At 41.7% G+C, this 1153433-nt stretch overlaps 6 protein-coding genes, 1 non-coding gene and 2 pseudogenes across 15 annotated transcripts; 5 read left to right on the forward strand and 4 right to left on the reverse strand.

Annotated features, from left to right (window-relative positions):
- The first annotated feature begins 1318 nt into the window (after nucleotides 1-1318).
- On the forward strand, nucleotides 1319-74147 carry Ptch1 (patched 1). Of its 2 annotated transcripts, XM_004656856.2 has the most exons (24): nucleotides 9543-9731; nucleotides 11238-11430; nucleotides 31702-31891; nucleotides 34746-34815; nucleotides 34915-35006; nucleotides 36321-36519; nucleotides 36825-36946; nucleotides 37746-37893; nucleotides 38858-38989; nucleotides 39434-39589; nucleotides 40232-40330; nucleotides 41214-41339; nucleotides 46045-46163; nucleotides 46766-47168; nucleotides 47816-48125; nucleotides 54339-54481; nucleotides 56625-56808; nucleotides 58885-59165; nucleotides 60949-61086; nucleotides 64057-64199; nucleotides 67282-67381; nucleotides 67834-68088; nucleotides 70320-70863; nucleotides 71333-74147. In XM_004656856.2, exons 1-23 carry the CDS (start codon nucleotides 9543-9545, stop codon nucleotides 70860-70862), a joined length of 4335 nt encoding a protein of 1444 aa, XP_004656913.1. In that variant the 3' UTR covers nucleotide 70863; nucleotides 71333-74147. The 2 variants fall into 2 exon arrangements, with proteins under 2 accessions (XP_045000203.1, XP_004656913.1); XM_045144268.1 differs by lacking the exon at nucleotides 9543-9731 and adding an exon at nucleotides 1319-1684 and having other exon boundaries at nucleotides 70320-74147.
- A 117161-nt stretch (nucleotides 74148-191308) lies between these two features.
- Nucleotides 191309-456188, forward strand: Fancc (FA complementation group C). 5 transcript variants are annotated; one of them, XM_045143854.1, is made up of 15 exons: nucleotides 191310-191544; nucleotides 270911-271077; nucleotides 273616-273700; nucleotides 279425-279519; nucleotides 361085-361198; nucleotides 362069-362133; nucleotides 391183-391347; nucleotides 408875-409031; nucleotides 422420-422472; nucleotides 424656-424755; nucleotides 438352-438427; nucleotides 440772-440853; nucleotides 443051-443225; nucleotides 449864-450070; nucleotides 455634-456188. In XM_045143854.1, exons 2-15 carry the CDS (start codon nucleotides 270913-270915, stop codon nucleotides 455775-455777), a joined length of 1683 nt encoding a protein of 560 aa, XP_044999789.1. In that variant the 5' UTR covers nucleotides 191310-191544; nucleotides 270911-270912; the 3' UTR covers nucleotides 455778-456188. The 5 variants fall into 5 exon arrangements, with proteins under 5 accessions (XP_044999792.1, XP_044999789.1, XP_004656916.1 ...); XM_004656859.2 differs by having other exon boundaries at nucleotides 191310-191529; XM_045143856.1 differs by lacking the exon at nucleotides 191310-191544 and adding an exon at nucleotides 191638-191720.
- LOC105943903 lies at nucleotides 385789-386495 on the reverse strand (annotated as a pseudogene).
- Nucleotides 417743-417848, forward strand: LOC123459064. Its single transcript, XR_006635993.1, has one exon. It is a non-coding gene; the product is annotated as a U6 spliceosomal RNA (small nuclear RNA).
- An 8305-nt stretch (nucleotides 456189-464493) lies between the features above and the next one.
- Nucleotides 464494-892934, reverse strand: Aopep (aminopeptidase O (putative)). 4 transcript variants are annotated; one of them, XM_045144107.1, is made up of 17 exons: nucleotides 892848-892934; nucleotides 833460-834398; nucleotides 816613-816779; nucleotides 798873-799026; nucleotides 789693-789938; nucleotides 655192-655381; nucleotides 649918-650024; nucleotides 601920-602022; nucleotides 601106-601213; nucleotides 586192-586235; nucleotides 576874-576934; nucleotides 545846-545908; nucleotides 545605-545676; nucleotides 493227-493343; nucleotides 470134-470220; nucleotides 468136-468280; nucleotides 464494-464964 (listed from the first exon to the last, which is right to left on the reverse strand). In XM_045144107.1, exons 2-16 carry the CDS (start codon nucleotides 834254-834256, stop codon nucleotides 468140-468142), a joined length of 2457 nt encoding a protein of 818 aa, XP_045000042.1. In that variant the 5' UTR covers nucleotides 834257-834398; nucleotides 892848-892934; the 3' UTR covers nucleotides 464494-464964; nucleotides 468136-468139. The 4 variants fall into 4 exon arrangements, 3 of the variants coding, with proteins under 3 accessions (XP_045000042.1, XP_045000044.1, XP_045000043.1); XR_006635781.1 differs by lacking the exon at nucleotides 464494-464964 and adding an exon at nucleotides 539112-539163 and having other exon boundaries at nucleotides 468145-468280; nucleotides 892848-892869; XM_045144108.1 differs by lacking the exons at nucleotides 464494-464964; nucleotides 468136-468280; nucleotides 470134-470220; nucleotides 493227-493343 and adding an exon at nucleotides 543687-544282 and having other exon boundaries at nucleotides 892848-892912.
- A 139521-nt stretch (nucleotides 892935-1032455) lies between these two features.
- Fbp1 (fructose-bisphosphatase 1) lies at nucleotides 1032456-1063958 on the forward strand. Its single transcript, XM_004656861.2, has 7 exons — nucleotides 1032456-1032770; nucleotides 1047808-1047970; nucleotides 1050862-1050954; nucleotides 1056230-1056370; nucleotides 1059016-1059153; nucleotides 1060275-1060394; nucleotides 1062408-1063958. Exons 1-7 carry the CDS (start codon nucleotides 1032601-1032603, stop codon nucleotides 1062597-1062599), a joined length of 1017 nt encoding a protein of 338 aa, XP_004656918.1. The 5' UTR covers nucleotides 1032456-1032600; the 3' UTR covers nucleotides 1062600-1063958.
- A 4997-nt stretch (nucleotides 1063959-1068955) lies between these two features.
- Nucleotides 1068956-1097602, forward strand: Fbp2 (fructose-bisphosphatase 2). The gene is made up of 7 exons (XM_004656862.3): nucleotides 1068956-1069125; nucleotides 1075495-1075657; nucleotides 1077192-1077284; nucleotides 1082188-1082328; nucleotides 1086277-1086414; nucleotides 1094292-1094411; nucleotides 1097233-1097602. Exons 1-7 carry the CDS (start codon nucleotides 1068956-1068958, stop codon nucleotides 1097425-1097427), a joined length of 1020 nt encoding a protein of 339 aa, XP_004656919.2. The 3' UTR covers nucleotides 1097428-1097602.
- Nucleotides 1097603-1105533: 7931 nt separating this feature from the next.
- LOC101599170 lies at nucleotides 1105534-1109049 on the reverse strand (annotated as a pseudogene).
- A 24147-nt stretch (nucleotides 1109050-1133196) lies between these two features.
- On the reverse strand, nucleotides 1133197-1136912 carry LOC101599069 (procathepsin L-like). The gene is made up of 7 exons (XM_004656863.2): nucleotides 1136790-1136912; nucleotides 1136165-1136287; nucleotides 1135926-1136072; nucleotides 1134975-1135199; nucleotides 1134391-1134553; nucleotides 1133721-1133838; nucleotides 1133197-1133296 (listed from the first exon to the last, which is right to left on the reverse strand). Exons 1-7 carry the CDS (start codon nucleotides 1136910-1136912, stop codon nucleotides 1133197-1133199), a joined length of 999 nt encoding a protein of 332 aa, XP_004656920.2.
- Between the last annotated feature and the right edge of the window lie 16521 nt (nucleotides 1136913-1153433).

A 1153433-nucleotide genomic window follows, 5' to 3' on the forward strand; every position in this document is an offset into this window, starting at 1 on the left:
AACATGCCACTGTTTAATTACTTAATGCTTCTCAAGCACAAACATTCTGGAAACTCAAATGACCCTATTAAAGAATAGTGCATCATCTTGTGGGGAGAGGATAAATTGTAACTCCTAGGATTATTATTATTTAATAACATGTGGGCTTGGGCATGCCCCCACACACACCTAATCACTGTCAGCCCAGAATGAGGAGAGCCAAGGCCCACTTTGGGAGCTGGGGTGTGGTTCAGTGGAGGAGGGTTGCCCAGAGTGTACAAGGCCCTTGGTTGGGGTGGGGAGGGATAGCTCTGTGGGAACAGCAGTTAATTAACTGCTCATAGTTTCAGTGAAGTTTGTCACCTTGACTCCCCTCTCTTGACTCTGTCTGTAATTCATCTATGCTTATAATTTATCACATAGTTTACCTCTCAGCCGTGCATGAAACAAGCCAACCCAAAGGCAAGTTGAGCACATAACATGTAGCAGCGTCTTTCTTGTACAGGACCTTCCCATTCAGGGCAAGAAGCCTGGAACTTCCTCTGCAGGACCCACCAGCATCTTTACCCCAATCACCCAAGCTTGCCTGGTATGGGAAGGCAGCTTGGGTGGGATCATTTGGGTGGTATACCCCAAAAACCACAGTAATTGGAAAGGAAAGGGAGCAAATATCAATTAGGGATTCCTCAGCCAACTATCCATCTTGGATTCCAAGGGGCTCCACCTTGGTCTCCTCTGAAGAAGCAGCTTCTAAGGGACAGCCTACACACAATAGGTCTTTTAGAGAATTTCCCAGGGAAGCTTCTAATCTGCCAGCATATCCACCTAGCTGTTGGTCTTGGGGGCCTGTCAACTAGAATGCATCCGACTTCTAAGCGCCTTGGTGGGAATGCGAGTAGGCTGTGCAAGGTAGTGCTCTTCTGGGGTCTTGGGGTTTCCTCCACTTCCCGGGCAACTGGGGGGTGCCTAAGTGATCTTGCTCCCCCCAACACCTCCCTCCCCCACGTGTATTCTGGCAAGATGGCCAAACACTAGCTATTAATTCAGGGAAGGGGGGGCGCATCATGGGGAGGAAGACAGCAGCCCTAAGGAGACCCCCCGCCCTGAGGCCCCCCGCAGACTGGGCCGCGGGGGGCGGGCAGGGGGCAGCCGGGGCTCGCCAGAGCTCGCAGGGCCGGGCGCCTCCCAGGAAGGCGGGGAGGGGAGCGCCTGTTTACCCAGGAGGGCTGTGCTGATAGCACGTTCCTCTAGTTTACTTTGCTTTCCTTGAGTTTATTGTAAAGGGGTAAAGTTTTCGGATCCGTCACGTGACCCTGACAGGTCCTGCCTATGGCGCGGCAGACCACCCACGCCGAGGGCCATGGAACTGCTTAATAGAAACAGGCTTGTAATTGTGAGTCCGCGCTGCACTCCGCCGAAAACCTCCGGCTGCCCAGCGCGCCGGGGTTTTTACACTTTCCGTCCCTTTTGTAAAGACGGAGGAGGAGGAGGAGAAGACGAAGAAGAAGAAAAAGACGACAGGGAAGACAAAGAGACCCGCAGCGACAAGGCAAGGGGGAGACGAAGGAAGACAGGGAGAAGGAGGCGAAGGACGAGGAAAGGGGGGCAAGGAAAAAAAAAAAAAAAAGGAATTGATGTGAAATCCAAGCCCAGCGTCCGCGCCATCGGCACCCGCGCTCCGGGTTGGGGTTGACGGCCGGCTATGGTGAGTGCAAACCGGCTGCCGGCGCGCCACCGCGCCCTCGCGCTCCGTGCGCCTGGCGGTGCGGGGACGCGGCAACGCTGGCGTCTCGCGCCCAGGACGCAGCAGCGAGCTCCGATCGCCCGGCAGGAGGGACGGTGGGGCTGGGTGGGCTGCGTCGCCTGGGCTCCTTCGGAGCGCGGGTCTCTCGCTCACTTGCTTGCACGCCGGGACCCCCGCCCCGGAGGCCGTCCCTGCGGGGCGGGGAGGGGGCTGGCTGCCACAGGTCCGGCCGGGGAACGGCTCCGGGGGGAATTCCCACGGAGGGGGTCGCCTGGGATCCCATTTTCACGCTTGAAAGGGTCGCCACCTTGGCTTCCGCTCATCAGCGTGGTGGTGGCTACTGCCTCGCAAGTGGAGGCTGAGCTGGTGATGGAAGGGCTGGTGGAGTGACAGCGCCGGGGGGAGGGCAGGGGGCGCAGGGAGGGGGCGCGCGCGCCGCAGCAAGCTCTCTCGGCTCCCGGGAGCTCTGCTGAGACCAGCTGCAGGGGAGCCGCGTCCGCTCTCGCACCCACACCCAGGGACTCTCATCGTCCTCTTCTGACACCTGGCTGAGTGGAACACCTAGGCCTGAAGAAAAGCATATTACCAAAAATCCGGGGCTCCAAAACCTCCCCGGCGCAGTTAGGGGAAAAAAGAGCCAAAGGGCGCTTTGAGTTCACAGGGGGCCATGGTAGACTAGAGGTGTGTGTTGACTCTTGCTCCCACGGAATCGGGCGCTCTGGTGCCTGCCACCCATTAAAGAGGTGGGCGGGTGGTGAAGTTCTGAGAGCGCTGTGTGAGGCCTCAGGGGAACCCCGAGGTGGTGGGTCCGACTGACCCAGACGCTCATAGAGAGTCCCAAAACCGAGACCTTAGACTACCAGAGACTGGCTCTTGTTGACATGTGGTGACATGTGGTATGTCTGTGCATTTAAGTCCATGTTTAAAATGATGACTAGTGTGTAAATGAACATAAGTCCAGTTTTCTGATCTCAATTTCTGTCTCCTAAGAAGAACCATATGGATTCCAGTCTATGGAAGACGCCAAAGACCTCTTGTTTTCCTGGTCCTGGGAGAGGACCATCTTCCTCCCTTTTTATCCTCCTTTCCTCCCTGGAGAGGAGAAGTACAAAAGAACTAGACAAAAATAATAAAGACCACATTGGGTGGCTCTAAATATTGAATAATTGGATCACCAAGGTTTTAAGTTACTACAACAGTCCATTTTCAGTATTCTGTATGTGTTCTTTTTTTTTTTTTTTTGGTCCCCCAGTAGTTCAACATGCAATTAATTGCCTTCACAAAGAAAGACAATGCTTTTGGGTGTCATCCTTTGTTACTGTAACTTATTATTTCTGGGTGGTACCTCAGGATGCATTGTTGCCTCAGGTGCTTTGTGTCCTCTTGTTGTAAAACAAGGGCCTTTCAATTGTGTGTGTGTGTGTTCCAGTTGTCACCCAGCCTCCTTCCTCAGGCTGTAAAATGTCTTTAAGTCCATGATCTTTTTAAATTAAAATGTTGAATCAAGATGGACACCAATAGGCCCCACCATCTTAATATGCCCATTCTCTGTTTGGGATATTAGCTTTATTTCAAACTAACTGAGAGAGGTGTATCTAATTTCTGGTTATAATTTGGTCATAATCTTACAAGCTACTTGAACAGGAAGGGGTTGGCACTATTTGGAATTACTTTATGAAAAAAGGATATTTAGTAAATGATCTTCAATTCTCTACATATAAAAAATTTTAGGTAAATCAATATGAATTAAAATATTTGCTGTTCTGTCTCTCTCTCTCTCTCTCTCACACACACACACCTTTTATTTTCTCCAGCCTCTGCCACAGTGTATAATGCCCTATTGAGACATGTAGGCGTGATGTGTAAACCGGATTAGCAGTATGAAAGAAAGACACACAATAAGCTGGAATTGTTTTACTTCCCTTTCATTTCTCATGCCTATATCTCTAATAAATTTGTTGCTCCAGCAGTGGGTCAAAGGGATCATGTTGCTCAGCTTCTTTTTCATGCAGGACCCAAAGGCAAAGAGCATTGAAATGAATGATATGCTTTCTGCCAAACTCAGAACTTGATATAGATATATTAGGCAGGGAGGTAGAGGTGATTCGAGAGAGATGAAGGAAAAAAATGTTCGGGGTTTGGGGATTTTAGGACCAGATCTCTTCACATTAGAGTGAAGCAATGTAGCTAAGGAGATATTTAGAGGAAGGGGGAGGGGAAGAAATCAATACCCGGTAGTGCTGTGTTTTCTGTCAAGTTCACTGAAGCTCTGCAATTGGTGACATTATTAAGCAAGAGAATCCTAGTCATTTTGGTACAAAGCTAATTCTATTTTCAAATATTTAAACTTGCAGCAATCAAAGTGAACATTTTTTGCATTTGGGAGACCTTCTGAGGACACCTCTTACCCACCCTTCCCACCTCCTACTCACTATAAACTAAAAAAAAAAAATTAAAAAAAAATACCAGTGCTCCTGGTTTTGTGCTATGGACCTCTCATTTACTCCTTTGTGGAGTTGGGAGCAGCTTCCCATTAAAGGAGATCAGAAGTAATTAGCAGCATTATTTTGACAAGTTGGCTAGAACTGTTCCCATTCCTCCAGCCTGGGGGTGGGGGGTGGGTATGGAAGGGAAGAGATAAGGGCAGGAAGCTGAAGGTGGGGAGAAGGGAGGGGAGTCAACCCAGTGGTTTCTGATCTTTTACCCCTCCTACCTTAAATCTTTCACATTCATTTTCTACCCTCACTCTTTAAGTAAATACATATATATACATATAAGTATATATTATATAAGAATATAAATATATTCTTAGAGAGCCAGGAAAATTGGGTGGGTGATGGCATATTGGCTTAAGACTCAAGCCAAGCCACTTGCATTGAATTGCTCGTACCCAAATTATATCCTGTATCCATCCACAAATTGTCTTGTTCATTCCTCCCTTCATCCCACCCTTGCAAAAAGAATGTTGTAGGCTCTGATATCATGTTTGCATTTCTTTGAATTTCTGCAAGAATGTATTAAACTCAGTGGAGACAATTATAAACGGCCTAAAGGTCAAATACTGGGATACATTTACCACTTTATTCTTTTATACTCTGCAGAAATTAGCTAAATTACAGTGGCTTGTAGATTCGCTTAAGCTTGATCTGAAAAGCCAGCGAAAAGTTGAATCCCACTGTGGCCCTTACTAACTCCACCAAATCTGGCTCTCATAACTAGGAACAGCCCAACCCAAAGGGCAGATGTTTTATTTCAGTTTCATCTTATCACTTGGATAATCTGATGTCATGTTTGAGACGTGTGTGGCATGGCTTTGGATAACTAAAGCATTGGAACAGAGAAGGGAGGAGACGTGAAAGAATGTAGACTTGATTGAGAAGTCTTGCATCATGATAGGGACAGAGAAATGACAATGTATGCATTAAGATGAACTTGAAAAAAAAAGATGAACTTGGAAAGGAGGATAGATGCTCAGCTCTGGCCTCCTTGAGGCTGCCAACTCCTGCTGGTTAAGGCCCTAAGCTTTCAGTGATTGGGTAACACTCACAGAGGGGAGCCACCAGGCTGAAAGGCTCTCCAAGGGAATGTACTGTATGCAGGCACACACCTTAGCAGGCCTGGCTCCTCCAAGCGGCCTCTCAGGTCTGTGGAATTCTTGTGGTTAGTTGGAAGTTAACAAACCCAGCGGTCCCCTGCACTGGGCATGCATATTAAAGCCAACAATGCTTACAAATGTAAATAAGGGCAGATTGATTAGGGACAACATTATCGCTGGGAATGTCGCACTCGCATGCATCAGCAATGAGGCAAATTGGGGGCAGCCTCAGCCCTGACCACCCAAGTCGAGCAGGCTTTTACACTGGTTCCTCTTCCCTTTCTTAAAACGTTACAGAAACAAGGCCAATTAGATCCTCAAAGTAATTCATCTCTGTGTATGATAAAGCAGACCACAGGGGAAGCGGCCAGTGGGGGCTGGGGAGATTAAGATAGTGCTTGTTAAGAGAGCCTGGGGATTGTGTCCTGAAACCATAGGCTAGAATTTACAGGCCTGGACCATTGTTTGAGATGCTGAAAAGTTAACCTAGCAAACAGCGGGGCGAGAGCACTGCAAACCTCGGGAATCAATGTTCAAAACATTTAGGAATTAAGTGAAACTGCCAGAAATGAGCCTGAGTGGAAGAGGCTTTGCCATTGAAGTGATGTATACCTAGCCTCTTAATTTCATTCTACAATTGCACAACCCAAGTAGCTACACTGAAACCAAATAAAGACATGGGAAGAAAAATGAATGGGGTCAAAAGGTATTGTAAGGAAACTTGGACAGCAAATATTCTATGGCAACGAGGTTACCTTGCCATGCATACAGTAAGCCTCAAATATAAAAACTAAGGGTGCCACCCCAAGATTTTAAAAGCAGTTTCTAACAGCAGGCAACAAAGTGAATTGACTTAAAACCTCCTTACTATAGACTACAGTAGTAAACCACCACTTTTTTTTCCTTAATGATATTTATTAAACATAAGAAAGCAGGATTTTACTCCTAGGCATGCTTCCAGCTCAGTCCTCCCGAGCCATTCTTGATGCAGTGTTATTTTCACTGCACGGTGCCTGCTTCCCCTTCAGGATTTTGGATCTTCAGAGTCGCTTAAAAAAAATCACGTGTTCTCTGGAGTTACACGTTTTGAATTTCCGCGCTGGCCCGGTACTCGGATCCTCTTCCTGATGCCCTGAGCACTCCCAAACATTTCTGCTGTCTTTATTCTTTGGAGCATCCCAACCGGTCTCAAGACCCGTTCACGGTTTTGCAGGGTCAGGCCTCGGGAGGGAAGGGGCAAGGAGGAAAAGGTGGCGAGGCAGCCGTCAGAGAAGGAGGAGGAGGAGGAATGGAGTGAAAGAGGAAGGAGCCAGGGAAGGAAGGGGGCGGAACGGCTGGCCCAGGGCCCCCTGCGGGAGCCGCGTGCACCGCCGCGGTGGCCGCGCGCCCCGCCGCAGCCCCTAGCGGGCCGGAGCGGGCGACGCGTAGCTGCTGAATGGGAAGGACCTGGCGCACGCAGCCATTGGCCGGTCGCGGGGAGGCCGCGCGGGCATTGGGCAACGTAAGGGGGCCGGTCCGCCTTCAGGAATGTACTACGGCGTGTCCGGCACGTCCGTCCGCGCCTGCGAGACAAGGGCGTCGCTTTGGCTACCGGAAGGGTCGGGCTGAAGGCGAGGAACTCTCCCGAGGCTAGCCGGGCGCGCCCACTCTCCTACCTGCACCGCCGGGTCTCGCGGGCGCGACGAGGTCTGGAGTCCCGCGCGCGCGCCAGCGGACGCACCCAGGCGCGCGCGCGCACGGACCTCCCGGCCCGGGTCACGTGACTCTAGCTCCGCCTCCCCCGTTTCTCCCCCTTCCCCTCCATCTGGGTTTCTTTCTTTCCTTTCTTTCTTCTTTTTTTTTTTTTTTTTCAATGAACACACACGGTGTGCATCTTAAAGACACCCTGCCCCATTTCACGGTTTCAGCTGAGTCCTCACTGCGGTTCCCTCTGCAGCTCAACTGCGTAGAAGGAAAAAAAAAAAGTAAGATACAGCAAAATTGAGGGTTTCTAGGTCTGCAGGGAGAGGTTTGAGAACTTAAGAAAACATATACTACTCTCCAATACCGGGGATTTTTAAATTACCCCCCCCCTTAAAAAAAAAGAAGTGCCACTACGTAGACAGTTGAATTGTCTCTGGTCCCAGGATTCACTCTCAAAACGTAGCGTGTTTTCTCAACAGAAAGCAAAATCCGGGGGTACGTCTTGGTGACACTGGACACAATATCGGGACAAATCCTCAAGATCTGCGCACAATTTGTTCCAAATGAACCCAGCATCCAAGCCTTTATCCCCCCCCCAACGTCACGCTCTTACTGAATATAACAGGGTGCATACTGATTTTTATAAAACTAAAACCGACTTTACTTAAAAATGTTGCAAATAAAAAGGTCGAGGTCAAAACCCAAAATAATCAGGAAAACATTCTCAATAAGCAGTTTCTTTTCTGTGAGGTGTTAGGATTCTTGTCTTTTACTGTCATATGTAAAGATTCAAATAAAAAAAAAACTACTTGTGCCTTTGCGAGACCGCATCGCTGTCTGGATTCCACGTCTAAAGAACAGACTCTTTCAAACTAGACGGTGTGTGTGTGGGGGGGGTGGGGGCTGGAGTGGGATGGGGACCGAAAGGGATTTTAAGAAAGGGTGGCTTTTCCCAACGTCCTCGCTTTCCTCTTTAACTTTCCATTTTGTTTATCTTAATGCGAGGCGTTGTTCCCTGCAAGAGCCTAAGTCTTGCCTTTAGTTATAAAAGAAAAGAGGAGGAAAAAAAAATTGGCACACACTGGCGCACTACCCGCCACCCTGTCATTATTGGTGCAGGCCTGGGAATTCAAGCCGGACCTCCCAGTATTTGCTGCAGCTTGAGGCCAAGGTGCCTCTAAAAGGGTTTTCTTTGAGGAATTTTAGAAATTGTTTAAGCGCTTAAAAAAAATTATTACATATCCCCCCCGCGTCTACCTCGAGGCAAATACTCGTGTGCGCGCGCCTGTGTGTGTGCGCGCGCGCAAAAAAGGTTTCTCACAAAAAGAAGACACTGTTGAAAAGAAAAGAAATAAGAAAGAAAGGAGGGGGGAGCATTCCTTAATGGAAGTATTGCATGCGAGAAGGTTGGCGCTCTCCGAGGCTCCCCCCCGGAGCCGGGGATGCACACACTGGGGTTGCCTACCTGGGTGGTCTCTCTACTTTGGTGAGCTGTTGCTAAGCAGCTAATAATAGTCATGTTTGCTGAGTAATTTCTGCCCTCCGCGAGCCAATCGCGTTGCAGAAACCCAAGCCATCTGACAGCCCCGGGGGCGGGAGCTCCAGCCTTTTTCTCTTTCGCTCGCTCTCTCCCCCTCCACCCCCTCCCCTCCTCCTCCTCTTTCTCCAAATGGAGAGAGTTCTTTTTTTTCTTCTTCCATCTCATCTATTGAATCAAGGAGCTGCTGCGGCTGCTGCCCGCTGCACACACACAGAGCGGAGTCCCCAGGTCCCAGAAGCGAGAGAGGCGCGCGGCGTGGGGGCAGAATGGTCCAGCGGGTCGGTGTGGAGCACAAGAAAGCAAAGTCCGGGACCGAGCAGTTACCGCGAACCCAGCAGACCCAGCGTGAGCAGCAGCTACTGGAGCCGCCACCGCCACCGCCAGCAGCAGCAGCAACAGCAGCAGCAGTCGCCACGGGAGCAGCAGCAACGGCGGCTGCCCTGGCCCGGCAGCGCTGAGACCCGCCAGGCACTATCGGACCCCGCAGCCGCAGCGACTCTTCGCTGGCCCTCCGCAGCCGCTCGGACGACCCAGGAGGCGCCGAGAAAGCCAGCGCGGCCGGCGGGGATCTGCTGGCGCTTTCTGCCGTGAAGGGGTCGCAGCGCAGGGCGGGGGGCGGGTAGAGGGAGTTGGGGACCGCAAAGAGCGCCGTGGAAGCGCCGGAAGGACAGGCTCGCTCCGCGCGCCGGCTCTCGCCCTCCTGCGAACTGGATGTGGGCAGCGGCGGCCGCAGAGACCTCGGGACCCCCGCGCAATGTGGCAATGGAAGGCGCAGGGTTTGACTCCCCGGCAGCGGCCGCGGCCGCAGCGGCAGCAGCGCCCGCCGTGTGAGAGACAGCAGCAGCAGCAGCAGCAAGCCTGTCAACCGGAGCCCGAGCCACCGGCGGCCAGCAGCGTCCTCGCGAGCCGAGCGCCCAGGCACGCCGGGACTCCGCAGCGGCGGCTGCAGCGCGCCGAGCCGCCCGGGAAGCCTCGGTCCCCGCGGCGGCGGCAGCAGCAACATGGCCTCGGTTGGTAACGCCGCCGAGCCCCAGGACCGCGGCGGCTGCAGCGGGGTCCTGGGCCGGCCGGCCGGCGGCGGCGGGAGACGCCGACGAAACGGGGGACTGCGCCGCGCCGCGCTGGACCGGGACTATCTGCACCGGCCCAGCTACTGCGACGCCGCCTTCGCTCTGGAGCAGATTTCCAAGGTGCATTTCAAACTCTCTTCTCGCACTCTCGCTTCCCTCCTGTTCCTCTTTGGGATCTCCATGCCACGCACATACATACATACACACCCTTCAGGAAAGGCAGCAGACGAGTGAGGATTGAAAAATTCAAACCCTCCGGTCCTAGGAGGAAAGGGCTGTCTTGAGGTCCGCAGGGGGTGGAGGGGTGTGTGTGTGTGTGTCTGTGTCTGTGTGTGAGTGTGTGTGTGCGCACACACGCCCTCCCTGGTGTGCCTTTTCCGGAGCTTTGGAAAGGAGTCCTCCGTGGACCACTTCGAGGGCGGCCGAGGCGCGGCTCAGCGCCGTGTCTTGTCCCCGGAGCTCCCTTCTCCCGCGCCCCTGCCCCTATTTTTGCAACCTAAACCCCTGTAATGGCCACATCTTTGAGGGGGAGGCGGAGTGGAGGGAGGCGGAGAGAGGCTGAGGGGAGGGAGCCAAAGTAAAGGTGGTTTCCTTTTTTGGCAGCCCATTCTGCTTTTGTTGAGCATAAAATCTCTGCTCCCTTAAAAATTATCCTCGCAAGAGGACATCCCCACTCTTCCAGTTTTTGATCCTTTTTCCCTCCAAGTCTGACGGGAAGAGGGAATGTTGTAAACAAATTGCCACCTTAAATCTTCCGTGCGGGTCTGCGGAGCGGCTGGGTTCATTGTGTTTACGAGGCTCCTTGAAATGTGTGGAATCCGGAGAAGGCGAGCACTCAGACGGGGGCCTGCCAGGGCCCTGGCGGGCGCGGGGAAACGCCGCTGCAGGGAGCAGCGCGCCCAGCCAGGACCCCCGCCTGCTCCGGCCTGGGCCCCTTCCCTATGCACTCGGCCTTTTTTAAAAAAGCTTTAACCAGAAGGGAAGGGGAGAGGAGGGAAAGATCCATGTGGCTGCCCTCTTCCGATCACAAATATTGTCGTAAGTTGCAGATGGCTGCCGTACTTCCTAATTCAACTCACACAGCGTCTTTCCAACGCTATGGCTAAGCATCGGGAATGGAAGTCTGTTCGCTGCTCTCACCACGTGGACCCCCACTTGCTGTCCACTCTAGGCTGGGGTCTAGATGGCAGAACTCTCAGTGTAGTGGATTGCTCGCCAAGTGCGCTTACCTGCCCCCGGCACCCATCCTAGCCCAGGCATCCAGAGAAGGGTAGTGGAAGGAGCAAGGCTTAAGAGAAAGGCGGGCGGGGGGGGGGGACGTGGTTTACTGATTCGTACGCGAAAATATCGTCCATGCCACGCGTGGGGGCGCCCTGCCGCCCCCAAGGTGCTGCTCCCACGTTGCAGCCTAGCTGATTTATGACTACCCCCCCCCCACACACACACACGCCGATCGCCCTCCCCCTGGCTGGCCCGGGTACCAGCCCCGCGGGCGAGTCGGTGCGCCGCGACCGCCCACGTCCCCACGGCTGTCGGGGGATCCCCCAGACGGGTGCGCGCGAGCAGGCGTGGGCGCGCGGACCGCAAAACCTCCAGCGTTCACTCCTCCCTCTGTTTCATCCCCAGGGGAAGGCTACTGGCCGGAAAGCGCCGCTGTGGCTGAGAGCGAAGTTTCAGAGACTCTTATTTAAGCTGGGTTGTTACATACAAAAAAACTGCGGCAAGTTCCTGGTTGTGGGCCTTCTCATATTTGGGGCCTTCGCTGTGGGATTAAAGGCAGCTAATCTCGAGACCAACGTGGAGGAGCTGTGGGTGGAAGGTAAGACAGCCAGCGTCCGCCACCCCCACCCCCCCAATTCCCCATCCCTCCTGTTTGATGAAGATATTTGCCAGCACACACCTAGAGCCTTGCTCTGGCCCGCGAAACCCCCTGCCCGTACTAGGGGCAATTGTTTATTGTTTGGGCGCCTGGCCTGCAGCCAGGCCCGCCCGACAAAGGCCGCGCTGTAATCTACTCAGGGCGCTGCGCCTTGCTAGGTGTTGTGGGAGAGAGTGGCGAGGGCGGGCCGGCGGGGGCGCGGGGCCCCTCCGCGGGACAGACCACTCGGCACGGCCTGGGGGGGAGTCCCGGGTGCTGGCCACCGTCGCTGCCAGCCTTGGCTCTCCTTGGAGACGTAGCCTCGGGGAAGGTCTCCCGGGTCGCGGCTCCTGGGCTCGCCATCCTTCCCTCCCCCACCCCCACCCACGGCGTCTGTGGCGAGGAGAGGGGGTGGAGGGGAAGGCCACCCCTCTGGCTGCAGGGAGTGTGCGCGCCCCCGGGGCTGCGGCTTTGCACGGGGGGGGGGGGGGGGGGCGGGCGCAGCGCGGGTCTGCAGAGGCGGCCGCGTGTGTGGTCCTGTTTTTGGACAGCTTTCAACTCTGGGGGAAAAAAACATTTGTCTCAAGGTACAAAAAAAGGGGGGGTGGGGGTGAAGGAAAAGAGTTGGAATAAAAGTAAAGCATCTACTAGAACGCATGTTTGTAAAGTAGATTAATGCTTCTTCGCATGTGGGGGCTTTTTGGATGGAATTTTTCCGAAGGCTTCATTTTGCAGCAAAAAAAAAAAAAATTGTTTTTTAAGAACTTGGGTTTGATAGGAGCCACCGAAGGTGGTCTCCAAAGGGTTTCTGCCAGTCTTTATCTATGGTTCTCATTTGAGGTTTTGGGGGGTTCTGCCTTTTAAAAGGAGTTGTAAATTTTTAGTGACCCCCAGAAAACATTTACATTCTTGGTGAGACAAGAACGACCTGCCTGCCTCCTTCCCTGTTCTTTATGGTTTTCTTCTGGTTTTTTTCTTCATTGTCGGTTAATTTTATTTTTGGAAAAGTAAGTCCGCTGTCTACACACGTTGTAGCTTTGGGCATCTTCTACAAGAGAGGAGCAGCAAGGATTGGAGTAGTTGCCCAGATGTTTCAAACTAAAAGTACTTGGTGTATTCCCAGTGTCAGGACTTGGGTTTTGGAGCTAAAGAGTTCTATGCTTACTTCCTTAGGTAATCATTCTCAAGACCCTCCTGGAAACTCACCTTCCCATTAATGTTTTGCAATAATGATCTGCAAACCTGTGCTGGCCTATTTAGTTAAGAAGTGGCAATTAAAATAATAATCGAAGTAGTTTAGGCTAGAAAACACTACTTTAAGTAGCTTGGTAATTAATACAAAAGTGTCCTTTGGCTTGAATCCATTGGGTAATTTCCCTCATTTAGGTTCATTGTCACTGGTAAATGAAAGAAGTTTCATTGAGCACCTATTATGGCCCTGGTGACATATTTCCCCAGCACTTATATCATCAGCACTGTACTTGGGTTTTGGAGCTAAAGAGTTCTATGCTTACTTCCTTAGGTAATCATTCTCAAGACCCTCCTGGAAACTCACCTTCCCATTGATGTTTTGCAATAATGATCTGATCTGCAAACCTGTGCTGGCCTATTTAGTTAAGAAGTGGCAATTAAAATAATAATAACCGTAAGGGACTCAGAATCTTGGGAGATACTGCATCATTTAATGCACATAGAACTATTAGAATTCAATGCATTTGCACTGAATTTGAGTTCACAGTTTAAATGGGCCATGAAAGTTAAATGAGGAGAAAGTTCTTTGTGGAGGTGGTGAGGCAGCTGGGGGTACTGAATAGACTGGAGCCAGGAGGATGTTCTAGCAGGGGGTACATCATTGCTCAGCGGGTTGAGTGGTATCCCCAACAGAGTGGAGGGACTTCGTGCCATTCTCTTATAATTGTTGGGAATACATACATAGGACACAGTAAACTGGCCAACAGGGCTGCAGTGTGGAAATGCAGTGATTGGCCATAGCTCAGAGAGCTTCTCCAGCCTTACCCGGGTTTGCTTTTTCCACCCCTTTGGGCCAACCCATCTGTGGCCAGTTGATGACAAAAGTTAGTTTTGAGTTATTTTAATAAGCTTTCAAGAAGTGATAGGATTTTTCTTCACATTGCAGCAGTTTCTTTTCTTTTCTTTTTTTTTTAATTGGTTTTCTGAGGTAGGGTTCCACTCTAGCGCCAGCCCAGGCTGACCTGGAATTCACTATGTAGTCTTAGGGTGGCCTCAAACTCAAGGTGTCCTCTTACCTCTGCCTCCCTGACTGCTGTGATTAAAGGCATGTGCCACCACGCCTGGCTTGCAACTCATTTCAAGACCTAGGAGCTCCAGCTGGTTATATGGAAGGATTTTAAGTGGGCATACTTGAGGCAGGGATTCCCTTTGCCTGATGTTGAGCTCACCTAACCCCAGTGCTGTGGATGGAACCCAGGAAAAATAAATATATAGTGCATGGTAGATGAGCACCCTCCCACTGAGCTGCATCCCCAGTCCCATGTCCCAGAACTCTTAACTCTAGCTCACTGGTTCTTGGTCCCAACATTCAATACTCAGTTCAGCAACTACCGTATTCCTAGGCATTTATTATATATTCACATTATATATTTACATGCTTTACAACTCATTCAAGTACCACCTATTACAACATGATAATATAATGTTTCATATATGACAGTCCTACTTTTCATGTTAACTACATGCCTCTTAATATTCACTAACTACTAATGACTTAGGTCCCTGGTCTCCTGTAGCCTTGGCCTCATTCATGTATTCATTGATAGGTTTTTCCCTTGCAGAAGCCAAGTTTTATAAATGCAGGTACGCTCAACAATAAAGGGGAGCCACACTGTTTTCACCCCACTTCATTCAACATCAAAGTAACTATAGTGATCTTGCAAATATTGATCTTAGTGTCCATGTCATGTCAGCACTTAGAATAGTGTGATAGTGTGAGCAAGCATTCTCCCCCCCCCCCCCCCCCAGATAGGGTCTCACTTTAGTCCAGACTGACCTGGAATTCACTATGTAGTCTCAGGGTGGCCTCAAACTCAAGGTGGCTTTAATGTGACAATTTGCTTTCAGAATTAAGAATTCTCTACTGGGGCTGGAGAGATGGCTCAGCAGTTAAGGTGCTTGCTTGCAAAGCCTAATGATCCAGGTTCAATTCCCTAGTACCCATGTAAAGTCAGGTGCACAAGGTGGCACATGCATCTGGAATTCCTTTACAGTGGCATTCTTACCGTCTTTGCTTGCAAATAAATAATATTTTAGGGCTGGAGAGATGGCTTAGTGGTTAAGCGCTTGCCTGTGAAGTCTGAGGACCCCGTTTTGAGGCTCGATTCCCCAGGACCCACGTTAGCCAGATGCACAAGGGGGCGCATGCGTTTGCAGTGGCTGGAGGCCCTGGTGTGCCCATTCTCTTTCTCTGTCTCCCTCTTTCTGTCTGTTGCTCTCAAATAAGTAAATAAATAATAATATTTTAACCAAACAATCCCTACTGTCCCAGAAGTCAGGGAGTTAAAATGAACCACAGGACCAAATTTTGGTTCATTTTTGCTTTAGTCTCTTGGATAACTGCTTCAACACTTTGAGCAGAGAGGCCTGATACTTGAGCTTTCTTAGCTGAAATGCTAAGGTTCTAGACATGATTATATGCACCAAGTGCTTGCTACAAAGAGAGGCAGGTGAAGAGAGGTTGCACATTTCTCTAGGTAAGCAACAAAAGAGGAAGGGCTAAGATTTTAAGGAAAGAGGGATGCTGAGAGTCAGTTGTAGAAAATTGCTATTTCTCCTGTGATCAGGAAAATGATGTCTATCACATGATATGTATCCACTTACCTTTGCGTTTCATATATTCATATGTACATACAGGCTACTACATAAGTTGTATTTTCCAAAACTTTTTTAATAGAGGCAAAAGATTAAGGGATCTACTTAGCAGCCAAAACTTTGCTTTGATTTTTCATGGTTGAATGTTAGGGAAATAAAGAAGACAGTTTGAATCCATTCACCACAATGAAGGGACTATTTTACTCTCTTCATACACACATAACACACACATGTTGTATTTACACATATATATATCTGATTATATAATATATATACATACATAAGGAAGTGGAAGTTTTTAGTTCTGTTAAAATGTTGGTACAATAACTGCCTTTAAAAATATTTCATTTATTTAGAGAGGAAGAGGAAGAGAGAATGGGCATGCCAGGGCTTCTAGCCACTGCAAAAAAAACTCCAGATACATGTACCTCCATGTGCATCTGGCTTACTTGGGTACCAGGGAATCAAATCTTGGTCCTTAGGCTTCGCAGGCAAGCGTCTTAACCACTAAGCCCAATAACTGCCTTTTTAAGATAGTACCCATTCTGTGTCAGGTGGCAACTTGAATCTCAGGGCTGTATTGTTTGGGAGTCACAAAGGTCAGTTGATGTTCACATAAGTGGACCAAGAAGATTTGGTAAAGAACAGATGGAATGATTATCATGAACATCTGCTATCACAGAAACATGTGATGGTGGCGGCAAGGTGGAGCAGTGACTAATTGTTGTTTCAAAGTGAGGCTGAGGAGTTGGCTCAGTGGATAAAGTGTTTTGTTGTACAAGCATGAGGACCTGGGTTCAGATCCCCAGCACTCACATAAAATCTGGGCATGGCTGCCCCGTGTTCTGGGAAGGCAGAGGCAGGAGGATTTGCTGGGTAGGTGGTCTAGCAGACTTGGTGAGCTCTGCGTTCCTTGAGAGACCCTGTCTCACAATTAAGGTGGAGAGGAGCTGGAAGACGGTTCAGCAGTTAAAGGCTTTTGCTTGTAAAATGATTGCACAGGTTTAGTTCCCAAGCCATCCGCTTAAGCCAGGCCCCAAAAGTGGTGCAAACATCTGGTATCCAGTTGTAATGGCTAGAGGCCCTGGTACCTACCCCACACATTCCAACAAATAAATAAAAATAAAATGAGAATGTTTATAATGATTAAGGCTTTAACCTCTGGCTTCCTCATTACATGCACACATATGCACACACCACATATATGCACATACACAGTGCAGTATTTATTCAACATAGATTCTGAATGCTTACTGGGCACCAGGCACCTCTCAGAAATCCTAAGAAGGGTGCTGAAAATGCACACGTCCTGCCTTTAGGAGACCTCCACCAAGCAGGCTGTACACAGACCAGTGTGTGGGTGGTCACAGGTGCCAAGATGACAGGAAAATCTGTGCCTTCCTGGAAGGCGCCTGCAGAGGGGTGAAGCTGAAGGACATTACAGGCAGAGGGAATAGCATGGGTGAAGGCTCCAAAGAATAAGTGGTGGGGTGAAGGAGGCTAAGGTGAAGTCTGCAGGGGTTTGTCACTGGAGGTGCTTTGCTGGGCCTGTGAGCTCTTCCTTGGCCTTCAATGCCCACTCTGATACTGTTAAGTGCTTGGCTCTCAGGGCACAAAAGGGAAATGATTTGATTTGTAACCTTGCCCATTTCTTTGTTGACATTTCCTTTTTGCTTAGCAGCTTTATCCTACTATTTCCCTTAATATGTTTTCTTTTACTCCCCCATCGTCTGAGCCCCATCACAAGGTTGTTGTCAGGATATCCCAGTGACACACTGTTCATTTATCTCTCTTGAGCTTTTTGTTTTTTCGAAAAGCTTGCCCAGCCCCTGGCCTCCTTTTCTGCAAAGGGCAACAGCCTTGAAATTACTCCATATTGTCCTGGTATTGGGTTGTTAAGAGCTTTAGGACTGATATCAAGGGAGGAGGAGGAGAGTTGCAATGTTTTTCTTTTAATTTTTTATAATTAACAACTTCCATGATTGTAAACAATATCCCATGATAATTCCCTCCTTCTCCCCACTTTCCCCTTTGAAACTCCACTCTCCATCATATACCCTCCCCCTCTCAAGCAGTCTCTCTGAGGTCATGGATATCCAGGCCATTTTGTGTGCAATGTTTTTTAATAAAAAGAACTAGAAGAATTTGTTTTTAGAAATAGATGCTTGCTACAAAGTGTTATTGTGCTCCCTTGTACTGTATAGTTGAGATACACGATTCTGGTCCTGCCCCTGGCACCATCCTGCATTGTAATCCTCTGTGAGAGGCCACCTGCCTTGCAGGGCATTCAGTAGCATCCTTGGACACAACCCACTAGATGCAGCATCAGCCTCTATCTAAATATTTCTGCTCATTGCCAGATGCCCCTGGGGAAACTGGGACATGAGGTACACATTCACCCCAACTGAAAATCATTGCTTTAGCTAATAATCATTGAGGTTAAATAACCCATCCTATGCAGATAGAGGTGGGGCTGCAGAGCCCTGGCTGAACATGCAGAGGAGGGTTTTGAGCTCAAACACTCACATCAACCCTAGACTGTACCAATATTTCATATCATTAATATAAACTTGTAGTTTTCATTTACTTAGCATGGTATTGGATATAAAAAAATGCCATGCTGAGTGAGGGAATGACCATGGAGAGAAGAAGAACTTATTTGCATATTTGGGGAAGGGTGACTAAGCTTGCATAAAGCCCTTGCACTTCAGCTACAGTGGGCTGAAGGCTTTTAGCATGACGGTGAACTTTTCAAAAGCATGAGCAGAAGACAGCATAGTGACACAGTAGCTCCTTTCAGAAGCCCAGTGGTCTATAAAGTTTTTGGTCTCATTCTCTCTCAAGTTTCTTCCTATCCCAACTCCTTTTCCCAAGGTGCTCTTTATTTAATACAAGAGACACACAGAAATGACACCTCCTGTAGCTCCTTGGGTTTCCATGTACTTTCACAAATGAACAGTAGGTGCTTTTTAGATTCAAAAAGCGGGCGCACACTGGAGGTGCCAGCACTGTAGGAGTCTTCCTTTTGTATTAGGAGAAAGTGAAATACAGCTTTAAAAATAACAGGTGACTCACGTGCCTCCTGCACAGGGTAGTTGACTATCTCCAAGAACCCTCCAGATCCTATACTGTCTGCCATTCTTGACCCATCAATAAAGTCAGAAGCCAGAATGGGCCATAGGTTTCAGATACATCTAGCACCACTTGGAACTTCCAGGAGATGACAGCTCCCAGATGCTGGAGCTGCCTGTCCCATTTGTTTAGGTTATGTGCCACAGCTGATGGTGAGATTAATGCTGGCTGGACAGCTATGGGAGAGTTGTCTGGTTTCCACAATACCATGTTTATATTTCATTTGGATTTCTCCTTCAAAGCTGACCTGCCTGTGACCCCTGGAACCCTGTCCACTTGAGGTGAGGTGGAACTTGGTCACCCTTGCTTTACTTTTATTGAGGGTGGGGGAGGTCACAATTCTGCAGGCAGAGGCTTCTCAATGTGGTGGCTTCCTGTTGGATCTGTGTCAGTTGTTTGCCTAAGATTGAGCCCCCTAATGTGTATGCTGCTCTGCTGAGATAGGGAATGTTGGACTTTAAAAGTTATTTTGGTTCTTAAATATGGAAATATGTGGGGCTGAAGTGATCACTCAGTGGGTAAAAATGCTTGCTGTGCAGTCATAAGGATCTGAGTTCTGTTCCTAGCCCCCAGATGAAAAGCTGAGTGTGGCATGGATGTTCCTGTGATCTGATCCTGGTGCTGGAAGGGGGGGGGGATGGGGGTGGGACAGAGGCAGGAGGTTTGTTGCAGCCCAACAAAAACAGTGAATTCCAGGTTCCACGAGAGACCCTCTCAAGAAAATAAGGTGCAAAGCAATAGAGGAAGACACCAGATGTCTTCTGCCCTCCATATGAAGTGCATGTATTTGTACACATGTGCATATACAACTCATACATCACAAATACACAAAATAAGCAAAAAAGGAATTATTTTTAAATTATGTTAGAGACCAGAATTAATGGAAGCCAATTCGCATAAAAGTATTTTAACTCTTGGCACTATTTTGACATTCTTTAACAAGGAGAAAACCTTGAGGGAATTAAACACTTAAAAAAAATGACCATACCTGGATGATTTTCCCACACTGCATTTCCTGTGCTTGTCACTGGTTCTTTCCTTCCTGCTCCCCTCTATCTCTTTCTCTTTCCCTTACTTCCTCTTAACCCTCTCTGAAACCTGTTCATTTCCTCCCATGTTAGTTTCTGGAGTTCTAGTGTGGAATCTGGAAAGGACTGAGATCTGGTTAATCACACACTGACAGGAGGAGGGTATTAGAAAATAATTTCAAGCCAGCTGAGGAAGATGCATACTGGGTTGTGGTATGGGGTCCACAACCAAACTGTTGTGATGGGGGTCTTGCCAGCTGAAGGGTGTTTTCCTGTGGGAAGATTCCTGATATTTCTGTGGACTTGTGAGGCAACTTTAGGATCCACAGACACATTCTTTCAAGGTGTACAAAACCACCATAGAATGTGAGAACCAAGTCTTGGTCCCTAGCCCTTACATGAATTAGGGGGAGAATTGGGTCCTGTAGCATTTCTGAGCTGCTAAATGAAACATAAGCCATGACATTCCCACCCAGGCGCCCCATTTCAGCCTTTCACTGGATGGAATGCCTACCAAAGCCAGTGGGAATATGGAGTTTGGATGGAGATAGAAGAGAATGGATTTCCTTATCCAAATTTTGTCTGACTTGGTAGCGTTAGATGTTCCATCCTCATGAGAGGTCTTGGTTGACATCCCAGAGAGCAAGGGAGCTTTGCTGGGGAAGGCAGCTCTGCCTGGACACGAGAAAGCTCTTGGAATCTTCTCAGTGGGAACATTCTTAATATACACAGATAGAATCAGGGTCATTGAAACATGATGACTTACTTTTGGCTGCCAATCTCTTGATTTTGGGTGCCTTATGATAATATCCACTAGATTTTTTTTTTCTTTTTAAATCAAGACCCAGGATCCCTTGACACTAGACTGATTTTCTCTTTACACTCCATTGTCTTAAGTTTTTTCCCCTGCATATCATCCTTTAACTGTATTTGGCAGAAAAATTAGCCTTCGGAGACAGTAAAATATTGCCACTGAGAAACTGTCTGACTCTTGGAAGGTTTTTGTGTTGGGGTATCCAGAACGTTCTCACCCATACTCTGCCTCTCAGGAGCATGGCACTTTTGGGATTTATTTGGCGATTTGAGCTTGGTTGGAAAGACAGTGGCCTTGTGTGAGGGCAGCTGCCTTTGGTGGGCAGTCAGTTACCTGCTAATGAATGGCAGCTCTTATTGTTGGAGAGATTTATAACGTGTAGGACAAGACCCAATCCAGAAATCCAGGTGTAAGTGGGCCTAAATAGTCTACCCTGCCTGAATGTGGGTCCCATCTTGCCACTGCTTTTGAAGGTAAGGTCAAGGAAGAAGTTTAGTCCCCATGTCACAACACATAAGCTTGCTTGTTTATTGCTAGGATTAATGAGAAAAGGGACAGTTGATTTGTTCAGTTTAGCAACTGTGGAAGATAGTTTGCAGCAGTGGGTGAGGCATGGACAGAAGTAAGCAGAAGGAACTAGGAATGGGCTTTGTTAAGTCAGTGTGCATGATTTTATTCCCCTTAAATCACTGCTTAAGGGCTTCTGGCCCCTAGCTCAGGAGTTCTGCCCAAAAATGCCAGATGTATTACACAGTGGAGTATTGCAATGTAAACACTGCTGTGTGCCACGAGGCAGGGTGGTCCATCTCCTATTTAAGAAAAGCAGGAGACCCAGAGGAGCAGGCCTTTGGCTCTGTAGTGATTGCAGTAGTTGTCCTGGTGTCCTGAGCTGTACAGTCAGGATTTGGAAGAACAAAACCCAGATAAATTAACACTTTGAAATGCCAAGCTGAATTTAGACACCACAGAGAGCCAGATGTGCCTTGGATAATGTTGGAGCACATCAATTTATAAGATGTTCAGGGGTCAGGAATGTAGTTCATTTGCCTAGAATGCCTGAAGCCCTGGGTTCAAACTTCACCACTGCTTAAAAATAAATTAGAATGGGCATAGGAATAGCTAGGATAAAAGTTATGTTGTCCTTTAGAAACATCTGTAAGTTACTGTGAACATCATTTTTGCCATATGCTCTAAGTTAATTTGAAAAGTGAGGGGAAGCCAAGCTAGGAGAGGCCCAGCTTTCCTCAGGACCTCCTACAGTGTCAGAGCAAGCCTACTGGATTGGTTCACCTTCTTGGTGTAAACCCAAGATTTATCACAATGCTGCTATGGTGTTTGGTAGCTCTGGGTGAAGGGAAGGGAAGGGGGGGGGGTGAGAGGGGCAAGATTCCATGGAGAATGCATGGCCTTCTAGTTTGCTACTACTTTCTAGATGGAAGTAAGAGTTTGCTATTGATAGCATTTGAGGGTGGGAAAGTAACTGGGCAGTTTGGGTCACTCTCCAGTCATGTGTTTTACAATGCTGAGGGTAATTAAAAAAACTAGGATGCCTGCATAGACATTATCCATACATCTTCATGCTCTGTATTACAGCAGTCCTTGGAAAGACTAGACTCACAGTGAAAGAGACAGGGGAAGGAGGGAATGAATGAAAGAGAAAGAAAGAAGAAAGAGAAAAGAGAATATTTTGTGAGTTAGGAGGAAATTAGATTTTGGGGATTGTTGAAATAGCTGTACTAATATTTTCCTGGTTTAAGAAATCTATGTATAGAATGCACCGAGAAAATGGTCGTAAGAAATGGTGATGATTAAAAAATAGACAAATTGTGAGAGTAAAAAAAAAAAAAAATACAAGTTTCTAGAGTCACTCCCATGCCTTTCCCAACTGTTTCCCACTCTTGTTTAAATTGTCCTTATCTTCCTAACCTCCACTCCCTGATTTCTTTACCCCTTTAGTGAGAAATCAGAAACCTCCATAAAAAAGACACATCTCACACAGTCTCTATTTAAATAGAGGCATTACATTCGAAGTAAGCAAAAACAAAACAATAATGACAAAAGATTTCTAGCTGTGTAAGAAGTGATTTTTTACCTGATGTTTTCCTCATGTGCTTGCTACACTATTGTAATAAATTTTGCTTTAAGCATAAGTATGATACATCATTTTAGCCCATATATGGCCCAGTAGAAAAATTACACATGTTTAATACCTTGTTTAATTGCAAGCAAAGCTTACAATTTGAGAGAATTGGGATTAGGGCTAAATATCTATTAACTGCTCTTTCTAGAGATTTGGGGACTAAGATGATCCTCTTTTCCCCTCTTTTCCTCCTTTTTTTTTTTTAAATAGGCTACAGTTTCACATGGCTCCCAAAAGAAATCTCTCTCCCTTTTTGTTTCCCACACCAATTGATTTATCATTTTGCTTGCAAGCAGACCCAGAATGTTAGGGCAAGAACACACTCACTTTTTTCTCGTAACTTTTTTGTTGCGGACCGAAACCAGTTGACTTGAATAAATTTTTCTGAGGCCTGAATGTAGCCAGCAACGTGGAAAAATCTTGCCATTGAGGGCCGTCTGAATGTACATTTCAGCCACACAGTGAGCTGTATTGGTAGGCACTGGAGTGCTAAATACAACCATTTTTCGCAGCAGCGAGTTAGACAGGTGATTAGCATAATTAGCACGGAGCAGCTATACATATGGTAATGCTGAGTGTGTAAATGCCAGCTGCGGTGTAAAATTTATGTCAGGGGTCGGCAGGGCTGTGCGAAACCATTGTGTTCCAGCTGCAGGTCAGGGCCGCAGAAGCTTACCTCCTTTTCTCTTGTTGGTGAATACGCCAAACAGAAGAGAAAGACAGAAATATAACAGATACGGCTTTGATGGAACAGCCCAGTTCTGTGCAAGAGGGACTGTTCAGTAACATTACACACCCATATACACACTCACACACACTCACACACACTCATAGCAATCCCATTCCTTTCTCTGCAAATTGTATTTACTTTATGCAGGTCTATATGGGGGTGGGGGAATGCTGGCAGGGAGTAGGTAAATGAACCAGATGATTTTCTTGGAGGAAAATTTCAGGCACTGAGGTTTAAAAGGAGACAGAAGTGCTGTTTTTGTTCTTTTTCTCACCCTTTATCCTCCCCACCATTCCCTGCGCACTACCGTCCTACCCACATTGTTTTCCTTCACATTAATTTTTGGGAGGTGCTGGTTGGATGTGGCAGTATTTGGCCTTACGAGGTTTGAACAAAATAAAAGGTTTCATCAGTGGGACTCTTCCCAAAATACTTGCCGGATGGATTTGGAGAAGGGATGTGGATGTGCACAGCACCCCCTCCCCCCCCCCCCCCCCCCCCGTGGGTAACTAAGTTTACTCTCTTTTTCCATTGGCTATCACGTCAAACCCACTAAATTCTGGACAGACTAAAAAAAGAAAATGAAATGGGGTCCTCGTTTGAAAAGACAGTCCTGAATGGACTTTGAAATGCCCCACTTTGAAATGCCTGACGAGAGAATGCATCCCAGTGATGAGTTCATACATTTTGCACTCAAAGCATTTTTCTGCCCCCGCCCCCATCTGGTTGGTGGTTAGTGGTGGTGGCAGAATATAGTTGACACACCACGCTGACCCGGTGATGAGACTTCCTAATGGCGCCAGGGGGTCCTTATGTACCAGCCCCTAATCCAGCTAATCCTGATGGCAACAAAATCATGAAAGTGGCCCCCAGTGCCGGGTCTCCCTGCACAGATGCACAGGGAAGACTGGTATGAAGGGTAAATGAGGCCAGTGTGGTGCCCCCCCAGAGGTCAGGAAGCCCGCATTGGAGCCTGTGGGCAAAGGTGGGGACTCCCAGTGTCTTCTTCCCCATGCCCAGTCAAGTAGAAAGCCAGTGGATGTTGAAGAGGAGCAGAAAGGTGATGTCAGCTGCATGGAAGTTGGGAAAAGGGAACTGGTTGATATGATGCTGTGGCCCAAGAACTGTGACTGCCGCGAAGACACTTGGTTTCGTTGTTGGGTTGCTTTCTGGTTTTCCTTTCCTTTCCTTTTCTTTGTTTCTTTTTTCTTTCTATTCATCCATTCATTTTTAAAAATATTTTTATTTATTTATTTGAGAGAGAGAACGAGGGGGTAGGAGAGAGCGAGAGAGAGAATGGGTGCACCAGGGCCTCCAGCCACTGCAAACAAACTCCAGATGCATGTGCCACCTTGTGCATCTGGCTTCATGGGTCCTAGGGTATCAAACTGAGGTCCTTTGGCTTTACAGGCAAGTGCCTTAACTGCTACGCCAAGTCTCCAGCCCTCATTCATTTACTTTTGAGATATGGTCTCAGGTAGATGAGGATGGTTTGGAATTTCTCATCCTCCTAGGAGCCTCCACTTCCTGAGTGCTGGGAGCGTATTCCCCCATAACCACTTGTATGCACGGCTGGGGATCAAATCCAGAGCTTCAGCTTCATTGCATACTGGCTGGGCAAGCATTCTACCAATTGAGCTACATCAGCAGCTCGTTTTAACTTTTATTTATTTATTTATGTGTTCATTTGCATATGGGGGCATGCCAGGGTCACATGACACTGCAAACAAACCTTGCATCTGGTTTTATGTGGGTGCTGGGGAATTGAACCTCAGCTGACGTGCTTTGCAAGCACGCACCTTTAACCACTGAGCCATCTCCCCAGCCCCTTGTTTTTATTTTTTAAAAGAAGACCTTAGGTCTCAGGTAAGAACCTGAATTTAAAAGAAAATGTTTATTGTGATCTTTGGTTCCCCCGGTTTGGTGGTGTGTTGCACCTTCCTTGTATGTAAGCACTTCCTGTGAAATGATGGGACTTGGCTTGTGGTGGTGGTGTGTTGAGGTAAGGGGACAGCTCACAGCGTGAAAAATACACCATGAGGAATAGGGGGCTGGATCCTGTAGGAACTTAGGAAATAATTTGTAAGTTGTCATAAGTAGGGTCGGGCACATCTTCCCCATGCCAAGTGGCAAGTGACTAGTGAGCAAAGGGACCACCAACAGATGCAGAGCTGTCTTGGGAGCTGTTGGTCCCAAGAGTGAAGGCAGCATCAGGTCTGGCTGCAGAGTCCTAGGTTGACCTGATTGCATCCGACAGGGCTAGTGGATTGGTCTCAGGAAAGCCGTTCAGAGGAAGCAGCCCTGGTGAGGCTGATAACAGATGGCATTGCAAGCTGCTGGGTTTAGGGTGGGGGTGGGGTAGGGGTGTGTCCTTGCTTGCTGCAGACATAGCAAGGAACCCTGCATGAGCACCTGTGTACTTGCTACCTGTGTTCAAGCTCTGTGTTCACCTGTGTGACCCATGGGCAAATTCATGCATGTGCTCTGCCTGCAAGATGTTTTTTGCGGCTGTTGTCTCGCTGGGCACTTTCTTCATAAAGACAACTTCTCTTTGGGCTGTCTGATTCCAGTATTCTCCCATGGCAACACTCAAGGGCACATTCTCCCAAGGAGAGACACAGTCCAGAACCATAAGTAGCAGCAGTGGGCCCCTCATGAATGTGAGAGGTAGGTAAAGAATAACTAAACCTTTATAGTCCATGGTGAGTTTTCAGCCAATTGTCCAAATTACTGTCTCTTCATTTTTTTTCAATTTAGAAAACAAGCCAGTATTAATAATTTTGCAGTTATATTCACTTTTTGAAATTTGTACCTTTTTGTCTTCAAAATAACTAATCGCACCATTGAAAGAAGGACCTGAAGCAACTAAAGGGTAAAAAAAAAATCTCTCTAGAGGCTGCTAGATAATTCATGGGATTAATCAAATGCAAATGTGCTTGCGTATACACAGACCCTATTTTCCTAATTGGACTCTGAGTGGGTACTTTTCAAGCTGAAAGGGTCATTTGTTTTGACTGATTGACTTTTTGGGGCTTTGGGGGGAATTAATATCTTGTACAGATGACTGCCTGTTCCCAGGACTCTGTACCAAGGCCATTCATTCATTTATTTGTGCAATACACTTTGAGTGTGTGCCATGCCCCTGGTATGCCTCTGTTCGGCACATACAGAGGTGAGCGAGCAGGAAATATGTTTCCCCTAAAGGACTTGGAATGCCATGGAAAAAAATTTTTTAAACTTTAATTTGATCCTTCATCTTTATGTGGATCACAATGAGCTTTTGCTCAAAAGTTTTTCTGTGAATGCCACAGACATTTCCTGGGCTCTGTGTGAACAGCAGGGGAGATCTCATGTCTGCAGTAGATTGGAATAGCACTTTTCAGCAGACCCCTTGCTTCCCTTTGGAAACCATGGTGGGCTTCAGTTTCAGGAGGAAACTTGAAGGAGGATCTTGAGCCAGATGTGCTTGGCAGAAGTGAGTCTTGCAGAGAATGTCCATAGCTTCCTGGAAAATGAGATACAGACTTATGGGAAAGGTGGTTTAGGACTGTTTGTTCCCTGTATATTCTGTGCCCCCATTCTAACAAACAGGACCCTTTAGAAACCAGAAGGAAAATGGGGTTGCTGTCCACAGGCCCTGTGTGGAACAATGAATGTCCTCAATGACAGAAAAAAGTGTTTAAAGCCATATTACTGACCTAATGACCTTGGGCAAATCACCTAAACCACATTTCCTCCTGTGTAAAGTTAGGGCCATAGCCAGCAAATGAAAGAATGGACACCTGGGCATTCCAGATCTGGTCTGGCTTGGGGAATACTACCTGAGTATCATTTCACCCTCACACTTTCCTGTCCTGTGTCATGGCATTTTTATTCCTTTTAGGACCTTGTTTCCTATTTTCAATGTCTGTGTAGTCAGCTGCCCCTAACTTTATGGAGGAATAACCCCAATTGAAACATCTATGAGAAAATGAGCAATTCAAAGAGCTTTGAAATGGGGCACATCACATAAGCATGGAAGATGATTTTGGGTCTTGGTTGTAGAGATTTGTTTTTAATGATTGTTAGAGAGAGAGATTGCATTAGAGGATGAAGAGGGCTTAAGGCTATGATGAGATGCATATGATCATTTTTATATTGAGCTTGTTTTGAATCCAAATCTCTACCAAGTAACTTTTGCATACCTTTCCCCCTCCCTCTTTTCATTCCTTTCCATTTTTTTCTTTAATGTTTGGCACACAGAAGCCTTGATACATGTTCATTGCAGAAACACTGAAAATCGATGCCCCCCCAAAGGGAATAAAGTGATTATTATCCAGAGGCCACTATTCAATACTCAAGGTTATCAACATAATTCCCTAAACTTCCATTAATATAAGAAATACTGGGCTTGACAGCTCATTCTGTTCCATATGTTAGGTTATTTAAATATCTATATACCTATCTATTATATCTATATGAAGGACTTTGGCCTTGAACACAGAAAAAAGAAGAACGTTCTTTTCTCCTAGATGAGTGTAATTTGGATCATCTGAAATGGGTTCTGTGGGACTTGCTGAGCAAAAGGCTTCACACTCACAGATAATAAGGATGACAGGCAGGTCATGAACAGCTTTGGGCTGTCACTGAGTCATGATTTAGGATAGGCCTTTGCTAGTGCAGCTAGTAAGAATCAGGTAAGTCCATAAAATTGCTCTATCCTGAGTGGTTTCTGTTTCTTGTAGCCTGTTTCAGTGTGCCTTGGGTGAGTGCTGATGTAAGACCATGAGAATGCTATGCAGCTTAGGGCACAGGTATACCCGAGAAGGAGCTAAGTCTACCAGAGCAAGCAAGTGAATGACATAATCATGGTCTCACCACCCGCCAGCCATGCTTGCCTCCTTTCTCTCCCCACAGAAATCCATGGGCTTTGCAGTTGCTAGCCCCTTTCCTAGAAGAACATTGTCCCTAGCTCTTCAAAGTCACCCCATATTATTTTCTGTTGGAGCTTCCCACCATCTTAGTCAAAGTAGCCTTCCTCCCCACTACTCAGTATGACGTCACCATCTTTATTTCCTATGAGGCATTGGGCTTGCTTGTGTACTGCCTGCTTGTATGACTTACCCAGTAGGTCTATCTTATTATGCATGAGACATAGTCACACATGCTTGCTGGAGGAGTGAATTGTCTATAGGTGTACTTGGGATGAAATAAAGTGAGTGGCCACCAAAACTTCTTGAAGTTACTCTATCCTCTGGGAAAACACTCTTAAATATAAAAATGAAACATTAGGCTTAAGATGTAGCTATGTAACATGCAAAAATAAATTAAATTTTTATTTATTTATTTGAGAGAGAAAGAGGCAGAGAGAGAGAGAGAGAGAATGGATTGCTTAGGGCCTCCAGGCACATGCGCCCCTTTGTGCATCTGGCTAACATGATTCCTGGGGAATCAAGCCTCAAACTGAGGTCCTTAGGTAGGCTTCACAGGCAAGCGCTTAACCGCTAAGCCATCTCTCCAGCCCGCGAAGACTGTAGTCTTTAAGATTTGGTATTGTAAATAAAGGTCTCAACTCTAGTCACTTGGCACATCTTGACACTTTGTGGTGATAATCTTGTTTTGGTTGGAATTGGTCATGACATTGACAAAATACTCAACACTAGAGCAAGGAGAAGAGCAATAGTTATCCAGTATTACAGATAACATACATATGAAAAGTATACACATTTGTGAAAGTATAGGTGTATTTTTATCTTACTGTACATCAGGAAATCATGATGGGGCACATGAAGCACATTTGTAATTTTTTTTTTTTTTTTTGGTGTTTCAAGGTAGGGTCTCACCCTAGCCCAGGCTGACCTGGAATTCACTATGTAGTCTCCGGGTGGCCTTAAACTCATGGTGCTCCTCCTACCTCTGCCTCCCGAGTACTGGGATGAAAGGCGTGCATCACCATGTCCAGCTAACAATACAGTTGTATCTTTAAAACAACATCTCTTCTCAAACCCCCATGAAGAAAGATTGGTGTGAATGCATAAAGGCCCCTAAGTATGAAACTTGTGTTGGGTTTTCTTACAGTAGGCACCCACATTTAAGACTGTATTTCCATGGGTTGCATAGTGAAAAACAGCTGTGCTGCTAAGGCAGGAAGGGATATCCCACCAAGCTGTGTGCATGGGTGGTTCTTCACTTATCAAGAGCTTGTCATGCAAGCATGAGAACCTGATTTGGATCCCCAGAACCCACGCAGAAGCAGATATGATGGCGTGCACCTGTGATCTTATTGCTGGGGAGGTAGAGACCAGGGAATCACTGGCTATAGCCAGCCTGACCAGATGAGTGACTTCCAGGCTTAGCGATAGCAACTGAGGAAGACAGCATCTACCTGTGACCTGCACATGTACATATACCCACACCTACACACATGTGAGACCACACACATGCAAAAAGAAAAAAAAAGGGCTGGAGAGATAGCTTAGCGGTTAAGCACTTGCCTGTGAACCCTAAGGACCCTGGTTCGAGGCTCGGTTCCCCAGGTCCTACGTTAGCCAGATGCACAAGGGGGCGCACGCGTCTGGAGTTCGTTTGCAGAGGCTGGAAGCCCTGGCGCGCCCATTCTCTCTCTCTCCCTCTATCTGTCTTTCTCTCTGTGTCTGTCGCTCTCAAATAAATAAATTAAAAATTAAAAAGAAAAAAAAGCCAATTAGGAATGTGCTCTGTTTCCTTATTTTATTTGGTTTTGAGTCCACTGCAGCTTTTAAGGTTCAGTAGGAGTAAAAGGAACTGCACTGTACTAAGCAGAAAATAGCCATGTGCTTGTAGGATAGTGTTTGAGGGGCAAGTAGAAACAGAAATGGCTTCCAGGTTTGGGACATTAGATACAACAGCACCAGAAAAGGAGAGGTTTGAGCACATGATTAGGATGAGGTCTCTTAGGATGCAACTCCAGGACTGACTGGACTAAGACTTGGAAGCTGTCTAGCTTCCAATAACGTCTTCACCTTCACAAGATGTGGACTGAATCAAATTCCGGTTTGTAGTTAATTGGTTGAAAGTCTGTCCTCACCACCCTCCCCACCCCAGTGCTGAGGCTGGAACCCAGGGCCTTGGGCATGCTATGCAGCTACTATTCCACTGAGCCATATCCCCAGTCATTGTCTTTCCTAACTTGAAATTGGTGGTAAGGCCCTGGCCAGCCCCCTTGGCAGTTGTCAGAGTGCCTGTACACTTTTTTTTAATGAACTGGTGGATGGATGCATTCCTTGCACATCTCCCACAGTACTTTAAGCCTCACCTCAGAGCTCCATGGTGGCCTTGGCGCTTGCGTGGACCTACACAGAGGGTCCTGCCAGCCCGCGATTCTGCACTAGATTTCCTAATGAGGGCATTGTTTGCTTTTTAGCCTGCCCCCTTGTTTATAAAATATGCCAAGAGAACTAAACACCCCACTGTTCCCAGTACTTATTTACTTGCCCAAACCAAATGTTTATGTCCTTGAATACTAAACTTGAAGAAAAAGGATTCCTCCTCGTGGGAAAGCTACAATCACTGAGTTCTTTCCAAGCTATAGCTGGACGTCTGCCTTTTGGTGAACATTGAGCTTATCAGTGACTAGGAATTATCCAGACCACCTTCTTGTGCCTGCAGTATGCACACATGTGGCCCCTCAGCACAGGTGTAGCATTCTGAGCTTGGCTTGCATACAAACCATAACTAGATGTAAACATGTAAAAAGGAGAGAACAGTAAAACAGTTTCCAGAAGCAGAGTCAGTGGTTTGATCACCTGTGCCTGGTTTCTAGCATCTCCATTTTCAGCCAAGCCTGCAGGAGAGCTGGGTTGGTGTTGGGATCCAGGATGCTTCAGAACATATAGGCTCCTCCCCTGACTGGGTGACTCAGAACCTGACACTGTTTCTGGATGTGGGCCAGGTGAATTTGATAAAACCAGGTTTCCAGACACTTCCTCTAATGGACAATCCATTGTGTTCCTCTTCTACGGGGCTTCCCGTGTGTATCTGATTTGAATCTCAATATTTATCTTTTCCAAGTTTTGTACTTAGCACACACTTACCACCTTCCCTTGTTTCTGTTTCCACAGAAGAGAAACATTTCCTTGTTACCTCTGCCAGGAGAAGAGTGTAAATTGAAGCCATTTATCTTGAAATTGGCTGCAGGGGCACATTGTTTATACAAGTGAAAGAAATTGTAACAGGGTTATTTGGTCTGGTCTGCAAGGAAAAGGTGTCTCACGTTTTCCCGTCCCCTCCCCCTGTTCAGACACATGGTGTGTTGGTCAGAACATGCACGAAGCACACATCTCCAGTAGGTTTCCCCATGTGATGCGCTGGACAGCTACTAGGCTTAGCAGGTGTTTTGATACATTCATCCTTCTCCAAAATCAACATTGCTGCTTATAGTAAGAACGGGTGTTACTCTTCAAATGACTTGGTTTACCACCAGTGTTTGTTCATTGTGCCTGAACCTATCTGTCAGCGAGTGAGTAAAAGAACAAGGTTTTGAGGTGATTTTGCAATTCTAATTGAAACCTGTCTTGTTTGTCAGTTGGTGGACGAGTGAGTCGTGAATTAAATTATACTCGCCAGAAGATAGGAGAAGAGGCTATGTTTAATCCCCAACTCATGATACAGACCCCAAAAGAAGAAGGCGCTAATGTCCTGACCACAGAAGCCCTCCTACAACACCTGGACTCAGCACTTCAGGCCAGCCGAGTCCACGTCTACATGTACAACAGGTAAGGCTGCTAGAGAGGCTGCTGGCTTAGACACCTGGTTTTAGAAAATATAATTGTCCCTAGAGTATTAGTTCAAATGGTTTCCTAGTAATATTTTTTTCCCATGGTAAGAATGGAACTGAGGGTCTCATAGTCAAAAGCAAATGCACTGACCAGCTTTTTTCCACTCCTGTATCTTGATTGTTTTTATAGTGTGATAACAAAGAAAGTACATTACATATTCAATATTCCTTATCCAAAATGCTTAGGACCAGAAGTATTTCAATTTTTTTTAAAAAAATTGGAATATCTGCCTATAAGTAATAAAATACTCTGTATAAACAAAGTCTGATCATGACTTCAAATATACCTCATGTAAATACTCATTTGGGGCCATGAAACAAAGTTTTATGGTGTGGAATTTACCATTGTGGCATCGTGTTGATGCGCAGAAACTTTTAGATTTTGGAGCATTTCAGATTTTAAACTTTCAGATTATGGGAGTCCAATCTGTACATTATATAATTTTTAGTAAGCATCTTAGTGCTGTCCCCAAATGAGTGTGGTTCACTTGGGTGGCCATACACCCAGACTATATATCCTTGCTAAAGACTTTCTTCCCAAATAGAATATTTTCAAACTGTGAATTATCTTTGTTAGTAGGCTGTTTTGGAGCAGTTACATTTTGGATTGCCTTCAATCAATTCACACATGGTATGAAGGAAGGAGGGAAAAGAAGACAAAAGGAACAAGTCACAAATTTTATGAGTCACAGAGCAATTAGACATGGGGTGGTGAGCCTTCCTGGGAACTCTGGGGGGTAGGTTAAATAGGTGAATACACACCCCTTTCTAAAACTTGAACTTTTTAGCCTCACCTCTGATTTCACATTGCTGTGCCTAATGTTAAAAGATCAGGAGAGAATTTTGGAACAAAACGAACAGTCTCTTTCTTATGCATCTAAACTGTCAGTCACTTCAGAGCAGGAGCCATAGGTCTGGTCCGTTGCTGAGCAGGGCCAAGATCCAGGTGTATGTGGAAAAGGTTTTGGAAAATGTGAGGAGGCATTCCTGCTTTTCTGTCTGGCTATTTGCCTTTGGTGTGTAGAGAAAACAGTTACCCAGTCCAGGCTTGCAAAGTTTGCAGGTGAAGGACCTGTCACAATGTCTGAGCCTCACGTATGGCAGTTGAAACCTGCTCTGAGGGCACTTGTCACCTACGTGCTTAAGGATAAGATTTAAGTATCTGTATAATTTAAGTTACATCCTTCTTAAGTATACAAGGTGGAACCAGAAATTATGCTTAGGAATGAACTTGAAAGAACATATGCTTAGTTCAACCTGCCCATTTTTAGGTGAAAAAGAAAACAGCCCTGAAAATTGCATCAATTAAAGCATATATCCCAGTTCACCTGGTTATTAAATAATCAGACTAACCCAACAAATGCAGAGCCATGCCCAGCTCAGTCAGTTGATCATGTGATATTGGCTAGATGATCTGTGCTGCTGCCATACAGAGAGTGTGTGTGTGTGTGTGTGTGTGTGTGTGTGTGTCGGTCGCATGCATATACTTGCATGAGCAGGTGGATGAGTAGGTGGTGGGAGGGATGGTTGGATGAATGGATGTTGGCCATGCTCTTTGAAAGAGAAATGAAATCAATACAGATAGGCTTGGACAAAATCTAGCTTTTGACTATGAGACCCTCAGTTCCATCCTTACCATGGGAAAAAATATTACTAGGAAACCATTTGAACTAATACTCTAGGGACAATTATATTTTCTAAAATCTAGTTTTCCAGTAATACTTGCCTGCTTAACTATATGCCAGTATATTACAAGTTTCACTAACTTAGTCCCCATCTATTGTGAATTTGTGATAATTCAGCAGAGCTGTTCCAAGTTGTTTAATGTATGTAGAAAGGCAGATTAATGGTGTAAACAAGATTATTGGGAGAACACTTAAGGAAACAAGACTTTTCAAGTACTTTGGTAGCAGTCACACAAATGTTTCAGGTGTCAGGCAGGAGCAAGGGATGTACTGGGCAAAGAAATCTTACTAACAGAAGAGTGCCATTTTAGAAGGACACTGAGAGAAAGATGAAAAAGGCCTGGGAGGAGTGTGGGAAGAGGAAAGCACCTTTGGGTGAAGAAGACAGGCTTCCCAGCAGTGTGAAGGGAATGGATTGTGTTCATTTTCCTTAGATTTCTCATCTCCACTCCTTCCAAAATTCCTCTCATTTCCGAGTTTGGGCATATCTCCTTAAAATACATTCAGAATTACACTGTTCTGGAGATGCTGAAACTGGATTCATTCTTGATGGCTATGTTTAATGTCAAGAATGGTAGAGACTGTAAAGAGAGAATCCAGTTCACCTGACAGGTTGTTTATAACATTCATGGTTACAGGCAGGAAAGTTTGTTTGAAACATGAGCTGCAAATAAGAATATTGTTTTCCAGTAATACTTGCCTGCTTAACTATATGCCAGTATATTACAGGTTTCACTAACTTAGTCCCCATCTATTGTGAATTTGTGATAATTCAGCAGAGCTGTTCCAAGTTGTTTAATGTATGTAGAAAGGCAGATTAATGGTGTAAACAAGATTATTGGGAGAACACTTAAGGAAACAAGACTTTTCAAGTACTTTGGTAGCAGTCATTTACATAAACACCCCACATGTTAATTATGTGGAGTATTATCTATTCATTACAGCAAGCTCCCTTGCTCTCAACTTGGCAAAAGCTCTCTGGTTTTGACAGAGGCATAAAAGTGATCGGAACTGCAGGACTTTTTATATGTTCTTTTGTTCTGAATTTACATTGGTTTCCCGTATTTACAATAAAATGTTTTTTGTCTCTGCCTTTTATTCCATCAGGCAATGGAAATTGGAACATTTATGCTACAAATCAGGAGAACTTATCACAGAAACAGGTTACATGGATCAGGTATATTTTCCATGTTTGCAAAAATACGTCTTAAAAATTCTCAAAAACATCCAGGTAGTATGTGTTAGCTAACACCCTGTTGTCATTCTACATTGACAGATAATAGAGTATCTGTACCCTTGTTTGATCATTACACCTTTGGACTGCTTCTGGGAAGGGGCGAAGTTGCAATCTGGAACGGCGTACCTCCTGTAAGTGCGTCTTCTCTTAGCTGATTTCTAAACTCTGGGACTGCTTCCTATCATTGTTTATTCTGTTTTCGCTTTGGAATAATAATAAGATATAAAAACAGTGAAATTCCATGTGCTTTTTTTGGGGGGGGGAAGGGGGGAAATGTTTTTCCTCTTTTCAAGAAAAAGTTCTGTAGGCATCATTAAAGTTCATTCACTTTTACCAACCTATTTATATGCAAATAAAATGCAAATTATTGCAGAGCATATGTGTGTGTTTTTTTTTAATGCTTTATAAAATGCTTGCAGTTATGCAGAGCCTGCACTTAGTCCTTTATTTTTTAAGAAGAGAATTTATTCCTGGGTACAGAACTAAACATTTCAAGATAAGGTTCACGATCTTCCAACAAAGTAAAATATTAACCTTTCCTTGGATCACATTAATATATGAAGACCATGGTAGGGCATGTTTCGCAGTCTAGCAGATGGATATTATATATACCACAGCATTTAAAGACTTATGGTTAATCAGTGTAGACATTTTCAGTTAATTATGGAAGAGTTAGTGCTTGGGTTATTGTTTCTGTCCTGGCTTGTACATATCTGCAAAAGCAATTTGCAGTGGCCATCCCCTGACCTTCAGTGTACAGTTTTAGATGGGAAATAAGGGGTTTTGTGTTTTCTGGTTGGGAGATTCTGAATAATGACTTCAGCCTGGTTAAGCAGCTACAGTGTGGTTTGAACCACATAACAGGCAGCCAAAAGCCTTGCTGTCCTGTCAACAGCACAAATTCAAAAGTGAGTGGGGAGGGGGATGTGGCAGTGATGGTGGTGATGGCAGTACCCGCGGGGGGCTCGCCCGCCCCCTCGCCTGCCTGTCAGAGAGCGCTCATAAGTGCGGAATTGTTAAAGGTAACTGAGATCAAATATTTTGATTGGTGACATTTACAAAGCAGTTATTAAGCTGGCAAGCGCTAATGTGACATTATGAGCCCCTCCCTCCCCCTTTTGTAAAGTTTCAGATCTCAGTATTCTGCTTTGAAGTACTCATTTGGCTAAATTCTTAAGATATTAAGCATAGTATTTGGGAATTAAGACTGCCCAATGCTTATGTTAACTTTCCACTTTGCTTCCTATCTTTAGTCATGGGTTATTTTCCTGACATCAGTTTGCACGCGGGTTGACTAGTTTTTCTTCGTGCCAGAGTCCTCCGATTTTGCAGTATTACCACAAAGCTTATAGCAAGCAGTGCAGCTGGGGAGCGTGCAGCCCCGTTACTTGCCTGCACGCTCGGCAAGCACTCTTCATGGTCTTACCTCCTAATTTCTTTCACAGAGGTAAACCTCCTTTGCGGTGGACAAACTTTGACCCTTTGGAATTCCTAGAAGAGTTAAAGAAAATAAACTACCAAGTGGACAGCTGGGAGGAAATGCTGAATAAGGCTGAAGTGGGCCATGGGTACATGGACCGTCCCTGCCTCAACCCAGCTGACCCAGATTGCCCCGCCACAGCCCCCAACAAAAATTCAACCAAAGTGAGTTCCTTCATTGAGTGTCCCCAGAAGGACAGAGAAAACCTTTTTCTGTTTCCACTTAGAGTTCTCTTGATTATTTTTAATTTTTAGGATTTCATTCTCTGTGACACTTTTAAAAAATTGATATATGGAACTAAGTTTATTTATAGGGCTAAGTTTTTCTGTAAGATTTACCATATGTGTCTCATTAGCTTTGTTATTAATCTTTCCTCTGAAACAAACAAGCCCTTAACACACTGGATTTTAACAAGGCATGTGACCTGCCTACTAATTCCCATAATTATGTGGCTGTCTTTCTATTTTAGCCTCTTGATATGGCCCTTGTTTTGAATGGTGGATGCCAGGGATTATCCAGAAAGTATATGCACTGGCAGGAGGAATTGATTGTGGGTGGCACGGTCAAGAACAGCACTGGAAAACTTGTCAGGTAACTAACTCAACACATAGAAAGCCCGAGCCTGCCCGAAAAACCGCTTCCCCTCCGACATTTGCAAGGGTATTTGTGCTCAGATTTAACTGTTAATTTAGCTGGCAGTGTAATTGAATGTTGGGAAATATCAGACTAGACCAGCTTACAAAGGCACCTTGTAGAGAACTTTTCTAGAATGGATTTATAGTTTTTTATCAGAATTATAGTTGTTGACTGCAAGGTTTTAGAGATCTGCCCATCAAGTAGCACATGGGGACAAGTGTAGGCAGGCAAGAAAACCCACTGTGTATAGGCTGGAGTGGTGGGAGCCTGGGCAGTGTCACGTACTGTCAAAGGGAAAGACCAGGAACTGGAGGCTAAACAAGAATTACCCTTTGTGCACTCTTGGACTGTGGTCAGCCAAGTGTCAGGTGTTTCGTCTGAGGTTTCTCCCTCAGGAAATCTGTCGTCTGGGGTTTCTGCACAGCAGTGTGCATGGTTGAGCTTGGTGTATCTGGTCAAGCTATCTACCCCTCTCTCCTTCCTGTTTCATGGACTAGGAACTGAGAAAGGAAATTGCCTATTAATTTAATTTTGGGGCCTATCTGTAAAAGGTTTGTAAGGTTACACCTTTAATATGGTACATCAATCTATTAAATAAAATAACCATCCTAGGCCCATTTGAATGAAAACATGTGCGCATGTAGAAGGAGAGAAGTCTGCGGGGGAGTTGGGGATACTCACTTGGGATCTTGCACAGTGCAAACTGCTTCCTGGCGAAGCTGACATACCTGCCACCCCCTTCACCCTGTCACAGTGCCCACGCCCTGCAGACCATGTTTCAATTAATGACTCCCAAGCAAATGTATGAGCACTTCAAAGGCTATGAGTATGTCTCACACATCAATTGGAACGAGGACAAAGCCGCAGCCATCCTGGAGGCATGGCAGAGGACCTATGTGGAGGTGAGCCACCTTTGAATCCAAGGACACACTTACATTTGAACCAACTCTACCTTTCGTCATTCCTGCAAACATTGTTTTCCATTAGATCCAATGGCATTTTGTTTGCTTGGTTGGGTGATAGGTTTATTTGTTTAGATAAGGTCTCATTTTGCAGCCCAAGGTGGCCTCAAACTTCCTATCTCCTCCTGCCTCAGCCTCCGGCATCACCGTACCCAACTTCCATTAGGTTTCTTTTCAACCAAGTGTATAATTCCCCATAAGATGAGAGCTCGTTTTTCTTTTCTGTGATAGTGAAAAACGTAGGATAATGTCTGACGAGAGAATCTTATTTGAGATACCCTGAAACTTATTTAGTAACTAGATGTGGACTCCATAGTTCAAGCATGACAGTATTTAAAACAAAACAAACAACAACAACAAAAAAAAAAACCAGTGTGCCAGAAAAGGTGTCTGGAAAACATTAGCAAAGCATAGAATCTGCTCACAGCTGCAGGCCCCTCCATGAGGTCATGTGACAGGGACTAGCCTTTGTTTCTCCAGCAGTGACCTGCACTGAGCTGCCTATGACCTTTTAAAATGGCCAGCAAATAAAGGGTAGGGAAGGGGGTAGGACCCTTAAGAATGAGTTGTCCTGGATGAGGAAGGAACTGGTAGAATTGAAATTCAGTTGTCCGGCTGTGAAGAAGAGGATAGGAGTCCCACCTAGACTTGAAGTAAATGAAACACTCAGAACGACCCCACAACACACACATTCTCCCATGATTTGCCACACCCGGGAGCCATTAATGTCAATCCCAAGTTTCATTTCCCCTCTTCTCCGTCCACCTGAGTTACCTGTAACTCTTTGTAGATGCCTCAGAAGACAGGGTAGGGAGCAGGACTGTGTCCCTTATGGGTCTATGCTATTGAAGTTTGTTGAAGCTCAAATTCCATTTGGGAATTTAGCCTTGTCTTGTGAACGTAGGTGGTTCATCAGAGCGTCCCCCAGAACTCCACTCAGAAGGTGCTGTCCTTCACCACCACAACCCTGGACGACATCCTCAAATCCTTCTCTGATGTCAGCGTCATCCGAGTGGCCAGTGGCTACCTACTGATGGTAACAGTCAATCCTGGGCTCCCAAGGGTTTGGAGTGGGTATATAGTTAGGTTGTTCATTCTCTCTCTCCCTCTCCGCCCCCCCCCCCCTCATAGTTATACTTTTCCATGACTGTGCCTGCTTTTTAAATCGCTGTTAACATACAAGTGCATCCGGGACAGAGAGAACTCAGTTTATAACAGTTTTAAAAAGTGGTTGAGGAAAGCATTTTCCCCCCCATTTGTAGTTTTTCTGTCTTTGGCTTGTATTATGTGGTGTGATGTTTGTAATGTTAAGTTCTTTTTTGTTGGAGTTAATGAGTTCTACCTTTGGATGGGGGTAGTGGGCGGCAGGGGGGGAACGTTAAGATCATTCCACATTCTAATGTTTGGCTTTTGTTTTGTGTCCCCCCTCCTACTTTTCTCTCTCCTCCAATCTCCCCTCCCCCAATTATTTTGCTTGCAGCTTGCCTATGCCTGTTTAACCATGCTGCGCTGGGACTGCTCCAAGTCCCAGGGTGCCGTGGGACTGGCTGGCGTCCTATTGGTTGCACTGTCAGTGGCTGCAGGATTGGGCCTGTGCTCATTGATCGGGATTTCCTTTAATGCTGCAACAACTCAGGTACTAAGGGAGCCTTCCTTTACTCTCTCCCCTCTCATCCCTCCCCCGGACTACACCACCACCCTTCCTTGGTCTCACCTTGGGCCTTCTGTGTGCCCATCTGACCCAAAGGGTCTTTAGCCTTCTCCACTGGGATTCATTCCACTTGTCTTGCAGTTGGGGGAGGGGAGGAGGCTTGGCTATCAATGTACTAGTCTGTGAAGAGGTTGTTGATAGAGATGATCCACTTAGAAAAATGTATATTATTTACTAAATCCCTCATTCTAAAACTCCTAGTGGACAGTAGAATCATCTCATGCAGACTCAGATTGGTGGGCCCCATGCACAGGTCTGGGGTAGAAACCACCAGCCTTTTTTCTAATCAGTTTCGAACAATGCTGGTCCAGGGAAGCCTCTGAGAATCATCCATTGCTTAGATGAGTGAGTTTGCTTCTCACTTAATAATTCTAAAACTTTCCTGTAACCTGGACCTTACAAATAGAAGCATACAAGAGCTTCCATGAGTGGAAACTGGTAGATACTGGGGATGTGGACTGTCAGTTAATAAAAGCTCCCTTAGGGTAACTGTTGGGGGCACTGGGGCCCACGTTTTACTCATTGGTTCTTGTATATCTCATGCTTCTGTATTCTGTTTTTGAATAGGTTTTGCCATTTCTTGCTCTTGGTGTTGGTGTTGATGATGTTTTCCTTCTGGCGCATGCATTTAGTGAGACAGGACAGAATAAAAGGATCCCTTTTGAGGTAATAGCAGAATAAAAGAAGAAAGCTTTGGGTCTACCCAAAGTCCTGTCCATTTCTAAGTATTTGTCCCTTCATTTTGTTTTTCCCATCTGGCCCAGGATTTATTTCATTCCCAAGTCAGATGACATGCTACTGATTCTAAATAAATAACAAACTGGAAACATCCCAGGACGTGTATTCACTGTGAGAAATGCCAAGGGTTCCATTTCTTGAGGTGCCTGTAGAAATGAGTGTCTGGGCTTGACACTACATGAGTTGCTACCCGGTTCAAAGCCCACATGTGCTCTTCAGGGGCTTCTTGTCACTGTTTCATCCCATCTTAAATCAATCATGTTAAGAATTTGCCTTTTGGGCTGGCCCTGTGGCTAGAAAGCTTGAGGACCTGAGTTCAGAATCCATATAAAATGAGACATGGTAGTACTTGTCCATAATCCCACTGTTCCTACATCAAGATGGGATGCAAAGACAGTAGAATCCCCAAAAGCTTGTAGGCCAGCTGGCCTGACCAGTGCAACAGTGACCCTACCTCAAACAAGATGGAAGGCAATGGCCAGCACCCAAAAGTTGTCCTCTGATCTCCACATATATGCTGTGGCACACGTGTGATTGCACTCATAAACACACACACACAGTTTCCACTTAAATCATTATCTTGCAACCATCTGCTTTGTGTGTTGATAACCCTGAAGAGTACATGACAGTGAGGGTGGCACTAACGAGTATCATTGTCAGCGTCAAAATATCCATATGGCCTTTTCCTGTCCTATGGACAATAGTAGAACCAACATTAGCAACTATGCTTGTGTTATTTTGCCACCTTGTACCTCATGGGCTGGGCAAAACCCAGTGTCTCTCAGCACAGTGATTTCTCATCCTTCCTCAGGACAGGACTGGGGAGTGCCTCAAACGCACAGGAGCCAGTGTGGCCCTCACCTCCATCAGCAATGTCACAGCCTTCTTTATGGCCGCCTTAATTCCCATCCCCGCTCTGCGAGCATTCTCCCTCCAGGTGAGTTTCCTATGGCAGACCCTCTGGTGGCATGAGTGACAGCTCTGACATTCCGCCTCCCTTCTCTGCTTTACCTTGACTCAGTACTGACGTTACTACTGCCATGAACTGAAGCACATGCCAGCATTTGGGGCTTTGTGCTGTGGGGTGAGTGCCTCAAGATGTAACCTTGACACTCCCTCCAAAGTTGTAGTGTTATTCCTTCCTTACAGACCCTATTGTGTAGATGCTTCTTAACTAGGTAGACTTGGACTATATAGTTCCAGTCAGGTGGGATTCATTCAGGGCTGCTCTTCAGACTTCTGGTTGCAGCCAGCTCTTAGCTGCTTAGAGTCCTTTCTAAGTATTACTCCTCTCCTCCCTGGTCACTTCATCCCAATTAATACCTACCTTTTTTCTTTTTTTAAACCTTCTCCAAGTCAGCTCTTGCCCCAATTCAAGGCCATTAAACAGAAGATTTTACTACTGTATGAAGATGGGTTGTGTGTAGCCCAGGATGAACATTAACTGAAAATAGAATGTTTAATAACATTGTGTGAAGACGTCTCAGCCATTCTTTTCCTTTAGATTTCCTGCAGGGATGTCTCAGCCTTGCTTCTTACCTCCTTCTCCTTAGTTGGCCTCTGCTCTGTCCTGTCCTCTCTTTCCTTTTGGTTACCTACTCCCTCTCAAGTTGCCCAAGCCAGCTCAAAGTGTTTGTGCAGCCTGTGGTAGTCCCATTATTTTACCTTTGGGGTTCTTTCACACAACAAGACCACTGGACTGACTACTTTCTTCACAGAGCCAGCCATCTCCTGGGATAGGACATGCAAATATATTCTATTCCATGTTGAGAGTAAATTAATTGCTTTGCCCAAGAGCTACTTTAAATTCATAGGCATCCTGAAAATAGCATAGCGATGACCTACATTCATGATGTGGTCTTTCTCAGCCTGGATGATCTGTGCTGTAGATAGTTCAAGACACGAGTTTTGGGTTTTGAGAGTTAATTCCAGATGTTCTCAGACTAGAATCAAGGACCTTCAGCCCTCTTCTTCTATCTTCCGCTCACATCATTATTCATGAGATAGCTAAATGCCTCAAGGAAACCACTGTGATGTCATTAGTCAAACTGTCCTTATTAAATTCAGCTCTGTACTCACCAACAGGTGCTGAGAATTGGGACTAGGAAAAGATAATTCTTTTTTTTTTAATTTTTTTTATCCATTATTTATTTATTTGAGAGCGACAGACACAGAGAAAGACAGATAGAGGGAGAGAGAGAGAATGGGCGCGCCAGGGCTTCCAGCCACTGCAAACGAACTCCAGACGCGTGCGCCCCCTTGTGCATCTGGCTAACGTGGGATCTGGGGAACCGAGCCTTGAACCGGGGTCCTTAGGCTTCAAAGGCAAGCGCTTAACCACTAAGCCATCTCTCCAGCCCAAAGATAATTCTTGTTTACACTCTTGTGAACATACTTAATGTTTCCATGGTCTTCACATTTGTCTCTAAGGAGACAATCAATAAGGCATTAATTACATTTCATCTCACTACCAACAGAGGCCCAAGCCACTAAGGATCCTACTGTTTGGGATGTGAGGCTTCTATAATGTGAAGTGCAAGATACAAAACTAGTGGAAGACTTAGTGCCTGTTGTCATAAGCACCAGCCCTCAGAGAAAGAGACCATAAACATACATGGAAATAGAGACTATAATATGAATTAATGAGTAGAATCAAATCTGAAACTGAAATATAAGGAAAATAAAAATGGCCAAGTGTTTTGGAATAGATTAGGTATGCTTCTGATATCAGAGGTACCACTGAGATTTCAGGAGGCCATTTCACAGAGGCATGCCTCTGCCCCACGTCCTTTCATGTTTAGTTTCATGTGCAACAAGCCCTACAATGGAGATATTATCCTGAAGTCTTAATAGTGGGATCCTCTCTCACACTATCCTTTCCACTGCCTTTTCCCCTGCAGTCTGTTATCTGTTCTATTCTGTGTCTGCTCACACTCCTTTTCTTCTTTCCCTCTGATTCTCTCCTCTCCTCTCTCAGTACATACTGATGGTTCATCAAGGCATACTCTGCTTTAATGATCTCCCACGCTGTGGTGGTCTGACAGCTTCGTGAGTTTTCCTTGAGGAGTAGCATTTAGGAAATCCAGTACTAAGTTCTCCTAAGGTAAGCACCTGACAGACATCATGAGTACTGTGGGGTGTGTGTTTCTATTCCAAGTCACTGAATCAGTTTTGGAAAACTACATCTATAGATAGCTGGGTCTTCATTTATTAAATGATTTGCCATGATTCTCTGGCTAATTCTGTTTGTCAAAGAGAGAGAGAGAATGAATGTAAGAAAACAGAAAAGAGCAAAAGTCTGCAGTAGGTTTTGCAGTGGCCATTGGAATTTGACTGTGACTCTTAAATGCATTGCCATTCAACACTGAACACTTGGAGTTTCTCTCCGTGTAGTGAACTGAGTTGTGATCCTGGCTTTTCATTTGGGTTTATCTTTGCAGGATGTTAAACAATTAAACATCAAAAGGGAGAGACCCAAAATGTTGTGTAGTGACAAACTTTGCATTTTTTCTAATGCATGTTTCCAGTTTTTTACCAAAATAATGGGTTTCTCCCCTAAAGAAACTTAACTTCATCTGTGCAAATGCCACTTCTGTGTCCTGTGCTGGTCACCTAATGGTATCGGTTTCTCAAAGAAAATTTCCAGAACAGGACCTTTGTTGTTCTAATGGTTTTAAAAGACAGGCATTATTTTTCCTTTGTGCAATCCTGGGGATTGAACCCAGGGCCTCACAACTACTCCATCACTAAATCCTACCCAGGTAAAGGTTTTAGACTTGGGTCTCTGCAGAAGGGCTCAAGCTCCTGCCTTAGATGCTCTAGGAATGGAACATTTCCTCTAACCACAGTAAATAGAATTGATTGACAAGTCAAGATCATTCTCATCACATTTTCTGCTTTACTTAGAATTCCTTTAAAAGACATTTTTAAATATAATACTTATATGTATATGCATGTGTCACACTGTGTGCGTGTATGTACAGAGAACAACTTTGGCATGTCAGTTCTCTCCTTCACACCTGATTTTTGTGACACGGTCTCATTGGTTTGCTGCTACACAGGCCAGTTTAGCTTGTCCCATGAGCTTCCAGATTTTCCTGGTTCTACCTCCCATTGCTGTAATCCTGTTGTGTGATTGCAGGCATGTGAATCACATTGCATCTGACTTTACATGGGTGCTGAGGAGTCATAGTAATGTATTTATAATTTATCTTATCCTTGAGATCAGGAACTTAACCTTAATTTCCTTTGTGTCTCTGGCACCCACTATAGTAGTAGACTTTGAGACTTTTAAAAGTCTGGGCTGGAGTGGAGGTGCTTACCTGCAAAGTCTGAAGACCCAGGTTTGATTCCCTAGTACCATGTAAGGCAGATGCACAAGGTGGCACAGGCATTTGCAGTGGCTGGAGGCCTTGGTGTGCCCATTGTCTCTCTGTCTGCTGGCCTCCCTCTCTGTCCTTCTCTCCCCGCTCATCCCCTCTCTCTTCCTGTGATAAATAAATGATCTCTGAAATAGCCTTTTTGGTCACAAGCATGACATGAACTTGTCACGTGATATTTATTCATACACATGTCTTTAAAGTGCCTCACACATGCATTTGAGTTATAAATTAACATACTGTGAATTGTGCGACCGAGGAATTCTCAGGATAAAGGGGCTAGGCAAGTTTTAGAGCATATCTTCAGAACTCGGGCTTACTTTTCACCTGAAAGATAAATTTGTGGTTTCTTTCAAAAGTGTTCTGTATCCTTTTGTTTTGTTTTGTTCAGTAGTACCATTTTGAGTCAGGTTTTCTTTCTTTCCCTACCCTGATCCATTTTCATGGTTTGAGAAAGTCTCAGAAGTTCTTTGAAAACGCTTCTACAAGTTTTTAGATGAATTTGGCTACTTAGCATTCTGGTTGCATTTTGCCTTTTGCCTCTTCCCCATTTTTCTGGACAGAACAGCTCTTTCAGAGGTCCTGTCAACTTCCCTTAATCATAGCCCAATTTTGTAATTTTTACTAGGTCAGCAGGAGATTTGGTGAAGGGCTCTAGAATCTAGCGCTATGTTTATTCTAGGCTTTTGAATCTGTACTTATTTATTCTACATTCTATAATCACACACAGGAATTTCTTCCTGCTTAACTTTCCTTGACCTTTGCTGTTACTCACTTGTACAGCCCACAAGCTGCTCCTGAGATGATTTGGAATGTGCCTGTTAAAAACCTCAGGGGACATGTGTGAGATTTCATTTCATGTGTGAAAGGTGACATTTTGCTCTACTCAATCCACTTTATATACAAATTTCTACATATAGAATCGGGGCTACATGAACTAAGAACCATCCTGGAAGGGAAATGTTTCATTGGGTTTTCAAAGGAACATCTCGAGTACTTGTCTGCCCTGTGGATTCGGTTTGGTCAGGTTACGAGAAAGACAAGTTTCGTTCCAATGTGTGTAAGCTTTGTGGGTCATAGAACTATTAGGTACGGAAAGAATTTGCTTTGGTCAAGTGGTCTCTTAATGATGAAAGGAAAGGATGAGAATGGATATGGGAAGAGAACCACATGAAAACAAGGGACAGTTTCCAAAGCAGTACTCTGCTGAGGAGCATGTTGGTGACCATCTACCTTGTCTTTCCTGCCGTTCCCTCCCCCCAGGCTGCAGTGGTGGTCGTGTTCAATTTTGCCATGGTGCTCCTAATTTTCCCTGCAATTCTCAGCATGGATTTATATCGTCGTGAAGATAGGAGATTGGATATTTTCTGCTGTTTTACAAGGTACGTTTTCAGGCTCCTAGGGCCATTGTTGGTTGGTTACAGAGTATTACTGTTGAGAGAACCTCCTAGTCCTTGGACTTAGGCGGGAGTGTCGCTAGTAGGGTTGGGACTGCTGATGGAAGGGGAGAGACTAGACAGTGGACACCTCCCCGGCAGGTAGGTGTGGCCTCTGAGCCCCCTTGCTTCTTGAACCCTCCCCCTACTTAGTGTTCTTACAACCCCCTGAGAATCTGGTACATGTGGCCATGGTTTTCCCATCATGAACTAATGTTGATTGGTGGATTGTTTGTAGAACTGTGAATTGGAGCAGAGCAGGGCTGAAAGCCAGTAATCTAGAAAAACAAGGTAGAATTAATTTTAATTGTGCTTGAAGGGGGTGATCATAATATCAGTTAAATTTAGGATCAGCCAGCACTTTGACCTCCTTGAACTAAATCTTGCTCTATGTCCAGAGCAAATCCTGATATTTGCAGAATTCAGCAATAAATGAGTCTCTCCTAAGTCAGCTGTTATGAACAGGTGGTATCAGTCATGGGCAGAAATGAAAGCATGGACTTCCTGTGGTGACCACATATAGCAATGTGTTTCTTCTTGTCTTTCAGCCCCTGTGTCAGCAGAGTGATTCAGGTTGAACCTCAGGCCTACACAGAGCCTCACAGTAACACCCGTTACAGCCCCCCACCACCCTATAGCAGCCACAGCTTCGCCCACGAAACACACATCACCATGCAGTCCACCGTCCAGCTCCGCACCGAATACGACCCTCATACACACATCTACTACACCACTGCCGAGCCACGCTCTGAGATTTCTGTGCAGCCCATCACCGTCACCCAGGACACCCTCAGCTGCCAGAGCCCCGAGAGCACCAGCTCCACCAGGGACCTCCTCTCCCAGTTCTCCGACTCCAGCCTCCACTGCCTTGAGCCCCCCTGTACCAAGTGGACACTCTCGTCTTTTGCAGAGAAGCACTATGCTCCTTTTCTCTTGAAACCAAAAGCCAAGGTAATTTGCCACCACATCAGGCTCTTTTCTCTTGAAAAGATAACAGAACTGGCTCATCACATTCCTTCCACCTACAGTTTTTCTCTCACATTGTAAAAAAAAAAAAAATTATTTTGAATGGGCTGGAGAGATGGTTCAGTGGTTAAAAGGCACTTGCTTGCAGAGCCTAACTTCCCTGGGTTCAGTTCCCCCATATGCACGTAAACCACATGCCCAAAGTGGGCCATGCATCTGAAGTTTGTTTGCAGTGGCAAGAGGCCCTGGCACATCCATTCTCTCTCCTCCCTTCTCTTTGTTTCTGTTTGCAAACAAATAACTCAAAAATTGTGAACATGTACTACCAAACAAGCCTCCCAAAGTTATTCTTTGCAAAGATTTGGGCAGCTTAGTGAATACCTCTCCTATAGGAAGGTATCCATGTAACAAATACTTCTATGAATGCACATAAACCCCTTGTCTTGTAAACATTCTTATTCTTCCTGAGGCTACTTTGAAAGGTGATTGCTGGATTTATGTTTTTCCATAATGACTCTCTAACACAGTACATCTGGGCCAGTATGGGCTAAACTAAACAGTTGGTGGTTGAGCAAACAAGACTCAGTGGTCTTCCTCTTGGGTCTGATCCTGTTCCTCTTGCTCTGTTGCAGGTTGTGGTGATCCTCCTTTTCCTGGGCTTGCTGGGGGTCAGCCTTTATGGGACCACTCGAGTGAGAGATGGGCTGGACCTTACAGACATTGTCCCTCGGGAAACCAGAGAATATGACTTTATAGCTGCACAGTTCAAATACTTTTCTTTCTACAACATGTATATAGTCACACAGAAAGCGGACTACCCAAATATCCAGCACTTACTTTACGACCTTCACAAGAGTTTCAGTAATGTGAAGTATGTCATGTTGGAAGAGAATAAACAGCTTCCCAAAATGTGGCTGCATTACTTCAGAGACTGGCTCCAAGGTAAGACACTGTGGTGGGCTGTCATCCTTTATGTGTGTCACCATGAGCTCACTGCCCAGTTGCCCCTTATCAGATCATAACAACACTGACAGGTTTCATTAACTTCGGGTGTTGCTTTTATGGCAGCCTCCCTCCCATATCTGGCTTTCACCTGTAAAAACTATGCAAGTGACTCAGGAACTTTGAGTGAGCCTCTATGAAAGTATACCTTAGAAAGAAGGGAAATAGGGACCTGTTGGCTTCTGTTGCTTTTGCCTTTTGCATGGTAACTAGTTTTGTGACAAGGCAAAACCAAATTATTGGTGGTATTTCTGGGCCAACTCTGCCAAATTATAACCTAATGCACTAGGGTTTGGGTTCAGCATGGATAAAAATCCAAGATTTTATATTTTGACCATCTACTTAAAATATTTAAACATACTTTTAGAGAAGTTTTAAGTTTACAACCCAAATTGGGTAGAAGGTACAAAGATTTCTCATTGACCACCCCCCCTCCAGCCCCTTTAAGCACAGCTTCCCTCCACTGTAGATTTCCTCCAACAGAGTGGGACATGTGTTACAGTCCAAAAAAGACATCGGCCCCATTATCTCCCCAAAGCCATCATTTATAGTCTGCTTCATGTTGACCATCTTCACACTGGGCAGATGCAATAAATTTATAAATGCTTAATCACATTTCATATTATTTCATGAAGGACCAAATTCTGCTTTAAAATGTCTTGCCTTCTCACCTTGCTCTCAAAAACATTGGTTAACTAAAGAAAAAAAAAAAATGGTCTGAATTTGCTCCCAACTGCTAACTGACTGAATATAAATGTATTCCGTGGTTGCAAGAACATCTGTTCATTTGCTCTGTGTTGACACATATGAAGTGAAAGAGTGAATCGGCATCATTAACAGTACAGTTCAAGCAAAAATGCTCTTACTGGAATACCCAAATAATTAGGGCTCTAACATTTGTTGGCTTAGATTATCCAAATGATTGTCTTAATTTCCTACTTAATTAGGCGTGTTTAAACACAGATTTTTAAGTGTCTTTCCTTTTTTTTTTTTTTTTTTTTTTTTGGTCTTAAGTCAAGACACTCATATGTAATGATTAGACAGCCAGTTTCCCTGTGGGCCTGCATGAGATGGTTTTGGTTGGAAGTAGTTAGTAGTTCAATATGGCTCTTGGACTCTGGTTCATACATGTGTCCAGGTTTGATTTTTTTTTTGGGGGGGGGGGAAGCAAGGTAAAGAGAACAGTATCATATCACCCTAATTAACTGGAATTTATTCCAAGTATTCATTTTTTACATTTAATTCTGAAATCATTGGTTTTGGGATAGTGAATTTAAAAATTAAACAGTTGAGATTCTCTGCTTTTTACCTTTCCCCCATTGACCAAAGACATACCAATAGCTTGCCACAGGTGAGGCAAAGCTCTTTTGTGCACTGCCCATGTCCAGGCAGAAAAGGGTTATTCCAGCATGCACTTCAGTGTCTTCCCCCGTTGCCTCAGACATTCAGTATGGAGTAGTAAGCCAGGGCTGGGAAGGGGACAACAGGGGCAGAGGTGAACCTTCTTAGGCAGTATGGTAGCTGATCTCTGTGCTTTCATCTCTCCTATGTCTCAAAGCATTCAGGTGTGTGAATATATATATTTTTTTTAATTAAAGGGGCATTTGAATTACATTTGGTTTTTCGAGGTAGGGTCTCACACTAGCTCAGGCTGACCTGGAATTCACTATGTAGCCTCAGGGTGACCTCGAACTCATGGTGATCCTCCTACCTCTGCCTCCTGAGTGCTGGGTTGAATTACAGTTTGATTGTACATGCACAGCACCCAACCAGATCTTGTTAGGTCCATGCATGAAGAAGTCTAAATGTCATCCAGCCCTAGAGTGCCTTCCTTATGAGGCCCAGCATAGACAGCACTGTACAGACACTGAGGCCTTAGCTGTTGAGGCAGTTTCAGACTTACTGAGAGGTGGAGCTGGTCTTTGAACATTCCCTTCAAGGAAATAATTATCCTTCATATTTTTGTGTGGCCCTAAAATTTTTTTAATTAAAATTTTTATTTATTTATTTTTGCTTTTTCAAGGTAGATTCTTGCTCTAGCTTAGACTAGCCTTGAACTCACAGCACCTCAGCCTCCTAAGTACTGGGACCGAAGGCATGCACCACCATGTCTGGCTTTTAAACTTATTTTATTTTATTTATTTATTTGAGAGAAGAAGGGAGAAGAGGGCATACCAAGGTCTTTAGTCCTGCTAATGAATTCCAGTCACATGCACCACGTTGTCCATTTGGCCTTATGTGGGAATTGGGAATTGAACCTGGGCCATTAGGCTTTGTGGGTCATCTCTCCAGCTTTTATGTGGCTTTTTAGGTACTCAGGCTTTTTGGTTTTTTGAGGTAGGGTCTCACTCTAGCCTAGGCTGACCTGGAATTTTCTATGTCTCATGATCCTCCCGAGTGCTGGGTTTTTGCACCACCACACCCAGTGATTTGGGCTTAAAATTTTTCTTTTTAATTTTTATTTATTATTTTGAGAGAGAGACAGAATGAGCCCACCAGGGTCTCTAGCCACTGGCAATGAACTCTATATGCATTGCCACTTACATGCATCTGGCCTACGTGAGTACTGGGAAATTGAACTTGGTCCTTACTACTTCGCAGGCTAGTGCCTTAACTGCTAAGAGCCCATGTCATTCCACTGGTCTTTCTGAGCATTCAAATAGTTTTGTTTTTTCTCCTGTGACTATGAATGACTAATAAGGGGACAGTCTCATGTCTTTGGTAGGGTGGGGTGGGCTGATCCTGGAGATTGAACCCAGGACTTCCCCATGCTAGGCAACACTCCCACTGAGCTACGTCCTTACCCCTCATATGATACTTTTAAACGTATATATGTAAATGAAGTACAGTTAGAGATAACCATACCATGCATCTTATACAAAGGTCACTTGCTTTTAGTTCACACTAAATTGTACAAATAAAATGTAGGTTAGTGTTTGATTTTAGGATCTCATGTATTTGGAAAATTCTTTTGGCCTAGAACTTAACATTCAAGAATAATTTTCAGGGCTGGAAAGATGGCTGAGCATGCAAAAGGAGCTTATTTGTAAAGCCTGCTGGTCTGGGTTCTACTCCTCAGCAACTACAAAAAGCCAGATACAAAAAGCGGTGCATGTATCTGCTCTTCATTTGTAACAGAAAAGACTCTGGTGTGCATACACAAGTGCAAATCAGTCAACAAAATGAATTTTATTTATAAATAAAAAAGTTCACAAACAATTTTTAGTACAATATATTATAATGAGACAGTTGAAGCTAAAATATTTAGGTTTTGCTATTAAATATCAGTTATTTTCTTTTTGCATGTATATTGTATGTATGTTCACATGTATGTGTATATGTTCATGTATGTGCAGGCATGCATGTGTATATTTATAGGCCAGAGGACAAACTCAAGTGTTGGTTCTCAAGAACACTATCAACCTTTGAGACAAGGTCTCTTGTTGGCCTGCAGCTAACCAGTTAGGCATCAGTGATCTGTCTCTGCCTTCCCAGTGCTGGGAAGTATACCACCGCCATGCCCATGTAGGTTCTGTGACTCTAACTGAGGTCCCTATGTTTGCAGAGCAAGTATGTTACTCACAGAGCCATCTTTGCAATACATTTGTTGGGAGCAGTGGAAGCAAATCTTATCCTTTGTTCTATGCCCAGAGTCAGATGTTATTAATGCATTTGATCAGCCCACAGCTACTTGAAGTTTTCGGTAATAGTCAGAAAATACTAAACTAGTGGTGAAAGGTCTGAACTGAGTTTGTAAAGTAATTGTCTTTGTATAGTCCCACAATACAGTGAATGGGCTATGGGGATCTGCAGTGTAGAGAATGAGTTGAGCTGAATGGCTAGAGCTGGGTTGACTCCTCCAGATCTGGTCTCCTTCCTTGGTGTCACTTGGCTGTCTAAAAGCCTTTGTGAGAAAATATTCCTTTAAAAATCCACTCTTGACTTTTGAAACCCCTGTTTGCCACCAGACGTTGCTGGTACCAGGCCTGACATTGTGCTCAAAATGGTCTGGGGATAGCTCAGTGGGTAAGAGTTTGATCCCCAGAACGCACGTAAAATACTGGATATGGTGGTTCTTGTACCTACAATCCCAACTCTGGGGAGGTAGAGATCTGGAGAAGGGCTCCCTGGAGCTTGTTGGCCAGCTAGTGCAGCCTAATTGGTGAGCTCCAGGCGACTAGAGACCCTGACTCAAAGGAGAGGTAGGTGGCGTTCCTGAGGATGACAACTGAGGTTGTCCTGGCCTCCACGTGCATGCATGTATACGCCCATTCTTGCACAGATGTATGCACAGAGAAAAGAAGGGCTTACAGCGATGAGTGATTTCTATAGAACCTGGCTTTGGGGCTAGGTAAAAGTTTAGCTATAGCACCTGCCTGGCGGCCTTTGTCAAGAGCTTTACCTTAGCAGGCCTCAGTTCTCTCCCACGTAGGTCAGAGTGCTTATAGCTACAGGTCCACCTCAGGACGTGGACACCATAGCAGAGCGAGTGTGGTGGACGTGGAATGTAGAGCTGCCCGGTGCCCACCGGGCATTACCTGTTCTCAGGATGAATAGGCCAAGAAGAAGATGGATTATCTCACAAGTCACAAAGTGATAAAAATTCTATTAGCAGAGCAGGCCTCTTGTTGGAGGTTGGAGGGGGGTTGTTATTCCTCCTGTTTGTTTATTTTTTTTTTCAAAAGCTGGGTAGGGGGAGGCTGCAGGTCATAAAATAACACATGCTCAGTGCTGCCCGTGAGCATGCCTTGCTATGAAGAAGTCTGTCTGGGACTTGGAGTACCTTCCCGGTGGTCCCTCCACAGGCCTCCCCCAGCCAGCACAGAACGGGGCCCTTCACCACAGAGTGCAGCGTCCTCGCCGGCACGCTGTGCATGTAAAAACAATGCCCACAGCAATGTCGGAAGGAAGGTTCACTTTTAAATAAAGTGGGACAGGATTCTGCTCTAGCTCCCCCCTCCCCCTCAACTTCCACCCCCATAACACTCCACCGGTCTGAGCATTCACAGAATTAATTAATTACGTCTTTGAAGTCATCCAAGGCATGTCCTGAAATGAAACATAGTAAACCCTTCACCTCTATTAGCAGCCATGTCTAACACCATACACATACTCTGCTGCCTGTTCCAAGGCAGAGGGTTCTTGAGATGCTGGACTTGGGGGATCTACTTGGGAGGTGACTGGGGAGGAACAGGCATGGGGTGTCAGGGAGAGTGTGTGTGCACGCCAGCCAGCGCTCAGACCCCAAGGCCAGGTCACCAGGGCCCTGTTTTCTCTTCCAACATGCTTATCTCTTTACAGCTGTAGCCAAACCATCAGGTCTGTAATGATGGTTTTGATTACAGAGGCCAAGCGCAGCTGTGTGTGGTGAGCTGGTGGGCTTGCCCATCCCCCAAGCCAGAAAGCTCTTTCCTTCCCCCTCCTGGGCTTGCGGTTTGTCATCTGTTCTCACAGAGCCTCCTTGTATTGGCCTGTGGCTTCCTGTCCTCAATCTGATCCACATTTACCCTGTGAGGTATTTCCCTGAACACTGCCCTCCCTTCCCCGCCGCCCCACCTTCCTCCCTTTCTCTACACACCCTCACTTGGAAGGAAGGGTGGCAGAGAGGAAGAGAGCGGTGGAGAGTGAATAGGTGTTGGCTGTGATCTTTACACAACCTGGCAGCGGATCCCACAGCTTGTATTAGCTGCACAAGTCAAACAGATGGATCAAATTGACAGAATCGTGTTCACTCACCCTGGGCTCCAGAGGCAGCTGAGTTGCTGTTTGAAGTTGGAGCCTGAATGTGATTTTTGCTGCTCTGGGTGGAATTTTTGGCTGCATTGAAGAACCCATGGTGTAGCTCCCTGTGTGGCGTGGACTGGTTAATGAGCCTGTGTGTGTCCTCTCCTGTCTTCTCTGTGTTGTGGACTAGTCACGAGGGACGAGAACAAGAGTAACGTACACATACATAACATGTATGGTTCCCTTCCCCCTTTTGAGCAGTGATTGCTAAGCAGCTTCAGCTCATTCGTGAACAGTGCAACCATATCACTTGACATGAGCACAGACGAGATCTCTCATTTGTCCTGTCTGTCCTCAGCTCCACTCCCTTAGGACCAGGGCCACTCTAGTCAAGAGTTGTAATATGTTACATGCATTTGCCTTTTCTAGGACTTCAGGATGCATTTGACAGTGACTGGGAATCTGGGAAGATCATGCCAAACAATTATAAAAATGGATCCGATGATGGGGTCCTGGCCTACAAACTCCTGGTGCAAACTGGCAGCCGTGATAAGCCCATCGACATCAGTCAGGTATTCTCACTATTCAAAAAGTCCAGGAGTAATCTGGGCATGGTGGCGCACGCCTTTGATCCCAGCACTTGGGAGGCAGAAGTAGGAGGGTCGCCTTGAGTTCGAGACTACCCTGAGAATACAGAGTGAATTCCAGGTCATCCTGGACTAGAGTGAAACCCTACCTTGAAAAAAGAAAGAAAAAGGAAGTAAGTCCAGGAGTGTTTCAGGACATCATGAACAGAGCTTTAGGGCAGCTGCTCCCTGGAGGGTGGGCTGCCAGGTTACAATCCTACTCTGTGAGCTCTGTGAGGACCTGAAGTGCTAGCCACTTCATCTAATTCAGCTAATTGTGTAACCCCAGGCCATCCAGGAAGCCCTTTGTCTCTTGTCTCTTAAGTTAGGGATAGGTGTTCCGTCCAATACATTGGCCAGGAGCAAAATAAAGTACAGTGGAGATAGGTCATGTTGTTCTGGGTGGTAGAAGTGCTGACACATATCATGGTGGTCTTGTATTCAAACTTGGGAAGATGGATTTGTTAGGTAGCAGTCATTTATTTGAACAGAGTTTAGGGTAGGTTGGGTGGCTTAGAAGACCGGAGAGGTCACTAAGGTGATGGGAGGATTTGTTATTTAATTCATTCGAGTCACCCTGGCCCCATGTGTGGATACTGAGCACAGACGTCTTGCTGTGCCATGACTGAAGGAAATACAATTACACGCCCTCACCGCTCTCCTCACTCCCCTCGGGAGTGAGAGCTGTTCTTTCTAATAACCATTTTGCCTGTGTCCTCTCATGACACTCGGATTCAAGCGGGTCCCTTTTCAGTTCCTTGGCCATGTTCAGGAATACATCTAGACTCTGGGTTTTGGAAGTTCCCAGACCTCTTCTCTTTGTCCTTGGTAGTTTGCCTGCTATATCTTCAGGCACAAAACACCATGTTAATGATCTTCTTAGCAGCTCTGTTTATTGTCTACCCTTTTTTTGCTGGCATTAAAGGTGACAGATTTATAAAGTACATTATTCAGTTATTGTAGAGTGTGAAACTCCGTGGTTTACAGCAGCATGCATGTCATAGGCTGTCAGGTCTGATGGGCATGGGGAGGAGTCTGCCTGAGAGTGGGTAGCAGGGACATGCACAAGGCACTGAGTTGGCATTGGTGACTAAGGACCCTGTGGGATGACTGTAATGGGATTAGGCACCCACATACCATTTCCTCTGCCTGGAAGGGAGACAAGAGGGTTGCATGCATAGAGGCCATGAGCTGTCCTATGTAATTCTAGAGACAGTTTGAAGACATAGAGTTGTTATGTAGCCTATGGATTAATTGAATCCAGATCCCTGAAGTCTGTACTTCTCTCCCTCTTCTACTCTCTTTCTTCTTCCACTCTTTCTCTGTGAGCTGCTGTCACTGGTGTTTTTCATTTTGCTAACAAAGATCCAAAGTGTTGGAATGAGGCCTGGATCTAAAGTAAACAGGAAATTTTTTTGATGTATCTATCATATGCATACCCATTCTCAGTCTCACAGTGTCTTTGACCTAAGGACAGCCCACAAAATGGTAGAAGGAGGAGATTTGGCCACTGAGTCTGACCACTCAGAAATAAGATTACCCAGAAGGGTCCTCCTGGCTTTGCATTAAGTCTCCTCTACTTTCTGGCGATGGGCATTTTTTGAATATGCAGGTCATAGGAGGCTAGTGTTAGCAAAATTTACACAGATGTTGTTTTATTTTTATAGCTCTCCTCCATTTACTGGGTGGCATTTCCTTCAGTGTTAACAACAGAGGTTAACTGCACACAGACGTGGATGGGGATTCTTGCCAGGTTTTCCCCCAGCCCCTCCTGTAAATATGTTTCTCCAGATTGTCCGTTCCCCAGCCTTGGCTGCAGACAGTCTTTTAGCATTCAGGTTTAATTGGTTCAGCCAATTCCCTGGCCATCTGTAGAACTGTGTGTTTGTCATCAACACACTAGTGATTGCATGCCCTGATAAGTGCATTTTGACGGAAATAAAAAGTGTTCTCTTGGGACTTGTGACACTTTGAAGTCATGGGTTTTCTGTTGTTTGTTGAAATGCGGGTATAAAGCCTTGTTCTCCCAGCAGAAGTGTGTTTACCCCACACCCCATCCTGAACAACCTCTGTTCTTCCCATTTTGTAGTTGACTAAACAGCGCCTGGTGGGCGCAGATGGTATCATTAATCCCAGTGCCTTCTACATCTACCTGACGGCTTGGGTCAGTAACGACCCCGTTGCTTATGCTGCCTCCCAGGCCAACATCCGGCCCCACAGACCAGAATGGGTCCACGACAAAGCCGACTACATGCCAGAAACGAGGCTGAGAAGTAAGTAGCACCAAGGCCAAGGAGCCTGAGAGCTTACAAGGCGCCTTTTCCTGCTCCCCAAGCTCAGCTACAACCTCGTCCGTTGACACTACCCAGGGTTCAAAAGTGTAAATAGAACAATATATTTCTTTTAGTTTAAAACTCTGGGAGACAGATGAGGATGTGTAATGGAATACAGCCCCACACGCTCTCACTTTGAGAAGAGTTTGTAATCTCCTTTTGTAGCTTTACTCTGGGCGCTCTTTAGGCATTTTTCTTGAAATGCCAGCTGCTCCATGTGAAAACTAGGGATGCCTCCACGTTGAGTGTTGTTTTACTATTGCAAAATTTTATCGCTGGGGATTGTATGTTTATCTTAACTTTGTCAACTCTGGCGTTGAAGGGATTCTTGGCACGTTGGGTCATTCCTGTAAGCCACCAAGCACCTGTACTCTGTCAAAGCTGTTTAAACTGGAAAAGAAAAGTCTGTCTACAACAGTGTCCTCCTCTGCCTTTCACCCCTCAGCCTAAAGTTTGAAAGGTGGTTCTTGTGGAGTTCATTTGCATTTACGTTAGACATATTAGTGGCAGTTTGTACTTTTGGATATTGGTCCAAGAGAAGACCCGAGAAAGAAGACGGGTCCCTGTGTAAGTAGGGCTGTGCAGCCAGCGGGTTGTGTTTCCCTGTGTCTAAGCCCTGGAGCCTAGTGGCAAGCAGCCAAGGCTTGTCTTAATGAAAATTTATAGTTGAGATTATAATGGGGCAAATCATGTTTAGCAAGTCAACTGAATGACCCCAAAGGGTGTGGAACACACAACTGGCAATAACTAAATGCTTGTTGTGTGAGGATTTCTTCCTCTCTTGCTGAAGACTTAAGCATCACATTAGAAAAGCAAGGAAGATTTAAGTTGTAGAGCACTAAAAGGATAAGAAAGTGAGGTTTTTCTCAGCAAAGCAGGCCTCTGGAGATATTTGGGTCTCTCTCATAAATAGTCAAGGGAAACAATTTAAATATATTATCTTCATATGTGTCAGAGCACAAAAGTATTTCCAACAAGTAAGTCTTAGGATGTTTATACGTCCCACAAACAGTAGTTGCTTCTGAAAGAATAAAATCAAAGGTTAAAAAAATCCCAGAGGCTGGAGCGATGACTTAGTGGCTAAGGCACTTGCCTGAAAAGCCAAAGGACCTAGGTTCGATTCCTCAGGACCCACATAAAGCCAGATGCACAAGGTGCATCTGGACTTTGTTTGCAGCAGCTAGAGGACTTGGTGTGCTCATTCTCTCCCCCCCCCCATCTTTATCTCTCTGCTTGCAAATAAATAAATAAATAATTTTTTAAAAATCGCACAGATCACAGAGGCCCTTGCCTGTCCCACCTCCCACAAAAAGGATGGGGCTGGGAGGATGGCTCAGTGATAAAAGATACCTAGCATGTATGTAAAAAGCCTTATATGCAGTGGTCCCAGCATGCCTATGGAAATGTGAGGTAGAGTTAGGAAAATGCCAGAGCTCTCGGATAGTAAGGCCTTCCCAGTTGCAAAAACAATCTTATCTCAGATAAGGTAGGAGAGGATCAAACTTGAAGCTGTCTTCTGACCTCCTCACACAAAAAAAATTTTTAAAAGCCAAAAGATTGTTACTTACAAGTTTTAAACCAACTGTGGACATTGTAAAAGCCAAAAGCAGGGCTGGAGAGATAGCTTAGTGGTTAAGCGCTTGCCTGTGGAGCCTAAGGACCCTGGTTCAAGGCTCGATTCCCCAGTACCCATGTAAGCTGGATGCACAAGGTGGCACATGCATCTGGAATTCGTTTACAGTGGCTGGCGGCCCTGGTGTGCCCATTCTCTCTCTCTCTGTCTCTCTCTCTCTACCTCTTTCTCTCTCTGTTGCTCTCAAATAAAAATAAACAGAAATTTTTAAATAGCCAAAAATAGACATTTTTGTCTTTTTTGTGTTGGAAGAATAATCCTCAAACTGGCTAGGGAGGGTCTCTTCAGTACCCAGGAAGTGTTTTGTGGCTGTGATGCTAGGGCAGGAGGCACTTCACTGAGCCCCCCCCCCCACCCCCACTTAACCTGTATCTTCTGTCCAGTCCCAGCTGCAGAGCCCATCGAGTATGTTCAGTTCCCTTTCTACCTCAACGGCTTGCGAGACACCTCAGACTTTGTGGAAGCCATTGAAAAAGTCAGAACCATCTGCAGTAACTACACAAGCCTGGGGCTCTCCAGCTACCCCAACGGCTACCCCTTCCTCTTCTGGGAGCAGTACATCAGCCTGCGGCACTGGCTTCTGCTGGCCATCAGTGTGGTGCTGGCCTGCACGTTTCTCGTGTGTGCGGTCTTCCTGCTGAACCCCTGGACGGCCGGGATCATTGTAAGTTTATTCTAAGGGTCTTTGTGGAAGTCAAATTCCTTTCAGCATAGCTCTTTCTGCAGCCGGGAAGTTGTGTTTATGTCTGGGCCTTTGAAGGACGGAGGGTATAGATTGCATCATCCATAATATATTTATTCTACTCAAGGTGGTGAAGTTCATGGTGAAGGTGGAACCGTTAATGAGTGTAATCTGTGTCCCTTCTGCAGCATTTAAACAGGCTTGCACAAGATAATGGACTTTGTAAACACACTTTATAATAGCTATGAGCATTAAATAAAAACATTCAATGAACAATTTTCTTTTTTTAATTCCAAAGTATCATTGTATGACCTCATCCCAGACCTAGTAATACATAGAAGGTTCTTTTCTATATTTAACATGGAATACATTTAACATGGAAGTGTATGTAGAGAAGTCAGGCAGAGGTACGTGCTTTTGTATGTCATGTGTGTTCAGCACCTGGGGAGATGAAAAACCTGCTTGGGGCATCTTTTCTCCCAGTGACACAGATTTGAAGTGACTCTCATGCAGAGTGTAATAAAACCACCACAGCATTTAAACTCCATGAACTGCTGTACAAGCCTATAAAATGCCAAAATTATAAAAACAGAGGCCAGGTTTTGCTTCTACACCATAAGTCTGGGCAACAGCAGGTATGCTAAAGGTAAATGTTTAGTCTGCAAGGGTCCACACAGCACTTAAGCCATGGATGCCGTCCATCTTTCATAATTCTTCCCTGACCTCTACAGCACCCAGTGCCCCCTCCCCCAAGAAAGAAGATCATTTCATCCATTCTTCCGTGTGGGTTAAGTATGGGAGGATGTTTATATTTTCTCCCTATTTGCCCAAGAAACTCCAAAATCTACCTCACAGATTTTCTGTGCATTCTACTATAAATATTTGCAAGGAAGAAGAAAGGCTAATGTTAGGAAGCTTTTTCTTGACATAAGGGCCTGTTTTGTGAACCCCTTCTCCATCCTCGTGTCTTCCGAACGCAGCAGCCTTGTAACCTGACGTGTATTCGCTGACAACGACAGCCTTTCCGTCAGCCTGCTTCCAAGCCGTTACTTGGTCTGTGGGCTCTCCATCAAAAACACAACTCCTTTTACCTGCAGAAACCTTTCTTTATTGTCCTGCCTGCTTTCTAAAGTGTCAGCTCAGTAGTTGAAGTAATTACGGATACCTTATCAAAGTAGAAGGAAAGACCTTGTTTCCTACCTTAGTTGTCCTAGGTATAGGCTCCAGGACCTCCATAGATACCAAATCCCCCAGTGTTCAAGTCCTTCATATAAAGTGTCATAGTATTGACATGTGACCTGCATACATCCTGTTGTATACTTGGGCCTGTCTCTAGGTGACTTGTAATACCTAACACGATATAAATGCTATGGTTTAGGTTAGGGAATAATGACAAGAAATAACTCTGTACTTAGTTACAGATGTAATTTTTCCTTAAGTATTTTCATTTGTAGCTTTATGAACCCTCCAACCAACACAAAAGGCCATCTGAGTATAAAATTCATAGCCAAGTGATGAGTCCATGACTGTATAGTTCTAAGTACTTGTTCCAATGGCATAGACTATTTTCTTTTTTGTTGTTGTTGTTTATTAAACTTTGCCTTCAAGCAAGTCCTCCTTAAATACTGTTTGTCTCAAAGTCTCTTTTCCAACAGCAAGTTGAGGGGGAAAGTAAAGGAGTTGTGCTTGTGGTGTTTAGGGGGCCAGATGTCTCTCTGCTCTTGAAACCACATGCCCGCTCACTCGTCACTGTGCTTTCTCCAAGGTGATGGTGCTGGCTCTGATGACTGTCGAGCTCTTCGGCATGATGGGCCTTATTGGGATCAAGCTGAGCGCTGTGCCTGTGGTCATCCTGATTGCATCCGTCGGCATCGGAGTAGAGTTTACCGTGCACGTGGCTTTGGTACGGGAGATACTTTATGCATAAATCAGCCAAAAAAAAGGGCAACGTTTCCTGTAGCTCTTTTGTTTCCCACACAGGAGTTCCCTAGGAGGGCTGAAAGGTGTTTGGAATTTTCTCCCTCTTGGGGGAGTCCAAGGACCCGGCATGGGATGGTGGAAATTACTGCATGCCAAGACAGTGGTAGACAGGCCTGGGAAAGATTCTACACATATAATGTTGATTGGTAACTGGTGGCACCCCAGGTCCTGAAGTTGTCACCTGTGTCCCAGGACATATGTGTATGGGCATGTATCTACACAATGTTAAGTGCAGTTATCAAGTGAAGATAAAATGAGACCACCCTCATAAGCCTGGTGGGGATAGCATAATTGAGGGTGAGGTGAGCTGGCAGCCTTGGAAACACCCTCAGGCTGGTGAGTGAAGGCTCAGGTGCTCAGGCCTGAAGAGCCGGCTCTCCTACGTTAGCCCACCCAGTTCTGTGGACCTCCCAGCCTCTGCATACATCCTTGGGATCAGAAAGCAAGAGAATTAGGGTTGCTTCCACCAGAAACTTGGCCCTCTCTTTTTCCATGCTTCCTTGCTTTATGAATGCATACATGGAGGAAATTAAACCTCTCGAATCTAAGTGATGCGCCATCCACGTACTCTGACAAGAAAAGTACTCAAAAACCTAGCAGAGAACAAATTGTATTCCGTCTGCAGCTGTGCTTCCAGCCTGAGTGTCTGTCTCGGGTTACCGTAGACATTCAGTAAATACAGACTGACTGAGTAAATGCCAGAGCTTAGAATGAATGCCCAAGCTAGATTGTAATCACCCAGTCCTGTTCTATGGGCATAGCCCATGGTGTGTGCCTTGTGAATTCTCTTAGAATTGTTACTGTGCAGCTCAGAGTTTGTAAACTTCAATATTTGGAAATGTCTTAATAGGGCTCTAATAATTTGAAGCAAAACCCTAGCTTTTTAGCCTTCCAATTTGTTATTATTTTTCATGTAGCTACAAGAGTTTTTTTGTTTTGTTTTTTAAAGGAGAATCTGCCAGCCTAGAGCTTAGAAAACAATTCTAATCTCATTTCTTAAAAAAAAAAAAAAAAAAAAAAAACAGAAGAACAAATTATATGCTATGTACTTAAGCATCTATAACTAATTTTATTCTGATGTGAATAGAAATGTTCCTATATCCCTTTTGGTAGTCAACATTGTAAAACAGATGTTTTACAATGGAAATACAAAGTGGAGTTTTCACCTATGGTGTACCACCTCCAAGGGTGTTCCAGAAGCACTCTCCATACACAAGGCTCAGTGTTCTTATCCCATTTTTGAAATTGATGTAGGAAGTTAGGGGCTGTGAGGATGGTTCAGTGGATATAATTCTTGCTGCAAAAGTGTGAGCACCTAAGTTGGGATCCCTAGCAACCATGTAAATGTCAAGTGGGCAAGGTGGCCCTCTTGTAATCTTAGCACTTGATAAAGGGGCACATGGATTCCTGGGGCAAGCTGGCCAGCTAGGCTACCCAAATTAACAAGCTGTGGGTTCAAGTGAGAGGCTCTGCCTCAGTAAACAAGTGGAGAGCAATAGAGGAAGACATCTGACATCACTTTCTGGTCTATTCTACGTGTGTGTGTGTGTGTGTGTATGTATGTATGTATGTATGTATGTATGTATAATACCTATATTATACATACACAGGTCAAAATAAAGTAGGAAGTTATTCCTCAGTTTTTTTTTAATTACAAATAAACTTAGTCAAGATGATGATTCTTCCTTGGAGTCTTTTAAGAAGCAGGTGATTCCTGTTGGCTTGCTGAATTTCTGTAGTGTGTAAGGTGTGTCTGATGGACTAGACAACTTAGGGTATCATGATCCAAATATACCACAGCTCAACACAACTGCTTTCTATCCAAGAACCAAAGAGCACTATATTGACCCCAGGGTCTTTCTCAACTCTCAGAAAGAGTAGAATCCATATTAGAGAAAATAATGAAAACTCCTGGCACATCTGTGTATACTTCTGTCTCTTCCTCTGCAATGAAAAGGTCCCTTTCTGTCTGCACGGTGCAAATAAGGGGTAGGAACACTCACTGCAGCTCCTAGCTTCTCCTCATGCCTCGCATATCCCAGAGTAGCCCAGAATCAGGCAGGGACCAGTAGTCACTGATCCACATTCACATAGCTCTTGGGAAGTCACCCTCCTCACACACAGCAGATTGAAGCTCATCATCCAAGTTCCCATTGAGCATCAACAGCATTCTTGACCTGGAAGAGCCTTCAGAATGCAAAAGGAGGCAGCAGCATGTCCAAGTAGAGTTAGACCAGACCTCAATGGATTTCCTTAAGATAACTTTATGGTACTCAGGTATACCACACATACCTTGAGACGGTGACAGAAATTCTCACTTCATTGTAACCATGAGGAAATAGATATTCAGAACACCCAATTGCCCTTGAGTACCAGATCTTAACCATCTAAAACATTAGTCTGAGAGACTTCCTAACTAGAGACACTTGTCATCAGTAAGGTGAGAAACCACCAAGGAATGAGGGATGCTCAGGGGTGAGTAGCAATGAAAGGTGCAAACATTTGTATTTTTAAAAATTTTTACTTATGTGTTTGAGAGAGAGAGAAAGAGAATGGCCATGCCAGGGCCTCCAGCTACTGCAAATGAACTCCAGACTCATGCCCCACCTTGTGTACCTGGCTTACATGGGTCCTGGGGAATTGAACCTGGGTCCTCTAGTTTTGTAGGCAAGTGCCTCAACTGCTAAGCCATCTCCCCAGCCCCTCTTGTAAAACTAGATTTAATTAGCCCAATTAAACAGGGGCTACACAGTAAGATCTAAGCAGTATGTAGTCTTCTTTGTTCTGGAGAAGTTGGTGGAAGCAGCTTCCTACATCTCCAACAAAGCCAGCTGCTTCCTGCGTGCAGCCTGGAGGTGTGCTCATCTGACCCATGTGATCTCTTGTTGCCCAGGCCTTTCTGACAGCCATCGGTGATAAGAACCGCAGGGCCGTGCTTGCCCTCGAACACATGTTTGCTCCAGTTCTGGATGGTGCTGTGTCCACTCTACTAGGAGTCCTGATGCTCGCAGGGTCTGAATTTGATTTCATTGTCAGGTAAGTAAAAGTATGAGAACAGGCTAGTTTTAAAAATCACAGGTACTAGCTCATGCCATCTTCATTGCTTCTTTCCTCCTGTACCTGATAGATGGCAGCCATTGTGACTTGACTTTCTTTTATCTTTAAAAAAAAAAAAGAGCTCTCTCTCTCTCTCTCTCTTCCCCTCTCTTCCTTTCTCCCTATCTTCCTCCCTCTCTCTCTGAGAGCCATTTTGGGAATAATTTTGAAGACTTAAGGTAAAGAAAGGGTCAAAGGCTAGGAACTCCATGGCTTGAAACTAAAGAATCACCTACTATCTCAAGTATTGATGTCCTAGAAAATGGTTTTCTTTAATTTACCATATTACTACAACTTTTATTTATTTGTGTGAGACAGGGGTATGTATGTGTTGGTGATGGTGGTGGTTTTTGCTACTGCAAAAGTATGCCCATCAAACTTTACCCTAGTGGCTGGGGAATTGAACCCAGGAAGGCAGCTAGCTAGGTTGAGAATCCAACCCAGGGCTTTGTACAAACTAGGCAAGCACTCTACCATCTGAGCCACAGCCCGCAAAACCTTTTTGTTTTCCCTCCTTTTAGTGGTAGTTTTTGAGACAAGATCGCTCTGTAACCTACTGGCCTTGAGCTCCTGATTCTTTCGGCTTTTCACGTGCACCTTGTGTGCACACATGCGTGCACACACACACACACATTGCAGGGTAGGGAACGTTTTTATTTTCAAATAAAAAGATTTTAGGTAGACATTTTAGCAAAGTTTGTTGGGAAGGGAAAAAAGATCTATGAGATTAGGAATTAGCTCAGTAGTAGAGTACTTGCCTAGAGTGCATGAGGCCTTGGATTCAATTCTCAGTACCCCTCTCATGAAAAAGAAAGGGAAGAAGAAAAAGAGTCCATTGATGAGTTTTGTAGCACAGTACATTGGGCATTTGAGTATCCTGGGATTGAGAGGCCTGGTTTGCTCAGTATGTGTGGGGCTAGAATAGGCGAGGAGGTGTGGGATATCTGCTGTAGTGTGGAACAGTCCTGCATATCATGCCATATGCTTGTAGATCATCTGAAGCAATTTAAATGCAGATGGGATGTGGGGGAGCACAAAATGTGCATTTCCAGGCAGCTGTCAGGTGAGGGCCATGTAGGCACACTGGTTTGCTGTTGATAACAGGTTCTTGTTTTTCAGACAGCAGTGAGACAGGTAAATTTAAATAAAGGTTTGGGCTTCTTTTGTTTTAAACTGTTGATTTGATGTTGACTCTCATTTCCTCAGAACATACTTAGACATTAGTTTTTTCGGCATAGAAGCCCACTGTCAAATTGATTCTCTTTTGCATGAGCACTTCCTCACTCAACACAAGATTAATGCCGTCTCGCAAGTTTGCCTAACAGCAAGTTACATGGCACCTGTGCCCTTCTGTGTGGCTGATGGCCTATGAGTAGGGCAAGTTCCCTCATGCCATTCACAGCCAGGAGAGGTGCTAGGTGTGCTTGTAATCTTGGGGGTTAGCTCAGAACTGCTTAGCAAAGGGTACTGAAGTAAAGAACCCAGCTGTCTCATCCTCTACCCAGACACATCTGCTTGTTCCCTTCCAGAGAAATCTGGGTTCCTGTTTCAAGCACTTAGAAGGGTTTCCCATTTTCTAAAATGGGATGGATAAAGGCTCCCTGGGGTTGAAAAAATGAGCAGACACTGTATACATGAAGCCGTCAGAAATCTAATTGGTCTGTTTATGCTACAGTTAAATGGATGGGATGCAAATATCTTAATGCCTGCTGCTGATATATGCCTCTGCCTAAAGTTCTAGCAGTTTACATTAGAGCAAGACGTCGGCTGCTTGGTTTTGTACTAATGCAGCTTAGAAGTTTCTAGTGTTTACAATAGCTGTGAGGTATTTGTATTTTTATAGGGATTCTCTCTCCTTTCATCTAATGCCCAAATATATATAGACATGGCAGGCTTGGGTGCCTGTTCCCTTTTATGAGCTAAGGGACCATTAACAGATAGATATCTTGCCCTCCTTCTTTCCAGAACATCCCAAGCCTCTCTCCTCCATCCCAGCCCACTTCCATCAAAGCCCTAGAAATCATTAGTTCCAGAAATACATCACTGCGTGGCGTGCACATCCTCCAGCTGTGACGAGTGCTGGCCACAGGCGGTCCCTGGCTGACAGGTTTACCTTGATAGTCCTGAAGGATCCCAGACCTTAGCCCTCCTCAATGGTGGGAAAGCAGAACTTCTTGTTCACTCTCCTCTTCTGCCATGGTGCTCCGGCCTTTATGTTTGAATTGGCTGACGCAAAACAAGAGTATTCAAAGATGCTAAATTGTTCAACAAAAGATTGGCCTGCAGAGCGGCCCTGCCATTGTGGAGCGCCCTCGCCCAGCACAATGCCCCCGCTCTCACAGAATGGGCAGCGTTCTCTTTGCAGAAAGCTGGTTCCTGTGTTCTAAAAAGGTTGCAATTGGAGCTATTTGGTAAAACTGGAACTCACAGAATTCTAGGCAGAAAGTTGTGATTAATGAAAGCCCAGGGAAAGCTTTACCTGATATGCCGGAGACTTAATTAGAGATTCTGCCGTAAGAGGCAGGGGCATTTCACAGTGGATTAGCTGCCTGCAACAGTGGGGGCTGCTTTTCCTCCTGGGCCAAATTGTTTAAATTCTACACCCTTCACTTCATTTGTTTGCTTCTGCTGGGTTTTCATGAACGGGGCCCCTCGCCATTGTATTTGTGCTTTCAGTTTGCTCGGCCATTCAGTTCTCAGTCCATATTTTTGTGTTGGTGTAACACATTCATAAATAACATTACATGCCATGAGATTTCAGCAAATTAACAAACTCATTTTTTTTTCTTCCCTTCTTGAGCTAACACTTTGGGTTGTGGAATGTAGTCCTCAAAGTCATAAGGTTAAAAGCAAAACAGCAACCAAAAGCTGATCATGCTAAACTTGAACTGTGGTGTGATACCTGCCTATCTGTGCAGGGTTTGCTGATCTGTGGCATTGACCTACTGCAATGTTTGTACTCTTGGAGAGTGGCATGATTTTCTTTGTCACACGGAAGCCTCTTTCTTTTTTTGTCTTCCAGGTATTTCTTTGCTGTCCTGGCGATTCTCACCATCCTGGGAGTTCTCAATGGACTGGTTTTGCTTCCTGTCCTGTTATCTTTCTTCGGACCATGTCCTGAGGTCAGTGATGACGCTGAGCATAATGTCCAGTCCACAGGCCACATGCATGCGTTTTTCCCCAGTGCCACTCTTCATTTAGATATTGAGTATGTTCACATTTGCTGAGTGTTTGCTTTTTCAGTGAACATCTGAGGATGGCTCTTTTCCTCTTGTGTTCAACAGCTTGAGGAATGTAGGGCTTTCTTTGTTTTAAACCAATTGATTGACAGCCTGTGTCATCAGATGAGTAGGTAGGCTTCACAGAAGCAAAGGGTGTATGTAAGTCTTACCTGTCCAGTGTTAAGATGGAGAGCACTGCTTTTACCCGAGGATCTTGAGGTCTTTTAGCTGGCAGGGAGGAGGGAGGCAACTACAGTTTGGTATATGGGGTTCCACGTCTGAAGACAGAGACCTACTTTGAGACTGGCCCACAGATAGAAAGATAATAATTAATTTGGAATCTTCTTACACAGGTGTCTCCAGCCAATGGCCTGAACCGGCTGCCCACCCCTTCGCCTGAGCCGCCCCCAAATGTTGTCCGGTTTGCGGTGCCCCCTGGTCACACGAACAATGGGTCTGATTCCTCTGACTCAGAATACAGCTCTCAAACAACTGTGTCAGGCATCAGTGAGGAGCTGCGGCAGTACGAAGCACAGCAGGGTGCAAGAGGCCCTGCCCACCAAGTGATCGTGGAAGCCACAGAAAACCCTGTCTTCGCCAGGTCCACTGTGAGTCACCTGGGGTGGGGCGGGTCTTCCTCACCCATGGCAGTAAACCAGGAGAGTTAGGGGAGGTCCCTGACTGCTCCAAGCAGCAAATCAGACACGGGTGCAAAGAGAATGTCTGCCAGGTCAGATCACTGGAGACTGTACATTTGCTTGTTCTTGGGGGTTAATGCAGCAAGCAGCGTTGTCAGGCTGGGAGTGTCACTTAGTGGTAAGCACTAAGACGCTTAAGGGGCTCAGAACTGGGGCTGATCTCCAGTCCTGTTCCCTCTCCAACAAACTAGCATTATATTTTGTTCAAAGTACATTTTGATCTTTAGGGCCAGAGAGAAATGATGCTTTGCTCTTTTTTCCCATTCATTTGTAACCTACATATCATTTTAGCATGATACTTTAGGAAATGGAATGGGGGCTGGAGAGATGGCTTAGTGGTTAAGGCACTTGCCTGTGAAGGCTAAGGACCGAGGTTCAATTCTCCAGTACTCACATAAGCCAGATACAGAAGGTGGCACCTTCCTCTGGAGTTTGTTTGCGTTGTCTAAAAGCCCTGGCATGCCCATTCACTCTCTCTTTATCTGCCTCTTTCTTTCTCTCAAATAAACAAAAATAAAATAAGTCAGGTGTGGTGGCGCATGCCTTTAATCCCAGAACTCAGGAGGCAGAAGTAGGAGGATTACCATGAGTTCGAGGTTAGCCTGGACTGGAACAAGATCCTACCTTGAACAAAATAAATAAAATGTTTTTTTTTAAAAAGAAAGGGCGTAACCGGGCGTGGTGGCGCACGCCTTTAATCCCAACACTCTGGAGGCAGAGGTAGGAGGATCGCTGAGAGTTCGAGGCCACGCTGAGAATACATAGTGAATTCCGGGTCAGCCTGAGCTAGAGTGAGACCCTACCTTAGAAAACCAAAAAAAAAGAAAAGAAAAGAAAGGGAATGCTGGGCGTGGTGGTGCAAGCCTTTAATCCCAGCACAGGGAAGCAGAGGTAGGAGGATCGCTGTGAGTTCGAGGCCACCCTGAGACTACATAGTCAATTCCAGGTCAGCCTGGGCTAGAGCAAGACCCTGCCTCAAGAAGCTGGGGGAAAAAAAAAAGGAAAAGAATGGAATGGTATTGCTGCCAGAAGTGGGTTTTTTTCCCCCTATTTATCTCTTACCGTTAATTGGCCATGGTACAAAATTATTTTAATTATTATTGAAAACTTTCCCATGGTTTCTGTGGCTCTCAGGTGGCTAGAAGTGTTCTGAGTTCTTACCTTAAGTGATTCTGGACAGTCACAAGGAGCCTGAGAGCCCTTTCTTCCACCTGTGTCCCACAGGGTGGCCTCGGTTCCCCCAAGCAAGGCACTAAGCCTGGGGGAGACCAAGAAGGTTCTAAAGCTCCTGTTGCTCTGCTGAGGCCCTGCCATTCCTCCAGGAAATGTGTATTCCAGTCCCTGGGCCAGAGCAGCCTTCCGTGAAGGAGAGAGGGGCCAACCAAATAACCTGAATTGTCTTCCTCTCACCCCCCGTGATGATGCCTGCTGAGCTGCAGTGTGAATCTGGTTTTGTTCAGCAGGGGCCTAAAAATAGGTACAAGCTGAATGACTTTGAAGTTGGTCACGGTCCTTTTGATTGATGTGGCCACTATGTTGCTCCGAGCTTTGTATAAAGACCCAGAAACCAGATTCCTCAAAATCACACTGAGCAGCGCTGCCCAACAGAACTTTCTGAGATGGTGGAAACGTTCTCTCTGCTTTCCAGTACAGTAGCCACCGGCCACTCGAGGCAAGAAATCATGTGAACCATGGCTGGTGTGACTGAGGAGCTGCATTTTGAATGTTAACTCATTTTAAACCTAAAGAACTACATGTCTCTAACTAAAGGCCACTGTATTTGACCACATAGGCAGGTCTGCCTTGCCGGTCAGGGCCGGACACTTAGCCGTTTCAGAGGATGGGGACTAGAGTGGCTAGAGTGAACGGGGTGGGGTGCAGATAATGGGCGGAGAGTGGCTGGGATGCTCTGCAGCCCTCCATTTGTGGGCAGTGGCCATATGTATCCAGCCAGCTGTGCAGGAGCAGGCCTGGAAACAGAATCCAAATAAAGCATTCCTTTGCCACATCCTGAAGTTTATTAAAAGAATGGGTTTTTCTTTTGTGGCTTCCTATGGGTGGGAGGTGGGAGGAGGCTGGGGCTACCTAGCCTAGGGTCAGCGCCCTGCCTTCCTATGTTAACCCACCCTCACCCTCTGCAGGTGGTCCATCCAGAATCAAGGCATCACCCTTCCTCGAACCCTCGACAGCAGTCCCACCTGGACTCAGGCTCCCTACACCCTGGACGGCAAGGCCAGCAGCCCCGCAGGGACCCCCCCAGAGAAGGCTTGCGGCCACCTCCCTACAGACCGCGCAGAGACGCTTTCGAAATTTCTACTGAAGGGCATTCTGGCCCTAACAATAGGGACCGCTCGGGTCCCCGTGGGGTCCGTTCTCACAACCCTCGGAGCCCAGCATCCACTGCCATGGGCAGCTCCATGCCCAGCTACTGCCAGCCCATTACCACTGTGACAGCTTCTGCATCAGTGACTGTTGCTGTGCACCCCCCTCCTGGCCATGCACGGAGCCCCCGAGGGGGACCCTGCCCAGGCTATGAGGGCTACCCTGAAACTGACCATGGGCTATTTGAAGACCCTCATGTGCCTTTTCATGTCCGGTGCGAAAGGAGGGACTCGAAGGTGGAAGTCATAGAGCTACAGGACGTGGAATGTGAGGAAAGGCCCTGGGGAGGCAGCTCCAACTGAGGTGTGTGCCAGAGGGGTCCAGAGAGAGAAGGTTCTCAGGCAGAGTCTTTCAGAGTACCTTGGGCACTGGTGCATCCCAAACTGGACCCCTGGGGACCTTTTTTTTCTCAAAATGAGGCTAGTATGTCCAAGCTTTGTTATCCTTGGGGCACTAATCCAGTTCCAAACTGGATTTCTATTCTGTCAGTATTAACCTCTTGAGCACCCTAATAACCACCATGTGCCTGTTTGCCAGTGCTTATTGTAGCATCCTAACAGGTATGCAAGTAATGTGCTAAGCTAAAAATATATTAAGTGCATTTAGTACCCCATTTGGCGAAAACAAACAAACAAACAAACAAAACAAAAAAAAAAAGCATTTCAGTTGAGCCATCCTAATAGGTTAGGGACTGAGGATGATGAATGGACAGCTCAGTGAGTAGTCATAAAGTGACTTCCTTTTTTGTTTGTTTCTTTGTTTTCTTTTAAAGGGTGATTAAAATCTGAAGCAATGAGGCCAAAGATTGGAAAACCCCCACCCCCACCTCTTTCCAGAACTGCTTGAAGAGAACTGCTTGGAGTTAAAGAAAAGGTGTTCTGCCCCAGGAGAGCAGTTCATTGTTACTGTAACCAATTGTATAATTTTGTTAAATATTTCTATAAATATTTAAGAGGTGTACACATATGTAATATATGAGGGAATGATGTAAAGTTGTATGGCCTAGGGTCTCTCCACTCCTGTCCCAGAGTGGGCAGGCCGCAGGGGCCTCCTCCCTATTTGTACATTGGTCTCTGTGCCACAAACAAGCTTAACTTAGTTTAAAATTTTCAGCATATGTTGCTGCTGCTTAAATATTGTATAATTTACCTGTATAATTCTATGCAAATATTGCTTATGTAATAGGATTATTTTGTAAAGGTTTCTGTTTAAAATATTTTAAATTTGCATATCACAACCCTGTGGTAGTATGAAATGTTACTGATAACATTCAAACACGCTATGCGTGATAATTGTTGTTTTTGTTTAATGAGCAGATATGAAGAAAGCACGTTAATCCCGGTGGCTTCTCTAGGGGTAGTTGTAAGCAATTCTCTTCAGTTGTGTGTAAACACATGTGTGATTTTCCAACGTACTGTACTGTGACTTTTTTATTTTTTTGTCTTTTTTGTTTCTCGTCACCGTGTGTAATCCTTAGTGAGTTTGGCTCAGTTAGGCTGGAAAAGTAGGTATCTTTATGGATGTGTGCTAGTGAGGGATGGCCCTAAACATTTGCCTTATCTAGAAATAGTCTAGGAGAAGCCAGACTTCATGTCCATGACATCTTGATTGCCTTCCAGTCAGCCTCCCTTGTGTGTCAGAGTAAATAGTTTGGGTGTTGATACTTTAGTGTATGGAGCCAGCCATCTTCATTGGTGGTAGGAAAGAAATTAGGTAACATGTCTGCTGGTGAGTCCCAGCTGGGCTATGAGAGTATAGTCTAGAAAAGTTAGTACTGTGCCCTTCTCATGACCCACACACAGATACACACAGGCCCTAATTAGTGCAGGTAGATCAAGCTCCTTAGTTCATTCAGAGTCCATATGAAGCCAAGAGGTGATGGTTTTAGGCCCTACAATTTGAATCCACTCTCTTCCTAAATTGAACGACTGGTCAGGGCTTCCTGCATGGTGATAGGGTCAGAAATTGTGTAGGATACGAGCTTCCAAGGATTACTGTCCATATGTTCCTGTTAGGTGCATACTTCCTAAGCAAATCAAAACATGGTCTCCCTGCCCTCTCCACCACTAGTGTTCTTTCAGTGTGTCATCTGTGGAGGAGCAGGAAAATGCTGGAAGCAAACATACCACAGAAGAACGGAGATGGTGGTGGGTCCCTCAGCCAGGCTTTGCTTTGTAGAGATTTCCTTCTGCTTGGATTCTGTTCTCTTGCCCTCAGGTTTGGACTTCCTCACTTATTTAGCCGAAGATCAGCAAGCATACGTCAGGGAAATATTGGCCAGCTCCCCTTCAAAATGAGCACCGAGGACTTGCCTCAAAGGAAAGGGACAAGTGTCCATGCAGCCACAGCCCTTTAAGCTACTGTGAGGAGCTCTCTGGCAGCTCTCTTAGTCCCTCCTGTCCTATGTGGGAAATCGTAAAAAGAAGGCAACAGGCCCCCAGTAGTACCATCAGTTTAGTGACCTCAGACCCTAAAACTCATCCCCAACACTGTAAGGTACTAATTGGAAGCCACCTGTGGCTGCCAGGCGTGTGTATGCTTATATACCAGGGGCCATGGGCACCCATTCTACTGTCTTGATGCCTGTCAGCCACAGTCTGCCTACCTAACACCTGCTCTGTTCAGAGTACTTGCATCCTGGGTTGAGACAGATGCAAAGTTCTGAAGCCACTTCGCTGCGGCTCTTGGTGTGCCTTTCCTGAGCCAAGTTGTGTGGCAGGAGAGAGCCTGTACAGCTTCTTGATTTCTTTCTGTACAGTGTAGATCTTTCTCCGTGAGTCACATTGGCTATGGTGGGACTTGGAGGTAACAGAAAACTAGAATTGCTCAGTCAGTCAATCTCTTCCCCCTCCCTCATAGTTTTATTGTCTATATTGTTTGTTCACTTGGATGTTTTAATTTTTTTAAAAAAGATCTTTGCTGATATTTATAATTTTGTATCATAAGAATGTTTTCCTACAGTATTTGTCATGCCAGTTTATAACAAAAAAATGCAGGGATTTTATTTCTATTGGAAACACTATTACAGCTATGTTTTACTTTGGAACAGAATTTTTATTTGTATAGAGTGCTTACTAATGTTAAATAGTTCAGAGTATATAACATTTACATTAAGGACTCATGGTAGGTTTTAGTTTAAAGGAAATATTCAAACTGGGTCTTGTCTGCCAGTTTGGGTGGAAATGAGTTTGTGTCATTTCAATTACAAAGATAAAAGTATGCCATATAATTTATTTATATGAAAATTTATTTTTGTAGTGTACATAGTAGTCATCAAGTCTTTTGACAGAAGTATATTTTTAAAGAATTTATATGTGATGAATCCATAATGTCTGGAACTTTGCTGAGACATGAGTGGGGACACTTCCTTGTAAATTGCAGCAAAGAAAAGAAAATGTTTAACAGTGTTAAGAGAGTGCAAGTGAGTGGACAATTCATTCGATTGTGTTTATTAGTGACCATTTGTGACCTAGTGTGGTTCTCATTTTAAACCTTGGAAGGTGAAAATGTACAAACTCTCTAAATATTAATGTTCAAACACTGATAGAAATTCTAACATGAATAAAAATAATATAACTTGTTGGTTATGTTTGTTGATAGAATTTTTTTTCCCTTAAAATGTTTTAACAAACACAAAGTTTAAAGCCATCCATTCTCATTTCATCTTGTAAAATTTCTGCTCACTTTTTCCTGGTACTTTGTGGAGTCAGTTCTGTGTTATTTTGTGATCACTAAGAAAGTTCCTAAATTGCTCTTCCAAATGATCCCATCTGTCTCTGTGGATAGTTGGTGTGCATGTATGTGTGCATGCATATTCACATGTAGGCTGGAGGACAGCCTTGAGTGTCATCCTCAGAACTTTGTCCTTCTCTTTGAGGCATGGACTCTCACTGGTCTGGAGCTCACCTAGACTGCCTAGCCGGTGAGCCTTAGGGATCCACCCACCTCTAGCTCCCCGACAGTGGGATTATAGGCTCATGCCACCACACCTGGCATTTTCACATGGATATTGCTTGCAGTGCATGAATGCAGGGCAAGTATTTCATCCACTAGGTGATCCTCCAAGCTGCTTTCCATCAACCTCTTAGTGGGCACACCAGCAAGACCAAATTCAGTGTAAATACAAGTATCAAAGCTATAGCTGAAATATAGGACCAAGTGATTTTTCTAAGTGCTGATTGATTTTATTGTAGTCATGGAGGTAAAATATGACCAAAAATAGCACCTCCATTTTATAGCTCTAACAAAAGAGTGGTGGAGAAGGACCAGAAACCCAAGGTGCTGTCAGCATGTGAATCCTAGAGGGAGGGCTCAGCCCGTTGTAGCCCATGGGCTCCTGTTTTTGTACAGATTTGGCAGATAACCATGTCCATTTCCAAACATGATGTTCATGCTGCTTTCACACTATCATGGCAAAATTGTATAGTTTGCACCCGAAACTGATTGGCCTGCAGACCCTTAAATATTTACTCTGTGGCTTTAGGAAGAAGCCTGCCAATCCATCTTAATGCCAAGGTAGCGTTAGGCCACTGCTACTCAAGTGTGGTCCATGATTCAGCATGCCTTGGAAGCTTGCTAGAGAAACCAAAATCCAACACTGCTCCAGACCTACTAAATCAGTCTCTGGGAGCAAGGCCCAGGAATCTGCTTTAACGAGCAGTCCTGGTGGTTCTGCACCAGCAGAGGCCATCCCTAAATTCCTTCCAGCCGAATGTGGCCATGGTTCTTTAATGTGACTCAGGCTGTACAGCCAATGCAGGCCAGATTCTGGAAACAACAGGGAGATCCTGGCTCCTCTGTGTGGTCTTTCCACAAAAACACATGTTCCTCTGTGGGAAAGAGTCGAGACCTGTGAACTTCTCATTTGTGTCTGGGAGTTCAGGCAGAGTAATTCCCCTTGCTTGTGCTCTGCCACAGCTGTGAACCAGGACCTTAGCAGAGGGTGTGGGCCTCTGACCCAACAGGCAGGGGGTAGGGGACCCTGCATCTGCCCTTCCTACCAGGAGGGTTTACTAGCATCCAGTTGACCAAGTCCCTTGAAACCTCAGAAACCCATGTCCTTTATAAATTAAAAATGACGTCCCTTGTAGACATCTGAAGGTCAAGAACAATGGTTGTGAGGAGATCTGGGCCACAGAGGCCAGAAAATGGGAGCAGCCATCTATCACTGTGTATCCTGCATGAGTCCCAGTTCAATCTCCCACCTTAATGTCTCTTAACAATGAGTTCCCATCTCAAAAGTGACCCACAACCTTGTATAGAAGAATGAGGAGAAAACCTTAAAGCCCTACTTCGAAGGCATTTGTAGTAATGCAGTACATTAACCAAGGAACCAGCTATTCAGTATTTTATCCACTGGTCTCCTTCCTTTACCAAGAAAAAAAAAAGACAGTTTTGTCTTACAACCTCACCTTCTTAATTCCTGATAAAATCAAAGAGCTATTCTTAAGTTGCCTATGGGGAAGTGCATGTACAATGCTAATTTGGTTCATTGAAGTCATGGGGAATATGTGCTCCTAAAAATTGAGGTTGAAAAATATGGCTTGCATTAATTGGAATTCAAAATGAGAGAAGCTTTACTTGAGACATGCTTTGTATCACCCAAATAACAGTACACTAACCATATAGTTTGTGTGTATGTGTATATATACATACATACATATATATATATATATACATATATATATATGTAGCTAAGTAAACTAACAGCATTTAATCATGTTGGCCTGAGACAAGTTTTTTTTATGTGTGCATGTTCATGTGTGTAAGTGTGGGGACATGCATGCCACAGTGGACAGTTTTGGATGTTGAGCCTCACTCACCTTCCACCTTGTTGAGGCAGTGTCTCATTGTTCGCTGAACTATCTGGCCCACGGGCTTCTATCTTCACCTCCCCTTTGCAGTAGGCATGCTGGGGTTACAGGTACTAGAGCAGTAGCATCCAGCTTTATGCGGGTTCGGGGGGACCATACTCAGGTACTCCACTTGCATAGCTTGTGCCTTATCCACTGAGTCATCTCCCTAGCCCTGGGACAATTTTGGGGTTTTTTTTTTAATGTTTTATTTATTTTAGAGAGAAAGGCAGATACAGAGAACAGGTGCGGGCCCTCTAGCCACTGCAAATGAATTCCAGATGCATGCGCCACTTTGTGCACCCAGCTTTACGTGGGTACTAGGGAGTTGAAGTCGGGTCCCTTATAAACAAAGCAAGCACCTTCCCACTAAGCCATCTCTCCAGCCCTGGAACAAATTTTTAAGCAAATTTGTCCTACCATATTTATTCATGACTTAGGTAAATTTAGCACCTTATTTTTTTTTGAAATCTCTATGCCCCCACATTTCAGGCTAAAGCCACGTTAGAGCAGGTGTTTCTTGTTGATAACTAGGCACTGACCTCCCAAAATGAGTGGAAATAGGGTTATTAATCATCTGAAAAGTGCATTTGCCAAGTTTTAATTGCTTTGAAGGTTGCAAATGGTGAGAACATGCCTTGAACATGAATCTTGTTTGATCATTCATGTTGTCATGACAGAGGATGTGTTGGACACCCATTTTCTGCATAGCTTTCCCACCAGGAAATTAAAGTGTCATCATAAACATCTCCAAAGGGATATTCTGGCCTGTCGGGAACTTGACAGGACTCAAGAAAACAGAGGGACCCACAGCTTTGATATCAAAAAGTATGAATGAGCAATATATTGACCCAAACTGCAGTTGGCACGACATGGTTGATTCATGCCTTCTCTGGAGGGATCCAATCTTGCAGCAAAGGTAACAAATCCTTTCAGCTGAGATACCCTCAGACAGTGTCAGGCCTCAGCAAGGAGCAGTGTGTCTCAGGAAAGGCATGTGAGGCCTTTTGACTTTCCATTTTCCTGGAGAGTGTTAATTCATCTGCCGCCGAAATCTCGGGGTGTGAGGCTAAGGGTACAGGAGTGTGATGTAAGTTAACAGCAAATCAAACAGTAAAGTCAAATAGGTTGTTTATAAGAAAACAAGCAGAGGAAATGCCTCTCTCAACGACACTATCTTTATACCCGATGGGCAACAGCTTGTATTCTCATGGAAAGGGGGGTGTGGATAATAATCTTTTATTTTTACAAAGAAAAAACAATCCTGTAGATGGAGGAAGAATTTGTGGGCAAGTTCTAACTGGTGAGTTATTATATAATAATGAGGATTGCAGCATTAAGCCCAAGCCATGATGCCAAAAGCCTCACCTTTTTGTAATTACAAAATTCAGTCAACAGCAGTGGTAGGTGGACTAGTGTTGAGAGCTTCTTTGCAGCCAGAAGCGAAGCAAGATGAGGCAGGGATGGAGAAAAGCAGGAGGGGGTCTACTGTGGATGGAGAAAGAACGATTCCATCAGAGAGAACCTGGCCAGATGGTCAGAAAATGAAGCCAGCACTATAGAAAAGACCAGAGCATCATATAAACTGAACAAGGCTCTCAAAAGGTGGAGTTGATAGGAGCAAAGATGAGGCCATGGTGTACACGAGTAAGTGGCAAGCCTTCACACTTGAACTGAGGCTGTATTTGGCCTTTCTAGCAAGGGATGCTTTGGTCTTCCTCAAAGCTCGGAGGGCATCATGGCAGGTAAAGTCTCATGAGGCATGCAAGATTGAAGCTCTGAGAGATGTTTTGTATCTTGTAACCATGAGAAGTGGTAGGACTTGCCCAACGTTAGCCTAGACCCTTAGCACTTAAGGCCAACTTGGTTTAGCCTGATGCTTTTGGGCTTATCTTCCTCATTTTTCCAATTTTTGCATGTGTGCATGCATACATGTATGTATGCTTGCATGTGTGGGCACACCTGGTAGGGTGCATGTGTATGTGCATGTGAAGGCCACGGATTGATGTTGGGTGTCTTCCTCAACCACTCTCCATTTTGTTTACCGAAGTTGGGTCTCTCGCTTGAACCCAGGGATTGTCAATTGCCCCAGAGAGCCCCTGGCACCCACCCAGCATTTACCTGGGTGCTGCTGATCCCAACCAAACTAAGTGCTCTACCCACTGAGCCATCTCCACAGCCCTTCCCTTTTCTTCATATGTTGACATCAGAGGTGTAGGGGACCTCTGTCTGTACCACTACAGGGGCCTTCCCTCTCCAGGTGGATGTGTACCATCATGTGCACACAGTGCACGTTTGTGCTGAAGGTAGACAGTTGCAGCGGGGGAAAGCAATTAGCAAATCTTGGAATTCGTCTGATTACAGTTAAATTCCAAAAGCTAATTGGCTAAAATGTTCTTCCTTAATTAGAAGCAATTAATATGTGAAGCTAGATTTGCATTTCACGATTGAGATCTCATACTTAGTTCATTTACTAATGGTCTCTAATGGCCTGTAATGATAAGGCACACACACAATTAAGGTGGAATTTTCTAAGTATAAGAAAGAATGCCTAAATTCATGAATTATTCTTCCTTTTGCTGAGAACATAGCTGGTACCTACCTTGCCTGTAAAACATATATCAGACATACACATGCTTGCCCAAACATACCCACATACATACAAAGACCTGTCCTGACGTATTTGATACATTCTGAATTTTCCAGGAGCCCTGCAGTTACCAACATTCTTAGATACTCAAGTCCTTTATATAAAATGGTATAATGCTGGCGTATAACCTACACACATCCTCCTTAGATCATCTCAAATCATTGATCTCAAGTATTATTTATAATGCCCAGTACAAAACAAGCACTATGGCAATGGTGAATGCTGTATTGGTAAGGAAATAATGACAAGAAAAAAATCTGTACATGTTTAGTGCACATGGACTTCCTTTTCCAAATACGATTTATCCAAATTTGCTTGAATTCATGGATGTGAACCTGCAGACATAAAGGGCTGATTGTTCTTAGGCCACCTCTCTGAGAAGGTATATTGTCTTCTCTCCTTTTCTTAGTCAAGTCAGACATTCAATCCATCACCAATGCCAAGAGAAATCCATTCATAAAAAAAAAAAAGATGCAGATGGTTGGGCCCTATCTTGGGTAGCAGTGATAATGAAACTCCTGTTTCTTATTGACTAGGTGCCAGGCCAGAGGTGATCTCTCTCATGAGCCCAATAAGGGAGATATCAGCAGTGACTTCCAATGAGCAGGAATAGCAAGTTCCTGTGAGAGGGAACTGAAAGAAAACGAGGAAGAGGCCGATGTCAAGGTGAGGAAAATGAAAGGGCAGCTGTGACAGCAGGAGCACGAGGCTGCGCACTCACATCTGAGCAGATGAGGAAGCAGAGACGAGAAAGAAAGTGGGGCAGGCCCACCCGCAGTGACTCATTCCCAACAGCAAGCTCCCTGTCTTAAAGGATCTACAACGTCACAAAACAGTGCCACTAGCTGGAGACCAAGTGTCTGAACACATCAGCCTGTGATGATCATTATACATTCAGACTATAACAGCAGCGGTTGTCTTTCTTACCCTCCCTACTAGAATAGCTTTAATAAGGATTTTGGGCCATGTGTACATATGTGTGCTTGCATGTGTGATGCATGTTCATATATATGTGTATATATATATATATATATATATATATATATATATATATATATATGTATCAGATATAGATGTGAATGTATATCGTATGTGCACGTGCACGCGCATACAGAGGCCACAGGTTGAAATTAGGTGTTTTCTTCAGTCATTTTCCACCATATATATATATATTTTTAATTTTTTAAATTTAATTAATGTATTTATTTCGGAGAGCAAGAGAGAGAAAGAGGCAGGCAGACAGACAGAAAGAGAGAGAGAATGAGCCTCTAGCCACTGCAAACTCCAGACGCATGCGCCACCTTGTGTATCTGGCTTATGTGGGTCCTGGAGATTCGAACCGAGGCCTTTTGGTTTTGCAGGCAAACGCCTTAACCACTAGGATGTCTTGCTGAACCTAGAGCCCACCAGTCAGCTAGGCTAGCTAGCTAGAAAACCCTAGGTATCCTCCTGTCTCTGCCTCCCCAGCACTGTGATCTAGGTACATGCCACCAGACCCCACGTTTATTTGGGTGCTGGGAATCCAAACTCAGTCCTCAAGCTTGTGCGGCAAACATTTTACCTGCCGAGACATCTTCCAACCTCCCAAAATGGTGATTTGTTTTCATTTTTATTTTTTACTGTTGTACTCACAACTGTATTCCCAGAGGCTACGATGGTATCTGGAACAGTGAATGTGGTATTCAGTTAATAGTCATTACTTTGAACTCCTTTTTTATTATGAAAAACTTCTAATGCATAACCAGAAAAGAATAAAAAAAAAAAAAAAACATACAGGTACCCATCACTCAGCCTGACCAGTGGTAACATTTCCCCAATTCTGTTTGGTCTGTCCCTATCCTGTTTGGGGTTGTTGGCTGGAGAGTTTTAATGCATGTCCCAGACATCATGCCATTTTTCCAGCAGGTGCTTTTAGTAAGGTGTTTTGCTCCACTTACCACAGGGCACATGGTCCAAGTCTCCCAGTGAATGCCAGGAACAACTGGGTAGTGGCAAATCTTTTTCTTTCATTCTTTTAAAAAATAAATCATTTATTTATTTATTTATTGTGAGATAGAAACAGAGAAAAAGAGGCAGATACAAAGAAAAGAAGGGCCAGGTGTGGTGGCAGCCACCTTTAATCCCAGCACTCAGGAGGCAAAAGTAGGAGGATCGCCATGAGTTTGAGGCTAGCCTGAGACTACATGGTGAATTCCAGGTCAGCCTGAGCTAGAGTGAAACCCTACCTCAAAACCCACCCCCATCAAAAAGAAGAAGAAGGGGTATACTAGGGCCTTCAGCCACTGCAAATGAACTCCAGATGCATGTGCCACCCTGTGTATGTGGCTTACATGGGTATTGGGGAAGTGAACTTGGGTCTGTAGGCTTCATAGGCAAGCACCTTAACTACTACACCATCTCTCCAGTCCTTTCTCTTTTTTATAAATATAACATATATATGAGATAATAAAATTACTTAAAAGTTATAAAGTATTGATTTCTAGAATTTTGTAATATTCTTGGATTATAGTTAATCACTAGTAACTGTAGTAGTAGAAAATAAAACCATAGATAAGGGAAAACAGGAAGAATTTTTAAAAATCTCATCACAGATGGGCATGGTGGCTCACACCTTTAATCCCAGCACTCAGAGGCAGAGGTAGGAGGATTCCATGAGTTTGAGGCCACCCTGAGACTACATAGTGAATTCCAGGTCAGCCTGAACTAGAGTGACACCCTACCTCGAAACTCCCCCCCCAAAAAAATAAATCTTATCACAGCTGGAAGTGGTGGCTGAAATCTATAATCCCAGCATTTGGGAAACTGAGGTAGGAGGATCACCATGAATTAGAGGCCAGCCTGGACGAGGAAGTGAGTTCTAGGATAGCCTCAGCTAGTATGAGACCTTGCCTCAAAAACAAGCAAAGAGGCAAATAAACACCTGGTCATAGCTGGACAAGGTGGCCCATGCTTATAATCCCAGAATTCGGGAGACAGAGGTAGGAGGAGCACCAAAAATTTCAGGTCAGTTTGGTCTACCTAGTAAATTCCAGGACTGTATCTCAAAAGACAAAACAGGGCTGCATAGATGGCTTGGCAGTTAAGGTGTTTGCCTACAAAGCCTAAGGACCCATGTTCAATTCTCCAGGTCCCAAATAAGCCAGACATACAAGGCAAAGCAAGCATACAAGGTTGCACATGGGCACAAGGGGGCACATGTATATGAAGTGATATTACAGGGGCTGGAGGTCTGGGCGTGCCAATTCCATCTCTCTCTCTCTCTCTCTCCCCAACCTTTCTCTTGCTATCTTACATAAGCTTGACTCAAAAAAAAAAAAAAAAAAAAAAAAAAAACTTTAACCTTACTATTTTGACATCACACGGAATTAACAATTCCTACATGACACATAACATCTAATTCATAATCCAAATCCTCACAAGTTGTCCAAAAGATGTTGTGTGTTTTCATTTTCTCTTATTTTTGAGCAAGCACTTCTATAAGCCCATTTTGTTTTATTTTGAAAGAAAACAATAAATAATTTCTTTTTTCTTTTTCTTTATTTACTTTTTTTTTTTAGATAGGATCTCATGTAACCCAGTTTGGCCTGGTAGCTGAGGATGACCTTGAACTTCTGATCCTCCTACCTCCATCTCCCAAATGCTAGAATTACAGATGTGCATGCTAGGCAATAATTCTGCAACATGAGCTACACATACTCTGCCTTTTCCCCATATCTTTAAATCAATGTATGAGATAAATTAAGATGGAAATACAATCAAATTTTACAACAAAGATACAATTCACCATTTTGAAAAAGTCTCCAACTTGAAAAGGGGAATAAATTGGACAAAATATACCTCCAAGAGTGTCTAGATCAAAAAAGACAGAGGAGATGGTTTGGCCTTGAATAGGATCTCAGTAGATAGAAATTGCATGAAGGGCATTATAATCAAGTGAAAGGCACCCTGTGTTAATTCTCAAGAGGAGCATCTGAAAATGAGGCATCCATCTTGACAGAGCAGGTGCTACCCATGAGTCATGGTTCTCAGCATGTGATCCTAGATTGGCAGTTCAGAGTTGCTGGAAATACACATTGTCAGGCTCACCCAGCTCCACAGGAATCTGTGTGCCAATAAACCCTCTAGGAGATTCTTAAACTCCCAGAAATTAGGCAGAGCAGTACACAGGGTGTTTTGAAACCATGAATATTCTGTCAGGGAAAAGACAACAGCCTTAAAGTTTGCAGAGTCCAGAGGTCCTCCTGAGGACTTCAGACACATACCTTGACTAGACTTGTGTTGAACTCTGCAGGATGGATGACAGGAGCAGAAAGAGAACAGTGAAATTAGAGGCTCCTGGGAAGCTTTTGTGGTGAGCGCGAGATGGAAACAGAAGCAAACATTATCTATAACCATGTTTCCCCATATCTTCACTGTTCAGGGCCCAGAACCTTAACTTTCATCGTTGGAATCATCCCTTTCCATACTCCTTAGACTGCTGATTTCAAGTAAATAGCTACCTTCAACCCAGACTCCCAGGCTGAATGAGTTGCTTACACTCCAAGGAGCATGTCACATTCTTTAGGTCACAGTGATTGGTTCAAGGTAGGAGTGTGAGCCAATCAGATTATGTAATATAGTGTGAGCCTCCTTCTGAAATTTAGGAGGGATGTACTTGCTCTTCCCTTTGCCTTCTTGTAGCTCTGCCTGATTCTGGCGCCTCTTGAGCTGTGTGTCCTTGCTCCTCTTCCCCTCTCTGCTTTCTCCTTCTTTCGCCTAGTCTCTCTCTTGGCTCTCATCTCTGGCTTCTCTGATTGATATGTTTCTGAGGCTCTGAAAACATCTTATTCATTAGGGCTTTCTGATTATATAATTATGTCATCTGTAAGCAAGGGTAATTTGATTTCTTTCCTATTTGGATGATCTTTTCTTTCTCTTGTCTTATTGGTCTGGCTACAACTTTACTACTCTATTGAATAACAATAGTGACAATGGGCATCCTTGTTTTGCTCTTGATCTTAGAGGAAATGATTTCATCTTTATTTTAAATTTTTTAATTTTTATTAACATTTTCCATGATTATAAAAAAATATCCCATGGTAATTCCCTCCCTCCCCCACGACACTTTCCCCTTTGAAATTCCATTCTCTGTCATATTACCTCCCCATCTCAATCATTGTACTTATATATATATAATATCAACCTACTAAGAACCCTCCTCCCTTCCTTTCTCTTCCCTTTATGTCTCCTTTTTAACTTACTGGCCTCTGCTACTAAGTATTTTCCGTCTCACGCAGAAGCCCAATCATCTGTAGCTAGGATCCACATATGAGAGAGAACATGTGGCGCTTGGCTTTCTGGGCCTGGGTTACCTCACTTCATATAATCCTTTCCAGGTCCATCCATTTTTCTGCAAATTTCATAACTTCATTTTTCTTTACTGTTAAGTAGAACTCCATTGTATAAATGTGCCACATCTTCATTATCCACTCATCAGTTGAGGGACATCTAGGCTGGTTCCAATTCCCAGCTATTATATATTGAGCAGCAATAAACATGGTTGAGCACGTACTTCTAAGGAAATGTGATGAGTCTTTTGGATATATGCCTAGGAGTGCTATAGCTGGGTCATATGGTAGATCAATCTCTAGCTGCTTTAGGAACCTCCACACTGTTTTCCACAATGGCTGGACCAGATTGCATTCCCACCAGCAGTGTAGAAGGGTTCCTGTTTTTCCACATCCCCGCCAACATTTATGAGCATTTGCTTTCATGATGGTGGCCAATCTAACAGGAGTGAGATGGAATCTCAATGTAGTTTTAATCTGCATTTCCCTGATGACTAGTGAGGTAGAAGATCTTTTTAGATGCTTATATGCCATTCGTACTTCTTCCTTTGAGAATGCTCTATTTAGCTTTCCTTATTATTTAACTTTTTGAGTTCTTTGTATATCCTAGATATTGATCCTCTATCAGATATATAGCTGGCAAAGATTTTTCCCATTCCGTAGGGTGCCTTTTTGCTTTTTTCACTGTGTCCTTTGCAGTGCAAAATCTTTGTAATTTCACGAGGAACCAGTGATTAATCTGTGGTTTTATTGCCTGAGCAATTGGGGTTGTATTCAGAAAGTCTTTGTCAAGAACAATATGTTGAAAGGTTTCCCCTACTTTTTCCTCTAGCATTTTCAGAGTTTCAGGTTTGATGTTAAGGTCTTTAATCCATTTGGACTTAATTCTTATGCATGGCGAGAGAGAAGAATCTATTTTCATCCTTCTGCAGATATATATATCCAGTTTTCCCAACACCATTTGCTGAGGAGGCTGTCTTTTCTCCAATGAGTATTTTTGGCATTTTTATCAAATATCAGGTGGCTATAGCTACTTGGGATTACATCTGGGTCCTCTATTCTGTTCCACTGATCTATATGTCTGTTTTTGTGCCAGTACCATGCTGTTTTTGTTACTATGGCTCTGTAGTATAGGGTAAAATCAGGTATGGTGATACCACCAGCCTTATTTTTGTTGCTCAGTATTATTTTAGATATTCGAGGTTTTTTGTGATTCCAAATGAATTTTTGGATTTTTTTGTCTATTTCCATGAAGAATGCCTTTGGAATTTTGATGGGGATTGCATTAAATGTGTAGATTGCTTTAGGTAAGATTGCCATTTTCACAATATTGATTCTTCCAATCCAGGAACAAGGGATGTTTCTCCACTTTCTAGTGTCTTCTGCATTTTCTCACTTGAGTGTTTTAAAGTTCTCATTGTAGAGATTCTTTACTTCCTTGGTTAGGTTTATTCCAAGGTACTTTATTTTTTTTGATGGAATTGTGAACGAGAGTGTTTCTCTGATTTCATCCTCTGTGTGTTTGTTGTTAGCATATATGAAGGCTACTGATTTCTGTGTATTTATTTTGTATCCTGCTACATTGCTGTAGGTTTTTATCAGCTCTAGCAGTTTGCTAGTAGAGTCTTTAGGGTCCTTTATGTATAGAATCATGTCATCTGCAAATAATGATAACTTGATCTCTTCCTTTCCAATTTGTATCTCTTTTATGTGTGTCTCTTGCCTTATTGCTATGGCTAAGACTTCCAGAACTATATTAAATAAAAGTGGGAACAGTGGACACCCTTGTCTTGTTCCTGATTTTAGTGGAAAAGCTTCCAGTTTTTCCCCATTTAGTAATATGTGTGTAGGCTTGTCATAAATAGCCTTTATTATATTGAGATATGTTCCTTCTATTCTCAGTCTCTGTAGGACTTTTATCATGAAGGGATGCTGGATTTTGTCAAATGCTTTCTCTGCATCTAATGAGATGATCATGTGATTTTTGTCCTTCAACCCGTTTATGTAATGTATTACATTTATAGATTTGCGTATGTTGAACCATCCCTGCATCTCTGGGATAAAGCCTACTTGGTCAGGGTGAAAGATCTTTTTGATATACTCTTGTATTCTGTTTGCCAATATTTTGTTGAGAATTTTTGCATCTATATTCATGAGGGAGATTGGTCTGTAATTTTCTTTTTTTGTTCTATCTTTGCCTTGTTTTGGTATCAGGGTGATGCTGGCCTCATAGAAGGAGTTTGGTAGAATTCCTTCTTTTTCTATTTCCTGGAAAAGCTTAAGAAGCAATGGTGTTAGCTCTTCCTTAAAGGTCTGGTAAAATTCAGCAGTGAATCCATCTGGGCCTGGGCTTTTTTTAGTTGGGAGATTATTGATAACTGTTCGGATCTCCATGTTTGTTATAGGTCTATTTAAGTGATTAATCTCATTTTGATTTAATTTAGGTAGGACATATAAATCAAGGAACTCATCCATTTCTTTCAGATTTTCATACTTTGTGGAGTATATGCTTTTATAGTATGTCCCTTTGAGCTTTTTAATTTCTCTGGAATATGTTGTGATGTTACCTTTTTCATCTTTGATTTTATTAATTTCTGTCTCTTCTTTCTTTTGGTCAGATTTGCTAAGGGTTTATCAATCTTGTTTATCCTTTCAAAGAATCAACTCTTTGTTTCATTAATTTTGGTTTTTTTTTTTTTGTTTCTATTTCATTAATTTCTGCCCTAATCTTTATTATTTCTTCCCATGTACTGATTTTTGGTTTGCCTTGTTCTTTTTCCAAGGCTTTAAGATGAAGCATTAGGTCATTTACTTGCGACCTTTCTAATTTCTTAATATAGGCACTTAAGGCTATATATTTACCTCTTAGAACTGCCTTCACTGTGTCCCAGAGATTTTGATATGTTGTGTTCTCATTATCGTTTGACTCTATAAATTTTTTTTGATTTCCTTCTTGATTTCTTCATTGACCCATTCACCATTTAGTAGTGTGTTGTTTAGTTTCCATGATTTTGCGTATGCTCTATAGCCTTTCTTGCTACTGATTTGTAGTTTAATTCCATTGTGGTCAGATAGAATGCAAGGAATTATTTCAATTTTCCTGAATTTGTTAAGATTTGCTTTGTGTCCTAATATATGGTATACTTTAGAGAATGTTTCATGTGCTGCTGAAAAGAATGTATATTCTGCAGCCTTTGGATGAAATGTCCTGTATATATCTGTTAGGTCCATTCCTTCTATGACCTCATTTAGTCCAGATGCCTCTCTGTTTATTTTTTCCCGGGATGACTTGTCAATTGATGAGAGTGGGGTGTTAAAGTCACCCACCACCACTGTGTTTGGTGTTATCTGTGACCTTAGTTCTAATAGTGTTTGTTTGATGAATTTGGGAGCCCCCATGTTAGGTGGACATATGTTTAGGATTGTAATGTCCTCCTGTTGGAGTGTGCCCTTAATCAATATAAAGTGACCTTCCTCATCTTTCTTGACTAACGTCGGACTGAAGTCTACCTTGTCAGATATTAGGATAGCAACCCCTGCTTGTTTTCTAGGCCCATTTGCTTGAAACACCATTTTCCAACCTTTCACCCTAAGATAATGTCTATCCTTTGTAGAAAGGTGAGTTTCTTGGAGACAACAAATTGTAGGATCCTGCTTTTTAACCCAGTCTGCAAACCTATGTCTTTTCATTGGGACATTGAGGCCGTTGATATTAAGAGATATTATTGAAAGGTGTGTATTTATGTTTGCCTTTTTTTTTTTTTTGTAGTTCTGGTTCTACCTGTGCTCTCTTCTGTTAACTAGTATTTGAGTATTGCTTGTTTTTTCTAGGTTCCTTATATGTGTGCTTTTCCTTTTCTTCAGCATGGAGGATTTTATCAAATATTTTCTGTAGAGCTGGTTTTGTCTTCAAATACTCCTTTAACCTGCTTTTGTCATGGAATGTCCTTATTTCTCCATCTATTTGAATGGATAGCTTTGCAGGATAAAGTAACCTTGGTTGACAGTTGTTATCTTTCAGAACTTGGAATACATCACTCCAAGCCCTTCTGGCTTTTAAAGTTTGTGTTGAATAATCTGCTGTAATCCTGATGGGCTTGCCTTTGTAGGTAACTTGATTTTTTTCTCTAACTGCTTTCAATATTTTTTTCTTTGGTTTGTGTGTTTGCAAGTTTGATTATAATATGGCAAGGAGAGGTTCTTTCCAGGTTTTGTCTGTTTGGGGTTCTAAAGGCTTCCTGCATCAGCACTGGCACCTCTTTCCCAATTTGGGGGAAATTTTCTTCTATGATTTTGTTGAAGACGCCTACTATGCCTCTGGAGTGGAATTCTTCTCCTTCTACTATGCCCTGAATTCTAATATTTGATCTTTTCATAGTGTCCCGAATATCTTGAAATTCCCACTCATATTTTTCTATAAGTTTGTCTTTCTCTTTGTTGGACTGTATTAGATCTGCCACCTGGTCTTCTAGCTTAGATATTCTGTCCTCTCCCTCATCCATACTACTGGTGAGATTTTCTACAAAGTTTTTGATTTCATTAACTGTGTTCTTCATTGCTAGTAATTCTGACTGGTTTTTCTTTATTATTTCTACTTCCTTATTTATGTCTTGTATTGCCTTCTTTATTTCATTAAATTGATGTCCTGCATTATCTTTGATTCCTTTGATTTCCTCTTTGATTTCCTCTTTGATTTCTTCTTTAATTCTTTTGATTTGTTCTTTGACCTCTTTGAACATATTTACAATCATTCTTTTGAGATCTTTCTCAGGCATTTCCTCTAACTCGTTCTCACTGAAGGACATTTCTGATGCATTAACACTTTTAGGTGGATTTACATCGTCTTGCTTTTTGTGTTTCTTGTGTTATAATGTATATATTTTTGCATCTTAGATTAAGTTAATGCTTGGATTTTCTAGCTAGCTGGGTATTCTTAGCTGTATCGATTGATTTGATGTTATATATTTTCAGGGTAGGAGCTTAAGGTGTTAGGTGTGGCTCTTAAGACTCTCAGAGTATCTACAAAGGTGTTCCTAGGGGTTGAGTTTCCCTGCTGTGGGAGTATTCAAGCAGGCTGAGTGGAATAAAATACAGGTAGATTCTAAAAGTTAGCTAAACACTGTACACATTCAATCAAAAACAGCCCCAAGTATGTATGCAAGAGTAGTTATTATAATGACCAGATCCTCTATCAACAAAGAGGTTAAGATTTCTGATCTGTTGAGGGATCCAAGTCAGCTTGTGACCAAGTGAGACCCTTCCCTGGTGCAATCCCAGTTACCTTGGATGATTTTGGTCTCAGTCACGTTGTTGCCTGGGTCGTTGGGCTGCTGTTCTGATTTCTGGAGGTAGGCACTGGCTTTTCCTGCGGGGCAAACCGAGCCTGGCAAGTGTGGCCCTGCAGATCAGCACCCCTGCTACTGGACCTGCTGCTGCTAAAGCTGCTGTTGTTGGGTCTTTAGCCACTGCTGCTGAAGCTGCTGCTGCTGGGTCTATTGCTGCTGCTGCTGCTGTAGCTGCCACTGCTGGAGCCATTGATGCTGCTGAAGCTGCTGCTGCTGGGTCCACTGCCGCTGCTGCTGCTGCTCCTGGGTCTGCTGCTGTTGCCGCTACTGGATCTGCTACTGCTGGGGCCACTGTTACCGGTGCCAGTGCCAGAGCCGCTGATGTTGGTGCCGGACACTTCTGCTTGGGTCCCGCTGTCGGCTCATGTTGGCGTGGCTGGGTCCTGAGACCGCTGTTCTGTTCACTGGAGATGGGCACAGGCAGTGGGGGAGGGGAGGGAGCCGCAGCTGCTCTGGTTCTCTCACTGTTCCACATGTTCTGCTACCTCGTGGTCTGCTCCTCCATTGCTCACTGCCACTCTCCCTTCACATTTCTTGAGTTGTGGAGAGCTCCCGTGTGAGTGGCTTTTTCTGTGGCTTGAGCCGAGCCTTGTGGCTTTCTGGTGCACCATCACCGCAGTGGTTACTGGAGCTGCCGGGGCCGCTTTTGCCGGCCTGTGCGGGCTCTGGATGCTCTGGATCTCTTCTACTTCTTTGCTGCTGTTTCAATTTCCTACACACCTCACTTTTTAGTAAAAGTGTGTATTTTGCTGAGTGTTTTTGGTCTTTTACCCCCCTAGGATGCTTTGGCGTGGTACCTACACTGCCATCTTAACCGGAAGTCTCATGATTTCATCTTTTCATATTCAGAATGATGTAGGCTGTGGGATTATCGTATATAACCCTTATTGTATTGTAGTACGTTTCTTTTATATGGAAAGTTTTTGAAGATTTTTATCAAAAGGAATGTTGGAGCCAGATGTGATGGCACACACCTGTAATTTCAGTGCTTGGGAGGCTGAGATAGAATCACTGGGTGTTCAAACTGTGAGTTAGAGGTTAGCCGGGGCTACAGAGTTACTTCCAGGTCAGCCTAAGCTAGAATGAGACCTTGCCTCAAAAATGGTGGAGAGGGGCTGGAGAGATGGCTTAGCTGTTAAGTGCTTGCCTATGAAGCCTAAGGACCCCAGTTGGAGGTTCGATTCTCCAGAACCCACATTAGCCAGGTGCACAAGGGGCCGCACGCATGTGGAGTTTGTTTGCAGTGGCTGGAGGCCCTGACATGCCCATTCTCTCTCTCTCTGTCTGTTGCTTTCAAATAAATAAATAAAAATAAACAAAAAATTGAAAAAATGGTGGAAAGGGGGCTGGAGGGATTGCTTAGCAGTTAAGGCACTGCCTGTAAGGCCTAAGAACCCAGGTGTGATTCCCCAGGACCCACGTTAGCCAGATGCACAAGGGGGCACATGCATCTGGAATTTGTTTGCAGTAGCTAGAGGCCCTAGCGTGCCCATTCTCTCACTCTCTTTCCCTCTTTCTCTGTCAAATAAATAAATAAACATAAAAAATATTTTTTTAATGGTGGAGTAGAATCTAGGGTTTTTTGAATGTTTTCCTGAATCCATTGAGATAGTCATAGGGTTTTATCCTTTATTCTATCACCGTAACACAGTATTATTACTGATTTGCATATGTGAACTATTTCTGACATAAATCCCACTTGGTCATGGTGTATATTCTTTTTTAGGAACTGCTGGATTTGATCTGCTATTAGCGTGCTGCGTGTTTATGAGCAATATTAGTTCGCAGTTTGTGTGTGTGTGTGTGTGTGTGTATGTGTGTGGCAGGTAAGTATTCCACCACTGAGCTACACCCTCAGATGTTGTTTTTGTCTGATTTTACTATCCTAAGATGAGTTTGGAAGGGTTCCCATACTTTCAACTCTTTGGATTCATTTGAAAAGAATTATTACTAATTTTGCTTTAAATGTTGGTCAAATTCCAGCAGTAAAGCCATTAGGTCTTGGGCTTCTCTTTGTCAGAAAGCTTTATTACTATTCCCTCTCATTACTTTTTACTGGTATTTTCTAGTTTTCTGTCCTCATAGTTTAATTTTGTTTTTGTGTGGGGGATTGAAACTAGGCCCTTGTATATGCTAGTGTCTGTTTTGATATGAGGGTCTTGCTATGTTGGTCACATTGACCTCAAATTCTTTATCCCCAATGATCCTACTATCTTAGCTTTCCAAGTAGTTGTTGATTGCCCATGATTCAATTTTGGTAAATTATATGTATCTACAGATTTATGCAGCTTTTTCATGGCTTCTTAAGTTGTTGGCTTGTAATAGTTCATAATAGTTCCTAAGAATCTTTTCTTATTTCTGTGGAATCAGTTGTAACCTCTCTTTTTTAATCTCTGGGCTTATTTATGTGGGTCTTTTTTTTTTTTAAATTTATTTTAGAGAGAGCACGAGAGAGAGAGAGAGAGACAGAGAGAAAGAATTGGCATGTAAGGGCCACAGCCACTGAAATTGAACTCCAGATGCTTGTGCCACCTACTGGGCATGTGCAACCTTGCACTTACCTCTCCTTTGTGCATTTGGCTAACATGGGATCTAGAGAGTCAAACATGGGTCCCTAGGCTTTGCAGACAAGTGTCTTAACTGCTAAACCATCTCTCCAGCCCAGGGTCTTCTCTTTTTTAATCCATGGTTAATCTACTTGATTTTGACAGGTTTGGGGCTTAAAAGAAAACCCTTTATTGTATTGTTCTTTTGAAATTTTATGCCATTTCATCTATTTATGTTCTGATCTTTCTTCTTTCTTTCCTCTACTAATATTAAATATGGCTTTTTCTTGATTTTGTAGTCCCTGTGTGGCATTACAATTTTTAAAGTTCTGCTTTTGTTGATTTCTATTTCGTTGTGCTAAGACTATATAGATGCTATGATTTCAATGGTGGGGGATTGAAACTTGTTTCTGGACTAATATGTGATGTATGATCTTAGCAAATGTCCTAAGTGCTGATAAAAAAAAAAAAAAGGATGTGGATTCTTCAATTGCTGTGTGAAAAACTTCATGTCAATATCTGTTAGGTCCATTTATGTGTTCTATTTTTAAAAAAGAAGAGGCAGCTGCCACCTCTGCCACCCAACAGGGTTATTTTAAGACTTTATTTTATTTTATTTTTTTGGTAGGGTCTCACTCTAGCCCAGACTGACCTGGAACTTAGTATGTAATCTCAGGTTGGCCTTGAATTCACAGTGATCCTCCTACCTCTGCCTCCCGAGTGCTGGGATTAAAGCATGTGCCACCACACTCTGCTCAAAAAGGCTTCTTTTTAAGCTCATTCTTCTGCCTCACCAAATCTGCTGCTAAAGATTTCAGCTGCATTTTTTGTCTCATTTACTGAGTTCTTTAGCTTCAAGATTTTTGATAACTTCTATTTTGTGTTCTCTAACTTTAATGAATTTCTCACTCATGCTATGAATTGTCTTCCTAATTTTATTGATTATCTGTAAATATTTCATCAGGTTTCTTTAAACATCATTTATTTGAGTTTGGGAGATAACTCAGTGGATAAAGCACTTACTGTGCAAGAATGAGCACATGATTCTGGATTTCCAGAATCCATGTAAAGCCATATGATGTAGGACTAACATCTATCATCCAAATCCACCAAGATAACCTGTAACCACAGGGTGAGAAAGGTGGCAGAGACAGTAGGACCATCCAAAATTTGCAATGAGAGACCCTGCTTTAAACAAGATAGAAGGGAAAGACCAGACCTAAAGCTGTCCTCTGACTTCCATGCATGTACCTGCACTCACACACAGACATACACACACACAACCTAAAACTCGTTATTTTGAATTATTTGTCAGGCAATTAATTTATTTCCTTTTCATTGGGTTCTGTTCTTGAAAGTTATTATGTTTTTTTCCTATGGAATTCTCTATTCCTTAAGACTTCTACTCTAATTCCAAATAGATGCACCATCTGAGCCTCAGAGCAGCATGGATTTCGTCTACTCCAGGTCTCCATCCCTTCCTATCTATCACTACCTCTTCTTGGGAGGCAGATAAGAAAAGGAGGAACAGAATGAGTCCTGGAATATCACAAACATATACAATTTGCTTGCAGAGGTTTATAATGAATTGGATTCAAGTTAGCTAGTGTTGAGCAATATTGTCTGGATTAGCTAGTTGGGATCTGAGAGGTAACAAATAAACACCATGAAGTTCACCAGATGACTCAATAACTATAGCAGACAGGAAAGGTATGACTTCACCAAGAAGTAATCATAACCTAAAACTCAGAAACAAGAGGATCACTGGGGGATGGCAGGATTATTTTAGGTTCCATTGATGGAAGGAACATCACTTGAAATCATTCTCTGACAGAGCTTTGACCACCGCCCATGAATAAATATCCAAGTAAGGATTAAGAGCAAAGGTGTTGTCCAAATAGATGTGACATCCTTGGAAGAGATTTAGTTTCTCTTCATTCCTCTGTAACCTCCCCCGTGTAAACCTTGGGGGAGTTGGGTAGTCTAATTATGGAGGTGAAGAAACAGGATCAGAGTGTATCCATTAGAGGTCAATCAGAAAAGCAGCATTAATAGAACAGATAAAAGATACATGATAGATTGATATAGGGCTAGATGAATATAATAGAATAGAATAGATAGTTGGACTTGTTGAAAAAGTTGGAGTTATGCAATGGTCAGGGGCAGCTAAGCAGTCCTATCAGAGCAGCCAGTCAGGAGGGGAGCACTGGACTGAGGCCATAGAGATAAGGGGCAGCTTCTTGTTCAGGGTGTTTAACAAGGAAAATTACCTTTTAATGGTGTCCAACTGCTCAGGTCAGCTCCACCCATAGTAACCTTTTATTATTATCACTTTAACCAACTTAAAGGCCAGGGATTTTACTCACATCTCGGACCCTAATCTATATCTTATTGATTAACTGGGAGAAGATATGTACATGCTACAAAAATGAACACTGCTTCCCTCTTTTAATTTACTTATTTGAATGAGAGAAAAAAAAACAGGCAGATAGAGAAGGAAAGAGAGAGAGAATTGCCATACCAGGGCCTCTGGCCACTGAAAATGAACTCCAGACATATGTAACACCTTGTGCTACATGGGTATTGGGGAATTAAACCTAGGTCCTTAGGCTTCACAGGCAAGTAGCTCAACTACTGAGCCATCTCTCCAGCCCAACACTGCTTCCCTTCTATCTCCTGATTCTCTTTTTTATCTCTCTATCTCTGTGTGTGTGCATGCACGTGTGTGATGCATGTATGTGTGTGTGTCCATGTATGCATATATATGCCATGGCACAAGTGGATGTCAGAGGACAATCCCAAGGCTGGTCCTTGACTTTCACCTTATTTAGAGGCAGGGTCTCTTGTTCACTGTTGCAAACATCACACTGGCCCACAAGTTTCCAGGGTTTGCCTATCTTTACCTCTCATCTTGTCTTAGGAAGATGCTAGCTATTACTGGGCTTTATGTGGGCTCTAGGGACTTGAACTTGGGTTGTTGTACTTATACAGCAAGACCTTTTACCTCCTGAGCCATTTCCCTAGTAATGTCCTTTTAATATTTTTTTTTTTTTTGTAAGTGTGTGTGTGATTGTGATTATGTGTGAATGCAAGCATGTGCATGCATGGTGCATGTATACAAGCCAGAGAACACCTTTTGAGTGTCCATCCTCTATTTCTACCTCCTTTGAGACAGGATCTCATATTGTTCACCACTGCTTTTTCACCAGGATAACTGGCCTATGAGTTAACAATGGATACTCCTGTCTCCATCTCTCTTCTTACACATAAGCATGGCTGAGAATTATAAACACCTGCCACAACATTTGCCGTTTGACGTGGGGGATGAGATTCTAAGCTTGAATATACATGCTTGGTTGCCAAGCACTTTACCCACTAAGTTATTTCCCCAGCCTTATCCTTTAATTTTTAAAAAGAAAATCCCATGTAGTCCACCCTGACTAGAAAAATAGCTGAAAGAGAATTATAGCTGAACATAGCCAATGTGACACATCAGATGTTGTCACATGGATTTAAGTAACTCTGTTGGCCAGTTTGTCAGGTTTATATTACTAGAAACTAAATCCACTTTTCAGGGTTCAAACAAAAAGATTTATTACAAGGTCATGGGTACTTGAAGAAATTATCAAGAAGGCTGGAGGAAATTCGTGGAGCTAAGCTTCTAGAGCAGTGTCAATGGCCAGAAGCAGACCCCAATGTTTCAGCCTCTTAAAAAATGCAACATTTTATTTATTTACTTATTATTTTTTTAAATTATCTTCATTTATTTGAGAGTAACAGACAGAGAGAAATGGGGTGGGGGGGAGAGAGAGAGAATGGGTGCACCAGGGCCTCCAGACACTGCAGACGAACTCCAGATGCATGCACCCTCTTGTGCATCTGGCTAAAGTGGGTCCTGGGGAATTGAGCCTCAAACCAGGGTCCCACAGGCAAGCACTTAACCACTAAGCCATCTCTCCAGCCCTATTTATATTTTTTATTTGAGAGAGAGAGAATGAATGGACACACCACTGTAAACAAACTCAAGACATATGCACCACCATATGTATCTTTTAGCCTCTTAAGATTAAAAGGTCACTAGGGGATTGGGGAGATGGCTCAGGGGATCAAGCATTTACTGTGCAAGAGTGAGTATATTGTTTACTTTCTTATTGATGGGACAAAATACCTGACCAGAAGTAGCTTAGTAAAGGTAAGAGTGTATTTAATCTTATAGTTCCAGGTTACAGTCCCTCACGGCAGTGTATGCATGGCAGCAGGAACTGGAGGCAGCTGGTCACATTCAGTCCACAGTAAGGAAGCAGAGAGAGATGGTGTGGTAGTTTGAATGTATGTCTGCCCTCAGGTGTTTTGTTAAAGCTTGTAACTTCCTGGCTGGAGGAAGTGTCATTAGGGACAGATACTGGGGTCCAGCCCAAAGGTGTGTTTGTAGATTTCAATTCTAGCTCAAAGGCATGTAGAGATGTCTGAGTTCTGGGGGGGTCTGCTTGCTACAGGCTTTTGCTTGCTGGATTTTTTTGGGGGGGTTGTTTTATTTTTTCAAGGTAGGGTTTCACTTTAGCCCATGCTGACATGGAATTCACTATGTGGTCTCAGGGTGGCCTCTAATTCACAGTGACCCTCCTACCTGTGCCTTTCAAGCACTGGGATGAAAGGCATGCACCACCATACCTAGTTTTCTTTTTCTTTTTTTTTTTTTTTTTTTTTTTTTGGTGTTTGCTGGCTGATGGTAGTTTCTCACTCACTCTCTCTCTCTCCTTGGATTTATGAATGGGAGCCAGCTTCTTCTGCCATAGATGGAACTTCCCCTATGTTGCATTTAGCTTCACATTACTGGGATAAACTTCCAAACCAACATAGTTTATGGGAGGAATAGAATTTACCTCAGGCTTGCAGATTTAGGGGATGTTCCATAATGGCAGAAGAAGCTGGTCCCCTTTATGAAAATCTATACAGAGAGAAAAATGACACCTCATCAAGCAAACAAGCAAAAACCAGCAGTCAAACAGCAGGGAACTGAGGCAGAGCTCATTCTGCACACCTGAGGCTGGAATTCCAGATCCACCCCAGCGAAACCTTAGGGCTAGGCCCTAGGATCCAGCCATAGTAACACCAAGTTACAAGCTTTAATAAAACTCCTGAATCTATTGGGGGACATCCACTTAAACGACCACACCTGCAATAGATGAGCTTGAAATGAATCTCTTCCTCTCATAAAACTCTTTGGTTGGATGTTCACCCCAGCAACACAAAACTGTCTACTACAGAAATTTGGTACCAAAAGAGTGGGATGTTCCTGCAGATAATTCTGACCATGTAGATTTTGCTCTTTTGGAACTTTTGTTCTGGAGGAGTGGGCTTGGACTTGGTACTTACAACTGAAGATGCCTTACAGAGTGGCAAGCCAAATTTAATTGGTGATTCTGGTAAGAGTTTGAAAATGAATAGAGAATTGTGTTAGCTTTGGAACTTTCAAAGGGAAAGGAAAGATAGCAGAGAACTCCACTGGAACTGTGCTACTGGCACAAAGAATGGCTGCATTCTTCTGCCCAAGCCCTAAGAGTTTGATCAAGGTTAAATTTGAAAGTAATGGATTGGTGTGCCTGACAGAAGATACAGAACTGAAAGATGTATGATATAAGGTTTGGAAAATGCAAGGAAGGTTAAAATTACTGGCACAGAGACAGGTTTTAAGTTATGGAAGCTCCTATTATCCACAGATTACCACCATTAACTGCTTTACATTGAAACAATGTAAATACACTTAAGATGAATCCACCCAGGATAGAATGAATAGTAAAAATGCAAACTCTTTGGGAAGGAGATGACTGAAAGGAAGAAACCTGAGTTTCAAGGTCATGATTTATTTCCCCCCTAAATTAACAACATGGCAATGTGATTGCATACCTGATATGGGTTCTGGAAGCACAAAAAATACATGAAAGTGGGTCATTGCTACAGTCAGGTTTGCATTGCTGGCAGAAATCACCCAAACAAAAGCAGCTTGTGGGTTAAAAGGTTTATTTTGGTTTACAGTCTTGAGGGGGCAGATTCAGGATGGCAGGGGGAAATTATGGCATGAGTAGAGGATGTATATCACCCCCTGGCAAACATCAGATGGACAACAGGAATAGGAGAGTGTACCAAACACTGGCAAAGGGAATCTGGCTATAATACCCATAAGCCTACCCCCAGCAATACACTGCCTCCAGAAGGCATTAATTCATGAATCTCCATCAGCTGGGAACCTAGCATTCAGAACACCTAAGTTTATGGGGGCACCTGAATCAAACTACCACATTCTGCCCCTGGCTCCCATAAACTGATAACCACCCATGATGTAAAATGCAATGCATTCAGTCCATCTTTAAAAGTCCCCATAGTTTTTATGAATCCTAATGATGTTCAAACAGCCCCATAATCCAAGGTCTTTTAACTGAGCCATAGTACAAAAAAAAAAAAAAAATCCCCCCAAAACCCATAATGGCACAGAATAAACATTCACACTGCAAAAGATGGCATTAGCATAGCAAAGAAATATTCAACTAATGCAAGATTTAAACAGGGCAAACATCAAACTCTATAGTTCCAAGTCCAACAATCTAGTCAGTGACAAATCTCCAAGTCAGATAATTCTAACTAGCAACAAGTCTCTGGAGTTCCAATTCCACCCCTCTAGCTAGGCTACTCATTGTCCTGGGAAACTTCAATAGTGCCAACAGCTCCCCTTAACAGCCATCTAGTGGTCCTGACATCTCCACTGGGTCTCCACTGCAACCCATGGTCTATCCTCATGGTTCCATTGGGTCTTCATGCAGACATCCAACAAACCTGCTTCACACTGCCCATGGCCATTTCCAAAACACAAGACTGAATTGCAAGTTTAATGACTCTCTCTTTCCTGCATTTCTTATACTCCACACTGCCAGGTGGGGTGCCAATTTGTTAATTCAGGGGAGCATAAAGCAGATTTGAAGAACAGGACACTCCTTTAGCATTCAGGCCCCTTCAAAATACTATTCTTTCTGTTGCCCCAGTGCAAGTCAGCTAGCCCAACCTCAATGGCTGTAATCTCTCATATAATTGCAGCTAAATGGGCAGCAGTTTTGGCCCAAAGATTTCTTTCTGGACTATATCCCTCTGCACACACCAGTCCATTTCTACACAATGCAACCCTGAGGGACATGGGCATAACAGCCAGACACTCACACAAACTGCTTCTAGCCCAGTTCAGATAAAGCTTCTTTTCACCCTCATAAGACAAACCTCACAGTCCATCATTCTTACTGTATTCAGGTCTTGCAACTCTGACCAGAATAATCTATTAAGCTGTACTTACAGAACTGCAAGGCGTACTTTAGGCTAAGGTTTCTAAGTCATCCACATTCCTCTTGAAAATCAGCTCCAAAAGGCCAAAGCCACACACAGTCAGGTGTCTAGCAGCAAATAACACCACTCCTTGGTACCAACATTGCTGTTACAGTTACTGTTGCAGTCAGGTCTGTATTGTTGGCAGAAATTACCCAACCAGGAGCAGCTTGTGGGAACAAAGATTTATTTTGACTCACAGACTCGAGGGGAAAGCTCCACGATGGCAGGGGGAAATGGTGGCATGAGCAGAGGGTGGACATCACCCCTTGGCCAACGTTAGGTGGACAACAGGAAGAGGAGAGTGTGCCAAACACTGGCAAAGAGACACAGGCTATAATATCCATAAGCCCACCCCCAGTGATATATTGCCTCCAGGAGGCATTAATCTCCAAATCTCCATCAGCTGGAAACCTAGCATTCAGCACACTTAAGTTTATGGGGGACATCTGAATTAAACCACCACATTCATAAAATGTACACAGTTCCAAAAGCCACTGCTGAAATGAAGCTTGAGAAACAGGGTGTGATGTCCCTAATAGGCCAATGAAGCCATTGTAACATGGACCATGGTTTGCAATGGAGACCTGAAGATGTTTTGGACATACCAGAAGTGTGCAAGGACATGGAGTGCTGTTGGCTTGGAATGAAGGTTTTCCCTGGCTGCTCAGCCCAGCTGGAGGGATAGAATTTGGAAATGCAGAGACTGTCATCACTGATTATGGATGTCAGCCTTGAACTGCAGATATTTGAGGGTTACCTGATGGCTATTGATTTTGCATTGGTCCAATCTCCATTATTATGCCTTATAAAAATAGAAATGTTTACTCTGTGTAATTATATCTTGTAAATATGTAACTTGTTTTGATTTTACAGGAATCATAGTTAAGGGACAGTCTTAAAGTTTGTAAAGATTGTGGGGATCTTGGAAGTTGGACTGAATACAATTTACACTGTGAAATGGTTTCAATTCTATAGAGGTCAGGGGTGGAATGCAGTAGTTTGAATGTTATGTCCCCCATAGACTTGGGTGTTTTATTAAGTTTGTAACATGGTCTCCAGCTACCTGGATCCTGGGGTCCAGCCCAAAGGTGTGTTTGGGGACAGATCAGAATTCTAGCCCAAAGTTATATAGAGAGGTCTGAGCTCTGGGGTTCCTGCTTGCTACAGGGTTTTGCTTGTAGGTGTGTGTGTGTGCGCGTGTTTGCTGGCTGCTGGTGGTTTCTTTCTCTGCTTTTATTTGTGAATGGAAACCAGCTTTTTCTGCTATAGAAGGAACTTTCCCTGGATCTGTAAGCTTGAAACAAATATCTTTCTCCTATATAACTGTTTGGTTGAATGTTGGGAATGTTGGTCCCAGCAACGTGAAACTGCCAAGTACAGATGGATACCTGTGCCCAGCTACTCTTCTTTTAATGCAGTCCAGAACATACAGCCCATGGGATGGTACCACCAATATTTGGTTGTGTCTTCCCACTTCAATTAACCTAATCTAGAAAATCATTCACAATGTACCCAGAGATTTGTTTCCATGGTGATTCTAAATCCTCAAGTTGACAAGATTAATGACCACAGCAAGGACTGGAGTTCAGATCCCCAGAACCTGTGTAACTGCCAAGTGGGCATGGAAGCTGTCTTTAACCTAGAGTTTAAGAGGTAAAGACAGGGGATCCTTGGAGCAAGCTGGCTAAGAAACTAGCTGAACTGGGGAATTGTGAATTTAAAAAAAAGAGACCATCCTGAGTAAAACAAAGTAGAAACTGATAGAGAAAGACATCCAAAGTCAACCTCTACATGCATCACATATGTGTGCACACACATAGATGCATACATGCATATGAACACACACACATACACACACACAAGAGTGAAGAAAAGTATCTCACCAACCATATGAGATGTAATTTCAGAGTGACCAAAATGGTCTACGTGGTTACTTCTAAGACAGTTGGGTGCACCTCTTCGTTGAGACGCCCAAACCCTTGCTCTGGGGTTTGTCTTGTTCTTCCTTGACTGCCTCACTTCCTCTTAACCTCTGTGCTTAAAGTCATATTAAAAATTTCCTAGAAGGCAGGCTTGGTGGTATATGCCTTTAATCCCAGCATTAGGGAGGCAGAGGCGATTGCTGTGAGTTTGAGGCCACCCTGAGAATACAGAGTGAATTCCAGCTCTCAGCCTGGACTAGAGTGAAACCCTACCTGGAAAAAACAACAACAACAACAAAAAAAAAATCCTTTTGGGGCTGGAGAGAAGGTTTAGCGGTTAAGGTGTTTGCCTGTAAAGCCAAAAGATCCTGGTTCAATTCTCCACAACACATGTAAGCCAGATGCAGAAGGGGGTGCATGCATTTGGAGTTTGTTTGCAGTGACTGGAAGCCCTGGAGCACCCATTATCTCCCTCTCTCTTTCTCTCTCTGCCACTTTCTCTCTCTCAAGTAAATAAATAAATAAAATATATTAAAAATAAAAAATTTCCTTTTAATAAATAATAAGGTAAAGAGTAACTGAGGAAGACACATGACACTGACTTCTGCCTCCACATGTATGTGCACACACATGCACACCCACACACATATCCCACACAAAGGCAAACACTCATGTACACACATGAACACTATAGACACATACATACACACACACACACACACACAAAAAAAAAAAAAAAAAAAAACAAGGACCTCAGTTATACTGCAAAGTCCTTGACAGGCTCCTGAATCAAGTCTCTAAAGCTAAGCTGCCTAGGAGAAATGCCTGAAATAAGAGAGAGAAGGCCAGTGCTCAGTTCTACCTTTGGCTTTCTCTCACCAATAGGTCAGATATAAATGTACCTTAACCCAAGTTGAAAAGGAGTCTGTAAACCAGAAAGTTCTGGAAGCTGGGAAATCTAAGATCAAGATGTTGGCACATTCCATATATGGTAAGACCCCTGACTGGTTCAAAGATGATTCCTTCATGCTATGTCCTCACATAGTGAGAGAGGCAAGGTAGCTCTGTTGGGCCTTGAATTACTTTTTAATTTCTATGTCCAAACACCTCAAAGACACCACTTTAAGGACTTATTTTGCTCACAGTTTCAAGGATTCAGTCTATGGTCACTTGACCTTATGCACTTGAGAAGAATGTCACGGTAGTGAGGGCATGTGGTGGAGAGAAGCTGTTCAATTCATGGACAATTAGGGAGCACAGGACATGACAGGAAGGGTCCAGAGGTAATACACTATCAAGCACCTATCCGCAGTGACATAATTCTTCCAACCATAAACTAGTACCAAACAAACTCCCAAGACAGCACTACTAACTGGAGACCAACCATTCAAAATGTGAGCCTGTGGGGTACCTGGGGACATTTCAGACTCTGTCCATAGCAGACCTCTTTTATAAGGCCACCAATCTCTACTTCCCAAGGGCCTTACCTCTAAATACTATAATTCTAATAGAATATGAATTTGGCTGGGGGGGGTACATATTTAGATTATATCAGACCTCTGCTCTATGTTCTAAAATAAAATGTAACTAGTCACTGTTATCAAAATTTGCACTTACCTCTGTGGGTTCTAGATCCATACATTCAACCAGCCTTGGACCAAAAAGTTTTGGGGAAAACATGTATTCCCACTGATATAAACTATGCAGTTAAATCTATGATGGTGACACCCATACCAAATATGTACAAATTTTTCCATGTTATTTCTTTTAAAAATATTTATTTAGGGGCTGGAGGGATGGCTTAGTGATTAAGGTATTTGCATACAAAGCCAAAGGACTCAGGTTCGATTCCCCAGAACCCACGTTAGCCAGATGCACAAGGTGGCACATGCATCTGCAATTTGTTTGCAGTGGCTAGAGGCCCTGACACTCCCATTCTCTCTCTCTCTCTCTCTCTCTCTCCCTCCCTCCTTCCCTCCCTCTTTCTCTGTCAAATATATATCTATATCTATCTATCTATCTATACATATATATATATATATATATGGATATATATATGCATTTACTTATTTATTTATGGGAGAGAGAGAAAAGGAGAAAGGGAAGAAGGGAGGAAGAGAAAGAATGGGCACACTAGGACCCCTGCCACTACAAACTCCAGACTCATGCACTACTTTGTGCATCTTACTTTCCTTGGGTACTGGGGAGTCTAACGTGGACCATCAGGCTTTGTAACCACCTTTAATCATTGAGCCATCTCTCCAGCCCTCTTATTATTTTCAATGTTATAACAACTATTTACATAGCATTTGCACTGTGTCAAGTTGTGTTGGCTTCCCCTCATTATGATACCTGAGTTAGATCAGCTTTTAAAGAGAAAGGCTTCTTTGAGTTTGCAGTTTTGGTGGCTCCAGTGCCTGAGTGATTGGCCTATGGCTGTTGTTTAGAGGCAGTGGTGAGGCAGCTTTGTGGTGGGGAATATATGGCTGAACACACTGCTCATCTCACTGCCAGAAACGAGTGGAGGGTGGGAGTGAGTCTCATTAGTCCCATCAAGGACACAAGCTCCATGACCCAAAGACTTCTAGACCTCTTAAATTTTCTACTAGTTCTAATAGTGCCATGCTGCAAACTGGGCCTTTGAGGGATATTCAAAATTCATACTATAGTGTAGGTATTATAAGTCACCTAGACACAATTAAAAGCACCATATGGGATGGCACATAAAAGAGAATGTATAGATTTAGATATATAGATATAGACACACAGGAATATACATGTATAAATGATGAGTATGCAGCCATTTTGTATTAAGTATTTGTGATGTTTTATACTGGTTGACAAGACCTAGAATCTCCTGTGAGGGATTATTTTGTTAAGATTGATTAATGTGGAAAGCCCCACCTCAACTGTCGGTGGCACCATTCCGTGGGCTGGAGTCCTAAACGAATAAAAAGGAGAGAGACAACTGACCATGCGCATTCATCGCTCTCTGCTCCCTCACTGTGGGCTGAATGTGACCAGCTCTGCTTCAAGTTCCTGGTGCTATGCTGTCCTGGCCACAGTGAACTGAACCCTGGAGCGGCAGGCTGAAATGAACCCTTCCCTTAAACTGAGTTGTGTCAGATATTTTGTACCAGCAAAGAGAAATTGACTCATACAGCCTTTCAGCATTCAGAATTCCATATCTGCAGGGAATCTTAGAACCAATGCCTCATGAGCACCAAGCTACCACTGGACACCAGCTTCTATTCCTACCAATGCTGGCATATTTTTCTGGTTCGTCCAGACAGGGAGAAATAACCACAAGGAGCCCATCTACATAGCCTGGGGCTACAGAGAAGGATTCAGGTGAGGAGCTTACTTTCTATCCTGGGCTTCCCACATCAAATTGCTTCTGTTTATGGATGTTAACAAAGCAGTTACTGGGCAGTTAATCCCAGTTATCTAAGGAATGCTTGCATATATAACATGCATCTGAAAAACCAATCAAAAGATTGTATATTATAACCATAGGGTTTATCTGCCATGGTAATCCAGCCTGCCTCTAGTTTTCTTTTTGTATCCTAGTTAAATTGGTCCCACATCTCAAAATTCCTAAATAAATACCTGATAAATATGGGAGGATCTGGGCCGGTGCATCGCTGCAGTGACCAGTAGAGCCACAGTCCATCCAGTGGACAGACATATGTACATATGAGTCATCATGTCTCCCAAGGGAGCTACATCAGCATTCCTAACAACTCTACCCAGAGTCAAAGTTTCCAGAAAATGACTCAAAAGTCTGAATAAATAGATTTCTTTATGACGCAGTTATCCAGCTTCTTCCTAAGAAGAGCCACCACAATCAGCCTTTGTTTAAGGGGGGATAGGGGAGCTGGGAAGATGACTTAATCAGTAAGTGCTTGCTGCCTGAGTGTGAGGACCTGAGTTTGAATCCTCAAAACCCACATAAAGTGCTAGGCGATTACAAACTTGAGTTTGTACTCCCAACACTGAAGAGGTGGAGTCAAGAGAATCCCAAGGTCTTACTGGTCAACTAGTCTAGCCTAATCAGTGAGCTCTAGGTCCAGCAAGAGAGTCTGTCTCAAAGAATAAGGTGGAGAGCAACTGAGGAAGACATTTGATATCATCCTCCGGCTTCCACACGCATCCATCCCCACACATAGCTACACTCATACCACCTGTACACACATAAGTTTCTACATAAACAAATAAAACATGAGAGAGAGAAACAGGGGCTGGGACAATAGCTCAGTGGTAGAGTGTTGGTCTACCAAGCATTAAGCCGTGGATTTGATCTCCAGAACTGTAAAAGAAAAGTCACCTTCTTTCATGCAGTTTGTTAAATAAGCACTGCATAATAAAACCTGCATACATGGTTATTTGGAACACTTTGATTATTTAAAAGATTAGGGACGTCTTTGTGTTTCTATAGGAATCTCATAATACTTAATGATACGAGTCTCATAATACTTAATGATACTGAAAGCTTGTCTAAAAATCAACTAAAAGTATATCACCAAGAAAAGCAGCTACAGTGTTACATAATACTGTTTCTAGGGGAGATTTTAAAGTGTGAAGATGTTGCTTGTTAAAGGAGCTTGCTTGTAAAGCCTGATGGCCTGGGTTCAATTCCCCAGTTCCCACATAAAACCGTCACACAAAGTGACAAATGCACCTGGAGTTTGTTTGCGGTGCTCATATTCTCTCTCTCTCAAATAAGTAAATAAATAAAAATATTTTTAAAAATACAAATAAAAAAATTTATGAGTTTTCTTTATCCTTTCTGCCCCTGGCCCCTTACTCCTTCTCTTCTTTCTTCCTTTTCCTTCTCAACCAGCCATTCTACAAAGTGATATGCATGCACCTCTGTGAAAGATTCCAGCATGTTCTGTGAGAAATGAAGGCTCAGAACCGGGAGAGATGTTGTGAGAGGCAGGGCTACTGAGTTTGTCTTGTACAAAGGGACCACTGCACAAGGCAGGCAAGCAGATGCCAACAGACAGCTTTTGTGAGTCCTTCATGTTAATTAACTTTTGTGAGAACCTTCATGTTAATTAACTTTGCTTGAGCTTTCTCTGGACTTGAAAGCGTTGGAGTGGTTTGTTTTTGTAAAATGCCTTGACTCCAGGGAGGGCAGATTTAAGAGAGGGAGAGAAGGGGGAAACAAAAAGAAAGAAAGGAAATTTTTTAAGTGGGGTTTTGCTTACCAGGAAATTTCCTTCCTTCATCTTCCCCACCTCCATCCCCAACTATCAGAGAGAATTTTAATGGTCTTTTTCTTATCCTAAAATACTAAACCAGAAGCAGACCTCCAAGGCAGTGGGAGCCAGCTCTGCTTCCCCTAGGGAAGACAGGTGTGAGGGAGTGAGCATGTGTACTAAATTCAGAGTACAAACAGCCCTGGTCTGATTCAGTGGAACTAAGAGGAAAGAGGAGTTAGAATTTGAAGTCCAGTTCTGTTTGTTAACAAATGCCTTTATCTACAGACTCAGGAGCTAGGGTGAGATACAGGCACTGGTTCTGGCCACTCCAGATTTTATGGGACTGGATGGGTTATTTAAGTCTGTGGACAAACAAAAAGAGAAAGTTCTAGAAGGAGGAAGACTTCATCAGCCACCTGATTATTTATGAAGTCTACCAACTATAAATCTACTGATGGCATTTCTGTCCTCTAACATTCTACTATGACTTTTTTTTTTTTTTTTTTTTTTTTTTTTTTTAGTGGGTCGGAGAGGCGGCTCAGTGGTTAAAAGCACTTGCTTGCAAAACCTGATGCTCTGGGTCCAATTCCCCAGTACCCATTTGAAGCCAAATGCACAAAGTGGTGCATGCCTCTGGAATTTATTTGCAGCAGCAGGAGGTTCTGGTACATTCATTCTTTCTCTCTGTCTTTCTCCCTCTTTCTTTTGTATATAAATAAACATTTTTAAAAAAAAGAAAGAAAAAAATTTTGGGTGCTACTTGGGAGTGAATATGGGTCCTGACACGTGCTAGGTAAGCACCCTACTTCTGAATTACATCCCCGACAACTATGAAAATGTTTATGCATTGCAGTGACGTTGAAAGAATTGTTCAGTTAACACCTGTAAATTCACTAGCTAGGTTTTATAATTACCTCTTTGCTATAATTTCTTCAATTGCATATGTAACTATCTATTCATCCTTCTCACCTGCCCAGCAAGCTTACCTTGAACTTGAGATCCTCTTGTCTCAGCTCCCCAAATACTGGCACACAACACTATACCCATTTAGAACCTTGCTGGTATCAATGTTTTTCACTCTTAAACATGTCAGTACCCATCCGTTTATTAGAGTACAGTATAATTCAGAGCTTTTAGACTTTTTAAAGATAACAATTTACAGATGGGGGCCAGGCATAGTGGCACACGCCTTTAATCCCAGCAGAGGTAGGAGGATTGCTGTGAGTTTGAGGCCACCCTGAGACTCCACAATGAATTCCAGGTCAGCTTGAACAGAGTGAGACCCTACCTCGAAAAACAAAAAAAAAAAAAAAAAAAAAAACCAAACAAACAAAATTTGCAAATAGGGAAAATGCTTAAATCTTCTGTGGACCTTTGATGAGTTTTAACAAATGCATATGAGCATTTTCTTTTGAATTTCTATGAGGATTAATCTCTGGTTGTCAGCTGGACAGGATTTATAATCCTACCCATGGGAAAAAAAAAAAATACCTGGACATATCTGTAAAGAATTTTCTAGATTAGATTAGTTGAGGTGGGAGGACCCACTTTAACGGAGGGCAGTACCCTCCATGGGCTGGGTTCTTCAACTCTACATCAAGGAGAAAACTAGCTGAGCAAGCAAGAGAGTCACTGCTCTCTCTACTTCCAACATGCTGATGTAACAGTATCCACTGGTTTCTATGCCTGCCATGATTTTCCTGCCTTGATGGACTTCCCTTTGAAACTGAAACAAACTAAACTCTCCTTCTTTTTTTAAATTTTTTTTAGCCGGGCGTGGTGGCGCACGCCTTTAATCCCAGCACTCGGGAGGCAGAGGTAGGAGGATTGTCGTGAGTTCGAGGCCACCCTGACACTCCATAGTGAATTCCAGGTCAGCCTGGGCTAGAGTGAGACCCTACCTCGAAAAAACAAAAAAAAAATTTTTTTTTGTTTATTTTTATTTATTTATTTGGGAGCAACAGACAGAGAGAGAAAGAGGCACATAGAGAGAGAGAATGGGCGCGCCAGGGCCTCCAACCACTGCAAACGAACTCCAGATGCATGCGCCCCCTTGTGCATCTAGCTAACGTGGGTCCTGGGGACTCGAGCCTCAAACTGGGGTGCTTAGGCTTCACAGGCAAGCGCTTAACCACTAAGCCGTCTCTCCAGCCCCAACTCTTTCCTTCTTTACACTGCTTTTGGTCAGGTAGTTGGTCCCAGCAATGAGAAAGTGACTGATACAGTTTCTTTTATTTTGAAATTATTTCAACTTACCAGGAAGTTTCAAAAGTAATATAAAGATTTTTCATTTGCTCTTTTCCCAGATTTGCTCTATTTAACCAGTCTAAGTATGTAAGTATCTGTCTTCCTTATTAATCCTGTATGTATGCCCTAAGAACAAAGTGAATTTCTTAGAAGTTTCTTCTTTTTGAAATTTATTTCTTTACTTGAGAGCAAGAGAGAGAGAGAATGGGCATGTTAAGTCCTTCAACCACTGAAAATGAACTCCAGATGCCACTGCTAATTTTTATTTAGAAATTTTTAAAAAGTATTTTATTTATTTATGAGAGAGAGAATGGGCGCATCAGGGCCTCTAGGCACTGCAAACTAACTTCAGACACATTGCCACATTGTGCATCCAGCTTTACATGGGTACTGGAGAATTGAACATGTCCTTTGGCTTTGCTGGCCAGTGACGTAACTGCTAAGCCATCTCTCCACCCTCTATTCAGAAAATTTTATTTGATAAAGTACTTTTACTTAAACAAAATGTATTTGTCAATGGCGTTTTTATTTATTTTGAATCATTGTGTTTTATTTATTCATTTAATATGCATGTATGGTATGCGCACATATGTATATGCATGTGAACGCACATTTTTTACAGTGTGCATACTCATGTTTGTGTGTGAAGGTGGAGGCCAAGGGTTGACATCAGATATCTTCCGTGATCACACTCCACTTTAACTGAGGCAGGGTCTCTCAGCTGAACCCATAGCTTGCCCATTCTACTAGTGTAGCTAGCCAATTTTTCCCAAAGATTCCCTATCTCTCCCTACCAAGTGCTGGGAATACAGGCAGGCTGCCATACAGTCAGCATTTATATGGATAGTGGGAATCTAAACTCAGGTCCTCACAGTGCTTTATCCACTGAGCCATCTCTCCAGCACAGGATCACTGTGTTTCAGATGTATCTTTTGATCATCAGACACATGTGCCACTTTGTGTATCTGGCATTATGTAGGTACTGGAGAATAGAACCCAGGACAGCAGACTTTGCAAGCAAGTGCTTTAACCTATAAGCCATCTCCCCAGCCCTAGTCACTACATTTTAAAAAATACTAGGGACTGGGGAAATGGCTTAGCAGTGAAGGTGTTTCCCGCAAAGCCTTAGGATTCCCTAGGACCCATGTAAGCCAGATGCACAAGAGGGCACTTGTGTCTGGAGTTCATTTGCAATGGCTGGAGAACCTGGTGTGCCCATTCTTTATTTCTCTCTGCCTCTTCCTCTGTCTCTCTCTCTCAAATAAATAAACAAATAAAATATTTTAAAAATTACTAAATATTGGCATGTTATAGGCTTTGTTCTAAGCCTGTACTTTCTGTTATTTATTTATTTTTATTTTTACTTTTTATTAGAGAGAGAGATTGAGAATTGGCATGCCAGGGCCTCAGCCACTACAATACAATTCCAGATCCTTGCGCCACCTAGTGGGCATGTTTGAACTTGCACTTGCCTCACCTTTGCATGGCTGGCTTACATGGGATCTGGAGAGTCAAACATAGGTCCTTAGGCTTCACAGGCAAGTGCCTTAACTAATAAGCCTTCTCTGTGGCCCTAAGTCTGCATTTTCCAAGTGCAGAGCTACTTGTTTCCTGTGTTTACAGAGCCTTGGAGATGTGGCTAGTTTAAACTGCAACATACTGTCAGAGTAAAATACACACAAGATTTTGCTAACTAAATGTTAAAAAAAGAAGGTAGAATATTGTTTGTTATATTATTTGTTGAGATGCTTTGTGTATACTGGTTGAATAAAATATATGATTAAAGTCACATTCATCTTTTTACTTTGTCAGAAGTAATTCTCAGAATATTTAAAATTACATACATATGTAACTTAGCTTATGCTGTATTTCTCTTGGCCAGTGCCCTTCTCCAGCTACTTGACTTTTCTATTTCTTCTTTAATAAAAATCAATAAGCTACAGTTTTTTCTACAAGTTTTTTCACTTTGCCTAATTTTCAAGTATATTAGAATAAAGTCATTCATAATATTCTCTTTTGAACTTTTTAATGTTGACAACATCTATAGTTATGCCTTCATTCTTAAAAATTCCTGACTTGGTCATTTGTGTCTTTGAAACAAAGACACAACTTGGTGCTTTTCCTTTTCTTTTTTCCATCATTTTAAAGAACCAACTTTTAATGTTGTTGGCCCTTGTTTTATATGTTTGCTTCATATTTCACTAACTTCTCCAACTATTTTCTTCTTTCAGTCCTCTTTGTGTTTACTTTTCTGTTCTTCTCAGCACTGATATATATGTATGTGTGTGTATACATATATATATAATTTAATATATATATTAAATATATTATGTATAATTTATATATAATTAATAATTTAGGTATATATATACATATATACTTAAGTTATTGATTTATCCTTTTTTTCTATTATGTGCTTATATTCTGTGTGTTAACATATATATTTATCCATATCAGTTCAGCAGGTGTTTTAAGTTGGTCCATAATGTATTTAGAATGTCTTTCATCATTTCCAGTCAGGTAGAAATGTTTTATTTTAATTACTGATTTAACTTTTCTTAATTGACTTGAAACAGTCTCATTGTGGTCAGAGAAGTTTGTTCATAAAATTAATGGAGACTCAGCTTATATGGCCCAGTACATTGAATTTTTGTATGTTTCTTGTTTACTTGAAAAGAATATGTATTCTGCAGTTATTGGGGACAGAATTTGTATATCATTTGTTTCAAGTTTTAAAATCATACTCAAATCTTTTACAACATCAACTTTTCTTTCTACTGACAAAAATGTTTTAAATTTTCCTGATTGTGAATATGTTTATTTCTTATTTTAATTTTTGGTTGTGTGTAAGTCTATATATCATTGTGTATGTATGTGTGGTGTAGAAATGTGTATGTATGTGTGGTATGGTGTGTGTGGTGTGGTATGTGTGGTGTAGGTATGTCTGTAAATGTGTCATACATGTATGTATGTGTGGTATAGTGTGTGCATGTATGTGTGGTATGGTACATGTGGGTGTGTGGTGTAGTATGTGCATGTATGTGGTGTGGCATGTGCACATATGTGTGGTGTGGTATGTGTGCACGTATGTATGGTGTGGGATGTGCAGTGTGGGATGTGTGGGATGTGTGTAGGGTGTAGGTATGTGTATGTGCCCTGTGCTCCCCATGCACTCACCTGGGGTGGGATAAACTCACCTTCCATAGCTGGAGTGGATGTCATGTGTCCCACTCCATCACTCTTCTGCCCATTCTTTTTTTGTGGGGAGGAGCGGTTGAGGCAGGGTCTTGATCTAGCCTAGGCTAGCCTAGAATTCACTATGTGGTCTCAAGCTGGCCTGGAACTCACAGCAATCCTCCTATCTCTGCCTCAGGAGTGTTGGGATTAAAGGCATACAGCACCATGCTTGGCTCTTCTGCCCATTCTTATTTGAGCCAGAGTCTCTTACTGACTCCAGAGCTGTATTTTTGTTTTGTTCTGTTAGCTCCGGAGATTCTAGGGTCTCAAGTCTGGGGTTACAGATGCACATGGCCACACCTGGCCATTTATGAGAGTCACGGGACTCAACCTTCAGCAGTCTCTCAGGCCTCCTCTGGCCCTCATGCTTACACAAGAAGTGCTCCTAACTACTGAGACATCTCTTAGCCCATATTTCCTAATTTAGTTTTTTTTCTTGGTGTGTGCATATGATATGTCTGTGTATGTGTGTTTGTGTATGAGTGCCATAGCATGTGCCGGTCAGAGAACAGTCTTGAGTGTCATTCCATGCCTTCTACCTTCTTTGAGGCAGAGTCTCTTTGCCACGATGTATGCCAAACTAGTTGGCCTGTGAACTTTCAAGGATTCTCTTGTCCCCACCTCCCATCTTGCTGTAGGAGTGCTGGGATGGAGATGCATGCTACTGTGTTCAACTTTCTATAAGTTCTGGGGAATCCAAACTCAGGTCATCATGCTTGTGCAGCAAGCACTTTATCTACTGAGCCATTCCCCGCCCCCCGCCCCTCGCTGTTAATGTTTAATTTTAAAATATTGTGGTTGTATTGTGGGTATACAAATTCAAAATTATTATTCTTGTGAATCTAGCCTTGCATCATCATGAACCAGCACTTAAAGACTACATAAATGATCATGAAGAAAATGTTCATAGAAAATGAACGGTAAATGAGGAACATGCTACCACATGGCGGAGGAAAGGCAATACTTGTTATAAAATGTAAAAACCTTGGGTGAATTTTATGCATGTTCTAGTGTTTTGTAGAAGGAAGAACTTGCAAATCATGAAACTGGATGTTTGCCTCAGGAGATTTCTAAGCAAAATGTTGAAGGAGCAACTGTTTTCTTTTGTCTGCTTATAGTAAAATGTGGAAGAAATTAGAAAGAATTGTTAACTAAAAAGTAAACAACTTAAAGATTCATAAAATTGGGCTGGAGAGATGGCTTAGCGGTTAAGCGCTTGCCTGTGAAGCCTAAGGACCCCGGTTCGAGGCTCAGTTCCCCAGGTCCCACGTTAGCCAGATGCACAAGGGGGCGCACACGTCTGGAGTTCGTTTGCAGAGGCTGGAAGCCCTGGTGCACCCATTCTCTCTCTCTCTCTCTCTCTCTCTCTCTCTCTCTCTCTCTCTCTCTCTCTGCCTCTTTCTGTCCTGTCACTCTCAAATAAATAAATGAAAATGAACAAAAAAAATTTTTTAATTCATAAAATTGTCTTTTTATATTATTTTAAAAAATATCCTAAAGAGAACAATAAGAATGGTGTAGACTCTCTTTGCCTCTCTCTCAAATAAGTAAATAAATTAAAATAAAATATTTTAAAAGGGGCTGGAGAAATGGCTTAGTGGTTAAGACACTTGCCTGCAAAGCCAAAGGACCATGGTTCGGTTTTCCAGGACGCACGTAAGCCAGATGCACAAGGGGGCACATACATCTGGAGTTCGTTTGCAGCAGCAGGAGGCCCTGGTATGCCTTCTCTATCTCTCTCTATAGCTCTCTCTCCCTCTCTGTCTGTCTGTCTGTCTCTCTCTCTGCCTCTCTCTAAAATAAATAAATAAACAAATAATATTTTTTACAAAAGAATGGTGTAGACTAAGCATTTGGTAATGAGATTACCACGTGTGTGAACCACAGGCTTACCTGACCATCGCAACAGAAGCCAGGCATTCAGTGAGATTGTACTTATGGGAATAGAGAACATGCGATGAGATGAAGGAAGGCTGTGACTCTGTGCTATGTTCCGAAAAACAGATGAGGGACAGCAAAGGCAGTTCAGAAGTCACCAGAGCATCAACAGGCCGGTCTCCAGACAACACTGTTGGTGCCTGGTGCCTTCCTGGCTTAGACCTAAGGACGACCTCTAGCCAGGAGAACGTCTGGGACAGAACCTCCATGTGTTCCAGTGACTCTGGCAGGCAGGGCATTGAGCCAAGAAGATTATTCTTGAGCTTTACTCCTATTTATTCCTTTTGGAACAGGGATGTCTATCCTATGCCTGCCTCACCACTGTATTTTGGAAACGTATGAATTTTTAGTTTCATAGGTTCATAGCTGGCTGGTGGAGAATTTTGCCTCAGAAAGACTCATACCTCAAGGCTCACCCAAATCTGATTTAGATGTTATTTAGATGAGACTTTGGACTTTTTTTAAAAATTTATTTATTTGAGAGCGACAGACACAGAGAGAAAGACAGATAGAGGGAGAGAGAGAGAATGGGCACGCCAGGGCTTCCAGCCTCTGCAAATGAACTCCAGACGCGTGCGCCCCCTTGTGCATCTGGCTAACGTGGGACCTGGGGAACCGAGCCTCGAACCGGGGTCCTTAGGGTTCACAGGCAAGCGCTTAACCACTACGCCATCTCTCCAGCCCGAGACTTTGGACTTTAGAGTTGATGCTGAACTAGATCTTTGAGGATTCAGTGAATATATTTGGTTTGTGAAAAGAACATATATTTGAAGGAGCAGGGGTGGAATGCTATGGAATATATGTGTCCCCTAAAACTTATATGTTAAAACCCAAAATCCCAATGTGAGTGGAAAATAAGTGCTGATATTCTTGTTATAACAGCTTGAACTCAGAGAGGCATTAGTAAAATATATTTGTTCTGGCAATAAAAAAGAAAAACTTACATGCAGCAACAAAAATGAATCTTGATGTGCCAAGTGAGAAAAGCCAGACCCCTCAAATATAGTCTATATAATTTCAATTATATGGAGTTTAGTAATTGGCAAAACAAATGCAACTTATACTTTTTTGGGCCAGCGGGGCAGAGTAGGGGGTTGTCAAGGTAGGGTCTCACTCTAGCCCAGACTGACCTGAAATTCACTATGTAGTCTCAGGCTGCAACTTACATGAGTGAAGTCCGATCAGTGGTTGCTTTTAAGGTGCTGGGGTGGTATTGATTAAGGAGGGTCACAGGGAGCTTTTTGAGGGATACAAGTGTTCTTTACCTTTCTCAAGTTTTTCATTGTTAAACCTACTGATCAGTAGAAGTTAAACCCTTGCATATCATCAAGTATAAATAATACATCAGTAAACTTAATGCAGCTGGTCCTCCATATCTACTAGTTCCTCATCCATAGATTTCAACAACTGTGACTAAAGGTTTTAAAAAATGATAATAGGGCTGGGGAGATGGCTTAGCAGTTAAGCGCTTGCCTGTGATGCCTAAGGACCCTGGTTCAAGGCTCAATTCCCCAGGACCCACGTTAGCCAGATGCACAAGGGGGCGCACGCGTCTGGAGTTCGTTTGCAGTGGCTGGAGGCCCTGGCGTGCCCATTCTCAATCTCTCTCTCTATCTGCCTCTTTCTTCTCTCTGTCTGTTGCTCTCAAATAAAGAAAAGTAACAAAAAAAAAATTTTTTTTAAAAAATGATAATAGCCGGGCTTGGTGGCACACGCCTTTAATCCCAGCACTCAGGAGGCAGAGGTAGGAGGATCACTGTGAGTTCCAGGCCAACCGAAGACTGCATAGTGAATTACAGGTCAGCCTGGGCTACAGTGAGACCCTACCTCAAAAAGAAATTTTAACAAGAATAATGATACCGAGCTGGAGGTATTGCTCAGTTGGTGGAATGCTTGTCTAGCATGCATAGAGCCCTGACTGTGATCCCTAGCACTGCATCAAACCAGGAGTGGTGGCACTCACTTGGAATCCCAGTCCTCGGGCACCGGAGGCAAGGAGGGTCAGAAGTTCAAGGCCATCTTCAGCTATTTAGCAACTTTATACCAGCCTGGGGTATATGAGACCTTGCATTCAAATAAATAAGTTGAATTAAATTTAAATATAACAATACAACATAACTATTAAAATTAAATATATGACATCATGCATTTTCGTATCTGTCATAAATAATCCAGAGTTAAAGTGTACAGGAGCACTGTATGGGTTTATATGCTGTTTTATAAGGAATTGAGCACCTGGGGACTTTGGCATCTATTCAGGGTCCTGGAATCAATCTCCCTCACAGATACTGAGAGTCAATCTGAATAAGCCCTTCTCACTGAAGAAATTCACCTGCTCTGAGTTGCATGCTTTAAGATCATTTTAAAAATCACCAATGTGGCCAGGCATGGTGGCGCATGCCTTTAATCCCAGCACTCGGGAGGCACAGGTAGGAGGATTGCCAAGAGTTCGAGGCTACCCTGAGACTAAAGAGTAAATTCCAGGTCAGCCTGGGTTAGAGTGAAACCTTACCTCAATCCCCCCACACCTCCCAAAAAAATCACCAATGTGGGGCTGGAGAGATGGCTTAGCGGTTAAGGTGTTTGCCTGCAAAGCCAAAAGATCCCAGTTTGACTCTCCAGGACCCATGTAAGCCAGATGAACAAGGGGGCACATGCATCTTGAATTTGTTTGCAGTGGCTGGAGGCCCTGCCATGCCCATTCTCTCTCTCCCCCCCCTCTTTCTCTCAAATAAATAAATAAAATATATTTTAAAAAATCACCAATGTGGGCTGGAGAGATGGCTTAATGGTTAAGGCACTTGCCTGCAAAGCCAAAGGACCCAGGTTTGATTCCCCAGGACCCACATAAGCCAGATGCACAAGGTGACACATGTGTCTGGAGTTCCTTTGCAGCTGCTAGAGGCCCTGGTGTACCTGTTCATTCTCTCTCTCTCCCCCCTTTTCTCACTTTTTCAAATAAATCACCAATGTGGGCTAGAGAGATGGCTAAGTGGTTAGTGGTTAGGTACTTGCCTGTGAAGCCTAAGGACCTAGGTTCATCTCTCCATAACCCATGTAAGCCTGATGCATATGGTGGCGCATGCATCTGGAGTTCATTTGCCGTGTCTAGAGGCCCTGATGTGCCCATTCTCATTCTTTCTCTAATAAATATAAAAGTTTAAAAAAATCACCAATGTTTAAGGTTTAGATAAGCTCTGATGTGCAAGCCATGCTGGAAACAGCTGAGAAGGTCTGATTGTGCATTCAGAGGCCATGGAGTATGTGCTAACCTCTTTCCGTTTCCCATGTCTCAGCCCATGAATGTCTCCAAACCCTGTCTTTGAAGAGGCAGATTTAAGACTTGTATTCCTGTCTTTAGATGAGATCGGTGTGCGTTCAGGATGGTAAAACTGTAGAATATTCCTGTCTTTAGACATAGCTTCCTTGTGAGTAAATGTTTTCTTTTGCAAAATGAGTTTTCCAAAAACCATTTTGGGAATTGGTATACTAAGTGACTGGCAAAGTGACTTTGATTTGGTCATGTGTGTATATGCATGTGTGTGTGTGTGTGTATGTGCATGTGTGCGTGTGTGTATTGTCTCACTTTTCTTTGTCTCTTGAGAAGATAAAAGGCCTGGGGAACTAGTGAGTGCAATTACAGATCCAAGGGCAAGGGGGCTGGATAGCAGCACAAGTCATGTTTGACAGAGGATGAAGAAGTCTTTAGGAGGGCAGACTCCAAGATAACAGAACAGATAGACTACTTCATGAGGAAGCCTAAGGACTTAGTGTAATGTTTTACCAAGAAGTGTAATATTAAAATTTGTGAGCTAAAGAGATGGCTCAGAGGTTAAGGCACTTGCCTGCAAAGCCTAACAACTCAGGTTTGATTACCCAGTACCCATGTAAAGCCAGACAGACAAAGTGGCACATGCATCTAGAGTTGTTTTCAGTGGCTAGAGGCTCTGGTGTGCCCGTTCATTCACACACACACACACACACACACACTCTCTCTCTCTCTCTCTCTCCCCTCTGCTTGCAAATAAAATAAATAAATATTTTTTAAAAGAAGTGATGCAGGGGGCTGGAGAGATTGCCTAGTGGTTTAGGTGCTTGCCTGCAAAGCCAAAGGACCTCGGTTTGATTTCCCAGTATCCACGTAAGCCAGAGATGCACAAGGTGGCGCATGCATCTGGAGCTCGTTTGCAGTGGCCAGAAGCCCTGGTGTGCCCATTCTTATTCTCTTTCTCTCTTTCCTTCTCTCAAATAAATAAATAAAAATAAAATAAAAGAAGTGCTGCAAGCCAGGCATGGTGGTGCATGTCTTTAATCCCAGCACTCAGGAGGCAGAGTTAGGAGAATCGCCATGAGTTCAAGGCTACCCTCAACTACATAGTGAACTCCAGGTCAGCCTGAGCTAGAGTGAGACCCTACCTTGAAAAAAAAAAGAAGAAGAAGTGATGCAAGCATCTAGTGTTCATTTGCACTGTCAAGAGGTCCTGGCATACCTCCCCCGCCCCCAAACATGTGCAGATAATAAATCAATAAAACTTTGCTATGATACTTTATTATATACTGTACTATATTATACTATACTATTATTCTATACAATTTGCTATTAAATGAAACCAAAGCACCCATAGCATCAGGGGACAAAAGGAAGGGAAACAGCATGGTTGCAATATACCATAATGCTCACCTGGGATTATATGCATATAGGTATAGACATGTATATTAGTTACTTTTCTCATTGCTGTGGCAAAGTACTTGATAAGAGCAACTTAAAAGGGGGTTTATTGGGGCTGGAGAGATTGCTTAAGGGTTAAGGTACTTACATGCAAAGCCAAAGGACCCCGGTTTGATTCCCCAGGACCCACATAAGCCAGATGCACAAGGGGGCGCATGCGTCTGGAGTTTGTTTGCAGTGGCTGGAAGACATGGTGTGCCCATTCTCTCTCTCTCTCAAATAAATAAAGAAAAGAAAATATTTATTTAAAGGGCTTTATTGAGCCAGGCGTGCTGGTGCACACCTTTAATCCCAGCACTCAAGAGGCAGAGGTAAGAGGATCATAGTGAGTTCGAGGCCACCCTGAGACTACATAGTGAATTCCAGGTCAGCCTGGGCTAGAGTGAGACCCTACCTGGAAAACAAAAAGGAGGGAGGGATATTCTGGCTCACAGTTTGAAGATACAGTCCATCATACCAGAGGAAGAATGGTGGTAGAGCCTGAAGCAGCTGGTCCCATTGCATTGAGTCAGGAAACAGAAGGAGATGAACACTGGTGCTCAGCTCATACATATTCTGTCTGTCTCTCTTTCTCCTCTCTCTTTCTCTCTTTTAAAATGATTTCCTTATAGCACAGAGAGAGAATGAAAATGAGCATCCCAGGGCTCCTGGCCTCTGCAAATTAAGTCCAGTTACATGTGCCACTTTGTGTATCTGGCTTTATGTGGATTCTAGGGAATCAAACCCAGGCTGTTTGGCTTTGTAAGCAAGTGTCTTTAATGGCTGAGCCATCTCTCCAGCTCACATCCTCCCTTTTATTTAGTCTAGGACACCACACCAGTCTATAGGATGGTGCAACCCACAGTGTGGATCTTCCCTTCTCAATTGACCTAATCTAGAAACTATCTCAAAGGTGTGCCCAGAGATTTGCCATATAGGTTAGGCAAGTTGACAACATTAACCATCATATAATGTTAATGCTGTTATAAATCGTTTTTATTTTTTTTTTTATTTTAGAGAGAGAGAGAGAGAATTGGCATGCCAGGGCCTCGGCCACTGAAATTGAACTCCAGACACCTGTACCACCTAGTGGGCATGTGGGACCTTGCATTTGCCTCACCTTTGTGCATCTGGCTTACATGGGATCTGGAGAGTCAAACATGGGTCCTTAGGCTTTGCAGGCAAGTGCCTGAACCACTGAGTCATCTCCCTAGCCCTGTTGTACATCTTAAAAGTTGGAGACTGGAGAGATTGCTTAGTGATTAAAGGCACTTTTTTGCAAAGCCTGACAGTCTTAGTTCAATTCCCCATTATCCAGCCAGAAGCACAAAGTGGCACATGCATCTGGAGTTCATTTGCAGTGGTAGGAGGCCCTGGCACATCCATACTCACTCTCTCTGTGCCTATCTCTTTCATTTTCTATTTATCTTCAAAGCAAATAAAATATTAAAAAATAAAGTCTAAAAGTTGTAATACAATTATTTTGTAGTAACTGACAATAGATGGCTTTGAAGAGCATTCCTTCACCATAATATAAAGTCAGTAGAAAAATAGATAAAAGAGGCCAGGATACACATACTTCTGAAAATCATAGACACCCAAATACAAGAAGGGAAAATTTTCTGAAAGTTAAAAGCAGCTACTTTTGAGGAAAGAGGCAGAAGGTAAGGGGAAGTGGGGCCAGAGTGTTTGGCACAAGTCAACACTACTGAGGGGTGTGTGAGCTTGTGTGCACATGTGCTGCAGTGCATGGGTGGAGGTCAGAAGACGACCTTGGGTGTCCTCATTTTTCACTTTGGTTTTGAAGCAGGGTCTCTTATTTGCTGCTGCATCCTCCAGGCTAGCCAGCTCACAGACTTCCAGATACTCTCCTGTCTCCAGCTCCCATCTTGCTGTATGCCTGCTGGGATCATAGACAATGACATTATTGCATCCAGCTTCACATGGGTTCTGGTGATCTGAACTCAGGTCTTTATGCCTGGGTGGCAAGTACATCTTTCCACTGAGCCATCTCCCCCTGACAGATACTATTTTAACTTTATTATTATTTTTGAGGGAATGAGGGGGAGAGAGAGAGAGGGAGAGGGAGAGAGAGAATGGGCATGCCAGGACCTTCAGCCTGCTGCAAACAAACTCCAGGTGTATGTACCCCTTGTGTGCCTGTGCAACACTGTGCACTTATGTCATGTGTGTCTGGCTATGTGGGACCTGGAATCTGAACATGAGTTCTTAGGATTTGCAGTCAAGTGCCTTAACCACTAAGCAATGTCTCCAGCTCAATTTTAACTTTGATAAAATAAATTTATGGTGGGCGTTAAAATTTTATCTACAAAGCAATAGTAAACCTTTTAAAAAGAATTTTTATTTTTATTTATTGATTTATTTAGAGAGAGAGAAGCAGAGTGAGAGAGAGAGAGAGAGACAGAGAGAATGGGCATGCCACTGCAAACAAACTCCAGATGCGTGAGCCACCATGTGCATGTGGCTTATATGGGCTCTGGGGAGTCGAACCTGGGTCCTTAGGCTTCACAGGCAAGCACCTTAACTGCTATGCCATCTCTCCAGCCCAATAGTAGACTTTTTAAACATTATTTTATTTATTTATTTGAGAGCAAACAACAGAGAGACAGGCAGATAGGGAAAGAATGGAAGTACCAGGGCCTCTAGTCACTGCAAAGAAATTCCAGATGCATGCATCAGCTTGTCTTTACACGGGTACTGGGGTACTGAACCCAGGTCCTTAGGCTTTGCAGACAAGTACTTTAATGGCCGAGCCATCTGTCTAGCCCCTCAGTAATCTTTTTCTTTTTCTCTTGGCACGTGTGTGTGTGTGTGTGTGTGTGTGTGTGTGTGTGTGTTGTGATGTGTGTGGTGGTGTATGCATGTGTATGTGCTATGTGCCCATGTGGTGCCCCCTTCACTCGCCTGCTGTGGGTGCACTCACCTGTGGTGGCTGATGTTTATGCATGTTCTGTATATTCAAACTCTGGCAGTCTCAGGCCCTCTTAGGGTCTTTGTGCTTGCCCAGGTTAATGCTGAGCCATCTCTTGTCCAGTTTTCGATGATGGAGTTCTGCTCTCTTAAGATTTCCAGGGCATTTTGAATTAAAAAAAAAATAAATCTGAAGCCATTTTCTAAGGTGGTTTACTAGTTAAAAAGGCCTAAAGGTACACCTGACAGGAAACACAATTTACCATCATTGGTTTACTTGATTTTTCCAAGTTTTTACTAAAACTCAATAAACAAAATCATGGAACGCAGCTCAGAAGCAAAAACAGGGGAGAGAGTATTTTGCTTCCCGCTCTGAATGGAGAAGTCCTTCTTGAGCTGTTTGCAGATTGGAAGTCTCTTTTACTCCCACTGTCCAAGGTTTTTGGCCTATCCATAAATACAGAATTTCTCAATTCTAACATTCAGCTTAGTAATAGCTGTAGAAATGGCAAGCCTACTCTGATATGAATTGCAAAATGCAACCCAGTTTTGAAAACAGGAATATATGAGAGCTGTGTGCTTGTCAACGAAAAGATACACTAAAAGACCTTGATTTCTGGGTTTGTTTTGTATCTCCCATCTTGGCCTACTGGCTTAGATTAGTTTGATGGTGGTGAAGTGCCCGTGAATTCCTGCTGCTCAGGCTTCATTCCCTCAACTGAGCTGAGGGCCACCAACGGCTCCCATTGCAGTCGCCCCTTGTCAGGGACAGCTCACTTGGTGTGACAATGGGGCAGAGCCCTCTGAAAATCAGTTTGGTTCTTCCGTGCAGACTTGCCTTGGTGCTGGGTGAGGCCTTGGTTTGCAATCATGCCGACCCACTTCTGTCAATGCGGAGGTCCTGCTTCCTTCCGGACCCACCATTGATGGGGTTCCTGAGATTGCTCACCAACAAATCTTCAGACCTTCGAAGCTGCTTCCTGGGATTCCCTTGACTCTCCATGATGAAGAGATTTAAGGAGTTCCTGCCTGAGAAATAAACCAGAGTCCTTCTGGAAATGAAATCATCCACCTTGGAGCCTTGGTTGACTTCCTAAGGTCCCTGGCCTGTGCTTTTCTGGGCTAGCCCCATCAGGAGTCTTTCTTGACCACTGATGTGAGGCTTGACTTCCACGAATTCCTCACTGCCCCAGACCTCCTCATGCTTCCTCATCTGTTAAATGGGCGTGTTAAGGGAAACAAGTGCTGTGAAACCTATAGTGATGGCAGGGCCTCTTTCCCACTCTAGTTTTCCTCTTTGTGTCTCCCTCCAGTCCTTATCGCCAGTAAGCCACCCCGATTTGCCTCTCAGGGAGAGGAGTACAGCTCCTGTCACACTAATCAGGCTCCCAGGAGCTTCTGCCTATGTCCTAATGTCAGGGGAGTGAGGCCAGTAAAACCCTCAGCTTCTTAGGTGTGTGGCATTCTCCTAGGGCCTCCCACCTTCCTTGTGGAAGGGCCCAGCCAGTCACTGAGCCAAGAAGCAATGCTGGGGAGAGCTCAGGCTGCTTGTGGTTCCCTTGGGAACTTGAGGGGGTGTCAGGATGTGTTCCTTTTCTGCTCTCAGCTGGGAATGAGCTGGTGGAGTGCATTCCTTCATCCCCCCTCCCTCCCCCAACCTCCCTCTGCTCCAACAGCCCACCAGTTCTGGGGCAGCCCTGGCTAGCAGTTTGGGCCTTTCTTTCTGCACACAATTGACTAGAGGGCCTGGGTCTGGCCCATTCAGACCCTGCATGGAAGGGCTAGTTTTGTTACTGTGCTCGCAGCTTCTAGACACATCTTTTCTAACGGGGGAGGGGTGGGGGAGAAACTAGCCTGTCCTCTAGGTTACAGTTTTGGCTGGCATTTTCTGTAACTTCAAGATTAAACATTTCAGATGATCTTACCTCCCCCCTTGCCCCACCAAAAGCGTTCCTATGGATTCTGAGTTCTGGTTACCTTTTTAATTTCTTTTTTCACTCCCTAATACTGAAAGGTTCGATTCTTCCATCTATCCATCAACAAATCGCATTGAATGACGGTGCTCAGTGACCCAGGATGCCACCGAAGACAAAACACACCGTACATATTTTCTGGTCTCCCTGGAAAATGAGTGCAAACACTTTCATCACTGCAGAGAAAGAGCATATGCACCGAGCGGCGAAGATCTGCTTTGTTTGCGTTGTGTTTTTCTAAGAGGAGGTTTCCCCCTCTTTCAAACAGTGAAATTTGTATTGTTCTTTGCCTGCAAATTAACCAGTTAAGTAGAACTTCTATGCATCTGGCTCATTTTTTTTTCTGCACACACCCCAGGATCTCTGCCTTTTCTCCTTTCTGGCTCTTGAAAATCCACTCCAGTTTTTTCCCTGACTTCTTCTTCTTCTTTTTTTTTTTTAATTTAAATTTTGTTTATTTGAGAGTAACAGAGAGAAAGAGAGAGAGAGAGAATGGGTGCACCAGGGCCTCCAGCCACTACAAACAAACTCCAGATAGTCGCGCCACCTTGTGCATCTGGCTTACATGGGTATTGGGGAATCAAGCCTCGAACTGGGATCCTTAGGCTTCACAGGCAAGTGCTTAACTACTAAGCCATCTATCCAGCCCTACCCTGACTTCTTAAAAGTAGGACTGAAAATATTTTCATTCCGATTCATAGTATATCTGTCTTTTTGTAAAGCTCCGTTTTAAAGAGCCCTCTCTTCTCTGTGAATGATTTGTGCTTGATTCAGTGGAAAACTGTTTCAGTTGCTCTTCTCTTTCATTCTCTCATTAAGTTTATGAAGAGATAGACTCTTGCTCCCAGACGTGAAGCCAGAGGAGAACCAGGAGCTAGCGTCCCCCATGAAGCCCTTCTGTCCTCACCACACCCACTGCAAGCCCCTCCCTCTGTGCGGGGCTGAGGACAATTAATCTCCAACTACACAGTGAAAGGTTTAGGATGAAAATGTTTGTGCACAGGGTGGTCTATTTAAAACAGCTTCCATGTGACGCAATCCAACTCCAAAAGGAAACTTTCGGATGAGTCACCGTTTAACAATAATAATTAGCATTGGGGAAACTTGCTTTGAACACCAGCAGAAGAGTATTTTGCAGATTTCTTAAGAGTTTCCACACTCTGGGCAGGCCTACTTAAGACTGACATTGAGGTTGGCTTATATGAGTTTGGAGTAGGGACGATTAATAACAGTTTCAGGGAAAGAGATGAATGAATTGAGAAGACTTTAAATTCAGATGAGCCATCAGTGAGAGCTAGTTCAAGAAACCAGTACAACGTTAGGATGCATTAATAACAGCAGAGCACTTCACACAGGAGGTGCCAGTGCCGCCATGCTTTATGATGGTCAGGCTGTGTTAGAACTTTTGATTTTAGTTTGTTATAGGCAACAAATTTTTAAAAATAGGCATAAAAAAATCAAGGATAAAGCTAGAGAAATGGCCTAGCAGTTAAGGCTCTTGCCTGCAAATAAGGACCCAGGCTCAACACCCCAGAACCCATGTAAGCCAGATGCACATGGTACAATTGTCTGGAGTAAGTTTGCAGTGGCTAGAGGCCCTGCTGTACCCATTCTCTCTTTCTCTCTTTCAAATAAATAAGTAAAATATTTTTAAAAATCAAAGACAAACTGAATAATGAAGGCTCTGGAAATCATGCAAAATATCTTAACTGGATTCACTAAGGGAACAGGATTTGAGGAAGCTGTGATGACCCATCTCTAATCCAGCACTTAGGAAGATGAGGCAGGAGGAACATGAATTCAAAGCCACCCTGGGCTACACAGAAAGGCCCTGTCTCTAAAAAGCAGCAAACAAACAAACCAGGGGCAGGGGAAAGAGCTCACTGGTAAAGCACCTCTCTGCATGGGGAACTGAGTTTGGATCCCATGTACCCACATAGATGCCAGATGGGCTTGGAGGCCTGCCTGCAATCATAGTGCCAAGAAGGCAGAGACAGTGGGCAAGCTAGCTAGCTAGACAGGCCAAATTGACAAGCTATGAGTTCAGGTGAACAACCCTGCTTCAGAAAATAAAGTGGAGAGAGATCAAGGAAGAAACATGAAATTCAGGTTCTGGCTTCCACAAGTACACATATACTTGCTCATACCCATATAAATGTGTATACACAGATGCATGCACACGATCCAACACAAATAAACTTGCAAAAAAACAAAAGAAGAAGAAGAAAAATGGGGTTTAGCAATGAAAACATTTGCCTGCAAAGCCAAAGGACCCAGATTCAATTCCCAAGACCCATGTATGCCAGATGCACAAGGTGGCACATGTGTCTGGAGTTCATTTGCAGAAGCTCAAGGCCATGGTACACCCATTCTCTCTCTTTCTTCTTTCTCTCAAATACATAAATAAAAATGAAATATTAAAAAAAGAATGGATAAAACCTACAGACATTGGGATTAAATAGTGAAATGGAAATTTTGGGGTTCTTTGTCAATACATCAACATGCCAACACACCTACAAATTTAGGGTACCCAGGATTCTTGTCTTATGAATTTAAAGAATTAAAATCCATAGACCAGAGGGCAAGGTTTAGAGAGACTTCATTAGATTAAGAGAAGGAAAGAGAAGAAAGTCCAGAGATCCCCTGCCATGTGGAGGGCAGAGTGGGTAAAGAGCCCATGTGGGAGTAAGGTGGGAAGTTTACCAGAACCTGAAAGTTCAGGACCAGCAAGAGTGTGTCCCCTGGCACACATCTACTTATACCCTTACTGGGGTGAGCATCATCTTCAGGCTCAGGTGAACCTGAGGGACAGCTGATTGGTATGAGCTAGTGGCAGGCTCAGGAAGAGACCAGCTATGACATCAAGTTCTGGGGACTGAACTTGACCAACCACAATGTCAGAATTAGATTTAAATTCAAGGAAAGGGGCCGGGTGTGGTGGTGCACACTTTTAATCCTAGAACTCTGAAGACAGAGGTAGGAGGATCACTGTTAGTTCAAGGCCACCCTGAGACTACATAGTGAATTTCAGGTAAGTTGGGCTAGATTAAGACCCTACCTTGAAAAAACAAAAACAAAAAACAAAAAGAAAAAAAAATTCTAGGAAAGAGGACCTCCCTTCCAGGAGGGGCTCAGGTTGTTTGTGGAAAAACAGATTTTTTAGGCAGGAGATAAGAAGTTGGATCATTCTTTGATCTCTTGCAAATAAATAAATAAAATATTAATAAAAAATAATTCTAGCACAATCAACATTTGTTGTGAAGTCTGCTATGTACAAAACAACGTTAAAAAGTAACATGCTGTGCTAAAGGCCGAAACCTCTGTGATCTAGCCTGACCGTATTTCTTTCTCAGATGTTTTTCAGGAATCTCAAAAACAAGTCTAAACCTTTGTTTACAGTAAAAACATCCTACATCCCTTGCAATACTTGGGACCTAGAGTTTGACCTTATCAACTGTAATCCTATCTAACCCTTTCAGATGGAACTTCAGAAGCCACCAAAAAGTATATATGGCTTCTATAAAGACACTTTATTACACTCTCTTCCTCTTTTTTAAGTTATTCTTTGTATTTGTCATTTTTTTTTTCTGAGGTAGGATCTCACTCTAGCCCAAGCTGACTGGAATTCACTAGGTAGTCTCAGTGTGGCCTCGAACTCACTATGATCCTCCTACCTCTGCCTCCCCAGTGCTGGAATTAAAGGCGTGCACCAACACGCCCAACTTTAAATTATTTTTTCATTGATAACGTTCATACATGTACACAATGTATTTTGATTATAATCTCCTCCTATTACCTTTGTCTTCCTTCCTTCCTTTCCCCCAAATTCCTTCGTCTTTCCAGCACGTCTCTCTTCTCTTTAATTGTGGCTCTCTTGGAGAAGCCCACACCCTGCCCTCAAATATGTCTTACTCCCCTTCCCTAGTGTCTTCCGTTCTTTATTTCTTCTTCCCTACTGTCTAATGACCGGCATTTAAAAAATTTATTAAAGATGTCTTTTAGCTGGACATGGTGGTGTGGCAGGATATGGGGGCTCAGGAGGGGTCTCCCAAACTTGTGAACCCCAATTTTGGGTGCTAATCCTATTTTAACAAAGAATGGATAAAAAATGAACTCAAGAAGGCTAAATTATGAGTTATTGGGCTTATTTAGGGAGAAATCATAATTCATGAGGTTTATTTAAGGGAAATTGATACCTAGGAAAGGGCTGGGGTAATACACAGAGGATAAAATAACAGACCAGAGAAGATTAAGTAATAGTGAAGAACTCAAAGATCAAAGATACATATTACATATAAAAAAGTGAGAGGTACCCCCAAAGCATAACACAGATAGAAAACAAGAATAAAAACACCCAAGCCAAGATAAACATTCTCCCCTTCCCAGTTGGTCTGAGCCAAGCTGGAAAGGATGGACAGACTCACCCGGATGCTCAGGCCAAGTGACAGGGCAAAAAGGCAGAGAGAGTGCTGAGCCATGTGAGTAACTTCCTGTATATGGTTCAGAAATCCAATCTGGCTGAGCCAAAATGCTACAAGATAAATAACTTTTTAAGTACCCAAAAAATTCCACAATATGAAACTTTGTCTCATGTACAAAATTGAAAACACTGAGGCTGGGGCGATGGCTCAGTGGGAAAGTGCTTGCTACACAACCCTGAGGACTGGAGGTGGATCCCCAACCCCACATAAACGTCCAGTGAGTGTGATTGCCTGCCTATAATCCCAGAGCTCAGCAGGTGGAAACAAGGGATCCCTAGGTCAAGATGGCTAGCTCGATAGCCAATTCGGTGAGTTTTGTGTTCAAAAGAGAGGCCCTGTCTCAATTAAGGAAGTCACCCAACATCAACTTCTGACCTCCACATGCATATACACATACATGCATATGTACTTGCATATACATGGGCACCCATACACATGTGAATACACATACACATGCAAAATTTGTTTCTGGAATACCTTAATAGTATGTATAAGGTATATCTTAAGTGTGATTAAATTTCATGTTTAGGTATGGATGTTGTTGCAGTCAGGTTTGCATTGCTGGCAGAAACTACCTGACCAAGAGCAGCTTTTGGGAAAAAAAGGATTTATTTTGGCTTACAAACTTGAGGGGACACTGCACAATGGAAGGGAAAACAATAGCATGAACAGAGGGTGAGTATCACCCCCTGGCCATCATCAGGTGGACAATAGCAACAGGAGAGTGTGCCAAACACTGCCAGGGGGAGTGGGGGGAAACTGGTTATAACACCCATAAGCCCACCCCCAACAATACAATTCCTCCAATTGCCATTAGCTGGGGACCTAGCATTCAGAACACCTAAGTTTATGGGGGACACCTGAATCAAACCACCACATTCTGCCCCTGGTCCCCATAAACTGATAACCATCCATTATGTCAAATGCAATGCATTCAGTCCATCTTTAAAAGTCCCCATAGTTTTATCAATCTTAATGATGTTTAAACATCCCCATAATCCAAGATCTTTTAACTGAGCCATTATACCAAAAAATGCCTCCCAAAACCATAGTGGCACAGAATAAACATTCACAATGCAAAAGATGACACTGGGCATAGCAAAGAAACAGTCAACCAAGATTTAACATAGGGCAAACATCAGACTCTGTAGTTCCAAGTCCAACAACTATTCTCAGTGACAAATCTCCAAGTCCAATAACTCAACAAGTCTCTGGAGTTCCAATTCCACCCCTCCAGCTAGGCTATTCAGAGTCCTGGAAAACTTGACCCATGCCTGACAGCTTTCTTTAGCAGCCATCTTGTGGTCCTGGTCTCCACTGCAACCCATGACACATCCTCATGGCTCCATTGGGTCTCCGTGCAGGCAAACCAGTAAACCTGCTGCCATGGCCATTTCCAAAGCACAAGACCGTATTGTAAATTCAAAGACCCTCTCTTTCTTGCATTTGTTATACTCTACATTACCAGGTGGGGTGCCAATTTGTTAATCCGGGGGGCAATAAAGTAGACTTTGAAGAACAGAACACTCCTTAAGCATTCAGTCCCTTGAAGAGTCCACATTCTTCCTGTTGCTCCAATGCAAGTAGGCTGACCCAATCTTTTTTTTTTTTATCTCACTTTTTATTTATTTATTTATTTGGAGGTCGGGTCTTGATCTAGCCCAACCTGACCTGGAATTCACTATGTAGTAAAGGTTGGCTTTGAACTCATAGAAATCCTTTTACCTCTGCCTCTCAAGTGCTGGGATTAAAGATGAAGGCCACAATGCCCAAACTTTTATCTCATTTTTAAAATTGTTGACAATTTCCATAATTATAGACAATAAACCATGATAATTCCCTCCCCTCTCACTTTCCCCTTCACAGCTCCATACCCCAAAATATACCATACCCCTTCTCAATCAGTCTCTCTCTCTTTGTTTTTAGCATATCTTTTTTTAAAAATTTATTTATTTATTTATTTGAGAGCAACAGACACATAGAGAAAGACAGATAGAGGGAGAGAGAGAGAATGGGCGCGCCAGGGCTTCCAGCCTCTGCAAACGAACTCCAGACGCGTGCACCCCCTTGTGCATCTGGCTAACATGGGTCCTGGGGAGTTGAGCCTAGAACTGGGGTCCTTAGGCTTCACAGGCAAGTGCTTAACTGCTACGCAATCTTGCCAGCCCTAGTATATCTTTTTTTTTAATCTCAATTTTTATTAACATTTTCCATGATTATAAAAAAATTCCATGGTAATATCCTCCCTTCTTCCTGCATATTCCCCTTTGAAATTCCATTCTCCATCATATCCCTTCTCCTTCTCAATCATTCTACTTACATATATACAATACCAACCTATTAAGAACCCTCCTCCCTTCCTTTCTCTTCCACTTATATCTCCTTTTAAACTTACTGGCCTCTGCTACTGAGTTTTTCCCTTCTCACACAGAAACCCAATCATCTGTAGCTAGGATCCACATATGAGGGAGGACATGTGGAATTTGGCTTTCTGGGCTTGGGTTACCTCACTTAGTATAATCCTTTCCAGATCCATCCATTTTTCTGCAAATTTCATAACTTCATTTTTCTTTACAGTTAAGTAGAACTCCATTGTATAAATGTGCCACATCTTCATTATCCACTCATCAGTTGAGGGACATCTAGGCTGGTTCCATTTCCCAGCTACTATATATTGAGCAGCAATAAACATGGTTGAGCACGTACTTCTAAGGAAATGAGATGAGTCCTTAGGATATATGCCTAGAAGTGCTATAGCGGGGTCATAAGGTAGATCAATTTTTAGCTGTTTTAGGAACCTCCACACTGATATCCACAATAGTTGGACCAGATTGCATTCCCACCAGCAGTGTAGAAGGGTTCCTCTTTTCCCACATCCACGGCAACATTTATGATCATTTGTTTTCATAATGCTAGCCAATCTGACAGGAGTGAGATGGAATCTCAATGTAGTTTTAATCTGCATTTCCCTGATGACTAGTGACATAGAACATTTTTTAAATGTTTATATGCCATTCGTATTTCTTCCTTTGAGAACTCTCTATTTAGCTTCATAACCCGTTTTTTTATTGGCTTATTTGATTCCTTATTAGTTAACTTTTTAAGCTCTTTGTACATCCTAGATATTAATCCTCTATCAGATATATAGCTGGTGAAGATTTTTTTTCCCATGCTGTAGGTTGCCTCTTTGCTTTATTCACAGTATCCTATGCAGTGCAAAATCTTTGTAATTTCATGAGGGCCCAGTGATTAATCTGTGGTTTTATTGCCTGAGCAATTGGGGTTATATTCAGGAAGTCTTTGCCAAGACCAATGTGTTGAAGGGTTTCCCCTACTTTTTCCTTTAGCAGATTCAGAGATTCAGGTCTGATATTAAGGACTTTAATCCATTTGGACTTAATTCTTGTGCATGGAGAGAGAGAAGAATCTACTTTCATCCTTATACAGATGCATACCCAGTTTTCCCAGTACCATTTGCAGAAGAGGCTGTCTTTTCCCCCAATGAGTATTTTTGGCATTTTTATTAAATATCAGGTGACTATAGCTACCAGGACTTGTATCTGGGTCCTCCATTCTTTTCCATTGATCTACATGTCTGCTTTTGTGCCAGTACCATGCTGTTTTTGTTACTATGGCTCTGTAGTATAGGTTAAAATCAGGTATGGTGATACCACCAGCCTTATTTTTGTTGCTCAGTATTATTTTAGATATTCGAGGTTTTTTGTGATTCCAAATGAATTTTTGGATTGTTTTGTCTATTTCCATGAAGAATGCCTTTGGAATTTTGATGGGGATTGCATTAAATGTGTAGATTGCTTTTGGTAAGATTGCCATTTTCACAATATTGACTCTTCCAATCCAGGAACAAGGGATGTTTCTCCACTTTCTAGTGTCTTCTGCAATTTCTTGCTTGAGTGTTTTAAAGTTTTCATTGTAGAGATTCTTTACTTCCTTGGTGAGGTTTATTCCAAGGTACTTTATTTATTTTTTTTTTTTGATGCAACTGTGAATGGGAGTGATTCTCTGATTTCATCCTCTGTGTGTTTGTTGTTAGCATATATGAAGGCTACTGATTTCTGTGTATTGATTTTGTATCCTGCTACATGGCTATAGGTTTTTATCAGCTCTAACAGTTTGCTAGTAGAGTCTTTAGGGTCCTTTATGTATAGAATCATGTCATCTGCAAATAATGATAACTTGATCTCTGCCTTTCCAATTTGTATCTCTTTTATGTGTGTCTCTTGCCTTATTGCTATGGCTAAGACTTCCAGAACTATATTAAATAAAAGTGGGGACAGTGGACACCCTTGTCTTGTTCCTGATTTTAGTTGAAAACCTTCCAGTTTTTTCCCATTTAGTAATATATTGGCTGTAGGCTTGTCATAAATAGCCTTTATTATATTGAGATATGTTCCTTCTATTCCCAGTCTCTGTAGGACTTTTATCATGAAGGGATGTTGGATTTTGTCAAATGCTTTCTCTGCGTCTAATGAGATGATCATGTGATTTTTGTCCTTCAATCCTTTTATATGATGTATTACATTTATAGATTTGCATATATCGAACCATCCCTGCATCTCTGGGATAAAGCCTCTTTGGTCAGGGTGAATGATCTTTCTGATATATTTTTATATTCTGTTTGCCAATATTTTGTTGAGAATTTTTGCATCTATGTTCATGAGGGAGATTGGTCTGTAATTTCCTTTTTGTTCTATCTTTGTCTGGTTTTGGCATCAGGGTGATGCTGGCTTCATAGAAGGAATTTGCTGGAATTCCTTCTTTTTCTATTTCCTGGAAAAGCTTAAGAAGCAATGGTGTTAGCTCTTCCTTAAAGGTCTGGTAAAATTCGGCATTGTATTCATCTGGGCCTGGGTTTTTTTTAGTTGGGAGATTTTTGATAACTGTTCAGATCTCCATGCTTGTTATAGGTCTATTTAAGTGATTAATCTTATCTTTATTTTAATTTAGGTAGGTCATATAAATCAAGGAACTCATCCATTTCTTTCAGATTTTCATGATCTGAGGAGTGTATGCTTTTATACTATGTTGTAGGGAGCCAATGCAGACGCCATTACAAAATGGCGCTGGCTTCCTGCCAGTCTTTAAGTAAACAACTCCACTGCAGGGGGCTAATGCAGACGCCATTACAAAATGGCGCTAGCTTCCTGCCAGTCTTGAGGTAAACAATTCCTTATTTGGGCAGCACCTTGTCCTGAGCCTATCCCGTGGCTCCTGTTTGGGTGGGTGAGCCTATGGCAGCCAATCAGCAGGCGCCCCATAGTCTTCTGCCCTATAAAAGCAGCTACACTCCTGCACCCCTTGCCCCTCGCCATCAGCTTTCCTGTTAACCAAGAGGCTCTCCAATAAAGTGTGATCAAGAAGGATCTTCGTTTGCTGGTCGTTCTTCTCCTGCTGGTCAGGGGGTTCGCCGCACTATGTCCCTATGATTTTTTTGAGTTTCTCTGGCATCTGTTGTGATGTTACCTTTTTCACCACTAATTTTATTAATTTGTGTCTCTTCGTTCTTTCTTGTGGTCAGATTTGCTAAGGGTTTATCAATCTTGTTTATCCTTTCAAAGAACCAACTGTTTGTTTCATTAATTTTTTGGATTTTTTTGTTTGTTTGTTTGTTTCTATTTCATTAATTTCTGCCCTAATCTTTATTATTTCTTCCCATCTGCTGATTTTTGGTTTGCCTTGTTCTTCTTTTTCCAAGGCTTTAAGGTGAAGCATTAGGTCGTTTACTTGCGACCTTTCTGATTTCTTAATATAGGCACTTAAAGCTATAATTTGCCTCTAAGAACTGCCTTCATTGTGTCCCAAAGATTTTGGTATGTTGCATCCTCATTAATGTTTGACACTATAAATATTTTGATTTCCTTCTTGATTTCTTCATTGACCCAGTCATCATTTAGTAGTGTGTTGTTTAGTTTCCATGATTTTGTGTATGCTCTATAGCCTTTCTTGCTATTGATTTGCAGTTTGATTCCATTGTGGTCAGATAGAGTGCAAGGAATTGTTTCAATTTTCCTGTATTTATTAAGATTTGCTTGGTGTCCTAATATATGGTCTATTTTAGAGAATGCTCCATGTGGTGCTGAAATGAATGTATATTCTGCAGCCTTTGGATGAAATGTCCTGTAGATATCTGTTAGGTCCATTCCTTCTATGACCTCATTTAGTCCAGATACCTCTCTGTTTATTTTTTCCTGGGATGACCTGTCAATTGATGAGAGTGGAGTGTTGAAGTTACCCACTACCACTGTGTTTGGTGTTATCTGTGACCTTAGTTCTAATAGTGTTTGTTTGATGAATTTGGGTGCCCTTATATTAGGGCATATATATATATATATATATATATATATATATATATATTATATATATATTATATATGTTTAGGATTGTAATGTCCTCCTGTTGGAGTGTGCTCTTAATCAATATAAAGTGACCTTCCTTATCTTTCTTGACTAGCGTTGGACTGAAGTTTACCTTGTCAGATATTAGGATAGCAAACCCTACTTGTTTTTTAGGCCCATTTGCTTGAAACACTGCTTTCCAACCTTTCTCCCTAAGATAGTGTCCATTCTTTGTAGAAAGGTGGGTTTCTTGGAGGCAACCAATTGAAAGATCCTGCATTTTAACCCAGTCTGCGAACCTATGCCTTTTGTTTGGGGCATTGAAGCCATTGATATTAAGAGATAATATTGAAAGGTGTGTATTCATTTTTGCCATTTTTTTTCAGTTCTTCTTGTTTACCTTTGTTCTCTTGTGTTAACTAGTATTTGAGTATTGTTTTTTGGTTTTTTTTGTTTTTTTTTTCTTCCCCAGGTTCCTTATATGTGTGCTTTTCCTTCTCTTCAGCATTGGATTCTTTCAAGTATTTTCTGTAGAGCTTGTTTTGTCTTCAAATACTCCTTTAGCTTGCTTTTATCATGGAATGTCCTTATTTCTCATCTATTTGAATAGATAGCTTTGCAGTTAAAGTACTCTTGTTGACAGTTGTTATCTTTCAGAATTTGCAATACATCACTCCAAGCCCTTCTGGCTCTTAAAGTTTGTGTTGAGTAATCTACTGTAATCCTGATGAGCTTGCCTTTGTAGATAACTTGATTTTTCTCTCTGAATGCTTTCAATATGTTTTCTTTGGATTGTGTATTTGGTAGTTTGAGTATAATATGGCGAGGAGAGGTTCTTTCCAGGTTTTGTTTGGCTGGTGTTCTAAAGGCTTCCTGTATCTGCATTGGCACCTCTTTCCCAATTTGGGGGGAGTTTTCTTCTATGATTTTGTTGAGGATGCCTAATATGCCTTTGGAGTGAGATTCTCCTCCTTCTACAATGCAGAGAATTCTTATGTTTGATCTTTTCATAGTGTCCCAAATATCTTGAAATTCCCATTAATACTTTTTTTTTTAATTTTTTTTTGTTCATTTTTTATTTATTTATTTGAGAGCAACAGACACAGAGAGAAAGACAGATAGAGGGAGAGAGAGAGAATGGGTGCGCCAGGGCTTCCATCCACTGCAAACGAACTCCAGACGCGTGAGCCCCTTTGTGCATCTGGCTAACGTGGGACCTGGGGAACCGAGCCTCGAACTGGGGTCCATAGGCTTCATAGGCAAGCGCTTAACCGCTAAGCCATCTCTCCAGCCCCCATTAATACTTTTCTATTAGTTTGTCTTTGTCTTTGTTGGACTGTATTAGATCTGCCACCTGGTCTTCTAGCTGAGATATTCTGTCCTCTCCTTCATCCATCCTATTGTTGAGGTTTTCTACAGAGTTTTTTATTTCATTAACTGTGTTCTTCATTGCTAGTAATTCTGACTGGCTTTTCTTTATTATTTCTATTCCCTTATTTATGTCTTGTATTGCCTTCTTTATTTCATTAAATTGGTGTCCAGCATCTTCTTTGATTCCTTTGATTTCTTCTTTGATTCCTTTGATTTGTTCTTTGACTTCTTTGAACATATTTACAATCATTCTTTGAAATCTTTCTCAGGCATTTCCTCCAAGTCATTCTTAGTGGAGGTCATCTCTGATACATTAATACGTTTTGGTGGATTTATATTGTCTTGATTTTTGGTGTTTCTTGTGTTATAATGCATATATTTTTGCATCTTGGATTAAGTTAATGCTTGGATTTTCTAGTTTGCTGGGTATTCTTAGCTGTATCAATTGATCTGATGTTATATATCTTCAGTTTAGGAGATTAGGAAGTTAGGTGTGGCTCTTAAGACTCTCAGAGTATCTAGAAAAGTGTTCCTAGGGGTTGACTTTGCCTGCTATGGGAGTATTCATGTAGCCTAAGTGGAACAAAATACAGGTAGATTCTAAAATTTAACTAAACACTGTTCACATTCAATCAAAAACAGCCCCAGGTATGTATGCAAGAGTAGTTATTATAATGACCAGGTCCTCTATCAACAAAGAGGTTAAGATTTCTGGTCTGTTGAGAGTTCCAAGTCAGCTTGTGACCAAGTGAGACCCTTCCCTGATACAATCCCAGTTACCTTTTTGGATGATTTTGGTCTGAGTCAAGTAGGCTGGCTGGGTCGCTGGACCACTGTTCTGTTTTCTGAAGCTGGGCACTGGCTTTTCCTGCAGGGAACACTGAGCCTGGCAACTGTGGCCCTGCAGATGGGCACCCCTGCTGCTGGAACCATTGCTGCTGCTGCTGGACCCACTGCTAAAGCAGCCGCTTCTGGACCCACTGCTGCTGCTGCAACTGCTGCTGCTGGGGGCTGACCCAATCTTAAAGGTTGTAATCTGTCATATAATAGCAGCTGAACCAGCAGAAGTTTCAGCCCCAAGATTTCATTTCTGTGCCATATCCCTCTGTTCACACCAGTCCATTTCTACATAATGCAACCCTGCACAAATTCTCAGGACAATGGCATAACAGCAAGCCTCACACACAAACTGCTTCTAGCCAAGTCTAAGCAAAGCTCTTTCTCACCCTAATACACCAAACTTCACAGTCCATAGTTCTTACTGCATTCAGGTCTTTTAGCACTGACCAGAGTGGTCCATCAAGCTATACTTACAGCACAGCAAGGTGTCTCTTAGGCTAAGGTTTCAAATCCTTCCATGTTCCTCTTGAAAAACAGCTCCAAAAGGCCAAAGCCACATAGTTGTGTGTCTAGCAGCAATCTCACTCCTCTGGTACCAACAGTACTGTTACAGTCAGGTTTGCATTGCTGGCAGAAATCACCCAACCAAGAGCAGCTTTGGGGGAAAAAAGGGTTTATTTTGCCTTACAAACTCAAGGGGAAGCTCCATGATGGCAGGGGAAAATGATGTCATTGGCAGAAGGTGGACATCACTCCCTTACCAACATAAGGTGGGAAACAGCAGCAGGAGAGTGGGGCAAACACTGGCATGAGGGAACTGGATATAGTACCCATAAGTCTGATCCCAATAATACTCTGCCTTCAGGAAGCTTTCATTTCTAGTTGCCATCAGCTGGTGACCTAGCATTCAGAATACCTAAATTTATGGGGGACATCTGAATCAAACCACCACAGATGTTATCTGCAAGATAGTAATGTATATGTGAGTATTGCAGAACCTAAATCTCTTTTAGATGAGAGACACCCAGCCTGCATCAGTCTTATTGAAGATAACTTATGGAGGCCTTTTCCTCATGATGGAAAGCCATCAGCCTCCTTGGTTCTCACAGGCATCACACTCACCTGGCAGTTGATAGGGTAAGGAACTAGACATGTGCATCCTGAAAAAGAAGGGCCTTTTTAATTTATTTTTTATTTTTTTTTTATTTATTTGAGAGGGACAGACACAGAGAGAAAGACAGATAGAGGGAGAGAGAGAGAATGGGCGCGCCAGGGCTTCCAGCCTCTGCAAACGAACTCCAGACGCGTGCGCCCCCTTGTGCATCTGGCTAACGTGGGACCTGGGGAACCGAGCCTCGAACCGGGGTCCTTAGGCTTCACAGGCAAGCGCTTAACCACTAAGCCATCTCTCCAGCCTTGACAATGAATTTGGTCAATCCCAAGTCTGGAGTCAAGTGGCCTCTTGTGATGATTGCTGTATTGTTGCCATCCTATCTGTCTTGGGAAAGGGACACCTCCCACTCATGGTGTAAAGCCCTGAGCAAGTAGATTAATCCATCTCTTCCCTTCAGTTTCCTTATCAAAGAAAGGCACCTTTCCTCTGTCATGAAGTTCAAGAATCAGTGGTATGAATCAAGCACATGATAATGTCCTTTGAAACATACTAAAATTGCCCATAATAGCATTGCTAATGTTATTTCAGGCAAGATACTAGGAATGTTTGACCATCAAACATAACAAGGTGAAGGCTACATTAAACATAATCAATTTGTGTAAGAGTCATTGGGAAGATTTTCAGAACCAGATATCCATCACCAGAGTTGTATTTGTCTCCTTACCTGGAGTGGAAACCCCACATATACCTTAAGCCTTCCAAAAAAGCCACAGTGAATGACCTATCTCTTTAGGCTCTGTGCCTGGTGCCCACTGAAAAATCCCCACCAAGAGCTGGAGGAGTCATGCTTTCTCTCCAGGGTCCCCTCTGTTTGGATAACCTCTGAACTTCTATGGTATCTTGCCCTTCAGCCTTCCCTTACCCCCTTTCTTTGAATGTGTACATGTGTTTGTATGTGTACGTGTGTGGGTACACACATGAGTGTGGATATGTGCACACATACGGAGGCCAGAGGACAATCTTGGATGTCATTCTGTAGGTATGCCATTTATCTTTTGAGACAGAGTCTCTTATTGGCCTGGAGTTCACAAATTAGACTACCTAGATTTGCTAACCAGTGAGCTCCAGGGCTCTGCCTTTCTCTGCCTCTCCTGCATTGGGATATATTCTTGTACTCCACGCCTGGCATTTGTGTGAGTACTGGGACCACCCCTGGCTGTGAAGAAAAGTGAGTGGTTTCCCAGCCCAGTGAGATGTATTTTCTCCCAACACAAATGCCTCTGAATCTGCACATACATGCTCATAGTACTATTCTGTTTTGTTCTTACAAAAATACACCGATTAACTTTGAATGGTCTTAGCTTTATTCTTGGAATTAACAGTGCTGTCCTGTATGCCTGGTTCCATAGTAGACGATTGTAATAACTTTCCCCAACCTATGACAATGGTATAATTTAACCAGTTCATAGATTCATCTCTATTCCCGACCCATGCCTGCCCAGGACTATACCTCCCACTTACATGAGCAGCTGTTCTCTTCTTTGTGGCTAGGCCTCACTTTAAAGCTCAATTGCAGGGGCTGGAGGGATGGCTTAGCAGTTAAGGTGCTTGCCTACAAAGCCAAAGGACCTCGGTTTGATTCCCCAGGACCCATGTTATCCAGATGCACAAGGTGGCACATGTGTCTGGAGTTCGTTTGCAGTGGCTAGAGGCCCTGGTGTGCCCATTCTCTCTCTTACTCTTTCTTTCTGTAAAATAAATTAAAAAAAATTTTAAAACCTCAATTGCAGAGTTTCTATGACTTTGAGGTATGTCTCAATGTGGGGATTGGGATTTAAAACTCCTTGCTCTCTGCTATGGAGCTGAGGACTGGACAGAATGAGGGTCCTGGAGCAGAGTTGGAACTGAAAGGGTGACGAGAAGGGATAGGGGTGTGTAAAACTGATGTAGCAAAGAAAAGCGGAGTTGATGCACTACTTTCCTCATAGACATGAGGACCTGAGTTTGATCCCCAGAACTGGGCAAGGTGATGTGTGCTTGAAATCCCAGCTCTGGTGAGGTAGAGACAGCCGGATCCTTGAAGCTAACTGGCCAGCCAGTCTAGCCTATTTGTTGAGGTGTAGGTCAGTAGGAGACCCTGCTTCATAAAAGGTGGACAGTGTTCCTAAGGATACATGAAGTTGTCCTCTGGTCTACACCTGCATGTGCACACATTTGTGCATGCACCTGAGCACTCATGCAGCACTCACACAAACATATTCATCACACTCCTCCGCAGCAGAGAAAGGAAATTTAGCATTTTTTTCTACATAAGAAAACTTAAATAGAAACTGATGATGGTGAAATCCAGGTGCACAAACAGCTGGATTTGACATCTGAGAAGAATCCTTAGTAAGGCACAATGTTCCTGTTCCCTGTGCCACAAAAATACAGGATTGTGCTTAGACTCCAAATTGGTGGGGTAAGGACTTTTTGAATGAGGCATGTCTTATTCGGGGTCCATGGGACATGTAGCCAAAGAGAGACATGAATGCAACTCAGTAACAATTAAACATTTTTAAAACGTTGAGATTTTGTGATTAAAAAAAAATTTTATTTATTTATTTGAGAGAGAGAAGGAAAGTATAGGTGTACCGGCGTGTCCTTCCTCTGCAAAAGAACTCCAGACACATGCACCCCCTTTGAGTATCCAGCTTTATGTGGGTTCTGGGGAACTGAATCCTGAGCTGTCAAGCTTTGTAAGCATCTTTAACTGCTGAGCCATCTCTGTAGCCCAATTTGTTTTATATTATCTCATTTATTAATTTGAAAGAGGCAGACAGTGACAGTGAGCATAGGCATGCCAGGGTTTTTTGTCACTGCAAACAAACTTCCAGATGCATGTGCCATTTAGTGCATGTGGCTTTACATGGGTAATGGGGTATCATACCTGGGTTGTCAGGCTTTGTAGCAAGTACCTTTAACTGCTGAGCCATCTCTTCAGTCCTCCCACAACTGTTTTTTGTTTTGTTTTGTTTTGTTTTGTTTTTTGGAACTTGATTGGGCATTTCCTGAGCATGAATGTTGTAGATGACAATGCCCGTGATATCTTTTTTTGTTTGTTTGTTTTTGTTTTTTTGTTTTTCAAGGTAGGATCTCACTCTAACACAGGCTGACCTGGAATTCACTATGTAGTCTCAGGTGGCCTCGAACTCACAGTAATCCTGCTACCTCTGCCTCCTGAGTGCTGGGATTAAAGGCATGCACCACCAGTTCTGGCTTACATGTTGTCTTTTTTTTTTTTTTTTCATTCATCAACAAATATTTATTGAAAGCTTTCTATGGACCAGGGTACTATTCAGGTGTTTGAAATTTATCACTGAACAAAACAGACATGATTCCCTGCCCAATAAGCATAATAAGTAAGTAAATTAGCTATACTTAGGGGCAGGAAAGAAAAGTAGATTAAACACTCTTCATTAACATCATCCCTGTAGGAGTATTTTTTTTTTAATTTTTATTTATTTATTTGAGAGTGACAGACACAGAGAGAAAGACAGGTAGAGGGAGAGAGAGAGAATGGGCGAGCCAGGGCTTCCAGCCTCTGCAAACGAACTCCAGACGCGTGCGCCCCCTTGTGCATCTGGCTAACGTGGGACCTGGGGAACCGAGCCTCGAACCGGGGTCCTTAGGCTTCACAGGCAAGCGCTTAACCACTAAGCCATCTCTCCAGCCCCTGTAGGAGTATTTTTATGATCAAGATTTACTTTCTAGGGATCTACAGATATTCTCTTCATATGGAATGACATGAATGAGCTTTCAGTCTTTAGAGGGCCAGAGATAACCATGCACAAGAATATATTTCATACGGCAACTGGGAGCACAGGGAACTTCACAACATCTATGGACTTTATGAGGTAAGCCATAAGAAGACAGCTGGCCTCACACATGCTCTACCTTTTGTAATAGTTACAGTGTACTCTTCACATTTCTTGAGTCTTTTCTGACAACTACAGTGAGTCTTAGGTTATAACAAATACAAGACACTTTATAGTTTTTCCTTTGTCTCTTTTTCCTTCCTTACTAAGCTTGACAAATTTTAAATTTTATTATATCATCAAAATCATTTGATAGATTTTTGTTTTTGTTTTTGTAAGGTAGGGTTTCACTGTAGCCCAGACTGAGTTGGAACTCACTGTGTAGTCTCAGGTTGTCCTTGAACTCTTGAACTCCTGGAGGTCATCCTACCTCTGCCTCCAATGCTAGGATTAAAGGTGTGTGCCACCACACCTGGCTTTCATTTGATAGATTTATTTTAATAGTTTCCATTTTACATTTCCACCTTCTATTTCATTTTTTGCATATTAAAAAGCAAATTGAAGCTGGGCGTGGTGGTGCACACCTTCAATCCCAGCACCATGTTGTCTTTTTAATGCTTCCATTTACCTGCAGAAGCAGCTCATGAGGATTGGCATGACTTTCTGCCTTTGGAGCCCTCTGTTAGTCACTTGCCACCAACATATATGTTCAACCCTACCCCCAGATCTATGGTTACTCCTGTTCCCAGAAGGGAAAGATACACAAATCCATTATTTCCTGCCTCATTTTCCCTGGTCAACTGGCTCATCTACAAAAAACAGGCTCTCTGGTACTCTCTGGTAATGATGGGCATTTACACATGGGGAGAAGCAAAAATCAATCTAAAGATGCACTTCATTTTTAACTAATTTATTTATTTAGAGACATGGTCTCACTGTAGCTCAAACTGACCTGAAACTCGCTCTGTGGCCCCAGGTCAGCCTCAATCCCAGAGTGATCCTCCTACCTCAGCCTCCTGAGTGTTGGGATTACAGGTGTGAGCCACCTTACTCAGCTTATTTTTATTTATAATTTTAATTTTGTGTTGTATATGAGTGTGGTGTGCATATGCATATTTGTATTTGCACATGTATAGATGGAGGCATGTGCAGGTACACATGTGTACATCAGGCTAGAGACTGATGTTGGTCATCTTCTTTGATCATTATCCACCCTATTTACTGAGTCTCTCACTTGAAGCTAAGACTTGGGAATTCAGCTAGTCTAGCTAGCTAGCTTGCTCCAGATAGCACTGTCTCCAAATTCAGAGTGCTGGAATTATAGGCAGATTGCCACTCCACCCAGCACTTATATGGATGCTGGTGAACTGAACTCTGGTCTTCCTTTCTTCTCAGAGAACACACTTGCTTGCTCAGCCATCTTCCTAGCCCCTGTGCTACTTTATTGAACTTAAGGAAAGTAATTTGATGAAATAAATAATGAATTAAGCAGAGAAAAATGCAAGAAGCTTTAATAACAGAAACACCACTGAAAAGAAAGAGCCTGTATATTGTTCTACTGACACTAGAGAGCAAATAAGATGTAGGTTGTGAAGGTAAGTTCCTAAATTGCAAGAAAGGCATATATTGCCACCTCTGCTGGGCCTTGCTATTTTTCATTAAAATGTATTGTCGGATTGTAAAGAAATGTCTAATTAATGCCACAGAGCACCAGAAAATGTAGTGTCAGAAATCATCTTCTATCCCTTTTCACAGGTGTATCTATCTAAAGAACTCCATCCCATTCTCTCAATCCTTCCTCATGCCACCACTCCTCTCTATCATCTACTTTAGGATCAAAAGCATCCAAGAAACTGGAAAATACTTGTGGTAGTTTGAATAGATGTCCCCCAATATATTCACTGTTTTATTAGTTTGTAGTTTGAATCTGGAGCCACTGGGCTGGAGGCAGTGTCACTGGGCGGATCTTAAGGTGTGGTGGTGAGTTTCAGATTTCAATCTAAAGATATACAAAGTGTGCCTAGCTGGAGTTCCTGAAGTGTGCTGTACTGTGTGGCTCTTGGCTCAGGACTTCTCTCTGTGTGTTTGGTCCTGTGAAAGCAGGCCAGCTAGTTCTGCCATTATGAAATTTCCCCTGGATCTGTAAGCTTCAATAAATCCCTTGTTTCATAACTGTGTCTGGTCTGGAAGTTTATCTCAATGAACCTGAAGCTTTCTGCTACAGAAGTTGGTACCAGAAGTGGGGTGAGATGAACCTGACCATGTAGATGTTGGTCTTTTGGAACTTTTGTTTTGGAGAAATGGGCATGGACTTGGTGCTTGCAACTGAAGATGCCTTCTGGAGTGGTAAGCCAAGTATAAGGGACTATTCTTGTGAGAGTTTGAGAATGCTAAGTGCAGACTATTGAACTTCAAGGCTTGGCTTATGAACTAAGGGGAAGGAAAAACTAAAGAGGACTTTGTTGGAACTGGGCTATCAGCATAAGGACTGGCTGCATCCTGCTGCCCAAGCCTAGAGAGTTTGATCAAGATTAAATTTTTAATGGACTGATGTGCTTGGGTAAAAATAATTGGACTGAAAGATTTAAGATTTTTAAGCTCAAACCTCAAGCAAGTTAAAATTACAGGCACTGAGACTGGTCTTAGGTTATTGAACCTGCTATTGTCAAACACATTAGCAATGTTAAGGAAGATAGCCCAACTACTTTACATTAAAACAATGGAAAGGATGCCTGAGGAAAGACTATCATAGAAATACAAACTGTTTTAGAAAGAGTTGACTGGAGAAGGAACCTGCTTTTCAAAGTCATGATTTATTTTTTCCCTGAATTAAGAATATGGCTGTTTTCTGCACACTTGCTATTGGTTTCAAAAGCATGAAAAATATAAGGAGTGGTCATGAATTGCACATGGTTCCAGGACCCACTGCTGAGATGTGGCATGAGGCAGGGCATAATGCCCTGATAGGCTGAAAGAGCCTTTGGAAGATGGACTGAGGTTTGCATGAAGACCTGAAGATGTTTTTGGATATACCAGGAGTATGGAAGGGCTACCATAGAGTGCACTGTTGGCCTAGGATGGAAGTGTTCCCTGGCTACTCTGCCCAGCTAGAGGGGCAGAATTAGAAAATCTGGAGACTGCCGGTTTCTGGTTATACTGAACTTGAACTGCAGAAGTTTGATGCTTGTTTAATGGTGATTGAGTTTGTATTGTTTCAGTCTCTCCTTGCTATGCATTATACCAGTTAAAAATATTTACTCTGGGGATGGAGAGATGGCTTAGCAGTTAAAATGCATGCCTGTGAGGCCTAAGGACCCTGGTTTGATTCTCCAGGTCCCATGTAAGCCAGATGCACATGGTGGCGCATGCATCTGGAGTTCATTTGCAGTGGCTAGAAGCTCTGGTGCACCCATTCTCTCTCTCTCTCTCTCTCTCTCTCTCTCTCTCTCTCTCTCTCTCTCTGTCTGTCTCTCATAAATAAATAAATAAAAATAAATCTTTAAAAAATGTTTACTCTATGCCTTTATATGTTGGAAATATTTAACTTATTTGATTTTACAGGATTTACTATCTTAAATTGGTCAATACTGTTGGGACCTTTGAAACTGAACTGAGTATAATTTACAATATATGATGGTTATAAATCTATTGGGGACCAGGGGTAGAATGTGGTAGTTTGAATAGATGGCCCCCGATATCTTCATTGTTTTATTAGTTTGTAGTTTGCATCTGCAGCCACCTGGCTGGAGGCAGTATCACTGGGGGTGGATCTTAAGGTATGGTGGTGAGTTTGAGATTTCAATCTAAAGATATGCAAAGTGTGTTAGCTGGAGTTCCTGAAATGTGCTGTACTGTGTGGCTTTTGGTTTGGGGCTTCTCTCTGTGAGTTTGGTCCTATGAAGGAAGGCCAGCTAGTTCTGCCATTATGGATGGAACTTTCCCTGGATCTGTAAGTGTCAATAAATCCCTTCCTCCATAACTGTGCCTGGTCTGGAAGTTGATCTCAGTGAACCTGAAGCTGCCTGCTATAGTACTCAATCCCTTCTTTATAGCTGTGAACCAACTAAAACTAAAGTTGCCAGTTGCTTACTTTCTTTTTGAGCTCTATGTGTATAGCGGGATGATCCAAACCCAGTGTGGTAGAATGAAGACCAACAGGTTGTCTCTTAAGGTCTGCTTTTGCATGAAAGATGTTGGAGCAACTGAAAGCATTCTAGCCTGGGACTGTCTCATTCTGGTTTCACTGCTGACAACCATATGTGATTAGGAGAATGCTCCTTTCTGCTGCTGATCTTCAGCTCCATCACTCAAAAGAAAGTTCTGGAAGAAGGTCTTGTGAGCCTACTTCAAGAATCAGTGGACCTGCTTACCCATCAGATCTAGATGACAAGATCCTGTTGCTGAGGATATCATAGGCTGTGGTTGCAGGACATTGAGAAATCGTGCTGTATCTGAGATGAGATGGAATCCAGATCCCTAATGGTGAGCTCTCATCCTGTTGGGAAGTGCTGTAAGCTGCTGGGGGATAAGTCACCAACAGTGTGAACAAGCAGTGGATCCTGAAAGCTACAAAATCAACAAGCCAAGTACGATGTACCCATCTGTTCAATAGTGGCAAATATGTTATGGGGGTAATAAATTGCTCTCTGATTGGATATGAAGCCCACTTAGTGGGAGGAAACTTATATCTGATACTAAGAACCAAATATCTAGAGGGAAGCTTCAGTACATGGCTAAATGGAGAGGTTATGCCCATAAATAAAGTCTTCTAAATGTTTATGTTCATTCCCTTTGACTGATGCTGCTCTCATTCTTGGTTAGAGAACTGCTGCTTTTCACAGATAGCAATGAATACCAGGGAGACCCAAGACCCATCAAAATGATAAGAAGAGAAATCTGAATGCCTAGCATTGGACAGGCCATCTCTATCACACCTGCCATGGCCTAGAAAATATTATAGAGGACGTGGTTGATTAAATATGAGTGCTGCTCTCACTGATAACTAGAGAAACATCTCCAGGGAGATAGCAGTAGACACCGAGGAGACTCAAAACTCATTAAAACAGAAAATAAGAGGCTGCCAAGAGCTCAACACTAAAAGAAACTTCTAACATGCCCTCCAAGGCTCAGGGAACATTACAGAAGGGGAGGGAGGAATGTAAGAGCTACAGGATGGTAAAGTACTCTAAGGCATTATCCTCCCCACAGGAACAGACCGGTGCATTCATGACTTTAAACAGTAACTACACTGAGAAGGGCCCTTAGTGGAATGTGTTGGGGAGAAGGAACATAAGAGGATAACCAGATGGGTATATGACAAACCTGAACTATGTTCATATATTAAAGTTCCTGATAAAAATTAAGTGAAAAATAATGAATGCAGGCTGGCCACATACAAGAGCCTTGCAATGCTTAATACACTAATATTGTTATGCCAATCTCAGGATAGCTGGCTAAAGTCCATATTTATTTTGGTTCATAGGAGCCTATTGTGTCCTGATGCTGTTTTTAAAAATCTTGTGTGATGTGTGTATGGGTGTGTGTGTGGCATACAATGTATGTGGAAGTCAGAGGACAAGTTCAAATGTCGGTACACATTGTGTTGGCCACGGTCTGTTGTTGTTTGCTGCTCAGACACAAGGCAAGCTGGCCTGTGAGCTTCCAGTGCTCCGGTCTCTCCCTCCCATCTTGCCATCAGTGTGCAGGGAGTGTTGACAAGTGCTACTGTATGCAGCCATTACATGGCTCTGGAAATCTGAACTCAGCCCCTTATGCTCAATAACTTTACTCACTGAGCCATCTCTCCAGCCCTCTTGATGCCACTTGAAAGGGTATGTTCTCTCAGCTGTCCTGGGCATACTTACAAATTGCTCATAACCAGGTCATGGGCTAGAGACAGCTGAGGAGGAACTCAGAGCTTTGGGTTTGGAGGAAGTTTTAGGAAAGATGAACATAAAATATTAGTCAGCAATGGACTTAAGGCTCCACTAGAAATTTTCTCCACTCCCCTGACATCCGGGCACCAAATGCTGTTGTCTTCTACATCATGATGCCTGCTTCTTCCCTCCTTCCACCTTTCTACCCTCATCAATCAGGATCCCACACTGGCAATTTTGCCTTGGACTCTACTGATCTTTATGCCACACTCTTCCTCTAGTTGCTTCTACATATGGCTACCAGATTAGTCCCCTCTAAACCCTACTTAACATGTATTAGTCTCACTGAAGATTTCAATGGTTCTATCATGTGTTTATGGGACATCTAAGACCCCCACCCACTTTTCAGGATCATCTGCCTTGGCTTCTTTTTTGTCTGCCTGGTCATTTTGAAGTCTCTTATTCCTCAACGGTACTTTTGGTAGCTGCTGATTTCTTCAAATATACAGAATATAGCCATTGTCTATTTGCTGCGTGACCTTTCCAGTGTGTGCTGTCCTTGCTGGTCCAGTGCTATCATTAGTTGTTTGGCTGGATATCACTGATGGTACTTTTTTTTCTCCTGTGTTCTCTGTAGTTATCTAGGGAAATTCCTCAAAGCTTGAGTGTAACGTAAATTCCTCCTGAGAGAATTTCAGTCTGCATTTGCCAGGTATTTCAAGCATTTCAACTCTGATTCACTTGGAACTAAATTCTTGGCAGAAGGCTTACCAAACCACATGGGCAGTGTGATTTTGGCCCACACCTTGGTAAGTGGCTGCTGGATTGTTATGAGTTGTCACAGAGTATTTCTTCCCACAGTGAAAGCCAAAAGAGGCAGTTTTTCTTTTTTTTCCTTCCAATACTAGTTTCAAAGGGAAAGTTTTTGTCTAGCTTAGCCACTGAAGTGTGTCCACACAGGTCTCAGGTTTATGGGGTTGTTTCCAATTTGACTTTCCATGTTGTCTGCCACCCTTGTGCAGCCCTTCCAAACCAATGTTCCTGGCAAAGATTGAGAAAGGCCCACAAAGCAACAGATGGTTTTAGAATTCGTTATTTCCCTAAATTCATGATTTTCAGTAGTTTTTTAAATTTGAAGATTTTATTTACTTTTTGAAATTCTACCTAAAGATTTTTGAAAAATAAGCATTTTTCTTTTCTTTTCTTTTTTTGGGGGGGAGGCATGTGTGTAATGGAGAAATAGGAGTAAAGTTATTTTATTTTCAGGTAGTCAGGGACAAAAACCCAAACACAGAACAAAAGGATGCCATTCTCTTCCTTCTGGAAAACCTGAAACTTGTATCCAATCCTCATTCAAGATGGCTGCCAGCAACATGTCCACCAGGTATTTCTGCTTTCTCTGCTAGCCTCTCCAGGTCAGCCCCTGTATGAACCAGTCAGGTCTCTGATTACACACCTGAGTCTGATGACAAGGCTCACCCTGATTGGATATCAAATTCATAAAAAAAACTTGGATTTTGATATTCTCTAGTTAACTCAATGGGAAGAGAAGACAAACATTGTTACTTGTGTGGCAATTTCAGAGTCTGTCAGGGATCAGGAGAACCACAGGCAGAACAAGGCTACATTCCTTGATTCTACAAAGCTGAAAGAAGAGACAGAAGCCTAAGTATCATACTGTTTTCATTTTAACCCACATATATGAGGAACCAATAATGGTGAGGCATCAGTCAGGCACTGATTCTATCAAGTGAGTGATTAGTGCTTGAGTCATATGTGGTGATGCACAATGTTCAGTGTCCTGGTCATTTTTAATCAGTGGGTAAATGATAACGGGGGTTTTGGCTACAGGCCCACTAAGTTCTAGGCTGGTCTTGAAATCTGATCCTTTTACCTCTGTCTCCTGAGTACTGAGACTGAGTATTGAGTATTGATGTGTACCACCATGACTAGCTTCAGATGATTTTTTTTTTTAATTTATTTATTTGAAAGCAACAGACACAGAGAGAAAGACAGATAGAGGGAGAGAGAGAGAATGGGCGCGCCAGGGCTTCCAGCCTCTGCAAACGAACTCCAGACACATGCGCCCCCTTGTGCCTCTGGCTAACGTGGGACCTGGGGAACCGAGCATCGAACCGGGGTCCTTAGGCATCACAGGCAAGCGCTTAACCGCTAAGCCATCTCTCCAGCCCTCAGATGATTACTTAAAGGGGAGAAAACTGGAGTCAGAAAGATTCATTGTATTAAATGGTTTTCAACTGTAAAATAAGAATGACCAGGAGAACTGGCTGACATACATTCTCAGGTTCTGGTTTCAGAGCTTCCAATTTAGGACTGGAGACAACTTTTCTAGCACATTCTCAAGTGATGGTGCTGCATCACTCTGAGAAACAATGAGGTGAAAGGACTTGTTTTAGTGTGTGCAAATTGTAACAACTGCCTTTGCAAGTCTTTTGGTAATGACAGTAAGAACCAAAAGACTTGAGCTGGGGAGATGGCTCAACCATTAAGGCACTTACCTGCAGAGACTAATGATTTAGGTTTGATTCCTCAGTACCTACATAAAGCCAGTTGCACAAAGTGGTGCATGCATCTGGAGTTCATTTGCAATGGCTAGAGACCCTGGCTCTCACTCTCTCATTCTCTCTCTCTCTCTCTTCTTGCAAATTAAGAAATAAAGAAACAAAGGACTAGGTCAACATAAACTCTGTCCTTCTGCTTTCCAGTAGTGGTCATGCTTCTGGGTGTCTTATGTGTGGAGGCTAAAGTATTGTATCACTGAGTATAACTCACTATTACCTCCTTGCTTGATAGCTGTTGAGCTGTTGTGTTTCATAAGTAATTGTTGACTAAAGTAAAGACTAGGACATGATGTATTTGAGGATTAAGAGTTGCTATGGTTTGAATATTAATCTCTTTTCCAAATTTCACCTGTTGTAATGTTATTGCCAATGCAATTGTATTAGGAGATGAGGACTTTTATGGGCGGTTAAGCAGTTGCCTGTGAAGCCTAAGGACGCCAGTTTGAGGCTCGATTCCCTAGGACCCATGTTAGCTAGATGCACAAGAGGGCGTATGCGTCTGGAGTTTGTTTGCAGTGGCTGGAGGCCCTGGCATGCCCATTCTCTCTCTCTCTCTCTCTCTCTCTCTCTCTCTCTCTCTCTGTCTGTCTGCCTCTTTCTCTCTCTGTCTGCACCTCTCAAATAAATAAATAAAAATAAACAAAAAGATTTAAAAAAAGAGATGAGGACTTTTAGAGTGACTAAGTCAAGAGACAGAGCTCTAGTGAACAGACTAAGAATTTTTTTTAAAGGCTTCATGCAGTGTTCAGCTATTTATTTAGTTAGTTTAAATATTTTTATTCACATATTTGCAAGGAGAGAGGAAGAAGGAGAAAGAGAAATAGAAAGAGAAGTAAATGAGTAAACCAGGGTTTCTTACACTGAGAACAAACTCCAGCTTCATGAATGACTTTTTGCATCTGGCTTCACTTGGGCACTGGGGAATTGAACCCAGTCTGGCAGGTTTTGAAAGCAAGCCAGCACTTGCACCTGGCACTATCTTTAATTTCTGAGCCATCTCTCCAGTCCTTTCTTCCTTCCTTCCTTTCTCCCTTCCTTCCATTCTTTCTTTCTTCCTTCCTTTCTTTCCTTCTTTCTTATTATTTTATGTATGCATGTATGTGTGCAAATGTGTGTGCTGGTGCATGTATATGTACATGCCTGCAGAGGCCACAGCATAACCTTGGGAATTGTCCTCAGGAATGTCATTCTTCTCTTTTTAGGACAGGGTCTCTCATTGACCTGGAGCTCACCACTTAGGCTGGCTGGTGAGCCCCAGGGATCTGTTTTTCTCTGCCACCCCTACCAGCACTAAAATTACAGGCACATGCCACTATGCTTGGCATTTTCACGTGCATTTTGGGGATCAAACTAAGGTCCTCACACTTGCAAGGTAAGCACTTTACTGACTAAACTATCTTCCCAAGCTCATGTTCAGCTCCCACCTACCCCCATGTTATCTGTTACCTATGGACATAGAAATTTAAAATAAGACACTCTCTTAAAGCAGACATTGAGTTTGTGCCTTGGTCTTATACTTCCTAGCCTCCAGAATGTTGAGAAAACAAAATTCTCTTCTTGATAAATTTAGGCTGTAATATGTTGTTACACCTAGTCAAGAACTTTGTCTTGGTGGGTGAAGAAACAATGGTGTTATGAAAAATAATCTAAATTCAAGGGAAAGGACAGGACAAAAAATAAAGGAGTCTTTCAGTGGTTTTATTGTCAGCAACTAAAATTTCACTCTATCTACTTTAAGCGAGGAGAGAAATCGCTGAAGAGCTAGGGAGTCCCGAGGGCTAGAGAGCCCTGCCAGGAATCTGCACGGGAGGCAATAGTCTGTTTTCCTGCACAGCTGCCCCAGGAGGTTTCAGGTGCTGTCACTACAGACAAGCTGCTTCCTTTCACTGCCCCTCTATTCCCTGCTGGGCACCTGATACCACCTTGAAATGTCCCTTTTGGCCACTTCCACTGATGGTTCTCCATACACACTTCCAGGAGGCTTCTGTTGAGCCAAACCTCTGAAGCAGAGGGAACAAACTCATGGAACCTTCAGCCGCCACCACAGGAGCTAGGCTCAGGAGCATCTCCCAAGTGCCAGGAAAGAATTGATTTAGTTACTTTTGCACAGCTATGAGAAAATGCCTGACAGAATCAACTAATGGCGGGAATTTTATTTTGGATCACGGTTTTGGTCCATCGTGGCAGCTCATTCACAGTCTTGGGAGCTTGTGGGGGTGGGTAGGCTATTTAGTCATGACCAACGGGAAGCCGAAAGCATGATAGCCACCAAGGGCCAGGTAAGACCTTCAATAGTACCAGTTCTCGTTACCTACTTCTGCCAGCCAGCTCCCCCACCCCCACCAAAGTTTTCCATAGCTTCCCAAAATAGCACTACCCACTTGGGAACAAGAATTCAAGTTGAACCTGCTGGGAATATTTTAGTTTCAAATCAATACTAGGGCTACAGTGCCAAAGAATTGGGATTTATAACCAGTTATGAAACCAGAACTAGGCTAGGAGCAAGAAAGGAAGTTGAGAACATAATAACGTTCTAACTGACCTTTCCAGAGGTGCCTGAGCCCCTTGTATTGGTTATTTTCTTGTAGCTGTCAAGAAGCAACTTAAGGGAGGAAGAGGTTATGTCTGATCACAGTTCAAGGTTACAGTCCACCATGGAGAGGAAGGCATGGTGACAGCAGCTTGAGGCAGCTGGTCATATTCTGTCCACAGAGGGGAAGCAGAGAGTGATGAACACTAGTGCTCAGCCCACTTTCTGCCTTTTATTCAGCCCAGGAGACCAGCCTATGGAACGCTCCCACCCACACCTAGGGTAGATCTTTTCACCTCAATTAACCTCATAATCCCTCACAAGCATGCCCAGAGGCTCATTACTCTAGATTTCCCACAGGCCTGTCCAGAGGCTTGTTTCCTGTGAAGTTGGCAATCAATGCATCATCATAGACCCCCAAAGAAGTGTCCAAGGATAAGAGACAGGAGGAAGTCAGTTTGGCTTCAATGAAACTCTGCCTGTTATAATCCATTTTACTAAAATGAACCTAGTGGTATAAAATCAGGAAACTTGGAGGTAACTTCTGAATTATCACCACTGTAATTATTTTGCTGATTGAATAATTTTTCCTCACATAGTTGGGATGCATAAATGGGTCAGTGCTGTCACGAGAGACTCATTGACACAAGATATCTTTGGTTGTATATTCACTATAGTATCACTTTTGGTAAAATGGCAGTGACATTAAAGGAATCCAGCCAGTCTGCCTTGTCTGAACTCTTACACAGAGTGGTATGAGATTCCAGAACATAGTCATCATTCTGAAACACAGGTCAATCCAAAGATGGGATTAAGATAAGCAAATTACTGTACTATCCACATTGGAATGCTTGTCTTTCAAACAGTGAAATAGTTCACTACTTACTCTCACCTTATCTTCTTATTTTGTACAATAAACAAATCTGCCCACAAGAGCCTTGAGTTATTAGGGCTAAGGGAGATAGAATTTTAAACCACAAAATTTGATGACACTCCAAAGCCAATCCACAAGATTCCCCTCAGGCTAGCCTACTTTATAAATAAAGGGACATTTTTACTGCTAAGGGTAAGATCTACAAATTATTCCATCAATGTTGGCCACATCTGCCAACAACAAACACTGGAGGCTGGTAAGGGTGCAGACATCAGCAGGCCAGTACCTGAAAAATACTTCATGCAAGGCTGGGCCATATTTTTCAGTGGTACTCAGTTATTCTTTGTTTTTGTTCTTTTGTGTGTTTTTTAAACTTAGTTCATCTAAGATCTTTCATTTATTTTTAGACCTGAGGCTAAAACTAATGTTCTGAGCTTTTATCAGAGTTGTTTGGCCTTAGGAAAACTGTCAAGGACCCTTCATGTACTCAGCCTCTATTCCATCTGTGCATGGTTTATTTTCTTCCTTCATCTCTCTCGAAGCATCCATTATTCCTGAGCTACACATCACCACCTTCCCACCCACTCCCATAAGTCTGAGGTTGGATTTGGTATACTGCCAGTTGAGCAAGGTAGACATTCTCAAATGGTATTGAGTTGTAGATGAGTTTCTGTTTTGAATCAACTTGGAGAAAAGACTGAACCCAAAAAGGACTTGAAAAGATAATTAATTTGGTGGCTGCTTGATGATCTATTGTAGTTTGGGGTTTTTTTTTGTTTGTTTGTTTGTTTGTTTTTTTTGTGGTTTTTCAAGGTAAGGTCTCACTCTAGCAGAGGCTGACCTAGAATTCACTATGTAGTCTCAGGGTAGCCTCAAACTCATGGCAATCCTCCTACCTCTGCCTCCCGAGTGCAGGGATTAAAGCTGTGTGGCAGAACTCCTGGCTATCTATTATAGTTTTATTTCCAGTTTGTCAAATAGCATATGATGCTCTTCAAATACACAAACACATTTTACTTAGCACCTTCCCTAGACCAGAGGTTATGCTGGGTACTTGAGCTAAAAAGAAGTGATCTGCACCTCTGCGTAGCTCACAATCTGTACAGGCCAAAGGAAATGGCTACAACATGCAGCTCACTGTTCCACCCTGGAGTTTCCACTGCATTAGGTAGAAATGTCTGTTGGCACTTACCTCACTCACATCAAGATTTCCCTAGATCTGAGCCCAGTCTTAGATAGCTAGCAGGTTTCCTAAATAGCAATAAAATGATGAATGAATAAATAACTGAACAAACAAAATATTATTAAAGTACTAATACAGAGTGTGACGGAAGTAATTAACCCTGGCTAGAGGAAAAAGGCAGTCTCATAAGAAATTGTGATTTGGGCTAAGACTTAAAGCATGTCTAGCATGGTGTCTGACCTTGAATGAGCCCATAATAAAAGTCAGCTGAATTCAGTTGAGTGGAAGTTTAGGTGAAGTAAGAGTGTTTTTGGAGGTAAAGGTGTTCCAGGCAAAATTAGTTCCAACACCTTGCATGGTGGCTGGCAAGGAGTAAGAACAAAGGAAATATTTCTTAAATTAATGAATAAATAGATTTGATGAAAATAACAAAAATATATACATAATTACCAATACTGTGAAAAAGTAAACACATTTATTTGGGGAATGCTACATTTGAAAAATTATGTAATTATAAAAGTAAGGTATAGCTAGAAGGGTTTGGGGGAGGACTCAGCCAGTAAAAGTGCTTGCTACATAACCATGAGGACTTGAGTTCAGATCCCCAACCCCACCTAAAAGCCCAGCATGACAACTTGTGTCTATAATCCTAGCACTGGAAAGGCAGAGACAGGAGGATCCTTGGGGTTCACTGGGTAGCTAGTCTAGCTGAATCAGTGAGCTCCAGGTTCAGTGAGGTCTAGACCCTGTCTCAAAGAATAGGTGAATCTCAGTGTGGTGGTGCACATCTTTAATCCCAGCACTCAGGAGGCATAGGTAGGAAGATCACCATGAGTTTGAGGTTACCCTGTGACTACATAGTGAATTCCAGGTCAGTCTGGGCTAGAGTGAGATACTAGCTCAAAAAAAAAAGGTGAAGACCAATTAAGTAAAGACATTGATATTGGCCTCTGGCCTTCACATGCATGTAATTACACATTCACCTATAAACATACATATATGCACACATATATGCATGAATACTACATGTATGGAAACAGCTAGAGATAAGAGTTAAGGAGGTGGGGGAGGGAGGGAATAAAAAGAACGTAGAAACCAAAAATAAAAGTGTAAGTAACATAGCTGTTTGGGGAGAGAACTTGGACAGACAGAAAAAAAACAAGTTTAATGAGTACATGGGGTAAAAACAGGGCCTACTGACGGACTGGTGTACCTGAGCAATAAAACCAGGTATCAGTAATACATTACCAGGGTCACAGGGCTGGAGATGTAGCTCAGTTGGTAGAGTACCTGCCCGGTAGGCATAAAGCCCTAAATTCAAACCCTGGTGGTTAAACATAAGTGGGCATAGTGGTGAGTTCTGTAATTCCAGCACTCAAAGAAGTGGAGGTAGAAGGAAGGATCAGAAGTTCAAGATCAGTCTTAGCTACATAGGGGTTGAGGTCAGCCTGGTATAAAGGTCCTTTCAAGTTGACAAGCAATATAAACCATTACAATAGCCCAAAATATTAAAAAAAAAGATAAAATAGAAAATAAAGCTATATAATAAAGAAAAATATATTAATTCCAACAAGATAGAAGAATACATTGAGAAAACATAAAGAGACTTAGATATATAGTCAGTTGACTTTTAATAAGAATGATTTCATGAGAGGATTATCTTTGGTGTGTATCTCTGTGATGATGCTTTTTCATGTGTGTGGGGGGTTGTGCACACATGTGGAGACCAGAGATTGATGTCAGAAGTCTTCTTCAGTCACTCTTCAACTTCTTCTTTGAGACAGGCTTTTCCATGGTACCTCGAGCTCACCAGTTTGGCTATTGAGCTAGCCAGTGAGCCCCAGGGATTCCCTGTCTCTGACTCTCCAACACTAAGATTATAGGCACATAAAATATGGGAACTGGGGATCTGAACTTAGGTCTTCATACTTGTACAGCAAGCTCCTTACTCACTGAGCCATCTCCTGGGCCCCATCTTTTATTTTTACATGTACATGTGATGTGCAGGCACATGTATAATGCATGTTCATATGTGTGTGGGTGCAAGTGTGTATGGATATGTAGTTGTCACATGGAGGTACTGTGGATGTCACTTAAGAAAGGTGATTTCAAAGTGATTCCCAGCACTTGTGCTTAGTTGTTGAGAAGAGATACAATCTTAGACCCTCTGGAACAATCAGCAAAAGCACTTTCCCAGGGAGTTTGCCAGCCTGTCCTGAGGCAAGGCTGCTGAGAGAGAGAGAGAGAGAGAGAGAGAGAGAGTGGGAGAACACAGAGGGTGGGGGAGAGACTCTCACACTCCAGTGTCATCTCCATATGTGGTGCTGAGTTTCCACTCAGGGAACAAGGCCCTTGCACTACAGAATTATTTCCACGTGTTATGCTGAGTTTCCAGTATTATTTATGAAATCCAGGGCTGCAAGTCTGTGCATGTGTTTATGTACAACTCTTTGAACCCATGACTTAGCAGCCTGGTTCAATGCCCAGGCATAGCCTTTTGGCAAATTTCTAGAGCAAGGCACAGACAGGGTCTGATGTAGGGTAGAAGCATCAAGAGAGTCATGTGGATAATCATGGAAAATGTTAATAAAAATTGAGAAAAAAGAATAAATTAAAATAATAATAAAAATTAAAAAAAAAAACAGTCATGTGGCTCCAGGAGAAATGAGAAGGATGCCAGGAAATGTAATCAAACCTTGGAATTTTGGAGACAGAAGGTAGGAAAACAGGTTTATATTTCATTGTCTATAAAACTATCAAGAGTATAGACTATTCCCCAAGTACATTCCTTTAACTTATTCAGGCAACATTTACTGAGTATTGACTGAGCTGGGAACATAAATATGTTTGTCTTTGGGCAAAAGTTAGGCAAATACAGAATTACCCAGAAAACATTGATGGAGATACAAATAATATAGACCTATGGATCAACAGGGATGCTTCTGGCTACAAGTAATGGAGGGCCTGATTCAAATAGGCAAATAGGTTTAAGTGATTAATGAGAAAGAATGGCTCATTGAACAGAAAAGTTGACAATCTGATCTCATGATCTGACCTAAAAGAGTTTGCAAAATGCACTGTTTTCAAATAGCTAAAACATGACTCTGATATGGAGAGCGTGAACACATGTCAAACTGTAGTCCATTCAGTGTGGGCAGGGGGCATAATAGCGTAAAGCTGGCTTTTAGAGCGCAGGAAAGGGTTACATAGCTTATCAGGAAAGGAAGTTAGAACGACATTAAAAGTTTAGATATAAAACTGGCTGAAGTGCTTCAGAATAATTAAATTATAGCTTTGGGGTTGCTCTTGCTTTATAAAAATTTTATTTATTTATTTATTTTAAAATATTTGGGGGCTGGAGACATGGCTTAGCAGTTAAGGTGCTTACCTGTGAAGCCTAAGGACTCATGTTTGACTCTCCAGGTCCCATGTAAGCCAGACACACAGTGACACAAGCATGCAGGGCCACACATGCACACAAGGGAGTGCACACATCTGGAGTTTTATTGCAATGGCTGGAGGCCCTGGTGCACCAATCTTCTCTCATACTCTCTCTTGCTCTCTCACACACACAAAAATTTTTATTTATTTAAGAGATACACAGACAGACTATGGGCAAACTAGGGCCTCTTGCCACTGCAAATGAATTCCAGACACATGTGTCACTTTGTGCATCCGGTTATATGTGGATACTGGGGAACAGAACCCAGACTAGCTAGCTTTGCAAGCAAATACCTTGAACCACTGAATCTTCCCAGACTTTATTTATTTATTTACTGTAGTGGTTAGATTCAGATGTCCCTCATAAACGTAGGTGCTCTGAATGTTAAGTTCCCAGCTGATAGAGATTTGGGAATTAACACCCCTTGGAAGCAGTGTATTTTGGGGAGGGCGGGTTTATGGGTATTATAGCCAGGTTCCCCTTGCCAGTGTTTGATATACTCTCCTATTGCTATTGTCTACCTTATGTTGGCCAGATGGTGATGTCCACCCTCTGCTCATGCCATCATTCTGCCCTGCCATTGTGGAGCTTCCCATTGAGTCTGTAAGCCAAAAGAAACCTCCCCACTCCCAAGGTTCTTTTGATCAGGTGATTTCTGCCATCAATGATAACCTGACTGCAACAGTAAAATTGGTACCAAGAGTGGCATGGTTGCTAGACATCTGATTGTGTTCTTTTGGCTTTCTGGAGCTGATTTTCAAGACAAATGTGGAAGGATTTGAAACTTTGGCCTAAGAGACACCTTGCAGTGCTGTAAGTACAGCTGGATGGACTATTCTGGTCATAGTTGAAAGACCTGAATGCAGTAAACTATGAACTGTGAAGTTTGGCTTATGAGGGTGAGAAAGAACTTTGCCTGGATTGGGCTAGAAGCAGTTTGTGTGAGAGGCTTGCTGTTATGTCTGTGTCCTGAGAACTTGTGCAGGGTTGCAGTGCATAGAAATGGACTGGTGTGAGAAGAGGAACATGGCACAGAAAGAAATCTTTAGGCCCAAACTGCTGCCTGTTCAGCTGCAATTGAGAGATTATAACCTTTGAGATTGGGCCAGTTGACCTGCATTGGGACAACAGAAAGAATACAGACTCTTTTGAAGGGGCCTGAATGCTCAAGGAGTGTCCTGTTCTTTAAAGTCTGCTTTATTCCCCCTTATATTAACAAAATGGCACCCCACCTGGCATTATGCAGTATAAGAAATGCAGGAAAGAGAGGGTCATTGAATTTGCAACATGGTCTTGTGTTTTGAAAATGGCCATGGGCAGTGTGAAGCAGGTTTGCTGGATGCCTGCATGGAAACCGGATGGAGCCATGAGGATGAACCATGGGTTGCAGTGGAGACCCTGTGGAGATGCTGGGACCATGAGATGGCTGCTAAGGAAAACTGCCAGTCCCTGATGAAGTTTTCCAGGACCGTGAGTAGCCTAGTAGGAGTGGTGGAATTGGAATTCCAGAGTCTCGTCAGTGGTTAGAATTATTGGGCTTGGAGACTTGTCATTGACTAGAGCTGTTGGACTTGGAGTACCAAGTTTGATGTTTGCCCTTGTTGTTTCAAATCTTGTATTGGTTGAATATTTCTTTGCTATGCCCAGTGCCATCTTTTGCAGGGTGAATGTTTACTCTGTGCCATTATGTTTTTTGTTTGTTTGTTTTTTTGGTATTATGGCTCAGTTAAAAGAGCTTAGATTATGGGGATGTTTTAACATCATTAGGATTGATAAAACTATAGGGACTTTTAAAGTTGGATGAATGCATTGTATTTTAAATCATGTATGGTTATCAGTTTATGGGGGCCAGGGCAGAACGTGGTGGTTTGATTCAGCTGTCCCCCATAGACTTAGGTGTTCTTAATGCTAGGTTTACAGCTGATAGAGATTTGGGAATTAACACCTCTTGGAGGCAGTATATTTTGGGGGCTGGGTTTATGGGTGTTATAGCTAGTTTCCCCTTGCCAGTGTCTGGCACACTCTTTTGTTGCTATTGTCCACCTTATGTAGTCCACCCTCTACTCATGCCATCATTGCCCCCTGACATCATGGAGCTTCCTTTTGAGTCTGTAAGTCAAAATAAACCCTTTGTTTCCCAAAAGCTGCTCTTGGTAGGGAGATTTCTGCCAGTAATGCAAACCTGACTGCAACATTTACTTTTAATGTTTATTATTATTGTTATTATTATTATTTTTTGTTTTTTCAAGGTAGGGATTTCACTCTAGCCCAGGCTAAACTGGAGTTCCATATGTTGTCTAGGGTGACCTTGAACTCACAGTGATCCTCCTACCTCTGCCTTCTGAATGCTGAGATTAAAGCGTGTGCCACCAGGCCTGGATACTTAGTGTTTCTTGGAGGTAGGATCTTGTTGTAGCCCAGGATGACCTGAAATTAGTCTCAGGTTGGCCTCAAACTCATAGCAATCCTCCTACCTCAACCTCCCAAGTGTTGGTGTTAAAAGCATGTGCCACCACACCCAAGTATTTTTTTTAATGTGTTATGTGTGGTATGCATGTATGTATGTGTGGCTATATGCATGTCACCAGAGATCACTGTCACATATGTCCTCAATCACTCTTCACCTATTTTGTTTTGAGACAGGAGCTATCTCTGAATCTGGAGCTGACTGATTCATCTGGACAAGCTAGCCTGCAAACCCCAAGGGCCACTTTGCCTCTACCACCTCAGGACTGAGATTACAGGTGTATGCTATTATGCCCATCACTGGGATTGTCTTTTCTACCTGAGAGGAAGGACATAGTTCTCTAGTTCTACACGATAATAGCTTTTTTTGCATGGACTCCATGTGTTTATTTTAATTTATTTTATTATTTATTTATTTATTTGAGGGTGACAGAGAAAGAGGAAGAGAGAGAAAGAGAGAGAGAGAGAGAGGGAGGGAGAATGGGCATGCCAGGTCTTCCAGCCACTTCAAACAAACTCCAGATGCATGCACCCCCTTTTGCATCTGGCTAATGTGGGAATCGAGCCTCAAACTGGGGTCCTTAGGCTTCACAGGCAAGTGCTTAGCCACTAAGCCATCTCTCCAGCCCTCCATGTGTTTTTTGCCCGCAAGGTTCAAATGCTGAACAGTCCTTGGTATGGCTGTGTTGAGGTGGTGGAATCTTTAAGAGTGGGGGCTATGACAAGATAAATAGGTCTGGCTGGCACAAAGCACCCAAACAAAAGCAGCTGATAAGAGGAAAGAATTTATTTTTAGCTTACAGGGGAAACTCCATAATGGCAGTGGAAAGCATGGCATGAGCAGTTTCTGGACATCCATCTCTTGGCCCACAACATGTAGACAACAGCAACAAGAGAGTGTGCCAAACAATGAAAAGGGGCAGCTGGCTATAATACCCATAAGCCTGCCCCCAACAACACACTCCCAACAAGGTTCCAATTTCCAAATTGCTATCAACTGGAGATCAAGCATTCAGAGCACATAAGTTTATGGGGACCACCTTCTGGAGAGATGAATGCAGATCTCTTGGGGTAAAAGATCAGGAGAGTGCAGGGAGTGAAGCCCCTACACATGTTTAATCTCTTCTGTTGGTGACTGTTTTTATTTCCCACTTCTCTACTGTGTTGTGAAACAGCTGACAGACCCCCTCACGTGAGGCTAAACACATGGGGCTGCCCAATCTGAACTTGTAGTCTCCCAGACTGTGAGACAAGACTTTTCTTTGTTTTGTTTTATTTTGTTTTATTTTATTTTATTTTATTTTATTTTATTTTATTTTATTTTAGAGAGAGAGAATGGCCACATCAGGGCCTTTCAGCTGCTATGAAAGCACTCCAGACATGTGCATCCCCTTGTGTGCATGTGTGACATTGCATGATTGCATCACTATGCATCTGGTTACATGGGCTCTGAAGATTCAAACATGTGTTCTTAGGTTTTACAGGCAAGTACCTTAACCACTAAGCCATCTCTCCAGCCCTTAAAGGAGGATATTTTATGGCTTTTCAAGGTAGTGTCTCATTCTAGTACAGGCTGACCTGGAATTCACTCTGTAATCTCAGGATGGCCTTGAACTCATGGCAATCCTCTTACCTCTGGCTCCCAAATGCTAGGATTAAAGGCATGTACCAACATGCCCAGCTGACTTTTCTTTAAGCCTTTTGTTATAGTAACAGAAAATGGACTGATACAAACTTTCTATACCCAGAGGATGAAATGACCCGTAGATGAATCTAATAGACACCAAACATTTGTGCCACTTTTGGCTTCCAGCTTATGTGGGTGATTTGGGAATTGATCCCCGGGCTGTTAGGCTTTGTAAGTAAGTGGCTTTAATTGCTGAACCACCTTCTAGCCCCATCTTTTAGGATTTTTTTTTCTAAGTTTTGGATGCATTTTCTTAAACAATCTATTTAAAGCTCCCTCTCTTTCTTTCTTTCTTTTTTTCTTTCTTCCTTCTTTTTAGTTTTTATTTATTTATTTATTTTTTAATTTATTTATTTATTTATTTGAGAGTGACAGACACAGAGAGAAAGACAGATAGAGGGAGAGAGAGAGAGAATGGGCGCGCCAGGGCTTCCAGCCTCTGCAAACGAACTCCAGACGCGTGCGCCCCCTTGTGCATCTGGCTAACGTGGGACCTGGGGAACCGAGCCTCGAACCGGGGTCCTTAGGCTTCACAGGCAAACGCTTAACCGCCAAGCCATCTCTCCAGCCCTAGTTTTTATTTTTTGAGGTAGGGTCTCACTCTAGCTAAGGCTGACCTGGAATTCACTGTGTAGTCTCATGGTGGCCTCAAACTCATGGTGATCCTCCCACCTCTGCCTCCCGAGTGCTGGAATTAAAGGCATGTGCCACCACGCCCAGCATCCCTCTATTTCTTTCTAAAATGAATTTAAGAATTTACCACCTGCATGGTAGTAAATACCAATAGGTTAGTTAATTTTAATATAGTCATCAAAGAAGACTTGTGGGGACTTACATGAGGAAAGAGGCATTTTTCCTGTTTGCTAAAGTTGTGAGTAATTGAACTCAACTGCCTTCTGCTGTTCTGTTTTGTTATTTTGAGACAGTGTCTCATGGAGTCAAAGCCCTAAACTCTGTAGAGGTATCCAAGGATGACTTTAAACTCCTGATGCTCCTGCCTCCATCGCCCAAGTGCTGGATTACAGCAATGAGCCACCATGCCTGCATTGCCTTTTGTTAGTAATAAAGGTCCTTGCAGCCATCAGATGACAAGAGAGTCTAAAAAAGAGACAGGCTCCAGCAGCCAGAGCTGAGGCTTTTCTAAGGGAGCATCCAGACATTAGCTCAGGTGGGAGTCAGGGCCTGTGAGCACAACCAGCCTGGAAGACATCAGTTCTGAACCTGTCCCAGCTGACAGGCGCACTCCCTTGGCCCTCTTTTGCCCCTGGGGTGTTTTGGTTAAAAGGCAAAGACAGTCTACACACTCAAAAGCCATGTTTAGACCCACATTTTTGGAGAGCAGATTAATGGGGTGGTTGAAAGAACTGAACCATTTGGCATTTGGGAAAGTTGGGAATGTTTAAATAAGTATTCAGCCTCCTTTCCACCCCACCCCCACCACCGCCCGACAGCTCTAGTGTGTCCAGCTGTCCGTTGGGTCCATGTTGAAGACTAATTTAGTAGAAGTTCAGAGCCTTTCACTAAGATGTCAAGGCTAATTAAAAGGCAAATGTCCATTTTTACTATAGGGAAAGGATTTATCTGAACAAAAAATTAGTAGCCCAAATGAACTTTTTGCTTATTGTTAAAACCTTAGGTATTGACTAGGAAGATGACATGGTAAGAGTGCTTGCCATAAGCATGGGGGTCTGAGACCTCCTGAGTTTGGTTCCTCAGGACCCACATAAACAGCTGGACATAGCCACATATGTCTGTAACCCCAGTCCTATGGGGAGCAGAGACAGGAGAAATGTTGACGCTTGCCAAAACTGCAATTCTATGTTCAGAGAGAAACTTTATCTCAAGGAAATACATGGATGAGTGAGAGAGAAAGAACACCTGACATTCTCCTCTGGCCTCTGTGCACATGTGAGCATATCTATACATACGTGTGCATACACCACATACATGAACACACCACCACCACCACCACTACCACCATACCAAACCACAATACTACATACACACAAAGAGCTGTAAAATCCTTTTATTTTCTTTTCTTTTTCTTTTCTTTTTTTTTTTCTTTTTTCTTTTTTTTTTTTGAGGCAGGGTCTCACTCTAGTCCAGGCTGACCTAGAATTCACTATGTAGTCTCAGGGTGGCCTCAAACTCATGGCAACCCACCTACCTCTGCCTCCCGAGTGCTGGGATTAAAGGCATGCGCCATCACACCTGGCAAATTCCTTTTTTTTTTTTTTTTTTTGACACAGCATCTCTGTAGCCCAGGCTGACCTGGAACTCACTCTGTAACCTACACTGGCTTGAAACTCATGGGGATCCTTCTGACTCTACCTTTCAATTGCTAGACTTAGAGGCATATGCCATGATGTCTGGCTAAATTATAAAATCTTTGTTGTTGTTTTTGTTTTTCGAGGCAGGCTTTCATCTCACCCTAGTTCAGGCTGACCTGGAATTCACTATGTATTCTCAGGGTGGTCTCTAGCACACAGCAATCCTCCTACCTCTGCCTCCCAAGTGCTGGGATTAAAGGTGCGTGCCACTGGGCCCAGCTTATAAAAACTTAAGTGTAACAGTTATATCATAAGAGAATATCCCTGCTGGCATCCCCTAAAATAAAGCTAGCTAAAATTTAGCAGATAAAAATTCAATATTCAAAAGATAAAAATAGAAAAATTGCAATATTCTCAGTTAAATTTAGATGTCAGAAAAATAATGAATGATTCTTTGGTATCAGTATGTTGCATGTAATATTTGTGACATACTTATGGCAAGAAAATGGCCCATAGATGTGTCATTGTGAAGGGCTTAGTGGGTAAAATGTTTGCTGTACAAGTATGAGGGCCTGAGTTCAGATCCCCACATTCCATATAAAATACCAGGCATGGTGGTGTATATTTGTAATCACAGTGCTAAAGAGGTGGGCATGGATTAAGGATAGTCTAGAGTAGCTAGCCTAACCAATTAGGCGAGCTCTTAGTTCCATGTGAGACCTTAAATCAAAGAATAAGGTGGAGAGTACTTGAGGAACATGTGCCCAACATCTGGCCTCCACACAAACATGCCGACTCATACACTCACACACATAAGCACATTCATACAGTGCCAGGAATGATTTACAGAAGCTTAGGCAACTTAGCAGTGACTATGCCACTGAGGAAAGTCTTTTCTTCCTCCAGCAACCATTAATTGCCAATGAATACTGAAGGAGGGGTGAAGCTTCATGAGCCCCTCCACCATCCATAACAGAATGTACACAGGCCTGATCTTCTTCAGACCTTCTGTTTTCTTTTGTTGTTTTGAGACAGGGTTGCGTGCTGACGTTATGGTCACTACGTAGCCAAAGATGACTTGAACTCCTGATCCTCTTGCTTCTGCATTCTGAGCAATGGGATCATGGGCAAAAATCACCACACCCGGGTTTATGTGAATGGGAATTGAACTAAGTGCTGTGTGCATGCTAGGCAAGCACTCTATCAACTTTACAGTCCCTAGCTCCTAAATGTGTGTTAAGAAAATAAAATTATTCTTCCTTAAAAAAAAGTATATGCATACATGCATGCATATACAAACATATACCAAAAAATGTTCTTACCCTAGGGTGGGGGATACTGCTTGACAGTGAAGTATTTGCCTATGTTTCATCCCTGGCACAAATAAAATTTGGGAAAAAAAAAAAACAGATTGGTGGCACACGCCTTTAATCCCAGTACTTGGGAGGCAAAGAGGTAGGAGGATTGCCATGAGTGCAAGGCCACCCTGAGACTCCCTAGTGAATTCCGTGTCAGCCTGGGCTAGAGCAAAACCCTTCCTTGAAATATTTAAAAATTGGAAAATAAATTTAAACATATCTGGCATAATACCTGGAACTTGTGCATATATTCCCTTACATGAGAAAAAAAGATTTGAGATCTGTTATTAACTCAAGTTCTTCAGATGGAGAAACTGTCCTAAATTATCTGGGTAGGCACAATATAATCCAATGGTCCTTGTAAGTGGGAGGTAGGAAGGTATGAGTCAGAAAGGAACTGAAGGGTCCACTAGCCAAGAAATGCAGTTGTATTCAAGAAGCTGAAATTTGCAAGGGAATGCATTTTCTCCTTGAGATCCCTCAGAAAGAGCTTATTCTTATCGGATACCTTTGTTAAAGTGAAACCCAGTGGGATTTCTGATAAACAGTACAAAAGACAAATTTGTATTGCTTTAGCTACTGTAATTTGTTATTGAGAAGTCATAAAATATTTACACATGCGTTATTGTTTACCTAAGATTTAAACTGAATGTGGGCATACTTTAATTTACCTGGTAACCCTCCCTGAAACATCTAAGCAGGGAGCAGAGGACTGTGATTGAAAGCATTGCGAAGGATCACAGAGATTCCAGTCCTCAGCTCTGAGAAAACACTGACCCTGGGGCTTCTGATGGCTCAAGTATTCTGTGAATAAGGATCTGGGAAGAATAATCTCTTATGTTCCCTTGAACCCAGTGATTATATTTGGTAGTCTTTTGTCAACCCAAGATATGACAAGCAATCAAATAACAAAATGTTCATAGTTGTTGCGGTCAGGTTTGTATTGCTGGCAGAAATCACCCAACTAAGAGCAGCTTATAGGGAAAAAGATTTATTTTGGCTTACAGACTTGAGGGGAAGCTCCATGATGGCAGGGGAAAATGATGGCATGAGCAGAGAGAGGGTGGATATCACCTCCTCGCCAACATCAGGTGGACAATAGCAACAGGAGAGTGTGCCAAAACACTGGTAAGGGGAAACTGGCTATAATCCCATAAGCCCACTTCCAACAATATACTGCCTTCAGGAGGTATTAATTCCCAAATTGCCATCAGGTGGAGACATTACATTCATAACACTTAAGTTTATGGGGGACACCTAGTCAAACCAACAGAATAGATGAGAACAGTTTCAGTAGGTCTGCCATGATCCTTAAGGCATCAGTCCCACAACCTCCAGTGAACACCTAAAACAGTGGATGATGCCAAACTTTCTCCAAATATATTTTTTTCCCATTCATACCTACCTATGGTAAAATTGAATTTTTAAATTAGGGACAGTAAGAGAGTCTAATGTAACTACAAATAAGATGGGACAATTGTAATGATACTCTATAATAAGATTGCCTTCATCACTATGCTTGCACTTTGTGGCTGTTATTAAGTAAAATAAAGGATACTTGAAAATTGTGCTGGGCTATCGAGACCTGATTAATGGAAACAGCTACCATGGCATGTATAGCACATATATGCTCGAGCAAGAGATGATTCATGCCTCAGGCAGAATGGAGTGGGATGTTATACATGCTATGTAGAATAGAGCACCATTTCTTTTTTAAATTTTTTGTTTAATTTTATTTATTTATTTGATAGCAACATACAGAGAGAGAAAGAAGCAAATGTAGAGAGAGAATGGGTGCGCCAGGGCCTCCAGCCACTGCAAACAAACTCCAGATGCGTGCGCCCCCTTGTGCATCTGGCCAACGTGAGTCCTGGGGAATCGAGCCTTGAACCAGGGTCCTTAGGCTTCACAGGCAAGCGCTTAACCGCTAAGCCATCTCTCCAGCCCAGAATAGAGCACCATTTAAAATTCACATTTACTTCTAGAATTTTCTACTTCATATATTCAGGTAGTTGACCAGAGATAACCGAAACCACAAACAGTGAAACTGCAGGTATGGCAGGGACTTCTGTCCCTTTCATTGTCAATGTGTTCCCACTCTACCTTCTCAGCCTTTGTCCTTGAACCATTGCCACCAGCAGGAGGGGCTGTACGTACTACTTCAATCTGAACTTCCTTTTCTCACCTGCATATTTGGTCCTGCCAAAAGGATATGTCCTTGTACTGCTTTCTTTACTATAGGTCTCATCACATCTACCCTTACTCACGCTCTATGAAAATGTCAGTTACTGTATTGGTTTTCTTTTAGTGCTGGAATAAATTTATAACCATGGTAGGTTAATATGAACAGAGTTCTGCAGGTCAGAAATCCAAAGCAGGTTTCACTGGGCTAAAATAAGAAGGACTGCCAGGACTGTGTTCCCTCTAGATACTCTAGGGAAGAGTCCACCCTGTCTTTTCCAGCTGCTGCTTCCCTCAGCCCCACATTCCTGTGACTTCTACTTCCATTGTCACATCAGGGTGCTGAGGAAGTAGAGAGGCTTCCCCGGGCTAACTGGCTAGCTAGTCTCAGCCAAATCAGAGAGCTCCTGGTTCAGTGACAGACCCTGTCTAAAAGAAAAATATGGAAAGTAATGGAGGAGATATCCAACTTCTATTTCTGACCTTCCCATCATGCACTTATGTACACATACGTATGCACCAATATACATATGAACACATACATATGCAGTATACACACAAAAACAAAACTGAAAAAAGTATAAGTTTAGCCATCCTAAGTTGGGGATAATCTTTTTAATATTTTTAAATTCTTATTTATATTTATTTATTCATTTGACAGAGAGAAAGAGGGAGAGAGAATGGGTGCACCAGGGCTTCTGGCTACTGCAAATGAACTCCAGATGCATACACCACCTTGTGCATCTGGCTTATGTGGGTCCTGGGGAATCAAGCCAGGGTCCTTTGGCTCTGCAGGCAAATGTCTTAACCACTAAACCATCTTTCTAGCTTTCATCTGTTTTCTTGGCTGATGGGTTTTTTTTTCTTGCAAACTCCTTTGACCTTGCATATGGTAATGGTACCATTATTTTGCCAATGAGGTGTTATAGAAGCAGAAATCTGACTTACAAGATGGCAGCTATTTTCCTGATTGGAAAAGGCATATGAGCTAACACAGACTTTTGCTTTCTCCCATTGTTTCTCCCACTGTTCATCCAGTGTGAACAAGGAATGTTATGCCTAGAAGACAGCCACTGTACTATGAACTTAAAGTCCCACAAGATATATGGCTATGGCAAAGCAAAATTGTCAAAAGTATCTGAAAACCTTGAGCACATTATAGAAATGACACACTAGGCCAGTTGTCAATTGTTACAATTCTTGTGATGTGAGAAAAAGTAACCTTGAACTTTTGGAACCAGGGAAATTGGTCACACCGCCCTGAATACAGGTATAAAATGTGTAGGTTCTGTCTAAGCCCTAATTATTTTTATGAATAACTAGAAGAGGGGCCAGAAGTCTCCAACACAAAGGAATAATGATGAGGTGGAAATATTTATTGCTTTGATTTTTATTAGTCCACATTATACATATGTATACATTGACATATGATATATGCATATATACATACATACCATATAAATATGTATTATGTTCTATTAATCAAAAAATTAAATGTTATTGATATTTTGATCTTTTGTAAATTGATTTATAAATCAGTTTTCTATTAAAATGTTCTTAATAAAAAATTAAGTGTTCAAGCCAGGCATGGTGGTACATGTCTTTAATCCCAGCACATGGGAGGAAAAGGTAGGAGAAACACCATGAGTTCGAGGCCACCCTGAGAATATATAGTGAGTCCAGGTCAGCCTGGGCTAGAGAGAGACCCTATCTTGAAAAACCAAAATAAAAAAAAAAAATTGAATGTTTAAAATGTTAAGAGGAAATGAAAATGTTCACTATCTGGTTTATTGTATACTATATACATGTATAAAATGACCATGCTTGTACCACACACATTTGTACAATTGAAATAACAATTTAAAAATGTGTGGTTGGAGCTGGAAAGATGGCTCAGCAGTTAAAGGCACTTGCTTGCAAAACTTTTCAGACTGGGTTTGATTCCCTAGCCACCCACATAAGCTAGATGCTAAAAGGAGCAGAAGCATCTGCTGTTCATTTGCAACCACAAGAAACTGTGGTGCATGAGTGTGTGTGCACACACACATACACACAAATAAATTTTGGTTCGAAAAACCATGTGGTTCCTGAACAAATATAGTTACCTTCATGTTGGTAGCACAACCTACCTGGCCAAAGGTAGTTGATTGGGGCTGGAGAGATGGATTAACAGTTAAGGCATTTGCCTACCAAGCCTAAGGATCCAGGTTCGATTCCTCAGTACCAAATAAGCCAGATGCACATGGTGGTTCATGTGTCTGGAGTTTGTTTGCAGTGGCTAGAGGCCCTGACATGACCATTCTCTCTGCCCCCCCTTTCTGTTTCTCTCTTTCTTAAATAAATAAATAAATAAATAAATAAATAAATAAATAAATAAAAGCAGCTGATTGGAGGAAAGTTTTTATTTTGACTTACAGTCTCAAGGAGAAGCTTCATGATGGCAGGGAAAGAATGGCATGAGCAGAGACTGAATATCACTTCTTGCCACAATAGATGGGAAATAGCAGGAAGAAAGGTAGCTGATCTATGGCAAGGAGGAGCTGACTAAAACACCCTAAAGCCCTCCCTTAGAAACATACTTCCTCCAGCAAGGCTGTACCTTCCAAATGGCCACCATCTGGGGACCATGCATTCCAAATATATTAGTTTATGGGGGATGTCTGATTCAAACTAACACATTCCACCCCTACCCCCCATAGAATCATGACCATCTCAGGATTAAGAATTTATTTGGGATCCAGCAAGATTGCTTAGTGGTTAAGATGCTTGCCTGCAAAGCCAAAGGACCCAGGGTCAATTCCCCAGTACCTACATAAAGCCAGATACACCAGGTGGCGCATGTGTCTGGAGTTTGTTTGCAGTGGTCATAGGCCCTGGTGTGCTCTTTCTTCTCTCTGTCTATCTCTCTCTCTCTCTGTCAAATAAATAAATAAAAATAAAATAAATTTTGAAAATGCATTTGGTCCAACTTTAAAAGTCTTCATAGTGATTTTTTTTTTTAAATCAATACAAATACTGTTCAGAAGCCAAAGGTCTCATCTGAGACTCAAGACAGCCTCTTAACTATAAACCTGTAAAGTTAAAACACAAGTTAAATACACTTAATGGCACAGAATAAACAATACTACTGGAAAAATAAATAAATAAAAAGGCAGTGGCCATAGCAAGAAAATATGGAACAAATGAAAGATCTACAATAAACAGGGAAAATATTAAATCCTCTAGCTCCATGTCTGAATGGCATCTAGAACCTATGAGGAAATCTTTTGGGGTTCCAATTCTGCCTCTCCACCTGGGCTGCTAACAGCCTGGAGGAAAAAATCCACCAACAGCTCTCTTAGGAAGCCATCCCACAGTCTTAGAATCTCCAAAATCCTAGGATCTCCACTGCAACCCATGGTTCATCCATGACTACACTGTGTCTTCATGCAGGGAATCTAACAACCAACCTCACATTGCTCAGTGACCATCTTGAAATTAATGCATTACAAATCCAATGAACCTCATTTTCTTGCATTTGTTACACATCTATAGTAGCAGATGGGCTATCAAATTTGTTAATCCTGGGAGAAGGGAACTAAATCTGACTTGGAAGAGTAGGAAAAACTGCTTTAGCTTCCTTCCTTCTGTGCCAATGCACAACATCTAGCCCAATCTCAATGGTGGTAAAGTCTCAACCAATTGCAGTTAAGTGGAAGCTGTCATTAGCATAAAACTTTTTATTTCTTTCTATTCTATAGATTCTGCTCACAGCAGTACATTACTTCTAAACTCAACCTGTTCAACTTCTTAGAACACAGGCTGAATGCAGCTAGCCTCTCTCACACACTGCCTCTAGCCCAGTCCTAACAAAGCTTTCCTTGTTCCCTTCCTTAGTCAAGCTTCACAGTCCACAGATCTTTCCTTAAGGTTTTTCACCTTTTAACGAGGTGGTCCATCAAGCTCTATTTAGAGCACTGTAAGATTCTTTTAGTCCAAAGTTTCAAAATAAATCCTTCATATTCCTCCCACAAATATGTTCCAAAATATCAAAAGCCACATAATCAGGTTTCTAGCACCAATGACACCACTCCTGGTACCAAATTTCTGTTGTAGTTAACCTTCACATTGCTGGGATAAAACACCAGACCAAAAGCAGCTAACAGGAGGAAAGGGTTATCAAAAGCCACATAATCAGGTTTCTAGCACCAATGACACCACTCCTGGTACCAAATTTCTGTTGTAGTTAACCTTCACATTGCTGGGATAAAACACCAGACCAAAAGCAGCTAACAGGAGGAAAGGGCTTATTTTGGTTTACTGTCTCAAGGAGAAGCTTCAGGATGGCAGGGGAAAGCATGGCATGAGCAGAGATTGGATGTCACTTCTTGCCACAGCAGGTGGCAAATAATAGCAAGAAAATGAGCTCTGGCAAAGGGGATCTGGCCCATTGTTGCAATTAGCTTCACATTACTGGCAGAAAGCACCCAACCAAAAGCAGCTTATGGTAGGAAAGTGTTTAGTTTTAGTTACAGACTTGAAAGGAAGCTTCATGATGTCAGGGGAAACTGATGGCATGAGCAGAGGGTAGACATCACCTCCTGGCTAATGTTAGGCAGACAACAGCAACAGGAGAGTATGCCAAACACTATCAAGGGGAAGCTGGCTATAACACCCATAAGCCTGTCCCCAACAATACACTGCCTCCAGGAGGCTACAATTCCCAAATTGCCACCAACTGAGGACCCAGCATTCAGAACACCTAAGTTTATGAGGGACACCTGAATCAAACAAATAAAGGTATAATACTCCAAAATCCACCTACACACTTCCAGCAAGGCTCCACTTACCAAATGGCATGTGACCAACTCAGGGTCGTGTATCCAAAATACTTTAGGTTATGAGGGACATCTGATTCAAACTACTACAATAAGCATCGAGGACATCACCTGGGTGTGGGTAAGAAATACAGAATTTCAATCTCTTTCAGTACCAAACTGGATGTTGCATTTTAGCAAGGTGCATAGAGGTGCATGCCAGGCTTGACTCTATAGCTCACCTGGATGGAAGAGAAGTGGCCTTGACTTCGTCACTTGATACTAGAGCATATAGTCTATCTATAAACAATGGTGCCCTTGGGTTTCTCTGGAACAAACATTAAACAATGAGAGGTAGGTGCCAAATTAGGCTGCTGATCATTTGTATGACTCTCAACTTGCCCATAGCCACTCAGTTCTTTCTAGTTTATGCTCGTTGTACTTTGCTCTAAGCCCTAAAGATCTCTTACATCATGTGAATTTAATCAAAACCAAAACTGTTAGAGTAAAAGCCTGGGTGGAATCAGAGAAAGGAGCAAAATTACTCCCTTTAAAAACTTTGAGGGATTTCCCCTGTCACAAACCCTTCCAGCTAGGCAAATCCTTCTCAGCTTTGGAGCTCTTCTATTTTTCTTCTCTCTTATTATTGCTCTCTCTTAAAATAAATATTTTATAATTTGCCCTTCTTCATGTCTATGTTTTTCAATTCTTTGCTTAAAAAAAGGGGGGGTTCTGGAGAGATGGTTTAGTGGTTAAGGCGCTTGCCTGCAAAGCCAAAGGACCTCAGTTTGATTCCCCAGGACCCACATAAGCAGATGCACAAGGTGGCGCATGCATCTGGAGCTTGTTTGCAGTGGCTAATCTCTCTCTCTCTCTCTCTCTCTCTCTCTGTCTTTCTTTTTGTCTCTTTCTCTCTCAAATAAATAAATAAATAAATATTTTTTTTAAGTGGCACATACATCTAGAGTTTGTCTGCAGTGATTAGAGGCCTTGGCGTGCCCTCTCTCTTTCTAATAAATAATTTAAAAAAAATAAAAAAAGAGCCAGGTGTGGTGGTGCACCCCTTTAATTGCAGTACTTGGGAGGCAGAGGTAGGAGGATTGCTGTGAGTTCAAGGCCACCCTGAGACTACATAGTGAATTCCAGGTCAAACTGAGCTAGAGTGACACCCTCAAAAAACTAAAAAAAAAAACAAAAAAACAAAAAACAAGTAAATTATAAAAAATAAAAAAGCTGGGTTTGGTAACTCACACCTTGAATCCCAATACTCAGGAGGCTGAGGTAGGAGAATTGCCCTGAGTTTGAGGCTAGCCTGGGCTACACTACAGAGTGAGTCCCAGGTCAGCCTGGACTAGAGAGAGGCCTTTCAACAAACAAACAAACAGGGCAAAAAAAAAAAAAAAATCTGCAATTTAAAACCTCCCCAAAGCAAAAAATATTCTAAAGATGTGGCAAGTTAAAATATTTATTGGCCTTGAGAAATGGGGGTATAAGTTCACTTTGAAATATGAGTTTCTGCTCATCAATACTAGGAATTTACTTAAAATAATAAGAGTAAAAATTGGACTGCAGATGAGTGTATGCCCTTGAAATGTGCCGAATGTTTCTCATACTCTTAAAAGAACTAACCATAAAGTCTAGTTGAGAGATCATAAACATAGGCTGGTTTATTATTATAACCACAAATCATATTTTCACAGTAATTTGTTCTGATTTAGGAATTTTCAGGAGGAACCATATGAAGTCTCAGTGGATCATTAGGTTACTCGCTCAGCTCAGCATTTAATAGGCTTTACTCTGATTTTACATCCTGAGTCCATAAAGCTTACTCAATGGCACTTCAAAATTTTGTTCAATGGTGGAAGCCATGGTTAAGTGAAAAAGCCTGTTAGGGTTTTCGCCTGCAGTCTCCTAATTAGGGCTTCCTTATTGCATCACAGACATTAATCAGCACATTATCCAGTAACAGATCAGACTTACCCTATCTTTCAGATCCTCATTAATCTACTGGTGAAGTTATGAGCACTATTAGTATGGCTACACTTAGAACAACTTCCTGAAGCAAGGTATATCCATTATCAGGGCAGAATACCCCCACACCATGTTCCTCAGTGTTTCATTCAAGCCAGTGATGTTTCTGAAATGTCCACTTCGACAGAGAAACTGCCTTCAAGCCCTCCAATAGGATTCCTGCAAAACAGTTGCTGTCTTTATGGCTTGGTGTGTTATTTTGGCAGGAGGAAACTTCACTGAGCAGGTCAAGTTTGCACCTTGCAGAGAGAGAACCAGCTGTTCTTATCCAGATCGTGCCTTTTGTCCATTTGGAATGTGGGGCCAGCCCCAGTTGAAGAAGAATGTGGGATCTTCCCTGTGGGGTTGCCCCCTCAAGCAGAGGAGCACTGTGACTTCCTTGCCAACCTAACCGGCTAAACACTTCCTACACACCTACCCTGCGCACAAATATTTCTTGGATGAGTGACAGCAAAAATGGCGTTCGTCAGGCCACCCTCACATCCCTGAACTAGGCCAGTTCAGATGCAGCCTGGCAAGGTTCTATTCTGGCACACGTGTGGACAAGAAAGATGCTTTGTGTGCGTGCATATGGCCTTGGATGGCTCAAAAACGTCAATCACTCCATGGGATTAGGAAGCATGGGGTTTTCCTTTAGAACTTTACAAAAAGAAGCCTGGAGTGCCTCAGTTTACCAGAGTTGAATTAATTGCATGTGGGGCTGGATTTGGCAGTTCCTTTTTGCATTCTGTCCTTCATTGAGTAACACATGTATGCCATTTCCTATTAGAGGCTGTGAAATGAATAAACACTTATGATACATACTGCATACACATGGTAATTATCCTACAACTCATTTAAGAGTGCCTCATTAAAGGTGCTTTTAAGGAATTTTAGAGCAGAAGAAAATATTTTCCTAAGAGGTAAATATTAAAGTCATTGAAAACAGGGTGTGGTGGCACATGCCTTTAATCCCTGAGTTCAAAGCTACCCTGAGACTACATAGTGAATTCCAGATCAGCCTGGGCTACAGCGAGACCATACCTCAGAAAAAAAAAAAAAAATTGTTGAATATTTATTTGCTCCAAATATCCAACCGATATGAAAAAATTTAAAGGAGATGAAGTGCTGGCACCACTGCTGTGCCTATGGTCACAACTCGTCAGGAGGCTAAGGCAGAAAAGAGTTTGAGTCCAGCACAGGCAGCACAGTGAGACCCCCATCTAAAAAAAATAGGCAAATAAGCTCAGGGGACGTTTTTTGAAGAAGATTACGTCTCTAAGATTAGAAATGACTGATTTGTGAGCAGAGTGTTACTGACAGTTTTTACCAGAACAATCCAGTCTTGGAATTTTGGGGCTATGTTTCATTCTTGAGATCAAGGAAGCCCTATATTATTTAGTGGGCTGTGTTGAAAGATAAAGAAAAATGAAACAGGTCTGGAAATAAATGCAGTTTCTTTGTTTCAGATGGATACTTCTCCAAGTCTTCCATGGTGTTTTCACAGAGCACATGGAGACCAAAGGCCTGGACAATGGTCCAGCTCCATTGATTTATAATTGACTCAGCCAAGGAGGTCACAGAGTAATGCATCAAAACAGCATGGGAGGAAGGGCTTTCATGGAGAGCTCACGGATGCTGTACTTGATTTTGTAGCCAAGATCTGTTTCTCTAATTGTAAGACACGAAAAGCTCAGAATTTAGAAAGATCTGTAGACTAGACAGATGGGCAGAAATCAGCCCAATGAAATCTAGTGCAAATAAATAAACACAACAATTACGTTAAGTTCAAAAACCCCACCGTAAAGCTGGATGTGGTGGCACATGTCGTTAATCACAGCACTTGGAAGCAGAGGTAGGAGGATCACTATGAGTTCGAGGCCACCCTGAGACTAGATAGTAAAATCCTACTCGAAAAACAAACAAACGAAAAACCAAAAAATTTCACTGTGAACACACTGCCTGGATGAGAAGTTGATATGGGGAAGCAGAAACACACATACATACAGACACACCATAGGTGTTTTAGTTGATTTCAAGAGGAAAATGAGTCAAATTTGAGCTGGAGAAGGAACTAGATAATGAGATCTTAATTTATGTGGTGTCCAGATCAAGGGAAAGAATCGCTCCAATAGATGCTTCCCTGGTCAGTTCACATCTGGAGTTGTGATTCTGCAAGCCACCCTGGGGAGGCCAGGCTGGCCGAAGGGTAATGGAGAACAGGCAGAGGTCAGCAACGAGGGAGGTCGAGGGGACGACTGGAGGGGCTGCTGAGGCTAATGAGAATGTAAGTCTTTGAAAATTTGGAGCTCCCCTTAACAGGGCTCAGCCTTGTCTTCCAGGCAGAGGGCTGAGTATTAAAGGAGCCGAGAGAACGTTTGAAATAAAAGAAATTGACCATGACGTCCTCCTATAACTCTAGCATAAGCAACACAGTAACCTGCTGATGCAATAAGGTTTCAAGCAAGTGGCATGAGGGGGTGGAGAAGGGGAGACAGGTGGATTTCAAGAGCTGTAGGTGACCTGTCAGCCAAAGGCTTTGTTAGCCTTGATTCCAACTACCTGGTAAAACAATTATTATTATTATTTTTTGAGAATTAGGAAAATACTGGGACAATGATAGCTTTATTGAGCAAGAATTCACTCCTTGAAAGTATACAGTAGAGTGGTTTTTACTGTGTATTCATAAAATTATGTGCTATTCATCATTATTTAATTCCAAAACATTTTATCACTCCCTGATCAAGACACTCAGTAAACATTTAATTCTCCTTACTTCAGCCCCCAGTAAGCACTAAATTATTCTTTATTTCTATGGAGTGCTATAGCCTTTAAAATTTTATATATTTGCATGTGTGTCCACTTACACATGTCAGGTCTTCTTGCAATAGCACATGAACGCCAGATGCTTGTACCACTTTTTTGCATTTGGCTTATATAGGTGGCTTGGGACTTGATCCTAGGCCTATGTGTGCCTTTAACCCTGAGCAAGTGCCTTTAACCACTGAGCCATATTCCTAGCCCCTACTTAATATGCAGCCTTTGAAAAGTTACTCATTTATTATAATGTTTCAAGGTTAACCCATATTTTAGAACAAACCAGTACTACCTTCTTATTGGTGAATATTATTCCACTGTGTGACCATTCTCCATTTTTAAAAACCCATTTGAAAGTTGATGGACATCTGAGTTGTTTCAAGTTTTGAGTATTATAAATAATGCTACTAGGAAATCCATGTACAAGATTTTGTTGGGCATGTGATTTCTTTTCTTCCTTTGTTTCATCTTCTTTTTCTTTCTTTCTTTTTTTTTTTTTCTGAGATAGGGTCTAATTGTATACTATAGGACTCAAGCTCATTATCCTCTTGCCTCAGCCCCCTGAGTCCTGGGTTAACAGGAATGTGCCACTGAACCTGACTAGACATATGCTTTCAATTCTCTTAAGAATATGCATTGGGTGGAGTTGCAGGTCACATGGCAACTCCATGCTTAGCATATTGAGCAACTACCATGCTGTTTTTAAACATTGTTTTTATTTATATATTTGCAAGGAGAGAGAGAGAGAGAATGAGAATGGGCATGCCACGGCCTCCTGCTCATTGCAAACAAACACACCAGACACAATGCACCACTTTGTGCATTTTGGATTTACATGGGTACTGTGGAATCAATACCAGGCCATCAGGTTTTGCAAGCAAGCGCCTTTAACTGCTGATCCATCTCTCCAGCCTCACACTAGTTTTCTTTTCTTAAAAAGTATTTTATTTACTTAGTTATTAGAAAGGGGGGGGGAAGCAGATAGAGAATAGGCGTGCCAGAGCCTCTAGCCACTACAAATGAACTCCAGACACATGTGTATTGGGCTTTACTTGGGTGCTGGGGAAATCAAACATGGATCCTTTGGCTTGTATGGCAAGTGCATTAACTGCTAACCCATCTCTCCAGCCCATCTTTTCACTTTCTTGATGGCACTATTTCAAGCATAGACATTTCTGCATATGAATTTAATGTGGCTAAATACAGGTTATTCAAACTGCAAGGTCAATGTTAGGCTGTGGTTGTGGAGCTGACATCACAAACTCCACTTAGCTTCACCAAGGTAACTCAGAGCTGCCTCCCATGTAGATGTTCTTCCTAGTCAGCTGCAGGCTCACATCCCTGGTGGATAGCCAGCTCAAGCCTCATGATCACTGAATTCATCCTGGAAGGAAGTAGATCCTTTGCAAATCACTGTGCAAACAGCACAGTAACTCATTTGAAAATAATTCCCTTGCCTAAAATTTTAGAAAAGAAGTAAATTGATGAATAAATGGGGAGGGGCTAATTCCTTCTCGAATCTTTAACATTATATGGTCAACCTAATCATCTACTCTTCCTCCCATCCTCAGGAGAGGAGACCGATTAGTTTTTGAATTGTGTAAGTGTGACTTGAAACAATAGTAATAGGCTATATTTGAAAGTAGAAACAAAGTCCTGAGGTTTTTGTTGTTGTTAGCCTATTTTGTTTCATGGATTTGGGGATTGAAACTTATACCCTATGCATGATGTGCAAGCACTATACCAATGATCTATATTCCCCAATGGTAGAACTTTGTTTATATGATTCAAAATGCAGAAGAAATAGCTTCACAAATCTGTTTGAGGCCTTTGGGAAAGATTGTCAGAGATAGTGCACTCTGGTACGAGTGGTATTATATTTGTTCAAAACATGAATATAAAAATATGAAGAAACAATATCCCATAGGGGAATGGATGATGAGCAAAGTAGCAGGCTGAATCTCACTGCTTCTGCCACCATTTAAACATTACATGTGTTTAAGTGCCTTTATCAATGGAAATTTTAGATAATATTGCACAAATGAGCATGTATAGAGTAAAATTTGGTTTTATTTGATAACCAGTGTCCTCACATAGACTCAGTTCCATAATCCTTGGCTGATTATATATAACTATATACTAAAAATTACATAATACTTTAAACACATCTATTAATCTTAATTAAATTGGTGATTCACATTTGAATAACAAGTAGCTTTTTATAATTACTGTAAGTAACTGCCTTACTTTATCTTTGTTTTATTTGTTTTGACTTTCCTTTAACCAAACTAAAACTCACTCCTATGAAAATCTTAGGAATATTTTTATTTATATTATTTAACTTCCAATGCTACATCTAGTTTTTCTGAAAGAAATGCATCCTCTAAATATAAATTTATATTTATATTTATTTAATATAATTAATTAATTAATGTAATAAATATAGTATAAATTAACTTTTTTACTGCAATAGGATCCTGTTTGTTCTTCTTGACAGCGTGGCTCTGAGAGTGGCAAGTGCCATCCTGTCTCCAGTGGAGGGAAGCCCTGAGGGCCAACTAAGCCAATGGTGGGAGAAGCAGGGGGTCAAACAGCCCCTAGAATGTGGTTGATGCCAAAATGAGGACAGAGGCCATGGTGGTAGGCCAGGGCAGAGTGTCCCTGATACCCAGGGTCGAAGGTATCATCTGGCTGTGACTGAGCCAAATTCCTAGATGTACAGACCTTAATGGACAAAAGAATGGTCCTTTTGCACTACTACACTGCAATTAGAATATGGAAACTCCACAGAATGATCCTTAAAAGAAAAATAGGCTGAGGGCTGGAGAGATGTCTTAGTGGTCAAGGTGCTTGCCTGCTAAGCCTAAGGATTCATGGTCAACTCTCCAGGTCCTGCATAAGCCAGACACACAGTGTCTAAGTTAACCCCATTTCTGTTCATAATGCAGAACCATCATTGTTCCTTTCAGACTCCATCTTTCTGGAAAAGGGCAATCTTCCCAAAATTCTTTTGACCTGTATTAAAATGTAATGACCTAGATTTCCACCCATAGGCCCAACAACAATTCCTGTGGTTAGTTAGTTAAGGAGAAAGCTTTCTGGGAGTCCTGTCACCCCTAAGCTGGCATATTATAAAAGAGGGCTTCTAGGCGTGGTGGTGCACGCCTTTAATCCCAGCAGAGGTAGAGGACAGCTGAGAATTTGAGGCCACCCTGACACTACATAGTGAATTCTAGGTCAGCCTGGGCTAGAGCAAGACCCTACCTCAAAAAACAAGACAAACAAAAAAGAGGCCTGTGACCAGTCCCTGGCCCCTGCCACTAGTTAGAATTAGAAGGCTCTAAGCAAAGGCAATGCTTCCCAGACCCAAGATCCACGACCAATAAATTCCTGTTGTTTCTGAGACAACAAAAAGGTAGCAAAAGAGCTGTGATCTCTTGTTCTAAACCCAGAGAAGTTACTACAATTTTTTTCTTTGGCATTATTTTGCTGTTTTTATTTTCTTCTCAGTCATTGAAAAATATTCCGTCAGGTGTGGTGGCACACACCTTTAATCCCAGCACTTGGGAGGCAGAGGTAGGAGGATCACCATGAGTTCAAAGCCAGCCTGGGACTACACAAGGAATTCCAATGTCAGCCTGAGCTAGAGTGAGACCCTACCTCAAAACACCAACAAAAAGAAAAAGATTACTTTCACTGTCCATTTGGAAAGGCACAAGAGAAGGGGAGATTATTAATTTTCAAAATGTTATTTCCATGGTGCAGAAATTTGTGTGAGGTATGTGTGTGTATGTATGTATGTATGAAGCAGAGTCTGACTGTGAGCTTTGTCTATGGCAGTAAGTCTCAGTTTTATTTCCCCTCCTTCCCTCCTCCCCCCCCCCCCCCCACGCAGGTAGGGTCTCACTGTAGCTCAGGCTGACCTGGAATTCACTGTGTAGTCTTAAGGTGGCCTCAAACTCATGGCGGTCCTCCGACCTCTGCCTCTTAAGTGCTAGGATTAAAGGCAAGCACCACCACACCCAGCAAGTCTCACATTTTAATGTGGATCTTAACCACCTGGACATATTGTTAAATGCAGAATATAGCTCAGTGGACCATTTATTTTATTGTGTGTGTGTGGGGGGAAGGCAAGTACACATACACATGTGTGCACATGCATGTGGATGCCAGAGGTTGACAGCTAGTATCTTTCACAATCACTGTCCACCTTAGTTTTGGAGTCAGGGTCTCTCACTGAACCCGGAACTCACTGATTTGCCTAGACAAGCTAGCTAGCAGCCCTGGGGAGCCTCTTATTTCTGCTGGGGTTACTAGTGTAAGCCACCATGTGGGCTTTTTTGTGGGTGCTAGGGATTCAAACTTAGTCCTCATACTTGTGTAGCAAGCACTTTATGCACTGAGTCATCTCCCCAGCCCTCAGCACAGCTTTAACCATCTCCATTTAATACCAATGCTGATGGACTCTACTTTGATGAGCAAGGTCCTAGAGGACATCTGACACATTAAAAATATCTTGTGAAGATGCCTTCAAATAGGTTCGGGTTAAATTTGAGATTAGCAGGAAGTGACCACACTTAAAAAAGGAAAGGATAATATATTAGGCTAGCAGTGAATTTGGGAATCTGAAATTCTCTCAGCACCCAGTAGACTGCTGGCTGGCTAGAGGCCACCAAGCTTGAGAACCTCTGCCTTGCCTAGAGGAGGCCCTGCTACTGGCCTCCACTTCATGGGTACCAGACAGAAATGTGGTGCCCAGTGGATCCCATGTTGCCCAGTTTTTCAGTGGAAGTAAAACGAGCATTTTATGGGATATTCTCTTATTTCTAAATGTTTTCAATTAACTTTTTCCCTCAAATACTCTTCAAGTTAAACAAAACAAGTCTGTTGGCCAGATGCAAAATTCAGGGTGCTTGTTCACTCTCCCTGGTACAATAATTCGTCAGAGTCTGAGAGATTTAAAAGACAAGGACCCAGGTTTTACAAGTCATGGCCTTGTTGGGAGCTCAGATATCTACACATAAATAGGCAAGGAGTAACACAAAGTCATTTGTCTGTCAATGGGAGAGAAAAAAAGAAAAAGAAGAAGAAGAAATCAAAGGCATTTATAGGAGCTGCGAAATTAAACCCCAATGAGACTCCAGGAACTAGCCCAATTTGGAATTTTGCGATGTTGAAAATTGCATGTGAGACATAGCCTGCTTACTTTGTCTTCCACCTGGGTTGGTAAGTACTGGGGGAGCAAGCAGTATAATTACCACTAATGAGTACCACTGATACTGAAACAGGTGGTAATGAATGTAAGTAAATTCGGTTTGAGAAATAGACTAATCAGGGATAGGGAGATGGCTCAGTTGGTAAAGCGCTTGCTTCACAAGCTTGAAGATCTGAGTTTGATCCCTAGAACCCATGTAAAAAGGCCAAGTGTGGTGACTCACTTGTAATACCAGTGCTTGAGAGGCAGAGACAGATGGATCCCCTGGGGCTCACTGACTGGCCAGACTGCCTAATTGGCAAGTTCCAGGCCAGTGAGAAACACTGTTTCAAAAAAAGTGGATGGGGATGGGGTTCTGGGGTTCTGACTCAGTGGGCAATAGTCCTTGCCATGTAAGCATGAGAACCTTAGTTTGAATCCCCCAGCACTCAACATTAAAGCTGGCATCATGGCACACATTTGTAATCACAGTTTTGTGGAGGCATAGATAGGGAGATTCTGTGGACTTCTCTAGCTGAGTTGGAGGGCTATGGGCTCAATTAGGAGACACTGGCTGAAAAAAAAAATAAGGTGGAGAGTGATTGAGTAAGACACTGGACATTGACTTCTGGTCTCCACATGCATATGAAAACATATGCATGTAGACATACACACATGTACACACACACATGTACACACACACATGTACACAAGCTCTTCTAAGCCAGAATCTGTGGTGGTAAGTACCTGAAATTCCAGCATTGGGGAAGTGGAAAAATGGGATCCTTGGGACTTAATGGCTAGCTAGTAGCTGAATTGGTGAGCTCTAGGTTCAGTGAGAGGCCCTGTCTCAAAAAATAAAGATGAAGAGTGATTAAGAAGATGCCCAATATTAACCTCTGGTTTCCACATGCATGCATACACATCTGCACACACTTGTCTAACCATATGCCTGCTACACACACATATACACATGCTACACACACAAGAAAGGTAGATGGTGCCTGAAGAACAACACATGAGATTGTCCTCACACACGCACACACATGCATGCACCTCCCTACGTGTACATACACACAAAATAGATCAATCAAACATTAATAGAATCTGCCATCAAGCACTCTGAGAAAATCCTTGCAGGAATAAAATGGTTTTCTGAAAGTTATATGAGGTGAAACTGTCTTCAGTACTATGAAAGAACATAAGAAGGGTATTATGTATCATTACCTGGAAATGGAGTCATAAAAATTCATTTGAGTGAAGAAGTCAGATGTAGTTAACTGAATAATAGCCCCCTAATGGTGTCCACTGTCTAAGCCCTGGAATTTATGAATGTTACCTTATATAGAAAAGGGAACTTTGCAGATGTGATTAAATCAAAGATTTTTCAGATGGAGGCTGTCCTGGATTATCAGGCTAGCCTGCTGTTTTGTTTGAAGTTTGTGGTCTCTCTTGTCACAGTCATTTGATTTGAGTACAGTGAAACTTGTTTAGCACATGACTAAACAAAAAAGATGTAGCTAACTAGTGTTATTGGAAAACACTGGGCAATTAAAGGGTCAATCTGAAACACAAAATGAGACACAAAAAGGGATAAAAATCACTTACTTTTCAGTTAATGGTTGCCAGAATTAATCACATCACAAATGTACATAATTTCTTCTTTTTTTAACTGGAATTTTCAAATGCTTATTCTTAGCAATTCTTTAATATTAATTTCATGCTAAGTGAGTCATTATTAAATACTTATGAGGAAAACTATTTTTAAGCCATGTGCTCATTTAAAAATGTAATTTATTACTTTCTGCAGGCAATAAAAATGTGCTATATTAGTTACAACACACCAAGACTGGTGGGATGTATGCTCTAAATAAGAATACATTTTTTCTTTTACTGATCTAAAGAAAATTGGACTGAAACTGGCTTATGTTTTAAAAATTTTTTTGTTTATTTTTATTTATTTGAAAGCAACAGACAGAGAAAGGAGAGAAAGAGAGAGAGAGAGAGAGAGAGAGGGGGGGAATGGGCCATCAAGGCCTCCATCCACTGCAAACAAATTCCAGATGTATGTGCCACCTTGTGTATCTGACTTACATGGGTCCTGGAAAATTGAGCCTCAAACCAGGGTCCTTAGGCTTCACAGGCAAGTGCTTAACTGCTAAGCCATCTCTCCAGACCCTGGTTTATGTTCTTTTGAAAAAGAGTATACGTATCATTGCTAAAGAGGGAAAGAGAGGATTTTTGTTTTCTTGGAATACTAGGTAGAAACTGTAGACTGAAAGGGCTGTTCCTCTGTTCTTCAATATTCACATACTTTTAGTAGATAAATTACCTTTCTTTATAGTTTCTCCACTTCTATGAAGCAATGCATACAACCTAAAAAAGATTTTCTGAACTTGCCTTCAAACAGGTTCTAACACTTTGAAATGAGAGATGGCTGCCCTTGCCTTGGAACATCCGAGCCTTCAAAAACATAGGGTCTGGGCTGGAGAGATTGCTCAGTGGTTAAGGTGCTTACCTGCAAAGCCCAAGGACTGAAGTTCAATTCCCCAGTACCCAAATAAAGTCAGATGCACAAGGTGGCACATACATCTGCAGTGGCTAGAGGCCTGACTTGCCATTCTCTCTCTCATAAATAAATAATAACTAAATAATACAGGGTAACTGAGAAGGCCTTGAACAAGCAGGCTTTGCTAAGCAGCCCCTGGTTTGTGACTATTAGATATTATTTGTCTAATTATCACTCCCTGACCATTTACTATAAATCAAAACTAGTATAAACATACACAGGCTTAAGTGCTTTTTAGGGGGCTTTATTTTTTAACTTTTCATTGACAACCTCAATTCATATACACAATATACCATGTCCATATTCCCCTCCCACCATCCTCCCTTTTCCCTTCCTCTAACTTCCTTTACTGAACCCTTCTTTTTTCCAAGTAAGCCCTGTTCTATTTTTGATATTATCATTTTTCCCTCCTATAATGTACGTTTTATTTAGGTAGCTTCAGCCCCTGTGAGGTCATGAATGCTACAGCCACTTTGGAAGACTGCACTGAAAAGCACTCCTCCCCTTTCCTTGGCTCTTGTATTCTTTCTACTACCTCTTCCACAGTGGTCCTGAGCACTGGAAGGTGTGATAGAAATGTCTTAGTTAATGCTGAACCCTCTACTGTCTCTTCTTAGCACTTTGATGAATTTTGAGTTATCCCAGTGGTCACCACCATCTGAAAAGAGAAGCTTTTCTAACCAAAAGTGAGAATAGCATTAAAATATGGGAAGTATTTAGAGGGCTGTTTGGTGGACATACCAGGGCGTATCTCCCCAGCCATAGGCTTTTCATTAGGTTTTCAGTGCTAGGCATGAATTCCCTCCTGTGGAGCAGGTCTTAGTCCAATCTGATAGCAGCTGACTTTCTTTATAACAGACATGTCACCATTGCACTAGTTAGCTCATCTGAATTGGTTGTCCAGCCATAAAGCTTGTAGGGTCGACTGCTGGATAAGACCACTGATGACTTCTCCAGGCTGCAGAGCTCTTTCTAGCATCCTGGCAGGTAGTCAACAGGGAGGGGGCTTCTAGCTCAGCTCCAGCTTGATTTCTCAGAGACCTACAGCCCAAGGGGGCTTTATTTTATTTTTTAAAAACAGACAACAGAGATACTTTAAAAAATGTATTTTATTTATTTATGAGAGAGAAAGAGGCAGAGAGAAACGGGGGGGGGGGGGAGGAAGGGAAGGAGGGAGAGGGAGAGGGAGAGGGAGAGAATGGTCACGCCAGGGCCTCCAGTCACTGCAAATGAACTCCAGACGCACACACCACCTTGTGCATCTGGCTTTCATGGGTCCTGGGGAATCAAACCAGGATCCTTTGGCTTTGCAGGCAAATGCCTTAACTGCTAAGGCATCTCTCCAGCCAAGGGCTTTATTTTTTTATGAAGGATCCTAAGTCGTGTAAACCTTACATGTGTATGCTGTTCTCTTGTTGATCTGTCTTTTGTTATAGGGGCTTTATATGTGAACCCAGGACTGGTGAGGAAAATACTCTTCTGCACATATAGTAACCAGGTTATATTAGGCATCTATTGACTGCTAACACTTAGGGACACACAAAATGCTGCCATTTCCAGGTCACTGAACTCAACTAGGGAAAGGTGGGATGGTTGCAAAGATATGGCAAATCTTGCAGACAGAAAACATTATAAGGCTGGGGAGATGGCTTCGTTTTAAAGGTGCTTGGTTGCAAAGCTTGCCAGCCCAGGTTTGATTCTCCAATACCCACATAAGGCCAGATGTACAAAGTGGTGCATGAATATTGAGTTTTTTGGTCGCAGCAAGAGGCCCTGGCATACAAACACATACTCTCTCTCTCCTTGAAAATAAATGAAAATATTTTATTTATTCATTTATTTTTGTTTTTTCAAGGTAAGGTTTTGCTCTAGCCCAGGATGACGGGGAAATCACTATGTAGTCTCAGGGTGGCCTTGAACTCATGGTGATCCCTCCTACTTCTGCCTCCCCAGTGCTGGGATAAAAGGCATGTGCCACCACTGCCCAGCTGAAAATAAAAATATTTAGAAAACATTCTAGTCAGTTTGACTTAAAATTGGTCTTAAAATTAGAAAGTTGGGAATAAAAGCCACATCATCTCATCTTGAAACATAGCTTTTTCAATGTGCCTTTTGCCTTTCAAATTTCTACTTAAATTCTACTTTGCTTTGCATAGGAGCTTTGGTTTTGCTGTTATCGAGATGATTCAGTCTCTCAGTGGTAACAATTCCAGGACAGGTTACCACCCGATTCAACTAGCACAAATTCTCTGTCCCTTGTGATAGTGTTCTAATAAAGCCACTGTAAATGGAAAATGTCATACATCAAATGCATGTGATCCACCTAACCTACTGACCTCAGAGCTCAGCAACAGCATTCTATAGAGATTCAGCTATTTTTCCCTATGATTGTGTGGCTACCAGGAATTGAGGCCAAATATTGCTTTTGCACCATAGTAAAATTTAAAATTGTAAGTCAAACCATGATAGAAGATTATGTGAGCTGCCTGTGGTGATGCATGCCTTTAATCTCAGCGCTTAGGAGGCAGAAGTAGGAAGATCATTGTGAGTTTGAGGCCAGCCTGGGTCTACAGAGTGAGTTCCAGGTCAGCCTGGGCTAGAGTGAGATGCTAACTTGAAAAATCCACCTCCCCCAAAAGATTATATACCCTCCTGAGTATACTCTTCCCCTGTGAGGCTACGGAGTGAGCATATGGGTATACATGTCAGGAAAGAGGTAAGTTCCATCTTCATTTATTATTATAAATATTTCCTTTTACCCATTAATTTTTTCACCTGCAGCCCTCTCGTCTTTGATATCAGGTGTTTCTTCCCTCTTATAGTCAAAAATTGTCATTGCTTGCTCCATTTCTTGAAGCATTTAAATAGGAAACAAACATGGTGATTACAATGCTTGTCTCTGGGATCACATGACCTTATCTCAACCTGGAGGATGAGCATGCACACAACAAAGCAACAAGAAGCATCAAGCCAGGCATGGGGGCACACACCTTTAATCCCAGCACTTGGGGAGGCAGAGGTAGGAGGATAGCCATGAGTTCGAGGCTACCCTGAGACTACACAGTGAATAATTATAGGTCAGCCTGGACTAGAGTGAAATCCTACCTTGAAAAAAAAAAAAAAAAAAAAAGAAGCATCAAAGTCAATCTACCTGATTATGAAGCCAGGTTTCAACATCCACTAGGTGTATTTTATTTAAAATTTTTATTTATTAGCAAGTGTGTGTGTATGTGATATACATACATACATATATATATATATATATTATCTATCTATCTATCTATCTATCATCTATCTATCTATCTATCTATCTATCTATATATAGAGAGAGAGAGAGAAGGAGAAAGAAAGGGGGGGGGAGGGGGATAGAAAGTCAGACAGACAGAATAGGTGCACCAGAGTCTCTTGCTGTTAGCAAATAAACTCCAGCTGCATGGGCCACTTTGTGCATTTGGCTTTACATGGGTACTACGGAATTGAGTGTAGGCTGGCAGGCTTTGCAAACAAGGGCCTTTAACTGCTGAGCCGTCTCTCCATCCCTTCTATACCTACTAGAAAATAACAGCTCTATGCATCTGGTTCTGTCACTGCAAAACTGAACTATTCCCTACTATATAAGATCACTGTGAGGATCAAAGGTAATAATGCAAACCAGTTATCAGCCCAAGGCCTGGACTTAATAAACACATGTTAAATATTCAGTCAAGTTCCCACAGGCAAATATCGAACCCTGGACAAGGTAAGTGTTCAGGATTGTGAGACCAAAGAAGTGTAGAAGCCAAGTGGGTATATGGTCTCACTGTGGCAGGAACCTTACTACAACTGCTGTGGAATTTGAGGGGTTTTTTGTTTATTGACGTGAAGGAAGGTTTGATCAAGTTACAAAAACAAAACAAAACAAAACAAAACAAAACAAAACAAAACAAAACAAAAAAACAACTCCCCAAAACCCTCAGGTAATTTTTTTTCTAGTCTATAATATAAATATTTAATGTAAAGTATACAAAAAATTAATGTAAAGCTAGGCGTGGTGGCACACACCTTTTTAAATCCCAGCACACAGGAGGCAGAGGTAGGAGGATTGTTGTGAGTTAGAGGCCACCCTGAGACTACATAGTGAATTCCAGGTCAGCCTGGGCTAGAGCGAGACGACCTTACCTCAAAAGAAAAAAAAAAAAAAAAAATCATGTAAATATGCCATTTTCATTTTACTACACTATTTGTGATTGTACTTTATTCTTTGAGAATTGTTTCCAAAGGTACCCATACTCATTTTTTTTTCCTCCAATTCAAAAGTATTTGTTTTTCAGAAAACCTGTTAGGCATTTTACAAAGTGGCCATCTCACTATTGCCGACATATTAGTGAGGATAGCTCTATACATATGGATGCTACATAAAATGAATGTTTATTCATTATCCCCATAAATTTAAACTTGCCTCTTTCTAGTATATATGCTTTCCATTTGGGTCCAAATCAGGACTAAACATGGATTTCATATGTTGCAATTACACGTTCCAGTAATTCTTTATTATCTATTGAATTAAATGGACATAAACCACAACATGATAGGACCTTAAGTACTAACATCAGCATGATTTTTTTTTTTTTCCTGCAAATATGTAAAGCATTTTCTCCTAAGAAAACAGGGTTTCACTGCTTTCTTTGCTGGCCAATACAGAACTAAATATACACTTAATTATAATTTGTCATCATAAGCATGACTTTTTAAAGGCTTTAGGTGTCAAGAGGAGTACCACGGAAGCCTTGTCTCTGTACACCAGCTGTGTTTTAGATGCACAGTCAAATTACATATGTCAAAAAAGCACAGGCCTCAGAAACTTAAGTATCCGTTTAAACACCAGATTTATAAGCTTGTCAGTCCTTAATTTCTGGATTGAATTTGTTCCTTTGGAAAATGGCTACCCCCTTCGTAAAAGTTGAACGTGTTTACAGAATTAAGGGCCATCTATTACATACATGACACACGGCCTTCAGATTTGTTTTAAAGCATACATGAAGATGTAGTTTCATGACTGAGTTATGAGGCACTGACCTAAAAAATTCGAAAAGCTTATGAAGATGCTTCACTTACCACCTACACTTCAAACATCGATGTAAGAACTTCACGCAGTACTAAGTTCACAAGACAAGCTGCTATCACTGACTCGAAAGGGAGTTTCTATTTAAAAGGCTTTAACCAAACACCACAGAGACGCGAAAGGGAAGAGAGCGGATCACGAACTGAAGATTTTACAAAATGCCTTTTTGTAACAGAGACCACATTTAAAAAGCCACAGGCTTGCTCCTGTTTAGAACTATGACCCTTTGACATTTTTTCTTAAAAAAAAAAAGAATGATTTCCCTCTTTATTTTCTCCTCCATGGAGGGCAACAGAATCTTAAAATCATCGCACAACTAGCGGACGGACACCCTAGCAGCTCCATCCCAGACCTGGGGCGGCCTGGTTCCCCGCTCGAGTCTCTCCGCCGGCCGCACGCTGCCAGCCGCCCACTTCCGCCCGAGCCCCGGCTGCGCGCCCCTCACTCCCCCCTCCCCCCCCAGCGCGCGCCCGAGAGGGCCGAGATTTTCCCGCGGTGCCGCGGGAGCGCGCGCGGCCGCTCGCTAGTCCCCAGAGTGCACTGCGGTGTGGGCCGGGCGTGCTTGTGTGCGCGCGCGCGGACTGGCGGGCGCGCGACTCCACTGAGGAGAGACCGCGGGAAAATTCCAAAAGTCAAAACAAACAAAAAGCCAAGTCGAAGCTAAGCCAAGTTTTCAAGCCGCAGAACCTGGGCGGTGGCTTCCTTTCCGCCGCAGCCCAAACTGCTGAAGCAGCTCTGGGCAAGGACCACCCGGGAAGGAGGCCGCGGAACGAAACGGAGGCGCTCTGCCCTTAGGGGTCTGGCCGACGCGCCAGCTGAGGTTAGGGAGCCGGAGGTGTGTGTGTTGCGGGGGGGGCGGGGGGGAGGAAAGGCCGGGAAGACTCGCGAGAACGGTCGCGCACGGCGCCGCGCCCCGCGCCTAGAAGTGGGCGAACGAAGATCTGGCCCCGCGCGGGGTCTGAGGGGGGACACGGCGGGGGCGGGGCCTGCCGCCGCAGAAGGCGGGGACTGGTGAGGAGGGGCGTGGTCTCTGGGGCGGGGCTGGCGTGGGGTCACGCGGAAGGGACCCTCGGGAGCGGTGGGACCTGGGAGTTGGCGTTTTGGTTCTTTTTGTTCATTGAGAGCGGGCGGCAGGGCCTTCTTAAAAGGAGAGGAGCAAAGGTGAATATGTGCGCGCCGGAACCGTGGGAGCTGTGAAAAGCTTTCCTTTTTCAAACCCGTCACCCTCGGCAGCTGGTCTGGTCCCCTCCGCCGGGGCGCGAGCCGGGAGAAGTCCAATTAGGAGAGCCCGGGCGCGGCGGTACCCCTCCCGCCCGCCGCCGCCGCCGCCGCCGCCGCCTTTCATCGCCGGACCCGAGCAGGGTCGCTGTAGGCTGATTGTCTCCTCACAACTCTTTCTTTGACTGCCAGGCCAAATCACGTTCAAGGACCTTGAGAGTTTTTGTTTTTTTTTTGATGGGGTTGATGAGGGGTGTGGTTTGTCTTAAATATTTTGGGTGGGTACTTTTTATTTATGTATTTATTTTTAACAACTATAAACCAGCAGTGATCTTGTATGAGCTAGTGCTCTGTGGTGGGAAAAGATTTGGAGTTTCTGAAACATAAGACTTGATGACTAGAACCTTATGAAAACAGGCCAAGGAGGGAAAGATATGAATGCGCCCGGGCTTTTGTTGTAATCTGAAATGAGTTGAAAGCTCCTGGTTTGATTGCAGTCTAACCCGTGCTTCACTGAGTGCATCTGAACTGTGATGTGATGGACTTGGCATTTATGTGGCGTTTTGCGGCCACCAACTTCTATTCATGAATGCCCTTCACCTTTAGTGATACACCGCCCAGAACATTTTCTCATTCCTTCCTCGAGGAAGGAGGGAACGTGGTTAGAAAAGATGGTAGTCATACCATGTGTTGAGATCACTCTTTACATAAACTTATGTAGAAAAGCATGTCCATTGTGACTTATTAAATTTAAGTCAGATCAGTGTTTCTGTGTAATGTTCTATACTAGATTCACGTGAAAAGAAGCACGTGTGTGTGTGTGTGAACTCATGACGAGGAAGACTGCATTAAAGAAATGTCTTACATCAAAGACCCCTTCCACGTATTTTATGCACCCTGTTACTTTAGAATTTGACTATATACATTGGCATATTTTACATATACATGTTTGTATTTGGTGTATTCAGTACATGTGGTGTGTCTATGGGTAGTGTATGCACAAGTGTGCAGATGTGCCTGCCTTGTGCACACAGGTGCAGAGGCCAGGTGTCCTATTGCTCTTCTTCCTTCCCTGAGGCACTCTGTCACTGAACCTGGGGCTCCCCAGGGTTGAAGTTACAGGCATGTGAGTATATTATGCTGGTCTTTTTATGGGGGCACTGGACATGGAACTCAGGTCCTCATGCTGTGTAGGAAGCAGTCTTGGCTGCTGAGCTCTCTGTCCAGTCCCAGAATTATATATCTTGGAGTTTTAGGAAAAAATTGTTTTAGAAAACATTTTTTTTAAAATAACAAACTTGATTGGGTAGATGTGGCAGATACATCCCTGTGTATATGTGAAATTGTACGTTTTCAAATGAATGGTAATTTTAACTAGGTCCACATTTCAGTAAGTAGTTCCAATAACAAAACAAATTTTGTATTTATGAAACTAACTACAGGGAGGGCTAGTAGGAGGTTGGATTGATTATGTAGGTCACAGACTCAGGAAGCTCACATGAGTAGTAGTTCCAAGTTAGTGGTAGAGCCTCAAATCAGGCAAGAATTAAGTCCAGAATGATTTAAACTTTAATTTTTTTAAAAAAATATTTATAAGCAGAGAGAATGAGAAGAGAGAGAGACAGACAGACAGAATGGGCATGGTAGGGCCTCCCACCTCTGAAAGTAAACTCCAGAAGCATGTGCTATTTTGTGCCTCTGGCTTTATGTGGGTACTGGGGAATGGGACCTGGGTCATTAGGCTTTGCAGGCAAGTGCCTTAACTGCTAAGCCAACTCTCCAGCCACATAATTTTTTATTTTAAAACCTTATTTTATAGTTTTAGTTTAGGATATGAATATTCTCTGTTTGTTTATGGTTCTAATGATCATGATAATCTCCCTTGCCAGGGAAGTATTGTTTATAGTTTCTCAACTAACTAACTTCTTAATATGAAAGAATTTTCCAAATCCTTTTTCAGTGTGGGTCATGCCATTATACATTCTCACAGTACGAATGAGGGTTTACCAACACTGTCTTTATCAACATAGAGGGTTCTTTACATTTTTTATATGTTTCAGTATCAACTTCTCAATTTTTCCAAAATGTCTGTACTGTGAAGGATTTTGAAAGGAATTGTATTGATTCTATAAATGGGTTTGGGGAAGAATTGTAAACTCAACATGTACACATAATATTTTTTGTTTAGATCTTTATTTTTTCAGCATCCTTAGTGAATTTTATTATATAGGTTTTGCCCTTTTTAAAAAATAATTTTATTGAGACAGAGAGTAGAAGAGAGCAAGAACATGGACACACCAGGGTCTTCTGTGGCTGCAAATGACTTTCAGACACATTTGCTATTTTGTGCATCTGTCTTTATGTGGAGGAGTTAAACTTGACTGACAGCTTTGCAAGCAAGCACTTTTAATTGCTGAGCCATCTCTCCATCCCTAAATTTTACCTTTTTTTTTTTTTTTGCCAACTTTATCTTAAAAACCTTTTTTTTTTTTTTTTTTTTTAATTTGGGACAGAGTCTCATGTATCCCAGGCCTGCCTCAAACTCACTGTGTAGTTGAGATTGGCCTTGAACTCCTGCCTCTGCCTTCCTAGGACTGGGATTATGGGCATGTGCCACCACACCTGGCTTTTAAGTTTTATTATTATTTTTAATTAAAATTTTTTCTTTTGATGCTGTTGTATGTAGAAGTGTTTTTCAATTTCATGATGGAATTTTTTTTTGTTGACAATATATAAAAATAATTTTGAGGGCTGGAGAGATGGCTTGGTGGTTAAGGTGCTTGCCTGCAAAGCCTAAGAACACATGTTCCAATCTCCAGGTCCCATGTAGCCAGACACATAGTGATGCAAGTGCAATGTCACACATGCACACAGGGGGTGCACATGCCTGGAGTTTGCAGCAGCTGAAGGTCCTGGGGTGCTTATTCTCCCTGTCTCTTTCTCTCTCAAAAAAAATTTTTTTGAATGCTGAACTTGTATTCTGTATGTTTTCCTTCCCTGAATCACATCGGATTTCTGTATTCAGCATCATAATCTGTGAATAAAGACTCTTACTTGTGATGTCCCCCAGTGATGTCCCCCAAGCTGGCTCCCGCTTGTTAGCTGCTGATGTGTTGCTGAACAGAAGTGAAAAGAGTGGATTTTCCTGACTTGTTTTAAACCCAGGAAGAAAGTGTTACATCTTTTTCACAGGGTTTCCTGTTTAGTTGTGTTTTTCTTAAAGCTCTCTTGGGTTGAGGGATTTTTTTTCCTTCCATTACTCAAGTGTTGAAAATGTGATTCTTCTCCATCTATTGCAATGGCTGTGGGGTGTTTTATTTTTTTATGAATATGCTTTATTGTATAAATTGACTTATTAATGCCAAATAAACTTTGCAATTCTGGAATTAAACCTCTTGGGTCATGCTATACAATCTCTTATATTTTGCTGGGTTTGGCTGATAAGTACTTTTAAGGATGACTATGCTCGTGAACAATATTGGTACATAATTTATTTTCATAAGATGTCTTTGACTTTGGTATTGATGGTAATGTTGGCATCTTAGAATGATTTAGCATGTGTTAGCCTTTTTTCTTCTGAGTCTATAAAGAGTTAGTATTCTCTGAAAATATTTTGATAGAATTCACCCCTGACATACCTAGTCCTGGAAGTTTCTTTATGGGGAGATTCCAATCCCTCAGTTTCTCAGCACTGGTCCAGCTGGAACATGCTCAGGAGCAGTGTAGAAGCTGCCCATGGAAAACTGGAGCTGCAGGCACATGTAGGTAGTGCTGCACGAAGCAGCGCTGAGAGCCGGTACATGCATATGAGCGCAGTGGCTGTCACTGAAAAACTGAGGAATTCTCCCATAAAGAAAATCCCAGCCAATGTCCACTCTTTCTGGACTTGGAGTCCAAAATGAGTGTAGTGGGGTAGTTGCTAGGTGCTGGTAGGGACTCCTGCAGGAAGGGAGGAGTGGGGTTCTTCTTCACCATTCCCCTCGCACTGTTAAAAGAGTGTGACTGGGTCAGATACACTGGAGAATATTTTCATTTACTGGTTGCAGGGAAGCTGAGCTTGGCTGTAGCTGAGTGGTAACAGTACTTGCCTAGTGTGTGCAAGACCCTAGGACTGCAGAAGAAAAAAGAAAAAAAACAAAAAAATAAACCCAAATTTTTTGCCTGACCTATGTTCACTAAGGTTTTCTCTTGTGTTTTTTTATTGATGTTTTGTTATTTTATTACTCATTTTTAAGATACTTAGTCCAATTTGAATTTAATTTAATGGGCTATATGAGAAAGGGCTAAGGTTTCTCTTACATATATAACCTTCCAGTTGTTCCAGCACTGTTCTTGAAAGCATCAATCCTGTCCCTGTTGAAGTCCATTGGAGCCTTGTCACTAAAATTAATGTATGTGACTCTTTTGGTTTTTTTGGTCTTTTGAGGTAAGGTCTTGCCCTAGTCCAGGCTGACCTGGAATTCACTATGTAGTCTCAGGGTGGCCTGGAACTCAGGGTGATCCTCCTACCTCTGCCCCCTGAGTGTTGGGATTAAAGGCATGTGCCACCACGCTTGGCTCATGACTTTTTTTTATATGCATGTTGATGGGCCCTGATTTGTATACCTTTTTTAATGTCTTCAAATCAGGTAGTGTAAGTCCTCCAACTTTCTTCTTTTTGAATTCTCCCCTTTATTCTATTCCATTTACATACATATATGTTTTAGGTTCAGCTTGTCATTATTTCTAAGAACCCTTCTAGAACTATTTATGCCAGTTGTATATGCATGTTCATATGTGTGTGCATGCACATGCATATGCATGTTGAGGCTAGAGGTTGATGTTCACTTTGGGTGGCTTCCTCAATTGCTTTCAACCTAACTTATTTATGAATGGCCACACTAGGGCCTCTTGCTGCTGCAAATGAACTTCAGATGCATACGCTATTTTGTGCATCTAGCTTTACATGAGTATTGGGGAATTGGACCCAGATGGGCAGTCTTTGCAAGCCTTTAACCACTGAACCATCTCCCCACCGTCAACCTTATTTTTGAGATGAGGTCTTTCTCTGAATCTGGAGCTTATTGATTCAGCTAGACTAATTAGCTGACAAATCCCAGGCATCTTCTTGTTTCTACCTCTCCAGAGCTGGGAGTGTAGGTACACACTACTGCATCCAGCTATTTCATGAGTCCTGGGGTTCTGAACTTAGGTCCTCATGTTTGTACCACAAGCATTTTCCTGACTGATCCATCTCACAAGCCATACAGACTGTGTAACATAGCTTGTATGTGGCATCTTAAAATTTTTTAGTCAATTACTGTCATTTAAACACTAAGAGATTTCTCTTATTTCTATTATTTTTAAATTTATTATTTATTTATTATTTTATTTCTATTATTTTAGAAGTGGAAGGTAGTCTCACAATGCTAAGTTCAAGTTATCTTTCAGCAGTAGTTGGCAGGAGATGAATTCTGCCTAAAGCTCTTCTAACTGCTTCCCTAGTTTAATTTATCCATGTGTATGTCTCCATTTATGATCTGTGCCTAATTTGTTCTCTTTCAAATAATTTTGAAATACATTTAGTTGTTAAACCAGCACTTAGAAAAATAGTGGATAGATAGAACAAATTTATCATATTTTCTGGGGGAAATTATGTGCTGATAAGTTCAAAGTGTCTTATTGTATAGAAAAAAAAAGATTATATTTCATGAAAAGTAATATGTATCCTTTGGAACCTAGAACCTTTTTGTTGTGTTGAGTTTTTAAAATAAATTCATTTTCTTATCCTAGTCATTTTTTGTCCACTTGTTTGGTTTGGTGCATTTTTTTTTTTTTTCAAGGTAGGGTCTCACTCTAGTCCAAGCTGACCTGGAATTCACTATGGAGTCCCAGGGTGGCCTTGAACCCACAGTGATCCTCCTACCTCTGCCCCCCAAGTGCTGAGATCCAAGACGTGTGCCACCATACCTGGTGGTGCATTTGTAAAATTAGTTTGGTCATGAGCCGTGTCCTTTCCAGATTGTTTTCATAGTATGTGAATCTCACAATAATCATATGTATGTACCAAGGTAAGATAGGCACTGTAAAACAAACAGGACTTGGTCTGATGCTCAGTGGCAGAGTGTTTGTCTATAATGTGAGGCCATGGGTAGATCCAGAGAACTGTAAAAGCAAAACAAAACAAACAAATGGGGGGGGGGGGGAGAATGGAACAGGAACCAGCTGAGCAGCTCCAGAACAACTTCAGACAGCTCTCCGGTCTCCTGTGCCAACATCAGGAACCACTGGAGACCTCTTGATGCCAAGAAATTAGAGCCACCCCTCCCCATGCAGCATTCAGCACAGCTGATCTGAAGAGAGACCAACCTAGCCAGCTGAACCAGGTCCTTCACAGTGCACCAAAGAGGGAACCACCTTCTCATTCAGTGTAGGTGAGATAGAAAGCCATCCCAAAAGAGAAGCCTCTCTTTTTATATGGCAGTGACCACGGGGATGACTCAAAAATGGACAAAGTATTGAAAAGAAGTAACAGTGGAGTGTTTGGTGCTGAGGTATCTCTGTCACACTCTCCAGAGCATGAGAACCATTGAGGAAAATGTGGTGGAAAGAATATAAGTGCTACAGGAAAGGGAGGAGTACTTAGAATGCTGTCTTCTAGACACAAGCTGGCCTTGATATTCATGATCTCACTATGGCTGACAGTACCTACACAAAACCTGCGTAATAGGAGGGAAAAAATGGCATCAAAACAGAAGAGAGTCTAATTGGAAAGAAGAAAGGATTCAGTGGAGGGGGCCTGGGGGGTAATGGGGATCATGGGAGGTAATTATGATGATAGTATATTGTTTATATGTATGGAACTTTTCAATAAAAAGTATAAAAAAGGAAGGAAGGGAGGAAAGGAAGAAAGAAAGGGAAGGAAAGGGAAAGAAGAAAGGAGCAAAGCTAAGACATTTTTAAAAAATTAATTTAGTTCAGAATTTTGGAATTCCCAAGCAATTGTCCAAAAGATTGCTTCTGAAGAACTTTGGGTTACTTGTGTTTCTGCATCCTTTAAATGGATTGTTGTATCATAATAATCTCAGTAATCAAAAGATCTGAACATTTCTGGTTACTCAGATTCATTAACTTTAGCCAAACAGTCACCTTCAGTTATGACTTGTCTTTGTAATGTTTACTGTAAAGGCAACTTAGACTAAGGAAAAGGCTGTTGATGATTACCCTGTTTGGTCCTTTTTTCTTTGTGCCAAGTAGCTCCATGTCCAAGAGCAGGTGAAATTTCTTACTAAAGCATTTGTAACCAGCTTTTTGGCAAGTTTTCCATTCTATCTTTGTAAATAGAAGTATTAGTAGCAAGTAATTTTTGAGAACTGCCTAACCAGCTCCTGTTTGGTGACACCCTGTGACCCTTGTTGCATGTCAGCAAACAAATTAGATACATACCATATTTGATATTCATATCTTTTCCCCAAACAAAATTTGAGTTCTGTAAACACAATTGTTGTCATTTTCCATATGTTTGTATGTGAATGGAAGTTTTTGTCCCTTCTGTAACCAATACCATAGAACTTCTGAAGGCTGATGATACATTTGTTGTACAGTGTTAATCTAAAGCAAAGCTGTGTTCTGACTGCACTTGTAGCTATAGAGATAGATTCTAAACTCATTTCCATTGATGAGTACAGCATATATGCTAGCTGGAGCTAATGTATAAAGGAGTACCACACTGTAGAGACCTCATTACACTTGTGAACACAGTGCAGCTGTTGCACATCTAGTACAACCTCAAAAAACCATTTTAAGTTTACCAAAGACCACATTCCAGACCCAGTTTTTATAATGTAAACACTCTGGGACATGCCTTTGAAATGAGTGGGATTGTCATTAATATTAATGCCACTGTACTCAAGGCTGAGAAGTCATTTCTTTTCAAGCTTTAGTTTTCACTCCTAATATTGGAATAAAATAGGCTTTCAGCTTGAAGTATGGTGTGTTTATTCACAGCCTGAAAAAAATTAATCCTGTTATTTTTTAATTTACTTAATTTATTTATTTGAGGGACAGAGGCTGAGGCATGCCAGGGCCTCTACCCACTGCAAACTGAACTCTAGATACATGCACCACAGTATGCATCTGGCTAGCATGGGTCCTGGGGAATCAAACCTGGGTCATTTGGTTTTGCAAGCAAATGCCTTAAGTACTAAGCCATTCTTCCAGCCCTTGAGACATCTTTTAAATTGTAAATTTATTCACTTTTTTTTTTTTTTTTTTGGTTTTTCGAGGTAGGGTCTCACTCTGGTCCAGGCTGACCTGGAATTAACTGTCATCTCAGGGTGGCCTTGAACTCATGGCAATCCTCCTACCTCTGCCTCCCAAGTGCTGGGATTAAAGGCATGCGCCACCACACCCGGCTTTATTCACTTTTTTTGTTTTTCATTTATACTCTTATTTCTAATTCTCTAACACTGTAGTTTTTTGTTAGTATTACCTGTGAATATAGTATGTTCTCTTTATTATAAATATTTTATCTTCCTTTTAAAGTTCCCTCCCCACCTGCATTCCCTATCCCTTGGTACATTTTGGTTTTCATTTTTCTTTTTTTAAAGTTTTTATTTTTTTATTAGAGACAGAGAGAGGGAGGGAGGGAGGGAGAGAGAGAGAGAGAGAGGGAGGGAGGGAGAGAATGGGTGCACCAGGGCCTCTAGCCAACTGCAAATGAACTCCAGACCACATGTGCTACCTTGTGCATCTGGCTTATGTAGGACCTGGAGAGTTGAACCTGGGTTCTTAGGCTTCACAGGTAAGTGCCTTAACTGCTAAGCAATCTCTCCAGCCCTTGGTTTTCATTTTTCATTTAAAGACTTCAGATGCCAGGTTGTCTGTCTATGTTGGGAAGCTGATTGGAACCACCGAATGCAAAGGTGGTGTTGCAGTCAGTTTTGAGTTGCTGCATAAAGAACTTGACCAAGAGCGGCTTGTGAGAGGAAAGGGTTTATTTTGGCTTACAGACTTAAGGGGAAGCTCAATGATGGCAGGGGAAAGCATGGCATGAGCAGAGGTTGGACATTACCTCCTGGCCAACATCAGGTGGACAACAGCCAGGAGAGTGTACCAAACACTGGCAATGGGAAGCCCCCAGCAATACCTGCCTCCAGGAGGTCCCAATTCCCAAATTGCCACCAGCTGGGGACCTAGCACTCAGAACACGTAAGTTTATGGGGGACACCTGAATCAAATCACCACAGGTGGCATTTCATGATTTTTTTTTTTTTAAAGATAAGAATATTAAATTTATTTAATCACTTCTCAGAGTAGAACTACAAGAGAATTAGGGAGGCCATAGTTTCTTTTCTTCCTCAGGATTGGTGGAAAGCCTCTCACTAAAGAGGACACAGAGCATACATTTAATGATTTTTATGTTCCTTTTAAGGCGATCTTTTGGGTTGTGTGTTGGGAAAACCTCCTCATGTCTGTGTCCTCAGATCTTTATTCTTAGATTTATCAATGGTTTGTCATCTGTCAGTCAGCTACTAGTGATCCAGGGCTTGACTGGGGTAGAATACTTGGACCAGGGAGGGACCATTTGCATTGATATTATAGTATATTTATTTTTTTCTATTTTTAGATGTCCTTATTTCCTAGCTTTCTGTGGAGGTCCAATGATATAAACTAAGATGCAATACTGGTAGGTTTTAGGTTTCTCATCCCTCTCATATAGTTTTTTCTGTTATATTAAATTGGTTACTACTTGCTTTCTAGCATATGAAATTCCATTTTTATCTCTTTTTCTCTCCTTATCCTTAGAAGTTTATGTATGTTTTTTGAGGTAGGTTCTTACTCTAGCCCAGGCTGACCTAGAATTTGCTATGTAGTCTCAAGGTGGCCTCAACTCATAGCAATCCTGCTACCTCTGCTTATCAAGTGGATTAAAGGCGTGCACCACCACATCCAACTAAATTCTTTATTATAATTTTCAGATTCAGGAGGACTGAAAAAGATTTTATATGCTGTATTCCTAGGGAAATTCCTACAAAAATACCTCTCCCTATTTACCTTTAATGACTTAACTTTTAAAATTAAAGACTGTTTTTTTTTTTTTTAAATTTCTGTATTTGAGAGCAACAGACAGAGAGAGAAAGAGGCAGATAGAGAATGGGTGCACCAGGGCCTCCAGCCACTGCAAATGAATTCCGGATTCATGCGCCCCTTGTGCATCAGGCTTACGTGGGACCTGGGGAATCGAGCCTCAAACCTGGGTCCTTAAGCTTCACAGGCAAGTGCTTAACTGCTAAACCATCTCTGTAGCCCCTAAAATTTTACATATATATGTGTGTGTGTGTGTGTGTGTGTGTGTGAGAGAGAGAGAGAGAGAGAGAGAGAGAGAGAGAGAATGTGTGTGTGAGTGTGTGTGTGTGTGTGTATTTGCAAGCAGTGAGATAGAAGAGAGATAGACAGACAGGCAGAATAGGCATGACAGGGCCTCCAGCTGCTGCAGACTGCAGACACATGTGACACTTTGTGTATCTGGCTTTACTTGGGTACTGGGGAATTGGACCTGGGTCATTAGGCTTTCAGATCATCTCCTTAACTGCTGAGCTGTTTCTCTAGACCTAAAAAGTGTTTTTTTGATTCATCTGTAGTTGCTACCTAAAATGGGTACCTGATTGTTCCATAGTGTTATTTTTGAAAATTCCAGTTCATGTATGGGTAATAAGGTTACAAATAGTGATCATTTTGAATGCTGGTAGATTGCTATCAATGCAGGGTTTTGGAGTCCAGGAAGGAATTCCTAGGCCTGTGAACCCCAACTTTGGGGTCCTTATCTGAATTTAGCAAAGAATTGATAAAATGGACAATGAGAAGGGTAAATTGTAAGTTATGTGGTTTATTTTAGGGAGAATTAGGATCAAGGGGAAAGACAAGGGAATTCCTCTTCTTTCCCAGCTGGAAAGTGAGAGGGGAGAGTGGAGAGAAATTCCTCCATAGAGAAATCTCCTGGGGACTGTTGGTATCCAAGCAAGAGGGGAGAAAGGAGAGATAGGGAAATCTTCAGGAGAGAAGCCCGTGGAAAAGGCACATATAGACACATGTGGAGGACAAAACTTGAGAGCCCAGGCCAAAAGATTTAGACGAAGCACACGTGGAAGCAAAGCACAAGCTCCTCACCTTTACATCAGGGGTCAGAAAAATACCAGAGATTGGATAGTAAAGTTCTCAGAGCTTAGAGAAAAATCACGCATGTAGTAAAACAAGAAAATGCCTCAAAATATGATGGGAAAGTGCCCGGACAGAAAGAAATTTACCCTTCTTTCTTTCCAGCAGGTTGGGAAGAGGAAAGAGCTTACTAAAGCAGGACCATTAGAGTCCAGTGTTAGGAAAATAAATAGCCAAGAAAGAGGGAGATTACATACATGGCAGGGCCATTTATATGGATCAGACATCTCATTAGGATGAGCCTTGCCATAAGACTCAGGTATGTCAGAGAGAGACCTGATTGGTTGGTGGAACAAGGGGCTGACTCAGTAGGCACCAGCCCACCTAGGTGTGCTGAACTGAGGAAGAAGCAGGAAGTTGCTGCTGGAGAGTGTTGCTTATAGCTATTTTGGAGGAGACTGGATCAGACGTGGGTTCTAGTCCTATCATGGCAGGGAGGGGTCACCTCCTTCTTCTTCTTGGACCTTGTCCCTGGCTGCCTATAAAAAACTGTCTTTCTCCATTACTGCCATGATGTTGCATTCTGTTTTGCCGGAGGTCTGGTATATAGAAATTAACCTATTGAATCAATATTTGTTAAAACTAATGCTCTGTTCATAGAGTGATACCAGTCTACTGGAATAGTGAACTATTACATAAGTCAGATGGGCTGGAATGCCAAAAATATCTATTAGGAACAGGATTGAAATAGTATATACTGGTCACTATTGACTTGTAAAGTAAACCAGTCTAGATGTTTTTGGACAAAAGTGTCAAGAAAAGCACTGGCCTAAGGATTTATTGATAGGATCTATAGATGTGCTTGATTGTACTGTAAACTTCAGAGGGCTTTGGGCAGCTAACTGCACTAAAGTTAAAGAGTTAGGGAATCATAGATGCTGTCTTAAGGGATGGGAGTAAATGGAGTGGTCCATGGGAGAGGTTATGGAAGATGTGGTCCCATGGACCAGTAACATGCAGGGTTATTTTGAGGAAGAGGAATCAGTAAGCTGAATGAAGGGGACATGAGTCTTCTTCCCTTGTAGAAAGGTCAGGTAACATGAGGCTGAGGGTGGAGAAGCTTCTGTGAACATGATTTTTTTTCAAGTTAGGAAATAAACATTTTTATATTTTTAAAAATCTCCCTATCTCTTGGAGAATACTCACTTTGGCTATAAAAACATTCACTCAGATTTGTTGGCCATTTTAGCTTGAGTGGGTGTAATAATGTTAGGAAGTCGACCAGATCAGGCCAGGGTTAGAAGAATGATAGGGGGGAGAAGAACCTGAGAAGATGACAGTACAGGAATATGGACTTCTTTTACTGGGGATAGATGTTGAGGAATATACATTGATACTGTGGATTTATTGACACCCTCAAGACCAGCCCTTGGTTTGGTGGCTCATGAGGAAGACCCATAGGATTCAGAACAGAGCATCATGATGGTGGCTACTGAGAAAGGATGCTTGTAAGAAAGGTCAGCAATGGCAAAGGCACATGAGGTGAAGTCTAGAGGAAACCAGGCACAACTAGAGTTCTCTGCACACTCACACAGGGCATAGGCAGTGCCTTCCATAACAAGTTGTAACAGCCTGCAAAGCATTGTCTAACAGGGAAGCTTATTAGAGACCAGTGCGTTGGGATTTTGTTAGGGTTTAGTAACAAACATATCCTTTGGCTAGTAAGTACCACATTCTGGACTCCTCTGAGGATAAATCACATTGTGCAGATAGTTTAGGCATACCCTTCTACCCACTCCATTTACCTTAAGACAGCACCTATGATTCCCTAACTCTTTAACTTTAGTGCAGTTAGCTGTCCAAAACCCTCTGAAGTTTACAGTACAAGTCTTAGTAGTTAAGGTGTTGGGAACTCTCCCAAAGTTCAAGGTCCAGAAGCACAGAAAGCTAACTTCACAAGCTTCCTCTCTAGCGATGTGGTCTCAGTTTTGATACATTAACACTCTTCCATACAATCTGCTTAAGAGATAAGGAATCATTTTTGAGGATCAAAGTTAACTTTTAATTTCAGTTGGTATTTGAAATGTCAGAGTGAAAGTCCAACTCAGGTGTGGACTGGTCATATGGTAAACGTAGGCATGAAACTAAGCCCTAGAAGGTTGTTAATGTTGAGAAATATAATTCATGGGATATTGGAAGGCATGATCTGAAAGCTAGTTAGGGAAGAGTAGAGGGTTGTGTTTTTATGTCTAAGTTCTGCCCCATAGTGTAACTGTATTTGGAAATGGATTTTAGGAAAGTAATTAAGGTTAATTAAAACCTGTTCCACATGGTTGCTTCACATCTCTTCCTATTTTTTCCTGTTTGAGTGATTTGAACTTTTCTAGGTACCAGATATACTTATGAATATTAGCATTTATTGCAAACATTCTCTAAGTTTCAAAATAATAACAGTAAAACAATGATTACACTATAAACTCTGCTGTTGTTTCTTTTGTCATACTGAGTCTCAACAAAGTCTGCAGTTACAGAGCCCTTTATCTGGCCATGCTTCTGCAGCATTGCCCCCAGAAGAGCTGCTTCTGCCCCTGCTGGGCTTCTGATGTGGCTGGAGAACAAAGAACTTCAACAAGCATGCATTCATTTTTTTTTTTTTTTTTTGACCCCTGCACCCCTGTTGGTCTCTTCTGGAGAACTGCTCTGCTCTCTCCTGGAAGAGTAGACAGGTGCTTTAGAAGGAAGCCTTGCTATTTGTCTGCTCTGCTAAGGAACCCCAGGCAGAGGAGAGGTCAGTAAAGTGGCAAACACTGGAATATTATTCAGAATAGATTACCTCAGCAGGTAACTTCATGAGATCCTCTAGGGCCCTTTCCTCACATTCTTGATTTTCTGTAAAAGGTGTCCATATTCTTGAATTTTAATCTTTTCAGTTTCTACTCCATCCTATAGTTCTTCCAGCCAGGGCCTTATCTGATCTATTTCCTAAAATTTAACAGATCCACTGAAACTAACGTGGCTTTCAACTCTATTTGATTGTTTCTAGAGCCACAGTGAATATTCTCCAGGACATAAGGAGGTTAAAAAAAAAATGCACTCATGTCATCATAGGTGGGAGCGGGCCTTGAGAACTATGAGTATCCCTTGGGCTAAGTATCATTCCCCTCTTGAAGACATGTGATGTAAGTCCACACTAGAACTTTCAGTTTTCCCGGATCTTGGAATGGAATGGTGATGTTGGATTCAAATCTCTGTTTTTCAAATTTCTTTGGTCTGCTATAATGGAGCTGTACTTGGCCAGTGGGTCCTTCTCCCCATGTATGGCACCAGCTTCATCTGGAAGAAAAAAAAAATCTAGTTTATGGGTTGGAGGGATGGCTTAGTGATTAAAGTGCTTGCCTGCAAAGCCAAAGGACCCAGGTTCTATTCCCCAGGACCCACCTAAGCCAGATGCATAAGGTGGCACATGTGTTTGGAGTTTGTTTGCAGTGGCTGGAGGCCCTGGTGTGTCGATTCTCTCTCTCTCTCTCTATGTCTTCCCCTCTCTTGCTCTCTCAAATAAATAAATAACAAAATAAATAAAATTAACTTCAAATGGACCTTTTACAAACTTATTACATTTAAGATAAAGACCCAGTGACCAGGAAGGAGATTTCTTTTTTCTGAATGATTATTATTTTATTATTTAAATAAGCTGAGAGGGCTGGAGAGATAGCTTAGCAGTTAAGCGCTTGCCTGTGAAGCCTAAGGACCCCAGTTCGAGGCTTGGTTCCCCAGATCCCACGTTAGCCAGATGCACAAGGGGTCGCATGCATCTGGAGTTTGTTTGCAGAGGCTGGAAGCCCTGGCGCACCCATTCTCTCTCTCTCCCTCTATCTGTCTTTCTCTCTGTGTCTGTCGCTCTCAAATAAATAAATTAAAAAAAAATTAAATAAGCTGAGAGCCATAGGAATTTTTTTTTTTTTTTTTTTTTAAGATAGGGCTTCACTCTAGTCCAAGCTGACCTGGAATTCACTATGTGGTTTCAGGGTGGCTTTGAACTCAGGTGATCCTCCTACCTCTGCCTCCCAAGTGCTAGGATTAAAGGTGTGTGCCACCACACTTGGTGGAAACTTTTTTTTTTTTTTTCAAAGTAAAAGTCACACAAAACACTGATCACTCACTTTGGAGCCATTTAAAGATCTATTTGTGCTTATATAAATGCATGTTTTTATAGAAATGTCACCATGCTATTATATTTATCTGGCAGCTTCCTTATTTGGATTTATTGCAAACTTCTTTTCAACTCAGTCAGGAACATCCTGTGTGTGCTAAATGTTCTGTTACTTTAAACACGTGTGTGTGTGTGTGTGTGTGTGTGTGTGTGTGTGTATGTGTGTGTGTGTGTGTATTTTAATGATGATGTTTTGCTCACTTTAACCACTGTCCATCATTTTAGCTTTTAGGTCTGTTTCTTCTTTGTGTGGTCTTACTAAGAAATAATTACAGGGAGGAACAAAGTCTTAGATTTGGTTGTACTCAGCATCAAATAATGCCAGATGTGTGCTTTCTCTACATATAGAAAGCCCACACCAATGCTGTATTTATTCTTTTTATCCTTCCTTGTCTCTATCTCTCTCCTATTTCATTTAATTTTAACCTCAATACTAGCCTGAGTTTATGCGGTTCTTGGCCTGCTGCTATGGGGTCTTTGTCACTGGCTTCCTCTAGCTCCCTTCCCTGATGTGTCTCTTGGCAGAGGGTGTAAATGATGGTGGTCTTTGCATCCTGACTCAGGAGCATCCCAAGTCAGTAGTAATATTTGGTGTTACAAGTACCAGGGTGGGATAACCACACGTCTCTGGACTGGGATTTTAAAGTTTTCGGTTGTTCTGTAAGCAGTGGTTTAGGAATTAACTTGAGGACTTCTTTTTTGGTTATCTCATCGTCTTTCCTTATTATGTGTTTTATTCCTTTTTATTTTTGGCTTAAGATTTTCTTTTATTTATTTTCTTTGAATCACCTTTTCTTACCTTTCCCCTTCATATTCCTGCCTCCCTGTGCCTTTCCGACTATCTTAATCACTCTTATCAGATTCTCCTTGAGCCTGATGGTATAGTTTTTCTTTTCTTTTTTTAAAAACATTTCATTTCATGGGGTAGCCATGTCTACCTCAAACCAGGTGACCACTGACCATCTGCTGCCCCCTCCTCAGGCCACTGCACTGGGCATCTGCTTGTTCTTTTTTTTAAATTTCACATCTTATTTTATAACTTCAGACATATTTACTATGTAACTTGATTAAATTCACCCCCTCTCAGGGCTGGAGAGATGACTTAGCAGGTAAGATGCTTTGCCTATGAAGCCTAAGGACCCAGGTTCGTTTCCCCACCAGTGTCCACGTAAGCCAGATGCACAAAGTGGTACATGAGTCTGGAGTTCGTTTGCAGTAGCTGGGGGCCCTGGCATATCCATCCTCCCTCTCTCTCTCTCTCTCTCTCTCTCTCGTTCTCTCCCTACCTCTTTCTCTCAAATAAATTTAAAAAAAATTTTAAATAACAACAAAAAATTCAGCCCCTGCCAGGCATGGTGGCGCATGCCTTCAATGCCAGCATTCAGGAGACAGAGGTAGGATGATCACCTTGAGTTCAAGGCCACCCTGAGACTTTGTAGTGAATTCCAGGTCAGCCTAGGCTACAGTGGGACCCTATTTCAAAAAACAAACAACAACAAAATAATTCAGCCCCTCTACCTTCTGTCTTACCCTCTCCCCCTACACCCCTTCTTCCCAACTAGCTCCCTTCCAACTCTCATGACTTTTTGTGATCACTAAGTTTAATTAGGGTTGCTTGTATGAGCATGGATTGGGGAGGGTCATTTACCAGCACATAGGCAGCTTGCCAGTGGCTGTGGCATTAAAGAAAGTTACTCCCCCTCCACAAGCAACCACTAACTGCCTCAGGGAGGGATGGGGTCTTATCCTTCCCACCCCCATCAAAGTTGGATTATTGCAAAGACTTATAAGTAGTCAAAGCTCTCAAAACAACTGATTGGGATGGACAGATGGCTTAGCAGTTAAGGCATTTGCCTGCAAAGCCAAAGAACCTAGGTTTGACTCTCCAGGACACACATGAGCCAGATGCACAAGGGGCCGCATGTGTCTGGAGTTCATTTGCAGTGGCTGGAGGTCCTGGCATGTTCATTCTCTCTCTTTCTGTCTGTCTCTGTCTCAAATAAATAACTTAATTAAATTTTTTTTTTTTTTTTTTTTTTTGGTTTTTCGAGGTAAGGTCTCACTCCAGCCCAGGCTGACCTGGAATTCACTATGGAGTCTCAGGGTGGCCTTGAACTCACAGTGATCCTCCTACCTATGCCTCCCGAGTGCTGGGGTTAAAGGTGTGCACCACCACGGCCGGCTAAATATATTTTTTAGTTACAAAAAAATAAAAATAAAAAAAAACAAAAACAAAAAAAAATTTCATTTATTTATTTGTAAGTAGGGGGAGAGGGAGGGAGAGGGAGGGAGGGCGATGGAGTGTATAGACATGCCAGGGTCCAGCTACTGCAAAAGAACTCCAAATACATTGCACTTTGTGCATCTGGCTTTCTGTGAGTACTGGTGAATCAAACCTGGCTTGTTAGGCTTTGTAGGCATATGCCTTATCCACTGAGCCTTCTCTCCAGCCCCTGATGGTCTAGGTTTTCAGTGGAGTTATATAAGAAGATGAAGTGAGGAAGGTGTGGTAAAGATACCATTTGGTGGCTGTCTAATATAAAATATTAGGGCTTGAACTTAGTCATTTTTTGAGAGACCATAAAATTAGCTGGTAACTAATATTTAGAGCCTTTGTATGCAAGTTTTCCAAGGAGGTGATTAAAATTGTGCCCAGTTCCTAGTTTCTGATACATAGTGGGAGCACATGGAGAAGGTGTAAGAAAAATATGGCAGGAAAGGCAAACCAGCATGACAGTGAGTCTGTGTTGACAAAATATGTGCATGGCCACTAGATAAAAGTGAACAGACTTTCAGAAGGTACTGAGTCATGGGTATAAAGAGATCCATGGCTTATGGCCCTGTTGGTAACTTTTATTTTTAAAAAAGGCCAATGACTAACTAAAAGGTAGAATCAACTATGGGCTTGAAAGATAGATTTTTTTCCCCTAGAATATAATTAGATGTGGACAGTAGTAACAGTTTTCAATTTGTCTGTTTTTTACTAAAATTTAGTTTGAATGTAGATATTTATTATGTATAACCTATTCCCTGCACTACAGTCATTTTCCATGGATCACTGTGTACCTGTAACACAAGAATCACAGAGAAGTTCTTAAAATAACGTGTTCTTAATCTTAGGGGAAAGTCCTAGTTGAGCTGAGAAATCTTAAGTTATGTTATTGTTCATGACAAAGTAGAAAGATTTTGACATTGCTCAGTTAGGAGATTTTAGAAATTTGAAAGTAATTAATATTTGTTCTGTACATTTTTGTTGCTTTGGAAGAATAGCCTTACAGTTCAAATACAGTTAAAAGGAGGGTAAGTGGTAGGTGCCAGTAATAAATAAATATATATATATATATACATACATATATATATTTTATTTATTGTTTTGGTTTTTTGAGGTAGGGTCTCATTCTAGCCCAGGCTGACCTGAAATTCACTATAGAGTCTCAGGGTGGCCTCGAGTTCATGGCAATCCTCCTACTTCTGCCTCCTGAGTGCTGGGATTAAAGGTGTGTGCCACCACGCCCGGCATATATTTTATATATATATATATACACACACATGCATACACATATATACATATGGCCTGTCAACACTTGAATAAAGAAATTACTTTTAGAACATGACTGCAATTAAGAATGTTACTCAACCACATATATCATAGTATTTTAAACCCTGGAACCAAAAATAATCACTTACAGCACTTGAAACTATCTGATGTTGTGTACGTCTGAGAGGCTTCTGACTTGTTCTAGTAGTACAAGAAAGATTCTAGTATTTTAGGACCATGTGTTACTTAGCTGCACAAATGGTACCCCCTTTGGATATACTAAATAAAAGGCAACTAAAACAAAAGTCATTGTGCTCTTCATTAAAACAGATTTTTATTATTTTGGATGCAGTAGTTTTCATTAATGTGGCAGGCAGAATCTGGAAGCCACAGCCAAAAGCAGGATGAATAGGCTCACTACTTGGTGCCAACCACAGATCTACTGGTTTGTCTCAGAAAGCCAGACCAATTCTCCTTGGGTCCAACACTTTGCTCCCTTAATCTAACTATTATCTTGATTAACTACCCCACTTCCTCCTCTTTTCCTTCATTAAATGTCCACAGGCAATCAGACTCTAATTCTCACCTCCTTGTCTCATCCCTCCCTACTTTATCTCCTTCCCTTTAAGGGCTTTGCTTACATTCTTGATGGTGGTGGTTTCCTAATTATCTTTAGTTCATGCCTCTTTCCCATTGTTGCTGTACTCCAGCAAGCCTCAAGTATCTGGTATTTTCCATGTCCTCAAATGTCATATTTCTATGTAACCTTTCTACTTAGGTGTTTCTTTTTTAAGAACTTTAAGAACATGGTATTGTTATGTACCTGGTTCTCCAATCAGAAACTTGAGCATAACCTTAACTTCTCACTATTTTAACACCTAACCAGACAATATGGCTTAGTGACACAGCATCCTGTAGTATGGGTTCTTCTCCTGGTGGTAGAATGGCTAACCCGGAGCTGTTATTTTTTGCTCTGCTCAGAATACTAAGAAAGTATCACACTGTATACATATCACTAGCCTGAGAGAAGATCCAAATTTATAGTTTGAAGCATGGCTTCTACTGAACACATATGTCTGCACCATCATAAAGTTAAAAAAAAACAAAAAAACCATGAGTTGAACTATTGTAAGTTGGGTACCGCCTCTATTTCTTACTAGTTCTTGTGCTACTAGGTTAGGCCTCAATCCTATAAGATGATATGCACTCATAAAGTATAGGTTTCCTGGCACTTTGCCTAGTCCATTTTCAACAGTATTTCTCTGTGATCTTTCTAAAACAAATCTGATTCCATCACTATCATGCTAAAGATCCTTCAGTGGTTTCCATTGCTTTTAGAGTAATGTGTGAGGTCTTGTTTTATTATATCCTTCCAAATCCATCTAGTACTTGCCTCAGCAGGATGACAGCCTGGTTAAATTTAGTTTTGAACACTGAAGTCTGCCTTAATACTCATGATACTTTCTTTACTGGTGAGAAACAGGAGATATTATTGTGGCCTCTGGTTTGTTACTAAGCCACATGTCTGTAAATCCCTCCTTCAAAGACAGTCTGCCTACTGCAGCACAAGAGCAGTGGCAAATTCTCTTGAGAGATATGTCTAGAAGTTAAGCTTGATTTTTTAAAATATATGTATGTGTAGTATGTGTGCATGGTGTATGAGTGCATGGTGAGTGTGTGTGTGCAAATATTCATGCCCTTGTATGTACTCTTGTGGAGGCCAGAAGGAGACAGCAAATATCCTTCTCTATTGCTTGTCTGTGAGACAGTCTCTCACTGTACCTGGAGCTCACCATGAGCCTCAGTGATCTTCCTGTCTCTGCCCCAATTGGTGCTGAGGTTACAGAACTACGCAGTCATACTTGGCTTTTTATGTGGATTCTGGAGATCAAACTTAGGTCCTCATGCTTACTTATCAAGTGCTTACCTACTGAGCCATCCTCCAACCCTGTTTTAGTGTTTTTATTACAAACTAGATTCAGCCTGTCTGCTGAGCCTAACTCAAGTGATAGAGGTAATTAGATGACACTACAGCCTATGACTTGTAACAGAAAGAGCTACTGAGAACCTATATCTCTTCCTTTGTAGTAATTGCTCAGACATGCTAACAGTAATGAACTGAAGAATGTAGGTCCTATGTCTCTCATCAAGAGAGTTCTTGGAATGGTTTCTGAAAGTCTTGAAGAAGGGAAAGAAGAAAGGAAGGAAGGAGAAGGTCCATCACTGAGAGAGAGATGAAAATGAAGAGATCAAAGTAAAAGCACCATAGAGTAACCTTTGGCTAGCCTTTATCTCTAGATGGCCCAACATTTTTATGTCCATTATTAAAAAGAAGTTATCATAAGCCTTGCCTAGAGAGAGAACTCATCCTTCTCTGCTTTATGGCTTTGTTAGTCTGTGGATATGCCCTCTTGCCTCAGTGGCATACTTGTAGCTCTTTCTTCCCCGAACATTGCCATTTGTTCACTTTATGCACTCTTGAAAATATGGAAACCTTCCTTGACACCCCAAGTTGTGCTTAAGTGCCTGGTCAAGTCCTTCATACTCTGTGACACTTCTCACTCTGCAGTTTTAGTTTGTATTTATATTCAGTGATTATGATTAATGTTATAATAATGTGCATATTTGAAGTGAAATGTTTCAAGGGTTCTTCCAGAAGGACTAAGTAGAATCCTGAGACATTTATTTAAACCTGAAACCACTAATGCCATGAATTACCTTTAAGCCTCATTACAATTTTGAACTATTATATATATATGTATATGTATATGTATATGTATATGTATATGTATATGTATATGTATATGTATATGTATATGTATATGTATATGTATATGTATATTTATATACGTTGTGTTATGTGGATGAGGGCCTGCCTGTCCCAGCACTGTTGTGAATACTTTGAATGAGAATGCCAGTATGCATGTTTGATGGTTTTTATTTTGGTGTGTTCTCCAGCTATAAAGCTATCATGTTCTCACAACTAATGCATGATCTGTACTTGTTTGGTTAGCTCAGTCTACTTTACCTGCGTTTTCTTCATGTTCTATTCTCACTTCCAAGTTCTGTGCATCAAATGTTGTAACCTGTGAAATCTCAGTTATTTCTTGGCCCATGCATTTTGAAAAACCATACTGAAAAATGCAAATGAATTATCCTTGGATAAGAAAAATAAGCCTAACAATAATATGGATTTAATGTGGGAACTAAAAGAGCAATTAAGAAATAATCTTCTTATAAAATTTATTGAGTGTTTATTTTACATATTTTATGAACACTTTCTTTGTCATCCAAAAGGCATGATGTGATGGTTAATCTCAATTGTCAAGTTGATAGAATTCAGAATCATCATGGAAACAAATCTTTATCCACTTTTATGGCAGATTTTTATAGGTTGTTATTTGAGGTGGGAAGACTCATGCTAACTGTGGGTGCTGCCATTCCATGGGCTGGCATTCTGGGCTGCATAAAAAGGAGAATGCTAGCTGAGTACCAGTGTTCATTGCTATATCCTAACTGGATACAACATGACCAGCTGCTGCATATTTCTGCTGCCATGCCTTTGCTGCCACAATGGACTGCAACCTCCAACTGTAAATCCAAACAAATACTTCTTTAAGTTTGTTTTCTCAAGTATTTTTAGAAAGTTTTTTAAAATTTGAGACAGAGAGAGAGGGAGGGAGGGAGGGAAGGAGGGAGGAAGAAAGTAAGTAAGTATGGGTGCACCAGGGCCTCCTGCCATTGCAAATGAACTCCAGATGCATGCACAACTTTGTGTGTTTGGTTTTACATGGGTACTAGGAAATAAAACCCAGGCTGTCTGACTTTATAAGCAAGAACCTTTGACCATTGATTACCTCTCTAGTCCCTTCTCATTTATTTTGTTTCAGCAAAGGGAAAGGTAACATACACATAGGTATAAATTTTTCTGTTATATTTCAGGTAAGGCAGTTTACCTTAATGTACATCCCATCCTATGGCATTTTAAATTAGAGTATGATAGAAGGATGTTAGTATCGTATTCTCTACAACAGCCCCTTGATAGCTTCTGGTTTAACATGAGCAATGTAGCAGTTACTTTTTTTTTTTTTTTCTTCTGTGGGGCAAGATAACTGACCAGAAGCAGGTTATGGAAGGAAAGGGTTTATTTTGACTTATAGTTTATAAGAGAAGTTTCATTTTGGTAGGGAAAGCAGACAGCTGGTGTCACACCTTCATATCAGCAAAGAGGAAGTGGGGAGAGAGAGAGGGACACACACACACACACACACACACACACACACACACACACAGAGAGAGAGAGAGAGAGAGAGAGAGAGCTCAATGTGGAAAGTGGGGCTGGACTATAACACCCCCAGGGCCGCCTCCAGTGACATCTTCAGTGAGGTTCCACCTCCCAAAGGCTCCACAGATTTCCCAAACCAACTGGGGACCAAATATGAGACTTAATCATAAGCAAATGAGGTATATTCATACTATCACAAGCAACTTTTTTAGTTTCATTTATTTTTATTTTATTTGTTTGAGAGAGAGAGGGGCAGATAGAGATAGAGAGAGAATGGGTGCTCTAGGGCCTTCAGCTGCTGCAAATGAACTCCAGGTACATGCACCACTGGGTCCTTTGGCTTTGCAGACAAGTGCTTTAACTGCTAAGCCATTTCTTGAACCCCAACTTTTTAAGTTTTTTTTAAAAAAGTGTCTTTATTGCATTAGGACTGGCATATGAAAAATTGGACATACTAATGTATACAATTCAGTGGATTTCTGATAAGCATATACCTGTGAAACCATCACACCATCAAGGCCATAAACATGTCTATCATCACTTAGAGTTTCTTTTTGAGGTAGGGTCTCACTCTGGCTCAGGCTGACCTGGAATTCACTATGTAGTCTCAGGATAGCCTTGAACTCTCGGCGATCCTCCTACCTCTGCCTCCCGAGTGCTGGGATTAAAGGCGTGTGCCACCACGCCTGGCTTAGAGTTTCTTTATATCTTCTGTTTCTGTGATAAGAACATTCAATATGATTAGCCTTTCTGTGGTTTGTAGTCTGAGTGACTCCTAAGGCTTCCTTATAATCTAGGCTTATTTCCCAGGGCGGCACTATAGGAAACTGCTGTGGGACTTTTTGAAAGTAGAGCTGAGTTGAGAGGTTCTTAATGTCACTGGAGATATGGAATTAGAGCTACACCCTTCAAAGGTACTTCTCAGGAGATCATTGGTACTTTTTGCAGTCAGGTTCACATTGCTGTCAGAAATCACCTGACCAAGAGCAGCTTTTGGGAAAAAAGGGTTTATTTTGGCTTAAAGACTCGAGGGGAAGCACCATCATGGCAGGGGAAAACGATGGCATGAACAGAGGGTGGACATCACCCCTTGGCCAACATACGGTGGGCAATAGCAACAGGGGAGTGTGCCAAACATTGGCAAGGGGAAACTGGCTATAACACCTATAATCCCGCCCCCAACAATACACTGCCTCCAGGAGGTGTTAATTCCCAAATCTCCATCAGCTGGGAATCTAGAATTCCGAACACCTAAGGGGGACACCTGCATCAAACCACCATAGTACTTTTCCAGAGATGATAAAGGACTGAGTTTGACTTCCACTCTCTTTCTCTCTGTTCCTATTTTGAAATGTAGTTACTTTCTTCCACTATTGCCATCTACCATGCATTATGAGATGATGGATTCAAGGGCAGCCCTTACAGAATCATCATATAATCCTTCCACACATTTTACATACACAATACAATATTGCTGGGTACAGAGACTATGCAGTACAGTAGATCTCCAGTTCTTATGTTTCTTCCAGAAGTGAAACTTTATACCCTTCTGCTGTCACCTCTCCATTTCCCATTTCTCTAACCTGGCAATCATCTACTTTCTGTTCCTATTAGTTTGACTGTTGTAGCCACATATGAATGAGATCATGGAGCATTTGTCTTTCAGCATTCAGCTTATTTCACTTGGCATAGTGTCTTCCATATCCACTCATGCTGTTGCAAATGATAGGATTTCCTGCTTGAAGGCTAAATAATATTCTATTGTGTGGTTATGTGTTTTTGTATATATACACAAGAGAAGAATGAATGCAAAATATACGTGTATATATCCTATATATATGCTTTCATATTATCAGTAGCTAATTTGTTTGACTAATGTGAATAGTACTGCAATGAATAAGGGATGAAGATATTTCTTCAGGATGCTGCTCAATTTTAATTTCTTTGGATCTATACACCAAAGTGAACATGCTTGCTCATACAGCAGCTCTGTTTATAATGCTTTAAAGAACTGTTTTGCATAGTGACCATAGCAATTTACCTTTCTATTAACAGTGTACTAGGGTTCCCTTTTATCCATTTCCTTCACAACACTATCTTTGACTTTTTGATAATGGCCATCCTAGTACTTTATTGTAGTTTTAAAAATTTAAATTTTTATTGAAAACACACAAATATAGACAATATACCATGATCATAATCCCCTTCCAATATTCCCATTTCCCCCTCCCAAGTCACTCTTCTACTGAATTCCTTCTTTTCAGCTGGTCTCTCTTATATTTTGATGCCATCATTTTTCCCCCTCCTATTATGTAGGTCTTGTGTAGGTAGCATCAGTCACTGTGAGGCCACTTTGTGTCTGGATGACAACATTGTAAGCAGTCTTCCCCTTCCTTTGCTTCTTACCTTCTTTCTGCCACCAAATTTTCTACAATGGTTCCTGGGCCTTGGATAGCGTGATAGAAATGTTTCACTTAGTGCTGAACTGTCACTTCTCAGCACTTTGGCTATTTTGGCTATATCTGAAAAGAGAAGCTTCTCTAACCAAAAGAGTAGCATTAATATATAGATTAAACATAAGTGTTTAGTGTACAGTTTGGTGGGCATAAGATAACCATTTAGCCATATAACAGTAATATATTCCCCCCAGGGTTTATGAGCTCCTCTTCAGCGATAGGCTTTTGACTAGGTTTTTGAAGTACCAGGTGTGAATTCCCTCCCATGAAGCAGGCTTCAAATCCAATCAGAGAAAAATTGGTTTCCCCCAAACAGACATGCCACCATTGTATCAATTGTACATTTTGCCAGTGTGGCCAACTGTAAGGCTTCCAGGGTCCACTGCTGGTTAATACCATTTAATTTTCCTGGGAGTTTTGTGACTTCTGGTCTCATGTTCAAGTCTTCAGGCTATTTTGAGTTGATTTTTGGGATAATGTAAGGTAAGGGTCTATCTTACTTGTATTCATGTGGGCATCTATTTTTTTGTCTAGCATTATTGAAGAGATTATATTTTCCTCAATATGTACTTTTGGCACCCTTGTGAAAGATTAGTTAATTGGATATATGATTGATTTATTCCTGGGCTCTCCATTGGTCTGTATGTTTGTTTTTAATGCTAGAATGCTGCTGATTTGATGATAACTTCATAATATGTTTCAAAATCAACTAGTGTGATACCTCCAAATTTATTCTTTTGCGAAAATTGATTTGGATATGTGGGATATTTTATGGTTGTATGTGAATTTTATGATTTTTTTCTATTCTTGTGGAAAATGTTAGTGGAATTTTGGTAAGGGATTGCATTGAATGCAAAGATTGCTTTAGGTAGTATGGTATTTTAATATTCTAACACATAGCATAGGATATATTCGTTCAGTTTCTGTTATCAGTTTTTTTTTAAATTTTATTTTATTTTATTTTTTTTTTTTATTTGAGAGCGACAGACACAGAGAGAAAGACAGGTAGAGGGAGAGAGAGAGAATGGGCGCACCAGGGCTTCCAGCCTCTGCAAACGAACTCCAGACGTGTGCGCCCCCTTGTGCATCTGGCTAACGTGGGACCTGGGGAACCGAGCCTCGAACCGGGGTCCTTAGGCTTCACAGGCAAGCGCTTAACCGCTAAGCCATCTCTCCAGCCCATCAGTTTTTTTTAATAGCATACAGTGTAGAGTTCATTCATGTCTTTGGTTAAATTTAAAGTATTTTTTGCAGCTATTACAAATGAAGGTTTATGAAATTTCTTTTTTAAATAGGTTATGTTAGGTTATAGAGATATTACTGATTTTTAGATAACAAATCATTTTTCGATACCAAATCATTTATCACTTCTATTAGTTTTTTGGACATCTTTTGATTTTTCTGTATGTAAAAGTATGTCATTTGCAACATTTGCAAACACAGGCAGTTTGATTTCGTTTCTGATTTGTATGCCTTTCTTTCCTTTATCAAGTTGTTCTGGTGAGGAATTCTAGGACTGTGATTAATACTAGTGGCATTAATAGGCATCTTTGTCCCTGATTGTAGAAAGTAGCTAACACTGTTGAGCATGATGCTAACTGTAGCCTTGCCATATAACACTTTTATTTTGTTGAGATACAGTCTTTCTATATACTCCCTTTGCTCAGAGTTTTTATTGTGAAAGGATGAATATTTAAGTTGCTTTTTTTCTGAATCCATTAAGGTGATTATATGATTTCTTTTGTCTTTGATTCTTTATTGTGGTAGGTCATATTTGTAGATACGTGTATATCACACTTCCTCAAGGTGCATGAACCGTTTGATATAGTGTTGAATTCTATTTGCTAATGTTGTTTTGAGGATTATTTATTTTATTTTTGGGTTTTCAAGGTAGGTTCACTCTAGCACAGGCTAACCTGGAATTCATTGTGTCATCTGAGGGTGGCCTTGAACTCATGGCAATCCTCCTATCTCTGCCTCCCCATTGATAGGTTTAAAGGTGTGTGCCACCTTGCCATGCTTGTTTTGAGGATTTTACTTGTTCAAGTTCATTCTGGATATTGCCTGCAATTTTCTTAAAGTGTTTTTGTCTATTCTAGGTGTCAGTGGTAATTCTAGCCTTTGAAAATGGGTTTGGAATTGTTCCTTTGGCTTTGCAGGCCTATGCCTTAACCGCTAAGCCATCTCTCCAGCCTTATTTTTTATTTTTAAAAATATTTTGTTTTATTTTTTTTTAAGAGAAAAAGGAGGGAGGGGGGAGAAAGAGAGAAAGAGAATGGATGTGCCAGGGACTTCAGCCACTGCAAATGAATTCCAGATGCATGCACCATCACTGACTTATGTGGGTACTGGAGAATCAAATTTGGGTGCTTAGCAGGCAAGTGCCTTTAATGGCTAAGCCATCTCTCCAGCCCGAATTTCTGTTTTTTAAAAAATACATTGTAGATATTAAGTACTTGTTCAATGTTTAGAAGATAAAGAATTTTCCCCATTATTTAAAAATATATTTAGAGATAGAGAGAAAGAGAGAGAATGTGAATCTGGGTACACCAGGGCCTCCTGCTGCTGCAGATGAGTTCTAGATGCATGCAGCATCCTTTGCATCTGTAAACATGGGTCCACGGCCATCAGCTTTTGCAAGGAAGTGCCTCTAATGGATGAGCCATCTCTCTAGCCCGGATTTTCCCCACTATGTGAGCTGTCTCTCCATCTACTTATGGTCCTTTGTTTCCATATGTCATTCTGGGGATTAGTTCCTGAGATGTTGGAGTCCTTATCAGAAAGCCCTTGCCTAGGGCCTGTGTCTTGAAGTATTTGCCCATTAAGGTCTTTGATCTATTTTGATTTTTTTTTTTTTTTCAGTGTGATACCTGGAGTAGTTTCATTCTTTTTTATGTGGATATCCAGTTAACCTAGCATCATAGGTTGAAAAGGTTGTCTTTTTTCCCAATGTATGCTTGGCACCTTGTTAAAATTAGGTGGCTTTCACCTTGTGACTTTATTTCTGGATCCTCTGTTCTTTTCCATTGGTTTATACTCTGTGTGTGTGAGTGTGTATGTATGTGTGTGTGTTTGTGCTACTAGCAAGCTGTTGGTGTTACTGTGGTCCTTAATTAAGTATAGTTTGTGGTAAAAGATTGTGATAGGGCTGGAGAGATGACTTAGCAGTTAAGGTGTTTGCCTATGAAGTCAAGGACCCAGGTTCTTTTTTTTTTTTTTAATAATTTTTTATTTATTTATTTGAGAGCGATAGACACAGAGAGAAAGACAGATAGCGGGAGAGAGACAGAATGGGCGCGCCAGGGCTTTCAAGCCTCTGCAAACGAACTCCAGATGCGTGCGCCCCCTTGTGCATCTGGCTAACGTGGGACCTGGGGAACCAAGCCTCGAACCGGGGTCCTTAGGCTTCACAGGCAAGCGCTTAACCGCTAAGCCATCTCTCCAGCCCAAGGACCCAGGTTCTATTCCCCAGGACCCATGTAAGCCAGATGCACAAGGTGGCACATGTGTCTGGATTTCATTTACAATGACTGAAGATTCTGGTATGCCCATTCTCTTTTTCTCTTTGGTTGTCTTTTCCCCTCTCTCTCTTATCAGCCTCTTTCTTGATCTCAAATAAATCAAATAAAAAGTTATTTGTTAAAAAAAAAAAGATTGTGATCCCCACAGCATTGTTCTTTTTGCTTTAGTTACCTGTGGTCTATGAATTTTAGGATTGTTTTTTCTACTTCTATAAATAATGACATTTTGATAGGGATTGTGTTGAATCTATAGACCACTTCTAGTAATATAGCCATTTTACAGTATTAATTTTGTGAGCATGGGAAGTCTTTCTATTTTCTGATATCGTCTTCAAGTTCTTTCTTCAAGCTCTTAAGATTTTCATTATAGAGGCCATTCATGGGCCATGCACATCTGTACATACATGTGCATATAAAACACAACACAAATACACACCTACACCATACTTAGTATACATGCAACAAGATATATTTTTATTTCATTAATATTAAATGCCAAACATTTTATTTATTTTAATATTTTAGTGAGTGTATATATGGTATGTGTGTGCACGTGCAGGCAGCTTATATTACTGCAGGCAGCTTATGCTACTGCAGGCATATGGAGGTCCAAAAACAACCTTGGATTTTGGCTGTTGCCTTCTATGGTATTTGAGGCAAGATCTCTTATTCTCTCTTATTCTCTTCTTATGAGCTGCAGGGAAATTCTGCCTCCCATCTCACTGTTGGTGTGCTTGGATTACTGATGTCCACTATAGTGTTTGGCTTTTACATGGGCTCTGGAGATCTAAACTCAAGTACTCATTCTTGTGTAGCAAGCACTTTACTCATGGATCCATTACCCTACTTCCTCTAAACATTTTATTTTTATGCTAGAAATTCCTATTCTAATACAGCTTGTTATGAACTTGGAACATGAATCTCTGTTGCTGAAAAGGAAATTTTTAGATCCTTTAAGAAAAATTATTGTTGAACTTGGGAGAGTAGGGGAAACTAATTTTAATGCCATTTAGTAATGGAAAAGTCTATGTCAAATCCATTATCTTTGATATTTATCTTGAAGTTTTTTTATGCAGTAAAGAGATCAGAAATATATCCTTATTCATGAGAAAATATTATTGAAATATTATTCTATGCAGCTCTTGTCTAGAACATGCCTGCCTTTTTTGTTGGAGACAAAAGGGAAATTTTTAGTTTAAGTCCTCAAAGCATAATTTGAATGATTCCATTTTGGAAATACTGCAATTATGTATTAAACTGTGTGGTCAGGTAGTAGTCAGATGGAAGCGTTCAGATCCAGCATCATCAGAGTGGTTTGACAAATGGCATCCTTTTAACTGGAAACACTGTGTGCCCTTTATCCTCTGCTGTCTGTGGTTTCCCCACAAAAATGTTGAGATGAGCTGGGTGTGGTGGCGCACGCCTTTAATCCCAGCACTTGGGAGGCAGAGGTAGGAGGATTGCCATGAGTTCGAGGCCACCCTGAGATAACATAGTGAATTCCAGGTCAGCCTGAGCTAGAGTGAGACCCTATCTCGAAAAAACAAAAAGCAAAAACAAAACAAAAAAATATTGAGATGTGCAGATAGAAACAGAAGGCAGAGAGACTGTCTGACAGTTCAAGGGCCCATGAGAGCCTCAGGATGAGACTGAGATGGGGCTAATGGACTTGTGAGAGCAAAGAAGCAGTGGCACAGTAAATGAGAAAGCAGATACTAAGAGAAAATGATAGTTCTTCCTTAAGAAGCCAGAGGCTGAAATTGTGGGAAAGGTTGATACTGATTAAAAAAACAACAAAAAATTACTTTTCTTATTCAAATTTTATTTCCTTTTGTGACATGTGCTCAGTGATTTGGATGAACATGCAATGTGGTTCTCAGTGTGTGACTATGTCTCTTTATGTGTGTTTCTGGCAAGGTGGTCTACAGGGCTTATAATTGTCCTTGGCCTAAAATAAGCACTACGTAAGTATGAGCTGCTATAATAATGTTTATTTATATTTATTTCTGTAGATTGAGGAGAAGTCTAGTTATGCAATACATTTGGTGTATTTGATTTAGAAATGAATCAAGAATGAGTTCTTAGTGTTTAAAGTGATTTATAAAATTTTGATCATGTTACCCTTGAAAAGCAGTTTAAAAAATACTAGTAAGTATGATGACTTCTGTTTTCGTAGCACGTTTCTAGGTTGAAACATAAGCCAATAAATTTCACATGAAAAACACATAGCCAGACTGGTCCATTTAGTGTGTGAGCGAAGAGCTGTATTTACCTTGTAACTTCATAAAGGCATTTTTATCTTTAAAAACTAAAAAAACTTAAAAAACACAAGGTTAGAGAGATGGCTTAGCGATTAAGGTACTTGCCTGCAAAGCCCAAGGACCCAGTTTTAACTTCCCAGAACCCATGTAAGCCAGATGCATGTGGTGACACATGTGTCTAGAGTTCATATGTAGAGGCTGGAGGCCCTGGCATGTCCATTCTCTCTCTTTCTCTCTCAATAAATAAGTAAAAACAAAAACAAAACAAAACAAAAATACTATGCTGGGCATGGTGGCGCATGCCTTTAATCTCAGGACTTGAGAGGCAGAGGTTGGAGGATTGCTGTGAGTTTGAGGACAGCCTGAGGATATACAGTAAATTCCAGGTCAATCTGGGCTAGAGCAAGACCCTATCTTAACCCCCCCCCCAAATCTAGATAGTAATTCTTTTTTATGTTTATTATTATTATTATTGTTATTAAGAACATATTTTGTATGGATACATCATGTGTTAGTACCCTCTTTTCCCTTGTTCCTGCCTCCATTCCATTGGGCATGCTCCTCAGTGGGGTTACAGGTATTCCCAATGGGGTTGTGGGTTATGTGTTGTAGGAGCAGCAGTCAGTTATTTTGGGAGGAGGGAATGACTTTGGGTATGATGTCTTAACCTGTGGCTCTTAGAATCTTTCTGCCCTTTTTCTGCAAAAGCCCCTGAGCCATGGTGGGTGAGTTTTAAGACTACTTTAGTGATGAGCTCTTAGGAACCTCTGAGTCTCTGCTTTGGCAGGTGTTGAGTATCCTCAGGTTCTATCTTGCACATCCTGTTTGGTGTACTTCTTGTCTGACTGGTTGATTTCATAGTTTACAAGGTCTCCTGATAATTTATGCTATAGGTGACTGTTGTCCCTCAGCAGTTCCCATAGTGCTTTTCAGCATTATATGGGCTAACCAGGAGGGATCTGCTTTCCCTCTCAGTTCTATCTTGGTATCCTGATGTCCTGTGATATCTTCAGCAATAGGGTTTTACCTAGAAAACCTTTTTTTAAAGCCATCAGTTATTTATTTATTTGTATTTTCTCAATTTTTATTAACATTTTTCCATGATTATAAAAAATAACCTATGGTAATACCCTCACTCCTCCCACTTTCCCCTTTGAAATTCCATTCTCCATCATATCCCCTCCCCATCTCAATCAGTTTCTCTTTTATTTTGATGTCATGGTCTTTTCTTCCTCTTATGATGGTCTTGTGTAGGTAGTGTCAGGCACTATGAGGTCATGGATATCCAGGCCATTTTATGTCTAGAGGGGCACGTTGTACAGAGTCCTATCCTTCCTGTGGCTCTTACATTCTTTCTGCCACCTCTTCCACATTAGATCCTGAGCTTTTGAAGGTGTGATTGAGATGTTACTCAGTACTCCAGTCACTTTTTTCCAGCACTATGATACCTTCTGAGTCATCCCAAGGTCTCTGCCATCTGAAAAGAGAAGATTCTCTACCCAAAGTGAGACTGGCATTAATATAAGGGTATGAATATTAAGAGAAGTGCTTACTGGACAGTTTGTTAAGCATAGTATATACATTTATCCAGACATCAGCAGATGTTACACCCTTAGGGCTCATGACTACCTCTGTTACAAGTTTTCAGTATCTGGGATGTTTTCCCTCCCATGGAGTGGGCCTCCAGTCCAATTGGAGGGCAGTTGGTTTCCACCAGGACAGACATGCCACTATTGCACCCGTTGGCTCATTTGGCCTGGCTGGCCAATTATAAGGTTTGCAGTGTCCACTGCTGAGTATCTTCACTGGTGGTATCTTTTTCTCCCATTGAACTGCATGTAGAATGGCTTTTCCCAGCTTTCTGTCAGTTGGTCTACATGGAGGAGGTTATCAGCTCAGTTCCAGCAGGATTTCTCAGTGGCTTTGGAGCCCAAGTATGTGGAGTCTTCAGCAATATACTTTATTTTGATTGTGCTGGGGGTTGAACCCAGGGCTTTACTATGGCACCAGGCTAGTGCTGTGCCACTGAGCTGCATACACAATCCATTCAAGTCTTATTCTCAAGTAGCTCATCTTTCACATTATTTGTAATTCTTTATTGTTTATTTACTTGTATTTGTATGTGTGTGCATGGTTGTGTGTGCCACAATGTACATGTGAAGGTCAGGGGATAGTCTGGGGTGTTTGTTTCTCCTTCTACGTTCTTTAGAGACATGATTTCTCATTTTGCTGCTGCTACTTGTGATCTTCTGGATTATTCTGGCTATCTTCCATCACCATTGGAAATATAGATGCAAGTGCTAAGGAGGACTCAACATGGGTGCTGAGGAAAATTCACCATTGGTGCTGAAGAGAATTCAGCATGGGTGCTGAGGAGAATTCAACATGGGTGCTAAGGAGAATTCAACTTAGGTGCTAAGGAGGATTCAACGTGGGTGCTGAGGAGAATTCAACTTAGGTGCTAAAGAGGATTCAACTTGGATGCCAAGGAGAATTCAGCAGGGTGCTGAGGAGAATTCAACTTGGGTGCTGAGGAGAATTCACCTTGGGTGCTGGATTCAACGTGATGCTGAGAATTCAATTTCGGTTGGCAGAATTGCAGGCAAATGTCTTAACCACTGAAACATCTCCCTAATTCTTTCCCTATTACTTACAACTAGAAATATAAAGGATCTTAAATATAATTTAATATAATCAATAAGAACCACATGACTTTCATAGTCATTTTTGTTATTAGCTAGTGTTTGTACAACCCATGACTTGATAGCTGACCAAACCATCTTTTAGTACTGTATTTTGGATGTAGCAGGAATTGGCTTAGCAAACCTGAACCCTCTGACTCTAATATTTGTGGCATAGTAAAGTAAATAACTCTGGGCCTTTCAGGTCATGTGATACACATTGTGGCCAGCACATTGGTGATTATTGTTACTGTTGACTCTTGCTTTTGAGAAGTTTTGCTGACAGACATTTTAAGCTTACCAAGAGAGATTATTTCCACTTACAGGGGAAATCATGCAGAAAACAGTCCCATTAAATTTTTATTTAATTATTTATTTGCAAGCAGAGAGAGGGGGCAGAGAAAATGGGTGTACTAGGGCCTCTTGCCACTACAAGTGAACTCTAGATGCATGCATCACTTTGTGCATCTGGCTTTATGTGGGCACTAAGAAATCAAACCCTGGCTGACAGACTTTGCAAGCAAGTGCCTTTAACCACTGGACTATCCCCCACCCCCCCATTAAAAAAGCTAGAAACACAATAACTAATTGTTTTCTGTTGCTATGACCAACTGCTCAGTACTGGATAATTTGTAAAGGAAAATATTTTGTTTGGTTTTTTTGGTTTTTCGAGGTAGGGTTTCACTCTAGCTCAGGCTATTCTCTCTATTCTCAGGGTGGCCTCAAACTCATGGCGATCCTCCTATCTCTGCCTCCCGAGTGCTGAGATTAAAGGCATTCACCACCACGCCTGGCAAGAAAAATATTTTGTTTAGCTCACAGTTCTAGACTTGACTTGAGCTTCTACTTGGCTGTGGTAAGGGCTTTCTGGCTTTATCACAACATGATTAATAGTATCACTGTGGAACATGTGTGAGAGGAAGAAATTACATGGTGAGATGGGAAGTCAGAGTCCTTCAGTGGTCAGATACAATCTAACCACATTGATCTAATGGGTCATGTGGGAACTACATTAATTCCTTCTTATTGTGCCCCCAATTACATTATCACATTGTGCCTGGCCCCACATCTTAAAGATTCCATTATCTTTTAATATTGCCACCCTGAAGAACAAGCCTCTAGCACTTAAACTTCTTGGTGACACACCCAGATCATATTTAAACCATCACACTAATGATGAGGCAACTGTGCTTCCAATGTGCCAGACACAGGGTCTTTTCTTTCTTTTTTTTTTTTGCCTTTATTGTTATTTAAATTCTTATGGTATATGTTGCATAAAGCTCTTTTATTTCTAGTTTATATTATAGCTGAACATACCTCCCCAGTGCTCCCCTGTTTTTCTTTGCTTTGGCCCTCCCCTCCTATAAGTTGCCTTTGTACCCTGCACAGTTTCATTTCTATTTTATATCTATACATGTGATCTTATATGTTTATATAAAATCTAGGAACCACACATGAGAAAAAAATATTTGCCTTTCTGAGACTGCCGTAATTTATTTAATATGATTATCTTTAGCTATATAAGCCTTTTTGCAAACATTATAACTTCATTCTACTTTATGGCTGAAAAAAATTCTATCACATATATAAACTATGTATTCTTTTAAACTTTATTAACAGCTTTCATAAATACAGACAATATGCCATGATCACAATCCCCTTCCAATACTCCTACTTTTCCCCTCACAAGTTCCCCCTCCATTGAATGCCTTCTTCTTCCCATCTAGTCTTTCTTCTATTTTGATGTCATCACTTTTCCCTCCGACTATTTAGGTCTTTTGGAGGCATGATATTCTTTATCCATCCCTCTGTTGATGAACATCTAGGTTGGTTTCATTACTTAGCTACAGTAAACATCAGTGTGCAGGTTCTTCTGTGATATGCTGACTTGGAATCTTTTGGTTAAATATCTAGGAGCAGTGAGCAGTATGCCTCTATCACATAGATATTTTCAGTTTTTTGAGGAATCTCCATACCCATTTCCACAGTGGCTGGTCTAGTTTACATTCTCACCAGCAGTGCAAAGGGTTCCCTTTTGTCCGCATCCTAGCCAGCATTGGCTGTCATTTGCTTTTAAACGACTGCTTTTCTGGCTAGGGTGTGATGGAATCTCAATGTAGTTTTAATTTGCATGTCCTTGAAGGCTAGTGACTTTGAATTTTTTTCATATGTTTATTTACCATTTATGTTTCATCTTTTGAGAATGATATGTTCATCTGGTTAGCCCACTTATTGATTGGGTTGCTGGATTTCTTGTATTTTTTTCAGTTCTTTGTATGTTCTGGATATTAATCATCTGTCAGATGTATACTAGCAAAGAGTTTCTCCCATTCTGTACGCTGTCTCTTCACTTGATTAACTGTTTCCTTTGCTATACAGAAGCTTTTTAATTTCATGAGGTCTCATTTGTCAATTGTTGGCATTATTTCCTGAGCAACTGGAGTCCTATTGAGAAAGTCCTTGCCAGGCACAGTTCTAAGTGCTTTCTGTGTAATTGGTACATTTTATTATTCACAGTAACCCTACTAGGTCCCCCTCACCCTTTGCAGATGCAGAAACTAAGGTACAAAGAGGTTAAGTAACTTCCTAAGGTCACGTGGGTAGCATGCTGCCTGTCAGAATTTGAGCTTTGACAATCTGCCTCTGGAGTTCACTGCAATTACTCTGGTACACTGACTTAATACTAGATGAGGAGCGTGGCATAGGTAACTCATAGGTAATTGTTTATCATGGGAAAAGTTTGCCTTTATGCTTAGTGACAACTTAAAAAGATAAGCCTTAAAAATGTGTCTGTGGGCTGGAGAGATGGCTTAGCAGTTAAGCACTTGCCTGTGAAGCCTAAGGACCCCGGTTCGAGGCTTGATTCCCCAGGACCCATGTTAGCCAGATGTACAAGGGGGCGCACGCATCTGGAGTTTGTTTGCAATGGCTGGAAGCCCTGGCTTGCCCATTCTCTCTCTCTCTCTCTCTCTCTCCCTCTCTCTCCTTCTGTCTGTCACTCTCAAATAAATAAATAAAAATAAACAAAAAATTAAAAAAAATGTGTCTCTGTGTGTGTGTGTATCTATTTTTTTTTTCCCCTGAGGTTAAGCCTCACTCTGGCCCAGACTGACCTGGAATTAACTTTGTAGTCTCAGGGTGGACTCAAACTCACAGTGATCATCCTACCTCTGCCTCCCGGGTGCTGGGATTAAAGGCGTGCACCACCACGCCTGGCTTCCATTTATTTCATTTTGATTTTTTTTTTTTTTTTTAACAGAGGGAGATGGGGTTGGGGGTAAGGGGAGAAACACAGACATAGAGAGTGGGGTAGGATGGCTTTAGGTATAATTTGTAACATATTCTCATTTCCCCTGTCATGGTTGCTTTCATATTGCTTTCTCTTCCTCATTGGTACATACGGTACATGGTATTATACCTTCATTCACTATCAGAAATATTAATATCAATGATTAATGAGAAGAACAACCTTGAGCCAGGCATACACAATTTTGAAGTTTGGGCTGCCAATTTATTTTTCAGATTTCCCTGTCTTGTGTCTGTCTTGTTGCCTGATAGAGATCAGCTTCACCAAGCATTTGAATTTGGACTTTTCTTTGTCAGTAGGTTTTTGTTTTTTTTTGTTTTTGTTTTTGTAGTTTTCATTTGCCTGTTGTTAATAGACTTCCTGTTGGTTGCTATATATCATTTGTTTCTTCATGAGTCAGTTTTGTTACTTTGTATCTAAGAATTTGTCCATTTCATCTAAGTTATCCAGTTTGTTGGTGTGTTTAAGTCATGTTATTTTGACATAATTCCTTTTTATTCCTATAAAGTTGGTGTTAATGTTTTCTCCTTCATTCTTTTATTTTCTATGTCATGTGTGATGTCTGCTTGGTTATGTGTGTGAGTGTGAGTATGCATATGTGGAGGTCAGAGGAGTACTTCAGATATCATCATTACCTTCAACCTTGTTTGAAGCATAGTCTCTCATTGTTTTTGTTTACAGCTGTGTTTACCAGTCTAGCTGGCCCTTGAGTTTCTCCATGATTTGCCTGTCTCTGTCTCCCTCTCCCTTGTTGTGTAGGTGTGTTGGAATTAAAGATGGTTACACAACATTGAGTTCTTGAAAAAGATATTTTCATATATTTACTTGAGAGAGAGAGAAAGACACACACGCACACACACAAACACACACACACACACAGTGGGCATGTCAGACTCCAGCCACTGCAAATGAACTCTAGATACCTGTGCTACTTTGTGCATCTGGTTATGTGGCTACTGGGGAATCAAACCTGGGTTATTAGGCTTTGTAAGTAAATGCCTTAAATGCTGAGGCATCTCTCCAGCCCAGAGTTATCTCTTCATTTGACAATGTTTGCTTTGTGCCTTTTGCTCAGTAGGTGCATTTGTGTTGTAATTGTTGACTTCTTGATGGATTGCCTTTTTTATTATTATAAAATAGCCTCATTTAATCCATAACACATATTTTTTTTGTTTTTAAACTTTGTCTTACATCAGACCAACCATATCACCATTTTTATGTTTGCACAATAAATCTCTTTTCTCCCTTTAATTTTTAGTCTCCTTGTGTTTTCAATCTGAAGTTTGTTTTGTAGACAGCATGTAGTTGAATCTCATTTTATTAAATCTAATATGATAATCTTAACCTTCTGATTGAATTTTTATTTCACTCACATTTGATGTTATTATTGATATGGTTGGGTTTATGTTTGTCATTTTCTAGATCTTTCTATTTCTATTTCTTTTTTTTCTTTATTGTACTTTTTACTGAGTGAATTTTTTTATATGTAGCCTTTTAATTTCCTTATCATCACTGTTTCTTTGAGTATGTTTTTAGTGATGGCTATAGTGCTATATATATGTTGAGGCAGGGTCTTGCTCTGGTCCAGGCTGATCTGAAACTCATTATGTAGCTCAGAGTGACCTGGCACTCATGGTGATTCTCCTACCTCTGCCTTCTTTGTGCTGGGACTTGTGGCTAGGGAGAATATAGGTCCTAGGGAAGAATCCTTTATTGTTGTATTGTTAAATTGTTACATGTGTTATCAAACTGCCTCCTAAATAGTTATCTTTTGTATGTGTGTGGTTTTTTTTTTTTTTTTGAGATAGAGTCTTGCTATAGCCCAGGCAGACCTGGAATTCTTTTTTTTTTTTTTTCGAGGCAGGGTCTCACTCTGGCTCAGGCTGACCTGGAATTTACTATGTAGTCTCAGGGTGGCCTCGAACTCATGGTGATCCTCCAACTTCTGCCTTCTGAGTGCTGGGATTAAAGGTGTGTGCCACCACGCCCGGCCTGGAATTCTTTATGTAGTCTTTGGGTGGCCCTGAACTCACTGAGATCCTCCTACCTCTGCCTCCTGAGTGCTGGGATTAAAAGTGTGCACCATCATGCCCAGTTTACCATATAGTTTTAAAAAATTATTTTTGAATTATTTAGTTAATTATTTATTTGAGAGAGAGAGAGAGAGAGAGAGAGAGAGAGAGAGAGAGAGAGAATGGGTGTGCCAGGGCCTCTAGCCACTGCAAATGAACTCCAGACGCATGTGTCACCTTGTGCATCTGGCTTATGTGGGTTCTGGGGAGTAGAACCTGGGTCCTTTGGCTTTGTAGGAAAGCACCTTAAGCCCTAAACAATCTCTCCACCCCTTACCACATATTTTTAATAGAAGAACCAGCTTTAGGCTTTTTTTTTTTTTTTTTTGGTTTTTCAAGGTAGGGTCTTACTGTAGCCCAGGCTGACCTGGAATTCACTATGTAGTCTCAGGGTAGCCTCGAACTCATAGTAATCCTCCTACCATTGCCTCCCGAGTGCTAGGATTAAAGGCATGCGCCACCATGCCCGGCAAGGCTTTTAATTATATACACACACACACATATACACATCTATATATACACTATATATATATATATATATATATATATATATATATATATATATATATATATATACACACATATATAATGGGGGTGAACAGAAACATTACTCCTTATAGTTCTGTTCTCATTTCTTCTTGTTTATTATTATTATTATTATTATTGTCTTTTTTCGAGGTAGGGTTTCACTGTAGTTCAGGCTGACCTGGAATTCACGATGTGGTCTCAGGGTGGCTTCGGACTCATAGCAATCCTCCTACCTCTGCCTCCCAAGTGCTGGGATTAAAGGTGTATGCCACCATGTCCAGCTTGTTTATAATTATTTTATAGATATTGTATAAATGTTATATTACAAGATCTGTATATTGTTATAATTATTTAACATTTAGTTTTATTTAACATAACTTTTACTCATATTTGCAATATTGTTGGTAAATGTATTGCACATCTTACATTCAAAAAATTTTTAGTTTGGGCTGGAGAGATGGCTTAGCGGTTAAGGCACTTGCCTGAAAAACTAAAGGACCCAGGTTTGACTCCCCAGAACCCACGTAAGCCAGATGCACAAGGTGGTGCATGCATCTGGAGTTCGTTTGCAGTGGCTGGAGGCCCTGGTGTGCCCATTCTCTGTCTCTCTCTCTCCCTCCCTCCCTCTCTCTCTCCCCCTGCCTATTTCTGTATCTCTCTCTCAAATAAATAAATAAAATAAAATACTAAAAAAAATTTTTTTAGTTTGTTTTTATGAATAAGTACATGTGTGTGCATGTTCATGTGTGTGTAGGAGTGCATGCACTTGTGTGTATGGAAGCCAGAGGACAACTTTAGGTATTGTTCCTTAAGAACATTTTTTACTGTTTTTGAGACAGGGACTCTCATTGACCTGGAGCTCACTAGTTAGGCTAGACTACCGTCCACCAAGCCCTGGGATCCACCTGTGTCCTCTTTCCTAGTATTGGTTTTACAGACATGCATCACCACATCAAGCTTTTTCTGTGTGTGTCTGTGTGTGTATTCTTTTCAAGGTAGGGTCTCACTCTAGCCCAGGCTGACCTGGAACTTAGTCTGTAGTCTCAGGCTGGCCTTGAACTCATGATGATCTCCAACTCTGCCTCCCAAGTGCTGGGATTAAAGGCATGTGCCACTATGCCTAGCTCACATCAAACATTTTTTGTGAGTTCTGGGGATTGAACTCATGTCTTCATGTCTGTAAGATAAGGTATTAAGGTATTTTCCCAACCCACATCTTAGTTTTATATGTTATAGGCCCAACACTATGTTGCATACATACCGTTTAATATAATTGTTTTATGTCAGTTATAAGAAGAAAGAGAAAAATGTATTAGTAGTTATCTTATTGGTGTTCTTTCTAACTGCAGAATTTGTATTCAGTCTTCTATTGCGATTTTCATATTTTCATTGACATTATCTGTTTGGTGCAGAATTGTGCTCACACCTTGCTTTACCTCTGAACTCATGGCTTTCTTAAGCTCTAGTACTTGTGAATGATGGCTGCTTTGAGATCTTTTACTGGTTCACTCAGCATTTAGTCAGTCTAGTAAGGTAGTTCTCTGTTGTTTGCATTTTGTGCATGTTTATGGCTCATAATTCAGACCTTGGGTTTTGCTTGCATTCCTCTTATTTTTTTGTCAGAGGGTAAACATGTTAGATAACACAGTATCTAAAACCTGTTTTTCCCTCTCTGTTGTTATTTATTTATTTACTTATTTTGTTTGTTTAGTTCTTTAGTATCTAGACTAAGACTGAGCCAAGAGATTGTGCTTGGGATTGCTTAGCACACAGTAGATATGTTGTGAGTGTTTGAACAGGTAAATAATGGACTTTCAGACTTCAGCGAGTTATAGAGCATTGAGACATCTTGAGCAAAGATAGAGCAAACGTTCATAAACCTAGCATTATATCTGTGTCCTTTTTTCTTTTCTTTTATAAAAATTTTTATTTATTTATTTATTTGTTTGACAGTGACAGAGAAAGAGGCAGTTAGAGGGAGACAATAGGCGCTCCAGGGCATCCAGGCACTGCAAATGAACTCCAGATGCGTGTGCCCCCTTGTGCATCTGGCTAACGTGGGTCCTGGGGAATCGAGCCTCAAACTGAGGTCCTTAGGATTCACAGGCAAGTGCTTAACTGCTAAGCCATCTCTCCAGCCCTATATCTATGCCTTATACATGTAATCCATACATGAATACCACACAACTAGTGTTTTGAAATGTTTTTCATATATATGGTTTGGTATGTGTCTTTTTCCAAAGAAAATGAAGGGTAAAGCTCAGAAAATACTATCCCGACATTTTACACATTGGTATGTCACTTAGCAATGGGAATACATTCAGAGACATGTATTGTTAGGTTATTTTGTGTGGTGATAGAGTGTACTCACAAACTAGGACAGCTGTGCTGTCTTTCTGTAGTTCAGTCTCATGGATCACCACTATGTATGTGTTCTGTTGTTGATTAAAACCTTATTGTGTGGCACATGTACTTGCAATAGTCCAGAGTGCTAAGGAGTGTGTGTGGGGGGCCACATGTACTATAGGGCAGGTGGCACAGTAAGAAAGAGGGATGCATCGACAGAGATAACTCTGAACTAGGGAGTTTTCAAAGCTTAATCAAGGGTTATAATTATGCCTTTAAAGCTAATGGAAAAATTTTAAGATTTTTACCCATAGTTTATAGGTAAGCTGGACTCATACTTTTTCCTTGATTCCTTCCCTTCCCTTCCCTTCCCCTTCCCCTTCCCCTTCCCCTTCCCCTTCCCCTTCCCCTTCCTCATCTCCTTCCCCATCCCCTTCCCCTTCCCCTTCCCCCTCCCCCTCCCCTTCCCCCTCCCCTTCCCCTTCCCCTTCCCCTTCCCCTTCCCCTTCCCTCCCTTCCCTCCCCTCCCCTCCTCCCCCTCCCCTTCCCCTCCCTTCCCCCTCCCCCTCCCTTCCCCCTCCCCTCCCCTCCCCCTTCCCCTCCCCCTCCTCTCCTCCCCCTCCCTTCCCCTCCCCCTCCCTTTCCCTCCCCCTCCCTTCCCCTTCCCCTTCCCCTTCCCCTTCCCCTCCTCTCCTCTCCCTGCCCTTCCCCTCCCCTCCCCCTCCCCCTCCCCTCCCCCTCCCTTCCCCTCCCCCTCCCTTTCCCTCCCCCTCCCTTCCCCCTTCCCCTCCCCCTCCCCTCCCCCTCCCTTCCCCCTCCCCCTCCCTTCCCCCTCCCCTCCCCTCCCCCTTCCCCCTCCCTTCCCCCTCCCCCTCCCTTCCCCCTCCCCTCCCCTCCCCCTTCCCCCTCCCCTCCCCTCCCCCTCCCCCTCCCCTCCCCCTCCCCCTTCCCCTCCCCTCCCCCTCCCTTCCCTTCCCCTTCCCCTCCCTTTCCCTTCCCTTCCCTTCCCCTTCCCCTTTCCCTTCCCCTTCCCCTTTCCCTTCCCCTTTTCCTTCCCCTTCCCCTTCCCCTTCCCCTTTCCCTCCCCTTCCCCTTCCCCTTCCCCTTCCCCTTCCCCTTCCCCTTCCCCTTCCCCTTCCCCTTCCCCTTCCCCTTCCCCTTCCCCTTCCCCTTCCCCTTCCCTCCTCTCCCCCTTTATTATTTATTTATTTATTTTAGATAATGCCCAAATAGTTGTGGTGAAACTTTTTGAGAATTGCCAGACCAAATAGAATTCTTGGGCAGAAAGTGACCAGGAGTGACCAGGAGCACTTTATGAGGAAAGCTTAGGCTAAGCACACTGAACCTGGGCCTACAAGTAAGTAAGTGGTAATTGGTCTAGAGGATATGGCTGATGAGGTGCAGAGAAACACCAGGCTCTCAGTGACCAAGGAAAGTTTAGGGAAAAGTTGGCATGTGAATTATTCCAGAGGCCAGAGAGTGATGTTGGAACATCCTACAATTTAAATTAGAAAGAAAACATCTTTAAGAACAAACAATCCCAGGAATAAACACTTTAGATCTTAGAAGTAAATTAGCTGATCTCCATCTCCCCTTAACAATATTCTTAGTTTGCAGTAAAAATGCATGTTATCCTCAGGGTTGAGTTAGGGGGAGAATTGTAAGCTTTTATACTGAATTTCTTGGTTTGGGGAACTCATGTATTGGGTTTGGAGGTAGGTGATACCTTATAGTAGAAGTGACAGGCATTATCCCTGATCAGGGAAACCAGGCATCTGGCTGTCTGCGTTTTGCCACAGTATAACTCAGGGAAATGATGAATTTTATTATCAGGTATGTGCAGACTGTGGCTGCTGCCAAGTGTAGTGGCAAAACTGTCTTGCCTTTTCCATTTCTATATTTTTGATCTGTAGGTAGAACATGTCTAGAGTAGATTTAGGTTTTATGGGATCATAGTTGCTCCTGCTCTTGTGACCACATGGTAGTTGTTTAATTACCTCCCTCCTTGCCTCCTCTCCTTCCTCCATGCTAGGCATGCTAGGTAAGTAGCCTATTTCTGAGCTATACTTCAGCCCTAAATTTAATTTTTTATGGCAGACTCATAGTAAAGTTGAACAGCTACTATAGAAATTCCCCCACTCCCCATGCCTCCTGTGCCTGTGTGTACAAAGCCGCCTCTCCTGCTATCAAATTCCCCACCAGAGTAGTAATTTGTTTTAATTAATGAACCTATGTTGACCCATATTTACCTGAAGTCCTTCACTAACATTCTTGGTGATGTATACTCTGGGTTTAGATAATTGCATAGTAACATGTATCCATGTTTGTATCATACAGACTAGTTTGCCCCCAGATTCCTGTTTATTCCTTCTGGCATTTTTGTCTTTATTTATTTATTTTTAATTTTTGTTTATTCTTATTATTTGAGAGTGACACAGAGAGAAAGTGGCAGATAGATAGATAGAGAGAGGAGAGAATGGGTGCACCAGGGCCTCCAGCCACTGCAAACAAACTCAGATGCATGTGCTCCCTTGTGCATCTGGCTTACATGGGTCCGGGATTTAAACCTTAGGCTCCACAGGCAAGTGCTTAACTGCTAAGCCATCTCTCCAGCCCTGTCTTTATTTTTTAAAATACTTGAGGAAGTACTTCTTTTTGTTTCTATTTAAATTTTTGTTTGTTTTTGTTTATTTATTTGAGCGCAACAGACAGAGAAAGAGGCAGAAAGAGAGAATGAGTGTGGCAGGGTCTCCAGTCACTGCAAACAAACTCCAGATGCATATGCCACCGTGTGCATCTGGCTTACATGGGTCCTGGGGAATTGAGTCTCGAACCTGGGTCCTTAGTTTTCACAGGCAAGCGCTTAACCACTAAGCTGTTTCTCCAGCCTCTCTACTTACTTATTTTTTTCTTGTTTTTTTGATGTAGGATCTTGCTCTAGCCCAGGCTGACCTGGAATTCACTATGTAGTCTCAGGGTGGCCTTGAACTTGCAGCAATCCTCCTACCTTTGCCTTCCAAGTGCTGCAATTAAAGGCGTGTGCCACCATGCCCAGCTTCTATTTTAACTTTTAACAATTTCACAGACACATATAATTTTAATTGCATTTACCTTCCATCCATCGCCCTCTTTTAACCCTTCCTGCTTCTGTTAAAAGTCTACTCTGTGCTGGGCATTTATCATGATGTAGTCAGAGTCCCTACTTATCTAGGAGCTTCTGGAATTCTCCCCTTTATCTTTTCCTTCTTTCCCTTCCCCAAATGATGGCCAGTCAGAAACCACACTGCACATCAAATCATGTTTTATTTCATAAGATTTCCATGAAGGGTTGATAATTGTACTTCTAGGCAAATGATAAAAATCTGAGAATACAAGGTTTTGCTTTAGACCCAAAGGAATTTATGTAAGTGGTTCCTACTCTCTTATATACTAAAGTGATTTCTTCCACAGATCTCACATATAGAATTAACAGTCATTCTGTTTTTTGAACTTTAAAAATTTATTTATTCATGAGAGAGAAAGAGAGAAAGGGAGAAAGATGTACATAGAAAGAGGGAGAGAATGGGCATACCAGGACCCATGTGCATCTGGCTTATGTAGATTCTGGGGAGTCAAACCTGGATCCCTAAACCTGGTTCCTTAAGCTTCACAGGCAAGTGCCTTAACTCCTAAGCCATTTCTCCAACCCAGAATTAACACTCATTCTTGTAGCCTTAGTTAGAAGAGTCATTTGACTCTTAAGGGCCTCCATGAATGTGCTGTTATTTCCTCTCTGCACAGATATCAGCCCACCAACCATTGGTCTTTGTGGGATGAACAACTGACCCAGTAGAAGGCATTTGGAGGTTCTCTTGGCTCTTTTGAGAAAAGAAATGCTGAAAGTGAAAATACCATGTTACTTACTAGACATATGGCACCCATGAAATAAATATACATGCCCCTCATACAATGAATTTAATTTATTCCTACTTTTTGGTGACTTCCAGCATGTTTTTCCTGGACTTGTAGTCATGAAAATATGATCTCTGTTTTCTGTCTTCACAGCTCATCTTCTGTATGTCTGTCATTAGACTTCTCTCTCATAAGGATACATGTGGTTGCATTTATGGCCCACCAATATTTCAGGATTAGCTCCTCCCTTCAAAATCCTTAACTGAATCACACTCTTTATCATATATGGTTATTGCCACTGTTTTGCTATCTAAAGTAATATTTGTAAGCTAGATACTTCTTTGTTGTGGGAAATTATGCTATGCATTTTAGAATGTTGTATTAGTCTGGTGTTTGTTGTAGTCACCTTCTTGTTGCTGGCACAAAGCACCTGACCAAGCAGCTGTGGGAAGAAAGGGTTTATTTTGGCTTATATACTCAATGAGAAGCTCTATGATGGCAGGGAAAAGCATGGTATGAGCAGAGGTGGACATGACCTTCTGGCCAACATAATGTGGACAACAGCAATAGGAGAGTGTACCAAACACTGGCAAGGGGAAGCTGGGCTTAACACTTATAAGCCTGTCCCAACAACACACCTCCAAGAGGTTCTAGTTCCCAAGTTGCCATCAGCTCAGGACCAAGCATTCAGAACCTGTGAGTTTATGGTGGACATCTAATTCAAACTATCACAGTGTTGCTATAATAAAATACCTGAAGCTGGTACTTTATAAAAACTGGAGATTTATTCACAGCTTCAGAGACTGAATATTGAAGATTAGGCAGTCCTGTTTGGCCAGTGGTGAACCCTTTGCATCACAGTATAGCAGAGAAGCAGCAAGGTAAATGTCCATGTCCATGTGGGGCCAAGCACATAGAGGGAGCTTGCTTTGTAGCAGCCTGCTTTGGAAAGTACAAACTCATTCTTTGCAACTATCATGAATCCCTTCCAAGGGCATTGCCCTCAGTGATGTAACTATTTTACACCAAGCCTGACCTGTTCAAGATCTTTCAATAGCACCACATGGAGGACCAGATCACTAGCATATGAACCTTCAGGGAATAAACTATATCCAGCCATTACTTATGCTTACCAGTATCCCTAGCTCTGCACATTGGATGCTATTGTAGTCAGGTCCACGTTGCTGGGACAATTATCCAACCAGAAGCAGCTTGTGGGAGGAAAAACCCTATTTCAGGATGACAAAATCCAGGTGAACACCACCAATGGCAGAAGAAGCTGGCTCCTTCCATAGATCTAAGCAGAGAGAGAATCAAACAATCAGCAACACCAACATCCACAAGCATGAACTGCCAGAGCTCAAACTACTCTCTACACACTTCAGGGCTAGACTCCAAGGTCCAACCCCAGTGACATACCTCTTCCTCAGTAGCACTCTGCCCACTGGGGACTCAAGATTCAAGCCTGAGTGTATGGGGTCACACATTTAAACCAGTGCAGATGCCAGTGACACTTTAATCTCAGTAGTGACAACCCAAATATCTTCAGAGGGTTAGATTGTCCCTGGTTAATGATTACTGATTTCCTCAATTGTTCCTGTTGGGAAAGTTCAGATCTTCTTGGGAGGGAGGTAGAGAATAGCTGCTGAGGAGACCACACTGGAAACTAGTGAGGACAGAAGCAGGCCAGATCCTAGAATTGGGATTAGAATTCCTCTATTGTTTTCTTCCTGTGAAGTAATTAGAATACAGATACACTCAATACTTTGAAACATCTGTAGTTTTCAGATAAACAAAATTATAGTCCTGTAGGTAGCCATGATTGACATGATTAGGAAGTACATATGTATCCCCTCCCAGCTTTCATGCACATACTCTAACACTGAAGGAGAGAGTATGCAGAATGCTTGGGAATAAACAAATGCTGGTGTCTTCCAACTGCAACTAAGGCACAATGAGGTTATACACAGGACAGTTCCCAGAGTGCCTCACCAGACCAATAAAACATAATAGGCCAAATGATAAACAGGCTGGAGTTTATTTGAAGCTTTCAAGTGAGTCTGTGTCAGCGTTTTGTATTAACCAATTCCAAGGGAGCCTCATGTAACCCATGAAAGGCCAAATGCAAGGTCCTCATGCTTGCTCAGCAAATGCTCTTACCCCCTAGCTATTTCCCCACTTGTAATTCTATGTTCATTTTAGACTCTCCAGAAAAGGGCCAGGGAGGGGGGTATAATTTATAAACTTTAAATGAGTTTGAAAAACATAGTTCTCTAATCTTAGCATTGTGATTAAAATTTTGACAAATGTCTTTGATTATACATGTCTTTCCTACACCTGTTAGAATATTATAGCTTCTGCCTTTGAGCTCTTCCCCTGCTCTCTCTTTTTCTTTCCCTCTCCCTCCCTCCTCTCTCTCTTTCTCGCCAGTGCTGGGGAATCAAACCCAGGTCCTCATGCATGCTAGGCATATCTTCAACTGTATCTTCAGCTCCCTTGAGCTTTTCTGAGCCCTGTGGAAGAGTGATCTAGAAGCAGCAGTAGGTACTGAGATAGCTACAGCTGTGAGGAGTGAAGGAGACCCATTTTCTTGTGGCAATTAAAGGAAAAGAAGAGAGAGAAAAGGCAGACTGCTTACATGTACTGAATTGTCCCTTGGAACTATTTCAGTAGGTGGTGCTCTTGGACCACAGCACAATGTTGTCTCCAGAGAGCTGCTCTGAGCACAGTGGCCTGTGTCCCTATTGCTTCTCAGAGGGCTGCCAGGTAGACTGCATGCAGAGCTTCACACTGCTGGTTTTGGTAAGAAAGTTTTCTTTTAGAAGTGAGGTGATGGATTCAGGGTACCTTTTCCAGCTTGTCTGAGCTCTGCTTCCAAGGAATTCTAAATAAGAGATTTATTGAACTTTAAAGAAAACATTATAGCTCTAGTCTTTTGTGGGAGAGGGGGGTGGGGTGTTTTCCAGGTAGGGTATCACTCTAGCTCAGGCTGACCTGGAATTCACTATGTAATCTCAGGATGGCCTCGATCTAATGGTGATCCTCCTACCTCTGCCTCCCGAGTGCTGAGATTAACGGTGTGTGCCACCACACCTGGCTAAGTCTTTATCCAAATAGTTATGGCATGTGTCCAGTGTTAACAGTTTTTTTTTTTTCCCCAACCAAGACCATTTTAAAAAAATTGTAATTCTGGCCAGGCATGGTGGCGCACACCGTTAATCTCAGCATTTGGGAGGCAGAGGTAGGAGGATTGCTGTGAGTTCGAGGCCACCCTGAGACTACATAGTGAATTCCAGGTCAGCCTGGACTAGAATGAGACTGTATCTCAAAAAAAAAAAAAAAAAAAAAAGATGTGGTACATTTACACAATGGAGTTCTACTGAGCAGCAAAGAAAAATGAAGTTATGAAATTTGCAGAAAAATGGATGGATCTGGAAAGGATTATACTAAGTGAGGTAACCAGAAAGCCAAGCACCACATGTTCTCCCTCATGTGGATCCTAGTTACAGATGATTGGGCTTCTGTGTGAGAAGGAAAATACTTACTAGCAGAGGCCAGTAAGTCAAAAAGGAGATATAAAGGGAAGAGAAAGGAAGGGAGGAGTGTACTTAATAGGTTGATATTGTATATATGTAAGTACAATGATTGTAGGGGAGGTAATATGATGGAGAATGGAATTTCAAATGGGAAAGTGTGGGGTGGGGAGGGAGGGAATTACCATGGGATATATTTTATAATCATGGAAAATGTTAATAAAAATTAAAAATAAAAGATCAGAAAACATGTGGAGGTCGGGGAGGGCAACGGAGGGGTGGGAAACACAAATCTAGACACAAACAGCAATGGTACCATAAAATTCTACTTCCTAAAAGACAGACCAAATGGCTGAACCTTCACCAGGCCCTTAGAAGGAACACCTGAACCACAAGAAATGAGAGGCAGAGGTAAGAGGATCACCATGAGTTCAAGGTCATCCCGAGACTACATAGTGAATTCGAAGTTAGCCTGGGCTAGACAAGACTCTACCTCAAAAAACCAAAATAATAATAATAATAATAATAATAATAATAATAATAAATAAAAAATAAAGCTACCTCAAAGTCAAAAGTACTAAAAGGTACAGTTTATTGAGGGCTGTCTTAGAAGTGTACCTACCACAGGTATTAAACTATCTCCACATATTTTTTGTGTTTGACAACTTGATAACTCCTCTAAAAGGGCTGTATATGCAAATTACTAAGTTTTGGTTTTAATCTTGTTTTCACTAGTTACTGTGTGATCTTGTCAATCAATTTGATTTTCCTATTCCTCAGCTTCTTCATCAATAAAATGAAGATAAGAACAGTAAAAAAAAAAAATCCACCCCCCAAAAATATCCCCCCCAAATTGTAATTCTTGCTGGGGAGATTGTTCAGTGGGCAGAATGTTTGCTGTGCAAGCATGACAACCTGTATCCCCAGATCCCCAGAACTCATGAAAAGCTGCATATTGTAGTAAAAGTATATAATCTCAGTGCTCCTACAAGGAGATGTGTGGCAAAAAAATTCCCAGAAGCTCAGGGGCCAGCTAGCCTGCTGTACACAGTGGCAAACCAGAGGCCTTTTCTCAAATAAGATGGAAAGCTAGGATCAACACCCAAGGTTGTCTTCTGACCTCCATACATGTGTCATGTCATGCATGTACCCACAATCACACATATATACAAACATACTAGATTCTAAAAAAGTGTAATTCATCTGTGATTTTCCAATTCATGATCCTTGCACATCACACAGGCTACCACGCTTGTCTCTGTATAGTTTCCTTCCTTTTAGCATTGGAGAAGATGCAGTAAATGAAATAATTGTGTAGGAGAAAAGCATGTAATGCAACATGTAAGAAATGCAGATGAAAACACCAATCTGGATTAGCACATACCGGTAACCATCATTGACAGCGAGTTTTTTCTCCTCAGCCCATTGCTTCATAGGGAGCTCATTTAGTGAGTCAGAAGTCTGGTAAACAATGCATCTTGGATGTTGACAGAAATGTGGTGGGCAAAGAAGACATACTTAGGGTAAGTGTATTCTCGGGAGGACAATCTCTTGTTGCTAGAAGCTCTCCAAAACACTTAGAAGCCTTTAAAGAAGCTTGGACTTGTCTGAAGTGGAAGATAGCTGCCTCACCTTATATTTCCAACTGTTAGAAAAGAGGCAGTGTGCTCATGGGACTCTGGATCAGCCTGGGTTGCTAAATTGATGCAGACAGTCACCTGTTGCCCCCAGAGATGCCCATCTGGTCTAGACAGGTTCAGCTGGTCTGTACTGCAGTGCCAGAACCTTATTCCCCAGCAAATCCAAAGGGAATTATGTGTGGCTTGTAAGATTTTATTATTTATTTACTTTCGTGTTTATGTGTGTGCATGTTTGTGGATATTAGGTGCAATATGTGTACAGGTGCATGTGTATTTATGTGCTTGTGTGCATGGAGACCAAACGACGTTTTGGGTATAGTCCCTCAGGTTTTGTCCAGTTTTTTTTTTTTTTTTTTTGGTAAGGCAGGTATCTCATTGGCCTGTAGCTCACTAAGTAGGTTCATACTAGCTGGCCAATAAACCCCAGGGATGCAATTGTGTCCACCTCCCTATCAATCACTGGGATTACAAACAAATGCATATCACCACAGAGAAGAGATGAGGTGAGAATAGGAGAAAGGAAGTGAAGGGAGGGTGGGGAGAAAGGGCATTATAAAAATTTAAATGCTTTTTGGGGACTGGAGAGATGGCTTAGTGATTAAAGTGTCTGCCTGCAAAGCCAAAGGGCCCCAGTTCAATTCTCCAGGACCCACATAAGCCAGATGCACAAGGGGGCACATGCATCTGAGTTCATTTGCAGTGCCTGGAGGTCCTGCTGTGCCCATTCTCTCCCTTTCTCTTTCCATCTCACTTTCTCTCTCTCCCTCTCTATAATATAAATGAAAAAAAAATTTAATTTCTTTTTTTTAATAACTTCCATGATTATAAACAATATCCCATGGTAATGCCCTCCCTCGCCCCACTCTTCACCTTTGAAACTACATTCTCCATCATATCCCCTCCTCCTGTCAATCAGTCTCTCTTTTATTTTGATGTAATGATCTTTTCCTCCTATTATGATGGCTGTCTGTAGATAGTGTCAGGCACTTTGAGGTCATGGACATCGAGGCCATTTTGTCTGAAGGAACATGTAAGGAGTCCTACTCTTCCTTTGGTTCTTACATTCTTTCTGTCACCTCTTCCGCATTAGACCCTGAGCCTTGGAAAGTGATAGAGATATTGCAGTACTGAGCGCTTCTCTATCACTTCTTTCCAGCACCACGATGCCTTCTGAGTCATCCCAAGGTCACTGCCATCTGAAGAGAAGGTTCTCTACCAAAAATGAGAGTAGCATTAATACATGGGTATGAACATTAAGAGAAGTGCTTGCTGGGCAGTTTGATAAGCAGAGTATATACATTTAGCCAGACAGCAGCAGATGTTAGTGCTTATGACTACCCCTGTTTTAGGTTTTCAGTTTCAGGGATGTATTCCCTCCCATGGAGTGGGCCTTCAGTCCAATCAGAGGGCAGTTGGTTTCCATCATGACAGACATGCCACTATTGCACCCGTTGGCTCATTTGACCTGGCTGGCAAAATATAGGCTTACAGTGTCCATTGTTGAGTATCTTCACTGGTGATTTCTCTCTGTCCCATTGAACTGCATGCAGAATAGCTTCTTCCAGCTTTCTGTCAGCTGGTCTACATGGAGGTGGTTATCAGCTCAGTTCCAGCAGGATTTTTCAGTGGCCTTGCAGCCCAAGTATGTGGAGTCCCCAGCAATAGGGTCTTAGCATCTATTCCTCATGGGAAGCCAAGGGCCTCGGCAATGGCCTGTAATGTTTTGGGAGCATCAAAGACCTCCCTGGCCAACAACTCACTGGAAGGTATCCCATCCCTGGCACTGAAAATTTTCTAGCAACAATCTACAGATCCTGAGTGTTCCATTGTCCAAAAAAGTAGGTTTTCATATGATTTATTTATATCCTCTTAGATTTTAGATTTTGATTAGCCTTTCCTCCACCTTTCCTTTACTTAATCTCTTCCCTTGAGCTCACTCAGGCCTTTTCACCCCCATTAATTTGTTCTTCTACATATAATATATATAAAATACCATCCTATTAACTACCCTTTTCCCTTCCTTTCTCTTCCCTTTATATCTTTTTTTAGCTTACTGTTCTTTGCTACTGAGTTTTCTTCCTACTCACACAGAAGTCCATTCATCTATAGCTAGGATCCACATATGAGACAGAACATACGACACTTGGCTTTCTGGGCTTGGGTTACCTTACTTGGTATAATCCTTTCCCAATCCATCTGTTTTCCTGCAAATTTCATAACTTCATTTTTCTTTACTGCTGAGTAGAACTCCATTGTAATATGTGCTATATCTTCATTATCCACTCATCAGTTGAGGGATATCTAGGCTGGTTCCATTTCCCAGCTATTGTTAATTGAGCGGCAATAAACATGGTTGAGCATGTACTTCTAAGGAAATGAGATGAGTCCTTAGGATATATGCCTAGGAGTGCTATAGCTGGGTCATATGGTAGATCAATCTTAGCTGTTGTAGGAACCTCCACCCTGATTTCCACAATGGCTGGACCAGATTGCATTCCCACCAACAGTGTAGAAGGCTTCCTCTTTTTCCACATCTTCTTTAGCATTTATGGTCATTTGTTTTCATGATGGTAGCCAATCTGACAGGAGTGAGATGAAATCTCAATGTAGTTTTAATCTGCCTTTCGCTGATGACCAGGGTTGTAGAACATTTTTTTAGATGCTTATATGCCATCAGTATTTCTTCTTTTGAGAACTCTATTTCATTCCATAGCCCATTGTTTAACTGGTTTGTTTGATTTCTTATTATTTAATTTTCTGAGTTCTTTGTATATCCTAGATATTAATCCTTTATCAGATGTGTAGCTGGCAAAGATTTTTTCCCATTCTGTAGGTGGCCTCTTTGCTTTATTCACAGTGTCCTTTGCCATACAAAATCTTTGCAATTTCATGAGGTCCCAGTGGTTAATATGTGGTTTTATTGCCTGAGCAATTGGGGTTATATTCAGAAAGCCTTTGCCATGACCAATATGTTGAAGTGTTTCCCCTACTTTTTCCTCTAGCAGTTTCAGAGTTTCAGATCTGAAATTAAGTTCTTTAATCCATTTGGACTTAATTCTTGTGCATGGAGAGAGAAGGATCTACTTTCATCTTTCTACAGATATATGTCCAGTTTTCCCAGTACCATTTGCTGAAGAGGTTGTCTATTCTTCAATGAGTACTTTGGCATTTTTATTGAATATCAGGTGGCTGTAGCTACCCGGACTTACATCTGGGTCCTCTATTCTGTTCCATTGCTCTACATGTCTGTTTTTGTGCCAGTACCATGCTGTTTTTGTTGCTATGGCTCTGTAGTATAGGTTAAAATCAGATATGGTGATACCACCAGCCTTATTTTTGTTGCTCAAAATTGTTTTAGATATTTGAGATTTTTTTTATGCTTCCAAAGGAATTTTTGGATTTTTTTCTATTTCTGTGAAGAATGCCATTGGAATTTTGATGGGGATTGTATTGTGTATATTGCCTTTGGTAATATTACCATTTTCACAATATTGCTTCTTCTGATCCAAAAACAAGGGATGTTTTTCTATTTCCTAGTATCTTCTGCAATTTCTCACTTGAGTGTTTTAAAGTTTTCACTGTAGAGATTCTTCACTTCCTTAGTTAGGTTTATTCCAACGTACTTTAATTTTTTATCTGATGCAATTATGAATGGGAGTGATTCTATAAATTCATCATCTGTGTGTGTTAGCATATAGAAAGGCTACTGATTTCTGTTTTTTTTTTTTAATATCCTTCTACATGGCTATAGGTATTTATCAGCTCTGACAGTTTGCTGGTAGAGTCTTTAGGGTCCTTTATGTATAGAATCATGTCATCCGCAAATAATGATAACCTGATCTCTTCCTTTCCAATTTGTATCCCTTTTTTGTGTGTCTCCTGCCTTATTGCTATGGCGATGACTTCCTGTACTATGTTAAGTAAAAGTGGGGACAGTGGTTTCAGTTATGCTGTGTTCCTGCTTGGGTCCCTCTTTGGTGCACTGTGGGTTCAAGTAGGCTGGCTGGGTCGCTGGATTGCTGCTCTGGTCGCTGGTGCTGGGTGCTGTGATCTCCTTTCCCCAGGTCTCTGGTGCTTGGTGGTGCTTGCACTGGCAGTTGGGGAGGGGAGGCTGCAGATGGTGGCTCTGGTTCTCCCACTGATCCATGTACATGGTTCTCTACCTCTCCATTGGCCGCTGCGGTCCTCCCTTCACATTTCTTGAGTTTGTGAGGAGCTCCAATGTGAGTGTAAAATTCCCTCACCTGACTTTTCCTGCGGCTTGAGCTGACTCTTGCAGCTGTGGCTCTGTGGACTTGTGCCACCGCTGCTGGAGCTGCTTCTGCCTGCCTATGTGGGCTCTGGTTGCTCTGGATCTGGATCTCCCCTACTTCTATGCTGCCATTGGTAATTTCTTATATCCCTCACTTTTTAGTAGAAGAGTGTATTTTTCTGGTTTTTTTTTTCCTATCTTATTAATTAATTAATTAATTTTTGCCTTCTCTCCCCTAGGCTGCTTTGGCTTGTTCCTACCCCACCATCTTAATGAAAGTCCCAAATTTTTTTCTTTAAATGCTTTTTAAACTTTTTATTGACAATTTGCATAAATAGAGATAGTATACCATTATCCACCACCTTTCCTCCCCCACCCCCCATTTTTTTTTTGGTTTTTCAAAGTAGGGGCTCACTTTAGCCCAGACTTACCTGGAATTCACTATGGAGTCTCAGGGTGGCTTCGAACTCATGGCAATTCTCCTACCTCTGCCTCCTGAGTGCTGGGATTAAAGGTGTGCGCCACCACATCTGGCTCCTTTTCCCTTTTGCTAATCTCCCCCTCACACACTGAATCCCATCTCTGTATCAAGTCTCTTTTCTATTTTGATGTTACCATTTTTTTTTCTCTTATGCAGGTCTTGGGTAGGGAGTCTTACCTATTGTGAGATCATGAATATCAAGGCCACTTTGTCTGGAGGACAGTATTGCAAAGAAGTCCTCTTCTTCTCTTGGCTCTTACATTATATCTTCCACCTCTTCTGCAATGATCCCTGAGCCTTGGAGTCCACTATGTTGTTTTTTGAAAACTTTTTTATTGACAACTTGCATAAATATAAACCAGATACCATGATCATAATCCCTTCCCACCACCTTCCCTTTCTTCCTCCTAAATCCCTCCTACCTACTCCATTGAATCCCTTCTTTCCATCTAGTCTCTCTTCTATCTTGATGGCATCATTTTTTCCCTCCTATTATGAAAGTCTTGTTTTGGTAAGACTGTGAGATCACGAATATCAAGGAAAGACTTTTTTTTTAAGGTGGGGGGCTAGTGAGATGGCTTAGCGGTTAAGGTGCTTGCCTGCGAAGTCTAAGGACCCACGTTTGATTCCTCAAAACCCACATAGGCTAGATGCACAAGGTGGTAGCACATGGATCTGGTTTTCCTTTGCAATGGCTAGAGGCCCTGGCATGCTCATTCTCTCTCTGTCTCCCTGTCTAATAAATAAATAAACAAAACAAAATATAAAAAAATGTTCTGTTCTGTTGACCAAACGTTTGGGTACTCATGCTTGCCTAGCAAGTACTTTACCATTTGAGCCATCTCTTCAGCCTCAAGATTTTATTTATTCATTTATTTGGTTTTATGAGGTTGCGTCTTGCTCTAGTCCAGGCTGACATGGAATTCACTATGTAGTCTCAGGGTAGCCTGGAACTCATGACGATCTTCCTACCTCTGCCTCCTGAGTGCTGGGATTAATGGTGCGCACCACCATACCCAACTCAAGATTTAAGTTTTTAATTATAAAACACTAATTATGTGTTTTAGTTTGTGTGGATTCGCTTATTGGGTATTTATAGGCTTTTTGTCTAGTTCTGTGATATTCTTAGATACTTTTATGAGGCTTTATATGAGGACTCACATTTCTTTTTTTCTCACTTAAAAAAAATATACAAATTATATACATACATACATACATATATGTATATATTATTGATAAATTCTATACTTACAGACAACAAACCATGGTATTTCCCTCCCCTCCCCCACTTCCCCTTCATAACTCTGTTCTCTGTCATATCCCCTCCCTCTCTCCATTAGTCTCTCTTTTAATTTGATGTCATCACCTTTTTCTCCTATTATTAAGGTCTTGTGTAGGCATTGCTAGGCAGTATGAGGTCTTGGATATGTAAGGAGTGGTACCTTTCCTTTGGCTCTTACATCTTTATGCCACCTCTTATGCAATGGACCCTGAGCTTTCAAGGGTGTGAGATGTATTAGTGTGGACACTCCTCTGTCCCTTCTTTTCAGCACTGTGTTGCCTTTTGGGTCATCCCAGTGGTCATCGCCATCTGAAAAGAAAAGGTTCTCTAACCAGAAGTGAGAGTAACATTAATATATGAGTATGAACATTAAGTGTAGTGCTTTCAGGGCAATGTGGTGAGAGTAATTTATGCATTTAGAGCATTCATAGTTCTTGAGCATTCCTGGTGGTACCTCTTTGTGCCTTTCTACACTCTTGACTTTCGGCTTTCATGAATGTCATATTTGTGGAGCTTTCTTTGTGTTTATATTTGTTCTTTCATATTTTCCTTTTCTTTCTGAACTGTCTCTGAGTGAATTCCTTAGCTTATCTTCAAAATCACCAGTTTGTTCTTCAGTTCTGTCCAGCCTAAAGTGTCTTGTATACTGTTTAAAGTTTTTTTTTAATTTTTATTTATTTATTTGAGAGTGACAGACACAGAGAGAAAGACAGATAGAGGGAGAGAGAGAGAATGGGCGTGCCAGGGCCTCCAGCCTCTGCAAACGAACTCCAGACACGTGCGCCCCCCTTGTGCATCTGGCTAACGTGGGACCTGGGGAACCGAGCCTTGTACCGGGGTCCTTAGGCTTCACAGGCAAGCGCTTAACCGCTAAGCCATCTCTCCAGCCCTGAGTTTAAAGTTTTTAATGACTGTTTCTTGTTTATAGATTCCCAGTAGATTCTTTTTTAGTCATGTCTTACTTTATTCTGTATTTTTTCTTTTTATATTTTTTAATTTTTAATTAGCTTTTTAGCATCTTAAATATACATATTTTTCTTCTTCTTCTTCTTCTTTTTTTTTTTTTTTTTCAAGGCAGGATCTTGCTTTAACCTAAGCTGACCTGGGATTCACTTTGTAGTCTCAGGCTGGCCTCGATCTTATAGCTATCCTCCTACCTCTGCCTCCCATGTACTGGGGTTAAAGGTGTGTACCATCACACTCAGCTAATATACTTGTCATGAAATTATTACTTTTATCTGAAGTTAGTTTGTAATTTAATGAATAACTAGTTTTGCTAGCTGCCTTTATTGGCATTAAATTTCCCCATGTGCTCTAGAATTTGGATGCAGTGGTATGTTTTGAAAAAGATTGTTTTCATTTACAACTCTTTTCTCCCTCTCTCCTTACCCTTTCTCATTTAGCATCCTTTTTGTTGTCTTTGGCCTCCATGGAACCCCAGTCCAGATCCATGGTTGACCAGTCCAGTCCTGACGCTCCACCTAACTCCTGATTCTGGCTGGTCGTGTTGTCTGTATTCTTAGACACCACTCCATAGCAGACAGTGAGGTGGTCAGCTCCTCTGCAGGAATGGAAGGGGAACAGGGCTCTAGTTGTCACTTCCATCACTACACTAATGGGAGTGTTCTGACTGTACCCTGAGGCTGTGATGAAACCCAGGTCTGGTCAGAAGCAGCATTGGAGGCTCCAAGCTCCACCTCAGGGGTTTATGTTTCTGCCTCATATGTATTGCATATAACCCATTTTCATTAACAAGGAGGGTCTAATGAGAGGGGGTAGATCACAGATGAGCCTAAATAATGGTACCAAACTGCCTGTATTCACTGAAATGAAAACTAATAAATTAAATTAAAAAAAAAGTTTATATACACAGTTTAGCTTGTTGGTATCTTTTTAAAAAATGTTCATTATTCTCTTTTGGTTACTGTGTGATTAGAGAGAATCCATCAAAAAGTGAATTTATTGTGCCATCCTAATGGGAAGTCAAGTGGGAAGAGAGTTTAAAGGAAACAAAGTTAGATATTTGGTTTTGCACGGTGCTACAAGGTAACCACAAGAATTTTTTTCTGTGTGAGTTCAGTGGCCCACAACCTGCAGTTATGTAGACTCTTTCTGAAGCTTTCAGAGTCCTAAAGATGAGAGGGATTAAGCAGGTGGGTCTTATTAGGATGCTGTGCTTTTCTCCAAAGATTTCACTGACTATTTTTCAATCTGAAGATCATTTTTTAAAAAGTCATGTTTTCAAACACCTAATTCCCTGCATTTGTGACCAAATACCTTCTTAAGATTTCATCGCCTGTAGTTGTTTATATTGGCACCAAGTAGCACTACTTTAAATATGGGGAGACATTACAAAGGAACTGAGGTGAAAATATAAATAATACGCACGTGCTCGGTAAGAGATTGCTGTTTCATTATAGTTCAGCACAGAGAAGTAGCAGGCCAGGGAAGCCATCTTTCAATATGCAGCAGCCCCACACCCAGCAGAATCTGCCTGAAACAGTCGGGCCATGTCCATGTGATTAGGACAAAGTGAACTTCTGTGGTATGTCACTGACCATGAGCATCACTGTTGTGAATTAAATTTTATTTCTTTTATAGAGTTGCTGCTAGATTTTGTTAACTTGCTACCTTAGTGAAGAATTGTACTGTGTTACTTTTTACATTTTTATTTTGTAGTTTTGTTAGAGTTACAAGCATAGTATTATACTAGTCTGTGTTTGTTAATATGAAACAGAATAAATAATGAATTTATCCTGCTCTGGGAGCTCTCACAAGTTAAGTTTGAGAAGTACAGATCAAGTTGTAGCTTCATTCTTCCTAGCAGCGCAGGAAGCATCTGTGTTTTTGATGCTTTTGCCTGCCTTGGGTATCATGATGTTGCTCAACTTACCCCTCAATTCTGTCTGGGGCATGTGAGCACTTCCATGTTGGGTTACTGCCATTCTTTTTTTTTTTTTTAATTTTTTTGTTTATTTTTATTTATTTATTTGAAAGTGATAGAGAGAGAAAGAGGCATATAGAGAGAGAATGGGTGCGCCAGGGCCTCCAGCCACTGCAGACGAACTCCAGACACGTATGCCCCCTTTTGCATCTGGCTAACGTGGGTCCTGGGGAATTGAGCCTCGAACCAGGGTCCTTAGGCTTCACAGACAAGGGCTTAACCACTAAGCCATCTCTCTAGCCTGGTTACTTCCATTCTTGATGCTACCTGCTACACCCTGTGTTTCCCTTTCTCTCAGTCTTTCTTACTTCCTGTTAAATTTTACCTGCTTATAGGTCCCGACTTCTTCATTAACCACAGATTCTTGAGAGTAGTGAACATTCATCTTTTCATCTGTAGTGGTTTTTGGAGTCCTAACATAAAGTAGGCTCCCTATAAATGTGGACTTTCTTGTCTCTTTTCTTTTCTTTTCTTTTCTTTTCTTTTCTTTTCTTTTCTTTTCTTTTCTTTTCTTTTCTTTTCTTTTCTTTCTTTCTTTCTTTCTTTCTTTCTTTCTTCCTTTCTTTCTCTCTCGCGCTCTCTCTCTCTCTCTCTCTCTTTCTTTCTTTCTTTTTTTTTTTTTTTGCTATTCAAGGTAGGGTTTCACTCTAATGCAGGCTGACCTGGAATTCATTATGTATTCTCAAGGTGGCCTTGAGTGCTGGGATTAAAGGTGTGCACCACCACGCCTGGCATTCTTTCTTTTTTTTGTTACTTAGTTACAGGCTATAGGTGGAACCAAAGATGGAATGAGGCAGAAATAATTTTGGAGCCAAATCACTAGTGACACAGGCAATATGACAGTTTCTAAAGTTTTAACAACTAAGTTTCTCTTCAGCATATTTTCCCCATGGTTGAAGTCTCAGTGTCAGATAAGTGAAGACAAGCGTGCTAGGAAGTCAGCAGTACTCATTGTTGGCTAGAATTAAGGGAGAAGACTGGATATTTTTGAGTTGGAGGGTTAGATGGAAAATGAGATAAAGAGCAAGCACTGTGGTCAAAGGATTCTTCTACTTTGAAGGCAGGTCCAGAGAGGAGCTGACCTCCCCACAATGCTAGATACATGAATGAGAGAATTGAGCTAAGAAAATCCCCAGTTATTTGCTAGATTATGTCTTCTGATGCCTTTGCAGTCATCCGAAGAGTATATACATGCTCTGCACGTGGTTTGAAGAGTGTATATGCATGCTGTGCACTTGTTTTGAAGTTGTCTCCTCACCCTCTGTAGACTCATGTTTTCTTTAATATTGAACATGTTTTGTAAATATCAGGTTGTGTTTCTGATTAGCTTCCTTCAGAGGTCAAGCAGAATGACTCAATAGAGAACATGCCATGGTGAAATGGTCTCTAAAACCTTGGTGCTTTTAGGAGAAAAATTGTCATTTAGGAGGAAAGTATTTCATAAGTACTTCCTGATATGAGAATATGCTATTATGACTTGCATATAAGGCTACAAACACAGGAATGAATTGACCAATCTTATAATAATGAAGAAAACATCTTCCCTTTCAGTAAGTTAAGCATTATTATCTGCCTCTCAGCAACGGGGAAAAAAGAATATTGTCTAACTTAGATGTAGGGAAATAGATCTTTTGATTAATTGGAAGGGGTGTTAAATATTCCTAACAGAGCATCTTGTGCCCCTGGTTGGTAATGTTGACTTGTATTGGTTGTGTGATTTGCTTATTTATTTTTCCATAAGCACTGTGTTTTGTAGCATTCTGTCAATAAATCAGAGGTGACATTTTAGGTATCTTCTTCAATCATTTTCCATCTATTGCGCCAAGGATCTGCCTATTTCTGCCTTCAACTTCTAGGATTACAGGCATGCCCCTCTATGTCTATCATTTATGTGGGTGCTAGGATGCGAACTGAAGGCCTTATACTAGCATAGTGACAGCTTTATCAACTGTACCATCTCCCCAGCCCTCTAGCTTAATATTTTCAGGAACCTCCATACTGCTTTACAGTAGCCATACTGTTATACTTTCCTGTCAGCAGAATATAAAGGTTCCAGTATCCCTGCATCTTTACCAATACTGGTTAGTTTTTTGAGTGTTTTAATAGTAACCATCCTAAATCATGTGGGTTGATATCTAATTTTTCTCTGCATTGATCTCCTTCCCCTTTGTGCTGGTATCCAGTTCACAGGAAAACATCACCCTTGCTTATTTCGCCAGTTGTCCTTAGTTTCAGTTGGGCCCCTTCTGAGGTATGTTGGGGCAGCTCTCTTCTTAGGATCTGCATCTATCTGGAAAAGAGAAGCAGATTCTCCAACGGAGAGTAAGTTAGCACCCAGAAAATTGAGATAACACTTACTTTTTTGATAGACAGTTTGATAGGTGTAGGCCCTCTTATACCCCGTGATTGATGGTAGCTTGATATTGTAGAGTGGGCTTGTGTTTGGGTATGGTTCTGACTTGTTTCCCAGCTCCAGCTAAGGGTCTAGTACCACTGAGTGGATCAGTTAGCCAAATCAAGAGCAATTGATTCCTCACCATGGCTGTGTACCACTATTGCACTTGTGTGGGTATCACATCCAGTTAATTGTTGCTACTTAGGTTAAACAATGTGTTGCTTGGACAGATCTTGGTCACTTCTTTGGTTTTGATTTGCCCGTCCCTTGTGATTACTGATGTCACAAATTTTTTCACATGTTTATTGGCTGTCACATATTTTAAGGGCAATATCTATCCAGATCCTTTGCCCATTTTTTCTATTGTTGAGTTGTGGATATAATTTATTTGGTTTGGATGTTAATCTTTAGCAAATACATGCTTTGCATAATTCTGTCCATTTGTGTGTTGACCTTTTACATGTGATACCATTTTTGAAAATGATTGGAAAAAAAAAAAAGGGCCAGAGAGATGGTTTAGTTAAGGCACTTGCCAGCAAAGCCAAAGGACCTAGGTACAATTTCCCCAGTAGCCACGTAAAGCCAGATGCACAAGATTGCACATGTATCTGGGGTTTGTTTGCAGTGGCTAGAGGTCCTAGTATGCCCATTCTCTCTCTACCTTTTTTCTCTGAGATACATATACGTGTGTGTGTGTGTGTGTGTGTGTGTGTATGTGTGTGTGTGTGTGTATGTGTGTATACCTTTTCTTGGGCTGGAGAGAGAGCACAATGGTTAAAGATGCTTGCAAACCCTGACAGCCCAGGTTCAGTTCCTCAGCACCCATGTAAATCCATATGTACAAAGTGGCACATGCATCTGGAGTTGATTTAAAGTGGTAGGAAGCCCTGGCACACCTTTCTCTCTCTCTGTCTCAAATAAATAAATAAAAATGTTTAAAATTAAAAAAAAAACTTTTTCCTTCTCTTATTGTTATTCTAGTCATATCCTATTAATTTCCCAACTGTGTTGGTTTAGAAGGTATGGTAATTACTGCAACACTGAAGAATAATTTATAGTAACTATCTTAAATTTCTGTGTGCAAGATGCTACCCTGGCCACTCCTCAGCAATAATGATTAAGTCTAAATTACTTCGAAACTGTTTCACTTGACATCCATGTATAATTATTATCTTTGACAGAACTTAAAAAGTAGCAGATTCCTCATCATTTCAGCTTAGTTGAACTTGTAGAGTTTGTAGAAAACCTAGTGCTCTTCAGTAGTGACTCTAATGGAAGATCAGAAAAATATCAAGTGAAGTTATCGACTAATAATTTGAGTATGGAATTATCAGTTAGGAGGGGGAAATAATGTCCTGTACGTTAAGTGAGAAGCTGAACTTGTTATCTCATGCTCTTTCTCATCCTGTATTGTGCAGAAGTGGATGTCCTGCACCCTCTCCCTGCACCTGTGGCCTCCTGCCTGAAGTCTGGCTGTTTTGACATTAAGGTGATCATTTGGAAGTAAAAATCAGGAGGGAACCTACTTTTCTTTCTGAAACCAATGGGAGAATCACTGGTTTTAGACTGTCCCTTGCCAGGCTGTTAGCCTTGATTTCTAAATATAGAGAAAAAAATTTCCCTTAGTTGTGTGAATGTTTTCTATAATTTAAATTAATTTTCTTTTGATACTAGTACATAAAACATAAAAATTATCTGTTTGTTTCTTAGTGAGATGGTGCACTCTTAGTCATCACTCAGGTAGGTATTCATGGCTTTACTTTACTTCCTCAACTTTAATGACTTGTACTGTGAATTTCTTTCCTTTCCTTCCTTTCTTTCTTTCTTTCTTTTTTTTTTTTCCTTGAGGTAGGGTCTCACTCTAGCTCAGGCTGTCCTGGAATTCACTATGTAGTCTCAGGGTGGCCTTGAACTCATGGCAATCTTCCTACTTCTGCCTCCTGAGTACTGGGATTAAAGGCGTGCCCTACTATGCCTGGCTTGTGCTATGAATTTCATATTCCTTGTAAAGCATATTCTCCATGAAGCTTAATGTGTCCTCATAAAGGACAGAAATTGGTAAAACGAGGATGCTTCCATTCATGAGATGTATGTCTGTCACCTGCTTGTCCTTTGCATCTGAGGCATGTGATTATGGGGGTGGCGTAGTATGAGCGCCTATGAAAAGCTGTTTACTTTTGTACTGTGGAGACTGGAGTTCCGAATACAGCATTAGTAAACAAGTGAATGACTTGACCAGTTGATAAATGAGAGAGCAATGCTGTGATCCTAAGTGAGCCCTGTTTGGAATGACGTCCTATATCTAGTTTCCCTTATGATGTTATCTCTGCCCCTCACCTCTTGTTTCTGAAGGACTCCTGTGGCCCTTCCGGAAGTAAACTATGAAGAAGCATGTGGGGCCCTCATTGGCCATTTTTTGTTCATAGGATTTTCCATTCTACATAGAAATTTCTGAAGATCATTTTATTTTCTCCTAGAACTGTACTGAGGAACTAATAGCACCTGTTTTCTTAGTTTATGTGTGTGGAGAGGTGAAATCATGGTTGATTTTGATTCATTAGGGATTTGGTAAGAGTGCTCAAGAAATGGACCCTCTGTCATAAGTAAGTAAATAAATAAATAAAAGTATTTGAAGTAATGGAAACTGAATTTCCTTCTCACTTTCCATGATGTTAGTGTTTACTTCAATAGTATACGTTGAATGTATGCAAAATGTATTAAAATCCAGAGTTTTAAGAGAATATATTATTGAACTTCCCCTTTTTAATTCCTTAAATGAGAGATACCAAGCAGTATTTTTGTAGGAGCTCATAGTGAAGAAAGCCAAGGATTTACATTTGGAGCATATTAAAGAATTTTAGGGGCCTGGAGAGATTGCTTAGTGGTTAAGGCACTTGTCTGTGAAGCCTAAGCACCCAGGTTCAATTCTCCAGGTCCCAAGTAAGCCAGATGCACAAGTTGGCACATGCATCTGGAGTTTGTTTGCAGTGGCTAGAGGCCCTGGTTTGCCCATTATCTCTCCCCCTGTCTCTAATAAAGGAATGAATGATTAAAAAAGAAATCTAAAAAAAAAACAAATTTAGTGTAGATTTTAAAAAATGTATAGTCAGCTCTCAATTGTATTAGAGGTTTGCAGATTAACTGGGACAAGAACATTAATGCATTCATGGAAAGGTGGGAATTACCAGATCTATCCATTGAAGGATGAGCCATATTTAACACAGCATTTGTCCTTCCTCCTGGTGTGGTAGCCTTCTGGAGACATAGCTAAGGTGAGGTTCTAGGAAGAAGGGCATGGATTTTCTTGTCTTCATAGCCAAGAGTGGGAAAATGGAGCCATTGTTTTAGGACAAGAAGGAAAAAGAGGAAACAAGTGCTAAAACTGTATTTTTGCTTGGTTCTAGTCACTTTAGGATTTCCAAATGGGAAACCCAGGTAAAAAATAGGAAATACAAAAAAAAAAAAAAAAAAAAAAAAAAAAGGGAAACATACTATTTGAACAGTTTAAAGTCACTTACTGTATTCATCAAGTCCCTTATGTCTTGTTTTGGTTGGCATTGAAAGTTATATAGTACTTTCTCCTTACCCCTAGCATGGTGTAATGATAAATGTGTATCTAGAAATTAAAAAAATTCTTAGTTGCAGACAGCAAAATATATGGAAAAGCACATATAAACTTTTTTTTTTTTTTTTAAGGCAGGGTCTCGCTCTAGCCCAGACAATCTGAAATTCATGTGTACTCTCAGGGTGACTTCAAACTCACTGCGGTCCTCTGACCTATGCCTCCCTAGTGCTAGGATTAAAGGCATGTGCCACCACACCTGGCTACACAGAGAAGCATTTTTAAACTTGTACAATTTTATTGTTTTAAGCACCATTCACAATGCTTTTCCCTTCCTCTAAAGGTACCAGGTTTCATGACTATTTTGATAGTCATTACAGTTTAGTTTTACCTGGTTTTGAACTTTTATGAAATTATAATTGTATCTTATGTATTCTTATGGGGTAGTTTCTTTTCTCAACATGTTGATTTCCAATTCATGTTGCCTAGTGTTGCACGTTTTATCTGTTTATTCTGTTCTTGATGACCCATAGATTCCTTTCAGTTTGGGTCTATTAAGAGTAATACTGCTGGGCTAGAGAGGTGGCTTAGTGGTTTAGGCATTTTTCTGCAAAGTCCAAGGACCCAGGTTCGATTCCCCAGTACCCATTTAAGCCATATGCACAAGGTGACACATGTGTCTGGTGTTCGTTTGCAGTGGCTAGAGGCCCTGGTGTACCCATTTCCCTCCCCCCCCGCCTCTTTCTCTCTCAAATAAATAAATAAAACATTTTAAGAGTAATACTGCCATGAATATTTTGCTGGTATCCATGATTACTTAGTAAGCTCAGAGTTTTCTTTGAGAGAAAGTTTTAAAGTTGTAGATTTTTATATTGATACTGAGGAAGATGTGTTAAAATTCTCTGCTAAGATTGGAATTGTTTTTCTGTCAATTATATTTTCAGCTTTATATTTTGTTTTATGTTTCTGTGTTATTAGGTATGTAAAGATTTAGGATTGTCACTTCTTCTTGGTCAATTCAACCTTGATTCCTTTGTTTTCTGTCTGTGGAATTTTATTTTTTTTTAGCCTCTTTGTATCCCCCATATTTGTATAATTTAAATGTGTTGTTTGTACTAGCATGTAGACCTTTTAATTTTAATTTTATTTTATTAGTTATGGACATACTGAGTATGTAAACAGCACATGTTGGTACCATCCTTTCCATCATCCCGGCCCCCCCCTCCTGAGGGGACTTTTAAAAAATATTTGGAACTGATAATCTGTATTTTCACCCAAGGATTTAGTGTATTACTTTGATCAATTTGCATGTAATAATTCCTAATATACTTCGATTCAAATCTACCATTGTAGAATTTTTGTGTTGGGATTGAACTCAAGCTCCATGCATGCTAAGCAGTTGTTTTACTCCTGAGCTATACTCCTACCCTTAACATATACTATTTATTTAGATTGCCTGTTCTACATTCTTTTATTCTTCCTAATGTGTCCTTTTTTAGTGTTTTATTTAAATTTTTGCTTATGTACGTGTGTGTATTTGTGTGGGTGCGTGTGCCATGGTGTGCGAGAGTGTCAGAGAATAGTTTTGAAGTGTCTCTGCTCTATCTTCTTAGAGACAAGGTTTTGAAGTGTCTCTGCTCTATCTTCTTAGAGACAAGGTCTTCTGCACTGCAAATGAACTGTCAGGTTGCAAGAACTTTAGACTAACTGGGCCATGTTCTTTAGATTCTTCTGACTCCACCTCCCATTGTTGCAAGTCCTTGGGATCACAGATGCATTCTGCTTTATGCGTGTAGTGGGAAATTGAACCCAGGTCAGCAAGCTTTGTAAATAATTGCCTTTAACCACTGAGCTATCTCCACAACCTTGAGCATAATTTAATTATAATTTAAAAAATCTGATATGTGTGTGTGTGTGTGTGTGTGTGTGTGTGTGTGTGTCAGCATGGGTGTGTATGTGTTTGTAGGTATGTAGTGCATATGAGTGTGCAAGACCACATGCATGTGCGTGTAAGTGTATGTGGAGGCAAGAGAACAGTTTGTGAGTATTTGATAGACTGTTCACCTCATTCTTTTGACATGTATATGTGTCTGTACTGTGTATATATGTGTTTGCATTTGTGTATGGGAGCATGTGGGTATACAGTTATACAACCCCATGCAAGTGTACAACCCTGTGGATGTGAGTGGCTATGGAGGCCAGAGATTAATGTTGGGTATCTTCCTTAGTTACTATCCACATCATCATCATCATCATCATCATCATTTTTGGCTTTTCAAAGTAGAGTCTTGCTGTAGTCCAGTCTACCCTTGAACTCACAACCATCCTACTACCTCAGCCTCCCAAGTGCTGGGATTAAAAGTGTGTGTCATCATGGCTGGTAGAGCGGTGGGGGAGGATGAGAATGGGCACAGCAGGGCCTCTAGTCACTGCAACTGACCTCCAGATGCATGTGTCACTGTTCATCTTGCTTTACATGGAAACTGGGGAATCCAACTTGTATTATTAGGCTTTATAGTAAGTGTCCAAACAGCTGAACCATCTCTCCAGCCCTTCACCTTATTTTTTTTTAAAAAGACATAGTCTTTCTGAACCTGGAGATCACTGATTTATACTAGCTAGCCAGACTAGCTTGCTAGACCAGCTAGCTAGCAAACCCTAGGGATCCCCTGTCAGACTTCCCAACACTAGGATGACACCTGGAGTTTTACATGGGTTCTGAAAATATGAGCTTGGGTTCTCATGCTTGCACAGAAAGTGTTTTGCTTACTGAGGCATCTCTCCAGTCCTTCCACATTTTGGAAACTCATTTTTTTGGGGGGATATTAAATGTTTAATAAAAAGATTGTTACAAAATGGTTGCATAGATTGTAAGGTAAAAGTATGAGTAGATTTAAACAAAAGGCTTGAAAACAAAGTTGATTAGGTCTTAAAATGCTTGATCAGATTACAAACTACTTGAGATTAAGATGACTATTAGCGTAGAGTTTATATCAGACTAACAAAGAATGGCCCTAGCTGGTTATAGGATGTTAGGTTATTCAGGTTGTAAATTTAAAACTTTAATTTACTGATGTTAATCTGGTCATAATAATAGTTATAAGGTTATAAAAGACTGACTTTAAAGTTCTCAAGTTAGCCATGTTTCTCTATTTGTCAAACTTTTGGTATTTAATAAGGCAGTTGTATCTTAGAAAACAAACACTGTAACCTAAAGATGGTTCCTTTCTTGTTCATGCTGCTTTACTGGGTAATTTTCACTGAGATTATTGTCTAAGTCTAGTAAAGGCGATTTAGTCATTGTGACCTTATTCTTAGGAAAACCGAGGAAGCACCGTGTGTCCTAGGAAAACCTGCAATATGCACACAATGTTAATATAGTTTGTGGAGACTCAGTTTTTAAGGGTCTCTTATTGGCTTGGAGCTCACCAGTTAGGCTAGATGGCCTGGTCATTGAGCCCTAGTGCTGGGATTATAGAAAAGTACCACAACATCCAGCATTTACATGGGTTTTAGAGATTGAAATCAAGACCTCATGCTTAAATTTTTATAACTGATTTGTCTCTCCAACACTTAATATGTCGTCTTGAATTTCCAAAATCCATTGTCACCTGTTTTATCCTTTTCCTGGACAATGCAGGGACTTTAGAATTCTTAACTCTATCATTCTTCTGGTTTCTATACTATTATTTCTCCATCTTTCAATATATGTATATATTAAACCCCACATGCTACTTTATTTTATAAGTATTAATTTTAAATGTCCTATTTATCTACCATCTTTGTTGTCTTGAATTTTTTTTTTTTTCATATGTCTAGACTTTCACTGGGGATCCTAATGAGACATCCTTAGTATCAGGCTTACTGCTGGCAAATTCTGTGAGATCACCATTATTCTTGAGGAGTATTAGGGCTGTGTGCCAGTCTTGGTTGGCTTTTCAGTCCTTCATTGAGGTTTGGACCTCTGTTCTTCTCATGTGTTTTTATGTATGTATGTGGTTCATTCTTGTGTATTCTTCCACTGTTCTGAGTTTTCAATTTTAAATTCTGGATGTGTTCTTTAGATCTACCTTCCACATTCCTGGATTCTGTTTCATCTGGGTTCAATTATCTGTTGAATTCTTAATTTAGTTATTTAGTTCTAGAATTTCTTCTTCTTTTTTTTTTTTTTTAAGGTAGTGTCTTATTTTAGTCCAGGTTGACCTGGAACTCACTGTGTAGTCTCAGGGTGGCCTCAGACTCATGGCTATCCATCTATCTCTTCCTCCCAAGTGCTGGGATTAAAGGCATGAGCCACCATGCCTGGCTCTAGAATTTCTTCATTTTTTAAAAAATATTTTTGTTTATTTATTTGAGAGAAATAAAGAGGGAGGGGCAAGAGAGAGAGACCGAGACAGAGAGAGAGAGAGAGAAAGAAAGAATATGAATAGGCGCACCAGGGCCTCCAGCCACTGCCAAATGAGCTCCAGATGCATTTCCCTCTTTGTGCTATCTGGCTTACATGGGTCCTGGGGAATGAATCCAAAGTCCTTTGGGCTTTGCATGCAAGTGCCTTAACTTCACAGCCATCTCTCCAGCCCTTTCTTCATTTTTTATAATCATGTTTTATTGTTTAGTCCTTTCATGAAATTTTGGCTTAAAAAACATTTTATTTTTATTTATTTATTTATTAGAGATGGAGAGAGTGGGAGAGAGAGAGGGAATGGGCATGCCAAGGCCTCTAGCCACTGCAAAATGAACTCCAGATGCATGTGCCACCATGTGTATCCGGCTTACATGGGACCTGGAGAATCAAACCTGGGTCCTTAGGCTTCACAGGCAAGCACCTTAACCGCTAAGCCATCTCTCTAGCCCAATTTTGGCTTTTATCTTTACAGGCAGCTCTCTTAGTTGTTTTGGAGTTTTCATCTAGTCATTTGGATCCTTTGGTTCTTGTCTGTTGTTTTTGGGTTCTTATTATTTTATTATTTTCCCCCATGTATTTGATTGGCTTTACTTACATGCTTTTATTATATTTGAAAACTTGTTTGTAGGATCGTGCTGTTTACCTCCAGCTACCTGGTAGCACTGACAGTCTTGGACCATGTTCCTTGACCTTCATTTTAACAGTTGTGTTACAGTCAACGTACAGGCTGAATTACTTCAGCTCATTACTCTCAGCATGCAGCCATACATGCTTTAATCTTAACTTTGTGGGGTGACTTCCCAGGGTCCTCATTGTGGCATGCTGAGATTTATCAGATTTATCAGAGGAGCTGCAGTGTTACTAACTACCTTTCTGGGATTAGCAAACACTTTGTCTGTTTTGCCAACCTATTGTCAATCTTTGTATCATAATCTCATACCATCTTTCTAGTTAGCAAGAAGGCTAACACCAGTTACATAGTATGTCATTATCTGAAGCATAACTGAAATGGATGCAATTTTAAGGGTATTTATATAAAATATGTTTGGTATCATAAAATCAGAAAAAACACTATTTTTAACTCCTAATGGGTTTGGAATGATGACCCATAGATCCTAAAACTATAAGGGAGGAGACTGATGGTGGACCAGTGGGTGGATTAACTTGATAATGCCTTAATCGAGTTTCAACATTACGAAACATGAATCAAGCATTATCTGCCTTCTGATTGGGTTCAAAGTATACAACACCACAAATGAAGTGTTCATGGGAAAGAACTAAGCCTGACTGGACTCATGCTTCTATATCCACCACTTTAAAGGAAACACATGGGATAACTGAACACATTATATGCCACCACAAAAATGCAGTCAATGAGGAGACTCTACAATAATTGCCTTTGTTTTTCCAGGATATAAAAGTAGTGAGAAAGTTAAAGAAAAATTGATAATTTGTATAGATTATAGGAGAACACTCAGTATTGATCATATGAATGCATGGAACATGTGTGGATCTGGATATGACCAAATAAAAACAGCAGAGATGTACCATTAAATGATGTTTTGGGCTTATCACATGGGAAAAATATCTTGTAATTAGTTTTTTTTTTTTAAGTCCATATACAAAAGAGGTGCAAACTAAAGTTTTTGGATAAAGTGCTAAGTCTGTGGTTTAAAAGTAGAAGAAAGTTTGATGACTCAAGTGGTTAATGGCATATACCCATGAATTTATACATATGGATTCATTTATTAGCTTTAATTTCCTTTTTAGTATATTTAAGAATATTATTATATAAAATTTAAAAATATTTAAAATGTTTATTTTATTTAGAGAGAGAGAGATATAAAGAAAGAAAGAGAATGGGCATGCCAGGATCTCCAGCCATTGCAAACAAACTCTAGACACATGCACCAATTTGTGCTTCTGGCTTTATGTGGATACTGGGGAATTGAGCTCAGGTCCTTAGGCTTTGCAGATAAGTGCCTTTACTGCTGAGCCATATCTCCAGCAGCCCTCCCCCCCCAAATAAAATTATACTTGGACCATATATAGTCTGTGTTGAGATTAGCAAAAGCTATTCTTTAAGAATTTTATTTTGTGTGTAAAGTATGTGTATGTGTGATATGGAGTGTGTGTGTGTGTGTGTGTGTGTGTGTGTTTATGTGGTGTATCCATAGATGCATGTATCTGTGAGTGTGAATACGGCCAGAGGAGACCACTGAGTGTCTTATTCTATTAGTTATCTACTTGTTTCCTTGAGATGGAGCCTGTCACTGAATCTGGAACTTGCCAGTGTTTTTCAAGCCCCAGGAATTCTTAGGTCTCCATTCCCCACAGGGCTTGAGTTACAGGCATGTTTGGCCATACCCAGCTTTTGTGTGAGTGCTGGGGAATCAAATTCAGGTGGTCTCAGATCCTCTCAGCAACTCATGTATGTGTGCCAAGTACTGTTAACTACCCCAGCCTCAGCTCCAGCCCCAGCCATAGCCATTCTTCCTATTTGTAAAAACAAAAAATAAACAAATAAACTCCACTGTTTTTGAGTTGTTTCAGACAAATAGATGTAAACTTCATTTTTTTCTTCATAGCATGTTTCCTAGCTGCTAATTTTATGTTTGACATCTACAACTTCCTGATCTTTAAGAATGTGCACCACGGTCCATACTTTCACCAAGATCATATAGAAAGAACGAAGGGCAGTTCCTTGAAGAAACAGTGGGGGAGTATAAATATTTAAAAAAAAAATTGCAACAACAGGCTGGAGAGATGGTTTAGTGGTTAAAGCACTTGCCTACAAAGCCTGAGGACCCAGGTTTGACTCCCCAGTACCCATGTAAGCCAGATGCACAAAGTGGAGCATGTGTCTGGAGTTTGTAGTGGCTGTAGATCTTGGTACCCATTCTTTCTCTTTCTGCTTTTCTTTCTCTCTCTTTCTCAAATGAATAAATAAATAAAACATTTTTTAAAAGTTTTTAAAGAAGGACAGACAAGGGATGTTAAGTGGGCAAAACACACAAATATCTGCCAGTTTCACTTACTGGTTACTTAGGACATTCAAACTCACTACTTTCTAAATGCTAGATTTTAAAACTACTTCCAACTACCACAGTACAGCTCCTTCCTTTGAAAAGGGAGCACAAAAAATAAAAATAAAAAATCATAGCAATATCCTGTTAATGCCTCTAGTTTTAAGTCCTAGGTCTCTGGATATTGTTAGTTCCTCTTCCCCTTTATTAAATTCTGTAAATTAGACTAAGTAGAAATTTTATCTCCTAATATACTTTCTATATGGAGTAGGAGGAGAGGGAGAAATGGAAGAAAAAGTTATTTTAAAAAACTGGATGAGATACTACGCAACACAGATAATGTCCCACCCCTCACACATGCATTTTGACTATGTCAGGGTAGCAGGGGGATGATTTCCACATGATGACAGCAAGTTGCTGAGCATGCCCTACTTTGTGGAAGATCAGAGCAGTCACTGAGGACTGCCATAGGTTCTTCCCAGAATACAGTTCTTCAACATGCTTTCAATAGCTAGGATCTGCTGGGCCAAATAGCTGAGCAGTAGAGCACTTCAGCAAGGATCAGCTATATAACAACTTTTGTATTAGGCTTTATTGCCAGGCCATTGGTTAGAAGGAGATAAATGACCTGAACCTTGTGCAGTGGTACATGTTGTCTTCCTAGGTGTATCAACCAGGCATTATGCCTCTTAGCAGTTATTATAAACTTTTCTTGTTTATTGATTATTAAGTTTTAGTAAATTACTGTTCATGGCATTAAATTGAAACATTTCAGTAAATGGTGTAATGAAATTTATTATACAGCCATTTCACACTTTAGGGCAACCCTGAAAAATCAACAACTCTTAGAATTGTAAGAAAAATAAGATCACAGGGCAAATTATTACTGCAAAAAAGAAAAATGGGTGCAGAGAATTACAGCACTCTATTTATTTTGAGAGAGAGATAGAGAGAGAGAATGTATGCACCAGGGCCTTCAGCTGCTGTAAAGAACTCCAGACACATACACCACCTTGCACATCTGGTTTATGTAAGTACTGGGGAATTGAGCCTGGGTCCTTTGGCTTTGTAGGCAAGCATCTGAACCACTAAGCCATCTCTTCAGTCCCATAGCACTTTAGAACAGCTCTATAGCAACTAGTGTGGACGTGAAGAAAGAGTGTTAATTGCTGGATGTATAGTGTGGACAAATCTGAGAATTAAAATATCCAAGAGAATCTAGCCTGGGGGGAAGCCTCTTTACTTTTGTGACTTTTTTTTTTTTTTTTTTTTTCCTGCAGTGCTTTAGGATTGAACTAGGAGGTTTGTGCATGCTAGGCAAGTACTTTGAGCTGTATCCCCTATCTCCTTTAATTTTTACTTTCAGGAGCTCAACAGTAAATATTAGAGGAAAAAATAAAGATCATTCTTGTTATAGGGTGCTGGTGTTTAGGCATAATCCTTGAACCCCAAATTCTGAGTTTGTGTCTGCTTTTAACCAAAGAACTGGATAAACCAAATTGAAAGTATAATTTATCAAGCACCACTTTTTTATTTAGGAATATACAAGGGAAAGAAAGGGTCCAAGAACCAAAGAAGAGAGGAAAGAGAAGAAAATGCAGAGAGGTCCTGTTATGTAGGAGTCAGGAGAAGTCGACATCTCATGGGTAGTGGGGAAAGTTTACCAGTACAGGAACCTGGAAGTTCAGGAGAGATAAGCAGCCAGCAAGGAGGGCCCTGCCCACCCGGTGTATACTTATAACTTAAGGGTGGTTGGCCCTACCTTCAGGCTCAGGTGAGCAGAGTGAGGGCTGATTGGTCTGGGCTAGGGGCTGGCTCAAGAAGAGGCCAGGCATGAAGCCAAGTTTTTGGGGCTGAGTTTAACCAACCACAATGCCAGGATCAGATTTAAATTCTAAGATAGGGAAACTCCCTCCCATGAGGGGCTTAGGTTAATTATGGAAAAAGATCTAGGTAACTCTTTAGTCAAGAGATAAGATGAGATCCTTCTCTGGTTTCTTGTAAAGTGAAGGTTGCAAGGGCAGATTTAAAGACATTTGTGCTTTTTACTTTTGGGGTCCAGTCACTGTAAACTACTTAGCAAAGCTACCTGACTTCCTCTCATTCTGGCAGGAGGAAGAGAAGAGCAGCCATTTTGAAAAATGCCAAAGTACTCTAGTCTTACCAAGGAGTAACTAATAAGGCTTAGTTTAACCTGATAGAGTTTTACCAGGATCTAGTAGGCCCTGGAGAAGGTAATATTTCATAACTGTCTATGTGGGCTATAGCCTACTGCAGCCACCCTGTTCCAGGTAGGTGGAATCAATAATTGGAGAATACTTTGGACTTCAGGGTCCAGAACATAGCATCGTAAAAGACAGAAGATGTAGTTCAGTGATAGAGGGCTTGTGCAAGGCCCTGAATTTGATGTCTAACATTGATAGGAAATGTCAAATAATATAACAAGGAATTATTCTTTGTTTATTTAATGTTTATTGAATATTTACCAGGCATGTACTAAATCCTAGGAAGACAGAGAATGTATGTACCTGCAGAGGAAGCAGTAACTAAGTGAACAAATCATTGTGCAGGGCGCACAGTGAAGAACAGTAAAGAAATCAGGGGAAAGATCTGGAAGCAGGAAAGGGTTGTGTTTCAGAGCTGGCCTGACCTCATGATGTACCTGAGGTAGCCTGAGGGTTTCCCAAAGCTTTGCTGTACAGAGCCTAATGACTTCAGTAAGGTGCTGTCATTCCTACCCCCGTCCCCCGCCCAGGGATTTATTTGTTTTCAAGAAAGATGTGAAAGAAAGGTATTAAGTGTGTGTGTGCTGGGTATGACATTTCAGAGAATTCTTTTTTCTGTGTGCTTAGTTTGTACAATGTGGTATGTGTATGGTGTATGCTCATGTATGTGCTGATGGCATCCCTTTGCTGTCTCTTCTCCCCACAGGACTGGGGTTACATATATGCATGGCCATGCCCAGCTTTTCATGGGGTGTTGGAGGTTTCTGGCTGCCTCAGGCCCTCATACAGGAAGCTCACATTAACTACTGAGTCACCATCTTTCCAGTCCCCAAAAGTTGTTTATTTTTATTTGCTATTATTATTTATTTGAGAGTGACAGAGAAAAAGAGAGAGAGAAAGAGGCAGAGAGAGATAATGGGAGCATCAGGCCTCCAGCCACCTGGAAACTAACTCCAGATGCATGCGATACTTTGTGCATCTGGCTTACATGGTACTGAGGAATCGAGCCTCGAACTGGGATCCTTAGGCTTCACAGGCAAGTGCTTAACAGCTAAGCCATCTCTCCAGCCCCCCAAAGTTATTTTTGTATATGTAGAGCCTAGTTGGAGAGGGGCAGGTGGGGCCTGATGGAGGATAGTGGTGACATTCCCTCAGGGAGCTGGAAGGAAGTGAAGCAGTCCAGAGCACAAGTTTATTCTGTGGATAGAATTTATAGGTTTTGTTGATGGCTTGAATAAGGACAATGAGAGGAAGGGAGGAGTCATGTCTGAAAACGCAGATTTTTGCTACTAAGTGCCATTTTTCCATTATGCATATATTACTGCATTAAGCATTTTGTTTTCATTTTGGCCCAGTTCTTCTCAAAACCAAATTGTTAAATATCATTTTTAAATATTTACCTTCCCAGTTTCTACTTTTTTGCATTACAGAAGTCTTCATGAATTTCTTCTACTTTCTTGTTTAGTAGGAAGGACATTTTTGACATCTTTCTTTGATGTTTTGTTATTTCAGTAGCATTTTATTGGTTAGCTCTTGCTGCTGAAGGTTTAAACTAAGTTGATTTACCACTTATAGTGCAGTCTCTTGAAATGAGATCTCTGAGTGCCATCCATGCCCCAGTGATGCATAGGAGTCTGAAAGCCTGTACCTATTGAGAGGGATCCTCCTTCTCTGCCACCTTGCCTCCAAAGGGTGATGATAGTGGAGCACCAGGTACTGGACTGGAAGTAGGGCCCCTGGTATCTAAAGGCCCAGCTTTGATGCTGAGACAAATGTAAACCAAACTAATAGAATGAGTATAATAGTATAAAGGGGATTATTGCATTGGCTTACACAATATAGGATGGGCAGTCCAACAATGGCTGTCTGTAGGTCAGAGAGTCTGAGAACCCAGTGGTTGCCCAGCCTAAGAGGCTAGGTGCCTCAGCAGTCCCAATCTGGCATTGAAAGCCTCGAGAATTCCTGGAGAGCCATTGGCGTTCAGTCCATAGTGGAAAACCAGAGAAGCTGGGTTCCAGTGGCTGTGAATGCTGGCAGCAACAGGGTAGATGTACTCACCAGTGAGAAGCTAGTGCAGCCAGGCAGGGGAACCTCTATATAAGCTGCCACCAGAGAGCTGCTCACTTTGGGGAGAGTCTTCCTTCCTTAGTTAATCCTTCCTGGAAATGCTCTCATAGAGCATTACCTGGTTCCTGATCAGATCAAGTTGACACTAGAAGTTAACTGTCACAAAGGGGCATGAAGTTCCGTTTAGAAAATTTTACTTTCAGTCTTAAAACAAGTATACCATCTTAGTAATTGGAACTTATTACATTTTACTAAAATAAGGGCTCTTGTGGATGAATTGAGATCTTATATGTAAAGCAGTCTTTAATTAAGTTTAATACATGAGGAATGAATTACTTTAAATTTTTCTAAGAAATGGAGAGAAACTGGGAAGAAAATTCTTTAGACAGTAATGCATACAGAGTTTTTTTTCACACTTAAATGAGAAACCAGAAATGCATATAAAACATAAGAACTTCAAAAACATCTTAGGCACAGACTACTATTAAATATCCATGACTGTTTTTGATTTCTCATTACATTAAAATACTCAAAGGAACTTCACATTGAAGACATTTAAAAATAGCTCAATCTTAAAAAGAAGATATAAAGTATTATCAGCTGTGCTTTTTATACATAATTAGCATGTGCCTGTGGAAGTATAATGACTTTGAGTGTAATGATACTGTTCATGATAAAAAGTTCAAATGGTAAAAATCAGAGCTACAGCTGGGTGACACATTTAAAAATGATTTCAAAGATGACTCCAGCATCCAAATGAGATACTTTCATCCCTTGTAATCCCATTTTGTCCACAGTAGGTCATAGAGGACTCTACTGATAAAAGTCCTATCCAAATTGTTTCATTTTTGTCCTTTCTTAAGATTTGTTATGTGCTCACCATTTCCTGCACTGCTTGGTAGGCCTCTGTAAAGCCATACCACCTTTTGCCTTTTCCAGAGATGGCTCAGAATTCTCCAGGTTTTGCCTCTGACTGTCAGTTTTGGCTGCAGAAGCTTTCTGTATGGGAGCAGGCCTCCACTTTGGAAACCCAGCAGGACACCTGCCTTCATTTGTCCCAATTCCAGGAGTTCCTGAGGCAGTTGTATGAAGCCTTGAAAGAAATGGTAAGTAGTAGATAGAAATAGTGGAAGCATTTTGTTTATCTGAGACTCCATAAGATTTCACCAGGCTAAAACACTACCCAGTTAGGGACTTGATTATTAATCTAACTGAATTTGGAAGACCAGATTATCTGCAGGTAACTTTCTGCAGGCAGTAAGCAAGAGCTGGTTTCCTACCCTCCAATTTATTATGCTATTGCCTTTTCCTCTTAGCCAGCTATGTTGTTACTGAGACTTCTGGGACCAGATTGTTTATGCCTGCCTCCCTCCCACTTCATCTCTGTCTCCTCCCCTTCCTTTTTCTTCTACCCTACCTCTCTCCTCCCTGCCTTTTTCCTCTTGTATCCTCTCCTGTCCTCTTCTTTCTTCTTTATGTAGGACTGGGCCCTTACATGAGTCTTCTATCACTAAACTATACTCTTTATTTTTTGTTTTTTTGAGGTAGGGTGTCACTCTGGCCCAGCCTGACCTGGAATTCACTATGTAGTCTCAGGGTGGCCTTGAACTCACGGCAATCCTCCTGCCTCTCCTTTAATCCCAAGTGCTGGGATTAAAGGCGTGCACCACCATGCTTGGCTCTAAACTATACTCTTAACCCAAGAAAGTTATTTTATTTGTGTGTGTGTATGTGTGTGCATGCCCACATGCTCATGATGGCTAGGTCCGTTACTACTGCAAATGGAACAGTAGATGCTTGCACCACTTTTTGCTTGAAGTGCCTGTCTGGGAAATTGAACCTTTGATGGCAGGCTTTGAAAGCCACTGCTAAGTCATCCCCCCATCTTATTTTTATTTTTACATAAACAAGACGTGGATTGCCACTGCTAAGTCATCCCCCCATCTTATTTTTATTTTTACATAAACAAGACATGGATTCTTTCTGTCAAGTAATAAGTGGAATTCTGCCGCACCTCAAGGTCTTTGTTTCTCTCAAATTTTCCAGATTGCTAAAATGACTTACCCTTTCCTTTGTTTTCCGACTGGATTGCTTAAGTGCAATAAGATCTGTTCTAAAGTTGATATCTTAGATAAGGTACTAAAATCTGTCGCATAAGTATTTTGAGATATTTTCTGAAAATATTCAGATTTTGAATATTTCACTTATGTAACATATTTTGTGTAATTTCATGTGCTTCCTAGTGGTGTAATATTATTTACTTTAAGTGAAATATATTTCTTATTTCTTTTGTATTTTTATACCATTTTATTGGTATGTTTTAAAATAGTAACATGTGAACAGATTAACATTTACTCACTTTCCTGTGATCAATATATTAAACTTTTCAGAGCATTTTAATTTAAAAAGTGTATGATAATAAATATATGTTTAACTATTAAATAAACCAAAATAACAAGACTATATTTTAATGTTGTAATATAATCTATACTTTACTAAGAATTTGATACCATGAAACATTGAAGGAAGGAAAGTTAACTCCAAATTAATGTTAAATAATATAGTAAAGATTGATAGAGTAAGTATTTTTTATGAGAGTATGTTTTCATATTATGAATATATTATTGTTTGATATTTACTTTTAAAATTCAAAATTAAAAGCCTAATTGTCACTTAATATAGGTGCTCTGGTATAATGCTTCTCATTTTGTTGATAATATGAGTTCATGTCTTTAGAAATCGGAAGGAAAGGCTGTGTGAACAGACAATGCCAAGTTTGAAACTTTTTTTTTTTTTTTTTGGTAGTAAGATTAGATAACTTGACCTTAATGTGGTCCCAGAAAGTCTAGGCCCAGCCTTGATGCTGAGACAGATGTGAAGGGTTCATTGCTACAACATCAGGGAATGTTTCTCTTCAGCATACCTGTACATTATCTCAATTTTGTCTCATTTCTGAACTCTCATGAAAGGTAAAGAAGTGGGAAAAGAGCCGGTTGTAAGCCAGAATGTATATTTTTCTATCTTAAGCTGTTTTCTATTTGGTTGATCTTTTTTGTTATCTCAGAGGTTAGGTTGTTGCAGATTAAGTATGATGTCATTTAGCATATAACAACCAAAATAGTAATAAACGGAGATACATATCTTTATGCTTTGGCCGCTTTTCTTTCTTTTTACAAGTTCCAGAGTTCTTGTCTTTTTAAATGTTCTTTGAAATAGCTTTACTGGAGCTGAGTAAGGAATTGTCCTATTTACACTAGAAAAAAATACCAGTATGCCGAGGTAGGATTATTTAGCTATTGGTCATCAGTGTTTTCTTTTATTTTTTTTTAACCCTTACACAATCCATATTATATTTAAATGAAGTAACCTTTCCTGACATTTTGAGCAAAATGCAATCAATTTTGTGAGAAAATTGAAATGATCTAATTATGTCCTATTTAGTTTTGACTTAAGAATGAAGTAGGGTGGTTGGTTGCTAGTTAAACTTTGAAATTCTTACTTAAAGATTTTTTTTTTTTTTTGGCCATTTTTCTAAAATCTACTGAAGAAGTATTCAGGCTCTTTTATCTACTGTTAATTCAGTCTTTCTGAGTTACATAGTATCTTTTCCTACTAAAACATGCACTTTTTTTTTTTTTTTACAGGATTCTGATACAATTATGGAAAGATTCCCTACAATTGGTCAACTCTTGGCAAAAATTTGTTGTAATCCTTTTATGTTAGCATACGGTAAGAACCTAAGATATGTCCTCTTAAAACACAGATTTCGCAGGGCGTGGTGGTGCACGCCTTTAATCCCAGCACTTGGGAGACAGAAGTAGGAGAATTGCCATGAGTTTGAGGCCACCTTGAGACTCCATAGTGAATTCCAGGTCAGCCTGGGCTAGAGTGAGACCCTACCTTGAAAAAACAACAACAACAACAAAAAACCCCCACAGATTTCTTTCTTTTTTCAAAAATCTATTTATTAGAAAGAGGGGTGGGGAGAGAATGTGGACATATCAGTGCCTCTTGCTGCTGCAAACTTCCGACACATGTGCCCTTTCTGTATCTGGCTTTATGTGGGTATTTAACTTGGGTCGGCAGGCTTTGCAAGCAAGCACCTTTAACCCCTGAGACATCTTCCCTGCCCTCAAACCCAGACTTCTAATGACCATTTCATCTTTGTATTGTCTAATAAGGTCCAGAGGCTTAAATTTCAAACATTTTCATTTTCATGGCACAACTTGTCAAATGTATTCATTCAGAGAAGGTAGTTGTTGTTCATGGTACTCTATGTTTGTATAAACAATATACACATACATATATACACACACAACCAAGACATGCATATCTATAGGAAAATAGGGCTTCTTGTATTTATTTAGTTATTTATGGTTGTTTTTGAGACAGGGCTCAGGCTGGCCATGAACTCATTAATGTAGCTGAGGATGACCTTAAATTTATGATCTTCCTACCACCACCTTCCAAGTACTAGGATTATAGGTATGCATCACCATGCTCATTTTCTCCCTGATGAATGAAATGCTAGTATCTGTCAGTGATCATTTTCATCACCTCATTTTAAATCCAGTGTAAAATGAGTACACTATTAATATCAAGTTAGTTTCTTTGTTTCACAGTTTCATATGAACTCATACTGTTTCTCATGTTGTAATTTCATTGTTTAGAGTTTGAATCCTGCCATGGCTTGGCCATTTTCTTTAAGAGAGATATTGTGGTTTTAAAAAGGTTGAGAGAATTTGGGGACACTAACCTCTTTCCAGCCTGTCTAGTCTTATTTACGTTGCTTGTCATCCTCCACACTATAGTGTACCATCATAGGGAGACCCATCACTAGCAGTGCCAAATGGCAGCTGTCAGGCTCGTGGCTCCTGCATTCCATTCCCTTTGCTTCTGTTCTACATTTCCCCCCCTTAGGTCTTCTTTGAAGTAAACTTACTGGGGCTGAGTTGTGAATCTTTCTTTTTTTAATATATATTTTTTATCAATTTATTTGTTTGTTAGAGACAGAGAGAAGGAGAGAGTGAGGATGGGCGTGCCAGGGCCTTTAGTCCCAGCCAACAAACTCCACACACATGTGCCACCATGTGTATCTGGCTTACGTGGAACCTGGAGAATTGAACCTGGGTTCTTAAGCTTTGCAGGCAAGTGCCTTAACTGCTAAGCCATCTCTCCAGTCCTGTGGATCTTTTTTATATCCCCAGAGTTTTCATCATCTCCCTTATCATAATACTTATCCACTGTCTGATGCCCCAGAATACAAGTGTCTACCTCTGGAGAGCTGAGCTATAGAGTTAGCTCTCTTTGTCATCTTCAGGTCTGGCATAAGGTACAATCAGCTCCTCTGAAGGAGCCCAGTTGAAGTTTGTTGCCTTGGATTGATAAATTATTAGCTACTGAAATACTTACTTTTCATCTTTTTTTAAAGTCAAACATTAATAGCATAACATGATATTAGAACCAAAAATAAAAGGGATATTCCCCTTTGATGCTTTTCAAAAGTTTTTTTGTATGTGTATGGGTAGTATGTGTGGCATGGAGTGTGTGTGTGACTGTGTATTCATGTGTATGTGTGCATATGCTATGACTCATGCATGTAGAGACCAAGGACAATATCTGATGTCCTCCTCTATCACTTGTCTGTGTTTCTTCCTGAGACAGTGTCTACATCCAGAGCTTCAGTTTTCTTGAGCCCCAGTGAGTCTCTCAGAGGTCTTCACTCCCACAGCACTGGGGTTGCAGACATGTGTGACCATGAGTGCTGAGAGCTGGGGCATCAAACTCAGGTAGCCTTGTGTCCACTCAAAAAATCATGCACATGTAGCATGCACTCTTAATCACTGAGCCACCTCTCTGTCCCCCAATTTGATGTTTTTAAAAATTGTCTTTTAAGCCGGGTGTGGTGGTGCACGCCTTTAATCCCAGCACTTGGGAGGCAGAGGTAGGAGGATCGCCGTAAGTTCGAGGCCACCCTGAGACTCCATAGTAAATTCCAGGTCAGGCTAGGCTAGAGTGAGACCTTACCTCGTAAAAAAAGAAAAAAAAGGAAAAAAAATAGTCTTTTACCACTTTTAACTGTCAGAAGTTGCTGTAAAAGTCATGACATGCATCTGGGCTTGTGGTAAGTGCACTGCACACTCAGCCTCACCCAATCCACCTCTGCCCTTGTATGTTCCTGCTCCATCTCACTTATGTGTCTGACTCATCCCACCTTCCACTCAACCTTTTTCAAGGTCTTGATTTTAAATGGCAAAACTAGTGATTAAGCACTGTGTTTACCCACCATGGCCACATTTAACTCTTCTAACATATGCAAACATACACACACAAATGCATTTTGTGAAAGACTATTTTTATATGCAGCTCATATTCACCATGCTGTTTTGTAAGTGATTTTCATAACACAGAACTGATTTCACAAGTGCTCATGTATCATGACTAAAAGTTTAAAAATCCTGAACTGGGTTGATCTTTATGGCATGACAAGCATTGAATGACATACATTTTTAAAAGCAGCACCCATTGTTGGATGTTTCACAGATCCAGTTATTGCAGTTTAGGAGAAAACTACTTAAAAACATATTTATCGTGTGTGTGTGTGTGTGTACACGCATATCCATGCCACAGTACAGGTGTGGAGATCAGACCACTACATTCAGGTTATTCGCCACCTTTCTACGTCACTTGATGCTGGATTACTGTTTGTGGATTCTCACTCTCATGTTGTTTCTCTTTGCTCTGCTTGCCATGAGCTTCTGGGGATTTCTTCTGTTTTTGTCTCTGTTTCTCATTTTACTGTCAGTTTCAGCATACTGGGATTATAGTAGGCTGCCTTAGTTTCTGGCTTTTTACATTGAGTCTGGGAATTGAACTTGGGTACTCTGGCTTGAGTGGTGCGTACTTTGTCCACTGTATCATCTCCCAAGCTCAAGAATATAAGAGGCACCCCTAACTCATGAATATTAAAATGTGGTCAAGATTGTGTTGTAGAGTGAGGCTGGGCAAGTACATAGTGGGCCTAACTGAGCTCTCAATGATAGTTTTAGATCATAGGTAATTATGGATTACAGTACATATGTACTTGACCAGAGCACAAAACTTACTAGTTTATTGACTTCTATCTTGTAGTGTTCTTTGTCTGTTAGATCGTGCTTCATACATGCAGACACACTCATACACACATGTTAGTAGTTTTCATATGCAAAGCCTTAGGGAAAGAGTATCTGCCCCTATCCTATATTTTTCTGTCTGAGAGAAAATATATCAGTCTGACTTGAGATAAAGTTTTCTGTTGTGGTATTCTGCATAAGGAAGGTTTTAGAGGAGAACCTGAACTGGGGCTGACTGATGGTGAAAATAGTGTGACAGCATTCTCTAAGACAAGCCACTGAGACAGAGGTTGGGCTAATTTATACTTGTGGCCTTCAACTCTGATCTGTCTAGAGCTTCTATCTTAGTGCTTTATCTGAATTACACAGGTAGACATGGATTCTCTGTCCCTCTCTGTTTCAGCATTTGTGTTATCTTTGAACTGCTCATAAAATTTAAAAGTTCATCTTTGCTTCTGACCTAATAGAGGCAACTAATGGCCAAAACCTCCATAAGCAATCAAGAACATGCCAGGATCACTTGTTTCAGTGTTGTGTACTTCTCCTGGAAAGATTAAAAAAACATTTTCAATATCAAAATTGCATATTAAAAATAGTAAAGGCCAGGCTGGAGAGAGAGCTCAGAGGTTAAGGCACTTGCCTGCAAAGCCTAATGACCAAGTTCAATTTCCCAGTACCCACATAAAGCCAGGTGCACAAAGTGACGCATATGTTTGGAGTTCATTTGCAGCAGCTGGAGGCTGTAGCATGCACATTTTTTCTGTCTGTCTCTCTCTATCTCTCTCTGCTTGCAAATAAATAAAAAATAATAATAAAGGCTAAGGTAGCAGGAGCAAGAGTGTGATTTGTCTCCAACAGCACTAGCACCAAAACAAAACAAAGGAAACAAAAGCAAAACAAAACAAAACAAAACAAAAAACTAGATTCTCAAACCAACCTAACAATAACAAAACCCCAAAGCAACAGGACAAGTAAACAGTTTCCTTCATGGCAAAAAGTCATTCAGTCGCCCACAGTGTGAGTTGAACCTAGAATCAGAAATAAGGGCCATGGTGGAAAAGAGATGGCTTGGAAATGAAGACACAATAAAGATAAGATAAGATAAGATAAGATAAGAGAAGAGAAGAGAAGAGAAGAGAAGAGAAGAGAAGAGAAGAGAAGAGAAGAGAAGAGAAGAGAGAAGAAAGGTAATGGTATAAAGGGAGAGAATATCTTATTTGGTGAGGCCCTCTACATACATATTCTGCCTTCACATTCTGCTTTCTGGATCTTTGATTCTCAGTCTATCTACAGATGAAGCCTGACAGCCAAACCTTCTCTTCCTCACTATTAATGATCTATTCTCTGTAGCATTTTCCCCCACAATTTAGCTGAAAACAGTATCATCTCTAAAATTCACAGCCTTCATATATTCAAACTGCAGCATTTGGCTTTACATGAATTCAACTGACTTAAATTTCAGAGCATGCCTTACTTAAGTAGTTTATCCACTGAGCCATCTCCTTAGCCCCCAAATTGTCTCACAAAGCTTTGAGCTGTAAAAGCTAGGGGAACAAAGAAAATCCCTCAGAATAACCCCCGACTTTTTAGAGATAGTAGCTATGAGGAAGGGTAAGCTTATGATTGTGGCTGGGAGAAGAGGAGGAATAGGCATAAGAATTTACTGATAGTATCCCTTGCTTTGTGGATGAAGACATAGATGTGGCATTCTCTTGTTTGTTGTGTGCTTAGATCTTTGTTAAGCTTTTAGAAGCACTGTTTATTAGATCATATTGTGGAAGGTGGAGGGCCTCAGGTAGGTCTGTGGAAAAGTATGCCAGATGCTGAGTGTGTTACTCTCTCCTTCACAGCCTCACTGTAAAATATGCATTGCTTTACTGTGGTTACTATGTTAATAGCTTCTGATTTCATGTCTCATTTTTGTTTCCTAATTGTGCCATAACATTTATAGCTGGAAAGGACTCAGTCATCATAAACAGAGAAAGAAAGATAGCAGTTATGTGGCTTTAAAAAGATTGAAATTACTAATGGTTTGAAATGTGAAATAAAAAACATCTCGAGAAGAGCCCAGTTCGTTTGGTTCTTTCCATCATTCTTCTTTGGCTTTAAGAACTGCTTCTGTTACAGAAAGGGAATTGCCACAGAATTGCTAAACATGAATGATCCCAAACCCACAAGTAAAAGAAGAAAGCCCACAGAGTTAAGTTTCCTGCATGCTTGGTCTGTGAACTTAGTTCTTTGAGATTCTCCTAAGCGTAAAGTTTTAAAAGTTTTTAATGTAGATTCTTTTTTTTTTTTCCTATTTGATAAAACCTACTAATTTTAGCCTCATTCTCTGTAGATGAAAGCCAAAAATTTCTAATGTGGTGCTTATGTTGCCTGATTAAGAAAGAACCACAGAACTCTGGAGAGTCAGAACGTAACTTCTGGGTCCGGGTAAGAGAAAATCTTAAGTGTGCACTGTTTTGAATTAAATTGGCTATTTAAGGGTTGCTTCCCCCCATCTCCTCTTTTGCCATTTTTGGTTCAATTCTGTGATATTGTAGAAACGTTCTAAAACATACCTTTCACTGTTACATTATCTTGCTGAGTGTGAAGATGTTCAAGAGATTTTAGTTTGCATGATTATGTATTCCAGACAATGCTGGTCCTTAAGATGAATGTCCCAGTATTGAAAAACCTGGTGTTGAATGGTTTTGAAAACCCTTTTAGATAGCTAGGACTGTACTCCATTTTCCTTCCAGCTATTCTGTCCTCAAAGAAACTGTTTCTTTATAATTCTTATCCAAGTCTTGCTTTATCCCTCAGAATCTCTTCTGTAGCAAGTCTAAACCTTGTGTCCCAAAGTCGAGACCTGGGACAATATGCTCCAGACAAAGTACCTGGTGCCACTTGGTTACCATTTGTGGCACCTGTCCAGAAAGCTTCCTGTATTGCCCCTCTGTGTTGCCTTCCCCTGGAAGGGCAGGTCCCCACTGGAGAACACCATAAGGCTGTCTGTGCTGGCCCACCACCCGTGCTTGGGCTGCTTTTTTCTCTTACTCCCACTGTTTTGCTGTCAACCCGCAGACTAGCTGATGCTGTCAGACTCCACTCCATGTGCATGTGGTTCAGATTAGCTGCTCCATATTAGGAAATCACCCAAGCAGATTTGTGCATATGGTTTTGTCTATCAGTGCCTGGTGATATCATTACATTCACTCCTTTTTACGAGTCCTTCATTGTAGACAAAATTGGTAACAGAGATGACAACACAGTATTTGTATTTTTCTGGTATACTGAAATAAGAGTAGAAGGTACACTAGAAGTTAAAAGGATCCTCATCCTAAGGGAAGGAATGAATGCAAATTTATTTAGAGGGGAAATACATATAAAAAGATGAAGAAAGAAACTTATGGGTAGAATTAGAGAAAAAATATTTAAAATAAAGATACAGAAATAAAATAACATGTCATCTTTAATGGAATATTTATTCTAAGTTTTTAATTGTTACATTTTATTGATCACTTGATATTTGTAGGGCTATTTAGCATGTAAGTTTGGATAGCTCACTGAAATAGTCTATGAAATTATTTTTAAGAAGTGAGATTTATTTTCTTCATTTAGCTCATGATTCTATTATCTTATTAAAAATTTCTGGGCTAGAGAGATGGCTTAGTGGTTAAGGCACTTATCCAAGCATAAAGATCAAGGTTTGATTCCCCAGGACCCACATAAGCCAGACGCACAAGGTGGTGCATGTGTCTGAAATTAGTTTGCAGTGGCTAGAGGCCCTGGCATGCCCATTCTCTCTCTCTCTCAAGTAAGTAAATAAATAAAGTACAAAAAAAATATTTTCTAAACTGGGTGTGGTGGCATAAACCTTTAATTCCAGCACTTGGGAGGCAGAGGTAGGAGGATTGCTATGTGTTCAAGGCCATCCTGAGACTAAATCTAGGTCAGCCTGGGCTAGAGGGAATTCTACCTTGCAAAACCAAAAATAAATAAATAAAACATTTCCAGCCCATATTTTATTGTTTTGTAGCTTTCCCTGGTTTAATACCTGTTCACTTATTAAGAGGCACTTAAATTAATTGCAGTGCAAACACTTAAACACTTAAAACACTTAGTACCTACCACAGGGACCTGACAGACTGGTCCCAAGATCACTCCAGAGCAGTGGTTGGTAGAACTACATGTCGGGGTGCTGGTAGCGGCCCAGAGGCAGAGACTTGATCAGACTTGAGGGATTGGAGATATTTCTGGAGGAACGAGGGCCACAAGGTGTGGCTAGAGGTGTCAGCCCAAAGAGAGTGTGCAGAGCATGTGGGGTGAGAAAACATGCATGCAGAAAGCTGCCAAAACCTGGTGTTCTTGGGCTTATGGTGAGCATGAAGCTGGAGAGATGCAAATATGTGACTGTAAAACACTGAAAGCTGTGAGGAACCACCAAAGTATATAAACATGAAAGTATGGTAGGTATGGTGGTTTGATTCAGGTGTCCCCCATAAACTTAGGTGTTCTGAATGCTAGGAGATTTAATGCCTCCTGCAGGCAGTGTATTGTTGGGGGCAGGCTTATGGGTATTATAGCCAGTTTCCCATGCCAGTGTTTGGCACACTCTCCTGTTGCTATGTTGGCCAGGAGGTGATATCATCCCTCTGCTCATGCCATTAATTTTCCCTGTCGTCATAGAGCTTCCCCTTGAGCCTGTAAGCCAAAATAAACCTCTTTTCTCCCCACAAGCTGCTCTTGGGTTGGGTGATTTCTACCAGCAATGCGAACCTGACTGCAGTACTAGGCGTGAGTTTGGTAACTGACAGTGAAGGGAAGTTGATTTGGAGGAAGAAAGTAGTAGTTTGGAAGCTCCCACAGCAATCAGGAGGGCCCAGAGGACATGGAGAATGAGCCAGGTTTACTAAATAAGGAAGATTTCCAGAAGGTTTAATAGTAGACTGAGTGCCAGTCTGTTTAGGGACTGGTAAGAAATGCACAGAGAGGACATGACAAAGTGTGCTGTAGGAGAACAAGCTGACTCACTGGCAAAGGTTCAACAGTGAGCAGTGACTAGTAATGCAGGAGTGAAACCTCGGATGAGCTGAGGCAACCCAGAAAGTAGGAGAGAGAGCTAGAAAAAGCCCAGAGGTCATTAAGGAGACAGTAGAGTGATGTCAGCTACAGAATTCAAGAAGTTGATGGAGGGACAAATGACAGTCCTTCAAGAACGGTAAGGCTGCATCATGTATATTTCTCTTAAGAGCTTTACTGAATAGTGGAATAACATATAGATCATTTAGATAGTGGTAAAATTTCTTATAAAAAAAGAAGTGTGTACAAAAAATATGCTGAATTAATTTTAAGAAGATGTGATATTTAACCCAGCAAATCCCAAGTGTCATCAATTCAGTATGAAATTATATAAAATTATTAAGATTATTTCATCTTTTTTCACACTGTGCATTTGAACATAGGGGATATGCTACACTAATATCTATCTGTTTATTTTATTGTAATCCAGATACTAAATTTTATTTGGAAATTATTGGTCTGTGATTATAGTTTATAAAACTTATGGTAGAAAGAAGTAGATTTACATATACAAGTTATTCTAAAAGTATATGACCAAATTAATTGTCCATGTTAAAATTTAATTTAAATATAGTTAAGAGACCTCCGGTTAAGATGGCAGCTTAGGTACCATGCCAAAGCAGCCTGCGGGGGGGGAGACCAAAAAAACTCAGCAAAATACACACTTTTACTAAAAAGTGAGGTGTGTAGGAAATCGAAACGGCAGTGGAGAAGTAGAAGAGATCCAGAGCCTGCACAGGCCGGCAAAAGTGGTGGTGGCAGTGCACCAGAAAGCAGCCAGTCTCGGGTCCAGCTGCAGGAAAAGCCAGGTGCGGGGAGCATCCACTCACACTGGAGCTCTCTGCAACTCAAGAAATGGGAAGGGAGAGTGGCAGTGAGCAACGGAGGAGCAGATCACAAGGTAGAAGGACATCTGGAACAGCGAGAGAACCAGAGCAGCTGTTTCTCACACCCCACCCCAGCACCTGTGCCCAGCTCCAGTGAGCAGAGCAGTGGTCCCGGAGCCTGGCCACCCCAATTTGAGCTGACAGCGGGACCCAAGCAGGGGCAGAGTCCAGCATCAACATCAGTGGCTCCAGCACCAGCAGCAGCAGCACCAGCAGCGGCAGATCCAGCAGCAGCAGCTTCAGAGGCAGCTGTCACAGATCCAGCACCAGCAGGGGAGGATCCAGCAGAGGCAGGTAAAGCAGCAGCAGCAGCGGCAGCAGCAGCAGTGGACCCAGCAGCGGCAGCTTCAGGAGCAGCAGTGACAGTTCTAGCAGCGGGGGTGCCATTCTGCAGGGCCACAGTTGCCAGGTTCGGTTTGCCCCACAGGAAAAGCCAGTGACCAGCTCCAGAAATCAGAACAGCAGCTCAGCGACCCACCCAGCAACTTGACTAAGACCAAAATCATTCAAAAAGGTAATTGGGATTGCACCAGGGAAGGGTCTCACTTGCTCACAAGCTGACTTGGATCCCTCAACAGACCAGAAATCTTAACCTCTTTATTGATAGAGGATCTGGTTGTTGTAATAACTACTTTTGCATAAATACTCAGTGCTGTTTTTAATTGAATGTGTACAGTGTTTAGTTAAATTTTATAATCTACCTGCATTTTATTCCACTCAGCCTACTTGAATACTCCCATAGCAGGAAAACTCAACCACTAGGAACACCTTTGTAGATACACTGAGAGTCTTAAGAGCCACACCTAACACCTTAAGCTCCTATCCTGAAGATATATAACATCAAATCAATTGATACAGCTAAGAATACGCAGCTAGCTAGAAAATCCAAGCATTAACTTAATCCAAGATGCAAAAATATATACATTATAACATAAGAAACACTAAAAAGCAAGACAATATAAATCCACCTAAAAGTATTATTTAATCAGAAATGACGTCCAGTGAGAATGAGTTAGAAAAAATTCCTAAGAAAGATTTCAAAAGAATGATTGTAAATATGTTTAAAGAAGTCAAAGAACAAATCAAAGGAATCAAAGAAGAAATCAAAGAGGAAATCAAATGAATCAGCGAGGAAATCAAAGAAGATCCAGGACACCAATTTACTGAAATGAAGGCAACACAAGACATAAATAAGGAAATAGAAATAATAAATAAAAACCAGTCAGAATCACTAGCAATGAAGAACACAGTTAATGAAATAAAAAACTCTGTAGAAAATCTCACCAGTAGAATGGATGAAGGAGAGGACAGAATAAGCTAGAAGACCAGGTGGCAGATCTAATACAGGCCAACAAAGAGAAAGACAAACTTATAGAAAAGTATGAGTGGGAATTTCAAGATATTTGGGACACTATGAAAAGATCAAATATAAGAACTCAGGGCATAGTAGAAGGAGAAGAATTCCACTCCAAAGGCATACTAGGCATCTTCAACAAAATCATAGAAGAAAACTTCCCCGAAATTGGGAAAGAGGTGCCAATGCAGATACAGGAAGTCTTTAGAACCCCAGCCCGACAAAACCTGGAAAGAACCTCTCCTCCTCATATTATAATCAAACTACCAAACACACAAACCAAGGAAAAAATATTGAAAGCAGTTAGAGATAAAAATCAAGTTGCCTACACAGGTAAGCCCATCAGGATTAAGCAGATTATTCAACACAAACTTTAAAAGCCAGAAGAGCTTGGAGTGATGTATTCCATGCTCTGAAAGATAACAACTGTCAACCAAGGTTACTTTATCCTGCAAAGATATCCATTCAAATAGGCTGGGAAATAAGAACATTCCATGACAAAAGCAGGTTAAAAGAATATTTGAAGACAAAACCAGCTCTACAGAAAATACCTGATAGAATCCTTCATGCTGAAGGAAAGGAAAAGCACATATATAAGGAACCTGGAAAAAATAAGCAATACTCAATACTAGTTAACACAAGTAAGCAAAGGTGGAACCAGAACCACAAAAAAAAAAAAAGGCAAACATAAGTCCACACCTATCAATAATATCTCTTAATATCAGCAGCCTCAATGCCCCAACCAAAAGACATAGGTTTGCAGACTGGGATAAAAAGCAGGATCCTACAATTTGTTGTCTCCAAGAAACTCACCTTTCAGCAAAGGATAGACATTATCTTAGGGTGAAAGGTTGGAAAACGGTGTTTCAAGCAAATGGACCTAGAAAGCAAGCAGGGTTTCCTATCCTAATATCTGACAAGGTAGACTTCAGTCCACAATTAATCAAGAAACGTAAGGAAGGTCACTATATATTGATTAAAGGCACCTTCCAACAGGAGGACCTTACAATCTTAAACATATATGCACCTAACATGGGGCCACCCAAATTCATCAAACAAACACTATTAGAACTTAGGTCACAGATAACACCAAACACAGTGGTTGTGGGTGACTTCAACACCCCACTCTCATCAACTGACAGGTCATCCCGGGAAAAAATAAACAGAGAGGCATCTGTACTAAATGAGGTCATAGAAGGAATGGACCTAACAGATATATACAGGACATTTCATCCAAATGCTGCAGAATATACATTCTTTTCAGCAGCACATGGAACATTCTCTAAAATAAACCATATATTAGGACACAAAGCAAATCTTAACAAATTCAGGAAAATTGAAATAATTCCTTGCATTCCATCTGACCACAATAGAATTTAATTATAAATCAGTAGCAAGAAAGGCTGTAGAGCATACACAGAATCATGGAAAATAAAGAAAACCCTACTAAATGATGACTGGGTCAATGAAGAAATCAAGAAGGAAATCAAAAAATGTATAGAGTCAAATGATAATGAGAACACAACATACCAAAATCTCTGGGACACAGTGAAGACAGTTCTAAAGAGGTAAATTTATAGCCTTAAGTGCCTATATTAAGAAATTAGAACGGTTGCAAGTAAACGACCTAATGCTTCACCTTAAAGCCTTGGAAAAAGAAGAACAAGGCAAACCAAAAATCAGTAGACGGGAAGAAATAATAAAGATTAGGGCAAAAACTAATGAAATAGAAACAAAAAAAACAGTCCAAAGAATTAATGAAACAAAAGAGTTGTTTCTTTGAAAGGATAAACAAGATTGATAAACCCTTAGCAAATCTGACCAAAAGAAAGAGAGAAGAGACAGAAATTAATAAAATCAGAGATGAAAAAGGTAACATGGCAACAGATTCCCAAGAAATTAAAAAAATCATAGGGACATACTATAAAAGCATATACTCCACAAAGTATGAAAATCTGAAAGAAACGGATGATTTCCTTGATTTATATGACCTGCCTAAATTAAATCAAAAGAGATTAATCAATTAAGTGACCTATACCAAACATGGAGATCCAAACAGTTATCAATAATCTCCCAACTAAAAAAAGCCCAGGCCCAGATGGATTCACTGCTGAATTTTACCTGACCTTCAGGGAAGAGCTAACACCATTGCTTCTTAAGCTTTTCCAGGAAATAGAAAAGAAGGAATTCTACCAAATTCCTTCTATGAGGCCAGCATCATCCTGATACCAAAACCAGGCAAAGATAGAACAAAGAAAGAAAATTACAGACCAATCTCCCTCATGAACAGAGATGCAAAACTTCTCAACAAAATATTGGCAAACAGAATACAAGAATATATCAAAAAGATCATTCACCCTGTCGAGTAGGCTTTATCCCAGAAATGCAGGGATGGTTCAACATATGCAAATCTATAAATGTAATACCTTATATAAATGGACTGAAGGACAAAAATCACATGATCATCTCATTAGACACAGAGAAAGCATTTGACAAAACCCAACATCCCTTCATGATAAAAGTCCTACAGAGACTGGAAATAGAAGGAACATATCTCAATACAATAAAAGCTATTTATGACAAGCCTACAGCCAACATATTATTACTAAATGGGGAAAAACTGGAAGGTTTTCAACTAAAATCAGGAACAAGACAAGGGTGTCCACTGTCCCCACTTTTATTTAATATAATTTTGGAAGTCTTAGCCATAGCAATAATGCAAGAGACACACATAAAAGGGATACAAATCGGAAAGGAAGAGATCAAGTTATCATTGTTTTCAGATGACATGATTCTATACATAAAGGACCCTAAAGACTCTACTAGCAAACTGTTAGAGCTGATAAAAACCTATAGCCATGTAGCAGGATACATAATAAATACACAGAAATCAGTAGCTTTCATATATGCTAAAAACAAACACAGAGGATGAAATCAGAGAATCACTCCCATTCACAATTGCATCAAAAAAAAAAAAAACCACAAAAAAAAGTACATTGCAATGAACCTAACCAAGGAAGTAAAGAATCTGTACAGTGAAAACTTTAAAACACTCAAGCGAGAAATTGCAGAAGACAGTAGAAAGTGGAGAAACATCCCTTTTCCTGGATTGGAAGAGTCAATATTGTGAAAATGGCAATCTTACCAAAACACTCTACACATTTAATGCAATCCCTATCAAAATTCCAAAGGCATTCTTCATGGAAATAGAAAAAACAATCCAAAAATTTATTTGGAATCACAAAAAAGCTAGAATATCTAAAATAATACTGAGCAACAAAAATAAGGCTGGTAGTATCATCATACCTGATTTTAACCTATACTACAGAGCCATAGGAACAAAAACAGCATGGTACTGGCACAAAAATAGACGTGTAGATTAGTGGAAAAGAATAGAGGACCCAGATGTAAGTCCAGGTAGCTATAGCCACCTGATATTCAATAAAAATGTCAAAAATACTCATTGGAGAAGAGACAGCCTCTTCAGCAAATGATGTTGGGAAAACTGGATATATATCTGCAGAAGGATGAAAATAGACTCTTCTCTCTCGCCATGCACAAGAATTAAGTCCAAATGGATTAAAGACCTTAACATCAAACCTGAAACTCTGAAATTGCTAGAGGAAAAAGTAGGGGAAACCCTTCAACATATTGGTCTTGGCAAAGGCTTTCTGAATACAACCCCAATTGCTCAGGCAATAAAACCACAGATTAATCACTGGGCCCTCATGAAATTACAAAGATTTTGCACTGCACAGGGTACTGTGAATAAAGCAAAGAGGCAATGTACAGAATGGGATAAAATCTTTGGCAGCTATATATCTGATAGAGAATTAATATCTAGGATGTACAAAGAGCTTAAAATGTTAACTAGTAAGGAATCAAATAAGCCACTAAAAAAACGGGCTATGAAGCTAAATAGAGAGTTCTCAAAGGAAGAATTATGAATGGCATATAAGCATCTGAAAATATGTTCTACATCACTAGTCATCATGGAAATGCAGATTAAAACTACATTGAGATTCCATCTCACTCCTGTCAGATTGGCCACCATCATGAAAACAAATGATCATAAATGTTGGCGGTGATGTGGAAAAAGAGGAACCCTCCTACACTGCTGGTGGGAATGCAATCTGGTCCAGCCATTGTGGAAATCAGTGTGGAGGTTCCTAAAACAGCTAAAGATTGATCTACCATAGGACCCAGCTATAGCATTCCTAGGATATATCCGAAGGAATCATCTCATTTCCTTCGATGTTTGTGCTCACCCATGTTTATTGCTGGTCAATTTATAATAACTGGGAAATGGAACCAGCCTATATGTCCGTCAACTGATGAGTGGATAATGAAGATGTGGCACATTTATACAATGGAGTTCTACTCAGCAGTAAATAAAAATGAAGTTTTGAAATTTGCAGAAAAATGGATGGATCTCTTTATTAGATACTAAGTGAGGTAACCCAGGCCCAGAAAGCCAAGTGCCACATGTTCTCCCTCATATATGGATCCTAGCTACAGATGATTGGGCTTTTGTGTGAGAAGGAAAATATTTTCTAGCAGATGGCAGTAAGGTAAAAAGGAGATATAAGTGGAAGAGAAAGGAAGGCAGGAGGGTACTTAATAGGTTGGTATTGTATATGTGTAAGTAGCATGATTGAGATGGGGAGGTAATATGATAGAGAATGGAATTTCAAAGGGGAAAGTGTGCTTCATGCTCTGTAAGTAAGTAACCTGCAACTAAGGGAAGTGCATATGTGAGGGCAGTCCCAACATAGGGAGCTCCACTTAAATGGCTAGGAGAGGTCATCATTCAGAATGGGCTGAGACTTCTTGACAGTGCTGCTGCTCTGGGCTCTCCAATGTTCCTGTAAGCATCCCCTCACCCTGCTCTGTAAGTAAGCTCAGTAAATTCAGTGGTTCACCACAGCTGTTTATGGTGTAGTTGTACTTTGGTCTGTCATTTGAGCCCTCTCCAGGGTGAATAGGTATCTGTTTGCATCTCCCCAGGGAAAAGGCTTCCCACAACATCATGCATATGGGGAATGGCATACAGGGCCGAAAGTGAAAGGGCAGAAAAATAATATGCCAAAAATGCAATTTAAGTGCAAGAATGAGTAGTTATATCCAACAAAGCAGACTTTAAACCAAAATCAGTCAGAACAGAGAAATGAGGTCACTATGCTTTGATAATGGGAAAAATCTATTTAGATGTAACTGTTTTTTGTGTGTATGCATACACGCATACAGATATGTATGCATTATTGTATGTATATGTATAAATCAAATATTTGCATATCCTATTTTATAAAATAAACAATGCTGGGTATCAAAGGATATATTGGCAGTAGTGGGTTACTGTAGTACCCCTATTGTCACCAATAGATAGATTGTCCACACACAGAATGTATAAAGTAACATTGAACTGGGCTGGAGAGATGGCTTAGCTGTTAAGTGCTTGCCTGTGAAGCCTAAGGACCCCAGTTTGAGGCTCGATTCCCCAGTTCCCTTAGCTAGATGCACAAGGGAGTGCATGTATCTGGAGTTCATTTGCTGTGGCTGAAGGCTCTGACACGCCCATTCTCTCTCTCTCTCTCTCTGCCTTTTTCTCTCTCTGTCTGTCACTCTCAAATAAATAAATAAAAATAAACAAAAATTTAAAATGGAAATATTAAACTGTACTAGGGTTCCAGTAGACTTAACAGATGCCTACAGAATATTATAGATAACATGGAGATATATATATGTTCTTAGCAGTTTAGGGGGCTTTCTACAAGATAGATTATATTTTTTTAAAGTTCCCATAGTTTTTAGTCAATCCCAGTGATATTCAGACATTCCCATAGTCCAAGATCTTTTAACTGAGCCACAGTACAAATATACTCATAGTGGAACAGAATAAACAATCACATTGCAACAGATGGCATTGGGCATAGCAAAGAAATATTCAACCAATCCAAGATTTAAAACAACCAGGCCAAACATCAAACTCTGTAGCTCCAAGTCTGACAATTGTAGTCAGTGACAAATCTCAAAGTCCAATAATTCTAACGAGCAACAAGTCTCTGGAGTTCCAATTCTGCCCCTCCACTCTGCTATTCAAAGTCCCAGAAAACTTCATCTGATACCAGCAGCTCTCCTTGGCAGCCATCTAATAGTCTTGGCATGTCCACTGGGTCTCCACTGCAACCAATGGTTCATCTAGATGGCTCCATTGGGCCTACATGCAGGAAATCCAATAAACCTGCTTCACACTGCCCATGGCCATTTCCAAAATACAAAACCATGTTGCAAATTCAATGACCCTCTTTTTCATGCATTTGTTATATTACATAATACCAGGTGGGCTACCAACTTGTTAATACAGGAGGGAATAAAGCAGAGTTTGAAGAACCTGACACTCCAGCATTCAGACCTCTTCAAAAGACTCTGCATTCTTCCTGTTGTCCCAATGCAGGTTAGCTGGCCCAATCTCGATGGCTGTAATCTCTTACACAATTGCAGCTGAACAGGCAGAAGTTTTGGTCCAAAGACTTTTTTTTTTTCTGTCCCATATACCTCTGCTAACACAAGTCCATTTATATGTAATACAACCCTGTACAATTTCTCAGGACACAGGCATAACAGCAAGCCTCTCACACAAACTGTTTGTAGGCAAGTTCTTTCTCACCCTAATAAGCTAAACCTCATAATCCATAGTTCTTACTGCATTCAGGTCTTTCAACTCTGGCCAGAATAGTCCATCAAGCTGTACTTACAGCACTGCAAGGCATCCTGTTAGGCCAAGCTTTCAAATCCTTCCACATTCCTCTTAAAAAGAAGCTCTCTCAGGCAGGACAGCTTAAGCCCCATGGCGTTGCCTCTGTGGGTTGCTTCCTGGGGGCTTGGCCGGGCGCTGATGCCCTTGACAGCACAGGGGACCGTGGCAAAGAGCCTGGAGGATGGCGCCACCCAGCCTCACATTTTAATCTGTAAGGAAAGTCTTAATTTTGAAAACTAACATTCCAGTAAATTGAAAAAATCTAGCTGAAATGAACAAATATCTAGACATATATGACTACCAAAATTAAAACAAAAGAATACAAAAAGCCTAAACAGATGATAATATACAATGAAATTGAAGCAGAAATAAGTTTTCCTAAGGGTATGGATAGTTCTAGATGGATTTGCTGCTAAATTCATCCTAACTTTTAAGGATGAGCTCATGTAAATGCTCCTTGGACTATTCTACAAAACAGACAAGAAAAGAATAGTTCCATAGTCATCCTACAACTCCAGTATTACCTTGATACCAAAATTGGAAAAAGACTCAAAAGTATAAAGCTATAGACCAATATTCTTGATACAAACACATACAAAACACCCTCAATAAAATTACTTGAAAACAAGTTTAGTCCTACAGTAAAATCATCATACACCATAATTAAAATTGTTTTATTCCAAGGATACAAGAATGTTTCCAAATAAGTAAATCAATAAATGTAATAGAGCATATAAATATAATTAAGGATAAACATCATATGATCATTACAATGGATACAGAATAAGCCTTTGATGAAATTCAGCATCCCTTCATGATAAAAGGCCTGAAGACTCTAGGTATCGAAGGATCACACCTCAATGTAATAAACACTGTGCTTAGCAATATCATGCTGAATACAGAAAAACTAAAAATATTTCCTCTAACATCATGAAAAGAGTTTTCACTCTTACCATTTTTAGTCAATATAATATTTGAACTTTTAGTTAGACCAGTCAGGGAAGAGAATGATAAAAAGGAAATAAAGATAGACAAGGAAAAATTCATATTCTGTTTATTTGCACATAATGGAGTCTTATATTTAGTTGACCCTAGAAACTATAGTAAAAGGTTTGATGAATTTAACAAGGTAGTAGAATACAAAAATTAACATACAGAATTAGTAGCTTTTATATGCACTAATTACACACTTGATGAGAAACAAATCAGGAAAATATTAACAGTAGCCTCCAAAAGAAGAAGAAAAAAGTACTGAAAATAAACTTAACCAAGGAACTGAATGACCTCTATAATGAACATTATAAAACACTGGTCAGATAAAGAGGACACTGGAAGTCAGAAACACATCTCATGTTCATGGGTCTGCAGAATTAGTGTTATTAAATGGCATTGTTACTAACAGTGATCTACAGATTCAGTGCTGTGCCCATCAAAATTCCAATGACATTCTTCACAGAACAAAAAAATCAATTCCAAAATTCAAAAGACCCCCAATAGCCAAAGAAATTATGAGCCATTGCTAGAGTTTTAAAATACCTGATTTCAAAATATACTGCAGAAACATAGTAACCAAAACATAATATTAGCCTAAAACAGGTATGTCCGGTGGACCAGAAAAGAAGACTCAGAACTAAGATCCATCAATACAATAAGAAAAAATAACTGACTGCCTAGCATGAGATGAGCCATCCCCATCACATCACCCAGATTCCAGGAAACACCATAGGGAAAGTGGTGATTAAAACACTAGCTCTGCTCTTACTGCTATCCTGACAGCTGCTCCAGGTAAATAGAGATAGACACTGAGGACTCAAAATTGAAAATCACCAAAGCAGAAATCCAGAGGTTGCAGAGAGATCAACACTAAAGTAGACTTATAACACATCTGCTAAGGCTTAGGGAACATTGTGAAAGATGAACTAGAAAGATCATAAGAGCCACAGGGTAGGAAGAAGTATCCTGAGACATTGTCACTACCTTACTCCCAGAGACTGAATGATGCGTTCATAACCCCATGGTGAATACCAACAACCTCACTGAACATAGCCCTCAGTGGAATGGAGGCAAGGAAGTGGATAACATGAGGGGAATGGGACCAACACATGATTTGTACATACAGTAAAGTTCTTACTTAATTAAAAAAAAAAAATGAGCTGGTGTACTTAGAAAAGAAACCAATATGGTTATACCCATCTATTTTTTTGGGGGTGGGTGGGTAGAGGTAGGGTCTCACTTCAGCACCAAGTTGGTCTGGAATTTAACTGTTTAGTCTGTGGCTGGCCTCATCAAATTCATGGTTATCCTCCTACCTCTGCCTCCCAAGTGCTCCACCATGCCTGGCTCCAACTAATTTTTGAGACAGCTTTCAGAAAAATACATTGGAGAAAAAAACAGCCTTTCCAAATATGACACTAGGCAAACTGGATATCCACGTGTGGAAAACTGAGACTAGATCCCCATCATGTACCCTGTACAAAAAAATCAATTTAAAATGGATCAAAAACCTAAAACATTGAATCTATTAGAGGAAAGCATGACAATAGGCATATGAAACAACCTTCTGAATAGGACTTTTAATTGCTCAGGAAAAAACGATCAAGAATTCTCAAATGAGACTGCATGAAAGTAAAATGATTCTGCATGCTAAAGGAAACAATTACCAGTGTGAGGAGACAGCTTACAGAGTGGTTGAAAATCTTTGCCAACTATTCATGTGACAGCAGATTAATACTAGGCTATATCAGGAACTCAAAAATTAAATATCAAAAGATAAGTTATTCAGGCTCAGTGAATGAGGTGCTTGCTACTTTAGTATGAGTACCTACAGTCAAATCCCCAGATGACCATGTAAAGTTGGACATTTTAATGTTAACTTCTGTAATCCCAGTGTGCCATGGGCAAGAAGTGAGGCAGAGACAGGGAGAACTGCCTGAAGTTTGCAATCCAATTAACCCATTGAATCCATTGAACAATGTGAACAAGAGACCCTGGTTCAAACAATGTGGAAAAGAAAGTCTGACACTTGCAGTTGTCCTGTGACTTCCACACACATGCAGTGGCACATGTACACCCACTGTGCACACACACAAACATGCACACACACAAAAGAACAAGTAATTAAGTTAGTAACTGGGCAAGTGAATTTAACAGATAATTCTCCAGAGAGTACAAATGGTTAATAAATGCATGAACAAATGTTCATCATCCTTAGCCACCAGGACAATGCAAATCAAAACTATATTGAGATTCTATCTCACTAATCAGAATGACTAACATCAAGCAAACAAACAAACAAACAAACACACACAAAAAAAAATCCAGCTAAGTGTGTTGGTGCACATCTTCAATCCTAGCACTCAGAAAGCAGAGGTAGGAGGATCATCATGAGTCTGAAGTCAATTTAGGACTACACAATAAGTTCCAGGTCAGTCTGGGCTAGAGTGAGATAACTACCTTGAAAAAACAAAAACAAAAACAAAAAATCAGCTGGGCGTGGTGGCGCACGCCTTTAATCCCAGCACTCGGGAGGCAGAGGTAGGAGGATCACCGTGAGTTCGAGGCCACCCTGAGACTACATAGTGAATTCCAGGTCAGCCTGAGCCAGAGTGAGACCCTACCTCGAAAAACAAAAACAAAACAAAAAAAAAAAATCAATTTTGAGTATTATGTAGAAAAAAGGAACCCTTATACAGTGTTGGTAGGAATGTAAATTATTGCAGCCACTGTCAAAATCAGTTTGGAGTTTTCTTAGGAAATTACAAATAGAAATGTCATATTATCCATTTGAGTGTATACCCCTAGGAGTCAAAGTGCATATGAAGTGGAGATACCTGCATACCCATATTTATTGCACTACTGTTGACAGTGGCTAATGGTTGTAATGATGATGGAATTAGCATAGGTGATGATTAACAGAGGAATGTATAAAGAAGAATGCAGCTATCACAGGAAAAAGGTGGGATCTAGGAGGAAAATAGATGATATAGAAGTAGAACAGGGCCTATTAGAGAAAGGAAGAAGGATAAGGGGAAGACCAGGAAAAATAAGGGAGTGTAATGGGTGTGTATATATTGTCAAAGTATGTTATAGGCATGTATGCAAATATCACAACAAAACCTGTAGTTTTATATAATTCAGATGAACTAATAATAAAAATGCCAGAATTTAGCAACCAAGAATTTCTTTATAAATTGTAAATTTTGAGTAAAAATTTAGATTAATTCTTATATCTCAAAATGCTAGAGTGATTTTTATTTTTATCACAGACATGAAATAATGATTTGAAGATTGGTATATTTTGGCATATATTATATTGGAAACTTCTGAGGGAGATTTATGGATTGTCACAGCTGCCATTAAATAGCATAGTCTTAATGGGCTGTCTTACAATTTAGAAACTGGTTATGGTTAGCACAACACACTTTCATGCCTTTTTTGGTGATTTTTGTTATTTTTATTAATTTATTTGCAAGGAGAGAGAGAGAGAGAGAGAGAGGGAGGGAGGGAGGGAGAGAGAGAGAGAAGACAGAGAATGGGCACACCAGGGCCCATAGTCACTGCAAACAAACATATGCATGTGCCCCATGTGCATCTGGCTTATGTGGGCCTGGGGAATTGAACCTGGGTCCTTTGGCTTTGCAGGCAAATGCCTTAACTGCTAAGCCATTTCTACAGCCATTTCATGCGTTTTTTGAATGTGTGATTATTGAAAACTTTAGTTTTACTGGTGAAGCTATTGAACACAGAGATAGTTTTTGAGTACCTGCTATCTTCCAGGCACAGGGGTGAAGGCTAAGAATCTAGAATTGGACCCTTCAAAGTCTTTTCTCCAAGCTTCCAATCAAAGGAGATTGTTTCCAGAGTCTCTCTTCTCTGAGTAAGACCATACAAGCAGCAGAAAAGTGCACAAAACATTCCTACCAGTTGCAGCAAATTGTGAACTCTTACTGTGTGTGGACCTTGAAGTTTATTAAATAAGCCCAGCTTGCCTGTACTAGCTAGCTCCCTTAGGCTATTTTCTTCCTGCTGCTGTGACAAGTTGTGACACCATGGTTGCCTGCTTTGCCATGCTTTCCCTGCTATGATGAAACTTCCCCTGAAAACTGTAAGCCTGAAATAAACAAGCAACAAGAAGGTAACTGCTATAGGTAGAACCAATTTAGAAGTAAGATGCCTGAGAAAGGTAATTAGAGATTAAACACCTGTTCCTTTACTCCTAAAACATACATTAAAATATAGCATTTGTTTATGGTTTAAGTAGATTTGTAAACATTCCAGACCTGGGTTAGCTGACTATATACAGAGGTCTTCCCAGCAGGAGATAAGCTTATCTGGCCAACCACGGTGAAGCAATAAGCTAGAACACAGTGTGTGTGTTTATATGCATGTGGGTGCATGTATGGTAAATGTGCACATGCATGTGGAGGCCAGAGGTTGACATCAATTGTCATCTTCAGTTCTCTACTTATTTTTCCTTTTATTTTTCAAGGTAGAGTCTCACTGCAGCCCATGCGGACCTGGAATTCACTATGTAATCTTGGGGTGGCCTTGAACTCACAGAGATCCTCCTTCCTGTGCCTCCCGAGAGTGCTGGGATTAAAGGGGTGCACCACCATACCCAGCTGGTCTCCACTTTTATTTACTGAGTCAAGGTCTCTCACTTGAATCCAGAGCTTGCCAGTTTTGCTAATCTCCCTAGTCAGCTTGCTCTGGAGAGCCCTTGTCTCAGCCTTCTGAGTGCTGGGATTACAGATGAGTTGTCACACCTGCCTGCCATGTATATGAATGCTGATGATCTGATTTCTGGTGCTCATGCTTGCATGGCAAGCACTTTATTCATTGACCATTTTCCCAGCCCTGCAAAACTCATCCTTTATGTAGGCTTGGCAACTCAGAAAGACAAAGATAGAGGAATGTGTGTGCTAGACACTTTTCAGTTTTCTCTACCAAAGCAACCAGGTAGATCAGTTCTTATGGAGAAGAGAAAGTAAGGGGGCTGAAAGGCCAGCATCCTGGATAGTGGCATTTAGAGACCCAGCCATTTCCTTCTGCATCCTCATTGCATGTGCCGTCTCGGATGGTCATTCTTATCTGTCAACTTGATTGAATTGGGACATACCTAGGACATCAGTATGGCACACATCTGGGTATGTCTGTGAGCATCTTCAGAGAGGCTGTAATAAAGGAAGCCTTGTCTTGATGGGGGTGGTACTCTCCCACAGGATCTGGACTGGTATGGAATAAAACAGGAGAAGTAGGCAGTCTTTGGCTGTTTCCTGCTACCATGATGTGAGTTGCTCTACCACGCCCTCTCTGCCATGGTGGTCCAAAAACCTCTGAAGCATTCATCTTTCTTCACTTAAATTATTTATGTCAGGTATTTTGTTATAGCACTGAGAAACCTGACAGTGTTACTCTACTAGGCCTCAGTCAAGCAATTCAATACATATTGAACTCTCTTCCTCTTGACTCCTTGTCTCTTGAACAACAATGGGTAGAAGTGGGGAACTGAGAAAGGAAAAATGTGACAAACTTCTTTGCAAACTTATGAACACATTTTCCTTGGGCATTTGGAAACCGCAGAACCTTTGTGCCATAGTATACTATAGCGCGGAGTTTTGGTAGTAGGCTATTTAATTCACAAGTACATTTAATAAATTCATGAAGTAGCATCTGCTTCATTAGATACTATGTTTTTATTTTATCTGATAAGATTTTCTCAGCATTTCATAGTTTTAAAAAATATTTTATTTTTACTTATTTATTAGAGAGAAGTAGATAGAGAGAAAGAGTATGGACATGATAGGGCCTCCAGCCACTGCAAACAAACTCCATGCATGTGCTACCGTGTACAACCATGTACATCTGGCTTACATAGGTGCTGGGGAATTGAATCTGGGTCCTTAGACTTCGTAGGCAAACACCTTAACCATCAAGCCATTTCTTCAGCCTCAGTATTTCATAATTTTCCAGGGATCTAGAAAATGTAAAATTACTTCAAGTCATTCTGTGATTCATAATTCATTCCCCACATGAAATCTTAACATTGGTGTTTAAAGGGTTCTTTATTTATGTGTGGTATATGCATATTTTCTTGTGTGTGGGCTGACCTATGTACAGGTGTATGTGTGCACATGTTGTGTTGAGGTCAGACACTGATGTCAGTTATCTTCCTCAGTCTCTTCACTTTATTTTCTGAGGCAAGATCTTTTGCTTGAACCTAGGGCATGCTGATTTGGCTACTCTATCTTGTTATTTTGTACCAGCAATCTGTCTAGTTCTGTTTCCAGAGTGCTGGGATTATAGGCTGATTGATTTGGCTGAACAGAATTTTTATAGGAGTGCTGGGGATCTGAACTCTGGTTCTCATGCTTGCATGGTGTTGTAGTCAGCTTCACATTGCTGGAATGAACATCCAACCAGACAGAACCTATAGGAGAAAGGGATTTATTTCAGTTTACAGATCCAGGAGAAATTCCATCAAAAGCAGAAGAAGTTGCTTACTTCCAAACATCCAGAGAGAAAAACTGCAACATGTCAAACATCAAAAAGCATCAGACACAGACTATCAGAGCTTACACTGCTCTCTACACCTTTGCGTTGGAATCCAATCTGCCCCCAGTGACAACCCCCTCCAGCAGGCTGCTGGAGACTTAAGTAGGAAGTTTAAATACCTGTGGCTATGGGGAGCATACATTCACATTCAAACCATCACACATGGCTAGTGCATTTTATTCACTGAGCAATTTTCTCAGCCTCTTGAAAGTTTTCTTTATTACTGTATATGAGTTGTATAAAATAATTATTTTCATTATGACTTTTCTGTTTATTTTTATTTGAGAGTGACAGAAAGAGAGAGAAGGAGGTTGCGAGAGAGAGGGAGAGAGAATGGGCACGCTAGGGCCTCTAGCCACTGCAAGTGAACTACAGATGCATGTGCCCCCTTGTGCATCTGGGTAATGTGGGTCCTGGGGAACTGAGCCTCGAACCGGGGTCCTTGGGCTTCACAGGCAAGCACTTACCAGCTAAGCCATCTCTCCAGCCCCATTATGACATTTTTATACATGCATCTTCTGGTGGTTTGGGTATAAAATGACTCTATAGGTTCATGTGTTTAATGCTTAATTGCCAGTAAGTCATCCTGTTCAAGAAAGTTGTAGAACCTTTAGGAGGTGGAGTCTTAGTAGGAAGTGTGTCATTGGGGCAGACCTTGATGTTTTATAGCCTGCCACTTTCTTTGCCCCCTTTGCTCTTTTTCTCTTTCCTTCTTGCTGATGTGAGGATATAAAACCAACTTTGTGCTCCTATCCTGCTGTGATGGACTGTACCCTCTGGAATTGTAAGCTGAAACAAATCCTTTTCCTGATTGTCAGAAAGTAACTGATAGACATTAATGTAATTTGGTCATATTTGACACCCCATTACCCACACTCAACCCTCCCTTCTCTCCTGCTTGTCCTTGTTCTTTTCCCTAATAGTTCCTCCTTTACTTTCTTGTCTTTTATTTCTCTTATGTATGGCATATGAGCAAAACCACCTAGTACTTGTGTTTCTGAGCCTGGCTTTTTTCATTAAATGCATGTTTTGGAGGAGGGGCAACTGTTTGTTTCTTAAGCTTTCCTAAATGAAAATTTGCTTCTGCTGAAGGGTTGAAATGAGATACAATTTCTGTTATTGGCTAGGTTTAAAGTATTTTTGTTTGTTTTGGGGTTTTAGTTTTTATTTTTAAATTTCATTTGAATGGAGTTCTGCTTCTTATAGCTCTAAATTGTATCAGATTATTTTTAGTCAGTTACCACTGCTAAAATAGGCCTGATCAAGACATTTATTGCCAATTAGGGGCAGGATGTTTGAGATGCTTACTGATGTTCTCCGGATGACCTGTTTTATGTTTTCAGTTCATTTTACTTTATTTTTGTTTTATGATCGTGTTGGCTTTCCATTAAACTATAACTTTAATTGAGTTGGCTTAGTTAATATTAAGAACATTGACCAGATCCCTGTCTTTATCCCCTAATACTCCCCCAGTCGTCAGCCCCTACTTTTTATTGTGTGCTCAGTCTGAGATGAAGGGGGTTTTGAGGTTTGCATATAACAGGTTTATGTGCCTAACTTATAGTTCCACTGTATTTCAGTCTGCATTGCCTAGTAATGCTCCTTCAGATATTTAGGGACAAATTACTAAAATAAGTAGATCTAAATAATAATGTCTGTAGTGGGACTATTTCCTCATGTGTAGCAATGGTGAGAGATAGTGGATATCTTCATGTGACTACATGGACCTGTAGCTGTTTTGTAGTTCATTGGTTTCTCAATATTTTTGTAGGAGGCTGATGGGTACTGAAAGCTAGTACCTGTGACAGTCTTACTCTGTCCAACCTAGAGATTGTTACACTGTCCCTTAGTTTGACTGTTCTCATCAGATCTGGTTTTGTTTAATATGACAGTGTTGGAATTTCTGTAAATTAGCTGCATGGCAAAGGACCAGGCATATTTAAACTCATAAATCTTGATTTCTCAGGCTCTTAAAGTCTTGGTGGTTTAAAAAAATCCTTCACTGTATGATAGATACCAGGAATCCTTTAAGAATTCTGGCAATCAGTAGACATTCATAATTCTGTTAATCTACAAAATAACCCCAATGAGTTATTCTTTGGAATCAGGAAATCAAGATCTGTTATGCTCAACTAATGAACTCTTTTATAAATTATGTACCTTCATTTGCATATTTTTCTGTCTTTAGAGGTTTTCATGACAAATATATATTGCTTGTTGTTTTCTCTTTGGCTTAAGCCACTCAGTTTGTAATCCATTGTTACAAGAGCCCTAGCAAACTAATAGAATTGTTTAAATGAGGAGATTTAATTTCTGCAAGCCAGTCTTCATTGCCAGTGTTCTTTGTTACCCACCAGAACTAGATGGTAAAATACTATTGCTGAAGACACCACACACTTCTAAATAAAACTGAGGTGAAACTGAACTGGAAGCCTCTTCTTGGCTGGCTAATTGTCATAGTACTTAAAAGTACTATGCAAGATTCTGGTGGAGAAAAGTAAACAGCCTTCAACAGCAGTGGACCCTGTGAGCTAATAGAACCAGCCAGCCAGACAAGATGTGCCCACTGGTGCAACAGTGGCATGAGTGTTATATGGTAAATGAACTGTTCTCTGATTGGATTTGAGGCTCCACTGGCCTTGAAGGTTTATCCAAAGCAACATTCAAAGTAAGAAAAGATCTTTATAGTGAAGAATTTATTTGTAATACTTTTTATACTTGGGAACATTCAAATGGTTAGGCATTAGTGAATAACCAAAGTACATTGCCATTAAATATTTTGTTGTTATTATGTATAGACTTATGTGAAATGTGAAAAATATATGTAGCATTAGTACAAGCTGGATGCAAAGTTGTTTACATACATTGATACATCTGTGCAAGAGATACATGTATTAATATAAAATTAGAAAGGAACACAGAAAATAAAAAGCTTTATTAGGGTCATGGTATCCTGGGTTTTTAAGTTTCAGTCAACTGACTTTGTTACATAGTTATGGTAATGTATTATTGTGAATATAATGTTAAAAAGTTGACATAGAAACTTCACATATAATATGCATCACTATAAAGTGTACAATGTAGTAGTATTGAACAGTGTATGTATGCATCAGCATAAATCAGAAAAAAATGTCATCAAAATGTTCATTACTGTCCTTTCATAGCTAGCCCTCTCCTAACTCCACCTTAGTTGATTGTTTTCTGTCACTATTTATTAAGTTCTTTTCTGTAGTTTCAAATGAACAGAATTATACAGTACATGTGCTTACATGTTTGATTTCTTTCTTTTTAAAATATATTTTATTTACTTATGTATTTGAGAGAAAGAGGGAGAAAGGGAGAGAGAGAGAGATTGAGAATGAATGCTGCCAGGGCCTCCAGCCACTGCAAATGAACTCTAGATGCCTGCGCTCCTTTGTGCATCTGGCTTACGTGGGTCCTGAAGAATAGAGCTGGTATCCTTTGGCTTTACAGGCAAATGCCTTAACCGCCAAGCCATCTCTCCAGCCCATGTTTGATTTCTTTCATCCAGCATGTTTTTGAGATTTATCCACATTGTAGCTTATGTGACTAGATGGCAAATTTTTGTATTCAGGAATAATCCATTGATTCAGAATACCATTTTGTTTATCTCTTCATGCTTAGATAGCTGGTTGGATTGTTTCTATATAGTTTTTGCCTTTTATGAATTAGTTGCTGTGAATATTCTTGCCAAAGTATTGCATACTCAAACATTTCATCTTTGATATATGCCTAGAATTAGAATTGCTATAATATTATGCACTAGTATATGTCTCATATTGAAAGAAACTGCCAAAGGTTTATGTTTGAGAATTCTAGGAGCTCCATATGTTCACTAATACCTAGTATTTTAGTCTGTTATTATTTTAGCATTCTCAGGGTTATGGTACTTCCCACTTATGGTTTCAATATGAATTTTCTGGATCATTTAAAAATGGGCATCTCTCTTCATGAACTTCTGTCTTCTTTGGTGAAATGTGTATTTAATTTTATTTTTGTTTTTTGAGGTAGGGTTTCACTCTAGTCCAGGATGACCTGGAATCTACTATGTAGTCTCAGGGTGGCCGTGAACTCACACTGATCCTCCTACCTCTGCCTCCCCAGTGCTGGCATATGCCATCACACCTCGCTTTAATTTTAATGTTTTTGTTGTTGTTGTTTAGGTAGAGTCACTCTATGCCAGGCTGACCTGAAATTCATGATGTAGTCTCAGGCAGGCCTTGAACTCACACTGATCCTTCTACCTCTGCCTCCCAAGTGCTGGGATTAAAAGTGTGCACCACCACACCCAGCTGTTCAGATATTCTTATCTACTTTAAAAATATTTGATTACTCAGATATAGGAGTGTTTTTATATTTCAGATACTGTTCCTTTGTCAGATATATGTGTTCAGTGAAAATTTCAGTTTATTATTTGGCTTTGTCTTGCCTTCCCTTTCTTCCCTCTTTACCTTTCTTCTTTCTTTACATATGTGTGTATATGTTGGGGAGCACATGTCTGCCACAATGTGTGGGGAGCTCAGAGGATAAGCACTAAGAGTCTGTTCTTCTTTTTCCTTTTTCTTTGAGATGCCTGGATTTGCTTGCTTCCAAACTAACCTAAGTCTAGCTGGCCTATGAGCTTCAGCTTTCGATTCTTGACCCCATCTTCTGTTTTCATAGTCACGTTGTGATCACAGACACATGTGTCATTTTGCATCTGGCTTTATGTGGGTGCTGATGAGTCTTGAATTCAGGTTAGCAGACTTTGTAAACAAATGTCTTTAACCACTGAGCCATTTCCCCAGCCCTGGCTTTTCCTTTTCTTAGTGGCTTGAAAGTACCTAAATTAAGTCAGGCATAGTAGCGCATATCTGCAGTCCCAGTACAGGAAGCTGATGAACAAAGATCATGAGGTTGAAGCTAGCTTGGGCTACATAGCAAGAGCCTGCCTCCAGGAAGTGTAGAAGTTGACAGTGTTAACTATGTTTGTCATTTCTTCTTTTGTGAGTCATAATTTTTGTATCTTAAGAATACATTACCTATGTTAAGTTCATGAAGACTTCTTTCTGTTTTGTTCCAAGTATTATAGTGCTAGTTTGTACATTTAGATACAGTATCTGTTTAGAATTAAGTTTTCTAGATAGTTGTAGAAAGTAGGGTTTAATCCTTGGTCTCATTATTCGATTTTTTCCCCCTTTAGCTCTTTACATATGTTTAAGACAGTTTTTATAGGGTAGTTTCTAGACACTTATATTGTTCCTTTTTTTCTTTCCAATTTACCAGTGATCACTATTTAACTGACCAGATTACAAAATCACCATGGTTGATACCTTAGTAAGTCATTTGATCTGGTCCTCCCTTTTGGCAACATATCTACCTTTCAGAAAATAGTTTGGCTTTTTCTGCATCCTACCTCATGGAACAGAGAATTTGAAGGGAAGTTATTTACCTCCTTGAAACAATTTCCAGCAGTAAAGATCTCACCAGTCAGATCCTCCAGGAAGATGGCTCCATATTTTAGAGACTGAGGAAGCCAAGGCTGTTAGCTTCATATGATTTGGCCATAACCACACAATCTGCAGATTGCTCTTTACTGACTTTAGGTTCGGGTACCCCATGCAGAGCCTTGTTGAGTTCCGCTGAAGATGTGGTGAAGAAGAACAAGCTGCAGTGCCTAGAGCACCTCTGAGTTCACATCACTGATCTCTGAGATTGTGATGCCAAATGCCAATTCATGTTCTGCAGAGACAGAGAAGGTGCCAGCTTTTCTTTCCCTACTAGCCACTCCAAGTCCAGTCCAGTTCTGAGCACTTGTCTGTATTCCTGGGCCGTGCTGAACTTCTGTATAGATTACTTCTTCCTTACCTTTTGGAGCATCTTTTGGGCAAATTTCTTTTGCCAGTGCTTTACCTTCAACCCTATATGATTCCTTCACTTTTTCTTCAGGGTTTCTGGCACAGCAGGAGCCCTTTTTCCTCCTCTTTGGTACCTCCATGGCCTAAGTCAGAATAGAGCATCCTGCTCTTTGGAATAGGCCATGTTTCTCTGTCATTGTGCCTTGTGATCTTTTACTGGAAATCAGTTATTTGAAAAAAGATCTGCCACCTCTCAACAGTCTTTGAAGGCTTGCTGTGTGTGTGTAGGGGTGTGTGTGGGGGAAGATCTCCAATAGTCAAGTGCAAAAGTTTAAGGTCTCACGTCTTTCCTGGAATTAGATCCTCCCTGTACCTGTATGCTAGTTTTTCTCTAGTTCCCCTGTATACATTGCTGCTGTCATGACTTCCTTTACCCAGCTTCTCTTAACTTCTTTGGAGTACTTTAGATGTTCTCTTTTTGTTTGTCAGTGATCTCTGACTCACAATCATCTGCAGGTCTATGGTTCCCTGTGGTTTCATGCAGTCAACCACCGCCTTGCACAGTTTTTATGCTAAGCTCAGATTGTGTGGTTTTCCCTTTGAAACTCTGAGGAAGGCAGTGAGGAAAACAGCTTTTGGGTAGCCTATAAATCAATGGTGCAAACAAGTCTCACTCATTTCTTTCTGTCATGAGGGACAGAACCAAGAATTGGGCCATTTCCTTCTGGCAACATTGAGGAGAAGGTATGGCATGGGTAATCAAGAACACCATGGAATTTACTACTATTTTGAATGTGACGCTTTTGGCTGGGTGTTTGCTTGTTTGCTTAAGAGCCTTGACTAGTTCTCCAAGCTCTCACGCTTATATTAAACAGCCCATAGAGTTTTAAAAAATAATGTTTTCGGGCTGGAGAGATGGCTTAGCGGTTAAGCGCTTGCCTATGAAGCGTAAGGACCTCAGTTCAAGGCTCGATACCCCAGGACCCACGTCAGATGCACAAGGGGGCGCACACGTCTGGAGTTTGTTAGCAGTGGCTGGAAGCCCTGGCACACCCATTCTCTCCTTCTCTATCACACTCAAATAAATAAATAAAAATGAACAAAAAAATTTTAAATTTAAATTTAAAAATTTAAAATTTAAACAAAGACCTAGAAATCTGTCATCCTCTAGACATCTTTTCATCAAATGTTAAATATTTTAAATTTAAAAACAAAATTAAATTTAATTAAATTTAAGAACAAAAAAATTTTAAATTTAAAATTTAAACAAAGACCCAGAAATCTGTCATCCTATAGACATCTTCTCATCAAATGTTATATATTTTCAAATACTTTGTCTATACCTGTTGAGATGATTATGTTTTGGGTTTTTTTTTTTCTATTTCTCTATACTGTTAAAACTAGTATTCATTAATTGTGCTTGTTCAATCCACTCTTCATTACTTGGAAAATCTCAGTCATATCACTTATGCTTTTTATGGATGGATATGCATGTGCACATATGTGCATATGGACATCAGAGGACAGCCTCAGGTGTCAGGAATGCTGTGTGCCTGGCCCAATCCCTGGTCTTTTGACTCCACAGTTTTGCCTTTTCCATAAAGTCATATAGTTGGAATCACACCCTATGGAGCCTTTTCAAATTGTCTTCTTTCACTTAGTAATATGCATCTCAAATTCTTCTGCGTCTTCATGATGTGTTAGTACATTTAAGCACTAAATCTTCAGTTGCTTGAATACACAGTTCATCTGTTCACCTGCTGAACCATTTTAGTTGCTTCCAAGTTTGGCAATTATGATTAAAACAACTAGAAAAATTCTTGTGTAGGTGTTTATGTGGATGCAGATTTAGAAATCCTTTGGGGAAATATCAAGGAATACAATAGCTGGATTTCATGGTAAGACCATCTTCCAAGTAGGCTCTACCATTTTTGCATCCTCACTAGAAATGAATGAAAGTTCCTCTTGGTCTCAATTTTAGCCTTTTCAATGTGATAGTATCTCCTTGTTCTAATTTTATTTCCCAGATTACACATGATAGGCAATACCTTTTTACATTCATATTTGCCATCTGCAAGGTATTTATTAAACTCATAAGTTTATATTTAAATTGAATTATTGTTTTTAAATTTTTTTGTTCATTTTTATTCATTTATTTGAGAGTGACAGAGAGAGAGAGAGAGAGAGGGAAAGAGAGAGAGAGAGAGAGAGAAAGAATGGGCATGCCAGGGTTTCCAGCCACTGCAAACGAACTCCAGATGCATGCGCCCCCTTGTGCATCTGGCTAATGTGGGTCCTGGGGACTCAAGCCTCAAACCAGGGTCCTTAGGCTTCACAGGCAAACGCTTAACCGCTAAGGCGTCTCTCCAGTCCTGAATTGTTTTTTATTATTAATTTTGAATCCTTTGTATACCTTGAATAACAGTGCTTTAACTTCATGTCATTTCTAAATATTTTCTAGTGTGGGGCTTTTCTTCTCATTCCCTTGATAGTGTCCTTCACAGAGCATAAAAATTAATTTTAATGAAGGTTAGTTTGTCAGTTCCTTATTGCATGAATGATGTTTCTCATTTAGGTCCGGTATCCACTTTGAATTCATTTTTTCTGTAGGTCTTGTCTAGATTTGTGGATCTAACAGTTTGGGAAGAGGCATATGAATGTGTATGCTGAAAATTTTTAAGGCTTAAGAAGTCATTAGACACCATTCCTAATTTCATTGTGCTTACATATAGAACAGTGTATTTTCTATCTAATACCCTGCTTCATATTTGTTCTTGGATCAGAATTAGATGACTTAGAGTGACATATAATGGCACTGAACACAGATACAAAAGTGTCTTTTTGAGTGTCCTGAGAGACTTTATATCTCTTAATCTAGTTCTGAGCGGTATTAGGGGACGTCACTAGTTAGCTAAGTCTCACATAGGTAAGGTTTGCTATTAGTTACTCTTTTGTCCATATTTAAATAATTTAATTTCAGTGACATTGGGAAGTAAAAGGTCATGATTAATATACCAAGGGCAGTGAGAAAATAAGGGAATGGCCAGTGCTAACATGTTTGAAGGTCTGGATTGAGTCTTGGACCTGACACTGACGGCTACCTTTTGCTCTTGTAGCAAATTAGCACAAATTTGGTGGCATAAACAACACAACAACTTTGTCTGGGCATTATGAGAGAATGTAAAGTGGATCTTACTGGGCTAAAGTCTGGTTAGCAGAGTTGATTTTTGTTAGGAAGCTCTAGCGAGAATCCAATTTTTATACCCATTCTAACCACTAAGGCCACTGCATATTTTGGCTTGTCACCCTTTTGTCCTTTAAGCCCATAAGTCCTCAGGCTGCTGTCATGGTTTTGTGTCCTACCTCCCTCTTCTACTTGTCAGGGCTCTTGTTGTTACATTGAGCCCATCTGGATGATTCAGATCTCTCAGTTTTAAAGATTAGCAAATATTAACTCCATCTACAACTTTCATCTATTTGTGCCATGAAACTGAAATATTTGTAAGTTGGAAGGATTTGGACACGTGGCCATCTTCAATAGGGGCATCACTGATTTGTCTGCTGCAAGCAGGTTGGCTCACAGCTAGTCATGTGGACTATTTGAGCAGTTTTGTTATTTGTGAAATATTATCCATTTTCAGACTTAGGTGAATATTATATGGGAAACTTTTATAGACACAAAAGTATTGCAGGTGTTATTTGTGTTAAAATTTGTACTGAATTTAGTACATGAAATAAGCAGATATCTAAGAGCTCACCGTAATCTTTTAGGTGCCCATAACTCAGGTGCTATCAGATTCAGGAAATTTGTGTATATGATAGTATGTTCTGCATAATGTATACATGAGATTTTTTTGCCATTTTTTCTTTATTATGTACATACCCAGTGTGTAAATAGCACATATTGGTACAATCCTTACCCTCATCCCTGTCTTCCACCCTCTGAAGGGACCCTCCTCATTGGGGGTGCCAGTTATCCACATGGGGACTATGGGTCGTGCATTGTGAGAGTAGCCATAATTTATGGGTAACAGGCAGTGTCTCTGTTCATAATGTCCCAACTTGTGGCTCTAACAATATTTCCACGCCCTCTTCTATGAATTTCCCTGAGCCAGGTTGGGTTTGTTTTAGGTCTACTTTAGTGATGAGGTCTTGGGAGCCTCTGTGTTTCTGGATATCTGGTTTGGTAGGAATTGATTGTTCTCTGTGTCTTATCTCCTTTATCCTTGTGCTGATACCAGGCTCACCAAGAAAGCAGCACTCTTATTCATTTCCCCAATTACTCTGGTTTCAGCTGGGGCCCTAGTGAGGTTCAGTAGACTGAATCTCTCCATAGGTTCTGTGTCCATCTGAAAAAAAGAAGCAGATTCTCCAATGGAAAGTAAAGTCAGCACCAGGTAAATGGGATAACAACTAATAGTTTAGAGAGAATTTAGTAAGTATAGGCCCTCTTGTAGCCCAAGATGTGGGAGCTTGATATTGGCGAGTGAACTCATTTTTCGGATAGGAAAATGACTTGTTTCCCAGTTCCCGTTATGGGTTCCATTCCACTGAGTGAATCTGTTAGCCAGCCCAAGAGGAGTTAGTTGCCCATTGTGGCTATGTGCCACTATTGCATTTGGGTGAGTATCACGTCAGGTTGTTTGCTGCTGAGTAGCTTAGACCACTAGTTGCTTAGACAGATGTTGGCCATTTTCCCCCAGTCCTTCATGTAGCACCTTCTGGCACTAGATGAACTAGCTGTCTGGGGACTGGCTCTCATCTGGATTCCAGCCAGGTCTCTCCATCTATGATATATTTAAAGTATGCTTTATACAAGCCCAATTCCCATCTCATTCATTAAGATTACTAGACTGGACAGTAAACTTAATGGGTCCCAAGGCCTGTGGCTCCAGTAATAACATCTTTTTGCAGTTACCCTCTTGTTGCGGGGACAGACGCTTATTCAGAAGCAGCTTATCGGGGGAAAGGGTTCATTTCAGGCTTGTAGCTTCCAGAGGAAAGTTCATCATGGTAAAAGAGGCTGGTTCACTTTATCATACATCCACAGCAGAGATAAAACAGAGAACATGAGCATGAGCTAGACCTAAACCCAACCCTGGTGACATACTTGCTCCAGTAGGGCTTCATCTCCCAAATGCTCCAAGCTGAGGAGTAAGTAGGAAACTTAAAAGGTTGTTTGGATTTTATGCTTTTTAAAATCTTTTAAAAGTTCTTATGCTTTGTTATTTAAAAGGAAGACCTATAAAAAAAAAAATCATTCTTGGAGCTGGAGAGATGACTCAGTGAGTAAAGTGCATGAGGGTCTGAGTTCAGATCCCCAACATGCATGTGAAAATCCCTGACATGGCAGTGCATGTCTGTAATCCCTGTACAGGGGAAGTGGAGACAGGAGGATCCCTGGGAGTTGCTGGCTAGATCATTTAGCCTAATCATTGAGTCACTGAACTCTGGGCTCAGTGATAGACTTTTTCAAAAAAAAAGGATGGAGAGGTAATAGAGAAGTAATGTCAACTCTTGCTGCCATATGTACACATACATGTGCATCTATTCATACACTTGCATGAACATGCATGCACATGCATACATGCACACATACATACACACAAAACCACATGCACACACATACAAAAATACAAAGTAATATTTTTTCATTCTTATGGCCATTTTGTCTTCTTTCTGGTTTCTTTCTTTTTTATTAATAAAAGCCATGGTCAACTGTCCCTGTGAACTCCCCGACCTCCCCCCCCCCCCCGCCCCCAGCTCCCACACACACTCTTTCCCAAGGCAGAGGACTTCATGTCGACTGGCTTAGTAGAGGTTTGGGTCTTCCTTACACATTTGTAGGCCATGTCTGCCTGCAAATGTCTAATAGACCTGACTTGCCATACTACCTTGGCTTCTGCAGAGAGGACCTTCTCCTAGGCTAGTAGAGCCTAGGCATAATGGTGATCCCACTCACTTCGCTCATGACTTTTCAGGATCCCGCTCTGGCTTATGGGTGTGCTGGCCAACAGTGTACAGCACAGCCTGGATTACTGCCCCTCATATGTCTTTAAGGTCACTTTTAGCTGTTGTGAACTGAAAGAAAAGCATTTTTTTAAATAAGCAAATAGAGTTTGAAGGTAAATAGACTTGTAGAATTTTATAACTTCTAGGTTCTTTGCTTTTTCCTGGACAGATGTAAGGAATGTTCTTCTCGTACATATATAACCTACATCTTAGCTGTTAGTTAAGGGAGTTAATGGGCTGTATATCTTTTTTTTTTTTTAAAGTTGTTTTTTTTTTTAATTTTTTATTTATTTATTTGAGAGCGACAGACACAGAGAGAAAGACAGATAGAGGAAGAGAGAGAGAATGGGCGCGCCAGGGCTTCCAGCCTCTGCAAACGAACTCCAGACACGTGCGCCCCCTTGTGCATCTGGCTAACGTGGGACCTGGGGAACCGAGCCTCGAACCGGGGTCCTTAGGCTTCATAGGCAAGCGCTTAACTGCTAAGCCATCTCTCCAGCCCTGGGCTGTATATCTTTAAGAGGATTCAGAGGGAATTCAGAGTGGCATATTTGTTCTCATTGCAGCATTAAACTACTTTCTGTAAATATAATTTCAGAAGTATCTAGTTTTTAGTTATTTGTGCATATTAAAAATAACTTGCTATTCATGTTCAGTGGTTTTTCTTTTTCTTTTTCTTTTTCTTTTCTTTCTTTTTTTTTTTTGTGAAACTTGCCACAACACGTGTAACAGATTATAAAAAGACTGCAGATGTAATAATGACAGCATGGTGCAGACTGTGCTGGCAGATACTGGGTGTAGCACGCTCTTTAATCATCAAGCTTCCATAGTGTGGGTGGTCATGGTCCCCACATAAGAGCACAAGGAAGCAGCTTTCCAGGCTTTTCAGGCTTTTTATTTCAGGAAAGTATAGCTTGTTCTCCCCACCATCCTTCTCCAGCCTCCCCCTTTATATTTTTGTCATTTAGATGATTTGCTTTTTCCAGCAAAACCTTACTGCACATACTTCTGCTCTCATTGTCTTAACTTTTCTTCTTCTTTTCTATCTCTAACAAAATGAAATTCATTTAACAATTAATTCAAATGTCTGTTTCAGCACAAAAACTAAATATGATCTTGTGGCTGTGTGGTCATCAGTAGTAAGTTTGGGCAAATTGAATTTAATCAACTTATCTCATTCCTTTTTCAGCTACATTGGCCCCTTTCTTCTCTGAGGCATCTGCATGTGGAAGGTTTTTTTGTCTCTCTTAAAACTGTTGTCCTTACTGCCTGCTTTGTTCTTGAGTCATCTTTTCTGTCTCTTTGCTGTTCTGAGATGGCCAGCCACAAGCCTACTAGTGTAGCCCAGGATAACCTGGCCTGGAACTCCATCATTATTACACATAATTTACTATGCTGAAGGAACTATGTAAAAATGGTTTTTAAATGGCATGTAAGTGTGTATACTATAAAAAATAGTGGCAACTAAAGTCAGAGTTAACTGTACATTTTATATAAGTTGGTAAGAATGAATGAGTTGCTTAGAATTATAATTTATAATGACATTGTCAGAACCAGCATAAAAGAAAGTAGAATGATCATATTTTGGAGTGAATACGTTCGTATACAAAATCTAGTCCTATGTGTAGTCATTTGGAGAGTCTTGTTATTGTTCATGAAAGCACTTAAAAATGTCTTAGTCATTTTCATTTATGATAAAACTAATCTAATTCTCTATTCTGATACTACTTGCCAAGCTTTAGATCACAGCAGCTTAATTAAAAAAAAAAAAGTGTGCTAATCCTCTTTGGTATTTTGAAGCTATTTTTGGGCACTCTTTGTTGTATGGCAAGTTCTACTGTGTTTATGGGGAGCCAGGGTGTTTGATGTGGGACCCTCTGACAGAGGGGATTGGAACTCCAGAGTTTGAGTGCAACTGGGACAAGTTAAGGATGTTGAATTTAACTTTCTTTGGATGTAGCTTTCATCTATAAATTGAAGGATTATGTTTAATTTTAAATGGAGTATGAGTGAGGCAGGTTGGTTTTGGTTTTAAAAGTCATTTGGAGTTTTCTGACCATATCAAAAGCAAGAATGTTGACATTTTTAATTTTCTTATTACTGGTTAACATATACTTAAGACTGTTTAGCTCTCCCTTTTCCTGAGCTTCCTGATGGGTCAACCCTCATTCACAGAAAATGTGTCAGGCAGTCCTTTGAGTCTCATTTCAGACTCACTGTGTGGTGTTTTTACAGAGTGTGCTTCCTGAGACCCAGAGGAGGTTCAGCTTTCACAGATATGTTCTTATTTAACTTCCCTAACTACCAACGTAGAATTAAAATGATTACATCCTCACGCTGAAGATCTGTGGTTCCATTCATAGAAATTATACATATCTCTATGAGAGACATGAGTAACAGAAGTCTGTGAGATCGAATATTACCTATACTATTTTTTGTGGTTGCTTGAATGAAATGAAAACATGAATATTTTATGTAATTTAAAATACTAGTCTTGAAATTAATTTACTTTCCTAGATTTGGTCTATAACAAACACCATGCTTCCATGCTTCTGGTGATGTTTACAGTACTGTATGCACTCTTAAATGTGTGTGGTATTGGAACTCTGGAAGGGATTAAATTGTCATGAAGACGCAAGAGACCCCCGCCCCCTCATGAACACCAACTGCAGGTCCTTGTCCAAGTCATGAAAGAATTGAAAAACATGGTAACAGAGAAAGGTAAATTAAAGAAGAGTTAAGATAAAAGGAAGAGCAAAGCAGGAAATTACTCAGGTCAAAAGAAGTTTTTCTAGGCTGGGAAGGGGGAGAGGAGACCAGGAAGATCTCCCTTGCATAGGGAAAAGTCTGTTTCAAGGGAGGAAGCCTTGAGAAGGGAAGGGAAGGGAAGGGAAGGGAAAGGGAAAGGGAAAGGGAAAGGGAAAGGGAAAGGGAAAGGGAAAGGGAAAGAGGAAGGATTTACCCACATGTTTCAGGCCCATTTATATGAACCAGTCATCCAATTACAGTGAGCCTAATCACCAAGCTCAGTTGTGTAGGGAGAGACCTGATTGGCTGGTGGGTGCCAGAGGAACATTTAGGAAGGGCCCATAGGGGGTGGGGGTGGGGGAGGTGGCTAAGCCTGGGAAATTGGAAAAGAAACAGGAAGTTATTGCTGCTGAATAGTTGTTACCTTTTGCCATCTTGAATGAGATTAAATCAGATGCAAGTTACAGTCCTGCCAGGACAGGCAAGGTGGCATCCATGTTTCTGTGGGCTAGTCACTAGCAGACTACCTATCAGGAAAGAAATTACCTTGCTCTTAATCTGTGTTATAAGCATTTCCCATTTGCTTTATGCTTTGGATTAGCTGTTGCCACAGTGTGGTCCAAGGACACCTCTATGTTTACCAGTACAGTAAGTGTTGATAAATAAAACAGATTAAAACTACTCATGCATATTGGGCCTATTTTCTGGTTCTCCAGTAGAATTTCTATGGGCGTCTCTGAGAGTTTTATGCAAGAGAGCTTATAAAATGTAGAGGGATGATAGTCCATAGTGATGTGGTACTGATTAAGTATCCATGCCCTTTTCATTTGCAGGCCATTTTTGTATATCTTGGCATGAATGAAGAATCTTTTGGGCAAAACTACCAGTGTCTTCTTATCAATTTAGTGAAGAACCATGGACTTCATAGTCATGATTTCTTTTATTAACTTCACTGATATTTCTTTGTACTTTGACAGATTCTGGGCCATCTACATTTTACTACGTGTCTTGACAAACTATAGATTGCTACTTTCACAGCTTTTCATGCTGCTATAGTTTGGGTATAGTTTTAGTGCGTTCATCAAGAGTGTGTGTGTTGGCAGCTTTGTCTTCAGTTGGCCATGTTAAGAGGCGGTACACCTTTAAGAGGTAGGACCTAGAGGGAGTTTCTTAGACTTCAAATGGCCTAAATATATAGCTCTGGCTTCTTGTCTAGGCAATGTGTTTTCCTGTTGTACACATCTCTGACATTGTTCCCTCTACTATTGGTGATGCAGGTAAGAGCCCTCACCAGAGCCTGAGCCATGCTCTTTGGACTTTTAGCCTCCCACACTGAGAACTACTTAATTCGTTTTTTCTTTGTAAATTACTCAGCTTCAACTATTTCATCATAGTAGTAGGAAATAAACTTAAATGTGCCAGTAATGGAACCATGATATTTCTTATGAGGATGGAACACATAATTTTTATGTAAACTTGGAGTGTTTCTTTTTGAAATGTTTTAATTTATTTATTTATATGAGAGGAACACATCCAGAGAACAAAAACAAACAGAAAGAGAGTCAATAAGGGTGTGCCAGGGCCTTCTACCACTGCAGACAAACTCCAGACACATTTTACATGTGTACTGGGCAGTCGAACCCAGGCTATCAGGCTTTGCAAATAAGCATCTTTAACCACTGACCAATCTCTCCAGCCTCAAACTTAGGATGTTTCTAACTACATCCATTTTGCTTTCTTGATTGTTGTTTTGTTTCATTTTATTTTATGATTTAAATTTTTTAAAATTTTATTCATGAGAGAGAGAGAGAGAGAGAGAGAGAGAGAGAGAGAGAGAGAGAGAGAGAAAATGAAGATGAGCACACCAGGGTCTTCAGCCACTGTAAACAAACTCCAGATGCATGTGCCACCATGTGCATTTTCATGGAGAATCAAACCTGGGCCCTTTGGCTTTGCAGGCAAATGCCTTAACTGCTAAGCCATCTTTCCAGCTCTTATTTTATGATTTATTTTTTTTTTTTTGAGGTAGGGTCTCACTGTAGCCCAGGCTGACCTGGAACTCATTCTGTAGTGCGAAGCTGGCCTTGAACTTATGGTGATCCTTCTACTTCTGCCTTCCGAGTGCTGGGATTAAAGGTGTGCCTCCCCATGCCTGGCTTGTTTTTATACTTTCTGAGACAATGTCTCTTGATCTCTCTTACTGTTTGATCTAGAACTTGCTACCCAGGGTTATAGTTTCCATTGATTTGTAGTTTTGTGATGAAGAAAAACAATGTATTTAACAAAATAGCCATTATTTTTGTCTTTAATTGTACTCTAAGTCTTATATCTTAGATGTGTCTTGCTCTGTAAGTATAAAATTAGGATGTCATTAGTCTGACTTTGAAGAAGAACCAAGCTTCTATAATTAGAAAAGGAGTCATGGGATATGATGTGGTCTTTCTCTCTTTATACAGTAATAACCCAAATCTTTAGAACAATTGATCATTGACAATTTGTGGCAGAGCTGATTCATTGAATTGGCCCATGCCAGGAAATCCAGCTCACTTCTGTTTGGCCTTGTCCTCTTTGAGTGGTCATCCCAAGCTGTGTTGGGGCAATTTCTCTAGTTTTCCTTGCAGGTAGTATCATCCTGGAGTCTTCCATTCATTCTGGAGTAATAAGTGAGCAGGAAGGTTTCCTGTCTTTAAGATTAATACATCAAGTTTAGGCTTGACATTGTAGGGTATTTGCATGATACTGAACTCATTATGCTGTTTCTTGAGTTGTGTCAATGCCTGATTGCTCTTTTTCAGTTTTATGCCAAGATTATAGTAGTCCAAAACCATCTACCTTCTATAATATGTGGGTTGAACAGCATATGTTTCTTTTTTTTTTTTTTAATTTTTTTGTTTATTTTCATTTATTTATTTGAGAGTGACAGTCAGAGAGAAAGAGGCAGATAGAGAGAGAGAGAGAGAGAGAGAGAGAGAGGGAGGGAGGGAGAGGGAGGGAGAATGGGTGTGCCAGGGCCTCTAGCCGCTGCAAACGAACTTCAGACGCGTGTGCCCCCTTGTGCATCTGGCTAACGTGGGTCCTGGGGAATCAAGCCTTGAACCGGGGTCCTTAGGCTTCGTAGGCAAGCGCTCAACCACTAAGCCATCTCTCCAGCCCATATGTTTCTTTTAAGTAAGCAAAATATAGGTGTATATCTTAGTATAGAAAGTAATGCCACATCACTAAGCTGAGGTTTGGACTATATCAAGGGACTTGGTTTCTGGAAATCTTTTTAAACTTAGAAACCTTTAAACCCACTATTACCTACCACTTAAAACTGAATCCATAGTAATCTTAGTAGGTGGCCTTCTTGTCTTGGTTATTATTAGAGTGTGCTGTTCGTTTCTTGTGTATAAAGAAGCAAATTTAAATCACCAGATGCTAAACCAGCAGATTTCAGTGTGGATTGGTGTAGCTCTTTTATGTGATGGCAGAAAATTTTTTTCCTCCCCATTTAGTTTATATAGAATCTGTCTTATTTCCCCTCCTGAAAAAAAGAAATAGCAATTTTGTTAGCAGACTGCTTTAAAGAAAATGCAGAGGGAAAGAGTGAATTGGACTAACATTGTGATCACTTTCATGAGTGTGGATGAGTATGGTCTTCACAACTTACTAGTTCTTTAATTCCTTGGCTTTCTTGTTCCTTCACATTTCCGAAGGTTTTTTTTTTTTTTTTTTTTTTTTTTTTAGGAACTTTCAAATGGAACTTTTAGCCTTGGAAGATTTCCACTAGAGTTGTGTGGTCTTTGCCACAGTAGCAGTCTGGTTTATTTTCCCTGTACTAGTCTCACAGAGATTAAGTGAACTGGAAATGATGAGAGACCAGCAGGATCAGAAGTGTCTGTGTTGTGTAGGCCTTTTCTCTTTTGATTGTGATAAAAAAATTATTTCACTGGAATGAACATTTACTTAAGATTTTGCTTTGTTTATTATTTGTTATTATTCCTTTTAAATACTTTATATAATATTGTTTACAATTTTCAAGAATGTTCTCTGAATTATATTATATTATTATATAATTATTATTATTATATTATATTATTATATATATATTATATATCTAAAGTTAAAATAGGGCTGGAGAGATGGCTTAGCGGTTGAGCGCTTGCCTGTGAAGCCTAAGGACCCTGGTTCGAGGCTCGGTTCCCCAGGTCCCACGTTAGCCAGATGCACAGGGGGGCGCATGCGTCTGGAGTTCGTTTGCAGAGGCTGGAAGCCCTGGCGCGCCCATTCCCTCTCTCTCTCTCTATCTGTCTTTCTCTCTGTGTCTGTCGCTCTCAAATAAATAAATAAATAAACAAAAAATTTAAAAAATAAAATAAATGTTTAAGAAAAAAAATAAAGTTAAAATAAGGGCTGAAAAGATGGATTACTGGTTAAGGTACTTGCCTGCGAAGCCTAAGGACCCAGGTTCTGTTCCTCAGAACCTATGTAAGCCAGATGCACATGGTGGCACATGCATCTGGAGTTTATTTGTAGTCATAAGTCATATAGAAATAAGTCATATAGTCATAAGAAAAAATAATATATCACTGGCTTGTTATTTGTGTGTCTTGAAGAATAATGAAGTTGTAATGTTAATATTTGTACTTTATATTTTAATACTGTTTTGTAGATTTCAAAGCAAATTATATATTACATCATTTAATTCTTGAAACAGTTTTTTTGTGTGTAGTATGTTTGATATGGTTTGTGGGTGTGGTGGGTGTGGTTATGCACATGTATGTGCTGATGCAGCCCTCCATGAGCCTTCTTGGAGTGGCTAGAGGAGAACATCAAGTGTCTCTCTTTATCACTCACCTTTCTTATGATGGATTCTTTTACTGATTGTGGCACTCGGTGTTTGTGAGTCCCAGCAATTTTCTTGTCTCAACTTCCCACAGAACTAGAGTTAAAAATGTGTGTAGTCATACCCAAATATTTATATGTGTTCTCGAGATTCAAATTCAGGTGCTCTTAGCCGCCCCCCCACCCTGCCAGGCATTCTTGCTTGTGCAGAAAGGGCACTTAACCACTGAGGTAGCTCTTACCGTAAGCAGTTTTATGATGACTCTGGATAGCCACCTTGATCCCCATGTTATAGATGAGATACAAATGAAAGGATTTTGCCTAAAATACCCGGACTGGTAAGTGAAGGAAACAAGCCAAAGACTTATGTCCCAGAACCTTGCTGCTCTTCTGGGACAGTGAGGAAAAAAACCACTCTGGCTTTGCTCAGACCACCTCAGGGTTTACAGGATATCTTGTGATTGAGCGGTGAAAGGGGAACATCCATTGTTCTCTGGTCTCCATGTACATATCTATACAGAACGTGAATACCACATACCAAACACACACATCCCTCCCTCCCACCAAAGGATCTAAAACGTTGAGGAGGAAATGAAGTATGGTAGTATTCTATCTCAACAACAGAACATTGTACTAAGGTGAATGAGTGCGTTTTGAAACTCTGGAAGGAAGTCATTGTTGTAAACATTCATCCTTGAAGTGGAATCAGCTGGTGTATTTTTCCCCTCCAATCAGCTACTCCTTCCTTTGACAAATAGAATATCTTTGTGTGCCAGGCCCTGTATGTGCTACATTGGTGTTCAAATGATTCAGGAGCAAGTAGCTGTCATTCAGGACATACTCAAACTGAGGCATGTGGGGCCATGGAAGAAGGGTGATCCAGTACAGACCAGGGCAGATGGCAGAGGTCACAGGAGGTAAGAAGGGCTTTGGTTATGAGGTGGCATTGTATAGCCCAACTGTGGGGAGTCTGGAGGGTGGGAAGTGACAGGCTGGGAAGAGTCCTAAATGCATAGCCCAAGTGTAGGGTATTTACCAGGTTACTTTAAGGACATTATACTTGGCAAGATTCTCAATCCTTTCAGAGCCAACACCAATGTTTTTTCAAAGTAGAAGTTTTATAATACCTCTGTATTGGGCAGAATTTATAGAGGTATAGAACCAATAGAAAAAATACATACTATAAAGGGAATTCACTGTATTTTTTAATACAACAGGGGTAGGATAATATAATAATTGGCTATCTGCTTGCTGAACCCAGTATCTTAGTCCATGATGGATGCTTTGGTAGTCTCACTCTGGCACTGAAGGCTTAGAAGACTCCTGGAGAGTGATTTCCACATTGGAAGGCTGGAGAAGTTGGAATTTGATGTCATTTAGGTTAGCAGGAGCACCAGTAGCAGCAAGGACAGACATATTCTCTCAGCAAAAGGCAAGGGCAAGCAGGCAGCACTGCTTTTCCTCAGACCTCTTTATGCCTGGGTTACCCTTTTGGGAGGTGCTCTCTACTCTGAGGGAGGGCCTGTCCCCCCTCAGATAATACTTCTTGGAGACATATCTGTGGATCTACCCAGAGCTGTGTCTCTTAGTTGATTCTAGATCTGATCAAGTTGATGATCAAGGTTAGCTATCATAACTTACAACTTCTGTATCAGGTCTTTTCTCATTGCTAGGATAAAATACCTCACCAGAAGCAGGGTTGTTTACAGCTCCAGAAGGTAGAATCCGTCATGTCAAAGAAGGCATGGTGGCAGGAGCACAAAACAGAGCTGGTCACACTGTCTGCAATCAGGAAGGAGAGAGAGAGAGAGAGAGAAATGTTGCTGCTTAGCCAGCTCTCTCCTTATGTAGTCTAAGACTGCAGCCTGTGGAATGGTGTTGCCTACAATAAAGTGGGAGTTCCCACCTCAGTTAAACTTACCAAGATAACCCATCACATAGCATAGGCTATCCTAATCTACATAATCCCTTACAGGTGATTCCAGATACTGACACAATAAACCATCACAACTTTTTTGACTATGAGATGCCATTACCTGAAGTGCTTTTATTGATACTGAATTTTTTTCCTTATATAAAATGAGTTATCTTAGGGTTAGAAGCTAAGTCTGTAGCAAGTTACTATCAAATTATTTTGGCTAACACTTTTGTATATGTAATATCTGGTACATGTCAAAATAACTGAGCATAAAAAGAATCAAGAAGGGGGCTGGAGAGATGGCTTAGTGGTTAAGACATTTGCCTGCAAAGCCAAAGGATTCTGGTTCTATTCTCCAGGACCCACATAAGCCAGATGCACAAGGCAGCACATGTGTCTAGAATTTGTTTGCAGTGGCTGGAGGCCCTGACCTGCCCATTCTCCCTCTCAAATAAATAAACAAATAAAATATATTAAAAAAGAACCAAGAAGGGCTGGAGAGATGACTTAGTGGTTAAGGCACTTGCCTGCGAGGCCTAAGTACACGTGTTCAACTCCCCGGATCCCACATAAGCCAGATGCACAAGCTGATGCATGTGTAATGTTACATATGTGCACAAGGTGGTACACATGTCTGGAGGTCCATTACAGTGATTGAAGGCCCTGGCATGCCACTTTGTGCATATTCTCTCTCTCCCCCCGCCTCTGTTGCTTGCTCTCTCTTATTTAAAAAAAAAAGAAAAGAAAACAAAATTGAATTTGTACAAGCAGAAGACAATAAAACAGACACTCTGGAGCTCCACATATTGATATTTTATGACTCAGATTTAAGGTAGCAACACTATAGTCAATCTGTGTAATCCACCATATTAAAAATGAAAAAAACATAGGATTGTGCCAATTAATGTAGAAAAAAATCATTTCATACAGTCCAATACCTATTTGTACTTTAACTTGAAGTGAATTTACTGAATACATACATTTTAAACACTTAATAATGAAGCATTGATCGGATACAAGATAAGAATACTTACCTGTTATAGCATTAGAAGTTTTAGATTTTATTGTGAGGCAATAAAAATGAATGAAAGGGAAAAAAAATCCTGTCCCTATTTACAAATGGTTTGTTTTTGTAGAAAGTGTCACAATCTACCAAAAACAAGCCAAAAATCTGATCCTTAGAACACATAAGTGAGATCAATTGAGCTGCAAGAGACAAGGTCAACACACAAAAATGGGCCTTATTTCTGTACGCTAACAGTGAGCATCTGGAAACTCAAAATTGAAATATAGTATCATTTACAATGTCTCTAAAGGAATGGGAATACTGGGATAACTGCCTAACAAGGCAGATCTGTGTGCCATCTATTACAAAATGCAGATGAAATAATGTGTCCATGCCTAAAAGGCATGGAAGAGTCAAAAGTATCAATTCTCAAAATTGATCTGTCCACTTAAAGCATTCCCTATCACAATCCTAGTAAAGATTTTTGTAGATGTAACAAAAATAGAATAAAGTATGAGGTAGCATTCTATTCAGTACTAAGGTTGTAGTAGTGATAATAATTAGATACGTGGCTGAATAGAGCAGAATAGAAACTCTGGAGGTAGACCCACACAGTTGTGCTCACTTGTCTTGGAAAAAGGTATACAAAGCAATCCTCTGGGAGAATCTCAACAAATGATGTTGGAGTAATTGAACTTTGACCTCAACCTCATAACTTATACAAAAATTTACTCAAAATGGATCAGGGTTTTAAATGTAAACTGGGAAACTGTAAGACCTTTGCACAACAGGAAAGCATTAAGATTAGAGGTAGATTAGAGTTCTTGGACTTGATGCCACAATCATACTATGTAAATGGAGAATCTATTGTTAGGAAGACAGCAAACCTTAGCAGAAAATAATGTGTCCAAACCCATGTGAACATAAGAAAAGCTAGGAGAAAGAATTTTCAGACTGTATCTGATGAAAAACTAGTAGCAGGAGTCTTAAGACTCAGTGGCTAAAGAAGAACTACCAGAAAATGAGCAAACAGACATCTCACCAAAAAAGTGAAATAGGGGCATGAGCAAAAGGGTAAGTAGGCTGGGTGTGGTGGTGCATGTCTTTAATCCAGGCACTTGGGAGGCAGAGGTAGGAGGATTGCTGTGAATTTGATGCCACCCTGAGACTATAATAGTGAATTCCAGGTCAGCCTGCATTTGAGTGAGACACCCTACCTTGAAAAAACAAACAAAAACAAAGAAAAAAGGAAGGAAGGAAAATAAAATAAAAGGAAAATAAAAGCACACAAAAACCTTAGCATCATTTTACATCAGGAAAGTACAAAAAAAAAAAAACAACACAAAACCAACCAACCAACAAACAAATAAACCACCATGAGCTGTCATTACACACCCATTCCTGTTAGAAGGGCCAAGGTAAAAACCCTGTGAGAATACTTAATTACTGGCAGAAATGTGGAGGAGATGTGTTACTCATGCATTGTTTTGGTATGAATCTAGTTGTGTACATCATCTGATACCAAAGGCTCTCATATCTCCCTAGTCACACCACCTTTGACAGTTGGGCTGATTGCTGCCTTCTCACAGAAGCAATGTGTGTGAGAAGAAAATGTCGTAATATCTTCAGATAGGAACGAGATGAGGTAAAATCCTTTAAGAATGAGGCAGTTGTAAAAAATACTTGTTTTCATGTAGAGAGAGGGTACAAAGAGAGGGAATGGTTGACCAGGACCTCTTGCTGCTGCAAATGAACTCCAGTTGCATACTCCACTTTGTGTATCTGGCTTTATGTGAGCACTAGGGAATCGAACCTGAGCCATTAGACTTTGCAAGCTGGTGCCTTAACCTCTGAGCCATCTCTCTAGCCCAGAATGAGACATTTTTATAGAAAAAACTGGGAGAATTGTTATCAGCAGATTCCCATTAAAGTGAAAGTCAAAATTGTTCTTAAAGAAGAAGGAAAAATGACCAAAGTAATTCTGTACCTCTTAAAAATATGTTAAATATGACTGCTTTATGTCTAAAGCTGAATATATAGAATGTGCTCAATAATATTCCCTAATGTACATTACATACATATATGTATATATGCATGTATGCATCTGTGCTTGTTTGTATGTGGATTATTATGTATGAGTGCAGGCTCTTGTGCCACAGTGCACATATGAAGGTCAGAGAACAACCTTGTGAGTTAGTTCTCATCTTCTACTTTGTTGTATGTGCCAGGACATATGGCCTGCAAGCTTCCAGGGATTCTTCTGGCACCTTACAACATTCTATATTGTCATAGGAGCCCTGGGAGAGCCACCATGTAGCTTGATGTGTGTTCTGAGCATCTGAACTCAGGACCTCACACTTAAACAGCAAGTTCTTTACCCACTGAGCCATCTCCTCAGCCCTGATGACAGATATATTGGGTGAAATATTTATAAGATAAAACTCTATGATGAGATAATTATATTTTTCACTTATTTTTAGCAGTATAGTTATTGCTTACTATTCAGTGAATTTCTTCCTGTTCCCATCCTCACAAGTAATCATTAGATAAAGGAAGGCCAGGAAATGTGGTGTGAAATGAAATCTTGGAAGAAAAATCTTGGGACAAACAGAATTCTAATGTTACTGCAGTAGCTATGAAGCTTTCTCTTATGAGTATACTTTTCTATTTGTTGTTTGATTGATTGGAGACAGAGCTTTACTCTGTAGCCCAGAGTGACCTTGAACTCATGGTGATCCTCTTGCCTCGGTCTCCCACATGATGGTATCATGGGTGTGTGCCCTTATGCCATGCTTGGAGTGACTTTTATACCTCTGACATTTTCGTGATCTTTCCCCAATCTGTTCTTCTTATTATTAGTAATTTATGAAAATGCTTCAGTCTAATTAAAGTATTTTTGTTTAATAGACATTTCAGAGGAGTCTATTAATGATATACTTGTATGACATTCTATAGTTTGTTCATACATAATTATATTTAATAATTCCTCATGTCATATTCTCACTTTGGACATAAGATAATTGAGGCTTTAGATATGAAGGACATAGCAAGTGGGATAAGCTGGGAAATAGGACTTAGACTTTTCAACTTCCAGTTCAAACCTTCTGCTAGGTTTCTCATCACAGGGGCACCAATTGTAACTTGAAAGTGTCTCTGTCAGGAAACAGGGAAGTGAACAGACTCACTCTACTATCTAAGCCTGGGTTGAGGAGAGAGTAGCAGCAAAACAAGACAGGATTCAGGAAGTACAAGGTAGATTATATGATAGTAGTTGGGGCAGAAGTGTGTCAGCAGCAGGAGAGACAAGGCTGCTCTGGGGGTGGTCAGTCAGAGGCATTCAGTAGGTGTATGTCCTAGGGATGTGTTGTAGCACCTTAGAGCTTTCAGTATGAGGGACATGTGAGCAAACATGGATCCAGAGGTTTGCAGTCAAAATTCTCTTCGGAGAGAGCAGTGAGTGAATAGAGGCCAGATTAAAGCAGGGGATGAGGAATTTTCTCCGTGGTTAAAGGCTCTGATTGTAAAGCCTGTTGGCCTGGGTTCCATTCCCCAGTACACACATAAAGGCAGATGCAGAGTGGCACATGCATCTGGAGTTTAATTGCAACAACAAGAAATACTGGCATGGTCTGAATCAATCAGTCAATCAGTCGTGCACTCTCTTCCTTTCTCTCCAAATAGATAAACAAATACTTTTTTTTAAGCAGTCTGTAGAATGAATATGAGGTGGGGAAGCAGAAAAAAGATGAATTTAGTTTATCAATGTTCTCAGGAAATTATGCTAAGTAGAGAGCAAAGAAATGGTCAATAATTAGAAAGGCGGTATGCACTAATTTTCTTTGAAGCTGATGTGTGTTGATAAGCTGATGGGAGCAATCTGGTTATGGTGCAGAAGAGTAGGGAGGGTACTGGCCAGGGGAAAGATAGTCATATCCCTGGTGGATAGTTGCACTTTGTGGATGGAGGCTCTTCTTCCATGGGATTCAGAGTAAAGGGAAGAAATAGAATGTGTAGGTAAGCTTGTAAATTGATTGTTGGTGAGATGAGAGATACTTATTGTTTACTCAGCTATATATGAGGTGAGGTTCTCCACCTGGAGTTTCAGAGATGGAATGGTGGTTTGATGAGGGAACAGATGGAAATCATTACTGAGCAGACAGCCATGCCAGTTGATGGAGGAAGAATAGGAAGATGGTCAGGTGCTGAGCTCCTAGTAGCATTGTTGTCTGAAATCAAAGCCAGCACAGTGGTCTGTGTTGTTTGCAGTCCTCAAAGCAGTGACCAGCTGTGTGGACGCTGGGGAAGTGGTGTGGAGTGAATCCACAAGGGTGGTGGTTCACAAGGTGAGTGCCAGAGTATACTAAAAAAAGGAGGTTGGTAGGGAGCGAGGGTGTTGCAAAGAGTTACTTAATGCCCTGCAGAGTATTTTTAAACACATGATCTGCTCAGAGTAAACTCTTAGTAAAGCATCTGCTTTTGCATCTGTCTGTGACCTTCTATAAACAGGCTTATAAATATATTTCAATTTAATTTGTAGTGCTGTTTTATCCAGGCTTATTTTCCCAAGCCTTTTCATTTTGGGTTTTGGTAAACCAACTTTTACTATCCTCCAACCCCCAGAACTAATGAGTGAGCAAGCAAGAGGTTCTGTAAGCAAAAGTAAAAACTGCAGACTGTTATGATTGGACCTGTGTTTGGAAATTTTGTGAATTGTGTTATGTCAGCATCCTGCTCATGGAATAGGCTGTATAAACAGTGGGTGCTGGGAGAGTGTATGAATGAGCAGCCTTCCTTCTTGCTTTCAGACTTAACCACCGCAATTCTCCAGATTTCTCAGTGTTTATTTCATATTAAAGAGGGCTCTAAAAATACCAGGCCAGTTAGGCTTTATTATAGATCATTTCATTTAAACTGCACTGGGTCATGTAAATTTTTAACAGAGGAGGGGAGAGAAGTGAAGGTAGGATTTTGAAGGAAAAGCCATAGAAATGTGTCTGCAGCAGTTTGTTTTGGCTGTGAATATAAAATGCAAAAAAAGGTAGGAAATGATTTGTCCTGTATTTAAGTTAGAGCTGTTGGTGAATAGCATCACAGAATACATAAATAGCAAGTAATCACAACAATTGAATATATCAAGGTAAAAATTACAAGAAATTGTCTATTTGAATCTGATTTAAAATATCAGTAACTTATCATTTGTGATATTACTTAAAAATTTATAGAGGCATGTAATTCTGTCATCTTTAGAATTCAGCAAGATGAGAAAAGCATGAGGGTGAATTTGGCTTCAGGATAAGAGACAAGACAGGGCCTGTGAAGCAGTCCAAGGGATGAGTGCTCATTTGGGTGGGGGGGGGGGGGCAGAATGGACATAAAAATTCTGAGAGAAAGGAAAACCATAGGAATTATACAAAGAGAATTATAGTAAAGCAGATTCAAATGCTAATGTCTTAAGTTGCCACATAATAACTTTGTTAGGGCAAATATGGTCCATTGATCCTGAAAGCATGGGCAGTGTTGGGCATGGTGACTCATCCCTGTAATCCTAGTACTTGAGAGGTTGAGGCTGGAGGATTGCTGTTAGTTTGAAGCCAGCCTGGGCTATGGTGTGAGACCCTGTCTCACAAAAGATAAACAAAAAAAGAAAAAAAAAAGGCACAGTCAGCAACAAGTACAAAGGACAAGAGCTGTTTGCCTTGAACTACCAAGAACCTTGACCTTTTCAGCAGTCCATGCAGTGAGAGCACTGGGTCTATGAAAATGGTGGTGTGGGTATTTGAATGTGAAGTCTCAGAGGACAAGGTGGCATGGAGCAGACAGTATGAGAAACCTGCCTGACTGCGTATCCTGTAGCTGTGGTAGCAGTACTGTGACCCTACCTTGGTAGTGTCCAGGAAGTGTAGTCCTAAGGTGGTAAGGTAAAGACCACAGTTCTAATATGGGAAAATGTGAAATGCTAGGTCTAGCATAGGTGATGGATAGTGGTTGAGTTATAGGCCATCAGAGCTATGAAACAGAATATATGAGTCACTTCACTCTGTCTGCTACTGCTGAGGGGAGCTTCTCAATCTGGCCTGGTTTAGAGCCACTGAACTGTGGAAACTAATGTATATTTTGACCTACTGTGAGCCAGATCTGGAGTTGGGTGGACTGCATATGTGGTTGCCTTTGGTCCTCCTGACCATAATTGGTATTGTTTTCTGCATTTCAAAGAGAAGAAACTGTGAAGCTTGAAGACACTCAGTGGTTTTCTCTGCTGAGTGGCAGACCTGCTAGCAGACCCCCCAAGTGGTCTGAGTGCAAGTCCTGGGTTGTTTTCAATCTGGAAAGCTTTCTAACTCATCTCCTCCAGTAGTCCCACTGCACATGGTGGGTGAAGGCTTGAGGTTTTGGACCAGAGGAGGGAGTGGCTCCAGCCAGGGTGGGGAAGCCACAGAATGACTGGACCATCCCTCTCTGCTGCTGTTTCCAAGTTTCTTTCCCCAGCTATTACATGGGCTGTGGTAAGGCTCTAGGATGATCCTCAGACACATGCTGCTGGTGGAAGGTGCGATTATCCTTTTGGAGAGGCTGATTCTAGGGCCTCATCCACATGCTTTGTGATTTTGTGGTTTAGTGGAACCAAGGTGGTCTTAGTGGTTAAGGCATTCAGACAATTCAGGCTGAGGTGTCTGCTCATTACACTATGAGAAACCTCAATATAAGTGAATCAGCTTCACATTTAGCTTTCCTTGGGCCCTTCTATACATTTTATATTATATTATGATGAGCTTAGAGTGATAACCTCATTCTCAGAACAGAATGTAAGAACAGGCCATTGTGATGATTGATGTTGAGGGCACGAAGTGAGTTTGACCATGATAGTGAAGAGGGAAAATAGGGTTAGAGGGAAAGGTGTTGTCTGTTGGGCCATACCCCATCTTTGCTCAACTGAGTTACAGCAGCTGCTGATAATCAGGGATGTGCTGTGAACACACAAATCTGCTGCTTGGTCGCATGTATGAGCCTTGCTTAATTTTGTAGCTGTCCTATGAAATCAGGTTTAATTATTTTTTTCATTCTCTCTCTCTCTCTTTGTGTGTGTATGTGTTTGAGAGAGAGAGAGAGAGAGAGAGAGAGAGAGAGAGAGAGAGAGGGAGAGAAAGAGAGGGAGAGGGAGAGGGAGAGAGAGAGAGATGCATATGTCATGGTGTACTTGTGGAGGTCTTAGAACAATCTCAAGGTATTTTCTCTCTCCTTTGTTCTTTGAGACAAGGCCTCTCATTGTTTTGCTGCTGCATGTTCTAGTATAGCCGGCCATGAGCTCCAAGATTCTCCTTATTCTACCTCCCATTGTTGTAGGCACAGTGACATAACAGATACATGTGCCACTGAGCATCTGGCTTTATATGGGTGCTAGGGAATCAAACTTGGGCCAGAAGACTTTCAAGCAAGTATCTTTAACTGCTGAGTCGTCTCACCAGCCGTATAAAGTCAGTTTTGTTTTTTTTCAAATGTAGTTGCAAGAACAGACAGTGAGTATGGATGTGCCAGGAGCCTCTTCTTGCTACAGATCAACTCTAGGTGCATGTGTCACTTTCTGAGTCTGGCTTTAATTGGGTGCTGGGAAATTGAACCTGGGATGGCAGGGAGGATAAAGCCAAAAATAAAAACCTCAGCAAAATACACATTTTACTAAAAAGTGAGGTGTATAGGAAGTTGAAATGGCAGTGGAGAAGTAGGAGAGATCCAGAGCATCCAGAGCCCACACAGGCCAGCAGAAGCATCTCCGGCAGGTCCACCAATCACGGCAGCAGTGGCAGTGCACCAGAAAGCCACCAGGTCTGCTTGAGGCGCAGGAAAAGCCAGGTGAGGAGATTTTCCACTCACACTGGAGCTCTCTGCAAACTCAATAAATGTGCAGTGAGAGCGGCAGTGAACAACGGAGGAGCAGATCACAAAGTAGAACACATGGAACAGCGAGAGAACTAGAGCACCATCGGCAGCCTCCCCTCCCCCACTGCCAGTGCCCAGCTCCAGCGAACAGAGCAACGGTCCAGGGACCTGGCCATGCCAACTTGAACCAACAGTGGGACCCAAGCAGTAACACAGGTAACTGGGATTACAGCAGGAAAGGGTCTCACCTGGTCACAAGCTGACTAGGAACCCTCAACAAATCAGAAATCTTAAACTCTTATTGTCAGGATTAAGGGTGTGGGTGGGGCACCACACACCCTAAGGGACAGTTAGAGGATCTGGTTGTCATAATTCCTACTCATGGATAAATACTCTGAGAGTCTTGAGAGCCACACCTAACACCTTTATAACATCACATTGTCTGATACATCTAATAATATCCAGCTAACTAGAAAATCCAATCTTTAAATAATCCAGGATGCAAAAATATAAACATTATAACACAAGAAACACTAAAAATCAAGAAAATACAAATCCACCAGAAAGTATTAATACATCAGAGATAATCTCCAGTGAGAACGAGTTAGAGGAAATGACTAAGAAAGATTTCAAAAGAATGATTATAAATATGTTCAAAGAAGTCAAAGAAGAAATCAAAGAGGAAATCAAAGGTATCAAAGAAAGCATAGGACACCAATTTAATGAAATAAAGAGGTCAATTTTAGACAGAAATAAGGAAATAGAAATAATAAAGAAAAATCAGTCAGAATTACTAGCAATGAAGAACACAGTTAATGAAATAAAAAACCCTGTAGAAAATTTCAACAGTAGAATGGATGAAGGAGAGGACAGAATATCTCAGCTAGAAGACCAGGTGGAAGATCTAAATCCTACAAAGAGAAAGACAAAGTAATAGAAAACTATGAGTGGGAATTTCAAGATATTCGGGACACTATGCAAAGATCAAACATAAGAATTCAGGGCATAGTAGAAGGAGAAGAATTTCACTCCAGAGGCATTGTAGGCGTCTTCAACAAAATCAAAGAAGAAAAATTCCCCAAATTGTGAAAGAGGTGCCAATGCAGATATAGGAAGCCTTTAGAACACCAGCCAGACAAAACCTGGAAAGAATCTCTCTTCGCCATAAATTTAATCAAACTACCAAACACACATACCAAAGAAAAAATATTGAAAGCAGTCAGAGATAAAAATCAAGTTACCTAAAAAGGCAAGCCTATCAGGATTACAGCAGATTACTCAACACAAACTTTAAAAGCCAGAAGGGCATGGAGTGATGTATTCCAAGTCCTGAAAGGTAACAACTGTCAACGAAGGTTACTAAATCCGACAAAACTATCCATTCAAATAGATGGAGAAATAAGGACATTCCATGACAAAAGCAAGCTAAAGGAGTATTTGAAGACAAAACCAGCTCTACAGAAAATACTTAAAAGAATCCAATGCTGAAGAGAAGGAAAAGCACACATATAAGGAACCTGGAAAAAAAAAAACAACAAAAAACAATACTCAAATACTAGTTAACACAAGAGAGCAAAGGTAAACCGGAAGAACTGGAAAAAAAATGGCAAAAATGAATACACACCTTTCAATATTATCTCTTAATATCAATGGCCTCAATGCCCCAAACAAAAGGCATAGGTTCGCAGACTGGGATAAAAACCAGGATCTTTCAATTGGTTGCCTCCAAGAAACCCACCTTTCTACAAAGGATGGACACTATCTTAGGGAGAGAGGTTGGAAAACGGTGTTTCAAGCAAATGGACCTAGAAAACAAGCAGTGTTTCCTATCCTAATATCTGACAAGGTAGACTTCAGTCCACAATTAGTCAAGAAACGTAAGGAAGGTCATTATATATTGATTTAAGGCACCTTCCAACAGGAGGACATTACAATCTTAAACATATATGCACCTAACATGGGGCCACCCAAATTCATCAAACAAACACTATTAGAACTAAGGTCACAGATAACACCAAACACAGTGGTTGTGGGTGACTTCAACACCCCACTGTCATCAATTGACAGGTCATACCAGGAAAAAATAAACAGAGAGGCATCTGTACTAAATGAGGTCATAGAAAGAATGGACCTAACAGATATCTACAGGACATTTCATCCAAATGCTGCAGAATATATGTTCTTTTCAGCAGCACATGGAACATTCTCTAAAATAGACCATATATTAGGACACCAAGCAAATCTTAACAAATTCAGGAAAATTGAAATAATTCCTTGCATTCTGTCTGACCACAGTGGAATCAAACTACAAATCAATAGCAAGAACATTCTGTCTGACCACAGTGGAATCAAACTACAAATCAAGAGCAAGAAAGGCTATAGAGTATACACATAATCATGGAAATTAACAAAAAACTAAATGATGAATGGGTCAATGAAGAAATCAAGAAGGAAATCAAAAAACTTATATAGTCAAACGATAATGAGAACACAACATACTAAAATCTCTGGGACATAATGAAGGCAGTCCTAAGAGGTAAATTTATAGCTTTATGTGCCTATATTAAGAAATTAGAAAGGTTGCAAGTAAACGACCTAAGGCTTCACTTTAAAGCCTTGGAAAAAGAAGAACAAGACAAACCAAAAATCAGTACATGGGAAGAAATAATAAAGATTAGGGCAGAAATTAATGAAATAGAAATAAAAAAAAAAACAATCAAAAAATTAATGAAACAAACAGTTGGTTCTTTGAAAGGATAAACAAGATTGATAAACCCTTAGCAAACTGACCACAAGAAAGAACGAAGAGACATAAATTAACAAAATTAGAGATGAAAAAGATAACATCACAACAGATACCAGAGAAATTCAAAAAATCATAGGGACATACCATAAAAGCATATACTGCACAAGATATGAAAATGTGGAAGAAATGGATGATTTCCTTGATTTATATCCCCTCCCTAAATTAAATCAAGATGAGATTAATCACTTAAATAAACCTATAGCAAGCATGGAGACCTGAACAGTTATCAAAAATCTCCCAACTAAAAAAAGCCCATGCTCAGATGGATTCACTGATGTGTTTCACCAGACCTTCAGGGAAGAGCTAACGCCTTGCTTTGTAAGCTTTTCCATAAAATAGAAAAAGAAGTAATCCTACCAAATTCCTTCTATGAAGCCATCATCACGCTGATAGCAAAACCAGGCAAAGATAGAACAAAAAAGAAAGTTACAGAGCAATCTTCCTCATGAACATAGATGCAAAAATTCTCAGCAAAATATTGACAAACAGAACACAAGAATATATGAAAAAGATCATTCACCCTGACCAAGTAGGCTTTATCCCAGTAATGCAGGGATGGTTCTACATATGCAAATCGATAAATGTAATACATTATATAAATGGACTGAAAGACAAAAATCACATGATCATCTCATTAGATGCAGAGAAAGCGTTTTACAAAATCCAACATCCCTTCATGATAAAAGTCCTACAGAGACTGGGAATAGAAGGAACATATCTCAATATAAAAAAGACTGTTTGTGACAAGCCTACAAGCTAACATATTACCAAATGGTGAAAAACTGGAAGCTTTTCCACTAAAATCAGGAACAAGACAAGGGTGTCCACTGTCCCCAGTTTTATATAATATAGTTTTGGAAGTCTTAACCATAGCAATAAGGCAAGAGACACACATTAAAGGGATACAAATAGGAAAGGAAGATATCAAGTTACCATTATTTGCAGATGATATGATTCTATACATAATGGATGCTAAAGACTCTACTAGCAAACTGTTAGAGCTGATAAACACCTACGTCCATGTAGCAGGATAGAAAATAAATACACAGAAATCAGAAGCATTCCTATATGCAAACAACAAACATATAGAGGATGAAATCAGAGAATCACTCCCATTCACATTTGCATCAAAGAAAATAAAGTACCTTGGAATAAACCTATCCAAGGAAGTAAAGGTTCTCTACAATGAAAACTTTAAAACACTCAAGCGAGAAATTGCCAAAGACACTAGGAAGTGGGAAAACATCCCCTTTTCCTGGATTGGAAGAATCTACATTGTGAAAATGGCAATCTTACCAAAAGCAACCTACACATTTAATGCAATCCCTATCAAAATTCCAAAGGCATTCTTCATGGAAATAGAAAAAAATCCAAAAATTCATTTTCAATTACAAAAAACCTCGAATATCTAAAATAATACTGAGCAACAAAAATAAGTCAGGAGGTATCACCATACCTGATTCTAACCTATACTATAGACCCAAGGTAACAAAAACAGCATGGTATTGGTACAAAAGCAGACATGTAGATCAATGTAACAGAATAGAGGTCCCAGATATAAGTCCAGATAGCTATAGTCACATGATATTTGATAAAAATGCCCAAAATACTCATTGGAGAAAAGACAGCCTCTTCAGGAAATGGTGCTGGGAAAAGTGGATATGTATCTGTAGAAGGATGAAAATAGATTCTTGTCTCTCCCCATGCACAAGAATTAAATCCAAATGGACTAAAGACCTTAACATCAGACCGGAAACTCTGAAATTGCTAGAGGAGAAAGTAGGGGAAACCCTTCAACATATTGGTCTTGGCAAAGTCTTTCTGAATACAACTCCAATTGCTCAGGCAATAAAACCACAGATTAACCACTGGCACCTCATGAAATTACAAAGATTTTGTACTGGAAAGTACACTGAATAAAGCAAAGAGGCAACCTAGAGAATGGGAAAAAAATCTTGCCAGCTATGTATCTGATAGAGGATTAATATGTAGGATATACAAAGAACTCAAAAAGTTAAATAATAGGAAATCAAACAAACCAATTAAACAATGGGCTATAGAGCTAAATAGAGAGTTCCCAAAGGAAGAAATACGAATGGCATATAAGCATCTAAAACAATGTTCTACATCCCTAGTCATCAGGGAAATGCAGATTAAAACTACATTGAAATTCCATCTCACTCCTGTCAGATTGGCTACCATCTTGAAAACAAATGATCAGAAATGCTGGCAAGGATGTGGCAGAAGAGGAACCCTTCTACACTGTTGGTGGGAATGCAATCTGGTCCAGCCATTGTGGAAATCATTGTGGAGGTTCCTAAAACAAGTAAAGATTGATCTACCATATGACCCAGCTATAGCACTCCTAGGCATATATCCCAAGGACTCATCTTATTTCCTTAGAAGTACATGCTCAACCATGTTTATTGCTGCTTAATTTATAATAGCTGGGAAATGGAACCAGCCTAGATTTCCCTCAACTGATGAGTGGATAATGAAGATGTGGCACATTTATACAATGGAGTTCTACTCAGTGGTAAAGAAAAATGAAGTCATGAAATTTGCAGAAAAATGGATGGATCTGGAAAGGATTATTCTAAGTGAGGTAACCCAGGCCGAGGAAGCCAAGCTCCACATGTTCTCCCTCATATGTGCATCCTAGCTACAGATGATTGGGCTTCTGACTGAGAAGGAAAAAACTCAGTAGCAGAGGTTTATAAGTTAGAAAGGAGATATAAAGGGAAGAATAAAGAAGTGAGGAGGCTACTTAATAGGTTGGTATTGTATATATGAAGTAGAAGAATAAATTAATGTGTGTGAAAAGTCCCAAAGTGTGGTCAGGGAAAGAGATTGAGTAATGGAAAGGTGGAGGCAGGGCCAATCAAAATTTAAGAGGATACAAACAATTTATATGGAACCCTCCAGTTTCGGACAATGGAATACTCAGGAGCCATCGATCATTGTTAGAAAATTTTCAGCGCCAGGGATGGGATATGTGCAGAGAGTTGTTGGCCAGGGTGGTCTCTGATGCCCCCAAAACATTATAGGCCATTGCTGAGGCCCTTGGTTTCCCACCAGGAAAAGATGGTAAGACCCTTTTGCTGAAGATTCCACATACTTGAGCTGCATAGCCTCTGTGAAATCCTGCTGGAACTGAGCTGATAACCTCCTCCATGTAGACCAGCTGACAGAAAGCTGGAAAAAGACATTGTACATGTAGTTCAATGGGAGAAAGAGATACCACCAGTGAAGATACTCAACAGTGGACACTGCAAACCTTATAATTGGCCGGGCATGCCAAATGAGCCAATGGGTACAATAGTGGCATGTCTGTCATGGTGGATACCAACTGCCCTCCAATTGGACCGGAGGCCTGCTCCATGGGGGGAAACACATTCCTGATACGGAAAACTTAAAACAGGGGTAGTCATGAACTCTAGGCATGTAACATCTGCTGATGTCTGGAAAAATGCATATACTATGCGTATCAAACTGCCCAGTAAGCACTTCTCTTAATAGTTATACCCTTATATTAACTCTACTCTCTCTTTGGGTAGAGAATCTTCTCTTTTTAGATGGCAGTGACTTTGGGATGACTCAGAAGTGCTGGAAAGAAGTTAGTGGTGTGCTGAGTAATATCTGGATCACACCTTCCAAGGCTCAGGGTCTAATGCGGAAGAGGTGGCGGAAAGAATGTAAGAGCCAAAAGAAGGGTAGGACTCCGTACAAGGTGCTCCCTGCAGACATAAAATGGCCTGGATATTCATGACCTCATAGTGCCTGACACCACCTACACAAGGCCATCATAAGAGGAGGAAAAGACCAAGACATCAAAATAAAAGAGTGACTGATTGAGATGGGGAGGGGATATGATGGAGAATGGAATTTCAAAGGGGAAAGTGGGATTGGGGGAGGGAGGGTATTGTCATGGAATACTTTTTATAATCATGGAAAATGTTAATAAAAATTGAGGAAAAAAAAGAATTAATGACTTTAGGAACTTTATAAATAGCCTTTATTGTATTGAGATATAAACCCTCCATACCTATTCTTTCTAGTGTTTTGATTGTGACATGGTGTTGTATTTTGTCAAAGGTCTTTTCTGCATCAATTGAGATGATCATGTGGTTTTAATGGTTCTGTTTATTTATGTGGTGTATTATGTTGACCAATTTCCCTATCTTAAACCACCCCTGCATCCTTGGGATAAAGCCTGCTTGATCAAGATGGATAATACTTTTGATGTGTTGTTGAATTTGGTTTGCAAGGATTTTCTTCAGGATGTTTGCATCTGAATTCCTTAGCGATATAGGTCTTTAATTTTCTTTCCTTTTTGCATCTTTTTTTGGTTTTGGTATTAGTCCAGGCTGACTTGGAATTAATTGTGTAGTCTCAGGGTGGCCTCAAACTCATGGTGATCTTCCTACCTCTGTCTCCTTAGTGTTGGGATTAAAGACGTGTGCCACCATGTGAAGCTTATTTTTTTTAATTGTACAAATAATACATTGATATAGTTTCAGAAAAGTTTAAATCAATACCTTAAGGTCATCAGACCTCCATACATGTGCCCACCACACACACATAATAAGAAAAAGTTTAATCCAGATATGTTAGCCTACCCAGCCATATGTACTTCCCCGGAAATGGTCTGATTTCAGTGGCTTATTGATCTTTCTGTTCTTTTATTTATTTATTTTTTGAGACAGAATGAAATACACACATGTATTGGGCATGCTGTATATATAGTGGTTAGAAAACAACTTTTCTTTGTTTCAAGCAGTGTCTCATTCTTTTTTGAGTAACTTTTTGAGAGGGAGATAGAGAGGGAATGAATGGGTGTGCCAAGGCCTTTATCCTCTGCAAACAAATTCCAGGTGTGTGTGCCCCCTTGTGCGTATGTTCACACAATGGTGGCATGTCTGTTATGGAGAAAACCATGGGCTCTCTGACCGGATTTGAGGCCTACTCCACAAGAGGGAATTCTGGCCTAGTACTGAAAATTTATTGAAAAACCCGTAGGGGGAAACTACCACTGTTGTCTGGCTAAATGGATATATTATGCCCATCAAAGTGTTATATTTATGCCAATATATTAATGATATTGTTACTTTTGGCTAGAGAAGCTTCTCTTTTTAGATGGTAGTGACTGCTGAGGTAATTTAAAGTGCTGAGAAGTGACAATGGTATGTTCAACACTAAGTGAGGCATCTCTATCACTCCCTCCAAGGTTCAGGGACTTTTTTGGAAGAGGTGGCATAAAGTGCCTCAAGTGAAACCCTACCTCACAAAAAAAAAAAAAAAAGGAAAGGCGTGCTTACAGTACTGTCTTCTAGACACAAAGTGGCATTGATATTCATGACCTCAGAGTGGCTGACACTACCTACACAAGACCTGCTTAATTGGAGGAAACAGAATGATGACATCAAAATAGAAGAGAGACTAGTTGGGAAAAGAAGGGATTTAGTGGAGGGGGGATTTATGAGGGGGGAAAGAGAGGGGGTGATGGGAAGAAATTATGATCATACTATATGTATATATTTATGGAAGTCAATAAAAACTTTTTGAGCTTTTTAAAAAATCCTTAGACCAGACTAGGTATATAATCAAAATTTTGGATTTTACATGTAAAATACCTTTTTCAAAAGTAAAAAAAAAACCAAAAAAATAAAAAAATAAAGTTAGGATTATTCTGGTATCAAATGTGCTAATTTTGTTAAAATATCATGTAATTATTAATTCAGATATAACAAAAGTACATGACCATGCTGGAACTGAGAGGGAATCCAGTTCCTTCCCCACTAGCTCTCATAGTGCAGGAAAGTTGTATAAGAGCTACTGGAGAATATTGGTTGCCAACAGATTGAATAAGCAGGAGATCCTGCCAGATACAAAATCAAGCAGCTGAGAGGAAGTACGTATTTGTGCAATAGTGGCACACAGCCCATGCAGCTATCCAACTGCTCATGGATTGGACATGAGACCTCCTTAGTGGGGGAGAACTTCTATCTGGCTCTGGGAACCAAGCCAGATTCTCTAGCATAGGAAACCAGTAGGCTCCAGAGAGTACCTCCACTCCTCTTTCAGAAGAGTGAATATAGACATCATTAAATCTCTTTACTACCTAGGCTTATTTGCTTTAATTCTTGAAAAAAACTTTTTATTGATAATTTTCATATATGTAAACGGTATATTTTGACCACAATCCTCTTTCAGGATCTCCTCTTTCCCCCCCTCCTCCTTCCACTGATCCCCTTATTTCCATGAGAAGTTTTTTTTTTTTTTTTAATGTTTGTATTTACCTATTTGTGAGGAGTGGGACAGAGAGAAAAGGCATGTCTGGGCCTCTTGCAACTGTAAACAAACTGCACACATGTGTCATGTAGGGAAAAGTCTTGGGTATGCACATACATGGAAAGCAGAGCATGAGGGCCCCATCAATGATCCCCTCATGTGAGAGCTCCAAGAGATCAGATATGTAGCAAAGCAAGAAAGAATCCAAGAACAAAATATATGTAGAAAGCAAGCAGGACAATGCCCAGGCAAATTAAGAATCCTCTGCCTCTCCAGTCTGGGGAGAGCTTTACTACTGGGGGCCAGGAAATAAAAATCAGGAGAATGTAGAGAGGGCTGAGAGAGATACATGCACAGAGTTAAGCAAGAGAGCACCCAGAACAAGACACATGTGGTAAGCAAGCAGAAAAACACCACAGCAGAAAAGAAATTCTTCCCCTTTCCAGCCAGGCTGGGAAGGAGGAGAGCTCACCAAAGCAAGGACCAGGAGAGTCAGGCAGCACCTGGAGAATGAAAAGGGACCAAGAGATTTACATACATGGGCCAGGCTCATTTATGTGTTAAACATCTAATTAGGGCTGGAAAAATGGCTTAGTAGTTAAGGCATGTGCATGTAAAGCCAAAGGACACATGTTTGATTCTCCAGTACCCACATAAAGCCAGATGCACAAGGTACTACATGCATCTGGAGTTTGTTTTTTTTAAGGAGAAAAAAAAAAAAACAAAACAAACATCCAGTTAGCATGAGTCTCATCAACCAACTCAGGTGTGTAAGGGAGAGACCTCAGGAGGCACCAACCCTTAGTGTTGCTCGCAGTCATCTTGGATGAGATTGGATCAGATATGGGTTCTAGTCCTGCCAGGCCAGGCAAGATGATATCCCTGTTCCCCTAGAACCTCTTTTCTTGGCTGACTGCCCATAATAAAGCTATCTTGCTCCTTTTCCTCCTGCATTACACCTTGTACGGACATACTGTGTGGGATTTGTGGTCTTCTCACCTGTGTGTGCATGCATATGAGCAGCATCTTGTAGTATGTGTTTTTGCACTTTGTATAGGTGGATCATGCTGCCTGTGTAGTCATATATTTTCTTCTTTCCTTATGCTGCTCTTGGCTCCTTGATTTGTGTGTGTGTATGTGTAAAAATTGTAGAAATGCTTGTGAAGTTGTACTAAAAGTCCTACTTGAGATTATCATTGATAAATGCATTGAGTCTAGCTGTGATTGTCATTGTGTCTATATTGCAGATAATAGTTATCTTTGTGACATTGACTACTTTTCAGTAAAATCGTGTGTGTGTTTCCACTTATTCAGACCTCTGATATGCATTTTTTCAGGTTTTTTTTTGTGGCACTTTTCTTTTAAACATATTTTTTATTTATTTACTTGTGAGGACAGAAAGAAAGAAAAAAAATGAGCATATCTGGCTTTACATGGGTACTGGGGAATCAAACCCTCGACAACCCAAACCTGCAGGCTTTGCAAGCAAGCACCTTAACCACTTAGCAATCTTCCCAGCCCAAGTTGTATCTGCTTTTGTTTGTTTGCTTATATCTTTTTCCTGTTTTATTTATTTATTTATTTTCTCAATTTTTATTAACATTTTCCATGATTATGAAAAATATCCCATGATAATACCCCCCCCACTTTCCCCTTTGAAATTCCAGTCTCCATCATATCCCCTCCTCATCTCAATCATTGTACTTACATATATACAATACCAACTTATTAAGTACCCTCCTCCCTTCCTTTCTCTTCCCTTTATATCTCCTTTTTAACTTACTGGCCTCTGCTACTGAGTTTTTTCCTTCTCTTTTGTGGCACTTTTCTTTCCAGTGATTTGTTGTGTAGTGCTATGTGGGGCATTGCTGGTTTATTTTACCTTAAAGGACTTTTTTTTTGTTTTTTGTTTTTTGAGGTAGTGTCTCACTATAGTCCAGGCTGACCTGGAATTCATTGTGTAGGCTCAGGGTAGCCTCGAACTCACCATAATCCTCCTACCTCTGCCCCCCCCCTCCGGAGTGCTGGCATTAAAGGCTTGCGCCACCACACCCGGCTTTCATTTTTTAATTTTACTTCCCACCTCCTCCAGAATGAATGCAGTTGATGCCTATGTTAGTCTAATTTCCATATTGCCCATGTAAACAGAAAATGATATTTTATGATTATGTTTTAAGAACATAAGCCAATTTTCAGTATTATATTCAGTTTAGAAAACTATAAATCACTTAAAGGTGATTTAATTAATTTAGGAATTAAAGTGTTAAGCAAATAATTCCAGTATACTACCATAAATGTTTTATTAAATATTTATATAACATGCCATGGGAACCCCAAAGTGGAAGTGATGAATGCAGCATTTAGGCAGGTCATTTAATATAGCAAAACCTACCAAGTAAACAAATTGTGAGCATTTCCGAGGCAGAACAATGGGTCAGGTACTTCTGTACAAAACTTAAGGAAAGGGAAGACTGAACATACTGTAATATGGTCGAGGGCTAAATTGCTTAGGGACAAAGTAATTAAATTGGATGAAGAAAAGTCCTTGCACCTCCCAAACCCTGTTTCTTTTTTAAGATCTGTTTTAACAACAGATTGAAATAAATAATATGTGAAGGATAGGTTATTATATTTATTCAGGGAAGTTCAAGGGAGTCTGAAAATCAAGGAAGGGGGCTGGGTACACCTTCATTGCCTGAAAATTCCCCATGAGGAAGTTCAGCATGGGCATGTAGGGAACATGAAAGGGGTTTTCTCAGGGAAATTAAAAAGGCCAGAGCTTTAAAAACTAAAATGTAAAAAGCAAATAGAGAAAAACATCCCTTCCCACTCTGGCAGCCAGGCCAGGACATTGTCTTACCACATTGGGACTCTGGAGATTCAGAAGTAGAGATGAGCAGGCAAGAAGAAGAAGGAGAAAACAGAGGAGTCTGCCCCCACCCATTCTAATTTATTTAATTTATTCTAATTAATTTTATTTTGGTGGGCTTTGCTCTTAGACTCAGGTGAGTCAGAGAGAGAACTGATTGGTCTGGGGCGGGGAGGGGGTCTGGCTCAGGAAGAGGTCAGCATACTTGAGTAGGGGATGAGAGAGCTGATGGGGTGAGACTGGATCCAATGCTAAATTCTGGTTTTAGCAGGCTGTGTGATACCTCTTTTGTTTCTCTCTTTGAGCCTTGTAACTGGCTACCTGAAAATAAAGCTACCTGACTAATATCCTCTTATCCCCAACTCAGTGTACAAGGTTCTGGTCAGTGTACCAGGTTGAATTAATCTCTGAAGTAAAAGTACATTGATACGGCACACGTTTCAGTTCTGTGGATAGCTTAGGCCCTGAAACAACGCAGGACAGCTAATTGTAGAAAGCATTTATCATGTTCTCCTATAAGCAGGCCACATAGGAAGCCTGTATTCTACTGAATCTGATTCAGCAAATGTTTACTGAATGGGTATGGTGTGAAATGCCCAGAGTCTAATTCTAGGGACTGTGACAGATTGGTCAGAAGTTCCCTTGCTTTTTTTTTTTGTGGTGGCCTACAAGGAGCATTTGTGGAGTAATTCTCTTAAAGGCTCAACATCTTTAATAATTATATTTGAGGGAGGGAGGGAGGGAGGGAGGGAGGGAGGGAGGGAGGGAGAGAGAGAGAGAGAGAGAGAGAGAGAGAGAGAGAGAGAGAGAGAGAGAGAGAGAGAGAGAGAGAGAGAAGTAAGGAGAGAATGGATGTACCAGGGCTCCTGCCACTGCATGAAATCCAGGCAAATGTGCCAGTTTGTGCATCTGGCTTTATATGAGTACTATGGAACCAAACCCAGGGCCATTAGGCTTTGCAATCAAGCACCTCTAACCATCGAGCAATCTCTTCAGCCAATATCTTTTTAAAAGAATTTTTTTATTGATTAGTTTTGTATTCAGCAAATACAGTCAGTTTGGTACCATTATTAGGCTCATCCATGACCTATCCCCTCCCCTTGGCCCCTCCTTGTTGAGGTATATGGGCCATGCATTGTGGAGTTAGCCCACAGTTATGGGTAAGATAAATGTCTCTGCATATCATGACCCAACATGTACCTCTGACATTCTTTCCGCCCCTCTCCTGCAAAATTTCTCTGAGCCATGTTGGGTTCATTTTTGGTCTGCTTTTTCAGTGATGAGGTGTTGGGGTCCTCTGGGTCTCTGGCTCTCTGATTTGGTAGGAGTTGATTTTTTTGTGTGTTGATCTCCTTCTCCCTTGTGCTGGTATCCGGTTTACCAGGAAAACAGCACCCTTGCTTGTTTCACCAATTTTTCTTAGTTTTACCTGGGGCTCTTTTGAGGTATGATGGTGAGGCTCTTTCTCCAATGGAGAGTAAGTTAGCACCAGGACAAATGAGATAACCCTTACTTTTTTTATAGAGAATTTAATAGGTGTAGGCCCTCTTGTAGCCCATGATTGATGGTAGCTTGATAATGGAGAGTGGCTTATGTTTGGATATGGTTCTGACTTGTTTCCCAGCTCCATCTATGGGTCCCCTACCACTGAAGGGATCAATTAGCCAAATCAAGAGCAGTGGGTTCCCCACCATGGCTGTGTGCCACTGTTGCACTTGTGTGGGCATCACAACAGGTTATTTGCTGCTAAGTAGGTTGGACCATGAATTGCTTGGACAGTTATTGGTCATTTTCCAGTCGCCCATGTAGCACCTTCTGGCACTAGACATGCTGACTGTCTGGGGACTGACTTTCTTCCAACTTCCAGCCATGCGATTCCCTTTTATGTGTCAACCACATAAGGTGTCTTCAGCAGTAGGGTCTTACCACTAACCTTTTGGGTAATTAAGTACTCTGACAGAAATCTGTCTTTCTTTTAGGAAACCTTGTAGGTCTCTCTGATCAAAAGCTCATTGTGGATGATAGCCACATGCTGGTATTGGGAGCTACGGGTCAGTGCCTACTAAGAAAAGGAGGGAAAAGCTAGCTAATATACAAGAGCTAGAGAGAAGGTGGGGGGGGGTGGGAAGCTGTAGAAGATTAAGGTTAGTCTTCATCATACCCTCTAAGGTGTTCCCTCTAAGGGTCTGGTGAAGGTTCAGCCATTTGGTCTGCCTTTTAGGAAGTAGAATTTTATGGTACCATTGCCGTTTGGGTCTAGATTTGTGTTTCCCACCCCTCCATTGTCCTTCCCTCCCTCCCCACCCATCTTAGTGTCTAGTCCACGAGATGCTTGCTGGGCATGTAAGGCATCTTGGGTAGATTCAAGTTAGGTGCTGTAGATGAGTGAGACTATGTGGCGCTTTTTTTTCTGTGATTGGGTAAGTTCACTGAGAATGATCTGTCCAGGTTCAACCATTTTTCCTCAAATTTCATTGTGTCATTTTTTCTTACTGCTGTATAGAATTCCATTGTGTAGACATACCACATCTTAGTTATCCATTCTTCTAGTGATGGACATCTGGGTTGATTCCAGCTCTATTACAAATTGAGCCACTACAAACATGGTTGAGCAAATCTCTGTGGCCTATGGTTTGAAGGTTTTAGGGTAGATGCCCAGTAAGGGAATAACTGGGTCTGTTGGTATCTCTATATAGTCAGCTTTTTCAGGAGTCTCCATGTTGCTTTCCAAAGTGGTTGTACCATCTTACATTCCCACAGTGGATGAGTGTTCCTACTTCTCCACAGCCTCACCAGTATTTATTTGTCATTTGATTTTTTGATGTTTGCTATCCTTATTGGGGTAAGGTGGAATCTCACAGTTGTTTTAATTTGAATTTCCCTGATGATTAGAGATGATGAACATTTTCTTTTTTTTTTAAAATAATTTTTTGTTCATTTTTTATTTATTTATTTGAGAGCAACAGACACAGAGAGAAAGACAGATAGAAGGAGAGGGAGAGAATGGGCACGCCAGGGCTTCCAGCCACTGCAAACGAACTCCAAACACATGCGCCCCCTTGTGCATCTGGCTAACATGGGACCTGGGGAACCGAGCCTCGAACCAGGGTTCTTAGGCTTCACAGGCAAGCGCTTAACCGCTAAGCCATCTCTCCAGCCCTGAACATTTTCTTAAGTGTGTGTTTGCCCTTCCTTCTTAGGCCTTGGGCTACCCTGTGGAATGGGAAACTATACTTATAACAACAATGCAGGGCTTCTTGAGAGCATTGTAAATATTAGACCATGAAGATCACAGGACAAGATTTTACACAGTTGAAAATAATTCATGAGTCTTGGAGAAACATGAATTTTGAAAGATAGGTATAATACTTACAGTGAAAAATGGGCAAGAGTTATTGGATTTCTCAGGAGAAAGATGTGCTGGGGAGGTAGGAAGTGGCTGTGTGAATTATTATGATTTTACCAAATTTCAGAGTCAAAGAGAAAGGTTAGGAAATAAGTTTGACCAGGGTATTACCCCTCTGCCTAGGAGCCATGCAAAAGCCTGGAGCCATGAGGGTGACAGGAACATCACCTCAGTGATGCCCACATCACTTATGGACTTTCCCTGATTCCTCAATCTGATCAAATACTGTCACTCTGAACACTTGAAAACTGGTCATCTTTCTCTGTTCTCATTATAGCACCTACTATGTCTGTTGCTCACATTCTGGTTTTTCCCATCTCCATCATCCATCACCAGATTATAGGTCTTCTCTTCCCACCAATTTCAGTAGTGTGGCTTGAATATACACCACACTGAGTGTGTTTGTTGAGTGAATGAATAAGAAAACTTAGTTTTCAAACAGTTTAAAAAACACACAACACATTGTGCTTAAAGAGACATGTACAAGAAGACTTCACTGATAGAAAGAAATTCTGAATGACTCTAATGAGCACATAAAACACTACTTTGGAAAAGCGAAAACTATGTGGTCTGTATTGGGCAAGAACCTTGACCACAGTTTGGCTCTTGTAGCCCTTTGCCTGAGCAAAACCCACAGCTCTTCTTCCTCACCTTGACCATGAGCCAAACCATGGTCAGCTTGGCCAGCTCTCTTAACATACCTGTCCCAGTCAGAGAAGATACAGCAAAGCAAGGATAGACAAGAATACCTGGAGTCAGGGCAGTGGGTTTCCTGTAATTTATTAATACTTCTGCTATTATGGTTCACTTTCATAGAGTAAGCACTTCTTTTTTTTTGTTTTCAGTTTTTTGAGGTAGTGTCTCACTCTGGTCCAGGCTGACCTGGAATTCACTACGTAGTCTCAGGCTGGCCTCGAACTCACAGTGATCCCTCTACCTCTGCCTCCCGAGTGCTGGGATTTAAGGCGTGTGCCACCACGCTCAGCTAGAGTAAGCACTTTTCAGGGGCTTCTCAACCTTTACAATGAAGAACTCTTTCGAAAATTTACCTGAGTGAACATTGAGCCTACAAATCATTTTAGGAAGCCAGGTATGGTGGCTTATGCATTCAATCCTAGCACTTGGGTGTGGGGAAATAAGATAGGAGGATCATTGTGAATACAAGGCCAGCCTGGACAGAGTGAATTCCTGGGCCAGAGGAAGACCCTGCCTCAAAAAAAAGAAAAGCTGTAAGTTACTGTACTACCTTTGAAGGACTTTAGATCATGAGTCAAGGTGATTCATTTGTACTTTCTTCTTTTTTCTTATGTGCTTCGGTGTATGTTCCTGTGTGTATGTATATGTGCATGCATACATGCACGAGTGTGCTAGATGTCACATTGGGTGTCTTCTTTAATCTCTTTCTACATTAGTTCTTGAGGCAGGGAATCTCAGAGTGCTTGAAATTCACCAGTTTAGCTAGTCTACTAGGTGGCCAGTTCATCCCAGGCATCCTCTGCCTACCCAGTGCTGGGATTACAATGATAATTTCTTGTATTCTGGGGAACCTAACTCAGGTCTTCATGGCTGTAGGGTACCATTTTACACACTGAGCCATCTTATCAGTTCCCCTGTTCTTTAATTTTAGTACACATACATTTATGTACACATCCTTTTTTGTAGCTAATTATTAGTGTACTTAGAAGCTCAGTTCTTCATTAGTAAAACCAATCAAGGGGGTTGGAGATCTCCAAGATTTCACTGCCAGTATTTTTTTAAAAAAATCTGTTTTTAAATGGCTGTAAGGATTTCTTTTTTCTTTTTTGGTTCAAGGGCCAATGCCTATTCTTTAATAGTTTTCCATTTTGCCACTAGGTGGCAGTAAATAACGATATGCCCAGAGAGAAGAAATGCTTAATGATTTTAGTTATTTATTTTCTTTTACAGTGCTGGAAATTAACAGATACTGAACACTTTACTACTGAGATATGTCCCTGGCTCAGCTTAATTAATTTTTAAGTTTACTTTAAATGTGAGAATTATGAGGCTAAATTTTGAGGTGTTTGGTATGAAGTTATATATAAGTAGGCCTCAATATGTTGATTTTATGACTTTGGTTGGGGGGGGGGTTTCAAGGTGTGGTCTCACTGTAGCCCAGGCTGACCTGGAATTCAGTATGTAGTCTCAGGCTGGCCTTGAACTCACAGGGATCCTCCTACCTCTGCCTTCCGAGTGCTGGAATTAAAGGTATGTGCCACCACACCTGGCTCAATTTGTGTTTGTTTTATCCAGGGCAAAAACTCTTGTTCTCCTTAGGAATTAATATCATGGAATTTCGGAAAAACAAACGATGTGTATACTGTTGTTTTACAAAATACTTTTTTATGAGAGAGAGAGGGAGCGCGAGCAAGAGAATTGGTATGCCAAGGCCTCTAGCAGCTGCAATCAAACTCCAGATGCATGTGCCTCATGTGCATCCACCATATGTGACACTTTGTATGCATGTGCCACCTTGTGTGTCTGGCTTATGTGAGTTCTGGGAGAGTCAAAACTGGGTCTATAGGCTTTGCAGGCAGATGTCTTAGCTGCTAAGCCATCTTTCCAGCCCTACAAAATAATTTTTAAGACTCAAAACTAAGCTATAATAATTGTAGAAACTTTGGATATATGCATCAAGATAAGAAAATTTAAATCACCCATAAAATAGACTATGGTATCTAGTTTTTTAAATTAAAAAATTTTTAATTTCCAAAAGTTTGGAATACAGAACAAATTAACTTCTCCATCACAGAAATGTCTACTTTGTTTTTACATTTTTTTTCTACCAAACTCCTTCTATGAAGCCAGCATCACCCTGATACCAAAACCAGGCAAAGATAGAACAAAAAAGAATATTATAGACCAATCTCCCTCATGAACATTGATGTAAAAATTCTCAACAAAATATTGCCAAACAGAATACAAGAATATAAAGAAAGATCATTCACCCTGACCAAGTAGGCTTTATCCCAAAGATGTAGGGATGGTTCAATATATGCAAATCTATAAATGTAAGACATTATATAAATGGCTTGAAGGACAAAAATCACATGATCATCACATTAGATGCAGAGAAAACATTTGACCAAATTCAATATCCCTTCATGATAAAAGTCCTACAGAGACTGGGAATAGAAGGAACATATCTCAATATAAAAAAGACTGTTTGTGACAAGCCTACAAGCCAACATATTACTAAATGGAGAAAAAATGGAAGCTTTTCCACTAAAATCAGGAACAAGACAAGGGTGTCCACTGTCCCCACTTTTATTTAATATAATTTTGGAAGTCTTAGCCATAGCAATAATGCAAGAGACACACATAAAAGGGATACAAATAGGAAAGGAAGAGATCAAGTTATTATTATTTGCAGATGACATGATTCTATACATAAAGGACCCTAAAGACTCTACTAGCAAACTGTTATAACTGATCAAAACCTACAGCAATGTAGCAGGATACAAAATAAATACACAGCAATCAGTAGCCTTCATATATGCTAACAACAAACACAGAGAACGAAATCAGAGAATCACTCCCATTCACAATTGTATCAAAAATAATAAAGTACCTTGGAATAAACCTAACCAAGGAAGTAAGGAATCACTACAATGAAAACTTTATAACACTCAAGTGAGAAATTACAGAAGACACTAGGAAGTGGACAAACATCACTTGTTCCTGGATTGGAAGAATCAATATTGTGAAAATGGCAATCTTACCAAAACAATCTACACATTTAATGCAATCACCATCAAAATACTAAAGGCATTCTTCACGGAAATAGAAAAAACAATCCAAAAATTCATTTGGAATCACAAAAATCCTTGAATATCTAAAATAATACTGAGCAACAAAAATAAGGCTGGTAGTATCACCATACCTTATTTTAACCTATACTACAGAGCCATAGTAATAAAACCAGCATGGTAGTGGCACAAAAGCAGACATGTAGATCAATGTAACAGAATAGAGGACCCAGATGTAAGCCCAGGTAGCTATAGCCACCTGATATTTGATAAAAATGCCAAAAATACTCATTGGAGAAAAGACAGCCTCTTCAGGAAATGGTGTTGGGAAAACTGGATATGTATCTGTAGAAGGATGAAAATAGATTCTTGTCTCTCCCCATGCACAAGAATTAAATCCAAATGGACTAAAGACCTTAACATCAGACCGGAAACTCTGAAATTGCTAGAGGAGAAAGTAGGGGAAACCCTTCAACATATTGGTCTTGGCAAAGTCTTTCTGAATACAACTCCAATTGCTCAGGCAATAAAACCACAGATTAACCACTGGCACCTCATGAAATTACAAAGATTTTGTACTGGAAAGTACACTGAATAAAGCAAAGAGGCAACCTAGAGAATGGGAAAAAAATCTTGCCAGCTATGTATCTGATAGAGGATTAATATGTAGGATATACAAAGAACTCAAAAAGTTAAATAATAGGAAATCAAACAAACCAATTAAACAATGGGCTATGGAGCTAAATAGAGAGTTCCCAAAGGAAGAAATACGAATGGCATATAAGCATCTAAAACAATGTTCTACATCCCTAGTCATCAGGGAAATGCAGATTAAAACTACATTGAAATTCCATCTCACTCCTGTCAGATTGGCTACCATCTTGAAAACAAATGATCAGAAATGCTGGCAAGGATGTGGCAGAAGAGGAACCCTTCTACACTGTTGGTGGGAATGCAATCTGGTCCAGCCATTGTGGAAATCATTGTGGAGGTTCCTAAAACAAGTAAAGATTGATCTACCATATGACCCAGCTATAGCACTCCTAGGCATATATCCCAAGGACTAATCTTATTTCCTTAGAAGTACATGCTCAACCATGTTTATTGCTGCTTAATTTATAATAGCTGGGAAATGGAACCAGCCTAGATTTCCCTCAACTGATGAGTGGATAATGAAGATACGGCACATTTACACAATGGAATTTTACTTAGCGGTAAAGAAAAATGAAGTCATGAAATTTGCAGAAAAATGGATGGATCTGGAAAGGATTATACTAAGTAAGGTAACACAGGCCGAGGAAGCCAAGCTCCACATGTTCTCTCTCATATGTGGATCCTAGCTACAGATGATTTGACTTCGGTGTGAGAAGGAAAAAACTTAGTAGCAGAGGCCAGTAAGCTAAAAAAGAAATAAAAGGGGAAGAGAAAGGAAAGGAGGAGGGTACTTAATAGTTTAGTATGGTATATATGTAAGTATAAGAATAGATTAACGGGAATGAAAAGTCCCAAAGTGAGGTCAGGGGAGGAGATTGAGTATAGGAAAGGTTTGGGGAGGGTAGTCAAAATCTAAGAGGATATAAAGAAATCATAGGGAATACTCTGGTTATGGACAATGGAAAACTCAGGAGCCGAAGATCATTGCTAGAAAATTTTCAGTGCCTGGGATGAGATACCTTCCAGGGAGTTGTTGGCCAGGGAGGTCCCTAATGCCTCCAAAACTTTATAGACCATTGCCAAGGCACTTGGTTTGCCACCAGGAATAGATGGTAAGACCCTATTGCTGAAGACTGCACATACATGGGCTGCAAGGCCTCTGAGAAATATTGCTGAAACTGAGCTGATAGCCTCTTCCATGTAGACCAGCTGACAGAAAGCTGGAAGAAGCCATTCTACATGCAGTTCAATGGGAGAAAGGAATACCACCAGTGAAGATACTCAGCAGTGGACATTGCAAGCCTTATAATTGGCCAGCCAGGCCAAATGAGCCAATGGGTGCAATAATGGCACGTCTGTCATGGTGGAAATCAAATGCCCTCCAATTGGACTGGAGACTTGCTCCATGGGAGGGAATACATCCCTGATACTGATAACTTAAAGCAGGAGTAGTCATAAGCCCTAGGGGTGTATCATCTGCTGAATGTACTGTGTGTATCAAACTGCCCAGTAAGCCCTTTTCTTAATATTCATACCCTTATATTAATGCTACTCTCACTTTGGGTAGAGAATCTTCTCTTTTCAGATGGCAGTGACCTTAGGACAACTCAGAAGGTATCATGGTGCTAGAAAGAAGTGACTAGAGTACTGAGTAACATCTCGATCACACCTCCCAAGGCTAAGGGTCTAATGTGGAATAGGTGGCAGAAAAAAATATAAGAGCCAAAGTAAGGGTAGGACTCCTTACAACGTGCTCCCTCCAGACACAAAATGGCCTGGATATCCATGACCTCATAGTACCTGATACTACCTAAACAAGACCATCATAAGAGGAGGGAAAGATCATGACATTAAAATAAAAGCGAGACTTATTGCGATGGGGAGGGGATATAATGGAGAATGGCATTTCAAAGGGGAAAAGGGGGGGAGGAAGGGTATTGCCATGGGCTATTTTTTATTTTATTTAATTATTTATTTATTTTAATCTTATTTTATTTTTTCTCTATTTTTTAAAACATTTTCCAGTTGTCTGACCTCTATGCTCACTGTAGCATATGCATGTCAGTAGTGTCTCTCACAACCCCCCCAAATTACTTTCTCCTTATATCATTTGGAACTTTAAACCAGGAAAGATCTAATAAGTTACCGTACTCCTTCCTTACCCAACATTTCTCTAAGCTGACCTTCCAATTCCATGGCTAACTGTGGTCTGAAAATATTAAGTGGAAAATACCAGAAATATCTGTAAGTTTTCAAGTGTATACCATTCTGAGTAGCACATTGGGCTTTGATTAAGTCTGATTCAGGCCTTGAGTTATCCTGTTGCACGTCCTGATGTGTCCGCACCTGCATGTTTGTCACTCAGTAGCCACTGTATGTGTCAGTTCCAGTGGTTAATCCAGCAGTGGTTCTCTTCCAGTCACCCTTATTTTCTTCATGTGACCATGTGTGGAGAATAGCAGTGCTGTCAGTGGAGCCTCAGTGTTTGGTAATAATTGTCCTGTTTTAATATTCCTAATAAATTAATTTTATCATAGCTGTGTATATACAAGGCTTAATAGTGTTTGGTCTTCAGTGTTCACTAGAGGGCTTAGAGTGTGTCTCTCACAGAAAAGAGGGAACTAGGTCAGGAGAGACTGCTTAGTGGTTAATAGTGTTTGGTCTTCATTGTTCACTAGAGGGCTTAGAGTGTGTCTCTCACAGAAAAGAGGGAACTAGGTCAGGAGAGACTGCTTAGTGGTTAAAGCTAAAGGACCTCAATTCAGTTCCTGAGGACCTCCACATAAGCCAGGTGCACAAGGTGGCATATGTGTCTGGAGTTCATTTGCAGAGGCCGGAGGCCCTGGTGTGCCCATTCTCTCTCTCTCTCTGTTGCTTTCTCTTTGCCTCTCTCTTGCAATATAAATTAAAAAACAAAACAAACAAACAAACAACACCAGAAAAGGCCAGGCGTGGTAGTACCTGCCTTTAAAAAAAAAAAAAGAAAAAGAAAAGAGAACTATAGTTGTGTGACTTTTTCTGGGGATATGTGAACAAGCATCTCTTCATGGGAGTGACAGACCAAAGAAACAATCCCACCCAAGTCTGGCTTACTGAGCCAGTGAACTTACTGTGGTTATGTAGAAGAGCCTGGATGACTCAAAGGCAGCATATCACTCAAAAACCCATCCTAGCATGGGCCACAACACTTGAATGCTACATCCCTGGAGCTCTTTGCATGACTTGGAGAACACTCAGTGGGTTGGGGAGAGGCTTTGTGTAAATTGTAACTTTCTGGGTTTCCTGAACCTTCTCAGTTTTCTTAGTCTTATGAACATTGCTCTTCTTTCTGGGTAGAAACATGTCAATTCAAAGGAAATTTCCACATAGCAGTAGTATTGAAAGAGAATATGAGCAAAATAGTTTTTCTTTTTTTTTTTTAAACAAAAAGTATTTTATTTATTTATTTGAGAGAGAGAAGGAGGGAAAAAAGAAAGAAAGAAAGAAAGAGACAGATAGAGAGAGGATGGGCATGCCAGGGCCTCCAGCCACTGCAAACAAACTCCAGACACATGTACCACCTTGTGCATCTAGCTTAGATGGGTACTGGTGAATTGAACCTGAAGCCTTAGTCTTTGCAGGTAAGCACCTTAACTGCCAAGCCATCTCTCCAGCCAGCCACAGGCCCAAGGAGATGCCACTAGAACCCATGTCTGACCTTGTCTCATTCAAGATGTCTGCAAGCAACACTCCCCAGCAGTAGCTTCCTGCTTCTTCAAGTCTCTTGGGCTACACCCCTCCTGAGTCAGCCTCTTGAGTCCACCAACCAATTGGATCCTCCCTTATACACCTGAGTTTTAAGATGATGAAGCTTATCTATCCTAATTGGTCCTCTATTCATTCTTCTGGTGCCTGATTGTTCTGGTCCCTGCTTTGTTACACTCTTCCTCTTCCCAGTCTGCTGGGAAGGGGGAGAATTTCTTTTTGCCTGGGCATTTTTCTGCTTGTTTTCCACATGTGTCTAGTTCCTGGTGCTTTCTTGTCTAACCATGTGAGTATATCTCCCTATTGGTTTCTTCTTCCTCAGGCTCCCTCCTGACACACACGTGTAAGCCTTTCCCAGTCCCCTCACTCCCTTTCCAGCTTGGCTGGGTAGAGGGAGGGTGTCTTTTTGTCCGTGCTTTCCTGCCTTGTTTTTTGATTCTCTCCTGTTTTGCTATGTGTATGAGTTCTCTTTTCATTGTAAATCCTTTACTGCCTGTGGTCTTCTCTGGCCTGTTAGGGGGATTTCATGGCTTGGGCTCTCATACTTTGCTTTCCTTGTGTGTATCGTGTGTGTGCCTTCTCAGGAAGCTGCTTCTGTGGAGATATGCAAGAGTTTTTCTTCATTTCCCCTGCTAGCTTTTCCTCTGGATCCGATGTCTCAAAATAAACCTTGTAATTCATAATTTACTCTTCTTGGAGACTCTGTTTTCAGTTTTTTGCCAACTCAGGTAAGGACACAAAAGTTGGGGTTCTTGGGTCTGGAATCTCCTATATATTTATGGAATTTAATTTTACATCTCTGGGCCCAAAGTCCTGCATAACTACTTTTATTTTTCTGAGGCTTATGTTATTTTATTTGAGGGGTGTGTGTGTGTGTGTGTGTGTGTGTGCGCGCGCGCATGCACATGCATGCATGCACACATGTACATGTGAGAATATTTGAGTGTGAGCATACACTTGCTACTGTGTGTATGTGCAGATTAGATGACAATTTTGTTTGTCAGTCTGTCCTTTCACTTTGTTTGAGGTAGGATCACTTTGTCTTCACTGCTACATTCACCAGACTAGCTGGCTCATAGTCTTCTGTCTCTGCCTCCTGTCTAGCTATAGGCACACTGCCCTTGAAGACACTCACACCAAGGCTTTGCATTGGTTCTGGGGATCTGAAGTCAGGTCCTTACAGTTGCATAACAAGCACTTTGTCCTCTGATCTACTTCCCCAGTCTTTTTACACAACTTGTGCTAAAAATTCATTGTGCCAATGTAGATATTGGAAATGGTAGCTGGGAACTTGTAGCCATTTTAAAAGTAATCATTTACAATCCCTGCTTGTAGCCTTATAGTCTGTCAAACGACTTGCTTTCTTTGTTTTTGAACTAACATTTGCTATGCTAAAGTAGTGTTGGGAAGTGACCCTTCATGTGTTGGTCTATGTCTGAAGGTACTTGCTTAGAGGGGAAAGCCTTCATTCACCTTATTTTGCTTAAGAGTATAATATCTAGCCAGCTATGATGGCCCTTATTTGTAATCCCAGTATTCAGGAGGTGGAGTCAGGTAAATTAGGAATTCAAGATCATATTCAGTTACATAACAAGTTTGAGGCTAGCCTGGGATATATGAGTCCTTGTTTCAAAAAAGGAAAGAAAGAAGGAAGGACGAAAGGAAATGAAAGAGAAAGAAAACAAAGCAAACTACAATCTTAACTGACTTTTAAATGCTACCATCTTGAAACCATTTTCCTTCTGTTGTGTACTAGGGATGTGTAGTACCAGTACTTTAAATGTTAAATGGTTAATTGGGAGCTAGGGAGGTGGATAAGTGGTGAGAAACACTTGACGTACAAACCTGGTGACCTGAGAAGACCTGAGTTTGATTTCTCAGCATTTAAACAGCTGGGCATGGGTATGTGTGCCTGTAACCCTAGTTCTGTGGGGAGTAGAGTAGAGAAATACTGGGGCTCATGAAAACTGCAGCTGCAAGTTCAGACAGAGAGAGAGGGAGACTCTATCTCAAGGAAATACACTGATGAGCAGTGGAAGAGGGCTTATAATGGTCTCCTCTGGCCTCCACATGCACATACCACATACAAACTATACTACACACACACACACACACACACACACACACACACACACACACTTACACTTGAGCGGTTACATGCATAAAATATACTACTACTAGTAATAATAGTACTACCTGTTTGTGGGTGGTATATTTGTAGTTTTGCTTAATGGGTTTGGTTAAAACTGAAGTTGGGATTTTCAGTGAGATGCCATACTTAGAGACTTAGCATGGTCCCTCATGTGTGGCAAACCCTCACTTCATTGTCATTGTTATAGTTGTTAGAATTCCTTCAAGCGGTGGCACTTAGCCAAGTGAATGGGAAAAGGAACTAGAGAATCCCCAGGTAGACAGAATAAAACTATTCACAGATGCTGTGGCTCCCTGGCTTGCAAATATGTTACTGAGGGCACGTCAGTGTCTATAATGCCAATGTGTAGGGGTGCTGTAGAGAGGCAAGGGCAAGCCTCATGACTTTAGGGAGAAACTGGGCTCTATAGGAAGATTAGAAGTCATAAGGGTCTCCTTGGCACTAGTCAGCCTTTCTTTGTTAGGAGCTGTGTTGGTATACATTGATTGTCAACATGACAAGACCTAGAATCACGCGTGTGGGACTATGCACATTAGGTTAGCCTCTGAGCATGTCTATGAAGGATGATCTTGATTATGTTAATTGAGGTGGGAAGAATTCCCCTTAACTGTGGGTGGCCTCATTCCATGTGCTGGGGTCATGAACTGTATAAAATGAAAGAGCTGACTGAGCCCCATAGTCATTGCTTTCTGCTTCCTCAAGGTGGGCTGAATGTACCCAGTTGCTTCAAGCTCCTGCCACTATGCCTTCCCCACCATGATGGACTGTAATCTGGAATGGCAAGGTGAAGTTAATCTAATCCTCTTTAAGCTGTTTTTTTGTGATATATTTTATCACAGCAACAAGTTAATATAGAATCTATCCCAGCTGCCTTGTGCAGAGCGGCTAAAGGTGATTTTTTTTTTAAATACAAAGTTTGGCCATCTGGTAGGTACCCAGCCTTGGGCTGGCTATTTAAACTCTAGCACAATGTCCTTATCTGTGAAACAAATTCAGTAATGTGGTGATGAGCAAGAGTGACTATTTATAAACATATAGGAAGTTCTTTTAATGTTTGTTGAATAAGATCCAAAAATCTTATCGTGAAGATTGAGGACTGCTAATACTGCTCTCCCTGTGGCATTAATGTCCCTGACTCGGAGCTGCCTAGTGCACAAATCAAGCCTGCCTGGCCTACTGCCTCCCATCTGTAGGTCAGACAGGGACACCTTGCCATGGTTTTTCCTGCCTAACACACATGTATAACAACCTAGATTAGGGAGCAGATTCCATGTGCCTGTGTTCTCACTTTCTGGCTGAGGGCCCTGAGTCCCCTCTGGTATAAGTGCTACTCTGAGGTGAGGCAGATGCCAGCGGTACCTGCCCTCCCCCTATGACCTGTATAACATTGGTTTTTATCTCATTGTGCTGGGCACTTGGAAAGTATTCTGCTGGGATTGCAGTCAGCTCATTTACTCCCTGATATTATGGCAAATTGAACGAGAAAGAGAGAGAGAGAGAGAGAGAGAGAGAGAGAGAGAGAGAGAGGAAGAGGAGGAAGGGGAGAAAGGAAGGAAGGGGGAAAGAAAAGTGAAGGCTGGAGAGATGGCTTAGCAGTTAAGGCACTTGCCTGCAAAGCCAAAGGACCCAAGTTTGATTCCCCAGGACCCATGTAAGCCAGATGCACAGTGGTGCATGCATCTGGAGTTTGTTTGCCTTGGCTGGAAGCCCTGGCACACTCATTTTCTCTCTCTCTCTAATAAATAAAATATTTTTAAAAAGACAGGGAAAGAAAGAAAAGGAAGGAAGGAAGCAAGAAAGGAAAGGGAGGGGGAGGAGAGAGAGAAGGAGAGGGAGGGAGAGAAGAAGAAAGAGAAAAAAAGTCCTGACAGTGTCTCCAAGAAGCCTTTCTTCTTTAGTGAGGAGTCTTTGAATTGTGCTTTTACAAAAAATTCTCTTTCACTGTGTAAGTTACTGGCTTTTCATCACCAGTGGATTTGTTTTCTTGTAAATGCTTCATTACATGTTTGTTGTGTTTACATTGTGGTAGTGGCAGTGATACGAGCTGTTAGTGCCTTCTGCTGAACAGGGACATCCCAAAGCTACTTATATCACTTACTATTGACTTTATGATTTGAGGACACTATACTGTATCTGTAAGGACAGTGGCACATTGTTTAACACTTCTGCATTCAGGCTTCCAAGACAGGTGTAAGCCCACAGAAAGAAAGTACCATGATTTGCACAAAAGGGCACACCAGATTCAAGCAAAATTTCCAGCCATGGAACAGAAAACTGTGGAGTTATGGGAAAGGGAACTAATTTTGTCTGCATTTCTTTTTTTTTTTAATTTTTTTGTTCATTTTTATTTATTTATTTGCGAGTGACACAGAGAGAAAGAGGCAGAGAGAGGGGGGGGGTGTGGAGAATGGGCACGCCAGGGCTTCTGGCCACTGCAAACGAACTCCAGATGCCTGCGCCCCCTTGTGCATCTGGCTAACGTGGGTCCTGAAGAATCAAGCCTCAAACCAGGGTCCTTAGGCTTCACAGGCAAGAGTTTAACTGCTAAGCCATCTCTCCAGCCCCTTTGTCTGCATTTCTATTGTGTTTCTTATTGGGTGAAATTTGTCATGGTAACTTAAATATTTTTAATATGTAAAATATTTTATAATGAAATTGAAACAAATACCATGTTAGATGACTGATTAAGGCCCAATGTCCCATTGGTATGGGTGCCACTAATTGTTATCCCTGGCCTCTGGGACTTATCCTTGACTAAGAGACCCTTACCCTCTAACCTCCATTAGTCTATTATGCCCATAGATTTGTTTATGAATTCACACACATTTATATGTGTATTTTAGCTCATAACATTTAAGTATTGAATGCATTATAGACCTTTTTAAACAAATATAAAGTGAGCCAAATGTGTATATGTATGCTATAATCCCAGTACTGGGGAAGCTAAAACCAAAAGGTGCTTGGGACTGTGAGTTCAGAACCACCCTGAACAACGTGGCAAAAACCATAAAAGGAAGGAAGGTAGATTAAATGACTGTTTCACTGTATATACGTTAAAAACTCCATTGGGTTGTGTACTTAGTAGCAATGAGTTTTATGATATGGGAAGTATATCTCAATAAAGTATTGTTTAAAGAATTTCCAAGCCAGGCGTGGTGGCGCACGCCTTTAATCCCACCACTCGGGAGGCAGAGGTAGGAGGATCGCCGTGAGTTCGAGGCCACCCTGAGACTCCATAATGAATTCCAGGTCAGCCTGGGCTAGAGTGAGACCCTACCTTGAAAAAGAAAAAAGAAAAAAAAAAAAAAAGAATTTCCAAACAAATCATTTTCAAAGTATTTTTTTCTGATTATAAAAGTAATGCTTATACATCCATATAGGAAACTAGAAAATATGTGAGAAGGAAGGTGTGTGTGTGTGTGTGTGTGTGTGTGTGTGTGTGTGTGTGTATGGGGGGGGCAGTTCCACTCTAGGGTCTGTTAACATTTGATGGTGTTTTCTTCTATTATTTTTTTATGTTGATGACATCATTTCTGGGTGGAGAATATTGTATCTTCCTTTCTTGGATATTATAGCCATTTGAAAACATTCAAAGTGGTATTTTAAATCCTTATAAACATTTTAAAGGCATGCAGTGAGTTTCTATAAAAGGGGATTTAAGTCCATCACTCCCTGCTGTTAGACATTGCTCATGATGAGAAATGGCAGCAAAATGAACTCTTTTCAGCACAGGACCTAGTGTCATGTATGGGCTTATTTCCTTAAATGCATGCAAGGCACACCAATGATTCTGAGTGCTAAAGGCATTCGGATAGAGGTTTTTAAGATGCATTTTGCAAGGCAGGGTCTCTGTTAGCTTATAAGGTGTCCAGTTGAGGCAGTAGATTTGTGGACAGACAGGCCTGGGAGTTCAAGCTCATGACAGGCCCCATTTATGTTCCCCCAGTCACTCATGTGGAAGAGCTATTTCATGGAATCTCAATAGTGTTCAGTGCTATGCTTGTGAAAAGTTTTCACTTCTAAGTGAAAAATGGCAGTGTGTTGTTTTAACTTTATCTTCTTTGTCACAAAGATGATGGTGTATCTGCATTTCTTGGGTGTTTGTATTCTTGTAAATTGTGTCTGTGTCTTATGCCATTAGTGTTTGTCATTTGATGTTTGGGTATGTTTTCAGTAGTTTTCCTAGTTTGTGCTTACATTGTTTTCCAAAAAAGCATTGTTTTACTTTTATGTAGAACAACCAGTCTTTTTACCTTTTGATTCCTCCCTTGATTTTTAGCTAATAAATTTTTTCTTCATTCAGACACTGGAAAAATACTTGTGTTTTTTCTTACTTCATTTTATTTTTGTGTTGATTTCTGCATATTAAACTTGAGTATATTTTAATAAATACTGTTAAGATAAAAATTCAACTTTTTATTTGCAAGCAGAGAGAGAGAAAGAGAGAGAGGAATAGACACATCAGGGCCTCTATCCACCGCAAACAAACTCCAGACATATGTTCCACTTCGTGCATCTGGCTTTATGTGGCTACTGGGGAATCAATCCTTGGTCATTAGGCCCTGAAGGCAAATGTCTTAACCACTGAGCAATCTCTCAAGCCCCTCACCTTTAGTCACTTTCAAGGAACTAAGTTCTTTCCCTATGGACTTGCAGTATTGTCAAGTATTAAGTTCTCATATCTACTCTGCTAACAATATTATACTGAGGCTGGGAGTATAGGCCAGTGATAAAGTATTTGGGGGCATGTGGGAGGTATGGCAAATTTCCTCTGCTTTGAAAGGTATAAACAACTATTTCCACCTTCATTGAAAGCAGCTATGTCAACTCACCAGATAAAGTGTGAGGGAGGTCATCAGACCCCCACCTGAGGTCTAGGTGTCCCCTCTGCACCATCTGTGTATGATAACACAAAATCTCATGACCTGAGGTTCAGGGGTGGACATGGAGTGAGTATATACAATGAAAAGGATCTAGGACAATGAGCTCCATTGAGTCTCTATGCTCTGTAAATAAGCCCTCACCCTGAGACTGAGGGAGGAGCATCCATGGGAGTAATCCTGATACAATGAGCTCCATGTTGCAGTTTCTTTGTCTTTTTAAAAAATATTTATTTATTCATTGGAGAGAGAGAGAGAGGGGCATATAGAGATAATGGTGTGCTAGGGCCTCTAGTCAGTGCAAATGAACCGCAGGTGCCAACGCCTCTTTGTGCATTTGGCTTATGTGGGAACTGGGGAATTGAACCTAGATGCTTAGTCTTTGCAGGCAAGTGCCTTATCTGTTAAGCCATGTCACCAGTCCTATGTTGTGGTTTCTTTGGAGTCTCCATGCTCTTTAAGCTTTTACACTGAAGCTGAGGGAGAAGCATCCATGGGAGAAACCCCAAAGTAGTGAGCCCCACTGAAGGATTGCTCTGTGGTCTCATACTCTTGGACAGGGACAAGGAGTAGGCACAGGCAAGTTGTCATTAAGGGAGGAATGAGAATATGTGTTGCAGCTACTCTGGGGTCTCTATGCTAGGTAAGCCCTTATCCTGAGGCTGAGGGACGAACATCTAAGAAGTACTCCTGACACAGGAATCTCTATGAAAGTGGCTGCTTTGGGAGCCTCATGTTCCTAAATGCTCTGTAAGTTACCCCTCCCCCAAACTCACCAGCTCACCCAACTGGTATTGGTGTTACCATACTTTGATCTGCCATCTGAGCCCTATTTGGGGTAAAGACGTGTATCCACGCCTTCCCAGGGGAAAAGTTTCCTGTGACAGTGTGTCCATGGCCTTGGTTGCAAACCCCAGTACTGCAAAAATATTTTGCTGAGTCTAGAATCAATAATGACTCTATTCTTATAATATAGCTAAGCACTAGTCATTTATTATATTTTTAAGAGGCATCATTTTTATCATTAACATTTTTCAACTTATTTTTAATGCATTAATTTTTATTGCTAGCATTTCTTTATTCCTTAAATTGGACAAAGTAGATTCATAGGGACTGTCCCACTACAGATTACTGGAATACTAGGCATTGTCCATCATAGGTACTTTCATTCACTATTAAGAAGTGAAATTGGGGCCTTGGAGATGGGTCAGCAGTTAAAGGTACTTGATTGCGAGGCTGCCAAACCCAGTTCTGTTCTTTTAAGCTCCCAATTATATCTGTATGCAAAATGGCACACTTGTCTGTAATCCCATTACTCCTATGCCAATTAGAGACAGAGCCAGGAAAACCTAGAAGCTTGCAAGCAGCAGCAGCAGCAGCAGCAAGAGAGATCCCATCTCAAAAGAAGATAGGAGAGGAGAAACACTTGGAGGTTGTCCTTTGACCTCTACACGTGTGCCATGGCATGTGTGAGTACATACACACACATATATGCACACACACATATATGTAAACAAATAATTTTTTCTAAAAGTGCAGTGAAATTTTCCTCTTTCTGTTTATATTTTTTAGGGTTTGTTATGCCGTATACTTTCAGCATTCAGATTTGAAGTAAAAGAAGTTGATCTTTTTACTCAAGCTCTGGGATATGAGCCTGTTGATTACTGTCCTGGTTTGCTTAAAAATGTGAGTGTGAAATTTATTAGTATTGAAGTTCTCATTGCTAAATGTATTATTGTTTAAAACAAGGATGGATGGAAATATTTTACTTCCTCAGGGGAATTGGTGAACTTTGGTTTATTTCTTCTTACCTAGGGCAGACTTGTAGCCATTTAAGGAAGAGCTGAGAGATAGAAGGTTCTGGGAAAGAAGGAAACCAGAAGAGGTTTTAATAAACCAGTCAGTCAATCATCTTTCACTTAGTTCTGGGAAAAGAATGTCTCTTAACCAGCATAAACACAGCTTCGTGCTGCTAGACAAATTTTGTATTTAAGATAACTTGACTGGAAGTTTATATTGAAGTAAAACAGAAAATTCTTGAAATCACCTTGCAAATAACAGCACACATTTACATGTTATGTATTTAAACTATACTTTCTTCTGCCTTTAAATGTTAGTCAAATTCAAAATATTATAATTTGTGATCTTGACATAGCTCTTCTGAAAATGATACCTTTAATATTTATTAGCCATTTTGATGCTTGGGGTGTGTTAGATGTGAAAAGCATTTTTTAAAATAAGAAATTGGATTAAGAAAGAAGAAATAATGAACTTCAGCATGTTTTTACTTTTTAGGGGGTTTTAATTCTTAGGGAATTAGTAATCTGTATTTTGTTCATTGTACAAATAGAAGTGAAAAATAGTAGACATTAAATATAAAAATCTAACTTATTGGTACATATGACTTGGCACTGCTTATATTCACTCCAACAATGCAAAACAAGGAGAGGGTTGGGGAAGAAATCTTAACGGAAATATCACTCACAGCAAGAAAAATAGAACTGATGTAATCCTGTTAGCTGTGTGAGTTAACCTGCAACTGATATTGTTTTACAGATGGTTTTATCATTAGTATCCGAACTCAGAGAGAATCATCTTAATGGATTTAACACTCAGAGTCGGTAGGTGTTAAACTAAATATCCCTCTTCTCGAGTTTCAAAATGTATTCTTCAGTTATGAGAGAAAAATTCTCTAGCTCATAAGAAGTGCATGTTCATAGTTAAGTTTATAGTCTGTGTGGAGATAATTTAATGGAATACACTGCAGAGTGACAAGTTCTTTCACATTTTCTTTTTTAATCACTGTTTTCTCAACTCTCATAAGTAAGTCATATCATATCTTTTGTGTACTTATTAAAAGCCCTGCATATACAGTACAGATCTCAAAGGAAAAGGAGCTCTGAGGTTCATGCTGAGGTTGCTTACTGTGTAAGAGGAGAAAGTGTATCATGATTGTGCTCTTGTACTATAGCCTGCTCCTGCCCTGACCCTCAGTACTGTGCATGGGTGTGTGCACTTATACACATAGTCAGTATACTTACAAAGCAATGGATACTTGACGTGACTCATATGACTTATTCTAAGAACCATAATAGTCCAGAATCTAGATTAAACAAATAAAATAGATCAGACAAATTAAAAGAAATTAATCACATTACAAATGTTTCTTCATTCTATAAATGAATTCAGAATTGTTTTCATTGGTAAGCTTTTTATTTCTAACAAATCATTATCGAAAAGAACTGGAAACTTAAGGGACTTTTTAAAAATACCTTTGTAAATTATGGCAACAAAATCTGTATCAGAAATTATATTTGTCCTTTACCCTTAGTAATCTTTTATGAGTAAACTTTACAAGTCTAAGAAGAAAGCACTGGTGAAAGATTCTCATAGCATTGGATTGATGGGGTTTTTTATTTTTTTTCTCCAGATGTATCAAAATCATGAGCAAACAAAGGAAAATAGATAAATTGTAATGGGAGAGGATTGTGATCAAAGTATATCATATGTGTATAGAAATTGTCAATAAAAAGTATACAAAACAAGCTGGGCATGGTGGCATACACCTTTAATCTCAGTACTTGGGAGATAGAGGTAGGAGGATCACTATGAGTTCAAGGCTACCTTGAGGCTACAGAGTGAATTCCAGGTCAGCCTGGGCTACAGTGAGACTCTACGTCAAAAAACCAATAAATAAAAAAAAAAATGAGAAAGAAAAAAGTATACCAAACAATAATAGATAATTTGGACTTAATTAAATTTAAGAACTTGGGAGCTGGGGTATATCTCAGTGGTTTAGAGCATTTGCCTAGCCTGCTTGAGGCCCTGAGTACAATCACCTGGATTACAAAAGAATTAAGAACTTCTGTGAATGAAAGTATACTACTAGGAAAGCAGAAGAACTGTCTACTAAATGAGTGGAAACTTTTATAGGTAATGTGAGTAAAATGTTGGGCTTCAAAGCAAGTTTGAAGCCAACCTGGGCTACAATAAAGACTTTGTCTCATTACATAATGAATTCCAGGTCAGCCTGGGCTAGACTGAGACCCTACCTCGAAAAACAAAACAAAACAAAAAAAGACTTTGTCTCAAAAAAATTGAAATTCTCATAAGGAATTAATATCTGGGATATATAACAAACTTTAATAACAACAACAAACAGTTCAAAATTGGTTAGGGGCTGAAGATGTAGATCAGAAGCAGAATGCTTGCTTAGGATGCACAAGGTTCTGGGTTCTTTTTTCAGTGCTGCAAAACAAAAACAAACAAACAACACAACAAAACAGGCAAAAAACTTAAGTAGACATTCTTTTTTGTTTTTTTTTTTTTTTGAGGTAGGGTCTCACTGTAGCCCAGGCTGACCTGAATTTCACTAAGGAGTCTCACAGTGGTCCTGAACTCATGGCGATCCTCCTACCTCTGCCTCCCGAGTGCTGGGATTAAGGGCATGCGCCACCACGCCTGACTGACATTCATTTTTTGTTTGTTTGTTTGTTTCTATGTAGGGTCTCACTCTAGCTCAAGCTGAGCTGGAATTCACTCTGTAGTCTCAGGGTAGCCTCGAACTCATGATGACCCTCCTAATTCTGTTGGGATTAAAGGTGTGTGCCACCATGCCCGGCCCTAAGTAGACATTCTTCTAAAAATATATACCTGTCCAATAATGACATGGAAGGATGCTTAGCACACCCTAGGGAATGTGCAAACCATTATACACCCACTGATGGCTGTTATAAGGAGAAAGAACTGGAAAATAACAAGTGTTGGTAAGATGAAAAGATATTGAAACCATTGTTAATTGCTGGTGGAAGTATACAATGGTGTAACCGCTGTGAAAAAGGATTGTTTTCAAAAAAATTAAAATAAAATATAGAATTATGATGTGATCCAGAAGATTCTTAGGTATATATATGAAGAATTGAATGCAAGAACTCAAACAGATACCTGTAAAACAGTTATGTTCATTAACCTCAGTAGCCAAATGGATTAATAAAATGGATTTAAATACAATAGAATATTATTTAGCTATAAAAAGGAATACAACTTTTATAAATCCAGAAACAAGAGTGTGTCATGAAGACATGTTTAGTGAAATGACCCAGACACAGAAGGACAAATACTCTTTTGTTGTACTTAACCTAGGACCTAGAGTAGGTAGTTTCATACTAACACAAAGCAGAATGGAGGTAGTCAGAGCTGGTGGAAAGAGAGAGGAGATACTGCTTAATGTGCTCAAAGTTTGTTGAGGATGATGAAAACATTTGTGTGTAAATAATAGTGATGAGAAAACAGCATATGAAAGCATATAATGTCATTAAACTTTACCCTTTACAAATGGTTAAATGATAAGTACCATGTTATGTTTCAATACAATTAAAAAGTGAAAGAAAAATGAAATTAGATGCTACTGCATACTCCTTCAAATGCTGAAAGTTTACCACACACACGTTAGTTATACTGGTCTTGAGAATATCTGTGGCAGTTTATCACAGAATAACACATTTGCCGTGCAGCTCACCAGATCTGTCCATAATACATGAAATCATAGGTACTTCTTAACATTTACATGTGAATACTCATAGCTACTTTATGGATAATAGTTTCAAACCTAGAAACAATCCAAATGACCATCAACAAGTGGATAGATAAATGAATTTTTAAAAATATGTTAGTTACTTTTGTGTAGTTGTGATCCAAGTACCTGATAGAAACAGAGGAATAATGCATTTTGCTCATGTTTTCAGAGTGTTTAGTCCACAGTTTCTTGGCCCCATGCCCTCAGGCAGAACATGATGGCAGAGAGAGCTTGTGGTGGACAGTACACAGAGAGAAAGGAAGGAGACCAGGTGTAACCTTCAGTGGCAAGCTCAGTGACCTACTTCCTTCAACTAGCCCACCATCTAGGGTGTCCAGAATCTCCTAAAGTAGCACCTCCAGTTAGGGGGTCTAATATTCAACACATGAGCCTATGGGGGACATTTCATTCAAAAACCATACATCACTGGTTAAGTAAGAACTGTGTAGTAGTGGTGCATGCCTTTAATCCCAGCACGTGGAAGATAGAAGCAGGAAGATCAGGAGTTCACAGCCAACCTTGGCTATGTAGTGATTTCAAGGCCAGCCTAGAATACACATCTCAAAAACACATAAAAAGAAAAGTTGAATATCTTTAGATCAACTGTTTGGTAAAGGTTTTGTAGGAAGAATCAATAATAAAAAGACATATTCACCTTAAAATAAGCAAAAAGACTGAAATATACAGTCTATCAATATATATAGATATAGATATAGATATAGATATAGATATGTTGTTAACAAGTACATGTAAATGGTTGTATTTGAATGCTCATAACATTCATAACAGACAAAGGTGGAAGCAACTCAGATATCTATTAAACCATGAATGGATAAACAAAATATATTCATATACTAAGTGAAGGGTTTTTTAAAATAATTTTTTTGTTGTTTATTTTTATTCATTTATTTGAGAGTGACAGGCAGAGAGAGAATGGGTGCACCAGGGCCTCTAGCCACTGCAAACGAACTCCAGGCGTGCGCACCCCCTTGTGCATCTGGCTAACATGGGTCCTGAGGAATCGAGCCTCGAACTGGGGTCCTTAGGCTTCACAGGCAAGCATTTAACTGCTAAGCCATCTCTCCAGTCCCTAAGCAAAGGTTTTGAATCAGCTGTCAAGGGAATGCTGAATCATGGATCTTTTGAATAATGTAGCTTTTTTTTTTAACACAAGAATGTATAATTGATAAGATGCAGAATTCCAAAATGTGCCAGGGTTGATACTTTTTTAAATGATCTGATACTAAACCTAGTAATAATCATAAAGCTGTTAACACATAGAAATGACTAGCCACAAATTTGTAAGTTATTTGCAACCTATTAAACAGACAAGGAGATTAACATGCAAAAGATCAAAATGACTGCTGCACATTTGTCATGAAGAAGCAGAGTCTTCAGTATGGAAATGAAGAATATGAATAGATCATTGCCAAAAAGATGAAAATTGAATGAATAATAAACATTAAAGAAATCATTCAGGAAGGATGTCATAAAAAATGGCACAACAGAGAGCCTCAGATCTCATTCCCCCACTGAGACATCAACTAACAACAACATATGGCCAAATAAGCCATTATGAGAACTCTAGATGCTATGTAGGAGTCACTCTATCACAGACAAGCTCATGGTCAAGAATAGTACAGAGAAAATAGTAATAAAAACTATTTCAAACCAACTGTGATTACTCTTCCTCCTTACAAACTGTGGTGGTTTGATTCAGGTGTCCCCCATTAAACTTAGGCGTTCTGAATGCTACATCCCCAGCTGAATGTGATTTGGGAATTAATGCCTCCTGGAGACATTGTATTGTTGGGGGTGAGTTTATGGGTATTGTTGCAGTCAGGTTTTCATTGCTGGCAGAAATCACCCTATCAAGAACAGCTTGTGGGGGGAAAAAAGGATTTAATTTGACTTACAGACTCAAGGGGTGCTCCATGATGGCAGGAAAATGATGGCATGGGCAGAGGGTGGACATGTTGCCCAGAAGGTGATGTCCACCTCTGCTCATGCCATTGTTTCCCCTGGCCATCGTAGAGCATCCCTTCAAGTCTTTAAGCTAAAATACATGTCCCCCCTTTGTTTTCATCACAAGCTGTTCTTGGGTGTTTCTGCCAGCAATGTGAACCAGACTGCAATGCAGATACAGTTATGGTCTCTATCTTGGATGGAAAGAAAAGAGGTGTACCCCAACAGCTGTTAAAATTGGATTGCCTGTCCTGATAGCACCATAAGAATCAGCATATTTGGGATGCTTGAAGCCATAGAGCACAAGGGATCTTAGTGGTCGGTTACTTCACCACAGAGTTGACAGGCTTGCAGAGGGAGGCTGGCACATCTCAACAGAGTTTAGTTTTTTTTTTTTTAAAGTACTTTATTTTTGTTTATTTATTTGAGAGAGTTAGAAATAGGCAGGAGGAGGGAGGGAAGGAGAGAGAGAGAAAGAACGAAAGAAAGAATGAGTGTGCCAGGGCCAATAGCCACTGCTAATGAATTCCACATGCATATGCCCCCTTGTGCATCTGGCTTATGTGGGTACTGGGGAGTTGCACCTGGGTCCTTTGGCTTTGTAGGCAAGTGCCTTAACCACTAAACCATTTCTCCAGCCCCCAGAGTTTAGTTTTAAGTTTTTGGCTTATTATGGCTTATCCCTTCAGGGAATGAGAAAGTCAGAACTTACATGCATCATTCTGGATCTTCTTTCCACTACTAGAGGACTAATTGTTTTGGTTTCTAACTTGTGGCACTGTCTGGAAACTGGCATATGTTGAACGTTGGGGACCACAAAGAACCAAGCTCAGATGCTTATTGCCACACCAAGGAACTTACAGTACCAAATGTAGACACTAGAGGGAGTAAAAGATTGCAGACTCTGTTTTATTTTGTGTGGGTTTTTTTTTTTCTACTATAAAAGCTTTTATTTTGAAATAGTGTAAGACCACAAGAAGTTGCAAAAATAGTCTGAGACTTCCCATGTACCTTTCACCCTGCTTCTGGCAGCAGCATGGCATAATCATGGCACATTGTCAGAACCAATAAATTGACATGGATACAGTGTTATTAAGTTAAAATCAGACCCTATTTGCATTTTACTAACTTTTCACATGTTTCACAAAACAATAAAACAATAGTGGTTGTTTTGGTTGATTGTGTTTTCTGCATAGACTTCTATAGAGTGGTCTTCCATGGATAAATTTTGTGGACTGGGATATAGGACATTCCAATAACCATAAAGAAGCTTCCTTATGGTAATACTCTATAATCACACTCTTCCTAACCCTATCACCTAACAACCACTGAGCAATCTCTCTCATCTTCATATATAACTCTATCATCTACGTATCATTTTCTGTCAATATGTCAGTTTCACAATGTTGTATAAATGAGGCTCTTGCAACCAAAACAGTAGAATGCCATCATTGGGAAATTATAGAATTATATGTACAAGTCCAGAAAAGACAGATCCCTGAGACAAGTGAGGGACATGGAATCTCTAGCTGGAATGATTGGTGAATGTCATCCCTTGTACAAGTTCAGTCTTTGAAGACTGAGAGAGGTGGTTGGGGTATGATGCCTAAACAAAATTAAATACATTACAAAACTAATGTCACACAAGGAAAGATGGAATCATGACCTAACTAATCCCTGCAAAGCATCTCTTAAGACACAGAGGTCTGCGAATTACCTAATACCACTTGAAACAACTGTCTTAATCTCAGTGTATTATAAGAGAATATAGATAAGCAACTTAACAAAATCAGGAATCTGTGTGTGAGTAAATAATGTTAACAGAGATAGAAATTACCAAAAAAAAAAAATACCTGAAAGGATCCAAATAGAAATTTCTGGCACTGTAGAATACAATAATTGAATCAAAAATTTCACTGAAGGGAGAGGAGGCAAGTGTGAAGACCATATTGTAGTCTACCAGCACTAGGGGGATAGACACAGGATCCTGGGACAAGTTGGCTAGCTAGACTAGCTAGCTCTGGGTTCAAGAGAGAGATCCTGCCTCAGTAAATAAAGTGGAGAGCAATTGAGTAAGACACCTGACTTCAGCCTCTAATATCCACACACATCCATCCACGAGTGCACCTGCATACATATGAACACAAATACATACATAAGTATCCATACCACATATGTAAATGCAAATTAAAAGTTCACTGAATAGTTCAACAGCAGACCTTATCAAGCAGAAGAAAGAAGTATATTTAAAAATAAGTAATTTAAAATAATTAAATTAGGGTAGAATTATCATATGATTCTACTTCTGTATCCATATCCAAAATAACTTCCTACTTCTGTCTTTGTGGACATATGAACACAAGTACATATAGGTATGCACACCATAAACACATATAAATGCAAATAAAAAGTTCGCTGAATGGTTCAGCAGCAGACCTTATCAAGCAGAAGAAAGAAGTGTAACTAAAAATAAGAACTTTAAAATAATTAAATTTAATAAAGGTAGAATTACTATATGATCCTGCTTCTGTGTCCATATCCAAAATAACTTCCAACTTCTGTGTCTGTATCCAAAATAATTGTACACATGATCCCTATGAGATAATTTGCATGCTTGTGCTTACTGCATTATTCTGCCAAGACATGGAATCAACCTACATGCCATCTATAGATGTATTCCTAAAGAAAATATAGCATATACACACAACTGAATATAATGTCATTCATCCTTTAAAGAGAAGGAAATCCTGAATTGCTACAACATGGATGGACATTGTACAAATATGTGATATGGTCAGTTTCTTAGAAACACAAAGTAGGATGGTGGGTGCCAGAAGCTGGAAGGAAGTGGGAAAATAGTTATTCAGTAGGCATAGTGTTTCAGTTTTGTATTATATGGAAGTTGTAGAAATCTTCTGCACAGTAAGGCATATAGTTAACCCTGCAGTACTATATACTTAAAAAGTTAATGCTATCCAGAGCATCCAGAGACCACAAAGGTAGGCAGAAGTGGCTCCACCAGTGGCAGCACCAGGTCCGCAGGGTTGTAGCTGCAAGGCTCAGCTTGAGCCACAGGAAAAGCCACATAAGGAGATTTTCCACTCACACCGGAGCTCTTCGCAAACTCAAGAAATGTGAAGGGAGAGTGGCAGTGAACAGCAGAAGAGCAGATTATGAGGTAGAGGATCACATGGACCAGGGGGAGAACTAGAGCCATCCACAGCCTCCCCACCCCACTGCCAGTGCAAGCGCCAGCAAGCACCAGAGACCAGGGGAAGTAAGCTCATAGCACCCAGCACCTGCGAATAGAGCAGCGAGCCAACAGCCCAGCCAGCCTATTTGAACCCACATTGCACAAAAGAGGGACCCAAGCAGGAGCACAGCATAACTGAGACAAAAATCATCCCAAAAGGTAACTGGGATTACACCAGGTCAGTACCTGCCAAATAAGCCTGGTATATAGGCCTGAACTGGAAGTGCTAATTGCTTGTCCCATATCAGGATGAATTATATGTTAAATCTGATGGAAGGTCGGATTTGCCATTCTTAAATGAGCTATATTTTAGGCTTGTTATTTGTTGCTTCTTGATTTATAGTGGTTTTGTATCCTCTTCTGTTGTACATTAAGGAAGGGTCTTACTAGGTCACAAGCTGACTTGGAACCCTCAACAGACCAGAAATCTTAACCTCCTTGTTGACAGGATTAAGGGTGTGGGGCAATACAAACACTAAGGGACAGTGATATTGTTAAGAGGATCTGGTTGTCATATCTACTCTTATATAAATACTCTGTGCTGTTTTTCTTTTTTTTTTTAATTTTTATTAGCATTTTCCATGATTATAAAAAAAATCCCATGGTAATTCCCTCCCTCCCCCCCCCACACTTTCCCCTTTGAAATTCCATTCTCCATTATATTTCCTCCCCATCACTGTGCTGTTTTTCATTGAAAGTGTGCATTGTTTAGTTAAATTTTTGAATCTGTCTATATTTTGTTCCACTAAGCTGACTTGAATACTGTCATAGCAGGCAAACCCAACACCTAGGGTCATTTTTGTATTTACTCTGAGAGACTTGAGAGCCACACCTAGCATCTTAAGCTCCTACCCTGAAGATATGTAACATCAAATTGATTGATACATCTAATAATACTGCAGCTAACTATAAAATCCAAGCATGAAGTGAATCCAAGATGCAGAAATATATACATTATAACGCAATAAACATCAAAAATTAAGATAATATAAATCCACCAAAAAGTATTAACAGATCGAAAATGACCTCCAGTGACAAGGAGTTAGAGCCAATGCCTGTAACTCATTCAAAAGAATAATTATAAATATCCTCAAAGAAGTCAAAGAGGAAATCAACGGAATCAAAGAAGACACAGGAAACCAATTTAATGAAATAGAGGTCAATATAAGACATAAATAAGGAAATAGAAGTAATAAAGAAAAACTAGTAAAATTACTAGGAATGAAGAACACAGTAAATGAAATTTAAAAAAACTCTATAGAAAATTTCACCAGTAGAATGAATGAAGGAGAGGACAGAATATCTAAACTAGAACACCAGGTGGCAGATCTAATACAGTCCAGCAAAGAGAAAGACAAGCTAATAGGAAAGTATGAATGGGAATATCAAGATATTGGGGACACTATGAAAAGACCAAACATAAGAATTCAGGGCATAGTAGAAGGAAAAGAATTTCACTTCAAAGGCATAGTAGGTATTTTCAACAAAATCATAAAAGAAAATTTCCCCCAAATTGGGAAAGCAGCACCAGTGCAGATGCAGGAATCCTTTAGAACACCAACAATGCAAAGCCTGGAAAGAACCACTCCTTGCTATATTATAATTAAACTACCAAACATACAAACCAAAGAAAAAATATTGAAAACAATTAGAGAGAAAAATCAAGTTACCAACAAAGGCAAACCCATCAGGATCATAGCAGATTACTCAACACAAACTTTAAAAGCTAGAAGGGCTTGGAGTGATGTATTCCAAGTTCTGAAAGATAACAGCTGTCAACCAAGGTTACTTTATCCTGCAAAGCAATCCATTCAAATAGACGGAGAAATAAAGAAATTCCACAGCAAAAGTAGGCTAAAGGAATATTTGAAGACAAAACCAGCTCTACAGAAAATACTGGAAAGAATCTTCCATCCTGAAGAGAAAGAAAAGAACACATATAAAGAAACTGGAAAAAAGCAAACAATACTCAAATGCTAGTTAACACAAGAGAGAAAGGTAAACCAGAAGAACTACAAAAAAAAAGGCAAAAATTAATACACAGCTTTCAATAATATCTGTTAATATCAACACAATCAATGCCCTAACCAAAAGACATAGGTTTGCAGACTAGGTTAAAAAGCAGAATCTGGTGGTGCACGCCTTTAATCCTAGCACTCAGGAAGCAGAGGTAGGAGGATTGCCATGAGGTCAAGACAACCCTGAAACTACAGAGTGAATTCCAGGTCAGCCTGAGCTAGAGTAAGACCCTACATAAAAAAAAAAAAAAAAAAAAAAAAAGATCTTACCATTTGTTGCCTCCAAGAAACTAACCTTTTTACAAAGGATGGACACTGTCTTAGGGTGAAAGGTTGGAAAACAGTGTTCCAAGCAAATGGGCCTAGAAAACAAGCAGAGGTTGCTATCCTAATATCTGACAAGGTAGACTTCAGTCCATCATTAGTTAGGAAAGATAAGGAAGGTCACTTTATATTGATTAAATGTACACTCCAACAGGAGACACTTCAATCCTAAACATATATGGACCTATTGTGGGGCTCCCAACTTCATCAAATAAACACTATTAGAACTAAGGCCTTGGAAAAAGAAGAACAAGGCAAACCAAAAGTGAGTAGACACGCTGGCATGGTGGTGCACACCTTTAATCCCAGCACTCGGGAGGCAGAGGTTGGAGGATCACCATGAGTTCAAGGCCACCCTGAGACTACAGAGTTAATTCCAGGTCAGCCTGGACTGGAGTGAGACCCTACCTCGAAAAACAAAAACAAAAACAAACAAACAAAAAAAGTTAGTAGACAGGAAGAAATAATAAAGGTTAGGGCACAAATTAATGAAATAGAAACAACAATAACAACAAAAAGAACAGTCCAAATAATCAATGAAACACAGTTGGTTCTTTGAAAGGATAAATAAGATTGATAAACCCTTAGCAAGTCTGACCAAAATAAAGAGAGAAGAGACACAAATTAATAAAATTAGATATGAAAAATGGCAACATCACAATGGATACCAGAGAAATTAAAAAAATCATAGGGACATACTATAAAAATATATACTCCACAAAGTATGAAAATCTGAAAGAAATGGATGATTTCCTTGATTTATATGACCTGTCTAAATTAAGTCAAGATGAGATTAATCACTTAAATAGACCTATAACTAGCATGGATATCCAAGCAGTTATCAAAAATATCCCCACTTTAAAAAGTCCAGGCCCAGGTGGATTCACTGGTGAATTTTACCAGAGCTTCAGAGAAGAACTAACACCATTACTTCTTAACTTTTCCATAAAATAGAAAAAGAAGTAATCCTACCAAACTCCTTCTATGAAGCCAGCATCACTCTGATATCAAAGCCAGGCAAAGATAAAATAAAAGAAGAAAATTATAGACCAATCTCCGTCATGAACATCGATGCAAAAATTCTCAGCAAAATATTGGCAAACAGAATACAAGAATAAATATATCAGAGAGATCATTCATCCCGACCAACTAGGCTTTATCCCAGAGATACAGGGATGGTTCAACATATGCAAATCAATAAATGTAATACATCATGTAAATGGACTGGAGGACAAAAATCACATGAGAAACATCAGAAACAAGACAAGGGTGTCCACTGTCCCCACTTTTATTTAATATAGTTCTGGAAGTCTTAGCCAGAGCAATAAGGCAAGAGATGCACATAAAAGGGATACAAATTGGAAAGGAAGAGATCAAGTTATTATTTGCAGATGACATGATTCTATACATAAAAGACCCTAAAGGGCTGGAGAGATAGCTTAGCGGTTAAGCGCTTGCCTGTGAAGCCTAAGGACCCCGGTTCGAGGCTCGGTTCCCCAGGTCCCACGTTAGCCAGATGCACAAGGGGGCGCACGCGTCTGGAGTTCGTTTGCAGAGGCTGGATGCCCTGGCGCGCCCATTCTCTCCCTCTCCCTTTATCTGTCTTTCTCTCTGTGTCTGTCGCTCTCAAATATAAATAAATAAATAAATAAATAAATAAATAAATAAATAAATAAATAAATAAATAAAATTTTTAAAAAAGACCCTAAAGACTCCACTAGCAAACTGCTAGGGCTGATAAACACCTACAGGCATGTAGCAGGATACAAAATATATACACAGAAATCAATAACCTTCCTATATGCTAACAACAAACACACAGAGGATAAAATCAGAGAATCACTCCCATTCACAATTGCATCAAAAAAAGTAAAGTACCTTGGAATAAACCTAACTAAGGTAGTGAAGAATCTCTACAATGAAAACTTTAAAACAGTCAAGTGAGAAATTGCAGAAGACACTAGGAAGTGGAAAAACATCCCTTGTTCCTGGATCAGAAGAACAAGTATTGTGAAAATGGCAATCTTACCAAAAGTAATCTACACATTTCATGCAATCCCCATCAAAATTCCAAAGGCATTCTTCACGGAAATAGAAAAACAATCCAAAAATTCACTTGGAATCACAAAACATCTCGCATATCTAAAATAATACTGAGCAACAAAAATAAGGCTGGTAGTATCACCATACCTGATTTTAACCTGTACTACAGAGCCATAGTAAGAAAAACAGCATGGTAGTGGCACAAAAGCAGACATGTAGATCAATGGAACAGAATTGAAGGTCCAGATGTAAGCCCAGGTACCTATAGCTACCTGGTATCCAATAAAAATGCCGAAAATACTCATTGGAGAGAAGATAGCCTCTTCAGCAAATGGTGCTGAGAAAGCTGGATATGTATCTGTAGAAGGATGAAAATAGATTCTTCTCTCTTTCCATGCACAAGGATTAAGTCCAAATGCATTAAAGACCTTAACATCAGACATGAAACTCTGAAACTGATGGAGGAAAAAGGAAGGGGAACCCTTCAACATATTGGTCTTGGCAAAGACTTTCTCAATATAACTCCAATTGCTCAGGCAATAAAAGCACAGATTAACCACTGGGACCTCAGGAAATTACAAAGATTTTGTATGGCAAAGACAATGTGAATAAAGCAAAGGGGCAACCTACAGAACAGGAAAAAAAAAACCTTGCCAGCTATACATCTGATACAGGATTAATATCTAGGATATACGAAGAACTTGAAAAATTAAATAATAAGTAATCAAACAAGCCAATTAAAAATGGGCTATGGAACTAAATAGAGAGTTCTCAAAAGAAGAAATATGGATGGTGTATAAGCATCTAAAACATGTTCTGCATCCCTAGTCGTCAGGGATATGCAGATGAAAACTACGTTGAGATTCCATCTCCTGTCATATTGGCTACCAGCATGAAAACAAATGACCATAAATGCTGCCAAGGATGTGGAACAAGAAGAACCCTTCTACACTGTTGATGGGAATGCAGTCTGGTCCAGCCCTTGTGGAAATCAGGGTGGAGGTTCCTAAAACCACTCTAAATAGATCTACCATATGACCCAGTTATAGAACTTGTAGCCTTATATCCTAAGGACTCATCTCATTACCTTAGAGATACTTGCTCAACCATATTTATTGCCGCTCAATTCACAATAGATGGGAAATGGACCCAATCTAGATGTCCCTCAACTGATGAGTGGTTAATGAAGATATGGCACATTTATACAATGGAGTTCTACTCAGCAGTAAGGAAAAATGAAGTGATGAAATTTGCAGGAAAATGGATGGATCTGGAAAGTATTATACTAAATGTGGTAACCCAAACCCAGAAAGCAAAGCATCATATGTTCTTTCTCCTATGTGGATCCTAGCTACCGATGATTGGACTTCTGTGTTAGTAGGAAGAAAACAGTAGCAAAGGCCAGTAAGCTAGAAAAGAGATATAAAGGGAAGAGAAAGGAAGGGACTGGGTTACTTAATAGGATGGCATTGTATATATGTAAGTAGAAGAATAGATTAGTGGGGATGAAAAGACGCAAGTGAGGTCAGGGGAAGAGATTGAGTAAAGGAAACATGGAGGGAGGGCTAATTAAAATCTAAGAGGATATAAATAACTGATATGGAAACCTATTTTTTGGCAATGGAACTCTCAGGAGCCATAGATTGTTGCTAGAAAAATTTCAGTGCCACGGATGGGATAAGATCCAGTAGGTTGTTGACCAGGGAGGTCCCTGATGCTCCCAAAACATTGCAGGCCATTACCAAGGCCCTTAATAATAGATGGTAAGACCCTATTGCTGAAGACTCCACATGCTTGGGTTGCAAGGCCACTGAGAAATCCTGCTGGAACTGAACTGATAACCTCCTCCTAACGTTGACCAGCTGACAGAAAGCTGGACGAAGCCATTCTGCATGCAGTTCATTGGGAGAGAGAGAAATCACCAGCAAAGATAATCAACAGTGGACACTGCAAGCCATATATTTGGCCATCCAGGCCAAATGAGCTAATGGGTGTAAAAGTGGCATGTCTGTCATGATGGAAACCAACTGCCCTCTAATAGTACTAGAGGCCTGCCCCATGGGAGGGAATAAATCTTTGATACTGAAAACCTAAAACGGGGATAGTCATGAGCTTTAGGGATGTAATGTCTGCTGCTATCTGGCTAAATGTATATACTTTGCTCATCAAACTGCCCATTAAGCACTTCTCTTAATGTTCATACCCTTATATTAATGCTACTCTCACTTTTGGTAGAGAGTCTTCTCATTTCAGATGGCAGTGACCTTGGGATGACTCAGAAGGTATCATGGTGCTGGGAAGAACTGACAGAGGAGTGCTCAGCACTGCAATATTGCTACCACACCTTCCAAGGCTCAGGGTCCATTGTGGAAGAGGTGGCAGAAAGAATGTAAGAGCCAAAGGAAGGGTAGGACTTCTTACAAAGTGCTCCCCCTAGACACAAAATGGCCTGGATATCCATGACCTCATAGTGCCTGATACTACCTACACAAGACCATCATAAGAGGAGGAAAAGATGATGACATCAAAATAAAAGAGAGACTGATTGAGATGGGGAGGGGATATGATGGAGAATGGAGTTTCAAAGGGGAAGGTGGGGGAGGGAGAGTATTACCATTGGATATTTTTTATAATCATGGAAGTTGTTAAAAAATTGTGGAAAAAAGTTAATGCTATGGGGATGGAGAAGGGACTCCATGGGTAAGAGTGCTTGGTATGCAAGCATGAGGATCTGAGCACTCATGCAAAAACCCAGGCATGGTTTTGCATAGCTGTAACCTTAGCAGTGTGAGGGGATAGATACAGGAGGATCACTGTGTTTCTTTGGCAAACCAGTCTAAGTGAAAAATGGGGAGTACAGGGAGAGACCATTGCAGGAATAATGGGTGGAAGAGCAATAGAGGAGAATATCCAGTGTCTTCCTCTGGGTAACCCCCCCTTTTAATATAACACACACACAATAAATAAATAAGAAATAAAGAAAGAAAGGAGGATGTGGTGACACAAACCCTTAGTTCCAGCACTCAGGAGGCAGAAGTAGGAGGATCATTGTGAATTTGAGGCCATTTTGAGACTACATGGTAAATTCTAGGACAGCCTGGGCTAGAACAAGACCCTACCTTGGTGTTGGGCCCTGAAAGGCCCAGGTGTGAGACCTAGTGGAACTTCCTGAGCCTAGCTAAAGTTTGGAGACCTGTCTCTGGCCAGCTATGACTCAGCAGGATGCCTAATGGCTTCTGGCCTGCTACTTCCCTGTGTTAATTATAATTACCATTTCAATAGTTTACTATTGGCCTTTCTGAGTTGTCATGCTCATCATCCCCTCAACCCCTAGGGAGGAACCAGCAGGCCTGGTCCTTCCCTTGGCACTACCTGAGCAGGAAGGAGCCCTGCACCTTGGAAAACAAAATACAATAAAAAAATAATTTAAGTAAAAAAATTTAGGAAAATCTTTACAAGTTGGTGATATGTGGGTTTTCCCACAATTTAAAGATAGTTTTCAAGCTGCTTTGTTTTCAGAAAACTATAACGTATAACATCAGTTAGACCTCCGTCAGATTATAGAGAACTCCAGGAACATTACTGATGAGGATATGATTAAGGCACACATGCCCTTTGAGGAAAAGTTTGGTCTTCTTAGAATGTGTGATTCCCAGGGAACCTCCTGCCTCCAGTAATTGTGAGGAAGATAGGGATGTGCTTAGTTGGTGTTGCAGTCATGTTCGTATTGCTGGTAGAAATTACCCAACAAAGAGCAGCTCATGAAAAAAAGTCGATTTATTTGGGGTTATAAATTTGAGGGGAAACTCCACAATGGCAGAGAAAATGATGGCATGAGCAGAGGGTGGACATCACCCCTGGCCAACATAAGATGGACAATAGCAACAGAAGAGTGTGCCAAACACTGGCATGGAGAAACTGGCTATAACACCCATTAGCCCACCCCCAACAAGACACTGTCTCCAGAAGACATTAATTCCCAAATCTCCATTACCTGGGAACCTAGCATTTAGAACACCTAAGTTTATGGGGGACATCTGAATCAAGCCATCACATTCCGCCCCTGGCTCCCATAAACTGATAACCACACATGATGTAAAATAGAATGTATTCATTCCAACTTTAAAACTATCCATAGGGGCTACAGAGATGGCTTAGTGGTTAAGCGCTTGCCTGTGAAGCCTAAGGACCCAGTTTGAGGCTCTATTCCCCTGGACCCACGTTACGCAGATGCACAAGGGGGTGTTTGCATCTGGAGTTAGTTTGCAATGGCTGGAGGCCCTCGCACACCCATTCTCTCTCTCTCTCTCTCTCTCTCTCTTTCTCTCTCTCTCTCTGTCTCTCTCTCTCTCTCTGCCTCTTTGTCTCTGTAGCTCTTAGATAAAGAAAGAAAGATGGAAGGAAGGAAGGAGGGAAGGAAGGAAAGAAAGAAAGAAAGAAAGAAAGAAAGAAAGAAAGAAAGAAAGAAAGAAAGAAAGAAAGAAAAGTCCCCATAACTTTTTATCAATTCCAGTGATGTTCATACATCCCCATAGTCCAAGGTCTTTTAACTGAGCCATAGTACCAAAAATTAACCTGAAAAAAACCTGTAGTGGCACAGAATAAACATTCACACCATGAAAGATGGCACTGGGCACAGCAAATACAATCTAAGATTTAAACAGGGAAAACATCAAACTCTGTACCTCCAAGTCCAACAACTCTAGTCAATGACAAATCTCTAAGTCTGATAATTCTAACCAACAACAAGTCTGGCATTCCAATTCCACCCCTCCAACTAGGCTACTCATAGTCCTGGAAAACTTCATCAGGGACTGGCAGTTTTCCTTAGCAGCCATCTTGTGGTCCTGGCATCTCTACTGGGTCTCCACTGCAACCCACGGTTCATCCTCATGGCCTCTTGGGGCCTCCTTGCAGGCATCCAGCAAACCTGCTTCACACTGCGCATGGCCAGTTCCAAAACACAAGACCATGTTGCAAACTCAATGACCCTCTCTTTCCTGCATTTCTTATACTCTACAATACCAGGCAGGGCGCCAATTTGTTAATCTGGGGGTGGGGAGGAATAAATCAGACTTTGAAGAACAGGAGACTACTTGAGCATTCAGGCCCCTTCAAGAGTCTACATTCTTCCTGTTGCCCCAGTACAGGTCAGCTGGCCCAATCTCAAAGGTTATAATCTCTCAATTGCAGCTGAATGAGCAGCATTTCACCCAAAGATTTTTCCTTCTGTGCCATATCCCTCTGCTCACACCAGTTCATTTCTATACAAGCAACCCTGCACAACTTCTCAGGACGTGGGCATAACAGCAAGCTTCCCACACAAACTGCTAGCCTAGTGCAGGCAAAGCTCTCTCTCACCCTTATAAGCCAAACCTCACCGTCCATAATCTTACTGCATTCAGGTCTTTCAACTCTGACCAAAATAGTTCATCGAGCTGTACTTAAACACTGAAAGGCATCTATTAGGTGAAGTTTCAAGTCCTTCCACATTCCTCTTGAAAATTAGCTCCAAAAGGCCAAAGCTACATAGTTAGGTGTCTTTCAGCAATTGATACCACTCCTCGGTACCACTTTATTGTTGCAGTCAGGTTCGCGTTGCTGGTAGAAATCACCCAATCAAGAGCAGCTTGTGGGAAAGAGAGGATTTATTTTGGCTTACAGGTTCGAGGGGAAACTCCATGATGACAGGGAAAATGATGGCATGGGCAGAGGGTGGACATCACCCCCTGGCCAATATAAGGTGGAGAGTAGCAACAGAAGAGTGTGCCAAACACTGGCATGGGGAAACTGGCCATAGCACCCATAAGCCTGCCCCCAGCAATACACTGCCTCCAAAAGGCATTAATTCCCAAATCTCCATCACCTGGGAACCTAGCATTCAGAACACCTATGTTTATGGGGGATACCTGAATCAAACCAGCACAGTTGGTCTTGTCAGAAAATTGTGATTTGGGCATTAGAATTCTATTCAGTCCACCAGGGGTCACTAACCTGTTGGTACTTGCTGTTTTTCCCTCCTTCCTGTTGGGGACAGGACACCTGTTTTTTCCCTTGCCTGGGAGCAGTGGATAGCAAGGAAGCATATCTGAAGGCCTAATCAGCTGCTACTCTGTGACAGTAACCTAACAGTTGTCATAGTTGCCAGATACCAGCTCTTAGGTTTTATAGTGTTTCTTGCAAGCTTTATCGGCAGTGGTATTTTCCTTCAAAACGATCCCATCCACTTATCAGTTGTCATAACATATGAATCAGCAAAAGCTACCCCCACCCCCATTTTCAATGTAAAAATTCTCCCATCATTTCTGGGAGTGAATGGTTGGTTAATAACTTGATTCATTCTCTGATATTATATTTTTCATCTAACTGTCCCTTGCCTAGATTATTCCAGTTGCCCTTCTTTGTAATGCTTGTTCTTTAGTCATCAGATTTTTTATAACTCCCAGTCAGAATTGCACAGACTGTGGTCCTTGAGGCCAACAGTCTCAGCTTCTCAGGAGTGAGGTCAGGGAGCCTGTGTCTCAGAATGTGGTCCTGGGAGTCAGCAGTCTCAGCATTCTAGGGCCAGGTCAGAGAGCCTGTGTTTCAGAGAGTGGTCCTCGGGGTCAACAGTCCCAGCATCCCAAGGGCAAGTCTAAGGCCAAGGAGCCTGTGTATAACATCTTTATAGATGTTCTCATGTATACACATATTTAAGGAAAGTTGCAACACAATAGTCTGAAGACAAAGTTTTATTAAAGGCTTATTAAATTTTTGTTAATGAAGTCCTATAGAGTATTAGTGGTTGGTCTATATTATTTCTTGATAATAAATAGTGAAGTTGTCATAAGGGTTTCCTTTGGACCTCACTGATCTGTTCTTATGTGTGAGTAGTTTCCCTTTATATACATCTACCTTTTTCTGTACTCATTTTCCTTAATGGCAACAACATTTACCTTCCATAGTCCTCTACTATCTATCTATTATTTACCAAGATGATTTCAAAGCTAAAGTTAATGTGGGTTTTAGTCCATTTTTTAAGCTATTAATTAACTGCACAGCCCAAGTTGTGTTATAAAATATTGGCACATATGAGCTCATTGCACAGCACTGGGGAGGGATGTATATCTTTTGCTTGGTATTTTAGCATTGGTATATTTTGTATAGAACCTTAGTATAGTATTTTGCAGAGATCAAATGAATGTTTATGAGATTGAATGGTGTGTTCACTGGTCACCTAGATTTTTAAATGAAAAAGCAGAAAAAGGAGACAAGTTCCTCCTTCCCCAAAGACCTGTAAATGCAACTTTTCCTTCATTCTATTGAAATGAAAATGAGGAGGGTTAGGCTCTCTAGTGCCTGGGTTGGTTAGAAAGACAACTATGGACATTTAATAAGCAATAAAGCTCATAGAGAGTGGGGAGTTGTGCAGTGTCTTCCAGATTGCATGACACAAAGTGTTGGATTTTGACTCATTGCCATAGCAGCACTCCATGTAACTTCTGCTTTCCAGCAAGACTTCAGCTACAGAGGCCCTGACGGTAATCATAAACTGCCAGAAACATCCTTCCTATGTGGTTCTGCAGCTTCTAAGTTCTCCAGTGATAATCACAGAACGACTGTAAATGGACAGCTTGGAAAGTCCAGAACGCTGCTCCTTCTAGCTCATTTGTGTCAAAGAACTGGACAGAATTTAAATATTCTGTCATGGAATTGTTGATTTTTTTTTGGTGGCAAGTAAAACTATTTAAAATGCTATGAAATGGGCTGAGGAAATGGCTTATTGGTTGAGGCATTTGCCTGTGAAGCCTAAGGACCCCAGTTTGATTCCCCAGGAGCCATGTAAACCTGATGCACAAGGGGGTACATACATCGAGAGTTTGTTTGCAGTGGCTGGAGGCCCTGGTGTACCTATTCTTTCTCTCAAATAAATAAAAATACTTTTTTAAAATGCTATGAAATGACCATTTATCAAGCCTCTGAAAATAATCCAAAAGGAAAAAAAAGTTAACAAAAGGAAGTTAAATTAAGCCCCAGATTGTTTTGTTCTGACACTCTGTATATCTGAAGTTATGACAGCAATTTTTGAAGTTTTTTATGTAGCTTCTTGAATTTTTATTGTATTACAACTTTTATTTATTTATTTATTTTCGAGGTAGGGTGTCACTTAAGCCCAGTCTGACCTAGAATTCATATTTAGTCTCAGGCTGGCCTTGAACTCACAGCAATCCTCCTACCTCCCAAGTGCTGGGATTAAAGGCATGCACCACCATGCCCTACACACACACACACCCACACACACACACACACATGTATTAATGAATTGGTAACAGAACTTCCTTGGTTTAGTTCTTGAGGACTAAGCTCATGTATAAACTCAAAACGTATGCTGGGCATTGCATTGCTTTTTTTTAAAAATTTTTATTTATTTATTTGAGAGCGACAGACACAGAGAGAAAGACAGATAGAGGGAGAGAGAGAATGGGCACGCCAGGGCTTCCAGCCTCTGCAAATGAACTCCAGATGCCTGTGACCCCTTGTGCATCTGGCTAACGTGGGACCTGGGGAACCGAGCCTCGAGCCGGGGTCCTTAGGCTTCACAGGCAAGCGCCTAACCGCTAAGCCATCTCTCCAGCCCTGCATTGCTTTTTAAAAAAATTTTTTTTAATTTATTTGAGAGGGAGAGGGAGGGAGGGAGGGAGAGAGGAAACAACCAATAGCAAGCACCAGGCCCTCCAGCCACTGCAAACAAATTCCAGATGTGTGTGCCCCCTGTGCATCTGGCTTACGTGGGTCCTGGGGAGTTGAAACTGTAAGGTTTGGGTGGGAGTGACCAAGACCACAAGATCACTCTGAGGCAAAGATGGAAGGTTTTTTTTTTTTTTTAAATATTTTTTATTTGTTTATTTGAGAGCAACAGACACAGAGAGAAAGAGAGAGAGTGGGTGTGCCAGGGCTTCCAGCCTCTGCAAACGAACTCCAGACGCGTGCGCCCCCTTGTGCATCTGGCTAACGTGGGACCTGGGGAACCGAGCCTCGAACCGGGGTCCTTAGGCTTCACAGGCAAGCGCTTAACCGCTAAGCCATCTCTCCAGCCCAGATGGAAGGTTTTGTTTGAGAAAAACACAAGCTGCCTGGACTGGACTGACTCTCAAGAGCAGAGCAGTCAGTTTTGGGTTACAGATAGTGGGCTATATAGAGCTCTTCAATTAGAAGGTGAGGAAGGGGGAAGTAAAGAAAAGATTTCTTTAGGGGAGGTCTAAGGTAGCCAGAGCAATAACCTGGTGTCCTGAGAGATAAGGGGTCAGGAAACCTAGACCTGGGGCTTGTTAGGCAAGGAAGGGATGATAGTTGGGTGGTTCCTTGAGGAATGTGGATGACCCACTCCCTGGTATCTATTGCCTTCCTGCTGTCCTTGATGGCTCCATTTTATCCTGACCTAACAGAACCTAGGTCCTTTGGCTTTGCAGACAAGTGCCTTAACTGCTAAGCCATCTCTCCAGCCCTGAATTGCTTTTTAAATTCAATCAGTTCTGATGAACTCTAGATGAGCTTAAGTTTCCCTGGAAAATTATGTATGTATTCTAAATTTTGAGAAAAGTATCTTGTTGAATTATAAAATTCCCTAGAAAGGGGGGATGGCAGACTCTAGGAAACATGACTTAGTAGAAGAGATTGGGAATACACCAGATGTGGTGGTGCCCAGGGGATACTTATTCTGCTAGCACATAGGAATTTCCCTCTTTATATCATAGACTTGTTTTCTCTAGGAATACCTACTTACCAAAGTAATTGCCACCTCACCCTGACTGCTCTTGTCCACTGAATGATAACCTAGAAATCCTTCATTGTAATTTGCTCTGGGACAAGGAATTTGCCCCTATTGTTTTTAAATGTGCATGTTCAATGTATATGATTATGTATGTGTGTGCAAGCCTATGGGATTCAGAAGGCAACTTTGGGTATTGGTCCCTGCCTCCCCCTTATTTCTGAGGCAAGGCCTCTTAGTATTCACTGCTATGTTCACAAAACTAGCTTCCTCAAACTTTTGATTCTGTCTCTGCCTCCCTCTTTGCTTTGGGCTTGCTAGGATCACACTGACACTAAGGCATCAGGCTTTAGGTGGGTTCTGGGGGCCCAAACTCAGGAACTCACCTTGGCACAGCAAGTATTCTGTCCACTGAGCCATCTCCCCAGCTCCTCATATTGGTTTTTTTTTTTTTTGAGTAATTTCCTTTTTATTTACATTTAGGAGTCTATCCCCCCATTATGTTCCAGTCTGTTGAATGGCTTTTACTTGAACTTCACATAGGTGCCCTATGGGAAGAAGTGGGGATATGGGTGGACAATCTCATCACACAGAAAAGCATAACACAAGTCTCTCCATGTTTCTTAATTTGCCCTTGCTTCTAAAAGTCATCTCTCATGGGGTGCTATATGCTTGATATCCTGAAATTCTCCATTTGCTGCTGTTTGGTGTAAGGAGAAAAAGGCAGCACGTACCAGTGCAGAGGAAGACAGCAGGAGACAGTAGAAGCACTTTCCAGTGATATTGTGCCAATTCCCAGAAGCCTCCAGAATGCACTCAAGACTCCTTAGGACATGGTACTGTGGCAGACAGGGTAAGAGGCAAACCTGCTATGCAATGGGCCCCCAAGATGTCACTGAGTTCAAAAGGCAAAGGGCACATGGTGATGGCCAGGCTGGGACCATGTATGGTGCCACTGTGAGTGTGGCATTCTTTAAGGACAAGGGAACAAGATGTGCAGGGCCTGGTCCCACAGAAATAAGCAGGTGAGCTGGGGTAGACAGACCAGCTCCAGCGTACCAGGAAGGATGAAGATCCTAACAATGAGCTGGGGTAGACAGACCAGTTCCAGCATACTAGGAAGGCTGAAGATCGTAATAATGGCTGTTGTTTTGGCATCAAAGATGTGGTGTTGTCAAAGCCACAATGGCCAAGTGGCACCAACAGGCTGAGACCAGAGGAAGTGTGTGGCTGACAGCATGTGAAGAGCAGAGGATTCTCTGCAGGCTCAATCAACAGCTCAGAACGCCACAGGAGGACCTCTGCCTGGTGAGCTCTTGGGAAATGTCTCCCGTGGAACCTTGGAGGCACTCACATAGCATATTTCTGCGTCCATTCTCTTGCTAGCCTGTTGTACACAGGCTGGACTTGGGCGGGAAGATGTCCGTGGGAACCTGGGCAGCTGGACACAAAGGCAACTCAAAGAGGACATGTACTTATCTCTGTCAGCCTTGTAGGTGTGGGCTATTTCTGGCACCAGTGGGTCATCAGGGGTGGAGTCACACAGCAGAGAGCAGATGGACAAAAGAACTTTGGACACAGTCAGTGCTGCGGACCACTGTGACTGCAGGATGTCCAGGCAGATGCTGCCATTTCTGTTGATATTGGGATGGTAGATTTTGGTAGTGAAAGAAACCTTTGGGGGTTTGAAAGGATAATCTATAGGAAAGTGGATGGTCAGGAAAAAAAACACCTTCTTGGTAAGGACTGTCACTCGTGCCCATGATGGTGGCCTGTCAGTGGAACAAGTCATTACCCACAGGTCCTGCTGAACATTGGGCAGGAGGATCCCTCTGCAGGTCACTCAATTCCTTCTGGATCCACTCAGCACCATCCTCCCCATGGCATAGGGCCCGGAGCCTAGGCAGGCTTGGCCGCCTTCATATTGTTTTTGAAAAACAAGCCCCTGTTACAAAAGTAGGAATTATTGCAATTATGAAGTGTAATGTGGCACAAACAGAAGTTGCTTCAGCTCTTGTCCAGCAAACTCACCTCATAGCAGTCAGAAGAGTTTGCATGTTGGTTGTTCAGTAGTGTACATAGTACCCAAATCCTGTATTTTCCTCTCCAGGAATTTAACCCACAGGGCAAGAACAGATTGTTTAAGTGGAGAGTCATCTAGTAATTTAACTTGCAGGGGCAAACTGTTACTTGATCCCATTATCCCTGGATGGGGAAGGCAATAGTTCAGAAATGTGTTTGGGCTCAGAGTTACTCCTTCAGCTATACATTCCAGCCTCTCTTTGATTTTGACATGGTCAGAATTAACTATAAAGATCCCTCCTTCTGTTTGCTACTGCTTCTTGACATGCACTCCCAAAGTATCATCTTCTATCAGAGTACATGTGAAGCAAAGTGTAGGACCAGAGGAGGAAGTCCTCCTGACATTTTTGGTCAAGTTTGCATAGTACCATTGATTTCAGCTAATCTTTTTGCTGCCTATTTGCATAATCATTTCATGTTTACTAATGATGTGTTTTGACTTTGAGTTTTAGTTTATTTTACTACAATGATCAGAAACAGATTTTTCAATATATCTGAGAGATAAATAGTTCAGTGTCTCTGAGTGATAAAATGGAATGCACAAATAATTCTACAGAGACCATTATCAAAAGTTCATACGCAAGGGACTGGAGAGATGGCTCAGTAGTCACGGTGCTTGCCTGCAAATCTTAAGGACCCACGTTTGATTCCCCAGTACTCATGTAAAGCCAGATGCACCAAGTGGTGCATGCATATGGAGTTTCCTTGCAGTGACTGGAGGCCCTGACACACCCATATTTACTCTCTCTCTCCCCCTTTCCCTTGCAAATAAATAAATAAAATGTTTTTCAAAAAACATGCAAAAGAATATAAATAAGGTGAAATATTTCAAGGGGAGAATAATGCCAATTAAAGGCAAATACTTTTTCTTAAGCTACTTTTGCTGTTTTGGAAACAGCCTCAAATAGGTAATAACTCCTTTACTATTATGAAAATTATTTTTCATTTTTAGTACTAAGTAACATTGGATTTTCATTTTTTAAAAATATTTTCATTTATTTGCTGAGGGGAGGTGAATGAGTATGGATGTACTGACACCTCTTGCCACTGCAAACTCCAGATGAAGGTACCACTTTGTGCATCTGGCTTTACATGGGTTACTGGGAACTAAAATCCCAGGTGGCAGACTTTGCAAGCAAGTGCCTTTAACACCACTGAACAATCTTCCCAGCCTTAATTTTCATTTTTCTAAGGTTTAATCATAAAATGCTTATATAGAAAAATCTATGTACCCACTGCTAAAATTTTACAGTGCTAATATTAATACTTTGCATCGCTTTCTCAATTAAGTGTTTCAGCAATGGCTGGAGGCATCTCTTTCTCACATCTCCACAGGAGTAGCCCTCACAAAGTTGATGTAGATTCTTCAAGTTATATTTTCCTTTTACTTCATATGTGTTGTTGTAATGTTTTAAAACTTTATATAAGTAATGATGTAATGTGGATATGTCTTTTTGCAACTTGCTTTCTTTGTTATAATTTTTGAGCTTTTTGTACCTAGATACTGTAAGCCTTGCTCATTTCATTTTAACTGCCCTATCCATTCCATTCTGCAAATAAACCAGTTTGTTTATTCATGTTTTCACAAATAGCAAACTAAAGCCACCCTTTGCAAACACTACTTTTCAAGTTTCCCTAGCCTAAAAGCAGAGTTGATTGCAGGGTGCTGCCAGTTGTGCAGAATGTTTGTGCCTGCTTACTTATAGTCATGCCAACATCGCCCATGACTTCTGTCCTCTTGGTGTGATCTTGTAGTTGTTCTACTGGTGCTCTTGTCTGTGCTGAACCAGTGTTGAGTATCTAAAAAGTAGTGAGAATCAACAGTGCCCACCTCTGGAGGTCAAAAACTGAGGGTGGGAATGCCTTTTGTGTTCTCATAAATTTTGAAGGATTATGTTATCATTTAATGTGGTTGTGTCTATAAATTCAAGAAAAGTAAGAATGATGCATGGCTCTTTAATGGTCTTTGTATTGCTTCACAGTCGTATTTAGATACTTAGGGCCTTTACATCTGCTTTTAATCCACTTACAGTGTTTCTTTCTAGTTAAGTTCATGATTTGTTCAGACAACAGTAACCTGGGAAAGTTCCCGACCCTTCTTCACCATATTGTCCCTTTCTTCAGCATGGCCCCATTATTTGACATTTTATCACTTCTTTTCCTTTTCGGCCCTGGGTATCTCTGCTTCCATATCGTAGACATTTGAACAGGACCCCAGATACTGTATTGATCAGTGCTTATTTGTTGCATGAAACAAATATACACTACCTAAAATCCCTAAAGGGGAGATGAAAGTGAGTAGTCTCACAAGTCACCAGCAAATTAAAGTAGATTTGTCTACCAAATCTGTAAGAAATAAAAATGGATAAATAATACCACTCATTAAAATATAAAATAGGGGCTGGAGAGATGGCTTAGTGGTTAAGCGCTTGCCTGTGAAGCCTAACAACCCCGGTTCGAGGCTCGATTCCCCAGGACCTACATTAGCCAGATGCACAAGGGGGCACATGCACCTGGAGTTCATTTACAGTGGCTAGAGGCCCTGGTGTGCCCATTCTCTATCTGCCTCTTTCTCTCTCTGTCTATAGCTCTCAAATAAATAAATTAAAAAAACTTTAAAAAAATGTAAAAGTAAATTAGTACATTGTTTGAGAATGCAGTTTACTATGTAGAATGCACACATGAGAGTGTGGTGATGTGGGCTGCAAGCCTGTGTGTGGTAAGGAACATTAGAATAATATTGCCTGTCAGTAGGGTGGCATTATTGAATTACAGAACATACATATTTTTAATACTAAATAGCAATTTTAAAACAATGGACACCTGTTTGCTGTCTATGGTAGTGCATTTGTGCTTTCAAACACAAGATTAAATTTCCTTTTTGTATATGAAAAAAAATCTGGGCAAGGATTTGATAACATATACACAGCTTTTGATTTTATTAATCTTCAGACATTCATGTAACAGCTACTTCTTGAGCATTCATTGTGTGTAAGGAGTTATCCCTGAGTACTTTCATGCAAACCAGAGGACCCAGACTCTGAGTAATGCAGAGCACTGGCATGGCTGGTCAGCTAGTGGGAAACACCAAGAAGAAAACAGATGTGGGGAATGCTCTTGCAGCTCTGCTTACAGTGGTGCTGTCAGCACAAAAGACATCCTGTAACTTTTACTCTCCAGAATAATGGCCACCATCCTCATGTAGCTGGTGGCTTCTTGAAATATAGCTAGTACAACTGAGTGCTGAGACTGTTCTAAGTTCTTAGTTCATCTAAATTGCTACGCACAATGGACATTGACAGGGGATTGGTTAAAGAATACTTCAGGAAATGAGTGACCTAGCCACATGTTACAGGCAATAGGGACAGAGGCATGATGCATTGGACAAGCTGGAGGCAGAATGAATGAAGGTCAGTAGAAAGAGAAACCAGGCTGGAGAGATGGCCATCTCAGCATTCAAAGGCACTTGCTTGCAAAGCCTGATGGCCTGAATTCGATTCCCCATACCCGCATTAAACCTGATGTACAAAATGGTGCATACATTTGGAATTTGTTTGCAGTAACAAGAGGCCCTGGTATACCTATTCTCTTTCTCCATCTCTTTCTGCTTACAAACAAACAAATAAATAAAGTTTTTTAAAAGAAAGAGAAACCAGGCATCCCAGCATGGAAAGACTTTGCTTGTTCTCTGCCCAAGGTTGGATGCCATTGCAAAACTGTCATCAGAGGCTGGGTGTAGTGGCATACTCACAGTACATGGGAGGCGGAGGTAGGAAGATTGCCACGAGTTCAAGTCTAGCTTGGGAGTACAGAATAAGTTCCAGGTCAGCCTGGGTTAGTGTGAGACACTAATTTGAAGAAAAAACAAAGCCCCCCCTCCCCGCCAAAGCAAAAGGTTGTCATCAAGCATTGACATGATCTGAAGGCTAAAGGATTGTTCTTAAGATAAGAAGCAGGGGCTGGAGAGATGGCTTAGCGGTTAAGCGCTTGCCTGTGAAGCCTAAGGACCCCGGTTCGAGGCTCGGTTCCCCAGGTCCCACGTTAGCCAGATGCACAAGGGGGCTCATGCGTCTGGAGTTCGTTTGCAGAGGCTGGAAGCCCTGGCACGCCCATTCTCTCTCCCTCTATCTGTCTTTCTCTCTGTGTCTGTCACTCTCAAATACATAAATAAAAAATAAAAAAATAAATAAAAGATAAGAAGCAGGAGTCAGGAAAGAAGCAGAAGACAGTCCAGAAACCTCATCTGCAGTTGCATGTGACATCCAGAACTAGGAGGGTAGCTAGAGAGGTGTTGAGAAGTGGCCTGGGAATTGACATGACTGGTATCAGACAAGTGTGAGAGGAAGGGAGGACCAGGGCCAGCTTCTGATAGAGTGCTCAAGGAAAGGGATTCAGGAGCTCTGTGTGGGGCATGGTGAGTTGGAGATATCTGTAGATAGTTATACAAATAAAGTCCTGCTAGTGAGTACTACTGAAATGGGAATCACAGCTAACATATTTCTTCCTGGAGAGTTAATTAAAGAGAAGAGCTGGTGAAGGTATTGGGAAAGTTCTATGTCAGGTCAGTAAAGTGATCTGCCATTAACCTTTTCAACATGCAGATTTTAAGTGTGTTACACATGGCTTTCAAGTTTTGGTAACTGTTTCTTATTTTTCCCATAGAATGGCTCCTGAAAGAGTGGCATCCCTGTCACGAATTTGTATTCCACTTGTTACTCTGCCTGATTTTAAACCCGTAGTGGAGGCTCTGCTTACCTATCATGGACATGAACCTCAAGAAGTCCTGTGGCCTGAGTTCTTTGAAGCCGTCAATGAAGCCTGCTTGCTGTAAGTGATGTCTGTTTATTCTGTCATTCATTTTGACATGGCAGCTGGGCATGGTGGTGCACGTTTTTAATCCCAGAACTTGGGAGGCAGAGGTAGGAGGATTGCTATGAGTTCAAGGCCAGCCTGGGACTACAGAGTGAATTTCAGGTCAGCCTGGGCTAGAACGAGGCTGTACCTTAAAAACAAAGCAAAATAAAACAAAACGAACAAAAATCCCCCCAAAACAAAACAACAAAAAAAGGAAAATATATGAGAAGGTTTTATTCTCAGTAACTTTTTATGCTCTTAAAAGTATTGAAGAGGGCAAACGAGATGGCTTGTGGATAAAGTACTGCCAGATAAGTGTGAAGATTTGTGATTAGATCCTCAGCACTTTCCTAAAGTGCTGGGTGTGGTAGTTCAGTGAGAGACACTGTTTCATAAAAATAGAGTAGAGGGGGTTGGACATATAGCTTAGTAATAGAGCATTTGCCTAGTATGTACAAGGTCCTGGGTTCAATCCCTAGCACTACAAAAAAAAAAAAAAAAAGAGGTGGAGAAGTGATAAAAGAAGATATCCAACATCAACCTCTGGCTTATATGGACATGTACACAAATGTGTTCCTGTACACACATATGAACATGCATACATGCATCCATACTATACACATACACATGCAAAATTTATGTGGGCTATATTATCAATATTTTTCTTTCATGAAAGTAACATTGAAATTTAAAAATGTTTATTGAGCTGGTAGTTCAATTATGGAACATTTGCCCTGAGAGTTCTCTAGCACCCACATAAATATGTGGGTATGGCGATGCAGGCCAGTCTTATGAGCAGTAGTGAGATCTGGGTTCAGTGAGAGAGACCCTGTCTCCTAAAAATAAGGTGGGGAGGGACTGGGGAGATGGTTCAGTGGGTTAAATGAACATTTAAGGGGAATAGAAACAGGAGGATCAGTGAGACTTGCTGGCCAACTAGTCTTACTAAATGGCTGAGCTCTGGTTCCAGTGCAAAACTCTATCTCAAAAAATAAGGAGAGCAAAATAACCAACATTGACCTCTGGCCTCTACATGCACACCCACACATTCATGTACTCACACATATACAAACATGCATATATACATCCAGGAACACTGCACATGGGATAAATAAAGTGGAAAATTGATAGAGAAAGGCACCCAACATCAACCTGTGGCCTCCACATGCACACATATGCACCTATGTGCATACAAATGTACATAGATATACCTGTGCATACCATTCACAAATACACATCCATGAAATATAGAGTACAAAAATCATTATTTTATACTACATATTCAAATATTCTTGTGAGAATACACCAACTTTTCCTGTCAGGTTGTAGTGGTAAGGACAGTGATGGCCATCCCTGGGCATGCCAAGGCACAATAGTTTGCCCATGACTGTTTTTACACTGTCAGCACAGTTGTTCTGGGCAAAACCATAAACTTCTAAATAGTTATTCAACAATACATTTTATGCCCACATGTGGTTGTGGCCAGGATTCACAGAAGAGATCTCCTGTGGCTGACTAGAGCTGACACCACACAAAAGAGCTTCTAGCGAGTACAGCCAGCTCTGGATATTTTTTGGTTCAGGGAGTTATTAATGGGTCATACCTTCTTTTAACTCACTCAGTTCATTTGGTTTACATTCTTAATGACTGGTCTCAAATGAAAGCTGCCATTAACTTGCACCATGACAGTATTGGAAATATTTTGTTGCCTAAGACCCCCCAAAAATAAATTGCTACCATGTATATAGCCCTGGAAAGACAGCTTTCCTTTTGGCTTTGATTGTGTTTACAGCTGAGCCCATCCTCTGGGGTGATATCTTTGCTCTTGAGTCAGAGAGCCTTTCATCTAGTGGCTTCTGTTTCCCTGATTAAACAACTGTGGGGTGAAAGAGTAAGTCTTTTATTCCTCCTCTGTAAGGTCAGCAATCCGTTCTTAAATTTGACAAAATAAACTGTATAAATTTTTGTCTTTGAATGAAATACTGGTAAATTATTTAAAAAAGTATTATTTATCTGAGAGAGAGAGAAAAAGAGAGAGAAAAAGGAAGGTAAAGAGAGAGAATGGAAACCGGGCATGGCGGTGCAGGCCTTTAATCCCAGGACTCAGGAGGCAGAGGTAGGAGGATCACTGTGAGTTAGAGGCCACCCTGAGACTACGTAGTTAGTTCCAGGTCAGCCTGAAACAGAGTGAGACCCTACCTCAAAAAACCAGAAGAGAGAGAGAGAGAGAGAATGGGGGCTGGAGAGATTGTTTAGTGGTTAAGGCACTTGCCTATGAAGCCTAAAGACCCATGTTCAGTCTGTCCACATCCCATGTAAACCAGACACAGGTAAGGTGAAGGAAGCACCAAGTCACATATGCCCACTAGGTGGCACAAGCTTCTGGAGTTCAGTTACAGTGGATGAGGCCCTGGTGCACCAATTGTCTCTCTCTCTCTCTTTCTCTCAAAATAAAAAAAATTTAAAAAAGAGAGATAATGGGTTTGGCAAGACCTCTAGCCACTGCAAATAAACTCTACATGCATGTGCCACCTTGTGCATCTGGCTTATATGGGTCATGAGGAATTGAACCTGGGTCCTTAGGCTTTGCAGGTAAGTGTCTTAACCACTGAGTTATCTCTGCAGCCCAAAGTATTGGTAAATTCTAAAATGATATAAGCTATGCTTTAAAATAAACACTTAAAATCTATACTGTACATATATATATATATATAACATTTTATGTAAAATATATTAATATGTAAAATTGTCTAAAAGTAATTGAGATAAAAATTTAAAATCTAAAAAAGTTTTCAAACATGGTTACTGCAAAAAAAATACTTGTTTTTTGTTATTTACATGTATAGAAAGGGAAAAATATCAGTTTTTAAATAATTTTGATGCTACTGGGAATACAGAATTTATATCAGATACTCATACCCGAAGATAGTAAAGGATAGTAGAAGAAAGAGAATAAACTTCAAGTGACTCTCTGGAAATCTACAGCCTTATATCCTAAACATTCTTACCTTTTGAATTTTTTTGAGAACATGAAAATATACAAGAATGTATTCTTCTGTGTGTCAGAGAAATTACATCATTGAATGTCTGCATGATTCCACTATATGTTTATGAGTGTGAAGGCTGTGGTGTGGTGTAGCTCAGTGGTATAGAGTACTTATCTCAGCTTATGTGAGGTTCACTTCAGTACTACCACAGAGAAAGAGAGAGAGAGACAGACAGGCATCCAGGGCCAATTATGAGTATGAGAAGAAAGGGTAAATACCGTCTTCACATTTTTGTGAAAATACTAGTTACTGCACAGAGTCCCAGAATGGGACATGGCTGCCCTGTCCTCTCCCATTGGGTTCTTGTGAACTGCACATTGAGAATTATTGCTAGTAGTCCCTTTTTCTGCAGTGCTTGAAACAGTCTTTCTTTCTTCATGTGAATTTTAAAAAATTTATTTAGTTAGTTATTTAGTTATTTATTTAGTTGATAATTTGATATAGGAATATATATTGCATGAAAATCATTGATGTTATTTGAAATATTTACTACTTATGAGCCTTAAATTTTGTTGAAAGTATTTTGTTAATATTGTGTATTTCCTCCTAGTTTTGTTATTTAAATGCTTTTGGAGAGAAGCTAAGGAATTGTTACTTATATAGGCCCTTCCTTGCAATACTGAGTTTCTCGAAACAACTATAATACCTAACCAGTATACTCAAGCATTGATATTAGTTCCTTTTAACCACCTCATATTCAAGTCAGGAATTGAGTTTTCCTACCTCACAAGTTTTCTTTTAGTCTGTTCATTAGAATCAGAGTTCAAAGGCCACATGTTCACTGGTGTCTTCATGTCTCTTTCAATCAGTAGGCTGGTCTTACAAATTATTTATTGAAATAATATGGTTGTTTTGACCCACTCTCATTTGATAGAGCATTTCAGCCACCTTGAAAATAATAAGAGGCACAAGTCCCTTCCTTTCGTAGATTTTGAGAAGCTCCCATAGCCATATATTCAGTTTATTTATGGAGTAAGGCCTGCTTACTATTTTCTATCCTGGTTCTTTGGTCTGTTGTAATTTCATGCCTGGGTAAATTTTGTTCTAGTGGTAGAATACAGTATGTTTAATATAAAATGGAGCTCACTTTACTTCTTATTTTAGTTTAGTGATTGGGGAGGAAGTTGTATGCATGCTTTTATAAGTTTATGTATATTCATGTATTTATGTGTATTGCTTGCTTTATCATACAAATAAACTTTGAAAATAGTTTATCTGGTCTCTGTCAACACCTCATGATCTCTAAAGGAGGACTCCTGTGGGTACATACATTAGCAAAGAGAAAACAGTATCTTTTGATGTTAAGGCTTTCTTTCCAATCTAAGAATACATCTTCCCTTTGTTAAGCTTTACTTTTGTGATTTTAAAGGAACATTTGATACATTGCCCACACTATTCTCAACATTTTGCTGTACTTTAAAAATTTTTTGGCTCTCAGAAGTGGGTCTTCTCTATGTTCAAATAGAATTTTGTAGTATTGAATTTGGCAAATGAATACATTCAAAATACATCGTTCTTACCACTAGTCCAGAGGAGCTAGTTTATTCCTAGTAGACTATTTTCACTTTCCATATATAATTCTTATACTTTATACACATACTTGAATTACATTTTCTATGAAGCCTTATAACCCAGGATTTTGATAAAAGTAAAGCTTAGAATGTAAGAGAAGGCTAAGTCATTTGGTGTTTTCAGAATGAACCTGACGTGGTTCATGCCTATTATCCTAACATTCAGAAGACTGAGATAGGAGTATTGTCTTGAGTTCAAGGCCAGCCTGGACTCCCTAATAAGGCCATTTCTCAACAAAACAAAAAAAGTCACAATATAATTTTCATTGTTAAAAAGTGAGCAGCCAGGGCTGGAGAGATGGCTTAGTAGTTAAGGTGTTTGCCTGCAAAGCCAAAGAACCCAAGTTCAATTCTCCAGGACCCACATAAGCCAGATGCACAAGGTGGCACATGTGTCTCGATTTCTTTGCAGAGGTTGAAAGCCCTGGCATGCCCATTCTGTCTCTTTCTCTCTCCCTCTAACAAATAAAAACAAACTTAAAAATTTAGAAAATTGTACAGCCAGATATTTCTACTTTTCTTAAGCCCTCTGTCAGAATTAGTAAATATGAGTTGAGAAATCTGATCAGTTGTCTTTGTTACTCATGGAAGATAATGAATAACAGTCAGTTGCCATGTAGCTGAGTCCACACACCACAGCAATTTTGCAGCATATTTCCTGTGAAGTATAAGACATTTTGTCACCATGGTGGCTCCATTTCTGATGCACAGGAATATATCTGCAAAAGGAAACAGCCTTGATATCCAGTGTTTCTTTTTCAACAAGCATTGCGTTAAAGGGAAATCAAAGCAGAATGCGTTTTGGCATCCTTTGTGCAGCCCTCAAATGGCTTTACTGGCCAACAGGCAGTGTACCCAAAGCCCAGGAACCTCATGCTACCTGCGGGCTTGGAAGAAAGCCTACGGCAGAGCCCCGCAAGCAGGCCTGCCCAGCCACCCTCACTCTTGTGATAGCATGTTCTCCCTCAATGACTTATAAAATTGACTTGGTTTTGAAATTTGAGTCTAAAAATCCATAGGGGACGGACTGCCCAGAAGTGCTGGGTGGTCTTCAGCATGTTCAAGTTCAGCAGCTCTAGCTCTGCCAGATCTCCAGCACTGTGGCAGCTGGAGTCTCTCCAGGCCTTTCTCGTGGAGATGTATCCACCACATACTGACACAGGGAGGCTGACTCAGCCAGCTGATATGAACTTTCACCCCACATCCTGCACCCCTTCAAGCCGTTGAATAATTCTCCATGAACAGTATGATTTTTGGAAACCACCAATGTGCCTTGCTCTGTGTTTGCTTACCACAACACAACAGGGGAATTCTGTCTATTTTATAATTGGCTGAGTGTCTTTGGTCTTGGCTTACTTCCTTTAAACAGTTCTTGCTGGTTCCCCTTTGTGGCTTAGATAACCTAGAGGAACTTTCTAATTTCTGGGGCTCATTATCAAAACAACTCTTTATGTTTGTCTCTGGGGGTGCACCTGCAAGCTGCAGATTGTTGGAAATCATCCCTGAGTCGGGGTGGGGGTGGTGGCACTGAGGTTCTTTCCTAAGTCTACGGAGTATAAGTTATTCAGCCAGACATGGTCCTCTGAGCTAAGTCCATACCTAGTGCTTCAAAAACACTGGACTGTAAGCTCAGCTGCTTCTTCCTAGCTAAAAGGAAGGAATCAGTGAACAAATGAAAGATGAAATAAATGTCTGAATATGGTGGTGTGACACAGGAACAAATACACATTTGGTCTTTGTCCAAGCTTCTAAAATGTTTGGAATTTCCTGAGTGGTCAAGGTGAGAGAAGAATTGTGTAATGCCAAACCCCTTCCAGCCATACTTCAAGTTTCGATATAGGGGTGAGTTTTGGTGGGCTCCCAGAGAGCTTCAGGATGGGGGCTGGTAGCCAGAGGAACTAACCAATGTGAATTAAGGGTTAGAACTTGCAGCCTGCCCCTTAACCTCCAGAATTAGACTTAATCACCAGTGGTCAGTGATGAATTTGCTAAAGCATGGGTCTTAGCATCTGGGTTGGTGACCACATGTAGGCGTTGAGAAGCTGTGCACCTGAAAAGAAAGTAGAAGCCCTAAGCCCCACCCACACCTTGCCCTATATATCTCTTCCATTTGGCCATTCTTGTGTTAAATAAACTGTAACAGTAAGTAAAGAGCTTTCTAGCTCTAGTGAGCTGTGCTAGCACATTGTCAAACCTGCAGAGGGGATGGTACATCTATTTTTAATTTTTTTAAAATTTATTTGAAAGGGGGTACAGAGACAGAATAGGCATGCCAGCACTTCTAACCACTGCAAATGAACTTCAGATGCATGTGCCACCTTGTGCATCTGTCTTGCATGGGTCTTAGGTAGTCAAACCTGAGTCCTTAGGCTTCTCAGGCAAGTGCCTTAGCCACTAAGCCATCTCTCCAGCCTGGTACCTCCATTTTTAAATGAGGAGACTCAGTTTTACACTTGTATCTGAAATAGAGCCTTTGTAGGACTGAATCCCTAACCTGTGAGCTTATACTAACTGGGTAGTTGGTGTCAGAATCAGATCAAATCATTGGACATCAAGTAGGTATTTGGAAAGATGGGACATTAGTTGGCATAGGAGAAAAAATATCTCTACACCATTGGTCTGAGAATGTGCTCTGTCAGTAAAAACAGCTCAGTGTGGTAGGGCTAACTGGATGACTTCATGGGTGGCTGTGTTAAGTAGGATGGCCTGCCAACATAATCCAGACCACAACACTTCTTACTGTCAAAGGGGTTCCTATTCATTTATAATCATGTGATTTTCCTAGGCAAGTTGGGATGTATTTCAACCCAAGATTTAAATGATTCCAATTCCTATAATATGCTGAGTACAGTGCTGGCACCTAGAGGAAACATTGACCAACTGTCAACATGATGCCATTATTATTATTATTATTAATTTCAATTTTTGGTGTGCATGTGTGTAATATGTGTGTGTGTAGTGTATGCATGTATGTGTGGATACATGTGAGAAGGTCAGAGGAAGATGTAAGGTGTCTTCCTCTATCACTATTATTTCCTTGAAGCAGAGTTTGTCACTGAACCTGGAGCTTCCCATGTTTCAGTTAGACTGGCTGATAAGGCAGCCTCAGTTATCCTCTTGTCTCAACCACCCCTCCTGACCAGCACTGGGGTTACCATGCCCTGCTTTTTGCATGGGTGCTAGAAATTGGACTCAGGTCTTTGTGCTTGCACAGTAAGTGCTCTTATCATTGAGCCATCTCTATAGCCCTTTATTATTCATTTTAATAACAACGTTTTTTCATTTATTTGAGGTAGGGTCTCACTCTAAACAAATTATTTTGATAGTGTAGGTTTTGACAGTATTAGGTTTTCTGAAGCTTGTATCTTTTTTCCTATAAAAAGATATCTAAACTACAGCCAGCTATAAGCTAAATTCCCATTGCTGAATGAACTAAATGGATACCAAAGATGCCTCATAAGAAAATAAGTAAGAACTGGTATGGTGGTGCATGTTTGTAATCTTGGCATTTGGGAATGAGAGGCAAGGGAGTTACCATGAGTTTGAGGCAACCTGGACTACATAATGAGTTTCAGGCCAGCCAGGGCAACATGGCAAGACCATGTCGAAAGGAAAGGAAAGAAAAGAAAGAGGGGAAGGGAGGGAAGAAGGAAGAAGAGAGAACAATGAGGGAGAGGTAGAAGGAAGTATGGAGGGGAAGAGGAAGGGAAAGAAAGGAGAAAAAGAAAGAAGGAAAGGAGAAAAGAAAACATTCTTTAATCAATGAGAACAACCTAAATGAACCATGTTCTCTGATAGCTACCTGGGATTAGCACAAGGAGTCACAAATTATTCCACATTATGTGCCTTTGGAATGCGGGAAACTCTAAAAATTAAAAGAAAAATAGAGTAAGAAGGAAAGGCTTACCTGCAGCCAAGTTCCTAAATGTCAAATATTATAGGTGACTGTATAAATGAAGGAAGATGATACCAAGGACAGAAAGGGATCAAAGAATGATGTTAAAACTCTTACCTGCAGTTTGCACTAATCTTGATTCCTGACCTTCATTCATCCTTCCACCTCTTCCCTCCCTCCCTTCTTCCTCCTTCTCTTTTGTAGCCTTTATAAATGCCTCAGTGGGTCACATAGGACAATCTGCAGGTCCTGGCTGCAGTCCTTACAAATCCAGTGGGCTTGTGTTTGGGTAATTCCAGCTCATGGTTGGTGTGCCATACTTTGCTTGACAAGTGGGCATATACACACACAAATGCAATCAATAATGCGGTGTTCTCAGGTTTGATAGTTCTTAGATTTGCTTTGTATTATAAATGCACTTTTATGAGGTAATATTGTGGAAATCCTGCCACACTCAATTCCTTATAATTAAGTAGTTCTCCAAAAAAAAAAAAAAAAAATCTAAAGTTTATGAGTTTTTCAGGTGCCCTGAACAATTCTTGGCTGCTTTCTTGTTTAAAAGGTGAACTGTAGCTATGTGTGGTGTTGCATACATGTAACCCTGCAACATATTTTCATACTGTTCAATTCCTTGTCTTATGACCATGAAAGGGTAGCCACATAGGCATTGCAATAATGAGGAGTGGGAAAGAAATGAAAAAAGAGGGGGATGGGAAGGAGAGGGAGGACTATGGACTATCACACATGCATCCTCCTTGGCTGAGGAAGCCACATATCCCCTTTGTACCAAAATTTCTTTTAAATTAATTTAATTTATTGATTTTTAATAAAACGATAAAAAGGTTGTACATGTATATGCCCTTTTCCATGTTTTAATTCTGCTAAGGGTCTTCAATGGGGTTATTGTTATTCATAGTGGGCACCAAGAGGCCTTAGTCAGTCCCTGTAGGGATAGGGGAAACAATTTTCTACCCCCTCTTCCACAATGCTCCCTGAGCATTGGCAGGCAAGATAGAGATCTGATTTAGTGTTGCTTTCTCTGTAGACTCTGGATCTCTTGCTTTGATGAGGTCTGAGTGACCACAGTGTCTGTTGCCATCTCCCTGGAATTGGTTTTTAGACTAATCATGAGAACAGTTTTCAGGACACTGCTTCCCCTGTAATGACTTCTGAACCCAGGTGGATGAAGTAGAGGTGGCTCATCTTATGGCAGACAGTTGGCTCTCTCTACTTGATGTATCTTGTTCTCCCTAGTATTTTCCTCCATCTGTAAAATAGAACCAATTCTCCAACCAAAAGTGAAAACAGCCTAAATTTCCTTTGAATCTAGAATGTATCTCTCAGAAAGGTACTTTCACCTAGAATCTTTCTTGCAGAGATTTAAAATCTACATTCTAGTTACTATATATAAAAAACATGGGGAGCCAAAATTATTTAGCAAGCAGTTAGACCAATTTCCTCTGTGTGTTTATGCAGGTGTGTATGTATATATTTGTATACATCCATATGCATATAGAGGGCAGAGGTTGATGTCCAGTGGCTTCTTCCATTGCTGCCTACCTTTTTTAAAAATAAAAATATTTGTTTATTTTTATTTATTTACGTGAGAGCGACAGACAGAGAGAGAAAGAGGGAAAGGGAGAGAATGGGTGCACCAGGGCCTCTAGCCACTGCAAATGAACTCCAGATGCATGCACCACCTTGTATATCTGGCTTACATGGGTCCTGGTGAATCAAGCCTCGAACTGGGGTCCTTAGGCTTCATAGGCAAGCACTTAACTGGTAAGCCATCTCTCCAGCCCTACCTTACTTTTTGAAACAGTTATCTCGCTCAACCTGAAGCTCACCAATTTAGCTAGATTAGCTAGCCAGATCTTCCTGTCTGCCTCTCTAGTGCGGGGATTACAGATGTCCACCAGCTTTTATGCTGGTGCAGGAAATACAAACTCAGGTATTCATGGTTGTGAGTCAAGCACTTTACCCATTTCCCCAGTCCCTAAGCCAATTTTTTTTTTTTTTTTTTTTTACTTACTATGTCTTTTTTGTTTGTTTGTTTTTTGTTTTTCAAGGTAGGGTCTCATTCTAGTCCAGGCTGAACTGGAATTCACTATGTTGTTTCAGGGTGGCCTTGAACTCATGGCGATCCTCCTACCTCTGCCTCCTGAGTGCTGGGATTCAAGGCTTGTGCCACCATACCCAGCTACTTACTATATCTTTCTATAGAAACCCAGGAAATCACTACCTCTATATACTGAATTTTTTGTTTATTTTTTCAAGGTGGGTTTGCAGTATAGCCCATGCTGAACTTGAATTCACTCTGTAGTCCTAGGTTGGCATTGAACTCACAGTGATCCTCCTCCTACTGCTTCTCAAGTACTGAGATTGAAGGCATGCACCACAACACCTGGCTTTAAAGAATAAGTTCAGTTTTTTAAATGTGAAAGAGGCTGGGTATAGCTCATCAGTTAACGGCACTTGCTGGCAAAGCCTGTCCGTACAAATTTGATCCCTCTTCAGCTGTGTAAAGCCAGATCCGAAGTGGTGGATGTGTGGCACATATGCACTCATTCATACACACATGCATGACAAATAAATAAATGAATAATTTTAAATGTTAGGAGCAGAAGGTATTCAACAGGAAGGAAAAGTTCTGTCTCAGCTTTTACTGCTTTGCTCAGAAATCACTAAAAACAGATAAGGGGTTTGAGAGATAGTTCAGTGGTTAAAGGTGCTTGCTTACAAAGCTTGCAGGCCTAGGTTTAATTCCTAAGCTGTCCATATATGCAGATAAAAGCTTATAAAAGTGTTCTTTGTAAAGCACTGACCAGGTGCTTATTCCTCATACTTAAGGGGAAAAGCTTAATGATTACTGTAAGCCACATAGCTATGGTACAAAAACTCCCTCTAATTATCACATAGGAATTTGAGCGAGCCAATTTTTTTCCTTATCTGTTGTTTTGGTCAGTGTTCAGATAAGATAGATGGACTGGGCAAGTGAATATTGTAAAAGGCAACCTGATTACCACAAGCATATGTTGAACAGAATAAATTATCTCAAAAGCTAGTTCTTTTTTTTTTTTCATGCTGGGATCTTATTCATGTGAAGCAAGTACTCTGCCATAGATCTACCCTCCCACTCCCTTATAAAAATTCATTGGTTCTTTAAAATGCCCTCAGGTCCAACAGTAGAACCCAGGAGTATGTACAGAAAATATTAATTACCTCCTCCTTATCCTCTAGTCCTGCTTGCTGGTCATCAGTTATATTTTTATAAATATTCTGTCATCTCTATAAAGCAATTTTCTCACTTAGGGCAGTTCCTTCAGAAGACAAAAACAAAAGTAGCATCATGCCATACACACCACTCTGATGGCTTACCAGTTAAGTGCTTGCCTATGAAGCCTAAGGACCCCAGTTCGAGGCTTGATTCACCAGGACCCATGTAAGCCAGATGTACAAGGTGATGCATGCATCTGGAGTTCATTTGCAGTGGCTGGAGGCCCTGGTGCACCCATTCTCTCCCCTTCCCTCTTTCTCTCTCTGTTTGTCTGTCGCTCTCACATAAATAAATAAAAATAAACAAAATTAAAAAAAAAATCTTAGATATCCTTTAGAGGATGTGGACCAGCTTGTTTTCTGAACAGGAAACTATTCTGTGGTGGGAATTGACCATCCTTTCTTTGCTGCCCTCCTGCATGGATGTACCTTGAAAATGCTTTGGTTTTGTTATGGCTACAATAAATGCCTTGTTGGTCGAGTCAATCATGCAGTCCTAAATCAGTACTTTCCAGAATCACACAAGGCCTCTGCAGTCAGCTTCTCATTGCTGGACAAACATGGAGCCAGACACAGCATATGGGAGGAAAGGGGTTTATTTCAGGCTTACAGAGTCCAGGGGAACATCAACAATAACAGAAGTTGGCTCCCTTTCATAGATCCAAGCAGAGAGTTCTCTACATACCTTAGGGCTAGACTCAAGATCTGCTACCAGTGACTCACCCCTTGTGGTAGGGATCTGCTTGCTAGGGTCTTATGTTGTAAGCTCAATTTTAATAAAACACCCAAGTTGATGAGGCCATACATTCTAACTATCACAACCTTCAGCCCATGCTACCTATCTCCTGGCCTCCCTTCCATCATAGTCTCCCCTTCAGAAGACCCTAATCCATGCCTGGATCCTCTTCCTACCCTTCTGCTGAATTCACTTTCCTTCATCATCCTTTAGACCTCACTTTTGGCTCACTCTCCACATCTCCACCTTGCTCTAGTGTCACTGCTGGCCTTTTCCAAGACCTGTTCTTCTTGCCTTTGTATTTCTCCTTTCTGCAAGCATCTGTGCAGGTATGGGAGGTGGAAAGTGGGTGAGGGGCCCTGCCAGAAGTCATGAAACTTGAAGCTTGGGGTGAGAGTATAAGATCAAAACGAGCCTCAGGCAGCTGAGGAGACCCCTCTCCCCTGCTGTCTACCTGCTCCTTGGTAGTCTTCCAGCCTTCTTTCCTAGTCCTTCTGCCCTGGAGTCAGCTGAGGAAAATGAGGGATGTAGCTGGGAACAGCTCCCAACACCTCTCCATAGACTCAACCTCTGAGCTTCACACCACCTTTGTGTGGTGGCCCAGGAGTGACGGTGTGGGGGGCAGTGGCACAGAGGACAGATGCTAGAGAGCCTTCTTCCTGGCTCTAGCTTTCCCTATTTATAGCAGTAAGCACCCCTGTTGTGTGAGATGCCATCTCTGTGGTATCCTAGAGCCACTGCTATATGTCCTTCATACCCCCTTCCTCAGGAAGGGCAGTGAAACCCCAAACCGCTGATGTAGAAAGGCCTTCAATGGAAATAAAACTACAGGCAGTGCTTGGGCCTGCATATTATGCTTCTGGTCTGCTTTGCATCAAGTAGGCCATAGCTGCCACTCATGCAATTATTAATGAGAAATACTTTCAAGCAACAGAGTTATATTAGGTTTGAAAGTCCACCGTGTGCGTAGCACTGTGCTATCACTGCCCATTTGTTACTGTGTCAGTCGTCCAGCCACACTCATTTCACAAATGATGAAGCTGAGGTTGAAAGGCTGTGTAATTAAGCCTGGACGATATGACTCTGGACTCATCCCAGGTCCCATTCTATTTTAAGTGTCCAAACATACCTGTTTCTTAACTTTGGCCTTTCATGTCCTTTGCCTAGTTCATTTTGATTGTCCTCATTTTCTTTCATCACTATACATCTGCTTATTTTTCTTTTTTTAAAACTGTTTTTGATTTCTAAGCTTTTCCCGAGTTTGTTAAGGTCAGTTGAAAGGAAGCACAAGCCCATGAGAGCTGCAGAATCAATAAATCTGGAGCTGGGGAGTTGCTTAGCCAGTAAGAGTTCTTGCTGCATGCGTGCGAGGGCCTGAGCCAGCATGAGTTTGGTCCCAGTCCTGTTGGGACAGAGATTGGAGAATCGCTTAGCTCACTCACTGGTCAGCCAGTCTGACTGAAAACAGCAACTCCAGATCCAGTCAAGTGAATAAAGCAGAAGAACAATGAGGCGAGGAGACTCGATGTTCTCCTCAAACCTCTCACATGTGCTCACAGGGTACATGCGTCTCCATACACACACACACACACACACACACACACACCCACACACACACACACACCCCTATACTATACATATATAGTATGCACATACCATACAATGCACACACAAACAATATAAACAGAGAGACATTCATTTGTTGTCTCCTTTCTGTCTGTGGATGTAGCCAAAGAAGCATGGCTGAAGCTTCTCCTTTCATTGCTGTCATGTCGAAGTCTAAGTCTCACAAGGAGCCTGAACAGCTGTGGAAGTTCTTCAACAACATATGAGACTCTGAAGAAAGTTGTGGACCCAAAGAGGGTTGTGTTAAGAGAAGAGTCTCAAAGACCAGGAGCCCGCTTAACTGTGAAAAAGATCTTCGCTCCTGGTCATTAAAGAAGACACTGAAGAGCATCACCTATGAGATTATTTATTTTGAATAGTATGGAAAAATCAAAGGGATTAGAATCATGACTGACAGAAGCAGTGGATAGAAAAGGGCTTTTCTTTTTCTTTCTTCTTCTTTTTGTTTGTTTGTTTTATTTTTCAAGGTAGAGTCTCACTCTGGTCCAGGCTGACCTGGAATTAACTCTGTAGTCTCAGGGTGGCCTTGAACTCCTGGCGATCCTCCTACCTCTGCCTCACGAGTGCTGGGATTAAAGGTGTGTGCCACCACGCCCTGCTATTCTTCTTCTTTTTTAACCTTTGAAGACCAGACTATGACTGTTGATAAGATTACCTGTAGTGACTGGAGGCCCTGGCATCCAGTTCTCTTCTCTGCACACCCTCTCCCCTTGCTCTTGCGCTCTCTCATTAGAAAGACAGACAGACCATACTGTGAAGGGCCACAGCTGTGAAGTAAGGAAAGCCCTGTCAAATAAGAAATGGCTAGTGTTTCATCTAGCCAAAGAGGTTGAAGTAGCTCTGGAAACTTTGGTGATGGCCATGGAGGTGGTTTTGATGGCAATGACAGTTTTGGTCATGGAATAAACTTTAGTGGTTGAGGTGGCTTTGATGGCAGCTGTGGTGGTAGAGGATATAGTGGTAGTGGGGATAGTTATAATGGATTTTATAATGGATTTGGTAATAACAGAAGCAGTTTTGGAGGTGGCAGAAGCTACAGTGAGTTTGGCAATTACAACAATCAGTCTTCAAGTTTTGGACCCATGAAGGGAGGAAATTTTGATGGCAGAAGCTCTGGCTCTTATGGTGGTAGAGGCCAGTACTTTGCCAAACCACAAAACTAAGGTGGCTTTGGTGGTTCCAGCAGCAGCAAAAGCTATGGCTGTGGCAGAAGGTTTTAATTTCTGCCAGGAAACAAAGCTTAGCAGGAGAGGAGAGCCAGGGAAGAGACGAGGAAGCTATAGGTTACAACAGCAGTGTCAGGGCCTAGCTCCTACAAAGAAGATATGTTTTAGAAAATACTCATGTGTATGGGCAAAAAAAAAAAAAAAAAAAAAAAAAAAAAAAACCCAAAACGAAACAAAACAAAAAACCCTCAAGGACTATTTGTATCTAATTGTATAACAGGTTATTTTAGTTTCTTTTCTGTGGAAAGTATAAAACATGCAACAAAGGGTTTTAGTGGTAATGTAGGCTTTTTTTTTTTTTTCACCCATGCTACTGGTTGCTATGATGGTTTGATTCAGGTGTCCCCCATAAACTTAGTTGTTCTGAATGCTAGATTCCCAGCTGATGGAGATTGAGAATTAATGCCTCCTGGAGATTGTGTATTGTTGGGGGTGGGCCTATGGGTATTATAGACAGTTTTCCCTTGCCAGTGTTTGGCACACTCTCCTGTTGCTGTTGTTTACATGATGTTGGTGAAGGAGTGATGTCCATCCTCTGCTCATGTCGTCATTTTTCTCTGCCATGATGGAGCTTCCCCTCAAGCCTATAAGCCAAAATAAACCTCTTTTTCCCATAACTTGCTCTTGGTTGGGTTATTTCTGCCAGCAGTGGGAACCTAACTGCAACAGTAAAGTTGGTATCAAGAGTGGTATTGCTGCTAGACACCTGACTATGTGGCTTTAAACTGATTTTCAAGACAAATGTGGAATTATTTGAAACCTTGGCACCTTGATGGACTGTTCTGGTCATAGTTGAAAGACCTGAATGCAGTAAGAACTGTGGACTGTGAGGTTTGGCTTGTGAGGGTGAGAAAGAGCTATGCCTGGACTGGGCTAGAAGCAGTTTGTTTGAGAGGCTTGCTGTTATGCTGTGTCCTGAGAATTTGTACAGGGTTGCTTTGCATAGATATGAAGTGATGTGAAAAAAGAGATATGGTACAGAGGGGGAAAAAAATCTTTGAGTGAAACTGCTGCCCATTCAGCTGCAGTTGAGAGATCCTAACCATTGACATTGGGCCAGCTGACTTGCATTGGGACAACAGAAAGCATGTGGACTCTTTTGTGGCCTGAATGCTCAAGAAATGTCTTGTTCTTCAAAGCCTGCTTTATTCCCCCCTGGATTAACAAATTGGCACCCTACCTGGTATTATGGAGTATGAGAAATGCCGTAAAGAGAGGGTCATTGACTATGGAATGTGGTCTTGTGTTTTGGAAATGGCCATGGCCAGTGTGAAACAGGTTTGCTGGATGCCTGAGTGAAGATGCAATAAAGCTGTGAGAATGGAGTGTGGCTTGCAGTAGAGACTGGAGATACTGGGACAACGAGAAGGCTCCTAAGGAAAGCTGCTGGCCCCAGGTGAAGTTTTCCAGGACTGTGAATAGCCTAGCTGGAGGGGCGGAATTGGAACTCCAGAGATTTGTTGCTTGTTAGAATTATTGCACTTGTAGACTTGTCATTGACTATAGTTGTTGGACTTAGAGCTACAAAGTTTGATGTTTTCCATTTAAATCTTGTATTGGTTGAATATTTCTCTGTTATGCCCAATGCCATCTTTTGCAGTGTGAGTGTTTTTTCTGTACCATTATGAGGTGTTTTTTTTTGGGGGGGGGGAGTTTTTGGTATTATGGCTCAGTTAAAAATCTTAAGACTATGGGAATGTTTGAACATCATTTGGATTAATAAAAACTATGGGGACATTTAAAGTTGAACTGGATGCATTGCATTGTACATCATGGATGGTTATCAGTTTATGGGGGCTGGGGGCAGAATGTGGTGGTTTGATTCAGGTGTCCCCCATAAACCTAGGGGTTTTGCATGTTAGGTTCCCAGCTGATGGAGATTTGGTAATTAACACCTCTTGGGGGAAGGGTATTGTTGGGGGTGGGCTTAGGGGTATTATAGCTAGTTTCCCTGTAAAGGAATTCCAGATGCATGCACCACCTTGTGCAGCTAGCTTACTTGGGTACTGGGGAGTTGAACCTGGTCCTTAGGCTTCACAGGCAAGCACCATAACCACTAAGCCATCTCTCCAGCCCTTCAGGAATCTACTTTTGTTTAACATTTTGCTTATTTCTTGTGAAAGGAAAAAGATCATTCTGCCCATATCTTCTGTGATCAGCCTTTGGCTTCGGCACCTTCCCAGTCTTGAAAAAGCAACCCTGCATCTTTTTGAAAAGCTGATCTCCAGCGATAGAAACGGCCTGAGAAAGATGGAGCACAGTATAAGAGATTCACTGCTGGTATGTGTTCACCTTTGGTGATAGAATCATCCTTAAAGGAAGTGCTGGGAAGAGCAATGAAGGGAAAAATATAAATCACAGGGCTTAGAAGCCTTTAAACTAAGCCTGCACTTACATTTTATTTTGAAAATACCTAATGCAGGGGCCTTTTCTACATATTGGCTGCATTTGTGGAATGAATTGAAATCTACTGATTTTCAAACATTTATTTATGCACGTATGTATACACATCATGGTGTACCTGTAGAGGTCAGAGGAGTTGTGTGTGCTATCTTCTTTGAGATAGGGTCTCTTACTGCTGCAAATGAGTCTGAGGTTCAGATTCTCCTGGATTTGCCTCCCATTGTATAGAAGTGCTAAAATCACAGTGGTGTATATGCACTGTTTACATGAGTACTGGGGAGTTGAACCCAGGCTGGGAGGTTTTGTGAGTAAATGCCTTTAACTTCTGAGTCATCTCACCAGTCCCATAGATGGACTGATCTGTATGCCTTGTATTGCAGTCACAAGAGAAGATATTTGGGTAACAATTTTTTTTAATTAAGGAAAATGAAGAAAGTCATCAAATGAATGCTTAATTGACATATTTCCCATTGGTTACTCCTACAACATTCCTTCCTACCATTTTATTATGAGATTTTGATCCAAGAGAAAGAGACTGGGTACTACTCTGCTCTGGCCACACATTTTGCATGCTCTGTGGTATATAGAGTGAAGTTCCCAAAGGCAGTGGAAGAGGCCAAGGACACAAGAAAAGACTTTTACAAGTATCAAATTGTATTTCTCATTTCAACATGAGGGATGTATTTAAAACTTAAGGTCTTAGAGCATCTTCAACAAATGGTGCTGAGCAAACTGGATAACCATACACAGGAAACTGAAACTTGATCCACACATCTCACCATGCATAACAATAAAGACTTCGGTATAACACCGGAAACTCAGCTACTACTGGAAGAAAATCTAGGAGCAACATTCTATGACATAGGAACGGGAAAAGACTTCCTGAACAAAATCCCAGTAGCATAGGATCCTAAACAATCACTCAGCCAATGAAATCTTATGAAGCTGAGAAGTTTCTTCACAGTCAAACATACAATAAGCAGAGCCAACAGATTGCCCACAGAATGGGAGAAAATATTTGCTGAATGTCCAACTGACAGAGGCCTAATCTCTAGAATCTACAAAGAACTCAAAAACCTAAACAATAAAAAATCAAAAATCCACTTCCAAAATGGGGCAAAGAACTGGACAGGCAGTTCCAAAGAAGAAATACAAATGGCAATGCAAATGGCAATGCAAATTAGAACAACTCTGAGATTCCACCTTACCCCAGTAAGGATAACAAACATCCAAAAATCAAACGAAAATAAATGCTGGCAGGGATTTGAAGAAATAGGAATGAACCCTCATCCACTGTTGGAATGTAAGATGGTACAACCACTTTGGAAAGCAATATGGAGACTCTTAAAAAAGCTGACTATATAGTTAGCAACTGATCCAGTTATTCCCTTATTGGGGATGTACCTAAAAGCTCCACACGTCAGTTCAAAGAGATTTACTCAACCATGTTTATAGCTGCTCAATTTGTAATAGCCAAGAGCTGGAATAAACCCAGATGTCCATCATTAGATGAATGGATTGCTAAGATGTGGTATATCTACATGGTGGAATTCTACACAGCAGTAAAGAAAAATGACATGAAATTCAAAGAAAAATGGTCTATCCTGAAACAGATCATTCTCAATGTACTCACCCAATCACAAAAAGATAATCTCCACATCGTCTCACTCCTCTACAGCTCCTAACCTGAATGTACCCAAATTGCTGACATACCTAATAAGTATCTCGAGGACTGGACAATAGGGAGGATGGGGAGGGAGGGAACGGTAAGGGCCAGGAGGGGATGCCAAACTGGACCCAAATGGCATTGGTACCATAAAGCTCTACATCCTAAAAGACAGACCAAATGGTTGAACCTTCACCAGGCCCTTAGAGGGAACATCTAATTCACAAGGCCCTGAAGAGGGTATGACTAAAACTGACCTTTATCTCCTGGTTTTTTTTTTCTCTCTCTCTCTCTGTGTCTCCCTCTTCTCTCTCATCTCTCTATCTCTTTTATATCACTTATTCTTTTCTTCCATCTCTTCTGCTTGGGTGCTGACCTGTAACTCCTGGTATCAGCAGGTGGATATAATCCACAATGAGCTTTTGATCAGAGAGACCTACAAGGTCGCCCAAAAGAAGACAGATTGCCATCAGAGTACTTGATAACCCACCATAGGTTAGTGTTAAGACCCTACTGCTAAAGACAACATACGCTGTTGGCACATGACATGGCTGGAAGAGAGACAGTCCCCAGACAGTTAGCGCGTCTAGTGCCAGAAGGTGCTATATGAGTAACTGGGGGAAAGTTACCAGTATCTGTCCAAGCAACACATGGTCTAACCTACTTAGCAGCAAACAACCTGACAGGATGCTCACACAAGTGCAATAGTGGCGCATAGCCTTGGTAAGAAATCAGCTGCTCTCAATTTGGCTAGCTGATCTGCTCAGTGGAACGGAACCCATAGCGGGAGCTGGGAAACAAGTCAGAACCATATCCAGAATGAGCTCGCTCCCCATTATCAAGCTCCCACCAATCATGGGCCTAAATCTATTAAACTCTCTCTAAAAAATAATGATCATCACATTTATTTGGTGCTAACTTTATTCTCTGTAGGAGAATGTGCTTTTTCAGATAGACAAAGATCCAAAAGAGAGAACTACCCCATCATACCTCAAAAAGGCCCCAGCTGAAACTAATAATTGGGGAAACAAGCAAGAATGCTGTTTTCTTGGCGAACCAGGAACCAGCACAATGGTGATGGAGATAGACACGGAGAACAGTCAACTCTTACCAAACCAGATATCCAGAAACACAGAGGCTCCCAAGATCTCACCACTGAAGTAGATCTAAAATGAACCCAACATGGCTCAGGGAAATTTGTGCAAGAAGGGATGGAAAGAATGTCAGAGCCACACGTTGGGTCATGACACACACAGACATTTCTTCCTATCTAAAACTGAAGGATAACCCCACAACGCACGACCCATATTCCCCAACCAGGAGGGTCCCTGTGGAGGGGTTAAGACAGGGAGGAAGCCAACAGTGGTACCAACTTGACTGTATTCAGTAAAAATTTAAAAAATTTAAAAAAAAACCTTTAAGATCTTCTAGGCAAGGAAGAACAGGAATCAGTTAATAAAAACTCTCAGAAAATAAACTTAAGCATTCTTCATAAAAGGAAAAGTAGAATATTCAAGAAAAATGGAGCAGAAAATGGTTGAAGGAAAAAAAAAGAAGGTGGGGGTGAGAGGGTCACTTGAACCCACTTCAGGACCAGTGTGGTCAATTAGGTGAGACCAAACCAAAGTGACACTAATTGTTCTAGCACAGTGTACTAGTACTCAACCAAATACAGTATCCCTACAGAATTGTCCAATTTGTCTGGGAGACCAGTCCCTTCAAAGGGACACTAGGACAGTACCACATGGCTGTGACATCCCCAGCAATGAAAGATGTGTTCACTCAGGCAGGGCCTCTAGCAGCCAATGCCTTTTCAGTGTGAATACTCACAGGGCAGGATTGTGGTGAACTGTGTCTCAAATGGCAGTCAGCAAGCACTCCTAATTATACTCTTAGAAGGTGTATCCTCTTAGCTTCCTAGTGTCACATTTTGGAGGGAACGGTCCAGGACACCAACTCTCATTTCCAGATGCACACACACTTGTCAGGGTGATGTCAGCCCACCTTTTGGCTCAAAGTGAAGTTAGTGCTGTCTCTAGTCTAGTGAAAATGCTGAGCTTGTACAACCAGGAGAATCATAGCATGTCCAGATGCCAGATGCACAGCACAGTAGCATGGGCACCATGGTGTATGTCTACCAGGAAGTTAGTGGTTCTGCCATGTTTCCTGATGGATTTCATCATCTGGTAGGATTTGGCACAGTGACTTTCTTTCTCTTGCACAGATGGGGACAGTTTGTTCCCAGAGCAGCATAGACCCACCAGCTCTCAAGCCAGGAAGCTGGGAGGAGAGTGTCTGTCTGGCACTGGCTGAGGCTGAGGCTGAGGAAAGTGCTGCCCTGCCCTGTGGTTTCTTTCTTTTCTTTCCTGTTGGGAATTGTAAGGGAATCATTCATCTAGTACCAGTTCCCAGTCTGGGTGCAGGGCCTCCCTGGGGACCTTGGTGTCATGCTTCTTTCACTCCCATGATTCAAATGTTACATTGTTGGGTAGGAAAAAGAAAATCAGGATTTATTAAAACTGAGAGAGCCAAACGAAGTTACATTCTATGGATAATTTTTTACTGATATGTCCTTACTATTTTCAAAAGAGTTATACATTCAGACAAGAGAGAAGAATGTGCCAGGTGGGAGCTGGGTGTGTTGGCACACGCCTTTAATCCCAGCATTCGGGAGGCAGAGGTAGGAGGATTGCTGTGAGTTCAAGGCCACCCTGAGACTACATAGTGAATTTCAGGTCAGCCTGGGCTAGAGTGAGACCCTACCTCAAAAAAAAAAAAAAAAAAAAAAGAAAAGAAAAGAATGTGCCAGGCGGGCATGGTGGCACACGCCTTTAATCCCAGTACTTGGGAGGCAGAGGTAGGAGAATCACTGTGAATTCAAGGCCACCCTGAGACTACATAGTGAATTCAGCCTGAGCAAGAGTGAGATTTCACCTCAATAAAGGAAAGAGAGAAGAATGTCCCTACTGAAAAATAAGTATAGTAAGTATATAACGTAATTCAAAATAAAATATTCTGGAAGCCCTTTGCCAGTCCATCCTAGGTTGTTTAAGGTAAAATTTCCTGGTAAAATCTCTATGTCTAAATTAAATGTGTATGCTATAGTTTATTACTCTTTCTCTGGTTCTTTTCCAGTACAAGCTACATGTTTATTTCCTGGGTGCAGGTACATTTTCCTTCCCTCTTACCTCAATGGGAAACTTCCAGTCCATTGACTCGGCTGTAACCTTTCATTGATACTAGTGATTCTTTTCTCCATGTCCTTTTACTTGGGGCCTAAGCTGCCCTGCAGTAAGCAAGCCTCCCCCTCCCCCCCCCTTTCCTCCCTCCCCCCACAACCCCTCTGCGCCATCACATTGTGTGAATCTCAGTCTTGATTGGTAGTTGGCCATAACCTCCCCCGTCAGGAAGCTTTGAAACCAGTTTATCAGGATCATGTGTGGGGGAGATTCAGAGCTTTTATTATGGTTAAAGGGGGATTCTAGAGGGTGTTACTTGGTTTAATTTATTGTGGCATTGGCAGGATGTGACCTCTGTATGCCTTGTGGTTCAAGGATGTAATTACAATACATACCATGAGCTGGAAGCCCCTGAGTATGGGCTGTTCTCCTTTACCATCCCAGGCCTGCAGTGCCAGAAAGCCACCACACAGTACAGAATGAGCCTGTGACCTGGCTGGTAATTAAGGGTAACCTGAAGAACCTGCTTCCTAATTGCATCATCTGATTCACTTATCACAGTTCAATATCTTAGTGCAGGGACAGGTCGATGCAGAAGCATCAGATCTGTGAGACCTGGGCGAGACTGCTGTGCTGTGCTCCAGGGGAAACCTGATGCCTAGTGCATGAGAGTAATTAAAGTGTGATGGTCGACGTAACTTGTATTTTATATGGAACACTGTTAATTATATTTTCATCTCTTGGGACTACACAGAATTGAGTCCTGGAAATTCTATAGTTACCACAAACAAAAGATAAAAGTGCTGTACAAAATGTAATGACCTCCCCAAACATTCCTTGGCCTTTCAGAGCCTTCAGATGCCTATTATTTTCTGCTAAGACTATGAATAATAAGAGACTAGTCTAATGTCACCTGGATTCTAAGTGAAGTGTGTGTGTGCACGTGTGTGTGTGTTTGACTTCTGAAATAAAAATGAGTTTTCGAACCTGTTTATGTGCTAGGTTCAACGTTTGGATTCCGTGGTCTGGACTGCCCCCAAGTATATGGCTGCCTGCCACAGTTGGTGGCCCCAAACAGCTGGGAGTATTAACCCCAGTTTGTCGTTGACTGCACAGACTGGGACTTTCCAAAGCAGATGGTCTTGTGTCTCCCTTGACAGCACGGTCACTGGGAGACCATAATCCGCAGCCTCAGACCTGACCTTAAAAACTGATGTCATGGAAAGCAGTGAAAGCCATTTACTAATTATGCAGCTTTCTTGGCACCATTCATTTTCCCAAGACTGGCCCCAAATCAAGGAGGCTATGTTTTCCCTTTACACTTCTGTGTGCAGAGCCCAGAAAGCTATTGTTTAGACCCCACATTTGAATGAAAAGGGCTGGCTGGATGGCAGGGTGGCCCCGTGCTTGGCTGCCGTGCTGAACTGCGTGCCAGGGCCAGGGGCACTCTGGTTCCCATGCCCTCCCATGCTCTCCTTCATGGGCTGACCTGCCTACTGGCAGTCAGTGTAGCTGGGACCAGAGCACCTGCCTGATATCTTCCTGGCCATATCTGCCTCAAATAGGAGCACACAGGGAGAAGGGTTCTTAAATTAGAGAATATTCCTCACTATCTCTCCTACCTAGAGTTCATAGCTTAGTAAAAAGAAGAATTTCTTTCTTTAAAAACTCCAGATACCTTCATGTGCTGCCATATGAGCTGGGACATGTTCTTTTCTTCATTCTCCAGATTGCAGTCATAGCTGCTTCAAAAGGATAAGCTCAGAGAGGCACCATATACAATTCCCCATGACTGACTAACATGTTTCTCTGAAGAATTCACACATCCCCAATCCTGCATGATATCCTTGACTTTCTGTTAATGAACAGCTTTTCACTGATGTCCTAGGCTTTTCTCCCCTACTTTTTCATGAACGGTCTTTTAAGAACTTCCTGTCTGAGCTCTTTAAGGTGACACATGTCATTAAGGAAGAGATGAAGTATGTGATTCAGCAGTGGTTGACTGGGACAGTGTGGTAGTATGTGCTTGTCTAAAGGCTCTGAAGACTCTCGCTCCAGAGCAACTGCACTTTCCAGGGCTGACCTTAGGGGGGCACCAGATGCACCAACATTGTTTCTGAAGGAAGCCCAGATCATGAGATCCATTTTCATTGCTGAGAATGCTGGATTTGGCAACCATGCAGAGATGGAGATAGATGGAGCTCCAAGCTGCAGCTGGTTCCAGGGACTTCCTTACTGTTCAGATTCACAGGTTTACTGCATGGAGGCAGGGTGAGGACACTACCAGATGTGGAGGATCTTTGCTCAGTGTGCAGTGCTGGGCATCTCCTTGTGCATGCGCACCTCCCATTTTTCTGTTTGAACGCTAAGAGATTGCCTGTAAAGTTAAAACACTAGAGTACATTTGGTACTTGTTAAGGTTTTAAGCCCAGGAATGACAGATTTATCACTAATTAAACAATAATTGCATTATGGGGTACTGAAAAAATCGCCTCCAGTATAAACAGCATATGGTAAAGATTAAAAAGAAAGAATAATTCTTCCAGGCTCAGATTTGTTGCAAGAAACTTGAATGTTTTAAAACAAAATAGATTCTAAAATGTGAAAAGGATATTTAGTTTTATGTTTAACATTTCAAAAATAGAAGAGAAAAATGACATAATGAAAAATTTTTATAGAGTTACCTTATTTTACATGATAGATGTGAAGATTCTTACATAGGTATATAATTAAAACAAATCATTATTTAACTACATAAAAGGGTTTTCTTCTGAGTCTTGGGGGAACCTTTTTTAAGAAGAAGAGGGTTTTTTCCAGGCGTGGTGGTATATGCCTTTAGTCCCAGCACTTGGGAGGCAGAGGTAGGAGGATTGCTGTGAGTTCAAGGCCAGCCTGAGACTACATTGCAAATTCCAGGCCAGCCTGAGACTACATTGTGAATTCCAGGCCAGCCTGGGTTATATAGCGAGACCCTCCCTCAAAACACACACACACACACACACAGAGAGGTTTTGATTTTTTGTGTAGTGATATAGTAGCCCTTAAGGTTGTCCCTTGCCACTCTGGTAGGCAAATTGGAGGGTAATCTTTACAACAGATTTCCTCACATGACCATTTACAGAGAAAAACATTAAACATTATTAAAATGAGCCAACAAAAGGAAATTATCCAAAGCATGCTGAATTTTATCTTCTCAGTCACTTAGTATTTCCCTCTGGATTTTGAAGGGGGAAGTAAATCTCTCTGTAAAAAGAGATGACTGAAGAAGGTTTGAGAGTGTTTTCTTCTTTTTGATCCTTCATTGTCTTTTTTCTATTTATTTATTTACATTTTTGGAGGCAAGACCTCATTCTAGCTCAGGCTAACCTGGAACTCATCTGTAGTGCCAGGCTGGCCTTGAACTCATGGTAATCCTTCTACCTTAGCCTTCTGAGTGCTAAGATGAAAGGTGTGTGCTGACACATATTTTTCTTTTTTGTAAGAAGATACTCTCTCCTACGTGTGAATTACCTCTCATCATAGTATGATTTTCTTTTGTAGTTTCTCCCTCACCCCTTTCTCCCTCCTGTCCCCCATATACACACACATTTAGGAGTTGGGTGGAAATAGCAGATTAAATAGACATCCAGGCCAGCTAGAGTCAGCCCTGCTTGTGTGGTGCTTGGTAGAGAGATAAGCTGCTCCTGCCTCTCCTTAAGTTGTTATTCTATACTTCTCCATTTATGTCCATAAATAGAGTAGCCTGTTGTTCACTCTGGCAGCACATGTGCTAAATTAGAATAATATAGAGATTAGCATGGCCCCTGCACAAAGATGACATGCAGATTCAGAGTGTTCCATATTTTATTTCCTAAACACCTCACTGATGCTAACTTCAAAAAGAAGCAGCTGTGGAAGCCCAGATACCAGGAAGGCAAAGGTCCGTGACACAGAGAGGGAGAAATCAAGATTCTAGAACACTGTAGTCGATGATCAGAAAGCTGTGGACTCGCAAATTTTGCTGTCCACAAAGCTGTTCCTCAGCTCCAAGACTACTTGCAGTCAGGTTTTACTCTAACAAATAGAGTTTATTTTCACAAATTAGTGTTGAGATTTCTTACCAAGAACCTAATTAAACATCTGATATATTAAAAACAAAACAAAACAGGCTAGCCTGGACCCAGGAAAGGAAGGTCTCCATCATCATGGACTGACCATGCTCCAGCATATAATGAAAGAAGTGGGGAAAGAAGTGAAACTGTTACTGATGGCCTCCAGTGACATGGTTGCCTCATTCTTGAAATAATTTCTTCATAAAAATCATTCAGCCATTTGGAGAAGAAACAGATTTTGGTGGAATGGAGAAAGCTGGATAAGCAGATGGAGCCCAAGAAAACTTTTCTTTCTTTCTCTCTCTCTCTCTGTATTCATTTATTATTATTATTATTTTTTTTTTTTTTGGAGTAGGGTCCCACTCTAGCCCAGGCCAACCTGAAATTCACTATGTAGTCCCAGGGTGACTTCGAACTCACAGTGATCATCCTATTCCTGCCTCCCAGAGTGCTAGGATTAAAGGTATATGCCACCACACCCAACTTCTTGCCTTATTTTTGTAGGAAATATAATTGCACCCATTGCAGGGTTTCTGAGGAAGGCTCTAGAGCACTGGAATGCCAAGAGACCTGTAGTGTTCCACTTGACCCATAAACATTTGCTCTATCACTCACAATGTGAAAGGAGAGAAATATGTCTTCCAAGGGAGCATATAGTAAAACCTTACTTGGAAAATTCTCCTGAAAAGAAAAGCAGTTTGAATGTGTTTGGGGGACTTGATGTCATGAAACAACTTGGGGAACCTGAAATTATGTGCTTGAGAAATGTAAAAAACAAATATCATTTAAGAAACTGCAGTAGGGCTGGGGAGCTCAGCTCAGTGGGTGAAGTTCTTGCTGTCCCAAGTGTGAGGACCTGAGTTTGGATCACCAGAACCTGTGTAAAGACAGACATAGGAATATATTGTCTGTAATCCCATTGTTTCCATGGTAAAATGGGAAGAGGAGATAGGAGAATCCCAGAAGCTTGCAGACCAGCTAACCTGGCATATGCAGCAGCAAACAAGATACTTGCCTTCAAAATAAAAAGTGGAAATGGGCTGGAGAGATGGCTTAGTGGTTTAGCGCTTGCCTATGAAGCTTAAGGACCCCAGTTCGAGGCTCGATTCCTCAGGACCCATGTTAGCTACATGCACAAGGGGGCACACATGTCTGGAGTTCGTTTGCAATGGCTAGAGGCCCTAGAGCACTCATTCTCTCTCTCTCTTTCTCTGCCTCTTTCTCTCTGTTACTCTCAAATAAACAAATATATAAATAAGTGGAAAGCAAGAGCTGACACCCAAGATTATTCCTTGACCACCAGACTTTTGCCATGGCATGCATGCATCTGTTTTCACTCATGCACATGTCTCTTCCCCCAGACTCAAACTTTTTTTTTTTGAGTTAGGGTCTCACTGTAGCCCAGGCTGACCTGGATTCACTGTGTAGCCTCAGGGGGCCCTCGAACTCACAGTGATCTTCCTACCTCTCCCTCCCAAGTGCTAGGATTAAAGGCATGTGCCACTACGACCAGCTAACACATAAGCATTCTTTTTTTCAATTATTTTATTTATTTATTTATTTATTTGAAAGCGACAGAGAGAGAAATAGGCAAAGAGAGAGAGAGAGAGAGAGAGAGAATGGGTGCGCCAGGGCCTCCAGCCACTGCAAACAAACTCCAGACGCATGCGCCCCCTTGTGCATCTGGCCAACGTGGGTCCTGGGGAATCGAGCCTCGAACTGGGGACCTTAGGCTTCACAGGCAAGTGCTTAACTGCTAAGCCATCTCTCTAGCCCACATAAGTATTCTTAAAGCTAGTAAAAGTGTGGATGAGAAAGTGTCATATAGCAGAGCAACAAGGGGGACTCTGCTGAACTCTTAACACTGTTGTGACAGCAGGCTGGTAGAAACCAAGGAATGCAGTCAGTGCTAGATAGTCCACCTGTATGCAAGAGCAGGCAGCTGCCATGTAGCACATGGGACACACAGACTGAGCTGTTTCGCTGTATAGCACTGAATCAGAGAAAAGTCCACCTGAGCTCTTGTTCTTTCTTGACAAATTGAGTTAGAACATTCTTACTTGTTTCCTCCTATGGATATCATGGTAGCCTAATCTACTTCTTGTGTCTTTTCTTTCCCTCCCTCCCTCCCTCCCTCCCTCCCTCCCTCCCTCCCTCCCTCCCTTCCTTCCTTCCTTCCTTTTTTTTTTTTTTTTTTTTTTTTTAAACGTAGGGTCTCACTGTAGTTCAGGCTGACCTGGAATTCACTATGTAGTCTCAGGGTGGCCTTGAACTCATGGCTATCCTCCTACCTCTGCTTCCTGAGTACTGGGATTAAAGGTGTGTGCCACCACACCTGGCCCTTGTGTCTTTTCTTTGCCATTTAGAAGCCTATATGATCAGAACAGAATGATTTTCAAACTTTAGTGGCTTTTGGAGGGCTGGTTGTTAAGCCATTTGCAACAAAAGGAAATGTTGTATTTTACCACCTTCTGTTCTAATCTCAGGGCCTCAGTACATGCTCAGGTGCTCTCCTGCCTGTGGGCACAGGACTGTGCAGTAGGCTCTTCAGACACTGTTTGCAAGAGGCATATTGTCATGTAAGACTGAGAAGTTGTTCTAGTAAACTTGGCAGAATCTCATTTCTTAAAGACATGAAATTTGTTTTCCCCATTTCTTTTTTCTCCATTGTGAATACATTGAAAATCTTATGATTTTTTTTATTTGGGGGGGCATATATCCTCCAAATAGCTGAGAACAAGACAAATAAATAACATGCCTTTCATCTGGAGTTGCTTTCTTAAGTAGTTAATAAACTTATGAGATATTCAGATTGTGTTTTAAGATGAAAATCCATAGCAGTAAAGTGTTAGCACTTGCAGGTTACTCTATGAGTATAAAGTATAACTTGCAAATCACAAATGTCTCCTTCAAATAATTAGACAGCAACTCATCTCAACTAGAGATGTAGTATGCAGCTGTCTATGGAACCCTGTCATAGTGGTGTATTACCGCTAGATGGCACACTATCAATGTTGCAAGTTGAGATGCCAGGGCAGAACAAGCAGAAAGCTAGAGACAGGCACCATGTCTTCTGGCTGTGGTTCAGAAAATTGATGGTATAGGGATAGGGGACATCCCCCTTTTTTCTTGTGAGGGAAGGATATTTAACAGCTAAAGGCCATGGTGCTCCCATTCTCTCTCCTCTTTCCTTCCCTACCCCCTCCCCATTTGCCTCTTTCTCTCAAATAAAGTTAAAAAAGAAGAAGAAGTTGGCCTAGGTGTGGTGGTTCATACTTAAAAGAAAAAAAAAAAGTTTCCCATAGCAAGTAATATCAGATAAATACGACTCAGAGATGTCCTTGTTTAGAGTCTAACCCACTAACATTTGATGGTGCTATGGAGATGTTTTATAATGCAAAGAAGTTTGCTTTTTTAAAAATCTAGTATAAGCCGGGCGTGGTGGCGCACGCCTTTAATCCCAGCACTCGGGAGGCAGAGGTAGGAGGATCGCCATGAGTTCGAGGCCACCCTGAAACTCCATAGTGAATTCCAGGTCAGCCTGGGCTAGAGTGAGACCCTACCTCGAAAAACCAAAAAAAAAAAAAAAAAAAAAAATCTAGTATAAACTCAGGCCTTATAAGCAATAACCAAAGAGACCTGGGTCAGGCCCACCGAAGCCCCAACCTTGGCTACAGGAAGCCAGCTTCTGAAGATTGCAGTTACCAATCTTTCATCATTTGAAAGGACAGTATCTGTTTAACTTTTTTTTTTCTTATTAGCCTTCATTTCATCCTAGTTAAAGTTGTTCAATTCATAATAAATGTCAAGCATGGTAGCTGTCATTGGTTTCATAGGTGATCATTACCAAATAAGCAGTAACAAAAAGACAGACCCTAGCACTGAGACATTTGCATGCAGTTGAAGAATTCAGCCACATAGTACATTCATCTAAAACCAGCAGCATAGGCAAGCACTGTGTCTTCACTATGACACACTGGCAGAAGTCAGTCTTGACTTGTTCATGAAACTTTTTTCTGGATTTATATGAGCTTATAGAAAATACAGGGTATGATGAATATGAACAAAATATATAGATGTATGAAAATGTCATAATGAAATCCATTGTTATGTTACTGGAACAAAACAGGAACACAAAGAGGAGATAAAGGTTGTCCATATCCCATAGCCAAAGAGAAGCACTGTAGGGTTTTTTGTGTGCCCACTGCTCTTGTTTGCTGTTCTGTAGGAATAGGCCTGTCCATGCAGCACATTTGCCTGATAACTCCAAGTTGTCTTTGATGAGACACCTATGATGTTTTACCTTCTCATGGTCTTTTCCTTTTACAGCCTCAAGCAGCTTGCCACCCTGCCATATTCAGGACTGTTGATGAAATGTTCAGGTAAAATATTCTTTTGTTTCTGCTAGCATTTGACCTAAGACACTCAACTTTCAAACATGAATAAAAAATTCCAGGGAGAGGGGCTGGACATGGTGGTGCATGCCTTTAATCCCAACACTCAGAAGACTAGGGTACAAGGATCATGATTTTTTGAAGCCAGCCTGGGCTAGAGTGAGACCCGGCCTTAAAAAACAATGGCAGAGGAAAAAGAAAAGGTGGTAATAGGAGATTATGATCATGGTATATTGTCTATATGTGTGAAGGTTATACAAAAAAAGTTAAAAATAATCCTGTAGTGGGCTCTAGCTATACCATGTGGAAGGTAGAGCTGGTTCTTTCTTATCCCTGTGAGCTTTTTGGTGAGTAAGGGTAGAAACTCAAGTCAGGTGGGAAGATGACTCAGTGAGTCAAGTATACACATGCGTGAGGCCCTGAATTCAGATCTTCAGTACCCATGTAAAGCCATGCACCTGTAATCCCTGAGTCCTCCTAGGACAAGATGGGAAGCAGAGACAGCAGAACCATTGAAAACTTGTGGGCCAGGTAGCCTAGCATATGCATCCGCAAACAACAAAGAGACCATGACTCAAAGCAGGGCAGAAAGCAAGAACCAACACCCAAGGTTGTCCTTTGATTGCCACATGTACATACTCACAACATGTGTGTACGTAAGCACACACACAAAACACACAAAAAGATTTTAAAAGCTAAAATAATAGTGTTTATTGGAAAACATACAGCTAAGAATTAAGACATTGTTCTTTAGCTTTTTCATATTCAGATAATGACAGAAATTTGGTACTATGCAGTATCCATGCAGGATTTTCTCCAGCTCAGAATAAAACAAAGTAGTATGCTGTCTTCACCACATGAGGGCGACTCACCTTTGTAAGATTTTAAAGCTCAGGAAAGCCAAGAAAGAAATAAACTATTCCAAAGGACCTCTTCAGAAAGGCAGAATAAACCCCACATGTTTCTGACAACATGTTGAGTTAGTTTGGATATGTGGGGTCTTGGGACATACATTGGCTTTCTGAAAGACAAAAGTGAGAAGGTTGTCACACACCAGGTTGAGGATGCATTAGCTGTGGAGTCCTAAGACTAGACCCTCTTGGGGAAGCGTGTCATCCTCAAGGATTTCCAGCCTTGCACGGCTGTGGGCAGACAGGGTCAGAACCTACCTCTGTTCACCTGACTATCCTAGGCCTCAAAGTGCAAGCTACATGGCAGACAGCAGGCTCCAGGGAAGGAATTTTTATAGGAAGAAATACCTCACCACTTGAGTCGGTCTTGAAAGACCAACTTTTAAGTTAAATGACCACATAAATGAGAAAGCAGGGTAGTGTTATTAGTTTAAAGCTAGCCAAGTAAGGTCTTTTTTTTTTTTTGTCTTAAACAGAACGTTAATTGTATAAAAACGCATGGAAACTAACTGAGACACAACTGGACTGCCCAGCCTCTCTGTTGTTTGGTTTGACTGAGCCATTTTACTCATTTGGGCAGCTGTTACAGCTTGTGAGACCAGAACATCTGCTTCTGTCGGTTGTCTGGGCCTCTGATGCCCAGGTGCTTGTGAAGAGCAGTGAGCTTGTGGGAAGACTGTTAGTATGTGGTAATTTAAAAATCAAGAGCTCTGTAGAAAATAGAAGTGGGGGGGGTTCTGCTTTATCTTCCCTTCACACAAGGGCTGAAATCTGATGCATTAACACATTGTTGCTGATGGACTAGGGACATGGCTCAGTAGGTAAAGTGCTTGCTGCCCAGGCATGAGTACCTGAGTTTGGATCCCAAGAACCCAGGTAAAAGTGGGAAGCTCTGGTGGGCTTCTGTAATCCCAGTATGCCTGCAGTGAGATGAGAAGCAGAACTAGAGAATTTTCTGGAAAGCTTGTAGATTAGTTAGTATTACAGTGGAGCCATGAACAACTACAGACCCTGACTTAAATGATGTGGAAGATGAGGACAAACAGTTGTCCTCTGACCTCCCTGCACATGCATGCCTGTATACACACATAGAGATGGACAGCATATCTGAGAATAACATCTGGGGTTGTCCTCTGCACACACATGCACACCACACAGCTCATGGCAAAGGGAGCATTTGCATTCTTCACCGTTGGGCCCAGATTTGTGCCTCACTGTGTTGAGCACCAGCATGTCGTCATCTGACTTTGCTTTGTTCAGGTGTGCACTTCTGGAAACCGACGGAGCCCCAGAGGTACTAGCTGCTCTTCAGGTGTTCACGTGGTGCTTTGTAGAAGCTTTGGAGAAAGGAAACAAGCAGGTAGGTCATAATATATGTTCATTTGCCCCAGAGGAAAGAAGCCTAAAAGTTTTTGGCTTATCACCTGAAAGGAACACTTTATATTTTTCAAATTTTTGTTTATGGTATTGGAGACAAAACCCAGAGCCCCACACATGCTAGGCACATGCTCTGCCTACACTCCAAGCCCAATTTCAGGAGTTCTTCTTTTGTTCTGGAGATAGTCTGACTCTAGCCCAGGCTGACCTGGAACTCACTCTGTAGTTCTAGCCTGCCTTTGAACTCATGCGGATCCTCCTACCTCAGCCTCCATAATAATGGGATTAAAAGAATAAGCCACCACACCTGGATCACAATTTTCAGAAATTTTAATGGACTTTTTTGCATAGTAAGAAAGCTTCCACATGAATGTCCTTATATAAAAACATTTTAAGAGCTGGGCATGGTGGCACATGCCTTTAATCCCATCACCATGAGTTTGAGGCCACCCTGAGACCACATAGTGAACTCTAGGTCAGCCTGGACTAGAGTGAAACTTTACCTCGAAAAACAAAACAAAAACCATTTTAAGTAAAAATAAATGAAGATAGGGTCTGTCTTCCCCATGCCCTGGTACCCAGAAGCTTCTGTCCATATCTGTATCAAAAGTGCCTTCACATGGGCAGTGTCGCTCTGGAGGAAGGCTTTCCCTGGCCCTGCTTGTCATCTCCCCTCCCCCGCCCCACCCCGGGCCCCTGTGTCTGTATCTGCAAGAGGCATCATAGCATCTAACTGGGCTATGCTGTAGGAATTGCTGCTTCCTGGAAAACAATGCTGTTCATGCTCAATGAGCCAAATGTGAATAGATTCTAGGAGAGAGCAGGTGTTAAGAGGGCTAGGGAATGTACACAACTACAGAGGTGGAAGAAAGAATGCTAGTGATCAGGAGGCTTGTGCTAGATGCCCCAGGCTCCTGTCTTCAGAGCCTGAACAGCAGCTGCTGAGGCTGCTGACCTATTAGAATGATGGCATGAAACAGAGGCTTTTCCTGCAAAAAGCTTTGAACACTGTAACTCACGGCCACAGACTTTATGCTGCTCTTTGCCTTTTTTTGAGTGTACTGATCTGTGGCATCTTTTCCATAAAGGTTGGCACCAGTCTCTGTGATGCTCTTTGTACTTTGACTTAGGAGGACCAGGCTAGGATGTCCAGCCTCACTAAAACCATAATAACTCCTAAGCTGAAGGAACCTTGCAGGTTTTAGGAGATGTTCATATGTTCTGAGGCAATGATAAACATTTATAATTTATTTTTTTCATCATCTCTTTCCCTGGGGAAGTTAGCTAGACCGTAGCAAACAGCGTTAGCAATGGTACCCAGTCTGGAATTTGGGAAGAGAGCCCATCTGAAAGACACTGGCTGGTGCTCACAAGTGTGCTTAACTGTAAATTCATGTTATTCTCCCTTCACATTCCTTGTAACCCCAGGGAGAAAGTGACCTCCAACAACCTCACCCTTGGACTCCTGGGTCATACCCAGGTTGGGCCAAGGACAAAAGGAATAGTTTTGTTCCTCTGCAGTGGTATGAGTGTTCAGACTTTTCCCAAGTCTCTCTGGCCTTAAGCACTGTACACTTGGACTGCAGTTGCCTTTGCTTTTAATTCATAACAGTGCCGTAACTAAACCACGTATCCAGGAGTGAGGGATTCATGCATTAGGCTTTGGAAGAAGGCAAGGTAGGGATCCAGAAAGAAATAAGATCTTATCACCTGGGCTGAAGAGATGGCTTAGTAGTTAAAGTCCTTGCTTGCAAAACTTAACAACCCAGGTTCAATTCCCCAGTACCCATATAAGCCAGATGCATAAAGTGCTGCGTGTATCTGGAGCTTGTTTGCAGTGACAGGAGGCCCTGGCCCACCCATACTCTCCCTCTGCCTCTTTTTCTCTCTAGCTCTCTCAAATAAATAAAAATTTTTGTTAATTAATAAAAATAACAAAAGAATTTATCATACAACTTGGGCTCCAAACAGGAGAGCAGTGACCTCTTATCTGAGCAAAGCCCACCATTTCCACCTAAGATTTCTTTTCTCTTCCTGACTATCTGCTATTTGAACTGTTAAAGGAATTTACTGACCTCCTAACTCCTTAATGCCCACTTTTAGACTGGTCATGATTCTTGATGCATGAAGTCTTAATATGTTTGTCCATGTATGACTCTTTTTGTTGCTTCATTCATTTTTAGCAAAATGAATATCAATGAACTAGCCTCAAAATGAACTGCTAGTGATAATTTCTGTCTATCTGTATGTTGTTAGTCTTTTATACTCTCACCTCAGATAACAACTGTACTGAATCTTTAAAGGTTGACTTCGGTACCTTTTAAAATCTCTCCACCTTATTTAGTAAGGCAGAATCTTTCACTAGAACCCAGAACTCACTGATTTGGCTATTCTAGGTGGCCATCTTGCCCTAGGCATTTCATTTCTCCACCACCAAGTCCTTGAATTACAGTGGGCTCCCATGCCCACCTGGCAGTTATGTGGGTGATGGCCACCCAAACTTTGGTCTTCACACTTGCATGGCGAGTGCTTTATTCACTGAGCTATTTTTCCCAGGCTCTACTCTCCTAATTTTGTGCTCATTATGCCTTTTCTTTTTCTAAAAGTAGTTTGTCCCCTTTATTTGATTGTCTAAATCATGCTTTATTTCATTTATTTTTTAAAAAATATTTTTGTTTTAGGGAGAGAAGGAGAAAGAATGGTATACCTGGGCCGCTTGCTGCTATGAACAAGGCTTTATGAGGGTATTAGAAATCAAACTCAGGCAGGCAGGCTTTGCAAACAAGCACCTTTAAACACTGAGCCATTTCCCACCCTTTTTACATTTATTTTGTTGAATTTTTCCTGTTAACTTGTTTGTTTGTATTTTTCCTGTTAACTTCTTTTAGATTTTTTTTTAATTGTTTTCTACAGTGCTAGGATCAAACTCAAGGCCCTTTACATGCTAGGAAAATACCTCTTGAGCTATACTGTGAGCTGCTTAGTTGTTGTTTTGTGTTTTATTTATTTTTTATTGACAACTTCCATAATTATAAACAATATCCCATGGTAATTCCCTCCCTCCCCCACTTTCCCCTTTGAAACTCCACTCTCCATCATATCCCCTCCCCTTCTCAATCATTCTCTTTTATTTTGATGTCATAATATTTTCCTCCTATTATGATGGTCTTGTATAGATAGTATCAGGTACTGTGAGGTCATGGATATCCAGGCCATTTTGTGTCTGGAGGAACATGTTGTAAGGAATCCTACCCTTCCTTTGGCTGTTACATTATTTCTCTTCTGCAATGGACCCTGAGCCTTGGAAGGTGTGATAGAGATAATTTCAGTGCTAAGAACTCCTCTGTCACTTCTTCTCAGCACCATGATGCCTTTTGAGTCAACCCAAGGTCACCACCATCTGAAAAGAGAAAGTTCTCTAACCAAAAGTGAGAGTAACATTAATATATGGGCATGAACATTAAGAGAAGTGCTTACTGGGCAGTTTGATGAGCATAGTATATACATTTAGTCACACATGAGCAGACATTACATCCCTAGGGCTCATGACAACCCCTGTTGTAGGTTTTAAGTATCAGGGATGTATACCCTCCCATGGAGAGGGCCTTCAGTCCATTTAGAGGGAAGTTAGTTTCTTCCATAACACATGGCACTATTGCATTCATTGGCTCATTTGACCTGGTTGGCCAATTACAAGGTTTGTAGTGTCCACTGTTGGGTATCTTCACTGGTGATTTCTCTTTCTCCTGTTGAACTGCACGCTGCATGGCTTTTCCCAGCTTTCTGTCAGCTGGTCTACATGAAGGAGGTTTTCAGCTCAGCTCCAGCAAGATTTCTCAGTGACCTTGCAGCCCAAGTATGTGGAGTCTTCAGCAATAGGGTCATACCATCTATTCCTGGTGGGAAACCAAGGGCCTCAGCAATTTACTATAATGTTTGGGGGCATCAGGGACCTCCCTGGCCAACAACTCACTGAAAGGTATCCCATCCCTGGTACTGACAATTTTCTAGTAACAATCGATGACTCCTGAGTGTTCTCTTGTCCAAAAAAGTAGGTTTCCATATGACTAATTTATATCCTCTTAGATTTTGACTAGCTCTCCCTCTGCCTTTTCTTTACTTAATCTCTTCCCCTGACCTCACTTAGGCCTTTTCATTGTTACATTTATTTTTGCACTTAATAAAACAACCATAGAAGAGTGGAACACTCTTAATTATCCAAGGATACTTTAACACTGAGCATGTTACAGAGACCATTTCATATCCCTGGTGGCTGTGTGGCTGTCTATGGCCCACATGTGCCATAGAGTAACCATTTTCCAGTTGGCAGGCATTGGGGTTGTTTCCACATTTGCTTCCTTTTGGAACCATGGTTGTGCTGGATGCTTGGAGTTGGCATACAAGAACAGGAAGGCCTGGTTACCAGGAATGCAGAGATGCACTCAAGTAGGTCCTGCCACTTGGTTGTGAAAGTGGGTGCTCACTTACACCATTAATTCACATCTCTCCCACTGTAAACAGGTTTCCTTCACCCTTTCCTCTGACCTCATCTCTGCATGGGTAGCACAGAGAAGCACTGCTCTGTAGTAGCTTGTGCCATGGCTCAGGGTGGGCAGCCAGTCAGGTCAAAGTCAAGTTCCACAGTTGATAAGAACTATATACTAGACTAGATGAGATTCCACAGATGAAATCATCATACAAGTTGTTTAAAATGTACTTGAAGGGGTTGGTTACAGGTGCTTGTTTGTGAAGGCTGCTGGCTTGGGTTCAATTATCTAGTATCCACAAAAAGCTATATGCAAAGTGGCATATCCATTAGGAGTTTGTTTGCAGTGGTAAGAGACCCTGATGGGGACACACACAAATAAATAAATAAATTTTAAAAATATGAAATTAGGGCTGGAGAGATGGCTTAGCGGTTAAGCACTTGCTTGTGAAGCCTAAGGACCCCAGTTTGAGGCTTGATTCCCCAGGACCCACATTAGCCAGATGCACAAGGGGGCGCGTACACCTGGAGTTCATTTGCAGTGGCTGGAGGCCCTGACACATCCATTCTCTCCCTCTCCCTCTCTCTCCCTCCCCCCCGCCTATTTGTCTGTTGCTCTCAAATAAATAAATAAATAAATTTAAAAATATGAAATTAGTAGGGAGCATCTGACAAAGTCAATGGAAGCAGGAGGGGCCTTGGGTACAGTACTAGCTCCCACCTCTCATCAAGGCATCAGTCATGGTGGAGGAGGTGACCATGACTCCAAGTGGACCAATGACTTGAGTTGGGAAATAGCTTTTGGTGGCCAGTGGAGGAAAAGAAATAGATGCTACAAAAGAAAACCACATTAAGGGCTTGAGAGATGGCTTAACAGTTATTGCACTTGCCTGCAAAGCCCAAGGACCCAGGTTCAAGTTCAAAGTAAAGCCAGATGCCCAAAATGGAGAATGCATTTGGAGTTCATTGGAGCAGTTAGAGGGCCTGGTGTACCTGTTCTCATTCATTCTCTCTCTCTCTCTCCTTGCAAATAAATTTTCTTTTAGAAAAGGAAAAGAAAACCACATAATTGATAGACTTGAACCCAACATATCAAAAGGCACATTAATTATGAAAACTATCTAGCCAAAAGAAAGAAATTTCAGATTGGATTTAAAATAATAAAGACACAGATAGGTTGGAAGTAAAAGGAGGAAAGATACATGATATAGTAAGCCCAGGAGAGTTGGGGTGCTCCCATAGCAGCAGATGAAGCAGCTTCAAGCTGAGACACTTACCAGAGAGAAGCAGGGGCATTTCACAATGGTAGGGCATTCAATTCACTGGAAGTACCAGATACTTACCTGCTATAAACACATAGGGGGCCTGTGGACAAAGGCTCAAATATATAAAGCAAAGCTGACAGAAGAAATGGACCAATCCAGTTATCCACATGATAGGTAGAAGTAAGTTTAATAAAGATGTGTAAGCTCTCTAGCTGTAAACCACAGAACACTGCTGAGGAGTGGGAGTAGCCATGGGTAAGAGCAGGGACAACCACTAAGGTGCCCCTTGAACTGTTGCCTCCAGTCCTGCCTAGGTGATCCTGATAGCCCTTCACTGGTGATTGTGATCAAACACAGGGCCATATACAGGCCCTGTCCTCTGCAGTAGGCTTTAAAGATGGAAATCAATAAGTAGATTCTAAAACTTACATGGAAATACAAGGGCCTACAAAATCCAGAACAATTGTAAAAAACAAAAGGAAACAAAAGCAAAGGTTCATATTACCTGGTTTCTAGACTTAAGACAGTGAGGTATTGGCCAAAAGACAGGTACAGATCAGAACAGAGGCCAGATGTAGATTCATACATACAAGGCCAGCAAAGTTTAGAAAGGTCTTATTAGATTATGAATAGAACTTAAGAAAGGAAGACAGAGCTCTTACCCAAGAGGAGAGTTCCTGGAAATGGAGAATCCTACCTAGAGGCCCCAACTATGGTCTTTTGTAGATTTTGAATGGGAGCTGAGTTAAGCAGAGGGGCCAGGTTTCTACACAGATCAGGTTTAATCCTTCCAGGAATCATAATCTTCCAGGAAAGGGAGGAACTTGGGTTGAAATGAAGGGGAAACAGATCTAGGGAATTCCTTTAGGCAGTGAGATATAAGAAAAGCCAGGTTCTCCTCTGACCTCTAGCAAAGTGGAAACTGCAAGGACAGGCTTAAGGATATGCCTTGGTTTTACTTTTTAGGGTCCCCTACACTGCCTTAATCTTCCCTCTGTGATGTAACCCTAACTGCTGTTAGAGAATTGGGGTGATAACCAAACTGGCTTCTTTGAGCTATGTGGGGTCATTGCATGTAGCAGTTGGGGTACCTCTCCAGTAAGTCTAAAAGTGGCCCCAAAAGTACATTAATATAGTATGGGAAGACAGTCCTAGGTTCTGGGGAGTAAGAATAAAAGCAAGAGAAGTCCGTGAGAAACAGGCCAGAGCAATTTGCAGCTCTTTAGAGGTCCCATTCGTAAAGCCTTGGAGAGTGATCAGAGGGACCCAGGTAGATGGAGTTAGATTGTCTAAGACCTTCTGAGTGTGGAGTGACTGTAAACAAGAGGAGTTAAAGTTAAAGCAGAAGCTGAGGCAATATCTAAAACTTAGCAGGATTACTATTATCAGAAATGATAGAAATCTCTTACACCACAAATATCCAGCAATCCATTTCTAAACTACCAAATGGCACAATAGTGTTTGACATAGTCTAAACCTATTCTTATAGACTTTGTAAAGCAGATGAAACATTGTCAAGAATACACAGCATTTAATTTTTATAATGACAGGCGGTGTTCTGAGAGACCTGAACATATCTAAGTTACATGGCTGTGTACAGTTGTCTCATATTTGATCTTTGTAATTACAAAGGGCAAGCAGCAATAACAAAAAACCCTGGGCTATGTTGCCCAAAGCTTTTAAAGCATACTTTACTTTCTGGTTACACATTTCTTGCTGAGTGTGTAAGATTAGCTTGGTAGCCAACACTTAACTATATATATATATTAAAGGTCAATTTTAGCTAGTTGGGAGAGGCTGTTAGGGACCTGGGAGGAGTTCTGGGATTCTCAGTATTTGAGCCATCTGCTGGAGTGAGTCAGGGCCTTGCTGACCATGTGGTTTCCTTCAGAAGCATTGAGGATATCTTTCTTTGCTGTGAAAGTCAGCTGATTTTTCACAGCAATGCCAGGGCAATAAAGTGGGTGAAAGGATTTCTTTTTTTTTTTTAGTTTTCAAGGTAGGGTTTCACTCTAGCTGAGGCTGACCTGGAATTCACTATGTAGTCTCAGGGTGGCCTCAAATTTATGGTAATCCGCCTACCTCTGCCTTCCAAGTGCTGGAATTAAAGGCATGTCCCACCACACCCACCTGAAATTTTTCTTTTTCAAAGAATATTTTATGAGTTAACCCAGGCCCAGAAAGCCAAGTGCCGCATGTTTTCTCTCATATGTGAATCCTTGCTACAAATGTGTGGAGTTATATGTGAGTTGGAATAAAACTCAATAGCAGAGGCCAGTAAGCTAAAAAGGAGATTAAACAGAGGAAGGAGAGGGGCCCACTTAAGGGGATGGTATTGTATATATGTAACTAGAAGAACAGATAACTGGGGGGTGGAAAGGCCTACGTGAGGTCAGGGGAAGAGATTGAATAATGAAAAGGTGAGGGGGAGGGTTAACAAAAACTTAAGAGGGTATTAATAAATTATATGGAAACCTACTTTTTTGGATAATGGCATACCCAGAAGCCATAAATTATTACTAGAAAAATTTCAGTGTCAGAGATGGGATACCTTCCAGTGAGTTGCTAGCCAGGGAGGTCTCTGATGCCCCCAAAACATTATAGGCCATTGCCGAGGTCCTTGGTTTCCCACCAGGAATAGATGGTATGACCCTATTGCTCAAGACTTCACATACTTGAGCTACAAGATCACTGAGGAATCCTGCTGGAGCTGAGCTGAAAACCTCCTCCATGTAGACCAGCTGACAGAAAGCTGGGAAAAGCCATGCTGCATGCAGTTCAATGGGAGAGAGAGAAATCACCAGTGGAGATAAACAACAGTGGTCCTTGCAAGCCTTAAATTCAGCCAGCCAGACCAAATTAGCCAATGGGTGCAATAGTGGCCTATCTGTTATGGGGGAAACCAACCGTTCTCTAATGGGACTGGAAGTCCGCTCCATAGGAGGGAATATGTCCCTAATACTGAAAACCTATGACAGGGGAAATCATGAGCCCTTGGGGTGTTAACGTCTGCAGGTATCTGGCTGAAAAAAAAAAAAATATATATATATATATATATATGTATATATACACACACACACATACATATACACACTATGCTCACTAAACTGCCCACTAAGCACTTCTGTTAATGTTCATACCCATATATTAATGCTACTCTCACTTTTGGTTAAAGAAGCTTCTCTTTTCAGATGGTGGTAACCTTGGGTTGACTCAGAAGGCACCATAGTGCTCAGATGTGACAGAGGAATGCTCAGCACTGAAATATCTCTATCTTATCTTACAAGGCTCAGGGTCCATTGCAGAAGAGGTGGTGGAAAGAATGTAAGAGTCAAAGGAAGGTAGGACTACTTACAATGCACTCTTCCAGACACAAAATGGCCTGGATATCCATGAACTCACAGGGCCTGATACTTTCTACACAAGACCAATATAATAGCAGGAAAAGATGATGACATCAAAATAAAAGAGAGACTGATGGAGAGAGGGAGGGGATAAGATGGAGACTAAAGTTGTAAAGGGGAATATGGGGGGGGAGTGAGAAAATTACCATGGTTTATTGTCTATAATTATGAAAGTTGTCAATAAAAACAATTTACTTGTGAAGAGAGAGACAGAGAGTGAGCAAGTGAACATGGGCATGCCAGGGTCTCTTGCTGCTGCAAATGAACTCCAGATTCATGCACCATTTTGTGTATCTGACTTTATGTGGGCACTGGGAAATTGAGCCCAGGCCAACAGGCTTTGCAAGCAAGTGCCTTTAGTCATTTAACTATCTCCCCAGCCCAAATAATTTCCAGTCAATGGTGAGCAACAAGTGGATATCCACATGGGAAAAATGTAGGTCAGCCTCTGTCTCAGGCACAGTGGAAGCTGTTCTGACTTCAACATACAGGTAAAGCCTATAAAGTTCTTAAGAGAAAATACAATAGGTTATCTTTCTTTTTTCTTCCTTTCTTTCTTTTTTTTTTTTTTTTTTTGGTGTGAGGTATGTGTGTATTCAATGCTCATGTGTGTAGGGGGTGCGTGCATGCTACAGTGCATGTGTGGAAACAGGAGGACTTTAGGGTGTTGGTTCTCACCATACACCTTCAGGAAATTGTCCTGTTTCTACCTTCCATATTGTTGTGGATGTGCTGGGAATATAGAAGCCTACAACAGCTTCTGGTTTTAAAAAAATATTTTATTCATATTTATTTATTTATTTGTTTGAGAGAGAGAGAGAGAGGCAGATAGAGAAAGAATGGGCATGCCAGGGACTCTAGTCACTGCAAAAGGATTCCAGACGCATGCACCACCTTGTGCATCTGGCTTACGTGGATCCTGGGGAATCAAACCTGGGTCCTTTGGCTTTATAGGCAAGTGCCTTATCCAGTAACGCATCTCTCCAGCCCCAGCTTTTGGCTTTTATGTGGGGTCTGGTGATCTTCACTTAGGTGAGCACACTTACATGCAGCAAAAATTTTATCCACTGAGCTTTCTCCCCAGCATGGATATCTTTTTTGTTGTTTTTGTTTGTTGGCATAATTGAAGACTTTTTAGAAGCGAAGCAAAAAAATTTTTTCCCCATAAGAAAAATGGATAAATTGAAGTAAATATTAAAATATCTGTTGATATTAAGAAAATGAACAGAGCCAGGCATGGTGTCACACGCCCTTAATCCCAGCACTTGAGAGGCAGAAGTAGGAGGATTGATGTGAGTTTGAGGCCACCCTGAGACTACATAGTGAATTCCAGGTCAGCCTGAGCTACAGTAAGACACTGCCTTGAAAACCAAAAAAAGAAAATGAAAATGAACAAACAAGTTACCAGTGGGGAGGAAATATTTGCAGTACACATACCAGAGGACTTTCCAGATTGAATGAAGTTCTCTTACAGCTTCTTAAGAAACAACAACCCAGTCTTTAAAAATGAACAGAAGACTTAAACTTACACTTCAGAAAGATATGAACACTGGGAGCTGGGCATGGTGGTGTACACCTTTAATCTCAGCACTCGGGAGGAAGAAGATTGCTGTGAGTTCGAGGCCACCATTAGACTACATAGTGAACTCCAGGTCAGCCTGGACTAGAGTGAGACCCTAACTCAAAAAAAAAAAAAAAAATCAAAATACCCAAAGTAAATAAATAAATATTTAAAAAGAAAGAAAGATACGAACATTGGCACTGAGCACATGCAGGGCTTAGCAGCCTCTGCTATCAGGAGGATGCATAGAAAAGTGTTCATACAGCACAGAAGGGCTGAGATTAGTGAGCCTGAAAACACCCAGTGTTGGCAGGGATATGGAATGAGTGATACTCCTCCATTGCTGGTTGGAGTGTGGACTGGTGCAACCATCAAAAAAACTTCCCACCTTAAAGAATTGAATGGCACTGATCTAACCCAGCACTTCCTCTTCTATGTACTTACCTAGAAAAATGAAAAACCTGTCTATGCAAGTGTTGGTTGTAGCTTTATTCCCAATACCTTAAACTGGAAATAGCTCAAGTGCTCATCCATTAGGCAGTGGATAAACAGACTATTAAAACATTCACATAGTGACTTCTCAGCAGCAGAGAGAATGCACACCTCATGCACAGTAACATGGTTGAGTTCTAAAAGATAACATGTTGAGGCCAAAGAAACCAGCACAAGAGGCCACGTCCTCAGTGACTCTCTTCACGTGAATTTAAGAATAAGCAAATGGGGGCTATAGAAATGACTTAGTGATTAAGGCACTTGCCTGTGAAACCAAAGGATCCAGGTTTGAGTCCCCTTAACATACATAAGCCAGGTGCACATGGTGACATATACATCTGGAGTTTGTTTGCAATGGCTGGAGGCCCTTACATGCCCATTCATTCTTTCTCTCTCTCTCTCTCACACACACACACACATACACATAAATAAATAAGTAGGTAGGTAGGTAGATAGGTAGATAGATAATCAAGGGCTGGAAAGATGGCTTGGAGGATAGGTGCTTGCCTGTGAATATGGCTTATAGGCTAGGTGCTTGCCTGTGAAGCCAAAGGATCCAGATTTGAATCCCCCATACCCATGTAAGCCAGATGAATAAAGTGGCATATGCATCTGGAGTTTGTTTATGTGGTTAGAGGCCCTGGTGTGCCCATTTTCTCTGTATATCTCTGAAATCAAAATAGTGCTTGCCAGGCTAGGGTAGAGGGATCAACTACAGTGGTCACTGGGCATGGCGCATTGTGGGGATATAGAAGCATTCTATGTTGGGATGCTGCTCACATAAATTCACATACCGACTCAACCTCATCAGGCTGGGTATTATGACCTATGTCCTTCATGCTTTCTAGATTTTACCTATTAAAAAAAAATTCAAAACCTTCCTGCATTCTGGGAGCACAGAAAACTCTATAAAAACTGCTTGTTGCAGGTTTTTGTTAAGCAACAACAACAAAATAGCAAAACCATGCTTGAGACACTCAGAGTTTCCCAGCTACTTTGGCAGCTCTGACTAAAGTAGAAGATTTATGTGCATAACTGGGTTCATGTGAGGTAAAAACATACAATATAATTTGTTTTATCTTAAAATCCAGGAAGTAACTTTAAGGTTTGTTTTTCTGGATAGTTGTAAGATTATTGAAAGCATATTTCTAAGACATTTAAGAATGTATCCTGACCTCTGTTGTACAGTGGATCTTTTGGGGGACAGAATTTTGTATTGTGTTTTCATCCTTTCAGACCTGGCATTCATGCTAGTTACATGCTTTATTTATTTAAGTTTTATTGACAACTTCCAGTCATGTACACAATATACCATAATCATAATCCCTTCCCATCTCCTTCCTTTTCTCCCCTCCTTAATCCCCTCTCCCCTCCATTGAATCCCTTCTTCTTTCCTACTAGTCTCTCTTCTATTTTGATATCATCATTATTTTCTTCCAGTTATGCAGGTCTTGTGTAGGTAGCATAACCTCAATTAGGTGATGAATATTACTGCCACTTTATATCTGAAAGACAGTATTGTAAGCACTCTTCCCTTCCTTTGGCTCTTGCATTCTTTCCACCACCTCTTCTTCTACACCACCTTGGAAGGTCTGATAGAGATGTCTCACTTGGTGCTGTATACTCCAGTGTCACTTCTTCTCAGTATTAAGAAGGCAGTTTGGTGGTCATAATATTTTCATTTAGGCAGACAACAGTAGCAGTTTCCCTCTTAGGACTCATGACCTCTCCAGCCATAGGCTTTTGATTAGGTTTTCAATAAAAGGCTGGATTTTTTTTCCTGTGGAATGGGTCTCAAGTCCAATCAGAGAGCAGTTGGTATCCTCCATAATAGATATCCCACCATTGCACATTTAGCCTGGCTGGCCAACAATAGAATGAAACCATTGATGACGTTTTTCCCCCAAGAGGCTACATAGGTCTTTCCACCATTATGACAGCAGATCACGAGGGAAGAGACTTCCAGCTCTGCTCTAGCTTGATTTCTCAGTGACTTGCAGCCCAAGCATGTGGAGTCTTGAGCAGTAGAGTCTTAACATCTAGTTCTTGTGGGCAATTGAGAGCCTTATTAATAGCCTGTAGTGTTTTTGAGGCATCTGGGGCCTCCCTAATAAACAGCTTGCTGGAAGGTATCCCATTCCTGGCACTGAAATTTTCTAGTAACAATCTCTGGCTTTGGGACACAACATTATCCACCTCCACAGGCTACTTCTGCCCAAACTCTCTGTCTTTTTAAATATATATTATTAGTGAAGAAGTAGGTTTCCAATATCTTATTTCATAGCATAGTTAATTTTGATAAACTTCCTCCTACCCCATCCTCTCCTTTATCCCCTCCCATAAGCCACTTTCATTTTTCATTCTCTTGTAGCCGAAGTTTACACTCAAGACCTACTTTCCTTATGCCTCACCGTCTCTCACGACAGTGCTGTCACAGTACCCTAAAGGTGAGTTAAGATGGTCTTTCCCAAAATCATAGTGACTTCTGGTGAGGAGTTCTGAGGACCCGTGGCCCTTGCTTCCTTGGACCTTATCCAACACCTAGGAAAATGGTGTTTCTGTTTGAATTCCCAGGTATAAAAATCAACCTCAGCTCACTAGATAGTTAAGAGTCTTCTTCCATAGCAGCCTTGCTGGGGCCACTATGTTCAGGTGCCAGGAACAGGTCTGAATCAGAGAAAAACAGTGCCCTTGTTTGGTTTTTATTCTTTCTGCCTCTTACAGCCTGAAAATGAATGATAAGATGAAGGATGAAGCCACAAAATTTTATGGGAGATTTCTTCCAACCAAACCAAGGAAAGCATTGTGGGAGAATTCAGTGAGATACTTGATTAGTCTTTTCATCTGTCAGTCTTCTTCTCTCTAGACCATGCCCTTCATCTGACTGGTATTGATCTGTGACTATGCCTGAGAGCTGGTGTTTAGAAACATCTCAGAAATGCACTACATAAGGTGCCTTTTCCTTCTGATTCCTGGAGTCCACTGGAAAGGCAGGCCTGTGATAGATAGAGAAGAGGAGGAAGGGTGAGGGTTCATCACATTTTTTGTTAATTCATTGTGGGCTTCCTTTCCACCATACTTGAGTAAAATTTATTTGAGGAAAGTAGATGATTCAAAGTGTCAAAGCTTTTTACAAACTTCAAGTTCCTCTTCCTTTCTCTACATGATGTAAGTTCTCATCCATGGTAACTCATCTGACATGGTCCTCTGGATGCTAGAACTAGGGGTGGTGGTGGCATCAGTGGGATATTTGTATGATCATTTGTGAAACTGACAATGGGAAAAATAGATTAACAGGCTCGAAAAGTCAGGAATGTGCTGTCTGAACTTATTGTGCATTGTGAGCCCGAAGAGAGCCCTGGAGGGCAGCTCCTGAGCTCCTCCAAATAGAACAGAGTCAATGCTTAGGGGATGATATACAAGTCAGTGGTCTGCAGTACATAATCAGCCTTTCCCTTTGTGGTCCTGTCCTAGATGTCTCCCCCAAAGCAAATGAATGACTTGAAGTAGAAGTAGAGAAGCTCCTGTGCTGCTTCTAGAACTGTTGTGTGCATGGTGCATTGGCAAGCATGAGGGTATTATCAAAAGTGGAAATAGCATAATGGTGTTATTCTCTGTCTACCAGAGATGGACTTCATGTCTCTTGTGAAGTTCTAAGGGGCAGAAAAGATGAATACTTCCAAGGTGTGTTGCCTTAGAGACATGGGAGAAGTGAAAGAAACAGTATCTAAGAAACTAATAATAAGATGATGCTGGGTGTATTGGCACATGCCTTTAATCCCAGCACTTGGGAGGCAGAGGAGGATCACCGTGAGTTCAAGGCCACCCTGAGAATCCAGAGTGAATTCCAGGTCAGCCTAAGCTAGAGTGAGACCCTACCTCAAAAAAAAAACAAAAAAGAAAAACAACAATTAATAATAAGAAAATGATGTATGCCTTCAAAAATTAAGGATCAGGATGGAGGGAGCCACCACATGGCCTTGAATCCGTGACACTGGTCCCCCGTCTCTGACTTTATTGCCCTCATGTGCTTGTTCACACAACCTATTGATATGTGAAATCCTGTTTTTTGATGTTGGTTAGAACTTCAGGTATGCACTAGTGTGTTAAAACTCTAGGGTAGTTGTAAAACTAGATATACTTAATAACAGTATTTGTTTGCATGGTACCCATATACTGTTTTCTTGTCCTTGTCTTTATGGTGAACTATATTCCTAAGCTTCTCATAACCATAGAAGAACAGACAGTCTATTATGAATCCTTGTTGATAGTCATAACATTATCTCCTTGTATTTTAAAATCACAAATTAGTAATGCAACAAGAAAGAGTGGATGAGTAAATAAAATTAAAAAAAGCAAAACAGTGTGTCTGCAAGCTTGGCATTTCTTGTCCTTAGGGTGGCCGCTATGGAATCTTCATTGACCTCCATGTACCTGAGTTTAAGATTCTTTGAATCTGGATGTGGTGGTACAGCTCTTAGAAGCCTGAGGCAGAAGGATAGCAAGTTTGAAGCCAGCTTGGACTACATAGTAAATTCAAGGCCAGCCTTGGCTACTCTGTGAGTTCAAGGACAATTTGGGCTATATAATAAGACTGTGTCTCAAAAATGCAGGCAAACAAACAACAACAGCAATAAGTACACACTCAGTTTAGTTTAGAAACAGCCTAGAAAAGCATTAAGTGGGTTCTGTGAACTGGAAAAAAAAACAGGCATTTCTTCAACAATACTCTTTTGGACTAAGCTTCAGATGATCCTAACAGGCTCTCTTCTGACTTCTCTCCACCTATAGCAATCCCACAGGGACACCGGCTCCAGCCTCTGCTATACCTTGCCAAATTGCTCAGAGAAGCACTGGAAGACCAGATACATGGGTGAGAAAACCTTGACTACTCTAGACCCCCTCAAGGTAGTCTCCCCGAGCCTCCCGTGAACAGGCTGACAGCTGAAGGTGTTGCTGGACCTTCACAGACAGGTACATGCTATCACTTGCTAGGTGAGCAGTAGAGGATGTGTGGCACTACAGGGATGGCTTGGAGCAGGTCGTAGTGAGTTGGCGTAAGTTGCAGGTGTATGCCTGGAATGAGTTATAAGTAAGATCTGGGTTTACAGTTAGAAGTCTGCAAACAGGACAATAAAAAAGAGCAGTGCCCCTGCGGCCATTTGGCATGAAAGAGACATCTCTGAATTGTGTCATCTTCTGTCCAACTTTCTTGGAAGGAAATATTACTGCTTTGTCCCCTGCCGTTTTTGTTTTTTTTTTTTTTTTTTTTTTTTTTTGTAGGTAGAGTCTCACTCTAACCCAGGCAGACCTGGAATTCACTAGGTAGTCTCATAATAGCCTTGAACTCACAGCGATCCTCCTACCTCTGCCTCCCAAGTACTGGTAATAAAGGTGTGTGTCACCACACTTGGCTCTTTAAAAACATACACACACACACACACACACACACACACAAACTTAAGACTTGTGCATAATTTTTCTTTTATCACTCCAATGTTGGGAAGCCTGCTCAACAAAGACAAACTATCTGCAACATAATGCAGTGCCCTCCTTTCCATGTTATTATCCTAAAAGCATTCCCATGTATCCTTACTGGGTTCTTTGCATTGTAACATCAGGCATCCTCCTAAACTGCCCATGTTTACAAGATAAATTCATCTCTGTTAGCCCAAGACTATCTTCTTTGTCCCTCTTGTGACCCTTACCTCCCAAGAGTCTTTGTTCTGTCCTCAGAGCTAGTGCAGAGTTGTAGTTGTGGATGTTCCTGTGTTCACACACAGTATCAGTGTCTGTGCATGTTACTCTCTTCCTATCCAGAATCTTACAATAGGACAGACAGAAAGAACTGGAAGCTGGATGAGGATCAAATGTCACCCCTATGCTCTCTTTATCAGATCCCTGCAGAAGAGCCAGACCTAGATTCCAAATCTCAGGAGCTCCTACCTTTACCTAGGCTTGGTCCACTTGCCACAGAGAGGCTAAGAGAAGGTGTAGCATTTTCCTGGTACAAAGAAGAGGAAAGGACCAGGACATTCTCTACTGTGAGCAGGGGTTGCCTGCTCAGCACACTTGTCCATGAGGTCTGTGGGAATGACTTCAGGATGGAGTGCCTGCCCTTCCCTGAGAGCAGGGTCAGCAGCATGGCTCAAGATCTAGCTCAGAACCTCCCTCCCACTGCTAGGACAGGTCAGGGAGTGAGGTTGAGATGCCTACTCACCTACCTTTCATTGCTGCAGAAGATCTGAATCACAAGGTCTCAGGGGGCCTTAGACAGCAGTGACCAGGAAGGCAAGAACAGCACTCAAGAGCTTAGTGAATCCATGAGCTAGGCAGAGGAATGGACAAGCAGGTCTGGTGTAGATAGCTACAGATGGGTCAGTGTTCCAATCATCCCCATTTCTAAAAAGAAGGCTCCCACCAGCAGGCCTCAGGGCATTCTGCCTGATTGTTATGAGTCCTTACCTCATGCAGATTCTACCCTTCAGTGCCTGTCACAGCTCCTCATTGCCAGTGGGATAAGAGGATAGACAGCTTGGGAAAAGCCACATGATGAGACAGTGCTCGACTCCTTAAGAGTTTGTAACACTGAAACACTGACCAGAGTCAGACATCTTATCATAGAGGCAGCAGAAGGCTGGGTTTCTGCCTAGGAGTCAAGAGTACCAGAAGCCTTCTCAGATCTGTCAAACTATCCTATTACTGCCCTGGCACTACCTGAGGAGGCTGGCCTTGTTCCTGGGATGCAGCCTGTAGGTCTGGCAGGAGGAGAGTAGCAAGTTGTCACAGGACAGCATCTCCCTTTCTCAAAGCCCATATTTACATAACATACCTAAATATATTTAAATATCCACAGTTCTCAGAGCATACGGGGTTTGAGAGGTATCCCTCTGGTTGTCCTGTGATAGGTTCTGAGTAGTGCTCACAGGTTTTCTAAATCAGGTTTGTTTCTCTGAAGGCCATATTTCAGTGTGCAAGTATAATTTAAACCAAACAGTTTCCAAACATGAAGCTTGGTTCTAAAAGTAAAATCAAGTTGCCACTTGACATGTATCTTGGCTCTATTCCAGGTCCCGGGAAGGTCCTTTTGAGAGCTGGTTTCTGTTGGCTCACTTTGGAGGATGGGCTGATCTGGCGGCAGAGCAGTTATTGAGCTCTGAAGCTGAACTTCCTGCAGCCCTGCTGTGGATCCTGGCTTTCTACTACAGTCCACAGGATGGGAGTCAGCAGAGAGAGCAGACCATGGTGGGTGGCTGGCCGTTTGTGTGCTCATGGTTGAGAGGTGCAAGAGGAGGATGGGCTCTGTAATGGGGCTGCCTTTCACTTACCACCCCCTTCCCAAACACCTACACTTTGGGCATTCACAGCAAATGTTGTGGTAACATATACCACTTCGATGACAAGGGCATGTAGGCTGAACTTGTGGACAGAGATGTCCTCTTGTCTCCAAAGGCCCAGAGAAAAGACACTGTCCTGTCCTGTCAGGGCTGTTCCTGTCTTGGGCCTTCTGTCCTCAGGGCTACCTGATCTGTTCTTGCTCAGCGGCCTTGTCTGCCCTCATTTACCCATGTACCTCACCCCAAAGTTTCGTCAGAGAGGACAACTGCTGCTCTGAAAAGCCCTGTCCTGAGACTGAAGCTGACGCTTGAGCCAGCAATCTCTTGCTTCTTCCCTTCCTCTCAGTCAGCCTGGCTAGTCTGCCTCTGTCTGACTTTCTTGGATCACCCAGCAGATCCTCATATTACAGGCTTTGTTTAGATCTCTTACTGGAGTAATCACATGATGTTTACCACTGTGCTTCTGAAATATCTCCTAAATAACAGTGGAGAAGCACAAGACTGGATAAATGTGACAAAGGTGGTTGTTATTCTATGTGGATATAATAATTACAGGAAGTTATGATTTGATTAAAGGTATTGGCAGTACCCTTGAAAACATTTATTTGCTGGTTTTTAAAAACTGCAACTGCCATTGTTTTTGCTGATTTTAATAATTAAGGGGAAACAGGTTTCCTTAAACATAGAATAGTACTCCTATTTGTTTCTTGTTTTATTTGAGAATAAAGAGACTATTACAGTCTGTGTATTTTATTGGTTTAAAGGCTTCCATGGTAGGGAAAAAGACTTCGGGATTTTTAAAAAGTTGAAACTTGAAAATAATTTATTTTGGATCAAAATGAAACATTTTAAAGAAATTAACATAATTGAGCATTGCTACCTTATTCAAAAGAAAGCCTTGTATTTCTTCTCTTAAAAATAGCCTAAGGACACCGGTTTGAGGCTTGGTTCCCCAGGACCCACGTTAGCCAGTTGCACAAGGGGCGCACATGTCTGGAGTTTGTTTGTAGTGGCTGGAAGCCCTGGCGTGCCCATTCTCTCTCTCTCCCTCTCCCTCCCCCTCTCCCTCTCTCTCTCTCTCTCTTTCTCTTTCCCTCTCAAATAAATAAGAATGAACAAAAAAAAAATTTTTTTTAATACCACATGAGGGCTGGAGAGATGGCTTAGTGGTTAGGGCACATGCCTGCGAAGCCTAAGAACCCAGGTTTGATTCTCCTGGTCCCATATAAGCCAGATGCTCATGGTGGTGTATACATATGGAGTTTGTTTGCAGTGGCTAGAGGTCCTGACACACCCTTTCTCTCCCTCTCTGTCTCTCTCTCCCTCTCCCTCTCTGACTCTGATAAATAATAAATAAATAAATAAATAAATAAATAAATAAATAAATAAATAAAATCTTTGGAAAAAATACCACATGAAACTAATCATGGGCAATACTAGTCCATGGATTTCATAATTTTTTTTTTCTTTTTGGTTTTTCAAGGTGAGGTCTCACTCTAGCTGAGGCTGATGTGGAATTCACTATGTGTCTCAGGGTGGCCTCGAACTCACAGCGATCCTTCTACCTCTGCCCCCGAATGCTGGGATTAAAGTCATGCACTAACATGCCTGGCTCATCATCTTATTCTTTTTAAAAAAAATTTTTTTTGGTTTATTTTTATTTATTTATTTGAGAGCAACAGACAGAGAAAGGGAGGGGGGGGGAGAGAGAGAGAGAGAATGGGCACGCCAGGGCCTCCAGCCACTGCAAACAAACTCCAGATGCTATGTCCCCTTATGCATCTTGCTAACGTGGGTCCTGGGGAATCGGGCCTTGAACCTGGGTCCTTAGGCTTCACAGGCAAGCACTTAACTGCTAAGCCATCTCTCCAGCCCTCATCATCTTATTCTTAACAGCAATGTTTAAGATATATGAAGTGTTTATGACTTCTAAAGCCCTTTATATGCATTTCATATTCAATTCTATATAAACTAAGTTGGTATGTATTAAATTCTATATAGGGACTGGAGATAGGGCTCAGTGGTGAAAGGCACTTGCTTTCAAAGCTGGCCTGGGTTTGATTCCCTATTACCTGTGTGAAGCCAGATACATAAAGTGGCACATTTGCAGTGGCAGGAGGCCCTAGAATGCCCACTCTCTCCCCTCTTTCCCTCAAATAAATAAATATTTTTTTTAAATCCCATTTATGTTATAGATACACATCTTCACTTGTGAAATATAAAGTATTATCTAGTAAGATTTAATTTCTAGAAAGTTCTTCATTGGCACATCTTTGTACTAGGTAGCTTGGATTTGAGGGTTTTTCCTTTTCTTTCTTAAAAAAATTATTTATTGAGTTTTTTAATAAAAAGGTTGTTGTCTCAAAAAAAGGATTATACTCTTATACCCCCTCTTCCTTCCTCCCATTCTACTGAGGTTCCTCCTCTGTGGGGTTATTGGTAATCATTGTGGGGTCCTGCAGTCCTCAGTCAGTCTCTGTGCGGGGAAGGACAATGAGTCAGGCTAATCCCACTCAACACCAGGGTCCAAAAAATCTCTCTACCCCTGCTTCCATTTAGAGATCTGATTTATTATTAAGTTCTCTATAGCCTTTGGATCTCTGTTTTGATGAGATTTGAGTGAAGAAAGTGCTTGTCACCATCCCCCTGAAACTGGTTTTCAGCCTAGCCAGGAAACAAAACTTTGGACCCTGAGCTGGGTGTACTGTGGAGGGGAGGCCGAGGTAGGGGGATCACTGTGAGTTTGAGGTCACCCAGAGACTACATAGTGAATTCCAAGTCAGCCTGGGCTAGAGTGAGACCCTACCTCAAAAAACAAAACAAACAAAATAAATTTGGGATCCTGGATGGCACAGGCAACTCAGTGACTAAGCAGCATCCGTTTCCTGGTCTTTGGTGTGGGCTTGGCTATGACTGCTCATGGCAGGCATGGGGGGGGGGGGAGTGCAGATCCTGCTATTGGGGCTGCACCTCATTCACAATGGTTGTGGGGCATGCTTGAGGCATATGTTTGTGGGGATGGTCTGGGCTCATTGGTGACAGGCAGAACACTGCTTGTGGAAATTTGGCAGTTCCTGCTCACCTAGCCCAAATGCACCTGTAATGCCCAGTGTTGTTTTTTTCTTAAAACATATACAAGGGTTGGAGAGATGGTTCAGGAGGTATGTGCTCTTCTCATTTAAAAGTGAGGGCCTGAAGAGACCTGAGACTGCCTGAGTTCAACTCCTTACCACTCATGTAAACAGCTGGGTGTGGTCATTCACATCTGTAACCCCAGTCCTGTGGAAAGCAAAGACCAGAAACAAGTTCTAAAATCAGTGAGAGACTCCTTATCAAGGAAACATGTGGATGAGTGATTGGGGGAGGAGTGACACCAGATATTCTCCTCTGGCCTCTGAACATGTAGGGAGCACATGCGTCTGCACATACATAGCTATACACCACACACATCCACACACCACATCACCCATACTGCACACATGCACGTCAAAAAAAAATTATACAAGCTGGACGTGGTGATGCACACCTTTAATCCCAGTACTCAGGAGGCAGAGGTAGGAGGATTGCTATGAGTTTGAGGCTACCCCAAGACTACATAGTGAATTCCAGGTCAGCCTGGGCTAGAGTGAGACCCTACTTCAAAAAAAGCAAACAAACAAAAATATTACTTCTTTGCCTGGCGTGGTGCCATGCGCCTTTAATCCCAGCACTTGGGAGGCAGAGGTAGGAGGATCACCATGAGTTCAAGACCACCCTGAGACTACATAGTGAATTCCAGGTCAGCCTGAACTAGAGTGAAACCCTACCTCAAAAACAAACAAAGAAACAAACAAGCAAAACAAAAACAAAATAACAAAACTATGCATAGTTCTATAGTGCTTTCTCAGGGATGGCTAGGACTCTTGGATAAAGCAGAGCATCCCATTCAGAATAGTTTAGTACTGACTATCCATTAGACTCAGAAGTAGCCATCTATGTTGTGGTGGAAGCCAGGGCTCATATGAGCAGTGCAAAGCCCCTTCCTCCTTGGTGCCTGACCTGAAGTGGTGGTATGTGAGAAAGCTAATTTTGCTAGTTTAATAATATATACATCTTGTGAGATGGGGTTTGAGCTTTAATCCCTTGCTGGTCTGTAAAGACTTGAGAACAGGCTGAACTGTGTTACAGTTACTTGGCAGAGTTTGACAGTACCTGTGCCTCTGCCTCATTTAAAGGGAGCTGAGAGATAGCTCAGCCATTTGAGGTGCTTACTTGCAAAGCCTGCCGAACTGACTTAAAAAGCCAGATGTACAAGATAGGTCATGCATCTGGATTCATTGCAGTATCAAGAGGCCCTGGCATGCCCATACTCTTTCTCTCCCTCTCTCTGCTTGCAAATCAATCAATAAATTTTAAAAATAAAAGGCATACACACTCACTCAGCTCTGAGTGTGCGGTTTTGGGATGGTTGTCTCTGCTAGCCATCCTTGAGGTACAGGACTGTGGACCAAGGACATACCTGTTCTAGTTAGGATACATCTTACTTGGATGAATGTTTGCCCCTTCCCTGACTGAGTACCTTTTCTGCCAACAAGTGTTCATCTCCTTTGGCTACCAGAACTGGATCATGATCAAAAATTTTGAAGTTTGTGCTTTATGTACCTTTGACTTAGACAAGGTTTCAGACCCTTTAAACCTGCCTCTGTACTTCTAGCCATCATGCTAAAGGGATTCACACAAAGATGGCATACATGAGCATCCGTCCAAGCTCTGTTTATAATTACAGAGCCTGGAAATGACATAGACCTACAGCAAGAGGACACTGACCATGGAATAGCATTCTACAAGGAAAAAACATTCATGTTATTAGAAAACATTCTATATATACTGTAAATTTGTCACAACATTGTAAGGAGAAAAATATAAGATATCAAAATAATAGTATGTTCCCAATGCATAAAAATACATGAGAGTTGAGCATGGTGGCCCACACCTATAATCTCAGCCCTTGAGAGGGAAGCAGAGATAAGAGGATTGCTGTGAGTTCAAGGCCAGCCTGGGGCTACAGTGAATTTTAGGTTAGCCTGAGCTATAGTAAGACCCCACCTAAAAAAAAAAAAAAAAAAAAGCAAACAATCAAAAACACCAGGAGGATGTAAACCTACTTATTAATAGCAGCTTTTAGGTGGCAAAGTTTAGATCATTTTATTTTTGTCTTTTCAAATTTTCCACAGCAAGCATGTATAAAATTTTAGAGTGTAGGATAAAAATAATACTTTGAGAAGAAAATAAAGCTTATCCCTTTATCTAGAAAAACATTACACAGCATTTAAAATATTAACTTTTCATGTAGAAGCTTCTGGACAAAAAAGGCACTTGAGGGAAAAGTCAACCTAGAACAAAAATGTCACATCTTTAAAGGATATGAAACAAAGATAGAAAATCAGAAGCTAGTAGAGAAGAAAGTAGATATAAAGGCTTTGTTTCTAAGCCTTATGAGTAGCAGACCTGTTTATGTGGGCTCTTTGGATGCCATCAGCTGAGGGCATGCAGCTGAGAGGAGAGGAGTGAGGGTGGCTATTTTGGGAACACTGAATTCTCCGTGGAAGAGCCCTATGTTGCCTATTCTCACGGTCTCCCTGTGGTCAGGAACGCTCACACAACACTCCTAGTGTGTTGTAGTCTATGACAGACAGCATTGAGTGAGACCTTAACTTCCAGGGAAAAAAGCGGCTCTCACAGATCCATGAAAATCAGTCATGGGAATTCTCAGAATAGGCCTAAGTATTCTTTCAGAAATGATGGAGCATGGTTGTTATGAGTTCCATGTGGCATTTGGATCTCTGGCTTTCAACTTTTGCTTTGTTCTTCAAATCACAACTTGATGTACCATTCTTGTAGCAAGCAGAAGTCTCAGCATGAAATAATTATTTTTTATGCAAAAACAACCCACAGACGCACAACAATTACTATTATTATGTGGATTCAGAGACTTATGACCTCTGCTTGAGATGTAAGCATGTATGAACAGACTGTCCCAGTGTCTGAAACAAAACAAGCATGCTGTGTGTGCATATGCGTGTGCGCGCGCTCACACACACACACGCACACACACACTCACACACATACACACACGCCAGTGTGTTTCCCCTCAGCCAAGGCAAAAGCAGCCCTGCATTCTTATCAGCATGGCTCAGTAGGGCCTGTGGCGCTAATTGACTATGGCTGATAGTGAGGGGGTCTTCAAGGAGCCTTTTGTTCTTTTCCCCCCAATATGAAAAATCTGACTACATTCTGGTAATACTTCTCTTTATTTCCTTTCATACAAAAAAAGGTCAGTTTCTGGCATGGTGCCTGGCTGCTTGGTGAGCAAGACGAAAGAAAGTCAAGATATTTCCATTACACCCATTCAAGTTTATGTAAAGCAGTGTGTAAACTTTTCTGCCTTCTCTTAGGGCACCAGGCTGCTCCTCTTCCTGGAGCTGGCTTCAAAGCCCTGAATAAGTCTTAGAGCCAAATGTGTCCTGAGTCTTGCCTGACCTTTCTCTCTAAACCTGCCCTATCCAGGTGGAACTGAAGGGCATACTCAGCCACCTCCTGCTGTTGCTCAGGAGGGGCCCCCTCTCAGCCTGGGAGCTGCAAGCTGTGGCCAGTGAGAGGCCCAGGACAGACCCCAGACCACCTGCATACGACCAGCTAGTCAGGCGTCTCCTCCTTACCTTCCTGTTCTGGGCCCCGGAAGGCCACATGATCGCGAAAGAAACCATCACCCATGTAAGTTTCCCCCTTTTTCAAATCCAAGTTCATGTTTAAGTAAAAGATAGACCCTGTTGGTCCTGGCCTTTGAGAGAATTTGCTCAGGGCACTGCCCCAGTTAAAGAAGGCCACACTTGGCACAGACCCGCACACTGGCCTGTGCACAGTACCAGGAGGTGCACTGAGGAGAAAACAGGCCCAGAGAAAGGAGGTGTGATCCTAAGGTCACACAGCGTCAGGGCCCACAGTTAGTACTAAGTCTTCTGAGGCCTATGTATGTGTCTCTCAGTTATAGTCACTACCTGCCTCTTCCTCAGGAAGAGAAATCTGGCTCCATTGAGCATAGGTTACAAAAATTCCTTTCAAAAAATCTTGGTTCATACATGTTACTTTTAGTTTGCTCACAGCTTCAGAAGGTTCAGTGTATGGTAACTTGGCTCCGTGATTCTGGGCCTGTGGTGAGAGCATATGGCACACTATGCACTGGAAGCAGAGAGACTGGTCTCTTAACCAGTGACAAGATAGTCCCAAGAACTTACCTCCAATGATTTGCTTCCTCCAGCTAGACTAAAGTTCCTAGAACCTCCCAAACCAGTATCACCAGGTGAGGCAGAACCCATGCCACCTAAGTCTCTTAGGAAGACAGCTCACTCACTAATGAATCACAGAAAATAGTTACAAAAGTGCATCTGAATTCCAGGTAACATGAAGGGTGAAGAGTGCTCCACATCAGGAGTGAGCTCCACTCAGCTTGTGGAGTTTGATAGTAATCTCTTAAATATAGCATCACAAACACAAGCAACAAAAAGAAAAATAGGCCAGTTAGACTTCATGAAAATTAAAAACTTTTGTATGTCACAGGGCACTATGAAGAAAGTACAAAGATGGTTCTCAGAGTGAGGGAAGACATTTGGATATACATGGGACATAGTTGATTCTCCCTTCGGTATCCACTCAAAAAACTAGAAGGGGCTTGAACAGATAGTTGTACACTAATGTTCACATTGGTACTACTCCTACTAGCCACAAAGTGGACACAAGCCAAGTGCCCATGATTACATGAGTGGATAAACAAAATGTGCCCTATACAGTATATCCCACAGAATATTACTCAGCCTTCTGGCACAGTCTGTCACATGGATGAAGACATTAAGCTATGTGGAATGAACTAGTCACAAGGAAAATATTGTATGGTTCAACTTATCTGACCTACTAAGAGTAGTGAAATTCATAGAGACAGAATGTAGAACAGATGTTTCCAGGGGCTAGGGAGGGAGGAAAGGAAGATGGTGGTCAGTGGCACACAGTTTTTGTTTGGGATGATATAAGCTTTCTGTAGAAGGATGGTGGTAATGGTTATACAGCACTGTGAATTCAAGCCAGGCGTGGCAGCATGTGCCTATAATCTCAGCACTTGGGAAGTGAAGGCAGCAGGATTAGAAGTTCAAGGTCATCCTCAGCTATATAGCAAGTACAGGACTGGGCTATACTTATAGCCTGACATATATTGTATTTATATAGTTTATCTATATACTTAAATAATACATATTTTGGGCTAAAAATACATACATGGTTAAGATACTTGGTTTTGTTATACATATTTTACCAGAACTCAAAAACAATTTGTATGTGTGGTGGGGGTGCACATGCCATGGGGTATGTGGAGGTCAGAGGACAACGTTGGGGGGGTTTGTTTTGCTGCTGTGCACATGCCAGTCTAGCTGGCCTGCAAGCTTTTGGATTCTCCTGGCTCTGTCTCCTATTGACCTAGGTGCAGTGGGATCACAGTGGCATGTGCTGTTTTGCATTCAGCTTTACGTGGGTGCTGGGGAACTGAACTAGGACCAGGAGGCTTGTGAGCACGCACCTTCAACAGCTAAAGCATCTCTCCAGCTCCCTTGCCCCAATTTTTTAAAAAAACACTTGTATAGCCAGGTGTGGTGGCGCACACCTTTAATCCTAGCACTCAGGAGGCGGAGGTAGGAGGATTGCTACAAGTTCAAGCCCACCCTGAGACTACATAGTGAATTCCAGGTCAGCCTGGGCTAGAGTGAAACTCTACCTCGAAAACTAACAACAAATGCTTGTCTACAATGGAAAAAAAAAAAAGTGACCAACAATATGACCAGCTCTATGAGTTTTGCCAGCAACTACATCAAGAAAGGACCCTCCCCAACCTCCGCCACAGGTTTGGATGTGAATACTAGAAAAGTTCTAGTGAGCAGTGACCAACTGACCATATCTGCTGAAAGTGGGGGGAGATCAGTGCCAGGTGGATGTCCTCCATAATAGTGGAGCACCCAGGCTGAAGGTGTCTGCCTCAGGTGCATGTGGGGTGGCTGACAGCACACATTCGTGCTGTGTCCTTAGGAGAGTTTCAGCACAAGCAGATTCAGGAATATACTGTGTGCTTTCTCGAAATGCATACTGCTGCAACATAGATACGCTGGGCAGAGACATGCTTGCACAAGTATCTCATCTGTTGAAAAATCAAACTCTTCAGGTAGTTAAGAATTACCAGGAGGGGAAACAGAGAAATACTGGTATAATCTTTGTGTGTGCATGCACAGGCTTATGTGTTAGCATGTAAAAAAGTTAATTATTTGAGAGAAAGAAGCAGAGAGATTTAGAGAAAAAATGGGTATGCCAGGGTCTCTAGCCACTGCAAACAAACTCCAGACACATGTGCCACCTTGTGCATCTGACTTACATGGGTATTGGAGAATCGAACCGGGGTTCTTAGACTTTGCAGGCATGTGCCTTAACCCCTAAGCATCTCTCTAGCCATGTGTTAGCATTTTTGCTGCTAGACTCTGATCTCTTGCTTATGACTGCTGTGTCTGTAGATAGGGTGTCAGCCCTGCTTCTGGAACACAGAACTTCCTCCAAGGCTACATGCCCCCTGCTCTGCTGCCCCTACTTGGGGTGTAAAAGTATACCAGCACAAGCTCCTTGGGTACAGCTGTCTCTGCCTGTTATCCCACCATGTCTCCATCTAGTCATGGGAAACAGTCCACCTTTGAGACGGGCCGCTCATCCTCCTGGTTCACTCACAGAGAAATTGCCATGAAGGGGAAGTGAATTATGCCACAAAGTTCTCACTTGCTACCTGCTTTCTTGGTCATTTCCATTGACTCAGAGTCAGTGTCAACCACCTGCTAAGTGTGCTGATCTAAGCCTGGGACTATAGCAGCATGGCACCCTAGAGCCTCATCACCAAACTTCAAGTCAGTTCAGCAGCAAAGAGGATGGGAGAAACATACTGAGATTCCATCTTCACACATGGGTTTCCTTCAGATGGTGCTCTACCCAGAGATCTTACAGTCTGTTGGGTGCTATACTTACAGATGTTGGAGCTTAACACACAGTCTTCTTAAGAACGCTTGGTCTCAGTGATACTGTGGCAGGCTGTAGGCAGCCAGGCTCACTGGCTACCATCCTGATGGGTGGCAGGAGTCCTTCATACATGGCCCAGCCTCTTGTGAGGTATCCCTACATCCCACCCTCAACACACCTTAACCCTGTTTGGCTATGAACTTGAAGGTCCCCTAGGCTAAGCCTGACTGGCCTGAGAGCTGGTGGGGGCCACATAGTTTTGCAGGCACAGCCCTTCTCTACCAGCAGCTTGGGCATTGCCACCTGAGGACCCTGGTCCCGGGGCAGCTTTAATGCAAGCCCAGAGAGTTGGTAACAAGCCACCTATGGGCCTGGGGCCTGTTAGCAGCCAGCACTGGAGAGCTTGTCCACTCAAGGCCAGAAATATAGTGGCCTGCAGAAGACAACAGATGCTGTCCCTACAGAGCCCTCATGCTGCCTTATCAGTTGTGCCATCCAGTTATAGGACAGACTGCCCTTTAGCCTCATCCTGTCTTCTGCACCAACCTCCTAAGCTCAGGCCAAACTCCTCCCACAGCCAGCACCCGGCTCCCTGGTCCTCTCCCCAGCTTTGCCTTCTGGCTATGGCCTTCTGTGCTGCCACCACTCTCCTAGTCCATGCACTCCTGCTTCTCTGCCTCAGCCCACTGCCCACTGCTGGCTCCCTCACTGGCACTGGGACATGTGTGCACTGAACACCAGTTTAGGTTTGAAGCCTTTCTCCACCTGTCCTGATCTCAATGCATTTTTTTTTGGGGGGGGGGTTTGAGGTAGGGTCTCACTCTAGCTCAGGCTGACCTGGAATTCACCATGTTGTTTTAGGGTGGCCTCGAACTCACGGTGATCCTCCTACCTCTGCCTCCTGAGTGCTAGGATTAAAGGCGTGCGCCGCCACACCCGGCTTCAATGTACTTTTTGAAAACCTTCTTCTGTCTTCTGCTGAAGAACCACAGTCACAGGTCAGCACAGTCTGAAAGCAAGGCCCCAGTTGCTGTGATTTAACCTGCAACAGTCCTGGTTGGCAGGGGTGCGGATTTCTGTTCAACTAGAGACTGCAGATGATGGGCAGTCAGCGGGCTAAAGCTTCAGGCTTACCTGAGGCTGGGATCGTGGACACCATCTTGCCACTGAGCAGGAAGCAGCATGTTGATGTGGCAGGTTTGGGCAGTAAATTAATTGTTCATGGCACCAAGGGAGGCTCACAATGCTTCATCAAGGACAGAGGCTGCATCTGGTGAAGGTCATATGTAGCTAGCATCATGTGTGTGATTTCTGAGTCAAAACCAAGCAGTGATAATATAGGCACAGCCCTAGTAGTGCCAACTTCAACCAGCCCTGCCAGGCTGCCCCAGGCTCTGTTCCCTGCTGAGAGAAGGCCAACGTGTAGAAATGCTGAGGCTGCCATCTGTACCTAGCTCTGCATCCTCTCATAGTGCACACAGGATGAGTGTTTCCAAAGGTGGGAGGCCAGAGCTGAGGGTCTGTGAGTACCCAAACCAGCAGAGTGAGTTGTGGTCAAGCCAGGGCATCATAGGTGTGCCTCTAAGCCATTAAAATTCAGCAGTGTTGCTGGACAGGGTGGCATACACCCTTAATCCCAGCACTCAGAAGGCAAAGGCAGAAGAATGGCTGCAAGTTTGAGACTACCTAGTGAATTCCAGGTCAGTCTGGGCTAGAGCGAGACCCCACCTCAGGGGGGAAAAAATTAGCAGTGCTAACAGTGCTACGCTTCCTGCTTCCTTGCAGTGTTAAGACCTCAGATGCATATTTAAGACACTCAGATGCCTGGGAATGCCACCTGCAAGGCTGTGTGTGTAGAAACAGGTGGTTCTTTCCAGTTCTTCTGGCAGTTGAGCCTCTGTAGCAAGTGAAGCTATAATATGCCCTTTGTGCTCCCACATTAAGTACTCCCAAAGCATTCTAAGAAATGCTTCTTTCTCTAAGCAGCGCTTATTTGTGGCACCAGAGAGTTTGAGGCTAGCTGAACCACTGCACTGCTGTGGGGAGGGCATTCATCAGGAAGTGGCCCTCTGGTGACAGACAAGATTGCTTACCACTTTGCTAAGAAAACTCAAGCTCCGGTACTTCTCCTTGGAAGTGTAGGCAAAGCTGCTGCCTCTGAGAGACAGGAGAGTCCTGGTCAGGTCACTGGGCAGAGGGGCCAGCACTAGGCAGTATGTTAATTTGCCCTCTTCCCTCCTTGCAGATGGCCCGCACTGATGAGATAACCCGTGAGATTATTGGCTTTCTTGACCAGACCTTGTACCGATGGGATCGTCTTTGCATCGAAGGCCCTGGGTCTAGACAACTGGCCACAGAGCTCCTTCAGGAGCTGCGAGCACAAGTCTAGCAAGCAGCACATAGCACACAGGCATATGCATGGGACATCAGATTTTCTGAGGCCACAGCAATGGATGAGACCCTATGGCCACAAGTATATGGAATATGTCCTTAAGCTATGAGAACAAGCCAGACATATCTTGGGATGATCTGGGTGCTGGGGCCACACTCAGTGATAATTCTTGTCTACACCTTCTGTATTGCTCTGCCTTGAAAACCAATCAAGGCAATAACAGGAAAGACAGGAGGAAGGTTCCATTTCCTTTTTGGTCCATATCGAGCTAAGATGTCCAGCTTGTGCTTGAATGATTCAAAGACTCTGGACCAAACAGCTGTCTTGAACCACTGAGTGACTTGGCCCTTTACCCAAAATTATTAATAAAATAAATAAATGCCATAGTTATTGGTATTTCCACTGGAATTACTTCCCTGAATAATTCTTCACTCTGGGGTTGGGATCACTGGAGCTTCCCTCCCTTGGCAATGGTGATGGTGGTCATGATGGAATAGGGCACAGGGTGGCCCTGCTGTGTGTTTGATGCATTCTGACTGCCACCACTGAGCTCCTACCCACTTGTGGGGAAGGCAGGGGCCAGGCAACAAACAGACTGCAGGGGAGGGCGGTGTTGGTTGTTTTGTTAAACTGAAATGGGATGTGGAAACTCCTAAAAAGGAATTGGCAACCTCAAGATTAGTATTAGTCTGGGGTCAGTTGAGGATCTTTTCCTTTCAGATCCACTTTGTGTTGAGCATGAATTCTTTTGTGTGTACTGTTTGTCAAATGAGTCAAGATCTCCTTTTTTGTCCATTTTGATTTATGTGTTAAGAGGCTTGGAATCTTGGCTCCTATTTGAGGTGTGAGTAATTTGAGGGATTGGAGGTTGCCCTTCAGGGAAATTACTTGTTTCAGAATATGCTTGGAGCTACCTGAAGATCTGGAAAATTCCAAGAACATTGGACCTGAGCCCTTTTATTTGCAAGGTACTGAGATCACAGCTACTGGCATTACTGTAGTATAAAAATACTTCATGATGCTATGTGGTATTGAGAAGAGTGGTGCACTCCTCTTGGGAATTGAGGACATCTCTCCCATGTGCACTGTGGTTCGGAGCCTGTGGCTCTGTCAGGAAAACTATGACCAACCCTTGTGGCCTTAGAAAAAGGGTACCATTGGGGAAAATGAGGAACCCCTAAAATTATACCCACAAGGAATCAGACCTCCTTGTGTGAACAGACTCCATAGGAAAATCCATGCACACTGTGTATGCTCATGCTAACCCAAGTATTGTGACCACCAGCCTCCACCCCCTCTTTCAAAGCAAACAAAAGCTCTAAACATTCTCTACATATGTGTGTTGTTAGATCTCAAGAAAGCCTCACTTCTCCCCACCCCTGTAACACTGCTATCCCTGGGATCAGATAATCCCTATCTACTGTGATACCCCAGGGTGGATATAACATTCTTAGCTCCACTTCCCCAAAGTTTAGTAGGTGGTCCACATAACCTGGTCCTATAGGCTTGACTCATGGATGCTGTTGCAGTCAGGTTCCTATTGCTGGCAGAAAACAGCCAACCAAGAGCAGCTTGTGGGGGAAAAAAAGAAAAGAAGGATTATTTTGGCTCACAGACTGAAGGGGAAGCTCCATGATAGCAGGGGAAAATGATGGTATGAGCAGAGGGTGGACATCTCCCCTTGATCAACATACGGTGGACAACAGCAACAGGAGAGTGTGCCAAACATTGGCAAGGGGACACTGGCTATAACACCCATAAACCTGCCCCTAACAATACACTGCCTCCAGGAGGATCCAATTTCTAAATCTCCATCAGCTGGGAACCTAGCTTTCAGAACACCTGAGTTTATGGGGGGACATGTGAATCAGACCACCACAGATGCTCTACATCCCCCACAACCACATCTCATGCAAGGCCACTTCCCTCACCTCCTTGAAAAACTCCTAAAATCTCCCTCCCCTGCCAATCCCTTTCTTGTTAAAGTCTTGGGTTCAAGAGACTCTTGGTCCTGTTTCTCCAACCTGAGCCTTGCATGTGAATTCTTTAAAATTTTGAAATAAAGGAAGTCAGAATCAAGCTAAGGGGGGGAGGGAATGGTGAGTGCACAGCAGGTACCATTGTGAGCTGGAAAGGCCATTGATCCCCTTCCTGTGGGTTCCCTAGAAGGAACTTCTCCTCCCTCCCCCCTACTCCCCAGTGTGTAGATTGCTTCCACTCCCAGATGCCCAACTGACAGAACCTCCAACAAGGAAGGTATCTGATGGCTGCAAACAGAAAACTTAGAAAGCTGGTGTTAGATTTGGGGTTCACAATGGAGGACTGGCAGTTTCTTGGGCTCAGGGTCTGAATGTCTAGATAGACTAGTATGATTTGAAAAAGAGAGAGAAGCTTTGGATTAGGGTGATTAAGAATTTTGGGGTGTCTTTGAAAGCCATGGAGCTTTCTCAGCCCTTGGTTGAGTAACAACTCAGGAGCTACAATTCCACACATGCACAGTAACACAAAACTTACAGAGTTAGTGGCCTCCAGGTTCTTGTCTTATGAATTTCTACCAATGAAATTCAGAGACTATAGAAAATGAAGATTTTATTGTATAAAAATTATGGAGATAGACCTTATAGATCTTAAGAAAAGGAAAGAAGGCACCTTTCTGCTAGGAAATGGGGGTTCTAGAACTGGGAAAGTTCACCTAGAGATCCAGGTTGGAGACTTTCATGGGTGTTTACTGGATGAGGCTAAACTGATTAGTCCAGCCTTGACTGCCATGTGTCTAGGTAGGGGGTTGAGTTTTCTGGGAAAGGGAGCAATCTTCCCAGGAACCTTAATCCTCCAGGAAAGGGAACTGACCTCATAAGGGGTTATTATATCTTCTAAGAAAGGGGGAACTCCATTAAGGCTAGAAGATAGAAGAGATAAGGGAAGACCATGCCCTTCTGACACTTCTGGCTCCTAGCAAAGTGGAGACTACAGGGACTCCTTTAAGCAGATACAAGAGGAAAAAAAAAAAAAAACTCTCTTACAGGCTTGGGGACATTCCTTGCTTTTACTTAGGAGGGGGTCATATTACCCCTAACCTGTCTCAAGGGGACTCACAGTTATGAGCAGATCTAGGGAGCTCTTTCTTAGATACACTGGTTCTTATGTGTGTACACTATGCTCAGGATTATTTAATGTTTCAAACAAACAGCCAACTGCTGAAAGATGCTCATAGAGTGCTGGCTAAATAACTGAAAGAGGAAAGTACAGACATTTATGCTTGAGGTCAGTCCTCCTACCCAGGATGCCACATGAATGGACTTATCTAATGCAGTCTGCAGATGCAAAAGTGGGACTGAGGTTCAGTGGAATGCCCAAGATTACAGTTGACATCTAGATTTGAGCAGAGGATGCCTGCTGCATGCTGCCACATCATGTAATAAAACCATTAACAGGTAAGCAAAGTGCATACCTGTACCTATCTTGAAAGATTTTGTGGCATGTAAAAGTCAAAGGGTATGCCTGTCCTCTGTACCCACACATCTATACCCAAAGATCCAACCAACTACAGATCACAAATATATATGGGAAAATAAAAGCAGGTGTGGTGGCTGACTGAGGTAGGAGCATCACCATGGATTCCAAGTCAGCCTGGGCTATAGTAAAAAAAAGTGTCTGTAGTGAATTTGTATAGACTTGTCTTATCATTTTGTAAGCAACACAGTATAACAACTATTTCATAAATTACATTTAATATATAAGCAATTTAGACTTGATTTAAAGAGTAAGAGAGGATATATACTGGTTACATGCAAATACTACATTTTTTTTTTCAAGGTAGGGTCTCACTCTAAACTCAAGCTGTAGTTTCTGGCTGGCCTTGAACTCTCAGCAGTTCTTCTACCTCCTTCTCTCCAGTGTGGGATTCAAGGCATACATTACCACACACAGCCCACACAATTGTGTGTGTGTGTGATTTTCTTTTTTATGAGAGAAAGAGAATTGGCACACTAGGGTCTCCAGTCACTTCTACTGAACTTCAGACACGTGCACCACCTTGTGTGCATGTGTGACCTGGCGTCCATGCATCACCTTGTGCATCTGCATTATGTGGGACCTGAAGAATTGAATAAGGGTCTTTAGGCTTCACAGGCAAGTGCCTTAACTGCTAAGCCATCTCTCCAGCCCACACAACATTTTTTATAAGGACTTGAGTATTCTGGACTTTGGTATGTACACAGTACCCTGGAATGTCAATTTATTTTTTTAAATATTTTTATTTATTTATTTGAGAGCAACAGAGAGAAAGAGGCAGAGAAAGAGAGAGAGAGAGAATGGGCATGCCAGGACCTCCAGCCACTGCAAACGAACTCCAGATGTGTGTGCCCCCTTGTGCATCTGGCTAACGTGGGTCCTTGGGGTCCTTAGACTTCACAGGCAAGTGCTTAACCACTAAGCCATCTCTCCAGCCCTGGAATGTCAATTTATTAAGGACATGAAGGGACCACTCCTAAGCTACCTTTGGGTGGGAAGCAGGGGTTGTCTGTGTGTGTATTGGAAATGACTGAACATCTTTGCTGAGGCATACACACAGAACAAGTTTTATCACAGAAATGAGCTCAGGGAAAGAGATGGAGCAGTTGACAAGGGAGGGAAAACTTATTTTTACTTACATATTGTTTGTTGGCATGTTAGCTCTATTATGAGAGAGAGAGAAAGAGAGAGAGAATGGTCATGCCAGGGACTTTAGCCTCTACAAATGAACTCCAGACGTATGTGTCACCTTGTGCATCTGGCTTATGTGGGTCCTGGGAAATTGAACCTGGGTACTTTGGCTTTGCAACAAGCACCTTAACTGCTAAACTATCTCTCCAGCCCCACCATCTGTGTGGTGACATTTTTAAAGATTGATTTTTATTTATTTATTTGAGATAGAGAGAATGGGTGCACTGGGGCCTCTAGCCACTGCAGACGAACTCCAGATGCATGTACCACCTTGTGCTTACTTCAGACCTGGAGAATCAAACTTGGATCCTTAAACTTCATAGACAAGCAACTTAACCACTAAGCTCTCTCTCCAGCCCTATGTTGTGACTTTTTAAATAGGGATATCAATATCAGCATTCCTTGCACTTGAGTCAACGTGGTGGCACTTTTATTGCTTATTCCCAGAACTTATATTCTAGAATAGACAGACTTTTAGGAAAACATAACATGCTTTATGGCAGGATGAAAGACAAGAGCCCTGACAGGTACCTGAGGACCTAGGCTTCGTGAGTACCTCCAGCTGAAGTTCGTGGGCCATGACTGGAAAATCCATCTGCCTAGCCTGAGCTTTCTCTGAGCTTGCTGATGGTCAGTTTTCTGCTGTATGAAATAGCCATTGCTATCACCATCTCCTCTTCCCTGACATGTTTATTAATGCAGATAGTGTCATAAACTATACTTCCTTACTCTTGAATTACCTCTGTACAACTCCACATCAATACCCTTTCCCAGCCTACTGGCCTAGACTCTCCCACATGATCTCATGTGACTCCATGCCTGAATCTCTAGAGCCTCCCCCTCAGGCAAAGCTGCCATGAATCTCTGGCATCAATGCTGTGTCTGGATGTGAAGTCTCAAGACATGAAGTATGTGACGGCCTCAGACGGCTTTCACCCTCTAGTCCTTCAAAGCCCAACCCATCTTCTGCTTCCAGTGCCTATTCTGCCAGATCATGGACATCACAGAGAGAAGGGACAAAGCTTCCTGGAAGTGGGAACTCTTGGTGGTAGTTAAAACAAACAGGGGTGCTCTTGGGCTGCCCACACAGCAGTGGGCCAGGCCCACAAAGGCCACCAGAAAAGCACAAAGAAAGATTAAGGAAACAGAAGGTACAGTGTATACACCCACTCACAAAGCCATGCATGAGCTGTCTGGGCTCCAGTGGTGTGCTATCGGCCCAGCTTGCCAAGAGGAACCTGAAGTGAACAGCATGTGTGTAAGGGTACCTCCAGCGTCCCTGGCCCCCAATTTCTGACAATGGAATTGGTAGGTGACGTGGCTGAGCAGCCAGAAGGCACTACATGAACCAGGTAGGATGGGAGGGGTCCTTATCTCTAGAGCATGTTATGTTCTAAAACTAATTTTCTCTCAAATGACACTACAGTGTTCAGATTTGCTTTTGAGAGCTGTCTGTGGTGGATGGGAATGCCATTACTGCATTTCACTGCTCTGACTTGTATCACTCAACTTATACCCACCCACCCACCATGCACAGGTTAGCAGCTGCTGAGGTCACAGCACGGGCCCCAGCCTCTTTGTGCCATGAAGGTCCTTCTGTGGTCCAGCTTCTAAGAGGGTTTCAACTGGCTGGCTGATCTTCCTTCAGGGACCAGTGTGGCTTCTGCTGGGGTGCTGCACACCCACCGGGATCCAGGAGCAAGGCTCTTGGCAGCAGTCCCACCCTGGGAACCTTTATATTTTTATGGTGGCCTCCTTCCGCCCCCAGACTTGCTGATGGCTTCCTCCCTCTTTTTCACACTGTCTGGCCATCCACTAGGACAGAAACGCCTTCTCAGCCCATTAAGCTCCAAGAGACGGTGGGAAAATATCCATAAAACCTTGCCCTTGAATCATCTCGGGGACCTCTCCTCCCTCCCACCTTGTAAACCTCCACAGGCTGGCGAGGAGACCCATGTCACTATAGCCAGGGGTGAAGAGTTCATGCCCCCCTCATGGGTCTGGCTTCTGGGATCTTCCTGGAATTCCAGGATCACCCCTTGCAGGCTGCCCAGTTCTGGGCACAGCAGACCAGACCCGAGTTGTGGCTTAAGTGTCTCAGGAGCTCTAGACCTGGCTTTAAGCACCATGCTGGTGCCTATTTCATGTCTTTGGTATATGGCTGACCCCTCCCAATGGAGAATCCGAGAGGGCCTATCCTATATGCTAATGTCAACCCTGGCTAAGTGCCAGGTCTGTGCCCTGCTCCTCTTAGGGAATAGGTGTGGTGGGCCCTGCTGCCCAGTGAGTAATCCAGCTAAAGTCACAGGCCTGAGCACCCCAGGTTCTGTTTGAAAGGTGTGACTGGGGCAGGCTGTGCTCCTTTCTCAGGTCCACCTAAATACATTCCAGCATGGCACCCTCTGCCAGGCCAGTGCCATTCCTCAGCCAGCTGGTTTAAAACAAAATCAGGGCTGAGAAGCTGACTCAGTAGGTGAAGCAGCCACCATGCAAACATAAGACCGAGTCCGGGTCTGTGTAAAACAACAGGCATGCTAATTCCTGGGGCAAACCTGTGAGATGTTGGTTTTAGTGAGACCATCTCCAAGAATAAGGTAGAGGGCAACTGAGTAAGAAACCCATGTCACATGGCAATTAACTAACTTGCTCAAAAGGACATGGTTGCCTCTTCTCTCTCTTCTAACAAACTTGACTAAGTTAAAATGCTGACAGTTTTGTGCTTCCGCGCTCAGGGGCAGATGGCACTGCTCCACCACTGGGCATGCCAGAGACTGTTGCCACTGAAAATGAACTCCAGTTGTATGTACCACTTTGTGCATATGACTTCACATGGGTACTGAGGAACTGAATCAAGGCCATCAGGCTTTGCAAGCAAGGGACTTTAACAACTAAGCTATCTCTCCAGCCTTGCTTTGGTTATTTTTAAGTCAAGTAAGTCATGGGAAAATGGAGTGTTGGTCTTCTGTCTACATACTGGCACCATTTTGCCTCCAAAGGCCTCTGCCAGCCCTGTCCTCTAGGTTTCTAGTGACTCCCTTAGGACAGGCTAACATGCAGGTGAGGGAAGTCAGCTTCCAGCCTGCTGAGCCCTTCCAGTAGTTGCTCAAGACCGAGGCTGCTGCTGAGCTTAGCATCCTAGGCTGTTCTGCCAGAGATGGCAAAGACCAGCTCTACCATGGGTCCACAAAGCTGTGACACGGGCATCCAGTTCCCATCAGCCCTCCGTTGACTTGAAGCCCACTGGCCACAGCCAAGCAGTCAAAGCAAGATGTAGGGCTCAGTGACCCGTTTGGATAAGGGGATTAGCAGCTCCTGCAAAACCCCACATATTCAGCAGCCAGGCTTTGCTCCAGTGGTTCCTAAGGAAGTAAAAGAGTGCCTTTCACTTTCTGGAAGGTCACAAAACAAAACAAAACCAGTGGGCCAGCAATCACCCACAGGTTGCTGGGGGTGGGAGGTGCCAAGTATCTGCGAAGTGTGACACTGACGAGTGTTCCTGGGGCTGTTTCCTGGTCTACCTCAAAGAGCCCAATATGCAACAGAGAGAACAAGGGTGTTAAAAAGTCTCTTAGCCATTCAAGTCTTCATAGTATGGCTCTGAAGTCTGAGGGCTCAATGCTGGCACTTCTCACGTCAGTTGCTCAGCAGGCTGGAATGTAGGGGCCATCCAGGCAGCATTTCCAGTTCTTTCTCACATGGCTCAACCCTGTCTAGGACCAGTGACTGCACCCATATAGTCTCCTCTGAGCACCTAACCATCCCGAAACAAGATGAGTAGCAGCTTCTTGTTTTGAGAGGGGGGGAAAATGGTGCCACCAGATATTTCCCTGGTTCCAGAGTCAGGCCAAGATATGTGTCTGAGGTGAGCAGAGAGCCTCCCCAATAGCAACTAGTTCCCTTTACTTAATTTCCCAATAGTAGTAGGGAGGAAATACCCTCAGAATGTAGAGAATACTTTTTTTTTTGTATGTGTTTTATTTTTAAGCAGTATCAAATTCAGAAGCAGGAATAGAACAAACAAATCTGTTACATTTTATTAATACAACTAAGGTTTGTCTGTCATTTTACAAAATGTTTTAGAAAGCTCTATATATTGAACATATCAAGGAAAAGAATGCTGTTGAACCCTTAAAGGATTAGCCACAGAGACCTCATGTCCCCATAATGTAGCAGGTGTGAGTTTCTGGAATCACAGAAACAGCTATGTGCAGCCAGTTTTGGAATGCATTTTGGATATATTTCATAATTTCTATGGATAAAGGCCTTAAAATCAACACAACTCCAGTGCAGGCTCAATCTTGAGGACAGCAGACAAAGGCAGCCAGACAACTGTCAGGTGGAACCTTGTGTTTATGAGGCTCCTAGCTTCTGGGAAAGAGAAGCCCAAGATGCTGGCAGATGGCTTTAGCAGTCACATAATCCTTCCTTTGATGTCCAGGGTCAAGGAAGCATATGAAAGAGAATCGCACTGTGATCTGTCCTGCAAAGGAAACAGCAGTAATGTTTACTACTACCCAGTCACCTCAGAAGAATTCCTGTGAAGAGTAGCTCTCCTAACCTTGGCTCTCCACTTGGAGAGAGGACTTTCACTAGAGAACAAGGACAACCCCAGACCTAGAACATACAGTCAAATCACCCTCCTTCACTTGCTCACATGGGGCTATGAAGCCCAGGGATTTTCAATCACAAGACATTGACTCCAATGGGACTTCTTTAGACTTGCACCCACTCTGCTTTCAGAAGGTCTCAATTCTAGAGGCTAAGAGAGCTGGGCTCTGCCTCACTCACAGGGGCAAATTCAAGTTTCCTTGCTGTGTTCTGCTTCCAAAGTAGCTCAATGCTGCCCTGGTGTTAGTTTTGAGATTCTACGGATCCCTACCCCAACAGCACATACATAAAGACACCGCTGCTGCTGGGGACTGGTGTGGATACTCAGGCCTGTCTTCTTGTCCAGGGGAGGCCCACCTTGCATGAGCCTCAGGCACTCACAGACAGGAAGGCTTTTTGCTCAAGGGCTCGACTCCTGTTCCTGCTGAACTGAGCCAGTGTGTGAAATGAGAACTGATATCAGCTCAGTAGGCACCGGAGGGCGGGTCCAATCGACAGCCCGGTGCAGCGCCTCACTGGGAGCTCCCTCAGCATTGTCCCACCGGTGACTGCAGATACACGGAGACCTGGACTACAAATATAAGAAAGAGTTCACGGTGCCCAGGCAGGGACAACAGGACCCCCCTCTTACACATGGATCGATCAGCCCAGACATGATTTACTTAGCTTGTGTGATGCAGCTATAGTTTTGGTTTTCTTAAGAATAGATTCTGCAACTTTCAGTCTAGTTGACCTTTCCGACAGAGGTCTACTTAGTGGACTCATGCTTCTGCAGACAAGCGTTATGGTGGTTGGTGCACTGCTTGCTTGCACTCTTGGCAGTAGAGAGTGCACCCTTGGGTCAGGTTGGTCTCTCCTCTGGAATCGGGCTCCGCACAAAGCTGACCACCAGCAGTGGCTTTTGCCCCAGCAGCTCCAACTTAATTGTCCCCATCTCACCTTCTCTTTAGGTGCAGAACTTAGCCACTGTGAACAAAGCGGAAACCAATCACTGTTCGCCAATCAGCTAAGCTCTGCACCTTGTCAGAGAGGTCATCGCTGGCCATAATTAAAGGGCTGGCAAGCATCTTCGAAGGTCGTTGGTTTCTTCGGTCTCCAAAGAACTACAAGAAGCATCTGCTTTCCAAACTGCAGAGAGAAAGTACTATGGTTTCTGGAGGAGCAGCCAAGGTCATGGTTGCGTGGTAATCCCTGGCAATGTGATTTTAATCTTAAGTCACAAATCAGCATGCCAGGAACCCAAGCAGCCAGAGCACTCGAGGGCACTGGGTGTCCTCCGCATGGTGCTGTGGTGGCCATTTAGCTGGTGTCCTAAAGCTGTGCTCTATCAAGAGGACTTGGGCAACCATAAAAAAAGCCAGTGCAGATTTGGACCACGACAAGGAAGAATGCACATCTTGCCCATGTGACACAAGTATCCGAGGGGCTCTCCTTGCTCTTGGTACACTGCCTTTAACCCATGGGGACAGAACCCCTTTGCAACCACAAGTTCTAAATGGACTGTGATGGCTCTTGGTCTCGCAGGTGGGAAAGGTTTCCCTGCTAGAGGTGTGCTTTGGTGGACCAGCCCTTATCCTCATTTACCACATGTGGTCAGGGCTACTGTGACGTTCAGCTAGAGGAGCAGGGACAGGAAGCAAAAGTTCAGAGGGGTCTGAATGGAGGGAGTTATAGACTGGTGGTCAGGACCTCCTTTGCTTGCTTATGGGTAAAAATCACAACCGAGACTCACGGGAAGACACATGTGTGACCACTCTGCTGTGGTTCTCCAAGGCACAGCAGGCCTGAGCATGGCTCTCACACAACACTTAACACAACTCTCCACAAAACTAAAGGCCTTGAGAAGAACACGATCTGCCAGATCCCCATGGGAAGGTGGTGGTGAGTGTCCATGGCTGCTTCCGCCTATTCTACCACAACCTTGCAGCCTGCGGAGTGTGTGCATAAGGTGGCCTCACTATGAGCTGTACAGTCGCTCACTGATTCCCATTGCCTCCTCTCCCTGGTGCACGCAGTTGCATGCCCCTCTGTAGGAACAGAATCATACTTCAGGATAATTTGCTTTTCCTCTTCAGTACTGGAGTGCTTTCAGATAAGTAACATACTTACACATATGGTAAAAGCAAAACATTGGCAGGTTAACTGCATGCCAACAATAGGTTGAAAATACTAATGCAGATATTCATTATAGTTATAAAGAAGCTATATAGCATAAAAGGATGACTGAGAAGATGCAAATTCTTAAAAGACACTAAATTATATATCATATACAACTTAAAGAAAAGCTGAGAAGACACAAAAATGATGATTTATAACTGTTGGAGGGAAAAACCACACTTAGTTCCACAACTGTACTTATAGAACTGAATGTTGCTTTGTTAAAATTTCTAGTACAGAAATGCAGAATTTAAAACCAGCTACTAGAAGGCAGATCAAAGTGGTTAATTCCAGGCTCAAGGATCTGAAGAGGTCATTTAAAATGTAGAGCTCTCACCATAAGATGGAAAAATGACACCTACTGTTGGGACACAAATGTAATAGGCAACTGTGTATGTGTGGTACGTGGGTCAAGGAAGATTTGTCCAACCTGCCTGATGACAGGGCAAGGAATATCAGGTTTACACCTGGCCCAGGAGAAATCCCTGCATTCGGAGCTGGAGTAGCATGGCCATAGCCCCAAGTTAGCTTTTGGTGTCACCTCTGGCCTGCACAGGAGGCTCCCCTCCCCATCTGGAATTCGTACAAACTATTAACACTCAAAGTGACTAAAATAAGGCTAGTCAAGGCTATTCTGCCTTTATGTGAATGGACACCTGCCTTCACCTCTCCTCCGGCAGACAAGACATTCCAGGGATCCTAAGCTGTCCTATCCCAGGGCCATCCATCCTCCCTGTGAGCTGGGCCTCTGTAAGTGGAAGCAGATTCCAATCACTGGTGCTATGGATGGATGGTCTTGGTTCACCATTTGACTCACAAGTGGATCTGGACATTTAGGAGGAGTATTTGGTCAGAACCATAGAATGTAGAAAGGAAAGTGCATCACCTCTTTAAAATAGCATTTCGGCCACCACCTGGGCTGAGGACTTATCCATCTGCTCCTTGGTGAGCTCAAAGCAGTGGTGGGCCAGCTGCTGCTGCCTGGCATCCTCACTCACCATCAGCTCTCCATACAGGTACACACCCATGGCCTGCAGGGCACGGAGATGAAAGAGCATGGGAAAGGAGTAAGTGTTTGTACCTGCTAGCTTCACAGGGGCTTTCTGGCCTACAGGTACAAGCATTCGAGAGAAGACCCAAGGCAAGACAGCTGAGCAACGTTCTGATTCCCAGTCTCCTGTGTCCTCCTCAAAACTCCATGGAATTCTCAGTTATAGATTCTGTCAACAGATCCTGGTTTCACTGGCGCCAGAGTGTGATGGAGCATTTCCACAGTGGTAAATATGTCAGGAATTCTCTGGTCAGAGACAAGAGCTCACATAATGCCCACCACAAAAAGTGTCTGTCACAGACATACAGGACTCCTTCTAGGACAGTGTGTCAGGTGTAACTGGCACAAAATTATTCATGACATCCTACCACATCACTAAGCGTGGGCAGGAGGACAGATGCCATTACTCTGACACTGCCTGACCAATGGCCTGCCACTAGCCCTAAAGCAGGAGACACCAGCTTTACTGTGGTGTAAACAGCACATGCCTACACTATTCCCACCTTTTAAAAACAGTCAATTCTGGGCTGAAGAGATGGCTTAGCGGTTAAGCACATGCCTGTGAAACCTAAGGATCCCAGTTCGAGGCTTCATCCCCAAGACCCACATTAGCCAGATGCACAAGGGGGTGCACACATCTGGAGTTTGTTTGCAGTGGCTGGAAGCCTTGGCGTGCCCATTCTTACTCTCTATCTTCCCCTCCCTCCCTCCCTGTCTCTCTCTCTCTCTCTCTCAAATATAAAGAAAAATGAACAAAATGTTGTTTTTAAAAAGTCTTTAAAAACAGTCAATTCTGCTGTGTAAGACCAAAAGATTAGCTCCAAGGTTACATTATACTGGGGCAAATGTGAGGATTTCAAAGGTGACACAAGATCTAGTAGCCAAGGCTTCAGAAGTGCTTTCCTGGAAGAGCTCTGGCATAGTGAATCCTTTGGTGGATAGCCTGGTTCTAATACAGATGCTGTGCTTTGGCCTTCAGAACAGACTGACAACTGCTCTTATATCTTGGCCCCCCACCCCTTGTGCACATCTACTGTTCTAAACACTTCTTTCTCCATTGTGCAAATGAGACATTTCTGCTGCTGGGAATAACTAGCCCTCACTAACTGGCTGCCCTTAGTCCCAAAATCCTGTCAAAAGTTCTTTTGTCTACCCCACCTCCACTCTCCACCCACTCCAAGTAGCTCTGTCCCATCAGGGAACACCCATGGCACTCAGCTTGGCCAGAGGAACAGGCTAGGGGTAGAGTGTGGGAGAGAACACATGGCAGGGGAGAGCCAACGTGTCACAGGAGGTATCCTAAGGGATGACCCCAGTGTGCACTGTGGGTATCAGAGATTCCCAAATACATGCTAACACACACATACCTCCTGTGGGCTTTGAGACAGGTGTCTGTTTCTTAGGAATGAATTTCTCAAATGCAGCAAACTGAGTACAGAGCTGGCCTGGCAGAGGCAGGATTCAACCCAGACAAGGGCAGCCTCATTCTCCCAGATAACTCACATCTGTGCTTTCAGCTGCATCTACTCAAACCTAGGATACCACTGTGAAATTTTCCAGTCCTGAGAGATTCTCAATGGTCCACAGCTAGGTGAGACCACCGATGTGCCTGTGGCATGCACCTTTTTTTCTTGAAAGGGACATTGAGAGGAGAAACCAGCTCAAAAGTGCAGGTGGCATCTCAGACCCTAACTGGGGTCACTGTGTGAAGGGTGCCAGCAGGAATCAAAGGAAGAGACAGGTCAAGAACTGAGAATCATGTGTGAAGGGCACCAACAGGAACAAGCAGAGGGCATCATCTGAAAAACCTCCCCCTGCTGAAAAGGACCTCACCTGGTCCTCCTGCAGGAATCTCTCCACATGCTTGTATGCTTTTGTGTACTTGTGCTTAACGACCAGTTCACACCACCGATGACGAACCTTAAACAAAAGGGAAATCTGGTGAGCAACAGACAATATGGAAGATCTGCAGCCAGGAGAGCTGAGCGATCAAGAGTATTTGTAGCACCGTTGCTCCAAGGCACACCAGCATTTTGGTTCAGTTTCTTTGCAAAGACAATCTGACATCTTCACCAGCAGGCAGGTCCACACTTCCTCCTGGTATCCCAGTTAGGTGTGTCACTGTGTTATATATGACTGTGCAAGAAAACAGACAAATGCAAAACAGGACAAGGAAGTCAGGGACACATCAGGGATCAAGCTGCTGGTGCACAGCCCACAGTACAGTCCATGAAGGTCCCTCCCTCCAAGGTCACTCACTGCATTTCTGGATCTCGCTTTGGTTTGAGGATGACAACTGTAACAACTAAGCTCAGCACAGTGGAAGTCACTGCTCTCTGAATTCCCAGCAAGACAGGCAAAGGACCCTTTCTGAGATGTGTGGGAGGTCTGCTCGTGACCACTGGTGTACACAATGTACTGAATCATACCTGTCTAAGCTGGATTCAACTCTGCTCAAAGATTCACTTTACAAATGTTTTCCTGTGGGAAGGCTGCACCTGAGGTGGAAGCAAAGCCACCAGAACCGAAGATGCCCTTTAGGGTCAGCCCTCTGCTGAGGTATATTCTCTTCTAAGAGCTTCTACCTGCATTTGCTACTCAACATCTAGTGCCATGCCTGTTACCTGCAGTCAAGCTCTGTGAACTACACCTAGAGAACACCTACAGCTGCATGTTCCATTTCTACTTCAACATGGAAGTGATATGCACATTTAAAAGGCCTCACAACACTCCTTGTTTTCACTGCCTTTCAAAGAGGGAGGTACTACATGGGTAGATAAAGCTGCTTCCAGAAGCCACGGGTTAGTAATCATAAATTCCAGTGCCAAGGTTGAGATACCACCCAATGCGGTGTTGGTTAGGGAGGCTACAGAGACCCCTTAAACACCAGTGATTGCATTGCGTTTGGAATGACCACTAAAACTATATGGTAAGTCCCTATTGTTAAGATAACACATGTAGTGGTTGCAGAACATAGGAAAACTGAGCTGTAAGCTTCCTCCCTGCTCGTTAGCCTTCCTTGCGCTAGAAGACGTTATGTAAGCTACTGGAGGAGAAAAGCCATCAACAGTTATATCCAGCTGTGGAACCTCTGTATTCCATAAATGACCTGCCAGGCAAGTTATGCCAAATGGTGCAAAAGACCTGAATGTTGTGGAAGTACTCAACTGTAATCTGACTGGATTTCAGGCCCACTTCACAGGAGTGATTTCGGGTCAGGTTCTAAAAGCCTGTCCAAAAGCCTATGTCTTGTGACACAAGCCCTAAACAGACAGCATGTCCAACTGCCTTCTAGCTGTATTTGTTCCCATAGATTATACTGTTTGACGATCACTGACATTTCTCACTACAATGGGAAGATTGAATAGCTGGCAACTTTGCCAAGCATAAATAACTACTGTGTGCTCAGACTCACACAGGAAACAGAGAGCTGAGTGTGGAGGCATGCACATCCCATACCTTAGAAGGTTGAGGTAGCAGGGATCACCGTTGAGTTTGAAGCCAGAGTGAGTTATACAGTTCAGCCTGGCCTGGAGTCAGATCTTGCTTCAAAAAACCAACCCCCGCCCTTTTTTTCTTTTTCCCAAAAATAAAGAAAGGAAAGAAAAGGGAAGCCAGAAACCTGCTCTGGGACCTCAAAAGAAGTATCATTCTTCTCAACTGAAAAATGGAAGGTATATTTGCACCCACTTTTAATATTTTACTTACTTATTAGAGAGAGGAAGAGGAAAGACAAAAAATGGGCATGCCAGGGCCTCTTGTCACAAACTCCAGATGCATGCATCACTTTGTGCATGCGGGTTTACGTGAGTACTGGGAAATGGAGCCCAGGCCATCAGGCTTTGCAAGCCAGCATCTTTAACCACTGATCCATCTCTCCAGCCCCATACCAGTTTTTAATATAGGACATGTCTCAAGGATTCTCAACTTCAAAGTATCTGGATCACCTATAGTTATCTTAGCCAGTGACCTCTGTCATTCTAAACCTGGGGGAGGGTTATATATTTTTAGCTGCAGTTTTGAGATAATCATTTTCTTTTTGTTCATTCCTTCAGCTTATGTATGTACACAGAGAAAACAAGGCAGAAAACAGGGTCCTACTTCCTACTAGAAAAAGGTGAGGGGTAGGGGATGTAGTAGCAGCCCTGTGTGGATCCAAGTCCAGGAGACTGCCATGTCAAAGAAGCTCTTTCACACCACCATGAAGTCAGCATTTCCATTTCTCTTACAGTTAGAAATGGTTTATTGTCATGACTAATAAGAGATTCAGTCTTCTGACCCCTGAAGGCTAACATGGCATCCAGGAAGGGTGACTGACTCCCTCACCCCCACCCCAGAGAGAGCAGGAAAATACAGCAAGCCTTTTCATCAGAGAGGGCTGTACACATTTCAGGATTTTAGCGGCAGGATGTTTAAAAGACATCATAGAAACACTGCAAAGTCGAGGGCCGACCAGAGTTCCCACTCATGTGCAGAGCTTTTATTTTCTTCCTAGTTATTTTGGGAAACTAAATTCTTATTTTTCCCCGCTAACTCTTAAGAATCCATAATTCATTACTACACAGATATGGATGACATAGATCGTGCTCTATCATACATCCAAAGTGGAACCCATAAGCCATCCTCTTCTTCCAGTCACAGAGACCAATAATCTATCACAAGTGAGGACTTGCTTGGTTGGGTCAAGTTCCCTCCTTGACCCATAATGGCAGAAAAGTAACATTCCAGATGTGGGGTTTTAGAGCCACACCATGCTCAAACACAAGAGGCAAGCTGTCAGCTTTATGTAACTACTGTCTTATTTTTTTTTTTTTATTTATCTATTTGAGAGCGACAGACACAGAGAGAAAGACAGATAGAGGAAGAGAGAGAGAATGGGCGCGCCAGGGCTTCCAGCCGCTGCAAATGAACTCCAGACACGTGCGCCCCCTTGTGCATCTGGCTAACGTGGGACCTGGGGAACCGAGCCTCGAACCGGGGTCCTTAGGCTTCACAGGCAAGCGCTTAACCGCTAAGCCATCTCTCCAGCCCACTACTGTCTTATTTTTAATTGATTAATTAATGGGGTAAGACAGGTCATTTTTAAATGTTCTTTAGATTAAAAATAAGCCCAGGGACATTGCATACATCCATGGCCATGCCTGGCATCCAGCAAGCCACCCAGCTCACCTAGGCAGGGACCAAGTAAAACCAACTTGGGAGCAGAGATGACAGAAAAAAGCTGGGTACACCCAACCCAACTGAGACTTGGCAGGTCAAAGAATGACACCAAACCCCAACAGCCTCAATCTTTTCACACCAGAAGTCTTTTTACTGGAAGATCTTCTCATCTCCATTTCTACTCAGTCCTCAGTCCCCTGCTTTGTTGGGAGCCCCTGTTCTGGTCTTACAGAGAAACACAACAGCATGGCACAGCATGCTCTGCAGCCAGATTTAAAACCATCAATGTACTAGGACACTGGACTTGTCATTCACACAAGTAGAGAGGAGGAATTCCCAAGCCTGGTGGTGATCATTACTATGTATTCTCTGTCCCTGGCTTTACCAGGCCCAGCTGAAGACAGCCCATGATGCAATGAAAACCCAACAGTGTCTGTGTGCTCCACTCGAGATGCAGAGTCTCTAGATCTTTAGACAGTCATGTTGATAGACACTAAGTAGCCTCCCATGAGGATGTAGCAGCTTACACTCCTGACAATAATTTTGAGTTCCCACACCCTGTACCATTTAGTATCACTGGCTAGGAAAATGGTGTCCATGGAGAGAAAAGGAAGGGGCTGCTCACTGCGGCTTAGGCAGGGGACCTACGGCAGGCAGAGAATGACTGGGAGCCTAGGGGCAGGAGCCATTGAGGGCAGTTTCCATGAGATGCTCTCTCCCCCTGGGCGAAATCCTTTCCAGTCTGCACACATCTTTCTGTTAGCTCACAGGCTGTTTCTGCTTCATCTCTTGTGTCGCTTGAGCATTAGAAAGACTGTTCTTGGGGTTGACCGAAGTGCATTTTTCCCAGTGTGTTAGTCTTTCTTATTCCATGCACAGTTGTTTGGCTTGTATTTCTGAATTGTTATTAGCTGAATTTATTAATTTTTCCTTCATATGGCTTCTCAAACTTTGTTCCTTTAGCTTTAATATTTTGTGGGTGCATATATGTACCCAAACTGATCAAGTCTCACTTTATTTTCTGTTTGATTTTCTGATACAAGCTTTGCTATGTAGATGAGGATGTGGCCTCAAATTCACAATGCAATGTAGATCAGGTTGTCCTTGAACTCACAGTGATCCTGCTGCCTCAGCTTCACCAGTATTGAGAATGTAGGTATGTATTGCCACATCAGAAAAATAGTTTACTTTAAATACTCACATATTATTGTATGCCAAGTGCTAACAGAGTTGAAAATTTAATGAGTTCAACAGTGACTAAAATTTATGTCACTCCAAACTCATGCTAGGCATTTCCAGAAAGTGTGGGGTAAACAAACATTCTAGTCCTCAACACCATCCACAGGTCAAGGGCTAGAGATGGGAAGGGGCAAGGAAAAGTAAAGTGGAAATAGGCATGGGTAGAAGGAAGGCAGAGGACAGTCAGAGAAAGGATGTGTGAGAAGTGAACTGACTGACTTGCTCTGGGCAAACACTGGGCCTGGGGGAGGGGACCCAGCCAACACATGGCCTACAAAAGCCTCCTTCCTCCTTCCTAAGCTACAAGAACAGAAAATGGGCAGACAGTTGGAACATGGTGTGGAAGGAGGCAGGGCCCACAGCCTGGCAAGTCCCTCTTCTTCCTGAGAGGCCAGAGCTGTGGGGGTGTGATGCCAGACATGGGAATTAACAGTGCCTGGCACACAAATGTCAGAAAAGAAAGGGAAGCTGAGCTTCTGGAGTCTTCCAACAGCATTACAATGAAGTTGACTCATGTGATATACAGGTATGCATGCTGGATCATTTAGTCCAATAAAAATGAACTGAGAATTCGCTTTCCAGAGTTTTGTGCTTAAGATGTGAATGGCTGCCTTTAACACACAGGCACTATTTACACAACTGGAAATGGGTTCCAGATACTACAGGCTTCAAAGCCTCCATGAACATGAGGTCCTGAGTACTCAGGTGTCTCTGCTCTCCCGGCAGTACCAAACACTTCACTGGCTCTTGGGATTGGGTACAGGTGGGAAGGCTTCAGAACATGGGGTGAGGAGAATTGTGGGTAGGCATGCAGAAGACACTCATGCCAGACCCCCATCTGATGACTAGATCCAAGTTGAGTGGTGGACACTTGCGCCTCATGGAGACTGCAACCAGAATGAGGCAAGGCTGTGTCAACAGGTCTGAGCCACCTGGGATGGCTGAGTCTCCATGCTGTCAGGGTCTAAAGGCACCAGCTGGAGACACCACAGACCCTGTCTATGAGGCTAGGGCTTATTTCTTCCAAACACATTGATGGCACCACAGGTGTAGGCAAGGATGCAACATGCACATTTCTGTAAGTGTCCATGCATGTGCATATGTACATGTGTGTATACACACAGGAACAAAGTTATTTCACAAGTAACGCCGTCTTTCACAATATGTAACACATTTTATAGGGTGTGTGTGTGTGTGTGTGTGTGTGTGTGTGTGTAAGCAGGGTCTCTAGTCCAGGCTGACCTGGAATTCACTCTATAGCACCAGGCTAGCCTCAAATTCAGTGATTCTTCTACTTCATCTTCCCAAGTGCTGGGATTAAAGGCATATGCCAACGTATGCCTGGCTACAGTCCAAGCTTTCTATACTTTTTTTTTTTTAATGCTAGCTGATGGACTACTAAATCCATTTTTGCTGTGCACTGTGTTTTGGACCTACCAGCTCCATCTCTCTAAAGGGCAGGCCAGACGATGCCGGGAGGGCTGGCTGCTTTCACCAGAGGCTGGTGGTGAAAGTAGTGAGACTGGCTATGGGGGCTGGAGGGAGTAATGGGGACCACACAGCTAAGGACCAGTGCTGGCAGGGTCTGAGGGTCTCGGCAGCAAGAGAGCACATGCTGCATACACCAGGAGGGGAGGGTCTTTGAGGTAGCTGATGCTTCATGCCTCACCGTGCCACCCCACAACCCCAGCAAGGACAACCAGGGACTGATGTGCCAGTCATTTTCCAAACCTGCAGGTAGCTCACTCAGTCTAGCCTCAGCCTCAGTCCTGAGGCTTTTTCGGTCCCCTCTATCTTGTCAAAGTTTTCAAGACCAAAGAGCTCTCTGTTGAGCTGAACCTGTAACAAGGGAGTATGCCCTTCTTATTTTTAGCTGTCTCCAAAATAGTATTACTTACAAAGTAGCTCATATACCCAAGTCACACCTCAGCTTCAGGACACATGTCCCAGGACCCCACAGGAGCTCTGTGAATGACCACCACCAGGGCTCCCCTCATCCAATGCTCCCTGCTGTATTAAACAGAAATTCTGCTGACTCACTTTGATGTATCCTGAATTCTCTCCTTCTCAATGCTGGATTCCTCTGTCAAAGGCTAGGTGTTGAACATTTTGGATTTGGGACCACCTGCCATTATTTCTAAAGGAACCCTGTGGGGATGGCTATGTCTGGATGGCTGCACCAGCGTAGGCAAGCACTCCCTCAAACCTACCAATATATTAATGAACATGCAGGGAGGGAGTGCGGGCTGACTTTGAAATGGTTCCACCACAAAATCTACAGTGTCTCTGAAGACTGGCCTTATTCCCAAGTCCTATTGCTTCCCGTGATGGTCCAATTCATTCTGTAAAGGAAATAGCTCTGGCATCTGTTCTAAAACAGGCTTACTGAAGGAGGATGCTGTATCTTGCCCAACTATGGGAGCACCACAGACAAGGCTCTCCAGTGTAGGGTGTCCAGCTGTGGTGGATGATGGTAGCACTGCACACAGCCCTTGTGGGCGGCAATTTCCCACTGCTGAGGTGGGTGAGCTCTGCCCTGTGCTCCCACCACAGCTGAAGTCATGGGGCCAAGCAAGCGGTGGAACCTCCCAAACCTGAGAGCCACAATAACCCTTTCTCTTTGTAAGTTGACTATCTCAGGCATTTGTTACAATGACCAAAAGTTGATTAATAAGGTATTACTTTAGATTTTTTTTTCTAAATTTTAACTTGTGTTTTTCATAAACTATTATTACAAAGAAATGAAAATTCTTGGAGGACTGTAAGTCAGTGGTTGAATGCTTCTCTAGTATGTGCACAAAGTGTTTTTCAAGCATTTACATGTAATTCTTTTTTTTTTTTTTTTTCGAGGTAGGGTCTCACTCTAGCTCAGGCTGACCTGGAATTCACTATGTAGTCTCAGGGTGGCCTCGAACTCTCGGCGATCCTCCTACCTCTGCCTCCCGAGTGCTGGGATTAAAGGCGTGCGCCACCACGCCCGGCTTACATGTAATTCTTGAAATAAATATGTAGAGTATATGGAACCCCAGTGTATAATTAATTTTATAATGTCACGAGAACAGTAAGTCTAGTAGTCTTTAACCTTGTAGCTGGGAACCTCCACGAGGACTGGCAGGCCAAGGAGACAAAGACGGCTGCTGAGGCACTAGCTGGCAGTGGGGTTGGGCAGTGGCTTGGCGAGAGCAGGGCCTTCGGGCAATCCAGTACATGTCTGCCCCTGCCCCTGCCCCATGCTTCTGAATCAGTGTAGCACTTTTGCAAACTGGGAATGTGTTTCAGCTACTTTGAAATTATAATGCACAGTTGGAAGCTATAAAATGCTTTGAAGAATGCCACTCATCCTATTTATGACAGGAAGCACTCCCCTTTCTTTTTTCAGTCCTTTTGATTTTGAAATTTACTGCTGAAGTTAAAAAAAAAATCTGCTCAAGGAACATGATCTAGGAAGCCCATTAAACTTCATTTAGAGCTCCATTTCATATCTATAAACAGAGAGATGAAGGCTCAGGACTTTTGTGAGTTAATAAGTCTACACTACAATAAACAAACTTGCCTTTTCTGTGTGTCCTTCAACGAGATTTACTTGGCTTTAAGGAGGGTTTATTGCTGGGGAAAGAAGCAGCCTCTGCAGAGCCGAATGGGCCAATGGTACTTCCAGCCAAGCATGCATGGTTCAAGGCATCTACACCAGTAGGCCGCCACCCTGCTCATGCTCTCAGGAGAAGACTGTCAGCTGTGTAGCTGTCATGAAGTGCTGTCTCTTCCTCTCTTTCACCACTCCCCACTCCCAAAGGGTAGCTATCTGAACACTTTTAAATTATTTGTTTGTTTAATTAGTTAGTTAATTAGTTATATGTTTGTGTGTACATGGCGCCACTGCACGAGTATGAAGGTCAGAGAACAACCTCAGGGTGTTTCTCTTCTCCTTCCACCTTCTTTTAAGACAGGGTCTCTCTTGCTGCCATTGCTACTTATGGGCTTCCGGATTTTCCTGGCTCCCACCTCCCAGAGCCATAGGCAAGTTGAGATTACAGATGCATACACTTCTTTGTGTCTGTCTTTACTTTACTCATGAACACTGAAGAGAATCAAACTTGGGTTGCTTGGCTTGCAAGCAAGTACCTTTAACCAGAGGTATCTCTCCAGGCCCTGAATACTGCTTTCTTGGTAGTGAGAATCAGACCTGGCTGGGCTTGCTGCTGTCATGCCACATCAGTGAATCCCCTGGCCCAGCTGCAGCAGCTCACCGAGCAGAATAATTTTCAACTGTTCTGGCCATGTTAGCATAACAGCAGAGAATAGAGGAAGAGCCAAGCATAGTGACAAATGTCAAATATAAACTTCAAGTGTGACAATAAGTAGCAGCCTCATTTGTGTGTGATCTCAGGCATGCCCTCACCTTTCTTCCTTTCCTACACACAGACTGTTTCATTTGATGACATGAACACTGTCACTGGCAGCTAGTGCCCACCAGCAGAACCCTGGAATCGATGTGGACCTTGCACTGAAACCCAGCAGTCTGCCTTCTTTTCTGCCTAGACTGAACGCTGAATGGACATATTCTCCAAGTGGAGTTCTGAAGTCGAGAAGTTTGATCTTGAAATTTACTGCTGAGGGAAAAAATAATCTGCCCAGGAAACATGGCCATGCTCCACTTTGCTTCTTCAACATGTGGCATGCTACATTTGCTGAAAAGGGGACTTCTTGCTTGGCAGAAACAGTGATCATAGTCACAACATAACTTCCCATGACTCTGAAGGTCTCACACACAGGCTTCCCTGTAGGCTCCTGCTATCATCATGGTAGGGAAATGCTGGGCATAGAGGAAAGAGTGCTGAACCAAGCTGACAAGCTTTGGCTCCTAGAACTTCCTGTTCTTTGCAAAGTTTGAGAAAAATCAAGAACACTGACAAGAGTCATGATACATCCATAAGATGCCCACAGGACCCCTGGGACACAAAGACATACCAGAAGAGACTCCCTAAGGAGGTGCTATGAAGACAGGAAGCAGCTAGAGAGGGGCACTCCAAGTCCAAATTCTAGACACACACCAGGGTCCACCCCTCTCATCTTCATGGCTATTTTCTCCAAAGTCCTCTCCATGGACAATAGAGATATAAGCTTCTACAAGTGTTGCAATCAGGTTTGCATTGCTGGCAGAAATCACCCAACCAACAGCAGCATGTGGGGGAAAGAAAGAGGTATATTTTGGCTTACAGGCTTGAGGCGGAAGCTCCATGATGACCAGGAAAACGATGGCATGAGCAGAGGGTGAACATCACCCCCTGGCCAACATCAGGTAGACAACAGGAACGGGAGAGTGTACCAAACACTTGCAAGGGGACACTGGCTATAATACCCATAAGCTCACCCACAACAATACATGGCCTTCAGGAAGTGTTAATTCCCAAATCTCCATCAGCTGGGAACTTAGCATTCAGAACACCTAAGTGTATTGGGGACACCTGAATCAAACCACCACATTCCATCCCTGATCCACATAAACTGATAACCATACATGAAGTAAAATCCAATGCATTCACCCAACTTTAAAAGTCCCCATAGTTTTTATTCATTCCAATGCTGTTCAAATATCCTCATAATCCAAGGTCTTTCAACTGAGCCATAATACCAAAAAGTAACCTCAAAAAACCCATAATCACACAGAATAAACACACTGTAAAAGATGGCACCAGACACAGCAAAGAAATATTCAACCAATACAAGATTTAAACAGGGAAAACATCAAACTCTGTACCTCCAAGTCCAACAACTCTAGTCAATAACAAATCTCCAAGTCTGGTAATTCTAACCAACAAGTGTCTGGCATTCTAATTCCACCCCTCCAACTAGGCTACTCACAGTCCTGGAAAACTTCATCGAGGCCGGCAGTTTTCCTTAGCAGCCATCTCGTGGTCCCGGCATCTCCACTGGGTCTCCACTGCACACCACGGTTCATCCTCATGGCCCCATGGGGTCTCCATGCAGGCATCCAGCAAACCTGCTTCACACTGCCCATGGCCATTTCCAAAACACAAGACCGTGTTGCAATCTCAATGACCCTCTCTTTGCTGCATTTCTTATACTCTACAATACCAGGCAGGGCGCCAATTTGTTAATTGGGGGCGGGGGGGGGGGGGTAAATCAGATTTTGAAGAACAGGAGACTACTTGAGCACTCAGGCACCTTCAAGAGTCTACATTCTTCCTGTTGCCCCAGTGCAGGTCAGCTGGCCCAATCTCAAAGGCTGTAATCTCTCAATTGCAGCTGAACGGGCAACAGTTCACCCAAAGGTTTTTCTTTCTGTGTATCCCTCTGCTCACACCAGTTTATTTCTACGCAAAGCAACCCCGCACAACTTCTCAGGACATGGGCATAACAGCAAGCTCCCCACATAAACTACTAGCCTAGTCCAGACAAAGCTCTCTCTCGCCCTGATAAGCCAAACCTCACAGTCCATAGTTCTTACTGCATTCAGGCCTTTAAACATCCCCCTCCAGGAGGCTTTAATTTCCAATCGCCATCAGTTGGGGAACCTAGCAGCCAGAACACCTAAGTTTATAAGGGGATACCTGAATCAAACCACTACAACAAGTGAGACCCAATGTTGAGGACACTAACTTCTATGACCTCCAGTACTCTGAGGCTGAAGATGTGGGGTCATCTGGACCCAGCACCTACTATTATTTAATGTTGTGGGAGCATTTGCTGTCTCTTAGGTTGTAGCTCTCTATAAGTTTGCTATGGCCAAGCTGAGAAAGAAGACGAGTGCAGCTTTCTACAGAAATCATGACGAGATGAAGAAGGCTGGTATCTTTCAGACCAAAGAGGTTTTGGAATGCACAAATTTCTTTGGATTGTTATGTAGAAGCTTGTCATGGACCTGTGCTCCTGAAGGTAAGGAATGGACTCATGGGCTAAGGTCAAATTTTTCTTGATGAGTAGCTAACTATTGTGAAAAGCCCAAGACCTAAAATCTAAAAAGCTGAATCTACAAAATTCATAGATGTAGGCAAAAAAATTTGTTGACACTGAAAGCACAAGCAATAACAACAACAAAGTTAAGTTAGATTCATGACAGCCAAGCTTTCTGCTCTCATGAAAAGACAAGAAAGGCTACTTTGCAAATCATATTTAGTAAGGGACTTTTATGTGGACTATATGAAGAACTGCCTTACCTCAATGAAAAGAGAGCCACCTTCAAAATGAGTTAAAGATTTCAGTAGACATTTGTCCCAAGAACTATATGAATAGTAAGTGGATGAAAATAAGCACAACATCATTAGCAAATGGGGAAAAGCAGTTAAAAGTCCACAGTGACATGCTGCTTCATATCCAATAAGATGGCCAAAAATAAAAAAAGAGATGGTAGTCTGTATTGACAGGAATATAGAATAATTGGAAGCTTCAAATGCACAATAGTAAACTCTGATAACTCCTCAAGCTATCATGTGACACAGCAATTACACTCCAAGGTGTATACCAAAGAGAACTGAACATGTGTGCTGACACAAGAAGCTTATACACAAGGAAAAGAAATGGAACAAACTGCCGAGGGCGTAGCTCTGAGGTTGGATCCAGTCCCCAGCATGAGTGCGCTCTCACAAACAAGTACTGATGTGTAATAGAAATAAGAGTCCCTGTACAAAGTGCAAAAATGCCAATCACAAAGTACCACAGGGTGTACTGGATTCCATTAAGTCCAGATTAGGCAGATCTACAGGGACAGAGAAGTGGGGACCTGAGAATGACAATGACAGCTTCTTATGCTGGGCTTCTTTGGGGTGATCAAAGTTTCTACCACTGATTGAGGTGATGATTTCACAGCTCCTGCACTTTAAGTATATAACCTACATAGTATGGAATTATGTACACACATGAACACTGAGACAGGGTCTCATGTAGTCCAGATTGGCCAAACTTGACATGTAGCTAAGGCTGGCCTCACACACGCTGGAAAATTACTCTATCACTGAGCTACAGCTCAGCCTGCAAGTGAACTGCTTTTTTTTTTTTTTAAAGAGTCTACCTGGGCTGGAGAGATAGCTCAGCAGTTAAGGTGCTTGCCTGCAAAGCCAAAGGACCCCACTTTGATTCCCCATGGCCCACATAAACCAGATGCATAATGGAGTACATGTGTCTGCAGTTTGCAGTGTCTGGAGGCCCTAGTGTGTCCATCCATTCTCTCTCTGTCAAATGAATAATAAACACACCCACCCACATATACATATGTGTGTGTGTGTGTGTGTGTATGGGGGGGAGGGAGGGAGGGGAAGGGATAAAGTCCACTGAAAACAACCACCACCATGGCACATCTTCGGAAGAGCCAAGCTGAAGAAGGCTTTGGGTGCTTTCCCAGTCTACTGAGAGCACAGCTACCTGTGAGCCTGAGAGCTGAGGAAAGCCTTAGCTATGGGTGGCTACTGGTATCTTGCTGGCTGGCTCCCCCAGTGCTTGGGAGCTTTTTGCACTCAGCCTGGACATCTGCTTCCACCTACAGATGAGCAAGGCCAGTTGGTCTACAGAACACAGTTCTGTGTGGGTTGAGGTTGCAGCAAAAATAATCCACAGACTGAACATTTTGTTTAAAAAAATCATTTTTTGTACTACCTCAGAAAGTTTAGCTGCTATCACCTATATTTTAAAAGCTTTGATCCTGCTATACACACCTAAGATCACACTTTGCACATGGTATAGGCACTGAAGAATTTGATCAAGCCAGCTGTGGCAGCTGTTCATACATGCAGGCAAAGTTCACATTCCATCTGTACTGTGTGCTTCCCACTGCCTGAGTCTAACACAATGCTCATGTGAAAGGTGCCATGCAACTCTGAGAACATGAAGGGTGTTTGAGCATTTTAGTAACCTATACCCTTTTAAAAATCATTTTTAAGCTTTAATGTGTGTGTGTGTGTTTTCCAGGGTCTCTTGCCACTGCAAATGAATGCCAGGCACATGTGCCACTTTTTGCATGTGGTTTTGAAAGGATGGCTGAGTAATGGACCCTGGACCAGCAGGCATGGCAAGCAGGTGCCTTAAATTGCTGAACCATCTCTACAGTCGAATAAGCCTTTTATTTTAGAGCATTTGTGATATACTTTCCATTGTTTTCATGATGTATAACTCTATCATTCATTCATCCATCTAGCCATCCTTTCGTTAACTTTTATGTTAGCAAAGCAGTGGATTCTGTCATGCTATCGTTAGGTATATGTGTCATTATACACTTTACTACATTTGTATATGAAGAAAAACAGCAGTGTTCAAAATCAACTGTATGGGGGAAGGGTGGTGGTGGCAAAGTGAATCTTAGAAAAAAAGCCTAATTAAAAAATACATATACATAAGGGGTGGAGAGATGGTTTAGCGGTTAAGGTGTTTGCCTATAAAGCCAAAGTATCCCAGTTCGATTCTCCAAGACCCATGTAAGCCACATGCACAAGGGGATGCATACAGCTGGAGTTCGTTTGCAGTGGCTGGAGGCCCTGGCGTGCCCATTCTCTCTCCCTCTCTCCCAACTCCCCGTTCCTTTCTCTGTCTCAAATAAATAAATATTTACAAAACTTGAAAAAAATGCATAATCTCCTGATTGGACTAACAACCCAGAAGCACCAATGAAACTCCACACTACAATATTAGTATGGGACCTTAAAAAAAAAAACTGTAAGAGGTAGCTGTTTATTGCCTATATTGGAATAAAAAACAGTAAGATAAAAAATGTTCAATTTTGCGAGAACGTGAGATTTTGTGAGGATGCACCCCATCATTTTCAGAAAACTTGTAGATTGGAGGGCTAAAAAAAGAACAAGAATAGGCAATGCCCTTAAATCTGCAAGTATTTTTAAACTTGGACCAGGTGCTAAGTATAATGAAAGAAACAAACAAACAGGAAGGAATAATAAAGCAGTGACAACCAAAGTAAAGTAACTCTTCTAAGCTAAATACAAGAGGAAACACATTATGAGGAATAATAAAGTGACCAGGAAAACAAAAGAAAAGTAAATTTTCTAAGTAAGCTAGACTTAGTATGAAGCTAGAAGCTCATGTATGAAAAGTGTGCATTCTTTTCATAATCTAAAACTGATTGTGACATAAAAATCCCTTTAAGAACTGGAGAGATGGCTCAGTGGTTAAGTGTGCTTCCTTCATGAGCATCCTCCCAGGGTCTGAAGGGGGCTTAAGACTGAGTTCGAATCTCCATAACCCACATAAATAGCTGAGTGTGGCCACACATGTCTGTAACTCCAATCCAGTACCCCAGTATCTGGATGCAGCGGCATTCATGTACACCCTGTGGGATGTCCCACAAAGCAAAAACCCAGGAGTCGCTGGAGCTCCAGAAAAATGGCAAGCTGCAAGATCGGTAATAGACTTTCTGGCTCAAACAAGAATGGGAACAGAAAAGCAGAGCAACAAGTGGCACAGGGAGTGCACTCTGCTGCTGGCAAGCATGTCACAGGGGCACACACATGTGCAGACACATCATGCTTCACATATAAGCAAAAAAGGAAAATCACTTTTAAAAAATAAGCTAAGTTATGTTAAGGCTAATTTTTTTCCCCCTTATGTTCATTTAACATTTAACATTGGACTAGGTTGGTACCCCAGTGTAAAAATTTATGGTTAGTAAAAATTGTCTTAAGCCTCAGGAAAAACAGAGGAATATTTTAAAAGTTCAGTTTTATCATTTTAGATCAGCTAACAAAACCTGTTATCAAAGAAAATGGAAGCCCTTGATGGCTTTCCACAGAAAACTTCCATGAGCACGGAACTCAATAATGAAAGAAAACTACCAAAGAAATGCCCAGAGATGCCTTCCTGGCTTTGAAGGAATGTTGTAAACTACTGACTGTCTCATAAACCAAGCTCAACCAAGAAAAAATATACAAATATATATACATATATAATATATATATATATAATACATATATTATATATAATATAACAAATATAATATATATATATATATATACACACATACATACATACACATACATACAAATATAACTGAAGAATCACAGAACAAAAGATACATGCTTTAAGAAGAAAGATGTCTACAGCAACTGGGGGAAATTATTCCAGTCTCTTTTATCAATCTATACACACCCATTTTTAAAACTCTAGGAAAGGAACTGCAAGGCAGGGTTATCTACACTCCTTACAAGTACTCTTTTGGCACTTAAACTGGCATGAAGCCACACTATGGGCTCCTTTCTGAAGTTCAGATTCATGAACACCCAGACTCTGATTTGCAACCTGAGCTTGACACTTAAGACTGCATCAAAGGAGGGAGTAACAGGAGGAAGATTCTGGGCTCAATGCTACACTTGCATCAACTGTTGTGCATCCTGAAATGAAAAGCACTGAGAAATTACAACTAACCTTTCCTCTCAGCTGGGAGGAAACAAAACAGGAATGTCCTATCTACAGCCCAAATTCTAGGAAAAGGCAAACAGTGAAGAAACAAGAGTGAGGAGATAGAGCAGCAGGGACCAGAACTTCTGGAACACTGCATCTCTTCATGAAGGATGGAGCTCCCACACTGAGCAGCAGAGGCAATCACAACCACATCAGTTCTAGAATCCTTTGCAGCTTTAACAGAGGAGTGTTAATCAGCCATTGCCTGGGTCACAGGAATTTTGCTTCTGGGCTTCGCCTAGCTCAGAAGTAAGTATCTGACATGTCAAAGCCCAGGCTGTTGGGACCTGCCTTCTACCTTCAGTTACTGCTGTGTGTTTGCTTTCCAAGTTCCGATTACCAATGTGTTACTTAAGTCACCCTGAGCTCCTTGACGTGGCCAGCAAGGGCTTTTCAGAAGAGTCAGTGAAGTGGGAGAAGGCCTGTGAGCTGACATGCTTGTCTACTGGCAGTCAACCCCGAAAGTGCCCTTTTCAGGAAGAGCCTTGGGAGGGGAACAAGGGGACTCAGGAGAGCCCCTAAATGCTGTAATCCACCTTTCCAGTGACTCCATTCTGGGCTACACCCAACTGGAGGCACTTCCTTGTGAGATTTTAAAAATTGCCTTTGTGAATTCACTGCTACCTTAGAGCAGCGGCTCTCAGTGGAGACTCTGGCCCTCAGTGGATATCTTGGCAATGTCTGGAGACATTTTTGAGTCCCACAATAGGAAAGAAGGAGCTTTCAGGCCCTTCATGGACAGAGGTCAAGGGTGCTAAACATCGCATAACACAGTACAGTCTTCCACAAGCAAAATTACTCAGTCCAAAATATCCAAAGTGCTTGGCCTCAGAAACCTTGATTCACCCTGCCCCAGGGCAAACACACACCACAGCCACTGAACCAAAGAACCAAGAATTCTGTGACCACACGGACAAGGAATTTTGCTAGTTGGAAAGTTGAGCAGCCTTATAAAGAATGATTCTGGTGCTGGAGAGATGGTTGAGTGGTAAAGACCTTGCTGCATAAGTGTTACAAACTGAATTCTAATCGTGCCTTTAATCTCAGACCATATCAATGGGGAAGGTAGAGACACGAGAATCCCAGAAGCTTGTGGGCCAGCTAGCCTAGAGTTTTGTAGCAGTGACCAACAGCTATCCTATCTCAAACAAGGTGAAAGGCAAGGATCAACACGTGGAGCTCTCCTCTGACCTCCACATGCACACCACAGCATGTGCACACGTACACACAACACAAATAAAAATGATTGTGAACAAAATACACATTCCACAATGGAGCCATTTCTTCTCTCTTGCTCTTTTCCAATCCTCATAGATCCAAACAAAGAAGACACAGCTCAGCTAAAGAGGTAACATAAGCATTGTATTAGCTAGTTAAGAAAACTACCACTGACAAAATGTGAATTTGCATGGACAGAAACTACACTAAACATGCTCAGCTGGGGGGATGTTCAGTGGTAGAACACTTGCTTAGCATGTCCATGCCTAGCAAGCCATATTTCAAGATACTAACTAACCAAATAAAACTATGGGCGTTCACATTTACTTACTAACTTCACAGGTCTAATTCTAAGGAAATCAAGGCTCAGGAACCTTCACCAAAATCTGCAAGTTCTAAGGAATTTGGAGAACCAAAGAGACCTTGGTATCATCTTATTGAGCATTTTCCAAATTATGGACTGTGATCCATTAATTATAAAATCAATTTACTATGTTATAACACATAGTTTAAATGCAAATGAAATCTGACAAGAAATAGGATGGCAAAGATAGTTTCATGAAGTTTTTCTAGTTGTTAATACTTAAAAAAACAAACCACCCAAAGCTATCAGTATAGCTGAGGTATCACTATGATGAGGAAATGGGCCAAGGGACGGGAGGTTACATGTGTTCGGGGCTCTGGAAACAAAATACAATGTGTTATTAAGTTCATGCCTCAGCCAGCAGCAGAGCCTCAGCCTGAGTGATTAGGGGAGATCAAGAAAGAGGTGGTGGGCTGGAGAGATTGCTCAGTGGTTAAGGTGCTCTCCTGCATAGCCTAACTCTGTGTTTGAATCCCCAGTACCCACGTAGAGCCAGATGCACAAAGTGGAGTACACAACTGCAGTTCAGTTTGCAGTGGCCCTGGTGTGCTCATTCTCTCTCTCGCTTGCTCTAATAAATAAATAAAACTAAGTCTTAAAAAAAAAAAAAAAAAGCTGGTGCTGGGAAAGGCTATCATCATCTGAGATGTGCCCTAGCCTGACATCCTCACTGCAGTGTGACAAGTAAAGGAGCTAAGAAGGTGGCTTGTGGGATCGTCAGGGAAGAGGCCTGGGTCAAGTCCCGTTGCTCTTTCTCTTCTGACCATGAGTTTGTCAGCTTCAGAGACTTGCTAATACAAAAGAGGGCATTTACTATTTTAAAAGGTATCTCATAAATGAGGCTTACTCTAGGATCAGCTATAGATTTTTGTTTGAGTGAAACACTAAAAACCCAGTCATTAGAAAAGTAGCCAAAGACCGATGGAGCAGGCTATATATATCGAGTGTTCCTGTAGGAGACAGCTCTATAGAGATTTTGGCCGGAGCAGGGTAAGTTAGCAACCCTATGTTTTGCTTAGGGTGCTGCTAAATTTCCCTTCAACTTACTTTCCTTCCTGGTTGAAGGAGCCTGAACTAAGGCTGGTAGTTCTGGGATTTGTTCTATATGACAAAGATGGGTGACTTCAAACCAGGTGTGGTGTTGTACACTCCTTTAATCCCAGCACTCAAGAGGCAGAGGTAGGAAGATTGCTGGGAGTTCGAGGCCACTCTGAGACTACATAGTGAATTCCTGGTCAGCCTAGACTACAGTGAAACCCTACCTCAAAAAAACCCCCCAAAGAGGGCTGGAGAGATAGCTTAGCAGTTAAGGTGTTTACCTGCAAAGCCAAAAGATCGCAGTTTGATTCTCCAGGACCCATATAAGCTGGATGCACAAGGGGGTGCATGCACCTGGAGTTCATCTGCAGTGGCTAGAGGCCCTGGTGCACCCATTCTTTCTCTCTCTCTCAAATTAATAAAGAAAAAATATTTTTTAAAAAAGTAAAAGAAAAACCATACACAAATACACACACAATAAAAGATGGGTGACTTCCAGATTGCCTTTACAGGCCAGAAAATGCAAACGTGCCTCTTCCTATGCCCCACCTGCAGAGGGTAGCACTGAGAGGAGTGGGTGAGACATGTTGCTCTATCCCCTTCCAACCACACTGATACCACCAATTTCTGAAGGATAGGAAGGAGGTACAAGGGCCTGGAATAAACTCAGGCTGATTTCAACTCACAACCCCAACATGCAAACACCAAAAAGCAACTCCATCAGACTTAAGCAATACTCACACATTCCTAGCAAAAAAGAGTAGAGGTTCAGAGAGCACAGCTGGAGTCCAGGAGCAAGACAACTACCAGGACAGGCGAGAGCAGTTTAGGACAAGTTTCTCAGGGGATCTGCATTTATCAAGCAGATGCAGAAGAGGTCATGAAGGTAGGACAGAAGCTGGCACAATCCTTGAACTGGGGTTTCGGGCCACTTGAGGCACTAAGATGGTTTCTCACAGTCCAGAACCCACCACTTAACCCCCAGAAGGTTTCTGTAGCACTCTACAGTGCAAGGCCTAAGCAGAAGTGATGCTCAACATAGGCTTGTAGGAAAAGGCCAGAGGAGATGATGAGGGCCTTTCTGCATGGCAGACAGTAGGCAAGGAAATGTTCCCCCTGAACGTAGGCCTGGCATGTTGCTCCAGCTAGACAGAGACCCCACTGACTGCTGGCCTCTTTATGCAGAACACTTTTTATTCAGCACCTGATTCAGGGGCCTGTGGCAGCACCCTAAGCAAAACATAGGGTTGCTAACTTACCCTGCTCCGGCCAAAATCTCTATAGAGCTGTCTCCTACAGGAACACTCGATATATATAGCCTGCTCCATCGGTCTTTGGCTACTTTTCTAATGACTGCTGCTTACTTATTTCATATGTAAGACTCCCACAGCAATTCAAAAGAACTGTCCTTACTTGCTTAATCAGACAGTAATACTAAGAGTCACATCAGAACCCTCAAGGTTTTTTCCAAGTTACAATTCTTTCTTGCATGAAATGCCTGTCACTCAAAATAAAAAGTTGTTGATTGTTCAACTAAATTCCTGCTAATCAATGTCACGAGAAATCACACTTAACTAAGTATCTAGGGAACAGCCTGGTCCAAAATCTTCTTGCTTTTGTAGTTCTGAGCGACATTTCACAGGACTTCACATCAGTATAAGGAACTGGAGCAACACTGGCTAACCTTCAGAACCTTGTACCATTCTAGGCCTTTCAGTGCCTAGAATGAAGGTTCCTGGTTAGTGTAGAATCCTGACAGTGTGGTGCAGCCCAGCATGAGCCAACAACAATACAGGCACAATGAGAGACAAGTTCTTAAATGGTTTTAAAAAGGAATTGGGGGTGGGGGAAAGACAAGTTTCTCGAGACTTGCTAATTATATGAAATTCAAATTCCAGATCTACAAAAGGTTTTGTTGGCCCAGCCGCAGCTGCCAACTTTCATTTTATCCACTAGTCTTCACGCCAGTATGGCAGAGCTGACGGAGACCACACAGTCTGAAATATTAACGTTGGGCCTTCACAGAAAATGTGTGCTGTTATACTGACACATGCCAAGTTTTTACCTCTGAGCTTGCTGTTGTCTCTGTGTGAAAGCTTTGGCGTTGCATGGCCATTCCTCGCCCTTTGGTCCTGGTTCAATGTTACTTACTCTAGTGGGCCTTTCTTGACTTTCTAGAGAAACTTAGCAGAGCTTTACCCTGTCTCTCTCCTTCCTGGCTCTTCAAGCTCTCTTGTTGGTTCATTTGTGAGCCATCTTTATGAGAAATGCAAGCTTCCTGGGCTGAGGACATGACTTATCAGTTAAAAGCACTTGTTTGCAAAGCCTGCTGGCCTAGGTTCAATTTCCCAGCACCCACATTAAGCTAGACGTATAAAATGGCACCTGCATTTGGAGTCTATTTGCAGCAGTGAAAGCTCTAGGCATCCATTATCATTCTCTCTCCCTCTCTCAAATAATAACTAGTAACACTAATAATAATAAAAGAGATGAATGCTTCCTAAAGATGACAAGCCTATGTACACATCACTTGCCTTCCAGTGCCTTAAAACGCACAGACCATGCTTCTCATGTAAACAAAGCCACACAGCACTCAGACCCACATTGCCACTGGAGACTGAAGCAGAGGAGGCTGTCCTGTCTTTGGGCAACAAAATATAGCTTGTAATATGCCAATCATGAAACCAGACAAAACCAACAGTGCTTCTCAACAGTTTAAGAGGTGATATATACTAAGTCAGGCTGAAAGCTAAGAACAGGATGTGTTTCATGCCAAAAGGAAGGAAAATAGGCTCTAGCACCTCATGACTGCTGGGCACCAAGGGACAGGTGTCCAGCACCTGCTCTGTCCCTCCTACCCCAGTCTGTGCAGGTCTGTAGCAGTAGCCTGGCATTCCAGCAGTACTCTACCCCCATTAAAACACAACCCAAAATCTATAAATACTTTTAAACATTTTAAAGCTCTTTTAAACATTTATTAAAAATGAGTCTTCAGCTGGGTGTGGTGGTACACTCCTTTAATCCCAGCTCTCAGGAGGCAAAGGTAGAAGGATCACTATGAGTTTGAGACCACCCTGAGACTACATGGTGAGTTCCAGGTCAGCCTGGGCAAGAGCGAGACCCTACCTTGAAAACAACAAAAACAAAAACATAAAAACAGACTGCAATAAGCAAACAGAAATAGTTATCTTGCTCTTACACATCTTTAGTAGTTGCTATGCATTTTATAGTTATGGCACACCTCAACTCAAAAGAGCTACATTTCAGGCTGGAGAGATGGCTTATAGGTTAAGGCACTTGCCTGTAAAGCCTAAGGACCCAGGTTTGATTCCTCAGAACCCACATAAGCCAAAAGCACATGGTGGCACAAGCATCTGGAATTCCTTTGCAGTGTCTAGAGGCCCTGCGTAGTCATTCTCTCACTCAGAAAGAAAGAAAAGAGCCAGGCGTGGTGGTGCATGCCTTTAATCCCAGCACTTGGGAGGCAGAGGTAGGAGGATCACGTGAGTTCAAGGCCACCCTGAGACTCCATAGTGAATTCCAGGTCAGCCTGAGCTAGAGTGAGACCCTACCTCGAAAAAAAAAAAAAAAGAAAGAAAGAAAGGAGGGAGAGAGGGAGGGAAGGAGGGAAAGAGGCAGGCAGAAAGGAAAGAAGGAAGGCAGGAAGGAAGAGAGTACACTGCAAGTGCTCACCGACCATAGGTGCTAATGGCTGCTACACTGGGCTGAAAGTTTGAAAATGCTGTTATTTTCGAGGTAGGCTCTCACTGCAGCCCAGGCTGACCTGGAATTCACTATGTAGTCTCAGGATGGCCTTGAACTCACAGTGATCCTCTTACCTCTGTCTCCCAAAGGTATGCGCTACCATGCCTGGATTCAAGTTATTTTCATTTTAGGAGTTGTATATATAAAAGCTTTTCTCTTTAAGCTTTTGTGCTTTATTTCAAATGACAAAAATACATTAAATATTTATTGTTTTGTACTTTTAAAATCTGGAATTCATTTTCAGGTTCATACTGCATTCTTCCCAGTAAGCTACAAGATATTAAAGGACCACATCATATTGCTTTTCAACAGCACAGTTTTACTTTTCCAACCATGGCTGCTAGATTCAGTTTTCATTTCCTTTCCATGTGGTTTCTTTCCTGTCCTGGCTGAGCACAGTGGGGATGCTCCTACACATCTAAACTGAGCACAGGCTATTCTGTCCATGGCTTAACTCGAACACTCCACCCTGCTGCTGAAGTCTTAAGGCACATCTTTGTGATTTGAGGGAGCAAATGTAGGAGCTCCAAATAGTTCTAAGTATAAGAGTGATTAGAAATGCGGGAGAAGCAGGAGGGAGCAGCTCACCTCTGGCCTACAGCCCAGCTCATCACTTATAGTACAGGGCATTTTGCTAATGGCAACTGCAGGTTCCATAGCTCGAGGCTGCAGTGGAATCACCACCTCCACTACCAGGGGACCTGCAGTTTAAACCTACAGTTACCTCTGCATCTTGTTTGTGGAGACCGTAAGTCTGCTGCAGGCTCTGCAGAGTTCGGGGACTCAGAGTCTTCTGCTTTAAGAGATGCTCCAGAAGCAAGATCAGCTGGTCTGGAAGAAGCTGAGGGCAAAACAAACAGCCTGTGAAAACACTGACATGAAATTAGAGTCAAGCTTCAGAACAAGAAGGCAAAGCCAGGGCAACCTGGGTACTTTCAGCAAACGACTGGGAAACTGGAAGACCGCAGCAGTGACTGTCACAAAACCTCCTATTTGCGCTGGCTGTAATCCCCATGATACTATTTCATGAGGTCTGGCGAAGCCTTGTTTTCCATGGCTTTTCATGTAGGTTTCCACGTAGCACAGACCAAAATGGTGTTTGTATGAAGACATTAGTGTGATTTATGAGATCCTTGTCTTATGGCAAACTCATGCTAAAGACTCATTCAGCCTAGACAAAGGTTCAAAAAGCCATTCAATTTTAGACAAGCTCACAGAAATTTGCCAGAAATAAAAAGGTTTAGATTTCTTTTTGACCACACAAACCCTGCAAATATGCCTGTTGTACCCAGAGAAACAAAAAGCTCATAATGGAACAATTATTATGCCTCACAACCCCTCCATCATAAAAATCCAAGTTTATAATTTGTGAGATTGTAATATACTAAAAAACTTTTTAAAAGCTCTACACAACTACACACACACCAGTGCACACACATAAACACATACACCGTTATCTCTATCACCTGATTTTCACATATGACAGATCAAAATGGTTATTACCAGTTAAGGGCAAAGACAGGGAGGGAGAAATCTTTATGTGGTACAAATATAAAACAAACAGTATCTGTGAAACCAAGAATAGTGTGTGTGTGTGTGTGTGTGTGTGTGTGTGTGTGTGTGTGTGACTGGCTGTCCCTTCCCACTAGGCCACAGTGCTCAACTGGGAGCCATGCCCTGCTAGGCACTGCTTTAAGGTTACATCAACCCAACAGTGCAGTAGAGGGGGAAAGAAAACTCAATCTTAGATACACCTGTAGGAAGAAAGACACATTTTAACTGTTTTAAAATTACTACTATAAGTTCCAGCAGTCTCTGCACTTGGCTTCCCTCCAGCATTGCTTATACCCAGATAATCCTTGTCAATGAACCAAAATTCACAGATCTGGAGGTCAATAGAGGATCAACAGAAGGTAAGAACACCTAGATTTTAACTGCCACTTTCTGTTACTCAAAAGAAATTAAAAGACTGGCTTCTTTCCCTACTTTCCTTCACCTTTTCATCTGCAAACATGCACTCTGCCTGAACTCTCTCCCCACCCGTCCCCAAAATAAGCATGTTAGGAAATTGTAGACAACATGTACAACACTCCATGTAATTTCACACACAAAAAAAGCACCTCTTACATTTCTTATCTCACCTTTCCAAGTCCTAATAAACTCCAGGTCCCCAGAGATGGCAGATGGGTAGACAGATACAAGAGCACATTAGTGATTCATGGGTATATTATCTCACAGTACCATTTCATCCCACAGTAATGCTGGCTGCAGGAGAGACTGGGAAACTCTAGAGAGATCCCATTGCCATCAGCATTGACCTCTGATGTCCCATACAAGGACTCAAAGAGTGACTAACAGTTTCCTTTCTTTAGAAGTCATGTGGTTATGTTTTAAAGATATTAAATTACTATATAAGTATCAGGATCAAAAATAGCAGTCTTCATTTTTCTACAGTTTTTGGATACAAGGCTGTTTTTGTATTTTTTTTAACTGTTGTTTATTTTTATTTATTTATTTGAGAGAGAGAGAGACAGAGAAAGAGGCAGAGTGTGTGTGTGTATGTGAATGGGCATAACAGGGCTCCAGCCACTGCAAACGAACTCCAGATGCATGTGCCCCCTTGTGCATCTGGCTTATTTGGGTCTGGGGAGTTGAACCTTGGTTCTTTGTCTTTACAGGCAAATGCCTTAACTGCTAAGCCATCTCTCCAGTCCCTTTGTTCCTCTTTCTAAAGTCCCCAGGCTGGTCCCTTGTACCCTCCCCATCAGACCCCACAATGTTCCAAGGAAGGCCCTTTTCTGTCAAGGTCTTGGGTTTGGCTTTTTAGTTCTTTATCTGCTCTTGGAAAGACACACCCTAAAACCCCTCCTCTGACAGCTGAATTCTCATCACAGTGCCTTTCCTTTTTCCTCAGTTAGGGCCTCCCTCAAGCTACCCCACTTTCCCTGGCTTTGCACTGGCAGCAGCTGAAATTCTCCTAGTGCCTGACCCGGGTTTCCTGCTAGGGAAGCCTATCTCCCTCTTAACAGCCGAGGGTGTGGGAACCAGACAGTAACAACCCCTAGTAATGTGCGGGTGCAGGGGAGCCCCAGATTGAGTCAGAGAAGTCCAGCTTGCCTCACAACCCTCTGACAGACACTGTCCAACAGACAGGTGGTGTTTCTAGAGGCAGAGGGCAACAACAGCTGAATGACAAGGTCCCTCTAGAGCAAAAGAGGCTCTGGGAATGGGCTGCCTGATCCCACATAGGACTCCCTTTTAAGGGTGGTGGCCTTTGTTCAGGGCAGCAGAAGCAAGCCTTGCTGATCTGAAGAAGTGCTCATGGAAGGGAAAGAGTAGAAAGAACATCTCCCTATTACGTGCTTGTGCATCCACACAGACTGTTAGACTGTTTGGGACTTGGTGTAAGCTAAGATCATGGAGGAGAGAACTCTTGAGTAAGACAGCTAGCCAAGTCCTCTCCTGATCCCACTTGGCTTCAACCAAAGCACACGATTCCAGTTAAATCTGAGAACTGATAATACATAAGCCCAACAAAATGCCTGGACTCCCACCTGCGCCCCTCAGTTTTCTTCCCAGCAGAACTTACACATCTGCACACACAAACAGAATCCAAAGGATCACTGAAAGCTTTTGTTCTCTCAAATTGACGCAATGGAAATATTTAAAGCTAAGCCTCTTGACTTAGTATAGACAGCTGAGGCGGAAGGGAGGTTTGGAGGGAGTACAGAGGCAGTCAAACCTTTAGGGCTCTTTCCTAAGTTTAATTGGCTCTCACTAGAAGGAGGGAAAGAGCAAGGGTGCACACCCGCTCCAGGAATCCACTGCTCCTTAAGGGAAGGCACAGACACCCTGCTGCAAGAGTGGGCTTGTTCAGAGGCGGGAAGAAGACAATAGGGACCTGCACAGCCACACGGAACACTCTTCATTCACACAGACAGATTTCAGCTAGTGCAGCTTTTACAATGGACTGGGGAGAGACGTTAGTGACAACCTGTAACCACCTGGCTCTCAATTGCAACTCTCCAATTCGTGGGAAAAGTGGACTTTCTAAACAATGAAGAAAGTAAAGAAAATTAGTGACTTAATGCTGGTTTAGTCCACAGATCAAATTATCTTTCATTCACAATTCACATGATATCATTATAATCAGAGATTACAGGACCAGAAAAGAGGGCACTGTAATAAGAATGTGGCAAGAAGCTACACTTTAATACAACACACTTCCCTTTGAACAATAAACATCTGCTCCCTGACAAATCACTCTACAGTGAAAAAGAAATACACGATAAGCCAGAATGTTCACAAAGTGACTGAAAGCTCACGTAGGAACAAGCGTGCCGGGAAGGAGGGAGGGAGGCAGTGCTGGGCAGCAAGGCCCGCCCTGCCAACTGGTGCAGGATCATCCCACTCCCACCCACGTAGAAATCAAATCAAATTTCACATGACTTCTGAGCCAACTGTGTGCTAATACAGCAGTACTGTGGAAGACAGATAGGGTTTTAGCTATACTGTGGTGTGATTTAAAAAAAAAAACAAAAAAAACAGCCCAAGCCTATGAGCGTTATTTCCCATGGAAGCCACACCTTAAAACACTGCAGAAAGTGCACCTTTCTTTCTGGGGTCTAACAGCACTCATATGCACAGTTTCAACAAGGACAGGAATAGAAAATTCTTTCCTTTATTTGCACAAAGGATTCATGATGAGGTTATTATTTTTTCCATATGGGGAACAGCTCAGTATTTTAAAATTTCATCTGCCTCAGAAACTCAGACAAAATAAGACCATGGATGTCAAAGTTATGTAGGTACTTGAAAGAGAACTGTACAGGCCTGTACAACTTACTCATGAATGTGAGCAACAAAATGTAGGAGAAGATCACTTTACCAGTCTGTATTCTTACCATAAACATGGATGATTTCACAGTTGTTAACTACTGAGAAATATACAAAGAAGGAAGTTTACTTCAACTTTTTCCATTCAACTTAAGAATCGAGGCACAGAACATGCCTATTTGACTGCTTTAAAGTTTCCACACAGACTCTTGGTGAGAAAATCCACATTTTCAAACCTACCCTCAAATACAAGCAGCACAAAGGAGAAAGCGGACTTCTTGAGCCTCTCAGAGCTGTCACAGGACAGTGTGAGCATGGGTGTGGCGGGACACTGGTCACGGCTCACAGAAGACCACCCACACAACTATAGCCCTCCCCCTTCTCGTCCACAGGCACATGATGCAGCAAAAGCCCGCTTATCTCCCAGCTCAGAAACATCTTACCATTAGGCTTCTACAGGCAGAACTTGTGACAGGGACCAGGGACACACAAACATGCCTCAGAAGGCCACGGAGAGTCCCTGAGCCCCTCCACTGCCTCACACAGGAGGAAGCCGGTGCAGCTCCCAGCTGGCCAGCCCAGACTAACACTGCCAGGGAATGTCAGTGGTGTGGGTTCTATTATTACCCCATTATCACTCTGGGATCTGTGCCTAAATGAAGCAGGCTTCCTCTCAGAGCCATTTCCTTTTATCCTGGCAGGAGACTAAAAGCAGATCAATGGGGCAATGCATATGATGTCACTTCAATTTACAGCAACAGCCTCCCCCAACCTTCAGTCTGTTTCTGAAACACACAGAAAGATCAAGTCTTCCCAAAAATGGTTAAAAAATGCTTAAGGAGCATGCATCTTCCAGAAAAGCATTCTCTGCTATATTTGTCTATGTTACTACGGCAGGAATTGTTTACACAGAATAAAAACAGAAGAAATGGGGGAGGGAGAAAAAAAATCTCAGATTCTCCTGTAGGCTGTCTTGCTGGCTGAAATTCAATCCAAGCAGGGGCCAAGGCTGAGCCAGAATGGATGACCTTTCAAAGTCATGTACAAAGGCCGAAGGTAATCTCACAAATACAAGATGCCTTTCATTTTTGTGAGCTTCTTTTTTTTGAGATAGGGTCTTACTCTAGCTCAGGCTGACCTGCAATTCACTATGTAGTTTCAGGGTAGCCTCGAATTTAAGACAATCCTTTTACCACTGCCTCCCAAGTGCTGGGATTAAAGGCTTGCACCACCACACCCGGTGCCTTTCATTTTTATAATCTGGTAAATTCCTTGCCACTGTTTTCAGGCAGCACAACCACCAGTCAGCTCTCAGTCCACCCCATGGTCCATAGGTGTGGGAAGAAACAACTTCATCTCCCACCAGGCTACGATGAATGGAGCCCAAGAACTCTGAACAAGATAAGCTCAAACTCTCTCTGTGGAGTGAATTTTCACATGGTGATTTTGCCAATGGGACAAAATAAGAATTTATAACTGATAAAAGTCCTCAAGACAAAAAAAAATATTATAAAAAAAAAAGTCCTCAAGACAAAGAAGAGTTGTTCTTTCTCCCAACAAGAAACACAAAATGCAAAGCTAGGGATACCCATGGTCTACATAAAACAATGTCCCGAAAACATTTCCTTCCATTTCTGCAAGTTTTTGTTTGTTTGTTTGTTTGTTTGTTTTGTTTTGTTTTTTGAGATACAGTCTCACTCTAGCCCAGGCTGACCTGGAATTCATTCTGTATTAAGGTGGCCTTGAACTCATGGTAGTACTCCTACCTCTGCCTCCTGAGTGCTGGGATTAAAGGTGTGTGCCACTGCACCTGGCTTCTCTGTAGGTTTAAAAAATATATTTTTTATTTGTATTTATTTATCTATCTATTTATTTGTTTATTTATTAGGTAGAGAGAAAGAGAGAGAATGAGCATATCAGGGCCTCTATCCACTGCAAACTCCAGACACATGCGCCACTTTGTGAAGCTGGCTTACATAGGTACTAGGGAATTGAACCTGGGTCCTTATACTTCACAGGCAAGGGCCTTAACTGTTAAGCCATCTCTCCATCCCTTCTGTAACTTTATTTATTTATTTAGAGAGAGAGAAAGGCAAAGAGAGAGAATGGGTGTGCCAGGGCCTTCAGTACTGCAAATGAACTCCAGACACGTGTGCCCCCTTGTATGCATGTGTGACAGTGTGCTCTCATGTTGCTGTGTGTCTGGCTTACCTGGGACCTGGATATTTGCACAGGAGTTCTTAGGCTTCGCAGGCAAGGCCTTTACTGCTAAGCCATCTTTCCAGCCCCCTTCTGTAACTTTTTAATGGTTCACCTTTCTAGTTAATAACAGTAATCTCATCCAATGCACATAGGTGCAGGTCTACACAAGACCTACTGTCAACTAGAAGACATGACAATTAAAATGTCTTTAGTCTACATTGGTAACCTGTGTACAAGAAAACATACTTGGCTTGAGTTGCTAAAGCATACCTATTCTCTGCAGCATGTTATCTAAAAACGAAACCAACCAACCAACCAACCAAGAAACAAACAAAAAGCCCATACCAGATGTGATGGTACACATCTTTGATCCCAGCAGAGGTAGGAGGATCACTCTGAGTTTGAGGCCAGCCTGAGACTACCTACTGAATTCCAGGTCCGCCTGGGCTAGAACAAGAACCTACCTCAAAAACAAACAAACAAACAAACAAAATACCCAGCACATTTTTTAACAGATCATTTAAAAGAACTACCCAAATTAAAGACTAAAATATTGAATATGAAATATGCATTATGTTGGAGTCATAAAACCAAGTTTGCCAGGAAATATGAAGAGTGCCAAAAAGAGATTTTTTCTTTAAATAAAGGAACGATCTGGGTGTGGTGATACACATCTTTAATCCCATATAAGGCTGAGCTAGGAGGATCACTATGTGTTTGGGGCCAGCCTGGGCTACAGAGTGAGTTTCAGGTCAGCCTGGACTAAAGTAAGATTCTGTCTCAACAAAAACAAAACAAAGCAAAAAATATTAAAAATGAAAATAAAGGAATCAAGCAAGGAGCACAGAATCTCCCAGAAGAGCAGTAGTTCAGACTGTCAGGCGTCGTCAGCCAGTGTCCAGAGCCAGGCTCTAGAAACAGCTCTTGTATGCGTGGCAGTTAAGAGAAAGGGAAGATAGCATGTTGTACCTTTGGAAAACACTTGCAAAAGCTGCAGTTTAAAAAGACAAATGCACTTTCCAGTTATGGTTTGGTCAGGATGCTTCCCAAAGGGACACCCTGGGGACCCTCAATGCACCACCATAGGGATCTGTTTCAGGTTGCAAGAGTCAAACTGTTATGTGCTGTTACTTTTAACTTTTCATAAAAGCATTATCCAAACTACAAGCAGTCCAATACAAAGCTTATTATGTATACTGTATCAAATGCAATCATCTTGTCTTTTGTAGCCACATGTACACTGAAAATTTATGTTATTACATATTTTGGAAACTAAATCACTGTAAACACTCAAATTGACAATTTCCAGTCATTTTACAAGGGTGCAGGGTGTTTTCAGGTCTCTTTCCTGCCTGGAATCTTCCAGGCTCACTGCAATGAGGCCACAGGGAAAACATTCCCAATGTGAATTTTATGCTTCTCAAGAAAACCAACACTCAGGAACAAGAAGTCCTTAGTGCTGCAGGAGATCTCCAGCACAGCAGTGGTGTGTTCAAAGAATGACTCCTTGAACCACTTCTAGAGAACTGGAAGACTTTATGGTATCAGAAAATACTGCGACTTTTTATGTTCACATTTTTTTCACTGAAATTTCCTTTTTGTTTCCTTCAATGCTCTTACCTAAACCAATAAGTGGTCTTAAAGCCTGGTGTGTACTCATCTTGTATATATGTAATTTTTAAAAAATTTTTATTTATTTGAGAGCAATAGTCAGAGAGAGAGAGAGAAACGGGTGCGCCAGGGCCTCCAGCCACTGCAAATGAACTCCAGATGCGTGCACCCCCTTGTGCATCTGACTAATGTGGTTCCTGGGGAATCAAGCCTCGAACTGGGGTCCTTAGGCTTCACAGGCAAGCGCTTAGCCACTAAGCCATCTCTCCAGCCCTATATGTAAATTTTGATGAACCTGAACTCCTAATTTATTAGTCGTGATGTTTTCCAACTCTAAATCCTATTTATATACTAACTTATTTCACTCTAAAGTCCATCGTGTTAGCATACCTTTATTGTCAAAAGTGTCAGTTGGTTTTGAGCCAAAATATGGCACACAGCCACACAAGGGAACAGTATGCAATTGTTACAAAGAATGGGATGGGAAATGCTATGGGAGGGAGTTCAGAACAGAATATAGAGTATGCCTGAATTTGTTTAAAGTAACTCTAAAACACCTAGAAAGAGAACAAGAGTTTTTCCTCTGAGTAACCCACACATGCTACATCCAACCCCCCCCCCACTTTCTTTTTTTCTGCCCCAGCTCAAGCTGAAACAGTTTTCTTAAATCCTACTGCAAGTACTTCCTCATAACTAACTCAATATAGATCTGCTTAATGAAGAAATTCACAACTTCAACTAAATCTGAGTTCAGAAGTGTGTTTCCTATTCTTCCCTATGTGACTGTGCTCTGTCAAAGTCAGGTAATCTGTATAGGAATATTACAAAAGTAAGTAAAACTGGGTCAACACAAGATTCTTTCTTGTAACACCTGCTTGAGAGAAGGGCTTCAGCAGAGGCCCAGTTCCTCACAGATCTTCCAGCACTGGCATATCCTACAAACCTGCCCGGCGCTCTCCAGTTTGGGAGTGCTTATTATTGTACTTTAATAACACGCACCTTCAAATTCTGATCTCAATATTTCCACACATAGCTGAGTACAATACTATTTAGCAGAAAATACTAGTTGTGTGCAAGCAACAGTAGAAAGTCATGTTTCAGATGCTCTGTGAATCTACAGAGAGCACAGTCCCAGTCATGTTCTCAGACTTTTTTTTTATTTGAAAACATGCTACCAAATACCTTACAAATTTTTCAAAGGAAAATATAGTAACTATAATTTCATTCATGCACAAAATTTTCCCGTCTCCAAGTTCCTATGTTACTACAATATGTAAAATCAGGTAATCTGTGCAGGATTATTCCAAATATATGATTAACATTTAAGGAAGTAAGTATGCCAATACTAGATTCTTCCTTATAACACTTTCTTGAGTTTACTTTCCGCAGCCTTCCTTCTTGTCAAGAGTAGGAGAAGCCATGTACAGAGTGACTATGCTCACATTCATATAAATGCATGATGAACAGGCAGTCAAAACATGTGTGATCTTCCTCTAAGACACAAGTGTTAACAAATGAAATTTTCTGTAAGAACTGAGTTTTCTTACTGTCATCAGAATCTAATGTACAAAAGCTAGGATCCCCAAGTTTAAACGGGAAAAGCTGAGCTCAAATAAAATTGCATTTTAACTTCTGTAATAAAAATATACATTTTGGGGGGCTGGAAGGATGGCTTAGCGGTTAAGGTGCTTGCCTACAAAGCCAAAGGACCCAGGTTTGTTTCTCTAGGACCCAGGTAAGTCAGATGCACAAGGCGATGCATGTATCTGGAGTTGGTTTGCAGCGGCTGAAGGCCCTTGGTGTGCCGTTCTCTATCTGCCTCTTTTGTTCTCTCAAATAAATAAATACATTTTTTTAAATATATACATTTTAAAGAAAATTCCTTATATACTGAAACCAGACCTTGCTCACTTCATATGCAACCATCCCCATAATTCAGAGTTAAATGGTTATTAAGATGAAATAAGTGACTCAGAGAACATGGTAACAATGTCTGCAGTGACAGCCTCTATAAACACGGAGTTACTTAAATGACTCTGGACAAATAAATTTACAGAGATGCAAATGAAGGCTTTAACAGAAGTGTCTCTCACTTCTAAAGTACAACAAAGCTGAAGGATAAAGGTCAAATTTACCCACTAGAAGACTTCATGAACATTCTGTACAGTGATGATAACTCAAGTGACCTCCAATGGTAATGAACAGTAATCAATGAATTGACTCTGGTATTTTTTTTTTAAAAAGCCAATGGAGCTGACAAACTAGATTGTATGTGTAGTCCTAACAGGCCATTTAGCTCTATGAGCAAAAACTTAATAGCCTTGTTTAGAGAGCTGTTTGCTTTCCAGAACCTCTATGTTAAACTCACTACCAACAATTAAAATTTATAGCTTTAGAAAAGAAATCAAGCCAGCTACAAAGGCATGTCGGAACTAATGATAATAACAGGAGTGCCAACGAGAGGAAAAATACAAGCAACAGAAGCAGAGAGAAACCAAGTCACCCTCTGTGATCCTCAGACTAGATAAGCACTTCAGGTGTGGAAAGAAACACAGTGGGAAGCAGGGGACAACTGACAAACACATGCCACGGACGGTCACAGGCATTTACTCTGAACATTCCACTGATCCCAGTTCTGTCCTTCCTTCTTCACAGAGCGCAGTCATAAAGCACAAATATTTTTGGGGTCAGCTTTTACTTTCCTATCTTTGTTCCTACCAAATCCAAACTAACCATAAATTCTGGCCACATGTCTACCACTCACCAGGTGGTTTCTGTTGTAAAGTTGGTGCAAGCCATCTCCTTAAACATATGCATAGTCCAAACCACACCTACAGCAGAATGGTGGGAAGGTGGAAGAGGGTGTGGTGTCAGACTGCATGAATTACTGCTGGAAAAGCAAAGGAACAAAGTTATTTAATAAAAATGGGTATGGAATACTGCTGTACAAGCTTGTCCCCACAGTTTCAGTTTTCTTTCATGGGATGATTTCATGACTGCAGGCAGGCAGTCACATTGAACTGTTTTTACACACGTTTGGATTCCAGTCTGGACATTTTATACCCTGGATTAACTCTGAAGTTTTATGAGGAATAGAGCAAAAGGTCAACTTCTTAAAGGCCACTCTGACACTCTGTCATATTACAGAAAAGAAGTGAACAACTTCAGAAACTGAGGAAAAATTCCATAGACTTTCAAGAAATGTTTTGTTTATCCTTTAACTTTGTCCATTCTTTCTTAAGCCTGAACACCAGCTCAGCTAAAAGGAATGGCAGGGAACAGACCAGTGTATCCTGTGGGGAGATGACAGCAAAACCACTAGAAAAGAGGCCTTGCCAGGTTTGTTTATCCAAAGCTGTGCTATTCACAATGACTGAACAATTCATAAGTTAACATACAGGACAGAAACCACCACTAAGCAAGCAGCATGAAACAGTGTCATAAACGTGCACTTTCCAACAATGCTAGAATTCAGATCTTGCAGCCAGACAGCAAGTCTGGGAAAGGAGGTTTCACCTGCTGCCATGGGGGGAAAACTCTCCTAGTGAATTCAAACACATGAACCATGGTTTTCAAAAACGTGAAAGGGCAATAAAGCTACCAGCACTGAGCTAAGACTGAATCCCTGGAACACAGGTACTGGCATGAACACACGTGAACTCAACATGTGCTCTCCAGTGGCCTTTGGTGTTCTTAAGGTCTCCCAAACCCCTCCCAACAGACTTCCTAAGAACTCTACAGAAGCTGAAGTATTGCTGGTCTTTCTTCTGCCATGTTTGCAAAGGTATAAAGGGCTCCTTTAAGAAAATTCAGTGCATTTTAAAGGAATAATATACCTCACACTATGGAACAACTTTTGGAAAGCACGGGAAATGGTAGCAGTCTAAGTTTTGGATTATTTTAGTTGTAATGGAAATACTTATACAAAACTGTATTTCTAAGCTCCTCAGTATTCTAAAAGATCTATATAAATTAACCTAAACTCTTTCTCTTTAAAAAAGAAAACCATGTTTCATTTCTCCTTTAAAGAAAATTTTCTTCTATAACTAAAACTAAAAAGAACCTTTAGAATGCGCTAATTAGCACTTCTTTCCTCTTTCTTACAATTTCCATTATTTTGCTGTTAATTTACCAGCTATAACACACCTAGTATAATCTACACATTCTATTCCAAAGTCACGTTCATCTCACAGCTAATTAGTTTACACGTTGCATCTATGCATCAATACATCACAACGTATCCAAGTACGAGCAGTTGTGAAGTGTCGAGAACACAAAAGTGAAAAGTAACAAAGCAAAGCAACGTGAACATGCGGCGATCACAGACCGTGAGGAGCGGACAGACAGGTCTGTAAACTCGGCGCTGCGCGCTGAGAACCCTTTCCCGCAGCTTCTACGCTCTCTCAGCTGGAACTTCACAGAAGCAATCTTTGCTGCAGACAGAAAGAGACCCCCGCCTCCAGCAGGGCGACCAAACACCGTCGAGTCTCGGCGGACGCGGCTTTCCCTGCGCGTGGTGAGCGGCGGCCGTCTGTCCGTCCGTCCGGCTTCCACTAAGGACGCGCACGCGAGCGCACACGCACGCGCGAGACCGGGTTTCTGGAAACCAGGCAACCGCTGCACACTTCCTAAGGAAACCCGCTGGAAGCAGCGGCGATCGCAAGCGTCCCCGCGGCGGCCGCTCAGCTGACGTCTTCCCGGCGCCCGTGAGCGCGCGGGGCGCCGCTTCACTCACCTCGCTCGCTCGCGGGCCTCCAGGCTCCGGCCGGCGCTCCTCCTGCCCCCTCCCGCCTGCCGGGGCTGATATCTGGCGGCAGCCGCTCGCCCCGCCTCCTGCTCCGCCGGCCAATCCTCGCAAAGGCCGCCGCGCCCCGCCCCGCCCCCGCCGCCGGGCGGAGCCGCGTCCCGGGACACCGCGTCCCTGAGCGGCCACACCCCTGGCGGAGGGCCGCCGCCCCGCCCCGACAGCCCGCTCCCACCCGGCAATTACGGTAATTAGAAGTTCCCGGCTCAGCACTTGAACAATGCACCAACCCGTCCCGACACAGCCCGTAATTCAAATGGCTTTGAGAACAAAGGCGGTCATAGCTGTAGCAATTTTTCCTCTAATTTACAGAACGTGGGGACTTTCTCACTACACATGGTATTTAAAAAGTTTAACCTCTAGCATACACGCCACTTCATAAGGACTTCAGTGTTTCTGTGAAGAAAAAAAAAAACAAAAAATCTTGCTAGCTACAAACCAAGCGGGGAGGGGGAAGCAGGGAGGGGAAACTACTAGGGGCAGACACTAAAATAACAAAGTTTGAGTTCTCCTGCAACAACAAAGTTCCTACACCATCAGGTAACAATATACAAGATATACAAAGGGCGGGAGGGTGCAGTGTCTTCATACACCTTACAGTTCATGAAAACAAGTGGGGAATGAGCTAACCTGCCTGTTTTCTAGTAAATAATCTTAATAATTCTTAATCAGTAGAGGCGGAGGCTGCTTGACACTGACACTGAAATCAAACGCAAGGCTACCTGGTAGTGCAGAGAGAAAAATACAGGATGCCAGCAATGAGTTTTCCTGGATGCAAGGATAACTTTAATGTCAGAAACTTCTTGGCGATGCATTCCAAACAAAGGCAGAGCAGACAGAGCCCACCTCAGTAAAGGAAGTTATTTTCTCTGGAAAACAGTAGAAGTCCATTCACAAGTTCTAAGTATTTAATGATTTACTCCCGTTTTAAATACTCAGTGGAATTTTGTTGACTAAAACTAGATCCATAAAATATGTGCTTCAGAAAAAAATAAGGTGTCAAAATGAAAGCTTCCTCGTGCCTGATATGTCAGTACCCATTCACTCTCCAGAGTCACAGAGCCATTCAGAACAATCCCTGAACTCCGGGGTATGAGGGAATTCCTTTAAAGACGCAGGCAACGAACTACCCAAAGGGAAGAGAATGAAAAAACTACACACAAACTTGGCATGGACCAAGTTCTGCAAGTCTTCGCTTTCAATGTGGTTTCTCCTTCAAACAGACATTTTAAATTTTTCAGTTAATTATGGGTTTCAGTCCTCTTCCAGGCAGTTACTAGACTATGCTTTAAGGTTTCTCCATTTTTTAGGTGACGAAATCTAAATTATGGAAAACCAATTTAGCATCTTATTTTCTTACAAAATGTCTTTTTTTTTTGTTTGATAGCTATATTTGCCTTTCAGTTGAACACAACTTTATTAGGTTTAATTGAAATAATCATCTTATTTTTCAAAATAAAAAACAATTTCAAGTTTAAACAGTGTAAAGAAACAAATGCCAAACAAATGCTAATATAACTATCGCAGCTTAAAATTTTAATGCGTGGAAAAGAAAATACTTTAAAAGAATGTCTAAACTAACATTAAAATAACATTTTATTTCCCAAGAGCCTGGGAAATAAAAAATATAGATAGGACTCCCAAACACCTGTGGTATGGATCAATTAAACATGTGAGCCATTGAAAGAATACTCCTTCAGAGAAATATATTATCCACTCTAAATTGATCTTTTCCAAAATCTCCTAGACAAGATTTAGAAAATCTTTCTTAGATGAATTAATCTGTGTGCGAGGGAGAACACTCCTTTTAAATTTTAAATGTTAATATTCTCCATTGCTTAAGATCATTAGAAATCAGTTCCTCAAAAACATATTTTTTTCAGTTTGAAAATCTCTTGAGGTCTATCTACCTTTAGAAAACAGGCAGCATAAATAAATACACTACAATGAGACATTAGGAATAAAGACCCTTAACAAAGCACACAAAGTGGAGGTTAACATCCAGCACTCAGGTACCATGTTATCAGCCTTGTAACTTATGCACTTATTTTAACATGAGATTTTAAAAGGAAAGCCCTGCCTTGATTAAACTGCCAATTGAAAGCTCAAGGTAAATCTCTCTTTTGAAGGGTCTCGCTTCTTACTCATATTTGATCTAAAAGATTCCAGTACTATTTGTTCAGGCTATTTTTGTTTAATAATTTCCATTTCATTTGTCAGAAGCCAAATCAATGATCCTACTCCACGAAATCTTGATTTTTTTTTTTTTTTGACCTATATCTTACTGAGCAAGCTTCTATCTCCCTTCCTTTGCTCAGCAGGGCTGGCCACACTGCCCCTGCCCGTCACCCGGGCTGCAGCCTCTCTTCCGGGCAGGGCAGGCGGGGCCGCCAGGTCTGCCCCGGCCCACCGGCCACGTCTGCCACCCGCCCAGGCCGGCTCCACGACTTCACTACGTGAGCGTGGGCACTACGCTGTCGTCGTCCGTGGGGCATGTCTCCGAAAGCGACAACGACATACACAGATGGAGGAGACGGTAATTATGAGTGGCTCTTGGGGGGCGGCTGCGACACCGAAGCAGCCTGGGTCTGACCAAGGCCAGGTGTCCTGCCACGGTTCCCAGGAGCCCAGGAGGGCCGCCGGCCGCCAGCCGCCAAAGCCCTCCGTCCCGCGCAGGCACACGTGAAGGGGAAGAGTCGCACTTGCTGGAGCCCCATGCCTGCAACCCCTCCAGGGTGCAGGAGATGCAATGACTCACTCTCAAATCTATTAGCTTTCCTCTTGCTCAGCTCCAGGCACCGGAGGCCAAGCCTCCGGTCACCCCACAGGCACAAGGTCTGTGACACAATCCAGTGCTCCGGCTATCAGGAAACACCTGGCCCCACCTTTAGCTCCTTCCGGTCTTAGGACTCAGTTAGGTCCTAGGCCTGAACTTACTAAGGCCCACCTCCTCAGCAAGCTCCTCAAACACCAAAGGCACAGTCATGGGTGTGTAGGGTGAGGGTGCAGCCCACCATGCAACAGGGTGGGGTGTAAATCTAGTGGCCAAATGAGCTCCACTCTCCTACAGCTTGGCTAGGGGGCCTCACCACCAGGTAGGCTGGCTACAGCACAGCCCCCAGAGTCAAGGCTTACCTCAGCTTCCACCTCCACTCCACAGGCAGGAAAGGCCCCACATCACTCTTAGCCCTCCAGACACAATTTCTTGCCTTGGGTTTAATCTCCATTCATTCAGACATAGGCTGCTGCAACCCTGTCTTGCCACAGAAGAGAACTATTGCATGCTGGTGTGTATGCCAGAATTACCAGAGCTCCCTGCAAATCTGGGATGTGAGCTCTTCAGGATGCTCTCACCCAGCAGTGTTCTGAATTCATGTAACCTGTCTTGTAGTAGGAGCAAAGTTTTTAATCTTGGCCCATTAGCAGTGATTCTTTGCAACTAAATGATGAAAATCTGTTAAAACAGGATCAACTTTAAAAGAGAAAGTCAAAGACAATACACTTAAAAAAAAAAAAGCCTTACACATTTAATTTCACAGCCATTACAGGTAAATGTCATATCTATTTCAGGGACGTTTTTCTGGGAAGCTGTTGACAGCTTAACCACTGAAGCTCTGCTTTATGCAAATGAAGACAGTGCTTTTCTCCTAGAGTACTTCTCACCTGTTATCACCATGGCTGACTTTGCAATAATGGCCTGGTGCACAAACACTGCTATCCAAGGTCTGAAAAGAGAATGACTGGGGAAGGGATGGAAGAACTTGCATATGGCAGTTCCAACATAGAAAACGTGTACACATGTGGGCACTGAAAAGATGTTTCTATATTGAAAAACAGCATCATTTTAATTAAATATTAAAATATCCACATTCATTAAACAAATGATTAATTAAATTATTGGCAAATTGATAAACCTATAATTGGATTATTCTTTTTGAGAGAAATATCCCCCAACTAAAATTGTAAATAAAGTTTATGTCTGTCACTCAAAAGTATCCCTTATATGAGTAGCTAGCATGTTAGATATTACATAATATAGAAATCTCATTTAAACTTAAGATATGCATGGTCTCTTCTATTAGAGCATAAAATGTATATATACACACACATAAATTTATTTTTTCTTTTTTTATTAACAACTTACATGACTGTAAACAATATCCCATGGTAAGTAATGCCCTCCCTCCCCCCTACTCTCCCCTTTGAAACTCCATTCTCCATCATATCCCCTCCCCCTCTCAATCAGTCTCTATTTTATTTTGATGTCATGATCTTTTCCTCCTCTTATGATGGTCTTGTATAGGTAGTGTCAGGCACTGTGAAGTCATGGATATCCAGGCCATTTTTCACACACATAATTTTTCCTGAAAGTTTATGTAAAAAGCTACAGTGACTGAAAACCCATTTCTAATACCACACCCTGTCTGCCAACTACCTAATTCACTATTTTTCCTTTACCATTACCAACGTGCCCTGGTATGGTAGGCAGGAGAATGACCACATAAAATTTGTTTCTGAGGTTACCTGGCAAAGGGGAACTAAGGTTAGACATGGTGTTCAGACATAGCTCATCCACTAACCCTGCTGATTTAATACATGAGAGTGTCCTGAATTGTCCAGACAGAGAGAGTAGGCAGGAGAGAGCCTGAAACAGACCAGCCTTCTTAGAAAATGGAGGCCCCTGAAAGCTGGAAGAGGCAGGAAACCCTGCTGACACCCTGTTAACCTAGGGAGGCTGATTTTGGACTTCTGCCTTCCAGATACTGTGATTTGTTCTATGCTGCTAATGTAATTTGTTACACCAGCAGTAAGAAAATAATATATTTAAGTTCTTCTTATCAGCTTCAACCTGTCAGGCTCAACACAGGAGAAAAAGAAAAACATTCTTAAAGCTTCCAGCTACACCTGAATCTATCAGCTTTCTTCTGAAAGAGGAGGTTTCTTCCAGGTCTCTTCTCAAACCTCCACATATCCCTCTCAGTAAGTGATGTCAGGCTTAATTCTACTGGTTAAAAATTTTGCTCGAGTGGAAGGTAAGAAGAAGGCTAGATAGGTTGACAAGCCTTTGGGTCTGCAGCTTAAATGCTGACTGCTTTTACAGCATACCACTGAGGCCAGGGCACAGTGCGTCAATGAAACAAAGGACCAACATGAAACAAAGCGCCATAGGGAGACCCGTCTTGATCAAATCTAAGAGCGACTCAAGTTAATGAGTAACATAACCTCACCACCTTTTTCATGGCTTTAATTATTACAGCGAGTAAGAAATATACAGGCCATCCCTGTTAGTGATGTTTTATTTACCCCTAAAGGCTAAAGTCTTCATTAAATGCAGAAGAGTCGTGTTCAATTCAACACATATGGTGAGATCAGAGCCTGGCTGATTGTACTTTTAAGTGTCTGTCCCCCAAGAACTCTCAATGTATAGTACACAACTGCCACTTGGCAACCCTAGTTGTGCTTTAAGACCGTGTGATTCCTGAGTAGTTTCTCTTACTCCACGTTTTGCTAGCACAAACCACTGCTGCTAATGAGGTTCTCCTTGACTTCCCCAAAGGCTCACTCATGTACGTTAAGTCTGTTCAGCTCAGGGGGAGCACCAAGTCCTTACATAAAGCTGGGCAAAGCATCTACATAGTGAAAGGAATAGGTAGAAGAGAGGAGTCCATGGCACAGATTAATAGCTACCACTTTTTCTCATGGTATGGCAACTTGGACACAGAACTAACTGCCATGTTGTTTGCTAAAGCACATTTTATCATCTTCATCATTTTTGGGTATGTGTGGTGCACACACATGCTGAGGCCTGAGTAAGACATCAGGTGTCTACTGCTCTTCCACCTTATTTCCCTGAAACCCAATCTCTTGCTAAACCTGGAGCTTGATGTGTTTTGGTAAGACTGGCTGGTCAGTGTGAGCACCAGCGATCTCCTGTCTCCCCTTCTGTCCTCTCCTCCACGCCTCAAGCACTGGTATTCTAGGCATACATGGCCAGACCTGGCTGGGGTCCTCACAGTTGAGTGGCAGCCTTTATAATAACAGAGTTGTTGAAGACAGGCTGAGGAAGAGCAAGAAACCAATGGGGCTCAGCAGACAAGGCACTCAGCTGGGCTTCTGCACTGTGACTGTGCCACGGGGTTCTATTATGGTCCAGAGGCTGGAAGTACAATATGGCCTTGTGTCTGATTACCTGCTTTACCAGCAGGCCTGCACACCATGATGCATAGCTCTGCTTCCTCTCCAGTTCTCAGAAAACTGTTCCTACTGCCAAAATCTGGAGTTAAGGGGGTGGGAGGTTTAAATGCAGAATCCAGAGGTGGGGCTTATACTTTACACAGGACAAGGAAGAAAGGGCTGAAGCTATTTCCATCAAGGAGACAAAAGCCTCTGGAAAGCAGACTGAAGCACCAGAGCCTCCCTCCCCTGTCCTTCCCCTGCTCTACTCTTCTGAGGTCCTCTGGGACTGGGGGAAAGGATTCTATAGGTTGCTGCTGGCCAGGCATGAGGCAGGACCTGCATGCAGGCTGTGCCTCTCCTTTTAGCTTCACTGTAAATACCTCAAACACCATTTTTCTATGTACCTAGAATTACAGCCAAGCAGCATCTTTAATAAAATTTAATTCTGCGGGGAAAGAAAACACATTGAACATACAACAACTAAAAATTTAACATCTTAAATGCTTAAAAAAATAAATTCTGAAAAGTGAAAAATAAAATTCTGTTAACTTTTTTTGTCCAGCCTACCATCAGAAACCACTGTTTTTGACAATGAATAATTTTAAAGATCTCTTAAAATTAAAGACATGTCAAAGTAAATGAATGAGTGGCTGGGGAGATTTCTCAGTGGTTAAATGCCATTGTTTGCAAACCCTGCTGGCCTGGGGCTTGATTCCCCAGTACTCACATAAATCCAGGAATGCAAAGTGCAGCATGTGTCTGTAGTTCATCTGCAGCACGAAGAAGTCCTGGTACACCCATACATGCATGCATACATGTAAGTAAATTATTAAAAAGTTAATAAATCATAGAATCAACAAACATGATGCCCATATAAAAATTTAGCTTATAAATTATTTCTGTTAAAAACTAGCTACCCTAAAGCTTTTGAGAAAAATATTATTTAAGTACAATGGTAGGTAATAGTAGGGCAGAACGAATGAGGCTTTGTGATCTCATTTTCAGTGAAGCCACAAATAATTAGCATTGGAAACTGCCAAATAAAAACATGGGTTTGCTGGGTGTGGTAACACACACTTTTAATCCCAGCACTCTGGAAGCAGAGGCAGGAGGATCACTGTGAGTTCAAGGCAAACCTGGGACTACAGAGTTAGTTCCAGGTCAGCCTATACTAGACTGAGATCCCACCTTGAAAAAACCAAAAACACTATGGCTTTTTTTAAAAAATAGTTTTGATCTCCCCCTCACCACACACATACTCCATATATGCATCCACAGGGGATATGCCCTAAGGGCCCTAGTGGATGACTGAAACTAAGTACAGAAGCCATTATACAACACTGGATACTGTAGCGGTCAAACAGACAAGCGAGTGACTAATTGTCTAAGCAGGTAAATGTATAAATTGTCCTGCTATAAAGAGTAACTTGTGACTACCTCCTGTGGAACCCAAGCGAGCTCCTCTTGCTGGCCCAGCTAATGTTCAGATCCCTGAGCTCTGTTCTTCCACATGGAACTAATTTAATATTTGCTTTTTGTGTGTTCATGGTTTATGTGTGCCAATGCACATTCTCTACACCTGTGCAGGCCAAAGGACAATGCTGAGTGTCCTTTCTATCACTTATCCTCATGTTTCCTTGAGACCTTTTCTTAAATATGGATGTGCCATTGTCAGGCAGATTAGCTGTCCAGTGAGACCAAGTAGTTTTCCAGTCTCTGCTTCCCAAAGTTACAGGCTTGCATGGCCATGCCCAGCTGCTTACATGGGTGCTGAGGAATTGACTTCAGGGTGAATGAGACTCTAATACAGCCACCTTCCCATCCCCCAAATTCAATGGGTTTTTTTTTTTTTTTTTTTGGTTTTTCAAGGTAGGGTCTCACTCTGGTCCAGGCTGACCTGGAATTAACTCTGTCATCTCAGGGTGGTCTTGAACTCATGGCAATCCTCCTACTTCTGCCTCCCAAGTCTGGGATTAAAGGCATGCGCCACCACGCCCGGCTCAATGGTTATTATTATTATTTTTCTCACAGGCAAACTTTTTACTACCTGCAATACTACTTTACTGGACATTTTTCAATTGATTGACATTGTTCAGGAGGCAGACTCCAACAGCACAGAGTGGCCTGGTGGATCCCATACTCTCTTCCTGACAGTCCACTATTAAATATGTAAAGCATTGATTATATAACCACAGGTGTTCCATCATTAGACTTCTGTCCATCCAAGAAGCCCACAGTAACCCTCCTTTGAAACCTAGAGCTCATCAGTTCTCCACATGAACTCAAATACTGCCTTTGTCTAACTGTTTGCCTATTAAATCCAGAAGTAACCTGGATTCAATGAGAAGTAGTGATCTGAAAGCTTCTTCAGGAAAAGATGAGTAGTGAAAACTCATCAATGCAACCAACACCCAGGACAAAGCCCCTAGCATTCCTCCTTCAGTCTGAACTTGCTGCTACCACTAATTCAACCATCAGGAAAAGAAATCACCCCTAACCAAAAAAGCCTGTTCTCTGAGAAGATCCTTTCTCTTGCAGGGGACTAGAGAGGCAGCATGTGCATAGTGTGCTCAGTTTATAATAATAGGTTAACTTATAGCTACTTTTCCTTTCTTACCTAGGATTAACTACTAGAATGTCCACATAGGACATAGTGGCCTGGACCTGTTTTGCTGTTGTAACCACAAATTGCAGCAGATCTCTTTAGGCTTTTTTTATCATTTTCATTCAGTTTTGAGTATGTTTTTATACTCAGATTTAAAATTTGTGCAAGTTGCCTAGAAACCATAGCACAAAATTCATAGCTGGTGTATGTTCAATTGCAGTCAACTAGAAAATAGCACATCTATCCTACTGTACTCTAGCTCATTTTTATGCACCTTGTCATTGCTGATTGATGTTATCTAGTTTACCAGGGAGTTTCATTATACCATGTTTTAGAATTGGAAAGAAATGATTACTTCTCCACCCTTCTAGAATTTACCTTATTTCTTGGGAAACTTATGTTCTTCCTCCTGGGTTAGGACACTATGTGTGACTTTTGATGTGAAGACACAAATCTAAGTGGCTGTTTGCATGGAGCACTGATGGAGACAGCTAGATGGAAAGTTTCTCATACTACACTTCTCACCCTGGGAAGCTTTCATCTATAAAGCTCTGTGGACTCTGTGCATGTCTGAGGTACCCACCATCCCTGCTAAATGACTGGCTGGAGGTCACAGCTGGTTTGTCAGCAGGGGTTCTGGCAGAGGCTGGTCAGGATCAGCAGGAATCAGAAAGGGAGGCCCCTTTGAGAGCCCCTAGTAAGGGAATGGGCTCCACTCCCTAGAGAATTCTATTTGGATGGGACCACACTTCAGAAGCTCATGGTGGGGGGAAGTACTCCTGGGCTTCCTGATCCACTCCTGGAACCTCTTCCCAGGTTGGTCTATAAGATGCAAGTTAAATATCGTGGGAAGCCCTGACCTCATGGAGCTTGGTGCTGGGCTGGTACAGCACGACTGCAGTGGAGGCGCCTGCAGGCTCTCTATCAGTGAATGAAGCAGCACTTCTGAGGACTTTTAGGTGCCAAGGACAAAAAGTACTTTTCATGGTTATTTGTATAGTCTGTCATTTTCTTTCTTTCTTTCTTTCTTTTTTTTTGGGGGGGGGGTGCTTTTCGAGGTAGAGTCTCACTCTAGCTCAGTCTATTATTTTCTATTGGTGAGTTGAGATCAGCTTTTTAGTTAGACAAAGGATAATTTCAGGAAGAATTCTTAAGGTCCAACATCTAGGGGTTGACAAAAAAAAAAATCCTCTCCCTTTAAAGTCATAACAAAGGCTAAAAAAAAAAAAAAAAAGATGAAGGAAAAATACAAAACTAAACTGACGTTCTGGCTCTCTATAATCTCAGCACTTGGGAAGCTGATGTAGGATTGCTATGAGTTTAAGGCCAACCTAGGCTATAGAGTGAGCCCCCCTCTCTTTCAAATAAGTAAAGAAATATTTTTTTAAAAGGGAGGCTTGAGAGATGGCTTAGGGGTTTAGGCACTTACCTACAAAGCCTAAGAACCCAGGTTCGATTCCCCAGTACCCACGTAAGCAAGATGCACAAAGTGGCACATACATCTAAAGTTCATTTGCACTGGCTAAAGGCCCTGGCACACCCATTCATTCCCTTCCTCCCTCTCTCTCTCAAGTAATAAATAAAATATTTTTTAAAAAAAGAAAGAGTGAGCCTCAGGTCAGCCAGGCATATAGTGCCAGCTTTAAAACAAAAAAAAAAAAAAAGAGGGCTGGAGAGATGGCTTAGCGGTTAAGCGCTTGCCTGTGAAGCCTAAGGACCCCGGTTCGAGGCTCATTTCCTCAGGTCCCACGTTAGCCAGATGCACAAGGGGGCGCATGCGTCTGGAGTTCGTTTGCAGAGGCTGGAAGCCCTGGCGCACCCATTCTCTCTCTCTCCCTCTGTCTTTCTCTCTGTGTCTGTCGCTCTCAAATAAATAAATAAATAATTTTAAAAAAGAAAGAAAGAAATGCAACCAAACCAATGATCATGCTAATAGCAGTCAACAGTGAGGGCCCTTCTAGGAAAAGCAACTATAAAATCCTCTATGGGTTCTCTAATTTTCATGCCTTGTCTTAGGTCAAAAGCACAGTGTGTACAAGTGACATTGAAGCTGGGCAGCAACTTACTTGCTTTGGACCAAAGTTTCAAGAGATGGTACCACTTTTAAGTGGCATATTCAGAATGCATGGTGGGCAGTGACTACATTGGTTCCTAGTCAGTTTAGAGTTAGGAGCACAGTCCCCCAGGGTGGCTCAGAGCCATGTGGTGTGGCAGCAGCTGTCTCCATCTCAGAGGTGCCATGCCTGTAGACATCTGGACCACCCTATAGCTTTCACTCCATTTTCAAAAACCCAAAGCCAAAAATCAAACCATTCTGACATTGCTGAAAGAAAAAAAATGCCACACTTGTTTTTCAGAGCAAGTAAATACGTATTTTACTTTATGGAAAATATTTAAGATAATTAATATGAAAACCTTTTTAAAAAGATTCAAATATCAAGCTGGGGAGATGGTCCAGTGGGTAAGAGTGCTTGCTGGAAGCATAAGAGCCTGACAGCCTGAATTTGATTCTCCAGGACCCACTTAAACCACTGGGTATAGCCACGCATGTGTGTAACCACAGTCCTGTGGAGAACAGAGATTGGAGGTCACTGGCGTTCGCAAAAACCACAGCTGTGTATTCAGAGAGTGACTCTGTCTCAAGGAAATGTGCCAATGAACTATAGAGGAGGATATCTGATGCTCTCCTCTAGCCTCTGCATGTCTACGAGAGCATCTGCATGTACACATGTGTGCATGTGCACATAAACACACACTCCATACATCACACCACATATAGTACACATACCAAAAAAAAAAAAAGAAAAATACATTTAAACATGATGAAAGACCTTTCCCCCATACCCCACTGTGATCCTTGTCTTTACTATTAAGAATTTATTTACATTTAAAAATTTTTCCCCATAGGCAAAAATAAAAGCAAGTACGACTTCTTCATGAACTGCAGGTTCAAAAGTTCAAATCTTAAAATATTTTATTGTCACAATTTTAAATGACTACACTTTTAAATGTCCTTCTCAGAAATCAATAACAAAAATCTTTAAAAAGCAAAACCAGTGGAAGATTCCAACCACTTAGGCTTACAGAAACCATGGTTGCACACACAGTCAAGACCACACTGACTTCTTCACTTCTTCACCCTTCACTGCAGAAGTTCAGACAGCTGTTCTAATTGCCAGAAAGCAAAGGTCTGGGGAGACTTAAAACACTAAATATTTTTCTAATTCTCTGTTTTCAAGAAAGCTCAGTATGACCACTGTAATGGGGAATCTCTTAGGGATTTGCAATCACTACTGTGGCCTAAGGTAGAAGGCAAGTCTGGGAAAAATAAATGCAAGGCAGCAGGGGGCAGGGATTGCTTTTAGTGATAGCCAAACTGGAATACATAGCAAATTCTTTTTCTTTTTCCTTTCTTCCTTCCTTCCTCCCTCCCTTCCTTCCTCCCTCCCTTCCTTCCTCCCTCTTTCTCCTCCCTTTCTTTCTTAGAGACAGAAATAGAGAATGGGCACGCCAGGGCTTCTAGCCAGTGCAAATGAACTCAAGAAGCATGCATGTATCTGGCTTACATGGGTTCTAGGGAATCAAACCTGGGTCCTTGAGCTTCACAGGCAAGTAAGTGTCTTGCGTTTGTTATGACTCAGTCAGAGTTCTTATAGAATACAAGGCAAGGACACATTATCAGCCTGTCACATAGCAAGCAATTTCCCATCTTCAATGGCTTCATGAAGAGGTGACAGCAAAGCAGGTACAGAGAACATAGAAAAATTTAAAATTCTTACTAGGTTAAGCAAATAATTAATTTGATAATTATCAATGTCTATTTATGATTTCTCCAAAGCAGATTACACATTGAATCTAACTTACACAGTTAACTCCTGCAGTATGATTTCCGCAAGTTCCCATATATAAAATTATTATGCATTTCATATCTAATTTCTACATCTATAATGAAAATTATGCACAAAAGAACATTAAATGCAAAAAAAAAAAAAACCTTGTACTGTAAGTGACTGAATCTTGCCAAAGGATCAGTTTATAAGCTCATATCAAAAATTTCACACATGGCCTTCTTGGTGGCAGGCATATATTAAGCAGAACAAAATAAAAGTGTTACAGAATTGACCTAATATTTCATCCTCAGAAAGAGGAAAATAATTTTTAAAGTGTATCTTCAGTGACCCTCTCTTCACATGACATGACTGGAAGATGACACATAAACCCTTCCAGTGACCCCATCACCTGTCACAGAAAGGTGGGGGAAAAGGTCAGGAAGTCAGTTTGGTAGAGCAAGAGGTCACTATGTGAACTGGAAAGGGAGGAAGAGATGAGAATGGAGGGTATGTCCTCATTGGACAGATGGGCAGGGGTACAACACCAATAAGACAAGTAATGGTTAACCTGGGCGTGGTGGCGCACGCCTTTAATACCAGCACTTGGGAGGCAAAGGCAGGAAGATCATTGTGAGTCTGAGGTCACCCTAAGACTACATAGTGAATTCCAGATCAGCATGGACTAGAGTGAGACCCTACCTCGTAAAACCAAAAAATAAAATTAAAATTAAAAAGTAAAGGTTAGCAAACAGGAAGCTAAAATGAGGACACACTAGGCATGCACCTCATTTTTCCTAGCTTCTGGAGTCCGTGACCTACTGGCAAAGAACCATCTGGGAGATTAACAGCACATCAAGCCCAACTATTCTTAGCTATCTGCTGGCTGAGGTTGGAGGCACCTTTCCCAGCCATGTCAGGTATGCCTTCAGCTGAAATCTCTGTGGAAAGTAGATGGTGTTCTAGAATGGACTCTTATGTTCTAGCTCCTGGCATAGCACTAGGAAAATGCTGATCTTTACCATGTGCACTTGTGGACACACCCTAGGCACTACTCAGGGAATCTTCCAGGGCAGCACATTCCACAAAATGAGTGCCAATGCGACTGCTTTATCACAGGATGAAAACATGGAAGGTCACCCTGACTCAGCTGTACTCGGTGTGAATTTACTTCTATTCTGAAGAGACTTAATTATTTTATTTATTTATTTATTCATTTATGAGCAACAGACAGAGAAAGAGGCAGAGAGAGAATGGGCACACCAGGGCCTCCAGCCACTGCAAACAAACTCCAGATGCATGTGCCACCTTGTGCATCTGGCTTACGTGGGTCCTGGGGAATTGAGCCTCGAACTGGGATCCTTAGGCTTCACAGACAAGCACTTAACTGCTAAGCCATCTCTACAGCCCGAGACTTATATTTTTAACACCTGTGACTACTAGTTATAAACCATGTCTGCTGCAGTTGAAATGGGCCCAAAGAGGTATTCTAGGAAGGAAATCTGAACACATTGTATGTAAGCTGACAGCAGCAGCTCTTCAGGAGAGATGTTCTCTACTCGTGGCCCCCTAGACACTTCAGGTCAAAGACCCTCCAGTGGTAAACAATGATGTCCCACACTAGCTACCACATACAAGAACCCTGTCCAGGTTTCACTATGGCTTCTGTTTCAAGAGCTCTATTGAATGGTACAATTTACCTCATGGGGAATACATCTGAGAAGAATTTACCAGATGGGGAATATACCTGAGAAGAATTTACTGCATGGGAAATATATCTGAGAAGCATGTGCCCCTGGGTGGTAGAATCTTGGCTGTGCTCTTGAAGGGACAAGGTTTCCAACAGGCCACAGAAAGTCTGACCCTCTGCCAGCAGGCACACATACAGCTCCACGTTGGAGAGGGCTGAAAACGGTGCCTTCAACTGATCAGGGGCCACTGGGCTTTCTTAGACACTCAGGGCAGTGGATTTCCAGGCCCACTCTGGGTCACACAGGAGGCTCTGCATTTAGTTTGCATTTAGTTTCCTGGTACATGTGTCTTCTGATCATGCCCCTTTCCATGTTATGGTTAATGTAACAGGATGAGAGAAACCACAAAGTACAAAAGGCTACAGGGAACTAGCAACTTATTCATGCGCCTCTCCTCCCCCCACACATAAGTACTAAGAAAAAGATGGCTTTAGCAGAAACACATGTAATCAAAAGAAGGGGCTGGGCTCAGGAACATCAAAGCTCCTTCATTGTGGCACTTGGTCCATGCCCAGGAATAATCCTCTATAGAGCTAGGACAAGTCAAAAGGTGGGGACACAAGAGAGGTTGACTTGTTTGAACTAGGACACACTCTTTCAAAAAGGAACCTAAGATTTACATGACCCATCTGGTTTAGGAAGCTAAGGTTTAAACTCCTGCCCTGGGTTGGAACAGCATCTGAGCTGCACAGGTGAGTTCTAGTATTTTTTAGTTCTTTGTGGAGTGAAACCCCACACTCCCCTTCATCTTCAGAAGAGTGAGGTTGTAACCTCATTTTCTATTAGCTGGGTGTTCACACAGAGCTGGACCCTTGCATGGGTGGTGATGATGGCAGTACTATCAGCTCTTATAAAACACTGCCATGCTACAATGAAAACTGGCATTCTGGTTACATGTGAGGCCACATAGCCAGACTATGCCCTGCAAGTGCAGGTATGGAAGAGAAGAGGGATGCTTCAGTTTCATGATATTACTTCTAGAACTATAAGGCCTTAATGCCTGAAGAGGGAGAAACTCACATGAGTTAACACTGAAGTAAATGCAGAGAGCTCTCTTAACAAAACAACTAGTGTGCTTTGCCCATTCATATTTGTATTTAGCATATCTTTTGTGTTGGTACACCACCAGAGCCCACATGGGGGTTGCCCACACACCCCTGGGTTCTATACCAGACATGCCATGCATCGCTATCATGCCCAGTCAGGAAGAGTTTTCACTGACACAGAAAGTAAGCTGGTTGGCAACGCAAGCCAGGCCAGAAGATAAAACAAAACACCACAGAACAGGCTGAGTATCAGTTAAACTCCTTTCAGGATTCAATTATGCTACTTTGAAGTTAAGACTATTTGCATTTTAATAAAAGCCAGACAGCAGGAGACAGCTATGTAACTGCATATTTTTTAGAAATAAGTTGGGAGTATCCATTTCAGCATAACCCTTAAAACAGAAATAGACCCAGAGTTAATTGCTGAACAAGGGCTCGTCTTCCCTAACTTCCATGCTGTGACTACTCTACACACACATCACAAGGGTGGTCACAGCATCTCCTCACATCTCACAGGGGGTGTCAGTTCAAGGCATGTTCACAGAGAAAGAGAAAACACAGGACGGCTGCTGCATTGTTTACTCTGATGGTCACACTTTAAAAGTCACAGGTAAAGAGGAATTTGCAAGCTCTTTGCCTCTCAGTCCTGCTTTATCCAGTCTTGAGGTCAGGTTGCCAGGCATTTACAGAAGTTGACTCCAGGACACATGAGAAGGTTTTCCAATGGCTTTAGTTGGTCTCATATGTCTCCTGGACTGTATGACTGCACATGCTGCAGTGAAATGCTTGCATCCAGCATTCACAGCCAGTGAAGTTACCTTTCATGAAAGGTATAGATCTTTCCCCCCAAAGCCAAAATTTCCAAAATACTGAATTCAGTTAATTTAAAAAATAAAACAAAGAGCCTCCTGAATGAGCCACATTTGAAGTCACCAAAAACAACTCACAAATCTAAAACACATTCCCATTCTCTTCCAATAATTATTTTTCTTAGAAGACATAATGGTGAAATACCAAAACATTAACAGAAAATAGCTCTGAAAGACTAGATTACCATCATTTAAAAATTTCTTCTTTGAACCTTCCAGCATTTTCTAAATTTTCTCAAACAGACAATACCTCTTTGATAATCAAAAAAGAAAAAGACTGGCTGGGCATAGTGTTGCACACCTTTAATCCCAGCACTCAGGTGGCAGAAGCAGAATAATCACTGTGAGTTCAAGACCACCCTGAGATTATATAGTGAATTCCATGTCAGTCTGGATTAGAATGAGACAATACCTGGGGTAGGGGTATAGAAAAAGCTAAATTTCTTTTTCTTTCTTTCTTTTTTCTTTTTTTTTTTTTTTTTTTTTGAGGTAGCTCTCACTCTAGCTCAGGCTGACCTGGAATTCACTATGTAGTCTCAGGGTAGCCTCGAACTAACAGTGATCCTTCTACCTCTGCTTCCCAAGTGCTGGGATTAAAGGCATGTACCACCATGTCTGGAAGACAAAGCTAAATTTCTTAAAGTTGAATTGGGTTTGTTTCAAATTAGAGGCTAGACTGAAATGCACTAAGAGACAGAAGACAGCCTGTGGCACCTGCCATACTTGTATCCCACAGGGGACTCTTGATGGCCTAAGCAAGGGCTAAGCAGAAACTTAAATTTTTATTATTATTATTACTTGCCTTGATTGTTATACATTAGGTTTAAATAAATTTCTACCACTTGGCCTTTAGTAAATCTTTCTCAGGGACTTTATAGTATGGTTGGATTAACACTTTTCCTCCTCACCAAGTCTCTAATATGCTGTGATTAGACAGGCATCTGAGCACCCAGGATGCTGGCATGTGGAACATAAAAAGAAAGGGTGTCTGTGTTTAAGGGTTCCAATGAAGTCATTATGCAATGGGGCACAGCTCCTCAAGGAACACTCACAGACAGAAGGCCAAAGGCCAGCAAGTGGACACTGGTAAGCTAATTGGATGTCTGTAACACCAGCATGCCCAGGGAACTCAGCCATGTCCCCATGAGGCCCAACAGCCTAAGTCTTCACCTGTATCTTTGCCCTGTGCTTCCTGGAAATGCCTCTTCTAGAAGTGTGTGGCTGGCCTCTAGACACCTGCTGCTTTCCCTTCAGTGAGCAAGTTCATGGTCAGAGAGAGGATCTGAGCTGGTAATTATGGTAAGTGCAGAGATCAAGTCCAAGGGGAGAGCTGAGGAGCCCATTAGGGAATCAACTTGTGGCAAATGAGGATACTTCAATGGTAGGTAGTGCTCAAACCCATGGTTCCCTAGAAGCTTTGCTCTGCTCAGCCTGCATCCTCCACTCCCAAGGCTGTGTTGCCTCCCAGCAGCCAGGCCTTTCTTCCACCAACACAATAGCTAAGCATTGCAGAACAATGGTCCAAAAACCCATAGGAACCACAAGCCACAGAATGCACTCCCCCACTCGCATGTCATGGTACCAGAAGTGCCTCACTTTCAAGGCTGTCTTGAACCTCCCAAATAAACTAATTCACATAATACAAGTAACTGGGCAGGGAAATCTTAATGCAATGCCCCATTTATAATACAAGGGAGAATGTTAAAAGAAAGTGGGTTATAATCTGTCACATGGATATCTGTGTCAGCAAGCAAAGCCTATGCACCCTCAGCAATGCAGCAGTGCGAGGCATGGAAAATCCCAAAGAGCAGGTGGCTATCCACCCAAACTGCAGCAGGTGTGCCACGCAGCAACTTGAACACCACAAAAGCATCTCTACTGCTGAGGAATTTTTCTGGTACAGTAAGCAACATTCCCAGATTTTCCTGGCTGCTGTCTCCTAGGAACCATGAAAGTATTAAAATCACATATAAATCAGGTTGTAAGCCTGCATGCTGCAAAGTTTCCAACTGTATGACTCCCAGAAGGCACCTGGAAATTGTGCAGGAGGGCCAGTAGCTACCCTGCTGGACTATGGGTGGGCAGGGGATATGGTATATCTGCAATTCACCCAAACAGGCGGCCAGAGCACCCTCAAACCCCATGATACTCACATCACCCCCTAAGGAATCTGTGTTGGGAAGATCATTTATACCAAACTGCCTCATGAGACAAACTGTCTCTGGAGGCAAGGCTATCCTTTTTAATGATGATCCATTGATCTTGAGGCTGTTTATACAGGTTATCACTGCCTAAGAGACTCAACTGTGCCACCATCCCTCCCATGGACCATGCCAACTAAAGGCTGTGTGCCCCTGAATGCCTCCTCTCTTCCTCTTAAATGGCATAATGCACTCCCCCACCCCCATGATATTCTCTTTAGCTGGTCACTGCTAAGGTCACATAGTTCCAAAGCCCAACAGTCCACAGCCAGTACTCTGAGGCTCACTCTGGTTGGCATGGTCCTGAGCATCCCTGTGAGGAAAGGACTATTTCACCAGAGAACTCCACATGACCCACATAGCTTACTTGATTAGCTCACTGCCAAAATAAAGCCTACCAGCAAGTCCTCAACATGAACAAAAGTAATGAGCAGCTCAAGTCACCTGTTCCTGACCTGTTGCTCTCTCAGCCATGCAGCCTTCCTGCACGATTTGGCCAGGCATGTGAAGCCCACCAGGTCTGTGCAAATACCACCCCTATATTTTTAATAAAGAGGCCTTAAAGGCACCCCAATCCCATCAATAAAAACTAGTTATTGACACTACCATGAAGCATAGCTCTGTAGACACATGTGTATTCACTTTACATAAAGACAATGCATAATTAGAAATTCAAATTAACATTGATTGGAATCAATCATAGAGCAAATGGGGGAAAAAAAAATCCTTTCTCCAAGGGAAGAGCTGGAGGAGGAAAGCTATGGAACTCTCTTGTTTGAACATACTATGACTGTTGCACTCATGGACTCCCAGCAGCTGTGGTCACTGACACAAATCATTATGTCATATCATGGACAGGGGAGGGACTTTTGAGTCCCCATCCCTCCTTGAGGAACTAATAGTAGTCAATAGTTCTGAAGGAGAGGGAGTCATACTTTTCAATGTTGTATCCACTATTATGAGGGGGAAGAAGAATGGGCTGAGCAGGATTGGGAGGCCAAGGGCAGGTAATGGGGGTTAATATGATCAGATTATAATATATAGGTATGAAACTGTCGAAGAATAAAAAGTATTTCAAAACCCTTTCTCTATATAAAGTAATTTAATAGACATTAATATGACATCCACTAATTCAATATTTTATATCAAGCTCTCAAGAAAAAAACAACTAAATGGAAGTTGTCAAAGCAATGCAGGCATGACTGGTGACATAGCCCAGAGTAGAGAAGGTAGGGCCACAAAAACTACAATGATTTTACTTAGCATACGTTAACAATGCCTAAAACAATTAAAAAAGACAAAACTTAAAATAACTACTAGCTTTCTTTTGTACCTAAGAATAAAAAATAAGAGGTAAAATTAACATTATTTGTTTCTTCCTTGTTCTTTTTTTTTTTTTTTTTTTGTTTTTTGTTTTTTGAGGTTGAGTTTCACTCTAGTCCAGGCTGACCTGGATGGAATTCACTCTGTAGTCTCAGGGTAGCCTTGAACTCACAGCAATCCTTCTACCTCTGCCTCCTGAGTGCTGGGATTAAAAGTGTGCGCCACCACACCTGGCTAACATTATTTCTTAAGTACAGCCTACAGCAAAGATATCGAGAAACTGGACCCCTCACATATCCCTGGTGGGAATTTGGTATTTTCCACTTTGGAAAACAATGTGGCAAGTTCTTAAATCATTAAATTCACTCTATGTCTCCTAGGTATATCCCCAAAAGAACTGAAAACACATGTCCATGCAAAATCTCACAAGTCTTTAATAGCATTATTCATGAAAGCCTCAAGCAGGAAACAACCCAAATAAGCACCAACTGGTACAGAGGAGATAAAATGTGGTACACCCGGGCTGGAGAGATGGCTTAGTCGTTAAACGCTTGCCTGTGAAGCCTAAGGACCCCGGTTCGAGGCTCAGTTCCCCAGTCCCACGTTAGCCAGATGCACAAGGGGGCACACGCGTCTGGAGTTCGTTTGCAGAGGCTGGAAGCCCTGGCACGCCCATTCTCTCTCTCTCTCTCTATCTGTCTTTCTCTCTGTGTCTGTTGCTCTCAAATAAATTTTTAAAAAAAAAATGTGGTACACCCATACAATGAAGTACTACTCAGAAAGAAAAGGAGTGAGCCAGTGATGTACATGACAACATGGGTGAACTTAAAACAAGATAATGAGAGAAGGCAAATACATAAGACTACATATTGTACAACTCCACTGATATGGAATGTCCAGAAAATTAAAATTTATAAAACAGATTACTTCTTCCCCCTATATCTGGAGGAGGGTAGAAATGGAGAGTGATCACTAGTAGGAGCTTGGGTTATTTGGGGGAGAATGAATCTGAAAACTGGATTTTGTAAAAAAAAAAATCACTAAAATTTTAAATGATAGGTAAATTATATCTCAAAGCTGTTCACATGATATATACACAGAGCCTGAAGCTGTGAGCTATTAAATCTGAATGTAGGTTGTGCCTTTTGTTGTCCTGATGGAAAAGATGACATCAGTCTTTTAGCATTATGAGAATGCAGAATTTTGCTACTCAATTTCCTCTTTAAGATAATAGAGGAGCATGGGGGAGAAGGAGGCATGCAGAGGAGCAAATAAATCTGCTCTTTCTTCATTACAGAGTTCAACCTGGGTCATGGCCCTATTAGACTCAGTACCAACTTAGCCACTGCTGCGCATTGCTGGTGGGGGCAAGTACTGGGGCCTGGGAACAGGCCGAACTGATATCAAGAATACAGGACTTTGTAAGTGGCAAGATACCACACAAGGATGTTGACAGGCACTGAACAGCTAGGCAGTGAGAAGCTTGTGAAGTTCCTATGCGTGCTTCATACACCTTAAAACCAAACACAAGTGACTGATCTTCCAAATCTCAGAGTTAAACTTTATGTGTTAAAAAATCAGTATCACCGGGCATGGTGGCACACGCCTTTAATCCCAGCACTTGGGAGGCAGAGGTGGGAGGATCACCGTGAGTTTGAGGCCACCCTGAAACTACATAGTTAATTCCAGGTTAGCCTGGACCAAAGTGAAACCCTACCTCGAAAAACCAAAAAAAAAAAAAAAAAGAAAGAAAGAAAGAAAAAAATCAGTATCAACTTAATAATTACACACAATGAAAACATTAATCAGCTAATCACATTGTACACAGTGACCCAAGATGACTTATCTGGCTGTCCCCTCCCATCTTGGAAAAACAAAGTTGTCAAGCACAGGACTAAACTTGACAGTTGTACACAGCTCAGCATGCCCAACAGCCACTGACCAGCCCACTTTGCAGACTGATGGCAAAAGGAGTTTGGGTGGCCCCCAGCGCTGTGTTGTGGGCAAGAAGAGGTTTGGGGCACATCTACAGTGGCCACAGGCTGGTAGTATTTACTGAGGGAAGTCTGGAAGGACAAAGCAAACAAGCACAAGAGTAAAGACAATCCAAAGCCTACACCTAGACTGTCCCAGCCACCATGCTCATGCTACATTCAGAACATTGGTCTCTCAGGACCATGGCTCTCACAGCAAAAGGTCTGGAGTAGGAAAACAAAGTAACCAAAAGCACAGGAATGGCCAATCCAATAGGAATGATATAGAATTATTTTTAGTTGAAGCTGATAGGGCAAAAATCCATGTTATGAACAACAAATTGCTGTGGAAAACTTGAATAGACAGGAAGCTAAAAATGCTCTATTTATTTCCTCCTCTCCCACCACCCCCTTGAGTATTCCATTTATTTTGAGAAGCAAGCAATAAAACTCTTTTGCCTCCCAACACTCTCCCTCCATTCAGATGCTCTGGGATGCAAACTGCCACTGGGCTTCACTAGCTAGTAGAACACATATTTGGGGCCCAGAGCACACAAATGCTACTCTCTCCAGCAGTGGACATTCAACAAGGTCATCCAACACCATGGCCACAAACTGCTGTGTGGCCATCAGCTTAACAGCACTTCCTTTGGCCTATGAAATCCTTAGTTATTCTGTGTGATCATGAGAGGAAATGAGGGAGAATGTTCCAGAGGCTTCCACCCTGCCCCTCTCACTGAGACGGGTGGAGGGGGAGGGAAGAGGGGAGTCACGTGAACAATCCGGCAGCTCAGCTGCTGCTCCCTGTCAACAACAGAAGTCACATATGTTGTAGGAATGCCAAGGGCTAATGAAAATGACTGATGGCATGTTCCCATGATTCCCTGTCCATCCATGTTCCTGTCCCACGTGTTGTTCATTGCCTCCTTCCTCCTCTCCCGCCCAGGGACTAGGTGAGGAAAAGCAGTAGTGTACCTAGGCTGACAGTACTGGCTAATAGAATATTTGACATGAAAATTGTCCTACATAAAAAAATAACTTCTTTCACCATAAAAAATTCAAGCATGCTCATAACTCTGAGGGCCTGGGAGTTGCAATCCTGAGCAATTAGGAAGTCCATTGGGCTTTCTCCAATGACCCTTTTAACTACTTGAAAACGATGTCTGATTATCAAGTAATGTTATGGCCTACCTATAAAATCTTCTTTCTAAAAACATATTGATCCTTGATTGCATAAGCAAGGCCATTCTGAGAAGCCTTTTTAAATCATGCATTACCCATTACTCATTGTTGAGACAAACACTGGGCCATTTCTTCAGTGTCTAAGTGAGCTTCTGTTAGTAAGAGAGCAGTAAGGGAAACATTAACTATTCTGAGCCAATTATACATAATAATAATAATTTATTGTAAAGCCAGGCCTCCAGCTGCTGAGATGGGTAGGATAGGTGGGTGGGTATGCCATACTTGCTTTGAGAGCTTTGCTGGCATTCTTCAGTGATCAGGACAGCAAGCACTGAACTTATGGATATCAGGCCTTTTGTAAAGTGAGTCATCAACTCTGGTGACATAACTCCCCTTGTAGGAACCTAGCAGAAACTTCCAACAAAACTCAGGCAATAGAGAATCTTATCTTTTCAGATGGCAGTAACCTTGGGACGACTCAGAAGGTATCATGGTGCTGGAAAGAAGTGACTAGAGTACCGAGTAACATCTCAATCACACCTTCCAAGGCTCAGGGTCTAATGCAGAAGAGGTGGCGGAAAGAATGTAAGAGCCAAAGGAAGGGTAGGACTCCTTACAACATGCTCCCTCCAGACATAAAATGGCCTCGATATCCTTGACCTCATAGTGCCTGACACTACCTACACAAGACCATCATAAGAGGAGGGAAAGATCATGACATCAAAATAAAAGTGAGACTTATTGAGATGGGAAGGGGATATGATGGAGAATGGAATTTCAAAGGGGAAAAGGGGGGAGGGAGGGTATTACCATGGGATATTTTTTATAATCATGGAAACTGTTTTTAAAAATTGAGAAAAAATAAAATAAAAAAAGATTTAAAAAAAAACTCAGGCTACGTAACCTTGAGCTCACTATGTAGCGGAAGATGGCCTTGAGCTCCTGGTCCTCTTGCCTCCATCTCCTAAATTCTGAAATTACAGGCAGTATTTGCTACAGCATAGACGACCCCCCCCCCCCAGGGTGGCTTCCTAGGTGAGCCATAAAGAAAGGTTACCTCTTAGGTCTCAGGAGCTCCAGGCTGGGATCTGCTAGAAAAGTGACTATACTACTGCTGCCTCTATCTTATATCTGGGGACATCTGGCCCACAGACACCAGATTAGTGTTCCAAACACCCCCCAGGACCACTTGTAAAGCTCCTTCTGCTCTCACAATACAGCAAAGACAAATGACTTAATATTATTTTATTTTTTGAGGTCGGGTTTCACTCTAGCCCAGGCTGATCTGGATTCACTATGTCACTATGTATTCTCAGGGCGGCCTTGAACTCCTGGCAATCCTCCTACCTCTGCCACCCGAGTGCTGGGAATTAAGGCATATGCCACCATGCCCAGCTAACAAATGGCTTTAAAGGTTGAAAATGGCCTTAGATAACTCATCTGCAGGGTAACGGTAGTAACTGTTGTCTGTGGGAAATTACCCACTGGCAACTCTATGCTAAATGAGGAAACTGAGACGTACACACGCTACTGTACCCAAGGTGGAGATGTCTGGCTACACAGCACACATTAAGGACTATGCAGAGGGAAACGACTTCAGATTCCTACTTAGTTCAATAGCACGGGTCACCTGTAGCATCAGGTGTGCAGCCTTCCAAGTTCTATGGAAAGAGAAGTTCACTTGAAACCACACATTCTGAGAAAAAAAAAAAAAAAATCTAGCCACACAGACTAACATGGCTCTTTCTACAGAAACTAGAGTGAAGAACTGCTCAGTAAGTAAAATGCTCTCCACAGAGATGGCTTAGTGGTTAAGTGCTTGCCTGTGAAGTCTAAGGACCCCGTTTCAAGGCTCAGTTCCCCAGGACCCATGTAAGCCAGATACACAAGTGGGTATACACATCTGGAGCTCGTTTGCAGTGGCTGGAGGCCCTGGCGTGCCCATTCTCTCCCCTTCTCTCTCCCTCCCTCTCCCCCTCTCCCCTGCCTTTCTCTTTCTGTCACTCTCAAATAAATGAATAAAAATAAAAAATTAAAATTAAAAAAATGCTCTCCGCAAATGGGCACTTTTTACTACACTGCTTCATTTTAATTCTCAATTACTTCTAGTATGACTTTAGGATAAAATGAACTGCCCCAAAACTCAAGGAAATATTTCTAAATGCTGATAACAGTTTAAAAAAAAAACAGGAAAAATACCATAGAACTTTCTTTCCTATTCTTAATCTTACATGGATGACATGCCTCACTTTCCAGGGACCAAAAGATCATTCTGAAAACAGGTAGTTAGAACACTGATGCCCACACTACTTTAAAACATGCCTTTTCTCTACAACAGTGCATCTCAAAACAAGTTAATGCAAAAGCAAAAAGCTGAGGAGAGTGTGTATATATATATATGCTCAAGGGGCTAGAGAAATGGCTTAGCAGTCAAATGCCCGCCTGTGAAGCCTAAGGACCACAGTTCAAGGCTTGATTCCCCAATACCCACATAAGCCAGATGTACAAGGTGGCGTATGCATATGAAGTTCACTTGCAGTGGCTTGGAGGCCCTGGTGCGCGCGCGCGTGCGCGCTCACTCTCCCTCCCTCTCTCTCTCTCTGTCTGTTGCTCTCAAATAAATAAATAAAATAAACCTTTTTTTAAAAAAGAATATATATTCAAAATTGATACCAGTCACTTGAATTAGCTCCTCACCTCCCTCCTATCTTTGAAGGACCTTATAGCAGAGTCTGACTTCTTTTCTGGTAAGCTCTTGGGGAGCTCCAGAGACAGCAAAGGGGAAGCAAGGTGGTGGTGCACCCTAGCATCAGTACATAGACGGTGGAGGCAGGGGACCTCCAGTTTCAGGCCAGCATGGGCTACACATTAAGACCCTGTCTTAAAAGAAAGAAACAAAAGAGCAAATGTGAAGTTAAGCAGAACTAAAGAAAGAGCAATTATTTTTGCCTTCTGTGATGGAACCTGGTCTACTTGGCCTTCACTTTTTCCACTGAGCCTCTCTCCCTAGGATAGGTCACAGTGACAATGACTTTGCATTATCCATGGTGTGTTCTCTAGGCGCCAAGGAATTGGTCAGCCTGTGAGTCAGAGTCAGATGCAAACCGCCAGTTCTGGAAATAGTGCATGTAGCTTCTATCCAAAAAGGGGACTGTGACCACATGGCAGGCCTCAGTCCAAGCCTCCTGAGCTCAGGGCCAAAGGCCAGTGAAATGGTGCACATGCTGTGCCCACACCTGTACAACTGCACGCACCTATATATGTGCATACTGGTACGTCACTGACTGACTGCTGGAAGGTATCTCTGCATCATTCAGCTCTTTCTTATAACGATCTGGGGTTCTCTCACTAGGCACTGCTATTGCTGATTAAGTCACTAACTTAATATCTAATAAGTCACAAAGTATGCTGGAATTTGCAATGCGAACTATCACTCAGCATCTTTTCCCTAGTACTTTTTATTTTGCTTGGAAGGAAGGAAGGAAAAGAAACTCTTTCATTACCCTTGTCTACTCGGGGCTCTAGCCTTCCATACCTGCCAGCAGCTTTTTGCTAAACTCTATGATTCCTCCTCACTTTGCTCTCTTGGGATCTCAGAGTTCTAGGAACCAAATCTTCACAATCCAAGTTCAGTATTACTTTTATCAGTATTGTTTGGGGTTGGTTTGATTTTAGCTGTAAGACAATAGCCAAGCCCCAAAACTCTAAGAACACTGCACAGGCTGAGGCAGAATGTATGTTAAAGGCCTTTGGTTCCATATCCAGCACTATAAAGAAAAAGTTCGGCTTAACTAAATTTATAATACAACAGACATAGACATAGAAAGCAGCCTTTCATGATAGAGAAAACAGTAACATGAACATTAAAAAAGTACCTGAGCAGATTGATGAAAAGGCATCTTGAGCAGGACTTATCCTGTGTTCCAAACTAAAATGCCTAGGAACCTGGTCACCTATGTTAGATTCAAAACACACACTAATTTAATGGCACAGTTGCTTGGCAAATAATCTTTGCCTTGTAGACTTCACTAATTTACTAAGTCAGTCCTTGCTGACACCTATACCAGGAGCAGAACCTCTGTCTGCTCTTGAGAATGGTGAGCCCTCACAATCTGTCTCTGGGTACTTTAAAGCAAGCTACAAAGGAAGGCACTCAACAAAGAGGAAGAGGCTTACCTTTGGGATAGCCTTGTAGGGGCACAATCTTGAGTCCTTGCCTCCCTGAGTGTGGGCACATGCAACGCATCCAGCCTCATGTTATATCATCACCCAGAACCCAAAGCTGCTGGGCCTCTACTCATGACTGGAAGAGCTGTACATGAACATCTGGCAAAAGCCATAAAGGGGAGGCACAAGAGAGCAGGTCTGATCCTAGGCCAGCACATGACCTGGGAATTGAAACCTCAGACCCTCCATGTTTTCAAAAATGAAATAAAGGTCTTTCCCAACTCTTACCACCTAGCCCTGCATTGCTTCCCAAGTAAAGCACTTAACTGAAACTTCAATTGCTCAGCTTTTCCCATGACAGTCCCCCTCCCCTGTCTTCTGTGAAGGCCCATCTACAAAGCACTTAGGCTCTCAAGTACTTTTTACAGCATAGCCACAAGCATACTCCTCCAGCTGCTTGATTTATGGGTTTTCCAGTTATTTTAGACAGCTTCCTGCTGGTGACGATTTTATTTTCTGAAGGTGCCTCAACTTTTTAGTTCATCTTGATAGTCTGTGTAGCATCATAGTGCCAAGGTAAGATTTCCACAGGCCCAAAACACTATGTTCTCTTTAACATTCAGGAACTCAATGTGATGGGGGATACCTCCAGGAAAAATAACCACTTCACAGACAACCAGGGGCCACTTTGTATAAGAAAATAAGTTAAAGCACTGCATGAAAGGTGAAAGTAGCCAGAACCTAGGCTCCTCCACAAAATGCAAGATGATAGTGCAGGAAGAAACGGCCTGACAGCTGTCAGTACCTTGCAGTAGCTGGGTGTTTAGCTCCCAAGCCTACAGGAGTAACTTCACATCAATATACTTGGGGGAAAATACAAAAATCAATGACTTACCCATATTTAAAAAAATGATTACAAATAAATTACAAAACTAGAGGTGGGCTAGAATGTAAGCCTCATCAACAGTCTAAAAAATACTTGAGGGCTTCTCATTCAGAACAGAAATAATCACAATTTCACCCCACTAATAAGGTGAGGAGGGATACAAAGAAAATGCTATGTAGCTTGAGAGATACAGTTGTTTCCGCGAATAAAGCCCAAAGCCTGGCACAAAACACAGGCATTAAATTTGATGCAGGCCAGAGAATAGTTGCAGGAAGAAACCAAGGCTGACTTCAGCTTCTTTTTTAACTGTTTAAATAAATCTGAATGTGTGTTCCTGTCTCAGTGTCATGAAGGAGGAAAAACCAAATGAACCACATGCTGCCGGTCATCAACTCATCTCACCCTTTTGAAGATGTGCTTCAAAGCATATTAAATACTTAAGAGTCAGCTGTCCTGGCCAGGTCAACTGCCCAACTTCCACCAGCAAAGGGGTACAGACTTACTCCAACAAGATGACACACAGCCACACAGTCCCTGTAGGGCTGGCCTTAGGAGCCAGGTCTGACTGCCCAAGGCCTGGGCACTGTGGCTGGGGAGCAGTAGGTGCAGACAATGAGCTGTGTTTCATCAGACACAATTCCAGAAGACTAGAAAATGGATCATTTTTAGAAGATTTAGAGCCACACCTAGCATGCTCAAGGACACAGAGCTGAGTCACAGGAGCTTCCAAGGCAGAATGAAAGCAGGTTGCTACAACTCCCACTGACAAGGGAGGAGGGAGTCTAGATTCAGTGACTCACTTAGAGATCTTGATGAGACACCAAGATTTGCCACTTTTGAGGCCAATGCCTTCTGACCTGTGAAACGGAGGGCAAAAACATAATTAGAGCATCTAGACTCTTCCAGATCCTCTCAAGAAATAGAAGCATTGCATGTTAACAAGCAAGTTCAACATCAAATGGCTGACGACACCAAGCATGGGCAACTGGAAACCTTAATCCTGCTGGTGGAAATGTAAAATGGTATAGCTACTTTAGCAGTTAACTATACACTTATCATATATCCCAGCCATACTGGTCCTAGGTTTCTACTTAAGAGAAATGAACACATATATCTACATAAGGGACAGTTATACCAATGCTCGTAGAAGTGGTATTCACAATGGGAATAAAACTGCAAAAAATCTAAATAAGTATGTCTAAAAACCAGTGAATGGAAAAACAAAATATAGTCTATGCAGATACAGAGTGTCACTTTATAACAAAAATGAACGAACTGCTGAGACATAGAGAAGACTGAAGGCCCCAAACACAATTAAACTAAACTATGTATAATTCGATTTCAATAAAGCGTCTAGAACAAGAAAACTATACAATCAGAGGGCAGTTGAGTGCTTGGAACTGAGAATAGGAATGAGCATGGGCTACACGTGGATGTGAAAGAAGTGTGGATGATGGGGATGTTCTGAACTAGGACTGTGGGCCTGGGGATATGGCTCAACAGCATGATACCAGTGTGGCATGCCTGAGGTCCTGGACCAGTCAATGAGCCCGTAACACTCCCCACACCTCAAAGCTGAATTGAAGAGATGGTAATACAACTATATTAAGTGTCTTATAGTGCAAAAGGCCATATATGTGTGAGTTTTACATCATATAAAATCTAAGACCCAGAGACGCTATGTTCTTCTGGCTTGAGGCTGGCTCAGCATTCCTCATCTTCACTGTCAGGAAGGAAGGCTGAAGGTCTTGACACTGAAGACTCCCATCTGTGTGTGTATTGTCAAGGAGGAGACAACCAGAGACCAGACCGTGTATGAGCAGAATGCAGAGAGATGCCTGTTTTTCCTTCAGTTTTCTTCTGTGGTTTCTGTTTAGCATCTCACGTCTTTCATCTCCTTTTTTATCTTCTCAGACTCCAAACTAATGGTAGAAAACTGCCACAAAGCATTCACAGCAAGAGCTTTAGAACTTGCAATCATAAGTGAGGTCACAGAAAAAGTTCTCTAAGACCATTTTCCCATTTTACATGGCTTCTTGGTAAGTTGGCTTGTTTCTGCCACATATATAAAAATATGAATTTTTACAAATATATGACTCAGCTCTGCAAAGCTAACACCTCCTGATTTGTAACCAGATACATACAATGATAACTGCCTTGGAAATACATTATGTTCACTTGTTTTTCATCACCAGAAAGATAAAATGGTAACTGTTCTTTTTAATACCTTTTTTAAAAAATCAAGAGGTCATGGTGTAGCCATGGTGCTGAAAACATGTGGGATGCTTCTGGAATGCCAGAACACAACCCCCTAAACCACAAGAGGCCAAAACTCTGGAACTTGGAATACCAGCCCTAATTCTGAAACATTTTACTTTATTTTGCCTTGAAATCAAATAGAGCAAACAAAACAAAAGTCCTCATTCACAGAAAAGGAGGGAGAACAAAACAGACCAAAAACTGATATCCCTGAGTCTAGAGTGGTCCTTACATTACTGAGAAAAAGACAAATTCTAATTTCACAGTTTATGTACTCATGAAGACCATCTGAATTTTGAGAACAGAAGTTATACTATCATCAACTCTATAAACAAAAAATTGTATGAATGGAACAAGTAATCTGTACCTTGCTTTCAGCCCAGGTGAGGCGATGGGTGATAAAATAGCTCCAAATGGCACAACATCCTTACAGAGCTCCAGTTTGCTCTGGGTACCTGCCACATTGTTCTCGCAACTCTGGTCAAATCTGTTTTCCATTTTGCACTATTTTTATCTGTCAACGCTGAGAGATGTTTTCAAACTCCTTCCTAAATTCTCTATACCATACTCAGGATTTTGTATATCATAGATATAAAATGAAGTTAGTGAGTTGCCAAAATGAACAGAATTTGACAGAGTGTACTATCTACAGAATCAGAGATACTATTACATGTCTGGTCGTGGGTTTCCAGATCATCCTCATTCTTAAGTGTCAGCAGAACCTCTGTGGCGGATTCCAGCCTCACTTGAAAAATGCAGAAGGACTTATTTTTAAAAATCAAATTCTTGGGCTGGAGAGATGGCTTAGTGGTTAAGCACTTGCCTGTGAAGCCTAAGGACCCCGGTTCAAGGCTCGATTCCTCAGGACCCACATTAGCCAGATGCACAAGGGGGGCGCATGCGTCTGGAGTTCGTTTGCAGTGGCTGGAAGCCCTGGCGTGCCCATCTTCTCTCTCTCTCTCTCTCTCTCTCTCTCTCTCTCTCTCTCTCTGTTGCTCTCAAATAAATAAAAATAAAATAAAAAACAAACATTCAAATTCTTGGGCTGGAGAGATCACCTAGTGGTTAAGACACTTGGCTGTGAAGCCTAAGGATCCAGGTTTGATGCTCCAGGTCCCGAGTAAGCCAGATGCACAAGGTGGCACATGCATCTGAGTAAGTTTTCAGTAACTAGACTTGAGGCCCTGATGTGCCCATTCATTCTTATTCTCTAATAAATAAATGAATAAAAATATTCACAAAAATCACATTCTCTAGTAAAAAATATAAAAAATTTATGTGTGGATCAATCAAACCCCTATCTGTGCTTACAAATCAGGTAAAAGCATTGAAACAGATTCAGTTAATTAAATTTCCCATCAGAACTTCCAGCTTGCATGGGTAAAAGGCTGCTTTATCAAAATGAGGCCCAGCATGGAAACCCTAGCAGAGAGTCGCCTGGGGTAAAATGCAGCATACTCGTGGCCTTCCTTCTGCTACACTGCTTGGTGCACTGAGCACATGCTGCTCTGTAAGTGATCTGAGACATGTGTCCTGTATTCTCCCATGGCCAAAAATGACATCTCACATTTCCTTGGCATTTTCCAGCAATGTCTGACAGAGGAGTTGTATACAACATGTTTTAAGGAATATGCTGGGTGATCAGGCTGGTTTAGGTTTCCAATAATACTCTACCTAGGGGAAAAAAAAAAATGAGACCTTTTTTCATGTACATTTTTCAGAGAACACATATATGCGGGGTTTTGTGTGAGAAGGAAAAAACAGAGATGGATCTTTCTCTGTTCTACATGCTAGTTATCTTCCGAGAGTGGTGACAAAGAGCCACTCGCCGTGTCACTCAGGGTCAGTTTTCCCTTGGCTAGGGCACAGACAAAAGACTGCATTGCACAGCCGCTGTCCACATCTCCCAGACACGGAGTATCCACATTTCAAACTTTGAACCACAGGGACTTGAAAGGATAACAAGAGCAAAACGGACTCAAAGCACCTTATAAACAGTATCTCATTATGATAAATCTGCTCTCAAAGAAGTCAAAGGACTTGTTTTCATCTTACAAATGAAGAAAATACAACTCGAAAGCCAAGTGACAGGTAGGGCAAGTGACCCATAATAAGGCACATTTAGAATAAAATTGTTGGAATTTAAAGAAAAACAAACCTAAGTATCAAAGAAATAAGACAAGGTCGCTCGGAAGAAAAGAAACATGACCAGCATCAGAGTTCATACCAGAAAACAATGAAGTAACACACCAAAGGGACTTAAATTAAAAAAAAAAAAAATTACAAGTCAAAGAATTTGTTTAGCTGAAATTACCCTGAGATGTGAAGACAGATTTAGAACCATGCAAGACTCGGGTGGTATGGAAGCCCTCTCCCTTCCTGAGAAATCTACTCCAGAACCAGCGTCCAAAACCATAGTGCAACAGAGACATAAACCTATGAGTAGATGACAAAGGCAGAGTACAGATCCATCTACAAACAAAGCTGTGAGTGTTTAGAGGCCACAGCACAAATAATGTGATGTCTGCATAGTTCAGCCCTGCTGAAAAGCACTCAATCACATGAAAATACAGCCATCTTATGAACTACTACGTAAGTGTTTATCTGGAAGCAAAAGATATCATTTCAAGTGACATGATGGAATGTAAAGTATGCAGGAGCAAGAAAAAAGTATAATTTCCCTCTTGCACACAGCACAGAATCAACACACAAGAACAAAATAGAAGTTATTATGTAAAAGTAACTGTTAGAGCAAAACCAGAACTCTTCCCAAATATAAGTAAAAAATCAAGGCCAATCATACTGATTTTATCAATTAATATAATATGCCTAACTGGTCTGTTAAATAAAAGGATTCTCAAAGGACAGCAAAGTCAGGTGACAAACTCACGGAACAAAAAGTTGGGACCAGTGTCAGGTCTTTTTGTCTCCAAATTCTCATCCTAGAAAGAAGAAAGAGATCACCCAAAATAAAGCCAGAAAGTCTTGACCAAATACATTTCCATGAAAACCTGTATCAGTAAGGAACAAAATCATTACATACAATTTTATTGTTATGTGCCAGGTGTGGTGGCACACACCTTTAATCCCAGCACTTGGGAGGCTGAGGTAGGAGGATCACTGTGAGTTTGAAGCCACCCTGAGACTACACAGTTAATTCCAATTCCAGGTCAGCGTGGGCTAGAGTGAGACTCTACCACGATAAAAACAAAAACAACAAAAAGAAAACTAATTATTGCTATACAGTAAAATTCTTAAAAATGCAACAAGCAGGTATTAGAATAAGATAAGCATTACTTATGAGATCCATTTATCAAGCTCATTCAAAAAAATACTTATAGAAGGTACATGTGACCAGACGCCTTTGTAAACGTTAGGGATTTGAGGCAGTGTGCCATCTTTCCTGTGAGCACAGACACAGAAATACATGTGAGATACACTGCCTGGGCTTAGAGACCAACCAATGCTGGCAGGTTACAAGAGACGAACTGTGGAACAATGGAAGGACCTACCCTGCCGTGACACCAGTAGGTGCTACTAAAAATAATGTATCTTATTAGTGCCATATGAGACCAGGCACAAAACAGCAGCTCATTAAAATGCCAGAGATGAGAATGCCTGCCAAGTAAAGCATTCTGTCACAGGAATGAAATTAATGCTGCCTATAAAAGTAACTAAAAAGCCACAGAAATGTTCCTCTGCCTACCTCCTTTTTCCAGCCAAAGTCCTGTGTTTTATATGAAAATGGCTTTCATCTCGCATGGCACAGAAGAGCTGATGGTGACTGGCATCAAACATGCTAAAATCAACAAGAGTGTAATTATCTGCACACTTTGAAGTATTTTCAAAACACATACTGGTTGGGATTCTCCTAATTTAGAAGTGTGTGCTTTGTGCTGGTGGTCTAGAACTGTCAATAACCTGACTAAAAAGAATTTTAAAATCTTGCCCAAAGCATTCTTTTCTACGGCAATTATTATTTGACTTGCTTATACTGCACCACTTTCATAAAATGTTTCATGCAGTCTACAACATCTTAATGTCACAATGCTGGTTGTGACACCATTTTAATGGTGCCTTTTCATCAGCTGCTACATGTAAAGCACTTAGAGCAGGGCTTGACACACGGCAAGTGTCAACTATTATTATATTAATACTTCCATTTACAGACCCCCTTTAAAATATGTAAATAAGTACGTAAGGTTAATTAAATGACTATATTTTAATTTTCCCTCTATGTTAGTTGAAAATGGGGAGGAATTTTAGTGCAAAGAATTTTCAGAATGTTCTTTTAAACTACAGATTCTTAAAGACTAAATCTATGGAATGGATGAAAATTTAATGACAAAATTATAAAGATCAGATTTCTTTCCCGAGTGTACAAAAATATATTTTATTAGCAATTCTTTCTTGGTCTAGCTTAAAAGAAGGAAGGAAAAAAAGAAAGCAAGCAAGCAAGCAAAAAAGGGGAAACAAAGGCGTAGATCTTGTAAAACCTGACCTAACTTGAGATTTGGACACAGAAGATTTAATAATGTATTTAGTAAAGATTTAAAAAGGAAGAAAGCAGGAAAGTGAACCAACAATTAGACCCAGAGACTCATGAGTTGTAAACATTTCTGCAGTAAAGTAACAAATTGCCTATCACCATATCACTCCTTTGATTTCTTTGTATTTTAATAAATTAATCTGATTTCCCCATCACTCAAGTAGGCTGTCATACAAAGGCACAATCAGTATAACACAGGACACAAAGCCACTAACAGATAAGGGAGGAAGAGAAGAAGGGAGAGAGGGAAGGAGGGAAGAAGGACAGACTGGTGCCTCAAGAATTGTGATTCACTAGAATCTATAGAGTTTTTCTATGGAAGTCAAGTATCAGTGAGGCTATTGTGGGAGGCCATGGGCCACGTAGGTACAGAGGGCTATGAATTGTCACAGGGCAACGGCAGTCTCAAACAGGCAAGGACACAAGCCTGGGAAACCACTCCAGCAGAACCATGCCTCAGATGCTAGGAGTGTCTGTCCAGTCCACAGGTTTGCCAGATGCCAGGTAAAAAGGCCCTTGATTCAGCAATCTCAAAGTGCATGCTGGGCTGTTTTGCTAGCTCTGCACATTGAGGGCTCTGCAGTCAAATGTGTAGAAAGAACAAATAAGAGTAGAATGAAAATACTCCAAAAACCGGAAAGGGTATTATCATTATCACAAAGAAAATAGTTTAAATTTTTTTTTCTCACTGCCCAAGAAAACAAAATTTATCATCAACACATTCACCATCTGATGATAAGGGCCCAGAGAAGGGCTAAATAATTTTTATTAGTCTTCAGTGTTGGTTTCCAGAAATAATACCTGAATGTAAAAGTAGCCTTTTGTCACAAAATATTAACACAATGTAAAACACTTGGTTAGTTTAAAATTTACACCTACCCTTATCATTTAGACTATTTTCACACTAAAACTGCAAAGAAAGTATCTTGCGGTAAAATTTTAAAAAGGAACAATAAATGCTGCAAAACACACACACCAAGCTGGACTTCACATAAAAGTGTAAAAGTCTATGAATTTTGAACATAGATTATCACTGAGTGTGGATCAAAGAAAAATGTGTAAAAAAAGACATAAACATAGAAGGAAAAGTGCTCCAAAATTTAGGATGGATATTTTCACAAAGAAAATAGTTTCAATTTTTTTCTTCGCATAGACCCAGAAAACAAAACTTATTACTAGGTCCCAATTAAAATGGCTCCTACTATTATTATAAAATCTATATTTTTTATAACCATGGTTTTAGATTTTTATTTTTCACTCTGTATATTTCAATGGAAATTTCAGTAGATCCAAACTACTATTTTTCAGGTTCTGGCAGCAAAGAGTAACTAAGGAACCCCAAAAGAGCACTGTTGTTGGAAACTTTATGCACCCAGTGTTAGTTATGACTAATCGTGACAAAGGCCAGCCAACCTCACCCTAGACACTCACTTCAAAACAGTGACTGACAGAGGATGGCTTGTTAGTAACAGCAATAGCTACAAAGGAAGCTCATGAATACTTTTGACCTCACCCCATAAATTGGTGGTAAGCAAAAACGTGCACTGAAAATGCTATCTTCTGCATGTTACCAGAAGGCGGCTGATTCTTTTGAATCTGAAAATTTGGAATTTTCTTCCTTTGAAAGGATCACTCATATTGCACTTACAATATTTTCCTTAAAGTATATTAAAGCTTCATTTTTGACATGCATATATTATAAAATATTGCTCCTTGATCTCTAATGGTAACCCATAATTTGTACTTATCTTTGAATCAGTTAAAGATAGATATGTGCTCTTCTTCCAAAGCCAATAGCCATTTAGTAAAGTATTACTATTTTTAAAAACACACGCACATCCAACAGTGTATCCGGCCTTTGTAGGCTGCCTGACCACACACCCTAATTGCCCTTTGTGTGATCATGTATGCTTGCCTTGATTTTCTGTTGCAAAACTCTTCAAACTAAGTAGAAGGAACCTGGGATACAAAAAGAAGACTATCAGAACGGAAGGAGAAAAGAGGCAAGAGCAGGAACAAAAGCAACAAGTTCGTAACTGTAAACGAAGAAATCACTTAAGAGATCAAGTTATACCAGTGGACAAAGAGGCAGGATAGGAAGCTAAAATAACTTGAAAATAAATGTCAGAGAAGATTGTAAGAAGAATCTTGTGAGAGATAATAGGCCTTCAGAAGGATAAGAAAAATACTGCTAAGACGGCAGAGTGACAGTCAGCTATGTGGTGGGTGGGAAAGACATAAAGCAGACCATATAAGAGGCCAGCAAAGGCCAGGAGAACATTTTAAATCACTTATCTAGGTGGCACATCTCACTCACCCAATTGACTTTATTTCATTATTCGTTATTTTGTATATAGGCTGAGTTTGTTTTGTTTCTTTGTCAGAAACCCTCAACTAGTATTTCACATCAGAGGAGCCTACCAAGCCTAGCACCTAGGAGAATTTTTTTAAGGAGAAAACAAACATGTCCTATAAGATGATTATCTTTCCCAGATCCCTTTAAGAGCCTGGCCTAGGCCACTACCCCTCCTTTCTCCTATCAGAGGAAAATGTTAGGACTCTAGCATAGGCAGGAAAGACTAGTCACCCAAATCCACTCTAACCTAGTCCACAAATCATGCAGGCACTCAAGTCTGACTCCTGAAAGCAGCCTGAAGTTCTGGTTGGACATCTGAGCAACAGAGGAAAAGGCAAGGGAGAGCTGGAGAGGAATGAGAGCAAGGAAGACAAAGGAAGCAAATAAAAACACAGTAGGAATCCCAAGCACTGGCAGCTCACATTCTGATTTAACAGCAATACCAAATGAAGAAAACACATACTTTTATTTTTAACAAATGCAAAGTACAGTGGATGCATGAAAGAAGACAAACTCAGTAATTTGCTTTTCCTTGTGACCTGAGAAGGCCTTAAAAAAAAAAAAAAAAAAAACAAAACTAACTAACTTATGTGTGGGAACCAATAGTTCATGGCATACCAAGGTTCCTTCTAGAAAGATATGTACATCCTAGCCCAGACCCTTAAACTAGATAGCCACTACCTCAAAGTCAACTAGTACTTCAGAATCAGGGACTCACCTCCTCCAGAGGTGCCTTTCTGAACTTGTTCTAATGACCTTGAATCACAAGATAAACTCCCTTCCAACCTGGTCCTTGTAAAACACTGTAGGCTCTGCCCAAACAAGCTCCAGACCTTCTCCAAAAGGTGGAAGAGGCAAAATGCTTGGTGGTGTGCCCACAACTGGGTGAAGAGACTGGGGCTCTGGTGCCTGATATGCTCTGCAACAACTGAAAGTCTCCAGTCTTCTTGCCGTACCCACCCCAGCCTCAGTCAGTCAGCTTTCAGCTTTGCTCCTTGAAAGGAAGTTCTGTGTGCTGCTCCCAACTTGCTCATCTTCAGACTCTTTTTAAAGCTGCTGCCCACACTTTCCAGGAAGAAAAGTCAGTGAGGCATTTTCCTGTACCTTCTAATGTGCAGATGGCATCTGGGGAACGGGCTGAGGGAACTGCAGTCCTCTGGGAAGGTAAAACCTCAGTCATTATCTTGCCCCCCGGTTTTCTGAAGGCACAGTGGCCAGTGCATGAGTGTCAAATATAGTTACTTCTCCTTCAGACTTAGGTGGTAACAGTACCCAGTAATCCACAGAATAATGGCTTCTCCTTTTTGTGTGTTATTTTTGGCTTAAGAAATTGAAACTTACAACACATTTTTAAAGTACTAAGCATGCCATACTTCTTTTCCACCTTTAGATATTGTATGATCACATTTATTACCTCACAGACATTTAAAAGCCTACTAAATTCTTAAGTAAAACAACCATAACCTGTCATAGCTTGCTGAGGTATGGTACAAAAACTCAGGTCTGTTTAAAAGGATAACTTTTCTACTACTGCTTAAGTGAGATGACATCTATGACTGTTTAACAGGTGGAGGGCTAAGGTACTACTTCTCACATACTCTGAATGCCTGGCTACCAAGGGCCATACTCCCACTCCCTCAGAAGCTGGCTAGGGTATCCTCAAGGGCACTTTGGAACTCAGTGGCACCTCATTACCATGTACTTTGTGCACATTCTCAGACACTGCCATGCCCATACTAGGGCAACGCATCACAGAAGTTGGCAGCAAAGCTATCAGCAAGAATTTGGCTTCGGATTGAAGTGATTCATCTTACATCCTAGCATCAAAAAATAACACACTGATATTTTAATCCCTTGGTGCTACCAGAACCCCCAAACATTAAAAATATATTTAAGCAAAAACAACAAAAATCATAGGTGTTATGACACTCAAAAGCACTGCTCCCTTTTCGTAAGTCACTGAAGATACAGACTACTTACCGTATTTCAAAGTATGTATAAGGAATGACAAACCAAGTTTCAACCTAACTGATGCCAGGACAAAACAAGCAGTGCAAACCTCTAGAGAAGCATACTGACATTCTAAATTTATGAAGATACACTTCTCACTTGCTTTACAAAAAGAAAAATGTCTCCTAGTGTGTTTCTGAAGTAACCCAGTTCTTTCATGGTCCCTCTTCATTTCTTAGACTGAGGACTAGAGTCTAGCTGCACAGGTATGGAAATCATCTCTTTAACCAGGCGGAGTCTGCATACTGCTCATCCTTACTTCATGAGAACAGCCTGTGCACATTCCTGTGAATACAGGATTTTATACATATATTTTATACTATTATCCACACAAACTAAAGCTACGGCTTACCGTGAAATTAATGAAAACTGCCCCCTCCCCACGTGCCACTCTCGAGAGCAAGTCCTCGGGAAGAAGGGGCTTTGCAGCAAGACCATACCCAGTAGTCTCTTTCCAGGTTCCCCTACCTTTTCAAACACTTCTTGCTTCCCTCGTTTCCGTTTTCGTGGTCTCCGATTCACTTGAATCCATTTCGTGACCTGAAGTTCAAAAACCACAGAGCATTTTAAACAGGTCGATGGATCCCTAGCCCGGCGACCAGGTCCTCGCTCGCTCGCTCGGAGCCGCCTGCGCACAGAGCCGGCGGCCGCGACCTTCGCCCGGCGCGCTGGGCTCCGGCCCGGGCCGCGCGCCGCCAGCCGCACTCACCTCGGCGTCCACTTTCCGCGCGAGCTCGCTCCGCGCGCCGTCCTCGCGCTCCTGCTGCAGCGGCTGCGGGGAGAGCGAGAGGCACCGTCAAGTTCACCTCGCGCCCGCCCGCCCCACCGCGCCCGCCGGCGCGCGCCGTCACCTCGGCGGGCTCGGGGTGCGGGCCGGCCGGGCGGGCGGGCGCGGCGGGGCGGGGCCTGCCTTAAAGGTATAGGCCTCGCCGCCGCCCCGCAGGTCGCCCCCGCCCTGCCCCGCCCTACCCCGCCATCCCCGCGCTGCCGTCTTATTGTTCTCGGGAAACCGTCTTCTCCCTCCCGGGGCCAGGCTCCTACGCGCACCGGACGCGCACGTCTAGCCGACCCATCCCCAGGGCTCCAGTCCCGGGTCCCCGCAAAAGCCTTTCCCGGCTCGGGAGGATGCGGGCCGAGGGCTGGCGGGCGCAGGCTTTGCGGAGACACGCCTCCGCCTCGCCGGCAGCCCGTCCCGCCTCAAGCGCCCCACGGCTTCCGCGAAGGGAACGGAACTTTCCTCCCGAGAGAGGGAGAGAGAGAGAGAGAGAGATGCACCACACGCCCGACCCGCGCTCCTCCCGCGCCGCGCGCCTGCCGGGCGTGAACACTAACTAGCAACAGCCGAACACCCCCCCCACACACCGGGAATTAAAGAGGAGGGGGCAGTCAGTCAACTTCCGCAATTGGGAACAAAGTTTCCACTTAGTTTGTAAAGGTGTATGCTATCCCCCCCCCCTTTTTTTTTTTGCCAACCTCAAAAACCTTTTCTTCCCATCCGCACCATAAGTCCTTAGGGGCAGAGGGTTGGAGGCAGGCAGCGCTCTGTTGGCTGACTTGGACCATCCCTTAAACTTTATCGCATTTCTTTAAAGAAAATCTGTCTTCCCCTCTTTATTGCTACTCCATCCCTCTTTCAAGATCAAAAGGTTTAGATCAAAGCCAAGATCAAACTCACGACTTTAAATAGAAGCAACTTTGCCATGTAGTATTTTACACAAAGAGGAGCTTCTTAATGGATAGACATCAGAGCGGAAAACTTTATTGTATCTCTTCATTCCCTATGCGTGACTGGACTACTCAGACTTAGGCTAATGATGCACGTCTAGATCACAAAATAAACAACAAATCGCTCAAGTGAGGGATTCTGATACAGTATTTGTGTTTCTAGTAATACCCCTCCCCACATCTAACTCTAGACAGGGTTAGAGATACATTACCATTTTATATCACTATTGCCTAAGTGCTACAAAATGCATACCCATTTGCTAATAAACATTGTTCAACATATTACCTGATCTTATAATCCTCATGAAATCTTTCTACTATAAAGAGAATGCATAGAAAAGTTTTGGAAATCTTGGGAATACAGACACATAGGCAGATAAAAAAATTAGCAATGGTGAAATGGATTATGCAGATTGCTTAATTTCAAACACTAAAGAATTTTGAACTAGTCAAGCTTTTATACTACTAATAATTCTGGAATCATCGATAGAAAGTTGTCCTGGCAGGCACTTCCTTTTACCCAGTAGGTGTGAGTTCATTACCCACAGGAATTCAGATGAACCATTCAATACCGATCTGCTAAAATGCTGTCTAGCTTCAGTGGCCCTTTTTGGGGGCTCTTTGTTTACTTTAAAATTTTTCCATCTGTAGTCTTGGAAGAAGCAAAAAAAAAAAAAAAAATCCTCAACATCTAGTAATAATGAGAAGTATGGCAAATCTCTATACAGATCTCTGTGAAAATCTGTTATGGCTGGATAGTACTTGAAGGCTTCCCCCACCCCCCCCCCAGGATTGTCATTTGGTTGTAGTCTCAAACACATAAGCAAGATTATTCTCAATCCTAGGATGCTACACTAAAGAACTTTTGAGCTGAGACCTGGAAACCTGATGGTACCACCAATGGGAGGTGGTGCCCAGCTCATGGCAAACCCAAGGGTTTGTGGCTGAAGTTGAACAAAGAAATCATCTACTGGCGTGGTGATGCAAGCTTTAAGGCAAGGGATCACTGTGGGTTTGAGGCCAGCCTGAGACTACATAGTGAATACCAGGTCAGCCTGGTCTACAGTGAGACCCTACCTGAAAAAATAAAATGAAATAAAATAAAATAAAAAAGAAATTGTCTACTGTCACTGTTTCTCTAGTGCTTTGTGTGAAGCCACAGTCGGGATCCCTTCTACGTGCCTCCCAATTGACCTCCTGATTTTTTCCCTACTCAACACCACAATCTATTCTCCACTGAGAAGCCAGAATGACACTTCCAAGGGTAATTCAATTCTATCACTTTAATTAATGAGAACACATTGCCTGCCTAGCTCTTCCTAAAACAACCACTAGAAAGGTCTTTTCTTGTCAATGTTCATATCACCCTAAACATGTTTATGACCATACCACCTTAAACATGGCTGATCTTGAAGCTAAGCAGGGTCAGGCCTGGTTAGTATTTGGGTGGGAGAAAGGTCTTTCCTCACGCTCTCTTTCATATGATATCACCCTGTTCTTCTAGTAACATCTTGTTTATAACCTTTCTCAATGATTGTCTTTAGCTGCGTAGAGTTCTTCTAATTAAGAGGTTTTATTTTGGAACAGTTTTAAATTTATAGAGTGAGCAAAAGGCACCTTATTTCTGTAACCCCCACAGCTCTTTCTACTATTATATCTTCATCTGATCAAATGCATTTATGGTATTGTTACAGGTAATAGCCAGTACTGAGACATTACTACTAAAGCTCATTTCACACTGGGCTTGAGTCAGTGTGACACAATTATTATAGTTATTTTGTTTTTTCAAGGGAGGGTCTCACTCTGGCCCAGGCTGACCTGGAATTCACTATGTAGTCTCAGGATGGCCTTGAACTCATGATGATCCTCCTACCTCTGTCTCCCAACTGCTGGGATTAAAGGCTTGTGCCATCACACCTGGCTATTATAGCTGTTTTTATCATTGCATGTGTATTATGGATGTGTGTGTTTATGTAAGTGTGGGCATGCAAGTGTCACAGCTCGTGTGTAACATTCCTTGACTTCCACTTTATTTGAGGCAGTTTCTTGTTATTCACAGCTGCATATGCCAGGCTAGCTGAGTCACGAGCTTCTGATGATTCTGTCTCCAAATCCTATCTCACCTTAGGCACACTGGGATTTCAGATCCATATTTCTGTGTCCAGCTTTCAGTGGGTTCTGGAGATCTGAACTCAGGTTGTCACACTTGTGCAGAGAGCGCTTTTACCCACTAAGCCATGTTCCCAGCCCTACAGCTATTTTTTAAATTAACTGATTAAATGTCTCCTCATTGAACTTAGAGTTCCAAAAAGAGATCCTGTCTCTTTTTTGTTCTTCATTTTTGTCCAGTCATTGGAAGCACTTCCTGGCACACACTAAATGCACAATGAACATTCAACAAGTAACAGAAGTAAAAAGGAACAAATGAATGCATGGTATTGAGTATTTCAAGGGGAAGAGCTTTAAGTTGAATATTTTTCTCATTAACCTAAATTTGTTTTGCTGCTGGAATATCTTTATTTGTAAAGAGCAAAGAATCATACATTTGCAAAAGACCTACATCATTTACATTTCCAGGGTAGTTCTAAGATGACTTAATAATAATAACAGATATATAAGAAACTGAAAATAATAAAAGTAGTAACAATAAATGTTCCTAATATTAGTCAGTAAAACTGTATCCCAAAATGGTGCTAGAGTCAAAATGTAATCTAGAATGAAAGATTAACATGTTACAGAATAATGGAAAAAATTATATTTTTATTATTTTCAATATTTCATGAACACATGTCTTCCTGTGTTTCTGTGAATCTCCCTTGCCTTATGGGTTCACACCAATGACAATATGCTATAGAGAAACTTTTTTAAAACTTAGAATTTGGGGCTGAGAGGATAGCTCAGCAGTTAAAGGCACTTGACTGTAAAGCCTGCTGGCCTGGCTTAATTCCCCAGTAACCCATAAAGCCAGATGCACAAAGTGGTAGGTACATGCATCTGAAATTTGTTTGCAGTGGCAAGGGGCACTGGCACACCTATGCTTGCTCTCTTTCTCTCTCTGTTACTCACTCAAATAAATAAAAATATTTTTAAAAGTGGAATTTTGCAGTCAGGGATGGATATTCTAGCATCTTCCAGAATATGGTAGAAGTATTTTGAAGCCTTTTAAAACCAGATTGTTTTCTATTTTAACTCTGACTCAGTTCACTGAAACGGCAAGTATAGAAAAGAAGTTGTTATATGAGATTCATTTTGCAACATTTCAGAGGCAGAGGAAAACTCTTATTTCTTTAAAATAAAAGCTGCTTAATCTGGGCAGTGGAGATTACTTTCAGAAGGAAAAATACTAAGTTGGCAAATAAAAATAAAATAAAAATAAAAAAATAAATAATAAAAAAATAAAAAATAAAATTAAAATAAAAAATATTGTTTATTGATTTATTTTTGAAGAGACGGGGGGGGAGGGAGGGAGGGAGGGAGGGAGGGAGGGAGGGAGGGAGGGAGGGAGGGAAAATGGGAGTGCTAGGGCCTCTAGCCATTGCAAACGAACTCCAGACACATGCACCACTTTGTGATCTGGCTTTACATGGGAATTGAACTCAGACATACAGGCTTTGCAAGCAAGAGCTTTTAACCTCTGAGCCATCTACCCGGCCCATTTTATTTATTTTAAACTATGTTTTTGCATATATATGTGTGTGGTATGCATGTGTAGGTCAGCGATTGACATCAGAAAGCTCCCTCTATCACTCTCCACCTTATCTATTAAGACAGGGTCTCTTGCTGAACTTCAAATTCACTGATTTGCCTAGTTTAGCTAGCCAACTGGTTCTGAGGATCTACCTGTCTCTGTTTTTGCTGGTATTATAAGCAAACGTCACATCCACCCAGCATTTATATGGGTGCTGGGAATATGAACTCTAAGCGTTTTGTTTACTGGGTCATTTTCCCAGTCCCTTGCTTAATTTTTCAGTGGAAGCAAAAGTAACTCCTTTCACTGGAGAAAGAAAGCAATGCCAAGGCCACATTAATATGGGTGGGTGCTCTCTCGTGCTTCCACCTCGTGAATGAAGCATGGCAAGGAATGAGAAGACTATCTTCCTAGTCAACGGAAGCCCATAGGTCAAACAGGGGAAGGAAGCTCCCCTCAGAGGCAAACCAGAGGGAAAGCCAGCCACTGACTTTTGAATACCAAATAAGGTAAAGTGTTCCAGAAACTTCTGCTGGCTTCAAAAGGCCTATGTCACCAACAAATATTTAGGGTAAATTTAAATGGCGCATCAAGCCTGGTGGTGCACACTTGAGATACCAGAACTCTAGAGGTTCACCGCAGGAAGATTGTGAATTCTTAGCCAATCTGGGCCATGTAGTGAGACTCTGCCTTAAATAATCAACCAAATAAAACAAGTAGAAATCTACACAGGTCTAGAAATAAAATTAGGTTGAGATTAAGTGGCAGTAATAAATCATAATTAGGAACAAATTTATCAAATGTTTGTGGCTTTAGGTTTTTGTTCCATTGTTTTTGAGTGTGATGTTCCTTTACTTTTGTGTTTTGATAGCTTCCAGAAGTGTGTATCATTTATGTGTTATTGTCCATTTTGTCTGTGTTAGAATCAAGGCCTACTTTCGGATGAGGGTTTTGGTCCTGCCACGTAGAAGTCTTCACAAAGCCTAATTTTCAGAAAAGAAATTCAACTCCATCCTTGGCTTAGCTGATTACCGAAGCTTATGACTCTACATTGAACTGGCCAGTGTGTTCCTGTCTGTAACCACAGCCTGGTCTCTCTGCTGCTCAGAAAACTTCCTGAGCCTGACTTGGACAACAATGCTTCATATGTTCAGTTCTTCTATTTTTTTTCTTGTCCTTTCTTTGTGGTGCTGGGGATTAAACCCAGAGCTCTGTAAACACACAGCCCCAAGTCCATTTCTTCTTCAAGTCCAAGACCCTCTCTGACAATCTGATGGAGACTAACAGTGCTACTGGATCCCCAGGAAGAAAACACTTCCACTCTGACATGCATGCACATACACGTGCAAGTATACACACACACACCCCGATTTTCTGGAGGTTCACAGATTCTTTGATGCCCAAACTCCTGTCATGGATACTATAAAGTCTATTCATGGTTTAAACCAGACCACCATCAAGCTGGCCCTGGACTTGTCTCTCAGGTGCTCTGTGAATGCTCTAATCGAGCTGAGTGCTACAGACACCCATTGACCTTTATGGAGGAGTGTTACAAGAAATAGCCCAATAAAATCTACTGCAATGTTTACCAGAAGGATGGCTCACAAGCTTGTTTATTACATTAGACAGTTTCTTCTCTCTGGTACGGGCATGAATGGTCAGACTAAAGCACCTGGCTTACCTTTACCTCCCAAACACTGCAGTTTACCCCTCTTCTCCTTCCTGCAAGCCTAAAGCTTGAGGGCCTGCTCAGCAAGGTAGGGACCTTGAGTGTGGCTACTGCATGTTACTTTATTTCTCCCCCATCTAGTTTCACTCTCTATGTTCACACTGCTTCACTTTTCTTAGTGTGTTCATCTACCTTGGAAGCTGCCTTAACTCTGTTTTATACAAAGAGATATGAATAAGTAGAATATTGAGAATTCAGTCCTCCCTTCTTTTGGTTTTCTCGAGGTAGGGTCTCCAGCTCAGGCTGAACTGGAAATCACTCTGTAGTTCCAGGCTGGCTTTGAACTCATGATGCTGGGATTAAAGGTGTGGGCCACCATGCCCAACTTCCCCCTTTCTTTATCCATTTTTCCCTCTTTGGATGGGGAGGGGAGCTAAAAAAAAAAATTCATGGTTCTATTACTTCTCTCCATTAACAACATTTTGAAGTAAAGTGTGAATGTTGAAGCCATATAACTATAATCTTTACAAAATAAAGAATCTATTGAGTGCTGGGGAGATGGTAGAGATAGGAAAATTGCTTGAACTTGATGGGCATCCGGTCTGACTGAAAATAAATGCCAGCTCAGGCTCAGTGAGAGATTCCTTCTCAAGGAAATAAAGTAGAAGAACAATAGAAGATGACATCCCATGTCCTTCTTTGTGCTAGAGGCCCTGGAATGCCCATTCCCTCTCTATTTGCTTCTGTCTCTGTCTCTGACTCTTTCTCTCTTTCTTAAATAAACATAAGGAATATTTTTGTTTTGTTTTGTTTTGTTGTTGTTGTTTTTTTTCAAGGTAGGGTCTTGCTCTAGCTCAGGCTGACCTGGAATTCACTATGTAGTCTCAGGGTAGCCTTGAACTCATGGTGATCCTCCTACCTCTGCCTCCCAAGTGCTGGGATGAAAGGCGTACACCACCATGCCAGGTAAGAGTATTTTTTAAAAAAGAAGGTAGAAAGAGAAGAGAAACACCGCAAGGTTGTCCTTTGATCACCACATGCACACATGTACACACACATACACACACACACACACATATATACACACAAAATAAGTAATTAGCTAGGTGTGGTGGCATATGCCTTTCATCCCAGCACTGGGGAGGCAGAGGTAGGAGGATCACCTTGAGTTTGAGGCCACCCGAGACTACATAGTGAATCCCAGGTCAGCCTCGACTAGAGTGAAACCCTACCTCAAAAATAAAATAAAAAACAAACAAAAAAAAAAATTAAAAAGAAGCAATGAAACAGAACTAGAACCTGGAGGGAAATGACACTAAAACTTTTGTATTCATGTATACATCACACTATTCACACATAAAGACTTTCACACTCAAACATCATGTCTATCAGAGACTACAGAACCTTAGAAGCAATAAAAAGAACTAGAACCAAGGGTTTGTACAGAAGTAGCCTGCAAAGCCCTTCCACACTCAGACTCTTCTGCTTCTGCCTCTCAGGCAGGGTCCCTTTTTAAAAGAATTATCCTTGTATATGTGCATGGGGGAGAGGCATGTGTGTGCCTCAGCACATGCTTGGAGATCACAGGATAATCTTGAATGTCAGTCTTCACCTTCCATTTTTGTTTGAGGCAGGGTTTGAGGTTGGCTGGCCCATAAATTTCTGAGATTTTCCTGTCTCAACCTCCATCTTGCTGCAGAAGGCCTGGGATTACAAACACTTGCTATTACATTTGACTTCACATGGATTTTGGGTATCCAAACTCAGGTTAGCACACTTGTAGAATGAGCACTTAACCCACTGAGCAACCATCCATCCCAGACAAGGTCCCATCTTAGGGCTGGAGGCCCATAGTCTCAGGAAATTCTAGTGTCTTTATTATTTTGTACTGCTTGACCCTTAAGTCTCCTGTTTGGAACATTAGTGCTGTTTCTACAGCAGCAAGAGAGCTGAGGGAATATCTACCATGAGAGTGTCAGTTAAAAATATTTATTATGTGGATCATATTAAAACATAGACCACAAAACACAAAGTCTGCTGAAAGAGTCACACTAGCAGAGCCTCTTCACCATGTGCATGACTACAGTTCTTTACAGGTCCTGGGCATTCATGGATGCTATGCCTTAAAGAGTTTTCATAGGTGAAATACAGAATTATAACAGTGGCTTTTACAGGCCAGGCTCTCCTGCCTGCTTATGATAATCATTGTGTATGAGTGTGTGTATGGGGAGGGGTCGGTCCTAAACCCAGATGCCCAAGTGACCACTGAGACTCACATCTCCAAGAAGGGGGCCCAGGTATCAGTCACTTTTAAGCCCTGCCTTTCTAATATGCATCTAGCACTAAAAACTGCTGACTCTCACTATTCTGGTGATGCCCTGTATCTCCAAGGCCACTTTCAAGAAATTCCAGGATGAGCTGACCCAGAAAGCACTTCCCATGGCTAAAGTTAGGAATTAACTGGGGGCGCAAGTGAGGCATGCATACAAAAAAGACTTAAAAGTAAGTGTGAGATTTCCAGTCTTCTCATAAGAGAAGCTCTAATTAATGGACTATTACAAAGCTTTTTTCTAGGTTCACAGGTAATCCAGTTCCGCAATTTAAATGAAAAGACCTCTGACACTTGTCTGCCAGGAACCAGATTACATTGTTGACCTACAATGCTGTCACCTCAAAGGCAGTACTTCAACATTCTCATTATGATGGGGGCTGCCACTTGGTCCCCAGAAACAGACATTTTACATTTGGAAGATGGCTGGCTAGAACTAGGGGAGAGCATAAGCCATAAGAAAATACCCTCTGTAGTTTACCAAAGGGACTATTCTATTCAGGAAGGAACCAGTGCTGACTTTCCTGAGTCATGGGTGGTCTGCTCTGACCAAATGAGCTCCTTGTCTTAGGAGATGCACACACACACACACACACATAGATGCTATTGGCAAAATTATTTTGACAAAATACCTTGTGAAAAAGGTATGCGTTATTAATTTTACATACAGATACATGGTGTGCTAACATTTCGCCAGTAGAAAAACCAAAACACTAATAGCATTGTCTAGGTACCTTCCCATTACTTCCTGAGGTAGAGCAGCCCTAGTATCTAGAAGTACATGCTCATGGACATGTCACTGCTCAGTGGTACTTGTTTTTTGGGGGGAGTCTTACTCTAATTCAGACTGACCTGACTGCAAGTTGCTCTATAGCCTAGGCTGGCCTCAAACTCCATGATTTTCCCACCTCAGTCTCCTGAGGGTTGGGATTAAAGGTGTGTACCACCATGCCCAGCTTCAGTGAGGCTTTTTAAGGAAGGGCTGTATGGTGGGGGGGGGGATCCTATGGCCCCAGCAAGCCCATTTTTAAAAACTCTTCCATTCAAACTGGACTGGCTATCACCAGGCTCCCAAAAGAAATCCCAAGTAAGTTATTCCTGCAAACAAGAGGATTGGGCCTGAATCATACCATACTCACTCTATTGAGACATCAAATCACACATACACATACCACCACCACACTCTGGCAGTAAGGTTGCTATCTTAAATACAAGTACTTGTGAGAGAAATCCATTTCCCAGAATGTTTGTCCACCAAACATTTAGCTCCATACAAGGAGTTATTCTAGGAAAACAATGGGAAATGCAGGATTAATTGGTTACTAATCACTTTACTTTTTTTTTTTTTTTCTTTTTGGTTTTTGAGGTAGAGTCTCATTCTAGCTCAGGCTGTCCTGGAATTCACTATGTAGACTCAGGGTGGCCTTGAACTCTTGGCAATCCTCCTACCTCTGTCTCCAGAGTGCTGGGATCAAAGGCATGTATCACCACACCTGGCTATTCCTTCACTTTTTGTAGGATACTTTTTCTAGCACTGGATTAAATCAATGTTGAGTGCTCTGCAGGTCCAGCTATGTCCATATTAGGAAAGTCTGAGCTCACATTGCTCTGGGTGAAAACAGGACCTGTCCTCCCTCCTCCCCTGCTTCCACCTCTGCATGTGTAGGTGGGAGAGTGGGAGCTGGGGAATGTGAACTTGATCTAGCATTGATCAGCCAAGCAGCAAACCCTCATTGTTCTTTAGATACCACACATAACTTCTTTCTAGTGGGGATCAACCCAGCCATTCTGCACACAGCACAGCTTTTGTGCTCAGCATGCGATAGGAGGAAAGGAATGGCACTGAGCATTAGAGCTTTATCAGACTTACCATAAATAAACCTTCTGAAAGTCAAGATGGAAGAGCCCATCAGTCAATTTACACTACTATTAGGTACCTAAGATTCAGTAAACATAACTATCTTCTAGCCATCTCTAATTTCTTATTTTTTATGGTGCTGGGGATGGATCCCAGGGCCTTGCACTTGCTAGGAGAGCACTCTGCCTCTGCTATATATCCCTAACCCTCATTTTTATAATTATGTATTTTAATTTTAGTACAAATATTGTAGTCTGTTTTGGCATTGCCTCTGATCTTTACTGTCATGCTCTCTGAGGTTTAATGCCATCAGAAAACAGATTAACACATAACCAAATAAGCTTTTACTGTTTTAAGTGCTGATCTAGGAATGTGGCCTCATTGTATCAGGACAAAGCTCCTGGGTATTGGGAGCATATTGTTGAGAACTGAGACATAGGCAACCTCTGTCTTTATGTCTTGGGCATGCATGTCTGAGACAATGATATAGAGAGGCTATGATGAGGATGACAGAGATGGCATGTATAGCAAGAAGCAAAACAGAACAGTAAATTTCAATACCCCCCTACTCTGAGACAAAATCCAGTATGATATTTTGAACTAAGTAAACTTTCAAAGGCCTCAACATCACTAAGTTGTGACAGCATAAAAACACCTGGCCAGGACAACCTTAGATGAGCCTGCAGGGATGTGGCCTATCTGAGCCACATGCCTTCCAGTGACAACAGGCAGATAATAAGGAAGCATGTTCTCTTTCTCTTATGCCTTAATATAAAGGAGAATTAACAATTCCTTATCTAGCCCCATCTCACATAAAGCAATAGGCCAGTTGTTATTACAAAAATGTCATAAAATGAAGCCAGATGTGGCCCACACCTTCACACCTGTAAGACCCAGCACTTGGAGGGCTAAGGCAAAAGGATTAAGAATTTAAGGGCAGCCTGGATGGTACAGTGAAACCTTGTCCCAAGAAAACATAAAAACAGGAAACAAACATTATTAAATTAAATTTTTATCTCTACTCTGTTCCCTGACTGTCTCAGCATGATCAGGTCTTAGGCAAAAAAACATAAGATCGTGCTATGTGCATTTAAAGCCAATGTGTTAACATGGGCATCTATATTAACAAACTTGGTTTTCAGTTTCCTCATCTATAAAATCAGCATAATAATGCTGTGCATGTTGTAGACATATGTCTATTCCTGGATTGTCCATCTGTAGCCTCTTGAAGGATTTATGCAAAATCTAGGCAGATGTCTCTTAATTACAAAATCAGTGACAAGGAAATGGTTTGAGGAGGATACAGCCAGTGAGAAGTCTACAGAAATGGACTTTGTGATAAATACCATCAAGAGGAGCCTTAAAGAGAGCAATAGTGCATTTCTGATTGCCTACTGAGAGTATTAAAGGTGACAGCCTGTGCCACTGAGTTGGAAAAGGAAGGGACCAAACAGAAAAAAAGAGATGAGGCTTTTGGCAACAAGGCAGGAAAAGCTGCCTGATATTGGGGTGACTTCCCCATTCTAGGAACCAGACGGCAGGGATGAAGGAAGGAGTTATCTCCAGTGGAATCCCATTATCACTTGCTGCCCTGGAGTCTTGGTCCTAAATTGTGATGTATTGACTTTGGCCTCCCTTCCATGCATTTCCATGCCAATAAAGTTGCTGAAATTAAAGAAGAATTGAATTGCAAAGCTTTTTGGCATAAATAATGTCATTGTAAAGTCGGAGCTAATAACAACCAGGATGCCCTTAACGCATTTAAGAAAAACCATCTGATACGTGCATCCCTCAATGTGGTTTGAAATTTCCCTTGGCCTACAAAGGAAAATATTTTTAGCATGTAGCACACTTTGCAACAGACATATAAATGCACTGAAAATATAATTTTAGGAAAGCATCTGGGTTTGATCATCCCAACCCCAAATAAGTCCTACTTTCTCGATACAAGGAACACCACCACATTTTGCTATGAAATATGCAGCAATTGCTGTGGCAATTTCTCATAAACATTTCATTACTGGCTCTGCTTTTTTTTTTTTTTTTTTAAAGCAGTGAATAACGGCTTAAATTTAAAGCAGCATTAAAGGAGACTCCTTCTGGAGTATTCAAGCCTGTCTTTCAAAAAGAGACCTCACTGGGCATTCTCCCCAGGGATATTTAGGCAATAGCATAAATAGTATTTTGTCTTTTATATCTCAAAATGTATATTAGAAATAACAGTGGCCACTTTCCAAGGGAAAAAAAAAATAGATCCACAGTTTTTACTGATCAGCAGGAATTTTGAGACTAAACATGCCCAGCAAAAGTTTTATCATCTCTTGTTGGCCAAACAGGTTAATGTCTATGAAGAAATGACTTGAATTAGAAGCAAATACCTGTTTTCCTGCAGACTGGTTATCCCTTAAGATTTCCCTGGGGCTAGGAAGATTGCTCTGTGGGTAAAGTACTTGCCACACAAGCATGAGAAACTTAGTTTGGATTTTTAGCACCCGTGTAAACTATTGGGTGTTGTGGGTTTGCCTGTAATCCCAGTGCTGCAAAGGCAGAGACAAGGAATCCCTGGGAATCAAGTGCTACTTTAACCAAATCAGCAAGCTCTAGGTTCAGCATGACTCTGTCTTAAAAAATAAGTTTGTCTGTTTTTTTTTTTTTTTTTTAATAAAAGGGCTGAGGAAATTGCTTAATGGTTAAGGTGCTTTCCTGGGAAGCCTAAGGAGCCAGGTTTGACTCCTCAGAACCAATGTAAGCCAGAGGCACAAGGTGACATATGTGCTCAAGGTCATGCATGCTCACAAGGTGGTACACACATCTGGAGTTTCACTGCAGTGGCTAGAGGCCCTGGCATACCAATTCTCTCTCTTTCTCTCTCTCTCATAAAAAAAGAATAAGGTGGAGAGTGACTGAGAAAGACCCTCAACATTGACCTTCATATACACCCACATATGCATGCCCACCTGCACATACACATATGCCCACACACATATGAACATGCATCTGTACATACTCCACACTCATGTACATCATATATACACACATACATGCCAAAAATAAATATGAAAAAATATTTCTACCAATCATCTCAAAAGATAGTTTCCCAGTAGAAGAGAGCAGAAATACACAACCAAAGTTTCTTGATAGTATGAATTTTAAAAATATATGCCGGGCGTGGTGGCGCACGCCTTTAATCCCAGCACTCGGGAGGCAGAGGTAGGAGGATCGCCATGAGTTCGAGGCCACCCTGAGACTACAGAGTTAATTCCAGGTCAGCCTGGACCAGAGTGAGACCCTACCTTGAAAAACTAAAAAATAAATAAATAAATAAATAAAATAAAAATATAGAAAAACTTTCCAACACCAATGCAATGGGTCTTAAATCTCAGAAAAATTCAATGACATAGGGTTCATTCACTGAGGCCAGCTGCCCTTGCTCCAGACAGCAGCAATGAGGTCTCAGAGAAGGTAGGTATGTGGCCTACTAAGAGCCACATGACATAGTATATAAAGCTTATTCAAAGCTGCATGTAAGTATTAACTGCTCCTTCATTCAATATGATTAACCCTGTCAAACAAAACTTCATAACAACATGCCCCATGAAAAACATCAACTTGAATGAGATAGAAGTGACTTCTCCTCCATCCAGCTTTCAGCCTTGTTCATTTGCCTCAAAATTATGTGTATATATATATATGTGGGGGGGGGGGAGATGAATGTGTGTCTCATGATGTCCAACTTGCCATGTAGCTAAAAGTTGCTTAAACTCCTGATCCTCTCATCACCACCTTTAAGTGTTGGGATTACAGGTGTGCACCGCTGTGCTTGGCTCATGATTTTGCACTTTATGTGTCAATTTGCTTGGAGCCCACTTACAGTGTGACAGTGATAGGTATAACTTAACAAGACCAGATGCACAACATGCTGATATATAAAGGCTCAAGCCAGAGGGCCTCTGCAGAATGACTTGAGCATGCTCATGACCAGTATCAATAGCCATGCTGTCTCAAGGCAACACTGCCCTTTTGCAAACACACATGGACCTCAGCGATCTGACAAACACTGACCAATCCCTTGACCTGTGATATACTTGCTGGCTGCCTGCCAGCTGACAGTGCTCCCTGATGCTCTTTTTCTGCTAGGTTTCAACACAGGGAACAAAAGCTAGGATGTGGCTTGGGAGTTTGCTGTTGAAAATAAGCAAGGTGATATGAAAAACATCCCTTACTTGCTTTACCTGGTGCATAAAGGCACTGTTTGGCCATTTGCCTTTTCTCATAAGTTTGTTACCATGGCCTGGTATTTATTATCTAACAGTTTCTACCTCACAGGAGGACCAGCTGCATCTTCTAAAGGCAAAGACATGAACTAATCTTGAGCCATACTCACACCAAAGATAAACTGATTTTTTAATGCCCCAAAGCCCAGTATTCTCTATGCAAAGTATCAGCCTGGATATACAGGGCTGGCCTTTTGAGACAGATAATGGAAGAGGGCTCTACAAGCTCATGACATGCTTGTGAGAGGCCATGTATGAAGAAGTTCACATTCTGCAGCCAGGAAAGAAAAAAGTCAGGTTTGGAGAGAAGGAAATTTATCACTCACTAAATTTAAAATCATCCCTTGCTGAGTGTGGTGGCACACGCCTTTAATCCCAGCACTTGGGAGGCAGAGGTAGGAGGATCACCATGAGTTTGAGAGCACCCTGAGACTACATAATGAATTTCAGGTCAGCCTGGGCTAGAGTGGGACCCTACCTTGAAAACCAAAACAACAAACAAACAAACAAAAAACTCATCCCTGTTAAGGGCTCTTTGCTATATTCCTTGAGAATAAGAGCAACACTGCTAAAAAATGCAAAGGCCTTGGCATGATGGACTGAGGATGGAGAATCCTGCACTTGATCCATGATTTTGTCATTAGCTGTGAGGACTGACTAATAGGTGACTAACCCTGACATGGGCTCATCTTCCCAAGGTGAGATGATACACCATTCTCTATAATGGAGCCCCAACTGTTGATTCTACAGGGGGCTAAAAGTTGTACAAGACTAGAAAATATGAGTTTGACCATGAAGCAATGGTGGTCCTGTTCAAGAACCATTATACCATGCAGATATTAAGTATACATATTTGGTACTGTAAATTATTAGTTCTTCACAGAAAAGAAGGAATGACAGCCCTATTCTCTAAAAGTAACTAAGTGTTTCTCTGGAATTTCCTTGTCAGAAAGGTGCTCTGGAGCTGGGGAGATGGATCAGTCAGTGAAGTGCTTGTTGTGCAAGCATGAGAGGTTGGTTAAGTGTGGATCCTCAGCACCCCAGTGAAAGCCAGGCGCAGTGACGTGCACCTGAACTTACAGGTCTATGTGCCACTCACTGAAATATCTTCAGTTTGCAAGGGGCAAGAGTCTAGCAGAAGCTGTATTAATTAAAGTGAGGATGAAACAGTTTATAGAAGGAAGATTTGGGTGTTTTGCCTCTGACATAAGGTTTATTCTGAGGTATCTTCCTCCTAGCTCTGAATTTTCAGGCTCCTTCTCTCTAAAGAGCTCTCTCAATGAAATCAAACACCATTACAATGAAATCCTATTAGACGTCAGACAGCTCAGCTTATTATGAGTGACATGATAAGCTCTTCTGAAGTGACTCCATGGGTGCACACCTACAAGCTTGAAAACCAGGCAGTGCTCACGTGTCCCAACATGGCCCATCAGACTTTACTCCTTGAGGACAATCACATGGCTCACTTGCACAATAAGCTGGCTGCCTTGTGACTGAGTCGGGGCTTAACCACCAGCTCTCAACTTTTTGTTTTCATCTAGACTTGGCCTCCCAGCTGAACATAGTAAATATAGGGAATGAACTTCCACAGTTCCTCCTGTGTCTCCCACTCTGGGGCAGAGGCCTCTTGTGCACTATTGAATGGAGATAGGTTTGCAGACCCCTCACAGACTGAGTTCACAGTCAGGTTCTATACCCTTTTAGTGCTATGTCTACTGCCCAGCATGATACTTTGCCTATCATTTGAATAAAAAAAAATAATCTCAAAGCAAGTATTTGGATCATTCAGGAAGAATATAAAATTGAAGAACACTATGAATTTAGTGTGTACCTAGAAATGTCAACAGGCAAGATGTATTTCAGAGTATAACATACTTACAGAACACATCAACCAACTCTAGCTCTACCTATGGAGATTTTGCTCAGTGGGGATAGCGTGAGCCTGAGTATAAGAGCTCTAAATTGTAGCTTGGGTCATTCTGGTGACTAGGTCTCTGCAAGGGTCTCTAACCCAAGCTTGCAGGTCTAGACTTTCAGCAAGATTCCAGCTATCACTGCTAAATTCATTCAAGCCACTGTGAATTCTATTTTACCCTCTTGTTTTTTCCCCTCTTATTTATTTGAGACAAAGTTTTGTTTGTAGACTTGGCTTGGAACTCACTATGTGGGCAGGGTGATCTCAAACTTGTGACCCTCTTGCTTCTACCTCCTAAATACTAGGGTATCCCCTATAATAGGAAGAGGAATGCACCACCACAACCACTCTTCATATCTTTTCAAAGCAAGCAACTCCTGTTTTCTTTCCTTTCTGCTTTAAAAGTTCACCAACCCCTTCCCCAAGATTTCCATCCAGTAGTACCACAGGCCTGCAAATACTGCTGTCCATTTGGGCCAGCTTAGAACTTCCACTCTTTATGGACAAAGTCCCCAAATGCTCCTTAGCTCCTTATTCTAACCAAGAAAGCACCCTTATGAGCCATATGTACCTAACATGTATTCACCTTAAGAACACATGCTCAGGGATAGAGTGAAGCTCAGTGATAACACACATGCCTACTACACCTCGCCTTGGTTTAATCCTGAGAAGCACATATGTACATATACACATATGTATATACATATACACATGATATATATGTAAAATGTCTAATCTGAAATCCTAAAAGATGCAGGCCTTTGTCCCCCCCCCCCCCAATATCAACTTCTGCAGTGTTTTCTCCCATCTTTGATAGGATTTTGGTACTGAAAAGTCTGCACTACATTCATCCCCTCCAACCAGGGAGTTACTTTTACAGGCAGAGCTGCCATGTTTTGAAAGTGCCACTCATGTGTGTCTCTCCTTCTGAAGCCTCTAGCAGCTCCCACTGAATCTTGTAGGAACTTCCTGACATCACTTTTAAGTGCCTGTGTGAGCTGACTGTGTCCATATTAACTCTTGGCAGTTACTGCTCTCAGGGCAGAAACAAGCACCTACCCATCTGTTCCTAACAGGAGGACTGAGAAGGAATGAGTACTACTCCAAATCATGATCAAAACATATCACATGGGTAAGGGATATGGCTCAGTGGGTAAAATGCTTCATGCTTGATGACCTGAGTTCAGATCCCCAGAACCCATGTAAATCCAGACTAATTAACCAGCATGTGTAATCCCAACCCTCATATGGTATCTAGCCAGGCATTCACAGCAGTGAAAAACAAAAGGCCTAGACTCAAACAAGGTGTAATGTGAGGACTGACATCCTGATATTATTCTTTGACCTCCACACATATACTGTGGCACACATGTACCCAAACATAACATATATCATACATGTGCGCACACACACATGGTGTGGAAGGGGGGCAGAAATGGAGAGAAATCACCTGGTGGATTCTACTATTAATTGAAAATACTAACCTATCAATCAGGAGCAGAATGACTATGGTTGTTAGAATGTCACAAGAGCTAGGGCTTGGAAAGCAGTTAAGAATAACAGTGTGGCTCAGTGGGAAGGGCGCTTTTCCCCACTTCTAGAAGAGGAAGCGATCTCCTGAGTCCTGTCCTCGAGCCAGGCACCACCCACTGAGCCTCAGTCTTGGTTCTAAGAATGGACTCTACCTGACCTGCTCACACAGTTCTCCATCATCAAAGCATGTTATACTGCTCCCCGCTTACAATACCCTTCTCCCCACTTTCCACCCTGGAGACAGCCTGTCCTGCAGGACCAACTTTAAATGACATCCTAACCTTTCTGTTTCCACAGCTAGAAATGACCCCCCTCTTTGAACTCTAAAGCTAGTGGTTTTTTAAATTGCTAATTGCTTTTTGTCTTAGGTTAATGATTTAAGTACACATTCTTCCTATTGAATTATTGGGTATCTTAAGGGCAACCCTGTTTTGTTTCTTTCCTCTCTGGATCATCATGGTTTGTCCCATGGAAGGTATGTGATTGGGAGGGTTCATTTCAGATCCTGGAAGTTTCCCCTTCCAAACTCTTCCTTCAGTCTGGACACCCAGCAGTTGTACTGTAAAAGCCCAGCAGCTTCTGTCATCCACAGGAAATCTTTTAGGAAGTGCACACTTTTATTTTAATTCATGTTAATTTGAGGCCTAGTCTTAAAACTACTGTGAATAAAATTCAAGTTCTTTCTGGAATTGGGGCTTGAAAGGGAGAAAAGGATGAGGAGGTTTCATTGGGCACATGTCACCATGCCCCAACAGCATCTAACATCTACTAGGACAATGAACACTTCTTAGTTTTCACCCATTATACCAAATGTGATGTTCAATGTTTGGAGGCTGGAACCATCTTCATTTTGGATCAAAAACTATACCCAGGGCTGGAGGGATGGCTTAACGGTTAAGGCGTTTGCCTGCAAAGCCAAAGGACCTCGTTTTGATTCCCCAGGACCCTCATTAGCCAGGTGCACAAGGGGGTGTATGCATCTAGAGTTCGTTTGCAGAGGCTGGAGGCCTTGGCGCGCCCATTCTCTCACTCCCTTTCTCTTTCTCTGTCAAATAAATAAATAAATGAAAATAAAATTTAAAAAGAATATACCCAAAAGCATATTCCTCCAGAGAGGAATAAAATATAGTGAGGCTGGCTTGAGTGATTTTTATTGGTTGTATTGAAAGATTCACTAGATATTGGGAACTAGCCAAAGAACAGAAGTTTGGAATATGCTTTGAGTTTACTGAGCTGAATGGTGTCCCTTCATATGTTAAAGTCTGAAAGTCCCATATGACTGTTTTAGAGATAGGACTTATTAGGGTAAAGTAAGGTCACATGCATAGGCCCTCATCCAATATAACCCAGCATCCTTATAAACAGAGGAGATAAGGACAAAAGTATGCACATAGAGAAATGACCCTGTGGGGACATAGTGAGAAGGTGGCTACCTGCAAGCCATGGAGAGAGGCCTCAGAGGAAGCCAACATTGTCAAAAGCACCTTTGGACTTCAAAATCGAGAGAGCCAATCTACTGTTTAAGCACCTCCTGTGGTACTTAGTTATGGTAGCCTAGCAAACTAATATGATTTCTGAGTCTCGAGTGCAGACATGAGGCTACATGTGGAAAAGTTTTGATAAAGTCTCTCCTACTTTCTTGTGCCTGCTGAATACAGTGATTGGAAGAACCGGTGGAGAAGTCAGGCATTTCCAGGAACACAAAGTAGTGACTATGATGACTCATGGATGTTTCAATGCTGCCTCGAGTAAGGCCAGAGCACCTACTCAAGACATCTTTAAGGAGCCTTGACAAGACATTTAGTCACATAGAAAATGTGAGCTGAACTACTAAACAAAAATGACAGTGAAATTATTAGTAGTCCCAAGGTGTACCACATTACAGAAACTGCAATTATTAATATAAAAGAACCAAATAAATCACAGAACATATACTTTGGCAAATATAATTTGTTGGAACTTGAAAAATAACCAGTCTTGGTTTTTGTGACTGACCATTAAATGCAGAATTTTTATGTACACACTGGGAGTAAGTATACTAATGGCCCTTAAAATTATGGTGAGAGCATTACATAACAGGTGCTAAAAGAAACCTAAAAGTTATTTTCCTAAGAAGCCAGCTGGCCTTCTCAATACTGAAAGCACACTGTGACTATCATGACACAAAGCGTCCTACAGCAGATCTCACTGAGTTTCCTCAGTTATGTGACAGCAGTATTTTCCCTGTAAGACCTCAGATTTCCTATGTGGCCTTTGGCAACTTGCAGGTGTTTGCTTGGAAAGAAATGGCATTTCCCTAAGATGACAAAATAATGTGCTGTTCTAAATTCTTGGATTCAGGAACAAGTATGGGAATTCAGGTGGAAGCTTGCCTATTTCCAAGACATGTTACACAGCCAAACCATCACTGTCCTTCAGCCTGTCATTGTAGCTGAATACTCCAGATGCAGAAGCACATGGGTCTGTGGCACGGGTCAGTGTGCCAATGATTCATCGGCAAACAGCCTGGGAGTTGAAATCAAAAGCTGAAGTAAGGTTAGGAATTAGTTTGTGCCCCTAAAATGTCTACTGTCAACTCAGCACTCCAACACTCTGCTTGTGGGCTGCAATCACCTGTGCTGCCGCAGCCAGTTTATGGGAGCCCTGTGACTAGTGTGCTCCGCCTCCACCCACAGATCCCACAAGACCTCAGAGGATTCCAGTCAGATCTGTTCTGTCCACAATGTACTCATTTTAATCCCAACAACAGCTTTTGAGCAGTTCTGTTCAATAGGAAGACACATAGGCCACGTGGATCATTTTAAGTTTTGTAGCTGCCACTTTTGTTTCTTTTGTTGTAGTAGTTTTGTGGCCCACGTTGGCCTCAAACTCATAATCTCCCTTGATTCAGATTCCTAAGTGTTGGGATTAGCACCAACCCCCTTCACATGCAACTTAGCTGCCACATCTTAAAAGTAAGAAAGCTAACTCAACACTAAATTAGACTGCCAACAAGATTGCCATGGCTCAGGGAACACTGAGGAAAAGGGGAGTGGAAAGATTATAAGAGCCACAGAGTGGGTGGGAATACCCTGGGACATGGTCTACCCCCTGTCCCATTAGGACTGACTGAGGTCTTCATGACCCACAGTTAAATCCAATAACCCCATAGAGGAGGGCCCCAGGGAAAAGGGAATGGGAAAGAGGGAATAAAAAAGTATAATCTGGGGCTGGAGAGATGGCATAGTGGTTAAATGCTTGCCTGTGAAGCCTAAGGACCCCGGTTCAAGGCTCGGTTCCCCAGGACCCACGTTAGCTAGATGCACAAGGGGGCTCATGCGTCTGGAGTTTATTGCAGTGGCTGGAGGCCCTGGCGTGCCCATCCTCTCTCTCTCTCTCTCTCTCTCTCTCTGCCTCTTTCTCTCTCTGTCTGCTGCTCTCAAATAAATCAATAAAAATGAACAATTTTTTAAAAAGTATAATCTGTTAAAACATAAATAAATAAATAAATATTTTAAAAATTTTTTAAAAAGAAAAACCAGGTTAATTTAATTTCAATAATTAGTTTATGGGCTATACATTCATGTCTCAATACCTGAGAGGAACTGGCTACAGGATCACTTATAGATGCTAAATTATAAAGACACTCAAGTCCCATCTATAAAATGTGTAGGGGTTTGCATATAACTTCCTCCCATGCACTTTAAATATTCATATTTATTTGCATGTACATTCATGAGAGAGAGAGAGAATGGGTGTACCAGGGCTTCTTGCCACTCGAATGAACTCCAGAAACATTTGTGCATATAGATAATAGTTCCACGTGGGTATTGGGGATTTGAACTTGGGTTGGCCGGCTTTAAAAACAAATGCCTTTAACTGCTGAACCATCTCTCCAGCCCTTCTGTGAACTTTCAATTGCCTCTAGGTTACTTATAATACATAGCAGAACATCGTTATAGTGTGCTACTTACAGAAAAAGAAGTCTGCACATGTTCAGGACAGAAAGAATTTCTTTAAAAAATATTTTGATGTACAACTGGTTGAAACTGCAAATGCTGAACCCACAGATATACATGTAGTATGCTGCAGTGCACCTGGAATACTATTATTTCCTCATGTAAAAATATTCTTAAAATCAATGAAATACATTACTTTCATTTTCAGTACAAGCCTTCTAAATCTGATGTGCTTTTCACATTCTACCTCAATTCACATACTAAGTTTTAATCAGAAATGTTTGGTTTGTGTTTTTACTTCCTAAAATCTACAAATGAAAAAGTAGATTGACTCACATACTCAAACTGTTCCAAACAAAACTGGATTCACTAGCCTTTAAATTTAAACTAATTTAATTAGGGTAAAATTTAAAATTCAGCTGCTAATGCTGGCTCTGGTGGCACACACCTGTAATCCCAGCAACACAAGAGACAGAAATGGATGGAGGAGGACCCACGAATTTGAGGCCAGCCTAGGCTGCACAGTAGACCCCGTTTCAAAAATTTAAATAAGAGCCAGGCCTTTAATCCCAGCACTGGGGAGGCAGAGGTAGGAGGATCACTGTGAGTTCGAGGTCACCCTAAAACTACATAGTGAATTCCACGTCAGCCTGGGTTAAAGTCAGACCCTACCTCAAGAAACCAAAATTAAAAAAAATGAAATAAAAATTAAATTCAGCTGCTCATAGGTACTAGATACTGTTCATGTGCTCCACGATCATGTGTGGCTAGTGGCTTCTGTACTGGACATTGAGCCTCTGACCATCTCCTCTGTTGAAGTGGAAACAAGTTTTCATGGTGAGCATAATGATGGTGAAACTTCCATCCTGGTGGTAAGGCCAGGAGATGGTATGACATGCACATTCAAATAGCAATGATATAAAGCAGGTTATGATTAATGCCAAGTATGGAGAAGGAAGAACACCCAAGGGACTGAAAAGAGCATCATGGAGGAATGCTAGTATTTGGAGACTGGGACTTAAGGGTGTGCATGTGCCTGAAATGGTGGGGAAAGTACTTTTAAAACCATAGCTTTAAGAGGACACAAAAGAGGATAACCCAATGGGAATGCAGCCTATTATGTTCACATATTAAAGATCCCAATAAAAATTATTTATTAAAAAATAGCTTTAGAGCCGGATATGGTGGTACACACCTTTAATCCCAGCACTGGGGAGGTAGAGGTAGGAGGACTGCTGTGAGTTTGAGGCCACCCTGCGACTACATAGTGAATACCAGGTCAGCCTAGACTAGATTGAAATCCTACCTCAAAAAATAAAATAGCTTTTAGACAGGACTGACAGCATCAACTAGCAGGCCAGAGTATCTAAATCCATTGTCAATGCAGAAAGAATGTCTGGTGGAGATGGGTTCCAGTTATGTTTTAGGAAGACATACTTGATATTGCTATGAATGGTGGACATATGGGGAGAGAGACTGGCTGCTAAACGACCAATTAGCTACTATGCAATGAAAATAGTAAAGGTACTAGGAAAGAAAATCATAAGAAATGTGATTAAGCATGTATGTAAACACTTCAGGATTCACAATGTAGGGAGGAAATCTGAGAAAAGGAGGATGTGTATGAGGTTCTTGAGCAATTAAAACAAGGCAAGATTGACAAATGTTATCTCCAGTGTGCCTGCATATAAATGTGTCCAAAGAAGATTAAAATTTATGTGTGTAGAGAATGAGGAGTACCTTTACACAGACATGAAAAGAAGCCAAAAAAAAAAAAAAAATCCATGGAGCTGACGAAGTGGCAGAGTAGCAACCTCCTACACAGTATCTATGTCTACATATTATAAGCAACTAGAGACTTAAAAGTATATGGGAAGACTGTGTGGACTGTATGTGAATACTATGCCATTTTCATTTTACATAAAGAACCTGATTATCTAACTGTAAGTTTGAGTGTCTGCAGGGGGTCTGTAGTGGAGATGAAGAGACAAGACAGCTGTATAATATTCTAGTAGAGGTAATAGAAGAGGCTGTGGGAACAGTACTGCTAACTATCCATTTCAAAGCAATGTAGTTACTAAAAATTACTGCTCTGTGGTTATAGCACAGGATAAAAGAAGGTGCTTGAGACATACTGCTAATTAAAAAATTTAAGTTTGGAGGACAAAATTTTGATTTTGCTTAAAAATGACATGCTGATGGTGAACACTCCTTAGCTAACCAACTGAAGATCAATTTGCCCATGACAAAACCTGGAAACTGACAGACTACACAGGCTCTCATTGGCAGACATGGTTCTTCTGTGCTATTTTTGTTGTTGTTGTTGCTTTGTTTTGTTTTTTCGAGGTAGGGTCTCACTCTAGCCCAGACTGACCTGGAATTCACTATGTAGTCTCAGGGTGGCCTTAAACTCACAGCAATCCCCTTACCTCTGCCTTCCAAGTGCTAGTATTAAAGGCATGCACCACCATGCCCGGCCTGTGTTATTTTTTAAATATTTTTTTAATTATTTATTTATTTATTTGCAAGCAGAAAGCAAGAGAGATAAAGAGAGACAGTCAGAGAGAGAATGGGCATGCTAGAGCCTGTAGCCACTCACTGCAAATGAACTCCAGATACATGTACCCATTGTGCATCTGGCTTACATGCATCCTGGGGAATGGAACCTGGGTCCTTTGGCTTTGCAGACAAATGCCTTAACCACTAAGCCATCTCTCCAGCCCTGTGCTATTTTTTTTTAAAAGGTACTTTCTGAGGTACTGACTAGGTCCTCTCTTAAGTCTTCATCTGGTAGTGTCATGGATGTGTAGATAAAATCCCATCAACTTGTGCACACCACCCCACTGTACCTTACAAACAAATACTCTGTAAATAAGTGAATGAATAAATGATGTCTCTTCCTCTAGGAAGACGAACCCCCCAAAAAAAAAAAATGACATGCTGAAACACTGAAAAACCAAGCTGAAACTGAACAGGAAACCTCCTCCCTACTGGCTAGCTACCGCAGGCTGCTGGGAAAAGGGAGGTCAAGTCATCAACAGTCTTAACCAGCAGTGGACCCAAGAGCTACATAACCACCTAGCCAGGTGTGCCAATGATGTAATAGTGGCATGACTGTTAAAAAGGTAACCAACTGCTCTCATTGGATTTAAGGCTTACTCTGTGGGAAGGAACTTACTCCTGGTACTAAAAACCTAGTCAAAAGCCTATGGCTGGGAAGGTCATAGGCACTAGGGTGAAGATACTACTATCGTTTGGCTAAATGGATATGTTGTCCCCATCAAATTGCTCTCTAAATATTTATGTTTATGCCCATAGATTTGTGGCATTCTCACTTCTGGTCAGGGAAGCTTCTTTATGCAGATAGTGGTGACTACTAGGAAGACTCAACTTGTTAAAAGTGCTGAGAAAAAGTGACTATTGAATTCCCAGCACTAAATGAAACATCTTTATCACACCCTACAAGGTTCAGGGAACACTGTGGAAGAAAGGGTGGAAAGAATATAAGAGCCAGAGGATGGGGAGGAGTGTTATAAAATGCTGTCTTCTGGACATGAAATGGCCATTGCAGTCTTTAACTCATAGTGGCTGTCATTACCTGCATAAGACCCACACGATATTGAGCTCATTAACATTTCATCATGGCTGTTGAAGGACAGCAAAAAGATCACATTATTCAGGGCTGGAGAGATGGCTTAGCGGTTAAGCACTTGCCTGTGGGAGTGAAGCCTAAGGACCCCGGTTCAAGGCTCGATTCCCCAGGACCTATGTTAGCCAGATGCTCAAGGGGGCGCATGCATCTGGAGTTCGTTTGCAGTGGCTGGAGGCCCTGGCACGCCCATTCTCTCTCTCTCTGCCTCTTTCTTTCTGTCTGTCTGTCACTCTCAAATAAATAAATAAATAAATAAATAAATAAATAAACAAACAAACAAACAAACAAACAAACATAGAACACATTATTCAGCATAGAACACATGTGTGAGACATACTCCAACTGTCTTTAGGCCTGAGTTTTCTCTAGGGAGTGAAGCTAAAGGGTCAAAGGCTTTTACAATTTATTTTCTGCTATTGTTTACACTTACCAAAATGAGCTCTATGATTTTCACTTTTTAAAAAAAATTTTTTTTTTGTTCATTTTTTTATTTATTTAGTTGAGAGCGACAGAGAGAGAGAGAGAATGGGCGCGCCAGGGCCTCCAGCCACTGCAAACGAACTCCAGACGCATACACCCCCTTGTGCATCTGGCTAACATGGGTCCTGGGGAATCGAGCCTCGAACCGGGGTCCTTAGGCTTCACAGGCAAGCGCTAAACGGCTAAGCCATCTCTCCAGCCCTGATTTTCACTTTTTTTGTTTGTTTGTTTTTCAAGGTAGAGTCTAACACTAGCCCAAGCTAACCTGGAATTCACTATGCCGTCTCAGGCTGGCACAGCAATCCTCCCACTTTTGCCTCCCAAGTGCTGGGCTTAAAGACATGCGCTACCACGGCCAACTTGATTTTTACTTTTAAAAGGTAGAGAGGAGGTAGGTAGGGACAGGACTCAGTGGTAAGAGCACTTGTTGTGCATACTTGTAGGACCTAAGTTCAATCCCCAGAATCCACATAAAAAGCCAGTTGTAACTCCAGTGCTAAGGAGGAGCAGAAAACAGAATGATCACTGGGCCTCCTAGATCAGCCAATCTAACTGAAAAATGCAATGAGCTCCAGGTTCAGTGAGACTCTGTCCCAGTGAGACACTCTGTGTCAAGGAAATAAACTGCAAGGATAATAGTAGAAGACTTGACATCTCCTCTGGCTCCTATGTGCATGTGTATGGGGCACAAGCACCTTCAAAGAATATGTCCATATGCATTCCCACCACACATGCCACACAAGTGGATCAGAAGAAGAAAGGTAGAGAACATGCCTATCATGCGCAAAGCCCGGAATTTGATTTCCAGCATCCCCAAAACAAAATAAAAGACAGTGAAGGGATAAAATATGTATTTAGGTCTTCAAAACAGTGACTGAAAAGATGGATATCAATAAATTATCTCTGAATGTCCAGTATGATGGCACATGCCTGTGATGCGAACACTTGGTTGAGGCAGGAGTACTGGAAGTTCAAATCGAATATCAACTACATAGAAAGTGCAAGGCCAGCCTGGGATACATGAGACCTTGTCAAAAAGAAAGAAAGAAAAAAAATTTCCAGGTCACGTTTATTTTCTTATTTCTTTCTTATATTCTAAAATAAATGAAGATAGGATAAAGTCAATTTTAACTCACTCTGTAAGGTAGAGTTATATGCCTGGAAGACTGGAGAGATGACTAGCGGTTAAGGTGCTTTCCTGCAAAGCCAAAGGACTCAGGTTCAATTCCCTAGGAGCCACATAAACCAGATGCACAAGATGGTGTATGTGTCTGGAGTTATATGCCTAGGAACTCTGTAAAGGGTTAGAACCCACTTTCCTTTGCTTCTATAGGACTTCTGCTCACTTATATTGTTGCTGAAGCTATTTCCACTTAAATTTTTTTTGATATTTTATTTATTCATTTATTTTAAAGAGAGAGAAAGGAGAAAGACAGAACAAGAAAGGCAGATAGAGAATGGGCACAGTAGGGCCTCCAGCCACTGCAATCGAACTCCAGATGCATACACCACCTTGTGCATAAGGTTCTTTAGGCTTTACAGGTACTTGCCTTAACCACTAAGCTATCTCTCCAGCCCTCCACTTTAAAAAAAAAAAAAATCACAATTTTCATTCCATGTAGCCATAAAGGAAAATCAAGGAAGACCACAAGCCAGGCCTTCCTGAGAGAAGACAAAAAGGGCTCTGTAACTGGTAAATGCAAACTCTGCCAGTAAAACGTGACTCTTTGGCAGGAATGACTCCAGTTGCTGGTGGACAGAGATTCTGGAGGAACAAAGAGTATGGGAGCTATTTCAGTGCTGAGCTGTCACTCCAGGGCAGGCATACTGGTAACTTTATATTACAACTATGGAAACAAAGAACAAGGTGTCCCATTCACTGTGAGGCTCCTGTGCCCAGAGGGTCTCAGGCCCTTGCCAAGCCTTTCACTGAAGTGGAAACGAAAAGAAACTTTTAAGGAGTGTGAAAGGGGCTGAGAGCAGGTAAATCACCAGCAGCCTTCTTAACAACGGCAGAGAGCTGAGTGGAAGAGATGAAAAGATGCTGTGTGATCATTCATTAACGAAGCTGCCAGCACTAAATCAGGGGCTTTTCTGTCCCATGCTCTTGTTTTTACAGAACAGTTAAGTACCCAAGGAATTACCAGTTAGGCCTTAAAGACAATTTATAGCTGGTGGGCCTCACTGCACCTGGCTGTTGTGACAGCCACATTCGTCAGTTCACATAGACTCTTGTCTACACTGTGTCACTAATGCAATGAGACCTGTGGAAAGCAAGGAACAGTTTACACGCATGACTCTCCCTCTCTCACACTCTTCCCTTTTAAAATTTATTTTCTGTATGTGTATGTGTGGTATGTATGAATATTTGTACATGTGTGAGCATATATACATATGCAGGTGCATGTGTGCCCATGGAGGCCATTGAGTGTCTTTTTCAGTTGTTCCCCTTTTAAAAAATATTTTTATTTGTATTTATTTGAGAGAGAGAAAGAGGCAGAGAGAGGAGACAGAGAAAATGGATGCACCAGAGCATCCAGCTGTACAAACGAACTCCAGATGCATGCGCCACCTTTATGCATCTGCTTATGTGGGTCCTAGGGAATTGAACCTGGGTCCTTTGGCTTTGCAAGAAAGTGCCTTAACTGCTATACCATCTCTCCAGCCCTCCCTTAAAATTTTTATTTATTTATTCATTTGAGAGAGAAAAAAAAACTATGGGTGCACCTGGGCCTCCTGCTACTGCAAACAAAGTTCAGATACATACACCACTTTGTGCATTTGGTTTTTCTTGGGTGCTGCAGAATTGAACCCAGCCATCTGTCTTTGGAAGCAAGTGCCATTAACTACTGAGCTATCTCTCCAGCCCAGTTGTTCTCCATTGTATTCCTTAAAACAGGGTCTTTTGCTGAATCTTGAGTTCACCAATTCATTTTAAAAGGCTAGCCAGTAAACCTTGGGATTTCCTGTCTCTGCCTCCTCTGGGCTGGGATTATAGATGCCATGCCTGGCATTTTATGTGGGTGCTAGGGATCATACTCACTCAGGTCCTCATGATTGCAAGGCATCACCTCACCCACTGAGTCATCCTCCTGTCTCCTCTCCCTCTTTTAATGAAAAATACTGCCTCTTTCCAGTGGCAAATCCTTTTTCTTCAGGAATAATGACCAAGCCTGCTGGTGGTGAAAGGGTCAGCCCAGCCCAGTACTCCAGCTGGGGTAAGCCTGCTTTGGGCACACTACTCAGAACTCTGTCACTCCTTTCCTTCCTGGCTAAGCTGATGCAGATCAGAGCTTTGTTATTCTAGACCTGGGAAACTAAGAGCTGGTTGAACTTCTAACTCTTCCCAGCTTTCAGTACACACCAAGAATCCCTGGGTACCTGATTTAGCCTGATTTAGTCCCGGGTGCAAAAGCCACAGAGAATGCCCCACCCCTCATTCCCATCTGAAACACTGAAGGGTAAGACTGGGCCACTCATGGCCACACAGACCTCAGCTTGTTCTCCTTGGATTTGTGTCCCCTGTGAACGGAGTGGTTTGAAATTCACCTTCTCAGAAACCACAGGACTTTATAGCACACACAAGTCGAAAGCATGGGCCCCATGCTACCTTTCCCCACCTGTTCAGTTTAGGTTTTAATTTTTATTTTTGGCTCCCAAAGGGAATGAGCCAAACAAATAACTTTTAACTGGTGACATGCATTCTGAACTAAAAGCAAAATGCCCCTTCTTACCAAAGAGCTAATGGTGGCTGGTAGCAAACACATTTATTTTTCCTGTTGTATGATGGGCAAGAACAAATGTGTGCCCAGAGCAATGAGAAGGTGATATGGCACAGCTCCCCTCCCCTGCTCCTTTATTTCAAGGGTCACAGACATTCATTGACATTCAGACACTCCCAAGGGGAAGCTCACATAACCAGCCATGAAACCAGAAACCAGTAGGCCAGGACTGAGATTTTCAGCAGCATCCTAGGGGTCTGCCTGCAGCCACCAAGGCTCACCGTGATGGGCAGGTCTGGTCTGCAGGGAGGGCATTTGGGTTGCCTTTGAGCCTGGGCTGCCCAATAAGCTCTGGAAAGTATAGGACCTGGGACAGGGACAGCAAGAGGAGGCTTTATGCCAGGTGATTCCAATGGGGTAGGAGCTGTCCACGGCCAGCAAGGGAAGAAAAGAAAATCTGGAGTAGTACTAAGTCCAAATCCCTAAGACTAAGTGTGCTGCGAAAGATGAGCCACAGCAGTATCGTCGGGGATACTACATGAAGAAGTTGACAGGCAGTGCACTAGGGAAATAAGGGAATGAAAGCAAGAATACCACTGTCAGGTGAAAGCTACAAACCACTTCACTCCTCTGGCTATCTCCACAGGGCATAGTTGGAGGCTGGCTGCTCAACCCATGGTAGGCAGTAAACTACTACCTGTAAGCTCCACCCAAAATAAGCAGCACACTTTGGAAGATGTCAACACACAATGCAGTGGCCATGGGAGTGTCCATTTGCAGCACCAATGTCTAAAATCAATGGTCACAATGACAGGCTAAAACAGTGGGGGGGGGGGCAGCATTTTCCTGACTTAAGGGTATTGAATTACTTTTATCATTATCATGACTGACCAGCTAAGTTGCAGGCTTCACTCTTTTCTACAGACTCCTAGAGCACTTATCTCAAGGTACCTTAGGTATTCCAGAACTTTCAAGCCATTCTTCAATGATGTTTTCAACAGACAGCTCAAGCCTTCAGAAATAACATAAGAAAAAGCAACGGATTAGGAAGTTCCAGACACTTATTATTGAACACTTAGGTCTAACTATTCAGGCTCAACAAGATTCAATCTTTCAGAGAACTTTGCTCAGGAGAAGGAGCAATGTTCTCCTGGGTTGAGGTGTGAGTGGAAACCCTGCCACACAAGTGGTCTCTCTCTAGTGAACAGCAACATCTACACAGGGAAACTGAAGAATCACAGCTACTTTAATGCTTTGAAGGGAACTTTCTGGTTGGAAAAGCCACTTTAGGGAGGATAGGGTATATTCCCAGGACACATCAGGCAAGATTGCTGGTGGGTGGGTGGAAAGGCAAAGTGAAACCTGAACATCAGAGAGGAATGAGCTATGAGCTTGAGGGTAACAATGATCTCAGAGCAAAGCAAGCACACTGTAATCAGTCCACAGGCTTGGCACAGCCATGGGTACAGCTTATACTGTTTTTCCAGGTCCACATCAAATCCCCTTGCTATAAAGTCTTATAATTGTTATTTCTCTTTTAATATTTTATTTTTATTTATTTATTATGGAGAAAGGGGGAGTATGAATATAGGCACACCAGGGCCTCCAGCCACTGCAAACTCTAGATGCATGTGCCACCATGTGCACCCGCCTTAATGTAGGTACTGGAGAATTAAACTTGGGTCCTTAAGCTTCTCAGGCAAACACCTTAACCACTAAGCCATCTCTCCAGCCCATTTGCTCTTGTTTCTTCTGAAATTCTTTTGCTTTCATTCCCTGCTAATTTGTCCAATCCTTAAAGTTACTTAAGTATCCAAGTCTGTTGGAGTCAACAGACCTTAGGCTGTATCTTGCTTCCTGGCTTTGGCTTCCTCTGCTAATGAAGTCTAAAGCAAATCCATTTGCCTTCACTCCCTTCCAGACAATTCACACTCATGCCCCAGTATCACTGCTTATAGGAAAAGACTACCTGGACCCCCTCCTGGGCAGAAGCAAGGCCTCTCTCTCTCTCTCTCTCTCTCTCTCTGTGTGTGTGTGTGTGTGTGTGTGTGTGTGTAATAGCAATTATACTTGCTTTCCTGTGTAATAACACCAATCACACTCATTGTCCTCTGTGTCACAACATCCAGTGCAGCTGGGGCTCTTGCCTTATCTTATCACATGACTTCTACTGTCTCCTCATAGGATCAAAGTTCTCAGAGCCAATCCCAGCACTTACAAAGTTTCTGTAGGAAAGAGGATCCCTATGTAGACAGTTTTTATTTGAATAAATGAAAACACATTTCCCTATTGACTGAACAGAAATCACTCCCTTTAAAGATATATACACACACATACATATATACACATAAGCATACTTCCTTTCTCCCTTTTATGATTATAGAAGTTGTAACTTGCCATGTTCAAGTACTAGAAGGCCAAGAACATCTCCTACTATGGGTAGAGTGTTCAGCAACGTGGAGGGAGGGAGGGAGGCAGGAATTGGCTTGAGAGAAGCTGGGGGACAAGCTGACTAGTTTTCTCTTCCTTTCTTCCTCCCACTGGCCCTTAGTGTACCCATTTTCACTGGCCAACACAAAGTAAAGGAGGCAATTATTTCCATTTCAAAACAGAAAAAAATATGGGGTGAGAAAGCATGTGATGCATAAAATGGACCTGGATACCCATGGCCAATGATGTCTCTCTCCAGGACTGGCAGGGTCTATAGCAGGCAGAACTAGGTTTTCCTGGTCCTGAACTAGTAAACATGCCTCATAAGAAAGCTGAGTGCCACCGTCATTGGGCCTGTAACACTTACTGTCATTTAAGTTCCAAGCTCAGAGAAGACAGCCAAGTTCCCATGTAGAAGTGTTTGTGCTCATGTCTTTATGCAGCCATGTGCACACGTACTTGTGTGAAATAAGGAGGCAGCTTCTGTCTTAGAGCCCAGTAGGAGGGCACGTACCTCCCTGAGCACCTGGGAATGCACTCAGTGGCCATGATGGGCAGATGGGGCAGGAGGAGTACCACTGAAGAAGGTTCTAAGAGGGCCTTTTGGGCCCAGGTTGTACAGACAGCTGAGGAGGACAAACCCAGGGCATAAGGAAGAAAAACACAAGATATTGGTCAGAACACCAGGAACTTGCGGAGATGTGGGTCTGTGAGTGTAGAAGAGGACTACTGTTTCAGGTAAGATAGCTGGTAGAACAGTGAGAAGAGCAGCAGGAGAGGCTTCTGAAAGGAAGCAATGCTCAGAATGTATCCCGGGAAAGGCTGCACAGACCCGCATGTTGGGGCTGGGGCAGACCAGTGAAGGGAGAGGAAGCACCAACCCAGATCTGTGAGTGGGAGACCCTGTGGCACCAAGAATGAGGACATGGCTGCATAAAGAGGAAGATGAGCAGAATCCGTGAGGGAGAAGAGGCTGGCAGCATAGAAAACATATGGGAGGCTACTAAATGTATTTAATTTACATACACAAACACATATTTGAGACAGAGTCTCACTATGTAGCCTAGGCTGACTTTGAGCTTGTGGTCCTATTTCAGCCTCCGCAGTGCTGGGAGTAGAGGCACGTACCACCACAACCAGGCTGAATTACTTACACAGGAGAAAAGAAGCAGGAGCTAGCTGGATGTTGAGTGCCAGGGAAGGATACAGAGAGCAGCAATGGAGCGTTGTGCTGGAGGGCTGGAAGATGTTGGGTGGATTCTGGGCCTCATCAATCTCTCCATACCACTTTCCATAGAAAGCACACAGCCACATAAAATCTGCCTGTGCTAGTCCATGACACTAAAAACAAACAAGAAGCCTCACCTGTACACACTGTGGAGTAAAGGCAGAGTAGTAGTGGTCACTATTGAACACCTACTGTGTAACAGACACTACAGATAAAATCTCAACTTCACAAGAACTGTGCAAGACCAGTATTATTCTCCCCATCTTACAGTTGAACAAAGGAAGGTTCTAAGAGGCTGAAGTGCTTGCTCAAGGCCACAGAGATGGTCTTGACCTGGGAGTCAAACTGACAACACCAACGAAGCCGAGCTTTTCTCCTTGCTGACACTGAGCCTCATAACCTGTCACCTTCTGCTGTGGCACACCGAGCCTATGCTTCTTCCAGGGCACTCCTTTCTTGCAAACATCTCTCCTGCTGTGGCTTCTCTGTTTGTCAGCACCCCCAATTATACTTTTGAAGTGATGGAGAGGCCCTTGGAGGGTACAAAATCTGAAGACAGCAGAGTTCCATCAGCTGCACCCAGGAGTCAAGTACTCTCCCTCGAATGAAGAGAACAAGTGTTTTCAGATCATTTTCCCTTGGAAAGGCTCAAAGTATAACCATTATCATTTTGTTCCTTACAATATCCTTGTGAAGTAGGTATCAGTCATTGCGAGATGTTCCCTTAGCAGAGGGAGAAACTAGCATAGGAGGCCCCCAGCCAAAGTCAGCAGATTGACAAGTTTTGAAACCCCTGGCATAGACTGGGGAGGTGGCTCATGGGTAAAGTACTTGCTGCACAAGTGTTAAGTCCTGAGTTCTGATTTCCAAAGTCCAAACAAAACCAGACACTTGCAAGCACTTGTAACCCCAGCACTCCAGTAGTGAGATGGGAGGCAGAAAGGAAAGGAACCTTGAGAGCTCATAAGCCAGCTTGCTTGGTATACACAGCAGCAAGTCACAAAGACATCCTGTCTCAAACAATGTGGAAGGTGAGCATCGACACCAGAGGTTGTCTTCTGACCTCTTCACAAATGATGTGGCACATGTACAAAAGATTAAAGAGGAGGAAGAACTAAGCCTTTGGCATTAGTGCAGCATTGCACTGCACTAAGCCTGTCTGGAAAATGTAGACTAAGATGTTAAACTATGAGAGGAAGATGTAAGCCGTAACCCTGGCTGCAGGAAAGGGAAGGAGGGAGAAAAGAAGAAGAAAGGTTAAGGAAAGATGAGAAAAAGAAAAGAAAAAGAAAGCTCAAGCCATCCTAGGTAGCTTTTCCTCTCAGGGAAATGAGAAACAACCTATTAAAATGTTCGATTTCCTGGTAAGAAAGAAATGGACCATATGTTTTCAGGAAGAAAAGGTAACATATATGCTGTTTTTGCTGTTTTGATCCTAATTGTTGCAATAGCAGACACAGCAAGCAAACACTAAAGTTTGGGCTTGGACATAAAGCATGCAAAGGTAAAGACTGACTTTATCACATCAAGATTCTGAGAGTCCAAGCCAAGGGTGCATGTTTTCCTTCTGAGATCATGTGGCTTGAATAATCACAACAGACAAGCAGAAGCATTTCCACTTAGCCAGGACCCAGGACAAACAGGAAATTACTCTTCTGCATGTCTGATCACTATGGAAATTGATTTTATACAGATAGCTAACAGTACACAGATCCAAGACTGCATGTCCTCCATATTTGTACCAGTGAATACACACTTCCCACCTCATTACTGCGACCCAGGCTGGAGCAACCCGAGGACTCCTGGGCCCAGGGGCAGCAGGTGGGGCTGCCCACTGGCTGCCCACTCCTTGCTGAGCTCCACATCTTACAGTCCAGCTTTGAGTGTCAGTGGTCTGTCTCTAGCCCTTCTGGGCTGTAAATGTGGCCACACTTAGCTAACACAGCAGGGAACCTGACATGCTGGCTACCCTGGCATGCATGATACTGGTTAGAAAAATATGCTCTGCTTAAAGCATAGAAAACCAGCAATTGATCTTGTCATGATGTGAAATAGAACTAAAGAAAGGCTGGCATGAAAATGAGTGAACCTGTGGGCTCGCTCAGTTGATTTCTGGGTTAGGTAATGCGGATGGGAAGCTGACTATCAGCCATATCTGGTACTTAGGCTTATCAACCTGTTTCTGGTCAAGTGAATGTCTTTATCACTCTTGGCTCCTGTTGTCTGCAGTCTCTCGAGATTCTTACACTCACTTTCCGTCAGCGCCTCCAGAGGAACAAACAGTCCCAGCAGCCTTCACATGAACTAAATGACTCAGAAAGTGCATGCACTAGATAGAGGAAAGGCACGAGAGCCTCCAGAGCTCAGGGTCTAAATGGAAACCACCTTTGTTGTACAATGCAACTTACATTATATAGAGAGTTTTAAAATTTGTTAACCTATGCTTTTAAACTCCCTTTCTACATATGGTACAAATAGAGTGTCTCAAAGCTTACAGTGCTGTCAATTTTCCTCATCAAAACAAGGTATTAGTGCTTGGGTAGATAATGAAGACTGCTGATGTGACATTATAATATGAGCACTCCCAGCTCCATGGGGGAGGAAAAGTACTGGATTAAGACAAACACATGAACATGCACACACAAGCACAGTAATTGAAGGGCTAAGAATGAATCCGTAGTTGTGGCTGATGATAGAACACCAGGTGGCAAAGCACGTGGACAGATCCCCCACTCCCGGGTGCTCTTTGGCCAGGGGCAGCTGGCATCCAGGGATTATCTGGATTGACTTCTTTGTACCTGACTTTTCTTTTCATTCTTTTTTTAAATAAAATGTTATTTATTTGAGAGAAAGAGAAAAAGGGAAGGAGGGAGGGAGGGGGAGGGAAGGAGAGAGAGAGAGAGAGAGAGAGAGAGAGAGAGAGAGAGAGAGAGAGAGGGAAGGAGAATATGGGTGCATTAGGGCCTCTAGCCACTGCAAATGAATTCCAGATGCATGTGTCACCTTATGAATTTGGCTTATGTGGGTATTGGGGAATTGAATCTGGGTCCTTAGGCTTCACAAGCAAGTGCCTGAACCACTAAGCAATCTCTCTATCTCTACTTTTCTTTCTTTCTTTTTAAATCACCTTACTTCCACCTTCAGATATGTTCCCCTCCATGTCTTTTACCTCCAGAATGATTCCAGGAGCAAAAGGCTGGCCATCTTGCAGTCTACCTCAGAGGGCAGCTTAGTGGCCACAAAAGAAAGGCTAGGCTCACATGTGACTCTTCTTTTCAACTTTCATAATTAATCAGCCAGTCATAACTGAGGGTCTGTTCATTGCATTCAAACCCCATTGCCACCATTCCCAGCTTTAAAATATTACAGTTCTCAAGATCTCTTCACTGAGCTCCTCTAGTATTCTCCAACAGGTCTGTTGGTGTCTAGGCCTCCTCTGTTCCCCACCACCCCCCAAACTTCCCTTCATCTTCAGATCTCATAAAGGCTAGGACTGAAGGAACTGATCTGTGTGCCCTCTGCCCTCTACTCCAGAACTTCACAGGGCTCTTTCTATACCAATTCTTTTCTTTTTTCCATGTGACCATTTGGTACCCCATGCACTTGCTTGTGGTGGACAGAGGGGAGCAGCAGGTGTCTCCCTGCATCACTTTTCTAACCTGTTCTTACTTGCACTCATTGTTTTTATTTTTTATTTTTCATGAACTTCAATGTTTCTCTGGCCTCTGCCCCCTCAGAGGTCTGGGGTTATAGACATACGTGGCCATGCCCAGCTGTATATGTGGGACTTAGAAAATTGACCTCCACTATTCTCTCAGGCTTTCTTAGGCCCTCATGCTTGTGCAGGAAGTGCTCATCACCACTGAGACATCTCTCTAGCCCTTCACACTGATTCTAATGCCATTTCCTCCACCCAAGTCTTCAGTAAGTGGCTAGAGTCTCTTCAAGGCCTGACATGAAATTCCTCTTTGTCCTGCAGCACCCAACCTAAAGCCTGTTATGGAAGATGCCCAATGGAGAAGACAACAACACAGAGGCAGCATGTCCCAGAAACACTAGCTGACTGGTATGTACCAGGAAAAGCCTTGCCTGTTCAGAACAGCTCACATGCCTAACAGATGTGCCTATGGATCAGTTTGCAACTGAGGCCAAAGATTAGAGGCTCCAGGGGGTGGGGGTAGGGTTTTTGGAGACCCAGATAAAATTGGTACAATATGTTGCATAGGTAATAGGGTAAACGGTCTGTTTTAATAGTCAAACTACATTCTGAGATCAGTTAAGCAGGCAAGAAGATGTTTAAAGATATATTTCAGTATACTTGCTAAAGTACATTCATCACGGGCATAAAATCACTGTAACACTAAGGAGAATTCGTAAAAAGAAACTTAAACCTGTTAGGCAAAGCATGATTCTAACTGGAGAGGTTCCCTTATCAAAGGGCATGTGGTGCATGGCTGGTGGCCACCATAAGACAGGGACAATGCTTTTAATGTCCACAATTACAACAAAAGTCTCTTTGTTGGCCCAGTGTGTTGCCTCAATAAATATTCACAGCGATAAAATCCAGGTCCCCCAGAGCCAGAGGGCTCAGAGGCCATCCAAATGAACTCCACAGCTTGATTATGAAGATGATTAAAAGTGAGACTTCAAACTAAAATTTGCTGTGGTGCTTCAGTGAAACACACTGTATTTATGCCCTATGAAGTTTTTTGAAAGAAATGAAATTATAGCTAATATAAAATATATCATGTCTATGAATTTATCCCACCTTCCCTCCTTTGTTTCTGTGCTTTAGATCCTAAGGACACTGTTCAATCAGAGGACCTGAAAATTTATTCTGAGAGTAGGTGTAAAAGAAAGGTAATGGGGATGTAGCACGGTGCTAAAGTATTTGCCTAACATGTGTGAGGCTCAGGGTTCAATTTCTAGAATTACCAAAAAAAAAAAAAAAGGAAAAATATATATATTGTAGGTTTGCTCTTGATTTTTAGAATAATGACCACATCTGATATGATTTTTAAATATATTTTTATCTTTTTATTTGAGAGTGAGAAAGAGGCAGAGAGATAGAGAAAGAGAGAGAGAGAGGAAGAGACAGAGAGAGGAAGAGAGAGAGAGAGAATGGGTATACCAGGGCCTCTAGCCACTGCAAATGAACTCCAGATGCATGTGCCACCTTGTGCATCTGGCTTACATGGGTCCTGGGAAATCGAACCAAAGTCCTTTGGCTTTGCAGGCAAACATCTTAATGCTAAGCCATCTCTCCAGCATGAGACTTTATATATAAGAACCCCCCCCCCATATGTCTGTTTAAAAAAAAAAGGCTGGGCTTGGTGGCAAACACCTTTAATCCCAGCACTCCAGAGACAGAGGTAGGAGGATCACCATGAGTTCAAGGACTCTCCATGAGACTACATAGTGAATTCCAGGTAAGCTTGGGCTAGAGAAAGACCCTACCTCAGGAAAGGAAAAAAAAAAAAAAAAAAAAACAAGAAAGAAAGAAAGAAAATTGCCCTTGATATATCTAATTTAGACCATTCATCAGACAGGCTCATTATGGGCTTTGCATGCCTCTAAGAGGATGATGGTATCAAAGACTTCATTCCCACATGTGTAGACCTGTTCTAGGCACTAAGACACAGTGAAAACTATAGGTCAGAAGAGAGGAAAATAACATTAGCTCTTCTTTGAAATATACTTAATTTCTTCAGAAGTTCCCCTTTAATGTCCGAATATCTACTTTGGCTTTAGAAATTATAGTGGCTTTTAAATTTTTTTTTTGTTTTTTTGAGGTAGGATCTTGCTCTAGCCCAGGCTGACCTGGTATTCACTAAGTAGTATAAGGTTGGCCTTGAATTCATAGTGATCCTCCTACCTTGGCCTCCTGAGTGCTGGGATTAAAGGTGTGTGCCCCCACGACTGGCAAAAATTATGTTTTAAGGTGTTGACTTCAAGGATCCAACATAAGAAGAAATTAGAAGGATGCTGGAAGAATCTAGTATCCATACACAGGTCTTGAGCCTTGAACTCAGTATAGGCCACAGCCAGTCCCTACTAGCTCACTTGTTGAGAGATCTTGGAAAAATCTCTTAACTTCTAGAGCCTCAGTTTCCTCATTTGTAAAACAGTGGGTTAGATGATGACAGACTTGAGCCAGAGATGTGGGCTGGTGACTCATCCTCTCAGTTCCTCAGTCGTCTTCTTGTTAAAAATAGGAATAAAAACTTAATGTGCAAAAGAGTGTGTTCCAAGGGCTGAGTTTCTTCATAAAGCAAGCTTTTATTATGAAATTGGTGGTGCCAGGGAAGGAACCTAAGACCCTGCATGTGCTAGGCAAACACTCATGCTAGCCCTTCTCCATACTTTCCATGGTAGCTGAGGCCCCAGTGTGTCCTTAGTTGGCCTCTTATTTCCCATTCAAGGTTACTGGCTCTGGACATGCTGCCCCCAAATAACCATAGGCTAGCTGTGATCCCTAGGCTGTGCTAGGTCCCTGGCCTTTATTCAGAGAGAAAAGTTCAACTTTCTAGGCAAAAACAGTTTAAACAATGGTAGGATGATTTAAACATTACAAAGAAAACTGGGCTTATAATTCATACATTGGTCCTCACCTTTTTTCTTCTGGGATGTTCTCCAATAGCATTTGAAGAAAATCCTAGAATAAGAACAAATTAAACTATTAATGTTGTCCAGAATTAAATAAAGACCTGGAGCCATACCAGAAATGAACACCCCTGCCCCACAGCTGCCTACAGCACACCCGCTAGGGGAGTCAGACTAGACTGAGGCCGGCCTAACGGACTGAACTCTCAATGGATTCACTTTCCAGGGCTTCAATTCTGTAATCCTGAGAGACTTACTACGTAAAATCCATGGGCAAATTGAAAACTGTCATGTTTGTTATTTTGACCTAACCCAATAGTTTGTTTTCCTTTTGAGTTTAGCTCTTTTCAAAGGCTTAGCCACAGCATAAAGAACACTTACCCATACCCTCCCTGTCATGAGTTCTCCATTAGATATCATACTGAGCCACCTCAACTTCTGAAGACTGGTAACTAGCCTGCAACCTGTTCATACTGTTCCAAGGAAGGATAAAAATAAAACTCTGCAGTTCAAATGGGCCAGTTGAAAGACAGTGTTGTCCACAGTTAGAAACATGGATCAGGAGTTACTGCCTCCATCTGCAGCCCCTTTTCATGCCACTATACACAGCCTCAGTTCTGGACATCCGAGGGTTTTATAGGATAGCACTCTGTAATTTAAAGGCAGGATTTACAAACACACAGACAGACAGACAGACAGACACACACACACACACACACACACACACCTCTTTCCCTCCTTCCCTCTCCTTAATTGTGGAAAATTTCAAATGTAATAAATAAGAGGTAAAATAAATTAATTAACCTTGTATTCACATCAGCCCACAGCCAACCTTGCTCCATCCATGTTCCTACTTCCTGTATTATTTAGGGGCAAATCTGAAATGTCACATAATTTCATCAATAAATGTTTTAGTAAATCTCTCTAAAAGATAAGGACCCTTTTAAAGCATAACCACAATACCAGAGGACCTGAAAATTTCAAATATAAAAATTCATTCATATTTAATTTGTACCTTGACTGCTGTGACCCAACTTTCCAGCCCATCTAATTCTAGAATGTTCACTTGATATTAACTGGTGTTGTCAGATATAGGACATTCAGTTAAAGTAGGAGGATAAATATACTAAAAAAATATTTATTGCTTATCAGAAATTCTAACTTAATTACATTTCTCTGTTTTGCATTTTTATTTGCTGATGCCTACCAAAGGTCCACTTTTCATAAGTGATAGGTAGGGTACATGTTAAATAACTACAGAATATGAAACAAACAAACAATATTTAACATTCTTATTGTAAGAAAACTAAGCAAATGTCATCTAGCTTGAAAGGGATTTTTTTTTAAATTTTTTATTTATTTATTTGAGAGCGACAGACACAGAGAGAAAGACAGATAGAGGGAGAGAGAGAGAATGGGCACGCCAGGGCTTCCAGCCTCTGCAAACGAACTCCAGACGAATGTGCCCCCTTGTGCATCTGGCTAACATGGGACCTGGGGAACCGAGCCTCGAACTGGGGTCCTTAGGCTTCACAGGCAAGCACTTAACCGCTAAGCCATCTCTCCAGCCCTGAAAGGGATTTTTTTATAAGCTTGTTTTACATTTTGCTTTTTGTATGTGTGTGTGTGTGTGTGTGTGTGTGTGTGTGTGTGTGTGTGCATGTTTTCTTGAGACATGGTCTTGCTACATAACCTGCACTGATCCTCTGCCTCAGCCTCCCAAGTGTTGGGACTACAATACAGGTGTGGGTTACTATGCTCAGATATACTTGATGTTTTTAACAAATACAAAATAATCTATTAAATTATATGCCTATAATTCCAGTACTTGAGAACTGGAGGTAAGATCTGTTCAGGACCAACCTCAGCTACACAATTAGTTTGAGGCCAGCTTGGGCTACATGAAATCCTGCCAAGAAAGTGAGAGAGGGAGGGAAGGAATGGAGAGAGGGAAGAAGAAAGTAAAGGAGTAAGAGAAGGAAAGAAAAGAGGCCATTTTAAAGTGTGTCCTTTAGGCCGGGTGTGGTGATGCATGCCTTTAATCTGAGCACTCAGGAGGCAGAGGTAGGTGGATCACTGTGAGTTTGAGGCTGCCTGAGATGACACAATGATTTCCAGATCATCCTGAGCTAGAGTGAAACCCTACCTCGAGAAACCAAAATAAAATAAGGTATGTACTTTATCTAGACATAGTGGCATAGCTGTGACTCTAGCACTCAAGAAGCTGAGCTAGGAGGATCACGGAGTTTGAGGACAGCTTGAGCTCCATAGTGAGTTTAAGGTAAGCCTGGGCTATAATACAAAGCCTTCTTTAAAAAAAGTAGAAAACAGTGTCCTTTAAAGTGAAAACCCAAGTGACCACATGTACCAGTGCCAAATGAGAGTTCCTTCAAATGAAGCCCCTGAACAGAAACAAGCCTATAGATCCAGTCCTGGTAGTGATTGCAGCCTCCCTCATCACTTCAAATTGGAAGACAGAAGCTCTGTATCACATCAAGAAACTGCACGTGCCTACATTACAAGGTGTGCCTTTTCTGTCACACACAGTACAGCCTTCCCTACACTAGCAAAGCTAGCCATGTTGTTCTACAGGCTTATAGGTGGTTATGGTCCATTTCCTCCAAAGGTAAAGTCTGCTATGAGTGCTAATGCAAGAGTCATTACTAGTCACTTTTCCCATTTCTGTGAATGAAACAGCTGACACAGCTAACTCCAGGAGGAGACACTGATTTTAGCAGAGTTTCAGAATATACAGTCAATCATCGTGTACACCAACATGGTAGATGGAGGGATGACAGACACATGCAGCAGTGGCTTCATGGTGAGGACCAGGAGGTCAAGAGCAAAGGCTGGAACCAATTGCAGGTAGAACCTTCATAGACCCATCCTAGGAACCTGCTTCTCCCCCAGGCCCAATCTCCTAAAGGTTCCACAAACCTCCTCCAGCAAAAGCAGCACCACCACCTGCAGACCAAGCATTCAGACACATAGCTTGGAAATGGACGGTGCAGTGAATGGTGTGGGGTGGGAGCCATCTCACATTCATTAATGCCTTACATCTGTAACCATAATGGATATGGAGAAAATTGGCAAAGGAAACAGTATTTGAAATGTTAGGTTTATTTTTGTTTGATGTGCTTAAAGCCGTTATTTTTATTATTTTAAAAATCACAGGGCTGGAAGCCAGGTATGGTGGCACATGCCTTTAATCCCAGCACTTGGGAGGCAGAGGTGGGAGGACCGCCATAAGTTCGAGGCCACCCTGATACTCCATAGTGAATTCCAGGTCAACCTGAGCTAGAGTAAGACCCTACCTTGAAAAATAAAATTACTGTACTAGAGTATAGCTAAGAGGTAGAACATCCAGTGATTGTTGAAAAATATTTTGAAAAATGTTAAATTAGAAATTCATTAATCACAATCTGTTAATAGTTTTTTTTTGTAAATTCAAATATTAGATTACTGGTGTGTTGATAAAATTTTGATTCTGAAAAATCTAAGTACTGGGATTGGGTAGGCGGTTCACTTGGTTTAAAAGCAAGCATTTGTTCAGCAAGCCTGACAGCCTAAATTCAGATCTCCAAAGTCGCTTGCAGCCTGTGTAGTAGTTAGTGCCTATAGTCCCAGTATTCTATGGAAAGGTAGGAGGTAGAGACAGGAAATTGGGGAAGCTCACAGTCCAGCTATCCTGGTGAATGCAGGGTTGAAAATCAAGAGACTCTGTCTCAAACAAGCTGAAAGGTGAGGACTGACATCCAAAAATTGTTCTCTGGCCTCCAGAGCATGTGGTGGCATGAGTATGCCTGCATTCATAACACACACACAAAACAACAAACAACAACAACATACTCATATACACATAAGGATAAAAAATTGGCTGTAGAGATGGTTCAGTGCTTAAAGGCACTTGCTTGCAAAGCCTGATGCCCTAGGATCAAATCCGCAGTACCCATGTAAAGCCAGATACACAAAGGGGCACATGTGCCTGGAATTTGTTTGCAGCAGCAAGAAGCCCTAGTACACCCATTCCCTTTCTCTGTCTCCCATTCTGTCTCTTCTTGCAAATAATAAAAATATTTTTAAAAATCCAAACACACCCGTTATTTCTTTTTACTAACTTCACTTCATATGTTTTCATAGCCCACAGCAACTCACCCTATATTTTCCTAATCACTTAAGCCCAATTACATTAATTTATGTCACGAAGGAAAGTTCATTTGCATGAGAGGCCAGCAATTCAGAGTTATGACTTGGCCAGCAGCTTCCAAACAGGCAAAGATGTTTGTTTGGCATAAACTTCAAAAAGGCCTTCACACGTGTGACATGGCACTCACATGTCCTCACTCACACACAGAGATGTACATATCATACACACAGAGATTTAAAAACAACACCCAGTAGAAAAGGAGTTACTTGAGAGAAAAAAGATAAAAGCAGTTAGCTAATAATATATGCATAGGGGACAAAGAAGACATAGCAGAGGGATAGCCAATAAGATTGAAATTCAGAACCCTACAAGGGGAAAAAATGTGTTCAGGAACAATTAAAACCAAGCATGGTAGATAACTATAATCCAGCATTGAGGAGGCTGAGGCAAGAGGATCACAAGCTTAATGCAAGCCTGGACTCCATAGCAGGAATCCGTCTCAAAAAATAAAATGAAGCAAAAAAAAAAAGAAAGAAAGAAAGATAAAAATAAGACAACTGTGCTAAAGAATAGAATCTAAAATGTAAACAGTCTTCCAGGGGGAAGGAATGATGTAGAATCATGAACACCAACCCATTCTCTAATCACCAAGTTCAAAGAGAGTAATTTCTTCTGTCGTCTAAATGGTGGGAAAAGGGAAAAACGGCTACTTTCAAAAGTTTACAGTGGTCTTTAATGCCAGAAGGTAGTTGAGCCATGCCTATCAAGTTCTGAGGAATGAAAATGTGACCCAAAGAATATTAAACTCTGCTATTTTGTAATTTAAATACAGACACAAGGCAAGCATTCTTAAGTAGTAAGAACCCAGAAATTATACAGTCTGTGAGACTGCAACTTGAACATCAACTTGATAATGAAATTGAGCCAACAAAGAGCTGAATCAAAATAAAATATTCATGAATATCAAAGCATGGCTAAGTAGTGATGAGTACTGAAAAAATTTAAACACAGAGCTAACATTATATAACTGAAAATTACGGCTGTAGCATACACTGTAAATGAAGTAACTATATAAAAGTAAAAACTAAAAATTTAGAATAAAAAAATCTAAAATTGGTGGAGACAATAGAAGCATATAACTACTGATTTCCTCGGTTTTGCTCATTTACTTACTTATACTAAGAGTCTCACTACACACCTGTCTCTAGGCTGGACCTCACTACGTAAACCAGGCTGGACTTTAACTTAAAGCAATTCTTCTGCCTCTGCCTCTGAAGTGTTGGGATTACAGAAGTGACCCACTGTGCCTGGCACATTTCCTCAGCTTTTATAGTGATGACTATAGTGATGCTTTAAAGCATAAAAAACATATGTAAAGGGGGAAAATAATAATTTCAATCTCAACATCAAAAGAGAAATCTTTTAGGAAATGATCTCTTAGAATGTAAGGCTCAGAAAGTTTATGCTTACTTTAGTTTCTTTAAAAAAAAATTGAATAAAGTAAAACTTAAAGCATTTCTTTAAAAAGTACATGGTACAGTGGAGAGCATCTGCAATCCCAGCAGATACAAGGCAGAAGCAGGAGACTACCAGGAATTCAAGGCCAGGATGGGTTATATAATGAATTTAAGGCTAGCCTGAACTACAGAGTAAAACCTTGTTTCAAGAAACCAAAATTAAAATAAACTCAAAAGACATCTTAGGGCTGAGGATATAGCTTCATGGTAGAGTTTTAGCCTAACATACATAAGAACCTGGGTTTAATTTATATTATAGCACTGCCCCTCCCAAAAAAAACCCCTATATTTGATATCGTTCTACTTTTATGCACATATATACAAAAATTTTTGCACATCATATATAACCTATAGAAAGAGAAAGAAAATTAGAAAGTGTGATTTCTGGAATGACGCTCATGTCATACAAGTTTAGGTAGTATGGGTGGTGGTAATCTGAATAGGTTATGTGCTTCTTTGTACTTTTCCATCCTGCTTGTTTTTTTTTTTTTTTTTTGGTAATGAGTATATGGCAATTAAAAATCCAGCAACCTCCAACTTCACACACAGATGCAGTAGTCAAGACAGTGTGGTATTGACATCAAGTGTAGAAACTGCAGTTAGTGAACTAGAATAGAGAGTACAGCAAAACAGCCCTGTGATAATGGTCACTGGCTTCTAGAACAGATACCCAAACAACTCAGTGGACGGAAACAGCACTTGTTATGAAATGGTTGTGGCAAAAAAAAATAAGGTTTAGATACTGCCCTCAAAATCATATAATGCAGAAATTAGCGAAAAAAAAAAAAAAGAAGGGATGGTGAGATGGCTCAGAGAATAGAGTGTTTGTCATTCAAAGTAGAGGATCTGAGTTCAAGCGCCAGACCTCATATAAAAAGCTGTGACAGGCTTCTGTACTCCCAGCACAGTGATGGCAAGACTAGAGGCAAAACCAGGAGAATTTCATGGAAGCTCATACAAGCACAGCAAAGAACAACAGGGCAAGAATCTAGAGTCAGAAATCCTGTCTCAAATGAAGGCAGCCTAACAGTTGCCCTCTGACTTCTATATACACGCCATGGCACTCACACACCTACACATACTCAAGCACACATTTTTATAACTTAATAATAAAATATACCCACATAGGAAGTGGGCAAAGGATAAGAATGGACCTATCTCCAAAGTAGATATATAAATGACCAATAAAAGCATTAAAAATGGTTATCATCAACATCTATTAGAGAACTGCAAATAAAAACTGTCATGATAGATAATTTTTACCACTAGGGTGGCACATATATATATATATATATATATACACACACACACACACATACATACACATATCTGCCTCCTTTTGTATATATGCTAGCTATACATAAAAGTATATTACCATATATAATATATAGTACTATATATAGATTATATAAAAGAAGGCAACAAGTACTGACAAGTAAGTGGGAAAATGATAGGCTACCCTGGAAAACAGTATGGAAGCGCCTCAGAAATTTGAACACAGAATTTCCATGTCATTCAGTGATTCCACTTCTGGTGTTTGCTCAAAAGAACTGAAAGCAGGTATTTGAACAGGCATTTGTACACTACAGCACTAGGCACAATAGCCAAAACGTTGAAAAGACCCAATCTTCATGTATAAACAGAATGTAGTACATTCATGCAAAGGGATATTTTGCCTTATAAAAGAAGGAAGCTCATTGCTATAACATGAATGACCCTTGAAGTCATTGTGCCAGGTGAGACCAGCCAGATGTAAGGGACAAATACCATACAATTCCACTTTCATAAGGTCCCTAAGTAGTCAAGTTCACAGAAACAGAAAGAATGGGAGCTACCAGAGCCTGGGAGGAAAAAGGAAAGTTGTTGTTGGAAAGTTGTTTAAGAGGTTCAGAGTTTCAGTTTAGGGTAATGAAAAAATTCTAAAGACAGCCAGGCGTGGTGGCACACACCTTTAATCTCAGCACTTGGGAGTCAGAGGTAGGAGGATCACCGTGAATTCGAGGCCACCCTGAGACTACATAGTGAGACCCTACCTCAAAAAACCAAAAAATAAAAAATAATTTAAAAAATCCTAAAGAAACATGGACTTCCAGTTAAGTTGGCAGTGTAGGAACCATGCCAAAGCAGCCTAGAGGAGAAAAAAAAGCAAAACTAACTAAATAAATTTTTTTTAAGAACAAGCAAAATACACTCTTCTACTAAAAAGTGAGGTGTATAAGAAATTATCAACTGTAGCAGAGAAGTAGGAGAGATCCAGAGCATCTAGAGACCACAGAAGCAGGCAAAAGCAGCTCCAGCAGTGGTAGAACCAGGTCCATGTGGCCACAGCCACCAGGCTTGGCTTTAGCCGCAGGAAAAGCCAGGTGAGGGGTTTCTCCACTCATACCTGAGCTTCTACCAAACTTAAGAAATGTGAAGGGAGGATGGCAGGGACCAGTGGAGGAGTGGCTTGTGAGGAAAGGGATCTCAATGACCAGTGGGAGAATGTGAGCCAATATCCACAGCCTCCCTTCCCCCACTGCTAGAGCCAGCACCAGCAAGCAACAGAGACCTGGGTAAGGGAGCTCACCTACACAACACCAGGCACTGGTGACCTGAGCAGTGATCCAGTGCCAATGCAGACACAGGAAGCCTTTAGAACACCATACAGACAAAACCTAGAAAGAACCTCTCTTTGCCATATGATAATTAAACTACCAAACATACAAACCAAAGAAAATATATTGAAGTCAGTTAGAAAAATCAAGTCCCATACAAAGGCAAGTCCATCAGGATCACAGGAGATTACTCAACGTAAACTTTAAAAGCCAGAAGGGCTTGGAGTGATGCATTCCAAGCTCTGAAAGATAACAACTGTCAACCAAAGTTACTTTATCCTAATAAGCTATTTATTCAAATAGATGGAAAATAAGGACATTCCATAACAAAAGCAGGCTAAAAGAGTATTTGAAGACAAAACTAGCTTTACAGTAAATACTTGAAAGGATCCCCCATGTTGAAGAGAAAGAAAAGCACACATATAAGAAACCTGGAAAAAACAAACCATACTCAAATACTAGTTAACACAAGAAAGAAAAGGTAAAACTGGAAGAAATACACAAGAAAAATGGCAAAAATAAACACACACCTTTCAATAATATCTCTTAATATCAACAGCCTCAATGGCCCAACCAAAAGATATAGGTTTGAAGACTAGATTAAAAAGCAGGATCCTTCAATTTGTTGCCTCCAAGAAACTCATTTTTCTACAAAGAAGGGACACTATCTTAAGGTGAAAGGTTGGAAAATGGTGTTTCAAGCAAATGGACCTAGAAAACAAGCAGAGGTTGCTATCATTATCTGACAAGGTAGACTTCAGTCCAACATTAGTAAGGAAAGATAAGGAAGGTCACTTTATATTGATTAAAGGCACACTCCAACAGGAGGACATTGCAATCCTAAACATATATGCAAGTAACATAGGGGGCTCCCAACTTCATCAAACAAATGCTATTAGAACTAAGGTCACAGATAGCACCCAACAGTTGTACTGGGTGACTTTAAAACTCCACTCTCATCAATTGACAGGTCAACCCAGCAAAAAATAAAGAGAGAGGCATCTGGATTAAATGAGGTCATAGAACAAACAGACCTAACAGGTATATACAGGACATTTCATCCAAAATGCTGCAGAACACACATTCTTTTTAGCAGCACATGGAACATTCTCTACAACAGACCATATATTAGGACACAAGGCAAATCTTAAATACAGGAAAATTGAAATAATTCCTTGCACTCTATCTGATCACAATGATATCAACCTATAAATCAATAGCAAGAAAAGCTATAGAACATATACAAAATCATGGAAACTAAACAATACACTACTAAATGATGAATGGGTCAATGAAGATATCAAGAAGGAAATAAAAAAATTCATAGAGTCAATTGATAATGAGAACACAACATATCAAAACCTTTGGGACACAATGAAGGCAGTCCTAAGAGGGAAATTGATAGCTTTAAGTGCCTATATTAAAGAAATTATAAAGATTGCAAGTAAACAACTCAATGCATCACCTTAAAGCCTTGGAAAAAGAATATGGCAAACCGACAATCAGTAGATGGGAAGAAATAATAAAGATTAGCACAGAAATTAAGGAAATAGAAACAAACAACAACAACAAAAAAAAAACAAGAAAAAAAATCCAAAGAATCAATGAAACAAAGAGTTGGCTCTTTGAAAGGATAAACAAGATTGATAAATCCTTAGCAAATGTGACCAAAAGAAAGAGAGAAGAGACATAAGTTAATAAAATTAGAGATGAAAAGGCACCATCACAACAGATATCAGAGAAATTCAAAAAAACCATAGGGATATACTATAAAAACAAATATTCAACTACATTTGAAAATCTGAAATAAATGGATGATTTCCTTGATTTATATGACCTCCCTAAATTAAATCAAGATGAGATTAATCACTTAAACAGTCCTATGACAAATATGGAGATAAAAGCAGTTATGAAAAGTCTCCCAAATAACAAAAAGTACAGGCCCAGATGGATTCACTGGTGAATTTTGCCATGTCCTTCATTGAAGAACTAACACCAATGCTTCCTAAACTTTTTCATAACTAGAAAAAGAAGGAATCCTACCAAACTCCTTCTACAAAGACAGCATCACCCTGATACCAAAACCAGGCAAATATAAAACAAAAAAGGAAAATCACAGACCAATCTTCCTCAGGAATACAGATGCAAAAATTCTCAACAAAATACTAGAAAACAGAATACAATAATATATCAGAAAGATCATTCACTATCAAATAGGCATCCCAGAGATGCATGGATGGTTCAACAAATGCAAATCAATAAATATATTATTTAAATGGGCTGAAGGACAAAAATCACATGATCATCTCATTAGATGCAGAAAAAGCATGTGACAAAATCCAACACCCCTTCATGATAAAAGTCCTACAGAGACTGGGAATATAAGGAACATATCTCAACATAATAAAGGCTATGTATGACAAACCTACAGCCAGCATAATACTAAAAGGAAAAAACTTGAAGCTTTTCCACTAAAATCAGGAACAAGACAAGGGTGTCCACTGTTATTTAATATAGTACTGGAAGTCTTACCCATAGCAATTAGGCAAGAGACATACATAAATGGGATACAAATTGGAAAGGAAGAGATCAAGTTATCATTATTTGCAGATAACATGATTCTATACATAAAGGACCCTAAACACTCTATTAGCAAACTGTTAGAGCTGATAAACACCTACAGCCATGTGGCAGGATACAAAATAAACACACAGTAATAAGTAGCCTTCCCATATGCTAACAACAAACACACAGAGGATGAAATCAGTGAATCACTCCCATTCACAATTGCATCAAAATAAATAAATAAATAAAATAAAGTACCTTGAATAAACCTAACCAAGGAAGTGAAGTCTTTCTACAACAAAAACTTTAAAACACTCAAGCGAGAAATTGCAGGAGACCCTGGGAAGTGGAAAGATATCCCTGTTCTTGGGTCAGAAAAATCAATATTGTGAAAATGACAATCTTACCAAAAGCAATCTACACATTTAATGCAATCCCCATCAAAATTCCAATGGCAGGCCGGGCATGGTGGCACATGCCTTTAACCCCAGCATTTGGGAGGCAGAGTTAGGAGGACTGTCATGAGTTCGAGGCCACTCTGAGACTCCATAGTGAATTCCAGGTCAGCCTGGACTAGAGTGAGACCTTACTTCCTAAAACTAAAAAAGAAAAAAAAATCCAATGGCATTCTTCATGGAAATAGAAAAAATAATCCAAAAATTAATATGGAAGCACAAAAACCTCAAATATCTAAAACAATACTGAGCAACAAAAATAAGGCTGGTGTATCACCATACCTGATTTTACCCTATCCTATAGAACCATAGTAACAAAAACATCGTGGTACTGGCACAAAAACAGACATGTAGAGCAATAGAACAGACTAGAAAACCGAGATGTAAGTCCGGGTAGCTACAGCCACCTGATCTTTGATAAAAATGCCAAAAATACTCAATGGAGGAAAGACAGCCTCTTCAGCAAATGGTGTTGGGAAAACTGGATATGTATCTACAGAAGGATGAAAATAGATCCTTATCTCTCTCCATGCACAAGAATTAAGTCCAAATGGAGCAAAGACCTTAACATCAGACCTGAAACTCTGAAACTGCTAGAGGAAAAAGTAGGGGAAACCCCTCAACATATTGGTCTTGGCAAAGACTTTCTGAACATAACCCCAATTGCTCAGGCAATAAAACCACAGATTAACCACTGGGACCCCATGAAATTATAGAACTTTTGTACAGCAAAGAACATGGTGAATAGAGCAAAGAGGCAACCTACAGAATGGGAGAAAATCTTTGGCAGCTATACACCTGATAGAGGATTAATCTCTAGGACATACAAAGAACTCAAAAAAGAAAAAATAATAAGAAATCAAACAAGCCAATTAAGAAATGATATATGGAGCTAAATAGAACTCTCAAAAGAAGAAATACCGATGGTATATAAACATCTAAAAAGATGTTCTATATCCCTAGTCATCAGGGAAATACAGATTAAACTACATTGAGATTTCATCTCACTCCTGTCAGATTAGCTACCATCCTGAAAACAAATGACCATAAATGCTGGAAAGCATATGGAAACAGAGGAACCCTCCTACACTGTTGGTGAGAATGCAATCTGGTCCAGCCATTGTGGCAACCAGTGTGGAGTTTCCTGAGCTAAAAACAGATCTACCATATGACCCAGCTATATCATTCCTAGGCATATATCCTAAGGACTCATCTCACTACCTTAGAGACACTTGGTCAACCATGTTTACTGCTGCTCTATTCACAATAGCTAGGAAATGGAACCAGCCTAGATGTCCCTCAACTGATGAGTGGATAATGAAGATGCACATTTACACAATGGAGTTCTACTCAGTAGAAAACGAAACCAAATTATGTAATTTGCAGGAAAATGGATGGATCTGTAAAGGATCATACTAAGTGATGTAACCCAGGCCCAGAAAGCCAAACATCACATGTTTTCTCTTATATGTGGATTCTAGCTACAAATGATTTGACTTCTATGTGAGTAGGAAGAAAACTCAGTAACAGAGGCCAGTAAGCTAGAAAGGAGATATAAAATAGAAATGGAGGGAGGGGGGACTTAATAGGATACTATTATATATATGTAAGTAGAAGAACAGAGGAATGGGGGTGAGAAGGCCCAAGTGAGGTCAGGGGAAGAAATTGAGTAAAGGAAAGGTAGAGGGAGGGCTAATCAAAATCTAACAGGATAAAAATAAATTATAAGGAAACCTGCTTCTTTGGACAATGGAACACTCAGAAGCCATAGGTTGTTACTAGAACATTTTCAGTGCCATGGATGGGATACCTTCCAGGGAGTTGTTGTCCAGGGAGGTCCCTGATACTCCCAAAACATTACAGGCCATTGCCAAGGCCCTTGGTTTCCTACCAGGAATAGATGGTAAGATCCTACTGCTGAAGATTCTACATACTTGGGCTACAAGGTCACTGAGAAGTCCTTCTGGAGCTGAGCTGAAAACCTCCTCCATGTAAACCAGCTGATAGAAAATGCCATACTGCATGCATTTCAATTGCAGGGAAAGAAATCACCAGTGAACACGTAAACACCAGTGAGAAGTGAACAGTGGACACGGCAAGCATTATATCTGGCCAGTCAGGCCAAATGAGCCAATGGGTGTAATAATGGTATGTCTGTTATGGGGGATACCAACTGCCCTCTAATTGGACTGGAGGCCCACTCCAAATACATCCCCGATACTGAAAACCTACAAGTGTAGTCATGAGCCTTAGGGGTGTAACGTCTGCTGTTGTTTGGCTAAATGTATATACTATGTTCACCAAACTGTAAGCACTCCTCTTACTGCTTATACCCACATATTACTGCTACTCTCACTTTTGGTTAGAGAATCTTCTCTCAGATGGCAATGACCTTGGGATGACTCTGAAGGCATCATGGTGCTGAGAAAAAGTGACAGAGGAGTGCTTAGCATTGCAACATCTCTATCACACCGTCCAAGGCTCAGGGTCCATTGCAGAAGAGGTGGCAGAAAGAATATAAGAGCCAAAGGGTAGGACACCTTACAATGTGCTTCTTCAGACACAAAATGGCCTGAATATCCATGACCTCACACTGCCTGACACTACCTACACAAGACCATAATGATAGGAGGAAAAGACCATGACATCAAAATAAAAGAGAGATTGATTGAGAGGGGGAGGGGATATGATAGAGAGTGGAGGTTCAAAGGGGAAAGTGGGGGGAGGGAGAGAATTACCATGGGATATTGTTTACAGTTGTGGAAGTTGTCAATAAAAAAAATAATAAACTAAAACTTAGGGATAGACAGTCCTTAACACAAGTCTGATGCTACTCAAAGGTTGAGTTCCTCATGACCACAACATAAATGCATTTCCCAGCTCTACTGTAAAAAAGAAAAGAAAGATGAGGGTAGTGGTTGCACAAAAATGTGCATGAGTGTAATTCTATTCAATGGCACAGCTAAAATGACAAATTTTATACTATGTATACTTTAGCACAATGAGAACAATTTAAATTTAATTTAAAAACAGGAACACAACTCAGAAGTGAAAAGAGGGAGAACCACTTGAGCCAAGGATTCTAAGACTAGCCCAAGCAACAGAGTAACACAAGATCTTACAAAATGAAATAAACAGGAAGAAGTGCTGATACTTGCTTAATGAACCTGAAAATGTGCCATCACGTATTGGTGAAATAAAAGGCATGAAAGGGATAGAAAAGAAACAGTCATAGATGAAAACATGGCATCACCACTGACAGCTAAGAGTAGAGAAGAGGCTGACACATACCTGCTTAGCTAGGATGAGTCAAAGCTATGGTAGCTGAGACAAAAAGGGCAAGAGGAGACACATATAAATGGTGTCAGACAGAGGAATAGCAGGAGTGTGTTGTTTTATAGGGTCACATAGGTTACAACTGTTTATATCACTACGTACAAACAGCTTAGGTTTCCACTTGATCCTGAGCTACAGGCAGTTTATGCTCCCCCTAAAACACTGTTCTAGCATCTGCTTCATTAACTTGCTCTTTCTCCACTTGTGTGACATTGTAAATCCTCTTTCTGTTTTTGGTACTGGCATAATCTAATCCCCACACTTTATAGTTATAAGCATGAATTTATAAGAACCCCATGAATTACCTGGGAAAGAATTAACTGCCCATGAAACTTGTGCACAAATTTTCTTAAAAATGAAAAATAGGTTTCATCTCCAAGTCTTTTGGCAAGGAACCGAAGAAGGAAGTAGCCCTGGGAAAGCAAATGAAGAAAGGCATAAAAGAAGTTGTACAACAGGAGTTCATCACAAAAATGCTTGCCTTATACATCAAACCTAACTTACATCTAGAACTTGCTGCATTCTCTGCCCCAGGCCGCTCTTTACATGCTGACCAAGGAGAAAGGAATGGCTATCAGGGTGGATTAGGAAGCCAAATGATAATGTCATTGCCACCTCTGCTCTGACTTTGAAATGGAGAGGGCAGTACCTCTCCTAAGAAAGACACTTGTGTGTGTGTGTGTGTGTTTACATCTGTATAGATGCATGTTTGTGCATATGGAGATCAAAGCTCAATGTCAGGGGTTTTTCTTTACAGCTTGTCATTTCAGACTGGAGACCTGGTTTCTCACAAACCCTAGCACTCACCAATCCCACTAGGTTAGCTAGCCAGTGAGACCTAGGGATTCTCTGTCTCCGTCTCTCCAGTGCTGATATTACAGGTATGCACAGTCATGCCTGGCCTTCTAGAAAGGCCCTTTTTTCTTCTTATCACCACAACCTAGAGTGGTGAGGAGAGCTAAAAGGCAGGGCCTCGACCCTCATATTCTGCCCATTAAGATGCCATTACAGGGTGGATAACTGCTTATACTATCTCAGGCATGTTACCAATCTTTACTGTAGTGTGGCTTCAGAAATGCTACCCTGTAACAACTGTCTGCTACCATTTGCCATGCTTACCTTTAGGTAGTGAACCTGCATGAAGCCCTTCTCTGGATTGAGTCCATGCTTGACGACAGATGCTCCTGAATCACTCACATGGCCAGTGTTCTCCTTGTTGGGTCTGAAACAATGCAGGACCAGCTTCTTAAAGTTCGACACACTCAGAACAAACTAAGCACAGCTAATGCACTGTGCCCAGTGCCTCATTTCAGCTCAGGAGTGCCAGGTATAACATAGAACACTTTATATCACAGACACACACCGGACAAGAAGGGATTTGTATTCCAGCTGGCAACCTGAGGTTGGCTACTGGCAATATTTTATATCATCTTATCCAACATGAAAGCCTGCCAGAGCCTCAAGGAATCTATGCTTCAGTATGAATTATTTAAGAATCTATACCCCCCTTTTCTGGTGAGGATGATGGATTGGGAAATACAAAGAAAAATATAGCTTTACTATATAAAAAGTTTATATATATATAAACTTTTATATGATATATATATGACATATTCTGAGAAGCCTTAGTGTTGTCTACATCTCTGAAGTTGCATTTAATAATTAAGTTTCCTTTAAGAAAGATATATTTGCATTCTAAACTTTAGAGTCACAGATAAGGCTCCAACAGTTGTTTTTAGGACATTAATAATCACTCAACTGATTTTCTCACTTCACCAGGGAGACAAAAGAGGAACATGAGGAAGTTAGGTCTGCATGCCAGGGCTGACTGACTGGCCCCACAGTGACACTCTGGTTTAAGCAAGGGTCTCCTTATTACCCAACTGGGTCTTTTCCCACATAGGCTCAGCTCTAAACACTAGGAAAGCCTATTTTATAAAATGTAACAGACCCTTGGAGCCACCTAGTAAAGACTGCTCCATGTTCACGTGGCTTCAGGAACAGCTAAGATCAAAAGGAGTGACAGGTAAAGGACAGACTACTGTGTGCGCGGCAGTTATGACAAGAGGGTTGGAGCACCACAAGTGGGGCTTAACTTGAAAATAGTAGGGGAGCCTAGGGCACGGTGCAGAGCTCTGAGAGACTTAAAGAACTGGATTTGGATACCAACTCTCCCTCCTCTTTCTTCTTTCTCATTGTGTCTGTGTCTAGTCTGCATGCATGCAGGTATGCATCTAGAGGCCAGTCCCTATCAGGTGCCTTCCTTAATTGCTCTTCGCCTTATTTTTCAACAGAGGGTCTCTCAGTGAACCAGGTAGACAATGGATTCACCTAAACTATTCAGCCAGCAGGCCCCGCCCCAGAGATCCTATTTATGCCTCCTATCCCAGGGATTACAGGTATGTGCTGAAATGCCCAGTTAAAGATGTGCATGCTCCCAGAGCTCTCCCCAACTCAAGAAACGTGAAGGGAGAGCGACAGTAAACAACGGAGGAGCAGATCATGAGGAAGAAGAACATGTGGAACAGCGAGAGAACTAGAGCAGCTGCGGCTCCCCCCCCCCCCCCCCACCGCCTGTGCCCAACTCCAGCGAACAGAGCTGCAGTCCCGGGACCTGACCATGCCAACTTGAGCCGACAGCGGGACCCAAGCAGGAGCAGAGTCCAGCAGCAACATCAGCAGCTCTGGCACAGGTAACAGTGGCCCCATTAGCAGCAGACCCAGTAGTGGCAGCAGCGGCAGACTCAGCAGCAGCAGCTTCAGTGGGAGCAGCGGCAGTGCACCCAGAAGCACCAGCTTCAGTGGACCCAGCAGCAGCAGCAACAGACCCAGCAGAGGCAGCAGCAGTTCCAGCAGCAGGTGTGCTGATCTGCAGGGCCACACTTGCCAGGCTCAGTTTGCCCTGCAGGAAAAGCCAGTGCCCAACTCCAGAAATCAGAACAGCAGCCCGACAACCCAGGCAGCAACTTGACTGAAACCAAAATCATCCAAGGTAACTGGGATTGCACCAGGGAAGGGTCTCACTTGGTCACAAGCTGACTTGGATACCTCAACAGACCAGAAATCTTAACCTCTTTGTTGACAGAGGATCTGATTGTTATAATAACTACTCTTGCATACATACTTGGGGCTGTTTTTGATTGAATGTGTACAGTGTTTAGTTAACTTTTAGAATCTACCTGTATTTTATTCCACTCAGCCTACTTGAATACTCCCATAGCAGGGAAACTTAACCCCTAGGAGCACCTTTGTAGATACTCTGAGAGTCTTAAGAGCCACACCTAACACCTTAAGCTCCTACTCTGAAAATATACAACATCAAATCAATTGATACAGCTAAGAATACCCAGCTAGCTACAAAATCCAAGCATTAACTTAATCCAAGATGCAAAAATACATACATTATAACACAAGAAACACTAAAAAGCAAGACGATATAAATCCACCTAAAAGTATTAATGCATCAGAAATGACCTCCAGTGAGAATGAGTTAGAGGAAATGCCTGAGAAAAATTTCAAAAGAATGATTGTAAATATGTTCAAAGAAGTCAGAGAACAAATCAAAGGAGTCAAAGAGGAACTCAAAGAGGAAATCAAAGGAAACAAAGAAAATGCAGGACACCAATTTCATGAAATAAAGAAGGCAATACAAGACATAAATAAGGAAATATAAATAATAAAGAAAAACCAGTCAGAATTACTAGCAATGAAGAACACAGTTAATGATATAAAAAACTCTGTAGAAAATCTCACCAGTAGACTGGATGAAGGAGAGGACAGAAGATCTAAGCTAGAAGACCAGGTGGCAGATCTAATACAGTCCAACAAAGAGAAAGACAAACTTATAGAAAAGTATGAGTGGGAATTTCAAGATATTTGGGACCCTATGAAAAGATCAAATATAAGAATTCAGGGCATAGTAGAAGGAGAAGAATTCCACTCCAAAGGCATAGTAGGCGTCTTCAACAAAATCATAGAAGAAATTTCCCCTAAATCGGGAAAGAGGTGCCAATGCAGATACAGGAAGCCTTTAGAACCCCAAACAGACAAAACCTGGAAAGATCCTCCCCTCGCCATATTATAATCAAACTTCCAAACACAGAAACCAAAGAAAAAATATTGAAAGCAGTTAGAGAGAAAAATCAAGTTACCTACAAAAGCAAGCCCATCAGGATTACAACAGATTATTCAACACAAACTTTAAAAGCCACAGGGGCTTGGAGTGATATATTCCAAGTTCTAAAAGATAACAACTGTCAACCAAGGTTATTTTATCCTGCAAAGCTATCCATTCAAATAGACGGAGAATTAAGGACATTCCATGACAAAAGCAGGTTAAAGGAGTATTTGAAGACAAAACCAGCTCTACAGAAAATACTTGATAGAATCCTCCATGCTGAAGAAAAGGAAAAGCACACATATAAGGAACCTAGAAAAAACAAGCAATACTCAAATACTAGTTAACACAAGAGAGCACAGGTAGAACCAGAACCACAAAAAAAAAAAAAAAAAAAGGCAAACATAAATACACACCTTTCAATAATATCTCTTAATATCAACGGCCTCAATGCCCCAACGAAGAGACATAGATTTGCAGACTGGGTTAAAAAGCAGGATCCTACAATTTGTTGTCTCCAAGAAACTCACCTTTCAACAAAGGATAGACATTATCTTAGGGCGAAAGGTTGGAAGACGGTGTTTCAAGCAAATGGGCCTAGAAAACAAGCAGGGGTTGCTATCCTAATATCTGACAAGGTAGACTTTAGTCCAACGTTAGTCAAGAAAGATAAGGAAGGTCACTTTATATTGATTAAGGGTACACTCCAACAGGAGGACATTACAATCCTAAATATATATGCACCTAACATGGGGGCTCCCAAATTCATCAAACAAACACTATTAAAACTAAGGTCACAGATAACACCAAACACAGTGGGGGTGGGTGACTTTAACACCCCACTCTCATCAATTGACAGGTCATCCCGGAAAAAAATAAACAGAGAGGCATCTGGACTAAATGAGGTCATAGAAGGAATGGCCCTAACAGATATATACAGGACATTTCATCGAAAGGCTGCAGAATATACATTCTTTTCAGCAGCACATGGAACATTCTCTATAACAGACCATATCTTAGGACACAAAGCAAATCGTAACAAATTCAGGAAAATTGAAATAATTCCTTGCATTTTATCTGACCACAATGGAATTAAACTACAAATCAGTAGCAAGAAAGGCTATAGAGCATACACAAAATCATGGAAACTAAACAATACACTACGAAATCATGAATGGGTCAATGAAAAAATCAAGAAGGAAATCAAAAAATTTATAGAGTCAAATGATAATGAGAATACAACATATCAAAATCTCTGGGACACAATGAAGTCAGTTTTAAGAGGTAAATTTATAGCCTTAAGTGCCTATATTAAGAAATTAGAAAGGTCACAAGTAAATGACCTAATGCTTCACCTTAAAGCCTTGGAAAAAGAAGAACAAGGCAAACCAAAAATCAGTAGATGGGAAGAAATAATAAAGATTAGGGCAGAAATTAATGAAATAGAAACAAAAAGAACAATCCAAAGAATTAATGAAACAAAGAGTTGGTTCTTTGAAAGGATAAACAAGATTGATAAACCCTTAGCAAATCTGACCAAAAGAAAGAGAGAAGAGACACAAATTAATAAAATCAGAGATGAAAAAGGTAATATCAAAACAGATTCCAGAGAAATACAAAAAATCATAGGGACATACTATAAAAGCATATACTCCACAAAGTATGAAAATCTGAAAGAAATGGATGATTTCCTTGATTTATATGACCTACCTAAATTAAACCAAAATGAGATTAATCACTTAAATAGACCTATAACAAACATGGAGATCCGAATAGTTATCAATAATCTCCCAACTAAAAAAAGCCCAGGCCCAGATGGATTCTCTGCTGAATTTTACCAGACCTTTAAGGAAGAGCTAACACCATTGCTTCTTAAGCTTTTCCAAAGGAAATAGAAAAAGAAGGAATTCTACCAAACTCCTTCTATGAGGCCAGCATTACCCTGGTACCAAAACCAGGCAAAGATAGAACAAAAAAAGAAAATTACAGACCAATCTCCCTCATGAACATAGATGTAAAAATTCTCAACAAAAGATTGGACAACAGAATACAAGAGTATATCAAAAAGATCATTCACCTTGACCAAGTAGGCTTTATCCCAGAGATGCAGGGATGGTTTGATATACGCAAATCTATAAATGTAATACATTATATAAATGGGTTGAAGGACAAAAATCACATGATCATCTCATTGGACGCAGAGAAAACATTTGACAAAATCCAACATCCCTTCATGATAAAAGTCCTACAGAGACTGGGAATAGAAGGAACATATCTCAATATAATAAAAGCTACTTATGACAAGCCTACAGCCAACATATTACACATTAGTGGAAGCTTTTCCACTAAAATCAGGAATAAGACAAGGGTGTCCACTGTCCCCACTTTTATTTAATATAGTTTTAGAAGTCTTGGCCATAGCAATAAGGCAAGAGAGACACATAAAAAGGATACAAATTGGAAAGGAAGAGATCAAGTTATCATTATTTGCATATGACATGATTCTATACATAAAGGACCCTAAAGACTCTACTAGCAAACTGTTAGAGCTGATAAAAACCTACAGCCATGTAGCAGGATACAAAATAAATACACAGAAATCAGTAGCCTTCATATATACTAACAACAAACACACAGAGGATGAACTCAGAGAATCACTCCCATTCACAGTTGCATCAAAAAAAAATAATAAAGTACCTTGGAATAAACCTAACCAAGGAAGTAAAGAACCTCTGCAATGAGAACTTTAAAACATTCAAGCGAGAAATTGCAGAAGACACTAGAAAGTGGAGAAACATCCCCTGTTCCTGGATTGGAAGAATCAATATTATGAAAATGGCAATCTTACCAAAAGCAATCTACACATTTAATGCAATCCCTATCAAAATTCCAAAAGCATTCTTCATGGAAATAGAAAAAACAATCCAAAAATTCATTTGGAATCACAAAAAACCTCGAATATCTAAAATAATCCTAAGCAACAAAAATAAGGCTGGTGGTATCACCATACCTGATTTTAACCTATACTACAGAGCCATAGCAACAAAAACAGCATGGTACTGGCACAAAAACAGACATGTAGATCAGTGGAACAGAATAGAGGGCCCAGATGTAAGCCCAAGTAGCTATAGCCACCTGATATTTGATAAAAATGCCAAAAATACCCATTGGAGAAAAGACAGCCTCTTCAGCAAATGGTGTTGGGAAAACTGCATATATATCTGTAGAAGGATGAAAATAGATTCTTCTCTCTCGCCACGTACAAGAATTACGTCCAAATGGATTAAAGACCTTAACAGCAGATGTGAAACTCTGAAACTGCTAGAGGAAAAAGTAGGGGAAACCCTTCAACATATTGGTCTTGGCAAAGACTTTCTGAATACAACCCCAATTGCTCAGGCAATAAAACCACAGATTAATCACTGGGACCTCATGAAATTACAAAGATTTTGCACTGCAAAGGACACAGTGAAAAAACCAAAGAGGCAACCTACAGAATGGGAAAAAATCTGGTTTGAGGCTCGATTCCCCAGGACCCATGTAAGCCAGATGTCCAAGGGGGCGCACGCGTCTGGAGTTCATTTGCAGTGGCTGGAGGCCCTGCCACGCCCATTCTCTCTCTCTCTCTCTCTCTCTCTCTCTCTCTTTCTCGGCCTCTTTCTCTCTCTATCCCTCTCAAATAAATAAATAAAAAGAAAAAATGAAAAAAGAAAAAAAATTCATTCTAGCTGCTTTAGCATAATGAATCCCTGGGTAAGTTTTAGTGGAATATTCCAGAGCACTGTCAGACAAAAGAACCAGCAGGTGCCTAAAGGAGAAATAGAGAGGACCAGCCCTTAGAGCTAACTGCTAGGACTTACAGCTAATCTCAGAGTTTCTTTCTATCGAACCAATGTCCTTTGGCTTTGCAGGCAAATGCCTTACCTGCTAAGCCATCTCTCCATCTTGAGTTTCTTTTCTTAGTTCCTTCAGCCTTGACCTACCTGCATGAGCATACTCGTAAGAGTCACTTGCCCCTTTGGTCTTCATTTAAGATGTCACTGACATACCTTAGTTCTTTCCCTCTGCTCCCATGCTCTTCCTGCGACTATCTATATAAAGAGAGCATGTCACCTCTGCCAGGGAACACCCATGACTTATAATCTTGGGGAAGGACAACTTCTCAAGATACACCCTGAGTTTGTACCAGTTTGTCTAGCCCTTGGAGGAGATGCCCTTGAGCTCTGGGCTTGAAATGCTGGAAGGGGAGGAAATATAATGGTACATTCTGGATCTCACAAGCTCCAGTTCTAAGAGGAGGTTATAGGAGCTGTTTTTCCCTTTGCCTAAAAATGTACTTCCAGAACATATTCTTCTCCTACTCTTCTTCCGCCTCTCCAAATGACAAAGTGTTCCAGAAGATTCCTTTATACAACACCCCCACCAAGCATTCAAGGCCCCCAGAGACTACTTTTAAAGTAGACTTGGCTCTGGAGTGGGCAGCTTGGTACACACAAGCACTGTGTGAAGTCAGCACATGTTTTTCATAAGGCAAGACTCCACCAGCCAAAATGGGAAGTCTCCTTCTCAGTGCTACCTGCATTCTCATAAGCCTAGCTTTGTGCAGACACAAAACATGGGAGAGAGGAGCCAAGCCACACTTGCTCCATGCAACTACATAGCTTCAGCTCTGAGCTGAGGGAGGAAAGCCAGTCTGGTAATGAGCACATTACCTTTCCTTCCAAGAAGTCAAGAGCTAGCACAACAGACCTGCTATGCCAGACATGAAACACTGGCTGCTTTTGGAAGGGAGCAATGATAGAGGAGAAGGGGGAAAGTTTCCAGGATGGGAATAGTCTATTGATCTCAGACTGGGGTAAAGAGTTAAAAAGAATCCTTGTAGCTGGAGAGATGACCTAGTAGGTAAACATTTGCCACTCAAGTGTGAAGACTTGAGTTTGGATCACCAGAAGCCACACAAACCTGGATACAGTGACATGTGTCTATAATCTCAGTGTGCCTATGGCAAGATGGGAGGCAGACAGGAGATTCCCTGGATGATCGACTGGTTCATGTAGTGGCAAACAAACAACCCTGCCTCAAACAAGGAGAAAAGTGAGATCCAACACCCAAGGTTGTGTAGACCTCCACATGATGTGCCCTAACTATAACATATGGGTGTGCACACACACACACACACACACACACACACACACACACACTTAATAAATACTTGATGAAATATAGCAAACACTTATGTGTTTCATTATATATTTCAATTTGAAAGGTGAATTAAAAGCTGAGAATGCTCGCCTGTAATTCTAGTACTTGGGAAGCTGCCACAGGGGAGGATTGCAAGTTTGAGGCCAGCTAGGGATGTACAGTGAGACTCTGTCTCAGCAAAATCAATAAAATCTGAAAAAGAAAAAAAGTGTGTGTGTGTGTATATATATATATATATATATATACATATATATATATATATATACACACACACACACACACACACACATACATACATACATACATGGTGTATATGGTGAGAATAATGGGAAACCAATGTTGAAAAGGAGTTTTGTTGCTTTTGTGCCAGAAACATGGCTAGCAGACAAGAGCAGGAACCTGCTCATGTTGGGGATGAGATTTTGAAAGGATGTTTACTGATCTTACAGAAGAGGAAACTATGATTACTACTGCACTTCTACCACCTGAGCATCATAGAAGGAGCTGTAGCAGCCATCTTGTACCACGAGGCAGTAAATCAATATGCCACAGAGACTGAAAGAGAATAAAAGCAGGTAACTAGCCTTTATGGAATCATTCATCTCTGTGGTGGCCCAGGACCTGCTTATCTTTTGATTTCTATTGTGAGTGGAAAATGAATGCCATATTTAAGTCAACACTGCTTTACTACTCCACCAACTTTACCCAGATTCATTCCTAACAAATGGAACTGGAGCTGTGCTAGCAGTGAACATTTCTGCTTTAGTCCTTGGCCCAGGTACTCTGCCAAGCCCTTCTTATGTGATACCTCCTCCTCCCATGTAAGAACAGGCAAGGCTTTTGAGGATTCACATTTAAGAGCTGAAGGAAGCAATACCTAAAGAAAATCTCAGAGCAGGTTCATGGCAGAACCTGTCAGAACTCAGGCCCAAAAACATACACTGCACCCTGGTACTTCCTTAAGATCCAGGCCCTCACATGGGGCTGGGTCAACCCTGTGCAAAGAGCTGGAGACCTGCGGATTTCCCTCCAGAAGTTCATTTCCTCACCTGTAAAAGTCTGTGATGAGCTCAGATAACATGAAAGCACTTTGATCAAGTGAAAGTGTTCATTAGCCCTTAGTCAGGAAACTCCAGTACTCATTCCTTGGCTAAAGTACATGGAATGTGGGTGATCAAGTTACCAAGGTTGTTTGGGCTCAAATGCCCTTGGTTTCTGTGGTACTTGGCACAATACAACAACTCAGACAAACTTCCTTTCCTCTCCACTACCAGCCTACCTTTCCCAAGCCTGGATTACCCCACTGCCATACTCACAGGAGCCACAGACACAGCGCTAGTGCAGGCAGGGCCACTACCAGACAGTGATGAAGTGACATCAGGCACCTGCAGAAAAGTCTGTTCTTGAGGGGCCATGTCTGAGGTTGGGACTTGGAGATTTCTTTAGAGGTCAGGGGCTTTGACCAAGGCTGGCCCTGTCCACCCCAGACAGGCTTCTGTCCTACTTGGCATTTACCATGACAGCGGAAAAACTTCGGCCTCTATACGCTCAACTACTGCCACACTTCAGCCAGGGGGAAAGCATCCCAGAACAGAGGTGAAGGGAATTCATCACCAGTTTTCAAAGTCTCTGTCTGCCTGCCAGTGGCAGCTACACCAAGATGGAGCAGCACCCTATCACCCTATAGTAACAGGATGAACATTGCTGCCCTCATGTAGAAATGAGCCCCATGCACAGTAACAGCAACAGGGGAAGTACATCCATGAACCCTGACTATACCACATGGTTTTGAGGCTGCACCCCTGAAGCCAAGTCCCTTCATCTATAAAAGGGACAATGAAGGACAGTTACTCTGAACCTCAGTGGGCTGCACTGTCAACACGGCCAAGCCAGGGTTTCTTTTGCCCATTAGTAAGCAGAATACAAGTGTCACTCTCATTACAAGGATGCATTTGACCTAGGTACAGGCAGAACCTGATGGACCTTCCTCAGATAGTCAGAACCTCAGAAAAAGTATGGCAGCCATTATATAGGTAAAAAACTGTCACTAGGGCAAGCTTTAGGGAGAGGACATGGGAATCCCCCCTACTAGTATAAAAACCTTCCATGGTTTAAAATTCTTCTAAAACCTAAAGAAAAAACAATAAACAACCAACCAACCAAACAAACAACTCCTCCCCCTCCCAAATAAACCCACTGCACACAACTTTAGCCTTAACTTTCCCTCTGGAGAAGAAAACAACCATGAAGGGCTAGTTTTAAGCTTGCTCCTTGCTGCTTCATGATTAGCCAACAGATTTTAAAAAGGGGGGGACTGGAGAGATGGCTTAGCGGTTAAGTGCTTGCCTGTGAAGCCTAAGGACCCTGGTTTGAGGCTCAATTCCCCAGGACCCACGTAAGCCAGATGCATGGGGATGCACATGTCTGGAGTTCATTTGCAGTGGCTGGAGGCCCTGGCGTACCCATTCTCTTTCTCTCTATCTCTCTCTCCCTACTTTCTCCCTCTTTCTTTCTCTGTTGCTCTCAAATAAATAAAAATAAACAAAATATTAAAAAACAATATAATCCAAGTGTTGGTTATAGTTCTAGAAAGCTGTATCTGGGCCATATCCCTTACATACTCATCCCTTTCAATCTTTATCACTCTAGGAAGAGATTACTAACACTCTGAGTTTTAAAAAATGGAGGCAGGATGGCAGAAAATAAGACTTTTAAAATCATTTGTTTCTTATAACAATTTCTTCATCTATAAAATGTACATAATGAATGTGGACTTGCCATCCGCCAACACAGCTACCAGTGGGAATGGGCAAAAGGCTGTGACACCTTCAATAATGACTTTGTATGGTTTTGGAGCTCATGAGGTTTTCAAAATAAATTTAACAGTATTCCTACATAAAGGGCTTTCCCCAGCAGCATCATTAGCCTCTATCAGACATTGCTCCAGTGTTGAAAAAGGCAATTGCTAAGATGATGTAAGGCAGAAGAAGGCATCATCAGAAGAATCAGAGCAAAATGAAGAAGGCTGCGTGGTCCCCAATGGTAGTAGGAGGCTCAGTGAGTGGTTCTGAGAGGAGACGTCAGCTGATAAAGGATTACAGAAGCATAGCAAGCAGAACTGAGGAAAACTCAAAAGAACTTCACACATTCTCATGAGCTGGCAGGAAAGATAAAAGATGAAACTGAGAAAAGCAACGAGTATCACTACAGACCTCTAAATATCATTGACTTTATTTTTGGGGGGGGTAGGGTTTCACTCTAACCCAGGATGATCTGAAACTCACCCAGTAGCTCCAGGCTACCCTCAAAATCACAGAAATACTCCTGCCTCTGCCTTCCAAGTGCTGGTATTAAAGGTATGCACTATTGCGTTCTGGCATCATGGACTTTTGAATTGCCACAAACCAGAACTTCCTTGTATGAGAGAAAGCCCCAAGCAGAGTAAAAATAAGGGACAGATGAATACAACAGTGTAAGTAGAGTCCTCCCCACCCAGCATGGCAGGAGATGATGTGGAGATGTTTACAAAGGCAGAGAAGGGGAAGAGAATAGGTACTAATTTCACAGTGGAGTTTCTGATGGGGTGGATCTTTGAGGACCCATATGAAGGTGAATGGGGTGGGGTGCTGAAGAGAAGGCATACCCAAACTAATGCAAGAGAGCTAAGGAGTCAGAAAATTATTGCCAGGAGAACAAAAATTCAGAATGAGCTGATGATGTTAATGGAGCATGCTCAGGACAAGAGCCTCTGAAGTGATAGGGACATGGAGATCCACTGGGAAGACCAGGTATTAGAAGGAGACAAAACCCCTTGAGATGATTTTCCAGCCTCTCTTGAAGGAGACAAGTACTGCTGTGTAGGAACTACTATTGTATATAGGCAGCAAGGGATCTTCCATCCCTTAAAGTGGTTAACATCCCAGGCCAGATGGGGGACAGGATATAGCACTGAGCTTGCTCACCTGTGATCATAGAACTGCAAGAAATCAAATGATGGAGCCATTGGGAAAGTGGCTGCTTGAGGTGAGAAGATGCTATTCTGACTGCAAAGGAAGTTGGAATTAGAGGAGGGAAGGTCTGTAGATGTGGCTCAGTTGGTACAGTGCATGCTCAGCATTCGTGAGGCCCTGGGTTCAATCCCAAGCATGAACTGGATATGGTGATGCATGCCTGTAATACCAGTTCTTGGGAGGAGGAGACAGGATGATCAGAAGTTCAAGGTCATTCTCAACTACTTAGTGAGTTCAAGGCTAGCTTAGGATACATGTGTCCTTGTCTTAAAAAAAATTAAAGGAGAGGAGGCAAATAGAAGTCTGCAAGCATTAGAAGAGAACACAATGAAGCTGGGGAGATGGCTTAGTGGATAAAATGCTTGTCATTCAAGCTTGAGTACCAGAGATCTACTTCCAGCCCTTACGTAAAAAGCCAGAAAATATAGTGGACTTCTGGAATCCCACACAGCAATGCTAACAACAAGAGAGGCAAAGACGGAGAATTTCCCCAGCAGCTCCCAGCAAGCATAGCAAAGAATAACAGAGTAATAATCTAGAGAGAGAAACACTGCCTCAGAGGAGGGGGAAAGGCAGATGACTGACCCAAACTGACACACACTGACGCACACATACACACACCATGACACATATTTGCTTGCATTCACACTCACACATACACCCACAAATTTTTATTCAAAAAAAAAAGAGAAAAAAATGAACTATGTAGCTAGCCTGGGACCCCAAGAGCCTCTCTAGAAATTCCCTGTGGCACTCTGACTGACTTCTACAAGACAGCTAGCTGAAGAGACATAGTAGTGCTTCTGTTCTAGTGAATGTGAGGCACACAGTGGTGTGTGTGCTCTCGTGAATGTGGGGGACACAGTGGTGCATGGGCTCTCCTAAGTGTGAGGGACACAGTGGCGCATGTGTTCTTGTGAGTGTGAGGGACATAGTAGAGCTTGTGTTTTGGTGAGGGACATAGTGGCACAGTGCGTGTGCCCTGGTTAGTGTGAGGGACATAGTGGTGTGTGTACTTTCGTGACTGTGAGGGACACAGCAGTGCTTATGTTCTGACGAGGGTGAGGAACACACTGGAGCGTGTGTTCTGGGAGTGTGAGGGACATACTGGTGTCTGTGTTCTGTTGAGTGTGAGTAACATAGTGGTACATGTGCTCTGATGAGTGTAAGGAGACTATTTTTATGCCTTTATAAAAGGTTAAAAACCAGAACCTGGAAGGTATGGATCAACTATCTGCTACAACCCGCAGTGAAGTCCTGAGGGCTGTGCCAAGAGATGAAGACTTACTAGCCTGACAAGAATACATAAGCTGGGAGTCCAGCTGGGTGAACCACAGTCGGTACCCACAGTCAAGAAAAGCAACCACAGACTGAAATGAGGGCCTAACTTATAATAAAACAATACTTAATAGAGTCTTTAAACCTTAACTGTTTACCTATGAAAAGTATTTAGTATATTAAATTGTCTATAAACTCAACAGGCAGCAAGAGGTGACTGCTGTGGAACCCTGACTTGTGGGGCACTACATACTGCAGAGGTTCAGGGCAAGGACCCTCCACTTTCACCCCAGCTCTACCTCTTACTTACTGGCTGGGTAGATGTATCTCCCTGCTTAGTACCCCTGCACCAGTTTCCTCATCTAGTAGCTGAGACAGATGAACCATCGTACTAGCACTTCTGTCATAAGGCAATTTGAAGATTGAATAAAATAATATTTATAGGTGTTTAGAACAGTGGCATATCAGAAGTACTTGGTGAATGCTTCTGAGGAGAAAAAAAGCATGACACTTGGAAAGGTAACAAGGTTGGCTTGCTGAGTAAAGAAGTGGATATAGTATATCTAAAATGGGTGTGTGAATGAATCCAGTGACTAGATTCCAAAGTGAATATGGTACTTATGTAAATGAATCTAGCTCAGTTAACATGTTCTATCCTGGATGATCCAGTCCAAGGGACATAGTATGGGTCCCACAGCATTCTTCCTAGGTGTGCGACATCAGATTTCTGTAGTGTTCAGGTATCACACTGGAAGAAGGCTGTGGTCAGCAAAGACCAAGGACTAAGAATCAAGCCCAATAAGGTATCTCCAAAAATATAGTACAGAGACAATTTTACCAGAAACTATAATTTGTCTTCAGATATGCAGATTGTCTGCTGACTGGAGCAAGAGTGAAATGACTGGACTGGTGTTGAGGGAGGCAGATTCCAGCTCAATCTAAGACAGGCTGCCAACAGCTGTTTCCAGGCTGAACCTGCTGTTTGCTACAGTGTTGAGACCTAAGATCTCAGACAGGAGCCCTGTGTTAGGGGTACAAAACCACAGCAATGTCCTTAATGACTCTATTACCTACTATCTATGATGTGAAAAGATCAAATAGCTCACATATATTCAAATTGCAGTATTGAGGGAGAAAACATTATTCATTCATTTCAATGGAGGTGTGCAATATACCTGGATCAGTATCCATAGAATCGAATTGTAAAACATAGTCTCTCTCACTATTAAGAGTGACCATAAAGCCAGACATTGTATGCACCCTTTTAGTCCCAGCATTTGGGAGGCAGAGGTAGGAGGATTGCTATGAGTTTGAGGCCAGCCTGAGACTATATAGTGAATTCCAGGTCAGCTTGGGCTAGAGAAAGATCTTGCTTAAAGAAGAAAAAAAGAACTGGGTGTGGTGGTACACACCTTTAATCCCAGCACTCGGAGGCAGAGATACAAGGATTGCCATGAGTTCAAAGCCACTCTGAGACTCCATAGTGAATTCCAGGTCAGCCTGGGCTAGAGTGAGACCCTACCTCGAAAAACAAACAAACAAAAAAAAGTGATCACAATGAAATACAAGGCCATCAATCAAACACATGTATTCAGAACACAGGTATATAAGAAACCTCAAAATTATAAGAAGCAGAAGTAGAAAGCACTGCATCAAGAAAAAACTCCTCGTGGCTGAAGTGATGGCTGAGTGGTTAAGGCACTTGCATACAAAGCCAAAGGACCCCAGTTCAACTCCCCAGTACCCACGTAAGCCAAATATACAAGGCAGTACATGTATCTGGAGCTCATTAGCAGTGGCTGCAGGCCCTGGCACATGTATTCTCTCTCTCTCCCCCTGCCTATTTCTCTCTCTCTCAAATAAATAAAGAAAAATATATTTTTTTTTTAAAAAAGAAAAAACTCCTCATTGCTTCAATGTGTAAAAAGACAGAGGCAAACTCGGTCTCATTTTATAAGAGGAGGCTGGAAGCAGGCCTCGAACACAAGAAGTACACACAGCGCTATGTGTGAAGTGATGCTAAGGATGGCCTCAGCCTATGACTCAGAGGAGCAGATGGCCCGTGGGAACCACAGGACTCTTCCCTCCACCATGGAGGACAGTACACCCCCAATATGAGGGTGGTGGTGGCAGAGGGTGCCGGGCTCGCCTGGCTGTCAGCCTAGCACACATCACAATGTACAAGAGGATGAGAGAGGAAGAACAGCTTTCTTCTCAGTCCCTGTGACAGCTGTGTCCATCTAGGTCTTATTTGTCACATTTGCTTAATAGTATGAGATAATTCCACAGAACACTTCTTGTGAAAGCAGCAACTAGAAATTACCAAAATGACCAGTGGTTAACAAATGCTCAATGACTAGTAATGGAACACTCATCTCTTAGAATATTCACATAAGTTTTTAGAAAGGGTTTACATGTGTTGAAAATGGAAACATAGACAGGATCACATTAAGAAGAAAACAGAGGGAACAGCATACAGAGGAAAATAGTTAAGACCCACTGTGCATACTCATGAGAGAGGAAGGGACACTTTCCTGAGTGCAAACCATCACCACTGAGGTTGCTATACTAAAGACCTCTACAGTGTCTTCCTGTCATCCAATATAAAAATGGCTCCTCAGATCTCACTGGAGCCCCAGGCCCCTGGTACCTCCAACAATATTTTCTTTTTTTATGACTTCTTCAAACAACCGCTGATTAACTCAACTAGGCTACAGGGATATTCTGCAATAGGACAGAATACTTAATCTTTTTTTAAAAAAATTATATATAATTCATGTATAAAATTCACAATTTAAAAAATGTGTATTTTAGCCAGGTGTGGTGGCACACACCTTTAATCCCAGTATTCAGGAGGCAGAGGTAGAAGGATCACCATGAAGTCAAAGCTACCATGAGACTACATAGTGATTTCCAGGTCAGCCTGGGCTAGAGTGAGACCCTAGCTCCAAAAAAAAAAAAAAAAAAAAAAAAACCAAAAAAATGTGTACTTTATAGCTATGCAAAGTGGCTCATGCATGTAATCCCAGCACTTACAAGGCTGATGCAGGAGGACTGCTAAGAGTTCAAGGTCAACCTGAATGACAGTGAGACCCTGTCTAAAAAAAGACCAAAAAACCAGGCATGGTGGTACACACCTTTACTCCCAGCATGCTGAAGGCAGAGGTAGGAGAGTCATTGAGACTACATAGTGAATTCCAGGACATCCTGGACTAAAGCAAGACCCTACTTCAAAAATCCGGGGGAAAGGGCTGGAGAGATGGTTTAGCAGTTAAGGAGCTTGCCTGCAAAGCCAAAGAACCTCAGTTCAATTCCCCAAGACCCATGTAAGTCAGATGCACAAGATGGCACATGTATCTGGAGTTCATTTGCAGAGGCTGGAAGTCCTAGCGTACCCATTCTCTCTCTTTCTTTCTCTCTGTCTTTCTCTCCCTCCCTCTTTCCCTCTCTCAAATAAATAAATAAAATGAAAATATTTTTTAAAATCCGGGGTAGGGCTGGGCATGGTGGCACATGCCTTTAATCCTAGCAGTCCGGAGGCAGAGGTGGTAGGATCACCCTCAGTTCGAGGCCACCCTGAGACTACAGAGTGAATTCCAGGTCAGCCTGGGCTAGAGAAAGACCCTGCCTTGAAAAACAAAACAAAAAATCTGGGGGTGGGGGAGACAAAAAGCAAAGCAAAATAAAAATTATGGCTTACTGGATTTTAGTGTATTTGTAAGGTTTTGTGACCATCGTTAGGGCCAAATTCCAGAACATTTTCAAAATGACAGAAAGATACCTATATCCACTCACAGCTGCTTCTCAGGATCCACCCCCCACTTCTGATATCATGCATCTACTTATTTCTATGGATCTGTTTGGACAGTTCATAGAAATGGAATCATGTAATTTGAGGCCTTTTGTGACTGGCTTCTCTCATGTACCATGGTATCTGCAAGGTTCATCCATGTTGTATCATATATCAACATACCTTTCCTTTTTGTTGCTGACTGCTGCTTCATGTCACAGACCTAATACTTGTTTATCCAATCTTCTGATGGACATTATTCTGGTTCCTATGAATAATGTTTTAATAAACATTTGGGTACAAGGTTTTGCTTATTTATGTTTTCACTTCTGTCACGCTTATAGTTAGGAGTGGAGTCACAGGGTCATTTGGTCACTATGCCAGATCGTCCTCAAGGCAGCCACACTGTTTTACATTCCCACCAACTGTGTAAGAGTGTTCCAATTTTTCCAAGTTACATTATTTGTTAGCATGTCTTTCCATGATAGTAAGCATGAAATAGTTTTTATTTTGGTGATACTTTGCATTTCTCTGATAGCTTAATAATTATGTCATATATCCTGTCATATATTTTTTGGACATTTGTATATATTCTTTGGAGAAAGATCCAATTAGATTATTTGTTAACTGGATTGTCTTATTTATTTATTTGAGAGGAAGGAGAGAGGCAGATAGAGAGAGATTTAGTGTGCCAGGGCTTCCAGCCACTGGAAACAAACTCCAGATGCATGTGCCATCTTGTGTATCTGGTTTACAGGGTTTCTAGGGACTCGAACCTGGGTCCTTAGGCTTCAACAGTCAAGTGCCTTAACCACTAAGCCATTTCTCCAGCTAAACCATCTCTCCAGCTAAGCCATCTCCAGCTAAGCCATCTCTCCAGTCCTAAAAAATATTTAGGCTTAGCAGTTAAGGAACTTGCCTATGAAGCCTAAGAACCCAGGTTCGATTCCCCAGGACACACATAAGCCAGATGCACAAGGTGGCACATGCATCTGGAGTTCTTTTTGCATTGGCTAGAGGCCCCAGAGTGCCCATTTTCTATCTGCCTCCCCCCCGTCTCTCTCAAATAAATAAAATAAATCAATAAAAATTGCCTTTAATCCCTGCACTTGGGAGGAAGAGGTAGGAGGATCACCATGAGTTCAAGGCCACCCTGAGGCTACATAGTGAATTCGAGGTCAGCCTGAGCTAGAATGAAACCCTACTTTGAACACCTCCCCCCCAAAAAATTATATGTATATTTTAAAAATGTTTAAACCTAAGAACCCACGTTCAACTCTCCAGGTCCCATATAAGCCAGACACACAAAGTGACACAAGCACAAGGTCGCACATGTGCACAAGGTGGTACACGCGTCTGAAGTTCAGTTTCGGTGGCTGAAGGCCCTGGTGCACCAATTCTCTCTCACACACACATTCCTTCTCTCATATTCTCTCTCATAAAAAGTTAAAGAAATACTTTTTAGAGAGAGAGAGAGAATTGGCTCCAGGGCTTCAGCCACTGAAATTGAACTCCAGATGCTTGTGCCACCTAGAGGGCATGTGTGACCTTGTACTTGCCTCAACTTTGTGCATCTGGCTAACATGGGATCTGGAGAGTAGAACATGGGTCTTTTGGCTTTGTAAGCAAGTACCTTAACCACTAAGCCATCTCTCCAGCCCTAAAGAAACATTTTTATTTATCTGCAAACAGAAAAAGACAGAGAAAAGAGAAACAGACAGAGATACAGAGAGAGAGAGAGAGAGTGAATGGGCATGGCAGGGCCTCTAGCCACTGCAAATGAACTCCAGATACATGTGCCACTTTATGCATCTGGCTTTACATGGGTTCTGAGGAATCAAACTCAGGTTGTTAGGCTTTGCAGGCAAGTGCCTTAATCATTGAGAAATCTCTCCAGCCTCTTTTTATTGTTGAGTTAGAATTAGTTATAGGTTCTTAGAAGTTTCATTTTACTTCATAGTTCTGGGGACTGAATCCAGGGCTTTATATATGCTAGGTATACACTACAACTGAGCTACACCTCAGCTTACATAATTTGTTTAGATGAAAGAAATCTCTCAGGACCTAGCTTATTGGTTTGTGCTGGGGCTTGAACCCAGGGCCTTGGGAATGCTCTGCAAGTGAGCACTATCTCCAGTCATTTCCATGATCTTGGTATGATTCCTTATCAAATATATAATTTAGAGATATTTTCTAAATAGATATATTTCTTCTTCCTCCTGTTTTTTTGGCAGTGTCAGGAGCTGAACCCAGGACCCTGTGCATGCCTAAGTAGGGTCTCTACTGCTGAGCTACACTCCCAGGCCTAGGCTGTCTTTTTACTTTCCTAAGCATCCTTTGAAATACAAGTTCTTAATCATGGTAAGTCCAATTTATCAGTTTTTCTTGCTTTGGATTCTTGTGTTTCAGATGTCATATCTAGAAACTACTTCCTAGTCCAAGGCCATGAAAGTTTACACCAGCAATTTTTTTTTCTAATTTCATAATTTTAGCTCTTACATTGTGTTCTCTGCCCTACTTTGAACTAATTTTTGTATGTAGTTTGAAACAGGGGATCAATTTCATTCTTCTGCAGGCAGACAGGTAATGATCACACCCCAGTTTTTGAAAAGGCTATTTCTTCCAGTGAATGGTCTTAGCACCCTTGTCATATGCTAATCAACCATAAATGTCTAAAATTGTGAGATCATGTCTTTATTCCACTGATCTGTGTGTTCTTGTGATAGCATTACAGTGTCTTGATGACCACGGTTTTGTTGTAAGTTTTGAAGCTAAGAAGTATAAGTCCTCCAATTTTGTTGTCCTTACTCAAGATTGTTTTGATAATCCTAGGCATGCATTTCTGTAACTAAGATCAGCTTGGCTACTTTTATAAAAAAAAAAAATTTTGGACAAATACACTGGATTTATAAATCAGTTTAGAGAGCATTAGAGCTTAATGATTTCTTTTTTTTTTTTTTTTTTGAGGTAGCATTTCACTCTAGGCCAGGCTGACCTGGAATTGACTATGTAATCTCAGGGTGGCCTCGGACTCATAGTGATTCTCCTACCTCTCCCTCCTAAGTGCTGGGATTAAAGACGTGCACCACCATGCCCAGTGTGGTGGTTTGATTCAGGTGTCCCCCATAAACTTAGGTGTTCTAAATGCTAGGTTCCCAGCTGATGGAGATTTGGGAATTAACGCCTCCTGGAGGGAGTGTATTGTTGGGGGCGGGCTTATGGGTGTTATAGCCAGTTTCCCCATGCCAGTATATGGCACACTCTCCTGTTGCTATTGTCCACCTTATATTGGCCAGGGGGTGATGTCCACCCTCTGCTCATGCTATCATTTTCCCCTGCGATCTTGGAGCTTCCCCTCGCGTCTGTAAACCAAAATAAATCTCTTTTTCCCAGAAGCTGTTCTTGGTTGGGTGATTTCTACCAGCAATGCGAACCGGACTGCAACAGTAAAGTAGTACTGAGGAGTGGAACTGCTGCTAGACACCTGACTGTGTGGCTTTGGCCTTTTGGAGCTGATTTTCAAGAGGAATGTGGGAGAATTTGAAACCTTGGCCTAAGAGATGCCTTGCAGTGCTGTAAGTGCAACTTGATGGACTGTTCTGGTCTGAGCTTCAAGACCTGAATGCAGTAAGAACTATGGACTGTGAGGTTTGGCTTATGAGGGTGAGTAAGAGTTTTGCTTGGACTGGGCTAGCAGTTTGTGTGAAAAGCTTGCTGTTATGCCTGTGTCCTGAAAAGTTGTGCAGGGTTGCTTTGCATAGAAATGAACTGGTGTGCGTAGAGGGATATGGCACAGAAAGAAAAATCTTTGGATGAACTGTTGCCCATACAGCTGCAACTGAGAGATTACAACCTTTGAGACTGGGCTAGGTGACCTGCACTGGGGCACCAGAAAGAATGTAGACTCTTTTGAAAGGGCCTGAGTGTTCAAGGAGTCCTGTTCTTCAATGTCTGCCTTAATCCCCCCTGGATTAACAAATTGGCACCCTACCTGGTATTGTGGAGTATAAGAAATGCTGGAAAGAGGGTCATTGAGTTTGCAACACAGTCTTGTGTTTTGGAAATGGCCATGGGCAGTGTGAAGCGGGTTTGCTGGTTGCCTGCATAGAGACCCAATGGGGCCATGAGGATGAACCATGAGTTGCAGTGGAGACCCAGTGGAGAAGCCAGGACCACAAGATGGATGCCAAGGAGAGCTGCTGGCCCCAATGAAGTTTCCCAGGACTGTGAGTAGCCTAGCTGGAGGGCCACAATTGGAATGCCAGAGACTTGTTGCTGGTTAGAATAATCAGACTTGGAGATTTGTCACTGGCTAGAGTTGTTGGACTTGAAGCTACAGAGTTTGATGTTTGCCCTGGTAGTTTTAAATCTTGTATTGGTTGAATGTTTCTTTGCTATGCCCAATGCCATCTATTGCAGTGTGAATATTTATTCTGTGGCATTATGGGTTTTTTGAGGTTATTTTTTTGTATTATGGCTCAGTTAAAAGACCTTAGATTATGGGGATGTATGACCATCATTAGAATTGATAAAAAAACTATGGGAATTTTAAAGTTAGATGAATACATTGTATTTTACATCATGTATGGATATTAGTTTATGGGGGCCAGGGGCAGAATGTGGTGGTTTGATTCAGATGTCCCCCATAAACTTAGGTGTTCTGAATGCCAGGTTCCCAGCTGATGGAGATTTGGGAATTAATGCCTCCAGGAGGGAGTGTATTGTTGGGGTTGGGCTGATGGATGTTATAGCCAGTTTTTCCATGCCAGTGTTTGGCACACTCTCCTGTTGCTGTTGTCCACCTTATATTGGCCAGTGGGTGATGTCCACCCTCTGCTCATGCTATCATTTTCCCCTGCGATCTTGGAGCTTCCCCTCAAGCCTATAAGCCAAAATAAATCTTTTTCTGAGAAGCTGCTCTTGGTTGGGTGATTTCTACCAGCAATGCGAACTGGACTGCAACACCCAGCTTTTATGGAGCTTAATGATTTTAAGTCTTCCAATACGTGAACACAAGATGTTTTCCCACCTATCATGGTCTTCTGTTTCTTTCAATAATGCTCCACAGTTCCCAGTTCACAAGTGTTCTATCTGCTGTACTTCTTCTCTTAAGTTTATTCTTACGTCCATGTCTCTAATGCCGTTAGAAGTGAATTTTTCTTACCTTAATGTTCAGATTGGTCATATAAGCATATAGAAACATAACTGATTTTGCATACTGGTCTTGTTTCCTACATCTTTAATGAAGTCACAATAATTTTTTGGAGGCTTGGCATACTTAGATTTTGAGGTATGGTTTCTAGTAGTTCACATCAGTCTGATCTTCAGTTTAAACTTATCCTATGTAACCAAGTTCAACTCCTGAACCTCCTGCTTCCACCTTGTAAGTGCTGACAACACAAGCATATGTTAGGCCTCATTGGTTTCATGTGGTACTGGAGATTGAACCTAGGGCCTTGTGCATGCTAGGCAGCCACTCAACCAACTGAGCTACATCTCCAGCAGGACTTTCTATATAGATGATTATACCATTGAAAATGCTAAGCTTTTACTTTTTCCTTTCCGACCTGAATATCTCATGCTTCACTTCTTTGCTTCGCTGTCCTAGCTAGAACCTCAGTGCAAGCCTGAAGAGAAACCCATTCTGATTTTTGTATCTTTTCACTGACTTGAAAGGGGAAAAGATACTGTCAGATTGAATTTTTTTTATTAAACCAAATAGTTTTATGTCTTTATTTGCAAAGGGAGACACAGAGAACGAGAATGAATGAATATTAGTGTAGCAGGGCCTTTTGTCATTGCAAAAGAAAAAAAACTTCAGATGAATGCTCTACTTTGTGTATCTTTTTTCTTGGGGCAGGAGTACAGCAGAATCCAACCTGGGCTATCAGGTTTCGAAAGCAAATGCCTTTAACCACTGAGCCATTTTTTCACCCCTGTCAGATTAGATTTTAACACCTAGCATGATCTTCTTTCATATCTTTGCAGCAGCCCAGTAGAATACTCGTATAATTTCTCTCTTTCTCTCTCTCTCTCTTTCTTTTGCTTGCCTTCTTTCTTTCTCCCCTTCCTTCCTTTCTTCCTTCCTTCCTTCCTTCCTTCCTTCCTTCCTTCCTTCCTTTCTTTCTTTCTTTCTTTCTTTCTTTCTTTCTTTCTTTCTTTCTTTGTTTTTGGTTTTTTGAGGTAGGATTTCACTCTAACTCAAGCTGTCCTGGAATTCACTATGTAGTTTCAGGGTGGCCTCAAACTCACTGCAATTCTCCTACCTCTGCCTCTCGAATGTTTTGGGATTAAAGGCGTGTACCACCATGTCCAGCTTGCTCGTATAATTTCTGTTAGCCATTCTGCATCAAAGTTATTGCCTCACCAGGAATGGTGGCACAAACCTTTGATCCCAGCCCTCAGAAGATAGAAGTAGGAGGATTGCCATGAGTTCGAGGCCACCCTAAAATTATATAGTGAATTCCAGGTCAGCCTGAGCTAGAGTGAAACCTTACCTAGAAAAACAGCAAAACAAAACAAAATTGTTGGCCCAAACAGAAACTAAGGGGTAGAAAAATCAGCATAGGAACAGTGCATGAACTTTAAAAAGCAAATCAATTTAAGATTACATGAGAAAACACTCCCTGGATGAAAATTCTTCCAAATGAAAAAGTTACACTCATTAAATGACTGGTATACATATGTAAATTATTATTATTATTTTTAAATTATTTATTTATTTATTTATTTGAGAGCGACAGTCACAGAGAGAAAGACAGAGGGAGACAGAGAGAATGGGCGCGCCAGGGCTTCCAGCCTCTGCAAACGAACTCCAGATGCATGCGCCCTCTTGTGCATCTGGCTAACGTGGGACCTGGGGAACTGAGCCTCGAACTGGGGTCCTTAGGCTTCACAGGCAAGCGCTTAACCACTAAGCCATCTCTCCAGCCCTGTAAATTATTTTTAAAGAAATATTTCATAAAGTAATAGTGTTATAATGAATCAGTGCTACAAAATGAACAGTGCCAAATGAACAACTCACTTAGGCACAGCCTTAGGCTCTTTTGAGTTCAGCCTTTATTTCCAAAACAGCCACTTGAATCTGCCTGGCCTCTAGATGTTCACTTTGATCATGTGTTATCCCAAAGGCCAGGTAATATTCCCCAAACCCCATGTTCATTATGTCATTCTCAGAACTTAAAATAGTTCCCCATTAAGAAGTCCTTTGCTTAGCCTGTCTTCCCAGGGTCACCTCAGTTTCTTAGGTTCCTTGTGGCACTGTCCTCCCCAGCAAACCCACCCTCACGGGAATGCCCATTTCCATGCTGACTGAGTTTGATACTGCCAGGCTTTGTTTCTAGTACTCCCCACCACCGGTCATCATTCTCAGTGCTGTCCCTGATCTTTGCATGTGTGTGCATATTTGTGCGGTTATGCACATGGATGTGCACATGTGAGTGCCACTGCACAGGGGTACTCCTGCACAGGAAGGTCAGAGGTCAATGTGTGATGTCTTTCACAGTTGCTCTCCATCTACCTTTTTTTTTTTTTTTTTTTTTTTGGTTTTTCAAGGTAGGGTCTCACGCTAGCCCAGGCTGACCTGGAATTCACTATGTAATCTCAGGGTGGCCTTGAACTCATAGCAATCCTCCTACCTCTGTCTCACAAGTGCTGGGATTAAAGGCATGAGCCACCATGCCTGGCTCCATCTACTTTTTCCAAAAAAAGATATTTTATTTTTACTTTTTTACTTGAAAGAGAGGGAGAATATGAATGGGTGCACAAGGGCCTTCAGCCACTGCAAATGAACTCCAGACACCTGCATCACCTTGTGCATCTGGCTTACATAGGTACTAGGGAAATCAAACCTGGGTCCTTAAGCTTTGCAGGCAAGCACTTTAACCACTAAGCAGTCTCTCAAGCCCACTACATCTCCTTTTGTGGGACAGGGTCTCTTCACTGAATCAGGAACTCACAAATTCAGCTAGACTTACTTAGTAAACCCTTTGGATTTTCCAGTCTCTGCTTCTGCCTCTCAGCCCAAGGGACCCTTGTATGTCTTGTATGCTAGGATTCAAACTCAAGTCCTCATGCTTGCTTAGCAAGCACTTTATAACTGACGTATTGCCTCAGGCCCTCAATGTTGTTCCTTTCTTACCACTGCAAGCATAGCTGTCCATGCTCCCATGACTTCCCATGGAAGGTCCAAGCCTTCCAGTACCAAGCTCTCAGTTCCTAGAACTCTGAGATCACAGCCTAGGATTTATGTGCTTTCTTGTAATCTGTATTTTAGCTCTACAAATAATTTAAAAAGGCACTCAGGGACGGGCACCATCTCTACAACATTCATTTCTTCAACATTTATGTAGTACCCAGTTGGTACACTGTCAAGCACTGTGGTACACAGAGAGAAACAAAACACAGCCCCAATGGATATTCTTGCAAGGGAGAGCAGCAGGCTGGTTCTTCAAGAAGCAGTTGAGATGGAATGCCACTGCCAATTCAAAGTCAAAGTTTTAATAGGAGAGTTAGAGCACCATGCCCCAGGATGGACATGATTGGGTCCAAAACGAGAGAGAGAGAGAGAGAGAGAGAGAGAGAGAGAGGGAGAGGCTGGCTCTGTAAATCCCAAGCATAAAGCAAGGTGGTCCTTTTTAATGAGTTTCTAGGAGTTAGGAAAGGATGAATTTGAGCATAGACTAAGTGAGAGATGTCAAGAGGCAATGGAGGAAAGTGGGAGGTAAAGATCTATGGTCCTTCAAGATCTCTAAGTGGGCGGAGCTACTCTGCTCCTGCTAGTGTCAGGGGCTGGGTTGGAATGAGGCCAGAAGCCATGTGGGTAAGATGCTAACAGTATAATTCACAGCTGTCTTAGTCCCAATAGCAAGACAATTCTTTTTTTTTTTTTTTTATTGGGCAGATGAGAATTTTTTTTATTATTATTTTTTAATTTTTATTAACATTTTGCATGATTATAAAATATATCCCATGGTAATTCCCTCCCTCCCCACCCCCACACTTTCCCGTTTGAAATTCCATTCTCCATCATATTACCTCCCCATTACAATCATTGTAATTACATATATACAATATCAACCTATTAAGTATCCTCCTCCCTTCCTTTCTCCACCCTTTATGTCTCCTTTTAAACTTACTGGCCTCTGCTACTAAGTATTTTCATTCTCACGCAGAAGCCCAGTCATCTGTAGCTAGGATCCACATATGAGAGAGAACATGTGGCGCTTGGCTTTCTGGGCCTGGGTTACCTGACTTAGTATAATACTTTCCAGGTCCATCCATTTTTCTGCAAATTTCATAACTTCATTTTTCTTTACCGCTGAGTAGAACTCCATTGTATAAATGTACCACATCTTCATTATCCACTCATCTGTTGAGGGACATCTAGGCTGGTTCCATTTCCCAGCTATTATAAATTGAGCAGCAATAAACATGGTTGAGCATGTACTTCTAAGGAAATGAGATGAGTCCTTTGGATATATGCCTAGGAGCGCTATAGCTGGGTCATATGGTAAATCAATCTCTAGCTGTTTTAGGAACCTCCACACTGTTTTCCACAATGGCTGGACCAGATTGCATTCCCACCAGCAGTGAAGAAGGGTCCCTTTTTTTCCACATCCCCGCCAACATTTATGATCATTTGTTTTCATGATGGTGGCCAATCTGACAGGAGTGAGATGGAATCTCAATGTAGTTTTAATCTGCATTTCCCTGATGACTAGTGATGTAGAACATTTTTTTAGATGCTTATATGCCATTCGTATTTCTTCCTTTGAGAACTCTCTATTTAGCTCCATAGCCCATTTTTTGATTGGCTTGTTTGATTCCTTATTATTTAACTTTTTGAGTTCTTTGTATATCCTAGATATTAATCCTCTATCAGATATATAGCTGGCGAAGATTTTTTCCCATTCTGTAGGTTGCCTCTTTGCTTTTTTCACTGTGTCCTTTGCAGTGCAAAATCTTTGTAATTTCATTAGGTCCCAGTGGTTAATCTGTGGTTTTATTGCCTGAGCAATTGGGGTTGTATTCAGAAAGTCTTTGCCAAGACCAATATGTTGAAGGGTTTCCCCTACTTTTTCCTCTAGCAGTTTCAAAGTTTCCGGTCTGATGTTAAGGTCTTTAATCCATTTGGACTTAATTCTTGTGCATGGCGAGAGAGAAGAATCTATTTTCATCCTTCTGCAGATATATATCCAGTTTTCAAAACACCATTTGCTGAAGAGGCTGTCTCTTCTCCAATGAGTATTTTTGGCATTTTTATCGAATATCAGGTGGCTATAGCTACTTGGGCTTACATCTGGGTCCTCTATTCTGTTCCACTGATCTACATGTCTGTTTTTGTGCCAGAACCATGCTGTTTTTGTTACTATGGCTCTGTAGTATAGGTTAAAATCAGGTATGGTGATACCACCAGCCTCTTTTTTGTTGCTCAGTATTATTTTAGATATTCGAGGTTTTTTGTGATTCCAAATGAATTTTTGGATTGTTTTGTCTATTTCCATGAAGAAAGCCTTTGGAATTTTGATAGGGATTGCATTAAATGTGTAGATTGCTTTAGGTAAGATTGCCATTTTCACGATATTGATGCTTCCAATCCAGGAACAAGGGATGTTTCTCCACTTTCTAGTGTCTTCTGCAATTTCTCGCTTGAGTGTTTTAATGTTCTCATTGTATAGATTCTTTACTTCCTTGGTTAGGTTTATTCCAAGGTATTTTATTTTTTTTGATGCAATTGTGAATGGGAGTGATTCTCTGATTTCATCCTCTGTGTGTTTGTTGTTAGCATATATGAAGGCTACTGATTTCTGTGTATTTATTTTGTATCCTGCTACATTGCTGTAGGTTTTGATCAGCTCTAACAGCTTGCTAGTAGAGTCTCTAGGGTCCTTTATGTATAGAATCATGTCATTTGCAAATAATGATAACTTGATTTCTTCCTTTCCAATTTGTATCCCTTTTATGTGTGTCTCTTGCCTTATTGCTATGGCTAAGACTTCCAAAACTATATTAAATAAAAGTGGGGACAGTGGACACCCTTGTCTTGTTCCTGATTTTAGTGGAAAAGCTTCCAGTTTTTCCCCATTTAGTAATATGTTGGCTGTAGGCTTGTCATAAATAGCCTTTATTATATTGAGATATGTTCCTTCTATTCCCAGTCTCTGTAGGACTTTTATCATGAAGGGATGTTGGATTTTGTCAAATGCTTTCTCTGCATCTAATGAGATGATCATGTGATTTTTGTCCTTCAACCCGTTTATGTAATGTATTACATTTATAGATTTGCGTATGTTGAACCATCCCTGCATCTCTGGGATAAAGCCTACTTGGTCAGGGTGAATGATCTTTTTGATATACTCTTGTATTCTGTTTGCCAATATTTTGTTGAGAATTTTTGCATCTATGTTCATGAGGGAGATTGGTCTGTAATTTTCTTTTTTTTGTTCTATCTTTGTCTGGTTTTGGTATCAGGGTGATGCTGGCCTCATAGAAGGAGTTTGGTAGAATTCCTTCTTTTTCTATTTCCTGGAAAAGCTTAAGAAGCAATGGTGTTAGCTCTTCCTTAAAAGTCTGGTAAAATTCAGCAGTGAATCCATCCGGGCCTGGGCTTTTTTTAGTTGGGAGATTATTGATAACTGTTCGGATCTCCATGTTTGTTATAGGTCTATTTAAGTGATTAATCTCATTTTGATTTAATTTAGGTAGGTCATATAGATCAAGGAAATCATCCATTTCTTTCAGATTTTCATACTTTGTGGAGTATATGCTTTTGTAGTATGTCCCTATGATTTTTTGAATTTCTCTGGAATCTGTTGTGATGTTGCCTTGTTCATCTCTGATTTTATTAATTTGTGTCTCTTCTCTCTTTCTTTTGGTCAGATTTGCTAAGGGTTTATCAATCTTGTTTATCCTTTCAAAGAACCAACTCTTTGTTTCATTAATTCTTTGGATTGTTCTTTTTGTTTCTATTTCATTAATTTCTGCCCTAATCTTTATTATTTCTTCCCATCTACTAATTTTTGGTTTGCCTTGTTCTTCTTTTTCCAAGGCTTTAAGGCGAAGCATTAGGTCGTTTACTTGCGACCTTTCTAATTTCTTAATATAGGCACTTAAGGCTATAAATTTACCTCTTAGAACTGCCTTCATTGTGTCCCAGAGATTTTGGTATGTTGTGTTCTCATTATCATTTGACTCTATAAATTTTTTGATTTCCTTTTTGATTTCTTCATTGACCCACTCATCATTTAGTAGTGTATTGTTTAGTTTCCATGATTTTGTGTATGCTCTATAGCCTTTCTTGCTACTGATTTGTAGTTTAATTCCATTGTGGTCAGATAGAATGCAAGGAATTATTTCAATTTTCCTGAATTTGTTAAGATTTGCTTTATGTCCTAATATATGGTCTATTTTAGAGAATGTTCCATGTGCTGCTGAAAAGAATGTATATTCTGAAGCCTTTGGATGAAATGTCCTGTATATATCTGTTAGGTCCATTCCTTCTATGACCTCATTTAGTCCAGATGCCTCTCTGTTTATTCTTTCCCTGGATGACCTGTCAATTGATGAGAGTGGGGTGTTAAAGTCACCCACCACCACTGTGTTTGGTGTTATCTGTGAACTTAGTTCTAATAGTGTTTGTTTGACGAATTTGGGAGCCCCCATGTTAGGTGCATATATGTTTAGGATTGTAATGTCCTCCTGTTGGAGTGTGCCCTTAATCAATATAAAGTGACCTTCCTTATCTTTCTTGACTAACGTCGGACTAAAGTCTACCCTGTCTGATATTAGGATAGCAACCCCTGCTTGTTTTCTAGGCCCATTTGCTTGAAACACCGTCTTCCAACCTTTCACCCTAAGATAATGTCTATCCTTTGTAGAAAGGTGAGTTTCTTGGAGACAACAAATTGTAGGATCCTGCTTTTTAATCCAGTCTGCAAATCTATGTCTCTTCGTTGGGGCATTGAGACCGTTGATATTAAGAGATATTATTGAAAGGTGTGTATTTATGTTTGCCATTTTTGTGTGTGTGTGTGTGTTACTGGTTCTATCTGTGCTCTCTTCTGTTAACTGGTATTTGAGTATAGCTTGTTTTTTCTAGGTTCCTTATATGTATGCTTTTCCTTTTGTTCAGCAACGGAGGATTCTATCAAGTATTTTCTGTAGAGCTGGTTTTGTCTTCAAATACTCCTTTAACCTGCTTTTTTCATGGAATGTCTTTATTTCTCCATCTATTTGAATGGATAACTTTGCAGGATAAAGTAACCTTGGTTGACAGTTGTTATCTTTCAGAACTTGGAATATATCACTCCAAGCCCTTCTGGCTTTAAAAGTTTGTGTTGAATAATCTGCTGTAATCCTGATAGGCTTGCTTTTGTAGGTAACTTGATTTTTCTCTCTAACTGCTTTCAATAATTTTTCTTTGGTTTGTGTGTTTGGAAGTTTGATTATAATATGGCGAGGGGAGGTTCTTTCTGGGTTTTGTCTGGCTGGGGTTCTAAAGGCTTCCTGTATCTGTATTGGCACCTCTTTCCCAATTTGGGGGAAGTTTTCCTCTATGATTTTGTTGAAGATGCCTACTATGCCTCTGGAGTGGAGTTCTTCTCCTTCTACTATGCCCTGAATTCTTATATTGGATCTTTTCATAGTGTCCCGAATATCTTGAAATTCCCACTCATACTTTTCTATAAGTTTGTCTTTCTCTTTGTTGGACTGCATTAGGTCTGCCACCTGGTCTTCTAGCTTAGATATTCTGTCCTCTCCCTCATCCATCCTACTGGTGAGATTTTCTACAGAGTTTTTTATTTCATTAACTGTGTTCTTCATTGCTAGTAATTCTGACTGGTTTTTCTTTATTATTTCTATTTCCCTATTTATGTCTTGTATTGCCTTCTTTATTTCATTAAATTGGTGTCCTGCCTCTTCTTTGATTCCTTTGATTTCCTCTTTGATTTCCTCTTTGATTTCTTCCTTGATTGTTTTCATGTGTTCTTTGACCTCTTTGAACATATTTATAATTATTCTTTTGAACTCTTTCTCAGGCATTTCCTCTAACTCTTTCTCTCTGGAGGACATTTCTGATGCATTAATACTTTTAGGTGGATTTATATCATCTTGCTTTTTAGTGTTTCTTGTGTTATAATGTATATATTTTTGCATCTTGGATTAAGTTAATGCTTGGATTTTCTAGCTAGCTGTGTATTCTTAGCTGTATCAATTGATTTGATGTAATATATTTTCAGGGTAGGACCTTAAAGTATTAGGTGTGGCTCTTAAGACTCTCAGAGTATCTACAAAGATGTTCTTAGGGGTTGAGATTCCCTGCTATAGGAGTATTCAAGCAGGCTGAGTGGAATAAAATACAGGTAGATTCTAAAATTTAACTAAACACTGTACACATTCAATCAAAAACAGCCCCGAGTATGTACGCAAGAGTAGTTATTATAATGACCAGATCCTCTATCAATAAAGAGGTTTAGATTTCTGGTCTGTTGAGGTATCCAAGTCAGCTTGTGACCAAGTGAGTCCCTTCCCTGGTGCAATCCCAGTTACCTTGGGTGATTATGGTCTCAGTCAAGTTGCTGCCTGGGTCGTCGGGCTGCTGTTCTGATTTCTGGAGCTGGGCACTTGCTTTTCCCTACGGGGCAAACCGAGCCGCTGCTGCTGCCTCTGCTGCTCTCATAGCTGCCACCACCGGAGCCACCACCGCTGCTGAAGCTGCCGCTGCCGTGACCACCGCCGCTGCTCCCCCCGAAGCCGCTGCTGCGGGATCTGCCGCCGCTGCCGCTCCTGGGTCCGCTGCTGCTGGGGCCACTGGTACCGGTGCTGGAGCCGCTGAAGTTGCTGCTGAACTCTGCTCCTGCTTGGGTCCCGCTGTCAGCCCAAGTTGGCGTGGCCGGGTCCCGGGCCGCTGCTGTGTTCGCTGGAGCTGGGCTCAGGCGGTGGGGGAGGGGAGGGAGCCGCGGCTGCTCTGGTTGTCTCGCTGCTCCACGTGTTCTACCTCGCGGTCTTCTCCGCTGCTCGCTGCCGCTCTCCCCTCACGTTTCCCGAGTTGCGGAGAGCGCAGTGTGAGGGGAATATCCCGCACCTGGCTTTTCCTGCGGCTCGAGCTGGTCTGGCGGTTTTCTGCTGCGCCGCGGCTGCGGCGTTTGGCCGAGCTGCCTGAGCCGCTGGAGCCGCTTTTCCCGCCTGTGCGGGCTCTGGATGCTCTATAATTCTTCTACTTCTCCGCTGCCGCCTCAATTTCCTATACACCTCACTTTTTAGTAAAAGCGTGTATTTTGCTGAGTTTTTTTGGTCTTTTTCCCCCCTAGGCTGCTTTGGCGTGGTACCTACGCCGCCATCTTAACCAGAAGTCAGCAAGACAATTCTTAAATCAACCACATCTATGTTCTAACAGTACCTAAGTAGTAAACACTGATAAATTGGTAAAGAGAAATATGATGGACCATACACTTTTGTTTTTGGAGGTCAGAGGTGATCAAATCTTGTCCATTTAATATGGATTATTCATATAGAATGACAATTATCAAATAAAAGGTGAGGATTGAGCTGTCAAGAGGCTCTAGAGGATAGAAAGGAAGAATACTAGTTTATCTTAGGGTCTGTACTGAGACTTTTGGGGATGGTACTAGCATCTTCTGAGTCATATGACAGGGAATGATACAGCAAGAAAAGGGTTTGTAATGGAGATAACATGAAAAAAGGCATAGAGGTAAGAAAGAATAGTTGACTAGACAGATACCAGGAATCAGGCGAAACAGTATAGCCCATAATTTAAATGTTGAAACCCTAGCATCCAGTATTTCAGAATGCAACTTGCAGAATACAGCCTTTCAAAGTGATTCAGTGAAAATGAAGCTGCTGTTGTAGGTGCTGAGCATAGTGAAGGACACCAGGAAAGCACACATACAAAGAAAAAGCCACATGAGAACACAGCAGGAAGGTGACCCACCTGTAAGCCAAGGAGAGGTTCTCCAGAGAAGCAAACCTGCCAATACCCTGAGCTTTGATCTCTAGCCTCTAGACTGTGAAACAAAATTTTCTGGTGTTCAGGCAACTGAGGCTTTGGCATCTTGTTTTGGAAGCTTGCACTAGCTAATACAGAAAGCAGAGGGTGAAGGAAAGGTGAGTGATGAGAATGGCAAAGCAGATAGCCTTGATGATATATGGGGCCGTGCATGCCACTTTAAGGAGCTTCAAGATTTTTCCTAGAGGTGAGAGGAAACTTTTCAGGGCTTTTGGGAAAAAAGTGGCGGGATCATGAAGTGTGTGAATGAGAGCTTACCTGTGTCAGTAAGAAGGGGCAGGGCTAGAGGCAGAAAGGGCTAGAGTATAATTCAGCAGGAGGAACATTGCATAGAATGGACAAAACCCTGGGGTTGATCCCAAGCACTACAAAAGTAGATAGGCAGACACACCAGAAGACAGAATAGAGACACAAACAAACAACTGTAAGTTATTAGAATTTTACTTTTTAGTCCCCCACCATCTCCCACCATCCCTTCCTCCCTTTCTCCCTCTCTCAGTGTGAGTGAGTGTGTGTGCATGTGTGTGATAGCATGGGTGCACATATTCCATGCTATGCATGTGGAACTCACATGAAACTTTAGGTTGTGGTTATCTCCTTCTATATTGTATGAGGCAGGGTCACTGTCTGTCTACCACAGCATAAAACAGACTAGTTATCCTGTGGACCATTGGGATTACAGGAACATACTACTGCAATTGTCTTTATGTATGTCAAGAGCTTTACCTAGTGAAGCATCTCCCTAGTACCAAAATGATGAAGTTCTAAACACAAAAGAGGTAAAATGAGCAGTTGCTACTGCAGATTCCTGGGCAGAAATGAAGGGGAGGAACGAATAGAGCTTCTATACTTCCAACTTGGAGGAGTATTGGACATGAGTTCCATGCTACAGGTAAGCAGCTGGATATAAGGAGAGTGGATAACCCGTGTGTACTGCCTGTAGAGGAGACAGAAAGAGATGTAGAAGAGTAGATAAACATTCATCTATGCAGCTGTGTCACACCAGCTTCGTGCATGTGCTCCCTAACTCCTACCATCTTGTCACACCAGCTCCATGCAGTGCTCCATGACTCCTACCATATGTGTCACACCAATTCCATGCATGCGCTCCATGACTCCTACCATCTGTGTCACACCAATTCCATGCATGCGCTACACGACTACTACGATCTGTCACACCAGCGCTGTGCATGCGCTCCATAACTCCTACCATATGTGTCAAACCAACGCCATGACTCCTACGATCTGCTACACCAGTCCATGCATGCACTCCATGACACCAACCATCTGGGTCACACCAGATTCCTGCATGCACTCCATGACACTGACCACCTTGTCACACCACCTCCCTGCATGCGGTTCACAACTCCTACCAACAATGTCACACCAGCCCCTGCATGCACTGCATGACACCAACCATCTGGGTCACAGCAGCTTCCTGCATACGCTCCATGACTGCTACTATCTTGTCATACCAGCTCCTTGCATGCACTCCATACTCCAACCACCTTGTCACACCAGCTCCGTGCATGCGCTCCATGACTCCTACCATGTTGTCACAGCAGCTCCATACATGCACTCCATGACTCCTACCATCTTGTCACACCAGCTCCATGCGTGCACTCCATGACTCCTACCATCTGTACCACACTTTCTCCGTGCATGCGCTCCATGACTCCAAACATCTTTTCACACACGCACCATGCATGCGCTCCATGACTCCAACCATCTTGTCATACAAGCTCCATGCATGCGCTCCATGACTCCTACCATCTTGTCACACACGCTCCATGCATGCGCTCCATGACTCCAACCATCTTGTCATACAAGCTCCATGCATGCGCTCCATGACTCCTACCATCTTGTCACACCTGCTCCATGCATGCGCTCCATGACTCCTAACATCTTGTCACACAAGCTCCGTGCATGCGCTCCATGACGCCTACCATCTTGTCACACAAGCTCCGTGCATGCGCTCCATGACTCCTACCATCTTGTCACACAAGCTCCATGCATGCGCTCCATGACTCCTACCATCTGGGTCACACCAGCTCCATGCATGCGCTCCATGACTCCTACCATCTGTGTCACACCTGCTCCATGCATGTGCTCCATGACGCCTACCATCTGTGTCACACAAGCTCCGTGCATGCGCTCCATGACGCCTACCATCTGTGTCACACCAGCTCCATGCATGCGCTCCATGTCTCCTACCATCTTGTCACACAAGCTCCATGCATGCGCTCCATGACTCCTAACATCTGTGTCACACCTACTCCATGCATGCGCTCCATGACTCCTACCTTCTTGTCACAAAGCTCCATGCATGCGCTCCATGACTCCTACCATCTGTGTCACACCAGCTCCATGCATGCGCTCCATGACTCCTACCATCTGTGTCACACCAGCTCCATGCATGCGCTCCATGACTCCTATCATCTGTGTCACACCTGCTCCATGCATGCGCTCCATGACTCCTACCTTCTTGTCACACAAGCTCCATGCATGCGCTCCATGACTCCTACCATCTGTGTCACACACGCTCCATGCATGCGCTCCATGACTCCTACCATCTGTGTCACACCAGCTCCATGCATGTGCTCCATGACGCCTACCATCTGTGTCACACAAGCTCCGTGCATGCGCTCCATGACGCCTACCATCTGTGTCACACCAGCTCCATGCATGCGCTCCATGACTCCTACCTTCTTGTCACACAAGCTCCATGCATGCGCTCCATGACTCCTACCATCTGTGTCACACCAGCTCCGTGCATGCGCTCCATGACTCCTACCATCTGTGTCACACCAGCTCCATGCATGCGCTCCATGACTCCTACCATCTGTGTCACACCTGCTCCATGCATGCGCTCCATGACTCCTACCTTCTTGTCACACAAGCTCCATGCATGCGCTCCATGACTCCTATCATCTGTGTCACACCTGCTCCATGCATGCGCTCCATGACTCCTACCATCTGTGTCACACAAGCTCTGTGCATGCGCTCCATGACTCCTACCTTCTTGTCACACAAGCTCCATGCATGCGCTCCATGACTCCTGTCATCTGTGTCACACCTGCTCCATGCATGCGCTCCATGACTCCTACCATCTTGTCACACAAGCTCCGTGCATGCGCTCCATGACTCCTACCATCTGTGTCACACAAGCTCCATGCATGCGCTCCATGACTCCTACCATCTTGTCACACAAGCTCCGTGCATGCGCTCCATGACTCCTACCATCTTGTCACACAAGCTCCGTGCATGCGCTCCATGACTCCAACCATCTTGTCACACAAGCTCCGTGCATGCGCTCCATGACTCCTACCATCTTGTCACACAAGCTCCGTGCATGCGCTCCATGACTCCTACCATCTTGTCACACAAGCTCCATGCATGCGCTCCATGACTCCTACCATCTTGTCACACAAGCTCCATGCATGCGCTCCATGACTCCTACCATCTTGTCACACAAGCTCCGTGCATGCGCTCCATGACTCCTACCATCTTGTCACACAAGCTCCATGCATGCGCTCCATGACTCCTACCATCTTGTCACACAAGCTCCGTGCATGCGCTCCATGACTCCTACCATCTTGTCACACAAGCTCCGTGCATGCGCTCCATGACTCCAACCATCTTGTCACACAAGCTCCGTGCATGCGCTCCATGACTCCTACCATCTTGTCACACAAGCTCCGTGCATGCGCTCCATGACTCCTACCATCTTGTCACACAAGCTCCGTGCATGCGCTCCATGACTCCTACCATCTTGTCACACAAGCTCCGTGCATGCGCTCCATGACTCCTACCATCTTGTCACACAAGCTCCATGCATGCGCTCCATGACTCCTACCATCTTGTCACACACGCTCCATGCATGTGCTCCATGACGCCTACCATCTGTGTCACACACGCTCCATGCATGCGCTCCATGACCCCTACCATCTGTGTCACACAAGCTCCATGCATGCGCTCCATGTCTCCTACCATCTTGTCACACAAGCTCCGTGCATGCGCTCCATGACTCCTACCATCTTGTCACACAAGCTCCATGCATGCGCTCCATGACTCCTACCATCTTGTCACACAAGCTCCATGCATGCGCTCCATGACTCCTTCCATCTGGGTCACACCAGCTCCATGCATGCGCTCCATGACTCCTACCATCTGTGTCACACCTGCTCCATGCATGTGCTCCATGACGCCTACCATTTGTGTCACACAAGCTCCGTGCATGCGCTCCATGACGCCTACCATCTGTGTCACACCAGCTCCATGCATGCGCTCCATGACTCCTATCATCTGTGTCACACCTGCTCCATGCATGCGCTCCATGACTCCTACCTTCTTGTCACACAAGCTCCATGCATGCGCTCCATGACTCCTACCATCTGTGTCACACCAGCTCCATGCATGCGCTCCATGACTCCTACCATCTGTGTCACACCAGCTCCATGCATGCGCTCCATGACTCCTATCATCTGTGTCACACCTGCTCCATGCATGCGCTCCATGACTCCTACCTTCTTGTCACACAAGCTCCGTGCATGCGCTCCATGACTCCTACCATCTTGTCACACCAGCTCCATGCATGTGCTCCATGACGCCTACCATCTGTGTCACACAAGCTCCGTGCATGCGCTCCATGACGCCTACCATCTGTGTCACACCAGCTCCATGCATGCGCTCCATGACTCCTATCATCTGTGTCACACCTGCTCCATGCATGCGCTCCATGACTCCTACCTTCTTGTCACACAAGCTCCATGCATGCGCTCCATGACTCCTACCATCTGTGTCACACCTGCTCCATGCATGCGCTCCATGACTCCTACCATCTGTGTCACACCTGCTCCATGCATGCGCTCCATGACTCCTACCTTCTTGTCACACAAGCTCCATGCATGCGCTCCATGACTCCTATCATCTGTGTCACACCTGCTCCATGCATGCGCTCCATGACTCCTACCATCTGTGTCACACAAGCTCCGTGCATGCGCTCCATGACTCCTACCATCTGTGTCACACCAGCTCCATGCATGCGCTCCATGTCTCCTACCATCTTGTCACACAAGCTCCGTGCATGCGCTCCATGACTCCTACCATCTGTGTCACACCAGCTCCATGCATGCGCTCCATGACTCCTACCATCTGTGTCACACCAGCTCCATGCATGTGCTCTATGACTCCTACCATCTGTATCATACTAGCTCCCTGCATGCACTCCATGACTTCTATCATCTGTGTCATACCAGCTCTGTTCATGCACTCCATGACTCCTACCATCTGTGTCACACCTTCTCCTTGCATGCGCTCCATGATTTCTACCATTTGTGTTACAGGAGTTGCCTGAATGTACTCTATGACTCTGGCAAATCACTGTCCTTTGGAATCTAGTGCCTATTTCTAGAACCATCTAGGAATGTGTACCTTTCTGGCCAGTTAGACACAGGCAGGGATTTTTAACATTCTGGGGTTCTTTGTTCTAATGAGGACAATTCTGGTGTCACCCCTGCTGCCTTCCAAGGTATCTATATGTGAGTTGATATCATGGCACTATGCCTTGATCTCCTCCCCTCACTTCTACTTTCCCTTGCAGTTCACCTTCCAGGGATGCTTTCTAATAAAACTCACGTAATCTTGTTTCAGCCTTTTTCTTGGGAAATTCTACCCAAGACAGTGGATTTGGATGCAACTACTCTGAAAGAAATTATAACTGGGACTGGAATCTACTGAGAATCATCAAACCTTAGGCAGGAAGCAACTCTCAAGAGGCAGATATACTGAAAAGATGTGAAAGAAATACAAGAACAATGGCAGAAAGGGACAGAGAGCCAGAAGGGGACTTACAGAAAAATCAGGAGTTAAAAATTACAAAGAGTTAATAATGGGCCAGGCAAAGTAAGAGTATAATAATGGAACAATTGAAATATATATGGTTGTAGAATCTAGTAATAATCAGGGTATAAGGTGAGTCTGGAGGGGAAAAAAATGGTTTTCCTAGACTGGATAGGCAGCAACTGATTGCAGAGGACTGAGTTCATGAGAGGATAGACGAGAAAAGTTCTCATGATTAGGTAAAGATGCAGTGTTCTAAGAAAATTATTAAGGATGGGAGAAATGTGGTCATATATAACGGGAAGAGAAAGGAAGGGAGGTACTTAATAGGATGGCATTGTATATATGTAAGTAGAAGAATAGATTAATAGGGGTGAAAAGGCCCAAGTAAGGTCAGGGGAAGAGATTGAGTAAAGGAAAGGTGGAGGAAGGGCTAATCAAAATCTAACAGGATATAAATAAATCATAGGGAAACCTACTTTTTTTGGACAATGGAATACTCAGGAGCCATAGATTGCTGCTAGAAACATTTCAGTGACAAGGATAGGATACCTTCAAGTAAATTCTTGGCCAGGTAGGTCCCTGATGCCCCCCAAACATTATAGGCCATTGCCAAGGCCCTTGATTTCCCACCAGGAATAGATGGTAAGACCCTATTGCTGAAGATTCCATATACCTGGGCTGCAAGGGCACTGAGAAATCCTGCTGGATCTGAGCTATTAACCTCCTCCATGTAGACCATGTGACAGAAAGCTGGAAGAAACCATTCTGCATGCAGTTCAATGGGAGAAAGATAAATCACCAATGAAGGTACTCAACACTGAACACTGCAAGCCTTATATTTGGCCAGCCAGGCCAAATGAGCCAACAGGTACAATAGTGGTATGCCTATCATGGTGGAAACCTTCTTCCCTCTAACTGGAATGGAGGCCCACTCCATGGGAGGGAATACGTCCCTGATACTGAAAACTTAAAACAGGGGCAGTCATGAGTCCTACAGATGTAACGTCTGCTGCTATCTGGGTAAATGTAAATACTATGCTCATCAAACTGCCCAGTAAGCACTTCTCTTAATGTTCATACCAATATATTAATGCAACTCTCACTTTTGGTAAAGAACCTTGTCTTTTCAGATGGCAGTGACCTTGAGATGACTCAGAAAGCATCATGGTGCTGGAAAGAAGGGACAGGGTACAGGAGTGCTCATGGGCACTGCAATATCTCTATCACCCCTTCCAAGGCTTAGGGTCTATTGCAGAAGAGGTGACGGAAAAGAATGTAAGAGTCAAAGGAAGGTAGGACTACTTACAATGCACTCTTCCAGACACAAAATGGCCTGGATATCCATGACCTCACAGTGCCTGGTACTTCCTACACAAGACCAATATAAAGCAGGAAAAGATCATGACATCAAAATAAAAGAGAGACTGATTGAGAAGGGAAGGGGATATGATGGAGAATGGAATTTCAAAGGGGAAAGTGGGATGAGGGAGGGTATTACCATGGGATATTGTTTATAATCATGGAAGTTGTTAATTGAAAAAAAAGAGAAGGAGGTGAATGGCAGCAACAGAAAAATGGCCATGGAACAGGTGATGACAGAGGAAGGCTATATAGCACATGGTATATTGGGCAGGAGTTCCCTACGTAATGAGCTGTTGGAGTTTGCCTGGCCAAACAAATAAATTAAAGATCATCCCCTTTAACCCTCAAACCAGTTCTTCAATTGGTTCATACCTACAGGCTTTAAATTGAAAATAAGATAGTATTAAGAAAATGTATGGAATTAAACTCAGGAATATCTGAGTTTGGTGGCATTGAGGAGGGTGAAGCAGAAGAATTGCTGCCAGTTTTGTGGCCAGCCTGAGCTGCACAGTAGTGTCAGTCAAGCTAGGGTATGATGGTTCATCATCCTTGTCAACTTTATTGCATTTAAAATTACCTAGGGAACACACCTCTGGGTATGTCTGAAGGAGTTTCCACAGAAGTTTAAATAAGGAAGGAAGACTCACCCTGAATGTGGTGGCTAAATAAAATAGAAAAAATGAGAAAGCAAGCAGAGCACATCATCCATCTCTCTCTGCCTCTGTAGTCAGGGACAATGCAACAAGCCACTCCTGCCACCATGTCTTCCCCACCATAATAGACTGTATCTTCCAACTGTGAGCCAAAACCATCCATTCCTTCCTTAAGGCCCTCAGGTATTTTGATATAGCAACAAAAAAGTAACTAATCCACAGGGCTATATAATAAGACCCTACATTTTTTTAAAATTTTATTTATTTATTTGAGAGCGACAGACACAGAGAGAAAGACAGATAGAGGGAGGGAGATAGAATGGGCGCGCCAGGGCTGCCAGCCTCTGCAAACGAACTCCAGACGCGTGTGCCCCCTTGTGCATCTGGCTAACGTGGGACCTGGGGAACCAAGCCTCGAACCGGGGTCCTTAGGCTTCACAGGCAAGCGTTTAACCGCCAAGCCATCTCTCCAGCCCAAGACCCTACATTTTTTAAAAGCCCTTAAATTCACATTTTTTATACATACATACATACCAGGCATAAAATATAAGGATATGGTTGGCTTCCATCAAGACAATTAAAGATTATCTGGGCATTGTGACTGACTCCTATTTTTTCAGTATTTAGGAGGCTGAAGTAGGAGGATGGCTGTGAGTTCAAGGTTAATATAGGCTACAGAGTGAGTTCCAGGTCAGCTTGGGCTAGAATGGGCCACTACCTCAAAAAAATAAAAAGTTAAAGTTTACTCACCCTCCATGGTGAGCAGCAAGATCCAATCCACTTCCCCCCATAAAAAAGGGGTTCTATTTAGGGTGTGTGGGCAGCTTTTCTAAACCAAGTCACTATCATTTGCCTGCAGGAGCCTAGAGGCAATGTCTGTACTGCAGTCCAAAGTGCTGAGAGCGTGCTTCCCCTTGATTCTCTTGCCCCCGACTCTCCAGAAACTCATGGCCATAGACTTTTGGTCTGTCTAGGTACACTTATCCTCATGTACCCCTGAACTTGGTAATTGACCTTTAGCTATATGAAGGCAGACAGGTGGCTGTACAGATATCCGAGAGGTTGGATAGATGTGAGCAGTGAATCTAAGGAAGAATCTGGCTGCTGGCCCAGTTTTCCCCCTGAAGTAGGAAGCCAGAAGGAATATGGTGGAATGAATGCTGTAGGGGAGGGATCAGGGAACTGACCCTGATGAAGGGGAGAAAGAGGTTATCCTCTGGACCATGAGGAGCTCAGGCTGCAGGATGTCAGGGCATTGAGAAAGACCATACCCATGCCCATAGCAGCAACTAAGGGCTCTCCAGGGAGCTTTTCCATGAGGATGGATTGTGCTACTGCCAAAGCAGGTCACACACACACACACACACACACACACACCCCAGAAGAAATGCTACTGTGTTCTTCAGGGCCTAGAAATAGAGGCTGAGAAAACTTGAAAGGTGAAAACTTCCAGCAGAATGGAGAAGAGTTTTAATGACCATGTCCTACAGTTTCAGATGGATAGCAAAGAGCTTAGTTAGGCACCAAACAAATTCACATAGCACTGTGGCACACACTTTACTTTGAATATGGATAGGATTACAAATGTCTGTCCACATTATTTGGGAATGTTTTGCGACCACTGGGTAAGGCATTCATGAGAAAGGCAGGAAACTGTGTCTACATTTATCTAGCTTTGTATCAACTGTGAAGACAGTGCCTAAGAGAAAGGGCTACATGAGACAAGCCTGTCAGCACCTCTTTAACATGATGTATTTTAATGTTTTCTCAGCATGAGCCTGACTTTAACAATGAATCCAGAAAAAAAGAAGTGATAATAAATCACAAATAATAAAAAGCAACAGAGATTTCTTCTGACCCTGCCATTGTAGCTCTTCCATCCCATAAGGCCTGTCAGAAAATGTTAACTGAGAGCACTTAGAGATGCTGCCAGATACAGCTGGACCCTAGAGATGAGAGCCTGGAGTCTTATAGAAGCTGCACTGGTCAAGACAGGGGCCTGTAGTCAGGGGGCAGCCAACAGGAGAATGCTGCCAGTAAAGACCATGAAGAAATGAAACAATGAAATCAGATTTCTCCTGGTGGGTAACTGCCCAGGGCTAATGGAGAGGTGGGGGTAATTCTGGAGAGAGCTACTGGGGTCTCAGCTAGGGAAAAGACATCTTTAATAGTTAACAAGTATATAAAGCATGGAGTCATCAGTGTGACCCCTGGCATTTTGCAACTATGAGCAAACTAGCATGCCTAAGCTTAGAACCTGCAGCCACCTTCCAGGCACCACAACCAGGAAGGCCCAGAAGGCAAGGATTGCCAAGGAAGTTGTTGTAACTCTATGAAACTCATGACTATGTCAATTTAAGACATACTGGTTATTACCTGAATGCACAACAAAGCCATCTAAGACACATTTGATAAGGCATATGAATCAATATTGGGTGTATGGAGGCACAAACAAAACACTTCTTAGCTGGGCATGATGGTATATGTCTGTAATTTCAGCACTAGGAAGATAGAACCAGGAGTTCACACATGGGACCTGGCTCAAAACTCAAACAAATGAAAAAAAAGTTCTTATTTTGTCAACTACTGAAATTAATAAATCGGAGCCAAGTTAGACATGGCAGCCACACGTATAATCTCAGCCACCTGGGAGGCTGAGTGACAAGAGGACCACAAGTTTGTGGATAGACTGGGCAAGTGAATAAAACTAAAAGAATAAAACAAATATAAAACTAAAAACTGAAACTAAAAAGGAGTTGCGAGTATAGCTCAGTGGTAGAGCATTTTCCTAGCATGCACAAGGTTCTGGGTTTAACCCTAACACTGAAAAAAAGAAAAGAGTCAGAGCCAAACAAAATTAGTGTTTCTTCTGGCTTTGCTGATATTTCACTGCCTATAATCAACAGAATGCCAAGTTTTCTTTTTTACTATTATCTTTGAAATAAGATGCATTTTCATGTGTTAAAAGACAAAGGTGCCTGGACCAACTTGTGTGTGTGTTTGTGTGTGTGTGTGCACGTGTGTATATATGTTTTTATTTATTTTATTTATTTTTTTATTGAGGTAGGATCTCACTCTATGTTCTAGCCCAGGCTAACCTGGAATTTACTAGGTAGCCTCAAGGTGTCCTCAAACTCTCATGATCCTCCTACCTCTGCCTCCTGAATGCTGGGATTAAAGGCATGTACCACCATGCAGGGCTTTGTATACCTCATTTTAACCCATATGTCTTTACAGAGTTGAAGACACCTGGAATATCTTTAAAAAAAGAAAATAGAATTGCATGCTATATTGAACTCTGTGAGGGATGTGGTTTAGGGAAAAAAGAGTAGTTTCAACTCCAGGGTTTAAGTGTCTGTTCTGCTCTACAGTATGTGTAATGTTGGACATATCTAGTCTCTCTGAGCCTCAAGCTATGAAGTGTTGATGTTACATTACTAGAAAGAGAGGTGGGGAAGGACTAATCAGTGAAGTAGAGGGTCATCAAGGACACTGTGGCAACACAGGAGCTGAGGAAAGAGAGTGTCTGCAGAAAGGGGCGTGGTCAGCCATGTGGAAAGGTAGTACAGAGACCGAAGGAGAATTTGTATTGTGTTTGCCACTGCCAAGCAACCTGTTAAGACTTTTAAATTGTTTGTGGTCCATCAGAAATGAACAGAAAAAGATACTATCTTTGATTACTGTGTTGTTTAAAAGGACGTTTTTCTCAATATCATTAGCATATTAAAATCTGAGGACAAATTTTTATAATTGTTTTTTGCACTGCCAATAATTTCTATGTTATTTGGGCCCATTCAGGGAGAATTCCAGGGATGAATAAATTAAATCTAAACCATATAATTTGGATCAAGTTCAGAAACATTTCTTCCTCATAGTGCATCAGATGAAAATATTTTCCAGACCAATGTGCAATATGTCTTTCAAGTGCAATGGTCATCCTAAATAGAGATCAACATAAATTCTGAATATTAAGACAAAGACAACAAAATGTCATAAGTGTTCTAGTACAAAGGATTAAAAATAACACATTCTTGGGCTGGAGAGATGGCTTAGTGGTTAAGGTACTTGCCTGTGAAGCCAAAGGACCTTGGTTCGATTCCCTAGGTCCCATGTAAGCCAGATGCATAAGGTGGCACATGCATCTAGAGTTTGTTTGCAGTGGCTGGAAGCCCTGGCATGCCCATTCTCTCTCTCTCTCCCTCTTTACCTCTCTCAAATAAATAAACAAAGATAAAATATTTTAAAAACATATCATATTGTTTTTTACAATGCCTCTCCCAAGGAAAAGAACTTGACAACGTGAGCCCAGAGCTCCAGGTTGTCAGAGGTAAGATTCTCCTCACACAGAACTGACCTCCCAGGGGACAGCCTGACTTTCTTAACAGCTACAAAAACATTTCATCAACTAATATGAATTATGTTGCTCCTGCCCCATGCCAACTACAAAGGACTGTGGTCATGCAAAAGCAGAGGCAAAGAAAGGGACTTAGAATGGAGAAGACCTCTTAGTTGGAGAACCTGAGTCTGGGAGGTGAAGTATTTGCACAGTTCACACAGTTTGCACTGCAGCATGTGCTGGGACCCCCACCAAAGTAAGCACCTGTAACCTTCACACCCCTCTGCTCTTTCCTCAAAACTGTTTCCTAAGCTAGCACAATCACCCTCACCAAGTTCATCCTCACTGTCTTGCTTCCTAAGCTGCCCATCAATTCTTCTTTCCACTTCAATCTGACTACCTTCTCTACCACTTAATACACTCATAAATGACAAGATCACCACTATCTTTCATGGTATCCTACCTAAAGGTCACTTCCTTCAGCTGTATTTAATACCAGCCACTCCCACCTTCTTTTCTTCCATGACCCCCAAAGCATAGTTTTCTCTACACATACACACTAATTTCCCCAACTTGCTTGTTCCCCTCCCGGGTGATGTTGATGTGCTCAGACTTGTAAGCTTTGTGGAAGCTGAGTGTTCTTATGTCTCCTAGGAGCTCCTGCCTTCCATTGCATTCCTAATACTGAATATCTATTTGACATGTCAAAGTAAGCATATGCAAAACCAGAATCTTCATGTTTCTCCCTAATGCCTTGCCTATTCTTCCCTAAGCCTTTGTCATCTAAATAAATGCCATCACTTTCTACCCCAGGGTCCAGCTTGACACCCTAAAAGCCATTCTCAATACTCTCATTGCCCTCTTTTCCACATTCAACAAAGACCACCCAGCACATCTCCAAGAAGCCTGCTTCTTCCAAATGCAACTACTACAGCAGGGTAGGCCTCTGCCCTGCCTGGCCGTGCCTGCAGCCCATGCCTCCACAGCAGCTGAGCACTTTGTGGAGACACAAGCCAGCTCAGGCTCCATGCCTGCTGAAGACTCTGTGATGGCTTCTGTAGGACATGGGGTAGGGTAAGGCTCCTCAGGCCTCTCCTGGCCCTGTTGTCCTTTCTGTTCCCAAAACACATCAAGGTTCTTTTTTGCCTCAAGGTCTTTGTGTTCTTCATCTTCTCAGGCTGAGCACATGCCGGCCTATGTATTGAGGCCCTCCAGTTATTTATAAGTTAACAGGGTGAGCTTAGCACATCACTGCTCACCACCTGTGACCAGCCTGTACTTGCCCCACTGCCCCCCATAAGTGGAAGCTCCTAGACGCAGGGACTGTATTCACACTGTGGGTGCAGCCATGCTTACTGGCTCAGCAGATGCTGGGTGAGGGAACAGAGGTAGGCACAGTGGCCATGGGGTAGAATCCCAGATCTCCAGGCTCCTTACCTCTGCTCCAGTTGTCTCTCCTAAACAATGGATGAGTCAGCCTCCCCGCCCCACCCACCTACAATTATGTCGCAAGCATGGAAGCTTCACTGTGGGGGTGGCAGCCAACACAAAAGCACCAGCCATCTTGGTCTCTGGGGTCCACTGGGTTTGGTGCCTTTCTACTAGCTTTCTGCCTCCTGGTGTGTGTCAGTCCCAGTCAGAAAGGGTGAGGTGTTTATTTTAAAACAAACCTGCATGGCAGAACTGTCCAAGGCAGGCCTCTGCCCAGAGCTATAGGGCAGCTGGCCATCGGGGCAGTATCCACAATGGAATGAAAGAGGCAATTCCTGTAAGGCCCGTCCTTCCCACCTAGTCTAACCTCAGATTTTTAACATTTGACTCTCCTCACCAGGGGCTGGATAGAAGCTTCTGTTGCTGTAGGAACGTTGGCAACACCCTTCAAATAACTGATCGGAGTACAGAAGAAAGGAGCAAAGCCAAGGACAGAACTAGGAAAATGGCAAGAAGCAATCCTACAGGTGCCACCAGCACTCTGAAAGCAAAACCCGGGACAGAAGTGGAAAGTGGGATCCTCTGCTTACACTGCAGAGAGCAGCAGCAGCTCCCTGCTGGCAACATCAGAAACAAAAGACTATTGACACACACATCTGTTACTACTAAACACTTAGCAATCAATATTTTCCTAAAGGCATTTTTCCCTTTGGCTTTAAAGGGTTACTCTCTGCCAAGCTGCCAAATTCCAACCTTCCCTATGTCCACAACCACCACATAAAGTGACTATTAGAACTTCAAACAAAGAATTTAGCCTCGGAAATGGCCTCATGCTAGTTTTTTCCTGAATAGAGACAACACCAGGAAAATGTCAGAAGGCAAACTAAAACCCACACCCTGAAAGACTGAAAACACAGCAGTCATATCCCTGGGAGGATGAGCAGCCACAGCCCAATTTAATTTACAAAGGAAACTGGGTAGATGGAGTCAGCTGACCTGAATGGGTCTTCATGGAAAGCAGAGGGCTGTAAAGAGGAGAAGGTGTGAGAAGCTGGGTGGTGCCTTACCTTAACACCTGCATCTCCACTGGAGAGTTCTGCAGCTCATCCTGGAGGCGATGCCAGCGCAGGCAGGCCTTCAGCTCTTGTTGCTCCTGGGCCTCATGGGAAGCCAGCTGTGTGGGCCAAACACACAAATACATGATCATAGTGTTGACCAGCCCTTCTGTGGGGATGACTGGGCCTGCCCCTTTTACCTTTTCCACCACTAAAAAAGCAAAGGGCCAAGGGAGCGCTGAGCTCCTTCAAGGAGCTGGACCAAACACTCCAGGACTCCAGCACTAGCAGCTGGAGTCAGACCTGCTTGTGGTTAGGATGATGCAGGGTCCCTGGTTCTTGAACTCACTCTAGCCCCAGAACACACACCTGGCCTGGAGAGAAGGGCCTCACCTAGGACCATTTCCCTTTTTAAAAAAAAAAAAAAAAATTTATTTATTTATTTGAGAGCGACAGACACAGAGAGAAAGACAGATAGAGGGAGAGAGAGAGAATGGGCACGCCAGGGCTTCCAGCCTCTGCAAACGAACTCCAGACACGTGCGCCCCCTTATGCATCTGGCTAACGTGGGACCTGGGGAACTGAGCCTCAAACCGGGGTCCCTAGGCTTCACAGGCAAGCACTTAACCGTTAAGCCATCTCTCCAGCCCCCATTTCCCTTTTGATTTCCTCCCCAGCTCTCCTTCCCTGCTTTGTATTTCAGCAAAGGGAGGGGAAGGCCCCTCTATTTACCTCTTATTTTTCTCAACCCTTAATTTTGTTAAGGACTATTTACAGTGGAGCCTGCTAATGCAGCCCAGATGTTTCTGTTCACATATATCTCAGAAAAAAAAGTAAACTGCCTGGACCCAGTTTAGGGGTGGGAAGGCCATCACACTGCCCCACTGAGTCAGAACAGGCTCTCTCTCTAAGGAAGGGCAGCACAATACTCATAGGAGAGGGATAAAATGTGTGGGATCTAGGCATTTCTAGAAATCACTTGTTTCTAAAATTCATTTATCAGATATATGTACTGAGTCTCTGTATAGGTCTTGGGGACAGTATGGAAACAGCCTTCAGTACTGTGAAAGGTGCGGCCATGTAAGAACATGAATATTAGAGTGAGGGCAATAGTAGAGTTCAGGAAGGACCTAGGTATCCCTTGTCAACACCAGGGAGAGTATGACATGGGACAGAAAGTTTTTCTGCAGAGGTACCCAACATTTCTTCATGGAAAATGGGCATCAGCCAGGGAGTAGGATTGCAGGAAGAAGGAAAATACAGCCATGTTAAGGGTCTGGAAAGAAGATGATGAGCTTAGAGAATGGTGGAGAATGTGGTCAGGCTAGGTACAGACTGCCTTGGAGAGAGGAAAAGAGGCTGGCAAAGGCAAGATGACTTTGTGTCTATTGTTAAAGGCAGAGCAGTATCCCCTGGTCCTCAAGGCATTTATGTTGAAGACTGTGGTGGTTTGATTCAGGTGTCCCCCATAAACTTAGGTGTTCTGAATGCGTCCTGATGGAGATTTGGGAATTAATGCCTCCTGGAGGGAGTGTATTGTTGGGGGTTGGCTTATGGGCTTTATAGCCAGTTTCCCCATGTCAGTGTTTGGCAAACCCTCCTGTTGCTGTGGTCCACCTTAGGTTGGCCGGGGTTGATGTCCACCTTCTGCTCATGCCATAGTTTCCCCCTGCCATCATGGAGCTTCCCCTAGAGCCTGTAAGCCAAAATATACCTCTTTTTCCCAGAAGCTGCTCTTGGTTGGGTGATTTCTACCAGCAATACAAACCGGACTGCAACAGTAAAGTGGTACCGAGGAGTGGATTGCTGCTAGACACCTGACTGTGTGGCTTTGGCCTTTTGGAGCTGATTTTCAAGAGGAATGTGGGAGGATTTGAAACCTTGGCCTAAGAGATACCTTGCAATGCTATAAGTACAGCTTGATGGAATATTCTGGTCTGAGCTGCAAGACCTGAATGCAGTAAGAACTATGGACTGTGAGGTTTGGCTTATGAGGATGAGAAAGAGCTTTGCTTGGACTGGGCTAGCAGTTTGTGTGAAAAGCTTGCTGTTATGCCTGTGTCCTGAAAAGTTGTGCAGGGTTGCTTTGCATAGAAATGAACTGGTGTGTGCAGAGGGATATGGCACAGAAAGAAAAATCTTTGGATGAACTCTTGCCCGTTCAGCTGCAACTGAGAGATTACAACTTTTGAGACTGGGCTAGCTGACCTGTGCTGGGGCAACAAGAAGGATGTAGACTCTTTAGAAGGGGACTGAGTGCTCAAGGAGTGTCTTGTTCTTCAAAGTCTGCTTTATTCCCCCCTAGATTAACAAATTGGCACCCTACCTGGTACCGTGGAGTATAAGAAATGCTGGAAAGAGGGTCATTGAGTTTGCAACACAGTCTTGTGTTTTGGAAATGGCCATGGGCAGTGTGAAGCGGGTTTGCTGGTTGCCTGCATAGAGATCCCACAGGGCCATGAAGATGAACCGTGGCCTGCAGTAGAGACCCAGTGGAGATGCCGGGACCATGAGAGGGCTGCCAAGGAGCTGCCGGCCCCGATGAAGTTTCCCAGGACTGTGAGTAGCCTAGCTGGAAGGGCACAATTGAATGCCAGAGACTTGTTGCTGGTTCGAATTATCAGACTTGAAGATTTGTCACTGGCTAGAGTTGCTAGACTTGAAGCTACAGAGTTTAATGTTTGTTCCGGTTCTTTAAATCTTGTATTGGTTGAATGTTTCTTTGCTATACCCAATGCCATCTATTTCAGTGTGAATATTTATTCTGTGGCATTATGGTGTTTTGGAGGTTATTTTTTGGTATTATGGCTCAGTTAAAAGATCTTGGACTGTGGGGATGTATGAACATCACTGGAATTGATAAAAACTATGGGGACTTTTAAAGTTAGAAGAATGCATTGCATTTTACATCATGTATGGTTATTAGTTTATGGGGGCCAGGGGCGGAATGTGGTGGTTTGATTCAGGTGTCCCCCATAAACTAAGGTGTTCTGAATGCCAGGTTCCCAGCTGATGGAGATTTGGGAATTAATGCCTCCTGGAGGGAGTGTATTGTTGGGGGTTGGCTTATGGGCTTTATAGCCAGTTTCCCCATGCCAGTGTTTGGCACACCCTCCTGTTGCTGTGGTCCACCTTATGTTGGCCAGGGGGTGATGTCCACCCTCGAGGCTCATGCCATCGTTTCCCCCTGCCATCGTGGAGCTTCCCCTAGAGCCTGTAAGCCAAAATAAACCTCTTTTTCCCAGAAGCTGGTCTTGGTTGGGTGATTTCTACCAGCAATATGAACCGGACTGCAACAAAACCTACCTCTCCTTTGACTGAATATGGAAATGGGGACTTTCAAGAAGTGATTAAGCCAAGTGAAGTCCTCAGTGGGGGCTTTAATGCTTTAGGGCTGTGGTCTTATAAGAACAAGGCACCAAAGCTCTCTCCTTTCCTCGAGCATGGAGGGAAGGCCAAATGAAACTAAAGAGAGAAAGCAGACATCTGGGAGCCAGGATGAGAGGCAGCACCAGCAATCAGCCCTGTTCATACCATGATCTTGGACATCCAGCCAGCTTCTGGGACTAGGAGAAAAATAAGTGCTTGTTGCTTAAGCCGTCGCGTCTGGTATTTGATTATGGCGGCCCAAGCAGACTACCATAGCTACGAGGGAGCTTAGCCTTAATCCAGGTCGATGACAAGTCATATACAATCCAATCCATGCCTCCCTGAGGACAGTGCTGAGAGGAATGTGGCTTCCATCTCCTCCTTCAGTGACATGCCCTTCTTCACTTTGCTTTCTGAGGCCAATTGCCACATAGCAAATGACCAAATCAGCCACTGCAGACCAGGAGTAGCCTAGGAGGTGGTACCAGGTTTGGCTTCTGGGTATGTTTTGATTTGTATATATAATTTTTTCTTGATAACACTAAACCCAGGACCTTTCATATATATGCTAAGCCCATATCAACCACAGAGTTGTATTTCTCAGCCCTTTATTTGCATATTTTTTGAGACAGGGTATAACTTTAGTCCAGGCTGGCCTCATAGTTATAGCAATACTCTTGCTTCAGCCTCCTAAATACCAGGATTACATGCATGAGGCAGCACGCTTGGCTGTAAATTATGTGTATATGTGTTTGTATTTTTTTTCCCCCACATAACAACCTAGCTTTGTGAAATTCCTTAAAACACTTGATGGCCCATGCTGGAAAGATGGCGTAGCAGGTAAGAATGGTGCCACTCTAGCATGAGGGCCTGACTTGTCCTGAGTTTGATTCCCTAGCACCCACATAAGTAGCAGGGTGTGGCCACACATGTCTATAACTCCAGTTTTGTGGGGAGTAGAGACCAGAGAATTGCTGGGGTTTGTGAAATTGGCAAGCTCCAGTTTTAGTGACAGACTGTTTCAAAGAAATATGTAGATGAGTGATGTGCGAAACACCCAAAATTATCCTACATCCTATCCATATGGCCTATGCATGCACACAGGCACAGCATCTGCACAGACATATGCAGACACACACACACACACACACACACACACCACACATACTAATATGTACACACAAATAAATGATTTTTTTTTTCTTTTTTGGTTTTTCAAGGTAGGGTCTTGGTGTAGCCCAAGGCTAATCTGGAATTCACTATGTAGTCTCAGGGTGGCCTCAAACTCAAATCAATCCTCCTATCTCGGCCTCCTGAGTGCTGGGATTAAAGGTGTGCACCACTATACCAGGGGGAAAAAAATTCTTTTTAAAAAACCAACACAAAGCATCCACAGTCAGGCAGGAGAATGAATTCACATTCAAGTTCAGCCTCGTGTACATAGTGAGTTCTAGGTCAGCTGGATTATGCAGCAAGACACTGTCTCAATTAAACCAATTGAACAAATAAACAAAAAACAAATAAAACAAAATACCCACTGTCCATGTCACCACATATATAACCACAAGGGAGTGCATGAGCCTGACTTTTCTTCAAGACGGCTCAAATGTGTCCTTATCTGCCTTTTCTGATGTTCTACCAAAAGAGCTCTTGTATCCCATAGGGCTCATCTTTCTTACAGTACACTTCATTGTCTAGCATGTAGCTGTTTCACTTGTCTGTTCTTTCTCCTATCTCTAAACTGTGACCCCCACAGGGAATGGGACCCTCTATCTCTTCTTTACACAGCTACCTATCTAGAAAATATACAGATTATTGCATTTAATGTATGTCCATTGAAAAATGAGTGAATGAGTGAATGAATGAAAACAACTTGACTCTGTATAGGCAAATACTTAAGAGCCACTCGAAACCCACCTGCTGTGCTTTAGCCCAGAATATATCTTCCAAGTGAGTGGCGAACCCTTCACTGAGCCATTCCTCTGACCAGTCACGGGCTCCAATGGCTAGACCAAACCAGGCATGTGCAATTTCATGGCAGAGACGGGTCCCACAGAGATGGCTTGTGCCTGTTAAGGTGCTCTGAGAGAGGAAGATGATGTGTGGGCTGCAGATAATGGGAGAGAAAACACATGGAGTCTTGTTAGAGCCTGTCCCCATGGGGCAGCTTTCTCAGTCTGAGAGTCTGTTATTATCATGTGCGTGCTAGGTCATGATGGATGGATTTGTGGCTGAGATGCTTTTAGACCTCAATAAAGTGGCAGTTGACGTTTCTGGCAGAGGTTCAGGTTGCCATTTCTGCCAGCAGTTGTCTCCATCATCAAGCAGCTATTACCTGTAATAAGTAACCTGCACCAGAGTTTTATACTGAAGAAATTACAAGGCGATGGAAGCATTTACTACAAAATCTGGACTGTAAAAGAAGAGCAGGTGTGAGACGTGAAGCCCATGCTGTTAGGAGAGTGATCAAAGAAGACCCTTTGGCCAAAAATCCCAGCAGCTTACAGGCAAATTGAGAAGTCATGCAGAAGGACAGGAAAAGCCAAGAAGAATGGAACCAAAAATTTTCCATTTCACACTGGAGCTGGTTTTGGAGTTCACAATCTGACAGGTGCCATGCATGAGGAGGTTCCCAAGGATCTCAGAGAAGGGCCCACTTTCTACAAAACAAAAATTTTCAATAGAAGCTACACTGATTCACATGATATAACAAAATCATGAGAGAGGGGGTGGGGAGGGAACTCTCCAGGTGTGCAAACGGCCTCAGGGCTGATGCCAGATGGGGAGAGTCAGCTAATCTCATTTTCCATACCTTATTCTAAATGTCCAAATACCATGATTAAAATTTCACAAGCGAAATGGAAGGAAGTGAGGAGCTGAAGAAAGAAAAGGGGAATAGAATCTCATAGAGAAATCTCTCCTCTGGCTGGGGATGTAGCTCTGTTGGTAGTGGGCTTGCCTGGCAAGAATGAAACCCTGGATTCAACTTCTAGCATCACAAATGAGATGTGGAAGCACTAGCCTGTAGTCCCCAGCACCAGGGAGGTAAAGGCAGAAGGATCATAAGTTCAAAACCAGCAAAGCCTGATGGCCTAGGTTCAATTCCCCAGCCACCCACATGCATCTGGAGTTCCTTTGCAGGAGCAGAAGGCCCTGGTGAACCCATTCTCTCTCTCTGAAATAAATAATGAAAATTTATTTAAATATTTAAATAAAAAAAGGCAGCTGTGAAACCTTCCAAAGTAAGAAACTGTACACACCAGTTCCTTCTTTCAAAAGCCGTTTGTTTGCCATCATGTTAGCTCCGCACAAGCCAAGACTGCCTGCAGATATTTGGTCCGCCCCCACAGCCACCATTAGAGAAAACCCCACCTATATTTCCCTTGCACAATATCACCCATTCAGCTCAGAGAGCTAAATTGCAATCACGGGAGTCAGGGCTGCCAAAATAGACAGCTTTCATGTGAAGTAATAACAGGGCAGGCCGGCAAATGAAAAAGCATCTGCCAGGGCTCTCTGAAGAGCCCACCAGAACCCCAGAAATTAAAAATAGAGTGGAAGCACTAAGAACAAAGCTGTGCGGTACAACAGGCACCACCAACACTATTAACTCAGACCAAAAAAAAGTAAGCAAAAAAGGAAGACAGCAAGGCAGGGGAGGAAGCATGAGGCCCAGGAGCTAGCCTCCCTTGACTTTGAGACTCTACAACCTGGCCTTCCCAAGTAAATGACCTGGGGCTCCAGCAAGTACAGCTACAAGAAAAGCCACAGAAATGTACGGAGTAAATAACATTCCAGACATGCTGCTGGCAGCACTTCACCCTTTTGGCTAAAACAAAACAGAAGTAATTTCCGGCCTTATAAACAGGATTAAAGAAGATGAGCCCACCTGGGAAGGGTTCACCAACCAGAATGGTAGTCATGGGTATGTGGACAGGGACTGCAGGGTTGACCCCAGCTCAAGCCAGGAAGATTTGAAAGAGTTTGACTCTGAATTGCAGTGAGACCATTCAGGAAGAAAAAGTCTCTATTGCCTGGGGTGACCTGGGGCTGCTTTGTCCCAGAGTGGAAGCCTAGCCAAGGCCATTTGTGCTAATATGTCTGCCCAGAGTCTGAAGGAATGGGCAAATGCTGCTTGGGGGGTGGAGGGAGGTGGTGGCTCACCTTCCTGCCCTTTAATTTTTTTCTCCCAGAATAGCCATTGTAGTCTCCACCAGACTTCCTTCCCCACCCTTTGGAAAACTGCAGACACCACCCAGCCTGGAAGCCTCTGGGTGGACTTGGGATACCTTCCAAGTTCCCACTTCCCACCCTCAATCCTTTCTTCCTAGCCAAGGGTAAATGGCCTTCCTACAGTCCTAGGAGGAAGAAGGAAGTGTAAACATCCTCTGTATGGTTAGGATGAGACAAAAGGGTGTTTAATTTGCTACACATCACCCTGTTACCAGGAACAGCAGAGCCTCTCCCTGGACAGCAAGATTCCAGGTGAGATACTGAATCTCAAACCTCCAGGGGCCAGGTATGTCCTAAAAGTTAAGCTATAACCTTAAAAAGGAAAAGGTTTCTTTCTTTGAAAACATGGAGTGAGTGTTCTCAGGGTGTTAATCACATTCTAACAGAAAAAGATGACTAGAATATTCTTTCAAGGGAAAGTTTCTTCCTTCATTTTGACCCTAAATATCAGAATTTTTCAAGTAAGTAGACTCTTCTTAACCTTGTACTGGTGAAGAAAACAAAAGCATTCTGTGGTGCACTTTGAGGAGGGCTACAGTTACTCTGGCAGCAGCCACTCCACGTCATGGCCACTTCAAAACAGAATGAGCTTTGCGAATTTCTACACATACCTTGACCTTTATCTGTAAGGTCTACTCCAGGGTACATAGCACAATCTTGCCTTCTCAGGACCCTATGGTCCCAGCCAGCTAGTTATCTTCACTTCTGACAAGGCTAATGGAAAAATCGGTCTTTTTTAATGCCCTAGAAGGGTAGGTCAACTATCTCTACAAATGCCAAATTATCCACTCACCATCATTAACGAGGAAGGTAAATCACTTCAGTTGACACCTTTAAATTACTGTGTTTATTTGAGGCAGGGTCTCGCTCGAGCCCAGGTTGACCTGGAACACTCTCTATAGTCCAGGCTAGCCTCAAACTAACAGTGACTGTCCTAAATCAACCTCCTGAGTGCTGGGATAATAGGCATGAGCCATCATGTACATCTTAAAAAAATTGTTTTTAAATCATTGAGTTTCTCTTTTTTTTTTCCAAATAAGAAATAAGTATGAATGTGACATTTTACCTCTCAAAAACACAAGCCCTCTTATTTGCATTACCTATTATACATTATCTATGTTCCAATGTTGGTGAAGGAAGATGAGGGAGACCCCAGTAGCTCAGAGCCATAGTAGGCTTTCCAGGGAGACTATCAAAATGGTAGAGGATACTTCCTCCACTGAGGCCAAGTGAACTGGATGCCTGCCCCACACGATAAAAAATATCATGTCTGGCCTGAAATCTGTTTCTCCAGACTGTTCCTTAATGCTGCCTACCCAGGCAGATTAGAATGTTGTGTCCATTAATTTAAAACACGCTTCAAGCAGAGAAGGAAGGAGCCCTTCATTACTCCCAGGAGCTGCTCAGATCCTGCGGGAGGAATTCAATTTGGAGCGGAAATGGAGAATTTCATCAGATCTTAAGCAGGAGCTAGTGTTTGATTTATTTCTGCTTTTTCCAGAGAGGCCTGACCAGCGCGGCCCATCCTGCTGCTCAGGGAGCAAGAGAGCACTTAGCAGCTTGGGCTAGAAGCTGCAAACCACAGCTGCAGATCAGACCAGACTGACTGCACAGGTGGAACAGCCCCAGGCCCCTCCCAGAGGCTACAATAGATCCAGATTCCCCTGTGTGGTGTGTGTGTGGGGGGAGCGGGAGAGGGGCAAATCCACTTTTATAAAGAAGTGTCATACTGACATATTCACCAAGCTTCAGTTTTTTATGGGATTAACATTTTTCACAATTTCAACAATATCCAGAGCCCACTATCCAGATGCAGAGAGAGGACAGAGGAAGAACAAACCAAGAACAGGGAAAGCAGCTCTTCTGCTGGCATCTAACAGGATAGTTCTGCAGGTCCTCCAGTCAATGGCAGGAAAGCATCTTTTGCTTGTGTGATTTAATAACTGCTAATATAGTTTGGACAACTGAAATGTATATCCTGAGGTGATCTGACAATGAAAGCAAATCTTCCCAAGGCTCAACATCACTCCCTACCCCCAAAGTTTACACGTGCTTCCTCTTTTCTCAGAGAGTGCCAAGTGAAGCATGCAGGCGCTGAGGCACTCAAGCCAGGGTATTTACAAACCAGCTCCTGTCTGTCAACTCTAAAGGAGTCCTTCGCTTCCTCTTCCCTGGATGTGATCGAATGTAGGCGACACACCTGCTATCTTGAAGGCCACAAGGTGGCCCAGTTGGCTGGCAGTCTTTCCTCCCCTACTGCTCTGAGACTGCTCAATAGGAAACAGCCTTCTTCCACCTTCCTCACGTGGTACTCATTGTGGCCTAATAAGCAGTCTTTAATGGGAGATGATAAGAAGTTCAATAGTCTACTGAATACACTGGTTCTCAAAAGCCAGAGGAGGGCTGGAGAAATGGCTTAGCAGTTAAGCACTTGCCTGTGAAGCCGAAGGACCCCGGTTCGAGGCTCGATTCCCCAGGACCCACGTTAGCCAGATGCACAAGGGGGCGCATGCCTCTGGAGTTCGTTTGCAGTGGCTGGAAGCCCTGGCACACCCATTCTCTCTCCCTCTCTCTATCTGCCTCTTTCTCTGTCTGTAGCTCTCAAATAAATAAATAAAAATATTTAAAAAAAAAAGCCAGAGGAAAACTTGCCTCATTGTTTAGATTAAGGGAACCTAAGTTGGGGAGAAAGGTTTGCTTTGAAGGATTCTGAAGAACAAAGGCTAAGGAGCTACCAAAGTGACAATGGCAGAGTGACTAAGGAAGCCCCAGGGCCTACCTTATGCTTTGCCAGTACCCTCCTTCCTAAGACTCACATTGCAGGAGAGTTTGCTCCATGCTGGTCATCCATGCCATCTCACTTCATCTATCCCATGACCTCAGGAAGTGCATTTACTTTCCCACTTTGTAGGCCATGAAAGTGAAGTACAGGGAGGCAAAGTTACTTGCCCACAAATTACAGATAATAGAGCTAGCATCAGAACACATGCAGTCCTCACTCTGAAGCCTTTCTGACCCACTTTGCTCCTGAAATGCTGGCTCCTACTTCTCCATGATAGCTCAAATTCCCAGAACAAGGCTCATAGATATCCTAGTGTTCCATCTTCAGACAGCATGGAAGAGAAGGCACTAGCCTTCTCTAGGAACCTGTTTCCTACATTTACACCACAGCCATAGCAAGAGTACTAGTACCAGGCCTTCAGATCAGCAGTGTTTTGGCCTCTTCTAAGTGAGAACAGCAGAGAAGAAGAAAAACAATGGAATAGAAGGAGCCATACTACTACATAGTTGATGCCCCCCAAAGAGCCTAAATTTACTTTGAGGGGGGAAACAGTTGTGAGGTCAGTTTCTAGTATATAACTCCAAAGGCTTTGGAATGGTCACATGACAGTCTAGCACTCCTGAACTTTCTGTCCTGCCTATTTTAAGTGAAGTCTGATGTTCTTTTCAATTGGAGATAATTTTTAAACAGATCACAAACTCAATGGGCTACAGAAGCCTAAAAGATAAACTGAAGGTGCTTTGTGAAGGGTCAGGGATAAGGAGATAGGGAAGTGGGTAACAAGCAGTGGGAAGCAGGTAAAGGGATGAGGAAGTAGATGGTGCTATAAAGGAATTACATAAGAATAAGGAAGTAGAGAAGATGATGGAAGTAAAGTAAGAAGAAGGCATATGAGAGAAGTAGACACAGATAATAAAGGGAAGATATCCAAGGAAGGGAGTAGAAAACAAGTGAAGGTTGTGATGGTTTGAATCAGGTGTCCCCCATAGATACAAGTTCTGAATGCTTGGTCCCCAGCTGGTGGCTATTTGGGAGATGGAGCCTTGTTGGAGGTGGTATGTTATTGGGGGTGGGCTTAGAGGGGTTATAGCCAGCTCCCCCTTGCCAGAGCTGAGCTCACTCTCCCGCTGCTGTTTCCCACCTTCTGTGGCTGAGGTGATCTGTCCAGCCTCTGCTCATACCATCCTTTCCCTGTCATCATGAAGCTTCCCCTCAAGACTATAAACCAAAATAAACCCTTTCCTCCCATTAGCTGCTTTTGGTCAGGTCAGGTGCTTTGTACCAGCAACAAGAGGGTGACTACAATAGAGGCCATGCCTAACAAAATAATGGAAATAGATAGAGAGGACATTAGAAAAGCCAAAGGGTTAATTTGGGAAACTAGATAAACACAAGAGGGATAAGATGACAACAGGGGCATGGATATAGCATGTTTTGTTTTGTTTATAATTTCACCCAAGTTTTTGTTTATTTCTATTTATTTATTTGAGAGCAACAAACAGAGAGAGAAAGAGGCAGATAGATAAGACAGAAAATGGGTACACTAGGGCCTTCAGCCGCTGCAACCCAAATCCAGACACATGCGCCACCTTGTGCCTCTGGCTTATGTGGGTCCTGGGGGAATCGAGCCTCAAACCGAGGGTGGGTCCTTAGGCTTCACAGGCAAGTGCTTAACCATTAAGCCATCTCTCCAGCTTAGATACAGCATGTTTTAAATCCACTAGGCCAGCTGGGGTACATACCTATAATCTCAGCACTTGGGAGGCTTAAGTAGGAAGATCACTTGGAGTATAAGGAGAAGCTGGGCTGCATAGAGCAAAACCCTATCTCCAACAAAGATACAAACAAAACCCATTAGGCCAAGTTCACAAGCTCCAAGTTTGTAGTCTTTGTAGTAATTCCCAAGTCTCCTTGACAGAAGCAATTAACTAGGAGGGTAAAATGGCCCAAAGCTAGGTCCTGTCAGAGACTGTGGTGTGTGCTGATGGGAGACAAGGGAAAGTCTCTAAGGCAAAGCAAGATGACTGCAGTGAGGAGAGAGGGAGTCACACAAAGGGGAAGGGGGATAATAAAACAGTGTTGGTAGCCTCACAATCAGGTTGGATGTGGCTAAGGGGAAAATCAATAGCATGACAATGACCAAATGCAAAGGCCACTTGGGCCCCAAGAAACATGGAGACCATCTTAGGCCCAGCAGCAGCTCTGCAGGCTGTACAGTGGTTGACAGAGCGGCAGACACTTCATTTCTGACTTTTAAGAAACACAGCAGAGGAGACAAGGGCTAACTTGACCTTGAAAATGGACAAGGCTTGGTACTTGTTAATACTTATCTAAAAAGCTCATTGGAGCAGATATAAATGTTTCATGGTTAAATGTTGAAGAATCAAAGCAAAAGTCAGTTTTTTAATTCCCCAATTCTATTTTGACTCCTTTTCCTCACTGAATCTTAAAGTATATGTGCTGTTTAAGTGTTCTCTAGATTCTCATAGGCAGGAGTAAGGAAAACCCTTCTTGGAAGTTATTGATGTGCTGGTAACTCTATGTCTCATGAACAAGGACACTCCCATATCCATACTATAGAAACAAGTGATTGATTGTAGCTACATGTCTTTGGAATCATTTCTATATTTAAACTGAAAGCTATACGTTTTTTGCAGGCTCTAGAGAAGTTTCCTGGTCAATTAAATTAAGACGTGGTAACCTCCACTGGAGCAAATGGATGACAAAAGTGTGATTCTCTCTACTTCCCACTACCACCCAGGTCCACCCCAACCAAGGTGATGATATTTGTTTATTAAAAGGAACTAATCAAGTTAACCTCTGTGGTGATACAGGGAAAGTCTTTTAGTACAATGATGCATTGTGCTTCTTTCCTAGAACATCAATTAAATGGTGCATGGAGAACCATATCATATCCACTTTGCTTCTACTGTGTGAATAAGAGTCTGTCATTTGTGACCATGGGGAAGCTTGGAAAGCTGTTTCATGAAGATGCATGTGTGGGCAGCCTGCAACCACCCTGAAGAAGAAATGATTGGTTACTGGTTTCTTTGAAATCCACTTTCTGGGTCTACAAGTCAAGCCTTTCCATCTTCCTTGTCCACAAAAAGAAGCTATGAGGAATACACAGTGAGTACTTAGATATTTAACCAGTCATCAGTTGTTGCCAAAACCAACAGCAAGTATCTAAGACAATGAAGTCCCAAAATACAGTAAGAAATGTTTTTAGGTACCTTGCTGGAGCTGACAAAGGTATGCTTGAAGCTGAAAGAGTAGCTTGTACAGCAGTCAGCCTAAATGCAACACAGGCATTACAGAAGGATGGAGAGTTCTGGAAGTAGAATACTGTTATGAAACAAATTCAGGGTTCCCCTTGCTAGATAGTCAAACTGTTATTTAGATTCCAAAGAAGTTACTGAGGAATGAGCATGACAACCACTTCTGAATGTAAATAGTGAAAACTAGGCAAAGAGAACTGCAGGAAGATAAGTCCGATATTCCTTGACAGTTGGGTGGTGGCAGCAGCCATGATAATGAAGATGCGGGACGCTGTCACTTTAGAGTGCTCATACTCCCCAGGCTGTGATGCTATTGGTTTAGTCTATCTGTCATTTACAGTGTGTATGTGTGTGTTTTGGGATTGTGTTACATGCATGTATGGTGTACACAGAAGCAGATGTGAACACCCAGTACACACACATGTGGAGGCCAGAGGAAGGCTATGGTGTATTCTTCTATCATTCTTCTACATTACTTCCCTGAGACAGAGTCTCTCACTGAGCCAGGACCTCTCTGTTTTTTGGTTAGACTGGATAACAAGTGATCCTCCTTTGGCCTCTCCTTTCAGTGCTGGGGTTCTAGGAAGCTGTGGCTGTGGCCTGCTTTTTACCTAGGTGCTGGGGATCAAACCTGGGTCTTCATGTTTGCACAGTAAGCACTCTAACTTGCTGAGCCATCTCTCCAGCTCCATGTGTGAGTTTTTATTATTACAAAATTAAAAGAAATACAAATGTTTAACCTGAATTGATTTGAACATTTCACAGTGTATATTTGTACAGAAACATCATGCTTCCCTATTGATGAATATGATTTTTCTGTATGAGTTAAAATATATTTAAAGAAAAAAAATATATATATATAAAGAAAAAATGGAGAAAAATGAAATATTCCTTACACTCACATCTTCATCAAAAGTCAAGACCATGTGTTTCTGATTTATGTATGCTGCCTGACCCTTTGTAGTACCTGGGTACTGGATAATCTGTTTGATTTTTATGAAAATTTCTACCACCTTTATTTATGCTATGAAATGGTTTAGCAAGTTCTTGCTTCATGGAAAAGGCAAAGACATAAATTTCAGCCAAGACCAGGTCAGTCACCATACTTTCCCAGTTTCTAAGGGTAGAATTAATTAGGTTTATTGTGTTTTTGAAATCAAAACACAGCTCAGGTGATTACTACCCTCTAATGGCTTATAATGAAGGCAAAGCTTGTTAACCAAGCAAACAACTGACATATTTGTTTAAAGTGTAAATGGGAAAAATTCAAGAATTAAATGAATGAATTCACTGATTGTTCTCTGTTGATTGCAAAGGACTATTCATCTGTCACAATGTATACCACCACTTTTGTTAAAAGGATCAGCCTTACCAGAATTGCCCTTATCTGATCAGGAATCTCTATAGTGCAAGTCAATATCCCTCACGATTCTAGAGAACTCCTCTGCATCAAGGAGTACTGCTGAAGACAAAGGCTACTGGGGATCCATATATATAAGAATAGTAGGGCTGGAGAGATGGCTTAGCGGTTAAGCCCGTGCCTGTGAAGCCTGAGGACCCGGGTTTGAGGCTCTCTTCTCCAGGACCCACGTTAGCCAGATGCACAAGGTGGCACATGCATCTGGAGTTCATTTGCAGTGGCTGGAGGCCCTGGCGCACCCATTCTCATTCTCTCTCTCTCTCTCTTTCTCTCTGTCTGGCACTCTCAACTAAAACATACACGATTTTTTTTTAATTAAAAAAAGAATAGTAGCCAAATTCCTACAAATTCCATAATTTCATTTTTCTTCACTGCTGAGTAAAATTTCATTGTGTATATGTATCACATTTTCATTATCCATTAATCTAGTTATTTGGCATCTAGTCTGGTTCCACTTCTTTGCTATTCTGAATACAGAAGCAATGAGCATGGGTGTGCAAGCAGAAAGGACACAGGGAGGGAGAATGGGGGTCACCAAGGGAGAGAGGAAAATCAACTAAATCAAATAATGTTTGAAACTGCCATGATGGCACCTAAACTCTATACGTCATTTTACTGATCTTAATAGCAGCTTCATGGATAGATCAACAGCTTATGGAGACTAGGCAACAACACACCTCCCATTTTCCAGGATGATCCTAGAAAGTATGGGACAGATGGGTCATTCTCAGAAGTGTTTAGTTTAACAGCATGTCACTTTAAAAGGTAATAAACCTCACCAGAAACAAAAATAAACAAGACATTTTGTTCCCTAAAATCTAAATTATTTTGTTTATTTTTGCTTGTGTAAGTATGTGGCATTTGTACATGTATGTGTGTTCATATGTGTGTGTGTGTGTGTGTGTGTGTGTGTGTGTGTGTGTTGTTAAGCATTCATGTGTGTGTGCATACATATGGAGGCCAGAGGTAGATCAGGTGGCCTCCTAAATCATTCCCCACCTTATTTTTAAATACATGTCTTTCCTTGAACCTCAAGCTCACCATTTAGCTAGAAGAGCCAGCCGAGGCAACAAGTCCTAAGGATTCCCTGTCTCTGCTTCCCTATTGCTGGAATCACAGGGGTGTGCCATGATACCTAGCATTGTTTGTGGGCTCTAGGGATCTGAAATCAGGTTCTGCTTCTTACATGGCAAACACTTTACCCATTGAGCCATCTAACCAGTCCCTGACCTCCTCATTATAATTAAATTTTTTGTTTATAAGCTATGTATTTCTTCCTGCCAGAAAAAAAATACATTAGTATTTTAGGGTATCTGTAGCTAGAGCCTAAGTCTGTAGAAAGTTCCCTCAATCCTTTCTCCTGTGATCTCACCATGGTGAATTGTGGGTAAGGATCAAATTGTTTCCTCTAAACAAGTCTTCCTTCATGTCCCCATTTTATAGAGGTTGCCTCCTTGTGATCTGAGACCCAAATTTGTTTAACATGTATTTAGCTGCAAAGAACAGAAAATACAACTAAGGCTGGCATATACAGCAGAAGTCGTCAACTCCATTCTCCAAGGGAGAAACCTGGAGAAGGCAGAGGCTGAAGTTGTTGGTTCAGTGACTCCCAAAGCAGAGCTCTTCTGTCTTTCATCTTTCTGCACTTCATCATCACCATGTTCCCTTGCATCCTTACACCTGCCACTTCACACTCACAAATTGACTAACATGGCATCAGCCATCATTTTCACGAACAACATAGAAGAAGAAATAAGTTTGTGTGTTCCGTGCCAGCAACACTGATATTTTTCATCAAGAAAGCAAACTTGAGCTGAGCATAGTGGCACACACCTTTAATCCTAGTAATTGGGAGGTAAAAGTAGGAGGATCGCTGCAAATTGCTGCAAATTCGAGGCCAGCACGATGCTACAGAGTAAATTCCAGATCAGTGTAGTCTAGAGTGATGGCCTAACCTCTAAAAACACTTAAAAATTAAAAATAAACATAAAACAAGAAAACAAACCTTCTCTAGAAAGCCCATATCTGTTTCTAAAGCCCAGTCTTTGGTTACTAACTAACTGTCAGGCAGCACGGGAAAGACAATCTTTGGCATTCTGATCCTATGCTGCAGGTCTGACAAGGAATTTAGTCCCACAGGATTGGCTATAGTATCACAGTGTAGCTCTTTTTCTCATAAATAGTATTTACTTTTTAAAAATGAGTAATAGGATCTGCACAATATTGGGTCCATCCATGTCATCATGGATGATGGAGAGGGCCAAAAGAAGATATTAAAATATAAGAACAGGCCTGGAGAGATGGCTTAGCAGTTAAGGTGCTTGCCTGCAAAGCTAAGTACCCAGATTCGATTCTCCAGGTCCCATGGAAGCCTGATGCACAAGGTGGTACATGTGTCCAGAGTTTGTTTCTAGTGGCTGAGGCACTGGCATACCATTATTTCTCTCTCTTTCTCTCCCTCTGTCTCTAATAAATAAATTTAAAAAAATAGAAGGGCAACTAGTGGGAAAGGAGAAAAAGTTCAATGAAGGGGAGAAAAGGGAAGAAGGGTAAGGGATGTAGAACAAAAGAAAGTAATGGGAGGGGATTATTTTCAACATACATTATGTACATGTATGAAAATTATCAACAAAAAAATAAAGAAACCCATAGAAACTCAACTCCCCCGAGACTGAGTAATAGAGTCAGTTCTTAGTATAAGAAAACTTAAGGAAGGAAGTACACTAAAACAGATGCATAGAAATGATGTCAGAGAGAGTACTTCACTCCTGATCCTCTGAGTTCAATGCACTTGGCTTAAAGCCAAATCTAGATTCATATTCTCTCTCTCTCGGAAAAGCCTTTCATTAAAAAAACTTAAAATGTTCTTTGCCATAGAGTCACACTTCTTTACAAGTGAAAGGTATCTTGTGTCCTTCAGACACACCTGTTAAAACAGAATTGACACCACTATATAGCCTTGTTTGTTTCATTTTCTTTCAGAAAACATGCTACAATAATATCCCCCTTTTCCATCCTGGCCAGCTGGAAAATTATATTCTGACTGAAATGACATCATTCAGCCATGACTCAGAGCCAGTGGCTGCTCTGCAAAATCATGGCTGGGGACACCACTGGGCCATGAAGCCTATCCTTTTTATTCACAAAGGTCTTCTGTTTCTCACCATGACATTTCAAAACCAAATGGCAACAGCTACATTGTCTGCAAGCACTGATCCCCCAGCATCTCTTGACTCTGGAACTAACCACACTAGCCAGGGATGTCCTATTTCAAAACAGGAAAGACAAAAAGGGGCAGAAGAAAGCTCATTTTAAATCACTAGCTAAGGCAGGGGAGGGGGGGTGCAGACCAGCCCACAGGGCCCAGGCAGTAGTGCTCCAAGAGATTTTTACCACTCCTCCTACCCATGTCCATTGTTTCTAAAGTGACTTCAAGCACAGTCATCAAAGCAGAAGCACAAATAATAGTAGCAATAATAGTATCAAAAATTACAGTCTTAAAAGACTAGCAGTCTTGTCTGTAGACTACCAATACTGTGTAACATAATACCCTAGAGAAAATCAGAAGGACGATTAGGCCAACACAAATCCATGGCAAGACGCTGGCTGTCCTCAATCTCTTTTCAACATTTAGGTGGAACCTTAAGAATTTTTTGATATGTAAGCAACTCCCAAAGACAGGTAATCTCATATGGTTCATTTAAGTGGATCACTCTCTGTCCCCACATGCTTTTTCTGTAGGAGTTCCGGAACTCCCTTCACATCTAGGGACTCACCCATGTGTGTCCAGCAACAAAGATGTACAGACTACTGATACATCTTACCAGAGACAAGCACAGAGCTTAGGACCAAGGCAAATAATGTGTTTCTATCCTCAGAATGAGTGGAGCCTAGGCTAGTGCCCCTCTCTTGTTGGCTTGGTCAGCACGAAGCCAGGTGCTTCAAGTTAAAGTATGTGCTTTGGTCAAAGGCAAATGCAGGAGGAGCAGTCAGAGTGGGAGCCTGAATAGAGGTTGATAGGATCCGCTGCTTATGTGCAGGCTTCACGGCCACCTGAGCTATAGCCCTGCGCCTGCAAGCCAGAGGATAACAGCCTGGTACAGTGCCACCTTCAAGAAGGTGCCTTCCTTTCTGCATTTCAGTGGAGGGCCCAGGTCAGGCACAGCACACTAGTTTAGAGCCATCAGGTCAAGATGCAGTCCATTATCTAACTTCTGGACAGGGGTAGGGAAAGTAGCCAACTGTGTTTTGATGGAACGCCAGAGGGAAGTAGGAAAGGCAAGAGAGTAAAGGGAGTCCCGTCAAGAAGAGAACTTGTCCAGCGGAAGCAGAGTCCATCTGGGGTAATGGAACACAGATTGTGGGACTAGTTCTGGAAGCCCTGGGCAGTCAGAACTGAGTTCAGTGTCCAAGACTCAACTCTCTTCCACTCTTCTAGGAGGAAACAAAGACCTAGCGAGCCAGCTTGCTTCTTACCAAAGGGTGGGAGCTATTTGTGTGTCACAGGAAATTCATGGCAGCCCTAAGGTAGCAAATTTTAAATGATTTTAAATGCCCAAAATGTGGTTATACCAGAGCCAACAGACACCTTTTGCCTGAAACTGGTGACTCACTTTAAGCTAGGAGCTTGTGAGGACACAGGGCAGGGATCAGTTATGTCACACCTCTTTAGCCACAGCACAGATGCTTTGGAGATGGAGCCATGATGTGACCCAGCAACTGGTTACTAAGACAGTGTTTCTGGTAAGGCTTGGCTTTTTTGTCTGCTGCCAAACATCGCCCTTAGGGAGAATTTCAACCACATCTTTCATTTTATTTAGGTTTTTTAAAATTGTTGTTCATTGGTTTCATATGGGAGGGAAATAACAAATAAGAAAAAGAAACCATTTCATGATATTTTTTAAAATATAAAAATTGACAGATTTTTCTAAGTTCTATAACAGCTTATCTAATTATTGTCTGTGTCTTCTCTTGTTCTTTCATTCATTTTAAGGTTTCACAGATCCACCTTTGATATCTGTGGAAAAAGAAGCCTGGGATGAAGAAAGAATGAGTTATGTTGGTGTATCAGTGTATGTAACCTTAACTACAGCACGTTTGCTTTTGCAAACACTTTACTGTATGAAATAAAATATTAATAGCCATTACCTCAGGTTGTTTGAGAACAGACCTGAGTCACAGCTCTCATGTGGCATGATTTCCACACATGTGCCTCACCAAGTACACGCTGCCCATGTTTGAGGTGATGGAAGCCTTAGAGCACGCACGACTAGACTCAGTACGTGTTTTATTCCATAATGTCATGGAGAAAGTTGCTTATTTTGGCAACAAAATTCACTTTCCTGGATGCACCCCTCTTCTGCATTATAAGGTTAATTGCCTGAAAACATACCAGGAAAGATGGCAAAATTAAGCTTAGAAAGGAAAATATCACAGTGGGAGATTAACATTTAGTTATCAGCAGCTAAATGTGCAATCACTCAGCTGAACACTGATATCTGAAAGCACCCAAAGGATAAAATATGTTTTTTCTATATTTAAACATTTGATTGATAATTTTCATAGCATATGAATAAATATTTATTTTTATCATAATCCCCTTCCGTTACTTTTTCTTACCCTGCCCTTTCAACCCCCTTTAATTCAACCCCTTCTTCCTTTCAAATAGTTCCTCTTCTACTTTGATATCTTTCCTTGGCTCTCCTCCACCACCCACGATGGGATGATGATGGGCTCAATGCTATGTAGGTCTTGTGCAAGTCTTACCAGTCACTGTGAGATCATGAGTACAATGGACAAATGTTTCAAAGACACTGTTCCACAGCACTCTTCCCTTCCTCTAGCCTTTACATTCTTTCCACACCCTCTTCCACAATGGTCCCTGAGCCTTGGAGGGTGTGATAGAGATGTCTCATTTAGTGCTGAGCACAAAAGAGCAAAATATTTGTATAAATAAATATATTTCTAATACCTCATATTTGTGTACTATAATTCTGATTAAACTTTTAAACTCAGAGTGGGTAAGACACTCAGTTTGCTAGAGGCTTATAACAAGTCTGATTTCCCTCTGCCTCTGCTTACCATAAGGCTTAGTAAGGCCTGGATTCTTACTAGCCTCAAAACTATTTTTTTTTTTAAAATAAAACCACTATTTTTTTAGGCTGGAGAGATGGCTCAGTGGTTAAAGTGTTTGGCTGCAAAGCCCAACAACCTGGGTTTTATTCCCCAGTACCCTGTTAAAGCTGGATGCCCAAAGTTCCTGGAGTTCCTTTGCAGTGACTGAGGCCCTGGAACACCCATCCTCTCTCTTTCTCTTTGCACATATATAAATAAAAATTTAGAAAGGTGCAAAATCCTCACTATGTTTTTTTTTTTCCTTTTCACAGAAAAACAACTATTTGTTTCGTGTGTGATAGTTTTCCAGGTAGGTTAAACACAAATAAAGGTCAAGGTAGTGCTGCAATACAGGTATACAGTAGACATACCACCACCAGTTCCCTTTTTTCTTCCCCACCTCTTACACATACTCTTTGATTGATAAGTGCTTTCAAGTCAGTGTTTAGAATGGACTTTTCAATCCTCCCTCTCCCATGAGATATTAGACAGTGAATACTTTGCTTTTCTTGGCAGGAGGCCTTGAAAGAAGCAAGGTGAATTCATGCAGCAGGATGTGATCCTGGAGCACGCCGAGGCTGGACCACAGCTCTCTCTGGCAGGCTCTGGGCCACACACTTCTCTAGGTGGCCTGCTCCACTGAGGTGTGTTTTTTAAATCTATGCAATAAAACAGTGTGGTTGGAGAGGTGGTGGCTGATGGAAACCCACCCACAGGCAAGTGACGTCAAAACAGCCAGAGACAACACTGAGCTTCTCTGTTCTCCAGAAGCTTCTGCTGTGTTCAGCAACCTGAGAAGGAAGCTGACTTTCCACTAAGAAATAGCCACTTTGGCAGTCATCAGAGACAGCCTGGTGTCTTCTGCTTCCCCTCACAGGAAAAGTGGGAAAAATCATTTTCATAAATTAGAAAGGAAGAAACCCAAAGTTCAAAGAATCTTCAAGCTGGAAAGGAACTTGGAAGTCATTTACTATAACCTCCATCTCCAATGGCAAACAAGGAAACTGAGGCTCAGGGCAGGATGGAGACTAATCCTTGTGCCCAGAGCACCTGCACATGCTGTCTTCACAAAGCAAACTGCTTATCCTTTGGTCAGAGGCTCAGAGAAGGCAGCATCTGGCTTCCAGTCCACAGAAGATGGATACTCACATAGCAGGCATATTGCTTGGGAAGTGGCTCAGAGGAAGCTGACGTGTGTGTGTGTGTGTGTGTGTGTGTGTGTGTGTGTGTGTGTGTCGCCATGAGCCAATGTCAGAGACATAAAGCCAGGCGGCTTTTGTCTCTCACACCTCTAACCTCAGAAAACCACCTCAACAACACAACAGCTTTCCTTACTTGTGTCTAAAGCTGGCCAACAGTATGTACAACTGGACTACACAACTGCTGGGTCTTTCAGTTCTTTGGTGTTTCTCCTCTGCCAAAAGGACTGAGGTACCAGTGAGGGGACACCTGAGAAAGACATCACAGAGGGCTTCTTGGGAAACACACACACACACACACACACACACACACACACACACACACACAGTCTTTGTGAAAACAATGGTGTCTAGTTTTTTGAGCTGAGGAGATGACTCCATGTGTACAGTGTTTCCTGTACCAGCATGAGGACCTGCGTTCAGATCCCAGCATCTACATAAAATGCTGGATAGAGTCACATGCACCTGTAATTCCAGTACTGTGAAGGCAAAAACAGGATTTACTAGCTAGCTACTCTAGCCAAATTGGTGAGCTCTGGGTTCAGTAAGAGAGCCTGCCTCAAAAAAATAAGGTGAAGAGTGACTAGGAAGATCCCCAGTGTTGACCTCTGGCCTGCACATGCATACCTGCACACATGTGCACCTACATGCATACAAACACACATACACACATGCACATTACACACTTAGAAAAAATTCTATAGTCTAACTCACAAAACTGTATTTTACTTAGGAAATTAACTTTCCTATCTCTAAAGGGAAACCCTTCAATTTACCCATGTGAACAGAGATTCCCTTCAAGTTTCTAAAAGCCTTTCATATTCATCTTTTCTCTCTGTATTATCAACCATCAACAGCTTTGTGAGAGCTATGAACTTTTCCCCCTTTGAATAAGAAAAACATGCATAAAAAGAGGAAAAGACTGGTCTGGACTGGCAAGCTTGCACATAGCAGAGCCCAGTTCTGTCTTCTAATGCTCTGGGAATATGCACACAGGGGCCCATCTCCACACCTATGCTTCACAGTGATTTTGGAACATGTACTCTGAGTCCAAGACTGAGTTGAAAAACAGGACACAGACAGTTGGACCATTCCTTCACTCAGGAAATATTTACTGGCAGTCTACTAAGTGTCAGGCCGTGTGCTAGGGGCTTAGGACATATAGCAAATAAAAGGCACATGGACTCAGGACTTCACACAGTCTAGGAGAGAGATACTCAATTTCAAAATTCTTTACTTTTCTTTAGCAGTATGTGTATGTGTGTGTGTTCATGTGTGTGGGTACAGGTGCATGTTCAAAGGACATTCAACTGTCAGTCTTCATCTTCCACCTTGTTTGAGGCAAGGCCTCTCATTGCTCACTGGTACATTTGCTAGGGTCTGGGCAGCTCTACTATCTCTGTCTCTCTCGGGCCTAGGAACACTTGGTTAGAGATGCTTGTCCTACAGTGTCTAGCAATTTACATGGGCACTGAGAATCCAAAGTCATGTACTCATACTTACATAGCAAGCACTCTATATACTGAGCCATCTCCCCAGCTCCTCTTTCCTTCCTTCCTTCCTTCCTTCCTTCCTTCCTTCCTTCCTTCCTTCCTTCCTTCCTTCCTTCCTTCCTTCCTTCCTTCCTCCCCCTCCCTCCCTCCCTCCCTCCCTCCCTCCCTCCCTCCTTCCCTCCTCCCTTCCTTCCTTCCTTCCTTGCTTTCTTCCTCCCTCCCTCCCTCCCTTCCTCCATCCTTCTCTCTCTCTCCTTTCTTTCTTTGAGAAAGAGTCTCAATCTAGCTCTAGCTGACTTAAGAGCCCACTGTAGCTCAGGCTGGCATTAAATTCATGGCAATCTTCCTACCTCTGTCTCCCAAGTATTAGGATTACAGGTCACAGCACCTGGCTCTACTTTTTTTTATTAAATAGTCCACCTCTACCTCAGTTCTCCATTTGTATCTTGGCACTCTCTGTTCACCTCTGCCTCTGCAGTGCTCCTGCTACTTCCTCCTCCCTGAAGAAATGACAGGGGTGATAGATAGCTGCTCACATGCCTGACTGCTTTAGTCTGAGCACTGGCAGTTAGTGATGGGTGTTATTATCTGATCAGTGATAGATTTCATGACTTTTAGCTTTCCATCACTACTTCTATAGGAAGTCCTGTATGTGTGTGTACGTGTGTGTGTGTGTGTGTGTGTGTGTGTGTGTGTGTCTTCCAGAATATATTCTATGATGGTTTTAATATGGTTGGGATAAAAGTGTGAAGTGAGCAGTTTTTTAAAATGGGCTTCATGACATACAAAGCATCAAAAGCACATTTGAATAAATAACACTGAATAACAATGTCCCTCCAGACAAAACTACACAAGAGAAACTACTGGAGAATGACCATGCTTCCTGTTTAAATTGCACCAGAACTTCAAAACAAAACTTTTGCGTTGGTTTCCTATATGTAACTCTTACTTTCTTGTACCATAGGCTGGCCACAACACCTCACCCCTTTGTGATCTGGAAACATGGCACAGGTATTAATGTAAATCCCACACAAAAACTGAGTTTATAATGTTTTAAAATCATTTGTATGTATTGAAATATGAAGAAACCTATATAAAAGATAACTGTATAAAAGATTACTGACTGCTCTTCACTTGTTATTGAGATAAACTAAATGCTTCTTTAACCAGAAATAAAAGGATGAAATAAAGAAAGCATGAGTAGCAACTCAAAAATTATTTTCCTGGTATATTTTATGCTGCAGTGACACAAGCCATCCCTTTTAATGTGTCTATCAATAAGATATCTTTGTGCTTTTGTACAAAGAACAAAGATGCTTTTATCAATTCTCAAAAGTCTGTAGGACAAACTATTCATGCTGTCAAACCCTCTAAAACCCTTTCAGCAAATAATGAAACCCATCAGTGACAAATGTCAACATACTAATTTGTTAAATACAAAACAAAAGCAACATTCAAGCGAGGCACTTCATTTCATGTTCTATCAGCACTACAATTTGTACCAAGTTTATGACAACCCACAGATCATGCAATATTAAACAGGACTGTGTTACAATGCCTAAAACTAAATAGTAATCTCCCCTTAGCTACAACACTTATAGGGCATCTGACACACATGCTATGATCCTAGTACATCCAACTCCGTCTAAACTACTAGAAATTCTGAAGACTTTCACCCCTAGTAATGAAACTCAAATAGATGAATACAAAGAACAAGAAACTGGAAGCACAAAATTGAAATTGCTACAGAATATCTTGGAACTTAATCTAGTAAAACCAGCCAAAGTGATTTGTGTTTGTTAGTTTGTTTACTTTGTGGGGGGGTGGTTCTGGGGATCAAACCCAAGGTCTCTAGCAGGCCAGGAAAGTACTCTACCACTGAGCTACAAGCAACTTTGAAAAGTATTAAATATGCAATGATAGTATCTTCTTGTTTATATTGCTTGTATATATTGTTAGTCATGATTAAAAAGTGTGGCTATAACATCCCACAATTCTGGAAGATATTTTTTATGGCATGTGTATGTGTGATGTGCTTGTGTGTACATACAGTGCATGTTCACATGGTATGAGTGCATGTGTGTGAGGAAGCCAGAGAATGACAGTGGATATCTTCCTCAGATCCTTTCCTATTTTATTCTTTCTAAGATAGGATCTTTTGTTGAACCTAGGGCTCACCAATTTGCCTACATTCACTAGCCACCAAGATATAAAAGTTCTCTTGCCTCCGGCTCCCCAGAACCAGGATTACAGATGTGTGCTACCACACCTGGCATTTGATGTAAGTGCTAGGGTCCAAACTCTCAGGTCCTCAATCTTGCAAAGAAAGTGTTTTACCCACTGGGCCATCTCCATAGTCCCCTCTCAGATATTTAACAAAGGTTAGAGAAGATATCAGGTCAGGCATGTTGAGATACAGAGCTCAACCTGCACAGTATAGCCTCTGATAATATGTCTGTGTAACTTTCTTTTTAACTGTTTCAAATGATGTTCATTTCCCTACAGAGCTCACAGTATAATTGTCAGAGCCCTAGTGAGTCTGATGTACATTTCAGGACCAAACATACTTGAGTTCAAATCCTAGATCATAATCATTCTAACTGTATAAACTCAGGCCAAGTTCTTTATCTCTTTGGGCCTTAGTTTGCTAACTTGAAATGAAAACCACAACTACTTTGCAGGGAAGTTGGAAAGATTTCCAACTACATAGATAATACTTCTTCCATAACTTTCTTTTTTCCTCCATAACTTGTTTGATGCATGAATGATTTGATGAGGCTTCCCTTAGCTCATCTGATTTCACCTCCTTTCCTTTTGAGACATTAATTTAGCTAGTGTTGCACAGCCCAGAAAAAATTTTGGACAAGGAAAAGGCTACACTTAGTAATGCTGGTACATACTCATTGGTATTTCTATGATGCTGGAAAAAGTAATCCACTTGGATTGTCATGCATGTTCAACCACAAACAGATGGCAGGGATACTGTATAGGACCACATACATTTGATGCCCATTTTCCCCATGTCTCTGTACAGTCCTCTTATAATCTTTCAGAAAGAAATAAACAAACAGTGGTATTTCAAGGAATTTGAAGTGCAAAAGCTATCAAAATCATTTTTTAAAGCCCTGAATTTTGTGTTTTCAAATGACCAACACAGAAATAGAGATAGAGCAGATTTATTTTTAAAAATTTGGAAAACTAAGGACCAGAAAATGTACTTAAGTTGTGGCCAAAGAGGTAAATAAACACATATTTGTAGAAGATCAGTCACAAATCACTACTGCTGCAGGCTTTGTTAAATTACCAAATGAGCAATTGTCTTGTACCTGGCTAACATACCCTTTCTTTTGGATACAATGCCTTCCTATGCTCCTAGTCCTCAATGTGGGAATGATGTTACAGGAGCATTGAACAGTTTCTATGCTTTACCTCTACTCCCCTCCTCCATTATACAATGACTCTGCTCACTCCTTTATACATATGTATGTGCAATAATGCTAATCACAGATTCCCTGAGAAACTATTAGTATCTTCTCCCCTGCTCAACACTCAGTCATCAATAGCATACAGAAGTCAATTTGCAGCTCCATGTAAGCAAAGTGTCATCTTCAACCAGGACCCCTGGGCATCTCAGTGAGTGTTGTCACTGATGACGAATCTCAGCCTTTGTCTTGAGATTGCTCACCCAGAACTTGCATTTTCACACTGAAGTATGTTTAGCACTTTTTAAGCTAAAAGTATGTGCACTGTAAGTGAGAGTGCTTATAGTAGGGTTCTTGTTGTGTGTTCTGTTTTGCTTATTTTTATTGTGGATACTAAAAGATTTGTGAGATAGTGAGAAGCAAGAGTGGTCTTAAGAATCAAGGGTAAAATCACATTTAGGGGGTAAAGTCAACATTTAGCAGCTATGGGGTGAACACTCCACATGTTGACCCTTGGCCAGAAGGAAGGGTGCAAGGATGAAGAATAACAGTGCCTCCCTCCCACTTAAAACCCTTACTACACTATACTTGTATAGTAGTTGGAATGTAAAACATTTCCCATAGACTCATGTGTGTTAAATACTTAATCCCCAGTTGGTGCATTGGTTGGGAAGATTATGGAGCCTTTAGGAGGTAGAACTGGAGAAACTGTGACACTAGGGACAAGCTTTGAGGTGTTACAGCCTAGATCACTTGTTGTCTGACCTTCCCTCTTCCTCCCGCTGTCTCTCTCTCTTCTTCCTCTCTTGCTGATGTGAGGACGTGGTACCTGGATGTCTCCTCCTGCCATGATGAAACTTCCACTCAAAACTGTAAAGTAAACCCCTTTCCTTCCATATTCTACTTCTGGTTGTGTATTTTGTCCCAGGAACAAGAAAGTAATTCATATACTTAGTTAGGCTATTTAAATTGCCATAGTGAAGTATTGGAGGGGGGAAGGTAGCACAAAGAAGATAACTGGTCCTTTTTCAATTTGAGAAAATGTTAATGCTCTTATTTTTCCCTGTCATTCTCCATTAAGAGCTGTTATATGATGGCTGGAAGATGGTTCAGTCAGCAAAATATTTGCCATCACAAGCACAAGGACCAAGTCTGGATCCTCAGCAATCACATCAAAGCTGAGGACTGTATTGTGCCACTATAATTCCATCACTGGGGAGATAGAGACAGGAGAATCCCTCAGCCTTGCTGGCTAGTCAAGCCAAATTGGCGAGCTCCAGCTTTAGTGAGCGATCCTGTCTCAAAAGGTAAGTAGAAAGCAATTGAGAAATATTCTCAATGTCAATCTATAGCTTTCAGACACATGTACACATGTGTACCCACCCACAAACATACATGAACAGACATATGTACATGCTCACACAGCACATATACATACAGTAAAAGCTGAATTATGTCATGAATACATTAACTCCACAGTCCCTGCTTATTAAAGTGGGACTCACATTTTGACTGTTTTGCCAATGTCACCCATCTAATCACTTAAAGCAATAGATAGTTCACAATATTTTCTCAATTTTGCATGAATTAGAAAGAGAAGCCCAAATGGCAACCACTTCTGACATGAAGGTGAACTAAAATGGTCAGCTTTGTCCAAGGTCTGACAGAAAGTGGGTCGATCCAGGCAGTCACTGCAGGACAGAGCTGCACAGGGACTGGAAACTGGGCTCTTGGAGTGTCCCATTTCCCAGTGAGTCATCTGCGTCTTCATGGCAAAGCTTCATTGTTTTGTTTAAAGTCAGTGTTCGGAATCTGAAATAAATCTATAACTCAAAGCTAAGTACAAACCACTCTATAGCCTAATATACATGGATGACATTTGGATTGTCTACATACTCCAGTCTCCTCACTTAAGGGGGAACTTAAAGTTACTGAGAACTGATGTGTCCAGAAAAAAAGTTTCAAAGAATTATTGATATTGGATGCTGTTCACAAGATGATACTCTGTTTCCCCCGAGACCAACTGGGCTACCATCAATCACTTTCCTGATGTAATATAGGGCAGAAGCAGAGATCAATAGAGAAGAAAGATGATAACCATGTCCTGAGAGAGGGGCTCACAGGGAATATCTGAGAGGTTCACAATGGTAAGAAAAGCTGCAGCCTGAGTTCCCCTCCATAAGGAGTTAAGAACCACCTGCACAAGACACTGACAGGACCTGGATGACACTGTGCAATCTGGATAGCAATGCATACATTAACAGGCAACTGTGGAGACCACTATTGCTTTAGTACCACCAAATACTGAAAAACTAAAAACTAGGGGAAGGAAGACATTTTACTAAATGATGCAGCCACTGGTTGGCTACACAAACTCCAGTGAATAAACCTGGTCCATGTTCATGTAAGCACCCCTAATTAAATTCAGTAGGTCACAAAAAAGTTTAAAAAAATAGGAGGAAAGAAGAAGGAGGAAGGAAGAGGGAAGAGGAGGGAAGAAAGGGTTTGACAGGTGTGGGAGAGTCAAGAAAGGAGATAAAACATATATATATATATATATATATATATATATATATATATATATATATATATGAAATCATAAAAAAATTAAGTTGAAAGATTAGAATGCTCATAAATGACAGAATTTGGTTGTGAGAAGGGTCTTTTACTATGTTCTTTGACCAGACAGTCTCATTTTACAGAGGAGAAAACTCATGTTCAGAGAGGGTAAAGAACTTGCTCCCATTACACAGCTCCTTGGTTCCTGGCAGCAAGCAGCCAGCAGCCAACAGCCAACAGCAGTGTTCCCTGCTGATCCCATACTAGTGCTCTTCATAATGGACCCTAACCTGGTTCCCCCAGCTCCTGGGAGTCTTCCCAGCTTAAGGGAATTCATGCTGTATGTTTAGTATATCAACAAATTCCATGGAGTCTATATATTTGCTGGACAAAAGCAGCACAAAGTAATCAAAACATTCAGTCTACATTGGGCCAAATTTAACTCAACTTGTTAAATCTTATTACAGAGATGGTAAGCTGAACTCAAGCAATGTAAGCTTTAGAAGTCTGTAGCTTACTTTTAAAATGCCCACGTTTGGTTCCTACTACTTGTTTTCATCTCTTTAATAATCAGTGAGGTAACTTACAGTAAAAAGGCCTCCATGTGGAAAATTAGCAAAGGAAGTGAAAGTTCTCTCCTCATCAGTCTTATACTTGCAGTCTTTCTTCTCCAAGGAACCCACTGTTCAAGTTGGTAGAGTGCTTGTTCTATAAGCAAGAAGCCTTGTGTTCAACACAGTAATGTGAGGTGGGGAGGTTAACATGGACCAAGGCACAATGGACACTACCTCTTGTTCCTTAGCTGATACTGTGTCTCTAAGCTTCTCCCTCAGTTTAGTCTCCCTCATTCTTTTGAAGGCTATAGAGACCACTGGAAGGTGTTACACATTTCTCTTGACCCCTGTCCAAACACTTTAGAAGGATTCTAGTGAAATTCTTAGCATTGGAAGCACTGAATCACAGAGAATCTGTTTTGAAACCTTGTTATTGCTGCCACATGGCCTTCAAAGAAGTGACACAAATTTCTACTCCCCCCCCCCCACAAATATCAGGCAGGGATGAGGGAGAAGAGGGTTCCAACACATGATGTATCTGTACAAAATGTTAATTGTAATAAATTTTTAAAAAGTAATAAATTAAACAAATGTCAAAATGCTAGTTTCTGTTAACCACTTTTATTTAATATTGTATTTTACTTAGGGGAGAGAGATTTTAAAAAATAATTTGTTAGGACATTTGATAAAGTAAGAAATTTAGCCCTTTATTTGTCACATATTATAAATATAAGCCACTTTTTTTCCTTTGGGGATTGCTTATCATACTATTTTTAATAGACAAGCTAATTTTTCACTTTTTAGTATTTTTTTATTTTTCAAGGTAGGGTCTTGCTCTAGCCCAGGCTGACCTGTAATTCACTATGCAGTCTCAGGGTGGCCTTGAACCCATAGTGATCCTCATACCTCTGCCTTCCAAATGCTGGGATTAAAGCCATGAGCCACCATGCCTGGTTTTATTTTTTTTCTTTTGGTCCTTTTTTTTTTTTTTTTTTAAATTTTTGAGACAGGGTCTCATGTAGCCCAGGCTGGTCTCAAACTTACTATGTAGGTGAGGATGACCTTCAACTTCTGATCCTTCTGTCTCTACATCCCAAGTGCTGAGACTACAGGCCTATGCCATTACATTCAGTTCAGTTTTCCCCACTTTGGATAGTGTGCAGCCCAGGTTGGCCAGAAACTCACAACTCTACTTCAGTCTCCTAAGTGCTTAGATTACAGGTTAATGCCACCAATCAAGAAGCTTAATTTTTAGATTTTAATTTATTTATTTGAAAGACAGAGAGAGAGAGAGGCAGATAGAGAAAATGGGCACACCAGGGCCTGGAGCCACTGCAAATGAACTCTAGACACATGCACCACCTTGCACATCTGATTTAAGGTGGGTCCTAGGGAAATAAACCTGGGTTCTTTGGTTTTGCAGCCAAGGGCCTTAACCATTAAGCATCGCTTCATCCCAAGAAGCTTAATTTTTGTATGCAAACATGTTTCTCATTTTTCTCTTCCTGGCCTCTGGATTTCATTGTCTGACTACATATATCACATTTAGTCATACTTTTTTGTGCTGCACTTTCATGTGAGCTTTTTCTAAATATTTAATATCTGATCTGAAATTAATCCTGGTGAAAGATATATGTGTGGTATGTAGCTAAATCTCCAAATGGCTAATTAGTGGTTGTGATATTCATTGATCAATTTATCTTTTCTTCATTGGAATGATTCTTTATCATATAAAAATTTAAGAGAAAATTCTTTGATAATCTTTCCTTCATGGGCATTGTTTGTTAAGGTGTCTAGTAATGGTTCTTCTGTTACCAATTTCTGGTGATTCATGTGTTCTTAGAAAATCATTTATTACAGCCAGATTGTCAAGATGATTTGCTGAAAAGTTCACAGAGTACTATTCATGGTGCTTTTAATTTCCTCTGCATCTGTTGTTGTTTGCTATTTTTCATTTCCAGTCTTCCGTATTAGCGATTCCTTCCTTTTCCCCTCTTAATTAAGATAGCCAATGTTATCTTTGTTTCACTGGTCTTGGCACATAAAAAATTAACTTTTGGATGCACTTACCAGTTCCATCTTTCTTTTTCATGCTTTCTAATGTTTCCGTGTCTGCTTTGACCTTTATTTCTTCTATACTGTTGAAGCTGATTTTACTATTTTCTTGAGTCTTGAATTTTTCATCAGGAACAATTTTAGTAATACTGTGCAGATATGAGCTATAAGGTATTTTCATTCATGCTATTTTCTAGGTATTTTTAAACTTGGGTTTAATTTCTCCCATGATTCACAAATTAAGAAAGAGGAATTTTTAGAGGGAGCTAAGGTGGCAGTAATTTGTTCCTCTTTCATTATTTCCTAATATTATTTTATTTCATGGTGGCCAAACATTGGTTCCTTCTAAGAAGCTGATCCGTATGTTCAGTAAGTCTGAAGATATGACTAATGTCTATGAATTTAATGTCTATAAATGTTCCACAATCTTTATGTATCTAGGCTGGCCATTGTCTAGCCTAAGTTGGTCTTGAACTGGTAGTAATCCTCCTGCCTCAGTGTCCTAAATGCTAGGATTACAGGATGGACCCACCATACTTAGCCCACACACATTTTTTTTTTCTATGTAGGGTATCACTCTAGCCCAGGCTGACCTGGAATTCACTATAGAGTCTCAGGGTGGTCTCGAACTCATGGCAATCCTCCTACCTCTGCCTCCCAACTGCTGGGATTAAAGGCATGCACCACAACACCCAGCCTACAAACATTTTTTTTAAAGAAGACAATTACATATTTCACATTTTCTTTCTAAGAACAGGGTGAGAAGTTTCAATGTTGCTCTTCCCCTAAAAGCAAGAGATATGTCTCCTCCCTGTTTGCATCAAAATACCTACTCCTCAGCATATTAGATCTTTGATATTAACTGGATGCTAAGGGAATGAGTGTATGTATGCATGTATGTATGCATGTATGATTGCTGCCTGTCTCCAACTGGCTTACCTTTCAGAAGTTAACTGGCTCTAGAGTCTCCTCCCTGACATAAGACTGAGAAACCACCAAGTAGTCATCAACTTCATAAGGATTCATGAGTCAAAAAGAAAGTTAAAACTGTATTTCATATAGGTCATTAAGAACCTACATGACACTTCTGTTTTCCCCCTTTTATTTTATGTTTATCTTTTAAGTCTCAAGTCCCAACTCACAGATGAAAGCAGGACACCCAAGTTCCTAACTTTTCTTCTCTGGTGATCTTACTGACTAACACATTTTGGCATACAACTAAAAGGCCTTATGTTGTTATTACCTGCTTTGTGTGTCTGTTGTGTTCTTGGTGAGACAAGAATCAATCTGAGGATTTCTGCCATGCTTTCTATTTTACAGTCTATCCAGTATCCAGGAGATGTCTAATCACTGTTTGTTATAGCAAGCAAAGAGTTTCCAGAAAGCAACACCTTGGAGACCAGGTACCATTCAACACCATGCTGCTGTAACATTAGCCTGGTCCATCTACAACACTAGCCCTCATTTTTTATCAGGGAACAGTGAAGTCCTTTTGATGCTACAGAAAGGCAGTAGTTTCTCATATATGACTTTACAAAAGAGAAGCTAGCCACTGTATTAAGAAAATTGTGTACAATCTTTGCAGTTGTCCAAATGATACTGATGTCACTGGTATATACAAACGTTAGCCATCACCCTGTTCCTAGGTTCTGAATCTTCCACCTCCCACTTGTGGGCATCCCATAGAGACTATCCTCAGCTCTCATCCTGCCTTCTACCATCACACAGAGGATGTTAGGTGTCACTAATACTGTCTCCCACATCCCTCTTCTGGGCCCACTTCCAAGAGCAGCTCTACATAGCCTACTGTCTCAGGCACTGCATTTCTGGGCATTGCAGGATCATTAAATTCACTGAGGCCCACAGGCTGGCTTCTTACAACCAGCTTTGTGACACATAGAAGAGAATAACAATTGACAGAGTTGAGGGGTTGGGACTAGGTAAACATAGCTATAAAGGGGTGGCGACAGAGTCTTGTGATAATAGTACCTAACCATGGTGGTAGTTAAACATGGTGGCTGCAACTACACATGTATTGCAATGAACTACCCAACCTCATACACTCAAACATATGAGAGAGAAACAGACAGACAGAGAGAGAGAGATTGAGAGAGAGAGATTGAGAGAGAGAGAGAGAGAGGTATATACAACTGGTAAACTGGACTGTACCTATGCAAATGTCCTGGTCTTCATTTTGTAATGTAGTTAACACTGGAGGAGGCTGGGTGCTGGAATACCACACCTCCCTAAATATTTCTTTACAGCTTCCTGTGACCCTATAGTCACTCAGAAATAAAAAGTAAACACATATATGCATACCTGACATGGTTTTTTATGATTTTATCTCAGGCAATTCTCTGGTAGATTAACATTTATATGAGCACTAAAGTCTCATTTTATGAAGAACAAAACTAATTTGCTGACACAATCTTCTCAGATGTTAGATAAATTTTCATTTTTATCCTTCATTTTGTCATTAATCAAATTAGTTATGCAATACTATAATTGAAGTAATTCTCTCAGTGAGATGTAATATTGAAAAAGAGGTGAAAACTTGAAGATGGCGACCGCCTAGCTGCACTACAAACAACAAGGGGAAAAAAAGATAGATGCAGATCCTAAGAAGAGAGCTGCCCCAAAATACCTCAAAAGGGGCCCAACTGAAACTAAGGACAACTGGCGAAATAAGCAAGGGTGATGTTTTCCTGTGAACCGGATACCAGCACAAAGGGGAAGGAGATCAACGCAGAGAAAAATCAACGCCTACCAAATCAGAGAGCCAAAGCCTCAGAGGCCCCCAACACCTCAGCACTGAAGCAGACCAAAAATGAACCCAACATGGCTCAGGGAAATCTTGCGGAAGAGGGGGCGGAAAGAATGTCAGAGTTACATGTTGGGTCATGATTTGCAGAGACATTTATCATACCAATAACTGGGGGCTAACTCCACAATGCACGACCCATTTTCATTAACAAGGAGGGTCTAATGGGAGGGGGTAGATCACAGATGAGCCTAAATAATGGTACCAAACTGCCTGTATTCACTGAAAAGAAAACTAATAAATTAAATTAAAAAAAAAGAATTATATAAATAAAAAAAAAAGAGGTGAAAACTTAGTGAGCAGACGTATCTTCAGTATTCAATCAAAGCAAACAATGGTGCTAAACTTGGAAAATGTTCAGCATGACAAATCTTTTCCCAATAAAACCCACTGCTCACTCCCTAATGAGGGAAACTTTCAGTGTTTATACTGGATTCCAGTAGGGTCATATTTCACTTATACACACACAGCCCTAGCTTTTCTGTATATGCTAAAGTTTAAGAAAAGATCTTGGCTTGCTGTCATTATTTCCAAACATGTTAGACCATTCTGTGTACAGGTTAGTCTACATGTATGGCCCCAAGCAGGAAACATGGGGCAGAACTACCTAGCCAAGCTGTTCTTCCAGTGGAAACTCACGTAATTCAGTGGTGGCAAAGATGACATGGCACCTGCCTGCCTGACGTTCAATCTAGTAGGGGTCTCTTGTCAGATTTTGCATTTTAGAGTTGATATAATTTTCTTTCATCTTTAATATAACTTATAAAATAATAGTAAACATTACATCTCATGGGCAACAGACTTGCAAGGGTCAACTCAATGGCCCAAGGTCACAAAATGCTAAAACTTACAAACTTAGGACAGTGTGTGCTCCAGTGTACCTTCAAATTCCATCTTATGTGAATTTAACTTCCAGAAAGTAAATCATACCAACTCATAATAGTAAAATCAGGCACTAGCAATTTAAATAGCATCACAAGAGAAGATTTCACATGTATATTTCACCAGAGACTACACATTGGTTTATATTCATATTATATAAACAAATGTATAGAGGGTATATTTTGTATATACTTTAAGGCATTTTCTTTTTTTAATTTTATTTTTAAATATTTTATTTTTATTTACGTATTTGAGAGAGACAGAGTCAGACAGAAGGAGAGAGAGAGAGACACAGAGAGAAAATGGGCACAACAGGGCATCCAGCCACCGCAAACAAACTACAGACACATGCGGCATCTTGTGCACCTGCCTTACGTGAGTCCTGGGGAATCGAACCTAGGTCCATTGGCTGTGCAGACAAATGCCCTAACTGCTAAGCCATCTTTCCAGTCCCAGAGTTTACTTTATTTTGTTTTTCAAAATAGGGTTTTACTCTAGGCCAGGATGACTTGGAATTCACTATGTAGTCTCAGGGTGGCCTCGAACCCATGGAGATCCTCCTATCTCTGCTTCTTGAGTGCTGGGGTATGTGCCATCATACCTGGCTACTTTAAGACATTTTAAAGATACTTGTAATTATTGAACTTTTACATTTAGAAGTTCAATGTAAAATGTTATGCCTCTTTTATTGAAAATGTGACTCCTCAATTGAGTAGTACAAAGTAAAAGAAAACATCTAAACTATTGGAAATCAGTCTAAACTCTTTTTTAAAAAAACATAAAAATTTCTTTAAAAATCTTGCATGATTTCATCTTTTAACGTTCCTTAAAAATACCATCTTTGAAGATGGGCAAGCTGTTGCACACCTTTAATCCCAGCACTCAGGAGGCAGAGGTAGGAGGATCACCATGAGTTCAAGGCCACTATGAGACTACATAGTGAATTCCATATCACCCTGGGCTAGAATGAGACTCTACCTCCAAAAACAAAAACAAAAAATAAAAAACAAAAAATCTTTGTTGAAAAAAAAACTGAATGAAAATCTTAATGCTAATTCATCTATAGTCTAGATTTCTCAAATGGGTTGCATCCAGAACTCTCAATTTGCTTTGTGGTTTTAATTTTTGCAAACACTTTTTGGTTTCAACTCTCCTAACCTCATGTTCTAGTAACACTTGCCTTTACCAGTAAACAAGACAAAGTTGGATTTCATAATGCTAGGTCAATTACGTGTTACTTATTTACAACGTATTTCATATTTTCTGGTGCCACCCTGATTTCATACAATGATATCTTTTTTAATAAAGGCAACTCTTTCAATATATAGCTGGATTACTTTTTTTTCATGATTTTATATTTTATAAGACCTTTCATTCAAACAAATTCAAAAGCTAGAAAGAAAAACAAGTGACCACAATTCCAGTGTAACTATTCAAATTCTGGCTACCTTTTTAGTACTGTCACTGCACATGTATATCATACCTGTGACTGCTCTATCCCAGAGCTCCTCACTCAGGGCACAAGGACACCTAGGTACTTACAAATGAATTTTGTTGACACTGTCCTCTTGTTTCTGGATTCTTGCTGTTGGGTTCTTTCCCAGCTTCCTTTGCTGCTAGGTGTGACCAGGTGATGCATTTCATTGAGGACTATGAATAAGAGTGATGCTAGCCACCAGCAGGCTCAGCTGACAAAAACTTCCTACACATACTTCTCTACATTTCCCCTTTCAATTATCTTCATGCCAATTGATAAAAGCACATTTTTACACCTATAGTACAAGATTAATAACAAAGTCAACACATAATATTTTGCCCATGTATGTGTACATGCATGTGCGTATGTTTGTGTGTATGTATATGTATGTAAGCAAGAGAACAAACTTTTGTGTTGTTCCTCTCAGGTACTGTCCACTCTTTTTTTGAGACAGTGCCTCTCATTGGCCTAAAGCTCATCAAGTAGGCTAGACTGGCTGACCAATGACCTCCAGGGATCCACCTGGCTCTACCACTCTATCATGCCTGGCTTTTTTATGTGGGTTCTGGGGATTGAAGTCAGGTCCTCACACTTGCAAGAAAATGTGGTAGTTTGAACAGATGGCCCCCAATATATTCAGTGTTTTATTAGTTTGTAGTTTGGATCTGCAGCCACCTGGCTGGGGGAGGTGTCATTGGGCAGATCTTATGGTGTGGTGGTGGGTTTGAAATTCCAGTCTAGGGTTTGAAGGATGGCTTAGTGGTTAAGTGCTTGCCTGTGAAGCCTAAGGACCCCGGTTTGAGGCTCAACTCCCCAGGACCCACATTAGTCAGATGCACAAGGGGGCGCATGTGTCTGCAGTTTGTTTGCAGCGGCTGGAGGCCCTGGCGCACTCATTCTCCCTCTGTCTCTATCTGCCTCTTTCTCTCTCTGTCACTTTCAAATAAATAAATAAAAATAATTTAAAAAAAGAAATTCCAGTCTAAAGATATGCAAATTACCTAGTTCTGCCTGGAGTTCCTGAAGCATGCTGTGTGGTTTTGTTTTTGGCTTTTTCTCTCTCTGCCTGGTCCTTTTAAGAGGAGGCCAACTTCTACCATTATGGGACTTCTGCTGGATCTGTAAGCTTCAATCAAAATCCCTTCCTCCATAACTGTGCCTGGTCTAGTTCATCTCAGGGACCCTGAAGATGCCTGCTATGTAAGACAAGTACTGTACTGACTGAAAGATCTCCCCAGACTCAGAAGCAAATATTAATATAGTTCTTTGCACTGATCAGTACCAGAAGATCCTATTTAAGAGCTATACATTTCATTTAACAATCCTATAAGTACTATGATAATATTGTTCCCATTTCTCAGATGAGGAAACTGAGGTACAGACAGATTCAGTAATTTCCCCCACATCACCCGCTTATGAGTGGCAGGGATGGCATACTAGGCTTGAAGGACTACTCTTAATCCATGTTTTGCTTCCATTATAATCCAGGGCATTTCAGATAGTAATATGTGTTTCATATGTCATGATTACATTAAATTAGCCTGAATATTTACTGTCAGAAAGTCCTCATGGCTAAAAGAACCTCAGCTTTAGCCTTCCTAAGAGTTTAATTGGGTACCACAGGCCAATCCCTAACAAATGAATCATTAGCTAGTAGAACTGCTACCTCTTGGGCTTGGATTTCAAAGCCTCAACATAGGCAGCAATGATTGTTTTTGTTTAACAGGTATCCCTGCCAATACTTAAGGGGAGTCTGTAGCAAAGGAACAAAGAAGCAGGATTATTAAAAGGGTCCCACAGTCTCTCTCAGAAACAGGAGAGGAAGAAAGCCTCAGTATTCAAGATTCTGGGCTCCCCAAGTACTGGCCAGGACACAGGACCACAGGGCAGACCCCAGGGCAGATGTGCAACAGAATTCAAGTGGAAACCACCCATGCTGCAACTTCCTCTTGTGATCTGGTCCTGACAGATCAATATGGGCTAGAAGTTTGCCCTAGTCCCATTCTGACACCTTTGCCTGGGGTTAGGAAATGATAGCCTTCTTCAGAGGCTGTCACTCTGGTCCTCTGGTCTTCAGCTCTCTCAACTTACTTTTAATTGATGTCATTAATCATCAACTTAAGCTGTTTCACCAGAGTTAGCTTTATGAGAGATAAAAAGATAGGCATAGGAGGCAGGGAAAAAGAGGGAGAGATTTTTCCTGATATTTATATTTATTTATTCTTATGTTTATTATTCTCTCACATTATGATCACACTTATAAACAATATTTTCATAGTATTCTTGAACTAGAAGACTAAGGGCAAAAAAAATCATCTAGTGCAGTTCTTCACCTTAACAACTAAAGGGGTGACTAAAAAGGTCACTGAACTGGGCTGAGGAGATGGCTTAGGGCACATCAGTTACTGTGCAAACATGAGGCCCTGATTTTGACTCCAAGAACCCACATACCCAGGCATGGTCCTGTCAATGTCTATAATCCCAACACTCCTATGGTAAAATAAGAGGTAGAGATAGCCTGGCATACTCAGCAGTGAACAAAAGACATCTGAAGTTCTCCTCTGACTTTCACAATGCACTGTGTCATGTGTATACACATGTATGCAACATACACATAATTTTTTTTAAAGAGGCTATTAAAGTTTGGTGTGGTGGTGCACATCTTTAATCCCAGAACTTGGGAGGTAGAGGTACGAAGATTGCAGTGAATTCAAGGCCACCCTGAGAATACATAGTGAATTCCAGATCAGCCTGAGCTAGAGTGAGACCCTGCCTTGAAAAAAAAAGAGGCTACTAATCTTCATCTATCAAAGGAAATCAGTAAGAAAATAAAAGATACATCTTAAGATTATTAAATAAAATCTTAATGTTTTAATGGATACTTCACAACATTTCTAATTATTAGAAGCCTACACCTCTACCCTTGGCCTGGGAAATATTTACAGAGGAATTCTTGGCCAAGAATCCATCCTTAAAGCTTTTTTCGCCACACAGGTGAAAGGCATAAATCCATACTTGGCAGGGATATTATAAATAACACAACTGCCCTCTTAAAAATAAGTAAGAAAATGCCGATTAAAATGTCAGTTCAGCAAAGCAAGTGTGCCTTCTGTGTCTTGGACTAATTTAGGGCTCAAAATCTTCTGAATGCCTTTCTGGACCCTTCAAAAAATTGCAGAGATTTCCGTCTTTGGTTTTTAAGTCATAGCATGTGTTATGGGGAATTTGAAGTACTTCTCCATGGCTCCTGCCTTCATCATACACAGGTCCTAGTGGTGGGGGCCAGGCCATAGTTTTTCTAGCCTTTAGCAAACAACAAAAAGGAAAATAAAGAAAGAATGGAATGGAAGATAAAGTAAAGGAGAGGAAAGGAAAGGAGAGAAAAGGAAAGGAAAGGGAAGGGGTAAAAAAAGAGTCCACATGTCTTACAACATGGTGAGCTCTTTGAATGTAAGTGCAAACAGAATGGCTGCCACATCTTCTAGTGTGCCATGTTCTTAGATGAAAGACCACAAATCTGTGTAAAGTATTGTCATTATAAAAATAACTCAATTTTCCTGTGGCTTAAAAAATATTCTTTGGGTTGCTGTTTGTAACTAATTTTTTTCTTCAAAAAAATATCCCCTATGTTTGACAGTCTTGTAAAATATTAAATCCTTAGTACTTTTCTTGGATAAAGAGAAGGGGAAGATGTTGAACAATGTTGTTGATAACATACAAGTCATGTTGGTGACACACTGAAGTAATGTGTAATTCATGCTATACAATCTAACTTCATGGTCTGTACCAAGAGGTTTTCTAATTGTACTTTCTCTTTATTTCTTTTGTGTTCAAGGAAATCCATATTTCTCTATTACCATAAATATATTATCATAGCCCATATACTTTGCATACACCTGGTCATTTTGCCCTCCTGCTTTTTTGTTTAAGCAGGAGGGAATGCACTTAATCAACACTTATACCTTATTCATGCTCTACTAAGAGTGAAACACAGGACATGTCACCTTCCCACTTCCTTGTGCACAAGGACCTTAACTTGACTGAGTTATGTGGAAATACATCATTTACTACCCAAAACTTCTATTGCATCTTGAGGAAACAGAGAATATAATATTATTTTAAAGAAGTTACTTGATAAAATCCTATTAAGCATTCTCTTGACTTTCATTCAATTATGTATTATATATGTACATACAGTCAATAAAATAAAGAACACAAATAATGGCTCTGTTTTTTCAGGCTGATGAGTCACTTCTCAGGAGCAGATGAGCTATGAAGGAAAAGGGATGTAGGTGGAGTAGCCCTTTCTCTAGTCTGTCAACTTGGACCAAGTCCCAGGCTCTTAGGGATCACTCCTGTCTGCTCCTGTGACTATAACTGGCTACGCTGTGTCCCTCTGCAAGGTGTCAGGTGCTTCCTAGAGGGATGAGGTAAAGACTAAACCACCCATGAGTTAGATTGTTCCAAAGCACTCTGGAATCACAACTTGAACATTATATTTTTAGTTAAAAGGTATAATGCAGTTTTTCATGTTCTTTCAAATAAGAGAAATAAAAATAGAGGTTTGGGGAAAACATTCAAGTATTTTAACAGGAGTCTTCTCCTAAATTTACTTTGGCCACCAAGCCAAAGCATTTTGACAGATTATTGGACTACAAACAGTGGTCCTGGAACCCATCAGCAGCCTCCCACCCATTCATTATATGATTCATTTTCATTTTTCCCTTCTTTTTTTTTTTTTCAAAATTTTATATTCTTTCCACACCCTTTCCTTGTTGCTTTTTCTTTGGATCATCTATACCTCTGCTCTCCTCCTCCATCTATTTATTTTTGTTAAAATTCACTGAATTGAGGTAGGAGGAACACTGTGAGTTCGAGGTCAGCCTGAGACTACATAGTGAGTTGCAGGTAAGCCTCAGCTAGAGCAAGACCCTACCTTGAAAAACAAAAACAAAAAAATTTAGTGACCCAAATAGATTTCCTCCTTCTTCCTCTTACTGCCTCTACTAACCTCTGAGTTTTTTTCTTTCTTTCCTCTTTCTTTTCTTTTCTTTTTTGAGGTAGAGTCTCACTATAGTCCAGGCTGAACTGAAATTCACTACATAGTTTCAGGATGGCCTTGAACTCATGGTGATCCCTGTACCTATGCCTCCCAACTTCTGGAATTAAAGGCGTGTGCTACCACACCCAGTTCTTTAGGTTCCTCTTTGACAAATCCTCCCACTTTGCCAGTGAACCTCCAGGCAATAACCTTAACTACGCTGTGAGAAAGTTCTCTAGAGAGCCCCTAATACTCTTCCAACTTCCAGTGTACCAGCCAACTCCTCTACCAATGAACTTTACTCTCAGCCCTCTAGTAATTTTTATTTCCTCTAAAATTCTAGGTCACCAGTGACTAGAATCACACAATTAGCATTTAATTAGTGTTTCTATATCTTTCACATCTCTTTTTTTTTCCAAGTGAATTGGCAACTACTGAAGGACAGGGACTGGTACACATAGCTCTTGGAAAACAATGTCTGAACATACCTAACAACAGTGAATGGCTTGAGCATGATGGGGCATATGCCTCTTGGAGATTAGGTCCTGATTCATTGGGAGATAACAGCACTTGGTGTCATGTGAGGTGTAGATTTTTCTGCTCTTTCACTCAGGAACATGGGAGGTACACTGGTACAAGAAGCTCATCAATAGAACATAGAACATTTGTCTTTCCGAGGTATTCCTACTGCCTTGTCCAATACCACATGGAAGCTAGGTTCCCAGTTCTAATTAAATGGGTAACAGAGCTCTGGGGAAAGCCCACTTCTTCCATGAATGCTCCAACTTGCCACTCAAGTTCATCTATGTCTGCAAGATGAGGCAGTTAGACAGATGACCTTTAAAAGCCAAGCAAAGAAAACATAGACTACAGACTGAGTAGACCTACATTTAGCTCTTCATCAGAATGTGTGATTGCTTGTCCTGCTGCCAATCTACTGTAAACACATTGTGTCCCGTTCAGAGGATTCTTATTCATAGATTCAGAGAAGGGTCAACCAAAAAGTATCTGAAGAGGATGTTATGGAATTCTAGGCACTGCCTTTATTGACTCTAGAACAATTTCCTTCCTGTAGACATAATATTTTAAAAACTTCTATTAGCAAATACTAATTTACATAAACATGCAGTCATCTTATAGGCTATAAAACACTAGTAGGAAAGATTTCAACCTTATTTATTTATCATTACTTATAATTTATGGTTACACTATAAAATACAAAGTAGACAAAAAACTAACTGAACTTTAGTATCAGAACGGGAACTATTTTCAAGTCTGGGAGGAGTAGGTAGAGAGGGGGTTCAAGTGTGCTAGACCAATGGACACTCCAACATTAGTGAAAACACTATGTTGGAGCTACAGTTTTCCTCAAAGTCAAGCAATCTCGGTGGTAGGGGGAAAGGGATCAAAATATCAAGGTGAGCATGCCATGAGCTTAAAGTATGCATCAGATTTATTGTAGCTGAGAAGAGTAAAAGCAACCATCACTAAGGAGGGTGTGTATAGGCTACATTCAGATGTCAAGAAGTCTGAAAATTATGTCATCAAGTCAGAAAATTTCCTGAGTAGATGATAAATAAAGGACACACTTAAAACAGAAAGGCTGAAAATCAGCCAAGGCCTCTAGAGAAATAGATCACTTGAGTGGTGGCACTATCCACCTCTGGTGAAGAGAGCTTGGCTAAAGATAGCAGGATGAATCAAGGTCACATGAAAAGAGCATGTAGAAAAGTCACTGACACAGGCTTGAAAGTATGGTGTCAGGGTGGGGCATCAAAAGGCACTCCAGGCTCAGACCTTTTCAGAGATAGAACAGGACTCACACCCATGTTAAAGAATAGCTGGGGCAGAGGGCTAAGACAGGAATGCAGAGCAAGATGCCAGGTTGCCATGCATCAGAAATGGGCACTGCTTAACTGCTAGAGCTGGAGCCACTGGCCAAATTCAATCAGAGAGCCTTCCAAGGGCCAGAATGACAGCCATATCAACTGGGGCAGTGATACTTTGGGTCTAGATATTCAAGTGACAATGACTCTAGATTTTTTGGATCCTCCTCAGAAGCCACATAACCATAAACATTTCACTTTTGTTCCTGCTTAGCCAACACATGTCTGACTTAAATAGTCACTATCCACAAATCGAAGCAAGGGTCTAATCATCAACCTGGACTGAGCACTAGTGTGCCTTCTCCCACAGGCAGAACTTGAGACACTGTGAAATAGTGGGGTCAGCAAGCTCTGTATACTGGGATGTATAAATGGCTTTGCTTCTGTGACCACAGCTGGGATCACACTCGAGCACTCTCTCACCAGTTTTGGGAACTTGATAAAACTGTCTTAATACCTTTGAACTCTTCTCATTTATAAAATAAGAAATACCTCTCCTACTAGGTTGCTGTGAGGTCTGCATAGATTATAGATGTTTGTAAAATACGTAGTGTGCTGTGCATTCAACTGTAGTCTAGAAATGGAAGTTATTCTTCTTACTATTTTTTGGTCTAAGTGTAATTTGTGGTATGTGGGCATACACATGCAGTGTACATAACTTTGTGCAGATATGTACAGAGTCCAGAGGAGAATATCAGATGCCCTCCTCTACCATTCTTCTACTTCATTTCACTGCGACAGGTTCTCTGACTAAACCCTGAGCTACCTGTTTTGGTTAGAGGCTGTCCTGTGAGCCCTAGCAATCCTCTTGTCCATGCTCCCTCAGTACTGAGGTTACAGGTGTGTGTAACCACAACCAGCTTTTTATGTGAAGGCTCAGGATCAAACTCAAGTTTGCATGTTTGCACAGTAAGCATTCACTGAGCGATCTCCCTAGCCCAAAGTTATTATTAATTCTTGGTTGTTTTCACCTGAAAACATTCATCTTTTAACAATCCCCTTTCCTTTAAAGAGAAAAAGAAAAAGCAACTGTGGTCTCAAATCCACAGCCCAACCAAGACAGGTGCCCTTATTGTGTTCCTCCTCAACATTAGTAGAGAAGTGAATTTAGTACTGCTACTCATAGCCAAAGGTCACACTTGCAAATTCTAAAAAGCAATGTGTACAATGGGACTGGACAATGATTACATAAAGGAACAGTTTGCAGAGCAGTGTTCCCAGCAGATTGGTTGTCCTTAAATGACACTCTATACTGAAGTCACCTTTCAGTCTGTCTCTCAGTAAGATGAGCCTTATCTAAATATGCCTCATATTTCTACGTGCTTCCTTCTATACTAATTCAATACAACTTGAAGGTAAGTGATGTAACCAGGAAAATATTACCCACCCTCATTGTACATGGCTGTGCCATCCCATAGCAAATGCCTGCCAAGAGAGTCTAGCAAACTTTTCCAACATATTTTGCCCAGACTGTGGGCCAAGTGGAAATTGAATGAAACAGATAAGGGTTGATGACTCAAGTTTCCAAACAAATTTCTAGTTAAACACAGCTTTAAAGGCTAATCACTAGACATGATCCACCAGAGCTAGAAATAGGGCCTGCATCACCGTCAACAGCTCTCTACACAGCAAATACTTGGAACCTTAGACACAAAACACAAAACTGTTCATAGAAGCTACTACCAGGGCAATGTGATGAATTTAAAAACACATGACATGGCTCAAGAGTAAAAATAAGCTACAGCTTACATACTGAACCCTGTTCAAATTAAGTTGCATTTTTTTGGATGGGGGGATTGATTGTGGTGCTGGGGATAGAAACTATTACCTGGCCATGCTAGACAAGCACTTCACTGGGAGCTATATCTCCAACCCCCACACTGGCTTTAAAACATGCCAAGATTACTAAATGCATACTTTAAGAGTATATATGAAGATATACATGAGAAAGAAAGGAATAATGGTTTGTGGGGAAAGGGGCAGGGAGAGGAATGAAACTCGGGAAAGGAATCCAGAAAGTTTCTATTGCACCAACCTATATATTCACACAAGGACCTATGGACCCCAGATGGATGACTGCCTTGCTGGTACTGTCTTGAAGCATGTGTGGTGTGCGTGCATGTTTTGAAATTCTTGATAACTGTTGCCTTTGAACTTGTATAAGTAGATGGTGTCTGGTAGAATTCGGGAGCACCCATGTAAATCAGAGGAGCAAGTGCCTTGTGTGCCTGCCACGATCCTTCTACTCCATCTAAGGTACTTGGAGCGCTCATGGCTAAGGGTTCTGGTGGCCATATGATGGATGAGCTGAGTGACATTCAGAGAACAAAGGCTGGAGAATTAGGATTGTTGAAAGCCCTTCTCCAAAAGACTCTGATTTCCATTCAAACTAGAACTCTTTTGAAATACAGAAAGAAGGCAAAAATATTTAAAGAAACACTAACAACCTAGAAAATTTATCACGTAACTTCTTATTCCTGTCACTTTCCCGTATTAGCCAACCACTATGTCAACAATGATAACACAGAAGAGATAAATAAGGAAGCCCAAATATATATATTTCTTTGCCTTTTAATTCTCCTTGGCTCATCAGTAGGCCAAAGGCAGAAGAGTACTAGCAGAATGCACATATATCAAGAAGTATAGTTTGGGGCTGGAGAGATGGCTTAGCGGTTAAGCGCTTGCCTGTGAAGCCTAAGGACCCCGGTTCGAGGCTCGGTTCCCCAGGTCCCACGTTAGCCAGATGCACAAGGGGGCGCACGTGTCTGGAATTCGTTTGCAGAGGCTGGAAGCCCTGGCGCGCCCATTCTCTCTCTCCCCCTCTATCTGTCTTTCTCTCTGTGTCTGTCTCTCTCAAATAAATAAAAAAAAAAAAAAGAAGTATAGTTTGTGCTGGAGAACACTTTCTGTGCAAGCATGAATGCTTGAGGAGGCATGATTCTGCAAGTTCGATCCCCAAGACCCACATAAATAGCTGTATGTTGCTGTACATATCTATAACCCCTCTCCCACAGAGACAAGAGACCTGAGACTAGCTGGAGCTCACAAGAAAGGAGCAAGATCTGGGTCTCGTAAGAGACCCTGGCCCAAATGAGAGTAGGTGGAAAAGGGAGAGAGTGGAATACCCAGCATTCCCTCCAGAACTGTGAGGACACATACACATGCACAGGGTAACACACATCACAATTTATATATACAACACAAACAAAAGAGAGAGAGAGAGAGAGAGAGAGAGAGAAGTAAAATATTTGAGTTTTATGTAAACTTTCTGCAGTTCTGGTAAAATAAACAAGTATGTACGTACACATAAATGCTATTGTTGCTATTGTTTGAAGATGGATTGTATTCCTCAAGAGTCTACTGTCATTAAAGATTTCTAGGGTGACACTACCTTGACTCCTGGCTGCAAATACAACTGTTCACTCTTACATGAGCCCCAACCATAGCTACCCATCATTTGCACAAAGTCCTCACCAGAACTGAACTGATGCAGGCACCATACTCTTGAAATCTTTTCTCTTTATAAGTCAGCTGCTTTGGGTATTTTGTGGTAATAAACCAAAGCTGACTAATACAATGAGTATGAAGAATTAGATCATTTCATGACTTTATATATGAATGCAATGTTCTTATATTTACATTTAAAAATACCTTTACATAATAGTCAAATAGTAAAACCTCATGTTAATAATTTTTTATATTTTTTTCTTTATTTAAAATAACAATAAATAGCAAATAAAGCACATCATAATGGGGAGAAGAAACAAGGAAAGGAAAATTTTATACTTGTATCTTTAAAGGCACTTTCCCTTCCTTTCAATAAGGGGTGCCACACTTTGATTCTCCACTGAGGCCTGCCAACTATGTAGCCAGCCCAAGGGAATGCTTCACAAATAACGTTCTCTCTAAAAAGAAGTTTGGCTTCTGATAGTCTAAAAAATAAAGACAAGCATGATGGCACAGACATATAATCTCAACACTTGGTAGGTACAGGCCTACCAGAAGATCAGGAGTTCACAGTCAGCCTAGACTACATAAGACCCTGTCTCAAAACAAAACAACAACAACAACAAAAAATTTACTTGGGCTGGAGGAAGTAGCTCAGTGGTTAAAGGCTCTTGTTTGTAAAACCTGATGGCCCAGGTTTGATTCCCCATTACCCATGTAAAGCCAGATGCACAAAACGGCACATGCGTCTGGAGTTCATTTGCAGTGGCAGAAGGCCTTGGCTTATCCATATTCACTCTCTCTCAAGTAAGTAATTAAAATCTTTAAAATTTTTAAATTAGTTAAAATAAATGCGTAGTCAATTGGAAATGCTTTTATTAGATGCATCTTCTAGCAAATATCTTGGAAAGTATAATTGTGATTATGTGGTTTGAAAAGAAAAAAAAAGTCCATGCTATCTTAAAGAGAGGGAAAACCCTGAATTGTAGATGTATACTTATTTCCTAACACCATGTGGTTATATTAATAACATTCTGTTAACATCCCACCCCAGCTCCCTGTGAAGCCTCTTTCTAGATTTGATTTCTCCCTCGTTCTTCTTCTAGGGATCCTCATTAGGACCTGAAGTCTCTGGTTTCAGCTTTATTTACCCTACTTATAGCAAGTGATAGCTTGAATATATGTCCCCTAATAGACAAACATGTTGTTAAAATTGAGTATACAGCTTCTGCACCTAGCAGGCAGATTCCTGGTACAGGGTGGGTGGGGCTGGCATCACTGGTGCATAGAGTACTTGAGTTCTGTGTGGGTTACCTGAATGTGCTTGCTTGTGGTTCTGGTGGTGATTTTTCTATCTGTATGGATTTAAGAAAGGGTTCTACATTCTTCTGCCATTATAGAAGTGCCTCCAGATCTGTAAGCCTAAAATAAATCCCATTTCTCCCATAAACTGTGGCTGGTTTAGAGATTCATTCCAGCAGCATGAAGCACACGACAACAGAAATTAGTACCAGAAGTGGGTTGCTGCTCTGTAATGAATCTGACCATGTGGATTTTGGTCTTTCAGAAATTTTGTTTTAGAGGAGTGTGCATGGACTTGGTACTTGCAATTGAAGATGCCTTCCAGAGTGATAAGCCAAGTCTTTTGGACTATTCTGGTAAAAGTTTAAAAATGCTAAGTATAGAGAAAATTGTATTTGGAGGCATTGTGTACAAACTTTCAAAAAGAACAGAAAGACTACAGAGAACTTTGTTGGAATTAGGCTACTGGCATAAGGGCTGGTGGCATTCTGCTGCTCATGCCCAGAGAGTTTGACCAAGGTTAAATCTGTAGCATTGTTATACTTGGCTAAAGATAGAGGACTGAGAAATGTAAGATTTAAAATTGGAAAAATTCAAATAAATTTAAAGTTACTAGCACAGAGAGCAGTTTTAGGATACTGAAGCTGCTATTATCAAATACAGTAACAATCATAAGAAAGATAGCTCAACTATTTTACATTAAAACAATGGGAAAATGCCTGAGGTGATTCCACTCCAGAAAGAATAAATGGCAAAAATATAAAGTCTTTAAAAATAAAATATCCCCAGAGCTGGACAGATGGCTTAGTGGTTAAAGTGCTTGCCTGCAAAGCCTAAGGACACTGGTTTGACTCCTCACTACCTACATAAAGCCAGATGCACCAAGTGGCACATGCATCTGGAGTTCATTTGTAGCAGCTGGAGACCCTGATGCATCCATTCTCTCTGCTTCTGTGTCTCCTCTCTATCTCTCTCTGCTTGCAACTAAATAATAATTTTTAAAAAAAATTTGAAAAAGAGAAAAAAAAGAATCTTGTCTTCAAGGTCACAATTTATTTCATCCCTGAATTAACATGGCTGTGTCCTGCTCATCTGGTGCTGGTTTCAGAAGCTTGAAAATGTGTTGAATGGGTCATAGAGTACACATAGTTCCAGGAGCCACTGCTGAGAAGCAACATGAAACAGGGTCTGATATTCTGACAAAGAGGCCAATAAAGCCATTAAAAGATGGACAATGATTTACATGGGGACCAGAAGATGCTTTGTTATTTTATTAACCACTTCCATAATTGTAAATAATATCCCATGGTAATTCCCCTCCTCCCCCCACTTTCCCCTTTGAAACTCCTCTCTCCATCAAATCCCCCCACCCTAGATCACTCTCTTTTTTTTTTATTTTTTAAACTATTTTGTTTAAATATTTTTTTTGTTCATTTTTAATTTATTTATTTGAGAGTGATAGACACAGATAGAAAGACAGATAGAGGGAGACAGAGAGAATAGGCAAGCCAGGGCTTCCAGCCACTGCAAAGGAACTCCAGACGCGTGTGCCCCCTTGTGCAACTGGCTAACGTGGGACGTGGGGAACTGAGCCTCGAACTGGGGTCCTTAGGCTTCACAGGCAAGCACTTAACCGCAAAGCCATCTCTCCAGCCCCAGATCACCCTCTTTTATTGTGATGTTCAAATCCTGTCCTCCTATTATGATGGTCTTATTTATGTAGGTACTCTCAGGCAATGTGAGGTCATGGATATACAGGCCATCTTGTGTCATGTTCTAAGGAGTCCTTATCCTTCCTTTGGCCTCTTCCACAATGGACCCTGAGCACTGGAAGGTGTGATAGAGATATTTTAGTGCTAAGCACTCCTCTGTCACTTCTCAGCACCATGGTGCCTTCAGAGTCATACCAAGGTCACTGCCTCAGCAATAGCCTGTAATATATTGGGGGTATCAGGGACCTCCCTGGCAAACAACACATTGGAAGGTATCCCATCCCTGGCACTGAAAATTTTCTAGTAACAATCTATGGCTTCTGAGTATTCCATTGTCTAAAAAAGTAGTTTTCCATATGACTGATTTATATCCTCTTAGAGTTTGATTAGCCCTCTCTTCACCTTTCCTTTACTCAATATCTTCCCCTACCCTCACTTGGGCCTTTTCACCTCCATTAATCTGTTCTTCTACTTACACATATACAATATCATCTTATTAAGTCCCTCCTTCCTTCCCTTTCTATTCACTTTATATCTCCTTTATAGCCTACTGGCCTTTGCTATTGAGTTTTCTTCCTACTCACATAGAAATCCAATCATTTGTACTAAGGATCCATACATGAGAGAGAACATGCATCGTTTGGCTTTCTGAGCCTGGGTTACTTCACTTAATATAATCCTTTCCAGATTCATCCATTTTTCTGCAAATTATATAAATTCATTTTTCCTTACCGCTGAGCAGAACGCCATTGTGTAAATGTGCCACATCTTCATTATCCACTCACCAATTGAGGGACATATAAACTGGTTCCATTTCCTAGCTATTGTGAATCAAGTGGCAATAAACATGATTGAGCAAGTATCTCTAAGGTAGTGAGACGAGTGCTTAGGATATATGACTAGGAATGGTATAGCTGGGTCATATGGTAGATCTATTTTTAGCTGCCTTAGGAACCTCCACATTGATTTCCAAATGGCTGGACCAGATTGCATCCCCACCAACAGTGTAGAGAAGGGTTCCTCTTTTTCCACATCTTCGCCAACATTTATGGTCATTTGTTTTCATGATGGTAGCCAATCTGACAGGACTGAGATGGAATCTCAATATAGTTTTAATCTGCATTTCCCTGATGACTAAGGATATAGAACATTTTTTCAGATGCTTATGTGCCATCCATATTTCTTCTTTTGAGAACTCTCTATTTAGCTCCATAGCCCATTTTTTAATTGGGTTGTTTGATTTCTTATTATTTAATTTCTTGAGTTCTTTGTATATTCTAGATATTAATCCTCTATCAGATGTATAGCTGGCAAAGATTTTTTTCCCCATTCTGTAGGTTGCCTCTTTGCTTTATTCACAGTGTGCTTTGCAGTGCAAAATCTTTGTAATTTTATGAGGTCCCAGTGGTAAATCTGGGGTTTTACTGCCTGAGAAATTGGGGTTATATTCAGAAAGTCTTTGCCAAGACCAATATGTGGAAGGGTTTCCCCTACTTTTTCCTCCAGCAGTTTCAGAGTTTCAGGTCTGATGTTAAGGTCTTTAATCCATTTGGACTTAATTCTTATGCACAGAGAGAGAAATGAATCTATTTTCATCCTTCTACAGATACATATCCAGTTTTCCCAGAACCATTTGCTAAAGAGGCTGTCTTTTCTCCATTGAGTATTTTTGGCATTTTTATCAAAGATCAGGTGGCTATAGCTACCCAGACTTACATCTGGGTCTCCTATTCTGTTCCATTGATCTACATATCTGCTTTTGTGCCAGTACCATGCTGTTTTTGTTACTATGGCTCTGTAGTATAGGTTAAAATCAGGTATGTTGATACCACCAGCCTTATTTTGTTATCGGTACTGTTTTACATATTCGAGATTTTTTTGTGATTCCAAATTAATTTTTGAATTTTTTCCATTTCCATGAAGAATGCCTTTGGAATTTTGATGGGGATGGCTTTAAATGTATAGATTGCTTTTGGTAAGATTGCCATTTTCACAATATTGATTCTTCTGATCCAGGAACAAGGAATGTTTTTTCCATTTCCGAGTATCTTCTGCAATTTCTCATTGAGTGTCTTATTAAAGTTTTCAATGTAGAGATCCTTTACATCCATGGTTAGGTTTATTCCAAGGTACTTTATTATTATTACTTTCTTTTGATGCAATTGTGGATGGGAATGATTCGCTGATTTCATCCTCTGTGTTTTTGTTGTTAGCATACAGGAAGGCTATTGATTTCTGTGTGTTTATTTTGTATCCTGCTACATGGCTATAGGTCTTTCTCAGCTCTAAAAGTTTGCTGGTAGAGTCTTTAGGTTCCTTTATATATAGAATCATGTCATCTGCAAATACTGATAACTTGATCTCTTCCTTTCTTTTTCTTTTTTTTTTTTAAAGATAGGACAGTTCATTTTTTAATGAGTCAGAAATGAAAAGGGTTCTGGACAATGTCAAATTCCACTCACCATAATGCTATAGTTATACATTAAATATAATTACTATCTATACATATGCAAAAATATAAAGTTCTATCCCATGCAACAAAAGCCTTTATAGAAACCATTTTAAAATTAAGTAGAACTTCTCAACACCAACATGTGAGGTTTAGTCCTTCTGAAGGTTTCTGCAAAGGTTTTAAACCAAAATGTTAAACTGTTTCCTTTCTGCCACTCCCAAAGTTAACTCTACTTGGTACAAAACAGAAACTGATAGTGTCATCACGTACTATTTAAATAACATGGTTTTTCCTGTATTTAAGACTTGCTTTGTATCCTAATATGTGGTCTATCTTAGAGAATGTTCCATGTGCTGCTAGAAAGAATGTGTATTTTGCAGCATTTGGATGAAATGTCCTATATATATATCTGTTAGGTCCATTTGTTCTATGACCTCATTTAATCCAGATGCATCTCTATTATTTGCTTGGATGACCTGTCAGTTGATGAGAGTCATGTGTTGAAGTCACCCACGACAGTTATGTTTGTTGTTATCTGTGACCTTAGTTCTAATACTTTTTTTTTTTGTTTGTTTGATGAAGTTGGGAGCCCCCATGTTAGGTACATATATGTTTAGGATTGTAAAATCCTCTTATTGGAGTATGCCTTTTATCAATGTAAAGTGACCTCCCTTATCTTTCCTAACTAATGTGGGACTGAAGGCTACCTTGTAGTTCTTCCAGTTTTACCTTTTTTCTCTTGTATTAACTAGTATTTGAGTATGGTCCCTCCCCCCCAAGGTTCCTTATATGTATGCTTTTCTGTCTCTTCAGCGTGTAGGATCCTTTCATGTATTTTCTGTAGAGCTGGTTTTGTCTCAAATATTCCTTTAGCCTGCTATTGTGGTGGAATGTCCTTATTTCTCTGTCTATTTAAATGGATAGCTTTGCAGCTAAAGTAACCTTGGTTGACAGTTGTTATCTTTCAGAACTTGATATACATCATTACAAGCCCTTCTGGCTTTTAAAGTTTGTGTTGAGTAATCTGCTGTGATCCTGACTGGCTTGCCTTTGCATATGACTTGATTTTTCTTTCTAACTGCTTTCAATATATTTTCTTTGGTTTGTACGTTTGGTAGTCTTATTATAATATGGCAAGGAGAGGTGCTTTCCACGTTTTGTCTGGTTGGTATTCTAAAGGCTTCCTGTATTTGCATTGGCCTCTCTTTCCCAATTTGGGGGAAGTTTTCTTCTATGATTTTGTTGAAAATGCCTACTATGCCTTTGGAGTGAAATTATTCTCCTTCTACTATACCCTGAATTCTTTTGTTTGATCTTTTCATAGTGTCCTGATGAAATTCCCATTCATAGTTTCCTATTAGTTTGTCTTTGTCTTTGTTGAACTGTATTACATCTGCCATCTGGTCTTCTAGTTTAGATGTTCTGTTCTCTCCATCATCTATTCTACTGGTGAGATTTTCTACATAGTTTTTTATTTCCCTGACTGTATTCTTCATTGCTAGTATTTCTGACTGGTTTTTCTTTATTATTTCTATTTCCTTATTTATGTCTTGTATTGACCTCCTTGTTTCATTAAATTGGTTTCCTTCATCTTCTTTGATTCCATCTTTGATTCATTTTATTTCCTCTTTGATTCTTTGAACATATTTATAATCATTCTTTTGAAATCTTTCTCAGGCATTTCCTCTAAATCAGTCTCACTGGAGGTCATTTCTGATGCATTAATACCTTTTGGTGGATTTATATTGTCCTGTTTTTTTGTGTTTTTGTATTTCTTGTATTATAATGTAGAGATTTTTGCATCTTGGATTAATTTAATGCTTGGATTTTCTTTTTTTATAATTTTTTTTCTGTTTATTTATTTATTTATTTATTTGAGAGCGATAGAGAGAGAATGAGGCCAATACAGAGAGAGAGAGAAATTGGGTGCACCGGGGCTTCCAGCCACAGCAAATGAACTCCAGACGCATGCACCCCCTTGTGCTTCTGGCTAATGTGGGTCCTAGGGAGTCGAGCCTCGAACCGGGGTCCTTAGGCTTCACAGGCAAGTGCTTAACCGCTAAGGCTTCTCTCCAGCCCAATGCTTGGATTTTCTAATTAATGCAGTATTTTTAGATGTATAAATCAATATGATGTTATATATCTTCAGAGTAGGAACTTAAGATGCTAGGTGTGGCTCTTAATACTCTCAGAGTATCCACAAAAGTGACCCTATGTGTTGGGTTTGCCTGCTCTGAGAGTATTCAAGAAGGCTGAGTGGAACAAAATACAGGCAAATTCTAAAATTTAAGTAAACAATGTACACTTACAATGAATGACAGCACAGAGTATTCATGCAGGAATAGGCATTAGGACAATCAGATCCTCTAACAAAGTCAAAGTCCCTAAGATTGTGTGTTGCTCCACACCCTTAATCCTGTCAACTAGATTTCTGGTCTGTAGAGATTTCCAAGTCAGCTTGTGAGAAAGTGAGACCCTTCCCCAGTGAAGGACAGAAGAGGAAACAAAGGCACTATAAATCAGAAAGCAACAAATGCCAAGCCCAAAATATAGCTTATTTAAGAATGGCCAATCTGACCATCTAACAGATTTAAAATATAATTTACCCTGACATGGAAGGTGTAATTAGTACTTCCAATTCAAGCCTATATACCAGGCTTATTTGGCAGGTACTGACCTGGTATAATCCCAGTTACCTTTTGGGTTGGCTTTGGTCTCAATTATGCTTTGTGCATACTTGGGTCCCTCTTCTGCTACACTGTGGGCTCACATAGGCTGGCTGGGTCAGTGGGTCACTACTCTGATCACCTGTCCTGGGTGCAATGTAGGTGAGCTCCCTTCTCCAGGTCTCTGGTACTTGTTGGCACTTGTGCTGGTGGTGGGGAAGGGGAGGCTGTGGATGGTGGTTGAAGTTCTCCCACTGGTCCTGTCGACCCTCTTCCTCACTACCTGTTCCATTGGTCCCTGCTATCCTCCCTTCCTTGGGTTAGCCAGGAGGCTAGTGTGAGTGGAGAAATCCCTCACCTGTCACTTCTTGCAGCTCAGGCTGAGCCCTGTGGCTGTGGCCATGGGGACCTGGTATGGCTGCTGCTGGAGCTGCTTCTGCCTGCTTCTGCCCACTTCTATGGTCTCTAGATGTTCTGAACCTCACTTTTTAGTATAAGAGTGTAGGCTGCTTTGGTGTGATTCCTATACTGCCATCTTAACAGGATGTCCTTGATGGCTTTTTTTTCCTGAAGATATTTTAAGTATACCAGGACTGTGCAAGTGCTATCATGAAGAACTGGTTGGCTCAGGATGGATGTTTTCCCTGGCTACTCAGCCTAGCTGGAGTGTACGAATTGAAAAAAATCCAGAGATTTGTCACTGGTCACTTGTTATGGATGTTAGACTTAAGCTACAGGTTTTTGCCTAATGGTTATTGATTTTTATATTGGTCCAGTCTTTCCTTGTTATGCCTTATAACAACAGAAATGTATACTCTATGAAATTATATGTTAAAAGTATATAACTTGTTTTGATTTTACAAGATACAATATAGCAATAGTCTGAAGGTTAACAAAGACTTTGGGACCTTATGACTGCATACAATTTACAATGTTAGATGGTCATAGTCCATTAGTGGCCAGGGGCAGAATGTGGTAGTTTAAATATATGTCCCCTAGAGCTTCGGTCCCTAATAGACAGACTTCTGCTACAGGGTAGGGGAGGTGTGTCATTGGGAGGGGACCTGAATTCCAGCCTAAAGGCATGCAGAGTGCTTGAGTGCTGCATGGATTCCCAGAGTGCTTGCTTGTGGTGCAGGTGGTGACTTTTCTCTCTGTGTGGATTTGGTAAAGGGGATCCAGGTTCTTCTATCATTATAGAACTCTCCCAATTTGTAAGCCCAAAATAAATCCCATTTCTCCCATAAACTGTGTTTGGTTTAGAGGTCCATCCTAGCAGCATGGAGATGAGTACAACAGAGTATTTCACAATCCTGCTTTGAATGGCTCAAAAGTCCAAGACACATGAGACATCCAAGATCAATGCTTTGAAACATTACATGTTCTCTAAGTCACACATGGCTCTGGCATACTCTTATTCCTGCCCACCCAAGTCTGGTGAGTCTCATTACATCTGATACATCTCAGTATGAAGGAAGATGAAGTCACCTGCTGCCTCTACACTGCTTTCCTGGGGAAATGAGAGACCCAAGGCTACCTAGTTCTAGGTCTTTGGGTAATTTACATTAATGGATCTTGGGAATTACTGATTTTCTTGAACTGTTCTAACCACCCTGGGGATTATCTGTTCACATAGCTTTGGAATTTTCCTTAATAATAAATCCTCAAATTAGTGGTCACTGTCCATAGGCCAATTTCCAGAGTATTTTGCCTGTCAAGATGCAAAATAGCCAGGGGAGCACAGGTTGAGAAAACAAGAAGGATTTCTACTTTAAACATATTACTGTCCAGCCACTCATTCTCCTGCCTGGTCTGATGTAATAGTTTTGATTTTTTTCTTTTCTTTTCTTTTCTTTTCTTTCTTTCTTTCTTTCTTTTTTTCTGAGGTAGGGTCTCATTCTAGCCCAGGCTGACCTGGAATTCACTATGGAGTCTCAGGGTGGCCTTGAACTCATGCCGATCCTCCTATCTCTGCCTCCCGAGTGCTGGGATTAAAGGCGTGCGCCACCACACCCGGCAGTTTTGATTTTTTGACATGGTTGAAACAATAACTTAAATTACCCAGCCACAGGAAAGTTAATGCAGGAGCACCTAAGAAGCCAGGTCCACACACAAACATTCAGTACTGGGAGCACTCTCCACAGCACCCAGCTCAATGGCTACCTTCAGTCTGAGGTGTTGGGAAGGGGAGCAGTGAGCTATGTTGGCTAAAGGGCCAGCTGTCTCCCAGTCCCACAGTCAGAACAATAAACTCTTGCTGCAAGAACAGGAGGTAAATTTTATCACTTTTAATATTCATAAAATCTGGGGTAGGAAAGTCGGGAGAATGACTTGGAGACATTATTTTCTTTTCCTTTGCAAGTCACAGAGAACTGGTCTGCTTCTGTGTGGACTAGTGAGGCTGACATTGAAGTGACCTCTGAAAGCAAACACCCCAGTGAAACTGTTATGTAAACTGAAGTGACTAGACATTCCAGTCCACAGCGGCTACAGTAATGACAGCTTGGCACCTGGAAAGAGAGAGTACGTCTGAGCAAAAAGGAGATGGGGAACAAATCCTCTCTGATTTTACTGTAAGGGATAGATAAGATTTTCTAAGGAAAGGAGATTTAAAATAGTTCAAGTGTTTAGAGAAAGAATTTATAAACTTGATAAGTGGTAACAGGAACACATTGTTGCTTCAAATCTAAATGCTAAGAATGAAATTCAATCAAAACCGCAGGCAGCAGACTGCAGAGCATATAATATAATATGGACTAATGTGTCATTAGCTCATGTGCACCACAATGAGATTAGCTTCCACCAGCATCATAATCAGATCTTGGCTTGCTGCTGGGTTGGAGCTATGTCCAGCAGACCTAGAGCCAAAAGTCTGATGTCTTTCATTCCAACCTTCTGAGTGATTTAGTGAAAGTACCTTCTAGAAAAGAAAACCCTGAATTTATAAACTGATTATGAATCATGCAGCCCATCAAAACTCTTTAAGTACATACTTAAAAAAATACAGTTGCAACTTTGGTGACAGTTATGCTGGTTTTTTAATTTTAAAAAAATGAACTTTATTTAAAGACCAGAGATTTAACTTGTAAAGCTCATATATTTGGTGTGCTTTACATCCAAAATTTGCTTTTTCAAATTAATTGCTTTTTAAAATATCCTCTAAGTTAATGAACTGGTTGAAACTATCAACAACTTCTAAGGCTTTTTCTTAAACAATCTAAAATACTCCTTTTTGTAAGTGACTTCACTGGTGTTAGTTAACATTTTTAATGAAATAATAAGCTTTATTTGTAAAATTCAAAATTCAGTTTACAGATGCCAGGAGGCCTGGGCAGAATCATCAGAGAGGAGCCCTGTGTTCCCTTGGTGCATGGAAGTTAATAGGATTAAGGCTTGAAGAATTGAATAAAACCCTGAGCGGGTTAAGATGGATGGATCACATTTCAGGGATCCCATTTCATAATGCTCATGTCCCACATTTCACAAAATAAAACACGCTGGTGAGCTCATTTAAATGATTCTTTGGGAATACATTGATTTTGAAAACTTGAAAGGGAGCGAGTGTCCATTTCCTCTCTGGAGCCATATGGCTCCTTGTGTACCTGACCTGTCTCACTTCCCTGTCTCCCTACTTCACAGCCAGCTGTGGTTTCCTGCTATAGTCCAGTTACATGGAGAAGAAAGCAGAGATTTTTGTGCTCAGAGGAGTACTGTGTGTAAACTAATAATTTCTTACTTCCCCACTGGCCCTGATCTATAAACATAGCAAATCTAGGCTAAAATACCAAAGACTAGCTATCTTTCTCCAGACTGTGCACTGAGGCTGGGGTTTCCTGCCTTCTTCTATCAAGGTGGTAATTATCAAGCATGCTCTGTGGTTGAAAATGTTTGGCATTCCTGTCTAGCAGTAGCACACATTGTTTAGAATAGATTTTTACATAGGAGTTCCAACATCTGTCTGTGCTAGGTCATATTTCTCTGAGAATCTAGGCATACAGTCTCTAGATATATGCAGCTGTCTCAGATTAAATCAGAATGGTTTCTTGCATTATAGTGACAACAAAGGGTCAAGTTTAAAGTTAAGATTATATGAAGAAGCCTAAGAATGGTAAGCAGAAGTCATTAATACTGTATAAAACTCAAGTGATGTTACCAATTAGAGTGTGCTTAGAGGCTGTTTAGGCACTACCCTAGCAAAGAGTCATTAATTAGTAATTTCTAAAGTAAGTATGTCTCAGGACTAAAATGGGGCATTTCAGTTTCATTATGGGTTCTTTTCCATTGTGAATCCTCTTTTACAGAAGCCCAGGCCACTTGAATTGAAGTGTTCATTCAATGAAAGCTGAACATGAAGCAGCAAAGTAACATAATGTCAAATTTTGGAAAGGAAGTTGAAAGGAATTAAAACAAGCTATGATGATCTTAACAAAGACACAAAACCTGTTACTAGGAAGAATTGTTTGGTCAAATTTCCTGTTTTGTTTTTTTTTCCTAAGTTTTGATTTGCTTTCAACATGTCCCCAGTGCATGCTTTGTTGTTGATCACTAATGTTTCTCCATGTGAAATCCTGAAATGTCCTCTTAGACATCTTATTTAAAGAGCTCCCAAACAGCCAGGCATGGTGGTGAATGCCTTTAAGCCAAGCACTTGGAAGGCAGAGGTAGGAGGATCATTGTGAGTTCTAGGCCACCCTGAAGCTATGTAGTGAATTCCAGGTCAGCCTGGACTAGAGTGAAACCCTACCTCGAAAAACAAACAAACAAACAAACAAAAGCAAAAATGATCTGCCAAGCAACATAGATTTTCTCTTCTTTGGATTGTGGTCCCCAGCATAGCTGAGGTGACAAGCTATGGATCTAAACAATTGAGAGTTAGTATGAGACACCAGACAATAGCTAATGTGTGGGTTAACAGTCATAAAATGAAGGTTGCATAAAATCTCTCTTTAACCTTAAGCAATTTTAGTACAAGATTCCAGAAATAACCATGAATATTATAAGGTACATCAAATCAAAGCCACATAAATGTCACTGGGGATCTTTGTTTTATTTTCTTTGTTTAAAGAAAAGTTTCCTCTGCAAAGACGTGATTCTAACAGCAATCTACTATAAAATGAAAATCACTGAATCCTAACATTGTACATGAAATGTAGGAAAATAAAAATTCCTCCCTTGGGAAAGAAACATAAAACATTAACATTTCTCTAAGTATTTTATAAATTGTGCTGCTTTATTAAACACATATCATTAGTAGTCTCTTCTATTACTGACAGCACTTTTCATAATGGCCTTTACATGTTTAAATAAATGGCTCCTGAAAATGTGCATTTATATTATATAAATAAAATCTTAATTAATATAAGCATACCCAGACATAAACTTTTTAGAAATGTCAGCCTAAAACTTTCCAATGTAAATAAATCCTCCTATGAATGGTCCAGAAAGGCAATTTTAATGCATTTTGATCCCTCAAAAGCTCAGAGATTCACAGGCACAATTCAGTATGAGAAACCAAGGCAGCTTTGATGAAGACAGAATCCTTCATTCATGTAAAAGGATACTCCAGTGAAAGCCAGTAGAAGGACAGTGTGGGGACCAGCTCAGGCTGTGTAGCCATTTCCTATTTCTATTATTATTCCATTGCAATCTGTTCAGTTATTTGTTCTTCTGCTTACTGTTTATCTCTCAACCTTAAATTGTAATTTTCCTGACAATAAAAAGCATATTTGCCTAGTTTTCTGAACTCTCTCTAACAAAACCATGGCACTGGGTATGGAGAAGAGGCACAGAGGAGGTCATTTAAGAATTCATGAGTGAGGTAAGGTTAACATTAAGACTTATTTCAGTGTAGCTCCCTTCACTCCAGTTGGTCTGTGTATCAAGAGTGCCTAGTTATTTTCCCACTTCCACATGAGTATCATGAGTATACAGCTGCCTAGAATAAAGACGGGACTTTCTAGCTTCCCTTGCAGCTAAGCGACAATGAGTTTGAACTCATAACATGGAAGCAAATTTCTGCAGCAGCTTTGAGAAACTTTCTTGGAAGATAGCCAGTAAAAGCTATTCACCTTTTCTTCCTCCTTTCTGCTATCTGGAATGTGCATTTAACTGTTGGAGCTCTAAAAGCCACTGTGGACTGTGAACTGACCTTAAACATGAAAATCAGAGGCAGAATGGTAGTCTATTGGGAAAGAAAAGGCCTGGTTTCCCTGCCACTATAGAGTCTCACTCTACCTGACCTTTTGAATTCAACTTTTGCATAGGAAAGGAAGTAAGCTCCTATTCCACTTGCCATTATTATTTTGATTTTACAGTCCTATGTAACCAAACCAAACTTACTGTTACATTTTAAAAACAAACTGTAAAACAGGCCATAAAGATTGTGGGCATATCTTTTAAAATCTATTATTTAATAAATAAGCCAAGAACCCTTCCCTGTGACTGGTCAAGTATTTGTAAGCACAATATTTTGTCCCCAGAATTAATCTAGATACTGAGAGAGAACATAAAGTTCAAGTGGAATTGTCCTTAAGAAGTTAATGACTTAGCCAGGCATGATGGCACACACTTGTAATCCAAGCACTGGGAGTGGGAGAGATAAGGCAGCAGGATAGTAAGTTTGAGGCCATTCTGGATTACATAGTGAGTTCCAGGCCAACCTCAGCTACATAATGAGACACTGTGTCAAAAAAAAGAAAAAAAAAATACTAAGTCAAGGATTAACCAGTGAAAAGGGAAATGTGGAAGCAGCCCATCCTCTCTCCAGCACACATATTCCTGGGAAACAAAGCAGCAGGAACAAAGTGCCCTGTGATTGCAATTACAGAAAGCTCAGCAACCAGAGGCAGTAAAGATGGGGCTTCTTCCGTAAGGCCCAAGGGAAGAGCTGGCCGCTGAGCTGCTCTTGAAGGTGCAACAGAACCTGGAGGCAGTGGAACTGGCAAGGTGTCTCCAGGACGGGAGCCAGCATCAGGGAAACCACTGTTTCAGGAACGAGCACAAGCATGTTCAAGAAGCCTGTTAGAGGTCAACCAGATGTGTGGCCTCTGCAAAGAGAACCCTCCCTTTCCTCTGAATAGTCTCTCAGCCTTGAAAGGAGTCCACATTCAGGATGGCTTACCTCAAGACTCAGACCACAGTGAGAGGAGTCTTCTCTCTAGGTTCTCCCTAATGGGCATCTAATGCATGCCTGATGTTGCTTGACTCCTCTCAGCCTTACCCTGCTTTTCTTTAGGGATCCTGACCAGAGAGACTAGTGTGACAGATAGAAATGGGTTTCTTGCTATGTCACAGGCTCATCTGAAGTCAAGGTGTCTGAACTAGAACTGTTAAATAAAGGTGGCATGTTCAGTCTCCTGTGTTGAGGAAGAGTTATAAAGAATGGAATGAGCAGCCACTGCCTCCAGAGAAGACACCAGGGAATTTTATTACTCATCAGCTAACCACAATCACAGGATAAGGAAGAAACTTTCCTAGTAAGTTCCCTTTCAGCTGCTTCCCATAAAGCCAATGTTGAATGTTTTAAAATCTTGCCAAACACCTTTGAGTTACGGAAAGCCTTGGGTAGTTTGATGAGACTCATGGGTACTGTCTTCATTGCAGGACTTCGTGGGAAGAGTAGGCACTTGAGCACTGAGCAGCCCAGATAAGGTCAGTTAAAAGGAAGAATCACTATGGACCTGGGTGGGTCCGGATCTACTGCTGGGTAATAAACACATATCAAGTTAGAAACAATGAGTCAAATCTGTGAGGTCTGGTCTAAGACAGATGAAACCAAACTTGACTTTTTATAGAACAGAGCCTTTTTAAAATGGCTCACAGGAACTGCTCCCTGCACAGCCTGATGAGGCAGTAGTGTAGAGGCCAAGTATGAGAAGGTCTGGAATTTGTTGTTGGCCTTCATTTCTTTAGTTACAGATGTGAGAGATGAGTTAGAGACTGTGTGCCTAATAGTTGCTATGGCTCCAACAATGCCCATGCCAGAGTCAGAGAGTATGTTTTTCTCTTTGTCTTTTCTCTCTTTACCCATCACCGTCTCTCCATATGCCCCCAATCATATTAATGTGCCAATTAATAAACGGCCATCCAAGCACACTCTCCTCCAAAGCGTGGTCAATTTCATGCTTGTCTGGTGACAGCAGCAGCTGCTGCTCGCCTCAAACCACATCCTTCCCCTTCGTCATGAGGCTTCGTTCCTGGCCACAAACTGCCTTGGCCAGAGCTCTCCCTACGTCAGCTTCTACCAGAAACTGCCACCCATATGCAGACTTCTAGTTCATCAGGCTCTCTGAAGCAAATCCAGCCAGCCAGAGCAGACTCCAGGTGGTTAGGACCAAAGCATATCCTAGCATCTTGGTACAACACAGAAAAACTCTAGTCTGAATGTCTCTGATTTATATAGGCACACTGATGCCTTGAGACATCCACTTACTTCACCTGGACTGGCCATAGGTAGAACCCAAGTTCCTGACACAGAAACTACCTGTGGTTTTTGAAGGTAGGATCTCAGTCTAGCCCAGGCTGACCTGGAATTCACTATGTAGTCTCAGGGTGGTATTGAACTCACTGTAATACTTGTACCTCTGCCTTCCAAGTGCTGGAATTGAAGGTATTGCTTTGTGCCTGGTGCCATGCAAGTGGAGTCTCACACTTAACATACAGACCAAAATGAACTCAGAATCTTCACTTGAGGTGAGGGGCTGGGGAGAAAGGAGGAAGGGAGGAAGGGAAATTGGGTAGGAGCACCCTTCCAGGATAGAGAAAACTTTATCCTGAAGCCATAGGTTGTTGCAGTTAAATCTCAGTGCCAGGGATCAGTTGCCTCCTCAAGTAGGTTGTTGACCAGGGAGGCCCATGAGGCCCTACAAACAATGCAGGCTATTGCCAGTACTTTTGGTTATTCACCAGAACTGCATGGTAAGACCCTATTGTGAAAATACCACAGACTGTGGTCACAGACCACTGAGGAAATGATGCTGGAACTGAGCTAAAGCCATCTCCATGCTGGCTAGCTGTCATAGCACTAGAAAACACTATGCCTGCTTCTGGGGGAGAAAATCATCAATAGACTTAACAAACAGTGGGTCCAGAAAGCCACATAACCAACCAGCCAGGCAAGGAGTGCCTATAGGTGTAATAATAATAGTGGCACTTAAGTTATGAGGGTAACCAACTGCTCTCTGACTGGATGTGAGCCCAGCTCAGTTAGAGGGAATTCATGCCTGGTACTGAAGACCAAGGCAAAATCTATGGCTTAAGACAGACCACAGGGGGACACTACCTCTGTTCTTGGGCTAAATGGAAAGTTACTGAGGGAGGGTTGGAGTTTGAATGGTGGCAGTGGTGGCTGTTGACAGGCTCCCTTGGTTGCCACCTGAGACCCATAATATGGAGAGGAGAAGGGAGGAAGAAGAAGAGAAGACTGTGCATCCAGATGTGGTTAGTCACAACCGACTGGGCCATTTGGTTCCTGACGAGGCCAGTGGCAAGGGAAGAAAAGCTGATCCAGCCATGGGGAGATCAGGTGTATGCACAAGAAGTAGGCTGGAGCCTCAGCAGGGCTGGGCTGGGCTGCAAGGTACAAACTAGCATCCTCAGTGGAGGGTGGGCTATATGCTGGGCTTGGAATCTTGTTGTGGAGTCCTGGAAAGTATCAGGTACCAGGTATGAAGAGGTATGTCCTGGGGTCACTGGCACCCAGCATGCAGGTGATGGCCCAGGAGTAATGCTTATCCTCAGAAGAGGAGGATGCGGGAGTGAGGTGCTGGGGGATCCGCTCAGCAGGAGCCTCAAAACATCCTCCTAGCAAGCTAGTGGTTTGGGCCTTCTTTCTTTGTGGGAGAAGGAAGAGTCCCTGGAGTGTGAATAGTGGGATCAGAGATGGAGGTGAGTGCTGTCACCTGGCTTGGCAAGGAACAGGCATTGTGCTGGGCAGGTTAGAGAAGTCTGATGAAGTGAACCCTCCAAATTTTCCTTGTGCAAATGGGCAGGGTGCCCGATCAGGTCAGAAGAAAGGGTGAATGGACAAGCAGGGACACAGTGGGATTACAGTGGGAGAGGGAGAGGCAGCCCCCACAGACATATACTTCTGACCCCAGAGAGAGCAGCAGTTATCATGCTTAGGGGTCCCTCCTACCCATGAGAGCTATTACCTTCATATTTACCTGAATAAAATCTTCCTTCATTTACTTCTCTTCCACCTTTCCAATTCTTTATTGGGCTGAGAAAAATCTGAAGATCCCAAAACTTATGTCCTGGGGTCATCATGCCCACTTATAAAATGCTCTCTAAATGTTTATGCCTTGTGATTAATGTTGTTCTCACTTTTGGTTAGAGAAGCTTTGTTTTACAGAGAGCAGTGAGTACTGGTAAGACCCAAGATTCAAGCAGATGATGGAAAGATAAAGTCCAGTGCTAAGCCCTGGAGAGTGAGTCATCTCTACTATATCCACCATGGCTCAGGGAACATTGCAGAGCAGGTGGCAGACAGAATATTAGTGCTGCCCTCACTGCTGGCCAAAGAAGTTTCTCTATGGAGATGGCAGCAGACATTGAGGAGGTTCAAGATCATTCAAGCTTAAAATAAGAGTGTGGAGAACTCAACACTAAATGACACATCTTCATCATGCCCTCCAAGGCTCAGGGACCATTGCAGAAGAGAGGGCAGAAAGCCACTGAGTAGAAAGGAATACTTTGGGGCACTGTCCCCTGAACATGAAGCAACTGGTATGTTCATAACTCACGGTTGTCAGAACCCCAACAAGATCTGCACTGTTCTGAGCCCATCCACATTTTGACTTGGAGGATAGAGGAGAACAAAATGGAGAAAGGACTACTTGGAAGGAATATAGTGGAATGGGGATAGAGGAGGAAGGACACAAAAAAGCAACAGGACAGGAATATGATCAAGTTACAGCATGTTCATATATTAAAGTTCTCAATTGAAAAAGTTTAAAAAAGAGATTGGCTGAGTGTTGTGGGGAATACCTCTAATTCCAGCATTTAGAAGGCAGAGGTAGGAAGATCAAGTTGAAAGCCAGTCTGGGGTTACAGAGTGATTTCCAGGTCCATCTGGGCTAAAGAGAGAGCCTAAAAGCAAACAAAAATAATGTAAAAAACAAATCAACCTTCTTTCCTTCCCACCTACCTTAGTCAATGGAGTCCCCAACCAGGTAGTTTGTTATCCTATAAGTTTGTAGGCTTGCCATTTCCTTCCTCCCCAGCACTCTGGCAATAAGGCTCACAAGTCTCGCATTCTCTGGGGTATACATTATTTACTTTCACCCTGTTCCAATCTATCTTATCCTCATCTCTTGACTATTGCGTCATGTCTGATTTTCCCATTTCATCTCCACTGCCCTGACTCAGTATACCTGCCAGATGCCAGAGCAATCTGATAAAACAAACCAAATCATGTCATACCCATGCCACCCCTTGCCCCACAGTTACTTAAGCCCACTGGTCAGGAGAAAGCTCAGATTTCTAAGTAAAACACATTGTGCTTCATATGATACCTGAGGATGTTACCCTAATCTCCTGAGGCTATCCAGGAACTGCCTACACAAGCCCAGATTGGTCTCAAATCCATAGCAATCACCCTGCCTTAGCATCCTAGTGCTACACTAATGCTTAATTTCCAACAAAGTTCCAAGATTCTTCTCATGAGCACAAAAGTCTCTGCTTTACATTCTTAACCTAACTGGTATCCCACCACCCTTCAGACCTCATCCCTTCTTCATACAGACCTTCCTCATGACCCTATAAAAAGCCTCTCTTTTCATCTAGTACTTCTCCTGTGGCATATTTACCAGTTTGTAGGATTATATTTTTGAGACTATTTAAGAACCATTTCTCTAATCACACTCTAAACTCCATGAAGACAGACATAATATTTATTTGTTCACCACTGTAGACATAGGATTTAGTGTCAGTCACATAGTATATAGTAAATAAATATTTGTTAAATTTATCAATGAGTTTACTGAGAACTCAGGTATAATAACTCCAATCAGCCAGATGAGCAAACAAAAGCCTACAGAATAAAAGCAACTTGCCCCAACTCTGGAGCCATTAAGTATGTATGGAGGAATTTTAGCACAGGTTAGTTAACCTCAGATCCCATGGGCTTCTTTCTTAACATGATCAGATTAGATCAGGAACTGGGAAGATTTAAGTCTTGATGTTTAGTTGATTTATTTGGAGTAAATGGAATTTGACAGGCTGGATAATGATACTCCAAAGATATCCACATCCTAATACCTGGCACCTGGGAACATTGCCTTACATGACAGGTGAAAAAGAAAGGAAAAAAGAAAGCTTGTGGGTTTATGCACATGTGATTAAGTAGAAGACCTTGAGTTAGTCACACTTTTCTGGATTTATCAGAGTGGGCCCTAAATGCAATCACATGTATACTTCTGAGAGAAGCTAAGGGACAGTCCATGGGGGTATGATGACAGGGCAGAGATTCAAAGATTATCTTAACTCAGGAAGCTAAAAATAAACTGCTATGGTCTGGCAATATCTGATGTATAAACAACAGGGATTTATTCCTTACAATTCTGGAGGTTACCAGTCTGAGGGCAGCACAGTCTGGTTATTGTGAGAGGCCCCCTGGTTACTGAACACCTTCTTGTGTCCTCACAAGGAGAGCAGAGACAGAGGAAACAAGTGCTCTCAGTCTATTTTACTAATTCCATTGTGGAGGGACCCTCACTCAGGACTTAATTGCATCCTAGAGTGCTGGGCTAGGAAATCATGAGGAGGCACACAAACATTTAGCTCATACCAAAGATGCTAGCTTTGAAGACTAGAGTGATGCAGCCACAAGCCAAGGAATACCAGCTGCCCCCAGAAACTAAAAAAGGCAAGAAACATGGTTGTCCCCTACCTAGATCGTTGAGAGGAAAAGTGTCCCTTCCTTAATTTCTATACCTTAATTTCACACTACTCCTACTGACTGCAAATATCTGGCCTCCAAAGATATAAAGGAATCAATTTCCATTGCTTTAAGCCACCAAGTTTGAGGTAATTTGTTACAGCAGACGTGGGAAACTAATATAGAATCCATAACATTATTAGGCTAAAACAGCACTTTCCATCTGGAAAGGTTTAGTTCCTCCCTACTTCCCCTGCCTACATTCCACACACAGTGCTCAGCCTCAGATAAACATGCACCTCTGTCCTTAGCACCACTGCGAGGGTACATTCTGGAAGCCAAGAATTGGCTCACACACAAAGCAGAAAACTAAGAGGTAAAACAATGTAACAAACTACTAGAACTAAAACTTATCCTTTTCAAACTAAAGCTAAAACTTTTTAGATTAGGGATAAGGGCTGGAGAGATGGCTTAGCAGTTTAAGACACTTGCCTGAGAAGCCTAATAACCCAGGTTCAATTCCACAGTTACCCACTGTGGTGGTTTGATTCAGGTGTCCCCCATAAACTTAGGTGTTCTGAATGTTAGGTTCCCATCTGACAGAGATTTGGAGGGACTATATTGTTGGGGGCAGGCTTATGGGTGTTATAGCCAGTTTCCCCATGCTAGTGTTTGGCACACTCTTCTATTGCTATGGTCCACCTTATGTTGGCCAGGGGGTGATATCCACCCTCTGTTTGTGTTGTCATTTTTTCCTGCCATCATGAAGCTTCCCCCTTGAGCCTGTAAGCCAAAATAAACCTCTTTTTTTTTTTTTTTTACCCCCACAAGCTGCTCTTGGTTGGGTGATTTCTACCAGCAATACAAACCTAACTGCAACACCCACATAGGCCAGATGCACAAGGTAGCTCATGGGTCTGGAATTTGCTTGCAGTGGCTAGAGGCCCTGGTGCACCCATCCTCATCCACTCAAATAAATAAAAATATTTAATAAAGACAAAAAAATGGCTAGAACAATTCTAAGTTCATGTCTTACCAAAATTACCTAAAAACCAACACAAACAATGTGCTAACATTGCTTCCAAAATGTTTTTGAACCCACAGATGTGCTTTTTTAACCTTTTTTAATACAATTTTTAAAACTACAGAAAATAACTGCTTTAAAGTAGCCAAGGAATCACATTTCATGAAATTGGAAGCCTTGTACTCTGAAATGCATCATTCATTCTAACTTTGAACCACAATTCTGCCTCATATTTTAGCGTCTGAATTTAGCAAACTGACAACTCATGCTGCTTTTAAGATAATCTGTAATTTCATAAGATGTCCTAGAAATATAAATTTTCAGTGACTTAAGAGCCTAAGAAGTCAAATAGTGTTTATGAGATGAGACACACCATGAAGAGCACACTTAATGGACTTTATATTCCCACTCCAAGACAGAAGGAAAGCCTCTGGCCACAGCAGCCATCTTGCTATTACTTCACTCAGCTTCCAGATGGGAAAAGGATATTAAGTTGTTAGAGGTTAATCCTTCCAACAGAAATCAGAAAATTTCAAAGCTGTTGTCCATATGGCTCTACTGTTTAAAATGAACTCACACACGAGAATTCACTGCAGTTAAGGTATAGCTGAAGGGGTACTGGAGAGATTGCTCAGTAGTTAAGGCACTTGCTTGCAAAGCTTGATGGTCTGGGTTCAATTCCCTAGTGGTCATGTAAAGCCAGATGCAGAAAGTGGAGGTTGCATCTAGAGTTAATTTGCAGTGGCAAAATGCCCTGGTACACCTTCTCTCTCACTCTCCCTCTCCTTGCAAATAAATAAAAATATTTTTAATAAAAAGATATAATTGAAGAAATGACTACTATAAGAACTGCCATGAAGCACATCATGAGAAGAACTGCATGAGGAATGGAAAGAGGACATAGTATTGACACTCAAGCGAGGTTGTAGAGAGTGTGATGGTTTACAAAAACTGTCAACTTGACAGGACCTACCTAGAATCATCTGTGAGTGATTACCTAGATTAGGCCAACCCCTGGGTGGGCCTGTGATCAATTATGCTAATTAGATTGAGGTGGGGAGACCCTTCCTTAACTATGAGCAGCACTATTCCATGGGTTGGAGTCCTGGACTATATAAAAAGGAGAAGAGCTGGCTGAGCAGCAGCATTCATTGCTTTCTGCTTCCTTGAATGAGGACTGAATGTGACCAGCTGCCTCAAGTTCCTGCTGCTATGCCTTCCCTGCCATGATGGACTATAACCTGGAACTGTGAGCTGAAATAAACCCTTCCTCCCTTAATCCAACTTTTGTCATGTATTTTGTTGCAGCTAGGAGAAGGGAACTGATAGAGGGGGAAAATATGTTAACATAAAAAAATCTTCTGAGCAATGAAGTTTCTCAGAGTATCCAGAGCAGCTATTATGTTACCATAATAGTTGAAAGCAGGAAAGATTATGAGGTACAAATGATTCATTTATAGATGAGGAACAGACCAATAACTTAGGTCACTTCCAGAAGGAAGTGGTCAAGCCCTACTGGAACTGGGGGACCCATTTAGACTCTTCTAGTATTGTCAGCAATGCCTCTAATTTTATTTCATTATACTATCTACCAGATAAGGAGCTGGAGAGATAGATGGCTTAGTGATTAAGGCATTTGCCTAAAAAGCCAAAGGATCCTGGTTCGATTCTCCAGGACCCATGTAAGCCAGATGCACAAGGGGGTACATGCATCTGGAGTTCATTTTCAGTGGCTGGAGGCCCTGGCATGCCCATTCTCTCTCTCTCTCTCTCTCTCTCTCTCTCTCTCTCTCTCTCTCTCTCATAAATAAATAAAATATATATTAAAAAACTGTCTACCAGATAAAATAATGATGAGCTACTAAGCCATCACCTGAGCTCTAAAATTGTTTTAAATAATGATTTATATCAGTAAGAAAAATGTTAAGTGTTTAGCTAGTATGTATATGTATGTGAACACATATACATATAACTATTTGTTATATGTATACTGACAAATAATGCAAGTGGTTTCTCCATGTAATTTCTTTCTTGACTTTCTATTTCTTCTCAATTAGAAAACCCTCACTCAATGGAAAAGACTGTCAGAAGAGGCTACAAGTATCAGTGCCTCTGTCAGATATGCCTGGATAATCAGAATTAACCAGCCTAGAAATTATGAGTTGGATTCTCACCAAGGACCTATTCTGGCACTTGGTAAAATGAACCCATGGGAAGCACTAGATTCAAGAGCTAGGTTGTAATGAATGTTCCATAAAGGAACAGTACAACAAACAGGCACCCACTCCACTTTTTGGTTATGCTTGGCAAGCACCTTACAGCATTAAAACATGGTTTTAAAACATAGCCTGCAATATGCCATCGATTTTTTTCCCTGTGACTCATTAGTATGAATCCATTCATTCAGCAGCTGTTAGAGGTTGATGACACCACTAGGTAGTAGGGATAGTGATGGATTGGTTTGTTTTCTGTATCTATGTGCTGAAGACTAGTCCCAGCTGTCAACAATGTAGGAGCTGTAGAACTTTAAGTGGCAGGGCCCAGGGGAGATCTTTAGGTCACCTAGGGTCCTACCCTTGGAAGAGAGTAGAGAGAGGACAGTAAAAGACTAAACTCAGGCCAATCCAGCTTTCTTATTTTCTGTTCAACATATGACCAACTGCTTACACATACTCCTTATATTACCATGTTCCATGATGAAATGCAGTCACAATGGCCCACATCAGAAATGAGCTCAGGGAATTGTCATGCCCTTGAATTTTTGCCAAGTACACAAGCCTATATTTTCATAAGTACTTTGCTTCAGTAATTTTGTTATAGCAGCAAAATACTGACTAAAATACACAAGAAAACAGGGTCCCATACCTCACAGATTTATAAAATAATAGGAATTCTTATACTTAGTATTAAATAGTTTAATAGTCATCCTTGAAATAGCACATGGCCTGAAAAAGCCACCTAGATAATAGAAATGCCCTTAACCAACATGAGTAGTATCAAGAAGACAGCTTTTTTTTTTCTTTTTTCTTTTTTGGTTTTTTGAGGTAGGGTCTACTCTAGTTCAGGCTAAGGTGGAATTTACTATGTAGTCTCAGGGTAGCCTCTCGAACTCACTGCGATCCTCCTACCTCTGCCTCCTGAGTGCTAGAATTAAAGACATGCGCCACCACACCCAGCATTTTAAGAAGACAGCTTTTGCGCCGGGCGTGGTGGCACATGCCTTTAATCCCAGCACTCGGGAGGCAGAGGTAGGAGGATCTCTGTGAGTTCGAGGCCACCCTGAGACTCCATAGTGAATTCCAGGTCAGCCTGGGCTAGAGTGAAACCCTATCTCGAAAACCCCCCTCATAAAAAAGACAGCTTTTAAACTCATATCACATTCCCAAATACCTTGTGGCACACATTTGCCACTGCAACACTGCTTGCTAGTCATTTTCTTCATTTTAGAAGCTATGTGACAGTTCTCACTAGTTTATTTCAACTGTAATCAAAGTCAAGAGACACAGTGTACACTATCATCCCTTCTCCAAAATCAAATAATGCTACTAGGTTCCACTCTAGTTCAACTCATTTCATTCACATAGCAATGCCCTTTGTCCTTTTTTTTTAAATAAATATTTTTTATATTATTTTTTGTTCATTTTTTATTTATTTATTTGAGAGCGACAGACACAGAGAGAAAGACAGAGGGAGAGAGAGAGAATGGGCGCACCAGGGCTTCCAGCCGCTGCAAGCGAACTCCAGACACGTGCGCCCCCTTGTGCATCTGGCTAACGTGGGACCTGGGGAACCGAGCCTCGAACCGGGGTCCTTAGGCTTCACAGGCAAGCGCTTAACTGCTAAGCCATCTCTCCAGCCCCCCTTTGTCCTTTTTTATCTGGTGCAACTGACCCCAACTTACCATTTTCATTCTCTTTCATGGCTTACAATATAATATTCATTAACAAAACCTAATCAAACATTCTTCCCTCATGACATAGGTTTTTGTAGAACAAAGACTGATGAAGTAATTCTCTCAGAAAAGTACTATACATTTGACAAGAGTTGATTGGTCACTGGTTTAACCCCAGTGTGGAGTAAAAGATTTGCTATCCTGTCTTTTAGACAGGATATGGTTGTTGTACATATGACCTCACACACAGCTGTGGTTACCTGCACAAGATCTGCGTAAGAGTGAGCCAGTCAACATTCCATCACAGATTGAGGAAGGGATTCTATGGTCACACACATCCCTGAGGAGCAATGGTTTCTGGGGTAGTGGGAGACATTTTCTTTAGTGGTGTAGACCATGCTACAGTAGGCCCATGTTTAGTGATAAGTTGCCCATTCTTTGGTAAATAACGCCTCACCCATGCGCACGAAAGTAACCCTAATTTACACTCGGTAGAACCTACACACAAAAAGACATCAAAGTAGAAGTGGAGCTAGTTCGAAAGGAGGGATTCAGCAGGCATGGCTAGGGAATCAGAAGAGATAATAGAGGCAAATATAAGAATATATACATACATAAAATTGTCAAAAATAAATAAAAGATCCACTGGTGTGTAAACACAACTGGCCCACCAGTCTTACCTAACTGACAAGGTCTAGGCCAATGGCAGACACTGTCTCAAAAAGGGTAAGATTCCTGAGAACAACACACAAGGTTGTCCTCTGGCCTCCACATACACATGCACATACATATAAATAAAAATAACAGAAACGCTTCAATAATGTCATGCTACTACATGACATAAAGGACAGTACACACAGAAACAGACCTGAAGGTTGTTGGCTCAGTGAATTTAATTTCAGGGGTCTGGGGAGTTGACTCAGTGGTTAAAGCACTTGTTTGCAAAGCCTATTGGCTGAGGTTCAATTCCCCATGCAGGCTGCAAAGCAGATTGGGTGTTTGTTTACAGCAGCAAGAGACTGGTTTATGTGTGCACATACATGCAAATAAATAATTTTTAAAAAATCAAAAATAAATCTAATTTCAGGAATAGTCATACCTTTTTCCTCTTTTGGCTACTTGACTTAAACCATCCTACTAAAGGAATTATTCATTCCTTGGTTATAAGTATATACCTTATATTTAAACTAGACCAGTACTCACTCTGGATAGTTTGATGTTTACAAGTTTTACTATTTACCTAATTCATCCTAATTCTATTTTTGCCCTCCACCATTGAGCCATTCTTTTGAATTGCAATGCAGTTACTATGATAAGTGAAAACTTGCATGAATAATAATGACAGGTAATGTGAGAAAATGCTAGCTAAAACAAGCTATTCTCAGAGATTGAAAAGCCAAGGTGGTCATTCCAGCACAAATACAGTCTTTAAGAAGATAAACATTACTGTGAGTAGGCTTGTGTGAAATTCATAATATTATTTCTAACTTTTAAAATGTTCCTCAGTAAAATGACACCATTTATCTTTCCTTTGAAGCTGCCCAAGCACCTGCTCACCCATGGGCCTTGGCGATCGATAGGCCGCACTGAGGAAGCATGCGCTCAGTTTTACAGCTTGCCTTAGGTCCAAAGTCACCACCAGTTCAGACCCCTGTTGTCTGTAGCCATACCACCTCGAACTTCCCAATCTCATCAGATTCTGTTGTCAACTCAACCTGAACTTCAAAGAGCAAACTCCATCTTCACTCCTCTATCTAGCTGGCTACCCTCCTGTCACCCTCATATATTCCTCAAGTCAGGAAGTATGCTGTATATAGCCTGTGATAACACTGAATTAGTATCAAATCCCACCACTGTTTTTATGAGGTACAGTTTTCAATGAGACAGCTTTACCAAAGTTAAGAGCTATGCTGCCTTGCCTCCACCCCAAGTTGAACCAGTCAGAGAACATGGGGCTGAACACTTAGTGATAGTAGTGTGTAGACAAGTAAGCATCGCTGCTCAGTCATGATGCCTGCTGGGACCACCTCGATCTGGGACAATTATGTCTCTCATCAGGGTTACTGTGAGATTCTCTGGACCTCATGGCACCTACCAATACTGGCTCCTTTCTATCTACTACTGCCATCACAGATCTCAATATGCATTATTCTTCATGTCTTTCCCCCAGGCTGGTTCCTCACTCCATCCAAGACAGTTTCTCAACTGACTGTACCCCTGGAATCACTGAGGCCTTTTAAGTACCAATGTCAGGCCGCATATCAGATTGCCTCCTGGAGATAGGAACCAAGCAACATTGTTGTTACAAAACAAACAAAGCAGCAATATATATATCTCAGTGAAATACAGAGAAATGCCTACTATAGGACACTGGAGATGCCCCATAGACCTGGGGAAGGCTTCTTAACTGTAATGAAATGAGTTTTGAGGTCTGCAGGGTCCATCCAGACCAAAGGGTCAGAGCAGAATATGTCTTATTAGAAACATCAAAAAAAAAAAAAAAAAAAAAGAAACATCCACTTAACTTTCATTATTGTCACTGTCACACACATTTCTGTTATGTGTGTTTGGCCAGTGAGGACATTGCTTTCCACCTTTCTAATATAATGATACACACAGATGTACACACATAAATCTACCTTCTCTGACTAAACACAAAGGCCCCTTATGGCAAGAGTAATGGCCATTGACTCTGATAGCTCCTGTCCCTCTTGACCATCTGAGAAGACATTTATATCTCAGCAAACCTGCAAAATACTTGAAAAAATACCAGACACACCTCAAGGATGTTGAGAAAGGAAACTGTCTAGTGGCCTAAATCATCTCACTCTCTCATACGATGACAAGCTGACAAGCACGGGGCTCGTGACTCAGCCACAGGATGCTGGCTATAGATCTCAGGCTAGCATTATGTTGCTAGACATCTATCCAGATTTGATGAGACTGGAGGAGGAAGAGCGTGCTCTTCCTTGTGTGTCTACTTCTCTCACTGAAGAAAAGGTTCTCAGGAGCCTGAAGACAGTTCTTCTCATATTTCCTTCCAGCTGAATTTTGGGGACATTATTGTTGACTTAGATGAGACCTATAAAACTGCAGAAAGGATATGTCTTCTCTGTGACATATGGGGAGGAGCAGACAACCAAATAATATCAAGCCTCTTTCAGCAAGGAGGAGGGTAGCAGTAGGGGCTTGCCCAGCTACTCGTAGGGGCTAGGCCATGTTACAAAAGGGCTGTATGAGACAGGAGGCTCACTGGCCAGCAGTCTAGCCTAATTGGTGATCTCCAGGCTAAAGAGAAACCCAGTCTCAAAAAAGGTGGGTAATGTTGGGCATGGTGGTGCATGCCTTGAATCCCAACAGCAGGAGGTAGAGGCAGGAGGATTGTTGTGAGTTTGAAGCCAGCCTGGAGCCACAGAATGAGGTCAGTCTGTGCTAAAATGAGACTCTATCTCAAAAAATAAATAAATAAATAAATAAAATAAAAATAAAAAAGCAGGGTAGGAGCATGCTTGAGGGTGTTCTCTGGCCTCCACATGCATGCACAGGCACCACCGACCTACACACCAAACACATGCACCCCCACACACAAATGAACATACAACTAGCCTTAGAAAAAGACAGGGTGTTTTCAAAGAGTAAGCCTTCTACAAAATAATGTTAAATAAAATTTTGAGGTTTTAGTTTTCAGGTCAAAACATACTTCATCTTTTTTTGTATTCCCCACTTTAATTTTAGCATGCATGAACTGAAGATGCATCTCAATAGTCAATGTTTACTCTTACTTTAGTAATGCTGTCTTCCTCTCCCTCAGGGTGTAGTTAACTTGGCAGGGCATTTCCAGCAGAAAGAAATGACAGCAGGCACAGGCAGCCAGCACCAGGGCTCTGTGCTCTGTTATCCACCAAACAGACTGATGAGGTGCTCTCCTCACTGAGACCCTGAAGAGGAACTCAAGGACTAATTGCCTTCTGTCTCCCCTGGTGCCTATGGCCAAATCATTCTATCAACTGTAGACATGGCTGAAGAACAATTTGAGCATGATGTTAAAGACAACATGGTATGTCCCCAGTTGAGCAGGGGTTTAGAGTAAACATCACCTTGATTCAGTTTCAGCACCAAGTAAAGAACTGGAAATTTAAGGATACCCTGGGTATATCATTAATTTTCTGGGTGCTATGGGTGGCAACTGAAACAGCCTGGGATCCCCTTCATCTGCTAATAGATATCAACTGTCCCTCACATGTCAATGGATATTAAAGTAATTTGAGATGGTCTCAGTTCCAACATACCTCACATTTTTCTCCCACTCATATCTGTTTCCTTTTTGCCACACATGAAGGCTCCACTCTCCCTTTAATGATTTGACGTATTCAAGAAATCACTTACTCGCCTGGCACCTGACAGTTCTGCTTCATTACTTTTTGAATTAGTTTCATTTTCCAGGCTTCTAGAAGAATATACTCAACTTCAGACTCGATGTTAGAAAGTTGAGTGGCACAGAAAAGCAAAGCTTCCTTAGTCCATTATAATGATCCCTGACTCTCTTGCTCCCAGGTATTCTCCATGGGGCCACTGGACTTGTGGCTACATCACAAACTGGTTCCTCTCACAGCTGTTATCTACCAGTGGTTTCCCCATATGCACAAAATAAGATCCATATACCTGAGGTGGGTGAGGAAGTTCTCCAGCTCCCCCCCCCAGCACCTTTTAGTCAAGTCTACCCTGGCCTCTTGTACCAGGAGCCTACATGTGACAGTAAGGGGGAGTTACCATATTTGAGGAGGTAAAGCAAACAGTAAAAGAGGATAAGCTCTAGCAATTATAAAGTTTTTTGGTTCCTGGAAGGAGTCGGTGTCTGACAGAGAAAGGGCGGGGAGGATCAAACTCTAGCTTCATACCTACTAACCTAGCTGAACCCACTCCTGTAAAGGTGGGTGCACTGCTACTCTTATTCCATATCCCCAATTCCCATTCCTCTTTTCTGCAGTTACCTGATAAACTTCTCTGCTCCTTTCTCACCAGCAGCTTCCTCTTTACCTGTGTCATTTTACCAGCAGACTAGTGAGCTGGGTGGACCCTCCACATGTCTACTGACTTCACAGCCTTCTCCAGTACCTTCCCCATTTCTCTAAGTTGGACTCTCTAAGTTTTCTGCACATCATTCCTCGAATTTCTCGCCTCGCCATTCTCTCCTTAACTCTAATGCTATTTTTTTGGTTCATAATTCTATGAAAATTGCTCTTTTCAAGGACACCAGCAAACCAATTTTACAGTCTATCTCTGCCCTCATACATATAACTTCTCAGCAGCTGACATGTCTGGCCTCTCAGTTTCTACACCTCCTCTACTGCTTTCATGACAGGATCTCCATGATAAATCTCGAATGTAACTTTAGATAACAGAAGTATGTCCCTCAACATACACCTCCAGCCATGGACTTCCTCTAGAACCCCAGTAACATGTCCATGTAGACATTTCAAACTTAACCAACTTAAAACTAACTTTGACTTTCTCCTAAAAATTTAGTCTTTCCCCATCATCCCTATCTCAAGTCAAATGACACTAACATCATGTTTAGGCCACAAATCTTGAAAATGTTCTTGATTCCTTGTTTTCTCACACCCTACACACAACCTACCCCTATACCCCCAAAACTCTTTTAACATATTTCACATTGGAACAGTTACTACCTCTCTCACTACTACCACTGTTCTCTAAGCTTCTATCAACATTCACTCATGGCTTCTTCCTTGACATTCTGAGTTGTTATATTCCTACCTGTCCCTTTCTTCTCTCTCCCATTCCCCCAAATCAAGGATCTGTTCAGCAGAACCAGATCATGTTACTTGCTCCACAGAGCTGCCAAATGGTTCTTCACAGTCACTCAGACTAAAAACTCAGAAAGCCACATATCACTGGGTCCTCAGCAACCTCTCCAATTTCATGGCCTTCTAATTTTTCCCTCCCTCACTTCATACTAGCTCTTTTATTACCTGACAACATGTCACATTATTGCTTGTCTGGTTTGTATGTCTACATATTTATCTGGCACATGTGTGTGTGTGCATGCATGTGTGTGTATGTGTGTGTGTGTGTGTGTGCGCGCACAGAGCATGTGTGGAGTGATGTCTGTGCACATGCTACATGGGAAGGCCAGAGAAGAACATCAAGTGTCTTTCTTGATCATTCATTTGAGTGTTCTTCTTGAGACAAAGTCTCTCACTCAACCTGAAGCTACAGTTTTCTAACAGCAAGCTCCAATGTTTCTCTTGTCTCTACCCTCTATAGGAAAGGGATACAGATGTGTGTGGCCACATCCAACTTTCTATGTGAGTTCTGGGGAATTGAACACAGATGATCTCAGGCATTCTCAGGCTTGCATGACAAATTCTCTTACCCAATGAGCCTTCTCTCCACCCTCTATCTGTTTTATTTTCTCTCTATCCTAACAGAAATTAAGCTCCATTCTGGGATGGACTTCATCTTTTGTGAGCACCTGCAATAGTGCTTGGTACATTATAGGTGTTCAATAAATATTTATTCATTGTCAAGCTAAACGAATACATTCTTAAATGTCTTTGGTTTTCCTCTTGGCTCACTGACTGCTTCAGGTAACTTGCATCCTGGCCTAACAGACTTCATACCATGCCACCAGAACTCCACTCCTAGTAACTCCTGTGGTCTGCTCCAACCTCCAGCAGCCTGATAAGCAGATCTATCTGCATCCTGAGAACATGAGGTCTTCTAAGGCTCAGATTCTAAGTTTGTTCTGAATCCTCAGTGCTGAGAGATTTTGGCATAAAATAGCTAGTCAATAAACATCTGTAGATTTAAATAATCTACTAGGTTTGGCCAAGTAGCTCCATGAAGAAGAATAAACAGTGGATACAGTTAGATGACACAGTAATTTCATCTAGGCTTATTCAGACATTATTGTTTTCTGCATCATAGACTTCAGTAATGGGGGAAAAAAAACCCTAACACTGAGACACGTATAAGAAGATAGAAATGTATATCTGATGGACCAAAAAAATGCAAATGCTACAGTTTGAGTTGTTAAAGAAATAAAATAATATTTTTCTTCCTAAATACAAATAGAATGTTCAAGAGCCATAACCATTATAATACTCTTAGACAAGATGAAAAGGAGGTTTGGTTAAATCAAGTGAGTTTTGTCTGTAATATCCCTTGGCATGTTGGTTTGAAAGTCTCAAGGACATTCTATTATATATCTAGTTCCCAGCCAATCCAGAAGGCTGAAGACAAAAACATGGTGATATGAACACACTGACTACCCCTTGTCTGTTTTGCCTGTTCTAGATGACAGTTTCTGTGCTCAGCATTCAGGCTGCAAGCAAGAATGAAGACAACACTAAGGGTCAGAGAGAGGCAGCCACAGAGCATTCCAGTAAAGTATGAAAAGGTCAGTAATATAAACAGAGTCCACCGTGGCTGGAGGCTGAGTGATCAAAGACAGGCTGCAGTGGCTGAAATTCCTAGTGTGACTTTTCAAGGGTGAGCAGAGACTGTGGGCAACAGAGTAAGGTGGGAAACAAGAAGGGGTGTCTAGGCAAAGGGAACAAGGTGAGAAAAGGAACAGAGGCATTACAGTTCAGAGCACAGAGGATTCTCGAGGGATAAGAAGTCAGTGTTTCTGCTGGGCAGCACACAGCAGAGGTATCGGCAGAGGAGACAGAAGGGGTTGCCTGTCATGGTAAGATGGCAAGCCAATTGAGTTGTTTCTCTGGCATTTTGATAACCAGGCTCGCATCAGATAAGGATAAGTGACAGCAGCACAGAAAAATAATGTGAGGGGGCCAAAGCCTGAGGCAGGGAAGCCAAGGGGTTGCTTTCTCAAAGGGAAGGGTGAGGTGACACATGCTCTAACCAGGAAGCACCTGCAGAAAGAAGAGGAGTAGAATCATTTCAGGGACACTTCAGAGGGAAAGTAAGCATGCCTGATGACTGATGAATGTAGCAAATGGGAGGTCAGCAAAAGTTCAGGCTGACATGGAGGTCAGCACCACTAACCAACATAGAAGGGTTCAAGGGTGAGAGGAAGGTGATAGTTATGAAAAGATGGCTGGCTGTACCAGTGGTACCTCACCTCAACCTACAGTGTGGCTACTGAGGCTCTGTAAAGCATGCTGTTTTCCAGAGCCAAACAAGGAGATAGTGGATAGCGGGTGCAGCCAGGGCCTCTCTGCAGAAACCCAGGGACACTGCTTCTCCAGCAACTGTGCATACATACTGTCTGCACCAAACCAAGGACAAATCAAATAAGGCAGGGGACTGATACCTCTAATGCTATGAAGAACTAGTTTCCTAGCAGTACATATTTTTGGCATATAAGTCTGGATGGAGGCAAGTGTAGAATATTTTTTGTTTTATTTTGTTTTTGTTTGTTTTTCAAGATAGGGTCTTGCTGTAGCCCAGGATGACCTAGAATTCACTCTGTAGTCTCAGGGTAACCTCGAACTCACAGCAATCCTACTAGGTGTGTACCACCAAGCCTGGCCAAGCATGGAAATTTTGAAGATTTCAACATTGTATTACCGCTTATGTTGATGATGATGATTTCCTCTTCTTCCTTCTCTTCCTCCCCGTCCTCCTTCTGTTGGGGCAGGGTCTCAAACTGGCTTAGATTGCTGTGGCACAGGCTGGTCTTCAACTCAGCCTTGTGAGTGACCGGATTGTAGGCAGGAGTCACCATGCCCAGCTCTCATTTTTTTGTAATGATTATTTCCATGTATGTATGCCAAAGGTTTCCATTGGATTAATCAGTTTTGTTCTTTTAATAGTTTATTATCTTTATGTGTATGTTTATGTGTGTGTTAGAACTGGTGTATATGTGGACGTCAGAAGACAATTCCAGGTGTTGTTCCTTGACTTACAACTTATGTGAGACAGGGTCTGTTATTGTTTACCACTGCATATGCTAGGCTAGTTGACCCACAAGCTTTAGTATTCTCCTGTCTCCACCTTCCATCTTGCAACAGAAGGGCTGGGATTACAGAGGCTTGTATCATGTCTGGCTTTACATGAGTTTGAGGATTCAAAACGGTTTTCCTTGTAGGACTTTATGGTATTCAGCTAGTCCGATTTCCACATGTATAATGAAATACCTGAGATGATTGACATGAAAAAAAGAAAGTTTTATTTTGGTTTACAGTTCTACATGCTCACAAATGTGTCACTATCTAAAGAAAATGGTATTTGTGTACAATGGAACTTTATTCTACCTTGAAAAGGATGAAATTCTGTCACATGTGGCAACATGGATGGGATTGAAGGACTATGTTAAGGCATAGGAGGATGACTCTTGCATGCTTTCATTCACGCACAGAAACTAAAATCTGATCTCATAGAAGTAGAGAGTAGAACAGGGCTACCAGGAGCATCAAAGTTTGAGGAAAGTGAAGGAATAACAAAGGGTTGGTTAATTAGCACAAAAATACAGAAAAGAGGATTGATTAAGTTCTAGTATTCTGTAGCACTATAGGCTTACTATAGTCAAAAATTAATTGTATTTTTTAAATCTGTAAGAAAAGAAGATTTAAGGTACTGGAGAGATGGCTCAACAGTTAAGGCTTTGCTTGTAAAGTCTTCCAGCCAGTGTTCAATTCCTCATTACCCACATAAAGCCAGATGCACAGAGTGGCACATATGTCTGGAGTTTTTTTGCCATGGCAGGAAGTTTTGTCATACCTATCCTCCCACCCTCTCACAAACAAATAAATATTTTTTAAAAAGAATTAGGTGTAGAACGATACAAAGAATTGAAGTAATGCATGTTCTTTTGTAAAAATTTAATTTAATTCATTTATTTATTTGATAGTGAGCAATAAAGAACAGATAGAATAGGTACACCAAGGCCTCCAGCCACTGCAAATGTGCAAATGACCTCCAGATGTGTACACCACCTTGTCATCCGGCTTTGTGTAGGTACTAGGGAATTGAACTCTGGTCCTTGGGCTTTGCAGTCAAGTGCCATAAGTGCTGAGCCATCTTTCCAGCCTAACTACACTTATTTAATCATTACACAGTGCACACGTGTATCAAACTATCACTGTATCCGATAAATATACACGAAGAAATAAAATTGTAATTTACTCCTATACTCCTAGAACTAATAAGTGAGCAATAAGATCATAGAATGCAGTTCACAAAAATGAATCATATTTCTATATATCAACTATGGAAAGTAGTAACCAAATGTTTGAAAGAATATCAGTTAGAGCAACTCTAAAAATTAAATACTCAAGTATTTATAATAAAACACAGATAGAATATATATGCTGTAAACTATGAACACTAATAAAGAATCAAACAATTTAAAAAAGGGAAGACATACTCATGAATTAGAGAACTTGAAATAAAGACTCAATAATACAGCTGCCAACTCTTACAAAGTATCTCAAGATTTAATGATATGCAATATATTCCATCATAATTATTTTCATATAGAAAAATGAAATTTACATAAGAAAACAAAATAACAAGACTAACAAATATAATTTTTAAAAGAATATGCAATGACATCTCATTACATACCTAATAGAATGGCTAAATTTTAAAAATTGACAAATACCAAATGCTGGCCAGAACACAGAGTAAAAGGAACATATAGTTCATTGCTGATGGAAATGCAATAGTGTAAAACTGATTTGCAAAATAGGCAATCATATACAGTCATATAAAGTTAACCATATACTTACTATATGACTCAGTAATTCCTCTCTTAGATATTCATTCCAGAAAACTGAGAATTCAAACACATACAAAACCCCACAACACTAACATGTTTAGTTCTATGCATGTCTTCTGCTATGTGGCAATGAAGTTTCCCTTGGTAAAGGTGCACATGTGCAACTGACACACACTACCAACTGTGGGTATCTCCTCTCCTCAAGGTATTCCTCCTGATGAAGAACATTCCAACCTGCCTCACCTTCTGCACCATTAGAGCTCTGACCTCTAGATCTCCTGTTCCAGGACTGACTTGGGTGGGGATGAAGGAGCCTTTGAACCTGTCATCTGGCAGAGAAAGAAACAGAGAACTGTCTGAGCCCATTCCTCTTTGTTTTACATAGATACTACTTCAACTGAAGCAGAAGAAAAGCAAGTGTTCAACCACTTGCCTATAAATTCTATTAAAATCTTTGGCCTTTTTACGCAAGGAGAGAGTAAAATTTCAACATAAGCACAACCGCAATACATTTCTCACAGAAGGCTTGAATCTCAGACAGTGTGACACAGGGAACCAATTTCAGCAAGTTAGACTTCTTTTATTTATTTATTTATTTATTTTGTTTTATTTTAAATTGTTTTAATATTTTATTTATTTATTTGAAAGAGAAAAGAGAGAGAATGGGCATGCCACGGCCTCTAGCCATTGCAAACAATCTCCAGACACAGGTGCCACCTTGTGCATTCTGGCCTTACATAGGTATGGGGAAATCAAACCTGGGTCCTTTGGCTTTTCAGGCAAGCACCTTAAATGCTAAACCACCTCTCCTGCCCCTTAGGTTTATTTTTTGTCTCAATCTGTCATGGGGCTCTGGCTGGAATAAAATTGAGAATTGACCTTGAAATTAACCTTTTACCCCAAATCAAGAGTTAGGAGGTCTATGCCACCACACCCAGCTTTAAACTTTTTGGAAAAGAGGAAAAATCAGATTATATTTTTTGATAATTATTTGATAGTTGAAAATTTATGTGCCCTTTCCAACCAGTTACCTTCCCTCCTTCATGCTGTAGTTGTAATAATTATCAAGTTAAAGACAGTATCAGCAATGGGGAGAAAGGTACCGGCAGGGTGGCCACAGGTTAGACAAGAGTTGAGCCAAAGTTCAACCTTGACCACATCAACCCTTACTTGTAGGGAGTTAAGGGACTCTCTGTTGGGGAGAAGGCTTCTCAGTATGCTGTGTGCTACCAGTCCTCTAGCTGGGCTCTTGTCAATCTAATCTAATCTAACTGCTCATATGCATATAAGAAAATACACCAACAGAGGGAAAGGACAGGTGTTCCACAACTAATTGGTGAGCAGCTGGTCCTTTCCCTTCATGAATTAACTTGGCATTTCTGATAAGACTATCAACTGATCCTGCACTATAGAGGTGGAGGCAGGAAGATCAGAAGTTCAAGCTTATCTTCAGCTATAGTGAGCTCCAGGATACACGTGTATACATGAAACACTGTCAAAAAAAAAAATTCCTAGAGGGTAGCCATGGCTAAGATTAAGGCAAGAAGAGGAGCTGCTGAAATGGCTGGACGACCTGAAAGTGGAGTCGTCCCAGCTGTGCGCTGCTAAAGTGATTGGCAGTATAGCATCCAAGCTCTCCAAGATCCAAGTTGTCCAAAAATCTATTGCCTGAGTTCTCAGAGTCATTAGCCAGACTCAGAAAGGAAACCTCAGGAAAGTCTACAAGGGCAAGAAGTATAAGCCCCTGACCTGTGGCCCAAGAAGACATGAGCTATGCATTGTGGCCCATGAAACACAGGTGAAGCTGAAGACCAAGCAGCAGCAACAGAAGGAGTGGCTGTACTCTCTGCAAGCATGCCATCAGAGCTTGAGTTGACAGTCACCACAGCAATAAAACACAAGACTGTCAAAAAATTGTTTAAATAAAGAAGAGAAGAAGCTGGGCGTGGAGACGCACGCCTTTAATCCTGGCACTCAGGAGACAGAGGTAGGTGGAGTGCCGTGAGTTCGAGGCCACCCTGAAACTACATAGTGAATTCCAGCTCACCCTTGGCTACAGTGAGACCATACCTCGAAAAACCAACAGCAAAAAGGGGGGGGGGGACTATAGAGATTGCCTGGTAATTAAGGCACTTGCCTGTGAAGCCTGAAGACCCAGGTTCAATTCCTCAGTACCTACATAAGCCAGATGTACAAGGAGGCACATGCATCTGGAGTTCCTTCCTTGCAGTGGCTAAGGCCCTGGTGCACCCATTCTTTCTATGTGCATCTTCTTTTCTCTCCCTCTATTCCCTCAAACAAATAAATAAATAAAATATTTTTAAGAAACAAAGAAGAGATGGAGGAAAGAAAGATGGAAATTGAAGGGAAGAGAAAGGAAGAAGGAAATGAAGGAAGAGAGAAATGAAGAATGGAGAGAAGAAAGAGAATAGAAGGAGGGAAGGAAGAAAAAAGGAAGGAAAGTGAGAAGGAATAACAGAGGGAGGAAGGGGAAAGAGAGGAAGGAAGGATGGAAGGAAAGGTGAAGAAGAGAATGGGAGGAAGAAGAGAGGGATGTAAGAGGACAGAAGGAAGAAGAAAAGGGAGGAAGAGTAGAGGAAGGGAAGAAGAGGCAAAGAAGAAGTAAAGGAAGGAAGGAAAAAGAAAGGAGGAAGGGAAGGAAGGAAGACAGGCAGAAACAAAGAAGGAAAGGATAAAGGAGGGAAAGAGGGAGGGAAAAAGGAAGGGAAGAAGAAATGAAGGAAGGAAGATAGGAGGAAAGGAAGGAAGGAGAGACAGACCATCCATATGTAGGTCTGCTTCTAGACACCCCATTCTCTGCTGTGCCTCTTCCTTTTTCAAGAATCCAGACAGACTCCCCACTATCAGGTCAAGTACAAATTTCCTATTTTGACATTCAAAGGACTTCAATTCAGCAACTTGTCTCCCTCAAATGAATATTTCAGTATGTAGCTCTAAAAGGTAAGGGCGTTTTAAAATCATATGACAATGCCACTATTATGCCTTGAATAATTTAATAATTCCCTAATAACATCAACTTATTAACATCAAAGTTCCTGGATCATCTATCTCATAAATGTTTTATAAATGGTTTGTCCAAATTGAGATTCAATAGGCCCATATAGCACAATCGATTGGTGTTCGTCTAAGTATCTTTGAGGTAACCCCTCTTGGTTGCTGCAACTTATGCAATGAAGAAAGCAGGCTGTTTATTTGGTGAAGTCCACTGTACTCCTGTGAATGCCATTTAGCTTTTTCTCTGTATTTCCGTGATAATCAGATACATTTGGTTACCTATCAAATATTCCTAGCTTCTGTATTCCTAGAGCATCATTTATAGTGTTTCTCTACCCTTTCCATTTCCTGTTAAGTTGGTAATCAGATTTAGAGACTTGTTCAGACTGATTTTAATTAGACAAATACATTTCAGCAGAGGTGTTATGTATTCCCATTAGGAGGCAAAAAAAAAAAAAAAAAAAAGAACGAAAAATCATTGCTTAGATTCATTAGTTAACTAGGGGCTTCAAGAAGTTAATTGTCTTATTCTATCATTAATTTCACATTTCAGCTGAAATCCTATGGAGAAAAACTCCCTTTCTCAATGGTTTGATTACACTGAGAAGCATATGTATAGGATAGATAGAATAAGATATATATTTGATTCTTTTTAGTTACTAGTTATCAAAATTAGTTATTCCAACTGTCCCTAGAAGATGGGCAAATGCATGAGTTTTTTTTTAGTATTATGAACCATGATTGTAAATACACTTGCTACTTCAAACCCCTCAGTTATCATAGTGATACTTAAATTGTCCTCTTCAAGTTGGCTCCTGAATCCCTGAACTATAAATCTAGTGATCTTTGATAGCTTCTTTGCTTTCTAGTGTGATGAGAAACTCCAGGCACAAGTAGTACACTTGTGGCACATATCTGGCAACAATAACGCTATGAGTCACAGTTCCTTTCAGTGAGAAATGGTAATTAGAAACTATGAACTAGGTTCTGGGGACATTCATTGTTATTGGTCTGAATATTGTTCCCCAGCTTCTCAGTTGTACCAGGATTCACTCACGATGAGTTCACTCATCACTTCCTACTTGGATACACAATTTCAGCTCCTACCCAAGCCAACTTCATCACTGAGCTTGCTCGTGGAGGCCAGAGTTTAATGTCAGATATCCTCCTCAGTCTTTTACCAAGATGTGTTTTTTATGTTATTTATGTATTTGAGAGAGATAAAGAGAGAAATTGGGGGGGGGGGGAGAGGAGAGAAAACAGACATGCCAATGGCTTCTAGCCAATAAAAATGATCTCCTGATGCATGCACCAGCTTGTGTATCTGGCTATGCATGGATAATGAGCAATTGAAACGGAGTCCTTTTGGCTTTGCCAGTAAGTGCCTTAACCACTAAGCTATTTCATTAGCCCTTTTTAAAGATATTTTAGGGCTGGAGAGATAGCTTAGCAGTTAAGTGCTTGCCTGTGAAGCCTAAGGACCCTGGTTTGAGGCTCAATTCCCCAGGACCCACGTTAGCCAGATGCACAAGGGGGCACACGCATCTGGAGTTCGTTTGCAGTGGCTGGAGGCCCTGGTGTGCCCATTCTCTCTTTCTCTCTCTGTTGCTCTCAAATAAATAAATAAAAATGAACAAAAAAAAACTTTAAAGATATTTTATTTATTGATTTGAGAAAGAAATAGGCAAAAAGGCAGAGAGTCCATTTTATTTTTTTGAGAGAGAGAGTCCATCTTAGTATTTCTTTAAGATTTTTAAAAAATGTATTTATTTGAGAGTGACAAAGAGGTAGATAGAGAGCATAAGTATCCCTCATGATAGATGGTGAAAGAAAAACTTTTCATGACAAAACTCAGCTTTACAATTATATGAACACAAAACCAAACCTACAGAGAGTATTTCAGGAAATTCTCCACAGAGAAGAAACAAATAACCAAACTCAAATGCCTACAAGAAGCAGATCATAATAACCAAACTCAGAGTAGGCACAAAAAACTTCAAAGTCCATGAATACACCAACCCACATTTACCATCACAATATGGCAGGGATCAAATCAAATCGCACAGTCACTACCCTAAATATTAATGGCCTTAATTCACCCATCAAGAGATACAAGCTAACAGGATGGATCAAAAAATTAGACCCCTCAATCTGTTGCCTTCAAGGAACCTACCTCACCACTAAAGACAGACACCTCCTCAGGGTGAAAGGGTGGAAAACAATATTCCAAGCAAATGGGAATAAGAAACAAGCAGGTGTATCTATATTAATATTGGATAAAATAAACTTCAAACCAAAAATAATCAAAAAAGACAAAGAAGGCCACTTCCTACTTATCAAGGGAACGATCCATCAAAAGGATATTACAATCATAAATCTGCATGCACCAAACACAGGGGCACCACAATTCATAAAACAAAACCTACTTGACAATAAAACAGAAATAGCCAACACCATCATAGCTGGGGACTTCAATACACCATTATTAGTAATAGACAGATCATCCAAACAGAAGCTCAACAGGGAAGAAAGAGAGCTCAACAAAACCATAGAGCACTTACACCTAATGGACATCTACAGAACTTTCCATCCCAAATCCACAGACTACACATTCTGCTCAGCAGCCCATGGAACATTCCCTAAAATAAACCATATACTGGGTCACAAAGACTGCCTCCACATATTTAGGAAGATTGACATAATTCCCTGCATGATATCAGGTCACAATGCTATATTGCTAGAAATCAACAACAAAAGACCCACCAAGAATCCCAATGGCACCTGGAAACAGAACAGCACACTTTTAAACAATAAATGGATAGTGGATGAAATTTCAAACTTTCTGGAATTGAATGACAATGATAACACATTGTACCAAAACTTATGGGACACAATGAAGGCGGTCCTTAGGGGAAAATTCATAGCACTCAATGCCTTCATAAAAAAGATAGAAAGATCCCAAATCAATAACCTAACCATCCACCTAAAAGCACTGGAAAAACAAGAAAAATACAACCCAAAGAGCTCCAGAAGGAAAGAAACAATTAAAATCGGAGCAGAAATAAATGAATTGGAAACCAAGGAAACGATTAAGACAATTGACAAAACAAAGACCTGGTTCTTTGAAAAAATAAAAAAAGAATGACAAACCCCTGGTGAATTTGATCAAGCAAAATAAAGAGATGTTTCAAATTAACAAAATTCAAAGTGAAAAAGGAGAGATCATGACAGATAAAAATGAAATTGGGAGAATCAACAGGACTTATTTCAAAATCCTCCCCTCCACAAAACTGGATAATGTGGAGGAGATGGATAAATTCCTGGATGTACACCATCTATCAAAGCTAAACTCAGAGCAGATTAATCACCTCAATGAACCCATCACACTCATGGAGATTGAAAAAGTAATAAAAAACTTCCCCAAAAAGAAGAGCCCAGGACCCGATGGCTTCTCAGCTGAATTCTATCAAACCTTCATAGAAGAACTCAAACCAATCTTCCTCAAACTGTGCCATACAATTGGAGAACAGGGAAAGCTACCCAACTCCTTTTATGAAGCTAGTATCACCCTAATTCCAAAACCAGGCAGAGATGCCACAAGAAAAGAAAACTACTGGCCTATTTCCCTGATGAACTTAGATGCAAAGATCCTGAACAAAATCCTCGTAAACTGAATCCAACAACACATCAAAAGCATTATCCACCTTGACCAAGTGGGATTTATCCCAGGGACACAAGGGTGGTTCAACATATGGAAATCTGTCAATGTAATGCACCACATAAACAAGGTTAAACATAAAACACACATGATCATTGCAATAGATGTAGAAAAGGCCTTTGATAAGATACAACATCACTTCATGATCAAAACATTGGAGAGAACTGGCATTGTTGGTTCATATCTTAACATAATAAAGGCAATATACAAAGCTCTGAAGGCCCAAATAATACTTAATGGAGAGAGACTGGAGGAATTCCCATTACGATCAGGAACAAGACAGGGTTGTCCACTCTCACCTCTGCTTTTCACTATAGTACTAGAAGTCCTAGCTCAAGCAATAAGACAGGAGAAGGAAATAAAAGGGATATAATTTGGAAAGGAAGAAGTTAGCTCTATTCGCTGATGACATGATTATATATGTAAGAGACCTGAGAGACTCATCCCAAAACTTCTGAAGGTGATTAACTCCTATAGCAAAGTAGCAGGATACAAAATCAATGCACAAAAATCAGTAGCCTTTCTATATGCAAATGACAAAGATACAGAGAAAGAAATAAGGGTCATAGTCCCATTTTCAATAGCAACAAAATATATATATATAATACCTTGGAATAACGTTAACCAAGGAAGTGAAAGATCTATACAATGAAAACATAAAAATACTCAAAAAAGAAATTGAGGAGGACTTGAGAAAATGGAAAGAACTCCCATTATCCTGGATAGGCAGAATTAACATTGTGAAGATGACAATTCTACCAAAGGCAATATACAAATTTAATGCAATTCCAATTAAAATCCCTACGGTGTTCTTCACAGAGATAGAACAAAAAAATGATCTCAAATTTCATATGGAAAGGCAGAAGGCCTCACATATCCAAACATGTCCTCAGCAAAAGAATACCTCTGGAGGCATCACCATACCTGATCTAAAGTTACATCACAAAGCCATAGTAATAAAAACAGCATGGTACTGGCATAAAAACAGGAGTATAGACCAATGGAAAAGACTTGAGGACCCGGACTTTGGGTCAAGCAACTATAGCTACTTGATATTTGACAAAGGCCTGAACAATATAGGCTGGAAAAAAGACAGCATCTTCAACAAATGGTGCTGGACAAACTGCATAACCATATGCAGGAAAATGAAACTTGATCCACACATTTTGCCATGCACTACACTCAAGTCCAAATGGATCAAACACTTCAATATAAGACCAGAAACTCGAATACTATTGGAAGAAAATTTAGGAAATACTTTCCATGATATAGGAATGGAAAAAGACTTTCTGAGCAAAACCCCAGTAGCTCACTATCTTAAATGGTCATTCAACCAATGTAATCACATGAAGCTGAAGAGCTTCTTTACAGACAAGTATACCATAAGCAAAGCCAATAGATTACCCACAGAATGAGAGAAAATATTTGCGGGTTATCCAACTAATAGAAGCCTAATCTCTAGAATCTACAAAGAACTCAAAAATCTAAACAGTAAAAACTCAAACATCCCACTCACAAAATGGGGCAAAGAGCTGAACAGGCAGTTCACAGAGGAAGAAACACAAACGGCAAACACACACTTAAGACAATGTTCATCATCCCTAATCATCAGGGAAATGCAAATTAAAACAACTATGAGATTCCAAATATCAAAAAATCAAATTAAAATAAATGCTGGCAAGGATGTGGAGAAGTAGGAACACTCATCCACTATTGGTGGGAATGTAAGATGGTACAAGCACTTTGGAAAGCAATATGGAGACTACTGAAAAAGCTGGCTATAGAAATGCCAACAAACCCAGTTATCCCCTTACTGGGCATATACCCTAAAACCTTCAAACCACAGGCCAGAGAGATTTGCTCAACCATGTTTGTAGTGGCTCAATTCATAATAGCTAAGAGCTGGAATCAACCCAGATGTCCATCACTAGAAGAATGGATAACTAAGATGTGGTATATCTACACAATGGAATTCTATATAGCAGTAAGAAAAAATGACACAATGAAATTTGAGGAAAAATGGTTGAACCTGGAACAGATCATTCTCAGTGAACTTACCCAATCACAGAAAGAAAAAAAAAATCACCACATAGTCTCACTCATCTACAGCACCTAACCTGAATCTACCCAAGATGCCTTACATACCCAGCAAGCATCTCATGGACTTGACAACAGGAAGGGTGGGAGGGATGGGAGGGCAATGGAGGGGTGGAAAACACTAATCTAGACCCAAACGGCAATGGTACCATAAAATTCTACTTCCTAAAAGGCAGACCAAATGGCTGAACCTTTACCAGGCCCATACAGGGAGCACCTGAACCACAAGGGTATGATGAAAACTAACCTTAATCTTCCAGACTAAAGATGCTGAGGGAGAACAGGTAGATGTGAAAGACTTTGTCTCAAAAACTAAGATGGACTCTCTCTCTCTCAAAAACTAAAATGGTGAAACAAGCAAGGGTGCTGTTTTCCTGATGAACCGGATACCAGCACAAGGGGGAAGGAGACCAACACAGAGAAAAATCAACTCCTACCAAATCCGAGAACCAGAGCCCCAGAGGCCCCCAACACCTCACCACTGAAGCAGACCAAAAATGAACCCAACATGGCTCAGGGAAATTTTGTGGAAGAGGGGGCGGAAAGAATGTCAGAGCCACATGTTGGGTCATAATATGCAAAGACATTTATCTTACCCATAACTATGGGCTAACTCCGCAATGCATGACCCATATACCTCAACGGGGAGGGGGTAATGGTACCAAACTGACTGTATTTGCTGAATACAAAACTAATTAATAAAATAACTGCAAAAAAATACCACTTATAATTTTTTATCTTATTGAACTAAAATCTTTTTTTTTTTTTTTGATACCACTAGGAAATGTGTGAGAGGGTTAAAGAGCCTAGGTACCACAGGTCTTTGCCATACTCTAGGCTGCCTGCTTCTATAAGCTTATCTAAGGCTTATGAACAGACACACATATAAAGTATGCCTTTGATACTAAAAACCTAGGAATCCCACTGGGATGAGGATAAATATTTATCTCTATTTGCTTTTTTCTGTTGGGGCCTGGTTTCTGGCTCACTCAATATCCTATTTGGCCAAAGACCAGCCAGGTCAGGAAAAGATCACTGTACAGTTCCAGCCTTGAGAACATGCGGGAAGAGCTTCCAAACAGTTCCCATATAAATTTTAGAAGGGTCATCTGAGTACACTAGCAGTGGAAGGAAATATGTAGAAAAGGAAATATGGAGAAAAGACATTTTCTACCTCTCACATTAAGTTAGGAAAAAAAAACAGATATGGAATATTCTCATATGAATATTTTCCCATACCTTCACACATAAAACAAGAAACATCTAACAATTGGGGGGGGTGCATGCCTTTAATCTCAGCACTTGCAAGGCAGAGGGAGGTGGATTGCTATGAGTTTGAGGCTAGCCTAAAACTATGGAGAGAGAGTTCCATGACAATCTGGGCTAGAGTGAGACCCTACCTAAAAGAAAGAAAAGAAAAGAAACATCCAATATTTGGGGGTAGTGCTGAATTAGCTATCAGGTGTAGAAAATAGTAAAGATTTGAAGTTTCACAGATCAAGGTTTTCCAATCCCATTTTTACAATCAAGGCTCACTTTCCCAGTCTATAAAACCAAGACATCCAGTAGTTATTTAACAAAGTTGTTAAAAAAAATATTTGCTATCACACAGGTCAAGTGTAGAGCATGGCTCCCAGGTCCCACTCCCATTGTGGTAGAAACACTAGGTCTATCCACTGCGCTCTACTAAGGGGATTTTGGACCTTCAGGCACCAGGTTCCCTACTCCTAAACAGGATGCCATAGGAAAAAGGAAACTTGTTTTCTGGCTCTAAAATGGAGACCTGCCTCTGAAAATAGGTAAGTACCCATCTTGTCTGTGAGTCAAATTCACCAATCACTGGCAGGAAAGATCTGTAAGCTCTGCTGAGCATATTTCTTTATAGGGACAACAGCAGATACCCCAAGTCACTGATGTCCTCAGAGATGAACACTGGCATCTGAAAATGGCTTTCAGAGGAGATCTACAGCCTACACTGTGGCCATCCAACTTACTACCACCTTTCCTCCTGTCTTCCACTATTGGTAATATCACCATACCTATCACCACCTCCACTAATAACATCATCATAATTATCCCCATGCTTGTCACCTCTGCTCACTCCCACATACTACATCCACCATCACATCATTAACATCACAAGATGTGAATCAATCCCTTCCTGACTAAGAAAGAATGACTAGAACTTTGTCTACCTAGCGTGGAGTCTTAAAAAGCGACTGTATTTGGATAACTTCAAAATCACCTGTAAAACTGTGAGAAATAGCCCCACCCAAAGCTCATTGCTATAACAAATACCACTGAATTCTAGAAAATAAACTGCCCTCATTCCCTGTCCCACCTATCAGGAGAAGGGCCAAAGAGCAAGAGCTGGGAGAAGGCTCCCCTGGTCCCTGAGGGAATCTCTTCCATAGTTTTCTATACCTGTACTATTCCTTATGCCCCAATGTATGGGTTCAGAGGTTAAAGCCATGTGGGCAAGGATGTAGCCATGGTCTCATGACTTGTACTGGATACATTTCCACCTGTCAACAGGCTGCTGGGCACTAGTTGCTTTTGTGACAATGAATTTGAGACCCACTCCAAAACAGCCTTGCTAGCAGATCAATGGGAGGCCCTGGTCTCAGCATGACAAGAAGGGAGTTGCCTCAATGTCCTGCCTGCTGCTTTGTGGAAAGCTGCAATGATGTCCTTATAAAACTGCTTTCACAGACATTTTCCTGGGCTTTCCTTTGAGGACCTAAACAATATCTAATAACCTCATCCATAGTAAACAGAAATGAGGGAGTCACAGATTTGTGTTAAAAAAACCCAAGGAACTGCTTTTACTTCCTTGCATCCTAAAACTTAACAAATTATAAACAGTTAAAATGAATTTTTAATTATTCTTTTATAAAGACTTTTTCAAAAGGAAAGGTCATTCCTAGGCTGACACCAAATATGCCAGCTCTGTAGCTAGAAGCAAAATTTTATAGTTAGTTATAAACCCTGAAATATGAAGCTGAAGCAACTTTTAACTCTAGCCATGCCAATGGGTGCCACTTTAAATTGCAGTCCTCCTATCCAATGAAACACAGTCTCTATGCTGTGGTGGCATCACAAAGAACCCCATTAACTCTCCAATTACTAACGGGAAACAACATTCTCTAGAACTGGAGCCAAGGACAAGGAAGGCTGCACGCTTCAACTTCAAACTGGGCTTCAAGGTTGCAGGAGGACCTCCTCTGAACTAGTGTTTACTTCACTTATTTAAAATAAGTGAGTGTCTTGGCCAAAGCTCACAGAAGGCTATTTGTTTAACAAATAAAGATGTGTGTTTCCTGGAGTGTCTCTAATTGGGATTTGAGATCCATCTCCTAGGAAATTCTGGGCTTGGCTGGCTCCCTTCAAGATGCCTTTAACTGTGTGAGTCTTTCTTCCAGTGTTTGGGACAAATGGCTGGTTTCCCACTATGCCTCCATCATGCAATCAACAGGAAAGACAACTGGGGAAGGTCAGAGCCCATATCCAGTAGGATTTGTAAACTGAGCTATTCAGTAGGAAGGCAAACTTTAAAAATAGTAACCTGAGGAGACCAATTCCTCTCTCCTAACTCCTTCCCCTCAGTCTGCCTGGCTGCCCAAGCAGTCTTTGCAACAGCAATTCTGACAGCCCTGTTTTCAAAGCCTTGCTAACATCTTGGGAACCGCCAGGGTAGAATCAAAGATTCTTTAGCTGGGCGTGTAATATAAAACTTAAAGTTGTTCCTGTTAAATAAAACCAGCCATGTTAATTTTGGTGCCATTAAAAACACAGGAAAATTCTGTTGCCAAATGGAAAAGAGAAGAAGGAAGACAAAAAAAGGCCAACCAAATGGAAAGCAGTTGTATTTCAAGACTGGTGAGTAGTTTTATAAAAGACTAGAGAATAAAATTAAAAGAGAAAAAGTGCAAAAGGATGAGTGCTTTCCCTATTTAATTCTTTCCATCAAAATTCAAACTGCAGACATTTAGTTCCCTTGCTCTATAAGTGAGGAACAGTTCCTGGCTCAGGCCACTACTCCAGATTCCACCCATTTCAGACCCTCTCAACAGTACTCCCATAGTTTAACCTAGCTTAGTAGCAACAAAAATACTTCTCTGTGCTCATGCTTTAAAGGGAGTTTGACTGTTGGATGGAGAAGCATATTTGCTCTGTTCTGACTCCACCTCTAAATTAGGAAACATCCCAGTTGTGTTTCTAAATATCTCTGGATTCATGAGCACAGTGCACACCAGCTTGACTTACAATGATGGTTACCTCTCAAGGGTCTTTCAGGAGTCCATCATTAAATGATTTTGATACCATAGGAGAGGCAGCTAACATGTAGCCACAGAATAAGCAAGTTGCCAGAAAAAGAAAGAAGAAAAGCTAAGGACAGAAAGCTTTTGGAATCCTCTTTTTAAGTGCTTGAGAATATTGTTTTTTAGGTTATTTCTCAAGAATGTGTCCAGTATTTTTGTGAAAGGATATTTTGACTTTCATGTCAATTTTTGAGGCAAGCCCAACAGACTGGCCCCCTTTTTTTAAATGAGAGAGAGAAAGCAAGAGGGAAAGGGAGAGAAAGAGAAATGGTACACCAGGGCCTCCAGCCACTATAATCAAACTCCAGACATGTGCGTCACTTTATGCACATGTGTAACCTTGCACTTGTGCCACCTTGTGCATCTGAATTATGTGGGATCTGGAGAGTTGAACATGGGTCCTTGGGCTTCACAAGCAAGCACCTTAACCATTAAGCCATCTCTCCAGCCCTCATTCCAATTTTGAGAATAATTATCATGGTGATTCTTATCTTACACTCTTCTGGTTAAAATGGTATCCATGTCCATATGCTAGGGAAATTACCCTAGATGTCTTTAACCAAACATAAAATCACTTCCATCACCACTGCTAGCCCTCTAACCATTCCTTTGCTCATTCAATAAACAGTAACAGCGTCTCATCTCCACATCAGGAACTGTAGAGTAAGCTGGCTATGACACAAATCAATGCCATATGAATAAATCTTTCTTATTAGGCACTACTTGTATTCCAAAGGTCCATATGGCTTCCACATACAGTTATCTCTACAGTACCCAGATTTTCAGCAATACACAGGAGTATATAACAACCATAGACTTGAAAGAATATTCAGGTTATATTTCTATAATACTGAAGTTATGAAATTCTGGGGAGTCCTCCAAATTTGAAAGAAAATAGATAATTACCTAAAAATTCACTGCCCCTGAACAGCTAACAGCTGCTCACTCTATATGTTCTTCCATTCAGTCTGGCATAAAAACCTGGGAAGGTGGGGGCTAGAGAGACAGCTTAGCAGTTAAGGCACTTGCCTGCAAAGCCAAAGGATCCTGTAAGCCAGATGCACAAGGGGGTGCATGCATCTGGAATTTGCTTGCAGTGGCTGGAGGTCCTGGCATGCCCGTTTCTCTCTCTCTTTCTCTATCTCGCTCTCTCTCTCTCTGCATCTTTCTCTCTCTCTCTCAAATAAATAAAATATATGAAAAAAAACCTAGGAAGGGCTAAGAGAAGTGGGGAGAAGGGGTGTCATTGCAGAGGACACTAGCACCCAAACTCCCAGGGGCTCCCCAGGTATGAAAACCTATTACATCTTCAAAGGATCAGCTGGGACAGGTTACCAGGTTCCTGAAAGGCTAAATATGAACTCAATGGAGACTCACAGAGAACTTGGAAAAGGGGTTTGTTAAAGTGAATTTCTAGGAAGACCAGTATTAAGAATGACTTACCATGTGCTAATAAAGTAGTAAAATGTTGGGACACTATACTGATTTCCATAGGGAAAGCATTCTGGAAGGTGAATGAGATCATGGCACCAAGGATATGGTCAGCCTGTAGATCCTTGGTTGTAGACAACCTGTGTAGGTAGAGTTTCAGCTGTGTCTTCGAGGTGGCAAACTACAGAAATCCTTTTTACTTAGTTTCCTCTTCTGCAAAGTGCTCATAATAATGTCCTCTGCCATACAGCCGAAGTACTTGCAAAGTACCCAGCACAATGCCAGGTACAGAGTCAATAACTCAGTGTAATAGTTCCTTCAGGTGGCTATGGAGATACCTTTCAAGCCTGCTGTGTCTTGTTTTGGATTTTTAAGCTTCTAGTTAGAAAATAATCCAGCAGTAGGCAACTGTGATGACTACTGAATAAGAAAATGAGAGCTATGAAAAAGACACTTTAGGCTGGGGATATGGCTCAATGGGTCAAGCATGAGGACCTGAGTTAGGATTTCCAGAACCTATGTAAAAGCCAGACAAGGTAGTCCCCACCCCCTCTCTGTGCGTGTGTGTGTGTGTGTGTGTGTGTGTGTGTGTGTGTGTGTGTCTAGTATGATGGAGACAGAGAAAGAACCTCCATAAGCTTGTTAGCCAGCCACCCTGCCACACAACAGAGACCCTGCCTCAAACAAGGTAGAATGTGAAGACTGACACCTTAGGTTGTCCTCTCACCTCACACATGTACCACAGCAGTACGAAGGTACCTGCACTTGCACACATCAAAAACAAAGAAGAACCTAAGCCTTTTGGGGTTTTCTATATGGAAGAAGAAGGGAGGGAAGGAGAGAAGAAGGGGGAAAAAGGAGGGATAAAGAAAAGAGGGGAAAAGAGAAATAGGAAAAAAAGAAATGAAATATAAAGAAAACAAAAGCTACAATGTTTAGTAATGAAACAAGAAGTTAGCACAGAGTAGCTGCTGTCCTTCTGGATTAGGCTGTAAAGGAACATTGTCTGATACAGCAAGAGAAGCAAGATTAACCACAAGAAAGAGCTTCCTTATGATTTTCTCTTTATAAGGAATAATTTCGTTTGATCCTAGAGACCAGGCAAACAGAAGTCTATTTCACATGGAATCACACAGCAATTTGAGAACACAACAGCACCAAAAAAAATGACCCTTCACCTAGCATTACACCTTCTAATACGGCCCTCACATCCTTAAAGGGGTCAAAGGACCTAACATGAAGAGCTTTATACAAATAAGCAGCTTTGCTCCCTGTGTGCTCTCTAGTCCCTTGGGCCTTCCCTGTGAGTTCTCTGGTTTCCTCTATGTGATAAGTTGCCTGTTAGGCCAATGTGGGGGTCGATGTGCTTGCTCTATGTGTACAGCAAATGTTCTTGAGGGAGTCAGTGGGCTGAATGTGTTTGTGTGTGTACTTAAACACAATTTAGAGATACATAGTACAGAAGTACAGTTTATGTTAATTTTATATCCACAGAAGTAGTTGCCCTTTAACAACTTATTCTGTAAGTATAAAATTAACCATACAGCAAAATAATAACTTGCTATGTCGATAGAGAACACTTTCTGAATTTGCTATTCAGTGTCAGGCTTTATTAAGGTTGAGATAAATCACATCTATTGCTTGCCTACCATTAATGTCACTTAAAAAAATTAGATTAGTCTGGCCAACCTGAAACTGTAATGGGATAGCAAGTCTAGACTTCATCTACTGCTTGAAATTGAGTTTGGGGTGATATGTTCTAACTTTACTTGACAGAGGGTAGCAGGCATATGGATATTCAACTGAGTCTTTAAAAACTGTTTTAGGGACACTCCCCTAGCCCAGTCCCTACACTAACTCCTTGAGAATCCTGGAAATTCAGATACATTTGGTTGTTTCCCAAATCCTCTACTTTCCATTTTCTTTTCTGGCATTTCATTTCACTTTTTCTGCATTCAGAGCTGGCTTGGACTTCAGCCCATGTCTGAACATTAAAACCATCTAAGTCTCTGTCTTTTCAACATCCTTCCACTAAAAAAAACAAGGGAAACAGCCAGGCGTGGTGGCACACATTTTTAATCCCAGCACTGGGGAGGTAGAGGTAGGGGTGTTGCCATGGGTTCAAGGCCACCCTGAGACTACCGAGTGAATGCCAGGTCAGCCTGGGTAGGGCAAAACCCTAACTCAAAAAAAAAAAAAGAAAAAAAGAAAAAGAAAAAGAGGGAAACAGACAGCATTAACCTCCACTTTATTTTTTTCTCAATATGGTTAACGAACATTTTCCATTTATTTTCTAAGACTGGTAATTGGACATTCTGTCCAAACCCCTGCATAGACTGACCATGCACACTCACCTGGAGCATGACAAACTAGGCAGTCTTCCCTTGCACCCAGCCCAGACTTGCAGAGGCAACTTGCCCACTGTGGCCCCGAGCATTCAGTCTAGACCCTTGGGTCCTTTGCAAGCAGTATACCGTGCTGAAGGCTCACACCTATACCCTACCCAAATCTGTGTGTAGACAGTCTGTGAGCACTCATCTGTAGAACCACAGAGTAGTCTATTTAACACAGGCCCCAATAGAACCACTGTTGCTACATTCTCAATAAGACATCTGGATTACCTCCAGATGGGCAAATGCTAACAAAAAACAAAAAGTGCAAGAAAGTAAGGCAAAATATCCTCACCAAGAAAGCCTACTCCTATAGGTGAAGATTTCAAGAACTACTTAGATCAAATGCCAAAAAATGTCTTTTTAAAAATACTTATTTTACATTTTTTATGAGGCAGAGAGAGAGAATTGGTACACCAGGGCCTCTAACCACTGCAATTGAACTCCAGACATTGGTGCCACCTTGTGTACAAGCATCACCTTGTATGCAAGCATCACTTTGTGCATCTGGGTTCTGGGTCCTTAGGCTTCACAAGCAATTGCCTTAATTACTTAGATATCTCTCCAGCCCTTTTAAAAAATTTTATTCATTTATTGACACAAAGAGAAAAATAGAAAAAGAGTGAGAGAGAGAATGAGTACTCCAAAGCCTTCTGCCACAGCAAATGAACTCCAGACACATGTGTCACTTTGTTCATCTGCCTTTATGTAGGTACTGGGTAATCAAACCATGGTCATCAGGCTTCAGAAGCAAATGCCTTTTGCTACTGAGCCATCTCTCCAGCCCCCTCAAAAAAATTTAAAACATTTATGATAAACAAACTTCATGACACGAACAAATGGCTGAGTGAAATGGAAGAGAATCAGCAAAAAGAAAGCAATAGAGAGCAGAATGGATTCAAAGAATTCAAAGAGGATATGGTCAAAGGACTAAATGAATACCAAGAGAGCAAAGAAAACCAACTAAAGTCAGTGAGAAAGCCAAACCAAGAATGAAATAAAAGACATGATGTTGAAGAAAAACCAAACAGAAATCAAAATGAAATAACTCAATTACAAGGCTCTCAAGAATGCCAGACCAACAGAATAGACCTTGTGGGGGACAAAATATCAGGATGTGATGACAAACCAGATGAACTTGACCAGGAAGTAAAATTCAATGACAACTTCAAAACCACGTATGGCTAGAACAGGATAAAAATGTGGGATACCCTAAAAAGACAAATATATGAATCAGGTTAATGGCATAGAAAATATCTTCAAGAAAATCACAATATAAACTTTTCAAACTTTATAAAAAGAGAGGCCCAACCAGGAACAAGAGATACACAGACCACCAAACAGACAGGACTAGAAAAGAAATTCCCCATGTTATATTATAGTTAAAACACTAAACATAGAAAGCAAAGAAACAGTACTAAAAGCTAAAAAAAAGAGAAACAAACAAACATCTCATCACTTACAAAAGAAAGCTCATCAGAATAAAATCCATTTTTTCAATAGAAACTCCAAACACCAGAAGGGCTTCGAAGAAAGTGTTTCAAATATGGAAAGGCAATGGCTGCCAACCTAAATTACTATACCTAGCAAAATTATTAGTCATAATAGAAAGAGAAATAAAAAACTTTTAATGATAAATGCCAGCTAATGACTATATGAGCACTAAGTCAGCCCTAAAGAGAATACTGGATAGAATGCTTCTCACTAAAGAAAAAAACAAATATACTCAAGAAGCTACAGGAAGGAAAAACATATTAATCAAAACTAGAGTATCTTTGTAAGCAATGGAGCCATCGGGTTCAATGGTCAGGACGCTCAAGATTTGATGTATTTCTTTTATCATGTAATATGGGGGTGGGGATATGCAAGAGAAACGTGTATTTTTGCTAGTTGCCTATCTTCTGAGATAAATAAGCACAATCCTGAAATGGATCCAATAATTCAGTTAGATATTATAGAGTAGTATTTAAGTTTGCAGTAGATTGTGTATGTGCTAAGTAAAAATTCCATGATTCACAATTTTGGTATTAACTCATGTCAAAAAAGCTATGTTATTGGTCAACAGATTATAATGATGTGCAATGTGTAACACAAGCATTAACTAGTCATTAACATTTGTAAAGCCAAATGTACCATGCAGGAGTTTTCATTTTTATAGCAGATTTCATTAAAAGAAATTAAATCATAAAAAAACTAGAGTATCTGTTAAAGCAAAAAGACATCAAGAGAACAACAAACTCCATGAAATCTTAAAAAAAGAGTGTCCAATTTTCTCCACACAGTCATCTAAGGTAGTACTTAAAGTCTTAGTTGGAACAATAAAGATAAGAAAAAGAAACAAATGGGATACAAGTTGGAAATGACAAAGGCAATCTATCTTTATTTGATATAATTCTATGCTTAAATGACCCTGAAGACCACACCCAAAAAAAAAAAAAAAGATTAGAGGTACAAACTCTTTAAGCAAAGTAGAAGTGGAAGAATATAAAATTGTCACAAAAAATAACTAGGTTTAATATACACCAATGACAAACATATGGAGAAAGAAGTCAGGGAAGTAGTCCCATTTAAAATAGCCACAAAAAATTAAAAATCTTGGAAAATCCCTAACCAAAGAAATGAAAGACCTCTACAATGAAAACAGTAATACACACTGGGAAAAGAAATTATAGAAAACATGAGAAGAAAGAAAGACCTCCCATGCTCATGGACTGGAAAAGTTAATATCATAAAAATGGCCATCTTACCAAAAGCAATATATTGATTCAATATAATTCCAATCAAAATTCCAGCACCATTCTTCACCAAGATAGAAAAAATAATCTCAAACTTCATATGCAAGCACAAAAGGTCTCAGATAGCCAAAAAATGCCCTTAGCAAAAAGATTTCTACTGGTATATTACCATGCCTGAATTCAAGATATACTAAAAACCACAGTAATAAAAACCACATGTGGAACAATGAATCTAGACCCTTTTCTCTCACTCTGCACAAAATCAACTACAAATGGATCAAGAACCTCAATATAAAGCCCCATGCCCTAAAATGACTAAAAGAAAGATAGAAAAACAGGGGAAACACTCCAAGATATAGGTGTAAGGTAAGACTTTCTGAATAAGGTCACATTAGCCTAAGGAATGAGACTAACACTCCACTGGGATCTTATGAACTAAAACACTACTGTACAGCTAAACATCAACAGAATCAATAGACAACCTAAAGAATGGGAGATAATCTTTGTCATCTATACATCAAACAGTGGTTTAATATCTACAATATACAAAGAATTCTAAAAACTAAGCAATAAAAAAAAATAATCAACCTATTTAAAAAATAAGGCAGGGAACTAAATAGACAGTTTTCAAAGGAAGAAATACAAATGGTCAATAAATATCTAAAAAGTTGTTCAAAATCTTTACCCATCAGGGAAATGCAAATTAAAGCTACCTTTAAGAAACTTGCATCTTTATTTTGCCAGATAATCTAGAAGTTAGCATTTGAGAAATTATTTTATGCAAATACAAAAGTTTTGTCAATTTATAATTTATTTAAGTGCTGTCACTGTAACTGAATGATATGAAGACTTTTATATTTAGTTTTTATAGAAAGAAAATATATTCAACAAAGCAGAATAAATATTTCCCCAAAATAAGAAAAATGAAAAAATAAAACGACTTTGAGGGCTGGAGAGATGACATAGTGATTAAGACACTTGCCTGCGAGGCCTAAAGACCCATGTTCAACTGTTCACATTCCACATAAGCCAGATATGCAAAGTCACACAAGGTAGCACATCTGGAGTTCAATTACAGTGGCTAGAAGCCCTAGTGCACCAATTCTGTCTGTCTGTTTCTCTCTCTCTCTCTCATTCACTGTTGCTTTTGCTCTCTCGCATAAAGAAAAAAAAAAAAAAGGACAGACTGTTGGGCTTTCCTTAGAAAAAATAACAAATAATAATAAAAACTACTTTTGAGATTCCACCCCATTATGGTCAGAATGACTATCATAAAAAAAAAAATCAAATGACAACAAATGCTGGTGAGGGTATGGGAAAACAGGAATTTTTATTCACTGTGGTAGGAATGTAAACTTATATATGTACTTTAGAAATAAGTATGGAGATACCTCAAATATCTAAAAGTAGATCTAATATTTGATCCCGCTATACCATCCCTAAGCATATTCCCTAAAGACTCTAAACTATAGATGTAAATGCTCTATTCACAATAGCTAGGAAATGGATCAGCCCAGATGCTTCCCAACTAATGAATGGATAATGAAGATGTGTTACATACATGATGAAATTCTACTCAGTGGCAAGGAATAATGAAATTATAAAATTTGCAGGGAAAGACTTCTAGTCAAGATGGCAACCGCCTAACCACATTCCCCACCCCCCGCCCCCGAGCAAAAACAGGCAATATCTGTGGGTTTTTAGGGTCAGCAGGTCCTAGCAGACCTCTAGTGGGAGGGCACAGAAGGGTACAGTAGGGAATCTACTGATTCCCACACTCTCAGGTAGCCCTCAAGTAGCCATCCCAGCGGCCATACCATGGACAAGGTTCATTCCTGTGCTACCTGCCAGCGCTACAGATCCACACCAGGGACTTCCCACCTTTCTCCACACCAACTGGCTTTCATTCCTTTCTCTGAGGGCTTTCCTCGCCACAGTGACTACTGTCCCATCCTCCCCACCACCTCACACCATCGGGTCCACTTCACTGGACCCACACTATCAGGCCCACATCATGGGGTCTGCATCACTGAGTCCACACCAGTCTGTGCTGTTCAATCTCCCTGACCCTTCATATCCCCCCTGCCCTGCCAACTGCCTATAGGACAGCACCATCTTATTCCCGCCCCCTCCCCACCCAGCCACCTGCCTCCAAGACTGTGTTGTCTCCAGGCTCCTCTCCCTGACATACCACAGGGTCTCTGGTCCCCACCATGGCTCTGGAGACTCCTCCTGCCTACGCAGACAGGCCCCCTTGCCATCAAAAATCTAATTTAGTCAAACATAAAAGGGAATAATCAACACACTTCAAGAGTAAACTATAGCTTCCTCCTGAATTAAATAAGATTCCCACACTGTGATGAGCAGACCACAGCATGAAAGGAACAACACAAAATATCACATCGAAGGAACCCCAAAAGGGTTGCCTAGTCCCACAATGGAAGTCTCTAACCAAAACAAAGAAGAAACAACAGGATCAGAACCCCAAAATGAAGACACAAAGTATGTGACCTTGGCCAAGCAATTCGCAGAACTTTCAGAAAATCAACAAAAGATCAACAATTGTATGAATGCTGCCCTTGCTAGGCTGGACGTAATAGGAAAAAAAAACAGGAAGTCTTCCAGAGAGTGTTAAGTGATCTGAAAAAAAAAAAAAGAGAGAGAGAGACCTCAATAATAAGCTGGCTAAGTTCAATGAAGACATAAATAACTGCAAGAATGAATTTCAAGAAGCATTAAGAAAATCAGAAAATGGCCTGAAAAGGGAACTTGACAAAGAGACGCATACTATATAGAAAATGACATTAGAAAATACAAACCAAACTGAACAAGTCCAAAACTCTCTAGAAGCCCTCAAGAACAGAGTCAGTCATGTGGAGGACAGAACCTCAGAACTGGAAGACAAGACAGAAGAAACAGCTTGCAAGTCTGAAAACTTGAACAAGTTCAAAAGTTTTTGTGAACATAACATGAAGGATATGTAGGATAACCATAAACATCCCAACATTTGGATCATGCATATACCAGAAGGGGAAGAAATTGTGAGCAAAGGCATGGAAAACTTATTCAATAAAGTTGTTGAAGAAAATTTTACCACCTTCTCAAAAGAGAGTCCCATCAAATTACAAGGAGCTAACAGAACTCCAAACAGATTAGACCAAAGGAGAACCTCCCAAGACATATAACTCTAAACGATGGAAACAAAGAGAAAGTCCTAAAAGCAGCAGAAGAGAAACAATACATTACATATAAAGGTAACCCCATCAGAATTACCTCAGACTTCTCAAAAGAAACCCTGAAACCTAAAAGGGCCTGGAATGGAATACTGCAAACTCTTAGAACCTATGGTTTCCAACCCAAAGTACTTTACCCAGCAAAAGTATCCCTCATAATAGATGGCAAAAGAAAACTTTCCATGATAAAAGTCAGCTCAACAGCTATATGAACACAAAGTCAAACCTACAGAGATAAATTCAGAAAATTCTCCACAAAGAAGAGTCAAACAACCAACCTCAAGAGCCTATAAGCAGAAGACTACAATAATCAAACCCAGAGAAGGCTGAAAAAACTGTAAAGTCCAAGAAAACATCAAACCTCATAAAGCACCACAAATATGACAGAGATTAAATCAAACTTCACAGTTATTACCCTAAACAATAATGGCCTTAATTCACCCATAAAGAAACACAAGTTAACAGGGCAGATCAGAAAAATCGACCCCTCAAATCTGCTGTCTTCAAGAAACCCACCTCACCACTAAAGACAGATACCTCAGGGTAGAAAATAATATCCCAAGCAAACAGAAATAAGAAATAAGCAGGCATTGCAATACTAATATCAGAATAAAATAGGCTTCAAACCAAAAGTAATCAAAAAGATAAAGAAGGCCACTTCTTACTCAGCAAGGGAATGATCCAAGAAGAGAATATCACAATTGTCAATTATTATGCACCAAACACATGTGCACCACAATTCATAAAACCTACTTGACAACAAAACAGAAATAAACACCAATACCATCATAGTTGGAGACTTCAATACTCCACTATCAGGAATAGATAGACAATCCAAACACAAAATCAACAGGGAAGTAAGAGAGCTCAACACCATAGATCAACTAGACCTAACAGATATCTACAGAACATTCTACCAAAATCTACAGAATACACTTTCTTCTTAACAGCCCATGGAACCTTCTCTAAAATAGATCATATACTGGGCCAAAAAGCCTGCTTACATATATAAGAAAATAGAAATAATTTCCTGCATTATATCAGACCACAAAGCTGTAAATCCATAAATTAACAACAAGAGATGCGCCAAGAACTCCATCAGCTCCTGGAGAGTGAACAACACGCTTTTAAACAATAAATGGGTACTGGATGAAATTTTTAAAAAAATGAAATTGCAAAATTTCTGGAATTGAATGACAATGAGAACACATCATACCAAAACTTATGAGACACAATAAAGACAGTCCTTAGGGAAAATTTCATAGCACTAAATGCCTTCATAACAAAGACAGAGAGATCCAAAACCTTATCATCTATTTAAAGGCATTGGAAAACAAGAAGAATCCAACCCAAGAAGCACCAGCTGTAAAGAAATAATCAAGGGGGCTGGAGAGATGGCTTAGTGGTTAAGCGCTTGCCTGTGAAGCCTAAGGACCCCGGTTTGAGGCTCGATTCCCCAGGACCCACGTTAGCCAGATGCACAAGGGGGCGCACGCGTCTGGAGTTCGTTTGCAGAGGCTGGAAGCCCTGGCGTGCCCATTCTCTCTCTCTCCCTCTATCTGTCTTTCTCTCTGTGTCTGTCACTCTCAAATAAATAAATAATAATAAAAATTAAAAAAAAAAGAAATAATCAAGATCAGAGAAGAAATTAATGAATTGGAAACTAAGAAAACAATTAAGAAAAATGAGGAAACAAAAAGCTGGTTATTTGAAAAAATAAACAAGATTTATAAACCCCTGGCCAATCTGACCAAGTAAAAAAAAAAAAAAGAGGCTTCAAATTAACAAAATTCAAAATGAATAACGAGAGATCACAACAGACATAAGTGAAACTGGAAAAATCATCTGGACTTACTTCCAAAACCTCTATTCCACAAAACTGAATAATCTAGAAGAAATGGATGAACTCCTGGACACATACCACCTACCTAAACTAAATTCAGAGCAAATTAATCTACTAAACAAACCTATCATATCCATTGAGATTGAAAAGGTAATCAAAAACCTCCCCCCAAAGAAGATTCCAGTACCAGATGCTTCTTAGGTGAATTCTATCAAACCATCATGGAACAATGGACACCAATTTTTCACAAATTGTGCCACATAACTGGAGAACAGAGAAAGTTTCCCAACTCCTTATATGAAGCTAATATCACCCTAATACAAAAATCAGACAGCGATACAATAACAAAAGAAGACTATAGGTCTATATCCCTGATGAACTTAGACACAAAGATCCCGAACAAAATCTTTACAAACTGAATTCAACAACACATCAAAAGCATTATCCACCTTGATCAAGTAGGCTTTATCCCAGGAACACAGGGTTGGTTCAACATATGGACTCTGTCAATGTAATATACCACAGAAATAAGCTTAATCACAAAACCACATGATCATTTCAATAGATGCAGAAAAGGCCTTCAACAAAATACCACAATCACTTCATGTTCAAAATGTTGGAGAGAATTAGCATGGACAGTTAATACCTCAACACAATAAAGGCTATATATGAAGCACCTAAAGCATAAATAATACTTAATGGGGAAAGACTCAAGGCATTCCTATTGAGATCAGGAACAAGACAGGGGTGCCTACTCTCACCTCTGCTCTTCAACATAGTACTAGAAGTCCTAGCCCAAGCAATAAGACAGGAGAAAGAACTAAAAGGGATAAATTGGAAAGAAAGAAGTTAAGTTAGTTCTATTTGCAGATGACATGATTCTATACATAAGTGACCCAACAGTCTCCATCTCAAAACTCTTAGAAGTAATTAATTCCTTTGGCAAACTGGCAGGATACAAAACCAACACACAAAATTCAGTACCCTTTCTATAGGCAAAGGACAAAGATACAGAGAAAAAATTAGCAACACTGTCCCATTTTCAATAGCAAAAAAAACAAAAAACAAAAAAAAAAAAAAAACACCTTGGAATAATACTAACCAAGGATGTGAAAGGCTTATATAATAAAAACATAAAAACACTCAAGAAAGAAATTGAGAACAACTTGAGAAGATAGAAAGACCTTCCATGCCCCTGAATAGACAGAATGAATATTGTGAATATAGCAATCCTACCAAAAGCAATAAAGAGACTTAACACAATACCAATAAAAATCCTTAACAGTCATAGAAATTATCCTTAAGAGATAGAAAAAATGACCTCAAAATTCAAATGGAATAGCAACAGGCCTCGGATATACAAGGATATCCTCAACAAAAGAAATACCTCTGAATGCATCACCATACCTGGTCTAAAGGCACATTACAAAGCCATAGTAACAAAAACAGCATGGTGCTGACATCAAAACAGAGTTGAAGATCCAGACTTTGGGTCAAATGACTACAGCTACTTGATCTCTGACAAAGGCCCTAATAATGTAGACTGAAGAAAAGACAGAACTGTTAACAAGTGGTGCTGGACAAATTGGATAATTGTATGCAGAAAAATGAAACTAGACCTGCATATCTCGCCATGCACAAAAGTCAAATCCAAATGGGTCAAAGACCTCAATATAAGACTAGAAACTCTGCTACTACTGGAAGAAAAAAAAAAATAGGAGGAACTTTCCACATTACAGGAGTATGAAAAGACTTCCTTAACAATACCCCAGCAGCTCAGGAACTTAATCACTCAACCATTGGGATCTCATGAAGCTGACAAGTTTTTTCACAGACAAATATACCATAAGCAGAGAAAAAAAATTTTTTTCCAGCTATTCAACTGACAGAGGCCTAATTTCTAGAATCTACAAAGAACTCAAACACATAAACAATAAAAAGTCAAACAACCACACACAAAGTGGGGCACAGAACTGAATAGTGAGTTCTCAGAGGAAGAAATACAAATGGTAAAACACACTTAAGAACATGTTCAACACCACCAACCATCAGAGAAATGCAAATTAAAACAACTATGAGATTCCACCTTATCCCAGTAAGGATAGCAAATACTAAAACATTTTTAAAAGTTTAAAAATAAAATGAAGCAAATGTAGAGAAACAGGAACCCTCATTCACTGTTGGTGGGAGTGTAAGCTGGTACAACCACTATGTAAAGCAATATGGAGACTCCTAAAAGGTTGACTATAGAGTTACCAACAGACCCAGCTATTCCCTTACTTGGCATCAACCCTAAAAGCTTCACACCTCAGTTCAGAGAGATTTGCTCAAACATGTTTATAGCTGCTCAATTCATAATAGCTAAGAACTGGAATCAATCCAGATGCCCATCACTGGATGAATACATAATCAAAGATGTGGTATATCAACATGATAGACTTCTACTCAGCAGTAAGAAAAAATGACACAATGAAATTTTTAGAAAAATGGTCGAACTTCAAACAGATCATACTCAGCGAACTCACCCAATCCCAGAAAGACAATCGTAAGACATGGTCTTACTCATCTGAGGCTCTTAATCTGGATCTGCCTGAGATGCTGACATGCCTCACAGGCATCTCAAGGATCAGACAATAGGGAGGGTACAACTTGAGGAGAGGGTATGGGTGGGGGGCAAAAAATTGAATCCAAATGGAACTGGTACCATAAAATCCTATATCCTGGAAGGTAGACTAGAAGGTTGAGCCCTCATCAGGACCTTAGAGGGAACACCTGAATCAAAGGATGCTGGAGAGGCTGGAGAGATGGCTTACTGGTTAAGGCACTTGCCTGTGAAGCCTAAGAATCCCAGTTCGACTTCCCAGTACCCACATAAGCCAGACTCACAAAGTGGCACATGCATCTGGAGTTCCTTTGCAGTGGCTGGAGGACATGGAATACCCATTCTCTCTCTCTCTCCTCTCTCTCTTTCTCTCTCTCTCTCTCTGACTTTCTCTCAAATAAATAAATAAAAATAAAATATTTTTCAAAGGTCCCTGGAGAGGGTGAGATTAAGCCTAAACTTAATTTTCCCCTGTTTCTTTTCTTTCTTTTTTCTTCTTTCTTTTCCCTTGGTGTTGGCCTGAAACTCCCAGTACCAGGATGTGGTTAACATCCACAATGAGCTGTTGATCAAAGGGACCTACAAGGTTTCCCAAAACAAGACAGACTTCTATGAGAGTACTTGATTACCCACCAGAAGTTAAGGGTAAGACCCTACTGCTAAAGACACCATATGCTGTCAGTACAAAACTAAGAGTGACCTGGCTGGCATCTGGAAGATAGCCAGACCACAGACAGTTGGCCAATCTAGTGCTAGAAGGTGCTATATGAGCTACTGGGGCAAAGTGGCCAACGTCTGTCTGAGCAACTCAAGGTCGAAGCTACTGAGAAACAAACAACCTGAGGTGATGCTCACACAAGTGCAATTGTGGTACACAGCTATGGTGGGTAACCAACTGCTCTTGGATTGGGTAACAGATCCACTAAGTGGAAAGAAACCCATATCTGGAACTGGGAAACAAGTCAGAATCATATCTAGATAATGAGTTTGCAATCCAATATCAAGCTCTCAACAGTCTTGGGATAACAGAGGACCTACCCATTAAATTCTCTCTAAACTAGCAATGGTTAACCCATTTAAGAGAATCTGCTTCTCTTTTTCAGGTACTGAGAATACTCAACTCCTACCAAAGCAGAGATCCAGAGGCTCCTAAGAGCACATCACTGAATAGACCTAAAATGAACCCAACATGGTTCAGGGAATTTCATAGAAGAGGAGGCAGAAGGATTGTTAGAGCCACAGTTGGGACATTACACACAGAGACGTTGCCTCTTCCCCATTACTGAAGTCAACCCCCATAATGCCCGACTCACAATCCCCATGAGGATAATTGGCATCTCCAATGAGGATGGCCCCTTTTAAAAAATATATTTTATTATTTATTTATTTGAGAAAGAGAAAGAGGTATAGAGAGAAAATGGGCATGCCAGGGCCTCCAGCCACTGCTCCAGATGCATGCGCCCCCTTGTGCATCTGGCTTACATGGGCCCTATAGAATCAAACTGGGATCCTTTGGTTTTGCAGGCAACTGCCTTCACTATCATCTCCAGCCTGAGGATGATCCCTCTTCAGTGAGGCAGGGTAAAGAGCTTATGTAAGAACTTGAGTTCCAATCACCAGTACCCACATAAGATGCCAAGCATGGTGTACACTTGTAAGCCCAGCACTGGGGATGGGGAACCAAGTAGATCCCTAGGGCTTGATGACTAGCTAGCGTAGCCACATCAGTGAACTCCTGGTTCAGTAACAGACCTTGTCTCAAAAACAATAATGTGAAAAGCAACTGTTGCAGTCCGGTTTGCATTGCTGGTAGAAATCTCCCAACCAAGAGTAGCTTCTGGGAAAAAGAGATTTATTTTGGCTTACAGGCTCAAGGGGAAGCTCTACGATGGCAGGGGAAAATGATGGCATGAGCAGAAGGTGGATATTACCTCCTGGCCAACATAAGGGGGACCATAGCAACAGAAGAGTGTGCCAAACACTGGCAGGAGGAAACTGGCTATAACAGCTATAAGCCCACTCCCAACACTACACTCCCTCCAGGAGGCATTAATTCCCAAATCTCCATCAGCAGGGAACCTAGCATTCAGAACACCTAAGTTTATGAGGGACACCAGAATCAAACCACCACATTCTGCCCCTGGCCCCCATAAACTGATAACCATACATGATGATGAATGCAATGCATTCATCTAACTTTAAAAATCCCACAGTTTTTTTAATCAATTCCAATGATGATCATACATCCCCATAGTCCATGATCTTCTAATTGAGCCATAATAACAACAACAAAAAAAAAAAAAACCTAAAAAAAATCCTATAATGGCACAGAATGAACATTCACACTGTGAAAGATGGCACTGGGCATAGCAAAGAAACATTCAACCAGTACAAGATTTAAAACAACCAGGGCAAACATCAAACTCAGTAGCTCCAAGTCCAACAACTCTATCCAGTGACAAATCTCCAAGTCCGATAATTTTAACCAACAACAAGTCTCTGGCATTCCAATTCCACCCTCCAGCTAGGCTACTCACAGTCCTGGGAAACTTCATTGGGGCCGCAGCTTTCTTTACAGCTATCTCGTGGTCCCAGCATCTCCACTGGGTCTCCACTGCATTCCATGGTTCATCCTCATGGGTTCTCCATACAGGCAACCAGTAAACCTGCTTCACCCTCACATGGCCATTTCCAAAACACAAGACCGTGTTGCAAACTCAATGACCCTCTCTTTCCTGCATTTCTTATACTCCACAATACCAGGCAGGGTGCCAATTTGTTAATCCAGGGTAGAATACAGCAGACTTTGAGGAACAGGACACTCCTTGAGCACTCAGGCCCCTTCAAAAGAATCGACATTCTTCCTGTTGCCCCAATCCAGGTTAGCTAGCTCAGGCTCAAAGGTTGTAATCTCTCAATTACAGCTAAATGGGCAACAGTTTACCCAAAGATTTTTCTTTCTGTGCCATATCCCTCTGCTCACACCAGTTCATTTCTACGCAAAGCAACCCTGTATAACTTCTTAGGACATGGGCATAAGAGCAAGCTTCTCACACAAACTGTTAGCCCAATCCAAGCAAAGTTCTTTCTCACCCTCATAAGCCAAACCTCACAGTCTTTCAACTCTGACCAGAATAGTCCATGAAGCTGTACTTACAGCACTGTAAGGCGTCTCTTAGGCCAAGATTTCAAATCCTTCCTCATTTCTCTTGAAAAGCAGCTCCAAAAGGCCAAAGCCACACAGTCAGGTGTCTAACAGCAATCCCACTCCTGGTACCAAAATCTGCATTAGTCATGATTCTCTAGAGGAACAGAACTGCTACAATGAATTATTTTAAAAAGGGAATTTATTGGATTATCTTACAGTAGTCCAATAACACTTGCAGGCCCAAGAATCACCAAACCTGGTAACTGCTCAGTCCACGTGACCAGATGCCTCAGCAGTCCCGACCTGGCACTGCAGATGGTGCCAGAAATCCTGGAGGCTTCCTGAGGAGCCGCTGGGTTTCAATTCAAGTGGGACTTTAGTTGATGCTGGTCTTTAGTCCACGCCGGTCTTCAATCCACACTGGTCTTCAATTCACACTGCAGCCAAGTGGAAGGGAGAGAGGGAGGGAGGGAGGGAGGGCAGGCAGTCCGGCTCTTTTTACCCTGAGCTTCCTTATATCAAGTCCCCCTCTGAGCAGGGCCACCCACTCTGGGGCAAGGGCTCACTTTGGGGAAAGGACTTCCTCCTTTAGTTGATCCTTCCTGGAAGCAACCTCCGAGACCCACCGGAAAGGGATTTCTGTGGATTACTAAATAGATCAAGTTGACAACACCTTAACTATCACAAGTCCACCCCCTGTCAACTTGGCACCAAATCATATCTCCTTACATCACACTTAATTTCCAAATGAAAACAGTAACAAGCTCATAATTCCACCTAACACTGCATAACTATCCCATGTACAACTGGAACCGCAACATGTTCCTCCCAACACCTGAATCAAACCACCACAGCAACTAAAGAATACACTCAATGTCAACCTTCGGTGTCCACACACATCACGCAAGCATAAACACATGCACATCATATTTACACAGAAAGAGTGTGCTAACATCTGTTTGCTTTTGCAGTTTTCAAAGATAGAAATTTTATGTGGTTCTACCTACAGTTACCAAGTATGAGTGATGGATAAATAAGATACCAGAACATCTTTCACCATGACAGACATATTATCCAAACCTCTGTGCACCAAAATAGTTAAATGCACTAAATAAATGCACCAAATAGTTAATGCAGTATGTTTAATATATTTTATTTATTTATTTGAGAAAGAGACAGAGAGAGAAAGAATGGGGACACCAGGGCATCTAATCACTGTAAGTGAATGCCAGACACATGCGCCCCCTTGTGCATCTGGCTTTATGTGGGTCCCAGAGAATCAAACCAAGATCCTTTGGCTTTGCAGGCAAACGCCTTAACCACTAAGCCATCTCTCCAGCCCAAATGCAGTACTTTTTTAAAAATCATTTTTATTTATTTATTTGAGAGCTACAGACAGAGAAAGAAAGAGGCAGAGAGAGAGAGAGAGAGAATGAATGGGCACGCCAGGGCCTCCAGCCACTGCAGACGAACTCCAGGCATGTGCACCCCCTTGCTAAATGCAGTACTTTTTAAAATGGTTAAACAATTGGGTAAACCCCAACATCTACATTTTGGAAAAGTGAACTGAGAATACCACAGTAAAGAATACTATCACACTATGGGCTAAAAAATAGGAGAATACTCGTTAAGGTCTGATAACATTAAGAAATCTAAGGTTGCTGCTGAGGTATACAGTGGTTCTTGGATTGAATTCTAACCTTGGGTTGAACAAAACTTGAGTAATTTGGCCAAAAGGACTCTTGGAGGAAGTGAATCACTAATAAATTAATGAGCTCTGAAAAAAAAAACTAAGGTATGGTATTAAGTATCAAAAGCACAGTAAAAATAGGCTATGTATGGTATCATATTTGTTTTAAGAACAGGGAAGAGGGATAATAATCCACATAGTCTTAGTGGCTTGCATCTGCATGAAGAACCAAAAGTTCATAAATGTGTCTAAGGAATGAGATGAATGAAGTAGATAGGAACAGAGGTGGGAGACAAAAATAAAAGGCAATAAATTGCACTAAAGAAACATATGATTCACAGGCCTTGTGAAGTCTATCCTTTTGCAAAATTAATACTCCTTTGGCAAAAATATCTTGATACATTCCCATTCTGCCTTACAGAATTACATTCACTAAGAAGTGCAGCTGTGTACTCTATTTACAAAATGCTGTGCATGCTCTAGAGGAAGGTGGCCTGGGTGACAGGCTAGAGTAGAACTAGCCTTCAAAGAAAGTTCCTGACACCTCACAGCTGGGCCCTGTCCTTCTGACTCTGACCTCTCCAGCTCCGTTCACTAGTGGCATTCTGATGACAAGGGTTTCTTTGGGAAATTGCCAGCAAGTATCCTTTCAGGCACAGGTCAGATAAAGCAGAGAACAGAACAGAGGTAGTGGCTTTAGGATCTCACAGGGTTCAAAGTCTAATCCAGAAGTGACAAAAAAGGCAGTCACGGACACAGCTTTGTTTAACTGGTAGGATCAGAACCCCATGGGGTGAGGCTGTTGGAAGCCAAGCAAATAGGTAGAGTTCAAATAACCAACTGAGTTCCAAATTCCCAATGATAGGGCATGGGTGGTATTTTTTTTTTTTTTAATTACCACTTTAATTTCATCATATTATTTGCAGAAGTCTTTTTTACTACAGGCTTTTCTGAGTGTCTGTATGATTATGTGCATGTGTATATATGTGTGTTCATATGCATATGTATGGAGCCAGGTGCATGCGTGTGCAGGCACTTGGAGGCTAGTGGTCAATTCCAGGTGTCTTTCTCAGTTTCTTGCCACCTTATTTTTTTGAGACAGGGTTTCTCATTGAATCTCGAGCTCACCAATTACACTAGACTAGCTAGCCAGAATATCCCAGGGTTCCAGGGTTCCTCCTGTCTCTCCAGTGCTGGGTACACAGGCTGGTGTCACCACACTCAACATTTACATGGGTGCTGGGGATCCACACTAAGGTCCTCATGCTTGGACTTCAAACACCTTACCCACTGACACATCTCTCTAGCTTCAGATTTCTTTTTAGTTATTTGTTATTAGGTGCAGCACTAAAAATGTGTTTTGACAAAAACAAAAAAAATGTGGTTCATTCTACTGCTTTCTATCCATTTCTCTTCTGAGGAAGAAAAGTAAATATGTATATTTAAGTTATTGAAGATAGAACTGTAGCCTCGGAGAGAGGCCTAACAAAACTATACATGCTATGCTAAATACTCTTCAGCAAATTGAGAAAATACTTATCTTTCATGTTCCTTGCTATCACCTTAACTCCTCATGGTTGTGTTCATTTTCTCCCTGTAGCTACTATTTTAGAGAATTGTTGACATTTGGGTTGGTAAGATTTACCCTAATAAGCAACAAATTTTATCTTTGACTCACAAGCTACACATTTCCCTAAGCATATTGGAGCAAAGCATCAACATTCACTGTGAGCCCACAATGCACCAGGCTTCTGCTTGAGTGCAGAAATGCTGTCCATAGCAGTTAACAAGTGAGAGACTGGCCAGTGGCTCACAGCTGTCCATAGCAGAGCTGGGTTGGGCTGGTCTTTCCAATTTCAAAGTAGGCTCTTTCTATCACCACATGCAGTATCCTTGGGGGCAGAATATAAAGTGAATGTAGCTGCCTGGCTCTCGGCCTTGCTGAGCTTACCTGTGAGTAGGCCAGCATGCTTATACTATTCAGCTCAAGTGAACAACCCATCATTAGGATCTACTTGCCTTATCCCTCAGAGGCAAAAGTTATAGAAGCCTAGGGCCTGGGAAGGCCTGTCAGCACCTGCTAGTGTTCATCACTCCACATGACAAACTCCTTAGCTTGCTTTGTTGGTAGGTAGAAAACCGTGGCAAGGGTAGGACAGAGAGGCTTCCCTGAGTAGCAGCAGGAATTCCTGGTGTCAGCACTAGCTGGTGAGAGCCAGAACATGGCTACTCTTGAGAGAAGCTGCAAGTTGCCTGTGATAGCCAGACCACAGCAACACCTAGAGTACCTTTCTAGATCAGACTCTGTGGCTCCCAACAAATCAGGCCCAACCACTAGCCTAAATCTAAATGATTTCTAAAGTCATTCTGAAAAACAGAAAAAGGACTTTAATTGGTATGGCTCTGCTGAGAAGCCAAAGGGATCTAAGTGTTCTTAGCCCTGTCTTCAAGAGTGCCTGCAAAGTACTAGGGAAGGAAACTGAAGTGGGAGTGGGTACAGTTATCAGTCTTGGTCAAACTGTGGTCTGGTTGATCATTATCTCAGGGCTGGTCAGGTGGGGACTATCAGGAAAGAAAGTCACTGCCACCTGGGAGGTAAATTCAACTCTTATCACAAGATGTTTATCCATCACATCTGTTGTTCCTGGAATCCAAGGTGGCTACAGGGAAGTATGACCCAGAGCAAAGGCGGCAGATGCAAAATGGAAGCTGAGATGCCAAGTTTTATCCTGCTTGTAGCTACCAGCTGGATATTTGCAGACCCAGGATATCTACCTGAAAACACTCCAAAAGTGATACATTAAGGTGGAGTGGTATCACCAGTAAAGGCTCTGAAGTCAGAGGGGAAAGAATATGGGTGCTCAAAGCCACCATCCAAAGGTCTGATTCTTATGCTTATAAAAGAAGAAAGAGGTATCCTTTGGAAATTAGCTAGAGCAGTAGGTGCAAACAACAGAAACACAGCACAGCCACAGTGCAATGCACAGGACCCTCATCTGAATGCCAAGCCTTCCTGCTTCTGACAGTCTCTGAGACCAGGCTCTTCCCAGCATGGGCAGTTGTGGAGAGCTGCGATGTGCTGCGCCCTAAAGATGGCGTCAGCTTCCGCCTTCCACTAGCCCGATAGCGAGCGCTCTCTGGGATAAACAAGTCCTTATTTGGCTGAGGCTGCTTAACTAATTCTGCTTCCTTAATCGTGGACTTATCTGCATGGGCCACGTGGCTCACTAGGGTTGGCTAGCGTAGGACTACTTAGCTTGTGGGTCAGCTCTCCCCGGGGTCAGAAGATTGTTCAAGGTTCCTGAATAAACTGCTTAAAGAAGAGCTCTCAGGTTGTGTCATTCTTGCTGGTTGAGGTGGTCGCGACAAGTGGTGGCCCGTACAGGGAACCTCTCTCTCGAAGAAGGCTCAGAACTTTTTGCAGTCAGGGCAGCGCTGGTAAGTTCCCTAAGGTAAGGTGGGACAATAAAGATCGCGGGGAAGTGACAACTTGTGCTCTACTCTGTAGATAAAAAGAGAGCGAAGAAGAGTTTGCGGTGATAGCGAACCGAAAGTAAAGTCACTATGGACCAGTGAGCAGAGTTAAAGGTAAAAGTAACTATGGGCGCTTCTCATTCGCACCCAATTTTTTTGGCTCTTCAGGAGCTGCTTTTGTCAAAGAATTTAAAAGTTAAGAAAAGTACCCTAGAGAGATTTTTGACTGGATTCCCCTAGACAATTAACAGAAGAAGCTAGACAAGCCTTACAGAAGGTTGAAGAAAGGTTACAAAGTGCCTTTTTACAAAGATGGCAAGAAGGTAAGCCCATTACATTATGTATATTTTCCACCTATAGTCAACCTACAGGTTTATTATGGCAGGATGGACCATTATTATGGATATATCCAAAAGTTTCCCCAGTTAAATCCATAGAACATTATCCCACTGCGGTTGCTGCTCTAGCTTTAAATGGTATACAACAATGTTTGCAGTTTTTTGGAGTTGCTCCTGCCATGATTATAGTGCCCTATTCTAGTCATCAAATTAAGATCTTAGGTGGCACTGTAGATGATTGGGCAATTTTACAGTGTAGTTTTGATGGAGTGATAGATAATCATTATCCAAAACATCCTTTATTATCATTTTTTTTCAAGGAACATCCTGTAATCTTTCCTAAAATCACCTCCATATCTCCCCTTAAGGGAGCACCAAATGTATTTACTGATGGTTCAGAGACAGGTGGGGCTTATATGGTAGAGAAGCAGGAACCTGTGTTATGCTGTGTTTCAACCAGGCTCTCCTCAAATTGTGGAATTGAAAATTGTGTTAGAAGTGTTTAAAAATTGTCAATTTGCATTTAATTTGATTTCAGATTCAGCATATGTAGTTAATGCAGTAAAGATTTTAGAAATAGCAGGCCCTATAAAGAATAACAGTACTGTATATGCCTTATTACAAGAGTTACAAAATTTGATTTGGCATAGAAAACATTGCTTTTATATTCAACATATTAGAGCGCATACAGGATTGCCTGGACCATTAAGTAAAGGAAATGATGTTGTTGACCAATGGACCAGGATGGAATGTATTTTTTTGAGTTCATCTTTAGATCAAGCCAAACAATTTCATCAGACTTTCCATGTCAACACTAAGACCTTACAAATGAAATTTCATCTGTCTCGAGTGAATGCCAGACAGGTAATTCTAGATTGCCCTCAATGTGTGATTCACCATCATCCTCCCAGTGTAGGGGTAAATCCTAGAGGGTTGATGCCACTTAAGATCTGGCAGATGGATGTAACACATATTTCAGAATTTGGAACTTTAAGATATGTTCATGTTTCTGTGGACACCTGTTCAGGTGTCATTTATGCTACCCCCTTGAGTGGAGAAAAAGCTCGCAATGTCATAGAACATTGCTTGGGAGCCTGGGCAGCATAGGAGAAGCCGCAACAACTAAAAACAGATAATGGACCAGCCTACATGGCTCAGACTTTTACCTCCTTCTGCAAACAGATGGAGGTACAGCTTAATCATGGATTACCCTATAATCCTCAAGGACAAGGAATTGTGGAACATGCTCATCGCACCTTAAAAGAATGCTTACAAAAACAAAAAGGGGGAATAGGCCAAGGCTGCACCCCCAAGGAAAGAATATCTCTAGCTCTTTTTACTCTTAATTTTTTAAATTTGGACGTGGATGGCCTTTCCACAGCAGATCATCATCAACATCAAGGTGGATCCCTGAAAGGATATGTTAAATGGAAGGATGTGCTCATGGGAATGTGGCATGGCCCTGATCCTGTATTGACGTGGACGAGAGGATCTGTTTGTGTTTTTCCACAGGATCATCAAGATCCAGTGTGGGTGTCCGAGAGACTGACCAGAAAAGTCCAACATAAAGATCCTTCCGCTATGGATGCTGATAGGCCTGAGGTGGAGTCTGACTCAGGCGTAACCTCAATGGGGGATCTTGTCGGTGTTTCCAAAGCCTCTTCTGGTTCAATATAATGCCCAAGTTTTCCCTCGCTTTTTTGCTAGCAATAAAAGTTTAGGTCTCTCCTATTTGCCCTTGGATGGGGAAATTAGTCCCGTTGAAGGCAATGTTAGTGTACCGCTAGTGGGAAGTTTGTGCTTTTTGCCGGTAAGTAATATTAGTCAAATAAGCCCATGTGTGATGCTTTATAATCAGTCTGCTGCCTGGATGGAAGCCCCTTGGAGCCCAGGCCAATTTTCAGTTAATGCCTCCTGGATTAGTGGTCGATGGCCTCGGAGTTATGGAGATGGCATGGATGTTCCCCCTCAGCCTAGGTGGGCTCCCTTTTGTCATGGTGCTATTGGGAGCGACAGCTGGTCTCCTGGTGCTGGCCTTCTTGGTGGGCCTGTGGTGTCTATGCAAGATGAGGGTCACACAGCAAAGGAATGCAGCTATGATTATTCAGGCCTTTACAGCCATTGAGGCAGGACAGTCCCCGTATGCATGGCTTGCTGTCATGAAGAGCTAGAATACTCAGCACGTTCAGGTTGCGAGGCAAAGCACTGCACTCTAGGTATGCCACCTGCAGTTAGCAGCCTAGAGGAGAGCATGTCTGAGAGAAAGCGGGTTAGTACCGTCCTTTCCCCATAATATCCATCCTTACTCCCGCCTCAGGAAAAATCGGTACTGGATTTCACTACAGAGCTCAGACCTCTACTCTCACCTGTTTCATTTAAAACAAAAAGGGGAACTGTGGAGAGCTGCGATGTGCCGCGCCCTAAAGATGGCATCGGCTTCCGCCTTCCACTAGCCCGATAGCGAGCGCTCTCTGGGATAAACAAGCCCTTATTTGGCTGAGGCTGCTTAACTAATTCTGCTTCCTTAATCGTGGACCGATCTGCATGGGCCACGTGGCTCACTAGGATTGGCTAGCACAGGACTACTTAGCTTGTGGGTCGATTGTTCAAGGTTCCTGAATAAACTGCTTAAAGAAGAGCTCTTGGGTCGCGTCATTCTTGCTGGTCGGTGGTCGCAATAGGCAGTCACTTTATCAGACACCTCTAATTTTCATCCCACCTAAAAAATCACAGGGTCAAAATCTGGGGCCCACCGACATGTGTGATATGGTTCTAAAGCAAGCTGGGCCAAGGGGGTTGATGCCTGTAATCCAGTACTTGGGAGATACAGGCAAGATTAACCTCAGCTACACAGTGAGTTTGAAGCCAGCATGGTCTGTCTCAAAAAAAAAAAAAAAAAAATCCAATGTAGAGTTGTTCATAAGCAGTGGGTATAGAGAATGCATGGCTGTGCCCCAGAGGGGAAGTGTGGGATGCTCTGCTATGACCCAGGGAGGCATGCAGGGTCTGGAGAGAACAGGTGAACAAGCATTGATCTTCCCTCAGATCTGAGGTCAGCTGAAGGGACCAGACTTGGACCTTCTCCTTCACACACCTCTGTGAGCTGAATGGCAGTTGTGGGACCCACTGGGGAGCTTGATGTCTATGTCTGAGCCTCTGTATTTATGACACTATTGAAAGTATTACTGAACAAGAAGATGGACATTTAATCTAAAAAAAAAAAGCACCCATTCCCTCATTTCTACCTTTATATCTTTCAGCAGACTGGGTGGGACTTTGACCTTGGATACCAAGTGTTCCCTACAATAGAGAGTCACTGTCTGCATTTTCAAATAGCTGGAAACTACTCAAGTGCTTGTGGTGGACATAAGATAGAATCCAGTGAGTTCCTTGGATTCATCCACTCACTCTTCTTAACATAGATTAGGAAAAAAGTATCTCATTGTAGGCAGCTCGTTAGAACACAGACCCAGAAAGGACAAGGTGGTATGTGTATTCCCTAGTACAGAGTTCAGGAACTAAAATCCAAAAAGTTTGAATTCATCAAGCTGTCAGATGGACTCTAGCAACTTATTCTTACTTCATGGTTCTTCCTCCTCTTCCTCTTCCTCATCAAAACTTTTTGGAGGCTTTTATTTCCCACAAGGGAGGTTTTTTGTTGCTATTGTTTGTTGTTGTTTTTTCAAGGTAGGGTCTCACTCTAGCTCAGGCTGACCTGGAATTCACTATGTAGTCTCAGGGTTGCCTCGAATTCATGGTGATCCTCCTACCTCTGCCTCCTAAATGCTGGGATTAAAGGCATGTGCCACCATGCCCGGTGGAGGTTTTTTTTGTGTGTGTGTGTGTTTTTTTTTAAGTGTGCACTTTTCCGTCTAATCCATCTTCCATCCAGAGCTCTCCATGTGCACAAATCAATCCTTCAGACTCATTACAGCTCGATGCCTAATTTCCATAATGGGGCAAAATCAATAGGCTTATTCCCAGTACATAAAACCCTTGTCTGAGTACTACACTGGCAAGCCTTTTGGGGCCCCTCTGTTACAGGGAGATTTTTACTTTCACTAAATGTTGTTTACTGTTGCATTTGGGCCTCAAAACCGAAAGATAGTTTCTTGGGCCCAAGATTTTTATTTCATGCCAAGAGAAATGGCATGATCCACAAGGAAAGGGAAAGGGGGGAGGGTTAAAGGTTATGGGAAGAGAAGGAAAAACTTCCCTGTGAAGGAGGAGCTTGTGGGGTGGGGGTGAGTGGCTCAAGGTGAGTCATACCTATATGATCAGGCTATCTGGACTACCTGCTCAACTCCTTTCAGTCAGTGGAGCTTAGAATATCAACTCCACCCAGGGTCTGGGGGGCAGGGGCAATAGGGTTCAGTCAATTTTGGTAACTGAAGATCAGGATTATCTAGTCCTGGGCAAAGCTATTGGGGGTGAGGTGGAAGTGAGGCAGCTTTCTTGAAAGCTAAAACTTGTTTGCCCTTCTTCTATCCACATTCGTCATTCTTCAAACTAGTGTAACAACAAACTCAACTCTGACCCAGGAAATCAGTTACATCCTTACCCCAATCAACTTCCTGCCATACATATGTCTGGCCTTTACTACTGAGGAAGAACTCCAAGTTTGGGGGTAAAACTCAGACAGATACAATAGACATCATCCTGAACCACATAATAGAAGTAAGAGCAATCCCTAAAGAAGTCTTCTCAGGCAAAACTTAAGCTATAGCTGCAGAGTGCTACACCCCAGGTGATTACTAGAACAGGCACAAAGGCCAAGGTAAAGTTGCTGAGTCAAGGTTAATGAGGTGGCCTAGGCACTGGAGTATGAGACCCTAGCAGATTGTACCCCAGCTGTGGAGTTCCATAGCCTGCTGATTGCCCACAATTCTGCAATGAGGTACTAAAGGCAGGAAGAAATAATCTGAAGCCAGTAGGGGAGAGAATAGAGCAGGGAGGGCTGAAGGGGACCTGAATGGAATAGAGGGTGGAGCTGGGGGCAGGGAGGAGAAAGCCAAGGGAGAAAAGAAATCAGAGTTAAATAAAAACAGCTTTTGTAGCTGGGCCCCTCTCAGTAATGTCCTGCCATGCATGTATTAACCATCCATCAATGAAAACAAAATCAAGGGCCTGGTGCTTGCCTGCTGGGGCATATAAAGCTTAGGAGATATAATATCTTCCAGGTGGGTGTGCCCAGAAGCACAAAAAGGTGCTTGACAGGTCGTTTAAAACTGACTGTCAAGGTCAAAACACCACCACCTGCAGGCACAACTGTAATGTCTTCATCTATCCCTATCCCTACCCCCACTCCTTAACCTCAAAGTTCTCTGTTATTGTTTGTTTTAAACCAAACTGCAGTATGAATGGCAGATAAGCCTGACAACTGTTCAAACATATGTAAGAGCAGCTTATTAGCATGCCAATGGAGATATCTGGAGGCTAAAAACACAAGATGCCAGTGGAGGACCATTTAGTCCCTAATTCTGAGGGCAACATAGAGGATCTGTCCTTAAATTGCTGGATGAAGGAAAAAGGCCTTTTGATGGGACCTATTCCTGATGCAGGACTAAAAATACTGTCTTGTACCTACAGCAAAGGCTGCCCTAGAGGTAAAAGAGGCTCCTCTGAACCTTCTGCTTGAGGGCCTAAAGTATAAACCCTTAGGTGCTGATGGAGTACAAGAAAATCCCAGCCTCATAAGCTAACTAGCTTTTATATCAAAAAGAAAATATACCTATCTTTTAAATTGCTTAACAAAATTGAATCATACCCACTTTTAGCCCTGTTCAAAACAATTTTTAAAGTAATTAAATCAAAGAATGTTAGGGTATTCTAAGTCAGAGTAGAAACTAGACCAGGTAGGCCCAGGGACAAATGAAGTCCCCAGCTGGGATTGGATTCAGCTCCACCAAGCATAGTTGAGTTCCCTTGAAAAGGCAGGGTCTAGACAGCTGCCTTACTGCTATAAAACAGGGTCCTTGCCCAAGGCCCAGCACAGACAGATACTCAGTCATGACTGAGGAAGGGAGTGCAGTTCTAAGGCTAGCTTTAAAATGGGCTCCCACATATTTATGAACAGAATCATTAACCAACATTTGACTCAAGGAGGTCAGTTTTCTGAGATGCAACAGCCCCATGAAATGTTCATGTAAATGAGCATCTCAAGCACAACAGTTGAATAATACTGCTCAGATATAGTCAGATATTAAATCAGTAAGAATATAAAGAATATTAATATTAAAGTCTTTCTTAGATAGCCCCCAGAAAAGAATCCTTCTTAACTTTGTTGAATCTCTTCATTTCCTAGCCTAATTAACCCACAGTTCCTTTCTCCACATTATTTACATTCCACAAAACTAGTCTTCCTTGAAACTCCCTTCAGAAAAACACTGAGCTAAGCTAACAGTCTTATATTTCCATCAACATAGTCATCACACCTGCTCACTGATAACTCTTATTGAATGAATGTTTGGCACTGCCCATCCTTCTGTCCCAAATGCCTATTTTCAATGGGATGCTCACAAACAGCACTACTATGAAAAAGTCTAGAAGTACAGCTGACACATTCCTAAAGGAAAGTGCCATCCTTCATCCCCATAGAGGACACCAAGTTAAAACCAGAATCTTCCAACTGCAGTTTCTAGTAACTCAGCAAGGTCATCCAAGGAAGAAGGCCTAGTGGTGGACCACCAGGCTGAAAAGAGCACCCTCCCTAGAGCCTCCTACTCTTGACAGAAGAGCCCAGCTGTCACCCACGCTTTCTTTGAGTGAAGCCTCAAGATTTCCACTTTAAGATGAGCAGGGAGAAGCTGGTTATTTTCAGTGAACTGACTGGGAAGGTGAAGAGCACAGCTGTTTTGTTCAATGACTACAGATTTGGCATTCTATGTTGCAGGAACAGTGTTCAGGCTCTGCAGAGTCACCTCAGTAAATACCACAGTAGTTAACTGAGATATGTTCTACCTCAAACTACTCTGGAGTTAATCAGAGCACATCTGGGCATTGTAGCCTCAAATTCCACATGGTGATCAATTGTTTTAAAAATATTTTATTTATTTATTTATGTATGTGTGATAGAGGAAAAGAAGCATATAGGAAGACAGTGGGCACATCAGGGCCTCTAAACACTGCAAACAAACTCCAAACACATGTACCACCTTGTGCATCTGGCTTATGTAGGTACCAGGAAATCAAACCTAGATCCTTGGGCTTCACAGGTGAATACCTTAACCTTTAAGCCATATCTTCAGCCCATGATCAAGTTTTTAAGGAAGTAATCCTCATATCTCTGACATTTTATTGTAGTTAAGTCATGGCTCTTCTTAAGAAAGAGGGCTGATGCTCAATTCATAATAGCTGGGAAATGGTATCAGCCTAGATGTCCCTGAAGTGATGAGTGGATAATGAAGATATGTCACATTTATACAATGGAGTTCTACTCAGCAGTAAAGAAAAATAAAGTTATGAAATTTGCAGGAAAACAGATGGATCTGGAAAGGATTATATTAACTGAGGTAACCAGGCCCAGAAAGCCAAGTGTTGCATGTTCTCTTTCATATGTGGATCCTAGCTACAGATGATTGGACTTCTGTGTGAGTAGGAAGAAAATTCAATAGCAAGGGCCAGTAAGCTAGAAAAGAGATATAAAGGGAAGAGAAAGGAAGAGAGGGGGCTACTTAATAGGATGGTATGGTATATATGTAAGTAGAAGAATAGATTAATGGGGGTGAAAAGACCCAAGTGAGGTCAAGGGAAGAGATCGAGTAAAGTAAAGGTGGAGAGAGGGCTAATCAAAATCTAAGAGGATAGAAATAAATCATATGGAAACCTACATTTTGGACAATGGAACACTCAAGAGCCATAGATTGTTACTAGAAAATTTTCAGTGCCAGGGATGGGATACCTCCAGTGAGTTGTTGGCCAGAGAGGTCCCTGATGTCCCCAAAACATTATAGGCCATTGCTGAGGACCTTGGTTTCCCACCAGGAATAGAAAGTAAGACCCTATTGCTGAAGATTCCACATACTTGGGCTGCAAGGCCACTGAAAAATCCTGCTTGAACTGAGCAATTAACCTCCTCCATGTAGTCCAGCTGACAGAAAACTTGAAGAAGCCATTCTGCCTGCAGTTCAATGGGAAAGAGAGAAATCACCAATGAAGATACTCAACAGTGTACACAGTAAGCCTTATTTTGCCAGCCAGGCTAAATGAGCCAATGGGTACAATAGTGGCACATCTGTCATGGTGGAAACCAACTGCCCTCTAATTGGACTGGAGGCCCACTCCATAGGAGAAAATACATGCCTGATACTGAAAACTTAAAACAGGAGTAGTCATGAGCCCTAGGGGTGTAACATCTGTTGATATCTGGATAAAGGTATATACTATGCTCATCAAACTGCCCAGTAAGCACTTCTCTTAATGTTCATACCTATATATTAATGCTACTCTCACTTTTGGTAGAGAACCTTCTCTTTTCAAATGGCAGTGACCTTGGGATGACTCAGAAGGCCTCATGGTGCTGGGAAGAAGTGACAGGAGTGCTCAGCACTGCAATGTCTCTATCACACATTCCAAGGCTCAGGGACCATTGCAGAAGAGGAGGCAGAAAGAATGTAAGAGCCAAAGAAAGGATAGGACTCCTTACAACGTGCTCCTACAGACACAAAATGGCCTGGATATACATTACCTCACAGTACCTGACACTACCTACACAAGACCATTATAATAGGATGAAAAGATCATGACATCAAAATAAAAGAGAAACTGATTGAGAGGAGGAGGGGATATGGTGGAGAATGGAGTTTTAAAGGGGAAAGTGGGGGGAGGAGGGAGGGCATTACCATGGGATATTGTTTATAATCATGGAAGTTACTAATAAAAAAAAATTTAAAAAAAGAAAGATGGCTGAGATGCTTGCTCAATTACATGTCACAAGTGAGATAAAGAGACAAAGCAATTTCTCTGTGGCTTAGAGGCCTATAGGGTCAACAGAGGCAAAGATCCCCTCTGGCAGAGCTATTCCTGCATGATGACTGTGGATTTCTGGAGGTAGTATTTTGCCCAACAGAATCTACCCTTAACAAAACACATAGCTCCATAGTCTGCAAGATGAGGAATATTCAGAGTTAGGCAATATTCTATCTTGACTTCCATGGCTCTTGTCCACTCAGGGCCTGTTTGTTCTAACCAATGATGTTTCTGAGGAGAAGTAAGCGGGGGAGGTTCCACTGCAGTGGGAAAATGACAAGGTTGTGGTGACTGGCCACATGGAGATCAAGGGCTGGAAGAGATTATTTGCCTATGATGAGATGAAGAGAGATGATTACCAACATAGGTAGAAGGATGATTGCTTCAGGAAGGCCTTTCAAAGGCCTGGCAACTTCTCTTGAAGGATGGCCTCAGCAGTGTTCTCTGAAGGCAGTCTATGTGTGTAAAGAACAGTTCAAAGAAAATAAAACACTTAAGTATAATCTTCCAGAGGGTGAAGAATCATGGCATAATGATGATTAAATGCTACTTGTGGATCTTATAAGCAACACAGCTGTTGTATGGCAAGAAGATTGTGAACAAGCCAAAAATTGTGCTTTTACTCTACCTATTGCTTAACAGAAAAGAGAGAGCTTGGCTCCAAAAGTATTCGTGCCATATAGGCACCTGCAGAACAGCCAGACTATTGCCGCCTTAAAACCAGCCCATCAAGAAAGATGATCTTTGATATTATCATCAATCTCAGTGATACAAAAGACCTAAACCACTATCTACAGCCCCAGTGACAGTTACAGTTAGATTTTGCTAAGGTTGGAACGTCAAAACTCTCACTACCTACCTGACTTGGTACAAGCTGGTAAGGTAAACCACGAGTCACAACCCCATACGGTAACTGAATGTAGGGGTCGCAAAAAAAAAAAAAAAAAAAAAGATTCTGGACAATCATAAAAGATTTCTAAGTATATAATGATCAAAATGTAATTTAAAATCAAATGCATAATGAACCTGAGATGTTCCTGGCAGTGCTCACCCTCACAACTCCACTGCAACTCAGTTTGAACAAACAACAGGTACACTCTGCCCTGCCCATGCTATCATGCCACATACCACCACCACAGGGACGCCCCAGCTCAGCCTTGAGACTATTATGAACTACAGTGCTTTACTACGCTCCCAACGTTTTCTGTGCTTGCAAACATACAATGGTTTGGTTCATAAGCAACTACTTTTAAAAATTATTTATTTATTTAAGAAACAGAAAGAAAGAGAAAGATTGGTTAACAGACTATGAATGGGTATGCCAGGGCCCCTTACCCTGCAAACAAACTCCAAGTGCATGTACCACTTTGCGCATATGGCTTTTCCAGGGTACTGGGGAAACAAATCCAGGTCAGCAGGCTTTGCAAACAAGCACCTTTAACCACTGGGCCACCTCCTCAGCCCTGCAAAGACTTTGAAAATGTTCTGATTGTTATTCCTCACCATTTGGACTATATTATGCTAGACTGTTTGATTATAAAAACTTACTGTTTGAGTTGTAGAGTTGAGATTCACAAAAAAATCATTAAGGCTGGAGAGACAGCTTAGCAGTTAAGGCACTTGCCTGCAAAGCCTAAGAACTCATGTTTGACTCTCCAGGTCCCACATAAGCCAGACACACAGTGACACAAGCATGCAAGGTCACACATGCACAAAAGAGGGATTACTTATCTGGAGTTTGATTGCAGTGGCTGGATACACCAATTCTCCCTCCCCCCTTGCATTTAAGAAAAAGCCAGTCTGTTGAGCTTCCCTCAAAAAAAAAAAATCATTAAATGAATTTTGGTTTGATATTAGGGCAAAATTTTTAACAGTTTCTGAAATGCCATAAACATATTTCCACCATTTTGTTCTATGTAGTTACATGACATGGCATTCTGAGTACTGAGGATTATATAATCAATCAACTCTGAAGAACATTGAAGATGGTCTATATCCTGCAGTGTCAAATATATACCAACATTTTATTCTCTACGGAAAAAGAAATAAGCACATCCATGTCATGGTATTAAAATTTGCTTTTATATTAAATAATAAATGGTAAAATTATATTCTTGCCAAAGAAATATTTTAAAATATATTTCTTATTTATCTAAATGTTTAATTAGGGGATGAGGGAGATGGCTCAGTGATCAAAGGTACTTGTTTACAAGTCTGTTAACCCAAGTCCAATTCCCCAGTACTTACATAAAGCCAGACACAAGTGGTACATACATCTGTGATTCCAAAATACCTACATGTCAATGGGAGGGTTGTAGCCAAGAGAATCTGGAAATTTGTAGGCCCGCTAGAGTGGGCATATGAAGCAACTCTTAAGAAAACAATAAGGGAGATCCTGTCTCAGAAAGAAGGTGGAAGGAGGAAACAAACACCCCAAGAGTGTCTTCTGACTGCCAAGTATGCCAGGGTATGTACCCAGACACACATCTTTAAAAATATTGGACTTGTATACTATTTTATATACCTGTATACCTGAGGTCATGCACAAATTTCTTGGGCAAACTGGATTGCAAATAGAGTTTAAGAGGCCCTGGTCAAGATCAACATCATCCCAGCCAAAGGCTTAGTCCCAGAAGAATATTGCTCTGTGAATGCTGGTTACTATTTCTGGAAAGGAAAATGGAAGAAGAGAATAAGACAGGAAAAAGCCCTCCCTGTAAACCAGGAGAAAAACAGTCAAACCCCTCTCTCAAGGAGGAAAAGAGAAAAGGCAACAATGTAGAGAAACTGAACACAAAGAAAGCAGCACGGGGGTGTTTCAAGGGGACATCAGTCACCCTGTATGTGCCTCATTACTCCCAAGTCTTTCACTGCTTCACTGTTTGTTCATCTCTACAGCAACAGCAGGGTTGCCAGAAAACAAAGGATTAAAATTTTACAGGAGGGAGGAGATATGAGCTGCTTGCTATCATTCTTTACCACCTGTGCAAAAGAGCAAGGAAAAGTTATACTGGGCAACAGGGGAAAGAAATACCACGTGTGTGTGTGTGTGTGTGTGTGTGTGTGTGTGTGTGTTGTAGTATGTTAATTTTTTAACTTTTTATTGACAACCTCCATACATACAAACAATAAACCATGATCATAATTCTCTCCCACCAGCCTCCTTTGTTCCCCTCCTCTATGTCCCCTCCACTTAATTTGTTATTTTTCCCAATGGTATGTGTTTTCATAAGCTCATGAAGAAAAAATTTGAGAATTTATTAAAGTGAGAAACAAAAACTAAAAACACAACCTGCATGCACACCTGAAATACACAGCATCTAGAAGAAAGTAGGAATGGGCAAACATGAGGAGTTAAAAGGAACACTTAATATAAGGCTCAAAGTCCGAGTCCTGAGGAAAGAAAGAACTATTCTGGTTGTATCCTGCCTTGAAACCAGAGGGTTACATTCTTTGAAACTTAAAGGAGGATTGTTTAAGAGTATGGTGGCTTTGGTTTGGGGATCAAAAATCCAAGAAGAAGCCAACAAAGAACAAGGGAAGAAAAATTTCCAAAGCTGTGAAACCTCACTACTTAAGATAATGACAGAAATTTATGACTGCTTCCTTCCCTGGCAGAAAGGAGCACAATTAGAAGGCTGAAAACAACAGGCCCTTTGTGCCTACATGTTATGTTTTGCTTATTCTATTACGCATTGGCTGGGAGATAAGAATAAACAGGGCAACACCCTGTCTAACCCCAGGAGGAGGGGTGGAGCAAAACCCTGGTTACCTTAATTCTTGGGCATGTATGTGCACACCATTTATTTGCAATTGAGGTATTTAAGAAAATTGTGCATGCAACACTCAGGAACTAGGCTAAGCATTTAGAAGTCTTTGATTATACAACTCAATCTTTTAAGAACAAGCTGTGTGTAAGAGGGGTTTTACAGGATTTCTCCACTAAGAAGTACGTTGAAAATATTTAAATAATTATTTCTCTGAGCTCTTTATCTGGACTATTTTTGTTCAATTAAAAAACCTGGGAGGCTAGAGAAATGGCTTAGTGGTTAAGGCATTTGCCTGCAAAACCAAAGGACCCAGGTTCAATTCTCCAGAAACCATATAAGCCAGATGCACAAGGAGACATATTCATCTGGAGTTCATTTGCAATGGCTAGAGGCCATGGCATGCCCATTCTTTCTTTCTATCTGCTTCTCTCTATCTCTCTATCTCTCAAATAAGTAAATAAAAATATGCTTAAAAAAACTGAGGCTTGTGTGTTGCTCTCAAATAAATAAATAAAAAACAAAAAATTTTTTAAAAAACTGAGGCTTGGCAGGGCGTGGTGGTTCACACTTTTAATCCTAGCACTCGGGAGACAGAGGTAGGAGGATTTCCATGAGTTCGAGGCCACCCTGAGACTACAGAGTGATTTCCAGGTCAGCCTGAGCTAGAGTGAGAACCTACCTCAAAAAAGCAAAAACAAAACAAAACAAAACAAAACAAAACAAAACAAAACAAAAAACCAAAAAAACTGAGGCTGGAGAGATGGATCAGTGGTTAAGACACTTGCTTACAAAGCTTAACAACCTGGGTTTGATTTCCCAGTGCCCAGTAAATCCAGATGCATGAAGTTTGTTTGCAGTAGCTGGAGGCCCTGGCATGCTCATTCCCTCCCCTCTCTCTCCTTGCAAATAAATAAAACAAAATAATTTTTTAAAAAACTAGAATGAGCAAACATAACCTCCCTTTTCATAACTTACTGCATCAAAACAGTAAGTTTAAGGGCTGGAGAGATAATTTAGTGGTTAAGGTGCTTGCCTATGAAGCCCCAGAACCCATGTAAGCCAGATGCACAAGGTAGTACACACACATCTGGAATTCATTTGCAGTGGTTGGAGTCCCTGGTGCACCCATTCTCTCTCTCTCTCTCTCTCTCTCTCTCTCTCTCTCTCTCTCTCTCTCTCTCTCTCTCCCCCCCTCCCTCCCTCCCTCTCAAGTAAATAAATAAATAATAAAATATTTTAAAAAACAAGTTTGCAAGAAGTCTAGTAGAAGTCACCAAGGGAAGAAAACATGGTGGTTATCTTTTTGTCCCTACACAGGGACAGCTGCCAGTCTGGGTGTCAGGTGCTCTGACAGTTCCAGTCAGTCATGGAGCTTCTGTTCAAGGACAGCAGTTGCTAAGTCAGTTGGGGCTAACTAGTAGGTCATGATATGGAGTGGCACCTATGGTCCCAAGAAAATAAGAACAAAACTGAGCCTCTCTTGTAGCTCCTCTCCAGTGAATCCTCACTGCCTAGAATCTCTCTCTCTCTGGTTTTCTTCACATGGACATGTGAATGCTGCCTATTTCTTTACTCTTTCCCTGATTGGTTTTATTTTCTTCATAGCACACATCTTCATGACTTTTTTGTGTGTGTGTATCCTATTTGTCTCTCCTAACTAGAACACCCATTCTAAGAAGAACCTCATCAGCCAGGTTCACCCTTGTAGGCTTAGCACTCTAAGAATTACTTGGCAGACAGAATGTGTTAGATAATATAGTATATTCTAAGACTAGGCAGATAAATAAACCAACAGTGAACAAATGAGCAAAATAATCTTGTACTAACTAACCAGTGGGAAAGCAGAATTTGTTAACGACCATTTATCACCCCATTCCCATGCTCCCCGCCCATAATTTTCCCAGTGGAACAGGGATAAAGATACAGGTGAATGATCCAGCTGCAATGCAGTACTAAATGGTCTCTGGATTCTGAACACCAAAAGACAAGCACCACTCTGGAATAATTTGCAGGAGATTCTTGAAAATCAAATATACTGAGCGGGACTGGGGGCTATAGTCAGATGTCAGCAAGGTAGCTTTGCCAACCTAATTGTGCCTCATGACATGTAATTGTGGACTGCTGAAAGACAAATGGTAAAGCAAAGCATTTATTATAAACATGTACAGAGGTAAGACTGAGGTGTTAATATTTAAGCAATTGTCATAAATCTGGTTCCAGGATGTTATTCCATTAATATTACTGCTGTTCTAACAAAGGGTGTAAGCGTGGCAATGAGCTCCTTTCATGTATTTTTCAACACTAGGAAATTAAACTTGCTGCTCTGTCTATGCTTGAGACATTGGGAAGACAAAAGGGCAAAATGAAAATGGCAGAGTATTAGTTATGTCAATAGAAGGGGAGCTTCTGTGTTTATATGCAGAAGGCCCACTTAACATGCTTCTATAGGGGCACTATATAGAATATCCAAGAAATGTTTCTTCCACAGCTCCTGACACAGCAGATTGAGTGTTTATGGAAAGCAGAAAGAAAATGAAAGAAAAACAGAAAGCCCACACATGCCAAATGAGAAAAGTATTAGAAGACAGGGGAGATAGTGGGTAAGACTGCACACTGTGCAAGCAAGAGGGGCCTGAGATGTTCTGAGTTCCATACCTAGCACCCATGTAAAAATTCAGGCATGGTTATACACTGTAACCCCAATAGTGAAGTGGGGAATAGGAGAATTGATGGAGCTCTCTGGTCAGCCAGTCCCACCAAAGACATGGGCAGCTCCAAGTTCAAAGAAAGACACGACTCTTTCTCTCTGTCTCTCTCTCTTAAGTAAATAAATAAATAAAATATTGTTTTTTCAAAAAAGGGCTAGGGAAATGGCTTAGCAGTTAAGGCATTTGCCTGCAAAGACTAAGGACCCTGGTTCGATTCCCCAGGACCCGTGTAAGCCAGCTGCACAAGGGGGGTGCATGCATCTGGAGTTTGTTTGAAGTGATTGGAGGCCCTGGAGTGCCCATTCTCTCTTTCTCTGTGTCTCTTCCCCCCCCCACCTCTCTCTCTCTCTCTCTCTCACAATCTCTCTCTTAAATAAATAAAATATTTTTTTTTTTTAAAAAAAGAAACTGTCCTAAGAAAATAATGTGAAAGAGTGCTGGGGAATGCTTGACATTTTCCTCTGGCCCTGCACATGAGCCCATGGGGCAATGCTCATCTGCACACACAGGTGCACATAATATACATACATACATACATATATATACACACACACATGTATATATACACAAACCACAGGTACACTACATTACACATACTTGTCATAAAAAAAGGATGGAAATAATATAGTCACTGCAGTGTCAAAGTGTCTTAAAGACAACTAGGTGAGTTTTCTCAGCATCAGAATAGGATGATAGTATATCTCCCTTTGAATGGTGATTCAGAAAAAGGTCAGCATAAAGGCAAGGTCTGGTAAGTTATGGCTGTTGTTATATTAAAAGGTGCAGTGCATTGAGTGCAGTAATGATAAGCATTTTGTGTATTATTTACCTTTTTATAACTTATTTGTCATTATCTCACATTTGGGCTGTATAAATGTATTTTTCCCATTTCACTGAAATAACATTAAATTCAAAGCCAAAATCAGAAAGGAGAATTTTAAGTATATAAACTATGGTGAGTAATATTTAGAATACAGTGAAATCATTATTATCCAAAAGAAAAATTTAATCCTTAAAAGTGTTAGTACATGTGGGAATGCTGAATGCCATTAGCCAAAAAAAAAAAAAAAAAAGATTAAAAATGTCACACATTGGGCTAGAGAGATGGCTTAATGGTCAAGGCACTTGCCTGTGAAGCCTAAGGACCCATGTTTGACTCTCCAGGTTCCATATAAGCCAGACACACAAGCTGACACAAGCACATAAGGTCACATAAGCACACAAGAGGGTGCATATGTCTAGAGTTAGATTGCAGTGGCTGGAGGCCTGCTTGTGCCAATTCTCGTGACCCTTCCACCCCATTAAAGAAAGGCCTGTCTGTTGGGCTTGCCTCAAAAAAAGGGGGGCACACATTATAACTGAAACCTAATTACTAAGGAAGCCCAGAGGTGTGGAATTTATGATCCTACAAGCATGTTTATAAAGCAGGGACTTAGTTAATTTTCTAAGAAGTCCTTTGATCCCTCAGCACTTTATAACCATGAGGACAGTGGTAAGTTTCAGTGTGAAGGTCCTAGAGTTTCTCTATTCCTGTTTAGGGTATGGAGTTGACCTATAAATCTGTTGTTTTTGCTCTAGCTTTGACCATAAATTGGGCAGCAGGGCCCCAGTAGCCCGCTGAGTCATCAACCCCACTCAGCTGCATGTGGCTCAAGGTGTTGGGATCCCAAGAGTCAAGTCAGCAAGTGGAATCAATTTGAATCAAAAAGTAAGGAAAAACAGAGCCTCCCCTGCCCCCAGCCCAGCTGGCAGTGGAAGATACCACAATCCCCCTTCCACAGCTAAAATACAGGACATAATAATGAAGCCCAGGAAAACATCTAGACCAGGCAGACTTTATTTCCACAGTGCAAAAGGGAAGAAGGAAAAAAATACATATTTGACAACCAACCACAGATTTGTAAATGTAGGCTCTCCTGCTTGGAAGCATAAAAGCGGTCTTGTTGCTACTAGGTTAGCACCATCCCATTTCTTGATATTCGTGCCCAGTACCATTTGGCCTTTGGCTACTTGGGCTTATTATTGTAGAAACCCAGTGCTAAGCACGTTTAAATTGCTTTAAATATTTCAAAAGGTACAGTCTACCTGCTTGGGCATGCAAACTCAGAGAGACTATAGAATGGCCTGCAGGTAAACAAACTCTAATCTTGGCAAAGTGATGTCAGGAAGGATCTATAGAAAATAAGGTCCTGTGTGTGAAAAGCTCTCTCTCTGCCTTTGGCTCCAACTGGCCAGAACTTGGAACTACTTGCAAACGTGCTCTGAAAAACAACTCTATTTTCATAAAGTGCTAAAATACCCCAAATAAATACATCCCTTCAAAAACTGTATGCAAATGAGAAACAGTTAACGTGCACTCCTTTCTTCACCAATAACTGCTTAAATTAAGTCCAGGAGACTCTTCAAGAGGACCAAAGTAGGCCCTTGTTAAGATGAATTCTATATATAGACACCAAGACAATTATATGATGCATGTAACCAAGCATGTATAATTATCCTTTGTTGCTACATTCCTATTCTCTCTATAAAATATAGGTAAAAATCAGCCTAAAAGACTTTCTCAGACTTCCACAAGGATTAAGGCAGGTCAGCCAACCTTTTTAAAAAGTATATGTATGAAGTAAAAATCAAAAAGCAAATGATCTGGTCAGCTGTTTTCTACTCATGGATTTGACTAAGAATGTGTACAGTTCTTAGGGGAAACACCACAAATGACAGCTGTTCAAAGTCATGGAAATTAATTGGCAGCAGGAATTTTCTTGATTAATAGGGAAAAATTTTAAGTCACATGTTTTGATGAGCTTACTTTTCCCATCCTTAGTCAAGCAGATTCACTGTTAATGATTAAGATTTGCAAACAGAAACATAACCAAGGAAAATCCTGAGTACATTCTCCATATTTTCTCAGTGGAACACAGATAGCTGCCCATTACTGAATGAACATGGTGTTAGTGGTGGGATTTTAACTGTAAATAATATGGAGGGGAAAGGTTCAACTAACAGGTCTTCATTTTCTGTAGGAACTAAACCAAGATACAATAAAAATAATGAACTTATTGTATTAAAAACTAGGAGCAAGTCAAACCACCCCCATCCCCACTCCATAAGTAAGCCATCTGCTTTTAGCTGTTTTGCTAGCCATGAGGATGGATTTATGCTGATCCATCCACAGTCTCTCTGACATAGGAGATCTCAAGTTGTAGCCTTGTGACCAGTGGTGAGAATGGATGAGACAGCTGGTCAGGATTAGAGGAACAGCCTGTGGCCCTGGGACTAGGTCATGTTACTGTGCCCAAAACTAGTGCTGTGACCCTGGACTCATTAGCACTAGGCTCTCATCACCCAAGCTCACAGAGGCTGATCAGCCATAACCCAACATGCATCACTCTGGGGAGGCACAGCATATTCTCGCCCAACCACACTGAGCAGTTCATTTTCAAGGAGACAGAATGGAGCCCACAGTACCCACAGGCTCATGCATGGTAGAATCTACTTGAAAATCATCCCTGAAGGCAACAATAAGACATACAAGAATGAACAAGTAGCCCTTCCATCCAGCTCTGAAAGAGTTTGAGAAAAGCAATAAATAGTCCCCAAACTTCTACAACAGGTACTCCAGGTACCACAACAGAACAACATACCTTGCCATCCCCAGGCTTGGAAAGTTAGCTGGGACGATGAGTATATCTAGACGGGAGAAGGGGTGTGTTCCTAAGACAGAATGTGCAGCTGACAGGCAAGCAGGGATCAGCTGCAGAAGGATCTCTTGGCAGGTACCCTCAAGGCACACTGGGGCAAAGACTCGGTGAGGAACAATCTCTTGGAGGGTGGCAGAGGCATTTTGGAAGTGGCAGGAGTACTCCAGGTGACCACAAATGTCAACATACCTAGAACAAAAGGAAAGAACAAATGCACTTACTGGTCAATCATGATTATTCTTTAAGCCATGGAGATGAGTAACTCTTGCAGACATGGACAACTTTTAGGAAAGAGTGGTCAGAAAGGCTCCTAAGCAAAGACATCTGCATTCTTGGTCTGTTTCTAGATAGCCTTGAAAAATTAAAATACTGATGTGCTTAAAGGGACTGAATAGCTGCTAACTAGAGGATTTTGAAATTTCATTTTAAAATCAACTAGTATGTAGGGGGAACCCAAGAATCAAACCAACAGAACTCCTTCCTCTCAAATAAAAGCAAATTTTGCACTCAAAAATATGCTTTCAAATGTCACCATAGGAAATCTTCCCCATATAATGGACTCCAACTCATAACTTAGAAAGGAAGCAGTAGGAGAGCCGATTTCTATACTTTTATTTATTTATTTGCAAGGAGAGAGAGGGAGAAAGGAAGGAAGGAAGGAAGGAAGGAAGGAAGGAAGGAAGGAAGGAAGGAAGGAAGGAAGGAAGGAAGGAAGGAAGGAAGGAAGGAAGGAAGAAAGGTGAATATGGGTGTTCCAGGACTTCTAGTCACTGCATATGAACTCCAGACACATGCTACACTTTGTGCATCTGGCTTTACGTGGGTACTGGAGAATCAAAACCTGGGTTATTAGGTTTTGCAGAGGAGAATCCTAACCACTGAGAGAGCCAATTTCTTATCGTGGTTGTTATTGTTGCCTGGGACGAAAATCACATGTACCACAGGCTTGTCTTGAACTCACTATGTAACTTAAACTGACTTTGAACTCCAGAATCTTCTGACCTGCCTCTACCTCCCAAGTGCTGGGATTACAGATATGTGCTATGACACCAGGTTTAGGTGGTGCTGGGCATCAAACCCAGGGCTTCATGATTGCTAGGCAAGCAGTCTACAAACTGAGCTATATCCCCAGTCCCTCTCCAGTACACTTCAAGGCAAGCTTAAATGAGACAACCTTTTAAGGAAACAGACCAGAGTCTGCCCAGCACCATCTGACCATTGCCAATTATTCCCTGCAAGGCAAAGGCCGAGCTGAAAGAATTCCTACAACCTGACTCACTGGCCTAAAGAGAACTTATCTACCCAAAGAGGCTGACATCAAAGAGAACTTTAATTTTTTTTAACTTGTTTTCATGTCCTGTATTCAAACACAATGGAAAACCTCTGCAACTTTAAATAACAAATTATGATGCTAACTGTACAGTGCTCCTGTGATTCATAGTGAATACTGAAAAAAACCTTTAAGTGCTTACCAATCTAATTTTGGGCAGCCTGCAATGATAATTTCTCTTCAGATTTATGAAGTATCTTTTACCCATCGAAAGCCTGCACTCATAATATCCACTCGGCTTTATAAACAAGCCTCACCCTCAACTAGCACACTTCAGGGAACACAGCTTCTAGTCCTAGTTATGCCTAAGTGTGATGAAGGAAAAGGAACATGGATGGAGACTCATAAAATCTTCTACCAGGGTGAAGTAACAGGAAGAATATAATTACTGACATTTATCTCTAGCCAAAGTCCTTGAGACTGATAACCTTGTTTTGTGTGGGGAGAAGGCAAAGGTGCCTGTGGGTAAACATTTAGCTGAAAAGGCTATGTTCTCCACCCAACAGCTTAAGCACTGCTCTGGTGCACACATTCAATTCAAGTTTTCACAAAGTAGAAAGGGTTACTGATTGAATGAACCATTGTGATACTTTTTTCTAATGTATTTACACAGGAACATTATTAACTATTAACATAGGCTCCAATACTCTTCATTAAAAAGCTTTCAGAATTGGAAGAATCAATATTGTGAAAATGGAAATCTTACCAGAAGCAATCTACACATTTAATGCAATCCCTATCAAAATTCAAAAGCATTCTTCATGGAAATAGAAAAAACAATCCAAAAATTCATTTGGAATCACAAAAAACGTCAAATATCTAAAATAATACTGAGCAACAAAAATAAGGCTGGTGGTATCACCATACCTGATTTTAACCTATACTACAGAGTCACAGTAACAAAAACAGTGTGGTACTGGCACAAAAACAGACATGTAGATCACTGGAACAGAATAGAGGACCCAGATGTAAGTCCAGATAGATATAGCCACCTGATATTCAATAAAAATGCCAAAAATACTCATTGGAGAAAAGACAGCCTCTTCAGCAAATGGTGTTGGGAAAACTGGATATATATCTGTAGAAGGATGAAAATAGATTCTTCTCTATCTCCATGCACAAGAATTAAGTCCAAATGGATTAAAGACCCTAACATCAGACCTGAAACTCTGAAACTGCTAGAGGAAAAAGTAGGGGGAACCCTTCAACATATTAGTCTTGGCAAAGACTTTCTGAATACAACCCTAATTGCTCAGGCAATAAAACCACAGATTAATCACTGGGACCTCATGAAATTACAAAGATTTTGCACCACAAAGGACACAGTGAAAAAAGCAAAAAGGCAACCTACAGAATGGGAAAAAAATCTTCGCCAGCTATATATCTGATAGAGGATTAATATCTAGGATATACAAAGAACTCAAAAAGTTAAATAATAAGGAATCAAACAAGCCAATCAAAAAATGGGCTATGGAGCTAAATAGAGCATTCTCAAAGGAAGAAATATGAATAGCATATAAGCATCTGAAAAAATGTTCTACGTCACTAGTCATCAGGGAAATGCAGATTAAAACTACCTTGACATTCCATCTCACTCCTGTCAGATTGGCCACCATCATGAAAACAAATGATCATAAATGTTGGCGGTGATGTGGAAAAAGAGGAACCCTTCTACACTGCTGGTGGGAATGCAATCTGGTCCGGCCATTATGGACATCAGTGTGGAGGTTCCTAAAACAGCTAAAGACTGATCTACCATATGACCCAGCTATCACACTCCTAGGCATATATCCTAAGGACTCATCTTATTTCCTTAGAAGTACGTGCTCAACCATGTTTACTGCTGCTCAATTTATAATAGCTGGGAAATGGAACCAGCTTAGATGTCCCTCAACTGATGAGTGGATAATAAAGATGTGGCACATTTGTACAATGGAGTTCTACTCAGCGGTAAAGAAAAATGAAGTTATGAAATTTGCAGAAAAATGGATGGACCTGGAAAGGATTATACTAAGTGAGGTAACCCAGGCCCAGAAAGCCAAGCACCACATGTTCTCCCTCATATGTGGATCCTAGCTACAGATGATTGGGCTTCTGTGTGAGAAGGAAAATACTTATTAGCAGAGGCCAGTAAGTTAAAAAGGAGACATAAAGGGAAGAGAAAGGAAGGGAGCAGGGTACTTAATAGATTGGTATTGTATATATGTAAGTACAGTGATTGAGATAGGGAGGTAATATGATGGAGAATAGAATTTCAAAGGGGAAAGTGCGGGGGGGGGGAGAGTATTACCATGGGATATTTTTTATAATCATGGAAAATGTTAATAAAAATTGTGAAAAGAAAAAAAAAAGTTTTCAGAGGGCTGAAGTTAAGGCATTTGTCTGCAAAGCCAAAGGACCCCAAGTTCGATTCCCCAGGACCCATGTAAGCTAGATGTACAAGGGGGCGTCCAGAGTTCATTTACAGTGGCTGGAGCCCTGGCACACCTATCCTCTCTCTCTTTCTCCCTCTTTCTCTCTGTAAAATAAACAAATAAAGCAAAAAATAAAAATAAAAAGCTTTCAGAAGTTGGGCATGGTGGCACAATACTGTAATCTCAGGAGTCCAGAGGTAGAGTGAAGAAGAACAAGAGCTCAAGGCATTCTCCCAGTGAGCTAGAGGCCAAAATTACAAGAGACCCTGTCTCATAAAGCACAGAGAGGGCTAGAGAAGATGGCTGAGCTGTTACAGGTGCTAACAGTCCAGGTTTGATTCTCTAATACCCACATAAAGCCAGATACACGAAGTGGAGTGCAGTTGCAGGAGGCCCTGGTGCACCTGTGCGCAAGCTTTCCCCCCCCTCCCTCCCTCCCTCCTCCCTTCCTCCCTTCTTCCCTCCCTCCCCCCTCCTTGCAAGTAAATAAAAATATTTTATTAAAAAGCGCGCACACACAGAGAAAGTGAGGTAAGGGAAGAGAAAGGAATGGAAGGAGATAGAAGAGGAGAGAAAGGGCAAGTGAAAAGAGAGAAGAGAAAATAAAACTTTCAGAAGATGAGTGGGAGTGTAGTGGCATTTACCTATAATTCTAATACTTGGGAGGTTGAGGCAGGAGGATCAGGAATTTTAAGCCAGTCTGGGCTACATACATACTCTGACTACTACTGAGTTTTCTAAGGAAAAAAAAAAAAAAAAAAACTAAAAAGAGAAAGGAGAACTTTCAGAGCATGTGAAATAATGCAGGCAACTTCTAGACAAAGTTTGGATATATGTTTAAGCATTATGTATTCTAACGTCACCATGTAAAGGACATTCCATCTACCAACACAGCCTAGTACCTCCCACGAAAGAAGATTATTTCTCACAACCAAAAACACTAAAGGCTGGAGAATAAATTGAGGTTTCAAAAGTACATAAAAAAAAATCCCATTTGTTCAGGGTGAATTAAATTCTCTCTCAACATACGTAACACCTGCTTAGCTAATAAAGATGACTCAAACTGTGTGAGTTAACACTGTGTTCCACCAGCAAAACCTATGAGAACATGCAGGATTTTATGGCAATCAAACTATGGGTAACTGAAGCAAGTAAGGCTCCTGATCTAAAGGGAAATGCCTATGAAGGAAGCCATCTATGAGTTCCTATCTGTGGACCTTGGCTTCTGGGGCTGTGCTAAAACTAGTTGTGACCCAAAACAACCAACTCAGTATGTGCGACTTCTTTTTTTCATCTCTCTCAGTCTCACCAAGAAGCCATGGGAGAGAAGGATTGATTGGAACAGGGCAGGAAAGAACACCCTGTGGTGATGGAATGATCTTGATCAGGTTTAGGATTGGCACAGTGGCCAGAAACTCCTCAAGGCAACTTTTAAAGATGTGTACATGACACTGTATGTTAACCATATGCTAATTAAAAATAAAACAGGAAGTAGCTTCTCAGGCTTTGTCACACAAACTTCTAAAGGGCTAAGTGGGGGGGGGGCTGGATTTGTGCATTCACCAACTGTCTTCTGACATCAACACATCTTTGTTGACCATTCAGTTAGGTAAGCTGGACATCTGCTGTGGAGAAGTCCAGCTGGTTGTTATTGGGGTTGGTTTGTCTAATGTGGACAGGAAGTATAAGAAAGGCCACTTACATCATGGACCTTACTTAGCATTCCCTCAGTCCAGCAACTTTCCAGAACAACTCCAATGATAATCTTTCTCTGCCAAGCATTCTTTCTTCAGAATGAGTCATCTCATTGCCTTTGGGTCTTTTAAAATACATATATGGTTATTTATTCATGTGCAAGCAGAGAGAGGAAAAGAAAGAGAAGGAGGAGTGGACGTGCCAGGGACTCTTGCCACTTTGAAGGAACTCCAGATGCATGTTCCACTTTATGCTTTTGGCATTTTGTGAGTACTGGGGAATTAAACCTGAGCCATCAGGCTTTGCAAACAAGTGCGTTTAATTACTGAGCCATCTCTCCAGCCCAGCCTTTGGATCTTCTTCACAGTACCAATTCTTAAAGCCTTTCATCACTTTTACTGAGTTCTGCTGAAGTTCATCCAAGTTTCTGTACCATGCTATGCTGTATGGCCCCAACAAAGGCTTTGCATTATTAAATATAATACTAGACCCCCTATGGCTAGAGCCAAATAAAATTAGCAAACTTTGGACAGTTTGAGTGCCTTGTAGCTAAACCTTTACTACAGTGCTCACCCAGAGTGGGCTGAAGTGTATACAGTGAGCTGGAGGAGGGAATGTTCTTCCTAATTTAGTCCACATGAACAGCGATCAAAACTTCAGTGACCAAAACTTTGGCCAAATTTCTGGAACCCAGATGAACATTCTAAGAAAATGAAAACCTGTGATGGTTAAGGTCCCTGTAAAAGTTAGATTTACATGAATTGAACTGGTGGTCTTAGGGTTTGAAATAGGAAAGGAGGCCCAGATGTGAACATTATCAGAAACACCACTGAGATTGGCACTTTAGAGCACCTCCACTGGCAAAGCTGGCATAGAGTCAGACTTCATGGATAAAAACACAAAAGCCACCCTGTGACTACCAAGGAAGTCTCACATGTAACAGGAAGCCATGGCAGGACTAAGCAGATGTAAGCATTTCGGAGAGGCAAGTATGTTGATAAGCAAGTTCTGGCTGCCAGTCAGGGAAGGAAGTGTGATGGAGCCCATTCCACAGTGCCCCTTTCCTCCACTCCTACTCTTGTGCACAGAAAGATGCACTTCCTTTGTCATAAGTGTCCTCTCACAACCTCCTTAACTACCTTGGACACTACTGACCTATCTTTCTGAGTCCTTTGGGACCTGCTGACCATTCAGCTAGGTAAGCTGGACATCTCTGCTGTGGAGAAGTCCAGCTGGTTGTTATTGGGGTTGGTTTATCTAATGTGGACAGGAAGTATAAGAAAGGCCATTTACATCATGGACCTTACTTAGCATTCCCTCAGTCCAGCTTCTGTCAATTAAATCTTTGCCTTAATCTCCTCGTGTTTCTTCCTCAACTGGTTCTGAACACAGAAAGACCCAATAACCCAAAAAAGAACGGTAGGCATATTTCTTCCCATGTTCCCCACTTAATTTGTCCATGCCCCTCTATGTTCCCAATAATGGATGCAGGACAAGTGAGAAGTGAGTCTATTTGTTCTGGGTAGAGTAGATAATACGAAGGAAACACTGTGCCCTCCCATCCCGTGTCTCTTGGCCTTTGTAAACTATGCATTTTTTCAGTAGCACATCTCCTTAACCATTAATGAACCCTGAGGCTATAGGTAAAGGACAGAGTACTTCTTTACCATTGAGAATCCATTAACAAGAATAGGAAAGTGTGGCTCTGCCCAAAGCACCATATCTGAAGATGGTGTCTTCAAATTCAAAGGCTTACAACTTTTGTTTTCTGAGAACACACCCTAGTTAATGTCAGCGGCTGGATTATGGTAGTGACTCTCCAGGGAGAAAGGTAGCTCAGAACACACTTTCTAAAGTGGATCAAATGTTACATTCAATTTTTAAGAGTGTAAGTCACCTCTGCGGGGCCAAACCTGCATGTGAATATATGTATTGCTCCTCAGTGGGCTACAACATATAAACTAATTGCTATATGAGCCTCAGTAGCCTCAGCTGTAAATGGAAATAGCAAAGTGGGTCTACTTTGCAGGATTATCCTCAATACTAAATGATACAATATGGAAATCAAGAGGGCCCCTGACATCAAACAACCCATAGCTTCTGAGTCAATCCAGGGTAAGTTAGAATATGTTGTAATCACATGTACTCCAACATGTGGCTTACCACAAAAAGGTGTATTTCTTGCTGATCCTAAATCCAAGTAATTCTCTAGGGCACCTTTCTTTTCCACTCAGAAATGTGGGCTGCCCACAATTATAAAATAAAGCTGACTGTGGCTGCAGAACATGGAAGAGAGCACTAGAAGGTCTCATGGTGACTAAACACTCCCATGTGAATGAAGCATTATACCACCTCTGTCCACAGTTCCCTTCTTTCCTCAAGAGGTTATAAAGTAAAATCTTTCCAGAGCTATACAAAATACAACTGTCAGGAAAGACAGTTCAAAATTATCATATTACTTACTGACCAAGAATAGGAAATTATCACACTTCTACTAAAAAAGCAGATGTAGGCAGTAATACATGCCTGTCAGAGGAGAGAACATGGCTATATCTTTTAAGGATATTGCCAGCACAGCCACTGAGGTTAGAGTACAGGCAGTGTGGCCAAATAAGACCAACACAAAAGGAATGTATATCTAGATATCTCACTTGGTGTTTAAGGATGAGTTGGGCACTATACACTGCTCTGGAGTGCCTCCATCACAACACTCTGACTTAGTGGCTCCTATTAGAAGGAAAAATAATTCAACTGAGCTAGGTATACAAGGCCTGGGAAGAAACCATGCCACACATGTCTGTGCCCCTACTGTGAGGTTCCCCTGACTCTTTTACAGTTCTCAAAGCTGGAAGTGGTAACCTCTGAGGAGGTGAAGATCCAATGGTATGTACTAATTTGTGTATGCAGGTGAGTGTGGAGGTGAGAGGACAACCTGGGACAACTCAGACACCACTGGCCTTTTCTGAGACAGTGTCTCTCACTGGCATGGTACTCACCAATTAGACTACACTGGCTAGTCAGTGAGGGCCAGGGATCTTCCTATACCTACCTCCTGAGCACTGAGATTACAAGAGACCCAAGTCAGGTCCTTGCACCTTACCCATTGCGCTAACAGATCTCCTATACTAATTTTTACAAAGCTCAAACTGATTTTCAATGATCCATTCAAAGAGAAAGACAGGGAAAGAGAGAATCACTACTGAACTTAACAAAGCCTTAACACAATGGCTCTGTAATGCCATCTTTGCTAGAGGCCAATGGGCTACCCTGCAGGAGACCACTAACAGCAGCCACTGGAACTGAAACAGCGAATGGCCTACAAACATAAGGCAAGCAGCATCTTCTTATTGTTTTTCAGCTTACAAGTACTAAGACAAAATCAAAACTGCAAGAACAGGAAAAATGTTGAATTGGTTACTCTTTATTTTTAACTAACACCTAAAAACCACTTCACCTGACTTCCTGGATGATTTCATATATATGTACTTTTTCCTCTTTTTCTGCATGAACAACAGGCCCATATTTCTGGCTCTCAACTCTTCACCTCCTGTAAGGTTTTTCCTCCATTATTAATCCTAGTTGGATTTACTTACTCAGTTGGGATGACTCATATTCATAAAGTTTGCAGAAAATGTCCCACACTGCTCCCCTCAAGTGCTTGCTTGTAAGTTACCAAACACGAACCTGCAGTCAGCCTTAGCAGGTGGGAGGGGTCTCTCTGTCACCAGGTCATTTGATGGGCATGTCTTGGGTTTCACTTCTGTCCAGCATCCCACTGCAATTGTGAAGGTGGAGGCTGGCATCGGCATGGTCACATAGTAATGCCAACTGAAGCACCCTATAAACAGAGAACAGCCAGCATGAGGCTCTGATCCATACTCAGTTCTATTTCTTCCTATAAGGCACTGGGAGAGCTTGTGTGATAAACTGCCTAGAACTCTTAGAGGTGGGTTGTGTCAACTTGAAGGTCATGACTGCAGGCCTCAGGGAAAGCACAAGATGGAGATGAAGGTTTCAAAGCAGCCTTGGAGGTTTGGGTCTTTGCCCAGTGATGAGTGAAGGCAGCAGTGGGGCAAAATGAAAAGGGAGGTGGTTGAGGCTGTCATTCACAGCTGCGAACACAGAAAAGCACAGGCTGCATGCTCTCACAGAGAAAGAACATGCATCCATCCTCATTAGCTAACATAATATTTGCCCTTTAAAAGGCAATGTAATTGATAGCTGTTGACTGAATGAATAAATGGATTACGAGTAATAATCCAACTATTTTGCCTAAATTCAATTCATGTCTATCTTAAATGGCTAGAGTAGAAAACATAAAATTACAGAAGGGAAGTTCCTGAATTTGTAGTCCCAAATCTGAAACTAATTAGCTGTGGAAGGTCAGTCTAACTAACCCCCTTCACTATAGTATGTTTAGCTGGTCTCCATTCCTCCCTGAGCAGATGAAAAACAAGAGTGGAGAGTTGGAGCCATGGACCCCCAAGCATGGACCCCCTGAAAAGGGCACATTCTCTACTTGCTCTACATCTTTAAGATAGTAGTGGGAGTTAGAGGCAGGAGGATCTGAAATTCAAGGTCATTCTCAGCTACAAAGTGAATCTGAGACCAACCTGGAGACCCTGTGTTAAGGAAAACAAAAATCAGATCCCTGGGGATCAGTAAACAAACAGCAGTGATGAGGTTTCCTATGAAAATGGAAGTTCAAACGCATGAGGCCATCTTAGCTTCCTCTCAAAACCCCATGAAAGGACAGTAAAAGCTATTTATTTTATGTTTTTTAAAAGTTTTTATATTTATTTCTTTGAGAGCGAAAGACAGGAGAGAAAGAGGCAGAGAGAGAGAGAGAAAGAATGGGTGCACCAGGGCCTCCAGCTACTGCAAAGGAACTCCAGATGCATGTGCCACCTTGTGCATCTGGCTAACGTGGGTCCTGCGGAATTGAGCCTCAAACCAGGATCCTTACATTTCGGAGGCAAGTGCTTAAACACTAAACCATCTCTCTAGCCCCCCAAAGCTATTTTTTAAAGAGTGTATAAGCCGGGCTAGAGAGACGGCTTAGCGGTTAAGCGCTTGCCTATGAAGCCTAAGGACCCCGGTTCGAGGCTTGGTTCCCCAGGTCCCACGTTAGCCAGATGCACAAGGGGGAACACACATCTGGAGTTCGTTTGCAGTGGCTGGAGGCCCTGGCACGCCCATTCTCTCTCTCTATGTGCCTCTTTCTCTCTCTCTCTCTCTCTCTCTCTGTCGCTCTCAAATAAATAAAAATTTTAAAAAAAAAGAGTGTATAAGCCATCAAGAACAGAAAGAATAAGGCAAGAGACAATAGCTACAGAATACATGGGAGCTAAAGAGAGACAGATGACAAATGATGCCATAAACCTGCATCCTAAGTTAACTGTGGGGCAAGACAAGACCTGCTTCGTTGTTCCTTTTAGTAGGCCTCAAAGGCTCCAGAATCGAGGACATGATAAGCTCAGCTAGCCTGGCTAGATGTCTAAGAATGGTTAGACCCATGGACTGCCTCCCCTATCTTAAATACCTGTGCCCCTTTTCCATCCTTCGAAGGCCCTAGCTCATAAGTGCAAGCTTACTTTCAAAAGAGAAAAGAAAAGAGAATCTCTACACGTGAATAGGGAGGAAATAGCAAATGAACAAGACTACACAAACACATGCATACAAGGTGCTAGGACCACAGGCTTCTTCTCTGATTTGGTTCCGGATTGCTAGGAGCAAAGCTTTGACCCACTCAGCAGGAGACTGGAGCAGGCTGACCACTGAAGAGCACAGGTCCAATGACAACAGCACCAGAGAGCTCCTAGGATCAGTTATGGTGAGGCTGACCAGGCGTCTGTGGGCGCTCAGAGCTGCCATGTGCATTTTAGAATCCTTCTCCTAAATGATGGGCAGACAAACCAAAGACCTCTGAGGTTCCTGGAAAAAGCCACTATTAAGATTGAGAGAACAGAATAGGCAGGAACAACCCACCTGGAGAACAGTGGCCCTGTTCAAGGAGCACTTAAAAAGCACCAAATATACAAGTACCCACAATCTGTAGACTTTACTGCAGTTTTACAAATATAGTAACATATTCAAAGGGGATATTCATTAATAAAGAAAATCACATGCACGATTTAAAAAAAGCTGGGCACTGTGGCACACACCTTTAATCTCAGTACACAGGAGGCTGAGGTAGGAGAATTGTGAGTTCAAGGCCAGTCTGGGGCTACCTAGTGAATTCCAGGTTAGGCTGGGATACAGTGAGACCCTACCTTTAAAAAAAAAAAAAAAAAGGGGGCTGGAGAGATGGCTTAGCGGTTAAGCGCTTGCCTGTGAAGCCTAAGGACCCCAGTTCGAGGCTCGGTTCCCCCCAGGTCCCACGTTAGCCAGATGCACAAGGGGGCACACGCGTCTGGAGTTCGTTTGCAGTGGCTGGAAGCCCTGGCGCGCCCATTCTTTCTCTCCCTCTATCTGTCGTTCTCTCTATGTCTGTCGCTCTCAAATAAATAAAAAATAAAATTAAAAAAAAAAACCTGCTAGAACAAAAGAAAAATAAACAAAAGGGATCAAATGAGACAGAAAGGGAAGGAAATTTCCAAGAAGGTAAAGCAAAACACCACACCAAAAATAAAACAGTAAGCAGAAAAATGAAAATGTAGCTCTCGAAGTCCAACATCTAAGTAGTAGAAGCTCCATATAAATATGACGGTGAAGCTGGGCGTGGTGGTGCACGCCTTTGATCCTAGCACTTGGGAGGCAGAGGTAGTAGGATTGCTGTGAGTGCAAAGCCACCCTGAGACTCCAGGGTGAATTCCAGGTCAGCCTGGCCTAGAGAGAGACTCTGCCTCAACAAACAAAAACAAATATGGCGGTGAAGCAGAGAGAGATGACCAGACACACTATGACTATCAGGTAAGAAAATTAAGGCTTCAAGACTGAAAGAACACAAACACCCAAGACACAGGGTAAGAATCCACTCATATCAAGATAGGTCATTACAAAACTTAGAAGTCTGAGATGAAGACAAGACTCTCCAAACTTCTAGAAAAAGACAGAGAAAAAAAATGTTAGCTACAATAAGAACATTTTTAGACATACAAGAGTTTAAAAAAACAAATCCACCTCCTATAGGCCACAGTCTCTGAAAGGTGCCAAGCATGGACAGAAGCAAAGTAGAGCTGCAGGCCAATGGAACTGCAGACCCCATAGAGACAGTAGCATTTGCCCACAGAGACAGGTAAAGGACCTCCTGAGAGAACTTTCACCAAGATGAGTTGAGAAATGACTTAATACATCTGATCATCTTGAAATGTCCAAGGTTGCCAAATACGCAGAAAGCTAAGAAAAATGCGAACAGAAAAAAATCACCATCATTAACTCCAAGTAAAACTAACATGTCCAGAATTAACCATAGCTTGCCTATAAGGCTCAGCCCCTAATAATAAACACATATAAGTATAATGAATGTTGACCCAGTTCACATCATGATGGTAATCCCAGTGAAAAGACAGGCTGTCAGGAAGGGAGCACACATATATGATAGAGAAGAGCTATGCCCCACCTGCGAGGAAAGGAAGACAGACTCCGAGCAATCAAGTATCTTATCAGGGGATGTGGAAGGAGACTGCTCTTTGAAGAAGAACAGAAGTAACAATGACTTCACTCTTAACATACTGCATTTTATTTTTAAAAAATATTTTTATTTATTTATTTGAGAGAGAGAGAGAGGCAGATAGGGAGAAAGTGAATGGGCACACCAGGGCCTCTAACCACTGCAAATCAACTCATGTGCCCCCTTGTGCATCTAACTTATGTGGGGCCTGGGCAATCAAACCAGGGTACTTAGGCTGTGCAGGCAAATGCCTTAACCACTAAGCCATTTCCCCAGCCCCCTGCATTTTAATATAAAACAAATGAAAATAAGCTGGGCATAGTGATGCATGCCTTTAATCCTAGCACTCAGCACTCGGGAGGCAGAGGTAGGATTGCTGAGAGTTCAAGCCCAGCCTGAGACTACATAGTGAATTCCAGGTGATACTGGGCTACAGTGAGACCCTATCTTGAAAAAGAAATTGGTTAATAAATTTAAAGATAGTGGTTTCTTTCAAACACAGAAATCCTGTCTCAGCCACTTCCATTGCTGGGATTGCAGGAATGAGCTGCCATGCCCAGAAAAAGAACATTTTCAACCTTGAGATACTAATGAAGTGATGAAATACAACTCAGAAGAGGTAATTTAGAAATAAGGAGTAGGCACTACCTTATAAGGAAATCCCTTAAAGAATGAAGAAGCTATTCACACCAGGCTTTCTCTCAGTGTTCAGTGTTCAACTCTGACCCATTGTTTGTTACCCGCCTGGTTTTGGACACCATTCATCTGACTGGGTGTGGGCAAGGTAAAACTTAGACTGCTGCTAAGAGAAAACTGCTGGTGGGAGAGGGGTCTTTATTAAATCCCTGAACAAGGTCACCAAGAACTACAGTGTCCACTCATATCATTCCCACCAGCACCTTTATCAGAACAAAGTCATGGGCTCAGGGGATGTGGAGTAGGCCCTACAAGACACAAATAAGAATGTAGCAAGTAAGAGAAATGGAGATTAGCAGATAAAAGTCAGACATTAAATAACCTGGAATTTGGGAATGATACAACAACAGTGGTAATAGAACCGGAACAAGTCCAATAAAAATGCCAATAAAAATATTTTAAAGCCATCATTGTTCCCTTACAGTCACCTCTAAAATTAAATAAAATTAAATAATGGAAAGAATGATTTGGGGGGATATATTAAAAAGATCACCCATATTTATGCTTTAAACACCAAAAATGATTTCCTTCTATAGAGCCCAGGTGATTTTGTATTTTCTTTGATTCCTAACTCTCCTCTACTTGATAGAGCTCATTAGGAGTAAGCTGTTTTATACTGAAGCTTTTGAAACAGAAATACTTTCTTGGTTCTAAGTGGCACCAAGCAGAGGCAGATCAACTTGCTAGCTGTTAGGAATCCAATACCCAAAGATCCTGGTTGAGCCATAGGGCGTCTCAGAAAGAGGTTTCCCAAGTGAATGTAACAAACAGCTTTGGGATCCTGGAGTACTTCCAATGCTCTGGGAAGGTTTCTGTTAGTCCATCCCAAGGAAGACAGTTCTAGTATTCTCACTTGGTAGAAAAAAGATCAAGTCTCTTTTGCAAAGGTCTGTTGGTGGGTTAGCCTACTGAGTCCTTTGGATGAACACTACCCATTGTCATTGGTGCTTCAATCTACAAAAACTGCCAACAACCAGGTGGAAGTACTCCAGAAAGCAGGGCATGCATTCCAAAGATAAAAAACAAACTCATTTCTGGATTGTCTACTATGTGTGATAAACTATCCTGTGAACAGAACTGGTGAGGGTTTATTTATTTTGAGTATGTCCATGGGTTAAATTCTAGCTTTAAACACCCTGGGTTCAACCACAGTTTCATACTTACCAGTTTGAGCATGTTACATAATCTCTGGATATACCAGCCTCCTCTTTATAGTAAGGGAATGATCACAGTACCCTATCTCAAGAATTGTGTGAGGATTAAATTAATAGTACATATAAAAATTACTAGGCACAGTACCGGCCAGAGTATGTGTCCCTGTCATCGTCACAACTGTCGTCATCACCATCTGTAAGCTCTCTTCTCTAGAGCTGTCTATCCCTGTTGTTCAGGCTAACTTTCCAAAGGCAGAGGCAAAGGATCTTTGAAGGTATGGCTGCCACATGTGCACTGTAACCCGTGACCTGATGAGGCCCACATATGGGGTTTAAGGTTGAATGGCATTAAAACATAGTACATACAAAGCGATCCATTTAAAGAAGAATGACAACCCGAAGGGGGCATCCTGTATGACTTCACATAGAATGGGCCATTTGGAGACTATTTAAATGGTGTTTACTTTAAATGAGCCATTCTCCATGAAACAGTCAGTGAATGCCTTCATTTTCCTGATTCAACCCACTTGCACTAGACTCCCTTGCAACAGCAGCTGCAAAACAAAGAGAACACATGGTACTTGCATCAGCCTGGAGCTTTTCCTCTGCAGAAGCCAGAAGCCATCACACTCTGGCTGCACAGCTGGGCCTGGACTCATGAGCAAAGCTAACAGAGATGGGGCAGCAGAGGAGCCCCAGAAGCAATGGTGCTTTCCTCACCATGCAGTGTTGTGCAGCCATCAACTCAACCCACCTTTTGCATAGCCTCTGCAATGCTAGATTTCTGATGCTCTCAGAAAGAGATCAGAGTTCCTTAACACCCTTGTGCCACTCTGTCAAGCTGGCACAAATTTTAAACTGCATATTTTAATTGCCTCCCTAGTAAGGCAGATGTGTCATGTAAGAGATGGCCCTGGAATTATAACTGAAGCTACTACAGGATCCAAGTATACATTTTCAAATCCAAAACAGGACTAAAATTCTTCCCAATGATAATTATGGTTTCTGCGCAAGCAACAGATCTTGATGTGGGTCAATTTGCAAATCACAGCAGAACAGATTAAAATTTAGTTGTGGCCATGGAAGTAACTTAGTGGTGATTACTTGTGTAGCACACACAAGGTCCTACATTTGATATGAAGTAGCACTAAATGGATTAAAATAAAATTTAGTATTGAAAAATAAGCATCATAACTGAGAATATTAACACAAATATTTTATTTTTTCCATTTACTTTTCTAAAAACTGTTCTATACATAGTTTTGAAGGCTATCTTACAGGAAAGGTAATTACCAGTGAAGAAAGACAAAGAAACACAGGGAAGTAAGTTAGCTGGGAGAGGGCAGGCTTGTTTCTTAACCTTGGGAAAAACTAGGGGGGTGTATATGCATGTGTGTGTGTGTGTGTGTGTGTGTGTGTGTGTACAGATGTGTACACTACATAAAAATACATATGGAGTTCAGAGGAGAACATTAGGTGGCCCCTCCATCATTTATTCCCTTTGAGATGGTCTCTTTTGAACTGGAGCTTCCATTTTCCCGAGCCTCCAAAATTTGCCAGTCTCTTCTCCCCCACAGATCTTGGGTCTACAGGCATGCATAGCCATGCTCAGCTGTTTAAGAGGGTGCTGGGGATTCAAACTTAGGGATAATCAGGTCTTCTCATGTCCTCATGTTTGCATGGCAAGCTACTCTTACCCACTGAGCCATTTTCCTAGCCCCCAAACTTTGCTATTTATTTGTAAAAAAATCATTTTTCTTTTTAATTTTTTAAATTTATTTATTTGAGAGCAACAGACACAGAGAGAAAGACAGATAGAGGGAGAGAGAGAATGGGCGTGCCAGGGCTTCCAGCCTCTGCAAACGAACTCCAGACGTGTGCACCTCCTTGTGCATCTGGCTAACGTGGGATCTGGGGAACCGAGCCTCGAACTGGGGTCCTTAGGCTTCACAGGCAAGCGCTTAACCGCTAAGCCATCTCTCCAGCCCAAAAAATTCATTTTTATAAGAGGAAAAATATGAAGAAAATAAGTAATTTTTATAAAAGGAAAAATACCAAGACAAGAAAAGTCAAGGTAATATAGTCATTTTACCTACAAGTCATACCTAACAGAAAACTAATATGAGATATATGTAAGAAGTTAAATCCTACACATCTGGATAAAACATTCACTGAATCTAAAAGCAGTAGCCATCACACATAACACTCTACTCCTGAACAGACTAGTTGCCTTTGCAAAGCTAAACATCTCATAGAACTTATATTCAGAGTTATTGGCTGGGGATGTAGCTCAGCTGGTAGAGTGCATGTCTAACATGTATGAAGCCCTGGCTTTGACCCCCAGAACCACATAAACACATCATAGTGGTGCATGCCTGTAATACGACCACTCAGAAGTGGGAGGTAGGGGAAAGAGAGAAGTTTAAGGTAATCATTGGCTACATTGTGAGTTGGAAGCCAGCCTGGGGTACTATGGTCTCCAAACAAACAAAAGAATGAGGCAGTTGTTTTCACTGGAAGATAAAATAGATACTTCAATTCTTCCTACAGGATGCATCTGTGTCTTTGAAACCTTTCAAGTCAGACAGACAGCACAAAGCACTCAGAAACACCCAGTGGGTATATGCTTTTATTCAGTGTCAGATTTTTTCCCCCTCATTTCTAATGTAGCTCCTGCTTAATTCCCACCTAAAGACTGTTTCTTTCTCTAGCCATAGTTCATTCTTTCAGAGTTTTATATCTAAACTATTGCACCTGTCAAGATTGCTTTAAAACTACTTTGTATCACAAATTAAAGTTGCCTAACAATATGTATAGGAATATCTGTATTTCAGTGCATATGGGTATAGCATATACAATATGTAGACTATGAAAGTATATATTATGTATGCACATTCAAGTGCAGTGTATATGTACAAAGGAAAGATGGCTCCCCATTCTGAATGCTCTTCCCCCTTGGCCTCTTCCATGCTTGGGTGTTCCAGCAAATACCAGCATTCTTTCTCTCACTACTTGTGAGTTGCCAAGTCGTGTGTTCTATTTTTATGAACTAGTGGCACCCTCTTGAATACCTGTGGCATGACTGTCTTTTGCTAGTTGTTCTCCACTGTTGCTCAAGGGTTGTGACTGGCACCAGAACAAAGAAGACAGGAAGATGCTCTGGGCTGGTAGGCACCAGTCCTGCCTAACCAGGGCAATGTGCCAAGCAGCTTTACAGGCACGGAGGCAACCCAACAAGGCTTCAGATTTCCTACACTACAACATGGTATGGCCCCAGGCACAAAAGACCAGCAAAAAATGACCTCCAAGATCATCCTGTGAACTAGGTGAAAGAGCGCCACCTACTGAATGGAGAACACAAGGGTCTCTGTAGAGTATGAGCATTTCCTTGGCTCATGGCTTAATGGCATCCCTAAAGGAATACAAGGCAACAAGACTTGTTGTTCTGAGTTTTACCAGACAAGCAGATCTATGATGCAGTGAAACCAAAGCACCGAGATCATTACAAACCTAACTGTTCCTCTCCAGATGGCCACAAGGTAAGCATTAGTACTTTATTCACATGAAAACATTCAGGAATGTCTCTAATCCAAGACAAAAATACTCAACAGTAGGGTTGAGGAGATAGCTCAGTCAGAATAATGCTTACCTTGCAAGAATCAGAGTCTAAGTTTGACCCCCGACCCCACATTTAAAAAGCCAGGCATGGGGCTGGGGAGATGGCTCAGTGGTTAAGAAGCACACACATAAAGCCAGATGTACAAAGTGGTCTGTGCATCTGAGTTCATTCACAGTGGCAAGAGGCCCTGCTGTGCTTGTTCTCATTCATATTTATTCATATTATCTCCCTCTTCCCCCATCCTAAAAATAAATAAATAATTTTTTAGTGAAAAAAAGTCAGGCACAGGGACACACAGTTGTAATACTAGCACTGAGGAGGCAGAGACTAGCCGATCCCTGGGGCTCAATGGATACCCAGCCCAGCCTAATTAGGCAAATTCCAGACCACTGAGAGAGGCTGCTCAAAAGTGGACAATTCCTCTAGAAGATATTTAAGGTTGTCCTTTGGCGACCACATGCACGAACACAAACGTGCATGTGCCCCACACAGTTGTGTCACTGCATATACACACACAAACACACATAATCCATAGCAATAAAAACTGGACAACACAGTCCTGCCAGGATCACTGTGTGCACAAAGAAATTATGGTGACTCCTACATGAGCTGCTTATGTTAGGAGCTGTGCTGGGAGGGCAAGTAAGAACAAGTTAACAACAAATCACTGAACTGACAAAGATTTGAAAAGTACAAGGCATTGTGTGAGTCCTTATGAGCAATGTAACAGTAGAACACAGCCCTGGCTCCCAGGCAGCTTTCTAATGGGAAAAGATGAATGTACTCACTATGTACTCCTGGCCCTGAAAGCGCACATGTATGTACAAATAGTAGCTCAGAAAGCTCCCAGTTCTAGAAACAAGAAGCTCTCTCTACTTTGCATTTTCCCTTTGTGGGAAAAACACTTAATCATAACCATTCCTAAATTCCTTTTAATTTACCACTTCCTTGTACGCAATTCCTATTGGACACCGTGGGAGTAGTCTAAATAGAATTGCTCATTTTGAGCCACCAAGAGCAAAGGAAAAGTTGGCTTTTAATTGCACACAGGAGGGTCTGCACCCTGAAATCTTTTTTTTCCTTTTCCTGGAATTTCATAGTCAAAAGAAAGAGAATGTCAGAAAGCAGGTCTACTGGGCAGGCCAGAAAGTAGAATTTGCCCAGAATGAAGTAATGTCTACACTCTTTACGCTCCTACTTTTTTTAAATTATATTTTTTTTAAGGGGAGGTGGAGGCAGAGAAAGAAAGAAAAGAAGAGAGAACCTAGTAAAGCACATGCAGTTTCTAACACCTTTTACTTCTTTATAGATGTTTCCCCTTCATTTAGAAGGAGCTTAGTCTTTTTGCTCAGATTCTTGAGAACTCCCATGAAAAGTAGAAGAGCATTTTGTGTTTTGAAGAAGTAGAAGTACAGAAAATTAGATTGTATAGGGGGCTGGAGAGATTGCTCAGCAGTTAAGGTGCTTGCCTGCAAAGCCTAAAATCCTGAGTTCAATTCCCAGGTACCCATATAAAGCCAGATGCACATGATGGTACATGTGTCTGTAGTTTGTTTACAGTGGCTAGAGGTCCTGGTGCTCCCATTCTCTTCCCCCTCTCTCTATCTGCCTGTCTACCCATCTATTTATATCTTAAATAAAATTAGATTATATAAAAATAAAACTGGACTAGGAGATAGCTGAGTGGATAAAGCATGGCTTTGGATCCCTAGAACCCATAGAGAACCAGACATGTAGCATAATCGTCTGTCATCCCAGTGACCCTATGGGAGGCAAAGAAACAAAAACCCTCCATAAATTCATGCCAATAAGTCTGGTGAACACATTAGTGAATAAAGTGACCTCAGGTCAGGTAGAAGGCAAGGACCAATACCTAAGATTGTCCTCTTACTTCCCACAAGTATGCTGTGCCATGCACACACCTGCACCCGTACACACAAATACACATCATACTCCCAAAAATTAAAATTTAAAAACTAAACAAAAATTACTAGAGGCAAATGATATTTACTGAACCAGTGATTTGGTGGGTTTTTTTTTTAAACATTTACTGAGCAAATCAGCAGTAAGATGAAAGGATGTGAGCATGGAATTATTTTCATCGCTATCAGAAGTATTGTGTTTCTTCCATGAACATAAACCTTTTGTCTGAAGACATAGACCACATGTATTCAGCAAATAAATATTTCTGCTCTTATTATACACATGTCACTGCACTGGGCCCTAGGCCTCTGTGCTTAGTAGATTGGCTACATTTGGGCACAGAATAACACACGGGATAACGTTTCTGCCCAAATGGCTTTGAGCTGAGGAAGTTGAATAATAAATGAGTCAAACAAGCTAATCTAAATCTACGGCCTTGCCTTAGCCTCTTGGAAAAGCAGAATAATGACTACTCAGCTAATAAAATTCTTATGATGGTCATTTCCCCACAGCTCAAACCATTAGTCTTCTTTTTAAAAAACAGTTAGGAGAAATGATTTCCCTTGAGGAGCAAGGACTCTGAGGTCTAGCTTCTAATTTTTGTTCCCTGCCCAGGGGTTGCTGTCATTTATGCCTGTTATCTGTTCCCAGGTGCTTTTCTTCTTTCAGGAAGTCAGCTGGTACCTGGGAAATGTGCTAATCAGGCTGCTGATATGTCCCTGTGATGGAAACTGTGACAGCCTGGGCAGGGTTTTGCAGCTTATGCTTGCAAGGGCAGCTCATGGTTTTAAAGGGCACAGTGCACAGCAAAGAGAAGGTCCTATGAGACCAATCCAGCAATCCAAAAAACATGACCGGAAAGGAAATGCTATCATCTTGTATCCACATACCCTTTTCCTCTAAAGAGTGCAGATATAGTTGCAGACATTATTCCATCCTTAGAACACCGCTTTGGGTTCTGGCAGAAAGCCTATAAGTCCTATTTCCTGGCTGTCCTCTGATAAACCCCAGCTGTGAGTCCAAGAGAAAACTACAGTACTGTGGGGAATTTTTTTCTCCTTGTCTAACTCAATCCTTCCTCAGTTTGAATAGGGGAAGCCTATTTTGTGATACCATGTGAGATGTACATAGGATGAACACAAGCAAATCCCAACTAGCACTCCCTTTATTATTACTTTGCCTTCAGCTGGCAATTCTAAAAAGAAAATGCCCACAGATATATTTCTGGAATATGGAAGTCTTCTATGAAAATTTTAAATTTGATTCTTTTGTGTGCAGGGATGGTGGTGGTAGGGTCTTACTATATAGGCCAGGCTAGCCTCAAACTCTTATTTTCCTACTTCAGCCTCTTAATCATTTTTTAAAAATTATGATAATCTTCCAATATAAAGACTGACATCAACAGACAGAAAAATATGAGAAGTCAGAATACTTTTTCTGGGGCTGGGGAAACGGCTTAGCAGTTAAAGGCACTTGTTTGTGAAGTCTGTTGGCCCAGATTCAATTCTCCAGTACCCATGTAAAGCCAGATACACAAAGTATTGCATGTGTCTAGAGTTCATTTACAGTGGCAAGAGGCACTGGCATGCCCACTCATACTCTGTCTCTCTACCTCTCCCAAATATATATGTATTTATGTATGTATGTGTATATGTGTGTGTGTGTGTGTGTACACATTTAAAAATACTTAGGCTGGAGAGGTGGCTTTGTGGTTAAGGCATTTGCCTACAAAGCCAAAGGACCCAAGTTCTATTCCCCAGGACCCACATAAGCCAGATGCACAGGGTGGTACATGTGTTTGGGATTCGGTTATAGTGGCTGGAGGTCCTGGTGTACCCATTTTCTATCTTCCTGCTGCCTCAATAAATAAATAAATAAATTTAAAAAAATTTTAAAAGAATACTTCTTAAATAAAGGACCAGGGAGCAAAATTTGAGCTTTGGGCACCCTTATTGTAAAGCTTCAACATGCTCCACAGCCCTAGACAATAGTCATAATCTAATAAAACTTTACAAAAAAAAAGGCAACGAACATAATCTGGTCAGTGGGCTGTAGTTTGCTAACACTTTAAAGAATCTAGGCATAAGACTTCCACTTTAACATCTACACTAGTATATACAATTGTACAGGGACATGTATGGCATCTGTAATGATTTAGAGACACTGGGAAAAGAACTTCAGAATAAGATTTTGCCTGAATAAAGGCCAAATGACATCCTAGCATGCTGAAGAAGCACAAGTTTTGCAGCAGAAAAAAAAGGGTGGAGAAGTAGGCCATTATGTAATCCAGGATAGGGCAGGTGTTCAAGACACACATGTTCACACAGATTACCTAGAGCCATCAGTAGCACATTCATATTGTGAGGGCAATTTACATTAATTTTTTGCATCAAATTTATGTTATTGGTTTAAATTTTATTGATTTAGTTGATTGATATGTATTTAATCTATCACTTTATTTTTGGTTTAATAGATATTCAAGAGTTACAAGTATACAGAGTTTATATATAGTGTTAGGTTTGTACTTTTGAAAATATTATTATAATATCAATAATTTAAGTCAACTCAGGTGAATCATGTGGATTTTTCCTTTCTGAAAAAGGAAAACAATGTCCCAGCTTGAGAAACAATGTCCAGTACAAGGACTTACATGTGAACAGCAGTGCCAAACCACAAATGGGAAAAAGCACAGGTGTGATGAGGAGATGGTGAGAACCACACAGCATCTTGTAAGACAGCTATCAGACGGAAATGACCATGGGCTGGAAAAGGCCAAGCACCGGTGTTTTCTTGAGACTGTGTGGCTTGATGGATCAAGTCAGCATGTCAGGGAGACAGACAGGGCAGAGAAAGATCCCATATGAACCTAGCAAACTTTACCAGGCAATTAACAAGACATCATGGGAAGGATAAAGGGCTCTGGATGAGCTTACTTACTTCTGCTAAACTGAGAACAGGGGTTCAGCACATACGCGGACAGTGATGGAGCAAAGGAAAACCAACATGCAGACATCCTGTCTGTTGGTACACACCGGAGACAATGGAGAAATGGACAATGTAGAAAAAACTACTGCACAACAGAAGTAAAAGAAGACATTGCTCTAAAGACTCAGAGGAAGACTAAGCCTTGAAAATCAATTTGCTACAGAAACTAAAACCAATTTAGGAAACTGGTAATTTCATTATTACAAGATGATATAATTTCTATGCAGTAATAGCAAAAGCCACAGGACAGTAACAGGCTGAAATGTAAGGATAACAGACTGAGATCAAAAGACAACAGAGATTTTTTTAAATGAAGGATTGACCTGTTATAATGACATTTAACTCTGTAATGGAATTAGTCAAGAACAAAAATGTCACTACTAAAAAATCAGCAGTTGATAGTATAAAATAGGGTAGAGGATACAACTTGGTAGTAGAGTGCTTGTCTAGCATGTACAAGGAGGCCCTCGGATCCATCCTCAATATGGAAAAAAACAAAAGTTTGCTAGTAAATGAAAAGGCAAGCCACACAATGTGGGAGTCTATATCTGTGCTATATGTATCTAGATTATGAGATAAAGTATTCCTAGGCTTGCCTTGCAAACATGAGGACCTAAGTTCCATCCCTGGAATACATGCTTCAAAATTTTTTTTAAAAAGCTGAGCATGGTGGTGCTGCAATCCTAGCACTGAGCAGACAAACACAGGCTTACTGGCCAGCCAGCCAGTATAGTCAACTTGGCAGGTTCCAGGCCATTGAGAGAACCTATTTCAAAAAGGTAGATAAAAGCTGGGTACCTTTAATCTCAGGACTCAAGAGACAGAGGTAGGACAAGGCTACATAGTGAATTCCAGGTCAGCCTAGGCTAGCGTAAGACCTTATTCGAAAGGTAGATGGTACCTGAAGAATGACACCTGAGATTATCCTATGGCCTCCATATGCTCATGCATAAGTGTGCACATGCACACATACACATAAAGTATTTTTATAATCTATGCAACCAAAAATATATTTAAATAATCTAATATCTTGAACTCATCAAAAAGTAATATGAGGATGTATAGTCAGCACATGAAAGAGTGCTCAACATCATTAGTTGAGATGTGCAAATTAAAACCACAGAGACTATTTCATACTCAGTTGGAACAACATTCAGAGGACTGGTAATACAAGTGCTTGCAAAGATGAACAATACCTAGAACTGCCCTGCATCATATATGCCACCACCTTAGACATGGTTTGGCAGATACTAAACCATAAGTTTATGTTTAAAATGTACATATATGTTGATCATATGATCCAGCAATTCTACTCATGTATCTATCCAAGAGACATGAAAACCATGACTATAAAAAACTTATATGAATGTCTCAGCATAATTGCTGAAATACCCAGAATGATCAAATGTCTATAAATAGATGAATGGATAAATTGTGACTTATTTATACAAGGGATGACTATTCATTGATTGTAGAAGGAATAAGCCACTGGCATCAACAGCAATATGGATAAATCTCACAAACACCAGGCTGAGTACAAGAAGCCAGATACAAGAGTACACAACCAGTGGCTCCATTTAGATCAATATTCAGAAGTAGAACTACACTCAAAGGATTAAAGTCAGATGAGAGGCTGACAGGAGTGGGGATAGAAAGGAATGAGGGCAGGGCACAAGGGGATTTCCAGGATGATTATTATACTCTATGTCATCATGGGGAGGTGATTAATTATGTAGGTGTATGTAGCTATCAAATCTCACTGAACAATGCATTTTAAATATGTGCGTTTAGTAGGTGTAAATTATACTACAGTGAAGTTGATTAAACAGGAAGATGCCACATTTAGATTGTGGTAATTTTTAATTACATAATTATAAAAAACCTGGTGAACATGTAGGCAGCAATATCAGAATACTTTCAAAGAGTAATATTTGAAAATAGACTTCTCTTCAGAAATACTAAATAAAAGATAACATTTGTAGTCTTCAGAGAGAGAAAATAACTCAAAAAGTTTATCTACAGCCAGATGTAGTAGTGCATGCCTGCAATCCCAGCACTTGGAAGGCTGAGGCAGGAGTATCACTGAAAGTTCAAAGCCAGACAAGGCTGGGGCAAGGTGAACAATTGGCTGAATCAATGAGCTCTGGGTGTAAGTGACAGACCCTGTATCAAGAAAGAAGGTGGATAACAATTGAGGAGAACACATGCATGCACACTCCTACACACATGTGCAACCACACATGTACGCACACATACACACGTACATACACGCCACAAAAAAAAATGAAAGAGGGGGCTCAAAAAAGTTTATAAATGTAGTTATTTTTGCAGTCCTTGTGACTGAACCCAGGGCCTCACACAAGTGCTCTACCACTGAGCCAGCCCCCAGCTCTAAATCAACTTTTATTTTGAAATGTATATGTTCATGTGTGTGAATGTGGAAGTACACATGCCATGGCATGTGTGTGAAGGTCAGAGAATAACTTCAGGTGTCAGTTGGTCCTTGCCTTCCACCTTGTTTTGAGTCAGAGTCTCTGTTTATTTATCTATGAGCCCATCAGGAATCTGTAATCTGTGGCCTACAAGCTTTGGCATTTGCTTATCTCTGACTCTCTTCTTGCCATAGACACTCTGGGCTTATAGATATTTGCACTAGTCTTTCAGCCTTCCACAGGTCTGAACTCAACTCCCCAGCCTAAATGTAAGGTCTCTAGAAGACACAGTAATGACTTTAGACCTTCATCCTCCTTCCCTTTCTTCTTTCCTAGATAAGGTCTCTAGCTCAGAATTTCCTTGAAACTACTTATGTACCTGAGGATGGCCTTGAACTTTTGACCCTCTTACCTCTAGTTCCCAAGTGCTGGGATTAGGAAAGTTCACCATCACACCTGATTTATGTGGTGCTGTGGATCAACCCGAGTGCCCTGTACAGGCTAGGCAAGCATTCTACCCACTTAGCTACATCCCACCCTTTCCCCTCTATTTTTCTAAAACTTTTGGTGAGAACTTCAATGTAAACAAAGAGTATACAGAACAGGTCTTTTAGCAGGACTAAGATGAGCAGTATATCTCAACATAATGAATAATCACATACAGAAACCATGCTTCAACAAAAGATAATGGTGCTTCCAGAACACACGTGCCTGTTCAGAAAGCCTTCAGTCAAGACCACCCACTTACGACCCACAAACCTCCAGGTGAAAGTACATGCTGAAGTAATCTGTGACTTGATAACTCTGGTGTGAAGAGTCCCAAACCCCATGCCCAGACATCCCCTCCCCTTCATGTTTTCTCTGGCAGACCTTTTTATAGTATGTTCATTTCCAACCTAACTAATAAAGCAGCTCTTTAAAGTTTAGAAAAACACTGCTCATTGGGTTCCTGGGTCCAGCATGTGTGCAATACCTAAATAAGCAAAGAGCACATGTACAGTACCTTCCCGGAGCTGTGATGGCTTGGCAGAATTTTCCCCACTCATTAAAACAACAAAAGATGCAGCTGCTCGAACGGTAGCCTGCCATGTTGACATGGCAACGGGTGGCTCCTGGCATGGAAAGAGGGCTCTGTTGTTTATGGGGGACCCCATAGTATAAACACATGGCCTGCAGAAGAAAGAAAAGACACAGGGAGAATCTTTAAAATGAGTTGTCACTTTTCTCACCACCATGGCAGGAAGGTTACTTGAGCTTTTAAAGTGAAACATTTGAGGCTTTGTAGCTGACTGGCTTCAGAGTGGGCTGGCTCTGTGAACAACTAAGAGGCTACTCCTCCCAAATGAATTACTTAAATATGTAAAGAGGTGGTATTATTTTTAAGAATTTTTTTTTTGGATAAAGGTTTAAATACTAGTTGCCAAATTATAATTTATATTACCCATGCCCCCTCTCTTTGGGCCCTTCTTCCTTCAAAAGAAAGTTCGAGACATTCTTAAAAACTTTTTGGAAAGTATTCTGGAAAAGAAAATGTTTAGAGATCACAGAGATGTTAATGCTTGGAAAAACAAGATGGTGGTCTCAAATCCAGTGTTGGCGGACAGATGCCCCCAATCTTGGAAACTGCCTTCTCAAATGGAACCCTTGTGGGAATCTTTGTGAAGAGGCCAAGAACAGGGGTTGGCACAAATAGGACTGTAGGTCACAACAACCAGGCTTGTGACAGGAAGGCCAACTACACAAGACCATTTTACCAAGGAAGAGACTAGCAGTGTGGCACTGGAATTTGTTCTGCTACAACTAAAAAATATAAAGCCTTCTAAACCAAAAAAGACCACTTCAATGACAGTCATGGCTGACAGAGACAGAAACCTACAAAATCAAAGGAATCTATTCTTTTGACACCACAGAGTGAAAGGCACAAGACTGACTCCCTGAGAAAACATCTTCGGAAAATATACCCACTTATAGATTTTTCAGGAGTTATAACAAATAGGTCATTTTAAAGTCAGCTTGACTCATAGTATAAACAGAGAAGAATTCTGCATCTTACAGATGAACTGGGTTTCATTTTTATCAAAATCACTACAAATAAACGTTAATTTGTCTCTACAACGTGTAAGAACATAAGAACATTGGCTCTACTCTACCAGGCAGAGTCAGGTAAAGAGAAACCAGTATAGGACCCAATAAGCAGAAGGAAGTGAATAAGGAGAATGTCCATACAAATGACAGATGAGCTGAGGAAGAGCAGGTAGCAGAGACGAGTCACAGCAGCCAGCAGCCAGGCCTCCACAGGATAGATGCTTGATGTGACTGGGTCACCTAAGGACAGGGGAACAGTCCAATAGTTGGGACCTCACAGAGATTCAGTTTTGGTGAAGATACCAAAGGAAGCAGAGAGAGCAGCAATGCTTTTTCACTCTCTGACTTTCCACCACCCAAACCTTGCAAGAAATCAGAAGATAAGAGAGAAGGGCAATGGAGATGCCTGACATTCAGAGATCACGGCAAGAGGAGAATGGAGGACTCACGGCCAACACAACAGCACACATTCTACCAGTGTACATGGACAAAAACTCCAAGATTCACACAGGTAGGGGAAGATCAGAAAACCAGGACAAATTACTCCCAAGCTGGGTATAGTAGCACTTTCCTAAAATCCCAGCAATGGAGAGGCAGAAACAAGATCAGGGGCCCAAGGCCAGTATTGGCCATATAGCAAGCTCAAGGCTGGCCTTAAAAAAAAAAAAAAAAATCAAGCCAGGTGTGGTGTCTTACTCCTAGAATCTCAGCACTCAGGGGGCTGAGGTAGGAGGATCACTGTGGGATGACAGCCTAGGCTCTATAGTGAGTTTCAGACCAGCCTGGGATACAGTGAGACCCTGCCTCAAGAAAAAAAAAAATATTAACCCCAGCTGGCTTTGCCCGCTTATTAAATGAAAGGGTGTGATTTGTCTTGTAACCTCTCTGTCATAAGTAAAATTGGGGGGACATATGGATGACCTTTAGTGGCTCTTCTGGTCAGGTCTATGAACCTGTATCTCAAGTTGATAGAAGTTAGAATAAAGAGCTGTTTCCATACAAACCCCACAATCTCCCATCACTTCCAATGAGTTCTGAGCTCCTACTCCAGCACCCTTGGATTCTTGGTTAATTGATGTAACTTGAATGAACTGTTCAGCTTCAGCTGTTTAGTGCCCTAATGAGGGAGGCTATCAGGGATTATCTCCTCCAGGCTGGGTGGAGGAAATCTATCACAACTCAAAATGCCCACAGCAAGGTAGGATTCAGGCACAACTAATTCAGAAAATTCTGCATATTATTTTCACTGAAGCAGAACAGACACCACAGCTTCTCTTGATTAAGAGTCCCAGGAAGTCCTTTCAGACCTGTGTGTACCTGCAGAGTTAAACCTACTTGTGATACTAACAGGGAAGGGAAAGACAAGCCAAGAGTTCTCCCAAGTCCTTTTCTGCCTGGTGCACAGGGGAGCCCACACAACACTGTGACCTGAAGGCATAAGATGGGAACTCTGACTTTCAGTGTCTGTGTGCTCAGCACCTCACAGTTTGTGGTGTGAAGACTTTTCTCCTCCTTACACTGAAGCTTGGCTTACCAAGACATGTTCTCTTCCTCTTTTTAAGGAACATTTCTTGATTTTTATTTGAGAGACAAATGTGAGAGATAGAGGGAGAGAGAGAGAGAGAGAGAGAGGATGGGAATATCAGGACCTTCAGCTGCTGCAAATGAACTCCAGAAACATGCTCTCCTTTGTGCATCTTGCTTATTTGGGTCCTAGGGAATCAAACCTGGGTCCTTTGGCTATTGTCCACCTGATGTTCAGAGGGGGTGATGTCCACACTCTGCTCATGCCATTGTTTCCCCTGCCATCATGGAGCTTCCCCTTGAGTTTGTAAGCCAAAAAACAAACAAACTTTTTTTCCCAAAAGCTGCTCTTGGTCAAATGTTTTCTGTCAGCAATGCAAACCTGACTGCAACAGTACAGTTGGTACCAAGAGTGGTGTTGTTGCTAGACACCTGAGTATGTGGCTTTGGCCTTTTGGAACCAATTTTCAAGAGGAATGTGGAAGGATTTGAAACCTTGGCCTAAGAGACATCTTGCTGTTATACCCATGTCCTGAGAACTTGTGCAGGGTTGCTTTGTATAGAAAGGGACTGGTGTGAAAAGAGGGATTTGGTACAGATTAAAAAAAAAGAAGAAGAAGAAAGAAAGAAATCTTTGAGTGAAACTGCTGCCCCTTCAGCTGCAATTGTGAGATTATAACCATTGAGATTGGGCCAGTTGACCTGCACTGGGACAACAGAAAGAATGCAGTTTTTTGAAGGGCCATGAATGCTTAAGGAGTGTCCTGATCTTCAAAGTCAGCTTTATTCCCCCAAGGATCAACAAATTGGCACCCCACCTGGTATTTTGGAGTATAGAAATGCAGGAAAGAGAAGGTCATTGAATTTGCAACATGGTCTTGTGTTTTGGAAACAGCCATGGCAGTGTGTAGCAGGTTTGCTGGATTGCCTGCATGGAGACCCAATGGAGCTGTGAGGATGAACTATGGGTTGCAGTGGAGACCCAGTGGAGATGCTGGGACCACAAAATGGCTGCTAAGGAAAGCTGCTGGCCCCAGATGAGGTTTGCCAGGACTGTGAGTAACCTATCTGGAGGGACAGAATTGGAACTCCAGAGACTTGTTCTGATTAGAATTATTGGACTTTGAGACTTTTCACTGACTAGAGTTGTTGGTCTTGGAACTACAGAGTTTGATGTTTGTCCTATTTAAATCTTGTATTGGCTGAATATTTTTTTGCTATGCCCAATGCCATCTTTTATAGTATGAATGTTTATTCTGTGCCACTACAGTTTTATTGGGGGATTTTTTGGTATTATGGCTCAGTTAAAAGATTTTGGACTATGGGAATGTTTGAACATCATTAGGATCGATAAAACTATGGGGACTTTTAAAAATGGACTGAATGCATTGCATTTTACATCATGGATGGTTATTAGTTTAAGGGGGCTAGGGGTGGAATGTGGTGGTTTGATTCAGGTGCTCTTGGTCAAGTGATTTCTGCCAGCACTGTGAATCTGACTACAACAAGTATCTAACAACAGGACTGACTGTCTAAAATCAGGACTAAGAAAATGTATAAATGATGATTGTATGAAGTAGTAAACACTCATACAATATGTAGATTTTAGTCGTTTCCAATATCTCAAAAGAACAATCTTTCCATTAGCTGATGTACAAAATACCATGTCATCTTGTGCTCTCCTCTCTAATAATGTATTATGTTCCCTCTCACTGTCTAGTTCTAGGTATTGTATTCTATAATTTTGATCCTTTTTCTATCATGGTCTTAAAGATTTTTTTTTTTTTTGGACTCTGGTTTTTCAAGGTAGGGTTTCACTCTAGCCCAGGCTGACCTGGAATTCACTATGTAGTCTCACGGTGGCCTTGAACTCATGACGATCCTCCTACCTCTGCCACCCAAGTGCTGAGATTAAAGGTGTGTGCCATCACACACAGATTTGGCACACACGGATTTTTTTTTTTTTTTTTTTTTTGCCATTTTGTGACTGGCTTATGAACTCTCTTCTCCCTTCAAGAGGGAGTAGTCAGATCCCCAGAGAGTACTCACTTCTGAGCTCCTACTATTCTCAGACAATAGGGTCTCACTTTGTAACCCAGCTGGCTTTGAACCCATGGTAATCCTCCTACCTCAGCCCTCCTAAGTTCTGGAAGAATGGTTGTGAGCCTCCATATCTGGTTCTTACCTTCTTTACATGGCTGGAGTATCCTTTCTGTTACCCTAAAATGTATTTTTGTTTGCTATCCAGGGCTATAACTCTGAAGGTATAGATCAAGTCATTGATCTGAGGCCATACCCATAAGCACACCATGTCTAATGTAAGACTCAATGTCTTTCCTGTTACAATGTTTTCACAAAGTTTTCATACACACAGGTGACTTCTATGTACAACCTCTGTTCTATTTGGTTGTGGTATGTGTGTGTATGTGTGTGTGTGTATGCCATAACACATAGGTGAAAGTCAGAACACAACCTTGGAGTGTTGGTCCTTGCTTTCTACTTTGAGACAAGGTCTCTCTTCTTGTTGCTTGCTGCTTGCTACTTAAAAGACCAGACTACCTGAGCTGCAAGCTTCAGAGTTCTCCTGACTGCCCTTCTGATCAGTGTAGGTACACGGGATTACAGATGTTATGCCACTCTTGCATCCAGCTCTACATGGGCAACAGCAATTTGAACTCCCAGTTGGCAGGCTTGCAGAGCAAATATCTTTAACCATTGAACCATTTCCTTAGCTCCAAGTTGGTTGTTCTTTAGAGGCAGGGTAAGATATGTAGTCCCAGCTAGCCTAGTCCTATGTAGGCCAGACTGGCCTCAAATATGTGGCAATCACTTTGACTTCCCAAGTGCTGGGATTACAGGCAGGCACCATCATTCCTGGCTTACAAATTCTTGACTACGTAGGCCTCTTTCTTTGTGTTCCCTATCCTTTGGGTTTTCCTTCTCTTCTCAGCTGCAGGTTCACTCCTCCTGTCCTGACATGTCCAAACCAAGTGCCAGGATTCAGACTTCTTAAATCAAAGGTCTTTGATCTTTTACAGCTGTGTGTCCTTATGCCTGCTTCACATCATAATGCAAATACAAATCAAACACAAATTAAAGTTAGGTAAGTGTATTTTAACGGAGATGAAAGCTTTATCCTCTGGATAAATGCTCTACTGGAATGTGGGGGAATCTGTTAGAAGACAGAGGCTAGTAAACATGGGGTTTGCCAGGAGTACTGGCATCATATTCACCAGGCAGTGACTCAAGAATAAAGACAGCTCCACCAAGCACACTGAATGAGAACCACTGTATCTGGAAGGCTGGTTCCCTGTTCCCCAGCCCCCCTCCAAGGGGAGGGAAACCAGTGTGCATGTATAAACAGGCTATGCCATACCTGAATGTCAAATTGATGACATAAATGCAGCTGTTTATTGGACATGCCCAGCCTTACACCTCTGCTTTGCTGTGAAAATGCTTGTGGAATAGATGTATAGGCACCAGCCTCGAGGTCTCTAGTGCTTACAATTTTATTATTTCCAAACCAATAAATAATTCCTTCTAGCATACAAAGCAAAATTCTTTCACCAGGGCTTGTCTCACATGCCCCAAGAGACCAACTTTCATGAGAGGCCCCTGGGAGCCCAAGCAAACTGCACAGGAGTTGTGGGAATGAGAGGATATTAAAGATCCTTCAAGAGCAAGGGTAAGGTAGGTTGAAAGGCAGGTCCATGGCTTACTTCCATTGCAGACTTCTAACCTGAAGAACCTGCGAGAACAGTTGTTCACCTTCTTATTCAAGCTCTGTGTGTTTGTGGAGTGGGTGACGGAGAATGAGGCACAATATCACATGCCTCCCAAGGAAAGAAGCTAACAGACCCAGCACACTTCTGGTCATCTTAAAAAATAGAGCAATCTGTAATGGAAAATGGCTAAATTTTCATTCAAACTATATTTCTTCTTCTTCACTTGACTACTATGCACACTCATTTTTCAGAGTCAGGAGAAAAGAGGATTGTTTTGGATTTAACTTGTTGTAAGTCTCACCTTTCCCCCATCAAGTCACTTTTCTCAGAAGCTTGGTCATCACAGTTCGGTTACTGAACAGCTGGCTGCCAGAGTGAGTAGAAAGTAATGAGCCTGCAGGTACCAGGTGAGTTGTGTGGCTTAAGGAAGTCTTCCAACAATGAGTTAAAGCTCCTGGTTACTGTAGCCTGGCCACAAATAGGTCAGTTCAACCAGAACTGTTGACAAGCTTCCTAGGGTTAGACAACCTTTAGGCCTTCAATTTCATTCAATTCATTCTTTTTTTTTCTCAATTTTTATTAATATTTTCTATGATCATAAAAAATATCCCATGGTAATACCCTGCCTGCCCCCTCCACTATCCCCTTTGAAATTCCATTCTCCATCATATCCCCTCCCCATCTCAATCAGTTTCTCTTTTATTTTGATGTCATGATCTTTTCCTCCTCTTATGATGGTCTTGTGTAGGTAGTGTCAGGCACTATGCGGTTATGGATATCCAGGCCATTTTGTGTCTGGAGGAGCACGTTGTAAGGTGTCCTACCCTTCCTTTGGCTTTTACATTCTTTCCGCCACCTCTTCCGCATTAGACCCTGAGCCTTGGAAGGTGTGATCGAGATGTTACTCAGTACTCTAGTCACTTCTTTCCAGCACCATGAGGCCTTCTGAGTCATCCCAAGGTCACTGCCATCTGAAAAGAGAAGATTCTCTACCCAAAATGAGAGTGGCGTTAATATAAGGGTATAAATATTTAGAGAAGTGCTTACTGGGCAGTTTGATTAGCATAGTATATACACTTATCCAGATATCAGCAGATGTTACACCCCTAGGGCTCATGTCTACCCATTTTAAGTTTTCAGTATCAGGGATGTGTTCCCCCCCATGGAGTGGGCCTCCAGTCCAATTGGAGGGCAGTTGGTTTCCACCATGACAGACATGCCACTATTGTACCCATTGGCTCATTTGGCCTGGCTGGCCAATTATAAGGCTTGCACTGTCTACTGTTGAGCATCTTCACTGGTGGTATCTCTTTCTCCCATTGAATTACATGTAGAATGGCTTCTTCCAGCTTTCTGACAGCTGGTCTACATGGAGGTGGTTATCTGCTCAGTTCCAGTAGGATTTTTCAGTGGCCTTGCAGCCCAAGTATGTGGAGTCTTCAGCAATAAGGTCTTACCATCAATTCCATCGATGGGTGGATCTGAAAAGGATTATACTAAGTGAGGTAACCCAGGCCCAGAAAGCCAACCACTACATGTTCTCCTTCATATGTGGATCCTAGCTACAGATGATTGGGCTTCTGTATGAGAAGGAAAAAAACTCAGCAGCAGAGACCAGTAAGTTAAAAAGGCGATATAAAGGGAAGAGAAAGGAAGGGAAGAGGGTACCTAATAGGATGGTATTGTATATATGTAAGTAAAAGAGATTAGATTAAGATAGATTAACGGGGGTGAAAAGGCCCAAAGTGAGGTCAGGGGAAGAGATTGAGTAAAGGAAAGGTGGAGGGAGGGCTAATCAAAATCTAAGAGGATGCAAATAAATCATATGGAATCCTCCGGTTTCAGACAATGGAACACTCATGAGCCATAGATTGTTGTTAGAAAATTTTCAGTGCCAATGATGGGATACCTCCAGTGAGTTGTTGGCCAGGGAGGTCCCTGATGCCCCCAGAACATTACAGGCCATTGTAGTAGCCCTTGGTTTCCCACCAGGAATCATTCAATTCGTTCTTGTACCGAATGTTTATTGTTGTTTTATAATTCCATGCTCTCATTAAAAGTAGATCTCGGGATGGAAAGATGGCTTCGCAGTTAAGGCACTTGCCTGCAAAGCTAAAGGACCCAGGTTTGACTACCCAGGACTCATGTTAGCCAGATGCACAAGGGTGCACATGCATCTGGAATTCGTTTGAAGGGGCTGGAAGCCCTGGCACACCCATTCTCCCTCTCTCTCTCTCTCTCTCTCTCTCTTTCTATCTCTCTCTCAAATTACTATTTTTTAAAAAAGAAAGAAAACTAAGTCTCCACTGTAAAGAGCAAACCACTTCCTTCCTTATGCCACAAAAAGCAATATCCAGAATGTCGAGAACAGGAACTTCTGTCAACTATGACATGCCCCCACTTCCTGATCATCCACTTCATGATTGCACAAACCAAAATTAATCTATACCAACAAGGCTGCAAGTGGCCCACTTCTCCAGTAGGGGCACTGTGGCAGAGCAGGCAGGCTGCCCCAAAGGCAAAGATAGTACTTCTCAATGGGGAATTCTTTCTAGGTGGAAACATGAGATCTTTTCATGAAATCTTCTGATTTGACACTTGAGGAAATTAAGCCCTGGATGTGAACTGACTTCTCTGAAGCTCCTGGGCTTCCTAGCAATGCAGATACTATTCTCAAGTTCCCTGGCTCTTAACATCCAGTTCTTTTTCTTTTTTAACTTTTATTTATTTGAAAGAGGGATTAAAAAAAAAAATCCAGAGATAGAGATAGTGAGTAAGAGCACACTATGGCCTCCTGCCATGGGAAATGAACTCCAGACACATGTGCCACTTTGTGTACCTGGCTTGACATGGGTGCTGGGCTTCAAACCCAGGTCATGAGGCTTGCAAGCAAGTGCCTTTAACGGCGGCGGGCGGGGGGGGGGGGCATTTCTCCAGCCCCTTCCTGTTCTTTTCACTCTTGGTTACAGAGGTCACTGTCATTTATTTTCTGTTTTTCTTGATGTTTGGTTCCTTTTGTTTGGTTGGTTTTGTTTTACGAGAAGTGGCCTCTCACTCTGTCGGTCAGGTTGGCTTGGAACTCACTATGTAGCCCAGCCTGGCTTCAAATACATGGCAATCCTTTGTTTGGGATTAGAAATAGGAGTGAGTCACCAGCCTGGCTGATGTTTGGTTCTTTTATCTTTTTGCCTGATTGGTTGTTTAGGTTACCTGTTTAGATTGACAGCTCACTGTTGTTTCTGCCTTGATACTCAGCGGCATTCTGAGAAAGGGAGTTATGCAGAGTACATGTGACGAGGCTGAAGCATGTGCAGGTCATGCATATAGGTGCACATACATGTGTGTGCTTGTGGAGACCAGAGGTAACATCAGGTGTCTTCCTTGATTGCTCTCCATTTTCTTTTTTATGACAAGATCTCTCTCCCTGGATCCCCTTCTCTGCCCTCACAGCACTGACATTATGGGTACATGCTGTTATGCCTGATTTTTACACAGATGCTGTGAGCTGAACTCAGGTACCCATGATTGTGAGGCAAGTACTTTAGAGAATGAGCCATCTCTCCAGCCTTTGCAAAAGTATTTTTTGTAAGAACTGAAATATCTTCTGAAATAACTTCAGCTAATTCTTTTTTAAAAAAAACATTTTATTTTTATTTATTTGAAAGACAGAGAAAGAGGAAGAGAGAGAGAGATGGGCACACCAGGACCTCCAGCTGTTGCAAATGAACTCCAGATGCATGTGTCACCTTGTGTGTCTGGCTTATGTGGGTCCTGGGGATTCGAACCTGGGTCCTTTGGCTTTGTAGGCAAGTGCCTTAATCACTAAGCAATCGCTTCAGCCCTGCTTGTTCTTTTCATTTCACAGTTTTCCTTTTTTTTTTTTTAACAACGAAATATAAACCATTGAAACAAATTCAGTGAGGGAGTGATAAGCATGTTAAACAGCTGAGCAGTAAATGTACCAGGAAAAAAAAAAATAGCATTTGCCAACTTTATCCTAGCCTTGTTAAAACAAAGACATCTCATAGTGCTTTAGGAAGGTTAAAATTTTAACATGTATTTTCCCAGTTAGGTTTATTATCTTGAACAATTAATCCCAATAATTGTTTAATAATAAAGTTTATTCTTTCTCTTTATTTATTTATTTATTTATTTATTTATTTTTGACGCAGGGTCTTATTCTAGTTCAGGCTGAGTTAGGCTGGCTTCTAACTCATGGGGATCCTTCTATTTCAGCCTCCCAAATGCTAGGCTAAAAGGAGTGAGCTACAACAACCAGCAATAAATTTCTTATACTGAACCAAACTTGCCTCTATTCAGCTCTCAGTCAGGAACATCATCAGCTAAGGCCAGGCTTCCTAGAGCAGTGGGCTGCTTCCCCAACTGTTATCATGCTCCTCAGAGGAAAGGGAAGATTATTGGAGGAAATACTTTGGTCTTAAATGACATTTTTTTTAAATAGAATGGAATAGCTGCAAGGAAAATGAAGGAAATACATGACTTTCAAATGAGTATTTATAGATTTCTTTGGTATATTGAAGATCTACAATAAAAAAATAATATGTGGGCTAGGGATATAATTCAGTTGTTAGAATGCTTGCCTAGTATGCATGAAGCCCTGAGATTGATTCCCAGCACCACATAAAGCAGGTAGAGTGATACATAACTATAATCCCAGTACTTAAGGTGAAAGCAGGAGGATCTAGAGTTTATGATTATCCTCAACTACATAGCAAGTTCAAGGCCACACTGGGTTACATGAGATGCTATAACAAACACACAAACAAAATTATGTCTTGTTCCATCCCAGCTTTGCAAAAGCACCTTTGCCGTTGCTCTCATCAAAGTATTTTTAAAGACAGGGAAGCAGGGAGACAGGAACAAAGGGAGGGGGAGGGAGAGAAGAAGGGAGGAAAGTAGGGAGCGGGAAGAGAGGAAGGGAAGGGAAGGGAGAGGGGGAGGGGATGCAGGAGAGGGAGAGAGGGAGAAAGAGAAGATAGAAGTGAATATATTTTCCAAGAATCATTCTCTATCAAATTGTTATGTAACTGTTCCCTCTGTCAATCATTCTTAAATGTCATCACAATACAGTATCTGGGGACACAGGTAACAAATGTTATTTAAATTTAAACACAAAGTGGCCAAACTAAGACAGGTGATTAGGTGCTCTACATTCAGAGATTTCAAAGTGGAATAACAACAGGGAAGAAGAAATTACTGAAAGGAATTAATTTCTCTCTCTTGTAATTTTCAAGATAATTTCTTCATTCTTATCCACAGAACACTGCCAATCTATAAAAGTAGAATAGTCTTATAAAAAAGGGGGGGGACTAGAGATAGCTTAGCAGTTAAGGTGCTTGTTTGACTCTCCAGATCCCATGTAAGCCTGATACACTAATGTGAGTCAAGAACAAGGTCACACATGCCCACTAGGTGGCACAAGCATCTGGAATTCAATTTCAGTGGCTGAGGTCCTGGCACACCAATTCTCTCTCTCTCTCAAAATTAAAAAAAAAAAATTTAAAGGGGGGGGTGTTGAAAGATGGTAACCTCTTCCCAAATTTGAAGTTATACTTTAAATAAACTTTTTAATTTATAACAATTCAGATATACTTAAAAAATACAAATCCTCTACTTCCAGTTTTTCCTTCTATTAGCATTTTAATTAGTGAACATTATAGTACAGACTTCACTCAGATTTTTAAAAAAAATTCCTGAATATCCTTTTTCTTTTAGAAGATACCATTTTCGGGGGATTGGAGGAAAGAGAGAAAGAAACTTGCTATGGCTGACCTCAAACTCACAATCCTTCTGCCTCAGCCTCCAGAGTGCTGGTATTACAGGATCACAGGTATAGGCCACCACTCCCAGTTACTCTATTTCATTTAATTTGAGGCTGAGTCTCATTTCATGGCTCACATTGGCCTCCAACTTGCAATTCTCCTGCTTTGGCTCCAGATGCTGGGATTATAGACATGCACCACCATGCCTGCACATGTTACCTTTAATCTTTACCCTCTGATCCTCTTAGCTGACAGTTGCTTAGATTTTGTTTGTTTCTGTTGATGTCCATACTTTTGAGAAAGAAACCAGGTGTGTGTTAAATACCCCTCAACTGGGACTTTTTTTTTTTTTAAATCAGGGTTAGATTGCAGTTTAAAACTTGGGACAAAGATGCTTTTCAATATTGGTTGCAAAGGGGACATTCCACAGTGTACACACGGAGGTCAGAAGACAACTTCCAGGTGTCTGTGCTCCGCCTTCTTTGAGACAGGGCCTTTTGCCACCACAAAAGAAATGCCTGACTCCAAAGGAACATCAGAGTTGCTGGCCCACAAGTTTTGGATTCTCCTGGCTTTGCCCATTTTCACAGGTGTGGCAGGATCACAGATGCATGTGCCAATTTGTACCTGGCTTTATGTGAGAACTATGGAATTGGACTGGGGATAGTAAGCTTTGCAAGCAAGTGCTTTTAAGCACTGAACCTTCTCCCCAGCCTCACGAATGCCATTTTTATCACCTCGTGCCAAGAGTGCATACTGTCAGCATGACTTTGAGCATCTTTCTGAGGGAGTACTGTCAGATTCCTCACATGTAAAGTTACTCTTTTCCCCACCTCTTTCCACATTATATTCTTTGAAGGAGTCATTCTGTGTAGTTCACACTTTAGGGATGTGGTATGTGCACAATTTATGTGGACCGCTTCTGCATATTGGTTTGTCTATTCTTCTGTATGTGGTTATTTACCCAGCCATTTCTTGACATATCAGCTTGAACTCATGGGAATTGATTTTATACTTTGAGTACCATCCAAAGCTGATTTGTATTTTTTGTTACTGACCATTAGGACATTGGCTACAGTTCATGGCTGTTGTTGCTGCCTGAACACATCTCTGCTTTTCTGATACTTCAGGCTCACCTTGTATATTCCTCCCCATCTTAGCCACTTCTCCAAAGAATCTTTGTTCCTTCAATTGGAGAATGGAATCAGAAGTTACAAGCTGGTTGCTGGATGTGCTCACTGCTTTTAGATCCTCTTGGCTGACAAGCAAAGAAACATATGGATAGCAACCCTTAGAAACACATAATTATTTCCATATGCATTTATCCATATCACATTAAGCTAGAGGGAGGTTCACAGTGACATCACCAGTTCTTCATCCATCACTAATCATTTTAGCCTCTTCCCTTCACTTATCTGTAACCTCCCACTTTAGCAGTGAAACCCTAGTTTGCATCTTTTGCTGTGCAATTAGTTCCTCAGTTTCAGTAGTATCAGAACTGTAAATACATACCACCCAGGAAACAATTTACCACATACACTACAGTGCTCATGTGCAATTCCTTTTGTCTATAGCCTTACAGACTTCTCATTTATAAAGTTATTCAGGAACAGATGGCAGACATCCTATGCAAGCTTGTGCCAGAACCTGGATTTGATCCCTAGCACCACAAAACAGAAACAAAGTTAGGCAACACCTTTCCCAGACTCCCTCCTGGGAGTTTGTTTTATGCATTTGTAACTGTGTGCCATACTGTACCTTCCATGCTGGGACTGTCTGCCCCCTGAATGATTATTATCAAACAAAATATTTAAGTTTTAATATTTTTCTTTATTTATTTGACAGAGAAAAAGGGGGGAGAGAGAGAATGGGCCCGCCAAGGCCTCCAGCCATTGCAAATGAACTCCAGACATGTGTACCCCCTTGTGCATCTGGCTTATGTGGGTCCTGGGGAATTGAACATGGTCCTTTGGCTTTGCAGGCAAATGTCTTAACTGCTAAGCCATTCCTCCAGCCCCTAAGTTTTATTATTTACTGTAGTAGGATAAGAGTGGAATGGATGCTGAAGAGGTGGCAGAAAGAATGTAAGAGCCAAAGGAAGGGTAGGACTCCTTACAACGTGCTCCTCCAGACACAAAATGGCCTGCATATCCATGACCTCACAGTGCCTGACACTACCTACATAAGACCATCATAATTGGAAGGAAAGGCCATGACATCAAAATAAAAGAGAGACTAATTGAGAAGAGGAGGGGAAATGATGGAGAGTGGAGTTTCAAAGGGGAAAGTTGGGGGAAGGAGGACATTACCATGGGATATTGTTTATGATTATGGAAGTTGTTGATAAAAAAGAGTGGAATGGAAAGAAGCTACTCAAGAAGAGTCAGGTTAGAGATTTCCTGGAGTTTTTAAAATTTTATTTATTAAGATGGGGGGGCAGGGCCTCTATCCATTGCAAATGAACTCCAGATGGATATGCCACTTTGTGCATCTGGCTTACATGGGTCCTGGGGAATCAAACTTGGGTCCCTAGGCTTTGCAGCAAATGCTTTAACCACTGATCCATCTCTGCAATCCTTTCTTAAATTTTTATCTATTCTCTGCTACAAAACAGAAATTTCTTGAAGGCTCGTACAATTTATTTATTTAGAGTGTGTATACATGGTAAGTACACATGTATGTGTGTTTGTATGTGTGTGTGGATTCGTGTGTGTGTGCATGGATGTGGAGCCAGAGAATCACCTCTGGTATAACCTCAGGAACACTGTCCACTTCCTCTGAGACAGGGTCTACCATTGACCTGGAGCTTAACAATTAAGTTGGACAGGCTGGCCAGTGAACCACAAGGGTTCCCCTAAAACTCACCTTCCCAGAGTTGGGACTACAGGCCACACCACCACACCTGGTTTCTAGAGATAAGACTTAGGTTCTTATGCTTATAAGCAGTTTACAAATGAGTCATCACCTCAGTCTTCACTTGTTTTTTTACAGGTACTTGAAAACTTTGTACAGAGTAAGTAACATGATAAGAGATCAAAAGTAAGAAAAGCTACGCCTTTTCACAAAACAGCCATGGCTTCTTCCAAGAGTCCTATTACTTTATCCAATTCTCCTAGCTGTAAATGGGAATAAAAGGTATCCCACTCAGTCAGGCCTGACAATTTGCAGTAAATACACTGATAGCATTCAATGACAAATACTTAACAACCGTGTAGTTTTCATAAACATGGACTTTATCCTGTAGAAAGTAAAGTCCAAGTTACATTTTTATAGTTATGACATTTTGTATTCTCACACAATTATAATCACAGTATTGTGATTCCCACAATTTTTTACTCACATAATTGAGGAATTGTTTTTGCCTTGCAAAGTGGAATCTTTAGTCACTTTAAGCTCTCAAGGTGTCTAAACAGTTAAGTGGACATATTTATTGACTGATTGCTGATTAATTGATTTTTGGTTTTTTTGAATCAGGGTCTCACTGTGTAGCACAAGCTTTTTTTTTTTTTTTTTCCATTCATTCTCCAAAGGACACTGTATAACTTATCTCATAAAGAAACCACTATGCTTCTGCAATGAGGGGACTGTGTACCTATACTGCAATTTCCCAAAGGCTGCCTCAGATTCTAGCAGGAATAAGACAGAAAGTGAACTCATGGAGAGGACTGGAGCCCAGAGCAAGAGGGAAGATTAGAGGCAAAGAATGGGATCATGAGACCCAAATACCAAACCATGCTTTAAAAACAATCAGCTGCCCAATGTGAAACATGCATCTAAAGTTTGTGTGCAGTGGCTAAAGGCCCTGGTGTACCCCCACCCCATCACTCTCTGCTTGTAAATTAATTAATTAATTAATTTTAAGACAATCTAAAAGGCTTGGGGGATGGACGAGGGTTGAGGAAGAGATAATACTAGCCATTGCCAAAGACCACTACTTACATTAAAGGAGGCCAGTGCTACAAAAAGAGGCTCTGAACAGCAGCTTATAAAGAACAAGAGCCCTCCATGCAGGCTCTGCAAGGACACACAACATCAGATCACAGTACCATTAGCATAAAGAAATAGGTAAAGTAATGAACCAATAATGTTTGATTCAGAAATTCTCACATTCTAAGAATTCTAGACAGCTGTTTGGAGATAAGAATGAATGGCTTCCCTTGGGAAACAAAGCCACACCAACTCTGCCTCCACTAAAAACGCCCATATCTGTAACAGGTGCCAGATACCAAGAATTAAGCCAAAGAAGCCTATGTGCACTCCACAAGACTGACCATTTTCCTCCTCAGAACTCTCAAGTGTTTGGGTGGGGGTGGGGTCAAACCCTAGCCTCCTCGACAACTGGTGAAAGAAAGTATAGCTGCTGGGAGAAAAGTAGAGTGAGAAAGTCACAGCCTGGCTGGCCTTATTAGAAAGCACTTTGCTACTTCATGCCCATCCAACCTCACAACAAAGGGGACTGTGAATGAGACATGACCTTCATTGCCAGCACTAGAAGTCACGGGCAGTGATTTCCACCAAGACCCACATTTAGGATTTGATTCATTAAGCTTGCTTTCTAATCTCCTAATTTAGAAATGCTGGATTTTAAAGAAATAATCTTCCTGACTTCTAGGAGGTATTCCTATTAAAGGTTCAGCATGCCTGGGAATCTACACACTTCTCTGTGGACATCCACAAACTTGGTCCCTGAAGTACATGAGATCAGCAGGGCAGAGGAGAGCATGAAGACCTACCTGCCACTCTGGTCTGAGGTCCAAGTAACTGACTGCCCCTCGGGTTTAGTTTTGTACCATATCCTGATGGCATGAGGAAAGCCGGCAGCTGTCTGAGCCCCTGTCTTCCTGATCTGTAAGCTCCAAGTGTCTGTGTCAAAGAGGAGCTCCCCACAACCAGGAGCCTGGCTGCAGCGATCATAATAGTCTAACTGCTCCCTCCACCGATCTGCAGGCAGGGTCACAAGTTCACCAACGATCTCATTCCTGAGCTCCTCGGGGGCAAGCGTGAACTTGGGAGACCTTGCAAATGTCTCAATACCTGACACAGCAGCAACATCCACCTCCTCAACCTTTAACACAGATAAATCACAGCAGTCCAGCACTAGCAAAAAATCCTCTCTCCCATAATTCCCTGTGTCACAGCAGTACTTTGAGCAGGAGATGCCAGAGGTCTGTTCCTGGTTGTCATGGTTACCACCCTTATCAGAAGTATCTTTATCACCTTTACCATAAATTCCAAATTTACTACACCCCATTTTAGAAGAGAAGGTCCTTTCATGGATCCCAGGAATCTGGCAGGGTTCAGGTGTCCTACATCTGTAAGCTTCCTTTGGCTCTGACTGGGAAGTTGCCTTGAGGGAACTTGTCGGTTTCTTGAATTTGTTTTCATCCTCAAGGAAAAGCACTATGATGCCCTCAATGACTTGGTGTTCAAAATCCACCTGTAAATCCAGTACATAGTGCTTCACAAGCATGTGGCTGGTGTTGGCCATGAGAGGCAGATCATCTCGGGAAGGGTCCAGTTTTACATCCATAGTGAAGCCTGTGGTTTGACAGCTTTGCTGAAATCTAACAGGGCTTCCTGTCGGCTTCAATCTTCCAGATTCAGAAATGGCTGCTTACCAAGAAGACAACAAGCACCTGCTGTCCCAAGTTATATATCCACAAGTTTCAGCTCTGGCAAAGGAAATAAAATACAATCAGATAAAATTTCAAGTAAGCATCTAAATGCTCCTGAAACTGCAGCTTCTACAAGTTGGCTGCCATACTTAGCAATCCCCCACATGTAATAGATGCTCACAGCTCAAAGGCAGATAACGCTTTCCGACTGACCTGAAAGAAAGCTGCATTATGGGTGCTGAAAAATATTTCAATTGTTAATGAAATGAACCCCGCCTCTACAAAGCCAGAAGCATCCAGCTCCTAACCATAGCAGCCCTTGTTTTGGAAGAGCCATTGTTATGCAAAATTGTAACTGAGTATCACTATGCTTCTTGTTTTAAAAGACATTAAATGTATGGCATCTAATTTTGTGCATCAAAAGATAAGTGATTGTTTTTCTACTGTGATTCTAAGTAACAAGTGTGAATGAGAACTAAATGGCCACATACATTTTATTCTTGGAGAGTAATAATTTAATACATACAATGTAACTCCAGGGATTAATGTACTTTTCACATTAGGAAGGCTCTCCTATCAGCACTTCCAGTAAATTACAGGAAAATGAGCCAATTTACCAGGAGTGCATTCTAAGTATTCCTTTGAGATTGTTCATGGAGATTTTTCAAATTTATAGTTAAATACTCAAGGTATATCATTACATCTTAATAGCTGAAAACCCATTAACATTCTGGATAATAGCTTTCTTGAGGCAAACAAAAGGTCTTCGTATTTGAAAAAAAAAAAAGCATGCAAATACCTATAAAAGGAAGGAGAGAAATTAAAATGTAGAAACAGATGTTGCAATAAAATGTACGAGTTCTTTATGAAAGTTCTGAATCAGAATGTGTTCTTATTACATAACAGCAATACAACTGAAAGAAAAATTATTTGAAATTATTGCAGTCCCTGCTGTGCACTTCATTTCTTTTAGACTATTCTATTCTTTTTAAATTTTATTTTATCAAAAATGAAAAACAAATGGCGGGGAAAGAGAAACAAAAATGCTGACACAGTAGAAATATTTAAATATTTTTTTTATTTCTAAATATCAGAAGATCCTCCTTTCTCAACTATTAAAGATTTGTTTGACTTTTCAAGTGAATTGAGTCCCCCCAGCCACTTTTAATTATGTTTAACTCCTGAGTTTATCTACCTTTCTACCAGATCTTATTTTCTTTCCTCCTAGAATCTCAGCCAAACAAACAACCCAATTGACTTTTTTTTTTCTACCTGTCCACACATGATCTCACCAAATATCTCACTTAGTTTATCCAAGCAAGAACTCCTGCAGGTACCATACTGTCTTTGCATCTGTTCTTTAGCCAAAGGGCCTACCTATTATAGGCACTGTCCCAGAAAATAACCTGACTCCTGATCTTCTGACACTTGTCGAGTATTCCAGGCTCCCATCTTCTGCATCCTGACTCCCTGGGATGCTCCTGGCTCCTACCTCCCTTATCCTCCTATCAAGTCCCATTTTCTCCCAGCACCCTAGCTCAAGTGCCACACAAAATTCTTCCATGATCCCTATTTTGTCTCTGACAAAGCAGTATTTGGTAATGACTTTTAAAAATTAATTAATTAATTGAAACAAGTTCTTACTTTGTAGCCCAGGTTGACTTGGAACTTACTCTATAGGCCAGACTTGACTTCAACTTGCAATAATCTTCCCTCTACCTCCTGAGTGCTAGAATGGCCTAAGCCACCAGCCCTGGTTTGGTAATGACTTTTTTTTTAATTCATTTTTATTTATTTATCTGAGTGATAGAGAGAGAAAGAGGCAAATAGAGAGAGAGAGAATAGGTGCTCCTGGGCCTCCAGCCACTGCAAACGAACTCCAGACACATGTGCCCCCTTGTGCATCTGGCTAACGTGGGTCCTGGGGAAACAAGCCTCGAACTGGGGTCTTTAGGCTTCATAGGCAGGTGCTTAACCACTAAGCCATCTCTCCAGCCCTGGTAATGACTTTCAATGCAAACAAAATAGAAAGAAATCAGGGACACAAAGAACAGTTTCAGATTTCTTTATGGAGAAGCAGCTATTTCTCTTAGCCACAGAAAACTCAATGAGTACAGGGGCTAAGCTAAAGTATATTATTACTTGAATAAGCATTACTGAACTTACTATTTATATACTTCTGATATAGCCACTGGTTGTATCTATTAATGAGAAACTGATGCTAAAACTTCACCCTACTTGGGCTGCAGAGATGGCTCAGAGGTTAACAGAGCTTGCTTGCAAAGCCTGAAATTCAACTCCCCAGCCCCCATATAAAGCCAGAGGTGTGATGTGACACATGTGTTTGGAGTTCCTTTGCAGTGGCAAGAAGCCCAGGTGGGTACACTCACTCACTCTCTCTTTCCTTCTTCCTCTCAAATAAATAAATAAAATAATTTAAAATGAAACAAAACAAAGTGTCCTCCTACTGGTGTTTGGAGCTCTTAATATGCAGTGTAGTAGACAGCTTCACATTGCTGTGATGAACATCCAAACCAGACACAGTTTAGGGAAGGAAGAGATTTACTGCAAGCTTACAGATCCAGGGGAAGTTCCACTAGTGGTGAAAGAAGCTGGATCCCTTTCACAGATTCTAGCAGACATACAATCAAACAGCCAGTAAACACATACACACAATCAATCAATCAATCAATCAATCAATCAATCAATAAAATAAAACAGCAAGCAGGAACCTTGCCAGAGCTCAAATCTCTCTGCATACCTTTGGGCTAGAATTCAGATCCACCCCAGTACACACCCCCCTGTAGCAGGAGTCTGCTAACTAAGGGCTGAAGCTACAAACACAATTTTAATAAAACACATGAGTCTATGGGGCTATATGTTCAAACTACCACATGCAGCAATTAGTTTAATACTGGACTTTTTGTTTGGTTTTGTTATTTGTCTTTTGAGACAAAAAAATCTCAAACTGCAGCCCAAGTTAGCTAGGACTTCACATGTAGTCCAGGCTGGCCTCAAACTGACTGATTTTCCTGCTTCTGCCTCCCAAGTGTTGGGATTATAGATGTGAGCCACCAAGTCTGACATCACTGGCTTAAAAAAAAAAAAGCTACACACACACACACAGTATGTGTGTCTGTTGGGGTGACTTTAATGCCTGTCTAAACTATCACATCTGAAAAAAAATAGGTCAACATTTATATCAACATAGATATAATCGTTCATTTTCTAATCCTAACAGATTTTTCACTTATTTCTGAAAATGTATATAATCAAGAATTCAATATATTCTATAAATCAATTTTTACCACTTGTATGCATGGTGGCAAAGAACAAAATGCTGGGAGGCTGCCTAAGAGGCCTATCCTGACAAGTCAGTTACATCAAAACATTGTTGGGGTGAGGGAGCTGGGTCAACAGCTAAGAGTGCTTGCTACTCAAGCATAAGGGCCAGAGTTCCATCTCCAATAGCTGTGTAAAATGTTAAGCATGCCCATGCATGCCTGTTACCCCAGCACAGTGGGAGAGAAAACAGAAAAAAAAAAAAAAAAAAAAAAAAAAACCGAAGCTCCGGGTTCAGTGAGAGTGTTTCAAAGATTAACAGAGGAGGACACTCAATGTGTGCACAAACATCAAAACCAGCCATATTCCAGTGGCTAACCCTTGTTGCCTTTAAAATAAGTGTGCTATGTGATGGGGTGGCCTTTTGAAGTACAGTCTCTACACAGCCCAGTCTGGTCCTGCACTCCTGCCTCAACCTCCCAAGCACTAGTATGCACCACTTCATCCAGGAGTTTTGATGTGCATTTTGTTCTTGAGGTAGGTCTCACTCTAGCCCAGCCTGACCTGGAACTCACTCTGTAGTCCCAGACTGGCCTCAATCTTACAGAGATCTTCCTATCCCTGTCCCTCAAGTACTGGGAGTAACGGCAAGCACTACCATAACCAGTTTTGGTGTGAAATGTTTGTCACCTGATAAGAAATCCATTGGCTTTCTTCAGTAAGCTCTCCAATATATCTCCAAGGCCGTTCTAAGTCTTTCTTCTAAATTTCCAAGTCTGCCTGCTGACTCATGCTCAGCTCATTACTTGAGCTCCTTCCTTTCCCAAGACAATTTCCAATCTCTGAAACTCCCTTACACTTCAGTGTCCCTGCTCTTTGCAACTAATGCCTCTTCTTCCTCATGCAGAGGACCAATATCCCTTCACAACCAAGTTAATCCTGTCTCTCAGAATCCCAACTTCTGGGCTCCTGAGACACAAATACATAGTACTTTTCTTTCTCATCAAATTTCTGGACATACTGAGAAATACAGTGGTGATAGGGCAAAGGGATATCAAAATATCACCATTATTACTGATGAAATCTCCTGTAGAACATGGCTTTCTATGAGAGACAAGGATACCTAGAAACTAAATCCTAGAATAAGATTTATACCCATGGTCCGAGGCACTGCTCTAACATGTCAAAGCCTCTAGGCCAACACTCATGGGCTCAAAGAGTTGAGTCTCTGAGGTCAACACTGATGTCTTAAACCAAAGGAGAGATGAGCAGAGCATGCCTTCCTGAGAAGAGGACATGAGACCAGCAGTGTCACTAACTGACTGTCCCACGGGAAAGGAAATATAAAGAATTAGGAAAGAAGCAATTTCCCCCAAACCTCCTCCTTCCACTTATTGCATGTAGAACCTTCTGCTTCTGGTGTTTTGATATAAGGTCTTATATAGTGAAAGGCCCAAGAATTCAGAAGCTCAGAAATACTATCACGCTCCAAGGGGAGCTTAAGCGGGCCCCCTGCATACCTCAAACTCCAGGCTTTACTCTCTGTTGGAAGCAAGTAAAGAACCCCTCTTCTCATTATATCAGAGCCCGCTCCTAATATAAAACTAGGTAAAAAGGGCATGAGATAGCCCTCAAGGATGGGAAATGAGTAATGAAGTGAACCACTTATTTGGTTTCTGTAAATAGCCTGCACTATAAGCCTTACACTATAAGCCTTAATAGCCCACACTGTAAGCCTTAGTAGCTCGCACCATAAACTGTAGCAGCCTGCCTCAGACCAACAAGATCATAGGAGGCTGATACCATACTCTGCTACCCCCACCTAAGGAATTGCGCAAATGCTGACCTCCAAGGTCATAGGAGACTGGTACCACACTGCTACTCCCACCCAAGGACCTGCGCAAATGCTGACCACCAAGGTCATAAACTAATTGGCTTAGAAACTATGGGGTGGCACCAACTGACTGGCTAACACCTTGCAGGCTCCTGATATTAAAAAATGATTGGGGGGCTGGAGAGATGGCTTAGCGGTTAAGCGCTTGCCTGTGAAGCCTAAGGACCCCGGTTCGAGGCTCGGTTCCCCAGGTCCCACATTAGCCAGATGCACAAGGGGGCACACGCATCTGGAGTTCGTTTGCAGAGGCTGGAGGCCCTGGCGTGCCCATTCTCTCTCTCTCCCTCTATCTGTCTTTCTCTCTGTGTCTGTCGCTCTCAAATAAATAAATAAATAAATTTAAAAAAAAAATTAAAAAAAAAAAAAATGATTGGTCTAATGCACTGGCTTTGTTAGAAACCCTATAAAAACTGTCCTGTTCCTGCATTCGGGGCTCTGCAGTCCTCTACCCCTGTGCGGTGTACGACTGTGGACCCCAGCGCGTTTGGAATAAAATCCTCTTGCAGTTTGCATCAAGACCGCTTCTCGTGAGTGATTTGGGGTGTCGCCATATCCAGGCAGAGCGTGGGGTCCCCCTCCCGGGATTCCTTCAATAGTATAGGCTGGCTTCAAACTCACTATTGAATGTCTGATCCTCCTGCCTCCACCTCCCAAGTTCTAGTTCAGTGTGTGTGTCACCATGCCCAGCATAGAGTCTTGTTTCATTTGATATTTTCTCTTGCCAACATTTTATCTTCCTCCACAATTTCATCCTGTTTCTAATATTTGGAATGGACTGAGGGTTGCCATATTTAAAAATCAGCTATGTTTACCCTGCTGCTGAATTATTTATGTATGCAGTGCTCAGGATCAAACCCAGCGCTTGAGACATGCTTTATCACTGACTACATTTCTAGCCTTCTTTTCATTAAACTTTGGAACTAAAAAAATCCTTTGGGTTCACCCAAGCCAAAGCTGTAGTTTTACAACTAAAGGCAATAGGTCTGGAGACAATAGGTCTCATTTGCTTGTGAGGCATATAACATTTGGAGGGATGCTTTTTTATATTTTGTTATGGACATACTTAGTATGTAAACAGCACATGTTGGTACCATCCTTTCCCTCATCCCTGCCACTTTTCCAAAAGGGCCCTCCTTGCTGGGGATACAGGCCATCCTCATGGGGATTGTGCATTATGGGGCCAGCAATCAGGTATGGGGAAGACACAATGTCTCTGGGCATAATGTTCCAACTTGTGGCTTTAACAATATTTCCTCTCCCTCTTCTACAAAATTCCCTGAGCCATGCCGGGTGCATTTTAAGTCTACTTCAGTGATGGGCTCTTAGGAGCCTCTGGATGTCTGGTTTGGTAGGTGTTGAGTGTCCTCGATGTCTATCTCCTTCACCCTTGTGCTGATTCAGTTTCACCAAGAGAGTAGTACTTGTGCTCATTTTTGGGGGTGCTTTTTGAGTCTCACTCTAGCCCAGGCTGACCTAGAACATACTTCATAGCCCAGAATGACCTCCAACTCACAGTGATTCCTCTACCTCAGCCTCCCAAGTGATGGAATTATGGGTGTGAGCCATCACACCCAGCTAACATAACATATTTCCTTGGAGTTTTCTTCTGGGTTTCGTGACCATGTCATTGAAGCTGTATAAGTAACAAATCAGATGTTATCTCCAAAACTCTCCTCCACATCCTTATTGTACCTTATCTTCTTCAAGTTTCATAGAACAGCAATGAGATCTTTTTGTAGTTATTTAAAGGGGCAAAGAAAGGTCTTTAAAGCCACTCCCCTCCAGAAGATTTAGAGAACACTGTCACTTTCCTGTGGTTTCCAACCTAAATTACATATACTAAGTAAGTTTAGTATAAATAGTTGCTTATTTACCTATTTCTTACTTTTCTTGGACTTGTGGATGACCTAAATCTCTTTCTCTGGAAATACACAACTCTTACTGGCGTCAATTGAGGTCACAGCCCCACACTGGGGAAAAACTGAACTGACTGTGGTTGCAAACGCGTGTCTGTGGCCACTTTGAAAGGCTCTCTCAGCAAATGGTAACCATACTTCTAAGAAGTTTGTTGACTTCAGCACTTTTGTATTCCAATCTAAAACACCAGCCTGTCTCACTAAAGCATTTTTCCATTTTCTGTCATAAGCCATAACATGTAAAAGCTTCCCTTCTCCAAAGCCAATAGTTAGTTTCCCCTTGGCTAACCACTGCAGCCTCTAAAGTAAGTGTACTATGTACTATGTGTTTTAAATGCTTAAATGATTGTCTCAGGGACACCATTATAGGCTTCTGAAGGATTATGTGCGGAACAGTCTTTCTTACAGGGGCGGGAAGGATGAAATAAGCAGATCTATAGCTCAGAAAAGAAAATGCTGTGCCACCTTGAATATAGCCTGAAATAGCCTCTGCAGAGATTCTAAGCTACCTATGAAAAACATTTCATTCTTCTTTAAAGCTACAAAGCAATGTGTATCATTTGCAGGACACTCAGTTTATCTCATGCTATAAACTTCTTGGGCGTGCTGGTGATTCTGTGGTTCATGACCAAGGTAAGTGGAGTGTCCTGTAAGGTTCAGTCTCAATAAATTACTGGGAAACTGAAATTCAAAGTCATTTGTAATTTTAAAAGATTTTATTTTATTTATTTATTAGAGACAGAGAGAGGGAGGGAGGGAATGAGAAAGAGAGGAAGTGAGAATGGGTACGCTATGGCCTCTAGCCACTGCAAATGAACTCCAGACACATGTGCCACCATGTGCATCTTGCTTATGTGGGACCTGGAGAATCAAACCTGAGTCCTTAGGCTTCACAGGCAAGTGCCTTGACTGCTAACCCACCACTCCAGCCCAACATTTATGATTTTATTATCTAGTAACTTATAGCACAGGCCTCATTTGATAAACTACAGTCTAATAAAAAATTATCACCTAACAAACATCTGTGCATTTTTAGGTACTTCACATGCCTATGCCTTTTTATGCTATATCTTTTTCTTGAAAGCAACTTGAGGAACAAAGGAGAAATTTTTGCACATATGTTTATTGTATAGCACCAAACTCATTGTGAGCAGTTTTTAATTTTATTTTATTTACTGTGTGTGTCCTGGAATGTACAGGACTTAGAGGACAACCTCAGGTGTTGGTCCTTGCCTTCCACTTTATTTGAAGCACACTCTCTTAGCGTTCACCATTGTGTACACTAGGCTACCTGTCCTATTAGTTTTTAGGGATTCTCTTATCTCCACCTCCCCTCTCACTATAGGCATGGTACAATGATAGATGCTCACACTACTTCTTCATGCAGCTTTGTGTGGGTTCTGGGTATCTGAACTCAGGTACTCACATTTGTGAGGCATGTGCCTTATCCATTGAGTCATCTCCCCAGCTCACTAATTGTAATTCTAAAAATTACTTGTTCAGAATATGGTAGTTCTCTTATTCAAGTATGTGGTGGTTTGAGTGCAAATATATGCCCCTGATAGCCTCACACATTTGTTGATTAAGATTAAGCTTCCCACTTAGACATAATTAAGTAGATCCCTGCTGAAGGGATGTGTCACTGGAGGCAGAGCTTCAGTCCAGACCTACTAGGTATGTAGAGAGCCAGTTTGAGCTCTGGCTGTTCATACTTGCTGGTGCTGGCAATGGTCTCTTCTGCTAAGGATATATGCTCATGTGAACCAGCTTCTTCTGCTATGATACTTGCCCCTGGAATCTGTAAAACTAAAATAAACCTTTCTTCAGCTGTTGTCCCAGCAATGAGGCCATAACTGCAACAAGGTGATTATGGTCAGCTTGCTTGCAAAAAGTCACTTTGCAGGCAAAGTTCCTTAAATACTCAAATGTACAAATTTACAAAAAGAAATTTATGAAATTTGATGAAATATTTAGATGTCCAAAAATTGTTCTGTGTTTATAAACAACACACTAACACTATTCTGCAACTTCTTTCTTTCATTCAGCAGTGTTGAAATGCAGTCATAATGTTCTGGTGGGGTATCACAGACCTATAATCCCAATACTCAGGAGACTGAGGCAGAAGGGTCACAAATTTGAGGCCAGCTTAGTTCACTTTAGTCCAGCCTTGGTACCTAGCAAGACCTTTCTCAATAAAAGGCAGGGGAAGAGGAGCAAGGAAATACAGACATGTTGATACATACCCATCCAGTTTGTTCCCTTTAGTTGCTGTTAGTGTGCCATATGAATATTCTACCTTCCCCTACTCATGGTTATTTAAGTTGTCTTAAAATTTCCAGTAGAGTCACAGGTAGGTCAACAGTAAACCAGCAACCAGGCCCTGGCCCCAGGTGACCTCTGGATCCACAGTCCACTTGTACCAAAACCAGTCCCAGGTAGGTCTTCAGAAGCCAGCAGTCCTGGTGGCTGAGCCGAGGCCCCTCACCCTCCTGTGAGCTTACAATGTTCAGGCCATTTTCTACAACACAGAGATGTGTAGTCTACCTGGGAGGCAGGAGAACCAGGTCCATAAGCTTGAAGTCCAAACACTTGTTTATTACTGGTCCCAGTCCACCTGGTGTCCTCCAATGTGGCTTTTGCTACATTTTTGGCAAGACAAAGTGTATATCATCAGATAGGCAATACAAGAAACCAAGACAAGATATTCCCACCAAGAAATGCCTAGTTCTATAGGTGAACCCTCCATTGAGAACTTCTTAGTGGAAATTCCAGACAAAGAATTCCAAAACACCATTATAATAAGCATATACAACAAAGTTAAAGAGGACATGAACAAACATCTACCTTAATAAAATACACAAGAATCAATTAAAAGAACTCAACATACAGCCAAATGAATTCAAAGAGGACACAAACAAATGCCTGAATGAATTTCAAGAGAACACAATCAACTAAATGCAATGAGAAAGTCAAGTCAAGAAGGAAAACTGGGGCTGGAGAGATGGCTTAGCGGTTAAGCGCTTGCCTGTGAAGCCTAAGGACCCCGGTTTGAGGCTCGGTTCCCCAGATCCCATGTTAGCCAGATGCACAAGGGGGTGCACGCGTCTGGAGTTCGTTTGCAGAGGCTGGAAGCCCTGGCGTGCCCATTCTCTCTCTCTCCCTCTATCTGTCTTTCTCTCTGTCTCTGTCACTCTCAAATAAATAAATAAATAAATTTTTTTTAAAAAAAAAGAAGGAAAAATGGAACTGTTTCAGTTACCTTCTCAGTTTTGGCATAAAGCACCAAACCAAAAGTAGCTTGTGGGAGGAAAGGGTTTATTTTGGCTTATAGACTTGAGGGACAACTCCATGATGGCAGGGGAAAACAGTATGAGCAGAGGCTGGACATCACCTCCTCGCCAACTACCAAATTTGTTAAAGCAGAGGGGAAATAAATCCAACTTTGAAGGGCAGGATACTCATTCAGCATTCAAGCCCCTAATGTCAAAAGTAGCCACATTCTTACTGTCCCAATGCAGAACAGCTGGCCTAATCTTGATGATTGTAATTTCTAAAACAACTGCAGCTGAATGGGTTCTTGTTTCTAGCCTGAAACAATCATTTCTTTCTGTGCCATTATTGCAGTCCGGTTCTCATTGCTGGTAGAAATCACCCAACAAAGAACAGCTTCTGGGAAAAAGAGATTTATTTTGGCTCACAGGCTTGAGGGGAAGCTCCATGATGGCAGGAGGAAACTATGGCATAAGCAGAGGGTGGACATCAACCCCTGGCCAACATAATGTGGACCACAGCAACAGGAGGGTGTGCCAAACACTGGCATAGGGAAACTGGCTATAAAGATCATAAGCCCACCCCCAACAATACACTCCCTCCAGGAGGTGTTAATTCCCAATCTCCATCAGCTGGGAACCTGGCATTCAGAACACCTAAATTTATGGGGGACACCTGAATCAAACCACCACATTCCGCCCCTGGACCCCATAAACTGACATCCATACATGATGTAAAATACAATGCATTCAGTCTGACTTTTAAAGTCCCCATAGTTTTTATCAATCCCAATGATGTTCACACATCCCCATAGTCCAAGATCTTTTTTTTTTAATTTTTATTAACATTTTTCATGATTATAAAATATATCCCATGGTAATTCCCTCCCTCCCCACCCCCACACTTTCCCGTTTGAAATTCCATTCTCCATCATATAAGATCTTTTTTTTTTTTATAAATTTTTTAATTTATTTATTTGAGAGCGTCAGACACAGAGAGAAAGACAGATAGACGGAGAGAGAATGGGCGCGCCAGGGCTTCCAGCCTCTGCAAACGAACTCCAGACGCATGCGCCCCCTTGTGCATCTGGCTAACGTGGGACCTGTGGAACCAAGCTTCGAACCAGGGTTCTTAGGCTTCACAGGCAAGCGCTTAACCGCTAAGCCATCTCTCCAGCCCTCCAAGATCTTTTAACTGAGCCATAATACCAAAAAATAACCTCAAAAAACCCATAATGGCACAGAATAAATATTCACACTGCAATAGATGGCATTGGGCATAGCAAAGAAACATTCAACCAATACAAGATTTAAAACAACCAGGGCAAACCTCAAACTGTGTAGCTTCAAGTCTAGCAACTCTAACCAATGACAAATCTTCAAGTCCAATAATTCTAACCAACAACAATTCTCTGGCATTCCAATTCCGCCCCTCCAGCTAGGCTACTCACAGTCCTGGAAAACTTCATTGGGGCCGGCAGCTCTCCTTGGCAGCCATCTCGTGGTCCCAGCATCTCCACTGGGTCTCCACTGCAAGCCACGGTTCATCTTCATGGCCCCATGTGGTCTCTATGCAGGCAACCAGTAAACCCACTTCACACTGCCCACGGCCATTTCCAAAACACAAGACCGTGTTGCAAACTCAATGACCCTCTTTCCAGCAGTTCTTATACTCCACAATACCAGGTGGGGTGCCAATTTGTTAATCCAGGGGGGAATAAAGCAGACTTTGAAGAACAGGACACTCCTTGAGCACTCAGGCCCCTTCAAAGGAGTCTATATTCTTCTTGTTGCCCCAGTGCAGGTCACCTAGCCCAGTCTCAAAGGTTGTAATCTCTCAGTTGCAGCTGAATGGGCAACAGTTCACCCAAAGATTTTTCTTTCTGTGCCATATCCCTCTGCTCATACCAGTTCATTTCCACACAAAGCAACCCTGCACAACTTCTTAGGACATGGGCATAAGAGCAAGCTTCTCACACAAACTGCTAGACCAGTCCAGGCAAAGTTCTTTCTCACCCTCATAAGCAAAACCTCACAGTCCATAGTTCTTACTGCCTTCAGGTCTTTCAGCTCTGACCAGAATAGTCCATCAAGCTGTACTTACAGCACTGCAAGGCATCTCTTAGGCCAAGGTTTCAACTCCTTCCACATTCCTCTTGAAAATCAGCTCCAAAAGGCCAAAGCCAGAGTCAGGTGTCTAGCAGCAACCCCACTCCTCGGTACCATTTTACTGTTGCAATCCGGTTCTCATTGCTGGTAGAAATCACCCAACAAAGAACAGCATCTGACCAAAAGCAGTTTGTGAAGAAAAGGGTTTATTTTGGCTTTTCAAGAGAAAACTCCATGATGACAGGGGAAAACATGACATGAGCAGAGGCTGGACATCACTCTTGACCAACATAAAGTGGACAACAGCCTCAGGAGAGTGTACCAAATACTGACAAAGTGAAGCTGGCTATAACATTCTTAAGACCAACTCCAACAACACACCTCCTGCAGGAGGCTCCAATTCCCCAGCTGCCATAAGCTAGGGACCTAGCATTCAGAATCATGAGTTTATGGAGGACACCTAATCCAAACCACCACAAGAATTTAATAAAGAAGGAGATACTGAAGAAAAACCAAATGGAAACAACAAAATAATTTTATTTTAAAACTCCTAAAGGGCTGGAGATATGGCTCAGCAGCTAAGTCACTTGCCTACAAAGCCTAATGACCCGGGATTGATTCCTCAGCAACCACACAAAGCTAGATGCACAAAGTGGTGCATATATCTGGAATTCTTTTATAGTGGCTAGAGGCCCTGGCATACCCATATTCTCTGTCTCTCTTCTCTTCTTTCTTTCGCTCCTTGCAAATAAATTAATTAAAAAAAAAACTCCCAGGAAATCCATACCAATAAAATAAATCATGGGGTGGACAGAATATGAGGCCTTGAGGACAAAGCAGAAGAAATAGAATGGGAAGCCAAAAATCAAAGAGTACTTCAAAAAGAATTAATGTTGTGAAAATTACTACCCTACCTAAAGCAACATAGATTCAATGAAGTTCCAACAAAAATTTCAGCACCATTCTTCACCAAAATAGAAAAAATAAATCTAAAAGTGCCTATGGAAATACAAAAGGCCTCAGATAGCCAAAAATATCCTCAGCAAAAAGAATACTTCTGGTGCCATCACTGTGCATGATTCCAATTTATACTACAAAGCCATTGCAATAAAAACAGCATGTACTGGCACTGAAGCAGACTCATACATCAATGAAATAGAAGATCCAGGTATAAGTTCAAATAACTATAGCCATCTTTAACAAAGACATCAAACACACATATTAAAGAAAAGACAGCATTTTCAACAAATGGTGCTGGAGAAATATGATAACTACATGTAGAAGAATGGATCTAGACATTTTCCTCACCCTGGACAAAAACCAACTCCAAATAGTTCGAAGACCTCAATGTGAGACCTGAAACTGAAATTATTAGAAGAAAAAATAAAACAAACACTCCAAGTTGTAGCCATAAAGAAAGAATTTACGCATTAGACTCCAGTAGCCCAGGGAATTAGGCAAACATGCAAGCTATGGAATCTCATGAAACTAAAAAGCGATTGTGCAGCCAAGAAAACCACCAACCAAGTCAATAGGCAACCCACAGAACTGGGAGGAAATCTTTGGCAGCTGTCATTTGACAGAGGTTTATTTATTTATTATTCATTTATTTGTGAAGCAGGATCTCACTCTAGGGTAGCCTCAAACTCACAAAAATCCTCCTACCTCAGCCGCTCCAGTACTGGGATTAAAAACATGTGCCACTATGCCCTGCCTTTATAGAAATTTAATATCCACAGTATACAAAGAACTAAAAAACTTAAGTAATAAAATTAACCCAGTCAAAAATGGGCTATAGAACCAAATAAAACCTCTCAAAGGTAGAAATACAAATGACCAATAAATACCTCAACTGATGTTCAACATATTTAGCTATCAGGAAAATGCAAGTAAAAATTACTTTGAGATTCTATTTCATTCTGTTTAGAATGGTCACCATCAAAACACTCAAATACTAACAAAATCTGGTGAAGGTGTGGGGAAAGAGGAACCCTTTCCACTGCTGGAGGGAATATAAACTCATTTAACACCTATAGAAGTCATTATAAAGGTTTCTCAAAAAACCTGAAAATAGATCTACGATATGACCCAGCTATACACCACTCCTGAGTACATACCCGAAGGACTCTACACATTACCACAGAGATAACTGCTCATCCATATTTATTGCTGCCCTATTCACAATAACTAGGAAATGGGAAAAGTCCATAGGCCTTCCATCCCCAAATTCAGGCCATTTCTAAAGTACAAAACGAAATATTAAGACTTTATTGCTGAAGATGGTGGTGTAGGTACCATGCCAAAGCAGCTTAGGGGGTTAAAGGACCAAAAAAACTCAGCAAAATACACACTTTTACTAAAAAGTGAGGTGTATAGGAAATTGAAGCAGCAGTGGAGAAGTAGAAGAGATCCAGAGCCTGCACAGGCCGGCAAAAGCAGCCCTGGCAGCTCCGCCAACCACGGCGGCAGCACACCAGAAAGCCACCAGGCTTGGCTCCAGCCACAGGAAAGCCAGGTACGGGGAGCTTCCACTCACACCGGCACTCTCCACAACTCAGGAAACGTGAAGGGAGAGCGTCAGTGAACAACGGAGGAGCAGACCCTTAGGTAGAAGAACACGTGCAACAGTGAGAGAACTAGAGCAGCTGCGGCTCCCTCCCCTCCCCCACTGCCTGCGCCCAGCTTCAGTGAACAGAGCAGCGGTCCCAGGAACCGGCCACACCAACTTAAGCCGACAGCAGGAAACAAGCAGGAGCAGACTCTGGCAGCAACATCAGCGACTCTGGCACCAGTAACAGCGACCCCAGCAGCAGCAGATCCAGTAGCAGCAGCTGAGGCAGACCCAGCAGCAGCAGCTTCACTGGCAGCAGCGGCAGTGGACCCAGCAGCAGCAGCTTCAGCAGCAGCGGTGGCTCCAGCAGTGGCAGCTACAGCAGCAGCAGCAACAGAGGCAGCAGCAGCGGTGGACTCAGCAGCAGCAGAGGCAGCAGCGGCGGTGACAGACCCAGCAAAGGCAACTTTAGCAACAGCAGTTCCAGCAGCGAGTGTGCTGATATCCAGGGCCACAGTTGCCAGGCTCAGTTTGCCCTGCAGGAAAAGCCAGTGCCCAGCTCCAGAAATCAGAACAGCAGCCTGACGACCCAGGCAGAAAATTGACTGAGACAAAAATCAACCAAGGTAACTGGGATTGCACCAGGGAAGGGTCTCACTTGGTCACAAGCTGACTTGGATCCCTAAACAGACCAGAAATCTTAACCTATTTGTTGATAGAGGATCTGCTCATTATAATAACTACTCTTGCATACATACTTGGGGCTGTTTTTGATTGAATGTGTATTGTTTAGTTAACTTTTATAATCTACCTGTATTTTATTCCACTCAGCCTACTTGAATACTCCCATAGCAGGGAAACGCAACCCTAGGAGCACCTTTGTAGATATTCTGAGAGTCTTAAGAGCCACACCTAACACCTTAAGCTCCTACCCTGAAAATATAGAACATCAAATCAATTCATACACCTAAGAATACCCAGCTAGCTAGGAAAATCCAAGCATTAATTTAACCCAAGATGCAAAAACATATACATTATAGCACAAGAAACACTAAATAACAAGATGATATAAATCCACCTAAAAGTATTAATGCATCAGAAATGACCTCCAGTGAGAACGAGTTAGAGGAAATGCCTGAGAAAGATTTCAAAAGAATGATAGTATATATGTTCAAAGAAGTAAGAGAACAAATAAAAGGAGTCAAAGAGGAAATCAAAGGAATCAAAGAAGATGCAAGACACAAATTTAATGAAATAAAGAAGGCAATACAAGACATAAATAAGGAAATAGAAATAATAAAGAAAAATCAGCCAGAATTACGAGCAATGAAGAACACAGTTAATGAAATAAAAAATCTGGAGAGGACAGAATATCTAAGCTAGAAGACCAGGTGGAAGATCTAATACAGTCGAACAAAGAGAAAGACAAGCTTATAGAAAAGTATGAGTGGGAATTTCAAGATATTCGGGACACTATGAAAAGATCAAATATAAGAATTCAGGGCATAGTAGAAGGAGAAGAATTCCACTCCAAAGGCATACTAGGCATATTCAACAAAATCATAGAAGAAAATTTCCCCCAAATTGGGAAAGAGGTGCCAATGCAGATACAGGAAGCCTTTAGAACCCCAGACAGGCAAAACCTGGAAAGATCCTCCCCTCGTCATATTATAATCAAACTTCCAAACACACAAACCAAAGAAAAAATATTGAAAGCAGTTACAGAGAAAAATCAAGTTACTGACAAAAGCAAGCCCATCATTATTACAGCAGATTATTCAACACAAACTTTAAAAGCCACAGGGGCTTGGAGTGATATATTGCAAGTTCTGAAAGATAACAACTGTCAACCAAGGTTATTTTATCCTGCAAAGCTATCCATTCAAATAGACTGGGAAATAAGGACATTCCATGACAAAAGCAGGTTAAAGGAGTATTTGAAGACAAAACCAGCTCTACAGAAAATACTTGATAGAATCCTCCATGCTGAAGAAAAGGAAAAGCACACATATAAGGAACCTAGAAAAAACAAGCAATACTCAAATACTAGTTAACACAAGAGAGCACAGGTAGAACCGGAACCACAAAAAGAAAATGACAAACATAAATACACACCTTTCAATAATATCTGTTAGTATCAATGGCCTCAATGGCCCAGTAAAAAGACATAGGTTTGCAACTGGGTTAAAAAACAGGATCCTACAATTTGTTGTCTCCAAGAAACTCACCTTTCTACAAATGATACACATTATCTTAGGGTGAAAGGTTGGAAGACGGTGTTTCAAGAAAATGGACCTAGAAAACAAGCAGGGATTCCTATCCTAATATCTGACAAGGTAGACTTAGTCCAACCTTAGTCAAGAAAGATAAGGAAGGTCACTTTATATTGAGTAAGAGCACACTCCACAGGAGGACATTACAATCCTAAACATATATGCACCTAACATGGGGGCTCCCAAATTCATCAAACAAACACTATTAGAACTAAGGTCACAGATAACACCAAACACAGTAGTGGTGAGTGACTTTAACACCCCACTCTCATCAATTGACAGGTCATCCCGGGAAAAAATAAACAGAGAGGTATCTGGACTAAATGAGGTCATCAAAAGAATGGCCCTAACAGATATATACAGGACATTTCAACGAAAGGCTGCAGAATATATATTCTTTTCAGCAGCACATGGAACATTCTCTATAATAGACCATGTATTAGGACACAAAGCAAATCTTAACAAATTCAGGAAAATTGAAATAATTCCTTGCATTCCATCTGACCACAATGGAATTAAACTACAAATCTGTAGCAAGAAAGGCTATAGAGCATACACAAAATCATGGAAACTAAACAATACACTACTAAATGATGAATGGGTCAATGAAGAAATCAAGAAGGAAATCAAAAAATTTATAGAGTCAAACAATAATGAGAACACAACATATCAAAATCTCTGGGACACAATGAGGGCAGTTCTAAGAGGTAAATTTATAGCCTTAAGTGCTTATATTAAGAAATTAGAAAGGTCGCAAGTAAACGACCTAATGCTTCACCTTAAAGCCTTGGAAAAAGAAGAACAAGGCAAACCAAAAATCAGTAGACAGGAAGAAATAATGAAGATTAGGGCAGAAATTAATGAAATAGAAACAAAAAAAAAAAAAAAACTATCCAAAGAATTAATGAAACAAAGGGTTGGTTCTTTGAAAGGATAAACAAGATGGATAAACCCTTAGCAAATATGACCAAAAGAAAGAGAAAAGAGATATAAATTAATAATATCAGAGATGAACAAGGCAACATCACAACATATTCCAGAGAAATTCAAAAAATCATAGGGACATACTATAAAAGCATATACTCCACAAAGCATGAAAATCTGAAAGAAATGGGTGATTTCCTTGATTTATATGACCTACCTAAATTAAATCAAAATGAGGTTAATCACTTAAATAGACCTATAACAAACATGGAGATCCGAACAGTTACCAATAATCTCCCAACTAAAAAAAGCCCAGGCCCAGATGGATTCACTGCTGAATTTTAGCAGACCTTTAAGAAAGAGCTAACACCATTGCTTCTTAAGCTTTTCCAGGAAATAGAAAAAGAAGGAATTCTACCAAACTCCTTCTATGAGGCCAGCATCACCCTGATACCAAAACCAGGCAAAGATAGAACAAAGAAAGAAAATTACAGACCAATCTCCCTCATGAGCAGAGATGCAAAAATTCTCAACAAAATATTGGCCAACAGAATACAAGAGTATATCAAAAAGATCATTCACCCTGACCAAGTAGGCTTTATCCCAGAGATGCAGGGATGGTTCAATATACTCAAATGTATAAATGTAATACATTATATAAATGGGTTGAAGGACAAAAATCACATGATCATCTCATTGGACGCAGAGAATGCATTTGACAAAACCCAACATCCCTTCATGATAAAAGCCCTACAGAGACTAGGAATAGAAGGAACATATCTGAATATAATAAAAGCTACTTATGACAAGCCTACAGCCAACATATTACTAAATGGGGAAAATCTGGAAGCTTTTCCACTAAAATTAGGAACAAGACAAGGGTGTCCACTGTCCCCACTTTTATTTAATATAGTTTTGGAAGTCATAGCCATAGCAATAAGGGAAGAGACACACATAAAAGAGATACAAATTGGAAAAGAAGAGATCAAGTTATCATTATTTGCAGATGACATGATTCTATACATAAAGGACCCTAAAGACTCTACTAGCAAACTGCTAGAGCTGATCAAAACCTACAGCAATGTAGCAGGATACAAAATAAATACACAGAAATCAGTAGCCCTCATATATGCAAACAACAAACACACAGAGGATGAAATCAGAGAATTACTCCCATTCACAATTGCATCAAAAAAAAATAAAGTACCTTGGAATAAACCTAACCAAGAAAGTAAAGAATCTCTACAATGAGAACTTTAAAACACTCAAGCAAGAAATTGCAGAAGACACTAGAAAGTGGAGAAACATCCCTTGTTCCTGGATGGGAAGTATCAATATTGTGAAAATGGCAATCTTACCTAAAGCAATCTACACATTTAATGCAATCCCTATCAAAATTCCAAAGGCTTTCTTCATGGAAATAGAAAAAACAATCCAAAAATTCATTTGGAATCACAAAAAACCTCGAATATCTAAAATAATACTGAGCAACAAAAATAAGGCTGGTGGTATCACCATACCTGAATTTAACCTATACTACAGAGCCATAGTAACAAAAACAGCATGGTACTGGCACAAAAACAGACATGTAGATCAGTGGAACAGAATAGAGGACCCAGATGTAAGCCCAAGTAGTTATAGCCACCTGATATTCGATAAAAGTGCCAAAAATACTTATTGGAGAAGAGACAGCCTCTTTAGCAAATGGTGTTTTGAAAACTGGATGTATATCTGTAGAAGGATGAAAATAGATTCTTCTCTCTCTCCATGCACAAGAATTAAGTCCAAATGGATTAGAGACCTTAACATCAGACCGGAAACTCTGAAACTTCCAGAGGAAAAAGTAGGGGAAACCCTTCAACATATTGGTCTTGGGAAAGACTTTCTGAATACAATCCCAATTGCTCAGGCAATAAAACCACAGATTAATCACTGGGACCTCATGAAATTACAAAGATTTTGTACTGCAAAGGACACATTAAAAAGCAAAGAGGCAACCTACAGAATGGGAAAAAATCTTCGCCAGCTATATATCTGATAGAGGATTAATATCTAGGAAATGCAATGAACTCAAAAAGTTAAATAATAAGGAATCAAAGAAGCCAATCAAAAAATGGGCTATGGAGCTATATAGAGCATTCTCAAAGGAAGAAATATGAATGGCATATAAGCATCTAAAACAATGTTCTACATCACTAGTCATCAGGGAAATGCAGATTAAAACTACCTTGACATTCCATCTCACTCCTGTCAGATTGGCCACCATCATGAAAACAAATGATCATAAATGTTGGCGGTGATGTGGGAAAAGAGGAACCCTTCTACACTGCTGGTGGGAATGCAATCTGGTCCAACCATTGTGGAAATCAGTGTGGAGGTTCCTAAAACAGCTAAAGATTGATCTACCATATGACCCAGCTATAGCACTCCTAGGCATATATCCTAAGGAATCATCTCATTTCCTTAGAAGTACATACTCAACCATGTTTATTGCTGCTCAATTTATAATAGCTGGGAAATGGAACCAGCCTAGATGTCCCTCAACTGATGAGTGCATAATGAAGATGTGGAACATTTATACAATGGAGTTCTACTCAGCGATAAAGAAAAATGAAGTTATGAAATTTGCAGAAAAATGGATGGACCTGGAAAAGATTATACTAAGTGAGGTAACCCAGGCCCAGAAAGCCAAGCACCACATGTTCTCTCTCATATGTGGATCCTAGCTACAGATGATTGGGCTTCTGCATGGGAATGAAAATACTTAGTAGCAGAGGCCAGTAACTTAAAAAGGAGACATAAAGGGAAGAGAAAGGAAGGGAGGAGGGTACTTGATAGGTTGATATTGTATATATGTAAGTACAATGATTGAGATGGGGAGGTAATATGATCGAGAATGGAATTTCAAAGAAGAAAATGTGGGGGGGGGGGGGGAAATTCCATGGGATATTTTTTTGTAATCATGGAAAATGCTAATAAAAATTTTAAAAGAAAAGAAAAAAAAAAGACTTTATTGCTGAAGTCACTGCAGGCTGCAGTCACAGGACATTGACAAAGTCTGAACTGAGATGGAAGCCATTTCTTGCCAAATAGCTGTCATAATGCTGGAAAGAGCTAAGCAAGATGCTTGTGGAGAAAAGTCATCTACAGTCTAAACAAGCAATAGATCCTACAAAATATCAAATTGACTAATCAGGCAAGTTGTACCCCTGGGTGCAAAAGTTAGTGGCACATAAGTAATGGTCAAAATCAGTTTCCAATGGCTTGGAAGGTCACAGATTACAGAAGAAAACTTCCACTGTTCATTGGCTAAACTGAGATATTATGCCTATCAAAAAGCCTTTTAAATGTACATGTGTATGCCCTTTGATTAATACTAATTTCATTTTTTGTTAGAGAACCTTTTTTTTCTTTTACAAATGGAGGTGCATACTGGGAACCCCCAAGACTCACAAAAATAACATGAAGAGAAAGTCAGTGCTTAGAACTAGACAAGTTTTCTCTATCACACCTGCGAGGACTCAGGGAATATTTCAGAGGAAACAGAAGAATGAGTATGAGTGCTTCTCTTACTGCTAGCTAAAGAATTTTCTCAATGGAAATACCATTAGACCCTGAGGAACCTAACTCATCAAAGCAGAATGTAAAAGGCTGATAAGAGCTCAATACTAAAGGAAATGTCTAAAACACCCTACAAGGCTCAGAGGACATTCAGGAAGGACAGAAAGAATGTAGTTGTTTATTGGGGTCCTGTCCTTTCTGACATGAACCAAATTTTGTATACATAACCCCTCAATGGTTACTGATACACCAAAAGACAGCATGGTTCTCAGCCATCAACATTTTGATATGAAGGAGGAGGACAAAATGGATACGACAAGACACAAGCCAGAGGAAGGACTACCTTTAAAGAAAAGGGTCCTCAAGAAAGATCAGGGACAGACAAAGAAAGATAAAGGGACAGGCACATAATGCAATTATTCTATGTTCATATATTAAAGTTCTCAATTTAAAAAGAAATTATAGAGGTGGAGAGATGGCTTAGCACTTTAGGCACTTGCCTGCAAAGCCTAAGGAATCATATTTGACTTACCAGCTCCCATGCAAGCCAGCCATCACAGTGATGCAAGCATACAATGCTGTACATGTGTACAAGGGGGCGCATGCATCTGGAGTTTGATTGCAGTGGCTAGAGGCCCTGGTGTGCCAATTCTATCTTTCTCTCTCTCTCTCATTAAAAAAAAGAAAAAAGAGCAGGGGGCTGGAGGGATGACTTAGCATTTAAGGCATTTGTCTGCAAAGCCAAAGGACCCAGGTTCAACTCCCCAGGACCCATGTTAGCCAGATGCACAAGGGGGCACACGTGTCTGGAGTTCGTTTGCAGTGGCTGCAGCCCTGGTGTACCCATTTTCTCTACCTCTCTCTCCTTCTCCTTCTCCCTCTTTCTCTCTGTCAAGTAAATAAATAAAAATAAAATATTTTGTTTTAAGGCCAGTCAGTTGGGCTTGCCTCAAGAAAAGGAAAAGAGAAATTATCCAGATGAGCAATTAATTTTTTTTCACTAGTATGGTTCTACAGTGACCATCCTCCTCCTGGTTCACCTCTCCCACTGTACACATATACTTTTTTGAGGGTAAATAACCTGAAAATTCCATTTCTCTTGATTTTATCACATTTATTTACTATCAGTCTATTGTTTTATTCTGGCGTATATTTTTCTGCCCCTTTATCTTTGAGTTCTGATTTGTTTTGCTTAGACTGCTCTTTTAGAGCAACATTTGGCTGAATTAAAAAAAAAAACCTAATCATTATTTTAATAAATAAACTTCATTGTTTTGCACTTACCACTATTAGTTCCATTGGCATCATCTCAATCAACTTTTCTTTTTCCCTGCCTACAGTGATTTCCTTGCTCCTTTATTAAAGTTTTATTTTCCTGGGTTGGGTTGAATTTTTCTGCCTTCATGTTTTTCTTCACTGTTTTTTAAGTTATATAATCTACTTCTGCTCTTTAAAATATCTAAAGTCAATACCTAGCAGCCTTTGAAGCAATACAAGGATATTATTTGTTAATATCCTTATTTATTTGTGTGCATGTGTGTGAATGTATGTGTGTGTGTGTGTGTTTGTATATGCATCCACATGCCAGGGCCTCATGCTACTGAGTCCAGACACATGCCCAACTTTTTGCATCGGGCTTCACGAGAGTACTAGGAATCAAACCTAGGCTAGTAGGCTTTGCAAGCAAGCTCTTTTCATCACTGAGCTATCTTCCTAGCCTAACACAGGATGTTAGAAAGCTCAACCATCCTCACTCCCTATCAGCTGCCATTATCACTCTCACCAGAATCTTAGCATCAAATTGCTAGATAACCCCTACCCAACATTTTGAGGTCAATATTTATTTGATAAGTATGTGCACATGCCTCCTTATAATGACACATATTCACACATCCTGCTCTTTCCTTCTGGGTTCAAAGTTGTTCTAGTTGCTGCATAAGAAATTAACTTTGTACCTCCAAGTAGCAATCAGTTTGTTTTATGCTGTAGGTAATGAATCTGGGTCATACCGAGCAAGGCCATTCTTCTACATTCTCTGAATCTGTGTCATTCAGTGCCACTCAGAGTCTTGTCTGAAAGGCTGCTGACCAGGAGGGGCCACATGAAGCCTCCCTAACACTGGAATCCCTTATATAGCAGCCGATGACCTCCAAATCAAGTGTCCCAGAGAACCAGTAAGCAGTATGGCCCTTTCAGTTTATCTTTGAAGTTAGCATGGCTGTCAGGATAGTTAGTACTTCCACTGGGTTCCATTAGTTTTGAGAGACTAGTTAAAATGCAGGTCCAGATTCATAATAGACTTCTCTACCTTTGGATAAAGAAATGGTGAGATGACAGCAGAGGAGCTCATGAGATGGTAGATGCCACTGGGGCCATTTTAAGAACATACAGGGCTAGAGAGATGGCTTAGTGGTTAAGGCACTTGCTTGAAAAGCCTAAGGACACATATTCAATTCCCCAGTACCCAAGGCAGATGCACAAGGTGGGACATGTCTGGAATTTGTTCACAGTGGCTAGAGACCCTGGTGTGCCCATTCTCTCTCAAATAAATAAATAAATTATAGAAAAAGAAAATACAAGGCTGGAGAGGTAGCTTAATGATTAGGGCACTTGCCTGCAAAGCTTAATTACACATGTTCGATCTCTCTCCAGATCCCACATAAGCCAGACACACACAGGTGACACGAGTGCAAGGCTGCACATGAGCACGAGTGGTGCGTGCATCTGGAGTTCGATTGCAGTGGTTGAGGCCCTGGCGTGCCAACTCTCTCTTTCTTTCTCACTACAAAATAAAAACAAATACAATTTGCCCCAATTTCCTGTTCAATTGAATGTCTTTTTAGTAATTCTTTCAGGAGGAGCCCATGAGTAGTCAAGTCTTTCAACACTTGCATATGTGCAACAACTTTATAACATGCTTGTTAAGTGATCACTAGGTACAGACTTTCAGAATGAGTTATTTTCACTTTGAATATATTGATTACTCTAAATTATTTTCCATCTGTTTTTATTTTACTAATGGTTATCATTGCATGCCTATCTCAATATGTATCCACTCTGCTTCCCTTGAATGTTTCACAGTTTCCTGTGGTATGTTTGACTGTGGACTTGTTGACTTGCTGAAGTTCAGAACACTCCTGCAGTCTGAGAACTCAGAAATTCTAATCATCTATAGCCAATTCTGAGCATATTTCCTTGCCACTCTATTGGGAATGTGGAATAGAACCTCTTTCTCACAGGTGCTGGCTCTATATGGATAATTCAGCTTCAGTTTTCCACAGGCACTGCGTTACAGACTAAGACAAATTCCTTCTCACTCGATCTCTACTTCACAGCATGCCCAGCTTCACCTCTACTTTTTCTATCCAATCATCTATGTATCTATTATTCTTCCATGCAGGAAACAGTATCACCCTCTATCAGACTAACTTTCCCACTATTAGCATTTATAACTTAGAACGCCCTCATGAAAAAAGAGAGATTACCTCACTACCATTACATGGTGAGAACATATCTCAACATAATGAAGGGCATATATGACAAACCTATAGTTAATATTGTGCTTTATGAAGAAAAACTCAAAAGTATTTCCACTAAGATGAGGAATAAGACAAGGTTGCCTACTTTTTCCATTCCTACTTAAATAGTACTTTAAATCTTAAAGCAGTAAGACAACAGAAAGAAATAAAATAAATAAAAAATAAGAAAAGAAGAAGTCAAACTATCCTTATTCGTAGGTGACATGATTATACATAAGAGACAATGAAGATTCCACCAGAGGGCTGGAGAGGTGGCTTAGCGGTTAAGCGCGTGCCTGTGAAGCCCAAGGACCCTGGTTCAAGGCTCCATTCCCCAGGACCCATGTTAGCCAGATGCACAAGGGGGCACACGTGTCTGGAGTTCATTTGCAGTGGCTGGAAGCCCTGGCACACCCATTCTCTCCCTCTCTCTCTCTCTCTCTCCCTCTCCCTCCCTCCCCCCTCCCCCCTCTGCCTTTTTCTCTCTCTGTCTGTTGCTCTTAAATAAATAAACAAACAAATTTTTTAAAAAAAAGATTCCACCAGAAAATTAGAAAAAAAAAAAGCAGAAAACTCTGTGGCCAGACACAAAATTAACAGACAAAAATCAGTACCCTTACTATATACCAATGATAAACATACTGAGAAAGGAATCATGGAAATAGCACCATTCTCAATAGCACCCCCCCTCCCCCGGAAAATTAAATACCTTGGAATTACCCTAACCAAGGAAGTGAAAGATTTCTATAATGAGAACTTTAAAACAATGAAGAAAGAAATTGAGAAATACATGAAAAAATGGAAATATCTTCCATGATCATGGATCAGAAGAATGAGTATCATGAAAATGGCCAACTCACCAAAAGCAAGCTATAGATTCAATGCAATTCCAGTCAAAATTCCAGCACCATTCTTCATAGAAATAGAAAAAAATTCTCAAAATTTATATGGAAGCACAAAAGACCCTAGATAGGCAAAACAATCCTGAACAAAAAGAATACTGATATAAGTATCATCATATCTGATTTAAAGTTATACTACAGAGCACAGTAATAAAAACAGCAGGGTACTGGCATGAAGACAGACATGTAGACCAACAGAAAAAGATACCAACAATACACATTGCAACAAAACAGCATCTTCAACAAATGGTTCTAGGAAAATTGGATATTGATATACAGACAATGAATCTACATCCTTATCTTTCACCCTGCATAAAAATCAATTCCAAACGGTCAAGGACCTCATTGTGAGACCTGAAGTTCTGAAATAGCCAGAGGAAAAAGCATCAAAGTACACCTCAAAATCAAGGCATATGGAAGGACTTTCTGAATGGGACTCTGGTTGCCCAAGAAAGAAGGCGAACAGTAAAGAAATGGGACCTCATGAAAGTAAAAAGCTCATGTAAAGCAAAAGAAACTGTCAACCAAGTCAAAAAGCAGCCTACAGAATGTGAGGAAATCTTTGCCAGCCATACATTGACAGAAGATTAGCATCTAGAATATACTAAGAACTCAAAAAGTAAGCAATAATAAATCAAAGACCAGATCTGTGAGTTCAACTTGGGAGTCTTTGTAAAGAATAAGCAGTTAGTAAAGGGCTAAGGGGTGGGCAGAGAAGCCCTAAGGGGAGATAGCAGAACACAAGTAATGCAAAGAGTGGGGTTGAAAAGGAATGAGGGCAGGAAGATGGGTTAGAAGAGGAAGTAGGGGGAGGAGTACCCAAAACTTAGGAGATAAGAAAAATCCGTAAGAAAACCAATTTCTTAGTAAATTTAATAAAAATATACAAAATGTAATTAATAAAAACAGAATAAAGAGAGATACCATAAGCAGATAATGCTGCTCCTAGTAGCCAAGTGTTATGATACAATATTACCAGTGTCAGTGTCAGGCAACTGTTAAGTTGCTTGTTGGTCAGGGGAACCTCATAAAGTCCCCAACCAACCAATGCAATTGTCATGGCTGTTGGTGATCCACCACAGCTGAAATATAAGAAAACCAACTGCATTGCTGAAAATGCCATTACCTATTTGGTGCAGGACACAGAGTCAAAGCAGAAGTATTCTTCCTGCTGCCTTGTTTTCATAATGCCAGAAGGTGCTGTGCAGGCTGCTAGTACAGAAACATCTTCCAATAATATTACCATAAGACAAAACATGCATTCTACAATACTGCTCTACCAGGAAAGACATGTCCTCTAGTGCAGACATGGCACAACTTATTCTCATCAGATTTGAAGTAACTCAGGTCTGTTACTAAAAACAGTAAAAGCCCATGGGTGGGGAGAATATAGGTCCTAGAGAAGTATCTATTATTGCTGCATTGTTAAACAGATGTGTTATCAAACTGCCTCCTAATTTTTTTGTTTGTTTTGAGTTTTTGTTGTTGTTGTTGTTGTTGTTTTGTTTTCTTTTTCAAGGTAGGGTTTCGCTATAGCCCAGGCTAACTTGGAATTCACTATGATGTAGTCTCAGGGTGGCCTCAAACTCAGGTGATCCTCTTAGCTCTGTCTCCCGAATGCTGAGATTACAGGCATGCACCACCACGCCTGGCTTTGTTTTTTGTTATTTTGAGATAGAGTCTTGCTCTAGCCCAGGCTGACCTGGAATGCACTTTGTAGTCTCAGGGTGGTCTCAAACTCACAGCGTTCCTCCTACCTCTGCCTTCCAAGTGCTGGCATTAAAGGTATGAGCCATCATGCCTGGCAATATTTATCTTTATACCCACAGATCAGCTTTTCTCTCAGGCCCTATCAGAAAAGCTTTTCATTTTTTTTTTTTTTTTTTTTAGCAGTTGTAGGTAGTTACTGCAGAGCTCACAACAGCTATGACTATGTGCACAAGACCTGCCCATGATGGGATTAGTCAGCTTTTTATTGTGGGTAGGGGAGGAGTATGAGAGGCCACTGCCCTCTCTTGATAAGCTAATGACAGGGAAGGAGGAAATCACTGTTTTCTGTGGCATAGCCACTCGTAAGAAATGAGAAAGGGTACAATGAGAAGGGATAAGGAACGGTAATTCTGGGTACATATTATCAAGATGCAATATATTTATATACAAAAATTAAAAATGAAATGTAAAACAAAGTAACAGGGTTGGTCCCCACAGAACAGTTGAAAATAAATAATGGACTATGGGCTTTATCAAAAGAACATTAGTAGGAAAACTATAGTTAATAAGATTAACCTAGCTTTTTCTGGAAGAATAACTTTTTCATCTTTTATTTTGATTCCAATGAGGACTTTTTAATTTTATCAGGAACTTTAACATATAAACATATTGCAAACTGGTTTTATTCCCATTGGGTTATCCTCTTATGTCCCATAAATAAATCAGAATTACTTAAGATGTAAACTTTGGAGGGATCTAGGTGATAAGTGTGTTGGAATTCAATATACTATCTTTCAACTTTTTGTTAAACCTAAATGTATTTCAAAATGAGCCATTTATCCTAAAACAGTGGCCAGCTCGTGTACAGCCTTCCAGCAATCAACAGTGTGAAGAGGCTGAGGTAGGAAAATAGGAGAGTTTGGGGGCCAGCTTGGGTGAAGTGAGATCTCAAAAAAAAAAACCTTAAAAATTAAATAGTTGAAAATCCCCAAATTTGGTGCAACAAATTTAAATATGAAACAATCTGAATAATACTAAGATGCAAGTACTGAAGGTACAGTTATCAAACTTCTGAGACAAACAAAAAATAAATTTAAAAATCTGAAAAGTGCAGGCCAATATGACAGTAAACATGGGGAACATGAAACATTTGAAAATTGACTTCTGGTGAATTCTCTTTGGAACAATGTTTGACATCCTATCAGATATGATGGAGGCTACAGGAAACAGTGAGATAACATCTTTTGTGTTAAATCAATGGAGGGGGAAATGTCTGCCTCAAACATATTAGTCCTAAAATCTTTAAATATTTGTGTGTAGGGGAGTGCATGTGTGCGCATCCACACACATGTTGCAGATAGAGACACATGCATGTGGAGGCCAGAGGATGGTATTGGGTATCTTCTTCAATCAGTTTCTGTATAATTATTGAGACAGGGTCTCTCATGAACCTGGAGCTCATTGATACAGCTAGCTAGCCTGCAAGCCCCAGGGATCCTTGTCTCCACCTCCCCAGCCATGTCCAGCTTCTACTTGGGTACTGGGGAACCAAACTCAGGTAATCGCTTGTCCAGCATGTACTTTACCAACTCTTCAGTCATCTCCTCAGCCCCAATAAAATACTAGTGTGTTCAAGGATCTCTTTTTATCTACGTGGCAAAAATGACAGTCCATTCCTATTTATCTAAGATTTTAAGTATAGACTGAACTAATTTCTATGTTATTAAAAATTACAGTTTCTTTTCTTATCCATGTTGAAACCAATATAAATTTTATCAGGATTCTCCCTCCAAAATGTCTACCTCCTTCCTCAGCACTGGCTTAGATGCAGCAGCCTGGCACACAGCTGCCTCTTGGCTCAAAGGTGAGGTAGCTATTGCACTGTCCAATCCCTTGAAACTCTCAGCCCATGATCCTCTCTTTTGCATGGGGAAGGTGTTCTCTGGTGCCCTTAAAGAGTTAATAGACTTTGAAAGCAGACATCATCAGAGCAGAAACAGGCCAGCCAAAAGATCACCACTGTTTCTGGCACAAGTGAAACCTATGGATTTAGGATGTGCATTTGGTCATTTTCTAACATTTCAACCTTAATCTTTTCCCCTTTGTTCATTCCTTTTTATTTTCTTTTACTTCATGTAAAAATAGTGTTAAGACAACAGAAAGCTGTATGTTTCCACTGCACAAGCACCAAGATTCTCCAAGTTTAAATTCCCTCTGGAGCCATAAGTCTAACTGCACCTCCTTGTGGAAGCATATGCTACAATAGGGTCTTTCACTATGGAACTCACATCCACGAGGCAGTGTCATTTATCACTGAGTAAATAACACAAGATAGCATACTGAAAAGGGGATTTTGCCTTATTCCCTTAACTATAAATAAAAATGTGTAGCACTTTGCAGGAAGACCACATGTGGTATGATATCAACTTAAATACCAATCTCTAAGCCAAACTGTAAATAAGATAAACTGTGCTCTCTGGCTCAAGTTTTAAAGAGTCTCTCTTTTCTTTAAATTTATTACTTTCATAAAGCATATAAGGGTGACTGCACAAAACTTGTAACCATGTAATGAAAGACCCTATTGTGATATACATCTGCAAAAAAAAAGAAGAAAGGGAAGAAGAAAAACAAAACTGGAGTTCTGAGTGTTGTTGTGGGAATTATAAAACGTGCCTGTGATGAAGATGAATGTGGTAAGGCCAAGGTCAAAGGTGAGGCCTGAGTCAAAGACCTTTTCAAGGATAAAGAAAGCAAATCACTGTCAGTGTGGCTTGATTTATACGTCATAACCAGTCAGAAGAGGAGAGAGGTCTACATTGTGAACACTCAAAACAAAACACCAATTTTATATTCAACAGGTCATGCCCACCCTGACAGCATCTGCCTCACCAGGATGCACTGAGAAGTGCTCTGGCTCTCCGAGGTCAGCTAATTAATCTGGCTACCCTGAACACACAAAGACCTCACATGCCCTTCCTCTTAGGTGCATGATGTGTTTGCTTTCAGAGTACCAGCAGCACTGGGTTGCAAAGATCAGACTGGAAGTGACTACAGTCTATTTATTCCTTTGAATACTACCTGCTTCCAGAATAGAGCGTGTATCCACTCTATAAAGAATGCTGCTTAAACCAAGTTACATTAGAGTTATAAGAAGATATTCCTGGGAGGACTCATTAGTTACACAGGAACAGGCAGTTCACTCTTCTGCTCCATTTTCAAGAAGCTGCATCTTCCCATGCAGGCTAACCAACTAAGAGGCTGAAAGGTTACTGACCTACTCAATTACAGCCTCTGATTCCTCCTTAGGAAACCTGTCTTGACAAATACTGGTATATTTACTTCCTGTCACTATCAACAATTAAAAATTTCACAAGAAATATCAATTTTAAACCAGAAAACAACCTTACTTTGTCAAAACTTTTAAAAGACCTGTCCATAAACTATAACACAGATTATACAAATCACAACAGGGCCTATTGAAGGCACACCTCTCCCATCAAACTTGACTTATCCTTCCTCAACCCTTGTCAGTCATCTTGCTCAATGCACCAAATTTTGCACAACATTCCATTACCCAAGGACAAATAACTTGCTTGAAAAAAGAAACAAGGGATGGAGAGATTGCTCAGTGGTTAAAGGTACTTGCCTGCAAAGCCTGTTGGCCTGGTTTCAAATCCTCAGCATCCACATAGCCAGTTGCACAAAGTGGTACATGCACATGGTTCATTTGCAGTGGCAGGAGGTCCTGCATTACCTATATCCCACCCCACCCCAGCCCTGTCTCTTCTGTGTATGTGTGTCTTTGTCTCTATCTCTCTCTCTTTCTCTCTCTCTCTGTGCTCACAAAGAGATAACTAAAAATATTAAAAGAAAAACAAAACAAAACCAAGAACCTGGGAAAGAACATCTGAAAACATCTATTAGAGATAATCCATTTCAAAGAACAAATAACTGTTACTTACAAGATACATTCAGTGCATCCAGTACTTTCCCATTCTCTTGTGATAATTATTGTTATTAACCGCATTTGATAGATGAGGTAACAGTGGTTGCTCAGGAATCCTATATGCCCAGGATTACCAGGCTTTGACTGAATCATTTGGACTCAATTGTGTTCTTTCTTATGTACTATGTCCACATCCTCTACGACATAGATTCAAGATACATTCAGTGCATCCAGTACTTTCCCATTCTCTTGTGATAATTATTGTTATTAACCGCATTTGATAGATGAGGTAACAGTGGTTGCTCAGGAATCCTATATGCCCAGGATTACCAGGCTTTGACTGAATCATTTGGACTCAATTGTGTTCTTTCTTATGTACTATGTCCACATCCTCTACGACATAGAAATCCTATGGTGCACACAACATTCCTCCATGTATTAAGGTCACATGGAAAAAATAATCATCAACCACAGAAAAAGTAAGGGGAAATCCAAGAGCTGGGCTCAGGATGTTAAGGACTCAAAACCTGATGAGGGAAGAGAATGAGCAATGCATCTCTGCCCAATTCTTCTCTCATTCTAATACTTACAAGCTGGGTACAATAGCATATGCCTATAATCCCAGGACCAGCCTACACTATTTTATAAAAAAGACCCTCACAAAGAAAAAGAAAAAAAAAACCAGAACAGAAACAAAAATAGAATATACAGTTCAATGAAAATAAATGACCTAGGCAGGGTGGTGTCCCACCTGTCATTCCACCACTCCAGATGTACAAGCAGAATCATGAGTTTAAGGTCATCCTTAATTACATAGTAAGTTTGAGGAAACCTTATTTCAAGAAGTAAAAAAATTTAAAATTAAAATTAAAATGAGGAATCAGTATACACTCTTGGACAGGTGGGAGTTCTAAGGCATTCTTTAAACGTTACAATGTTCAGAACACCTAAAATATTTCACTTATATTATTGGTGTCTGTGTACGATGTGTGTTTGTGGTATGCATGTGGGTACATGTTCATGCACGTGAGTATGAGAGCAGCCGTCCCACAACGCATGTATGTGGAGGTCAGAGAGTAACTTCAGGTGTTTCAGTCGTCACCTTCCACCTTGCTGAGATAGGCTCTCTGGTTCTCATTGTTCATCACTGTATTTGCCAGGCCAGCTGGCCTGTGAGCTCTCAGAATTTTTCTAACCCCACTTCTCTTCTCACCATAAGTGCACTGGGATTACAGATGCCTGCCTCAACGTCCCACTTCTTTACATGGGTGCTGGGATCTAAACTCAGGTACTCATGATTGTGCTGCAAGTGCTGTATCTACTGAGACATGTCCTCAGCCCTGTACGGATACTTTCTATAACTTCAAATAACCTTTGATGATTGTGTTTAAAAATACAGTTTTAACTAACTAACTTTATCAACTTATATTTTTAGCCTTATATTAATCATGATTGAGGGTGAGGAGCCGTAGTCCATTCTCCCTTTGTTACTTTGTCATTCTATACTCACTTTTACTGAGGATCAACTTCCTCCACATAAAGGTAGTTGAGTGGCTCAGGCTGCATTTCATTGTGAACAATTTCATGTCACTTCATGAGTACTCTCTCTAGTCCTGGCTAGCTTAATTTTGGCCACACCCTCCACATAAGTGCTGAGTCCAACAGGCTCCCTCCTGCATTTTACCCTGTTTGAGCTGGACTGAAATGCCATCTCTTTCCATGTCTCCTACTTGCTGCTTGGTTGTTATCTAGCTTCAATTTGCTATTACATTCAAAGTCAAAACCTGAGTCCTGGGTTCAACCCACCCCCTAGGTCTGTTTTCAAATCCCATTCCAGCCATAGACAATGCCATCTTTTTCTACCCTTCCACATCTACTGTCCCACCTCTCAGCAGACTTTCAAGCTACTCAGATTTTCCTTTCAGGGGAAAAAGTAACAAAATGTGCTTTCCCTTGATAGGACCAATAGTTCCCTTTCTAGCTTTAAAAAAGTCTAATTTATTTATTTGCACAAGTATGTTTACACATGCACATGAGTATCTGTGTGCATGCACACATGCACCAAGGTCTCTTGCTGCTGCAAATGAATACAGATACATGTCACATGTCTGACATTTATGTGAGTACTGGAGAATCGAACCCAGGCCAGAAGGCTTCACAAGCAAGTGAGCCTCTCCCCAGCTCATGTCATCCTAGTTTTTGCCTGCATTTTGCTACCTAACTCTTCGAGCCAGTAAGTTATACCTTCTTCTGTTTCATGACCCACAAATTCTTCTAACCACTGGAATTTGGCATCTGATTACCCTTCTTCACCAAAAGTTTACATTTAAACATTCATGGTGGACTTATTCCTTGCCAGCTTGATCTCTCTATTAGTTACTTTCCTTGTCACTGTGACAAAATATCTGGTGGAAACAACTTAAAGGAGGTTTATTTTGGCTCATGATGTAAGAGAATACAGTCCATCATGGCCAGGAAGGTGTGTGAGCTCCCTGGTGGTATGAGTATAAGGCAATTGCTTGTTATATCTCTGCAGAATCAGGAAGCAGAAAGATCAGGTCAGACCTAAGCTGAGTTATAACCCATTTTACCCACTTTCTCTAGGTAGACTCCTCCTCCTAAAGGATTCACAAGTTTTCAAAACAGCAATACTAGCTGGGGATCAAGTGTTCAAATACATGAGACTGTGAGGGACATTTTACATCCAAATCATAAACCTCAAGTCTATCTTTTCCTTGACCATGGCATCAAACACTGGTAACTCCTACCACTTCTGAGGATTCTTGGAATATGAGCCTATCTATATTTCTTCTTATATCACCCATCACAGGTATAAGCATTCCATGAACAGGATTCAACCCTCAGCACCAGCTCCTATTGCTAAGCTCCAGTGCCCAACTCCAAAGCAAGGAATGCTTCTCAAGCACTGTGGTGAAGGGCTACTTTTCACCCATCTTATACTTTTGTAAAATATAATAAAAACAGATCACTAAGAACAATAGAAAAATCATATAAAATATAAGGTCTTATTTTTTTTTAATTACAAGACTCACCATAAACATAATCATAAAAATTACTATGGAAGTTTCTAAATAATTCTGCTCTATTGCTTCACTTATAACCTTGCAAATCAATTACAGTTTATGGTCAGGTGCTGGCTGGTGGACTACTCATCACAGGGCTTTATCACTAGAGGACTCACTGAAGGGTCCTTAGGGCTCACCCTGAGTGGAATTAACTTCTATACTTCTGTACTGATAGCACCCCCTCCCACTGGAAAGACAGTCTTGTCTTGCCATGTTTTCTCTCTTTTCCCCAGCTCTACCTAATCAACTGCCAACTTTTAAACTCTACTCCTTCAAATCCTTTTTCTCAACCCTTATCCACAGTGAAAGCAACAATTCTTGATACAAAACTAAGACTGGTGTCATTATGAGTCTCCCTGTAAGGTAATCAGTCACCAGTGCCATTTATGAATATTTCCAGTTCATTTTCCCCAACACATCTTTCCAAACAGAGGACTGAACTTCTTAGAACCCTTGTTATAACTACTTCCATGTGATTTGTTCTAGTTGATGACTTGAAAGTGGAGAGTGAAAAACAAAAAGAAAAAAATTGAAGAGAAAAGAGAAATGGAGACAATGTGAGTCATCCCAGGCCTACCAGATACTAGCTAGTGTGTGACCCCCCCCCCAAGTGCATGGTGATTGTTCTATCAACCTAAGTCCCTGGATGACTGCTGAGGAAAGGCCCTGGTAGAGCTGTGAAGGACATGGAATGTACACAATACCTCTATTGCTTAAGATACAGAGATTTTGGAGTTATTTTATACTAGAACTAATTTAATGCCAGGAGAAGGGAAAACAGAAAAAAAGGAGGAGGGGAGAAGGGAGGAGGGGGGAAGGGAAGAATGAATTTCCACATTTTAATGCAAACAAAAACAAACACATTTGAATGTTTTTTTTTTTTTTTTTTTTTTTTCTAAATATTATGAGGCTTCACAATCTTGGGGCTCTGAGGATCCTGGAGACATCCCTTCCAGGGCAGCTAATTCCCAGAGACAGGAAACTTTGTGCCTTTCACATAAATGAACCAACCCACATTCCACCTCTTTATTTAACTCTCACGCTCCAAATCAGTAGTTCCTTAAATAAATAAAACCTAAACTAGCCTGAGCCTGATACCATGCAACTAGAGACCCTCCCTCTAGCCCAGAACTCCCTAAAATTATTCACACTAGCCAATCCTGTGCTACCTTGCTGTCCCCTCCCCCCACCCTCCACCCCCCACACCCCTACCCAGAAGCCCCAGTAAAGACCCTGCAGTATGCATTCCTCCAACTCTTTGCCTTCTCACCAGTCTTGGTAGGTCCTGTTGTGGGAGCCCTGTGTAACATACCCTTTATTACTTTCTCATTGCAATGAGAAAATATCTGACAAGAAGCAACGTAAGAAGGGTTTATTTCAGTTTACAGTTTGAGGTTATAGTCTATTATGTGGTGGGGAAAAGGCATGGAGGTAAGAACTGAAGGCAACTAGTCACATTGAATCCACAGTATGAAAGTGGACAGAGATGTATGCTGCTGCTTAGCCAGCTCTCTCCTTTTTTATACAGTTCAGAACCCCAGCCCATGAAATGGTATTACCCACTGTTAAGGTGGGTCTTCCCACCTCAATTAAATTAAGATAATCCCTTACAGACATGCCCAGAGGCTAACTTAACGTACATAATTCACCACAGGTAATTCTAGGTCCAGTTTAATTGAAAAACAATATAAAGCATCACAGGCCTATAAATACTAACTTTTTTGTTGTTTTGTTTTTGAATAGCATCTCATTTGTGCCCTAGGCTGCTCTTACACTTCCTGTGATCCTCCTGCCTCCGCCTCCTAAAGGCTCAGATTACACAGTGAGCCACCATCCCTGGGATTACTGGGATTACAGAGTGAGCCACCACACCTGGGATTACTGGGGTTACAAAGTGAGCAACCACACCTGGCTCAACAAGTTCTCTTTTGTCTCTAGGTCTGTCATCTTGTCATATCTGATTAAAACAAACGCAAGGTGCATTTTGTTGTTGGATTTATCTATTTATTTAGTGGCACTGGAAATTGAACCTAGGGCCTCACACATGCTAGGCAAATACTCTACCACTGAGCTATATCCCCAGTCCCTTCTTTTTTCGTTATTTGGTTTGGTTTGGTTTGCTTTTTTGTTTAGGGGCTTCTGTAGATGGATACTTGGGAACAAGCTGGCAAGACTAGCTAAATTGGTGAGCTCTGAGTCCAAGTGAGAGATCTTGCCTCAATAAATAAGCTGGAAAGCACCTGAGAAAGACACCTAATGTCAACCTCTGATCTCCACATGCATTCACACATGTGGCCATATGAATGCACACACATGCATGCACACCATACACACAAACAAAAAAAAATGGGAAATTAAGAGCTAGGCACAGTGGTATATGCTTGTAAACCCAGTACTTGGGAAGAATGTTCATGAGTTTGTGGCCAACCTGGTCTCCATAATGAGTTCCAGGCCAGACAGAGCTCCATAGCATGACCCTGCCTCAAAAACAAAGAAAAAATGGGGCTGGAGAGATGGCTTAGCTGTTAAGTGCTTGCCTGTGAAGCCTGAGGACCCTGGTTCGAGGTTCAATTCTTCAGGACCCATGTTACCCAGATGCACAAGGGGGCACATGCATCTGGAGTTTGTTTGCAGTGGCTGGAGGCCCTGGTGTGCCCATTCTCTCTCTCTCTCTCTGCCTCTTTCTCTCTCTCTCTGTCCATCGCTTTCAAATAAATAAAAATAAACAAAAAGAAATTTTTTAAACAACAAAAAAATGGTAAGATGAGACAATAAGTCTACTTATAACCCTGCAGAAATGTAGCAATCTCACTCTGAAGTCTACACAGTACCACCTGAGACTTCTCCTTAGAAACCAAAACAACGTATTCTTTCACCTAGTGCCCACATGACATGGTTTCCAAAACCTTGATTCACACACCAATTTGGTCACTCTCCCTGTGTAGAATAGTCGGCCCAGGTTTCTAAGACAAGGCTTGATAAGGTATGACTACACAGATCCAAAAAGAGCCATCATTCCATGAAGTGCTCTGTGCACCATGCCCCCCCCAAAAAAAACAACTGTGAAGTACTTTTGCAGACATAATTCAATTAACACAGCTTTTAAAAATAAAAGAACTAACATTATTTAAAGACAGCCCAGAGATTTTCATGATGCTAGGATAAAAATTAAGAAAACATTTTAAACTCGGATAAAGATCTTATGTAATTTATTACTGTCTACAGTATTTGTGCTTAAAACAGGTGTAGATTAATTAATAGACTGAGTTACATGGTTCAGTAGAGAAAAACTAAAGAGACTGGGAAAGATTAAAATACAGACAAATATATCAGCTTGGTCCCTAAGAATTCCTCTTATACAAATGTTACGGAGTATTATTTTAATAGAAACTACATTTGAAATTCAGACCTTAAAGAGGTAATGTGAAAATAGTTCCTGTATTAATTATACATGCTGCCCAGGCCCAAAGAGTTTAATTCAGGGTTAAATTTGTAATAGACTCATATGCTTAGCTAGAGATATTAGACTAAAAAACATTTGTTTTTTCTTTGTTTTGGTTTTTTGAGGTAGGATTTCACTCTAGCCCAGGCTGATCTGGAATGCCCTATGGAGCCTCAGGATGGCCTAAAACTCATGGTAATCCTCCTACCTCCACCTCCCGAGTGCTGGGATTAAAGGCATACACTACCACGCCTAGCTGAGACTTAAGATTTTAAGCTAAAAAACCTCAAACAAGTTAAAATTACAAACACTGAGACTAATTTTAGGTTATGATGGTTCAGTTTACATTGTTTTCGTCTCTACTTGCTATTCTTTATACCAGTTAAAAATGTTTACATTGTGCCTTTTTTATGTCAAAAGTGTTTAACTTGTTTAATTTTACAGATCTTAATATCTTAAATTGGTCAAGACTGTGGAGACCTTTAAAATTAAACGGAGTACAATTTATAATATATAATAGTTATAAATCTATTGGGAGCCAGGGGCGAAATTTGTTAATTTAAATAGATGGCCCCCCCCCTCCTGGCAGCTTGTGCCCGACCCTCCCCTACTGAAAAATGGAGGGCAATCCACCTCCTGGGATACTGCCATTTGGTCCCCTTGGACTGACCCAGGTGGGGACAGGAGAGAAGTCCGCCCTCTCATGGTGACTGCTCTCATTGACCTTTGCCCGTGTCTACTGGGCATTGGCACATGTCGAAAAAAAATCTAAACATGCCATTAGTCATATGCTTCAATGTTTTGCCACTCTTGGGCTGCCTGATCAAATTAAAACAGATAATGGCCCCTACTTCATAAGCAAGGCCTTTATAGATTTTTCTCCAAACCTGGAAAATCTCACATTCCACAGGCATTCCACACAACTCCGGGGCCAGGCTATCATTAATAGATATAATCAAACTCTCAAGTCTCAATTACAAAAACAAAAGGGGGAATCCTTTCCCCCACACAACAACTAAAAAAGGCCTTATTTACCTTAAATTTTTAAATTTTTCTAACAATTCATAATATGTGATGGTTATAAATCTATTGGGCTCCAGGAGAGGAATATGGTAATTTAAATAAATGGCCCCCAATATATTCAATTGTTTATCTTAAGGTGTGATGGTGGGTTTCAGATTTCAATCTAAAGATATACAAAGTGTGCCTAACAGGAGTTCCTAATGTGTGCTGTGGCTTTAGGCTTTAGGCTTTAGGCCTGTACTTTTAATGTCTAACTATCCTTCATACTCACAGCTTTAAAGTAGTTCCTAAAAAAAATTCAAACTGTACCTCCCTTTAAGATCTTGGATTTGATCCTTACCCTAGATAGTTTCACCTGTTAGACGCTCTATATACTAAGGTTAAAAGTTAGAACTCGTTTGGAGTGTCATGTAGATTTTCAATGGATTTGTGTTACTTCTAAAAAAATATAATAACAGTCAACAGCATTGGGAAAATACATTTAAGATATATTTGGCACAACGATTATATTTCCTTAGATCTAATTCAGTTACATTCAGAGATTCTGTCTTTACAAAATAATCAGCTTAATTTTGATACAGCTAAAGCTACTAATGACTTAATATCTACTTTTAAGTCTGCCTTGCCTAGATGAAATTCTCTCACTTCTTGGATAGGAAGTTTTACTGCTACAGGTGTTTGTCTTTTGCTCATTCTGTGTCTGCTGCCCATACTCGTTAAATGCCTTTTAAGATCCTTTATGGATATCCATACAGAAATACATGGGATACAGCTACAGACCAGACCCCAGCTTCCTGAGACATTATCTTAAAGCCACTGCAGAGGCTGGTAGTCAAAGACGGGTAAGATTCTCTCGAGTTAGGTCAACCTAAAACAGGGCATGAATAATGGAATTCATGTACCAATGACGGGTAAGGCCTAAATATCATAGAAAACAACCTAAGACAGACACAGTCTTTCTACACCGAGGCCCAGAGGGGCCTGGTTCATAAAAAATAATAAACAAAAAAGGGGAAATTTTCGGGAGCCATTTGGCTAGCCTTGTATCCATAGCTCTGGGCCATTTGACAGCAACATATAGCACCTACATATAAACAAGATTATACATATTCAATGTTACTGATAAGAGCTGGCCATTCCTTAAGATTTATGTTTGTATTGCTGGGATCAAAGGATTTGTTTGTTTCCCAACCTTTGTCCTAAGAAGTAATTAAAATACAAAAACTCTGTAACAGAAAAGAGTTTTTTGATAGAAACTTGTGTGAAGCTCATAAAATTTTTGTCCATGGGAAAAGTTTGCAAAAAGAAAAAGAGCCATTTGGGTACGTACCAGTGAGAGACCTAAAATATTTGTCCCAACAAGGGGACACTGACAATCACTTCTCTAGGGAGTGTCCCACCCCTGAGGACTGTTCCTAAAATGGTCCTTCACCCTGCTAAACTAAATAACTCCCTCCCTTGCAGAGGATTGCTGGCTTTGCCTCCAATCTGGGCCTCTCTGGCTGATTACAGTACAGTTGTCCATATGACCTTAAAAAACTGCTCAGCCACCTTCCCCATCCCTGTCCAGCTTTTCCCAAAGTTTCCTCTGGGCATTTGGGCCCCGCCTTCCCCTAATAAGTCCAGTATAGATGTGGGATACATTCATCCTTCCTTCTGTACTTTTAACACAACTGAGCCCAGTGCTCAATGCTGCCCGCCTTCTGGAATGGTTTATGTTTGTGTAGGCGAGATGGCCTAGGACTTTCTGCCCAGCAACTGGATGGACCTTTGTGCCCCCGCCACCTTAATCCCAGATGTAGATATCATTCCTGGAAGCTAGATTCCCTGGCTGAGGTAGTCCTACAAAACAGGAGAGGACTAGACCTACTAGCAGCCGAAAAGGGAGGCATACATTTGTTTTTACAGAAAAAATGCCACTTTTACGCCAATAAATCAGGAATCATCCAGGACAAGATTAAGAGGCTCTTGGAGAGGAGGCAACGGGACCCCCAGGACAACCTGCTGCGGACGGACTTACATGACTTGTTACCCTACCTCCTCCCTCTACCTGGACTCCTCCCCCTCCTTCTCCTTTCCCTTCTCCTTATCCTCACTGTCGGGCCTTGTGTAATTAACAAAATTACACAATTTATTCACCAGCGGCTAGAGACAATAAAACTTCATCAGGTCAAAATATATTACCACAGGCTGGCAACTCAGAAATTAAGTTCCTCAGATGACCCACAACCACCTCCCCTGCCCTCCATATGTCCAATGATGGGTAAGATCCCCAGAGGGGGACAACCTAAGACAGGCCATGGAGTGGCTTCTCAGCGAGCTAAACACCTGGTATCCAATGACAGGTAAGATCCCCAGAGGAGGACAACCTAAGATAGGGGCCACAGTGACTAATGCTCTTACAAAAACAAAAGGGGGAGATGTTGGGCTTTGAAAGGCCCAGGCGTGAGGCCTAGTGGAACTTCCTGAGGCTAGCTAAAGTTTGGTGACCTGTCCCTTGCCAGCTAGGACTCAGCAAGACGCCTAATGGCTTCTGGCCTGCCACTTCCACGTGGTAATTGTAATTACCATTTCAGTAGTTAAAGTTTACTATTGGCCCCTACCTCTGTCCCCATCCTAAAATCCCCGGCTTCGTCCACAACATGATATAGGCAACTGCTCAGAGCAATAAAGCAAGTTGTCTCTGCGAGTTCCTACATCAAAAAAACTCCCAACTCAATGTGGTTTTTCTCCGGTGGCCAGGAGAGGTTTCTGAGTCGTCCAACACTCATCATCCTTCTCAACCCCTAGGGAGGAACCAGTAGGCCTGGTTCTTCCCTCGACACTACGTACCTGACCAGGAAGGAGCCCCACATGATAAAAATATACCAAAATATTAATCCCAGCACTCAGGAGGCAGAGGTAGGATGATCACTGTGAGTTCAAGGCCACCCTGAGACTGCATAGTGAGTTCCAGGTCAGCCTGGACTAAAGTGAGACCCTACCTCAAAAAATAAAATAAAATAAATATCAACATACACAAGTAGCGATGATTGTACAACTCTGTAAAGATACTGAAATCCACTGAATTGTGGGCTTTATTTTATTTTTAAAACTTTCTCAGAGGGTGCCCAGCTAGTTCAGTCAGTAGAGAATGAGACTCTTAATCTCAGGGTTGTGGGTTCAAGCCCCAGGTTAGATGGTTTGCTGTTTGCAGGGTGTGGTGGTGCATGCCTTTAATAACAGCACTTGGGAGGCAGATGTTGAGGCAAGCCTGGGACTAGAGTTTCAGGTCAGGCTGGGATAGAGTGAGATCCTACCTCAAAAGATCAACAAAAAAATTTCTTTGGTGTGTGTGCAGAGTATGTGTGGTGTGGTATGACATGTGATGTGATATGTGAGGTGTATACACATGCATGTCCAGATGCGCATATTCTGTGTTCATGCATGCAGAGGCCAAAGAGGAATGTTGGATGCCCTCTTTTTGACCATCCACCTGTTTCTTTGAGATGAAGTCTCTCAATAAACCTAGAGCTGCCTTGTTTTTAATCAGCACCTCCCAATGATTCTCCAGTCTCTACTCCCACAGAACTGGGGTTAAAAATGCACATGACTGCACAGCTGTGCATAGGTGCCAGAGAACTGAGCTCAGGTGGTCTCAGGCATTCATGCTAGTGCAGCAAGCACTCTTAACCCACTGACCAATATCCCCAGCCCTGAACTGAATACTCTTAAAAGGTGAATCTTATGGCATGTGAACTCAATAAAGCTGAAGGGGGGGGGCTAGAATAGCAAACCATTTCAATGAAGTTTTACAGTGCTTATCTTGCATGCCCTATAGAAGACAAAAAAAAAATTTAATTTGGAACAAATTAATAAAAATAAGTGCTGCTAGCAAGGAAGTTGCACACTTAGCATTTTTAGAAGGACTATTTAAACATGCACAGGTCTGAGTGAAAATTTACAGTTAATGAACCGTTCTATATCAAGTACCCATCTTCTCCCAACATGCCATAGCGCCTCAACTTGAATTTATTTTGTACGTTATTGTCAAGGCCATTAAAAAAAAAAACTGTTAGTCTTAGCCAGGCATGATGGCGCACGTCTTTAATCCCAGCACTCGGGAGGCAGAGTGGATCACTGTGAGTTCGAGGCCATCCTGAGACTACATAGAGAATTCTAGGTCGGCCTGAGCTAAAGTGAGACCCTACTTCGTAAAAACAAAACAAACAAAAAAAAAAAAAAAAAAAACAACTGTTAGTCTTGAGAAGTAGTTTAAAATAGCATTAATCCCCCCCACCAAAGAAACAGTATTTCCCTAAGTTCAGTCACACATGTGCCACCTTCATTATTTCTGCCATCCTTACCCTTGTTATGACTTATTAAATATTTTTCTTAAATCCACTTAATGATTGGCTTTCTTTCCCCCAACTTTACCTTAGCCAATAATAGGCATAAAATCATGACTTGAATGTGCTAACTTTTTTTGTATTATAATATATTAAAATAAATACAGAAGATTTGAAATAAATTGAAAAGACTTAAAAATGAATGGAATATATATATATACACAAGCCACTTCAAATCACCTTATATACAACTTGAGAACAAGTAATAAAAATAATAGAATTTGGGAGCTGATATATATCTATTACTTTAAAAGTAACAGGAACAAAACCAGGTGTAGTGGCTCATACCTGAAATCTTAGCACTACAGGAGTGAAGGCAGGATTAACTGTGTTTGAAGCTAGCCAAGGCTACTATATCAGTTTCTCATTGCTTTGACCAAATACCTGGCCAGAAGCCACTTAGGGAAGGAAAAAGTTGGTTTTGGCTTTTAGTTCCACAGGGTAAGTCCATTAAGGTGGGGAAGGCATGACAGGAGCAGGAAGCTGGTCTTCACACCCTCAGGTAGGAAGCAGAAAGGAACAGCAAGTGGGGCTGGGCTATACAATCTCAAGGCCCATCTCCAGCAACCTTCTTAAATAGTGTCACCAGCAGGGCCCAAGTGTCCAAACATATCCTATGAAGGGATATTTTACATTCAAACCACAACAGCTACAATAGTGAGTATATCCCAGCCTGAGTGTAACACCTTGTCTCAAAAAAAAAAAAAAATTGACAGGGAAATTAGAATATCCAGAAAAGTACATTTCTGCTGAAAGTGAAAGTGAGGCACAGGATAGTTTCTGACAACGTTCACATGAAGGTAAAAGAAGGCTGGGAAGTCAGCCTCCATGGGAAAAGCAGAAGAAATGGGATGCTGGGTCTTCTTGCAGAGTTCCTAGGTGTGGCTGCTACTGCTATGCTCCAAAGGGCAGAGTTGAACCCGGGAGAAGGGTAACTGTCTGATGAGCAGGTAGGCAGAGATCCCTAAAGACCCTGCTCCCTTCATACCAACAACAGCAAGAAAGAATACCAGGGGAGCTGGAAGGATGGCTTAGTAGCTTAGGCACTTGCCTACAAAGCCAAAGGACCCAGGTTCAATTCCCCAGGACCCACTAAGCCAGATGCACATGGTGGCACATGCTTCTGGAGTTTATTTGCAGCAGCTGAAGGCCCTGGTGCAATCAATCTCTCTCTGCTTCTCTTGCTCCCTCAAATAAATAAAGTTAATAAATAAATAAAAGAATACCAGGGGGGCGTTCATAAAGAAGTGTCTCCAGGACACAGAAATCCTAGGCTCCAGCACATCCATTTACCCTGAAGGAAAGATGTGTTCCATTTCTCTGAGGTATCAGTGCACAGGATAGTTTGGAATGGCTCCACAGGAGAAGCTTGGCCCATTCCTAACAAGGGATGTCAGTACACAAGGTCCCACATAAAGCACATACTGAAAGTACTGCAATATGGAATCAGCTTTTTTTTTCTATTTCCCCATGGAAAGAGGGAACTATTTCTGCTGGTAATTGTCCACTACAATAGGTGACCCCAAAATATGCTGGTGTCTTTATTTCACCCATCAGAAGCAGCCTTAACAGAAGTCTACCACAGAGAAAGGCAGTAACTTCTGCTAAGAAAGGGGAAACAGAGGAAGCAGGCTTCTGCCCCTATGTAATTCATTTTTTGTGGAAGGCATATAAAATAAATCTTTTTGACAATTCTACGTAGGAAAAATTGTAAATCCCTAGAGATTAACCCAGTCCTGCCCTGATAGTGACCATAGGCTCACCAACATTTACTTAACATTCATGCCACCTTGTAGGCTTCTAGCACATGGCTTAAAGACTGTGTGAAAAGACATTTCTCTAGCATTTTCTTCCTACAGACAGCTTTAACATGAAGCCTCACAACTAAGAATGTATGGTTCCTCAAAATCCTCATAAAATACTATAAAACTGTTACATCTTACTGACTTTGTTGTATTATCAAAAAATATTCTAGGATATCTATTTATATATACATATGTGTGTGTGTATGTGTGTGTGTATATATATATATATATATATATATATATATATATATATATATATATATATATATATATAGTTTCATTTATTTATTTGAGAGAGAGAATGAGCATGCTAAGGCCTCCAGCCATGGCAAACAAACTCCAAACACATGCGCCACCTTGTGCACCTGCCTTATGTGGGTCCTGGAGAATTGAACTGGGGTCCTTTGGCTTTGTAGGCAAATGTCTTAACTGCTAAGCCATCTCTCCAACCGTTCTGGGGCATTTTTAACTAGGAAGACTACTAATGGCTTTTAAAATGTTTTAATTCTCAGCATGTCTGTATAGCTTTCCAGTGGATATTAACATCCAGTAGCTTCATTCCTAGAAATCAAGATTCATATTGATGAATATTCTCAGAAACTTGTGAAAACACTTGTATCTTGTCACTTCCCGAAGTGAAACTATAATCAGATAAGTCACCTTCCTCCTTGGAAATTGAACACAGTGTTTCTCCAGGTGTGATCTGAGAACCACAGGTACTACATACAATATGGGAGAAGGTGACATGTTAAAAATGCAGAGTCCTGGGGCTGTGGAAATGGCTCAGCAGTTAGGAGTGTTTGCTGTGAAGTCATGAGAACCTGACTTTGACCTTCAGCACCCATGCATGGCTGCACATGACTATAACCCTCCAGCACCCTGCAATGAGCGGGGCAGAGAAAGAAGAGTGGCTAGGGCACACTGGCCAACCAACCTAACCAAAAAAACAGGAAACTCTGGGTTCAGTGAGAGACTCTATCTCAGGAAAATAAGGTGGAAGAGTGACAGAGAAGATCACCTGATGTCTTCCTCTGGCCTCCACACACATATGAACAGGACGCATGCATCAACACATACATGTGCATACACTATATGTGCATATGCACACAGTACATGTGACAATGCCTCCATTCAGACATGATGTCAGATTCACTAAATGAGAATCACCAGGGATGGCAGCAAATGACTCACATTTTGAATTAGATATCCACATACTTTTTTTAAAAATTTTTATTTTTTATTTATTTATTTGAGAGCAATAGACAGAGAGATAGAGGCAGAGAGAGAGCAGAGTGGGCGCGCCAGGGCCTCCAGCCACTGCAAACGAACTCCAGACGCGTGCGCCCCCTTGTGTGTCTGGCTAACGTGGGTCCTGGGGAATTGAGCCTCGAACCAGGGTCCTTAGGCTTCAGAGGCAAGTGCTTAACCACTAAGCCATCTTTCCAGCCCTCCACATACTTCTTATGTACCTAAGGCTTATGAATCACTGAGCTTTATTTTATATGGGCTTTAAACTTTTTTTTTTAAGAATAAGGCATATGACAGTCACTCCTGCAGTACAGGGTTCTATCTCTGTCCTGTGAGCGAGGGCACTCTCTGAGGAGCACTGGATTAAAATTGCAGCCAACAAAGAATTTGGAGCAACACCTCCTGCCCTACATGTCTCCCATTTGAAGCTGGAGCATTAGTGAAAGGGCACTTAGAGGTCCCTATGTCCCTCAAGTGAGGAGAAGTTGATCCATACCCTCTGGCCTCTTTCTCCTATCCTGCTGCTGGCATGGAGGATGGACCACCCCATTTTGACCCTGAACTGGTCCTGCAATATACAGGTTATCAAGGTATGACACAGGACATGGCCCTATGTGTACATGTGTATGGAAGGCACAGAGTTTCACACATAAACTTAGGTGTTCTGAATGCTAGGTTCCCAGCTGATGGATATTTGGGAATGAATGCCTCCTGGAGGGAGTGTATTTTTGGGGGCGGGCTTATGGGCTTTATAGCCAGTTTCCCCTTGCCAGTGTTTGGCATACCCTCCTGTTGCTGTAGTCCACCTTATGTTGGCCAGAGGGTGATGTCCACCCTCTGCTCATGCCATCGTTTTCCCCTGCCATCGTGGAGCTTCCTCTCAAGCCTGTAAGCCAAAATAAATCTCTTTTTCCCAGAAGCTGCTCTTGGTTGGGTGATTTTTACCAGCAATGCGAACCGGACTGCAACACCATCCCAGGCTGGGAAGCAGTGGAAGGCGTTTCTTCCTATAGACAAGGAGTGCGGGAGGAGTTTAACAATGGAGCCCTGTCTCTGTGGGCCTACCATACTGTTACCTCAAAGACTTCAACTGAGCGAGCACATAGGAACTTAAGACTTTTTCATGGGGTCTCTCCAAGAAGCTTACAAACTAGTATCACTATCTTTGGTTGCTAGAGATTAGACAGGAATTTTGGAGGGGTGGTGGGTCACTTGGGGAAAGGCAGATAGGATTTCTGGGGCTGGAGTATGGTGAGCCTGAGCTGGGCATCCAGGGTGCACAGGAGGAAAGGAGGACCATTGCTACAGAGCTATGAGGGAAGAAGACAGGTGCAGCAGCTGTGGCTTTCAGTGGGTGGGTGAGTCTTTGTAAAAATCAACATAACAAAGCCACCTCTTCACCCTACAAGTATGGTTGTGGGAGTTGTGCAAGAACTTCCAAAAGAAGTGCTTCCCATTCCACAGTCCTCTGGGTACCTCCAACAGGAGAGTAACACCCAGGAGAGTAACACCCACACAGAGAGGTTCAGCTGCAGAGAGTAGCAGGAGAGAGCTCACTGAAGGGGAGACAAATGGCATAGGCACAGCCACAGGACTGGGGAAGTGGAGGCTAGTGCATAGAGAGCAAGGATCCAGGCCCTCACCTCTGCCATCAGGAGCTTGCTGGACAGCCCAAACCAGCCTGGACTGAATCAATGAGCTTTCTCAATCAACCCCTACCATCACAATGCCATGAAAACAGCATTCTCACAGGTCACAGAATATGTAGTTTAAAAATTCAATGAATACATATTTGAAACGAAAAAGGAGGCAAAACAAAAGGCTTCTTCAAATCTGGAAGAATTTAGATTCCAGGACAAACGACAGCCATGAACAGGGTGGTGGTGGGGGGGTACTTGCTATTAAACAGTGCTGCCTTGCTCTGGGAATTAGAGTAGTCTCTTCTCCCCATCCACTTTCAAGACAGCAGTCTGCAAGGAGAACGCCATCCACACAGAGAAGAATAGAAGCTCTACCATGCATTAAAGTTTTCACTCTGTATTTCACCATGCCTCAGCCACTACCCTAAGGCCCAGGCTAATGGTTCTCAAACCTGAAATCTTCTTGCCTGAAGCTCTCTCTTATCAAAGTAGACTGCCTGTGCTCCAATAAGAACTGAGAACACTAGTCACGCCTAATTGACAGATGAGGCTTTGAGAGCCACTGGATTAGCTAAGGCTGATGCATTCCCAACCAGCATTCTTTAGCATTCAATGGAAATTTCAGAGATGATGCCATGAAATCCTTGCTTCTGGCAAAAGTTCCAGCCATTTGCCTATGGGCACCTTACACAGGAAGCTGGCAATGAAATATTCTGAGAAATTCGGTTCATTCAAAACTTGTAATCTACTTGATAAGAATGTCCTTTCTTGACAACTCCATTGCTATGGCACCTTTCCTACCTCCTCCAACAATTCCTGGCCCTTACCTGACCCTACAGCCCCAATTTCTACCCTACGCTGACAGACTCTTTGTCTTTGTAGGAAATACAACTTCCTACAGCAGGAAAACCATAGGAAGGTCAGGAGGTCCCTCTGTTCCTGTCCTAGGAAACTGCATTTCCTTAGCCGAAAAGGAGACAGGCTCCCTCCAGCTAGGTACTGATTTGGTGGCCATGTCACAGGGCTGCAGCTGTGCAGATGAGCTCAGCAGGGAGCCCCACACCCAGGGCCAAAGCTGGGTCAAGGATAAACTCAAAACTTCTCAAGAATAACAGAAGCGTAGACACATTCAGATCCCAATGTTTACATTCTAGTTCTTTGTGAGAATAAATATATATTTCTCATTCAGAGGTAAATGCAGAATTTATATACTCCAACTGGGTGTCCAGTCCTCAGGAATGGCTTTTAAATTCATGCCATATTTAAATATCTAGTCATTATGCGTTAGTGTAGTGCTGGGATTCAAAGCTAAGGCCATGTACATGCTAGGCAAGTGCTCTACCATGGAGCTATATTCCCAGCTCTTCATAATTTTATTTTCCCCTGCCTTGTAAATGTACTTCTAAAATCAGGTTTTTTTGTTTTTGTTTTTGTTTTTCAAGGTAGGGTCTCGGTCTAGCTCAGGCTGACCTGGAATTCACTATGTAGACTCAGGGTGGCCTTGAACGCATGGCAATCCCCCACCTCTGCCTCCTGAGTGCTGGGATTAAAGGCGTGTGCCACCACACCCGGCCTAAAATCAGGTTTTATATGGTGAAAGTAACAAACATTAGGTTCATCCTTCAAGAAACAAGAAATTTCAACAAATTTCTAAAAATTGAAATGGGTTTGAAAACAAGAAAAAAAATTTTCTAGAGCTTAAATATCTATATAAGATCTTTAGGAGTTCAGATATGTCTTAAGTTTGAACAATTAACTTACTTAATTGCTAAAACTAGGATGTGTTTAAATATAAGGTTAAAAGCAGTTTATGTTCCTTTGAAATGCCATTGTTATATAGATTAAGATATATATGCCTGAGGTAAAAAATTTAAAACTAAAAAATAAATATAAAAGTCTACCAATATGGAATGGACTTAACATTTTAAAAGTTGGCCCTAAGCTGGTTAAATGTTGTAAAACCCACATAAACATATGATCAAACATGCAGTATAAAGATGTCCTTGGGTATCCACTTGCTCAAGAGTGACCACTGAAGGATCTAACGACTGGGCAAACATTGAGCACAGTGGCAGATAGCACACAAATTGTTCCAGGTCCTCTCCCACCAGAGAACAACTGGAAGCCAAAGCTGCTTCTCAAAGAACCAGGTCCCTCTTCTTCCTATTTGGGTCTATGTTCCATACTCACATTCAGTGTGCATATCCATTTTCGTGGCCTGCACAGAACAATACTATATCCTAAACACCAAAACAAACCACAGCTAAATGAGTATTTGGTCACCTTCCCATTGAGGTAATAAATTAACCTTTTCCTTAGAAATCTTCATATTGAAGTGCGAAAATAAAGCCATAAAATATTTAGTTACTCACCAGTAGGCTATTTGGTATCATAAGAAATTCTGTGATGAAGACTATCTTTTTTTAAATTTTTAAAAAATTTTTATTAACATTTTCCAAGATTATACAAAAATATCCCATGGTAATTCCCTCCCTCCCCACCCCCGACACTTAAGACTATCTTTAACATAACATTAAGTCAACCAACTTTTATTTTGGGGTGTATGTATATATGTACAGATGTGTGCTCCATTTGGAGCTTGCTTGGACAAGGGCCAGAGGAGAATGCCAGGTGTCCTTCTCTTTTCACTCCTTGAGATCAAGTCTCTCACTGAACATGGACCTGCCATTTTTAGTCAGCATGATTGACCAGTGAGCCCTAGAGATTCTCCAGTCTCTACTTCCCATGGGACTAGGGTTATAGACAAGCATGCTTACATAGGTAGTGGGGTATTGAGTTCAGGCCCTATTGTGTTGCTCAGTAAGTTCTCTTACCCACTTAAACCTAGCCCTTAAATCAGCATTCATGAAAAACCACTGGATGGGAATCCAGTTAAAACCTATAGCTTGGATCTATGTAAAAGAGATTTTTTTTTTTGGAGTTTTGGTTTTAATATTTTGTAAAAGAGGTAGCACCCACTATTTCTTATAAATAATGACATGCTTTTAATCCTAGCCCTTAAGAGGCAAGAAGATAATGCTACATATAGAATTTGAGGCCAGCCTGAACATGAGACCCTGTCTCAAAGAAAAAAGAGATAAGGCTATATTGACATCTCTTCTAAACAAAGAACAGGCTTCATATCAGATGCTCAAATGCAAAAGAAATGCTCAGAAACTAGGTCATACAGCCAAAAACTAGGCCTTTTGAAAAACAGTACACCTAGAAACAAAAGCAGCACCCACCCACACAAACACACAGCACATCTGATCAAGAAGACACTAAAAATTAAAAAAAAATTATCCACCTAAAAATTGCTATCAATAAAACTGGATAAATTTCATGTATGTGTATAATATGACAGGAGGGAGGCTCAAGTTAAAGAAAATGATTGTGTCTGTACTCTCTCCCAGGAGAATGTATAGTCATTATGAATATCAATCCATTTAGAAAAGGTGCTACTAGAGGTCAGCCAATGATCTATTCTTGACCTTTCTGTTGTCTAAAAACAGCTCCACCTGTGACAGATTTAATTTCAACAAGATCTTGCAGTTGTCCTCTTTTACTCACACTTCTATTTCACCTTAGGACCAATCCCTTAGCTTTCCCACTTTATCCAAACCATCTGCTCCCTATGTTTCTAGGACAGTGGTTTCCCATTGGGAATCATTTGCCTCTCATTTGGCAATGTCTGAAGACATTTTTGAATATCAGGGGGATGTGAGTCCAAGGCCAGCCTGGGCTAGAATGAGACTATGCCTCAAACCTCACTTCACTCCAACAAAAGAAAAAAAATTTCCTTTTTCCCCCTTTTGGTTTGTTAATTGTAGCTGTAAAATGAAACCTCAGATTTCTCTTTTTAAACATTTTATTGACAGCTTTCAAAGTGATCATAATCCCTTCCCATTGCCTTCTTTTGTCACCCTTGCACTGAATCCTTTTTTCCTTCCAACAGTCCCTCTTCTATTTTGATGTCATTTTTGTGTTGTTGCTCTCCTCCACCATACATGATGAAAGTTAATGGTCCAGAATTATGGAAATCTTGTGCAGGTAATGAAAGTTCAGTTGTGAGGTCATGAATGAATGGCTACTTCATGTCCAAAAGAAAGCATTTCAAAGCACTCTTCCCCACCTGCTGGGTCTTAAATTCCTTCTGTGCCCCTCCTCCTCTGCAATGCCCCCTGGGCCTTGGAGGGCATGATAAAGATGTCTCACTTAGTGCTGAGCACCCAACAGTCACTTCTCAGCACTCTGAGTTGTGAGACTCCCCAGTAGACAGTTCCATCTTTATTTATTTATTTATTGGTTTTCTGAGGTAGGGTCTCACTCTAGCCAAGGCTGACCTGGAATTAACTATGTAGTCTCAAGGTGGCCTTGAAGTCACAATGATCCTCCTACCTCTGCCTCCCAAATGCTGGGATTAAAGGCATGTGCCACCACACCCAGCTCACAGTTCCATCTTTAAAAATAAGCTTCTTTGACCAAAGGTGTGAGCAGCACTAATCTATGGGCATAAACAAATACTTAGAGGGTAAACTGAAGGGCACAACATATCTATTTAGCCAAATAACAGTAGTACCTTCCTGTGTAGGGGATATGACCTTCCCATCCATAATCTTTTTTAGAAATTATTTTTATTTATTTGCAGGCAGAAGAAGAAGAGAGAGAGACACACACAGAGACAGACAGAGAGAGAGAGAAGAAAGACAGATAGAATGGGTCTGTCAGGGCTGCTAGCTACTGCAAACAATCTCCAGATGCATGTACCACTTTATGCATCGGGCTCAACCACTGAGCCATCTCTCTAGCCCCAGCCATAGTCTTCTGGCTAGGTTTTTAATATTGGACATGAATTCCTTCCTGTTGAACTGGCCTCAACTCCAATCAGTAACAATTGGTTACTCCAATAATTAGTCATGCCACTGCTACTCCAGTGTGCACATCTGGCTTGGCTGGTTGGTTGTATAGTCTGCAGGAACCCTTGCTAGTTAATACTGTTGATGACTTTTGTCCCACAGCAGACTGCATAGCACTTTCTAGCCCTATGACAGACAGCCAGCAAGGAGGACACTTTAGTTCCACCTTGATTTCTTAGTGTCCTGCAACTGAAACGTGGTGACTTCAACAATGAGATCTTTGGCATCTAGTTCTGGTGGGCAACCAGGAGAATTGGCAACAGCCTGTATTGTATTCAGAGTTGTAGGGGCTTTCTTGACCAACAACTCACTAGGAGGTATCACATCCCTGGCACTGGGATTTTTCTGTAACCTATGGCATCTGGAAGTAGCATTATCCATACCCTCTAGGGTACTTCTGTCCAAATTCTATTTAAAATTTACATACACACACACACGTACACAGTCTCAGGGTAGCCTTGAACTCTTGGCGATCCTCCTACCTCTGCCTCCTGAGTGCTGGGATTAAAGGCGTGCGCCACCACACCCGACTGTAAAAATATATTTTTAATTAGCTAACAGAGAAGCAAGTTTCCATATGGCTTTTTCTTTATACTCACTTTTTGACGTAGGGACTCGCTCTAGCCCAGGCTGACCTGAAATTCACTATGTAGTCTCAAACTGGCTTTGAACTCACATTGATCCACCTACCTCTGTCTCCTGAGTGCTGGGATTAAAGGCATGCACCACCATGCCTAGCTCCCATTTGGCTTTATCATAATATCTTTAGTTTTAGTTAACCCTGCTCCCAATTCCCTCCTCTACTCCTCCTGCACTGACTTTTCTTAGACCTGTCCTCTCTCCCTCTGACTTCTCTTTCTCATCACAGCCAACTATTCCTTAAGGACCGTCTTCAGTCTCTTTCCTTTTCATCCTTTCAGTCCATTAAGTCACTGCTCACATCCCTACCATGGTATTCAAGTTCCACAGTGAAATCACTTCCTTGTGAGCAAATCCAGTGGTCATTTCATCCTTTAATTTTGGGACATTAATATAATGACCAAATTCTCTTCAAAGTTCTGTGATCATAACCTTTTCTCTCCATCTTTCTACTTCTTTGGCCTTTCCTTCTCCAGTTTCTTAGACATGATATGTCCTACAGCTATAGTTTCAAATTTTACTCACCTGACTGGGAAGTTCTGCTCTATAGCTTAAGGTCCATGTTCCCAACTCTAAGTTTTCTTACCCCAGGTTTCTCATACAAATAACCAATTTCAAAGCTATGTCACTTTAACCTAAGCATCTTTGATATCAGTTCATTCTCTCCTCAAACTGTATAATAAAGGTCATCATCTCTCATCCAGAATACCTTACTATAGGAAAAATGATAATTAAGTACATATGAATAAAAACCATGAAGCCTCCTCTTATAAACAAAAATGTTACATAAATATGATATGGCATGATTCAAATAAATACAAAATGATTCTACTACTGAATCAAAATAGGCAGATTACTTAACCATCCAATGCTTAAGAGTTCCAACTGTCCGATGAAATCTAAAAGATTTTATCTCTTTTATTTATTTTATGATTTTGTTGTACAGTTCACACCTCCAAATATACACTATACATGTGTAAAATCTGACTGGTGCCAACAGAACAGGCTGATTTGCCTCCTTTGATGTCAAAATATATCAAGCATGTCCTGATTCCAACACCTTCAAAAATTAAACTTTCAATTGCACATGTCAACGAAATAAAATGTACACAAAAGAAAAGCCAAGGAAAATTACAATAAAACTTATCATGGGTACATAATGCCCTTTCAAAATATTTTTTTCAGGAATCAGACACACATAATAATGAGTTAGCAGCAAATGAGTGTCCCACAAACCATTCTAACAGTCATTAACACTATAAACAAAAAGTTCTTTCTCCCCACATAGCTCTCATAAGATAGGAATTATACAATATTGAAAGTAAAGTTCAGCATAGGATATCTGAATGTGGGACCACAAAAAGTTTTAGCATCTGTTTTTCATAGACCAGGCTCTCACAGGAGGGTAAATACTAAGTTATGAGAATGGAGCCCCATGCAGGCATGACCACTCCAGTCAGATGAGGCACCTGCTACTCTTGTGGAAGTTTGGCTTCAATTGTTCTTCCATTGTCTACTCAGTATTTTTCAGTTAAAGACAGCACAACAGAGAGAGTGCAAGAGGAGTGTGGCATTACAAAGTTGACACTGACTAAGTAAATCTAGGAACCAGTGAGGTCTGGAGTCCATGTTCAAATCCCAATTTCACCACTTAACCAGCCTTTATTTTAGCAATTTAATTTTCCTATGTTCAGTTTCTTCATCTGTAAAATGGGAACAAAAATAGTACATGCTTCATTGGTGAAGTGCCTAGAATAATGCACTTTAAATGCTGAACCATCTCTCCAGCCCTCATACTAGCATTTTTAAAGGCAATATTTATCATTATGCAACTATACTAACATAAGTACAAGGGTTTCCATGTTCTAGACAATAATTTGAAATACTGTGATAGCCTCCAAATTTAAACAGAAATTAAAAGTCCATTACTGTGGTACATAAAACAGCAACACTTTAAATCTCAAGAAAAATGCTTATTGCATACAAGACACAATGAAAGTGAGTTTACTGAATTAATATTTTGCAAAATAGCATAGGATGAAGGACCCCAATTAGGCTAATTTGATTATTTGGTAAAATGATAATTACCATGTATCAAATATTATCCAAAGAATAATAATTTTTCAAGAATTAGGTTGTCATTTTCAAAGACCTAAAACTAAGGCCAAGCAAATAATAATACTAGCAAGCACATACTTGGTCTTTTCAGTATATCTGGCACTGTAAGCTTTTTAGAAGTTTTTATATACATTAACCCATACGCCTCTCAAAATGATCATCTAAGCATTCTTTCTTTTTAATTGTATTTTTTAATTTTAATTTATTTATTTGAGAGAGAGAGAGAATGGGCACATCAGAGCCTCCACCCACTGCAAACGAACTCTAGATGCATGTGCTACCTTGTGCATCTGGCTTACTTGGACTGGGTAATCAAGCCTCCAACCAGGGTCCTTAGGCTTCACAGACAAGCACTTAATCGCTAAGCCATCTCTCCAGCCCTTTAATTGTATTTTTATTTATTTATTTATTTTCAAGCAGAGAGAGAGAAAGAATGGGCATGATAGGGCTTCTAATTTCTCCAAAATTTTAAAAATTATTGTTTCACATGTGTATGTGTGGTGTGTATATGTGATTTTATTATGTGGTCTCATATGCTCATGTGTGTGTGCACACACATGTAAGGACCACAGGTCAACATCAAGTACCTTCCTCACATGCTTTCCACCTTATTTTTTAAGACAGTCTTTCTCACTGCACTTGTAACTCATGGACTTAGCTAAACTAGCTAGTCAAGCCAGCTCTAGATATCTTCCTGCCTCTTCCTCCCTTGCACTAGGATTACAGGCACATATACCTCCACACCCAGCTTTGACATGGGTGTTCAGGATCTGAACTCAAGTTCTCATACTTGTGGGGTAAACACTTTACTAACTCCTAACCCTCTTTACAGATGTTTTCAACTCCAGGAATCTGAGAATTTATGAAAAGATAATTCCAAGTGCCCTATCATATGGACACGTGAGTGAACAAACTCATGGAATTATGTAATATTTGTTCTGAAAATCCTAGAACTTGATCCCTAATAGTAGTTATTTTACAAAACAAGAAAAATACAGGATTTGAAGTCATACGTAGCCCTGAATTTAAATTGTGAATTTGTCATTTGCTAAGTCAATTTCATTTAATAGCCTCAGTTATTTTCTCTGTAAAATGGGGGTAAAAGTCACAACTCACAATGCTATTATGTGAATTAAGGAGATAATTATATATAAAGTGTTGAGCACAGTTCCTGGGAAACAAGTCAACAATGAGTAACTAAAATTATTCCCTTGTTTATTCTACTTTGTAGCCCCAAATACTGAAACACTCTAATTTTTACTAACTAGCAAAATATCTGATAAGTTTCTCAGAATTATATGAAGTACAACATATGCTTCAAAAATAGAAGGCTTTGGGCTGAGGACATGGTTCAGTAGATAAAGAGCGTGCATGAGTTCCTGAGTTCCAAACCCCAGAACCCAACTAAAAGCCAAACACCCTAGTGTTTCTGAGTGGCCGGAGGCAGAAACAGGAGAATCCCCACTAGGAAGCCAGCCTCGGCAACGCGGGGGTGAACAGACTCTGCCTCAAATAAGGTGGAAGGACACGGACGGACGGACGGACACACACACACACACACACACACACACACACACGGAATGTGTTAATTGTTCATGAAAACAAGATAAAACCATGAAAGAGATCAAAAATTGAATCTTATCTATCCAGCACCGATTCTGGTTGGTTCTATAATAAAAAAACATCATCCCTTTATCGGCAATATTGCCTTTGTTACAAGTGTTACTTTTAAAGAGAGGGAGAAATGTAAGCATTCGTGGCGGGTTCCGTTACCCACTTATTTCGAGGGCTACCTTTCTACTGAAAACTGTCATGATCGCTTTAAAAACCAAAAAGGAATCCAAGGGCGAAGGGTATCTTAACGACGTACTATTTACTGTTTAGAGTTGCCTGGATGCCATGTGCATCGCTATCACAAAGATGTTCTCATTACTGCGCCGCCGCCAGACCCCCAGACCCGGCAAATAGTGCGTTGAAGAGCAAAACTCCACAGTGACGTGTGTGCGCGGGGGCGGGGGTGTTCCGCGGGCACCTCCACGCTCAAAACTTGGTGCTCGAGTGAGCATGCTTGGGGACCGAGGACTGACGGGTGCCCCTGCAAGTGGACCCGAGCTTCAACGAGACCGGCGCCGACCCCTGCGGCGCGGGAGCCCAGGGACTGGTGAGGAGGGCCTGCAGGGAAACGCAGCGGGCACCGGAGCCGAGCCCGAGCGCCCGGCGCCCCCGCCGCGCGCAGGCCGAGCCCCCCGCAGGCTCCCGCGGGCTTCCGCCGCCCTCAGGACCGGAAGTGCGTCCCCGGCGCCCGAGGGAGGAAGGCAGGGACCCGAGGGCGAGCGCGCGGGTTACCTGTCTCGGCCGCCTGCCCCGGGGGCTCCACTTCGGCGGGCTCCGGGTTACTACGGGCTACCCGGGCACGCGCCGACGACGTCATCCACGCGCGCCCAGGGCCGCAGTCCGCCCGGCGCGCCTTGGGGAGAAGTGGGCGGGGCCGCAGAGGGGACGTCTGCGCAAGCGCTGAGCCGCTCGGGCGCTGTCAGGTTTGGCGTGCGATGCGATGTCACGTTGCCATGGTGCCCAGTGCCCCCGCGTTGCAACATCTCGTGCAAAATTAAGAACAAAAGAAATAAGTCATTGAAATACAAATGTGCACTTTTTGTTCCTTAGCTTAGGGCGTCGCTGGTGTACGCGCTTGGGGTTCATGTGCTCACTCATTCCATTGCAGTTTGTTAAGGTCGTAACATGTGCAGGATGAACGCTGTCACAGAATCCCAACGTACATCGGTGAGCAAGACAGGTGTTGTGCACACCTTCATGGAAATTATTTTCTCGTTGACAATGCGAACCTTGAACAACTACTCAAATAGGCTTGTATATGCACCTTGTTAAGAGAAAGGTGTGTTGTCCTTGAGGGTGTAGGATTGGTAGCACACGAAGGCGCTCAGCTACGCACAGGGGTCCTAACCTGTAGAGCTTTCTAGGCCGTTGTAAGGAGCGTGGGTTTTATCTCAGGTGCAGAGGAAGTCAGTGATGAGAGTAACAGAATCAAGTTTTATAAGACCACCTGCTGGCTGCTGTTTATATGATGAACTGCTGGGATCTAGAAAGGATACAGAAATAAGAGCTCAAGTAAGATACAGTGGGTACCTTTAAGAAATAACTGGCAGGTTGATGTGACAGGCACGGCAAGGAATTAGATATGGATGACAAAGGATGATGCCAAAGGTGACACCTAAGTTTGGATAGCCAAAGTTTCTGGATAATGCAATGAAAACAAGATGTGTTTCTTCTTTTAACCCTGTTTCCTGTGTGTGTGTGTGTGTGTGTGTGTGTGTGTGTGTGTGTGTGTGTGTGTATGCGTGTGCGCGTGTGCAGATACCCCCACTCCATGAGCACACATGGAGAACTTCAGGCATCCTTCTCTATTGCTCTTCCTCCTATTTCCTTCAGACAGGGTTTCTCACTGATGCCAGAGCATGCATTATTTTTCACTTAGACAGGCTGGCCAGCAAGCCTCACCATCCTCCTGTCTCTGCTTCAGTGCTGGAGTGACAGGCAATGCCTGGCTTTTTATGTGGATGTCAAGCATCAAACTAAGGCTCTCATGCTTGTACAGCAAGCACTCTTGCCCAAAGAGCCATCTTCCCAGCCCTAATTCTTTTTCCTTCATATTACCAAGCTCTTGAGGCACTCCTCATACCTCTCTTACCATCTCCTTCCAATTTTTATCAAGGATTTCCCCCATCGCTCCCTTTCCTTAGGTCTTCCCCCTTCCCTTGCTCTTCTTATGTCACATTGAAGTCTCTAGCAGCAGTGCAGCCATCTGACTGTAGTGGAACACATGTGTAGAGACTCAACAAGAGGTGCTCTTGCTCTGTATTTAGTTCTAGATAATTTTTGTCAGAAAAGCATGATGGCCTAGTGATATCGGGTCCTGTCTTTTTTTTAAGGTAGGCTCTCACTCTAGCCCAGGCTGGCCTCAGACTCATGGAGATCCTCTTACCACAGCCTCTCAAGTGTTGTGATTAAAGGTATGTGTCACCACATTTGGATCCTGTCATTTTTAAAGAGAAATGAACATAAAGATATTTGCATGATCAGGAGGCAGAGGTAGGAGGATCACCATGAGTTTGAGGCCACCCTGAAACTCCATAGTGAATTCCAAGTCAGCCTGTGCTAGAGTGTGAGACCCTACCTCAAAAACCAAAAAAATAAAAGGATATTTTCATGAGATCTCCCAAAATTTGAACATTGGCCATGTGGTAGTTTGAATGTATGGTCCCATAGACTCAGATGCTTTATTAAAACTGAGCTTGCGGGCTGGAGAGATGGCGTAGTGGTTAAGCGCTTGCCTGTGAAGCCTAAGGACCCCGGTTCGAGGCTCAGTTCCCCAGGTCCCACGTTAGCCAGATGCACAAGGGGGCGCACGCGTCTGGAGTTCGTTTGCAGAGGCTGGAAGCCCTGGCGCGCCCATTCTCTCTCTCCCTCTATCTGTCTTTCTCTCTGTGTCTGTCGCTCTCAAATAAATAAAAAATTAAAAAACAAAAATGAGCTTGCAACCTGAGCCTCTAGTAGGTAGATCCCTGATACCCTAATGGGGTATGTAACTGGGGGCAGATTTGAGTTCAGCCCCACTACATGTGTAAAGAGCAAATTTGAGCTCTGGCAGTTTTTGTGGTGCTGGCTGTTGGTGGTATCTGTCTGCTTGGTTATATGGAAATAAACCAGCTTCTTCCACCATTGATAGTGTTCTAGAATTTGAAAGCTGGAAATAAACCCTTTCCTCCTATATGAAGCTTTTGTTCCAGCAATAAGAAACTGACTCCTAACTCAAATTTTGTTAAACTATTTTTGTAGGCCAAACAGAACACATTTTCTGGCCTGATAAATCTTGCAGGCTATAGCTCTGCTTCCTTGGTGGATACTTCCCAATGTGGCAACTTTGTTTCCTGTGACTATCATCTGGAAGCTGACAACTTTCAAGACTGCCACTCCACCCAAACCATTTAAGTGCTTTCTTAGTTAAACAACCCAATTCCACTCAGCTGTACATCTGGCATTTGAAAAGATAAATTTGTCCTCTACCTTCATGTCATCTATTCTTTCTCAGTCCATTGCATTAATATTCTGTGATCATATCTGAAATCCAAGAAATTTTCCTCTCCTTTATTCCTTGGTTCTGATCAGTATTTGTTACATTATCACATCTACCTAATAACTCTTTCCTTATTAGCCCTATCAGGCCATAACACTTGTGGGCAAGTCAAGTGATCTCTCTGCACTCCACCCTCACTTGTTAATTGGGAAGATTAGACCAGATGGTCCTCAAATGTGTTCCACTGGTAATCGTAGTGGTTTGATTCAAGCATCCCCCATAAACTCATGTGTTCTGAATGCTTGATCCCCAGCTAATGTCAATTTGAAATTGAATCCTTACCTTAGGAGTTGTGTTGTTGGGGGCAGACTTCCCCTTGCCAGTGTTTGGCACATTCTCCTGCTGCTGTTGTCCACTTGATGTTGGTCAGGAAGAGATGTCCAGGCTCTATTCATGCCACATTTCACCCTGTCATCATGGAGCCTCCTCTCAAGTCTATAAGCCAAAATAACCCTTTCCTCACACAAGCTGTGTTTGGCCAGGTGCTTTGTGTCAGCAAAAAAAAAAAGAAGATAATTGCAACAATAACAGTCTGCGTTATTAAACCACCAAATATAAAAGAATACTGGCCTAGAATTGGGGAGGGCTTTATAGTTTCATTTTGGGGCCTGGTTGTTATAAATGCCAGGGGTATTGTGACAGGCTAGTGAGCAAGAGTAGACTTTATAGAAATAATCACACATCAAAATAAAAGAGAGACTGATTGAGAGGGGGAGGTATGATATGGAGAGTGGAGTTTCAAAGGGAAAAGTGGGGAGAGGGAGAGAATTACCAGGGGATATTGCTTAAAATCATGGAAGTTGTCAATAAAAAATAAATTAAGGGCTGAAGAGATGGCTTAGCGGTTAAGCGCTTGCCTGTGAAGCCTAAGGACCCCGGTTCGAAGCTTGATTCCCCAGGACCTACGTTAGCCAGATGCACAAGGGGGCGCACGCATCTGGAGTTTGTTTGCAGAGGCTGGAAGCCCTGGCGCACCCATTCTCTCTCTATCTGTCTCTCTTTCCCTCTCTCTCTGTCACTCTCAAATATGTAAATAAAAATGAACAAAAAATATTAAAAAATAAATTAATTTAAAAAAATGAAATTATCACTAGTTTTAACTGACCTATTTATTAGAGAATAAAAACTGACTGAAAAGTGACTGCTGATTGGCCATTGAAAACTTAAGAAAAATAAACAAATGAATCATTTATTGAAAATTGATGGAAAAATCTAATCTTCTTGACAATATATTGATTTATAAAGTTCAAGTAGAAGAAATCATGTTGGTTAATTAAACACAAAAATCAGCTCCTAACATCAGATGTTCTAATGCCTATCATTTGCCATGAAGAGAAAGAATAATACTGAATTATTATTTCAGTATAAAATTTTCATGCAAAAGAGCTGGAACTGATTCAAGAGAAAATAATAAAGTAGAAAAATAAGAAGGATTGTAACTGCAGTATAAAACTGATTGTGACATTAAATTGGCACAATAAAATTTGCTATAGAAAATACTTAATTTGATTAAAATCATTATATAATCCTGGTTTAAGTTTTTACATTCATATATACTAAATTAATACCTCACATACTCAAAGGAACATGAATCATCCTTTTGTATTCATTCAAAGAGCCCTGAAAGTCTTTAGACTTTCTGTTCTAAGCCCAATTTATGACTTCTTGTCCATGCCACAGCAGAGGTATTTTCCTGAAGTCTAATATAATTGGCACTGTGATAGTTAAGGTGTTGTCAACTTGATCTGTTTAGTAATACACAGAAATCCCTTTCTGGTGGGTCTTGGAGGTTGCTTCCAGGAAGGATCAACTAAAGGAGGAAGTCCTTCCCCCAGAGTGAGACCTTCCCCCAGAGTGGGCGGCCCCACTCAGAGGGGGACTCGATATAAGGAAGCTCTGGGTAAAAAGAGTCCCTTCCTCCCTTCCACAGGGTGTCACGTTGGCCCATTATATCGATGACATAATGTTAATTGGATCAAATGAGCAGGAGGTGGCAACCACTCTGGAGTTGCTGGTACAGCACATGCGCATCAGGGGATGGGAAATAAATCCATCCAAAATTCAAGGACCTTCCACCTCAGTGAAGTTTCTAGGAGTTCAGTGGTATGGGGCATGCAGGGATATTCCTTCTAAGGTGAAGGACAAGTTGTTGCATTTGGCCCCTCCTATCACTAAGAAAGAAGCACAGTGTCTAGTGGGCCTATTTGGATTTTGGAGACAGCACATTCCTCACTTGGGTATCTTACTTTGTCCCATATACCAAGTGACTCAGAAAGCCACTAGTTTTCAGTGGGGCCCAGAAAAAGAGAAGGCTCTTCAACAGGTCCAGGCTGCTGTGCAGGTTGCTCTGCCTCTTGGGCCATATGATCCAGCAGATCCGATGGTACTTGAGGTTTCAGTGGCAGACAAGGATGCTGTTTGGAGCCTTTGGTGAATCACAGCAGAGGCCCTTGGGATTGTGGAACAAAGCCCTGCCATCTTCTGCAGACAATTATTCTCCATTTGAGAGACAGCTCTTGGCCTGCTATTGGGCCTTAGTGGAAACTGAACATTTGACGACAGGCCATCAAGTTAGTATGTGACCTGAGCTGCCAATTATGAGCTGGGTGTTATCTGACCCACCAGGCCATAAAGTTGGACATGCACAGCAGCAGTCCATCATCAAATGGAAGTGGTATATACATGATCGTGCTTGAGCAGGCCCTGAAGGTACAAGTAAGTTACATGAGGAAGATGCCCAAATGCCTATGGTTGCTACTCCTGTTGCAATGCCTTCTGTCCCCAAGCATGCACCTATGGCATCATGGGGTGTGCCCTATGATCAACTGACTGAGAAGGAGAGGTCTAGGGCATGGTTTACAGATGGTTCAGCACATTATACAGGCACCTCCCAGAAGTGGACAGCTGCAGCATTACAGCCCTTTACTGGGACAACTCTGAAGGACTGTGGTGAAGGGAAGTCTTCCCAATGGGCAGAACTTTGGGCAGTGCATATGGCTGTGCACTTTGCTTGGAAGGAAAAATGGCCAGATGTGCGGTTATACACTGACTCATGGGCTGTGGCCAATGGTTTGGCTCAATGGTCTGGGACTCGGAAGGAGCACAATTGGAAAACTGGTGAGAAGGACACTTGAGGAAGGTGTATGTGGATAGAACTCTCTTAATGGGCAAAGGAGATACTTGTGTCCCATGTTAATGCTCATCAGAAGGTGACCTCATTGGAGGATGACCTTAATCAAGTAGATAAGCTGACCCATTCTGTGGATAGTGGTCAACCTTTTTCCTCAGCCACCCGTCATTGCCCAATGGGCCCACAAACAAAGTGGCCATGGTGGCAGAGATGCAAGCTATGCATGGGCCCAACAACATGGACTTCCACTAACTAAGGCTAACCTTGCTACACTTACTGCTGAGTACCAAATTTGCCAGCAGCAGAGACCAACTCTGACCCCCGATATGGTAGTATTCCTCGGGGTGACCAGCCAGCAACCTGGTGGCAGGTTGACTACATTGAACCTCTTCCATCATGGAAAGGGCAACATTTTGTCCTTACTGGAATAGACACTTATTCTGGGTATGCATTTGCCTTTCCTGCATGCAGTGCTTCTGCCAAAACTACCATCTGTGGGCTTACAGAATGCCTTATTCACCGTCATGGCATTCCACACAGCATTGTTTCTGACCAAGGAACTCACTTCACTGCCAAGGAAGTACAGCAGTGGGCTCATGATCACGGAATTCACTGGTCTTACCATGTGCCCCACCACCCTGAAGCAGCTGGCTTGATAGAATGATGGTATGGCCTTTTGCACAAACAGCCACAGCGCCAACTAGGCGGCAATAGCTTGGAGGGCTGGAGGAGTGTCCTCCAGCAGGCTGTATATGCTCTAGATCAGCGTCCTATATATGGTACTGTTTCTCCTATAGCCCAGATTCATGGGTCCAGGAATCAAGGGGTGGAAATGGGAATGGTTCCACTTACCATCACCCCCAAGTGACCCATTAGCTAAGTTTTTGCTTCCTGTTCCCGCAACCTTACACTCTGCTGGTCTATAAGTCTTGGTCCCAGAGTGGGAAGTGCTTTTGCCAGGAGACACAAAGAACATTCCATTGAACTGGAAGCTAAGACATCCCCCTGGTCACTTTGGGCTCCTAATGCCCTTGAGTGAACAGGCTGAGAAAGGAGTTACAGTGATAGCAGGGGTGATTGATCCAGATTACCAGGGGGAAATTGGACTGCTCCTCCACAATGGAGGTAAGGAAGAGTATGCCTGGAGTGCAGGAGAGCCTTTAGGATGTCTCTTAGTGTTACCATGTCCTGTTGTCAAGGTTAATGGACAACTGCAACAACCCAATAGAGGTAGTGTGATAAATGGCCCAGATCCTTCAGGAATGAAGGTATGGGTTACCCCTCCAGGTAAAGAACTAAGACCTGCTGAGATGCTTGCTAAAGGTGGAGGAAATACAGAATGGGTAGTAGAAGAAGGCAGTTACAAATACCAGCTAAGGACATGTGACCAGTTACAAAACCAAGGACTGTAATTGCAATTTTTCTGTCCTACCTTGATACGGAGTGTATGTACATATCTAAACAATATTAAGATTATATCATTAGCTAACTGTTGAATTTATATTAGACCTGTTATATTAGAGACTAAACTTTGTGTTGGGGGAAGATTTTGTGGTTCCAGTTGTAAGTGGGATAGTTATGCCATGTTAGGCAGAATTATGAGCTTGTTACTGTTTTCATTTGGAAATTAAGTATGATGTAAGGAGATATGATTTGGTGCCAACTTGACAAGGGGTGGACTTGTAATAGTTAAGGTGTTGTCAACTTGATCTGTTTAGTAATACACAGAAATCCCTTTCTGGTGGGTCTCAGAGGTTGCTTCCAGGAAGGATTAACTAGAGGAGGAAGTCCTTCCCCTAGAGTGAGACTTTCCCCCAGAGTGGGCAGCCCTGCTCAGAAAGGGACTTGATATAAGGAAGCTCTGGGTAAAAAGAGCCCTTTCCTCCCTTCCTTCCTGCCACTTGGCTGCTGGAGCTGCTCGCTACCTTCCAGCCTTCCAGTGTGGATTGAAGACCAGTGTGGACTGAACCAGCATCAACTGAAGACCCACGTGGCTTGAAACCCAGTGGCTCCTCAGAAGCCTCCAGGCTTTCTGGCACCATATGCAGTGCTGATTCATGACTGCTGAGGCATCTGGCCACATGGACTGAGCAGCTACCAGGTTTTGTGATTCTTGGGCCTGCAACTGCTATTGGACTACTGTAAGCTAATTCAATAAATTCCCTTTTTAAAATAATTCATTCTAGCAGTTCTGTTCCTCTAGAGAACCCTGATTAATACAGGCACAGTATACATAACTGACATACACTGGTTTGGGGTATGATTTTTATAACTGTTTTTTCTCTATTCTGTCAGTTCCATTAAATCTACTCATATTGCCCCCAAGATTTAGCATATCAGATTCAATGTTAACGGAATTTCTGATGTCTCTCATGTGGACAAAATCCATAGTTATAGTCCTAGCTGTCCTTAGAGCTGAGGGTGCCCACATGACACAGTCTGGCCAATGAGCTGGTAGGAGAAGTCTGCTAAAGGATTGTTGGAACAGTTTCCTTTTGACAAAAACATAAATACAGCTGACAGGACTTTGTTTCCTAGTGTGATACTGTGCCTATCTTGATTGTAACACTAGAATGAGGGAAAGGGTGCTTAGACCTCCCAGTGGCCTAGCGGCCACCTTGAGGCCATAGGTGGTAAGCAGGAGAGTGAAAAATCAATAGTCAGAAAGGCACTTGCTTGCAAAGCCTGATGACCTGGGTTCAGTTCCCCAGTGTGGTGGTTTGATTCAGGTGTCCTCCATAAACTTAAGTGTTCTTAATGCTAGGTTCCCAGCTGATGGAGATTTGGGCATTAATGCCTCCAGGAGGCAGTGTCTTGTTGGGGGTGGGCTTATGGGTGTTATAGCCAGTTTCCCCTTGCCAGTGTTTGGCACACTGTTCTATTGCTGTTGTCCACCTGATGTTGGCCAGGGGGTGACGTTCACCCTCTGCTAATGCCATTGTTTTTCCTGCCATCATGGAGCTTCCCCCTAAAGCCTGTAAGTGAAAGTAAACCTCTTTTTCCCGCAAAGTTGCTCTTGGTCGGGTGATTTCTACCAGCAATGCGAACCTGACTACAACAATAATTTTAGTACCGAGGAGTGGTGTCATTTGCTGCAAGACACCTGACTGTGTGGCTTTGGCCTTTTGGAGCTGATTTTCAAGAGGAATGTAGAAGGATTTGTAAACTTGGTCTAAGAAATGTCTTGCAATGCTATAAGTATAGCTTGTTGGACTATTCTGGTCAGAGTTGAAAGACCTAAATGCAGTAAGAACTAAGGACTGTGAGGTTTGGCTTATGAGGGTGAGAAAGAACTTTGCCTCGACTGGGTTAGAAGCAGTTTTGTGTGAGAGGCTTGCTATTATACCCATGTCCTAAGAAGTTGTGAAGAGTTGCATTGCATAGAAATGGACTGGTATGTACAGAGGGATATGGCACAGAATGAAATCTTTGGGCTGAAGCTTCTGCCCGTTCAGCTGCAATTATATGAGAGATTACAACCTTTGCAATTGGTCAGCTGACCTGCACTGGGGCAACTGGAAGAATGTAGACTCTTTTGAAGGAACCTGAGTGCTCAAGGAGTGTCCAGTTCTTCAAAGTCTGCTTTATTCCTCCCTGGATTAACAAATTGGCACCCTACCTGGTATTTGCAATGCAGCCTTGTGTGTTTTTGAAATGGCCATGGGCAGTGTGAAGCGGGTTTGCTGGATGCCTGCATGGAGACCCAATGGAGCTGTGAGGATGAATTGTGGGTTGCAGTGGAGACCCAGTGGAGATGCCGGGACCACGAGATGACAGCTAAGGAAAGCTGCAGGCCCCAGATGAAGTTTTCCAGGACTGTGAGTAGCCTAGCTGGAGGGGCAGAACTGGAACTCCAGAGATTTGTTCCTGATTAGAATTACCAGAGTTTGGAGATTTACCACTGACCAGAGTTGTTGGACTGGGTCTACAGAGTTTGATATTTGCCCTGATTGTTTTAAATCTTGTATTGGGTGAATATTTCTTTGTTATGCCCAATATGCAGTATGAATGTTTATTTGGTGCCATTATGGGTTTGGAGGGGATTTTTTGGTATTATGGCTCAATTAAAAGACCTTGGATTGTGGGGATGTTTGAACATTATTAGGATTGATAAGAAAATATGGGGACTTTTTAAGTTGGACTGAATGCATTGCATTTTATATCATGTCTACATATCAATTTATGGGGGCCAAGGGTAGGATATGATGGTTTGATTCAGGTGTCCCCCATAAACTTAGGTGTTCTGAATGCTAGGTTCCCAGCTGATGGAGACTTGGGAATTAACAACTCCTGCATGCAGGGTATTGTTGGAGGCAGGCTTAGGGGTGTTGTAGCCAGTTTCCCATGCCAGTGTTTGTCACACTCTCCTGTTGCTATTGTCCCCCTTCTGTTGGCCAGGGGGTGATGTCCACCCCCTGCTCATGCCATCATTTTCCCTGCCATAATGGAGCTTCCCCCAGAAGCTTATAAGCCAAAATAAACCTCTTTTTCCCCAAAAGCTGCTCTTGGTTGGTTGATTTCTACCAGCAATGAGGACCTGACTGCAACACCTAGTATGCACATAAAGCCAGACACACAAAGTAGCATGCATCTGAAGTTAGTTTACAGCAGCCAGAGGCCCCGGATCACCCACTCTCTCCCCACCTCTCTCTGTGTGTAATAAATATTCTTTTGTTATTGTTTTTTTTTTTTTTTTTGAGGTAAGGTCTCACTTTAGCCCAGGCTGACCTGGAATTAACTATGTAATCTCAGGGTAACCTCTAACTCACAGCAATCCTCCTACCTCTGCCTCCCAAGTGCTAGGATTAAAGGCATGCACCACCACACCTGGCATAAATAAATATCTTTAAAATCAACAGTTGCAGAAAGAAAGATGGTTCAGTAGTTAAAGGTGCTTCCTTGCATCCTGAATTCAACTCCCCAAGGCTCCACAAACTTCCTGAACACCACCAACAACTGTGGATTAAGTACTCAAACAGAAAAGTGTACATGGAACATTTTACATTCAAACCACCACAATGTGCATGAATGAATGTGTGTTCATACAATGAATTCATACAATGAATGTGTCTGTGCACACATGGATGCACATACATGCAGAAGTCAGAAGTCATCATTAGGTGACTTTCTTGATCACTCTTCACCTTACTATTAAGACAGGAGCTCTGACTGAACCTAGAGCTCACCAATTCAACTAGTCTAGCTATCCAGCTTGTCCCAGGGATTCTTCTGTCTTCACTTACCAAGTCCTCGGAATTCAGGCACATGCCACCTTGCTCAGCCTTTGTGTGGGTCCTGAACTCAGGTCCTCATGCTTGTGCTGCATGTGCATTTTTTTTTTTTTAGTTATGGACATACTTAGTATGTAAACAGCTCATGTTGGTACCGTCCTTTCCCTCATCCCTGCCCCTTTTCCAAAGGGGTCCTCCTCATTGGGGATGCAGGTCATCCCCATGGGGATTGTGGGTCATGCCTTGTGGGGGCAGCCATCAGTTATGGGGTAGAAGCAATGTCTCTGTGCATAATGTCCCAACTTGTGGCTCTAACAATATTTCTGCCCCCTCTTCCACAAAAGTCCATAAGCCATGTTGGGTGTGTTTTAAGTCTACTTTAGTAATAGGCTCTTAGGAGCTTCTGGATCTCTGCTTTGGTAGGTGTTGAGTATCTTCAGTGTCTACCTCCTTCACCCTTGTGCTGATATCAGGTTCACCAAGAAAGCAGCACTCTTGTTCATTTCACCAGTTACTCTGTGGCTTCATCTGGGGCCAGGACGAAGTGCACTGGGTCATTTATCTCCTCAGGTCCTGCTCCTGTCTGAAAAAGAGAAGCAGATTCTCCAATGGAGAATGAAGTCAACACTGGTTAACTGGGATAACCATTATTAATTTAGAGAGAATTTAATGAGTGCAGACCTTCTTATAGCCCAAGATTAGTGGGAGCTTAATATTGGAAAGCAAAATCATTATCTGGATATGATTCTGACTTGTTTCCCAGTTCCAGATATAGGTTCCTTTCCACTGAGCAGAGCTGTTAGCCAATCCAAGAGCAGTTTGGTTACCCACCATAGCTGTGTTTAACTATTCCTAACATGTAAAATATAATCACACAGACTTGAAGCTCTCCACAGAATTTCCTAAGAATAAGAAAATTAGGACTGAGAAGATGTCTTAGACAGTGAAGTGCCTACTTCACAAGCATGAAGACCTGGGTTTGGATCCCCAGCACCCACATAAAAGTCAGGTATTGCAGCAGGGACCTGCAATCCCAGCTCTGAGGATATAGAGACAGGAGGATCCCTGGAACTTCCTTAGTAGATAATTTAGCTTAATCAGTGAGATTCAGCTAAAGTAAGAGACCCTACTCCAAAATAAGCCAGAGGGCTTTAACATGGCTTAGCAAATAAGGTGTTTGCCACCAGCATAAGGTCCACCTGAGTTTAATGCCCCAGAACCCACAAACAGCTGGGTATGGGCACACATATCTGTAACCCCAGTCCAGTTGGGAGCATAGATGGGGAATTGTTGGGGCTCATGAAAACCACAGCACCATGTTCAAAGAAACTCTGTCACAAAGAAATATACAGATGAACAAGAGATGAAAGCTACTGAAAATTCTCTGGCCTTCATGCATGTGAGCATATTTGCACAGACATATACATACACCATACACACACGCACACACATCCTACACACAGACAAAATAAGGTGGACAGTGATTGATAAAGACACCTGATGCCGATATCTGGCCTCCATGTGCATGTACATGCATGCACACCACCACACACATGAACATATACACCATACATACAAACACACAACAACAAAAAGAATAACAAAATTAGTATAGAACTGGTCTGCTATGCTTTGACCCATTGAATGTCACTATAGTCCACTCATACATCACACCAAAGGGAGGGAATATGAGTATGTTAGGTTAGGTTTGCATGTCTTTGTCTCTACAGATGAGAATTATGGCAAAAGTATCTCTAAATTTCACTGTGACCTGATGAGAGGGACAGGGGGATGAGAGTGTCAAAATGTAAATGTAGTGTTTGAAATATTTGCTAGATTTTGGTAAAAATTCCTATTAGAAAAGGAGAAGTAGAAAATGAAAGATGAATGTGATGATAGGTTATAATTATGAGCTACAAATCATTTCACTGGCTGGGTCCATAGGGGTCAGAGAGATTACCATAGATTTCATATATATTCCTATTTTAGTGTGGGCTCCAGATCCTCTGGCCATTATTCAGCACTATGTGAGAAATCTCTCTCATACCCTCCAATTTCAAAGACCATTGCAGAATAGGTGGTAGAAAGCATGTAAGAGCCAAAAGAAGCGGGGAGTGCTTGGCAATACCTGTAGAACAGGTAAGATACTAATGACTAATGTCAAAAACAAACATGGGGGAGAATTTGGCTGGAAGAGACAGCATCATTTCCAAGGATACAGTGGTGGTTTGATTCAGGTGTCCCCATAAGCTTAGGCGTTCTGAATGCTAGGTTCCCAGCTGATAGAGATTTGGCAATCAAAGCCTCCTAGAGGCAGTTTATTGTTGGGGTGGGTTTATGGGTCTTATAACCAGTTTCCCCTAGCAAGTGTTTGGCACACTCTCCTGTTCCTGTTGTTCACAGGGAGTGATGGCCAACCTCTGCTCATGCCATCGTTTTCCCCTGCCATTGTGGAGCTTCCCCTCGAGTCTGTAAGCCAAGATAAACCTTTTTTTCCCAAAGCTGCTCTTGGTCAGGTGATTTCTGCCAGCAATGCAAACCTGACTGCAACAGATACTGAAACTGAAAATTATGTTAAATGATGCTTTTTAAAAGCCTTTATTGACAACTTCCATAAACATAGACACTATACCAGGATCATAATCTCCTCCTACAACCTTCCCCCTTTCCTCTCCCAAATCTCCCTTCTTCTTTCCAGTTAGTCTCTTTTATATTTTGGTGTTATCATTTTTTCCTCCTATTATTCAGATTTTGTGTAAGTAGTGTCAGCCATTGTGAGTTCACGAATACCAGGTCCATTTTGTGACTAGCAGACATACTATGTGTTCTCTATTGAATTGTAAGCCCTAAAACCTCTGTTACAGTGTGATCAATTGTTAATCTTTTAATAGCTTTCTGTACCTGAGGGGGTTAATTTGGTTCCTTCCTAGTCTTTAGGATAGCCTTTCCATCATAAATAATTGTTCTTGGAACTTTCTGTCCTGCCTAGATGTGCTTGCTGTTCTTGAAACCAAGGTGACTAAAGGTTTGACAAAGCAAATCTATGTGCCTTTAGTCTTGAAGGGGTGTGAGAGAAGCTATGTATCTAGATACAATCAGCTTCTAGATAGACAGTTCTTGAGTATGTATGTATATGGATACATGTGTGTGCATGCTATATTCACATGTGTATGTATACTGTGTGTGTGTGCATGAACATGTGCACATGCAATGAAGGCCAGAGGTCAACATAGGGTATCTCCTGTCACTTTCCACCTTATTTGTTGAGACATCTGCATACTTAGATGAGATCCCCTGGTTAGATGTCTGTATACTCATATGAGATCCCTAGCTAAATGTTTGCATACTGGGATGCAATTCCTGGTTAAATGTTTTCATAATGAGATGAGATCTCAAGGAGAGCTGTCTGCATACTCTTCCAGTATGCATAGCTATGACAATTGGTTGCAAAGGACTGTGACTACACTGATGCCCTACTCTACTACCATAGCTAGAAATCTGTGTGGTTGATTACCCCATGGAGATCTGCTCACACTTATTAGGACTCTGTGGCCTTCTCATAAACTCTTTTCTTTGAGGAAAAATAGTTTTTACTCTCAAATCCTGAAAGGTGGAAAATGGTAACCCTTCTCTCTTTACATTTCACCTTTCTAGAGGAAGGAGTCCTATGATGAGGTTGGTGTGGGAAGTGCACAACATGAACTGCCAATGATAATGTATTTTAAAAAATCACATTGTTGGTGATTGCCAGTGAGTCATAGTGTAGAAGTTCTTGGAAGATACTTTTGAATACAGAATTAAAAAAAAAAAAAAACACCTTAGTGTGTTTCTATATAATGTCTTCTGTTTCTCACTAGTATTTCTGGGTAGTGTTCAGAGAACTTGTTAGTACAGTTTTGTATTTTGTTCTCAATGAACTTAAATAAGCAGCAACATTACTAAGCTATTTCATTGAAAGGTACCCAGAAAAGCTTGTGTCAAAGATTATGGCATCCTTCACTGAGATGAAGTATGGTAATTAATGTCTTACAAAGATAATGCACGTGGCCAGGTGTGGTGGTACATGCTTGTAATCCCAGCACTTGGAGGTGGAGACAGGGAGGTCAGGAGTTCAAGGCCTGCCTCTTCTACATAGTGCATTTGAGGGCTGCCTGGGCTACACAAGACCTTGTTTGAAAGAAAGAAAGAAAGAAAGAAAGAAAGAAAGAAAGAAAGAAAGAAAGAAAGAAAGAAAGAAAGAAAGAAAGAAAGACAGAAAGACAGACAGACAGACAGAAAGAAAGAAAGAAAGAAAGAAAGAAAGAAAGAAAGAAAGAAAGAAAGAAAGAAAGAAAGAAAGAAAGAGGGAAGGAAGGAAGGAAGGAAGGAAGGAAGGAAGGAAGGAAGGAAGGAAGGAAGGAAGGAAAGAAAGAGGAATTTTGAGAATTAAAGAATGTTTTCCTACACTACTAATAAATGGAAAAGGAGAAGACTTTGGACGCAATTTTGGTGATAATTATGGCAAAAGATAGTGTGGTGGTTTGAATGTGAAATGTCCCCCATAACCTCATATGTTTGTGATTAAGCCTTATACTGAAGAAGACATAGGAGAAATCTAGCTTCTTTTTGGCAGCTTCAGTTAGGAACTGAAGCTCAGAGAAAAGCAATGCCACTTCACCTTGGCACGAATGGAACTCTTGGGCAGGGATAGAACTGGTGTCTGATCCGTACTGATCTACACCGGCTGCAGTGCCCTCTGCTGCCCACAGTCTAGCAGGCTACCTAGAGAGGCAACCTTCACTACTCAGGTGGGCTGGCCCTGAAGCCTGCCCCTTCAAATCTACCAATCAGGTCTTCCCTTTGCATACCTGAATCTGATGAAAGAATTTTTCAATTGACTATAGAGGCTGCTTTCAGCTTTCTTTGCCTCTCTCTGCCTCTTCTTGCTCTGGTCACAGGGACACACATGAGTCTGGCCAAGCTTGGGGGGAGAGGGAGCAGAATAGTGCTTCTTGATCTAAGTGGTTTGCCTCTGCTTTATACTTTGGGGTAACTTCACACCTTAATTACATGCATAATTTTCCTCTGGTCTCTGAATCTACCACATAATGTATTTCTCTTACTCTCCAGATATACCATATGGGTGCTTTCTCAAACTGTAAGCCTGTGTAATTTCTCTAAACTCAGGGTAACCATGAGCATAACTCTCTTTACTACTCATTTCTCCTCTAAATTTCTTGGTCTCTGCTCTGATGTTTTCTCTCTGCCATTCTTTCTTGTAATGTCCTCCTGTTGGAGTGTGCCCTTAATCAATATAAAGTGACCTTCCTTATCTTTCTTGATTAACATTGGACTAAAGTCTACCCTGTCCGATATTAGGATAGCAACCCCTGCTTGTTTTCTAGGCCCATTTGCTTGAAACACTGTCTTCCAACCTTTCACCCTAAGATAATGTCTATCCTTTGTAGAAAGGTGAGTTTCTTGGAGACAACAAATTGTAGGATCCTGCTTTTTAACCCAGTCTGCGAATCTATGTCTTTTCGTTGAGGCATTGAGGCCATTGATATTAAGAGATATTATTGAAAGGTGTGTGTTTATGTTTGCCTTTTTTTTTTTTTTTTTTTTTTTTGTGGTTCTGGTTCTACCTGTGCTCTCTTCTGTTAACTAGTATTTGAGTATTGCTTGTTTTTTCTAGGTTCCTTATATGTGTGCTTTTCCTTTTCTTCAGCATGGAGGATTCTATCAAGTATTTTCTGTAGAGCTGGTTTTGTCTTTAAATACTCCTTTAACCTGCTTTTGTCATGGAATGTCCTTAATTCTCCGTCTATTTGAATGGATAACTTTGCAGGATAAAGTAACCTTGGTTGACAGTTGTTATCTTTCAGAACTTGGAATATATCACCCCAAGCCCTTAGACTTTAAAAGTTTGTGTTGAATAATCTGCTATAATCCTGATGGGCTTACTTTTGTAGGTAACTTGATTTTTCTCTCTAACTGCTTTCAATATTTTTTCTTTGGTGTGTGTGTTTGGAAGTTTGATTATAATATGGCGAGGAGAGGTTCTTTCCAGGTTTTGTCTGGCTGGGGTTCTGAAGGCTTCCTGTATCTGCATTGGCACCTCTTTCCCAATTTGGGGGAAATTTTCTTCTATGATTTTGTTGAAGACACCTACTATGCCTTTTGAGTGAAATTCTTCTCCTTCTACTATGCCCTGAATTCTAATATTTGATCTTTTCATAGTGTCCCAAATATCTTGAAATTCCCACTTATACTTTTCTATAAGTTTGTCTTTCTCTTTGTTGGCCTGTATTAGATCTGCCACCTGGTCTTCTAGCTTAGATATTCTGTCCTCTCCTTCATCCATTCTACTGGTGAGATTTTCTACAGAGTTTTTTTATTTCATTAACTGTGTTCTTCACTGCTAGTAATTCTGACTGGTTTTTCTTTATTATTTCTATTTCCTTATTTATGTCTTGTATTGCCTTCTTTATTTCATGAAATTGGTGTCCTGCATCTTCTTTGATTCCTTTGATTTCCTCTTTAAGTTCCTCTTTGACTCCTTTGATTTGTTCTCTTACTTCTTTGAACATATTTACAATCATTCTTTTGAAATCTTTTTCAGGCATTTCCTCTAACTCATTCTCACTGGAGGTCATTTCTGATGCATTAATACTTTTAGGTGGATTTATATTGTCTTGCTTTTTAGTGTTTCTTGTGTTATAGAGTATATATTTTTGCATCTTGGATTAAGTTAATGCTTGGATTTTCTAGCTAGCTGGGTATTCTTAGCTGTATCAATTGATTTGATGTTATATATTTTCAGGGTAGGAGCTTGAGGTGTTAGATGTGGCTCTTAAGACTCTGAGAGTATCTACAAAGGTGCTCCTAGGGGTTGAGTTTCCCTGCTATGGGAGTATTCAAGTAGGCTGAGTGGAATAAAACACCAGTAGATTCTAAAAGTTAACTAAACACTGTACCCATTCAGTCAAAATCAGCCCCAGGTATGTATGCCAGAGTAGTTATTTTAACAACCAGATCCTCTATCAACACAGAGGTTAAGATTTCTGGTCTGTTGAGGGATCCCAGTCAGCTTGTGACCAAGTGAGACCCTTCCCTGGTGCAAACCCAGTTACCTTGGATGAGTTTGGTCTCAGTCAAGTTGCGGCCTGGGTCATCAGGCTGCTGTTCTGATTTCTGGAGCTGGGCACTGGCTTTTCCTGTGGGGCAAACCAAGCCTGGCAACTGTGGCCCTGCAGATTAGCACCTCCACTGCTGGAACTGCTGCTGCTTCTGGGTCTGCTGTTGTTGCCACTCCTGGGTCTGCTGCTACTGCAGCTCCTGGGTCTGCTGCTGCTGGGGCCGCTGGTACCGGTTCTGGAGCTGCTGATGTTGCTGCTGAACTCTGCTCCTGCTTGGGTCCCGCTGTCAGCTCAAGTTGGCGTGGCCGGGTCTCGGGACGCTGCTCTGTTCGCTGGAGCTGGGCTCAGGTGGTGGGGGAGGGGAGGGAGCCGCAGCTGCTCTGGTTGTCTCGCTGTTCCACGTGTTCTTCTACCTCGCAGTCTGCTCCTCCGCTGCTCACTGCCGCTCTCCCCTCACGTTTCCTGAGTTGCAGAGAGCGCGGTGTGAGGGAAGCTCCTGCACCTGGCTTTTCCTGCAGCTGGAGCCGAGTCTGGCGGCTTTCTGGTGTGCCCCACCACCGCCGCGGTTGGCGGAGCTGCCTGGGCCGCTTTTGCCGGCCTGTGCGGGCTCTGGATGCTCTGGATCTCTCCTACTTCTCTGCTGACACTTCAGTTTCCTATACACCTCACTTTTTAGTAAAAGTGTGTATTTTGCTGAGGTTTTTTGGTCTTTTTTCCCCCCAGGCTGCTTTGGCGTGGTACCTACACCGCCATCTTAACCGGAAGTCCTGCCATTCTTTCTTAAGCCACCACCATTTGCCCTCTTCACTTTCTTCCATGGGGAAGCTCAGGGCAGAGCTGTGTGTCTCTTCTAAATCTTCCCACATCAGCACCTAGGTTCCATCCTCCACGTGTTTATGGCTCTGCCCCAGCCATTTCTCTTGAATGCATCTCATGGACTGTGCTGTGTTTTCCACATGGGTGTATGTGTCCTACTTCTCACATGCTTATGCCTGCTCTAGTCTTCTCCTTCAAGATAGGGTCTCAGTCTAGCCCAGGCTGACCTGGAATTCACTATGGAGTCTCAGGGTGGCCTCCTACCTCTGCCTCCTGAGTGCTGGGATTAAAGATGTGTGCCACCACACCCGGCTTTGATAAGTTATACTTCTTGAGTGTGGCTTTTTCAATTCTTTGATAAAAAGAGGACAGGACTCTAAATGGAGGTGCATAAATTTGGGGGTCCCCTCCTGAACCCCCAAATCCTGCTTCAGTACTCAATTTCCTGGTGGTGGTAGTTTGGGAAGTAGAGCTTTGCTGGAGGAGGTGTGTCACTGGGGTGGGTTGGACACCTTGAGGTTTATTAACCCAGCTTTCCAATGCCAACCAGCCCACTTGGATTACTTCCTTGCCCTGCTTTCTTGTTCATTCCATGCTTTCCCTGCCACGATGAAGGCTCCTCTCAAAACTACAAGCTGAAATAAACCCTTTCTGTTCACAAGCTGCTTCTGGCAGTTGCTTTGTCCCAGCAACCAGAAGGTAACTGCAACATAGTGTTTGTTCTTATTGCTATAGGAGTGAATAAATAATCTTCCTTTTCCATCCCAAGAAGGCCTCATGGCCAGCATCTTCACTCCTTAGTATAGGAATGACAAGGACTTGGAAACCAGTTTTCTACCACTGATGTCATTGGTGATGGGTGGTGGTGATAGTACGGTGGGGGTATTGTTGGCCCAAACAGGGAGAAGAGGAGAATCTTGCCCTACAGAAGGTTGGTCCTAATTATGAAAGATTAGCCTATGGAGTTGAGGGCTGAGGAGCTTTCCTGGAGGGACTACATAAGCAAAGACCCTTTGGCAGACCAAAACACAGCCTAAACAAGGGGAGTAACAAGATCATAGCAAGCAAGAAAGTTTGGCACTAGGGAGGGTCTGGGCTTTTTAGGATATTGTACCCCATGTTAAAAATGTTATCCCTTCACCATGAGTTCGAGGCCACCTTGAGACTACATAATGAATTCCAGGTCAGCCTGGGCTAGAGAGAGACCCTACCTCAAACCCTCCCCCTCAAAAAAAATGTCATCCTTGGCTGGGGAGATGGCTCAGAGGTTAAGGCTTCCTTGTTTGCAAAAATGACATCCTTTTTCCTGAAAGCAGTGGTCTATGAGCAGGAAAGCAATCTACTGGACAATGGGGCCTTTTTTTTTTAAATGAAGAACTTCCTTATATACCATTTCTAAAAGGCAGGTACACTGACAGCTTCAGAGATGTAGTCTAGGAGACATGGATCAACCCTGTAGTCTTCATCAGCTACACTGAGCAAGCATTTTTATAGGGCAGAAGATCAACGGTTTACTATGGTTATTATGGTTACTCTGTTTACTGTCCAACTTCTCAATGCATCCTTAAGCATCCCTAAAGCCCCTGGATTCAGAGTGGCCTTTGGGTGGCTGGGACTAGTATCCTCCCAGCTGATGCCATCAAAGCATGAAGAGATTAACAGACTAAACAGTACATAAATTTCAGAGTGAGGCTTTGTACTCTGTCTTTGCCTTTGTGTGTGCTTAGTGCTGGGGATATATTTGTCTTGATTCAAAATGTTGGGGGCTGATGCTGCCATTGCCTCATACATATCCACTTAGCCCATCCAACTGCAGACATGTCCTCAATCATGTATATTTCTCCTGAAGAACCTTCTCTAGCTACTGGCATCTGTTTGACCTATGCACAGGTGAGTACTGTGTGTGTGTTAGTGTTGCATGTGTATGTGCCCCACACATATTTGTGGAGAGGCCAGAGCAAACATCAGGTGTCTGCCTCTATCACACTTCCACTGTGGTGCTTTGTACCCTGGAGAATGAGGTGCTTACTAAACCGGGGGCTGCAGTTTTCCAGTCGGATTGGCAGACCAATGAGCCCTAGTGATTCTCCTATTTCTGCCCACCTCAGGGGGCATGCTGGCTTTTTACATGATGCTGGGGACTGAACTCAGGTACTCATGCTTATAAATATTACCTGCTGGGCCATCATCCCAGTTCTCACACAGATATTTTTTTTAAATTTAATTTATTAGTTTTCTTTTCAGCAAATACAGGCAGTTTGGTACCATTGTTTAGGCTCATCCATGATCTACCCCCTCCCATTGGACCCTCTTTGTTGATGTAAATGGGTCGTGCATTGTGGAGTTAGCCCAGTTATTGGTACAATAAATGTCTCTGCATATCATGACCCTACATGTGACTCTGACATTCTTTCCGCCCCCTCTTCCGCAAAATTTCCCTGAGCCATGTTGGGTTCATTTTTGGTCTGCTTCAGTGCTGAGGTGTTGGGGACTTCTGAGGCTCTGGCTCTCTGATTTGGTAGGAGTTGATTTTTCTCTGTGTTGGTCTCCTTCCCCTTTGTGCTGGTATCCAGTTCATCAGGAAAACATCACCCTTGCTTGTTTGGCCAATTGTCCTTAGTTTCAGTCGGGCCCCTTTTGAGATATGTTGGGGCAGCTCCCTCCTTAGGATCTGCATCTATCTGAAAAAGAGAAGCAGATTCTCCAACAGAGAGTAAGTTAGCACCCGGAAAATTGAGATAACAATTACTTTTTTGATAGAGAGTTTGATAGGTGTAGGCCCTCTTGTACCCCATGATTGATGGTAGCTTGATAATGGAGAGTGGGCTTATGTTTGGGTATGGTTATGACTTGTTTCCCAGCTCCAGCTATGGGTCTCATACCACTGAGGGGATCAGTTAGCCAAATCAAGAGCAGTTGGTTACCCACCATGGCTGTGTGCCACTATTGCACTTGTCACACAGAGATTTTTACAAACCTTTCACAGGCTGGAGAGATGCCTTAGCATTTGCCTAGGTACTTCCCTACAAAGCCGAAGGACCCAGGTTCAACTCCCCAGTTCCTATGTAAGCCAGATGCATATGTCTGGAGTTCATTTGCAGTGGCCAGATGCCCTGGCATGCCCATTCTCTCTCTCTCTCTCTTGCTTTCTATCTAATAAATAAATAAAAAATAGAATATTTTTAAGAACCATTTCATTAACAATTTTCATACATGTACAGAATATATTTTGATCATATCCTCTCCCATTGCCTTCTTTTGTTGCCCTCGCCCATCTCCCCCTTTCATTTAACCCCTTCTTTCCAGCTTCTCAGTATTCTAGTTTGATATCTTTTTGCACCTTCCTCCATCCTTACATTATTCAGTGTTGATGGTCCCCACATTGTGCAGGTAATGACAGCCACCACCTCATAGGAATTTTACCTCATGGCAATGAAAATCCACCAAACAAACAGATATTGGGAAACAAAGAGTCCAGCTTCCTCACCGCTCACCTGGAAGATTCTTATGTTTGATTCACAAAGTTTTTTATAGCGTCCAGAGCTGGTTGGGACCTCAGTTGCCCACCAGAGGTAACCTGATCTTAATTTCCCGTGTTGGCTTTTCTACCTTCCTTATGTAATATGCCCAACTTCCCATAGAATTTCTTGGCATCAATGATACCTACATTGTTTCCACTTAAGTTCATATCTCAGGGTCTGCTTTTGAGGAACCCAAACCAAGATAGTTCTTAATCAGTACACTTTGTTGCCTCTCATGATAGAGATTGGAAAATTTCTAAGAAAATCCCTACTATTGGATCAATTTAATGAGTATTTAATGGATATATGGCCTTGTACCAGTAGTTATAAGAAAAGCCATTTATGATAACTTTTGGTCTATTACATTGGACAAAAGGTGACAGATCCAAGAGGGACACAGAGTAAATGTCAATGTGATCTATATGACACTCAGAGGTATGATAATGCAATAGCATTTATTTCCTAATATATTACTTTTCCAGGATATTAAATGTCTCTGTCAGGGGAAAACAATAATGCCATTAAGAATTAGTGATACACACTTTGGATGACATTGCCCTATTAATTCTAGTTCTGTCTTAGTTAAACACCACTTCTGCTCAGTGTTTGGATGATTTATCAAGATATGAACTAAAGCCTGCCAAATATCTAGCTGAAATCATAAATAATTTCAACATCTTTCACTTCACATTTTTTTGTGTTAAGGGCCATAATATTGGCAAACTTACCATACTTGGACTTTTTATATTTTGAGCACGAACTCTCTTAGTGTCCATTTCACGGTTTTCTTAAAAAGTACAAGTCCAGTGATACAATGTAGACTCCTTCCTGAATCTTTCATGAGGTTTTCAAATGTACTTTTCTTTTCTAGGTGATGTAAGACTAGCTTTTTCTGTCCTGCAGGAACACTCAATAGCTTGGTGTGAGTCATGCTGCTGTGTTTGATTATGATTTGTCTCCTCCAAAATTCATTTTGAAATTTGGTCCCCAGAGTAACAGTGTTGAGAGGTGGTGGGACTTTTATGAGGTGTTTGGATCTTGGAAGCTCTCCTCTCATGAAGAGATTAGGCTGTTCATGCAGAAATGAATGAGTTCTTGTGGGAGGAGGTTAGTGGTTGTATGAACAGGCAGTTATAAAAGCAAGGACAGTTTCCTCTGTGTTCTTGCTTCCTTTCTTGGTACGTGACCCATCTGCTCTTGTACAAGAATATGATACAGCATGAGAACCTTCTCAGATGCCAATCAGATGCCAATGACCTGCTCTTAGACTTCCTGGCCTCCAGGTGGTGAGTCACAACACACTTGTTTCCTTTATAAATTACCCAGCCTATGATACTTTGTTATAGCAATGGAAAACAGATTGGGACACATGCCAACTTCCAGAAAGAAGCAGACTGACTTCCTGTTGATTGAAGACATTTTGATCATTCCAGTTCTGAAGTTCCACTGATTTCTAAGCTTTATTGAAACAAGGCCCCCAGATTTAATTAGAAACACATTTATCTAATTTGGTTTGTGTATTAATACTATCTCAACTAAAGCTTCAGGGTTCTGAGGAGGAAAGATATAAGCCAAATAATCCAGCCTACCAGAATTTTAGGATGTAGGGCAGGTGTGGAGGGTAGTAACAGGTGAAAGAATCTGTTGTCATTCCAAACCACCACAACATATCAATTATAAGGCAACCTATACATGTTAGAGTCCCATGAGAGCCCAGACTGCTTGACATAACATGAGCAAGACTTTTTCAAAAGTAGTGCATGCTGGAGCTACACCAGACATTCTGGGGTCACCACGAAGGCACGGCATGAAAAAGGTATGGCGAGGCAATGAACACAGAATCTGTGGCCCTGAGCTGACCTACCCAACCTCCTCTAGAAATCCAAGGACTACAGAAAAGAGGTGGTAGAGGGAAAGAAGAGAGACAAGGACAGCTCATGGAGAGGGAGAGAAGGAGAAAGGCACTAACTAAGAGATTAAATGGAAGAACTCTTTTGTTGTCTTTTTGAGGTAGGGTTTCACTCTAGTCCAGGCTGACCTGGAGCTCACTATGTAGTCTCAGAGTAGCCTTGAAGTCACAATAATCCTCCTACCTCTTCCTCCCAAGTGCTGGGATTAAAGGCGTGCACCATCACGTCTGGTATGGGAGAATTATCTTTTGGCTCCATATTCAACAGATGACTCTTCCAAGAAGAAATTATAATTGATCATAGCTCAAGTTTCAAAACAACCAAAGGAAAATGAATAAATTTTCACTGGATGATGAAAACATACATAGGCGACAACATGCACCAACAAATCACTACAGGGAAGCGTAGAATGAGGGCCAGTTGCACAGGAAACTTGTCACCACCAGCTAAGTGCACAAGTGTCTGAAGCCCTATCCTCACAGAAACATACAATTTTTAAATTGTATTTTAAATTGTATAGGCCAAATAAACCAGTAACAAACATTTTTCAATTTACATTGCTCTTTCCACAAACTTATTGTTTGTACTTTATTCTTTTTTTTCCCATGCATGTGTGTGTGCATATGTAGTATATGTGGTGTGATGCATATGTGTAGTATATTCACATGTGTGTGCAGAAGCACACAACTATGTGTGCATGAATGGAGAGACCAGAGAAGACCATCAGATGCCCTCCTTCTATAATTCTTCCACTTGTTTCTTTGTGACAGAGTATTCCAGTAAAGCCAGAGCTGCTGTTTTTGGTCAGACTGGCTGACCAGTAAACCTCAGCAATTTCCAGTCTCTGATTCCCACAGAACTAGCGTTACAGGCATGTGCGGCCATGCCTGGCTATTTATGTGAGTGCTGGAGAATTGAACTAAGAGCAAGTCAGGCTCCTCTCGGGCTCTTGTGCTTGTGTGGCAAGTACTCGTACTTACTGAGACCTCCCCAGCCCCAGTATTTTATTCTCTTGAATATAATTATACTTCAAATGGTTATAAGAAACAATGTACCCTTCTCTCCACTATGAAGGTGTTAGAGTCAACTACTTTCTCTTCCTTTCACCCTCATGACACCATACTTAGGAACCAGTATTTAATGTTTGGATGCTTATGTATGTGTAGTGTACATGCATTTGAATATGCGTGTTTGTTTGTACATCTGGAGGGAATGTGTGGACATGTGTGCTTGCGTGTATGTGGAAGCTAGAGGTTGACATCAGGTATCTTCCTCAATTTCTCTCCACCTTGTTTATTGAGCTAGGATCTCTTGGTGGAACCAGAGCTCACTGATTTGGCTAGTTAAGCTAGAAGGCTTGCTCCAGGGATCCACTGTTTCTGCCTCCTGATCATAAGACCACAGACATACCACTATGCCCACCTAGCATTTACATGGGTGTTGAGGAACCAGACTCATGCTTGCATGGCAAGTATTCTTCTAAATGAGCCATATCCCGAGCCCTGTCAGTGTTATTTAATTTTCTAAACAAAATTTGAAGTCCAGCCTTAAATAACACATAATAAACTGCATATTCTAAAGTACAAAATTTGATATTTTTTATGAGAGAGAGAGAATTGGCATGCCAGGGTCTTCAGCCACAGAAATCAAACTCCAGACATGTGTGTCATCTTGTTCGCATGTGCAATCTTGTGTGCTTGCATCAACTTATGTGTCTTGCTTATGTGGGACCTGGAGAGTGGAACATGAGTCCTTAGGCTTTACAGGCAAGTGCCTTAACTACTAACCTACCTCTCTAGCTCCAAATTTGATATTTAAAAAAAATTTATAAATGTGTTTAAAAATTTATTTATTTATTTATTTATTTATTTGAGAGAGAGAGGGAGAGAGAATGAATGTGCCAGGGCATCCAGCCACTGCAAACAAACTCCAGGCACATGCATCACCTTGTGCATCTGGCTTATGTGGGTCCTGAAGGGCTGAAACTGTGTGCTTTGGCTTTGTAGGCAAGTGCCTTAACTGCTAAGCCATCTCTCCAGCCCTCAAATCTGATATTTAAAAAAATATTTTATTTATTTATTTGAGAGTGAGAGGGAAGGAAAGATAAAGAGGAAGATAGATAGACACATGATAGATTATAAAGAGAGATAGGATAGATAGATAGATAGATAGATAGATAGATAGATAGATAGATAGATAGATAGATGGATAGATAGATGGATAGATAGATAAGATGGGTGCGCCAGAGCCTTCAGTCACTGTAAACAAACTCCAGATGTATGTGCCACCTTGTGCATGTAGCTTACATGGGTATTGGAAAATCAAACCTGGTGTTGCAGTCAGGTTTTCATTGCTGGCAGAAATCACCCTACCAAGAGCAACTTTTGGGGAAAAGGTTTATTTTGGCTTACAGACTCAAGGGGAAGCTTCATAATGGTAGGGAAAATGATGGCATGAGTAGAGTGTGGACATCATCCCTTGGCCAACAAAAGGTGGACAATACCAACAGGACAGTATGCCAAATACTGGCAAAAGGCAACTGGCAATAACACCCATAAGCCCGCCCCCAGCAATACACTGCATCCAGGAGGCATTAGTTCCCAAATCTCCATCAGCTGGGAACCTAGCGTTCAGAACACCTAAGTTTACAGGGGACACCAGAATCAACCACCACATTCCATCCCTGATCCCCATAAACTGATAACCATACATGAAGTAAAATCCAATGCATTCACCCAACTTTAAAAGTCCCCTTAGTTTTTATTAATTCCAATGCTGTTCAAATATCCTCATAATCCAAGGTCTTTTAACTGAGCCATAATACCAAAAACTAACCTCAAAAAACCCCATAATGGCCAGAATGAACACTCACACTGCAAAGGATGGCATTGGGCATAGCAAAGAAATATTCAGCCAATGCAAAGAGGGCAAACATCAAACTCTGTAGCTCCAAGTCAAACAACTCTAGTCAGTGACAAATCTTCAAGTCCAAAAATTCTATCCAGCAACAAGTCTCTGGAGTTCCAACTCTGACCCTCTAGCTAAGCTACTCACAGTCCTTGAAAACTTCATGTAGGTCTGGCAGCTCTCCTTGGCAGCCATCTCCACTGCAACCCATGGTTCATCCTCATGATTCCATTGGGTCTCCAGGCATGCATCCAGCAAACATGCTTCACACTGCCCATGGTCATTTCCAAAACACAAGACTGTGCTGCAAATTCAATGAACTTCTCCTTCCTGCATTTCTTATACTCCACAATACCAGGGTAGGGTGCCAATTTGCTAATGCAGGGGAGAATAAAGCAAACTTTGAAGAATAGGATGCTCCTTGAGCACTCAGGTTCCTTCAATAGGGTCTATATTCTTTCTGTTGGCCTAGTGCAGGCTAGCAGGCCCAATCTCAATGGTTGTAATCTCTCAAACACTTGCAGCTGAATGGGCATCAATTTAGGCCCAGAGATTTCATTTTTTTTTTTCTGTGCCATATCCTTGTGCTCATACCAGCCCATTTCTATGCAATGCAAACCTGCACAAATTCTCATGATATGGGTATATCTGCAGGCCTCTACACAAACTGCTCTTAGCCCAATTCAGGCAAAGCTCTGTCTCACCCTCATAAACTCATAAACCAAGCCTCACAGTCCTTAGTTTTTACTACATTCAGGTCTTTCAACTTTGACCCTCTTGAAAATCAGCTCCAAAGGCCAAACCCACACAGTCAGGTGTCTAGCAGCAACACCACTCTCGGTACCAACCACACTGTTGCAGTCAGGTTCACATTGCTGGTAGTAATCACCCAACCAAGAGCAGCTTTTGGGAAAAAGGTTTATTTTGGTTATAGACTCAAGGGGAAGCTACATAATGGTAGAGAAAATGATGGCATGAGAGTTCCGGTTAAGATGGCGGCATAAGTTCCATGACAAAGCAGCCTAGGGGATAAAAGCCAAGAAAACCTTAGCAAAATACACACTTTTACTAAAAAGTGAGGTGTATAGGAAATTGAAACAACAGTGGAGAAGTAAGAGAGATCCAGAGCATCTGGAGTCCACATAGGCCAGCAAAATCAGCTCCAGCAGGTCCACTGACCACAGCGGCAGCAACGGTGCACCAGAAAGCCACCAGACTCGGCTTGAGCCGCAGGAAAAGCCAGGTGAGGGGAGCTTCCACTCACACTGGAGCTCTCCGCAACTCAAGAAATGTGAAGGGAGAGCAGCAGTGAACAACAAAGGAGCAGATCACAAGGTAGAAGAACACGTGGAATAGCACGAGAATTAGAGCAGCATCGGCAGCCTCCCCACCCCCACCGCCAGTGCCCAGCTCCAGCAAACCGAGCAGCAGTCCAGGAACCCAGCCACGCCACCTTGAGCTGACATCGAGACCCAAGCAGGAGCAGAGGTAACTGGAATTACACCAGGGAAGGGTCTCACCTGGTCACAAGTTGACTTGGAACCCTCAAGAGATCAGAAATCTTAATCTCCTTGTTGTCAGGATTAAGGGTATTGGTGGGGCACCACACACCCTAAGGGTCAGTTAGAGGATCTGGTTGTCACAATACCTACTCCTGGATAAATACTCTGAGAGTCTTGACAGCCACACCTAATAACTTAAGCTCCTACCCTGAAGTTATATAACATCAAATTGTCTGATACATCAAATAATACCCAGCTAACTAGAAAATCCAATCATTAAATAATACAGGATGCAAAAATATATACATAATAACACAAGAAGCACCAAAAATAAAGACAATATAAATCCACCAAAAAGTATTAATATGTCAGAAATGACCTTCAGTGAGAACGAATTAGAGGAAATACCTGAGAAAGATTTCAAAAGAATGATTATAAATATGTTCGAAGAAATCAAAGGAATGAAAGAGGAAATCAAAGAAATTAAAGAAAACACAGGACACCAATTTAATGAAATAAAGAGGTTAATTCTAGACATAAATAAGGAAATAGAAATAATAAAGAAAAATCAGAATTACTAGCAATGAAGAATACACTTAAGGAAATAAAAAACTCTGTAGAAAATCTCAACAGTAGAATGGATGAAGGAAAGGACAGAATGTCTAAGCTAGAAGACCAGGTGGCAGATCTAAAATAGTCCAACAAAGAGAAAGACAAACTAATAGAAAAGTATGAGTGGGAATTTCAAGATATTTGGGACACTATGAAAAGATCAAACATAAGAATTTAGGGCATAGTAGAAGGAGAAGAATTTCACTCCAAAGGCATAGTAGGTGTCTTTGACAAAATCATAGAAGAAAACTTCCCCCAAATTGGGGAAAAGGTGCCAATGCAGATACAGGAATCCTTTAGAACACCAGCCACACAAAACCTGGGAAGAACTTCTCACCATATTATAATCAAACTACCAAACACACACCCCCTCCCCCCAAAAAAATATTGAAAGCAGTCATAGAGAAAAATCAAGTTACCTACAAAGGCAAGCCTATCAGGATTATAGCAGATTACTCAACACAAACTTTAAAAGCCAGAGGGCTTGGAGTGATATATTTCAATTCGTGAAAGATAACAACTGTTAACCAAGGTTACTTTAGCCTGCAAAACTATCCATTCAAATAGATGGAGAAATAAGGACATTCCATGACAAAAGAAAGCTAAAGGAGTATTTGAAGACAAAACCAGCTCTACGGAAAATACTTGAAAGAATCCTCCATGCTGATGAAAAGGAAAAGCACACATATAAGGAACTTGGAAAAAACAAACAATACTCAAATACTAGTAAACACAAGAGAGCAAAGGTAAAACCAGAAGAACCACAAAAAAAAAAAAAAGGCAAAAATGAATACACACCTTTCAATATTATCTCTTAATATCAACAGCGTCAATGCCCCAACCAAAAGGCATAGGTTAGTGGACTGAGTTAAAAAGCAGGATCCTTCAATTTGTTGCCTCCAAGAAACCCACCTTTCTACAAAGGATGGATGCTATCTTAGGGTAAAAGGTTGGAAAATGGTGTTTCAAGCAAATGGACCTAGAAAACAAGCAGGGGTTGCTATCCTTATATCTGACAAGGTAGACTTCCGTCCAACTTTAGTTAAGAAACATAAGGAAGGTCACTATACATTGGTGAAAGGCACCCTCTAACAGGGGGACATTACAATCCTAAACATATATGCACCTAACATGGGGGCTCCCAAATTCACCAAACAAACACTATTAGAACTAAGGCTACAGATAACACCAAACACAGTGGTAGTGGGTGACTTCAACAACCCACTCTTATCAATTGACAGGCCATCCCGGGAAAAAAATAAACAGAGAGGCATCTGGACTAAATGATATCAGAGAAGGAATGGACCTAACAGATATTTACAAGGCATTTCATCCAAATGCTGGAGAATATACATTCTTTTCAGCAGCACATGGAACATTCTCTAAAATAGACCATATATTAGGACACAAAGCAAATCTTAACAAATACAGGAAAATTGAAATAATTCCTTGCATTCTATCTGACCACAGTGGAATGAAACTACAAATCAATAGGAACAAAGGTTATAGAGCATACACCAAATCATGGAAATTAAACAACACACTACTAAATGATGAATGGGTCAATGAAGAAATCAAGAAGGAAATCAAAAAATTTGTAGAGTCAAATGATAATGAGAACACAACATACCAAAATCTCTGGGACACAATGAAGGCAGTCCTAAGAGGTAAATTTATAGCTTTAAGTGCCTATATTAAGAAATTAGAAAAGTTGCAGGTAAATGACCTAATGCTTCACTTTAAAGCCTTGGAAAAAGAAGAACAAGGCAAACCAAAAATCAGTAGACAGGAAGAAATAATAAAGATTAGGGCAGAAATTAATGAAATAGAAACAGACAAAAAAAAAAAAAAAATCCAAAGAATGAACAAAACAAAGAGTTGGTTCTTTGAAAGGATAAACAAGATTGATAAACCCTTAGCAAATCTGACCAAAAGAAAGAGAGAAGAGACACAAATTAATAAAATTAGAGATGTTAAAGTTAACATCACAACAGAAGACAGGGAAATTCAAAAAACATAGGGACATACTATAAAAGCATATACTCCACAAAGCATGAAAATCTGAAAGAAATGGATTTCCTTGATTTATATGATATACATAAATTAAATCAAGATGAGATTAATCACTTAAATAGACCTATAACAAGCATAGAGATCCGAACAGTTATCAAAAATCTCCTGATTGGAAGAAACAATATTGTAAAAATGGCAATCTTACCAAAAGCAACCTACACATTTAATGTAATCCCCATCAAAATTAAAAAGGCTTTCTTCACGGAAATAGAAAAAACAATCTAAAAATTCATTTGCAATCACAAAAAACCTCGAATATCTAAAATAATAGTGCGCAACAAAAATAACGCGGTGATATCACCATACCTGATTTTGACCTATACTACAGAGCCATAGTAACAAAAACAGCATTTTACTGGCACAAAAGCAGACATATAGATCAATAGAACAGAATAGAGGACCCAGATATATGTCCAGGTAGCTATAGCCACCTGATATTTGATAAAAATGCCAAAAATACTCATTTGAGAAAAGATAGCCTCTTCAGCAAATGGTGCTGGGAAAACTGGATATATATCTGTAGAAGTATGAAGGTAAATTCTTCTCAGTCTCCATGCACAAGAATTAAATCCAAATGGACTAAAGACTTTAACATCAGACCTGAAACTCTGATATTTCTAGAGGAAAAAGTAGGGGAAACCCTTCAACATATTGGTCTTGGCAAAGACTTTCTGAATATAACCCCAATTGCTCAGGCAATAAAAGCACAGATTAACCACTGGGACCTCATGAAATTACAAAGAGTTTATACTGCAAAGGACACTGTGAATAAAGCAAAGAGGCAACCTACAGAATGGGAAAAAAATCTTTGCCAGTTATATATCTGATAGAGGATTAATATCTAGGATATACAAAGAACACAAAAAGTTAAATAATAAGGAATCAAACAAGCCAATTAAAAAATGAGCTATGGAGCTAAATAGAGAGTTCTCAAAAGAAGAAATACAGATGGTATATAAGCATCTAAAAAAATGTTCTATATCCTTAGTCATCAGGGGAATGCAGATTAAAACTACATTGAGATCCATGTCACTCTTGTCAGATTGGCTGTTATCATGAAAACAAATAATCATAAATGCTGGCAGGGATTTGGAAAAAGAGGAACCCTTCTATACTGTTGGTGGGAATGCAATCTGGTCCAGCCAATGTGGAAATCAGTGTGGAGGTTCCTAAGACAGCAAAAAATTGATCTACCATATGAACCAGCTATAGCACTCCTAGGCATATATCCTAAGGTCTCATCCCATTTCCTTAGAAGTACATGTTCAACCATGTTACTGCTGCTCCATTCATAATAGCTGGGAAATGTAACCAGCCTAGATGTACCTCAACTGATGAGTGGATAATGAAGATGTGGCACATTTATACAATGGGGTTCTACTCAGCGGTAAAGAAAAATGAAGTTATGAAATTTGCAGAAAAACGGATGAATCTGGAAAGGATTATACTAAGTTAGGTAACCCAGGTCCAGAAAGCCAAGCGACGCATGTTCTCCCTCATATGTGGATCCTAGTTACAGATGACTGGGCTTCTGTGTGAGAAGGAAAATACTCAGTAACAGAGGCCAGTAAGTTAAAAAGGAGATATAAAGGGAAGATAAAGGAAGGGAGGAGGGTACTTAATAGGTTGGTATTCTATATATGTAAGTAGAAGAATAGATTAATGGGGGTGAAAAGGCCCAAAATGAGGTCAGGGGAAGAGATTGAGTAAAGGAAAGGTGGAGGAAGGGCTAATCAAAACCTAAGAGGATGAAAATAAATCATATGGAATCCTCCAGTTTCAGACAATGGAACACTCATGAGCCATAGATTGTTGTTAGAAAATTTTCAGTGCCAATGATGGGATACCTCCAGTGAGTTGTTGGCCAGGGAGGTCCCTGATGCCCCCAAAACATTATAGGCCATTGCTGAGGCCCTTGGTTTCCCACCAGGAATTGATGGTATGACCCTATAGCTGAAGACTCCACATACTTGGGCTGCAATGCCACTGAGAAATCCTGCTGGAACTGAGCTGATAACCTCCTCCATGTAGACCAGCTGACAGAAAGCTTGAAGAAGCCATTCTGCATGCAGTTCAATGGGAGAAAGAGATACCACCAGTAAAGATACTCAACAGTGGACACTGCAAGCCTTATAATTGGCCAACCAAATGATCCAATGGGTGCAATAGTGGCATGTCTGTCATGGTGGAAACAAACTGCCTTCCAATTAGACTGGAGGCCTGCTCCATGAGGGGGATCATATCACTGATACTGAAAACTTAAAATGGGTAGTCATGAGTCCTAGGGGTGACATCTGCTGATGTCTGGAAAAATGTATGTACTATGCTTATCAAACTTCCCAGTAAGCACTTCTCTTAATATTTATACCCTTATATTAACGCTACTCTCACTTTGGGTAGAGAATCTTCTCTTTTCAGATGGCAGTGACTTTGGGATGACTCAGAAGGTATCATAGTGCTGGAAAGAAGTGACTGGAGTACTGAGTAACATCTCGATCACACCTTCCAAGGTCAGGGTCTAATGCAGAAGAGGTGGTGGAAAGAATGTAAGAGCCAAAGGAAGAGTAGGACTCCTTACAATGTGCTCCCTCCAGACATAAAATGGCCTGGATATCCATGACCTCATAGTGCCTGACACTACCTACACAAGCCCATCTTAAGAAGAGGAAAAGATCATGACATCAAAATAAAAGAGGGACTGATTGAGATGGGGAGGGGATATGATGTAGAATGGAATTTCAAAGGGGAAAGTGCAGAGGGGGGGGAGGGTATTGCCATGGGATATTTTTTATAATATTGGAAAATGTTAATAAAAATTGAGAAAAAAAAGAAAATGATGGCATGAGCAGAGGGTGGACATCATCCCCTGGCCAACATAAAGTAGACAATAGCAACAGGGCAGTGTGCCAAACACTGGCAAGGTGAAACTGGCTATAACACCCATAAGCCTTTTCCCCAAAATATACTGCTTCCTGGAGGCATTAATTCACAAATTCCCACCATCTGGGACCTAGCATTCAGAATCCATAAGTTTATGTGGGACACCTGAATCAAACCACCACCTCTGGGTCCTTTAGCTTTGCAGGGAAGCACCTTAACTGCTACGCTATCTCTCTGGCCCTCAGATTAGATATTTCTGACATTGTATATAGTTGTAGCATCTTGCTATCATCCTAGAAGGTTTGTTTTTCTTCTCCTTTGGTAACTGTTCTTATGCCCTTTCCCCTACCTAGGCATCTATTGACTTATGTCATTGTAAATTAGTATACATATTAAAGAATTTCATATAAGTGGAATTCTACAATATATACTCATTTTGACACTATGATGTATTATTATTATTGTATAGTTCATCCATGTTGTAAGGTATGCCATTAGTTCCTTTTCATTGGTAAGTGGAATTCCATTGTATGGATATATCATAATGTGCTTGTCCATTCATATATGAATGAACATCTGGGTTGTTTCCTATTACAAGTAAACCTGCTGAATTCTCACATGGAAATATCTGTGGAGACATGCTTTTATTCCTCTTGGATATACCTAGGAGTGGGTGGAGATGTCCAGTGTTCAAAGGAACTATCAAACTGTTTTCAAAAGGGATTATGCCATTGTAAATGTTCACCAGTTCATTCACATCCTCATCAATATTTGGTGTTATCTTCTTGTTTTATACATTTTTAACCAACACAGTGATTTGTTGTGTTTTTAATTTCCATATCTTTAATGATTAATAATATCTAGCATACATAAATTTTTTATTTGTGGGGGGGGGCATGCCAGGGCCTCTTGCTGCTGCAAATGAGCTCCAAACCCATCCACTAATTTTTACATATTACTTTTCATTGTTACTGAGGAATTGAATTAAGACCAGCAAGCTTTGTAAAAAAATGCCTTTAACCACTGAACAATCACCCCAGCTCAATTTCTAGAATCTTTCTCTGTGCTCAGTTGCAATCTCTGTATTTTTGGTAAAATATGTAATGAAGACTTGTTAATCTTCTTATTTTTTCTTATTACTGAGTTTTGATAACTTTTTATATATTGCATGTACAAGTCTTTCATTATATAGTGTGAGGAGCTGAGACAGTCGCCATTACAAGATGGCGCTTACTTCCTGCCAAGGGGCAGGACAATCAACTCCTTACTTGGTCATGTCTTAGCGGCAGTCGTGCTTGATGCTGCGCATGTGCGTGATGTAATGCACCCTGGGCCTATCCCGTGGCCCTGGGTGGTGGGTGAACAGGTGGCAGCCAATCCGTAGGGCCTCGTAGTGCTACACCCTATAAAAGCAGCTACACTCCCGCGCCCCGGCCCCTCGCCATCAGCTTTCCTGTTAACCAAGAGGCTCTCCAATAAAGTGTGATCAAGAAGGATCTTCGTTTGCTGGTCGTTCTTCTCCTGCTGGTCAGGGGGTTCGCCGCATAGTGGTGCCGAAACCCAGGACGCCGGGTGCCTTGTAGGCATCGGGCGAGGGGCCGAAGAGGATCCAGAACTTGACACACGGAGAGGAAGACCGCAGTAAGTTACCCCAGTCATGCTAGACCCGTATTTGATTCTTGCCATTTTTATTCCTGTGTGGTTCATTTTTCTTGTTGTCTGCTGCTCTTGGTGCCGTTGTAACGAACCTGGAAGGGAGTGCCGCTGTTTTGAAGAGGATTAGCCTCACGGTACGAATCGAAAGTAAAAGACCTTGGTAGATAACAGGGTTTTTTGATCTGTCGCACGCTGCCTTGCCCTCTTCTTCTGGCCGGTAAATTCGCTGGTAGATAACAGCGTACGCCATGGGCAATTCCCAGAGCACGAGCTTTGCACCTGACAGCTTTGTCCAACCCATAAAGGAACTGCTTAAACAGAGAGACATTAAGGTCTCGTCCACGACCATTAAAAAGATTGTTAAAGACCTGGATGAGATCGCACCATGGTTTGCAGTGTCAGGTGATCTTTCACTCCTTACGTGGGAAAAATTGGGTCAAGATTTGGAGCGGGCAAAGAAAGAAGATAGGATAGGCAAAGGCACATTGCCATTCTGGCGCCTTATTCATTCTTGTTTGAGTAAAGGGAACCACATAGAGATCATTAAAAAAGGGCGGGAGGCTCTAGCAAAGCATCAGGATAGTCTTTCTGAGTCTGATTCAAATGGGGAGTCAAAAGTTAGGCCTAAGAAAAAGGGAGATATAAAGAAGGAGAAACATATACAAGATAAAGATAAAAGCCTGCAGGAGGAGCTTGAAGAGATGGGGGAAATGAGTCACCGCTTGCCTGAGAAAGGGACTAAAGGGACCTTTACCAGGCTGTATCCCCCTATTGAAGACCTTGCACGTTTAAGTGTATTTGAGACAGAAGGGGAAGAGACAGATGAGGAAATCACCTCCAACTCAGACCTGGAGGAGGGGGAGGAGGAAGAACTATTACAAAAAGGGGGGGAAGGAAATAAGGAAGTTATAAGAGGGCACTTTTTACCTCTGTCTAGGCGCCCCCTACTGACAAAAGGAAAACAGGCCCAAGGGGATGGATCTCCACAATTAATAGAGCCTTCTGCACCTCCCCCCTATAACTCTGCTGGAGACACATGCTGCTTCATAAAACCAAAAACATGGTCGCGGCTAGTCTCAGTTTTCCCTGTATTTGAGGATCCAGTAACCCAGCAGAGGAGGTATGATCCAATTTCTTACAAACAATTAAAAGACCTAGTTCAAGCGGCAAAAGATTTTGGGCTGGCTGCAGATTATTCTATAGCGCTGCTGCGCAGAATTATTACAGATCCTTTAACTCCTACAGATTGGACAGAATTGGGTAAAGCTTACCTCTCAAAAGGCCAGTTTCTAGAGTGGAAGGCCCTAGTTACGGACAATGCTCAGGCACAGGCCAGGCGAAACATTCAGAGTGGCCATCCAGGATGGACGGTTGATATGCTCTTGGGGCTTGGCCCTCATATGGCTGACCAAGTTAACTTTCCTTTGGAAGTTTATCAACAGATTAATGATATCCACTATCAGGCCTGGAGGAAAGTCCCTAATAAGGGAGAAGTAGCTGGTAACCTGACAAAGATTATACAAGGCCCGACAGAGCCCTTTGCAGATTTTGCCGCCAGGCTGATTGAAGCTGCAGAAAAAACCATTGGAGCTGCAGATCATACTCTGCCTTTTGTACTACAATTAATTTATGAACAGAGCACAAAAGAATGTCAGCGAGCTATAAACCCAGTTCGGAAACAGGGACTAGAAGCCTGGATTAAAGCCTGTCGAGAAATTGGGGGGCCACTCTCTAATGCTGGGCTGGCTGCCGCGGTCCTAGTGGCTACTAAGTCTCAACAGGCTCAGAAAAATAAAGGGTGCTTTAAATGTGGGCAGCTAGGACACTTTAGACGCCAATGCCCCAGAGCTGAACAATCCGCCCCGCCGGTAAAGGAGGGATGGAAGCAGAGGCCGCCGGGTACTTGCCTGAGATGTAAGAAGGGTAAACACTGGGCAAATGAGTGCAGGTCAGTAAGAGATATTAATGGTCTACCTGTACCCCCCCTTCAATCTACTCAGGACCAAAAAAACGGGATGAAGGGCCCCCGTCCCCAGGGCCCTCAACTTTATGGGGTACTTCAAACCCCAGCCCCAGCGCTGGGCCCGCCTCCACCCTCTCATGTAGGAGAGCCATGTCAGGCTCCGCAGGGCTGGACCTCTGTGCCACCTCCGGATTGGTCCTAACCCCTGAGATGGGGATCCAAGCCTTGGAGACCGACATTTGTGGTCCTTTACATAAAGATACTGTGGGGCTTCTTCTGGGGCAGTCGTCATCAACCTTGAAGGGGTTAATTGTCTTTCCTGGAGTCATTGACCCTGACTTTACAGGCGTCATTAAAGTCCTCTGCCACTCCCCTTATGGGACGATCTCCATTGCACCGAGGGATCGTATTGCTCAGCTGTTGGCTTTGCCCTCCACTCATTCACAATTCCCTGCTGAACAGAGGGAAAGGGGGACAGGATGTCTTGGGTCCACAGGGGTGGACCTGGCCTGCTTGTCATTGGAATTAGATCAGAGGCCTCTCTTACAGTTAATCATTGAAGGCAGGATGTTCTCAGGCTTAGTCGATACAGGTGCGGACAGGAGCATTATAAAGCTGGACTCCTGGCCAAAGTCTTGGCCCCTTCAAAGATCGTCTCAGACCCTTCAAGGTTTGGGGTATGCAGAGACACCCCAGATGAGTGCAAAAGAACAAACATGGTATACTGATGAGGGACAAAAAGGGAAGAATACAGCCTTTTGTATTAGCGGTCCCTATCAATTTGTGGGGAAGGGATGTTCAATCCCAGTTGCGCCTCCGCCTGACTAATGACTATTCGGAGGCTAGTAAAAATATGATGAAAATACAAGGCTTTGTCCCAGAACAGGGACTAGGAAAGTTCCTTCAGGGGCGCCCCGATCCAATCATTCCAAAAGAAAAGCTGGACCGCTGTGGATTGGGTTTTTCCTAGGGGTCGTTGAAAATGCCGCTTCCGAGAGAGTCCAGGTGCCCATTCCTTGGTTAACTAACAAAGCCGTTTGGGTTCCTCAATGGCCCCTATCCCGAGAAAAATTGGAAGCAGCAAAACAACTGGTTCAGGAACAGGTGGATCTAGGTCATCTGGAGCCCTCTGTTTCTCCTTGGAATACCCCAATATTTGTGATCAAGAAACAGTCAGGTAAATGGAGGTTGCTCCATGATCTGAGAGCGGTTAATGCCCAAATGCAAATTTTAGGACCTGTGCAGAGAGGCCTGCCGGCGCTTTCTGTCTTGCCCAAGGGCTGGCCAATAATGGTCTTAGATATTAAGGATTGTTTCTTCTCCATACCGCTTTGCCCACAAGACAGGGAACGTTTTGCTTTCACTCTCCCCTCAGTCAATCATGAGAGGCCGGATGCTCGTTTCCAATGGCGTGTGTTGCCCCAGGGAATGGCTAATAGCCCTACTATGTGTCAGCTATTTGTGGACACCGCCTTGACCTCTGTCCGTCAAGAGTTCCCCTCTCTCCGTATGATTCATTATATGGATGATATTTTGTTAACAGCCCCTGAGTTGACTATTCTACATACCTCTTTCCAAAGAGTCGTTCAAGCATTGGAGAATCATGGCTTAATGATAGCCCCTGAGAAGGTTCAACAGACAGACTCTGTTACTTTTCTGGGGACGGTCATTGGCCCTCGCTCTGTGGGACCACAGAAGATGTGCATCCGCACCTCTCATTTGCATACTCTTAATGATTTTCAAAAGTTGCTGCGAGATATTAATTGGCTGAGGGGTTTTCTCCATGTGCCTCGCTCGGAGTTGCTGCCACTCTTTTCTATTCTTGAAGGCAACCCCGATGTCCTGTCTCCTCGCACGCTCACGCAGCCTGCCCATGAGGCGCTTAATAAGATTGAAGAGGCACTTACTAAAGCACAGCTTGATAGATTTGATCCATCTAATACTTTTATGCATCCTAAAAACTAAGGATGTCCCTACAGGAGTGCTCTGGCAGGAGGGGCCTCTATTGTGGCTTCATGGGCACTCTTTAGGAGCTCGCACTCTCCAATATTTCCCACAGCTGGTCGCTCGACAAGCTTGCTTGGGGCTTAAATATTGTTTAATACATTTTGCAAAGCTGCCTGACAGGCTTATCATTCCCTATACTAAGGAACAAGTAGAGGACTTGTCTGGCACTGTGGATGACTGGAGCATTCTCATGTGCGCTTTCCCCAATGTCATAGATAATCATTACCCAAAGAGCCCTATTTTGTCCTTTGTTGAAAACAATCTGGTTTACTTTCCTAAAATCACTGTTCAGGAGCCTATTACATCAGCCCCTGCCATCTTTACTGATGGCTCAAAGACTGGTCGTGGGGCCTACCTGGTACAGGGATCGGAGCCTATAGTAAGAATGTTCAGACCTGACTCTCCTCAGATTGTTGAATGCTTAATAGTCTTGGAGGTATTTCAGACATTCCCCACTTCCTTTAACTTGTTTACAGATTCCTTGTATGTGGCCAATGCAGTGGCTAATTTAGAGATCGCTGCTTCGGTTCGCTCTACTAGTCTAGTGTCTAATATTCTTTTACAACTTCAATCTTTAATTTTGCAGCGAACTTGCCCTTTTTATGTTTCTCATATTCGAGCTCATTCACTACTGCCTGGCCCCTTGTCACAGGCTAATGACCTTGTGGATCGGGCCGCTAGGCTATCCCTGATCTCCTTGGATGATCCAAAGACTTCGGCAACAGAATTCCATAGACTATATAATGTCCCTGCAAATACTTTAAGACTAAAATTTCCTATTTCCAGAAATGAAGCGCGGGATATTGTAAAATCTTGCCAATCTTGTGTCACCTTTTTGCCTTCCCCACATGTGGGTATTAATCCCCGAGGCCTACGTCCTGGAGACCTTTGGCAAATGGATGTGACACATCTTCCAGAGTTTGGAAGATTAAAATACCTACATGTCTCAGTGGACACCTGTTCAGGTGTTATTTTCGCCTCTCCATTGGCAGGTGAAAAGGTCTCTCATGTCAAGACTCACTGTTTAGAGGCCTGGGCGGCTTGGGGAAAGTCACGCCATTTAAAAACTGATAATGGCCCAGCATACACATCTGCTGGTTTTCGAGCCTTTTGCGCACAAATGCAGGTAGCTCATGCCACTGGCCTTCCTTACAACCCACAGGGCCAAGGTATAGTAGAAAGAGCAAATAAAACCCTAAAAGCCCTCTTATTTAAACAAAAAAGGGGGATAGCAGAGGATGCAACCCCTAAGGAGAGAGTTTCTTTAGCCCTCTTCACTCTTAATTTTTTGATTTTGGATCCATATGGTAAAAGTACAGTGGAAAGACACAGTCAATCTAAGATTCCCATGCCCAGTGAAATGGTGATGTGGAAGGATGTCTTAGATAATAAATGGAAAGGACCGGATCTTGTGATGTTAAGATCCAGGGGAGCTGTTTGTGTTTTTCCACAGGACCAAGATTCTCCGCATTGGGTTCCGGCTCGCTTGGTGAAAACAATTATCCGACCCCAACAGGAGGCTCCTGGAGACAGAGATGCCTACCAGGATGGAGAGAAGGATGGAGAAAAGGAGAGCCTTATTGATGATCTTCATCCTGTGCCTGGAATGTAGTGGAGGAGAACAGCGTTGGGGCATTATGTCTGCATTTCCCAAACCCATGCCAGTATATCACTCCGCTGTGGTTTTTGCCCGTTTCTTTACAACAGAGAGGGAACTGGGTCTTCCCATGGTGAAGAAAGACACCTTTTCCATTTCTATCGGAGAACAGCGGAGTTTCCAGGCATCGGGGACATTGTGCTTTATGCTTGATCCGACTTATGAGGACTGTATGGTCTTAAAGAAACAAGCCTTTGCTTGGTTCCACGGGGACATGATTTGGGGAAGAAATGACCAACAGAGACGTAATGATTGGTATGGTCCAGAGAATAAGACTTCCCAATATAAATTTGGTAACTATACCTATACTGAATTGGCAATTTGGCTTAATGGAACATTTCTGGTTGGTGTAAACATATCAGACAAAGCATACCAACCACGACTTGCTCCTCTTTGTTGGGGAAGTGATGAAGGGGAAACCTGGCCTTGGTCTGACTGTCAGTCTACCGGTGTTGGCTGGACTAGTAAGGGAAAACTCTTTAATTTCTCCCCGGACATGAGGGGTCCCCATCCCTATCCGGCCTTATGGACTGGGGGATTTTTCAGACAAGATAGAAGGTATAATCCATTTTCAAAGTGGATTTTGTGTGGAACAAATGGAAGCTGTACTGATTTCACACCTTTTGTGTTATTACAGGGAGGACAAGTTGCTTGTAATAATGTGACTGCAGTCTTTAGTGAGAAGGAGCAGGTGGTGGAGGAAGCTGATGAGAACTGGGGTGCTTTATACAAAACTCTCAACTCCACGGGGGGAATTATGAGCATTGGACATGGGTGCCAAACTAACGCAAGAAATGCTACTTTCTCCCCGGCACCAGTTTGCGTTCACCCACCGTTTATGTTTGTCCTCAGTAATTCCTCCTTTAGTAGTTGCTCCAATACCTCCTGCCTCTTGTCCCAATGCTGGGATGCTCCAAAGTTTAAGAATGCTATGGTCCTTAGGGTCCCTCGCTGGGTCCCTGTGCCTGTGGAAGCTCCCAGCACGCTGACTTTATTTAGGAATAAAAGGGATTTTGGCATCACAGCAGCAGTTATAGCAGCCGTGGCTGCGATAGCTGCTGCCGCTAATGCGGCGGGTGTGGCCATAGCTTCCTCAGTATAGACGGCTGAGACGCTGAATGATTTGGCTACTTCTACCTCTGAGGCTTTGGACACTCTGACAGCTTTAAATTCTCACTTGAAGGGTGGTATCCAAATTTTAAACCAAAGAATAGATTTAATCCAAGAACAGGTTAATATCCTTTGGCAGCTAGCTCAGCTGGGATGTGAATGGAAGTATAATGCATTGTGTGTTACTAGTGTCCCTTATGAAAACTTCACCAGAGCTGCTAATCTGTCTCGTAGTTTGTCGCTAGCCCTCTCGCAAAATTGGTCTAAGGAATTTGATAGGGAATTGGAGGAATTAAGACAAGCTATAGTACATATTAACTCCACACGAGTGGATCTTAGCTTGGCAAAAGGCTTTACTTCTTGGATATCATCTGCATTATCCTATTTCAAGGAATGGGTAGGAACTGGAATGTTTCTGGTGTGCTGCCTAGGAGGGTGTGTGCTGTGCCTATGGTTGGTCTGTCGCCTGCGAACCCAAACTAAGAGGGATAAAATGGTCATCTCGCAAGCGCTCGCTGCCTTAGAATGTGGCTCCTCTCCCCAAATCTGGCTGGTAGCCTTAAAGGGCAAATGGCTCCCCTGGCCCTTGCACCCTCAGGGTCTCAGGATACCCATTGCACGAGGAAGGGCAGGGATTTGGTAAGTTTTGTTTGACCGCCGCCTTTGCACTCTCAGGGGATCAGTCCCATCGCACTGAGGAAGGGGAGGTTGAACTTCTTCCCTTGATCGGTAAACACATCATGAGGTGGGAACCTGATCGGGAAAGAGCTATCCTCCTGAGCTTGCCCAGTAAACAAAAAAGGGGGAACTGTGAGGAGCTGAGACAGTCGCCATTACAAGATGGCGCTTACTTCCTGCCAAGGGGCAGGACAATCAACTCCTTACTTGGTCATGAGAATACTTCAGGGAATACTCCACACAGAAGAGTCAAACAACCAATCTCAAGAGCCTACAAGAAGATCACAATAACAAAAACTAGAGCAGGCTTGACAAAGTACAAAACACAAGAAAACACCAAACCCCATAAAGCACCCAACCATGACATGGATACAATTGAATTTCACAGTTATAACCTTAAACATTGATGGTCTTAACTCATCCATCAAAAAAAAATGAGAAAATCATAATCATAAATCTATATGCACCAAACACATGTGCACCACAGTTTATAAAACAAAACCTACTTGACAACAAAACAGAAATAAACACCAACAACCATCCTTGTCAGTCTTCAATACTCCACTTTCATCAATAGACAGATCATCCAAGTAGAAAATAAACAGTGAAATAATGGAGCTCAAAAACACCACAGATCAACTAGCCCTAACAGACACCTACAGAACATTCCACCCCAATTCTATAGAATACAAATACTTCTAAGCAACCCACGGAACCTTCTCCAAAATAGACCATATGTTAGGCCATAAAGCATGCCTCCATAAATTCAGGAAAATTGAAGTAACTTCCTGCATCTTATTAGATCACAATGCTTTAAAACTTGAAATTAACAAGAGACACATCAGGAACTCCACCATCCCCTGGAGATGGAGCAACCTACTTTTAAACAATGAAGAAGTTGTGGAAGAAATAAAAAATGAAATTGTAAAATTCCTAGAATTAAATGATAATGAAAACATAACTTACTAAAACTTACAGGACACAATGAAGGCAGTCTCTACAGGAAAATTCATAGTGCTAAATGTCTTCATAACAAATACAGAGAGATCCAACATTAATAAGCTAACTGTCCACCTAAAGGCATTGGAAAAACAAGATTTCAACCCTAAGAGCTCCAGACAGAAAGAAATAAAATTAGAGCAGAAATTAATGTAACATAAACTAAGAAGACAATTTAAAAAATTGATGAAACAAAGGGCTGGCTCTTTGAAAAATAAACAAGATTGATAAACCCCTGGCCATTTTGATCAAGCAAAAAAAAAAAAAAAAAAGAAGTCTCAAATTACCAAAATCAGAAATGAAAAAGGAAGTTGTAACAGACATCAATGGAATTGGAAGAATCATCAGGACATACTTCCAACACCGCTACTCCACAAAATTGGATAATCTGGAAGAAATGGATGAATTCCTAGCCACATACCACCTGCTAAAAGTAAACTAAGAGCATATTAATCCCCGAAACAAACCTGTTACATCCATGGAGATTTAAAAAGTAATCAAAAACCTCCACAAAAAGAAATGTCCAGGACCAGATAGCTTCTCAACTGAATTCTATCAAACCAATTTTTCTCAAACTGTTTTACATAATGTGAGAGCAGGGAAGCCTACCCAAGTCCTTTTTATGAAGCTAGCATCACCCTAATACCAAAACAAGAAAGTGATACAATAAGAAAACTATAGGCATATAGCCCTAATGAATTTTGATGCAAAGATCCTGAACAAAATCCTTGCAAACCGAATTCAAAAGCATATCAAAAGCATTACCCACCTTGGTCAAGTAGGCTTCATCCCAGGGGTGCATGGATGGTTAAACATACAGAAATTGGTCAGTGCAATACATCACATAAATAACCTTAATCATAAGAACCCATCTCAACAAAATAAAGGCTATATGTAATGCACCTAAAGCCCACATAATACTTAATGGGGAAAGACTCAAAGACTTCCCATTGAGATTAGGAAAAAGACTGCTCTTCAACCTAGTGCTAGAAGTACTAGCCCCAGCAATAAGAAAGGAGAAAGAAATAAAAAGGATACAAAATGGCAAGGAAGAAGTCAATTTTCAGATAATAAGATCCTATACATAAGTGACCCAAAAGTCTCCATCTAAAAACTTCTGAAGGTTATTTTTTTTTCCAGTAAAGTGGCAGGATACAAAATCAATACACAAAAATCAGTAGCCTTTTTATATGTAAAGGACCTATCTACAGAGAAAGAAGTCAGAGAGGTTGTACTATTTTCAATAGCAACAACAAAAAAATTATATACCTTAGAATAATACTAACCAAAGATGTGAAAGACTTATGTAATGAAAACATAAACAAACTCAAGAAAGGAATGAAGGAGGACTTGAGAAAATGGAAAGGTTTCCCATGGTCCTGGATAGGTAGTTAATATTATGAACATGGCAATTCTACCAAAAGTAATTCACAGATTTAATGCAATACCAGTAAAAATTCCAGCATCATCTTCACAGAGATAGAAAAAATGACCTCAAAATTCATATGGAATGGCAGCAGGCCTCAGATATCCAAGCATATCCTCAGCAAAAGAAAAACCTCTGGAGGTATCACCATACCCAATTAAAGATATACTACAAAGCCATCCTAATAAAAACAGTGCAATACTGGAATAAGAACAGAAGCATAGACCAATGGAATAGAATTGAAGACTCAGACCTTAGGTCAAGCAACTACAACTACTTGATCTTTGACAAAGGTGCCAATAAAGCAGATTAGAGAAAAGACAGCATCTTCAACAAATAGTGCTGGACAAATTGGATAACCATATGTAGAAAAATGAAACTAGACCCACTCATCTCACCATACATAAAAATCAAGTCCAAATGGATTAAATACCTCAATATAAGACCTTAAACTCTTCTCCTACTGAAAGAAAAAAATAGGAACTTTTCATGATATAGAAGTATGAACAAAACCTCAGTATCCCAGGAAATTAAACAATCACTCAACCAATGGGATCTCATGAAGTTTAAAAGGTGTTGCACAGACAAACATACCATAAACAGAAACAATAGATTACCCACAGAATGGGAGAAAATATTCATCAGCTATACAACTGACAGAAGCCTAGTATCTAGAATCTACAAACAACTCAAAAAACTAAACAACAGAAAAAATCAAACAACCCACACCAAAAATGGGACAGAGACCTGAATAGGAAGTCCTCAGCGGAAGAAATATAAATGGCTAACAGACACTTAAGAAAATGTTCAACATCCCTAACCATTAGGGAAATGAAAATTCAAACAACTATGAGATTCCACCTTACTCCAGTAAGGATGGCAATCATTAAAAAATCTAACAACAACAAATGTTGGCAAGGATGTGGGGAAAGAGGAACCCTCATCCACTGTTGGTGGGAATGTAAACTTGTACAATCATTATGGAAGTATATATGAAGATTCTTGAAAAGGATGAATCATAGAGCTATCAATAAACCCAGTTATTCTCTTACTATGCATTTATCCTAAATGCTCCATGCTTCACTACAGAGATATTTGTTCAACCATGTTTATGGCTGCTCAATTCATTATAACTAAGAACTAGAATCAGCCCAGGTGCCCATAATTGGATGGATGATGAAGTTGTGGTACATTTACACAATGGAATTCTACTAAGCAGTAAGAAAAAAAAGATATAATAAAATTTGTAGAAAAATAGGCAGACTTTGAACAGATCATACTCAGCTAACTCACACAATCACAGAAAGACAAATGCCACATGGTCTTATTTATCTGTGGTTCCTAACCTGAATCAACTTGAGTTGCTTACATACCTGATAGGCAACTCAAAGCCCAGACAATAGGGATGGAAAGGTTTGTGGGGGGGGGGGCTGGGAGGGAGAGGAGGGAAGGAAAGGATGGGGAGAAACAAACACAAAACTAAATCCAACATGAACTGGTACCATAGAAACCTTTATTTTTGAAGATAAACTAAAAAATATAACCCTCCAAAGGAGTAAGAGGGAAACACCTGAATAGAAGGGCCCTGGAGAGGGTGGGATGAAGCTTAATAAAATATATATTTTTTTGGTTTCTGGCCCGTAACTCCCAGTACCAGAAATTGGTGGCTACCCACAATGAACTGTTGATCAAAGAGACCTATGAGGTGCCCAAACCAAGATAGGTTTCTGTCAAAGCCCTTGATTGCCCACCTGAGACAAAAGGTAAAACCCTATTGCTGAAGACACCATATGCTGCCAACAGAGCATTGGAGAGACCTGGATGGAATCTGGAATTGAGCCAGTCCCCAGACAGTTAGCCCCTCCAGTGTTGGAAAGCTTTACATGAGCTACTGGGGAAAAGTGGCCAACAACAATCTGAGCAACCAGAGGTCTAAGCTATTCAGAAGCAAACACGCTGACACAATGTGCATGCCAGTAATAGTGGCACACAACCTCAGTGGGTAACCAATAGCTTTCTGATTGGCTAAGAGATCCACTCAGTATAAAGGAACCCATATCTCGAATTGGAAACAAGAGCAGAATCCTATGGAGACAAAGATTATTCTCTCCAGTGTCAAGCTCTCACTAGTCTTTGGCTAAAAGTGGGTTACATGCATCAAATTCTCTCTAAATTAATAATGCTTATCCCATTTAAACTATGCTGACTTCACTCTCCATTGGAGAATGTTCTTTTTCAGAAGGTAGTGAGACCCGAGGAGATAAACTACCCCTTGCACTTTAGCCAAGCAACATCTGAAACCAAAGAGGAATTGGGAAGACAGTTAAGAATACTGCTTCCATGCTGAACCTGATAATCAGTACCACAGTGAAGGAGACAGACCCTAAGGATACTCAACACTTATCAAAGCAGAGATCCAGAGGCTTCTAAGAGCTCATCACTGAAGTAGACTTAAATCTCATCCACCATCGCTCAGGGAATTTTGTAGTAGAGTGTTGCGCCCCTCCCGCCAGCAGGAAGAACGACAACAACAGGATTCTTCTCAAGCACACTTTATTGGGAGCTCCAAACTGAAAGAGAGAAGGACCCCGACCCTACGGAGCGCCAAGCTTATATACTTATGGTCATGTGATTGTATAGCGTCATCTGATTGGCTTAAGTCTCATCAGATGATTTTGCATCACCCAATCGGGATGGGTGAGCAACCAATATTAGAATAACATCATGTGCTCATGTGCAGACAATTAGGATACAAAAGCAGTAAACAAGCTGACATGGCAAAGCCTGACGAAGCCAGCATGGTTTCCCACAGTTCCCCCTTTAAAAAGTTGTTTTGAACCTCAGGATGCCCGATCAAGGACCAACCCTCATGATGGCCAGTCCGATCGAGGGTAGAGCCTAAGACCAAAAACTTGCTTAAGCACCTTCCCGAGTGCAATGAGAAAAATCCCTTCGGGGTGCAAAGGTTGCTCATGCAGGGATGTAAGCCTTCCAAGGTGCAATGACAACAAGGTCACTTGGTGTACAAAGGCCTTACATAAGACAGGGTGAAACTAACCATTACACAGGCTAGCCAGCCATACTTGTGGAGATGCTCCTTGATCCAAAGCCATAAGTGCCTGAACAATCTTTATGTTATCCTGCTGACGTTGTTGTCTGATTCGACAGATAAGCCAGAGACAGAACACCATACCACACAAAAGGGCTGCTCCAAACATAGCCACCCCCACCCATTCCTTAAAGAAAGAAAATGCAGAAGATAGCCAAGAAGTAAAATCTCCCAAAGAGATTGGCTCCAGATGAGTTCCATTCAGCTGTACAATCTGGAACAATAACTTCCGAGATAGCTGCTCTCCTTCAAGTGTCCAGTTTCCTGCCAAAAATTCAGCTAGCTTGCGACTCTGATTAAAAGAAGCAGTAAAATTAAATTGCAAACCTCAGTGGGTTGATACTGGGAAACACAGCCAAGTTGTAGAGACTCCAAACCAATCTGCTGGGGTCAAAGCTCTATTGGTAAGTCGTTCTAACAACGCCATAGTAAAAGAAGCATTTATCCCATAAGTTCTAGTAGCTTCTGCAAGATCCTTGAGCTCCTTATACCCTATAGGTTCATGGTATCTAACATGTGTATCATGAGTCTCAAAAACTGGATAAGCACTAGCCAGCTTTCTCCAAGTATCTGATTTTATCGAACTACATCCGGACGAAGGACACGCCCTGAACGGAAGTCGGCCATATTGTTGTTTACATTTTTTACTTGTAGAGGCATAAGCTGGAGGAGGAGTAAAGACGCCATCTTGTCTGGGTCTAGAACATTCCCGAACATACTTGGTCTCTACTTCCTCAAAATCCTGTTCTTCTTCTGGAGTTAATTCTTCTCCCTCAGATTCACTAGAACTTTCTATATATAAATTTGCAAGTTCCGTTAAATCTGGATATAGCTTCGGACCTGAATGTGGCCCTTCCTTTTGTGATTTACTTTTATTCTGTGCACATTTATTCTGTTCTATCTGAAACCTAGGTTCACTTTTCATTTTAACCTTTTTTTTGTTGTCCCCTTTTACTTTCTTCAGACTCTGACATGCTATCTTGATGATGTGCTAATATGCGTTGGCCTTCCCTGATCACTTCTTCACAACGTTTGTCCTCCAAACATGATCGCACCAAGCGCCATAAGGGCTGTGTACCTGCGCGCAACTTTCGCGTTTCTGACTCACGGTCGATGTCTCTGCCTAACTTATCCCAGCAGGTCAAATTTAAACCCCCAGTCAGCTCAAACCAAGGCGCTATCATATCCACTTCTTCCAAAAACCCTTTAAGAGTTTTATCTGAAATCTTAAGTTTACGTTGTTTTAATACTTCCTGAAGTGGCTCCAAAAAGGTAGAGTGGTGTTGTCCCATTTTGCAACCTTATATACGTTACTTATAGATCAGTTACAGGCAAAAACTTATCATATAGCACCAGGGGACTTACCGGTACCGCCGCTCCGTGTGTTGAGTTCTGAATCCTCCCTCGGAAGTATCCTCAGGGGTCCTCTCAACTGGCCGTTTGCTGACAAATTCCCGGGTTTCGGCACCACTTGTTGCGCCCCTCCCGCCAGCAGGAAGAACGACAACAACAGGATTCTTCTCAAGCACACTTTATTGGGAGCTCCAAACTGAAAGAGAGAAGGACCCCGACCCTACGGAGTGCCAAGCTTATATACTTATGGTCATGTGATTGTATAGCATCATCTGATTGGCTTAAGTCTCATCAGATGATTTTGCATCACCCAATCGGGATGGGTGAGCAACCAATATTAGAATAACATCATGTGCTCATGCGCAGACAATTAGGATACAAAAGCAGTAAACAAGCTGACATGGCAAAGCCTGATGAAGCCAGCATGGCTTCCTACAGTAGAGGGGGCAGAAAGATTGTAAGAGCCACAGGGAGACATCATGCCCAGAGGCATTCCCTGCCCTCCAAATAACTGCTTCTCCCCCAACACATAACCCACAACCCCATAAGGAATACCTTCAACTCCACTGAGAAGGGCTCCCAGCAGAATGGGGGAAGGACAAGGGTGGAGGGAAGGCTAATCAAAATCTAAGAGGGTATAAATAAATCACAGGGAAACCTACTTTTTTGGACAATGGAACACTCAGGAGCCATAGATTGTTACTTGAAAGTTTTCAGTTCTGGGGATGGGAAGCCTTCCAGTGAGTTGTTGGTCAGGGAGGCCCCTGATGCCCCCCCCCCCCACGAAAAAAAGAGGGTATTAACACATGATATATCCATACAAAATATGTTGTTAATAATACAAAATATGTTGTTAACAATAATAATTGCCAAAAAAAAAAAAGAGAGAAAGAAAGCATGAAAGAAGGAAAGAGAGCTGGGCATGGTGGTGCACGCCTTTAATCCCAGCACTCAAGAGGCAGAGGTAGGAGGATCACCATGAGTTCAAGGCCACCCTGAGACTACATAGTGAATTCCAAGTCAGCCTGGACTAGAGAAAGACCCTACCTTACGAAAAAGAAAGGAAAGAAAGAATGAGTGTGAGTGAGGAAGCAAGGAAGGAAGGAAAGAAAGAGTGTAAGTTGTTAATGTAGGTAAAGTCGAATTTGTCTTTTTTTTCCTCTGGAATCATGCTTTGGAGGTTATATTTATTAGACCACATATATGGTCACTCTAAGAGGCTCTGCTGATGGGACCAGAGCCAAGCCAGAAAAGAAGAGCTCCCTGTTGCCAGCAAAACCCAATGTCACTTGAGTTCTCTAGCCACCCTAGCTGCTGTAAAAGTAGGCTGAGTCACATGAAGTAGAGCTTTTTCTCTACACCTAAAATGATGAAAACAGGCAAGCTTCCTTTGTCCTTCAGAAAATCTGGAGCACTTCTCTGGCTTGGTAAGTCACAATTGTTCATTTATGGTGTACTAACCCAACTCCTTCCTAGGAGTGAAAGCCCACTAATAACTCTCCCAATAAAATTGACAGTTGTCTCAGTACACCTCTTGGACCTGCTGGCTCTCCCTCTTTAATATCTACCAATATAAGAATTTAATATAATAAGAAACCTCTATCTAACCCACCTCCACAAAGATTTTTTCTCCATGCCTTCTGGAGGTCTTATGGTTCTGGGTCTTCCATTTGGTTCTGTGATACATTTGAAGTTAGGTTCTTTGGATTGTTTTGTGGTAGTTGTTGTTCTGGAGACTGAATCCAAGATCTTCAATGTGTGAAGCCATGCTTTGCCACTGAGCCACACTCTCAGCCGGAGGTTAATGTTTGCAACAATATAGTAAAGGGATGGGTTGAAACTTGAGTTGTTTTTATTTTTTTTTCCCCACAAGTGGATATCCGGTTACTCCAGCATTTCTAGTAAGTTCCCAGGTAATGTTGCCATTGCTGGTTTATAGAACCATACTTTGACTTGTGCTGTAGTAAAACATATGTAAATAATTAAAGATATATGAATAGCAAATTTCATGCAAAGAAATGAGATTCTTAATTCTTAAAGCATAACTAAAAGAAAGGAAATGTAATGTCTTCCTCAGCTCTGTACTAAGTTTTTGTATGGCCCTGATTTAAACACTTCATATGATTTTATTAAAAACAGTAATAAAACAAGAAAGGATGATTTAAACTCACTAAAAGAATAAGTCATCTATCAAAAACAATTCAGTGTGTAGAACCTCAAATTGATAAATCCTGAAATAGCAACATAAGTGTATTTTTAATGAGAAGTGGGTCTAAAAATCTAGACAGCTGGACATTGTGGTACACACCTATAATTCCAGTATTCAGGAGGCAGAAATAGAAGGATGACAAATTCCAGGTCAGCTTGGGCTAAAGAGGGAGGCCCTGTATTAAAGACAAAGTAAATAAACAACAGCAACAGATCAGGAAGCCAGATGGTTTTGTTGGTTTGAGTGCATGTCTTGGGTACATTTGCACATGTGTGTGCGTGCATGTGGAGACCAGAAGTCCATGTCAAATGTCTTTCTCAATTACTCTCCACACTATTTTTTTTGTTTCTTTTTTTTAAATTAACAACTTCCATGATTATAAACAATATCCCATGGTAATGCCCTCCTTTCCCCCACTTACCCCTTTGAAACTCCATTCTCATCATATCCCCTCCCCCTCTCAATCAGTCTCTCTTTTATTTTGATGTCATCATCTTTTCCTCCTATTATGATGGTCTTGTATAGGTAGTGTCAGACACTGTGAGGTCATGGATATCCAGGCCATTTTGTATCTGGGGGGGGGGGGGTAGAGCATGTTGTAAGGAGTCCTACCCTTCCTTTGGGCCTTACATTCTTTCTGCCACCTCTTCTGCAATAGATACTTATACTTGGAAGGTATGATAGAGATATTGCAGTGCTGAGCCCTCCTGTCACTTCTTTTTAGCACCATGATGCCTTCTGAGTCATCTCAAGATTCTCTACCAAAAGTGAGAGTAGCATTAATATATGGGTATGAACATTAAGAAAAGTGCTTACTGGGCAGTTTGATGAGTATAGTATATATATTTAGCCAGACACCAGCAAGACATTACACCCCTAGGGCTCATGACTACCCCTGTTTTAAGTTTTCAGTATCAAGGATATATTCCCTCCCATGGAGCAGGCCTCTAGTCCCATTAGAGGGCAGTTGGTTTCCACCGACAGACATGCCACTATTGCACCCATTGGCTCATTTGGCCTGGCTGGTCATTTATAAGGCTTGCAGTGTCCACTGTTGAGTATCTTCACTGGTGATTTCTCCTTCTTCCATTGAACTGCATGCAGAATTGGCTTCTTCCAGCTTTCTGTCAGCTGGTCTACATGGAGGAGGTTATCAGCTCAGTTCCAGCAGGATTTCTCAGTGGCCTTGCAGCTTATGTATGTGGAATCTTCAGCAATAGGGTCTTACTATCAATTCCTGGTGGGAAACCAAGGGCCTTGGCAATGGCCTATAATGTTTTGGGGGCATGAGGGGCCTCTCTGACCAACAACTCACTGGAAAGCATCCCATCCCCAGAACTGAAAACTTTCAAATAACAATCTATGGCTCCTGAGTGTTCCATTGTCCAAAAAAGTAGGTTTCCCTCTGATTTATTTATATCCTCTTAGATTTTGATTAGCCTTCCCTCCACACTATTTTTTGACACAGGGCCTCTCACTGAGCCTAGAGCTCACCAGTTCAGCTAGACTAGTGTGGTGATTTGATTCAGGTGTCCCCAATAAACTTAGGTGTTCTGAGTGCTAGGTTCCCAGCTGATGGAGATTTAAGAATTAATGCCTCCTGGAGGGAGTGTATTGGTGGGGGCGGGCTTATGGGTGTTATAGCCAGTTTCCCCATGCCAGTGTTTGGCATACCCTCTTGTTGCTGTGGTCCACCTTATGTTGGCCAGGGGCTGATGTCCACCATCATCATGCCATCATTTTCCCTTGCCATCGTGGAGCTTCCCCTCGAGCCTGTAAGCCAAAATAAACTTCTTTTTCCCAGAAGCTGCTCTTGGTTGGGTGATTTTTACCAACAATGCGAACCGGACTGCAACAACTAGTTAGCCAGTTTGCCTCAGGGTTCCACTGGTTTTCACCAGTGCTGGGATTATAAGCACACCCTATATCTGGCTTTGTTTTTGTTTGTTTGTTTTTGGTTTTGTTTTTTTGAGGTAGGGTCTTGTTCTAGCCCAGGCTGACCTGGAATTCTCTATGTAGTCTCAGGGTGGCCTTGTCCTCATGGCAGGCCTCCCACCTGCCTCCCAAGTGCTAGGACTAAAGGCATGCACCACTACACATGGCCATGTCTGGCTTTTATGTAGGTGCTGGGTACCTGAAGTAGCTGCCAGATTTTTGTTTTCAACCTTTTAGTATCACTTCATTTTATTTTAACAATGTGCATTTTATTTTGCTTGAAATAAAAAAAATAGTGTTGAAAACATAGTTCTAATGAGAGGCTTTTTTAACAATAAAATTGAGCCTTTGACAATCTAATCTAAGCCTAATGAGACTCTCAATATGAATAAATCAACTAAATATAGAAAATAGCACTTGTTGCAGTCAAGTTCACATTGCTGGCAGAAATTACCTGACCAAGGGCGGCTTTTGGCTTTCAGGCTTGAGGGGAAACTCTGTGGCAGGGGAAATGATGGCATGTGCAGAGGGTGGATGTCACCCCCTGGCCAGCATCAGGTGGACAACAGCCCTGGGAGAGTGTGCTAAACACTGGTAAGGGGGAAATGGCTATAATACCCATAAGCCTGCCCCCAACAATACACTCCCGCCAGGAAGCATTAATTCCCAAATTTCCATCATCTGGGAACCTAGCATTCAGAACACCTAAGTTTATGGGGACACCTAGATCAAACCAACATAGCGCTTTAATTAATTGACCAACTAACCTAACAGACTTATCAACATGACATAGTTCTAAGAATAAGGTTTCCAGGTTTAGTAAGTAAAGTAAAAGGTGTGAGGTACATTTCCTGCAATATTTGGGGCAAATTTTTTTGAAAAACTTTTGTTGTGTTTATGGGATTCAAATTTAATTTGGCAGCCTATGTATTACCCAACAATACTACCCAGTATCATATTATCACAGTATTAACCCCCAAACACTAGAACTGATGAAAAGTGATAGAGTGAAGCACAGTGGGGTGGGGGGCAGAAAGCTTTTCACTTAGGCTAAGTGAAGGGGTCCTGTGGTGGCTTGAATGGAAAATGTCCCTCATAGACTCTGGTGTTTGAATACATAATTCCCAGTTGGTGGCACTGTTTGGGAAGGTTGTGGATTCTTTAGGAGGTAGAGACTTGCTGGAAGAAGTGTCACCAGAGGCAGGCCTTGGAGTAGAAAAGCCAGACCCATTTTCTCCTCTCATTCTCTCCCTCTCTCTCTCTCTCTCTCTCTCTCTCTCTCTCTCTCCTTCCTCCTTGCTGATGTGACAATATGACTCTGGTTTCCTGCTCCTGCCATACTTTCCTTGTCATGATTCATTTCTCATAATTTAAGTAAAAAAAAAAAAATGCATCCTTTCCTTCCTTAAGCTGCTTTGATCAGGTATAGTAACAAGATAGTAACAGCTATAGGGCCCAATGCTGATCTCAAGATATTTCGAGAGTGAGGTCCTGGTTTCACAGTACTCTTTTTTTTTTTCCTTTGCCCCCTCTAATCTTTCAAGTCTGCTGTAAGCAGTAATAGCCAAAGCATTTATAATAGAAAGTGGTCACATCACAATTCTGGACCATGAATGAATTGTTTCAAACAGAGTTGTCAGAAATGAATCAAGTTTGCACTTCCTTTGACAATGTGCAGTGTTGTAGTCAGGAGAAAGTTAGGTTTATGGTTTTATGTTTAGTGATGAGGTGTGACTCTTACACTAGAGTCACCTGCAAATGCAACAAGATTTTACTGTTATGATGGAAAATTTATATAGTAATTTAATGAACCTTCATGTGTCCATCACACAACTTCAGTCATGGCCAGCTTGGTGGTCATTTTTTTCCCATGTATAGCATGTGTGGTGAAGTATGTATATGTGTGTTGTATGCATACATGTGTAGATGTGTATGCACTGTGCATGCACTGAAGAGGTCAGAGGAGAATATGGAATATCCTTTCACTATCACTCATCTACATAATTTCATTGAGGTGGAGTCTCTCACAGATTCTGGAGTTGACTACACAAGCTACAGTAATTCTCTGGTCTCTGTTCCCCAGCACTGGGTTTCATTGTGCATGAACATTCTCAGCTGTTTATATGAGCATTGGGGGATCAAACTCAGGCCATCTCCCCGACCCCTCATTGTCATTCCTATTCATCCATATTTCTACTCCTTAACTCTCCTGAGTTATTTTGAGGCAAATTCCAGACATCACCTAATTCCATCTCCTAAATACTTCAGATTGTATTTTTAACATTCAAGGTCTCCTAATTTTAAATATAACCACAGCACCCTCATCACACTCCAAAATCAACAGTAATTCCTCCAAAATACATTTTAAATAAAATTTATTACATGAAACAAAAATTACCTCACAGTATTTTGGCCAACACAAGCTTTCTTGGTATTAATTAAACACTGTTGAAAAGTTTAAAACTCATTCTGTTATCATTTCAGAGTAGCTAAATTCAAACAATTCAATAAGGAATGTAATACCTTGCCCCTTTAAAAAAATATATTAGTATTGTTCATTCTTTCATTTATGGATCCAACAGCTATTTATTGAACTCCTGCCTTACTAATCACAGGATACAAAGATCAATAAGACCTACTTTTTGCTTTGTGGAACAAACTGGTTGCACCTAAGCACATAAATGTGGAAGCAGAACGAATTAGTCACAAGTAAAGGTGGGGATAGTACTTCTAATGCTAGGAGCTGAGGGAGTTGCTCAGTGGTAGAGTACTTGCTTAGCATGTGAGAGGTCCTGGGTTTGATCCTCATCACTCCCTACAAAAAGAAGAAGACAGAATGCTGAAAGATCTGTAAAAGGGCCTGGTGGATATAGAGCTTGCTATGCAAGTGAGAGTATCTGAGTAAAAATCCTCAGAACCCACATAAAAACCAGATACATAACAAGCATGTATAATCCCAATCCTATAGCAAGATGAGGGCCAGAGATGGGAGAATCCTGAACCAGCTAGCCTCCAGGTGAGCAAGAGGCCCCACTTCAAACAAGGTAGAAGGTGAAGACCTAAACTTGGGGTTGTTCTCTGACCTTTACAGGTGCACCTTTGTATGAATGTGTCTACACACACACACATGCACACACACACACACACACATACACACACAGATGATGATGATGATGATGATAATAATAACAATAATAATAATAATAATAATAATAATAAATAAAGATCTGTAAAAGCCTGTGTTTTTTTCTGAGGTAAGCAGCAGATGTCTTTTCACTGGAAGGATCAGCATTTAAAAAGGCATAAAATTACCTCTAGCCAAGCTTGGGGGCACATGCCTTCAATCCCAGCACTTGTAAGGGAAGGCAGAGTTAGGAGGATCATTGTGAGTTCCAGGTCAGCCTAGGCTAGAGTGAGATCCTATCTATAACGCCTCCAAAAGGGCATACAAAGACAAAATAATAATTTATTAATTAATCAAGAGCAAAGATGAGGTCCTCTACATCTTTGTAAATTTCCTGCCCTGGCCTGTGCCACTCAGCACGGTTTTGGATGCATAGTGACTACTCAGTGAAAAATGAAAAACTTACTTTCATCTAAATGAGTATGACTACAAATTCCAAGCCTGTCTTAAAACTCCCATCTTAGGCCATGTTATTTTCACATACAAAGAGTGCACAGCCACATGTAACTGGGGCAGAATTGCACACAGCTGGCAGAGAGGCACAGGAGAGAATAGCTGAGATTCAAATGAAAGACTGATGGCCCTCCTCCCTGCCTCACAACAACACGTCCAATCTTGAGGGTCTCTTGTGAGTATCACAGCTGCTCCCGTAAAGATGGATGTGCATGGAGGATAGCATTCTACAACTTTCTCAATGTAAAGAGCTCTCTATAATCATGACATGCTCTTCATTGTCTCAAAGTTAGGTTGAATCCTACCTATTCCATAACAAGGAAGGTCTGCAATGTTGTAAATGTCTACAGGGTTATTTTCCATATCACTGTGTTTATTTATATAGGACCAAATGGACCCTTTTAAAGGCTTAACTCAGTGTGGCTGTCGCAGACAGCTAGTTTACACCAAGTCCTTCTTGGCAAGACTTGAAAGCAAATGGTAAATGGTGTAAACAATTGTATGTGGTTATACACTGCTAGATAATGTGCATCTGGAAGGACAAACAAAACTTATTAAACAGACAACAAATAGCTGAAGTAAATATCAAATATGTTAACTCCACAAAAAACAGAACTGGGTCTCGTCAAAGCCTTATTACCATAGCACAGCTGGACTGAAATAAAAAGAGCCATTTAAACTTGAAAGCAGGGGAATCTCCAAGTTAGAAAATCTGGATTCTGTTCCTGTCTCCATCACTAATTCACTAAGTGACATTGATTATGACTTTGATTTTTGCTTGCATTTTCCCGTCAATAGAAAAGAAATTTCAAGGCTGTTCCTGAGAGTATAGAACAGCTGCCAGATGATTTCTCATAACAGGAACAAAAGAAAACTACTATCTGCTCATGTCCCCTTCTTTCCTGTGAACTCTAAAGCCCTGTTTCCCCCTAGAAATAGAGTTGGCATAGGAAACAATGGTGAAGGTGGTGACAAATCAAAGTGTGGTCAAGCCAGGTATGGGAGTGCATGACTGTGGTACCAGCACTTGGGAGACTGAGGCAGATGGATCTCCATTTGAGCCTAACCTAGGCTACACAGAAAAATAGGATCTCAAAAAAGTGGGAGCCTAGGGCTGGGGAAATTGCTTAGTGGTTAAGGTGCTTGCCTGCAAAGCCTAACGACCATGGTTCAATTCCCCAGGACCCACGTAAGCCAGATGCACAAGGGGGCGCTCATGTCTGGAGTTTGTTTACAGTAGTTGAAGGCCCTGGCACACCCATTCTCTCTTTCTATCTGCCTCTTTCTCTCTCCTCTCTCTCTAAAATAAATGAATAAATAATTTTAAAAAGTGGGAGCTGGGGAGATGGTTCAGTGTGTAAAGTGCTTACTAAGCAACTGTGAGTTCCTAAATTCAGATCTGCAGAACCTTAGTAAAGCCAGAAGCTGTAGCAGACATCTACAATCCTAGTATACCTACATGAGATGGGAGGCAGAGATAGGAAATCGCTGAAAGTTTGTGAGCCAGCTAGCTTAGTGCACACAGTTTTGAACAATAAGCTACCTCACCTCAAAAAAAAGGGTAGAGGTTCTGTCTTCCACATGAGTAACTCTGTTGATGAGTGGTTCTAAGAGGTTTGTATAAGTTATATTTGATTTTTGTTTTCTGTTGTATCATTTTGTATCATGCCCATCTCTTTTTTGAGGTATGGTTTCAATTTGAATTCTGATTTTCCTGATGCTTCTTGTAGTCCATGGGGTTGACCTACATTCCCAACGAGGAAGGCCTCTTCAGAAAAGGGGCAAGGAGGAGGGAAAGGATGTGATGTTTCCATACAAAATATGTCCATATATAATAATAAAAAAGAAAAAAACCATAAGGTAGAGCTGGGTACATAACTCCATGGTACAGCCCTTGCTTAGTATGCATACAGCCTGATTCAATCCTCAAAACCACAAAAACAAAGAAGAATCAACTAACCAAATAAATAAACAAACAACAACAACAAAAAACCCCAAAGCTGCAAAAACTTCAGGCAAACTATGACAGTTGGCCAACCCTATAGCCTCCAAGAAAACGTTTTGACTGCTACACTACTGACCTTGTTTTGACCTTTAGTGATATGTAAGGATTGTTTACTATCAATTACGAGCAAACGTCTGGTGGCACTAGAAGTCATTCAGGTTATATTTCAAAAAACAAGTTTATTTTTGTATCGACCGGATTTTGACTCTATTAAAAGAGATACATTTGAAAAAAGATAGAGATGGGTTGGAGCTTTATATGTTTAGAAAATTATTCAAGTGACACCATCAATGCTGAGTAGTACATTTTTAAACCATTAACAGTCAAAATGGGGCATTTGACTGCCATATGGTCCTGAGTATTCAACTCTTTGTTCTCTGCACCAAAAAGAAGTTGTTAAAAAATAATTTGTTTCAGAGATAAAATGGTGCTAATTATGCAAATACAATGATGGAAGTTGCACAGTTCAGAGAAGGAGGTTATATCCCAAGCCTTAGGCAGGGGGACTGAGTAGGACATCTTACCTTACGTGGCTCTGTCTAAGTGCCTCTGTGAGGTGGTGTGTGATGAACCAGGTGACTTTAAAAAAGAAGCATGCCTTTGCATATCTTTGGGGCCTTGGGTTGTTTGGTTAGTTGAACTGGTTTGGTACTTTAAGGCAGAGTCTCACTCTGTGCCTAGGCTGGCCTGAAACTATGTAGCTTAGGGTGGTCTTGAATTCACAGCAAACCTACTGCCTCAGCCTACCTAATTAATATTGGCATTATAGGGATGATCCATCATACCTGGTTTCCTTTTGTTATTTTTTGCCTGTGTAGTGTGTGCACATGTATGTCCATGTGTGTGGGCACTTGTGGGCAGGCACACATGCATATGTGTGTACATATGTGTGGAGATCAGAGGTTGATTTCATGCTGTGGTGGCTTGAATTAGGTGTACCCCATAAAGTTGTGTTCTGAATGCTTGATTCCCAGCTGAAGGCAATTTGGGAACTGGATCCTTGTTGGAGGAGGTGATGTATTGTAGGGGTGGGCTTATGGATATTATAGCCAGCTTTCCCTTGCCAGTGTTTGGCACACTTTTCTGCTGCTGTTGTCTATCTGATGTTGGTCAGGAGGTGATGTTCACCCTCTGCTCATGCCATCATTTGCCCCTGCCATCATGGAGCTTTCCCTTGAGTACATATGCCAAAATAAACCCCTCTCCCCCATAAGCTGCTTGGTTGGGTGCTTTGTGCTGGCAACATGAATCAGTTATGCATAGTCATAAGATGTCAAATAAAGGTTTCTCCATAAAAGTTAGTTCACTTAGATGGTACAATGTGCTTTATATGCATGTACCCCAAACCAGCCCAGGATGGATGACCCCATGAATCTAAGAGCATCTTTGAATAGGTACTGATCATAGATAATAGGAACAATAGAAACTAAGAGGAGGAGAAAACTAGGTCATAGTTTGGGGTTGGGTGTATATGTAGCTCAGTACAGGTGGCAACCAGTTTGCCAACAGGCTGCTAGGTGTAGTGTTCAGCACGCAGAAGGGTATGCTTACTGCTCAAGTCAAACTGTCCTGGGTGACTAAACTATTCCATATGCTTGCCTGCCTCAAAAGTTTATACAAAATGCAAAGAACTATTTTAGAAGAGGGAACCAGGGGAAGATGGGAAATAAAATGGATCTAAGACCATTTTCTTAATTCCATCAGAAGCAGAAATAGCACCCGTGATCTTGATGTGCCAAGAGCATCAGTATTGACCTAAGTACTAGTTGGTTCCTGTCACCTTCCAGACCCCTGGTTTCCAGTCATTTCATTCTCTACCCCTCTAAACCTAAGGCTTTTTAAAAAATCTCACATTAAATGATCTCCATTTTCACTTCATGTCACTTTGCATCTATACTAATTTTTCAACATGTATGCAATATTATCTTTAATGGATCATTTATCAGCTGACATTTGAGATGGACATGCCACTTTCACGAGTAGGGAGGTATGGTGATGTTCTTATTTAAACCAAGAGCCTTTGGTCTTAGTATCAAATTAACGTTCCTTTTTCTCAGTAAGATCACTGATGGAGAGTACTAAGTAGGTGAAATCCCTACTAGAACAGCTGTTGGTTGCGTATAAATCAACACAAGTTGGGAGTGGAGGACCTGCTTTGTTCTCTTTCTCTTTTTCACTTGAACTTGCATTTCCTCCCCCCATCAAGAGTCACTACGACCCAACCTGGTTGTGTGGATTAAAAGCTTTCTGGAGGGTGGGAAGATGACTCTGTGGATAAAGTACTTGTCATGCAAACATGAGGACCTGAGTTCAGATCACCAGAATCCACATAAATGCTGGGCCACCTGTAATCCAAGCACAAGGGAGGCTGAGACAGGAGACTACTCTTGGTCAAGCTGGCTAGCTAGACTAACTGATTTGGTGAGTTCTGTGTTCCTGTGAGGGATCTGACTCATTTAAATAAAGGGAAGAGCAAGTGAGAAAGACACCTCACATCAAATGCTGGCCTCCACACACACATACGCACTTGCATGCACACCTGCACACGTGTGCCCACATAAATACAAACAAACATGAATACCCATACATACATGTATGCACGACACACACACACACACACACACACACAATTTCCTTCATAGGTGGGAATGCAGTTTGCCTAGTATGTACGAAGCGCTATGTTCAGCTTGTGGCACTGGATAGACTGTTTGCAGTGGTTCACACTGGTAATCTCAGCACTCAGGAAGTGGAGGCAGGAGGATCATATTTCAAGGTCATCCTTGACTAAGAGCAAATTTGAGTTCAGTCTAAGCTACATGAGAGCCTGTTTCCAAAAAGAAAGAAAGAAAGAAAAGGAAAGGAAAAAAAACAGTTTTATATTTTCAAAAAATATATTTTTATATTTATTTATTTGACAGAGAAAGAGGGTGAGAGAGAATGGGCACACCAGAGACTCCTGTCATTACAAATGAACTCCAGATTCACTCATCCCCTGTGCATCTGGCTAACATGGGTCCTAGGGAATCAAACCTGGATCCTTTGGCTTTGCAAGCAAATGCCTTGATCACTAAGCCATCCATCCAGCCCCCCAAAACCAGCTTTCTGAGAGTAAAGAAGTCCCTGGTAAGAATAGGGTTAGAGAATCATGTCAAGCTCCAGTATCGTTTTAAAGACCCATGCCTATAGTTACTGACTGTTTGTCTTCTCGGGAATTTGCTGGTTTTCCTCCATCTAACCCTTCTCATTCAAGAATTTCCCTTCATACCTCCCACACCTTCTACTTATACACTGTCCCAGGACTATATTCTTATGTTAGGACAAGAGCAGAGGGCTAAGGGGCAGATGAAGGTCAAGTGCACACCTCCTACACTGGAAGCCAGGTGGGGGACACCTGTCTCTTCCATCTCCAGAAACTGAGCCACCTAGACACTAAGCCCTCACAATTGTCTCAGTGGCATTGAACTTTAATGGCAATGACAGTTGTGACTTAACCCAAGAAATCAAAACAGCTGCAAGGTCTGGTGGATGTGCTACTAATTTGTGCACAGATAGCTTTATAGTTCACAATAGGTTCCGGCCTGTAGCAATTGAAGCCAGACAGAAAAACAAACTAAAGAAAAAGGGTTTTCTGTTGAAAACATAGCGTCCTTACTCCCATTGAAGTCAATGCCATAATTTGCTTTTGTGGGAACACTAGGATTGAGTCCAACAGTTGAAGAAAAAAAAAAAGCAACACAAACTTACAAACACTCTTCCAGAATGATTGTATTTTTCTCATAAATTCTGAGTGCCTACTGCCGTCTTTTGGCTGATCAATGTATAGAATAAATTTGGAGCCTGAAAATATGACTTCTGAAAAAAAATACTAATACCTCTAGTAAGATAACTCCTTTATGTCAGATTTAAGAGTTCTTTTCTTAAAAAATGATTTATTTATTTGAAAGTAGAGAAAGTGTGTGTGTGTGTGATAAAGAGAAGAGAGACAGAGAGAGAATGGGCACGTCAGAGCCTGTAGCCACTGTAAATGAACTCCAGATGCATGTGCCCCTTGTGCATCTGGCTTATGTGGGTCCTGGGGAATTGAACTTGGGTGCTTTGGCTTCACAGGCAAACACCTTAACCACCAAGCCATCTCTCCAGCCCTAAGAATTCTTTCTGGGTCTGGGGATAAGGCTTAGTGGATAAAATACTTGCCATGTAAGCATGAGAACCTGTTTTGCTCCCCAGTATCCATATATAATGCCCAGTTTGGTGGTTCATGACTATAATCCAAGTGCTGAGGAGGTGCAAAAAGAAGGATCCCTGGAATAAGCAGCTAACTAGATTAGCTGAATTAGTAAACTCTACATTAAGCCTGGAGACTGTGTCTCTAAAAGTAAGGTGAAGAGGAAGACAGTAGACATGACCCTCCCTCCCCACCCCCTCCCCACACAAGGAGATTTCTTTCTGCTTGAAAGAAAATCACCCTTGGTCTGTGAATATGATGTCCAAAAACTCTGAAATAAAATGGGAAGAGGTTTCCCCAGGCTAGTACAGGTTTGAGAGATGTCTAGAGATTTTGCTCACACTGCTTTTGGTTTATGGCCTGATATACTGGTCTTGACCATGACACAAACCTTTCATCAGGTTATTCTCTCTAGTGGACATTTGTTGCTCCTTGGCTGTCCAGTGGCCTTCTCTGTGCCTAACAGTACTAGCAGATTCCCTCACAAAGTCTCAGTGCTGTGGTTTGGTGTGGCAGTGGGGACTGGCCCTACCTTCTGCTCAAGGGTAGACCATGAATGGTCTAAAATGAGATTTTCCCATCTACCTACCTCTTCTCCACTAGTTTCCAGATGGACTAGTAACTCAATCCCATACTTGGAGTCACAGAGGCCACTTGAGACCTCAGAAAGACCTGCTTTCGTCCATAGGTGCTACAAAAAGCAAGCAAACAAAGAAACAGACAAACCAAACCTTCATTCCTCCTCTTGAAGGAGGAGCCCTGTAGTCTGGAGTTGCTGTAGATTTGGATGAACAGTGTCTAAGGATGCAGGCGGGACTGAGACAGCCAGGGCTCTGGAATCCCAGCCTTTCAGCACCTGTGTGAACATTTCCATTGCGGTGAGCCCCTGTCCCACAGGAAAAGCACGACCAGCAAACAAGGATCCTTCTTGATCACACTTTATTGGAGAGCCTCTTGGTTAACAGGAAAGTTGATGGCGAGGGGCGAGGGGCGCAGGAGTGTAGCTGCTTTTATAGGGCAGAATACTATGGGACGCCTGCTGATTGGCTGCCATAGGCTCACCCACCCACAGGAGCCACGGGATAGGCTCAGGACAAGGTGCATCAAGCGCATGCACAACCTCAAGGGAGGTTGCTGCCTAACTGAGGAAGTATTTACCTCAAGACTGGCGAGAATGGCATCTGCATTGGCTCCCTACACTGAATGATATATAATCTCCTTGCTAAGAGCCTTTTGTATCTCCTCTCTGTTCATCAGAACAAACTTTTGGATATTTTTATGTTGTGCCTTGGTGGTAGCAATGGCTTCATAGTATATACTTATTTCCAAACTCATTGAGAGGTATACATTAAGTATGGACAGCTTTTTTATATATCAATCTTCCTTCAATAGAGTAGTTTTTATTTAAAGCAAAGCTTAAATTCCTTAGCTTAGCATTGAGGCAGTACACCACTGGAGCATTGCCAGCCTTTTTATTCAAGTCAAACTTCTTATAAAAATTCCCACAGTCTTGTCCTTTTTTTTCTTTCTGTTTTATCCTTCCTTTAAAGGCTACTGCTCTTAAATTGTACATTTTCCTTGACCTAAATTTTGCATCTTCTCTGATCATTTCAAACTATATTTATTCCTCTTGAACTCTGTTTATCCTCACATTTTTCTATTTTTCACATGTGTATATATGTGTTGTGTGCTTGTGCGTGCATATGTGTTCACACACATGTGAGTGCACGTGGGTGCAGTTGCACATGCAAGTGTGCGTGCATGTGTGCACGCCAGAGGTTGTCATTGGGTGTCTTCCCCAGTTACTCTCCACCTCACCTTGTTGAGGTAGGGTCTCTCAGTTGAACCTAGAGCTCACCAAATCTGGAAGTCTAACTAGTCGGCGTGCCCCTGGGATCCCCTTGTCTCCAAATCCCAAGTGCTGGGATTCCAGGCAGGCTGCTATGCCTACTTGGCTTTTTTTTTTTTTATGGCATGCATTTGTTCTTTGTTATTTATTTATTTATTTATTTATGCCTTTAAAAAAAAATTAATTTATTAGTTTTCTTTTCAGTAAATACAGGCAGTTTGGTACCATTATTTAGGCTCATCTGTGATCTACCCCCTCCCATTAGACCCTCCTTGTTAATGCAAATGGCTCGTGCATTGTGGAGTTAGCCCCCAGTTATTGGTATGATAAATGTCTCTGCAAATCATGACCCAACATGTGACTCTGACATTCTTTCCGCCCTCTCTTCCGCAAGATTTCCCTGAGCCATGTTGGGTTCATTTTTGGTCTGCTTCAGTGCTGAGGTGTTGGGGGCCTCTGAGGCTCTGGCTCTCTGATTTGGTAGGAGTTGATTTTTCTCTGCGTTGATCTCCTTCCCCTTTGTGCTGGTTTCCGGTTCACAGGAAAACATCACCCTTGCTTATTTCGCCAGTTGTCCTTAGTTTCAGTTGGGCCCCTATGGGATCTGAACTCCTGTTCTCAGCCTTGTGTTACAAGGATTTTATGTACTGAGTCATCTCTCCAGCTGGTCTCCTCATAGTCTTCTCCTATTTATTTTATCAGTTTCTCTTTGTTTCTTAGATCATGTTGTACTGTTACTTAGTGTGCCCTGAGTTTGTCTTCTTGAGGCCCTATAGCTTTCTGATCAATGTCTGCCTCACATCAGCACACCACTGAGAACCACCCCTTATACCTTTCAGGCATTGGGATGGCATGCTTAATAGTTAGTAGCTATAATGTTTTATGATCAACATCAGCAATAATGGTTATGTCTCAGTAAGAATAAGTATTCAAATACAGCCTACACACATGAAAATAACCAAAGAGAAAGGTCCAGCTAAACGTATTCTTTTGCCTACAGACACAGTGAGTCTACTTTACCATAAGAAAGCCATCGTTATGAAAGAAAACTTGGTTAGTACACTGTAATAACCCTTAACTATCTAAATCCCAACACCTATGGAAGTGAATGAGGTAAGTTTATTTGATGAATATATCTGCTTTGAAACACACTGGAGCTTTCTTAATCACAAGCACGTATTAAGTGACCGTTTAATATAATCCAGTGACTCAAATGCTGGCTGTGGCCAAATAAGTCTGCCAAGCAGGTTTGCAGTTTGGTAGTCCCCATGTCCAGTTCTATGTTAAAGGCCCAGAGGGATGGCTGACCATTTAAGAAGTCCTAGACCAAATAGTCTGCAGAGAGACTGAATGAGGCAGGCATGCCATCCTTTCTCACCTATATTCCCTATGGCTTCTTTGAGTCTGTGTACAAAGAGGAGAAAATACCCATATTCTGCCTCCACATAGGTTTTATTGTAACTCTTTAAGCTTTATGACATTCTGTGGTAGATTTCTTTTACATTCCTCCATGACTCACATTACAGTGGAAACAGTCTGTCCTCAGCATTTCATAGCCTGAGCACAGGATGACATCACTCCGCGAGATGAAGGGAAAGCTATAAGAAAAATCCAATTTGGCTTGCTCTAGCCCCAGTTGCCTTAATTAGTCTCCATTTTTAATGTAATGGAAGGAATAAACCTCAAGATGGCTGGAAAGAAAAATTATAAGCTTTCAGGTACACTTGGTTACTGTAATTTTTCTGCAAATGTCATTAAGCCACTGATCTGCTCTCTCTCTCTTTTCAGAATACAGACTACAAGGAGAAAAACAGAAATGGACATTGGTTTTTTAAGAGGAATTAAACTACAACATCTGGTGCCATCCACTGCCTTGGCATCACCCTCTTTACAGTTAACCTAAATTCTTCTTCTCTGGGCTATCTCTTTTCTCTCCTCTCTGTGAACCTTCCAATTTTGTAGAACACATGTATGTAGCATGGAGTTGGACCTGGAAACACGCCACTAGGATCCTGCATTGTCTATATCACACCCTTTTGGAGTAATATTTTTTGTTGCCTCTGTCTCTTTCTCTCTCTGGTGTATGTGTATGTGCGTGCACGTGTGTACACATGTGTGTTCATATAGGGGCATTTGTACATGTGTGTGGAGGCCAGATGTTGACATAGAGTGTCCTCAGTTACTCTCCAACTTATTTTTGAGAAAGGATCTTTTATTGAACCTAAAGCTCCCTGACCCAGCTAGTCTAGCAAACCAGCAACCACCAGGGATCCTCTTGTCTCTGCCTCTCCAGCACTGGGATCACAGACATAGGCCACTAAGCCTGGGGTTCATGTGGGTGCTGGGAATCCAAACTCAGGTCCTCAAACTTGCCTGGCAGACACTTTATCAACTAAGCCATTTGGGATGTTAGATAGAATTGGGTTCATTTTTCAAGATTGTGGCCTTTATTCATCTGAGCAGACACATGCTTCAAAAGCACCCAAGCCTCCATTTGGTGTGCCTGAGTAGGAGTTTGATATTTGCACTGAGAAATACTGAATTCCTAGAACACCAAGAGGTGATTCAAGACTTCTTTTAAGTCAAGCTTTAAATAGATTATTTGCATATTCATGAGCAGATATATTTATCTGGTATGCTCAAAGCATGAGAAAATAAGAGCATCAACCATCAACTTCACCTTTCCCCTGGGCAAGTCTTGTGTTATTTAAAAAATCTTCAGTGATATGCTTTAAGAATATACATAAAGTAGATTAGCTGTGAGGCCCTTAGGGGAATCAGCTACCCAGACCTTTAATGTCTGTGATGTTAGAAAAACCTAGAGACTTAAATAGGTCTCTGTCATGATCTGTGTGTTTAAGTCATATGCTGTAGGTCAGCACATTATCTGTGTAATAAAGGAAACAGCCAGACAGCCACCAGCCTCCACCCCAAAGCAACATCATCGCTCTTTTTCCTCACGCAGAATATGCTATTACTTGGGTCACTGGTGAAAGGTATTTCTAGAGAAAAATGGCAAATTCTCTCCCACCTCTGCCTTGATTTCGTAAAGACAATGAATACTCTGTTGGGAATGCAGAAAAAGAAAACACAAAGATGTAACAGAGCAGAGTCACACTGGAACATCAAGTTTGTTAAGGTTGTGAGACCTTTAGTGAGCCACTTCTACCACAGATGTTCTTCACTCTTCATTTCTTCACCTCTCATTTCTTTAACAGGTAATCAGTATGACCTATTATGTGCCAGACACCACTCTAAGTTCAGGAGTATAACAATGCATGAATATGCAGTGTTGCTGCCTTTGTGGAGCTTACAATTCTGATGGGTGGGGAGAGAACCAGATAACACCATACTATCTGGTAATTTTGAGTTAATTTTTTTGTGACAACTAGTTATTGTCTTACTATTCTATGACAATGCCTTGCTTAATTATATTAAAATAGAGACTGTTTATTTTTTTAACATTTAAAATTTTTTTATTTATTATAGAGAGAGGCAAAGAGAGAGAGAGATGGGTGTACCAGGGCCCCTAGCCATTGCAAACAAACTACAGATGCACATGTACCACCTAGCACATCTGGCTTACATGGGTTCTGGGGAATCAAACCTGGGTCCTTAGGCTTCACAGGCAAATACCTTAACTGCTAAGCCATCTCTCCAGCCCGGAGACTCTTCTTTTTTTTTTTTTTTAAATTTTTTTGTTCATTTTTATTTATTTATTTGAGAGTGATGGAGAGAGAAAGAGGCAGATAGAGAGAGAGAGAGAGAATGGGCGCGCCAGGGCTTCCAGCCACTGCAAATAAACTCCAGACACGTGCGCCCCCTTGTGCATCTGGCTAACGTGGGTCCTGGAGAATCAAGCCTCGAACCCGGGTCCTTAGGCTTCATAGGCAAGCGCTTAACCGCTAAGCCATCTCTCCAGCCCGAGACTCTTCTTTTTTAAGTGAGCTTTCTAAAATAACCCAAATATTCTGACAACATTGTTCAAGTAGCATACAGCATGAACTAGAGGAAAAGGAGAGAAAGAGGCCAGGCCTTCTCTGCCTCCTAACTTGTGCTTTGCAGAACTCATTTATCCTTTGACCACCTCCTGGGTGGCCCTTAGAACCTCACAGACTGAGCTCCTGGACAGTGGCTGGTGGTCACCAGCACCATGAAATACCAAGGCTGATGATGAATGCAGATTCAGATCTGCATTGTTAGCGATGGTGCATGATACATAGAATAGAGGAAGCCAGTACCTCTCCCTGAGGTATTTCCAGTTCAGAACCAACTCAATACAGTACCATTGAAAATGGAAGAGAATGTCTCAGGAGCTCACCTGTTCATGTGCCCAAACCTGTAGATGGTGGGCAGGCACTGTTCCCTAGGGCTCATTCATGTCCTTAGGGGGCACCTTCAGCCATCGACACCATCAGGCCAATGCCATCAATGTCATCACTTCACATCACCTTGCCACTCTATAGGCATCCTTAATCAGCAAACACTGCATTTACTCTGTGTTCTTTGGCACCATCGTTAATATTTAAAGACATCTAAATGGTTATCCTTAGTTGAAAATGAACAGATGATTGGTGATATGAAACTGTGGACAGAATCTATCTTTTTAAATTCTTGATGTGGTTTTGGACTAAAGGCAAGAAAAGACTATATTAGCAAAAAAAAAAAAAATTGTCCTAAATGTGAGAACAGTTGCCTTTAAAAATATATGTATCGTTAAGTATTCCAAGAATGGCAGGAGGCCAGGAAAGCACTCAGTGGAGTTTTCCACTCCCCTCCCCACATCTTGTCTGCAGAGCATGTGCTTTTGTCTTAAAGCGCCACCCTTGCTCCCATGTTGAAAAGCTTATTTGCACTTTAGTTCTTTCTTTCTACTTTCCATGTAAATAAAATGGTTAAATATGAAGCAAGCAGCATTTTGATTTGAAGAACAGATAAGCGACTAATAAATGTTAACCTAACAGAAGCCTTTCCTCTCAAAGAGCTTGTCCTTGTTAGGAATGACAGTCTAGTCCTAGCCCAGTGCAGCTGTAAGCTAATTGATTTTATCATTCCCCAAGCATGGGAGAGAGGCTGGTAGAGACCAGAATTAGAAATCATGCAAGGGGTAAAGTGTTTCAGTCTAGCCTCTGCTATAATTGTGAGATTAGACAATTCCTTGTAACTTAAAAATCATGTCATGATACAGCAAGAAAATAATTGCTGGTAGAAGTTATAACAAAGCTGAATTTCAAGAATATGTTGAGTGAAAGAAGCCAGAAATATACACATACTGTATGTTTACAATGATGGGAAATTCAGGAATAGGCATCTATACAGAGTTCCGAACAGTGGCTGTCTCTGGGAGTAGTGTAGTAAGGAAAAGGAAGATGAAGGAGATTTCTACTAGATTTTTAGTAACATCCTTTATCTTGATGTGGATGGTACATATAGTAGTATGTACATAAGTGTCATTAAGCTAGACCTTAAGATTTATGTCATGTAAAGTATATATTATTCTTTTTGAAGGAGCTCACATTTAGGAGGCATCTGAAGACAAATTTGTAACGAACAATATCTTGTAGGTTTCTAGTATTGATTCTTGCAAATATCTCTGAGATTAGATGAGAAAGGAGAAATCACTGGCGTCACGGGTAACGAATGTCCATTCCTTCCCCATCCTGACATCCTGGGAACACTAGTATGCCTCAGCAGCAGTGTTCATCAGTGCTAGTGCTAGACCAGGACATATTTTCATCATGTGGGTCTGCTCCATGAATTACAGAATCCATGCCTGGCAAATGCCCTTCCCAGAAGGTCAGTTGGTTAACGGGAAAACATATTTATTCAGCCTCAGATGGCCCCACGAAGGCAGACTTGTTGAGAACACTTGTGCTTTATATATTTATGTGGCATGGGGTTGCAGCCTTAGTTAATTTTTAATTTGCTTAGGAACTGTGGTCCTGATACAGCTCACCTAAATGCAGAATGGGACATGGGTCTGGGGCGTTGATTAAGCTACTTTTCCTGCATTGGTTTGAGGTCACTCTCACAAGGCCTTTCATAGTATCCATGGACCCAGCCCATAATTGTGGTGTTTGAGTATTGTTTGAGCCCACTTGACACTCCCAAGAGCCAATGTTCTATCCATGATTTTTTCTTCATTACTCCACCAGGATGAAGAATGTGTTTTGGTCCTGGAACACCAGTTAACCACCCTAGACCCCTCAGAAGTAGAGCCTCTATTAGGGGCAGTGGCTCCATGCCAGGCTACTGTTTCAGGGGATGCTGCTCAAGGTCACATGGTAATAAGTGACTCAGGCCAGCTCAGAGTGACTCTCTTTCCCTCAGGTCTTGCTCTTGGTCTACAACCCCAGGGTTAGCAAACATCAACATATCCAAATCTGGCTCTGGCCTGCTCACCTGCTGGCCTGAAGATGTCTGTTGAGTGTTTAAATGATTACATTTGTGTGCAGACAAAATCTCCATTTTTCTTCTTGGCTTACCAAACCTGACATATTTACTACCTGTCACTTTATAGAAAACTTTCCCAGTGTCTACACTGCCGTTGTAAGCTGTCCCAGTGTGGAAGTAGAACTCTGATAGGGCTTGTGAACAAAAAGTGCCTGTATTTGGAGCAATTATGAGTTCTTTATCCAGTAAGAACCAAGAACAAGAAAGAAATTATATTAATATACCAACAAAGCCTATTAGAAAACAAGTAGCATTAAATGAGGGCAGATGTAATAGCACATGTACTGTCCACCATTTAAATCAAATAGATGCCTGAGGTCTTCACAGCTAGCACCTTCTCGCCCCCATGCCAGTTGTCAGAGTCAAAATGGAATTGCTTGTTTAAACACTAACAAATGAATACAAATCATCCTTGGAGCCTGTGAGAGAAGGTTCTTAGGCAGGATCACCTTGCAGAAAGAGTGACTTAACTAGAGGACTCATCCTAACATACCATAAGTACTTCAATAATGGCTATCACAAAGAGGGCTGGAAAGATAGCTCAGTGGGTAAAGTACTGTCCTGGCAAGTATGAGTGCCTGAGTTCAATCCTCAGAACTCACATAAAATGCTAGGTGAGGTAGAAACAGGCAGGTCCTTGGGATTTACTGACTAACTAATCTGGCCTAATTGGTGAGTTCCAGGCCAGTGAGATACCCCATCTCATAAAGAGGTGGGTAGCATTCCTGTGGAAAATCCTTGAGGTTGTCCTCTGGCCTCCACACACAATACACATAAACATGCAGGTGTGTCCTCCTACAAACATGTGCCTACACACATGTAAGTACATGAATGCATATTACACACACACACACACACACACACACACACACACACACACACAGAGGCTAAAAAAGAAAAGAAGTATCAGAGACTCTTCCAGGACCACACCTTGCACAAAGGTCATAGTAACTCTATACAGAAGGCACCTCTGCAATGACTGGAGCCCAGCAGCTGTGTAACAGAACACAGAGCTAGTTTTACCTTTTTTTCAACCTTGTAGTCAAAGACTATTGTTTACAGATATGTGATCCTAGTTGTTTTTGCCTTAGAAATGTCCTTTTGCCTCATTCTCTAAGACACTAAGACAATTGCTTAAGGACTGGGGATGTAGCTCAGTTGGTAGAGTTCTTTCCTAATATGCACAAGACCCTCAGTTGATCCTCAGCACAGGACACTGGGCATGGTGGAAGACATCTGTAATCTTAGCACATAGAGGTGGAGGCAGGAAGAACATAAGATCGCAGTTATCTTCAACTACACAGAGAGTTCCAGGTCAGCTTATGCTACATGAGACCTTGTCTCAAAAACAAACAAAAGAAAAGCAGAGAACAATGAACTCTGATGTCAAATTTTAGTGATTTGCTTTATTGGATAGATTTTTGCCTTGGGGCTTCTTTTTAAAAATCTTTTTATTAATTTACTTTCAATCAGAAAGAGGTAGAGAAGATGGACATGCACAGAGAGAATAAGCATGCCAGGGCCTCCAGCTGCTGCACATGAACTCCAGATACATGTGCCTCTGTACTGGGGAATTGAACCAGGTCATTATGCTTTGCAGGCAAGCATCTTAACTGCTGACCTTCTCTTCAGCCCTGCCTTGGGAACTCTTAAGACCAAAGATAATTCATTCGTCTATCAACAGACATGAAAATACAGAGACAGAGGAAAGATGGATTCCTCTACTAAAGAGTGAATTAACGTATAGTCGATGTGTGTTGGGCTGCTGAGAAAGGGGCAGGAGGAAAGGAACATGAGCTTGCCTGCTGGAATCAAGATGATGGTCTAGATATTGAAGATGGGTAAAAGACATTCTAGGCAGAGAATAATATGGGCATTTATTTATTTACTTTGTATGACATAAGAGGTTAAATAGTGGCATAGAAGCAAGGTGGAACATGAGGCATTTAGAGAAGTAGCAAGGATGCAAGGATGGGCTGGAAAGATGACTCAATTAGTGAAGTGCTTGCCATAGGAATATGAAGACCTGAGTTCATATATCTAGAACCCATGTCATAAAAGCTAGGCATGGTGGCATGCATGTCTAATCCCAGTGCTGGTGAGGTAGAGACAAAAGGATCCACGGGGCTTGTGGCTGGATTTTCTAGTTGAATTTGTGAGCTCCAACTTCAGTGAGAGAATCTAAATCTAAATAAATAAGGTGAATAGTAATTGAGGAAGATAGCTGGTATTGCCCCCTGACCTCCACATGCATCTACTATGTATCCACACACATGCACCTACATACATATAAACATATATGCACACATGTGACAAAGAAAGAAAAACAGTAAGGAGTCTGCTATTTTGTGGGGGTTTTTGTGTATATAATGTGTGTGTGTGTGTGTGTGTGTGTGTGTGTGTGTGATGTTATCCCATACTCTGTCCTGCAGTTTGCTCATCAAGAGCCTGGAATTTTGTATTTTTTGTGCGTAATGTGGTAGTGGTTGTGTGTGTGTGTGTGTGTGTGTGTGTGTGGTGTGGTGTGGCATCCCATATGCTCTCCTGCAGTATGCTCACCTGGAGCCTGGTATTTTGAGCACCAGAGGTGAATGTGTTCACAAGATGACCCTAGAGATAAGCAGGTGCCAGATTGTCTCAGTTGGGTTCCCCACAAACACATCCTGGTGGGGCAGATTAAAGATGGCAACAGCTCATTGATCTTTCCCTTCCATGAGGTAGAGGAGTCTAATTCCCAACCCTTTGATTTAGAGCTAGACTCCTTGACCTACTAGGCCAATAGGATGTGGTAGAGGTAGCATTCTAAGACTTCTTGAATCCTTATAATATCTTCCTGAGTGTCCTGGAACAATCTGTCTCTGGGAGCCCCTTGCTATCATGGAAGAACTCTGGTGACCCTAAACATGCTGTTAGAGAGACTACATGTAGGCTTTCTGGGGTCTGGTCCCAGTTGAATCTCGTATTCTAATCATTGATGCTTTCCTGCCATGGTTACAGATAATGAACAAATAGTTCTAGTAGTTTAGTAGTCTAGACTTACCCACTTGTCAGTCACATATGACAGAGTAGACCTCAGTTGACACCATGTGGTGCAGAAGAACTATCCAACCAAACCCTACCCAACTTCCTGAAACCAGAAAGTTGAGAAATAAATAAAATGGTTGTTTTTGTCATTTTGTATTGAGGAATTTATTACATATAGGAATAGGGAATTATCAGGTTTTTTAGGGCTCACATATAAAGCGCAAAAAACGGTTTCTTCAAAGGACTTAAACATATCATCTCAGAATTCCGGGTCTGGTTCTCTCTGAAAGCTCTGGGGACGTTCTCTGTAATGGCTTTCAGATGATCAGCTGTCTGCAGTCTTGCGCTTGTAGCTGTGCCAGTCCAATCTGTGACTTGTCACATGGCTCGCCCTCTCCCTGTGATCGCTTCCCATGGTGCTATCCTTGTGGTTATTTTCTCTACTCTTTTTATTTTGTCTCCTTTTCTCCTTCCTTCCTTACCTCCTTCCTTCCTCCCCCTCCCTCCTTCCCTCCCTCCCTCCCTCCCTCCCTCCCTCCCTCCCTCCCTCCCTCCCTCCCTCCCTCCCTCCCTCCCTCCTTTCTTTCTTTCTTTCTTTCTTTCTTTCTTTCTTTCTTTCGTCAAGGGTCTCAATGTAGCTCAAACTGACCTTGAATTCACTCTGTAGCCTAGACTGGCCTCAAAATCATGGAAATTCTAACCCAGTCTCTTAAGTGCTTGGATTATAGGTGTGAGCCACCATACCCAGCTTTCTCTACTCTTTTTCTAAGGGAAGCCATTATATTGTTAGAGTAAGGGACACTTTATTTTATTTAATTATATCCACAGAGACCCTATGTCCACTTAAGATCACGTTTGCACTCCGTTGGAGAGAGCCACCCCATCCTACCTCGAAAGGGCCCCAGCTGATACTAAGAACAATTGGCGAAACAAGCAAGGGTGCTGTTTTCTTGGTGAACTTGGTACCAGCACAAGGGTGAAGGAGATCGACACAGAGAACAATCAACTCCTACCAAATCAGATATCCAGAGACCCAGAGCTCCCCAACACCTCATCACCGAAGCAGACCAAAAATGAACCCAACATGGCTCAGGGAAATTTTGCCAAAGAGGGGGCAGAAAGAATGTCAGAGCCACACATTGGGTCATGATATTCAGAGATATTTCTCCTACCCATAACTGTAGGCTAACTCCACAATGTATGGCCCATATACCTCAACAAGGAGGGGCTAGGGGAAAGGGTTAAGACAGGGATGAGCCTAACAATGGTACCAACCTGACTGTATTCACTGACTATAAAACTAACAAAAATATAAATTATAAAAAATAAAAACATTGTAGGTAGAGCTGAAAAAAATAAATAAAGGCTATTAATTAACAAAAATAAATACATCCTTAAAGTTAAAAAAAAAAAAGATCATGTTTGCAGGTACTTGGAGTTTCAGGAGGGGGCACAATATAACCTACAACAGAGCAGAAATACCATACTCAGTACAAGTACCTTTCTTGGTGATGATTCTAGGAAGCTCTCAGGGCAGTAAGGGGGGGCAGCGGGGGATGAAGATGTAAGTTAGGAAAGGCAAGTATGCCCAAATAATGTGCATTCTGAAGCTGACTGTCACTATTGGCAATTTTGTAGGGAAATCTAGAAGATAGATGATATGGAAAATATCACAGTTTCCCAGGGGCAGGAAAGATGGAGAATTTATCCTTCAGTTCCCATCCACCACTCTCAGAGGGCTGCTCCTGGAGAACTCTCACTTCCTGGCACTTACGGCTGATTGTCCAAGGCAAATAGAAATTGCTGCAGCACGATGGCTTACAACGGGCTCTGAGGGCACACTTGGGGTGGTCAGAGCTGGGTATGTGCATGAGGTGTGGTTAACTCTTGTTACCATCATACTATGTGTGTGTGTGTGTGTGTGTGTGTGTGTGTGTGAGTGTGTGTGCAAGTGGAGGTCAGATGATAGCCTTGGATGTCATTCTTCCTATTCACTTCTTTTTAAACTTTTTATTGACAACATTCATAAATATAAATGATATACTATGATCATAATCCCCTCCCATTATCTTCTCTTTTCCCTCTCCTGAATCCCCCTCCACTGAATCCCTTCTTTTTTCTAACTAGTAGTTCTTTTATTTTTATGTCATCATTTTTTTCTTCCTATTACACAGGTCTCGTGTAGGTAGCATCAACCACTGTGAAGTCATGAACACCATGGTCACTTTGTGTCTGGAACATGGTATTGTAAGCACTCCTCCCCTTCCTTTGGCTCTTACATTCTTTCCACCACCTCTTCCACAATGTTCCCAGAGCCTTGGAGGGTGTATAGAGATGTCTAACTTACTGTTGAACACTCTACTATCACTTCTCAACATTTTGGTGATCTTTGAGTTATCCCAGTGGTCTCCACCATCTGAAAAGAGAAGCTTCGCTAAGCAAAAGTGAGAGTATCATTAATATATAGGCATAAACATAAGTATTTCAAGGGCATTTTGGTAGGCATTATACCTCCATTTAGTTAGATAACAGTAGTAGTTTCTTCCCTCTGGCTTATGGACTCTCCACCCATAGACTTTAATTAGGTTTTCAGTGTTAGACAAAAATTCCCTCCTGTGGAGTGGGCCTCCACTCCAATCAGAAAGCAATTGGTTTTCCCCATAACTATCATGCCACCATTGCAGCAGTAAATATATATGGCCTGGATGGTCAGTTATAAAGTTTGCAGGGTCCACTGCTGGATAAGACTGTTGATGACTTTTCTTCCTGACAGGCCGTATAGGTCTTTCCAGCATCCTGACAGCTAGTCAATAAGGAAGAGGTTTCCAGCTCAGCTCCACCTTGATTTCTTAGTGACCTGCAGCCTACATATGCCATTCACTTCTTTTTTTACTGAAAAGATTTTATTTGTTTATTTATTTGAGACACACACACACACACACACACACACACACACACAGAGGCAGAGGTAGACAGAGATAGAGACAGAATGGGTGCACCAGGCCCTGGTGGCATGACTTGTTTGCAGTGAACTCCAGATACATGCAGCACCTTGTGCATCTGGCTTGCATGGGTACTGGGGAATCAAACCTGGGTCCTTATGCTATGCAGGTAAGTGCCTTAACCACTAAGCAATTTCTCTAGCCCTTCACTTCTTTTAATTTTTTTAAAAAAATATTTTATTTTTATTTATTTATTTGAGAGAGAGTATGTGCACATGTGTGCATATGCGGGAGAAAGAGAGAGAGGAGAGGAGAGGAGAGGAGAGGAAAGGAGAGGAGAGATGAGAAGAGGAGAGGAGAGGAGAGGAGAGGAGAGGAGAGATGAGGAGAGGAGAGGAGAGGAGAGATAAGAAGAGGAGAGGAGAGGAGAGGAGAGGAGAGGAGAGGAGAGGAGAGGAGAGGAGAGGAGAGGAGAAGGGGTGGGTCAAGTCCTCCTATCATGCGGATCTTGGTAGGTAGCATCAGCCACTGTGAAGTCATAAGTACTATGGCCGCTTTGTATCTGGAAGATGGTATTGTAAGCACTCCTCCCTTTCCTCTGACTCTTTGTAGGTAAGCTCCTTAACCACTGAGCCATCTGTCTAGCCCATATAATCTTTTGAAAAAAAATTATTTTATTTAGTTATTTGAGAGACAGTGAGAGAGAATGAGAGAGAAAGAGAGAGAGAAAGAAAAGCAGATGGGGGGGGGGGAGAAAGAACCACTTCTTTTTACTACAAGGACTCTTAGTGGCCTGTAGCTCATCAATTAGGCTGGCCAATGAGCTCCAGGGATCTGCCTGTCTCTTCTTCCCTGCCTCTGGAGTACAAGCATGCACCACCACACTGACTTTTTAAAAGTAGTTTCAAGGGATTTGACTGAGGTCCTCATGTTTGCAAAGCAAGTACTTTACTGATTATCTTCTCATTCCTTACAGTGGAGTTTTGGTCCTTGAAAAGAAAACAGTTTAGGGGCTGGAGAGCTGGCTTAGCGATTAAGCGCTTGCCTGTAAAGCCTAAGGACCCCGGTTCGAGGCTCGGTTCCCCAGGTCCCACGTTAGCCAGATGCACAAGGGGGCGCACGCGTCTGGAGTTCGTCTGCAGAGGCTGGAAGCCCTGGCGCGCCCATTCTCTCTCTGCCTCTATCTGTCTTTCTCTCTGTGTCTGTCACTCTCAAATAAATAAATAAAAAACGAACAAAAAATAAATAAATAAAAAAAAGAAAACAGTTTAGTGTAGAATAAGAGGAACTTTACTCAGATAGGGGAGAGATGGGACAAAGAAATTTTTTTTGTTGTTGTTTTTTGTTTTTCAAGGTAGAGTCTCACTCTGGCTCAGGCTGACCTGGAATTCACTATGTAGTCTCAGGGTGGCCTCGAACTCACGGCAATCCTTCTACCTCTGCCTCCCGAGTGCTGGGATTAAAGGCGTGTGCCACCACGCCTGGCGGGACAAAGAAATTTTAAGACAGATAAATCTGAGACTCAGTATAAATTTCTTTTTTGAGTTTTTGCCATGTAAATATATTTTGTTCCTCAAAAATCTTAGAGAAGTTTTCCATATTCACAGGCTTTGTGTGAGTGGTGAACAGTTTCTGTTTTTATTTTGTTTTTATGAGACAAAGTCATAAGTATGTAGCCAGGCTAACCTTGAGATTAAAATCCTCCTGCTTAAGCCTCTCAAGTGATGAAGTGCTGAGATTACGGCTCTGTGCCACCACACCCCTGCCCCACTGTGTTAGGTTCTCGGGGGGGAGTGTTGAGGAAAGGGGGAATTCCATATATAGGCTAATACTTTATGGAATATGATCCATACATATATTATATTGAGGACCCACAGACATGGAATCTAATGAAAGACTTGTAGACTTGGAAGGTCTTGGGATCTATTTTTAAAAATATTTTTCACTAAGTTTCCAAGAAGCAAACTTAGGAAGGCTCTTAAATAATTTTTTTTTTCCATTTTTTCCTCATCACACGTAGACCTTCCATGATTGGAAGTATGAATGAAACAGACATCTGGAAAGTTTGGAAAGATGTATTTCCACTCTCATTTCCCCATTAAGCTGTTGCTATGACGTCTTACCCAAAGTCTCCTAACTCTTTTCCCAAGAGGTTACTCTTCTGGGAAAAACACACTGACACTCAAGTTAGAAATGGAACATGACACAGAAAATTCCAGACTGACTTTTTGGATAGAGGGGGCAGTTTTCTACTTCTGGCTATAACTGGAACAAAAAATATTTTATGTGGACTCTAATGAAAATGAAAGGAAAATGTCATCTGAAATTCTCTGAATCAGATCTATGGGAAAGTAAATATCTCTCTCTCTTTTTTTTTTAACTCTAAGGATAATTCAGGGTTGAGACTGTAGCTGAGTAGCAGTACGCTAAGGCCCTGCAATGCCAAGTATTGACTCCTTTTTCTCCTTCTGTCAGTTGCTTCAGTATGTCCTGCAACCTACAGGTAGATTTGTAGAAAATCAGCTCCAAATCTTCTATATCTGGTAAGACCAAGTAAGTGGGAATTGGGGGAATTTCCTATAGTTTTTTTTTTTCTGTATTGCCCAATCTTCAAAATTATGGATATATATTTATATATATATAGTGAATATTAACAACAACAAAATGATAACAATCCAAATCTTCTATGTCTAGTAAGACCAAGTAAGTGGGATTTGGGAAATTTCTTATAGTTTTTTCTGTGTTGCCCAAGCTTCAAAATTATGGATATATAGTGAATATTAACAACAACAAAATGATAAAAATTTAAGTTGCTATTTAAAATTGTTTAAGTTGTTTCTATGCAAGTCCAGTCAAAAATCTATATGGGAACTAGACCTCACACAGGGGTGGCAGGGACTGGAAGGAAAATTGGGGACCAGAGGAGAGAGCAATAAGTCAACTCTAGAAGCCAAGCACACTCACCCTACAAGGTGAGGACACCAAAAAGCAGGTGGGGAAGAAGCCCTGATTCTACAGCTGGGCATTTGGTAAAGAGTCCAGGGCTATGCTGGGCGTAGTGGCGCACACTTTAACCCCAGCACTCAGAGACATAGGTAGGAGGATCACCATGAGTTTGAGGTCACCCTGAGACTCCACAGTGAATTGTAGGTCAGCCTGGGCTACAGTGAAACCCTACCTTGAAAAACCAAAAAAAAAAAAAAAAAAAAAAAAAACAACCAAACCAAACCAAAACCAAACCAAACAAACAACCCCCCCTCCCCTCCAAATAAAACAAGGCTGCCACAACAACCCATTGGGATTTGCACATGACTGGGAATGTCTGTCACCTCATCTAACAGTGATGATGCTGGTACCTCACTTCCTCAATCAAATCATTCTTTTGGGTGTTCTCTCTCTCTCTCTCTGTCTCTGTCTCTGTCTCTGTATCTGTCTCTGTGTATGCATTGCATGCATGTTCAAATGTGTGTAAGAGCCCATGTGTGTGCATGGGTGCATATGTACATTTGTGCCTATGGAGACCAAAGGTTGTTGTCAAGTGTCTTCCTCAGTCTCTCTCCGCCGTATTTACTGATACAGGGTCTCTAACTTGAACCCAAAGCTCACCAATTTGGCTAGCCTAACTAGCACCCTTGCCCAGTGGATCCTCTGTCTCCACCTCCTGAGTGCTGGGATTATAGGCAGGCTGCCAAACCTGTTCAGCATAAAGTATATGAAGTTTTTTTTTGTTTTTTTTTTTTTGTGGTAGGGTCTTTCTCTAGCCCAGGCTGACCTGGAATTCACTACGTAGTCTCAGGGTGGCCTTGAACTCTCAGCCATCCTCCTACCTCTGCCTCCCTGGTGCTGGGATTAAAGGTACGTGCCACTGCCACCACACCCGGCTTTTGTTGTTGTTGTTAATTCTAAATTCTCTGCATGCAGGGAGGTCATTCTGGGAGACAAGATTGGTTCCATCTTAAGTAAGTTGAGGCAGCATGTCCATCATAGCTACATTATAATGATTTGATTCTGACCCAAACCCTTAATGAAATCAAGCATGAGAAACTCTATTTATCATAGCATCGCATTCTTTATTAACTTTACCCTCTGACATGGCCTCTTGTGTGCCTACATCTTGTTTTATCACAGCTTGTCACCACTGGAAAAAGCCAGCTCATTTGGAGAGTATCTGTTTGGATTGTGCAGACAGCAGCATTTCCCATCCACTGTTCATGGACGAGGAGAATCTAAACTGACACTCTCATGTTTCTTACCCTCCTTCAGATGGTGGAGACCAAAGCTCGTGATCTCTAAAGCTATTTCTGCTCCATTCATACATCATCTACTAATCAGTGTCACATTCTGGAAATGTCACTGCAATGCCAGGGAAAATGAAAATGCCAGCTCATCAATTGCTTTCCTTTCTTTTAAAAAATGTGTGTGTGTATGTGTGTGTGTGTGTGTGCATGTGCATATTCATATGTGCATGGGCATTACACATGAGTCAGTGCACATGCATGTGTTTGTGCCTTCTGCGCAGGTCAGAGGTTGAAGCTTGGTGTCTTCCTCAGTCGTTCTCCACCTTATTTACTGAGACAAGGTCTGTCATCTGAACCAGAGGGTCTTCTCACTTGAACCTTGACTGATCTGGCTAGTCTAGCTAGACAGCTTGCCCCAGGGATCCTGTTTCTGCCTCCTGAGCACTGCTACTACAGGTGGGTGGCTACACCTCTAGAAATTTATGTGGGTGCTGGGTATCCAAATTCATGGCTGCAGACTTGCAAAAGCAAGCACTTTATTCACTGAGACATCTTAATAGACTCAGCTGCTTTCTTTTTATCCTGTGAAATAGAGTGTTTAGCACACTGGTTACTCTGTCAGGCAAATGGTACAAAGATGTTGGTCCCTTTTTTTTCGGAGGGGTCTTTTATTAAGATACGGTCTTATTGTAGTTCAGGCTGTCCTAGAACTGACTATGTAGTTCAAGCAGGCCTTGGACTTATGATCCTCCTACTCACATGCTGGGGTTACAGACCTGAGCCACTATACCCAACTAAGATGTTGGTCTTTAAATATCATTTGTTCCACATTTAGAAAGAGCCTACTGGGTGTTGAGCAAGCTAAGAGAAACTGGTTAACAATGACCCCAGAACCACAAAAAAGAGATCATCCTAAAAATTCCAGTTGGAAACTATTTTTTAGACAGGATATCTTGTATCCCAGACTGGCTTCAAACTTACTGTGTAGCTGTGTAGCTGATTAACTTGAACTTCTGATCGTCCTGCCTCCACCTCCCAGTGCACCACCATGGCTGGTCTTATGCAGTGCTGGGGGTCAAATCCAGGGCTTCACACATGCTGATCAAGCACTCTACCAACTGAGCTACATTCCCTACCTTTTTTTTTTTTTTTTTTTTGAGGAAAGCCCAACAGAATGGCCTGTGTGTGTGTGTGTGTGTGTGAGAGAGAGAGAGAGTGAGAGAGAGAGAGAGAGAGAGAGAGAGAGAGAGAGAGAGAGAGCCTCCAGCCACTAAAACTGAACTCCATATGTGTGCACCTGCTTGTTCACAAGTGTGACCTTGTTCTTGTGTTACTATGTGTCTGGCTTATGTGGGATCTGGAGAGTAGAACATGACTCCTTAGGCTTCACAGGCAAGTTACTTAACTGCTAAGCCATCTTTTCAGCCCATTATCAACCTTTAAGACCAGGCTACCCTAGAGTATTGTGAGAAGGCATTAATATGTATCAGGCTACTTTTGAGTCATGTTTTATAGAGTTCCTCACTGTCAGCTCTTACTTAAAAAAGCACTGTTGCATGCTGAGGATTTAAAAAGAAATTAGGGATGTTGAGTGTTACTATAAGGAGAGGAGTGCCTTTTTTCAACACTCTATGAAGTGCCTTATTATTTTATAATCACATAATGAGTTCTTGGAACATTCTCTCTAAAAGGATAGCTGTGCTATTGTAACAAAACAGTGTTATTAAAATTTGATAACCTAAAAACAGCCATTTGCGGTTCTTTTAGTACTCAGGGCTTCTTCAAGACCATACTTACAGTTTTCCTAAAGTGCATTATTTATGACTAGAAAGGAAGAGTGAAGACCTATATGTTATTAAAAGAAATGTTGGTCAGTGAAGCAAAAATAGCACAGCTGATTATGTGTTTTCCTAAGCACAGCCCTTCTCTCTAGCACTATGGTAGAGTGGGAAGAGGTTGAGATTTGTGTTCACAACCATTGTCTGTACCATTTACTGGTTATGCCAGGAATCTTATCCGTGACATGAGATGGTAATGCTATTGTTTTATTCAGTCATTTTTAACTTATAAAAATGGCAAATTCAAGAGTAGGGAAATGACTGAGTTGCTAAAATACTTGCTGCACAAGCCGGATGGCCAATGTTTGGATCCCCTGAGCCTGTGTGAAGTTGGGGGCAGTGATGCACCATCTGTAACCTCCATGTGCCTATGGCAGTGGAGGCAGAATCAAAGCAGTCCCAAAGTTTCAGGCTCAGATAGTCTGGGATTTGCAACAGCAAACAAGAGGGACCCTGCAGGCTGTCTTTTCCACATACACCATGGCACACACACGTCAACATGTAGACACACACAATAAATAAATAAACAAACAAATAAGTAGACAAAACACCTGGCAACTTTATGTGGTTCACCTTAGCACGTGCTGGCAGGGAACTGATATTTCCTGAAGATGAACCCAAATGATGGTGAAAGGCATGGTGGGGCACACCTGTCATCCCAGCACTCAGGAGGCAGAGGCAGGAGGATTGCAAGTTTTGAGACCATGTAGTCTACAGAAAGCCAAAACCAAGACCCAAACAAACAGAAAACAAATCTCAGTAGTGACAGTCAGCAGAAACAGATGGTCAAGTCACTGAGAGGAGCCACACAGTTCTGACCTCGGAACCTATAGAGCATAGAAGACACAGGAACATTAGCAAAATCTAAATGCAACAAACCCCACACATTCTGTATGAACCCAAACCTGTCAAGTGCAGGCCAACACAGTGACTTGTATGAGATGTCTGTGTAAGCCAGGAGCTGCTCAAAATGGTCACTGGTCACCCTGCATGATGATATCCACACAAGCTTCGCAGGAGGACTACATCTGGGGTCCACAGCCTCAGGGTATCTAAGAGAACATCTAAGCAAAAACTCTGCCAAGGAGACCTTCACTCCTCATCTATTTCTTGGCCAATAGTAGGGGGCAATGAAGAGCTTTCTGCCTCTTCTTGGATGAAGGCCTGGCACATAGAAAATAAACTCCTTTAGTCTCTTCTAGCACTAACTTCTTTGGTTCTATAATTCCATGTTCATTGTCATTGGTTGACTCTTGATTGCATTGTGTGAATTTTGATTCGGTTAAGCTGTGGTTAGGCATTTAGGGCCTCCTTTCTCAAATGCCTAATCTTTATGATTCACAATAGTGTATAATCTGCTAAAATGAGGAAACAACCCTCTCATCATTCTGGAAGGTGTTAAATAGTCTTAGATAAAGTGCCTCACAGAGTCCTAAGTGATTGGGAAAGAAAGGACACTACCAGCATCAATGCCCATGGTCAACCAAACATCTGCCTGCTTTCTATTTCCCCTTCATTATGCTTGAATGTCATCACAATGAACAAAATTCCCTGATATCCATGTTTTGGAGGTAGACAATGCAATAGCTTGACTGTGTCCCCAAAACTTCCCATATCAGAAACCTAACCACTCAAATCATATGCTAATGGGACTTGGAGATAAGGCCTTTGAGAAGTATTTGGGATTGGATGAGATCACTAAGGGCCAAGATGTAATTAGTGATTTGCAATGAGGAAACCCAAGCTAACATGTCACATGTACTCTGTCGCTGTCTTGGTACTCTGCAGAGAACTCCACCCCAACAAGAAGGCCATACCTGGTGCTAAGCAGCTAATGGTTGGACTTCCTAGCCTCCAGAATCATTAACTAATTATAAATTATAAAAACCTCAGTTCTTGGGCTGGAGAGATTGCTTAGCAATTAAGGCACTTGCCTGCAAAGCCAAAGGACCCAGGTTCGATTCCCCAGTACCCACATAAGCCAGATGCACAAGGTGGTGCATGCGTCTGGAGTTTGTTAGCAGTGGCTAAAGGGCCCTAGCATGTCTATGTTTCTCTCTCCCTCCTTCTCTCTCTCATATATCTCAAATCAATCAATCAATCAATAAAATACTTAAAAAAAACTTCAGTTCTCCATACATTTCTTGGTCTCTGAGAGTGGACTATGCAAGAAATAGACTAGTAAATAAGATAGTAAGAACAATTGAATACTATAGAGAAAATAAAGGACGAGGGGCTAGCATTATAGCAGAGATCTTGTAGTTTTCTGAAGCAATGTCCTGGCCCTTAGTAAGTTTCTATTCTGGTTTTTATGGGATTCTTTCAGCTACGTTGATCCCATTGTCCAAGTATAGTGGGCTAGTGGATGCCATAATCAGAAAATGCTTATATTTTTTGGTAATGGAAGAATTCACACAATGTCTACAATTTGGCTACATCTGAAAACAACCTACATACAGGACAGAGACTAAGAGAGTATTTTTCAATTTTCTAAAATGATTCTCCTAGGGTTGGAGAGAGAGCTCAGTCAGTAAAGTGTTTGCTTCTCTAAGCATGAGGATCTGAGCTCCCTTCCTAGCACCCATGTAAAATGCCAGGCGTGGTGGTACACATCTGTAATCCCAGATGGGGAGGCGGGGACAGGTGGATCCCTGGGGCTTACTGGCTTGCCATCTTGCTTCACTGGTAAGCTTCAAGCCAATGAGATACACTATCTCAAAGGAGATGGATCCCATTCCTGAGGATGATGAGTTTCTCTGATGGCCACTACATGCATGTGCATGCACACACACATAAATACTACACACACATGTGAAAAAGATTCTCTTCTGGGTGTGGTGGCTTATGCCTATAATTGCAGCACCGAGGAGGTTGAGATGGGAGGATTGCCATGAGTTTAAAGCAATCCTGGGCTACAGAGTGAGTTCCAGGCCAGTCTAGGCTAGAGTGAGAACCTGCCTCAAACCCTGCCTTCAAAAGACTCTTACATTTTGCATCAAATGTTCCAAGCTTCGTTTGTCTTATTCTAGTCTGTGTTTCTCAAAGTGCCCTTCAAGGAGCAGCAGCAGCAGCACCTGGGCAAGTGATAGGATTGCAAATTCTATGCCTCATCCCAGACATACTGAACAAGAAACTCTGTGAGGTGTTTTGCATTTGTATGTGTGTATGTGATATGTTCATGCTTGTTCATGTATGTGTGGGTGCACATGTGCATGCATGTGTGTGGGGAAGGGGCAGAGATCTGTTACTGAGTTTGGAGCTCACCTACTTTGCTAGACTAGCTGCCCAGCAAGTCCCAGGGATACTCCTGTCTCTTGTTTCCCAGTGCTAGGATTACAAGTGTACACTGCTGCACCTGGATTTATATGGGGGCTGGGGATCTGAATTCAGGTCTTCATACTATTAGAACAAGCACTTTTCCCATTGAACATCTTCCCAGCTCCCCCTCTTTTAAAAAAGTTTTATTACATTAATTATTTGAGAGAGAAAGAGGCAGAAAGAGAGGGTGAGAGAAAGAGAGGGAGAGAAAGGGCACACTAGGGCCTCCAACCACTAGAAACAAACTCCAGATGCATGCGCCATTTTGTTTACATGGGTCCTGGGGAATCAAACCTGGGTACTTTGGCTTTGCAGGCCAAGTGCCTTAACTGCTAAGCTATCTCTCCAGCCCCTCCCCCTCTCTTTTGATACAGGTTCTCATGTAGCTCAAGACGGTTTCAAACTCAATATGTACTTGGTGATGACCTTGAACTTTTGCAAGGAAGCATCTTTAACCACTGAATCTTCTCTCCAGCCCCAGACCTTGAACTTTCGATCCACCAGTTTCTAGCTCCTAAGTGCAGGATGACAGGTGTGCAGCCACATGTAGTTTATGTGGTGCTAGGGATCAAACCTAAGGTCCCATGCATACTTGGCAAGTGCTCTACCACTGAGCCACATCACCAGTCCCTAACTTTGTATTGTAACAAGCCCTCTGGGTGATTATGATCAACTACAGCATTTTAGGATCACTCACACCTAGATGATACTAGTGAAATGTTGGATCACAGAAGTACAATTTGTAGTTTAAGTAGTCATTTTCTCATCTGAGTTGTGCTACAACAGTGCCAAAATCACTGTGGCAAGTATTGTACCCATGAAAAAAAAAATATGAGGATTCTTAGAATCAGAGAGTAAGTGAGCACCTCAGGATTACATCGCCAGTAAGCATTAAAGAACTAGATCTAGGCTTAGAGGTTAAAAGTGCTGATTTGCTAGCCAACCAACCAAGTTCAAATCCTGCTCAGTGCCCACATAAAGCCAGGCACAAAGTGGGGCACACATTTTAATCCCACCATTCCTATGGCAATGGGAGGCAGAGTCAGAAGATTTCAGAAGCCTTCAAGTAGCAATGGAAAAAAATGGAAAGAGAAACCCTGATTCAAAAGGTGACAGGAGAGGAAAAACATCCTGAGGTTGTTTACTGACCTCCAAATGTGCTATGCGTGCACACACACTCGCACACATACATGCACACTCAAATAAATAAATGATAATCATAAAAATGTAAAGAACTAGATAGCTGGGCATGGTGGTTCATGCCTATAATACCAGAACCTGGAAGGCACATGCAGGGGAATCACAAGTTTAAGGGGGAAAAAGATCTTAGTGTTCTGTTCCTTCTGAGCTATTTCATGCCTTCTCAGTCCTTCCTTTCTTTTATCCATAATCTAAATACATTGGAGCTTACATGCCTGCCTGAAACTCTCAGATCAGAAGACAAAATATGGAGATTACATTTGACCTATTGAAATAGCCAAGAAAAGTCTCCAAGGCCAGAATCGCAACTTTCTTCATGTAAAGAGTTTAGCATCCTGATTGAGCATTTAACTAGAAGAAAGGACCCCGCATAGCTGGAAAACAATTGTTCCAAATGGCCCTCATGGCAGTGAGTGGTCTGACTGCTGTTTCTAGGACCTTTGACAAAGGCCCAGGATTCCAAATTCTGCTGGGTGTGTCAGGAGGAGTCAATAGCCCCGAGACGAGTGGAGGTTTTGCGACCCACACTGCCACCTACTGGGGATCTCTCCCTACCAGTTGCTCCATTTAGCGCCAGCGTTCCAAACCAAAGACAAGAGCTGTAATAGCCACTGGCCCTGTTTCAATGAGCTGAAACCATGATGATGATCTTAAAAGAGAGAGATTCTGGGGGCTAGGAAAATTGCTCAGTAGATAATAGCACTTGCTATGCCAGCATTAGGATCTGAGAGGGCCTGGTAGACACCTTCTCAGGAAAGCATTATAGCTGAGGGATAGTCTCCTCTGACCTCTGCATGTAGGCACATGAGGGGGGCACGTACACATGCGCACATGCACACACACACAGATTCTGGACTTTACAACCATTTTTATGTGTGTTTGGGTGTATGGTATGCATGTGAATGTGCAGGTATGGGCATGTTCATACACATAGGTGCATATGTGTATAAGGTGTACATGGGTACCAATGCCTGAGCATGCCTGTGGTTGACATCAGATGTGTCCCTCTACCCTATTTATCGAGACAGGGTTTCTCAGTGAACCCATTGCTCACTGATTCAGCTAGTCTACCTAGCCAGCTTGCCAGGGATTCCCATCTTCATCCTCCCGAGCACTGGGATGACAGGCATATACCATTGTCCTTGCCATTTACACGGGCTTCTCATCAGCCTTCATCAGTGTCATTCCTGTCACCTCCATCATCAGGTGGCATCCCTGTTTATCTGTGTCTCTGACAAGGACACTGGTTATATTGGCCTCACCTGACTAAGCACATTTATGAAGACACTGTTTTCAATAAAGTTCCATTCTAGGAAGCAAGTGAATTTTGGAGAGCACTATATAGCACATGTACTTTGTGTTCAGGTCTTAGCATAGATACTAAATTCTATGTAACTTTGGGCCAGTTATATATATATATAGAATTTGTGTATCTATTTTCTCTTGTATGATGAGGACACAGATGCCAACTCAGGTTAAGGATATGGCTCAGTGGGTAAAATATTTGCCATGTGAACATAAGGACCAGAGTTCAAGTCTCCAGGACCATGCAAATTCCAGGCATGGTGGCACATGGCTACAATTCCAGGGCTGGAGGGAGTGGAGACAGGAAATGCCTGGTGCTCACTGGCTAGCTAGTCTAGCAGAATGGGTGAGCTCTAGGTGCAGCGAGCAATCTTATCTCAAAGAATAAAGTGAGGAGCTATCAAGTAAGACACCTGATGTCTCTGGCCTCCACACACATGTACACGTATGTGCATCCACACACATTTATACATATGTACACACATGCAGACCACACACACATATATACACATGCTAAAAGAAAAGTATGCCAACTAAATAGGCCTTTAATAGGGGTTAATGTAAACACTTGTTGTTGCCTGGAAAAGTTAATACTCAGCCCAAGACAGCAATTATTTTTGCTTTCACTATCACAAAAAAATAAGGGTTAAGTTTAAACAGAGGAGAAAAATATACCGCACAGTCCTTAGACCAGGCTATCTAAATAAGAGAACATTGGGGAACACAATTTCTGCCTAATATTATTTTCTTCTTATATTATGTTAAGCATCTAGTTAAAAAATCTAATTTAGTTTTAAGACACTAGCTCATAACTTATTGTTTCTGATGCAATAGATAACATTTGGGTTTACTTCAGTCTCACTGAGAAGATAATATGACATACACTACTTTAAAGTGTAAGACCACCTGTTTTGCCTTCCCATCCCTCCTGTGCCAGTGTGACTTCCAGGACAAGGTTCATTTGAAACTGACCCCAAACATGCCCAAGGTCTACTTGTCAAAAAGCAGCAACTTTATCAACCTGATTTACTTCTCTTCATGAAACTCAGGAATTTGGAATTTAGAGATATTGTTAAGGTAGGAAAGGAGTTATAGAACTGGAAGAGGAGACATATTTTCCAAGAGGCAGCTTAAAATTTCCAAATGTGAACATTTTAGTAAGCAACTGCATAATTTCTTGTCGTTGAACATGGACTGGGGAGATGGCTCAGTCAGCAAAGTGCTTGATGTGCAAGCATCAGGACCTGAGTTCAGACTTCTAGCACCCACATAAAATGATAAGCACGATGGGGTATACCTGTAATTCCAGCACTGGGGAATATTCCTTGTAACTCACTGCTTAGTTACTCTAGCTGAATAAGTGAGCTCCAGGTTCAGTGAGACAGTGTCTTAGAAAATAAAGTGGATGGTGATAGAGGAAGACATCCAACTTCAGCCTCTGGCCTCCTCATGCATGGGCACAAATGTGCGTGAGCACCCACACATGTGCGAAAACACATACATGTGGAATACACACACACACACACACACACACACACACACACACACACACACACACCAGAAACAAAACAAAACAAAACAATCAGACAAAAAAAAACACCCCAAAAAAACAATGAACCAGAATATCTTGGAATGCTAAACTAACCACAAGGTAAAGCATGAAAGGATGACAGGATACATGCTTAAACTTAACTGTGCTTCCTGGGTCAAAGTTAATAAAGGCTATCAGGTAAATTCATGACAATAGAAATATTTTTCTATCACTTATCTCATACATTCACTTGGAGTTCAGGCCACATAGAATAGGCCTTAAAATGATTGTAAGGTTAAAACCAGCAGTAATTGAATGTTACGTTCTTTCTTTCTCTGTTAGCCTGCAGAGGGGGAGCACAGTTTTTGTCCCCAAGGTTCATGTTATCTTTGGTAGAACCCAGAGTCATACCTACCTCAATGAACACAGGATGAGGGCATCAGGTACCTTGTCCTTTTTGGATTTACTCATCTTAACCTCTCTTGCTATTCCATCCTTTCCCTGCATTGTGGTTTCATGCAAAGCTCCACTTCATGAACCTTTCCTCTGGTCTCCATTGGTTCTTAGTCTGGGAAGTTTCTCTAGGGGAGGTGTTACTAACCTTGGGCTGCTTTGGATTGAGGTGACTTTCCAGTTCTCTGGAAATAGTATGATCTCCAAAAAGACTGTGATACTAACTGGAAACCATGAATACTTTAGGAAGTAGTGTTCTAATAAATCAGAGCTTTAAGAGGACGAGGCCTTCCAAGGATAGGAACAAGGTTAAATAACATTTCAGAGCCTGACTACCGGTAGGGTACATAATTTATTCATTTTTTCCTGGGAAAAGGTATTAAGAAGGTAAATGAGAATCTTTGGGTGGAAACTGATTTGCCACCTGAGGGAAAAACCAACTCCCAGACAGCAACTGTGGTGTTTACACAGACATACTGTTCCATGTGCTCCCTCCAAGAATATGATGTTGCTTTGTGTGCACGTGTGTTTACAGAATGTGTAAATAAATATGAATGGAATATGAAACACATGCGCCTGTGTTTATAAAATATGCACCCACTTATGCTAATGAAATTACTTCCATCTGAGAACAAACGGTCATTATCTACAAAAGTGTTATAAATTAAGGAGGTTACTGGAAGTTTTGTCCTCACACATGGAGAAGCTAAGTCACTAACGCTTTTGCCATAAAAGGCAAGAAACTTGGTTCAGGTCATCATTGAAAACTTCACGGCAAAAGAAGCATGTAAGTTGAAAGGCAAGCTCTCCTCTGAATTTGTATTTGCATAACAAAGGAACTTTTAGACTCAATTTCTAGTGGCTGGTGAAACTGACATCTCATGTTTTCATGCATCCAGTTTCAGCAAGTTTTCCAAGGTTCTCCATATATTGGTGTGCATCTCCAAGGAACTTGTTTAAAATACATATTTATTCAATTTAAATTCTGTGTGTGTATGTGTAGAGTCCAGAAGACAATCTCAGTGTCAGTCCTTAGGAACTCTGCTTACCATTTTTTGGCCACAGGCTGACTCATTAGCCCAGAGCTCAACAATTAGGCTAGACTGGTTAGTTAGCAACCCTTAGAGATCTGCTTATCTCTGTCTTCCCAACACTGGGGTTACAAGTGCACATCAGCATGCATAGCATTTTTATGTGAGTTCTAGGGATCAAAACCAGGTCCTAATACTTGTGAGGCACCTAACTGACTGAACTATCTCCTCAGCCTTTAAGATACTATTTCTGAACACTGTCCCTGGAAACTAACAGTCATGGATTCATACTTCTAACTATTGCCTGCAGAGATCCGAGGAACCAAGAACTATGAATTGATTGTTCCAATGTATTGAAGGGTAGAAGGAGAACTTGCTTCGCTTAACAATGAATACAAAGTATATTATATGTATGTCTGTAGGTACACATGACAATGTCACAATTAAACTCATTATTTTGTATGATTATTATATACTAATAAAAATAGAGGTGGACTAGGGCATGGTATTTGAAGGACAATGCACTAGCAGAAAAGAACATGTATTTATCTATTCAGTGTAATCCTTTCAGTCAAATTCTAGCTAACAGGATTAAAGTTGTAAAGTTCCAACTGGCTCCAGCTGCTTAGGTACATGTTAATCCGTTGTCCAGATGTCCAGGCCTGCTGAGTGACAACTTGAGTTAGAATTTATAGGTTGTGACTTTGTGGGATCAGTTTAACAGGTATTAAGCAGGTGTGGTGACACTCCTATAATCCCAACACATGGGAGGTAGATGCAAGAGGATGGGAAGTTTTAGGAAAGCTTTAATTACATGCTAGGCTCTTACATCAATAAAAGAACCCTCAAAAAGATAAATGCATAAGAAATGTAGAAGTGACTTACTCCCACAGAAAGCCAAGTCTTGGGTGTATAACTTTCCTTTTCTCTCCACTCATGCCCATGCTTAGATATAGAGTATGACTAGTTTTTAAGAAACTCTAACTTGGTTTCATACTGACATAGAAAAGGTGCTGAGAGCTCTGTGTGCCATTGCCTGGGACTCCTTGATGCCAGCATGTGCCATAGCTATGGTGGATTATCAGTTCAGGGAAGTTGACATTGTCACAACACATCTAATTGCTACAGACTAGAGACCCAGACTTCGTCAGCTTTGGTTCTCTGTGTGTGCATCCATTCACCACACACAGACCCATATGGCTATCACCACATTCACAATACAAAACCAATCCCGCACCTCAAAGAGGTCATAGCCCCAATCTTGTTTACAGCTCCTGAAATCTACTGAACTATTCTCTATCTGAGCCACACTTTTAAAATGAAAAAGAACAGAATGAAAATAACAGAACACATTAAAATGCCTAGCCAAGGGGAGGGAAAAGTACTGATTTGAGAAACTCTTGCTTAAGTGATTTATGTATATAGATGTGTATTTGTACAAAGTGCTTTGGTGTGTTATAAAATGTATTTTTATGGAGAGTTGCTGAGAGAGGAGAGAGAGAGAGAGAGAGAGAAAATGCTGCTGTGATTTCTGGATAGCCTGCATCAGCAGTAAAACCTCTGGGCCTCTCAGGGGACCTAGTCAGTTGCATGGAGACCTTTTTCTTCAGCTAATAGATGCCATTGTCCTGCAGGCCTTTGATTAATGACTATCTGCTTCACATTTGGGTGGAAATTTACCATCTGGACCCTGCATGTTTGAATATTGTTTCAGACCTACAGACTTGGGGCAGGGCGAGCAAAAGCAAGGGAGTATGAGGGACTGCAGGGCTACACACAGTACAGGTTTCACCCTGCCTGGTCTCGAATTCCAGAAGCTAAGAGAAGCCAGGAGATAAGCACTGCCCCATTCTATTGGCTCTCCCAGAGGATGTTACTGGAATTTTATTCAGCTGTATGACAATGGTGTGTGTTGCACACTGGCAATTTCAGGTTTTGAATGAAAACATTTGTTAATATTTTCAAGAACACACAGGTGTGCTTCTTGACTTAGCGTGGAGTTGAATGGCAACCCACTAAGCCCATCAAAATTTGAAAATATCATAAGTAACACTATGGTTCTGGGAAGGTAGCTTATTCAGTACCATGCTCGCTGTGTAAACATGAGGGCCTGAGTTCAGGCCCTAGAACTCACACATATGTGCATACATGCATGACCACACCACACAATGATATAAATAAAATAGAGGGATTAACTAAAGGAAATCTGGTTCTACCTAACACATTTTGAAGTTGAAGTAAGGTTTCCACTAAATGTGTGTCACTTCTGAGCCACACTAAAGTTGAGAAGCCAGAAGTCAGGCCGCTACAAAGCTGAGACCATCTATTTCACATTTAGTGGCAGGGATACTATTTTGTAATATTTTACCAATGAATAGATATCTGGTTAGAAAGCAGATGGATAAATGAGGTCCTCCATTATTTTCTCATTTATAATGAGTTAGAACAGTCCATCTCAAAGATAAAATGAGTTGTGAAAAACATAAGTTTGGTGACTTTGTCACATGCTCTCAGACACTCAAGGGAGATTTCTCCTCAGGGAAACTTCTGGTATCCTGGTGGTTGTGATTCTGAGGGATATTTTAGCTTGAAAGATAGTGGTGAATAGATGGGGATTTAATTAATTATGGCTTTGTTTTGCTTTTGATCTTACTATGTCTCTCTGGCTCACCTTAAACTTGCAGCCATTCTCTTGCTTCTGCCTCCCAAGTATAGGTACTACAGGTGTGTACCACCATGTCTGGCTTAATAATTCTTGAATTGCACATATTATTTGGCATAGTTTCTTCTTATTTGGCACAAGTTTTTTATTTTGTGTTATGTGTATGTATATGTGCACATGCTCATGTGTATATGGGACCATAGGTCGTAAGTTTTAAAGTTATGTCCAATAATGTGCCATTGATCTATTTCATCATCCAGGGAAGGAAATTATGTAGAGTCGGGGAGGATTAACTTTCAGAGAACTGAAATGTTTATAGTACAGCCAGCCATCTGAATGGATTTGGGTAGGCACATATTTAAATTTTATTTTTAAAATTGATTTGATAATTTTCATACATGTATATAATGTATTTTATCATATTCAACCTCCATTGCCTTGTTATACCCTTCTACTCTATTTTACCCTTCCTCTTCCCATCTAGTCTTCCTCCTACTTTCATGGAGTGTGTGTGTGTATATGTGTGTGTGTGTGACAATGAATTGACTTGGGTTGCTTACATAAGCATGGGTGGGGAATACATACCAGAACACAGGCAACTCTCTAGTGGCCACATCACTGAAGAAAAGGTCTCCCCCTTGAGTAAGTCACTTTTGAAGCTAAACAAGCATTTGTAATATTTTGGGCCTGAAGTGACTGATTACTCACATCTTTCGCAAGATGGTTAACTGCAAGATGCCCTTGAAAACACTTCCCGTAGTCACCTATACAGTCTTTTCTGAAATTACCATTCTTGGGGCCAGAGAGATTTCTCAGTGAATGCCACCCAAACCTAAGTACTTGAGTTGGGAACTTCAGCACCCATGTAAAACACCAGATGATGTGGCAATTGTTTGTCATCCCAGTCACATCTAAGGAGGAGAAGGAAGGCATGAGTAGGAGAATTGTTCAGAAGCCCCAGGCCAGATAGAGTGGTGAATGCAGCAGTGAATAATGTGAGACTTCTACTTCCACACAAGCTTCAAGACACATGTACCCTGAACTTACATACATGAACATGAACTTCTCTCTTTTACCAAAATATTAGAAATTTTACCCTTCTTCATATCAAAACTTCACCTGAGCAGTTTTTTTGTTGTTTACTTTTATTTATTTGAGAGCAACAGACAGACACAGGGAGAAAAAGAGGGAGAGAGACACACACACAGAGAGAGAGAGAATGTGCGCACCAGGGCCTCCAACTGCAAACAAACTCCAGACTCATGCGCCACCTTGTGCATCTGGCTTAGGTGGGTCCTGGGGAATTGAACCTGAAACCAGGGTCCTTAGGCTTCACAAGCAAGTGCTTAACCTCTAAGCCATCTCTCTAGCCCCCTTACAAGCAGTTTTTATTTGGACAGCTGCATGAATTCATTTTGGATGAGCAACATGTTTTGTATTTACTGCTTGTTTCTTGCCACAACACTCTGATGAGAACTGCATGGGTAATTTTCTTCCTTGTCTTTAATACTGAATCAAGATTCTTGTTCTTGGCCATTGTTTTGTAAGGTCAGCCAGGGCATGGTCTGAAGATCTCAAGAAGCCTCTTTGACTTACCTGGCAGTGCCACCTTGTGTTATGCACAGGACATGCATCTATTCAGGAAATGACCTATCTTCACAGCTTTTTTCATTCGAGATGGTAGGCTTATGTTTCTCAGGCTGATATTTAACTAATGAATTCAAGCAATCCTTCTACCTCAGCCTCCACCAAGTGGATAAGACTACACACTGTGTCCAACCTTTCTCACAGCTATTTAATCAAATATTCACAAACCATTTTCCTACCGCATGAGTTCATGTTAATCATCAGTGATGAGCAATTACACTTCTCCCTCATGTGTCCTTCCAGGCGAGGGTACATAAGAGCTGGTGGGCCTCCTCTCTAGGACGACAGTTGTTCGTGTGGCATGGCTGGTACATGAAGAGGGCCACCCAGCATTATCCATTTCATAAAACACAGTCCCTCAGTTTGTTCCACGTCACCCAGCTGACATGACATATGTATTCTAAAAGTTGATTCCTACTTTGGACATGGGCATTTTTAATCCACCTATGAAGTAAAATATCTGTTCATACACGTGATACTGATGGCTTTTCCACATTTGAAAGGACTGCATCTTATATGATGTCCAGAGAGAAGTGCTATAAAGACATGTTGTGAATAAACTTTCTGTTTTTCATATTGAGGCAGAACATTTATAAATATAGGATGGATTTCATAGGAGTGTTGGCTGTAAAGTAAACTAGCTGGGAGTTTGGATGATGTCTTTAAAGTTTGGGCAACAAAATTACATAGCCTGAAGCATTATTTAGCCTTGACTTGGTGAAACTCAGTTGTTTTATTAGAGCTCAGAGGTTTCTTTTGTGGTGTGTGTGTGTGTTGAACTGAAAAGCTCAACAAAGTTTCACTCAAGACAACACACAGAATTCTGACTTGAATTCTTTTTTGTTCCTTATGAGCTATTATTTGACACACAGGTTTATACTCTGTATTCACAAGCAGCTTCTACTCATTCTTTATGTTTGGATGCTTTGTTATATTCATTATTTTCTTCATGTCTCAATGTGCTATCTTTTATATTTTATTTTATTTATTTGAGAGTGAGAGAGAGGCAGATAGAAATAAAGAGGGAAAGCCAGACGTGGTGGCGCACGCCTTTAATCCCAGCACTCGGGAGGCAGAGGTTGGAGGATCGCTGTGAGTTCGAGGCCACCCTGAGCCTACAGAGTGAATTCCAGGTCAGCCTGGGCTAGAGTGAAACCCTACCTCGAAAAACCAAAAAAAAAAAAAAAAAAAAAGAGAGAGAGAGAGAGAGGGGGGGGGGAGAGGGAAAGGGAGAGGGAGAATGGACATACCAGGGCCTCTAGCCACTGTAAATGAACTCCAAATGCATGTGCCACCCTTGTGCATCTGGCTTATGTGGGCACTGGGGAAATAAGTCTAGGTCCTTAGGCTTCATAGGCAGGTACCTTAACTGCGACTTCGCTAAGTCATCTCTCTAGCCCCTCAGTGGACCATTTTCATACAGCAACCAATTTCATAAATTGGGAAAATAAAGTAACTCAAATTGGATTAAAGGATTGGTATTTTGTTTGAAAAAGGTGATGGTTAACATTGTCAATGTGACAGGACCTAGAATCATCCAGGAGACAAGTCTCTGGGTGTGTCTATGACAGAAACTTTAGATTTCGTTAGCTGTAGTCCCACCCTAACTGTGGCACCATTCCATGGACTGGAGTCCTCAATTGAAGAAAAAGGAGAAAACAAGCTGGTTGTGGGCATACTGTGACCAGCTGCTTCATGCTCTTGCTGCCATGCCCTACCTACCAAGATGGATATATTCCCTGGAACTGTAAGCCAACATAACCCTTCCTGCCTTAAATTTCTTCTTTCCAAGTTATGGCAATAAGAAAAGTTACTAATATAGGAAGTTAAAACCAAGGCAAAGAGAAAGAGAGTCACCAAATAACACATTGCTGTACCATCCAGGGCATCACAAAGAATGGTCAAGAGTAATAGTGGTGTGTGCTGCTGGGTGTCCCTCCATGAGGAGGGTATTCTTCAGAAGGACCACAACTCCGTGAAGGAAAGGGCATTTATCTGACCAACTTGTTCTTGTTTCTTGGGTAGCCAAGTGCCCCTCACTTCTGGAGTGTGCCATCTAGTCTCTTGGTGGCTTCTAAATCTCATTTCTGTTCTCTGCCAAATTGCCTCTTTTATGGGAGTTTTTGAGGATTGAACAGGATAGAGTTTAAAACCATACCATTTGCAGGTATTCAAGTAAAACATTGTTAAAGGGAAGATGATATGGCTTTTAAGTGCTCAGTAAGAGAATTCCTATTCATCTAGAAAATGAGAAGGAATTCATGATGGGTCACAAAGGAATGGTGGAGACATCTGAGTATGGTGGTAGACTTGAGACTTTGTTCAAATAATTATATGCAGCTATTTTGACCATATTCATGAGAGAAGAAAGAGCAGATGGGGTACAAAAATATTTCTGCTGTAATAATAATAATAAACAAAAATTAAATAACATTGAATGGAAATGACTCACTTTGCAATGGCCAAACACAATAGTCGTTAAGGTCCTCTCAGAAAAATATTTATTTCAAGAATGTCCCGAGAATTCAGACAGTGCTGGAAATCATTTACTCCACCTTGTTTCCATGCCTTTTGATGTGGGGAAATATTATGTTGACCAAGAGCAAAAGCTCATATCCCATCTGTTGTCTCATTGAAGCAAAGTTGTTCATTTAAATCTGGGAGGTTGAAAAAAATCAGAGATCCAAGAGCAGGCTCTCCGCTTCTCCCAAAAGGAATCTGCACATTTTACATGGCACAGTTACAGGTTTCTCTGCAGAGTGGAAACCCCACTAGCCCTTCATGCTAAAGAAAAAAGCCATACTGAAAACAGATCCATTGGTAACAGAGCCAAATTAAGCCCCAAGGCCCAGACAGTTAAAAATAGGTTTTCTCATATTTCGTGTTACTTCTTTACAGGGCATACAACTGAATAACTTAATTCTCTGGTGAGTCTTTCATTCAGCAGATATTCCTTGAGATTTGGGATGGGGCAGTGGACATCAATATGCAAGCACTTGGTAACCTTTCTGCACTCAAGGACCTTAAGACATAGTTGAAAATATGTGTCATTTGGGACTGGGGAGAGAGCACGGTTGGCAAAGTGCTTGCCTTGCAAGCATGAGAATCTGAGTTCAATCCCTAGGATCCAAGTAAAAATTGTAGTGCATGCTTATAATTCCAGAACTGGCTAGATGGAGACCAGTGAGTCCCTGGGGCTCCCTGGCTATCCGGTTTAGCCTAACTAGGCAAATTCCAGACCAATAAGAAACCCTGTCACAAAAAAGCTGGATGGCCAACATTTCATCACGGTTGATGGAAGAGAGCAAATAAACAACAAAATGTCATCGAAGTGGAAGAGTGACTAGTTGGAAAGAAGTTGTTCAGTGGAAGGAGACTGAGGGAGGGAGGAAAAAAGGAGGCCATGGGAAGGGATTATGAGCAAGGCACATGATGTGCATGTATGAAAATTATCAATAAAAATTTTAATTTTTTTAAACCTGTCATCTGACGGTATTTTCTGGCCTTGACATCCACACATGTGCCCCTTCCCACAAGAATATATGTGACAACTAACCAATAAATGGATGAAAAGGCTGTTGTAAGAAAGAATATAATTCTGATGCTGGGTGTGGTGATGCACACCTTTAGCTCCAGCACTTGCAAGGAAGAGGTAAGAGGATTGCGATGAGTTTGAGGCCACTTTTTTTTTTTTTTTTTCGAGGTAGGGTCTCCCTCTGGTCCAGGCTGACCTGGAATTAACTCTGTCATCTCAGGGTGGCCTTGAACTCATGGCAATCCTCCCACCTCTGCCTCCCGAGTGCTGGGATTAAAGGCATGCGCCACCACGCCCGGCTATTGAGGCCACTTTTGAGATTATAGTACCAGCAGCTTCAGAAGCAGCAGTAGTGATTCTAGCACCGGGGGTGCCAATCTGCGGGGCCACAAATGCCAGGCTTGGAATGCCCCACAGGAGAAGCCAGTGCCCAGCTCCAGAAATCAGAGCAGTGGCCCAACAACCCAGCCAGCAACTTGACTGAGACCAAAATCATCCAAAAAGGTAACTGGGATAGCACCAGGGAAGGGTCTCACTTGGTCACAAGCTGACTTAGATCCCTCAAAAGACCAGAAATCTTAACCTCTTTGTTGATAGAGGATCTGGTTGTTATAATACCCACTCTTACATAAATATTCGGTGCTGTTTTTGATTGAATGTGTAGTGTTTAGTTAAATTTTAGAATCTACCTATATTTTATTCTACTCAGCCTACCTGAATACTCCCATAGCAGGCAAACTCTACCCCTAGGAACTCCTTTGTAGATACTCTGAGAGCCTTAAGAGCCACAGCTAACACCTTAAGCTCCTACCCTGAAGATATATAACATCAGGTCAATTGATAAAGCTAAAAATACCCAGCTAGCTAGAAAATCCAAGCATTAACTTAATCCAAGATGCAAAAATATATACACTATAACACAAGAAACACTAAAAAGCAAGACAATATAAATCCACCTAAAAGTATTAATGCATCAGAAATGACCTCCAGTGAGAACGAGTTAGAGGAAATACCTGAGAAAGATTTCAAAAGAATGATTATAAATATATTCAAAGAAGTCAAAAAAAAAAGTCAAAGGAGTCAAAGAGGAACTCAAAGAGGAAATCAAAGGAATCAAAGAAGATGCAAGACACAAATTTCATGAAATAAAGAAGGCAATACAAGATATAAATAAGGAAATACAAATAATAAAGAAAAACCAGTCAGAATTACTAGCAATGAAGGACACAGTTAATGAAATAAAAAACTCTGTAGAAAATCTCACCAGTAGAATGGATGAAGGAGAGGACAGAATATCTAACCTAGAAGACCAGGTGGCAGGTCTAATACAGTCCAACAAAGAGAAAGACAAACTTATAGAAAAGTATGAGTGAGAATTTCAAGATATTCAGGACACTATGAAAAGATCAAATATAAGAATTCAGGGCATAGTAGAAGGAGAAGAATTCCACTCCAAAGGCATAGTAGGCATCTTCAACAAAATCATAGAAGAAAACTTCCTCCAAATTGGGAAAGAGGTGCCAATGCAGATACAGGAAGCCTTTAGAACCCCAGCCAGACAAAACCTGGAAAGAACCTCTCCTTGCCATATTATAATCAAACTACCAAATACACAAACCAAAGAAAAAATACTGAAAGCAGTTAGAGAGAAAAATCAAGTTACCTACAAAGGCAAGCCCATCAGGATTAAGCAGATTATTCAACACAAACTTTAAAAGCCAGAAGGGCATGGAGTGATGTATTCCAAGTTCTGAAAGATAACAACTGTCAACCAAGGTTATTTTAACCTGCAAACCTATCCATTCAAATAGACGGAGAAATAAGGACATTCCATGACAAAAGCAGGTTAAAGAAGTACTTGAAGACAAAACCAGCTCTACAGAAAATACTTGATAGAATCCTCCATGCACACATATAAGGAACCTGGAAAAAACAAGCAATACTCAATGCTAGTTAACACAAGAGAGCAAAGGTAGAACGGGAACATCACACAAAAAAAGGCAAACATAAAAACACACCTTTCAATAATATCTCTTCATATCAATGGCCTCAATGCCCCAACCAAAAGACATAGTTTTGCAGACTGGGTTAAAAAGCAGGATGTTACAATTTGTTGTCTCCAAGAAACTCACCATTCTACAAAGGATAGACATTATCTTAGGGTGAAAGGTTGGGAAACGGTGTTTCAAGCAAATGGGCCTAGAAAACAAGCAGGAGTTGCTATCCTAATATCTGACAAGGTAGACTTCAGTCCAACGTTAGTCAAGAAAGATAAGGAAGGTCACTTTATATTGATTAAGGGCACACTCCAACAGGAGGACATAACAATCCTAAACATATATGCACCTAACATGGGGGCTCCCAAATTCATCAAACAAACACTATTAGAACTAAGGTCACAGATAACACCAAACACAGTGGTGGTGGGTGACTTTAACACCCCACTCTCGTCAATTGACAGGTCATGCTGGGAAAAAATAAACAGAGAGGCATCTGGACTAAATGAGGTCATAGAAGGAATGGATCTAACAGATACATACAGGACATTTCAAACAATTGCTGCAGAATATACATTCTTTTCAGCGGCACATAGAACATTCTCTAAAATAGACCATATATTAGGACACAAAGCAAATCTTAATAATTCAGGAAAATTGAAATAATTCCTTGCATTATATCTGACCACAATGGAATGATACTACAAATCAATAGGAAGAAAGGTTATAGAGCATACACAATATCATGGAAACTAATCAATACCCTACTAAATGATGAATGGGTCAATGAAGAAATCAAGAAGGAAATCAAAAAAATTCATAGAGTCTAACGGTAATGAGAACACAACATACCAAAATCTCTGGGACACAATGAAGGCAGTTCTAAGAGGTAAGTTTATAGCTTTAAATGCCTATATTACGAAATTAGAAAGGTCGCAGGTAAATGACCTAATGCTTCACCTTAAAGCCTTGGAAAAAGAACAAGGCAAACCAAAAAACAGTAGATGGGAAGAAATAATAAAGATTAGGGCAGAAATTAATGAAATAGAAACAAAAAAAAAATCCAAAAAATTAATGAAACAAAGAGTTGGTTCTTTGAAAGGATAAACAAGATTCATAAACCCTTAGCAATTCTGACCAAAAGAAAGAGAGAAGAGACACAAATTAATAAAATCAGAGATGAAAAAGGTAACATCACAACAGATTTTAGAGAGATTCAGAAAACCTTAGGGACATACTATAAAAGCATATACTGCATAAGGTAAGACAATCTGAAAGAAATGGATTATTTCCTTGATTTATATGACCTACCTAAATTAAATCAAGATGAGATTAATCACTTAAATAGACCTATAACAAGCATGGAGATCCGAACAGTTATCAATAATCTCCCAACTAAAAAAGCCTAGGCCCGGATGGATTCACTGCTGAATTTTATCAGACCTTTAAGGAAGAGCTAACACCATTGCTTCTTAAGCTTTTCCAGGAAATAGAAAAAGAAGGAATTCTACCAAATTCCTTCTATGAAGCCAGTATCACCTTGTTACCAAAATCAGGCAAAGATAGAACAAAAAAAGAAAATTACAGACCAATCTCCCTCCTGAACATAGATGCAAAAATTCTCAACAAAATATTGGCAAACAGAATACAAGCATATATCAAAAAGATCAATCACCTTGACCAAGTAGGCTTTATCCCAGAGATGCAGGTATGGTTCAATATATGCAAATCTATAAATGTAATATATTATATAAATGGGTTGAAGGACAAAAATCACATGGTCATCTCATTAGATGCAGAGAAAGCATTTGACAAAATCCAACATCCCTTCATGATAAAAGTCTTACAGAGACTGGGAATAGAAGGAACATATCTGAATATAATAAAAGCTACTTATGACAAGCCTACAGCCAACATATTACTAAATGGGGAAAAACTGGAAGCTTTTCCACTAAAATTAGGAACAAGACAAGGGTGTCCACTGTCCCCACTATTATTTAATATAGTTCTGGAAGTCTTAGCCATAGCAATAAGGCAAGAGACACACATAAAAGGGATACAAATTGGAAAGGAAGAGATCAAGTTATCATTTGCAGATGGCATGATTCTATACATAAAGGACCCTAAAGACTCTACTAGCAAACTGTTAGAGCTGATCAAAACCTATGAATACACAGAAATCAGTAGCATTCATATATATGCTAACTACAAACATACAGAGGATGAAATAAGAGAATCACTCCCATTCAAAATTGCATCAAAAAAAAAAAGTACCTTGGAATAAACCTAGCCAAGGAAGTAAAGAATCTCTACAATGAGTACTTTAAAACACTCAAACAAGATATTGCAGAAGACACTAGAAAGTGGATTAACATCCCTTGTTCCTGGTTTGGAAGAATCAATATTTTGCAAATGGCAATCTTACCTAAAGCAATGTACACATTTAATGCAATCCCTATCAAAATTCCAAAGACATTCTTCATGGAAATAGAAAAAACAATCCAAAAATTCATTTGAAGTCACAAAAAACCTTGAATATCTAAAATAATACTGAGCAACAAAAATAAGGCTGGTGGTATCACCATACCTAATTTTAACCTATACTACAGAGCCATAGTAACAAAAACAGTGTGGTACTGGCACAAAAACAGACATGTAGATCAATGAAATAGAATAGAGGACCCAGGTGTAAGTCCAGGTAGCTATAGCCACCTGATAGTCAATAAAAATGCCAAAAATATTCACTGGAGAAAAGACAGCCTCTTCAGCAAATGGTGTTGGGAAAACTGGATAAATATCTGCAGAAGGATGAAAATAGATTCTTCTCTCTCGCCATGCACAAGAATTAAGTCCAAATGGATTAAAGACCTTAACATCAGACCTGAAACTCTGAAACTGCTAGAGGAAAAAGTAGGGGAAACCCTTCAACATATTGGTCTTGGCAAAGACTTTCTAAATACAACCCCAAATGCTCAGGCAATAAAACCACAGAATAATCACTGGGACCTCATGAAATTACAAAGATTTTGCACTGCAAAGACACAGTGAATAAATACAGAATGGGAAAAAATCTTTGCCAGCTATACATTTGATATAGGATTAATATCCAGGATATACAAAGAACACAAAGAGTTATATAATAAGGAATCAAATAAGCCAATCAAAAAATGTGCTATTGAGCTAAATAAAGCATTCTCAAGGGAAGAAATACGAATGGCATCTAACATATAAGCATCTAACAAAATGTTCTACGTCACTAGTCATCAGGGAAATGCAGATTAAAACTACATTGAGATTCCATCTCACTCCTGTCAGATTGGCTACCATCATGAAAACAAATGATCATAAATGTTGGCGGGGATGTGGAAAAAGAGGAACCCTCCTACACTGCTGGTGGGAATGCAATCTGGTTCAGCCATTGTGGAAATCATTGTGGAGGTTCCTAAAACAGTTAATGATTGATCTACCATATGACCCAGCTATAGCACTCCTAGGCATATATCCTAAGGACTCATCTCATTTCCTTAGAAGTACATGCTCAACCATGTTTATTGCTGCTCAATTTATAATAGCTGGGAAATGGAACCAGCCTAGATGTCCCTCAACTGATGAGTGGATAATGAAGATGTGGCATATTTGCACAATGTAGTTCTACACAGTGGTAAAGAAAAATGAAGTTATGAAATTTGCAGAAAAATGGATGTATCTGGAAAGGATTATACTAAGTGAGGTAACCCAAGCCCAGAAAGCCAAGTGCCACATGTTCTCCCTCATATGTGGATCCTAGCTACAGATGATTGGGCTTCTGGGTGAGAAGGAAAATACTTACTAGCAGAGGCCAGTAAGTTAAAAAGGAGACATAAAGGGAAGAGAAAAGAAGGGAGGAGGGTACTTAATAGGTTGTTATTGTCTATATGTAAGTAGAATGATTGAGATGGGGAGGGGATATGATGGAGAATGGAATTTCAAAGGGGAAAGTGTGAGGGGGAGGGTATTACCATGGGATATTTTTTATAATCATGGAAAATGTTAATAAAAATTGTGAAAAGATAAAAAATTAAATTAAATTTAAAAAACTTAAAAAATGATGTGTACGTGTTTTTGTGTGTGTGTTCATGTGTGTAAGTGTGTGCGCACGTGTCATGGCATGTGTGTGGTGATCAGATGACAGCCTCAGGGGCTGATGCTTGCTTTCCACCTTGTTCGTGGCAGGGTCTCAGTCACTGCTGTGTTCGCGGGGGTAGCTAGACCCCAAGCTTCTGGGGATATTCTGGTCTCTGCCTTTCTTCTCACCATACAGGGCTGGGATGGCAGACGCTCACTTTCACATTCTGCTTTCTGGGTTCCAGGTTCAAGATCACCACATGTGTGCAGCAAGCACTTTGATTTTCCAGCCTTCTTCTCCAGCTCCTAGCATGCTCCGCTGGGTTTTCTATAGTTAAAAGCATGCCATCTGCGAGTATACATCGTTTCACTTCGTCATTAATAATCTTTTGTTTTTTTGAAAGGCTGGCTCGCACTCTAGGCCAGACTGATCTGGAACTGACTCTCAGGCCTTGAACTCATGGTGGTCCTCCTACTTCAGCCTCCAGAGTGCTGGGATTAAAGGTATGCACCACCATACCCAACTATTCGGTGACAATCTTGATACCTTTTATCTTTTGGACATATGATCCAGTGTTAGTTTATTTTTTTTATCTTAAACTCTCATCCTGCCAAGCCATAGAATCATAATTATTATTTAATTTTGTGACTTCCTTCCATTTCTCAGTCTTAGGTATAATTTTAAAGAATATTTTATTTTGTTATATTTTCTTTCTTTTTCTGTAGTGTTCTCACCTGCCACTACTTTGTTGTTGCTATTGTTTTCAAGGTGGGGTCTCATTTTAGCCCAGAACTCACTCTGTAGTCTTAGCCTGGCCTCAAACTCACAGTGATCTCCTATCTCTGCCTTCCAAGAGCTTGATTAAAGGCTTGGATCACATGCCTGGCTGCAATTTTTTTTTTTTTTGAAACAGGGTCTTATGTAGCACAGGCTAGCCTCAAATTCGTTATGTAGTTGAGGATGACCTTGAACTTCCTATTCCTGCTGCCTCTACCTCCTGAGTACTGGGATTACATGTATATGCCACCAAGTCTGATTTATGTGGTGCTTGTATCCAACCCAAGATTTTGAGCATGCTATGCAAGCACTCTAACCATTAAGCAATGCTCCTAGCTTCTGGGTATGTTTTTAGGGTCCTTTTCAGAAGGAAGGGCAGTATCTGCTTGGTGCCATTCTTGTTTTCATCTGATCTTCAGCTGCTGGCCCATTGCATATTCCAACTATGTCTTCACTGGTCCAGCTGCTAGATGCTACAGATCTATTCACCATGCTGTGTCATCTTAGCCCTTAGAGGTCACCAAAACAAGCAGTGGTTATTTTCCCTGGCTGTGAGAACTTTGTTGCTGCTATCTTGGAGCTTCTATAGCCCACAGGTTAAAAGATTGCTCCCTAGCCCATGGTTCCTTGGGCAGGAGGTAGAGCCTTTAGGTCACTGAGGACTTTCCCTTAAATAGGGACTGTGTGTACTTGGTCTCTTCCTTTCTTTTCTTCCAATCACGAGGTGAGTAGCTTGCTATGTCACTCACTCCACAATGATGTGCTGCCTTGTCACAAGCCCCAAAATAATATAGTGAAATGACCATGTGGCCACTAGTAGTCTTCCAAAACTGTGCGATAAAATGAACCTTTCTTCTTTATTTTATTAAATTTATTTATGAGAGAGAGAGAGAGAGAGAAGAGAGAGGGAGAGAATGGGGACACCAGGGCCTCTAGCCATTGCAAATGAACTCCCGATGCACATGCATCTGGCTTATGTATGTTCTGAGTAGTCGAACCTGGGTCCTTAGGCTTCACAGGCAAGCACTTTAACTGCTCAGTCATCTCTCCAGCCCACCTTTCCTCCTTTTAAATTGATTATCTAGTTTTGTTTTGCTATTGTAATGCAGAGCTGACTAGCACAGGACTCCTTCCAGATGCTTCCTTTAGTGCTCTCATCTCAAGGATTTTCATGTGGGTGAAGGGTTATAACAGCTTTTTCCTTATTCTTTTGAATCACTTTTTCTCAGCTGGGGTGCTTTAGTAACTTCACCTCCAAAGGTAGTTTGGCAGTGACTAGAGACATTTCTTGTTGTTAGCCGTTGGGATCAGTAATGCTGCAAACATCCTACACAGGTTTTACACACAGATCCACAATCACGATCTGGTCTAACATGTCTCTGGACTGGAGGTTGACAATTCTTGTTACACTCTTTTGCTTAAGCTTTAACCTTATTTAAATATGAGTTTTGGAAATTGCTATTAAAAGTTTAAACATAATTATTGTCATTTTTGAGGCATGGAGGAAGAAGGGGTATTTGATTAGAAACATTTGGGGAGCAAGAAGTGATGTCAAAATTGCATTATTATAATACAATATAGCAATGAAAAGGAATGTGCCCTAGGTAGGCACAAAATATAGAAGCAAAATAATGTTGCAGAAAAGAATGCATACATCCATGCACACAAAGACAAAAAAAATGGGCAAAACTACTTTATTGGGAGAATTAATAGCTGGATGGTAATACTAGGGAATAATTACTTCGGGTAGGATGTGGGGAAAGGATATTAAGGAATGGTGATATTAATTTTGAAAACTGTAAATAGTACATTTAGTTTTATGAACTTCTGTTAAATGAAGTGTTTAGAGAAAAATAAAAAGGAACTATTTTCATGTAAAAGATTCTACAGGCCAAATGACCGAACATTGAAATTATGGAGAGTTAAGATGTTACAGATCAGAAGCAAATAATCTTGAGCTATTTTAGTCTCTTTGAAAGCTGCCCATAGCTCACCCCTGTGTCTGACCTAATATCTTTGTGACTGCCGAAACTTAAAAAAATGTATTTTTAGTAAACAAGTAGCTTTCACCAGTCCCAAAGTGAACCAGTCCCTGAGACCTATAGGAGAGAACTCCTCACTTTGCTATAACCTGTCTGATGTACTTGAAAAGCATCTTGATTTATGACTTTCTTTGTTCTGTTACTATAAAAATTTCATGAAACTGTTACCACATTGGAACATAACATTTGGGACAACCTGAATCAGTGCCTCCAGGGCCATCATCACTTATATTGGCTCTAGAATAAACTACCTTTTATTCTTTCTTTTTGAAGTAAGAGCTGTGTTTTTGTGTCATCCCATGTATGATTCACAATTGAAATGCTTAAAAAAAAAAACAGAGGATGTTATTAAGCATTCAAAAAATCTTATCCCCCTGGAATGGAAGAAGTATGTAAATGTAAAATGGTGAGCTTCAAATAGTCTGGGACTAATAGTAATAAACAAATATTAATTTCACGGTTTTGACACCTATAGGAGAAAACACGTGAGGGGTACATAGATGGGGTCTCTCTGAACTATCATTATAACTTTTCTTTCAGTCTTTATATTTTGAGCTTATTTAAAAAAAAACCATTTATTTCAAGCACATCTCAACACATTTAAAAATACTTTCCTGTAATCTTTGATCTTTCTAGTCTCTTTTCTTTCGATCATAGAGAGTAATAATGGTGAAAATAAGCACTTGCCAAGCACATCTGGCCACACTGTCTATGCTTGTAATACAGTTACGGAGGATTTCAGAAGAACAGAAAAGAAGGAAGAAATAAAACAGACGGCCACTCCGATGCAACCATGACGTTCTGTCCACTGGCATGTCTCCCTCTGTGTTGTTTTCTTTGTATAATGTAACCGAGCATGCATCAACTTGGAGCCAGATTTTTCATTTACTCCAAACATCATGTCATAAGTATTTTGTATGACACTAAAAAATTTAAACAAAGTGCTTAAAGGCTTCATGATATTCTTCATGATATGTGTATAAATACACCATGTTTCCTTAGCTATATCTAGCCTTAGGCTATTACTAATTTTTTTTTTGTCTTTGTATATAAACCTTCCACAACCATCTTTGTTCTTAATTTATGACCATTTAGAAAAGTTTCTCAATTTCTTATTTTTGGTCACCAACTTCTGTCTCATTGTCACTTGTTCCAAAACAGTTCTGGGAAGCAACAGGGTATTACTTTAGAATAGAAATTAGCAAGCTTCTAAAGTTCTGCATCCAATACCACCAGTATTCCAATTACTCTTCAAGAGTTTGAGGCAGATTGCTATGTTACACAAACAAGGGAGGCACTTACCAGCAATCTGTTTCTCCATATCACATGGAAGAGGGGGCGTCAAAGTGAAGAGGATTGAGACAATGGTGGCAAAGATCAAGGGTAAAGAAGTGAGTAACATTTCTCCTACCCATAACTGTGGGCTAACTCCACAATGCATGACCCATATACCTCAACAAGGGGGGAGCAGGGGCAGGGAATAGGACATGGATGAGCCTAACAATGGTACCAACTTGACTGTATTCACTGAGTACAAACTAATTAATAAAAAATAAATTAATTAATAAAAAAGGTAGAAAAAAGAAGTGAGTAACAATGCAAAGCTTCTAGTACTATACCTCAGCATAAGTACAATGCTTGCATTATATATGTGTAGATTCACTGTTCATAGTGATGTTTCATAAAGACAAGTTCAAATATGTCATGACCTTTGGCCATATTCACCTCCTATACCCTGCCTGTTCTTCCCTTTCCCTCTTTCCCCAGTCTCCTTCCCTTTTCTTTCCTTTCTTCCTTCTTCTAACTCCCTCTGCTTATCAAGTAATACACATGCATATATATATACAGTCACATTGTACTGTAGAATTTATCTATTATATATATGTATATATACTTTAGGTATCTATATAAAGCCTAGGATCACAAAAGAGAGAAAATATATGGTATTTGTCTTTCTGGGTCTGGCTTATTTACCTTAATATGATGGTCTGCATGATCTAACAAACAAAATATTTCATTTTTCTTTATGACAGACTGAAACTCCACCACATACATCTTCTTCATCCCTTTGTTGATTGATATCTGTGCTGATTCCATAACTTGGCTGCTGGAACTAGTTTAGTAATAAACATGGATGTATCTTTGTGGCATGTTGACTTAGAGTCTTTTGAATCTATATTCAGAAGTGATAGAGCTGGGTCATATATTCATTCTATGTTTTAAAAGTATTTTATTTTTATTTATTTATTTATTTATTTATTTATTTATTTATTTATTTTGAGAGAGAGAGAGAGAGAGAGAGAGAGAGAGAGAGAGAGAGAGGGAGAGAGGGAGGGAGAGAATGGGCTCTCCAGTGCTTTCAGCCTCTGCAAATGAACTCCAGATGCATGGCGACCCTGTGCATCTGGCATACGTGGGTACTAGGGAATTGAACTGGGGTCCTTAAGCTTCGCAGGCAAGTGCTTTAAGCACTAAGCCATCTCTCCAGCTCTATTTTTTTTTTGAGGAACTTCAATACTGCTTTCCATAGTGGCTACATTAATTGACATCTCCATAGGTAGACATTTCTGCCCCTGTTTTACACTGAAGCCCAAAGCCACAGATGTAGTCTTCAGAGTGGGTTAGCATTGACAGGGGAGCAACTAAGCACCTCACTCCCGGGAATATGTGTCTCTGAGCATCACATTGTACTGTAGAGTGTATAGTGTCCAATACTTGCTGAACAAAAGCAAAAACAAACACCATCCCTGAATTCATTGTTGTCTTGGTCAGAAATTTCAACTCAAGACATTCTACTCTAGTCCTTTGGACTTAGTTTACTCTGCTTGCAGTATGGCTCAGGCGGGAGTGTGTTAGAGGAAAGCCAAGGCCTTGCTGCTCAAAGGCTGGAACATGAGGCAGCTGCAGAACTTCTGAGTCTGCTAACAGGCAGACTCTCAGCCACTGGCTCAGGCCCTCCATTTCACAAGATCCCAGAGGATCTCTGTGCATAATGAAGTTTGGGAGGCACTGCTTTAAGATAGTTTTAAAACTTTATTTGCATGTGTATGTGTGGTGTGCATACATATGTGTTTGTGTATTTGTGTGTGTTGGTGTGTACATGTGTATGTCTGTGAGTGTGGAGGCCAGAGGTCAATGTTGGATGTCTTCCTCAGTCCCTCTACATCTTATTCTTTTTTAAAAGAGAACTTTTAAATTATAATTTTCAGGCATGTACATAATGAATTTTGATCACAATTACCTTCCATTCCCTTCTTTTGATGTCCCCCTCCCCTCTCCCACTGAATCCCTTCTTCTTTCTAGCTATTCCCTCTTCTATTTTGATATTCTTCTTAATGTTTTAAAATATTTTTATTCATTTATTTGACTGAGGCAAGAGAGAGAAAATGGGTGCACCAGGGCATTTTGTCATTGCAAACAACTCCAGACACATGCGCCACTTTGTTCATGTAACTTTACATGGGTATTGGGAATTGAACATGGGTAGGCAGACATGCAAGCAAGCACCTTTTAACTGCTGAGCCATGCTCCCAGCCCAGTTTGAGATCTTTTTGTAGCCCTCTTCCATCATCTATGATGGCATATTGATGGCCATCATACAGCTCTCATGCAAGTAACTAGAGCTACTGTGAGGTCATGAATGCAATAGTCACTTTATGTCCATAAGACAGCACTCCAAAGCACTCCTCCCCATCCTCTGGCTCTCACATTCTTTCCAACCCATTTTCTTCAATGTTCCCTGAGCCTCAGCGGAAGCTCTGTGAAGATTACCCTGCCCTTTTTGCTGAATATTCATGCACACTGTTTGTAGCATAGATGCTTTTCACAATGTACTCTTCTTTTGGAATTTATATTACAATCATCACTTGAGCTTCCCAGAATTGTAGAATATTAGAATATAAACATCACCCTACTACAAAGCTCTAGGTATCAGGTAAAATGTCAAAGGTTCCATCCGACTGGAAATGGTGGTGCTTGCTGAAAGATCAAACAACCTTGACTTACAGGAGAAACTGGAGGGCTGAGGCAGTGGCTCAGTGGTTAAAGCATTTGTCATGTAGGAACAGGCAGCTGAGTTGAGGCCCCAGGACCTACATATAGCCAAGTGCTGCAGTTACAGCTCCTGTAATTTCAGCATGTGTATATGCCTGGGTGCTCATGGCCAGCCTACTGCCTGAAAGCAGTAGTCAAGTGGGAGGCAAGGACCGGTGCCTGATGTTATTTTCTGACCTCCACACATCCATGCACCTTCACTCAGACACATGACACACCAAAAGAAAGGAATTAAAACAAGAAAGAAATGGGCTGGGAATTTTGAAAATGGTCTTGGGCATTCCACACTCTTTGTACCCACTGTGTAGTCAAGGATGAACTCAAACTTCTGATCTTCCTGCCTCTACCTTCCAAGTAATGGGACTGACCGCAGGTGGGGATCATCATGCCAAAGTGTATGGAATGCTGAGGATTAAACCCTAGGACCTCCTGCGTGCTTGACAAGCACTGTTATAGATTGGGCTACATCTTCAGCCCCTATGTATAACATTTCTAAGGCTGAATATTTTACATCACCATAGATTAGTTCACATTCATTCATGTGCCATGTTGGGCCCAGAGTGTGGTTCATATTAAGGTTTATATAAAGGATTAAAAGTATTAACATTTAGGGAAAGATTTTATTTCAAAATTCTTGTTTACAGCCAGGAGTGATGGGGCACGCCTTTAATCCCAGCACTCGGGAGGCAGAGATAGGAGGATTGCCATGAGTTCAAGGCCACCCTGAGACTGCATAGTGATTTCCAGGTCAGTCTGAGCTAGAGTGAGACCCTACCTCGAAAAATAATTCTTGTTTACTTAATCATAATGATAGCCACTACTTATTGAGATTCATCTCTGCTATCATTACTATGCTGTAGCAGTTTCCCAAATACAACTGCATCAGTGTTTGCAAAAGGTACATGTCATTTGACCTTACAAATGACCAAATCGATATCCAGCAGTTGAAGCATCTTCCCCCAGGCCATGCTGCTAGTAAGTGACATAGCTGACATCTGAACACAGACACTTGTGGCTTTGAAGCTCATAGATGTTCCTCCTTCATTTAGTAAAACAGGACATTTAGGGTTTCATGTAGCTCTGAATTTAGGATGCCTGCAAAGTTTAGGGTAACTGGAGTGGCTTTGAAACATACTTCCATTTTTTCCCTTGTGGAAATTTTGGTCCTTGGCAGTGCTGGTCTAGTATGTGTGAGATCCTAGGTTCAATCCATGGTCCAAGAAAAAAAAAAATGTTATATAAACATTCTAAGAAAAAGGAATAGTGGGCTGGAGAGATAGATGTCTTAGCAGCAAAGGTGCTTGTCTGCAAAGCCTGGCTCTCTGGGTCCCATGTAAGTCACATACAAGGTGATGCAAGCACACAAGGACACATGTGCACACAAAGTGGCGGACATGTCTGGAGTTTGATTGCATTGGCTGGAGGCCCTGGCATGCCAATTCTCTCTTTCTCTCTTGGTCTCGCTCTTGCTCCCTTTCATAAAAAAGGAGGGTGCAGTCTGTTGGGCTTGCCTCAAAAAAAAAAAAATAGGAGAAAAAAAGAAAAAAGGAATGGTCATGGATCTTCATGCACGGATGAATTTGTCTAAGACAGGCTGGATGCTTTCTATGTTGTGTCTTCCTCTTGGCCATCTGAGAGCATCCATGTTTTGGTAAAGCTCACTGACCACACAATAGAGAGGTACATGTACAAGTGTCAGTCATTGGGAGAAATCTCTCTTCCTATACACTTACCGTTTGAAAGTAGCACTCATGACCATCACTACAATGGAGCCTGTTTTCACTGTTGTGCTGAGAAGCATGTCAGAGTCTCCGTCTATTTGTTCAGTGTTTCCGGTTTGCTTGACCTGTACTGCAAAAGCAGAAGGAGGCACAGAAAGAATGTAAGAGCCAGAGAATGGGGAGGAATGTTTTGAAAAGCTGTCTTCTGGATACAAAGTGGATGTAGCATTGATAACTTCACAGTGACTGTACTTACCTGCACAAGACCTGTATAATATTGGGCCCATCAACACTCCATCATGATGATGGAGGAGGACAAACAAAGACCTTGGAAGAGAAGAGGAACTAGCTGAAAAGAAGGGATTTAGTTGGAGGGTGATGAGAGAAGAGGGACAAAAAAAGGTAATGGGAAGGGATTATGTCAAAATATATTATGGGCAGGCATGAAAATGTTCTATAAAACCTTTTTAAGGGCAGGGGAGGGGCAAAGCTCTGTCAACCACTGTGAAGTCTTGCAAGTGTTTGGACACTGGAGTCCAGACCTTGATAAGTGGGAGGCTGAACAACCAGGGAGAAATATGTTTAATTTTGTATGTTGCCCAAATTTCCAGACTGGACACCAACGTCATACAGGGTTCAAGGTCCTCTGCTGTTTAAGGCTTGCGTCATTGGCTTTTCACAAGGCAGCTGATACTAACAGCTGTTTTTTCAAGTTCAGCCAAGACTCCCCCAAAGCCCCCCTAGGCTTCCACGGGCTTCATTTACATGTGAACCTTTGCTCTTCATCGAACACCCAACATTTCACAGCACAGAAATACACTGACTCAGCCTTGTTCAGCTGTTCCTACCTGACCTTTCCCCTCTAATCTTTAAGCTTGTTTTTAATAAATGTTTAACTTCTTGATTAATTTCGGTAATTTCTGAGGATAATTTTTCACAGCTCAGATAATGTGTTCTAAGTGTTTGCTGAGCTGTGGGCTTCCTCGAAACTGTAAACACTTCAGATGGTTTTTGTTACCCTAATACTCTCCCTTATTATGTGAGAATGAAATTTAATCTTTTATTCTTTCTGCCATCTGCATAATTGCACATTTAAAGATGCTTGCTTCTCCTTCTCATTGCCAGGGGGAAAAGAAGTGTTTGCTCAACCTTCACTAAATTAGTATTTTTCTGGCTTCTTATCTCTCATGTCCCAAAGAGTGGTATGTAATTAACTCTTAAATTTTGATGTTTCCATGGCAAGTCACCTGCTTTCCATTTTCTTCCTTTCCATCTGCTTATTCCAGGGAGGGAACTTCTTGCTCACATCTTTATTCCATTTGCTTTTTAAAAAAGGCTTCGTGGTTCTTTGGAAGGAGAAAATGTTATCTGCTGCCACAGATCCCAAACTGGCTGCTTTGTCATTTTATCTGAGCTCCCTGGATTGCATTTCCTATCCTCTCTCGTTGGCTATTGGACTTTGCGGCGCCATGTAATCCCATAATGGAACCACACTTAAGAGCCATATGGATTCCTTAGAGCACTATTGCTCTCAAAGCAGTACCATTACCAGTGTTTGTCAATATGTGACAGACGGAAAAGCTACTGGCAAGTGACCTGCAAACAGCAGAGCAGAGCATCCCAGCAAACTGGCTGCCAGGGGTTCTTTCCCTCCTGTTGGACTACAAGCAAGCCTTTTTGCTTCCTCTGAGTTTGTTTAGAGCTGCTCTTTCTTGCCAGCTTATCTTTTCTTTTAAATATTTATTTTTGTGTGCATGTATGTGGGTACTCATGTCATGGCAAGTGTGTGGAGGTCAGAGGACAACTTGTAGGCGTTCATGCTTCACCTTCTTTGAGACAGGGTCTCTTGTCAGTGTAAATAAGTGTCAGACTAGCTGGTCCACCAGGATTCTCCTGGCTCCTTCTCCCATTGTTTTAGGCATTTTGGTATCACAGATGCATGGGCCACTTTTCATCAGGCAATGCATGCTGGGGTATTGAGCTGGGGTCAGCAGGCTTTGCAAGCCAGTGCCTTTAACTGCTGATTGATCTCTCAGCTTCTCTTTCTTAGCACATGCTTTAAACTTATTAAGTGGCCTGTGATAGGATTTTCCTGGTGGCTGACACCAGTTTTGAAACCCAAATTAAACAATGCCATGTATGCTCATGTCCTGTATGCAATGTCTTATATGCATGAATGTTGTATGTATATGTATTTGTATGTATGCATGCGGGCACATGTGTAGGTATATGTTTATGTGTGTGTGCATGGACATGGAAGCAAGAGGTTACTCTTGGGTGTCTTATCAACCACTCTCTAACATATTTTGAAACAGGACCTCTCACTGAACCCAAAGCCCATGGATTTGACCAGACTAGCTAGCCAGTAGATGCGTGGGATCCTCCAGTCTCAACTCCCTACTTCAGCATGTTACATGAGTGCTAAGGATCTGAACTCAGGTCTTTATGCTTTCATGACAAGAACGTTGCCAACTGAGCCATCTCCCTGGGTCCATATCTTGCTTCTTGCATTTAAATCTTTAACTTCAAGATGGTTCCAGTCTCTTTAAAATTAATGCTTAAGAACATCAGACAGAATATTAATATGTATAGTGATCATATTTTTATGCTTATAGATTCAGTATGATTTAACATGATTTCCAAGAGACTTAATTTCTCACCATGGAACTTGCCTTCTGTATTAGTAAATCTTTGCTGCCTACAGAATAATCCTCACGTACTCCGGCCATATCAATGGATATGAACTGAATTGATGCATTTTGTGGAAATTTTAGATTTTGAATAGGCAGAGGTAAAAATAAGGATTTGTGCTTGTCACAGCACATGTGGAGGTCAGAGGACAATTTTGGGGTGTTGATCCTCACCTCTTTTGATGCAGGGTCTCAACATTATTTACCACTGGTTTTTGTTGTTGTAGCTTTGTTTTTTGGCAAGTTCGCCTCAAAACTTAACACTTATTGGTAGGCTGGGGTTTAAAACCATTTGCTACAGCATCCAGCATTTTATGTGGATGCTGGGATTCTGAACTTGGGTACTCCTGCTTGCATGGCAAGTACTTTATTCACTGATCTGTTGTTGCGGTTACATTCTCATTGCTGGGACACACCTGACCAGAAGCAGCTTATGGGAGGAAAGCGTTTATTTCAGGCTTACACATTCCAGGGGAAGCATCATCATGGCAGAAGAAGCTGGCTCACTTCAGCATCCACAGCAGAGGGAGAAAAACCAACACCAGCAAACTCCAATAGCCAAAGAGCTCAAGCTGACTCTCCACACACCTAATAGGGCTGCACTCAAGATCCACCTCCAGTGGTATACCTCCTCTAGCAGGGTTCTACCTGCTGGAGACTTAAATAGGAAGCTTAATCTTAATTAAAAAAATCCCTGGGGCTATCCGGGACATACATTTACATTCAAACTACCACAGCCATCTCCCCAACTCCTGTATAATTTCTTTTAAAAAGCTAGGATCATTTTCAAGGCTCTCATCATTGTGTGAGGGGTGTTCCTGTCACATGAGAAAGAGAGGAACCAAGTCCCAGGCCAGCTTTGGCATGTAATTTTGGGTTTTATTCCTTGGTGAGGGATGGACTTACTGGCAAGTGGAGCAGTGAGACTGGGCTTTTTCCTCAGGCCTGTGCCAACTCTGTTCTTCTAATAATTCCATAGAAAAATTTTAGATAGTGATTACATACTATTAACACTTAAATGAGGAAGTTATGAACTGGAAGCTATCTTGACTGACCTTGAAAGATTACAATTTGACTTTCACAAGAGATAAAAATATCCCTTCATTATCATTGTATTTTTGTAGACCAAAGGTGATCATTGTATTCCATCACTACTCTTTCATAATGCTCTTGTCTCTCTTCTTGTAAATAGGAACCAATCACACCCCTGATTGTGACCCATGGGGCTCTTAATCAGATCTGGGTGATTATTCATGTTCTGTCCCTGGGTGCTTCCATACCAATCAGCATTGAGCAGTTGGGACAGAGACAGCCCAACAGAGCTATCTGCTGACATCAGAAAAAGCCAGCCCATTTTGCTCTGCATGATCTAGTTCTTACCATCTCCCAGCTATGAATGTTAAACACCAACATCTGTTGTGTTAAGACTCTGCTATTGCTTCTCACTATTTTCAGTGAGCTAGGCCCTGTGGTGTTCTCCCCATCCCATACGTGGATTTCCAAGTGATATGGGAACCCATGCTTTATGTAAAGATTGTTCCCCCAAGGCCTTCCTGTGGAACATGCTAATCTTGGGGTTCTTAGGGCCTCATAGCCACCTGACACCTACTTCTCTGGCTTTTATTCTTTAGTTGTGGTGAAATTAACATAAAGAAATTGTTCATTATATAGTTCCAGTTTGTAGCACATGACATTTACTATGTCACTAGATTTCTGTCTTTCTCTAGTTCTAAAACATATTCATGTCAGTGAAACCCTGCCCATCAGGCAGTTGCTTACACTGATCTACATCCTTGGGATTTCTCCATTTTGATTATTTCCTTTCTTTGTTTTTTAAACTTTTTCTTTTTTGTGGTTTTTTTTTTTTTTTTTTTGAGATAGGGTCTTCCTAGAGCCCAAGGTGACCTGGAAATCAATATATAGTCTCAGGCTGGCCTTGAACTTACAGCGATCCTTCTACCTCTGTCACCCAAGTGCTGGGATTAAAGGCATGCACCAGCGCATTTTGAATATTTCACAGAGAATGCAGGGATCACCATGACAAGCTTCGGTTATGCTATGTCATTCTTCAGCCACTGCTCAGTGTGCTTGGGTGAGCTCAAGCCCAACTTTAGCTAAACCAGTGAGCTGTAGCCATGGTGGAGGTAGGACAGAATGACAGTGTCTCTCATCAGGAGTGGTTGGTGAGTGTGTACTTCCTCCCAGAAGAAAGAGTGACATTCCTAAAAATAGCACTTGGAAAATAATTTCTGACAAGTCTTCACTAGGTGAAGAAGTAAGAAACCCAGCAGCCCAAATAGAGAAAGAAGAATATGCACACTGAGGAGGAAGTTTTACAATTGAAATTTTTCCCGAATGCCTAGATTAAGTGATCTGCAAGAATTACCTGTATCTTTTTTAAGGTTAGTGAACCAGTGAACTTATTTGGGGTCAGTTACAGGTGCTTGGATGACTCAAAGGCAGCTGCATCACTGAAAAAAACCTCCACCCCAGTGTCACCAGGTTTCTGGGTTGAGTTTGTTGTTTTATGACAGTGAAGTAGGACGAGCAAGAGCAGTAGAAGGGTAAGCATATCAAGTTTTATTGAAGAAAGGCAAGTGGAAGGCCAAAGCTTTTTTCCCCATCAGGTTGTGTTGCTCTCTGTCTCAGTGAGTGGGTTGGGAAGAGTTCAGTGCACATCTGCGTGCTTTGTAAGAGAGATGCAGAACAGAATCAACAAAGACAAACGATGGAGGCTGTTTAACCAATTGGTCCAACTATAGATGGTTCTATGCTTCTTCATCTTGGTGACCAGGTTGAGACCAATAAGAAGAGGTGTGCTATGCAGTTCAGTAAGCCCAACATAAATTCCCATGAGATCTTTATGCACAGTGGGTGGAGAGACGGCTCAGTGGTTAAGGTGCTTGCCTGGATGGGATTATTGTTTTGATTGTGATCATTCCATGAGCATTACTTTTCCAAATGCATCAAACAGGCCTGGAGAAATAGCTCAGTTGGTAAAGCACTTGCCTCACAGACATGAGGACTTGAGTTCAATCCCTAGTACCCACATAATGCACACCTGTATACACATGTGTCCATCCATGCATGCATACCACACATGCATACACATGCAAAACATGTATCAGATTGCATATCTTAAATTTGTACAGTTTATTGTCTATTCATTTAATTTGATAAGGCTTTTTTGAAAAGGAAACCTTTGTGAATATTCCTTTTTCCTATAACACTCCTCCCATAGCAATTGAGAGGACCCTAGGGAATAATTTGGTGAGAACTCAGCCTTGAGTGGCTTAGTGGGCCACACACACCAGTCCCAGGAACTCAGTCATCTCCAGGCCCACAGAGATAGCAAGCATTGGAAGAATGGTTCACTCTGTGTGGGTCAGAATTAAAGCAGCAATAACCCAAAATGAATTGTCTCCCCAGCTAATGTGTCACTCCTAATTTAATCTAATTAGCCCCTGAATGGGAGCCTCCTTCTGCCTCAGAGGCAAATCTTCCAAATGGAGTGAACTGAGACTGCTAAGTAATTGCAAACTGGGGGTTACTATTCTTTGATTACTTGCTCAAGTGGATTACTGGCTTGTTACCATTACAACCAGTGGGGCTTTGATATGGTGTCCCTTGTCTCTTGCAGCACATAAATAAAGCATTTTATACGATAACAGGATGGAGTCCCTGAATCAAGTTGGCTTGGGAGAGCTGTTGCTGATACTGGCTTTCTGAGAATCTTAAAGCATGTTTCCTAGACACACTAAAAGCATGTACAGCTCATTTAAATTACCCATAAATCTGCCACCCTTCCTTTTAGTGACATCCATCCTTACTTATCTTCAGAATCTAAGTTATGTGTTCTGAGGTGTTTCTATTGAACCAGTCTCTCTATTGTTGAACAGCTTTGATCTGGAGATGAGCCTGTGGTATGTATTTTTTAAAATTTTTATTTATTTATGAAAGAGGGAGAGAGAGAGAGAGAGAGAGAGAGAGAGAGAGAATGGGCTTGCCAGGGCCCATAGCCACTGCAAATGTACTCCAAATGCACACACCACCTTGTACATCGGGCTTACATGGGACCTGCAAAATCAAACCTGGATTCTTAGACTTCACAGGCAAGTGCCTTAACTGCTAAGCTATCGCTCCAGCCAAGAGCTTGTTGTATTTGAGTATTGCTCTGGAGCATAAGTGGGGAGAGAAAAATAGAACCATAATCAAGTTTGTTTCTCATCAGCTATGTAATCAGGATGTGGGCCTCTGAACCATAAGGCAGAGATTTGGTGGAAAATCATGCACTTTGGACTGGGGAGATGGATCCCTTAATAAAAGCTTCCTGGGCAAGCATGAGTGCCAAGGTTTGGCTTTCCAGAACCCACAAAAAAGCCATATGCCATGATGGGTGTTTGTAGGTCCCATGGAGAAGGGGAGAGGAGACAGGAGAATTTTCCAGAAGCTCACTAGCCAGCTAGTCTGGTAAATGCAGTGGTGAACAACAGGAAGTCCTGCCTCAAGTAAGATGGCAGGCAAAGACCACTACCCCAAATTGTCCTCCAAGCTCCACTGGTGTTCTATGGCACATACATCTGCCCTTTCCCTCATGTATATAAATACACGTATACATGTGCATGTGTATATGCAAGCACACACGCACACACACACACACACACGAAAGTGAGAGAGAGAGACAGAGAATATGAGCCTTGCAAGAGGCATCTTCCGGTGCTTTGGACTACTGCTTCACAGAGATGCTGTGTTACTTGCTAATGCTATTACTTTTCCCATCTGTAGCATGGAGGAATTCAACCAGGGGGCATGGAGAGTCCCTGTACCCCATTTCCCCATCACTGCCTAAACAAAGCACTACAAACTTCTTGTCCAAGTAACAGAAATGTAATGTGAATATATTCTGATTAATCCAGGACGATCTCCTCAGTACCCTCATTGGCACTGCATCTGCAAAGGCACTTTCTCCAACTCAGGCCACACTTACAAGTTCTGGGAGGACACTTGAAAAGGAAGTGTATAACTGAACCCAATACAGTCCTCTTTAGCCCCATAACCCTAATATTTTGTTACGAATGTTATCATTTGGTCTAAACACCAACTAGTTTGGGCAAAATATTGAGTGGTATAAAAGCAATGATCCAATTTAATATCCCCAAAATTGCCAGAGAATACTGCTCTTCAGTACTTCCAGCTTAAAAGAGAGAAAAGATGCATGGAATATTTTGTTTTGCTGAACATAGGGACCATAGATGGGAACAACTTTTATTGGTGACAAGTTTATACAAATTATACAAAGGAAGGAAATAAAAACTTCAAACAGTCCAATTTACTATAACAAAAATGTCTGACTGGCAAGGAGATGCATTTAACTATCACTAAAACAGAGGGAAAATTTGTTACTGCTAAATTGTCTAGAATCAGACTAAGTCACTAAGTGAGTGGCTTTTGAGTTTTCCTCTTCAGCTAACAGTGACTACTAGTCTACAAAACAAAGCTGGGGGTTAAAAAAAGATGTAAGAAAGAATGCTGGAACTTTTCTATTTGAGGCCAGCATCACACTTTGCTGACAGTTATTAAACTTCTGCCAGTGTTAGACTGTCTCTGCATTCTCTTATCCTGGTTTCAGGGACTGAGCCACTGAGTAAGTCAAAGAATATGTGTTGTGTCATTGGAAAAGTGCCCAGAGCTTTAGAATGATCAGAGCCACAGCCACCAGATTTAATCGAGGCTGAAATGGACAACATGTGAGCTGGCCTTGCTCGCAATCTGTTTGAAAATGTAAGGTTAGGTCAATAGCATGAGTCACCAATGTGGCTGGATTCTATATTGCTTCTAGTCTATGGACTAATATGACTGGCGCAGCCTCTCCCTTCCTCCTTCATGCTGAGTGACCCCAGGCATAACTGATAGGTACTTGTCTAGTGACCTCTTTTGTGTGTCCTTGTATTTCCTGTGTGCCCTGGGCCACATACCCTGATGTTCTTACCCCAGCAAGACATGCACTCATGAGCAAGTGGCTGGGAGCAGAATCCTAACTTCTCTGATTTCTGTTCCAAGAAGGTAGTGTGTGGTCAACCATCCTGAACTCTTCTTTGAGGACCTTGGAGGGAACCACCTAGATCTTATAGAGAATAGCTCTGGCTTTCAGTGATATGCATTTGGGACTTGTGCCCTGTGTCTTTAATGTGCATTTTTGAATCTATCCTCCAGTCTTCCCCGCCTGTTCACATTCCTGGGAAGCTGACTTTTAGGATGGCATCCGGGGTTATTTCAGGGAACCTGCTGGGTTTGGCCACTGCACAGCCTCAGAGGATGGGGAGAATAAGGACAGGACACTTTTTCTTGGTTTTCCCAGGGTTTCAGGAACTAGTCACATCTTTCAGCCTATATTTCTGCTCTTGGCAGTAGTGCCTTCCACCTTACCCTCTTTATGTGTAGATTCTGGAAAACGCCTGCCCAACCTTGCTAACTCTGATGTATTACAATGTCTCTGTGCCTCACTTCTCTATCTATAGCTTTCCAAAGGTTCCTTTGTGTAATTCCCCTGAAACCATCCTCAAATATGTCTTTCTTTCCCATTTCTGTATTTATAAAGATGCAAAAACAATATCATGTCACAGGGCTCAGGATTAAATAAGATAATACACAAAGAACATTTGCCATAATAATAGTCATAGTTATGTGCTCAATAAATGGTAGCTTAAGATGTATATGCTTTGACATGGCTCTGGTTGGAACCCTAATTTACTTCCCTTCAATTCAATCCAATATTTATGAAGCTCCATTGTGTGTAAGGCACAGAGCTAGCCATTCCCCCGGTGATAGAGATGCATTAGTGAATTCAGGACAGCTCACAGAACTCACACTAGCACCTTCATTCCCCTCTGTTTTCCTTCACATAAATCATCATTTGCTAAATATTTAGTGAGGGCCTATAGTCTTCTGGGTGCCATGCTACTAATACCTGAGAATGAAACAGTGAACAAGATAGAGAGAGCCCTACTTTTGGGGTGTAAACAATATACTGGGAATAGAGAGACATTCATTATATTATCTCATCATAGAGTATGTTTTACAAACTGACTGAAGGATGAACACTTTTTTCTGTAATGCATAAAACTTGGCCTGGACCTAGATCCAAAACTGCATTGCTGAGCACACAGTGCCGAGTGAGATGGAAGCATGAGCAGGCCTTAGACAGGCAAAGAGCAGGTAGAGAAGGATGTCACACTGTAAAGAAGGCCTCTGAGCAAAGGTCTTTTGAAGGGAAGGAGAAACAGTGCCTGGAACAGAAACAAGTAATGTCGGAAGCTGGTGGTGGAAATGTAGCAATAACACAGGGGTGGTGGATAGAGTTAAATGGCACAGGATTTGCAGTCAAGGGTATTTGGATTTGTATTTAAAATAAGAAAATCCAGGCATGGTGGTGCACACTTATAACTCCAACATTGGGAGAATGAGGCAGGAGGATTGAGAATTTGAAGCAAACCTAGGGCTACATAGTGAACCCTGTCTCAACAAACAAACAAGCAAAGAAAGCCACATAGAATGTTTCTTTTTAAGTTTAAAAAGTGTGTACGTGTTGTATATGCATGCATGTATGTTTGTTCACATGTATGTGGGAATATATGTGTGTTGTGCATGTGCACATGGGCATAGAGCCCAGAGGTTGATGTCAAGTGTCATCCTCAATTGCTCCTTACTTTATTGACTGAGACACGGTCTTTCACTTGAACTCACAGCTCACAGATTCAGCTTGTCTAGCTAGCCAGCTGACCCTGGGGATCCCCTTTCTCCCCCTTGTGAGCACTGGGATCACAGGAGGGCCTCCATGCCTTGCTCAGAATTCATGTGCATTCATGCAACATTCTGCTCTCTGATCTGCATGCGTATGCAGCAAGAGACTTACCCACAGAGCCACCTCACCAGCACAATGAGGTATTTTAAACATGAGAGAGAGTTACAGATGATTTCAAAATTATTAAGTCTTCAGTAAGATGCAACAGAGAATAGACTGGAGGGCTGAGGGTGGAATGTAAAGGCTAGCTAGTTTGAAGGCCTTGGCCATAGTCTAGATGAGAGATGAAATCCTGGGTTGGACTAGTACCAGATTTGAGGACATGGGGAGAAATGAAACAATGCAAAATAAATTAAGAAAACAAAATGAACAAGAATGTCAGAGGTGGGATGAATACGGAGGAGGGGAGATGGTTGTATGTAACAAAATCCTAGGTAATAACACGATGCAATAAATGAAATGTTGGATGACGATTTGGTTTGATGTGGAGATAAAGAGTACACAAATTCAGTTTTTAGTTTGATGTACCTTTTGAGATATCTAGATGAAAATATCAAGTAGCAATTGGGGGCTGGAGAGCTGGAAAGGTACTCGCTATGCAAGCATAAAGACCTGAGTTCATATTTCCAACATCCATGGAAAAATGCTAGGCATGGTGGTGTGTGCCTTCAATCTAAGTACTTGGGAGACAAGACAGGTAGATCCCTAGGGCTTACTGGCTAGCTAGTCCAGAAAAATTGGTGAGGTTCAGTGAGAGACTGTTTGCAAAAACAAAAGGCAAGGAGTAGTTAAGGAAGACATACAACATTAACCTCTGGCATCCACATGCATGTGTAAACATGTGCATGAGCAGCCCCACACATACCTGTACACACATATACATACCAAAATAAAGAAAAAGAGAGAGAGAGAAGTAATTGTATGCAATTTTGTTGAGGCCAAAGCTGGAGTTGGAGTGTAGTAGCAAGTAGAAAACACTTGGTCAGTATAGCCCTAGTCCAGTTCTGGAGGCCCCCTGTAGACTGGTCCATTAGGAATTCCACAGGAGTAAAGGGGAAAGTAGAAGTATGTGTGACCATGAGACCATGAGAATGTTGCAATCAAAAGGGAGTAGACGAAGTCTAATGTTCCTGAGAAGTCAAGAGCAGAACTGAAAAGGAGCTGTTGGGTTTAGTAACATAGAGTCCTAAGTGACCCTGGCAGTAGTACTTTCTATGGCATGTGGAGGCTAAAGCCAACTTGGAGGCATGTTAGGGAGGCAATGAGTTTAGACTCATGATCTCCCATCATTGTCCAATTGATTTGACTATAAAATAGAAGCTGAGGAGGAGCAGAGCATTCAAGCAAAGGATGCCTTGGCGTCAGAAGTGAGGTATTTATGCATATTTAACTGTTAATGAAACACATCCATTTGAGAGGAGGAAGCTGAGATTCCAAGGAGGCTAGATGGCAGAGAATATGGTAGAGTTTTGGGAGAAAGTAAGAGGACTACCTCCAAAGCTCAGATGCGGATATTGACTGAAGAAGATGAGGATAGATGGAGCTGGATCTTATCTCAAGAGAAGATAAAGAGCACATACCTGAGGTTCTTCCTGGATCAGTGAAGCAAGGGAGGGGTTGGTATCCTGAGAATTGGAGGGCAGTTATTGAATGGAGACAAGCTAAGCAGTATTGAAAGAATAAGGTTTCTTCTGGAATTTATGGCAAGCCTCATGTGTTCAATTGGCACCATTTTACCCAGCATGGTTCTCTGGGGCTCTTGTGCAGTAGGAAGAGAATAGATTGGTGGTGCTGACAGGCAGAGAGCATGAAGTTGAAGGGATTGGGAAAGAAACCATTAACAGAATGTCTTATAGGCTCTTTTATAGAAAAGAAAGGCTGTTAGTGCTAAGGAGGCCGAGATAGGTATACCTCTGGGCTCAGTTGGCCAGCTACTTTAGTCTAGTTCATGACCCTGTTTCAAAAAGAGGTGACTGGTGTACCTGAAAAATGACACCTTAGGTTGTCATCTGGCCGTCACACACACATGCACATGCACATATGCCTTCACACACACATGCACCCACACACATACAAACATGTATCATATGGTGGCTTGACTCAAATGTCCCCCATAAACTCATGTGTTCTGAAAGCTTGCTCTCCAGCTGGTGAAAATTAGGGAGATGGAGCCTTGCTGGATGAGGTGTGTTGTTGGAGGCAGGTTTAGGGGTGTTATAGCCATCTCTGCCTTGAGAGAGATCAGTGCACTCTCTTAAAGGCTGTTATCCACCTGCTGTCCAGCCTCTGCTCATGGCATGCTGTCCTCTGCCATCATGAATGTTCTCCTCAGGATTATACGCCAAAATAAAAACTTTCCTCCCATCAGCTGTTTTTGGTTGGGTGCTTTGTGCCAATGAGAAGGTAACTACAACAGAAAATTGGTACCAGGAATGTGTCATTATTGCTGGAAACAAGACTATGTTTTTTGGCCTTCTGAAACTAATCTGTTTAAGGAATGGGTAAGGCTTTGAAATCTTGGACTAAGAAATGCCTTGAAGGCTTTTTAAGCAGAACTTGATGGACCATTCTTGTTAGAGTTGAAAGATCTAAATGCAGAAAAATCTATGGAATATGACACTTGGCTTATGAGGGAAAGAAAGAGCTTTGGACTAAAAGTAGTTTGTAGCCCACCAGGTATTATGGAAGTATAACAAATGTAGGAAATAGGGAGTCATTAGATTTTCAATGCAGTATTTTGGAAATGGCCACTAGGTTCTATGAGGCATGGAACTAATGGTTGCAGTGGAGACCACAGGATTCTGGAATGAATGGACTATGGTGCAGGTGCCAAGGAGAGGTGTTGGCTTGGGATGGATTGTTTTCCAGGCTACAAGCAGTCCAACAATAGGGGTTGACTCGGAACCCCAGAGATTTTGTTACTGGTTACAGATATTGGACATGGAGCTACAATATTTGATGTTTGCCCTGTTTGTTTTAGACTTTGCATTGGTCACAAATACAAGATCTTTCCATTTCATGTCATCTTTTTTGGTATGAATGTTTACTCTATGGAATTATGTGCTTTCAGGCTTACAGTTAAGAGACCATGGACTATGGGGATGTTAGAACAGTCATGTGACTAATAAAAACTTTGGGGACTTTTAAAGTTGGACTGAATTCATTTTTACATTGTGAAAGGGTTGTTGGTTTATGGGGCCAGGGGTGGTGGAATGTGGTGGTTTGAATTGGATGACCCCATAAACACATGTGTTCTGAATACTTGGTCACCAGCTGGTAGCAATTTGGGAGGTGAAGTCTTGCTGAAGGAGGTGTTTTACTGTTGGTGGGCTTAGACGTGTTATAGCCAGCTCCCCCTTGCCAGAGATCAGCTCATTGTCTTGCTTCTGTTTTCTACCTGCTGTGTCAGAGGTGATGGCCAATCTCTGCTAATGCCATGTTTTCCCTGCCATCATGACGTTTCCTCTTGAGACTGCAAGCCAACATGTAAACTTTCATCTCATCAGCTGTTTTTTGTCTGGTGCTTTGGCCCAGCAGTGGGAAGGTAAGTGCATCATATATATATATGTATGTGTATATATATATATTCCAAAACAATGAAAGAAAGAAAAGAAAGGCTGAGACTGAAGATCAGGTAAAGTAGGAAAGAATGAAGCTCTGGCTACAAACCTGAATATTTCCTCCTACTCCCTTTGAGAATGCTTTCCAGGTACCTTGGGGGAGTCACTACGCTTCCTTCTGGCTCCTGAGGCATACCAACCACTATCTGATAGAACAAGTGTTTATATTTACGATACTTAATAAATACTCTTTGAACTTGCTATGTCTTGCCAAAGGATAAAACCATCATTAAAGCAGTATGTGAATAATGGTAATGATAGGGATAATAATAAGGCTAGCTTTATTTATTTTCCAGGCACAGGCATATGATATGAATTAACTCACTGAATACCTCTGGGAGGAGAAGGCTCAGCATTGTTTTCTTCAGTTCTTATTGTTTGTTTTTCTTTATTTTAATTTTTGGCAATTACACATAGGCATGTGTGTGTGTATGTGTGTGTGTGTCTCCATGTGGAGGCCAGAGGTTGATGTTGACATATCCTTGGGTCACTCTCCACTTTATTTAATGAGGCAGGGTCTTTCACATTCCCAGAGCTCAGCTCACTGATTTGACTAGTCTAACTAGCTAGCTTACTCCAGAGGTCCTCTGTCTCAGCCTCCAGAGTGCTAGGATTACAAGCAGTCTTAGCATTTACGTGGGTGCTAGGGATATGTTTCAGACAGGTTCACATTGCTGCTAGAAATCACCCAACCAAGAGCTGCTTGTGGGGAAAAGAAGAGGTTTATTTTGGCTTATAGGTTTGAGGGGGTATAGCTCCATGGATGGCAGGGAAAACAATGGCATGAGCAGAGGGTGGACATCACCTCCTGACCAACATAAGGTGGATCATAGCAACAGGAGAGTGTGCCAAACTAGGGAAAACTGGCTATAACATCCATGAGCCTAACCCCAATCATATACTACCTCCAGGAGGCTTTAATTTCCAATTGCCATCAGCTGGGAACCTAGCATTCATAATACCTAAGTTTATGGGGGACACTTGAATCAAACCACAACAAGATCCAAACTCCAGTCCTCATGTTTGCAACAAGCACTTGTTCACTGAGCCATCTTTCTAGTCCTCATTTTTTCTTACTTTAAACAACCAGGAACAAATAGTTTATTATGGTTATGCTTATTAGATCAGATAACATTTAACTTGGGCAGGATAGGATGAATCCTTACATGTCTGTAATGTTGGTTTGAAAAAGGACCCCCCCCCCCAATCTTTTAACTAGGGAATAGGAAAGGATGAGGGAAATGAAGAAGAGGATCAGGGAGAACAATGGGGGGATGAATATGATCAAAGTAATATACATATATGAAAATGTCACAATGAAACCAATTATGTTGTACAATTAATATACACTATAAAAGTCCTATTGTTCACTGGTCACAGAAGCCTTAGTGAGATCTGGTGTGGGTAATTAGCATTGTGGTGTTAACAACACTTGAGATGAACCATAGTACACAATTTCTCTATTTTCTTAGCAAGGACAGTTCATAGTGAAAACTTCTTTTTCCAATGTGTTGTCCCCAGGTATTCAGAGGCAGGTCTTTAGAGCTTATATCTAACAAGGAGGACAGAAAGTCCTGGGGTAGTTCACTCTATGTGCAGCCCACAGAAGCTGGACAGCTGGGTCTCCTGGGGCCTACCAAGCCTTTCCTAGACCAGTGAGCACAGGGCAAGGGCAGAGGCAGTGTTAGAACCTGAACTTTGAGGTCCTAGAAGCCAGACAGGCTAAGCACGTACACTCCAGTTAGCATGTCTGAGTGGCAATGTCCCCCACTTCCTCTTCTTCACTGTATGACCTTGAGAAAGATACTGATTTCTCCAAATCATGAGTTCCTCATTTGTGGAAGGGGAAGAAGTCCTGATTGTACTTAATCATATGGGTATGGTGTGGCAGAATAAGGTTATTCATCTGAAAGTGCTTCAGCCAGGTGTGTGTTAAGCACTCAGCAAACATGAACTATGATTATTTCTCAAAGAATGCAGGGGGAGGAAGACATTTTACAAAGTTTTAAAATCCATTTCCTTATTGTACAAGGGAGAAATTTGGCCCAAAAAGATGAGGTGATGTTCCAAAGCCAGGCATGAAATCTGTGTGTTCTCTTTCTTGATCTCATCCAACAAGAGAGAAGCTCTATGTTAGTGCCCATAGCAGGTTTTGGAACCAGAGTCCTGGTTCATTGCCACTTGATGTTTACACAAGAAGGAACGTATTTGTTTATGTAACTATGTATTGGCTAATTAATCAGATGATCAATTTGTTTGTTTATTTACTGGTGCTGAGGACTGAAACCAGGGCTTCATACTTTCATACTAGACTAGTGCTTTACTACTGAACTATACAATCCCCAGCCCAAGGAGTCCTGTCTAAGCTTTGATTTCCCTCTACTATGTATAGAGCTGAAGACTTAGGATGCCATAAGGATTCAATGAGATGAGAGGCAGTAAGGATATATGCATAAATCTGGCATATGAAAGCATCTTGCTGGCCTTCTAAATCTTCTCTTGTTTTCTAAGATGGAATTTCAAAATGAATCATTATGTGGAAGAAAACTGCAGGCAGGTTCCCAGCTCTTCAGTGATGCTCAGGAAATCCCCACACTGAACTTCCAGTCATGGCAGTGCCCTGCAGAGCTGGCCCAACTTATGGTCCAGAGCCATGGAGGCATAATTGCTGCCCAGCAGGGCTCCAGTAGGGCCCTGGATTCTTGAAGGCTGTGACCAGACTGCAGGACTTGAGTCTTGGTTCTGCAACTTCCTGGCTAGCCAGCCACAGATGGTGAGCAAGTTAGTTGATCTTAAACTTGGTTCCTGTGTTGGCAAAATCTGCTTATGAAGCACTTGGCAAGCACAGGGTACTTAGCAAGTATCAATTAGCTGCTGGCTCTACAGTGTGGCTGTTAGGTTCTTTCTGCAGAGATTATGAGTCCTATCTTCATTATCTGCTCAAAGTCCCTGAGGCCACAGGACTGGAGGAGTCACTCGAGCAGAGTACACACTGTCAGGATCCCTGTCCCATGATCAACCCTCTGTGACACAATCTGACTACTCTCCAAGAGGGTAAAGTGAGAAAGGGGGTTCCTAGGTCTAGAGGTTGGCAGCAGTGACTGAGTGCCCAGTCAGATGTTTTCTCCTCAACCTTCTTCCTCCATCTGAAATTAAAGCTGACCTCTTTAGTGGGACTGAATGTGGAAATGGGTGAATGCTTTCTTCCCAGGACTTAAAGCTGTTAAGTAATTGGTAACACACATAAAAATTGACAATGTCAATATTTACAAAGTCTGCAAATATAACCTCTCCATTGTGTTGGACATTCTGCCCAGCTCTTTTTCTGGGTCAAGATGCATAAAACCTAACACCCCAGTGTTGCCAGAGACCGAGGCTACAGATAAGCAGGAGGAGTTGCCTTGTACAGGGTTCCTTGGATGTGGGGTTTTCTCTATCCCTTTGGCACCCACTCTTATTGTATAGTTTCTTTCTTTTTTAATTTTTTTTGTTTATTTTTATTTATTTTTTAATTTGAGAGCAACAGAGAGAGAAAGAGGCAGAGAGAGGGAGAGAGAGAGAGAGGAGAGTGGGCACACCAGGGCTTCCAGCCACAGCAAACGAACTCCAGATGCATGTACCCCCTTGTGCATCTGGCTAACGTGGGTCCTGGGGAATTGAGCCTTGAACCGGGGTTCTTAGGCTTCACAGGCAAGTGCTTAACCACTAAGCACTTAAACGCTCCAGCCCTATAGTTACTTCCTTATTGTGGGGACAAAAATAAGCTGTCCAGAAGCAACTTAAGTTATAGTTAAGCAACTCCAGTTATAGTTCAAAGTTATAGTCCGTCATGGCAGGAAAGACAGCAGCAGGAGCTTGAGGTATCTAGTCACATTCAGCACAGTAAGGAAGCAGAGAGCTATGAATACTGCTGCTCAGGCAGCTCCCTCCTTTTGATACAGTCCAGGACCCCAGCCCACAGTGAAAGTACATATTCCCACCTCAGTCAATGTAATCAAGATATTCCCTCACAAGCATGCCCAGAACTAGTTTCCCAGGAGATTCTAGGTTTTGTTGACAATCAACATAAACCATCACATCCATGGCAGAGATTTCTCTAGCCAGAGAGGAGGATTTGACTTCCCTCCAATCACTTTGGACCTTGCTTTTTCACATGATGCTTCCCATTCTGATGTGAGGCACATTTGGGCTCCAGTGGTCAATGTTGTCTTGTTTTGTTCCTGCTTTCAATGGAAAATCTTCAAGGTTTCCCCCATTTAATATTATGTTGGCTTTAGGTTTGTCATAAATAGCCTGTATTATATTGAGATATGTTCCTTCTATTCCCAGTTTCTTTAGGACTTTTACTATGCAGGGATGTTGAATTTTGTCAAATGCCTTTTCTGCTTCTATTGAGATGATCATGTGATTATTGTCCTTCAGTCCATTTATATAGTATATTACATTTATTGATTTATGTATGTTGAACCATCCTTGCATCTCTGGGATAAAGCCTTTTTGTTTGGGTTGAATGATCTCTTTGATATATTCCTGTATTCTGTTTGCTAATATTTTTATGGAACTAAATAGAGAGTTCTCAAAAGAAGAAATACAGATGGCATATAAACATATAAAAAATGTTCTACATCCATAGCCATCAGGGAAATGCAAATTAAAACTACTTTGAGATTCCATCTCACTCCTGTCAGAACAGCTACCATCAAGAAAATAAATGGTTTAATGATTAAGGTGTTTTCCTGCAAAGCCTAAGCACCCCAGTTCTATTCCCTATGACCCACATAAACCAGATGCACAAGGGGCTGCATGCATTTAGAGTTTGTTTTCAGTGGCTGCAGGCCCTGGCACACCCATTCTCTTTCTCTCTGCCACTTCCTCTGTATCTCTCTCTCTCAGGGAAATTTTGCAGAAGAGGGGGTGGAAAGAATGTCAAAGCCACATGTTGGGTCCTGATATGCAGAGACATTTATTGTACCAATAACTGTGGGCTAACTCCACAATGCATGACCCATGTACCTCAACAAGGAGGGGCCAATGGGGAGGGGGTAGGTCATGGATGAGCCTAATAATGGTACCAAACTGCCTGTATTTGCTGAATAGAAAACTAATAAAAAAAAGAAAAATAAATAAATAAATAATTTTTAAAAAAGAAAAGAAATGACAATAAATGCTGGTGAGGATGTAGAAAAACGGGAATCCTTCTACATTATTGATGGGAATGTTACGTGGTACAGCCATTGTGGAGTTCTCAAGATAGCTAAAAAAAAGATTTACCCTATGACCCAGCTGTACCACTCCAAGGCATATATCATAAGGATTCTTCTCACTACCTTAGAGATAGTTGCTCAAACATGTTTATTGCTACTCTAGTCACAATAGCTAGGCTATGGAACCAGCCTCGATATCCCTCAACTAATGAATGGATAAAGAAGATGTAATATATTTATATGAGGGAGTTCTGTTCAGCAGCAAAGAAAAAAGAAATTATGAAATTTGCAGGGAAAAAGATGGCTCCAGAAAGGATTATACTAAGTGAGGTAACCCAGGCTCAGAAAGCCAAGCATAGTATGCTCTCTCTAATATGTGGATCCTAGATACAAATGTTTAGACTTGTGAGTTGGAGTAAAAATCAGTAGCAGAGGCCAGTAAGCTAGAAAAGGGCAATAAGGAAGGGAGGAGAGGGGAGAAGGTAAGAGTTAGTATGGTATATATATATATATACACAAGTAGAAGAACAGATTATTGGGGGAAAAATGGCCTAAGTGAGGTCATGGGAAGAGACTGAGTAAAAGAAAGATGGGGGGGGAGGGTTAATCAAAATTTAAGATGTTATGAACAAGCCATATGGAAACATATTTTTGGACAATGGCACACCCAGAAACCATAGACTGTTACTAGAATAATTTCAGTACCAGGAATGGGATACCTTCCAGTGAGTTGTTGGCCAGGAATGTCCCTTATGCCCCCAAACATTACAAGCCATTGCAAAGGTTCTTGTTTTAAGACCCTATTGCTGAGGACTCCACATAGTTGGGCTGCAAGGTCACTGAGAAATCAAGCTGGAGCTGAGCTGAAAATCTCCTCCCAGACCAGCTGACAGTAGGCTAGAAAAAGCTATACTGCATGCAGCCCTATGAGAGAGAGAGAGAAGTCATGAGCAGTGAAAACAGTGGACCCTGCAAGCCTTAAGTTTGGCCTGCCAGGCCAAATGACTGAATGGTGCAATAGTGACCTGTCTGATATTGGGGCAAACAACTGCTCTCTAATTGGACTAGAGGTCTGCTCCATGGGAGGGAATACATACCTGGTACTGGAAACCTAATCAAAAGCCTATGGAGGGGAGATCGTGATCCCTAGGGGTGTTATACCTGCTCTTGTCTGACTAAATGCATATTATGTTCACCAAACTGCCCTGTAAGTACTTTTCTTAATGTTAATACCCATAAGTTAATGCTACTCTCACTTTTGATTAGAGAAACTTCTCTTTTCAGATGGTAGTGACCACTGGGATGATCCAAAAGCACCATAGTTCTGAGAAGAAGTGACAAAGGAATGTTCAGCACTGAAACATCTCTATCACCCCTAAGGCTCAGGGTCCATTGCTGAAGAGGTGGCAGAAAGAATGTAAGCACCAAAGGAAGGGTAGGCTTGCTTACAGTGCAATTATTCAGGCAGAAATTGGCCTTGATATCCATTATCTCACAGTGCCTAGCATTACCTTAAAAAAAAACCATCATAATAGGAGGAAAAAATTATGGCATCAAATAAAAGAGTGACTAATTGAGAGGGAGAGGGTATGATGGAAAGTGGATTTGTGAAGGGGAAAGTAGGGGAGGGAATTATCATGGTTTTTTTTTTTTTTCCTATAATTGTGGAAGTTGTCAATAAAAAGTTTTTAAAAAATGAATGATGAAGATATCTGGTGTTGACCACTGTCTTCCACATGCATGTGTATGCACACCCACACACATACATGTGCTCACACACATACACACACCTCTCACACACCTCTCACACACATGCAAAAATGTTTCTCTTAAGAAAGCCAAATGAAATACCCCTAAGAAGGGGTGTTTCTCTTTCCTAGATACCCCACCCCTACCCTTTAAAACACTGCAGTGTTTTCTTGCAAAGCTGCTTGAGGAGCAGAGTTAAGCAAGCGCCTACAAAATCTGCTCTCTGATGGTGCATGAAGAGGACTGTCATTGTTCTGGTGGCTCCACCAGCTTCGCATATCCACAGCTCCTTCATCCAACAACCCTAGGCACAAGAGTGGCCCTGAGGCTCCCAATGGACTCAGCAGTCAGCTTCAGACCCTCTCTTGCCTGCTGGTCCGCCCCGTCTGACCAGTCATGATGTGCTTTTGGTTTCTAGACATCATACCAGACTTTCAGCTGAGCCCTTTCCTTGGTGAGCCAAAACACCATTGGTTAGGGAGGAATTTCATCTTACCTCTTTCCAGCATAGTCCCCTTCTCTCAGCTACAGACATGTAACTGTTTCCTTGACCTCCCCTTGGGGGCCTCATGGGTGTTTCAAATAGCCTGTCCCTCTTGGTCCTTCCCATTCTTCCAGCTTCTTGGGCCTCAGACTTTACATACATTCCAAATTCCTGCCTCACATAGCTCACCTGTAGATGGATGTTCAAAACAAGCCCAATACCTACCACTTCTCATCACCTCAGAGCACCTCTCTGGCTTGGTGTCTCTCAGAACCTCACAACACCTGCCTTCCTTCTTCAGTCAAATCTCAACACAGACACCAGAGGAGGGAAACAGGGCAGGGTACTGCTCCTTTTTGGAAATGCCCCAGTGGCTTCCCCATGTCCAAGTCAAGTGCAGCTCAGCTTTCCAGGCCTCCTGCCTCTACCCTCCCTACCCCGCCTCCAAGGCCTCATCTCTACCGCACCACTGTACAAGCTATACTCCACTGGGCTGCTGTGATGAGGTTGGTCTCTGGTGGTCTACTTGACAGGCTTTAGAATCAACATGGAAACATATCTCTTGGCAGGTTTGAAAGGGATTTTCTATGGGATGGAGGTCCTGTGCTGTGTGAAAGGGAGAGAGCTAACTGAGCAGCAGAATTCATCACTCTGTTTCCTCCCTGTGGACTGAGTGTGACCAGCTACCTCAAGCTCCTGCCACCATGCTTTCCCTACCATGATGGACTGTGATCGTGAACGGTGAGCCAAAATAAACCCTTCCTTCCTTAAGTTGTTGCTTGTCAGGTACTTGATCCCAGCAATGAGAAAGGCAACAAGCTGTCAAATCTCTTCCTACCCCAGGGCCTTTGCAATTATCTTGTCTCTGTGGAAAATGATTTTCTCACTGTCTCCACTGGCTCCTCCCTCACATGTCAGCTCTGCTCCAATATCTTCTCAGTAAAGTCTCCCCTGACTCCTGGGATTACTCTCACCACCCTCCCAACACTATTTCCCTTTGCGGTTTCACTCCCTCCTATGGCATTTGTAGCTAGTGTAACAAATTCCTTAGTAGTCTATTTCTTATTATTGGTAAACTGTAAGCTCAGGAGGGCAGGGGTTTGGCATCTGTTAGGGCTCTAGAATTGAGTCCAGAGAGGACAGGTGCTCTGGCACACAGTAGCTGCTCAGCACAAGCCCCTGAGAAGCAACGTGTGACTGCAGTGCTGTGGCTAGAAAGCGACGGGGTGTGGGTTGGCTATGGAGACAACTGACCCAGGAGGATCCTACTCATGTCTGCCACTTTCCCCCAGTAAAACACGCACATTGGAACTAACATCCCTCAATGGCTCTCCAATTCTAGCAATCATGAGAGGGCCAAAATTAAGGATGCAGGAATGGACCATTACACAAATGAGGGACTGCCTTCTGAGATGGGTCTGAGGAGCCAGGTAATAATGGGGTGGGCGGAGGGGGAAGATGGAGGGGCAGGGACTAGGCCCGGACTGGAAGGGAGGGATCCGCTGGTCAATGTGGGCTGTAGTATGGGAGCTAGCAAGGTACTCGTTTCTGTTTGATATTGGGGAGGGGGGCGAAGTAAATCGTGCCTTCCTCCTAGGCAGGGTAGTTTTGGGGACTGAATTTGATCGTGCAGGTGGCCCAGAAGCACCTTCCACAAGGCATATGGCCGCTTTCGACTGGCACTGTGGCAGGGAGACCAGTGGAGGACTTGGAGGAGGCAGCGAGGCCCTAGGGGCGGGGATGTGGAATGGAGGGAAGGAAGGAGAGTCTGGGAGGCAGTGGCTGTTGGGGTGGAGGCGGGGAGCGGGGAGCGCGGAGGTGTGCCTGGGGCAGGGGGCGGGGACCTGCTACCTATAGGCTCCCCCACGACTCAGCCCGCGGGGACTCGATCCGGCCTGGGCGAGTCGCGCTACGCGTCTGCAGACAGTTGACGACCCCCATCGTGAGTCCCGAGGCCCGCACCTGCCTCACCTGCCGCACCTGCGCCCGCGCCTGTGCCCGGCTCCAGCATGGCGGACCAAGCACCCTTCGACACGGATATCAGCACCCTGACCCGCTTCGTCATGGAGGAGGGCAGGAAGGCTCGCGGCACGGGCGAGATGACGCAGCTTCTCAACTCGCTCTGTACCGCGGTCAAAGCCATCTCCTCCGCGGTGCGCAAGGCGGGCATCGCGCATCTGTGAGTTAGGTTTCGGGCAACTTGGCTGCGTGCTGTCTGTCTGTCCGCCCGCTCGGGGATCTGCCAGGCGGCCGCATGTTTGCCTCTGTGCTCCTGTGCGCCCATCTGACAGCTGAGAACCTGTCTCACAAGCCCCCCTTCTCCTGATCGTGGAGGCGCACATCGACCCCTGCCTCTGCCTCCACCTCCTTCTTTGGCCTGAGCAGCTCGGCTTGGGGTTCCTCTCAGACCCAGGTGAAAGTGGGTGACTTAGCAGGAACTGGAAAGTGCTGTCTCGGGTGCCTTTCTTTCCCTGTCTGTTCTTTGTCATTTGGAATTGAGGTCCCAACTAGGATTCTAATCCGGTTCCTCCTTGACCCAAGCAAGTCAGTAGTTAGAAGTTCCCCGCCACACACACCGCAGCGTGGAACTAACAGAGAAGCAGCGGCTGGACGCACAGCGCCCCCAAGAGACTCCCCATTTCTGGTGATGTTTGCAGTGTGTTGTCCCCTGTGAACAGAAAACCCACCTTACAAGCTTCAAAACCTGTACCCATATACAACAATGGTGCCCGTGCCGACCACCATTTAGTGAGGAGTCCAAAGATAGCATGGAAGCAGAATGCTTCGGATTGAAGCAAAGAATGTCTCTCAGACATCAGGGTGTACAGGAACTCCTCGGGGGTTCGATTAAAATGCAGCCCTTCCTTCAGCAGTGCAGCTGCCTCTTTCCGTGGAGATTCTGCAGTTACCAGTTCTTTTGGTGGGTAGCTATGAGGTGGCAGGTCTGCAGACTGTGTGGCCAGTAGCAAGGAGCGAGGGGATCTGGGCATGGGAATTCCGGGGCACCTTCTTGCTATGACTTCTGTAAATCACACAACAAACACCCCTTGCTTTGTTCTGGTATGTGTGAGCATTTGACCTCCAATTGGTCCTCACTACAACTGAAGGGCATCTGGGGTTTTCAGTAGTTTACATGCTTTCCTAATATTTCACATACCTATGAACAATACAAAGATGACATACCACCCTGACTTGGATTCTTTTTTCTAGTTAGCCCTGCTCCCAGAGTTTGCCTTGATGGAACTAGTGTGTGTATGTGTGTGTGTGTGTGTGTGTGTGTGTGTGTATTTGACATGTGTGTGTAGGTCAGAGGACTACTTTGGGTGTTGCTTCTCATTTTCCACCGTGTTTGCAGCAGGATCTCTTTTGTTATTTGCCACCATGTTCACCAGGCTAGCAGGCCCATGAACCCATCTGAGGATCCACCTGTCTCTGCCTCCCTTCTTACCACAGGAGCACAGGGATTACAGACACACACTGTTTTGTTCAGCTTTGATTGGGTGCTGGGGATCCGAACTCTAGACCTCATGTTTCCATGGCCTGCACTCTATCCGTTGAGCCATCTTCCTAGCCCAATGAGCTAACTCTTAAGAGAGAAGACTATGGCCATGTTTCTTTTCAGATGTCAAGCAGGGTTAGGGCTTGGAAGGGAAAGCTAGAGGCATGGCTGATGAAGCAGTGGATGACTCCTGCCCTGGTCTCTGGAAGAGCACATTTTTAGGTATTTTCTGCTTTCACAAACACATTCAGGGGAAGTTATACTTCAAGTTTAACTTACAGCTCTCAGCTTTCACTCTGAAGATGAGCCACCTTTGTAAACAATTGCCATTTCTTACCTTATTTTAAAACCATGTGAGTATCCATCACATCCTCAGAGCAACTGATAAGCACAACATCTGCTCTGAGGTGTCCCAGAATTTCACAAACCTCAGGAAGTGGGACTGTGAAAATAGGTGCTAATTTTGGCCATAAAAGAAGTTGTGTTGGTAGACTAGATAGTTGTGACACTAGATTTTTGAAGATGTTTTTATTGTTATTATTATAAACTCCATTGTAAGTTATACTCATTGAAAAAAAAAAACAGGAAAAAGTGAAGCTCAATCCTTATCAATTCCCTGGGATATTCACTACTGTTAGTGTCCCATTGATATTCCCAGAGACTTCTTTCTGCTCACATTTCTGTATGAATGTACTTTCACATATTCCCATGTATCAAGGAAACATAGTGCAAACACACTAACATTCTTTTCTTCAGTTTACTTTATCATCCCAAGTACATAATTCCACTATCAGGATGTATATATCAACTATCCTCTTGTATTGTGTGTGTGTGTGTGTGTGTGTGTGTGTGTGTGTGTAGGTGCACATGTGTGCACATGCACATGGAAGCCAGAGGATAACCTATGGTCTAATCCTCAGGAGTGTTGACCACTTCCTTTGAGACAACATCTCTCTCCTGATGGCCTAGAGATCATTAGTCAGGCTAGACTTGCAGGCCAGCCTGTCCCAGGTTCCTCCTGTCTCTGCCTTCCTAGCACTGGGATGACAGGTATGTGTCACCATGCCTGGCATTTTATGTGGTCAGGTCCTCAAACTTGTGAGGCAAGCACTTTACAACTGAGTCATCTCCTGTTATCTCCACATCTTTTAGACCATTGCATGGCATCTCCATCACACAGATGAACCATCCTCAAAATATTAGGGGGGCATTTAAGTTTTCATTGCTCTTTGGTTAATACAGTTTTGGAACAGGTGTCAATGCCTGGTTTGTGGGTAGCTGATGGGGAGTTTATAAGCTTGACTCTTAAAAACTCTTGTGGGAGAATAAGAATATGACTGTTCCCAGCATTATATGTAGGGAGGCCAGTAGCATCTAGATATGATCTCAAGCAAGACCTCCAAATTATACTCATTACAGGCTTCGTAGGCTGGCTGAAGTGCTAGTGTGTCACGAAGAGCTTATTAGGAACCCAGATTGGCCCTAGGAGCTCATGCACCCAGAGGGATGGGATGGTTGCAGTCATGCAAGAATCTTGCCAGGACCAGTTTCTGGAACTCATCAGGGAAGCATTGGGAGTTAAACATGGAGCATGTTCTCACTATCTCTATCATCTCTATCTCTATCTCTTTATCTCTCTGTCATTCTGAAGCTGCCACTGTCGTTATTTCCACTCCTAATGAGATACTATAATGTTACAACAATATGTAGAGACAGAATCTCAGATAGCTCAGGCTGGCCTAAAACTCATGATGTAGTCAAGAATGACCTTGAAGTTCTGATCCTCCTGTCTCTACCTCCTAAGTGCTGGGATTGCAGACATGTGCCACCATGACTGACTGTATTTCCTTTAAGTGTGTATGTGTGTAAGTGTGTGCGTGTATTTGTGCATATGTATCATATGTATGCATGTGTATTTATGTGCTCATACATATGCCACTGTACATGTATGGAGGTCTGAGGACAGCCTTGAGGTGATTGTCCTCTCCCTCCACCTTGCTTGAGGCACTTTGTCACTCTTGGTGTGATCTTGTTTTTGCTGCTTTGCTTTGTGTGTACCTGTCTAGCTGGCCTGTGAAATTCGGAATTCTTCTGGCTCTGCTTCCCATTGTCATATGTAAGATTCAGGATTATTGTATCCCTCTTTATGTGGGTACTGAGGAGTCAAACTCAGGTCAGCAATCTTGCAAGCAAAAACCTTTATGAGCCATTTCCCCAGCCACCCTGATGACATTTGTGTGTGCATGTATGTGTGTATGTGTGTGTGTGTGTGTGTGTGTGTGTGTGTGTGTGTGTGTGTGTGTGTAGGCCAGAGAACAACTTGGGGTATTATTCTTTAGGAGCAATTGTCCATCTTTTAATTTTCTCTCAAGACAGGGTCTCTCATTGGTCTGGAGCTTGCCAATTAGGCTAAACTGGCTGGTACACCATATATGATAGTTTTACATTTACATGGGTACTGGGATCAAATTCAATCAATGTCAGATCCACATTTGTAAGACAAGCCCTTTGCCCATGCTTTCTGGCTACACTTATAGTGTAATTTAAGAATTATGTCCCAAGGATGTACTTTTGGCAAATGTGTTCTTTTAGTATTGTCTCTTGGGTTTTGCTCACCTCCACCCACTTAGCAGAGATGGCACACTTACTCATACAAGGGCAGCTGGCCTGCTGTTCTCTGTGGGAACAGTCAGTGCGCTGTCAAGTTTAGCTGAGGAATTTGATGGTCAAAGTCAAGTGTAGCTCTACTTCATTGCTCTCCCTCCTTTGGGATTGACTTAAACTTTATGGTTTTATGGAATGGCCATGTAGCTGACTTCTCCTTGTACATATCCAAATCACTGTCTGAAGAATTCATTGATCCCATTCCATTCTGCAAACTGGTAGAGAACATATGCAATGTCTAAAACTCTAAAGGAGACCAACAGAGGACACAGAGCTCACTGTATATGAAAAAATACAGGCATAGAATTAATTTTAAAACAGAAAGGGGAGGCTGAGGACATGGCTGTGTAAATAAAGTGCTCGCCACACAAGCAGGAGATCCAGATTTTGGATCCCAAACACCCATTTACAAATGCTGTGTGTGGTAATGCACACCGATAGTCTTAGCACTAAGGATATGGAGAAAGAGACTTCCTGAGACTCACTGGCTAGCTCATGTAGCTACAGAGGTGAGCTCTAGATTTAGTTGGAGAACCTGTTTCAAATAGTAAGGTATAGGGTGATAAAGGAAGACACCAACATTCTCCCATGTATACATTCACCTGTAAACACACCACACACACATACAATACACACAGAGAAATAAACAAGTACAACAGGAATTCAGAAAGGTGCTTTCATGGAGGTACCAGAATGATGATGCCAGTGCAAAGAATTATGGGACTTCAAGGTGGGCATTTGTGATGTGTGTTTCAAGTCATCCACAGAGCCTGAGGGCTTGGGGTCATATGAGGAAAGAGTCAGAGTTGGAAATATGTTTTGGAAAAAGCTGCTAATTTTGTTTGACCAAAGTGTGGAGTACATGCGGGGGCATTTGTAGATATGACATTTTGGGTGCATTGGGGAAGCACCCTATGGCAAGGATGACTATTGTACTTTTGTTGTTGTGCAAAGGGAAAGAATAAAGGGTATTGAAAGGTTGTGGAGTAGGGGAGTGGCATAAATAATCTGGGGGAAGATAAGGCTGGAAGTGCAGAGTTGGAGAAGACATTTCAAAAACCAGTGGAAAAGTGAAGAGGTGATCAGAGCTGGAGCATCGAAGGGGGAAGGGATGGAGATAAAGTTGAAGTCTAAGCATAGATTGGGTTTGCAGGACAGCCAGGGATGTTTGTAGAGAGCTAATTTTAGCAAGAGAGCAGAACCAAGCTACCAAAAGCTGAAACAATATAACAAAACTAAAATTGGTTCCCAGGTGGGGTTATGGCTTCTTGGATAAAGTATTTGTCACACAAGCACGAAGACATAAGTTCAGATCCCCAACACCTCCATAAAATTCTAGGCATGGTGGTGCTTGCCTGTAATCCAAAAGCTGGGGAGGCAGAGAAAGGTGCATATCTGGGGCTCATCTGCTAGCTAGGCTAGTTGAATGGGTGAGTTCCAACTTCAGCGAGAGATCCTGCCTTATAAAAATAAGGTGGAGAGTAATTAAAGAAGATACTCAATACAACCTCTGCCCTCCACACAACACACAAGTAAACATGTGTACATGCACATCTGTGTACCCACATGCATGTGAGCATGAGTACATACATATGTGCATCGCACACACACACGCATGCACACACATACCAATTCCCAAGGAAGAGCTGGTTTTTAAAGGGGTGGGATGGGAAGATGATTCAGATGTTTTGGAAGCAGTAAACTTGGGTGTCATCGAGTTATGCAGGTGGATATATCTAGCCTGTAGTTGAATGGGCTGGTCTGATATTCAGGCAGGAAGATGCATTCAAGATGTTGCTGCTGGATGTGAGCATTTTTGCCCTGAGGTAAGAGGAAGAGCAGAAGGACTAGGTTTCACAGAACAGGAAAATGCAGAGCTTAATAGCCCTCTTTAGATATAGAAGGGGCTGAGTTCAAGTGCCTTGCTCTGCCATTTAATTTCTGTGATAATATAGGCAGATGATGAAATATTTGTGAGCCTCAGTTTCTCCTATTGTAAAATAAGGACAGTGGAATTTTTGACCTCCGAGAGTTGTGTGAGGTTGAGTTGAGCTTACTAATTGGATACTGATGTCATCATTGTTTCCCTGAACATTTTTATTCTTTTTCACCTATTTTGAGTGTATATGTATGTGGTGTATATATGTATGTGTGTCAATGTGCTCAAGTTGTGTGCCCATGTATGTGTGTGGGTGCACATAAACATGCATGTGAGTGTGGAGGTCAGAGATTGACATTGGGTGTCTTTCTCAGTTGCTCTCCACCTTATTTATTTATTTTTTTGAGGCATTCTCTCACTGAACCTGGAGTTTACTCATTCTGCTAGTCAGCTAGCCAGCAAACCCCTCCTGACTCTATCTCCCCCAACCCTGGGTGTTGGGCTCAGAGGAATATGTCACCATGCCCACTACTTTATTGTTGGGGGTCTGCACTCAGGTCCTCATGCTTGCATAGCAAGCACTACCCGCTGAGCAATCTCTGCAGCCCTAGTGTATGTATGTATGTATGTTTTGTAAACTCTACTCATGTTTTGCTTTCATTCTGTAGCACATCAGCAGGAATATATGCCAGGTTAGAACATTCCATCTTAACACAGTGCTGTACTTCAGGCTGGTTGCAGAAAACATACCCTTATCATGCTCCTAGTATATTCAGAGATGTTACTTTTATATATGAGAAAATAATACAGAAATTCAGTTTCAACTTTGTAATTTCAGGTCAGCTTGTGCATGCTTAAGCTTGTCTTCACATTTTCAGAGTATACGACACTAAACTGTGAGGAACCATATCCAATTTGTTTTATACTTCTTAGTTTAATAGATCCTCATGACCAAAGAGTGAACCTCAGCTCCCTTTCCATGGGAGACACATGCCAGTCCCCAGCCTAACTGTCCATTTCCAGACCACATGAATGCAAGCAAAGGTTTGTGACCTTTTCAGCTCACTTGTTTTCCATGTGTTTCTGAACTAACCCTTGGATGTTCTCAGCTGGGTGAGTGGTTGGTCATTTACCATGGAATCAATCAGTAACACAGTGATGTTACCTTGGACTTTAGTGATAAGGCTTAAACAGTAATCTCCCTATTTTTCTCAGATGGTGTTCTGAAAAGGAGCTTAGTTCTTCTGCATGCCTCACAAAGCACTTCTGCTTAACATCAAGAGGAAAGTCACAAGGAGATTGGCCTTAAGTGTGGCAGGCCCTGGCTCCAGTCCTGTATTGTTATCTGTGCTTAAGAAACTGTTCAAGGTGGCTGGAGATATAGCCAAGTTGGCAGAGTTCTTGCCCAATATACACTAGGCTCTGAGTTTGATTCCCCACACCAAATTAACTTAGCATAGTGGAGCACATATGTAGCCCCAGTATTTGGAAGATAGAAGCAGGAGAATCAGGAGTTCAAGGCCTTCCTCAGTTGCATAGCAAGTCCAAGGCCAGATCCAAGGCTATGAGACCCTGACTCAAAAAAAAAAAAAAATGCTTTTCAACATGGTTTTCTTGACCATTTGCATATAAAATATCACAGACTTCATGGTTATGAAATGGCTCATGTCATTATGGAAACCATATGCACATATGTGCTAATATTTAATCCAGATTTCCAAGGATTTTGAAGTATGGGGTAAATTAACCTATGTTGTAAGAATTTCTCCATTCTAAAAATTAAAATGATGTATAGCCTTTTAAAAATACCACTGGTGTTTATAGAACAAAATGAGCTTTATAGTAAAGTAATAGATGAGATATCTTAGACCACTTCTTAAAGCCAGCTTTGGTCCTTGAAGTTCAGGAAAAGGTCTTTTGTACCTCTAGGAGTTTAAAAGGGAAAGGTCACATGACCTTAAATACTACCAGGGTGCATTTCCCACTCTAACTACTTGAGCTGCAGGGCCACCTCATTTGAATAAATTTGAAGTGAAATGTCACAAGATTTCAAAGGAAATAATAATCCTGTGAGTTTTTATTTTCCTTGTCAGTTACTTGTGACAGCAGTTCTATGCAGGCTGTTTACTTTTTTTTTTTTCTTTTAATTAATTTATTTTTGAGAGCAAGAGTGACAGACAGAGAGAAAGAGGCAGATAGAGAAAGAGAGAGATCAGGTAAGCCAGGGCCTCCAGCCACTGCAAACGAACTCCAGACACGTGTGCCTCTTGTGCACCTGGCTAAAGTGGGTCCTGGTGAATAGAGCCTCCACCGGGGGTCCTTAGGCTTCACAGGCAAGCGCTTAACAGCTAAGCCTTTTCCCAGCCCCAGGCTATTTTCTTATAAGTTACTTTCAAAAGAAGTTTAGAGGGCTGGAGAGATCTCTGTCGCTCTCAAATAAATAAATAAATAAAATTAAAAAAAAAAAGAAGTTTAGAGCTGGTCCCTCACCTATGCAAGTACCAACACTTACTTAGTGGATGCCTGTGGGAGTCTACTGAGAACAACTATGTGGGGGCTCATTGGTTAAGAATGCTTGTTACTTAATCATGAGACCACCAAACTCTCTTCCCCAGAACAAGTAAAAATCTGGGTGTGGTAACCCCAGTCTGTGGAGGTTGGGAGAGGAGTGGGGATAGAAAAACTGCTGGAGTCCTGCAGACAGAGAGTAGCTGCGGGTTAAGGGAGAGACCCCCTTCTCAAGGAAAGAAATATGCAAATGATAAATAAGAGGATGCCCAACATTCTCCTCTGGTTTCTACTAACATGCACATGGGGCAGGTACATCTGTGCGCGCACACACACACACACACACACACATATAAACACCACACACACCACAGCACACATATATTCCAACAACAAAATCTGGGTGTGGAGGTGCATGCTTGTCATCCCAGAGCTGGAGGAGTGGAGAAAAGCAGATTCCTGAGACTTACTGGCCATCCAGCCTAGTTTCCTCGGTGAGTTCCAGCCCACTGACAGGCCCTGTCTCACAAAAGGTGGTTGATGCTTGAGAGAAACCACACCCGAGGTTGTCCTCTGGCCTCCACAAACATGTGCACACATGCACACCCACCAATACACAAAACAATGATGGCTATTAGTTTAGAGAGAGGGATGTGTACGTGGACCAGATGTGTCTTACACATTACCCAGCATCCTTGAACACGTGGCCAGAAACTGTTAATTTGGGAATTTGGACAAGTTGATGGAGATCACATATTTGGTAAGAGAGGCATATTGAATTTGAATCCAGGTCTCCATGGTGCTAAGCTCTTGTCAGGACCACACTTTGCTTCTCAGTATGGATGTGTTTATTCCAGAGAAGTAGGAATGGGCAAGGAATGATAATATTTCTTGCAGACTATGCTTCAGGCATTATTTGGAGCATGTAGTTTGAATATATGTTCCCCATAGACTCAGGTGTTTTTTATTAAGCTTGTAACTTGAATTTCTTGGCTGGAAGAGGTGTCACAGGGGGAGGATCCTGGGATCCAGCCCCAAGGTATGTTTGGGTGGATCTGAATTCCAGCTTAATGGTACACAGAGAGGTTTTGAACTCTAGCTATGCTGGCTTGTGGTGTGGGCTGTTTGGTGGTGTCTCTTTGCTTGGATTTATGAAAGGGAGCCAGCTTCTTCAACCATTTGATGGAGCTTTCCCTGGATCTAAGTTTAAATAAATCCCTTCCTCCATAAATGGTTTCTGCTTTGGATGTTCATCCCAGCAACTTGGAGCTGACTACAACAGAGTTCCTTACCCATACCAACTACTCATTATTCTCACTCTACAGAGTATGAAGCAGAGATGTTATATTCCCAGGTTGCAGGTGAAACACCAGAGTCTAGAGACAAGAAACGACTTATACAAAGCTCCTTTAGCAAGCAGTGAATCTGGGTTATGGATCCTTGTGGTCTAGAGTCCTAGCCTGTGGTCTTGACCATGACATCCTGAAGTCTCCTGGTGAGCTGGCAGGAGGAAAGGGCTACTGTACTTGTGTGCGAAAGTTCATGCAGTGAACATGCTTTCATCTAGAGCATATTATAATGTACAGTGGCCTTGTCAGTGGCAGAGATCCTGGATAGTAGAAGTTACAAAGGGAAGCAGTACTAATACTATTGTGCTTAGGAGTTCGTGGATCCTTTTATTACTCTCTGAATGAGTTCATTCCATTTAAATATATTTATTGGGGCTGAGGATGGCTCAGCAGTTAAGGGTACTTTTTACAAAGCCTATTGGCTCAGAATCAGTTCCTTTCCTACACTCATAAAGACAGATGAGTGTATAGTTGCAGCAAAGAGACCCTGGTACACACACACACACACACACACCAACTCATACATTTTTTTTAAAATCCTTTAAAATGCATTTTTTGAGCACTTACTGCATGTGGACCTTGTTCTAGGTGTTAACAATACAAGGTGAATGAAATAGTTTTTCTTCTGCCTAAGAACTGAAAATTCCCTTCTTCAAGAAGCAAGTTTAAATATGCTCTTTATGTGGAAGAGTTTCAGTTCTCTCAGAGAATTCTCTAAGCATTGACCCTTTGCCTTTTGCCTTAGCTTCAGAACTCACCAGAAACCAAACCAAACCTGCTTCTAGATTTTCAATGAGCCCTAGAAAAGTGCTACCCAGAGATTCCTTACATCCCTTCAAATGATGTCCTGGTGGAAAAACTACCGTGCCTCAATTGTCACTACATACCTGACCAGGATGGACATTTCAGTGCAGTCAGAGAACTATGAGGCTCGCTAATTTCACTTGCTGGGAAGAGAGTCAAAGGGTGCCTCAAGCCATAATACTTAGACACATTCCTACCACAGTGGTGGCATTACTGCCCAGCATATGGAAATCCATCCTTTTGTTTCTACCTTCAAGTCACTTTCTCATAGGCTTTCTTAATATCAGGGCTCAGTGGAGAAGCCCTCATGTAACATGTTCTAGAGAAATTAAATAGCAAATAGCCTATGAGTCTGAGGACTCCAGAAAGTCCTTTTCTTCTGGAACAGTGATGGGACCCTCACTATGGGCAAAGAGGCCTTCTGAAGAAAGGTGGAAGAGTAGTGTGACATACTGACTCCCATCCAACAGTGTAGTGGGAGTCCTGGAAGCCACAAGAATGGAAAGGTGGCTGCTGTACTTCAATGTAGTTGTGGGCACATCCTACACTGCTCACCCATTTTGTGTGTTATGTGGACCACATGATTCTCATCATAGATAAGTTATGGCACCCTCTATGGCCCTTGGGTCTTCTATGTGTTGGCCTCTCTGTGACCCCAGGTTAAGCCCTCCAGGATCTTGACACACAGTGAGGGTTGTGCTCTTGGTTTGGCAAGTTATCTCTGTGACCATTTGCAGTCCAGAGCAAGACCCAGAATAACAGAACTCACTTTATTTCCATTTGGTCAAATGCTTTGGGTGCATGCTCAGGAAAAGCTGCCCTGTGTACCAGGAGCTCTCTTACTGAATCCCATCAATCAACAGGCATAATGGGTTAAAAACTCAGGTTTTAAAATTTCATTTATCTATTTGAGACAGAGAGAGGGAGAGAGAATGATAATGGGCATACCAAGGCCTCTAACCACTGTAAACGAACTCCAGATGCACGCACCACCATGTGCATCTTGCTTAAATGGAACCTGGAAAATCAAACCTGGGTCCATAGGCTTATTCACAGGCAAGCACCTTAACCACTAAGCCATCTCTCCAGCCCCAAACTCAGTTTTTTTAAAAAGTGTGTGTGGTGTGCACGCGTGTGTGTATGTGTGGAGGTGCTCATGTGCCTGCATGTGGAGGTCAGAGGTTGACGTTCGGTACCTTCCTCAATTGCCCTCTGCTTCATCTACTGAGGTAGGAACTTCCAGGTGAATCCAGAGCTTACTGGTTCAGCTAAACTAGCAAACCAACTTATCCTGGGGATCCCTTCTCTGCCTCCTGAGTGCTGGACTTGTAGCTGGGCCACCATGCCAACTTGGCATGTACATGGGTGCTGGAGGTCATTACTTAGGTTGCCACTCTTCCATGTCAAGGACTTTATCCACTGAGTCATCTGCTCAGCTCTGAAAGCTATAGGCTGGGGAAATGGCTCAGCATTAAGAGTGCTTGACATTTAAGCATGAGGGCCTCTTGGGCTGGAGATCACTAAGTTTGACTCTCCAAAATCCACTTCATGGGTCACACATGTCTGCACTCCCCATCTGGGGGATGAAGATGGGAAACTCACAGGGGCGGCTTGGGTTTGAGGAACAGATCCTGTTTTAAGGAAATATTGTTGAGTGACAGAGAAGGCATCCAAGTTTCTCTGGCCTCTGTATGCACATGTATGGCACAGCCATGTTTATTCATACCACACACATCTTCTACACACACCCATGCAGAAAAAAATTTGTTCATTAAATATACACATAGTCCCCAATCCTTCCCTCTGGAAATATGTACAAAATACACTTATTTTCTTTGGCTAAACTGCTCATGTGTAGCTTTTCTTTGGAACCCTTGCTAATTTAGGCTTTTTTCAAGGCTTTTCAATTTCTTCCTACTGGTAAAACATCTAATGCCATTCAGCTTGAAGGCCACCTTCACACAGAGAACTTCCTCAACCATTACCCACCCTCCCTGCCACCCATCACCTTGTTTATTTGCTTATTTATTTGGTTGCTTGTTAGGGGTTCTCTTTCTACACAGCATGCCCATTCTAGCTAATATGTCCAGTTCTCTTAAACTGTTGACTTTTTCAACAATTGTGTCTCTCTGTGTGTAAATGTGTGTGTGCCACAGTATACATGTAGAGGTCAAAGGGCAATTTTGGGTGGGGGTTAATCCTTACCTTCCACTTTAAGGCAGAGACTTGTTATTTACCCCTGTGTGTACTAGGGTAGCTGGTCTATGAGTTTCCTGGAAATTCCTTTCTCTGCCTCCCATCTTGCCACAGGTATGCTGTGATAACAGATGTGTGATACTGTGCTGGGTTATATGTAGATTCTGAGGATCCAAACTGAGGTCCTTACACTTGCACAGCCAGTGCTTCACTGCTGAGCCATTGTCTCAGCCCCTCTTTAGAATTCTTTTACCACTATGTGTTACCTTATTGTATTATATTACAGAGCATACCTGTCCTTCTCTCATCATATCTCACTAATTTGGAAACACTTGCTTCTTTGTTTCATATCACTAAAACCTAAGTGCTCTGAGGGCAGGACCTGGTCTGTCATGTTCAGCTCTGAAGGCCTAGTATAATAGATCCCTGTAAGTATTTGTGGATTACACACACATGCAGGCAGGCCTCTAAGAAGCTTTAAAATCAAAGGGACCAGGATTGTGAAGCAGGTGCAATTGGACCAGTATGCAGTAGGCCGTTCCTTCCCATAGCTTATTATGAGTGTACTCTTCAGGAATAGCTGGGAGCCGGCTCCCCAGTGTGGTGGTCTTAACACATGGTGGCATCTAGGGGGAGGTGGTGAGACAAGTCCCTTCCCTTCGTGCTAGCTTCTTGTCTCACCACGTGATCTCCCCCTTCCCCAGGCACTCTGGCCATTGGGGCGTCATCCACTATGAGGTGATGCAGACAAAGGGGCCTTGCCAAAGCTGACTGTGTGTTGTGTGGATGTCAGCCTCCCCCACTGGGCGCTCAGTGTGCTTCAGGTTCTTCATGATAGTGATGAAAACGGGGAGTACCTGCCAGTCTGAAGTGTGCTATCCACCTGCCTGGTACCCTCAGCCCTCCACCTCCACCCTGGCTTTCCAGGTTACCTGGAGATGCCTCAATTAATCTGCATCCATGAGGTGCCAGGGTGTGCATTTCCTCAGGTAGCCTCAGCAGCCTACTTCCAGATGAGTGCAGCACCCTTAGCCTTCTTTTCTTTCACTTCCTGTGTCCAGTCTCTTTCTTTTCTCTGTACCTCCTTCCTGAATGACATTGGCCTCTGTCCTGTTTCTATGTTAGCCCTCTCCTTCATTCTAACAATGCAGGCTGCATTTTAGATGAGGCTTTAGGCTTCAGGGAATTTTATAATCATTGATTTGAAGGTAGTTTTACAAGAAAGTATGAACTATGGGCTTCTTATCCCTTCTATTCCACAAGAATCCTCCCAGGGTGTGTGTGTGTGTGTGTGTGTGTGTGTGTGTGTGTGTGTGTGTGTGTGTAGAGCAGCCCAGACTGGATGTCAGAGTGAATAGCTTGCTCATACTCTGTGGTTTGAAGTTCAAAGTGTGAGTTTCCTCCTCGATACCTGAATTGTCAGGGCCAGTAGATGTTCCCTTTCTTTCAGTATCTTTTAGTCTGAAGCCACAGCACTCCTTTGTTAGCTCACACATCATGCTCACTCAAACCTGGGCTTTCTTTGTGTGGAGGGTGTGTGTGTGTGTGTGTGTGTGTGTGTGTGTGTGTATACAACAGAGCACCACACACATGTGGGAGTCAGAGGACAACCTTAAGTGTCATTCCTTATCTGTGATCTTGTTTGAGAAAGGTCTCTTTGTTGTACACTGCTGTTTACTGCAGGTTAGCTGGCCCACGAGCTTCTGGAGATTCTCCTCTGTCTGTTTTCCATCTTGCTAGGAGTGCTGGGATTATAGATCCATGCTGCCACATCCAGCTTTATTGTGTTCTGGGATCCAAACTCAGGTCTTCATGCTTGCATTATAAGTCTACATTGAGCCATCTCCCTGTCCCTAACCTTAACTTTCTTGCTTGCTGCCAACTGATGCATTGAATCCACATATGGGGATAAAATAAAAATTGATTTTTGCTAGGCTAAACAAAAACAAAAGCATAAGAATACTCCCACTTGTTCTGTATAAAGCATAAATATGCACACAGTAATAAATAGATATACACTATATTAAGATTACTGAAATGAATATTTCATAGGGGAGTGTGGCTTCTTATGAACACCATATTAAAAAATGGAAAGCATGCATTTGGTCACAGAGGTGTGTGGGGACCTATGACAGGTATTAAGCCTTTTGAGTGACATCTTTGCTTCCTCTCTCCAAGCCAGTTTAAGCATAACCATCCTTCCTGTTTTGTTTCTCGACCACATAGCCTCCTTCTTTTTCTGTAGGTCCACTTGGCACTCACTCTTGGTGGGATGCTGGTGGCCTGGGATGATTTTCTGTGGCTTTTTCCCTTCTAGCTATGGCATTGCTGGCTCCACCAATGTGACAGGGGACCAAGTGAAGAAACTGGATGTCCTCTCCAATGACCTGGTTATGAACATGCTGAAGTCGTCGTTTTCCACTTGTGTGCTTGTGTCTGAAGAGGATAAACATGCCATAATAGTAGAACCAGAGAAGAGGGTGAGTTTGCATTTGTACTGTGACATTTTTTCATGTGCCTTTGTCCTCCTCGGCTGCACATCTTCACTGGTTCCTTCAAGCTGGTGGTCTAGGGATTACCCTAGCTCCCTCCTACTTCCATCTTCCTCCTCAGTGCTTTGAGATGCTTCAATCTAGAACCTGTCCTTGCATTCTGCTGTCCAAGATGGTTCTATCTTTCCTCTGTTAGCATCTTTCTACAAATGCATCTCCATTTTTGACTTTGCATTACCATGTTCAAGGATCTTCAAGTCTTGTTTCTGTTAACTACCTCTTTTGCTGGATTTCTATCACCAAATGTCCAATCTTCACACCTGACCCCACTGCCAAATTTCCTGGTACTTGCCTTGGAATATATGTACTAGAGGTCCAACAGTTGCTTATGAGGGCAGAGAACAAATGATACTCTCCTGTATCCCAGCATCTAGCACAGTCCCTGGCATGTGGTAGGGCTCAACAGATAACTCCTGAAGACTGCTGAATGAACAAATATTGCCAGTTTTTTTTTTAAAGAGATAATAGCAATTAAAAAACAAACCTTTGGGGCTGAAGAGAAGGCTTATCAGTTAAGAAGCTTGCCTGTGAAGCCTAAAGACCCATGTTTGATTCTCCAGATCCCAAGTAAGCCAAATGTACAAGGTGATACATGTGCATGTTCACACATGCGCAAAAGGTGGTGCGTGTGTCTGGAGGCCCTGGGCCACTAATACTCCTCTACACCCTCTTTGTCATAAAATGGTCAGTCTGTTGGGCTTGCCTCCAAAAGAAAGACACCTTTTGAGATTAGAAGTATAGTTACTTGTAAGAGCTAATTATCTTTCTATGATTGAGATAAACTTGGGACAGCAAGGAGTAGAATTAGAAAAGTGACTTGGAAAGTAATTAAAGAGGCTACCTGTATTGGCCTGTTTTAGGGACTGGAGTCACACCTGAGTCACCTTTTCTGCATCACTTCAAAATAGTAGTACATGCTGTTTTCAAAGTCCAAGTTTCTCTGTGCCCTCACAGGGTCTCTGCAGTGTTAGGTGCAGGGATGGAGAAGTAGTCATCCAGAGCTAGGGACATGGATGGAATTAGAATCTCTCCAGTGTTAGGGACTTGGGTGGAGTTGGAGTGTCTGCAGTGTCAGGGACATGGATGGAGGTCGACTCCTTGCAGTGCTAGGGACATGGGTGAAGTCAGTGTTGGATGTTGTCTGTCAGTCACCTGATCTTTCTTGGCTGCGGCTTGCCTTTGTAGTAGTTGCAGTCCCATTTTCTAGTCTGTTGTTTCTCAGTTTCTTCTCAATCCATGAGATGATTTGTTAAGAACAAGAAAGCGGACCTGGAGCCATCTGAGTCTGAGGGAGAATGACTAAAAAACACATTCTAAGAGGCTAATTTGTAGGTAGAAAATTCCCAGTGATGTGATGTGCTTATAACCTGGTGTTCTCTCTCTCTCTCTCTCCCTCACACACACACACAAACACACACCCCTTTGATTTGTAGCACTTACCAAATTCAAGGGTGTAAATACCAAATACTCAAATCACAGATTGATTGTGCTCTACCACCATGCATCTTTTAAAATATTTTACTTATTTATTTGAGAGAGAAAGACAGGCAGATAGAGAGAGAAAGAGAGAGTGTGTGGGCATGCTGGGGCCTCTAGCTACTAGAAATGAACTCCAGATGCATGTACCACCTTGTGCATCTGGCTTTACATGGGCAATCAGACCTGGGTCCTTTGGCTTTGTTGGCAAGCACCTTAACCCTTAAGCCATCTCTCCAGCCCCATGGCACCTTTTATAGTGGAGTGGAAGAATCATGTGACTTGAGCTCTTGAGAGCTGAAGCAACCCATGTGCAGCACACCCCTGAGCCTGCCACCCAAAGAGCCAAGCCCAGGTGGCACTGCTGCCACAGTGGGCTGTCTCCTTTAGGAGCTGTAGTGGATGCTGTTGAGAAGCCTGTGCGTTGCAGCCGCGAGCAGCACCCATCGCCACCAGACCTGCCTGAGGTCTTTCTTTCTTTTTTTTTTTTTTAAATATTTTTTATTTATTTATTTGAGAGCGACAGACACAGAGAGAAAGACAGATAGAGGGAGAGAGAGAGAATGGGCGCGCCAGGGCTTCCAGCCTCTGCAAACGAACTCCAGACGCGTGCGCCCCCTTGTGCATCTGGCTAACGTGGGACCTGGGGAACCGAGCCTCGAACCGGGGTCCTTAGGCTTCACAGGCAAGCGCTTAACCGCTAAGCCATCTCTCCAGCCCCTGAGGTCTTTCTTACACATCCCAATGCCAGCCAAGTCTTTCCTTCACCCAGCAAATTGCTTCTTTCCTTACAAATAAAAAGAAATAAATGGCTACTCTTATTTCTTACTTTTCTTTGGCTACCAGCACTTCCTCAAATGAAAGTTATGATTTATTGACAACAGTGATATAAGAAATATTATGTAGCTGTCTACATTCTACCACCTTCTAGACTTCCTATGCTAAGTCATATTTTCTTTTGTTATATATTTTTTAATTAATTTATTTACTTATTTGACAGAGAAAGAGGGAGAGAGAGGGAATGGTTGCACCAGGGCTTCTAGCCGCTCCACACACATGTGCCTCCTTGTGCATCTGGCTAACATGGTTTCTGGGGAATGTAACCTGGGTCCTTTGGCTTTGCAGGCAAACACCCTAACCACTAAGCAATCCCTCCAGCCCAAATTATATTTTCTCTGATGACACACACACACACATGTGTGTGTGCCTTCTCATCCTTTTCATGATAGAATACAAGTGAATAAGACTCCTAGTTTTAAAAATTTTCCATTATAGTCCCATCATTGTCTTCTCAGGATATATTTTTATTGTAATATTTAATGTTGTGTTTTTTCATTGTTCAGGGCAAATATGTGGTCTGCTTTGATCCCCTTGATGGCTCTTCCAACATCGACTGTCTTGTGTCCATTGGAACAATTTTTGGCATCTATAAAAAGGTAAAGTGTGGCCGGGCGTGGTGGCGCACGCCTTTAATCCCAGCACTCGGGAGGCAGAGGTGGGAGGATCGCTGTGAGTTCGAGGCCAGCCTGAGACTACATAGTGAATTCCAGGTCAGCCTGGGCTAGAGTGAGACCCTACCTTGAAAAACCAAAAAATAAAAGTAAAAATAAATTTAAAAAAAAAGCTTTAATTCTCAAAAATTAAAAAAAAAACATTTAAAAAAAAAAAAAGGTAAAGTGTGGAATATGAAGTGCCTGGTTTTGGATCATAAAAACGTCAGAATGTGAACTTGGGAAGCTTGAATAGACTTATGGATTGTTAAGTTATTTATCTGAGATCTCATTACATTATTTTTGCAATGTAGGCATTTAGATCTATAAACGTCCCTCTTAGGACTGCCTTCATTGTGTCTCATAGGTTTTGATATGTTGTGTTTTAATTCTTATTCAGTTTGGATTTTTCTTCAATGAGTCATTTAGTGTTCAAAAGTGTGTTATTGAATCTCTAAGAGTTTTTTTTTAAATTTTTTGCTTCTTTCTTATTGATTTCTAGCTTTACTAGTTACATCAATTTTGCTAAATTTGTGGAGACTTGATTTATTTCAGAATATATGATCTATTTTAGTGAAGGTTCCATGAGCTGCTGAGGAGAATGTGTATTATGTAGAGTTTGGATGGAACGTTCTGTACATGTCTGTTAGTTCCATGTGATCTATGGTGTTCCTTAGCTCCATTGTTTATTTATTTTCCATTTAGACAATCTGTCTATTGATGACAGTGTAGAATTAAAGTCATTGGCTATTATTATGTTGGGATTTATATCTGATTTAATGTCTAGTAGATTATGCTTTATAAAATTTAGTGTACCTCTATTTGGTGCCCTTATATTTATGATTGTAATATCTTGTTGAATTCTTCCCTTGATAAGTATAAAGTGGTCTCCTTTATCTCTTTTGACTACTTTTGGTTTAAAGTGTATATTGTCAGATATTATTGTAGCCACACTGGCTGGTTTCCTATTTTCATTTGTTTAGAATATTTCACCCTACAGTAGTTTCTTTCTTTGAGGGTAAGGTGGGTTTCTTCAAGTCAAGACAGTAAGTGGATGAATCAATCCAGTTTTCTAATCTAGCCGGATATCCTTTGTCTTTTGATTGGAGGGTTGAGTCCACTGATATTCAGAGTTCTAATTGAGAAGTGTGGGTTAGTCCCTCTCGTATTGAAGATTTTGTGGAATTTGGTATTTTCTTGATCATCATTTGTTTTCATATCTGTCCTAGTTTTGATTATTTTTTTCCCTCCTGTAGCCTCTTCAATATGTTTGTCCAGCTCTTCATAGATTATTCCATGCAGTATTCTCTGTAGGGCTGGGTCAGTGCTCATATGTTCTTAAAGCCAGTTTTTTTCATGGAAATTTTTTCTTTTACCTTCTGTTATGAGGGATAATTTTGTTGTGTACAGTAGTTGGGTTGGCAGCTGTGGTCTTTTAAAATACTTCAATTCCAAGCCCATCTGGCTTTTAGTTTCCATTGAAAAATCACCTGTAATTCTGATAGGCTTACTTTGCAAGTGGTGAGCTCTTGGTACAATCTTTGTTTTCTGGATGAAACCTAGTATCGCTGCCTTGAATCTTACAACCAGGGCTAGAGAGGTGGCTCAGCAGTGTACTTGACTGTATCTTACAACCATATAACTTGAACTTCCAAGTGCATTTCCTTTTCTTTTCTTATATTTTTGTCTCTTTTCTTTATCTGTGTATATGTGGAAGAGAGGGAGAGAAAGAGAATGTGTATGTGAGAGAGAACTATTAAGTATCTCTAGGCAAAGTGAAAATGGAATGAACACCTATGCAGCCGTCATAAAACATTATAAAGTTGTAAGTGCATCCTCCTGGCTTCAGATCAGATCATTTTCTTCTTCTTCTTCTTCTTCCTCTTCTTCTTCTTCTTATTATTATTATTATATTTTTGTAGTCAGTGAATACAGTCAAGTTGGTACCATTGTTAGCCTCCTCTCTGTACTCCCTCCTACATAGGGATCCTCCTTGTTGGGCTATGTGGGTCATGCATTGTGGGGTTAGCCTTTAGTTTTGGGTAGGAGGAAATGTCTCTGTGTGTCATGACCCAACGTGTGGCTCTGACATTCTTTCCGCTCCCTCTTCCGTAAATTTCCCTGAGCCATGTTGGATTCATATTAGGTCTGCTTCAGTGTTGAGATCTTGGGTGCTTCTGTGTCTCTGGATATCTGGATATTTGGTAGGAGTTTATTGTTCTCTATGTCTATCTCCTTCACCCTTGTGCTGTTTCCTGGTTCACCAAGAAAACAGCATTCTTGCATGTTTCCCCAATTATTCATGGTTTCAGCTGGGGCCCTTTTGAGGTATGATGGGGTAGTTCTCTCCTTAGGATCTGTGTCTATCTGAAAAAGAGAAGCAGATTCTCTAAAGGAGAGTAAAGCCAGTACCAGGTAAATGTGATAACCATTATTTTGTAGAGGGAGTTTAATGGAGAGCAGGCTCATTGTTAGATGTGGTTCTGTCTTGTTTCCCAGCTCCAGCTATGGGTTCCATTCCACTGAGTAGATCAGTTAGCCAATTTGAGAGCAGTTGGTTTCCGACCATGACTATGCACCACTATTGCACTTGTATGAGCATCAGGTCAGGTTGTTTGCTGCTAAGTAGGTTAGATCATGTGTTGCTTGGAGTGATATTGGTCATTTTCCCCCAGTTGCTCATGTAGCACTTTCTGGCACTAGACACGCTAACTGTCTGAGGACTGACTCTCTTCCAGCTTCCAGCCATGTTGCTCCATGATACGTGCCAACAGTGTAAGGTGTCTTCAGCAGTAGGGTCTTACCACTAACCTATGGTGGGTCATCAAGCACTCTGACATAAATCTGTCTTCTTTTGGGAGACCTTGTAGGTCTCTTTGATCAAAAGCTCATTGTGGATGATATCCACCTGCTGGTACCAGGAGTTACAGGTCAGCACCCAAGAAGAGAAGGAAGAAAAGGATAAGTGATATAAAAGAGATAGAGAGATGAGAGAGAAGAGGGAGAGAGAGAAACAGAAACAGGAGGCGATAATGGTCAGTTTTTGTCATGCCTTCTCCAGGACCTTGTGAATCAGGTGTTCCCTCTAAGGGCCTGATGAAGGTTCAAACATTTGGTCTTTTGGGATGTAGAGTTTTATCATACCATTGACATTTTCGTCCAGTTTTGTGTCCCCCACCCCTCCCTTACCCTCCCCTCTCTCCCCACCCTCCCTATTGTCCAGTCCTTGAGATGCTTATTAGGTATGTTGGCAACTTTGGTAGATTCAGATTAGAGCTGTAGGTGAATGAGACTATACGGAGATTATCTTTCTGTGATTGGGTGTGTTCACTGAGAATGATCTGTTCGAGGTTTGACCATTTTTCTTCAAATTTCATTGTGTTGTTTTTCCTTACTACTGTGTAGAATTATTATTTATTAGTGCTGCTGAGATGGAACCCAGGGCTTTCCAGAATTCTGGGCAGACTCTCTGACACTCTGGACCATCTCTTTAAGTTGGTTGTGGCTTAGCCTGTGTTTCTTCTTGGTACTGGATGAAGAACATTATCCATCTTTTTAGTCAGGGTCTCTCACTGGCCTGGAGCTGACCAATTAGGCTAGACTGGCCCCAAGAATCCTCCGTTCTCCACCTCCCAACACTGGGATTACAAGTGTTCACCATCATACTTGGAATTTTATGTGGCTTCTGAGGATTGAATTTAGGCTTTTATACTTCCAAGGCATGCATTTTACTGAGCAATCTCCCTGGACTGTGTTTTATTTTTATTTTTCTGGGTGTATTGTGTATGGTATGTGTATGAAGTGTGTGTGTGTGTGTGTGTGTGTGTGTGTGTGTGTGTGTGTATGTGCATGTTTTTTCTATGGCACACATGTGGAGGTCTGAGGACAATGTTGGGTGTTTGTCCTTTCCTTTTACCTTGTGATGCACATTCTCTCTCTTTTTTTTTTTCCACTGCATGTGCACCAGTCTAGCAGTTCCATGAGCTTCCAGATTCTTCCAACTCTGCCTCCCATTGCTGTAGGCATGTTGGGATTATAGGCACATATACCACTCTGTGTCCAGCTTTATGTGGGTGCTGGGGAATTGAACTCAGGATGGCAAGCTAGCAAGAAACTGCCTTTAACCAATGAGCCACCTCCCCAGCTCCTGGGATTTGTTTTAGTGAAAAAAACAAAAGAAGTATTTGGACAGGTAATATATTCTAAGTGCAGATGTTATTTTGTTTCTGCTGTGTGTGTTCATATGTGTATGAATGGTCAGTTTTGTGATGTAGATGTGTTTCTTTTTAACTTTTGATTTTTGAGTTGATACATAGTGATTATAGATATTTATGGGTACTGTGTAATGTTTCCACATGTGTACACACTGTGTAATATTCAAGTCAGGGTAAGCATATCTTTCTTTTCAAGCATTTATCATTTCTTGGTGGTGAGCATATTCAAAAATATAACTTTTTTGAACTACATGGTACATTGTCATTATTAATAGCCACCTACTATATTCTAAGACACTAGAACATTTTTTTCTCTTGTCCACCTGAGACTCAGTACCTAATGCTTAACTTGTCTCTATCCCTTTCTTCTTCCCTTCCCACCCCTAGTCTGTGGTAAGCCCTGTTCTCTCAATTACTGTGAGTCCAGCTTTAAAATGTGTCTCTTACTATGGTCTTGGTGAAAACTCTCATGCAGTGGCCGCCCTTCTCTGTAATGGCTCTGGAGAGATGTTCCAAAGCCTGGATTTCTGAGAATTTCTTTAATGTGGAAGGGACTGACCACAGTGCTCAGTGAATATGTATTTCGATTGGCAAGAGCTCATGAAATTGATTTCCTCTCCAGACCCGATGACCTACAGCCCATGTTAATTTGCTTAAATAAAGATAGAGTAGGCAGGTGAAAGACATTGATACCCATAATCAGATTACATTAGTGAGAGCTGGCGAGAAGTCATGCTGCTTTTTGGAAGTGATAATGGAGACATGAGGGAATATCGGATTAGGAAAATGGGAGCAGGACCCTGACTGGTTGGAAGTGTCCAGATGCAGGAAGTCAGAGGTCTGTTGGGAAGGCTGCTGTGGTAATGTAATCAGGAGGCTGCTGATGTGTAGTGGGAGGGCCCTCTGGGAAGATATCCTGTTTGCCTTGCAGGCTGCTGCTGATTGAACTAGAAAAAGGGACCACAAAGCAAAACAAGAATATATGTTTGTTTTCTTTCTTGCTCCAGAAATCCACTGATGAGCCTTCTGAGAAGGACGCTCTGCAGTCAGGCCGGAACCTGGTGGCGGCTGGCTATGCACTCTATGGCAGTGCCACCATGTTGGTCCTTGCCATGGACTGTGGTGTCAACTGCTTCATGCTGGACCCGGTGAGACACGTTTTAGGCTGATAGCTATGAGCCCCTGTGTGTGTGTGTGTGTGTGTGTATGTTTGTACAGTACTATGCAAACATAGGAAATGAGGCCTGTGGAAGCAGAGTCTTTGTTCCAAGATGATTCCTTTAAAACAGCCATTCCTCCAGTGATTTAAATGTCCATGGCAACCAGGCAATTAATATGAGTGGCCATAAAAATGAGTCAAGTGTGCCAAGGAAGGAAGAGCAGGGGCCAGATGGAGATGGGTGAACTGGAGAAGTCCAGTGATGGTTATAATTTTGGAATGTAGACCCAAAGGTATTTGTTTGCAAAACCTGATGGCCAGAGTTTGATTCTGCATTACACACAAACACACACACACAGATGTACCAAGAGGTACATGCATATGGAGTTTGTTTACAGTGGCAGGAGGCCCTAGTAAGCCCATACTCATTTTTTCTCTGTCTCAAATAAATTTTTTAAAAAGCCTCTGGATTAAAACAAAAGCAATGTTTTCAGATGTGCAAAACTCTGTCCTAGCCAACTCAAACCCATTTACAGACCAGATCAAACCGGGGTCCTTTGGCTTTGCAGGCAAGTGCCTTAACCACTAAGCCTGTTTATAACTTTTCAATTTTAATTTTGGGTATGTGTGTATTCATGTCTATGTGTATGAATGCAGGCATGTGTGTGCATGTGTGACAGAGGTTTTTTATTTATTTATTTTTTTAGTAGAGGCTCTCACTGTCATCGTTGTTCACTGCTGCACTTTCTAGGCTACCTGGCCCAAGAGCTCCTGGGAAATTCTGCTTTTTAGTCAGAATGCTGGGATCACATAACCTGTACTGGCTTCCGGCTTTTACATGGAGCCAGGGAATCTGAACTTGGGTCTTCAGGCTTGAATAGCAAGCACTTTATCCACTGAGCCCAGTTCCTTTTACGCTTAGCAGTGTCTTCTCGACATGAGAAAAGCATTTCATACAGTGTTTTCTCCTGACAAATGGCACACAGGGTACAAACTGCAGCCCAGAGTCTACACTGAGAGGCTGCCTTGGAGCATGTGGTAAACTGGTGTAAATCAGAGTACAGCTCCTTTGACCTATGTGCTGGTAACAGAGCTGGACTTTCACCTCCCTGGAAGGATGGGCACTTGATAAGTAAACGAGAGCAGAGGAAAATAGTGGCAAAACCAGAGCAAAGTTCAACATGAGCCTTGGACACTGCTTCCAAAATCAGTGTTGTTTGCTGACATAGTGACTGTCATGTTCAGCCTCCCCACGTATTCTTCATTCTCCTTCTCTGATACTTTGGAATCAATGGACATATTATAAAAAAAAAATTCCATCTGTCTATTCCAGATTTCAGACAGGCATCTAGTAAGATTCTGTGACCTACATAGCCTCTCCCTCCTCAGATCTAAATATTTGCCGGAACAATACAGTGGCTGTAATATTCCCTTGCTGCCTGCCAGCCTTCCATTTGATTTGATTTGAGCTTTTTGCTCTCTGTTGCCTGAAGGGGTGGAGGAACCTGCCCCAGGGAGATGCAAAGTGCTCCTCTTTTGGCTTGTTGCAAGGACTGGCTGATGGCTTCTGCCCAAACCACTGCAGCAGCTGTACTCAAGTTTCCAGCAGGCTTTTACTGTCAATGAGCTTTTTTTCTTTTGTGCATATGCATGCCTGTGTGCATGCGTGGTGTATATGTGTATGTGCAGCTGCACATGCTCCATGCACAGAGGGCAGAGGAGAACATAACATTGGGTGTCCTTCTCTTATTGCTCATCCATGCATTTATTTCCTTGAGATGGGGTCTCTCCCTCAACCCAGGGCTGCTGCCTGTTGGCAAGCACCCTCCACCAACACTGAGGTTACAGCCATGCATGGCCATGCCTGTTTTCATGGGTTCTGAGGAGTCAAACTTGACAGTCTCTGGACTGAGATGTCCTCATGCTTAAGCAGCAAGCATGCTTATATTCTTAACCACCGAGCCATCTCCCAGCCCTTTCAATGAGCTTTTGTCTCTTGTTCCTTTTCTTTCTCTGTCCTTCCCTTCTATTTTTTATTTATTTTATTTTATTTATTATTATTATTTTGTTTTTGTGTTTTTGAGGTAGGGTCTCACTCTAGCCCAGGCTGACCTGGAATTTACTATGTAGTCTCAGGGTGGCCTCAAACTATTGGTGATCCTACCACCTCTGCCTCCGAAGTGCTGGGATTAAAGGTGTGCACCACTATACCATGCCATGATTTCTTTTCTTTTCTTTTTTGACAGAGTCTCACAATATAGGCCAGGATAATCCTCCTGCTTCACCCTCCTTAGTGTTAAGATTATAGGCATTACTACTATTCCTGGTTCTGTGAGGTTTCTTCATTTAGTGATAGAAATCATTCACAAACAAAGTCACAAGTCCCCATATTTCCCCATTGGCTTCTGTATCATCCACTTGCTACCTTGACCCCATTTCCTTTCATTAATTCTCACTATATTCTCCCCCCTCTTCCTGTTCCCAAGTCCTGGAGAATTTTAACCACCATCACAGGTGCCCTAGATGAAGTGTGGCCACAGGCTATGCACCTTCCAGTTCAACCCAGTTCACTGTCTGTCTTGCCTGAGTGAGATCTCTGGTTATCTGTCTACCTTTTCCTTCCATGTTTCAAAGGCTATTGGTGAATTCATTTTGGTGGACAAGAATGTGAAGATCAAGAAGAAAGGGAACATCTACAGCCTCAATGAAGGCTATGCCAAAGACTTTGACCCCGCAGTTGCTGAGTATGTGCAGAGGAAGAAGTTCCCACCAGTAAGTGAGTAGACAGGGGTGGGGCTGGCACGGTGTCCAGACATCAGGCCCTCAGTGCAGCTCTGGGTTAAAGGGATATGCCTTGGTAGGAAAAAAAAAAAAGGTATATTGGTATTGAGAAGCACTCTGGACCTCATTTGGGATAAGTTATGAGGAACTCTCTTGATCCATGATTTACCCTGGAAGCAAAAAGTAGAAGCTGCTAAGCCTGTGGTTAAGTTTTCTCACAGGTATTGGAGGTAGGGAGTCTTGCTCTGAGATGTCAAAATAGGAGTGTTATTTTAGTCTTACCATGCAGAAAAAGACAAGTCAAGATAATGCAGTCAACCAGATAAATGACTTCATGGCATTAAAACATTCCATGTCTAGAGTCCTGTTTCCTAGAAATGCAAAAATGTGGTTCACCCACCCCAGACATGTGGTGTCTGCTGTCTATCCAGGCTTGCATCTATGATAGCTCCCTGTCAGTTGTATCGAGACAGACAGTGTCCGACTTGGCATCTCAATAAAGAGGCTCCAAGTTAGTGAATGCAAAGGAAGAAAAGGCAGGCTGTTGTTGTTTTGTGCAGGCAGACCCAATTTTGTCATGGTTTTGCTGCTGTTCTCTGAAGTCCACATCTTAGCACAGCACTCAGGATCCTGAGAGCTGGCCCCAGACTTTCTGCCCTGCAACATTTCCTCCTTCTCATGTCTGCTCCCTGCTCAGAGGTGCTCAAGCAGGTCCCGTGTCCCCTCCCAATGTTGTTAAGTCCTTGCTTATGCTGACTCCTCTCCCAGAAAACAATAGACACTTCCATGCCTGCTGAACTCCTTAGCTTAGCCAAACCCTCGGCAAGACATGGTTTTTGTTTTTGTGATGGTTGCTCCAACCCCATAGCCACACTCATCACACCCTCTTTGCAGCTTCTGCCAGGAATTAACTTCTTGGGAGATGTTACCGAAGGCTGTGTGTCTCCATTGCTTCATTTCTTATTCTTGGGAGTAGAATTATCCTATTTCCTGGCATGGTACACTTTGTAAGGTGCTTGATAAATGACAATGGAATCCAATGAGCATCGGCAACACAAAGAGAATGCTTTAAATCCCTGCAGCCCTAATTATTGTTGTTCTTCCCTTTTTAGGACAACTCAGCTCCATATGGTGCCCGGTACGTGGGGTCCATGGTAGCTGATGTTCACCGCACTCTGGTGTATGGAGGGATCTTCTTATACCCTGCCAACAAGAAAAGCCCCAATGGAAAGGTATGTACATCCCCTGAAAGTGACCCAGGCAGTGGGTTTCATTTCCAGCCTGGAGGGTTTTGCTTCACTAGGAAGAAAGTTTCTACTGTTATTGGGTGCTCCAGGTGGTTGCTAAGAATGTTTGTGGCACATTCTCTGGACTCAAGGCAGTCAGGCAATGTCAACTAAAGGTAGAAATGTTCCCTTGAGAGCCCTTTCAATGCCACAGCAAAAAGAGGATTAATAGAGTTATGGTTAGGAGACTGAGTGTTTGGAGCTTCCAGGGCGTATGGGGTTTGCGTTGGCTCAGACAGTATGAGTTCCAGCCATGGAGTGAAATGAGATAGTCTGGTCTCATTACCAAGAGAGCAAATCAAGTACACATTTCAGGGTGAGGTCTGATCAAAAGGTGCAAAATATAGCTAACTAATGAACTCGACATTTGCTACTTGGAAAGCAGTGCTGTCTGGGGGCAGGAAAGGGTCTGTGGTGAAACCCAGAGCTTTCAGGCAATTTACCCACTCACTGCTAGTCCAGTGCTGGCCCTGTTCCCAGCAAGCTGTAGGGTGGGCTGTACTTCCATTTGCTGGTTAGGTGACACCCTTTCCTTCTGCACAGATGGCAGTGTCATTTCTTCCCAAATATGTATCCTTTTTCTCTCCTTTTCTATTCTATTCTCTTTTCTTTTCTGTTCTGTTCTCTTCTCTTTTCCCTTCCCTTCTCTTCTTTTCTTTTTTCTTCTTTCCTTTCCCTTCCATTCCTTTATCCTTCCTTTCTTCCCTTCCTCCCTCTCTCTTTTCTTCTTTTGTGTGGTGAGTGTATATGCATGCATGTTCACAGGTATGTGTGCCGAGTGTACATACAAATGGGTAAGTGTGCATGTGGAGGCCATAAGTTGATGTTGTATGTCTTATTTGTCAACCTCCACATTATTGTTTTAGGCAAAGTCTCTCACTGAACTTAGAGCTTATAGATTCAGCTAGACAAGTAGCCATGGATCCCCATCCTGCCTCCCCAGTGCGGGCATTACAGGTGTATGTCACCACACTGGACATTTTACATGGGCTCTGAGGATCTGAACTCAGATCCTCATGCTTACACAGTAAGCACTTTATCTACTGAGCTATTGCCCCTGCTCCTCCTTTTTTATGTGACAGAATAGGAGGAGCAATCCCCTTGAAATGTCAGAAACGGATGGATTTTGGATCCATTCAGTTCTGTGGAGTGTGTTCACTTCTGTTCACTGAAGGCAATCTTCTCCACTTCCAGCACCAGACTTACTATTACAATCCCAAAGTATAGGATTAGCCTGCTTTCCTGCACTTTTCCTCTAATGCTTCAAAAAATTGTTCTTTAATATAAATGTGGAAACGCTTCCTTCTTTTCCTTCTTCTTTAGTTTTTTTCAAGTCTGGCCCTGATCCCTAGATGGAAATAGAATCAGGAGACGCCAGCACAAGGCTGTCTGCTCTGTAGGCAGTCTGCATGAAAATGCACACAATGAAGAAGTTAATATTCAAAGTAAATGCCTACATGTATGACATAGGAAATCCCTAGCCTGGAGTGTTGGGAAGATTGCAAAAAGAATGCACAATATTACACTGTTCAGAGGAGCCGATCTGCTCACCAGATGTCTGCAGCCAGACACGACTGTGGGTTTTTAAAAATGCTTTTCCAATGGCAGCGCTCCATCCAAAACACATACAGAATCCCTCACTAAGACCACTTTCTGTGCTCTCAAGAAAGGGAACCACCTTACTGCCAAAATGTCATTCTGTCCCAAATCCAGGTGGTCTGCCCCACATTTGCATCAGGTAATCTGTGGCTGGCTCTGGCTTGATGAATGGTTGTATTCAAGCAAATGGCTAATCATTTTGTTTCAGATGGAAACTGGGGCAGGAGGGAACTTTGGGAACTCATAGGAGGAGAGTATCAGGTTATCTTGGAAACTCCAGCCAACTCTTCACTGTTTTGTAATAGAACAAGTCTCCTCTCTCTGTTAACACCTCTGGCACCCTGGTCTCTTGTTTTCCAGCTGAGGCTATTGTATGAATGTAATCCAATGGCCTACGTGATGGAGAAGGCAGGAGGACTGGCTACCACTGGGAAGGAAGCTATATTAGACATCGTTCCCACTGACATCCACCAGAGGGCACCAGTCATCATGGGGTCCCCTGATGATGTGAAGGAATTCATGGAGATCTATAAGAAGCACTCTGGCAAATGAAGAGCTGGCCTTGCCCTCGCCCCTGGTATTGTCTTTTATCTGGACTGCTGGTCTTGTGTGGCACCACCCCATTCTGACTGCAGTGTGCATTTCTAAACAGCAGACATAACGGTGTGCGTAGTTTCACAGTCCAGTGCTTTGGTAATGCCCAGGGCAGTCTAACCCACATGCTGTCTTGGTAATGCTGGTGAGCAAGAAATCTACTTTGAGTAGATGAAGGAGAAATAAACATATTTTTCCTTTTTTAAAAAAAAAACTTCATTGCTTTGTGCCACATAATAATAAGGAATACATACAGTATAAGACAACTCATTAATCTTCACAACAATTTTTACATTGAATATTGAGAATAATCTATTTTATCAGTGATGAATAGAGAGCTGAGAGTTAAAATCTGCCTATGGTCTCCAGGCAATGAGTAGCAGAGCTAGTGTAAGAGCCTAGGTGTCCTGGCCACTGAATTCTGAGTTAATACATCACCTCTCCTACATGTGATCCCATTCAGGTCCAGCTGTGCAGAGCCAACTAGAAGAAGAGTGTTTTTGGTTCTCTAGAAGTCAGGGCCTCTCTGTTAAAGGTGGTAGCATCTTAGCCTCTCTCACATGGCTGTCACCACCCGAGTCATGGATGAAAGTTTACATTACTACCACTGGTGATTTTTCTATAGAAGCACAGTCTTTTGAATAACAGAGCCTAATAGTTCCTAGGATCTAGTTCCCACAACGAAAAAGACTGACCCTAAGAACAAAAGTTAAGGAACTAGAATTTATGTACATGTCTCACCAAGCTCCATTTACAAATAGGCCATGCTTTAGATAACCTTGGTTAGTTCTGGGGTATGGCACCTAATGCGGGGCCAAGGAGACAGCTCAGTTGGGAAAGTGTTTGCCATGAAGCATGAGGAACTGAGTTTGATCCCAGAACTCATGTAAAAAAATATCTAGGTGTGGTGGTGGATACCTATAGTCCCAGCGCTGGGGAGGTAGAGACAGGTGGATCCCTGTGGCTCTCTCATCATCAAGTCTAGCCTAATTGATGGGTTTCAGGCCAATGACTCTGTCTGCAAAAAAGGTATACAGTGACACCTGAAGACTTCCTTTGGCCTCAACACACATGTAAACATAGGTGCATGCGTGTCCTTATACACATGCACCGCTCTGCATATGCACATTCACAGCCCCCGTGCCACCTATGTCCCTTCATGTGGAGAACAATCCTCACCCCAGCGCCATGATGAAGCAAGCAGAAGAGCACAGAGATCCCTGCCCCCTGCTTCTGACTGTGTGTTCTGCGTGGTGTCTTGATTGACAGGTGGTTTACCTGATGGAACATCGCCATTAAACCCTTATTTGTATTCCACTCTAGATTCTTCCACATCTTTCTCTGTGTTTGGCTCTGACTCCGAGAGACATGGTCCAAAGAAAAAAATAACAGTTACTTTCTCTAATGATTCTTAGAGTCTGAGTTGGCTTTTGACCTTGGAGTTTCTTAGATGGACAGGTGAAGGTGACAGTAATCACACCCACTGAAATGCACAAAGCCAAGCTCTACAATGTCCCACCTAAAGTGGGAGAGTTTTTTTTTTTTTTTTTTTTGGTGTTTAGAAGTAGCATCTCACTCTGGTCCAGGCTGACCTGGAATTAACTATGTAGTCTCAGGGTGGCCTCAAACTCTCAGCAATCCTCCTACCTCTGCCTCCCAAGTGCTGGGATTAAAGGCATGCACCACAGCCACCACACCCAGCTTTTTTTTTTTTTTTTTTAAGTCTTAGTCACACACTGTCCTCTGTACAAAGGAAAGCATGCGACTACGCACACACTAGGCTGCCAAATACTTTCTGCTGACTTCCCTAGAGTCAGCACTAGCGGGAAGTGTCCAGAAGCCCTATTCATCTCCTTTCCCATTGGGGTCCCAGTTTTGCTCTTAGAGATTTCATAGCAACCCTTCTCAGCTTCCAAGTTAAGATCCCACTTGGCCTTAGTCTGAAATCCTGTTTCTGAGAGCAAATCAGTGGAGGCCTTCTCCACCAGAGTGTACTTGCTACCTCGTGTCCTTAGACAAAAACTGTCAAAGGGTCCTTCCAGTGTAAAGAAGCCGTAAATGCCTCAGTGTTGCCACCACAGGTTACCTTTATTCTGTTGGGTATTTGGTGGAACACTCCCCACCAGGGCAGACGTAGAAGATTCTTTGACCACTATACCTTCCCAATGCCCTCAGAGTAGCTGTGATCTGGCCCCCAGTTTAGAATTGAGAATAATTTCAAGATTTCTGCAGACATGTCCACATCCAAGCCTCTGGGATATGTGAATGTGACCTTACTGGGAGAAAAGGTCTTGGCAGATATAACTGAGGATTTTGAGATGAGATGGTCCTCAAGTTCCTGCGTATAAATGCAACAAATATCCTTGTAAGAGGCCCCAGAGGAGCAGGCAATGCGAAGATGGAGGCAGAGAGTAATGTCACAAGTCATGGCAGCCGAGGGATGCTGCCAGAAGCTGGAAGAGGTTCCAAAGGATCCTTCCCAGAACCTCCACAGCGTTGTCCAGAAGGTTCACTGGCCTTGGTCCACTCCAATGCAGGCATCTTTCCCAAACTCCGTAAGGCCATCACGAGCTTTGTGCTCACTGCGGCTTTAGTGTTCCCGAAATACTGTGAGGGAGATGCCAACCTTTCTCCAGGCCATCCCATGGCTGCTCTGTAAATTTTGGCTCTGTTGTATATCCTGAAAGAACTTTGGCATTTGCTGAAAGGTCAGAAGTTGTAATTTCAGGCCATGCAGGTAACTTGAGCTTCTAACATTTAATGTAGCTGTGAAGAGACATGTCAGCAGGGCTAGATGGTAGTAAAAAGCAGACCCTCTTTGTGTCCCTTAATAGGGTAGTAGTTGATTGGTTATAAGTGACACTAGCCAATACTTCTGTCTCCTGAAAATCACTAGACTTCTCACTCTTGACATCATGGAGTGTTCAGCTGCCTGCACTGAAACATTGGCTGGTTGAGTTGTCAGTCTCAATACCAGCCTGTTGTGAACAGCTAAAAAACACAATAAAAAACTATCTGAATGGCCCAAAACAAATGAAAAGTAACTCTTGCTGAAATTGTTAGGTGAATGCCATTGTAAGCCTCAATGAGAAACAACTTCATACACTGTAGGAGGGCTATCTTAGGAAGAACAAAATAAAGTTAACTGGCATTCCATTACTAACCTTACAGTTCACTACATGCAATCAGAATAAACATAGGGATATTTACATAAAAATTTCTATTTTTTCACTATATCCAGTGAGGTTTGCAGAATATTCATGATTTTTGTATTATGTTCTACAGGAAAACCAACTTAAAAATGTAATGGGTTTATGCATTTTCTTACAACATGCAGATGTGAGTGACCATTTTTGGATCAAAATTTCATCATGTAGAAGTCTCTCTTGTCCTTTCCCACCTGCTTACCCTTTGGCAATCATGGAGTTGCTCTTGGCCACCCTGTTTTTGTCTTTTTGAAAATATTGTATTTTATAATCTTTCAAGGCTAACTTCTTTTACTCAGCAGAATGCCTCTGCAATTCATGTAACAAAAGCTTGTTACTTTTTCCTGCTGAATAATATTTCATTTCATAGCTCTACCAGGCAGTTTACCCATTCACAGTTGTGGCACATTTGGGTGTTTGCAGTTTCTAACAATTACATATGGCACTGATGTAAATCTTAAGGCATCGGTTTTTGTGTGAATGTACATTTGATTTCTGTAGGATAGATATGAGTGAGTACTGTTCTATACTATCACCTGGGAAACCTTCTTCCTCTAATGACAATGTCAGACTGAGGCTTCTGTCTCCATTTAGCCAATTGTTTATTGTCTCAGGATTCCAAAAGTGCAGCCGCTGCTCTTTCTAGAGTTATATCTAAGCCAACATTGCTGGTCTCCCCATATGAAAGGCAAAATTTAATTACTTGTTATTGGTGACATGACAGGTAATGGTCAAAGAAAGTTCCTTGGCATAGTCTTTCCAATTCCCAGAGCATCTCAGGAGACAAGTTTCTGGATTTCCTCTTAGTGATACTAGAATTACAATGTCTGACACTGACAGTCCTCCTTCGGGGCTGCACTTACTGAGAACATGTTCAAGCATATGAGAATCTGCTGTAGCACTGTCTGAAGAGCAAACCTCTCCCAAGTTGTTTGAGTGTCTCAACTCTGGAATTTAGTAAGTTGCTATTTACTGACTTGGATGCGTTCCCAGGCTGTTTTGCTGCAGCAGACATTCAGTGGCAGAACCGCTGCCAGCGCCCACTTCCCACAGCAAAGGATCAGCACATGACACAGTGCAGCCAGTTCGAGTAAGCCAACTTACTGAGGAGACAGGGTCCCAGGCAGTTTTCTTTCCCTAGACAACAGAACTGATGTGGACGAAGCTGTCCTTTCCTCTTTGGTTCTTCAAAGTGGGCTGGACATTCAGAGCTGGAGTGGCTACTTTGTGTGCCCCAGATGACAAGCATGGGGTGAGGGAAAAACCCAGTAGATCCAAGATGAAAGAGAAGGGACAGAGTAGGACATTTGAATATCTGAAAGAATGCCACAGCCACTGCCTAGGAAATTCATGGCACAAGAGAAAACTGAAAATAAATGCATGCACAAATTGTTCCAAGTTTTATATTACTTATAGCTAAACCCATTCTAATTGAAGTAGGTATCAAGAAGAAAAATATCAAATTGGGGCTGGAAAGATGGCTTAACAGTTAAGGCACTTGCCTGCAAAGCCAAAGGATCCCAGTTCAACTCTCTAGGCCCCACGTAAGCCAGATGCACAAGGGGGCACACACATATGGAGCTAATTTGCAGTGGCTGGAGGCCCTGGCGCACCTATTCTTTCTCTCCTTCTTCTTCTTTCTCTCAAATAAATAAATAAAATATATTAAAAAAATAAAATTAAAGGGCAATGTAAAAATTTGTGTTATTTATTTTATTTTATTTATTTGAGACAGGATCTTACTTTGTAGCCCAGGCTGGCCTTGAATTTGAGTTTCCCTGACTCAGCTTCCCCAGTTGCTCTGATTGTAGGCATATACCATTAGATTTCACATCATTTGTATGCATGCATATCAGTTATAGGGACACAGAAAAGCTGGACGAATATAAATATACAGATTTCTAAAATATTGAACAATTCCCTGGTACTAGGCCTGTATGATATTTAACCTTTGCACTCATTTTATAAAGAGCCTTTTTTATTGTTATGCACATTTATGAAGAGACTGAGGTTTCAATGGGTTTAATAACTTTCTCAAGTTGTCCAACTAGCAGATAAGTAGGCTGGGATTCTGAGACAGGTCTGTCAGCAACCAAGGAAAGTGACTGGACCAGCTCATGCAGACCACCACAGCTCTGGGGGCTGTTATTTCTAGGAAGGGGACTGGTGGTAAGAAGTCACTTTTTCTTCATATACTTTTTAGTGTTTCCTTTTTTAACAATCCAGTACTCTTTTTAAAAATCTTTTTATTTTACTTTATTTCATTTGTTTAGAGACAGAGAGACAGACACAGAGAGAATGGGCATGCCAGGGCCTTCAGTTGCTGCAAACAAACTCCAGACACATGTGCCACCTTGTGCATCTGGCTTATGTGGGTGCTAGGGAATCAAATCTGGGTCCTTTGGTTTCACAGGCAAGCATCTTAATCACTAAGTCATCTCTCCAGCCCTCAAATACTCTTTGTTAAATAAAAATGCAGATTCAGAGAGGCTCATAAAATAAGCCTGATGGTAGACACCATGCTAAGAATGCGATTTTTCCTTTCATATTTGGATATCTACTATGAATATCCATCCAGTCACCCATGCCTTTTGGAAACATCAGGCTACAGAGCTCCTGGGATTACCATGAATTTGTTATGTGACCTGTGCCCTAGATAAGGTATCTGCCAATCTGCCACCAGAGACTTACAACCACGGAGCCTTGAAGCTTCTGCAGCAGCTCTATATGAAGAATCCTTTCGAGACCCAAGGGGGGATTATGTGGGTCATGCTTATCAGCTGATTACTCATCTGTCACCTGTTACTGAACACTGGCTATTGGGAGAGGCTCAGGAAGAGAAATGGAGGGCTGTGCTCCTGGTAGCCTGTGCTATTTGCAGCTTGCAGGTGGCACTTGGCAGCTGCCAAGGTCAGCAAGACCAGAGAGATTTCCTTGAAGGCTCGCCCAGCTATTTCAGTCACGTGGGTCGGAACCCTTTCCCTTAAAGGTCCTGGCACCGCCAGCACAGGGTTGACATCAGCTTGCACACTGTGCAGCCACCTCTGCGAGACCAGCAAAGATTCCTGCAGGGTGACAGGAGGGGTTTGAACAGCCTTACGGGCCACAATGGGTGACAGAAGCCCCTTCGAAACGGACATGCTCACCCTCACCCGTTACGTCATGGAAAAAGGGCGACAGGCCAAGGGAACTGGGGAGCTCACCCAGTTGCTGAATTCCATGCTGACGGCCATCAAAGCCATCTCCTCGGCTGTGCGCAAGGCCGGCCTGGCCAACCTGTAAGTGCTGAAGCGCGTGTGCACATCTGCGCAGGCGCACCGAGCTGCAGGCCAAGGTGCGGGAGTGGTTGCTTGGGCTAGAGTCTGGGTCCAAAGTTTATTTGCCTTCAGTGTCCTGGAGGAAGTTGCATTTTCAGTTTCCTGACACATGTTTTAAGAAAGGAGCCTCTGATTATGTTAAATGAAAAGCATACTTTGAGACATGAGATGGAGAAAAATGAAACTTCTTCATTACCACTAAGCTGTGATGATAAGCACAATGCTTGTTGCATGAAAATATAGGCTGAAATTGCATGACTTGTATTTTCACAGACAGATTCTTTTAATTTTATTTATTTATTTATTTATTATTTATTTGAGAGAGATTAAGAGGGGGAGAGAGAGGAAAACACACACACACACACACACACACACACACACACACACACACACAGAGTGAGCATGGGTGCGCCAGGGCCTTCAGCCACTGCAAATGAACTCCAGACGCGTGCACCACCTTGTGTACCGGGCTTGCGTGGGTCCTGGAGAATCAAACCTGGCTTCGCAGGCAAGCGACTTATCCACTAAGATGTAACTCTAGCCCCATAGACAGATTCTTACTGGAATCTTGAAATGCCTTTTGATGTTCTTTGCCCAACTCTGCAAGTTTGTTAGGACTTTAGCCAGTAGGTCAGGGGCTAGAAATCATTTACAGGGTCCTGTTCTCACTTCTGAGAGATGGCTCAGTGGATAAAGTGCTTGCTATGAGAGCATGAGTACCAGAGTTTGTGTCTCCCAGTCCCCATGTAAGTGACATGTTAGCATGGTGGCCTAGTGGTGAGGAGATGGAGACAGAGGATTCCCTAGTGAAACCAGGACCAACCTCTGACCTCCATGCACATGTATCCACATACATGTGAACATTCAAACACACAAGACACAAACACAAAAGAACAGACATATAAAAGAGTCTTTGCATGCTATTTTCATTAACATTTCTTCATTGTAAACTTGTTGCTGAGGAACCTGGGACGTGCTGGGCTCTCACTTGCTTCTCATTTCCAAGTACAGAATGAGGCCAAGTTCATGTCACAGCTGACGATGGTCCTTGCCAGAAGTCCAGTTTAAATCCACTATGATAGGAGATCACCTTCCTTTGGGATTCCTCTTTCTTGATAGCAAACAAAGTCCTTTTATAAGTTTAAAGGATCCATATTTTTGGTCAGGGAACCCCAAAATGAAGACACAACAACTTTCAACAATTTAAAATATTTATTCTTAACTGTATGGTACTTTCAATAGAAAAAAATGATTATGGTTACAAATGCAATTGTTATGACATCCTTACAGTATTTATGTACATAAAGGTTTAAGATCCAGTAATAAGACCCAAATTAAAGATGCTTTGCTGTTTTTTTTTTGTAATTTTTTTATTAATTAGTTTTGTACTCAGTGAATGCAGTCAATTTGGTTCCATTATTAGGCTCATCCATGACCTACCCCCTCCCCTTGGCTCCTCCTTGTTGAGGTATATGGGTCATGCATTCTGGAGTTAGCCCACAGTTATGGGTAGGATAAATGTCTCTGCATATCATGACCCAACATGTGGCTCTGACAATCTTTCCGCCCCCTCTTCCGCAAAATTTCCCTGAGCCATGTTGGGTTCATTTTTGGTGTGCTTCAGTGATGAGGTGTTGGGGGCCTCTGGGTCTCTGATTTGGTAGGAGTTGATTTTTCTCTGTGTTGATCTCCTTCCCCCTTGTGCTGGTACCCGGTTCACCAAGAAAACAGCACTCTTGCTGGTTTCAATTATTCTTAGTTTCAACCAGGGCACTTTTGAGGTATGATGGGGTGGCTATCTCCTTAGGATCTACATCTATATGAAAAACAGAAGCAGATTCTCCAACGGAGAGTAAGTTAGCACCAGACAAATGAGATAACCCTTACTTTTTTTTTTATAGAGAATTTAACAGGTGTAGACCCTCTTGTAGCCCACGATTGGTGATAGCTTGATAATGGAGAGCAGGCTTATGTTTGGATATGGTTCTGACTTGTTTCCCAGCTCCAGCTATGAGTCCCATACTACTGAGGGGATCAGTTAGCTGAATCAAGAGTAGTTGGTTTCCCACCATGGCTGTGCACCACTATTGCACTTGTGTGAGCATCACAACAGGTTATTTGCTGCTAAGTAAGTTAAACCATGAGTTGCTTGGACAGATATTGGTCATTTTCCCCCAGTCGCCCATGTAGCACCTTCTGGCACTAGACTTGCTGTCTGGGGGCTGATTCTCTTCCAGCTTCCAGCCATGGCATTTCATTTTATGTGTCAACTGCATATGGTGTCTTCAGCAGTAGGGTCTTACCACTAACCTTTGGTGGGTCATCAAGTACTCGGACAGAAATCTGTCTTTTAGCAAACCTTGTAGGTCTCTCTGATCAAAAGCTCATTGTAGATGATAGCCACATGCTGGTACTGGGAGTTACAGGTTTTGTAGATTGCTGTAATTATTATTCCCTCATTGGCAAGCATGCCCTAACTGTGCCTGTAAGGGCCTTCCTGAATGTGAGATACAGGTATGTGTTCCTGTCCTGCTTCTGCTTGGTTATGGACACATACATTGGTTAGCACCTTTGTCTCTTCCTGTATTCCACCCCACTGTAATTGGGGTGGTTTACTCAGTAAGTAACATGTCAAGGTATCCACCAACCCCACAGTAAGGGCCTTGGTAGCGTTCTTGTTTATCTTCTGAAGAATCCTTTCTCTGTGGAAGCGGAGTGTCATGCTGAAGGCAGAAGTCTTAAGAACTGGATAATTAGGGCACTTTGCTTAACTTGGCTTTACCTGCTACACATGAGATCATGGGCAAGGATCTCATACTAATCACCCCTCTCCCGCAGGCTTGTTGTAAGTCTATGTGATGATGCTTCCCATAGTAGCAGTCCTAAAATAAGTACTCAGGAAGTACTCCATTATCAACTACCAGGGTTCCACGCCCGGACCTGCGGGGAAAATGAGCGGGCTGGCTTAACAGCAACTGACCACTAGGTGGCAGGAGCAGCCCTGGAAACAAGGTGCCAGAGGGCTCCTGGGTCCCTGGAACTGCTTCAGAGGAGTGAAAAGCTTATCCTCTTTTTGAGCAGCTATGCTTCTTCTGCCTGTGAGACAGGAGCTGTCATATCTTCCTGCCACTGTCCCACTCATGGAACCTCGAGTCCCTCATTCCTTTGCTTTTCTTTGGAAGGACGTTTCTGGGATAAATACAATTTAAAAGTTACTAGAGATACCCCTTCCCCTCCCCCCCCCCACCTCTCCTTACTGTGCAAATAAGAGAATGCTAAGCCTAGCAAGCTCAAAGCCCTGGGTTCGGTCCTCAGCACGGAAAAACATCACAAAAAGAGAATGCTAGAATAATGGCCTCTGGAAATCCCTTCATGCATATTCCACTCCATTGGGAACATTCATTTAGAAGTTATCATGGAGCTTGAATACTTGCTAAAAGGTGGGAAGATACTGCACCACGGGTGGGAAAGCACTGTAACAGGCATGCTTTAACTTGAAGCAGTTGTTGGGAACATTACTTCTCACTGTGGGTTTCCACCTTTTCTGGAAGGAGGGGAGTTGCCAGGCCATGAAGGGAGGGTATGGAGGTCAGGTGTAGGTGGCTGGAAGGTTCAGTGATGGTGTCAGTACGCTTACAGTACCCCAGATGGGGTCTCTTTCTCAGCTCCGTCCACACAGGCCGGGTGTTCCTTCCTCATGAGCAGCTGCCTCAATATTCCATATTACACTTGAGGCTTGTAGTTCCTTTAAAAGCTGATGCAAACTGACTTTTGTGGTTTCCATTGTTTGCTTGTATGCCTTAGTCTTGCAACAGGCTGTACAGTCTTTGAAGCCATCTTAACTGTGATGTTTCCCAAGGCAGCAGGCTCATTGCATTAGCCATCAAATGCTGGTTGGAGTTTGGCTGAGAGGGGAGGTTGTCAGTCTGGGAGGAGGGGATGTTGTTTGTCTACAGGTTAGAGTAGATCAACAATCCTGAACTCTGGCCAACAGCACAACCTGAAGTTTTTTTTTGTAAAACAAGTAAATGACACCAAAACAAAGAGCAGAAGGTAAATGACTCTTTTGCCATCCTTAATTTGAGACATAACAATCCGACATTGAACATGGACATACAGGCATTGTGAAAATTCAGACAGCAGGACATGGTTCTTGTCCTCAGCGGGCAGATAATGCCCAAGGAAGGCTTCTATGAATAGACTGTGAGCCACCACAGAAGGAATCACAGAGATGGGCCCAATAGGCAATAGGGACATGCTGGAGGAACAGGATTCTTCCTGGGTAGGTTAGGAGGGTCAGCAGCAGGCACTGTGTGGCAGGAATCCCAGGAGCAGAGGTGGGAAGAGTGTCTGCCCGGGGCTGGAGGTAACAGGACGTTTGTGGCTGGCAGGAGTCAAGTGGTCCAGACTGTGTATGTTCCTGATCCTTACCGCAAGGGTGGAAGGTAGAGTGACTGAGAGCCCAGCACCCATACAAGCAGAAAGATGTCCCTCCCAAAGAGATGCTACATAGTGGCCAGGAATCAAGAGAGATGTTGAGTACTGGGAATTGTTGTTTCAGAAAGGTGGCTCTAAGGCAGGCGTGGGGGCTCATACCTTTAATCCCAGCACTTGCGAGGCAGAGGTAGGAGAATCACTGTGAGTTCAAGGCCACCTTGAGACTACCTACGAGTCCAGGTCAGCCTGGGCTAGAGTGAGACCCTACCCTGAAAAACAAAACAAAACAAAACAGAAAGAAAGGTGGCTCTGTAAAGCCTCACTAAGAAATGTTGCTTGAGGGCTGGAGAGATGACTTATTGGTTAAGCGCTTGCCTATGAAGCCTAAGGACCCCAGTTCGAAGCTTGATTTCCCAGGACCCACGTTAGCCAGATGCACAAGGGGGCACACGCATCTGGAGTTTGCAGTGGCTGGAGGCCCTGGACCTCTCATTCTCTCTCTCTGCCTCTTTCTCTGTCCCTCTCAAGTAAATAAATAAGAATTAAAAAAAAAGACATGTTGTTTGAATCAAGGCTGGAGTGGGGTGACAGCCATGTTTCTTGGTGGGGTGGGGGGCATATCTCAGGTGGTGTCAGCAAGGCCAGTTGTCAGATGACCAGGGATCTGAAGCTGAAACTGGCTGAAGGGCATTGAGGGGGCAGGAGGAGGGACCTTCATGTTCTGAGGCCACTGTCACTGACAGACATGTGTGTGGTACTGTGACCTTGCCTCTGGGTGAGATGAGGACTATAGGAGTGTGTTGGGACATCCTGAAGGGTAGAAGTAAGAGCAGGAGATATTAAGGCTCTACACACAAGCCTCTATCGAGGTTTCTGAAGTTGAAGCTTAAAGTGCAGAGTCAGAAGGTTACAATCCTTTACTCTTCGGTGTGTTTACGGTGTAAAAGTAATAAAGGAAAGAATGACTGAAAGGCCAGGTCAGTAGAAAACCCTTAGGTGGTGGATTATTGGAGCCAGAGGGAGCTTCAGCTTCAAAAAATCAAAGGGAGCTTAAAAAAATTTTTTTTTAATAATTCTTCAGGGGGAAAGGACAATATCTATTTACTTCTTGACTCAGCCTATGTGCTAGGAGCCACTTGGTAAGACCAAGGTGACTTAGCATGTCTCTTTTTTTTTTTTTTTAAATTTATTTATTTATTTATTTGAGAGCGACAGACACAGAGAGAAAGACAGATAGAGGAAGAGAGAGAATGGGCATGCCAGGGCTTCCAGCCTCTGCAAACGAACTCCAGACACGTGCGCTCCCTTGTGCATCTGGCTAACGTGGGACCTGGGGAACCGAGCCTCGAACCGGGGTCCTTAGGCTTCACAGGCAAGCGCTTAACCACTAAGCCATCTCTCCAGCCCAGCATGTCTCTTATAACAGTGGCTGACTCTGCTGCAGCAGGGGTAAGGGTTGGGCTTAAAGAAGGAAGCATATAGCCATAAAAGTAAAGTTATAATTCAAGGTTGCCTCAGCTGGGACAGCAGGCAGCAGATGGCTCTTAAAGTGACCCCAAGTTTTCTAACAGTCACTGTGACATGTGCGGCTCTAGGTACTTTCCCTTCCTCTGTAACTTCCAGGATCAAGCATAGCTTTGTACTTCAGTGAGACTGAATTTGATTAATCTCTTTAGGAGACCAAGAACCTATGACAATGTCCCCAAGGTATAAAGGAAACTGTGGCATCGCCTCTTAATAGAGGCACAATTCATTCTACATGTGTTTATAATATGGAGATGGCAAAGACATGGGAGAGGATGTGGGCCCCACCCTGCTGGTGTTTGAGCTCTGGGCATCCTGCACTGGAGTTTAGGTGCTCTTGGAGACTTAATTCAACCTTTGTTTTCCTAGGTATGGAATTGCAGGAAGTGTGAATGTGACAGGAGATGAGGTGAAGAAACTGGATGTGTTGTCCAACTCCCTGGTGATCAACATGCTTCAGTCCTCTTACAGCACCTGTGTCCTGGTCTCCGAGGAGAACAAAGAGGCCATTATCACCGGCAAGGAGAAGCAGGTGTTGTCTCTGAGTGGGCTGAAGTGTCTTGCCAGTGGAAGGTGCTACTGGGCTGCAATATTTAGTTGTCGTACTTTTCCTTTTTCGGGAAATTTTCTTCTATTTCTTAACACCTGTTTTCTGGGAACTGTTTTTTTTTTTTTTTTGTTGTTGTTGTTGTTTGTTTAGTTATAAATCTTATGCTGTGTAGTGACTTGGTCAATGGGTGTTATCCAATATGTAAGAAAACGACCTGGGCATGTTTTCAGCCTGGATTTGTAGAGTCTAATTGAAAAAGGGGAATTTGCTATTGGAAAGTTTTCTTTGTGTGTGTGTGTGGTGGGGGGGCGGGGAGGAAGAACTATACAATAACTTCTTATTTCTTCCAATACTATTTCTTTCTCCCTCTAATACTATTTCTTGTCCTCAGGGTTATGCTTTGGGGAGGTTAGCGGATGGCTTGAGGGAAAAATATCCATGCCTGTCACTAGATCAATCTAGAAATGAATCCTGCAGTACAGGCCATGGAGAAGGCTTATACTTATTTCATTCACAGAGCTTATTAAAGAGAGAAGTTTGCTGCTGGCTAAAAAGTTTAAGCAATGCTCAGTTGTAGCACAGTAATCTAGAATAGATACAATTGGTTCTTGTTTTGTATGTGTTTGTTGGGGATGAGGAGCCATACCTTTCTGATTAGCTGGAAGAACAGAAAAGACAAAGTAAACCAGGTTCCTTGCAAGGCCCCTTACACTTGTCTCACATCACCTGAATCCCACCTATTATTTTCAACTTCTAATACCAGTGACTAGAACCCTTGTTTCTCTCTCCACTTTTATGTACCATTGTCTGCTAGTTCTGTAGTGTGTTCCCTGCCTGCTCACTATGCCAGGAGCATGTGATCAGTGTGCTTAAAATTCTACCTAGTTCTCTGTGTGCCTTTTTAAAAAAAATTAAAAAAATATTTTATTTATTTATGAGAGAGAGAGAGAGAGTGAGTGAGAGAGGGAGAGAATGGGTGCATCAGAGCCTCCAGCCACTGCAAATGAATTCCAGATGCATGCGCCCCCTTGTGCATCTGGCTTACGTGGATCCTTTAGAATCTAAAGGGGATCCTTTGGCTTTGCAGGCAAATGCCTTAACTGCTAAACCATCTCTCCAGCCCTATGTGTGCCTTTTAAATTCCAACCAAGTCTCTCATCAGATGTCACCTCCTCTCCACACTCTAGCCCCTCACCTGCTCAGGTTTGCTTCAGAGCACTTGCCACACTTCATTTTTGTGTGTTCTTGCCTGTGTAGTGTGTTCCACCACTCAGATATCAGTTCCACAAATTGAGTGTGTCGTGAATGATCCCTAGTGTATTGTGCAGCCTATGTTGGCTGCTCCGTGAAAACCTGTTGAGCCACACCCATAAGTAATGGCAATTTTGGCAAGGAAATGCCCATAGATCTAAATTTCTTGTGGCTGTAGAGTTGCCTGTTATAAACAGCTGTGACCTAGCACAATTGTGCTGATGGGACAATGCGCTGATTGTGTGGCTTTTTCTCTGTGATTTAGGGGAAATATGTGGTCTGCTTTGACCCTCTGGATGGGTCTTCCAATATTGACTGCCTGGCCTCCATTGGAACCATTTTTGCCATCTACAGAAAGGTGAGTTTATAGACCTGACATATCATCTCTCCTTCATGTGGAGGTTTCCAGAAGGTTCCTGAGCTGAGAACTGAGCCAGGAGTCTTACATTTTCCTCCACTTACCTACTGCAGACACACCAAAAACCCATGTCTCTGCCTCTGACTCTCCAATGGGAATTTTCCATCTGCCCTCTTCCCAGCATTCCTGGGAGGATGACATGAAAGGATTCCCGTGGGACCTTGTTTAGATTGGTTCGATGGAACAGATGTCAGATGTAGCACAGGTTCAAATGCTTGGGACCAGAGTGTTTCAGGATTTCAGATTTATATATTTTTAAATTTTAGGATATTTGCATGTGCATCATGAGTTATCGTGATGATAAGATTCAAATCTGAACACAAAGTTCACTTGTGACTCTTACAGCTTGAACATCCCTGCATGTAATTTTATACAGGTTTGGGTACACCTGTGTTCTGATTGTGACTCATCAGATGAGGTCACCTGTGGAATTTCCATTCATGGCCTCATGCTGGTACTTTAAAAGTTTCAGATTTTGAGGGATTATTTATTTATTTAAACAGGATTTCTCTTTCCAACTCATGCTGGCCTTAAGCTTGAAATTGTCCTGCCCCAGGCTTCTGAGTCTAAGTGTTTATACTAACCACCATGCCCAGTTAAAGAATTTAGATTTCAGATTATAGTCATTTCAACCTATATTAGGTTTTAGGCATATAGGTCCCATTGCTTCTGTGATAATACCTCCTGCTTAGAGGTTCACAATAACATGCATTAATTTAGTTTTATTTAGTAAACAGTTGATTTAATAAGTAGAGTGGAGCAAGCTTCTCTGAGTTATCTGCATAGGGTCTCATAAACTGGGTTGTTGGATCTCTTTCTTATCTAGAGACTGGGATGAGGAGTGAAAAGAATTTGCTTCCTGCCTTGCTTAAGTTGATGGTGGATGTCAGTTCCATTCTGCAGTAGGCTGGAGACCTTGCTCTTTTTGCTGAGGGTCCTTTTCAGCTCCTAGAAGCTGTTTGTATTCTTTTAAAAAATAATTTATTTATCCATTTGTAAGGAAAGAGAGAGAGAGAGAGAGGGAGAAATTGGGTATACCAGGTGTCTCTACTGGTTGCAAACAAACCCCAGATGCACGCACTCCTTTTGTGCATCTGGATTTATGTGGGTACTGGGAATCAAATTCGGGTTGTTAACTTTTTCAGGCAAGCACCTTAACCTCTGAATCATCTCTTTAGCCCTTCCTATATTCTTTGACTTGCAGCCTATTCATTTCCAAAGCTCACAAAGACCAGAGGTATTTTCCTTCTAAATCTCCTTCCTCCCTTTCCTTCCCTCCTGGTCTCTAGGCATACTGACTTGACTAAAGCTAATGTTTTCTCAAGCCAAGATCATCTTTATTTTAAACCCACAACCCTAATTACATCTGCAAAATCCTTTTTGCTCTGTAAAGCAAAAGATCCACAGATGGGACTAGCACAGCTGTGGGATCATTCTGCCTGTCCTTCCAGCCTACCAACGGGAGGGAATCATAGGAGTCGACCTATGACATCCAGCATGGCCAGGAACTTCATGTCACCCCTCAAAATCCAGACCAAACCCTAAGTCTGTCTTTCAGTTTAGAACCAATCATTGCAATGGGCAGGATGGGAAGGCCTCTATCCCTGGGTTTTCAGGCAGAAGGAGTCTACCAGTATTTGGGAATTTTGTGGATTATTCAGGTGGACAAACTTCCCCTGACAGAGTGCTCGGCTGGTCCTGGAGACTTACTTCTTGGAACATGCTTTCCACTAAATCGCTCATAATTTAACACATAAAGCAACACTTATTTATGTCACACTGCATTATTTTCACCCCTCCTGTGGTGCTGTGATAAAGGTGCAATGCCTAGGTTATGGAAAGAAGTCAGGTCCATGATGTAGAGTTTGTGGCATGTTAAGGCTACTGTTGACTTTCTGAGCTTCATTAGAAGGTGGATCAGCCACTTCAAGTTAACCTGGGTCATCAAGCATGGTGTTACCCAGGAAACAGCACATAAGGCAAGACTTCTGTAATGAACTTTAGAAAATAATATTTTAATATATTTATTTATTTGAGAGAGAGAGAAAGAGGCAGATACAGATAGATAGAGGGAAACTATTTTTATTTTTTTTTAGAGAAAGAGAGAGAGAATTAATAGGCCCACCAGAGCTACTAGCCAGTATAAACGAGCTCCAGATGCATATGCCACCTTGTGCATCTGGCTTACTTGGGTACTGGGTAATTGAATCTGGGTCCTTAGGCTTTGCAGGCAAGCACGTTAACTGCTAAGTCAACTCTCCAGCCCTGGTCTTTTCTGTTGTTGTTGTTGTTTTTGTTTTTGTTTCTTTGAGGTAGGGTCTCACTCTAGCCCAGGCTGACCTGGAATTCACTATGGAGTCTCAGGGTGGCCTCAAACTCTTGGTGATCCTCCTACCTCTGCCTCCCAAGGGCTGGGATTAAAGGTGTGCGCCACCACGCCCGGCCAGCCCTGAACTTTTAATTTTCATCTTCCTAGTGTTGTTTCCAGATTACAAACTCAAAGGGGAATTAGTTGTGGCTATGTGGTTTGCCCTAATGTGTATCTATAGATTCATATGTGTAGTCTGTTGGTTATTGTCAGAACAGGGAGAGGAACTAGAATTTCAATTTAGGGGTAACTACCAACAGCTTAGCAGAAGACACACTTTGATAAACTATGTAAAGGACCTAAAGTTTCCTCCTAGTAAGAAAGGCAAAGGAAACAGGAGGTTCTCATTTTACTCCTTTGTTGGAGAACAGAATGGAAACCAACCAGACTCAACTCAGCAGGAGAAACCCATAGGGAATTTTGACCACCTATTAATATTCTCTTTCTGTGTAAAGAGAGAAAAGGAGATGTGTGCTGAGGAAGCAGGAGAGAATGACAAAAACACTTTACTGCCCGAAAAAATTGAAAACAGATTTTGTTTCAAGGTCAAACACAAGATAAAGGAGTAAAGGAGCTATATTTCAAAAAGAAATAAATAGTGTAATATTTATGTGGTTCTGAAGAGAGACATCCAGTTGTATCTTTAGGTGGCTTTAAGTGAAAATTTTCTCATCTTGGCTTTTCTACTGTTCTCACCTCCCTGTATCCTGCTTCTGGGCTGGTCCTCTCCTCCACCCTGGATGGCAGGTATAGATGTCACTGGCACATTAAAAAAATTATTCATGAGGGGCACAGGGAAAGGGAGAGAGACAAAGAAAAAACATGCCTGGGCCTCTCTTGCCATTGCAAACAAATTCCAGATTCATGTACCATTTTGTGCATCTGGCTTTACATGGGTACTGGGGAATTGAACCTGGGGTGACAGGTTTTCCCAGCAAGCACCTTTATATGCTGAGCCAAATTTCCAGGCCCCACTGGTACTTTTTGAATGAAGAACAGCAGAAGCATAGAGAAGGGGAATAACTCCACCAAACTCATCTAGTCAGTAACAGCAAGGCAGAGAAACAGACGGCTCCTTTCACTGCACCATTGCAGCCTGAACATCTTAAGACCGACAGGCTTGAAGACAGAGGAATATTATTATTCACAACATAGGACCCCAGTACTTGAATTTAGATGAAATTGAACACAGAGATTTCTGCCTTCAATTTTAAGTACAGCACAGGCTTTGGAGGCCAGGCTAAATAACCATGTGCTCCTCCAGGTAACATTGCTAAAGAAGGGTCTATCACACAGATGAAAATGTACTGAGGCTTCAAAAAAGACCCTGGGAGAACATGTTATCCAGTACCTGGAACACCAGTTGTAAAGTCAAAATGTTGGAAATAGAATATTCCATAACATCTAAGTTTACAGCAACCAGAATGTTCTAGCTCCATGGGCTTCACAGTGTTGAATGAATTTTTTTAATACCCCAGGTCTAAATTCTTCCTGTGCTATCTACCTCAGAGGACTGGTGAACATGAGAAATGGGAGACTTCACAAAAGCAGAATTCAGAGAGCTTGGTTTCCATTATCATGACTTAGGAGCATGACTTGTGACAGTTTCAAAGGGAGTGGCTCAAGCATCTTCAAGCGTTCTTTTTGACAGCATGCAAGGGGCGAGTGCCCTTGGACAGACCCTAGACAGCCTTGGTAGTGACTTAACTAGAACTCAATTTGTGATCTCAGCAGCTCATTTCCTCTAGATCCATTTGCTATGGCTTGAAATGATATCCTGAGTCAAGTCTGTTTTGCCCACTGTGCAGTATGTCAACCACTGAAATGATGAATTTTACAACAGAGAGAATTTTTCCATGAGGTGGCTATGTTACTGTATTTTCATCATGGGGGCAAGTTTCCTGACAGGACACTTAAGAGGAAGGAGAACTTTATTTTTGCTCTAGGTCTCAGAGGGTTTAAGTCATGACTACTTGTCCATGAGCTTGGACAGACATCATGACATTCATCTCATTGAGGACAGGGAACACAGAGAGCATACAGAGAGGGAAAAGATACATCCTCCAAAGACATGTCCACTGTTAATTCATTCCTCCAGCTAAATCCCACCTCTTAAAGTTTCTAGAATGTTTTAAATTAGTGCCATCAGCTGGAGACCAGGCCTTGAGTGCATGAACCTTAAGGGAGGCACGTCATATCCACACTGTAACGGTAGCCAAGTATGTGGAGAAGGGAGAGCAAATTTCAAGTCAACCTCTTTAGGAATTGCATATGTCTATAGGCCAAAGAATGTGGAAAAGTGACTGGAGAGAGGTAAGAACAGGTGAAGTGTGAAAAGACTTGGGTTTGGAGGAATTGCTCCCTCTGAAAATGCCCTTCCTTCATTGGTTCCATGAGATCTAATGTGCAGACCTCTGGCAAAGTGCTCTTTCTAGCAACACTGGCCCACTATATGTTTTCTTATCTTTTTCACAGACCACGGAGAGTGAGCCTTCAGAAAAGGATGCCCTGCAGCCTGGCCGCAATATTGTGGCTGCAGGCTATGCACTCTATGGTAGTGCAACTCTGGTGGCTCTTTCCACAGGGCAAGGTGTGGATCTCTTCATGCTGGACCCGGTAGGTACCAAATTCGGGGGCATCTGCTTTTGGGGATTCCATTGGCTTGTGTTCTTCAATTCCTATCCCCTGGGACAACGTTCTGGTGATTTTGAATGCTTGCTTTTGGAATGAGATGGTCTAGTTTGGAAAGCCAACTTGATCATGAAAAGCAGCACAGACATAGATCCAACAAAGGGATCTGGGTGGTTTCTACAGTCATTTCCATCACCTTGTCCTGTTCTTACAGAATTTGTTTTCTTCCTATTAGCTAAATTGAGGTTTTATTAAATTAATTTATGTATTTATTTGAGAGAGTGAGAGAGAGAAAGAGAGAGAGAGAATGGGTGCTCCAGGGCCTCCAGCCACTGCAAACACACTCCAGATGAGCCACCTTGCATCTGGCTTAAATAGGTGGGTCCTGGGGAATAAAACCTGGGTCCTTTGTCTTTACAGGTAAGTGCCTTTAACCACAAAGCCATCTCTCTAGCCCTAAATTTAGTTTTAAAGGACATAAAATTTGTATTGGAGATGTAGCTAAGTTTGTAGAGTCCTTGCCAGCATGCACAAATCCTGTGTTCAATTCCCTACATCATATAAATTGGTTGCTGGTGGTACATGTGTATAATCCTAGCACTTGGAAGGTAAGACAGAAGGGTCAGAAGCGCTGGGCTTGGTGGTGCATGCCTTTAATCCCAGCACTTGGGAGGCAGAGGTAGGAGGATCACCATGAGTTCGAGGCCATCCTGAGACTACATAGTGAGTTCCAGGCCAGCCTGGGCGAGAGTGAGACCCTACTTTGAAAAACCAAAAAAGAAGTGTCAGAAGGTTAAGGTTCAAACAGCCTCAATCAAAACAAAACAAACCAACCATAAAATTATACATATCAAAAAGGTATACATGATTCTGGGTAATATTTAAAGCAGGTTAAACCCCATTTAAAAAGCTGGATATGACAACACACACTTGTAACCCCAATGCTGTTGGGGGCAGAGACAAGAGAATTGTTAGGGCTTGCTGGTTAGCCAATCTTACTGAAAAAAAAAAATCCAGCTCCAGGTTCAATGAGAAACTGTCTCAAGAAATGTGAAGAGTGACAGAGGAGGATACCCCAGTGCTGAAATTACAGTTGGCACCACCATGCCTGGTATTTTTATGTAGGTTCTAGGGATTGCAAGCATGTTATTGATAGTGCTATCTCCCCAGACTAGGCTAGTGATTATTATTTTTTGTGGAAATAAATGTTTCACATATTAACCCATTACTGTGTCAGTTGTTTGATGCCTCAGTTTTCCCTCATTTTCAAGAAAGTGAAACCCGAGAAAGTATGGCTCCCAAATATGAGTCTCAGCTTTCAAAAACAGCTGTAGGATAACTGCGAACAACTGGACAGTGTAGTTCAGAGGCTCTGAAGGCCATGGGTCACACTTTTGGCCTGGGATCCAACTCAAACACTCAGAGGCAGTCCTGTGCTCTGTCTGCAGTTATTGTAGGAGAGCCCAACTTGACAGAGATAAGCATGAGAGCTTGGCTACATGACTGAAAGAGAGATAAGTCTTTCCTGATTCTCATGGCTAGTGAAGAATATCCCTGTTTAGATGACTGGTGTCTGCTAAGCTCCTTGCTGATTAGAAAGAGAGAAGTGATCCTGTCTTAGTTAGACAAAAGGTATTTAAATAAAAGGTGCATTGATAAGAGCTGAGAATCCAGACCAGACATAGGAAGGTCAAGAGGAACAGGAAATGGTCTAGAGGGTCAGAAAGTGGGAAGCTCAGGAACAGATTTGTAGCTTGTCCAGCCAGGTCTTGATATCACCACTAGTTGTATGTCTCTTGCTTGGGTTTCAAGGGCAAGGTAGGAATATCCAATTTTCCAAGTATGTCACATACCTGACCTTTGGCTAAAGAGGCTTGGATTAGAGTTTTCCTTGACTGAAATCCAAAGAGAATTAAAAATAACAGGTGGCAGTGAATACCAAGGAGAACAAAGAGCCATCAATATGACAAGAAAAATTAGCTTGTTTCCTAGCACAAGATGAGCCATCTCTGTCATATGTCCCAGGGCTCAAGAGACATTACAGAGGAAGTGGAGATTTAAACTCAAGTTCTGTTCTCACTGATAGCCTGACAGCCTCTTTCTGGGAGATAGTGGTAAATACTTCAGAGACTCAGAATGCATTAAAGCATAAATTCAGAGGATGAAGAAAAGCCCAACACTAAAAGAGACTTATAACAAGCTATCAAGGCACAAGGAATATTGAAGAGGAGGCAGAAAGATTGTAAAAGCTACAGGGTGGGAAGGTGTATCCTGAGTCATTGTTCTCCCCCCCCCCCCCACTGAGACTGACTGGTGCATTTATGACCCCACAATGAATATGAACAACCCCACTCAGGAGGGTCTTCATTGGAATGAGGGTGGTAGAGAGGGGAAAACTCAATGGGAGTATGACCAATATGCAATATGTTTATATTGTAAAGTTCATCATAATAAAAATAACCATAAAATAAAAATATGTTTTATATATGTATATAGACAAATATGCATATATGTATACACACATATATACATATCTATATAGTTTATTTGTTTTTTTGAGACAATATCTCATTAGGTAGTCTAGATGCCTTCAGACTCACAATCCTCCTGTCTCAGCCTTTGAAGTGCTGTAACCACAGGCAAGCACCACCACACCTAGCCGAAAAGTCATTCTTTAAGGGAAGCTAGGATACTTTTAAGAAGTGGAGCTGCAATAGCTGCCCATAATGACTGAGTGAAGCTAGGAACTGAAGATTCTCAGGACCACACAGGGTAAAAATCAGGTGGGTTAAGGTGGGAAAGAACTTGGGTGGACTATGACAATCCTTAGGCCTTACTTGATGATTGCCAGGGAGTTTGAGAAGGAAAGGGTCGGTTGTGGATGGGATGTTGTCTAGAACTAGGTCCAACTCATGACTAGATATTTGCATCACTTTAATTTGGAAGGCAGGGAAGTTCAAATGCAAGTAGAGACTCACAGGAAAGGAAGCAGGCATCACGCATGTTAGGCAGGAGAGAGGAAAGGGTAGAGTAGATACCTGTGCAGTTACTGTCTTGTTTCAGACATGTCTGCATCCCTTATCTCTCTGTTTGGGGAGTGAAGATTGTGATCCTTGGGCAACTTCTGGTCTAGATGCCAGCTGGGAGCTATCATCTTAAGAGTTTTTCACATTCTCATCAAAACTATGGATTTTCTCCTGGTGACTTGGCCTGCAGTATTTGAGGTGATACCTGCACCAGGAAGCTTATCACTTTCTTAGGGAATTAGAATGAGACAGCAAGCTGTCTGAGGGATGTTCTGTAGATATCAGCAAGACTTTCCAGGAACTGGTGGGGTACTTGGTCAGAACTTTTATTAACATTTCTGAGGATTCTTTGAACATTTGTTACTTATTTCTTTATATAGAGTATGAAGTATCTAATAGAATGAATTTCTTCTTTTTCTCCAGGTAGATGTAGTTGGACTATCAGGAAGTTTTAATGGTCTCCAACATATTAAATTAGACAAAATAATTAAAGCACAAACTAATAGTAAGACCATACCTTCCCACCTATACTTGTGGTTTCTTTCTTTCATTGGTGATTGCCTAAATCTTCCTGACGATATTACATTGGGAATGAAAACATGGGGATAAGCACTCTTAGAGTCCTTAAAAATGACACTGGAAAATATAAAACCAAAGAAAGAAGACCATAGACTTCTTTCCTTTGAATTATTTTTAATCACTTATTCTGTTGATATTATGATGTGTTTTCTACCATTCATCCACTCATGAACACACCACAAGGCAAGCTCGGGGGCCACAACAAAGAACCCTTGGGTCCTTCCAGCAGGCCACTATCTTCTCACATCCTCTGATCATTAGGGGTGAGCTGCTGGCTTCTTTTCTCTGGTATTACTCTTCATCTTAAAGTGTCTTATCATCTCTCTAGGCTCTTGGAGAATTTGTGCTGGTAGAAAAAGATATCAAGATTAAGAAGAAAGGAAAGATTTATAGCCTCAATGAAGGCTATGCCAAGTATTTTGATGCTGCCACAACTGAGTATGTGCAGAAGAAGAAATTCCCTGAGGTGAGTGATGGGAGCTTAGAACAGTGGCCAAAAGGGCTGTCATGGTGGGGAGCTGTTTGGTGGCAGTTTAGTTAAAGAGGTAGACTCTACTGTTTGTCTCGGGTCTGGATGAGTCTGGTGGATACTGCAGTGCTTTATAAGCAATCAATTGCCTTTGTAGCCGAGATTTACCTAGGGGATACTACAATAAAGATTTTCCAGAAGAAATTATTTATGAAGAAAGCAGAGGCAACATTTTCAACATCTAGAAGTTTGGCCAGAACTTCTCTCAAGTCATTTATTTGCTAAGCTACAATCTACAGAGCTTTAAGATGGGAGAGTTACAGTTGAAAGTCAGTGTGCATGCTGTAATACCAGGAACTTGCATTTATCTCATGTTTCAGTAAGTTTATTCACTCCAATAGGACTACTGTGTTTTGGATATGAATGCAGCTCACAAGGCCCAGTAAGGAATTCTACTTTCCATCCATTGGCCAGAGCCGAAGAACATCCAGTGTGTGTGTGTGTATGTGTGTGTGTGGTGGAGGTGGAGGTAAGCTGAAGTTGAATGAAGCTTCTTTAGATGTTGAGTTCCTTATTTTCCAAATTTTGGGGACAAGGTCAGAGAAGGCCTTTTTCATTTGGTGAAAAAGTAGTGGTGTGGTATGTGTGCTGTTCCCGAAAGTCCTGATGACCTCCAAGGACAAAGAGGCCAGGGCTTCACAGGACCAGGTGGCACTTGGTCAAGAATTCTGGGACCTGAGCCAGTTGGAGGAGTTCATGGAGAGGTTGGGCCAAGAGGAGTTCTACAAGTTTGAGACCATTCTAGGTTACATTGGGAGTTCCAGGCAAGCTTGCACTATAGTAGTGTAAGAACTTTTCACTCACAAACAAACAAATGAACCAAAAAGAATTCTGGAACCTGTTTTTGCTGTTTCAAATAGAAGATTTATGAAATTGCATTATTTTTGTGGGGTTTTTCTTGTATTTTTTAAAACTAAATCCTTAGAAGAGCCAGTTCCTCCTCTTCTTTTTTGGAGGTGTTCAGATTATACAAATCTGTGAGCTGTCCTAATGCAGAAGAAACAAGATGTGACTTGTAAGGTTAAGAAATTCAAGGTCATTTAAAACTGCCTAGTCTTAGAGATGGTTTCACTGTGGTTCCAATACTAGATTATAAATATCTCTGCAGATTCATAAAGGAGCATAATTTTCTTATCCCTAAGAAATAAAATTCTCTGCAAAATAAAGATTTAGCAAGCAAGATAGATTGTAAACTAGGAAAAAAGTACCTATTACATATATGATTGATACCAGAGGCATAGCTCATGTATGCATGTGTTGTGCATGTATGTTCATATGTATGTGAGTACATGTGTGTGAGCAAATGTTGAGTGTCTTCGTCATTTGCCCTCTACTTATTTATTTATTTATTTATTTATTGCAAAAGGGTCTGTGTCACTGAACCTAGAGTACACTGATTCAGCTAGCCTAGCTAATTAGCTTGTCCTGGTAATTCCCTGCCTCCACCCCCTGAGCGCTGGCATTCAGGTGTGCACCTCCATGCCAGGCATTCATGTGGGCTTCAGGCTCTCATGCTTCTGCAACAAGCACTTTACCCACTGAGCCAACTTCCCACCTCGCAGGTGAATATTTTTTTTATATCAGGACCAGTTTACAACTCAGTAAGATAAAGATGAGCACCCAGATAGGAAGTTGGACAAGGGGATGATAACTGTAAATCATAGAGGGAACACGTACGTCTGATTAGCAATTGGGATGAGGGTCATAAGAAAGAAATACAAAGTGAAATGGTATCTCAGTAGCCTTACTACACATATGAGGTGGGCAGAGGTTTGAACGATGGACAGAGCTCAGTAGTGTTGAAAATAAGCCCTCTCACAAATGTTTAGAGAAAACAAATGTCCTTGCGCTTTTGGAGGGTGATGTGGTACTGTGATCACACACTTTAAAGATCCATGTCTTGACTCAGCAGTGTATCCTAACCCCTTTCTTAGTAGTGTATCCTAACTGCCCACTCCTTAGCAGTGTTTCCTACAGAGCTAATAGGTTCAAAAGAGACAGATAGGGCTGGAGAGATGGCTTAGCAGTTAAACGCCTGCCTGTGAAGCCAAAGGACCCCGGTTCGAGGCTCGGTTCCCCAGGTCCCACGTTAGCCAGATGCACAAGGGGGCGCACGCGTCTGGAGTTTGTTTGCAGAGGCTGGAAGCCCTGGCGCGCCCATTCTCTCTCTCTCCCTCTATCTGTCTTTCTCTCTGTGTCTGTCGCTCTCAAATAAATAAATTTAAAAAAAAATTAAAAAAAAAAGAGACAGATATGTGCTCAGGAGCATGTCATTGCAGCATTGTTCATTCAAATAGTAAAAGGAACAGCTGAACAGTATCTTCCAGGAGGGGCTATTTGATATGCTGTGGAATACTCACACAGTGGAACATTACACTACACATCTAATTATCCAAGAAAAGGAAGGCCCATCTCTACATACTGATAGTGAAATGCCTACAAAGCAGTAAGTGAAATAAATGGCTACAGAGCTTAATTACATTGAGTTTACAACCCATACATGTAGTTATGTGCACACAAACATATGTGTGTGTGTATAAAATGTCTTCCAAGAATGCGCAACCTTGATAATAGTGGCTCCTGTTTTATGTGAATATGTGTAGTGTGCAGTGATCATATGTTACTGTAACTAGATCAAAACATTTTGTAAAGGGAATCTTTCTTGATGTTGACTAGCAGGACTGATTTCCACGGGGCTGGGATTAAGGGTAGGCCCTCCTTAGATCTGTACTGTCAAGAGATTTTCTCCAGTTCTACACGATTCTATCATGCTGGCAGACAGAATCATGGGAGATTTAGGTTCTAGTCTTTTCCACAATCTAACTGTTAAACTCACTTAATTCCTCATAAAACTGGAGCCCTTAGAGGACATTTGAGATCATTTCCAGTTTTTAACCTTTATTTTCTCCCAAATGAAGTCTTCTACTCTTCCAGTAACTTTTATGTCCTTTCTCATAGTCTTGCTTAGATGTTTTTGACTAAGGCTGGCAGAAGGCCACTGAACTTCTACAATGAAGTTACTCTGTGATTTTCCAAAACAGAGGATGTGCCTTAAAGGGATCTATGGAAGTTGCCAAGAGAAGCCATAGGAGTAAAAAAGGTAGACTGGGACAGTTTTTTCCAAGCACATCTGTCTGTGAACACATGCACAAGTGTGAACACACAACTGAAACAAATACTAAACTAGCTATCCTTCCATGGCACTCATGCATTTTTTCTGTTCTACTTAATTCTGTTTTAGTTTATGTGCTCCATTCTGTCACATTTCATTTGAAAACAAGAGGCAAGCAAAGAGCAGTTGTGTGGGTTTTATGATCCACAATGCATTAATAACTATACTGTGAAAAGGTGCTATGTTAGAAAGATTATTAGATATTTCACCAGTTTTTAAAATTAATCCACAAATTCAGAATGGGGCCAGTGGAATAAATACGCTATGGGAAACATATGCCTTAGATAGAGAATAGGTTTGCTTTCCTCAAATAGTCCTATTATTAATCCAGGTGTGGTGGCACACGCCTTTAATCCCAGCACTCGGGAGGCAGAGGTAGGAGGGTTGCCGTGAGTTCGAGGCCACCCTGAGACTACATAGTGAATTCCAGATCAGCCTGGGCTTGTGTGAGACCCTACCTCAAAATACCAAAAAAATAAAAATAAAAAAATAATAATAATCGTCCTATTATTGCCGCCAGTATTCTGAGTGAGTGGGTCTTATCATTGCCAGTAGCAAGGCTGGGGAGCTCTCCAGACAGAGAGCAGATAGACACTTCTACACAGCTTGCCAGGGTCTTGTCATCATTAGTGAGGTAACTCAGAGATGAGATAAAGTAAGGTCTCAGGAAAGTGTTTTATTACAGAGAAAAAGTGAGTGTCTTCTTCTCAAGAGCGATGGCTTTATGCAACTTTCCTTTGATCTTTCTAAGTCTGATTTCAAGATCTGGCTCTTCTGTTATTGTAAAAAATCAGAATGTTTTCTAATTCTTTAACCTAAATGAAGGCTCTAAAATCTACTAGTTCTTACTTGGCATGAAATGGCAAGGTTGGTATAAATCTGTCTCTAGCCATTGTTTTGTTTGTAGGAGGATTTGGCTTTACTAGTTGACTTTTCCATAAAATATTTTAAAAGCTCTATACATTGAAAACTACATGTAACATCTCAGAAAAGAACAGGGGTAATGCTTGGTAATCTCTACAGGCAAAGCTTGAGGTCTGGGGAGTGATTTTTTTTTTTTTTTTAATCCATGCCTGTGAATTCTTGATTCATGGGATCCTGGAGGAGAGACCTGAAATAAAGACACAGGAGCCAGAGGTCTTATGCATCTGACACTTTATTGCAGAGAGCCTAGCATTTTTATATCCAAGGCAATTAGGGAACACATCTTGAAAAACAAAGTTGTTTTTACAGACTCAAGCTCCACGGAAACTAGTCATGATACTCAAGGACAAACACTAAACTGAGAACAAATGTTATCTTAGAGAAAATAAGAAATAGGGCAACACGAACACATGCACACCACGATTCAAGAGATTGACCGACATGTTCTGAACCCTTCCTTTCAGGAACATAACTGTCAAGGAGAGCCTTCCTCATCCTTACGGTCATTAACTCCTTTGGCCCTGTGCACGTGTTCTGACACATGCCAAGTGTTGGAAGTCTTGGGAGTGTTTGTTTTTGATTCTGAGCAGACCAAAAGTGTGACAAAAGCCCAGGGACACTTTCTTGGCCCTGAGAAGATCCATCTATGGATACAAGAAGAACATGAGGGCTGGGGATGAAGCTTGGTGGGAGAGCACTTGCTTAGCATGTGATCCCCCAAACTTCCCCAAAATGGCATTAGATAAGTAGGGATGCTGTTGATTGACAGGGATCGATGTCAGGTGTCTTTCTGAGCTGTTCTTCACATTTTTGGAGACAAAGTCTCTCACTGAACCCAGAGCTCACCCATTCAGCTGGACTACCTAGTGAGCAAGCCATAGATACCCTTCTGTTCCTATCTCCCCAGTGCTGGGATTACAGGCATGTGCCTCAGTGCCTGGCTTTTTCATGGTTCTTGATAACCAAACTTAGGTCATCATGCTTGTGAGAAGAGTACCTTACGAACTGAGCCATCTCCCCAGAACCCCTGTTCTTAGAAAGTACTGCCTGTGTCCAATATTCAGTGGAGCTCATGTTTAAGTTTTTAAAGTCCGTAAAATATCTTTTGATTGAGTACTTATTTTGAAATTCATGTTAGCTTGTCACCACTCATTATTTATGCTGCATTGGCTAATCCCAAGCGCTGTCGCAATGCAAAGTGCTTGAAGGACTCCCTGAAGAATTTACTGGCTCCCATTACATTGCTAGATAACTATTATTAGACTAAACAAAGAAATCACTGGTGAATCACTGAATAAAGAAAAATAGAAATACAGCTAGAAAAGGGATTAATTAGGAACTTGGAAGATGTCTCAGTGGTTAAAAGTGCTTGCTTGTAAAGCATGCCCCAGGGGTTTGATTCCACACATTTGCTTGTAGTAAATATTCAGTGGCAATAGATCCTGGCATGTATGCACACACACACACACACACACATACGTGTATGCTCACAAATAAATAAATAAAATTTTATTTTTAATATTTTAGAGAGAGAGGGAGGGAGAAAGCGAGAGAATATGGGTGCACCAGGGCCTCTAGGCACTGCAAACAAACTCCAGATGCATGCATCACTATGTGCATCTGGCTTTACTTGGGGAACCAAACCTGGGTCCTTAGGCATTGCAGGCAAGCACATTAATCACTGAGCCATCTTTCCAGACCCAAATAAAATTTTAAAAAGGAAGGAGTTAATTGTATGTTGTGATTTTCTTGAAACATTTCTGTTTGAGAAATATCATGAGTATTGAGTTATTTCTCTCAGAAGAAATATTCCTTTCATTATATATGGCTAATGAAATTGAGGTTTACAAATAAATTGTATTCCTTGAATTATTTCCAAAAGTGTTTAGAATTTTTCCAGTGGATAAAGACTGCTTGCAATAAGTATAAAAATTGGGCTGGAGAGATGGGTTAGCGGTTAAGCGCTTGCCTGTGAAGCCTAAGGACCCCAGTTCGAAGCTCGGTTCCCCAGGTCCCACATTAGCCAGATGCACAAGGGGGCGCACGCGTCTGGAGTTCGTTTGCAGTGGCTGGAAGCCCTGGCGCGCCCATTCTCTCTCTCTCCCTCTATCTGTCTTTCTCTCTGTGTCTGTCGCTCTCAAATAAATAAATAAAAATTAAAAAAAAATTGCCATGGTGATTACTCAAGGAGGTTTGGTTCCTAGAAAGATGAAGTACTGTGAACCACAATGAGCCAAGTTGAAGCTGCCAATCAAGTTTCATCTTTTAGGTTCCATGGTAGCTGTTGCAGTCCGGTTCGTGTTGTTAGTAGAAATCACCCAACCAAGAGCAGCTTGTGGGAAAAAGAGGTTTATTTTGGCTTATAGGCTCTAGGGGAAGCTCCACGATGGCAGGGGAAAATGATGGCATGAGCAGAGGGTGCACATCACCTCCTGGCCAACATAAGGTGGAAAACAGCAACAGGAGAGCGTGCCAAACACCAACAAGGGGAAATTGGCTATAATACCCATAAGCCCCCCCCCCCCCCAAATATACTCCCTTCAGGAGGCTTTAATTTCCAGTTGTCATCATCTGGGGAACCTAACATCCAGAACACCTAAGTTTGTGGAGGACACCTGAATCAAACCACCAATTAGTTCCAGCAGCCTCCTTGGTATGCCAGAATCTCTTGATGCTCAAGTCTCTTAAAACAAAGTAGTTATCTGGGGCTGGAGAAATGGTTTAATGGTTAAGATACTGGCCTGTGGAGCCTAAGGATCTAGGTTTGATTCCTCAGTAAGCATGTAAGCCAGACACACATGGCAATACATGCATCTGGAGTTTGTTTGCAGTGGCTAGAGACTCTGGCATTCTCTTACTCTCTCTCTGCCTTTATCTCTCAAGAAACCAAATAAATAAAAATAAAATATTTAAAATGAATATATATATAATATAATAAAATAAATAAAAATAATTAAATAAAAATAAAATATTTAAAATGTATATATATATATATATATATATATATATATATAGTATATAATCTATGCACACACTCCCATATACTTTGTCATTTTTGGATTACTTGTAATATCTGATACAACATAAATTACTACATATGTCATGCACATATATATGGAAAAAACTATATTTTCATTATTGTATATAGTGCTGGAGGACAAATTTATGGCTAGGCAAATCACTACATCATTGAGCTATCCAGCACTTATACTAAGCTACTTAGGGGATAATGATGAGAAAAAAATGTACATGTTCAATACAGATGCAATTTTTATTTTTTGAATCGTTTTGGTCCATAGTTGGTTTAATCTTCTGATGTGGAACCTTGTGTTTATGGAGTGTTGTCTCTCTCCTCTTCCATCTCCTCCCCTCTTTCTTCTCTCCCCTCTCCTCTCTTCCTTCCTTGCCTCCTTCTGGTCCCTAGGCCCATCCCTTCCCTCTTCTTCTCTCCTCACTCCCCTCTTTTGTGTTATCATAGCTGCAGGATAGTGTTTGCCTTTAAGTGGTCCTATATTTAATTAGTTCAATAGCAGGATGAGGTTTGAGGGACACTTAAGGAAGGAAAGGCTCAGTTATATAATGGTTTTAGTTCCTAAGCTAGTGGATGGAGGGTACAGCATCAGAATGCAGAGGCTGTACCCACAGGGCTTGTGACCTTGGGGCTGGTCCAAGTTAGCTGCTAAGCACCTAGGCCCTGTCTTTTCTTTCTGCCCTGCAGGATGGCAGTGCTCCCTATGGGGCCAGGTATGTGGGCTCCATGGTGGCTGATGTTCATCGCACCCTGGTCTATGGAGGAATCTTCATGTATCCAGCCAATCAGAAGAGTCCTAAGGGAAAGGTAACTTTCCTGTATCCACTGGCTGTTATTGGCTCAGTGATCCACTGGGGTTCTTTTCTCTTCAGGCCTGATGTGTGGCTATTGATCTCTTTTGGGGCATGTGTGTCAGTGGGAGGATGGAAAAATTGAAACAAGGTCTGATTTCCACTAATGAGTTATTTTGACTAATTAATTTTATTTTTTTAAATTTATTTGAGAGACAGAGAAAGGGAGAGAGAGAGAGAGAGAGAGAGAGAGAGAGAGAGAGAGAGAGAGAGAGAGAGAGAGAGAGAGAGAGAGAGAGAGAGAGAATGGGCATGCCAGGGCCTTCAGCCACTGCAAACAAACTTCAGACACATGTACCACCTTGTGTATTTGGCTTACATGGTTATTGTCGAATTGAACCTGGGTCCTTTAGCTTTGCAGGCAAGTGTGTTAATTGCTGAGCTATCTCTGCAGCCCTCCACTCATGAGTTTGTAGGCTGTGGCAGGTTTGGGGAAGGGAAGGCTGGCATGATGCATGGTGATGCCTGATGATGCTTTTCCTTCTCTGGTCTCATGTCGATCACTTTCCATGGACCGCGTGAGCTCATCTCCCACTAACTTTCATTGGAAGCACCTACTGATTTGGGATCATTGACCTTCTAGAGGATCTAATGAAAGCTATCAATTTTATTTTTAGAAAATTTATTAACATCCACTTTGCATTAATTTTTGGAGGATTCACATAGGCCCTTAGATACATTTAAAAATACCCTAGAGAATTCCCAAACACCAGAATGAAAACTTCCATTCAGAATTCCTTCAGTGTTTCTGGAAAGGTAGTTTCTAGAAACTCTAACTGCAACTTTATGACACAGTACCAAAAATACTCATTATCAAGTGGAAATCTTGTGATACAAAGTCATTTATCTTTATTAGCACCTCCCATAGAAATGTGTCTCAGAGGCTGGGGGTGCTGATGGAAAGAAAATTGCAACAGAGGATTGAGTGAGACAGTTAAAGATGGGAAAGTTCTGAATAGAACCATGCTTGCCACATACTTGGCACCAACAGGTATAACATAAAGACTAGTTATTACTAATTATGTAAATGTGAGTCTGAAAATATCCACATATGATTACACAAATGTGCCCTATAAACACATGCAGTTCATAAACAAATCTGTTGATGGCAATATGACCACTGACCATACCGAAGGTACCCTTGGTTCCTGAGCTCCATGTTTCATCTCTTGGTTTCTGTGTCATGTTTGTTTGTAGACACATGCATGAAATGTGCATGTGTGCACACACATACATACTTCTCTCCTGTGTGGACATGCCTCTGTTTGGCTGTGAGTAGATCATAGTTGTCAAAAAAGAGTAGATCACAGAGACATGGCCTACAGGCTAAAGTGCTTTTTTGCTGTGAAGACCAGTTGTCTACATGGGAGTATTCGAGGTCACAGAAAATGTGACTTGGCTCCAGAAAGTGCTTTTCAAAATAATGCTGAAGTTTAAAAAGCATCTGAACCAACTAATTGCTAATTGCTTACAGCCTGACTTCATTATCTAACATTCAAGTTAGCTTGGGCTACATAGCAAGACCCTATCTCAAAAGACAAAGCCAAGGGCTGGAGAGATGGCTTAGCGGTTAAGCGCTTGCCTGTGAAGCCTAAGGACCCCGGTTGGAGGCTCGGTTCCCCAGGTCCCACATTAGCCAGATGCACAAGGGGGCGAACGCGTCTGGAGTTCGTTTGCAGAGGCTGGAAGCCCTGGCGCGCCCATTCTCTCTCTCTCCCTCTATCTGTCTTTCTCTCTGTGTTTGTCACTCTCAAAAAAAAAAAATTAAAAAAAAAAAGACAAAGCCAAGTCAGGCACAGTGGTGCATGCCTTTAATTCCATTGCTTGAGAGGCAGAGGATCAATGTGAGTTCAAGACCAGGCTGGGGCTATAGAGTGGGTTCTAGGTTACTCTGGGCTATAGTGAGACTCTACCTTGAAAATAACCAAAAATTAAAAAAAATGAAACAACACAAAGCCAAAGGTAAACTGAAAAAGAGGCAGGTCTCGCCGGGTGTGGTGGTGCACGCCTTTAATCCCAGCACTCGGGAGGCAGAGGTAGCAGGATCACTGTGAGTTCGAGGCCACCTTGAGATAACATAGTAAATTCCAGGTCAGCCTGGGCTAGAGTGAGACCTTACCTCTAAACACCAAAAGAAAAAAAAAAAAAAGAAGCAGGTCTCGTAGGCACAGAGGTCATGTGATAGGCAGGTAGGGGTCTCAGCTACACCTGGCCAGGCCAGAGGTTTCTCTCAAGGTCACATGATGAGTCCCAGCACCTGCACCAGTCTATTGTGGGTCGGAAAGCCCAGGCATCACTCACATTTACCACACAAGCCCATGCTCACTGAGCACGCTCACCGTGTACACTCAGGATGCAGCTCAGAATTTATTGTCCTCCTCTAGTTTGGTGGAACATAACAGTTACGTTGTCATCTTGGGGGAGAAATACCTGACTAGAAGCAGCTTATGGAAGAAAAGGGTTTATTCTGCTTCAGTTTGGAGAGGCAGTTTCATTATGGTAGGGAAAGTGTGGCGGGAGCAGATAGCTGGGCGTCCCATCTTCAACACCAGTACGGAGACAGTAGAGGGGGTGAGCTGAGTGCTGCGCAGGACACATTTCCTCCAGCAAGGGTCCACCTCCAAAGGACCTCCAACCTCACCAAACAGCACCAACAAGTGGGGATTAATTGTTCAAACACATGAGTATACAGGAGACATTTTACATTCAAACTATCACACAGTTTGTATGTTGGCCTTTTGCACAACTTACATCTACCTCTCTCTGTCTCTCCCCAGCTCCGGCTCCTGTATGAATGCAATCCTGTGGCCTACATCATTGAGCAGGCAGGAGGCATGGCAACCACAGGCAGCCAGCCTGTGTTAGATGTGAAACCAGAGAATATTCACCAGCGAGTCCCTCTCATTCTGGGCTCCCCAGATGATGTTCAGGAATATCTTGCCTGTGTGCAGAGGAACCAGGCAGGCAGGTAGTGGGTGTGGCCTGCGAGTCTTCTTCTTGTTGTCTTGCACTCTGTGCTAAGGACTGATGGTGATTGGTAAATGGAGGTGTCATGGATGAGGAAAAAGTGCCAACCCTCCAGATCACACTCGAAAAAGCAGCAGCCAACCGTCACAGGGTTAAGAGCAAGAAGCAATGCTATGGTCAAAGGGCTACAAATAAAACTTCACATGTGAAAAGAATACTTCTGTGTGTCACCTGTCACAATCAGTAGCAAATAGTCAAGAAGGAGCTATAATTCTATGTCTACCAACTCATCTTGTCACCAGCTGTCCACTTGGGGGTAAGAAGCTCATAGATCCGTTATGAATTGTCATGAAATTTCAATTTAGCTTTGTGTGTGTGTGTTCATGTGTGTGAGCAGATGTGTGGAGGCCAGAGGTTGACATTAGTTGTTTTCCTCACTCACTTACATCTTAATTTTGAGACAAGATCGTCCACTGAACCCAGAACTCATCAATCTGTCTAGCTAGACAGCAAGCCCTGGGGATCCTCCTCTCCTCAGCCTCCCCAGCACTGGGCTTACAGGCACACACCACCATGCCTGGCTCTTACAAGGGAGCTGGAGATCTGAACTCATGCCCTCAAGCCTGCACAGCAAACACTTTTCCCATTGAGCTGTTTCCCCAGCCTTCAATTTAGTTTCTTGTTGACTAGTTTCCTTCTCCATATATAAAATGTATTATGTACAAAAACGTATGCTGATTAAAATTTAGTAGAAGTTGGCTAAGTTTTGAGTTATAAATCTCATGGCTATTAAATGATCAAGTTTCTGACTGAGACTTCTTAGGTGGATGGCTAAAAACTGTTTGAATGGAACAATGGTAGCTTATTGACAAAGCCCATATCATATAGTTAATATTTAAAAATGAATGACTCTTTTTTTCAACTTTTGCATGTTGTTTTTTGGGAAATGCAACCCTAGAGTCTAACCAGGTTAAATGACTCTATTCTTGCCCACACTGCTAAGGGCTTCAGAGGTCTAACACATACCACTGAGAGCTCAGCTTGTTTGAACAATAATTGTTATGTGTACACATGAACCTGGAAGTCCAAAGTAGTGGCATAACACTGAAAAATCAAAACTAGAGGTGCTTAAACTGAAGATGCATCAAGACAAAATTAGATAATTCATAAAATAGGAATGACCTAGCATTAGACATTCTGTGACAATAATTCACTGGATTGAGCAGAAGAAGGAAGCACATCTCTCCTTTTCCTTGTCAGTTTGGGGCAGAGGTTTTACCCAATGTAAAGGCACATTTCACCTTGGCCATAATTCTGCATTCAGCATTGTTCCTCAGTCCATGCTGGCTCGGCAGATGCAGTGGAAGCAACAGAATATTAATATGTGATCAGAACTCTTTCAACCTCTTGACAAGGAGCACAAGAGCTTTGTTTTTCTGGGTGCTAAGAGAGAGGGGATGGGAACAATCTTTGAGGAGGGTAATTTGGCAATTCTAATAACATTGGCAAGTTTATATGTGTAGGGCCTCTGAGCTGGCAGGCCCATAGCCTAGCATCTACAAAGAAGCCCACACTGGCCTTACCATTAGTTGCTGAGGTTCACCCTCAGCGGGGCTATAGAACTTGAAGGGGTTTTGAGGAGTTGGCCTTGTGAGGAAATGATGTGGACCAGTAGTTCAGGTTAAGCATACTGGATGCAGAGCAAAGCTTTGCTTCTTTATTTATATTTTTACAATGCATTATATTTTTTGCAAGTAAGACATAGCAACTTATTCATGTAGCTTCTATTCTCTAAGAAATCTTGCATGATATTTCTCTTTTCCCTTGGTTTCCCCTGCTTCTGTTTAACTCACAAACCTCTTGCCCCCTAGGAATTCTGGTAACACTTAAACAAGAAAGTCAAAGATTATAAGCTGGTTAATATCTTACCCAGGCTCATGGCAACTAGCCAAAAGCCCTGCAGGCAGCTCTTGTGGCTACAAGGTGATAGACATTTTTTTTTTTTTTTTTACCTCAGAAAGGGCAGTGTTAGCCACTCTCTACATAATATTATCTTGTACATTTCTCTATTTCTAATCCAGTACTGGTTTAATTGTCTCTCTATGACCTTTCTTTGTTGCTCCATTTTACAGTTTGGTCCTGACTTTGCAAGTCTGTCCATAAAAGGAAGATTTTGGTATTTAACTCCTTTCCCTGACTATTCTTACTCCATTAATGTATGCCCCTGTATATAGTAAAGGTTGATTTATCCAACCAGTGTTTTGCATTGATGTCTTTCCTTTAGGAGCCCACCAAACTCTGTTGTTGATTCTGAAAGTTACATATTCTGTTTTACTTCCTTGTGTGGGCCCAGCCCGATTATTTGAAAGATGTTTTTTTGCTCCCTAGTGTTTCAGGCTCCTTTTCTAGTGAGTCATCTGTAGGTTCAGGAAACATGCCCATTAATTCCTGTAATCATCTTGACAACAAGAATTTTCTTGTTTGTATCTTGGGAACAATTGGTAAGGCAGGTACCATAGCATTGAGAGGAACGGTCTCATTAGGTGAAATACACATCTGTGGTGTTAAGAAACTTCGTTCATTGAAACTACTGATAGTTTCAGGATCCATAGTCGGTTTAAACATTACAGCCTTTTCTGCAGAAACGTTCTTTTCCTGTTTAATCATTGGTGACTGTATAAACACATCTGAATTGGAGTACCCTATTACTACTGAGAAGGGGACAATGAAAGCAAAAATAAGCAACAGTACACTTATTATAATTCTAAAAATTTCCAAGAAAGAGATAGCAGTAGCACAGGCTGTTGGGAAGCAGGCATTCTAGGAGGTCGCTGTAGGGCCTCCTGGCTTTGCCGAGGGAAGTCTCGGATTCCACAGCTTTGCAAGATGGAGTCCCATCAGCATCACACTCCAGAGCTGACTGCTGCTGATGCATGGCCACTGCCAATTAGTCAGCTTTCTATCACCATAATGCAATACCTTAGATAACTAACTCATAGAAGGAAAAGGTTGGCTCTGTCTCACAGTACTAGAACCTATGATCTGGTAGCCCTTTGGTTTTGGCCTTCTGATGTGGGTTCCAGATAGCAAGCACTAGCAGGGCATATGTGACAGAGCAAACTGCTCACCTCATGGCCAGGAAATAAAAGTGAGAAGAAGGGGTTCAGATCCCACAGTTGCTTTTGGGCTGACACCCCCAATTACTTAAGGACCTCCCATTACTGACCCCTCCTCCTGAAGGTCAATACCACCTCACAATAGCCCCAATCTAATGACTAAGCCTTAAATATAGGGGCCTTTGCGGATAATTCAATACCTAAACTATAGCAGCCTTTAAAAAACTTATGTACTTTTGTAATAGAAAAAGGATGAGAATAGTAGAAATACCATCAATGAGGAGAATTTATATTTGGAAAATTATGTAGCAGTTTGAAAATGCTTGGGACTTACAAACCAAACCCATTCATTTTTTATGTATGGTGGAAATAAATTTGTTCTGGGGTGGTGTGTGTGTGTGTGTATGTGTGCATAGTATGTGGTATGTGTGTGGGGGCAGATGTGTGCTCCTCATGTGCACACATACAGAGAGCAGAAGAGGGTCTTGGGGATCCTCTTCCCTTGCTCTCCCTCCCAGTTTCCTTGTGAAAAGGCTCTCACTGAAACCTGGAGCTCACTGGTTTTCTGCCAGGCTGACTGAACGGTGAGCTCCAGTAATCCTCTTGCTTTTGTCCACCACCCCTCTTGCTCCTGGAGATGGAGTTATAGGTAGGTGTGGCCATGCTGTACTTCTCTCCCACAAAAATTGCATCTTTATGTGGGTTTTGGGCCTTGAACTCAGGTCCTCACACTGTTCAGCAAGCACTCTTACCCACTGAGGCATCTCCCTAGCTGCTTTTTGTATTTTTAAAATTTTTATTTATGAGAGAGAGAGAGAGAGAGAGAGAGAGAGAGAGAGAGAGAGAGAGAGGCAGCATGAGCACACCAGGACCTCCAGCTACTGAAAACAAAGTACAGATGCATGTGCCATTTTGTGTATCTGGCTTGTGTGGGTATTGCAGAATTTAACCTGGGTCCTTAGACTTCACAGGCAAGTGCCTTGACTGCTAAGCCATCTATCCAGCCTCACTTTTTGCATTTTTTAAAAATTTATTTATTTGTTTATTTGAGAGCGACAGACATAGAAAGAAAGACAGATAGAGGAAGAGAGAGAGAATGGGAGCGCCAGGGCTTCCAGCCTCTGCAAACGAACTCCAGACGCGTGCGCCCCCTTGTGCATCTGGCTAACGTGGGACCTGGGGAACCGAGCCTCGAACTGGGGTCCTTAGGCTTCACAGGCAAGCGCATAACCACTAAGCCATCTCTCCAGCCCCACTTTTTGCATTTTTTATTAAAGGCATTCTTAACATCAAAATAGATAAAGGAAGGCTGGAGATGGTTTAGTTGTTAAGACACTTGCCTGCAAAGCCAAAGGACCCAGTTTGATTCCCTAGGAGCCATGGAAGCCAGACACACTAGGTGGCACATGCATCTGGAGTTCATTTGCAGTGGCTGAAGGACCTGGTGGGCCCATTCTTTCTCTCTCTCAAAATAAAAAGATTTAAAAGAATATATAAAAGTAGTGGACTGGGAAGCTTGTTCAGTGGTTAAAGGTGCTTGCTTGCAAAACATGTCAGTCTGAGAAAAGCCAGCTGGCCTGGGTTCAATTTCCAAGCCACGCACATAAATTGGATGCAAAAAGTGGTGCAAGCATCTGGTCTTTGTTTGCAGCAACATACACACATGCATGCACAAACATGTGCAAATACATAAACAAAATGTAGAAAAGCCAAGAAGGAAGGGGCTGGAGAAATGGCTCAGTAGTTACAAAGCATTTGCTTACAAAGCCTGCCTGTCTGTCCAGGTTCAATTTCCAAAGCCACTTACATGCATTTGCAGTGGCAAGAGGCTCTGACATGCCCATAAACACCCCTGTGCAAATAAATAAATTTCAAAAACAAAGGTGGGCTAGAGAGATGGCTCTTCCATTAAGGTGCTTGCCTGCAAAGCCTTAGGACCTAGGTTCATTTTCCCAGTAACCATGTAAAGCCAGATACACAAGGTATGTCTGGAGTTCCTTTGCAGTGGCTAGAGGCCCTGGTGTGCCCATCCTCTCTCTCCCTCTCCCTATGCCTCTTTCTGTCTTTCTCTCAAATAAATAAATAAAATATTTAAAGAAGAAAAAAGGTAGAAATTAATAAAAATATTAGTGATCACCCTAAATGTTTTTCACTTCATTTCTCCTGAAGAAAACCAACATGTTCTTTATACTTTCATCTAATGACAATTGATCACCTTTGTTTGGGCAAGAAGCAGAATGAAAAAGCTTCAAAAGAAAAGAGAAATATGGTGGGTGGATCTATAATGTGTGGCAGTCAGTATTGTCCTGATAAATAGAGCCACGGACCAGTAGGGCACCACACACACAAGTGTGTGGGCTAGCAGGTCTGGAACTCATAGGGCAGGTGGCAGATGGGTGGGCTGGAAACTTGGGTAGGACTTCAATGTTATATTCTTTTCCACTTTTTATTAGTTGGTATACAAAGATTTAGGTATCATATATTCTGGCATTTTCAAAAGCAATTTGTCTTAGTTGGTCCTTGTCCTCAACTTACTCCAATTCCCTCCTGCCCCAGGATTCTTTCTTTTCTGAAAAACCCCAGTTTTATTTTCAAGGTCTTTATCTGATGGGATGAGACTTATTCACATGACCCAAAGTCGTCTCCCTTCAAGTCCCTTGATTGTAAATGCTAAACACATCTACAGAGTAAATTCATGGTAGTAGCTTCTGGGCTAGAATTTCACCAAAAAATGGCTTCCATTGCCTGACCAAGGAATATCATTGTAGTTTGTAAATACAGGCATGGAAAGGTAATCAGCCTCTTGTGACAGGTGAAAAGGCATTTTGCAAATGGGCTTGACATGATGTCATGTTGTACAATAAAAACTACACATACACACACACACACACACACACACACACACACACCACTGGACCTGAGAAACACGATAGAAAGGGGCCTCTAAGAGTTGCCAACCTGAACTGTACTCATTTGAATCTTGGGTTCCAGCTGGTCCTGGAAGCATACAGATGTTTTAGGTGAGGCTTTGAGAAGCAATGCCTGTCAGTAGAACTTGGATGTTCAGGTCCTAAGTGCTTGGCACAGGTTGTTGATATCTGCTTCTTTGCTGATGAGATGCTCACAGTCTGTCTGCTCATGAGAAATCAGAGGCCATGACAGGGAAACAAACATTTCAAGATTTATGAGAAAAATTGAAAACTGAAACATACAGATACAGTATGCACCAAGTATGGAGGTGTGTGCCTGGGGAAGGAGAAGCAGAGGCAGACTCTCTGGGGCCCACTCACTGCCTGGCTAGACTAAACTGAAACAGTGAACTCTCAGTTCAGCTAGAGACCCTGTCTCAAAGAATAAGATGAAGTGTGACTGAGGAATACCCTGACATCAACCTCTGGCCTCTGAATGCATGTGTACACACATACATGTACCCACACACATATTGACACACATACACACTCAAACAATGATCTTATAAAACAAAATAGAACAGTTTAGATCTTTTCAGATTCAAATAAATATGATGGTTTGAAATTTTGCAAAATGTACCATAAGACCTTGGCACCTAACTCAGGATGGCCTGAAAAAAAGGATCCTCCCATCTCCTATCTTTCAAGTGCTGAGACAACAGTGTGTACTACCATTCTTGGCTCATGTCTGCTTTTTTTAAAAATGTTATATTTTTATTCATTTGACAGAGAAAGCGGGGAGAAAGAATGGGTGCTCCAGGGCCTCCAGCCACTGCAAACAAACTCCAAACACATATGCTACCTTGTACATGTGGCTAATGTGGGTCCTGGAGAATCGAACCTGGCTCCTTTGGCTTTGCAGGCAAATTCCTGAACTGCTAAGCCATCCCTCCAGCCCTCATGCCTGTTATTTTATTTTAGTTTTTTGGTTTTTCAAGGTAGGGCCTCACTTTAGCTCGGGCTGACCTGGAATTCACTATGTAGTCTCAGGGTGGCCTTGAACTCATGGTGATCCTCTTACCTCTGCTTCCTGAGTGATGTCTGTTATATTTTTAAAGAGCTGTTATTCCCTTTATTAAAACTCTTATCACATATACATATCACTAAACACATACACCAAAGAGAAGTCACTGCTGGCCTGGGGAGATGGCTTGGTGGGTAAAGTACTTGCCACATAAGAGTGAGGACTTGGGCTGGAGAGATGGCTTAGCAGTTAAGCGCTTGCCTGTGAAGCCTAAGGACCCCGGTTCGAGGCTCGATTCCCCAGGACCCACGTTAGCCAGATGCACAAGGGGGCGCACGCGTCTGGAATTCGTCTGCAGTGGTTGGAAGCCCTGGCGCGCCCATTCTCTCTCTCTCTGCCTCTTTCTCTCTCTCTGTGTGTTGCTCTCAAAAAAAAAAAAAATGAGTGAGGACTTGTATTCAGATCCCTAGAAACTACATAAAATGTCAGGTGGTGTCATGATGCATGCTTGTAATCCCAGTTCTGGGATGAAGACACTGAATCTGTGGGACTTGCTGGCTAGCCTGTGTAGTCAAACCAGTGACCTCTATGTCCACTGAGAGACCATGTTTCAAAAAAAATAAAGTGATTGAGGAAGACACCCCCAAGTCAACTCCTGGCCTCTTCACACATGTACACATATGTGCATCTACACATAAAATGTGCAAATACATGCGTCCCACATATACCATGCCACGCACACATACACATGCCAAAGTATTAATTGCTGCAATAAAATCAGAAAGAAGTCAACACACTACATTTGAAATAGTTTTATTTAACCAGACATAATTTGAGACATTGTTTTAAAAAAATGAAAGTTCATACTCATCATAGGTGGCATTAATAGAAAGGGTTTATTCCATAAGTAAAGTAGTGGTCTTGTTTCACTAGAGTAAACATGTCTCAAAAATCACATCACAATATGGATGTTCAATCACTCAGCATGGGCTGGTCCCTGAGAAGTCCCTTCTCTGAACTTGCTGTGCCCAGCCAAGTCCTTCCTTGTCATGGTCCTACAGCTCACACAACGAGGTAGCTGGCATCTGTGCCAGTAGCACAGTGCTTGTTCCTGTCTTTGGCTAACTTCATGTAGCCATCCATATCCCACAATTCACCCCAGCTTAAAGAAGTTTTCTGTTTAAAAGAAAGAATATAGCATCGTGGCATTATTACCATACATGTCAACTTAACTCTGGCATAGGCCACACTTAACAGAAAAGATCAGAGAAGGTAGATGTTCAGCCACCTGTTACACCTAAATGCAAACAATAACCTTACACAGGATAGCATAAACCAGAGACAGAGAAAGGACGAATGTCTTTCCACCCATGTCTAGTACAGAATTAAAAATTCTGTTAGAATTGAGATATGCGATGGTACAAGTGCTATATTAATTCCCCAGGAAGCCTGTGACAGAATCTCAAATGTTATAAATCACACAGTCATATTTATTTGTTCAACCTAAGTGGGATAAGCTTTCTGGGACCTGTATTCAAGTATTGACTGCAGGAATTGCTTTTGGAATGTCAAACACAAACACTAGGCAATTTATACCTGTTCTTGATGAGCCAGTATTGCTTGTCATCTTCAAAGCCATAGCCAAGTGCCAGAACAGCGTGGTCCAGGTAAGTGCTACTACACTTTGGGTCACAATAGATGCCTGGAAAATAAAATCAAAGTTGGGGTGAGACTCTCGGGACCTGACAGTGACATGCTGTCACCAACAAGGGAAGCATTTATAGGTTCACTGAAATGACATAAACTCTATATCAGATTTAATAATAGCATCAGTTGCTATCAAGAATAGTGATACACATTCTTAAAAAAATAAAGCTGTAGAAATGCAAATCAGTATCTTTCTTTTCTTGTAAAACAATTGCCCAGATGCATGTAGGGCCACTCTTTAAAATCTTACATTGCTACATAAAAAACATCAGTCAAAGGAAAAATCACAGAGCATGAAATGACTTATAGTCAGGAGCTCCTTTAAGATTTAATATAGAAACACAATCTTGAGTAAAGATCTTGGAAAAAAGTTACATAAAGGCATATAATAAATAATGAAGCTATTTAAATATATGAAGTATTCATATCCATAGGGCTGTGCTCAAAGGATGTCAAATGAAAACAATACACACAACCACTGCACATACAGAAAAACAGACCCATGGGTCCAAATATTTTTACATGAAATTTTATATACCAAAGCAATTAGATCATTACATTGACATGCCATTGCTGGTATCACCGTTTTTTTTATGACTTTATGAGGGAAATATGCTTACCATTCTTTTTTCAAAAAATTATTTATTTATTTATTTATTTGAGAGCGACAGACACAGAGAGAAAGACAGATAGAGGGAGAGAGAGAAAATGGGCGTGACAGGGCTTCCAGCCTCTGCAAACGAACTCCAGACGCTTGCGCCCCCTTGTGCATCTGACTAACATGGGACCTGGGGGACTGAGCCTCGAACTGGGTTCCTTAGGCTTCACAGACAAGCGCTTAACCGCTAAGCCATCTCTCCAGCCCATGCTTACCATTCTTATAGAGCTGAAAAGAATGTTGGCTAGCATCAATGGCTACAGAGATGAGCCACACAGTTGCCACAGCATTCACATAAGGGCATCTTCATTAGATGGGACTCTCTCAAAGTCTGTGACATTAGTACTGGAATACTCAGGCTTGTACCTGCAGGGTCCATCCTTGTAAAGGCAAAAAGAGAAGAGAGTTGGCTACCTCCATCCACCTCCTGGGAACATGAGTTTCAACCACAGCATTCAGCACTGTGCAGCTGAGGATTCCAGTCTGTGTTATGACAAGTCATCCTAGGCAGGAAATGCTGCAGCAGATTTGAAAATGAGAATTATCTCACATATCCTTGTGAGACTCCATAGATTTTCCAATGCATGAGAAATGTTCCCAGAGGAGAACTCTGTATTGTATATGGAATGGTTTCCACATTCTCCATGTTCCATAAGAACAGCTCCATGGAGTCCCTGACCTCAGAGAACTGAGCAAAGGCGGATAATGTAACGACAGCCCTGATACCTCTAAATGTGAATCTGGCAGTTGGCAAACCAGCTCTTCATTTGCTCCCCTTACCTAAAGCTGGAATATCTATATCACAGGAGTGCCATTTACCTGTTCCATCATATGGATAGGATTCATCTGTGTCCAGACCTCCGTTGTCCATCGCATTAAGGATCAGGCCACCACTGCAGCCCAAATTGCCTTGAGGTTGAGAATAGTCTACTATGTTCTGTGCACTTAGTGAGACCAGTTTACCAGTTTTCTGGAACGTTTGTCCTTCTAAGGCACCATGTGCACTAAAAGCCCAACAAGAGCCACGGTTGTCCTAACCAGAGAGAAAAGGCTGTCATCCACAAAACCAAAAGCCCGAGTTGATAATTACCAAGATGAATAGTCTATAAAATTACAAACTGCATATCGCTGCACAGTAGACCAAGGCAATTCCTTCCTGGCTCTCTCTTTTGGGCGGGGGAGGGTGTGGTCCTGACACTGCCGCACCTCATCCTTCCCATGAGTCACATAGCCTTTCTGTCTCCAATCCACTGATTTAGGGACATTTTCTAGCTGAGGTTGTTGAAATACTTCCCTCTTCTCATGCTTCCAATATTGAAGGCCATTCATCATGTTCCTGAATTCCGTACTGGTCTTTAAGGAAAAGCAAATAAAACATTGTACAAGAAGAGCTTACCTGTAAAGAACTAAAGTGAAGAAACACGGACTCAGGCAATCTGAGTCACACTCACCACGTCACCATAGGCGTTCATTTCCACGGTGCAGCTGTGCTTCCCCTTGCTGTGTTCCATGTTGTGCAGCTCAATCGTTTGCATGTTCTTCTCCCACACTGCTCTTTGGTGTCCTTCATTCTAGAAATAAACATAACTGGGCTGGAGGGAGTGGTTAAGGCATTTGCCTGCAAAGCCAAAGGACCCAGGTTTAGTTCCCCAGGACCTATGTAAGCCAGATGCACAAGGTGGTGGCACATGCAACTAGAGTTCATTTTGCAGCAGCTAGAGGCCCTGGTGTACCCATATACTTACTCTCTCTCTCTCTCTCTCTCTCTCTCTCTCTCTCTCTCTCTGCCTCTCAAATAAATAAATAAAAATAAAATATTTTAAAGGAGAAATAAACATAGCTTTTGGACTATTTTTCTACTTCAACAACACAAGCTGACCAAGTGGGCCTACTGCCATAGGTGGAGACAAATTGTGTCCACGAATTTCTGTACATTTCAGAAAGCCATTCCCCAAGGCCACCAGTGGCAGAGAGATTCCCTGCAGTATGCTCACAAAGGTTACTGCCTTTAGGACCTATGCTATGGTCATGAGCTCCCCACAGCAAGAGTCATGCTGTCTGCCATCCTTCCAGATAGTTTCCACATTACCAACCAATCTGTATGCTTTTCCATGTTTTGCCTTCCACTTGAGCCACTGAGAATCAAAACTGGGATCAAGGGTTGGAGCTTCTGAGGCTGTTCCCAAGCAGAGAAGTGACAGGAGAATAGGAGAAAATTTTCAAAACCCTGGAATGGGAAAAAATACACAGTTTGACTATACCAATGCTTCTGAAATGACTTCTTAATTCCTCCTAAGTTATAAAGGTTACTGTGGCAAAATAAAATTAAATATTCTTTAAAGTTAAAAGAAAAGACTGGAGAAATAGTTAAGGAAGTGGTTGGATTAAAGCAGTCATGTGGAGAACTTTGCCTAAGACACCAAACACAAGAATAACTGCCTTGGGTTCCAAGAAATAGAACACTGTGACAACTGACAATTAGGTTATGAGAAAGACCAGATGCTCTCTTGTGGCTTGAGACTTAAAGCAACAGCTAGGAACTTAGGATACAGTTGGCTGAAGTTTTGTATAAATGGTACTGAGGTACCCGTGGAAAGAAAACTCAGTAGCAGAGGGCAGTAAGCTAGAAAGGAGATATAAAGCTAATAGAAAGGTAGGGAGGGGGACTTAATAGTATGGTATTGTATATAAGTAAGTAGAAGAACAGATTAATGGGGGTGAAAAAGCCTAAGTGAGGTCAGGGGAAGAGATTGAGTAAAGGAAAGGTGGAGGGAGGGCTAATCAAAATCTAAGAGGAAATAAATAAGTCATATGGAATCCTACTTTTTGGACAATGGACCACTCAGGAGCCATAGATTGTTACTAGAAAATTTTCAGTGCCAGGGATGGAATACCTTCCAGTGAGTTGTTGGCCAGGGAGGTCCCTGGTGCCCCCAAAACATTACAGGCCATTGCCAAGGCACTTGGTTTCCCACCAGGGATAGATGGTAAGACCCTATTGCTGAAGACTCCACATACTTGGGCTGCAAGGCCACTGAGAAATCCTGCTGGAGCTGAGTGGAAAACCTCCTCCATGTAGACCAGCTGGCGGAAATCTCGTGTCTGTGGAAAACTTCATGCTGATCTTAGTTATGACCCTGACCATTCCACATGTCCACTGTAATGCACTGGACTGGGTCGAACTTGAGTTGACTTGTGAACTCAAGTAAACGGTAGTCTAAAACATTAACCATGAACTGTGAGAGCTGGCTCTCTCCTGAGGCAGGCAAGCATAGTGAATGGTAGAGCAGCCCAGGATGCTCCTTTGCTTGGGCACTAAACACACGCTTCTCCTTCTCCTACACATTGCACTAGCTATCTGTTAGAAACCTGGAACCCCTGTCTATACAAGCTTCATGTACATCCCACTTCACACAATGAGCTAGTTCTCTCTTTCCCTCGGTGATCATGATTTGTGGTCAGTACCAATTCAAGTATGCTCTTAGGTAAATTGGGATTGCAACAGCAGGGAGTCATCCAGCCTGGACTGGTTTTGAGTGCACGCATAGTAACCTTGTGTCTTCTAAGCGAGCTTTGAGGGATACTCCTGTACTCGCCATCTTATTTTTATGCATAACTGGGCACACATATGATTAAAATAAAATTCATCAAGGGAAGTAATATGTGCTAGTAGAGAAAAGGTAATAAAGCCCAGATCGGTCAATCAAATGAGAGCAACATCCAAGCTACACTCCTAGCAACCAGCCTAACCTCCCCTAAAAATCCTATATAAAAGAAGCCCAAACCACTTCTTGGTTCCCTTCAGGGAGCTGTCTCCTAGACAGTTCGTTTTAACCTTTACTTTTATTTTACTCTTAATGAATTGTCTTGCTGCATAGCTACCAGTCCTGAGCCTCTCTTAAATTGTTTGAGTAAGATGCCTGGAAACCTAGAGTGGGGGGAGGGGGAAGAGGGAGAGGGAAAGACAGAGAAAAGCCAGTGGCAACATCAGGAAGGGTCTTTGCAAGCTTTCTTCCATTTTTGTTTTTATAGAAAAACGTGTTTATTTTTTATTTTTATTTATTCATTATTTATTAGTTTTAAAAATTAACAACTTCCATAATTGTAAACAATATCCCATGGTAATCCCCTCCCTCCCCTCACTGTCCCCTTTGAAGCCCCACTTTCCATCATACCCTCTCCCCTTCTCAATCAGTCTCTCTTTTATTTTGATGTCATCATCTTTTCCTGCTATTATGAATTTTATTGGGGCTGGAGAGATGGCTTAGCAGTTAAGGCATTTGTCTGCAAAGCCAAAAGACCCAGGCTTGATTGTCAGGACCTATGTAAGCCAGATGCACAAGTTGGCACATGTGTCTGGAGTTTGTTTACAGTGGCTGAAGGCCCTGGTGTGCCCATTCTCTCTTCTCTCTCTCAAATAAAGCATTATTTATAATTTTCCAGAAGAGAGAAAGAGAGACAGAGACAGAGAGGAAGAGAGCTCACAATCCAGGGCCTCTTGCTCTTTGAAACAAATTCCAGATGCATGCATTACCTTGTGCATCTGGCTTTACGTAGATTTTGAGGAATTGAACCCAGGCTGTCAGGCTTTGCAAGCAAGTGCTTTTAACTACTCAGCTGAGCCATCTCTCTAACCCTCTCTTTCATTTTTATCCTTGTCATAAGAAGCTCTTTAATTTTTAAATTTAATTTATTAAAAGTTAATTTCATAAGATATCCTCCAGAAATAGGCATTTTTAAATTCTGGGTTCTTTTAGTTGCAAATTTTAATTTCATCTAATTTTCAATTCAATCTAATTTTCTTATGTAGATGGACATATAAATTATTTTGTCTTGACATATATCCAAAATTACAATATTTTTGCACATGTATATTTATGGAACCGTACAAATACTTTTGCAAAATTAATTACTGGAAAAGGAATTTCCTGGTGAAAAAGGTATTCCCCCATGTACATACTACCTGCAGTGAATGAAAATGTCCATTTCCTTATAATTTATAAATTAACTCATTTTAGAAACAAAATATGATGTAATTTGTGGCTTTACTTTCAAAATCTTCGTGAAATAATAATTTCAAAACAGTTTTCATTAAAAATTTAAGGTATCGGGCTGGGGAGATGGCTCAGCAGTTAAGCGCTTGCCTGTGAAGCCTAAGGACCCTGGTTCGAGGCTCAATTCCCCAGGACCCATGTTAGTCAGATGCACAAGGGGGTGCTGGCATCTGGAGTTTGTTTGCAGTGGCTTCCCTGATGTGCCCATTGTCTCTCTTTCTCTCTGCCTCTTTCTCTCTTTGTCACTCTCAAATAAATATATAAAAATAAACTAAAATAAAAATTTTAAAAAGTCAAGGTATCCTTACTTTTGTGTCATGTTTATCATTATCATCAACAGTGTATGTAAACAATGGCTACCTTCTTTCGAGAACCTATGTACCAGGCTCTTTCTATTCATCCTATAGTTACTCCTAGAGTTAGCCACATGTAATGAATACATTTTGTAATTTAAATATTTTTATTTATTTATTTATTTGACAGAGAAAGATGGGGAGACACAGAGAAAGAATGAGCATACCAGGGCCTCTAGCCTCTGCAAACGAACTCCAGACGCATGTGCCCCCTTGTGCATCTGGCTAACAGGGGTCCTGGGGAATTGAGCATAGGCGCTTTGGCTTTGCAGGCAAACGCCTTAACCACTAAGCCATCCCTCCAGCCCACATTCTGTAATTTAAAAACAAGCCAGATGTGGTGGCACACACCTTTAATCACAGCACTCAGGAGGCCAAGGTAGGAGGATGAACTGAGTTTCAGGCCAGCCTGAGACAACATAGTAAATTCCAGGTCAGTCTGGTTTAGAGTGAGACCCTACCTAAAAAAAACCAAACCAAACCAACCAAACAAACAAACAAAAAAACCAATACAGGTTATTTTTCATGCCTTTAAGCAAGATCTAATCTTTCAGCAGTAAAGTGTAAATATCTCTTATCTCTGACATGGGGTGTGTCAAAAGCCAGAAGTGTTTTATAGCAGTCAGGTGTTTGCTGGCACCTGTAGATTGTTCTTGTACAGTTGAAATGCTCTGGGGAGGAGGGAAATGAGAGAGAGAATTCTTAAGAGGAGCAAGGCTTGGGGCTTAGGGGAAAAACACACTCTGTTTCCAAACTAACAGAGGATGTAGTAAATGCTTATAGAAGGGAGATGTTGTTTAAGTCACATAAGATGCTGTGCCTGCTCCTCAGGCAGGTGTCTGCCCTTCAAAAGCCAGATGGCCCTGTTTATTTTTTCTTTCTATTCTGCTGCCATACAAAACAAAAACAAAAACAAGTAAAGGCCACAGTGGGCCAATTCCTTCTAACTCGCTACCCTATAAGAGGCTACTGCAAAAGGGACATTTAGTTCTCAGAGGTCAGAAAAGCCTTCATTTCTTCTTTTTTTTTTTTGCTCTCAAATGCTGGTGTCTGACATGTGCCCTCTTGGATCTACTGATAATTTAGCTTCTGACCTGAGTGTGGGAGTGTTCCTCTTGTCGGGCTGTGTAAGCTTGGTCTTGTAGCAGTAACTTATATACGCTTTTAAATGGCATGTTGATAAAAAAAGATGCTAGAAAAGAGTGTATTGCTTTGTATTAATGTACCTTGTTAGTTTCTTTTTATTAAAAAATGCTTTTTATTTGCACATGTGGGTATGTGTGGGGGAGTGCACTTATCACAGTCCATGTGTGGAAGTCAGAGGACAGCTTAAGGTGTAGGCCCTATTTGTCCATCCCATTTGAGACAGGATTTCTCTTGCTTTTGCCACTGGGAGTGTCAGAAGAGCTGGCCTGTGAGTTTTGGGTTTCTCCTGGCTCTGCCTCCTGCTGCAGTGTGGGTGCACTATCGCAGCCTTCACTTGCAGGCTCAATCCTGGCTTGGCTTCCACTCAGCAAGGAGCACACAAAGTGCTGCATCAGTCCATCACGGTCGTAGAGATGTACTCAAAACCATCAACAGCCTACAGATGTATCAACAGACCATGCGTCTGAAACTGGCAAAATCATAGAATGTGCTATGAAGTTGGTAATTATTTAGCATAGGCATGGAAAGAGTAAATTATTATTATTATTACATTACATATTATTAATTAATTAATATATTATAGTATTATAGTATTATTATATTATTAATTAATTAATATATTATATTATTATAGTATTATAGTAAATTATTATATATTATTATTAGCATAGGTGTGGAAGGAGTAAATGACAGGAATGAAGGAAAGAGACAGGGAAAGGGGACTGGTGTAGAAGCACGCTTAAATCATCAAAAGAAGATATAAGAAATGGAATGAAGAATTTTGTGGCAGAGTAGAGAATAAAACAAGACATCAGAAATTTTTTTTACAACAAAAAAGAGGGCTGGAGAGATGACTTGGTTCAGGCATTTGCCTGCAAAGACAAAGTAGCCCCGTTTGATTCCCCAGGACCCACATAAGCGAGATGCACAAGGTGGCACATACATCTGGAGTTTGTTTGCAATGGCTGGAGGCCCTGGTGCTCCCATCTCTCTCTCATAAATAAATAAAATATATTTAAAAAATAAAAAAGAAAAACATGATTTCCCAGCAATGTAACAATTCAAGAACAAAGTTTGATAAATCTGAGAAAGGGAATAAAAAATAAAAAGCCTGTGTATTTAAAATCCTTTATAGTAAAATCAAGATATTACTATGGCCAGGTGTGGTGGTGCACACCTTTAATCCTAGCACTTGGGAGGCAGAGGTAGGAGGATTGTCATGAGTGCGAGGCCACCCTGAGATTACATAGTGAATTCCAGGTTAACCTGGGCTAGAGTGAGACCTTACCTCAAAAAACCAAGAAAAAAAAAAAAATCCTATGTATGGTAGAGAGAGGAAATACAAGGGTCCAAAAAAAGAAAAAAAAATTAAGGAAAATTATTGCCCTAAAATGGAAAAAAAATGTATAAAAATTATGTGAACACATGCAGGAAAGTAAAAACTAAAACACCAAAATTTGAAAAGTAAAATCATGCTAACCATGTAATAAGAAAAAGAGAGGATTACAAGAGGAAAACGAATCTGGGTGTGTAGGTGGGTCAATGGGTACAAGAATGAGACCTGAGTTTGGAACCACAGATTTGAGGTTAAATATAAAAAAGACAGCACACAAAAAAGAGGTGTGGTGACATAATCCTGTAGTCCCAGCATGGGGAAGGCAGAGAGGCAGAATGTTCCCTGGGGCTTGCTGGCCAGCTTGTCTCTATTGGCAGCTCTAGGTTTATAGAAAAGCCTCTGAAAAATGCAGAGCAATTGACGAAGATACATGATGTTGACCTCTGGCCTCCACACACATGCACATTCACTCACACACATATGAATAATAATACACACATGAACACACACCATACACACATGCAATGAAAAATGACATCTGGTAATCACAGATGCAAAATCTTCAACAAAGAGCTAGTATGACAAATGAATAAACTGCTTTTCATCATCAGTTGGAATTCATTTCAGGGATATAAGAAAGGTTGAACATACAGAAATCAGTAAAGGTAATCGATTATAGCCAGAGGATGAAGGGCCCAATCATTTAGTCATCTCAATAGATGTAGAAAGGCAGCTGATAAAAGTAAACATTGTTTCATGGTTACTCACCCCCCCTACTAATTAGGTAAATGGAGGTCATATTTAATTAGGTGACAGCTAACATTATATTGAATGGGGAGCAGCTGAAAGATTTTTCTCTAAGATTCAGAGTAAGACAAGGATGTCAACTTTCACCATTCCCATTAGCATAATACCATAAGCCCTCATTAGAGCACTCAGTTAAGGGGAAGAAATAAAGGACCTCCAAATTACAGATGATGGAGCATTTGCAGAAGACATGCTCTTATGTGCAAAAATACTCCAAAGACTACACCAAAACCCATCAGAATTATCACATGAATTTCACAAGATTGACAGATACAAAGTCAAACTGTCAAAGCACCAGTAGTGTTGCTGTACATCTATAACCAGTTATCTATGCCGGATGAAGAAAGCAGTCCCATACACAATTTCTATGAAGAACATGATAAAATAAATCTCCCAGAGCTAGATTTACTCAAACAGCAGAGCTCAGTTTTCACATGGGTGCCAAGATCCAAATCAGGTTCTCATGTTTGAGCAACAGGACCTTTGACCCCTGGGTCACCTCCCCAGCCTCTTAATGATTTCTGCCAGAGGTGCTCAGAACATGTAATGGCAAAAGGACAATCTTCGACAAATGGTGCTGAGAAGATTGGGTATGTGCATGCAGAAGAGTGAATCATCATTCCTAACTCTCGTGAGTAGAAACCATACACTCGAGTAGGCTGAAGTCTTAAAAGTAAGGCCTAAACCTTTGAAACTACTAGAAGAAAGCATTACAGAAGTGCTTCAGAACAGTGGCTCAGGCAAGGATATTTTAGAGATGATCCCAAAGCATGGGAAACAAATGCAAAAACAAGCAAATATGAAAATTAAGAAGATATAAAGGATCTCCAAATTAGAAATGATAGAGCATCTTTAGGAGATCTTATGTGTTTGCAAGCCATACATGTCATCAGAGGCTAGTGTTTAGACCATAAAAAGGACTGAAACAATACTCAGCAAGCAGTAAAGAAACAACCTTGTTAAAAATTAAACAACATGTTTAAATAGACATTTCTCAAATAAAGACATGCAAATGACTTGTAGGTGTAGGAAAGAAATTCTAACTATCAGCGATCATCAGAGGATTGTAAATCAAAACCACAATAAAGATATCATTACTAAGGATGGCTGTTATCAAAGATCAAGCACAGGCCAGAATGTGGAGGAGAGTTCAAGGTTAGCCTCAGCTGCATGGTGAGTTTGAGACCAGCCTAGACTACATGAGACCCTATTCAAAAAACAAAAAAGGTAAAGAGAATTCTTTCACACTGTTGTTGGATCTATAATAGTATATGCATTATTGAAAATAGTATGAGCATGTCTCAAAAACTTAAAAACAGAAATGTGGTATGATCCAGCAACCACTGGGTACCTATCAGGACACAATCACTTCCTATAGTCTGGCTGGTACACACATAGGACAGATTGGGTTGGTGCAGTAGGTCTTTTACAGAAAGGTTTTCTGCCCCCTGGTGGGCGTGCTTTGTAGGGCACTGAGAGGATGAAATGAGATGCAGTATAGAGTGGAGGCACCATCACTTCACACTGATCAGAAATATCTGAAGGTCAGAAAGGAGCCAGCTGGAGGAAGGACTGCAGAGCAAAGAGTGAGTGCAAATGTCCTGAATCAAAAGAGTTGACCATGTCAAAGGGGGTATACAAGGAAGAAGGGTGAGTGGCCAGAGCTTGAGCTTGGTGACACAGGCAGGGAGACATGTATGATAGGACCAGAGAGGCAGGTGCAACTCATGTACCTGGGTTGGGGGGGTGGTCTGGTCCAGGCTTGAGAAGCAGGCAGGTGTGAGCTCTGCCTTAGATTTAGAGTTCCTGCTGGCCTCTCAGGCGGAAGTGTCAGGATCTGGAGGAGGAGCAGGGAGCCCTGGTAGCAGGAGATGCTGGTGGCCAAATGAGATGTTCTGGTGCTTGGCAGGGTTGGGCAGGTTCTGCTACTCTGTAAACCTTAGACAAGAAAAAAAAAAAAAAAGCGTGGGAGGGGTGGGAGGAGATATTTAAAGCAAGTAATTAAAATTCACCAACAGATGTGTGTAACGTGCCTTCAGGTTTGCCTTCATGACCGTCTTTGAGGTTCCAGTTCAGAGTTCTGCACATCATGAAGTTGGCAGTTGCATCCTCTTTTCTGGTCTCAATTATACTGAAGACAGCTCCTGTCCATATCCAAGATTATTTTTGGTCTTGTGTATATTCACACACACCCATTATCTGAGGGGACAAAAACTGGAGAACATTCCAAGGAAAGAGGCAAAACTGAGCTAGCACAGTCACTCTGATCTCTACTCTCCTAGGGCTGGTTGATAAGCTTCCCAGCTGAGCCAGCTAGTGAAGGCCTTACCAGGAAGGATTGTGGCCAGCTCTGGTCTCGGGAAAAATATCAGAGTTTTATTAAGTAGAGATCTTGGAGAGATTTCCTGTGATGTGCTCGAAATAAATTAAAACTTTTACCACCTTGTAGAACTAGACAATTCTGAGTTGGAGAACATAGCCTTTTGGGTTGAAAAGAGCTGCCTTCTCAGGAGATATCTGTGGCTTTCTCATCCCAGTTCTGCCATCTAGTGGCAGAACATGGAAATACACCCATTCGCCTCCAATGAGGGAGAGATTTCAGAAGTTGTGTTCAGGTTCTCCAAGATTCTCAGTGAAAAGGATAGAAGGTCTTCCTGCAGGATGAGGTTAGATTTCCTTATGAGACGACTCAGTCTGGAGTGATGTGTTAGCATTTAAGGTGCTTGCCTGCAAAGCCAAAGGACTCAGGTTCAATTCCCCAGCACCCATGTCAAGCCAGTTGCACAAGGCTGTGCATGCATCTGGAGTTCATTTACAGTGGCTAGAGGCCTGGGCACACCCATTCCGTCTCTCTGAAATCAATCAATCAATAAATCGTTAAAAATAAGTTAGAAGACTCAAGAACATTTTGCTTTTTTTTTTTCCCTTTGGAGATTGTGCTGTTCTCTGCCCATCTAGATACAAGAGTAATGTCCTAGCTTATGATCCCAGAGCCAAAGGGAAAAATGGGCCATTTTGTCCAAATCCATCATTTCTTTTTGGAAGGTAAGGCATGCCCTGGGGAGATGGGAAAGTTTCTCAGACTCGTGGTTGTGTAGGGCATGGAGGTTCCATTCCTTTTCATTGGTTTTCAACTTGCTTTCCATTGAAAAGTGAGAATTTGAGACTGATTTTATGGTCACCCAGAACTGAGAATATCATAGAAGTTGAGCTTAATTCTTGGGTTAAACAATTTTTCCTGTGCCATTCATTATTTTTGAAATAATGTTTGAGCAGAGGAATCGCTCTTTCCTTCCTCTGCAGCACGTGGTGAACCTGTTGAGATTTGAGACTAGAGCAAGAAACCAGAATGTAAGATGGATTAATCTCCAGAGCCATTTTTTCCAACCCTAGCTGCTTCAGCATTTTACTGCATACCTTTCGTAATTTACCCTCCCTAAATGCACTGAATTCACCTTCCACAAATGTAATGAAATAAAATGAGGATGAGAGTGTACTTACCCATATAAATAAAGTAAACATGAGCAGTGTACACTAGTAGGAGTATAACAAAGTCGTTGACCGAAGATCTTTACGCTGAACTGCAATGTGTTTCAATAAGCAAGGGTTAGGACCCAGGATATGAGGAAATAGTGGCAAGGCAGATCTTTGCTCCAGTAAGTAGCTGCTGAAGACTGAGGATCTGGGATAGTAATTCTAATGCCAAGCCTTTGGGATTTTAGACTTTCAGAAACTAAGGGGCAAGGAATATCAAGAAGATGATGGTGGGCTGGAGAGATGGCTTAGTGGTTAATTGCTTGCCTGTGAAGCCTAAGGACCCCAGTTCAAGGCTTGATTCTCCAGGACCCCTGTTAGCCGGATGCACAAGGGGGTGCACGTGTCTGGAGTTTGCAGGGGGCGGAGGCGCTGGCCCACCCATTCTCTTTCTCTCTCTCTCTGCTTCTTTATTTCTCTGTCTGTCACTCTCAAATAAATAAATAAAAATAAACAAAAAAAAACCTTAAAAAAAAAGATGATGGGATAAGGGGGTCATAATATCCCACAGCAAGCATTCTGCATCCATACAAAAAAGTTCTCTCTTGGGGCTTTGGGATTTAGGTAGAAGGTTGTGAAGCTCTCATGGTGATCCAAACCTAGAAGGGTCATTTTGAGAATGTAGGCCCCAAACATTGCAGTTACCTTCTCATTGCAAGCAAAACACATAACCAAAAGCAACCTATAGGCAACTTGATGGGCACAACAATTCCTTTTAGTCAACTGACTTCAGTGGCTTCCCCACTAGAGCCCACAACCTTCCCAGCTATAGTTTTCCACTAGGTTTTCAGCACAGGGCATGAATTCTCTCCCATGATATTGGTCTCAGATTCAACCTGAGAGCAGTTGTTTGCTCCCATAGCAACCATACCACATCTTCACTGGAGAGCATCTCTTGCCTGGCTACTCAGTTTTATAGTGTGTAGGGTGGATTCATAGTTAGGTGTACCTGGTGATGGTCTTTCTCCCCCCTTAGTTTTCATAGTGTTTCCCTGCTGCACTCATAGATTTGGTCTTTTAATGGTATCCAAATATGTCTTGTATTTTGTCCATACTTTTCTTGAACTTGTCATTTATTTGGGCTCTCTTGACTATTTCCTCTACCTTGTCTTCAGGCCCCAATATTCTGTGCCCCACATGGTCTATTATATTGGTAAAGTTTCTGTTGCAGTTACCTTCATGTGGCTGACACAAAACACCTGACCAAAAGCAGTGTGTGGGAAAAAAGATTTATTCTGGCTTACAGACTTGAGGGGAAGCTCAATGATGGCAGGGGTCAATGATTCCATGAGCAGAGGTTGGGCATCACCTCCTGGCCAGAATAGGGTGGACAATAGGAGCAGGACAGTGTGCCAGACTGACAAGGGGAAGATGACTGTAACAACCATAAGCTGGCCCCCAAAACACACTTCCTCCATGAGGCTCCGAATCTCAAATTTCTGTCAGCTGGGGACTTACTTAATCTTTAAAATACATGACAATTTAATCACTCACAACCTCTTAAGGAAGTTTTTATTTGATTTATTGCATGTTTCATTTCTGTTTAATTCTTTCTTTTTAAATTTTCTCTTAGGTAGGGTCTCGCTCTAGCCCAGGCTGACCTGGAATTTACTATATAGTCTCAGAGTGGCCTTGAACTCATGGCGATCTTCCTACCTTTGTCTCATGAGTGCTGAGATTAAAGGCATGTGCCACCATGACTGGTTCTGTTTAATTCTTTTTTTTAAGCTTAAAATAGAACTGGAGTTTATTAAATATATCATATATATACATATATATATGATATATATATTTACTTGACAACTTCTATACTTACAGACAACAAACGATGGTATTTCCCTTCCATCCCTCCCCGTACCCCACTTTCTTCTTCATAGTTCTGCTCTCCATCATAGCCCCTCCCTCTGTCCATTAGTCTCTCTTTTAACTTGATGCCATCATCTTTTTCTCCTATTATAAGGGTCTTGTGTGGGTATTGCTAGGCCTGTGAGGTCTTGGATATCGAGGTCACTTTCTGCCTGGACAGTTGTATGTAGGGAGTGGTACCCTTCCTTTGGCTCTGGCATTCTTTCCACCACCTCTTCCGCAATGGACCCTGAGCGTTGGAGGTATGAGATATTTCAATGCTGAACACTGCTCCATTCCTTCTTCTCAGCACTATGTTGCCTTTTGGGCCATCCCAATGGCCATCGCAATCTGAAAAGAGAAGCTTCTCTAACCAGAAGTGAGAGTAACATTAATATATGAGTATGAACATTAAGTGTGATGATTTCAGGGCAATTTGGTGAGAGTAATATATGCATTTATCCAGACAACAGCAGACTTTATACCTCTAAGGCTCATGACCTCTCCTGCCATAGGCTTTTGATTAGATTTTTAGTACCAGGCATGTATTCTCTCCCACAGAGTGGGCCTTCAGTCCAACTAGAGAGCAGTTGGTTTCTCCCAGAGCAGACAAGCCACTATTACACTTGTTTAATCATTTGGCCTGTCTGGCCAAACTTGAGGTTTCCAGTGTCCACTGTTTTCACCACTGATGACTTCTGTCTCCCATAAGAGTGCATATAGTGCAGCTTTTTCCAGCTTTCAGTTTGCTACAGGGAGAAGGTTTTCTGCTCAGCAACACCTTGATTTCTCAGTGACTTTGCCACTCAGGCATGTGACATCTTCAGCAATAGGGTCTTACCATCTCTTTCTCATAGGGAATCAATGGCCTTAGCAATAGCCTGTAATGTTTTGGAGGCATCATAGACCTCCCTGGCCAGTGACTCGCTGGGTAGTATCCCATCCCTGACACTGAAAATTTTCTAGTAACAGTGTATAGCTTCTGGATGTGCCATTATTTAAAAAAGTAGATTTTCATATGTCTTATTCAGAGTATCTTGAATTTTGATTGACCCCCCATCTTTCTTTTAAAATTTTTTAAATTATTTATTTATTTGAGAGCAACAGACACAGAGAGAAAGACAGATAGAGGGAGAGAGAGAGAATGGGCGCGCCAGGGCTTCCAGCCTCTGCAAACGAACTCCAGACGCGTGCGCCCCCTTGTGCATCTGGCTAACGTGGGACCTGGGGAACTGAGCCTCAAACCGGGGTCCTTAGGCTTCACAGGCAAGCGCTTAACCACTAAGCCATCTCTCCAGCCCCCATCTTTCTTTTATATGATCTCTTTCCTGACCTCACTTAGGCCTTTCCCCTCCCTGTAATCTATTCTTATTCTTACATATTTACAATATCATCCTCTTAAGACCTTCCCTCTCCTCCCTCCCTTATAGCCTTTCTCTAGCTAATGGGCCTCTGCTAGTGATTCTTGGTTCCAGATCACACACAGTCTATACATTTGTAGCTAGGATCCACATATAACAGAGAACATGAGACATTTGTCTTTCTGGGCCTGGGTTACCTCACTTAGTATAATCCTTTCCAGATCTATCCATTTACCTGCAAATTTCATAATTTTATTTTTCTTTACTGCTGAATAGAACTCCATTGTGTAGATGTACCACATCTTTATTATCTGTTCATCTCTGGATGGACATCTAGACTGGTTCTATTTCCTAGCTATTGTGAATAGAGCAGCAATAAATATGGTTGTGCAAATATCTTTAGGTAGTGAGAAGAGTCATTAGGATATATGCCTAGGAGTGCTATAGCTGGATCATATGGCAAATCTATCTTTAGCTGTCTCAAGAACCACCACACTGATTTCCACAATGGCTGTACCTGATTACATTCCCACCAACAGTGCAGAAGTGTTCTCCTTTTACCACATCCTCGCCAACATTTATTGTCATTTGTTTTCTTGATGATAGCCATTCTGACGGGAAAGAGATGGAATCTAAAGGTAGTTTTAATTTGCATTTCCCTGATGGCTAAGGATGCAGAACACGTTTTTAGATGTTTATATGTCATCTGTATTTCTTCTGGAGAGAACTCTCTATTTAGTTCCATATCCCATTTTTTGATTGGGCTGTTTGATTTCTTATTGTTCTGTTTTTTGAGTTCTTTGTATATTCCGGATATTAATCCTCTTTCAGATGTGTACCTGGCAAGGATTTTCTCCCATTCTGTAGGTTGTCTCTTTGCTCTATTCAGTGTTGTTTGCTATACAAAAACTTTGCAATTTCATGAGATCCCAATGATTGATTAGTGGTTTTATTTTCTGAGCAATTGGGGTTATATTCAGAAAGTCATTACCTATGCCAATATGTTGAAGGGTTTCCCCTACCTTTTCCTCTAGCAATTTCAGAGTATTATGTTTGATATTAAGGCCCTTGATCCACTTGGATTTGATTCTTATGCATGGGGAAAGACAAGGATCTATTTTCATCTTTCTACATATAGATATCCAGTTTTCCCAACAGCACTTGTTGAAGAGGCTGTCTTTTCTCCAATGAATATTTTTTGCATTTTTGTCAAAACTCAGATGGCTGTAGCTGCCTGGATTAACATCTGGTCCTCTATTCTGTTCCATTGATCTACATGTCTGTCTTTGTGCTCATACCATGCTGTTTTTGTTACTGTAGCTTTGTAATGTAGCTTAAAAACAGGTATGGTGTTACCACCAGCCTTATTTTTGTTGCTCAGAATTGTTTTGGTTATTCAAGGTTTTTTGTGCTTCCAAATTAAATTTGGATTTTTTTATATTTCTGTGAAGAATGCCATTGGAACTTTAATGGGTATTGCATTAAATGTGCAGATTGCTTTTGGTACAATCGACATTTTCACAGTATTGATTCTTCGGATCCAAGAACATGGGATATCTTTCCATTTCCTTGTGTCTTCTGCAATTTCTATCTTGAGTGTTTCAAAGCTCTCATTGTAGCACTCCTTCACTTCCTTAGTTAAGTTCATTCCAAGGTCCCTTATTTATTTATTTATTTATTTTTTTGAGGCACTTGTGAATGGGAGCGATTCCCCGATTTCATTCTCCACACATTTGTTGTAAGTATATAGAATAGCTACTGATTTCTGTGTATTTATTTTGTATCCTGCTACATTGCTAAAAGTGTTTATCAGCTCTAACAGTTTGCTGGTAGAGTTTTTAGGATCTTTTATGTATAGAATCATATCATCTGCAGATAGTGATAATTTGATACCTTCCTTTCCAACTTGTATCCCTTTTATGAGTGTCTCTTGCTTTATTGCTATAGCAAAGACTTCCAGTACTATATTACATAAAAGTGGGGACACTGGACACCTTTATTTTGTTCCTGAATTTAGTTGAAAGCTTCGAGTTTTTCACCATTTAGTATTATGTTGGCTGTAGGTTTGTAATAAATAGCGGGACTGTCCCAGGCAGGCACGTGGATTGGATCACCTCAGTGGGACTCTGTCCATTTTCCTCCTGTCTTGTAGGTCTTGGTCTCTCTGGCTTCTCCGCTGTGTCTACGAATAAGCTATACTCCTTCACTTTTCAGAAGAAGAGTGTATTTTGCTGGGCTTTTGCTTAAATCCCTCCCTAGGCTGATTTGGCATGGCTCGTAAGCCACCATCTTACCCAGAAGTCTCTAATTCTTTTTGAAAATATTTTATTCTTATTTATTTATTTGAGAGAGGGAAAGAGGCAGAGTGAGAGGGAGAGAGAGAGAGAGAGAAAGAGAGAATGAATGTGTGCACCAGGGCTTCCAACTACTGCAAACAAACTCCAGATGCATGCGCCACCTTGTGTATCTGGCTTACATGGGTACTGGGGAATCAAATCAACATCCTTTGGCTTTGCAGGCAAGAGCCTTAACCATTAAGCAATCTCTCCAACCCTGGCTTTGTTTAATTCTTATTCAGCATTTCTATCTCCATTGACTTTCATTTTCACATCTTGATTTCTCATTTCATTTATCTGTTTATATTTTCTTGGAGTTCATTAGGCATTTGTTCTTGTCTTCTTTGTAGCCATTGAGGTGTGTACTGAATGCTTTCAGTTGTTTGGTTGAGTTCATTTATCATAATTGCGCATTTGAATTCTTTGCCTGGAATTTCTTCTAAGTATCTCTCTTAGGATGTCTCTAAAATGACATGGGAATTTTTGTGGGAATATATTGCTTAACTTGTTATGACACTGGTTTTTCATTGGGATTTGCCCATCTTGAGATACTTTATTTGTTGAAAATATTGGGGTTCACAAAAAGTTCTAGTAAGGTCAGAGTAGTAGTATATTAGGTTGTGTGTTCTCATGTGGAGTGTGAATGAGGGAGCAGGAGCAGAGTTCATATAGGGGGACTTGGGGTTGTACAAGGCCCTGTAGTGTGGCAGGTGTAGAAAGCAAAATGATGGGGTATCACCCCTGCCACTTGGGGGAAGGACACATAGAAGAGTGTGTCCCCAGATTGATAGTGGAGTGGCATGGCTGGCCTCTTGGGCAGGGAGTGCACAGGAGGGGGATGGTACCAAGATATCTCAATAACAATGGAGTGGGTTAACCAGGACATGGGGAAGGATTCCCTGATGTGCACATAGGTCAGGGAAAGCTCAAGGGAGTGGTAGACTCCCCTGTATAGTTGTGGTATAACTAGGTAGGCAAGAAATTTTTGCAGGTGCAGATTCAGGTTGGGAAAGAGGCCAGATAGTGAGAGCTCAACCTTACTGATATGGTGCAGTTAAGCAGATGGAAAGGATTAGCTGACAAAAGTTGAGAATGGTGTTGAGGAGTGAGGTGCTCACCGGCAGCAGTGTTGCATAGACAGAAGCATGGGAAGGGCTTATGGGCATAGGTACAGTGTGGTAATGCTACCAGGGAGAAGGGAACACACCAGCTGCAGCATGGCATGGCTAGGAGTGTGGAAGGGATTTGTATGCATGGGTATAGGTCAGGAATGGGACCAGAAAGAATTTCATGTTGCTTTTGACTAACTGATCCAATACTCCCAGCTGTTTACAAAGCCTAATATTCAATGTTCCTCTTGATCCATCCTGTTGGCATGGCTTTCAATGGTGTTTTTTTGTTTGACTTGCTATATTTATCCTTCCAAACTTCAACTGAGTTCTGTTGTCATTGGTAAAGGGTTTACTTTGGCTTACAGTTTTGAGAGGAAGTTTCATCATGGCAGTGAAAGTGTAGCAGGATCAGGAAGCTGGCATCATATTATCACATTAGTGGGGAAGTAGTGAGGTAAGAATGCCAATGATCAGGTAACTTCTTCCTTTTGATATTCTCCAGGACCCTAGGGCCATGGAACTCTGTTGCATACAGTTAGGGTAGGTCTTTCCACCTTAATCAGTCTTTTCTAGAAAATCACTCATAGACATGGCAAGAGATTTGTTTCCTTGCCAATTCTAAATCTCTTCAAGTGGACAACCAGAGATTAACCATAAGAGTAATGTGCCAGGCAGAAATATATACCTGAAGTCCATTAGATGACCACCCTTCCAGCATCACCTATAGCTATTGCCCATTGCAGTAACTTAGGCCAACAGTCTATCTCAGAAGTAGGTCGTGAGCAGTAGTGTCAGCTTTTGTCCTATTCAAATGTTGTACTAGTCTTGGCAGCCATAAGAATCTGAAATGATATAGGAGTTTGGTTTTGGTATACCATAATGACTCAATCAGGGTCTTACATAATCTCAGTTTTGGACCACAAACTTTTTCCAGTGTTTAAGTGTCCTGGGCCTGCTTTAAGCCTAGGGAGAGGCTTGTGGGGATGGACTTCTCTGTTTAAGTTCTTCGTTTGTTCATGTAATACAACACAAGAAATCACATATTTGGAACAAGGTAGTGTTTGGGTTGCCCTCTAGTGATCTCATGACAACACACTTACAGTAAAGTCATGGACAATCTATGCTTAGTGAGCATTTAATGATTTATGACTTAAGCCACTGAGAGAAAGTATTCTTAAACACAATCAAATTTTTGCAAAATACATGCAAAATATCTTTCAAAGAGTAGAATGAATATCTAAGCTGTCAAGGATCCAATGATGTTGAACAACAAGCTTTGATTCTCCACATATAGCAATCAAAATAAAGTGCTGTACTAAAAAATACTAGGCAATCTCTCAGATAGAAAATTTAAAAGTTGGTTTTTTAAACATATTTATTCATTTATTTATTTGAGAGAAAGAGAATGGGTGTGCCAGGGCCTCCAGTCCCTGCAAAGGAGCTCCAGATGCATGGACTACTTTGTGGATCTGGGTTACATGGGTCCTGGGGAATAGAACCAAGGTCCTTTGACTTTTCAGGCAAGTACCTTAACCACTGAGCCATCTCTCTGGCCCTAAGACAGTTGTTTCAAAGAAACTCAGTGAATCTCAAGAAGCATAGAGAATATTCACATTCTAATTGAAAATTCAAGAGGGAGAGAGAAATATTTTTATAAGGCAGCAATCTTTGAATTAAAAACACACTAAGAAAAATTTAAACAGCAATAGAAGGCATCAGTAGCACAGCACAATAAGAAGAAAAGATAATTAATACTCTCAGTAACAGATAATTTTGCCAGAAATGATAAATACTAAAGCATATGCAAAAATGAAGAAAAACTAAGTAATTGGGAGCAGTTCTAGAAAAGAATATATTTTTGCTTTGGCAATTTGAGAAGGAACTGAGATGAAACAAAAGCTAGAGAACATGTTCAATGACATAATAATGGAGAACATATTTTTTATGATGAGGAGGACACAGATATTAAGGCACAGGAAAGCCAAAGGTCATATATCAAATTTCACTCAATCAAGTATATCCAAGACATACCATAATAAAGATACCAAAAAGAGAGAAAAAGGGAAGTTTGTTAAGGAAGGAAAAGAAAAGAAGACAACAGCATATAAGACTGTCCAAATGTGTCTGACATTTCTCAAAAGAAATAAAAAGAAAGGATAATGAAACTTTCACAGTATAGAAGATAAATGCTACAACCAAGAAGATTACTCCTGTGCAGAGGTATCCTTTAAAAATAAAGTATAGGGCTGGGGAGATTTCTCAGTTGTTAAAGTGCTTGCCTGCAAAGCCTAACAACCTGTAAAGCGATGCACAGTGGCACATGCATCTGGAGTTCTTTTGCAGTGGCTGGAAGCCCTGGATCACTCAAGGATCCATTCTCCCTCCCTCCTGTGCTCTCTCTCTCTCCACTTTCAAATAAGTAAAAATATTTTTAAAATAAAGTATAAAAAAAGACTTCTCAGACAAGCAAGAGCTGAGAGGCTATATGTCCTCTAGTAAGAATTCTTCTCACAGAATAAGAAGAAAACATGGAAATATAAGAATTCACTGATAAGAATAACTATGCAGGAAAATTCATAATTCTCTAATATTTTGATTATAATGTGTAAACTGTTCATATCTTTAGGATGAAGAATAAAAATAAAGCAATTGAACCACAACATAGCCACATTAATATGCAACAACACAGGCGACATACAATGTTATAGAATGGAACGTGAAAAATTAAAACATGGATTAAAAACCTACAAATTAAGAAAATTAATATACCATACCAACACAAAGGACATTATATGATAATCTTGATATATGCAAGGAAGAATTTTATAAGATTAAACTTTCTTTTATGATAAAAATTAAAAACAATTTAGGTATTGGAGTAATATATATTTTAACCCAATAGAGGCTTTTGCAATAAGCTAACAAATAACATTTTCTTTTGTATGGAGAAGCTGAAATTTTTCACTCTAAGATCTGGAATAATACAATGACATCCCTTTTTACAATTCTCTTTTTTTTTTTTTTCCTTCAAGGTAGGGTCTCCCTCTAGCCCAGGCTGACCTGGAATTCACTCTGTACTCTCAGGGTGGACATGAACTCGTGGCTATCCTCCTACCTCTGCCTCCCAAGTGCTGGGATTAAAGGTGTGCGCCACCACGCCCAGCCCTTTTCACAGCTCTTATTTAGTATATAGTACTGAAGGTCATAGAGCAATCCGACTAGGAAATGAAGTAAATAGCATCTATATAGGAAATGAGAGTTCAAATAGTTATTACACATGACATAATCTTTTTTTTAAAATATTCATTTATTTATTTGCAAGCATCTGACTTTATGTGGGTACTGGGGAATTGAACTTGGGCCTTTAGGCTTTTCAGAGAAGCACCTTAACTGCTGAGCCATTTCTCCAGCCCGACATAATCTTTTTTGTTGTTTGTTTTTTTGAGGTAAGGTTTCACTCTAGCTCAGACTGACCTGGAGTTCACTATGAAGTCTCAGGGTAGCCTCAAACTCACAGTAATCTTCCTACCTCTGCCTCTGAAGTGCTGGAATTAAAGGTGTGCACAACCAGGCCTGGCCTTTTTTTTTTTTTTTAAATATATAATCCTACATACTGAAGACCTCAAACACTACACCAAAGAACATTAGAACTATAAATTAACTTATAAAGGCTGAAAGATAGAAGATGGGCGTCATGCGGCAGCTAGAGGTGGTGATTACAGGACAGGAGATCAATACTATCCTTGGCTACACAGTGGGGTTCAGGAAAGCCTAGGCTACATAAAATCCTGTCTCAAAATGCAAAATAGATTAAAGGATACAAAATCAACCTATAAAACCAACAATAGTCATAAATATTTATGAAGGGATCACATTTACAATGGTTAAAAAAAATAAAATAAGAATCAATCCCTCCAGCAATTGTGTTACGGTGGTAGAGGGCCCGATCAACGGGTCTAATGGCCTCCTGGATACTTCGAAGTTCCTCTTGTCTCAGAAGGACTAAGATGGATGGTTCCTGAGTTGCTGCAGGTAGATCTTGGGGACAGAGAAGGCATAAGACTCCATTCCTGTCTGCTGAGATGATGAAGGCAGGTTGAGCTGTGGTTTCCCTCGCTTACAGACAAAATATCCTGACTGCATCCCCACACAAGATCTGTGGTCAAGGAGAGAACTGTAGGAATAAAGGAAAGGCTAAGATTAGAAGTCAGGATTCAAAAAGCCATGGAGTGCTGGAGAGATGACTTAGCCATCTTAGTTAAGGTACTTGCCTGCAAAGCCAAAGGACCCAGGTTCAATTTCCCAGGACCCACGTAAACCAGATGCACAGGGTGGTGCATGCATCTGGAGTTCGTTTACAGTTGCTAGAAGCCCTGACATGCCCGTTTCTCCTATCTCTCTCTCTCTTAAATAAATAAATAAATAATAAAAGTTTTAGAAGCCATAGAGCCACTGTAAGGTAGTTGTATTGTATTGTTTTGGTGGTTTGAATGTGAAATCTTCCCAATAGCTACAAGTGTTTGTGACTAAGCCTCCTGCTTATTCCCTAGCTGTGGAGCCTTTGTGAAATGGAGCTTGTTGGAGGAGGCATGTCACTGGAGTTGGTCCTTGGGATTTTATGGTCCAGCCCAGCTGCTGCTGATGCATGGTGATAGGAACTACATTCCTACTCCTGCTATGTTTTCACTGTCATGAAGAAACTTCTCAAAACTATAAGCCGGGTGTGGTGGCGCACGCCTTTAATCCCAGCACTCAGGAGGCAGAAGTAGGAGAATTGCTATGAGTTCGAGGCCACCCTGAGACTACAGAGTGAATTCCAGGACAGCCTGAGCTAGAGTGAGACCCTACCTCAAGAAAAAAAAAAACAAAAACCCAAAACAACAACAACAACAACAAACACACCAAAAACTATAAACTGAAATAAACTCTTTCCTTCCATGGAAAAAACAGATTAACAATCTCAATTCCACCAATCAAAAGGCACATGCCAGCAGATCGCATTATAAAAACAGGAACCATTTATTTGTTGCCTCTAAGAAACACAGTACATCATCAAAGACAGATACAACTTTACAGCAAAAATATGGAAATGGTGTTCCAAATAAATGGAACAAGGAAACAAGGTGTTGCTTGCTCAAGCTAAAATTATTAAGAAGAGACAAAGAAGGCCTCAAGAAGGGAACAGTGCCCATGGACCTCTGTCTGAAACAGGTCATAAAGTAGACTGCAAAGAAAGTCTTATGATGGAAAAATGATACAACTTATTATATTTTCTCTAACCAGAGTTGTTTAAAATTACAATGCATCATCAAGAGAAAATACAGATAATACAAGCTCACAGAGATTGAGCAACATACTATTGAAAGATGAACATCTCTTTTGTATCCTGCTCCTTTGCTGAAAGTGTTTGTTATTATTAGAGTTTTCTGGTTGAGTCTGTATGCTCTTTTAACACTGGGTATAAATAGGAAATTAATCTGATTGCAGGTTTCAAGTTTATGAGATCCTTTAAAACCTATTTTGCTTTTTACATTATTAGTAAGTTTCTAAGTAACACTCATTAAGGAATTCAGAATATATTTTTAATTGGAAAAAAATCCCTGCTTATGTGATAAATTTAAATAAATGCTATATAAGGAACCTAAAAAAAAAATCAGTAGCCTTGTGGGGCGAGGTGGCGCATGCCTTTAATCCCAGCACTCGGGAGGCAGAGATAGGAGGATTGCTGTGAGTTCAAGGCCACCCTGAGACAATATAGTGAATTCCAGGTCAGCCTGGACCAGAGTGAGACCCTACCTGGAAAAAAAAAAAAACAAACCCAAAACAACAATAAGAAAAAAAAAATCAGTAGCCTTTCTACATACCAGTAGATTAGAGAGAAAGAGAGAGAAGTTCAGAAGGAAAGAGAGAAGGGGAGGAAGGGAGATTGTTAATAGGCACAACATACACTTGGGAAGAGAATAACCAAGCACCCTCATATACTAGATTCTACAAGAAACTATGAACTTCAAAGCCAGAAGAAAAGACTAAAAATTCCCTGCTGATAGAATGTACTATATTGAGCATTTCATTATTAATTTCACTAACTTTGTGATTACATATTGCTCAGATATGTTGAATTTAAGTACTGTACATTCAATAAGTAAAAATGTAATGTATTGGGTTGGAGAAGTGGCTTAGCTGTTAAAGTACTTGCCTGCAAAGCCTAAGAACCCAGTTTTGATTCCCCACTACTCATGTAAACCAGATGATGCACAAGGTGATGCATGTGTTTGTTTGCAGTGGCTGGAGGAACTGGTGCACCCATACTCTTTCTCTCTCTCTCTGCCTCTCTCAAAATAAGTAAATAAATAAAATGTTTCAAAAATGTAGTGAGTTGTAAAAGTTTTATATATGAAGTAAACCAAAACAACTTAGATCTTAACTCAAGGGGCAAGCATTTTTCCTTTGTCTTATACCTAGCTTTCAGAGAAAGCTTCAATCAAGGATTGAGTAGGACATAACCATTGGATGGCTGACATTCAATCTGTATACAGTGTTCCTCTCTTTCCATGGTGGGCACATTATAAGACCTATGTCTGTTGTTGGAGTCCAGACTTATATGCCTATGATAAAGTCTAACATATTAGTGAGGCATGTTAAAAGAACAACAATAGTAACAAGTAAACAAAACATGCCCATTATTTATATCAGTACACTGTAATAACATGATAGACCCATGCTGGGTTAGAAAAGGGTCACTATGGGGCACTCTTGTATAAGGAAAGGGTCACCAGAGCATGCATTGCAATGCAATCCTATGGCAGCAGATCTGATCACCAGCATGGTTCTATACAGCTAAAGTGCCACTAATAGAATGTTGATGTGCTGAACAAAGGGAAGTTCATAGTCCAGGAGGACTGCAGTGGGACTTCAGAGGTGCCATCTTGCTACACAGAATGGCAAGTAGTTAATTATGTATGAATTAATATGAATTAAATATTTACATTTCTGTCAATTTTTACATTGCATTTCAGACCACACTGATGATGTATAGCTTCAAACCTGGAAAGAAACCACAAACACTGCTGTCTAACCATGAGCCATCCACTCTGTCTTCCACACACCATTGTCATGTTCAGTTATGTCCTCAAGGTGACTTGTGTGTATGGTTACATAAAAAGTCATTTGAATAAAAACAGAAAAATGCCAGAAAAATCACATTTTAATTTTAAAGACAATTTGGCACCTTCTTTTAATAACTGGAAATTCAGAACTCATAACAGGGGTCATTAGTACAAAGGAGTTTACAGTGTAATTAAAGTCATGGTAATGTTTTGCTGCAGGAAACGTGTCTCAGAAACAACAACACTATGTGGATCCTGATTGTGTCAGGTCTTGAATCCTCCCCAGCATGGGCTGGTCACTGTGAAGGGGTAGACTCTCTTCAGTACTTGCTGTGAGCAGCAGAGTCCTTCCTTGTCATCATCCTGTCGCTCATACAGTGGGATAGCTGGATACTGTGGCAATTCCACAATGGTTGTCCCTGTCTTTGGCTATCTTCATGTAACCATCACTACCCCAAAATTTACCCCAGCTGAAAGAAGAGCAAGGTTTATATGTAATAGAAGAAATATAGCATACAGTATGATGACTTAGTTGCAACGTCTTATTTTCAGTCTGCCAGAGGCCACACTATACAGAAAGGATCAAGACATTCAACCCCTGAACACACTCACCTTACATAGTACTGGACCAACCAGTGACTGGGAAAGGACAGGTGTCTTTCTACCCAGATGCGGGACATACTTGAGAACTCTCAGAGTTTAGAAATGCACTGGTACAAGTACCATACTAATCTCCCAGGAAGCCCATGACAGAATATTAATGTTATAACCATTATTAGGAGTTATGTGTTCAATCTAAGAGGGATTAAAATTTCTAAGATTTCTACCCAAATACTAATGGCAGACAAGAATTCCCTTTGGGACTCAAGTATGAATAATGTTGGTCAATTATACCTGTTCTTAATCAGCCAGTAGTGATTGTTATTTGATTCTTCTTCTTCATAGCCATAGCCAACCACCAGAACAGCATGAGACACAGAAGTGTTACTACATTTTGGTTCATAATAAATGCCTGCAAATGAAATCAAAGCTAAGATGAGAGTCTCTATGGACCTAATGGTTTTATTTTGCCCCCAACAATAAGGGAAGCATTTCTAAGTTCACTGAAATGGTATAAACAGCAGATATGACTTAATAATAGGATCCATTGTTATGCTTGCTGACACAAGCTCTGACTAAAAGTTGCCAAACTACAAATTAACACAAATCTTGTTGCTTATGTACATTTAAGGGTACTCCCTGAAATCTTGTATTTCTGCTTACAGAACCTTAGTCCAAAGGAACAATGACAACATAAAGTTGCATGAATCAAGAGACTCTTTTAAGACTTCATTACACAAATAAATCATCAACAAAAAGGTAAGATAAATACCAAAGGAGAAAATTTGAGTGAAGCAAGCCATACAATAAAATTTAAAAAAATGAAGTATTCACATCTATGGACTATGTTTGTTGTAATGTCTAGTGGACCCAACATACACTCCCATAATTGCTTGTTACAATGTTATGCCATAGTGGTGCTATAACTTTTTCTGTATGAATCTATAAGTGGAAATTGACTCACCTTCCTTATAGAACCGGAAGGAAACAAAGGCTGTGTCAACTGCAGCAGAGATGGGTCCCACAGTTGCCACTGCATGCATCAGGGCATTTTCATGAGGTGAGACCATCACAATGCCTGTGACATTAGCAGTAGAATTCTCAGGTTTGTGTCTGCAGGGTCCATCCTTGCAAAGGCAAAGAGAGAAGAGACTTTTTTACCGCCTCACTTCCTTGAACATGAATTAGAGCCATACTACTTAGCACTGGGCAGCTGAGGATCCAAGTCTGTGCTACGATCAATCAACCCAGGCAGAGAAATGCTACTGGCAGATTTGAAAGTGAAAGCCAGCTTATTTATCTTTAATGAGATCTCATAGGTCTTTCTGCCCATAAGAAATGTTCACAGTGGAGAATGCTGTATTGTTTCATAGAATCAAGAACATCTCCATGGAAGCCCTAATCTCAGAGAACTGCCAAAGCTGATAATGTAAATGACAGCACCGATGCTTTACACTTTGCAGTGTGAATTCAGATGGTCCCAGACCACCTCTGCAATTAATCCCCCTCCTAAAGCTGGGTTGTTATCACCACAGGAGTTCCCTTTACCTGTGCTTCATAGGGATAGGAGTCCTCTGTGTTTAGACCTCTGTTGTCCTTCACATACTGGAAAGCATATTCTATTGAGCCACCATTGCAGCCCATATTGCCTTGAGCTTGAGAACAGTCCACGAGGTTCTGTGTACTCAGTTCAATCAATTGGCCTGTTTTCTGAAACATTTGTCCTTCTAGGGCTCCAGTTACACTAAAAGCCCAGCAAGAATTACATGAACCCTGAACATGGAAGAAAAGGTTGTCACCTACGGACAAAACAAATAGCAACTCTACTAATAATTCACAATGTTGAATTCTTTTTTATTTGTGTGAAAACCTGTGTTGTGTGTGTGCATGTGGATACAAGTATGGTCATATTTGCACACATAGATGTGGAGACCAGGAGCCTGTGTTGGGCATCTTCCTTAGATACTCTCTCTTATGTGTTTTCTTTTTTAATTTTGATTGATTGATTGATTTTTTTGGTTTTTCAAGGTAGGATCTTGTTCTAGAGTTCACTCTGTAGTCTCAGGATGGCCTTGAATTCACAGCAATCCTCCTACTCTGTCTCCTGAGTGCTGGGATTAATGGCGTGTACCACAATACCTGGCCTCATCTTATGTATTTTTAAACAGACCATGTCATTAAACCTTAGTTCATTAATTCACCTAGACTAGGTAGCCAGTAAGTTTCAAGAGCCCTTCTGTCTCCGCTTCCTCAGTGCTGGGACTAGAGGCACACACTACAGTCAAAGCTTCTGTGTGGGCACAGAGGATCCCAATTCAGGTCCTCATGCTTTTGGGGCAAACACTTTAATCACTGGACCAATCATTTCAGCTCCACACAGCTGAATACTTTTATAAAATAATGAACTCCATGCCATACCCCAGTCAACCTGACATGGACATCAATTCCTTTTGAGCTCTTCTGTGGTCAGTGGAAGGTGTTATCATGACACTGTCATACCTGATCCTTCACAGGAGTCACATAGCCTTTCTCTCTCCAATCCATAGACTTAGGTAGGTCAGGAGTCTGACGTTTTTGTAATAGTTTCACTTTATTGATTGTCTGCTTTTGAAAGCCATTCATATGTGTCATGAATTCTGTATTGGTCTTTAAGAAAAATAAATATCATAAGCAAGAGACTTGTGAAGAGCTGAAGATAGGAAGCACAGACTGAAGCTATCCACATATGTCACACTCACCAGGTCACCAAAGGCATTCATCTCCATGGTGTAGCTGTGTTTCCCCTCACTGTATTCCTTATTATGCAGCTCAATTATTTGCATATTCTTCTCCCATATTGCTCTTCTGTGTTCCTCTTCACTCTAAAATAAATAGAATGGATGATCTTCCTTCCCTTTGGGAAAAAGTCATTTTGCCACATTGGGCTCTCAGAGCATCGTTGTTCTGTGTAGTATGTGTGATGTCATGATTTGTGATGTATGTAAATATGTTGTATATATCTGGAGGCACATGCTTTGAAGCAGAATCTAACACTGAGCCTAGAACTCTTATTTATTCAGTCAGACTGACCAGTAAGCCACAGCAATACTTCTGCCTTTAGTCTCCATAGGAAGGGATTCCTGGTGTACATGGCCAGGTCTGGCTTTTTTATGTAGGCACTGGTAATTGAACTCAGGACCTCTCAGACCATAATGATTTTCATCAAGTACTTTTACCACTGGGCTATCTCCCTAGCCACTTACCATATTCTCTTTAGGCTATTGGTAAAGGTAGACTTCTATAATCCCCATTATGGTCATAAACTCCCTACAACAAAGGACCATTCTCTTTAGTATCCCTCCAGACCATGTCCATGTTACCAACCATGCTATACTTTTTCTCATATTTTATCTTCCACTGGAGCCATTGAACATCAAGACTAGCATCAGGCCTTGGAGCAGCTGAGGTCATTCCCAAACAAAAGGTCAGGAGGAGAACTAGAGACATTTTCAAAATCCTGCAGAAGGAAGAGAAAAGCAACTCTGACTATACCAATACTTCTAAATTGCCTTCTTTCACCCTCCTGAGAAACTAAGGCCACTATGATATTAAACTATTCTTCCAAATATTTAATCCATGAATCAGTGGATAGATGTTAGGAATATTTGTTGAAAATGTCAATATTTGGCCAAAATGAACTGCAGCTGCTCAGGGTTCTAAGAAAGGAAAGAGTCAGTATGAGAACTGCAAACTTACCTATGACAATGATGTTCATGTGTCTTGTGGTTCAAAAGCTCAAACTTACAGCTAAGAACTTAGGACAATGTTGGCCTGGAATTTTACCATTGGTACCAAGATCACCTAAGCAAAAGGTATAATGGAGAATCTGGGAACAAAGGGCATGCCAAGTTGGGGGTCACATAGTACATTCTTTCTTCCTGTCTAACTTACAGCAGAAATTGGGCTATGACTTTGAATCTCTGCTTCCTAGAGAAACTGGGAAGGAGCCTGGCACAGTGGTGCATACCTTTAATTCCAGCACTCACACCAGAGAGGCTGAAGTAGAACTGCCATGAGATAGAGGCCAGTCTGGGGCTACAGACTGAGTTCCAGGTCAGCTTGGGCTAGACTGAGATAGTACCTTGAAAAAGGAGAGAGAAAGAGAGAGAGAGAGAGAGAGAGAGAGAGAGAGAGAGAAAATGAATATTTGCTGGTTCTTTTGTCCCATGCTTGTGACTATGCTTTCAAAGTCCACACTCACTGTCATTATGAGGAATAGAGTTATGTGGCCAAGCCACTGAAAAACACCAATGTAGTTAGAGTAGAAGAGCAGGCCACACCCACTGTTTCCAACTCAAGACTTGCTGGGGTCCTACAAACAAGACAACCAGGTAGGGCCTGGCTGGGGTATGCTGCCAGCTGCTTCTATCTGCACAGGGCAGCTGAGACCAAAAGATTTTACATGGCAGTGATGCATAAGAAGATGACCCTTTTGGCATAGGGAGTGACATGCATAGCAGCCAGTGTGCAGGAGAGATAGTGACTTCTTCCTGTGAATAGTTTAGATCTTGCACTCTCTAATGTCTTGAGCAACCTGGGATCCTTAAGAGGGTTAGTTCTGTACTTTGATACCCTTTCCTCCCTCTTTCTTTTCTATATGCAGGGATACCTAAGTTTAGAACATATTCTCACTCCTGGGGAGTGTGCCTTCCTGTGTTCTTCAGGGGTCCATCCAGGCCACTTCCCCAGGCTCACTTCCCAATCTACAATAGTAAGTTTAGTGAAGCTCACCTGGGGTGTCTTCTGTTATGAAGGTGGTGTCCACACACTCAGCTCTTCAGAGGTTGCTGAGATCCAAGCATCTAGTCTAGCAGCAATTGGTTCAGACTTTAAATGCAAGTCTCTGGCTTGGTGGCCCCACCCTCAATCTTGCCTTCCTTGCAATTAGCTGTGTCAATGATTGAACTGGGCCTTCAGGCGCTGATCTCCAGGAACTTAGTGAGACTGGGTCCTGTATTGGCAGTGTGAGTGTGGGTTGCCAATATATTCTATGATCAGGAGATCTGGGTATCCTGGCAGAGGAACGTAGGGAACCAGCTTTGAGACCCTGGATCACAAAGCATCATGCCATTGTATTTGGTAGGAGGTTTCAGAATAAACTGGATTTTCAGCCATTTCTGATTTTGCTTTAGAACTAGAGGTGTTCTTGATATCCCCTCTGGAGTTCTGAGAGCCAGTATACTCAAGTCAAGTAATTCCTGTTTAGTGCACAGCTGAGATGGAACCCAGTGGGAATACAGACCCCGGGGACCATTCTCTCCTGGTGTCATGGTGTAGTGCACTGGGCATTACAAAGATTGTTAGAAGAATGTGACCCCAACTGAGAGAAGGTTATCAAGGCCAAACCCTAAGAGTAAAGGGAACCAAGTAGATCAAAGTGTCTCCCGAGATAGCCCAGCCCTTGTTCTTTCCTGCCTGCTCATTCTGGAAATCATCTTTCTCTTGTCACATCTTTAACAAAGTCAACAGATAGGAGTTATTCCTAAAAATTTGGTTGAGAAATAGAGGAATGTGACCGAAAACTTCAAAAATTACTTTAATTTCCCATTATGTGTTTTATGTTATGTTTTCATCAGTCTATATCTTGAGATTTAATTTAAGAAACTTCCCCTCATGTACTTTGGCATTAGGATGTAAGATAAAGAGAAGTGGAAAGTGTTTTAGCCAGAAGAAATTAGATATCAATGTGTAACATGTAAAAACTTTTTCCTCCAAATGTGGACATAAGGACAGACCTCAGAAATCTTCTAAACCTTTGCCATTTTCTTAGTAATATAAGATTTATGTTCAAGGGCTGGAGAGATGGATTAGCAGTTAAGTGGTTGTCTATGAAGCCTAATGACCCCGGTTCGAGGCTCAATTCCTTAGGTCCTATGTAAGCCAGATTCACAACGGGGCGCACGTGTCTGGAGTTAGTTTGCAATGGCTGAAGGCCCTGCCACACCCATTTTCTCTCTCTCTCTCCCTCTTTCTTTTTTTTTTTTAAACAATTTTTTTTATTTATTTATTTGAGAGCAACAGACACAGACAGAAAGACAGATAGAGGGAGAGAGAGAGAGAATGGGCACGCCAGGGCTTCCAGCCTCTGCAAACGAACTCCAGACGCGTGTGCCCCCTTGTGCATCTGGCTAACGTGGGACCTGGGGAACCGAGCCTCGAACCGGGGTCCTTAGGCTTCACAGGCAAGCGCTTAACCACTAAGCCATCTCTCCAGCCCTCTCTCTCCCTCTTTCTCTCTCTGTCACTGTCAAATCACTAAATAAAACTAAACAAAAAGTTTTTTTTTTAAATTTTTAAAATTTATTCATGAGCGACAGACACAGAGAGAAAGATAGATAGAGGGAGAGAGAGAGAATGGGTGCACCAGGGCTTCCAGCCTCTGCAAACGAACTCCAGACGCGTGCGCCCCCTTGTGCATCTGGCTAACGTGGGACCTGGGGAACCGAGCCTCGAACCGGGGTCCTTAGGCTTCACAGGCAAGCGCTTAACCGCTAAGCCATCTCTCCAGCCCACAAAAAGTTTTTAAAAAGATATATGTTCATTATAATAACCTTTTAGAGAAAATATCTTGCCATTGCCATGATTGTGGTTTTAAGTGTATTTTGACTTCATTCATAAAAATGGATTCATAGTGTGCATCCATATTTATGAGCTGATTTCTACTTGATAGTAACTTGATCTGTGATTTAGAAGCACAATAATACCTACCATTCTTATCATTGTGGTAAAAAATACATAACAGGAAAGGTATCATCTAACCATTTTAGGCAGACAACCCAATGACATCAGGGACATTCACATTACGGTGCTACCACCACCACCATAGACCTCTGGAATATTTCATCTGCATCAAGGAAACTGTACTCATTAAACAATAGTTCTATACCATTTCTCCCCCAAACCCATCATCTACCACTTTGCTTTCTCTGTGTATGAATGGGCTATTTCTATGGGTTGAGCATTTGCCTCCTACCACAGTCAAATTGTAATAGTCATTGTAATAGTATTAAAAGTTTTGACCATTAAGAGATAATTAGCTCCTCATAGTATGTGTCAGATTTCCTTACTTTCTAAACATATATTTTACTGCATGGAAAGTTGTATTTTGTTCATCTGTTCATTGCTTCAAAGACATTTGGTATTTTTCTCTAGGATTCAGAATACAGATATGATTTCTGTCTGTCCCTATACCACTAAATTTGCCTACATCTACCAAGAAGTTCATAAACTCAGGAGAAACAGTTAAGAATACTTACGCAAGTAAGTGAAAGACATTGTTATTGCTGGAAGCCATTGAAACATCTACACATGTAAATTCTGTTAAATAATACTTGGTGCAACTTGAAGCAGGCTCCTGAGTCGTCTGTGGGTTCCTTTAGGCACTTCCTTGTAAAGTCTAGTTTCAGTCAAGTGCCATGTTAGGTCACTTCAGTGTGAAACTCCATCCTTGCTATCTGATATCACTCCATATCTGATCAGAATCCAGATTCCTCCATCATACCCTAGGCAAAGTTTGTTTACCCAGTTTGTGTGCAGCAAGAATCTTGTAGATCTGCTTAGCCAGAATTCCCTGAAACTTGATGTTTCTTTTTAATACTCCATCACTCTGCATTTTATCTATAAAAATCCCTTATACTTTACACATTTCTGTTGTAGTGTTGAGTTCTCTCTCTTTCCTGTTCTTCATGACTACATACAGATGGCCATTTTTCCTATCTTCATGGTCTTGAATACGATCTTTCAAACTGTACTTTAATGAGTGTTAGATAACAATTTTCTCTTGACAGTATTTCACCTATCTTTTTTTTTAAATTTTTTTTGTTTTTATTTATTTATTTGAGAGTGACAGATAGAGAGGAAGAGGCCGATAGAGACAGAGAGAAAGAATGGGTACACCTGGGCCTCCAGCCACTGCAAACGAACTCCAGACGCGTGCGCCCCCTGTGCATCTGGCTAACGTGGGTCCTGGGGAATTGAGCCTCGAACCAGGGTCCTTAGGCTTCACAGGCTAGTGCTTAACCACTAAGCCATCTCTCCAGCTCCTCACCTATCTTTTCTTCTTCTAGCATTATATCAGGTGAGCAGGCATCCCCATCAAACAGAAACAGTGTTCCTGGGTAGCCTTGGAGCATCATCTCCTGTGGCCCAGTAATCACAGTCCTTGGGCTCCTACAGGTGAATTTGCTTAGCGTTTGATTAGAATTTGTTGGAGGGATGAAGATGAAGGTTCTAAACTCAGCTTCATTTTCCAAGGTCTACTGGCACATGTTCCTAGGAAGACAGCAACAAGCATCTATTCTACTAGGCAGACACTAACAACAGCAAAGAAATGATCACCAAAGTCTACTTTAGTGGCCAAGTTAGTTCCATGAGGTTCATTACAGAAGCGTGGATGAGGAGCTACTTACTTACATGACTCTTTGTGACTTAAAGGCAGCTGCGTGAGTGAAACACTCACCTCGGCATGGTGATGGACTTGCAAAGCTGTATCTTGAGCTCCCAGCACAACTCAAAATCAAATGAAATTTACTAGGCTCAAAAAATTCCTCAAACTTTTAAGATTCACAATTCTTTACGAGGTACAAGGGCAGAAAATAGCTATGTCACAAGCTTATCTGATATTTTCCTGGGGTTTGGTTTCATTCTTTCAAACATTTGTATAATAGCAATTGAATCATAGGATCCTGCACACAAAATCTTGGTGGTATTCTCAATAATAACGTTGGATTTCTCATCCGAGAGAAAATATGAAGATGAAGAAGAGGTGAAGCGGTTGGGATGAGGCAGACTTGAGGTCTACCTGAGATGCAAAAGATCAAGGATGTAAAGTCACAGCAAATCATGTGAATGCTTCTATTTCAGATAGAAAATTATGCAATAGAAATAATCATTTCCCTAATACTGAAGGGCATATAATTTTTGGTTTGCTTAATGAGTGAAAAAAAAAATAACATTGCACTATATCTTTAGGATAATGGTCCAATATTTTGATAAAGTTCTAGAAATGGAACTGCCTACTGAGAGAATCTCAAATGCATTCCTACATGTGCTGCGTGAGAATGTTCATTTCCTCAAAATTTATCAAGAAACTCATGAACTAGATGTGATATAATTCGTCGTTTTAACTTTTATACTTATTTTTGAGTTGTCTTTGAATCTAATTTTGTTATAAATTCAGAGCATCACTGTTTTCACTGTCAGATTCTTCAACATCTTGATGACCATTACAAAACTGATATTAAAATTGTTGTCCTAGGCTGAAAACACATATTTCAGGCAGTTTCCATACAGCCTACATATAATGTACTTCAGTCCTCACCTTGACTACAGTAAGTAAAAGTTACAAGTCAACTGTGCAATTGATGAATGCTGCAAAGGGACTGAGAAGATAGTTTCACCAGTAAAGTATTGACTTTCTAAGCATTAGGACCTGAGTTTGATCTCAAGAGCCCATATTCAAAGTGCTGGGCCTGGTCCTAGAGAGATGGCTCAGCAGCTAAGAGCACTTCCTGTGCAAGCATGAGGGATTATAGAAACCTGAGAAACTGTTAGAGTCCAATATACAGATGTACATTACCAGATGTGCATGACCATCTATAACCCAAGACATGTGGGGAGCAGATACCAGAGAATTTACAGACCTTGTAATAAAACAGCAAACACTGGAATCATTAAGTGACTCTAGCTCAGGTAAGAATGGGTGGAAAGACACTGGAGCGGGACACTTAACATTCCCCTCCCACCACCAGAGGCAAGTACATCCTGCCCCCGGAGAGCACACAGGGTGCTACATGTGCACATATATGTGTTTATGCACCCCCCCCAGCACATTATATACCCACTTCACTAAAATGCTGGGGCCTAGTTGTGGACAATTGTAATCCTAGCACAGGGAAGGCAGAGTCAAGCAGATATCTGGGCCTCACTGACTCACTAGTTAAGCTGATGTCTTGAGTTTGGGGCCAGTGAGACATCCTTTCTCTCTGTCTCTCAAAAAAAAAAAAAAGGTGGATGATAGGACATGTGGAATGATACTTGAGTGTGTGTTTTTGCCTCTACACATACCTGCACACAAGTGCACATTTATCCTGAACTATACATGAACCTGTTCATACACCAAAATAAACACACACACATCGACATCCATACCAAAGAAACCCCATTAGATATTTCTTAGTGATTAGTCAAAGCTACTTGAACACTCTGTACTTCCAAATTTACAGCATGTGAATGTAAATACAGTATCTAATCCAGGAAATGGGATGTGTCAAAAATTGAAGAATAACTGCTAGACATTTGCTGAAACCCTTGGATTGTTTCTGGGATGACATGGGACCTGCACCACTGCAAGACTCAGGAGGAGGGCAGAAGTGGGAGATAAAAGATCAGTTTTCCTAACAGTGACTGGCCCACACTAACAACACAGGAACTGCATACAAACTGGGGCGTTATTGTTTGAATTATATAGACATCTTGAATGTACTTCTCATCTCCTACTGTGCTTCAGGAAGCCATGAATAAGATCTGTCACTCACTTCTACTTTCTATCCTGTCTCCATCTGGTGTAAGAAGGAAATAGAAAGGATATGAAGCAGTAAGGAGCAATTTGGAGTCAGTAGGATGAGCATGGAGGAAAATGGGCTTGCTTTGACACAAATGCTCGCTGAAAATCCCTATTACTAAAAACAATCACATAACAGTATCTCTAAAGTAATTTTAAGTGTGTTGTTTTTTGTGGTGTGACCCAAATTCTTGATGAGTTTAATGTATGAAGTTTCCCTTGGATTTGGCCAGGGACTAATCTTTAGAGGCTTCATAGTCAGGGACTAGACAAAAGCATTATAAAAAGATTAAGGATGGGCTGGAGAAATAGCTTAGTGGTTAAGGCATTTGCCTGCAAAGCCAAAGGACTTGGGTTCAATTCCCCAGGACTCACATAAGCCAGGTGAGGGGCACATGTATCTGGAGTTTACTTGCAATAGTTAGAGGCCCTGTTGTGCCCACTCTCTCTCTCTGTCTGTCTCTCTTCTATCTCTCTCTCACACACTTTGCAAATAAATACTTAAAAAAAAAATAGATTAAGGATGGTTTGACTTTGGAGCAACAAAAGCCATACTGAATAATGATAGGAGGTATCCAAAGGAACTAGATGCCTTTCTCACCATCTTTTGCACAGAAAAACCATGTGCTGCTTTCTATGTTTCGACACAAAAAGTCACTTGAAAGTTCGACAAAGGCTAACAGTGAGTTGATTCTACCACACGTGACTAATGCAGGCTTGGGTATAGGTGTGTTAATTTTGTCAATGTTTATGTACAGAACAGCCACAGCAAGTTTTTACACATACTGTATTTTGTGTCTTTGTTAGATTGTCAAGCACCTAGTATTGTGTCACCCCAATACTTAGTTTCTGCCAACACGATGCAGCAGTGACTATGACAATTATGTTGACAAAGCTGACAAGCCCAGGACACAGACAGATCATTTGGTTGTCTCGGCCCAGGTTCAACAGACAATGTAATGTGGATTCCCCAAGGAGATAATGTGTCTTACCTCAGCACAGGGCATTCTGTCTACCAGTGCTTAGTTACTTCCAGTAGGAATCCAGAAGCTTCTCTGGACAGAGATTTGTAAACCACTGATACTGTAGATTGTCCCTTTATGTGATAGACACAGCTGCTTCAGATCTACATGGCCAAACTTCCATATCAGTAGACAAAAAATAAAAAAATAAAAAGAAGCAGCAGGGTGAATCTTAAAATAAAGAGAAACTACTTGATAGGCATTTTGTTTGTGGAATAGAAACTGACCACGAAAGAGGAGTGGATCAAAGGAAAATATTTAAAACAACAAATCAATAAGGAATGTGAAAGCAGGAACTCATAACCAACATACCAGAAACAGTCTACTTGTGGTCATCAAAAGCAGTCTGATAAAGAAGAACAACTATGGCCTTCTACCCTGTGTCCTCCCATGAGAAATCACCAGAGTAGTCCTTGTTAAGTCACACTAGTCAGATTCAGTACAAAGCACCCCAAGTAAACCCTGGAAGGTTGACTCTCTTTGAAGGATCCCACAGTTATTCCTGAAGTAGCCAATTTACCCTGTAATAAACGCTAAACTTTGTTCTCCCTGTATTTTTTCTCAGATGATGACAAGAACCTGGAAACACTAGACCTAGATAGCTAGACCTACTCTCCCTGTCTCTGAGATTTCCCCAGTTTTCATCACCGCCACCACAATCAAGAGGACAGAGCCAATATTTCAGAAGGAATTGAGGAAGCTGGTGGCACACACCTTTAATCCCAGCACTCAGGAGGCAGAGGTAGGAGCATTACTGTGAGTTTGAGGCCACCCTGAGTGAATTCCATAGTGAATTCCAGGTCAGCCTGAGCTAGAGTGAGACCATACCTTAACAAAAAAAGGCATTGATGAGTATCTTTTCAACTATAAATCTATCTTTTCTCACACTGGAATCAGCTAGTCACAACTCTGTTAGAACAGAGTGACCTGTTTTGCTACTAAGGCATTCACCACATAAAAACTCCCATGCATGGAAAATTGGAGTCACTGAGCAGTGTAAAGGGGCATAAAGTCCTGTCTTACTCACCATTACATAATTTCATGCCCTCTGATTGTATGAGGTACAGAAGAAGGGGTATGGTATACTTGCAGCCACACTAGAGTGGCATTGGCTGGGGTGCTCACAGAGAACAGTGACCTGGGAAAGTATATAAAACAAACTTCATTAGCCTTAGTCCTGATACACTAGGGAATGGATCTTGTGAGGAGGGAAAACAAACTTGGGCTCAGAGAGAAAGGCACAGTCAAGTGAAAGAAAGAGTGGGATAAGGACACCCCAATCCTGCTAAGCCAATACCACCTAGATGCTCTTTGTCTGAGCTGGGGATAGGCAATGCTTAAATTCTTTCTCATTCAATTCAATGTTTTCCCTGCACACCTTCACATCTATTTTCACCATTACTATACTCTCTCTAGCCACCTTCTCTCACATGCTGATTATCATTTAGGTGGCCTTCACCCATCAACAACAAAACATTTCAAAAACTGTCCACCAGATGTATTGCCAAACATTCACTACTTGTTCATTGATTGGCCCAAAGGTACATCCCTCCAATTATAAAGCCCTGACCAGGCAAAAAGTGTGCTTCATTTCTTTGGGTGCATCACTGCTGCTTTGAAGCCCTGGATAGGACAAGGGTGTTTCACCCTGCAAGTCTGATCCTTGGCATCAGCATTGCTTCAACACCATGAAGGCTTACCCTGGTGAGATGGGAGTGTTCATTCACATGGGGAAGGTCATGAGTCTTTTTGGGGTGGGGGCGGGGCCTTCTGCTGTTAGATGATAAACATTTAAAAAAAACTCAAAAAATGGGCTGGAAAGATGGTTTAGCAGTTAAGCGCTTGCCTGTGAAGCCTGAAGACCCTGGTTTGAGGCTTGATTCTCCAGAACCCACGTTAGCCATATGCACAAGGGGGCGCACACGTCTGGAGTTTGTTTTCAGTGGCTGGAGGCCCTGGCGTGCCCATTCTGTCTCTCTATCTGCCTCTCTGTCTCTCTGTCTGTTGCTCTCAAATAAATAAATAAAAATAAACAACAACAAAATACTCAAAAACTCTGCATAGTGGTCAATAGCCCATCTTATCTGTGGACTAAAGGAACATTATTCCTAGAGGGTCACAAAAAATGTTCTTTCTTTTGGATTTTCTCTCAAGTGTTACATCTGACTTGTGCCCTCTTGCATCTACTGGTAGCTGAGTTTGGAATGGATCAGTTTCTCTCCTCAGGCTGGGAAGCATGTTACCTACATTGCTGATAGTTAAACAGCCTTTAAGGGTTACATTTCCTACAATGTTCTGTCATAAATTAAAAGTATTTTTTCTGAGCTGGAGAGATGGTTTAGTGGTTAAGTGCTTCCCTATGAAGCCTAAGGACCCCGGTTCGAGGCTTGATTCCCCAGGACCCACACTAGCCAGATGCACAAGGGGGCACACGTGTCTGGAGTTTCTTTGCAGTGGCTGGAGGCCCTGATGCACCCATTCTCTCTCTCTCTCTCTCTCTCTCTCTCTCTCTCTCTCTCTGTCTGTCTGTCGCTCTCAAATAAATAAATAAAAATAAACAAAAAAAGTATCTTTCCTATTGAATAATGTCTTGTCCTAAACATTGGCATACAGTCCAACTGAATGTAATTGTGCAATTGTGCATTCTGTTTCTTGTCAGTCCGTGTTTATAGTAATGGCTTACTCACTGTTCCTGTTTATGTCTCATTTGTCTGTTTCTCTCAGCCTGTGTCTATAATGATTAACTTAATAAAGGCTAAATATATTATTGCTATAGTATTGAGGCTCTGGGGGCCCTTATGTAGATAATTCCTTAAATTACTATAGTCAACTGACTTGAGAGATCTGCAGAGACAGAAGAGTAAGGATGCCAGCATGTTAACATGTTCCACATCATGTTAGTATTTCAATATTGCTTGTAATCCCAACATTCAAGAGGCAGGGACAGGTGGATCCCTGTGGTTTGCTAGCCAACCAGCATATTTGGTGAGTTGCATGCCAATGACAGACCCTGTCTCAAAAGAGGGGATGAAGCCTCAGGAATGCCACTCATGGTTGTCTTCATGCCTCTATGCCCACACATATACTAGTACACATGCAACTGCACACCACGTATGTGCCAGTCATTAACAGTGAAATGTATTCTTTTGAACTGAAAATTATTGAGTAACATTGGTCCCTAAATGGAGGTGTTTTTTCACAAGGATTATGGGAACCCTTCCACCAGGTGGAAAGCTAATCAGTATTTCAAAACTTGGGACAAATATAGCTATTTAATCAGTGGTGGATATCACAGTAGATTGGCCTTCTTTAACTGATTTTGCTCTTTTAGCACTAAAGTTCTACATTCCTAGACAGTTCCCCATGGTCTTTGTATCATGAAATGCCTCAGCTGAAGTATTCCAGTACTCTCTTCTGTTTGACCCGAGCACTGCTCTGAACCCAGACAGCAGTGACGATGTCAGCTTAGGATGCAAGTGATGCTACAGCTACAAGTGGGCAGCCCTTACGTGGCTTTCCAACAGTGAAAAGTGGTATGAAACATCTTCACCATTTAGGAAGAGGTAATGACAATTATACTTTCCTCATAGCATTGTTAAGGCAATTAATTTCCACAGTTAAAGCCTGATCATATAGTAGGACTAATTTAATATAGATTTATTATAGGATCAAATACAAAGTTCTTCCAGAAATCTTTAGGTGATAAAATATTGATATATAGCTCCTAATCATATCATTGCTTCCTATGACCCAATTTATCAAACTGGTGAAGTTAATCATAAAATAACTGTGAAGAGGCATCTAGGTTAGAGGCAAAGATATATTTATTAGGATTTTTCAATTATGCTCTCATACTGATCAAATCAAGTACGTATGCACTTCAACGACACCAAGATAACTTGAAATACAACCCACTGTGTCCCATGTTTGGTTTGAGCAGGAAGAGACATGGTATTTTCACTTAGATTTAATTCTCTTGATTTGTTGGGAAATACTAGGGCACTAGAATGGTATTGATGGCTTAAAGTTTCTTTATCAAGTATATATTTCAATTATGTAAAATATCATATGCACAAGAAGGGGTATAATAATGAGTGTGGCAGTACTAAGCACAGCAAGGATGGGAAGAGCTGGAAATCTTGAACACTTCTAGTGTGAGGGTGAAATGTAAGACCACTCTGGAAAACACTTAAAAGTACAGGAGTAGGCAATGACCTTAATTTGGGTTTTTGTGCTAAGATAACAGTCTAGATGCTGCCTATGAGCTAATGAAGAACAGAGTGACAATAAAGAAAAGAAAGACTTTATTCCTAATAGAGAAATAGAGGAAAAGCTTCAGAAATGCATCAAGGAAAGAAAAGGATGCCAAAAAAAGAGTTGGGAAAAATATAAGCAACACAGAAGTTAGTTCAATATAGTCTGGGAGGCACAGTTCCCTGGAAAGGCAAGGAAAAACAGAAACCTCTCCTAAAGGTAAGCCAGATGAATGCTGTGTAGCCTTACTCTCATGACAAGCTCACAGTGTTCACAAGCTTTAAATACAGTTACCAGTTCAGGTGAGTTTTGCAGTCAGGTTCACATTGTTGGCAGAAATCACCAGACCAAGAGCAGCTTGTGAGAAAGAAGGTTTATTTTGGCTTATAGACTTGAGGGGAAGCTCCATGATGACAAGAGAAAACAATGGCATGAGTAGACATCACTTCCTGGCCAACATCAGGAGAGTATGCCGAACACTGCAACACTGGCAAGAGGAAACTTGCTGTAACACCCATAAGCCTGCCCCTAGGAATACATTGCCTCCAGGAGGTGTTAATTCCCAAAACTCCATCAGCTGGGAACCTAGCATGCAGAACACCTGTTTATGGGGACACCCGAATCAAACCACCACAATGAGACAGTGATTTCTTCTGTGACTAGGTTAGCCATGGAGAGAAATCCAGTTTTATAATGCAGTATGACTTAGGAGCAGCTGGATACTACCTCAAGAGAAACTCTATGTCAACATCTCAACTTATCCTGGGGGTTGAGATTGGGAAACAACCACAGGTCAGAGAGTCACTACGTGGCTGGCCATAGCTCCTGCAGGAAGGAAGGGGAAAGGGAGGAAAGGCAGCTGTGGAGACAAGGAAGGAAAGACACTGAGACCCAAGGGTGTCCATTGCGTGAGGCTCACCTCAGGCTCAGAAGTGCATAGGAAGAAATAGCAGTCCACTCAGAGGCAGGGACCAGATCTCGTCAAATGAAAATGACACTGGAGTATGATACCTTTGAGTCTAAGGCTAGTGGGTAGACCACGTTTGTTATCTACCATCTGTCACTCACTGCAAAAAAGCCAAGAACTCTGAAGTTCCAATTGCATACATGATAGGCCCAGCTGTATTCCTACTGTGGGGTGATTAATGCTCAGGAGTTCTGGAAGGTATAAATACAGGACTTCCTCATGCTATCATTGTTACGTTTGCTTTTTATATACCCAACACCCTTGAGAGACACTCCCAGCTAAAGCATTAGTCACAAGGGGGGTACTGTCTGGGGAGTCTTGGGAGGTTGAGAGAATCTGTCCAGCTGTGCAATACAAGGCCAAGTATGGCAGGTTGAGGCCTCTGGGCTACAAATGTGGGAAACTACCTTGTGAAGAGGGTTCTGCTAGACATCGGATGCTTGTCTAACCACATAAGTCATAGGAAAGACAAGAGTCCACAAATTCACCCTACCCTTCCCTGGACTCTCTACATACAACTAGCTAGCAGTCAGTCTCTAATGTTCAAGAACCCAGAAGGAAACACAAGATTTTCTTTTTTCTTTTTTCTTTTTTTTAAGTTTCTGGTTTGTTTTCATTTTCTTTTCTCTCATGGTTCCTAGTTTCTACTTATCTAGTAGGGTATTTATCATATTATACATTTTCTAAAACTATGTTTTATATTTGTAATTCCCATTTCAAACATTCATCTAATTTTATTTGTACATTTTTTATTTGGTTGTAGTCATTTTTTTCCCCTTAGTTTCTTTTTGCCTCTTTTGCTCCCTGTGCTTCTGCTCCTCATCTGCCTTGTATATTATGGGTTCTATTAATACACATGTCTTATTTTATTATCCTTCTTACATTTATCTAAGATTTGTCTTGAGCATTTTTATTATTGCAAAAGTTTTTTTCCCCATTTTTTCTTTTTATAATTCCCACTATCTTCTTTTTTAGTGTAGTCATGATTATCTTCCATTTCTACCCTTTTTCTGTAGCCTTCAGCACCTCATTCATTTCCTACTTATATATTTACCCAAAGTACCTTTAAAAAACTTCATAGCACCATTCTACAGTATTTTTGCTATTTTCAGTTTTCAGGTCGTTGGTGATGGATCAGGGGCCATAATGCATTTGAAGTGTGTTGTGCTTTGATGTTGTTGCTGCTCCAGTTTTTTTTTTTTTTAATCTTGTTAGTGTTAGCAGGGATGGCGCCTTCAAGAGTAGACTGTTCAGTAAGATCTCCCAAAGAAAGACGTCCATATGAGCACATGCACAAATTTCAACCCATATACACAAGAAATATGAAAAAGCAAGCAATGAGACTCCTCCAAAGATCACACACCCTCAACTACTAAACAAAGTACCAAGAGAGCTAAGTCCCAGCTAGAGATTTCAAAAGTTTTCTGGTAAAAATTTCAGTGAATACAAAGGAATATGCATGCAAACAGGTGAATTCAATCCAGGCCCTAGAGAAGAAAAGCCTGAAATATAAAAGAAAAATAAAGTAGAATCTATGAGAAAATCAGCAACATAGATGAAAAGGTTAGCACCATGGAAGAAAAATTCAGCCAGGAAATTGAAATCTTTTAACTTAAATTTTTTTTTATTAGTTATGAACATACTTTGAATGTAAACAGCATATGTTGGTACCATCCTTTCTTTCATCACTGCCCCTTTTCCAAATGGACCCTCCTAGTTGGTCATCCCCATGGGGATTTTGGGTCATGGATTGTGGAAGCAGCTGGCAGTTATGGGGAAGAGGCAATGACCCTGTGAATAGTGTCCCAACTTGTGGCTCTAACAATCTTTCCACCCCCTCTTACACAAAATTCTCTGAGCCATGTGGGGTTTGTTTTGACTCTAGTTCAGTGATGGGCTCTTAGAAGCCTCTGGATCTATGATTTGGTACCTGCTAAGTATCCAGTATCCTCAATGTCTATCTCCTTCACCCTTGAGCTGATATTAGATTTGCTGAGAAAGCAGCATTCTTGCTCATTTCCCCAATTCCTCTGAGGATTCAGTTGGGGCCATGGTGAAGTTCAATGAGTCATTTTTCTCCTCAGATCCTGCTCCCATCTGAAAAACAGAAGCATATTCTCCAATGAAGAGTGTAGTAAGCACAGGTTAAATGAGATAACCATTACTAGTTTAGAGGGAATTTAATGGGTGTAGATCCTCATGTGGCCCAAGATTAGTGGGAACTTGATATAGGAAAGCAAAATCATTCTCTAGATATGATTCTGGCTGTTTCCCAGTCCCAGATATGGGTTCCTTTCCATTGAGCAAATCTGTCAGCCAATCCAAGAACAGTTGGTTTCCCACCATAGCTGTGTGCCACTATTGCACTTGAGTGAGCATCACGTCAGGTTGTTTGCTTCTGAGTAGCTTAGACCTCCAGATGCTCAGACTTTCCCCCAGTGGCTCAAGTAGCACTTTCTAGCACTAGATAGGCTAACTGTCTGAGGATTGGCTCTCTTCCAGATTCCAGCCACATCTCTCCATGTTTCATACCAACTGCATATGGTACCTTCAGTAGTAGGGTCTTACCATTAATCTTTGGTGGGTAGTCAAGTGCTCTGGCAGAAGTCTGTTTTGTTTTGGGAAATCTTGTAGGTCTCTCTGATCAACAGCTCATGTGGGTATTAACCACATCCTGGTACTAGGAGTTATAGGCCAGCACCAAGGGAAAAGAAAGAAGAAAAAGGAAGAAAATAGAAAAAAGAAAAGAAAAAAAGAGGAAGCAAGAGAAATTTAAGGTTAGGCTTTATCTCACCCTCCCCAGGACACATGGATTCAAGTGATCCCCCGAAGGTCCTGTTGAGGGTCCAACCTTTTAGTCTATCTTCCAGAATATAGGACTCTATGATTCTAGTTCCATTTGGGTTCAGTTTTGTGTCCCCATATTTTTCCCTCCCCTCAAGCCCTGCTCTCCCTATTGTCCAGGCATCAAGATGCCTATTAGGTATGTCAGCATCTCAGGCTGATCCAGGTTAGGAACTGCAAATGAGTAAGACCCTGCGATGATTGTCTTTCTGTAATTGTGTAAGTGTGTTGAGTATGATCTGTTTCAAGTTCGACCATTTTTTCTACAAATTTCATTGTGTCATTTTTTCTTACTGCTGAGTAGGTTTTCATTGCATAGA

Source organism: Jaculus jaculus, chromosome 2 (genome assembly GCF_020740685.1).
Source record: "Jaculus jaculus isolate mJacJac1 chromosome 2, mJacJac1.mat.Y.cur, whole genome shotgun sequence".
NCBI lineage: Eukaryota > Metazoa > Chordata > Mammalia > Rodentia > Dipodidae > Jaculus > Jaculus jaculus.

Coding starts and splice junctions, on each gene's coding strand:
- Aopep (XM_045144107.1), bottom strand. CDS start 834,256: ATGGATGTAAAACTGGACCCTTCCCGAGATGATCTGCCTCTCATGGCC. Junction 816,780..833,459: donor ACCTCAGACCAGAGTGGCAG/GTAGGTCTTCAT, acceptor TTTCTTCTGCAG/GCCATGTGTTTATACTATGG. Junction 789,939..798,872: donor CCTGCTAAGGCTGACTGCAG/GTTCGTGTTTGG, acceptor CTTTTGTTCTAG/GTATGTTGACATTTGTGGTC.
- Fbp2 (XM_004656862.3), top strand. CDS start 1,068,956: ATGGGTGACAGAAGCCCCTTCGAAACGGACATGCTCACCCTCACCCGT. Junction 1,069,126..1,075,494: donor AAGGCCGGCCTGGCCAACCT/GTAAGTGCTGAA, acceptor TTGTTTTCCTAG/GTATGGAATTGCAGGAAGTG. Junction 1,075,658..1,077,191: donor TCACCGGCAAGGAGAAGCAG/GTGTTGTCTCTG, acceptor TCTGTGATTTAG/GGGAAATATGTGGTCTGCTT.
- Fancc (XM_045143854.1), top strand. CDS start 270,913: ATGGCTCAGAATTCTCCAGGTTTTGCCTCTGACTGTCAGTTTTGGCTG. Junction 279,520..361,084: donor AACGTAACTTCTGGGTCCGG/GTAAGAGAAAAT, acceptor TATATTTTTTAG/GGTTTGTTATGCCGTATACT. Junction 424,756..438,351: donor TGGAGAAAGGAAACAAGCAG/GTAGGTCATAAT, acceptor ATTCTCTTGTAG/CCGAAGTTTACACTCAAGAC.
- Fbp1 (XM_004656861.2), top strand. CDS start 1,032,601: ATGGCGGACCAAGCACCCTTCGACACGGATATCAGCACCCTGACCCGC. Junction 1,047,971..1,050,861: donor TAGTAGAACCAGAGAAGAGG/GTGAGTTTGCAT, acceptor TTCATTGTTCAG/GGCAAATATGTGGTCTGCTT. Junction 1,059,154..1,060,274: donor AGAGGAAGAAGTTCCCACCA/GTAAGTGAGTAG, acceptor TTCCCTTTTTAG/GACAACTCAGCTCCATATGG.
- LOC101599069 (XM_004656863.2), bottom strand. CDS start 1,136,912: ATGTCTCTAGTTCTCCTCCTGACCTTTTGTTTGGGAATGACCTCAGCT. Junction 1,136,288..1,136,789: donor ATGAGAAAAAGTATAGCATG/GTTGGTAACATG, acceptor TATTTATTTTAG/AGTGAAGAGGAACACAGAAG. Junction 1,134,554..1,134,974: donor CCTATCCCTATGAAGCACAG/GTAAAGGGAACT, acceptor TGCCTTTGCAAG/GATGGACCCTGCAGACACAA.
- Ptch1 (XM_004656856.2), top strand. CDS start 9,543: ATGGCCTCGGTTGGTAACGCCGCCGAGCCCCAGGACCGCGGCGGCTGC. Junction 9,732..11,237: donor CTCTGGAGCAGATTTCCAAG/GTGCATTTCAAA, acceptor TTTCATCCCCAG/GGGAAGGCTACTGGCCGGAA. Junction 34,816..34,914: donor AAACAGGTTACATGGATCAG/GTATATTTTCCA, acceptor CTACATTGACAG/ATAATAGAGTATCTGTACCC.